Source organism: Capra hircus, chromosome 10 (genome assembly GCF_001704415.2).
Source record: "Capra hircus breed San Clemente chromosome 10, ASM170441v1, whole genome shotgun sequence".
In the NCBI taxonomy this organism is placed as follows: domain Eukaryota; kingdom Metazoa; phylum Chordata; class Mammalia; order Artiodactyla; family Bovidae; genus Capra; species Capra hircus.
Genome location: NC_030817.1, coordinates 46,716,225 through 47,869,657, shown reverse-complemented (window position 1 = coordinate 47,869,657; position 1,153,433 = coordinate 46,716,225). Strand labels below are relative to the sequence as shown.

Below are 1,153,433 nucleotides of genomic sequence, written 5' to 3'. Positions count from 1 at the left end.
AACCATGGCTTAAATTTGGAGTTGTGTATACTTTGTAAAATCTCGAGAGATACACAGTCCAGAGCTGACAGGACATTTCAAGATGCTGTCAGACCGAGGCTCCCTCTCTTGTTCTGCTCATTTCATTTGGCAGGATGGCTATTCAGCCTTCAGCCTTGTATGCACATCCCAAGCAGGAAGGAAAGTATGTGCCCAGTTTTCAGGCATATAGTGGGAATAAACATAAATAGTCTAATCTTGCAACAGAATTATACACAATATCATATTTGGTTTATAAAATGGAGAAAATGGAGGTCCAATTTCCCAAGATATAGAAGTGAGGCAGGAAGTTAGGGGTTCATTCATATATTTCTAACTCTCAGATCTTTCTAATATATTTTATTACCATTTTAATAGCAACAACTTAGGGCTTCCCTGGTGGCTCAGCTAGTAAAGAATCTGCCCACAATGCAGGAGACCTGGGTTTGATTCCTGGGTTGGGAAGATTCCCTGAAGAAGGGCATGGCAACCCACTCCAGGATTCTTGCCTGGAGAATCCCCATGGACAGAGGAGCCTGGAGGTCTACCATCCATGGGGTCGCAAAGGGTCAGACAGGACTTAGCGACTAAGCACACACGGCAAAGAAAGCAATGGTTTAAGTTGATTTTTTGACTTTAAAGAAATATCAAAGGCCTGGTTTTTGTATTTTCTTTTCTTTTAAAGGCTTTGTTTTTGTAATTCACCCAATAACTACATTTCATTACCTCATGTGACTCCCCTCTCCTCTCTACTAATTTATAACTAGAATTGTCTCTTCCTGAGAGTGGCCCTTGGCATAGTGGGGTCTGGGAGCCAACTTTGTTAGGTTTGCCTGGCAGCAGCAATGGTGGTAGCAGGGCTTGTTAAGCACAGGTTACTAGACCCAATCACAGATCTAGTGGATCAGACTCCAGGGACTAGGTCCCCTGAAAAGGCATTTTTAATAAGCTGGACAAGTGAACACTATAATCATTAAACTTGCCAACACTGTACTAGAGGATAATTTTATGCTGAGAACAAATTTATTCTCTGAGTTGCAGCTGCTTCCATGTTTTATGGGACCTTGGGGTGAAATTAAACCAGAGCATCATCCTGTCTTTCAGCAAAGGGTTTCTTACCTCTGCTCTGGGAAGTGGTCCCACATCTCCTGGAAACTGTCAGGAAATGATTTCTGTCAATGAATACACTTGGTGAGATTGGGGAGCGTATGTGTTAGATAATAAAGCATGCTGGTTAAAATTTTAGACTCTGAAGACAGAACAACTAGCTTCAAATTCTGACTTTATCTGAACTAGCTATAAAACTAGTATTGGGCAAATTACTCAATTCTCAATTACTCAATTCTCTGTGCCTCACTTTCCTTCTGTAAGGTGGGATAACATATATCTCATGACTGGTATAAAGATTAGGAGAGTCAAACCATGGAAAGCATTTAGAGCAGCATCTTGTTCTCCATAAGCATTGTCTATTGATAATACCTTTGTAACATCCTGGTCACAGTTTCAATACCTGTATGGGTAGGGCTTCCCAGGTGGCTCAGTGGTAAAGAATCTGTCTGTCAATGCAGAAGACGTGAGTTCTATCTCTGGGTTGGGAAGACCCCCCAAGTAAGAAGTGGCAACCTACTCCAGTCTTCTTGCCTGGAAGATGCCATGGACAGAGGAGCCTGGCAGGCTACAGTCCATGGGGCTGCAAAGAGTCAGATGTGACTGAGCGCACAGAGGTATGTGCCATGTCTTTGTCTTATTGTAAGGCCTCTTATCACCCTTGTACCGACAATCTATTTCTTCTAAAAAGGGTGTGTGTATATGTGTGGGGAAGAGATGGGATGGATATGCATGATTTTACTTATTACTGCCAACAGTTTATGGCTTAGAGCCTATTAAGACAAAGAACAGAGCTTGCAGAGGTTCTCATGCAGACCGTCTTTGTAGCAGGTTGGCTGATTCTTTAGCTGCTTCCTTGAGGAAGCAGAAGGGTGGGGAGGTTGGGCACAACTTCTGTGAACCTCAACTCTTAACTGAGGAATACTTGATAGTGTTAATCCTACCTCAGGAAAGTTGAGACTAATTAAGCTGTTTCTGTGGCTCAGCATTTTAAGCTCCTAAGAGAATTAACTATGTTAAAACAGTATCATTGCAGCCTGTTGTTTATGTAACTATGATCCCTGAAGCTCTTACTTCTTCCAGTTTGGAATGTGTACAGCAGTATCAAATGCATTAAGGTGAGTTGTTAATCAGGTGCTAACTCACTTTTATGCAAGGGTAGAAAAAAGTGAACTCTCCAGTTTGAGTCCATGGATTTGATTCAGAAGAAGACAGAATCTGAAACCTTCTAGGATGCTGAGGACAAGTGTATATACAATAGATCTGTGTTGGTTATGAGTTATCAGAAAGCAATGATAGGTGAATGTGCTAATTTGTGAAGTAGAAAACATCTTTTCAGATGGCATCTCTCCACCATCAACTATTCTGTGCTTTAATACCACTATACCTTTATCTGTCATGTAGCAGCTGAGAATTCCTGTGTGGAATTCCTCTTGATAACTGGGTATGTAAACCTCTCTGCCACTATGAGGGTTGGTATAGAAAGAAGCATGTGGTGACCACTTCTACAGTGTTCTCAGTCATGGCTTCCTTTTATTTTCTATCCTACCCTGTGTACTCCTAGTCTTGAAGGTGGGGTGGATGTTCTTCTGGTTCATTAATGCTGCTTTTCAACCACAGTTCATTTCTTCCCCATCTCTTCTCAGGGCTTTTGAAGCACCTTATTGCCTGCTTGTTATAGTAATTTATGAATCCTTCTCTTTTGTTTTGCTGATTTGAGCACTTGGCTTACTATATTTTGTTTACCACTGCTTCTGATGCCATGTTTTAAAATTTCAGTGTCTGTGGGGATGATTCATTCGGTGTCTTGGATTTTCAGTTCTTTAAACTCCTTTCCTCTATTGCTTCTTTCTTCCAGACTACCTCTACCACTGTTCTCATGTCATACCAGTTTAAAGCCTCCTCCTCTGACCATCACCTCCTTTCATCACCGATTTACTTTCTAGGATAATCCTGCCAATAACTTACTACACAGAATATCCTTCAGTTGACCTCATTGCCTTTTAACTATTCATCAACTCCCTCAAAGGGCTGGCTTCCTTTTCCAGTTTATATTCCATCTTCCGTTACTGCTATCATTCTTCTCAATTTCACTTTCACCCAAACACCTGAAGGAGGCTGAAAGAACAACCCACAGCCATGCTGACTGCTCTCACTGTTAAATTCAGATACATATCAACTAAATATGCAAGTGGGCTTTCAGTGCTGCCCAACAATCCTATTGCCTTTTCATTGTGAATTCAATCTTCTGCTCTTATCTTCAAAGAGGATCTCATACCTCTGCTTTCTCAGTCTCTAATATCCCCGTCCCCTCCTTGCACTCAGTTAATAACCTTACTACACTGAACAGAGCAGGAGCATCAGAGTGCACCACGTGTTCCAAGCACACAATCTGCCGAGGTGTATGCATCTGTACTCTTATTATCTGCTTCTCTCCAGTGTTGATATCTAAGGCCTCAACTTGTGTACTGGATCCCATTCCCTCTTACCTGCTTAAGGACTTCTTTCATCCATGTGTTCATTCTTTGTGGCACCACTTCTCCTTTCTAATACAGCATTCCCACCAGCATACAGGCATATGATATCTTCCATGTTAATCTTTTCCATTTGATCTATACACATTATTCCAGTAACCACCCAATTTCCCTGCTCCCTTTACAACAAACAGTCCACAGGGTTGTTTACAGAAGTTATTTTGCCTCCTATTTTCTCTTGAATACCTCTATAGGATCTTCACTTTGCTGACACTCTTCTTTCCAATGTTATTGTCTCTTCAACTCAAGCAGTCAGTTCTTCTCATTTTTAATCTTTCTGTAATATTTCACACTGTTGAGTATTCCCCCCTTCACCCAAAATAATTTTTCCTCTCTTGGCTTTTGATATCCTGCCCTCCTTTGGAATTCTACCTTCCTCACTGGCTACTTCTCAGGCTCCTTTGCTGAACACTAATTTTCCCAACAGCTAAATTGTGGAGTATCTTTAGACCTTTTCTCTATATATACATTCTGGGTGATCTCAGAGTCTTAGAGCTTCAAATATCATCTGTAAACTGAGCACAAAATTTATATCCTAGCCTAAATGTTCCTCCTGAACTCTGGCTTTACATACATAACTTACTTCCAGACATAACCATGTGATGGCTAATGGGTACCTCACCATGGCTAAAACTGAGTCCCACTACCTGCCATGGTCCAGCCCCGGTGGATCCAGGGTGATTCGAAGGTGGGGACGGAGTTGGCGTCCTTGGAAATAACTTATTTAATTACAGATAGAGAGGGATTAGAAAATTAGCAGGGAAAAAGAGGCTGAATAACTTGGTTTACATGGAATACCAATCACCACCTATGTAGGCTGCAGGCGTCTTCCCGTTCTCCTGAAGGAGAGGAGGCACTGAGGGCCCCCCCCACCCCGGTCTGATCTTAGAAGCCCAGGCAAAATTAGCAGGCTTGGTGGGTACTCATGCACCAGATGGGAACTCGGCCAGAAAATAGTAGGAGAGAAAAAGAGGCTGAATAACTTGGTTTACATGGGATACCAATAAAATTCCAAGACAAGGAATTTGCACCATCTACATTGGGCCACCGGTGCCACTTGAATATCATAAGGTGCCCCTCCTTGGGTTCCTTCTCGTGTGGGCTTGAAAACCAGGGCAAGTAAGCAGACATGGCGAGCACCCACGCTCCAGATGGGAATTCAGCTAGAAAAATGGGGAGCAAGAAAGAACTACATGGGGGAATCAGTCTTTCCAGAAACTGATCTGATTTCTTTATTTTGGGGTTTGCTTATATACCTTTTGTTACACATAGGAATGAATACAGGGGTCAGCAGTCCTGACCTTTATCAAAATCAGGTGCTTCACATAAATGTATAAAAAAAATGCCCTAGGGGTTTTACATCATCTTCTGGCCATGAGACCTGCTGACATTTTATGATCCTTTCTTTCTGATAACCAAAAAACTTATTTTTTCCAAGGGTGTTTTTTCTTAAGCCAGGCACCACCCTCCAAATAAAGTTGCATTCCTATAGGGTGAGGGTGTAGTGAGTTACAATCAAGAAAGGAATTTATTTAACCCAAGGTTAACATGATTAATCTTAAAGGTTAATAGTTATTTCTCCTATATGCTTAAAGGTTAATACTTATTTCTCCTATATGTTAGTTATATTCATTATAAGGACAGGGAATATGGAGATTTAGCAGCAAACATTAGCCCAACAAATGAAAATCCTTTCCCCAATGTTCCCCTTAGGATCTATTTAGTCTTAAGATAGTGATAAAGTTACATTTTTACATAGCAAGGACACAGTGATTTATAACAAAGTACAGTGATCTATCACAAAAGAGAAAATTCATTAACTCAAAAAGTACAGTATTGCTAACCTTAAAAATTACTATATTTCCTTTTCTATATTCCAAATACATTGATTAATATATTCCCAGGTGCCTAAGGATATGGCGGCCTGGCGGCAATCATTGACTCAACAATGAGAAAAGCCCTATGCTAATTAAGACTTTCAAAATACTCCAAACTCTCTGTGCTGTTTATGGTTGAGAGGTTGTCACACAAGCTAGTCTGTCAGCAGAGAGGTTTGACCTGAGACACCCTTGTCACACCCAGGGCAGGGAATTAGCAGCAATTATTGGCACAACAAACGAAAAAACCCTTCACCAATATAATTCCTAACCAACCCACTATACTGACAATTTCCAACTTCCCAAAGGAATTTGACTTTAGTAAGTCTAAAACATCTCATGCCTCTCGTGGTTAGGAGGCTGTACACAATCACATGTGGCTGGACGAACCTATACAGGCGGGCTAGATAACCTTCAGAGGAGTCCGTAAGCTGAAACACACTTGTCATGCCCAGGAATTTTTATTGACTTGGAGCTGCAAATTAACTCCTTCTCCAAGAGAAGTGGTGATGGGGGAGAGCCCCCTGTAAAGTCAGAGGTGTAGGTGAGAGCATAAAACAGACTCTGGTTTTTGGGGTAGATGCTCGGGAACAGGGGGTTTCCTGAGGCTTGATCACGTGTTTGCGTATGCCAAGCCTCCTTCCTCATGACCTTTGCCATGGGTGGAGTTCCTCACACTGGCCCCTGGCATCTACCCATAAGCTATGGCTTCCCAGGCGGCACTAGTGGTAAAGAACTTGCCTGCCAATGGAGGAAACATAAGACACGTGTTTGACCCCTGGGTCAGGAAGATCCCCTGAAGGAGGGCATGGCAACCCACTTCAGTATTTTTGCTTGGAGAATCCCATGGGTAGAGGAGCCTGGGGGACTACAGTCCATAGGGTTGCAAAACATTTGGACACGACTTAGCGACTAAAACAAACAAACAAAAAAACATAAGCAATTTCTCCTCCTGTCTTCTGCCTGAGTGAATGAAAATGACACTTATCCTATTACTTTAGGTGTAAAAAGCAACGAACAAACAGAAAACACAACCTTTAAAGTTTATCTACTTCTCATTCTCTTGCATCACTTTTGATTCACCAGCAATCCTGTAGTTTCATATTCAAAATATGTCAAATCCAAATACTTCTACCACTTCTTCAGATACCACTTTAGTAGCAAGTCACCTGCCTCTCTGTGTGGATGATGGGGAAGACTTCTTAACCAGTCTTCTTGGCTCCACCTTTCTCCTATGATATAGTCTCCCCTTAGCCACCAGAATGAACTATTAAAACTTAATATTCTGAAATATTATAGATCCACAGGAAATTGCAAAGTTAGCACAAAGAGGTTTCAATGTACATTTCACTGTTTCCCCTGATAGTTATGTACTTATGGTAGAATTGGACATTGCTCCGATGTATGTATGTAGATTTATGTCACTTTATCACATGAGTAGGTTCAGGCAACCACCACCACGATCAAGATACAGAACTATTACATCATCAGAGATTTCCCTCTTGCTACCCTTTTATACGCTCTCATTCCCCCTTCACATCCCTAAGCCTGGCATCCACTCATCTGTTTTGCATCTCTATAGTCCAGTCATTTTAATAATGTTAAGCACATAAATGGAATCACACAGTTGTGATCATTTGATACTGGCTTTTTTCATTTAGCACAATGTTCTGAAAGATCCAGGCAGTATTGCTGAATCAGTTTGGTTTCATCTTTATTGCTGAATAGTGTTTCATAGTCTGGAGGTATCCCAGGTTGTTTAACCTATTGAGGGACTTACCCCTAGTTTATGAATATTGCAAGTAAGGCTGCTATGAACATTCACGTACAGATTTCTGTGTGGAGATATATATATATATATATATAATTTTTTTTTTTTTCCCTGAGATAGCTGCTCAAGACTGCAAATGCTGGATCACATGGTGTGAGCTTTTAAAGAAACTGGCAAGCTGTTTTCCAGAATGGCTGATAATTTTATACTCTCACCAGCCATTTATGACCAGTCCGTTTCTCCATATCCTCACTATCATTTGGTACTGTCACTTTAAAAATTCAGCTTTTCTGACAGGTATATGATATTTCATTATGCTCTCAATTTCCATTCCCAAATGACGGATGATGCTGAATATCTTACGGTTAGTTGCCATCTGTGTATCCTTTTCAGTGAAATGTTTCTTTATGTCTTTTGCCTGTTTATTTTTTCCCAGTTTTACTGATACATAATTGACACACGATGTGATGTAAATTTAAGGTGTATAATGTGTTAATTTGATACATTTATGTGTTGCAGTGATTACCATCATAGAGTTAGCTAGCACCTCCAGCTTGTCACATAATTACCATCTCTTTTTGTGTGTGGTGAGAGCAATTAAGAATCACTCTTTTAGCAGCTTTCAAGTATATAATATGGTGTTAGCTATAACTGCCATGCTCTACATTAGATTTTACAGGCCCAATTAATCATATAAATGAAAATTGTATTTTTTTTTTTTACCAATATTTCCCCACTTCCCCTACTCCTAGGCCTCTGGTAACCACCACTCTACTACGTTTTTTAATTTCAGCTTTTAAAAATTCCACATAAGTGAAATCCTAAAGTATTTCTTTCTGATTTATTTCACTTGCCATAATGTCCTTCAGGTTCACTGATGTCACAAAGGGCAGGATTTCCTTCTTTCTTACGGCTGGGTAATACTACATTGTGTGTGTGTTTGTTCACATTTTCTTTATCCATTCATGTGTTGATGGACTTTTACATTATTTTTTTTACCTTGGCTGTTGTGACTAGTGGTGCAATAAACATAGGATTGCGGGTATCTCTACAAGATCCTGTCTCCATTCTCTTTGAGCATATGCTCAGAAGTGAGATTACTGGGATTTACAGTAGTTCTGAGTTGATTGAGAAACTTCCATACTGTTTTACATAGTGGCTGTACCAGTTTACATTACCATCAACAGTGCACAAGGGGTTCCTTTTTTTCACACTCCAAGCAGCATTTGTTAATTCTTTTTCATGCTAGCCATTCAACAGGTATGAGGTGATATCTCATTATAGTTGTGATTTGAATTTCTCTGACTAGTGACATTGGTCACATTTTCATGTACCTGTTGGCCATCTATATGGCTTCTTTGGAAAAAGGTCTAATCAGTTCTCCCTGTTTAAAAGGATAGTTTTTTTTTTTTTGCTATTGGATTTTATGAGTTTGTTTGTTATATATTTTGAATATTAACTCCTTACCAGATTTGATTAGTGAATATTTTTTCCCATTCCACAGGTTGCTTTTTCATATTGTTGTTTTTTTTTTCCTGTGCAGAAGTTTAATGTAGTCCCACTTATTTTTTATTTTGTTGCTTGTACTTTTGATATCATGTCTAGCTGTGGAGACAAATGTCAAGATTTATCCCTATATTTTCTTCCAGGAGTTCTACAGGTTCAGATATATGTAAGTCTTTAATTTATCTCAAGGTAAATTTTGTATATAGTGTAAGATTGTGATCCAGTTTCATTCTTTTGCATGTGACTGTCCAGTCTTTTCAACAACATTTATTAAAGAGACTGTTCTTTCTTTGTTGTATATTCTTGTATCCTTTGTCATAAATTGACCATATATGTATGGATTTATTTCTCTATTCTGTTTTGGTCATCTATATGTCTATTTTTATGCCAGTACCACACTGTTTTGATTACTATAGCTTTGTAGTATGGTCGGAAACTGGGAAATGTGATGCCTCTGGCTTTGCTCCTCTCACTAAGGATTGCTTTGGCTATTTGGAGTCTTACGTGGCTCCATACAAATTTGGGGATTGGTTGTTCTATATCTGTGAAAAATGCCACTGGAATATTGATGGAGATTGCATTGAATTTGTAGACTGCTTTAAATAACAAGCACATTTTAATCTTGTTAATTATGCCAATCTATGAACATGGGATATTTTCCATTCATTTGTGCTTTCAATTTCTTTCATCAAAGGATGGTAGTTTTCAGCATGGCGATCTTGTACCTCCTTGATTAAATTTATTACTGATCATTTTACTGCTTTGGTGATATTGTCAATGGGATTATTTTCTTTATTTCTTTTTCATGTGTTTTGCTATTGATATACATAAATACAGCTGTTTTCTGAATGTTGATATTATAGTGTATAATATTACTGCATTTGTTGATTACTTCTAGCAATTTTTTGTGTGTGAGTATTTAGGATTTTCTGTACATGCCTAAATACTCCAATACATTGGATCTTTAATGTACTAATTAAATACTCTAAATACATTAGATAATATTATTTGCAAACAGACCATTTTACTCCTTTTTATTTGCATGCCTTTTATTTTTTGCCTGTTGGCTCCGACTAGGTCTTCCTGTTCTTTTATAGAGTGATTTTTAAAAAAATACAAATATGATCATATTATTCCCCTTGTTTCTGCTTTGAGCACTCTTTCTCTATAATTATTTCATTTACATCTTCACTTCACTTATGTCTATATTCCAATGTTTCTTGCAGAGAGAAGCCTTCTGTGACTACTTTACCTAAAATAACCTTTCCCTTCCCACTGTCCTAGTATTATAGAATATATATGTTTAGCTCTTAGACTACCTTTTTGTTTCAGTTGGTTTCTAATTTTGTAACAAAGAAGATAAATTAGATGTTTTGTCTATTTGTTAAATGATTTCTCCTCAACATCTTGAAGAGTTATTGGTATGTACTAGTATATTATCAATTATTTACCGATTCAATTTAATTGCTATGAAACATTGTTGATGTCTCTAATATTGGCTAATGTTTCCCCATAATTTTTGCTCGCATGTGATAAAAAATTCTTTCAGAAACATATTTAGAGAGACAAATTTGTTTTTTTCCTTAAAAATCACTTATCAGTCAGGGTCCCAACAGTAATAGATGATGGTTTGAGGTGAGCTTAACACACGGGTTATTTAGAAGTTATGGACAGGGTGTTGAGAAATCACAGGGGATGGTATGAAACATCAAGTGAGTGACATCTGGAAGTTACTGTCCCTTGGCTTGAAGGTGTGAGGGGAGGGAATTTACAGGAGCCTAGGAGGAGAGTCAGGTGAACTCCCTGAAGAGGAACTGGGATGTTGGATGTAGGTGTATCCTCAGCATGACATAACCTTGCATGGGAAGAAACTAGGGAAGTAAATATTTTGACCTCACTCCCCTTTGTTTCTCTGACCTCTAGCTGGGATTTCCAAGGCCAAACATGACCTGAATCCTGAGAGAAGGGAACCAGCTGATTAAGTCCACGCAGGCCAGCCTCACTAAGCATAGAGCAGAACAAAAAAGAATGGATAGTAGACTTGAAAGGGGAAAATGCAAGCTAGAACTAGCATTCTAGTTATGCTGTTTATCTTGCATCCCATTATTTTGCTGTACATAAGTGTGTCACTTTTATAAGTGTGACAAGTTTTATGTTCTGAGTAATCTCCTACTTGATTAACAAGAAGTCTAGTTTTTCCTTCCAAAAGGCATGGATGTGCACAGAATGGCTTCTTTATTCTGATCAGAGATGCTGCCTGCTGCCCTTTATTTCCTGACCAGGCTGTGGTCCTGGGCTGACCAGACTTTGCCTCCTATGAAAATGTCTAGGTATTAACCCTCGGGTCTGAACAGAGGGAGCTTCTGCCCTACTACAGGGCCAGGTGTTTGCGAAGGGTTACCCATAGCAGAGCTGCTGGGCCTTGACCACATGGTTGTGTCTTTTCCCCCTGTTCTCTTTGTGTAGTTGTGAATTGGTGAGGTTTGATTAAGGGTTTGTGGAGGAGAGACTGATTCAGGAATGGTCACACAGCCTCATCCTAGACCTGGAACTATTATTTCCTTGGACGTACAGGTCTTGTTGTCCTGTCTGATCCATTCTGCTGGATTTGTGGTTTCATGTTGGTTTTCATTCAGAGGCCCCCTTTTCTTCCCTTTTTGTTTGAGGCCTTCTCCAAAGTCCAATAGACAGATGGGTTCATCTACCTGTTGGACCTCACTGTAGACCAAGTTCCAGCGAAAAGCTAAATGGACTGAGATCAAATCTTTTCCCACAGGAGGATGGGTGAATGGGCTAAGATGGGAGCATACAACACACTTGAGTTTTAACTCGTCTAACTTGGAGATTTTTTTCTTATGAACACATGCAGAATTCTCTCTTTTTTAAAACTATCTGAAAATATTTCATTTGATAGATATATTTCATTATGAATATATCAGCTTATTATATTTAATAGTTTAATTAATTTTAAATTAATATGATACTCTAAAAATCATTTTATACATCTCTACATATGTGAGTACACTCATAAGAAAAAATTAATTATTGCTGAGTCAGTGTTATGTGCATTTACAGTTTTGATAGATATAGTTTAATTCAATAATTCTGTGGCCTAAAAAATGTAAGGCTGTTCCAGTTCTTTGGTGTTAGAAGCAGGGATCCTTTCAAATCATTTGGTGCATTCAGTTCTAGAGACTGTCTATGGTCCTAGAATCTAAAGTGACTTGTTTAGGGCTGGCTTTCCAAAGTCATTCTGCTTAATCAGTTTGGCTCAGTAAGGATTATTTAATATCCATTTTTAAGTTTTAAAGCTGTGGTTGACAGTTCTGGTAGTTCTCATGTATTTCTTTTCTCTTACTCTTTATCCAGGTGGGTAATGTATTTTTATTCTGTTGTTGTCATTTTAGTAGGTATTTAGAACAGCAAATATGTGTGTAATCCATTATGTTGAACCAGACACATGTTCTTATATTTGCTCCTAAGTGTTTTATCTTTTTTCCCTATTTATTAATTGAAGTATAGTTGACTTATAATGTTGTGTTAGTTTTAGTTGGACAGCAAAGTGATTCAATTACACACACACACACACACACACACACACACATGAATCCTTTTTTGATTCTTTTCTGTTACAGGTTATTGCAAAATATTGAGTGTAGTTTCCTGTGCTATATAGTAGGTCCTTATTAGTTATTTTATGTATATTTTATCTTTTTCTTGTAAAAGCCACTTCAATTGTATTCAAACTGGTTGTTTTTATGTAGAATAGTTCTGATGTTTTTGTCACTGCTTTCTAGATAATAATTTTGATTATTCCCTATACTTTTCTAGTTCAATGTAACTTGAAGTTACAGATAATAGAAGTTTTACTCTAAAAAAGGCTTTACTTTTTTACTTTGATTTTTTTACTTAAAAAAATCAGACATGGTCGAAGTCCTAGCTCCTGCTTATTGCCAATAGTGTCAACTTAGGTCAATTGGCCTTTGTTAAAAACTCATTTTTCTTATCTGTGAAGTGGGGCTAACTGTCAGGGACTGAACTGTGCTCCTCCAAAAGATACGTCGAAGTTTTCTAATTAGTGTTTCCTGGGAATGTGATCTTATTTGGAAGTAGTGTTTTTGCAGACACAATAAAGTTAAGGTAAAATCATGATGGGGAGCCCTAATCCAACATGACTTCTAGCCTTACAAGAAGCAGAGGACACTTTCTGAAGCAGAGACACAGGGAGAACCCAGTCCTGCGAAGGCTGAGGCAGAGATTGGAGTGATGCAGCCGCAAGCTGAAGGATGCCTGTGGTTATTAGCATCTGGTGGGGGCAAGGAAGGGCCCTCCCAACATTTTGATTTCATATTTTTAGCCTCTAGATGTGTGAGGGAACAAATTTCTGGTTTTAAACCACTCAGTGATAATTTGTTAAGGTAGCTCTAAAAGACTAGCTGAGATATCTGGTAAAGAATCCACCTGCAATGAGGGAGACCTGAGTTTGAACCCTGGGTTGGGAAGATCTCCTGGAGGAAGGCATGGCAACCCACTCGAGTATTCTTGCCTGGATAGAAGAGCCTTGCGGGCTACTGTCCATGGGGTCGCAAAGAGTTGGACACGACTTGATGACTAAGCACAGCACAGCAGACTAATACAGTAGTTGTTCCTACCTTACAAGGTTTTTGTGAGGACCAGATGCTGTCATACATGTGAATGTATGTGAGAGTAGTGATGTACCATGAAGCTGAGCAAATGGAACTTAGTGTCATTCCCAGGCTATGGGAAGGAGGCATCACATTTCCAGCTCTGCTTAGTACGGCTAGATCTTACCTTCCAGCTTGTGACTACTTAAGTGGCCACTGCTGGGCATTCTGCTGAACCCCTGTCCCTTGGTGCAGGTGCAGACTCCCCTGTGGGAGACCTATGTTCTGTTTCATTTTCAAAGTGAGCTAGTCCTGTGACCCTTACTCTGAACTGTGTTTTTCCCTATAATTTACCTGCTGACCCTCTTTAGGGGAAACTTACTGCTTCCCAATTTATGTCCTGAGGAAGGAAAACAGGCTTTAAGGTCAAGACCTGTGGGTGTTTTCTACTTTGAATATACCTACAAAAGCTTGTGTGTAATGTCCTATGAAACTCAAATTGAACTGGATTGACTTCACCTCTGCTGAGAAATGAAATTTGCTCTGGAGCCTTCCTTACTGATTGCCCTGCCAAACTTGGCAATTTTTCTTCCAAGTCACCTTACCTGGCTTTTGCTGTGAAAGAGGTCGTACAAAGGGCATTTGAATCTGCATGAGTATCTGTGTACCTGTCATGGCTGAGATACCAATTTAGAACTTGCTCTGTCAATCAGGAATTATCATCTGGCGCCATCTCATTCTTTCTGGGTTAGAATGTAGGGAATAGCTTGATGCATAATTCTTGTTCCTAACTGCTGCTGTCAGGTGCTTTTCTACTGGCCTGCAGTGTTGTACACTGCTAGTGAAGACAATATGAAATGAGGGAACAAAAGTCCATTTTGTTCAGTCTATGAGTATATATGTAATGCTTACCCTGTCTTGAAATAGGGAGGGGTGCTCTGAGATGCCTAAGAAGGAAATGGAGAACTGTAAAAACAGTACATCTGTTCTGTTTGAATGTGAGGGTTTCCTTGAGAAAGGGATGAAATGACCTCTCCTTAAGCAGAGCTCTCATCCTCATTCTCTTTCTAGTGGAGGGTGCTCTGCACTGTGCTGCTGTACTTAGTCACTCAGTCGTGTCTGACTCTTTGCTACCCCAGGGACTGTAGCCCTCCAGGCTGCCCTGTCCACGGGGTTTCTCCAGGTCAGAATACTGCAGTGGGTTGACCTCCTCCAGGGGATCTTCCAACCCAGGGATCGGACCTGGGTCTCCACATTGCACAAGGATTCTTGACTGTCTGAGCCACCAGGGAAGCCCAAGAATGTTGGAGTGGGTAGTCATTCTCTTCTCCAGGGGATCTTCCTGACCCAGGAACTAGACCAGGGTCTCCTGCATTGCAGGTAGATTCTTTACCAGTTGAGTTAACAGGGATGCCCCATACCCTTAACTAATCGACCTCATTAAGGCTATGCAGATCTTCATAGAACCGTTCAACTTCAGCTTCTTCAGCATTACTGGTTGGGGCATAGACTTGGGTTGCTGTGATATTGAATGGTTTGACTTGGAAACGAACAGAGATCATTCTGTCATTTTTGAAATTATATCCAAGCGCTGCATTTCAGACTCTTTTGTTGACTATGATGGCTAGTCCATTTCTTCTAAGGGATTCTTGCCCACAGTAGTAGATGTAATGGTCATCTAAGTTAAATTCACCCATTCCAGTCCATTTTAGTTCGCTGATTCCTAAAAATGTCAACATCCACTCTTGCCATCTCCTGTTTGACCACTTCCAATTTGCCTTGATTCATGGGCCTAACATTCCAGGTCCCTATGCAATATTGCTCTTTACCGCATGGAACTTTACTTCCATCACCAGTCATATCCACAGCTTGGTCTTGTTTTTGCTGTAGCTCCATCTCTTCATTCTTTCTGGAATTATTTCTCCACTGATGTCCAGTAGCATATTGGACACCTACAAATCTGGGGAGTTCATCATTCAGAGTCCTACCTTTTTGCCTTTTCATGCTGTTCATGGGGTTCTCAAGGCAAGAATACTGCAGTGGTTTGCCATTCTCTTTTCCAGTGGACCACGTTTTGTCAGAGCTCTCCACCATGACCTGTCTGTCTTGGGTGGCCCTACATGGCATGGCTCATAGTTTCATTCAGTTAGACAAGGCTGTGGTCCATGTGATCAGTTTGGTTAGTTTTCTATGATTGTGGTTTGCATTCTGTCTGCCCTCTGATGGATAAGATTAAGAGGCTTATGGACGGTTCCTGATGGGAGAGACTGACTGAAGGGGAAACTGGGTCTTGTTCTGATGGGCAGGGCCATGCTCAGTAAATCTTTAACCCAGTTTTCTGTTGATGGACAGGGATGTGTTCCCTCCCTGTTGTTTGACCTGAGACCAAACTCTGGTGGAGGTAATGAAGACAATGGTGACCTCCTTCAAGATGTCCCATGCATGCACTGCAGCACTCAGTCCCCCAACCCTGCAGCAGGCCACCGCTGACTCACGCCTGCACCAGATGCTCCTGGACACTCATGGACAACTCTGGGTCAGTCTCTTTGGGGGTCACTGCTCCCTTCTTCTGGGTCCTAGTGTGCACAAGGTTCTGTTTGTGCCTTCCAAGAGTCAGTTTCCTTAGTCCTCTGTAAGTTCTGGCAGCTCTATAGTGGGGTTAATGGCGACCTCCTCCAAGAGGGCTTATGCCATATCCAGGTCTACCACATCCAGAGTCCCCGCCCCTGTGGCAGGCCACTGCTGACCCATACCTTCTCAGGAGACACTCAAACACAGTTCTTGCTCTGTCTCTGGGTCCAGCTGTGCACAAGGTTTGTTTGAGCCCTCTGAGTGCCTCTGGTGGGCAAGGAGTTTGATTCTAAATGCTATTTTGCCCCTGCAAGGAGATCCAACCAGTCAATCTTAAAGGAAATCAGTCCTGCATATTCATTGGAAGGACTCATGTGGAAACTAAAACTCCAATACTTTGGCCATCTCATGTGAAGAACTGACTCATTGGAAAAGACCCTGAGGCTGGGAAAGATTGAAGGCAGGAAGAGAAGGGGATGACAGAGGATGAGATGGTTGGATGGCATCACTGACTCAATGGACATGAGTTTGAGGTAAACTCTGGGAGTTGGTGATGGACAGGGAAGCCTGGTATGCTGCAGTCCATGGGGTCGCAAAGAGTTGGACATGACTGAGTGACTGAACTGAAGGCTATGCAGAGGTGGATGGGCAGTTGTTTTTTTTTTTTTTTTTTTTTAAGGATTTAGGGGCAAAAGATAGATAGGAATATCTGAATATTTCAGCTTAGAGTTTAGGGAACCAGATTAGAATGTGGAGCAGAAGCCCAAACATGGAGTAAAAGCTATAATTATGTGAATGTTTCACTTGGCTATTAATAATAACACCTAATAAGACCCCTAAAGCTCAGAGGTTTACCAAAATAAATATGTATTTCTCACTTATGGGTTTACTGGTCTTGCTATTATAGCTTTCTTGGGCTTTGCTTGGTTTGTCTGTGCCTTGATATGGACAGTGATTTAGCCTCAAGTCTGTCTCTGGCTAGTGGTACATGGTGGATGGCAGAAGTGCCAAGAAGACTGTAAGAGTCTTGCCAGGCTTCTTTAAGGTGTTAGCTTGAAACTAGCTCACTGGCTCTTCTTTCCTTATTTCACTGGTCAAAGCAGTTCATGGAAAAGCTCATCAGTGGAGTAAGGAAGTATTGGCATCTACTGTAATGAGAGTGCTTGCAAAGTTACATGATGAGGGATATGTGTTATATTTTTAATGGGAGTCATGCATGGATGTGAGAGTTGGAGTATAAAGAAAGCTGAGTGTTAAGTAATTGATGCTTTTGAACTGTGCTGTTGGAGAAGACTCTTGGGAGTCCCTTGGATTGCAAGGAGATCAACTTAGTCAATCCTAAAGGAAATGAGTCCTGAATATTCATTGGAAGGACTGATGCTAAAGCTAAAGTTCCAATACTTTGGCCACCTGATGTGAAGTACTGACTCATTGGAAAAGACCCTGATGCTGGGAAAGATTGAGGGCAGGAGGAGAAGGGGACAACAGAGGATGAGATGTCTGGATGGCATCACCGACTCAATGGACATGAGTTTAAGTAAACTCCGGGAGTTGGTGATGGACAGGGAAGCCTGAGGTGCTGTAGTCCATGGGGGTCACAAAGAGCTGGACATGACTGAATGACAACTGAATTGAACTGGGAGTTACCCAGAACTGGGGGCTTTCCTGGTGGCTCAGTGGTAAAGAATCCACTTGCCAAGCAGGAGACATGGGTTCAATCCCCGGGTTGGAAAGATCCCCTGAAATGGCAACCCACTCCAGTAATCTTGCCTGAGAAATCCCATGGACAGAGGAACCTGGTGAGCTACAGTCCATGGAACTGTGAAAGAGTGGACACAACTTAGCAACTAAACCACGGCCACCATTGAAGTTGGGAATAATAAAAATTTCTCAGGTGGCTTCACAAGAACTTCGGGCATCGGGGCAGGGCAGGATGGTGCAAGGGGTTCAGGGAAAGTAAAGAGCCTCCAACCGCCTGCGTTAGTTTCTTAGGGCTGCCTAATGAAGGACCATAATCTCTATGGCCTACCACAACAGAAAGTTACTGTCCCAAAGTTCTGAAGGCCAGAAGTCCAAAGTCAAGGTGTCAAGAGTGTCACGTTCCCTCTGAATCCTGCCTTCACTCTTCCTGGCCTCTGGTGGTTTGAAAATCTTTGGCATCTGTTAGCTTGTTGCATTGGAGAAGGAAATGGCAACCCACTCCAGTGTTCTTGCCTGGAGAATCCCAGGGACAGGGGAGCCTGGTGGGCTGCCGTCTATGGGGTCGCACAGAGTCAGACATGACTGAAGCGACATAGCAGCAGCAGCAGCAGCTTGTTGGTACATAAGGCCAGTCTCTGCCTTTGTCACATGGGATTCTCTCAGTGCTTCTCTATTTACATAGCCACTGTCTTATACGGCTATCAGTCATATTGGATTAGGGGCCCACGCTGCTCCAGTATGACCTCATCTTAACTCGTTATATCTGTAATGACCTTTTTCCTAAATAAGATCACATTTTAAGGTACCAGGGTTTAAGACTTCAAATCTTAAACTTTTTAAAAAGTTTTGGTGGGGACACAATTTCACCTATAACATCACCAATGTCAGCTTCTTATGTAGCACTGTACCAAATGTTATAAAGAAATAGAATAAAAACATGTTGTTACTTCAGATACATTTTTCAATGTATTACTAATAGTCCTGACCAAATGAATGCTTTCTTTATGTGTACATATGAATAATTACTTACATAATTGTTCTCTTTAAAAGTACAGTTTTTTAAAGAAAACAGAGACAGAACTTATGGTTGCTAGGGAGAAGGATTGGGGGAAGGGATAGTTAGGGAGTTTGGGATGGACATGTACACACTGCTATATTTAAAATGGATAACCAGCAAGGTCCTACTGTATAGCACAGGGAATCCTGCTCAATGTTATGTGATAGCCTGGATGTGAGGGGAGTTTAGGGGAAACTGGATACATGTATGTGGCTGAGTCTCTTCACTGTTTACCTTAAACTGTTACAACATTGTTAACCTGCTCTACCCCAATACAAAATAAGAAGTCTGAAAAAGAGTACAGCTTTTAGAAACAATTGGATCTAAATAAGTTTTTGTTACAAAGGAGTCTGAGAAGGGGTATTTTATTCCACAAAACTTTTTTTGGGGGATCCTACTGGATTAAAAATACTCAGTTCTATTTAAAGTTCTTAAGTATGATCACATTTTCTTGAGTAACAACAGTCAATATTGAAAGAATATAAATAACTTTTAAAAAATATCCTCTATTTTCCGAAAGCATTTCAGGCAAATTAAAGGACCCGGGATAGTAAGTCCTAAAGCTGTTTTATTAACTCTGCCTTGTTCAATACATGACTATTTCTAGGATAAACTTGCTTTCCAAGAATCAAATTCTCTTTGCTCGTATGTGGTATTATATTGTGATTTGGCCAAGTCCTACCAGTCTTTCAACAGAAATGTCTGCTTGGCTTAAGTCAGTGGTTCATGTACTTATTAAATCTCTTAGCGCCTCAGTGCCACAAAACTCTCATATTTCTGGCAGTCCTCAGAAGCATAGCATGTGCTTACAAACAGGGGCCTCAGTTTAAATGATCACTCTGTCTTCCTTTTCAAACCCTTACTCCTGCCCTTGTAGCTGTGTAGAGGGCACGCGATCAGGGCTTTCTGGTTCTTGCAGGACAGTGCTGATACTCTCGATCCTAGGAATCTCTGCTGCTGTGCCCAAAGCTGCCTACCCCTAGCAGTTCCAACATGATTCTGCTTGCCCTGGGGCTGCACTGTACCTTGCACAAAAGGAGGAAGACTGTGTAGTTCTACCAAATCCAACATATCCCAGAAAGTGTTCTGTCTCTTTATCAGTCCTTTTTCCTGGTCACTTATCTTTCCTACCTACCAACCTGCTGCAGGAGTCAGTCATTGAACAGAAATTCTTGATACCCTGCTCTCCATCATCATTCTTTACATTCAACCTATTATCAAGATCATCAATTCCATTTCCCAAATCCACCTTGTTCTCTGTTTCTACTGTACCTACTTTCTGGAAGCCATGACACTTCCTGCTGACTACTAAGCTCATCTCCAAGTGAATTCTGTGGTTTGTACTCTGTCTCCCTCAATCCTCATCCATTCTGCCCACAATATCCAGAGAGATACTATTAAAATTTACACAATTTCTTTAGCGTATAAATGGAGAAGGAAATGGCCACCCATTCAAGTATTCTTGCCTGGGAAATCCCATGAACAGATGAGCAGGCTATAGTCCATGGGGCCGCAAAGAGTTTGACATGACTGAGTGACTAACACGCACGCACTTTAGCATATAAGAACCTCAAGGGAATTCTGCAGCATCTGGAAGAAAATCTGAAATATCGAACACAGTCTCTAAGACCTGGAACAGTTTTTTCTGGAACACTTCTCCACTCTTAACCTTCTGTATTTTCCCCATTGCTCACTATGTCATACCTTTCTGGTGTACTTTCCATTCTACAGATGAACCAACACCATTATTTCTTCAAAACTTTTGCTATTCCCTTTGCTGAGAATACTCTCACCAAGTTAACTTCTCATAGTCTACCTTTAAGAATATTGCAATGTATGAACTTTGTAAAACTGTAGCTCTATTTATTCTAGCTTCTCATCTTTAATGCTGTTGTTGCTACACATTTGATTCTATTTTATACCCACCATTTGCTGTACTTATTTGGTCAGAAATCAAGATACTGTGTTACTGGTGAAAAGATAGATATACAGATCATTAGAATAGGACATTCAGAAATAGACCTACACAGCAACAATTATTTTTTAAAAAAAGTTTGATAAAGATGACTAGGTAACTCAATAAGGAAAAAAATAGTTTTTTTTTTTTTTTAACAAATGGTGCCAAAACACTTGGATATCCATATATAAAAAAAGAAACCTAACCTATACCCCTTATTTATAAAAATTAACATTAAATATGTCACAGACCTAAATGTAAAACTTAAAGCTATAGAATTTCCTGAAAATATTGGAAGGAATCTCTGTGGTCTTGAGTTAGGCAAAGATTTCTTAGAAAACATAAAAAGGAAACTATAAACAAAAATGGTGTGAATTAGGGTTCATCAAAATGAAACACTTTTCTTCTTGAAAGATACTAAATAAAAACAAAAGAACCAACCACACTACAGACTTCAAGAAAAAATTTACAAAATATGTACCTGACCAAGGATATACAGCCAGCATACATACAGAATTTACAAAACTCAGTAAGAAAACAAATACCCCCATAAGAATCACAAAAGATTTGAAGAAACATTTCCAGAGAGGGATGACAAAATAATTAAAAATGCCTAACATCACTTGTCATTGCTACTGCTAAGTGCTGCTAAGTCGCTTCAGTCATGTCTGACTCTGTGCGACCCCATAGACGGCAGCCCACCAGGCTCCCCCGGCCCTGGGATTCTCCAGGCAAGAACACCGGAGTGGGTTGCCATTTCCTTCTCCAGTGCATGAAAGTGAAAAGTGAAAGTGAAGTCACTCAGTCGTGTCCGACGACTGCAGCCCACCAAGCTCCTCCATCCATGGGGTTTTCCAGGCAAGAGTACTGGAGTGGGGTGCCATTGCCTTCACCATCACTTGTCATTGGGGACTTGCAAATTAAAGCCATGATGGGATGTCACAAAACATCTATTATAATGATTAAAACACCAACTACCAAGAAAATGTGGAACAACTAGAAGTCTCATGGCTCTTGGACTTCGCTAGTGGGAATTCAAAATGGTAGCATTACTTTGGAAAACAGTGACAGTTTCTTCTAACATTAAACATAGTCTGGCGTGCTACAGTCTGTGGGGTCAGAGTTGGATGTGACTATGTGGCTGAGCACACCCATAAACATACACTTATATGTAACCCAGCAGTTTTACTCCTGGTTATTTACTCAAGAGAAATAAAAAATGTTACCAGAAGAACATGGTGGACACATGTTTACAGCAGTCTAATTCATAATTGCCCCAAACTATTCTCATCAGCTGGTGATTGAGTAAACAAATTGTGGTTCATTCAGTGATATTCTATTCAATAATAAAAATAGTTAAATTAGTAATATAGGCAATATCAAGCGTGAATGTTATCTGCATTATGCTAAAAAAACAACACAAAACATGAACACAAAAGGTTACATACTGTAAGATTACATTTATGACATCTGGAAAGGCCAGATAATAGGGATAGATAACAAATCACTCAGGGCTTGGTTGTGGGTGGCAGTAGTAATTGACAACAAAAGGGAATGAATTGCTTACAGAACTATAAACTTTTCACTCATCCAACTTTATACCTAAAAAGGATGAATGAATTAATTTTACTGTATGTAAATTACCTCAATCAACCTGACATTTAAAAGAAGATTCTGTATGGGTATACACATATCCCATATACATGCATATATATGTATATGTACATATAGAGGCACATAAATATTTTTATTTGCTGGAATATTTTGTCATTAGTTACCTTTCCATTGCTTTCTGGCCTTCATGTGTCTGATACTGCTACTGCTAAGTCACTTCAGTTGTGTCTGACTCTGTGCGACCCCAAAGATGGCAGCCCATCAGGCTTCCCTGTCCCTGGGATTCTCCAGGCAAGAACACTGGAGTGGGTTGCCATTTCCTTTTCCAATGCATGAAAGTGAAAAGTGAAAGTGAAGTCGCTCAGTTGTGTTCGACTCCCAGTGACCCCATGTGCTACAGCCCACCAGCCTCCTCTGTCCATGGGATTTTCCAGGCAAGAGTACTGGAGTGGGGTGCCATTGCCTTCTCCATGTGTCTGATGAGAAGTTAGCTTTTGTTCTCTTTATCATTTTCATCTGTGTAATGCTGTTGTTTATACTGTGAGTGCTTTTGACATTTTCTCTATTTTTTAGCAGTTTGACTATAATATTTCTAGGTATGCTTCTCTCTGTATTTATTCAGCTTGGGGTTCTTGAGCCTTATTTATTGTCTACCTATTATCTCTTTGCTTCAGTTTGGGTAACGTCTATTGAATTGTTGTCATGTTGACTGATATTTTATTTGCAGTGTATTAATAATCTCTTGTTATAAGCCACTACGAAGCTTAGTGTCTTAAAACATTTTCAAGTTAATGTTTGTCAGAAGCGTATGGGTTGACCATACATTATTCTGCTGAATGCATCCAAATTCACAATGTAGCTACATTCAATGGGGGAATTGACTGGAAGCTAAGCTCGGCTGGGAGAGCTGAGAGGGTTGTATCTCTTTGTCCACATGCTGTTTCACCCCACTTGCTAGTAGCATGCCAAAGATTTCAATGTCTCTTTAGGCGACTTCCCAGGTGGCAGGGTGGTTAAGAATCTGTCTGCCAGTGCAGGAGACACAAGATATGAGGGTTCAATCCCTGGGTCGGGAAGTTCCCCTGGAGAAGGAAATGACAACCCACTCTAGTGTTCTTGCTTGGAGAATTCCATGGACAGAGGAGGCTGGCAGGCTAGAGTCCATGGGGTTGCAAAGAGTCAGAGGTGACTTAGCACAGCAGGAACAGCAGGGTAAGACCTTAGGAGAAAGACTAACATCACTGCTGCTACATTTTTTTTTGTTGTTGTTGTTTAATTCAAAGCAAGTTACAAAGTCATTTTATATTCAAGGGTTGTAGAAATGTGTTCCCACTTCTTTATGAGAAGAGTGGCAAAGTTACATCACAAAAGTGACAAAGACACATTCCCACTGTGTTGAAATTAATTCCTGGCCACCAACCTTCTACATGCAGTTTTAAATTGGCATCTGTGCTATCCAGTGAGTGTTTTATTTCAGATACTCTATTTTTTTCAGCTCTAGATTTTCTATACTTCCGTTTATATTTTCTCTCCTGAAATACCCTCTTTTCACATAGTATATCCATATTTTCCTATAAGTTCTTTAACATCTTTATAGTAGTGAATTTAAAGTCCTTAGCTGCTAATCCTTTTGTGATTTTTATCGGCTGTACTTTTCTTGATCATGGGTCACGTTCACCTACTTCTCTCATCTCAACTTTTTATCATACACTGGATATTATGTATGATACAACACTGGAGACTGAATTATAGTTTTTTTTTTAAATTTTGTTTCGTTGATCTGAAATAGAGTGCCATATGTTTCTTCAGCAAAGTTGGTTTTATTTAGGACCAACAGGTAATTTCAATTAAGGGTCTGCAACCATGGTGTGACACATTCAAGTTCCCACACGACAAAGAAAGAAGAACACATTTATAGAGAGGAAAAAGAACATAGGAGGGCTATAATAAACAGTCTGTGGATTTTCATTGACTGAGACCTTTCATTGGAGTATATTTACTTTACAATGCCATGTTAGTTTCTGCTATACAGAAAAGTGAATCAGCTATATGTATGTGTGTGTGTATGCATATATATATATATCTCCCCTCATTTTTGGATTTCCTTTCCATTTAGGTCACCACAGAGAACTGAGTTCCCTGTGCTATATAGTAGATTCTCATTAGCTGTTTTATACATAGTAGTGTATAGATGTCAATCCCAGTCTCCCAGTTCATCCCTCTTCCACGTTCCCCCGCCCAACACCATATCCATATGTTTGTTCTCTGTGTCTCTATTTTTGCTTTGCAGATAGGTTCATCTCTGACCTTTCTCTAGATTCTGCTGCTGCTGCTAAGTCGCTTCAGTTGTGTCCGACTCTGTGCGACCCCAGAGATGGCAGCCCACCAGGCTTCCCCATCCCTGGGATCCTCCAGGCAAGAATACTGGAGTGGGTTGCCATTTCCTTTTCCAATGCATGAAAGTGAGAAGTGAAAGTGAAGTCGCTCAGTCACGTCCGACTCCTAGCGACCCCATGGACTGCAGCCTACCAGGGTCCTCTGTCCATGGGATTCTCCAGGCAAGAGTACTAGAGTGGGTTGCCATTGCCTTTTCCCTTCTCTAGATTCTACATATATGCATTAATGTATGATATTTATTTTTCTCTTTCTGACTCACTACACTCTGCCTGACAGTCTCTGTGTCCATCCATGTCTCTGTAGGTGGCACAATTTCATCCCTTTTTAAGGCTGAGTAATATTCCATTTTGGAGAAGGCAGTGGCACCCCACTCCAGTACTCTTACCTGGAAAATCCCATGGATGGAGGAGCCTGGTAGGCTGCAGTCCATGGGGTCGCGAAGAGTCAGACATGACTGAGCGACTTCACTTTCCCTTTTCACTTTCATGCATTGGAGAAGGAAATGGCAACCCACTCCAGTGTTCTTGCCTGGAGAATCCCAGGGCCGGGGGAGCCTGGTGGGCTGCCGTCTCTGGGGTTGCACAGAGTTGGACAGGACTGCAGCGACTCAGCAGCAGCAGCAGCAGCAGCAGCAGCAGCAGCAGCAGCAGCAGCAGCAGCAATGTTCCATTTATATATGAGCCGCATCTTCTTTATCCATTTCTCTACTGATGGAAATTTAGGATGCTTTCATATCCCAGCTATTTTTTGTTTGTTTCTTTTTGTTTTATATAGTTTCTAAAGCATGAATTCATCCATAATATGTTTAGGTTAAGGGGCTAATCATTTAGATTCATCCTGTGATCTAGTTGTACTAGCAGGTAGCAGCTTGAATTCTTCTCTGTTGAACCCAAACCCCAATCTCCTGTACCAGTACTGTCTGTTTGATCTGGCCAGTAGTTCCTCTGGGATGGGGTTAGACTGTAACACCAGATGATGTTGGTCTACCTTTATGTTCATTTCTGGCAAGGTCATAGGATTGAAGCTCTCAACATGTGTAAGATTACCGTTTTTTTCCTGCTTCATAGTCCTGTATTTACTGCTGCATCTGGGGTGGAGAGTTACTGGGTCAAGTGATTTGTTCACGTTTTGGGTTCTTTCAGATTCCAATTGGTACTGTCATCCAATGCTGTACTCACCTCTACAAAGTCCCCAGGCTAGTGCAAACCTGCTCTCCCACTGTTCTTACCCAAATCAGATGCTATTCCCAGGTGTAGAAGCTGATAAACTCTCTGCTCACTTAGGAAGATAGCTTTTATCTCTGGAATTCAGCTCAACAGCATTTTTTTTTTTGCTTAGTCCTAAAGAAAAATAATATTTTATCTAGATTTATCTTGTTACCATAGGGATGAGATTCGTTTTTATCTTTCTCTATCATCACTGGAAATGAAAACCAATATTGGGTGATTTTAACATGATTATGGGTAGAAATAGCTCCTGAACTACAGAGGTATTGGTTTGTATCCTGGAAGCTCTTTAGTTTCAATGCTGGTGGTTACTGAATTTCTTTTAATTCATGTAGTTTTATGCTGTAGCATGTTTGGGTAAAGTTTGCAAAGAGCTGCTTTTCTGCTGAAATAAAGATGATTCTTTGTTCTTTATATAACCACTGGACATCAAAAAGACAATGTGAAAAAATGAAAGAAACATGGAAAAAATGTAAACATTGTTGAATACCTATGGCTAAATGACATCACAACTAAATACTGCTTTTTGAGGGGGTAAAATTTCCAGGCATTTGTTGGCTGGTTAGTCACTAAGTCATGTCTGACTTTTTTGTGACCCGCATGGACTGTAGTACACCAGGCTCCTCTGTCCATGGAATTTCCCAGGCAATAATTTTAGAGTGGGTAGCCATTCCCTTTTCCATGAGATCTTCCCGACCCAGGGATTGAACCCATGTCTCCTGCTTGGCAGATGGATTCTTTGCCACTGAGCTACCTGAGAAGCCCCCAAATACTGCTTTCTGTAGGGGGTAAAATTTCCAGGTGCTTACGTCTAGACAAATTGAGCTATAGCTCTGTGTTGTGATAATGTAAAATAGCTCCTAATGTCCTCAGAGAGCAGTGTTCTTGCCCTTGACAGTATCAGGTAACTCTGGAAGATGTCCTTGTCTAATAAGTAAAGGTGGGGTTGTTACTTCCGCACCTGAGACAAACACTTGGCTGAAGGGTCTCATATTGATCTGAAGCAGCTGTGGTAATGAGTATATGTGCAAAACACTAGAAGGCATCTGAAGGAGGAAGGCAGTGGACATCAAAAGGTCTATAGGGCAAGAGGATAGCATGATGTCAAAGTTGTCTTTGGAAATACAGCCTGGAACAAATGTTTTAAGAGTGTGTGGAGGTAATCCTTTTAGGATATCTAACAGCTCAGCCCTGACCTTGCTTGAGACTGGCTCTGAGATGTACTGGCCTCTACACTACCTGAAATGTAGGCTTAAGTATGGTTTTACATGCTCTTTCCCAAAGAAGATTCCTGCTTTTTCCTTCCAACTGCTTGTCATTACTTTCCATTTGTTTATGAAATTGAGGCTGTAATTTCATTGGTACATTTTTTTCCTATGAGTAAAACATTCTGTATGGTCTTGGGAGCTTCCTCCTGGTTCTGGGAGGTCCTGCTCTAGATCCCATCATCTTTCTTGCTCTCTTCAGTGGCAATCTTAATTGCACCCTTAGAGAAGAGGCGGATCTTCTTTTTTCCTTTCCTTTCCTCTCTCTTCTTCCCCTCCTCCTTCTTCCTTGCCACCTTTCTAAAGGAACTTTAGGGTCTTTAGACTGGGCTACTGACCTTCTGTTATGTTAATTTTGCTAAGGAATAGAGAAAGAGTCTTAGAGAGTAGAAGGGACCAGGAAATCACTGTTTCAGGAATGTCTTTTGTTTGGGATTAAGTTGGACAGTTTGAGGGGAAGTACCCCTCTCCAGTACTCTTGCCTGGAAAATCCCATGAACGGAGGAGCCTGGTAGGCTACAGTCCATGGGGTCACGAAGAGTCAAACACGACTGAGCTACTTCACTTTTCACTTTAATGCATTGGAGCAGGAAATGGCAACCCACTCCAGTGTTCTTACCTGGAGAATCCCAGGGATGGGGGAGCCTGCTGGGCTGCCGTCTATGGGCTCACACAGAGTTGGACACAACTGAAGTGACTTAGCAGCAGCAGCAGCAGCAGCAGCATCAACATTGTCATCAAGAGGAGAATGAGACTAGCCAAGGTGAACCAAAGAATTTTAAATACTTTTATTATATATTAATCAAGTAGTTAAGCCTTTCAATATAGATTTAAATTTTTCATTTTTTAAAATTGTGAAATCAACATTGTCTTTTATGATCAATCAAGAGGTTGTATGCCCATGGTGTGGAAAGCCAAACTCTCAGAGTGTTCATAACAAATAAGGATTTATTTGCAGTACACCAAGCAGTCTTCCTAAGTGAACAATGCAAAGAAAGAGGAAAACAATAGAATGAAAAAGACTAGAGATCTTTTGAAGAAAATTACAGACACCAAGGGAAAATTTCATGCAAAGATAGGCACAATGAAGGACAGAAATGGTATGGTCCTAACAGAAGCAGAAGATATTAAGAGGTGGCAATAAAACACAGAAGAATCATACAAAAAAGGTCTTAATGACAAGGATAACCACGATGGTGTGATAATTCTCCTAGAGCCAGACATCCTGGTGTGTGAAGTCAAGTGGGCCTTAGGAAGCATCACTATGAACAAAGCTAGTGAAGGTGATGGAATCCCAGCTGAGCTATTTCAAATCCTAAAAGATGATGCCGTAAAAGTGTTGCACTCAATAAGTCAGCAAAATTGGAAAACTCAGTAGTGGCCACTGGACTGGAAAAGGTCAGTTTTCATTCTAATCCCAAAGAAGGGCAATGCCAAAGATGTTCAATCTATGGCACAATTGCACTCATTTCACATGCTTGCAAAGTAATGCTCAAAATCCTCCAAGCTAGGCTTCAACAATACGTGAACCGAGAACTTCCAGATGTTCAAGCTGAATTTAGAAAAGGCAGAAGAACCAGAGATCAAATTGCTAATATTCATCATAGAAAAAGCAAGAGAATTACAGAAAAACATCTACTTCTGTTTTATTGACTATGCTAAAATTGACTGTGTGGATCACAACAAACTGTGGAAAATTCTTCAAGAGATGGGAATACCAGGCCACCTTACCTGCCTTCTGAGAAACCTGTATGCAGGTCAAGAATCAACAGTTAGAACCAGACATGGAACAATGGATTGGTTCAAAATTAGGAAAGGAGTACGTCAAGGCTATATATAGTCACCCTGCTTATTTAACTTCTATGCAGAGTATATCATGTGAAATGCTGGACCAGGTAAAGCACAGCTGGAATCAAGATTGGCGGGAGAAATATCAACAACCATATATGCAGATGACACCACCAGTATGGCAGAAAGTGAAGAGGAATTGAAGGACCTCTTGATGAAAGTGAAAGAGGAAAGTGAAAAAGCTGTCTTAAAACTCAGCATTCAAAAAATGAAGATCACATCATCCGGTCCAATCACTTCATGACAAATAGATGGGGAAACAACGGAAGCAGTGACAGACTTTATTTTCTTGGGCTCCAAAATCACTGCAGATGGTGACTGCAGCCATGACATGTATTCCTTGGGAGAAAAGCTATGACCATCCCAAACAGCATATTAAAAAGCAGAGCCATCATTTTGCCAACAAAAGTCCCTGTAGTCAAAGCTATGGTTTTTCCAGTAGTCATGTATGGATGTGAGAGTTGGACCATATTGAAGGCTAAGTGCCAAAGAACTGATGCTTTTGAACTATGGTGGAGAAGACTCTTGAGAGTCCCTTGGACTGCAGGGAGATCAAACCAGTCGATCCCAAAGGAAATTAATCCTGAATTTTCACTGGAAGGACTGGTGCTGAAGCTCCAATACTTTGGCCACCTTTTGTGAAGAGCTGACTCATTGGAAAAGACCTTGGTGCTGGGAAAGATAGAAGGCACAAGGTTGAGTGGATGACAGACACAAGATGGTTGGCTGCCATTGCTGACTAAGTGGACATGAGTGTCAGCAAGCTCCAGGCAATGGTGAAGGACAGGGAAGTGTGGCGTGCTGTAGTCCATAGGATTGCAAAGGGTTGGACACAGCTGAGCAACTGAACAGTTTGAACAATCAAGAGCAGGGCTGCTCAGGCTCAAAAGACCAGAACTCTACAGTGGCTTTTAGGCAAGAAGGGTTTTTAAAGACAGTATCAGGGGAGAGGGTCATAGGATGTCTGATCAGCTTGTGGACCTTCTGACTGGTTGGTGATGAGATAACAGGGTGATGTTTTGGGAATCTCAGTCCTCAACCTTCCTGTTCCAACCAGTCTTAAAATTTACGTGCTTGTGGTCATCATGTAATCACCATCCTCCTCTGTGCGGCATTTTAATTTTTGCAGGACAACTAAAAAATTGCATCAGATTGTTATCTGTATCCTTTCAGGAGGAACTAGCAGTCCTTTGACTCTATTGTTCTCATCATTAACTGCTGAGTCTGCTCATTGGATCCCAGAGGAAGGCCTAGGAGACCAAATCCTTTTTGCTACAAACAAGAAACAGGGACATGGAGAAACTTTTATACCTGGGAGGGCCCTACAGGGTCCTGATTTGTTTCAGTCCCCACTTGTATAATCCTCAGTCCTGATGGGGAATGGGTGGAATGAGAAAGGGAATAAAGTTTTAGATAGATTAATCATAAATCTGGTGAGGGAACTCAGTTTTAGGGGGATACATATTCATTTCAAATGACGTCTGCCATATGGGTGCTGTAATGATACTTGGATTATACTTTCAGCTGGTACTCTGAACTTTGTGCTGTATTTAATGAGAGATGATTCAGAGTTTTTTTTCTATCTCTGTCTCTGAAAAAGCAAGCTTCTCATGCCCTTTACCCACTGGCAACTGGATTTATACTTTAAAAAGTTAATGCCTTTGTTTTTAAGCTTTGATCCATTTGAAAATGTAGCCCTTGCAGGACTTGAAGTCTGTGTGTGCAGTTCAGAGTAATGGAAGTATCCTTTACTGGTGGTGTAGCAGAGTTGAAGAGATGCCCTGGGCATATAGCACCCCTAGGAAAAGGGGAAGAAGAAGGAAGTCAGGAAAAAAAGATGAGGAATGTGGCCACAGCTGTGCTAGGAGCTGGCTGTATTGCCAATAGTACAGATACCAACTCCAGACCTAAAAGGCTCTTTATATTTTTAGTTATTATGTCATAAAGTTAGAGCACTTGGGGACAGAAAGGAAGTAGGGAGGATAGGAAGGAAGTTTCCCATTAGGGCAAGTTTGACCTCTTACTTGAAGAAGAAATAAATAACATTGATTAATTTTCAAATAAAAACATTAGTAATGTGAAGAGTAACTCACAGAATGTATTTTGTGCCAGGCACTGTGCTGAGCCCCATGCTTCCTGCTGTGACAATGAAATTCCTTATTTAGAATGGATAAATGTGTTTCTCGGCAACACTAGAAACTATGAATTAATACACCTTCTACTTGTATATATTCTCTGCCTTACTTTTCTTCCTTTTTAACGTTTATTTAAATTGCTGTATTGTTTGGCTGTTGAACTGCTTGAAACCTTTTCTGGGAACAAGATAGGATATAAATAAACAAATATATACAAACTAGGAAGGTTACGGTTGCACATATATATATTTCAGCCTCTTTCTGCACTCTCTAGTTTCTTTTTCTGACTAACCAACCTCTCCTGCATAGTTTTCTGGCTGCTTAGGAAGCTGACTTTTGGTGCAGCCTGCAGACCATGTTTCTGATTCTCAGCCATATCCTGTATCACCAATTGTGGTCCTCCTGTGAAATGTTCCTTTAGTTGTGACTTATGGCCTTTTGGTCTTGAAGTTGTCTTTGACTTTAAAATCCCATGATTTTCTGAGTCCCTGGTACTATAATTATTGTTCCTTGGTGGGCAGCATCTTCTAAATATTCTTAGATATTTGCTGATCCTAAAGATCAGGGTATGACAGGGCTAAAAGGTAAAATAAAAACATTTAGTCAATGATACCTTCTTTTAATTCTTTCTTTTACAAAGCTTCTTTAAATACTGGCTTCGTCTGTATAGTCCATCAGTTTTTATAAAATGTAAGTCAAATTTCTATATGTTTCACTTTTCAAAATTAATTGGTTGTAGAAAGGGCACAAGTCAGCCAGAAGCAAGAATATTTCTTGTGGGACATGAAATGTTAAGTAGTGTGTAAATGGTAGATGCATAGAAACAAGCAAAATCTCTGCATTTTACAGAAAAGAAAACTGAGCCCCATCACTTGTCAAAGGGCTCCAAATTGTTGGTGGGGTGAGAGACTTGGGAATGGACATTTGCTCTGAGTCTTTTTACCTCCTGTGGGATGGGCTCTGAGGTGAGCCATCTCCCTTCAGGCTGAGATCACCAGAGGCAACCTCAGTGAACAGTTCAGTAATCATTAAATGGGTGAGAATGTTCATAATGTGTTTGCCAGTGAAGATAAATTCTCTACAAGTAGGAAGCATCATTATTATGAATTGAGATACTTGATAGCAGATATGACTGGTCGCAAATGAAACCTGAAAATACTCTAGTATGTGGGCTGTAACTTTGTAGGTGTCTGTGACAATAAATGCAGAACCAGAAATAAGACTGGGGGTGTTGCTTAGCAATACAAATGAAAATGAGATGAAAATAGAGTTCTTTAGCAGAGAGATTATTTACTAGAAGTAAAGACACAGTGGGGCTGATTTTTCAACTTTAGCTACTGTGATGTGTATGAACTTTTCTGGGTTTGTCACTGGCACTAACAACATCAGGAGAAATCATTCATCTTAAAAGGATTAAAAATTAATTCTTTTTTTCCAGAGGAGGTATGTGAGTGTGGATGGAGTTGGCCATAATGTGCTTTGGAGATTTTAAGAGGTGTTTTCTTTCTAAGTGGATATAGCACCCAGGACAGGAGAGTAGAACTGAAACACATAACAAAAATTACTAAGATACAGAATCTCCAGTGACCTGAGTAAAGACATCTCAATGTAAAGGAAAATCATTATAAAAACCTTTGTGCTGATTACCTGAAAATGTTGATTGATTTGTCTCATCATCACTTCATGTGGTAAACGTCACCTTGCCTGTTGTATAGATGAGGAAGGTGAGGCTGAGAAAAATGCACTTGTCAAAGTCACAGACTTATCAGGGTATGCAGAATCCGAATTCTAACTCATATTTGTTTGTATAAAATATTGGCTTTTTATACTCCACTAAATCAGCTCAAGAGGCATCTCCTGGATGCTGAGTACTGGGGTATGGTGACAAACAAACATCCTGTGGAAAGTTGTTCTTGAATTGGTTTAAAAGTACTGTAAGGAAGAAGGGAGAAGGATTATTCTAAACAATGATTTTCTTAATGTTTGACTTAAATCTCTTACTGCCACTTAGATTTTCCAAAGTTAGCTAAGCTCATCTTACAGTTTTCACAGTGCTTACAAAGTGTTCTCTTGAATGCTTGACAGATATTTGTTGATGTAACTTGAGTTGCAATCCAGAATTTTAGGGATAAGCCTGAATATGCATGTTTTCAGTGACTGATCTTATTGTCAAGAAATGAGTTTGACATAGAGTAAAAGTGATAGGAATGGCCTTCCATGAGCCAGTTTGATTTGATGTGTCAGTAGTAAAAGGGCAAAGGTTGAAAATGAGATGAAAAAGTCCAAGAAAGACCAAGACATTACTCTGTGGAAGGACATCCCTTTGACACTGAAGACAGAACTGAACACAAGCTATGAGTAAGGTTATCTATTCACTAGAAACTTGCTCAGGACTCACTCTAACTTTCTATATGACTTAGAGATGGGCTTATTAAAAAAATGTGTTCAGTCATTCGAGTAACTGACAACTGAGCATAGGCAGTGGAACTGTAGAAAATAAGACACACATTGCCCCTCAACAGACCATTTGCAATAGCTAAGACACTGAAGCATTCCAAGGCTCAATAGCAGAAGATTGGATTAAGAAGACGCTCGTGCGCGCGCGCGCGCGCGTGTGTGTGTGTGTGTGTGTGTATACACACACATGATGGACTATTACTCAGAAGTAGAAAAGAGTGGGATACTGCCATTTGGAGCAACATGGATTGACCTAGAGAATATTATGTTTAGTGACATAAATTCAGGCAGATAAAGACAAATATATGATATTACTTATACGTGGAATCTAAAAAATAACACAAGTGAGATGAATGCTTATATGAAACAGAAACTGACTAACAGACCTAGGAAACAAACCTGTGGCTATAAAAGGAGAGAATGAGTGGAGGAGGGACGAACTAAGGGTATGGTATTAACAGATTCAACAAGGACTTACTGTATAGCACAGGGAATTGTACCCACTGTCTTTTAATAACCTATGTGCTGTGCTTAGTTGCTCAGTCATGTTCAACTCTGTGTGACCACATGGATTGTAGCCCTCCAGGTTTCTCTGACCATGAGGATTCTCCAGGCAAAAATACTGGAGTGGGTTGCCATGGCCTTCTCCAGGGGATCTTCCCAACCCAAGGATCGAACACTGGTCTCTGCATTGCAGGTGGGTTCTTTACCATATGAGCTACCAGGGAAGCCCTTTAATAACCTATAGTGGAGTATAACCTTCAAAAACACCAAATCACTATGTTGTTCACATGAAACTAACACAGTATTGAAGGTCAACTACATTTCAGTGAAAAGACTGTGTTCTGTAATATATTTAAATTATTTTCTCTCTTCTTAGAAATTATTGTTGTTTAGTCATTAAATTGTGTCCAAGTCTTTTGTGACCTCATGAACTGTAACCCACCAGGTTCCTCTGTCATGGGATTTCCCAGGCAAGAACACTGGAGTGGGTTGCTGTTTGTTCCTGCAGGGAATTTTCCTGACCCAGGGATCAAACCCTTGTCTCCTGCATTGGCAGGAAGATTCTTTATCACTGAGCCACCAGGGGAGCCCTAGAAATTATACATGCTTGCTATATTAATGGTTCTTATAGGAGACAGGGAAAATTCTCCTAGTGCCTTAGGTGAGAAAACAAATATTAAGATTATGTGTCATCTCTGTAGATAATTTCTATTCTAGGGTAAGTAAGCAAAAGAGATCAGAATGCCTATGCCCTATGACATGGACTAAGTTGAACATTTGAATGTTGACCTTGAGGAAATCTTTCTTGTTTCTGCTTTTACTGGGTACCCAAAATTGTTTGGACTTTTGAAAAGGGGAATAAATGTCACCATTAAAGGTCTGAGGAACAGTTTGGGTAACACTTAGTTTTCACTTAATCTAATTTTGGACAGAGTAACGGGGCTTTGGCAAAACACTTTCGGCCTATCTCATATAGTTTAACGGGCTTTCCAGGTGGCACTAGTGGTAAAGAATTCACCTGCCAATGCAGGAGATGCAAGAGAAGAGGGTTCAATCCCTGAGTCAGGAAGGAGGAAATGGCAATGTACTCCAGAATTCTTGTCTTGAAAACTCCATGGACAGAGGGACCTGAAGACAACATTTAAGACAACACTGTCATGGGGCTGCAGAGTCGGACATGACTGAGCAGCTGAGCACATGAGTTGCTCATGAGTAACTGAACAACTGTGCTCATCCAAAGGTCCCAAAAGAACAGAGTAAAGAATGATTTAAAGGATGAGAATGAGGGATATGACTTTCACAGAATTTCTTTGGAGGGAAGTATATGAAAGATCAGATACTTATGCCTTCCTATATGTCATTGGAAAGGAACCAATTTACACACATGATCAACTTTGTTTTAGTTTAGTCAGTAAAGTTGTGTCCAAGTCTTTTATCACCCCGTAGACTATAGACCCTTGGACTGTGAGGAGATCCATCATAAAGGAGATCAGTCCTGGGTGTTCATTGGAAGGGCTAATCTGAAACTCCAATACTTTGGCCACCTGATGCAAAGAGCTGACTCATTGGAAGACCCTGATGCTGGGAAAGATTGAGAGGAGGAAGAGAAGGGGATGACAGAGGATGAGATGGTTGGATGGCATCATGGATTCAATGGACATGGGTTTGAGCAAGCTCCAGGTGTTGGCGATGGACAGGGAGGCCTGGCCTGCTGCGATTCATGGGGTCGCAAAGAGTCGGACACGACTGAGCAACTGAACTGAGACTATAACCCACAAGGCTCCTCTGTCTATGGAATTTTCCAGGCAAGAATACTGAAGTGGGTTGCCATTTCCTCTTCCAGGGGATCTTCCTGACCCAGGGATTGAAACTGTGTCTAGCTAAGCCTTGAAACAGGTAATGTTCTATAATGAAGGTATAATAAGGTAAGAAAGGACGTGCATGTTAAGTGCAGGTGTATTAGATTCCCAGGTCTACCTTTTTTTCCCATCTTTATTTTATTTTATTATTATTATTTTAATTAATTTATTTTACTTTACAATATAGTATTTGTTTTGCCATACATTGACTTGAATCCACCATGAGTGTACATGTGTTCCCCATCCTGAACCCCCTTCCCACCTCCCTCCCCATCCCATCCCTCTGGGTCATCCCAGTGCACCGGCCCCAAGAACCCTGTATCATGCATCAAACCTGGACTGGCGATTCATATCACATATGATATTTTACGTGTTTCAATGCCATTCTCCCATATCCTCCCACCCTTGCCCTCTCCCACAGAGTCCAAAAGATTGTCCAGTACATCTGTGTCTCTATTGCTGTCTCGCATTCAGGGTTATCGTTACCTTCTTTCTAAATTCCATATATATGCTTTGCTGCTGCTGCTGCTAAGTCACTTCAGTCGTGTCCAACTCTGTGCGACCCCATAGACGGCAGCCCACCAGGCTCCCCCATCCCTGGGATTCTCCAGGCAAGAACACTGGAGTGGGTTGCCACTTCCTTCTCCAATGCATAATAGTGAAAAGTGAAAGTGAAGTCACTCAGTCATGTCTGACTCTTTGCAACCCCATGGACTGCAGCCCACCAGGCTCCTCCGTCCATGGGATTTTCCAGGCAAGAAAGAGTACTGGAGTGAGGTGCCATTGCCTTCTCCAATATATGATTTAGTATACTGTATTGGTGTTTTTCTTTCTGGCTTGCTTCACTCTGAATAATAGGCTCCAGTTTCATCCACCTCATTAGAACTGATTCAAATGTATTCTTTTTAATGGATGAGTAATATTCCATAGTGTATATATACCACAGCTTTCTTATCCATTCATCTGCTGATGGGCATCTAGGTTGCTTCCATGTCTTGGCTATTATAAAGTGCTGCAATGAACATTGGGGTACACATGTCGCTTTCGATTCTGGTTTCCTCAATGTGTATGCCCAGCAGTGGGATTGCTGGGTCATATGACAGTTACTATTTCCAGTTTTTTAAGGAATCTCCACACTGTTCTCCATAGTGGCTGTACTAGTTTGCATTCCCACCAACAGTGTAAGAGGGTTCCCTTTTCTCCACACCCTCTCCAGCATTTATTGCTTGTAGTCTTTGGATAGCAGCCATTGGACTGGTATGAAATGGTACCTCATTGTGGTTTTGATTTGCATTTCTTGGATAACGAGTGATGTTGAGCATCTTTTCATGTGTTTGTTATCCATCTATATGTCTATGTCTTCTTTGGAGAAATGTCTATTTAGTTCTTTGGCCCATTTTTTGATTGGGTCTTTTATTTTTCTGGAATAGAGCTGCAGGAGTTGCTTGTATATTTTTAAGATTAGTTGTTTGTCAGTTGCTTCATTTCCTATTATTTTCTCCGATTCTGAAGGCTGTCTTTTCACCTTGCTTATAGTTTCCTTTGTTGTGCAGAAGCTTTTAATTTGAATTAGGTCCCATTTGTTCATTTTTGCTTTTATTTCCAATATTCTGGGAGGTGGGTCATAGAGGATCCTGCTGTGATGTATGTTGGAGAGTGTTTTGCCTATGTTCTCCTCTAGGAGTTTTATAGTTTCTGGTCTTATGTTTAGATCTTTAATCCATTTTGAGTTTATTTTTGTGTATGGTGTTAGAGAGTGTTCTAGTTTCATTCTTTTACAAGTGGTTGACCAGTTTTACCAGCACCACTTGTTAAAGAGATTGTCTTTATTCCATTATATATTCTTGCCTCCTTTGTCAAAGATAAGGTGTCCATAGGTGTGTGGATTTATCTCTAAGCTTTCTGTTTTGTTCCATTGATCTATATTTCTGTCTTTGTGCCAGTACCATACTATCATGATGACTGTGGCTTTGTAGTAGAGCCTGAAGTCAGGCAGATTGATTCCTCCAGTTCCATTCTTCTTTCTCAAGATTGCTTTGGCTATTCGAGGTTTTTTGTATTTCCATACAAATTGTGAAATTATTTGTTCTAGTTCTCTGAAAAATACTGTTGGTAGCTTGATAAGGATTGCATTAAATCTATAGATTGCTTTGGGTCGTATACTCATTTTCACTATATTGATTCTTCTGATCCACGCACACGGTATATTTTCTCCATCTATTTGTGGCCTCTTTGATTTCTTTCACCAGTGTTTTATAGTTTTCTATATATAGGTCTTTTGTTTCTTTAGGTAGATATATTCTTAAGTATTTTATTCTTTTCATTGCAATGGTGAATGGAGTTGTTTCCTTAATTTCTCTTTCTGTTTTCTCATTGTTAGTGTATAGGAATGCAAGGGATTTCTGTATGTTAATTTTATATCCTGCAACTTTACTATATTCATTGATTTAGTTCAGTTCAGCTGCTCAGTTGTGACCTACTCTTTGCGACCCCATGAATCGCAGCACGCCAGGCCTCCCTGTTCATCACAATCTCCCGGAGTTCACTCAGACTCACATCCATCCAGTCCGTGATGCCATCCAGCCATCTCATCCTCAGTTGCCCCCTTCTCCTCCTGCCCCTAATCCCTCCCAGCATCAGAGTCTTTTCCAACGAGTCAACTCTTCTCATGAAGTGGCCAAAGTACTGGAGTTTCAGCTTTAGCATCATTTCTTCCAAAGAAATCCCAGGGTTGATCTCCTTCAGAATGGACTGGTTGGATCTCCTTGCAGTCCAAGGGACTCTCAAGAGTCTTCTCCAACACCACATTTCAAATGCATCAATTCTTCGGCACTCAGCCTTCTTCACAGTCCAACTCTCACATCCATACATGACCACAGGAAAAACCATAGCCTTGACTAGACGGACCTTAGTCGGCAAAGTAATGTCTCTGCTTTTGAATATGCTGTCTAGGTTGGTCATAACTTTTCTTCCAAGGAGTAAGCGTCTTTTAATTTCATGGCTGCAGTCACCATCTGCAGTGATTTTGGAGCCCCCCAAAATAAAGTCTGACACTGTTTCCACTGTTTCCCCATCTATTTCCCATGAAGTGATGGGACCGGATGCCATGATCTTCGTTTTCTGAATGTTGAGCTTTGGGCCAACTTTTTCACTCTCCTCTTTCACTTTCATCAAGAGCCTCTTTAGTTCCTCTTCACTTTCTGCCGTAAGGGTGGTGTCATCTGCATATCTGAGGCTATTGATATTTCTCCTGGCAATCTTGATTCCAGCTTGTGCTTCTTCCAGCCCAGCGTTTCTCATGATGTACTCTGCATATAAGTTAAATAAGCAGGGTGACAATATACAGCCTTGATGTACTCGTTTTCTTATTTGGAACCAGTCTCTAGTAATTTTCTGGTGAAGTCTTTAGGGTTTTTTTATGTAGGGGATCATGTCATCTGCAAACAGTGAGAGTTTTACTGCTTCTTTTCAAATTTGGATTCCTTTTATTTCTTTTTCTGCTCTGATTGCTGTGGCCAAAACTTCCAAAACTATGATGAATAGTAGCTGTGAAAGTGGGCACCCTTGTCTTGTTCCTGACTTTAGGGGAAATGCTTTCAATGTTTTACCTTTGAAGATAATGTTTGCTAGGGTTTGTCATATATAGCTTTTATTATGTTGAGGTATGTTGCTTCTATTCCTGCTTTCTGGAGAGTTTTTATCATAAATGGATGCTGAATTTTGTCAAAGGCCTTCTCTGCATCTATTGAGATAATCATGTGGCTTTTATTTTTCAATTTGTTAATGTGGTGTATTACACTGATTGATTTTGTGGATGTTGAAGAATCCTTGCATCCCTGGGATAAAGCCCACTTGGTCATGGTGTATGATCTTTTTAATGTGTTGTTGGATTCTGATTGCTAGAATTTTGTTAAGGATTTTTGCATCTATGTTCATCAGTGATATTGGCCTGTAGTTTTCTTTTTTTAGGGGCATCTTTGTTGGGTTTTGGTATTAGAGTGATGGTGGCCTCATAGAATGAGTTTGGAAGTTTACCTTCCTCTGCAATTTTCTGGAAGAGTTTGAGTAGGATAGTGTTAGCTCTTCTCTAAATTTTTGGTAGAATTCAGCTGTGAAGCTGTCTGGACCTGGGCTTTTGTTTGCTGGAAGATTTCTGATTACAGTTTCAATTTCCGTGCTTGTGATGGGTCTGTTAAGTTGTACTTTTCTAAGAATTTGTCCATTTCTTCCACATTGTCCATTTTATTGGCATAAAATTGCTGATAGTAGTCCCTTATGATCCTTTGTATTTTGGTGTTGTCTGTTGTGATCTCTCCATTTTCATTTCTAATTTTATTGATTTGATTTTTCTCCCTTTGCTTCTTGATGAGTCTGGCTAATGGTTTGTCAATTTTATTTATCCTTTCAAAAAACCAGCTTTTGGCTTTGTTGATTTTTGCTATGGTCTCTTTTGTTTCTTTCGCATTTATTTCTGCCCTAATTTTAAAGATTTCTTTCCTTCTGCTAACTGTGGGGTTCTCCATTTCTTCCTTTTCTAGTTGCTTTAGGTTTAGAGTTAGGTTATTTATTTGACTTTTTTCTTGTTTCTTGAGGTATGCCTGTATTGCTATGAACTTTCCTCTTAGCACTGCTTTTATAGGGACCCACAGCTTTTGGGTTGTTGTGTTTTCATTTTCACTTGTTTCTATGCATATTTTGATTTCTTTTTTGATTTCTTCTGTGATTTGTTGATTACTCAGCAGCATGTTGTTCAGCCTCCATATGTTGGAATTTTTAATAGCTTTTCTCCTGTAATTGAGATCTAATCTTAATGCATTATGGTCAGAAAAGATGCTTGGAATTATTTCAGTTTTTTTTTGAATTTATCAAGGTTAGGTTTATGGCCCAGGATCTGATCTATCCTGGAGAAGGTTCCGTGAGTACTTGAGAAAAAGGTGAAATTCGTTGTTTTGGGGTGAATGTCCTATAGATATCAATTAGGTCTAACTGGTCTATTGTATCATTTAAAGTTTGCATTTCTTTGTTAATTTTCTGTTTAGTTGATCTGTCCATAGATGTGAGTGGGGTATTAAAGTCTCCCACTATTATTGTGTTATTGTTAATTTCCCCTTTCATACTTGTTAGCATTTGTCTTACATATTGCGGTGTTCCTATTTTGGGTGCATATATATATATGATTGTTATATCTTCTTCTTGCATTGGTCCTTTGATTGTTATGTAGTGTCCAACTTTGTCTCTTTTGACATCCTTTGTTTTAAAGTCTATTTTATCTGATATGAGTATTGCTACTCCTGCTTTCTTTTGGTCTCTATTTGCGTGGAATATCTTTCTCCAGCCCTTCACTTTCAGTCCGTATGTGTCCCCTGTTTTGAGGTGGGTCCAGGTCTACCTTAACAAAATACCCCAAACTGGGAGGCTTAAGATAACATTGATTTATTCTCATAGACTTGAAAGCTAGAAGTTTGAAATAAAGGTGTCTTCAGGGTCATGTTCCCTCTGAAGTCTCCAGGGGAGAAATGTTCTTTGCTGCTTCTAGCATCTGGTGTGTGAGCAGTCCTTGCTGTTCCCTGGCTTATGGATGCCCCACCCTGTCACAAGTCCATCTTTTCCTTGTGCCTTCATCTCACCTTCCCTCTGTGTGTATCTGGTTTGTGCCCACATCTCTCCTTTTTGTTAGTATACTGGATTATGCTCCAACCTAATCACTTTATTTGAACTCAATCATTTTTTATAAGAACTCTATTGCTAAATGTCCCATTCTGGGATGTGGATCCAGAGTTTTATTGTATCTTTTAGGGAGACATAATTCAACTCATTCCAGCAGAGAAAATGGACTTGTTAAATAAGGATTTATCAGTGTTGGTCCCACAGTATCTAAAAAAAGGAACGTCCTTTAACAGAAAATGTGAATATTCTAGTTTGGCAAAAATCTCTCTACAGAGAGGAAGACTGGTTCATCAGACTATCCTGGCTTGATGAAAGTGACACATGTTATTTGTATTCAGTGCCTTTAGCTCAGTTGCTGTATTTTTCAAGGAAACATGGAATTACCTATTAGATTGTTGATGTATTTCAAATCCAATAAGAGAATATCCTGCTTAATGATCCTTACCATTGTAGTGTCAGGCCGCACAAAGCCTTTAAAAAATCATAGTAAGAATACTTAACACGAGATCTACCCTCTTAACAAAATTTTAAGCGCATAATCAAGTATTACCTATAGGCACAATGTTTTACAGAAGAACTTAGGAATTTACTCACCTTGTACAAGTGAAACTTTATACATATTGAACAGTGACTCCTTATTTCTTCAACTTCCAAGTCCCTGGTAACCATCATGCTATTATTGTTCCTATGAGTTTTACTATTTTAGCTACATCACATAAGTGGAGTCATGCACATTTCTCCTTCTGTGACTGGCCATTTTGACTTAGCATAATGTCCTCTAGGCTCATCCATCTTGTTGCATATGGCACCATTCCCCTCTTTTTTTTTTTTTTTTTTTTTAAGGCTAAATAATATTTCATTATCACTGCCTCTTGGTGGCTCAAATGGTAAAGTGTCTGCCTGAGATGTAGGAGACCCAGGTTTGATCCCTGGGTTGGGAAGATCCCCTGGAGAAGGAAATGGCAACCCACTCCAGTACTCTTGCCTGGAAAATTCCATGGACGGAGGAGCCTGGTAGGGTACAGTCAATGGGGTCGCAAAGAGTCAGACATGACTGAGCAAGTACATATATATACCACATTTTCTTTATCCATTCATCAATTGATGGACATTAGGTTGTGTCCACATCTTGACTACTGTGACTAATGTTAACATTGAACTTGAGAGTACTGCTCTCTGAGATTCTGGTTTCACTTCTTTTGGATACATTCCCAGTGGTGGGATTACCAGATCATGTTGTAGTTTTAATTTTTTGAAAAAACCTCCATATTGGTGTCTGTAGTGGCTGTACAATTAAAAAAAAAAACCTCATACCAACAGTGTGTAACAGTTTCAATTTTTCAACATCTTTGCCAACATGTTATCTTTTGTTTTTTTGCTAGTGGCCATCCTAATAGGTATGAGGTGATATCTCACTGGGCTTTTGATTGCATCTTCTTGATGAGTGATGTTGACCATCTATTCATATACCCTTTAGACCACACAAAATTTGAATATGGAAAGTGTCTATAAAAATACTGTAAAAGTAAATTTGTATATGTGCCTTGAAAAATTGAAAGCTGATCCAGGACTTAATTTTGTATGAACTTGCATTTTAAGGGCTAAATTGTAGAGTCTAATAATACCTGGAAAATTGATCATCATATTCATAGGGCTATGAGAAGACTCTAGACTTAAAGAATGCTTTCTAGTTGTATTTTCCTGAGTGATATGAGATGTTTAATTGTACACACAAGAAGTTAATGTTATGTTAGTGTTTGAGTGTCAGGAAATGTATGAGGCATTGAAAAGATAGAAATAAAGAAGACCGGCCCCTCACAGCTCCCATCTCTTGCCTGCTTTCATGGAGTTTATAGGAGCAGAGAATGAATAGAATTAGGCTCCTGGAGGGTAGGGCTTCCCTTGTGGCTCAGCTGGTAAAGAATCTGCCTTCAATGTGGGAGACCCGGGTTCAAAACCTGGGTTGGGAAGATCCCCTGGAGAAGGGAAAGGCTACCCACTCCAGTATTCTGGCCTAGAGAATTCTATGAACTGTATAGTCCATAGAGTGGCAAAGAGTCAGACACGACTGAGCAACTTGCATTTTCACTTTTCTGGATGGTAACATCATTAAAACAGAGGTTCTCAGAGCAAGTTTGTCCCATCTACCTTATTTGCTTCTGAATATTTTAAAGTGAATTTTTGTAAGGGCATTGATAATCTTGCAAGATGGCAGTTATTTCAGAATTCATTAGGCATTAGCAAAGCACAACATTTTAGGTATGAGTGATTAAAAAATAATGCAATTAACAAAAGAGTGATAGAACCAGGCCAAGGTTCTTAGCTGTAAGAAATTTCTATTCCAACAAGGAAGATAAGACCAAAATCAATTTTGAGGGGAAAATGAATTCACATTATAATAACCTATAATTATGTAATTATAATTAAATATACATTATAAATTTCTACATGATAAAAGAATGTAAGTGCTATATAAATATTCAGGGGATTATTTTATTCTGGATGGTTTAACATGACTATTTTCCACTTCTCAACTGTAAGCTTCTCAAGAGAAGCATTCTAAAACTTAGAATAACTATTAAAAATTTTTTTATATAAACTGTACATTAAAAACATGAGAATACCATAAATGCTGTGATATTTTTTAAAATGCAAAAAAAGCTGAATTCTTTACCTTGAGATAAACATTAAATACATTCAGTTAAGCTAAAAATGATCTGGCCCTAACTTCTAAATACCTTTTTTTCTAAAGGAATTAGAATTTGGATACATTTTGGTTGATGGGAAAAAATGACTGTAACAAAATCAATATGTAATTATCTTCATTTTAAAAAGCTTCAAATGCCTCTCAAGTGATTATAATTTTGTGTATTTTATTATGTTCATATTAAACAAAGATAAAGTGTACACCTTTCAATAGTTTATCAGACAGAATTTCAGTCCTTCAAGTAGGTTTAAGTTTTGCAGAATCACACATTGGACTATTTAGCAGTGCGGCAACCAGCATTTAGTTTTACTAACAGTAACAGCTACTGTAATGCTAGATTAATATAGGACTTAGTTTCAGCAGTTGCTTCCATGCCCACAGTCAAGTTCAGAACCTCCAGTTGAATAGCACTGTGTGGTTAGGCTATCTCAGAGAGAAATCTGTACTCCCTTGTTCATTGCAGCATTATTTACAATAGCCAAGTTAGGAAAGCAATATAAATGTCCATTGATGGATGAATGGATGAAGTTGTGGGGTAGGTATGTGTGCGTATACACATAATCACAGTTGAGTGTTACTTAGTCTTAAAAAGGAAATCTTGCCATTTGCAACATGGATGGACCTTGAAGGCATTATGTTAAGTGAAACAAGTCAGAAAAAGACAAATGGCATTAGATTTCACATATAAGTGAGATCACTAAACTCTCAAAGATATGTGCTTGCTAGGGGTAGGTGGTAGATGAAATGATGAAGGTGGTCACAACATGCAGACTTCCAGTTGTAAAGGAGACAGACCTGTGTGTGCTTAGTCACTTTAGGCATGTCTGATTCTTTGCGACCCTATGGACCATTAACCTGCCATGCTCCTCAGTCCATGGGATTCTCCAGGCAAGAGTACTGGTGTGGTTTGCTATGCCCTTCTCCAGGGAATCTTCCCAACCCAGGGATCAAACCCTGGATCTCCTGCATTGCAGACAGTTTCTTTACTGCTGAGCCACTGGGGAAGCCCAAAGGAAACCTGGGGATATATATACATAATATACAGCATGGTGACCACAGTTAACAATTCTGTATTGTGTTGGCCAAAAAGTTTGTTCAGATTTTTCCATAAAATCTTACAGAAAAACCTGAATGAACTTTTGGTCCAACTCAATATGTTGAAATTTGCTAAGAGAGTAGATCTTCAAAGTTCTCATCATGTACTCATTTATATCAAATAACTGTGCAGTATTGTAAGTTAACTAAACATCATGGTGATGATTTTACAATACACATTTCAAATCATCATTATTTAATAGAATGTCATATGCCAATTATAGAAAATACCAGAGAGGAGAAGGGGGGCCAGACTGAATAGCTACCAGGTAAACATTGGATGATATTTTGCTTGAAAAATGAAATAAAGATCTTGGAAAATGAGTCTTCATTCTTGGCAGCAGATGAGAACAAGTGCCCACAATTCATCTCTCCTCAAAACCCTTTGTTGGCAAGTTTTCACATTGTAAAATGCTTCCACAAAAGTACATTTCTTATTAATTCATCATTTGTTTCCATGGTGCACCCTTTCTGAATGTTTATTTCCATATATTTGAATTAAAACAAGAGTTTAAAGCTCCAGTAGCCTCTAGATCTTTCTAGATTTTGAAATAGCAGCTGGACCAATCTCTCTAAGTAGAGCTCTTCAACTTCCTCTGTAGCTTACAAGCAGGTTTTGTGGCTGCAAGAACTCGAACTCCAAAAGTTGGTGTGGAAAAAATATCAATTTTCTTTCAAGTCCATGATTAGTGTCTGAATTATCCCAAGTAGTTAATTTCCTTTGGATAAGCTTTTACTTTTGTAGAACTATCATGTGCCTTGTTAATACATTGGAAGAAAAAAATGTTTCCTGAATCTGGGTGCAGCCTGAGGAAGCCTCGTTAGAGAGTTTGGGGTTGACATGTACATACTGCTATATTTAAAACAGATAACTAACAATGACCTATTGCATAGCACAGGGAACTCTGCTCTCAATGTTATATAACAACTGAAATGGGAAAAGAGTTTGAAAAAGAAAATTGCCAGACTTCAAAGATGAACTTGATCCTTCCTTCTCATGGAAGGCCTAAAAAAGCAGCAAGAAATTTCTCTTCTGAGAGTTCTTTAATCTCTCTTTCATTGCTGTTATTGGTGGACTCCTGGGTATCCTGACTTTCTGGAACCGCTTGCTAAAATCATCATCTCTGTTGTCCAACATCTTAACAGCTGTCAGGCTGTTAACCTGACGGCCACCTCGCCTAAGGTGAAAGAAAGCAGAGATGAAGGATTTGTTTAGTCTCTCTACTTTATTTAGGCTTTTCTTTGTGTATTGCCTTGTCAGAATCAGAGCTATGAAGCCCTGGAAAGTCATTATTATTTTTTGTTTTTTCATTCACTAGTGGTGGATTCAGAGCAACAGTAACAAAAGGCTCCTGGAATTTATCTGTAGAATTCTCAGTGTCTGAGTTATTTGGCTTTCCGTCTTGCTGAGGGGCTACAGAAGATGCATTATGTTACTTTCTTTCCCCAAGTTATCAGCAGGAATCCTTGAGGAAATTCAGGTGCTAGTGTCAGCATTAGACTTAGAAATAATACTGGAGCGTTTCCATTACTTGGCAGCACTGTGCTTATTTTCTAGCTCATGAAAAATACACTGGTGTTGGATACAATCATCCTGATATTAATACTGGTCACTCATCAAAACCCCCTTTCATCGGGTTAGATGTTGGTTTCTTTCTCCCTGCTAGTGGTACTTTAAGCAGTGCTGTTCCTGCCTGTCTGGTTCAGGCAGCCTTTCAGGGTGGCAGGTTTTTCTAGGGGGCCAATAGCCAAGGGTTTTATCCTGGGATGGTTAGTGATTATTCTTCACTTAGTTTGTATCTTATAAAACTCTGAGGACTAGTATTGAAGATAATTTCTTCATTTTTCAAGTGAATCTTCACTAAATCCTAGGAAACAGCAGGATTCAGTTTGGAGACACTGCCGTAAGTATTACTTTTGGAGGCTACAAAGGCAAAATTTTCCATAAGGACAAAGCTTTGGCACTGATGTGTAGCCTTAGGATACTTCCTGCAGAAGGCTTTTCTTTGGCCCTGAGCTCAGTCTTGCTCTTGTGAGTTTTGCCAGCTTTAGTCTTAATCCTTGGCTATCCATGGCAGTCTCCCTTCAAAAATTAAAGTGTATATATCTGTCTTTTCATAAAACCTGCATTTCAGGATGACTGACAAATAAAGCAAACCAGAGCTCACACATCAGACATAAGATTGTATGCTGTTTGGGAATTTCATAAATGACTTCTGCTTAAGAGATTTTCCAATGTGGAAGCTAGCAGGGCCTGGCTGCAGCCTCCTGATGCTGTGAAGGTGACTCCAGGCTGACCCCAATCCAAAGACCCCAGAACTGCAGGGCCCTCTGGGTCTCTAGCACAAATTGGGGTTTGGTAGCCAATCCTTTCAAGTTTCAGGCTGCCTGGGGACAGCTGACCTGGAGATGAGAAGGTCTTCCTGAATACAATTTTTTTTCTAAAAATCTTTCTTCTTGCCTACTATTATAGGGTAGCAGTCAGAATAACCTGGATGCTAGTGTTCTAGTTGAATGCTATGTGTTTTAAGAACTTGAATAACTTCTCTGTCCCTTAGTTTCTTTCTTTTCAAATGAAGGAGTAGAACTCTATAAATTTCCATCTGCGAAATTCTGTGAGTCCATCATACCTTTGGGATACCACATGGAGCCACCAGAATTAGAAGCTGTTCCTTATGTTTTGGAAAGCTTTCCTATCCTTCAGGAAGTTCCTAGAAGCACATCATAGACTTTCACATGGACTAGTTCAAACTGACCTGCAGGGACCGAGCCATCACAAAAGCACCTCAGGAGTGTCCGATGAGAAAGTCATGTATGATATCAGGGGACTTTTGAGGGGTCAAGAGGTAAGTAAAGTGAAAATGAAAGTGAAGTCTCTCAGTCGTGTCCGACTCTTTGTGACCCCATGGACTGTAGCCCGCCAGGCTCCTCCATCCATAGGATTTTTCAGGCAAGAATACTGCAGTGGGTTGCCATTCCCTTCTCCAGGGGATATTCCTGATCCAGGGATTGAACCCAGGTCTCTTGCATTGTAGGCAGGCTCTTTACCATCTGAGCCACCAGGGAATCCAGAGGTAAGTAAGATGAGTGGTAATTGAAGGAATGCATAGGGGATGGGAGAGAGCAAAGGAACACCGTACAGACTCTACCAAAATGGTCTTTTCAGAAATAATCTAAGAAAAGATTTTAAAAGGAAGTAAATCTTGCCTTTTGGGAGCTAGGGGAGGATCTGTCTGGCATATTAAGTTGTCCAAACTGAATTATTTTATAAGACAATGAGATGAAGGCTGCTTATTTCTAATACTGTCAGGATCTCTGTAGTCATTGATCTGTGTTCCAAAGGTGTAAAAAAAAATGCTGATGAAGATCACTGTCTTAAAGGTGGGTTTCAAGTGGAGAGCCCAGGTCTGTGAGAACACATACTGACATAAACAGCATAGGTTTGTGTGTGTGGAGGAGGACTGGTATGCAGAGAGGAGAGGAAGAGAACCAGTCTCCCTCTGTCATTCTGCAACAGAACAACTGGTATAATAGAGCCCTGAGCATGGAGGCAGCAAGCCTGTTGTACAAGTGCTGGGTAGGGAAAATGAACAGTACTGTGAGATAGAAATGATTTAGATTTAGGTTTAGAAAGTGATCAGATTGTGAAGAGAGAGTCAGTAGTACATATAAGTCAGAATAACAATGTGCCACTTCTTCATTATGTAGGCAAACATGAGAGTGTGTGATGCCTAGTGTGGGTGGTGATGTGAATACGGAGTTCATAGGTGCCACAGGGGTGATGCCTGGAGAGAGGCTGTTCTGGAAAGTAACCTGGCAGTGAGCCCCCAAATGATAGAGCAGTTGTGTTTTGCTTGGGGGTTCAGCAATACGTGAACTTCCAGATGTTCAAGCTGGTTTTAGGAAAGGCAGAGGAACCAGAGATCAAATTGCCAACATCCGCTGGATCATGGAAAAAGCAAGAAAGTTCCAGAAAAACATCTATTTCTGCTTTATTGACCGTGCCAAAGCCTTTGACTGTGTGGATCACAATCAACTGTGGAAAATTCTGGAAGAGATGGGAATACCAGACCACCTGACCTGCCTCTTGGGAAATCTGTATGCAGGTCAGGAAGCAACAGTTAGAACTGGACATGGAACAACAGACTGGTTCCAAATAGGAAAAGGAGTACATCAAGGCTGTATATTGTCACCCTGCTTATTTAACTTCTATGCAGAGTACATCATGAGAAATGCTGAGCTGGAAGAAGCACAAGCTGGAATCAGGATTGCTGGAAGAAATATCAATAACCTCAGATATGCAGATGACACCACCCTTATGGCAGAAAGTGAAGAGGAACTCAAAAGCCTCTTGATGAAAGTGAAAGAGGAGAGACAGTGAAAAAGTTGGCTTAAAGCTCAACATTCAGAAAATGAAGATCATGGCATCTGGTCCCATCACTTCATGGGAAATAGATGGGGAAACAGTGGAAATGGTGTTAGACTTTATTTTTGGGGGCTCCAAAATTACTGCAGATGGTGATTGCAGCCATGAAATTAAAAGATGCTTATTCCTTGGAAAGAAAGTTATGACCAACCTAGATAGCTTATTAAAAAGCAGAGATATTACTTTGCCAACAAAGGTCTGTCTAGTCAAGGCTATGGTTTTTCCAGTGGTCATGGATGGTTGTGAGAGTTGGACTGTGAAGAAAGCTGAGCGCTGAAGAATTGATGCTTTTGAACTGTGGTGTTAGAGAAGACTCTAGAGTCCCTTGGACTGCAAGGAGATCCAACCAGTCCATCTTAAAGGAGACCAGTCCTGGGTGTTCGTTGGAAGGACTCATGCTTAGTCTGAAACTCCACTACTTCGGCCACCTCATGAGAAGAGTTGACTCATTGGAAAAGACCCTGATGCTGGGAGGGATTGGGGGCAGAAGGAGAATGGGACAGCAGAGGATGAGATGGCTGGAAGGCATCACCGACTCGATGGACATGAGTTTGAGTGAACTCCAGGAGTTGGTGATGGACAGGGAGGCCTGGTGTGCTACAATTCATGGGGTCGCAAAGAGTCAGACACAATGAGTGACTGAACTGAGGAGTGGAGGAAAGGGGTTTTGCATGGACTCATAGCTAGCAAGTTGTGTTCTTAGGAGTCAAAGAATATAAGGAAAGAAATAAATCGTATTGTATCTGTGGATCAGGAAGCTGTCTCTTCTTGCAAAATATCGTGACACTCAGATGAGGTAAGGAAGAGACCAAAGGAGTGAACTACAAAAGCAACTAGAGCCCAAACAAATGAAACAGGGGCCTCCTCAGGCTGAACTGGATGGGGAGTACTTCCATTGACCTCAGAAGTGATGACCCTTCCTCCTGTTGGTGTTTTTACAGTGTGACAAGTCACCTACATAAGGAATAAATGTTAATTATATTATAAAATAGGCTTTGTGTTAGATGATTTTGCCCAACTGTAGGCTAAAGTAAGTGCTCTGAGCACATTGAAGATAGGCTAAGTTTAGCTATCAGGTTTGGAAGGTTAAGTGTATTAAATGCATTTTTGATTTAATGCATTTTCAACTAAAATCTATTGATTTATCAGGGTGTAATCTCATCATAAATAAAGGAAGATCTGTATTTGAAATTTACCTAGAGGGTAACTTTAAGCGTTTTCAACATATACATGAAGGCTATTGAATTGATTACTCACTTGGCTCTCTGCTGTCACCAAACAGGGTTGAATCCATTAAAAAATAAGAACAGCTCTCTTATATTTTCTTTATAGTAAAATTTATACACATACACCAAATTAAATTATGGAATTCAGAGGAGAAAACAATAACCATTTCATCTCTCAGCACTGTAACTGTTAGTGTTTCTTTCCATTCTGTTGTTCTGTCTAGTCAAGGCTATGGTTTTTCCTGTGGTCATGTATGGATGTGAGAGTTGGACTGTGAAGAAGGCTGAGTGGCGAAGAATTGATGCTTTTGAACTGTGGTGTTGGAGAAGACTCTTGAGAGTCCCTTGGACTGCAAGGAGATCCAACCAGTCCAATTCTGAAGGAGATCAACCCTGGGATTTCTTTGGAAGGAATGATGCTAAAGCTGAAACTCCAGTACTTTGGCCACCTCATGCGAAGAGTTGACTCATTAGAAAAGACTCTGATGCTGGGAGGGATTGGGGGCAGGAGGAGAAGGGGACGACTGAGGATAAGATGGCTGGATGGCATCACTGACTCGATGGACGTGAGTCTGAGTGAACTCCGGGAGATTGTGATGAACAGGGAGGCCTGGCGTGCTGCAATTCATGGGGTCACAAAGAGTTGGACACGACTGAGCAACTGAACTGAACTGAAGCACATTTTTCATATAAGAAGCATTTTCTCACTTAATTTTAAATCATGTGTTTTTAATTCTCAATTTGAGTCATCAATATCAGTGACTGTAAGTTATTCCAGAGAGACTTGATCTGGGGACCTAGACCTACTGTTTTTTTTCATGGCGTGATCTTGGGCAAGTCATTTGTGTTCATAGGACCTGATTTTCTACATTTGTGAAATGAAAGGAAGTAGACTGGATGAAAGACTGTCTCCTTTTAATAGTGGTAGAGTTGGAACTAAAACTCATTGAGTGTCTCTTCCTCCCATGCTGCATCACACAACTCTGGCATGGAAAAAGATTTTGAAAATAGAGTTCAAACTTCCTTGCCATTTGGGAATTCCTTTACACTACTCCTGATAGTGATCCTTGCAGACTCTTGTATGGCAAAACCAATGCAATACTGTAAAGTAAATAAAGAAATAAAATTATATTAAAATAAATAAATTTATATTAAAAAATAAACATATAAAAAATATACTTTGCCAGGGAACTTGGGCTTTGTAACGCAGTCCATTGTTTTTTATGAGAGCCCAGATTGAGAGCACACATTTCCTTACTTTGAATTGGAATCTGCCTCCACAGAATTTCTGTACACTGGCTCTGGTTCCATCCTCTGCAGTAGCGCTGATGTAGTGCAGTTCATCCTCAGATATGTTTCCTCCAGGAAAAATGTCTAATTTCCCTGAAATCTCTAACATATGCATTTTAGATTCCTTGAATGTTGCAGATGTCCAGATGTACTTTTTGTATGCTACCCAGTTTGTTGATGTTTCTCTAAAGCTGCAGCATCCAGGAGAGAATACAGTATGTGGTCCAATCATGTGTTGATCTTGGGCAAGCTGTTTGTGTTAATAGGACCTGGCATTCAACCATTTCCTTTCTTTTCTTCATCTGAACATCACAATTTTATTGGTGCAGTCCAGATCACACCATTTTTTTAGCAGCTGTATTATGGTATTTGTTGGTTTATGAACAATTTCGAGTCAAAACTTTCTAGGTATTATTTGACATGAATCAGTTCAGTTCAGTCGCTCAGTCATGTCCGACCCTTTGCAACCCCATGAATTGCAGCACACTAGGCCTCCCTGTCCATCACCAACTCCCGGAGTTCACTCAGACTCACGTCCATCGAGTCAGTGATGCCATCCAGCCATCTCATCCTCTGTCATCCCCTTCTCCTCCTGCCCCCAGTCCCTCCCAGCATCAGAGTCTTTTCCAATGAGTCAACTCTTTGCATGTGGTGGCCAAAGTACTGGAGTTTCAGCTTTAGCATCATTCCTTCCAAAGAAATCCCAGGGTGATCTCCTTCAGAATGGACTGATTGGATCTCCTTGCAGTCCAAGGGACTCTCAAGAGTCTTCTCCAACACCGCAGTTCAAAAGCCATGAATAGCTATATTCAACTTTTTTTAAGCCTAGATAAAGAAAACTACACAAACTACTGCTTAATTTCTTTCTGTTGGTTTTGATCATGTTTCCAGTGTAACAAGAGAGATACTTGGGAATCTGGGTTCTGCTTCAAGGTCTGTGTCAGCTGCAAATTAAACATCTTGCCATGCAAGCCTTCATCCTAACTACTTGACTGTAGTAGGGACAAGGACCAAGGTCAGAACCTTGTGACTCTTTCCCCAGCAGGTGGGAAGGTACCGCACTGAGATTATTTCCTAGGCTGCATTGCCCCATTGGAAGTGTTGGAGAGTTGGGAGAAAATGGTGATCGGTCAGAGTCGGGAGTCCTCCAGGCAGCTGATGGCTAGCTCCATGTAAAGATGGTGCTATATAATTAGGTTTAAAAAGTGGGAACCATCAAGTCAAGCAAACATTGCCTCAGGAGTGAATAGTTTTTTTCTGTCTACTGGGATCTGGGCACCAGGAATGTAAAAAGAATCAAAAGGATGGAATTTTCATAAACATGCAAGAGAAACATACTTTTTACAAAGCTACAAAACTGATTCAATTTATTAATTTTTCTAGAAGATTTCATGCCTAGAAGTGAGACTTTAAAGTATTGCTTTAGTATTGAAGTTGATTAGATTTTTTTTTTTGGTAGCTAACTTGTTGCCCTTTCCAGACAGGGTCTTCCAGACATTTCTACGGAGGTATTCTCTCTTGTGAGGAAAAAGGCCTTGAGTAACTTTGGGATAGTAAAGCTTAGTTCTCCATAATGTCATCTTATCTGGAGTGCTTGAGAAAGCACTGATTGTGAATGGGCTGCCTGTTAATTTCCCTGTATTTCTGTCCTAACTTTAACTTTAGTTCTACATGCTTGAGAGAAGGGGTCTTCATGCAGAGTTGAAATATGTAAGAAATGCTTTTTTTCTAAGAAAAAATTATAAGAGCTATTGGGGAAGGAGATAGTGAAGGACAGGGAAGCCTGGCTTGCTGCAGTCCATGGGATGGCAAAGCTACTGAACAACAACTGGGATATGCAGATACCATTTCTAAAAGGAGTAAGGGGTGTTTGCAGCTTTGTGTGTGGATATTTAGTTCCTGTAATAACAGTAAAAATAAAAGGCTGGAATGCTTTTTAGATAACAGGAAGTTTAGTGCGGAGTGAAGATGTTACTCTGTAGCCAGTGTGGGGACAGAGAAATCTTAAATAACATTTGAGAAGGATAGTTCTGGAAGCAATACGAAAGCTGACTGGTCATCTGGGACCCTTAGGGGACAATAAGGGAAGAAAGAGTGACTGACATTTTGAGGTACATAAAAATAAATGAGTTGGCCTAACATTTTTTTTTCATTTCTTATAGTTTATAGAACTTTAGATGTCAGCATGAAGCTGTTTATATGATTTTCTATACGGGAGAATTAAGACCTAGGGAGATGAAGTATTAATACCTTGGCCAAGGTCACAAAAACAGCCCATGATGGAACTTTGGTAGCGTCTGGGAATCCCAGTTTCCAGGCTGATCCTGTTCATATCTCTCCTCACTGCACAGCAGTGTTCTCTATCTCTTCCTTGCTGTTGTCCTCTGCTTACAGCTCGCTTTAAGCCATGCCCATGGAAGAACAAGAGTAGAACGCTTTTTATTTGCTAGTAGGTAGCATCCTATTGGAGAAGGTAATGGCACCCCACTCCAGTACTCTTGCCTGGAAAATCCCATGGACAGAGGAGGCTGGTAGGCTGCAGTCGATGGGGTTGCTACGAGTCGGACACGACTGAACGACGTCACTTTCACTTTTTACTTTCATGCATTGGAGAAGGAAATGGCAACCCACTCCAGTGTTCTTGCCTGGAGAATCCCAGGGATAGGGGAGCCTGGTGGGGTGCTGTCTATGGGGTCGCACAGAGTTGGACACGACTGAAGTGACTTAGCAGCAGCAGCAGCATCCTATATAAGTCTCAGCCCATGGTGTCCATCATAACCACACTCACTCCATTCTCTTTTAACCTTCATCCCTGCTGGCCTTTATCCTGAACCCCCCACTTAAACAAGAATTAGCCTGAATAACTATAAACTCAGTGTAGAAGTTTCAAATTCTAAGGACCACTCGGCCTTCTCCCATAGGTGAGAAGAACTATTAACTTAGCTTTTGAAACATGTAACTGCCCAGTCCTTGAAAGGTATCCTTTGTAACAAAACCTGTAGCTGTGGGGAGAGAGAGAGAGGAAACACTTGAGGTCTATGAGCTATTCTAGCATAAATTTCAAGCGGGGTCGGGGCGGGGGGGGGGGGCAAGGTAAGGGGAAACCTCTGTATTTACTAATATCTGATTAACTTAATTGTATGACAGATTGCTTGCATATTAAGGCACCTAAATGTTTTTCAGTTTTCTTTCCAAGTGAAGTCTTAATGCTGCTCCTGGAATTCAGTTTATTTTGACCCTCACTCACTCATGCTTTGGCTACCTGATGCTTGACATGTTTCAGGATCAGTTCCAGTAAGCACAGGGACAAAAAGAGAGAACATTTTGAAGTGTTCTTCCATCAATGCTCAGTATTTGATTATCACACTTGAGACTTACTAATACAAAGGACGAGTGCAGAGTCAAGAGGTGATGATCCAATCCAGTTCCTTCATGTTAAAGATGGAAAGTGAGACTGAGAGTTGACTGACCTCCGGTGACTTGGATATCCTGGTGTAAGGGAGCCAGTGTTTGTTTCCACAAAGTTCTCCTGCTGAATTCCATCTTTCTGTGGTGTGTAGTTGCAGTTTCTTGCCAATTGAGGGTAAGGTTCTTCAGAGTCAGAGAAACATGGTCAGTTATGAGGATGGTGGACACCTACCGCCAAACTCCCAGGGTGAAGGCTCTTTGCCATAAGCCAAGGAGTGTGATGCAGTGAGTGGGTATAGGTCTCAAAGCTAGATTCCTAGTACCACCACTTCCTAGGTGTGTCATTGAATGGGTTTTTTAATCCAAAACTCTAATTCTTTATGTGTAAAATGAGCTGATGTTAGCTTTCTTATAGGTGATTTTTTAGATGAAATGAATATAAGTAGAAACATGTCATAAATATAAATTAACAACTCTATCCCTTCCCCCTGTAATCTTCAGCCATTGATTGAATGTGTGGTTATGCTGAAGGTCTGTACTCCCCAGAGGCTCCTTGGGAGCCCGGTTGGTGGCAATGAGGAGTGTGGTTCTGCAGAGAGGACTTGGGAGTATTTCAGCATCAAAATTATTTCTTCAGTGGCTTAAGTTCCCTTTGGGTCTGGGATAGTTTGTGAAGAGGATCCCTGGGAATGAACTGCAATGGTCTCACTGGATTATTGTTTATAGAACCTTTTACTTTGCTTCCAGAATCTGTAACAAGATGCTCTCCATTAACTGTTTTCCTCAGTTGCCTCTGAGATACGGGAGTTCACCCCTGTGGCTCATTTCTCTATCAGCGTACCCTTGTCATGTAACAAATTCATTTGCAATCTGTTCTCTTTGATGTGTTAATTTGTTGGGGCTTAATTTTCTCAAGCTTTCCATGTTTCTGATGCTTTTCCAAACAGAATTGTAATGCTCTAGAGGAAACACAAGGCATTGTGTATATTTTAATTAGAAATATTCTCTATATAGCACCTGGTATAAGAGTATATGGTACTGTGGGTGCTAAGAAATGTCAAGAGAGTTCCTAGCTGTTCATTTGAGTCATACTTGAGCTTTGGGCTAGGCTAGGTTTCTTTGAACACATTCATGGTGGAAATTTTCCAGGTGAAGAAATGAAAAGATGGCCATTGCAAAATGAGCAAGTCTTTTTAGTTTCTGTAGCCACATAGTACAAATATATTGCCCAGACATGAGGAATACTCAATGTTGGCTTTTGGGTTTTTCATTATCTCAGTTACTTGTTCATTTTTCAAGTTTAATGACAGCTTAGTGCCTTTATATTGAAAATACCTTTGTAGATCCTCTGGAAAACAAGGAGAAGAAGTTAATTGTAAATACTGAGAAGTTAATTGTAAATACTGAGTGTGCTCTCATGATGTTGACAGTCTGATGAGTCCTGTATTTTTGTTGTATAAAAAATTAACAAATTGTACTTTTTCTTCAGAGCACTGTTTCCATACAGATCCACTAGGAAGAGAAGAGTATGTTTACTTGACAAATGCAATCTTATCCCATTATGAAGTGACACATTATAGATATAGATTAAACATTTTAACAGTGGCCTTCCACTGTCAACTTATATAAGGTCCAGTGCTGAAGTTTGTTCTGATACAGTGGTCACAAGACATTGGTTTGGTTCATGTACAAGCTGTAGTTCCATTGGCAAGAAGAGCAGGGAGATAATACAGACAGAGGGAAGGGGTGTGAGAGTTTACTATCAATTTCTTAAAATGAGAGTATTTCAATTGTTGATGATGGTGATTTATAAAATGACCTAGTTTACAAGACTATAGGGAAAAATGTAAAGTAGGCAAAAGCCAAAATAAAATAAGTTATTTAATTCATAGTCTAGAGATGAGTAAAAGTAATGGTTGATATAGCCTTTATAAAATTGTGTATGTACTCTACATATATCTATGTTCATAAATATGCAGAATCATTCTTTAAAATGATGACAGTTGATTCTTGAAAAGCAAAGGGTTAAACTGCCTGAGTTCCCTTACATGCAGAACTTTTTCACTAAACATGTCTGGGATCTGCAATTGGTTGAATCTGCAGATACATAATTGTGGATATGGAGGGTCAACCATAACGTTACATATAGATTTTTGCCTGTATAGGGTCTTGGTGCCCCTCACCTTTGTGTTGTTCAAGGGCTAGCTGTGTAAAAATAATCTAAATTCGTGATAAAACATTATTTAATGATAAATAAAAAGTGTTTTACCCAATACCACCTCTTCATCAGTCTTACTACATGCAGGAGTATTTTTTTTAAAAATATTCATTTATTTATTTGGTTACACTGGGTCTTAGTTGTACCACGTGGGATCTGTAGTTGCAGTATATGGGATCTAGTTCCTGGACCAGGGATCAAACTCCAGCTTCCTCCATTGGGAGCAGAGAGTCTTAGGCAATGGATCACCAGGGAAGTCCCCATGTAGAAGTTTTTGACCAATTCTCTTCTTTATTCTTGTGAGATAGCTACTTTCATAACTCCAAATAATAACCAATAACTCTGTTATAGATTTATCAGTCGATCCCAACACTAGAAAATAAACTTAGCTCAAAGACAGTAATGGCCATCTCTCCTCCAATTTACAAATTTTAGTAAAAAAGATATTGGCTTCTTTCACTTGCTTAATAGCTATAAATAGTAAACTGAAGTATAGTTTTATTGATCCAATAAACTTAAATATGTGTCTTGACTCGCTTGTAGGTAAAATGTATAAATGTGCATTTCTAACAATCTTCCCTTTTTGGCTTTTACTCTCTGAATTGTGTTAATTTATCCAGGGCCACAGTTGATAGTTTTGTGGACAATTCTGAGGGACACTGTTTCTTTATCATGTTTCACATACTTATTGCAGTAAAGTGTCTTACAGAGGGGATACTATTTTGTAATTCATATAAATACACCATTTGGCCAAGAAAAGACAAGATACATTTTGTCCTTAACATTTTGCAACTATAATGAAGTGTTTGTCAATATGTTTATTCTAAAACCTGAAGATCAATAAACATAATATCTCTGTATAGTTATTCACTCTGAAGTTATACAAGTGTGATATGAGCCTTCTGAAAATATACTCTAAGGTGACTAAAGGTCTGCTGCTTATAGAAGAATCCTAAGCATAAAGGTAGAAGAGTGATTTTGTTTTACATGCCTTTGCTTGATCTAAAGATCTTGTTACATTTCAGTTTGCTTTATAAGTTGACCACCATAAATTTTTTGTTTGGCTTTTTGTCCCCATTGAGGGTTTTTTTTAAAGATTTATTTTATTTTATTTTATTTTTGGACTGTGAGTTTTCATTGCTATGTGTGGGATTTCTCTATTTGCAGTGAGTGGGGGCTACTCTTCATTGCTGTGCATGGACTTCTCATTGAGGTAGCTTCTCTTGTGAAACACAGGCTCTAGACACATGGGCTTCAGTAATTGCAGTGTGTGGGCTCAGTAGTGCGACTTCAGGGCCCTAGAGTACAGGCTCAATAGTTGTGGTACACACACTTATTTGCTCCTGGGCATGTGGGATCTCCCTGGAACAGGGATTGAATCAGTGTCCCTTGCATTGCATGGCAGATTCCTAACCACTGGACCACCAGGGAAGCCCCAACTTCAGTTTTTCATTTCAATTTTTGTGCCTTTTGAAAGGCTATTGTTAAATCTTAAGTGAGATATTTGTTAAAGCTACTTTCTTAAAGACTTGATTCTAAGAGTGTTTTGACTTCTTCTAGGTCTGCAGTTCAGTTTTTTCCCTAAGATCTGTGATGTTTTCAGCCTTCTCCCTGCTTTTGGTTTGGTTCACAGCTTTTTGAATACCATGTTTTCCTTTGTTCTAAAATTCTCACTGTGTTGGCTGGAATGCATCCTCAAGTGATTTTGTTAGAAAATGTACATGGTAGATAACTGTGAGTCTTTGAATGTCTGAATTTCTTCCACTCCTGTTCCAGAATAAGTAAAATGATACTCTGGAGTATGACCATCCATGCTGAGAGTCTGATTTTTCCCAGTTGGTCAATATACTTTTAAAGAGCACATCTTCCTTTATTGCTTTGATATGAACACCATGATGCCAGGCTTTCTTAAAGTGATATGGTTCTGCTTCTTCATTTTTAAGGATTTCTCAGTAGTATGCTATTGATTTAACTAATTGATAATCAATGGGAATCTAAATTGTTTTTAAAGAACTTTTGCTCTCAAATCATGATTTGAAGAATGTGTTATTAAAAATAAATGTGTTATTAAAGAATAAATGTTATTAAAGAATAATGATTTGAAGAATGCAGTTATTAAATAACTGCATGCTCTTATCTACAGCATATTATTTGCCAATATCTGTCTACATACTTTATATATACTAAATTATTAATTCCTATTGTAAATCTAGGAGGTAGTTATTACTATCATCTCCATTTTACTGATGCATAGAGAAGTTAAGTAAGTTATACAAAATCAAACATTTTGTAAATGACAAAGTTAAGATTTGAGGTCAAGTAGTTTGGCTTGAGTCCCTACTCTTAATCCATCTGCTCTTTCCCTTGTGTACATCCCTGGAGGTGGAATTGAGGGGTGACAAAGAGGGTACCATTCCATTTTTAATAAAGAGGAAAGCACTCCTGGCAATTATTTACTAGACACATAAGCAGTAGAATGTTAGGAGTGATGTCATCTGAAGTTTTGAGTTTCATAATGAAAGTTTCAAAGACTGGCTCAAGAGTAGCTCAGAGGGATTCTCAGTACTCCAGGAGCTGGCTGAGAGTTGAAGGAATCCTATTAATTTATAATGCTCTGGTGGAAAATTGCATTCTGAGCTAGCAAAAGTTGCTCATATCATCTTTGCCTTCTAGGGAGCTTTATGTTGTCCCATTTATTCCCTAGAAAGGGAGAAAAAAATAACTTGAATAGAAAATGAGGCTAGTTATGCCCTAACAATTGCACCATGATGTAAGTAGCATTTGAAACACCTTATCAGAGCTCATGCTTGTGTATGATGCTTTAAAAGTGTAATCCACAGTTTATATGGCTTTATTAAAATAAAGGGCTAATGTGTTTAGGGAAATAGAACCCAAGGCAGGGGAAGGGACATTAATGTATAAAAGCCAGAGGGCTGTCAAAATAACCTTGCAGTGATCTGGTATTTACTGTGATTGTACTGTCATTCAAGGAAAGTTTATTGTTGAACAGTGGCTGAATTTGCCCCTCACTTCACCTTTTCTAAAAGGGGAATAAAGGTTTTGAATGCCTATAATTAATTCATCAGTTTCTGCTGCCAGACTTCTGCATGCCAAGAGAGGAGACTTTCAGAAGCTGATGCTACGAAGAATGTGGTAATTATTACAGCAATTTTTGTGTCTTTTTGTTTCCTCTCAGGCAGTGGCATAGCATTGGAAGATTACTAGTGGTGAAGGATAAAAGAGTAGTTGGTGTAGTTTAATGAAAAAAACCTTTTGGAAGGGTTAGGTTTTGTTTTTTGTTTTTTGTTTTTAAATGGGCAACTTAGATGCCTGAGAGTGTATGTCTAAGGAAACAGTCACAATCTAGAATTCCTTCCCTAGCTCTAGTCTTTTCCTGAGTTGCTGAGTTTCAGTGATACATATTAAAGCCTTTTTCTTTCTTTCTTTCTTTCTCTCTCTCTCTCTCTCTTTTTTTTTTATTTGGGAGAATCTTTCCAAAAATGTCCACAGGAATACAGAAAAGAAAGAATTAGGTGTGCACTGAGCATGGAAAGATGGGAATATGCTGAAGGGCCTGGATCAGACTTGGTCAATCAAGGGTCAGACTTGTCAATGTGTTGGTGTAGATGAGATGGACCATGGACATTCTCAGTATTTTTTCCTATTATTCCACTCCTGTCCTCCATCGCACTTGTACACATAGGACATTGCTCTCTACCAAAATAAGTTTTGATAGAATTACGTTCTCCAAAGTAGTGAAATAAATCTCAATGTGCTCTTGAAGTATTTTAAAGATAAGAACAAAGTAATCATCTAAAACACAGTTGAAGGCAAGAAAATTGGGAAGGGAAGGGAAGCTGGGAGCATTGACCTATGAGATATCAAGATTTATTTCAGCTTAAACCTTGTGATAAGTTTAAACCTTGGTGTAGGTAGAGAAAAATAGATTGATGGGGTTTAATAAATCAGTGAATAAACCTGCATGTGTGCTAAGTCACTTTAGTTGTGTCCTACTGTTTGTGACCCTATGGACTGTAGCCTGTCAGGCTCCTCTGCTAGGGTATTCTCCAGGCAAGAATACTGGAGTGGGTTGCCATGCCCTTCTCCAGGCGATCTTCCTGACTCAAGGATTGAACCTGCGACTCTTGTCTCCTGCATTGGCAGGCTGGTTCTCTACCTCTAGCACCACTGGAAATTTGTTCATTAACAAGTGGTATTCCAAAGGCATATATACCAGACATAATCAGTAGGTGATCTAAATTTGGAAAGCAGAATTTAGAGTAAAATAGATCATTTTTATGACTTGAGGATAGGAGAGGGTATCTTAACACACAAAAATAAAGTTCAGAGGGGAAAATATTGGATAAGTTTAGCTATTAATAGGGCTTCCCTGATAGCTCAGTTGGTAAAGAATTCACCTGCAATGAAGGAGACCCCAGTTTGATTCCTGGGTTGAGAAGATCCACTGGAGAAGGGATAGGCTATCCACTCCAGTATTTTTGGGCTTCCCTTGTGGCTTAGCTGGTAAAGAATCTGCCTGTAATGTGGGAGACCTGGGTTGAATCCGTGGGTTGGGAATATCCCCTGGGGAAGAGAAAGGCACCCACTCCAGTATTCTGGCCTGGAGAATTCCAGGGACTGTATAGTCCATGGGGTCACAAAGAGTCAGACATAACTGACCTTCACTTCATTTCACTTCAGCTATTACTACATCAAAATTGAAAACTACTTTTTATCAAAAGATTCTATAAAGAAAATCAAAGGAGAAACCACAAGCTGAGAGATATGTAATGCATAAACAGATTAAAGAATAGCATCCAGAATATATAAAGAACTCTTACAAATAATTAATACTAGCAGTTCAAGAAATAAAAGATTAATGGCACAAAATAAGAGCAGACAATCCTCAATCAGAAACTGAAGGGCTGGTAAACTCTGACCAAGACAGCTGTGATGTTTCCTTAGCTTGACTAAACTTAGGATTCTGAAACTTCACATTGTAAATTCTGCCTCTGTGCCTTTGAGATATAAGTGTTCTTAAAAAGCCTCTTGGTGGTTTTGTAAGCTAAAGGTGTCTTTTCTTAAGGCCCTGGGGGGTCAGCCTTTGAAACAGAAGCATTGAGAGAGACAGTGTCCCTACCCCTCATCTCTGTGGAAGGGAAGCCCAGAATGGGCCAGTCATAGAGAAGACAATTGGAAACTCAGAGATAACTGAAAGTGTTGGACACATCCCATTGGTTGACCTCCTTCCTGATGTTCCCTCGTATTCTGCTGTCTCACCTCAGGATTTAAAAACCTTCCTGCCCTTTGTTTCAGCAGGCTTGAGTTCACACTGCATTCTTTCTATCATTGATATAGCCTCAAATGAAGTCTCCTTACCTGTTTAAGTTTGATCATGCAACTTCTGCTTTGATACCTCTGCTAAGTAGCTTCAGTCGTGTCTGACTCTGCGTGACCCCATAGACAGCAGCCCACCAGGCTCCCCCATCCTTGGGATTCTCCAGGCAAGAACACTGGAGTGGGTTGCCATTTCCTTCTCCAATGCATGAAAGTGAAAAGTGAAAGTGAAGCCGCTCAGTCGTGTCTGACTCAGCGACCCCATGGACTGCAGCCTACCAGGCTCCTTTGATACCTCTAATCAGGAAAATTATAAAACTATGCATGCATGCCATTTCATAGCCATCAGAATGGCTAATGTTAGACTAGAGAGCAATAGGAACTCTTCTGCAATCTTGGTATAAATATAAAATGGCAGAATCCTTTTGGGGTACAGTCTGATAATCTTGATAGGTTTAAAGTGTTTATCCTCTGATTCAGCAGCCCCATTTTTAGATACTGTAGGAGAGGGAACATTTACCTCTCTCCTTTTAGGTTGTGTTGGCTGGTGTGATAATTGACATAAGACAAAGTATCAAGAGAAAATTTAATTTTGTATGTATGGGCACCTGCATGGACAAAAGAGTGGCTCCTAGACAGTGAGACAGTTGAGACTTATATGCCATCCTGAGCTAAGGAGAGGAGGGTAGGTGTCTGGAACCACAAAGGGGAGGAAGATGGGAAGAGCAAATATTAGGTGAACAAATATTTTCCATGCCTTACAGGAACAATGGGGCACAGAAAGGACTTTGAACAAAGAAGTCCTATTGAGCTCCCCTACCTTACCATGGGGTTTCCCAAGTGGCTCATTGGTAAAGAACCGCCCGCCAATGCAAGAGACGCTAGTTTGATCACTGGGCTGGGAAGATCCCCTGGAGAAGGAAATGGCAACCCACTCCAGTATTCTTGCCAGGATAATCCCATGGACAGAAGGAGCTTGGTGAGCGGTAGTCCATGGGGTCATGAAGAGTTGACATGACTGAGCAACTGAGCATGCATGCGCAGCTTACACACTATCCCATACTCTTTGTAGTTACTGCTGGTGGGAATTCTTTTCCTGAACCAGGCTCCTCATCTAAATTTTTAAAAGGGGAGGTAAAGAGCTTTTCTTGAGTCCACTGGGTCTTGATTGATGTTAGCGCAAAATAAGCCACATGCCAAAGGGGCACATTCTGGGATGGCTTTCCCTGGACTCCATCAATACATACCCTAAACAGACTCTTCCTCAGATATACAAGGAGATATGTAGAATAGGACTTACAGCAGCTATGTTTATAATTAAAAAACAAAACTGGAAAGAACCTAGTTGTCTATCAGTAGGAGAATGAGTACAAAATTACGGTATGACCATAAAATAGAATACTGTGTATAAGTCAGAAACTGGCCAAAGAATGAAGTTGGAGAAGACGATACACAGCATCACATCAAGAATGTAAAATTAAAAAACATACCAAACATACTGCCTAGTGATCCATACATATCACCATGCATTTCTTAATTTTTTTGCACTATGATAAACTTAAACTCTAAGAGTAATTATCTTTAAACTGCAGAAGATAGTGAAGGACATGACCAAAGAATGTGAAGAACAAAGAGTCAGACACGACTGAGTGCCTGAACAACAACAAACCTTTAAAGATAGGGGTGGGGAGGGAGAGAAGGCGATGGATCAGCGAGGAACACAGGGGAGATTTCAAATGGATAGACCGTGTTTTCTTTTTTGAACTCAATGGTAGAAACACAGGAGATAAAATGTTCTTTGTACATTTAATGCCTAAAATTTTCTTTTACAATAAACCACAAAAAGTGATTTTGTAGTGAAGAATGGGGTACTTCTGTTTCATTATGTCAACCATCCAGGCATCACTTGAATTTTCACTGTGTCCTTGAGGGAGAGCAGTCTTTGATCTGTAAATGGGATTCAGCCAAGTTTTGGCTGGTGATTGGATAGAACTCCCTTTCCACCTCTGGCTCTGAAACTCAGTGTGATCTCTGACTCATCAAAGTACTTTCTAGACACACAGGCCTCCTCAGGGAGAGAGGATAATGCCAATATTTGGCATGCAAGTCTTGGGAACAGTACTTGACTCTGTGATCCCATTAGGCCTCTTTCACCTCAAAGGCAGGATGGTGAGAGACAATCACACAGAAAATCTCAAGTAAGTGTAATTGAGCTAAGGTGAATAGGGACCTGGGGTTGGAGATGGATTCCCTTTAAGATTTCTACCCTGGTTATTCCTCCTTATCTGGCTCAGTTTTCACGATGCGGGAATGCTTTTTTCCTGCAAGTTGGGAAGTTCCTAGGAACACTGAACTTAGGTAGCATTTCTACTGAAGTCCCTGGCTAGGCGTAAGGAGCCAGGATGGGTGCTTGTGGTAAAGCATACCAGTGGAGGTTGGGGTGGTGGTGCTGGGGGATGCCACTGCTTAAATTATTTTCTAGTCACTGCTGCAAAATTTAGACAGACCATGTAGAGGAATTTCAGATGACGAGTGAGGTATTGCATCATTACCTCATTGGGAAACCTGTTAGAAAATGCTTTCAGTTTCATCCACCTCATTAGAACTAATTCAGATGTATTCTTTTTAATGGCTGAGTAATACTCCCTGGAGCTGATTATACAGAGTGAAGTAAGCCAGAAAGAAAAACACCAATACAGTATACTAACACATATATATGGAATTTAGAAAGATGGTAATGATAACCCTGTATGTGAGACAGCAAAAGAGACAGAGATGTATAGAACAGGATTTTGGACTCTGTGGGAGAGGGAGAGGTTGGGATGATTTGGGAGAATGGCATTGAAACATGTATAATATCATGTAAGGAATCACCAGTCTAGGTTCAATGCAGGATACAGGATGCTTGGGGCTGGTGCACTGGGATGACCCAGAGAGATGGTATGGGGAGGGAGGTGGGAGGGGGATTCAGGATTGGAAACTCATGTACACCTGTGGCAGATTCATGTCAATGTATGGCAAAACCAATACAGTATTGTAAAGTAAAATAAAGTAAAAAAAAGAAAGAAAATGCTTTCATATATGAAAGAAGACATAATATAAGGGTCCTCATTTCAGGACAGCCATTTAAGTTCCCAAAGAAAAAGAAGCAATGTCTTCTAAGTGCTAAACAACAACAACCAAAATAGCTGTTACAAAATGGATTTTAATTACCAACAGAGATTAAAGAATGGCTTTTCCAGGTCTTCCATGGCCCAGTCATAACCTTTTAGACTGATTAGAGCAAAACAGCAAGCATTAAATGAGAGGAAAGAGTGCTACTTGGGGGTTCTGTGGATAATGTAGGTGAATGTAAAGTGGTGCCGACTCCCCTTCTTATCATTTTGTCACTGGCCTCGTGGGCCCAAGGCAGAACATGGATGTGTGTGGTGGTGATGTGTCTTCTTGCACCATGCCTTGGGTGATTGTTGTGGGAGAAATGATAGAAATACGCTTGTTTTTAAAGATCATCCAAGCAAGTTAAGATGTGCCCTCCAGGAATCCCATCCTCTGATTGGCCCTCTCCTAGAAGAACCAAAGAAGAGTTACAACACTTAGTGCTGGCAACATTGGGGAATGACTGAAAAAGTCTTGCAGGTTGCTGGCGGGCGTGCAAAATGGTGCAGTGACTCTAGAAAAGTTTGGTAGTTTCTTGTGAAGTTAAATATACTTTTACCAAATGGCCCAGCAGTTTCACAACTAAAGGAATTAAAAACATGTGCACATCAAGAATTATGTGAAAGTGTTATTAGCAGCTTTTTTTTTTTTTTTCCTTTTTTTTGGTGTTGGAGCATGTAGGATCTTATTTCCTCAGTCCAGGAATGGAAGCTGTGTCTCCTGCAGTGGAAGCAGAGTCTTAATCGCTGGACTGTTAGGGAAGTCTAGTTACTAGCTGATTTATTCATCATGACTATTCCACTCTTATGTGTTTACCCAAGAGAAATGAAAATGTGTGTGTGTGTACACATACTGCTTCAGAGGATGGCAATGGGGCTGGCAATGCCAGTGATAAAAGAACTTACTGAACCAGAAGTGTGGGTAGAAAGCGAGATTTGTTGAGTTTGCTGCAAAGGAGCAGTGGGCAAAATCAAGAGGGGATCTGCCCCAGGGGAGAGAACCTGGGCTCCTTTTATGGTCTCTTCTGGTTATCCTTGTTCTACCCATATGGTGATTAGGGTTTGGTGTGCCAAAGCTCAGTTGTCCTGGAATGTCACTGCTTGTGACTGCTGGTTATTTCCATTGGGGGAGGGTGTCTTATCTTGAAAGGACCTTCTCAGCATAAGATGACTGTTCTGTTGTTAAGCTCCACACATGCTAACATGTGTTAGCAGATGTTAATGGAAGCTTTACTGGTGCTGTTAACCCAAACTGGAAACAACAAAAATGACCACTTATTAGTGAGTAATTACTTACTTGTGTATTCATAAAATGGAATATACTCTTCAGCAATAAAAAAGAATATTGATACATTCAACAACAGGTTAGTATCAGAAACTTTATCCTACAGGGAAAAGACAGATACAAAAGGCAATGTACTGCAGGTTTCCATTAAGCTAAAAAATATTGTGGCAGTGTGATGCAATTTATAATAAGAAACATACAGTTGATCTTTGAATAATGCAGTGATTAGGGTCACAAACCCCTGTACAGGTGATAATCCACATGTGACTTTGTAGTCAGCCCTTCTTATCTGCAAGTCTGCATCTGTGGATTCAACCAACTGTGAGTTGTGTAGAACTGTAGTACATAATTACTGGTGGGGGGGCGGGGGGGCGGGGAGGGGGGAACCAAACTCTGTGTATAAATTGACCTTCACAGTTCAAAACTGATTGTTCAAAGTTCAGCGGTACATCCCTTGATATTCGTGGAGAATTTGTTCCAGGACCCCTGTGGGTACCAAAATGCAAGGATGCTTACATTTCTTACATGTAATGGCAAGGATTTGCCCACAAACCACGCATATCCTCTTTAGACCTTCTCTTGATTACCTATAATACTTAATATGATATAAACATAACTGGTTGCTGGCGTGTGACATATTAAAGTTTTGCTCTTTAGACTCCTGGAGTATTTTTTCTGAATATTTTCCTTCTGAGATTAGTTGAATCCTCTATGTGGAACCCATGGATACAGAGCCAACTATATTCGATCTTTGTCTCCTTTCTGGCACAGAGCTCTCCAAACTCGAAATTTCCCCTATGAAGAAAGCAATTGAAGGTGTCTCTTGTTATGTTAGAGAAAGTGAAAGTGAAATCCTTCAATCATGTCTGACTCTTTGCGACCCTATGGACTGTGGCTATCAGACTCCTCTGTCCATGGGATTTTGCAAGCAAGAGTACTGGAGGGGATTGCTATTTCCTTTCCCAGGGCATCTTCTGACACAGGGATCAAACCCAGGTCTCCCACATTTCTGGCAGATGCTTTACCCTCTGATGGAATTCCAGTTGAGCTATTTCAAATCCTAAAAGATGGTGCTGTGAAAGTGCTGCACTCAATATGCCAGCAAATCTGGAAAACTCAGCAGTGGCCACAGGACTGGAAAAGGTCAATTTTCATTCTAATCCCAAAGAAAGGCAATGCTAAAGGATGTTCAAATTACCACACAATTGCACACATCTCACATGCTAGCAAAGTAATGCTCAAAATTCTCTGAGCCAGGCTTCAACAGTACATGAATCATGGACTTCCAGATGTTCAAGCTGGATTTAGAAAAGGCAGAGGAACCAGAGATCAAATCGCCAACATTTGCTGGATCATTGAAAAAGCAAGAGAGTTCCAGAAAAATATCTACTTTTTTAAATTGACTATGTCAAAGCCTTTGACTGTGTGGATCACAAGAAACTGTGGAAAATTCTTAGAGAGATAGGCATCCCAGACCTCCTGACCTGCCTTCTGAGAAATCTGTATGCAGGTCAAGAAGCAACAGTTAGAACTGGACATGGAACAACAGACTGGTTCCAAATAGGTAAAGGAGTATGTCAAGGCTGTATATTGTCACCCTGCTTATTTAACTGATATGCAGAGTACATCATGAGAAACGCTGGACTGGATGAAGCACAAGCTGGAATCAAGATTGCTGGGAGAAATATCAATAATCTTATATATGCAGATGACACTACCCTAATGGCAGAAAGTGAAGAAGAACTAAAGAGCCTCTTGATGAAAGTGAAAGAGGGGAGTGCAGAAGTAGGCTTAAAACTCATCATTCAGAAAACGAAGATCATGGCATCTGGTCCCATCACTTCATGGGAAATAGATGGGGAAACAATGGAAACAGTGAGAGACTTAATTTTCTTGGTCTCCAAAATCACTGCGATGGTGACTGTAGCCATGAAATAAAAAGACTCTTACTCCTTGGAAGGAAAGTTATGACCAACCTAGATAGTATATTAAAAAGCAGAGACATTACTTTGTCAACAAAGGTCCATCCACTCAAGGCTATGATTTTTCCAGTGGTCATGTGTGGATGTGAGAGTTGGACTATAAAGAAAGCTGAACGCTGAGAAATTGATGCTTTTGAACTGTGGTGCTGGAGAAGACTCTTGAGAGTCCCCTGGACTGCAAGGAGATCCAACCAGTCCATCCTAAAGGAAATCAGTGCTGAATATTCATTGGAAGGACTGATGAGGAAGCTGAAACTCCAATACTTTGGTCACCTGATGAGAAGAACCTACTCATTGGAAAAGACCCTGATGCTGGGAAAGATTGAAGGCAGGAGAAGAAGGGGACGACAGAGTATGAGATGGTTGGATGGCATCATTGACTCAATGGACATGAGTTTGGGTGGACTCCAGGAGTTGGTGATGGACAGGGAGGCCTGGCATGCTGTGGTTCATGGGGTCACAAAGAGTGGGACCTGACTGAAAGATGAACTGAACTTACCCTTTGAGCCACCAAGAAAGCCCTTTGTTATGTTAAGGAGGTAACGTTTAGAAAGCACCTGAGGATAGGACCTGTTGCCTGGTAAAAACCTTGTAATTAAAGGATTTACAACCCCACCTCCTGATGTCTGAGAGGGGAAGGGGGCTGAAGGTTGCATAATCACCAACACTTAATGACTTAATCAATCATGCCTATATAATGAAGCTTCCGTTAAGCTTCCAAAGGGCAGTATTTGGATACTTTCCAGACTAGTTACCACTGGTGAGTTGGGAAGGCTGTGCTCCCAGTGGACAAGGAAGCTTCACACCCCTTCTCACAGGACTTGCCCTGTGTATCTCTTGCATCCTTCCGCCTGGCTGTTCATCTCACTTTTTGTAATAAACTAGTGATCTAGTAAGTAAAATGTTTCTATGAGTCCTGTGAGCCACTCTAGCAAATTAATTGAACCCACAGAGGGGGTTGTAGGAACATTTGATTTGTAGCCAGTCAGTCAGTAGTACAGGAAACAGGCTGTGTTTCTAAGCAGGACCCTTGGGGCCTCCTGGGGGCTGGAGAGTGGAGGGGCGGGGTGTTGACAGGCCTTCCCCCATCCTCTGTTTTAGCTCCTCTCTGAAGTACCTAGATGACAGTATTTGATGCATATTTCCTGACTTGTTTTGCAGATGTAAAAAACCTCTTCCTCTCTCCAACAAATGGAAGATGTTAACTACTTGACAACCATGAGCACATAGCCCTAGGCCTGCAGAACCCTAAGGACTTGTAATGTTAACCCCTCTGATACCACCCTGCTATCCCACCATCAGCCAATCAGAGAACTGTGCACAAGCTGATGGTATACCCTCTGATCCACCTGCCTCACCTGGCTTTTAAAAGTGCTTTGCGGAAACCCTTTGGGGAGTTTGGGGCTTTTCAGGGCATGAGCCACCTGTCTCCTTGCATGGCCTTGAGTAAACTTTTCTCTGCTCCAAATTCTGACATTTCAGTTTGCTTGACCTCACTGTGTGTTGGGCACATGAATTTGCAGCTAGTGTCTGAAATCCAAGGAGGGGATTATAGAATTCTAATCAGAACAACTGAACAGCTTACTCATCTCACATAAATGATCACTTTCTACTCAGTGATCAGGAGCTCCCTGTTTCTCTTGTTGTCCAGTCCCTGGCAAGCCATAATCTAGTCTCTTTCTATGGGATTGACTAATTTAGGTAACTTATGTCAGTGGAATCATGTAATATTTGTTCATCTGTAACTGGCTTAATTTGCTTAGCACAATGTCTTTTAGGTAACTGCTAACTTCCTGAAAAAAAAAAAAAAAAAAAAAAGGGAGTTTTCCCGTTGTCTCAGTATATGCCTAAATAAATTAGAAAAATAAGTTTGGTATGAATAGAAAATACTCATTAAAAGCTATTAGAAAAACTAAGGTCCTGAGTAATTTGGGAAATGTAATGCTGTTTTGGTTTTAAAAAAGTCAGGAAATATCTAATAAGTTTTACAAATATGTGAACTTTTGAGTAAGGAGGAAAGTGCGGAGGGACACACTAGATCGTCTCTCTCGATTATCTCAGAACGTAGGACAGCTGGGTGGGGTGGAGTGTTTGTAGGACTGGACTTTTCTTTGTATGTGTTTCTAATGTTTCACATAATACTGATTTGTTGACAATCATAAAGTAAAAAGTCTTACAATATTTAAAAATATAACGTATGTGAAGCTTTTGGTACTCTGCTTCATAGATTGTTTACCTTCATTCTCTGTTCTTTGTTCTTTGGTGAAATTTCCAACTCTTTCCTTGCATTGTTGTGTTCCCTACCAGGGCTCTGCCAACTAGAAGGATATAATTAGCTGTTTGTTATATGGGGATTAGGGCTTCTCAGGTAACTCAGTTGTAAGGAATCTGTCTACAAAAACAGGAGACACAGAAGATGTGGGTTCAGTCCCTGGGCCAAGAAGATCCCCTGGAGAAGGAAATGACAACCCACTGCAGTATTCTTGCCTGGAGAACCCCATGGACAGAGGAGCCTGGTGGACTACAGTCCTGTGGGGTTGCAAAGAGTTGGACCCAATTGAGCTAACACACACATACGGGTATTAGGGATTTTTAAATAGCTCCAGCCCAAGGCTTGAGATTTCATTCTTATTTATAATACAAATGTATATAATTTCCACTCAAGAAATCATTCCATTACACATTCTCATTCAAATATAGTGATTACTATATGCTAGATACTCTGCTAGGCCTTGGTGACAAAATAGGGGAATACGGTTGGCACAATTCCTGCCCTTGAGGAGGTTACATTCTGGTGGATGTGCCCAGAAGGGACAGGACTAGTTATAAGCAGAGATGTTCAAGTTATTATCTGAAAGGAAAACTGAGCTTAACTTGGACATTCTGAAAATAGAAAAAAACAAAAACAAAAACCAAAACACTAGTCATTTAACAAAAGGCTTTATGCCAAAAAGAAAAAGATTTCCTAACTTAGAAACTTCTCTCTCATCCTAACTGATAATTAGGCAAAGCTCCATTCAGTAGTACCAAGGAGCTTTTTTTTTTTTCCTTTTAACAGAATAAATCAACCTTTTATTAGGTCCCATTATTTCCCTTTAAGAGATATTAATTGACTGAGATCAGTTGTCTAAGTACTAAAACATGTATATGTTGAAAATAGAAACCACACATACAAGATGTGATATTCAACTCCTGTTTCATATTCTTCACAAATATTTGAAATATATTAAAACATTTAATATACAATGACAATATAAAAAAGTTTTCTTTTTTTCTTCTTTTTTCCTTCGGAGTTTACTGCTTTGATTTAATTTCGTGAGAGTGAAGTTAGTATTTTTTCATGAGTAACAAATGGCAGCCATCATTATTCCACTTGAGCGCTTTACTGTAGCTTGGAACACCCTGAGCTACGCATATGGGGTTTCTGCTTCAGCTGAGCAGTAGGCAATACAGCATATGCAGTCTCCCTGGGATTCCCGAAACTGGCGAAAGAAGTGACAGTTGCTTTGTGAGATTTCTCCCATCTTTTCAAGTGTGTTCCACAGCAAGGACTTCATCTGCATCATGTCAGACCTTCTTCTGCTTCAGCAGATGTCTATAGCCCTAAAATTAAATACAAAAACAAAAACAAAAACCTCTATGTAATGCTTCTATTAAAAGTCCTTTGTGGCCACACACAGTAGTGATCTCCACATGACTGGGAACACTTCAGGGGAAACTGGTACCATTTGCAAATTTGGAACATGTTGAGATGTTCATCTCAAGCATCTGAAGTTACCCCGCTATCTCAGAGGATTTGGGGAAATAGTCATTTGGGGAGAAAAAGTTAAACTGCAGCCCTGAGCAAAGAGATTTGAATGAGTTGTACTATGTGGTCTATTTAAGAAGGCAGCGTGGAAATCCCATCTGCATCAGGGAAGTAAGCCATTCAGAAACTGTGGACGCTGGCAGCTCAGATGGTAGGACCTGAGGATGATCAGGACCCTGTATTTAAATCTTCTTTATTGCCTATGTGTGTTTCCTTGTTTTTGGTTTCTAGAAGTTATACATTAAAAATAAAATACTTGTCAGAAACTGTGAAAGATGTTGCAAAGATCAAAGGGAGATTCGTGGGTGTCTTGCCTAACGCTTTTACCCTGGGATATAGTTGTCTTTTCATGTTTTATTTTACAACCTTTAAAATTGTGGCAAACTGGGGATCATACAAATGATTATTGCCCATGGAAGTGGAGAGTACTAGTGTCCAGTGAAATGCAGTTATTTGTTGCCACATAGGTAGCCCATTTTATATTATTTTTAAATTCATTTCAGAGTTCCTTCTTGTTTTGTGTGTCTACTCCCTTTGGGTTTATTGTAACATCTTATTCACTCCCTTACTAATAAGTTAAATATAATATGTGATATATATATTTTATATTTGTATGGAAGGCATGATTTAGTCTTAAAAACATCCTTTAACATACTTCTGGGGAAAAGGAATCATTATTACCTAAAGAATATTTCCTAAAGCATTTCCTAAAGAATGTTCTACAAAATGATAGTTCCACTGAATGCTAACGTGGATTTTTGTATGAGAATGGGTGACCAGTTCTATGATCAACTATATTTGGGAAGTATAGGATTAAAAAAAATCTTTACTATGGCTTTTCTGTCTTACATATGCCAAGGTTCAGTATTAATCTACAGGTAGAGTATGTAATTTTCTGAGTTTTGCCAAACCAGTTGGTCAAAGAATTCTCTGGGAAAGAAATGCTTTTGAGAAATCCTATTTCAGAAAAAAATGCTGAGGTAGAGCTCCACCCAGATTAGTGCTGATTGGGAGATGTAGATACAGTAGAAAATTCATAAGAAACTAAAGGAAAGGTGAGCAGGGGCCTAAATAAGCTTTACCTTCATGGAGTTTTCCATAGGATTGGCTTTACTGAGTGATTGGCCACAAATGATGTACCTAGATCTTTGATACCATAGTGTTCAGGGAGATGTGTGTGCCCTTTAGCACATCTCTTAGTACAGGGATTATAACCACACACAGAAAGTATCATGGTAGGTTTCCCTAGAGCCTCCCAGGACCACTGAAGCCATGCCCGAAGTTTGGGTTGATTTAGGATAGGTCTACAAAGCTTCCAAGCAACCAGTTTGGGTAGATGAGGGTATTTGGAGGTGTGGGGAAGTCAGGTATGGTTAATGGAAAGAAGAGTTGTATCTTCCATATCTGGTCATTTCTAAATATCTGGAAGGTTCCTGGGTTCATCAGGTCATCATGCCTCAGTTCAGTTCAGTCGCTCAGTCATGTCCGACTCTGCAACCCCATGGACTGTAGCACACCAGGCCTCCCTGTCCATCGCCAACTCCTGGAGCTTGCTCAAACTCATGTCCATTGAGTTGGTGATGCCATCCAACCATCTCATCCTCTGTCATCCCCTTCTCCTCCTGCCTTCAATATTTCCCAGCATCAGGGTCTTTTCCAATGAGTAGATTCTTCACATCAGGTGAACAAAGTATTGGAGTTTACCGTTCAGCATCAGTCCTTCCAATGAATATTCACTGATTTCCTTTAGGATGGACTGGTTGGATCTCCTTGCAGTCCAAGGGACTCTCAAGAGTCTTCTCCAGCACCACAGTTCAAAAGCATTAATTTCTCAGTGTTCAGCTTTCTTTATAGTCCAACTCTCACATCCATGACTACTGGAAAAACAATAACTTTGGCTAGATGGACTTCTGTTGGCAGAGTAATGTCTCTGCTTTTTAATATGTTGTCTAGGTTGGTCATAACTTTTCTTCCAAGGAGCAAGCATCTTTTAATTTCATGGCTGCAGTCACCATTTGCAGTGATTTTGTACCTACCATTGCTGGAGTGGTGCTGGGGGGCTAGGTAATAAGGAACATGAGCTTGGAGAGTGTTTTCAACAGCACATGAAGGGAATTCTACTGGCTCTGATTTCATGGGCATGCCAGGAGTCTTCAGCACCAGCCTAGGTCTAGTGCAGACAGACATCCTAGTCTGATATGGATTTGTCCTTCTAAGCGTCCCAACACTTCTCTCTGGTCCTAGGGTTGGGCTAAGAACCCAGAAATCTAATTGGACAGCTATAATGTTATTATGACAGGCAACTGAAAAATATCTTTGGAGCCAGAAGTGTATCTTGTGGTAGATGACTATCTTCTTGACACTCTCTTTGACTGTGTGAATGGAAAACTTGTATATCACCACTGAAGTCTGTTTCTATGTATATGCAATCTTGGATTTTCCTACAAAAGACAGTTGCATCGCAATGATTAATGCTGTAATCTTAGCAGAAGTCTCCAGAAGAATTCTTGAATTCTGTTAAACTCCAAATGCATAGGCACTGGACCCAAGGCATTGGTGATGGAAGAAGAGCAGCATCTGCAGAGAGCAGGTGAAGGCTTGCCTGGGTAGTACTTGAAGAACCCACCCATCCTTTGCCCTGGCTTCTAGGTTTCCCCTTTGAATTTGGGAGGGTACTGCATCTAGCTCCCAATATACAAATCTTGTGGAGAAAGCATGACATTTTGGTCTCTGAATTTTTTCTGTTTTAAGAGTCATTTCTTACCCCTATTTAAAAACTATTTTCATTAAACAAACAATGAAAAAATAACATGTGATAGTCATTAGTCATATTCATTTAAAATAGATTGGAAAATTCTGAAAAAATATTAATAGACACAAATCAATGATTAATTCTGTTATACAGAAGGTCCCAATACTAAATATTTTGTGTATGTGTTTATAGTCTTTTCCTTATGCACAAATGTATTTGAAATACGTATTTATGAAAGAATTAAACTATATTGAATTTTTGCTTCTGAATTGTTTTGCTTGAATTATGAACATTTTCCCATGTGTTAACTATAGTTCAGAAGTATTTTAGTATTTTTATGCTTAGTAATACTTAATTTTGTTGATTGTGTACAATTTTTTAAATCACTATTTTGTTTTCAAGTCTTTGCTCTCATAAATAACAATTTAATTAGCACTCTTTACATAGAGCTTCCATCAAATCTCCAATAATTGCCTTAGGGTAAGTTTTCTAGGACTTTTCTGGTGGCTCAGATGGTAAAGCGTCTGCCTACAATGTGGGAGACCCAGGTTCAGTCCCTGGGTTGGAAAGATCCTCTAGAGAAGGAAATGGCAACCCACTCCAGTATTCTTGCCTGGAAAATCCCATGGACGGAGGAGCCTGGTAGGCTACAGTCCATGGGATCACAAAGAGTCAGACATGACTGAGCAACTTCACTTTCACTTAAGTTTTTTAACATGAAATTAATATGTCAGCGTGTATGCATCTCTTTCACCCTGAAAGATTGAGTCAAATTAAAATCTTACCAGCACACTATGAAAAAGCCTATTTCAGTGATAGTAGTTGTTGGACACGACTGAGAGACTAACACACAGTGTTTTTATGGCTTGCCTATAAGATATGAGATCACAGCTTTGGGGAATCTTTGAGCGAGAAGGCGGAGAGGACTTGATGAGTGGATTACCCTTTTCCCCCCTGTTGTATCTCCAGTCTCTGGGAGGGAATGTGATTGGAAAACTCAACTGTGGAGCACTGTTCTCAGTAGCTGGTCCCCTGGGTAACAGTCAGCTGATTCTGGAGGATCTGGTGGGAGTCTGTGGGCTAAGAGACATCCTGCCCACGGATGCCTGAAACTGCTCATTCTCTGGCCAAACTACTGGGATTTAGATCAGTACCAGTCTGTCCTTTGTTGTTGCTGTTCAGTTGCTAAGCTGTGTCTGACTGTTATGACTACATGGACTGTAGCCTGCCAGGCTGCTTTGCCCATGGGATTTCCCAGGCACTCCTGCTAAAGTGTGACTGAGGCCAGATTCCCACTGGCAGCTGTTCTGGTATTCAGACTAGTTTCAGACCATCACTGTCACACATCTTGATTTGTGCTGAGCCTTCAGGAAGGTAGAAGAACCCATACTGGGAAACAGCAAAGTTAGCCAGTGGTTACTGATTTTAGTTTTCACATGTGCAGCGTAGGCTATGCATTTGTCACCTCTGCTTTGATTCTGATGCTTTGGGCAGTGAAAATTCATAGCTTGTTCCTCTGTGTATTCAAGTATTGGTATTTGGTGTCACTTCTGCTTTATATTTATTTGGAGCAAATGCCTAAGTAAGCATAAAACCTGGTACAGTATTAAGCAGTCAGTCAGCAGAAACCCATGAGAATCTTGTTCGGCAGATTTGATATAATGTGTTTTTCTGCATTATTTTATAAGGAATAATTATTTTATAAGGAACTCGCATCTCTTATGTCTCCTGCATTGGCATGCAGGTTCTTTACCATTAGCGCCACCTGTAAATAAGTAAACCGAAGAGGACAAAACATGTATTGCCATCATTAAAAAAGACAAAAAAAAAAAAAAACAAAAAACCTTTAGTGGCATTGTATAATGACATTATAAACAAAAACTAAAATTGATAAAGTTAGCTTTATGTTTTGTCTCTAAGAATAGTTGAATTTATTTCTAGTTCCCAAACAAGAAAATCAGAGGTAAAGAATAGTGCATAAACAATTATAGAACCAAAGAATATTTGGGGAGCCTTAGGAACAATCTAGTTTAAACATTCATATTTTATAGCTATGTTTTTATTACATGTATGATCAAAGATTGTTTTCTAGATCACAGAACAAATATCTCAGATTCATTTTCACTCTCAAATTCTCTATGAAGCACTTTCAGGGTTTGCATTCAAACATTCTGTGTGTTTCACTAAGTGTTTTGGGGCTGCCAATAGGAAGCTCAGTTTTATGCATTTAAAGCCAAGCATTTGTTTTGCAATTGTTCTCGGGCTGGAATACAGTGATGTTTGTTTTAAAGAATCTATAATTTTAAATATGTATATAGCCAGGCTTTCCAGGTGGCCATTTACAAAATAAAGACTTGTTCCTCACTTAACACAAAAATCATACCAGTCCCTTAAGTTCTTACACCAGATTTTAGAGTATGGGCAGTAATATATCAAAGTGGCTCTTTGAAATAGTGGGTTTGTAGGTGGATTTTCTATGACAGATGCTACAAATTGATTTTTCCTCCTTTACTCCAGGTCTAGCAGAGAAAATCATGGATCAGTTTTGGAGAAGCACATAAACAAAATAGTTGGAGCTTTTATTAACTAAGTACAGGTACATAAATCTACTTTATTGCACCTTTTGCAATATTGTAAAAATTGCACTCGTACAAACCTGAGTTTTGTGTAGAAAGGAAGTTGCATTCTTAATAGACATATGTTTTATTTCCTATAATTGTGGTTTTAGAAAAATAATTATCAGTTAATTATGTAGCTATTTTTATAAAGTATTATTTTGTGAAAAGGGATTCTATGACCTTGTAATACATTATATATAAAGTCATGGATGAGTTTATAAATTGTTAAAGAAAGCCTATTTTCAAAATAACTGATCATTAAGTAAATGGAGAAGCAATCAGTTGAACTAAATATTAGAGTGTGAGAGTGAGAAAGTTTTGGGAGCCACATTCCAGTGCTAAGGAAAGTAGATGTTGGATTTATGAATTCTCTTTGTAAGACATGTATGTGAGTCTAATAATCACATACATGTGATTCCCTGGTGGCTCAGGAGTAAAGAATCCAGCTGCTAATGCAGGAGACACAGGTTTGATCCCTGGGTCAGGAAGATCCCGTGGAGAAGGAAATGGCAACCCACTCCAATGTTCTTGCCTGGGAATTCCCATGGACAGAGGAGACTGGCGGGCTACAGTCCATGGGGGAGCAGAAGAGTTGTGCAACTTAGCAACTAAACAAGAACAACAAGAATATCTGCCTCTGTACCTTCTAGTCAGCTTCCTCTTTTTCTGCCAGGCGCTGGATGGAAAGATACACGACTTTTTAGAATTCAAGAATCTAGAAAAAAACAAAACCAAACTCCCCAAATATTGCTCATTAAAAGTAATAAAGTAGTGTATATATATTCAGGCTTTAATATTTTAATCTTTTTCTACATATGTATCAGCTGTGGCAGGGTGGCAAGGAAAATTCATGCTGATTGGTCAGTTAATCTCACTTGATTGTTCAGACACAACACCCCTTATCTTAGGCAATTGTCCTGATGGCTTTCCCTCTTCCCAGCTTGTTTCTTCCTCCCTATCCTTTCGATGGCACTTCCTCCCTTCCCTGTTCTGGTCATTTCAATCATAGTAAACTTGTAACTCCCTCCTCCTTAGACTGTGAGCTCTTAGAATATAACCTCAGAGCAGGCAGCAGCTATGTTCTCTGTCTGAGCGAAGGAGACCACTACTCAGAGGGAAGCTGAGCAGGAGATGAAGTCCTAGTACTCTTTGAGTCCATAAACCCAGCTGATCTGGAAGCAAACATTACCTGTGTTCTTAGGATTTGATTACTTGAACTGTTGTGCTTAAGCTAGTGGTCCCCTGCAAAAAGAATACTGGTTAATACTCACTGACAGCTTACCCTATCTGCAACAGTTAGCACTTTAGAAAAAATACCAAGTGTAAACTGAAGGCAAAATTTTGAGAGAAAACATAACAAACTCTGCATAAAACTTTCAGTCTTAAAAGATGGCACTTATTTTAAGCAAGCTCAGTTGTTTCTATAAACTCTTTGTATACACAGATAGGTTTTGGGAAATGTGTTTTGACCAAACATATGTTTTAATCTATGCAATAAATGGTCTATATTTTAAGTGAGTTGGTGGGCTGGCCAGGGGAATAGAAGTCAATAAGAGACATGTGTTTTCAAGTGTATGAGAACTGTTTATCTGAGGAAGTAGAGCAGCTATTTTCACCTTTTGCTCTTAATTTGTTCTTTTAGTAAGTGGCTTAGACAACCAGCTGGGAAGGCTCTGCTTCACTTTATTTCTTTTTGTCCTTAGAGTAAGAAAAGTTCCTTGTAAGGCTAAGATTGTTCAGGTGAACAAAAGAAAGGGATATATTAGATCAATGGCAGAAAATATAGAATCTCCAAAGATATAATATATGAGAGAGATTTCTAATATTTCAAAAATTGTAAGCCTAATACATATCAAAATCATTATATTTAGCAGGACAAAAACCTAGAGTATGTTCAGTTCGGTTCAGTCGCTCAGTTGTGTCCCTCTCTTTGTGACCCCATGAATCACAGCACACCAGGCCTCCCTATCCATCACCAACTCCTGGAGTTTACTCAAACTCATATCCATAGAGCTGGTGATGCTATCCAGCCATCTCATCCTCTGTCGTCCCCTTCTCCTCCTGCCCCCAATCCCTCCCAGCATCAGGGTCTTTTAAAATGAGTCAACTCTGCATGAAGTGGCCAAAGTATCGGCATTTCAGCTTTAGTATCAGTCCTTCCAATAAACACCCAGGGCTGATCTCCTTTAGAATGGACTGGTTGGATCTCCTTGCAGTCCAAGGGACTCTAAAGAGTCTTCTCCAACACCACAGTTCAAAAGCATTAATTCTTTGGTGCTCAGCTTTCTTCACAGTCCAACTCTCACATCCGTACATGACTACTGGAAAAACCATAGTCTTGACTAGACAGACCTTTGTTGGCAAAGTAATATCTCTGCTTTTGAATATGCTATCTAGGTTGGTCATAACTTTCCATCCAAGGAGTAAGTGTCTTTTAATTTCATGGCTGCAGTCACCATCTGCAGTGATTTTGGAGCCCCCCCCAAATAAAAGTCTGACACTGTTTCCACTGTTTCCCCATCTATTTGCCATGAAGTGATGGGACCAGATGACATGATCTTTGTTTTCTGAATGTTGAGCTTTAAGCCAACTTTTTCATTCTCCTCTTTCACTTTCATCAAGAGACTTTTTAGTTCCTCTTCACTTTCTGCCATAAGGGTGGTGTCATCTGCATATCTGAGGTTATTGATATTTCTCCCACTATCTTGATTCCAGCTTGTGCTTCTTCCAGCCCAGCGTTTCTCATAATATACTCTGCATATAAGTTAAATAAGCAGGGTGACAATATACAGCCTTGACGTACTCCGTTTCCTATTTGGAAGCAGTCTGTTGTTCCATGTCCAGTTCTAACTGTTGCTTCCTGACCTGCATATAGGTTTCTCAAGAGGCAGGTCAGGTATTCCCATCTCTTTCAGAATTTTCCACAGTTCATTGTGATCCACATAGTCAAAGACTTTGGCATACTCAATAAAGCAAAAATAATGTTTATCTGGAACTCTCTTGCTTTTTCGATGATCCAGCGGATGTTGGCAATTTGATCTCTGGTTCCTCTGCCTTTTCTAAAACCAGCTTGAACATCTGGAAGTTCATAGTTTATGTATTGCTGAAGCCTGGCTTGGAGAATTTTGAGCATTACTTTACTAGCATGTGAGATGAGTGCAATTGTGTGGTAGTGTGAGCATTCTTTGGCATTGCTTTTCTTTGGGATTGGAATGAAAACTGACCTTTTCCAGTCCTGTGGCCACTGCTGAGTTTTCCAAATTTGCTGGCATGTTGAGTGTAGCATTTTCACAGCATCATCTTTTAGGATTTGAAATAGCTCAACTGGGATTCCATCACCTCCACTAGCTTTGTTTGTAGTGATGCTTTCTAAGGCCCACTTGACTTCACATTCCAGGATGTCTGGCTCTAGGTGAGTGATCACACCATCATGATTATCTGGATCATGAAGATCTTTTTCGTATAGTTCTTCTGTGTATTCTTGCCACCTCTTCTTAATATCTTCTGCTTCTATTAGGTTCATACCATTTCTGTCGTTTATTAAGCCCATCTTTGCATGAAATGTTCCCTTGGTATCTCTCGTTTTTTTGAAGAGATATCTAGTCTTTCCCATTCTGTTATTTTCCTCTATTTCTTTGCATTTCCTCTATTTCTATTGATGAGGAAGGCTTTCTTATCTCTCCTTGCTCTTCTCTGGGACTCTGCATTCACATGCTTTTATCTTTCCTTTTCTCCTTTGCTTTTTGCTTCTCTTCTTTTCACTGCTATTTGTAAGGCCTCCTCAGACAGCCATTTTGCTGTTTTGCATTTCTTTTTGTTGGGGATGGTTTTGATCCCTGTCTCCTGTACAATGTCACAAACCTCATTCCATAGTTCATCAGGCACTCTGTCTATCAGATCTAGTCCCTTTAATCTATTTCTCACTTCCACTGTATAATCATAAGGGATTTGATTTAGGTCATACCTGAATGGTCTAGTTGTTTTCCTCACTTTCTTCAATTTAAGTCTGAATTTGGCAATAAGGATTTCATGATCTGAGCCATAGTCAGCTCCTGGTCTTATTTTTGCTGACTGTATAGAGAGCGTCTCTATCTTTGGCTGCAAAGAATATAATCAATCTGATTTTGGTGTTGACCATCTGGTGATGTCCATGTGTAGAGTTTTCTCTTGTGCTGTTGGAAGAGGGTGTTTACTATGACCAGTTCATTCTGTTGGCAAAATTCTATTAGCCTTTGCCCTGCTTCATTCTGTACTCCAAGGCCAAATTTGCCTGTTACTCCAGGTGTGTCTTGACTTCCTACTTTTGCATTCCAGTCCCCTATAATGAAAAGGACATCTTCTTTGGGTGTTAGTTCTAAAAGGTCTTGTAGGTCTTCATAGAACTGTTCAACATCAGCTCTTCAGTGTTACTGGTTGGAGCAGAGGTTTGGATCCCTGTGATATTGAATGGTTTGTCTTGGAAATGAACAGAGATCATTCTGTTGTTTTTGAGATTGCATCCAAGTACTGCATTTCAGACTCTTTTGTTGACCATGATGACTACTCCATTTCTCCTTAGGGATTCCTGCCCACAGTAGTAGATATAATGGTCATCTGAGTTAAATTCACCCATTCCAGTCCATTTTAGTTCGCTGATTCCTAGAATGTTGACATTCACTCTTGCCATCTCCTGTTGACCACTTCCAATTTGCCTTGATTCATGGACCTAACATTCCAGGTTCCTATGCAATATTGCTCTTTACAGCATTGGACCTTGCTTCTATCACCAGTCCCTTCCACAACTGGGTATTGTTTTTGCTTTGGCTCCATCCCTTCATTCTTTCTGGAGTTATTTCTCCACTGATCTCCAGTAGCATATTCGGCAGTTACTGACCTGGGGAGTTCTTTCAGTATCCTATCAGTATTCTTGCCTTGAGAACCCCATGAACAGTATAGAGCATGTTAGGGAAATACTAAAAGGAGTTTGGAGAAAAATTCAGGACTTACAACCAGATGACCTCTGGTGACACATTCCTCCCTCTTAAGCTGGCTTGATTAGAGCCAGCAAATTTTCAGAGAGCCTGAACTTCTTTACAGAGTTAAAAAATTCTTTTTAGCCCAAAGTGTTCTTTTTCAATGCTAATTTTCATAGAGTTAATGTAGATTGATTAATGAAGTAGATTAGTGAAGAGAAAATAAAACATTTTATCAAATGAATTTATCTTCACATTAAAAACAATTCACTCAGGCTTGCCCGATGATGGACTTCTGTTTGCATGTGGGCTAATGATGGCCAGAATTGTATTTGCCAGTCTCCAGTCACCAGTGGGCCTGTGCGTCTTATCCTGACATTAGCTTGAAGACCCCTGCTGCTCTGTATTCACACCTTTTTAATAAGCCTGTCCTTCCTTCCTTCATCAGAAGGCTACCTTGATGGACTTTGCCCAGGGGTTACTTACCAGGCTGATGGCCCGGGGATGCCAGTCTCTGTGGCACAGCCTAGAAATGGTTTGGAAGGAACTGAATTTATCATGTGGACAGAGAAATGGAGTAGGATTTGCAAATGCTGAGTAGACTTGGGAGCATGCTGGGTTGATTGGTAGGTAGTGGCCTTGAATAGCAAGGAAATTGTGTGGGCAGGAGTTCCACTAAGGGTGCGGATGTTGAATGACAGGGAAGCTGATTTGCATGATGAAGTTTGATGCGTGTGGGACAAGTAGAGGACCATTGGGAAGCTAATGTGGAGCCTGAAGGAGGATGAGCTAGTAGAGACAGGGCAGTTACGAAAAGGTAGGCTGTTTGTGTGAATGGTTAGGATCATTTAATCTGTCAAATAACTTCTGGAATGTTTCAAAGCAGCAGCCTGAAGTCATGAGTAAAGACTTTTGCATGGTTCAATAGTTCCAGAATGATTTGGTTACCAAACTCTCTTTGATATGATAGTGTTTGATTACATTTGAATTGACCATAACAGTCAGTAAGACAGATATTATTAAGCAAAGCTCTAATATCTTTTAATTCTCAATCACGTTGTTTACAGTTCCCATGGTCAAGTACTGTTTTATTTGCTTCTCTAGTAGAACTTACAACATTTTCTGGCTGAAATGTAGTAAGACACAGCTTTCTGGAAGCTGTTTAAACTTTAATGGTGTTGGGTAGAAGAAGTTGGGATACCTCCTCCAGTTTAGGGATAACTGATGTGGTGCAGAGGATATGTACTATGTATTACTTCTGAAAGTATGGGCCACGAGCTGCCTATATCACCTGTGTGTTTCTAGGGGCTCCCCTGGTGGCTCAGACAGTAAACAAACAAACAAACAAAAAAAATCTGCCTGCCATGCAGGAGACCTGGGTTCAGTCCCTGGGTCAGGAAGATCCCTTGGAGAAGGAAATGGTTACCCACTCCAGTATTCTTGTTTGGATAATTCCATGGACAGAGGAGCCTGGAGAGCTACAGTCCATAGGGTTGCATAGACTGTTTCTTAAAGCACACATTTCTGGGCTTCAATATCAATAAGGCTGTATTTGGAGATGTGAACTTTTAAAACGTATCTAAAAAGTTTATCCATAGATAAATCTGATTCACGTTATAGTTTGAGAACCTCCAATCTGGAAAACCAGTTCAATCTCAATAAAAGAGAGCTCTTTTTAAATTTAAGACATGTTACCATTCATGTGGGTTTCCTAGGAGGCACAATAATAAAGAATCCACCTTCCAGTGTGGGAGATGCAAGACACATGAGTTTGATTCCTGGATCAGGAAGATCCCCTGGAGTAGGAAATGGCAACGTGCTCCAGTATTCTTGCCTAGAAAATCCCATGGACAGAGAAGCCTGGTGGGCTGCAGTCCTTGGGGTTGCAAAGAGTCAGACATTACTGAGCAACTGAGAACACACACACCATTCATGTTGTCTCTTCCCACCATAAAATACCTAGAATAAGAAATACATATTCATCTAACTGGCTTTATATAGCCGTGGAATGATCTATTACACAGATTTATGCTTACCAATGCACCATATATTTTAAGATTTCTAGGCGTAGAATTTTATTAGAATTCTAGATAGCCTGAGGCAGTAATTCAGAGGCTGACAGGCAAAGCTATTTCCCTAATTCTCCTGTTGCTTAATTCTTGAATTTTTGAATATTGTTTATCTCATAGGTTGTGATACCAATATTATTAATCTTTGCTTTTGGGCTATGTCTCCTCCAAAGAATATTCTCTTGACACAAACAAAAGTGGTGGAAGGGATGGGGTCACATTTTTGTAGACAGGTGTATTTTCCTCTTCTGAAATTAGATTTCCAATGGAAAATCTTAGTTCCAGATCAATTTTCTTTGTCTAAAGCCCATGGAATACAGAGGTGACCTGCCTTGACTTTGTTCTTATCTCCTCTCCCTTTATTAAAGGATGTTCTTCCTCTTTCTTGAGTTGACTCAGATTAAAGTTTCCAGAAGAACTGTACAAAAAAGATCTTTATGACCCAGCTAATCATGATGGTGTGATCACTCACTTAGAGCCAGACATTCTGGAATGTGAAGTCAAGTGGGCCTTAGGAAACATCACTATGAACAAAGCTAGTGGAGGTGATGGAATCCCAGTTGAGCTATTTCAAATCCTAAAAGATGGTGCTGTGAAAGTGCTGCACTCAATATGCCAGCAAATCTGGAAAACTCAGCAGTGCCCACAGGTCTGGAAAAGGTCAGTTTTCATTCTAATCCCAAATAAAGGCAATGCCAAAGAATGCTCAAACTACCACACAATGGCACTCATTTCGCTCATCATCACAATTTGCACAGGCTAGCAAAGTAATGCTCAAAATTCTCCAAGCCAGGCTTCAACAGTACGTGAACCATGAACTTCCAGATGTTCAAGCTGGATTTAGAAAAGTCAGAAGAACCAGAGATCAAATTGCCAGCATCCACTGGGTCATCAAAAAGAGCAAGAAAGTTCCAGAAAAACATCTATTTCTGCTTCATTGAATATGCCAAAGCCTTTGACTGTGTGGGCAACAAACTGTGGAAAATTCTGAAAGAGATAAGAATACCAGACCACTTGACCTGCCTTCTGAGAAATCTGTATGCCGGTCAAGAAGCAACAGTTAGAACTGGACATGGAACAGACTGGTTCCAAATCAGGAAAGGAGTACATCAGGGCTGTATATAGTCACCCTGCTTATTTAACTTATATGCAGAGTACATCATGAGGAATGCTGGGCTGGATGAAGCACAAGCTGGAATCAAGATTGCTGGGAGAAATATCAATAACCTCAGATATGCAGATGACACACAGATGACATGCAGATGACACCCTTATGGCAGAAAGTGAAGAACAAGTAAAGAGCCTCCTGATGAAAGTGAAAGAGGAGAGCAAAAAAGTTGACTTAAAACTCAACATTCCGAAAACTAATATCATGGCATCCTGTCCCATCACTTCATGATAAATAGATGGGGAAACAATGGAAACAGTGACAGACTTCATATTTTGGGGGCTTCAACATCACTGCAGATGGTGACTGCAGCCATGAAATTAAAAGACACTTGCTCCTTGGAAGAAAAGTTATGACCAACCTAGATAGTATATTCAAAAGCAGAGACATTACTTTGCCAACTAAGGTCCATCTAGTCAAAGCTATGGTTTTTCCAGTAGTCATGTATGGATATGAAAGTTGGACTATAAAGAAAGCTGAACACTGAAGAATTGATGCTTTGAGCTGTGGTGTTGAAGACTCTTGAGAGTTCTTTGGACTGCAAGGAAATCCAACCAGTCCATCCTAAAAGAAATCAGTGCTGAATATTCATGGGAAAGACTGATGCTGAAGCTGAAACTCCAATACTTTGCCCACCTGATGTGAAGAACTGACTCATTCGAAAAGACCCTGATGCTGGGAAAGATTGAAACGTGGGAGGAGAAAGATACGAAAGAGGATGAGATGTTTGGATGGCATCGCCGACTCAATGGACATGAGTTTGAGTAAAATCCAGGAATTGGGAATGGACAGGGAGGCCTGGTGTGCTGCAGTCCATGGGGTTGCAAAGAGTCGGACATGACTGAGTAAATGAACTGAACTGGTATCCTTTACGGGCCTTCACTGAATAGTCTACAGAGCTGTTTCCATGCAATACCTCTTGGTGACTGTTCATTTGATTTCCTGAGTCATTCTTGTTTATAGTACTTGTCGTTAAATGATAAATAAATACTATTTCCAGTGTTTATATATTGGACCTAAGGGAAAAATCTTGGCCAGAATTGTAAGGGCCACCTGTTTGTCATTTGCCCCTGGGTTTGGCTGAGACTACTTATTAGAGCAGTCAGATTTTTAGATGTGTATCAACATCTGGTCTGGGATGTTTATACACAACTGGGACTCCAGTAAAAGGAATAAAGCACAGACTCATTTTACCTAAGAGCCTAGGCTCTATGTTCAGCTTGTGATTTGGGTGCTTTAATGTCCTCTTCTGTGAAAAGTTAGCCTAGTAACTACACTTTCTCTAATATATCAGCCAGCAGGTTTTACCTGGTTTAGTTTGAACAAAGAACTTTGTTTTACCTTAGTAATGATGCTAATTAAATGATTTCTTTTCCTTTTTGCCATATATTATTTAATTAAAAATTTCAAGACTTCTCTTTATTCTGTTTTTATATGCAGAAGCTATGCTATGGAAGAGGTGATATATACCTTGTTCTCTTTCTCATGTGAAACAATCACATGATCTCTTAGCTCAGAAAGCTTACTTTGTGGAAGATACCCCATATCAACCATTACAGCTATAAGGAGCTTACCAAAAGTGCATACTAAGTATATCCTACATAGAGATCTATAAGGGTAGCCTTAAGTATAGTTCATAAAAGTGTGTACATCCTTAGTCGCTCAGTCATATCCTACACTTTGTGATCCTGTAGCCCACCAGAATCCTCTGTTCATGAGAATCTCCAGGCAACAATACTGGAGTGGGTAGCCATTCCCTTCTCCAGGGAATCTTCCTGACTCAATAATCAAACCGCGTCTCCTGCATCAGTGGCAGATTCTTTACTGAACCACCAGGGAAGTCCTATAGTTCATAAGAGTAGTTGAAAAAGGTTTTCATTTCAAAAATCCTTCAGTCTATAGAGTAGATCTCCACGATTTGTAAAACATGATTGTGTGCTTACATGGTTTTCTGGGTTTGTTGAATATTGCCAGAGAAAGAACCAAGGAGGGAGTTCAAAAAAGTAAAAGGATTTGAGTGCATTTTTTCCACAAACTCAGTTTTAGGAAAGAATCAGATATGTGCTGAGTCTTTCTGTGAGACTTTTGGGAAAAGGAAATGCTAGAGAATCTTTAATCGGAACAGCTTGAAAAATAAATTTGAACTCTGTGATCTTGAAATAGACTTTAGAGGAGTTGAAATAGATTATCCTATATTTAATTTTCTCAATTCTTTTTTCTAACCATGAAATGCAAATAGACATTGGCTGCGGTTGTGTTCCCTGCCTATTCCCTCCCGCTCAAGTGGAGCTTTCAGAGCAAAGGCAGATGTGTATCTGTGGGGTTCTGCCATGTTCTTCACAAAGAGCCCAAACATTGTCTGGGATATCAAGGACTAATTGAATTCTAAACATCTTATAATAGGGATCTTAAAACATAATTTGATCCCACTAGCTTCCAGTCTTCCATAAAAGAGTTTAAATTCTGGCCTCACAGGAGTAAAAGATCTGAAGTTTGAGACTCTTCACTATCTCAGTTCAGTGAATATCTATCCTCTGCTGGAATACCTCCACTGTGCTGTTCATCTGTGTTACTTTTCTTAAGATGTTGAAAAGTCTTGGACGTGAATTTGAGCAAACTCCTGGAGATAGCAGAGGAGCCTGGTGGGCTGCAGCCCATGGGGCTGCAGAGAGTCAGACACAACTTAGCAGCTGAACAACAATGACAACAAAATGGAAAAGTCTAGCTCATAGTTTGGAATTGTATGGAACAGTTTTGAACAATATAGCAGTGAGACCAATAGATGCAGAGTATGGTTCTTCAACAGATAAGTAGGGCTGTGTGCTTATTCAGCTGTGACTCCTTCATATGGATCATTCTTTTCTTCTTTTTTCGTTAGTGTCTCATAGTTTTCACCTAATAGAAATTGCTAATTCAAGGCTTCTCACACTCATCTCCATTTGGTAGATAAGGAATCTGACATGATAGTTTGTTGAAGGTCATGCAGATAGGCAGTGCTGATGCAAGGAGCATAGATATTCTTAGAATTTTCAATAATGTGGTAATAAAGCCTACTTTTGTTCAAGTCACTCTTTAGGGTGTGGCTAACTTGGGATAGTGGGCTGAACCTTAGGTGAAACAACTGAAGATCAGTCAAAATAACAGAATAGACATACATTAAACGATACTGAGAGAAATGTTTCTCTTTCCCATCTTATTAAGAGGAGCCTAAAAAATAATAGTGTTTGACACTTAACGTAGTGCTTGACACTTAACCTATTGTGTCAGGCAGTATTCTAAGTGCTTTACTTATGTTATCTAATTTAAACCTCTTAATAACTCTGCTGCTGTTGCTAAGTCACTTCAGTCATGTCCGATCCTGTGCGACCCCATAGACAGAAGCCCACCAGGCTCCTCTGTCCACAGGATTCTCCAGGCAAGAATAGTGGAGTGGGTTGCCATTTCCTTCTTCATAATAACTCTGAGGTAGACACAATTTTTAGACTAACTTTATATAACAGGTAGAAAAATAGAAAAACCCTGGATCAAGGAAGGAAGGAAAACCATGATTGGTATAGAGAAAGGCTTCAGGCAGAACGGGATTCATTAACAAAGACACTTAGGTGCTGGTGGGATTAAGTCCAATTATTATTCTGAAAATAATTAGAAAGAAATTCCTCAGACTGTCATGTAAGAAGGAAACACTAAGAAATTGATTGGTGAATGTTTTTCAGACATATTTAATGAAGGAGGAAAACATGGGCTAGAGAACAGAGTCAAACTCGCAGGGTGTGCCGTCACAGAGAACTCAGGACAGAGCAATGAGATGGTTGCAAGTCAGTGAAGAACAATCCAAATCCAGACGAGGAATATCTGAGGATTAGCTAAGGGAGCAGCTTTTCTGAAGAGGGATCATGGTAAGACCCATTGACGTTAAGAGAACCATCGAGCATCTATTTAATGCATCCCAGGATAAGAGGGCACAGCTTGGTCACCTGTTCTGGGGAAGGGTGGATAGCATAAGCATCCTACTTGATGCTACTATGAACTTTCCTCATTTTAAATTCTGAAGAGTTACATTACTATTTAATGAATCAACTGGGATATAAAGGAGGAAAATGGACATTTGTTTCTGAGAAACTCTGTATGTTCGTGATAGTTCTGGCTGGATTTGTGGAAAAAAAAAAAAAATACTTAATTTCTAAAGAATTCCTTTTGTGTCCTCAGCCTCGCCTTTTCTCTTTCTTGATGCCATTGTGTTACTCACATCTCTCTGTTTGCTGTGAAGTATAAACTGATTTGTTTTCTGCTTTTTAAAAATTATAAAATTAATGTGAAGTTTACCATTTTAACCACTTCTACATGCACTGCTCAGTGACATTTGACACACTCACATTGTTTGGCAAATATCACCATCACAAGAGAGATTACATGACTGTTGTGTCTATTTTTCTTTGCCTTCATTCTCCATTGTTAATTGAAAAATATGATTGTTTTCAAAGTGTTTTACTATTAGGAATAAAGCTACCATGAACATTCATGTGTAAGTCATTGTGTAGATACATAGGAAAATAGAGCCATTATTTCATAATGCTTTCAAATGGAGTATAATCACAGAATCACTGAGTATAAATACTGAATGACTAAGTTGTACACCTGAAAATAATATTGTAAGTCAACTATACCTCAGTTAAAAATTTTCATACCAATAACAATGGCATATCTCCCCACTTATTTAGGTCTTCGTTAACTTCTTAACAATAATATTTTGTCACTTTCATTGTAGAGATCTTGTACATATTTTGTTACTGTATCTTTGTTTCATGTTTTGATACTACTATAAAAATACTTCAGAAAAGTTAATACTGACTATTCATTCCTAGTAGAAATTAATTGATTTTTGTTTATTGACCTTACATCTTACATGGTTACTAAACTCTAATGTTCCAGTGACTTTTTTTGCTTAGATTTTTTAAAGGATTTTTCTGCATAAATTATCAAATCATCTGAAAAAAAAAGCCCGAAAAATCATTTTTTTCCAATCTGTTTGATATTTATTTATTTAATTACTGACTTAACTAGACTTCTAGTACAACATTAAATCGAAGCAGTGAGAGTGGATATCCTACTTCAATTGTGAAAGAAAGCATTCAGTTGTGGTCCATTAAGTATGATATTAGTTTTAGAGTACTTTCTTTTGTGATCTTTATTAGCATAAAGAAGTTTGTGTGTATTTTTAGAAGTTTAATTTTTTTCTATAATGAATCAGTATTAAATTTTGTCAAACTTTTTTTGTTTGCAGTGATTGACATGAGCTTTTCTTTTTCCCCACTTAAGCTATTAAACTGAGAAGGCAATGGCACCCCACTCCAGTACTCTTGCCTGGAAAATCCCATGGATGGAGGAGCCTGGTAGGCTGCAGTTCATGGGGTCGCTGAGAGTTGGACACGACTGACTTCACTTTCACTTCTCATTTTCATGCATTGGAGAAGGAAATGGCAACCCACTCCAGTGTTCTTGCCTGGAGAATCCCAGGGACGGGGGAGCCTGATGGGCTGCCGTCTATGGGATCACACAGAGTTGGACACGACTGAAGTGACTTAGCAGCAGCAAGCTATTAAAATGGTAAATCACATAAATAGATTATCAAATGTTAAACAAACCTCACATTTCTGATATAAACCTTACTTGATCATGATTTATTATTTTTTAAATGTATTATTTGATTCTATTGGCTAATTTGTTAAGCTTGCATCTAGTATATTCATGAGAGACGTAAATATTTTTCTTGGTAATATCTTTGACTAGTATTAAAGTAATGCCAGCCTCATAAAATGAGTTGGGAGGTATTCCCTCATTCTCCAGATTTTGTAAGAAATTGTTTGGTAAATTTGCTAGTGAAGCCACCTGGCCTGGTCTTAGATACTTTTTAGAGAGGAGGAGAGTTTTTTTATTATAAATTCAATTTTTGCGGTAGATATAGGGTAATTCAAAATTTTTTTATATTTGTCAGCTTTACTGTTTTGTGCCTTCCAAGAATTGTTACTTTTTTAATCTATGTTAGTGAGTTTATTTGCATGAAAAATTTAGTGACCTTCTGCTAATATCTTTTAAATATCTGAATAATATGTAGGGGTGCCCTTTTAAATTCTTTATATTTGTAATTTGTTTTCTCTTCTTAGTTTAGCTGAAGTGTGTTTTCTCTTCTTAGTTTAGCTTAGTTTAGCTGAAGTATGAAAGTGTTAGTCCCAGTCATGTCCAACTCTTTGTGACTCCATTGACTATATCCCACCAAGCTCCTCTGTCCAGACAAGAATACTGGAGTGGGTTGCCATGCCCTTCTCCAGAAGATCATCCTGATTCAGGGATTGAACTTGGGTCTCCTGTCTTGCAGGCAGACCTTTTACCATCTGAACCACCAGGGAAGCTCAAAGTTTTATCATTTTGGTCAATCTTTCCTAAAAAGCCGGCTTTTGATTTTGTTAATTTATATAATTTTTGTTTTCCATTTCATTGATTTCTGCTCTTTAATTTCTTCTACTTCTTTGGAATACAATTTGCTCTTGTGTTTCTATCTTATTAAGGCAGGAACTTAAAATTTTGACTTTAGAACTTTTATAAGTTATCTAAGTATTTAAAGCTACAAATTTCCTTATAAACACTGATTTAACTGCGTTTCATGAATTTTGATACATTGTATTTTCATTTGAATTTGGTTGAAACTATTTTCTATTTCTCTTTTGAATTATTCTTTAGTTCATGTGTTGTTTAATACTTTCTAAATAATTTTGAATTTTTCTATTTTAATGACTTCTGATTCAATGTTATTGTGAACAGAGAATATCTTCACAATTTTATTCCCTTTAAATTTCTTCATGCTTGTTTCATGTCCCGGAATATTTTATGTTTTGGTGTATGTTTCATGTATATCCCATTGTTGTTGGAGGGAGTGTCCCTGTAAATGCCATTTAGGTCACAATTCATAATACTGTTCGTGTCTTATTTTTCTATGCTGACTTTCTGTTCATTTGATCTATTGGTTACTAAGAAGATGGTTGAATTTACAACAATTTCTCTTAAGTTCTGTTAGTTTTGATTTATTGTGAAGCTCTGTTATTGAGTACATGTATTTTAAGATTATTATGTCTTATGGATGAAATATTCTTTTTTTCCTCTCACTATTTCTTGACCTGAAATCTACCTTTTATGATACACCACTCCAGCTTTTTTATGATTAATTTTTGCAGAAAGCATATTTTCCCATCCTTTTACTTTTAAACTCTGTGTCTTTAAAGTTGGTTTTGTGTAGATAGTTCATGATTGGGTCTTTCCTTTTCATCAAGTCTGACAATCTCTGCCTTCCAAATGGAGTGTTAAGCATGTTTATATTTTGTATATACTTACCTAAATGGTTAGGTTTAAATCTACTTTTAGTTTCTACCTTCTCATTTGTTCTGTGCCCTCCTTTCCCTCTTTGTCTATCATCATTTAGACTAGCTGAGCAGTTTTTAGAATTCCACTTAACCTCCACTATTGAATTATTAATCATATCTCTTTGTTTAAAAGTATTTTAGTGGTTGCCATAGGTTTAGAATATTCAACTGTAACTTTTCAGTCTACCCTCAAATATTAAAATGTTTTCTGACTTCATGTATAAAAATCTTATAAAAGTATCCTTCCATTTCCTCTTTTTATCTTTTCTTTCTACTTTTTGTCACACATTTTACTTCTACATGTTTTATAAACCTCACAATGTAATTTTTGCTCTAAAGAGTCAATTCTCTCCCAAAGATATTAAACAATGTGATAATATTGTTTGTATTTAATTAATGGAACTATCATTCATTATTTCAGGTTCTGTTCTTTCTTTTCTGTCCATCTGTTTTAACTTTCTCTTTCATGGAGAAATTCTTGTACTATTTCTTGTACTGAATGTACACTTGTGAAAGAGTTTCTCAGAGCCTATTTGTATAAAAGTGTTTTGCCTTTATTGTAAGAGAGTATCTTGTGTTAAGTGTGAAAGTCTACGTGTATGGTTGTGCTTTTTTCTTTTAGAACCTTAGCATTGTTTCATTAGCTTCCTGCTGGAATAGCTTCTGTGTTGAAATATGTGATGTTTCTTTTTTACATATATCATAATGTGTTCAACTTTATCTGCTTTTATGGTTTTCCCTTTATTACTGGTTTTCATCAATTTGATTATGATATGCTTTGATATTATTTGTGTGTGTGTGTGTGTGTGTGTGTGTGTTTATTCTGCCTGAGTTTCACTGAGCTACTTGGCTGTGTGATTTTATGGTTTTAATCCAATTTGGGGAAAAAAATACTTGGCTGTTGAAAAATTGTTTTTCCCTCCTTTCCTTCTGGGACTCTAATCACATATATATTGCATTGCTTGAAATGTCGCAGAAGTTACTGAGTGAACCTCCATTATTTTTCTCTTTTCCAGTTTTATTAAGATATTGACATGTATCATGTGTAAGTTTAAGGTTGCAATGTGATTTGATATGTGCATATACTGCAAATGATTACCACAACAAGGTTAGTTAATACCTGCATTCTCTAATATAGTTAGAGAATGTGTGTGTGTGTGTGTGTGTGTGTGTGTGTGTAACATTTAGGAGCTATTCTCTTAACTATCAATTATACAATATAGTTTTGGTAACAACAGTCACCATGCTGTATACTAAATTCCCAGATCTTATTCATCTTATCATGAGATTCCATTATTTTTTCAGTCTTTCTTTTCTCTGTGGCATGTTTTGGATGATTTCTACTGCTATATTTCCAAGTTTACTAATACTTTCTTCTGTAATCTTTAACCTGTTATCTGAACTTAATAATGCATTTAGGTATTGTAATTTTTATCTATTCATTTTGTGTCTTTTGTAAATCTCCCATTTCTTTTCTTCCTGTGTTTGTTTTCTTTTAAATTCATGACCATATTTTTGTCATATACACCCATGGTATTCTCTTCTTCCTTTTCTATGGTATCCACCACACTTCAAATGATTCTAATTAAAAACTTTGTATTTATCAATAGCTTTAGCCCTCTGAGGACAGTGGCAAAGTCTGTCTTACTCACCAAGATAGCCTCAGAATTTATTAGTGTCTGGAACCAAGAAAATTCAGTAAATATTCATTGAAAGGATTAATTAGCTAATGAATGACTTCAAAGAAGTTTCCATTTCTATTCCTTAAATCCTAACCATACTGTCAAATTGAAATTTTGATGATGGCATAAAGCTGCCAGAAGGTCTGAGAATAAGGGCCAAGGATGGATAAATGATTCATTCTAATGACAGTGAAAAAATTATTAACAGCTGGAGTGGAAATTGCTACTTTTGGAGAACAGGTTAGCAAGATACAGGGCTATAAAGGAGAGACAAATTTTTCTATTTAGAAATTAACTGGAGTCCAGGATTTTGACAGCATAAAGGAGACGAAAGAGAGAAGACAAAGAAGCAACACTTCTGTTTGTTGAAGCCTGAACTGCAAAACAGGCCAAGGGACATTTTAAGCACAAAGATGGCTACTGCAGATTTTTAAAGTTCTGTTTGCTACAGTATAAATCCCATCTGTTACTCACAGTAAAAAGACTTGTCTAAGTGATGGGTTCAGTGGCTCTGTGTGTGTGTGAAAAGAGATATAGAATGTAAAAATAAAATGATTGCTAATCAATTGAAAGAACTAGTCCCATGCCTGCATGCCTACTAAGTCACCTCAGTCATGTCTGACTCTTTGCGACCTATGGACTGTACCCCGTCAGGCTCCTCTGTCCATGGGATTCTCCAGGCAAGAATACTGGAGTGGGTGGCTATGCCCTCCTCCAGGGGATCTTCCTGACCCAGGGATCAAACCCACATCTCTTAAGTCTCCTGCCTTGGCAGATGTGTTCTTTACCACTAGCACAACCTTGGGAAGCCCATGCCTAGTAGTTGAAATTGGGAATAGTCATAAAATGCCTGGGACACAAAACAACTCACAAACTGAGCTAGCTTGATAAGAATTTGGCAAACTTTCCTTGCCCTCCTAAGAGTCTGAAAAAATAATAGGAGGTCATGAGACTTGAGTAGGAAATCCCATAGGACAGAGGAGCCTGACAAGCCAAAGTCCATGGGGTTGCAGAAGAGTCAGGCATGACTTAGCGACTAAACAACAACAACGTGAGACTTCTGCTATGAAAGAGTGAGTTTTTGTGGATCATACCTAGATTTTAAGAGGCCTAGCAATTCCAGGCAATATTTGAGTAACAAATAAGTTATTATTCATTGGGAATGTATTATATGCTGATGAAATGTTTTACAAATATGTTATTATGTAACAGCCTTAAAACTTCTGTGAGGAAAATGCTGTTAGAATCCAACGTTAGTGATGAAGAGATACAGTTTGGGGAGCCTGTCAGCTTATTTAAGGTCACGCAGCTTGAGAAGAGAATGTTTTTAGGAAATCTTCTGGCAAGTGGCTCAAAGACAGGTGGTTGTATTTAAAAAAGAAAAAAAGGTAAAATGGAAAACTATAATTCCTTTTTCAGAGGAAAGACCCACTGAAGGGGACAATTTTATAAACCAGTTTTTCTACTTTAAAAATGTATGCACAGAAGAGTCCTAAGTTGCCATTGTTATTGTTTGTTTTGCACCTGCTTTGACGCGGATGAAGTTATCTTAGTGAGGCTGATGGTATGATTACTAAGAGTAAGGCCCTGAAGTTAAAGTCCTAGATCTGGATCTTGACTCCAAGGATAGGTATGCAACTTCATACTAACTGCTTCTCTTCTGAGCCTGAGTTGCTTCATCTGTAAAAGACAGGACATTAATACTGCTGTTGGCTGATCTTGTGATGATTAAACAAAATCTTGAGCATAAAAAGCTTAGCACTGTGACTAGCATGTAGTCAACAATTAACTTACAGCTGTTGTTACATCTTCCCTATTACATTCCATCTTGATTGAGGGTTTTAAAAAGACTGGGAAGAGAACAACACTTCTCCAGGACCTACAGTGGGTCCGGCGTTCTTTTAGGTACTTTGTGTCCATCATTTGATACTCACAGAAGCCCTGTGCCATGCTCCCTGTAAACTGCAGTTGGCAGTGGAGAGAGCTTCAGACTCAGAGGTAAAGTGACTTATCCAAAATGAGTTGCCCATGTGAGGTTGCCTAGTAATCCATTGTTTAGATGAGAAAAGTAAGGCTGAGAGAAGTGAAATGCATTTGTATATTCATATGCTAATTCACCTAAGATGTGTTGACTGCATGTTTGTGCCAAAAGTTGTCTCATTCCAAAGCTTATCAAATCCCACTGTTGCATACTGGTTTCCCTAGGGGAAACGTCTGGGGGCAGGTAAGTCTGAGTACTTTTCAGAAATGAATAGGAAGCTGGTAAGAAATCTATTTGCATGAGATTCTCTACACAAAGGCTTTGTATGTGATGGAGCAAGAAGTTCAAACATAACTTCTTAGGAGACATGTTGAAGGAGGACAATATATTGTGTGTCCCCAAGTCTAGCCCAGATTGAATCCCCTGGGAGAGACCACCTTTGGGGATAAAAGTACTTCAGTTCCCAGTCTCAACCCAGGGTTAAGGATATGCACCTGTTTGTTAATCCTATGTGTGGAGTGTAGGAAATTTAGATGTACAGATGACTGAAGAGGATACAAGCATTAACACCTACTTTAACAGAACCTGTTCTTCTGGAGACTATTGGTAGCTTTAGAATTAGTGCTATACTCTACTACAGGGCTTTGTGGGCTATGAGCTTCAAGAGGAGAAAGGCAAGAACCTGGTGAGATTGAGGAAATCTTGTTCACCAAAGCTACAAGGGGTAGCTCCAGGCAGAATGCCTGTGTGTGAGAGAGTCGTTTGGTTGGTGTAATGGTCACTGTGTTTGAAAAATTGACAGCGTTTCCATTTCCTCCTAATGTGCTTTGGAAAATGGTCCTCAGTTCTAGTGGTGGACTTGACTCAAAAGTATTTTCATCCCTCTTGTCAATGACTGTCTCAGAAAAGGATATGTAATGTAATGATGCAAGGAAGAGTATACTGAGTCTTCTGGGAAAGTTTTCTTCAGAGAGTCTTGTGGGAAATTGGTCTTTCTTTTCCTTATACATAAATGCGGAACTATAGCCCCAACTTGTTACTCACTATACCAGACCACCTGATCTGCCTCTTGAGAAACTTATATGCAGGTCAGGAAGCAACAGTTAGAACAGGACATGGAACAACAGACTGGTTCCAAATGGGAAAAGGAGTATGTCAAGGCTGTATATTGCCACCCTGCTTATTTAACTTCTATGCAGAGTACATCATGAGAAATGCTGGGCTGGAAGAAACACAGGCTGGAATCAAGATTGCTGGGAGAAATATCAATAACCTCAGATAAGCAGATGACACCACCCTTATGGCAGAAAGTGAAGAGGAACGAAAAGGCCTCTTGATGAAAGTGAAAGAGGAGAGTGAAAAAGTTGGCTTAAAGCTCAACATTCAGAAAACAAAGATCATGGCATCTGGTCCCCTCACTTCATGGGAAATAGATGGGGAAACAGTGGAAACAGTGGCTGACTTTATTTTCTTGGGCTCCAAAATCACTACAGATGGATTGCAGCCATGAAATTAAAAGACGCTTATTCCTTTGAAGGGAAGTTATGACCAACCTAGATAGCATGTTGAAAAGCAGAGACATTACTTTGCCAACAAAGGTCCGTCTAGTCAAGGCTATGGTTTTTCCTGTGGTCATGAATGGATGTGAGAGTTGGTCTGTGAAGAAGGCTGAGTGCTGAAGAATTGATGCTTTTGAACTGGGGTGTTGGAGAAGACTCTTTAGAGTCCCTTGGACTGCAAGGAGATCCAACCAGTCCATTCTGAAGGAGATCAGTCCTGGGATTTCTTTGGAAGGAATGGTGCTAAAGCTGAAACTCCAGTACTTTGGCCACCTCATGCGAAGAGTTGAAGTCTTTCCCCTCATGGAAAAGACTCTGATGCTGGGAGGTTTGGGGGCAGGAGGAGAAGGGGACTGCAGAGGATGAGATGGCTGGATGGCATCACTGACTCAATGGACATGAGTTTGAGTGAACTCCGGGAGCTGGTAATGGACAGGGAGGCCTGGTGTGCTGTGATTCATGGGATCGCAAAGAGTCAGACATGACTGAGTGACTGAACTGAAGTGAGCTGAAGACTCTTGACAGTCCCTTGGACTGCAAGGAAATCCAACCAGTCCATCCTAAGGGAAATCAGTCCTGAATATTGGAAGGGCTGATGCTGAAGATTAAATATTTTGGCCACCTGATTACCTAATTCGAAGAACTGACTCACTGGAAAAACCCTGATGGTGGGAAAGATTGAAGACAGGAGGAGAAGGGGATGACAGAGGATAAGATGGTTGAATGGCATCACCAACTCGATGGACATGAGTTTGAGCAAGCTCCAGGAGTTGGTGATGAACAGGGAAGCTGGCGTGCTGCAGTCCTTGGGTTCACAAAGAGTCAGTCACAATTGAGCAACTGAACTCACTGACTATTAAAAAGGAACTGACTAAATTTGACTAGATGTAGGTATTAAGAGAGGGAGGAGTCTGGTATGACCTGGAGTTATGAGATGAATTGCAGTGCTTACAGGTCAGGTTATGGGAAAAAACTTGGCAGCTGATAATTATTTGCCCGCTCCCTTCATGATACTCCACTTGATACCTTAAAGCCATCTTCATAGTGTGGCACTCCCCAGAGAAGCTACACTGATGATGTAATTAAAACTGGAGGAAAGAATCAGCTTTCATAAAACCTGATATTGTAAATGAAGATATATTAGTGCATGCGAGATTTTCAGTCCCTTTCAAAGTCAGCTTGGGACTTTTGAGAATTCCCTCATAACATGCTGTCAGCCATAATACCATGGAGACTTTTTTATTCTTGCTTTAGCGTCCTGTGTCTTCTACCCTCAAATCCTCTGGAAAGGGTTTCAGTGTTGTCTGAGCTGGAAGAAAAGGATGCTGTTTTCTGTGCTCAGGGTGCCTTCTCCTGGTATCCTCTGAGCCCTTGTTTTCTGTGGGTGGTGGAAGATAGGCTCTCCATGAAGTAGCTATGCTTGATCTTAGCCGAAAGGCTGAGAAACAGTCCATGATGTAGCTATATTCTCTGCTCTATGTGTCACTTTGTTATCTGGCCCCTCAACAGCAACAGAGCTAGTGCCAGCAACTCAAATAGTTCTTTATTCTATAGCCCTAAGCCTTGATATTGAACACCAACGTCAAGGGCTAGTTGGGAGAACACCTCCCTTTTTCTGGTCCACCCTAATCCTCCAAATTAGATAGCTTCCCCGGAATAAGCATATCATCTCATGTAAAGAAATCCAATGAGGTCTTTAAGTCTCCATTAGTTTTACGAAAACTCAAGTTGTGTTTGGTTCCACGGACACATCCTGGTGTATTTCACTCTCCTTTTTCATCTCCAACCAGCACCCCTTCATGTTTGTTTCCACCTATTCACACTCTTCCACTTCTGTCTTCTCCCCTTTAGAATCTACTTTTTTGTACTGAGAGCTGTTATTCCCTCAGGGGACATGCCTTCTCCACTGCAGATTCCTGGAAATGAGAGGATGTCCTTTGTAGGAGCCTCTCATTATTCTACAAACATATCTTTTGCCTCCTGGGCAGTTGGTAAGAAGCTAGTTTTTCTAGCATATCCCTTTGCAGATTTGCTGTATTATTCTATATCCAACTCATTTGTAATCCATACAGTATTCATGCTATAAGGAACCCTAGAGAGAGTACCCTATCCACTGCTTCTCTCCTTCCTCAGTTTATAGATAAGTGTCCCAGAGAGTTTTCTTGGGGTCAGAATCATGACTGGTGTGGACTCTCCTGATCCCCCTGCCAATAACTTCCAATATATGAGAAGTAGATCAACTTAGATAATCAAAAATAGCACCTGAGTTAAGGTGCTTGTGAAATTCATTTCAAAAGTGAATAAAGGGAAACTCAGAGACTTAAATTCTACAAATTCATACTTCCAGTTAGCAGTGGAGCCATTTTGGATCTATATTTTTTTTTACAGTGGTTCCTTCTGACTCTGTGAAATTTGAGAAATTGTGTAACTTTAAATTAAACTTGTAACCTGAGATCCATTACTCTCCAGATGTGTTAAGGCAAATACACAATATATAACCACATTTTTCAGATCCATGTATTTCCTGAAATCTGGAGCTGTTCCTCTGAATTTGTTGAAAGAGAAATGAATGATTAATTTATCTTCAGCCTTAAAAATGCCACTGGAGAAAAACCTTAATAAAAATCCATCAACTTGGCAGGAAGATATTTTATTTCTGAGAGCTCACCTGTCTGTACTGGATGAGGCTCGAGACAGTATATTTCAAGTGTATCATTTACATTTTCTTGCCAAAACTGGAAAGTTGTCTCTGATTTGGGCTGGTTGTATCTTCTATGATGGGCTGATTGACATGCCTACCTATAAGTAAGAATTTTTTATAGCTTTTCGTTTATGAGGAAAATTAGATCTGTTCCTCATAAGATGGGAATGTGTGAACATTTCTATCAGCCTCCCATGTAGTAAGGAAATACTGAGAAGTAGGTAGCTAGGTTGCTACTTGGAAATCCTAGTGTGAATTGTTCATTTTTGAAAAGTTTTGAGTGTCAGGCTTAGTACAATTGTGGTAATTAGTACAATTTATGGTAATTTAGTACAATTTATGGTAATTTATACTTGAACTTTTAATAATTTTGTCTTTTCTTTCTTCCTTTATGTAGGTAGAGTAAATATAAATAGAATTCAGATTGGAAATTAAACTTGAAAATTCAGACTAACAGGGACAGAGAACAAGAAAAGGGACTCAAGAGTTGTGGGAGAAAGAGAGATTGGGAATAGAAGGAGCAGGAGGAAAGCATGGATGGAGGACGGCTTGCTGACTCACTGTGCCCCTTACCTGTCCTCCTCTGGTTTCAGCACTTAGCACTGTGTTCCCGTATGATCTGACACTGCTTTCTCCCTTGATTTCTACTCCCTTTATTCAGAGCTTGGCTCTACTTTCATGCAGATGAAGTCCTGCTGGAAATTTGCCTATGGACTTAATTTGCCTAGTGCCTTATGGTACTCTATGGATAGAGTACCCTTTTGCTAAGAGAGCCTCTGGAAATTCCAGATATATATTATTTGTATCTTTCCATGTGCCTTGGTGGCACTTTAGGATGGGAATTGCTGCTTAGTCCTTGGAGTCCTCTTACTCTCCACTGAATTCTATAGTTGTAGCTTTGCTTCAATGTACTTGTGCTTAGTCGCTCAGTCATGTCCTATTCTTCGCAACCCCATGGACTATAGCCCACCAGGCTACTCTGTCCATGGGGATTCTCCTGGCAAGAATACTGGTGTGAGTTGCTGTGCCCTCCTCCAGGGGATTTTCCGAACCCAGGGATCGAACCCAGGTCTCCCGCATTGCAGGCAGATTCTTTACCGTCTGAACAACCAGGGAAGCCCAAGAATACTGGAGTGGTTAGCCTATTCCTTTTCCAAGGGATTTTCCCAGCCCAGGAATTGAACCAGGGTCTCCTGCATTGCAGGTAGATTCTTTACCAGCTGAGCTATCAGGGAAGACTGAACTGCCAGGGATGGTAATTTGACTACCCATTTTTAGGCTATTCACCTTCATCTCAACATTATTTCATTTGCGTGAACTTGTTAATGAGTAATGGGTTCTTATGAGTGAACCTACTGAAGCTACTGCTCTGTGCGAGCAGTTATGATGAATATAGAGAAGAATTATGTACAGTTTATACCTGCAGAATTAGTATAAAATTTAAAGCATTCTCAGGCTTCCCTTGGTGGTTCAGATGGTAAAGAATCTGCCTGTAGTGTGGGAGACCTGGGTTCAATCCCTGGGTTGGGAAGACCCCCTGGAAGAGGGAACAGCTACCCACACCAGTATTCTTGCAGGAAAATCCCCGTGGACAGAGGAGCCTGGTGGGTTACAGTCCATGGGGTTGCAAAGAGTTGGACATGTCTGAGTGACTTTCACTCACTTTAAAGCATACATGTTAAAAAAAAATACAGTACAAAGCAGAAAGTACAGAAGAAAGGCTTTAATATTCTTTCCTCTTTAAACTTTTATGTCAAATTTATGGAAGGGAAGGATGGAGATGAGAGATGGTTTGGGGGAGGAGACGTCATCATTCCCATCTCTCCTTAGTCTTCTTTCTCTAGAAGATTCTCTTCCCTGACTCTAATCTGACTATTGCCTGACTGTGTCTTTGTTCTTTAAGTATTTCAGGTTTCTCTTACCCAAAACACTGAACGTTCCTGAATCATCATTCAAGCCTTTAATTACCCATTTAACTCCCTTTGCTTCATTTGGCTGTCTGTACATATTCTTTCGGAGAAGGCAATGGCAACCCACTTCAGTATTCTTGCCTGGAGAATCCCAGGGGCAGAGGAGCCTGGTGGGCTGCTATCTATGGGGTCACACAGAGACAGACACGACTAAAGTGACTTAGCAGCAGCAGCAGCAGCTATTCTTTATTCATGTTAGGAGGTGGAGGTGGAACTCTCAGCTCTGAGCAGGATATTTAACAAGCTGTTGGCCCTTCTGGGTTGTAAACCAATGGAGAGAAACTGAAGGAGCCTCATAAGACAAAGGATATTTCCCTTTGTGTCATTAAAAAAAAAAAAAACAAACAAACACATTTCTTATGGAAGGCTTCTTGCAGAGTCTAAGGTGAGATCTTTTTTTACTCCTAAGTTTAGATATTAGGAGCAGTCTTGGAGAAAGTCAAACATGAAAAGTAAGCTCCAAACACTTTCTCCTAGCCATGTAAAAACAGAGGTTTGAAGTCAGCTTTATTCCTCTTGAAGGACAAGAGAAAATAGATGGGACATTACTTTTTTCAGTGCTGTAGTCCTTGCTACTTAGATGGTGAGGCCCAGAGTGCCTTGGTTTGTTGCCATCCCCTCAGCCTGCATTGTTGTTTCCAGTGCTGCCCTTGGTTGGGGAGTGGAATATGGAAAGAAGGAACCACATGGAAGCATGGGGCTAGTGGGATACAGCTCTCAGTCTCGTGGAGTTCATCTAACTGTCTTCCACGCCCATGCCAAGTGCTGCCTCTGCGTCTCTGTCAGACAAGCATAGGTATGAAACCATACCTGTTAACCTTTCATCCTGGGCCAATATGCAACTTTAATTTTTATTCTCCATAATTCAGATATTAACTCTTTCCAGTGGTTTACCTAACCTGCCTCTTGAGAAATCTGTATGCAGGCCAGGAAGCAACAGTTAGAACTGGACATGGAACAACAGACTGGTTCCAAATAGGAAAAGGAGTACGTCAAGGATGTATATTGTCACCCTGCTTATTTAACTTCTATACAGAGTACATCATGAGAAACGCTGGACGGGAAGAAACACAAGCTGGAATCAAGATTGCTGGGAGAAATATCAATAACCGCAGATATGCAGATGACACCACTCTTACGGCAGAAAGTGAAGAGGAACTCAAAAGCCTCTTGATGAAAGTGAAAGAGGAGAGTGAAAAACTTGACTTAAAGCTCAACATTCAGAAAACGAAGATCATGGCATCCGGTCCCATCACTCCATGGGAAATAGATGGGGAAACAGTGGAAACAGTGTCAGACTTTATTTTTCGGGGCTCCAGAATCACTGCAGATGGTGACTGCAACCATGAAATTAAAAGACGCTTACTCCTTGGAAGAAAAGTTATGACCAACCTAGATAGCATATTCAATAGCAGAGACATTACTTTGCCGACTAAGGTCCATCTAGTCAAGGCTATGGTTTTTCCTGTGGTCATGTATGGATGTGAGAGTTGGACTGTGAAGAAGGCTGAGCGCTGAAGAATTGATGCTTTTGAACTGTGGTGTTGGAGAAGACTCTTGGGAGTCCCTTGGACTGCAAGGAGATCCAACCAGTCCATTCTAAATGAGATCAACCCTGGGATTTATTTGGAAGTACTGATACTAAAGCTGAAACTCCAGTACTTTGGCCACCTCATGCAAAGAGTTGACTCATTGGAGAAGACTTTGATGCCGGGAGGGATTGGGGGCAGGAGGAGAAGGGGACAACCGAGGATGAGATGGCTGGATGGCATCACTCACTCGATGGACGCCACTGAGTGAACTCTGGGAGTTGGTGATGGACAGGGAGGCCTGGTGTGCTACGATTCATGGGGTCACAAAGAGTCGGACATGACTGAGTGACTGAACTGAACTGAACTGAACTGAACCTGGCAGTTATTTATGGACCAGAACTTGACTAGCTTAATTATGAAACTGACGTGTGTGTATGAGAATTTTTCCCTAGCAGTGGTTTGGAATGTAACAGAGCTTCAGAGAGGAAGGAACTGACAACATACTTACTTTAGAGATAACATCATCTCTGGAGATATCTTATGGAACTTGATGGAACTGTGTCAAGTTCTGTCCACTGGGTCTCATACCCTGATATCCTATGGAGTGAAGAGTCAGGGAGAATGGTCATCATTTCTCAGGCCTGTAGGGCCATTTCTGCACTACAGTCTTTGTCTCTCAGCCCACAAATTGCTGAGGCTAATAGGTGCCCAGTGTAAATGTTTACTTCTTTCTAACACTATCTCTAATTCTATCCACATTTCACTTTTCTCTGTTCTCCTGATTTTGTTATCTTCTCTGTAAAACCTCTTCAGTGACCTTAGTCTTCACTTTCTGAATTACTTTCCTTTCTTTGTTCTTGGTTCTGTAAACTTTTCTTCTTTACACTTAAGGATGAGATCCATTCTTCTGCCACTTCTAGTACCTTTGTCTTTAGCTAAGTGTTGAAAAGGGCTTTCCTCTGCCTTTCTTTCTTTCTTTCTTTTTTTAAATACAATATCAAGGTATATAAACCTTGCTATAATGAGCATTAATGTTTTTCCAGGGTACAGTGTGTATGAGCAATCTATGTTTCTTTAGTTAATATGTCTCTCTGTGTGTGTGTATTAGTCGCTCAGTTGTGTCCAACTCTTTGCAATCCCATGGACTGTAGCCCAGCAGGCTCCTCTGTCTGTGGAATTCTCCAGGCAAGAATACTGGAGTGAATAGCAATTCCCTTCTCCAGGGGATCTTCCTAACCCAGAGATTGAACCCAGGTTTCCCACATTGCTGGCAGATTCTTTACCATCTGACACACCAGAGAAACCCTTAGTTAATATGTTTGCAGTAGTAGTGTTACAAACTGGGATGACCACCCAAGCCTAAACATGCAGGCATCTTTAAATAAGGAAGAAATTTCAGGAACTAAATCTGTTGGGGGGCTGTGTTTAGGCTTGGGTAGTCATCCCAGTTTGTAAACCACTACTGCTGCTGCTGCTGCTAAGTCACTTCAGTTGTGTCTGACTCTGTGTGACCCCATAGATGGCAGCCCACCAGGCTCACCCATCCCTGGGGATTCTCCAGGCAAGAACACTGGAGTAGGTTGCCATTTCCTTCTCCAATGCATGAAAGTGAGAAGTGAAAGTGAAGTTGCCCAGTCATATCCGACTCCTAGCGAACCCATGGACTGCAGCCTACCAGGTTCCTCCATCCGTGGGATTTGCCAGGCAAGAGTACTGGAGTGGGTTGCCATTGCCTTCTCCGAAACCACTACTACTAAGAACATATTACCCACACGAAGTTTGAATTACAAGGAAAAAGAGAAATTCTTAATCTTTGGACACCCCTATAGTTTTGATAGAATGTTGATACCCACTAAGCATCCAGTAAACTCGACTTGATGGTGATTATCATGACTTGAAAGAATTGATTACTCATGTGAAACAAAGTAACTATAAAACATGCTATATAAATTATCTAGGAAAGCAGTGTTGCTAGGGACTGAGACATATTCTTAGATAATTTTCCTGGAAACTATTATACTCCATTGTTAAAGATATTTGTGCAGTGTGCAATCTTTTCACTAGAAATTTTGAAATATAAGGCATTAAGAGACTTGAAATAACATATTGGGTACCTAGCTTATAGAGCACAAATTTCTGAGTCATTTGGGAACAGTTTGAGTGATGGTGAAGCATTTAAACAGCTTTCAATGTATGATTAATTCTATCCCTCTATGCAAATAAAGATAATAAAAATGTTTCATAAGATGTATATGAGGTAAAAGGAACTTATTCTTACTCCTCATTGACAAACAAAGCAATGTTACATTGCTAGTAATGCAAATAGATATCTTGAATCCTAACTCTCAGTGCAAGAAGCTGTCATACATTTTATACCAAATATAGTTTTATAATGTCTGTGAAAGTGAACTTGGCAGGATATATTTTTTCCCTATTGAAAGTCTGAAAGATTTATGGTTCTTGCTTATTAGTCAGAATTAAGTAAAGTAAGAAAAAAAGAGTTTTCTGATGGAATCTTTCAATAAGCTTGTCAGGGAAACAGTAGTGTGCATGAGTAAGCAAGAAGTAGTTTGGCAATATGAACTTATTTAGTGAGGAGCCAAAAAAGACCCAGAAACAAATGGAAGTGCAAACAGAAAGCACATTCAGCCTTTATAAAAGTCTTCACTGTTAGTACTACCACATAAAAAAGTCAGCATGATATAGTAGAAAAAACCCTGAATTGGTCACAGATCTTACAGGAATATCTAACCTTTCTGGGTCGATCTCACAAAAGATAGGTCTGAACCAAATCAGTGGTTCCAAAACATGTTTCTTAGTTAAGTACTAATTGATGACAACATTTTTGTGGATAGAAGGAGAAAAAAAATTAAGGACATTAGAAAAATGTTTCATTCTAGGGACTTTTTCTTAATTTGATACTTTATTCTTTCTCTTTGGGAATTAAAATGTGATAGCTAATGGTTATGTTGAAATCCTAACTTGGAAAGTGTTGACAACTATGATAATAGCAAAGGCAATTGTTTTCTTTTAAACTTCATATTGTTTTCATAAATGAAAAAAGTTTAGAAAACTCGATTGTGGGATTTCTATGTGGTTTCCTTTAACTTCTAACTTTTTATGTACTGTGAAATCTTATGACAGCAATTGCTATAAGCAATATCACCTACAATTTAAGCAATGTTTTGGGCAGTAATTCCCAGAAGTCATTGTAGGTAATGGAAACTATTGAAATCTGAAGCTCTCCCTAACTGCTCACAATTAAATGGATCAATAAGAAGATAAGGGAAAACCACACAGCTCCAATACCTTCAGAGTACCTGGAATCCAAATACACTAAAACTTCAGGTTACCTGTAAGCAGAAAAATAAATACTAATTTTCAATAGAATGGTGTCTTAAGTTTTTGCCCCAATCCTTTGTAAAAAGCTCTCTGGGAAAACTGTGTGGAAGAAAGAAAGATAGTGCTATGAAATCCCTTCTAAAAAGATAATGTCCCATATTTTCATATGTAAAGTTGACAGTAATGAAAAGGAGTTACAGGAGATGAGTGCATTGACCTAGGGAAGGGACTCAAGCCAGTGCTCTGTGACAACCTAGAGGTGTGGGATGGGGTGGGAGACAGGAGGGGGAGTTCAGGAGGGAGGGACACACAGAGACCTGTGGCTGATTGATGATGTGTGGCAGAGGCCAGTACAATATTGTAAAGCAATTATCGTCCAATAAAAAAAAAGAAACCAAAAATGTGTGAGCTGGGATTTAGAAGTCTTTTTAAAACTATTTTTAAATTTTTTAAATTGGAGGATAATTGCTTTACCATGTTGTGTTAGTTTCTGCTGTACAACAACGTGAATCACCTGTAAGTATATACATATACCCCTTCTTCCTTTTGAGCCTCCCCACCCCATTATACCCCACTAGGAAGCAGTCTTAAAAAGAGAAATACTTTAGGAGAAAAAGAGAATAAAAATGAGGAAACCATCCTTTGGGAACTGGCTAGAAAAAGAAAAAAGGGAAATTTCAAACCCTGCCAGACAACACTGAAAAATGGAATGACAAAATTGTTATTCTCCATGACCCCTGCAAAAAGGCCACATATTAAAGTGCTACACCAACTGAGGGAGAGCATTCTTGAGCTAGACATCTTGTAAACCATCCCAAATGCTCTGCCCATGCAATGCAGAGATGCAAGGCATCTTATCTATACAAAGCTATTTAAGAAAAAATAAAAAATGAGAATAAAAATGTTAACAATGGATAATTTTGGTAAAGGGTAAATAGAAATTCTGAGTTCTTAGAACTTTTATTCAAGTTATTTAAAAATACTTGAATAAAAGATATCCTAGTCATTTTCCATAAGCTCTTATGGAAAAACCTGAACAAACCTTTTGGGCTACCCAATAAAAAGTTTAAAAAAAAGAAACAGAAAAAAACTTTGAAGCAAAACGTCAGTGCATATATCTTTAGTACTTATGCTTACAAATTGCAATGTGTTTTACCATTTTAAGCTGCAATAGCCTTAAATAATTAGAAAATACCATATTAGTTATATACAAAATTATATATATATATATATACACACACACATATACATTATATATGGGCTTCTCTGGTGGCTCAGTAGTAAAGAATCCTCCTGCCAATGCAGGAGACATGGGTTCAATCCTTTAGTCGAGAAGATCTCCAGGAGAAGGAAATGGCAAACCACTCCAGCGTTCTTGCCTGGGAAATCCCATGAACACAAGAGCCTAGTGGGCTACAGTTCTGTGGGGTTGCAAAGAGTCAAATATGACTTAGAGACTAAACAACAACAATCTGTATTACATATCTACTGTCTTGCTCTTTTCTCCTACCTTATTTGATTATTGACCACTTTCCAATGGCTGTTAAAAAAATTTACAAAATTAAGTAATAATTTCATCTATTTACTTATGTGCCATCAAGCGCCAAAAGAGAACTCCAAACTTTATTCTTTCAATTGAGAGAAATAAAATTGTGTGCGTGTTATTTTTGGCTCTTATTTTAATTTGTTTTCCTTTCTTGTCCAAGTTATGAAATTATTTTAAAATAATGTTATTTACCTACAATCCATTTTTGTATGTTTATGACATTTTTGCTCATTATTTCTTATCCCATTTCAGTTCTTATTTTGGAGTTTAATAATTTTTTATTGAAATATATATTTAGCAATTCCCTTAAAATCTGCTACTAAACTCTTAAATTTTGTTTGTCTGAAAAATGTTAATTTTGCTCTCCTTCATTACTGGTTAAGTAGTTATAGAATTTGTGGTAAACAGTAATTTTCTCTCAACTTTGAAAATATCCTTTTCTCTTTGTTTTAAAAATAATATCTAGTATCTTCCTGTATTTTACTTAGTGCAGTTATAGATTTTCTGTAGATCTACCATCTTTGTCTCTGCTTGCTTTTATGATACCTCTTTGTCTTTGGTGGTCTGCATTTTCAGTGTGAGAGGTATAGCACGACATAGATTTCTTGTTCATTTTGCTTGCGATTTGTGATTCGTATCAGAAAATTTGCAAGTTTCACTAAATGATAAACATTTCTCAGGTAGTCTCTCTTCAAATATTCTCTTTTCACTGTATTCTCTCTTGCAAGAGCTCTAACTAATGGTAATGTTTCTCATTCTGTCCACCGTTGATTGTCTCCTATTTTTTTTTCCAAGATTTCAATCTCTATCTCATTATCCCTGTGCTAAATTCTAGGCAGTTTCTTCACCTATGTGTTAATATAAGCCAGGTAATCAAAGTATGGTCTGTAGACCAATGCTGGATTATGGATTGTTTGTCCATCAGATAAGTGGAGAAAACAAGATTAAGCAATTGGAAAATTTTATAGCTATTTGACATTGTTGTGACATTGCTGTTGTTATTTACTTTAAATAGGTATATCAGCCTGAAACAGTTTGCAAATTTAAAAAGTGCTCCTTTACTACAGTTTGAAATACATACCTGCTTATATATATATACACATATTTGTGTATATGCATTTTTTCCTGAACTGTCATTAGGATTCTCTCCTTCAGAAAAAAGGATTTAGGTATCAAAACTTCTGTGTATTCATATCTAGTATTTTATCTATTTTTAGCTCTTTGTCACTTCATTTTGCTTATTTTTCTCGCCTCTCTCATCCTGTTTTTAACAGTCTCTGCTCTGCTTTATGTTCATTTCAATGTGATATTCATTTCTATAATGGTTTTGAGTTTTCCCTTCAGTCTGATTTCTGACCTTAGCATATGATTTTTACTTTTTTTTCTCTTTCTATGGTCTTTATTGCTTACTTCCATAGCTGTTATGCATCTGTTGAGCTATTTTTAAGGAGGTAGTTATTTCAGCACTTCTCATTAAGTTGGTCTCTTTGATTTTTGTTTCCTCTGTGGCAATTTCTTTTTCTTTAATTTTCTTTTATTCATTTTTCTTATTCTTTACTCCAAACATTAAAATAAAATTGTGACATTCTTGCATAGCTCTAGTGCTGGTTCTTTTTCACTTTTCTTTCTGTACTACCTATTTGCAAGAGATTCATATTGTGGAAGAACCATCTTGATGTTTTAGGCTGGCCCCCAGAAGTTTACTGGATCGTAATAGGAGTTTCTTATAATACGCAGTGCATGTAAGTGGGATTTTTTGGCCTTCACTTCTCTCTGATCATCAAGAATTGGAAGCTTTGGGATCTGACAGGCATGAAACAGATCAAAGCACTGCTGTTAAACTCCAGATACTATTGGTTTTGCCTTTTGGGTGTTCCATCTATTTGAACACTTGATCTCTGCCACCACTCTTTGAGATCACAGCCTGAACTGTTCTCTCCTAATGGTTTTTCATGGTTGCTTGACTTCAGGGCATTTGGAAGGTCTTTGATATATTTTGTCTTTGAGGTTATAGATGGGGAAACAGTGGAAACAGTGTCAGACTATATTTTTTTAGGCTCCCAAATCACTGCAGATGATGACTGCAGCCATGAAATTAAAAGACGCTTACTCCTTGGAAGAAAAGTTATGACCAACCTAGATAGCATATTGAAAAGCAGAGACATCACTTTGCCAACAAAGGTCTGTCTAGTCAAGGCTATGGTTTTTCCTGTGGTCATGTATGGATGTGAGAGTTGGACTGTGAAGAAAGCTGAGCACTGAAGAATTGATGCTTTTGAACTGGGGTGTTGGAGAAGACTCTTGAGAGTCCCTTGGACTGCAAGGAGATCCAACCAGTCCATTCTGAAGATCAGCCCTGGGATTTCTTTGGAGGGAATGATGCTAAAGCTGAAACTCCAGTACTTTGGCCACTTCATGCGAAGAGTTGACTCATTGGAAAAGACTCTGATGGTGGGAGGGACTGGGGGCAGGAGGAGAAGGGGACAACAGAGGATGAGATGGCTGGATGGCATCACTGACTCAATGGACATGAGTCTGAGTGAACTCTGGGAGCTGGCGATGGACAGGGAGGCCTGGCGTGCTGCAATTCATGGGGTCACAAAGAGTCGGACATGACTGAGCAACTGAACTGAACTGACTGAACCTAGCTTCATTAATAATTGTTTCCATTTATGTTTCTTGTTATACTTGTTTTGGGGTGATGTCTGAAAGGAAATCACCATTTTGCAAGTAGAAATAGTTTTATTTTCTTTTAAATATGATTTTTATGATAACCTCAGATAAATAGAAAAGGATTTGTTTTGTAAAATTGTAGAGTGCATCATATTTGTTAAGACCTCAGTTGTATAATACAACATACCTACTGCGTTTTTTTTTATGACTCCTTCTAAGTAGAAGTGTTATCTCTATTACATTTTTATGGATGTCTCATTTCCTGGTCATCTAGAAAATTATGCTTTTTACATTAAATTAGATTTGCCAGCAAAATCATACCTAAGAGGCAAATGATTTTGTTGGCTTGAATAGCTCATCAGTTGTTAGCTCATTGGTTTGAGTAACAGAGTTCTGCAAGTTATCCCTTAAATACATTCATTCATTTCCTACATATATCACAAGTCTGTGCTCCAAGCATTGTGCTAACTAGGGCCTGTAAAAATTACGAAGAAATGAAGACTGATTGTCACCTAGTTTGGCAACTGGCATAATTATGGCAAAGACCTGAGAGGCTTTTCATTTTTTTCCCATATTTTAAAAAATATAAATGTATTTATTTTAATTGGAAGCTAATTACTTTATTATATTGGTTTTGCCATAATTGACATGAACCCGCCATGGGTGTACATGTGTTCCCCATCCTGAACTGCCCTCCCGCCTCCCTCCCCATGCCATCCCTCTGAGTCATCCTAGTCCACCAGCCCCGAGCATCCTATATCATGCATCAAACCAGGACTGGCAATTCATTTCACATATGATAATATACATGTTTCAAAGCCATTCTCCCAAATCATCCCGCCCTCGCCCTCTCTCACAGAGTTCAAAAGACTGTTCTATACATCTGTGTCTCTTTTGCTGTCTCGCATACAGGGTTATCATTACCCTCTTTCTAAATTCCATATATATGCATTATTATACTGTATTGGTGTTTTTCTTTCTGGCTTGCTTCACTCTGAATAATAGGCTCCAGTTTCATCCACCTCATTAGAACTGATTCAAATGTATTCTTTTTAATGGCCGAGTAATACTCCATTGTGTATATGTAAACACAGCTTTCTTATCCATTTGTCTGCTGATGGACATCTAGGTTTCTTCCATGTCCTGGCTATTATAAACAGTGCTGTGATGAACATTGGGGGTACACGTGTCTCTTTCAATTCTGGTTTCCTTGGTGTGTATGCCCAGCAGTGGGATTGCTGGGTCATAAGGCAGTTCTATTACCATTTTTTAAAGGAATCTCCACACTGTTCTCCACAGTGGCTGACTAGTTTGCATTCCCACCAACAGTGTAAGAGGGTTCCCATTTCTCCACACCCTCTCCAGCATTTATTGCTTATAGACTTTTGGATTGCAGCCATTCTGACTGGCATGAATGGTACCTCATTGTGGTCTTGATTTGCATTTCTCTGATAATGAGTGATGTTGAGCATCTTTTCACGTGTTTGTTAGCCACCTATATGTCTTCTTTGGAGAAATGTCTATTTAGTTCTTTGGCCCACTTTTTGATTGGGTTGTTTATTTTTCTGGAATTGAGCTGCATAAGTTGCTTGTATATTTCTGAGATTAGTTGTTTGTCAGTTGCTTCACTTGTTATTATTTTCTCCCATTCAGAAGGCTGTCTTTTCACTTTGCTTATAGTTTCCTTTGTTGTGCAGACGCTTTTAATTCTAATTAGGTCCCATTTGTTTATTTTTGCTTTTATTTCAAATATTTTGGAAGGTGGATCATAGAGGATCCTGCTGTGATGTATGTCGGAGAGTGTTTTGCCTATGTTCTCCTCTAGGAGTTTTATAGTTCCTGGTCTTATGCTTAGGTCTTTAATCCATTTTGAGTTTATTTTTGTGTATGGTGTTAGAAAGTGTTCCAGTTTCATTCTTTTACAAGTTTTTACTGGTTGACCAGTTTTCCCACCACCACTTGTTAAAAAGATTGTCTTTTCTCCATTGTATATTCTTGCCTTCTTTGTCAAAGATAAGGTGATCATAGGTGCATGGATTTATCTCTTGGGCTTTCCATTTTGTTCCATTGATCTATATTTCTGTCTTTGTGCCAGTACAATACTGTCTTGATGACTGGCTTTGTAGTAGAGCCTGAAGTCAGGCAGGTTGATTCCTCCAGTTCCTTTCTTCTTTCTCAAGATTGCTTTGGCTATTCGAGGTTTTTTGTATTTCCATACAAATTGTGAAATTATTTGTTCTAGCTCTGTGAAGAATACTGCTGGTAGCTTGATAGGGATTGCATTGAATCTATAGATTGCTTTGGGTAGTATACTCATTTTCCCTATATTGATTCTTCCAATCCACGAACATGGTATATTTTCTATCCATTCAGTTCAGTTCAGTCGCTCAGTCGTGTCTGACTCTTTGGGACCCCATGAATCACAGCATGCCAGGCCTCCCTGTCCATCACCAACTCCCAGAGTTCACTCAGACTCATGTCCATAGAGATGCCATCCAGCCATCTCATCCTCTGCTGGCCCCTTCTCCTCCTGCCCCAAATCCCTCCCAGCATCAGAGTCTTTTCCAATGAGTCAACTCTTCACATGAGGTGGCCAAAGTACTGGAGTTTCAGCTTTAGCATCAGTTCTTACAAAGAACACCCAGGATCAATGTCCTTTAGAATGGGCTGGTTGGATCTTCTTGCAGTCCAAGGGACTCTCAGGAGTCTTCTCCAACACCACAGTTCAAAAGCATCAATTCTTCAGTGCTCAGCTTTTTTCACAGTCCAACTCTCACATCCATACATGACAATGTCCTCTTTGATTTCATTCACCAATGTTTTATAGTTTTCTATATATAGGTCTTTTGTTTCTTTAGGTAGATATATTCCCCAGTATTTTATTCTTTTTGTTGCAATGGTGAATGGAATTGTTTCCTTAATTTCTCTTTCTGTTTTCTCGTTGTGAGTGTATAGGAATGCAAGGGATTTCTGTTTGTTGATTTTATATCCTGCAACTTTACTATATTCACTGTTTAGCTGTAGTAATTTTCTGGTGGAGTCTTTAGGGTTTTTTATTTAGAGGATCTGTCATCTGTAAACAGTGAGAGTTTTACTTCTTCTTTTCCAATTTGGATTCCTTTTATTTCTTTTTCTGCTCTGATTGCTGTGACCAAAACTTCCAAAACTATGTTGAATAGTAGTAGTGAAAGTGGGCACCCTTGTCTTGTTCCTGACTTTAGGGGAAATGCCTCAGTTTTTCACCATTGAGGATGATGTTTGCTGTGGGTTTGTTATATATAGCTTTTATTATGTTGAGGTATGTTGCTTCTATTCCTGCTTTCTAGAGAGTTTTTATCATAAACAGATGTTGAATTTTGTCAGACGCTTTCTCTGCATCTATTGAGATAATTATATGGCTTTTATTTTTAATTTGTTAATGTGGTGTATTACATTAATTCTACCAAAAACTTAGAGAAGCGCTAGCACCTCTCTTACTCAAACTCTTCCAGAAAATTGCAGAGGAAGGTAAATTTCCGATCTCATTCTATGAGACCACCATCACCCTAATACCAAAACCTGACAAACATGCCACAAAAAAGAAAACTACAGGCCAATATCACTGATGAACATAGATGCAAAAATCCTTAACCAAGTTCTAGCAATCAGAATCGAACAACACATTAAAAAATCATAAATCATGACCAAGTGGGCTTTATCCCAAGGATACAAGGATTCTTCAATATCTGCAAATCAATCAATGTAATACACCACATTAACAAATTGAGGCTTTTCAGATTAGCTAAGTGTGGTACAGGGTTTGAAAGATTCTCTAGGGTATGTGTGATACCTTTCTATGATACAAGATTCTGGTACCACAAAACTGGATAACAGAGGATTTAACCCTTAATTGAATAATCGGTGCATCATAGAAAAGTTATATCTAGATTCCCAGGTATTTATTGGGTGTTTATTACATACTGAGGTTTTCATATCAGTAACCTTATTTAATATAGTAACCCTCAAGGTAAATGTTGTTACTCTGACTTCATGAATAAGAAAAAATGAAAGGCAAGGAAGTCATATGGTTTTTACAAAGTTACACTGGCCAGTGCTTGGAAGAGCTTGGTTTATACCTAAAGTTTTAAACTTCTACTCCAGAGTTCCTTCCATTCTCTAACTCTGCTTCTAGGTGCATGGTTTTCTGCTATACAGTTTTTTCCTTTTTTTAAAAAAAAATTTAAATTTATTTATTTTAATTGGAGGCTAATTACTTTACAATATTGTATTGGTTTTGCCATACATCAACATGAATCCGCCACGGGTGTACACATGTTCCCAATCCTGAAACCCCCTCCCACCACCCTCCCTGTACCCTGGGTCATCCCAGTGCACCAGCCCCGAGCATCCTGTATCCTGCATCAAACCTAGACTGGCAATTCATTTCTTATATGATATTATACATGTTTCAATGCCATTTTTAATTGAATAAATTTGGTGTGTCACATTGTGTAAGTTTAAGGTATATAGGATTTCACTTTGATTCATTTATACCCACTCCAGTATTCTTGCCTGGAGAATCCCAGGGACGGCGGAGCCTGGTGGACTGCTGTCTATGGGGTTGCACAGAGTTGGACACGACTGAAGCGACTTAGCAGCAGCAGTGGTTGCCAATATATCGGTATTATATTCTATTATAATATACTGTTCTATATTCATTGTACTGTGCATTAGATCTCTATGGCTAATTTCCTACTATTACAAGTTTGTACCCTTAAACACCATCTCTCTTATCCCTCTTTGCCCCCAGTAACTATTATCTTCCTTTGGTTTTGTCAAAGGAAGTTGACAGTAGATGCTAAAACTTAATTATGGGTTCTCAGCTGTGTACCATTGGTCTATATGTTTACTTTTGTTGCCAGTACCATACCATATTGATTTGTATGGCTTTGTAGCATAGTTTGAAATCTGGAGGTGTGATATCTCTGGCTTTGTTCTTTCTTCTTAGTGTGGCTTTGGCTATCTAGCATCTTCTGTGATTTCACACAAATTTTAGAATTGTTTCTTTTACTTATGTGAAGAATGCCTTTGGTATTTTGATGCCAACTGCATTGAATCTATAGATGACTTTGGTAGTATGACCATTTTGTGGTTAGTTGCTCAGTTGTGTCCAGTTCTCTGTGACCCCATGGACTTCAGCCCACCAAGCTCTCCTGTCCATGGGGATTCTCTGGGAAAGAATACTGGAGTGGGTTGCCATGTCTTCCACCAGGGGATCGTCCCAACCCAAGGACTGAACCCAGGTGTCCTTCATTGCAGGTAGATTCTTTATTGACTTGGCCACCAGAGAAGCCCAATACTGGGGTGGGTAGCTTGTCCCTTCTCCAGAGGATCTTCCCAACCCAGGAATCAAGCCAGGGTCTCCTGCATTGCAGGTGGATTCTTTACCAGCTGAGCTAATAATATTAATTATTTTGATTATTCATGAAAGTGGTGTATCTTTCCATTTGTTTGTGTCTTTTTCAATTTCTTTCAGCAAAGTTCTGTAGCTTTTAATCGTACAGATCTCTAATGCTTTCGTCTTGCCCAATTGCTCTGGATAAGACTTCTAGTACTATATTGAATAGGAGTGGTGAGAGTGAACATTCTTGTGGTGTTCCTGATTGTTCTGTTAGGAACAGAATGATCTTTCTGTAATCAACGTTCTCTCTGTTGATTATAATGTTAGGTATGGATTTTTCATATATGGCCTTTATTATTTGAGGTATGTTCCTTCTATATCCAGTTTGTTAAGGACTTTTATCATGAGAAAAGGATTTTGTATTTTCTCAGTTGCTTTTTCTGTATCTATTGAAATGATCATGTGCTTTAATCATTTATTTTATTGATTTGATAAATTACATTTATTGTGCTTGTTATAGTCTATTTAGATTTTCTATTTCTTCCTGATTCAGTCTTGGTAGGCTGTATAATTCTAGAAATGTATCCACTTCTTCTAGGCTATGTGATTTGTCAGCATATAATTTTTCTTCTTCTTTTTTAGCATTTAATTTTTCATGTTAATCTCATAATTCTTTGTATCTTTGTAATTTTAGTTGTAGTGTCTCCTGTTCCTAATTTTACTTCTTTGAGTCTTCCCTCTTCTTTTCTCATTAAGCTAAAAGTTTGTCAATTTTTTTTTTTCTCTTTGAAGAACTATTTCTTAGCTTTGTTGATCCTTTTTATTGGTTTTCTGATCTTGATTTCATTTATTTCCATTCTGAATCTTACTGTTTAACTTCCTTCTGCTAACTGTGGGCTTAACTTGTTCATCTTTTTCTAGTTTCTTGAGGTGTAAAATTAGGTTTTTTATTTGAGATGTTTCTAATTTCTTTTTTTATCTTATTTCTTAGCATAGGCATTTTATTACTGTAAACTTTCCTCTCTGAACTGCTTTTGCTGCATCCCACAATATTTGATAGTTGTGTTTTCATTTTCATCTGTTTTGAGATACTTTTTAATTTCCCTTCTGATTTATTCTTTGAGCCAGTGTGTTCTTTAGTTTCTAAATATTTATGTATTTTCTCACTTTCTTCTTGTTGATTTCTAGTTTCCTACAGTTGTGGTTGGAAAAGATAGTTGCTATGCTTTCGGTCTTTTAAAATTAGCTATGGCTTGTTTTGTGGCTTATATGTCCTGTACAATGTTCCATGTGAACTTGAAGAATGTGTATTCTGCTACTGATAGATGAAATATTTTGTATATGTCTATTAAGTTTATTTGTTCTTCAGTGTAGCTTGATTCTAACATTTTCTTGTTAATTTTGTCTGGATGAGTTATCAATAGATGATAATGAGATATTAAATTATCCTATAATTATTATATTGTTGTCTATTTCTCTCTTATGATCTGTTATTGATTCATATATTTCAGCACTCAGGTATTAAAAGCATATATGTTTACGATTGTTATATCTTTTATATCTTCTTAATATATCTACCCCTTTGTGTAGTGACCTTTTTTGTGTCATGTTATTCTTTTTGACTTGATGCCTGTGTCCAATACAAGTATGACTATACCTATTGCCTTTTCACTTCAATTTACTTGGAATGTCATCTTCCATCCTTTCTCTTGGAGCCTATGTGTGTCTTCAGAGCTTAATTGAATCTCCTGCGACAGCACATTGTTGGGTCTTATTTATTCATCTGTCCAGCCACTCTTTACCTTTTGATTGGTGCATTCAATTCATTTGCATTTTTGGTGATTATTGATACATAAAGGTTTGCTATTGCTATTTTGCCTTCTGGTTATTTTGTGTCTCCCTTTTTCCCCCTTAGTTGCCTATCTTTGTCAGTTGGTGGTTTTCATGGTGATCTGCTTAGTCTTTCCCTTTTTAATGTTTTGTTTTTGCTTTAGATTTTTGCTTGCATCAGGTTTACATAAAACTTTTCAGATAAAAATAGTCTTTTTTCTGCTATTAGAAATATATTTTCATTTGCTTATGAAGGCTCAACCTTTTTATTCTTCTCTTTTTATGTTTTTGATGTCACAGATTGTTATGTTGTGATTTTTCTTATCAAGTTATAGAAGTATAGTTAATGATCTTTGAAAAAAGGTTTTATGCCATAATTAAGAGTTTAATATACTATTTTTAAAAAGTTAAGAGTATTCTGAATGTTTTCCACCTCAGTCAGAATTTTGTGTACTTTCATCTTTCTGTTTCAACTTAACTCCCTTCAACACTTTTTGTAAGGCAGGTCTAGCAGTGGCAAACTTCCTCAGGTTTTGTCTTTCTGAGAAAGCTTGTGTTTCTCTTTTTGGCTGGCATTTGTTACCTTTCAATAGTTTGAATATGTCAATCCGTTCTCTCCTGGCTTATGGATATTCTGCTGAGAAATGTGCTGATAGTTGAATGCGTGGTAACTTTGTAAGTTACTGTTTTGTTTTTCCCTCACTGCCCTTAAGAGTCTTTCTTTATCGTTGACTTTTGGAAGTTTTAATATGTATCTCAGAGAAGATCTTTTTGTTGAAATAGAAAGGTCTTCTACTAGCGTTGTGGATGTGTATACCCAGTTACTTCCTTAGGTTTTGGAAGTTCTCAGCTATTTCTTTGAGTATGCTGTTTGATCCATTCTCCTTCTCTTCTGGAATACCTGTTATTCTTAAGCTGGCACTTATATTTGGCACAGATAGTTCTTAAAAGGTTTCTTCACTTAAAAAAATAAAAGTGCAGTTCTCTCTTCTTCCACCTGAATCATTTCTATATGTCTATCCTTGAGCTCACTAATTCTCTTTTCCACATAATCTGCTCTATTTCTAATGCATTCTTCATCTCATTTATAGAGTTCTTCAATTCCAGAACTTCTGTTAGGTTCTCTTTTAGAATTTCATTCTCTTTGGCAACATATTCTTTTTGTTAACTTTATTTCTGAGATCTTTGTATTGACATCCTGAGTTCTTTGTAGGTTGTTGAATTTCTTCATGACAGCTATTTTAAGTTCTTTTTCACGTAGATCTCAATATTCCATGAATTTGGGTTTAAGAAATGGTCATTTTGTTGGTGGTACTGTATTATCATGATTTTTTATTAATTTTTAATTGGAGGATAATTACTTTACCTATTGTGATGGTTTTTGCCATCCATTGACATGAATCAGCCTCAGGTCCACATGTGTCCCCCCATCTTGAACCCCCCCCACCTCCCTCCCCATCCCATCCCTCAGGGTTCATGGTGTTTGATATAAGTGTCTCTGCCACCATGTTTGAAGTCTGTTGTTTGATTCTTATACTAAATGCACTTTTTGGCTTAGTTCAGTTTCCATTCAGTTCAGTTCAGTCACTCAGTCATGTCTGACTCTTTGCGACCCCATGAATTGCAGCACACCAGGCCTCCCTGCCCATCACCAACTCCCGGAGTTCACTCAGACTCACGTCCATTGAGTCAGTGATGCCATCCAGCCATCTCATCCTCTGTCGTCCCCTTCTCCTTCTGCCCCCAATCCCTTGACTCCTGGCTTTGTCTGATCCCCAATGATGGCAGAGACCTCAACAGTGTGTTGAATTTAACTAATTGAACCTCTCCCAAGGAGGCTGTATAGGGTTAGGGAATGAGAATTTTTCCCTATTAAAAGTTGATGTGCCTGGGGCTGTCTAGATTATTGTTCTTTTATTCAGTCCCTTAATATCTTTTAAAAATTGTGTGCATGAACAAATAAACCTTTGAGGCACTCAGGACATTTTTTTACAAATAAAAACAATGTGAGGCTATCACGGCTTGAACATACAGGTATCACAAAGGACCAAAAGATTGATAACTCAGGAGAGGGGCAGATGGGACAATTGTATGGTTTTCAGTAATAAAGTCCAGGGAAAAAAGATCCTGTTGAAGAAGGAAAAACACAAGTGACGGACCTTTGTGCTTTTTGTATCCTCTAGTTCTGGAATCTCAGAGGTAACTGTTAATTTTCATTGCCCTTACATAAGGAAGATAGACTAATTAACAGGGAGAAAGTAATTAAAAAAAAAAACACTCTTTTTTGACATAATAGATTGGAAGGACAAAGTAGGGATGTTAAGTGTATAGTGACAGAACTCTGTTTTTCCTCCTTCAGGCTCTTCCAGAAGGGTCACTGCCTCACCATGTTTGCCTCACATGGGTCATCAGCATTTAGAGAGTATGCTTGAGGGTGTGAGAGGGAGGTAGTTGGTATAGGGAAGAAAAGCACATTGCTTGGTTGATTATATTGCACTATACCCTCTTCGGAGAAGGACAGTGCAACCCACTCCATTACTCTTGCCTGGAAAATCCCATGGACAGAGGAGCCTGGTAGGCTACAGTCCATGGGGTTGTGAAGAGTCAAACACAACTGAGCTACTTCACTTTTCACTGTAATGCATTGGAGCAGGAAATGGCAACCCACTCCAGTATTCTTGGCTGGAGAATCCCAGGGACAGAGGAGCCTGGTGGGCTGCCATCTATGGGGTCGCACAGAGTCAGACACGACTGAAGCAACTTGGCGGCAGCAGCAGCATACCCTCTTCATCCCAGAGGAAACCAAACTATTCTTCCACTTCATTTTGAGGAAACTTTCTAGGAGCTTGAAGTTCTCTCAATATGTTTGTAATTTTTGAGATCTAAGAGTTACCAACGAGGACACGTGTTTATAAACATAAGGCCAAGACTTTGATATAGTCTCTCTAGGTTAAGGAGAAAGTTATGGGAGAAAACAGAGAGACTTTGGGAATTGACCTGACTACAGCAAAGTTTTCTGGGTAGCATGGATGATATTTGTCAGATCCAGTTTTTGTCTTTAACAGGATACCCAATGTGTTCTGTTCTTTGTTTTCCCTCTTACATTACACAGAGAGCCTTTAACTTGGGATTTTTGAGGCCACTAAAGTGATTTTAGGGCTTTCTTTTTATGAGACCAAAGTCACCTATAGATTTTTTTTATTGAACTTTGAATTATTTATTTACTTGCCCACATCACCCATCATGGATTATTGTGGATGAACTGCCAAAATTATGAGTGGCTGTATCTTTTCCTGATGGCTCAGATGGTAAAGCGTCTGCCTGCAATGTGGGAGACCCGGGTTCAATTCCTGGGTTGGGAAGATCCCCTGGAGAAGGAAATGGCAACCCACACCAGTACTTTTGCCTGGAAAATACCGTGGACAGAGGAGCCTGATAGGCTACAGTCCATGGGGTTACAAAGAGTCGGACACGACTGAGCGACTTCACTTTTAGTTCACATCTTTTCAGGAATCCATAATACTGTTGAGTGACTATGACATCCTCTGGAGAACATCAGTTTCTGGTCATAGTTTAAGAGCTCCACCAGTCCACTTGGAAATGGCCATCATTTATAGTATTTAATTGACACCTACTTAAGACTATTGATACATACATTGAATTCTCATGCCAGATGCTGATAAGGTAGAGGTGACAAGGCATCTATTTCCTGAAACCCCAGTAGGCAGATTTTTTACCACAGAGCCACCAGGGCAGCCCTTTCCTTACAACACCACCTATCTATCTATCATAAAGCTGTCATGTGTGACTAACCTTTAATGAAACTTTGGGAATGGAATCACTGATGAATGTACCATACTGATTAATGCATAATCATATAATAAGCTTGTTATCTGATTAACAGACATCAGATTAATGTTAGACACTGTCCTAAACTTCATCTATCACTCCTCTTAGGAAGGGAGCCCTTGCAGGGGTTGGGGCTGGGTGTGGGTGGGAGGGGAGAAATACACATGTCTTCTAGATGTATCTCTGTTTCTCTTGAGACATTCTTCCTCTTCTGATTAGCTTCCAGTCCACTCCCTTGAGTTGTTGCTTTTCTCTGGTTTAGAGAAATTTAGAAAATTTAGAAATTTATCTTTTTTTCCCTAAACCATGTTCCAAGTTTGCTTCTGAATATTCAAAAATTGCTTTTATTGCCCTGTTTACCAAGTGATGTTTTCTATGGTGGCAGTATAAAACTTGGATATTAAAACTTTAACACATCCCTGAAGAAGTTCTTGGAGCACAAGCACTCTCAACCATGCAGAGAAAATCAGATTAATTTTGGGATATAGCTGTCATTTTCTGGATGTCATCATATTGTACATGTTATTGTACTCAACCTTCTTTTTTCTCTTTCATTATGAAATAAAACTTACTGAAAAGTGCAGAAACACTGAGATGCACAGTCTAATGAAGTATTATAAAGCACACATCTATATAATCACTGCTCGGTTCAAAAAATAAAACAGTGTCATTCCCCCCTCCAAACCTGCCGTCTGACAATTTGTGATTACTTTCTAATTCCCTTCTTCATTATCCTGATCTGTACAACCTCAACTACCACATATTAATGTTGACTGTTTTTGAACTTCATATAAGTGAAATCATACAGACCATATTCTGTGTAGAGTCTTTTTTTCTCAGCATTAATTTTTGTGAGACTCATCCATGTTGGTGCATGTAGCTACATCTTGTATATTTTCTGACTGTATAGTGTTCCTATTAATCCAAGCTCATGTTTCTGATGCACAGTGAGGTCAAACAAACTCCCTGAATGATTTCAGCAAACCATTTTTAAAGGTCAAGAGAGGGAGGGGGTTTGCAGAGTCTGTGTTTAACTTGTGCATGATTCTCTTATTGGTTGATGGAGGTAGCGGGTTAGTGTCACTGGGTTTAACATTATCAGTCATTAGTCTCCAGGAGGCCATGTGATCATGGTTGTCAAGTAGTTAACATCTTCCATTTGTTGGGAAGGGGAGGTGTTTTACATTTATGAAACAACTCAGGAAATGTGCATCAAATACTATTATCTAGGCACTGCAGAGAGGAGCCAAAACAAACTGTTCGGGGGAATGCCTGTCCTGATAAGGCCCCATGGGGTCCTGCTGTGTTATATTCCAATGTGTAAGTATACCACAATTTATTCATTCTATTGTTAATTTATATATAATAATTAATAAGATTGGGGGAATTCTTATTTCCTGGAATGTATAATTCATTTTATTTTTATATATACTTAAGAGTAAAATTGCTCTTTATCCGATTTAGCCTTCTCAATAGCTTTCTGAGTTGAGTAGGAATTAAGAGAGAGATTATTAAAATGCAAGTTCTAACCTGCATTTGTAGGTCTGGGATAGGCCTGAGACTCTGTTTCTGTATTTGTATGAAGACTGAAGGTGATGCTGATGCTACCTGACAGTGGATTATGCCTTGAGTAGGAATGATTGTTGTTGTTCAGTCGATAAGTTGTGTCTGATTCTTTGTGACTCCGTGGACTGCAGCATGCCAGTTCTCCACTCTCTCCCAGAATATGTTCAAATTCACATCTACTGAGTTGGTGATGCTATCTAACCATCTCATCCTCTGCTGCCCCATTCTCCTTTTGCCTTCAGTCTTTCCCAGCATCAAGGTCTTTTCCAATGAGTTGCTCTGTGTATTAGGTGACCAGAGTATTGGAGGTTCAGCTTCAGCATCAGTCCTTCCAATGAATGTTCAGGGTTGATTTCCTTTGAGATTGACTGGTTTGATCTGCTTGCAGTCCAGGGAACTCTCAAGAGTCTTTTCTGGCACCTCAATTCAATCAATCTTTGGCACTCAGCCTTCTTTATGGTCCACCTCTCACTTCTGTATATGACTACCGTAAAAACCATACCTTTGGCTATATGTGTCTGTGCTAAGATTGTCATAGCTTTCCTTCCAAGGAGCAAGCTTCTCTTAATTACATGGGTACTGTCACTATGCACAGCGATTTGGAGCCCAAGAAAATAAAATCTGTCACTGTTTCCACTTTTTCCCCATCTATTTTCCATGAAATGTTGGGACTAGAGGCCATGATCTTAGTTTTTTGAATGTTGAGTTTTAAGCCAGCTTTTTCATTCTCCTTTCACCCTCAAGAAGCTCTTTAGTTCCTTTTCATTATCTGCCATTAGAGTGTTGTCATCTGCATATCTGAGATTGTTGATACTTCTCCCTGCAATCTTGATTCCAACTTGTGATTCGTCCAGTCAGGCATTTCACATGATATACTCTGCGTATAAGTTAAATAAGCTGGGTGACAAATAACAGTCTTGATGTACTTCTTTCCCAATTTTGAACCAGTCAGTTGTTCCCTGTTCAGTTCTAACTGTTGTTTCTTGACTCATAATAGGTTTCTCAGGAGATAGATAAGGTGGTCTGGTAATCCCATCTCTTGAAGAATTTTCCACAGTTTGTTGTGATCCACACAGTGAAAAGCTTTAGCGTATTCAATGAAGCAGAAGTAGATATTTTTCCAGAATGCCCTTGCTTTCTCCAGGATCCAGCAAATGTTGACAATTTGATCTCTGGTTCCTCTGCCTTTTCTAAATCCAGATTGTATATCTGGATGCTCTCAGTTCACATACCACAGAAGCCTATCTTGAAGAATTTTGAGCATAGCCTTGTTAGCATGTGCAATGAGTGTGATTTTTTTTTTTTTTTTTTTGTAGTCTGGAAATTCTTTGGCATTGCCCTTCTTTGGGATTGGACATTTTCCAGTCCTGTGGCCTTTGCTGAGTTTTTCAAATTTGCTGACATATTGAGTGCAGCACTTTAATGACATCAACTTTTAGGATTTGAAATAGCTCAGCTAGAATTCCATCACCTCCACTAGCTTTGTTGTTAGCAATGCTTCCTAAGGCCCAACTGACTTCTCACTCCAGGATGTCTGGCTTTAGGTAAGTGACCACACTACCATGGTTATCTATGTCATTAGGCCTTTTTTTGTACAGTTCTGTGTATTGTTGCCACCTCTTCTTAATCTCTTCTGCTTCTGTTATGAATGATTAACACAGTATCATTTATATAAATCTAAAATGTGTAATAGCAGCAGACACTTTTTTGGAATCCATATGTCATAGTCTGTTTTCTGTCACCTTGGCTATTGTACCTGATTGTTTGGTCAAATACTAGTCTAGATGTCTGTGTGAAGGTATTTGTGAATGTGATTAATGCTTAAGATCAGTTGACTGGAGGTAAATCAGATTCTCCTCTACAATGTGGGCAGGCCTCATCCAGTCTTGAAGATTTTAAGAGGAAAGACAGATTTCCTAAACAGGCAATTCTTCCTTAGGCTTGGAATAGAAACTGTGCCTGACCTTTTAGTCTATAGATTTTGGACTGAAGATTACAACATTGGCTGTTACCAGAGTTTCCAGCCTGTAGACTTGCCTACAGATTTCAGCCTTACCTGCTTCCACAGCTGTGTGAGCCGGTTCTATAAAATCTCAGCCTGTCACACCTCCCCAGCAGTCCAGTGGTTAAGACTCAGTCTCCCTATGCAGGTGGCTAGGGTTTGATTTCTGCAGCCAAAAATTTAAAAAAAAAAAAAAAAAAAGGAAAGGAAACAAGCCTACAAAAGGCTTAAAAAACAGACTCAGCCTGCCCTTCATTGAGCGCGTGCACTCTCTCTCTCCCTCTCTCTCTCCTCTCCTCCCTCCCCTCCCTCCCTCTTCCTCCCTCCCTCCCTCCCTCCCTCGTATTTGAATGTGTTTTCCTGAGGAAACTTGACTAATACAGCATATTCGCTGCTGGTGGTTTGGGTGGGGAGGAGATGGAAACATGAATGTGGCGAGAGAACACGAATAAATAGGAACTTAGCATGGATCAGTGACGAAAATGTGCCATAAAGGGAATCATTAACACGACTTCTAAAACTGAGGTTTAAGGAAAGAGAATCAATAGTGAACAGATCGTCAGAAGCAAAGGGGGACCTAATGCATAGGCAGAAGGCTTGTTTTAGGGGAAAGGGACTGCTTATCTACTCTAATAGCTGAAAGAACAGGATGGATGATGCCCCATTTTGCTCCTGTGGCTCCCGTTTTCATAGTTTCTGTAGATTGGAAGTTGGAAGCCTATTATTGTCTGGAGACCTGAACTACATAAAGAAGGGGAAGAAAGTCATTACTGGCATCTGTGCAGTCCTCGAAGCAGGAAATAGCAAACAGAAGGAAAGGAGGCTGGATACAGAAGGCGACTGATGTTTTATGAGCTGAGATGCAACACTGGCCAAGAAAATATAAAGTGATGCAGGAGGAAAGGCTAAACAACAAGTATTAAAGGAGTGGGGTCAGGAAGAACACTAATTTAGAAAGTGATTTTGTGTGGTGGTCATATCCAAACCAAATACCTCTGGTATTGGAACAAAGTGATGTTGGTGAGGCTGCAGTGAGCAGTGGTGCCGAGCAAGATCTTAATTCCCTGACCAGGTTCTGAACCTAGGTAGCTTGGATGAAAACTAGGAATCCTAAACCACCAGACCAACAAGGGTTAGGGGCTAGAAGCTCTTTTTCCCTGGATCTTTGCTCCCAGTGAAAAATGCATTTATCATGGAAGCAAAAACTATAAATGCAGGTACAAGGTTTGTTATTAGAGACAAAGCACAACAACAAGTAGGAGAGCACACAGGAACCATTTAGTTGAGATAGAAGCAAAGAAGAGATGCATGGCCAGAGAAGGAGGGTGTGGCCGTCCTCCCTCGTTAGGAGGAGAACAGTAAAGAGGGGTTAAGTCATTTATATAGGTCAGTTCTTCTGGGTCTTTGTTTATCTTTAGCCAATTATCTGGTTTCTTTTTCCACACCTGACCTACCCTGAGCCTCTCCCCTGGGTGTGCATACACCCCTCAGGCAAGATGGATTTCAAAGAGAAAGCTTCTGGAAGGAGAAAGACTCATTCAGTTCAGTAAAGTTCAGTCGAACAGTCGTGTCTGACACTTTGCGGCTCACCAGGCCTTCCTATCCATCACCAACTGCCCAGAGTCTGCCAAAACCCATGTCCATTGAGTCAGTGATGCCATCCAACCATCTCATCCTCTGTCATCCCCTTCTCCTCCTGCCCTCAATCTTTCCCAGGATCAGGGTCTTTTCAAATGAGTCAGCTCCTCGCATCAGCTGGCCAAAGTATTGGAGTTTCAGCTTCAACATCAGTCCTTCCACTGAACACCCAGGACTGATCTTTAGGATAGACTGTTTGGATCTCCTTGCAGTCCAAGGGACTCTCAAGAGTCTTCTCCAACACCACAATTTAAAAGCATCAATTCTTTGGTGCTCAGCTTTTTTTTATAGTCCAACTCTCACATCCATCCATACATGACCACTGGAAAAGCCATAGCCTTGACTAGACAGACCTTTGTTGACAAAGTAATGTCTCTACTTTTTAATAACTATCTAGGTTGGTCATAACTTTCCTTCCAAGGAGTAAATTGTCTTTTAACTTCATGGCTGCAATCACTATCTGCAGTGATTTTGGAGCCCCCAAAAATAAAGTCTGACACTGTTTCCCCATTTATTTCCCATGAGGAGATGGGACTAGATGCCATGATCCCAGTTTTCTGAATGTTGAGCTTTAAGCCAACTTTTTCACTCTCCTCTTTCACTTTCATCAAGAGGCTCTTTAGTTCTTCTTCACTTTCTGTCATAAGGGTGGTATCATCTGCACATCTGATATTTCTCCTGGCCAATTTTGATTCCAGCTTGTGCTTCCTCCAGCCCAGTGTTTCTCATGATGTTCTCTGCATGTAAGTTAAATAAGCAGGGTGACAATAAACAGCCTTGACGTACTCCTTTTCCTATTTGGAACCAGTCTGTTGTTCCATGTCTGGATCTAACTGTTGGTTCTTGACCTGCATACTGGTTTCTCAAGAGGCAGGTCAGGTGGTCTAGTATTCCCATCTCCTTCAGAATTTTCCAGTTTATTGTGATCCACACAGTCAAAGGCTTTGGCATAGTCAATAAAGCAGAAATAGATGTTTTTCTGAAACTTTCTTGTTTTTTCAATGATCCAGTGGATGTCAGCAGTTTGATCTCTGGTTCCTCTGCCTTTTTTAAAACCAGCTTGAACATCAGGGAGTTCACAGTTCACATATTGCTGAAGCCTGGCTTGGAGAATTTTGAGCATTACTTTACTAGAATGTGAGATAAGTGCAATTGTGTGGTAGTTTGAGCATTCTTTGGCATTGCCTTTCTTTGGGATTGGAATGAAAACTGACCTTTTCCAGTCCTGTGGCCACTGCTGAGTTTTCCAAATTTGCTGGCATATTGAGTGTAGCACTTTCACAGCATCATCTTTCAGGATTTGAAATAGCTCAACTGGAATTCTATCTCTTCCACTAGCTTTGTTCATAGCGATGCCTCCTAAGGCCCGCTTGACTTCACATTTCAGGATGTCTGGCTCTAGGTGAGAGTGAGTGATCACACCATCATGATTATCTGGGTCATGAAGGTCTTTTTTGTACAGTTCTTCCGTGTATTCTTGCCACCTCTTCTTAATATCTTCTGCTTCTGTTAGGTCCCTACCATTTCTGTCCTTTATTGAGGCCATCTTTGCATGAAATGTTCCCTTGATATCTCTAATTTTCTTAGAGAGATCTCTAGTCTTTCCCATTCTATTGTTTTCTTCTATTTATTTGCATTGATTACTGAGGAAGGCTTTCTTATCTCTCCTTGCTATTCTTTTGAACTCTGCATTCAGATGCATATGTTTTTCCTTTTCTCCTTTGCTTTTCACTTCTCTTCTTATCACAGCTATTTGTAAGGCCTCCTCAGACAGCCATTTTGCTGTTTTGCATTTCTTTTTTTTGGGGGGTGATCTTGATTCCTGTCTCCTGTACAATGTCATGAACCTCCATCCATAGTTCATCAGGCACTCTGTCTATCAGATCTAGTCCCTAATCTATTTCTCACTTCCACTGTGTAATCATAAGGGATTTGATTTAGGTCATACCTGAATGGTCTAGTGGTTTTCCCCACTTTCTTCAATTTAAGTCTGAATTTGGCAATAAGGAGTTCATGATCTGAGCCACAGTCAGCTCCCAGTCTTGTTTTGCTGACTAGAAGACAGTGGCACCCCACTCCAACACTCTTGCCTGGAAAATCCCATAGACAGTGGAGCCTGGTTTGCAGTCCATGGGGTCGCTAAGAGTTGGGCACGACTGAGCAACTTCACTTTCACTTTTCACTTTCATGCATTGGAGAAGGAAATGGCAACCCACTCCAGTATTCTTGCCTGGAGAATCCCAGAGACAGAGGAGACTAGTAGGCTGCTGTCTATGGGGTCGCATAGAGTCGGACACGGCTGAAGCGACTTAGCAGCAGCATAGAGCTTCTTCATCTTTGGCTGCAAAGAATATTATCAACCTAATTTTGGTTTCGACCATCTGGTGATGTCCATGTGTAGAGTCTTCTCTTGTGTTGTTGGAAGAGGGTGTTTACTATGACTAGTGTTTTCTCTTGGCAGAACTCTATTAGCCTTTGCCCTGCTTCATTCTGTACTCCAAGGCCAAATTTGACTGTTACTCCAGGTGTTTCTTGACTTCCTACTTTTGCATTCCAGTCCCCTATAATGAAAAGGACATCTTTTTTGGGTGTTAGTTCTAAAAGGTCTTGTAGGTTTTCATAGAACTGTTCAGCTTTAGCTTCTTCAGTGTTACTGGTCAGGGCATAGACTTGGATTACCATGATGTCAAATGGTTTGCCTTGGAAACAAACAGAGCTCATTCTGTCATTTTTGAGATTGCATCCAAGTACTGTAGTTTGGACTCTTTTGTTGACCATGATGGCTACTCCATTTCTTCTGAGGGATTCCTGCCCGCAGTAGTAGATATAATGGTTATCTGAGTTAAATTCACCCATTCTAGTCCATCTTAGCTCACTGATTCCTAGAATGTTGATGTTCACTCTTGCCATCTTCTGTTTGGCCACTTCCAGTTTGCCTTGATTCACGGACCTAACATTCCAGGTTGCTATGTGATATTGTTCTTTACAGCATTGAACCTTGCTTCTATCACCAGTCCCATCTACAACTGGGTGTTGTTTTTACTTTGGCTCCATCCCTTCATTCTTTCTGGAGTTATTTCTTCACTGATCTCCAGGAGCATATTGGACACCTACCAACCTAGGGAGTTCATCTTTCAGTGTTCTATCTTTTTGCCTTTTCATACTGTTCATGGGGTTCTCAAGGCAAGAAGACTGAAGTAGTTTGCCATTCCCTTCTCCAATGGACCACATTCTGTCAGACCTCTCCACCATGACCCGTCTCATTAGGGCCTGGCATTATCCCCTGACTTTTGACCCACAAGGAGCCTTTTTGCACATGTGTTGGGTCTCCCTTGTCCCAAAAAGAGGGTTGAGGGGAGCGGAGATCCCTTAATCCTTTATTCAAAGAGGGTTTTACCCCTCTTTATCCTTGCCATGGTTATTACCTTAACTACTGCCACAACTGTTACCTTAAGGGGTTTACAAGAGATAGTCTGGCTCTTTACCCTGTTTCTGTTGTTAATTCCATTTCAAAAGGGAAAGAGGAGGCTGACTGTAAAAGCCTTAATTGAAGCCCGCCTATCTCTTGTCTCAGCTTCCTGGTGGCTCAGAGGTTAAAGCATCTGCCTGTGCCTGCCCACAATGTGGGAGACCTGGGTTTGATTCCTGGGTCCAGAAGATCCCCTGGAGAAGGAAATGGCAACCCACTCCTGTATTCTTGCCTGGAAAATCCCATGGACAGAGGAGCCAGTGGGCTGCAGTCCACAGGGTCACAAAGAGTCGGACACGACTGAGCGACTTCACTCACTCACTTATCTCTTGTCTCAGGAAATGCAAACAGGAGCCTAGTTGTAGCTATCCAACCTGAAGCCCACTTCGTGCTGCATGAAATGCAAATATGAGGCCAGTTGTAAATGTCTGACTTGAAGCTCATCTATCTCCTGTCTCAAAGGACATATGTTTTTGATTCAAAGATGAGATGTCTAAGGGAAAATGTCAACTATCCCATAATTGAGCTGGACAGTTTTATCCGTACTTTACAGATGAAGACTTCCTACCTTTATAGAACTAGTGACAAGACTAGTATCTGACATTTAGTCCATTTCTCTATTAAGTGTGTGAGTTCTGAAGTTAAGCAGTTCAGTTCAGTCGCTCAGTCATGTCTAACTCTTTGCGACCCCATGAATCGCAGCACGCCAGGCCTCCCTGTCCATCACCAACTCCCAGAGTTCACTCAGACTCACGTCCATCGAGTCAGTGATGCCATCCAGCCATCTCATCCTTGGTCGTCCCCTTCTCCTCCTGCCCCCAATCCCTCCCACCATCAGAGTCTTTTCCAATGAGTCAACTCTTCACATGAGGTGGCCAAAGTACTGGAGTTTCAGCTTTAGCATCAGTCCTTCCAAAGAACACCCAGGACCGATCTCCTTCAGAATGGACTGGTTGGATCTCCTTGCAGTCCAAGAGACTCTCAAGAGTCTTCTCCAACCCCACACTTCAAAAGCATCAATTCTTCGGTGCTCAGCCTTCTTCACAGTCCAACTCTCACATCCATACATGACTACAGGAAAAACCATAGCCTTGACTAGACAGACCTTAGTCGGCAAAGTAATGTCTCTGCTTTTGAATATACTATCTAGGTTGGTCATAACTTTTCTTCCAAAGAGTAAGTGTCTTTTAATTTCATGGCTGCAGTCACCATCTGCAGTGATTTTGGAGCCCCCAAAAATAAAGTCTGACACTGTTTCCACTGTTTCCCCATCTATTTCCCATGAAGTGATGGGACCGGATGCCATGATCTTCGTTTTCTGAATGTTGAGCTTTAAGCCAACTTTTTCACTCTCCTCTTTCACTTTCATCAAGAGGCTTTTTAGTTCCTCTTCACTTTCTGCCATAAGAGTGGTGTCATCTACATATCTGAGGTTATTGATATTTCTCCCAGCAATCTTGATTCCAGCTTGTGCTTCTTCCAGTCCAGCATTTCTCATGATGTACTCTGCATATAAGTTAAATAAGCAGGGTGACAATATACAGCCTTGACGTACTCCTTTTCCTATTTGGAACCAGTCTGTTGTTCCATGTCCAGTTCTAACTGTTGCTTCCTGACCTGCATATAGGTTTCTCAAGAGGCAGGTCAGGTGGTCTGGTATTCCCACCTCTTTCAGAATTTTCCACAGTTTATTGTGATCCACATAGTCAAAGGCTTTGGCATAGTCAATAAAGCAGAAATAGATGTTTTTCTGGAGCTCTCTTGTTTTTTCTATGATCCAGTTGGCAATTTGATCTCTGGTTCCTCTGCCTTTTATAAAACCAGCTTGAACATTTGGAAGTTCACGGTTCACATATTGCTGAAGCCTGGCTTGGAGAATTTTGAGCATTACTTTACTAGCATGTGAGATGAGTGCAATTGTGTGGTAGTTTGAGCATTCTTTGGCATTGCCCTTCTTTGGGATTGGAATGAAAACTGGCCTTTTCCAGTCCTGTGGCCACTGCTGAGTTTTCCAAATTTGTTGGCATATTGAGTGCAGCACTTTCACAGCATCATCTTTCAGGATTTGAAACAGCTCAACTGGAATTCCATCACCTCCACTAGCTTTGTTCATAGTGTCACACAAGTGTATGTTCCTCAGTTCTTTGTCTCATCACAACAAAGATTTGGAGTGATGGACATTAAAGTCCTTGGCACGTCACAGCTCTCGGGTCTTGGACAAACTGTGTTATAGCTCTCAGGCAAATCAGTGTTACAGCTCTATTTTATTTAGAAGATAGTGGGAGAATCCATCCTCGAAGCATGAGGGCATGCCAACCCAAAGATCTGAAGGGAAGAGAGTGGAGGAGCACGTGGGAGAGGGGGAGAAAGAGAGTGGGAGAGAGAGAGAGCGCACGCATGTGGGAGAGAAAGAGAGCGCTCTGGCTCCTCCTTTTATATGTTTTCTTCCACCTGGGCCTGCCCTATGCAAATTGGGCTTAGCCAGGAGTGCTGTTTGTTCTACCTGAAGTGTTCACTCTGGTCCTCGGACCTTCTTTTGTTCTATTTTCATGGGCTTTTCCCTTCCTTGTCTTTTAGCCACCGTCATTTTGGACTCCTTTTCCCTATTCTACCTACCTAACAATAGGGATGCTTTCCAAGGCCCACTTGACTTCATATTCCAGGATATCTGGCTTTAGATTAGTGATCACACCATCATGATTATCTGGGTCGTGGAGGTCTTTTTTGTACAGTTCTCCACCTGGGTTCTAACCTTTGGCTTTGCCACTTACAAGGGATGGTCTTGAACAGTCTTTCTATGCTTTAGCCACTTTATCTACAGCAAGGGTATGGAAAAGGGTATATGAAGGTATCCTCATAAAACGGTTTTTTGAGAAAAAAATAAATGCACCCTTGCAGAGTGTCTTGCTTTGCTTAGCCAGGTACATAACACACAGTGACTGCTTAATTCCTGCTACTTGTTATTATCAGCAGCTGTTAGAAACAGTGACCTCAAAATCCAAAAACATTAATTGTTTTTTCCAAGTGTGACCCTTTGAGTTCTTGCCTTGTCTGCTGGTGATGGCAAGCTTAGTTTAGTGAGATAAGTGACCCATGATAACAGTTAAGAACAAAAGCTCTTGTCCTTAATAGACTAAAATTTCGAAACCTTAAATACTTTAAATACTTGACCTCTTAGAAAATAAGAAGGAAGATAAGACCTGTTCCACTTTTATTTCCCCTAAGGGTTTCAGCTAAAAGTACTTCCATAAGGCAAAACATTATTAGATTATGAATAATGCATTATCCCTTTTCAGAGGCAAGAAGCAATGGACCAAAAAGCCCACTTTTTGCCCCTCAAAGTCATTATTATATGTTAAGGGACTATATTACTCTTGAGCTCAGTTAATCTATTGAGATATATATATATATATATATATATATTTTTTTTTTTCCCCCCGTGTTATGTTTGTGGATGTTTTTTGTCTGAGCATTTTAAAATTCTCTATCAGCTGGATAAATAGAAAGATGTCATCCTCTCTCTTATTTTCTGCTAAGATTTTTGGTTTTCATTTAATATGGTTTCCACCTATGTTGTTATGGATTGAATTGTCACCCTCTCAAATTGATTTGTTGAGATCCTAACACATAGTTCTTTACCATCCAAATTTGTGTCTGTTTGCCTGTGTGCAGTGAAGCCAATCTCCTGACACTGGGTTGTGGTGAAGCAAAGTGCAGTGTTTATTGTAAAGTGCCAGACAAGGAATCTGGGACAGCTAATTCTCAAAAAACCTAAACTAGAGTTGGGTTTCAGGAAAGCAATTTCAAAGGCTAGGCTAGGGGAAGGAGGGGAGTTGCAGGGTATGTGATCAGCTTGTGTACAGTTCTTTGATGGGCTGATGGTGAAGTAACAGGGTGGTGTCACAGGGGTTAATATTATCCATCCACCAGGTCTAGTAGGTCTGGAGGCCAAGTGCTCATGGTCATCAAGTAGTTAACTTCTTCCAGTTGAAGGAGTTTTAGCCTCTATTAAAGTAACATAGGAAATGTGCATTGGATTCTGTTCTCTAGGTACTTCAGAGAGGAGCTAAAGATGAATGACTGCCAAATGGCCTTTTTGAAGGTGATGGATATCTTTATTGCTTTGATTGTGGTGATATCACAGGTGTATGCATGTGTTAAACCGATCACATTGTATGCATTAAATGTGTGCAATTTCTATGTGTATATCAATTATATTTTGAAACTTAAAATCAGTATAAATAGAGAATCAAAATAAAATGTCAGGGGAGAACTTACTTAAGTATTCCATAGGAATTACAATCAAGTTTTCAACAGTTCAGTCTTTAACATAAAGGACTGTGGGGTATGTCTTAACCATACCAAGGCTGTGGTTCATTATTATTTGAAAGATTTTTCTTTTGGAAGGACATTAAGCAGTGCCCAGTGACATTTCATGAGATTTCTCAGCATGCCATGAAACCAGATATGGAGATGAGAATCACTTTGTGTGTATGTGTGTTTTAAAAAAAATGATGTAAGAATTTAAAGGCATAATCAGTCTCCAGAAAGATATACAATACATAGGCACCTGATACCAATAATTCTTTGGGGGCTGGTAACTAGGTGACTGAGGGTAGTAGAGGATAAGTTTTCATTTGTGAAATTTACAGCTATACGACACAGGAGAGAGGGTCTTTTTAAGGTAATCAAGTTAAAATGACATCATTAGGGTAGACTGTCATCTGATATGACTGACATTCTTACATCAAGGGGAACTTTAGAGACAGATACAGACAAGATCACTATATCAAGATGAAGTCAGGAATAAAAGGGATATTTCTACAAGCTATGGAATGCTAAGGATTTCCAGCAAACCACCAGAAGCTAAGGGAGAGGCATGAAACAGGTTCTCCCTCAGGGCCCTCAGAAGAGACGGTCTGCTGATGTCTTGACCTTGGATGTCTGGCCTCCAAAACTGTGAAGCAGTCGTCTTCTGTTGGCTTCGGTTCCTCCCCATATGTGATGCTTTGTCACGGTAGCCCTGGAAAGGCAGCGGTCTGTGTGCTGTGATCTGGGATACGGCATCCCCAGCAGAAGGTCCAGGCTTGTTATATTCCAGCTCTGCCAGAGACTGACTGGGTGACCTTAAGCAACTTAACAGCCTTGAAAATTAGTTTCTGTACTTTGTTGCTGGCCTAACCAACAGTCATCTTCACTTTTGTAGCTTTTGTGCAGCCAGAAATTATACTAGAGTCTGGGAATCCTGGCACTTGCTTTCACAGCCTCCGCTGTGGTCTGAGGAATAAAAGGAAAAGTTGTCTGGGGATGGCTTTCTTCCTTCTTAAAATGAGAAGCAAGAGAGGAAACAGCTTTTTTCTTCCTTTGTTGTCAGAGGTTATTGTTATTTCTGCATGTGATGCCTGGCACTGTGGCTGCCATCTTGTCCCATGAGGTTAAAAGCACAGTGAAGAAGACGGGACAGAAAAACAGGCAACTCTTCCTTCTCGATGACCCCAACCCGGACTTACCTCACCTCAGACTTCTTATATCTTCCAGGCTGTGTTCTAAGTGCTTGGCATGCATTATCCCTTTTTAACCTTGCAGCAAGCCTAGGGTGAAGATACCAGTATTCTCCCATCTTAAAACTGAGAAAGATGAAGCCTAAAATGCTTTAAGTAAATTACCCAAAGTTGCCCACACACCTGACAACAGAGCAAGAATTTGAAAACCAGCATTCTGTCTCCAGAGCCTGCCCTTTTAACCAGCAACACAATTATGTAAACCACTCTCATTGGAAATTCTTTAACGCAGGGCTGAAGGCATCTTGACCAACAGCCTTCCCTTTAATATGAGCACAAGAGCTCTACTCTGATTTACTGTGGGGCTTTAATGAGCTAATAGGCTAACAGCCTGGCAAAGTATTAATAACTTATCCACAGGAAGTGCTCAGTAAGTATTTAAATGGCCTTCCATACCAGGAGCAAGTGAAGTTGTGTAGACTGGAGGAACTCCCCATGCTCTCCTACCTCAGTGGCCAGGGCTGGAGCCTGGCCTTGGGTGGGACTTGTGCCTTTGAGAGGAAGTGGCTACTGGTGTAGAATTTGGGCAGCAACAGCATCTGCTCCTTGCAGGTGTGGCCCATCGAAAAGCCTCTGGTTACTTCATGCCCAGGAAAATAACTCAACTTCTGGAGTCACAGTATCAGTGATGGATGATTGCAAAGTGACCATTGGGGACAGAGACAAAGGTGGCTGGGACATGGTGACTCAGGGACTTGGCTTTTGACTCCAACCCCCACCGCCCTGCAACTCCCAATATGTGAACCGCAGAGCAGGCTGGAAACAAAGTGGTCTGGAGTAGCTTTAAGGTGGTTTCTGGAGAGAAGCTTTAGAATAGGTAAAGGCACCCTGTTCCCATATGTGGAATCCATTATCCTAAGAACTGGCTTGGAGGCCTTATGTACTGCTGAATTCCACAGTCAGCATAAAAGAGAATGCATGGAGAGGTCTTGATCTTCACATAACTTAGAAAACACAGAACCCTTACTGGGACTTCCCTGTGGTTAAGAATCCCACTGCCAATGCAGGGGACATGAATTCAATCCCTGGTCTGGGACGATTCCACAAGCCGTGAGGCAACAAAGCCCCTGTGCCACAACTTCTGAGCCTGCACTCTAGAGCCTGTCCTCCACAGCAAGAGAAGACACCACAGCGAGAAGCCCACGCCCCACAATTAGAGTGTAGTCCCAGCTCAGTGCAGCGGCAGAAAGCCTGTACACAGCAATGAAGACCCAGCAGAGCCAAAAATAAATAAATTAACAAAACAAAACATAGGACCCTTAACATGTACACAGCTCTGGTCCTTATATGAGGTAAGATGTGGAACAAAGTCAGGTCTTATAAAGACTAAAAGGAACATTACACCCAGCAACTGCTACTCCTACCTAATGGGAACCTTCTCAGAAGAAGAAATTAATGTCTTAATTACTAGGCACTCACAGGATAGGAATTTTTCTCATATATGTAATTTAACTCTTATGCGCCAACATGTTTTGAGAGGGATTTGAACACTTTTTTGGATACAGATCTACCGCAACTCTATCACACATGGTATCTCAAATCATGTATTTGAAGAGTGACTTCCTGTTTGTTGAATTTAGTTGAAAGGTTAGTCCCACTCCTCTATCCCTGCCTGGAGAATTCCATGGACAGAGGAGCCTGGCGGGCTACAGTTCATGGGGTCACAAAGAGTCGGACATGGCCGAGCGACTCTCACTCACTAAGGTTCATCTTCCAGTTTCAGAACTTGAAACCTTTACCGGTTTCCAGAAGACATTCAGCTGCAGAACATGTCTGAATTTTCTGGACTTTACTGAATACTGAGACAGTCTCAGGAGAAGCTCCTCTCTGGTCCACCATCCTGTTCACTATTCTGTTTTCTTGCTCCTGTCACCAGCTGTCATCCCACTCACATCCTGATCCCAGCCAGGAGCAGCTTTCTCATTCAGTCATGGAGAGGAGGCTTGTTTGATTTGCTATTACTCTGGGGACCAGCTGAAACCCACGACCTATAGCAACTAAGCTACCTCTATTAGAATGATTTAAACATTTCCTCAGCAAACGGAAGTTTCTTCCTAAGGGATATTATTATCATAGTCACTCAAATACATATTTAAAAACTGCTGTCATGCACACTTCCCTCTCTTTTCAAGTAGTGTAAGCAGAATCCTAGATGTTTTGTCTTGTGCATTAATGTGGGCAGTAGTGTATACGCTGGTTGTAATTTTCTCAGCACTTCTAGGACTATGGATGAATGTGGATCTATACAGGACCACAATAAATAGGCTTTATGATGCTAGAAATTTCTTTTCTATCCTTAGTGTTTGATTTATCTTACATATTTAGTCTTCTTCTGATATTCTGTTTTTGTTCTGCTGTGAGACAGAAAACCAGGAAACAATAGGAACAATAATAGTTGGTCTCATTGAAAAAGGTGTGAGGTTACCTATTCTAGGTACTTTGTCTACAGAATTGCCTACCAGCCCTTGAGATAGATGTTCTGATTCCCATTTTCCCCCCCCCACAGATGATTTAAAAAAGGGCAGAGCGAGTAAGTAGCTCCCTCCAAATAAGATGACCCAGTCGGTGGAGAAGCCAGGATTCAAAGTCAAATATTTGACTCTCAAACTCATCACTTTAGCTACTATACTGTACTGCTTAAATTGTAAATAATATAAAATGAAACTTTTCAGAGTCTAGGTGGGGGTCCCTTTTTACTACGTGTCCCTAAAAGTACATTTATTATAGTCCATGGAATGTGTAATTTTTATATTATCCATGGAGGAATTCTTAGTTCATAGGATCTCATTTTTGGGGTATTGGTGTGGATTGAGGATCAGGGAACACTTCTTTGAGAATCTGAGGCCTGTGGTGACTTTGGGGCTATAGTTAATTGAGTGTCATTATTGTCATTTACAATCATTCATTCACTAAGCACATACTACATGAGAGACACTGTCATAGATGTGGGAGATTTAGATTCACATGGCTTGGTGATGGTCTTTAAGGATTATCTCACTCTCTTGACCACATTATACAATATTCTGTCTTAATTCAGTAAGGTCAAGTAGGAGAGTGAAGGTAGAATGTGATCAAAAAATCAGGTGAGAATGGGAAGTAAACCTTTATACCCCCAGTTTTGATTAGAAACTTAAGTGAGTTTGATAAAGAAGAGAAGTATGACTTGAGTTAAATCTTGTTAGGAGTTTAGAAAGATGAGGGCTGCTTCTAGTTACATTTCAGCAAAGAAGAAATCTAAACACTGGCTTCATTTATTCTTTTTTTCCTGGACCAGTCAGACCTCATGTTAGAGACCAGGGATTCAGATTCCTTACCCTTGAAAAGCTCACCGTTTGGGGAAAAATGAAGGAGTGAATTGATTGTTATATAATGCAACGGGTTAAAAGCCATATTAGAGAAATGAACATGGATTTGAGAGCTGAATATCTCTGATTAGAGATCTGTCAAAAAAGGCTTTGTAAATGAAATTACACATAAGCTGGGCTATTAAATAGGAAATTGCTGGGCACTAAGGGGATAGAATTAGAGAATCAGATAAATGTTTCTGTTTGGTGAGTGTAGAAATGTTAATGTTTGTTCTTTTATTTTCTGTTTGATAATTTGTAGAAATTATTTTTAATTACAAAAGTAGTACATGACTCCTGTGTCCTTGTGAAAATTTCGACTGGAACAGATAAAAAGGAATATTCCCTGTTGCCAACCCTCCCTCCCTCCCAGATCCCTTTGACCTGAGTTATTTTGTCTGTCAAGAATCAGTGTCATCTTTGTCATTTCTCTATCTTTTTTAAAAAGCATAGAAAACCAAGTGCTATTTTCCACATTTAAATACAAAAGGCATCATGTCATATGGATTGTTCACAATTTTTTGAAAAACTCAACTTTGTCTCCTAGATCTGACTCCTTTTTCATCCTGTATACTGTTGGTTATGTATTTATTTAACCATTCCCCTGCTGAGGGATATTTGTTACTGTTTTCTCTAGCTGTTACAAATACTGAAATGAAGCCTCCTTGCAAATGTGTCTAAGTATGTAAATAACAGTGCAATTCCTGGTCAGAATGAGTATACAATTAAAATATTAACAGATACTGACAAATCACATACAATTAAAATATTAATAGACACTGGCAAATTGCCTTTCAGAATGTTCTCATTTATACTGCCTCAACCAAAAAAAAAAAAACCAACTTATTTTTCTACATCTGTAGTAGGCCTCTGTATTGTGTATTTTTATATTTTTTCCCAAACTGGATGAAATTTGAATTACTTATTTTACATCTCCCTACATCAGAATATTGAGCACGTTTTCACATGTTTATTGGTCCTTTGAGCTTTTCTTTGAGTTTCCTGTGTTCTTGTTTTGCCCCTTTTTAATATTTTGTTATCATTTTTTAATTTGTAATAATTAAAAATTGAACTCGTGATAGTAAGTGTTTGTTATCTATGTTGTGAACATTTTCTCCCAATCTGCCACTTCTTTTTAAACTTTGTTTATAGTGGGGTTTTGAAATATTCAATTATGATGTGTTAAGATGTATTGATATCTTTCATAATGACTGTCTTGTTCTGGGGTATGAAAATTTTCTTCTCTCAGATGTGTTTAGTGATATGATCATATTCTTTATTCCAACAGTTAAACTGGGGACAAATATGGAGAGATCAACCCATCTTGAAAGCTGTAGAATTCCTATTAGCACATATAAAAATAAAGTAGAATGTAAGGGAAGAGGAAATTAAAGAGAGTTAACAACTGTGTATTCTCCATCTGTTTCTAAGGACTAATTAAATGCCTTTGTATTAGTGAGTTGAATTGATGAATCTCAATGATGATTTGACCTACTTTTAAAAACTGTTAAAGTTGGTTGAGTAAACTGTTGAGTAAAAGAGAATTTCAGAGATCTGCAGAAGCAATTCATATTACTTTCAATATGAGTGGTTGTGAGCTTCCTTTCTTAGGTACTAATTTTTAACTGCTTGGCTTTCTGTTTGTATATTGATCAGTAAAGAAGATAAATCATTTCCAGATTTTTCTAGAAGAGCTTTGGCTCACAGCTTTAGATGTCAGTGCTGAATTGACTGTCAGTTCCTCTTGAAAGCTGCCTAACCATAGGATATAAAATAAATAGCATTTCCCATCCCATCCTTTCACTGTGAATGGGAACAGAACCTAACTAGACTCTGGCTAAAATTTTTAAAAATGAATTTAAAAAACTGTATCATCCAAGAAAAAGTCCCCATTCCTAGATTCATTATATATAAGGCAATTGTACAATTTTTAAAAAAACAAAAAAAAAAATCATCCTTTAGTACTGATACAAGGAACAGTCCAGCCAAGGTGTAGATTTTGTTACTCTGGCTTCCTGACTTCTTGATTTTTTGGCTAAGCCATAAACACACAAACCAACCAACAAATAGCTAGAATAACATAAGGTGGGTTTATGCCCACTGTCGTTTCTTGGCCTTGAACACCATGCCTTCTCCCTTTATGGTCTCTGCTCTATCATAGTGTTCCAACTATGATATGTAGTTCAAGCCTGAGAACTACACTTGCTAGCATGGTAAAGACAGTTCCTATGTGATGTTTGGAAGAAAAAGATGTAAGCATTCTTCTCTGGCTGTAGTGGATGCTGGCCAGGGTGGGTACATGCAGTGGTCTTGGCAGTGGCTTTGCTGGGCCCCGTAACCTGCTGTCCATCTCAGTTTGGGAGCTGCAGGCATCTGTGCTTTAGCTGCAATTTCCTGGCTTCTGGGTAGAGTGACTTGACCTCCCTGACTTAGGTTCCCCCAGCACGTGTAACAATTTACCACTGGCTTATTTCAGTGTGTTGAATCCTGCTCCATTTGAAGTGTGACTGAGTTCTCACTGACTCAGAGGTTTCTGCTGCCTCTCCCTGCAGCCTGGCAAAGACTCCAGCATTTTCATTCCCTTCCTCTGATCTCAACTGTGGATCTGCTTTAGTCTCCAAAGAGAAATGATCTGCAATGGAAGACAACTTCTACCCAAAATGAGGAGGAGGGAAGGAAAGGAAGTGATGCGAGGAAGCCTAGCTGTGGGCGAGCAGAGGGAGGTGAGAGAAAAGCAGTGAGAGACTGGAGGAATGGGAGGGGAAGGGAAAGCAGCCAACCTTTCCAAACTCGCCGTAATTCTTAACCCCCTTAGACACTTGGCAGCCTCAAAGCTTGTGATTCCAGAGTGGAAGGAAGAAAGAGTAGTCTCCTTTATCTATGGCTGTACTGCATTTTCTCTTGAACTCTCCCTGGCTCAGTGTTTTCTCATCCTTCTTCAGCCTGTTAAGATTTTGTGTTTGTTTGTTTTGTTTTGCCCTTTTTTTTTTTTTTTTTTACAAGGGTTTGGGAGGAGGAGAGGATCAGGGACAACATACTGCATATGTATAAGAATAAAATTTTTTTTCTCTTTTTAAAAATATTAAAATCATTGTGAATAGCATGAAAGGAAAATATTAAAAAAGTCTTACTGTACATGTTAATACATATAATTGTCACAAGTACTAGGTTTTACTTTGTTTTCTATTTAACATAAAGAAAACTCTATTAAAGAAAAATAGGGTTGAGGAAAGCTGAAGAACTTGTTTGGATTCACACAGGTAATAAAACTTAATGGAATGATCATGGTATAAAGATGATGGACCTAAGATCTGAGCCCAGATCACCATAACCCAAGACCAGGCTTCTTTCTATCAAGGTGGAGCTGCTTTATTGGCAGAAAGATGGATTTGGAATCAGGGCCAGCAGTGAATTGGGAGGAGTTTCTAGTATATTTTCTTACATTTTGTGCCTCAAGAAGAATAGCATAAATAATGTTCCAGAGGTGCCCTGGTAAAAGTCTTTGTCTGTAGAATTAAATTTAAAAAATCTAAAACCCTAAAAGATTAAAAGCCATATTGCATTAGTTAACATTCAGAAAGGTTGGCTTCAACATCTGTTTAAGTCTAGCCATGCCCTATGGACTGCAAGGAGATCCAACCAGCCCATTCTGAAGGAGATCAGCCCTGAGATTCTTTGGAAGGAATGATGCTAAAGCTGAAGCTCCAGTACTTTGGCCACCTCATGCGAAGTGTTGACTCATTGGAAAAGACTCTGATGCTGGGAGGGATTGGGGGCAGGAGAAGGGGATGACAGAGGATGAGATGGCTGGATGGCATCACTGACTCAATGGATGTGAGTCTGAGTGAACTCTGGGAGATGGTGATGGACAGGGAGGCCTGGCGTGCTGTGATGCATGGGGTCACAAAGAGGCGGACACGACTGAGTGACTGAACTGAACTGATTCATGAGTGTTGTTTTAAAAACCCTATTTTATTAGGAGATAGATGGTTAAAAATCTGTAGGAATTATGGAAAAAATAAGATCAGGCACAAGTAATGAATAAACTTATGAAAACCATTATCAATATGGTTTCATGTGTTTACTAACCTAGAATACTTAGGACAGCAAACTAAAAGAAATATTGTTTCATGTGTCTTAATTTAGTGATAATGGTTAATGTACAATTAAATTCTTCCTACTCTCCTTTACTTACTAGAATTTTTGAGGATTTCAGTAGGGTATTTATCAATTCATTTAGTTTTGCTGCAAATAATATGCCCCTTGGTGTTTTTCAAATGCAGTCTGCTTTGTTTAATTGTTCAGACTATTATTTTGTGACAGTGTTGATCTGTCCCCTAGGTCCCACCCTAACCACAGAAACAAAAGCATTTTTGATGTTTGAGATGGAAAAAGCTTTGGAGACTCTTAATTTACTGATTTTAGTTATTTCTAAAGTTTTTTTGTTTTTGTTTTTAACAAGCCTAAATGCTTTGGGCATTTATTTTACTTACTGTGTACCAGGCACTGTTCTAAGCATTTTACCTGGACAGACTCATTCAGTCCTCGTAGCAACCCTTTGACATAGATGTAGTCATGAGCCCCATTTTACCAGTGAGGAAACAGGCACGAAGATATGAAGTGACTCAGCCAAGGTCAGACATCCGGTAAGGAGCAGACCCAGGGTTCGCTTCTCTGGAGCCTGACTGTGGCTCAGAGAACCTCTGTAAGTTTGGGGGTGTGTGTGCCATAGTGCTGCCCAGAGACCTTCACGCATGACTCTAGGCTTCTCACTCCCACCCTTCTTGCCAAACTGGAGGGTCATCTGGGTCTGATGTGATAGTCTCTTAGCTTTCTGTCCTTCTCTTAAAGTTTCCTTGCAAAAGTTCTACTTTTGTCCTCTTTTTTTTTTTCCCCCTGATTTCTGATTTGTACTTTCTCTCCCATCTCTCTCATCCCTGTCTACCTTTTTATATTGTCTCTTACAGATCTGATTTTAGGGTACTCTACCCTGTGAACGGAATTTTATTTCATAAAAAGTCTTAGAGGTAAAATGTCTGTGTTAAAAAAACTTGATACAAGGGGTACTAAATTAAGAGAGGGATTATTGTCCCTATAATCTTTCTAACTCAGACTTAACACTAAGAGTGCTTTGTCCTCAAAATACTTAATTTTTAAATAAACTAAAATGAGTTTTTATCATTACAAAAATAACATAAGATTGTACAAATTCAGGCAATGCATAAAAGTATAAAGAATCACCCCATATGCCTACCCCCTGCTGATGAAGTCACAGGAAGTACTAATGATGACTAACCCAGCAGCTTTCCTTAGACATTTACTTCAGTGATGGGGAAATTAAGTCCATACTTTTGAATAGCTTCAGAAGTTAGAATTCTCCCTATGGAAAAAAGACGGAAATACTTGAGATGCATGCATCTATTCTTCTTTCTATACCTTGGCAGACAACACTATTGATCATGTTGCTTTATCACTGAACTGCTCGGCAGCCACTAACGAGCCTTGGAGATGGCATTCAAGATGAAATCTCTTTGCCATCCATGCTTTATGCTGACACTGAGCCATTTATCTGCTTTGAGGGATCTTATTGAATTTTCTGCTGATGCCCAGGAGTTCAGAGAGAGCACGTTCAGGTGTGCGGTGTGGAGCCTTGCATTTTCTTTTCTTTCTTTTTTCCCCATAAGAACAGAGCCTTTAAAGATCTTTATTATATAGCAAGATTCGTCACCTAGATTTACATCTTTCTTTGGCTTTTGATAACATTGGAAACCAACAATTAACAAGACATCTTTGTATGATAAAGGGCTGTTTCATGCTCATCAGTGACTGATCCAGTGCTTGCAGGTGTGTGCCCCTATTATATGTGGTTTCGATCTGTATAGCGGGGGGAGGCAGGGCCCTGCCCTGGAAGCTGCCAGTCAAGTCTTGTGTATGTACAGAGTTCTGCGATGGAGACTGCCCATTGCAATGAAACTGAATCCCTTTCTAAGGTGGCAGCTGGTGTGACTACCCCTTTGTTACATGCCTAGTCGACTCTTTCTCACACTCACAAAGAACTGATTGCTTTCTCTCTTGTGCGTGTATCACCCCAAATAAGTGTTTGCACAAATAAGTGTTTGCAGGTTGGAGAAGACTGAGTCATTTCTTCATTCCACTCCCCATATCTAATCCCAGAGTAAGTCCTGTTAAAACTTTCTGCAAAATGTACCCTGCTTTTGAGCTCTTCTTACCTTGTGGCTCAGGTGGTGAAGAATCTGCCTGCAATATGGGAGACCTGGGTTCGATCCCTGGGTTAGGAAAATCCCCTGAAGAAGGGAAAGGCTACTCACTTCAGTATTCTGGCCTGGAAAATTCCCTGGACTGTATAGTCCATGGGGTTGCAAAGAGTTGGACACAACTGAGCGACTTTCGCTTTCACTTTACCAGCCTTAGGCTGCCCCGTTCCATTGGCTCTTGCCTCCTCTACTCACTTGCTGTGTAACCTCGATCAAATTCCTTAATCTTTCTTCCTTGTTCATCTGTTAATAAAGTACCAACCTCACAGGGTTGTATGAGGATTAGATGAGCTAAGACAAGTACTAAAAAAGTGGCTGGCATATAAACTTATCATTTCTGTGCTTCTAGTTCAAACTACTGACATTTCTTGCCTGTACTAGTAGCCTCCTAACTCCTCCCTCCACTTTGCTCTTTGCACCAGCCACACCAGGCTAGAATATTCCAACTCGTCTTGTATGCTAGTTTTTGGCCATGTGATTCTTTCTCTCTTCTCAGAATTACCTTCCTTAAATGTTTGCACAGTTTGCTCCCTCACTTTATTCACATTTCTGCTAAAATGTTACCTTTCAAAGTGGCCTTCTTTGGCTGTTGAAACAAAAATAACCCATACCTTTCCCTGATTTTTATTTTTCTTCCTGGTATTTGTCACTACCTGGCATTACACTGTATATGTACTTATTTGTTTTTTTTTTTTTTTTTGTATTGGAATAAAGGCTCCATGAGAGTAGGACCTTTGCCTGTTTGAACCATGGCTGTATCACCTGTGCCCAGATTTCCAGGGCAGACTCTCAGAATATATTACTGACATCACTTTCCATGCTCTCACAAATATATGTATCAAGCACAGACCATAAGGTATCCCTGTTAGAAGGGACCTCAGGGATCAACAAGACTAATATTCTTGTACAGAGAAGCAACCTGAGGTCCAAAGAGGTGAGATGTTTTTGAGTTCATACAATGGCTTGGGGTGAGTTTGGGGTAGGATAAAGGTCTCATGATGTATTGGGAAAGACACTGAGAATCCCAAGTCCTCTCTCTGTATAAACTGTGCTGATTCTATGATCACCAGTTTGGGGTTTTGGCTTATGCAGTGAGCTTTTTGACTTTCAGTCATTAGTAAAGACTTTTTGGAGGATTGGCTAGTTCAGTTCCTTAAGAGCTTGCTATTTTCCCCTTAGCCATCGAATTCCTTGGGGCTTACTGGCACACATTTTCTGCTCATAAGTAAACTCCTGATCAGATGAACTCAATCCATATATTGTACCTCCCTGTCTCTATTTCTTTGATAACTGACCGTATTACCACCTCTCCATCACTGACAGCTGACAAGGCACAGCCCCTGAAGCCTCCCCTCACCTTCAGACAGCTGGGACTCTAGCCCTGAATGTGGTGTTTCTGGCCAACTTAACCCAAATTTGCATGTGGGATTCAGGCAGCCCCCTAAGTGTGCCCACCACACTTAGATGCTGGTAGAGGCAAAAGTCCCAGGAAACCTCATCACAGCCTTTGATCAGCTGCCCACAGAACAACACCAGATATTTTTCTGTGGTTAAGATGAGCATGTCATGGTATTCCTTGAGCAAATTCCTGTGGCTGCAGGTCCAGCACCATGGATGACATCACACTGTAGTCTTTCCCCTTTCGATACTTACATCTCCCTCTTCCAACAGTAAGAAAGTTGAGTTCAGTTGCTCAGTCATGTCCAACTCTTTGTGACCACATGAATCACAGTATGCCAGGCCTCCCTGTCTGTCACCAACTCCCAGAGTTCACTCAAACTCATGTCCATCGAGTTGGTGATGGCATCCAGCCATCTCATCCTCTGTTGTCCTCTTCTTCTCCTGCCCCCAATCCCTCCCAGCATCAGGGTCTTTTCCAATGAGTCGACTTTTCACAAGAGGTGGCCAAAGTATTGGAGTTTCAGCTTTAACATTAGTGCTTCCAATGAACACCCAGGACTGATCTCAGGATGGGTGGGTTGGACCTCCTTGCAGTCCAAGGGACTCTCAAGAGTCTTCTCCAACACCACAGTTCAAAAGCATCAATTCTTTGGCTCTCAGCTTTCTTTACACTCCAACTCTCACATCCATACATGACCACTGGAAAAACCATAGCCTTGACTAGACAGACCTTTGTTGGCAAAGTAATGTCTCTGCTTTTTAATATGCTATCTAGGCTCCCTTAATTTTTGACATACAGAAAAGCGGCACAGATAGAACTGAGAGTTTCTATACACTTCTCATCCAGTTTCCCCTAACATTGTTGTCTTGAATAACAATGGTATGTTTTTGAGAAGTGAAAAATTAACTATAGTAGCCAGACTCCAGACTTTCTTCATATTTTACTACTTTTTCCATTGATGCCCTTTTTCTGTTCTAATATCCAATCTAGGATACTGCCTGGCATTTAGTCCTCAAGAAAATTTTAAACATACCGTTCAAATAGTCCTGGATCTGCAGCATGAATGTGAGGTATTAAAGCCCCCTTTGATGTAAAATTCCAACCTATGGCCTTTCTAAATGAAACTGAATTTTTGTCTCAGTTTGAAGGAGAGAGGTTTAGAGACATCAAGACATATTACTAGGAAAAGTCATTGTGAAGTAGTCATTTTCTTTCCCACAAGTAATAAAATTTCAGGATCACAACAGTTCTTTACAAGAATATGAACAACGTGGATGGTGATTTTATTATCACTGAGTGGGGTGGGCTGAGATGGACCAGGAGGACTTAACTCCCAGTAGATGGTAGTTTACTCTTCTTCCTGAAAGGAGACAGGCTGGGTATTGAAAACTTCTAAGTGTATTATTGTAATTGATGGACAGGGAAGCCTGCCATGCTGCAGTCCATGGGGTCACAAAGTTGGACATGACTGAGTGACTGAACTGAATTGTACAAAACTTGGTGCAGTCATTGTTCTCTTCATTTTGGAGTTGAGAAGAAAATGTAGTCATGAAATATTTTTAAAAGTTTTCAATGTTACATAGCAGTCAGCATCAAGGAGAAGAAGCATCAAACCTAACTTTCTGATTCCAAAGCTGTGCCCTGCAGCTGTGTCCCATGGCCACTGCCCACCATGGGATCAGTCTGAATAGATGTGTGTATGTGGAAGTACTTGTAACTTTCAAAGTGGAATAAAAAATGAGGATTACAACCACTGCAATTTTTAATAATGTCCTAATTTGTTCTGTAGTCTTTTTTGATTCCTGCATGGGTGAAGTTACATACAGGTAAACCATATTTAGGTACCACATTTTGAAGGTAATTTGAGCATATGCTTCATCCTAAAACATAAACTTCATTGTTTTATGTGTTAGGAGAGTAGAAAGTCTTTATTTTTACCTATTGTGGATTTCTAGAAACTTATGTAACTGCTAAAAATTGGACAGCAGACTTAATATTATAAGAGGATTTCTGCTCACAGAATGCCAGAAATACACTATAGAATCCCTAATTGCATTTTGACTTTTAGACGTCATGTTAGAGACTGTTAAAATAATTTTGCTTAATATCTTTAATTTGTGTGTGTGTGTATGTGTGTAGAAAGAGGCTTGACCTCTCTGGCTCCAGTTTACTTACCAGAGGTACACAACTAATGGTACGGTCTACTGAGCCTCTGGTTGAGGATAAAGATGCTTGCTTCTAACACATCTAGAAATAAACATTTTATCTAACTTGTATACCACCTATTACCTTCAGAAAGATGCTTGACCTCTTTGGTCCAATGTACTCATCATTAAAATGGAATCTAATAATCACACCTACCTGATAGGGTTGCTCTGATGATGCTTGTCAAGCATATTGTCAAGCCTGTTGAACAGTACTTGGCACACATTAATAAATAGTAAGTGCTACATAAACTTTGTTAAATAAATAAGGCTAGAGCTTCATTACAGCAGCAATGTAATGATAATAAACCTTCATTGACTTCTTTCTATATTGCCATGCTTTACCTCAGTACAGTGGAGGAAAGTAACTTGTCTTATTTAAACAAATAGTAAGAGCCAGGGTCATATCACAGCCCTGAATCTGAAGCCTACTCTCCTTCCTGCTAAGTCTTCCACTCACCTAAGAAGATGAAGAGTTTAACCTTCCTCCAACTTCCCTCCTCCCTGTTGTGCCCTTTTTCTTCTCTCTCATCTCAGAGGTGTCGGATCCCCTCTCTTTTCCCGTGTTCACCTTGTAGATGATACCCTCCTCTGAGACTCTGCCTTTTCCAACTCTTTTTCTATCTCTAGTCTTTCTTTTCACCTGTGGCTTCGCCTCTTCTTCCACATTTAGTCTGCATCCTCAGCTTTGAGGTCAGCCTGGCATAGGAGTCACATTCTAACCCCAGGTCTGCCCCAGTTGTGTTCATTTAGACACAAGGGTCCAAAGGTTCTTAAGTCCTTCACATTGACAGCAAAAGACAACTCTGAGTTTCCAATTCATTTATCATGTCGAACAATTGAATGCATTGTCTGGACCTCTAGCATCTGAGCATTGCCTGAAAGTGGAACCTCAGCATCCATAACCAGGCAGTTAGCTTTGTCAGTAGGCGTTCTCTCCCTGAGTGCTACGACATCATCTTTTCCCCAGCTGATTTAAACTTCCCCAGCTGGTTACAACCAGCTTATCATTGAAATGTTTTTCTTCCTCCACTTTTTGAGGGCACAAAGTAGCATGACTTAATGCTTTAGGGTGTACACAAGAATGTTATTAGATTTTAGAAGACTCACTAATCAAAACTGTGTTTTTTCTTGTTCACAGTAGCATTACCTGAAAGCATTTGTCAGCTGAATCTTTTTTTGCATTAAACTAAGATCATGGCATCTGGTCCCATCAATTAATCAGAAATAGATGGGGAAACAGTGGAAACAGTGTCAGACTTTATTTTTGGGGGCTCCAAAATCAGATGGTGATTGCAGCCATGAAATTAAAAGATGCTTACTCCTTGGAAGAAAAGTTATGACCAACCTAGATAACATATTGAAAAGCAGAGACATTACTTTGCCAACTAAGGTCAGTCTAGTCAAGGCTATGGTTTTTCCAGTGGTCATGTATGGATGTGAGAGTTGGACTGTGAAGAAAGCTGAGCACCAAAGAATTGATGCTTCTGAACTGTGGTGTTGGAGAAGACTCTTGAGAGTCCCTTGGACTGCAAGGAGATCCAATCAGTCCATTCGAAAGGGGACCAGTCCTGGGTGTTCTTTGGAAGGACTGATGCTAAAGCTGAAACTCCAGTACTTTGGCCACTTCATGCGAAGAGTTGACTCATTGGAAAAGACTCTGATGGTGGGAGGGATTGGGGGCAGGAGGAGAAGGGGACGACAGAGGATGAGATGGCTGGATGGCATCACCGACTCTATGGACATGAATTTGAGTGAACTCTGGGAGTTGGTGATGGACAGGGAGGCCTGGCATGCTGCAATTCATGGGGTTGCAAAGAGTTGGACACGACTGAGCAACTGAACTGAATACATAGTTCTCTGAGAAATGAAACCATTATGGTAAGAGGAGCAAAGAGAGAGACAGAGATTGTTTGATTTATTAAGGGATAATTTGACAACATTGTGGAGGCTGGAAAGTTCAAAATATATGAGGGAGGCTGGCAGGCTGTAGACCCAGGTAAGAGCTGCTGTATTGCAGCTTGAGATCAAAGGCAGTTTGCTGGCATATTTTTTTTTTTTTTTTTTTTTTACTCTGGAAGGTCATTCTTTATTCTCCTAAGGCCTTCAACTGATGAAATGAGAACCACCAACATTACAGAGGATGGTCTGCTTTGCTCAAAGTCTACTGATTTAAATATTAATACTTACTTTAAAAATACATTCATAGAAAAATCCACAATCATGTTTGAACAAATATCTGGCTAACATCACCTAGCCAAAGTGACACATAAAATTAACTATGACAGCTAATTAACCAAAAAATTGTATTTTATGGACAATATATTTTTAGAAATACAAGCCAACAGTGCTTTAATGCTTGGCCAAGGTAATTTGCACTTTATACTGTAGCTAAGAGAATAATTCTAAGTTTCAAGTGTTATGCCCAAGTTGCGAAATCTCCCAATGACCACCAGGGAGCCAATATCCGATGCAAAAGCAAGAGAGTTTTTATTACTGAGCTCAAGCTGGGGCTCCCACTGTTACCGACGCAGCGGCTATAGGGAGGAGCCTCAGGTTTGGGGTTACATTGCTTATATAGGGAGTGTTCATGAAAAAAAGAATTTCTAGGTAGGGGGACGTCTGATTGGTCACTTTCTTTCAAAGTGTTGTGTGTTGGTTTTTGATCGGCCCCTATTTCCTAGGTAGACCACAAGTTCCTGAACGTTAAGTCAGGAGATTCTGGTCTGGGGTCTAATTGGCTCATGGATGTTGGGGTGAGGTCAGGGGATTTCCAAAGGCTCTTTTCCCGGAACCTTACAAAATGGAGTTTTTCTGTTAACAAAAGGGAGTAGCTTAGATTCTTCACAAGTAGAGCTGTGACAGGAAGTTCAAGAAAATTATTTCAAAGGAATATGGATCATGGAAAGGAGAGACTAAGTAGGGAGGAAAAAACATGCCTGGTCTAGGCCAGGCGAAGTATAGGATGAACAGAAAAGTTAGCAGGAGTAGGGAAGATGGAGTGAATTTCGAAAACATTTCAGACATAAGACGGAGAGACTGGGTCAACTGACTAAATTTGGGGGTCAGAGAAGGGAAAGTTCAGTAATGGCGCTAAAGCTTTCGGCTTTTATAACTAAGGATATCAGTAGTCCCGGAAGAAACAGAAATACTGGGGGAGGAGCAGTCTTTCTTTATAGGTCCTGGGTGGGACCTCATGTCTGGATAATAACATGTCTGGCTTATTAATAACTTAACATTTATTTGATATGTCAACTACAAATTGGCACTTGCCTAGAGCATTTGCCAGTGACTGGACAACAACAAGAAGCCATTTGCCATCTGCCTGGGATGCTGCAGCCCCTGATCTTTGACACTCCCTGAGGGGAATTCACAGTGGAGAGTGAGACACTCTCTGCTCCAGGGAAACTGGCAGAACAGGTCTTTAGATAGCTAGATATTTTTAGGAACTGATTTTGTGATCCCAAGCCTTGCATGCCTCATATCAAGAAAAGCAATTAATCCCTTCATGGTGACATCAGTTCCTCATGACTAGCAGAAAACTTTTTGTAAAGTTAAGTGCTTGAGTGCATTGAACTCACCCTTCACCAAAATCTTGTATATTGACCTTCCCCCGCTGCCTTTTTGGAGCAGTCTCTCAGAGCTATCTGAGGTGCTGTCTCCTGAGCTACAGTCCTCATTTTTCCCCAAATAAAGCTTAACTCACACCTCTCACACTGGGCATCTTTTTTTAGTCGACAGATAGCTTATAAAGAAAAAGGAAAGCTGGGATTAATAACTTCATGGGAGCTCCATGAGGGAGTATAGCCATAAATATCACTTGATTATTGTGTAAGGCCATTTTTTTTTTCCTTTTCTTTCTAAAGATGAGGAACAAAAGAAGTTGGCAAGAAAACTGAATGCTTTGAAGCCACTAGCTCTTTGCTTGAAAGTGGTGAAAACTGACTAGTGAATATTCACAAAACCAAGCCAGGCTCACGGTTATCACATTGTGCTGCTGAGTTCAGCACAGGCAGCATGGCTGCAGCAGGGAGAGTGAAGGTCAGGAGGTTTGTAAGGATTTGATGCAGCCAGTGGCCCGTGGTGATAGTTTTTTTTGTTGTTGTTTTTTCTTTTCAATTGTTTCGCCTTCATTTGCTCTCATACTCTGTTGCAATGAACAATTCCCCAAGCTTGGCTTAACCCACTGGCTTTGACAAAGGTATTATTCTCATTTTCTACACTGTTTACAGTTATCTTACTTTTGTAAGATATCTTTGACTGACTGTGAAGCCTACTGGCAGGCAGACTTACAAAAAAGAGCTCTGTTAACCCTGGAGTTTTAAGGAGAGGGTCAGGACATGATTTACAGAAGCCTATTACTATCATCCAGCGTGGGTTGAAGGATCTCAGGAGAGTTCCAACAAGGTAGAGTGGAAGAGGTCATCTAGGCCATTGCCCTCATGTCACAGATGAGCAGGTAGAGGTCGAGAGAAGTTATGATAAAAGACTGTATTAAGGTAAAGGCAGGGCTTGGAGCAAGAAGTGTGTGGTCTGACTTACAGTCCAGGATTCTCCCACTCAGCCAGGATCTAAGCACTTGGCCTTATGATAGACCCTCTGCAGGATACAAGAGAAATCCAGGCATGAGTTCTGTGTTTGAATAACAACAACAAAAATTCTCCTAGAAGATAAAAGGCACTGGCTCATTATGCACTGGGAAAGCTTTAGGTTCATTTTGCCAGATTATCTCATTTGAGTTTTTCCATCAGACTTACAAAACATTGGGACAATTTAAAAATCTTTTCTTATTAAATCTCTAGATTAGGACCAAGGATAGTGACTATGACTTGGCTAGCAAAAAAAGGAATTGCTACATTGTCATGTGCTTTTTCCAATTTACCACATATATACTAGTGGATCTTTTGACTGCTCTACTGGCTGGACGTCCCTCATGCAGGTTGTTCCTGAATTATGGTGCATTTTTTGAGTGTAGGGGATGATTACAGTTGTTGACTTGTTTCAATACATGCTTTTAAACTGAGGACTCATCTATAAAATACAGGTTGTCAAATGTCTTTGTGGGCTTCTGGGAGTCACTATGATCAGTTATGTGTGTGAGAGACCTAGAAACAAAGAAAGAAAATGCCATCCATCTAAGTGGGAAGAATAGACATAAGCATTTTTGTTAGTTCTGAATATATGTATATATAAAGAATGTGGAAAATGTGAAAGTGGAAGGATACTGGATTCTCTACAAAGTATAGCACTTAGGGCTTTAGATCACATGGAAAGTCAAGGTCAGATGTGAGAGGGAAGGGACCAGGTTTGATGTCACTTGAAAAAGACATAAAACATGTACTCAGGAGCATGTCGATGTCAAAGTGCAGATGGGATAGGCAGTGAAGGCTCTGTAGCTGGGATTAGCAAGATCAAGAGGAGCAAGGACAACCTGATGGGCTGTCAGAAAGCACAGCTGCAGAGATGGTTGTTGTTGTTCAGTCACTAAATCATGTCCAACTTTTTGCGACCCCATGGACTACAGCACTCCAGGCTCCTGTCTTCCACTATCTCCCCAAATTTGCTCAATTTCATGTCCGTTAAGTCAGTGATGCTATCTAACCATCTCATCCTCTGCCACTCCCTTCTCCTTTTGCCTTTAGTCTTTCCCAGTATCAGGGCATCATGTGGCCAAAGTATTGGAGCCTCAGCATCAGTCCTTCCAATGAATGTTCAGGGTTGATTTCCTTTAGGATTGACTGGTTGGATCTCCTTGCAGTCCAACAGACTCTCAAGAGTCTTCTCCAACACCACATTTCAAAAGTATCCATTCTTTGGCTCTCAGCCTTCTTTATGGTCCAATTCTCACATCCATACATGAGTACTAGAAAATAGCTTTGACTATATGGATCATTGTTGGCAAAGTGATGGCTCTGCTTTTTTTTTTAAAAATTTTTTAATTTTAACTGAAGCAAAGATGAATATTTTTAATGATAAAAGCCACAATTCACAAAGAAGACAGACATAAAAAACCACTGGACACTATAACAACAAAGAAAGATACATAAAGCAAAAATCAGAAGAAATACAGGGAAAAGAAAAAATCTATAATCATAGTGAGACATATTAACATTTCTCTGAGAATTTTTTTCAAGTGCAGAAAAAAGAATAGGAGCATCTTGAAATTAATGATGTAATTAATAATTTAAATATAATAGATTTATATTTAATTAATTTATATTAATACTATCCTACATAAAATATTTAAAATTTTGTCTCAGTTGCTGTTATTAGATGTCCATAGTACATTTAGTAAAACTGGCAAAAAGATAAATATTACTAAATTTCCAAAAGTAGAATTTCTTTTTTTGTGTGTGTGATTCAGTTATACATATACACATATATTAGTCCTCGGATCATTTTCCATTATAGGTTATTATAAGATATTGACTATAGTTCCCAGTTCTATATAGTAAACCTTTGTTGCTTCCTGTATATCTATTTTTTTTAAATTAGAAATCTAGCGTTCTATACATACTAAGTCAAACAAGTGGAATCAAAATGTCATAAATTTTTTAGTTAGGCAGAAATTTATAAGTTTTCTAAAATATATATTCTATATATTATTTATATATATGTATACAATAACTTTTCTGCTACACTTTATAAAGCCCTGAGAAAGAACCTAAAAAAAAAAAGAGATGGAAAAATTGGAAAACATAAACTAAATGAAATGAGAGCACTGAATATGAACAAGAAAAAATGAAACAAACTAGATAAAAGTAAAAGCTCCTCATATAGTCCAGTTGTTTTTAAACATGGCTGCTCATTAGAAACATATCTGCTGCTCTGCAAAAAAATAAAAATCGAAACAGTAACTGGGTATTTGTATTTTAAAAACTTCCAAGATAATTCTGATATCCATCTGGATTAAAAAAAATGATTATAAGTTCTTCTAATAAATGGTAGTTTTGGTAATACAAAATTCTGTAATTTTTATGTTGACCAATCATGATACAATGGTATTAAGTATGTAATACTTAATCACAGTAGTAAAAGATGTTTGTCTGTTTTCACAATCAATAACCAGATGAAAAATAAAAGACAATTACAATTGCAAGCCATAATGGAAACATGATTAACCTAACAGTATAAAATAATTACATACAATTTGGGGAGTCAAGCAGAGTGATGTAAGTGAAAGTGCATACATGCACATGTTTACATCTGCTCAGCCAGCCTATTCTGCTTCCATTCTTTTTCTGAGATCCTGAATCATCTTCACTATCATTATTCTGAAATCTTTCTCTGGAAGGTTGCCTATCTCCACTTCATTTATATGTTTTTCTGGGGTTTTATCTTGTCCCTTCATCTGGAAGGGACATTTCTGCTTTTTCATGCTGATTAACTTTCTGTAATGTGGTTTTGTTTTAGTCTCTGTGGAATGTGGGATTGTAGTTCTTCTTGCCTCTTCTGTCTGTGCTCTGATGGAGTAGGCCTCTTGAGAAATCTGTATGCAGGTCAGGAAGCAACAGTTAGAACTGGACATGGATCAACAGACTGGTTCCAAATAGGAAAAGGAGTCCGTCAAGGCTGTATATTGTCACCCTGCTTATTTAACTTCTATGCAGAGTACATCATGAGAAACGCTGGGCTGGAAGAAACACAAGCTGGAATCAAGATTGCCGGGGGAAATATCAATAACCTCAGATATGCAGATGAAACCACCCTTATGGCAGAAAGTGAAGAGGAACTAAAAAGGCTCTTGATGAAAGTGAAAGAGGAGAGTGAAAAAGTTGGCTTAAAGCTCAACATTCAGAAAACAAAGATCATGGCATCCGGTCCCATCACTTCATGGGAAATAGATGGGGAAACAGTGGAAACAGTGTCAGACTTTATTTTTGGGGGCTCCAAAATCACTGCAGATGGTGACTGAAGCCATGAAATTAAAAGACGCTTACTCCTTGGAAGAAAAGTTATGACCAACCTAGATAGTATATTCAAAAGCAGAGACATTACTTTGCCGACTAAGGTCCATCTAGTCAAGGCTATGGTTTTTCCAGTGGTCATGTATGGATGTGAGAGTTGGACTGTGAAGAAAGCTGAGCGCTGAAGAATTGATGTTTTTGAACTGTGGTGTTGGAGAGGACTCTTGAGAGTCTCTTGGACTGCAAGGAGATCCAACCAGTCCATTCTGAAGGAGATCAGCCCTGGGATTTCTTTGGAAGGAATGATGCTAAAGCTGAAATTCCAGTACTTTGGCCACCTCATGCAAAGAGTTGACTCATTGGAAAAGACTCTGATGCTGGGAAGGATTGGGGGCAGGAGGAGAAGGGGATGACAGAGGATGAGATGGCTGGATGGCATCACGGACTCAAACGTGAGTCTGAGTGAACTCTGAGAGATGGTGATGGACAGGGAGGCCTGGCGTGCTGTGATTCATGGGGTCCCAAAGAGTCGACATGACTGAGCGACTGAACTGAACTGAAAGAGGCTTGTGTAAGCTTCCTGATGGGATGGACTGGTGATGGGAAAAACTTGGTTTTACTCTGGTGGGCAGGGCCTTGCTCAGTAAAACTGTAATCCAATTATCTGCTGATAGGTGGGGTTGCTCTCCCTCTCTGGTAGTTTTTTGGCCCGAGGTGACCCAGCCCTTGGGTCTACATGCTCTATGGTGGAGTTAATCAGTATCAATATCAGTTCAGTCTTTGCAACCCCATAGACTACAGCACACCAAGCTTCCCTATCCATCACCATCTGCCAGAGCTTGCTCAAACTCATGTCCACCTAGTCAGTGATGCCATCCAACCATCTCATCCTCTGTCGCCCCCTTCTCCTCCTGCCTTCAATCTTTCCCAACTCTTTTCACATGAGTCAGTTCTTTGCATCAGGTGGCCGAAGTACTGGAGTTTCAGCTCCCACATCAGTCCTTCCAATGAATATTCAGGACTGGTTTCCTTTAGGATTGACTGTTTTGATCTCCTTGCAGTCCTTGCGCACTTCAGCTCTCAGCTTTCTTTCTGGTCCAATTCTCACATCCATACATGACTACTGGAAAAAACATAGCTTTGTCTAGATGGACCTTTGTGGGTAAAGTAATGTCTCTGCTTTTTAATATGCTGTCTGCTGCTGCTGCTCAGTCGCTTCAGTTGTGTCCGACTCTGTGTGACCCTATAGACAGCAGCCCACCAGGCTCCTCTGCCCACAGGATTCTCTAGGCAAGAATACTGGAGTGGGTTGCCATTTCCTTCTCCAAATATGCTGTCTAGGTCGTTCATAACTTTCCTTACAAGGAGCAAGCAAGTGTCTTTTAATTTCATGGCTGCAGTCACCATCTGCATTGGTTTTGGAACTCCCCAAAATAGTCCCTCACTGTTTCCTTGTTTCCCCATCTGTTTGCCATGAAGTGATAGGACTGGATACCATGATCTTAGTTTCCTGAATGTTGAGCTTTAAGCCAACTTTTTCACTCTCCTCTTTCACTTTCATCAAGAGGCTTTTTAGTTCTTTGCTTTCTGCCATAGCGTGATATCATCTGCATATCTGAGGTTATTGATATTTCTCCTGGCAATTTTGATTCCAGCTTATGCTTCATCCAGCCCAGCATTTCTTATGATGTACTCTGCATGTAAGTTAAACAGCAGGGTGACAGTATACAGCCTTGATGTACTCCTTTTCCTATTTGGAACCAGTCTGTTGTTCCATGTCCAGTTCTAACTGTTGTTTCTTGACCTGCATACAGATAGGGTTAATGGTGATCTCCAAGATTGTTTAGGCAAAAAGGGACCTTCCCAGACAGCTGCTGCCAGTCCTCCCATCCCTATGATGAGCCCCTGCTGACCCACACCTCCACAGGAGACCCTCCAACACTAGCAGGTGGTTTTGGTTCAGTTTCCTGTGGAGTCACTGTTCCTTTCTTCTGGGTCTTGGTGCATGCAAGGTTTTGTTTGTGCCCTCCAAGCCTGGAGTGTCTGTTTCCCCTATTCCTGTGGAAGTCTTGTGATCAAATCCATCTGTGCTTCAAGATCAGATTTCCTGGGGATTCCCAGTCCCTTTGCTGGGTCCCCAGGCTGGGAAGCCTGACATGGGGTTCCAAACCTTCACAACAGTGCGATAACTTTTTTTTGTATTATTGTTCTCCAGTTTGTGGATCACCCATCTGGCGGGTATGGGATTTGATTTTATCATGATTGTGCCCCTCCTACAGTCTCACTGCAGCTTCTTCTTTGTCTTTGGATGTGGGGTATCATTTTTTTCTTTTTTTTAGGTAGGTTCCAGCATCCTCCTGTCAATGGCTGTTCAACAGCTAGCTGTGATTTTGGTGCTCTCACAGGAGGAGCTGAGTGCATGTCCTTCTACTCTGCCATCTTGAACCAGAAGCATCTCTTTTTAATATGCTGTCTTAGTTTGTCATGGGGCTTCCCAAGTGGTGCAAGCAGTCAAGAAAGGAAAGATAGTGCTAAGTCATGTCTGACTCTTGCAGTCCCATGAACTTTAGCCTGCCAGGCTCCTTTGTCCATGGGATCCTCCAGGCAAGAATGCTGGAATGGGTTGCCATTTCCTTCTCTAAGAAAGAAAAGAACCTGCTTGACGAAGCAGGAGACTGAAGAGATGCTGGTTTGATCCCTGGTTTGGGAAGATCCCCTGGAGGAAGGCATGGAAATCCACTGAAGTATTCTTGCCTGGGTAAGCCCATGGACAATGGAGCCTGGTGGGCTACAGTCCATAGGGTTGCACAGAGTTGGACGCGTTTGAAAAGACAGCATGCAGTGTACACTAGGTTTGTCATAACTTTCCTTCCAAGGAGCAAGCATAGAAACCGAGTGCAATGACACTGAGTTGTTAATAGAATTAAATGAGGTCATGTAGGTCAAAGCCCCAGCTAATAACAGCCTATATGAGAAGATACATTTTATTTACTACAGAGGAAAGATGAATGATAGCTTTAGGATATATGTGGTCATTCCTTTGCCATAAAACTATTATAAGACAGTTGTAAATTGTATGCATTCTATTAGAAGGCAAAAGTGGCTGTAAGAGGCTAGTTTCTTAACCGAAGGTTTCTTAATCAGAGAATAGTTTCTAAATTTGAAGAACAGCATTTCTCTCATAATATATTCATCTTACTCCCTAAATCAAGAGAATATAGGTATATGATGACAATTTAAAAGGTAGAATTTATGTGTTTCTTTAGTACAGAAATCATCATACACTCAGAGCATCAGGAGAATCTATCATCTATGTATTTTTTATAGACTCATTTGGGAAATGTCACAGTTTATCAGAGCCACATAAATCAGAGTTTGCTGGATTTAATTCAATCTTTAAATGTCACCTGGAGATGAGGGAATAATATCCAGTCAATTTTTTTGTGTGTGAGATTAAATAAAAGCAGGTAGAGAAATCACTGAAAATTGGAAAAAAAATTACTTGAGCTAGTAATAGATATCACTGGATAGAAGAACTTGCAAATATTCTTAAAATGTAGATTCAAACACAGCAGGCTTCACTTTCTTCTTATAAGCCTTAACGCTATAACACTTTTGAACTGTTGCTCTTCTTCATACATGTTTTCAGAATTATCTTCATTTATCTGCCATGTCTCTCCTGCCACATATTCGAATCTTGCTAGATCAGCCAGGGTATAATAAATTATGCTGCAGTCATCAGCGCACTCCAAGTCTTAGTGACAACAAAGGACTTTTTTCTGTCCTGGTAGGACAGGTCTACCCATTGTTCTTTTCCAGTGGGCAGGGAACCCTCTTGGTGTGGCAGGTTGGGTTTGGAGTCAGCATATCACCTAAATCTGGCAAGTCTAGTCCTGAAAAAATGGAAATGTTGGCAAGTGAGTTAGCAAACATGGGGTGCTAGTGAGGAGGGAAAAATGACTATCTGTGGCCTTGGGAAATTTTGTCTACTTGGGCTGATGATCTCGGCAGTGGCTGAGAGGAGCCAGAGGGGAAAAGGAGAGGTTTTGAACAATACCTGGATTATTCAAAAAGATGCATGCATTCTAATAGCAGCAATATTTACAATAGCTAAGACATGGAAGCAACCTCAGTGTCCGTTGACAGGAATGGATCAAGAACATGTGGTACATACACATCATGAAGTAAAACTTAGCCATAAAAAAGATTGAAGTAATGCCAGTTGCAGCAACATGCCTGGACCTAGAGATTATCATAAGTGAAGTAAGCCAGGCAGAGAAGGACAAATATCATACGATATTGCTTATATGTGGAATCTAAAAAAATGATACAAATGAACTTCTTTACAGAACAAATAGACTTACAGATATAGAAAACAAACATGGTTATCAAAGGAAAAAGGGGGCAGGGATAAATTAGGAGTTTGGGATTAAAATATATACTACTGTATACAAAATAGGTAACCAATAAGGATCTACTCATAGCACAGGGAAATATACTCAATATCTTATAATAACCTGCAATGGAAAAGTCTCTTACACACACACACACACATATATATATATATATATATAAATCTGAGTCACTTTGCTCTACACATGAAACTAATACAGCATTGTGAATCAACAGTATTTCGGCAACAACAAAGGGCAAGGGTATATAATTCTCCCTCAACGTAGAAAACAGAAAATTGTGGACAATCTCTGGATCTATCCTTCAAGTATTTTCTCAAAGTTTATTATATTCATGAAGTAGTTTCTGGGCCTCAGTGGTAGTTTCCCCTCTGTTCCCTAGACACCTGTGACATTTTGTCCCTTCTTTCATGCCACGTGCCATTTTCATCTTTAATTATGGTTGTCTGTGAATGCCTTCTGTTTTGCCTGATAGGTGGTGGGTGAATTTTTTGGGGTACAGATCATACCTTACTTGTTAACCTATATCTGGGAATAGACATTGTACTTAGGGCAGTGTTCAATTTTATGCTCAATTAATGAATCTGAGTAAGAAAATACTATTTTGCATTTCTACAAATGTATCGGAAAAGGCTTGATAGATAAGTCACTGCCAGGTATTCTGATTTGGGTAAGAGGGCAGTTTTTAACAAATATGCAACAGAATCTCCCCCTCAGTTCGTTTGCTCCACTTCCCAGCTTTATGACGATATAACTGAGAAACAAAATGGTAATACTTCAATGTACAACATGATTATTTGATAAACGTAAACACTGTGAAATGATTCCTACCATCCAGTTAATTAGCACATGTATTACCTCACATAGCTATTCTTGTGTGTGTGAAAATGCTTAAGATCTATCCTCTTAGCAAATTATAGTTATATAGTATAGTATTATCAACTGAAGTCACCATGCTGTACGTTCCTATGAAAAATTCTGTTGGCATTTTGATAAAAATTGCATTGACTTTGTAGATCTTTGGGTAGTATGGACATTTAAAAATATTTGTCCTTCTAACTCATGAATCCAGAAGTTATTTCCATTTATTTATGAGTTCTTCAATTTCTTTCATCCTTCTCTTACAGTTTTCAGTGTATAGATTTTTTTTACTTCCTTGGTTAAACTTATTCCTATAACATTTTATTGTTTTTGTTACTATTATAAACGGAGTTGTTTCTATAATTTATCTTTCAGATAGTTGTTGGTATATAAAAATAAAACTGACTTTTGAATTCTTTATCTTGGAACTTATTAGTTATTTGATGGAGTCTTTAGCATTTTTTTTTTAAATTTTTTATTATTTTTTTAAATTTTAAAATCTTTAATTCTTACATGCGTTCCCAAACATGAACCCCCCTCCCACCTCCCTCCCCACAACATCTCTCTGGGTCATCCCCATGCACCAGCCCCAAGCAAGCTGCACCCTACGTCAGACATGGACTGGCGATTCAATTCTTACATGACAGTATACATGTTAGAATTCCCATTCTCCCAAATCATCCCACCCTCTCCCTCTCCCTCTGAGTCCAAAAGTCCGGTATACACATCTGTGTCTTTCTTCCTGTCTTGCATACAGGGTCGTCATTGCCATCTAAGATCCATCTGCAAAGAGAAACAGTTTTACTCCTTCCATCCCAGTTTGGGTGCTGTTTATTTCTTTTTCTTGCTTGATTTCGCTGGCTAGAACTTCTGGTACTATGCTGAATAGAGGTATGATGTTAGTTTTGAATTTGTCATATATGGCATTTACTGTGTTGAGGTACATTTTGTCTCTTCCTAACTTGTTGAGAGTTTTTACTATGGAAGAACTGAATTTTGCTGTATACTTTTTCTATATATAGAGAGATGATCATATGATCTTCATCCTTCATTTTGTTAATGCTATGTATCACATTGCTTGATATGTGTATGCTGAATTATCTGATATCCCAGGAAAAAACATCCCATTTAATATAGCATATACTCCTTTTAATGAGATTTGAAGTTGGTTTGCTAATATCTTGTTGAAAATTTTGTCTGAGTGTTCATCAGGGGTATTGGCCAGTAATTTTCTTTTCATGTGGTGTCCTCATCTGGCTTTGTAATACTGTCCTTGTAAAGTGAATTTGGAAGTATTCTCTGCTTTCCAATTTTTTGGAAGAGTATGAGAAAGACTGGGGTTTGTTCTTCTTTAAATATTTAATAGAATTCACCAGTGAAGCCATCTTGGCCTTTCTATGTTGAAAGCCTTTGATTGCTGTTTAAATCTCTTTATTCATGGTTGGTCTGTTCAGATTTTCTATTTCTTCATGATTTAGTCTTGGTACATTGGTGTGTTTCTAGGAACTTGGCCATTTTTTCTAGGTTGTCTGATTTGTTGGCCTTCTATTGTTCATATTCATTTCTTATGATTCTTAGTATTTCTTTGTTATTGCTTTTAATGACTTTCATGTCTGATTTTGAGTACTCTATCTTGCTAGCCTTGCTAAAGTTTTGTCAATATCATTAGCTTTCAGTTTCATTGATCTTTTCTATTGTTATTTATAGTCTCTATTTCATTTATTTCTGCTCTGAGATTTATTTCTTTCCTTCTTTCTAGCTTCAAGCTTAGTTTGTTTTTCTTTTTCTTGTTACCTGAGGCTTAAAGTTAAATTAGCTATTTGAGACCTTTCCTTTTTCATAACATAGGTGTTACCACTATAAACTTCCCTCTTGGAGTGCTTTTGCTGCATTCTATAAAATTTCGGTATGTTGTATTTCCATTTTCATTTGTCTTGAACTTTTTGGTTTCCATTTGGAATTTTTTTCTAACCCATTGATCAGAATTACCCCATATTGTTGCCTTTGTGTGTTAAATGGAAACTTAACTGAAATGGGTGGTAAATAGCAAATGAAGAATCAGTGGGGAGAGGAGATGTGCTATATTTTATTGTGTTTTCTTTGGCTTTAAGTTGTGCAAAATATGTAGGGTCTGTACTTACAGCCAGTTAAGTATTTTCATGATCACAAATAGCAAAAAAAATATTCTATTAACTCAGGCATGAGCAAGCAAAGTTCTCCTTTACTTTCAGAATTGCTGCTATTTTGAGTGCTATCAATTTTTTTAATAGACAATTTTTTAAAAGTAGTTTTAGATTCACTGCAATATTGAGTAGAAAGTACTGAGAGTTCCCATATATTTTCTTTCCCAGTCTTATTGATTTTTACTCTCAGGCTCCTTCATACCTTTTCAATGAACAGTTGATCCCTTGGCAGCAGGCTGTGTCTGAGATTGGATGACCTTTTTACCCAGCTGGCCAAGCCTTGACAGGAAAGTACAAGAAAGGTTTTGTTAGCAAACATTGTTTGCTTATGAAGCAATAAAAAGAATAGGCAATATGGCTAGAGAGAGATAGGGGAAATTAGTAAGAAGAGTCTTGGGGAATTGCTGTCTGACTTTGGCAGTGGGTTTAAGGAGGTGGGGATGTAAGGGTAGAGTGACCTGGAGAGAAGGCTTAATTAACTTCAAAAAGACCAGAGATTTTTAAGCACACAATCTCATAACCTTCTTTTCTCCATATGTCATATTTGTCTTCACCCTAATCCTTTCTTTATACCTAGCGTTCTTGCCTTTTTTTTTGTTTTGTTTTTCCTCTTGGAAGCCAAAATCCCTCCCCACTAAATGGACACAAAAGCTGCATTTGCCACTTTGAGGCTCTGGTGTTCTTCAGCAGCCTGTCTCTGTGCTCAAGCTCCATTAGCAGTCTAATACTGTCTCAAATGCCAAGTCCTCCAGTCCAGAGACTGGAGTTGGTATTTAAATAACATTGTGCACATTTCTTTCGAGTTAATATGATTACAAGTGTGAAGGCTCAGAATAGTTCATTGAAAGTTGACTTAAATTGCATCATTAAAAGATTTCTTAATTATATCCTAACTCTTACCATTCTGTCATTAGTACTTCCAGGAATTATATGTCTATATTTTGAAACAGTATTTCCAGTTTTCAAAGTGCAAATAATTTTTCTGTTTTCACTTATCTACCAGCTCATTAGGAGTCAGTATCTAGTGTGCTTAACACAGAAGTATTTCATACAGGTTGAGAGCATTTGAAATAATTAAAATAATTACTGATTTGACAACATATATGTATATAATATTAAATTTGGGACTAGTTAACAGTAGTCAGAAGGCACAGTCAAAATCAGTTTCTTTGAATACAATTCAAAATGTTGTTTTAAGGGTTAAGAAACATCAAAAGACCATTCTGGATGAGCATTTGTGAAATTATTACTCAGCTGTCATATGTGGCTAGTTACATGTTGCTGCTGCTGCTAAGTCGCTTCAGTCATGTCTGATTCTGTGCAATTCCATAGATGGCAGCCCACCAGGCTCCCCTGTCCCTGGGATTCTCCAGGCAAGAACACTGGAGTGGATTGCCATTTCCCTCTCCAATGCAGTTCAGTTTAGTTCAGTCACTAAGTCATGTCTGACTCTTTGCAACCCCATGAACCACAGCATACCAGGTCTCCCTGTCCATCACCAACTCCCGGAGTCCACCCAAACCCATGTCCATTGAGTCGGTGATGCCATCAAACCATCTCATCCTCTGTCATGCCCTTCTCCTCCTGCCCTCAATTTCCCCCAGCATCAGGGTCTTTTCCAGTAAGTCAGCTCTTTGCATCAGGTGGCCAAAGTATTAGAGTTTCACCTTCAACATCAGTCCTTTCAATGAACACCCAGGACTGATCTCCTTTAGGGTGGACTGGTTGGATCTCCTTGCAGTCCAAGGGACTCTCAAGAGTCTTCTCCAACACAATTCAAAAGCATCAATTCTTGGACACAGCTTTCTTTATAGTCCAACTCTCATAACATTGTTAAAGATTGTTTTAAGTAGATTGATTTCCATGGTTGTTTCCTCTCTCCTTTTGGTTTCACTTTAGGCTTCAGAATGTAGTTAAGAAATTCTCACTACACAGACTGCAGAGCTTTGAAGTATAACAATGGGCTCTTCCTTTTCCCCTTGTCTTCTCCAGTAGTAGTTGCATCTAAGACAGGAATAGGTACAGATCTATCTAGGTTACTTGCAAGGAAATCTTTCTTGTTATTTTCTCAGTTTTATAAAATTTAACAACTGGGATAATCTCAGATCTGATTAATTACCTTGTAATTTTTCAATTTGTGAGGATTCATAGACTATGAAATTCTAAGTCCAAGTGGAGAGTGATATATCAGGACCACGGTAGCCCTGAAGTGTTTAAATCATGCATTTCAGTGTATATGAACATTGGGATAGAAGGTAAACCAGGAGAGTGAAGATGAGGAAATAGATTGTTCTAGAAAAGGACAAGGGAAAATACTGCTCAGTGAGCGTTTGTGTAAGGCACTGTACTGTATGCTTCATCAGTAGTATCATATTTGCTCCTCCTACAACCTTTTGACATGGATGTGAGAGTTGGACTGTGAAGAAGGCTGAGCGCTGAAGAACTGATGCTTTTGAACTGTGATGTTGGAGAAGACTCTTGAGAGTCCCTTGGACTGCAAGGAGATCCAACCAGTGCATTCTGAAGGAGATCAACCCTGGGATTTCTTCGGAAGGAATGATGCTAAAGCTGAACCTCCAGTACTTTGGCCACCTCATGCGAAGAGTTGACTCATTGGAAAAGACTCTGATGCTGGGAGGGATTGGGGGCAGGAGGAGAAGGGGACGACCGAGGATGAGATGGCTGGATGGCATCACCTACTCGATGGATGTGAGTCTGAGTGAACTCCGGGAGTTGGTGATGAACAGGGAGGCCTGGCGTGCTGCAATTCATGGGGTCGCAAAGAGTTGGACACAACTGAGTGACTGAACTGAACTGAACTGAACCATCATTCCTAAGAGAAGAGAAAGCTGAAGGAGGTTGGGTAAGATTAGGAAATGTGGCATGTGTTCAAACAGATCCAAGATTCAAAAGTTTTTCTGCCAGGACTCCAGAACTTACTCTTTTAATCCGTTTTGCTCTCTGTGGGGAAGATCTGAGATGAAGCAGAAGGATGCTGAGCCAGCACTTTAGAGTTTTAGGGTTTGGGCAAAGGGATTCCTGCATAAGCATCAAATCCTTGGACTTTGATTTCAGTCACTCCTGAATTAGTCTTCTAGGCTGGTCTATGTCTTAACCTATGAATCACAGTCAGTTAACCTACCTTTTACCCAGCATTTTACTAGGATCTTCAGAAGACATAGTACTCTCTAGAAGATCTCTAGAGGATTTTATTCTGAATCTGAGAATTATAATGGACCAAAAGGAAATGGTGTATTCACTGGCTGAATTGCATTACAAGCACTTTAGTTCCTGTCTTGTGGGCTATGGGCATGTGATGCAGAAAAGGGCATGTTCTTGTGCCTGGCAGGTAGTTTATTTTTTATGGAATGCTGAGTGTGCTACTGCTCCAATGCAGAGTGAGATTGTGTTAATTCTGATGTTAAGTGGGGCTGTAGGGAAACATTAATTAGTATAGACAGGAACACATTTTATGGACAGGAAGGGCAGTAAGAGATTTGAAAGGCAAGAGGATAAATATAGTAGGCTTGGAGTCATGGGGGAATAGCTTCATAGAAGAAATGCTATTTGTATTAGGTATGGAGGCTTAAGTAGGATTCAACAATGAGGGGGTGAAAAGACTTATTAGAGGCATAACTTGAATTGCACTCATTTCACTCATAATATTTTCTGTCTTACCCAATTTCCAAAAGAATTGAAACTGATTTAAAAAATCTACTAGTACAACTTAAAATAATGTTAAGCAGTTAAAGAACAGTGAGGAATTGCATTTAAATTTAGCTCTGAGTTTCCTGGCAATGAAAAAGTAAAACATGAGAGTAATTTGTACCTGAGTTTATGGTTCACACCAAGTTTTCATCACATTTGCACAAACTTCATTTTTTAATGTGGATAAATGGAAGTATACTAATACTTTAGAAGAGGCATGCCTTCATCTTCTAAATTCTAAGTTGTCATGTGAAACATATTGAGCAGAGGAACACATAATGTAATATTAGGTAATAATGTTAGGAAGGAATAAAAGTCACCTTATGACCCTGTTTTCTGCTGATGTGTGACCTCCTCTCCATTCAGCCAGTGGTGGAGAGGGAAACAGAGTTTGTAGCAGAGTTTACGGTTCACACCAAGTTTTCATCACATTTGCACAAACTTCATTTTTTAGTGTGGATCTACATGACTTGGGGGAGGCTCACAAATGTAGGTTACCTGTGAGTCCAGTGGGAAAGGAGAAGGTTTTGTGCGCTTTATAGAAATTAAGCTATAGTTAGCATAAGAGAAAGGTTTTTGATTTGTTCGGACATTTTGTAATAATATTTGAAGAAGGTCTAGATAATTTTAATGTCAGTTATTTTTATGAAAATTAAGGAACTTGGTTTGTATTCCTTCCCCACAGGAAGCCATTCCACTTCTCTCTCATGGTGATATTGAGACAGTGGCATGGAAAGATAGGATGGATGCCTTCATTTCCTGTTGGCTCAGAGGGTAAAGCATCTGCCTGCAATGCAGGAGACCTGGGTTTGATCCCTGGGTCAGGAAAATCCCCAAGAGAAGGAAATGTAAACCCAGTCCAGTACTCTTGCCTGGAAAATCCCATGGACAGAGAAACCTAGACTACAGTCCATGGGATCACAGAGTCAGACACGACTGAGTGACTTCAATTCACTTCACTGAGTGACTAGGCTGTAGTTTGATTCAGTTGGGAAATATTGCTAAAATGATAGTTTTGAATAGAAAGATTTGGAATGTCATATACCAGGAACTCTTGTATTAATATCTATTAAATGAGTAAAGACATCTTGGTTAATTGACCCCTAGAAGAGGACAGCAGAGGGGAGATGGTTAGATGGCGTCATTGACACAATGGACATGAGTCTGAGTGAAGGACAGGGAAGCCTGGTGTGCTGTTGTCCAAGGGGTCACAAAACACTGGGCATGACACATTCAGTCCATCCATCCATCCAGTTACCAGTTAGAAGTCTAAGCATCATTAACCGAATGTCCTCACTGGCAAACACTCAGTTCAGTTCAATTCAGTTGCTCAGTTATGTCCAACTGTTTGTGACCACATGAATCACAGCAAGCCAGGCCTCCATGTCCATCACCAACTCCCAGAGTTCACCCAAACTCATGGGCATCGAGTCGGTGATGCCATTCAGCCATATCATCCTCCATCGTCCCCTTTTCCTCCTGCGCCCAATCCCTCCCAGCATCAGAGTCTTTTCCAGTGAGTCAACACTTCACATGAGGTGCCCAAAGTATTGTAGTTTCAGCCTCAGCATCAGTCCTTCCAATGAACACCCAGGACTGGTCTCCTTTAGGATGGACTGGTTGGATCTCCTTGCAGTCCAAGGGACTCTCAAGAGTCTTCTCCAGCACTGCATTTCAAAAGCATCAATTCGTCAGTGCTCAGCTTTCTTCACAGTCCAACTCTCACATCCATACATGACCACTGGAAAAACTGTAGCCTTGACTAGATGGACTTTTGTTGGCAAAGTAACGTCTCTGCTTTTCAATATGCTATCTACGTTGGTCATAACTTTTCTTCCAAGGAGTAAGCGTCTTTTAATTTCATGGCTGCAATCACCATCTGCAGTGATTTTGGAGCCCCCAAAAATAAAGTCTGACATTGTGTCCACTGTTTCCCCATCTATTTCCCATGAAGTGATGGGACTGGATGCCATGATCTTCGTTTTCTGAATGTTGAGCTTCAAGCCAACTTTTCCACTCTCCTCTTTCACTTTCATCAAGAGGCTCTTTAGTTCCTCTTCACTTTCTGCCATAAGGGTGGTGTCATCTGCATATCTGAGGTTATTGATATTTCTCCCAGCAATCTTGATTCCAGCCTGTGCTTCTTCCAGCCCAGCATTTCTCATGATGTACTCTGCATATAAGTTAAATAAGCAGGGTGACAATATACAGCCTTGATGTACTCCTTTTCCTATTTAGAACCAGTCTGTTGTTCCATGTCCAGTTCTAACTGTTGCTTCCTGACCTGCATATAGGTTTCTCAAGCGGCAGGTCAGGTGGTCTGGTATTCCCATCTCTTGAAGAATTTTCCACAGTTTGTTGTGATCCACACAGTCAAAGGCTTTGGCATAGTCAATAAAGCAGAAATAGATGTTATCTGGAACTCTCTTGCTTTTTCAATGATCCAGCGGATGTTGGCAATTTGATCTCTGGTTCCTCTGCCTTTTCTAAAACCAGCTTGAACATCTGAAAGTTCACGGTTCATGTATTGCTGAAGCCTGGCTTGGAGAATTTTGAGCATTACTTTACTAGCATGTGAGATGAGTGCAATTGTGTGGTAGTGTGAGCATTCTTTGGCATTGCCTTTCTTAGGGATTGGAATGAAAACTGACCTTTTCCCATCCTGTGGCCACTGCTGAGTTTTCCAAATTTGCTGTCATATTGAGTGCAGCACTTTCACAGCATCATCTTTAAGGATTTGAAACAGCTCCACTGGAATTCCATCACCTCCACTAGCTTTGTTTGTAGTGATGCTTTCTAAGGCCCACTTGACTTCACATTCCAGGATGTCTGGCTCTAGGTGAGTGATCACACCACTGTGATTATCTGGGTTGTGAAGATCTTTTTTGTACAATTCTCCTGTGTATTCTTGCCACCTCTTCTTAATAGCCTCTGCTTCTGTTAGGTCCAGACCATTTCTGTCCTTTATTGAGCCCATCTTTGCATGAAATGTTCCCTTGGTATCCCTAATTTTCTTGAAGAGATCTCCAGTCTTTCCCATTCTGTTGTTTTCCTCTGTTTCTTTGCACTGATCACTGAGCCAGGCTTTCCAATCTCTCCTTGCTATTCTTTGGAACTCTGCATTCAAATGGGAATATCTTTCCTTTTCTCCTTTGCTTTCACTTCTCTTCTTTTCACAGCTATGTGTAAGGCCTTCTCAGACAGCCATTTTGCTTGTTTTTTCATTTCTTTTTCTTGGGAATGATCTTGATCCCTGTTTCTTGTACAGTGTCACGGACCTCTGTCCATAGTTCATCAGGTACTCTGTCTATCAGATCTAGTCCCTTAAATCTGTTTCTTACTTCCACTGTAATCATAATGGATTTGATTTAGGTCATACCTGAATAGTCTAGTTGTTTTCCCTACTTTCTTCAATTTAAGTCCGAGTTTGGCAATAAGGAGTTCATGATCTGCGCCACAGTCAGCTCCTGGTCTTGTTTTTGCTGACTGTATAGAGCTTCTCCATCTTTGGCTGCGAAGAATATAATCAGTCTGATTTCGGTGTTGACCATCTGGTGATGTTCATGTGTAGAGTCTTCTCTTGTATTGTTGGAAGAGGGTATTTGCTATGACCAGTGCGTTCTCTTGGCAAAACTCTATTAGCCTTTGCCCTGCTTCATTCCGTATTCCAAGGCCAAATTTGCCTGTTAATCCAGGTGTTTCTTGACTTCCTACTTCTGCATTCCAGTCCCCTATAATGAAAAGGACATCTTTTTTGGGTGTTAGTTCTGAAGGGTCTTGTAAGTCTTCATAAAACTGTTCAGCTTCAGCCTCTTCAGTGTTACTGGTCAGGGCATAGGCTTGGATCACTGTGATATTGAATGGTTTGCCTGGGAAATGAACAGAGATCATTCTGTCATTTTTGAGATTGTATCCAAGTACTGTATTTTGGACTCTTTTGTTGACCATGATGGCTACTCCATTTCTTCTAAGGGATTCCTGCCCACAGTAGTAGATATAATGGTCATCTGAATTAAATTCACCCATTCCAGTCCATTTTAGTTCACTGATTCCTAGAATGTTGACATTTACTCTTGCCATCTCCTGTTTAACCACTTCCAATTTGCCTTGATTCATGGACCTAACATTCCAGGTTGCTATGCAATATTGCTCTTTACAGCATTAGACCTTGCTTCTATCACCAGTCTCATCCACAACTGGGTATTGTTTTTGCTTTGGCTCCATCCCTTCATTCTTTCTGGAGTTATTTCTCCACTGATCTCCAGTAGCATATTGGACACCTACTGACCTGGGGAGTTCCTCTTTCAGTATCCTATCATTTTGTCTTTTCATACTGTTCATGGGGTTCTCAAGGCAAGAATACTGAAGCGGTTTGCCATTCCCTTCTCCAATGGACCACATTCTGTCAGACCTCTCCACTATGACCTGTTCTTCTTGGGTGGCCCCACATGGCATGGCTTAGCTTCACTGAGTTAGACAAAGCTGTGGTCCATATGATCAGATTGGCTAATTTTCTGTGATTATGGTTTCAGTGTGTCTGCCCTCTGATGCCCTCTCTCAACACCTACTATCTTACTTGGGTTTCTCGTACCTTGGATGTGGGGTATCACTTCACGGCTGCTCCAGCAAAGTGCAGCCGGTGCTCCTTACCTTGGGTGAAGTCGCCCCTCCTGCCCTTGAACATGGAGCAGCTCCTCTCAGTCCTCCTGAGCCCATGCAGCCACTGCTCCTTGGATGTGGGGTAGCTCCTCTTGGCCACTGCCCCTGACCTCAGGTGTCGGATAGCTCCTCTCGGCCACTGCCCCTGACCTTACGCATGGGGTCGCTCCTCTCTGTTGTGCTTCTGCACGGTCTGTCACAGCTGGTGCCCTTCTAGATCCTTTTAAAACTATTGATATCAAAAATAAGAAAATATTTTTATTTTCTCATATAATTTCTTTCTTACCAGTAAGCAAATTGTATAATACTGACTTTGCTATTCCTTGCTTTATAGTCTGCTAAATGATCTATATTTATAAATATTCCATGTGAATTATTACTTGTGCCAACAAATCAAAAATGCTAAGCGTGTTGCTTAGGTGTTTTATTTATTCTTTAAATATTGGCCTGATTGATCTATCAGTTATGGAGAGATGTTGAATCTCATGCATTGAAGGTAGAGTTATCCATCTCATCTCTGGTTATTAAGAAAGCTTTAGTTTCATCAAATTTTTTTTATTGACTCTAGATTCCTGACCACTTTTTTCTTAGCATACACTTTAGAAAACTACTGATAATTGTAAATCCTTTCTCTATCCCTTTGAAATGTAAATCTCTTAAAAATCTTCTTGCCAATTTAAAAAACCAGGGTGTCTTTCTCAAGTACCATCCTTTTGAAATGTCATCATCAAGGATGCTGGTCCACATGAAAGGGGAACTCTAACTCCTGGGGCTGCCTTACTGCAAGTTGTGAAACTGCTTCCTGTCCTAAAGATACCAGAAAGTTTAGTTTTCCTCTGGGTAAACCCAATTAGCCAATACAGATTGCCTACCCCAGTTCCTCCCACCCCAGTTCCTAAAAACTTGCCCACCTTATGTTTCAACAGAGTTGAATTTGGTCTGCATTCTGGTCTGTGTCCCTCAATTTAACACTTCTGAACATAGTCATCCTTATTTATTTAACTTCACGGTTTTTGTTCTGATGAAATTTGCAGTCAAATTGTATTTCCTTGTACATTATCTGATGTTTCTCTCTAACACCTTCTGAGAGCTTTTAAGGATGACTTTATTGTTTGAATCAGACATTTTTCTACTGTGACGAAGTTACAGATTTTGATTTTGTATCCATGTGATGGTAGGCCCATGTTAACAATTTTGGGGGGCGGGGGAGGCTATTTTTATTGTTGTTACTTTTGATACAGCATTAGCAGAGATGAACGGGTTTCCATTACTGCAGGCAGGTAAGTTCTTTCCTACCATTCCTTGATTATATTGTCCTTTTTGGGTCTTGACTTTAGGTCTCAGATTCAGCTTTCCCTCACATATGCATATACTTTGGCAAACCCATGCCTACTATTCTTTTAAGCCCTAAGTCCCTAGAGCTCTGATTTCTAACAATATTATCCCAAGATAGTCCTAGTTTCTGAGATCATGTATCATTCTTATTTCAAGTCTCTGCTTTTCTGTCTTCGTTATTTTTGTGTTTGGGGAAATTTCGTTTTTATTTTTAGGGACTCAGCAATGCATTTAAAGTATATTTGATATGATTTATATATTATCTAGGTGCTGAGCACAAATAGTAAAGTACAGAAACTGGGCATGATGAATGAGAAGTTCGAATTCAATTCAGTAGACAATAGGAATAGTGTAATCATTTGAACGATTTTCTATTCAGAATGCCTTACTGATAAATTACCATGAATGGTGTCAGATTCATGATCTTGAAGAAGATTTAACTTTGGGACCAGGGACCAGGCTTGGTCACTCAAGAGCTTTAGTATAGCAGTTTTATTAAAGTAAGAAAAGGGACAGAGAAAACTTCTGACATAGACACCAGAAAGGGGATGGAGAGTGCCCTTCTGCTAGTCTTTAGCTGGATGTTTTATGTCTATTAGAAAGCTATTAATCAGGTAGAGAGACATGTCGAGGCTGACAGTTTCACCAGGCCCTTCTCCCACAATATGCATTTTTGAGATAGGATGGCATGAGGTGTGTCATCCCCCAACCATAAAACAATTGGTATGAATACTGGTTCATTGAGCTATTTATCACCCCAAAGTTTGAGAAAAGAAAAAAAGTTAGTCTTAGGCAGAACCATTTTGAAGAAAGGCAAATTCCAAGGCAAATACATAGTTTCATTAACATAGCTTAAGAAACACATTTCCATAAGAAAAATGCATTGGTTATCTCAAGGTTTGAGAAAAGTTACGTTCTGGTAGAACCAGGTATTGTCATGGCAACACAGAATTTTAAGAGACACTTGCAGCCTGTTTCCTCCATTTGGAAACCCCTGACTTTCCTGCCTGTTATCCTCTCAATATTTTTGACAAGACTGTGGCCTGGATAGAGGTTTATGGAAATTGGAGGTAATGCAATTTGTAGTGGTAGAACTTGCCTGTGACTAGAAAAGAAACCATACAGGATGAAGGTGGCATGAGTTATTTGTTTTCCAAAGGACAGGAAAATGTATTGGTGGTATCCTTCCAGGGTCAGTAGGGACAGTTGGTGGCATTACTATTTGATATTTAGCACACAAGTATAAGCTTTATATTTACTTTTCATTATATTAGCATTAGATTGCAACTCAGAACCATGCCTATTGTTTCTATGGTTTAATTGCTGCCAAAACACAAAAGAAAACACTAAGCCTTTGGGCTATTTTGCCCCATTTCATGCACAGATCATCTCTGGGATTTGAATGGGCCTCTTCATGATGTGTCTTCTCCAGTGGGGGCTGTTAATAGTAATAATTTTGTAGTTTTCAGGGACAGGACATGAGCCTCAATTAACTAATTGGTAAATGGTTGACTATGCTGAAGGGATGTGTCTTCTTCAGTCTGAACACTGCTCCAGAAAATTATATGTCTATGAGAATAGCATTTTAGTATTGCTTCAGTCAGTCAGTTCAGTCACTCAGTCACGTCAGACTCTTTGCAATCCCATGAATTGCAGCACTCCAGGCCTCCCTCTCCATCACCAGCTCCCGGAGTTCACTCAGACTCATGCCCATTGAGTCAGTGATGTCATCCAGCCATCTCATCCTCTGTCATCCCCTTCTCCTCCTGCTCCCAATCCCTCCCAGCATCAGAGTCTTTTCCAATGAGTCAACTCTTCACATGAGGTGGCCAAAGTACTGGAGTTTCAGCTTCAGCATCATTCCTTCCAAAGAAATCCCAGGGCTGATCTCCTTCAGAATGCACTGGTTGGATCTCCTTGCAGTCCAAGGGACTCTCAAGAGTCTTCTCCAACACCACACTTCAAAAGCATCAATTGTTCGGCGCTCAGCCTTCTTCACAGTCCAACTCTCACATCCATACATGACCACAGGAAAAACCATAGCCTTGACTAGATGGAACTTTGTTGGCAAAGTAGTGTCTCTGCTTTTGAATATGCTATCTAGGTTGGTCATAACTTTCCTTCCAAGGAGTAAGCATCTTTTAATTTCATGGCTGCAGTCACCATTTGCAGTGATTTTGGAGCCCCCAAAATAAAGTCTGACACTGTTTCCACTGTTTCCCCATCTATTTCCCATGAAGTGATGGGATCATGGGGTCCCAAAGAGCTGGACACGACTGAGCAACATTCACTTTCACTTTATAGGCAAGAAAGGTAGTGAATTTTTGTCAGAGAAAATGCTTACAAAGACTTGGAGGGACAGCATAGAATGACGCATTAATGAAGGTCCAAGTTCTTTGAAATTGTTAGAAATTTAAGTAGCGGGGGAAATGAAAGGAGGTCATGTCACAGATGGCTCAGCTTGTCGTCTGTCTGGTGAAAGATAATGTTTGCCACATCCTACTAGCCTTTTTCTTCAGGGTCCATGGAAGGAAAGGATATTACATCATCTGTGCCCTGAACATAATACACTTTCATAAAGATTTGCATTTTGGAACATTTGAAAGTTTTGACCAAATTAGGGAGCTAGTATTTACTAAGCACTTATTATGTGCCAAAATTATATAACTAATATGGAATATGTCATTTAGTACTTATGGTGAGTTTCACAGGTATCATGTTCACTTTACAGATGGGAACGTTAAAGCCTAGAAACAAAGTAATTTATCAAACATTATTTAGCAAGTAACAGAACTGAGATTTAAGTCTCTCTGTTTCCAGAGGTGAAGCTCTTCCCTGTTAAACAATTTAATTCACTTGTCTGACTGTCCATCTGTCTACATTTATCATCTCTCTATAAATCATCTCTCCATTTCAATAATAGGGTATCATTTATTTGAATATCAGACCAATATGGGTGATTCTGCTGACAGTAAATTTATTATAAGAAATTCAAATATTTCAAAAGTAGATGAATGACCATCATTAATATATATAATATATACGTGTGTGTATGTGTCTATTATCTAATCACAGAAACCTGGACTTAGAAGGAACTTTAGAAAGGAATTTAGTAACTTTCTCAAACTTTAGAAAAATAATTAAGCGTTCCAAGGCTCTTTGACTTTCTGAATTTTTGGCTCCTTGGAAACTGGCTTGCTATTAATAAATACCCAAGGAGAATTTCCCAGTTACAGACATGATTTATTGATTTATTGATGAAGGTAACTCAGAGCCATTTGAAATAGGAGGAAGCATTTATGAAGTCATAAATAATGCAGTATAGTGAGCATGCCAACTGGATAATGACAATTGTTCCAAGCAATGAAAATTCACTGCTCATAAAAGGGTGTTTTGGCCTTGTCAGGAGACTTAGCTCCTAAACAGGTTCCCTGGGAATTTTGGACAGGCTGATTCTGGAATATGTTAGAATCATTTTGCAAAGGAGGTGGGTCTATAATAAATCGGTGTGCATGCGTGCGTGCTCAGCTGTGTCTGATTTCGTGACCCCATGGGCTATAGCCCACCAGGCTCCTCTGTCCATGGGATTTTCCAGGCAGGAATACTGGAGTGTGTTGCCATTTCCTCCTTCAGGGCAGGGAATTTTCCTGACTCAGATCTAACCCATGTCTCCTACATTGTAGGTGGATTCTTTCCCACTGAGCCACCTGGCAAGCCCCATAATAAAAAGGTAGATGACTAAAACTATGAATCTGCTACAGAATTCTAGGTCTGACCCCTGTAATTTTGCATTTATATTGTTGAAGTGTAGTGCTCCTTTTGCACTGTTTCCTAGTCTTCTCTAGGTAGTCTCTTGTGAATCTTATAATGCCTAAGGGATAATAACTTCTTTGAGGGCATTGATTGTACTTTTGCTTTGTTCTGTTTTGTCTTTTTTTTTTTTTAATGTGTCCTCTTGCTGAGCTGAGCTAAGTATTAGTCAAATATTTTTTATTTAACTCCAACAACCCCATATACCCTCTCGAAAAAGAATTTACAGGAAAAGATTAAGGAAAATAATGTTTTGATTCTCTGTTTTCATACATTTAATCCACAAATATATACCGAAAACCTGATATGTAAAAAATACACTGCATTAAGCCCTGAGAGAGAGTCAGATAGCCTTTACTTAGGAACTATGAGGTCTAGTAGTAGAAATAAATCATGTACGTAAAAACTCCAGTACCACATAAACAGAAGAAAGTGCTATGACAGGGCCTAGATAGGGCACTCAGGTTGGGGTGTACTGGTTTCAAAATAGTAATTTCTGTTCCTCTGTCTTCTTGAAAATTATTTTAAATGAGCTGAATAAGAAACAGAAGTAAAATATCTGTTCCAATAAAAAAACAAGCTGGTATCTGTAAGCTTGCATTATGAAAACAGAGATGAGGAAAGTCAAATGTAAATTCCTGTAGGGTAGATGTCAATGAACATTCTGACCAGAAGCAAGACAGTATACACTCAGGATTGTGGAGAGAAACCATGGAGATCATGGAAAATCTGTGTAGGATGTGGTTAGGACCTCACCCTCCAATCCACACGGTTGTCTATCCCTCCTCCCACTCCCAGAAGAAACTGAAAAGCAGAGCCAGAAAGACTCTAAATACTAGAGACAGAGGAGAGGTTGCTAGATGCCCGGCTGAAAACATGGGCATTCAGTCTGCAAACCGAGTGAAAAAAATCCCGAGGCCATTTCTTTTGGCCATCTCCAGACTTTCAGCATCAAGGTTATTTACAGTCTCTTCCCTGTAAATTCTCCCCTGTATTCACCTGAGGTACAAGGGTGAGGCCTTACTGCTCTCATCTTGCTAACATGATCATTTTCCTGACCCTAGCAGCTAAAAAGATAATATGTGCACAGCAATGGTCTGCTCAGACCTCCTGGCTGGTAGGTGTTTTGATTTGTTGCTTCCCAAATTGCAGTGGTAATTAAATATTTTGAATATCTCCCTTCCTTCTTCATCCTTACTTCTTTACATGGGACTGGAAGGATTTTTCTCTGGAGATTCTTTTTTGCAGAAAGTATTTATAGAACTTGATATTTGTTCATAATATTTCCAGTAAGAAGACTAGATGACAACATCATCACTCTTTAATTATGACTAGTCTAAAAGCTCCACCCACCCTAAATCAGAACTTTCAATTAGCTTTTCAGTCCATGGCTTATTGGACAAACCTTTACTCTGAAAGAAAGAAATCAAATAAAAGGTGGGAAATAACAGTGGAGGAAAAAGAAAAGAACCAGAAAAGTAATGTAAAACCATAGAATTAGTATTTACTGAACTAGAATAGGATTTGTTCATTCAATGAGATGAATAGTATTCTACATAAAAGGAACAAGAAGGGACTCCTGGAAATTAAAAATATAGACTCTAAACCATAAAAATTCAGTAAACATTTTAGAAAATAGTATGTCTACTAGCTAAATGTTCATAAAAAATGTGATGAATAGGTTTTTAAAGATAACTTTTTTTTGCTAGGCAATCAAATTTCCACCTAATGAAAGTTTCAGAAAGGGAGATCAGAAGAAATACTAGAAAGGAAGTTTGTCAAAGGAATATTGCTAGATGTTTTCTGGAATAAAAAGACATGAATTTTTACATTGCCAAGGCCCAGCAAATTCCCAGCCCAGTGACTGCTCTCATGTGTGAAATTTGAAATACCAAGAATAAAGACATAATTTTTTCTTGAGTTTTATTGAGATATAATTGGCACATGGCATTGTGTAAGTTTAGGTTTTACAGTAAAATGGTTTGTCTTACATGTATCGTGAAAGGTTATCACAATAAGCGTAGTTAACATCTGTCATCTCACCAAAACGTTACACGTGTATATATCTATTTCTGATGATAAGAACTCTTAGCACCAACTCTCAACAACTTTTATACACAGACATACCTTGTTCTGTAGCACTATATTGTGCTTTGTAGATGCTGCATTTTTTACAAATTGAGGGTTTGTGGCAACCCCGCATTGAGCAAGTCTATCATCACTTTTGTAAAAGCATGTGTTCACTTTGTGTTTCTCTGTCATATTTTGGCTATTGTGGCAATATTTCAAAATTTATATTGTTTCTTACGGTCAACTTTGATGTTACTATTATCGTTTTAGGGCACCATAACCACGCCCATGAAAGACAGTGAACTTAATCCATTGTTGAAATGACAACAAAATATTTGGAATATTGCATAAACTTAGTTGATAAAGCAACAGCAGGTTTTACAAAGATTGACTCCAATTTTGAAAGTTCTACTATGCGTAAAATGCTAGCAAACAACATTGCATGCTACAGAGAAATTTTTCTGTACGGATGACTCAATCAGTGTGGCAAACTTCACTGTCATCTTATTTTATGAAATTGTCACAACATTTCCCAGCATCAGCAACCATTACCCTGATTGGTCAGCAGCCATCAACACTGAGGCAGTGTCTTCCACCAGCAAAAAGATGACAATTAGCTGAAGGCTCAGATGATAATTAACATTTTTAATAATAAAATATTTTAAAATTAAAGTATATACATTGTTAGACATAATGCTACTGCACATTTAATAGACTACAGTTTATTATAAACATAACTTTATATGCCCTGGGAAACCAGTAAACCTTGGTTAAATTTACTACTAAGTAGTTTATGGTTTTTATGCTATAGTGATGTAACTATTTTCCTTATTCTTTTCAGATAATGTTAGTGGACAGAAACACTACTAATTTGGAAATGTTAATTTTACTTAATTCTTTGATTACATCTAACAGCTTTTATTTTGTGGAGTCTTTGCTGCTGCTGCTTAGTCGCTTCGGCCGTGTCCGACTCTGTGCGACCCCATAGACGGCAGCCCACCAGACTCCCCCGGCCCTGGGATTCTCCAGGCAATAACACTGGAGTGGGTTGCCATTTCCTTCTCCAATGCGTGAAAGTGAAGTAGCTCAGTCGTGTCCGACTTGTGGAGTCTTTAGGATATTCTATATACAAAACCACATATTCTGAGAGTAGATAATTTTACTTCTTCTTTTCCAATTCTGCCTTTTATTTCTTTTTCTTGACTGGCTTCTCTGAGTATAACTCTAAGTATTATGTTGAATAGGAGTGGTGAAAGTAGTCACCCTTTTCTTATTTCTGATCTTAGAGAAAAAGTTTTCAACCTTTCATTGTTGAATTTGATTCTAGCTGTGGTCTTCTCACATATAGCTTCTATTATGTTGAAATATGTTCCTTCTATGCCTAATTTGATTAGAATTCTTATTATAGATGAATATTGTGTTTTGTCAGGTGACTTTTCTGTGTTTATAGAAATGATCATATGATTTTTTATTTCATTATGTTATTGTGATATATTGTATTGATTGATATGCATATGCTGAACTATTCTTGCTTCCTAGGGAAAAATCCCACTAGGTCATAGTGAGTAATCCTTTTAATATGCTACTAAATTTGGTTTACTAGTATTTTATAGAGAACTTTTGCATCTATGCTTATTAGAGATACTGACCTTAGTTTTATTTTCTGGTGTACTTTTCTGGCATTGGTTATCAAGGTTATGTTGGGCTTATAAAGTAACTTTGGGAGTGTTTTCCTCTCCAGTTTTTTTTTTTTTGGAAAACTTTGAGAAGGACTGACATTAATTTTTCTTTAAACGTTTGATAAAATGTACCCATGAAGCTGTCTGGTCCTGGACTTTTCTTCCTTGGAAGATTTCTGATTATTGATTTAATCTATGTCTGAGTGATTGGTCTGTTCATATATTCTATTTCTTTCTAATTCTGTTTTGGTAGCTGGTATGTGTCTCAGAAGTTTTCCAGTTTGTTCCAGTTTCCTAGCATATGGTTGTTCATAGTAGAGTTTTATGACCCTTTGAATTTTTGTGGTATCAATTTTAATGTCTCCTTTTGCACTTATAATTTTGTCAGTTTGGGTCTTCTCTTTTCTCCTGGGGTCTTCTAATTAAAGTTTTGTCAATTTTGTTTATCTTTTAAAAACCAGCTGTTTGATTGATTAATCTTTTCTATTGCTTTGCTGTTCTCTATTTCGTTTATTTCTGTTTTACTCTTTATTATTTCCTTCTTTCTTCTAACTTTGGTCTCAGTTCTTTTTTGAGTTCCCGAAGGCAAACAGTTAGGTTGTTTATTTGAGTTCTTTCTTGCTTCTTAAGGTAAGCATTTATTGCTATGAACTTCCCTCTTAAAAATGCTTCTGAAGGATCACATAAGTTTTGGTATGTTGTATTTTCATCATTTGTCTCAAGATTTCTAATTTCTTTTCTGATTTATTGATTGTTTAGGAGCATGTTGTTTAATTTTCATGTATTCATGAATTTTCCAGCTTTTCTTCTATTACTGATTTCTAGTTTCATACCATAGTGGTTAAAGAAGATATTTGGTATGATTTCAATCTTCTTGAATTTGCTAGGGCTTGTTTTGTAGTCTACTGTGTAGTCGATCCTAGAAATTATTTCTAGTACATCTGAGAAGAATGTGTAATCTGCTATTGTCAGAATATTCCAGATATGTCTTTTATGTCCATTTGGTCTATAGTATTGTTCAGATCAACTTATTAGGACATGGCACTATACTCAACAGTAAGTAGGGGCTATGAATTAACTTTCCTGCCTTGGTAGGGCAGGAGAAGAGGGTGCAGTGCCTGCACAGTTGTTTGCAGACTCAAATCAGTCAAGAGTGTTTACTGAATTCCCTGGCCAGGTAAGGCAACCAGTTTTGCTTTGGAGATGGGGATCGCCGTAAGGGCTGTACTCTGTGTTCAAGTGTCACTGTAAACAGGGCTATTGGATGGTCTATGCAGCTTCCCATGTGCTTTGGTTAAGTTCCCTGGTTAGAATGGCTGAAGGTATTTTTTAGGCAATGAGTGTGGTTATGAATTTGTTCCCCTGCCCAGCACAAGCCAGAGAGCCAATGAGGCTTTTTGTGTCTTGTGATTCAAGCTAATCCAAGCCAACTTCCCTGGCTGAACAAGACTACTTGCTTTGCTCTGCATATCTGTATGCCATCCTCTCTGCTTGAGGATTTTGTGGCCTATGCAATTTCCACATGCTCTTGTTAGCCTTTCTGGACAGAAGGGGCCTGGAGCTACCTTCAACAGTAGGAGGGGCTATTAATTAACTACCCTTCATGGGTATGGCAGGGGAATCTGTGGGCTCTGTGGGCAGTCAGCTCCATCTGTTGGTCTCTCTAATCTAGTGGACTATGTGGCTTTCAGGTGCTCTTGGAAGTCTAACTGGTCAGATGCAAATAGAGGCTACACTGAGCAGTGATCCTGGCTATAGTTCTCTTGTCACAGTGCACCGTGAATTTGGTTCTGCAGATAAGCAAAGCTTGTGGTTGGGGTTTTTACTTGGGTTCTGCAGGTAGATCTGGGTCTGTCTAGATCTGAGTGTTGGCTGTTGCTAGCCCCTTCCTGCTTCCTCATTATGATCAGATTCCCAGTGGTTAAGCCCTGCAGATTTCCCTTCAAACCCTATGGGATGAGACTCAAGCTTCCGAGAAGTGACCCAAAGTGGTAGCGGAGCAGGGTGTCTCCCCAGGGCTCTCTTTTCTCAGTGGAGGAACTGTAGACTTGGGGGAGATTTATCTGTATGGTTCTGTGCCAACTTGGAGGGAGTGGCAATGCAATCAGCATGTAGCCATTTTTACTCTTCTAATGCAGTCTGTCTTGGTTACTATGGTCGTGGTAGGGTATTCTGCTTCACTCTCCTGCTCTAGGATTCTCTCAGTGATACCTTGTCCTTGCATAATTGCTAATAGTTCTTGTGAGATGATAGTGAAATCATAAATGATCTATTGAGTTGGCCAAAAGGTTCATTTGGGTTTTGCCACAACATCCTATGAAAAAATTGAATGATATTTTTGGCCAACCTAATATGTCACCATCTTGGTGACACTCCTTGCTGAAATACAATTCTTGAAGAATTCAGAGAAAGAAACTAGGACACATGAAAATAAATGACATTAAATTTGCTAGTAGCAACACTGTAATCCATGTCTTTAAAGATTCTGAATGAAAATATTTTCAACCTATGATTCTATATCCAGCTATCATTCAACCATGACAGTAAAAGAAAGTTACTTTCAAACATAAAGTACTCAGAAAATATATTTCCCAAAAATCCTTCTTAAGAAGCCACTGCAAAATGTGCCTCAATGAAGTCTGAGTACAGATCCCAGCTTTATGGCTTACTTGTACTAATTAAGACAATTTGCTTAATCTCCTAGTGTCTTGGCTTCTTCATCTATAAAATGGGGATAATAGTAGTTGTTGCCTCATTGGGTTAGGTCAGGGTTAAATGGAAACTATATATGAAGTGCTTAGAATAGTGTGTGACATATAGGTAGTTCAGTTCATTTCAGTCACTCAGTCATGTCCAACTCTTTGTCACCCATGAACCGCAGCATGCCAGGCCTCCCTGTCCATCACCAACTCCCGGAGTTCACTCAAACTTATGTCCGTCGAGTCGGTGATGCCATCCAGCCATCTCATTCTCTATTATCCCCTTCTCCTCCTGCACTCAATCTTTCCCAGCATATGGGTCTTTTCCAATGAGTCAGCTTTTCACATCATGTGGCCAAAGTATTGGAGTTTCGCTTTGACGTCAGTCCTTCCACTGAACACCCAGGACTGATCTTTAGGATGGACTGGTTGGATCTCCTTGCAGTCCAAGGGCTCTCAAGAGTCTTCTCCAACACCACAGTTCAAAAGCATCATTCTTCAGTGCTCAGCTTTCTTTATAGCTCAACTCTTATTTCCATACCTTACTACTGGAAAAACCATAGCCTTGACTAGATGGAACTTTGTTGGCAAAGTAATGTCTCTGCTTTTCAATATGCTATCTATGTTGGTCATAACTTTCCTTCCAAGGAGTAAGAGTCTTTTAATTTCATGGCTGCAGTCACCATCTGCAGTGATTTTGGAGCCCCCCAGAATAAAGTCTGACACTGTTTCCCCATCTATTTGCCATGAAGTGATGGGACTGCACGCCATGATCTTCGTTTTCTGAATGTTGAGCTTTAAACCAAGTTTTTTACTCTCTTCTTTCACTTGCATCAAGAGGCTCTTTAGTTCTTCTTCACTTTCTGCCATAAGGGTAGTGTCATCTGCATATCTGAGGTTATTGATATTTCTCCTGGCAGTCCTGATTCCAGTTTGTGGTTCTTCCACCCCAACATTTCCCATGATGTACTCGGCATAGAAGTTAAATAAGCAGGGTGACAATATACAGCCTTGACATACTCCTTTCCCAATTTTGAACCAGTCTGTTGTTCCATGTCCAGTTCTAACTGTTGCTTCCTGACTTGCATACAGGTTTCTCAAGAGGCAGGTCAGGTGGTCTGGTATTCCCATCTCTTTCAGAATTTTCCACAGTTTATTGTGATCCATACAGTCAAAGGCTTTGGCATAGTCGATAAAACAGAAATAGATGTTTTTCTGGAACTCTCTTGCTTTTTGCATAATCAAATGGATGTTGGCAATTTGATCTCTGGTTCCTCTGCCTTTTATAAAACCAGCTTGAACATCTGGAAGTTCATGGTTCACATACTGCTGAAGCCTGGTGAGATGAGTACAATTGTCCAGTAGTTTGAGCATTCTTTGGCATTGCCTTTCTTTGGGATTGGAATGAAAACTGACCTCTTCCAGTCCTGTGGCCACTGCTGAGTTTACCAAATTTGCTGGCATATTGAGTGCAACACTTTCACAGCATCATCTTTCAGGATTTGAAATAGCTCAACTGGAATTCCATCACCGCCACTAGCTTTGTTCATAGTGATGCTTCCTAAGGCCCACTTGACTTCACATTCCAGGATGTTTGGCTCTAGGTGAATGATCACACCATCGTGATTATCTGGGTCATGAAGATCTATTTTGTACAGTTCTCCTGTGTAATCTTGACACCTCTTCTTACATTTCTGTCCTTTATTGAGCCCATCTTTGCATGAAATATTCCCTTGGTATCTCTAATTTTCTTGGAGAGATCTTTAGTCTTTCCCGTTCTATTATTTTCCTCTATTTCTTTGCATTGATAGCTAAGGAAAGCTTTCTTATCTCTTCTTGCTATTCTTTGGAACTCTGCATTCAGATGCATGTATATTTCTGTTTTTCCTTTGCTTTTCACTTCTCTTCTTTTCACAGCTATGTGTAAGTCCTCCTCAGACAGCCATTTTGCCTTTTTGCATTTCTTTTTCTTGGGGATGGTATTGATCCCTGTCTCCTGTACAATGTCACGAACCTCCATTCATAGTTCATCAGGCACCCTGTCTATCAGATCTAGTCCCTTAAATCTATTTCTCACTTCCACTGTATAATCAGAAGGGATTTGATTTAGGTCATACTTGAATGGTCTAGTGGTTTTCCCCACTTTCTTCAATTTAAGTCTGAATCTGACAATAAGGAGTTCACGATCTCAGCCAGAGTCAGCTCCCATGTTGTTTTTGCTGACTGTACAGAGCTTCTCCATCTCTATACAGTCATCATGTAGGTAAGCATTCAGTAATCTACCATAATAGGAAACCAATAATAACTGATAAAAATTATCTGTGGAGTATAGAAATAGCAATTTTTATACTATTTTAAATAGACATTTTTATGAAATTAAAATACAAATTTAAATATTAGAAGAAGTAGATAAATGATTTGAAGATGGTTGTTCTGTTGGACAAGTTTGGTGGACTATATATAAATGAAAAACAAAATCCTTCTCAAATTGTGTAAAAACTGTTTTCAAAAGGAAAAAGACTTATATTTTAATCTGAAACCCCAACGTGTAGCTCTACTTATCCAGTAAGAAATGATTCTGTCCATCATATATTATTTGCCTGAGTGTAAATTATTTGGTCATTTGAGTAGTATTGTCTTTTCACTCATCTTTAGAGAAAGATACAAGTTTGCAAGGGGAGAAAGCACAGATCCTCTTCTTTCTTTAGGATAAGTAAAGGGTTTATTGGAAGAGAAACATGAGCTCATTTGTTATGTTCAAAATTTTGTGTGGCAACTGCTGTGGCATCCTTCTTTGTGACAGAAGAACAAACCCCTCTTAAACTGCCAAAAGCTATACCTTATTCTTCTCAGATATCAGAAGTAAGTGATAGATGAAATTAAGAAATATAATCTTACAATATTAGGTCACTGAGCTAGCCTAGTGAAGAGGTCGTTTGAGAGTGTTGTCTGTTTTATAAAATGTGCTGTTTATTTTTGTTGATAAATGTTACAGAAGTGTGATATTAATTCAGAACTTATTGTCCCTATTTCATTAACTTCTTTCTGCTTATACATATAAATTTATTACATTTTGAGAACTCTTAGACTAGTATTAATATACTATAATTTGAACTATGAAAAAGTGGTTACATTTGAAATATAAGGTATATGGCTCATCTTTGTCACCTAGAGGAATGCATCTTTCACCCATTGCAATTCTAAAATAAATTATGAAAGTACATCTGTTCCTCCTGATCTCAGAACTTTAAAATTGCATTGCAAATTCCACTGATTACATTTTTATCTCTGCTAATTTTCCTTAACAAGTTGTAGAGAATTGACTCAGGAGAAAAAGTATTTATACTACTCATAATATGAAAACTCCAGTAAATATCACTGCTTGGTATAGTAATTTCCATAATGGCTATGGGCTGTGGACAATGGTAGATATGCACACTCTTGGTCATCCAACAATGTCATCTTTGAAGTTTCATGGAATTTCTAAAGTAAAGCATTTTAAGTTTCTGGTGTTTAGTTAATAGTCCTATATTTGCTTTATACATATAACATCTTTTTTAACACATTACAGACAAATATCTGAGACTGAGAGGACCCCCAAACAACTTCCCCCAGGTTATCTAGTAGTAAAGAGTCAGTTTATTGATTTAAAACAACTTCTTTCCCTAATAAACAGCAGTAGCCTCCATTACGGATCTTGTCACATTGTGCGTGGAGTTCTTGTTCTTAGGGTTTCACAAGACTGTCCACCTCCTCTAAGGGCAGGGGCATGTCATTATCTTCTTTGTATCTTTCTCTAGTATTGTGCATGACATGACAAGTTGCTTGACATCAGAAAAGCACATGGTACGTTTCTATTGAAAGGATGAAAGAATGAGTAAACACATTTGTATATTTGACTCACAAAACACTTATTTGACCAATATTTGTTTTGGTTAAGTGCATACTGTGTGTGCACCAACGACTCCAGATTCCAGAGATTCAGAAATCTTCAGTTCTTGATCCCTGACTTACAGATACTTATAGTCCAAGTTGGAGGCATAAAAACAGATAAATGTGACAATACCTGGACTTTTTCACAGAAGATGCAGTATTTGAGTTGGACCAAGATACCCGAGCTGTGATTTGTTTATGTAGAGGAAAGAAAGACTGTCAGTTTAGGCAAAAGAAATGGTGAGAAAAGTATGTGTGAAAAAGTTGAGGAATTGAGTGTTATTGGTCCCATCACTTCATGGGAAATAGATGGGGAAACTGTGGAAACAGTGGCTGACTTTATTTTATTAAAAGAAACTTACTTCTTGGAAAGAAAGTTATGACCAACCTATACAACATATTAAAAAGAAGAGATATTACTTTGCCAACAAAGATCCATCTAGTCAAGGATATGGTTTTTCCATTGGTCATTTATGGATGTGAGAGTTGGACCATGAAGAAAGCTGAGTGCTGAAGAATTGATGCTTTTGAACTGTGGTGTTGGAGAAGACTCCTGAGAGTCCCTTGGACTGCAAGGAGATCCAATCAGTCCATCCTAAAGGAGATCAGCCCTGGGTGTTCTTTGGAAGGAATGATGCTGAAGCTGAAACTCCAGTACTTTGGCCACCTCATGTGAAGAGTAGACTCATTGGGAAAGACTCTGATGCTGGGAGAGATTGGGGGCAGGAGGAAAAGGGGATGACAGAGGATGAGATGGCTGGATGGCATCACTGACTCGATGGACAATAGTCTGAGTGAACTCTAGGAGTTGGTGATGGACAGGGAGGCCTGGTGTCCTGTGGTTCATGGGGTTGCAAAGAGTTGGACACGACTAAGTGACTGAACTGAACTGAATGTAGAGTGACTGTTCAGTCGCCAAGTCATGTCCAGCTCTTTGTGACCCCAAGGACTGCAGCACAGCAGGCTTCCCTGTCATTCACTATCTCCTAGAGTTTGCTCAAGTTCATGTCCATCGAGTCAGTGATGTCATTCAACCATCTCATTATTGCCCGCTTCTCCTCTGCCCTCCATCTTTCTTAGCATCAGTGTCTTTTCTAATAGCTCTTCGCGTCAGGTGGCCAAAGTATTGGAGTTTCAGCTTCCAAAGAATATTCAGAGTTGATTTCCCTTAGGATTGAGTAGTTTGATCTCCTTACTGTCCTAGGGACTCTCAAGAGTCTTCTCGATCACCACAGTTCAAAAACATCAATTCTTCAGCTCTTAGCCTTCTCTATGGTCCAACTCTTACATCCATACATGACTACTGGAAAAACCATAGATTTAACTATAAAGACCTTTGTTGGCAACGTGATGTCTCTGCTTTTTAATATGCTATCCAGGGTTGTCATAGCTTTTCTTCCGAGGAGAAAGCATCTTTTAATTTCTTGGCTGCAATCACTGTCCGCAGTGATATTGGAGTCCAAGAAAAGAAAATCTGTCACTGTCTCCACTTTTTCCCCACCTATTTGTCATGAAGTAATGAGACCGGACGCCATGACCTTTTTTGAATGTTGAGTTTTAAGCCAGATTTTCACTCTCCTCCTTCAGTCTCATCAAGAGGCTCTTAGTTCTTTTTTGCTTTCTACCACTAGGTTGGTACCATCTGTATATCCAAGGTTGTTGCTATTTCTCTTGACAGTCTTGATTCCAGCTTGTGATTCATGCAACTCAGCATTTTGCATGATGTACTACTCTGCATATAAGTTAAATAAGCAGGGTGACAATATGGAAATATACAGTCTTGATATATTCCTTTCCCAATTTTGAACCAGTCTGTTGTTTGATTCCATCGTTGCTTCTTGGCCTGCATATGGGTTTCTCAGGAGATAGTTAAGGTAGTCTGGTATCCCACGTCTTTAAGAATTTTCCACAGTTTGTTGTGATCCACACAGTCAAAGGCTTTAGCATAGTCAATGAAGCAAAAAGTAGATGTTTTTCTAGAATTCCCTTGCTTTCTCTATGATCCAACAAATATTGGCAATTTGATTTCTGGTTCCTCTTCCTTTTCTAAACCCAATTTGTACATCTGTAAGTTCTTGGTTCATGGGAAAAATAGGGAATGATTAGGAGGGAGAATATTGGCAGAAAATTTTTGAAGTAAAGCACCCTCTCGATAGTTAATGTTTGTATCTTGTCTTCACTCTAAGTGAGGTGGCAGACTTTTAAGTTGATTATTTGTGTGTGTACATACACGTAACTATCTCATCTTTAATTTTTTGATAAAAATGCCTTCAAGTTCATAATATAGTATATTAGAAATACCAAAGTCAAATGACAGCAGTATGAGAGCATTAAAAGAGCTTTTACAATTGGTATAATTTGAATGCATACCAATAAAATTATGTATTCATTTTCCATTCTATCCAGTTTCCATTTTAGTATCTAAGTCTGAAGTAATAAAAATAATTTTGCATGAAAGAATTCTTCGCTATGCCAATTAACACCTTAAATTGTGATTAAACATTTACAAATTAAGTGTCTCTACAGGGAGTCTTAGGTCTGGGGGACATATCTCTTCCATGGACATCTGTTACCATCTAAACATAACTCATTATTCAAATGCAAGGTGTTTTTTATAAAAGCATTCTCAAAAAGAAAAGAAACAGTGTTTAAAGAAGTCTCTTGCCTTTTAATTTTAATATGTTTTTCACCTGAGCTGAAAAGTATAACAATATTTGATTTAATTCTGCTGTCACAATAAATAATATCAAAGATTTATCTTAGCATCACTACATAAATCTGAAAAAAAATCAACTGCTCTTAATCAAAACATGACAGTGGGAAATTAATTACAGTAATTGTCATGTTGATAGTTGGGCTAAATAGGTTAACATACATGAATGTTTAAAATAGTAGTAGTGAATAGTAAGTGTTTAATGAATTTTAGTTATTGTTCTTAAATATGAGTGATTTTTAGCTGTATCACATATTTTATATAGTACATTTTCATTCATACTGCAAAGGTCAGAGATTTTAGATTCACTAGAGATGAATTGAGACAGTAATGTAGATACAAAGTGATTTGCAAACTCAAGTGGTATATAAATCACATTAATACTTTTAGTGAGTAAGATGTAATGTAGAGAGGAAAAACTTCAGCCTTGGAGTCAGGTCAGGGAAAAGACTGAGTGATCTTGGACAACTTACCTTTAGCTTTACTTACCCCTTCTTAAAAATAGGAAAATTCACATCAAATTCACAAGGTATTTGTGAGAATTAAATGAAATGATATGTAAAACATTGTGCTGCTGCTGCTGCTAAGTCACTTCAGTCATGTCTGAGTCTGTGCAACCCCATAGATGGCAGCCCACCAGACTCCCCCATGCCTGGGATTTTCCAGGCAAGAACACTGGAGTGGGTTGCCATTTCCTTCTCCAATGCATGAGAGTGGAAAGTGAAAGTGAAGTCACTCAGTCATGTCTGACTCTTAGCGACCCCATGGACTGCAGCCTACCAGGCTCCTCCATCCATGGGATTTTCCTGGCAAGAGTACTGGAGTGGGCTGCCATTGCCTTCTCCAATGTAAAACATTGTAGGTTTCCAATATTCCAGCACAGATCAGAATTATTTCTTTTTCTTTTATTCCTTACTATTGAGTGTCTGCTAGGGGCCTGTGTATTAGTTTCCTACCACTGTCATGACAAAGTACCACAAACTTAGTGGCTTCAAACTGCAGAAACCTCACTTATAGTCCTAGAGGTCAGAAGTCTGCTATAGTCTTGATGACTAAAATCAAGATGTCAGCTGGCAGTATTTCTTCCTGATGGCTTCAGGGAAACTCCAGTTTCTGCTTATTAAAATTGTTGAGAGAATTATTTCCTTGAAGTCACTGGATTGAGAGAGCATTTCCTTGCTAGGTATCATGTGGAGGCTGTCCCCCTCCTTCTAGTGGTCACCTACTTTCCTTGGCTCATGGCCCCTTCTTTTATCTTCAAAGCCAGCAGTGGCAGGTTGGATTGCTCTCATGCTCTCTCTTCTTTCCTCCATTTGATTTCTCTAATCTATTCCCTCTGCTTTTAATGTCTCATGTGATTAGACTGTCAGTCAGTCAGTTCAGTCACTCAGTCGTGCCTGGCTCTTTGTGACCCCATGAATCGCAGCACGCCAGGCCTCCCTGTCCATCACCAACTCCCCGAGTTCACTCAGACTCGTGTCCATCGAGTCAGTGATGCCATCCAGCCATCTCATCCTCTGTCATCCCCTTCTCCTCCTGCCCCCAATCCTTCCCAGCATCAGAGTCTTTTCCAATGAGTTAACTCAGCATGAGGTAGCCAAAGTGCTGGAGTTTCAGCTTCAACATCATTCCCTCCAAAGAAATCCCAGGGCTGATCTCCTTCAGAATGGACTTGTTAGATCTCCTTGCAGTCCAAGGGACTCTCAAGAGTCTTCTCCAACACCACAGTTCAAAAGCATCAATTCTTCAGCACTCAGCTTTCTTCACAGTCCAACTCTCACATCCATACATGACCACTGGAAAAACCATAGCCTTGACTAGATGGACCTTTGTTGGCAAAGTAATGTCTCTGCTTTTCAATATGCTATTTGTGTTGGTTATAACTTTTCTTCCAAGGAGTAAGCATCTTTTAATTTCATGGCTGCAATTACCATCTGCAGTGATTTTGGAGCCCCCCCAAATACTTGTATAATCTAACTTTTCTCCATTTGAAAGCCCGTAATCTTAATCATATGTTCAATGTCCTTTCTGTCATTTAAGGTAACATATTTACACGTTCCTAGAATTAGGGGCCAGTATTCTGTTTACCACAAATAGGTATTATGCTAAGCAATATGCAAAATAACAGTACTACTACTACTACTAGTACTACTTATAATGCAGCCCCATGGACTGCAGCCTACCAGGCTCCTCTGCCCATGGGATTTTCCAGGCAAGAGTACTGGAGTGGGGTGCCATTGCCTTCTCTGATAATAAGACAAGCCCTGCGCTAAGCACTCTACATGTGAATTTAATAAACTAATGCAATTAGATAGATACGAGTATGGACCTTAGGCTTCCCAGATGGCACAAGTTGTAAAGACTGTTACCACTCCACCTACTGATGCAGGAAATGCAAGAGACATGGGTTTGAACGCAGGCAGGCTGATCTTGGAGACCAAAAGTAACATGCCATTCTTAGGGTGTTCATTGTGAAACGGTCATTGGGAAGATGGCAGAAACAACTATGAAGTCACACATAAAGATGCAGTGATGTGATTGCGACCAGTTCCGGAAAGCCTGAAGGTGAGAGCTTTGACCTACTAGAGAAATGCTGGGACTTGGCTGTTTCCTGAGCTCTGACAAACGCATAGGAAGTAAATGGGTAAAGTCAGGGTGGAAGAGCAGAGGGCTCAGCACCTGCAAATAGCCTGGACAGGAGGGTATTAATCAGTGTGGAAACACTGAAAGAAGGCTTTTATGGCCAGATGAGAGGGAATACAGGGGAATATAAGTCTAAAATGAGGCTGGAAAGGGAGCAGCTGTGTTAAAGATTTGTGTTGATCCTGAAAGCCTGAGTGACATGATAAGACTGGTGTTTCAAACAGTAAGTTTGGCTCTAATGAGAAGAGGTTGGAGGAAGATGAGAAGCCAGATATTCCATGGGACGATTTTGCCGTACCACTGAGGCTTAATATTAGGAGCTTGGACTATAGGCAGTGGGGGGTGACGGAGATAAGTTGAGGTATTTCAAAGATATATCTGTGTGTGTGTTAGTCGCTCAGTCATGTTTGACTCTGTAACCTCCTCTGTCCATGGAATTCTCCCAGCAAGAATACTGGGGTGATGAAGATAAGTTGAGATATTTCAAAGATATTTACCAGATGATTTCTTTCTTTCTTTTTTTAAAAAGGGGTATGTTGAAACTGGAAATGATGAGGTAGAAGATCATTTCCACTTCCAATGTATCACCTTTTAAAAAAAGAAAGAAAGAAAGAAATCATCTGGTAAATAATTTATTATTAATAAATTTATAGACATCTTAATTTCCTTTTTCCTTTTTCTTTCTTAACCTTTTTGAGATTCATCATGATATCATTGGCATCTTGTGAAACAGTGTTTCTCATTCTGGGCCTATTGATCCTTCTTCTTCCTTCCCTGAAACTCCTGATTCTGGAGGTCTGGTTTGAGGCTCTGGTATTCTGGAATTGAATTAAAAATGCTTCATTTTGGGGGTAGTTTTAGGTTGCCAGCAAAGAGTGGGAAGTACAGATATTTTACAGATTTTATCTCCTGTTTCAGTACACAAGCAGGCACCCATGCACCCACCCATCCACCCTTCCACACCATACCCACCCACAAGCACCCACCCATCCAAACACAAACACACACAACTTCTCATATTATCAACACTCTTCACTAGAGTGGTACATTTGTTATAATTGATGAACCTGCAGTGATACATCATAATCATCCAAAGTTCATAGCTTACATTATGGTTTCATTCTGGGTATTGTACATTCTATGGATTTAGACAAATAATGACATGTCATCATAATATGTAGAGTAGTTGCACTGCCCTAAAATTCTTCTGTCCTCCACATTTTCACTTCTCTCTCCCCTGCCTAACTGTTGGCAACCACTGAGCTTCTTACTGTTCTCATAATTTTGCCTTTGCCAGAATGTCATATAGTTGGAATCATACAATATGTAGCCTTTTTACATTGGCTTCTTGCACTAGTAATTCATTTTCAAGATTCCTCCATGTCTTTTCATGGTTTCTTATCTCATTTCTCTTCAATGCCAAGTAATATTTAATCATCTAGATGTACTACAGTTTATTTACCTACTAAAGGACATCTTTGTTGCTTACAAGTTGTGCCTGTTATGAATAAAGATGCTGTATTTACACACATTACATACATAGTTACACATATTCATGTGCAACTTCTTGTGTGGATGTAAGTTTTTTTTAGCTCTTTTGGATAAATATTGACTAATGTGTCCACTGTGTCATATGATAAAGATTGTTTAGTTTTCTTAGAAACTTCCAAATGGTCTTTCAAAGTGGTTGTGCCATTTTGCCTTTTCATCAACAGTGAATGCTAGTTTTTGTTGCTCCACATCCTCACCAGTGTTTGGTGTTGGCAGAATTCTTGATTTTTGCTCCTGTAATAGATGCTTGGTAATGTCTTGGTGTTTTAATTTGCATTTCCCTGATGACATATGATGCGGAACATCTTTTCATATGCTTATTTGCCATCTGTGTATCTTCTTGGTGAGATGTCTGTTAAGGTCTTTGGTTTACTTTTCATTTGGGTTGTTTATTTTCTTATGACTGAATTTTAAGTGTTCTTTTTATATTTTAGATAACTGTTCCTTATCAGATGTACACTTTGCAAATATTTTCTCCCAGTTGGTGGCTCATCTTCTCATTCTTTTGAAAGTACATATTTCTGTTTTTTTTTTTCTTTTTTTAAATACCACGTTTCTTATGTTCAAACAAGTTTGAGAAACACTGACAGAGAATGTTAAGTCGGTGGTTCTTAGTAGTGGCTGCACATCAGAATCACCTGCTGCTGCTAAATCGCTTCAGTCCTGTCCGACTCTGTGCGACCCCATAGACGCCAGCCCTCCAGGCTCCCCTGTCCCTGGGATTCTCCAGGCAAGAACACTGGAGTGGGTTGCCATTTCCTTCTCCAATGCATGAAAGTGAAAAGTGAAAGTGAAGTTGCTCAGTCATGTCCAACCCTTAGCGACCCCATGGACTGCAGGTTACCAGGCTCCTCCAGGCAATCACCTAGGGTGTTTTAAAAATATATACTTGTACTGGGATCTTGCCTGAGCCAGTTAAATCATAGTCTCTGTGAGCTAGGTCTTGGAATTGGTGTATTAACAGGTGATTGTGATATGCAGCTGGTATTAACGCAGAAGGCAATGGCAACCCACTCCAGCGCTCTTGCCTGGAGAATCTCAGGGTCGGCAGAGCCTGGTGGGCTGCCGTCTATGGGTTCGCACAGAGTTGGACACGACTGAAGCGACTTAGCAGCAGCTGGTATTAAACTATGAATTAAATTGTGATCCTAGAGAGCATATAAAAAATAAACCTGGGGTCATGTGAAAATGCTGATATACTAAGCAATATGTTAAAGATGATTTATAAATCCAAGCAAAGATAAATTATTTAAAATAAAAGTGATAAAGTAGTAAAGGAACTGAATTACGCTGCATCTACTGGGATGTTTTCAACCTTTTCCTAAAGAATTTATAAAAATTATCTTCTTCTAGTAGCAGTGATTCACTAGTTTAACAAATACCACATACCTATATTTTCTTTCAATCAGATGTAAAACATAAATTTAAAGTACTTTTTCAAAAGAGGAATCATGGCATTCAAATGAAAGTAAAACAACTTTGGTCATAATCATTAGCATGCTATGGAGTTACCTATGTTGTGAAGTAAGGCAAAACCGTCATTTCTGGATTTGTAAATTTTATTTGTTGATTTCTCAAAGTTTATTTTAAAAAGCATTAAAAAATTGCAGTTCATTTTTGGATACAGTTGTCCACTGTTGTTGCAGTTTTACATTCAAGATGAAGCATGCAACAAATAATAGAATTAAAAAAAGATTTCTATGATAATTAAATTTAAAAATAATGCCAAAGACCTAAAAACCATCACATCATTCACTAAAAGAGGACAACCTTAGTCTGTGATAATTTGTAATAAATACTGCTCCAGATTTTAAAGACATGAAGGTCTAGGAGTATATCTGGGTTTCCACTCATTCTTAATTTTTATTTGAGCTATAATTATTATTTATTTGCATTATACTTGATATACCATAAGCTGTATATGCTTAAAATGTATGATAAATGTATGCCTTTAAAATACACAAGTTAATGTTGTAATGTGCTCAAACAGTGGTAACATCCGCATAACAAAGATAGTGAACATAAACATCACCTCTCAAGCTTCCTTATGCCTCTCTGCAATCTTTGCTCCTACCCCTCCCCACCGTTCTCCACCTCTGCACATACACTATGTGCTCTTTTTTTGTGTAGCTTTTTTGCACCTGACATAATTCTTTTTTTTTTAAATATACATTGCATTTTTTTTAATTTTAAAAAAAATTTATTTTTACTTGATTTTACTTTACTGTATTGGTTTTGCCATGCATTGCAATTCATCTATGTTGTTGCATATACCAATAGTGCATTTCTGATTGCTGCTGAGTAGTAGTTTATCATATAGATCTGTCAGTTTATTTACTTCTGGGTGGACATTCAGAGTGTTTACAGTCTTTGTCTATTACAGAGAAAGCTGTTATGAGCATAATGTACAAGTCTTTGAACAGATACATGCAGCTCCTAGGGGAGCAAAATGGCTATATCAAAAGATGAGTGTGTATTTGTCTTTCAAAAAAACTGTCAAACTGTTTCACAAAGTGTTTGTATCATTTTATATTCCCACCAACATTTTCTCCAGAGATGAACCCTTCCAAAGGCCTGTCTGTGAATTCGTCAGGATTTGGATGAGGGAAGGGGACTTGGATACAATACTTTCAACTGAATCTTCCTGTTTCTAGTATGGCACTGCATCTGAACTTTTACTGTGCTTCACTGATCCTGAATTCTGAGATGCTTGGATTCAATTTCTCCAGAAAACAAGTTACCTCCTGGGGGAATTGAAGAAAGGAAGAATCACTTGGTTGTAAGAGACATAGGCTCTTGTACGTAGTGCCTGGCAAGCTCTCACTTTCCAGAGATACCAAACATCTGCAATATTTGAAGTTTTTCATGGTTGTAAATGGGGCTTCCCAGGTGTTGCAGTGGTGAAGAACCCACCTGCCAATGCAAGAGACACAAGAGATGAGGGTTTGATCCCTGGGTCAAAAAAATCCCCTGGAGAAGGAAATAGCCACCCATTCTAGTATTGTTACCTGGGAAATCCCATGGGTGGAGGAGCCTGCAGGCTACAGTCCATGGGGTTGCAAAAGAGTCAGACTGAGCCACTGAATGTACATATATGGTTGTAAAAGATGAACTAGGCTATTTCTCATTGGTATCTTCTTTCATTTCCACTTAGGCTACAATTATTTCTACAAAGTCAGCTATCACTTTAATCATAACTTGACAGTTGTAAAATTTAAAAAGAAACATATAGCACCCTGTAGGACTTTAGAAAGAAGTAAACTGAAGGCAGGCCTGATACTCAGCCAGAGTGCATTGTTATGCTAGCCAAGTTAAAATACCAAAATATTCTCATATGGATTAGTTGTTGGTTGCTATCCCAAACCTCCTGTCCCTTCTGTGTACTTGGGGCTATCTCTCATGGTTTAGTGACTGGGGAGGTCATGTCTTACATAGCAGGGGAAGCTTCTAGGACTGTCCTCTAGCACTCACTTTTGTCTGTTCTGATTGGTTGGCATGTATTCTGATTCATTTGTATCTTTTCTCTTTAGTTGGCATCTGGTTCTGATTGGTTCAGTTCAGCCACTCAGTCGTGTCTGACTCTTTGCGACCCCATGAATCGCAGCACTCCAGGCCTCCCTGTCCATCACCACTCTGATTGGTTAATGTCCACAATATGCTGTGTTAAATTATTGTAATATTAACCCTGAACAAAGAAACTCTAACCCATATTATCTAGAAGGAGCTGAAAGAAATAAAGTATAGTTTGAAGAGCAGATTCAGGAAGGATATTTTAATTATTTCTAAATACAGTAGGGCTTATTGATTTGTTTGAGATAAACTACAGATTGAGGTCTAGGATAGCTATAATCTCAATAAACATGAAACTTCTGAAGTGCAAACCTTTCAAAATTTGAAATGAACTATTTATTTTGTAACCTTGGACATAATATATATCTAAATTTAATATCTGTCTATAATGTTTTTATAACATAGATACATGACTTGTAGATATAAAAAAACAACCCTGTTGGGATAATTATTATCAAAACGATGAAGGATAACAAGCAGTTGTTAAGACTGCATAGAAAGGGAACCCTTGTATGTTATTTGTGGGAATATATATTGGTATAGCCATTATGGATAACACTATACCTCAGTACCTCAAAGAAATACCAGCATTCCCAAACTCATTGCATTATTCATATAGAAACAGCCTAAATGTATATTGATGGATCAATGGATAAAGAAATAGTGTTAAAAATACACAGCCTTTAAAAAGGAGATGCTGCCACTGGTGACAATATGAATGAATCTGGAGACATTATATTAAGTGAAATAAGCCAGACTCAGAAAGAGAAATACTACATAATCTCACTTCTGTGTGGGATCTAAAATTGAATACATAGAAGCAGAGAGTAAAAAGATGGGTTACCAGGGGCAGGAGGGTGGGGGAAATGGGAGATGCTGATCAAATCATGCAAAGTTGAAGTTATGCAGGATGAGTAAGTATAGCGGTCTAATGTACAACATAGTGACTAGAGTCAATAATATTGTGTTGTATACTAGAAATTTGCTGACAGAGATTTCCAGTGCTCACACCACACACATATCATCATTTTAGTTCGTATATGTGTATCAAAACATCATGATATACACCTTGAATGTATACAATTTTAAAAGAAAATGAACACTTTACAACTATAAGAGCAATATATACTTTCATAGATACTAATGCTGGAATACTTGGAAAACAGCAAAGTATGAATAAAGAAAATAAACTCTATTTCACAATCCAGATGGAATCATAATTAATACTTTGGTATCAGTTCTGTGCTGTTTTCTCCCTAGTAAAGGAAGTAGATTTCTCTCTCCAGCCCTTCTTGTTTGTAACTTTAATATTTGATTACTTTTAAAAAATGTGTAGCAATGGTTTCAGACCCTTTTTTGGATCACAAGAGGCCATCCATTACTCTGTCCAAGAAATTTCCAAATGTTCCCCAAACATATGTGTAGAATATGTTCTGCAGATCTATCCTCTGGGTATAGTTGGGATTTTTTTGTTGTTGTTTTGAGTCTTGCTTTTGCTTTAAGTAATTAAAGGTTTAATTAAAGTGACCAGAGTTCTTAGGTCACTGCACACTATCTCCGGGGCATTCTCTGGGCTATATTGCTCTTCTTCCAGTTCATTCATTCATGTGATGAACAAAAGTCCTTTGCTTAATTTCCCCATGTCATAGCTATGATGAAGCTGTGGTGTTATAAAACTTTAATGAATGCAGGTACCTACCTACAACCCAGTAGGGGGAATATATTACTCCACTTGTAGCACTAGTTTCTCTGAGTTACTCATTTGCCAACCTCCTGGTCAGAAAAATCTCCATCAATAAGGAATATCTATGACCCAGATGATCACGATGGTGTGATCACTCATCTAGAGCCAGACATCCCGGAATGTGAAGTCAAGTGGGCCTTAGAAAGCATCACTACGAACAAAGCTAGTGGACGTGATGAAATTCCAGTTGAGCTATTGCAAATCCTGAAAGATGATGCTGTGAAAGTGCTGCACTTGGTATGCCAGCAAATTTGGAAAACTCAGCAGTGGCCACAGGACTGGAAAAGGTCAGCTTTCATTCCAATCCCACAGAAAGGCAATGCCAAAAAATGCTCAAACTACTGCACAATTGCACTCATCTCACACGCTAGTAAAGTAATGCTCAAAATTCTCCAAGCCAGGCTTCAGCAATACATGAACCGTGATCTCCTGGGACTTCTTTGGAAGGAATGATGATAAAGCTGAAACTCCAGTACTTTGGCCACCTCATGTGAAGAGTTGACTCATTGGAAAAGACTTTAATGGTGGGAGGGATTGGGGGCAGGAGAAGAAGGTGACGACAGAGGATGAGATGGCTGGATGGCATCACCGACTCGATGGACATGAGTCGGAGTGAACTTTGGCAGTTGGTGACAGACAGGGAGGCCTGGTGTGCTGCGATTCATGGGGTCGCAAAGGGTCGGACATGACTGAGTGACTGAACTGAAGTGACTGAACTGAACTTCCAGAGGTTCAAGCTTGTTTTAGAAAAGGCAGAGGAACCAGAGGTCAAATTGCCAACATCTGCTGGATCATGGAAAAAGCAAGAGAGTTCCAGAAAAACATCTATTTCTGCTTTATTGACTATGCCAAAGCCTTTGACTGTGTGGATCACAACAAACTGTGGAAAATTCTGAGAGAGATGGAAATACCAGACCACCTGACTTGCCTCTTGAGAAACCTATATGCAGGTCAGGAAGCAACAGTTGGAACTGGTCATGGAACAACAGACTGGTTCCAAACAGGAGAAGGAGTATGTCAAGGCTGTATATTGTCACCCTGCTTATTTAACTTATATGCAGAGTACATCATGAGAAATGCTGGGCTGGAAGAAACACAAGCTGGAATAAAGATTGCTGGGAGAAATATCAATAACCTCAGATATGCAGATGACACCACCCTTATGGCAGAAAGTGAAGAGGAACTAAAAAGCCTTTTGATGAAAGTGAAAGAGGAGAGTGAAAAAGTTGGCTTAAAGCTCAATATTCAGAAAATGAAGATCATGGCATCTGGTCCCATCACTTCATGGGAAATAGATGGGGAAACAGAGGAAACGGTGGCTGATTTATTTGGGGGGGGGGCTCCAAAATCACTGCAGATGGTGACTGCAGCCATGAAATTAAAAGACACTTACTTCTTGGAAGGAAAGTTATGACCAGCATAGACAGCATATTGAAAAGCAGAGACATTGCTTTGCCAACAAAGGTCTGTCTAGTCAAGGCTATGGTTTTTCCAGTAGTCATGTATGGATGTGAGAGTTGGACTGTGAAGAAAGCTGAGTACTGAAGAATTGATGCTTTTGAACTGTGGTGTTGGAGAAGACTCTTGAGAGTCCCTTGGACTGCAAGGAGATCCAACTGGTCCATTCTGAAGGAGATCAGCCCTGGGATTTCTTTGGAAGGAATGATGCTAAAGCTGAAACTCCAGTACTTTGGCCACCTCATGCGAAGAGTTGACTCATTGGAAAAGACTCTGATGCTAGGAGGGATTAGGGGCAGGAGGAGATGGATATGATAGAGGTTGAGATGGCTGGATGGCATCTCCGACTCGATGGACGTGAATTTGAGTGAACTCCAGGAGGTGGTAATGGACAGGGAGGCCTGGGGTGCTGCAATTTATGGGGTCACAAAGAGTCAGACACGACTGAGCGACTCAACTGAACTGAACTGAACTGACCACCTTATATCGTGGATACCAAGAAGCAAACTTTCTGGATGCTAAAGAGGGAAGCAGGTGCCCTCTCCTCTAGTCTAAGGGGGCTTTGCTCATTTCACGGTCTTAAACATTTGACTACAGTAACATCCATTCCTTCTTGGAAACCCACAGTGGCATGGCTAGGTTTTCCAGGCACAAGAGACACACTAGTGATGTTGTCAGTATGTTTCTCAAAAGTTGACCTATTTAGTCCTAAATAACTTATTGTGGAATACCAACAGCTCAGGCTAAATATATATTCATATGGGGGAAAATAGGATCTAAGTTTGCAGATGGTGACTGCAGCCATGAAATTAAAAGACGTTTACTCCTTGGAAGAAAAGTCATGACCAACCTAGATAGCATATTCAAAAGCAGAGACATTACTCTGCCAACTAACATCTGTCTAGTCAAGGCTATGGTTTTTCCAGTAGTCATGTATGGATGTGAGAGTTGGACTGTGAAGAAAGCTGAGTACTGAAGAATTGATGCTTTTGAACTGTGGTGTTGGAGAAGACTCTTGAGAGTCCCTTGGACTGCAAGGAGATCCAACCAGTGCATTCTGAAGGAGATCAGCCCCGGGATTTCTTTGGAGGGATGATGTAAAGCTGAAACTCCAGTACTTTGGCCACCTCATGCGAAGAGTTGACTCATTGGAAAAAACTCTGATGCTGGGGGGGTTTAGGGGCAGGAGGAGAAGGGGACGACCGAGGATGAGATGGCTGGATTGTACCACTGACTCGATGGATGAGAGTCTGAGTGAACTCCAGGAGATGGTGATGGACAGGGAGGCCTGGTGTGCTGCGATTCATGGGGTTGCAAAGAGTTGGACACAACTGAGCAACTGAACCGAACTGAAGTTCTAAGGGCAAGTGCTACTCAGATAAATCTACACACTTTACAGTCACACAGAAAACATATTTCTGTTTGCAGTCTCTGTATTGAGATTTGTTAAGATCCCATAATTTTCCTAAAACAGAAGGCATGAACTTTATATTGGTGTCAGTAAATACCTAGTCTTGTCATTTCCCCCACAGATACTGTTTCAGAGGTAAATTAAAGTTGTAAACAAAGGAAACAAGACAAGTACCATTTTCTACCTCTTTAAAAAATAGCTTTATTGATATATAATTTATGTACCAGGCATGTCAGCTGTGTGAAGCACACACTATTGGTTTTTAGTACATTCAGTAACATGTTGCAACCATCCACACCAGCGATTTTAGTTTTCATTGCCTCAGAAAGAACACATACCCTTGATCTATAGCTATCCCTAAGCTTTCATCTCTTCCAGTATATTTTGTCTAAATAGATTTACCAATCCATGTTCAATATTATATATGGTCTTTCCGACTGGCTTATTTCACTTGGCATATTTTCAGGGTTTATTCCTGTTGTGGCATGTATCAGGACTTTTCCTTTTTATGACCCAATCATATTCCACTGGGATGAATGCCGCCCTTTGTTTATTCATTCTTCAGATGGACATGTGGGTTGTTTCTCCCTTTTGGTTATCATGAATAGTAATGCCATTATGATAATTTCTGTACTTGTCTTTTGTGTGGATGTTTGTTTTTGTTTCTCTTGGCTACAGACCTAAGAGTGGGAGTGGTGGATCATATGTAAATAGTAATATGGTTCTATTTTTCTTCCTTTAAAAGTAAAGTTATGGTAAGGGCTCTGGTATAAATTATGTGTGTGTGTAGACCTATGTGTGTACATATGTGTATATGTATTTATAAATGTATACATGGTGTGTATATACATGCATATTTGTACATGTATCTCACATAAAGGATAAAAAGATTAAGATAAAAAATAAAAAATCTATAAGCCTATCATGCAGTTATAGACACTTTTAGCCTTTTTGTAGCTTCCCAGGTGGCTCTAGTGGTAAAGAACCTGCCTGCTAATGCAGAAGACATAAGAGAAGTGGGTTCGATCCCTGGATCAGGAAGAGCACCTGGAGGAGGAAATGGCAACCCTCTCCATTATTCTTGCCTGGAAAATCCCATGGACAGAGGAGCCTGGTGGACTACAGTCCATTGGGTTGAACATGACTGAAGCAACTGAGCAGTACATATCCACATACAAATATATCCAAGTTTATAAAAAGCATGTAATTTTTTATGTACTTCCTTGGGTCACTAACGTTGTTATAAGCATTGGATACATTACTCCATCAATAGAAAATAAGTCTACTCCTTCAGTTTATGGATAAAACACAGGAAAAGATATACTTAGGTACCAAGTAAATTGATGAGGTAGTTAAATAGTGATAATTTTTTTTGCAAAGATGTGATACAAAACAAGAAGAAAATACTCATGTGAAAGAATTTAAAAGCAAGCTAGCACTGGTTCATATTTCTTTTAAAATAAACAAAATGTAATATTTGGAGAACAGAACTTAGGAGATACCAATATTATTGTAACACTTTCTATAGTTCTGAAGAAGGTGAATCTTGAGAAGGGAATATAATGAGAAAAATATTAAAATTAGTTGGATCTTTTCTATTTTGAAATTGGATAGTCTTCAGAATTTGTGTTTACATGTCCATGTATCTATCATCTATCTGTCTTAACATGTGATTGTGTATATTCAATGTCTTTAAAATTTCTTTTCCCTAACTACTGTTTATGATAAAATGAATTTGTCCAATCATGGTTTTCTTGCTTGTAAGAAATACAATCTGTGTTTGAAGGAGTATGTAGGAGAGATCATCCCAGAGAAGGGGAAGATTTATCTGGCCTTTAATAATGCATTTGTTTCCTTAGATTAAACTCCAACAGTATGTAAAACAAACCACAATTCTTTCTTAGATTTGGAACATAGTGCTTCCAAGGCAGTTTTTTGGCAACTTGGGCAGGTATAAATAAGCAAAAATTACAAGTATCATGTGGAAGAAATTCTTAGTCAGTGGTCAAAAAGCAGAAGGGGAAAGATGATCTGATGTTAACTGATGACTGAGAAAGTGCAAAGTCAGAGAAGGGGCTTGTGTGTAACCTGTGGGCAGTGACCTAAGAGATCGGGCAGGTGTTCTGTGCTCCTTTCCCAGAAAGCTCTGTGATAATACTTTGAAAGCCACAGAATGTCAACTAGCCCATATGGATGAGTAGAGGCCTTCTGGGTATCTTGGGGGCACATACCTTTCCTGGGAGCATATGTCATGTTTTCTCGGGCTAGCACCACTTAAATTTATTGCCTTTTCACTCAAAGTATGCATTTAGAAAAATCCTGCCAAAAGGATAGGGACATATTTTCTTTGAAAGAGCACCAATTCATGGGGAACAAAATATCATTAACAGTGATAAAAAGGATCATGTTCAGAAAGCAGCTTCTAGTTATTTCTCAGCCATGTGTAAAATGTTACCCTATCTTGATTTTTAAATTAATCCCAGAAGCAGATAGTGGGGTCCTAATTTCATATCCCAGTGTTTAATTCCTAAATTGAAGGTGTTTAACCTAGTGATTGATAACAGTCCTTTTAGCTGTAACTTTTAATGGCCTGTGTGATTTCTTTGCCTAAAACAAGCAGAGGACTATCCAAACAAGGATTGGATTCTGAGATCAGAAATGTTCAATGGCTTCGAATTGCCCCAGTTTTTAGCTTGCTTTTCAGATACCTTTGCTTAATATGTCCCTGGTCTGCTGTCTTCAGCTTGCCTGTTAGCATCTCTCTGTAACATCCTCCACTGTTGCTGTTGCTCTCTTGTATTTCAAATATGACTTTTCTTTTTTCTGTGATGTGCTTTCCTCTTCCTTCTGTAACTTATTTTCCCTTAACCAAATGCTACTCAACATTCTCATTTCAAGGCCACTCAGATCTCTTCTCTGATGTATGCTAGCTTAGCAGTCTTGGACCAGTTACTTAATTTTTTTCTAAGCCTTAGTTTCTTCATCTGTGAAATGGAGTTCATGACAGTACCTGGCTCATACAAGTTTTGTGAGGATGCATCACTGTAACTATTATTGGTACAGTGATGCATCCTCCAATACTTCAGTCACCTGATGTGAAGAGCCAACTCATTGGAAAAAGAGCCTGATGCTGGGAAAGATTGAGGGCAGGAGAAAAAGGGGAGACCACGAGATGGTTGGATGGCATCACCGACTCAGTGGACATGAATTTGGGCAAACTCTGCAAGATAGTGAAGAACAAGAAAGCCTGGCGTGCTGCAGTCCATGGGGTTGTAAATAGTCTGACACAACTGAGCAGCTGAACAACAAATGTTCAGTATATGATGATATTGATAAGCATTCGTTATTATTGCTTATTTGTTGTTAGTCATGATGGGCCTGTCTTAAGGTTCTAATTTCACATCAGTTTGAAAAACATTTTTTTCCCTATCAGTGGTTTATATTTGAAAATATTTTACAAATGTCATTTGTTGCTAAAGTGATTCAAATAGTACAAAAGAGAAAAAGTCAAGATGAAAATCCTGTCATTTTCACCTTTGGCTTCCTCAGTCCTCCTCTGCAAAAACATTATTGTCTGTACATCCTTCCAGACATATTTTGTATCAGGAAATATAACTATATACCTGTGCACTTTGATTTACATAAAACAGATCACATTGCATAAACTGTTCTGCAGTTTGCTCTCCTTTCATCTGATGATATGTTTGTACACATTTCATATGTTTATATCTTGTTTCTTTTTAAAATTTATTTATTTATTTATTTATTTTTTTTTTTTTTTTTTCTTTTTTTTTTTTTTTTTTTTAATTTTAAATCTTTATTCTTACATGCGTTCCAACATGAATACTTCACAACATCTCTCTGGTCATCCCATGCACCAGCCAAGGATAATTGCTTCACAGAATTTTGTTATTTTCTGTCAAACCTCAACATGAATCAGCCGTAGGTATACACATATCCCCTCCGTTTTGAACCTCCCTCCCATCTCTTGCCCTATCCCACTCCTATAGATTAATACAGAGCCCCTGTTTGAGTTTCCTGAGCCATACAGCAAATTACCATTGGCTAGCTATTTTACATACAGTGTCAGAATTTCTTTTTTGGGCTCCACTATCACTGCAGATGGTGATTGTAGCCATGAAATTAAAAGACGCTTACTCCTTGGAAGAAAAGTTATGACCAACCTAGATAGTATATTCAAAAGCAGAAACGTTACTTTGCCGACTAAGGTCCATCTAGTCAAGGCTATGGTTTTTCCTGTGGTCACGTATGGATGTGAGAGTTGGACTGTGAAGAAGACTGAGCGCCGAAGAATTGATGCTTTTGAAGTGTGGTGTTGGAGAAGACTCTTGAGAGTCCCTTGGACTGCAACAAGATCCAACCAGTCCATTCTGAAGGAGATAAACCCTGGGATTTCTTTGGAAGGAATGATGCTAAAGCTGAAACTCCAGTACTTTGGCCACTTCATGCGAAGAGTTGACTCATTGGAAAAAACTCTGATGCTGGGAGGGACTGGAGGCAGGAGGAGAAGGGGACGATCGAGGATGAGATGGCTGGATGGCATCACGGACTTGATGGACGTGAGTCTGAGTGAACTCCGGGAGATGGTGATGAAGGGAGGCCTGGCGTGCTGTGATTCATGGGGTCGCAAAGAGTCAGACACGACTGAGCGACTGAACTGAACTGAATGTAAGTTTCCATGTTACTCTTTCCATACATCTCACCCTCTCTTCCCCTTTCCCCATGTCCATAAGTCTATTTTCTATGTCTGTTTCTACATTGCTGCCCTATAAATACATTCTTCAGTACCATTTTTCTTGATTCTGTATACTTTCTGACTCACTTCACTCTGTATAATAGGCTCTCGGTTCATCTACCTCCTCAGAACTGACTCAAATGCATTCCTTTTCTATGGCTGAGTAATATTCCATTGTACATATATACCACAACTTGTTTATCCATTCATCTGCCTGTGGACATCTAGGTTGCTTCCATGTTCTAGCTATTGTAAATAGTGCTTCAGTGAACAATGGGATACATGTGTCTTTTTCAATTTTGGTTTCCTCAGGGTATATGTCTAGGAGTGGGATTGCTGGGTCATATGGTGGTTTTATTCCTAGTTTTTAAAGGAATCTCCATACTGTCTTGCATAGTGGCTGTATCAATTTACATTCCCACCAATAGTACAAGAGTGTTCCCCTTTTCTACACCCTCCTCAGCATTTATTTTTTGTAGACATTTTAATGATGGCCATTCTGACTGGTGTGAGGTGATATCTCATTGTAATTTTGATTTGCATTTCTCAAATAATGAGCAATATTGAGCATCTTTTCATGTGTTTGTTAGCCATCTTTATGTCTTCTTTGGTGAAATGTCTGTTTAGGTCTTTTTCCCAATTTTTGATTGAGTTGTTTGTTTTTTGGGTATTGAGTTGTATGAGCTGCTTGTATATTTTGGAAATTAATTCATTGTCAGTTGTTTCATTTGCTATTATTTTCTCCCATTCTGAGGGTTGTCTTTTCACTTTGCTTATAGTTTCCTTTGCTGTGCAAAAGTTTTTAAGTTTAAATCATGTCCCACTTGTTTACTTATGTTTTCATTTCCATTACTCTAGGAGGTGGGTCATAGAGAATCTTGCTTTGCTTTATGTTATCAAGTGTTCTGCCTATGTTTTCCTCTAAGAGTTTTATAGTTTCTGGTCTTACATTTAGGTCTTTAATCCATTTTGAGTTTATCTTTGTGTACGATTTTAGGAAGTGTTCTAATTTCATTCTTTTACATGCAGCTGTCCCATTTTCCCAGCACTATTTATTGAAAAGGCTGTCTTTGCCCCATTGTATATTCTTGCCTCCTTTGTCAAAAATAAGGTAGCTGTAGGTGCATGGGTTTATTTCTGGGCTTTCTATCTTGTTCCATTTGTCTATATTTCTGTTTTTGTGCCAGTACCATACTGTCTTGATGACTGTAGCTTTGTAGCATAATCTGAAATCAGGAAAGTTGATTCCTCCAGCTCCATTCTTATTTCTCAAGACTGCTTTGGTTATTCAGGGTCTTTTTTGTTTCCATATGAATTGAGAAATTTTTTGTTCCAGTTCTGTGAAAAGTGCCATTGGTAATTTGATAGGGATTGCATTGAATCTGTAGATTGCATTTGGTGGTATAGTCATTTTCGCAATATTGATGCTTCCTACCCAGGAGCATGGAATATCTTTCCATCTATTTAATGTCATCTTTGATTTCTTTCATTAGTGTCTTATAATTTTCTGTGTACAGTTCCTTTGTCTCCTTGCTGCTGCTGCTGCATCGCTTGTCATGTCCGACTCTGTGTGACCCCACAGATGGCAGCCCACGAGGCTCCTCTGTCCTTGGGATTCTCCAGGCAAGAATATTGGAGTGGGTTGCCATTTCCTTCTTCAATGCATTCATGCATGCTAAGTCGCTTCAGTTGTATCTGACTCTGTGCGACCTTATGGACAGCACCCCTTCAGGCTCCACTGTCCACAGGATTTTCCAGGCAAGAATATTGGAGTAGGTTGCCATTTCCTTCTCCCTTTGTCTCCTTAGGTAAGTTTATTCCTAGATATTTAATTCTTTTTGTTGCAATGGTGAATGAGATTGATTCCTTAATTTCTCTTTCTGATTTTTCATTGTTAGTATATAGAAATATAAGTGATTTCTGGGTATTGATTTTTTATCCTACAACTTTGCTAAATTCACTGATTAGTGCTAGTAATTTTTCTGATACTATCTTTAGGGTTTTCTATGTACAGTATCATGTCATCTGCAAACAGTGAGAGCTTTACTTCTTTTCCAATCTGGATTCCTTTTATTTCTTTTTCTTCTCTGATTGCTGTAGATAGGACTTCCAGAACTTGTTGAACAGTAGTGGTGAAAGTGGACACCCTTGTCTTGTTCCTGATCTTCAGGGGGAATGTTTTCAGTTTTTCACCATTGGGAATAATGTTTGCTATAGGTTTATCATATATGGCCTTTACTATGTTGAGGTAGGTTACTTCTATGCCAATTTTTTGAAGTTTTCATCATAAATGGGTGCTGAATTTTGTCAAAGGCTTTTTCTGCATCTATTAAGATTATCATATAGATTTTATCTTTCAATTTGTTAATGTGGTGTTTCAAATGGATTGATTTGCATATATTGAAGAATCCTTGCATCCCAGGAATAAATCCAACTTGATCATAGTGTATGAGCTTTTTAATGTGTTGCTGAATTCTGTTTGCTAAAATTTTGTTGAGGATTTTAGCATCTATGTTCATCACTGATATTGGCCTATAGTTTTATTTTTTGTGTGTTGTTTTTGTCTGGTCTTTGTGTCTGTCTGATAGTGGCCTCGTAGAATGAGTTTGGAAGTTTTCCCTCCCCTCCAAATTTTTGAAAGAGTTTTAGAAGGACAGGCATTAGCTCTTCTCTAAATGTTTGATAGAATTTTCCCGTGTAGCCATCTTTTCCTGGGCTTTTATTTTCTGGGAGATTTTTTTTTTTTTTTATCACAGCTTCAATTTGAGTGCTTGTAATTGGGTTGTTCATGATTTCTATTTCTTCCTGGTTCAGTCTTGGAACATTGAACTTTTCTAAGAATCTGTCCATTTCTTCCAGGTTATCTATTTTATTGCTGTATAGTTGCTCATAATAGTCTCTTATAATCCTTTATATTTCTGCATTGTCTGTTGTAACCTCTCCTTTTCCATTTCTAATTTTGTTGATTTGATGCTTCTCTTTTTCTTGATGAATCTGGCTAAAGGCTTGTCAATTTTATCTTCTCAAAGAACCAGCTTTTAGTTTTATTAATCTTTACTATTGTTTCTTCCATTTCTTTTTCATTTATTTCTTCTTGTATCTTTATGGTTTCTTTCCTTCTACTATTTTGGTGTTTTTTTATTCTTTTTCCAGTTGTTTTAGGTGTAAAGTTAGCTTGTCTATTTGATGTTTTTCTTGTTTCTTGGGGTAGGATTGTATTGCTATAAACTTGCCTCTTAGAACTGCTTTTGCTGCATCCCATAGGTTTTGAGTTGTGTTTTCATTGCCATTTGTTTCTAGAAATTTTGTGATTTCCCTTCTGATTTTTTCAGTAACCTGTTGGTTATTTAGAAATGTGTTGTTTAATCTCCATGTGTTTGTGTTTCTTACAGTTTTTTTCTTATAATTGATATCTAGTCTCATAGTGTTGTGGTTGGAAAAGATGCTTGATATGATCTCAATTTTCTTAAATTTACTGAGGTTTGATTTGTGACTCAAGATATGGTCTATCCTGGAGAATGTTGAACGTGCACTTGAGAGGATGGTGTATTCTTCTGCATTTGGGTGGAATGTCCTGAATATATCAGTGAGATACATCTCATCTAATGTATCATTTAAGACTTGTGTTTCCTTATTAATTTTCTGTTTTGATGATCTGTCCATTGGTGTGACTGGGATGTTAAAGTCTCCTACTATTATTGTGTTACTGTCAGTTTCTCCTTTTATGTCTGTTAGTGTTTGTCTTAGGCATTGAGGTGCTCCTATGTTGGGTGCATAGATATTTAAAATTGTTCTGTCTTCCTCTTGGATTGATCCCTTGATCATTATATAGTGTCTTTCTTTATCTCTTGTAATCTTCTTTATTTTAAGGTCTATTTTGTCTGATAGGATTGCTACTCCAGCTTTCTTTTGCTTCCAATTTCCATGGAATATATTTTTCCATCCTCTCACTTTTAGTCTATATGTGTCTGTAGGTCTGAAGTGGGTTTCTTGTAGACAGCATATATATGGGTATTGTTTTTATATCCATTCAGTCGGTCTGTGTCTTTTGGTTGGAGTGTTTAATCCATTTACATTTAAAGTAATTTTTGATATATATGTTCCTATTGTCATTTTCATAATATTTTGGGGTTGATTTTGTAGATCTTTTTTCTTCTCTTGTATTTCTTGACTATATAAGTCTGTTTAACATTTGTTGTAAAGATGATTTGGTGGTACTGAATTCTCTTAACTTTTGCTTGTCTGAAAAGCTTTTTATTTCTCCATCAATTTTGAATGAGATCCTTGCCAGGTACAGTAATCTTGCATGTAGATTTTTCCCTTTCAGTACTTTAAATATATCCTCCCATTTCCTTCTGGCCTGAAGAGTTTCTGCTGAAATAGCAGCCATTAAGCATATGAGGTTTCCCTTGTATGTTACTTGTTGCTTCTCCCTTGCTACTTTTAATATTATTTCTTTGTGTTTAGTCTTTGTTAGTTTGATTAGTATATACGTTGGTGTGTTTCTCCTTGGGTTTATCCTGTATGGGACTCTTTGTGCCTCTTGGACTTGACTATATCCTTTTCTATGTTGGGGAAATTTTCAACTATAACATCTTCAAAAATTTTCTCATACCCTTTCTTTTTCTCTTCTTCTTCTGGGACCCCTGTAATTCAAGTGTTGGTTAGTTTGATATGCTCCCAGAGGACCCTGAGACTATCCTCAGTTCTTTTCATTCCTTTTACTTTATTCTGTTCTTCAGATGTTATTTCCACCATTTTATCATCCAGATCACTGATTCATTCCTCTGTTTCAGATATTCTGCTATTGTTTCCTTCTAGAGTATTTTTAATTTCAGCAATCGTGTTGTCTCTGTATGTTCATTCTTTAATTCTTTTAGGTCTTTGTTAATTGATTCTTGCATTTTCTCCATTGTATTTTCAAGGTTTTTTTGTAATCATCTTTACTATCACTATTCTGAATTCTTTTTCAGGTAGTTTGCCTATTTCCTCTTCACTTATTTGGACTTCTGTGTTTCTAATTTGTTCCTTCATTTGTGTAGTATTTCTCTGCCTTTGCTTTTTTTTTTAACTTATTGTGTTTGAAGTCTCCTTTTCCAAGCTTCAAAGCTGAATTCTTTTTTACTTTTGGTTTCTGCTCTCCTAAGGTTGGTCCAATAGTACATGTAAGCTTTGTATAGGGTGAGATTTGTGCGAATTTTTGTTTGTTTGTTTTTCTCCTGGTGGGCAAGGATGAGTGAGGTGGTAATCCTGTCTGCTGATGATTGGGTTTGCATTTTCATTTTGTTTGTTTTTTAGATGAGGTGTCAGGCACAGGGTGCTACTGGTGGTTGGGTGATGCCGGATCTTGTATTCAAGTGGTTTCCTTTGTGTGAGTTCTCACTATCTGATATCCCTTTGGTTAGTTCTCTGGTAGTCTAGGGTCTTAGAGTCAGTGCTCCCACTCAAAGGCTCAGGGCTTCATCTTTGGTCAGGAATGAGGATTCCCACAGGTGGTTTGTTATGGCATTAAGTAAAATTAAAACAAATATCCAAAACTGAGAAGCCAAAGATGAACCCCAGACAAATGGCAGTTATAAAACCAGGCAAATATTAATTAAAATAATGGAATATACATATATACATCTATACACACTAGTCCAATAAAAATGGAGTAGATTGACCTGGTGAACAAAGGAAATCAAAATTTATATTTCCAGTTAAGAACAAAACTAACTAAAGCACACATGGGAAAACAAAACTGAAACAAGGTGCCAACTGGGGAACAAAGCAATGAAAATAAATCTAACAAAATGTTGAGAAGAAAAAAAGAAAAGAAAGAAAGAATAGATATGCAAAGTTAAATAGAGGTAGATGAAGAAGATTTATATACATTAAAGATTAACTGCAAGGCAAAAAGAATAGTAGGAAAGGCAAACAAAGAATAAATGTAGAAAAATATGATAGGTTTAAAAAATTAAAAATTAAAATTATAAAAAAGAGAAAAGAAAAAAATGGAAGAAGAAAGAATAAAGGAAAATTCCACAGAACTGCAAAAGCCCAATGTAGACATAGAGTTTTATAACAACAATAAAAAGTGTGACTGAATATACACATATACATATACACTCATAAGCAAAATCAAAACAGACCAACAAAAATAAAGTTCAATAGATTGATCTGGGGAACAAAGGAAACCAAAAATTATATCTACCAGAACACAGCTAACTAATGCACAAACTGGAAAACAAAACTAAAGCAAGGTGCCAATTGGGGAATAAAGCAATGAAAATAAAACTAACAAATATGTTGAGCGGAAAGGAAAGAGAGGAAAGAAAGAATAGATATGCAAAGTTAAATAGAGGTAGATAATGAAGATTTACCTACATTAGAGATTAACTGCAAGAAAAGAAAGTAGAGAAAGCAAGCAAAGGAATAAATGTAGAAAAAATAATAATGGGTTTAAAAAATTAAAGAAAAAGGAAAACTCCACAGAACTGCAAAAGCCCAATGTAGATGCAGAGGTTTATAACAACAGTAAAAAATTTGACTGAGGGAAAAACAAGCTCAAAAGCTTAATTGGATTTCGTAGTGCCAATAAAAGCAACCACTACAACAAAGAGGGGAAAAAGGAAAAAAAAAAAAAATCCAAAAGAATCTACAGAACAAGTCAAAACATAAGAATAATAAATGTTTTTCTTGAGTCACTGCTGTCAGAGTCCTTTCCCTCATTGGGAGTCACAGTCCACCTTACCTCCCTAGGATGCCCTCCAACACTGTGCTGATCTCTGGACATGCTGTGGGGCAGCTCACATTCTCATATGGTCTTACTTCTATGTGTTCTTGCCTCTGATGTCCACAGCTATCAGAACTAGTGCATTTTATTTTGCAGGAGCTCTTAATGACCTTTTATATATTCCATCAACGGAGTCTGTCTAGTTGATCGTGTGGATTTAATCTGCAGCTTTTACAGCTGGTGGGAAGGTTTTGGGTCCTCTTCCTTAGCCACGCTGCCCCTGGGTTTCAATTATGGTTTTATTTCCACCTCTGAATGTGGGTGTCCACTGGGGTTTGCTTCTGAGGCTTTCCTGGAGGACTTGGGTCTGCTCCTGTGAGGGCCAGGTGTGGAGGTGGTGCAGCTGCTTGGGTCTCAGAGGTTCTGGCAGCACCAGGTACTCGGGGGGTGGTGGAGTGGTGGTGGCTAGGGCAGTAGGAAACATAGTGCTCTAGAAGGGTATGGCAACCAGTATTAGCCAGTGTGCTCCAGTATTCTTGCCTGGAGAACCCCCCCTCCCCCTCGCCCACCGCTCCCTGACAGGGAAGCCTGGCAGGCCATAGTCTACAGGGTCGCAGAGCTGGACACTACTGAAGCGACCCTGTGGGCATAGATGCAAGACTGTTTTTGCCTGTGGCAGCTCTTCCCCAGTTAGAGTTGAGCGTGAAGGTGGCGCAGCTGCTTGGCTTGTGAGTACCCTGGCAGCGCCAAGTGTGCAGGGACATGGACTGCTTCTGCCTCAGGAGTTATGGCCCTATCAGAGTCTTTTTTCAAGCCTCTTGTAGCTGTCAATCAGAAAGCCTCTTTTCCAGTCTTTCTCTGCAGCTCCACCTGTTCAGGAATTTAGAGGGCTCCCTTGCCTAGGGTTCTTCTTTGTTGTTCAGTGCATCAGGCACATACAGGGCCTGCCCCACCCCCCAGCTGGGGTCCTACTCTGTAGATCGGTGCATCAGGCATTTAAAGGGGCACCCTGGATGGAGTCCTACTCAGTAGTTCAGTGCATCAGGCTTTTGATAGGCCAGCCTCTCTATTGTTCAGCTACCCCAGTGCGGGTCTGTGTGGAGAGAGGCTATCATGATGACTCTACCTCCTATGCATGACTCAGCAGTATTGCCTTGGTTCCATGGCTGCTGGGCTTTCCTCCACAGGCATTTTTCACTATAATCTCTTTCCTCACATCCCCTCCATCCATCCATCTCTCTGCAGTCAACAGCAGCCGTTGCCCTGGGATTGCGCTGCAATCCCTAAAATCCAGCTCCCAGCTGCTGTGCTTTCCAGGGGACCTGCGTCCCTGTCTGGGGTATGTAAGGCTGTGGCAAGGACTGTCTGATTCTCATTCCATTTAGGCTGCCACTGATCAGCTGTTTCACTCTCAGCCTCAAATGTTTCTCCTCTGACTCAGACAGTTGCCCCAGGGTGGGGATTGGACCCCTGCTTCAGTTCCCCCACCCACCAACGGCAGGTCCCGTCCTACTAACACTCCTGTTTTTCCCCCTAGTTCCTTCATCCTATTGAGTTTTGTGTGGTCCTGTATATCCTTTTCCTCTGGTCAGGTACTCCTGTCTGCTGGTGTTCTGCGTACACTTTTGTGTATGAAGGTGTATTCCTGATGTATCCATGGAGAGAGATGTACTCCACGTCCACGTACTGCTTTGCCATCTTCAACAAAAGCTTTTAAATTAGAACTTATTCTTTCTATACTAATCAGCACATGATTTTATCTCCAAATTCCCTCTTTCACCTCTGAAAGGAAAGTTGGCTGATATTTATAAGAAAGAAAGGATCTTAGTACCTAAAAGGAAAAAAAAAAAGCAATTTGACAGCCTCACCTCTTCTGGCTATCTGCTGTAGCTGTGCCTTTTTTCTTGAGAGTTTTTAGCCCATCACACTTTCTCTCATCTCTTCCCTGACTCACAGTGGTAAACTAGAGTACATGGTGTAGAAGTGAGCAGGAATAACTCTACTATCCTCCTGATCCACATGCAGATGAGTTCTGGCACATGTCATCAGGATACCTTTGATGGGTAGGCAATGGGTAGGCACTTGGCAGTCTTCTCACTCTGCCTTCTTAGATGGCATTTAAATAATCTCTTTCAGATAAGTCAGATGGAGAAAGATAAGTACCATACGATTTCACTCAAATGTGGAATATAACAAACAAACAAAACTAAAATAAATGAACCAACCAAACTAAATGAAAGCACATAGATACAGAGAATAGAGTAGTGGTCACCAGAGAGGAAAGAGGAAGAGTGAGTAGGAGGGTGAAATGATAAAGAGGATCAACCGTGTGGTAAAGAATGGAAAATAAACTTTTGGTGGAAAGCAATTTGGTTGTAGTGTATATAGATGGAGAAATATAATGTTGTACACGTGAAACATATAATCTTATAAATGAATGTCAACAATTAAAAAAAATTCACTCAAATTCACATCACTGGAGAAGAGTATTTCTAGTGAGTTATTGAGTACTTACTTTACATTCTAATTTAATAATTAGATAGGCAGAACAATTTTGAAACATTTTAATAAGACATACTAATGAATGTACTTTATGAGCACATAGAAATCATCGTTGTTTCTAAAAATTCCCTAACTTACTAGTGAACAAAAATACATTTGAGTGGATAAAATTTCAATTCCATTCCAAGTTTGGGTTGCTTAGTGGCATATTTTTAGAAATGCTGGAGACACAGAAATTGTTGACTCATTCAGTTCAGTTCAGTCACTCAGTCGTGTCCGACTCTTTGCAACCCCATGTACCGCAAAACGCCAGGACTCCCTGTCCATCACCAACTCCCAGAGTCCACCCAAACCCATGTCCATTGAGTCAGTGATGCTATCCAACCATCTCATCATCTGTCGTCCCCTTCTCCTCCTGCCCTCAATCTTTCGCAGCATCAGGCAGGGTCTTTTCAAATGAGTCAGCTCTTCGCATCAGGTAGCCAAAGTATTGGAATTTCAGCTTCAACAACAGTCCTTCTAATGAATACCCGGGACCAATCTCCTTTAGGATGGACTGGTTGGATCTCCTTGCAGTCCTAGGGACTCTCAAGAGTCTTCTCCAATACCACACTTCAAAAGCATCAATACTTTGGCGCTCAGTTTTCTTTATAGTTCAACTCTCATATCCATATGTGACCACTGGAAAAGAGATAGCCTTGACTAGACAGACCTTTGTTGGCAAAGTAATGTCCCTGCTTTTTAATATGCTATCTAGGTTGGTCATAACTTTCCCTCCAAGGAGTAAGTGTCTTTTAATTTCATGACTGTGATCACCATCTGCAGTGATTTTAGAGCCAGAAAAATAAAGTCAGCCACTGTTTCCACTGTTTCCCCATCTATTTGCCATGAAGTGATGGGACCAGATGCCATGATCCTAGTTTTCTGAATGTTGAGCTTTAAGCCAACTTTTTCACTCTCCTCTTTCACTTTCATCGAGAGGCTCTTTAGTTTTTCTTCACTTTCTGCCATGCAGTGGTGTCATCTGCATATCTGAGGTTATTGGTATTTCTCCCGGCAGTCTTGACTCTAGCTTGCACTTTCTCCAGCCCAGTGTTTCTCATGATGTACTCTGCATATCAGTTAAATAAGCGGGGGACAATATACAGCCTTGACATGCTCCTTTTCGTATTTGGAACCAGTCTGTTTTTCCATGTCCAGTTCTAATTGTTGCTTCTTGATCTGCATATAGGTTTCTCAAGAGGCAGGTCAGGTGGTCTGGTATTCCCATCTCTTACAGAATTTTCCTCAGTTTATTGTGATCCACAAAGTCAAAGGCTTTGGCATAGTCAGTAAAGCAGAAATAGATGTTTTTCTGGAACTCTCTTGCTTTTTCCATGATCCAGCAGAAGTTGCAATTTGATCTCTGGTTCCTCTGCCTTTTCTGAAACCAGCTTGAACATCTGGAGGTTCATGGTTCACATATTACTGAAGCCTGGCTTGGAGAATTTTAAGCATCACTTTACTAGTGTGTGAGATGAGTGCAATTGTGTGGTAGTTTGAGCATTCTTTGGCATTGCCTTTCTTTGGGATTGGAATGAAAACAGAACTTTTCCAGTCCTGTGGCCACTGCTGAGTTTTCCAAATTTGCTGGCATATTGAGTGCAGCACTTTCACAGCATCATCTTTCAGGATTTGAAATAGCTCCACTGGAATTCCATCATCTCCACTAGCTTTGTTCATAGTGATGCTTTCTTAGGCCCACTTGACTTCACATTCCAGGATGTCTGGCTCTAGGTGAGTGATCACACCATCATGATTATCTGGTTCATGAAGATCTTTTTTGTACAGTTCTGTGTATTCTTGCCACCTCTTCTTAATAGCCTCTGCTTCTGTTAGGTCCCTACCATTTCTGTCCTTTATTGAGCCCATCTTTGCATGAAATGTTCCCTTGGTATCTCTAACTTTCTTGGAGAGATCTTTAGTCTTTCCCATTCTATTTTTTCCCTCTATTTCTTTGCATTGATCACTGAGGAAGGCTTTCTTATCTCTCCTTGCTATTCTTTGGAACTCTGCATTCAGATGCTTATATCTTTCCTTTCCTCCTTTGCTTTTCACAGCTATTTGTAAAGCCTCCTCAGACAGCCATTTTTCTTTGTTGCATTTCTTTTCCATGGGGATGGTCTTGATCCCTGTCTCCTGTACAATGTCACAAACCTCCATTCATAGTTTTCAGGCACTCTGTCTATCAGATCTAGTCCTTAAATCTATTGCTTCCTTCCACTGTATAGTCATAAGGGATTTGATTTAGGTTATACCTGAATGGTCTAGTGGTTTTCTCCACTTTCTTCAATTTCACTGTGAATTTGGCAATAAGGAGTTCATAATCTGAGCTACAGTCAGATCCTGGTCTTGTTTTTGCTGACTGTATAGAGCTTCTCCATCTTTGGCTGCGAAGAATATAATCAGTCTGATTTTGGTGTTGATCATCTGGTGATGTCCATGTGTAGAGTCTCTCTTGTGTTGTTGGAAGAGGGTGTTTGCTATGACCAGTGCATTCTCTTGGCAGAACTCTATTAGCCTTTGCCCTGCTTCATTCTGTACTCCAAGGCCAAATTTGCCTGTTACCACAGGTGTTTCTTGACTTCCTACTTCTGCATTCCAGTTCCCTATAATGAAAAGGACTCCTTTTTTGGATGTTAGTTCTAGAATTTCTTGTAGATCTTCATAGAACTGTTCAACTTCAGCTTCTTCAGCGTTACTGGTTGGGGCATAGACTTGGATTACCGTGATATTACATCGTTTGCCTTGGAAATGAACAGTGATCATTCTGTCATTTTTGAGATTGTATCCAAATACTGCATTCAGACTCTTTTGCTGACCATGATGGCTACTCCATTTTCTAAGGGATTCCTGCCCATGGTAGTAGATATAATGGTCATCTGAGTTAAATTCACCCATTCCAGTCCATCTTAGTTCACTGATTCCTAGAATGTCGATGTTCACTCTTGCCATCTCCTGTTTGACCACTTCCAATTTGCCTTGATTCATGGACCTAACATTCCAGGTTCCTATGCAATATTGCTCTTTACAGCATTGGACCTTGCTTTATCAGCAGTCCCATTCACAACTGGGTGTTGTTGTTGACTCATGGGCAGATTATTTTTTACTTGATAATTATGTCAAGCCAAATCATAGTTTTTCTTCTCTGAATTTTTCCTAGATCACTAGGATAGGTTCCCTGAAGTCTTGTCATTAAAATAGGAATGGCATTTTTAAATGGCCTTACAATTTGGTCCTTAGGTGTTTATGTTTTAGGAATCACATAAAGCTGATGAACATACTAGAGTGCTGAGTGCCACTGCAATGAGATGAAAGCAAACATTTCTTGCCAAAGAGCAGCCATGCCATCTTTCATTCTGTAGAACCCAGCAATCACTTAGGCACCTGGACATTTCTCCAATCATTCGCCAACCATATGGTAAAATGCTGGGTGTCCAGCACTGTTCTATGACTTAGTGACACAAATTTAGAACAGGCTTGTTCTCTTCACTCCAGCGTAGCAAAAGTGCTGTTATAAAAGCTGAAGGGAACACTGGAAGGTTTTCAGCATCGAAACTGTCTGACCTTGGGCAAGTCTAAGCCTCTCTAATATTTATTTCCTCAAATATAAAATTGGGAAAATAATATCTAGTAGCTAAATGGATCTGAGCCTCCTTTGCAGGGAGGTGGCTAATGCTTATCTAGAACAGAAAAGTTAAAAGCAAGATATAGGCTGAAGTAGAATTGGAATGGGTAGAATTATGTACCTTATATACACAGGTGGAGATTAGTGGGTAAAATACATAAACTGAAATAATCTGAAAGAATTGAAACAGTCACATGAAAGAGGCTCAGGAATAAGGTTTCAGCAAGATGCTGGATTTGCACCAATGAGAGTCTGACAGCTGCTAGGGGGGTTCATCTCCTGGGTATTCTATCCATGTCAGATCTACTGATGCTTGCATGTCATTTACAAGAATTCAAGCATATATATAATCATCAAAAATGATCCAAGAAATTTGTTGTATGACTCAGGGAACTCAACTTGGGGCTCTGTAACAACCTAGAGGGATGGAATGGGGAGGGATTGGGAAGGAGGTTCAAGAGGGAGGGGACATATGTATACCTATGGCTGATTCATGTTTGGCAGAAACAAACACAATTCTGTAAAGTAAGTATCATTCAGTTAAAAAACAAAAAATGAACCAAGAAAGAAAAATATATCAAAGAAAAATAACTATTTACATTGTGTGGTTGAGTACATGAGTTATTTCCCTCAGTGAGCCAAAATGGCCTTTCAGTCAGTGGACCTTAGGTTTCTTATGCCTTTTAGAGTCTTAAGTTTCTTATGCCTTTAAGCTAACTGGAAATTTAGTGTTTAATCATGGTGTTGTTTTAAGGGGACAAAGTGTTTCCTTAAATGAATGCCCAACACTTCAGGATTATTGACTAGAATGTGGGAAGGAAAAACAATAGTGATACATTTGTTGAGATATTTTCCACTCTGATTTCATGGGATTTTTGAGGGTAATAATAGCATATTTTCTACCTTACAGATTGATATTGGAACCTAACTTGGAGGAAACTATGACTCTTCTGTATTACAATAAGGAGGAAAAATACTTGGCCAGGACAAAGTGTACAGTTAAGGCAGTTACTGGACACTGCTGGATACTGCAGGTCTGAACAGCAGATACTTCAGGTCAACATACAGTGAATGCAGAAGTCTGGCAAGTCCAGAATGGTAATCAGTTTTCAGTAATAAAGAATGACAGGTAGGAGAGCAGAGTTACTAGGAGTGCAGACTTGAAACAGATTCCAAAGATGGAAGATGAGCAAAAAGGAGAAAACAAGAAAGGAGGTATATTAAAATTGCTCCCAGTATAAAATTCATTAGATTTCTGATATGTTGGATAAATTTAAGGCTATGTGCCAATGATGCATCATAAACATTCCAGCAAATTCTTTGACACAAAATTCAAAACATTTTATTTTATCATCATTAAAAAAAATTGTATTTGTCTTCATTCTTTAGCCCCCTTAAGTATATGACTATATTGGTAGAATCAAGGGTTATTTAAAAAATAATTTTGGGTAGTTCAGCTCTTTTTAGACTATAAATACACTTGAGGGGAAAGTTTTCTTTGCTCTTTAGAAGACCTTAAGAGAAGAAAGAAAAAATACTGCATGGATACAGGGGAAAAAAAAAAAAAAAAGGCCTAAGTAAAATAGTGAGATCTTTTTTTTCCTTCTTTAAATCTGGCAAGTGTATATAACAGCTTCCAAAGGAAAAGGTTATTATTATAGATGGTTTACCCAAGGAAGCAGACTCTAAGATGGAAATAAGGGTACAGGAAGTTTATTAGGGAAGAGCCGTGGAGTCAACACCCGTTGAGGAAAGAAAGGAAGCAGGGACTAGGAAGATTTGGGCTGTGATGCAGTCACAACAAGGACTCCACTCTGAATCCGAGAAAGCTCCTTTCAGTGTTGTTTCTTTCTGGGGAGAAGTGCTGGCCCTTATGTCCCTACGTCAACCGGTTCTCGGCTAGGGACTGACTAGGGAAGCAGGAATCTCATTCTTTGAGGCCAGTGGGAGAAATAAATCTCTCAGTTATAAAGTGGGTGGGGGAAGTGTTGCATTCACAACAGTCCATGTCTTGCCCTTGGATTCAGTGTCTCCCATAAGTTTTGGGAATGGTCCTTCTCCTTCAGAACTCTGGTGGACCACTTTATTGGTGGAAACTTGTAAAACAAAGATAATGGGAGAGATGGCACCTTTTGCTCTAGTTGGGCTTGAAGTTAAACTGTCAGGATCTGTGCTAGATCCCTTACCCTTGGTTAGTCCCTTGGCTAGTTGAGGGGATTTCCTTGCAGGTGACCTTCATTCCTGAGGGGACCCAATCCCTCAGCCATACCGTTCTAAGGTTTTGGCTGTGGTAGTGGATTTATGATCAAAACGAGATGAGGGAATGCTGTGATACAGCCTTCACCCGAGGGCCACATGCTTCTTCCTGTTGCAGTGCATAATAGCAGCTCTGCCTCTTCTCTCTTCTTTTTTAATTGGAGAATAGTTGCTTTACAGTGTCGCGTTAGTTTCTGGTGGACAGCAGTGAGATTCAGTTACACATATAGATATATTTCCCCTCTTTTTTTGGATTTCCTTCCCATTTAGGTCATCACAGAGCACTGTTTCCTTGGCTATACAGTCTGTTCTCACTTGTTACCCATTTTATACATAGTAGTGTAGCTGAAATCAAGATTGCTGGGAGAACTATCAATAACCTCAGATATGCAGATGACACCACCCTTATGGCAGAAAGTGAAGAGGAACTCAAAAGCCTCTTGATGAGAGTGAAAGAGGAGAGTGAAAAAGTTGGCTTAAAGCTCAACATTCAGAAAACGAAGATCATGGCATCCGGTCCCATCACTTCATGGGAAATAGATGGGGAAACAGTGGAAACAGTGTCAGACTTTATTTTTGGGGGCTCCAAAATCACTGCAGATGGTGACTGCAGCCATGAAATTAAAAGACGCTTACTCCTTGGGAGAAAAGTTATGACCAACCTAGATAGCATATTGGAAAGCAGAGACGTTACTTTGCCCACAAAGGTCTGTCTAGTCAAGGCTATGGTTTTTCCTGTGGTCGTGTATGGATGTGAGAGTTGAAGTGTGAAGAAGGCTGAGTGCCAAAGAATTGATGCATTTGAACTGTGGTGTTGGAGAAGACTCTTGAGAGTCCCTTGGACTGCAAGGAGATCCAAGCAGTCCATCCTAAAGGAGATCAGTCCTGGGTGTTCTTTGGAAGGAATGATGCTGAAGCTGAAACTCCAGTACTTTGGCCACCTCATGCGAAGAGATGACTCATTGGAAAAGACTGTGATGCAAGGAGGGATTGGGGGCAGGAGGAGAAGGGGACGACAGAGGATGAGATGGCTAGATGGCATCACCGACTCAAAGGATGTGAGTTTGGGTGAGCTCCGGGAGTTGGTGATGGACAGGAAGGCCTGGTATGCTGCAATTCATGAGGTCCAAAGAGTCGGACACGACTGAGTCACTGAACTGAACTGAGTGTATGTATGTTAGTGCACGTCTCCAATCCATCCCATCCTCCATTCCCCCTTGGTCCATACGTTTGTTCTCCACATCTGTGTGTCTATTTCTGTTTTGCAAATAAATTCATCTATCTATGGTTATACCACTCTGTACGTACCCAATCTTGTACGTACTTCTTCTTAATAACTAAGTCAATAATCCTTGCCCCTTTGTTGGTGGTGGTGGTTTAGTCAGTAAGTCATGTCCGACTTTTGTGACCGCATGGACTGTAGCCTGCCAGGCTCCTTTGTCCATAGGATTCTCCCGGCAACAATATTGGAGTGGGTTGCCATTTCCTTCTCCAGGGGATCTTCCCAACCCAGGAATCAAACCCAAGTCTCCTGCACTGCAGGCAGATTCTTTACTGACTGAGCTACAAGGGAAGCCAGGGTCAATTACCAAAAAAGATGGTGACTGCCTCTTTTGTTTTGTTGCTGGTCCTCACACATGGAACCCAAAGTGCCAGAGTGGTAGCCATATTTTATGACCACTGGGAGTTCTGTTATATCTGCTGATGGAAAGTTCTTCCTCTAAATCTGCAGAACGCAGAGTTTGGGGAATGGTGAGCGCACATTCCCCACGTGGGCCACTGGTGGAGATGGTGGAGGGGGCCATCACTGTTTTGGTGCCTTTATTCTGAAACATATAAGTTCTTTCTTATGGTGACAATGTACCATGTTATGGTTACTGATTTAGCATACTGGAGGATTTGGTTCCCCTTGCTGGCAGGATACAGTCCCTCCACAGGGCCTTGCAGCACCTTCAGTAGGCCATCCCATCATACTATTATGTCAGCAATTTCTGGGGAGTGAAGTAAGTGCCTGAGGATTTCATGGCTGTGTACCTGCCCCTGCATTATTTTCTTTGGTGTAAAGTGAGTTTCTTGCTCTGATGTGAGGGTGTGTAGTGTGCTCTGGGCAGTATATATAATGCTCTTTCTCTAAGACCTTGGGTAGCAGTGCATATTGAAGCTCTATCTGGGATATGTGGTGATTCCTGTCAATATCACTGACTATGCTGTGTGAGGGCAGAAGGAGTCCTGGGTGGACAGTTGGTTTCCAAGAGATAATGCTGTAGCAGGGCTCATTATTAGACTTCATTACCTCATTTGGCTGTGGAAGTAGTTAGATAACCCTTGTTGAGTGATATTTTATGCTACAGTAGTTCCTCTTTTTCCACAGGGAATATGTTCCAAGACCCCCAGTAAATGCCTGAAACTGTAGGTAATACTGAACCCTATGTATACTGTGTATTTTTCCTATGCCAGTGGGTGGCAGTGTATGCAGTGTAGACATACTGTCATGTCCTAGGAGGGAAAGACCTGGGGGCTCAAGATGTCATCATGCTACTCAGCACATGATTTAAAACCTATGAGTTGTATATTTCTGAAATTTTCCACTTGATATTTTTGAACCATGGTTGACAGTGAATAACTGAAACTGTGGAAAGGGAAAGCACACAGAAGGGGAGATCAGGACTACTGTACTTGGCTCACGCATGCCTCCTCTCTCCATAACAGGGTGTATCTTGAGCATAACCTTGAAAATTTTGATCTGCTTTCCTGCCTTAAGAACTGTGATCCGTGATCACCATGGATAGTGCTTCTGTGAGTCATCCCAGGACATGTACTCTGCTCTTGTCAGTTGGCTGTTCACATGCCATTTTCATTTTTTTTAAACAAAGAATTTGGGCAAGTTGGTATCTTACTTTCAAGAAAAGACTCAAACTCAGATACTAATTAAGAATCAAAATTTATTCTCAAACTGATAATTTTATATGCTTAGTTTAATTTGTTTCTCAAACCAGAAATTAATGTTGTTGCCATTGAAAATTTGTGGACACTGATCTATGAACAAATAATCCAGTGGCAGAATGCAAAGAAATGCTCCCAGGAGCATAAACATCTTAAAACTTGCTATTGTGTTTTAAAAACTCTGTTTATGAATAATTACCCAGCACAAATGGTATACTTTTCACCCTAAAATTTTCAGTGTAGGCTTGTTTCACAGTAGAATTAGAATTTGAAATACTGTGACTGCAAACTCAAGGAAGTTCAATTGTAAGTAGAATTTCTGCTTCCAAATTCTTAAGAGTTTAAAAACTTAACTGTCAGTTATAGGCTTCAGGAACTTTCTTGAAAATACATGAGCAAAGAGATATTGCTCTAATTTCTCTGTTGAAAGAGTGCAGTCTTAGGAACTGAAACTAATCAAAAGCCTCAACTAACAAATTTTTATTTTTATTTTTTGGCCACATTTGTATTTCATGAAAAGGAGGCAAAGAGTAAGAAAATAGTTCATATTCAGGATTTATCTCCCTCCAGAAATGCCTCTTCCAGGGATGCATGAGCCCAGATGGATTCAGCCCAATGTTGGCACATCCGTATCTTTAGTCCCTATGCAGAGCAATGATGTTGAAAATAATGACCTGGAGGGATTGAAGGATCTAAAATGATCAAAGGAAGATTCAGTAATGTTCAACACTGTTCTTAATTAAGAAAGAAGAAACTTGCCTTTGCATTTTAAAAAAGTAAATAGTGAAGAGTTGAGAGACTGACAAGTTTTTGAAATTATTTAATCAGATAATCTATTTCCCAAGCATTCTGCTCAGCCATGGTCTTAACTGTGTTTGCCTCAACTAGCACCTCACTGAGGAGACAATATATCCTCAAAAGTTCAGGCAAAGTTTTCTTAAAACTCCAATTTTTTTTTTTTCCCCCGACTTTACCTCTTCAGCATTACTGTTTTCCTCTTTGTGGGGTTTTGTGGAGGCCTTTTAAATTTTTGTTTCACTACTTTTTTTCAAAATATTATTTCTTCCTAGAATTAATAATGAAAACATTTAACCGCATCAAATTTACAAGGAGTTTTTGTGGCTCTGGATAAGAGATCATATTAAACAGTAGTCAGGCTGCCTTGCTGACTCAACCTAATTTCCAACCTTCATCTGGAGTTGTTCTTTGCCCAGAACTTTGACAGGGTGGTCTTTTGGCCAAGTGGTCCTTCCTGGAGAGTACAGCCTGTAGTCAAGAAGAGAGTGACTCCCTGAGGCTCAACAGTTTTATGGATATCCTGGCCTCCTCCTTTCTCTGCCTCATTGGGCTCTAAGGAATAATATCTACTTCAGACTGAGCTTTTATTTCTTAAAAAATGGTGACTTAAACTTGGCTCCTTACCACCTAGTCCTTGAAGAATAAATGATTCTACAGTTTTAACCATCTTAATTCAGTTCAAGTGTCTCATTTTAAGAGGACACTGAAGCTCGGAGAAGGAAAGTGATTTACCTGCCAATATTGATCTATTTAGAAGCAGAGCTAAAGCCATAACCTTGATTTTTCTGCCCCTTTCTACATGTGTCATCTTAGTTCCATTTGAGACTTGGGTGATTGTAATCATGAGGACTGATTTTATACCTTGTATAAGCTGTCTGTTAGACTTATCAACCTGAATATATGTTTCCTACAAAACTTAATCATGCAATAGAAGGAAATAATGTGCTCTCCTGTCTGGTAAATTATGAAAAAATACCTCCTGTATCTTCTTTTATTAATGTTTGACATATTGTTACTCTTAGAGTATAAAAAACTTGCCACAGTGTAATTGGGCATACATTCTGCCTGTTTGTCTTTCCCTTTTATTAGATGCTGACACAAAGCAATAAATGGTTACATTGTATTAGGAGAATAACAATTTATAAGAATATAACTTGCCAATAACTTTAATGATGGTGATTTTTTTCCTACTCAGTGGCAAAGCTTTTTTGGCTTTTGTGTCATGTGAATAGCTTATTTTTCTTTAGTGGCTGAGTTTATTTTAGTCATATAGCAACCAGGTGGTATAAGAATGCAAAAAACTGCAGAAAATAAAAATTTAGCAGAAGAATTGAATTTGAAGGCCATGTTCACTTAGCAAGCAAATGCCTTTTAAATTTTTCCAACTTTTAATAAAACTTGAATACACAGAAAAGTTGAAAAAGTAGCACAATAAAGAGATATACTCTTTACCTATGTTCAGTAATTGTTAGCATTTTCTGGCTTTCGTTTTCTACTCTCTTTTCCTGGCCACACACACATGTTTTGGGGGGTCTGCACTACTTGAAAATAAATTGCAGACATCAATACACTTCACCCTGAAGTTCTTCAGATCTTTTTCCTAAGAACAGAGACATTTTCCTATGTACCTACAACAGCAATCACAGAAAAGACATTTGCCACTGATAATTGGTATTCTGCAATGTACATTTAAATTAAATGTCTCTTCCAAAATATTCTTTATATCAATTGAGGATCCCTGTAGGACATTTGGTCTTGTCCCAAACATCTGATGAGACATTTGGTCCATACCAAATGGTCATTTGTATTTTGTCTTTCCAAAATGTTCTTTATTATATCTGTTGATGGGGTTTAGGGCAGGCCACCTCAAAATATGTAAAGATGGCATATTGAGCCATCTCAAAATATGGAAAGATGGCATATTGATTATTTTAAACTAAAGTTATTTGAGAAACAGCTGGTACAAAAAGAATACCCTGAGCCTCTTTTGTTTCCCTGGAAGTGGAAAATACAGCTCCTATGGGAAGGGATCCTTCCTGTGCCAGGAGGATGGAAGACTGGAGGTAGGGAACTTGACACTGAGAAACCTCTATAAATAAATAGACTTTGTTACTCTTCATTAATTTGCTGCTCCAAACAGAAACACCTTTGGTTTGCCAGATCTTCACAAATGATTTTTTATCTAAAAAGGTAGATGAAGAGCATGCCTCAGTCACTTCTTAGGTCCCGTAGCTAAGGGGCCTCTTTATGCACAAAATTAGATTTGATTTTCTCTTATTAATCCATTTTATGTCAATTTGATTATTAGGCCAAGCAAAAGAGTCTATAGGGATAGAATAAATTTTCCTCTTCTACGTTGTTAACAGATTTGGTTATACTAATTTTTTCGTCAGTATTGTCCTGAAATTGATGGCCGTTTTTCAGTGTGATCATTAAAGACCCAGTGATAACTTATTCATTGCTTTGCTGCTCATACTTTAACACTTCAATAAATCTTCAAGGATGCTGCACTGTCATCAGCTTTTGAGATTTACCATACCAGCCTTTCACTGTCAGTCCTGCATTTGCCATCCAGTTCTGCTTGACAGACATTGCAAGGTTCTGGTGGAAGTCTTGTAGCCACTAGTTGTCTTCCATTTCTGCCATGCATTCCACGAATATACACTCTCTTAACATAATCTGTTGTCATATAAATTTTATTCTCTCTTCTCCATAATACACTCAAAAGCTTCATGCAAATCTCCCAAATGACACAAATTAAAGTCCCTAAAACATGAATGCACGTTTATAGGTATTTTCCATCGTCATATCAGTTCATTTCGGTTGCTCTGTTATGTATGACTGTGATTCCATGGACTGTGGCATGCCAGACTTCCCTGTCCATCACCAACCCCCAGAGCTTGCTCAAACTCATGCCCATTGAGTCGGTGATGCCAACCAACCATTTCATCCTCTGTCATCCCCTTTTCCTCCTGCCTTCAATCTTTCCCAGCATCAGGGTCTTTTCCAGTGACTCAGTTCTTTGCAACAGGTGGCAAAAGGATTGGAGCTTCAGCATCAGTCCTTCCAGTGAATATTCACGACTGATTTCCTTTATGATTCAGTAGTTTGATTTCCTTGCAGTTCAAGGGACTCTCAAGAGTCTTATCCAACACCACAGTTCAAAAGTATCAATTCTTCGACTCTCAGCTCTCTTTATAGTCCAACTCTCACATCCATACATGACCACTGGAAAAATCATAGCTTTGACTATATGGACCTTTGTTGGCGAAGTAATGTCTCTGCTTTTCAATATACTGTCTAGGTTGGTCATAGCTTTTCTTCTGAGGAGAAAGCATTTTTCAATTTCATGGCTGCAGTCACCATCTGCAGTGATTTTGGAGGCCAAGAAAATAAAGTCTGTCACTGTTTCCATTGTTTCCCCATCTATTTGCCATGTAGTGATGGGTCAGATGCCATGATCTTAGTTTTTTGAATGTTGAGTTTTAAGCCTTTTTTTTTTTTTGCTCTCCTCTTTCACTTTCATCAAGAGGCTCTTTAGTTCCTCTTCACTTTCTTCCATAGGGTGGTATCATCTGTATTTCTAAGGTTATTGATATTTCTTTGGCAATCTTGATACCAGCTTGTGCTTCATCCAGCCAGGCATCTCATGATGCACTCTGCATATAAATTAAATATGTAGGGTGACAATATACAGCCTTGATGCACTCCTTTCCCAATTTGGAACCAGTCTATGTTCCATGTCTGGTTCTAACTGTTGCTTCTTGACCTGCATACAGATTTCTCAGGAGACAGGAAAGGTGGTCTGGTATTCCCATCTCTTTAAGAATTTCCCACGGTTTGTTGTGATCCACACAATCAAAGGCTTTGGCATAGTCAACAAAGCAGAAATAGATGTTTTTCTGAAACTTTCTTACTTTTTCGATGATCCAATGGATGTTGGCAATTTGATCTCTGGTTCTTCTTCTTTTTGTAAATCTAGTTTGACCATCTGGAAGTTCTCGATTTATGTACTGTTGGAGCCTGGCTTGGAGAATTTTGAACATTGCTTTGCTTGCATGTGAGATGAGTGTAATTATACGGTAGTTTGAACACTCTTTGGCATTGCCTTTTTTTGAGATTGAGATAAAAACTGACCTTTTCCAGTCCTGTGGTCACTGCTGAGATTTCCAAATTTGCTGGCATGTTGAGTGTAGCACTTTTACAGCATCATCCAGGTTACCCCACAGTCAGTCTCTCCCATTAGGAAGCTTCCATGAGCCTCTTATCCTTATCCATCAGGGGGCAGATAGAATGAAAACCACAGTCACAGGAAACTAACCAAATTGATCACATGGATCACAGTCTTGTCTAACTCAGTGAAACCATGAGCCGTGCCATGTAGGACCACCCAAGATGGATGGGTCATGGTAGAGAGTTTTGACAAATCGTGGTCCACTAGAGAAGGGAATGGCAAACCACTTCAGTAGTCTTGCCTCGAGAACCCCATGAACAGTATTGTTATATACCCACCTGTTAGACTCAAAGGAGACTGTTGCACCACAGTGATTGTGAAAAGTGAAACAAGCATCCTTTACTTCTGCATATGGCATTCACATTAGCAATCTCAAAATCCATCATGTGCAATAAGGAGTTAATGTAGAGATTTCATTCCCATGCAAATGCAAGTACTTTCTTCTATATGTAACTACATGTGTCTTCTAGCCTTTTCATACTTAATGTATAAATCAGTGGCATAGTATAAACCAATACTGTACAGTAAGTAGCTGAGTGAACTGTGTTGGTGTTGTCGTTAAGGTACTATCACTGAATAATGTGTTGAGGTCAATGTGTTCATTGTCCATTTTATACACAGGCTTAACCAAGCTCCTCCTTTCAAACTTCAGCTTTGTTGAATGTCTCAGCCACATCCCATTACATGCCCAATCACATATTAATGCATCATGAGTTTCCATTTTTGACTTGTCTTCTGTCCCTTTCTCTAACTGTAGGACTCTTGCTTGGTATGTATAGTTAATATAAGTTCCACTCTTTTACTTTTTTTTCCAGGAACTAATGTTTTGATGTATTATACTTATTTTTTTAAATTTTTATATCACATTTTCATTTCCTTATGCTTTCCTTTGATTGACTTTTTTTCTTCCTTTACCAGTTATTAGGTTTGCTGAAAATTTCATTCAAGTTTTTAATTAAGATGTTATTTTGAGTTGAGAATTTAACTTATTTTCATTTGAAATGTTTATTTAAGTGTATGACATAATGCATTTTTCTTTGATTAGTTCTCATGTTTTGTCCCACATGTACTGATGCAAAGGGCTTTCATCATCATTAATCTTAGAAATTGTCTCTCTTGGTGTGCCTTTTCCTAGTCAACAAATTGTTTAACAGAGAGCTATTCAATTTTGAGATAGAACATTTAAAAATTTCCTAGTAATTCCTACTCTTACTGCATTTTGATGAGATAATGTTTCTATTATTTCTATTTTGTGGACCTATTTGAGACATATTGGGGATTCAGTTCAGTTCAGTTCAGTCGCTCAGTCGTGTCCGACTCTTTGTGACCCCATGAATCACAGCACGCCAGGCCTCCCTGTCCATCACCATCTCCCGGAGTTCACTCAGACTCACGTCCATTGAGTCAGTGATGCTATCCAGCCATCTCATTCTCAGTCGTCCCCTTCTCCTCCTGCCCCCAATCCCTCCCTGCATCAGTCTTTTCCAATGAGTCAACTCTTCGCATGAGGTGGCCAAAGTACTGGAGCTTCAGCTTTAGCATCATTCCTTCCAAAGAAATCCCAGGGCTGATCTCCTTCAGAATGGACTGGTTGGATCTCCTTGCAGTCCAAGGGACTCTCAAGAGTCTTCTCCAACACCACAGTTCAAAAGCATCAATTCTTTGGTGCTCAGCCTTCTTCACAGTCCGACTCTCACATCCATACGTGATCACTGGAAAAACCATAGCCTTGACTAGACAGACCTTAGTCGGCAAAGTAATGTCTCTGCTTTTGAATATACTATCTGGGTTGGTCATAACTTTTCTTCCAAGGAGTAAGCGTCTTTTAATTTCATGGCTGCAGTCACCATCTGCAGTGATTTTGGAGCCCAAAAAATAAAGTCTGACACTGTTTCTACTGTTTCCCCCATCTATGTCCCATGAAGTGATGCCATGATCTTCGTTTTCTGAATGTTGAGCTTTAAGCCAACTTTTTCACTCTCCTCTTTCACTTTCATCAAGAGGCTTTTTAGTTCCTCTTCACTTTCTGCCATAAGGGTGGTGTCATCTGCATATCTGAGGTTATTGATATTTCTCCCAGCAATCTTGATTCCAGCTTGTGTTTTTTCCAGTTCAGCGTTTCTCATGATGTACTCTGCATAGAAGTTAAATAAGCAGGGTGACAATATACCGCCTTGACATACTCCTTTTCCTATTTGGAACCAGTCTGTTGTTCCATGTCCAGTTCTAACTGTTGCTTCCTGACCTGCATACAGATTTCTCAAGAGGCAGGTTAGGTGGTCTGGTATTCCCATCTTTTGAAGAATTTTCCAGTTTCTTGTGATCCACACAGTCAAAGGCTTTGGCATAGTCAATAAAGCAGAAGTAAATGTTTTTCTGGAACTCTCTTGCTTTTTCGATGATCCAGCGGATGTTGGCAATTTGATCTCTCGTTCCTCTGCCTTTTCTAAAACCAGCTTGATCATCAGGGAGTTCACGTTCACGTATTGCTGAAGTCTGGCTTGGAGAATTTTGAGCATTACTTTACTAGCATGTGAGATGAGTGCAATACTGGGGATTAGATTTGCATAAATATTTCATGTATGCTTCAGAAGATATACTTTTTTAAGGTTATAAAATTTGATCTGTATATCCCTGAGGTCTAACTTAACAGTAACTATTTACGTCTTTGGTGTTTTCTGTGGGGTTCCCAGGTGGTGCTAGTGGTAAAGCGCCAGTGCCAGTGCAGGAAACATGAGACACAGGTTCGATCCCTGAGTGGGGAAGATGCCCTGGAGAAGGCATGGCAACCCACTCCAGGATTCTTGCCTGGAGAGGATCCTGGCAGGCTGTAGTCCATGGGGTTGCACAGAGTTGGACATGCGAACAACTGAAGTGGCTTAACATACATATTTCTCTACTTAACCTACATTGGGCTAAGTATAGTCTGTTAAAGTCTATGATGAGTGTGTTTCTGTTAACTCCTTTTTGCATGGTTGTAGTTTCTATTTATAAATGCTGTTGCTGTAGATTATTCTATTTATTAACTTTTGGTGTATAGATTTGTAACTATTATATATTTATTATAAATTATAGCTTTTGTTATTATAAAATTTTATTTTTTGTTTCACTTGTCTGATATCAACAATGGCCTTATGTACATTTGCCCATTTATTGCCCTTCATTCTCAGTATCTGTGTATCATTTTTGTAGTTATGTCTGTTGCTTAATATAGAGCTTCATTTTGCTTTGAGAATCAACTTGAAATCCTTCTTTTTAAAAAATTAGGCGAGTTGAGTGTATTTACCATTACTGTGATGGCTTAGAAATGTGATCCTGACTTTGTAATTTTTTTCCTGTTTGCATTGATTTATACTATTTTATAATATTTCTTCTCCAAGACATATGCTTTTTAAAAAGTTCCTTCAAAAATTCTGTTTTGTGTTAGCAAATTTGCATTTTTGCTCTTGTTGTTCCTTTATACTAACATTTTTAATGGTAGCTTCGGTACTCTTTTCTTTATTTGATCTTTGGTTTGGGTTTGGTTTCTTTGTTTTGTCCACTTCAGAGGACTATATTCTGATTCCTGCTTCATACCTGTTGATGGGGGTGGGGGGAAAGCACAACCTAAAGGTTGTGAGTTATGTTTCATTCAGGAATCTTACAAAGGACTGTGGCATGAGAGACAGTGTCTCAGATAGCTCTGGGGAGAGGCGGTAAAGGAGGAAGTTTTTTTGCCAAAAACAAAGAACAAAAATAAAACCATTTGATCAAATACCAAAGATTAACGCTAATCACAACCCCATCCCCAACATTTCAGGTTAATGATTTTACTGTTTTTCTATGCGTGGGAAGATGCAAAAGTCTGGACTCATTGAAATTAATCCTTCGATATGCATCGTAACTATGTCCAGTATCCTGTTCATCTCCATCCTGCTTTCCTTTGGAGCTCGTCAGCAGGGCAGCTGTAATGGGTGATAGCTTGATGGTGGGCAACATTTGTTGTATACTGGAATGGCAGGTGACGTTTTTTGTCCACATTCCTGTGGGCAGTCTTTGTGTTTATGTAACTTTCCTATTTTTCTTTTCTGTCTCCTCTCCTGTTTGAATTATGATATTTACATGTGTTTTCCAGCCGTGTCTCTACTATTATTTTACATTTACTTTAAATATATTGAATACAATCCATCCTTTTCTCAATCATCTCTTGATGGCATGAGGCTTGTTTTACAGTAGATTTTACAGGGATGTTTTATGAATACAGTATTCCACGAGGTCCTCAGTATTTAAACTGTTTCCTAAATCTTGATGCTTGATGGACAGCTTGGTTAGATTAAAAAGTCTTCAGCTTACCATTTCTTTCTGTGAGTTGCTTCAAAGCACTGCTGCACCATGATCTTGCTCTTTGTTGTCATTTGAATGTTTGATGCCAATTTTATTTTTTTCCCTTTTTAAATCACCTAATCCTTATGCCTGGAGGCTCAAAGGATTATATGTTTCATCTTTAAAGATCATTTTGGCATGTAGATTTAAATTTCCTTTTATTTCTGTAAAGATTCTTGAATTATGTTCTTAACTATTCTATTTCATTATGTTTTCTTCAGTGATTCCAATATTTTTAAGAAATTTGCTTATTTACCATATTTATCAGCATCCCTATAGTCTTTTTTAACTCCTCCCTTTATGTTATTTTAATTTTCTTGGATATTCTATTTCTTCTGTTTTCCTTATTTATATTTCAGTTGTGCTTATTCTCTTGTAGAAGGCTTAGATTTTGTCTTTTTTAAAGAGATAGTTTTGTGTTTTACTTCACTTTCTCTTCTGAGTTTAACTAATTATCATTCCATAGCTTCCCTGTTTTGTCTATTTACATTCAGAGATTTAAATATTTAATTCAAAACTTTAAAAATCTATGCAGATACTTCTTTTAAGATATTTAATTCAGCTTGGGATACTGTGTTGCAACCTTTTGGTGCTTTGTGTTTATGTATTTGTTGGAAATTTTTATCAGCTAAAATATTTTTTGCTTTTTCCTTAGAATAACTTTGTAGTGAGGACTTCTGCCATTTTTCATTTATTTTAAAGGTTTTACATTTTCCTCCATTAGCAATAAGAGATGATTCTCTCTGTTGCTTTTAAGTTTTGGTGGTTTCCTAGATGTGTTAGTTAAGGGCACTCTCTTCTTTTGATGTTGTAAAATCTTTAGTAGATATTTTGTTTCCTAGGGGAAGGGTGAGGAAGGAAGGGGAGGACGTGTCTTTTAATTTTATAGTTGTATTTTATTTCTATAAGAGTCATATTTCCATAGCTTGCTTCTTTACAAGCCTTAAAAAATATGTTTCCCCAAGATTGCTGCCATTAGTCCCATATGATGCAACTAGCATTCTGATCCTCAAAGTCTCAGCTTTGTTCTTAGTTTCCCTCATTCAATATGTGACTTCCTCTAGGGTTGATTGTATCTGTTTTCCACCAGGGTTAGGGCCCCACTACTCTCTTCTCTATTCTGTTCAGTCTCTATCTGACTGAGTTCAAAACTGAGCACTAGTTTCAGATATTTGTCTTACTTACATGTATATTGAATTATATTATATTCTTTGTCTCCCAATTTCTGCCTTGACATGGCTTATGGACAATTTTATTCACTTTATTTCTCTCTGTGATAGTTGTATGATAGGTAATGACATTATATTTAGGAAGGTGCCGTTATTCCATAGGTACCCTGTATTCTTTCAAATGAGTATGTTCACTGCCTTTACTTAAAGTACTGATAAGTAGTGTTTTTGTACAATTTCAGTGCCTGCATTTGTATTTTAGTATGCAAATGCTCTGGTGTCAGGAGAAGATCAAATGACCTGGGAGCACAGTATTTGGAATTGAGAATTTGTCAGTGAAATAAATCATTCATTCACCAAACTGTACCTGCACTCAGGTAGTCAGAGCCATATCTAAAAATAGTAAACCTATATCACCTTTATAAATATTATCTTAAAGTTGTTGTTAGTTGTTAGCATAGTAAGTACACAATGAAGTTCAGTTCAGTTCAGTTGCTCATTGTGTCTGACTCTTTGTGACCCCATGGACTGCAGCATACCAGGCATCCCTGTCCATCGCCCACGCCTAGAGTTTACTCAAACTCGTGTCCATTGAGTCCGTGATGCCATCCAACTATCTTATCCTCTATCGCCCACTTCTCCTCCCTCTTTCAATCTTTCCTGCATCAGGGTCTTTTCAAATGAGTCAGTTCTTTGCATCAGGTGGCCAAAGTATTGGAGTTTCACCCAAACTCGAATGAAGACACAATGAAGACATTTTTTTTCACATGATGAAGACATTTTCATTGATTATTTTCAGTATTGTATTTTTAAGTGTATTAGCGAAGAATTCAGTATTAAAAGTAATAATGGATTGTTAGAAATAAGTCCTTCATGAGAAAGGAAAAATAATCATGATGGCAATTAAGTGGAGCATCGGAAAAGCAAGAGAGTTCCAGAAAAACATCTATTTCTGCTTTATTGACTATGCCAAAGCCTTTGACTGTGTGGATCACAAGAAACTGTGGGAAATTCTGAAAGAAATGGGAATACCAGACCACCTGACCTGCCTCTTGAGAAACCGAATGCAGGTGAGGAAGCAACAGTTAGAACTGGACATGGAACAACAGACTGGTTTCAAATAGGAAAAGGGGTATGTCAAGGCTGTGTATTGTCACCCTGCTTATTTAACTTCTATGCAGAGTATATCATGAGAAACCCTGGGCTGGAAGAAACACAAGCTGGAATCAAGATTGCTGGGAGAAATATCAATAACCTCAGATATACACCCTTATGGCAAAAAGTGAAGAGGAAATAAAAAGCTTCTTGATGAAAATGAAATAGGAGAGTGAAAAAGTAGGCTTAAAGCTCAACATTCAGAAAACGAAGATCATGGCCTCTGGTCCCATCACTTCGTGGGAAATAGATGGGGAAACAGTGGAAACATGTCAGACTTTATTTTTGGGGGGCTCCAAAATCACTGCAGATGGTGACTGCAGCCATGAAATTAAAAGATGCTTACTCCTTGGAAGGAAAGTTACGACCAACCCAGATAGCATATTCAAAAGCAGAGACATTACTTTGCCAACAAAGGTCTGTCTAGTCAAGGCTATGGTTTTTCCTGTGGTCATGTATGGATGTGAGAGTTGGACTGTGAATAAGGCTGAGCGTCGAAGAATTGATGTTTTTGAACTGTGGTGTTGGAGAAGACTCTTGTGAGTCCTTTGGACTGCAAGGAGATCCAACCAGTCCATTCTAAAGGAGATCAGTCCTGGATGTTCTTTGGAAGGAATGATGCTAAAGCTGAAACTCCAGTATTTTGGCCACCTCATGAGAAGAGTCGACTCATTGGAAAAGATTCGATGCAGGGAGGGATTGGGGGCAGGAGGAGAAGGGGACGACCGAGGATGAGATGGCTGGATGGCACCACCAACTCGATGGATGTGAGTCTGAGTGAACTCTGGGAGTTGGTGATGGACAGGAAGGCCTCGCGTGCTGCAATTCAATGAGTCGCAAAGAATTGGACGCGACTGAGCGACTGAACTGAACTGAAATGAACTGAAGTGATAGTCTGTTGTGTTCAAAATATAAAGATTTATAAAAATTAAACATTGCATAAAACATTATTACTTTAACAGCCACTATGGAGAACAGTGTAGAGATTTCTTTAAAAAACTGGAAATAGAACTGCCTTATGACCCAGCAATCCCATTGCTAGGCATATACACCGAGGAAACCAGAACTGAAAGAGACACATGTACCCGAATGTTCATTGCAGCACTGTTTATAATTGCCAGGACATGGAAGCAACCTAGATGTCCATCAGCAGACGAATGGATAAGAAAGCTGTGGTACATATACACAATTGAGTATTACTCAGCCATTAGAAAGAATACATTTGAATCAGTTCTAATGAGGTGGATGAAACTGGAGCGGATTATACCGAGTGAAGTAATCCAGAAAGAAAAACACCAATACAGTATACTAACACATATATATGGAATTTAGAAAGATGGTAATGATAACTCTGTATGCAAGACAGCAAAAGATACACAGATGTATAGAAACAGTCTTTTGGACTGTGTGGGAGAGGGCGAAGGTGGGATGATTTGGGAGAATGGCATTGAAACATGCATAATATCATATATGAAACGAATTGCCAGTTAGGTTCGATGCATGATACTGGATGCTTGGGGCTGGTGCAGTGGGACAACCCAGAGGGATGGTACAGGGAGGGAGGATGGAGGGGGGTTCAGGATGGGGAACATGTGTATACCTGTGGTGGATTCATGTTGATGTATGGCAAAACCAATACAATATTGTAAAGTAATTAACTTCCAATGAAAATAAATAAATTTACATTAAAAATATTATTACTTTATTATATTTATAATAAGTGAATCATTTTTTTATAAGTATCACTTAATATACTGTTGATACTGAAATTTTATTGATTTTACAGTTTTTGTTGGTAATTTATAAATTTTATATGACTTTCTAGTTATATAAGAATTATAAGTATAGTACCTGTTCTCATTTTTATGTTTGTGCATATTTATTTATTTACTTTAAAATTTTTATTGGAGTATAGTTGACTTACAATGTTGTGTTAGTTTCAGGTGTACAGCAAAGTGAGTCAGTTATACATCTACATATATCCGCTCGTTTTTAGATTCTTTTCCCATATAGGTCATTACAGAGTATTGAATAGAGTTCCTTGTGCTATTTAGCAGTTCTTCATTAGTTATCTGTTTTAAATATAGTAGTGTCTGCGTGACATTCTCAATGTCCCAGTTCTCTCTCTCCTGCTCCCCTTTCCCCTCAGTCACCATAGGTTTGTTTGCTACATATGCCACTGTATTTCTGTTTTGTAAATAAGGTCATTTGTACCATTTTTAGATCCTACATGTAAGTAATATCAAATGATATTTGTCTTTCTCTGACTTATTTCACTCAGTTTGGCAATCTCTAGGCCCATCCATGTTGTTGCAAATGGCATTATATCTTTGTTTTTAAAATAAAATAATTTCAGTAAGTGCTAGGAGTCTGGAGAATTGTTTCCCTTTATATTATATCTGCACTATTCAAGTCTGAGAAACACTGTTACGGTGTGATATAATTTACATTAAATAGAGCTGAATTCAGTTCACTTCCCTGTCACTTATAAGCTTTCTAAGCTTCAAATTCCTTACATCTGAAATATGGAAAATGATTTGAACATCATTAAGTTACTTAAAGTTTAAATGAAATAATACATGTGAATTGATAGTAGATGTTTACAAAATTGTAGCAGTTATTGTTATAGTTGTAATTTATAGGCAATTAAGGACTGAACTTCCAGATGTTCAGGTTGGTTTTCGAAAAGACAGAGGAACCAGAGATCAAATTGCCAACATCCGCTGGATCATGGAAAAAGCAAAGGAGTTCCAGAAAAACATCTATTTCTGCTTTATTGACTATGCCAAAGCATTTTCTATGTGGATCACAGGAAACTGTGGAAAATTCTGAAAGAGATGGGGATACCAGAACACCTGACCTGCCTCTTGAGAAACCTATATGCAGGTCAGCAAGCAACAGTTAGAACTGAACATGGAACAACAGATTGGTTTCAAATAGGAAAAGGAGTATGTCAAGGCTGTATATTGTCACCCTGCTTATTTAACTTCTATGCAGAGTATATCATGAGAAACCCTGGGCTGGAAGAAACACAAGCTGGAATCAAGATTGCCGGGAGAAATATCAATAACCTCAGATATGCAGATGACACCACCCTTAGGACACAAAGTGAAGAGGAAATAAAAAGCCTCTTGATGAAAGTGAAAGAGGAAGTGAAAAAGTTGGCTTAAAGCTCAATATTCAGAAGACAAAGATCATGGCATCCGGTCCCATCACTTCATGGGAAATAGATGGGGAAACAGTGGAAACAGTGTCAGACTTTATTTTTGGGGGCTCCAAAATCACTGCAGATGGTGACTGCAGCCATGAAATTAAAAGACGCTTACTCCTTGGAAGAAAAGTTATGACCAACCTAGATAGCATATTGAAAAGCAGAGACTTTGCCCACAAAGGTCCATCTAGTCAAGGCTATGGTTTTTCCAGCGGTCATGTATGGATGTGAGAGTTGGACTGTGAAGAAGGCTGAGCGCTGAAGAACTGATGCTTTTGAACTGTGGTGTTGGAGAAGACTCTTGAGAGTCCCTTGGACTGCAAGGAGATCCAACCAGTGCATTCTGAAGGAGATCAGCCCTGAGATTTCTTTGGAAGGAACGATGCTAAAGCTGAAACTCCAGTACTTTGGCCACCTCATGTGAAGAGTTGACTCATTGGAAAAGACTCTGATGCTGGGAGGGATTGAGGGCAGGAGGAGAAGGGGACGATTGAGGATGAGATGGCTGGATGGCATCACCAACTCGATGGATGTGAGTCTGAGTGAATTCCGGGAGTTGGTGATGGGCAGGGAGGCCTGGCATGCTGTGATTCATGGGGTTGCAGAGTCAGACATGACTGAGCGACTGAACTGACTGAAGGACTGATTTAATTGAGAATCACTATTGAGCTTTACCATAATTTTCAAATGGGCTCTCTCTTCACTCTTCACGTGAGCTCTTATAATTACCCCTTTCTCCTCAAGCTCCTACTCTGAGTCATTACTGTTTGCCTCAACTTCAGTGGGGAAATAGGAATCACGAGAAAAGAATCTTCTCTTCCTCATTATATCATCTAGAAAATTCCAGGATCCACTCTTACTTTGAAAACATTTCTTCCTGTTACATGGGTGATGAATTCCTGCATTTTTTTCAATGACCATTTTTTCCCAAAAGTACTCTATTCCACCCAAGAAAGGACTTCTCTTTCTTAAAGATACCTTCTTTCTATTACATCATCAAGCTTATCCCTATTAAACTATTTCTACCAGAATTTAGACAAGTTCCTTCCCTTAATTCTAGATTGCTGTCTAGTAACCTATTTTTCTGTTCCCCCTTTTCAGTAAAACTCTCAGAGGACCTTACATCTTCACACCCTTATGTCTCACTTACTCTTCAGTTCACTTCAGTTGATTGCAGGCCTGCTACTCCCTTTAACCTGTTTTTGCTGTATTAACCAATGACTTCCATATTACTTACTGCAGCTGGGTAATTTTTTTTTTTTTTGATGAATAAAATCATGTCTATTTAAGGCATACAACTTGCTGGGTTGATACACTGCAAAATAATTCCCACAGTCATGCTAATTAATTTATCACCTCATATAGTTACCCTTTTTTTCTTTCTGGTGAGAATATTTAAGATCTACCTTTTTATCATATTTCAAACATACAGTGTGCAACATTGTTAACTTTAGGCAGACTATTGTACATTAGATCTCTAGAACTTAATCTTTTTGCATAACTAAAACTTTGTATCCCTTTCCCATTATCTCTGTTTTCTCCTACCCCACGCCCTTGAAACTACCAAGTTTGTAATACATATGGACTATGTGTTGACTACTGTTTTATATTCCCTATATGAAATAAGGATTATTATTTTATTCATCACTGAGTCTATGTCCTACCACTGTTTTACATACAGTAGGGCTGTTTGTAAATATCAAAGGGAAAAGCAATTTAGGTCAAATGTTTGGCATTTTTTACATTTTTGTAAATATTTTTAGTGACAGCTTAATAGAGGAAAACTGAATTTTCCTGATTCTGCATTCAGTCTGTTGCCACCTCATACACCATATATCATATAGCCTGTACAACACTACAGTATCTACTCAGGAGTGGATGAAACTGAAAAAGGCTAATATCATACTGGTGTTTGCCCTCATGGGCCCACCAAAAGAGTGACCCTGAACTGTTTAAGAATTATAGTCTAGATCATCCACAGTTTGTTAGGTGGGAGTGGCATGTACCCTTCCTAGACATGTTCAGAAGTTTAGGTGATGAAAATGGGCCAGAATCAGAGAAGTAACAATCAGCAGAACTGGTTTCTAACCCAAGTCTTAAACACAGCATTATAGCATTAGATATGCCTATTTGTTTAACTTCTAATGGGGATTGGTTTCTTCCTCTATAAAGTAAAGTTAATTGTACCTTTATCAATTCCTCTGTAATGAAGGCACATGTGATATGGCAGACGTAAAGTGGCTAGAAGAAAAATTAGCAGAGGCAGACAAATGCACGAAGTTACTGGTTCTCACCAGCCCTGCTTCACAAAATGAAAAACAGATGCAGGATTTTCTCTTCATGAGGTTTCTTTCCTGGTGGACTTAGTTTTTCATTGTGCCCTCAATACAAAAGAAAGTTTTGGAGTGAATATCGATAAAGAAAGCTGAGCACTGAAGAACTTATTCTTTCAAACTGTAGTGCTGGAGAAGACTCTTGAGAATCCCTTGAACAGTGAGGAGATCAAACCAGTCAATCCTAAAGGAAATCAGTCCTGCATATTCACTGGAAGGGCTGGTGCTGAAGGTGAAGCTCCAATACTTTGACCACCTGATGCAAACAGCCGACTTGTTAGAAAAGACCCTGATGCTGAGAAAGACTGAAGGCAAGAGGAGAACGGGGTAATGGAGGATGAGATGGTTGGATGACATCACTGACTCAATGGACATGAGTGTGAGCAAACTCAGGGAGATGGGGAAGGACAGGGAAGCCTGGTATGTTGCAGTTCATGGCGTCACAAATAGTTGGACATGACTTAGCGACTGAACAATTGATTTTGTGATAGTCTCTATTTTGAGTGGAAGGTATGGAACTAGATGAGCAGGATCTTACTATGATTTTGTGAAAATTTATTATCTATGAAATTCATTTATTTATGTAATGCAAAAAAGTCAATTTTGCTCTATTTCATGTCGATTCTCTATTCATTGAAAGAGATTAAGTGGCTGTCTCAGCAGTTTAGCTGCTCCTAGCAACAGCTCTGTGGCAGCAAGAACATCTTTTCTAAGAAGGTGTTCTGCCTCTACAGAATCAGAGATGAATGTCTTGACAGTTTTCTTGTCTTAAACCCCACAATGTAACTGCCGTGTTTTGCAAAATCTTGCTTCTGGTAAAATTGAGAGGCTTATAATATGCAACACATCTTTAAAAGTCATCAGAGTTTTGTAGTGAGAATGAGAATTTAATGTGTCAAAGAGTAAGTTATTGTTTCTTCAGCTGTTTAATAGACTAGAAAATAAGGACAACAATTGTGCTAATGTTCAAATCCTCAAAATGTCCAAACGGTAAACTAGATGTGTTTCCAAATTGTTGGATTGTCACAGCAGTCTTCAATCAATTCTGAAGTTAAAGATAATCCTGAAGATTTTATGAGGGAGGGAGGTTAGCTAGTACTACAGCCCTAGCCCACCTCCTCACACTCAGTGACACACACCACTACACACAAACACACCACTACACACACAACACCCCACCAATACACATACACACATCACACACAATCACACACACCACACACACACACACACACACACACACACCCCATCAATACACATACACACATCCCACCAGCACTACATACACACATCACACACAATCACACACACCACACACACACACACACACACACACACACACACACACAGCAGCCCTGTGAGAGAGTTTAAAGTATCTTAAATGACAGTAGTTATCCTGCACTTGATCATGCTCTCAATGATCTGATACTTAATTTCTACCTACTTTAGAACAGGGGTTCTCAAACGTCCATGTGCATCAGAATCACCTGGAACCCTTACTAAAATACAGCTGCCTGAACACCACGCCCTGCATTTCTGATTTGTAGGTTTGGGTTGGGTCCTCGAATTTGCACTTCTTACAGATTCACAGGCCTAGGGACTGCACTTTGAGAAATACTACAGAAGCCTATCACAAGTCTTGTTTTCAGATAGTATTCTCAGCTCAGACACTCCATCCTTCAATATTTGCTCACTGTGTGACCAAGGACAGCTTTTATTTCTCTATGCCTGAATTTCTTCCTCTGAAAAGTGGGTGTAACACATCTATTGCAAATGTCATATGAGATAAAGAGCTTAAGCCTAGTGTCTGGATTGGTGAGGGTTCTATAGTTCTTAATGTTTTTTAAGAATTAGCTTCAATTCAAAGTTGATTCTCTGTGTGTTTGCAGTGTGGATATTTTATGCTGATGATTGAAAAAGCATTTGTTATATTTAGGTACCCAGCCTACAGGTGGAGAGCCTGACAATGAAATGAAAATTGAAACTGTTTTATTTTCTTGATGGCAGGGAGGGCAAAATACCTTTTGTAATTTTTTTTGTTAACCAAAATCTTAATACTAGATTTTCGACAGTCCCTATGATATTTTGGCCTAAACTGAACTGTATAAGCGCCTTAACCCTTATTGGATAGACCATATTTTTTCTGTACATGTGTATTAGATTGTCTCATTGAATGTGATTTCTTCTCTGACTTTCACACTGTTATGTTAGGAATGAAGAGGGGATCCCAAGTCTTCAAATAGTCTTGCTAAGAACCATCCCCTCCCTTCTCACTGACACTCACTGTCTCTTTGTTGCATCCTGCTCAAGGATTTAGAACTAATCAGATCGTGCCCTTCTTTCTTGCTTATATCAGTTACTGTGAACCCCAACATTTCCAAACCACCCCCCCATCATCCATGCTCATCTCTTATTCCAATAAATCTCTTTACTTTTTATGAATCTCTCTCCTTTCTTATTCCCCTACCTAGGCGTGGTAAGTCGCTTCAGTTGTGTCTGATTCTTTGCAACCCTATTTACTGTAGCCCACCAGGCTTCTCTATCCATGGGACTCTCCAGGCAAGAATACTGGAGTGGGTTGCCATTTCCATCTCCAGGGGATATTCCCAGCCCAGGGATTGAAGCTGAGTGTCATGTCTCCTGCACTGGCAGTGGGTTCTTTACCACTAGTACTTATTCCCCAAACATTCCAATAAATAACTCTGGGACTCTATTATCAATAAACCCTCTGAATTTTTAACCTATTCACCTTGCTCTCTGGTTCTTGTCACTCTCTGAAGAACTCCTTCCCATGAAGCCTCTGAAGGAGGAGTTTTTTCCCTCTGTTCTTTTCTGCCACAAGGCCTGGAGATGGTTACATATTCTCTTGGTGCCTTTCAGACCATTCTCACTAAAAATACTCAGATTTGAGGTTCAAGCTATCAGATTATGCTGTTAATTACTATACTCTGCTGCAAGTTTCTATAGCACTCCATGTCTCTTTCTCTTCCATACATCTTCGAACTCCTACTGTTTAACAGATTTATTCTTTTTCATTCTCTCTCTCCCTCTCTCCTGTATGTATTTATGAACACACATACTGGAATGTGTATGCATGTAATTATATACTGTACACACACACACACATGTGCACATTTGTATGTATAAAGACAGAGAGAATGAATTTGCTAGCTACTAAGTGGTTTCATTATCCACATGGCTACCATCGAAGTTCCTTGACTGTGATCTGGTGATCACGTTCTTAACCCTGTCTCAGGCCCTCAGGCGTTCACTTCTGTGGTCATAATGTAGACGTTGGCATTACCAGTGATTGCACTCCTCCATAATCTTAAGCATTATACTCTTCAGACACTGTTCCTCTTTTTCCAACTCTCTCTCGTGCTCTGACCCCCCTAATTTTAAGCCTTGCTGGGACTTGTAGTCCATTGATTTTAGTACTTCTTCAATATTTCTACCCACTACATCTCCTCACTTCCACTTCCACATAGAATTTATATCCATTAACATAATCACCAGTTTACAAATGCCTTCGTGGACTCTACCTTGTATGTTTCTTGAAAATTCTGAAAACTGGCTAAATCCAATTCTTTTCCTACTTTTCAGAGCTAAAACAATGTTGACTGCTTTTGTATACACATATGTTGCTTTTTATCTGTAATTGGTCAGTGTGTGTGTGCCTCTATTGAAAGTCAACTCTTTTTTTAAAAAATTGAGTTATAGTTGATTTACAATGTTGTGTTAATATCTGCTGTATAGCACAGTGACTTGTTATTATTTTTCATATTCTTTTCCATTATGATTTATCACAGGATGTTGAATATTGTTCCCTGTGCTATATAGTTGGACCTTGTTGTTTATCCATCCTGTATGTAATAGTTTGCATCTACCAAACCCAGACTCCCAATTCTTCTCTCCCCTGACCTTAGCAACCAAAAGTGTGTTCTCTATATATGTGAGTCTGTTTCTATTTCATGATATGTTCATTTGTATTGTATTTTAGATTTCACATATAAGTGATATCATGATAAAATATGGAGAAAAAGCTTATCTGTTAGAAGATTTATTCTCAGGAATTCCCTGGTGATCCTGTAGCCAGGACTTGGCATTCTCTCTGCTGAGGGCATGGGTTCAGTTCCTAGTCAGGGAACCAAGATGTCACAAACTGCACAGTGCAGCCAAAAAAAATAAAATTTAATGTCTTTTGTAATAGTCATCACATATCTATATCTATATCTATCTCCCTGTATCTGTGTCTACTGGGGTCAACTCTTTACTTCTACACTGGTTCCCATCCCCTCTCAAGGATGTGACTCAAGTGATCATCCTGGCTGTCTCTTTGGCATCATTGATTTCTCCCCTTTACTGCTTTATTCAAATAAGCAGTAATATTCTCAGTCTAAAATATATTTAGTCTCACATTCCTCCTCCATTCTTGTTCTATTTCTCTAAGCTTCTTACAGCAAAATATTTAAAATAGTAGCCTGTACTTGTTGCTTCAATATGTATAGTCTTGTTTTCCTCATTATTTCTTGAACTCATTTTAATTAGGCCATATATACCACTCTATAGAAGGCTTGAAAGTTACTACTATATTGTTAGACACAATGGTCAATTCCTAGTCTTTGTCTTCCTAATTCATCAGTATTATTTCATTATTTGATCACTTTATTTTCCTTTAAAAATGTTTTTTTTTCACTTGGCTTTCTGGATACTTGACTGGCGGTTAAGCTTCAGTTTGATTTTCCTCATTTCTAAGACCTCTTCCAATATTCAGTTATGAGATCTCTACTATTTTCTTTTTGTACTCCCTAATGAGGTGATGTTATCCAACTGTAAAGACTTTACATCAGCTGGTGACTTCCAAATTTATATCTCAACCTCTCCTAGAATACAGATACATATATTTTATGACGTGCTCTGCATCACCCTACTGATAGCTCATAGCTAGTAAAATTTATCATTTCTAGAAATGAGCCAAGCTACACCATGCCTTGTCTTTAACATCTAAGTTGATAACACGTTCATCCTTCTTTCTCGCCTTAGCTGAAAACTGTGAATTCATCTATCATTACATTTGTCAGCAAAAGCTGTCAGCTATATCTTCAGAAAGCATTTAGAATCTGACCACGTCTCACCATTATTATGTCAGCATTCCAATTCATCACCATCATTTCTTAGCTGGGCTATTGCAATAGCCTCAAAGTTGATCTCTTGAGGCTTTCTTCTGCCTCACATCCTGCCTTTTACTTTGAACATGGAAATCTGAGTCGTCTTTTAAAGTTTAAGTCAGATCATGTCACTTACCTGCAGAAAACTTCTCCATGGCTTCCTATATTTCAGGATAAAAGTCCAAGTCTTTATAATAACCTCTAAAGCCCTAAACATTCTAACCTCAGTTAAAGCAAATGTGTTCTGGCTTCCATGCAGTTCCCTGAACAGACTAGGCATCCTTCCAACTCAGGAAAGTCTTCCGCCTTTGCACTTGCTCTTTCTCTGTCTTGAGTGCTCTTTCCTTGGATATTCGCATTGTTCGCTTTCTCCATCCCTTCAGGTCGTTTTTACAATGTCACTCTATCATCTGGACAATAAAATAGCATCCCTCCTCGCCCATTCCTCTGATTTCCTTTTACTTTAATTTTCGCCATAGCCTTAGTCATCTTCTCATAAAACGTGTCTGTACTTACCTTTGTGTTTTATTTGTTGCCTCTCTCTCAACAAGAATGTGAATTCTGTGAGGGCTGAAACTTTGAGTTTACCACTATATCTTCAGTACACTGAACTGTCATTGCCACATGGTAAATGCCTAATAAGTATTTGTTGAATGAATTGAATGGAATAGGTTGACTTCATATTAGCACTCAAAGACAGTGACTTGCATGCTAACTTAAATAGACCAGGTAAGCTGCAATTACTTTTTATTTTGTGTCTGATTTTTAAAATAGGTTTTGCTTACAGAATCTTAATTTCCAGACTGTGGTTATATATTTAAAATTCTTTGTGTCAGTAGTGATGATGAATGTAATTATGATAATGCTTTAAGCAATGATAATAATAAAATCCCTTCCCTTTACAGATTTTAGTTCAGTTAAATAGGAAAAAACACGAGAAAATTAAGTAGAACTTTTCTGTGTCCTTAATGATTTATTTCTCTGTTTCAGTGAAAAGAAGTTTAAAACCTTTGAATTATGAATCTGAAATTTCAGATTAAATGTAATATTTAAAATAAATTTTTGTATTGCTAACTGGATTATTCTCATCTAGTACATTGTAGTGAAAAAACTTCAGAATTTTACCGATCACACTTCTTATGAATAGTAGACTCATAATCTCCTATTTTCTGTGACATGCAAAGTAAATTTTAAGAAATATTGGATTTCCATATAACTATTCCATATAGATATTTTCTTTAGGGAGTAGAGGTTGGATATTGCTTGGACATAGAGGTTATTTGATAAATGTGTTCCTAGTGGGAGCCAGAAGTGATTTATTACCTTTTTTGAGAAAAAAATCAGCATATGATAGAGAAGACATGGTGGCGATAAGACTCAGAGAGGAAACATTATTAGTTTAGGGACTGACAAGGAGTGGTCTCTGGCAAACATCCCAGACTCCTAGGATTTCAGAATGTTATAGCATGGGAATAATGTGAACAAGTAATAGTTCAGTCTACACCAGACTGAAACCTAGCTTTACATTCTTTCAATTTGTTATTAAATTAATATCATTTTGGATTATGCTGTCTCTAACAAAACTAAGGCCTCTCTGTAAGGAAGCAACTTACAGCATGTAGCATCTTAAATTATCTTTCCTGATCTTCATTTATAATGTGTAGGACTCAATAAAGAATGGATAGAACACAAGATTTTTTGAAATCCTTAAAGAGTCGGACACGACTGAGTAACTGAACTGAACTGAACTGAAGACATAATAGGTAACTGAAACAGACTCCATATAATGGAGTTATCAGACACAAATTTGAATATGATTTTGATTAATATGTTCAAGAAACAAAATATTTAATGAAGAGTTTAGTTGGATTATTTGTACAAAAATGAAATACATGGCAAAGACCGACAGTCTAGAACTGAAAATATAACTGAAAGTAGTAAGTCTATGAATGGGTTGCTCTGTAGATTAGGTACAGTTTATCTTATTTAAAAGATAAATCAACATTTAAAAATCCATAGATGGTTTTATCCAACTATAAAAATGCAAACAATTATCACATACATAATATAGTTAGAAGGTATAATATATACATAAAATTAAAGTTATCAGAAAAAGCAAAGAATTGGCAGAAGTAATTAATATATGAAGAAAAATATGATAGAATTGGGTAAAACTAAGTAAAGACACAAGAACATAGACTCAAGCCCCAAGTACATCACATAAGTATAAAATGTAGTTGTGGTTCAGTTCAGTCACTTAGTCGTGTCTCTTTGTGACCCTATGGACTGCAGCATGCCAGGCCTCCCTTTCCGTCACCACCTCCTGGAGCTTGCTCAAACTTATGTCCGTCAAGTCAGTGATGCCATCCAACCATTTCATTTTCCGTCATCCCCTTCTCCTCCTGCCTTCAATCTTTTCCAGCATCAGGGTCTTTTCTAAGGAGTCAGTTTTTTGCATCAGGTACCTTATAGTAATATCTCTTTTCTGAAAAGATAAAATATCTCTAAAGTTGCTAGAGAAACAGATGAAATAACAACAAAGGAGTAGCCGTAAGAATTATAGTAGATTTATGAACAGATGAAATCCAGAGGAAAATAAAATCTTGAAATTACTGAGTTAAAATAACTTCCAAACTAGAGTTCTCAATTCAGTGCTCATTTCATTCTCAAAAATGACAAGAAAGTAAACATATTATTAGACAAAAACTGACAGCCATGTTTAATACAGCCACACTAAACTATATACTAATGGATTGTTATTCAGGCAGAAGAAATATGAGAACAGATTAAAGTTCCAAGATACAAGAAATAATACAGGGAAATGATAAAAAGTAAATATGCATGTTAATTTAATGTAAAGATGACTAAATATATGTAAGAATTATATTAAATGCTTAACATATTAAAAATTAAAATACATGACAACAATCACTAATAACACAGGAAGGAATATATAGGGTTAAAGGGAGAGGGTGGGATGATTTGGGAGAATGGCATTCTAACATGTATACTATCATGTAAGAATTGAATCGCCAGTCTATGTCTGATGTAGGATACAGCATGCTTGGGGCTGGTGCATGGGGATGACCCAGAGAGATGTTATGGGGAGGGAGGTGGGAGGGGGGTTCATGTTTGGGAATGCATGTAAGAATTAAAGATTTTAAAATTTTAAAAATAAAAAACTAAAAAAAAAAAAAAAAAAGAAATACTGAAGTAGATGGATTAGAGGAGATTTCACCACTGTTACCAGGCAAGTTTTAATTCAATTCAAACTGTCACCTGTCAGTTTTAATTCAATAAAAGAACTACTTTTGAAAAAAAAAAAAAGAGTAATTAAACCAAGTATATTATATGCAAGGAGATCCAACCAGTCCATTCTGAAGGAGATCAACCCTGCGATTTCTTTGGAGGGAATGAGGCTAAAGCTGAAACTCCAGTACTTTGGCCACCTCATGCGAAGAGTTGACTCATTGGAAAAGACTCTGATGCTGGGCGGGATTGGGGGCAGGAGGAGAAGGGGACGACAGAGGATGAGATGGCTGGATGGCATCACTGACTCGACGGACGTGAGTCTGAGTGAACTCCAGGAGTTGGTGATGGACAGGGAGGACTGGCCTACTGTGATTCATGAGGTCGCAAAGAGTCGGACACGACTGAGCAACTGAACTGAACTGAAGATGTTCTTCAAAGATCAAGACTACAGAAATTTAATTTTGACTGTTCCAGAACTCAAGAAATACTGTGCACATATGCCTTCTAGAAAAATATACTGGAGAGCTAGCTTCATCCAAACAGAAAAACTTTGGCAAAAAGACATAGTATTTCATATATTTAGTTGTAGAGCTAAAGTAGTGTGTGGATACATTAACATTTGCATAAACATAAACATGCATGTTACATAAATATTGCATGTTACGGCAAAATGAGGAAACAGTGAGCAAATAAGTGAGGAAATTAGAATAGGGTCACCGAATGTTTTATAGATGACAGATCAAGTCATATGATACTGTCTGTAACTGACATATCAGATAGCAAAAGAGTAAGGAAAAAAAGGTATTAAATAAGGTAACCAGAATAACAAGATAGAATCTTTTCTGGGTAACAGGTAAGTTTTTAAAAAGTAGAGAGCACAACAAACAGAGACAAAGCTCAGTAAACCGTACACAATACTCACAGTAATTACAACATACAATCTCATAGAACTGACACTAGCTATAAAAGTTAGAATTAATGGGTTTAACTTGCCTGTTAAAAACAAATTTTCAAATTGGTTCATTAGGAAGAACTTAACTCTTTATCAGACATGAGCTATACCCAAGGAGCAGTGATTCATAAAGGCAATACAATTTTATGAGTGGACAAATATTTACCAGGTAAATGGAAAAAATTAGAAAACTGTTATTGTAATCCTGATCTGAGATAAGTGAGAAACAAGTCAAAACATTTAACGTGACAATATGAAAATAAAATTTAATCGCTATGAATATATATGCATAAAATAATGCATGAACACCTGCATAAAACAGTCACATAAGATCCAAGGGGAAATAAATAGAAATATAGTAATAACAGATACTAACATCACTTTGAGTAAGAGGCTAAACAGATAAATATGTAAGGATATAAAACATCTCAGTAACATAAGGTCTACTGAGTATGAATTGAACCCAATACTAAAAAATATTATTTGTTTTCTAACATATAGAACTTTAACAGAAATTATTCATACTAAAGCACAAAGAAACATTACTGGATTACATAAAATAGAAATATGTATTAAGTATAAATACTGCTAGTAACAGTTCAAAATACAGTGAAAGCAGAAGTGAAAAATAGATCTCCAAACCAAAAGGCCTTTTTATATAGAGATAACAATTATTTACCTTTTTTAAATAAAAAAGTAACAAACCAAAAATCTAAGAGAAATATGGATAAAAGACAATTCTCAACAAGAGAAAAATTAACCCATAAGCATATAAAAAGATAGTCAATTTCACTTACACTAAAAGAAATGATAAATCTATGGAGGATTTTTGATGGGAGACAGCAAGTTTGTTTACTTTTTAAATGCCCCCCACTAAGAGTTCTTATTGGCTCTAAGAGGAAAATAGTGATTATAGCAAGGTGAATCGGACCAACCCCTTGACCAGGTGATCAAAAATTAATTATCACTAATAAAGGGCAGATGGACATGCTGAGTCCTCAGCTGTAAAACTTTCAGGACACATTACCTACATAGTGTTCTGAGTTAGAATGCCTAATCTGAATGTAATCTTGGAAAAACATCAGCCAAACCAATAGTGAGGAACTTTCCATTAAAAGAACGTGCTATATTACTTTAAAATGTTAATATTGTAAAAGACAAAACAACAAGAAAATGTTGAAACGAGAAATGCTGTGGAAATGTTTCAGATTAATGGAGATTAATTGAGACAGAAAAAGTATATTCAATACCTAACCCTAGACCTTATCCTGTCCTGGAGGGGAAAAAGAGGAGTCAGTGGACAAAATTGGAGTTGGAATGGTAAATTATCCTATCAGTATTAACATTGATAACTGTACTGTAGCCATTTAATGTCTTTTTTCTTAGGAAATGAATTTTAAGTTATTTGTGGGTAAAAAGCCATAATACATGTAACTTACCAACAAATGGTTCAAAAAAATGCATATCTAGAGCACAGATGCACAAATAGTCAAATTGATGGAATAAACATTATCCATAGATAATCTGATAAATCTGAGTAAACAATTTACAGGAGTTTTTTGTTTTTTTGCAACTTTTTTCTATTTTGAAGTTATTTCCAAATAATAGATTAAAAACATAAAATAATTTGAGTTCAATTGTCAGGATATTATAAGAAAGGACTTTTGCCCATGTTTTCATTGATTCATCCATCCATTTCTAAATATTTATTGAGTGCTCACTGGAGACTGGTACTGAGCTTAGACAGGGGAGATACTGTAATGGAAAGAAGAAATAATGTCATTATCCTATGGGAAAATGCATGGTAGGAAGCAGACATTAAACAAGTGATAACAGTAAAAACTGTATACATCAAATGGGGTAACTGCTATAAAGGATTGATAAATATATACTGCTACTGCTAAGTCACTTCAGTCGTGTCCGACTCTGTGCGACCCCATAGACAGCAGCCCACCAGGCTCCCCCGTCCCTGGGATTCTCCAGGCAAGAACACTGGAGTGGGTTGCCATTTCCTTCTCCAATGCATGAAGTATTAAATAGATGAACAAAGACCTACTGTACAGCACAGGAAACTATATTCAGTATCTATTCTGAATATAATAATCTATTATGGAAAAGATTCTGAAAAGTGTGCATATATGTATAATTATATATAACTGAATCACTTCGATGTACATCTGAAACTAACAAATCATTGTAAATCAACTGTACTTCAATTTAAAAAAAAGTGCAGGTTGTTAGCACTCTTGAGTCACTCTTCAGTGATTTAACCTCTTGGTCAGAACTATTGAATGAAAAGAAAGAAATCCACGCCAGCTAGATCACTTAGAGTGTATACTGCTCATTTTTTTTTGCCTTTTTCCCATCTCTTATCTTCCTACCCTGTTCTTCTTTTTTTTTTTTTAACTCTTTCTCTGGCCCACTCTATGCCCTTGGGGCTGGCCACTGTAAACTAGTAGGATCCCTTCCAGTGGGTCTGGAGTATGGAGCACAGAGGTCTGGATGTTACCTGCCTCTCTTTCTGCCTCATCTGTGGTTTCTACAGTGGATGAGTCTGTGTTTACAGCTCTTTTTGGGAAACCTTGTTCTCCCATGCTCTCCCTCTTCTTGCTCCCTCAGACCTAGTAGTGATAAAACCCTCCTTCTTTTGCTAGATATCGGGTACCTTAATCTCCATTATTGGTTCTTTCAATTTTTCCTCAATCACTCTGAATATGCCCTTAATTAATTTCTGCTGAAAAATAACAGCCGAGTAAACCTTCTGTTTTCTGTTGGGACTCTGGCTGATATAGAGCACTTTTCTATTAACTCCGATTAGAACTAAGATTCAAACCTCAGTTCCTGACTTGGTTTCTTAAAATAGAGGTAATGAGAAAATGTCATTGTTAAGAAGTCACCTTACACTATGTGAATGAACCTAGAAGGAGAAAACGCTGGTGTGTGTAATAGAGAAATAAAGCAGATGTGCAGAAACTAGAGACTGCAAGTGAAAGTCACATGGGTTCTGAGGGCCCTGTACTTTTTTTTTAATTGAAGTACAATTGATTTACAATGTTGTGTTGGTTTCAGATGTACATCAAAGCGATTCAGTTATATATACATTATATACATATAGAATTTCAGAATCGTTTCCGTAATACATTATTATTATATTCAGTATAGACACTGAATATAGTCACCTGTGTTATACAGCAGGTCCTTATTATCTTACATTTAGCAGCGTATATCTGTTAATCTTTATGGCAGTTATCCCATTTGATGTATATGGTTCTTACTGTTGTTGCTTGTTTAATGTCTGGTTCCCACCATTTTCCCATAGATTAATGACCATATTCCTTCTTTTCATTACAGAAAAGGGTTCATCCCTAAATTTGTGTCCAGTGAAACACAAGTATTATTGTCATAAATTACCCCATTATTTTCTGAGAACAGCCCAAACCAGTATTATTTATAGCGCTGTGAAATTTTCCTTTGTGCTTGAGTTTTTGCTTCCTCTTCATAACTTGTCAAAACTGTGTTGATAGAGCTCTCAACATTTTTCTACTAGAATAGAAAAGTAAAATCAAACAAAGTAACTTAAAAATACTCTGGGAGGGTATACAACATTTTATCCTTTTTTCTACTGTGTATAAGGACTATGACAGGATTTATTTTTGTCTGCATCGTCTTAATTTATTGATAAGTACATCACAAAGTAGCACATAGAAAATGTATTTTCACTTTAAAATTTATTCAGATAATCTAAAACTGTATGTAAAAGTACTTTCAGTTTTTTTCTTGAGTGATGATTGAGAAGGTGATATTAGACATAATTTTATTCTATCCATTCCACTTATAGTTGAGAAAACAATGAGCAGATTTAAGATCATGGCATCTGGTCCCATCACTTCATGGGAAATAGATGGGGAAACAGTGGAAACAGTGTCAGACTTGATTTTTTGGGGCTCCAAAATCACTGCAGATGATGATTGCAGCCATGAAATTAAAAGACACTTACTCCTTGGAAGGAAAGTTATGACCAACCTAGATAGCGTATTCAAAAGCAGAGACATTACTTTGCCAACAAAGGTCCATCTAGTCAAGGCTATGGTTTTTCCCGTGATCATGTATGGATGTGAGAGTTGGACTGTGAAGAAAGCTGAGCGCTGAAGAATTGATGCTTTTGAACTGAGGTGTTGGAGAAGACTTGCGAGTCCCTTGGACTGCAGGGAGATCCAACCAGTCCATTCTAAAGAAGATCAGACCAGGGTGTTCATTGGAAGGACTGATGCTAAAGCTGAAACTCCAATACTTTGGCCACCTCATGGGAAGAGATGACTCACTGGAAAAGACTGTGATGCTGGGAGGTATTGGGGGCAGAAGGAGAAGGGGATGACAGAGGATGAGAAAGCTGGATGGCACCACTGACTCGATGAACATGAATCTGAGTGAACTCCGGGAGATGATGATGGACAGGGAGGCCTGGCGTGCTGCAATTCATGGGGCTGCAAAGAGTCAGACACGACTTAGAAACTAATCTGAACTGAATTGAACAGAATCAATATTTTATATATAAAATGAATAAAAATATATAATAATTCATTATGCTGTTCAGTTCAGTTGCTCAGTCATGTCCAACTCTTTGCGACCCCACGAATCACAGCACGCCAGGCCTTTCTGTCCGTCACCAACTCCTGGAGTTCACAGAAACTCATGTCCATCGAGTCAGTGATGCCATCCAGCCATCTCATCCTCTATTGTCCCCTTCTCCTCCTGCCCCCAATCCCTCCCAGCATCAGAGTCTTTTCCAGTGAGTCAACTCTTCACATGAGGTGGCCAAAGTACTGGAGTTTCAGCCTTAGCATCAGTCTTTCCAAAGAATACCCAGGGCTAATCTTCTTTAGAATGGACTGGTTGGATCTCCTTGCAGTCCAAGGGACTCTCAAGAGTCTTCTCCAACACCACAGTTCACAACCATTAATTCTTCAGTGCTCAGCTTTCTTCACAGTCCAACTCTCACATCCATACACGACCACTGGAAAAACCATAGCCTTGACTAGATGGACCTTTGTTGGCAAAGTTACGTCTCTGCTTTTCAATATGCTATCTAGGTTGGTCATAACTTTCCTTCCAAGGAGTAAGTGTCTTTTAATTTCAGGGCTGCAGTCACTATCTGCACTGATTTTGGAGCCCCCCAAAATCAAGTCTGACACTGTTTCCACTGTTTCCCCATCTATTTCCCATGAAGTGATGGGACCAGATGCCATGAACTTTGTTTTCTGAATGTTGAACTTTAAGCCAGCTTTTTCACTCTCCTCTTTTACTCTCATCAAGAGGCTTTTTAGGTCCTCTTCACTTTCTGCCATAAGGGTGGTGTCATCTGCATATCTGAGGTTATTGATATTTCTCCCAGCAATCTCGATTCCAGCTTGTGCTTCTTCCAGCCCAGCATTTCGCATGATGTACTCTGCATAGAAGTTAAATAAGCAGGGTGACAATATATAGCCTTGACATACTCCTTTTCCTACTTGGAACCAGTCTGTTGTTCCATGTCCAGTTCTAACTGTTGCTTCCTGACCTGCATATAGGTTTCTCAAGAGGCAAGTCAGGTGGTCTGATAGTCCCATCTTTTTCAGAATTTTCCAGTTTCTTGTGATCCACACAGTCATAGGCTTTGGCATAGTCAATAAAGCAGTAATAGATGTTTTTCTGGAACTCTCTTGCTTTTTCGATGATCTAGGAGATATTGGCAATTTGATCTCTGGTTCCTCTGCCTTTTTCTAAAACCAGCTTGAACATCTGGAAGTTCATGGTTTATGTATTGCTGAAGCCTGGCTTGGAGAATTTTGAGCATTACTTTAGTAGCGTGTGTGATGTGTGCAATTGTGCGGTAGTTTGAGCATTCTTTGGCATTGCCTTTCTTTGGGATTGGAATGAAAACTGACTTTTCCCAGTCTTGTGGCCACTGCTGAGTTTTCCAAATTTGCTGGCATATTGAGTGCAGCACTTTCACAGCATCATCTTTCAGGGTTTGAAATAGCTCAACTGGAATTCCATCACCTCCACTAGCTTTGTTCTTAGGGATGCTTCCTAAGGGCCACTTGACTTCACATTCCGGGATGTCTGGCTCTAGGTGAGTGATTATACCATTGTGATTATCAATATTGCATAGAGACCTGGAATCTTAGGTCCATGATTCAAGGCAAATTGGAAGTGGTCAAACAAGAGATGGCAAGAGTGAACGTTGACATTCTAGGAATCATCAAACTAAAATGGACTGGAATGGGTGAATTTAACTCAGATGACCATTATATCTACTACTGTGGGCAGGAATCCCTTAGAAAAAATGGAGTAAGCCATCACGGTCAACTAAATAGTCTGAAATGCAGTACTTGGATGCAATCTAAAAAATGACAGAATGATCTCTGTTTATTTCCAAGGCAAACCAATATCACTGTAATCTAAGTATATGCCCCAACCAGTAACACTGAAGAAGCTGAAGTTGAACGGTTCTCTGAAGACCTACAAGACCTTAAAGAACTAACACTGAAGAAAGATGTCCTTTTCATTATAGAGGATGCAAAAGTAGGATGTCAGGAAACACCTGGAGTAACAGGCAAATTTGGCCTTGGAACACGGAATGAAGCAGGGCAAAGGCTAATACAGTTTTGCCCAGAGAACACATTGGTCATGGCAAACACCCTCTTCCAACAACACAAGAGAAGACTCTACACATGGACATCACCAGATGGTCAACACCGAAATCAGATTGATTATATTCTTTGCAGCCAAAGATGGAGAAGCTCTATACAGTCAGCACAAACAAGACTGGGAGCTGACTGTGGCTCAGATCATGAGCTCCCTATTGCCAAATTCAGACTTAAATTGAAGAAAGTAGGGAAAACCACTAGACCTTTCAGGTATGACCTAAATCAAATCCCTTATGATTATACAGTGGAAGTGAGAAATAGATTTAAGGGACTAGATCTGATAATTAGAGTGCCTGATGAACTATGGACTTAGGTTCATGACATTGTACAGGAGACAGGGATCAAGACCATCCCCATGGAAAGAAATGCAAAAAAAGCAAAATGGCTGTCTGGGGAGGCCTTACAAATATGCTGTAGTACAATATATAAAATACTGTAATCACTCTCAGTTGAAATTTTCCCATGGATTCAGTATTGATGGGGATTTCTAATTGTTTTTGATGTGCTTTCAAGCCTTTTCTACCTAACTGGTCAACCCATAACAAGCATCATGAATCATAACTTAAAGAGCCAGGAGAAGAGTTTTCATCTATAATTATGGGGAGAGAATTAAGCAAATGTATTTTTAAAATTATGCATGCTTATAGAAAATTAGAAAATCTTAATGGGCTGTTATAAATCTGCCAGTGAGTGGCTGTAAATACTTTGTGGAAGTAAGTGTGGTGAAGGGAGATTGCGCTAAAATCAGAGAACTGGCTTTTCTTTGTGCATTTTGCTGTTGGTTGTGGCTTTAGTTTCTCTGTCAATGTATGTGGGAAAATGATTCCATTTATAAATCCCCTGCCTGTCTCATCCAGTGATTGTGAGACTTTTTGTGGTTAGGGGATGTGTGAGTACATTAACCTGTAAAGGTTCTGGCAGCCAAGTTGTAATTGTTATGTTTAGATTACAACACAAAGGGGATCATTTCCTCCCCCTTTTTTCAATATGGTGAAGCTGAGGTTCAGGGGTTTTTTGATTACTGCAGTAATGATACAAATTGATAGTGTTTTTGAGTATTTACCAGGTGCTAGGCATCGAAGAGTTGATTCATCGGAAAAGACTCTGATGCTGGGAGGGATTGGGGGCAGGAGGAGAAGGGGATGACAGAGGATGAGATGGCTAGATGGCATCACTGATCTGATGGACATGAGTTTGGGTGAACTCTGGGAGTTGGTGATGGACAGGGAGGCCTGGTGTGCTGTGATTCATGGGGTCGCAAAGAGTCGAACATGAGTAACTGAACTGAACTGAACTGAGGCATTGTAGTGTGGTTAGATAATGTGCCAACAATTGGGTAGTCATCCAGAGGTGATGAGTGGATGTGTTAACAGCATCTTATGACAAGTTTCCTGTATTTTCCACTATTAATTGTGGGTTTCAGATTTATACTCCGATTATTTGCTAAATATATTTTATCTAAGTATGTTCAGATTCATATTTGAGTGCAATATGAGTTTTTTTCTTAAGCCTGTTGAAGAAGCAACAGTCATTTCTGGTGACGAGTGTGAAGGAAGACTTGGAGAAATTGATCTCAGGACGGCAGATGTATGGTGGGGAGGGTGTTGCTCCTTTGATGTGCTTAGTCAGGCTGTGAATGACGTGGTTCCCTGACTGTAAGAGAACTGCAAAACTTGCATTATCCTTACCTACTTCTGTGATAACTTTTTTGATCAAGGGAAATTAATAATAACTTAATTCCTGGGAATAAATAGTTGTTTCCCAGACTTTCAGAAGAAAAGGAGCAGATACAAAATTTTGGGGGTGTTTCAGGGTTTTGGGACACACAGTAAACTCAGTTTAAGATAAATAGAGAAACTATTAATAGCTCATATTTGTGTTAGACTTGATAACTTACACAGTCATTTCATGTATGTGTGTGTATGAGTATGTGTGTGTATGTGTGCATATGTGTGTGTGTATGTGTGCATGTGTGTATACATGTGTGTCTGTGTATATTTAATTGTGAGAGTTCTGAGATGTCAGTATGGTGAAAATCATTCTTTTCCATATGGTGGAAACGAAGTTAGATGTTATTACTGTATCAGTAGTAATGCTAATAACTACTATAAACTCTACTGCCTTTTAGTGAAATGAAAGGACAAAGTGGGATGGCAAAGTAAACGGAGTTGGCTGGATCATTCCTGAGGAATGAAGAGGTAGGAGAGGTTATAACCGTTTGGCTCCAATTGCTTGCTCATGCAATAAAAGGGTATAATATTACCTTGGAATAAGTGAGTAGATCAATAACTGAATGAATTTGTATTACCTATCTAATCTATCATTTAAAGAGTCTAGTTAAAGTACAATTCTATCAGTGGTTCTACTGTGTTTTTTCATAAGGCCCTGTTTTTTTTTTTAATTAAATAATATATTTACTGTTGAGAAAGTGTGCATATGTGTGTAGTTTTTCATTTAGTATGTCACAAAAAATAGTTCTTAATGTATTATTGAACGGAATCTAGCAAATATCATATGCTGAGATGTTAGAAACATCTGTTCTTTCATCCAACTGTATAATAAACCTCCCATGCTTAGGAAATTTATTCTAATACTTGTGTCTTCAGAATTTCAGTGATGTATCTATGTATTCTCTGAAAACATCATAGCCTGAAATGCATTTTAGTCACTATTCCTTATTCAGTGAGTAATTTCAGCCATGTGTTTACTGCTTCAGGTAGATCAAGTGCTGACTGCAAAGTCATGACCATTTTTGGGCTTGCTTTGGGGAATAAGGAATCCCAAAAGAGATTTTTCATTTTTTAGATTACATTTTATGAAATTTGTTGTATCTAGGATAAAGAATTACATGGCTCACTGTAACATTGTAGAGATTTGTCTTTAGATTATAGATGGTGACATTTTCAGGGTACTGACAACTATATAATTGATTAGCTATTATCTCAAGTTATAGTGTATACTAGGACACTGTTCTTTGGTAAAAGTAGTGAATATAGATGTAGATCTATATTTAAAATCTTGAGAAATCCACGTTTTTGGAGCCTACTCTTGTTGGATGTGGACTGTTGTGAATTTAATCTCAAAGCTGACAGAGAAATTATACTTAGAATGGAAAGAATATTGGCTCTGCTTCTGTTTGCTGCCTACTTGTGTTTTCATATTAGTATTATATCTAAACTGATGTTTTTTGGCAGAAAGTATTGAAGTGTTTTTTTAAAATAAGTGTTAATTTGGTCAAATACAGGCAACACAACCAATTTTGGACATGCCTGGTCTAGACGAGTTGATAGAGGAAAAACCAGTGGCAAACACATTGAATTTCAATGAATCTGCTTCTGAATCTTGAGGTTCTAAGGCTGTTTGGTTTTTGCTTTTTAGGTAAAAAGATGTTTTTCCCAGCTTTACTGAGATATAAATGTCAACATAAATTAAAGAGGTACAACACAATGATACAATACATGTATGTATACATTGTGAAATGGTTACAAGGCTTTGCACTTCTCACTCTGCTTTAATTAAATGAATTTAGTTAGCAGCCTTCTGCTCACATATTTACACATTTTTTTCCCTTAGATTAGAACTTCTAAGATTTATTCTCTTGGTGGTGGTTTAGTCGCCAAGTTGTGTCCGACATCTGCAACCCCAAGGGCTGTAGCCTGCCAGGCTCCCCTGTCCATGGGATTTCTCCAGGCAAGAATACTGGAATGGGTTGCCATTCTCTTCTCCATTTATTTTCTTAGCAGGTTTCAAATATACAATATGGTATTGCTAACTATGGTCACCACGCTACACATTACACTCCTGGAACTTGTTTATGTTATAGTTGTTAAGTTTGTACATTTTGACCATCTTTACCCCATTCCCTGCTTCTCACTTCTACCTGTGGTCACTATCATTCTGGTCTCTGCTTCTATGAGTTCTTTTTTAAGATTCCACATATAAGTGATATCATATATTCTTATAATATACACCAACATATTCCTCAAAGCACAGAGATTTTAGAAAACAGATAATATGCTTCTTACCAGTTATTGGTATTCTCTGATGGGGCTGGTGGGAAGATATGTGATTTACAGGAAATCCTTTGCCCCCAAATCTGTCATTCTGGCTTCAGTTTTATACTAGATTCACTCTTTTGCATCAGCAGGAGGCATGTATTGAATCATCGCTTACTCAAAACTACATTACTTTACTAACTCTATTATTGATATTCATGTATGGATATTTTCTATATCTTTTGTTTTCTATGTCAGATAGGATATAAAAATGAAGCTATCTATAACTAATATAAAACCATATACTTCTTGGTTGAATTTATCTAATCAGCATTAGATTGATTTTTCTTTCAAAAAATTCTGATCGTCTTCAGAAAATAAAACGTCACAACTACTTCTTTTTTTTTATTTTTTAAATTTTAAAATCTTTAATTTTTACATGCGTTCCCAAACATGAACCCCCCTCCCACCTCCCTCCCCACAACATCTCTCTGGGTCATCCCCATGCACCAGTCCCAAGCAAGCTGCACCCTACGTCAGACATGGACTGGCGATTCAATTCTTACATGACAGTATACATGTTAGAATTCCCATTCTCCCAAATCATCCCACCCTCTCCCTCTCCCTCTGAGTCCAAAAGTCCGTTATATACATCTGTATCTTTTTTCCTGTCTTGCATACAGGGTCATCATTGCCATCTTCCTAAATTCCATATATATGTGTTAGTATACTGTATTGGTGTTTTTCTTTCTGGCTTACTTCACTCTGTATAATTGGCTCCAGTTTCATCCATCTCATCAGAACTGATTCAAATGAATTCTTTTTAACGGCTGAGTAATACTCCATTGTGTATATGTACCACAGCTTGCTTATCCATTCATCTGCTGATGGACATCTAGGTTGTTTCCATGTCCTGGCTATTATAAACAGTGCTGCGATGAACATTGGGGTACATGTGTCTCTTTCAATTCTGGTTTCCTCAGTGTGTATGCCCAACAGTGGGATTGCTGGGTCATAAGGTAGTTCTATTTGCAATTTTTTAAGGAATCTCCACACTGTTCTCCATAGTGGCTGTACTAGTTTGCATTCCCACCAACAGTGTAGGAGGGTTCCCTTTTCTCCACACCCTCTCCAGCATTTATTGCTTGCAGATTTTTGGATCGCAGCCATTCTGACTGGTGTGAAGTGGTACCTCATTGTGGTTTTGATTTGCATTTCTCTGATAATGAGTGATGTTGAGCATCTTTTCATGTGTTTGTTAGCAAAGAACTAAATAGACATTTCTCCAAAGAAGACATACGGATGGCTAACAAACACAACTACTTCTTAACCATAGTCATATTTGTTACTTCCTGGCTTATTAGCTTTAATGATGACTATTCTTCCATGACACTGATGCCCTTCAAAGGCACTGCTATCAAAGCCTAAAGGTAGTTGCTTCTATCTGCCTGTCAAGGTTGTCTGTGCTCATGGTTCAGAGAGCTGGTATCTGAAATGAGGGCACTGAAGCTGCACATAACTCACTGCAAAGGGCATGACTTTGTGGCTGTTTCCACCAATTGGTGTCATCACTGAGGCTACAAAAGATTGGTGAAGGCAGGATGGTGATATCTCTTGTGAAGTCATTTTGTATTTCACTCAGCCTGGGGACTGGAGTAGCCCTGTGTTGAATCCAAGTAGGTGCTAATATTTATTGAGGAAATAATGAATCTTACAGCATGAAATTATGTATTAATGACCCCATGCTACTATTTGTAGAACTTATCAAAATTGTAATTAATTGGGTTTTCTATGTAATTGTTTATTTACCCCCTAGTTTTAAAACTATCTCCCTACCAAGTAAGCATCATGAATTGAGAGCTAAAAGCATGTTTAATAGCATCATTCTATTTGCATCTTGGAAGATCATGGTTAAAACTATAGGATAACCTGAATCTTTCTTCTCAGTCTGGTCTATTGTACTCAATCAAACATTTGTGCTTCAGCTTCTGTTTCTTAGGATGAAATTTCCCTCCATGATGCTCCTTTGTCCTTTAGGAACATAAACTCTTAATGTGCTTCTCTCAAATCTCTGCATATTTGCCTAGGCACCCTACATCCATGGCCTGGATATGAACCATAAATGTGAAAGCACAGACTTCTGTTATTACTGATGAGACTGGAAGAAGACAGGAGACAATGTGTCTTGTACCACTCTGAATAAAGCAGAGTGGAAGTGCAAAGCCTTGTTCTGAGTGCTGGGTGACACGTTAGAGCTGGGAGATTTGAGAAATTGTGGGTTTGACCTTTTTTAAATAAATTATTACTAGTAATGATAATGCACTTTTTGTTACCCTTTGCATTTTCACATTTATTGCTTGAAGTAGATCTAGGCAGTTCTGCAAGAACTGCAAGAAAGGGACAAGACAAATGTGCCTTGTGAGCAGAAAAGTGACAAAACATCAATGGCCTAAATGAGAATATATGGGAGATCCAAGGGCAAAATTAATGGAAAAATACAGAATACTCAGGATTCATGCTGCTAATTTTAATCTCTGAAATTTGAAATGTGTGGTACAGCTTTCTAATTTATACCAATTACTGGCTTCTACTGGCATATTGGAAGTATCTGTGAAGTCACATGAATTGAATTTGACCAACGGGACTTTATTCCAAAGTAAAAAAGTGGTGTAATAAATTCAATTTGGGTTGGATTGGGTAAGTGAAAAGCTTAGTCATGGAGTAGCAGAGAAAGACATGATCAACAGCAACAGGAACTTAGATACAGGAAACAACTAGCTTGCAAAAAAAGTGTCCATCACTCACTGCATGAAAATTGAGGTAGCCTCACTTAGTGAGAATGAATGATCCAAGGTACAGTGAAATTTTAAAGTGCCTCAGAATTGCCCCAAACAAGACCCCATGTCTCTCAATGTATCAGTTTCTGTGTGTGCTTTGAATGCATATTCAACAGATGGTGGAAACCTTTGGACTCTTGGGGAGAGATGACCAATTGCACAGTAGGGAAGGGGAGGATATCTTCTTTAGGCCCAAGAGGAAAGGACTGAGCTACTTTCTAAGCAGGCATCAGTCTATTTGGGAAATGTCTGCAGGACCTGAGTTACACTCTCCTTGTAACAGCTGTATCTTGCCACAATATCACTGATCAGAAGGGAGCTCCTCTAAGTGGTAAATACTATGCCATTTCTTTCAGAAATCATAACATCATGCCACAACTGGTGCATTTAAACAAGGTCTAAGAGAAGTGAAATGTGGATATATAATAAGACATTAGTGATTCCCAGACCTGAATTCAAAGAACCAGGGTAGGATCTGAAACTAAGAACTATGACTCAAAAGAAGGTATAATAGTTGAGGAACATGAAGCTCTTTATTTCTTTATTTATTAGTAGTCTTTTGGGTTAGTTTAGTTGCTTAAGGTAAACGTAAGCTTACTTTCTTGCAACATCTCAGTGAATGACTTTCACTCAGGCCACCAGGCTATCTGGGGCTTGCCAGGTGTTGCTATAGGTAAAGAACCTGCCTGCCAATGCAGAAGACTTGAGAGATGCAGTTCAATCCATGGGTTGGAAAGATCGCCTGGAGAAGGAAATGGCAGCCCACTCCAGTGTTCTTGCCAGGAGAATCCCATAGGCAGAGGAGCCTGGTGGGCTCTGGTCCACTGGGTCACAGAGTCAGACATGACTGAATTGACTTCACATGCACACGAGGCTATGTAGAAGATGGATCAAGCCAGAAGATATATGACCTCTTTGAAAGATGTGTGTTTCTTTTTTTTTTTTTTTTTAAGATTTATTTGTTCATTTATTGACTGTGGTGAGTCTTCCTTGCACAGAGGCTTTTCTATAGTTGGGGTGTACCAACTTCTCATTGTGTTGACTTCTCTTTTAGGGGATCACGGGCACCAAGCACATGGGCTTCAGTAGTTACAGCATACAGATCCAGTAGTTGGGGCTCTTGGACTCGAGAGCATTAGCTTAGTAGTTGCAGAACATGGGCTTAGTTGCCTGCAGCATGTGGGAAATTCCCGGATCAGGGATTGAGCTGGCATCCCCTGCATTGCCAGGTGGACTCTCAACCACCTGACCACCAAAGAAGCCCCAGACCAGCTTATTTCTTAAGACTATAACATCTGTAGCAAAAAGATTAACTTTCAAGTGAAAGCATTTTTTGTTGTGTGTTGTGTCAGCTATGTGTCAGTGTGGGCTGTAAGAAACATAAAAATATGTTGGTACTGGTTGTAGGGGATTCAAGGGGACAGTTTTCATTCAGGGTCTGCCAGTGATCTAAAACAGATGGTTGACTTTTAGCTAGTAAAAGTTAGAGATTAAAAACAAATACAAAATAATAGAATAGAATAAGAAAGGGGAAAAAAAGGGAAGGATGGAAGGAAGAGAACACAGAGAAAAACGACAAAGAAAAAGGCAGTAGGAAGAGAAAATATCACATATTCCCTTTGATCCTCATTTCCCTGCCTAGATATTTTCCAGATGTCTCAAAATTTTTAATTCATTTTTTTTACTATCAGGGACAGTCTTTAGTGTTTCTCATTGTATAGGTCTACAGTAAGAAAGTTTGTATCTACTGAATATATAGTATAATTTATGTGATACTATTTCTCTTATGGATTTTGAATTACTGAACATAGATCGATTACTCGCATTTCCAATGTCAGAAACTCTAGATTGAGGTGATTACTTTTGACTTCTCTGATCATTTCAGGATATTAATGCTGTTAACTCTGGAACCATAGGATATAGAATTGCTCAAGGGTTCTCTGGATCTGCCAGAGTTGGCTTTTGGCCACTGGGCACTGCCTCCCCCTGTTGCTCATCTGCATTTCTGGTTTGTCCTGTGCCAGTACCCTCCAGTACCCTTCCTCAAGAAGTTCTCATTTTTTCTGCTTTCTTCCCTTTGATTTCCTGAGAGTCTAAATATACTGTCTCTGGCTCTCAGATGTTCTTTCCTTAGCATTCAGCTTTGTGAAAGTAGGAATAAAGCAACTTAAAATAAAATAATTGTAGCGACATTATGCTATTTTAAGTACTTTTCGTAAGCCATCAAAAAAATATGGTATTTGACTGTTACTATATTGTTAAAATTTATAGTCTCTGGAAAACATGACTTCTTCTAATTTATGTATTTTATCATTGGGTCTATGAGATTATTCAGAATACTGATAAGATCCTGCATGAGGTATGAATTGGATGCTAATGCATTTTATCATAGGCCTCATAAACTAAGAGAATGGCCTGAAATAAATTTTCTTCTGTAAAACTTTAAACCTCTTCTTACTTTCAACTTGTTTGATTTTATTAATTTCTGGGAATGTATTCTTTTCTTCTAGGTTGTCCAATTTGTTGGCATGTAATTGCTCAAAGTAGTATCTTATGATACTGATATCAGTTGGAACTTTCTGTGATATCAGTTGGAACTTCTTTCTTTTTAAAAAAATATTTATTAATCTGGCTGTCTCAGGTCTCAGTTGCAGCATGCAGGATCTTTAGCTGAGGCATGTGGAATCTAGTTCTCTGACCAGGGATCAAACCTGAGCCCCTTGCATTAGGAGCATTGAGTCTTAGCCACTGGACCACCAGGGAAGTCCTGAGACTTCTCTTTCCTTTCTGAGTTTTGTCTTGGTGAGTCTAGCTAAAGGCTTGTCAGTTTTGTTTATCATTTTAAAGAACCAGTTCTTAGTTTTTATATTTATATATAGACATAAAATCTTAGTTCTTATATATATATGTAAGTATACATTTATAAATTTATACATGTTAGTAGAGTGTAAAAATCCCCTACCATTACTGTATTGCTATCAATTTCTCCCTTTTTATGTCTATTAATACTTGCTTTAGATACTTATAGTCTCTTTATTGTATGCATATGTATTTATAAATGTTTTATCTTGTTGCTGAATTGGCCCCTATATTATTATAATGTCCTTCTTTGTCTTTTATTACACTTTCTGTTTTGGAATCTAGTTTTTCTGATACGTGTAGTTGTACCAGTTTTATTTTCATTTCCATTTGCATGGAGTATCTTTTTTCATGTCTTTAATTTCAGATGCAGTCTATAGATATGTCTTGTTTTTTTATCTATTCTCTGTCATTTGTATAATTTAGCCCATTTACATTTAAAGTAATTATTGGTAGGTATATATTTTGTTATTGCTTGCTATTTTTGTTTTCCTTTCTGTTCCTTTCTTCTTTCTCCTTTGCCTTGTAGTTTGACACCTTTCTTTAGCTCTGTGTTTAGATTCCTTTCTTGTTTTCTTTTCTGTATTTACTGTAAGTTTTTGCTTTGTGATTATTGTGTGGTTCACATACTTTTTACTATGTATATAACAGTCTAAGTTGATAGCAACTTAAATTTGAACACATTCCAAAGCTACATTTTTATTGCCCCCTACATCTTACAGTTTTGCTACTTTACACACTTAAAAGTTTTATATATCTTTTAACTAATTATTGTAGCCTTAGTTAATTTTACTACTACTGTCTTTTGGCCTTCTTACTCACTTTATAAGTAATTAATCTACAGTGTTTGCTATAAACTTACCTTTTCCAGTGAGATTTTTACCTTTATGTTTTCTTGTTATTGTGCCATTTCTTTTCAGCTTTCCTTGTAAAATTTCTTATTAGACTGATTTAGTAGTGATAAATTACTTTGGTTTTTGTTTGTTTGAAAAGCTCTTTATCTTTTCTTCAAATCTAAATGATAACTTTGCTGAATAGAGTATTTTTGGTTGGAAGTTTTTTTCTTTCCCTTTATCATTTTAAATATGTCATGCTGCTTGCTTCTATCCTGCAAAGTTTCTGCTGAGAAATCTGCTTATAACTTTGTAGAGTTTCCTTATAAATAGTAATTTGTTTTTCTCTTGCTGTTTTTGGAAATTCCTTTTTAACTTTAAAAATTTTAATTACAGTTTGTCTTGCCATGGATATCCTTGGTTTCATCTTATTTGGAATCTTTGGCTCTTCCTGGACCTAGATGTCTGTTTTCTTCCCTAAGCTAGGTAAATTTTCAGGCATTTTTTTCGTTTCCTTTTTTCCTTTCTTTTCCGTTCTATCCCTCCTTCCCTTTGCTTTTTTTTTTTTTAAAACCATATTTCTTCAAATAAGATTTCTGCCCTCTTTTCTCTTCTTCTTCTAGGACCTCTATAATGTGAATGTTATTCTGCTTGACATTGTCCAAGAGGTTCCTTAAGTCATCTTCATGTGATGTGTTAAATTCTTTTTTTTTCCCCCTTTTGCTGCTTTGTGTGGGTGAGTTCCACTGCGCTATTCTGAAGCTTGCTGAACCATTCTTCTGCTTTGTTTAGTCTGCTCTTGAGCCCCTCCGGTGCATTTATCTGTAGTATTCACCTCTGTGACTTCTGTTTGATACTTTCTCACGTTTTCTATCTCTTTGTAGAAGTTCTCATTGTGTTCACCCATTCGTCCTAGTTCAGTGGGCATCTTGAGGATCTTTATTTCAAATTATTTTTTAAGTCAATCTCTGTTACCTCATTTTGCTTGAGTCTCGGTGTCTGTTTCTCTGTATTTGATGAAACAGCTACCTCTTTGTCTTGAAGAAGTCACTTTGTGTATGATAATTCTCCTTGTTTAATCTTACCCTTGGTTGTCTCCAGACCTTTGAGATTGTATATACTGCCTGATTTATTCTTAAGGGGCTCCGTTTGTTGAGGGTATCCCAAGAGCTGTCAGCGTTCAACTGGAAGAATCTCATTTAGCACTTAGGCTTCCTAGGTGGTGGCGCAATTGGTAGAGAATCTGCCACAATGCAGGAGACCTGGGTTTGATCCCTGGGTGAAAAAGATCCCCGGGAGAAGGGAATCTTCCCCAGGTAAGAGTAGGTAATCATTGACTACAAGTAGGTAGTTATTCCTAGTCTAATATTCTTGCTGGAGAATTCCATGGATAGAGGAGCCTGATGGGCTACAGTCCATGGGGTTGCAGAGTCTAACACGACTGAGTGACTAACACTTTCACTATAGTATCAGGCTGATTGGCCAGAACCTCAGGCAGCAGCTTTTAAACAACTTTTATACTATATAAATACATGCTGTTCCGTGAGGCCTTCAGGTGTCAAGTCAAAATCTGGAGGTGTCTTCTGGGAGACAGTTGTGAAAATTGAGGCTCTAGAAGAGTATGTAAGCTCCTTTCTGGGAGATTTCATTGAGCCATAGTGAGACCTGGGTATTTTTGAGGTTGATGTCTCCTTATGTTACCTGAGAGTGCTTCCTTAGTCTCTAGATGTGTGGGAAACTCAAAGTCTGTGCTTCTAGCAAAGAGACTATTTTCACAGGAAGAATGAGTTTGTGCTTTTAGTCTGTTCTCTAGGCAGTGCCCTGGGGGTGGTGGCTTGGCAAGACAGTCTTTCTAGTTATTACTCCTGTGGAGTTCAGGAACATCAGGTCCCTTGACCACCCGAGCGAGATGATGGAGTCATGTCCCTTGCAGGGACTGTACACATCTGCTGGCTTTAGCAAGGCAGTTGGAGAGCTGAAGGAACAAGATATGCTGTCTGCTTATGTTGTTTCATTAATTGTGACAAATATATTGTAGTTTGTTAATAATAGGGGAAACAGGTATATGTAAGAACACTGTGTGCTATCTTCACATTGATTCTGTAATTTAATTTTTTTCTAAAATTAAAACTTTATTTAAAAAAGAAAGGCAGTATGAAAATGTCTTGACTGTACATGTCTACAGGTTTCAGCAATGAAGGATAGAGTGCCTTGCTATGCACTTGTACTAGCCTCAGGTTGGAAACAGGAGAAAGCCTGATTTGTTGGTGTTCTCCAACCCCAGCCAGGGGGCAGGGGAGTTCCACAATCGCTTCTGCTCACAGACTCTAGCCAGGAGGTTGTATAACACAGGATATTCCTGTGTTGTCATCTTGGACTTCTCGTCAAGTTACTTGATCTTGAAATGAATATTTTTTAACGCCTTTTTCCACAGTTCAAACTAGTTCATTGTATTTTAAATGTTCTTCAGTTCAGTTCAGTCACTCAGTTGTGTCTGACCCTTTGTGACCCCATGGACTGCAGCACGACAGGCCTCCCAGTCCATTACCAACTCCTGGGGTTTACTCAAACTCATGTCCATTGAATCAGTGATGCCAAACAATCATCTCATCCTCTATTGTCCTCTTCTCCTCCCACCTTCAGTCTTTCCCAGCATCAGGGTCTTTCCCAAGGAGTCAGTTCTTCACATCAGGTGGCCAAAGTATTGGAGTATCAGCTTTAGCATCAGTCCTTCAAATGAATATTCAGGACTGATTTCCTTTTCGATGGACTGGTTGGATCTCCTTGCAGTTTAAAGGACTCTCAAGAGTCTTTGCCAACATAACAGTTCAAAAGCACCAATTCTTTGGTGCTCAGCTTTCTTTATAGTCCAACTCTCACATCCATCCATGACTACTGGAAAAACCATAGTTTGACTAGATGAACCTTTGTTGGTAAAGTAGTGTCTCTGGCTTATAATATGCTGTCTAGGTTGGTCATGGCTTTTCTTCCAAGCAGTGGGTGTCTTTTATATTCCTGGCTGCAGTCACAATCTGCAGTGATTTTGGAGCCCCCCAAAATAAAATCTCTCACTGTTTCCATTGTTTCCCCATCTATTGGCCATGAAGTGATGGGACCGGATGCCATGATCTTAGTGTTCTGAATGTTGAGCTTTAAGCCACCTTTTCCACTCTCTTCTTTCATGTTCATCAAGAGGCTCTTTAGTTCAAGAGCTCCTTCTTTGCTTCTGCCATGAGGGTGGTGTCATCGGCATATCTGAGGTTATTGATATTTCTTCTGGCAATCTTGATTCCAGCCTGTGCTTCATCCAGCCTGGAATGTCTCATAATGTACTCTGCATTTAAGTTAAATAAGCAGGGTGACAATATACAGCCTTAATGTACTCCTTTCCCGATCTGGAACCAGTCTGTTGTTCCATGTCCAGTTCTAACTGTTGCTTCCTAACCTGAATACAGGTTTCTCAAGAAGCAGCTCTGCAGGTCTGGTATTCCCATCTCTTTCAGAATTTTCCACAGTTTATTGTGATCCACACAGTCAAAGGCTTTGGCATAGTCAATAAAGCAGAAGTAGATGTTTTTCTAGAACTCTCTTGCTTTTTTGATGATCCAACGGATGTTGGCAATTTGATCTCTGGTTCCTCTTCCTTTTCTAAAACCAGCTTGAACACCTGGAAGTTCATGATTCGCTTACTGTTGAAGACTGGCTTGGCGGATTTTGAGCATTACTTTGCTAGTGTGTGAGATGAATGCAATTGTGAAGTAGTTTGAGCACTCTTTGGCATTGCCTTTCTTTGGGATTGGAATGAAAACTGACCTTTTCCAGTCCTGTGGCCACTGCTGAGTTTCCAGATTTTCTGGCATATTGAGTGCAGCACTTTCACAGCTTCATCTTTTAGGATTTGAAATAGCTCAACTGGAATTCCATCACCTCCACTAGCTTTATTCATAGCGATGCTTCCTAAGGCCCACTTTACTTCACATTCCAGGATGTCTGGCTCTAGGTGAGTGATCACACCATTGTGATTATCTAGGTCGTAAAGATCTTTTTTGTATAGTTCTTTTGTGTATTCTTGCTACCTCTTCTTAATATCTTTGCTTCTGTTAGGTCCATACCATTTCTATCCTTTATTGTGCCCATCTTTGCATGAAATATTCCCTTGATATCTCTAATTTTCTTGAAGAGATCTCTAGACTTTCCCATTCTATTATTTTCCTCTGTTTCTTTGCGTTGATCACTGAGGAAGGCTTTCGTATCTCTCCTTGCTATTCTTTGGAACTCTGCATTCAAGTAAATATATCTTTCTTTTTCGCCTTTGCCTTTTGCTTCTCATCTTTTCGCAGCTATTTGTAAGGCCTCCTCAGACAACTCTTTTGCATTTTTGCATTTCTTTTTTTTTTGATTTTTTTTTTTTTTTTTCCATGCGATATTTTTATTTTCGATTGTACTTTTTCATCACTCTGTCTTGTCGACTTGATGTTTCAACAGTAATTTCATTATTTTTGTTATTTTTACTTTTGATCATCTCTGGAGTGATTTTATTCTAGATAGCTCTGCTTTCATTTGGGACAGAGTTTTCAATGAGTCACAAATAAATCCAACACAATTCTAGTCCTCTCCAGTCTTCCAGATAGCTACTATCTGTCCAGTTCTCAGTCAGAATCAGTGTCATATTCTTATTGTCCTTCACTCCATCATGATTAGTAAATCTGTGATTACTTTTGAATAGCTTTTATTTATTTATTTATTTTTTTTTTTTTTTTTTTTTTTTTTTTTTTTTTTATTTTTTTTTAATTTTAAATCTTTATTCTTACATGCGTTAACATGAACCTCGTGTCACAACCTCTGTCCATAGTTCATCAAGCACTCTATCAGATCTAGTCCCTTGAATCTACTTGTCACTTCCACTGTATAATTGTAAGGGATTTGATTTAGGTCATACCTGAATGGTCTAATGGTTTCCCCCACTTTCTTCAATTTAAGTCTGAATTTGGCAATAAGGAGTTCATAATCTGAGCTACAGTCAGCTCCTGGTCTTGTTTTTGCAGACTGTATAGAGCTTCTCCATCTTTGGCTGCAAAGAATATAATCAATCTGATTTAGGTATTGACCATCTGTGATGTTCATGTGTAGAGTCTTCTCTTGTGTTGTTGGAAGAGGGTGTTTGCTGTTACCAGTGTATTCTCTTGGCAAAGCTCTATTAGCCTTTGCCCTGCTTCATCTGTACTCCAGGGACAAATCTGCCTATTACTCCAGGTGTTTCTTGACTTACTACTTTTGCATTCCAATCCCCTATAATGAAAAGGACGTCTTTTTTGGGTGTTCTAGAAGGTCTTGGAAGTCTTCATAGAACTGTTCAACTTCAGTTGCTTCAGCATTACTGGTTGGGGCATAGACTTGGATTACTGTGATATTGAATGGTTTGCCTTGGAAATGAACAGAGGTCATTCTGTTGTTTTCGAGATTACATCCAATTACTGCATTTTGGACTCTTCTGTTGACTATGGTGGCTATTTCGTTTCTTCTTCTTTCCCACAGTAGTAGATATAATGGTCATATGAGTTAAATTCACCCATTCCAGTCCATTTTAGTTCACTAATTCCTAAAATGTCAATGTTCACTCTTGCCATCTCCTATTTGACCACTTCCAATTTGCCTTGATTCATGGAACTAACATTCCAGGTTCCTATGCAATATTGCTCTTTATAGCATCAGACCTTTCTTCCGTCACCAGTCCCATCCACAACTGGGTGTTGTTTTTCCTTTGGCTCCATCTCTTCATTTTTTTCTGGAGTTATTTCCCAACGAATCTTCAGTAGCATATTGGGCACCTATTGACCTGGGGACTTCATCTTTCAGTGTCCTATCTTTTTGCCTTTTCATACTGTTCATGGGGTATCAAGGCAAGAATACTGAAGTGGTTTGCCATTTGTTTCTCCAGTGGACCACATTTTGTCAGAACTCTCCACCGTGTGTCATCCTTCTTGTGTGGCCCTACACGGCATGGCTCATAGTTTCATTGAGTAGACAAGGCTGTGGTCAATATGATCAGATTGATTAGTTTTCTATGATTGTGGTTTTCAGTCTGTCTGCCCTCTGATGGAGAAGGACAAGAGGCTTATGGAAGCTTACTGATGGGAGAGACTCACTGAGGGCAAAAGTCTTGCTAGTGCTTATAATTTTCCTGGAGTTAGAGGCAGTTTTATCTCCTTGTTTCAATATCAAATTGTTTTCCCTGGTGGAATTGAGCTTACATGACATTTGAGTAAAATACAAACAATTTAGCTAAAACTCAGTTATTTCCAAATATTTTTATGTTGATCTTACAGAAAAGTCTGTGTGATATAAATGACTTAACCTTTCTTATAAAGTTACCTTTTCTGTAATTATTTGGAAATCCAGAGTGGCACTAGTCCAAAGTCTTTTGGTAGCCATAATGGTGAAGTTTTAAAAACTACATATTCTGATACCACCCGTCTTTGGAATATCTTGCTTGTAATAATTTCAAGCCCAGCGAGCCTTCTTGATGGCAACTACAAATGTTTTGTGTTAATCTATCATGTGATGTATATTAGTTTCATTAATGTTTCCACCTGTAGTTCAAGAATAAAGCCAGATGATGAAAAAATATTTTGTTCAAAGTATAAAAGTGAACAAAGTTTTACAGATGAAAATCTTTAGTGGAGATTCAGGGATATGCTAGGTGGTGATTGGTTAATGATCATGGTTCTTTGTTGAAGATCAAAATAAAAATTCACATCAGAAAAAGAACAGAATAAACTGAGATAGAACTCTGAGTGTGAAAGATAAAAGACAAGATAATATAGCTACTTGCTATGTGATAAAAATGAATGTATGTGAACACTAGATGCTTACATAGGTGTATCATTTTTTCACTCATTCATCCTTAGATAGATACCAGATTTTAGCCTATCTCCTATAGATATCTCCTTTACATTGTATATTAACTCATGGTAGGAATAGTAAAGATTTTATTTGACTTACAAAGAGAAAGAGAACTCCTGCTGCTGCTGCTGCTGCTGCTAAGTCGCTTCAGTCGTGTCCAACTCTGTGCGACCCCATACACGGCAGCCCACCAGGCTCCCCTGTCCCTGGACTTCTATATCTTATCAAAAATCGTGATTTAAGGATTCCCATGGGCTTGGAATTGTAGAATTTTAGAATTTGAAGAGATCTTGGAGATTGTTTGGCTCAGATATTTTACATTTGAGAAAACTGGGGACCAGAAACCCAGTGTGATTCTTCTGATTATGTTGCCATGAATCCAGGGGAATTTAACTCTTATACTCATGACAGCGGCTTCCCAGATAGCTCAGTGGTAAAGAATCCACCTGCCAATGCAGGAGATGCAATAGACCCAGTTTCAATTCCTAGATCCAGAAGATCCCATGGAGTGGGTTGCCATCCCTGGAGCAGGAACCTGGAGTGTTACAGTCCACGGGGTCACAAAGAGTCAGACACGACTGAGTTAATGAGCATGCACACACTCAGGACAAACATCCCTTGCTTCAGTTACAGATGATTATATGCTCTATAGACACCAGCTGAACTTTCCCCCCATATTCAAGTATACAAGAACTACTATAAATGCAAGCATGAAGTTATAGTAATCATAGCTACCATTTCCTGGGGGTTTTCTATATAAAATCCTTTGGACAATATTGTTTATTATTCTGACAATTTGTGAGCTGGTAGTTATCTTTAATTATACTGATAGGAAATTAAAACACAAAGGCAAATTACCATTTTCAAATCCATATACATAGTATGTAGCTGAGCTGAGACTTCATCTTTTTTAACAGTTTCAGGAGAAGGAGCTAGGGGGAAGAGGAGACACAAATTATCTCATAACTGTGTAAAATATTCCCAGGGTGAGAATTCACATAACGGGAGATTTGGAGGGGCTCGCATGGGGTCGCGAAGAGTTGGAAACAACTGAGCAGCTTCACTTTCACTTTTCACTTTCATGCATTGGAGAAGGAAGTGGCAACCCACTTCAGTGTTCTTGCCTGGAGAATCCCAGGGACGGGGGAGCCTGGTGGGCTGCCATCTATGGGGTCGCACAGAGTCGGACACGACTGAAGTGACTTAGCAGCAGCAGCAGCAACATTTCTGGTGGTGACTGAGATATACAGCAATATCAGACACAAACGTTTGAGTTTTAAGAGTTGGTTAAGTCTGAATTTAGGAAATGACATTTATTCTATATAAAGATATATAAAAACCAAGGTATGCATATATGCCATTAAACTTTTCTACTAGCTAAAGAAAATTTAAAAGTGATGTATACTATAGGTAGAATATAATCTATTTACATTTCCAGCATTCCATTTTATTCTTTTTTCAAAGGTTTTATCTCTTTGATGAGATTTTTCATTTGTTCATGCATATTGCCAACTGTTTCTACTATATCATTTAGCATATTAATTATAGATATTTTAAAGTAGTTGTTGGAAACTTCCAACATCTGGGTCATCTTGATGTCTAGTACTAGTGACTGCTTGTTCACTTGACAATGGGTGATTTTTATTTTAACTTTTTTGTATGCCATACTTTCAATTAAATGCCAAGTGTTGTATAGAAGAAGGGTATAAACTGAAATAAATAATATTTATGCCTGGAAATGGGTTTCCCTTGTGACTCAGCTGGTAACAAATCTTTCTGCAATGCGGGAGATCTGGGTTTGATCCCTAGGTTGGAAATCCCCTGGAGAAGGGAATAGCTAGCTACTCACTCCAGTATTCTGGTTTGGAGAATTCCATGGACTATATAGTCCACGGGGTCACAAAGAGTTGGACACAAATGATGGAGGTGATGGAATTCCAGTTGAGCCATTTCAAATCCTAAAAGATGAAGCTGTGAAAGTGCTGCACTCAATATGCCAGCAAATCTGGAAAACTCAGCAGTGGCCACAGGACTGGCAAAGGTCAGTTTTCATTCCAGTCCCAAAGAAAGGCAATGCCAAAGAGTGCTCAAACTACTGCACAATTGCACTCATCTCACACACTAGAAAAGTAATGCTCAAAATCCGCCAAGCCAGGCTTCAACAGTATGTGAACCATGAACTTCCAGATGTTCAAGCTGGTTTTAGAAAAGGCAGAGGAACCAGGTATCAAATTGCCACTGGATCATCGAAAAAGGAAGAAAGTTCCAGAAAAACATCTACTTCTGCTTTATTGACTATGCCAAAGCCTTTGACTGTGTGAATCACAACAAACTGTGGAAAATGCTTCAAGAGATAGAAATACCAGAGCACCTGACCTGCCTCCTGAGAAATCTGTATGCAGGTCAAGAAGCAACATTTAGAACTGGACATGGAACAACAGACTGGTTTCAAATCAGGAAAGGAATACATCAAGGCTGTATATTGTCACCCTGCTTATTTAACTTATATGCAGAATACATCATGAGAAATGCTGGGCTGGATGAAGCACAAGCTGGAATCAAGATTGCTGGGAGAAATATCGATAACCTCAGATGTGCAGATGACACCACCCTTATGGCACAAAGCGAAGAAGAACTAAAGATCTTCTAGACGAAAGGAAAGAGGAGAGTGAAAAAGTTGGCTTAAAGCTCAACATTCAGAAAATGAAGATCATGGCATCTGGTCTCATCATTTCATGGCAAATAGATGGGGAAACAATGGAAACAATAAGAGAATTTATTTTTGGGGGCTCCAAAATCACTGCAGATGGTGACTGCAGCCATGAAATATAAAGATGCTTGCTCCTTGAAAGAAAAGCTATGACCAACCTAGACAGCATATTACAGAGTGAAGTAAGCCAGAAAGAAAAACACCAATACAGTATACTAACACATATATATGGAATTTAGAAAGATGGCAATGACGACCCTGTATGCAAGACAGCAAAAAAGACACAGATGTGTATAACAGACTTTTGGACTCAGAGGGAGAGGGAGAGGGTGAGATGATTTGGGAGAATGGCATTCCAACATGTATACTATCATGTAAGGATCGAATCGCCAGTCTATGTCTGATGCAGGATACAGCATGCTTGAGGCTGGTGCATGGGGATGACCCAGAGAGATGTTATGGGGAGGGAGGTGGGAGGGGGGTTCATGTTTGGGAACGCATGTAAGAATTAAAGATTTTAAAATTAAAAAAATTTTAAAAAAAAAGGCAGAGACATTGCTTTGCCAACAAATGTTCGTCTAGTCAAAGCTATGGTTTTTCCAGTAGTCATGTATGGATGTGAGAGTTGGACAACAAAGAAAGCTGAGTACCGAAGAATTGATGCTTTTGAACTGTGGTGTTGGGGAAGACTCTTGAGAGTCCCTTGGACTGCAAGGAGATCCAACCAGTCAATCCTAAAGGAAATAAATCCTGAATATTCATTGGAAGGACTGATGCTGAAGCTGAAACTTCAATACTTTGGCCACCTAATGAGAAAAACTGACTCCTTGGAAAAGACCCTGATGCTGAGAAAGATTGAAGGTGGGAGGAGAAGGGGACAACAGAGGATAAGATGGTTGGATGGCATCACTGATGCGATAAACATGAGTTTGAGTAGGCTCCAGGAGTTGGTGATGAACAGGGAAGCCTGGTGTGCTGCAGTCAATGGGGTTGCAGAGTGGACATGACTGAGTGACTGAACTGAACTGAACTGATGGCTGGAAATGGGCTTACTTCTTCCTCTGCCAAATAAAATCTGGGAAGTTGAGTGAATCTAGTCAGTAGTTGCACTGAGTCTGAGTTTTTGTTGTGATCGTTGCATTCAGTATACATTAGCTATTAAATACTTCTAACAGTGGGCTGCTACTGCCTTGGGTTTGGGGTGCCATGACGTTTTTCTCAGTGTTCATGTTCCAATTTCATGAACACTTTGCATGTACGGGCCACATTAAGGATTTCTCTCTACACTCAGCTGCAGGCAACTTTTGTTCCTATCCTCCCTTGCTGCTAGGGACAGTAGGATTTCCTAAACTGTCCCATTGCTGCATGCTTGTGTTTCACATAATGGTTCAGAGAATGGGCATATTTTGTGTCTGTGCTCCAGCAAGGTGGCTCATTTGGACATCCTGCTCTGACCCCCGTCTTCTTTTGTAAGCTTCTAGTGGAGGCTTATGAAAAAGAGCTTGTGAATGAATACATTACTGATGATAGAAGATACCCCTTGTATCTGTGCTTCTAGGGATTATAAATTGTCACAGTAATCCACAGTCAGCCTTAAAGGGTTGTTTATTTTGCTGATTTCTTCTTTTCTTTCAGGCAGGTTGCTTTTTTCTCTTGTGTTTAGTCAAATGTGAATCAGTTCTTATGTCCCATCTTTCCTTTGGAACTCAGCACACTCAATTTTTCTGAAATCTTAGCTTTAAGTAAGCTTAAGAAAATATATGATTCTGTGGATTTCCCAGCTTTTTTCTTGTTAGGATGGGACTTATACATCTCTTGAAGTTTTCCATTAGTGACAATAGAAGTCGCTGTCCCATTCATGGTTTTAAAAAAAAAAAAGGTGAGTATGCCTGTCTACTTTTTCTTCTGCTTAGCTCCAGATATTCATGCAATAATAGCTAGCTGAACAGTCTCAATTTGAGTACTTTTTAGCATTTTTCTTTGTCATGTAGAAAATGTGAGTCAGGCTTGCAATGAGACTGGGTGTTTCAGTGAACCTAGAAGCTTGTGCTTATGGCCAGACAGTACTAGATGGAAATCACTTGAGTGCCGCTTTGAACAATAGCTTATTGTGTCTGTGCTTTGTAACATTATAAAAATGACATCATTTTTTTCATACTATTGTTTGAAAATTAGAACATAGTTTTTCATTCAACATACCTTTTTCAAGCATCTATTTTGTACTAGACACCATTGAAAGTGCTAGGAACACAGGAATTACAAGAGAGAAGCAATACTTTGCCCTTCCAAAGCTTGTATTCAACTGGGAGGAGATAGAGTCTAAACACACACAAAAAAGTTTATGCAGTGCTTCCCTAGTGGCTCAGACAGTAAAGAATCTGCCTGCAATGTAGAAGACCTGGGTTTGATCCCTGGGTTAGGAAGATCCCCTGGAGGAGGGAATGGCAACCCACTCCAGTATTCTTGCCTAGAGAATCCCATGGACAGAGGAGCCTGGAGGGCTACCATCCATGATTTCACAAAGTCAGACACACCTGAGTGACTTAGCACAGCAAAAGTGCCTTGAAGAAAAAATCAAGTAGGGCAAAGTTTAGAGAGTGAAGGGGCCAGGTGGGAGCTGTGGATATTCGGTGGTCAACATATATGGAGTAGGCGGCTTTTGACTAGAAACTTAATGAAAGGAAAGAAAAATCAAACTGGTAAAGGTCAGGAAGCAGCAAGTGTGAGGCCCAGCCCTGAAGTGGGACAAGCTTAGTGTACCTGAGCAACAGGAAAGCCATTTGACTGCCGCAGAGTAAAAGAAAGGGCACGTGAAATAGGGTCGTTTGGAAAGAGGCAGAGTTCAGATTATGAAGGCTTTGTCAGTCCAGATTAGAAAAATTGTATGTCTGCCTGATTCTAACTGCCAGAGTGACAGATTTTGTTGTTGTTCAGTCACTAAGTCATGTCCAACTCTTTGGTAACCCCATGGACTGCAGCATGCCAGGCTTCCCTGTCCTTCACTATCTCCCAGAGTTTGCTTAAGTTCAGTTTCATTGAGTCACTGATGTTGTATCTAACCATCTTATCCTCTGCTGCCCTCTTCTCCTTTGCCTTCAAACTTTCCCAGCATCAGGGGCTTTTCCAAGGAGTCAGTTCTTCGCATCAGGTGGCCAAAGTATTGGAGCTTCAGCTTCAGCATCAGTCCTTCCAAGGAATATTCAGGGTTGATTTCCTTTAGGATTGACTGGTTGGATCTCCTTGCAGTCCAAGGGACTCTCAAGAGTCTTCATTAGCACCAAAGTTCAAAAGGACCACAATTCTTTGACAGTAGGTTTTTCAATGGTTCCACTCTCACATATGTACATGACTACTGGAAAAAACATGGCTTTAACTATGCAGACATTTGTTGGCAAAACGATGTCTCTGCTTTATAATATACTGTCTAGGTTTGTCATAGCTTTCTTGCAAAGAAACAAGTGTCTTTAATCTCACAGCTGCAGTCTCCATCTGCAGTGATTTTTGAGCCCAAGAAAATAAAATCTGTCACTGCTTCTACTCTTTCCCCTTCACTTTGCCATGAGATGAGGGGACTGGATGCCATGATCTTAGTTTTTGAATGTTGAATTTTAAGCCAGCTTTTTTGCTCTCCTTTTTAACCCTCATCAAGAAGGTTTTTAGTTCCACTTCACTTTGTGCCATTAGGGTGTAATCATCTGCATATCTGAGGTTATTGATATTTCTTCCGACAATCTTGATTCCAGCTTGTGAGTCATCCAGTCAAGCATTTCACATGATGTACTCTGCATATAAGGTGAATAAACAAGGTGACAATTTACAGCCTTGTCATACTCTTTTCCCAATTTTGAACAAGTCATTTGTTTCATGTTAGATTCTAACTGTTGCTTCATGACCCACAAAATAGTGCAATAGTGTGTGTTTTAAAAAGTGTTAATTCCTTTATCATTTTTGGTCGCTCATCTCCATGGATGATTGTATTTATCCCACCCCAAGTGAGTGATAGGCAAAAAAGGGGTGTTAATACGCTGCTTTAGAGTTGCGAATTTTATTAAGACTAACACTAATATATATATAAAATAGTTAAACGAGCACCTACTGTGTAGTACAGTGAATTATATTCAATATTTTGTAATAACCTATAATGGAAAGAATTTGAAAAAGGATATATACATAGGAATCGCTTTGCTGTTTATCTGAAACAAACACAGCGTTGCAAATCAGTTATATTTTAATTAAAAAAAAGAAATGGATAAATATGTCTAAACTGAGAAGACTGTGTGGAAATTAGGAAACTAGAAATTTTGTCCTCCAAACTGTATCAATATTCCACTGTGTGCTGACTGAAACTAGAATTCTAGGGAAAATCTCAGAGTGGTCAGAGTTTGTATTTTGATGTTCTAACTCCCTTAATTACTACATGTCTTCAAATGCTCTTCTGTCCTACAGATAGTGAGGATCTTTCTATCACCCTATGAAAGCTCTTATTCCTAAAGCCAATATGCGAATTAGGGGTTGAAATAAAATTTAGAGGCGAATGACTAATAGACTTTTAAACTCCTAAGCCCTGTCTGTATAAAAGCATTCCTGCAGGGATATCTACATTTCAGACGAAAGTGGCTGATAAATGTGAGAAAAAGTATTTTTGGACAAAGGCATCTTGCATATTCAGACTTACTATCTTCAATCCATGTGACTCTGGAAGCACAATGCATTCACTACTGTCTATTAATAACCAGATACCTTATCAACTCTTCTCTCATTTTCATTGAAAAATTTTGCATTAAAAGAATAGGCAAACTATGACTTTTATATCAAAATTGGCTCACTCTCCACAGAGACAGGTTTCAAATCTACTTTCTCATATAATCCTTTTGTTTTTTGTTTTAACAGAGAAAAGCATAATACTTGGATTTAAGAACAGAGACTTAGAGCCAAGGCTGAAAGGTGGCATAGAGGTACTTTGTTCTACCACCCTCCAAAGTTTCTCTTCCTCCTACAGCCCTGCCACAACATCTCATGAGTTCATCATCGGCTGGACAAGTTCCTCTGGTCACTGGAGAATCCAGTGTCTCAAGACAAAAAAGATTCTCTTAAATCTTACATTATTTATTTTATGTTCTTCATTTAGTAGCTAGTCATAGACACATCTCTCATAATTCTCTCATCCTAAAGTATTCATAAATATTGCATGTTGGATTCTGATAAACTCCAAGCTCTCAAAATGCTGATGTTTTTCCTTTAATTTTATTTTATCTTCCTCTTTTGGGTATTGCCTCTTACCCTCATGATTTCTTCTCTGGTGTGTGCGTGTGCCTGCGTGTTAAGTTGCTTCAGTTGTGTCTGACTCTTTACGACCCTATGGACTGTAGCCCACCTGACTCCTCTGTCCACAGGATTCTCCAGGCAAGAATGCTGGAGTGGGTTGCTATGCCCTCCTTCAGGGGATCTTCCAGACCCAGGGACTGAACATGCATCTCTTACATCTCCTGCATTGGCAAGCAGATTCTTTACCATTAGTGCCACCTGGGAAGTCCTTCCTTTTATATTTATATTCTTCTGCATTTCTTTTGTGAACTTGTCAACTTTTTTTTTTTTTGGTGATAAAAAAGCTTGACTTTTTTCTATTGCTAGCATTGTTATAAGAAAAGATAAGTTTACTTGTTCATTCATTCATTAAATAGTTATTCAGAGTGAGGCATTTATTTAGTACATTCACTGAAAGCACAATAGTGAACAAAATGAAATCTTTTGATTTAGGTGTTGTGACACCTAACCACGCACATGTTATCTATTTACTTTTCTATTCCCTGAAACTTGACACAGGTCCTCTATGTACATATGCATAACATATACATGTGTAATTCCTTTGGATGTCAAGAATGAGAAATTCTGGAGGTTCTCTAGTTTATGGGATTTTAATTCCTGTAAAATCATAAATATCAGTGAGACTAAAGTAAGACCTGCTCCACAGGCCCTTTGTTATTGCTGAGAATTGGGTACTTCCTCCTCTCCTTTAGTCTCTGGATTCATCCTGCGCTCTGGCGTCTTCAGAGTCTCAGCACTTTGGGACTCTGCCTTCTCAGTGGAGTTGTCTTGATGGTGCTCTCATTTCCTGTCCTCTCTGAAACTCAGGACTTTGTTCTGGTTTGAAGTAGACTTTTCAAAGCGGTATACTCTAGGTGACAGTCCTGCTCTGAACTACCACTTAAACTTCCCTTAGTTCCTGAGAACATTATAATCTCTTTAGTTAGTTCTTTAGCTCAGTAATGCAGTTGTGTCCAACTCTTTGTGACTCCATGGACTGTAGCACACCAGGCTTTCTTGTCCATCATCAACTCCTGGAGCTTACTCAAACTCAGTTCATCCCGTCAGTGACGCCATCCAACCATCTCATCCTCTGTTGTCCACTTCTCCTCCCATCTTCAATCTTTCCCAGCATCAGGGTCTTTTCCAAGAACTCAGTTCTTCACATCAGGTGGCCAAAATATGGGAGTTTCATCTTCAGCATCAGTTCTTGCAATGAATATTCAGGACTGATGTCCTTTAGGATGGACTGGTTGGATCCCCTTGCAGTCCAAGGGACTCTCTTCCCCAACACCACAGTTCAAAAGCATCAGTTCTTCGGCGCTCAGCTTTCTTTACAGTCCAACCCTCACATCCATACATGACTGCTGGAAACACCATAGCTTTGACTAGACGGACCTTTGTTGGCAAGATAATGTCTCTGCCTTTTAATATGCTGTCTAGGTTGGTCATAGCTTTTCTTTCAAGGAGCAAGTGTCTTTTAACTTCATAGCTGCAATCACCATCTGCAGTGATTTTGGAGCCCCCCAAAATAAAGTTCCTCACTGTTTCCCCTTCTATTTGCCATGAAGTGATGGGATCAGATGCCATGATCTTGGTTTTCTGAATGTTGAGTTTTAAGCCAACTCCTTCACTCCTCTCTTTCACTTTCATCAAAGAGGCTTTTTAGTTCTTCTTTGCTTTAGGCCATAAGGGTGGTGTTATCTGCACATCTGAGGTTATTGATATTTCTCCCGGCAATCTTGATTTCAGCTTGTGCTTCATCCAGTCTGATATTTCTCATGATGTACTCTGCATGTAAGTTAAGTAGGTGGGGTGACAATATATAGCCTTGATGTACTCCTTTCCCAGTTTGGAACCAGTCTGTTGTTCCATGTCCAGTTCTAACTGTTGCTTCTTGACCTGCATACAGATTTCTCAAGAGGCAGATCAGGTAGTCTGATATTCCCAACTCTTGAAGAATTTTCCACAGTTTGTTGTGATCCACATAGTCAAAGGCTTTGGCATAGTCAATAAAGCAGAAGTAGATGTTTTTCTGGAACTCTCTTGCTTTTTCAATGATCCAGTGGATGTTGGCAATTTGATCTCTGGTTCCTCTGCCTTTTCTAAATCCAGCTTGAACATCTGGAATTTTATGGTTCACTTATTGTTGAAGCCTGGCTTGGAGGATTTTGAGCATTACTTTGCTTGTGTATGAGACGAGTGCAGTTGTGTGGTAGTTTGAACATTCTTTTGCATTGCCTTCAGTATCTCTTGAATGAGTTGAAAATCTTATATTGAAAACCTCCTTTGAGATTTCCTTGTATACTTTTGCTCTAAATTGCTCTAAAATTGCTCTCTCTAAATTCTCAGGCGGTATCTTCAACCATGTTGCATTTTTTACTTTTCTGTGTTGCCTTGTTTTTATGTGTAAAGTATTTCCTTTTAGTGAAAATTCTTTTTGCTGATCATTCAAAACTGGCAAGTAGACTCTGACTATGAATCAGAATCTACAGTTATCTTCTGGGTTTATTTATTTATTTTTTATCATGAAGAAACTCTGAGCTCCTCCATAGTGGTTTTGCTCAGCCTGCCATTCGCTATCCACCTTTCATCACATTTTTGCCACCTAGCTCTTTTCCCCATAGTCAGACAAGGAGTCCTATTGGTAGGAGCTGTGCACAACTAATATACATGAATGAAAGGGGCACTAGGGCCATGTTATCATTTTCTATCAGTTAGCAAATTCCCTATGAATAGATTTCTCTTTCTACTTCATGTACTTCTGTTTTCTTTTCCACTATGAAAACAGCAAATTTTCTTTTTTAGCTCCTCCATCAATTTTGTTTCTTCAAGTCAGTTGTTTGTAGTTCTGATTTTTGCCCTTTTATCCCTGTCTCTCTGACAGGCTTTTTATATCTTCTGGTTATTTCTTGAGAGAACCAACCACTGCATAAGCCACGGTTGGATTGGTGGGGCCTAGTTGCCTCCATTTATTATGCATATTTATGCTGTTTTCAGTTCTGATAAATATTTTTTCTGGAATGATCTTGAAGTTCCACAAATGTCCATATACTTCAAGGAGCTACTGTTCACTCTGACTTTAATTTTTTTCCCGTATTCAACCTTGATATGTACAGAAGCTGACCTATTACATAAACACATCAACAGCCTTTTTGGTGAAGGTTATTTTGCAGGATCTTGAATAGGATACCATTTATTAGATTGATAGACATTCTGTTCACACTTCCCTCCTCTGTAACATTCTGTGATTTATTTGTCTCAAGTTCAAACAGTCTAATGTATCTTCTCTAATTTTATACCTTGATTTATTCTTTATGTGCCACCTCTTAAATGGATAGAAACTTAAAAATTTTCTTTTTAATCAGAATATAGTTGCTTTTACAATGTGGTGTTCGTTTCTGCTGTATAGCAAATTGAATCAGCTTCTCTCTCTCTCTCTCTCTCTCTCTCTCTCCCCGTTTTTTGGATTTCCTTCCCATTTAGGCCACCACAGCCCTAAGTAGAGTTCCCTATGCTATACAGTAGATTCTCATTAGTTGTGTATTTTATACATAGTAGTGTATATATGTCAATCCCTATCTCCCAATTTATTCCACCCCTCTGTTTCTCCCTTGGTATTCAGATGTTTGTTCTCTATGTCTGTGTCTCTGTTTTGCAAAGAAGATTGTCTACACCATGTTTTTTCAGATACAACATATATGCATTAACACCTGGTATTTGTTTTCCTCTTTCTGATTTACTTCATTCACTCTGTATGACTCTCTAGATCCTTCCACATCTCTGCAAATCACCCAATTTCGTTCCTTCATATGGCTGACTGATATTCCATTGTATATATGTGTGGCATCACTGACTCAATGGACGTGAGTTTGAGTAAGCTCCAGGAGTTGGCAATGGACAGGGAAGCCTGGCATGCTACAGTCCATGCGGTCACAAAGAGTTACACAACCAAGTGACTGAACTGACTGACTGACTACATCTTCTTTATCCATTCCTCTGTTGATGAACATTTAGGTTATGTCTATCTTCTGGCTATTGTAAATAGTGCCTTATTGAACATTGGGGTGCATGTGTCTTTTTGAATTATGCTTCTCTCTGGGTATATGCCCAGTAGTGGTGCTTCTGGGTCACATGGTAGTTCTATTTTTGTTTTTGGGTAGAAACCTATTTTTGTTCCTAAAGCCTTTGGATTTTCTCCTTTAATTCAGTTTTCATAGATTTTTTGTTCTTCATGGTTTAAATTGTTCTCAAACCATAGAAATTTGTTTACTCTGTATACTATATATATCATCTTTTGGGAAGGGGAAAAAGAAAAGTCATTGCCACTGCAAGGTCAGCAAAGCAGTATTTTTCTCACTGTCTATTTTTCTCCAATTCATGCTTAGTATTACTGGGTCATTTTGCTTTTGAGTAAATATGTTCCGTTTCTTTGAGTTGATATAAACATTTGTATTATTTGGAACCCCATATAGCTACTTCTGTATTTTTTTCCCCTCCTGTTTTGAATTCTCCTCTCCCCCAACTACAGTATTTCTTATACTCGGTAGGAGCGTGTTATATCCTTGAATCATTTTTCTTTTTCTTTCTTTCTTTTTTTTGAGAAATTAGACACATGGTAAACTTCTAACCTAGGTATTGCTTATCTGTTGAAAATCCACAATGTGTGAAAAATAAAAAGTGCACCCTAGCCTGTCTTTCTGTGGGTCCCAGTGTGAAGCGCACCCAGTGGCCTGGTGTGTCTGCCAGTTGATAGGTGCACGCCCATGTATTAGGATGACATGATGTTTTTGGTAGAAAGGAAAATCACTCTGCTTGGTTGTTTTTCTGCTTTATAATGGTTTTTAGTCCTTCAGGATTTTCTACAGATCCTCTCTTCTCCTTCCACCTGTGCTCGCCTCATGTTCTGTCTTTTGATTTCTTCCTGGAAGACGTCCTTCCTTTAAATCTTGCAGTACCACAGCTGCCTGTTTTTCACATGCGTTTGTCTCTATCTGAATACTTTGTGTCCACTTTCTTTCATTCCTAATTGATTTTAAAGTCAACCTTCTAGAGGTATAATTTTCAGATACTAAAACTGTTCAATTTTAAGTGGAAAATTTAATGTTTTAAAATATACAGTTATATAGCTACAGCAAACATGAAAAAAAGAAAAGCATTTCCATCATTCTGAGAAAGTTGTCCAATTCTGCTAATCGACCAGTATATACATATATGTGTGTGTGTGTGTGTGTGTGTGTGTGTGTGTGTGTATTCTTTTTTTTTCCTAAAGGGATTACTGATTTCTCTTTTTCTCTTTTTTTCTTTATCTTCCTAGAGAAACTGCCTGTGTTCCTTCGTCTCTCCATCTCAGTGTTCATAACACCTCTTCATTTTAAATTATTCCATCTGAGTTCCCTTGAGATTCTCTTTTCCCGCATGAGGCTCTCCTGAGTTGATTGGAGTATATTTTACCTGTTCTGATGCTGCTTTCCTCTTCAGTGTTCTGAGCCCTGAACACATGTGCTTGCCTGTTCTAATCATTTCATGGTCTTCAGGAGCTTGGTCTTCAACAGTTTTATGGTCTTTAGTAGTTTCTTAAAACACAAATTATACAAAATTTTGCTCCTTTGCCCCCTCAATAAGATCAGTGATTAACTTGTTTTATTTTTTTTCAGTTTTATTTATTTATTTTTTACTTTATAATATTGTATTGGTTTTGCCATACATTGGCGTGAATCCACCATGGGTGTACATGTGTTCCCCATCCTGAAACCCCCTCCCTCCTCCCACCCCATCCCATCCCTCTGCGTCATCTCAGTGCACCAGCCCCAAGTACCCTGTATCATGCATCAAACCTGGACTGGAATTTCGTTTCACATATGATAATATACATGTTTCAATGCCATTCTCCCATATCATCCCGCCCTGCCCTCTCCCACAGAGTCCAAAAGACTATTCTATACATCTGTGTCTTTAAAATGAGTTTTTTTTTAATTTACTACATATTATATTCCTTTTATTTCTGTATCCATTTCCATTATGCATGGTTTTTGTAAATATTACCTGCCCCTGAGTGGAAAGTATCCAGCAGTAGTTAATCTCTGCCTCCCTTGTCAGAATTTTACTCCATCTTTGTATTTTTGGGTCCAGATCTTCAAATTTTACTTATTTTTTTTTCTAAAATAATTTCTTTATTTGTCTTACAGCAAGCTTTTTATTTTTAAAGAGAATTTAAAAAATCTTGAGTTTTTTTCTTCCTATTGTTGCAGTTCCCAAAGTATATATATTTATGTGTTTACCAATGACTCAGTGCTGTGTCAAATGCTTTAATTCCTAAGCATGATGAAGTGCTGAGGAAAGACAGCAGACACTGGGGCAAACAAATTCAAAATGTGGCAATTCAAATAACTTCCATCCTGAGTTCTGATCGTGAAGCCTTGATGTCTAATTTCCTTCAATTCCATTTTCTTCTTTTATAAAATGCAAATGATACCTTTTAGGACATTGAAATAATAAAAACTAGAGCTAGTATACATAAATGTTGATTATAAATAAATTTACCTATAAAAGATAATCTATATAAAACATTGAACAGCATATCTGGCCCATAGAAGGTGTTTGTTAAATGGTCACTTTTAATTATTTCAGCAAATTAGTTCTTTGGATTTAAGTTTATTTTCCAGTGAAAAATAACAATGATCATATACATAGTCTCTTGTACCTAGTGTCACAGCTGATTTTTCTCTTCTTCCAGAGTTTTACGGATTTTCTTTATATTTATTTCTTGGGTTCATTTTTCACCAGAAATTCTAGGCTTCTAGAAAGAAAGCAAAACAGCTTCACCAAATCTTTGCTTCAGATTTTCTCTTTTCTGCCTCCCTTGACTTCCATTTTTTCTTTCCTTTTTAAGGTTTCCAGCTTTGTGCTGCCTTTTCTCTTTACCAAGTGGCCTTGATCCTTTGCCTTTCACTGGTGGAGGTCTGAGAGAATGCGAGGAAGAAACAGATAAAAATGAAGTCTCAGCATATCCAGTCCTCCCCAGTTTATGACTTTTCTTGTCACACTCAAGTTTTTCTGTCTTCTTATGAAAGCAAAATCACTAGGCTCTTTTCTCACACTGTTGCCTCCAAATCTTCCTCCTATCATTGACCATTTTGCCTTTTTCCCAGTTAAATTTCTTAGTTTAGAAAACCCACAGCAAACCATGAGTGTTATCATTACTGTCTTATATTGAATAAATAAGACAATTAGGATTTGAAAGTGGCAAATAAAATGAACAAGCACATCTGGGTTTCACATGAGTCCTATTATAGGGCTTTTCCTACCTGGCCAGTAGGTGTATCTAATTCAGTTTTTCTCAAATCTGGCTAAGCATGATAATCACCGAGGGAGATTTTAAGCAGTAGTTAATGTCCAAGATAAGTCATATTAAGTGATTCAGAATCACTGAGACTCTGGCCCAGGTCTCAGTGCTTTTAAAGCCTCCCTCAGTGATTCTATTGTACAGACCAGGTTAAGAAACATTGCTGTAATGAACCGTCTAGTCCTAAATTGCTTTTATTTTAAAATTCAATCTCTTGGTTTGAAACCAAAGAAATAATTTTCAAAATTATATATATATATATATTCTGCAATGGAATTGTTTCTTTAACAGGACAAAAAAACAAGTAAAAACATTGTTCCAGGTTGAGAGTATGGAGATCTACCTAGCCAGGATGGAGATCTACCTAACCAGTATCCTTTGGATTGCATATCAGCCCACAAGGCCATCATTTGAAAACCCTTAGCCTAAGAGTAGTAGACAGCAGTGCATGGTGTGCAGTGAACACATTACAGCAGTGTTTGGACACTTATTTATCCCTACAGGTCACGGGTCATCTGGGCAGGATGCAGACAATAGCATTTCCTGGCCAATTGTCTCAATAATCTAGTACTGTATAAACATTTCCATTTTCAGTGTATGAATTCTTGTGAAAAATGTTGAGAAACATTGGACTAAGAGTAAGAATTTAAGTTGGTTTTTCACCGTAGACATGGCTACAGATTGTGCACACACACACTGCAGTTGATAGTCCACTGAACAATTTGCAGCGCCTTTAAAATGTTTTTGCACGTTTATCCATCCATTGTTTTTGCATTCTTTTATTTCCCTTTCTTCCCAGTGTTCATTTGGTAATTCTTTCTGAAAAGGTACGTAATTAAAAATTAATCCGCAACTTGTTGTAACAGGAGATACTAAACCAAGGAATCGTTTCTGTCACTGTTACTCGGATTTCTCCTGTTTCTCGTGGGGTACTAGCCTTGCTGATATATACTTTGTACAATAGAAGCCTTTCTACCCAGAGTGGAATACATTTTCACATTCAGCTTGCCACCTGCTTGTAGGAGATTCCCAGGAGGAATGTGCACACCCGGGGTCAATAATTCTCACCTCATTTCATGCGTATAATGAATTGCTGTTGGGTGTAGTTTTGGGGTATGAGTGAATTTCAGCTGTGTTCTCTAGGGAAGCTTACCTAAAACTAAATCCTGCCATTTCAAATGATATTTGTCTTCGTTAATCTTCACTCTTGCCCCATTTGTCCTAAACAGTTAACATGACCAGAATAGCTTAATGGTGCTTATTTGCTGGCAGGCTGTGTAAGACTGAAACACACATATATTCTTCAGATAATTTTACCTATAAATCTAAGTAATATTAAATCTTTTCTCTTTGTAGATTTTTTTTCTTAGCTTTTCTTTTATTATTATCTTTTTGGTAATTTGGTACCAAGACTGCTGCTGTCTTCCTATTTTATTTTTATAAGACAAGAAGCATGTGTGAAAAAGAGCCATCAGACAGTCTCTTGAAATCTAAACCAGTCTGAAAATTTCTGTTTTATTCAACAAGGATTTAATGAGCTCCAGCTACCTTCTAGGTAGTTGTTTCACTAGATTAAAAGTTCTTGGGGTCGGGGAGAATGTGTTAATCACCTTCGTAGTTCACCTCTAAAACAGTGCTTGAGATATAGTAGGCCTTAGAGTAGGCAGTTTAATGATAAACTGAAGAACTGGAGAATACAAAAGAAGTACATAAAGGTTAATTGTCCTTAAGGAGTATAGCAATCTCTTTGTAGAGAAGGTAACTCCCTGAACAGGAAACATTACATACATTGTATATTTTAATGTTCTTAACTATCACTGTGAGGTAAGTGGTATTATCTTCATCTAGAGACAAATAACAAGGTTCAGAGAGGTGAAGAAACTTATACAGGTCACAGGATGTATTAGTGGAAGAGCATTTTAAAATTTCAACTACAGCTCATAGGGAAAGGCAGTATCAACATTTGATTTTTTTCCTTTAACTTCCCAGTTTTCAGATTAATAGGGTGATATCCTGGCAACCTCCAGTGGGAACCAATAGTTTGTTTGTAAAATAACACTGTTAATTCATTAATTCTAACAAATACATTTCTGTTTCAATCAGTTGTTGTTCACTTGCTATGTCATGTCTGACTCTTGGCAATTCTATGCACTGCAGCACGCCAGAGTTCCCTGTCCTTAACGATCTCCCAGAGTTTGCTTGAACTCACATCCATTGAGTTAGTGTTGTCATTCAACCATCCCATCCTCTGTCGCCTCCTTCTCCTATTGCCCTGACTTGCTGTATTTTTAAAATTCCATATATAAGTGATATCATATAGTAATTTGTCTTTCTTTGGCTGGCTTATTTAACTTAGCATAGTGCCCTCCAAGTCTATGTGAGGCATATTTTGCTCTAATGTTCATCTTGAGGGAGACTTTTACAAGTCTTGGCATCTTTAGTGGTATGTGAGTACTGACCATAGAACTTTTTTTTTTTTTTTTTTGAGATTCTAACTAATCAAGAAGTGTGTCAGTGGCAGAGAAAGTAAGCATAGTATGAAGGATGCTTTCCTAGAGGAGTTTCGGAAGCAGTGGAAGTTAGTTTGCCTTTTTGAGTGTGTAATGGTGGACTTGTCATTCTCCCCTCTGTCTGCCTCTTGATCCACTCAGCACTGGATCTGACATGAATTCTAGAGCTTTCGAACTCGGAGATTTCTGGAAAGCTTTTGGCTTCCAGGATATTTCTGCAACATTCAAATGTCACATAAAATAATACAAATTCATTCCATACCTTAAGCTCTTCTTTAGAAATTAACCCAATATAATATTCTTCTACGTATGTAGTGTGATACCAATACAGCCTATAAATTTATACAACCTCTGTTGTCAGTGTCTGTTTTTGTTAGTTTTGTCATTTGGGCCACAGAGCCCTGAGGATCCCAGTGCTAATTAATAGTGTCTGAAACCAGTAGATCTTCTTATTATCATTGTAACAGCCTTGCTCTTTAAAAAAAATTTTTTTTATTGGAGTATAGTTGCTTTCCAATGTTATGTTATTTTCTGCAGTATAGCAAAGTGGATCAGGTATACATATGTCCCCTCTTTTTTGGATTGCCCTTCCATTTAGGTCACCACAGAGCACTGAGTAGCATTCCCTGTGCTATATAGCAGGTTCTCACTAGTTACATGTTTTATACATGGTAGTGTGTATATGTCAATCCCAGTTTCCCAATTTATCCCACCTACCCTTCCCCACTTGGTGTCCATATGTTTTTCTCTGTGTTTGTGTCTCTCTCTGTCTGCTTTGCAAACAGGTTCATCTGTAACATTTTTCTAGAGTCCATCAGTTCAGTTCAGTCACTCAGTCGTGTCCGACTCTTTGCACACCAGGCCTCCCTGTCCATCACCAACTCCCAGAGTCCACCCAAACCCATGTTCATTGAATCAGTGATGCCATTCAACCATCTCATCCTCTGTTGTCCCCTTCTCTTCCTGCCCTTAATCTTTCCCAGCATCAGGGTCTTTGTACATATACATGCATTAATATACATTTTTTTTCTCCTTTTTGACTTCAGTCACTCAGTCGTGTCCGACTCTTTGTGACCCCGTGAGCCACAGCACACCAGGCCTCCCTGTCCATCACCAGCTCACAGAGTCCACCCAAACCCATGTCCATTGAGTCAGTGATGCCATCCAACCACCTCATCCTCTATCATCCCCTTCTCCTGCCCTCAATCTTTCCCAGCACCAGGGTCTTTTCAAATGAGTCAGCTCTTCACATCAGTTGGCCAAAGTATTGGAACTGCAGCTTCAAAATCAGTCCTACCAATGAACACCCAGGGCTGATCTCCTTTAGGATGGACTGGTTGGATCTCCTTGTAGTCCAAGGGACTCTCAAGAGTCTTTTCCAACACCACAGTTCAAAACCATCAATTCTTTGGCACTCATTATAGTCCAACTCTCACATCCATACATGACTACTGGAAAAACCATAGCCTTGACTAGATGGACCTTTGTTGGCAAAGTAATGTCTCTGTTTTTTAATATGCTATCTAGGTTGCTAATAACTTTCCTTCCAAGGAGTAAGCATCTTTTAATTTCATGGCTGCAATCACCATCTGCAGTGATTTTGGAGCCCAGAAAAATAAAGTCAGCCACTGTTTCCACTGTTTCCCCATCTATTTGCCATGAAGTGATGGGACTAGATGCCATGATGTTAGTTTTCTGAATGTTGAGCTTTCAGCCAACTTTTTCACTCTCCTCTTTCACTTTCATCAAGAGGCTGCTTGATTCTTTTTCACTTTCTGCCCTAAGCGTGGTATTATCTGCATATCTGAGGTTATTGATATTTCTCCTGGCACTCTTGATTCCAGCTTGTGTTTCATCCAGCCCAGCATTTTTCATGATGTACTCTGTACATTGCTCTTAAATAATAATTTCAGTTTGACTCCATTCAGAACCTCTATACTTATTCTGGAAGGTTTGGTTAGCCACCTAGAAGTTGACTCTTCGTTTATGTCAGTATTTTTTCTAAAAGAAAATATATTGAGAGAAACATCATCTCTCTGCACCACTAGCAACCCCCTCCTGTCCTTCTCTAGATAAGTGGCTGTCAATACTTGGGACATCCATAGTGAGGATGCATTATCCCCAAACTGGCCAAAGAAAACCCAAGGGATACCTCAAACAGACATGAAAAATTCAAATCCCACTGTGAGCTCACAACTCTTTTGGAATTCAGGGTCACAAAAGGCTGATTAGGCTTTGTGGTAAAGAGAGAGTAACAACACCTAATGTGTGACTGTTGGGTTACCGTCTGCAAACACAGTTAAATTCCCTGTGCACAACGAATCTGTTACCCAGTACAACTTGCTCTGCTTGCCGCATGATAGGCCAGTGAATCTGAGAGACCAAGTGTTGTGGCAAGGAAGAAACTAACTGGGGAGCTGGCAGCCCAAGAAAATGGCAGGGCTCAAAAAATTACCATCTTATTGGGGTCTGGATGCCAGCTTCTTTTATGATTAGAGATGAGGGGGTCTTGAGGAAAGCCAAGTAAGACGCCCATTAATCTTGCAAACATCTCCTAGAATGGGAAGCCTCAGGCAAGGGATGTGTTAATTTCTTTCTTCCTGCCATCCACAGGTGGACAGAGTTCTGAACCAGGCACTTTAGTTTAACAATCATGCAGAGCGGCAGGATTCTCTGAGGCAAACCGTTCTGTGTGATTATAATAACAAAAGCAATGAAAAACAAGTCAAAGAAACAGTTCCAACATGGAGTCAGAACTGGCTTCCACCCTGCAACAAATCCAGTCCCGAGAGGCTAATAAATTGGCACTCTGTTTTGTTAGGTGGACAAATAAACATGGCAGATAGGAATATGGGTGTCAGAACCAGACCAACTTGTGTACATAGGCCTCTCGCATTTACTGAGTGTGTGACTTTGCACAGTTTTACTAGATCTCAGATCCTCACCTGATGGAGTGGTCCATATGCAAGATCTTAGCCCCCTTCTCAGGAATCAAACCTGGTGACCTGGATGAAAACCAGGAATCCTAGTTGCTAGTCCACCAAGCACTAAGCCTAGCAGCAAAGCACTTTCCCCCACTTGAAAGCAAAGAATGCTTCAAGGAGGCAGAAACTGTAAAAATGGGTACAAATTTTATTTGGAAAGACATAGCACAATGAATGCATAGTTTATTTATTCAAGTCAGATGCTAGGTAGGAATACACACCCAATCATATGGAGGAAAGCATAGGGGCATCCTCTCTAGTGAAGAGAGCAGTAAAGAGGTGATTTTTAAGTCACTTATGTAGGGCTGTCCTTCCAGATCTTTGTTTACATTTGGGCAATATCTTGGTGTTTTGTGCTTTTTTCCTTACACCTAACTGTTCCTAGGACCCTCCCCAATGTGCCCTATGTGCAACTTTTTGCTAAGATGGATCCCACTGCAGAGGCCTGTGGGTGCATATCCATGCTTATTATATGGTGGCACCCCTCCTTTTCTGACCCCCTAAGATGGTTGGATGGCATCACCGACTCAATGGACATGAGTTTAAGTAAACTCCGGGAGTTGGTGATGGAAGGAAGCCTGGTGTGCTGCAGTCCATGTGGCCACAAAGAGTCGGACGTGACTGAGCAATTGAACTGAACTGAACTGAAGAGCCTTCATGTACGTGTGCAGACAGGGAAGATTTCCGTGACCTTAGGAGTGGTCATCATATTTCTTATCTCTTAACTTCAGCAGAGCTCAACTTTCTTCATTAGCTTTGTCCTTGGAGTGTCTGGGTGAGAACAAAGCTTCAATTTTACTCAACAGACACCAACCGTCCAGTCCAAGGGCCTGTCTGTCTCTTACCTCAATAATGCTATTTATTTCATGAGAATTAAAAATATAAAATACTTAAGTACTTAGCACAGTTTCTGGCATATGGTATGTGCTTTTTAAACGAGAACGATTATTATTAAGGAAAGAAAATAGCTCAGTTGTCTAAAAGATTTCCCAGTTTCTGTGTTTATAGTAACCTGCAGATTAATCACACACTATCATCCACCACAGCAAATAGCTTATGGCTTGTTTGTAGTTTATGGCTACGAAAGAAAATATTTTCTTAATTCCAAGTATACACTGCTAAGTCGCTTCAGTCATGTCCAACTCTGTGTGACAGCAGAGACGGCAGCCTACCAGGCTCCGCCATCCTTGGGATTCTCCAGGCAAGAACACTGGAGGGGGTTGCCATTGCCTTCTCCTCCAAGTGTGTGTGTGTGTGTGTGTGTGTGATATATATTACAAATTACTAAGGCCAATGGGAATAGTTAAGTCTTGGGAAAGGGATGACCTCAAAGATAGAGATGGGTACTTTTGGTGGTCGATTATTATCTATTCATATTAAAGAAAAGTCAGAGTTGAGCAATACCCATTACTGGAAAAACTTGACTTTAGCAGTTACAAATAGACCTCTTTTAATTGCACAGGTATCCAGTGTCCCCAGAAAGGAATCTACTTGTCAGTAACTGGATTGGATTAGACCTAATACTAGACCAATCACTGCTCAGAAGATTTGATCCTAAAAGAAGTGCCAGGCCAGACCTCAAGCAAGTTTGTGCTGGGTGTGTGTGCTGGCATCTGCCTGATAATTCTAATCCACTTGAGGGATAAAAAAGCTATAGTAAAAGCCAAACGCCCACTGACATATTCAATCAAGGATTCCCCGTGTCCTGAAAAACACCCGGATATTAGTTATCCAACTGTTTCTAGGAGTGCAGCCATCATTGTCTGGCTTTTTTTTTTTCCTGTGGTAAATGCAGGATGAACTAATAGCCCTGCAGACTGGTGCTAAGCAGCTTTTAAAGGAAGAGTAAATGTCACTTAGGATTACATTTCCAATCCTTGTGTCAATCAGCTGGACTTAACAGGACCCTGAGAGCAGGCGGGAAAAAATAGATGTCATTAGTGCTAGGGGAGACACAGTATCTTTTGTTTGTATGTTTCATCTGTGGAAGCCATCTCATAATCTCATGTGTTCTTTCAGTGCTGGTGATTTCAATAATAAAGGTTGAAACTTGATGCATAGAAATTCATAGCATGATATACTTGCTGAATATTCTTAATCTGCCCCTCAGTCTGCACTTTCAGCTTTATCTTATTCCTGTGTTCAGGTGGCTGACCTCCATGGATTATACAAACCAGGCTCTCTTGCCTTTCAGCTATTGATTGAAATGGCCAGTGGGAGGAACCAAAAGGAGTTTGCTGCATGGGAAGAAAGAGAGGCTGGAGTGTTCATTTCTTTAGTCCAGTCTCTGTGTCTCTCTGCTTGAGGCCACAACTCCTGTTGGATGGTCCTTCTTGAAACTTTGAAGTAACATCAAGTGACCATTCCCCATACTTGCTTCCTGTTATTGTCCCAGGATGCCTCAACATCCTTTTTGTTTTCTCTTAACTCTGTCTTTTGTGCATCTTTCTCTTATTGACTCTGTGCTATCATCCCCATTGAATGGGTTATTTCCTGCTGTGACACTGTTTCCGAATGAGCCTAAAGGAGAAAGGATGGTTCAGCGTCCCCATGGATTTCTACTGGTTTTTGCTACATGCCTGTTAGGAATTAGAAAGTTTAGTAAACTTGGGTTCTCTATATTCCTGACTGTTGGCTCACAGCCTGAGGGGAATCGAATACTTGGCAGCGTGGTGAAGTGAGCACAGGGCAGACTTGAGAAAAATAAGGCACATGTGAAATTAATATTTTTAAATAACCAATGGGGCAATAACGATTCCATGAGGGAAATTGAAACTATTTTGAACTGAATTAAAATGAAAACAAAACATAAAATGTATGACATGAAACTTTTGTCAGGATGCACATCTAACTTGTGCGTGAGCATGCTCAGTTGTGTCCAACTCTGAGACCCTGTGGATTGTAGCTCCTCTGTCCATGGGATTATCCTGGCCAGAATATTGGAGTGGTTTGCCATTTCCTCTTCCAGGGGATCTTCCTGACCAGGGAATGAACCTGTGTCTCCTGTATCAGTAGGTGGATTCTTTTACCACCGAGCTATCTGGGAAGCCTCTAAATCTAACATATAAAAACAATTATTTAATATACTTATATAGTCTAGAAAAGAATAATTGGAAAATAAAAATTTTTAAATTGCCATTTAAAGTGGCATCAGAGAATAGGAAATCATCAGGGATTGTTAGCTGAAAAAATATGCACAGCCTGAGAGTTGAGTTAAGTTGGGGCAGAATGAAGCCCAGGAGACAGCATTTCAGATAACTCTGAGAAACTGCTCCAAAGAGGTAGGGGGATGGTCAGTATATATGTGATTTTGGTAAAGGGGGAGTACATGCAATTAAGCATATATTTTTTGCAGAAGGTTTCTGGAGCAGACATCACCATGAAGGATTCCAGTAGCTTGCTATGTGTGAGGAGATACAAGAATTGGGCTCATAAAGTTGTCCCCTGAAAATATCTAATTATCTGAAGACCTGTTCTTCCAGTTTTTTCCAGAGCACAGAGTGCTTCATATGTGCTCTTTATCCTGGGAACTCCTTTCAGGGGGAATTGAAGATCAGCAGCTACAGCTGCTCATAACTTAATCCTTGTAGATGGCAAGTGCCAATTTGTAGGTGACAGGATACATTTAACAAAATATGTGCTTGACCTATATCCTGAAAACTACAAAATACTGCTGAAAGAAATGAACACAAGTATTCATGGATTGGAAGATGTCAGCTCCCCTCAAAATGCTATGGCAGATTCACAGGAGTGCCAGTTGGAATACTTGTAGTTTTTTTTTTTTTTTTTAAGAAATTGAGCTGCTTCTAAAATTTACATGAGTATGTAAGAAAAGAGAGAAGATACAAGGGAATTAGAATATCCTAAATAATTTCTAAAAAGAGTAGGATGACATACTGATTTAAAGGATTTCCATAGTTATAACAATCAAGATAGTGCGGTATTAGTATAAGAAAAAATATAGATCAAGGGAACACAACAGAAACGGAACAGAAAATCCAGAAATAGACACATATTGTATATGTATTTGTGCATAAGTTGAGAATGTATGCGTTTTATTTTTATTTTATTATAATTTTTTAAAAGTACTGCAATCTTTCTGCTATAAGCAAACATGACTTCAAAATGTGTCAAAGATGTAAAAGTTAAAACTGAAACAACTTATCAAAGAAACAGTAGGATAAAAGGATAAAATCTTCTTGAACTTGGTATAGAAGATCTGTTAGGACACAGAAAATATGCTTCACGAATGAAAAAAGTTGATAAATGGACTAAACTAAAATTTAGAACTTATGCCCCTGAAATGAATAGGCAAGAAGCAGAAGACAAAGATGCACGTATGTGTATGAATGTATGTGTGTATGTATTTGTATATGTGTGTATATTCAACCTATTTACAAGACAAACATTAAAAATGAGCAAAAGATTTCAGCTCATCTTGCATTTATAGGAGTATACAAATATGCTTTTTTATCATTTACCATTAGGGAACTGCAAAGTAAATCTTCAATAAGATGTGAAGATTGCCCACCCAATGGAATGACTTAAATTTAAAATGCTGATAATAATGTGTTGGCAAGGATACAGAGCAATTGGAACTTCATATATTGTTTTTAAAAATGTCAAATCATAACAACCACTTTGAGAAACATTGTAGAAATTTTTATACAATTAAAGAAATGTATACTTAGAATAAACAGAGGTGGCACAGTGCTAAAGAATTTGCCAGCCAATGTGGGAGACACAAGAGATGCGGGTTTGATTCTTGGGTTGAGAAGGAAATGGCAACCCACTCTAGTATTCTTGCCTGGGAAATCCCATAGTCAGAGATGCCTGCTGGACTGTAGTCCATGTGGTCACCAGAGTCTGACACAACTTAGTGACTAAATCACCACCAACATACTATATCTTAGTAAAGCTGATTAAAAATATAATTAAGAATATATACACATAGTTTTATGATTTATGTTATAAAAATGTTGCTACAAAAGAATTTCTTTCTCCTTAAAATTTGACCAAGATAATTCTAAAAACTACAGAGATTCCCATTATCCTCAGAAATCCCTCTGCTTCTACAAACACACACTCAGAGTTTGATTTATAATAGCAAACAACTTTTGTGTAGTGCTCTGAGACATTTTTTACATTCTACAAAGCTATTGAGATAAGTTAACGAAGGATTCTTTGGTAAAGGAAGGGTAGAATGATCTATATAAAACTTCCATTAAGAAAAATACAGTGTATCATGTTTGTGTCATTGAATTTCACTGATTTTAATTAGTTTGTCTTATCAATAGGTTGAATACATACACAGATACATACACACCTACATACAATTTCATCTTCATCTTCTGTTTCTTGCCTATTCACTTTCTCAAGTGTAGTTTTTGGTGAGCAGAAGTTTTAAATTTTAATTTAGTCCAATTATCAACTTTTTTCTTTTGTGAATCATGTTTCTGTGTCCTAACAGATATTCTCTACCAAAATCAATAAGATTTTATCCTTTTTATCCTCTCTTTGATAAGTTGTTTACCTTTAACTTTTACATCTTTGATATATTTTGAAGTCATGTTTGCTTGTAGCATAAGGTAAAGATTGACATTATTTTTGTCTGGGCTGTTAAAACTTCCCCTACCACTGTTAACAAAGGAAAATTAGTCCAAGAAGTAGGCAAAGGTTTGCAAAGTTTTAGGTTTACTAGGTTATGATGGAGAACTTAATCTTTGCGTCATATTAACTTACTGTTTAATTGGGCATTTAACTCTACACTCTAGGAACTTCCTTGTGAAACAGTACTCTGTATAGTCATTCATTCAAGTTGTGAATACAATTGCATTGCTGGAAAATTGCTGGGATGATGAGTTCCCCAAATAGGAAGTTATAATTCAGCCTTAAGAATCTTCAGTTCAGTTCAGTTGCTCAGTCATGTCTGACTCTCTGCAACCCCATGAATCGCAGCACGCCAGGCCTCCCTATCCATCACCAACTCTCAGAGCTTGCTCAAACTCATGTCCATTGAGTTGGAGATGCCATCTAACCATCTCATCGTCTGCTGTCCCCTTCCCCTCCTGCCTTCAATCTTTTCCAGCATCAGAGTCTTTTCCAGTGAGTCAGTTCTTCACATCAGGTGGCCAAAGTATTGGAGTTTCAGCTTCAGCATCAGTCCTTCCAATGGATATTCAGGACTGATTTCCTTTAGGATGGACTTGTTGAATTTCCTTGCAGTCCAAGGGACTCTCAAGAGTCTTGTCCAACACCACAGTTCAAAAGCATCAGTTCTTCACCATTCACTTTCTTTAGAGTCCAACTCTTACATCTATACATGACTACTGGAAAAACCACAGCTTTGACTAGATGGACCTTTGTTGGCAAAGTAATGTCTCTTCTTTAAGGGCTTTAGAGACAAACTCAACATAGAATTTCAGTGCACCAAATAGGTAGTATTGTACTGAAAGAGTAAAATACACTAAGGCATTTTTCTTTGATTGTGGGGAAGTCAAGTTAATAAGTATGCTTTATCATAAGAAAGATAGCATTTTCAAAATATTAGCTCCTTCTAATAAAAAATTAGACAAGGAGGACTTTTTTTTTTTCATATTAACATGTTAAGGTTATGTTGTTACACTGAGTCAAAGTGGAATATTAAGGAAAATCTTGATTAGGCAATTTTTATTTTCTCAGTCATTCTGAGTAATTGCGAGAATCTTTGGGAAGTTAAACATGGGTAGATTCCATCATGACTTATGATTGGATGTGATTTCATAGAACTGATGTGGGTTAATATAACAATCTAAGAAAAAAAGGAACAGCATTTTGCCCCTAAGGGGAATGTTCCCCATTACCACGTTTTTAATCTCAGAGTTGAAAGTAAAACTGATGCAGAGAGAAGGTTAATAACTTGCTCAAGGTATATAGCCACCTATAAGCAGAATCAGAACAAAGAGTGTCATTGATACAATAAAGAACTAAAATCCTTGAAATTTCTGACTCTTATTACATTTAAAAATTAAAGCAGTTGCCAAATAGTCTTCTAGCGTTTCTTTGGTGGAGAACATTACATTAGTCAGCTGCATGTTGTTTCCTATACACATTTCCATGAGGAAGGTGAGCGCATCTGGGCTCTATCTGACTCCTTAGATGTGTATGTACATGTGCAGTCGCTCAGGCGTGGCTCACTCTTTGCAGCTCCATGATCTGTAGCCAGCCAGGCTCCTCTGTCATTGGGATTATCCTGGCAATAATACTGGAGTGGGTTGCCGTTTCCTTCTCCAGGGGATCTTCCTGACCCAGGGACTGAACCTGTGTCTCCCCTGATTTCCACAATGGCAGGTGGATTCTTACCGCTGAGCTGCCTGGGAAGCAACCCTATAGATGTGATGGCCAGTTCATACACACAGGGCTGCCTCACATGTTTGTGGTGCCCAACTGCCTGACCCACACTACCTCTTCTGAAACCTGACTTTATCAGGCTAAGTTTCTAGATTTGTATTTGTTTCAGACATTGAGTATTTTGCTCTTTGGCTGAAATTGTGAATGTTAGCAGTTTCCAACTCTTTATTATAATTTCACCAACGTGAGAAAATTTGACTTCTTGATTCGGATGCTAAAATGAATTCCCAAACCCATGATAGGCAAGCCTAGCAGTGTTCTTTGTGCAAACAGAATGTCCTCTGGGTCCTTTTGCAGTTTCTCAGAATGTTCTTACTTCTGGTTACCACTGCTGTGGTGTCTGTCTACTCAGTTTGAAAGTGGTTGGGGAAGATTGAGCCAAGTGGGTGGAAACTTGATCCAGATAAATGGATCATCTACCAGGATTAGATGGTGTTTGGTGTAACCATCTGACAGGATACTTTGAACAAAGACTCAGAGGTGGAACTCAGTGTCATGTGAGTGGTGGGAAATGAGTGAAGAATACAGTGAGGAGATCAGCAACAATAAATGTATGGAAATTGGATTTATGCCCAATGTGGTGCCAAATTTCTGCCTGCATTGAATTTTAGATGAGAATTGTAGGTAGTTCCTTAGGATGGATTAAAAATAAAACAGGACAAATGGAGAACAATGTAGTAATCTTGTCAGGTTCTAGGCTAGGAGCAGAGAATGAGACTTCAGAGGAAAAAGCAAATATCAAAGCCATTATTAACAAAAATAATAAGAGTTAGTAGTTCATATAACACCAAACTCATAATTAGTATTTATCATGTACCTCATTATACTTGTGGGAGCAAATTTGCCCATCAATAAGATAGTTATTATTGTAATTTGGAGATTAAAAATTAACTTGATAAATAAGCTGTTACTAGAGAAGTAGCTAGTCCATGGAGGATGTATTATTATGCCTAATATAGAACAGACAGGATGGCCTACCTGGAACTTTGAAAAAAGAAAGGGAGGCAGGCAAGTTTTCCTTTCTCTTCTAACTCACTCCTTCACCCCAGCTGAACTTCAGATATTCCTAAAATCTTAGGCTTCTCTTCCTGATGAGAGAGTCATCCTGAAGGACTATAGGTCACACAATTGGAATCAAATTGTTACTGCATTGGCAGCTGAGAATTTGAATGAACCAACTTGTCCAAAGAACCATGGAACTAAGAGATAAAACTCTTGAAACGTATAACTCATATCGGAGATTTATAGCCCCTGCTGCTAAATAGTGAGTCTTAGGAGAGCTCTCAGAGGACATTTGTCAGCTCATCTTTGGATACTGTACTTAGGTACGGGAAAGTGGGAATCTCTGGGGCTCTTTTAGTCCTGTCCTCTGTGCTGCTGTATCTAAGGGGAGCTTCTGATTTCTTCGTTTGATATGTATGTGCTCATACATTCAAGAAACTGAGCTTCCAAACCCTAAGGATACAGAAGTCAAGGTTTAATAATGGAAATAGATAAGTAAACATGGGCATAGGATAGGAAAGGGCCATTTGGGTGTGTTTGTGTTGGGGAGGATACTGAAGTTTCCTACAAAAATATGGACCTGAGTTAAAGGCAGGCTGCTGGGAGCTAACTAGATGAGAAAGGATGAGGACAAGGGCATTCTAGACTGAGGACAGAGCTTGAAGTCAGCTCCCACTTGGACATTTTGTTTGATCAGTTTGAGAAGATGTTTCATGAGTACATTTGAAAGACGTTTATTCTCTAAAAGCTTTCTTTTCCCCTCATTCAAAAATAAGTAAGCTGTGCTTTGTATAGAGGCTGAGCATGGCAGAAACTCTGAAGAAGAACTCCTTGAAACACTGTGTGTGACAGGTCTTAGGAAACTGAAGGAATTGGTGAATCTGAAAAGTGGATGGGTTTATTAATAGTGATGGAAGGCTTTTGTGAAGGAGGTGGGGAGGGACTTAAAGAGCGCCTTCTGTAGATTTCTTAAATCAGACTTTTTTTTTTTTACCTTATTTATTTATTTTTTTTAATTTTAAAATCTTTAATTCTTACATGCGTTCCCAAACATGAACCCCCCTCCCACATCCCTCCCCATAACATCTCTCTGGGTCATCCCCATGCACCAGCTCCAAGCATGCTGTATCCTGCATCAGACATAGACTGGCGATTCAATTCTTACATGATAGTATACATGTTAGAATGTCATTCTCCCAAATCATCCCACCCTCTCCCTCTCCCTCTGAGTCCAAAAGTCCATTATACACATCTGTGTCTCTTTCCATATCTTGCATACAGGGTCGTCATTGCCATCTTCCTAAATTCCATATATATGTGTTAGTATACTGTATTGGTGTTTTTCTTTCTGGCTTACTTCACTCTGTATAATCGGCTCCAGTTCCATCCATCTCATCAGAACTGATTCAAATGAATTCTTTTTAACGGCTGAGTAATACTCCATTGTGTATATGTACCACAGCTTGCTTATCCATTCATCTGCTGATGGACATCTAGGTTGTTTCCATGTCCTGGCTATTATAAACAGTGCTGCGATGAACATTGGGGTACATGTGTCTCTTTCAATTCTGGTTTCCTCAGTGTGTATGCCCAACAGTGGGATTGCTGGGTCATAAGGTAGTTCTATTTGCAATTTTTTAAGGAATCTCCACACTGTTCTCCATAGTGGCTGTACTAGTTTGCATTCCCACCAACAGTGTAGGAGGGTTCCCTTTTCTCCACACCCTCTGCCAGCATTTATTGCTTGCAGATTTTTGGATCGCAGCCATTCTGACTGGTGTGAAGTGGTACCTCATTGTGGTTTTGATTTGCATTTCTCTGATAATGAGTGATGTTGAGCATCTTTTCATGTGTTTGTTAGCCATCCGTATGTCTTCTTTGGAGAAATGTCTATTTAGTTCTTTGGCCCATTTTTTGATTGGGTCGTTTATTTTTCTGGAATTGAGCTGCAGAAGTTGTTTGTATATTTTTGAGATTAGTTGTTTGTCAGTTGCTTCATTTGCTATTATTTTCTCCCATTCAGAAGGCTGTCTTTTCACCTTGCTTATATTTTCCTTTGTTGTGCAGAAGCTTTTAATTTTAATTAGATCCCATTTGTTTATTTTTGCTTTTATTTCCAGAATTCTGGGAGGTGGATCATAGAGGATCCTGCTGTGATTTATGTCTGAGAGTGTTTTGCCTATGTTCTCCTCTAGGAGTTTTATAGTTTCTGGTCTTACATTTAGATCTTTAATCCATTTTGAGTTTATTTTTGTGTGGGGTGTTAGAATCAGACTGGTTTTATCTGTCTCAAAGAAGACAGTTTATTTGATAAGAATATGTGGAATTCCTCATCCAGCAAGGAGGCTTGAGAATGTGGATAGGGAGCTGGCTGTCTAGTGGGAAATACATGCAGTTTTATGTTCAAAATTATGTGTTCACTGAACAACCATAGTGTCCAGAAAAAAATGTGTTACAAAAACAAAAAAAGACATCCACCTCCAGACCTCAAATTCTCTCCCTTGCACGGTGGCAGATTTCAGGACAACATCTTCTGTAAGTTATAAATATATATGAAAGTTTCTCAGAGCCACACAATGATTGAATGTACTAGGAGCCATTAAAAAATAAAAAAAAACACAACAGGACTTAATACTTACAGGATGAGGAAATAGGTATGTTTGTATTTGTTCAATGAGTAATTTAATTAGCTGTTAAAAGTCTTGTTAATTATTTATTCATCCTGTTTGTCCATGATTCTTCAGCAGTAAAACTCCAACTATCTGAGTGATATAAATGAAACGCTAGCCTCAAAATGCTGGATGATATTTTTCTCCGAGATGACCTTTAGCAAGTGCCAGGCTCTGTTTTTTAGGAGTTGCAACACTCGTTACATACTTCACATACCCTCTGCATCAAGCTTCTTATGTTATTTGAGACCTGTCTCAAATAAGAGACAAAATTAAAATTAAAGAATGTTCTTTAAACAAGGTGCTGAAAATTTCTATTTTGCCATCTCTCTTTAGAGTTTGATTCAAACATTTTTTCATAAAACAAAAGACAAACTTATTTGCATCTCTATTTAAAAATCTCATCAAATCTTTTATTGAAATGCTATTAAGAAAATGTAGTTTTCTGGGAAAGGGGGAAAGGAACTAATATTTGAGTGCCTAGATTGTGCCAAGGACATGATGTATATTTTCCTGATCCTCAAAACAAACTCAGGAGGTGGGTAGCAGACTCTATTTACAAAGGAGGAAATTGAAAGTCAACAGTAAAAATGATTGTTCAAGGTCACATAGTTAATGCTAAGTAAGGATTTGAACTTGAGTTTGCATAACATCAAACTTCTTCCTCCTTCTCTTAAACACTCTGTCAGAGGGAATCCCCAAACTTTAAGCTGCCATGGATTCTAGAACTGCAAAGAGAAGTGTTAACATATACTTATGTTTCAGGAAACAATTTAGCATCTAGCATCTCAAAACCACTGAAATCTAGCAACAAAACAAACACCACCACCACCAACTTCAGCTTAAGATAAATCTTTGTACCTTTTGCCAAAGTATGAGAACTGAGATGTTTTGTTCAGTTTGAAAATACCAACAAGAAGTAAAATGACCATCTAAATTCAGAAAAAGAAATTTTTTTAGACAAATAATATTCAATCTCATAACAATACCCAAAGAAGGAGATATATTTGAATAATTTAGTTTTCTCTGCCAGGATTCTAAAATTATATAGCCTTTGATAACATTTTCAGTAACTTATATCCTGTTTAATAATAACAATCACACATGCTGAAAATCCTTGAAGTAACTGTGGGCACATAAGAATAATAAGGGCTCTTATGGGATTTTTTTTTTCTTGAGTAGATGATAGTTAAATATTGTGCTAATGAGCATGCAAAAAGCTTTTACTGAGTATCTGAGTTAGATGCTTTTTATGTCAAGAACACATTATACTTAGTAAGAGGGAAAAGGATCAGAAGAGAAAAGCAAAGGTCAAAATCAGCAACAGTCTTAGCACAAAATCCCATATATGAAAAAAAGAACAAGCTATAATATTTGACATTAAATGCAAAGGAAAATGTAATGTAAAACAAGCAAATTCCCTGGGGAAGGGTTAATTAAACGGGTATTTTAAACTGTTTGTATTCAGACAGGATCTCAGTCTCACTAAGCACTTTTTGAAGCTTTACATGGTTCTTTTATTCTAGGAGTCCTTTTATTTTTTAATTTTTATAATGATTTTGGATAAAGATACATTTTTGTGGAGCATGTACGAATACTGGAGGCTTTGCTTGAGAATACTTGAGTGGCTCAGAGGTTAAAGCATCTGCCTGGAATGTGGGAGACGCAGGTTCAATCCCTGGGTTGGGAAGATCCCCTGGAGAAGGAAATAGCAACCCACTCCAGTACTCTTGCCTGGAGAATCCCATGGAGGGAGGAGCCAAGTTTCAGAATCAAGTTCAAGACTAGGCTAACAGATATTTATTTTCTCATGAGATTTAAGTTTTTGTGGACTTTTATGGCCATTCAATTTTTCTATAAATGCTTTAGCCTTTGCGAAGGCTACTGCTATCAAGAAATAAGAGATAGTGTTATTGGTTCAATTAAAACCTCTTACCTACCTGACAGAATTCAGTTGTCTGGTTTTCAAGATTTAAAAAGTATTTTTGAAAATTCTTATTAATTCTTATTAATCTCTATAGAGATTGAATTAGGGTCATGTTCCTAGGGTCATGATACACTGCTATGTTAAGTCTTTGCTCTTATTCAACTTTACCTGTTCATTTCTTCCAGTTCCTTTCCTGTTCTTCCCGAAGTAGCCGATTTAATGAAATAGATCTATGCAAATATGTGTATGTGCATATTTTAATGCAAGGGACATATTTTCTCAAACAGATAACTTTGGGTCATGTTTTTTGGAATTTGAAATATTTACTGCATTTTAAAACTTTTCCAAATTTGTGAAGTAAGCTTATTTAATTAAAAAAATATAAAAATTGTTATTAATGCTAATTGTGTGAAACATGAAACGCAGAACAGTGAAATAAGGAAAGTGTAATCCATGCTTCTATCACTTATTAATATTTTAGGATATTATATATTTGTTTGTTTATTATAGTTATTTAATCTGTCTCTACATATCACCTATATTAAGACCCCCTTTTTTAAAGAACAGCACAGGAATGAAATAATGAGCATAATATATAAAATTCATGCTCTTAGAGCATCTAGTGTGTGTTTTGGGAGAGGGTACAGGTAAATAACCAAATAACCACACAAGTAGGTAACCACTGTGATTTGGTGCTATGAAGAAAAATATATGACACAAAGAGATATTAAGAGGAAATATCAGATGACTAGGAAGAGACAAGAATATATGATAATGAGATACTGAGGCAACTGGATCTTTATCAGATAAATTCCTTGATAAAAAAACATTTGAGATGCTTAAGGATCCTGAGACCGAATGGTAAGTGTGGAATAAAGAGAAAAGGGAGGAAAAGGACTTTAGGGAAAGGGAACAGTCTCTTCCAAGACTCCAGAGGAAATGCAGAAAGTGCATTTGATGAGCACAAAGAAAGAGAATCTGGAGCACAGAATACAACGATGAAGAGGCACCAGACAACAGCTTTTCTTTTAGGTTGTTATCTATTTTGATCTTTATCATAAAAACAAAGGAAAATCATTAAACTGTTTTAAGCAAAGGAATTGTATGATGATACTGACTTTTTAAAATGTCACACTGCCTGCAAAGCTACAGTGTAGCTTGAAGGAGAGGCCAAAATGGATTTGGGGAGAAAGGTTTGTAGGTTTTGTAGTAGTACATAAGGGCTGTGTCAGTTATGTAGACCTTGCTGGTACTGGAGAGAAAGAAGAGGTGGGAAAATTTTAGAGATACCCAGAAGCTTAAATAGAAAATACTTGGTCATGGATTGGGTGTGGGAGATTAGGGAGATTGCTTTATTTTTACCCCCAAGTTGTTGGCTGACCTATGTCTGAAGAAGATAAATACCGTGACAGAAAAGAGTTAAGGTTGTTGAGTTGGAAGGGAAGTTTCTAAATTTAGCTTTGGTCATGGCAAAGAGTCGGACATGACTGAGTAACTGAACTGAACTGAACTGATGCTGAGTTTAGTGCTTCAGACTTTTAGGAGGTTCAGTGCAGTTCAGTTCAGTTCAGTCACTCAGTCATGTCTGACTCTTTGTAACTCCATGGACTCCAGCACGCCAGGCCTCCCTGTCCATCACCAACTCCCGGAGCTTGCTCAAACTCATGTCCATTGAGCTGATGATGCCATCCAATCATCTCATCTTCTGTCATCCCCTTCCACCTTCAATCTTTCCCAGCATCAGGGTCTTTTCCAGTGAGTCAACTCTTTGCATGAGGTGGCCAAAATATTGGAGTTTCAGCTTCAGCATCAGTCCTTCCAATGAATATTCAGGACTGATAGCCTTTAGGATGGACTGGTGGGGTCTCCTTGCTGTCCAAGGGACTCCAGAGTCTTCTCCAACACCACAGTTCAAAAGTTTGGGAACGCATGTAAGAATTTAAGATTTTAAAATTTAAAAAAAAAAATAAATAAATAAAAAATAAACAAAAGCATTAATTCTTTGATGCTCAGTATCAATAAGCAATTGGATATGGATATTTAGGGTTCACGGAGTAGTCTATGCTGGTGAAATGTATTTGGGGGTCCTGGGCAAGATGGTAATTATAGGTATGGCTGGCTGTGCACAGCTGAGATTTTCTCTTTCTTCCTACATTCCTTCCTCTTTCCCCTTCTTTCCCCTCTCCCTTTCTTTTTGCCTTTCCTTTGCTTCCTTCCTTCTGTCCATCTGTTTGTCTTGTCAGTTCCTCACTGAAAGTGATAGTACCAAAAGAAGAATGTTTAATCAGACTGTGATCAAATGCAGCTTTATTTTTTTCCATAGGAGCTATAACTCTTTCTCATGCACTAAAGGTTGGGTATAGGATGAAAGGAATTAAGATTGTTTTAAATATTTTAAAATATTTTTGTTACACTAACATTTATTACCTCTATTTATTACATGTATGCTGTAAAAGAAATAGCATATAACCAGCTAGGATTTTGTTTCATTCTATATAATATTGACTTGAGCATATAGGAAGTTATTTTTATTCATATAAATGGAATCTAGAAATTGCTCTCTGGGGTCAGGGTATTGGTTCCACCATCTAAGGGTTCCAGGCTTAGAATATGGACCTCAAAGTTGTCTTATGGTCCAAAATGGCTGCTATACCTCCAGCCATCACACCTGTAATCCTAGAAGCAAATATAAAGCAGAAGAGGAGGGCACTGTTGACCCACAGCTACAAGGGAAGCTGGGAAATATCATCTTTTAAAAGGGCACTTTGCCATTTGAAATAATGTCTGTTCTCTCCTTCTGTTAGTGAGGAAGAAGAGGACAAGGATAGACAGCTAGATCTCTTTGCCACTGAATATGTGGAGATTGGGTTTAATTCCAGATGCTTCTGTGAATGGGCTTTATTGCCTTTTAAAAGCCCTCTGTGAAGAATAAATGACATAAAATATGTGAAAATATTGTTTAGTAGGTGATCCATTGCAATATTAGCCACTGTTGTTATTTCCAAATTGACTAGCTCTATTGGCTTCCCTGGTAGCTCAGAGGTTACAGCATCTGCCTGCAATGAGGGAGACCTAGGTTCGATCCCTGGGTTGGGAAGTTTCCTCTGGAGAAGGAAATGGCAACCCACTCCAGTATTCTTGCCTAGAGAATCCCATGGATAGAGGAGTCTGGTGGGCTACAGTCCACAGGGTTGCAAAGAGTCCGACACGACTGAGTGACTTCACTTTCACTTTCATTGTTATAGGTATTTGAAAAGTCATTCAGTTTTTGTTATAAATATTGAAAGACTACTTGGATTTCAAAATGAATGCTCTAGAAATAAAAGTTATTCATTAAATGTGTATGTGTTCCATAGTTATACTAAATATAATTTTATATCTTGCTTTCCTGTTTAATATTACATTCTAGGCATTGTCTCATGTTTTTGCATAATGCCCATAGCCATCAACTTTAGTGGCTGTATAAAACAACAAAACCATTATTTTTTAAATTTACTGCTACTTCAGTAATTCTTGTGAATGAAGCAGAGAACCACACTTCCTTTTTCCTTTGATTCATGTATTATTGCAGTCTTTTAATATTCCAGAAAAGAAACTTTCATGGAGTATATTAACATTTTGAATCACTATGTTGTACACCTGAAACTAATATAATATTGAAAATCAACTATACTTCAATAAAACAATAGAAGAGCAAACAGGAAAAGAAAATCCCAGAAAATTATGAAATACTGCAGAAATTTAAAAAAATTTGTCTTTTCCCTCATTTTAAAGGGATAATTTCTTATGGTAAGAGTGGTTTATTCCTATTTTCTCTAAACTTTTGTCTAGTATATTTATTAAATTTCACAGTTTGCACCATCTAATGAGAGAATCATTTAAATTTTATGTATCAATGTGATGCATTTTATTAATGGACTTCCTGACTGTCGATCTTCAGTTTCTGAGGAGAAATCTATTCCATATATATATATATATATATATATATATATATTTGCATATGATATTGAATAGTTTGAAATAATTTTAATTATTAAAATTTAGATTACTAGTCTGTTACTTGTGACATGTAATAATTATAGGAACATATATATATATATTTGCCATGTGCTACTACTTCCATGACTGCCTTAAAATGCTCCATGTGACATCCATGATTATCTTCTGTCTTGTCTAGGTGACTGCAAGTGGAGGAAGTGTTCTAACATCACTGCTGAAGAAGAAGTTGCCCAGGAGTCAAACAACTTGCATACAGTTTACAGTAAGAAATAAACTTTTATTGTTTTCACATTGCTTGCTACAGAAGCTAATGCTATTTATCCTAATATGGTTGGTAAGTAAAATCTTGCCAGAAAAGTAGACATTTCATCCATGCTTTCATGTCAAATACTATGGATTTATAAATTTCTTATAATTTTAAGCCTTTGTGCTGTTATTTTTCCTTCTTAAAAAGTTGTACCTTTTGCATTCATAATTTTGTTTATTATTTTGCCTATCTTTTCACTTTTCTAAAGAGTGAACATTGCAGTTTTATTTTATTAGCTTTTAGTGTAAGGCTACCATGGCCTGTATATATTACCTCTTTGCTCCCTTCCTCCCTACCTAGTTAATGATATTTCCTTTTTGGTAGAATATTTGATTCATATTTTTTAAATATCCCATATAGGCTTGAGAGAATATATGTACTGTTTATAATATTCTCAGGTTTCAAGAGTGACTTATCAATTCTTTCTAGTCTAAGTGTATTATTCAAATGTTATGTATTTTTTTTTTTACTATATTTTAATTTCAACCAATGTTTGATTTTAGTTCTTACTCTTGTGTCCTGGACTTGCTCAATTTATTTTTTTTATTTTTAATTGAAACACTTGACATACAACATTGTGTAAATTTAAGGTGTGCAGCATATTGATTTGATGCATTTGTGCCTTGCAGTATGATTGCAGTATAGCTATCACCTTTATCACAGCATATAATTATCATTTCTTTATTGTGGTGGGATAATTAAGATATATTATAATACAATATTGTTATCTATAATCACTAACTATGCATTAGATCTTTGGAATTTATTCAACTACTAGTTGCTACTGTGTACCCTCCTACATCTTTTTTATCCCCCAGTGCTTGGTAATCACCATTTTACTCTCTGTTTATGTTTGACTTTTTCAAGATTTCATGTATAGTGGTATCACACAGTATTGGTTTTTCTATGTCTGACTTACCTCAGTTAGCATAATTTCCTCAAGGCCCATCCTTGGCAGAAAGTCCTTCTCATGGTTGAATGATATATTATTGTGTATGTGCTTATCACACCTTATCCAGTCATCCTTTGAGAAACAGGTAAGTTGTTTCCATATCTCAGCTGTTGCAAATAATGTTGTTGTGAATAATGTTTACACATGGAAATGTATATGTATTTTTGGTATCCTCTTTTTGTTTCCTTTGGGCATAAACCCAAAAGTGGGATTGCTGAATCATATGGTAGTTCTATTAATTTTTTAAGGAAACTGCATATTGTTTTCCATGCAGCTGTATGAATTTACATTCCCACCAACAAGGTTTTCCGTTTCTCTACATCCTTGTCAACATTTGTTAACTCTTGTCATCTTGATAAAAGCCATTTCACCAGTATGATGTCGTACCTCATTGTGGTTTTGATTTGCATTTTCCTGATGATTAGTGATATTGAGCACCTTTTTATGTAATTGCTGGCCATTTGGAAGTCTCATTTGAAAAATGTATACTTAGTTTCTCTGTAATTTTTCTTATTTACAATATTGTATTAGTTTCAGGTATACAGCATAGTGATTCAATATTTTTATAGCTTATACTCCATTTAAAGTTATTAAATAATAGCTGTATTTCCCTGTACTGTACAGTATATTCTTGATACTTATTTAGTTTATGCATACCATTTTATGTCTCATAATCCCATACTCCTATCTCCCCACAATTGGTAATCATTTGTTTTCTCTCTGTATCTGTGAGTCTGTTTCTGTTTTGTTACTTTGTGTATTTGTTTAATGTTTTAGATTCTGCATAGAAGTGATTACATGCAATATTTGCTTTCCTCAGTTTGACTTATTTCACTAAGCATACTACCCTCTAGGTCCAACCATATTGTTGCATATGGCAGAATTTAATTTAATGGCTGAGTAGTATTCCAGGGTGTATGTGTGTGTACATGCACAAGCATCATACCACATTTTCATCCATTCATTTGTTGATGGGCACTTAGTTTGCTTACTTCAGTTCAGTCAGTTCAGTTCAGTCACTCAGTTGTGTCCGACTCTTTGTTACCCCATGGACTGCAGCACGCCAGGCCTCCCTGTCCATCACCAACTCCTGGAGTTTACTCAAACTCATGTCCATTGAGTTGCTGATGCCATCCAACCATCTCATCCTCTGTTATCCCCTCTCCTCCCTCCTTCAGTCTCTCCCAGCATCAGGGTCTTTTCTACGTCTTGGCTCTTATACATAATGCTGCTGCCAATATTTGTGTGCATGTACTTTTAGTAGTTTCGCCTGGGTGTTTAACCAGGAGTGGAATTGCTGGATCACATGATATAATAGTTTTATTTTTAGCTTTTTGAGGAACCTCCATAGTGTTTTCCATGGTAGCTAAGACCAATTTACAATCCTGTCAACAAAATATTATTCTCTATATCCTTGCCAACATTTGTTATTTGAGACTTTTCAATGACAGCCATTTTGATGGGTGTGAGTGGATATCTCATTGTGGTTTTAATTTGCATTTCTCTGATGATTAGCAATATTAAGCATCATTTCATTGTACCCATTGGCTACCTGTATGTCTTGTATGGCTATTCAGGACTTCTGCCCATTTTTAATCTTTTTTAATTGATACTGAGTTGTATGAAATGTTTATATATTTTGAACATTAACCTCTTATCAGATACATGATTTTCAAATATTTTCTCCCATTAAGTAGGTTGTTTTTCCATTTTGTTTATTGTTTCTTTTGCAATGGAGAAGTTTTTTTTTGTTCAATGTAGCCCCATTTGCTGATTTTTACTTTTTGTTGTTTTGTACTCTTGGTGTTATATCCAAAATATCATCACTGAGACCAGTATTAAGGAGCTGCTTCCCTATATTTTCATGTAAGACTTTTAAAAGTACCATGTCTTATGTTTGAGACTTTGATCCATTTCAAGTTAATTAAGGGAAGTAGTGTAAGATAGAGATTCAATTTCATTTTTTTTTTTTGCATGTGTTTATCTAGTTTTTCCAGTACCATTTGTGAAGAGACCATCCTCTTCCCATTGAGTATTCTTGGCTTCATTTTCAGATATTAATTGTCCGTATATGTAGGTTTTTCATTCTAAGCTCTCTCTCCTGGTCCAGTGATCTATGTGTCTATATTGATATCAGTCCCATACTGTTTTAATTAATTTAGCTTTGTAGTATAGTTTGAAATCAGTAACCATTGCCTCTAGTTTTGTACTTATTTCTTATGGTTTCTTTGGCTAAACCCAAAGTTGGCAGAAGGAATTAATTAATGTTCAGGGTGGAAATTAATAGAGGACAGAAAAACAATAAAAATGATCAATTAAACTGAGTTTGAAAAACAGTTTTTCAAAAAAATAAACAAAATTGACAAATCAGTAGCTAGATTAAGAAAAAAAATAGAAGACAAATAAAATCAGAAATGAAAGATAATATGATTAATGATACAGAAATATATTAGATGCAATTCATATTACTCATATTACTTGTATGTAGGATATAAAATTCTCTTCTTTATATGTGTTTAATATCTTGGATTTACTAATTGTATTGTTGCGATCATATATGTCAATGACTACTCTGAAGGAATTTATAAATTTCTGAGATGGGTATAACATTAAATTCTCCAAGTTTATTTTCTGGTTTCAGTCTTTTTAATGATCTAGTTTATAGGCTGTTGCTTAAATATATTTTAATATAGTCTGTATTGTTAAGTGAATATTTGTTTATAATAGTTATATCATTGCCCCTCTTTTTCCCCCTTGAACTTAAAATTGGAATCAAACAATCCTAGTTTAGATCTTGGTTTTCTTAATAGCTTCATGACATAAGGAAATTTACTTAAGCATTCCAAGCCATAATTTTCTTATCAAAAAAGCCATAACCTTTCTTTCAAAGGTTATTATAGTATCAACCTCCTAATGGTACTATGAATATTAAATAAGTTAATGCATTTAAAGCATTTAGAATAGTGACTGGCATATTCTAGCTCTCAGTTAGTGGTAGTAATTAGTTATTAAGCATTGAGACCAATAAAACTCAAAGGTCAACTGACTAAAAGAACTAACCACTCAAGGCAGAAATATTGATGAGGTAAACATAAATAATTTATTATATTAAAGAATGATTATAATAACAAATATGAAGTGAAAACAGCTTGATCTTAAAAATATTCATATTTTAAATAATAGAGTTAATTTCTCCAAAAAAATGGAAGACTGCAGAAAGCCAGGAAACTGAAAAGTAGAACAAAACAAAAAAATCCAAGTCCCCCAGAAATAAGTGTGTTAAATTTCTTGACTGGTAATTATGAGTTAAAAGTTATTTTGTGCATGTATGATAATAATGACTATAAATGACTTTTTTGTTGTTCAGTTGCTAAGTCATGTTCGATTTTTGTGACCTCATGGACTGCAGCATGCCAGGCTTCCCTGTCCTTCACTATCTCCCTGACCTTGCTCAAACTCATGTCGAGTCGGTGATGCCATCCAACCATCTCATCCTCTGTTGTCCCCTTCTGCTTTCCATCTTTCCCAGCATCAGGGTCTTTCCCAGAGAACTGGCTCTTTACATCAGGTGGCCAAAGTATTGGAGCTTCAGGTTCTGCATCAGTTCTCTCAATTAATATTTAGGGTTGATTTCCTTTAGAATTGACTGGTTTGGTCTCCTTGTAGTCCAGGGGACTCTAAAGAGTCTTTCTCAGAATCACAATTCTAAAGCATCAATTCCTTGGTGCTCAGCCTTCGTTTTGGTCCAACTCTCACATCTGTTCACAATTGGTGGAAAGCCCATAGCTTTGACTGTACAGACCTTTGTCAATCACTGTCTAGGTTTGTCATAGCTTTTCTTCCAAGAGGCAAGTGTCTTTTAATTTTGTGGCTGCAGTCACCATTCACAGTGATTTTGGAGCCCAAGAATGTAAAATCTGTCTGTTTCCACTTTTTCCACATCTATTTGCCATGAAGCAATGGGACCAGATGCCATGATCTCAGTTTTTCAAATATTGAGTATTTAAGCCAGCTTTTTAACTCTCCTCTTTCGTTCTCATCAAGAGGCTCTTTAGTTCCTCTTCACATTCTGCCATTAGAGTGGTATCATCTGCATCTCTGAGGTTGTTGATATTTCTCCCAGCAATCTTGATTATTATTAAAAAGCTATGTCATTCACATAATTTTAAATGGAGTATCTTTCTTACAAATTATTTCAGAAGAAAAACTTTAGTAAAACATAGTCAATGTCCCCCCCCCCCCCCCCCGCCCCCCAATATGTTGAAGAATGGAGAGATGTAGCCCCAGGACAGAGTTTTTGGTACTAAAGGGCCACTATTACCAACTTTTATTTGGTGCTGCACCACCGGGAAACATTTAGTTGTCTGAAGGTTTTCTCTGAACTCTCAAAGAGAAGCAACACTGGATGGACACTATCTCTTTAAGCTGTAAAGTTTTAGCCTTGGGAGTTTAGAAGGGAGAGGAACAAAGGAGAGAATCATCATGAATATGTTTACACCTACTTTCACGGTGTTTTCATAGTGCTGGGCCAGTTCAGTTCAGTTGTTCAGTTGTGTCCGACTCTTTGCAACCCCATAGACTGCAGCATGCCAGGTTTCCCTGTCCATGGGATTCTCCAGGTAAGAATACTGGAGTGGGTTGCCATTTCCTCCTCCAGGGGATCTTCCCGGCCCAGGAATCAAACCCGAGTCCCCTGTGTCTCCTGCATTGCAGGTGGATTCTTTACCCACTGAGCCATTAGGGAAGCCATGGATGCAGTGTCTTCTTAGATCTTGTTAATGACATGGATGAGGGATTGTTTAAACTATCATGTTAATTCATGATCAACTTTTTCACATTTTTTTTCCAGTCAGAGAGATGTTTTGCCTTTTTAAAAAAATTATTTTTATTGAGAGAAAACATCTCTAAATATATTTATTGTCACTGGTGTTTCTCTTTTATGGATTGCTGAGTGATAATTTCCTAACAGATTTCCTGCATTTTTCTAACAGATTTTAAGTAATTTTTAAAAATTTGTGGCATAATATAGTTGAGTTGATTAAGCTTGTTAAAATATTTTTTATTTGACTTTCACCTAACTTTGTTCCTTTAGTCATTAAAATGTTTTAAATTTTAGTTATGTGTAAACTTATCTTTTCTTTTATGCTTGAAAGTTTGTTTTAAATATTGTTCCTAATTTCTCTGTGGTGAAGTTAATATTTTTTTTCTAAAATATTAGTTTGACTATTAATTAATTACTAGGTATGCAGTTCATCTGGATTTCATTTTTAGTTTGGCATTGAGATCTAATCTATTTCTTTACAGATACAGAATATATACATTTGTTAAATATATATAATATATATATTTTTAAAAGTCTATACTATGCAACATGATATCAAGTTCCAGATATTCATAGATCTATTTATAGGGAATCTATTCTATTTATTTGTCTATTTATCTACCTTTATGTAACTGCTGCTACTGCTAAGTCACTTCAGTTGTGTCCGACTCTGTGCGACCCCATAGACGGCAGCCTACCAGGCTCCCTCATCCTTGGGATTCTCCAGGCAAGAACAGTGGAGTGGGTTGCCATTTCCTTCTCCAATGCATGAAAGTGAAAAGTGAAAGTGAAGTCGCTCAGTCGTGTCCGACTCTGTGCGACCCCATGGACTGCAGCCCACCAGGCTCCGCCGTCCATGGGATTTTCCAGGTAAGAATACTGGAGTGGGGTGCCATTGCCTTCTAAAAAACATACATTATTTACTACAGCATTATGACAAATCATGAAACCTGTTAGATGTGCACAACTGGGTGGGTACTTGATCATTCTTCAAAATTGCCTTGGCTATTCTTTTGCTTTCATATGAATTTTTAATTTAGTTTGTAGTCAATTAGAAAAATATATTGTTTTTTTTAAGTTAAAATGTAATGATACTCATTGATAGATTAATTTAGAAGCAATACTATCTTTATAATATCGAGCCTTGTCTTTCATAAAGAAACCTATGTTTTCTTTTGTTTTCTGTTGTCATCTATGCCCTTTAATAGAGTTTGAATTTTCTTACACAAGTCTTTATACATGGTCAGATTTCTTCCTAAGCACCTTAAACTTTCTGTTGCTGCTGTGAATGGAACGTTTTTCTTTTTTCTTAATACATTTTATAATTGCCTTGAATGTGTCCATATATTTATATGAGCATAAACAGGTAAGCATGTATATGAATCTTGCCAAGTGATTTAAATTCTCCAACATTTAATTTCCTCATATATAAAATTGAAATTAAAACCATGTTCACAGGATATGATTCATTAAAATTAAATCAAATCATCTAGGTATATATAAAAGTGAAAGATGACTAGTGTTTATCAATTATTTTAACCTCCCGTTTCTATAATGCTACATTTACAAGAGAGAATACCCAACCATCTAATGTTGCTGTTAAGTTGCTAAGTCGTGTCCAACTCTTTGCAACTCCATGAACTGCAGCACTCCAGGCTCCTCTGTCCATCACTGTCTCCCTGAGTTTGCTCAAGCTCATGTCCATTGAGTCAGTGATGCCATCCAAGCATCTCACCCTCTGTCATCCTCTTCTCCTTTTGCCTTTGTTTCCCAGCATCAGGGTCTTTTCCAGTGAGTCAGCTCTTCACATCAGGTGGCCAAAGTATTGAAGCTTCGGCATCAGTCTTTCTAATGAATACTCAGGGCTGATTTCCTTTAGGACTGACCGGTTTGATCTCCACCTAATATCATTGCTTTAAAACATGTGAGAATTAACTGGCTAATTTAAATACCACTTTCGGGATAAAGTCACAGTTTGGCTGAACTTCATCCCTTTGCTTTCTGGAGGCAGCCCTGGAGGACTGATTTTAGAGTAAGCAGAAGTGCCCCAGACAAGATATTGAGGTAAGGCACGGAAGATAAGTTTAGGAAAATTAGCTTAGAGGATTCCAGTATCATATTATGTTATTAACTAGTTGATAACTCTGGGTCTCAGTTTCTTAAGTGAATAATTTTGATTAAACTATCTGCATGATTATTCTCAGCTCTTACATTTTATGATTCTATCAAATCTTTTTCAAGAAATACAAGTGTAGATGCTTAAAACTTGAGTCTGTAGACCCTTTCAAACTTGTAGCTTAAATGACTTTTAATTTTAAAAAGTAATTTTTATTGTAGTATAGTTGATTTACAATGTTGCATTTGTTTCTGCTGTACAGAAAAGTGAATCACTTATAATACACATATCTACTCTTTTTTAGATTATTTTCCCATATAGGTCATTACAGAGTTTTGAGTAGAGTTCCCTGTTTTAGACAGTGGGTCATTATTATTTATTTATTTTCTATATAATAGTAAGTGTATGTCAATCCTAATCTTTCAATTTATCCCTCCCTGCCTTTCTCCCTTGGTAACCATAGTTTGTTTTCTATATCTGTGACTCTATTTCTGTTTTATAGATAAGTTTGTATCATTTTTTAAAAAAGATTTCACATATCAGCAATATCATACTTGTCTTTGTCTGATTTACTTCACTCTGTCTGACAATCTAAAGAAATCAAAAGACCAATACATTATGAGTCTTTTTATTTCAGCTATCTCATATCAGAGTTTTGGCAATTTAAACAATCTAATTAATTAGCTTTGTTAAATGGTCAAAGTATACCACATAAAGACTGTCAAATTAGATTTTTTAAAAAGACCCATGTATGCCATATAGGTGCTAGCTACTATTATCACACTTTCAACATAGTGATACAGATAGTTTAAAACCAAAACAGTGGAAGAAGGTATACCACTCAAACCCTAAAGAAGACTATACTACTATCAGTTATTGAAGGCTTTAGAACAAGGAAAGTTACCAGCATGAAAGAGGAACATTACATAACCCAATGAGAAAAACAGCATAATCCTAAATATATATGTACCTGAATGTATATATTCTCTTGCCTGGGGAATTCTATGGACAGAGGAACCTGGTGGGCTACTGTCCACGGTGTCCCATAGAGTTGGACGACTGAGGTACTAAACACACACACATACATGCACCTAACAATAGATCTTCAAAATAAAGTAGATAGGAATGAAAAGATAAATACATTCATAATTATATTTGGAGATTTCAACATTCTTCTCAAAGTGAAACAAAAAAAATCAGTAAAATATTGATGATCAGAAGAATACTTCCTATCAACTTGACTTTGTTAGATTTCTTCATAGATGCCTTAAAATTATAACTCTAAACTAAAATTATGATTATAAAATTATAATAATAAAGTAGATTCTTTTCTGCATATGATATTCACCATGCATATCTTGGATCATAAAAAAAATCTTATCAAATTTAAAGAATTGATATCATATAAAGTATATTCTCCAAGTATAATGAAATCAAGCTAGAAATAAGTAAGAGAAAATATTTGTAAAATTCCCAAAATATTTGGAAATTTAACAAGACACAAAATTTGTAACCTATGAGTCAAAGAAGTCACAATGAAAATTGATAAATATTTTTAACTGAATAAAGACAAAATATAGCTTATCAAAATTTATGAGATGAAGCTAAAGCAGTGTTTAGAAGATTTGTGCCATTAAGTGCTTACATTTTAAAAGACAAAGGTAGATCAATAATCTAAGGTCCCACTTTAATAAACTGGATGAAAAAATTAAACCTATATCAAACAAATGGAAGAAAATAAAGATATAACAGAAGACAATGAAATTTAAAGCAGAAAAGAGAAAATCAATGAAATCAAAGTTAGTTCTTTTTAAAGATTAATAAATAAAAATGGAGGAAACAGTTTCCAACTCTTTAAGAGGCCAAAAATATCCTGATATCAAAATAAGATAAAAACATTACTAGAAAATAAAACTATAGAGCAATAGAATCCATGAATATAAATGCTAAATATTCAATAAAATATTACCAGATTGAATTCAGCAATATGCAGAAAGATAATACATCATGACCAAATGGGGTTCATCTTAGACATGCAAAGCTGCTTCAACAATTAAAATATCAGTCTAGGTAGTTTACCATATTCACAATCTATAGAACACAAATTATATGATTATCTGAATTGATGCAGAAAATCATTAGACAGAATTCAAAAATCATTTTTGATTAAAAACTCTCAGCAAAGTAGGACTAGGAAGGAACTTCATATTTGGGGTTTCCCTGGTAGGTCAGACAGTTAAGAATCTGCCAGCAATGAGGGAGACCTGGGTTCAGTCCCTGGGTCAGGAAGATCCCCTGGATAAGGGAATGGCTACCCACTCCAGTTTTCTTGCCTGGAGAATTCCATGGACAGAAGAGACTGGTGGACTACAGTTCATGGGGTCACAAAGAGTCAGATACGACTGAGTGATAAACACTTACTTACTAACATCATATTTAATGGTGAAGGGCTGAATGGTTTCTCCCTGAGATTGAGAAAAAGTCAAGCCCATCTTCTTCAACTCTAGCTGTAATATTGTATGCTATGAGAACAGGTTAGAATAGGAAGCTAATATATTAACAAATGGATAAAACAAATGTAAAAAATAAAAACTGTGCCTCTTCCTTATCCCAGCATCCCATAGAGTCTTTTCTAAAGAGTTAGTTCTTTGCATCAGGTGGCCAAAGTATTGGAGCTTCAGCATTAGTCCTTCCAATGAATATTCAGGGTTTATTTCCTTTAGGATTGACTGGTTGGATCTCCTTGCAGTCCAAGGGACTCTCATGAGTCTTCTCCAACACCACAGTTCAAAAGCATCAGTTCTTCGGCCCTCAGCTTTCTTTTGGCTTCCCTGGTAGCTCAGTTGGTAAAGAATCTGTCTGCAATGCAGGAGACCCAGGGTTGATTCCTGGGTCTGGAAGATCCCTTGGAGAAGGGATAGGCTACCCCCTCCAGTATATTTGGGCTTCTCTTGTGGATCAGCAGGTAAAGAATCTGCACGCCATGTGGGAGACCTGGGTTTGATTCCTGGCTTGGGACGATCCCCTGGAGAAGGGAAAGGCTACCCACTCCAGTATCCTAGCCTAGAGAATTCCATGGACTATATAGTACATGGGGTCGCAAAGAGTCAGACACAACTGAGCAACTTTCACTTTCAGTTTTCTTTATGGTCCAGCTCTCACATCCATACCTGACTACTGGAAAAACCATAGCTTTGACTAGATGGACCTTTGTCTGCAAAGTAATGTCAGTTCAGTTCAGTTCAGTCACTCAGTCGTGTCTGACTCTTTGCGACCCCATGAATCGCAGCATGCCAGGCCTCCCTGTCCATCACCATCTCCCAGAGTTCACTCAGACTCACGTCCATCGAGTCCGTGATGCCATCCAGCCATCTCATCCTCAGTCGTCCCCTTCTCTTCTGCCCCCAATCCCTCCCAGAATCAGAGTCTTTTCCAATGAGTCAACTCTTCACATGAGATGGCCAAAGTACTGGAGGTTCAGCTTTAGCATCATTCCTTCCAAAGAAATCCCAGGGTTGATCTCCTTCAGAGCGGACTGGTTGGATCTCCTTGCAGTCCAAGGGACTCTCAGGAGTCTTCTCCAACACCACAGTTCAAAAGCATCAATTCTTCTGCGCTCAGCCTTCTTCACAGTCCAACTCTCACATCCATACATGACCAATGGTAAAACCATAGCCTTGACTAGACAGACCTTAGTCGGCAAAGTAATGTCTCTGCTTTTGAATATATTATCTAGGTTGGTCATAACTTTTCTTCCAAGGAGTAAGCGTCTTTTAATTTCATGGCTGCAGTCACCATCTGCAGTGATTTTGGAGCCCCCAAAAATAAAGTCTGACACTGTTTCCACTGTTTCCCCATCTATTTCTCATGAAGTGATGGGACCAGATGCTATGATCTTTGTTTTCTGAACGTTGAGCTTTAAGCCAACTTTTTCACTCTCCTCTTTCACTTTCATCAAGAGGCTTTTTTAGTTCCTCTTCACTTTCTGCCATAAGGGTGGTGTCATCTGCATATCTGAGGTTATTGATATTTCTCCCAGCAATCTTAATTCCAGCTTGTGTTTCTTCCAGCCCAGCATTTCTCATGATGTACTCTGCATGTAAGTTAGATAAGCAGGGTGACAATATACAGCCTTGACATACTCCTTTTCCTATTTGGAACCAGTCTGTTGTTCCATGTCCAGTTCTAACTGTTGCTTCCTGACCTGCATACAGATTTCTCAAGAGGCAGGTTAGGTGGTCTGGTATTCCCATCTCTTTCAGAATTTTCCACAGTTTCTTGTGATCCACCCAGTCAAAGGCTTTGGCATAGTCAATAAAGCAGAAATTGATGTTTTTCTGGAACTCTCTTGCTTTTTCCATGATCCAGTGGATGTTGGCAATTTGATCTCTGGTTCCTCTGCCTTTTTTAAAACCAGCTTGAACATCAGGGAGTTCACGGTTCACGTATTGCTGAAGCCTGGCTTGGAGAATTTTGAGCATTACTAGCATGTGAGATGAGTGCAACTGTGCAGTAGTTTGAGCATTCTTTGGCATTGCCTTTCTTTAGGATTGGAATGAAAACTGGCATTTTCCAGTCCTGTGGCCACTGCTGAGTTGTCCAAAGTTGCTGTCATATTGAGTGCAGCACTTTCACAGCATCATCTTTCAGGATTTGAAACAGCTCAACTGGAATTCCATCACCTCCATTAGCTTTGTTCGTAGTGATGCTTTCTAAGGCCCACTTGAGTTCACATTGCAAGATGTTTGGCTCTAGATTAGTGATCACATCATCATCATTATCTGAGTCGTGAAGATCCTTTTTGTACAGTTCTTCTGTGTATTCTTGCCACCTCTTCTTAATATCTTCTGCTTCTGTTTGCTTTTTAATATGCTGTCTAGGTTTGTCATAGCTTTTCTTCCAGGGAGCAAGCATTTATTAATTTCATGGCTGCAGTCACCATCTGCAATGATTTTGGAGCCCAAGAAAGTAAAGTCTGTCACTGTTTCCATTGTTTACCCATCTATTTGCCATCAAGTGATGGGACCAGATGCCATGATCTTAGTTTTCTGAATGTTCAGTTTTAAGCCAACTTTTTACTCTCCTCTTCACTGTCATCAATAGGCTCTTTAGTTCCTCTTCACTTTCGGCCATAAGGGTGGTGTCATCTGCATATCTGAGGTTATTCATATTTCTCTCAGCAATCTTGATTCCAGCATGTGCTTCATCCAAGCCTGGCATTTTGCATGATGTACTCTGCATAAAAGTTTAATAAGCAGGTGACAATATACAGCCTTGATGTTCTCCTTTCCCAATTTGGAACCAGTTCTTTGTTCCATGTCCGGTTCTAATTGTTGCTTCTTGACATAATAATTTTAGTGTATGTAGATTATAATATATTTATGTTTTGTTAAAAAGATGAATACTACTATTTCTACATTTGCTTATAAGAAGTTTTTCATTGCAATATGAACCATTATTTACTATTTAAAAAGGGGGAAAAGCATTCATTAATCTATAGCATGACAATGACTATAAAATGTATCCTGATTTCAAATTGTTATGTGAAAAATATATATTTTAAAATAAGTATCATATGATATTCACAAATTGGAGCTTAGTCTCCATCAAGTCATGTACCCTAGCTTTTTATTTTGAAAAACAAATACCAGATGCCTGAACAAGAGAGATCACCCATTTGTGGAGGTCTGGGACTGAGTGAGCAAGGAACCAGCTGTTTCAAACAAGGGACTGGAGTGCTTTTAACCACAGCAAATGCCAGGAAAGGCAGTCCCTTCCCTCTGTATCCCCATATTCTGCCAAGTGGTAACAGGGGAATCAGACTTCTATCCAGGGTTATTCTCTGAGTCCTGCATAAATATGATTACCTTTCATTGAGTATGAGATTGAAGCTATATTAGTCCTTAAAAGTGCTTAGTGTAGCCATATCTTTATATAAGATAAATTAAAAGGTGAAAATAAATCTCATTTCAAATTTTTTTTAAAAGACCAAATGCAAAATGTTAAGCTAGGATTGTCTTTTATAAATGTGCCTCCTTTAAGGGAAATTCAATATACAAATTATCCTAGAAATAGATGAATTAGAGCAGGCTGTTATAAGGACATCTGATTGCTTACCTTAAATAATAATTCATGAAAACCCCTTTAAATAATAAATGTTTCACTGTGGTTTTAAATGCTTCCTTTTAGCAAAATTTGATTTTCACGTGTTTCTTTGAGAACTTCTACGTAATTTTCATCTGTAGATGAAAAGTCAAACTTTGTGCATTTTATCTAAAATAAATAAATAGCTTCACACTTTAATGGAGCCTATAGTTGGTGGAGGTTGCTGTGAACTTCAGAGTGATGACTAATTTGCCAGAGACAACAAGTACTTATATCTTGGGAGAAACAACAAAGACTGTAGAATTTATAACTATCTCAAAATTAGTACTGGTACTTTATGATATTAATAAATAGACACAATTCACACCATCACCATTAGTGTTTGATAGATATTGTACACACACACAAAAACAGAATGAATAGATCCAATTAAACAAATACTGTAAATATACTTAAGTCATAATTTTTTGTGTGATCAATGCACACCCAAACTGCTATTTATTCAGTGGTGGTGTGCTTTATGACATTAATGTACTCTTCAAGTCAATGTTCTGTAAAGTCGTTTTAAATCTTGAATGAATCCTTCAATAAAATAATGAAACCTTTTGTTATGTACAATTTTATTAATGGTGTTGCTTGTTTATATCTTGAATGTTGAATTTTTTCATAGCTTAGCAGTATTCAGAGACATGCAGACAGGTAGATACATCAGTTTTTTTTTCCTATTTTCAGGCTCATTATTTTGTAATATGCAACTTTTTCCAGGAACAGAATTGGTTTCTTTTTTCCTCAAATTCTAATGAGATACTAGAACCAAACATTGTGAAGAGTGTTCTATCCAGTAAAAAGGATCTGGATTTCTTATTCCTAAATAATGAAATGATGTTGCATATATGAAATAAAAAGGCAGAAGATACAATGAAGTATTACATGTGCTTAATATATATTCATTTATTAATGCATATGCCAGAGGATTGCATTGAACTATGCATTTGAAGACATTATTAACAAAGCACTTGCCTATCAATTTAACATAAATTAGTGGATCTTGCTGTCTGTAGTTTCACACCCAGTAACAGCATGGTTCTGGGAGTCATGATACTTTTCACTTGTTCTTAACATATTGGACCAGCTTGTTCACAGAGCAGTCATTGTTAACAGGGTCTTTTTTCTGCACGTATATGTTGCCCACTAACAGTTATGACCATAAGTTACAAAGTACTGTTCTACAGCCAACTATTTAGGTACAGACTCTAAAAAGTCAAACCATAAAAATAGAGAAAGTGCAAATATTTATAAACTATTTCATATTCAAAATCCAACCTAGTTATATTTTTATCTACTGAGCTGTAATAAGTTGTTTTTCTATTGCATTGTATGCATCTTGGGCTTATAAATAACATAAATTACAAAATTGTAAGCAATTTGTTCAGACTTCATTTTACATTTTTCACTAAATAGCTGAAGACATGACTTTTTTCTCCAGTGCAATATATAATAATGCTGCATTCAGTACAAATTGTTGAATATTTCTAAAAAGGAAACATTTAACTGATTATAGCACTCAGTAAAGAAGGAGTTAGTCATAACTGTCAGAAGGAAAACACTAACAGTACAGTTAATTATCATAGGTAATTTTAAGAAACAATCCTTCCATTGTACTTCTAAACCAATAATCCTATGACTTTCTAAAGAATGAAATTCGGTAAAGCTAAGACATAATGCTAGATGGCAAATGCTTCAACTTACCTCTTTTTTTTTTTTTTTTTTTTACAAATGTGATGTGACCTTGGCAGTTTTAAGGAACAAAATTTTGTTGATATATCAAACATGTTAACAAACTATTTAGCATTGCTTTGCATAAGTTTGCTTTAAGAGCATTTCTTCACAGTGATATTTCAGAAAGGTTGGAAACTGGTCAGCATAAAATATTTCCCACCTTTTCTATTTTATTTTGTATGCAAAAGTCATCACAATATATCTGCAACTATAAAATTACAAATGCTTTCTAGAAGTAACTGCATTTCTAGTCATGGTAGAAAAGGGTATTTGTAAGACATCTATTATGAGGTAAGTCTAAATAAAACAATTCGAGTAACAAATGCTTTCATATCTACCAGATATATAAACCAATGTAACAAGGATAACTAATGGACAAACTCAAAAGACTGTGTTTTAGTATGTTTAATGGATGAGAAATTGGTAATGAAATAAACGTTTTAAAAGATAACTCTGGATATGTCACTTAACATCATGAGTTTGGCACTTCATGGAACACTGATTTCTCAAAGACCAGAATTGGTATAAAAGTTCTGCTGTTTTCCCACATACCTTGGAGACACTGTACTGGAGCACTGGCAAACACTGAAATGTAGTAAAATAAACATTCCCCTGTATTTGCATATGCATGCAGTAGTCAAACAGAGTTGGTGAATTCTCAGAGATGCTGTCTTGGGGTATGGTATTGTTTCAAGCACTCTCTTCAGCAGATCTTGTTTCAGATTTAAGTCTTACAAATTCTTTAGCCACATCATCACTGGTCCTCTGAGAGAGGATTCTAAGGATCGTCAGACCGGTTGCATCCATAGAGACATTTTTCAAAAGGGGATACCACGCCCCGTGGCTCCCCTTTTCGGCTATATTCTGGAGCTGAATTACTGTCATTCCGATAATTCGATCTTCTCTGGCAAAGCAGTAATCTTTAACCGAAAGGTGAAGTTCATAGGCTCCTGGGCGGTTTTCTTTACTCAGAGTGCTGCGTGGATTAAAAACAGGGATTTTGAGCATTTTCAAAAAGGGATCGATACGGTTCTAATAGACTGTGAAAAATTTTATACATTGTTTAGAATGTTGTATTGGCAAATAAAGTATCGTTGCATTTTAACTCTGCAAATATTCTTTAAATTTTCCTTAGAATGTATTTACATTGCTATTACTCAGCAATCTAACTTAAAACTCCTTTTCCTAGATAGAAAAAGGAAATTAATTTAAAAATGCTTGACTACCCCCTGATGTTAAGGATATTACTAGAAACTGGAATTAAAATACTATGCTGTCATTAATCATTGGGGGCAAGGTCTCCCCAGTGATATAGGGGTAGGAGGGGTTACTAAGGGTCATGGAAGCTAGGCTGGGGGGAAGGGTACCTTTTGGAAGAATTTCTGTGCCATTGTTTCAACATCCATTATTACCAATTCCTTTCTCTACCTCAGACTCCTGGATTAGCTATTATATGTAGGAGCCTTTTCTCAGGGAAATATACTGCTCAGACTATCAAGCACTATTCATAAGATGCTAAATGGGATACAAATCGCCAGAGTAAATCAGTTCCAGCAGTGCCTGGTGCTTCAATGCCAGTTCTTTCGTATGGCAACTGTTAGACCTGTCAAGATTGGGGCTGAGGCTAGCCTCTTCTAATAACGACCCTAGACAGCCTGTCAATGCAGAACTGAACCTAATGAAGAAGGCTGAGCAGTGAAATGCTGAGGATAATACCCCTTGTCCCTTATTTTAATTCCTCCTCAGATAGTCCTGACTTTCTAATGAATGCGCTTCTATTCCTCAGTGGTACAAGCTTCCAGATTCCTTCCTTTTCTAAGTGACTTTTTTCTGATCAAATATTTTGCCAGGTGAGACTTTTGTTTCCAGGAGACAAACAACTGTGTACTTATTTTAGAGACAGTCTGAAATGACACTCAGGAAAATGGAATCCTAGGGGGGCAGTAAAGAATAGAATGGCAAAATATGACAGGCTCTGGGACTTCTTGTGAATTAAAATGAGTCAAATGCTGCCTTTTCCCCAGAATCGTGGTCTTGGTAGCTCATCGCATTATATCTGAATTTTGCATTATTCAGGTATTCCTAGGACCTTTTGGAAGACTTTTTAATTGGATCAAAATTTTCTGTGTAAATTGGAGGAGTAGATAGGTGGACTCTTGTGAGCTGATTTGTTAGCAGGTATTATTAGAACCTTTTTAGTAGATACAGTAGGATAGTTAAGTTTTAATGAGTGGTAAGAGTTAATTATTCAGAAAACAGAGCGCTGAAAGGTCTCTGGGAAACCAAGAATGTGAAATAACAAAGAATCAAAGCAGTAAGAGAAGCTTGGTAAGTGTGTGTGTGCGTGCTTGTGTGTGTGTGTGTGTGTGTGTGTGTGTATGAAAGGCCCTAGGGCCTTGTCTTATGTTCCCTCCCCCTTGGCTTCCTATCTGTCCCTAGGTCAGCTCATTTAGATTTGTAGAATTAATTACATCTATATACAGATAATTCTCAATTTATGTCTAACCATATATTTGATATGAGAAGGAAATGGCAACCCACTCTAGTGTTCTTGCCTTGAGAATCCCAAGGATGGGGGAGCCTGATAGGCTGCCGTGTATGGGGTCACATAGAGTCGGACACGACTGAAGCGACTTAGCCTAGCCTAGCCTTGGATGTACAATACCTATCTCCAGATTAATAGATTTAAAAGAAAATCTTTGCTTTCCTCATGGCCTGTCCTTACTTTCCCATCTCAGCAAGTGAACATCTACCCAACTGTTTATGCCAAAAACTAGGAGTCATCCTTGACTTCATTCGGTGCCAGATAACTTCCATTTGCTCCACAGCATTCTTCTCCTTGTGCTTTGCAGGAGGATGCTGACCTGTAAGGACTGCACCCACTGAGTTTCTCTGTGCTCTGGCTTCCAGTGGGTTTGGCCAAAAGAGAGCATCATTGGAAAGTCAGAGATAATGATGCAAGTGAGGGGAGACTTTATTTCTTTGGCTTCTTGCCTATGAGGCTCCTCAAGTAAGCTGTTTGTCTCCACAGAAGGTCACTTTCCTAGGAAGTGAGTGACTACATATGAAGTTTTCACAGTCCCGATTTTAGTAACAGCTCTTCTCCTTTAGGAGCAGTGGTGTAATAACCTGGCTACAAATAGCCCCATTATTTTCTCAGGTTCCTATTTAAAAGTCAGAGAGGCTTTCCTGAACACCTCATCTTAGCAGCCAACGGACCACCCTATCATGCTGTTTTGATATTATGCTTAGTATTCACTATCATATGACAGCTTTTTGTTCATCAAATTTTCTTAATATCTAGAGTGTGACTTCCATGAGAGCACAGCCCTCCTATTACAGTTTTCTTCATTTGCCCTGGATCCGTGGTGAACAGGAATCCTTAAACCTACAGGTTTTACTCTCCTTAGCAAAGCCCGGTGCCATTCCTACTCTGTGAGTCCCTCGTAAGTGTAGCTGTACAAGGCCTATTGCCTGGTTGGAAAATGGAGCTGGGTTATAACTTACAACTGAAATGTTTCATTATACTTGGGTGACCATGTGTTGCTTTTTGTTTTTGTGCCTTGTTTTCTCTTCTTGTCTCCGAGGTTGGGTCCCAGCATACAGACTTCCACGAAGGGGCGGAACATTGCCGTGGTCTGCCAGTTTAAGTCATTGATAGCAATCACTAAAAAATAGAAGGAAAACGAAAGGAATGTAAAGTGTTAGCAAACCCATGTGTGGAATCCTAGGCTTTCCCTTTGATCTTTAAAGTGGATATTTATTTTTTAAAATGATGTATGAAGCTGTAACTTGCGTTTAATAACACCCTAACCCGAGGGCTTCCAGCTCTAAGCCACGTGGCATTGGGATGGCGAAAAGCTGTAATTAAAATGACAATTGTTACTACGGAAAAGTTATGATTCTTGTTTAGGTGAAAACATGATGCTTTTCATATTAAAATTATGACGTGTTCATGAAATATTTAGAAAATATACAGAAAGTAGATTAAAAGAAAAATTTATAATTTTATCACTCAGAAGAAATGACTGTTAATATTTTGGTGTGATGCTTTCAACCCTTATATACAGAATAGGATCATAATGTGTTGCAGTCTTAAAAATATTTTCATTTTTTTAAGCCCATCATGGATAGCATTGTAATTCATTATATTTTTTCCAACTGCAAATATTTAATTGTGTGTAGATTTCATTCAATATTCAACAAATCACTGTTGCATATTATGGCAGTTTCCTAATTTCAGGCATCATAAATAATACTTAAGTGAACATTCTTATACATACATCTTTGCTCATTCTTTGATGATGGTGATGGTATCCTTAAGGAGGTGTCTTATAATTAAACTTGCTAATTCAGAAGGTTCATAAAACTTCTAGCATTTGGTATACATTAGCAAAATATTTTTGAAAAATGTTTAACAACACTGGCATATACAGTCATGCCCACTTATCTGTATGCTTACTAATACTGTATATAATCTATTATATACCATAACAGTGTTAGTTTAGGTAGTGAAACTTTGAAATATATTAGAAGGCCAGGCTTTTGACTAAAATAGATACTATTTAAAGTGGCTGTCCATGATAATATAAAAATAGAACATGGTTCTATTGAGAAAAGTATTAATCATTAAATTACATCTTCAAAATGACCCCTGAATTCAGATTTAATTTTTATAATATAAAGGCAATTGATTCAACCACCCATTAAAAAAAAAATCAAACCAGTGGTTGGAAATCACAGAGAAAAAGTATGTAGATTATGTGGATAGTAAGAATGTACTGAGTTAATATCTAAAATGTCATTGGTAAGTTGGAGGCAACCACAGCCTCAACCATAGAGAACAACAGTCATTCAGTTCTGAAATGTAATTATCAATGTATTTTAACCATTTAGACTTTTCAAGTAATATAGGTTAAATATCTATGCTATTAATTTGTTTTGTTTTAAATCAAAAGTTTTGGATTCATGAAGGTATTCTAAGCATGCCCTAAAATAATTTAATATAGATTTTAAAAAACAGGGTTTCCAGAAAAAACATTTTGGATATAATTATTTTTTTGAGAGGTTAAAGTCTTATAGGCTGTTTGATCTACCTGAACCCAAAATATACCTTTTACAGTGACTTTATGCTCTCCGGTTCCTGGGGTGGCGGTGATGTCCACGTGAACAGATATCTGACCCACTGAATCTTTGGAGGGGCGACCTGCAAATCAGCAAAAGTTTACTGGCCTGACCTTTCAGACCACTTAATAAGGGACATTGATATTCTGTGCATCGGGGACTTTAAAGTGTGATCATGGAAACAAATGGTTCTTTTTGTTAACAGCACATAATAGATACTGATACATGTTCACTAAGTTAGATTTGCTATGCAGGTTTCAGTCTTAGGTATAATCATATTTAGCCCATTTGGCTAAACTTTCACACAGTCCTCAGATACTGTAAGGCATCCTGTTAGTATTACCATTGTTAAAAACAAACAAACAAACAAAAAAAAACTTGAAGTTTCCTTATTCTAGGCACTTACTAAAGCCCTTCTTGTAACTTACGTATGAAGATGTATCACTGCCCTTCCTGCCTTCCTGAAGTGCTCTTCCTGAGTGTGCCGCACCAGAGCATCAAGGATACGGAGATGGCTCTACAGAGCACCTATTCTCACGAGGCCCACACTTAGACCAGAGGAGAGCAACACACACACACTGCTGCATATTGTGTGATATATTCTAAACAGGTACATTTATAATTTGATGATATAAAAAGGATTAATCAATTCCACCCTGATAAAGGTTAGTCAAGGGTTAAGAATGTTGTATTGAAAGGTGCCTGTGATTGGGGCACTTGGAATTCAAATCATAGTCACGCTACATCTGGTTCTGTGATCAGAATTTGCGATGTTCTCAAGTCTTGGTTTTCTTATTTGTAAAATAGGGATAACTGCATCAACCTCATATACACACATACACACACCTATTAACATATTATCTATAAACATATACATTTTTTTCTCAAATAGAAACACACACTCTAATTATCCTTTACCTTACCTTTGTCTTTTTACCTAAAAATGTATTAGGATCATTCCATTTCCACATATACAAAGCTATATCCCACTCTTTAATATGGTCTGGAATATCACAGCATTAACTGCAAAGTCAAGTTTCCTGAATACTTGCTTAAAAAACAAATAATCTGCTTACAAATAATGAAAACATTAAAATATTTAAAATAATATTTAGCCCTTATTCCATTATATGGACATACCATTATTTATTTAAGCACACTTTGGTGGTTTCTAGTCTCTTGCTCTTATGAACAAATAAGTTATTTTATTAATATTAATTAATAAAATAATTAAATAACAAATAATTACTTTTACTGTTTACAAGTTTATCTATAGTATAATTTCTAGAAATGGTATTTATCAAAGGTAGATAGAACCTCATTTTGCCCAATAGACATTTTAATCATTTGCAATATATATGAGATTAATAAGAATCTTATTTTCATGAAATAAATGGCTAATGACTAAGCTGAAAAGAAGAGATTCTAAGAGACTTCCAGTTTCTAACTTGAGAAAAAAATCACTGCATTTCAGCCAGAACCTCTTACCAGGATCTGCTGAGAAAACCTGGTTCACCACAAGCTCCACTCTCACCCCGACCCTGCCCCAACCACTTGTTAATAAAAGGACTGAAAGACAAAGTGATCACTTCGGGCATTAGCCAAGGAGCTGCTCATTGCTCTGTGAGAAGTGTTTCCTTCCCTGAGGTGAAGGTGAAAGGTAAAGTTGCTCAGTCGTGTCCGACTCTTTGCGACCCCATGGACTGTAACCTACTAGGCTTCTCCATCCATGGGATTCTCCAGGCAAGAATACTGGAGTGGGTTGCCATTTCCTTCTCCAGGGGATCTTCCTGACCCAGGGATCGAATCCGGGTCTCCCGCATTGGAGGCAGACGCTTTAACCTCTGAGCCACCAGGGAAGCCCTCCTTTCTCTGAAGTGAAGAAAATTCCAAGAGAAGTAGTCCAAGTACTTGCTGAAAGTGCCAGCTAGATGAGCATTTCATTTTTTTTTTTTTTTGGCTGCCTACTTAGCAGACAGTATGACCTGAGCATGGCCAAGTGTGTGCCGGGACCTCCCTCTCTGCTTAAGGTCAGTTGCTGAGAAATATGGGAGATGGCTCCTGAATGGGCTTGAAGTGCCAGCGATTGGGGACAAGAGAGGGAAAATGTGACCATAGGCTCTGGTTTTATCAGGGATTGTCAGCAACATGGTGAAGAGGCAAGCATCTGAAAGGAATGTATGTGCCCATACACCCAGGTGGGGTGCAGCAGGAAAAAGTGGCCAGGTCTTGAGTCTTGGAAGAGTTCATCAATGCCCTGGGGAACTATTTGAAAATACATTTCACACCAGCCAGTTCTACCAAACTTGCACTTCCCCTAAGAGAAGGATCTGGAAAAGTTCTACTACTAACTGAGTAGACAGTGACCCTTAGATAGATAATGACTACTAACGGTTACCATTGCAGTTTTATTTACTTATTTTTAATTGAAGGATAATTGCCTTACAATATTGTGTTGGCTTAGATAAAGATTCATCTGTCTCTTTTCTCTTTCTCTCTTCCTCAATATCATGGAAATTGCCTCCAGGAGAAAGAGGAATGGTGCAAATCAGAGAAGCCATGGCTTCCCCCTTCTCCTTTCCTCTTTCTGCTACAGTCACTATTTACCCCTGTTTGTAGAGAGAGAAAGAGACCTTTTAATCCAATAACTAATTAAAACTTTAATGTGGGCAGAACAAGGTCTTAAAAACGTGAATAACCGTCTAACAGTGCAGGTAACTAACATGGTGGTACCTGGATGTTGATATCAGCAAGGGAGGTGTCTATGCAGCAGAAAGCAGCACACATAAGAGGGACTGATAATACTTTTTGGGAAAATAAAATAGTTTGACACCTAAACTGGTGACATCCTTGTGATATGAAGAATAGAACATATCTATTCTTGCCATGATTTAAGTCTCCTTTTGTGTACTCTAATTATGCTCTACATTTTTCTTCATGTGAATCTTGAATGGTTAAAAAGCTTATTCCTAGTTATTACATCTCATTCTATTTTAAATGGGACCCCTTTTCCATTATATTGGATAACAGGAAGGCTAGTGATTTTTGTATATTTTTTTATTCAGCCAACTGAATTTTTAATGAAATATTTTCATTACTCGTTTTGAGTTTTGTAAGTACACACATGAATTATTTTCAATGAATTACACTTCACCTTTCCAGTTTTTATACCTCTTGATATTTGCCTTGGCTAATTTTATTGGCTTATATTTGTAACACTACATGCCGTGACAGTGTTAAAAGTGGATATGCTGCTATCCTTCACTTGGCTCTCCAGATTCATTCTTCACCCTGCTCCACTCCATCCTCTGCCCCTAGATGGACAAATCAGTGGTCCCTATGCTCTATGGATGATGAGAAGTCCTGGCAAAATATGGGAAAGAGGGAGTAGACTCAGGTCAGATATTTCTTTAGTTTCCTTCCAATGGTGTCACCATTTTGCTGGAAGAATCCTGCAACCAAAAAGCCAACATTGCCCTCACCATCCCTCAGCAGGTGACAGTCTCATTCCTGGTTCTAGGAGCTTTTTCCTCCCTTGTTATCTGTTTCAGTGCAGTTAGTTTACTATTCTTTCTGGTCTCTTTTTATCCTGCCCATCTGTTGTCCATAGTTTCTCCACTGAATCTTTTTCAAATAATCTTAATTTGGGTGTGCCATCTGATTCCTTCTGTGATCTTGGCTAATAGAGTTAACATCTTTGATTTGCTCATAACTTTAATGAAAGTGTCCCTAGTATTTTTGCAGTATTCTTAGGTCTTGAATATTGAGACAATCTTTGTGGGGGATAAGATGTAAAATATGGACATTCACTGTTTAACGACTATTATCATGATGGATTTTTTTCAGGGGAGAAAATGCTTTAAGAGGTTCTTAAAGATTTAGTTGAAATTCCCCCCCTTTTTTTTTAGACAGAGAAGCAAGAAATAGCATGTGCCCATATGCAGATGCGTAAAACAGAATGGTGTGTCCTGGAAACTGTGAGGAGTTCAGGATGTGTGGAGCATAGATGAAGTAACAATAGGGAATGTTAGAGAAAATGTTGGTACTTTGAATGTCATTTAAAAATTGTTAGACTTTATCTTGGAGCTACTGAGAAGTCTTTTAAGATTTTGGCTATGGGCGGCATAGTCAAATTTAGGTTTCGAAAGAATTTGTCTCATCTGTGTAAAAGATCATTTTTTATCACTGCAATCCCTTTTGGAAAACCTCCTACTTGCATCCTATTATGAAAGTGAAAGTGAAGTCACTCTGTCCTGTCCAACTCTTTGCGACCCCGTGGACTGTAGCCCATCAGGTTCCTCCGTCCATGGGATTCTCCAGGCAAGAATACTGGAGTGGGTTGCCATTTCCTTCTCCAGGGTAATTTTCCCGACCCAGGGATCGAACCCAGGTCTCCTGCATTGCGGGCAGACGCTTTAACCACTGAGCCACCAGGGAAGCCTATTATACCTTGAGTCAAATCCCAAAACCCAGCCCTTTGCTAGGATGCTTCTGATAACCTCTGCTTCATCAGCACTTCTGGTCCACGCTGTCTTTGGCTTAATTTTTTCAAACCTTTATGTTTTCATCAACTTAAAACAAATGTTTAGAATATCCTTCCTCCATTATCCAATGAAGCTCTGTCCAAACACCTCTACACTAAAATATTTTCTTTCTTTCTTTCTTTTTTTTTACTATTCTAGAAATAATCTGTGGTTATATTTTTGATCTCCTCAAACACTATTATACATAGACCACGATGTTTATGGTGCCCCTTGATTTATAAGACATGTATAACAAAGTATAAAATCCCTGGGCAATGAAACCAGACTTCCCTGATCATGAATCTGTCTGTCATACATTAACAGTTTAAAAATGTGAATTTGCATGTCCTTATCTGTAAAGTGTTGATAATCCCATCTACCTGGCAATATTATAACGAGGCTAAAAAAGGACAATTTTGAAAAATATGTAAGATTTTATGTGCCTTGCACATAAGAGCTGCTGGTAAATGGATCCAGGTTTATGATAATAATCATTCTTAAGAGTGTTCCAAAGTTATTAAATACCTTGAAGATTCATAGAAAATTAGAGAGAAAAATCCACTGCACTATAGTTATCTAAATCAAATACTGCTGTAAGACAAAAACAGAGTGACTAGAGTTTTCCTCAACAACTTTGAAATCCTTAGTTTCTTCAGTAAAATTTTCTGGGTTGAGTACACTAGAGATGGAAGATTTTTAAGAGCCCTCATGTTGAATGTCCATTAGGGAGTGTTCTTTCCCACTATGATGTAAAACCTTCGTTAACCAAGAATTCCATGAAATAAGTTTTCTTGATTGCTAAAGGCTTTATTGTTTGTTTAACTATTGTTGAAATAACAGTCAATGAGAGGCAGTGCAAATGCATTCAGGTTGTGTGCGCGTCTCTGTTGTTATACTAAAGATCAGAGCCTGCTCAGTATGTGGGTTTGTGATCAAGACTCTTATGGGTGGTCATGTCAGTATTACCATGAGCAGTCATGTAGCAATGGCTGGTTTGTTTCCAGAGTAAACATCTAGAAGTGATGGTCAAGAAAGTTATTGATTCAACAAGTTTGTAAATGAGAAAAGCTTTCCATCAAAGCGCTCACCAGGAGGTGCCATTTCTTCATCTGAGTTCCTAATCAGAAAATTTACCAAGGTAATTCAAAGGCTTTGTGTTGTTATATAATCTGATCTTTATTAGAAAGTATATAAAACTTGAATTCAGAAAATATGGGCTCTTAGTTATGGAGGAGACATTTTATGCTGTTTGAAAACAACTAACAGCTATAGAAATGTGCCTAAAACTTTAAAAAATGTACTCTAAATGCACAGGTATGATCTTCCCTTTCCCAAATTGCTGCTCTCTCATCTTCCACTTGTATATCCTAACTCTGTGCCTGTATGTGTTTTCTAAAAAACTTGAAGGATTCCACTGGTGGGAAAAAAAAAAAAAAACATGTTGAAAACCAAACTTATGTACTCAGCAATCCCCAAACAATTTTGAGGAAACCCTTGGGTGTAAAGATTTAGCAGAAAACACGCATTTCCTTTTCTTAACAGAAAATGTGAAATTTACTGCTCAATCACGTCAAGCATAGTCTTGAGAGTTGCTTGTTTAATGTGCTACACCCCCAAGAAGTGGAATTAAAAATGTGACCGTTTTCTGACAGTTCTCAGTAGAAGCAACTAGTTTAAAAGGTTTTATTATTTTGTGAGTATTATTTAATAGGCTATTCCTAATTGTCACCTGAGAACTCCAGGTTTGTGCTTCTGTGGCCTGCTGTTTATACCACTCCACAGCACCTGTGTTATGCCTAGTATTGTAGGTAGTTAGGCAGATTTTTTCTTTCTAACTATATTCGATAATGGCAGGAAACCTCTATTAATATTAATAATCCATACTACTGATCTCTAATTCATATAATAAATAACATACTTTTGATATTTATTAAATGCCCAATTTATATTTATTCACTGATCAAATATGGGAGCAATCCTCATTTTGCACAATTTTATATTCTATGATATGTTCTTATAGTTTTCAGTTCTTATGGTTTAGTTAAATAACACCCATTTCAGTTCTTATAGTTTAGCTAAATAACACCCATTTCCCAATGACACATTCAAATTTTAGTTATCATGGCCTGTTAAACACCTGTCATTGCTTAAAGTACAAACTTTGTTGCTAGTAGTTTAGTCCACACATCACCATATAAGCAAATGATAGGTATTACCATCACTGACCAATCACATCACTTCTTTTAAAGTCTGGGGATTGGTCACTGCGCCTCTGTTCAGTTCACACACAACAAAGTGCGTAGTTGTGTTGCTGCCTTGTTTCCTAAACCCATGTGACATTTTAAAAACCTGGATAATCCAAAGAAGGAACCGCCAGCCAAGAAAAAAGTGGAACAAAGGAACAAAAAGTAATAACACTGGAGTGAAATTTGTATAGAATGTAAATGGATTAATAGAAAAAAATTACTGACCTTGGGAATATTGACATTACTGCCAATGGAGGGACCCTAGAGAGGCAGACAAGAAACTTAATGAAAGTGACCTTATTGACATAAACAAGAAAGATGATGAAGATGTCCTGGTTGGAGGTGACACTGAAGAAAAACTTCACATTAAAGGAACTCTGAGATATGTCGGTTACAGCATGGAAAGCAGGAAGGATAAATTGTCAGTGATTGATCCAAACTTTGGAGTGATAATTTGCCAAGGCACAGAAAAGAGGATTGTTCCTTATATTTATATGATGAGAAGAAAGGAGCAAGCACTGTTCACAATACTCTTGATAAGATTTTAAAAAGAAACGAAAAGCTTTAATTCTCAGTGTTTCTAATGTTTCCAATTATAGCATATTAAGTGAATGTTTTACTATTTGTTTTCATTTCCTTATACATTTCATTTCCTTATTCCTATATTTATAGCTGACAGCAAAAGGTTTTGTTTCTTTTGATGAAATACTTTTAAAAATCTTCATATGATTATAATTTTCTCTATTATTAAGCAAGATTGCTTTGAACAGTTTCAGTTTACACAGTTATTCTTATGGCCCTACGTTACTGTGCAAGATTGTACATATCTGAGTTGATTCATTTAATACGCTTGCAGTTTCTAAAACTATGGAAGCTGCTTAACTCAGTCAGATGTGTTACATCTGTGTTGTACTGTGCAGTAGATATTTTTTCCCATTTGGTGGGGTTGGTTTGCTATAGCCTTGATCTGATCCATCTGACATCTGTGCATGGCAAGATCTGTTGGTTGCCCATCCCAGAATAAAAATGGAATTGAGCAAAGCATCTTCAAACTGAAGAAAGCATATATCAATGAAGTAGTTATTTTCCAAAAAGAGAAAAAAAGGCTACATAAGAGATTTCCAATTTCGATGGGATGAAATATGAAAATAATCTAATATGGGGCATTTTATTCAGCTATTTAACAATTTTATGAGCAGTTAATGAAAATTTAATCAGAGGTTATGCCTGTTACATAATCTTGTCTATTCTGAACCCATAGAAATTAGACTATTGTGCCGCAAATCAATCAATGGGCTCCTAGAATGTGTCCTTTGTCACCAACATTATTGGATCATGAATACCAACCTCTATCTGGGAATGAGTCATGCTCTATGAGTAAACATTGGTAAAGGGAAGGAGAATGAAAGAACTAATTGCTTTATTTGAAGTTCTTAGAAGAGCAGCTTTTGATAAACAACTTTTTGATTAGAGATCCTGATTACCATAAGATTATGATATAGTATTATATAATCTCCCTAATAAGATGAATCTCTCACTTAACGTAAGTTTAGTACATTCTGTGGAGGAGTGAATAATTTTAAAAGCAATTAGTAATGATTATGCCTGTAATGTTTTAAGTCAATAATTACCTCCAAGTCTAATATCCTGTAGGATATTAGATCGGAGAAGGCAATGGCAACCCACTCCAGTACTCTTGCCTGGAAACTCCCATGGACGGAGGAGCCTGGTGGGCTGCAGTCCATGCGGTCATGAAGAGTCAGACATGAATGAGCGACTTCACTTTCACTTTTCACTTTCATGCATTGGAGAAGGAAATGGCAACCCACTCCAGCGTTCTTGCCTGGAGAATCCGAGTTAGGGAGGAGCCTGGTAGGCTGCTGTCTCTGGGGTTGCACAGAGTCGGACACAACTGGAGCGACTTAGCAGCAGCAGCAGCAGCAGGATATTAGATGAAAAATATCACAGCTGCTCCAGTCATTTAACTGCTTAAGCCCCTGACAAAGGGGTTTGAATCTGTCCTCATGGGACTCTGCTGGGAGCCTCATAAAAGGTGTGGAGAATTAAGGAGGAATGACCACTCTGGCAGTGTAGAATCAGTTTAGAATCAGCTGACCTGCTCCTCCCACCTTCAAGTCTAGGACTCCAGGTGGGACTAACTCACCTCTGTTCAGGCTTCTAGGTTGTTAGACATCATCCAAGGTGGTGGAAGTAGAAGAAACCAGGAAGTGGCTTGACTTAAACCCTGTTCCTCCTCGTATCCCTTCTTGTGCTTTCCTTCTCTGTTCTTTCTCATTATCTCAATGTTATTTAACATTTATATTTGAAGTAATTTATAGTACTGATCAGAGAAGGCACTGGCGACCCACTCCAGTACTCTTGCCTGGAAAATCCCATGGACGGAGGAGCCTGGTGGGCTGCAGTCCATGGGGTCTCTAAGAGTCGGACACGACTGAGCGACTTCACTTTCACTTTTCACTTTCATGCATTGGAGAAGGAAATGGCAACCCACTCCAGTGTTCTTGCCGGGAGAATCCCAGGGACCGGGGAGCCTGGTGGGCTGCCGTCTATGGGGTCGCACAGAGTCAGACACGACTGAAGCGACTTAGCAGCAGCAGCAACATAGTACTGATAACAATAATGGGTGCAATTTTTGACTACTTGTGTGTGCCAGGCATCGTGCTGAATACTTTAGGGATAAGATCCTGCTCTGATATCAGATAAACATAGTGTGTACATTTTACACAGTGGGTGAAATCGGGCGCAGATGTTAGTTGCCTGTCAAAGTCAGTAAATGGAAAACTGAGATTTGACCTCAAATCTCTGACATGCTGTGATGTTCATGAAATAGCTTCTCTTCTACTCGTTCCCCTTTCCCCTTTCCTTTTTCACATCAAAGAGGAGAAAGTAAAGTCTGTCTTGTTATTATTATGTTGTTATTATTAATGGCATTTAAAGTCTTGCTGAACTAAAAGGCAGAAAGGCGGAAATTGAAGACAAGGAACATACAGAAAATATCTATATATCTTAAGATTATGCTTTTTGTGTGATAATACTTGGCTTTCATTTGCAACTGTTTATATTAAATCCCAGAGTAATCATTCAAATGTATGTTTGAATTAATACTGCCTTCAGGGACTCTTATGGTTTCATAGTTTTCTGTGTTTTATCCTTAAATTTACTATTGATTGAAACATTTTTATAGTGTTACTTTATATCAGTGAGTTTCCATGGCTATAGCATCCTTCAGTTCAGTTTAGTTCAGTCGCTCAGTCGTGTCCGACTCTTTGTGACCCCATGAATCGCAGCACGCCAGGTCTCCCTGTCCATCACCATCTCCCAGAGTTCACTGAAACTCACGTCCATCGAGCCGGTGATGCCATCCAGCCGTCTCATCCTCGGTCATCCCCTTCTCCTCCTGCCCCCAATCCCTCCCAGCATCAGAGTCTTTTCTAATGAGTCAACTCTTCGCATGAGGTGGCCAAAGTACTGGAGTTTCAGCTTTAGCATCATTTCTTCCAAAGAACACTCAGCACTGATCTCCTTCAGAATGGACTGGTTGGATCTCCCTGCAGTCCAACGGACTCTCAAGAGTCTTCTCCAACACCACAGTTCAAAAGCATCAATTCTTTGGTGCTCAGCTTTCTTCACAGTCCAACTCTCATATCCATAATGACTACTGGAAAAACCATAGCCTTGACTAAATGGACCTTTGTTGGCAAGCATCAGTCTCTGCTTTTCAATATGCTATCTAGGTTGATCATAACTTTCCTTCCAAGGAGTAAGCATCTTTTAATTTCATGGCTGCAGTCACCATCTGCAGTGATTTGGGAGCCCAAAAAAATAAAGTCTGACACTGTTTTCACTGTTTCCCCATCTATTTCCCATGAAGTGATGGGACCAGATGCCATGGTCTTCGTTTTCTGAATGTTGAGCTTTAAGCCAACTTTTTCACTCTCCTCTTTCACTTTCATCAAGAGGCTTTTGAGTTCCTCTTCACTTTCTGCCATAAGGGTGGTGTCATCTGCATATCTGAGGTTATTGATATTTCTCCCAGCAATCTTGATTCCAGCTTGTGCTTCTTCCAACCTAGCGTTTCTCATGATGTACTCTGCATATAAGTTAAATAGGCAGGGTGACAATATACAGCCTTGACGTACTCCTTTTCCCATTTGGCACCAGTCTGTTGTTCCATGTCCAGTTCTAACTGTTGCTTCCTGACCTGCATCCTTAAAGTGTTGCTAAAAAAATTAATCAGTGATTACTAAAATTTGAAATATGTCAAATCATAGAAGTAGTTACTGAAAGTTTAGTTATCCTAAACTGAAATATTTTAGTATTGAAAAATATGTAGTTTTAATGTTAGAAACAATGTTGGTCTTGAAACTATTTGAGCTAATATCTTTGTTTCAGAGGTGAGGGAGTTGAGGCTAAGTGTCTCATACAAATTTCCATAGCTGGGCAGCATCGGTGGTCGGTCTCGTTATTTTCATTGAAGTTCTCTTTCCACTGACAAACTAGCTTGTCTCTAAAATGGTCTTTTGGAATTCACACAGTGGGACAGACTGTCAATGAATAGTAAAATCTGGCAAGTAGGTAGGATGTGTATATGACAATCAGTGCTTTTTTTTCTAAGTGGAAACTTAGAAGAGGCAAAAATCAGAAAACCAAACTTTCAGTTCTGACTAGTGACTAAGAATTATTACTAATCATTATCTGTGTCACTTGACCTGTTAGCATCTCTCTTTTAAGATCTATTCATTAGCACCATGACTGCTAGCAAACACGACTACCTGGGGAAGAATTGGATGAAAAAACTTACTCCCATACAATAGCAGGCAGTGTGTATTCACACTATAGAAATCACTGTTGGTAAAAGAGTCGAAAATAAGATCCATTTTGAGGGGTGAGAGCTTCAGGCATATCTTTTCTTCTTGGTAGTCACTGACAGCAATAAACATAATAGTAGAAACAGCTAGGTTAGATAAGGCTAGGGGCTGGGCACTGCACCCCCAGGCCCCAGCTTCAAATGCTTGGATCTGTCTGTAACCAAAGATTTTTGAAAAGTGGCCAAGGGTAATGCAGTTTCCCTGAAATGTATGACCTGAATGGGTCTTCTTATTCGAAAATAAGCTGAAGAATTGATGCTTTTGAACTGTGGTGCTGGAGAAGACTCTTGAGAGTTTCTTGGATTGCAAGGAGATCAAACCAGTCACTCCTAAAGGAAATCAATGCCGAATATTCATTGGAAGGACTGATATTGAAGCTGAAACTCCAATACTTTGGCCACCTGATATGAAGAGCTGACTCATTGGAAAAGACCCTGATGCTGGGAAAGATTGAAGGCAGGAGGAGAAGGGGACGACAGAGGATGAGATGGGTGGATGGCATCGCCAACTCAATGGACACGAGTTTGAGCAAGCTTCTGGAGTTGGTGATGGACAGGGAAGCCTGGTGTACAGCAGTCCATGGGGTTGCAAAGAGCTGGATACGACTGAGTGACTGAACTGAACTAGAACGAATAAAAGGTTTCCCTGGTGGCTCAGATGGAAAGAATCTGTCTGCAATGCAGGGGACCCAGGCTTGATCCCTGGGTTGGAAAGATCCACTGGAAGGGGGTATGGCACCCACTCCAGTATTCTTGCTAGAGAATTCCACGGACTTAGGAGCCTGATGGGGTACTGTCCATGGGGTTGCAAAGAGTCAGACACACGCTAAGGGACTTCAGGAAAATAATTTCCACAACACGAGGTAACAATATCTCAAGGATTCAGGTGAAAGCATATTGCTGGAAATGATGCTCCTGAAGAAACAATGGATAATCAAATATATCAGTTCAGTTCAGTCATTCAGAGGTGTCCGACTCTTTGCGACCCCATGAATCGCAGCACGCCAGGCCTCCCTGTCCATCACCAACTCCCGGAGAATCAAATATATAAGAAAAGCAAATTTCTTGAGTTTAAAAACGGCTCTGAACTTTTAAAGAATTCAATTTGTTTTAGGAAAATTGAAAAGCACAGACTATACACATATATATCCAGGTAGAAAGAGAAGAAATTGAGGAGAAGGAGAGAAGGAGAAAAGAAGAGGAGCAGGAGGAGAAAAGAAGGAATCAGAGAAAGAAGAAATGTATCCAAGTAGAAAAATGCAAAGAATTTTGGCTGGCCTATATTTTTCCTCACAAAATAAACATCAGAAGGACATAAGCAATGGCAATAAAGTTATGAGAGAGTGTGTCTATGCTTACAGAATTTTAAATCTAGGAGAGTTGTTTCTCATGTAAGAATGAAACAAAAAGTAATTTTCAAAACTTCAAGAGCTAAGAAAATTTATTTTACACACACACACACAGTTTCCTCACAGAATATGACTTGGAGACATATTTCAGCCAAAAGAACCTCAGACTGGGGAAGCTGTGTTGTAGAAAGCATATCACTGAGCAATAGCACCATTTAAGCTATCAGGTGGATATCAGATAGATACACCTCCTTTATTAGATTTGAATTTATTAGAATAAGCATAGTCTTAATTTTATATTCCCAGTGTCTAGCTCTGTATGTGCATAGTGAAGGAGCTTCATGAGGGACTGAAATTTGGATAATGTGTGTATTGAACAGGAAGGTAAGTGTTAGGAAGGGATGAACTGTTTAATGGGAAAGTAATTTTGTTTTCTAGGTTTTAGTGTTGTGTAAGTGAATCAATGACAAAGTAATAAAATTATAGGCATACTTAATGTATTGGGTTGCCAAAAAAAATGTTTGTTCAGGTTTTCCATAACATCTTACGGAAAAATCTGAGCAAACTTTGTAGTCAACCCAATAGATTTTCTTTATCCAATAAACGGGTATTGATCTATGTCTGGCTTCCATTACACAGAAGTATTCTCTTTTGTAATATAGTAGCTACAGAGGCAAGTTACTCTCTTTGCAGGAAAAATGTGCAAATAGCTGAAAACAATTTATGTGAATAGATGACTGCTGCTGCTGCTGCTTCAGTCGCTTCAGCTGTGCCTGACTCTGTGCGACCCTATGGACTGTAGCCTGCCTGGCTCCTCTGTCCATGGAATTCTCCAGGCAGGAGTACTGGAATGGGTTGCCATGCTCTCCTTCAGGCTTGGGAAGATCGAACCCAGGTCTCCTGCATTGCTGGCAGATTCTTTACCACTGAGTCACCAGGGAAGCCTGAATGGATGACTATGGAGTTTAAATTTGCTTTGTAGCAGCTCATGGTAATCCCTTAATTATAGAGGTTCTAGGAGTTTGGGGTTGTGGGTCTTCAGCTCAGTTCAGTCGCTCAGTCGTGTCTGACTGCAATCCCATGGACTGCAGCATGCCAGGCTTCCCTGTCTATCACCAACTCCCGGAGCTTACTCAAACACATGTCCATCGAGTCGGTGATGCCATCCAAACATCTTATTGTCTGTAATCCCCTTCTCCTCACAAATATTACCTTGAGTAAAATTTAAAATACTTTTAGAGATTTTATACATATTTTGCAAAATTTACTTATAAGTATTCTATTCCTATTTTAAATGGATTTCTATTTTATTTCATATTCTAGTTAGCTATTAATTGTGTAAAGTTATGCAGCTGACTTTGTATACTAATTTTATAGCGAACAATCTAATGGAAAGTTCTTATTAGTTCCAGTAGTTTCTCTGTAGATTTCCCTATGCTTTCTATGGAAGTAATTGTGTTGTCTACATATAAGGACTTTGGTTTTTCAATTCCATTGCTTTTGAATAGAGGACAAGATAATAATCTCCATAGTTAGTTTTATATGTAACATTGAGACAAAACATGGATAGTATAAAAACAAAACCTAACTAAACCAATTTATACATATAATTACAAAAATTCTCAAAGAAATATTGATAAAAATATAACCCTATCACAGAGAAGGGTTTATCTTAACCAGAAATGGTGTTTTAAGTATTCTAATAAATATCACTAATATCTAATAAATATCTAATATCTCATAAATTCTGAAAAAGCATTTGATAAACTTCAGTGCCCATTCATGATAAAATCTCTTATTCAGATTTGAAGGATGGTTCCTAGCTGTGATAAAGAACACATTAGAATCATTAGGAATGATTCATTAGGAATTCCCTTTCAAAACTGAAAACAGAATATGACTATACAAAATAAGAATAAACACAAGGTCTGAAAGTTTATATAAAGGCAATGATTAAAACCAGGAAATACAGTGCAGTTTCTGGAAATGGTGACATTAATTTTTTTGGTAATAACTAAATTAACACTTGACAAATTGAAAAGAATGTTCCTTGCAAGATTAAAACATAATAGACAAAATTACATGATTTTGGATGGCAATAAATCATTCTCAAGGCAGCCAGAAAAAACAAGAAAAAGGTATATACTGAAATAAAGTTAATTAAAATGTGATAAAACAATGAAATGTGATTTAGGCACAAAACAATGAATAAAGTTTAAAGTTAAGATAAAATGCCTTAAAGATATCACTTATTTGGATATTTAGTTATAGATTTACTGCAATTTTCATCAGAAAAAGCTATACAACCAAAAGCTAATTCGAGAAGTAATGACAATAGAAACTAAGGACTTACTAAAAACAGAGCTTATTAAAAGTTACTAAGAACTTTTAAAAATACTGAATAACTAAGGACTTATTTAAAAAGAGACATGAAAATGTATTATTCTCATAAATATTAAAATACTTTATTAAGCAACAATAAATAAATTAGTCTAATCCTGGACTATAAATGGTCAGACAGAATAGGAGAAAAGGTCCAGAAACAGAATTCCAATAAATTTAAGATACAATGGCAAAAGAACTATCAGTGGGACAGGGCAGAATTATCTAATAATTGGTGGGAGAATCAGTTACTATTTGGAGAAAAGCATTATAGCATTATATATCATATACTGAAAACAAATTTTGATAAATTAAGTTTACATTGAAAAATGCAACTGAAAAAAGAAAATATAGATGAGTTTTATTTGATATTTACATGTGGAAGTGCCCACAGGCTTAAAATTAAGGATATAAATCACAAAGGCAAACATCTGAAAATATTTTTAGGTTAAAAAACATCCTACACATGTAATCAGTTGAGTGAAAAATATTTGCAATAAATGATATAGAGGGTTACTATCTTTACTGTATAAACAAATTGATAAACTCAAAAGTGCCATTAAAAATGAATAAAGGTTATAGACAATTCACAAAAAGAGAAATTCAGCTAGTTAATAACTATTGGAGTTTTTGTAATCAAATTAATTATATTACCTAATATATTAACAAGCATTTTAAACAAAAACAACCACCTTGTACTAGAGATTTTGTGGAAAAGTCTAATATTCTAATCAACTTTTCATTGGAACAAATTTATAGTTGGAAAGCTACTTGGGTATTACATGCCTTCTAGATATTCAGAACTTTGGATTTAATAATTCTGTCTCTGGAATTCTATTCAAAACATAATTCTAAATACAAAAGAAGTTTACCTGGAAATTTTTAGTAAATTTTTAGTATTTTAAATTTACTTAAAATATTGGCTTAAAATGAGAAATAAACAAGTATTTTGTAATTTTGAAATATATAAATTATGAATTATGTGATTGGATATAAGCATGACATACTGACAAGAAGTTATATAAAATACTTATGTAGGAATGTGATATGAAAGGGATACATATTTCATATAAAGCTTCTGAAGTATTTAAAATAAGGATACAATGAAGTTGCAGGAAAATATATCAAAAGTTTAGTAAATTATAAATTTTTTCCTTTTTCATGTTGTTCTATATTTTCTATTCTCCAATATGTATCTATTATTTTTATAATCAAAACAGAAAAAAAACTAGTTAAAATGTTTTAAAACTTATGTCAATAAATTTATGTTTCATATTGGCTAAAATACAAAATTTATCAATAAATAGGAATTTTTCACTTCTGATTATAGAGGTTGAAACAGTATATCCACATATTTTTGCAGAAGAGTTTGATAATGAGATTTAAAATAACTTAATCTTTCAGGATCCTACAAGTTCCCCCAGAGATTAACTCAGAAATACTTAAAAAAAAAAACTTCAACCAGCCTATGCATCAACCTTCTGATGTCTTTAGATGCTATCTTTTTCCTCATATTTAACTATGAAATTTCTTGAATGTACCATTCATATTTAATCACTTATTGCCAATCAAGTTTTAAATCATCTCTTGTCATCTTACAGCAAACTTTACTGGAAATTTTGAGAGTCCCCAATGATCTCTCTTTAAACTATATAAATATATATACTTTTCCAGTTCTGTGCCATTTTTCCATGTCTTTAGCTTTGACTTGGTTGATTACCTCCTTGTAGTCTTATCCCCCTTGGCTTCCTTCATTGTCTACTTTCTGGATTCACTGTTTCCTTCTCTGGTTCAGTCCTTTTCTGCCATCTTTATAGCCACCTTCTTCTTTCAGTTTTTTGTTATGTGCCATTCCCCAGTATCAACCCGTGGCTCTCTTCTCTCTTTTCTCATTACCCTTTCTATAGTTTTACAGTTTCAGCTTTCATCTTTATTAAACTTTAAATTATTTCTAGTCCTTATCCTCATCTTCCAAATGAACTCCATTTCTAATTGTCTAGATGAGATGGCTGGATGGCATCACGGACTCGATGGACATGAGTCTGAGTGAACTCCGGGAGGTGGTGATGGACAGGGAGGCCTGGCGTGCTGCGATTCATGGGGTCGCAAAGAGTCGGACACGACTGAGCAACTGAACTGAACTGAACTGAACAGAACAGATATCTTCTCTAGATGTTTTCCCTTTTGTTTAATCTCATCAACTCTAAAAACTAAGATATTGTGTTCTCAACCTACTCCAGTTCTCAGCATCCCCATTTCCAGCCAGATGACACTGTTCTTTCTGCTATCCAAGTTCAAATCATTGAAAACCTCCTGGAACTTACCCTTTCTGCTTTATTTGCTGATCCTAAACAATAAGTTCATCTTGTTCATCATTCATAGCAGAGTTTATTTGATTCAATCTGTACTTCAGTATTCCAGTCCCTTACTCTGGAACCTCTTCACCAAATCTAGATATATCTGTCACCGTCCAAAAAACATTGTGCTTTCATACACTTCCATTATATTTTATATCACTTAGCAGGACTAAATTTTCCAGCATGCAGATTTCATCTTACTACTCTTCTCCTAGAACCAAGGGTTCCTGTTGTTTTGATGGGAAATTCCAAATTCCCTAAGTAACTCTTGGCTTTAGAAATATTGCCTCCATCAATTATGATCAAATTCACCCCACACTAACTCAACAATATCCCTTTCTGCAAGCCTTCCATATACTTAAGTACTACCCTCCATCCAAGTTCCTACCCTCCATCCAAGCTCTGCCATCTCTCTATGGCTTTCCCAGGCATTCCAGCCTATGCTGTTGACTCTCACTTGCAGCCACTTCTCTGTTCTTATCCATACCACCCTTTTTGGCACTTAATATTCTGCCTCATTTTGTACCCTTGTGTTTATTCTACTGACTGAACTTTATTGCATTGTGAAATTACACCAAGATTTAGATAGTTTCAATGTTAAATTAAAAAACCTATAATTATCTAAAAATTTTAATGATATCCACACTTGGCAAAGCTGGCAGGATAACTAATATAAATATTAATTATAACTTAAAAATTAAATTATAAAATTATAATGATTTATATAATAATACATATTAAATAATTAAAATATAAATGTTAAATAATTAAAATTATTTAATATTAAAATATTGAATGATTAAAATTTATATTATAAATTAAAATATAAAAATTAAGTTCTGGAGATGATGTGCATAGAAAGAATCCAGGCCACATTCCTTGGATTTGAATTCAGGATCTACCACATATCAGCTGGGGACCTTGGTTAAGCTACTGAACCTCTTTGTGCTTCAGTTCCCTCATCTGTAAATTAAGAATAACAGTAGTACCTGCCTCACTCAATTGCTGTGAAGATTAAATGTTATTGCCTGTAAAGAATGTACAGAAGCACTTGGCATATAGAAAGTCCTCGGTATTATCATTGTGGTTGTTTATTAGAATATTAAATCACTTCTTTTGACCTAGCAATTTCTTTCCTATGAACATATCACACAGAAATATTTGCATAAATATACAAAGAAGTGCATGACTAAAGATTCCATGGAAACATTTTTATAATGGCTAAAAAAATTAGAAGCAACCTATATGTTTATAAGCAATAAAATAGTACATCATCATATATCTTGTGGGATATTATTAATCCATTGTAAAGGAGGGAAATCTGTATATGAGACATGAAAAGATGTGTATGAAAAATCAAATAGCACAATAGTATGCACATCACCTAGTTTTGAGGGGGAGAAAGAAGAAGGTAAGTTTCACATGTGCATGATTAAAAGGTCTGGGAGAACAGACAGAAAAGTGCACACAGGAGGGGTGGGGGTGGCTGAGTGTATATATTAGCATTTCCATCATACTGACTTGTTCTCAATGAGAATCTATCACTTGCTAATTAAAGTGTTTAAATATATAAAAAATAATCGGAAGAGTAGAACAGGAAAGTACAGATGGTGAGTTCAAGTCACTGATTTAAAACCCTGTGCTCTCCCTAAGTACTTCACTGATGTGGCTGCCATTTTGATCAGGATGTTATCCACCCCACCAAGCAGATACCATGAACAAATGGCTGAAGACAGCATGTGAGCAGGTAACAAAAGTGTTGAGAGGGAGGCTGGTAACGTGCAATTGATGGGTAGATGGAGTGGTGTCCACAGTGATCTGCTAATAGGTACCTAGATGACAGCAGAAGACAACTGACTTCTTTCAGGGTAATCAGTCAAGAATGCTCACCCAGCAGAATATTCTCAAGAAGCAGCAGTAAACGGCATTAAAAAAATTTCAGTTTTGTTATGGACAAGAATGAAAACAGATCCAAGAGATAACCACAGTATAGTAGCTCCTAGATTCAGAGTATATAGCTGAGACATCATTTAATATAATAGACTTCATTGCAGGTCCAAAGGTTAAAGAACTGGAGGCCAGTGTTCTAATAGGGAAACATAACTCTCCCCATTACTTTGAGGAGGCTACTCTGCAGGAGGTGGGCGTACACAAATCAACTCCTCTGCAGAAAAGGCACCAGCGCTCAGTAATATATTGCTCTGACCTTTTCTTCAAGAACTGGTCTAATCTAACGCAATGCAGTGAGACAGTATAAAAAGATGGACAGAATTGTAATAGGCAGAATGAATAACATTTCGGAAAAGAAGTAGAGAATAGATATGGTTTTACTTCCTAGCAAGTACAGTAAACGTAGTTAGAGTTCTTAAATTCAGGAAACCCTCTGCGTTTTATTTTTTCCTTTTATTTATTTATTTTAGTCTGTTTTGCTTACTAATCATTTTACAGTACTGAATAAGAGTTTGAAATCTGGATATATAAATACTGAGTTACTGTATAGAATTTAAAAACGAATTAAACAGGCTTCCCTGGTGGCTCAGAGGTTAAAGCGTCTGCCTCCAAGGTGGGAGACCTGGGTTCAATCCCTGGGTTGGGAAGATCCCCTGGAGAAGGAAAGGCAACCCACTCCAGTACTCTTGCCTGGAGAATCCCATGGACGGAGAAGCCTAGTAGGTTACGGTCCACGGGGTCGCAAAGAGTCAGACACGACTGAGCGACTTCACGTTCACATCCACGTTCTTCATTCGGTCAGTAATTTATCAAACCTGCCACTCTGCTAGGTGTTGGCGGGAGCAAAACCCAAGAAATGAGTGCACTGCATTTTCTAGTTATAGGGAAGTGGAAAAAATGGTTACCTAAAAAGTCTACTTGAAGATTCCTGTAATTTTTATTCTGAATTTGTAATTAGAAAGATTTAGATTTGACTTTGGGCTCCACTGTTTATTAGCTTTGGCACTGGGTGATCACTTTCGCATCTCTGAGACTTAGTTTCTTTATCTGTGGAGCTAAAATAATCACATCTCATTCGCCAGATAAAATGGACAAATGAGGTAACACTGGCCAAACTTACTGTCTAACACATGTTAGGTGCTTATGAATGTTAATTTCTTTCTTTACATTTTTTCTATTTTAATTTGAGTAAGATCTACTTTATCTTTTTAAATCCATTTTATATTTATAGCAAATATCAATATATCTTGTTTTAAAGGAAATTATCTTGACTATATTAATTTGAATTTACTTTTGACTGACCTAAGCCTTAGATTTAATTAAGAATAATTCACATATCTACTCTGTTAATGCTTATTTTCTTGGTAAACCCTGAACTGATTAATTTGACAACTGAAGAGATATTGGCATTTTTCCCCCTAGAGAATAAATGCTTTTGAGGAGATTTTATGTTTTGAAGTAAACATACATAAAGATACAAAATCAACTATTTGTCTGAAACCATCAGGAAAAAAGCAAAGGGGCTCAGAAGAAATTCCATGACTGTATTCTTTATAACTGCCACCACTCTAACAACTTCATAAGTTCCAACAATGCTGAGAAACTCCATGGTAGGGTAGAGCATGGCAAATTACTTTTCTTTTTAAAGGAAACGTTGGATTCTACTCTGAAAAGGGGGCAAACATGCATGGAGAAACAGAGAAGAGACAGAGTTCTGAAGGAATTTAAATACTAGCTTCCAGTAATTTCCTCGGTCTGATACCTCCCTGAACTGTGTGACTCGGTTCTCACCAAAGAGTTGCCAGCATTTTTACAATTCATTTCCCTCTTTGTTTAAATTATTTAAAATTAGTCCTCTGTCAGCACCAAATTGAATTGAATTCACAATGCAAAATTTGCCACAGAACTGAATACCACTGCCCTACAAAAAGTCAAGTTCCATGTATTATATTTTCAAGTTTAAAAAAAAAAGGTAAATGCAGGATTTGAAGCTGAGGTCAAATGCCATTTCCTACAGGAAGCCCTCCACCAGCAAATAACCTCTCCTTTGATATAACTGTTTATAATCTACTTAAAGCTTTTAGTATTTTCTATTCTGATTACAGTTATTTGCATACAAAATGCATGTACTTCCAATTAAGTGAACTATGAACTTCTTTAGGATGGGGATTTTGATAGATTACTGTGTGTGACCACCATGCCTACCCCAGCACTGCAAACTACATGGGGCTTCAGTAATGGAGCACACGGAGGGCATGGGAATAGACTCTGGAGTATCTTATATAACCTAAAGTGGAAAATAATTTGAAATATATACACACACACACATATATAAACATATAACAGGGGTTGAACCCAAATCTCTTATGGGAATCAGGCATCTGTGTGCTGAGGGATCAAAGGACCTGTGAATATGTGGGAAAGAACACTTGGACTTTGGTAATAAAGACAGTCAGAACACGGTATTTAGGAAGTCAGGTAGAAAATAAAACCATGCTCAGGAGTGAGCTTTCAACAAAGTCTATTTAGACAGAGAATTTCTTTGTGTCATTACCATTTATGTGTGAAGGAAATTGGGGGTGAGAATGGTTATAGATCTGGACTGAAATATTAGCAAAAGTGACTTTGTGTGTATGGCTAAGAATGAGGTCAGAGCTACAAATAGGGTTCTGGCGGCAATTTAATTGTGGAATGACCAAAAAACAAACAAACAAAAAAAAAAACAGATAAAAATCTCTCAACATACAGAATAAGAATGTTTTCCCAAAGTTGCTAGTCAAGTGATTTTATGAATATCAAGTAGTATTCTAATTAAAACACAAGGATCTATTGTTTCAAAGATACATTCCATATGATACAAAATCATACTAGAATTCTGGGAAGATGGCTCAGAATAGTCAGCCTAATTTTTGAATCTTCCTATGTCCACAAAAGGACTTACAGAGAAACCATTTGGTGAAACCAGAAGATGCAGGAAAACATTTGCCACATAACCAGTGCTGAGGGAGCCCTGAATCCCTAACCATGAGTGTGCGGGAGTGACCACCAGCCACCAGGCTTTTGTGTAACTGATGCCTGTTTGGAAGGGAAGCAGGGGGACATCTGACAGATTTGAGAATCAGAGAGCTCCAGAATACCCAATCGGTACTCACTGGACAGTCTCAAGGGCCAATTTGAGATAGCAGCTGGAACTTGCGGTGGGGGAGTGCCCCAATCCAAGGACAGGGGAGTACACAGAGAACAGAGTGAGGACTGAAAGGGCAGGGGCACCCCAACCTCTATGCAAAGACAGTCTACACTCATTCTATCTACTGCTTTGCCCAAGGTGTGGGACTTGAGTCTAGTTAAGCCTCTGGACCTAGTGGCTGATATACAGGAACACTGGAGAATATGCTGAATCACACTGTGCATCTTCAACTGGGAAAATCCAAACGGTGGGAGAATATAATCGAGCAACCCATGATCTTCAAAAGATAAATTGTAAAGAAAAAAGATGGAGGAGGAATTTACAAATCAAAGGGACTTAAAAGTCATCCAAATTGAAAAGAATGGAGGAGATGAAACTCTCATGTCTAATGAAACATTCTTGGGTATAAAACTAGAAAGAGATGCTAACAACTAATTACTATAAAAGTCAAGATAGTGGTTACCTTTGGAGGAGGGGTCAGGGTGTGACTGGGGCAGGGAGTAAGGAGAAGCTTCTGCGGGGGCTGGCGAAGTTGTCTTTGTTGACCTTTGTGGTTCTTACATGCATTTAATGTTGTTCTTTTCATTTATTTTACTAAAAATGTAACAAAAAACCCTTAAAAACATATTCTCAAAGTAAAAATACAGTTTCAAAACATGCTACCTACTTGGTGTAACAACAGGAGATACTTAAAGGCTATTCCTGGGTCTCATGTCTATGAGGTTGGCTGCAAGGGGGAGCATGCTCTTGCTACTCTCATCTTGCTTTAACCCCAACTCACTTGCAGCCCAGTGAAATTAATCTATTGTTTTCAGTGAAAGCTAGAAACAATTGTGTTCATTATTCTGAGTGGTGTGTTAAAGAGCTATTATGGTAATTAAGGTGTTTCCAGAAATGAAGTTGTCCCCTCTACCTCCAGGCTGCAAAGCTCCATGGAAACCACCTCTGGCTTAGCTGCCTTTGGATGCTTTCTCGGTCCTCAGAGGCCAGTAAGGAGCTAATCTCTTCTCAGTAGCTGTTAGCTGATGGAGAAAGAACTGCCTGTTGAGTGTAAACTCGGCTGAACCAGCCAAGAAAAGGGCTAGTGAGGAGAGCAGGCGTAAGACCAGGGAGCCAGCTGTGGGATCATAGGAGAGAAGTAGGGTGGGAATGCAGGTCAACCCTCTCACTGATGGTGGTGGGGAGGACTGGAAATCATGGCAATAGACTGCAAAGACCAGGCACTTCTCATCCATACTTTGTCTTATCTTTTGCTTCCATGTCTCCACTGTGAGGGGGAATGGTCTTAAATGGATGGTGGTAGCCCTGGAATGGCACCTGGGTGACTTTATCTCCTTCTGCCTGAAGTTATAATTGAACAGCACTGACGGAACTCTTTTAAGGTGGAGGTTGGGGGGAAGGGAGGTGTTTGGACTGTTCCACTGTATCCTCAAAATGAAAGGGCATAGTGATAATGATCAGGAAGTCTTATACTCTCTGTCATTACCAAAACTTTTACCATTGTTTTCTGCTGACAGTCAGCGAAAACCAATTAATTTTTATTAGCTGTCTGTAGAAGACAGGGATACAAATAAGGCAATTGCTATACCACTTTGCTCAAGGTTTATGGTTTTTCTTTGATTCTCTGCTTGTTGGTGACTGTACAGTTCCTACCCATCCGTCAATGTCAAGCTAGGTCTTTGTTCCTCCAGTGTCTCCTCAGCTCATTCCTACCATTAAGTGCTCTCTCCCTCCTCTAAACCCACAGCATTGCCCTGTGATGCTGATAGACCTGGTTTGGATTATTAAATGATTTTGTTAGTGGCTTATTCCCCTAGGAGGTTTTCTTCTTAATTTTAGAAACCCTGTTACATTGCCCTCTGGATTCTCTGTAGCATCTAGCAGAGTTCCTGACATATAAACAACACAAATAAACTGTATTGTTTATTTGACTTATTTAACTCCTGTGCATTATATGACATGCCAAGCATTTCTTGAAACTAATGAGTTAATTGCTAGGAGGAATGCAGTAGTTCATGCTAACCTTACCTAATCAGTTTAGATGACAGATGACCTGAGAGCAGAATTGAAGTGTTAAGTGTTATGTTCCCAACATTTAGAATAGTGTTTGGTCCATGATAAACATTTAGCTAACATTAGCCACACGAATGAATAAATGATCAATCTATGGAGTTTAATTAACATATAAAAGAGGTGAAGTGTATTTTCTCAAGGAGAGGAAAAAAAAAACACTTGTATAAGAAAAAAATTATTAGATGAGAAGGATGTTCCAGATTCTGAGCTGTTGTTAATCCAGAAACACTTGAAAAAATAAGGCACAGAAAAGTAAACTGCAGTGAGTACTGCAGTGTTACAGTTATTATGTATTTAGAAATATGAAAGTTCTCTATGGATGAAGAAATCTCAGAGGCATTTTACAATCGAATCTGCCTGAGCTCATCCTGTTCTCAAACTAGACTTTATGTTTCTGACCCTTTGGCCTGCTCTCCCCATAACCTGAACACAGCCTAACTCTTTGCCTTCAGTGATATGATACTGTGATCATAGAAAGTCCCTGCCTCTCTGAAGCATATGCCTCTGTTGAGATCCATCTCTAGACTTCTCTTTTTCACACAGTTCTTAGATAACAACATTGTTCCTCTGGGATTTATGGAGGCCTGGCTCTAATGAGGTCAAGAAGCGGTCCAGACCATCTACATCTCCACACTAAGATGTGCTGCTTTGAAATGACCCTCTAATGGCCCCATGCTTACCTGTTATACTCTGGTGAATTAGACCAACACTTACTCTGGTAGGAATAGTGTCCATTATTCTCCTTGGCTCAAAGCATTTAATAGAACAAGGGGTTAGACAATGATTACACATCTGATAAGTTACACCTATGAAATCTCTTCCTAAAAACAAAAGTAATCAAAACACTCAATTGCTTTAAAAGCAAGAGAGGAAATTAATCATTTTAAAGTCTCTAATTTAAATAGTATATTATTTAATGTTCTCTTCAAGTTTATTTGCAATGGTTAAAGAGGGGTAGGAGAGAAAAAAGAGAGGTCCATTTATTCTTTAGGTTATAAGTAATATACAGGAAGAAAAAAAAAAACACAACAGATGTCCTTCATTTCCACTTGGAATAGAAACAGACAAAATAGGCTTAACACATATCCAGAGAAAAATGTGTCTAGGTACGGGGAAGGATTTTTCACTGTACAAGAGATTAAACACTGATGTAGGCCACCTAAAGGAGATTCTTAGAAACAGTGTAGACAAAAATGTGTTTTGGTGATTTAACATTTGATTACTATAGGAATAATTGCTCCCTTGAAATTCTTCCAGGGCCCTGGATCCATAACGGTCTAATATTGTAGAAGAATCTTATTTTTCAAAACTTGGACTGTCTTACTAGGGTTAGAGTGTTGGTTTGTACCTGTTACACTACTGAAGATAAAAATGGTAACAATGGCTGAAAGAAGATACTAAAGAAATAGACATTACATGGGGAGTTTATAAAACATACAATGTCAAAGTAGAAGTAGGGAAAGGAGAAGGAGTCCAGTGCAGAGGAAATTGCTCAGCTTTGTCTCTTCCTAATCTGACCTCTGAAGCTGGCATAAGTGCTGATGGATAGTAGAGAACTGACTGGCTATGGAAACCTGAAACAGGGATTTTTGTCCTAATAATTAGTGATGAGGCTTTGTGTGAGTTTTTCACCTCTTGGAACCTCAATTTTCTCCACTGATAAGATAAGAACAATAAGATATCTCTATCTGTGTTTTTGTGAGGATCAAGTAAGGCCATGAAAACTCTAAAATCTGCTAATACACTAGGGTCTTATTATTCTGAGAGGGGTTAAATGGGAAGAAGGGAAATGGTGAGAAGAATAATACAATGGATTGTTTGGGGTTTGTTTTTTTTTTTTGTATTAGTAAAAAAATTGCTTTTTTTTTTTTCATTCAGTAAATATTGAGCACCAGGCACCAGGGGTAAAAGAATGAACAGAAAAAATACCCATGCCATCATTTCTGAAAGAAAACAAACTCTAAAAATTCATGAGTATATGTGTATGCATATGTTTTAATCAATATTTATAAATGGCATTTTGATTCATCTATACCAAATGGGCTTTGTAAATAAGATATTTCTATGAACAAATATATGTGGAAATATTGTACACTATGTCCTCTTCATAATGCATACTGAGAAATTTAAAATGAGGAAAAACTGCTTAATTTTTTAAAGTCAGAGGTTACAAAACTAAATTGATCACATAACCTATTTTTTGTTGCTGGATTTTTTCCCCTTGTATCTTCTATCATTATCCTAAGAAACAATTAGAAAACACTGAAATAGTCTTTATCTGGTAGCTCTTAAATAGAATGGTTCAAATAGCCATTCTTTGTATCTATCAGCTTGAGGAGGACCCATGTGTCCTCTCAACGGCTAACCTCACTATGACACAATGAACATCTACTGTATGTCAGCTCAGCAATAAACGTCATAGATGTTTCGATGTAAACTTTAGAAGATGAATCTTTATGCTTAATGCTTTATGCTTCATGTCTTATAGAGAAGCAGCCAAGTCTTTCTAAAAAGGGAAGGGACAATTTTGGAATCTAGTAAAAATTACAAGACCAAATTGAATTTTTACAATACTTGAGCTAAATCAGGATATATTAACTAAATTATTTTAGGAAAAAATTAATAAATGTTTTCTAGTGCTGCTTCTTTGGCATGATTTAACAGAACTTCAATCCACCCAAATCCCACACATACAATGCATGGAAATGTCTCTGGAGAATATAAAGCTGTATTTAGATAGCTTTTTACTCTGAATGTCTAAAACCCTGAAACAGTCTTACAGAATCTTAGAATTAAAAAAGGACCTTAGAGGTTAAAATCTTTCATTCATTACAGGAGTCCTTCCTATGACATGCCTGGAAAGTCTTGCCTGGTCTTAACTTGGTTATTTTCTGTCATGTAGACATTACTAAGAAGGCATCCCATTCTTTTACTGGCTAGTTGCAGTGGTTAGTAATTGTTTTTTAATGTTAAGCCAAATTCTACTTTGTGGTAATACAGTGGATAACTCTATTCTAAAAAAATCATTATTTTATTCCATAAAAATTAGATAAAATTGGAAAATGGCTTACATTATTGTCCAGACATAACACTGTGTTGGCCAAAAAAGTTAGTCTGGATTTTTCCATAACATCTTACAGAGAAACCTGAAGAAACTTTTTGGCCAACTCAAGAGTATTTTTTGTACAGTCAGAATAAAATTTTTACATAATGTACTTGCTTTTCTAACACTTAGAATCATCATTAATGTAGGCAATTTCCTGTGATATTTCTGATACAATGTATTAACATGTCATTCTGTAATTTATTTACTCAAATAACATTGAGGTTTTTTTATGTGTTAGGCAACAGATTGCCAGTTCATGAGAAGATAAAAATCCAATTCTCAAAAAAACAAATTATTACCTTTCACGTGGTCTAGGCTCTTTTGCCCCCTTCAGCAATTCCTCGGAGATACAATGATTCTCCCTGCCTCACAATTCTCCCTGCCTCACAATTCTCTGTCTCCTTCCATACGTCTTCCCCAGATAGATGTGTGAGGTTCATAAACTGAGGGGCCCAAACCTTGGACTAGAGGAACGGTGTGTAGACGGTCTGAAGCAGCAGGAACTCCAGCCTGGAGGTGTTGTGGATGCTTTTCTATGAGAGGATACTGGTTTTAAAGGTTTGTCCTCCAGTCTTTATCTCCTAGTGAACCTGGTAGGATTGCTCTAGCTCTTGCCTTTCTCTGAGCAACCAGTTCTGTCCAGTGCCTCATACATGATCATACCACATGTCACTAGAGACCTTTCTTGTTTGGCCTCTTGAGTTTCTATTGTGTATGTGTATGCATACATGCATAGTAGCAGGCAGCTCCTCAGGGTAAGTGTGAACCCAAAGTCATTTGACATATTTTTTATTTAAACTCTAGTAAATAAATGAAAAAAAAACCCACAAAAGTAAAAACGTTATATTGGTTGGCCTCTGCAGTCAGCTGTTATATGGAGACAAATTTTCTAAAAATAATAGGGAAGCATTGTTGCCATGTGTGAAGGGAAATATTCTTTTTAATATAGCATTTATAGGGGAAAGAATGCCCACAGTTGTAATTAGCACTATTTATATGCTATTAAAAGAAGTAAAGTGGGTCTTAGGAAGCATCACTATGAACAAAGCTAGTGGAGGTGATGGAATTCTAGTTGAGCTGTTTCAAAGCTTAAAAGATGATGCTGTGAAAGTTCTGCACTCAATATGCCAGCAAATTTGGAAACATCAGCAGTGGCCACAGGACTGGAAAAGGTCAGTTTTCATCCCAATTACAAAGAAAGACAATGCCAAAAAATGTTAAAACTACTGTACAATTGCACTCATCTCACACACTAGCAAAGTAATGCTCAAAATTCTCCAAGCCAGGCTTCAACAGTACGTCAACCGTGAACTTCCAGATGTTCAAGTTGGATTTAGAAAAGGCAGAGGAACGAGAGATCAAATTGCCAACACTGGCTGGATCATCGAAAAAGCAAGAGAGTTCCAGGAAAACATCTACTTCTGCTTTATTGACTATGCCAAAGCCTTTGACTGTGTGGCTCACAACACATTGTGGAAAATTCTTCAAGAGATGGGAATAACAGATCACCTGACCTGCCTCTTGAGAAATCTGTATACAGGTCAGGATGCAACAGTTAGAACTGGACATGGAACAACAGACTGGTTCCAAATCAGGAAAGGAGTATGTCAAAGCTGTATATTGTCACCCTGCTTATTAAACTTATATGTAGAATACATCATGAGAAATGCTGGACTGGAAGAAGCACAAGTTGGAATCAAGATTTCCAGAAGAAATATCAATAACCTCAGATATGTAGATGACACCACCCTTATGGCAGAAAGCGAAGAAGAACTAAAGAGCCTCTTGATGAAAATGAAAGAGGAGAGTGAAAATGTTGGCTTAAAACAGAACATTCAGAAAACTAGGATCATGGCATCAGTCCCATCACTTCATGGCAAATAGATGGGGAAACAATGGAAACAGTGACAGACTTTATTGGGCTCCAAAATCACTGCAGATGGTGTCTACAGCCATGAAATTAAAAGACACTTGCTCCTTGGAAGAAAAGCTATGACCAACATAGACAGCATATTAAAAAGCAGAGACTTGACTTTGCCAAGAAAGAAAGGTCCGTCTAGTCAAGGCTATGGTTTTTCTAGTAGTCAGTACGGATGTGAGAAGTAAGACTATAAAGAAAGCTGAGCGCCAAAGAATTGAGGCTTTTGAACTGTGGTGTTAGAGAAGACTCTTGCAAGGAGATCCAACCAATCAATCCTAAAGGAAATCAGTCCTGAATATTCATCAGAAGGACTGATGCTGAAGCTGAAACTCCAATACTTTGGCCACCTGAAGTGAAGAACTGACTCAGTGGAAAAGACTCTGATGCTGGGAAAGATTGAAGGTGGGAGAAAAAGGGAATGACAGAGTACGAGATGGTTGGATGGCATCACTGACTCAATGGACATGAGTCTGGGTAACCTCTGGGAGTTGGTGATGGACAGGGAGGCCTGATGTGCTGCAGTCCATGGCCTTGCAAAGAGTTAGACACGACTGAGTAACTGAACTGAAAAGAAGCACTCTGGTAAATATAATCTCTTAAATGGAATTCATATTTCTGGTTTGAACTTTCACACTAAGTTATCTCAAACCCAGTCCAATTCAGCAAGACTCAGTCATATTGGATGTTTGACCAAAACCACCAGTTAGTTTAGTCAAAACATTAAAACACTCAATAGACAACTATCACTGCCAATGAAGACATTTTTTTCATGGAAAAAATGTTCTTAAATCCATTTTTATATTTAATATCTGTTCAGTCAGTTCAGTTCACTTCAGTCACTCAGTCGTGTCCGACTCTGCAACCCCATGAATCGCAGCACGCCAGCCCTCCCTGTCCATCACCAACTCCCGGAGTTCACTCAAACTCACGTCCATCGAGTCCGTGATGCCATCCAGCCATCTCATCCTGTTGTCCCCTTCTCCTCCTGCCCACAAACCCTCCCAGCATCAGAGTCTTTTCCAATGAGTCAACTCTTCGCATGAGGTGGCCAAAGTACTGGAGTTTCAGCTTTAGCATCATTCCTTCCAAAGAAATCCCAGGGCTGATCTCCTTCAGAATGGACAGGTTGGATCTCCTTGCAGTCCAAGGACTCTCAAGAGTCTTTTCCAATACCACAGTTCAAAAGCATCAATTCTTCCGCACTCAGCCTTCTTCACAGTCCAACTCTCACATCCATACATGACCACTGGAAAAACCATAGCCTTGACTATGGTTTGACTTGACTACGGACCTTAGTCAGCAAAATAATGTCTCTGCTTTTCAATATGCTATCTAGGTTGGTCATAACTTTTCTTCCAAGGAGTAAGCGTCTTTTAATTTCATGGCTGCAATCACCATCTGCAGTGATTTTGGAGCCCCCCAAAATAAAGTCTGACACTGTTTCCACTGTTTCCCCATCTATTTCCCATGAAGTGATGCTGTAAGAAAAAAACTGTTAGCACTCTAATTGTTTTTTCATGAGATCAAGTGAATAATAAAATAGATGATTATTTTTCAATTTTTTTTACTACATTTCTATACTATATCAAGTACAAGTCATTTGAAAATTGAGTCTGTTTAAATGAACCAATGAATATAAAGCTGTCCAAGAATTTTAAGTATTTCTGGAGAAAAATGTTATACACTTAAGTGACGCATTTGCATCACTAAAACCAGTCTTAACATGAATGCTAGGAAGTGTATTTCCAGATAGTTTTCTTTGCAAAATAAAGGATGAAAACACAACTGAATTATTTTAAACAAAACAATGAAATATCACTAGTTCTGTAATTAAGAATACAGTTATAAAGTACTTATTAGGTATTAGGTATTGTTCTAAGAACTTTACATATATTAATCTTAATCTTAATCTTCTCACCAACCGAAGCCCTTGGTACTATTCTTATCCGCATTTTATAGGTGACAGAATTGATGCAAAGATAAATGAATGAAGTGCCCAATGTCATTAGATAGTTACGAAGTGACAGGGCCAGGATTTGAAGAAATTGATAATATGATCATACTTGTAGAGGAAAGTTCAATTTAGTTCAGAAAAAAAAAAACAGATTTTAAATATTAGTGTTTCCTTCGTATTTGAGCAGATAATGCTTTGGGTTCTAGGACTCTTCACTGAACCATCTTATCTAGGAAACTTCAGTCTTTGCCTTTTGATTCAGCCTGATCCAAGAATTAGACAAAATCCAACTTCCTGAGGCTAAAGTGTTTCACCTGTGGTCAGTGCCCAGGACCAATTTTATTATCTTCTGAAAGTTAGTATAACAAACACACAACTAATATCATCTCTGTTTTTTCTCCCCCCTCTCTCTTTTTTAAGATGCCTCACTTAGTCATTAAACAATGTCCAGTTAGATTCTCCTTCATGATTTTGTTGGGCTTCCCTGGTGGCTCACATGGTAAAGAATCTGCCTGCAGCGCATGAGATCTGGATTTGATCCCTGGGTCGGGAAGATCCCCTGAAGGGGGAATGGCTACCCCCTCCAGTGTTCTTGCCTGGAGAATTCCATGGACAGAGGAGCTTGGGTGGACTACTGTCCATTGAGTTGGCAGTGACTGAACGACTAACACTTTCACTTTTGTTTTTCATGATTTTGTTATTGAATATATCAATAATTTACATGAAGAGGTCTTTTTTTAACCTGACTAGCGTAAAAAGGTACTTCCTATCTGCATATACAGGGGATGTGCTGGGTGGAGAAACAGAAAGTGGAGAACTGGAAGGAGGAGGCTCAGAATCATCTTACCCTCCTTCAACCTCCCTGGAAGCTTGGTTGCCTGGGGAAAGGGACAGGGTACATCTGCCTCTAAGGTTGAACCCCATCCTAACAGAAATGCCTATACATCGAGAAACAACGGGAAGGTAGAGTGGCCTTAAAACCAATGCCAAACTTCTTTGTTGTCAGTTAAGTGTGGAAATTATGAAATTACATGATCTTTTAAAATACTGCAAAGCCGTGTTCTGTTCAGATTGCCTTTTACAACTGCCATTTTGCATAAGCTGCATTAATTGCTAGCTGGTTTTAAGAACTGTAAAGAAATGTAGTTTCGCACAGTAGACTCTGAGCACATAAAATCTCAGGCCATATAAACATTTCGTGGGTTTTCTGAATGGCGCTAGTAGGAGGTTCTGCCATCTGATAGCCGGACATGTCACTTCATGGCTATTGTATCAAATCAGAATGACACAAAAGTCAGAGACTGAAACCTAAGTTTGAATCCCAATCAATAGACTTATACCATTTATAATCATAGTAAATGATGGTTGGAAGGAAATAAATTATCTGGGTAGCGTTCAGCCATATGGTGTGTAAAGTGAATCTATGAATGATTATGTTGATTAAATGAATAAGTGAACTGATAAATAAGTGCCTTGCTGACAGTAAATTATTATTGATTGATGACTTTAACAATCTGCCCAACCTAGTTATATCCCTGAGTCAATAGTTGATTCTTCTGTATATTTACCTTCCTAGTTCCTGTCTTCCCAAAGATTGAGAGGAAATACTGTTTTTAACTATACCTCCCAAAGACTCCCCATGACCAGGGAAAATATTTAGGCAGATGTTGAATTAATGTCTACAGTTAACTATCTCAGTTCCCATTTATCCACACAAATAAAAAGAGGTTCTATTAGACTTTATTACATCTTAGTTCTGTTGCTTGTATAAGTAACTAATGGTCGGCTAATGACAAAGAGAAATGACTATGGACCAAAATTAGTTTTACTCATTTGTCCAGAGCATTATTCTAAATGAAAAATCAACTTTTCAGTGAAAGCTTTGGTTAGTGGGTTGGGCATTGGAAAAATACCTTGTGTTTATATTTTGAAGAATCTGGATTTGAGACCATTTCTGTACTTAATATCGATGTAACTCTTACAAATCACTCAATCTCAGCCCTGTCTTCTCCTCTGAGAATGGGTATAAGTCTCATGTTGCTTATAGGGTCACTGAGAGGATATTCAGGCGTGCTTTAAGTAATGGACATTTGGACCATGTTTTTCTAGGATTCACTAGCCTTGCCATCTAAATAACTGTAACATCTACCTGCTAATTTCCAAATAGTCTTACTCTAAAGGAAAAGAAAAACTGATCCTCATTTGTATTTCCAGTACATCTGTTTATTCTTCCATTCTTTTGAATTTCTTCATAGTGGCTTTCCTGCCTTTCAAGTCCATGTTCTTTCCTTTCTCAAATGATGTAGGACATGCTGTCTATAGTTTTGCTCTGTTTAGTTTGATCTACCTTGGGAGTTATTATTGCTAAGGCGGATGCTCTATCAAGTTACCTCATCTTTTCAGTTAAAGAGAATTCAAGGTTTTTGTAATCCAAAGGAATGAAATGACTTCAAGTGGAAAATGAAACGAGGTGTAACTGTATACTACAAGACAGCAAGGCAATTTAGAGCTAGAAGGATCTAATGTACTCTAAATCTATCACAGAAGTTTGCACCATAAACATATAGGTAAACAGAAATTTTCCCACAAAAATTGGCTTTTAAGTCACATAACATTGTTCATAAACAAAACTGAACTGAAAATAATTGAAAATAACCCCTTTTATTTGGAATCACAGGCAGTAATCAAGTTTCTAGGTTCTCCTATTACACTAAAAAGGCAATGCCATTTAAACTGAAAGCTGAAATATGAGGAGAATGTAAGGAAAATATGCAGGGCTGAATGTCAACTCTGGCAAAGAGCAAAATATTTTTTCTGTATTTTGCATTTTTGGGTCTGTGTATGTGTGTAGTGTCTACCTGAGGATCTTCCTTTGAGGCTGTAAAACACATTCTTTCATTTGGAAAAATAACATTTTTATTGACTCTATGCTTTCTTTCAATGCTTCTCATGTTCCTTTTATCTAGAGGTTTCACCCTGAAAACATTAAAAAAAAATTGCCTGCAGTTAAAGTTTGTAGTCAATGCCTTAAATGAGCTATAGGTGGCCTCATCATAGGGTGTGTTTCTGTGCAAGGCTTCAGAATGGTTCTCAAAGTATGGTTCCTGGACCAGTAGCATAAGCAGCTCCCAGGAACCTGTTACAAATGCAAATTCTCAGACTTCGCCTGGGACCTAATGAGTCAGAAATTCTAAGAGTGAGGTCCATCAGTCTGTGTTTTAACAAGCCCTGCAGGTAATTTTCATGTACACTAAAATGTGAGAACCACACATTTATTCTAAGAAAACCCAAAGTGAGGTAACACATTTCTTAAGTACATATAAATGGCCAGCACCCTTATGTTCTTCCAATGGTACTGAAGGCCATTACACAGTTTAACACTAGGTAGGCTAGACATGACTTTGCCAACAAAGGTCTGTCTAGTCAAGGCTATGGTTTTTCCAGTAGTCATGTATGGATGTGAGAGTTGGACTGTGAAGAAAGCTGAGTGCTGAAGAATTGATGCGTTTGAACTGTGGTGTTGGATAAGACTCTTGAGAGTCCCTTGGACTGCAAGGAGATCCAACCTGCCCATTCTGAAGGAGATCAGCCCTGGGATTTCTTTGGAAGGAATGATGCTAAAGCTGAAACTCCAGTACTTTGGCCACCTCATGTGAAGAGTTGACTCATTGAAAAAACTCTGATGCTGGGAGGGATTGGGGGCAGGAGGAAAAGGGGGCAACAGAGGATGAGATGGCTGGATAGTATCACCGACTCGATGGATGTGAGGTTGAGTGAACTCTGGGAGTTGGTGATGGACAGGGAGGCCTGGCGTGCTGCACTTCATGGGGTTGCAAAGAGTCGGACACAACTGAGAGACTGAACTGAACTGAATTGAGGCTAATAGCAGTGATGGTCGTAATGAGTATTTTTTCCTAGTCGGCCTTCATCATAAGCATGATGATTTACCCACAGGACTCACAGAGCTACATACTTTTTCCTTCTCAAGTGCACGGACTCAATTAGAGACTCTAAGGCACTGGTAGCAAACGCGGTGAAATGGCACTGCTATTTCCCCTGCCCGGATCTCTATCATGTTTCTGGCCATGCCTTTCCTCAAAGTGGTAGTTTCTCCATGATTTCAACTATCCTCCCTTCCTGTGTGCCCCTCCTCAGTGCTTCCACCCCACTCCCGCTCCCCAAGATTCAGCCATCACCTCCTGAACGGAGCTGCAGGACTGACTGGTCTCACCATACTTCTTCCATCTCTCCAGTGGACATAGTTCCCTGTATGCTCCACTAGTAACACTGACAGAAATAAGTAAAATTGAGTTTATCACAGCTCCCTATCAATACTTCTACACTTTGCTCAGTGGTAGGTGTCACCGATCTACAAGTTGCCGAAATTTACCACTTTTTATCCTTTGCTTGCTCTGGTTTGTATTGACCTGTAGAATCTTATTCCTCCCTTCTTGTCTATTCCTGCTATTGCTGTGCTTAGACTGTAAACATTTAAAACTGTAAAATGATTTTCTAAAAGTTTTCTCCTCTCCTCCCTCCCTCCCTCCCTCCTTCCTTCCCCTCCTCCCTCCTATGCAAAAGCAGATGGCACACCATGAGTACTTTAGATTGATCTGTTGATCACCCCTTTCTTTGGGGCCTCACATTGACTACAAATCAATCTCTACACCCTTAAGCCTAACATTCAAAGCTCTTTAAGGCCTGATCAAAACCTACTTCTTCCATCTCCCCTCCATTCACTCCTCCCTAAAGACTCTTTACTCTGGTGGTTCTCAAACTCAGTGGCCTGGAGAGCTGGTGATTTTTCCCTTTCATGCAGCTGTTTTTAGTTTCACTGTAAGGTTCCTGGAGCAGGAAATTTTCCACATGTGTCTCCCACCCAGCATAGTGCTCTGTGCCTATAGCAAGGATTCAGAAAATATACAATTATTGGGAACCATGGCATATATGGAGGAGAAGTTCATAGAAACTGCAGGTGTGACTCCTTCAGGTGGCAGTGTGGCAGGCTTCTCAGTCACTCAGACAGCATCTTGGTAACTTGGAGGTACAGCTCACAGAGGAGCACCTGACTGATCGCTGGCTTCCCGGCTCAGATAGCTGCCTCCTAAGAGAGCTGAATAAGATGTACTCTTCAGACAGTGCATCCAACAATAACGATGCAGTAAGAATAGACATTCACTGAGAGACTGTGTGCCATGTGTATCACCACTGTGAGCCTCCCAGCAACCCAAAGACTGTGGAATGAATTATGTTATCCATTCTACAGATGGGAAAATTGAGGCTTAAAGAAGTTGAGTGACTTGTCTCAAGGTCAGATAGCCAAGCCGATGTAGGACAAATGCCTGGGCCATGACCACTGTTCCCTACCCTGGTGTCATCTAACACACTGATTTCTTGCCCCTTCTTCTCCATAAATAAGCAGTGACCTTTATGCCAGAGGTTTATACAAGCTTGACTTTAAACCTTTAAAGACTGAGATTTACTATTTCCATTCCACTTCACTTAACACAGTTGTTATTTCTTTTTCTAAGTTAAATCACACACTGAATAGTAAGGGTTAACTTCCGGTGCTAAGGAATAACTAAAGGAGGAAATAGCCCATATCTTTTCTTGGAAGTTAGTTATAAAGGGCACATAGAGGTTGGGAAGCAATAGCCTACAATTTTCAATTAATGCCACTGACCCCACTGGTCACAAAAACTTGATCTTAGTGAATGAAAACAGAGAAATTGTACTGCATTTTGCTTTCTTGACTCAGTGATTTGAAGAATGTTTTTCTGAAATCTCAGTTTGTCAGTGTTTCCATAAAATTCCCAACATTCTAACCTGATTCTAACCTATTTCACTTTCTAATCAGTCTTAAAAATAACAGCAGTAACAAAATCACTGAAGAATATCACAATTACCCATCATAAAAAAGTGTTAGATATTTTTAAGAACACCTGTTTTAACACTGACATAGCACTTGCTTAATTTTAATCAATGTATTACACATTTACTCTGCTTGATTTCTTCACAAAATAAGATTTACAAATCATTAAACTACATGTATACATATAATGTATATATGTTTGTAAATATAACATATATATTTACATGTTGCATTTTCCATATAATTCTACCTCCAGAGCAATTTTGAGAGCTTTAGAATCCTAAGGCAAAGGTTTAACTGGGCTGTTTATTTTAGCTCACAGATTTATAATCCAAGGCCCTGAAAGACATCAAAACCTACCACTTTGAACTGATTATACCTTGGTAGTCAAGGAAACTAATGTACTTTGCATATCAACATGTATTCTTCATGTATTTCTTTTTAAATTATGATTTTAAAAATCTGGACATTTTTTGATAATTTTTAAAGTACAGAAAATTATAAGCAGGCAGAAAATAACCATAATTTCACTGCAGAGAATTAAAAGTTGCTTTACTTTGGTATCTTATAAATTTATTTTCCTAAATTTTTATTAATTTGACAAGATTTATTTCACCAGATCATGCCTCTTATAGTGCTGAACTGCACCTGAAACATACTCACATGTCTCCATCGCTATTCCCACCAGCCTAGCCTCCTCCAACCTGTCCACCTGCTTTTGCCTTGTCTCCCTTCAGTTATTTTCTCCATGCCATACCCTTGCTCACATCACTTCAATGGCATCTATTGCTCTTGGGTGAAATGGCCATCTCAAAAGAGCATCCAGTAACCGCAGGGCTGTTTTCAGACTCAAGTAAGAAAAAGTTACTTGAAGATGCCTATAAACTATAGTAAGGGCTTCCCAGGTGGTGCAGTTGGTAAAGAATCTGCCTGCCAATGTAGGAGATGCAAGAGATACAGCTTCAATCTCTGGGTCAGGAAGATCCCCGGAGAAGGAAATTGCAACCCGCTCCAGTAATCTTGCCTGGAGAACCATGAACAGAGGAACCCGGTGGGCTCCATGGGGTTGCAAAAGAATAGGACATGACTGAGCATGCACACACACACACACAACACACACATAAACTATAGTAAACTGCAGGTATGAGTGGTTATTAGCTAGATCTTTGATTGCAAGGCCAAATGTCAAGTGTTTTGTCGTTTTGTTTTAGAAAGAAAATAATTTTGATTTTGTGTAATTTTAGAAAAGTCTATATGTTACCATCAGAATTATTTAAATGCAACTTAGCCTTTAAGAAACAACTAACAGAGAGTACTTTAAGTGAGAAAGCAGTGGTCTGATACCTCTGATATTCTGCATAGTCTTGGAATGAGATCTGGTTTTCACCAAATTGAGAAATGAAAAGATGCCCCTCCCTTATACACAGTTGTGTGGGTAGTGTTATAGCAAAATTAATCTTCCAACTATTTATGTAAAAAATGAATGCAGTAACAATGAAAGAACTCTTTTTCAGACCTAGAAATATATGTGTGTGTGTGTATATATATACACACACACACATACGCACTTAGATGAATACACAAAGAATGATAATTTCCCCATTACATGACATATAACAAACACCTGCTTTGTGCTGTGAGGATGCTTAGATTTTGCAAATGATTTCACCAGAGGCTCCCAGCTGTCTCAATCTGATTTCTGGTTTTCAGAGATGAAACCCTGGGTCAGATAAACTGCGCTATGAGAAAGTGGGAGCTGGGATTTTGATGACTTGGCCACAGTATAATGGAAATATCCTTGTGAGTGAAAAGCTCTTTTATTCATTCTGGACAGCTCAGTCATCAAAATGCAATGTTTTTTTTTTTTTTCTCAGTCCAAAGATGATTATTCTGATGCTTGACTTGTTTATTTTAAAATGTTTATCTTTGATGATCTGAGTGAAAGACTTGGCATGGAAGAAAAACCTAGCAAAGCCATGAGTTACCTTTGTTTCCATTGGGGTATCATTAGCAAACATATGGAAACTCAAATTAGGGTCATTTTGGAAGGTTTAAGAAAGAGGCTGTTTATGAAGGTTTAGGTGGGGGTTAAGGAAAACACAAGGAATAGCGGGGCTATTAATACTGGTAGTCCCTGAAGCCTGAGGGGCAGAAGTAGTTGCTGGGAGCCAAAGGGAGAGTTTTTTAGGGAAGGCAACTTCTAGAGACTTAGAGTCAAAGGACAAAGTCAGTCTGAATGAATGGATCATGCCCCAAGGAAGCAGAGAGAAGGAGTACCTGACCTCACTCTTTCTTCCCAGGGAGCTTTGCATGGGCTCCCTACCGACTGAACCCAGTGGGAACCAAACAGTAAGAGAATGCATAGTTGTAATCCATACAGCCCAGCCTCCTAGGGAGAAAGGAGGGTAGCAAATGAAAGATATTCAGCACAGTCTTTCATTGGAGTTTAACTAGCATTTAGCACAAAGCCTGGCACATAGAAAATGCTCCTAAGGATGAGTTAGTTGTGACCTTAAGTCTCTCCATCTAACTTTATATAGCCCTTTGAGTTTCTCCAGGGGCATTTACTATCTTCTGCCTGTACAGAAACTACTGAACAGCATCAGCCATCAAACTGTGAGCTCCTCTCTTTCACCCTTTCTCCTTCCCTCCTTTTCTCTCCCTCTTCCTCTCTTTTTGGCTGTAAATACACTTGCTTTCAATAAAGATTTGTAATTGCATCAATTCAAATATGAGGACTATGTCCTATCACATAATTCTAAATTTTCTGCATTTAACTTCCCAGCTTTTTTTTTTTTCTAAAATTCACTAAATTCACCTACTTTGTATCTAGCACTGTTCTGAGCATTTAGATTTGAAGGATGAGTAGGCAACGTCCCATCTTCACAAGGTTTACATTGGGAGAGCAAAGAAATGTAGATAAGCAATCATGATATGACTCTATCTGCATGGGGAATGTTACATAATGGCATTTTTGCTGGTGGGCCCAAGGGTGAGAAGAGTAGAAAAGAGAGAGAAGACCAAAGTAGCAACAGCTTTGCGCTTACACACACGCATGTGTACATGCACACATACACACACACAGAGTGGACTCTAGAGGTGAGAAATCAGGCTATATATTAATAGAAATGGCTTTCTGAAAGAAGAATGAATTTTCTTAATTTCAACCTAGATTCCTATAGTATAATTACTTCCAATTAACATTCAAAAGATTCTCTGGCCACTAAGTATGCCCAGTACTGGGGGTCAGAATGAGAAGAAACTGGGGAAGTAAGGAAGATGTTCTTGGGGAGAGAGTTTCTTGCTGATATGAAAACAATAGCAACTGAACAATCGTCTCCTGGGCAGCAGGGAGCTTTAGTCATACCAGAATAAGAAGTAAGGAGGATGAAGTAACTTCAATTATTCAAAACTATAGAGAAGAGAGCTTGAGTTGTAGAAAGTCATAATGACAGATTCTGCTTTCTTTGCTGCTTAAGTGTGATATAGTGGGAAGGGCGTTGGCTCTGCCACTCACCTCCATGACTTCAGCAAGTTTCTTAATATATTTGTGATTCATTGCTTACCCTGACAAGTGTGGATGAAGTTACTCACCCGAGGACTGTTGGGAAGACTAGCACAGTGGTGGCCAACTTGCTTTTGGTGCCCAGGATTGCTCAGCATTACTGTTACCTTATCTAACACATTTCTACCCTGGGAAAAGATTCGGTGTTCTCAGAACCATATCACATCACCACTCCTGTTAAAGTTTTTTATGTACAGCTTTTTGATTGCACTGAAGAGCCTCATCTAGAGCTGAATGTCTTTAGACCAACTGCAGTGTTTGAAGAGCCAAATCACACAAACCCTCCTCAGTTTTTTCCACTGTATCCCCCAAGAAATGCTAACCCCTTATCTTGGAAGGCAGTACTAGCTAATGGAATCCCACTGTTCCAGGGGTAAGACGATGGCATAGGTCTGTTGGAGGGGATTCTGGTTATCTGGTGATCTCTGACAGCCTGATTAACTAAAATGAGAAACCAGGTCTGACTCTGGTTTCAAATCAGTATTAAATTGAAGATGGCTGAATGGATTTTAATATTATTTCTCCACATACCCTGAAGACATTCTTCAGCATTTTCCATAGGTGGGATCAAGGTAAAATTCCAGTGGTGGCCCTTGACCTTAAAACTAATCTCTTTATTTCAATGCCAGCTCTTCTGCCAACTAAATACCTTTAATGTTAAGTTCTACATTTCTGATAAGAGATCTTTTCTACAGTAAACCACAAAGAGTTTCTTTTCTTCTTATGAATGTATCTTTTATAATTTGAACATGATTAGAGATAATTAATCCTTATATATAATGAATATTGAAGCATTTTCAAAGATTCAAAATGTAGCTATCTGATGTACATTTTAGATGAAAATGTACTATACTTTAGCAGAAAACAGGTTATTATAATGACCAAGATGGTATTTAAATTTTAAGAAATTTCAAGTAAGCAAGGACTCAAAGATATTGCTCATAAAGAGTTAAGAGGATAGAGTATAGAATAAAAACATTTCATTTCATATATTTTAATTTATACCGTCATTTCTTTTTGCTTTATGAGTCAGTTGTAACTTAGACATAAAAAAATTCCCTTAGGAAATATTTTTAGATTTAAGTTCCTCAAACTGTGACAAATGCTCAGGTAAGGAAACAGAATATGACCTGGGATAGCCCAGAAATTAATCATTCTGTGCCTCATTCCAAATTGTTATCCACTGAAAAAAATTCTACTTAATATGTTAAAGTTTTGTACATTTTTCACTGTCTTCTACTGTATGAAATGTTCGAAGAGCCCTTGGTATAATGAAATAGCAGTTAGAGAAGCTTTTTTGTTAATGATGATGAATAATGTAATTAAGATGCAAGAAATGAATTCTGTACCAGCTTCTAAAACTGTAAGTAGCATATCTTTGAGAAACAACAAGGAGAAAGTATAAATTTTCAAGGAAACTACCTAATTTAAACCATAGGGTCAACTTCAAGAGGAAGAGTTTGGTAATTATTACAAATATTAATATAAGTTCTACTAATGTTACACAAAATAGTGTTAAAAAGTGCCTTAGAGTTCCTTACACTATCATAAGTGTCAAACATAAGTAGTGATATGGTGAATTTTGCTTTAAAAACAATTAAACATTGTTTCCTCATAAAAATATACTAAGGATATGCTTGACATATTGGGATTTTAAAATTAAGAATGCAAGTATATTCTTTCCTGGACAGTTTCTGCATCCAAAATACTTTTCTCTTTCTATTTTCAAGACTCAGTTTTTCCACTGGCTGTTCTACTTTTATTTGTCTTCCTGAGTCAAACTATCCCTCTTCTAACACGATTTATGTTACTTCACTTCTTACACTGTTTCAGACTAGTATTAGTGCAGGGTGTCCCAGCCTCAGCACTACTGCCATCTGGAGACTTAAAGATAACTTCCTATTGTAGGAAGCTGTCCTGTACTGTACAATGTTTAGCAACCTCCCTGGTTTCCATCCACTAGATACCAGTAACAAATGCCACTCCCAGATGAAAGGATCAAAGCTCCTCAGACATTGACAGATGCCCCAGGGGGACAAAATCACCTCTGCTCGAGAACCTCCACAGTAGAGCACCTGGTGTACAGAGCACTAGGTTCAGCTTTGAATATATACCCTATGGTACGCGATCTCAGAGGTGATACTCAGTAAATATTTCTTAAGTGAATGCAGGGTATTTGTTGTTGTTCAAAGTGAATGCAGGGTATTTGTTGTTGCTCAGTCATGTCCGACGTTTTGCAACCCCTTGGACTGCAGCATGCCAGGCTTCCCTGTCCTTCACCATGTCCCAGAGCTTGCTCAAATTCATGTACATTGTATCAGTGATGCCATCCAACCATCTCATCCTCTATTATCCCCTTCTCCTCCTGCCTTCAATCTTTGCCAGCATCAGGGCCCTTTCTAGTGAGTTGACTCTTTGCATCAGGTGGCCAAAGTATTGGAGCTTCAGCTTCAGCATCAGTCCTTCCAATGAATATTCAGGATTGATCTCCTTTAGGATTAACTGATTTGATCTCCTTGCAGTCCAAGGGATTCTCAAGAGTCTTCTCCAATACCACAGCTCAAAAACATCGGCTCTTCAGCATTTAGCCTTCAGCCTTCTTTATGGTCCAACTCTCACATCCATACATGACAACTGGAAAAACCATAGCTTTGACTAGACAGACTTCTGTCAGCAAAGTAGTGTCTCTGCTTTTGAATATGCTAGCTAGGTTTGTCATAGTTTTTTTTCCCAAACAGCAAGCATCTTTTAATTTTGTGGCTGTAGTCACCATCTGTAGTGATTTTGGAGCCCAAGAAAATGAAGTCTGTCACTGTTTCCCCATCTATTTGCTATGAAGTGATGAGACTGAATGACATGATCTTAGTTTTTTGAGTATTGAGTTTTAAGCCAGCTTTTTCACTCTCCTGTTTCACTTTCATCAAGAGGCTCTTTAGTTCCTCTTCATTTTCTGACAGGTGGTGTCATCTGCATATGTGAGGTTATTGATATTTCTCCTGGCGATCTTGATTCTATATAGCCTTGATGCATTCCTTTCCCAATTTCCAGTCCATTGTTTCATGTCTGGTTCTAACTGTTGCTTCTTGACCTGCATACAGGTTTCTCAGGAAGCAGGTCAGATGGTCTGGTATTCCCATCTCTAAGAATTTTCCATAGTTTATTGTGATCCATACAGTCAAAGGCTTTGGAGTAGTCAATGACGTAGAAGTTGATATTTTTCTGGAATTCTCTTGCTTTTTCGATGGCCCAATGGATGTTGGCAATTTGATCTTTGGTTCCTCTGCCTTTTCTAAATTCAGCTTGAACATCTGGATGGTCTTGATTCACATACTGTTGAAGCTTGGCTTGGAGAATTTTGAGCATTACTTTGCTGGCAAGTGAGATGAGTGTAATTGTGCAGTAGCTTGAACATTCTTTGGCATTGCCTTTCTTTGGGATTGGAATGAAAACTGACCTTTTCCAGTTCTGCCACTGCTGAGTTTTCCAAATTTGCTGGCATATTGAGTGCAGCACTTTAACAGAGTATAGTGGTATTTCATTGCCACAGTACATTGCTAGACTAATAAACATGTTACTCTTATAAACTGATCTGTCAGCTTCACTTGAGGACCTAAGAATACTTATCACTCCATTTTGAATTTGTTTATTTTCCAGTATTTGGAACAGAAAGAAGAGTGTTTTTCCAATTTGCCTCATAAATGTCTAATGAAACTATACCCCTTTGTCATTTTTTCTTATTATTATTACTGGAAAAAGAGGACATCTAAATCTATTCTAAAAAGAGATCAAAGAAAGAGGAAGAGAAGGTGAAAACAGAGAAAATTGAAAAAGAAAAAATAAAGAATAAGTGAGTAAGATATAGAGTGTTTTTCTATGCCATAAACCCATTTATGTAAAAGCTGAATTAAAAATATTTTCAAAGGAAAGTGTATCTTCAGTTTAAAGACAGTGAAAAATATAACCCAATTAATTATTCATTTTTCCTTATATTTAATGTTACAATTAATTTTCTAACACAGACAAGGATAATGCAGAAAGGAGAAAGAGATGCAAAAGAACATTTTAACAAAAGAAAAGGAAAGAAGAAAATGGACTAAGGGAAGAGTTTATGAGAATATGAGAACAAAATATGGATACTTTAAAAAGCACAGTTACATTTCTAAAGGATTCCAATTTCTTTTACACAGCATGTTGATTAACAGTTGAATGATAATTCATTAATACTTGCACATGTATGAGTTAGAAATTAAGGGGACAAAAAATCAGTTTGCATTTTATCAATCATAATGTAAAATATTTTTCAAATAATGTTCACTGGGTTATAAGTTGTTTCTCTAATTAGTTCTGTATTCCTAACTTGCGAATTTGTAAGAGAAAAAGTTCAAGTAAAGGGGGAAAATTCATTCAGGGTATTTGACCTTTATAATTTAATTATTATCAAGAAGATGCAGGCATGGGGGTTAAAAGCACAGGCTATAGATCTAGAGTAGCTAACTGGAACCTGGCTCCCTGCTTCCTAGTAGTGTGACCCTGGATCTGGGTTTCCCTGGGAGTGAAAGCGGAGACAAGCATTCCACGGTAAAGGATCCACCTGGGAAGGCGTCCTCTCAGAGAGGATGGAGCTTCACATCACAGGGGAGTTTTGGAGTTTGTGTAGAACTCATGTTAGAGTTTTCCCAACTGAGGAAGCTAAAGTTTTATTTGTTTTCTTATCTGCCAACTTCCTATCTTCCATTGGCCGAGGGCTGCTTCCTGGGATATTAGCTGTCTGACACCCTAGCTTACCCTGGATGGGGAGCCTTGGGCAGAGGGTAGAAGGAGGTCTCAATGTGTAGCATTAGCTCCCATTTCATATTTTATATTTGAAAAACACCATAACACCAGCATGGTCTTTCTAAACTGTATTAACAAAATATAAGATTGGCAAAATTAAATATAATAAATCTTCATGGGTATTTGATACTGTGCCAAATCCTAGAAAATTATCTGGATAATTGCAATAGTATTTAAACTGGAAACTGAGACCTCATCTGATCATTTTGGACTCTTCCTTGTACTAGGATAAGAAATACAAAAAGGGGGAGAATTGATCCTACTATAATTGTAAATACTCATCTGCAGGGATATAAGAGTGGCACCCAAGTTCCTCTCTTTTAGTACAGCCCAGGTCAAGCATCCATAGAACAGTAGACCAGTCCATTTAAATAGGACTCTTGAGAAGTCAACTTTTCCATGTTTGTCATTAAAAGAACCCGAAGAAGCTGAGGTTCTTTAGAAGACAAAGAGAACACAGACTGGCCCCAGGCATTTGGAAGTCATTTAGGGTCTGTTACAGAAAATGGAGACTGTGTCCTTTAATATGTTCTATTTTTGGTTGTGTTATAAATAATTCTAATATCCAGTGACTTTTCCTCTTATCTCTCCTTTCCATATTTTATGAAGGATATGGTATTGTTGCTCACTTTATTATTCAGTCTGTGGCAATGAGTATTGAGGTAGGATTGTGATAGAATTAGAGTAAAAGATGAATAGAGACTCAGAAACACTGCATCCATTAATTGGTGAGACTGGCTTGCCTCATTTTTGATTGAACAAGGGTTGTGCTATATTAGGCAGCAGTATTTCTTCCTTCCCCTTCTCCTCCAATTTAAAAGTATAAACAACTATCTGAGCAGGTAGAGAGGAGAGCTATAGAGAGATGGCAGGTGACAGTCAGGAAGTCCTCATGATCATCTAAAATGTGGAAAGAATATATGAGCTCCACGGGGCGCCATGGGCAGAAGCTGGTCATCAGTCTTCTTGCTGGGACCTCATTACAGAGGGCTGGACACTAGAAGAAGATATTCAAGGAGCAAGAAACCATGGCATGTGCTGCAGGAGGCAGCAACTGAGGGGTCCCTATAGGGACCTGGGGCAGGCTGCATTCATCATGAAGTTCAGCGGACAGGAGGTTCCCTAGCATTGGGCCCCTGGGAAAGTCAGCATATGGACACAACTGTAGGGGGACTTTAAAGATGTTCCCCCTCCCCTTCAATTTCTGCCCCCAATACCCTGAAGCAGAGAGGTATCTAGAAGATGATGGGGAAGGGGAGCAGAGCGCACATCAAACTCCCCCCACACCTCAGGTCCTGTGGAGCTGGTCATGGTGGGCTGAGACCAGCTGGAGGGATGCCAAGGGAGGGACGGAGGGGGAGATGGGAATAGTTTCCATGGAGCATGCTTGAAGGTACTATCAGAGAAAAGGCAAAGCCATTTCATATCTAAAGCTTATCAATTTCAATTATGCAGAAAAAATTGTGTTACTTAGAAAAAGCCAGAAAAGGCAAGTAAAAAAGAAACCAAGACTAAAATAATTAATATAGTTAGGGAGTATTGGGATAATGAATCCTCTTACTCCCCTACTCCCCATATATTTTTAATATTGCCATACAATTCATACAAAACAAACATGTGTACCAAATTCCATACACCAAAGTTGAAATATTTATTAATATAAGATTAGATTAGGAAGAAATAGTGTAGTAGGAAAAATAAGTGGAGAAAGAAGGCTGAATAACTTGGCTTACGGGGAAGGCCAATAAAGTTCCAGACAAGGAGCTTGCACTACCTACGTTGGGCCACCGGCGCCCACTTGAATATCTAAGCGTGCCCCTCCTTAGGCTCCCTTTCGCGTGGATCTTAAAAGCCAGGACAAGTAAGTAGACTTAGTGAGCCGCCCTGCTCCAGATGGGAATTCAGCCTGAAATTAGAGTAAAGAGGAGACACGGGGGAAACCAGTCCAGCAACTGGCTCTGGCCTCTATTGTTCAGAAGGCCTTTTATACTTTCGATAAAACATGGAGATCAATGGGTAACACAGTTATGCAGCGTTAGCAGTCCAGACTCTTATCAAAGCCAGGCTTTTCTCTCCGCATACCTAATTGTATACACAAGTCTTAGGTAATTCATATCATCTTCCAGCCAAAAGGGCCAATTAACATTTTACAGCCTTTTTTTCTGATAAGGGTTTGTCAACCAGAAGACTTATTTGTGTTGATCTTCCCAAAGTCTGGTGCCATTCTCAGAAAGCACTAAATAAAGTTACATTCTTACATAGCAAGGACACAAGAGGAGTGCAGTGATATATAACAAAGAGAAAAGTAATTAACTCAAAAGTCTAGTGTTGCTAACATCAAAACTACTATATATCTTTTTCCATATCCCATTTACATTGACTAACATCCTCCCAGGTGCCTAAAAGATAAAGAATATGGAGGCCTCGCGGCAATCATTGAGTCAACAGTGAAAACCCGTCACCAATATGATTTTTAACTCTTTAGAAAAGGCTCTGTATCTTTAAGATGCTTTAAGCTTTGTGCCTCTCGCGGCTGGGGGGCTGTAAGCAATTCGCAAGCTGCAAGAGGTCTGGGGGACCTGTTAGGCAAGCTAGAGAGCTATCAGAGGGGTTTAACTGAAACATCCCTTTCAAATGCAGAAGACTAAAGCCCTGAGTTGACTTTTTCCAGAGAATATCAGAAGAGTGGAAAAGCAGGCAGATTCTTATTTTTGCAGGGGGTGGATGCTCAATAAATTCCAGGGGGAAAGCCTGAGGTCTGATTAGCCTTGCCATCAGAGCTCTGCCGCATGACCTTGTCACGGGTGGAATTCCTCACACTGGCTCCCGGCATTGGGTTGTATGTATATACACATAATGTATACCTACAAAAGCAAAGCTAAGTTTTTAAACACTCACATTTTCTTGAGAATAAAGCAACAACAGTATTATGATGAGTTGTGTTAGAATTGCATTCATATTTATAGTTTAGAAAACCTTGAGAGATCATGATTCAGGGAGTAATGTACCTCTTGACAAGGCCTTACACTCAACTCTCTCCTTTTTGGAACCATCCTAAGATGTAATCTAGGTTTGACGATTGCATTAAAAGGAGTGTTTGTAGCATTTTTTGGACACTGTAAGAAAGCATAAAGTATTAGGTCAAGCAGCTACCTAGTACCTACCTTGGTATTATCTTCAAATGTAGTTAGAAAAGTGAAAGTATCCATGATGAAACAGATAAGTCTGAAGGATTTTTATTAAGAAAAAAAAATTCTGTGTGCTTCCTTTGGAAGGATCTCTCATGAAAGAAGTTGTGTCCTCCTCCTCATTTTGATTATAGTGGGTGCAATTTATTATGTTCTAGAATTTGAGCCTGCATTTGATTTTTTTTTTTTTACTTAGAGTGACATTTTCAGTAATCACTCAGAAATGCCAGATTTTAAATGCATTAATTACCAAAATATAATAAATCACAAAGCAACTTCAAGGAAAGGTTGTTTAACAGTAATATCCTAGAAGCTTATGAGGTGGGAACTTTGACATATGAAATAGATCTGAGTTTCCACTAACATACCTGGCTCTTTTCAAAGACTTAGAATTTTCTCCTATAAAATTAAGATTAAATGAGTTTTCCCTCCTGAAAACCCAAGAGCAGGAGATTATTTTCATTTGAAGTTAGGATCTGAGGAATTATTATTGTACTTTAGAAGTTACTGAGACCAATAAACACTGATTATTTTGTACTAATTTGAGAATATCAGTTATGGTTATTCACAACTAGAGTTTACTAAATTTTATGAAATTAAAATCAATAGCAAAGGTTAACTATTCCACACAATTTTAGTTTTAAGCATATCTCAGTATTATTGAAATTATTTATAAAACAAGTTTCTAAAAATTGAATAATTTTTTTTACAAATCATAATCATCCATTCTTATTGATGCTTTATTACAGTCAAATTACAGATATTATTTATAGTGATTTCTATGTCGAAGTTTAGTTGTATTCAGTTTACCTCTGTTCATGTCCAGTGTGTTACTTACTCTGTGAGGTTTGGGTGTCTATGAATTTCTTTATCAAGGCATCAGTCGTTTGGGTATAAAGACTGAGAGCATATCTCAGAGACTGAAGATCTGGGCTTTTCTCCAAGAAATTCTTTTTCAGGCCATTTCCTCCTGCATGAAAGTATTGCTAAAAAGAAAAGAAAAACAATGTAAGCAGAGGCATTTAGAAAAAAGTATTAGATGAGGGATTTTAGGGCCATAGTCATGAGGTTCAGATGGAATAGTACAGTATGATTAACATAAGATAGATACAAAGACATAGTACCATGTGGCCATTACCAAGTCATCGCCATGCAGTTCAGGTTGCCTTGGTATCTCAAGTGTTGCTCTCATTTAAAACTTTAGTTAAATGGGATCATGAAGATGCAGAGGCCGAATGCTTACAGAATGCTAGGTTTAAGATAATGTGTCAACTCGATTGTTGACTTCTGTTTCCAGAGCATGAGAAAAATATCCAGGTTGTCAGATTTCACAAATAAAGTATCTTCTGGTCACATGTTTTCCAGATACTGATTTGCAATTCTAGGCCAAGTGCCCACTGCTCCCACCTTCGCTGTGATCTAATCACACAGTGGTACACACACACAGGCCACCCTGAGGATGCAGAGTGGTCCTTAGAAACCCAACGTCCCCTAAACTGTGTCTGAGAAATGTAATAAAGCAGTTTCTTTCTTCTTATTTTTCTTTGCTACAGTCATCCAACAACTCAAAACATCACCATATTTATAGGTTAAATAATAGAGAAGATATATATTTGACAATAAAAATGGTCATTGAGGGATGTTAGAGTTTCTAATGTTGCAAGTATTAAGCACAGACTTCACTTCAGAGGGCAGACTATCTATCTCAAGATATGTGATAGAGCTAAGGATGTTATTTCCCAGCAATTTATAGATGACATGTTCATTGTATTCTGTTAAGGTTAGATAAATGGGTCTGTCTTTCTCTTCCTGTACCAATGCTAAACTTCACCCGCACTGCAACCCGGCTCACTAGGATCTAAGATTCTCACAGGATGGCACGTTTTGGAAAAGCTCAACAAATGATTCTGATACACTCTCCTGTGTGTCATCAGTCTAGCCTACTTAAAGGTTTCCAAGGTAAAACATGTCAACTGAAAATTCAAAATTACTTCAGTTTTCTTCCCTCTGCAGAAACATATTCTGAGCATTTGTAGGCATTTGGTTGTAATTTTAGAGACTATAATATAGAGAAAATTCAAGGCACAGACCCGAGAAAGTAGGCAATGGGGATATAAATTGAAGAAAGTGTGCTACAATCACAAACTCCTTCCTCAAAAAGAAAAACCCATGGTCACTTACAATCCCATTCCACTGTAGCTGAGTGCACTGTGAAAACACAAATTGCACCTAAATCCACCAATGTTTATGAATAGGGGGCAGAGAAAAATGGGGAAAGCCTTTTCTTATCTTTGAAGGGATGACAAAGATATAATATTTAAACATTTTCTATACTTTGACCTTATATAAATATTAGGTACTGTGACATATAGAAAGCATTTATTGTGGAGTTAAGAGTCCAGAATTGTTTCAGGTGCCTTGGGGGATGAAAAGATATCAGAATTCCTTTCTTCAGGAAACGTGATATGATACTTAAGTGGAAAAGTATTAATGAATGTATTGAGAGGGGAGTTTTGCCTGGAATTGACTGGGTGGGGTGAGCTCCGGAGCTCTGTTTACGTAATGAACCAGGGAAGCATCAGATGAAATAAAACACCCTCCTTGCAAAGAGATGCGAGATAGACTGAACCAGGACTTGGTGGCTTCTCAGGAGGGGAAAGCATTCTCCCATTCATTGTTTCCCAGACAAGCTCCAATCTTATCATACCTGAGCATAAGTGCTGGAGGCTTAAGTTAGTAAAGTACAGGAAGAGTAATGAGCAGCAACTAAGATGATGTTTCATGATCTCTTGGGACTATATGTAGTTGTCAGAAAAAACTGTGAAAAACTTTGAAATGGGCAAAAGCGTTTAATGAGTGCTCATGAGACCTATCTGAGTTATCTTCACTCGGAGCTATGTGTGTGTGCTCAGTTGTGTCTGACTCTCTGCACCCCCATGGACTGGAGCCTGCCAGGCTCTCCTGCCCATGGAATTTTCCAGGCAAGAGTACTGGAGTGGATTGCCATTTCCTCCTCCAGGGGATCTTCCTGACCGAGGCATTGCACCCGAGTCTCTGTATCTCTTGCCTTGCTGATGGACTCTTTACCGCTAGGGTCACCTGGGCTATGTAAAACTCTGTAAATTGGTAAAAATGGATAATAATGCCTATGACTCCTGTCCAAAGAGATGCAAATTATTTATTTCTGGTGGGATGCAGCTGATCACCGTTTTGTGGCCAGATCTTTTTGCCTCTATTCAAATTTATTTCAGCTTTCCTCATTGCTTGTCTTTATGTGAAGTTCTTGGAATTCTTCTTTGAGCCAATTGTAAGATCTTACTGGTTGTCTCATTAGTTGATGAGTTAAATAATATTATTTGACAAGTTTTATAACTGAATGAATATCACAGTTATACTCTTATTTTTTAAATTAATTTTTATTGGAGTATAGCTGATTTACAGTGTTGCTAGTTTCTGCTGTATAGCAAAGTAAATCAATTATACATATATGCATATCCACTCTTTTATATTCTATTCCCATATAGGTCATTAATGAGTACTGAGTAGAGTTCTCTGTGCTATACAGTAGATTTTCATTAGTTATTTTATATATAGTAGTGTTTATATTGGCAATCCTGAACTCCCAATTTATCCCTTCCTCCCTTCTTCCTTTGTAACCATAAGTTTGTTTTCTACATCTGTGACTCTATTTCTCTATTTCTGTTTTGTAAATAGGTTCACTTTTACCATTTTCTTAGATTTCACATACAAGCAATATCATATGATATTTGTCTTTCTCTATTTAACTTACTTGACTCAGTATGACAATCTCCTAGGCCAACTGTGTTGCTGCAAATGGCATTTTTCATTCTTTTCATGGCTGAGTATGATTTCATAGTGTGCATGTGTGTGTGTGTCTGTATATATATATGTATAGATATATATACATATACATATTACATCTTCTTTATTCATTCCTCTGTTGATGGACATTTAGGTTGCTTCCATATCTTGGCTATTGTAAATAATGCTGCACTGAACACTGGGGTACATGTGTCTTTCCAAATTATGATTTTCTTCAGACATATGCCCAGGAATGGGATTTCTAGATCATATGGAAGATACATTTGTAGTTTTTTAAGGAATGTCTATACAATTCTCCATAGTGGTACCAGTTTACATTCCCAACAATTGTGTGTGGGGATTCCTTTTCTGTATTTTTTTTAAAAATCTCAGTTTCAATTTCATAACTTGTGATTGGTCTGTTCATATTTTTTAATTTTATTCTTGGTTCAGTCTTGGAAAGTTGTGCCTTTCTAAGAATTTGTTCTTTTTTTTTTTTTCTAGGTTGTCCATTTTATTGGTTTATAGTTGTTTGTAGTATTTTATATTTCTGTGATGTCAGCTGTAACAGCTTCTCCTTTTTCATTTCTAACTTTATTGATCTGAGTCCTCTCTCTTTCTTCTTGGTGAGTCTGGCTAAAGGTTTATGCATTTTCTTTTTCTTTTCAAAGAACCAACTGTTAGGTTCATTGATTTTTGCCATTGTTTTCTTTGTCTCTATTTCACTTATATCTGCTCCAATCTTTATGATTTCTTCCTTTCTCCTAACTTTAGGTTTTATTCTTTTTTTTCTCTAGTTGCTTTAAGTGTAAGATTAGGTTTACTTGAGAGTTTTCTTTTTTCCTGAGGTAGAATTGTATTTCTATAAACTTTCCCCTTGAAACTGCTTTCGCTATCCCATAGGTTTTGGGTTATCATATTTTCACTGTCATTTTTTCTCTAGGCATTTAAAAAAAATTTCCCTTTCATTTCTTCAGTGATCATATACTCTTTTAAAACGAATGATCTTTCACAGTGTATGTAAAGTAGCATGGTGACAACCTTAATTTAGATTGGTCTAATTTTTGAGGAAGGGCCATCACCTATGGCTTACCCTAAAGAACATCAGTGATACGGTGACCTTCCTGGCCATTCTCTCTTCCTCTTCTCCCTTAACAAATATTTACTAAATCTGTGTTGAGAACCAGAACTTACACCAAGGATATGAAGCAAAAGAGGCCTAGAGATTGTTCCCAAAGGGACTGTGATCAAGTAGGAAATGTTATAGTCAGTGAATGACTCCAATGATATGTTGGAGGCATAATAAAGAGAATTTAAAAAGACAGACAACAGGACTGGGAAATAATGCTGTTGCTGAAGGAATCAATAAAGACTTTCAAAGAGGTGACACCTATGGTGTCTTGTTTATTAGCACTGCCATTTTCCACTTCAGCAGCCACCAGATAATTTACCACGATGGACTAAAGAAAGGGGAAAATCCCACTAGGTAACTGAGAGGAACTGCTTGAGAAGTACAGGTATTCCCCATTTGAAAATTGGCTTTATGCTACTTCACTTTTGTAGATGACCTACATTAGCACTGTTTTCACTAACCAAAAAAGACATGAAAATGATTTTCACTTTTGTGAAAAAACATGTTAAAACAGCAGTGAGCTCTTACAGAGGCAGTGTATACCCTGAGTAGCAAGAGTGGTACCACCCAGCGCCTAACCCAGGAATTACACCCAGCATCTGAGCATCAAGCTGCCATGATTTTGGACTGTATTTGTGCTTGATCTCGATTTATTTTGTGCATCCCTGAGCAGAATGAGTCCTAGGGTAACTGCTTCTTGCCTATGTCATTTCAGCTAATAAAAGGTTTCATAGGAATGCTCTCCTTTCCTATAGTGGAGGAAACCTGCAGTTGTAGTTCTCATGTTTCTTTGGTATAGTTTAAAATATGCTGTTTTACTACAGTCACTACATTGTCATTACTAACCTTGCGCTTCCTGAAAGTTACAAGTTGCCTTTAGGAAGTAGAAAGCCTAGAGAAGTTAAGAGATTTCATATACTCTTAAAGATTCACAATGCTTTTTAATACATTAAAGGCTGTGCGATTCACGGTGGTAGGGAAAACCGTTTGACCTTTCAGTAACATACCTGTTCTTAAAATTATTAGGCTAGAGGACACCTATCACACAGGACATCTACTAACTCTCAGGGACACACAAGTGTTCCATGGAATATTGTTTAGGAAACTCTAAAATAGAAGAATGTAACTGGACTTAATATAATTGAGGTAGCTGCAGTCCATGGGATCGCGAAGAGTCAGACACGACTGAGCAACTTCACTTTCACTTTTCACTTTCATGCATTGGAGAAGGAAATGGCAACCCACTCCAGTGTTCTTGCCTGGAGAATCCCAGGGATGGGGGAGCCTGGTGGGCTGCTGTCTATGGGGTCGCACAGAGTCGGACACGACTGAAGCGACTTAGTAGCAGCAGCAGCAGCAGCAGACTTTATGTAAATGCTTAACTACAGTTAGGCTATAAAAGCATAAACTATGTACAGTATTTGTCTTGAAACTCTCTAATAACTTTATAGGAAGACATGTTTTCATTAAAAAGGCATTATTTTGTAGGCTTTCGGTACATGGGGAAATAATCATATAGTGAAAACATAAATAAGGTATGAGCTTGTTCCTGAATAAAGTCTGAGAGTCTCTGTAGAGTTTCAGGTTATGATCCAGAGCGGACTTGTTCCTTTTGAGCCATGGAGAATTTTGAGTCATTTGGTAAAAGCTCTAGCAGGACAGTAAGTGAACAGTAGAAGATTTGTAAAGGCAGAAACTGTGCCTTTGTCTTTTAAGTGCATTGTATAATAGAAGATGTTGTAAGACAAACTCAGGCCAGAAGGTAGCAATGTAAGGAGAGAAAACAAGTTGCAGGAAGCTAAGCACCAAAGCCTCTGTTCAGTGGTTCAGTGAACACAGATAAATAACACATGCCATGGGCTCCTCATTCACAGAGAAAAGGAAATGATTTCTATGGTTATGCAAATGCCAACCTGATGACGAGGAGAAAAGGAAAAGGTCTGTATTCGCAATAAAATTTTTATTGCAAAGTAAAGAATGGGGGTGACATGGCTTAGCATCAGTAAAATTAAAATTTTAGAGTCTTAAAGGTTTACTCGTGCTCAAGTTTAACATGATTTAGCAACTGATGAGGCAGTGATCAAAGCTAATGAAATCTAATCATGTATTAATATCATAGATAGGTCAAGACAAAGGGTGTGATAGAGCAACAGCATTTTCTGCTGATTTGAACATATCTGGAATATGAGGGTGGTTCCTTGGCATCACCATTTTATGAGAAATATAAAATGTAAATCACCTCAAGGTATATGACCAGAACTTTGTAAGCTCCAGAAGGCATGTTATTCAATAAACAGCTGCAGATAACTTGGGGCAGCATGATAGTTTTAATGTCTGAAAGGCACTGAAAAGGGGAAGACATAGAAAAGGAGACGGAAATATTTTATAGTAGTTTTAAAGGGTAGAAGGAGAACCAGTTTATAATTAGAAGCACTGGGAAAGCAGATACTGGTTTGATATAAAGAAAATATTTTATAATAAGTGTACCTTAAAACCTGAAGCTGCTACATGTGAATTAGTAAGGTCCCATTACTAGCCATCATTAAGGGACGGTCAGTTGACCAGAGGGCTACCCTGGTAGCTCAGTTGGTAAAGAATCAGCCTGCAACGCAGGAGACTCTGGTTTGATTCCTGGGTCAGGAAGACCCTCTGGAGAAGGATATGATACCCACTCTAGTACTCTTGGGCTTCCCTGGTGGCTCAGATGGTATAGAATCTGCCTATAATGTGGCAGACCTGGGTTCAATCCCTGGTTTGGGAAGATCTCCTGGAGGAGTGCATGGCAACCCACTCCAGCATTCTTGCCTGGAGGATCCCCATGCACAGAGGAGCCTGGCAGGTTTCCGCCCATAGGGTCACAAGAGTTGGACACATCTGAGGGGCTAAGCACAGTGCAGAGTAGCACAGATGACCAACAACACCAGAGGTAACATGTTTCTGTGTGAGCAGGAAAAGGTCAGCAGGACATGTCAGTTTCTGTTTTCAGTTTCAAGATGTTAGAATCCTTTCACTTCTTTGACCTGTTCTTTAAAATGTGCTAGAAAACACTTTGTCTTTCCTCTATGCAGTGTGATTTGCACAGGTTATTTAACCTCACAGAGCATTGTTTAATTCCTCTGCAGAATGGGAACAGAAACAGCCATCTTGCCTGACTATGGTGTCGTAAAGAAGAAATTAATTACTCTGTCTGGAAGATTTTTGTGAACTAGAGAGTTCTTTCTACTTATAAGATAAGCTTTATTGGGAGAATAAGTCCCCAGATTCTAGGTGGAAAGAGGAAAATGACACTCCTGACTGATTTGCCATTTTTCTCTGTGGGACCAAGCTTCTCAACCACTTGGCTAAAACGCTGAGTCACCCCAGGCTCCTCCATCATTGCTGCCCCACTTTTTAGTTGCCAAGTTCCAGGGACTGGGCCTTTCTGTGTCACTCTTAGCCATTTTTCACTTTACACTCCTAAGATTATCCTCTTTGTGATAGTCCTTGTCATCTTATGCATTAAATAACCATAACTGACGTCTGTGACTACAGTCTTGAACTAGCCAATCCATTCTGCACCTTCCTATAAGATTTTCATTGCTGAAATGGTGCTTTTAGCATGCCATGTATTAATAGTTTCAATATCATCTACTTGCAACCCCAACATTACCTGTAACCTCAATGTTACACTGCTTCACTATGCAAATTTCCAGTTAAATCCAGTCCAGTCCATTGAATGGTCTAATCATTGTGACTCCCAGCCTTCTGGTCTTGTGGTTTTTCATGGTCAAATTCTTTCTCCCTGAGTATGTTCAAGTCTTCCTCCAAAGAAAATGATTATCCTTCCTTTCCAGCCAGTGAGCTGTTATCTGTCCTTTGTGATCACTCTTCCATATTTCCCTGATTTCTGAAGTTCATGGTGGTTGCTAACTCCCCTAAATCCTTCCCACTTTTATTTGTGTCCCCTCCTCAAGCCCAGTTGCATCTGTATCACCCTATTCCATCTCTGACATGATTTTTTTTTGTAAGTTAACACATATCATTACTTAATTTTCAACGGGCCTTCCCTGCCTTTTAATCTAGAAACTCCTACAGAAAGAGAATAGCACTGCTTCCTAGAGGGGAGTCTCAGAAAGCACCACGAATCTTACAGGTTTTGTGCCCTTGTAGTGTGAAAATGCTGCGCACAGGGAACCAAAAGGACGGAGGACAGGACTTGGACTGTTACTTGGGGCAAAGAGTCAGATTTAATAGCATCATTGAGAGAGAATGAGTGGTTTATTAGGAAAGGAGGAGGGCAAAAAAAAATCTAGTTGTACTAGAATATGTAGCGTCTTGGGTTTACCAGTGGAAAGAAGCTCCTTCAAAATAACCAATTCTCAGGCAAAAGCAGATGCAAGTTCGGTTCCTGGGTGAGAAAGATCCCCTGAAGGAGGAAATGGCAACTCACTCCATTATTCCTGCCTGGAGAATCCCTGGACAGAGGAGCCTGGCAGGCTACAGGATCGCAAAGAGTCAGACATGACTGAGTACCCATGCACACAGGTAGTATGCTGGTTACATTTATGAAGAGTTTTCTATACGGTAGGAACTGTTTTCATTGTTTTATATGTGATAACTCATTTTGGTTTTTGACAATACATTCTTAAGTCCTAATTTTACTCCCACAAGAGAGAACAGTAACTTGTATACTGTAGTCTTTCTCTCTTCAGTTCAGTTCAGTCGCTCAGTCGTGTCTGACTCTTTGCGACCCCATGAATCACAGCACACCAGGCCTCCCTGTTCATCACCAACCCACGGAGTCCACCCAAACCCATGTCCATTGAGTTGGTGAGGCCATCCAACTATATCATTCTCTGTCGTCCCCTTCTCCTCCTGCCCTCAATCTTTCCCAGCATCAGGGTCTTTTCAAATGAGTCAGCTCTTTGCATCTGGTGGCCAAAGTATTAGAGTTTCAGCTTCAACATCAGTCCTTCCAATGAACACCCAGGACTGATCTCCTTTAGGATGGACTGGTTGGATCTTGCATACCAAGGGGCTCTCAAGAGTCTTCTCCAACACCATACTCAAAAGCATCAATTCTTTGGCGCTCAGCTTTCTTCACAGTCCAACTCTCACATCCATACATGACCACTGGAAAAACCATAGCCTTGACTAGACAGACCTTTGTTGACAAAGTAATGTCTCTGCTTTTTAATATGCTGTCTAGGTTGGTCATAACTTTCCTTCTAAGGAGTAAGTGTCTTTTAATTTCATGGCCGCAATCACCATCTGCAGTGATTCTGGAGCCCAGAAAAATAAAGTCAGCCACTGTTTCCCCATCTATTTGCCATGAAGTGATGGGACTAGATGCCATGATCTTTGTTTTCTGAATATTGAGCTTTAAGCCAACTTTTTCACTCTCCTCTTTCACTTTCATCAAGAGGCTCTTTAGTTCTTCTTCACTTTCTGCCATAAGGGTGGTGTCATCTGCATATCTGAGGTTATTGATATTTCTCCTGGCAATCCTGATTCCAGCTTATGCTTCCTCCAGCCCAGCGTTTCTCATGATGTATTCTGCATAGAAGTTAAATAAGCAGGGTGACAATATACAGCTTTAACGTACTCCTTTTCCTACTTGGAACCAGTCTGTTGTTCCATGTCCAGTTCTAACTGTTGCTTCCTGACCTGCATACAGGTTTCTCAAGAGGCAGGTCAGGTGGTCTGGTATTCCCGCCTCTTTCAGAATTTTCCACAGTTTGTTGTGATCCACAGAGTCAAAGGCTTTGGCATTGTCAATAAAGCAGAAATAGATGTCACTCATTATTCTGATACTCTATTGGTGGTATTCCTCATGTAGTTTCAGATTTTTTTTTTACATTTATATCCTCCTTCTGATGTTTATAAAGATTTCCCACCCTCATACATACATTGCTTCACTAATATATGTGTGAGTGATGTGAGTGATGAGGGGCTCAAAAGAGCTTTGTATGAGGTATCATTTTCTTTATCTTAAAAAATAACCAGAGATATTTGTGTTTCTTATATTCTTCATGAGAGTGCAAAAAAAAAAAAAAAAAGAACATTTCAGACCTTAATGTGATTTGTGATTAAAAAAAAAAAATAGAACTACTAACTGAAAAATCAGGATACTGTCTGCATGGTTAGGAAGCCATCCCTTTTATAATTCCCATAAAAATGCTAAATTCTTCTAATTCTTCACATTTGCCAGATATTTGAAGATCTTTCACACTCTATTTTTACTGGCTCATGGAAATATGCTAATATTTCTTTACAAGTCTGCTGGGAGATTTTACTTCTTTCGTTACATGTACCATTTTGGTAGAAATTTCCCATCATCACTCTCTTTCTTTCCAATACCAGTATCAGACTTCTGGAAAATTCATGCTGATGATCTGTTTTGCAAATTTAGAAATAATCATCACTTGTTTTTAACAACTGAGGTTACTTTAAAGACTTACTTGATAGTTATTTAAGAAATTATTTTTTAAAACAATAGGAGTCCTCTGTAATACATTGGATCATAATATGCTGCTGCTAAGTCACTTCAGTCGTGTCCGACTCTGTGTGACCCCATAGATGGCAGCCCACCAGGCTCTGCCATCCCTGGGATTCTCCAGGCAAGAACACTGGAGTGGGTTGCCATTTCCTTCTCCAATGCATGAAAGTGAAAAGTGAAAGTGAAGCCACTCAATCGTGTCCGACCCTCAGCGACCCCATGGACTGCAGCCTTCCAGGCTCCTCCGTCCATAGGATTTTCCAGGCAAGAGTACTAGAGTGGGGTGCCATTGCCTTCTCTGCATAATATGCTGCTTCCTCCCTTTTGCCAACAAACTCAAGTTCAGATTCTTGGTGTTTATGCCTCATCACTTTGGGTCCAAGTCAATGTATCTCTTCTATTCTATATATTCCTTTTAATTCTCAACCACTCTTGATCTCCTTCTACATTAGCCTATTTGAAGTTTTTAGGCTACCCCATTCCTCAATCACATTTCACTCAAGCTTTTCTCTAAGCCTGTGATGACTTTCCCGCTTGCTTTCCCATTTAATGATCTGAAACCTCCTTCACCAGGAAGCTTTCCCCTAGCCACTCACAGAGAATTTACCACCCTCTCTGCACTTCCCAGTACTTTGTCAGTAACTCTCATATTTTATGGATTGTAGATGTTTCTGTTCCTAAGTTAAAAGCAAGATATTTTTAATTTTCAGTCTCCTCTTTAGTGCTTATCATCTTTGTTACATATGGTAAGCTCTCAAATAATGATTTCTGAATTGCAGTACTCCAAACTAGATAGGTTGTTTTGTTCTTCCCATGAGCACCTGAAGTTTAAATAATGCAAAAACTATACTTACAAATGATAAAATACAACATGCTAAGTAAGAAACAGCTACCAAAACTGACTCTTGAATAATGGATACCAGCATTGTGTAGGACTTGGTCAAGGTGAGAGCCTGAGAGGCATAATATCCCATGCCCTGTTATTTGTCTGGAATCCTGAGTATCAGAAATGGTGTTATCTAGGATTTTTCAAGGCTGTATTTGAATAGATATTCATAGTTAGTCCACATTCTCCCCTGAACACCAAGAAATGCATATTTCTGGAGGGCCCTAGTCCATGTGTTTATTTTCATTTTTTATTGGAGTGCTTTACAATGTTGTGTAAGTTTCTACTGTCCAGCAAAGTGGACATATACATATATACCCCCTCTTTATTGGATTTCCTTCCCATTTAGGCCACCACATAGCACTGAGTAGAATTCCCTGTGCTGTTTAGTAGGTTTTCAGTTATCTATTTTATACATATTATCAATAGTGTCAGTAAATATACATATATATATATGTCAATCCCAATCTCCTAATTCATCCCACCCTCTCTTTCCCCCTTGGGATCCATATGTTGATTCTCTACCTTGTCTCTACTGATTTTTTCAGATTCCATACATTTGTGTTAATAAATGATACTTACTTTCTCTTAGTGACTTACTTCACTCTGTATGATAGTCTCCAGGTCCATCTACATCTCTACAAATGACCCAATTTTGTTCCTTTTATGACTAAGTAATTATATATTTGTACTACATCTTCTTTATCCTTTCCTCTGCTGAGGACATTTAGGTTTCCATTATTTTTAGTCAAACCTCCGTGTTCCATGGCATGATGTCAGACATTTGCCACATACATTTCAGAGTGTCATGTTTAGGTACAAATAACAAGTGTTCCAGGGTAATTTAGAACGTTGGGAAAAATACAGCCAGCCAGGTTTTTTTCCCCTATGTTTTTTGAACTTCATCAAAAAATAACTAGAGGATGGTTCAAAGTTAAAAATAATTCTTGAGATTCACGATACAGTCAAGAGTACATGCTGTCAGGAAAAGCTCTTCTTTTTTTCTTGGAAAGAAACCCACATTTCAGGGACTCTCTTGTAAGTCCTGAATCTTCCTGAGCTATGAGTTTGAGACTCCAAAGCTCAGCTTTAAATAGGGTTTCTGCATTGGCCTCTGTAGCAGCTTTCACATGCTGATTAAGTTGTTGGCTGTTTCAGAGCTGTTAACTTGGCTCCGTGTTGGCAGGTAAATGTAATGCCTCCAAGGCCAGCCATGCTAGCTGCAGCAGATCATGGTAACTATTTCTTGTGCCATGTTCTATACTTTTGACTTATAGTTGAACCTACCTGTGACTGATATGACAAAATAACCCAGTCTAATTAGAATTTTAGTATTTAAGTTAATATTTTAATCAGTACCTGTATAGAGGTTGAATGAGTTCATATTATTTTAAATCATTAGAAAATAATCTAAGTAACTGAAACATGGTATTTTAATTTAGAACTAATCTATCTTTAGGAATATTACCCATTTTGGCTTGTGCCTTTTCCTACACCTTGTTAACAGTGAAATAAGATGTAGAAGCAAGGGCACTGATTTTAGAGTTTGGCATCTTTTCTCAACTCTGCCAATTACAAGTGACTCTGGACTTAGGCAAACAATTTAAACCTGCTTAGCCTCTGCTTTTCTGTCTGTAAAATGTGAATGATCATTCCTGGTGTCAACACCCAGGATGTTTATACGGATCAGGTGAGAGGATGCATGTATATGAAAGATGACTGAAAGAATGCACAACACTATTTCAGCTACAGTCTACAAACCCCATAGCAACCTCTTCCTTCAATTTTCACTTTCTCGTGTTCAGCTTATTTGCTTAAATTCACCTAAAGAAGAGTTAATGATCATGTTGTTGGCAGCCTTTGGGAATTAGCCTGGATAGTGTCTACTACTTCAGTATAAGAATATCTTTCCCAGGAAGTCTCCACCTGACAGTATTCCCTTTGCTGATCCCCCAGAAGATTCTGAATCACTAGCTCTTGAGACTATAATTCTTGTAAGTAGTATTCCTCTTTCTCTTGAATTCCTTTGTAGTCACCATTAGAAGCAGTGCCTTGTAGTATAATCAGGGTAAATCTCAGAATCGGAAGAGATGAAAGGGAGTCCCAGCTTTGGCAAACTGACTTCAGGGCCATTGGAAGAAATATTAGGTGACTCTCCTTCTTGGCAGAGGGGCAGAGGACAGGAATAAAAGGCTCTCAAAGCAGGTAAAGTGGGTGTAGCATGGAGACCCCAGAGGAGAAGTTGGGGAGCAGGGAGACTGAAGACCTGACCTCAGGTTCTGAGGTTCTGAAGGACCAAGGTCAGACTCCAGTCCTGGGAAACAAGATAATGACATGGACCCACTTACTGGATCCTAGATACCAGGCAGTAGTCTTTTTTTAAAAGAGCAAGGCAAGTGTCTGGTCACTGAGGCTGAACTAAAGTATTATCACCAATGACCTGGGCAGGAAGACAGTATAGTTGAGATGTCAACATGTAGACCAGAGGGATTTGCTTGGGGATCGGGATTATCCCAGAGTTTGGGCAGAACTAGTCTTGTAGGAGGTGGTCATCTGTCCCCATCAAGAAGAACTAGAGAAAAGTTGGAGTTAGGGGACATGGGCCAGGTCTGTCAGTACAATGAAGGCAATTATCTATTTTCACAGAACACATTTTTCTTGCTCTCTTAGAGTCATCCACTGACCTAATAAAATCCATTAAGGGCTGAATTCTGATTCTATAACCATATTTTCCTAACTGTTTAGTGTGTGCCCCAGAGTTATTTTTTTTTTTCTAGCACTTTCCTCTGTAGCCATGAGTGCTGGTACAATTCCAAACGGCAGTCATTTCTTACATATTTTTGAAAATTGTTCTTAAAAAGAGCTGGTTTTGTATTTTTCCTTTCTTTCATGTTTTCCATTTTTAAAAATAATTTTGCACAATATTTATATACTTCCAGCCCATACTCCGGCTGCATCTTTAGAAATCCCATCTCTGTCATCTCAATGCCAAAATTTACACACTCCATTTTCCACCAAGTGTCACAGAACTGTCACCTCACAACTTTTATTCTGCAGTTTTTGCCACTGAAGTAGCAAAAGATGTTCTCTTATTAAACGCTGAAACTGCAAAAATCATGAGGTAATAGCTTTGTGGAGTGTCATATAGAACTCTGTTTAATGACTCCTGTTGTAATATCTGTTTCTATCCAGTGAGATTATTCTGTGCCTGGAAAATGGCGTGTGGTAGCTCACAGGTCTCTGCTACACTCTTTACATTTCCTTGATAATAGGTGCTTCCCCCTGTGAAGCGTTCAGACATTGGACACAGTCCAAATTTAGGAGATGGATTCATATTCCACTCTCTAATAAGCTTTCACATATAAATATAAAAATGTATGCATATACATCTGTAAGGGATCATATGAAAACAATTCCGACATTATGTTTTGAGATCTACCTATACTTAACTCTCACTACAGTAACTTTTAGGCCAAAATTTAGCTATGAACCATTCATGCACACAATGCAATGCCTTTGGGTTTTCAGCAGACAACTGAATTATTATCTTTACTAAAAGAAAAGAGAAAATTGATTTTCCAAAATCATTTCAACAAGCATTGAAAACACAAACAGAAATTCTATTAACCCTAAGTCCCCTGAAGCATCTACTGATATTTAACTGGACTTTGGACATACCTGTTTTTCTTTGAAAACATCTGTTACAACATAAGATTTCTTACCCATTTTCTAAAGGTAGACAAAGAAAGCAACTCTAAGGGTAAAGTAATATGGGTATAATAATGACATAGTATGGGCTAAGTCTAACACACTCCCAGAATGTCTGTATACAACTGTCTACCATGTCTATGGATGTACAGCTCTACAGACATGCATCTGGGGTACACTTCTCTGAGGGTACACATCCAGGGGCTCTATAATCTTACCTTGATGGTAGCCAGGACCACCTCCATTATACCACACTGTCTTGGTGTCAGACCCTTGGCATCCTCTCGAATCATGTGCTCCTGGAAAACAGGTGAACAATTTTTTATAAAATTACCAGTTCATTTGTTTAAAAACTGTTTTCAAACAAAATTTGTATAATCCTTGTACGCAGATATTTCCCATTTGAGACAACTTTTTCATATGAACACATTTAGTTGATGATAATGACAATTTTGTCAGATATTTAATAAAAATTCATTTTGCCCAAAGAAGAAATACTACATGTTAACTTAAAAAGCAGTGCTTTGATTCATATATGGCTGTATTTTTCACCTGCAAACTAATGTTATGGAGGGGTGGGAAAGGGAAGAGATAATCCTGGAAAATGTGTGTCCAAGCTTTTCTACATTAATCTCCGCTTTCTGTTCTGTCACACTAAAGAAGGTCAACCTTGGAAAGGATTTAAGAGGTAAATTTTAGCCTCATTCAATTATTACTGATAAAATCTACTTTAAGTACAGTGCTCTCACTGTACTCACTTTCTAGGATCTCCTTAATGCTCAGTCATTAACAGGGAAATTCCCAAAGAGTTAACTGAATTCAGTTCTGGAGGTTTTTGATATTTTTATTTTATTTATTTTTGTTGGTTTTTAATATTTTAAATTCAGTTATCAATATTTTAGAACTGATTTCCATAATAACAATGCATTTTCCTCACTGTTCACTATGAACTCTGTCTTCATCTAAAGTTATTTAGGGAAATGATGGTAGAAAGTTGAGGACAACAGTAAGGAAAACTTGTCTGGAGAAAAATTTTAAAATTCCTAACCCACAGACTGATACAATCTTCCCAGGGCATCCACTATTCTAGTCAACAGCATTCAACAAATATTTCCTGAGTGCTTACTATGTGCCAGTACTGTTCTAGGTGACTGAGAGAGATTGTTTCATAAAAGAAAGACTTTTGTCCTCTGGAGCTTAATTTCTAACTTAGATAAGTGCGTCTCTGTGAATCAGAAGGAAAGCCAATATGGGTGGACATAGCTCTGAGAATGCATGGCTTGGTCAAGGGATCAGTGTCTTTGTTCAGTAATGAAAAGTACCTCTTTTTCTACGGGGCACAGCAAGTGGATCATGGACTCCAATTAAGCTGTCATTCACTACCTTTGTGGGATACTTTGTGAAATGTACAAATTATACAGTCACACCCAGTGGCTCATCTTTCTATTCTAGTCCTTATGTTACTCTGTCATTTAGCAGGTGCCATGACTTTCTGAAGATAATCCCTATGTTTTACTCACTTCTGCGACTTTCAGTGCCTGTCTTAGCAATTATCACCTGCTAGGCACTCAATATGTTTTTGGTAAGTGAGTTGTACTTCTTCAGAATATCTTAAATGATTCCATATGCTTGAATGGAATCACACTCCCTTGAATATTGTTCAAAACTTGGTATAATGCTAGATTCACGGTATATACTTCTACATCTCACTGCATCTTTCTCTGACGTGGGGATTTCACCACAAACATATGAGTCCATTTAATATTTTAAAAATAAAGATATTAAATACCCATTGAGACTCAAAGAATAATGGGAAATTTTTGCCAGTTATAGAGAGAAATGCTTGAAGGCAAGTAAATAAATCTCTGGCTTCGTCAATCTTGACTGGCTTTTCGGTGTGGTCATATTTTTTAATAAATGCTAATAATAAATGTTGGTACTACAGAAAAATACAATTCTTATAAGAAATGATTAACAATAACTTATTCAAATAAGGTAGTCTCTGAAAAAGGCTGTCAATGTGTTACTGCTTGCTTTCAGGAAATTCATTGTCCCAGATGTATTTTTACTAACTGGTTTTGATATTGTATCACCTGTCCATAAAAATGTTATGCCAGATAAATCTGATCCCATAAAATAGTAATAGGTTGCACACACTTATAATAACTTACATTATAAAGTTCCAGAGGATGAAGTAATATAGAATATGTAAAAATCTAAATAAATCCTTGCTTAATGAATTAATTCTAAATCATAGTCACATGCAGAAAAGAAATTAGTTTCCTTCATTGTTCTATGTTCCTGATTCTGTGTTCTTTTAAGTAAGGTAGTCATTTGTTAATATTTCTGTACAGGATTGCTGAATTTACTCATTAATACTATTATTTCACATGACACTTTACCTGTGGATCCAATCTGGTTTCAAACTAATACATGAAAAATGAAAAGACCCAGGATTTGAAATGAAAGCAAAACATTGGAAGCAACATTCTAGTAAAATATGGGAAAACAGTTTTATAAAATTTGCAGTTCTGCCTAGAAGAGAACATAGCCAATATTCTTTCACATAGACTGGACCAATGTTTTCTTAGGTCATTCTCCCGAGGTAATAGAAATCAAAGCAAAATTCAACAAATGGGACCTAACCAAATGTACAAGCTTTTGGAAACCATAAACAAGACAAAAAGCCTACAGAATGGGAGAAAATATTTGCAAGTGATGCAACTGAGAAGAGTTTAATTTCGAAAATATACAAACAGCTCATACAACTCAACAACAAAAAATCCCAAACAACCCAATTGAAAAATGGGCAGAAGAAGCAGACTTTTATGGTTAGCAAAGGGGAAAGATGACAGGGACGGATAAACTGAGTCTGGGATCTTCATATGCACATTACTAAGATGACTGATAGGGACCTACCATATACCACAGGTAACTCTACTCAATAATCTAAATGGGAAAATAATTGGAAAAGTAATGGATATATGTATAACTGAATCACTTTGCTGTACACCTGAAACTAACACAACATTGTAAATCAACTATATTCCAGTATACTTTTTTAATTTTAAAAAGATGTAGTACATGTACATAATGCAGCAACAGGGATAAACTTAGATATTATCTACTAAGTGAATAATCTGAAAGACAAAGACCATAACGTGTCCCTTATATGTAGAATTTAAAGTGTGGCATAAATGAACCTACCTACCAAAGAAACAGACTCACAGACACAGAGAACAGACTTGTGGTTGTCAAGGGGAAAGTGGGTAGAGGACAGATGGACAGAGGACAGAGAGTTTGGGGTTAGCACATTCAAACCATTACCTATAGAATGGATAAACAATAAGGTCCTACTGTATATCACAAGTAACTCTGTTCAGTATCTTTTGGTAAACACTAATGGTGAAGAATTTAAAAAATGTGTATATATATGCAAAACTGAACCATTTTACTATACAGCAGAAATTAGCACAACATAGTAAATCAACTATACTTCAACTGAAAAATGGTAGTTCTCTATTTTGGCTACAATTTTAATCTTTTACATAACAATACAGAAGACTTATTGCTCAGTAATTCAAATAATAATAACTAAATGGACCAATAACTTTAAAAACTCAAGGAACAATAATAGGAAAAATATGTTTTAAAACTAAGTTGTTTTTCTATCAATCACCTATGAACAACAGGATTCTATTTTTAGTCCATAGGGTTGCAAAGAGTCGGGACACGACTGAGCGACTGAACTGAACTGAATGAATGAATGCTTTTAGAATATTTTTTTCATAATATGCTTTTAGTTTATTATAATCAAGATAATTCACTGAATTGAAGAAATTTTGAGGCCGCTAAAGGGATATAAGTGCTGTGGTTTCTGTGGACTGATGTTTCCCAGGTAGCATACATATGTCCACTGAGGATCCAGTCTCTCTCTCACTTAGTGTTCATAAGATTTGAACGGGGTTGACAGCACTCCTCAGCTCAGGTGTGGGTATGTGAATTAAGCCCAGTGGCATATGTCATCCCCCAGGCCACGGTGGTTGGCTTGGGAATGGTGATAATATTGCATTAGCACTGATGATGTGCCTGTGGACTTTGCTAGAATTTCCTGCATCAAGGTGGGTGTTCTTTTCTATAAAATTTCAAGTTCAAAACTGTTAGATATAAGCAGAGAACTGTCTTACAAACAGGAAAGGAGGATTGTTAAGGCAGTAAGTCAAGGGAAGAACAGAATTGAAAGAGAGTAACTGGCTTCTGTAACATTGCTTGACTTCCTAATCAAGCAGTGATGGAAACCAGAGTTAGCCCAGAACTGTAAAATTTCATGGAGCTATAAATTCCTTCCTTGCTTTTGTTAGTCTGGCTTTCCATCACTTGAAACTGAAACAGTTATAGCTGATAAAGCATTCAACTCAGGAAGCTGAAGCTGGAGGAGATGCAGTATCTGTTTCCTGATGTCACACAGACCTACACACACTGCCAAGGCCGTTTCTTTTGTAATAAGGGACTGTGATGTTTCACTTTTCCAGGTTTTCTATGAGAAACTTCAATGCTATATAAATCCATTTTTCAAAAGAGGGGATAGAAATCTCAGGGAGGTAATAAGAGGGGTCAAGAAAATGATTGAGATCCAAGATCCAAAACAATAGTTTGACAGTGGCATCTACTTTCTACTTTCCCTCTGAACCACCAACATCCCTGAATACTTGTGAGAAACAATCTCATGTGATGGTTCTGTCTTCTAAATGGATTATTGGCCTTTAACTGTTTTTCTGAAAAGGGGACAAAGTAGGTGATATAACAAGGTACTGCCATTATAGGGCATCTATTTCAACTCAGTAAGCAAATATGCAGTCACATGGATGCTCTTTCCCCTGTTGTGTACAGACAAAACAGCCCCGATGATATGTAACCCTGAGCTGCCAGCCTGGGGAAGAGACAAGAGAATGCCCTCTGTGAGTGGAAAGAGGCATATTCTTTGCAGTTACCATGCAAAGATGATGACTACGTTATCATCACAACAATCCTCTGGGCCAAGGGTTAACACTGTCGTGGTTTTACAAATGGCAAATCTGAAAATTAGACATGTTCAGTTCCTTGGCCAGTGTCACATATTTGGAGGCAGCTGAGGTAGAACGTGGTCAGTATCTGGAACCCACCCCCATGCTACAGCATATTCTCATAGGTAGAAAGAGAGCAAGAACATACATTTCAACTACAGGTACAAGTTTGGCCTATATGTGGTCCATTGATAAATGAATGTATAATAAAAAGTGGTATGCACTTACAATATTATTCAGCCTCTAAAAGGAAGGAACTCTTGTTATATGGGACAATACTGAGGAAACTGCAGGACATTGTGCTAAGTGCAAAAAGTCCATTACAGAACAACAATATATATTTTAACCAGTCAAATTTCTACTCTAGAGGGGAAAAAAAATCTGAGGTTCTCTAAACAACTGCAAAGTCCTGTGACTCTCAAGCAATAATAAAGGGTAGGATTGTTTATACAGCAAATCCTTGTTATAGTGGGGTTGATTATCTTGACAAGCTCAATGTCTGCTTTGATAAGTTTATTTTCCTGCATTAGGTTTCCTGCCTGAAGAGTTCTCTAGACTTTACTGGGTTTCTGTGGAGCACTGTTTGCCTTTCTTCATATAAAGCCAGTTCACAATAAAAATGAAAATATGCTAATTTATTTCAAAAGCAGTAATCCTGAATGCTTCAACACAGTCAAAAATTCCCAGCTGCCCTATGAATTGGAAAGTAAAAAAAATATATAGGGTGTGGGGAGAAGAAAGCACAATTTAGTCCCTCCATTTTACTCTAATTACTTCTTAGATTGTGATATCTCAGACACACATCCTTAGTCCTTCTGTGTTGGATATCACTACTAATAGGAGGCTGGTTTCTCACAGAACTATAGTCAGTGCACTACCTTTTACAGACATATTCTTATTACCTTCAGTTTGGAGAGTTGTCCCAGATCTTTAGCTGCAATGAAAATCATCTGGGGTCCCTAGGAACACACACAGAAAAGGAGAGAGACAACTTGTAAGATCTTCAGTAACAAAGTAGAAATGTAGTCAATAGACAGTGTTCTCTATTTTACTGATTATGTTTGTGACTTTTATTTTATAGGCCCTAAATTGGTCTATTTTACAAATTGGATCTGGATACCTAGCAGATAGCTAGGGTTGTATCTGGCAATACAACTGTCCTCGCAAGCATCCTACTTCTGGAAGTTTCAGTCTGAGTTACTGCTCTGGCAGCCAGTTTAGGGTACAACGCGGATTACATCAGTGAGCTTACCTTTTATTTATTTATTTGTAGCAGAGGCAACTCCTTCCCTCCACTCCCTACCCCTTAAAATAAATTACGTAAAATTTCAAGATCCAGAGCTGAAGAAGGTGGAGCTGGTCCTCCTGACATGCCATCCAAACTGTCAGAGCCCTGCCTTCTAACTCCTTCCTCAGCCAGAGGTTTTTCCCTAGCACCTCAAGGCCCTGGGGAAAGCTGAAAAAAACATCAGAATAAACGTTGGAAGCACTACTAGAATACTCATTAGTAGCCTAGAATGTAAATAGAGTGTGTAAATAAAGCGACCCAACTTGCAGGTTGCCCTGACAGCCTCCCCTATTGGCCAATTAAGTGAAAGCTAGCTGACGTTAAAGAAATGCATTATGTATTATAGGAGAATAAGAGACATAAGTGTGTATGTTTCTACGTGTGATTTGGCTACCCATATGATTATACCACATACCCATGGCATGAAGTAAAACTCAAAGTCATTTATATTTAACACTCCCTGTCTGGTGATAAATCAACAAACATATGAATCTTTGCACCTTGGAACAATTTGCAAGAAAATATTTTCTATATAATTTCACTGGCTAAATTTCACTGAGTGTGCATGATTAATAGTGTCAATATATATTTTAATTTAAAATTACTCATTATTTATATCAACTGGTCTTTCTCAGTCACCAGAGCAAGTGCTTGTTAGGGTTATTTCTTTCTTTGCTTGGCTCAGGATATGTGAACTGAGTTAGCTGGTGTATGCAGTTGATCACTGTCTGACTTTGCTGTCATTGATCTTTTTGGTTCCTTTATATTTCACATTGTCTGATACAATCATGTCCATCAAATCCACTAAAAGATATCACCTATATTTACATCCAAGTGCAAAGGTGATTGATAAAAGCAAAAGGTTAAAAAAAAAGAGTCCAGAGAGCAGGGTTAGATTTATCTTTATAAACTGTAAAATTGCAGGAAGAAACACAGCAAGCATATTCTAGCATATATCTGTTCTTCTGGGATGAGGTTTCATAATAAAGAGAAAGTGATTTGTGTAGACAAGATAGCCCTATAAATTGGGCTTTGATACATTTTTTTTAAGAGATAAAGTTTGAAATATCAAGCAAGTGTGAAGTTTGACTACTATTCCCACTATTTAAAAATGATTTGTAGTGGGGGTGGTGGAGAGTTGGATTGAGAGTTTGGGACTAGCAGATACAAACTACTATATATAGAATCGACAAACAAGGTCCTGTTGTATGAGACAGGGAAACTATATTCAACATCCTGTAATAAGCCATAATGGAAAATAAAATTGATTCATATAAGGAAATGTCATTGGAATGATCCTTGCTAAGCCATTGTATACCAAACCCTTTTCCCCCAAATGAATTTAATTACTATTTCATGTGGATCAAAACCATTCATTGAAACAAAAACCAATTAGATGGGTTATTGGAAGTATAATCAAACATGAGTTTGAATACTTACTGTTTGATCTGTCAGAGGAGGGAGAACGATTTGTTTCTCTATTTTGTTAAGAACTAGCTTCCATAACTCTTTTAATACTCGCTTCAGGACTGTTCTCTCACAGATCTTTGCTGAGAGACTTAATCTGAAATAAAATACATAATTGCTTAGGAGTCTCTCATTGAGGTATCACCTTATTTTACTGATCACGCATTCACATTTTTCAGGGCTGAGATTCAGATACCTGAATAGGCCTTTATAATTTTCAGATGCTAAATTTCATTTACTGAAAACAAAATACATAATGTAAAAAATCTGCCTCATCATATTTTATAAAATTCATTGTTTGGTAGAAAATGAATTCAGAGTATTTCTTTTCTTAAATTGCTTCCCAAATTGACATCAAGGCTCCCAAAGTACAGGATTTTTCCTGCATTCCAGGGTTGCATGCCCCATGTTCATGGTATCGGCCAAATACCAAAGAAACACATTTTCATCACTAACTGGCATTGGATCTGCACAACAACATGGCAAACAGGCATATGATTCACTCAAAAGCAAAACTCATTGCTATTTTTTCCCAATTTTCTTGAGATATTGATATCTAACACTGCGTAAGTTTAAGGAGCATAAGACAATCATTTGATAAATGTACATATTGTGAAATGATCACTACAGTAAGTTTAGCTAACATCTATCACCTCACAGAGTTATATTGTTTGGCTTATAGTAAGAACTTTTAACATCTACCCTTAGCAGTTTTCAAATACATGATACAGTATAGTTTCCTATAAATATGTATATATATATATATATATGCTATCCTATAAATACTGTACTGTATATATATGCTATCCTCAGTACTTACCTTGCTAGAAGTTTGTATCCTTAGACTTTACTCATTCCCAACAGACACAAATTTGTTCTCTGAGTTCAGATTTTCTAGATTCCCAATTCACCAACTGTGATAGGCTTAAAGTATTTACCAATTCTTCTCATGGTGAGATAATGATGGTAATGTCATTGAGCATTTATATAACACTTTAGTTTAGAAACCTCTTCTGCAGATATTTCTGGGATTAGTATATCCATTTCAGAAATCAAACACCAGCTCAGAGAGGTTGGAGGGACTCATCTAAGGACATGAAGCTAGTGAGTGAGGGATGAGATTCAGTAGGTCGTCCAACAGCCTACGCTACCCTTGGTAAACGCATTTGTGCATGAAGGCCCAGCAGTATCTGAAGGCACAGTTCTGCACAAAGATTTATGGAAAGTACCATAACTTCCATTACTTGACACTGAACTCTGAGACTCTTTTAATAGAAGTTTATCAAACCTGTTGTACAGAGTGCCAAAGTTGGATCATATATTTCAGGGTAGCCTAATGAACTTTCTATAGTGCTACTAAGTACTTTGAATGGTTGGATGCAGAAATTACAAACTGGGATCTGATAGAGACAGAACTGACTTTTAAATATTTAAATATAAAATTAATACTAACACTTAAGGAGTTAATATCTAAAGGCATGTGATGTTTGAGAGTGAAAGAGGAGAGTGAAAAAGTTGGCTTAAAGCTCAACATTCAGAAAACTAAGATCACGGCATCTGGTCCCATCACTTCATGGCAAATAGATGGGGAAACAGTGGAAACAGTGTCAGACTTTATTTTTTTCGGCTCCAAAATCATTGCAGATGGTGACTGCAGCCATTAAATTAAAAGACGCTTACTCCTTGGAAGGAAAGTTATGACCAACCTAGATAGCATATTCAAAAGCAGAGACATTACTTTGCCGACTAAGGTCCATCTAGTCAAGGCTATGGTTTTTCCAGCGGTCATATATGGATGTGAGAGTTGGACTGTGAAGAAGGCTGAGCGTTGAAGAATTGATGCTTTTGAACTGTGGTCTTGGAGAAGACTCTTGGACTGCAAGAAGATCCAACTGGTCCATCCTAAAGGAGATCAGTCCTGGGTGTTCATTGGAAGGACTGATGCTGAAGCTGAAACTCCAGTACTTTGGCCACCTCATGCGAAGAGCTGACTCATTGGAAAAGACTCTGATACTGGGAGGGATTGAGGGCAGGAGGAGAAGGGGACGACAGAGGATGAGATGGCTGGATGGCATCACCAACTCAATGGACATGAGTTTAACTTAACTCTGGGAGTTGGTCAGGGAGGCCTGGCGTGCTGTGATTCATGGGGTCGCAAAGAGTTGGACACGACTGAGCAACTGAACTGAACTGAACTGATGTTTGAGAAGCAAAGGAAGAAATTTCCCAAGCTCATTTTCACATAGAAGTATCTCTCCTAACACTGCTGTGTGTAGAAGCTAGTATATAAAAATACATGACAGTGACCTACCCTGGAAGAAGGGGAGAGCTGGGGGGCCCTGGAGGCATAGCTGTGGAACTCTGTAGCCCCACAAGTTTGGAACCCATTGTTCAGAGGCAGTAGTTCTAGCTTGCTGGTAGATGGATATTCACTATATGGACATGGAGTAGAAACCAGATGATATGTCATGAAAAAAATAACAGAACCTATCCTCAGAGAAATTCTTTGGATGATTTGAGACACAACAAATCTGCCAATTTTGCAACAGCTGTGTCATTTCCATTTGCTAAAGGTCTGAGTTTAAAAACTGATCTTGTTTTTATGGTCAGCTCATGTACTTGGTGTGCTGTCTAACTCTGTTTAAACTGGACTTGAACCAATAAGAATAAAATTGTTGATATGTTTGCAGCTCTGCATGGGATTTCTATTAGCTGGAAATGGCCTTATAGTTTGTTTTATAGAGTAGTGAGGTCTTGGTGGGGAAAATGAAGCATAAAGTGTTGTATAATACTTAGGGAGGCTACACAAAGAGAGCCTGTACATTTATAATATAACACAGTTTTTAAGGGGATCATCTCAAAACCACCTTGAAGACTTTTGGCCTTAATAATTCATTTTAAATAACAAAAAACAGAGGGGAAATCTAGCAATTGCTTCCTTAATTTAGTCAGAGTTAACCAACTTGGTAATGTAAGCTGAACACATATATTTTGGAACCTGAACTGTCTATTTTGACTGATCACAGAACCAATTAACCAGACAATTTTCAAATGTTATATATACTTGCTGACAAGAGAGATATCTTGCCATACAGTTGACCACATTTTTATAAAAAGGTATCCACTTGTTTTTCCCTCCCTCTGGAATTCCCATCTCCCATTTTCATACATACAAACCCTATTTGCCTTTAAAGAAGACCTAACACAAATGATAATTATGCTGATCATCTGAATAGGAGACTACTGTATCATCCCTTATCTCATTTATCTGCTATACTTTTCTTTTTTTTTCTTTCTAAACTGTTAGTTCCTTGAGAACAGAACTGATATCTGACTTTTTAAAAGGTCCCCTAATAAGTAGATTTATGGTTATACATTCTGTATTAGCCCTCAAATTTCCAAGCTCTCCATGCCTATCTCTTCCTCAAATTTTAAAATCTTACCGATTTTTAAAGTTCACTGATGTTTTTCTATTTTTATAGTCTCTTTCTACTAAGAATGTGAGGAAGTTACATATGATGATACAATAAAGTATAATTAGATATAGAAGAGACTATTTTAAGACTGACTAAAACAATAATTGAAATATATTGAAAAGAAGGGCCAACCTAGTTTATGTATTAGCTCTGTTTTATGGATGCTGAAATGGAGTCAGAGTTGCTTAACTAGTAGAATACTGGAGTGGGTTGCCATTTCCTTCTCCAGGAATGTTTTATAGAGTAGTGAGGTCTTGGCGGGGGAAGAAGGAATCTTTCCTTCTTCCCTACTGAGGGATCAAAGCTGCAACTCTTGTGTCTCCTGTATGGACAGGCAGATTCTTCACCACTACAGCACCTAGGAAGCCCTAGTAGGTAACAGTACTGGAATAATTCAAAACTTTCTGTATGTTTCACAACTCTTGGTTATAGCATATGCAAAAATAAATAGTTCTGCCAGTGATAAATGTGTACCTCTGAACTGCTGACTGGAAATCTCTAAACAGAAGGCATTCTGGTAGGAGTTTTAAGAGGTTTAGGATTGTTTTATCCTGCTCTCCACTCACCATCACAGTCACAACTAAATGGTAGTTTCTGTGAATCAATTGTCTCATCCATAGAAAAGAGTCATGACAAAAACATCAAGGGGTTGTTAGGAAATTAGGTGATAAGAGTAAAAGTGTCTAGTAAGAACCTAAAGATATGAAGATGGCTTTTCCTCTTTCTTCCTCTTCTCTCCCTCCTTTCTTCTAATTTTTTCTTCTACACCACCTGCCTATTTCTTGCTAAGCTACCTAATTACCTATTCACCTCTCTTCTATATATTTCTTCACAGCAAACAGAAAATAAGAATTTTTATAACAAATACTAAAATTAAAGTGATAAGAACATTAGTGTTACTTATGCAGTAAGGTTATAAGCAAAGGGAAATGAAATTAAAGGAGAAGTTATTAATATATAGGGAAGGTTCTTACTAATTCCTTCTTTGCTGTTCCTATCTTTAACAAAAGGTAATGTATCCTTATTTATCTTGGTCTCATTGGTATTAATTAATTTGTCACAACAATATTAAATGAGGTAATATAAGTAAAGTAGTAGATATTACGCTGGTCCCTTGGTAGGCATTCAAAATTATGTTCTCCTTTTCTACTTTCAGTTCTGGTTTCAAGTATCACCGTTGAAGAAATCATACCTCTTGTTGTTTTGGATCAATGGTTTCCAATTTTGGACACATTTGAAACTACAGGTGCCTACTCCAAACTTACCAAACTAGAACTTCTAAGAGGAAGTGACCAAATAGAAAGGGAAACAAGCTAACCTTTTTAGTTAAGAACACTATCTTAGTTGGTCATGAAGGCCTCCTTTCCCACCCATTCCACCACTACTGAACTGAAATCTCAATGGAGTCAAGTACTTTGACTCTCCATCATCACTGTCCAGTGTCTAGATTATAGCGTTTGATGCAAATGGACACTAAGTAAATAGCTGATGAAGGTGGGACAAGGCAGCAATTTACTTGTCTCTGGGCTGATAGTCATATTTGTGCTATTATCTTCTTCAGCAGGTTTCCGGCATGAACTTGGATATTCTGGACTCACTTCTATCTATCTCCACGTCCAAATGTTATCTGAGAAGCATGAAAATCCTAATCTCTCTGTGCCTCAGAATAGCAGCCTCCTTAGTTACCAATACTTATTTCCTCTCCACTTTTCCTTTTCTGTACATAGTCATTCCTTCTATTTTCCCATCTAGTAATGAATTAAGAGTTTTGTTTTTTTGTTAATGAACTGATCTATTTCTGTAGAAGCCCTTTAAAACTGTCCTACATAGAGGAAAATGATTTCCCCCCCTCAAATGCATATCTGTTGAACTTAAGGCAGTGTATAAAGAGAAAATTGAGCAGAATACTTACGTTTTGTCCAAGAAGTCCATGAGAGGTCTTAATACAATCTCTGCATCCATAGCTGCACTGTTCTTATTAGATGCAGTATTTCCATTTGCTCTCATTTGATTTAGTTCGAAACTCATTTGTTTTATACACCCTTCAATGATAAGCTGGAAACTGAAAATAGAGAATATAAATTATGGAATAAAGCAAATAATTATGGTTTCCTTTGCCTGTGTCTGTTAAATTCACCCCAGGGAGTTTGATTTGTTTCCAATGGCATGATTTCCTTTGCTCATTAGTTTTCAAACTTATTGTTCAGCTGCAAAGTTTTTTGTTGCAATGAAAACTTACTTGGAACCCTTATATGTAAAGAAGATAAGAAAGATGCTTTTTGGGTTGAATTTAATTTGAGTGGGGGATCATTCGGTCCCCATCTCTCCCGGTAACAGCTGAATTTCTCAAAGCACTGTTTTAAATGACATTTTCTTACTGGTTTTTAACAGTTGGTTACTCCTTCTTCAGTTAGCCTCTGGGACTCAAAACCTTCTTGGCTTTCCTTCAGCCTCACTGGCTGCTCCTCTTCCATTGTCTGGCCTCTACCTCTAGCCTAGCTTAGCATATTAAAACACAGAATGCCTGGGTAGTTTTAATTTCAGATAGTGATTTTTTTTTTTTTTTAGTGTAAGTATGCCCCATGTAGTATTTGGGGCATATTTATACTAAATATTGCCTATTTTTATATGGAGTTCAAATTTAATTTGACATATGCTGTATTTTATCTGGCAACCCTATATTGGCAAGCCAACTTCTAGGCTCAGTCCAGTATTAACAAACACTAACTGTATGAGAGGAGACAAGTTGTAAAGGTAAGCACACTGGAAAGTGGGCTTGGATAAATCAAGGCATAGCTTAAATAAAACCACTTAGTTTACCACCTAGGATATTTCATAATCTATGAACACTCTGAAGTAAAACTAGACAAAATCATCCTTTAAATTTTACTACCACAAGCAAATTAATAATTTGCTTAACATTTAAAGTATAGGAGATAGAAAATTAAAATTAAAAAATTAAAATTTTAATTAAAATTAAAAATTAAATTAATTAAAATTTCTCTTTAGCTCTATAGAGAAAGTACTGTAAAGGAATGATGAAAGAAGCATTAAAAGTAATAAAAAGCAAAGTTTACCCCTTTTACCATTTGTATAATGATTTAACTAAACATTTAATGAAGAGAACTTAAGCTAAATATACTGAAACAAGAAAAGCTCCTTATGAACAGTTTGTAGGACAAACTCATCTTTGTAGCAAAATAAAAAACGTATAAGTAGAGGTGACAAGCCTAACAAGGCTGGTGATAGCTGGTTGTCCAAGAAAACAATGTTAGTTCAACTTTAAAAATTACCCAAAAGTTATAACTTTTAATGTATTTTTAAATGTTAATCTAAAAAGGTATAGCTTTTTAGAAACCTTATCAAAAGAGTAAATAAACACCTTGCTGCTAAGTCACTTCAGTCGTGTCCGACTGTGTGTGACCCCATAGACGGCAGCCCACCAGGCTCCTCTGTCCCTGGGATTCTCCAGGCAAGAACACTGGAGTGGGTTGCCATTTCCTTCTCCAAAATAAACACCTTAGTTAGCTTAAAAGCAGCCACTAAGTACAGGAAGCATAGAGAGTCTCAAACTCAAGGAGAAATATGCCAAGACACATACTAATCAAACTAACAAAAATTACATTCAAAGAAAAAATATTAAAAGCAGCAAATGATAAGCAAAAAATAACATACAAGTGAACCCCCATAAGATTACCAACTGATTTTTCAGGAGAAACTCTACAGGCCTTAGGGAGTGGCAGAATATATTTGAACTGATGAAAGGGAAAAACCTACAACCTAGATTACTCTACCCAGCAAGTATCTCATTCAGATTCGATGGAGAAATTAGAAGCTTTAAAGAGAAGCAGAGCTTAAAAGAATGCAATATCACCAAAACAGCCTTACAACAAATGTTGAAGGAACTTCTCTAGGTGGGAAACATAAGAGAAGAAAAGACCTACAAAAACAGACCCAAAACAATTAAGAAAATGGTAATAGGAGCACATCCCTGGTGGCTCAGACAGTAAAGAATCTGCCTGCAATGAAGGAGACCTGAGTTCAATCCATGGGTTGGGAAGATCCCCTGGGAGGAAGGCATGGGAACCCACTCCATTCTACTTGCCTGGAGAATCCCCATAGACAGAGGAGCCTGGCAGGCTGCAGTCCATGCGGTTTCAAAGAGCTGGACATGACTAAGCATGCATATGAATAATTACCTGATATAAATCGATTAAATGTTCTAATCAAAAGACACAGACAGGCTGGATGGGTTAAAAAAACAAGACCTATATATAAATGCTGTCTATAAGACATCCACTTCAGACCTAGAGACACATAAAGACTGAAAGTGAGGGGTTGGAAAAAGATATTTCATACAAATGGAAATAGAAAGAAAGCAGAGTAGTAATACTTATATCAGACAAAATAGACCTTAAAATAAAGACTGTTATAAGGGACAAGGAAAGACACTACCTAGTGGTCAAGGGATCAATCCAAGAAGAAGATATAACAATGATAAATATTTATGTACCTAACATAGGAGCACCTCGATACATTAAAAGAAATGCTAACAGCCATAAAAGGGGGACTCAACAGCAAACCAATAATAGTGGGGAAATTTAACACCCCACTTATACCAATGGACAGATCATCCAGACAGAAAATTAATAAGTAAACACAAGCTTTAAATGACACACTAGATCAGACAGACTCAACTGAAATATATAGGACACTCCACCTGAAAGCAGCAGAATACCCTTTATTCTCAAGTGTACATGGAACATTCTCCAGGATACATCACATTCTGAGTCACAAATCAAGTCTTGATAAATGTAAGAAATTTGAAGTCATAACAAGCATCTTTTCCAACCACAACACTATGAGATTAGACATCGATTACAAGAAAAAAAGCTGTAAAAAGTACAAACACGTGGAGGCTAATTAATATGCTACTAAATAACCAAGAGATCACTGAGGAAATCAAAAGATACATAGAAACAAATGACAATGAAAACATGGTGACTCAAAACCTATGGGATGCAGCAAATGCTTTTCTAAGAGGGAAGTTTATAGCAATATAATCCTACCTTAAGAAATGAGAAAAATCTCAAACAACCTAACCTTACACCTAAAGCAACTAGAGAAAGAACAAGCAGCAAAATGCTAAGTTAGCAGAAGGAAAGAATCATAAAATTTAGAACAGAAGTAAACTAGAAATGAAAACAATAGCAAAGATCAATAAAACTAAAAGCTGGTTCTTTGATAAACAAAATTGATAAAGCTTTAGCCAGACTATCAAAAAAAAGGAAGAAGCTTCAAAGCCATAAAATTATTGGGCTGGCCAAGAAGTTTGTTCCAGTTTTTCCATTACATCTTACAGAAAAAAACCCAAACAAATATTTTGGCCAACCCAATAGAAATGAAAAAGGAGAAATTACAAATTGATACCATAGAAATACAAAGGATAGTAAGACTATTACAAGCAATTGTATGCCAATAAAATGGAAGACATGGACCGATTTTTAGAAAGGCACAGCCTTCCAAGACTAAACCAGGAAGAAATAGAAAATGTGAACAGACCAATCACCAGTAATGAAATTGAAACTGATTAAAAATCTTCCAGCAAATAAAAGTTCAGGAACAGATAGCTTCACAGGCAAACTTTATCAAACATTTAGAGAAAAGCTAACAACCGTCCTTCTCAAACTCTTCAAAAAAAAAAACAAAAAACTTTTGAGGGAGGAACACTCCCAAGCTCATTCTATAAGGCCATCACCCTGATACCAAAACCAGACAAAGATATCACATATCCACATCCACAAAAATGACAGACAAGTATCACTGATGAACACAGAAGCAAAAATCCCCAACAAAGTACTAGCAAATAGAATCTAACAACATATAAAAGTGTCATACACCATGATCAAGTGGGATTTATCCCAGGGATGCAAGGATTCTGCAACATACACAAACCAACCAGTGTAATACACCACACTAACCAACAGAGGAATAAAAACTCTATGATCATCTCAATAGATGCAGGAAAAGCTTTTGACAAAATTCAACACCCATTTACAATTAAAAAGCTCTTCAGAATGTAGGCATAGAGGGAACTTACCTTAAAAAGCTCTTCAGAATGTAGGCATAGAGGGAACTTACCTTAATTAATAAAGGCCATATTTGACAAACCCACAGCTATTAATAACAATATGCCCAATGGTGAAAAACTGAAAGCATTTCCTCTAAAATCAGGAATAAGACAAGGATGTCCATTCTTGCCACTATTATTCAGCATAATTTTGGAAGTCCTAGCCATGGCAATCAGAGAGGAAAAAGAATCCAAATTGAAAGAGAAGTAAAACTGTCACTGTTTACACATGACATAATACTATATATAAGGAATCCTAAAGAGGCCACCAGAAATCTACTGGTACTAATCAATGAATTTGATGAAGCTGTATGATACAAAATTAAAACACAGAAATCTCTTGCATTCCTATACACTAGCAAAAAAGATCAGGGAAAGAAAATAAGGAAACAATCCAATTGAAAAAACAACAACAAAAAATACCTAGGAATAAACCTACCTAAGGAGGCAAAAGATCTGTACTCAGAAAACTATAAGATACTGATGAAAGAAAGAATGACCACATAGACAGATGGATAGATATACCATATTCTTGGATCAGAAGAATCAATATTGTGAAAACAACTATATTATCCAAAGCAATCTACAGATTCAAAGCAATCTCTATCAAGTTACCAATAACATTTTTCACAGAATTAGAACAAAAAATTTTACAATTTGTATGGAAACACAGAAGACCCCAAATAGCCAAAAGCAATCATAAGAAAGAAAAAATGGAGTTGGAGGAATCAGGCTCCCTGACTTCAGACTGTGCTACAAAGCTACAGTAATCAAGACAGTATGGACACACACACACGCACGCACACACACATGCATGCACGCATGCACGCACACACACACACACACACACACACACAGACACACACACACACACAAATACAGATCAATGGAACAGGACAGAAAGCCCAGAGATTAACCCTCTCACCTATGGTCACCTAATCTATGACAAAGAAGCCAAGAATATAAAATGGAGAAAAGTCTGTCTCTTCAATAAGTGGTACTAGGAAAACTGGAGAGCTAAAGCTAAAAGAATGAAATTAGAACACTCTCTCACACCATACACAAAAATAACCTCAAGTGCATTAAAGACCTAAATGTAAAGCCAGACACTATAAGTCTCTAACAGGAAAACATAGGCAGAATACTCTTTGACATAAGTCACAACAAAATCTTTTTTGACCCACTTCTTAGAGTAATGAAAATAAAAACAAAAACAAACAAGTGGCATCTAAGTAAACTTAAAAGCTTTTGTACAGCAAAGAAAACCATAAACAAGACAAAAAGACACCCTCAGAATGGGAGAAAATATATGAAGCAACTGACAAGGATTAATCTCCAAAATATACAAACAGCTCTTGCAGCTCAATATAAAAACAAAGAACACCATCAAAAAATGGGTAGAAGACCTAAACAGGCATTTCTCCAAAGAAAGCATACAGATGGACCACAGGCATATGAAAAGATATCAGCATTACTAATTATCAGACAAGTGCAAATCAAAACTATCATATCACACTGGTCAGAATGGCCATCAAAAAATTTACAAACAATAAATGCTGGAGAGGGTGTGGAGAAAAGGGAACCCTTCTAAACTATTGGTGGGAATGTAAACTGGTACAACCATTATGGAGAACAGTATGGAGGTTCCTCAAAAAACAGAAAATAGAACACTATATGACCCAGAAATCCCACTCCTGGGCATATACCCAGAGAAAACCATAATTTCAAAAGATATATGCACCCCAAAGTTCACTGCAGCACTACAATAGCCAGGACATGAAAGCAAGCTAAGTTTCCATCAACAGAAGAATATGCCATATATATATACACACACACACACACACACATATATATACACATACATACACACACATACATACATACATATAACTCAGCCATAAAAAGGAATGGAATTGTGTCATTTGTAGAGACATTGATGGACCTAGAGACTGCCATACAGAGTGAAGTCAGAAGGAGAAAAGGAAAAAAGGGAAATTTTATAGTAATGCATATATGTGGGATCTAGAAAAAAGGTACTAATGAAACTATTTGCAAAGCAGAAATAGAGACATAGACCCAGAGAACAAACATATAGAATACCAAAGGTGGCATGGAGGGGCTGGGCTGAATTGGGAGACTGAAATTGACATATACACACTACCATGTATAAAATAGATAACTAATGAAAACCTACTGTATAGCATAGAGTACTCTACTCAATGCTCTGTGGTAACCCCAATGAGAAGGAACTCCAAAAAGGAAGGGATATATGTATACTTACAGCTGATTCACTTTGCTGTTTGGCATAAATTAGCACAACATTGTAAAGCAACTATAATAAATTTTTTAATAAAAGCATTCAAGCTCAACAATTACTTTATCTTAATATCAACAAAAGCAAAATCAACCCCAAGGTGTTACACTGGGCTAATCTATTAACCAATAGACACAATAATGTTAATATAAGTAACAAGAAATACTTCTCCTTGCATAATCTATATAAGTAACTAATATCATACTGATAGCTTAAAGCAAATAAGAGGTGGCAAGAATGCACAGAAGAACTATAGAAAAAAGGTCTTAATGATCTGGATAACCATGCTGGTATGATCACTCATCTAGAGCCAGACATCCTGGAGAGTGAAGTCAAGTGGGCCTAAGAAGCATTACTACAAAGCTAGTGGAGGTGATGGAATTCCAGCCGAGCTATTTCAAATCCTAAAAGATAATGCTGTTAAAGTGCTGCACTCAATATGCTAACAGATTTGGAAACTCATCAATGGCTACAGGACTGGAAAAGGTCAGTTTTCATTCCAAAAGAAAGACAATGCCAAAGAGCATTCAAGTACTGTACAATTGCAGTCATTTTACATGCTAGCAAGGTTATGCTCAAAATCATTCAACCTAGGCTTCAACAGTACATGAACCAAGAACTTCTAGATGTACAAGCTGGATTTACAACAGGCAAAGGAACAAGAGATCAAACTGGCAATATCTGTTGGATCACAGAAAAAGGAAGGGAATTCCAGAAAAACATGTGCTTCATTGATGGTACTAAAACCTTTGACTGTGTGGATCACAACAAACAGTGGAAAATTCATAAGGAGATGGGAATACCACACTACCTTACCTGCCTCCTGAGAAACTGGTATACTGGTCAAGAAGCAACAATTAGAACCAGACATGGAACAATGGACTGTTCCAAAACTGGGAAAGGGGTATGTCAAGGCTGTATATTGTCACCCTGCTTATTTAAATAAGATGCAGAGTATATCATGCAAAATGCTGGTCTGGGTGAAGCACAAGCTGGGATCAAGTTTGCTGGGAGAAATATCAATCACTTCAGATATGCAGATGATACCACTCTAATGGCAGAAAGCGAAGAGGAACTAAAGAGCCTCTTGATGAAGCTGAAAGAGGATAGTGAAAAATCTGGCTTAAAATTCAACATTCAACAATTGAAGATCATGGCATCCAGTCCTATCACTTCATGGCAAATAGATGGGTAAAAATGGAAACAGTGACAGACTATTTTCTTGGGCTCCAAAATATCAATGGATGGTGATTGCAGCCATGAAATTAAAAGACACTTGCTCCTTGGAAGAAAACCTATGAAAAACCTGGACAGTGCATTAAAAAGCAGAGACATCACTTTGCCAACAAAGGTCTGTATAGTCAAAACTATGGTTTTTCCAGTAATCATTTATAGATATAAGAATTAGACCATAAAAAAGGCTGAGAGCTAAAAAATTGATGCTTTTGAGCTGTGGTTTTGGAGAAGACTCTTGAGAGTCCCTTGGACTGCAAGGAGATACAACTAGTCCATCCTAAAGGAAATCAGTCCTGAATATTCACTGGAATGATGCTGAAGCTGAAACTCCAATACTCTGGCCACCTGATGCAAAGAACTGACTCACTGGGAAAGATACTGATGCTGGGAAAGACTGAAAGCAGGAGGAAAAGGGGGTGACAGAGGATGAGATGATTGGTTGGCATCACTGATTCATTGGCAATGAGTTTGAGCAAACTCCTGGAGATAGTGAAGGACAGGCAAGCCTGGGTGCTGCAGTCAAGGGGGTGGCAAAGAGTTGGACATGACTGAGTGACTGAACAACAACAGCAGCAAATAAATGCAATTAAACATTAAGTTACTTATTAAATACACTTTAACCCAACATAGGCAGGCCCTCAAGAAAGACTAAAAAAAGATTTAACTAAATCTGTGAGGTGTAATCCTTAGTATTATAGTTTTCACTCTTTATATCCTCCTACACCAACTTTGGTGGTTCCTAACTAAACAGCCTGGAGTAACAGGCAAATCTGGCCTTGGAATACGGAATGCAGGGCAAAGACTTATAGAATTTTGCCAAGAAAATGCACTGGTCATAGCAAACACCCTCTTCCAACAACACATGAGAAGACTCTACACATGGACATCACCAGATGGTCAACACCAAAATCAGACTGATTATATTATTTGCAGCCAAAGATGGAGAAGCTCTATACAGTCAACAAAAACAAAACCAGGAGCTGACTGTGGCTCAGATCATGAACTCCTTATTACCAAATTCAGACTTAAATTGAAGAAAGTAGGGGAAACCACTAGACCATTCAGGTATGACATAAATCATATCCCTTATGATAATACAGTGGAAGTGAGAAATAGATTTAAGGGCCTAGATCTGATAGATAGAGTGCCTGATGAACTATGGACGGAGGTTCGTGACATTGTACAGGAGACAGGGATCAAGACCATCCCCATGGAAAAGAAATGCAAAAAAGCAAAATGGCTGTCTGGGGAGGCCTTACAAATAGCTGTGAAAAGAAGAGAAGCGAAAAGCAAAGGAGAAAAGGAAAGATATAAGCATATGAATGCAGAGTTCCAAAGAATACCAAGAAGAGATATGAAAGCCTTCCTCAGCGATCAATGCAAAGAAATAGACGAAAAGAACAGAATGGGAAAGACTAGAGATCTCTTCAAGAAAATTAGAGATACCAAGGGAACATTTCATGCAAAGCTGGGCTCGATAAAGGACAGAAATGGTATGGACCTAACAGAAGCAGAAGATATTAAGAAGAGGTAGCAAGAATACACAGAAAAACTATACAAAAAGATCTTCATGACCTAGATAATCACAATGGTGTGATCACTCATCTGGTGCCAGACATCCTGGAATGTGAAGTCAAGTGGGCCTTAGGAAGCATCACTATGAACAAAGCAAGTGGAGGTGATGGCATTCCAATGGAGCTATTTCAAATCCTGAAAGATGAGGCTGTGAAAGTGCTGCACTCAATATGCCAGCAAATTTGGAAACGTCAGCAGTGGCCACAGGACTGGGAAAGGTCAGTTTTCATTCCAATCCCAAAGAAAGGCAATGCCAAAGAACGCTCAAACTACCGCACACTTGCACTCATCTCACACGCTGGTAAAGTAATGCTCAAAATTCTCCAATACAGGCTTCAGCAATACGTGAACCATGAACTTCCAGATGTTCCAGCTGGTTTTAGAAAAGGCAGAGGAACCAGAGATCAAATTGCCAACATCCACTGGATCATGAAAAAGCAAGAGAGTTCCAGAAAAACATCTATTTCTGCTTTATTGACTATGCCAAAGCCTTTGATTGTGTGGATCACAATAAACTGGAAAATTCTGAAAGAGATGACAATACCAGACCACCTGGTCTGCCTCTTGAGAAACCTATATGCAGGTCAGGAAGCAACAGTTAGAACTGGATATGGAACAACAGATTGGTTCCAAATAGGGAAAGGAGTATGTCAAAGCTGTATATTGTCACCCTGCTTATTTAACTTCTATGCAGAGTACATCATGAGAAATGCTGGGCTGGAAGAAGCACAAGCTGGAATCAAGATTGCCAGTAGAAATATCAATAACCTCAGATATGCAGATGACCCCACCCTATGGCAGAAAGTGAAGAGGAACTAAAAAGCCTCTTGACGAAAGTGAAAGAGGAGAGTGAAAAAGTTGGCTTAAAGCTCAACATTCAGAAAACGAAGATCATGGCATTTGGTCCCATCACTTCATGGGAAATAGACGGGGAAACAGTTGAAACAGTGTCAGACTTTATATTTTTGAGGTTCCAAAATCACTGCAGGTGGTGACTGCAGCCATGAAATTAAAAGACGCTTACTCCTTGGAAGAAAAGTTATGACCAACCTAGATAGCATATTCAAAAGCAGAGACATTACTTTGCTGACTAAGGTCCGTCTAGTCAAGGCTATGGTTTTTCCAGTGGTCATGTATGGATGTGAGAGTTGGACTATGAAGAAAGCTGAGCACCAAAGAATTGATGCTTTTGAACTGTGGTGTTGCAGAAGACTCTTGAGAGTCCCTTGGACTGAGAGGAGATCCAATCTGTCCGTTCTGAAAGAGATCAGCCCTGGGATTTCTTTGAAAGGAATGATGCTAAAGCTGAAACTCCAGTACTTTGGCCACCTCATATGAAGAGTTGACTCATTGGAAAAGACTCTGATGCTGGGAGGGATTGTGGGCAGGAGGAGAAGGGGACGACAGAGGATGAGATGGCTGGATGGCATCACTGGCTTGATGGACGTGAGTCTGAGTGAACTCCGGGAGTTGGTGATAGACAGGGAGGCCTGGCATGCTGTGATTCATGGGGTTGCAAAGAATTGGACATGACTGAGTGACTGAACTGAAGTAAACAGCAGAAAATACTAAGAGATTTAAATAGCGGAGACTCTGAGCATATCCAGTAGCCCTCTGTATTGTCTGTTACTCTCAACTTCAACAATAAGTGTGATTATAAGACACACACAAGCAGGCAAGAAAAAAGCCAGTTAGGATAATGAGGGTAAATTAATCACATCTTGGGAATGGTGAGAAGGAGTTACCAGGTAATAATAATAAGAAACCTGTACTGTGTGCTAGTCAAGAAGCAACAGTTAGAAGCAGAAATGGAACAATGGACTGGTTCAAAACTGGGAAAGGAGTGTATCAAGACTGTATATTTTCATCCTATTTATTTAAGTTAGATGCAGATACATCTACATCTGCATCTGGGTAGATGAATCACAAGCTGGAATCAAGACTGTCAAGAGAAATCAACAACCTCAGATATGAAGATGATACCACTCTAATGGCAGAAAGTAAAGAGCAACTAAAAAGCCTCTTGATAAGGGTGAAAGAGAAGAGTGCAAAAGCTGGCTTAAAAATCTACATTAAAGAAATGAATATCATGGCATCTGGTCCCATCACTTCATGGCAAACAGATGGGGAAAAAGTGGAAACAGTGATAGATTTTCTTTTCTTAGCTCCAAAATCACTGTGGACAGTGACTGCAGCCATGAAATTAAAATACACTTACTCCTTGGGAGAAAAGCTATGACAGACCTAGATAGCATATTAAAAAGCAGAGACAATTATTTGCCAACAAAAGTCCACATGGTCAAAGCTATGGTTTTCCAGTAATTGTGCATGATGAGAAAGTAGGCTGAACACCAAAGAATTAATGCTTTCAGACTGTGGTGCTGGAGAAGACTCTTGAGAGTCCCTTGGACTTTAAGGAGATCCAAGCAGTAGATCCTAAAGGAAATCAACCCTGAATATTCATTGGAAGGACTGATGCTGAAGCTTCAATACTTTGGCCACCTGATGCAAAGAACCGACTCACTGGGAAAGACCCTGGTTCTGGGAAAGATTGAAGGGAATAGACAAAGGGGTGGCAGAGGATAAGGTGGTTAGATTGCATCACTGACTCAGTGGACATGAATCTGGGCAAACTCTGGGAGATAGTGGAGGACAGAGGAGCCGGGTGTGTTGTAGTCCATGAGGATGCAAAGAGTCGAACGTGACTTAGCGACTGAACAGCAACAATAAGTAGCGGTAGGTACTTGGAGCAATATACAGGAAAGGTAAATCATGTTGGAAAACATTTGACCTGGTTGATTTACCACTAGGTCATCAGTGATCCAGCTGACTGTAGTATTAAGCACCTTTGAAATAGCTACTTTCTTAGAACTGATTCTTAAATCAGTGAATTGAGGTGGAGGCTTGACTGAGCAGAAGGTATGATACTCATGATCCAAAAATGTACAAACAGGCTCCTACAACAGACCCAGATGGTAAACACCCACCAGAAGACAGCTCTGTGTGTGGGATCAGACATATGGAGGAAGGATTACCAGAGAATAAGAGAGAATGCTCTTCTACCCTACCATTAATCCAGGCTGAATCAATACTAGCATCTGACCTGAAAATCTTCTGTCTCTATCAACTTTTGGTAAAGTCACCTAAAGAGTCTTTTTTTCTATCCATTTTCTGCTTGAAAAGTTTTTATTAATCAGTAGGGCTTCGGGTGGCTCAGCAGTAAAGAATCCACCTGTGATGCAGAAGACACTGGTTTGAACCCTGGGTTGAGAAGGTCTCCTGGAGAAGAGCATGGCAACCCACTCCAATATTCTTGCCTGGAGAATCCCATGAACAGAAGAGCCTGGCAGGCTATAGTCCAAAGAGTTGGACATGACTCAAGCAACTGAACACACATACACACACACAATACACACACAGTACCAGATAATAATGACAGACTCTATGAGCACTTGAGAAGCCACAGAACACACACAGAATTCCTATGAAATGTTCCTGATTTTTAAAATTTATTTAATCCAGCTAGCCACTGGTACCCAAGATTGAAAGAAGTGTAATAAACCAAAGAACTAAACTGCAAGATATGAGCATAAGCAGAAACCTGAGTGGCAAAGGTTTAGAAAACATTAAGAACATCGTTAAGATATCACTGAAGTTTTATCTCACTTAGTCTCAGTTCCCAGGTGGGTTTCCTATGTGTGTATTATAACCCAGAGACCCAGGCTTCAGATGTTTAGTTTGGCTTTGCCCTGGCTTTCCGGAAAAAAATCATCCTGCCAGCTACATAGAGTAAAATAATTTAATTGTGGGTTTTAATTACAGCAGATGAAATAGATTTGGGGCAATTAACTATGCACTTAATTTTAAAACTCACAACCACTAATTTACACTAAAAGAAAGGTGGATTCCAACTGAAATTATCCAGTTTGACTCTACTGCATGATCAGACTGATCCTTATGGACTTCTCACCTACCCTGAGTATGAAATACAGACTTGGTTGGTAGTGTGGAAAATAAATCCATGGCAACAGAATATGATAATTATTCTTTTTATAAGGGAAGCCTAAAAGCTCAGTACGTCAAGACTGCATCTGGCTCAGCATCTAAACTGTGAAGGGGCTCTCCATGAAGATGATGAACACACCTCTGATACCAAAGAGGAGTCCAAGCATAGGACTTGACTTTGCTTCATTCCTACATTTGAGAAAAAGTATGATACTTTGTGTCTTTTTCTTTTTAGTCTTTCTGATTTAAGAGTGGCAAAACTAATCAGTAGTTGTCTGTTAAGCATGTGTCTTTCCAAAATACACATAAGTCATTACTAGATTCCAAAGAGATAGCTAGCCCTCTCCTTAAGAATAAATTTCAATCTTATTTGAGAACTGAAGTCATAGGTTAAAATAATAAGTCAATATTTATTGAACTAATACTTACAGCGAATTCTGTATGAAATTAATGAACTTCTTCAAAGATGTGTTTGATTTACCATTATATCCAAGAAAACAAACAAACCAGCCAAAGAATAAACCTACTCAAGAAGGCAAAAGACCTATACTTCAAAAACTATAAAATACTGATGAAATAAAATTGAGAATCACACAAATAAATGGAAAGAAATACTATATTCTTAGATTGGAAGAATCAGTATTGTTCAAATGACTATACTACCTAAGGCAATCTAAAGATTCAATGCAATTCCTATCAAATTAACAATGACATTTTTCACACTACTGAAACGAAGAAAAATTAAAATTTGTATGGGAACACAAAAGACCTCAAATAGCCAAAGTATCTTGAGAAAGAACAGAGCTGGAGGACCCATGCTCCCTGACTTTTGACTATGCTACAGACTATATTAAAATACTACAGTAATCAAAACAGTATGGCACTGGCATGAAAACAGACACAGAGGTCAATGGAAAGGACAGAAAGCCCAGTGATAAACTCATGCACTTATGGTCAATTAATCTATGACAAATGAGGCAAGAATATACAATCAAGAAAAGACAGTCTCTTCAATAGATCATGCTGGGAAAACTGGACAGCTACATGCAAAAGAATGAAATTAGAACATTCTCTAACACCATATACAAAAATAAACTCGAAATGGGTTAAAGATCCCAAAACAGGGTACTATACATAAATCTCCTAGAGGAAAGGAAAGGCGGAACACTATCACAGTGGTATTTTTTGGATCTGTCTCCTGAAGTAAAGGAAATAAAAGCAAAAATAAACAACCGAGACCTACTTAAACTTAAAACCTTCTGCCCAGCTAGAGAAACCATCAACAAAATGAAATAACAACTTACTGATTGGGAGAAAATATTGCAAATGATATTATTGATAAGTGATTAATTTCTTATTTTAACATTTGCTGATGAGATGATGGCTTTTTCCTATAAGACCAAAATGAAGTTTATCTAGAATGAAGTTCTCATTCTTTAAAACCACACCGTTAATAAGCAAAGTTAATTAATGGGAAAAAAAAGACATGACATAGATGTGTTAGTAGTTTCCCGTGAGCTAACTGCATTAACATTTCTAAAGCCTAAAACATAGCAGGCTGTCTTAATTCAATTATGGGGTTAAGAGTTCAGTTCTTTGGAACCACACTGATATGTATGGCATGAATACAACTCATCCCTGTCATGCATGTAAAGATTTTCTCCCTGCCTTTCTTCCTTCCTCTATTCCTTCAACAGCCAATTGCTAAGCTCTAAAAACTAGAATTTCAAAGAGCAATGAAATGTCATTTCTGCCCTTAAGAAACATGCAGTAATGAGAGGAAAACAGGCAAGTGAACCAGAACTTAGAGCATAGTGTTGTCAGTGCTCCTCAACTGCAGGATACTCAGAGTTCTGGGGGGCAAACAGCAAGATATCACTATAAAATTGCAGGGTCATGGAAGATTTTCCAGAGGTGATGATGCTTAAATTGAGTCTTCAAGTTAAATGGATTTAGACAGTCAGAGGAGAGAGACAGCACTGAAGACATGATTATAATACATTTGGATAATAATTACTTAGGCCACTTACCTTTCACCATAAGTGACACTGAGCTCATCCAGGACCCCACTGAGTTTAACCTGAAGTTCTTTTAGAACAGTACTAGCTTCAGGGTCTAACTGCAAAGAGATCATAAACAATATTACTTTGGAGTTCTGAGAAAGCATAGCTTTTATTTCTTAGAAGCATGAAGCATTTTGCTTATTATAAGGTTAACTTCAAACAATATGGCAGACATATCCTTTTTTCTTTCCTTCTTTAATCTTTGAAATCAAATGCAAAATTTAGAAAATTCTAATAAAATTAAAAGTTTTTACTATGAAAAAATTGATTAAAATGCATAGCATGCATACAAAAAAGAGCTATAGAGCAAAGCCTTTGTTGGTTATAGCAGTGGGATGCAAGGCATGACAAAATATATTACAGAACATGATAATTTCATGACTTAGAAAACTGGCTATATGTTAGTTGAACATGTGTGTTGCTTGAAAACATTTTCATCTGTAATATCCCTATAACTAAATAGAACCATTGAAAATTTTTTAAATTGCTGAAAATTAATTTTTGTACACTATGATGTGCCTTAGTTGAAGGGGTTTTCAAGTATAGAATTAAAAGTAATAGATAAACGATTACCCTATTGCTCCAGTGTGCTTCTCTAGAGGTGATAGGCCTAACTTTTCTTCCTAGATGCCAATTTTTAACTCAGAGTTCAAGTTTCCCGTTTTATTTTATATATATATTTTAAAGTTTTTCTTTTGCGTGGGGGGAGGGTAAAAATAATTAAATCAAGATGACATATTATGCTTATTCTTACAATGTAAAAGCCAAATTCTTTTTATCTTTCAGTTCTAAATTAATATTAATCAATATTAGAAAATAACTTACACTATAAGTAAACACAAACAAGTAAAACACCAAACTGTTAATGTGGCAGAATTTTTTATAATTAAAGTGATGGATGAACACAAACTTTACCAGCATTTTAGAAAATTTTATCCTTTGTTAATTATATTTTTGCAAGCTAGTTGTCAAAACAGAATGACATATAACAGATGTATTGTATCTAGCGGATAGAGATTCATGTAAAGGGAAACCTAGAATATTCTCTGAAATTTACACCAATCTTCATTTGAGTCTTCAGAAATTCAGTTTCCTATCATTAGTACCTATGGTCCTTGCTCAGGTTGGACTATTATTGAAGAGAGGGGCTTAGGATAAAGACAACCTTGGGGAGTAGAGCAAACGAAAGGAGGACTTACTATAAATAAGAGAACCTAAGAACACCAAATACAGGTATGACACACATCAGTTTAAACCACTGGAAACCAACCCATCATCAAAAATTGTCCCTAATAGAATACACTGATCATAAATCCTACAATCCTCCAAGAAACTTTTCTAAAACTAAGAAACTATTAGGAAAAAGTATTATCTGTACACCTCAGCAGCTGCATTGCTCTATGTTATACTAACATGACTAAAAACAGAAAAGAAAATAAAAATCCCATCTAACATCTGACACTTTACTGGTTATATCAAACCAATCCTTAATGTCAATTTTCACTCAAATCTAGGTGATTTTAGCATTAGTTAGTTTCTGCCCCTTTATCAGAGTCAATGCTGTTCTTCTGGCCTATATCATTTTCTGCTGCTGTCATTAGAGATTATTCACACGTGCATGAGCAAGCTTAACACATACAGATTTCTCTAGAAGTTGGAAACTTACAATAACCCTAAGCCTCATACTTTGAGAGTTCCACTCAGCTATAACCAGTAGCAAGGCAGTAATTCATAAAAAAAATAGATATTGCCTATTTTTATCTCTGATATTTGATATGCATTTAAACACAATTAGTGTAATAAATCATATCTCCCAACCCTTAACCAAGAAAACATATGCGGATTGTTCACCCCAATCCTAGGAACCATGAAAGCTGATTATTTTTTTGAATCACATGTTTTTGCTATTATCATAAGATCAGTTTTAGCCCAACTTCACTTGGATAAAAATGTTCATGAACAGAAAATGAGAGAAGACCTCCCAAAGAATTTTCTCCAGGTCCCCCACTCCTTGGTAAATCTTGCTGAGGCGGTAGGCGGTTGTTCTGCCCTCCTCCACAGAACTGCCACCTCCAATAGCATGGTTTTCTTCAGGAAATTGGGCTGCTGCTTATTTAAAGTATACATTTTATTCTCATATTAGTTTGATATACACATTGAGTTACCTTATTCACCTGTTAATATAATGACTTTAAAGTCATACAAAAATGGTTAAATAGCTCGGTTGGGTGAAATTATCCTATTTTCCTATGAATCATTTTAGTCTATCTTAGGTATTTTGGGAATGGAAATTTCCTATCAAATAATTGGTTATTACTTGAAAATCTGAAACTGTCAAACTATAGTAATTTAAACATTGGCTGACAGTTTTCATTTCTTGAGAGAAGCATGAGTTTTTAAGTGGGTGAAGCCAGAATGCCTCTGTCATATAAACAGGAAAAAAAAAAAAAAGGTTTGATTTTAGTTAAGTATTTTGATATTTATTTAAAGCACACCAATAAACTACTAACTACAAACAGTAATTATGAGGGCAATATGTAAATTGAAGATCTTTTGTAATAATAGTGGGCAAAAATATGCTCATCTAATTATAAAACAATCTTTTTGGCCAGCAAATTTACCAGTTCTTGAGTTTTTCTGCATTTGTTTGAGTCCAAATTGAGAAAACTTTCCCTACAAGCTCTCTAAATTTTATAAGAAATAATAATTTCTCATATTTTTTGATTATATATTGATTATTTATTGCCTAAATTCCCAATAGCACATTTTACAAATTACTGGCCACTTTGGAAAGATAAAAAGCTACCTAATTTTTTAAAAATAAATGTTTAAAACATAACCTAGTTCCCTAAGAAATGTGACATCAAAAATAATTTGCACATTTATATATTATCATTTATAATTATTAAAATCAAAAAGAGAAACCAAAAAAGTAAAACATTTCAAGCATTCAAAAGCCACAACTAAAAAATTCTTAAATTAGAAACTGTATTAGCAGGTGTATGTGAACACCTTGGCTGGCAACAAAATAAAATAAAATATTAAGTGACTCCATGTAAAGAAGAACATACTCCATGAAAATTTAAGAATACTGGGTCAAAATCTGAATTTATAGTACAGCTTTCACAACAGATTTTATCCACTTTGAAAAGTTGGGGAACTCCAGAATTTAGGCCAGATAAAGGGTGGTTTTAAAGGTCTGATTGAACCTTAGTCATGTTTATATTGTATTTGAATTTTCATACCACTGAGATAATTTATAGCATTGAGCTGTGGTGATATTAATGAATTCTCTGGAAGAGACAGCTAGTAGGCAAGGTATCTTTGAAGTTCTTTGTCCTCAAGGCTCACTTCCACTTTTCTTTAAAAGACGATTTACTTATCACCTTCTTTTGCAAATCTGACCCCATGTGTCACTAACCCCGGGCAGTTAGTGACTTTCGTTGGTGCACTAATTGTGTTCTGCATTTTCACTGTCTATAGGACAGTCTCCTTAACTGTTCTATAAATCTCTGTCTTCCACTGAACTCTACCTGACTTTCTCTCCTGGGTATCTGTCCCTGGAAGCCTAAGAATTTACTGGCCTTTATTTTTACAGCGTTGAAGAATCTGGTCATTAGTCTTGTGGGTGTCACACCCTCTTCAAGATTTTTTTTGCAGAAAATCCTTCAGTAAATACAAACTTCACTACTACTTGGGCAGCAAGAAGCATGAAAAAATGCCTTCAAAGGTAATTGTGATATGCAGAGTGCTCCTTCTTCTTAGATTTATGCTTTGCACTGACTTATTAACAGAATAGTTTTGCATTTGAAATCTTTCATTCCTTAGCAACCACATGTTCTAGAGCTACCAAGGTTAGTCCTAAATTCAAGTGTTTGAGTCATTGCCAGACCATGCCAGATTATATCCTGTTATTTTCTTGGTTCCAAAAATATGGTTACCATATCCCCACTAGATTTTCTTTCCCCAGCATAAATTCTTTCCCTAAGGGACCTAACAGTATGTTAGGTATGTTATTTCAACCTCTTGTATAATTGCTAAACCAACCATTAAGTTCTTACTAATATCAATAACCTCAGATATTCAGATGACACCACCCTTATGGCAGAAAGTGAAGAACTAAAAAGCCTCTTGATGAAAGTGAAAGAGGAGAGTGAAAAAGTTGGTTTAAAGCTCAACATTCAGAAAACTAAGTCATGGCATCTGGTCCCATCACTTCATGGCAAATAGATGGGGAAACAATGGAAACAGTGTCAGACTTTATTTTTGGGGGGCTCCAAAATCACTGCAGATGGTGATTGCAGCCATGGAATTAAAGGACGTTTACTCCTTGGAGAAGGAAATGTTAACCCACTCCAGTACTCTTGCCTGGAGAATCCCATGGATGGAGGAGCCTGGAGGGCTACAGTCCACGGGGTCACAAAGAGTTGGACACGACTGAGTGACTTCACTTTCACTTTCACTTCACTTTACTCCTTGGAAGGAAAGTTATGACTAACCTAGATAGCATATTGAAAAGCAGATACATTACTTTGCCAACAAAGGTCCGTCTAGTCAAGGCTATGGTTTTTCCTGTAGTCATGTATGGATGTGAGAGTTGGACTCTGAAGAAAGTTGAGTGCTGAAGAATTGATGCTTTTGAACTGTGGTGTTGGAGAAGACTCTTGAGAGTCCCTTGGACTGCAAGGAGATCCAACCAGTCCCTCCTAAAGGAGATCAATCCTGGGTGTTCATTGGAAGGACTGATGCTGATGCTGAAACTCCAATACTTTGGCCAGCTTATGTGAAGAGCTGACTCACTGGAAAAGACCCTGATGCTGGGAGGGATTGGGGACAGGAGCAGGGGACAACAGAGGATGAGATGGCTGGATGGTATCACCGACTCGATGGACATGAGTTTGACTTAACTCCGGGAGTTGGTGATGGACAGGGAGGCCTGGCATGCTGTGATTCATGGGGTCTCAAAGAGTTGGACACGACTGAGTGACTGAACTGATACTGAAAGATACAACTAGTGGGTTTGAAAGGGTCTTTAGTGGAAATTTTATTCCTTTTCCACAGTGTCATTTTCTTTCTCTTTTCTACAAGCTGCTAAACTGCTCTTTCTCATGCTCAGCTCATCAGCATTAGGGTTCTATTATTTGCTCATTGAAAGAAATGTAGATTAGGAAGGTCCCCTGGCCCTTATCTTTACAGTGTTCAAAATCTGGTCATTAGTCTTGTGGGTGTCACACCCTTGTCAAGATTTTTTTTGCAGAAAACCCTTCAGTGTGAACTTCATCACTATTTCTATTTAAAAAAAAAAAAGGAAATGTAGAATGTTATTCAACTTGGGTTTTTCACATTTTGTTTCCATCAAATATCCTGGTCTATCTTCAATTCTTCCATTATTATTTTTATTACTCCAATATACAAATCATACTTAAATAGCATTTATACTAACATAAAATGTAAACAAATATTAGAAGAATAGCCCAACTTATTTGTAACTACTTTTTCATTGACATCTAGCTAGTATCTTTTTCTTTTCTTGACCTTCAAACTGTACAACATAAGTGTAAAATTAATTCTCTTTTTATCTCTTAAATATTTATTAATCCTTTATAGTGTGGTTTTGGCTCTGGATACTCCACTGAAATATTCACGTATCACCAATGATCTCTTAATGGCTAAGACCAGTGACTTTATTTATCCTATTCAGACTACATTCACACTGTTGTTTACTCTCTCTTTCAGCCTCTTTATTTCCATGCTTCTCCAGAGACTACCTTCTAGATTTCCTATTTTTCTGCCTATTTGTCTATCTTTTTAGTTGACTTCTCTTCTTCTGTATATTCATTATATATTAATGTCTTCAATTTTTCCTTCCTAGTCCTCTTTTTTTCACTCTGTATTCCCTTCTTAAGCCATCACATTTATGCCTATGATTTCAACTCCCTTCTCTATGCTAATGATCTCCAAACCATCACCAACAGCTGTAACAGGATGCCTGAGCATATTCTCTCCTATTAACCTTTTCCACTTTGGTGACCTCAAGCTCAACCTATCAAAAAGAGAACTTGTTACCTACCCAACCTTAGTTTCTTTCTCTTCTTATTGCCTCTGATTTGATTGATAGCATGCAAAAGTTTAAGGCAGAATTTTGAGAGCCATCTTTGACTCTTCTCTGCTTTCTTCCTTCCATATTTACTTGAATATCAAATACGACTGATAACGTTTATGAAATGTTTTCTCCACCTGTCCTATCCTCTTCATTTTCTGATGCAGAAATGTTCTCATCCAAGCTATGTTGCAATCATCTCCGGGTTGTGTTTTCTGTTTTTTCACTTCTATTCCATCCTCCTAACTGTTCCTAGAGTTGTTTTAATAAAGCCAAAATCTGATCATGGCACCTGCTGACCCCTCTACTGACCTTCAACCAGGCAAGTGCTTCAAGGAATTTCTTACAGCCTTACCTGGACTCTTGCTATTTCTTTTATTTTGAAAATATCACTTTTCTCCAGTCCTTCTACTTGACCAGAATTTATCCATCCTAAAGTACCTAGGTCAACTGAAAATAGATGATTGAGAAATCAGTGAAAATTCCCTAGTGAATTCAGTAGGAAATTACTCTCCTTGAAATGCTCTAAATCACTTTCTAGAGCTATAGCATTCGGCATGGATACTACGGTATGTTGTAAGAAATAAAGAACACATGGTTCTCTCCATTGCAAAAAAAAAAAAAAAAAATTATGCCCTAGATCTACCAATGGAACTCTGTCTTTACTTTCTTTTTTTATTCCTCATTTGAGAGAACCTCCCCAAGAACTTATAAGATCGTTTTCAGAAATAGACTATGACATTTTTGTGCCATTCAGATGTGAATGAACTGTTATGCTAGAGGTATCAATTATATAAATTAATGCTCCTAACTTCTTGCTTTCAAAAAGTGGCAGAACATCAGTAGCTGTCTCACATCCTAATTAAGGAGAATATGCAGTAAAACCAACTGTCACTGTTTCAAACCAACTAAATATCTTTGAGATACATTAAGTTAGGTTCTTCAGACTAAACAACTGAAGGGAAAAAATGCCTCATCTTGTATAGTTCATTCAATATAGTTTTGAGCTAGTGACTATATGGCAAATTGTTGTTTTTTTCTATTTCTATTTCTCTGAACTTTTAAAAATACCTTCAAGCCTTATATGAGAGACATGACATTCTTTTCTTTAAAACTTTTTTTTTCCTTCACTTACGATACATACAATAACCTTATACTCTCTGGATTGCTAACAAGGTTTTTTCCCTTACAGTTACAGATTGATAGACTAGAATGAACCTCTAGTTCATTTCCTTATAGTCCAGTTACTTCCTTCTTACGGATGGGGATAATCAAGGTCTAGATGACGTGTCATTCACTTAACACATTTGGAGGCCACGGGAGGATGAAAAAGCGATCTAAGAAGCTATGTTCTTTTAAGAAATTCTCTGACTGTGGTCATTAAAAAGACAAAGAAGCACGATAACTTGACTGGGAAGGAATATGGGGCTTATTAGCTCTACCTACTGGCTGACTATGAATCAGGACAGAGTAGGGATGTCAGGAATAGAAGAAATGAGACACAAACTTTATGTTCAGATATTTTTATGTAAAAACTGTTTGCCTGTATCACTCCGTCTTTGCCTTTCAGTTGTTCACATTATTGAATCTCGCCATTGTTCAGCAGAGTGAATAGTCTGTTCAATCAACTGAACTGACGACCTGTAAGAGTCAGCAGAATGCCATTCTGCCAAGTAGAAGAGGGACAATTGGCTGGATTATAGAAGTAATGTTTTACTAAGTTTCTGCATTGATTTATGGCTCATTAATGCAGTCATAAACAATTGCAAGGGATCCACAATAAGACAATAAAATAGGTCTATTATAGAAAATGGCAGTTGAAGTAAAACTCTGTTTCTCTCCCTTCTGGCTATGGATGGCTTGAATTCTCTCCCCTGAAGTTTTCTTAAAGTTCAGAGGAAGTTCAGTTAAAAGATGATCAGTAGCATGGGGGTGACCCTGTGCTATCTGGAGAATGAGTTGGGAAATGAGGTTAACAAGAAGAACCTGCTTGGGTCTGGATTTTATTTTGACATGGATCTTCCACCCAGAAGCCTCTCAGCCTCCAAGAGAGCACCTTTCCTTAATATTGCCAGTTTAGCAGTTAGCTGAAATTTATGTAGTAGTAGTGCTAGAATCAATCATATTTATTAAATCGCCTCAATGTGATTTGCCCTTTTGGCATTCATTATTCTCTTAGTTTTCTATTAATTCCAATTTATTAACTCTAATTGCAGAGTGGTTAGGAGGAGAAAGAAACCAGGTATCTTCAGGCTGCCAAAATAAAGGGCCAGCACTTAAAATTCAAGTTTTCCGTTCTTGAAGCTAGAAGTATCTGCTTACTTTTACTGAATTCAGCCAAATACATCTCACCTTTGAGTTTTATTTACACAATAATAAGCTAGTTTGAGTTGATTCTTTGAATTACTGTGGGATAAGATGTAACAATTGCAACTCTCCCTTGAAACACGTATTTGCAAGTTTAGAAATGGGGATTCCCCTAATAAACCTTATCTTTTTAGTTGTTCTGACTTCCCTAATAAACTCAAAGTTTTCTGAGGGTGGGGGTCTACATTTATTAATTATTGTACCTCTGTAGTCTAGTAAAAATATACAGCTCAGAATAGGTGTCCAGCAAATCAATAATTCGATGAATGAATTAATGAAGGAGTACATTTTTCTTCATGTTCAGCAAGCTCTTATCTCTATTTTTCTTGAAGCAGTCAGCCCCAAGGGTAAGTGGTTCAGGCAGAACAGGAGACATTTGTCTTCTAAGAATCCCTTTCACTGAGCCCAACAGGGAGCGCTGCTCTGACTGTTGTTTTACAAGCACTCACTCCTTCTTAAGATCCTTGACAGCAAGAGCAGTTATTTAAATATCTTTATTTCCTATCTCAACTCTTGTCATCCTACAGAAAATAGACACCAGTGGACACTTCAATTACATGGGAAGAACTTGGCAAATTTGCTTTAGGAAATAGTTTGGAACTAACAGGAAGACATAATATGACTAGTTAAAATTGACTACTTTATTATCTAATGACACCTAGTACCTACTTCAATAATTTTATTTTCTAATTTATTTTGTACTTCTGGAAAAGAGAAATCACGGATGGCTTCTCATTTAATGTATTAACTAGAGAGTTATATCTGTTTACACTGAGAAAAGTTGAGATAAGATCAGAAACTTGAACATAAAGTTTTTAGCCTTTTTACAACTATAATACCTCCTTTAATAAAATTATATATAAAATGTAAGCATAGAAGTCCAGAGTTTTAAAAATGCTGGATATTTGTATAAGACTGCAAGTTAGTCACCTATATTTTGAGATTATTATATTCTTTAATCCAAATACTTCTCTGTCTATTGCATGCTGTCTCACGATCTGTTCAAATACACTGAGTCCAATGTGTTCTCAAAATTCAAAATATTTTAAGTAGGTGGGTTAGGAGACAGGCACAGATAAGGCAGAAGGGTATTCTGAACCATTACCTAAGTATCTGGTAGCTTTCCTAAAAGCAAAGAGCATTATTTCTTAAAATGTGGTCTCCTAACCAGTACCATCAGCATCACATGGGAATCTGTTAGAAATACAGGTCATGCAGCCCAACTCCAGATCTACTGAGTTGAATAGTCTAGGATGGAATTCAGCAATGTGTGTTATAATTAGCCCTCTGGGCATTTCTCATACCTGTTAATGTTCAAAAACTACTGGCACGAAGTATTATTTCCCTTAAAGAAGTGGTCTTCAACCCCTGTAGCCCAGAAAGTATGAAATAATTTTGCTAATTGAAATAGAACAGAAGTCAATTTCTATCCTCCCTGATCAGAGGTTGCTTAGCTGAAGGCTGTGTCCGAATGGCTAGTAAGTTTTACAATGAATTTCAGCTACATGTGTTCACTTTTAGACAGATTCAGTTTCTAATTGACACATCAAATCCATCATTAAAAAATGAAGAGAAGTATAGTTTGCATCTCTGCAACAAAAGATAATTAAGTTGCTCATTAAAATATGTACATTTTTAGGGTAGGTGGATTATGTCCCTGATTCCCAGCCCTGTTCAGGAAAGTTTAACAAGGTAAGATGAGTCAAGAGATTTAATCCTTCTGAGACATATCAATAACAATAATGTTGCTATAACACCTTCATGGTCTGCTTTGTGGTCAGCAGAATGAGAGAATTTAGCTAAGTAAATACCTGCCCTCCATTTCTCCTAAATGTATTAATAATTGGCTAACTTCTAGAATTTGAAGTATGGTTAATAGGATAGCAGGCCTATGAATAATTATAGATTCTACTATTCAAGATTATTTTATTATCACAATATTGTGAAGGAGTAATGAACCCTCTGCTTACACAGCATGGTCATAATTCTTCTAAACCAATTACCAAAATGCAAGTTAATAGAGAATATCTCATAACTTTCTGGAAGAAAATTAAATTTGGGATTATCTGATTTTCTTTTTCATGTACTTGTGCAAATTAGATTGCAGATCAAGCAACTACAACTAAGTCCCTTCTGTAGACTGTAGCAATATGTTTTTATGAAAAATTGAATATAGGACTAAGTATCTATTTGCAGTTGATATATACTCATGACAAAATTAAGCTATTAAAATGATATATACAAAAAATATCTGTTTTATTTTTGAGCTTTTTGAACTATTATAGAAAGAAAGCCCCAGAAAGATAAAACCACTGTTAATGACTACATGAAAATTATTACCTGGCATTCTGATGATTGTTTTGCTGTTAATGTTACACAGGGACAAGTAATGCCATATGGGAATTGTGTAAATGATTTAACTTCTAGCTCAAATCAGTCCCTACCACAGTTTGGTTATTTTATCTGTTTTACTATAGTGATTCATAAAAGTGTATAAACATAAAAGATCACCTGGGATGCACTTAAAAAAAAAGACTCTGGGCCTCATTCCTAAGGGATATGTTTGCTTCATAGTTTATGTGAATTGTTAAAATTCCTATTTTCTAGAGTAATCAGAGAGTCATCAAGCCAAAACATGCTCTCTTTATTTGTAGGCAGACTATAAGAGAAGAAATTTAGTAGTTGTTCTCTTTTGATTCTTTTTTCTAAATAGGGTTAGAAGAATGTGCCTACAGGACCCACAGGCCACTGGAGGACTGCTCAAGTGGCTGTATTTGGAGTTAGTGTCAACAGCATGGCCCCCAAGACTGTCACAGCATTAGGCAATGTTTCCATCTTGGATTCCACACATAGAGTGAATTAAAAAAAAAAAAAAGTTTTAAACACTCTTTCTGTTTCCAGGGGGAAAAGAGATTGACCCTGCAAAGAAAGAGCAACTGCCCCAACAGTGGTTGGGTCAAAGCAACAGAGAGCTACAGCATCATGCAAGCAGGCCTGCAAGTGGCCGGCACTTTACAGATGGTCCGAGAGGCCAGACACGCTATTGTCAGAAGCCAACTAATGGACACATGGCATCAAAAACTACCTTGAGCAAAATACACAAGCAATCATTTGCTAATTAGTTTTCTGTAGCAAGAAGTGCACATTCTGGTACAGATGGTGGGGCACAGAGTAACAAGAAACTCTTAGAAGAAGGATAAAATCTAGTTTAAAAAGTTTTCCTTAGCAAATAGTAGAGGTTTTATAACCAGTCCCACTGTGAGGAAACAACTGGGAATTGGCAATAGTACAAACACACTGTCTTATCATTAAAGGCCACCAAACATAGGAGTTGGTGATGGACAGGGAGGCCTGGCATGCTGCAATTCATGGGGTTGCAAAGACTGGACACGACTGAGTGAACTGAACTGAAACATGCTTATAGTAAGTGCTGTATATACTTTGCATATCAAAAGGCAGATTTGTTTTTCTCAATAAAATCCTTTTTCATCTTTATGAAAGACTCAAGGAACCATTTAAATATTGCCATATAGATAACTAGAATGAAACAATTCTATTATATTGAGGTTCTGGAGGCTCATTGTAGCAATCAACAACTCTAACATCATTCTATATTAAGATAGATACTTTCTGGGAGGCTGCCTGTTATGCTCAGACCTGGGTTCAAGTCAAGCTTCTTCCTCACATTTCTTCAACCTCTACACAAAACTAGCATGGCCTGCCTAAAGATTTTTCTTGGCAGCACAAGATGAAAATAGAAAAGAAACAGAGAAAAGAACTTCATAGAAAGGGAGACAGAAGAAACACAGAGGATTAAGAGAGGGAGGGAAGGGAGAAAAATATTTAAATTAGGAAAAGAAAGGAGCTAGGGTCAATGCTGTCCCTCTAACAAATTCCATTTTTAGGAGCTAGACATTCATTTAATTTGTTTAATTGATTTTTGCTTGAAATTTTGCATGAGGAGTTTAACAATTGGCATTTCAAGAGTTATAATGGGAGAAGGCACCCAGCTCAGCTCATCTTCCATCATTTTCTCCAATACAGTCCTGTGATATAGTCACAGATCTGCAACTCAATTTATCACACGAAAACCTGTACCTTTCAAATGGGCAATTTTATCTGAAACAAGCAGTCAATTTTGGTTGGTGAACAAACCGCCCCACAGCTTTTTTGGTTAGCAGGTGGCTTGGCCCACACAGTTTCCTTTAAATACAGGCATAATTTGTCTGGTTAACATTCAGCTGAGCAGTATATTTCTCATAGAGTTCAACCACAAAATAGTAATGACATAGTAGCAGCATTAGGAGAAATTTCTGGAAATGTGGCATTTCAAATATAACTCTATCCTCAAATGATTTGTGGTCTTTAAAATTCACTAAAGCAAGAGAGAATTTCCCACAAAAAATTGGTATTTTCTTCACTACTGTTCAAAACAGTAAGTGGACTTAAAGTCTGAATATGAAACATCACTAAATTGAAAAGGGAATCTCCAGCTATGAGCCCCAAGTGCTCACCTGATTCAGCAAAAGAATTTTAAAAATGAGATTGATGCCCTCAAACCAGGCAAAAACCATTACCACACTTTGGGGAATGAAGCCTTATTTTATATAAACTAGACTGAGAGAGCAGTGACAGCTTAGCTCAGAAAAGTTCATTTTTGAAATTTTGTACCTTCATCCATGTATCCTGGTGCTTCTTATTTGTAGAATGCTAAATAGTTCATTTCTCTAAAGACTGAGGCTCGAGAATAATGAAAAAGACATTGGGGTGAAAATGTATACATGTCTTTATGGGATTAAAACAAACATCATGTGTGAAGTGGGGGCAGTTGGATAAACTGGGAGATTGGGATGGACATATACACACTATTGATACTCTGTATAAAATAGATAGCTAATGAGAGCCTACAGTATAAAACAGAACTTCACTCAGTGCTCTGTGGTGACCTAAATGGGAAGGAATTCCAAAAAGGAGGGTATATATGTATAGGTATAGCTGATCACTTTGCTGTATAGCATAAGCTAACACATCATAAAGCAACTCTACTCCAATTTAAAAAAAAAAAAAAAGCATCTTCAGACTTATCAATTTAGAAATGAATGAGACCTTGGCTTTGAATTCAAACCTAGCTTTACATACATCTCACACGCTTAGCACAATAATTAGGAAGCATTAAATAAAACTGTAAACAAAAATATCCCCTCATCCTAGCCGCCCTCGGGATTGATTTTCAGAGTAGGTGGTGGGAGAGTGACAGCTTTATGGGCTTCCCTTGCGGCACCGTCTCCAGTTCTCAAGCCCCCAGATGTTCATGTTGGTTTGTGAAATACAAGACTGTGGCAGCTCAAGGAGGCAGGTGCCCAGCTAATATTTCACGGTCTGCCTGATCCAAACAAGCAAATGAGAACAAGTAGGAAGTGCAATGGTCTTTGGATTTGGAGGGGAAACAGCCAGGTAAAGGATAAGATGCTTACTATCACAAACCTCATAAAAGAATCTTTCTCCTTCCTTCTTCTGCTCATGGAATTGCAAGTCAGAGATGTTAGACAAAGACACAACACATTACAGACACAGTACACAACACAGTTTTGGCAGAGATTTTTGAGATGCAAAAAATAACCAGCGGTACATCAAAAACCACTAGTGCCACAAAGCACACTGCAGAAGAAAATCAGTATTAAGCTGACATTGCACAGAACAGTAAAAGGCATCTGCAATGGTGGAACTTTACAGATCGTTAGCATATACATAAATATACTTAATTGTGCATATATGACTAAATATATATATACACACACACACTACAAAAAGTTATTGACCCATCTTCCTTCTCCTAGTCACACTTCTGATGTATTTACTGGATTATTGTATCGTGGATAATGATCACTTTAGCTGTTAATAGTATTTTAGATTGTTAGCATTTCCTGTTCTGTAGTGAACCCATGTAAAAACTTGATTGTGTGACTTTCCTTAGCAAAGAAATATATGCTGCTAATGATCTCTAAGGAGATATTTAGCAACTGTAGGCATACAAATGCACTCACCTCTTTTCCTCCCATGGATTCAAACACTTTTTCCAGCTGAACCCGCAATTGTTGAATATTATTCATCAATATACAGGGCTTTAAATAAAAGACACAAAACAAGAAATTCATTAAATTACTGAATGGGTTGGCCTTCAATGTAATAATATACAGCTATCACCAAAATCCTATTCTATTTGGCAAATAGAACAATTATGCCACTTTAAGATTATACTTTTTAAATAGTTAATCATAGAAGAGGGAATATATAGCCCCTTTGGGCAATGGAATTTAATACTGTACTTAGCAAACCATTGGAGACTTACTACTAGAATTGATTTACTCTTAGCAATGTGGCATTTTATACTTCAAAATTAACCAAATTCCGATTTTTTTTAAAGATTTACTTTAAGAAAAATTAGTTTAAACTATCCTGTTGTTTCATTGTTTCAAAAGCTAAAATATCATCTAAGTTTTAAAATTGAAAACAAAACAAAACCCTTTCAAAAACCTTGAATAAATTCTTACTATTGGTAAAGTCCACACTCTGGTATTGAAGGCCCTTAGTTATACAGCTCCAAACCATGTTTTTCTTCTCATCTGCCCCTACTATATTATGATGAACTCTCAGCTCCAAGAGGCTTATTCCCCACCCAACACCTGTGCTTTCCAGGCTTGGTGGCTTGGCTTAGCTTGTGGGCCTTTCACTTGAACCTCTTTTCTCCTGTTTGAGTCACATCCATCATTCAGGTTAGGGCCTTCATTTTCCCAGACTGTATTCTTTTGTCACTCACTTGACATTTGTTTTATTTAACTTCACAACTGAGTTGCTTTTGACAGTCTTGCCAGCTGACCTTAAAAGCACTGTATGCACCGCTGTGTCTTTTTCTGCTTTCTCTTCCAGAGTACTGCATAGAGCCTCACACATTATATATGCTTTAAAAATGTCCCTTGACTTCTTTTCAAGGAGGCAGAGATATAACAATAACATAAAGATGTAAAGCTTTGTGAAAGGGCTAGATGTATCCTCAGAATAGTTGAAATTAATTTATAACAATTCAGTATAGTTATGGAATAACTTAATATTTGCTACGTGCTGATTCCGAAGAACCAGCATATCAGGGGAAGAAACGAGTCAAAGAAAGGAAAATGGATATGCCTTCCAAGGTGCTGGGAAATGAGCCAATAATGAATCAGAGAGAAACCTGCAAAGGACTTCCAGGACATCAGAGAGGTGTTAGTGCTCATCAGTGGAAAGATTTTATCATTGTTTTAACCACATTACACACCTTTGAAGAACTTTCTACTTGACTCTTAAAGTGACCACATCCTAACTTGAATTTACAAAAACAATTTAGAATTTCTATTCTCTTAATTTCAGGCACTTAGATATTTTATAACACAGATTTATCTCCTATAGATTCTGTTCAGTAAGCTGAATCATAGTATTCTACAAAGTGATTTGGATTGTCAGTTGAGAATCTCTGGATCCAAGTCTAGCCCTTTCTGTAGCATATATGATCAGATTTTCAGGATTTCAGATTCTTGACCCAGTGTCAACAAACTGAATCAAAAGAGCTTTATCCACTAGGGGATGGGGTCATTGGGTTTTTTTTTTTTTTTTTCTTCTTTTCTTCTTTTTCATTGCAGAGGGGAAAGAATTAAGGAAGAGCACAGCTCTTAATAAGAAGCAGGAAGACTCCATGGGTAAAGGTTGTATCATCCTGCTTTCCATGGTTCTAAGTTATCTGGGTAGACTCTGATTATTTGATATTAGCATTCAAGCTTATCTCTTTTTTTGATACACATAATAGGACTTTAGTTCCAGCTTTACACATTAAACCAACTCCAAGCCTTTATAATGAAATAATTTCCAATGGAAAAGAGCTACTGAGAAGCAAAATGAACAAAGACACTTGGGCTCACTTGGCATAGATTGCTATTGACCTGAGTAAGGCTACATATGAGAAAAGAGATGCAGTTATCCAGAGGGAGATAAAAAGAAATATGAGACATTCCTCTTTGATTAAGCTTCTGCTGACCTTGACATGTTCAAATTTCAATTTTATTGAATCAATTTATCAAATCACTACTGAGAATGGAATTATACAACTCTACCTTAATCAGGGAACAGCTTTTACTACTTCTCTAGTAAATGAACAGCAAATAAACAACTAAAATACCCACAGTAAAGGGAACATTAACCTGATTTAACTAGTGGGTTGTATTTTTTAAGATCCCACCAAATTATGTTTCTGAGTTGAAAAAGATTGTTAAAATAAATCAAGTAATTCTGATTTAGATAATATTGTTTTGCTATAATGTGGAATGTGGAAGACTGGATTAAAAACTTGTGACCCATTCCAAATTTAAAATGTCACAGAATGAAAGAAAAATTATTCTGTCACAGATGTTTTGTTTAACTGTCATCTTTAATTCTGAGCCCCTGGGAAAGCAAATATCACAGTTATCTCTTAGGAGTCTCTCTTTAAAAGTTTCCAGTGCTATTTGCAGATAAAATGGGAATATTGTCATAAGTGTACAGAGAAAACAAAAAATAATTTTCAATGTTCTTGATATTTAAAGATATTTAAAAATTTATATCTGAAACAACAGTGATACTTACACAAATGTGCAAAAGCACTTCTTCAATCTATCTTAGCTGAAAGCTTAAACTAAGTAGTTGACTGGTATCCTTTTATGGAAAAGCTAAAATAACACTTGGCATTTAAATGAAAGTCTAAGGCTGGTCAAGACATCAGTAATTAGGAAAGAAAAACATTAAAGAAAGAAAAGTAAGCTTGTGTGCTATCATATTTCAATGATGTTTTTTCTTTATAAAAATTTCATTTTGAAAAGTATAAAATATAAAGAAAAATACAGAGGATAATATAATGCTGATTTATATTTTTCATATTAAAGATAAACTGTAAATGTCAAAACATAAAGTAGAAGTCTGCAGGGTTTTTTTAAAGCTATTTTTCCTTTCTGAATGACAGGAATTGGCCTTGATAATTCATAGCCACCTTTCAAAATCTTCAATTTTTGATACCAAGGAAGTCAGAATCTTTTTTGAAATTATCTGGCACTGTTTTGATTTTCAACACATTATTTTTCAGCTGTATTATAAATTTAACTGTAGCTAGATGCTTTCAATAAATAAATACTCTATCTTGTCTATTAGAATATTTGTAATCAATGGCAATTAGAAATCACTACTGAGACATCCAGGCATTTCAGTAAAATTTCTGGGCAGCATTTTCACTTAAGGGAAAGGAGAATCTTCTGGGACCCTCAAGAACTGTTAGGGCTGACTTATCTTAATGAGCTGTCAGCAAGAGGTCAATGAGGTTTCAGCAAGAATTCTCTCTAAGATTTGCTGGATAGTGGGAACTGATTTTTTGACAGAGGAAAAAAACCCTGATTTTTCTCTTGAAAAATCTTGTACTGACTTTTAAAATATTTTTCAATGTTTTAAAAAATTCTTATAATGTTACCAACATATTTCTCCTAAAATGTTTATGGTGAATAGAAAGATTTTACCTTCCACCATAAAATAACATTGATTATATTCCAAATTACTTTTGGTTTATCTCACTTCTCTTTATTCCTTTCATTAATCTGTAATATTGGCTTAGATTTTATCAACATTTGTCAATCCTCCAAAAAATAAGACGGTAAGTTAATAATTCAGAGTATAGATCAGTATCACTCCTTACTTTAACCATTCTTTTCAATTTATTTGAAAACTAAAAGAATAAATTATACTTATTTTGGTGTTGATGCCAAAACTACACTATTTGGTGTGAACAATTGAACTTTTTAACTCCTAGATCCCAGATCCAGTGTTTACAATGATGTGGGTTTTCAATTGTTTTTATGAGTCTTACTCCTTATCATCATGGAAAACCACAAGCTGACTGGCACTGAGATGCTCTCAACCTTCCTCTGAACTCTATTTTATACCAGTTCAGGACTACTAGAAAGCTTTCTAATAGTCTCCTGAGATCTCTATTTTCATCATCTATATGAAAACAGAAAGAAAATTGCTTACTTATATCAGTTCTCAATTGAGGACTATTTGAAAATAGAGACATTTTTACTTACCACATTTTCCTTATCACAGTATGAACCGAAATCACTTGATACAATTGCAGCATACTGAAGTAGTACTTTATTGATGGTCTAGGAAAAAAAATTGTGAAATTCATTCAGGTAAGTAAAACTTTATATGTACATATATCGCTACATATGTATCTATCCCCACAAACACACACAATCCGGGTGAGCGTCAACACGTGAGCTCAGTTGCTCAGTCATTTCTGACTCTCTGTGATCTCATGGACTGCAGCCCACCAGGCTCCTTTGTCCATGGGATTTCCCAGGCAAGAATACTGGAGTGGGTTGCCATTTCCTTCTCCAGGGGAATCTTCCCAACCCAGGGATGGAAGTGGAGTCTCCTGCATTAGCAGGGAGATTCTTTTAACCACTGACCTGGGAAGCCAAACAAGGGCCATAGTGAAGTGAAGTTGCTCAGTCGTGTCCGACTCTTTGTGACCCCATGGACTGTAGCCTGCCAGGCTCCTCCATCCATGGGATTTTCCAGGCAAGAGTACTGGAGTGGGTTGCCATTCCCTTCTCCGGGAGATATTCCTGACTCAGGGATTGAACCCGGGTTTCCTGTACTGTAGGCAGACGCTTTACCATCTGAGCCACCAGGGAAGTCAACAAGGGCCATAGCAGTGATTAAATCTACACCTTTGCCAAAAGAAGGATTTCAAACTTATATTTAAATGACAATTTGTAATATTTCTGAGTACAAGATAGTCCACATGCATCCACTGTATTTTAATACAACCAGCTCCATCACAAAATGATTTATTTCTAACTTAAGATTCAGGAGGTATATTGTTTGGTGGTACCTGTTCTATGCCTGGATACTTATTACCTAATGCCCCCAATGACTTTTTTCTTTTCCTGAATGATTGACACTTTATGCTTTCATTCAGTTCAGTTCAGTTCAGTCGCTCAGCCGTGTCCGACTCTTTGCGACCCCATGAACCGCAGCACGCCAGGCCTCCCTGTCCATCACCATCTCCCAGAGTTCACTCAGACTCACGTCCATCAAGTCTGTGATGCCATCCAGCCATTATCTGGCATGATTTCTAGTTGCCATCCCCTCTTCATCTCCCTGCCCCCCATACACATACACATAACTCTACCATGACAAAATTCCTTTTGGTGGTTCTTTTTTCAACTTTCTACAATATTCCTGAATTATGAGTGGGGTCAGAACATACCCATATGTGTCACTTAGCAATGAATATTTTCAATGATACAGAGCCTTACTAATAACAAAGAACACCTCTTATGACCTAAATTTCAGCTTTTGTTGTATCATAGTATCTATTTATTTACCATTAATATAGTAAGTTATTTATTGATGCAATATTTGCTAAAAATACTGCCTAATCTTCCCCTCCTTGGCCTTTTTAGTCCTAATTCCACATTTTCCTTCTCTATCTAATAACTCTTATTGAGCCTAAGGAGGCCCTCTGCTTCCATTAACTATGCAAAAATAGGGAAAATGAAAAAATTTCATTAGTTACATTTTTTTAAATTACTTAAACAGATATTGATGTGTTTGCAGGCTACTGCTATTTCTTACAGAGTTTGAATTATTTTAAGTCCAAAGTAGACATGATTTTCTTGGAAGAGAGAAAGCAACAAGAGCAATAGATAGAGATCATCTCTTTTCATAGAAAAGCAAAGACACAAAAGCTTTTTTATGTACATTCTTCTGAATTTTCTTTGTGACTCAAAATCAACTTGGGGAGATAGTCCAAGAAGTGAAGCTGAAGGAGATGTATAATTTGCAGACCTGAAAATGTGACTGAAATTTGCAGACCACAGAATGTGACTATGAACTCATTTTACAGACTTTAAAAATCACAATGAAAACCTGAAACCTGAAATTAGGGATAACAGGCAGAAAGAAAATCAATAGTTTGTGGAAAGAAAAAAAAAAGCATCGTTGCTTAGTCATGTCCAACTCTTTGTGACCCTATGGACAGTAGCCTGCCAGGGTCCGCTGTCCTTAGAATTCTCCAGGCAAGAATACTGGAGTGGATTGCCATTCCCTTCTTCAAGGGATCTTCCCAACCCAGGGTCAGAATCCAGGTCTCCAGCACTTCAGGCAGATTCTTTACCAACTGAGCCATCAAAAGTGAAAACAGGCATCAATTTAAATAGAAAAGTTGGCTTTGAAAAATATAACATCTTATCAAGAAGTAGACTAACAAATCTAGGCAAACAGGTGGTGGATCAGAATAAAGTATTTTCTAAATGCATCTGTTCAAATTTTATTTTAGACTTCATCTTACCTAATGAGTGCTGATTTACTCATACATATGAACACTACTCTCAATTTACAGGTTCTTATGACAGTGTCAACTGCAGGAATCAATTCACTATATTCCAAAATTAAAAACCAACAGAAGCCTGCCTTTAGGAGCTTGTTGCATCTCAGACTATCATGTGTTCAAGATTTAGTTTGGGCAGGAGAACCCAGACAACCATTTCTGATTATTCTCAGCGTCTCCACATGGTCTTGCCTCTGCTTCATAGGAATTATGAAGTGATTCGCTTGAATTCCAGCTGGGAGGCAATTGATCCTAGGATCTCACATCTAATAACCTACAAATGCCAGAGGTTTGCAAGTCAGGATAGGTTGCATTTAAGGAAAAGGGCTTTGTCATGTACAATGTAGTTTAAGCCTTTGTGCTCATAGAATTGTCAGTACACTGGCTATAACAATATCCATTTATTTGTGAGTATTTAAAGTACACCTAAATGTGTTCATGTACATTTCAGGGGCAACTTCAATGTCATTCTAACTTATTCAACAAAGAAAAATCTCTATTAGACATTTCTTAATTAATACTAGTGACTACAGCTAAAACTTGAACAACCAGAGGGTTAGGGACACCAACTCTCTGCACAGTAAAAAACTGACTTGTAGCTTACAGTGAAAGCATTAGTAGCTCAGTCGTATCCAGCTCCTTGACACCCCATGGACTACAACCTGCCAGGCTCCTCTGTCTATGAAATCTCCGGGCAAGAATACTAGAGTGGGTAGCCATTCCCTTCTCCAAGGGATCTTCTCAACCCAGGGATTGAACCTGTCTGAGGGATCCTTTACTGTCTGAGCCACCTGTATTCACAGTTCATCCATATCCCTGGATTCAACTAACCACATATCATATAGTACTATAAAACTTACTATTTAAAAACTGGACACCCAAAGTTCAAACCCATGTTGTTCAAGGGTCTTCTGTAGTTAGTTAAGACATATCTAGCTGAAGCATTTTTCCAACATCATCATAAGCATCACCTAGGAACTTGTTGGAAATAAATAAATTCCTCGATCCAGGACTTCCCTGGTGGCACAGTGGATAGGAGTCCACCTGACAATGTGGGGAACATGAGTTCAGCCCCTGGTCTGGGAAGATTCCACGTGCAGCAAAGCAACTAAGACCATGTGCCACAACTACTGAAGCCCATGTGCCCTAGAGCGGGTGCTCCACAACGAGAGAAGCCACTGCAGCAGAGAGTAGCCCCTCTGCTGAACTAGAGAAAGCCCTTGCGAAGCAACAAGGACCTAGCGAAGTCACAAAAATTAAATCAATTTTAAAAAATTCACTGGTCCAGTCCCAGGTCTATTGAGTCAGCAATTCTGGGGTTTGTTATTGCTTACTCACTAAGTCATGTCCGACGTTTTGTGACCCCATCAACTGCAGCCCACAAGGCTCCTCTGTCCCTGGGATTTCCCAGGCAAGAATACTGGAGTGGGTTGTAGAAGTAGACTAAATATCTTGTCAGTACTACTAGGAGGGACATCTAGGAGTATACTCTTCCAATCAGGAAGACAAGAACCCTGGACCAAATCCATCTCTGCAGTCACATTTTATGCATAGAGCTTTACAGTGTCAGAGCAACACAGAGGACAAGAAGACTGCAGTGTTTGTTAAATGGCACTAGTGGTGCCACCTCAGTGCTTCACACATTGTATTTTAACATATCCAACATAAAGCAGAATTCCCTAGGGATGCCTGTGTTTGGCTTAAAGGATAAACATGAATGGTGAGATTTTTTTTCTTCAACTTACTAACTGATTTCTGATAACACTGGAATGTGAAAGTAATATAGATTGGTGGATGAAAGTGTTCTGTTCATATCATTTCTAGTCTTCTCTGCATTGTTTAAACCTTCTAAGCTTGTTTCATCACATTAAAATTATGAAAAATAATTGTATGTATCTCTTGAGGTGGTTGTAAAGAATAACTGAGACAATACATGTAAAGTGATTAGCACATAGTGGTGCTCAATGAATTATCATTATTATTTTAAAAATTAGGATTAGGTTCCCAGATCACAAGGAATATGTGTTCTTATTCATCATAATATTGACAACTCTTAGCTAGGAGTCAATTAACATTTGTTGATTTGTTTTTAAGTAGTACTGAAAATATTACTTCATTGTTCTTTTAACTGAAGTACCTATACTTGTCAAGAGCAATAAGACAACCATAGGAATATTCTCCAACCACATGCCCATTTTCCCACTCATCACAGCTCCTGAATGTACCTGCTATGGAATTTAAAGCATTTGCTTGGCACCTGATTTGGTCTTTTATATGCTTTAGTGAAAATAAATCATGTTTTTAAGATCCAGTTGACAGTGCTAACTCCTCTTAAATGTCTGAAGATATCATTAATGTGTCTTTCTTCCAGGGGATGGTTTAAATCAGTCTATGTCCCAGAAAGATAATAGGATTTCAGTATCTCTTGATATAAGGATCCCAATCCTAAGAAGGATAGGGTTTTCAAGACCAATGGTCACAGCTGAGGAAATAAAATAAGCTTCAGTAGTCTGCAGTTCCTCTGATATAGCTAATTAGATTAACCACAAAGTCCCATTTTAAAAATAATCATGCTGATAAAAGTTTATTTTTCCATGAAGTTTGCCAACTTCTATTTTCCTAGAAAACGTTTTTCATTCTTTGTGATAATTCATCTCCCTATGATAGTAACTGGTTCGTATTGAATGTCCATGGGTTAAAAGTGCCTTTATTTCACTGAAATTATTTTATTGTGCCAATAAAAACTCACCTTTCCTCAGTGATACATGCAGCCTAATTCTTTCCCTCTTGCTGCAGACAGTCCTTCCACTCCGGGCTTCTTTGCCCCCGCCTTACATAACCTGACTACTCTGTGAATTCTACTTTTGTAATACGTGCAATTCTTATCTGATCCTGCTTCCACTACAGAGTTTCAGAAATAGCATGTGACATACTTTTAAAAACACTGTCCCTAATGACCCTATTGCATTCTTTTCTTGGCAGTCATCCAAAGCACAGCTGCTAGTCAAGAAAAGACTTTGAGAATTTTTTAGAGTAATTCTCCTGCAGAATTCACTGCAGATTTCCCCATAGTGGAAAATTGGAATCAGCTACTCAAGAAAGTTGTGATAAATGATTTTTAACTATTATCTCTAAAAGTGGGAGTTACCTTAGTCTCCCTAGTTAGCAGATACAAAAACTGGAGTTCAAAGTATTTCATGGCAGACAAATATTTTAAAACATTTTAGGCTGACAGCTGTTTGTCTGCCTAAAAGCCTTCATGGGCTCCTCATGTTTTACTAAAGAGATTCAGCCACTTTGCCTGCTCTTTAAGATTGTTTACGACAAGAGCCTGACATTCCAACTGTAGTTCCACAGCCCTCTATAAATCTTATCTCTTTCCTTAGTGGGACCTCTCAAGCTAGAAGTCCTGAGTCACAGAACAGCGGAGGATGACAAAGATTCACTATTGAGCAAGCTCTGCCCAGGCTCCCGTGAGTCCCCTTCTCAACTGGGCCTTAACCTTGGCTTATAAAGACTTGAACAAAACAGTAGCAAAATTTCTAAGAGTTCAAAGACACACCTCTTGGATGATCCCACATCCCTTAAAGTGCCTGCCTGAAAAAACCCAAGGCTGCCAAAAGATTTACCGTTTATTCCAGCCAACACCTGAAGATAGGGTCCTATCTTCCAGCCTCTGTGGAAGGGAAGGGGCCTAACTTCAATAAGTACCAGTTAGCAAACTAGGTGCGCTTCCCATGGATCAAGCCCCTCTCCTGCTCTTTGAGCCCTACTTGTGCTCTCCCTGTTCCTGCATTCTGCCTCTGAAACACCCAGTGATGGCTGTGCAAATCAAAACAGTCTTTCAGTCTGGACTCTTCCCCACTGCAGTAGTTTATTACTGATTAAAATCTGTCCTTACCACTTTGACTAGTATATCTGGCTTTGTTGATTTATTTATTTATTTTTACCAAAGGCTGAAGTTTGCTAAGCAGGAAGTCAATCTTTGTTGTGTTAACTAGTTACCTCAGCATAAATTAACTGTCCTACTACAGTTAATAAAGATGCTGAAGTCCTTTCCTAAGCCACTTGTCAGTGAACAAGACTTACACTTTTCTAAGAACCGGAGCCAGTGACAGGGTCTGCCTCATGCCTTGCATTCACAAAGGATCTCAAACTCAGACTGTTTGTGATAGTGCAAATGAAGTAACCTCCCTTTGTGTTTGTATCTGTGGTTAAAAGCAGGGGCATGGTAAATATGTACATCCTTTATAGGCTGAATTGTGTCCCCTCAACATTTATTTGTTGAAACACTAACTCCCAGTATCTCAGAATATGAATGTATTTGGAGACAGGATCTTTCAAGAAGTTAGTTAAAATAAGGCCAATAAGGTGAGCTCTAATCCAATATGTTTGCTATCTTTCTAAAAAGAGAAAATTTAGACACACATAGAAACAAATGGTAACTCACTCCATATTCTTGCCTGGAAAATTCCATGGACAGAGGAGTCTGGAGGACTATCATCCATGGGGTCACAAAGAGTCAGACAGGACTGAGCAGCTGAGTGCACACAGAAACACAGGGGGTGTATGTACACAAAGGAGAGACTGTCTGGACACACTAAGGTAGTCAATTGCTAGATCAAGAGAGTGGCCTCAGAAGAAAGCAGACATTACGGCACTCTGATCTTGAATGTATTACAGTAGTTTCCAGGACTGGGAGATCATTATTTTCTACTGTTTACATCACCATTCTGTGGTATTTTATTTAAGGCAATCCTGGCAAATTAATACATCTTAAATATTATAAACAAGTTCACTGAGTTTTGGCCTTTGTTTTTTAACATTATACACACACACACACACACACTCACATGGCCTTTTTCAACCTCTGAGATACCTTGATTATAGCATTTGACTTTTTCATAGCTGTCTACAGATTTGGCCATCTCAGGATAAGTTTTCTAAAGTCAGAGATTGTGCTTATTCATGACTACATCTCTGAAAGTGGCTGGTAAAGTGTGCAGGTGTCAAATAAACAGCCAAGACCTCCACCATTATCCAACCACAGGGCCATCAGGCAGAGGATTGTGTAGTAGGTCCTTGCCTTCCGTCCTCACATTTGTTGTATAATTACTCTGATTCAAAATCTCCAGATATTTACTATTTCTTAAATAGTTCAGACAATTAAGTCTAAACTTCTCAACCTGGGAAGCAGAGCTTTTCAAGATCTGGACACATCTTCACTTTCCCAACCTTTCCCTCTCCCAGAACAGATTTTTTTTTCCTTTTTTGCCAGATTGTTTCTCCCTGTTCTTCCCATGCCAAGTTCAGCTTTTCCTATCTGTTTGTTCCTGCTATTCCCATGGCTTATGATACTTTTCTAACATTATCTTTTTAGGCTGAATGAGCCCTCTTTTCCCAGGGAAACTTTGTCTATTTTAGTTCTCATTAGTTTTCCTTCTGCTCAACTTACTGCGGATTCCACTGTTCTTGAGATTGAAATGTCCCTCTTCATGAATATCCCTCTTCATGCCACCTTCCAATTAGCTCATGTTAAGTGGTCTTGATTATCCATCTATCTATCTATCTATCTGTCTGTCTATCTTTAAGATCTGAAGGACAGAGACAGCATCTTTTAGTTCTTATATTTCCCTTGAAACTTTTGCAAAGTAGTAAGTACTTTATAAGCCTTCTTAGACAATAAGAGGAGGAAGAGGTCTTAAGAGAAGTCTGGTTGCTCAAAATCAACTAACAAAAGCCTATTCATAAAAATCAAGGGAACTGCTCAGACTCACACTATATTTATTGGCCGATTTGAAATTAGAACTCAATTTTCATTACTCCAAGTTCAACATATTTTGTGCTACAGTGTATCACTGCTAAAAAAAATACTTGCCATTTGAATATGAAATTCCAAGATTTATTTTCTGCTACAAAGCTGGAATGTAAATTAATTTGGCCACCCATAGTAGTCTTATCAATTACAAATGACTGAGTCATTCGTGTGAATAGTAACTTGATTTTTTTAGATGATAAATCTATATTTAAGAAAAAAGAAGGGCAAAAGACAGTCAGGTGACAAACTTGAAACAGTCTTTTTTTGCTGGGATTAGATAACTAAATTGGGGTAGTGGTCAGACAAGACTAGTGCTATAAAATAACAGCATTTTTCAGATTCTGTGCAGGAAAATAATAACATACCATAGTCCCTGGTGGTTCAGTGGTAAAGAATCCACCTGTAATGCAGAAGACCTGGGTTTGATCCCTGGGTCAGGATGATGCCCAGGAGAAGGGAATGGCAACCCACTCCAGTACTCTTGCCTGGAGACTTTCATGGACAGAGGAGCCTGGTGGGCTACAGTCCATGGGGTTGCAAAGAGTTGGATATGACCTGAGTGACTAACACACACACACACACACACACATATTGTCCCAGCAAAGAAAGGATTCAGTCCATTTAACCTACCTTTGCAAATCTTCTCATTAAGTGAGATAATGCTTCAGGATTGGGGCATTCCAGTTTCTTAATAATCTCAAAGCTCTGATTAAGTTGAGCAAAAACATCAACCACGGAGCAAGAGAAGAGAGCATGATCAGATGTCTGTTGGAACTGAGGAAAGAGAAAATGAAACCATTCCCGAAGCATATTAGATAGACTGCAGAAAGAATTTTCATTATTTCTCAAAACAACTCAATCTCCTATATCATGTGCCTTCATTTCCCAGTAAGAAAATGCTTGTTCATTTTAAAATCATTCATCTCCTTTTCTGAAAAGTGTAGTAAAACTAGTATCATGAGGCAGGTTTACTATTAATTGAATTGGGGGAGTGTTTTTTTTTTTTTTTTTTTTTTTTTTCAGTTTCTCATTCCCCACAGGCATTAGGATGGTTTAGCAAGCTGATTGTGGCTTGAGACATTTGATTTACTCTAGAGGGATTGGGAGGGTGTCTGTCTCTAATCTTGGAATCCTGGAAAGGTTCCAGAGCAATGGGGAAGCTTTGTATAAGCCTAGTGAACTTGTTGGAGAAGGAAATGGCAACCCACTCCAGTATTCTTGCCTGGAGAATCCCATGGATGGAGGAGCTTGGTGGGCTATAGTCCATCGGTTGCAAAGAGTCGGACACGACTGAGCGACTTCACTTTCACTTTCACTGAACTTGTAGATTCAGGCCAATTCAAGGAGTAAAGAATATTGGGGCAAAAGGGTGATTGATTTTTTTTAAGCAATTCCCTCGGTGTCTTATCAGACTTTAAAAATTGTGTTCTAATTATATTTTGGTAATTAGAGGATTAAAATAAACCTTAATTAATAGCAATAAACCTAACAATTCCCATTAGCTTAAAAGTGAGCAGCGTGAATAAATCTCAACAATAAGCAATATGAAAGTTATTTAAACTCACTCCATCTTTTTTGTCTCTTCCCAGGGCTCCATGTAGGAACTCCATTGACACATCTTCATTTTCATCTAGCCACTGCATGACAAAAGGTTCAAACCACCTGAAAAAAGTTAATATTATGACATACTATAAAAGATGTCATTCACACATAATTAACAGTAAATGCAGTATTGCTCTTTTCTTATCTGAGGGTAATTCAGGACCGAAAACCTCTTTTCATTCTCTTTTTCTAGTTCTGCTACCTTGAAGACCTTTATCTTCACTTAAATGTATCCCCTTCTTGGAATTTCCTGGCAGTGCAGTGGTTAGGACTCTGAGCTACCACTGCTGGGGGCATGGGTTCAATCCCTGTTTGGGGATCTAAGATCCTACATGCTGTGCAGGGTGGCCAATATCTATCTATCTAACTTTCCCTTTTACCTTCAGTCCCTTCCTTTCTCTTGACCCTTCTCATGCTGTTTCATGATTAGTTCCCAGTTCCCACTCAATGATTCTCTTTACAATTCAAAATCCTGTAAAATGTAGATCTTGTATGCTGTCTGCCCCATTGTGTCATTCTCTCATTTCTCAGGGCTTTGCCATTTGGCTTGATCTACCATAACTCCTCTCCTGTAAATGATCCTGCAGGCTCACCTTTAAATTTTAATGATCTGCAGTCAACCTGCAATTGGGTTTTGTGAATGGTCTAAGTTTCAAAGTTCTTTTTTCCATATGGATGTACAGTTGTCTAGCACCACTTATTTAGAAGGTCATCCTTACCCCCACTGCTTTGAGTTGGCATCTTTGATGCAAATCAATTAACAGCAACGAATGGATTTGTCTTCAGACTATTTCATTCATCTATTTGTTACACACAACACTATACAATTAATAACTAGCTTTTGAATATGTCTTGACAACTGATAGTGCAGTTCTCCAACATTTTTACTTCCTCTTCAAGGTTGCTGTGGCTAGTCTTGGCCCTTTGTATTTATATGTACTACATTTTTTTGAACAAACTTGTCAATCTGCACAAAAAGAGCTGCTGTGCTCCTTATGGGATTGTATTGAATCAATGAAGGGAGAACCATCATCTTTGTAATAATGCATCTTGTAAGGAACATTGTATATTTTTATTAAGTACATCTTAAGTATCTCTCAGTAATATTTTATAGTTTCCTGAATAAAAGGCATGCACATCTTTCATCAGAAGTCTTTACCATGGTTTTAATATCATTTAAATGGTATTGTATATATGTAATTTTCTAATTGTGGCTATCGTATAGAAATTCAGTGAAGTTACTACATTCACATTTTAGATTCTATTAGTTTTCCCATAGTTTTTCTTTAAATTTTCTAGATGTATAATTATGTCATAATAACATATTGACAGCATCATTATATGCTTTTACAATCATTAGACTTTTCTCTTGTCTTACTGCACCTGCCTGGGACTCCTAGCACAATGTTAAATAAAAGTGATTTTATCAGTTATAAGTTTTGTTCTTTTTTAAAAAATTCATTTTGTAGAAGTATAGTTGATGTACAATGTATTAATTTCTACTGTACAGTAAAGTGATTCAGGTATATACGTGTGTGTGTGTGTGTGTGTGTGTGTGTTCAGTTGTGTCTGACTCTTTGCAACTCCATGGACTGTGGCCTGTCAGGCTCCTCTGTCCATGGAATTTTCCAGGCAAGAATACAGGAGTGGGTAGCCATTTCCTCCTCCAGGGGATCTTCCCCACCCAGGGATCGAACCCATGTCTCTTGTGTCTCCTGCACTGGCAGGCGGATTCTTTACCACTGGGAAGTCCTACATGTATATATGTATAGATGTATATATATGTGTATATGTATATATATGTGTATATGTATATATATATATATATATATGTGTATATATCAGTTCAGTTCAGTCGCTCAGTCGTGTCCGACTCTTTGCGACCCCATGAATCGCAGCACACCAGGCCTCCCTGTCCATCACCAACTCCCGGAGTTCACTCAGACTCACGTCCATCGAGTCGGTGATGCCATCCAGCCATCTCATCCTCGGTCATCCCCTTCTCCTCCTGCCCCCAATCCCTCCCAGCATCAGAGTCTTTTGCAATGAGTCAACTCTTCACATGAGGTGGCCAAAGTGCTTATATATATAAAATTGGTTATTCTTGATATCATGGGGAAGTTTTCAAAATTTTATCTATGTTTGTATAGTGTATTTAAATGGGGGGGTTTTCTCTTATTAGATTAAGAGAGTTTCCTTGATTTTTAATTAATGTTCTATTTTATCTAATTATTACTATAAGTTTAGTGTAATGATTGTAGGAATTTTCTCCTTCATAATTTAAATATGGTGAATTGTGTTCATTGCTTTTAAAATGTTAAGTCTCATATCCCAGGAATAAATTCCCCTTTGTCATGTTTATATTAGCCTTTTTATATTAGCTAATATTTCATTTATTTTTTTAACTATGTTCAGAGAGAAATTGGCCTGTAATTATTCTTGTTTGCTGTGTTCTCGATGAGTTTTAGTAGTTGGGATATGTTGACCTTAAAAATGGTTTGAGAAGTATTCCTACCTTCTCTGGAACAGTTTGTGTTACATTGGTGATGTTCTTTCTTAAACATTTGGAAGAATTCCATTTGGAGCCATCTGGGCATGGAGTTTTAATTATGACATGAGCTTTAATTAAGGATTCAAATTTTAAAATACTTACAGACCCATTCAGATTTTATGTTTTTTGTTATGCTAGCTTGGTTTTAGTTTTAAAGGAATTTATACATTTTGTCTAACTTTTAAATGGCCTACCATAAATGCTCTCTTAATAATTTTTTATCTTTGTAGGATCTTTTGTGATATCTTTTCCTGATAATGGTAATTTGTGACTTTTTTTTTTCTTTGCACTGCCCTTGCTAAGGTTTCTTGGATTTTTATCATCTTCTCAAAAACACACTTGGCTTTTTAATTCCAGGTGGCACAGTGGTAAAGAATCTGCCTGCCAAAGCAGAAGACAGGAGAGATGCAGGTTTGATCCCTGGGTTAGGAAGATCCCTTGGAGTAAGAAATGGCAACCCACTCAAGTATTCTTGCCTGGCAAATTCAATGGACAGAGCAATCTGACAGGCTTCATTTGGCCCATGGGGTTGCAAAGACTTGGACAGGACCGAGCACATAAAACTTTCTACGTTATTTTTATCCCAGGTCATGTTGATATTTTCTTTTTCTATTTTCTCTTGATTTTAAATATTTCTTCTGATAACTTACATCACTGATTTTATAGTTTTTCCTTTCTTTGTATAGAATCAGAGCCATAAATTTCCCTCTATTTCCTGTTTTAGCTATAATCCACAAGTTTTGACATGCTATATTTTATCATTAGTTGAAAATACTGTGTAATTTACACTGTGGTTTATTCTTTGATATATGAATGATCTAGAGTATCTGCTTAATTTCCTATCTGTGATCCAAGAACATACATTATATTTTCTAAGCTTTTAAAATTCATTATATTTGCTTTGGGGTCTAGCAGATAGTCTGTTTTGGTAAGTGCACCATATGTGTCTGTTAAAAATGTGTATTTTCTCACTGCTGGTTAATTATAAATTGTAGATAGGTATTCTGTGTGTGTGTGTGTATGTGTGTGTGTAAATGATATCTATGAAAATTTGTGGAAACTCTGGGTGAGCAGATAGATATATCTGGGTAGATAAGTGTTTTATTCATGCTTTTGAAATGTCTTTATTAATGACATTTTTGTCTGATTCTTCAGTTTCTGAAAGAATTGTAATCTTCAAATAGGATTGTAGATTTTATTTTTCATTTTATTTCTGACAATTTTTGCTTTATATATTTTGCTGACATGTCATTTAATACATACAAATTGAGAAATGATATATATTTTTAAACTTTATTTTTGAAAAATTTTAATTGAAGTACAGTTGATTTACAATGTTGTGTTAGTTCCTGGTGTACAAGAAGGTGAGTTGTATATATTATATATTCTTTTTGATGTTCTTTTCCACTTTGGTTTGTATGGGGTACTGATTATAGTTCCTGTGCTAAACAGTAGGGCCTTGTTTATCTATTTTATATATAGTAGTTTGTATCTGTTAATCCCCAGTCTCCTAATTTATTCTACCCCACCTTACCCCTTTGGTAACCATAAGATTGCTTTCTGTGTCTATGAGTGAGTATTTGTTTTGTAAATCAGCTCATTTGTATCATATTTCTTATTTCATAAATATGATATCATATGGTATTTTTCTCCGACTTACTTAGTATGATAACCTCTAGGTCCATTCATGTTGCTGCAAATGGCAATATTCCATTCTTTTTATGGTAAGTAATATTCCATTGTATATTTGATCCACATTTTCTTTATCCATTCATCTGTCAATGGATATTTAGGTTGCTTCCATGACTTGCCTATTGTAAATATTGTTGCTATAAATTTGAAGGTGCATGTATCTTTTCAAGTTAGTTTTTTCCAGATATATGCATAGGAGTGAGATTGCTTTAGCTTGTTAGGGAACCCCCATACTGTTTTCCACAGTGGCTGAACCAATGTACATTCCCACCAACTGTAGGAGGGATGCCTTTTCTCAACACCTTCTCAGCATTTGTTATTTGTAGACTTTTTGATGTTGGCCATTCTGACCTGTGTGAGGTGATATCTCAATAGTTTTGATTTGCATTCCTCTAGTTAGTTTTGTTGAGCATCTTTCCATGTGCCTATTGACCATCTGTATGTCTTTGGGGAACTCTCTTGGTCTTCTGCCCAAACTTTTTAAGCTTAAACAAATAGAAAAATGATATTTACTTATTTGTTCTGCACATTTTTTGATTGGATTGTTCTTGTTGTTGTTGTTGAGTCATGTGAACTGTTTTTGTATTTTTGAATTTAATCCCTTGTTCATCATGCTGTTTGCAAATAGTCTCTCCCATTCCATAGGTTGTCTTTTCATTTTGTTTGTGGCTTCTTTTGCTGTGCAAAAGCTTGTTTGATTTGGTACCATTTGTTTATTTTTATTTTCAATTCTATTGCCTTAGGAGACTAACCTAATAAAAAACACTGATAGGATTTATGTCAGAGAATGTTTGCCTGTGTTCTCTTACAGGAGTTTTATGGTGTCATATTTGAACATACTGTGAGGGTATGTTCTAACTTCATTGATACACATGTAGCTGTCCAGCTTTCTCAACATCACTTGCTAAAGAGACTGTATATTTTGTATATTTTTGCCACCTTTGTTGAAGATTAATTGATTATAGGTTGTGTGGGTTTATTTCTGGGCTCTCTATTCTGCTCCATTAATCCATATATCTGTTTTTGTGCCAGTAACATGCTGTTTTGATTGCTGTTACTTTGTAGTATTGTCTGTAGTCTGGGAGGGTTATTCCTCCAGTTTTGTTCTTTTTCCTCAGAATTGTTTTGGCAATTCGGGGTCTTTCATAGTGAGATATAAATTTTAGGATTGTTTGCTCTAGTTCTGTGAAAAATGTCATGGGTAATTTGATGGGGATCACATTAAATCTGTAGATTGCTTTGGATACTACGGCCATTTAACAACATTAATTCTTCCAATCCAAGAACATGCAATATCTTTCCACTGGCAATGAAACATCTTTTTGTTGAATTGTTCCCTAATTATCATGAAAAATTTCTCTCAAAGTGTTTATCTTAAAATCTTTGTTTTTAACATTAATATAGCTGCATAATTTTGCTTTCAATTATTTTTTCATCCTTTAACGTTTCTAGACTCTCATGTTTTAGGTGAATAAATTATAAGAAAAATATTTTGGGTTTTACTATTTTATCTAATAGAACAATACTTATTGGCTAGAATATTAATCTACTTGCACTTATAGTTTACACTTAATTTTCTGATACATTATATTTTAAATCTATCATCTTTCATCCCCACCCCCAGTTTCCTACTTGCTCTTCATTCCTTTCTTTCTCATTTTTTGCCTTTTAAGTAGTTTTGTTTTACTCTCTCTTCCTTCTCCATGATCTTATTTGATACCAAGCATTATGACACGCACACTCAAGACATAGTAAAAGCTTTTTAAAATGAGTATTTACACCTTCTAAACAATTTGAGAACCTTATATTAACTCAGTCTATCACTCTTCTATATTTTCATGCTATGTTTGTCCTCTATTTTAATTCTATGCATATTTTATGCTACAGATTTTTAAAATTTTATATTGCTAATGTGCTTTAAATGTACTAATTGGTTCATCTTCCCTAATACTTTTAATTCTTTATTAACTGTAATTCTTACCTTGAGTCATTTTCCTCTGTCTTGAAGGCTTAGAGTATATTTTTGATGAGAGTCTCCTGGAAATGAGTTTTCTTAGGTTTTCAGCTGGGCCTCCCTTGTAGCTCAGTTGGTAAAGATTCTGGCTACAGTACAGAAGACCTGGCTTCTATTCCTGGGTTGGGAAGATCCTGTTATATTGTATAAATGCTTTCATTTTCCTTTATTTTTGGAGTATCTATTTGACATCTGTAGAATTCTAACTGCTCTCTTTCAGCACTTAAACATATCATTGCACTGCATTCAGGTTTCAGTCACTTCTGTTGAATAATCAGTCAATTGTATTACTGCTGCTCTTTTGAAGGCAGTGTCTTCCCTTCCTCGACCCCAGTACACTTAAGTTTTACTTCTTTTTGACTTTAAGCAGTTTTCTATGATGTTCCTGCAGGTGGTTTTCCTTGCATTTATCCTTCTTAGGATTTATAGAAATTCTTGAACTTTAGTTTCAAACTTTTCATCAGTTTTGCCAAATCCACACCTAGTATCTTTTCACACACTGCTCAAATACTATTTATTCTTTCTCTCTTCTTTTTTTGGGACCCAATTCATTGTGCACCAGACCTTTTTATAATTTGCCCCATATATCCCTGTTTTATTTTTATTTTTTCTATATTTTTATTTTTTGTTTCTATGGCTCAGTTATTTTAGGCCCTCTGCTATGTATATTCTGCCATTAGATACATCTATTACATTCCTAACTTTTCCTTTTTCAGTTCTATGATGTCCAATTTATTCTTCTTATAGGTTCTTTTTTACTGTTGAAGTCCTCCCACAATTTGAAGGACATATCAAACTCCGTCTGATAAGGCTAATATCTCTTTTTCTCTTGGATTCTAGTCATTTGGTCCTATTGTCTGGCAATCTTTAACCTTTTAAATATTGTACATTGTCTATGAAATATTGTGGAACCTTTGATTTATCATTTCCTTCAGAGCAGATCTAAGTTTCTGCTTGTAGATAGAATGTATGAAGATCACCAAGATCCAGGAAAGGCTAGGTTTTAGGCTGGTCTATTTCCAGTTTGCCCTTATTTTTAGAACAGAGTCCTTCAGGGATCTCACCTGAAAAACTGGGATGTTTATAGTGCTTCTTCTTTTTTAGAAAGCCTTACCTTCTAATTTTTGTCTCCCCAACGTTGTGAGAATGTTGAAGTCTCTACATAGTTTTTTAATCTCTTAGTGCTTGCATTCTACTCGATTTCTGCCTCACTCTCCACACAAGGGCAGATTAAGAATCAGAGAACACCTCAAAATGAAACTGCATACAACATGTTGTACTTACTTCTCTGTAGTCCCCTTTGTTCTGAGATCTTGGTCCCATAAGACCAAGCAGCCTTTATAGCCCTGAACACCAATGTTTGTTTCTCTAGCCCATGGAGATCACTGTAAACTCTGGGTTACTGTTCTCTGTTTGACCACCATGACTGGTATGGCAAATTGGTAAATTCACGTAGCTGGAGAGGACTGGGGAGAAACTGCACCAAACACAGGGTTCCACCTCAATGCATTTCTTTTCTCAGGGACCTTAGTAACTCAGTCCTTAATTTGCCTTAGTGCCTCAATCCTTAGTGACTTGCCTTGATTGCTCTCTGATGCTGTTTAATTTATTCAGCTTTTATAGTTGGTCTTCAATGAGCATGTTAGTCTGATTATAGTTAGTTCAGACAGAGCCAGAAGCAGAAGTCTCTGGCAAATAGCTCTCCTTTTTATTTCCCTATTCCCAGCCAATGATGTCACCAACACTTAGACACTTGTACCGCATCTTTAACTCTTTCTATCCTCAAGTGTATTTAGCTGACAATTCTGTAAATTCTATCTTTGAAATTTATCTCCCACACATCTTTCTCCTTTACACTTTTACTACAGTCACACTATTATGTGTAAACTTCTTACTTCTCTTGGTATCTCATTCTAGCTTATAAACTTCTGTGAGAAAAGTTATATAAATGGGTGTTCTAATCTTATCGTTACATTACTCACTACCTTCTAAATCTCTTCCCTACCCCTTCCATTCTTTGCCTCTTCCAACCTCCACAATGCCTAATGGAACTAGCAAAAGCTTCACTGTATTTATATAATCTAGTCAAAAGCACTTTTCCTACATTACTTTCTACTAATTTTGTAAAAATATTGTGTTCTTCACTGAAATTAAACTATTTCCCATGGGCCACAGCCCATGTGTTCCTTCTTCCATAATTACCCTCAGAACTTTTATTTCCTTTTCTTGTTATAACCTGACCAACCTTTCAACGTCTATATTAAATGTTACCTTATTCATAAATACTGTGTAGAGTCACTGTAATACATCACTTTTGTGAGACTGCACTGCATTTTGCTTATACTACTTGAATTAGTACTTATTTCAATTTGTCTTGTTTTATCATGATTTTTGTTCTTGTCCATGTCTCCTTGAGTATAAGCTCCTTTCAAGGTGAGGTCTTTATTTTTTTCTCCATTTCCTACAACACTTGGCATAGTGCTTAGTATATGGCAGACCCCTTTCAACAGAATAAAATGGAATTCTGACAAATATCAAATGCACAGTATTATAAATCTGACTGTGTGATTATAATTGTATTTGATAGAAATATGCTTATGACAATGTTACCTGTTTAATAGTGACTTCTATTTTAGAAATATAAATTTCTAAGACATGGTTAGGTTTGAAATAAAGAGAAATATGGATTATATAGATCAATATACAAGCCCCCTTCATTTTCCTAACATAATCCAAGTTCAAGCACTTTTATAAGAAATCATTTCATCGTGTGAGCTGTTATGCATTATGTATTTCTTTCTCTTTGACTTGAATATACAAGTAAGACATGCTTACAATTCAATTAAATATGCTTCCTAAAGATATGCAAATCATTTAACACTAATTTCATAACAGAAATGTCTGCATTCAAATGAAGATTATGAGAAGAGATTTTAGGGCTGCATAATTCAGGTGTAATTTTACAGGACTATGAATTGAGAATAAACTTGGGGGTGAAAAAATCACTACTTACAAGGAGTATTCAGGAACGGCATCCTTGAAGGCAGGAAGTTCCCGCACATATTCATTATAAAACCATTTCACTTTGAAATGCAAATTCATATAATCAGTGCTCTTGCATAACCTCTGCTTTTCATGTTCTGTAATAGATAAAATCAAACATTTAATAATGTGTGGTTTGCCAACAATGCTGTGTTCCAGTCTACTTTTATTATTCCTATTTCAGAAAGGAAGAAAATATTATATCTGAGGTTAAGGCAAAGTGAATTGCTAAAGACAAACCTGAAATTTTACAAAATGCAAAAATCATCTGTTTGGTCCTGTGTAGAAATGTGAATGTTCTAATGTGCTTTCCTGGAAAAGGTGAGCATTGTGCTGAGTTAAAGAGTGATAACATACCAACATTTTTTATTTATCTGCAAGCTTTCACATTTTGACTACTTTTAGCTTGATACTAAAGTGCCAGAAAGAATTAAAACTTGTAAGTATGAATAAAACATGAACCAAAGTAGGAGGCATAATTCCTAATTAATACTGGAGATGTGAATGAGTAGATCACATTTCTGGCCTGGATATTTAATACTTAAAAAATTAATGAGAAGAAATATATCTAACTTCTAAGATAGCTGATTTTTTCTTCACCTTTTAAGTTAAGCTAAAATTATTTTGTACTCTGTGACTCTTCTGACATTTCTGCAGGATTTTCTTTTCTTTTTAAAATTCTTATTGGAGTATAGTTAATTTACAATGTTGTATCGGTTTCAGGTATACAGCAGAGTGCATCAGTTATCATATACATATATTGACACTTTTAAAAGATTATTTTCCCATATAGCAATATTTTCTAAATGTAACTTTTAAAAATCTCTTGCTCAAAACTGTAGTTTAAAACAGTACTTCAATCTGGACATACAGTACTGGGAAATAGAGACAAAAGTAGTGTTACTGGACACATTTATCTTTATTCAATATGAATTTTGGCCAATTCTGTCTTTAAGTATAGACACAACCAAACCCAAAATATCTCTAACTATATGGAGGTTGAAAGTGTCCTCTGAGAATTTCTAATTGAGGTTCTGTGAATCTCCTTCAAGCTAAGGGCTTTGATTTATAATAGGAACATGCTTTAATTAATATTCCAGGCTAAAAGCACTTGTGGAAGAAATTAGATTCTTATAAAGTAACTGAGGGCATCCCTGCTTTTCAAAAGCTTACTCTAGAGGGACTTAAATCCCAGTAATAAATGCAAGGGGTAACACCACCCTAAACTGAACATTCTAAAATTATTTAAACAATAATTCAAGACAATTTGCAGAACCAAGAAAAATGCGGAGAGGGAGAACACATACATTTATACACAGAAATAAGAGTAATATATTAGTACCTATAGATCAAAGTCCTAGGCAAGATTATGAATTAGGTGATGTTTTGCTGTTTCCTCCAAATTTATTTCCCCCTTTCCCCCTTCATTGCTGGTTCTCTCCTTATCCTTCTCCCTTTGGATGCCTAGTATCCCTCCATACCATAAGAGGAAACGTATTTGATAAATTTATAGGTCGGAATTTAATGCACTACTACCCTGAAGCCCAGATAAGGGAAGACTCTTGCCCTAACAGCCTACACATAAAGAGGATTCTACTTATCCCAAATGTAAACTCAAAAATTAAATAGCTTGTAGCCTCCTCTATCACTGGCGATCCCACATTTGGCACTAGCACAGAACAAGCCATAACTCTAAACATCTGTCTTTGTGACTAATACCACTTGCTCTTATGATTAATACTCTCTAAAGCCCACAGGAACACTGGAATATCTTTTGTTCTCTATTATAGAAACTATAGGTGATGGTGTCCAAATGCTACCAAGGTTTGCAGATTGCCATTGTTGACAACAGAAATAGTTACAGATCTGGAATATGGGAAGGAATTTAAGCTATGGAAGCATTTGTGTAAGAGAAAGGATAAACTAATCAACCCACCAGGTTCTTTCTCTGGGTGGCATATATGCAGTAGATTATTGCATATGAAAGTATCAATAAGCACCCATTTTCTTTGGGTCCAATTCATGCATTTGAAGATGCTCATGAATCAGTGCAATATGCAAAGCAAATCTACTCCCAGCTAGGGGGATATTTTGAATGATCAATGATTCATATTACTTGCAAAGTTTGTATATATGTAGTTTTCCATATACATATAGGAAGCCTGATATTGGTTTTCTGCCAACTAGATGGTTTTGAATTCTAGAATTGTCAATATTTTTATGTCTGAAATTTAGACTTATGAGATTTAACTCATTAAATTTTAGCTTTATTCAACTGATTTATGTAAAAATTTATATGAACTAACAACTTGCATTTGTCCTCATTTTATTTTATTTTTTTTATTTTATTGTTTTTTAAATTTTAAAATATTTAATTCTTACATGCGTTCCCAAACATGAACCCCCCTCCCACCTCCCTCCCCATAACATCTCTCTGGGTCATCCCCATGCACCAGCTCCAAGCATGCTGTATCCTGCATCAGACATAGACTGGCGATTCAATTCTTACATGATAGTATACATGTTAGAATGTCATTCTCCCAAATCATCCCACCCTCTCCCTCTCCCTCTGAGTCCAAAAGTCCATTATACACATCTGTGTCTCTTTCCCTGTCTTGCATACAGGGTCGTCATTGCCATCTTCCTAAATTCCATATATATGTGTTAGTATACTGTATTGGTGTTTTTCTTTCTGGCTTACTTCACTCTGTATAATCGGCTCCAGTTTCATCCATCTCATCAGAACTGATTCAAATGAATTCTTTTTAATGGCTGAGTAATACTCCATTGTGTATATGTACCACAGCTTGCTTATCCATTCATCTGCTGATGGACATCTAGGTTGTTTCCATGTCCTAGCTATTATAAACAGTGCTGCGATGAACATTGGGGTACATGTGTCTCTTTCAATTCTGGTTTCCTCGGTGTGTATGTCCAGCAGTGGGATTGCTGGGTCATAAGGTAGTTCTATTTGCAATTTTTTAAGGAATCTCCACACTGTTCTCCATAGTGGCTGTACTAGTTTGCATTCCCACCAACAGTGTAGGAGGGTTCCCTTTTCTCCACACCCTCTGCAGCATTTATTGCTTGCAGATTTTTGGATCACAGCCATTCTGACTGGTGTGAAGTGGTACCTCATTGTGGTTTTGATTTGCATTTCTCTAATAATGAGTGATGTTGAGCATCTTTTCATGTGTTTGTTAGCCATCCGTATGTCTTCTTTGCAGAAATGTCTATTTAGTTCTTTGGCCCATTTTTTGATTGGGTCGTTTATTTTTCTGGAATTGAGCTGCAGAAGTTGTTTGTATATTTTTGAGATTAGTTGTTTGTCAGTTGCTTCATTTGCTATTATTTTCTCCCATTCAGAAGGCTGTCTTTTCACCTTGCTTATATTTTCCTTTGTTGTGCAGAAGCTTTTAATTTTAATTAGATCCCATTTGTTTATTTTTGCTTTTATTTCCAGAATTCTGGGAGGTGGATCATAGAGGATCCGGCTGCAGACCATCCCCCGCCGGGGACAGGCAGCCAGAGCCGTAAGGAGCGGTTTGTGTCCTCATTTTAATACATATGTTTGTATATTTTAGAAGGAAATACTTTTCTGAAAACCATATTTGAATTACATTCCCCAAAATAGGAAAACAATTTAAATTTTTAATTTTTATAGTTTATTTAAAATTACATTTTTAATAAAATACATATTCAAATTATGTTCATTCTGAATACATATTCAAAAAGTTCATATATAACTTTATTTTTTAATCCTTTAAATATTAAGAACATATGTAGATGAGAGAGTTCCCAATATGACAAAGGAGGAACACCCTGAGCTGAACTCTCATCAGCACAACAAAATCACAACTAGTTACAGAATAATTACTTATGAAAAACACCCAAATCTATCATAAATGACCTTTTACAACTGAAGATAAAAAGAAGGAACACAACCAGGAGGTAGGAGGGCAGAATCATGGTCCAGTCAAGCCTCATGCCTCTGAGTGGACAATGCACAAACAATCATTACAATTGCAGAGGTTCTCTCTGAGGAATGAGGGATCTGAGCTCCACATCAGGCTCCCCAGCCCAGGGATCCTGTGCCAGGATGAGCCCCTGAACATTGGGCTTTGAAGACCAGTGGGGCTAACTTTTGGAAGACCCAGAGGGTTATGAGAAATAGACTCCTCTCTTAAAGGGCACACACAAAATTTTACAGACTCAGGAAAGAAACTGAGATTTGAAAGGAGCCTGGGTAAGACCTACCAGCTGATCTTAGAGGGTCTCCAGTAGGAGCAGGGGGGCAACTGGAGCTCACCCTGGGGACAGAGACACTGGCTAAAGTCACTTTGGGGACCACCTTGCACCATGTGGACATTAGTGCTAGCAACCAATATTGTTGAACCCTCCCTTTAGCTTGCTAGCCTGGGGAACCCAGCCCCACCCCACCCACTAGCCTAAGGGCACCAGTGCTGGGACTCACCAGTGCCAACTACAGCCCCACCTGTCATCAGACAGGCTTCCTTAAGAGTCCCTGAGCCCAGAGCCACCCCTGGACATTGCCCTGACCCCACATACCAGCATGCTGGGGCCCCCAGGGTCCTGCAGCTAGAGACCCTGAGACACAGCTTCACCTACCAGTGGGCAGGCACCAGCCCCAGAATCCCGGGTGCCCTGCCTCCCCCCACCCTTTCATCAGCAAGCCTGCTCTAACCTTAGGATCAGAGCCTCACTCCATCTACCAGTGAGCAGACGCTAGCCCAAGGTTAACTTGAGTCCTGCAGCCCACCATGGCAGGGTCAAACCCCCCCACCAGCAGTCCAGCACCAGCCCAGGACCAGTTGGCCCCTCACCCCAGCAGCAGGTAAACACCAGTTCTGAGAAATCTTGGGCTCTTCAGCCATTCTCCCCACCAGCCCCACTCACTAGAGAGCTCAGACAAGCTTCAGGACACTCAGGACCCCACAGCCAGCTGTATCAGGAACAGGCCACAACCATCAACAGTCTGACACCAATTCTGGACTGCTGAACCTTGCAACTAGACTGCTCTGCCCACCAGTCAGTCAGCACTAGCTCCAAGACCTGGTTTCACCTATGTGTGAGGTGGACAACCCAGAATATCCTGGACCCCAACTCCACCTACCAGTGAGATAGCTCTAGTACCAGGGACCCTATGAATTCTGAAAAACAGCCACCCCATGACCCAGCCCAACAATCAGCAGCTAGCAGCCTCAGTGCAAGGCTGGGCCTGGCAAACAGCTGGACCTGGAGCAGGTCATGCCTGCCAGCCTGCCCCAGTAGTCTACCCTCCCCAACAGAAGTATCCACACACACAGCCCACACAGGGTACCCTAGAGCAGGCAGCGCTGGTGACCAATGCGGAGTGGGCTGATGGACGGGATGTCTCCTACAAAAGGCCATTTCTCCAAAGTCAGGAAACATAACCTCCTAGATACAGAGAAACAAAAACTGCAAATCAACAAAACGAGGTGCCAGAGAAACATGGGTTAAAACAAAGGAACATGATAAAACCCCAGAAAGAGAACTAAGTGGAGATAGGCAATCTACCCACAAAAGAGTTCAAGTAATAATTGTAAAGATGATCAAAGACCTCAGGAGAAGAATGGAAAAACAGAGTGAGAAGTTAAAACTGTTTAACAGAGATGAAAAATACATAAACTAAATAAAAAATACACTGGAAGGAATCAATAGTAGATTAAATGATACAGAGAAACAGATCAGTGAGCTGGAAGACAGAACAGTGTAAATCACTGAAGCTCAACAGAAAAAAAAAAGAATAAAAATAATGAGGGAGGTTTAATACATCTCTGGAATAAAATCAAATGTACTAACACTCACATAACAGAGGGCCCAGAAGGAGAAGAGAGAGACTGGAGCAGAGAACATGTGTGACGATATCATATAATAGCTGAAAACTTCCCTAACCTGGAAAAGGAAACAGACCTCCAAGGGCAGAAAGCACAGAGAGTCCCAGGCAGGATCTACCCAAAGAGGACCACCCCAAGACACACTGTAATTCAAACGGAAAAAATTGAATATAAGAGAAAATATTAACATTTGCAAGGGAAAAGAAATTAGGGAACTCTCATAAGGAAATGAGCTGATTTTCAGTTGAAACTAGAGTAATAAAAGAGAAAAACCTACAACCAAGGATAATCTGTCACTGAGATTTGATGGGGAAATCAAGTTTTAGAGACAAGCTAAAATAGTTCAGTACCACCAAACCAGCTTTAGAAGAAATGTTAAAGTGACTTCTATAAGTGAAAAAGAAGGCCACAATGAGAAACATGAAAGATTACAGAAAAGAAAAAGCTCCTTGGTAAAGGCAGTGAGCGAGTGATTGAAAGTCGCTCAGTCGTGTCTGACTCTTTGTGAGCCCATAGACTATATAGTCCACGGAATTCTCCAGGCCAGAAAACTAGAGTGGGTAGCCTTTCCTTTCTCCAAGGTATCTTTCCAACCCAGGCCTGGAACCCAGGTCTCCTGCATTGCAGGCGGATTCTTTACCCGCTGAGCCACAAGGGAAGCCCAAGTATACAGAAAAGGTAGTAAATCAACCATTCAAAGCTAGTGCATGCTCAGTTGCTAAGTCGTGTCTGACTCTTTGAGACCCTGTGGACTGCAGCCCACCGGGCTCCTCTGTCTATAAGATTTCCCAGGCAAGAACACTGGAGTGGGCTGTCATTCCCTTCTCCGACAAAGCTAGTAAGAAGGTTAAAAGACACAAGTAGTAAAATCATCTATATCCACAATCATCAGTAAAGGGAAAACTGGATGGCTACATCTAAAAGGATGAAAGTATAACATTTCCCACACCATACATAAAAATGAACTCAAAATGAATTAAAGACTAAATGTAAGAAACTGGAAACCACAAAACTAGAAGAAAATATAGGTAGAGCATTCTATAAGATAAATCAGTAATAATTTTTATGTATTATTCTCTTAAACCAAAGGAAACAAAAGCAAAAATTTAAAAATGAGTCCTAATGCAATTTCAAAGCTTTTGCACAGCAAAGGATATCATTGACAAAACGAAAAGACAGCCTACTGAATGGTGTGACTGATAACGGGTAATATCCAAAATACATAAACAGTTCATACAACTTAACATCAAAAAAAAAAAAAGAAAAAGCCCAAACAACTCAATTAAGACATGAATAGACATTTTCCCAAAGAAGGCAGAGATAAAAATAGGCACAGGAAAAGATGCTCAACATCATTATTCATAAGATAAACGCAAATCAAATCCACAATGAGATGTCACCTCACACCTGTCAAAATGGCTATATTAAAAAAGACCACAAATAACAAATGTTGTCAAGGATGGGAAAGGGAACCTTAGTATATGGTTTGAGAGAATGTCAATTAGTGCAACTACTCAGGAAATAGAATGGCGTTTCCTCAAAAAAACTAAAATAGAACTACCATATGACCCAGCAATTCCACTTCTGTGTATACATCCAAAAAAAATGAAACTTGAACACTTTCTAACACCATACACAAAAATAAACTCAAAATGGATTAAAGATCTAAACGTAAGACCAGAAACTATACAACTCCAAGAGAAGAACATAGGCAAAACACTCTCTGACATAAATCACAGCAGGATCCTCTATGACCCACCTCCAGAATATTGGAAATAAAAGCAAAAATAAATAAATGGGACCTAATTAAACTTAAAAGCTTCTGCACAACAAAGGAAACTATAAGCAAGGTGAAAAGACAGCCTTCAGAATGGTAGAAAATATTAGCAAATGAAGCAACTGATAAACAACTAATCTCAAAAATATACAAGCAACTCCTGCAGCTCAATTCCAGAAAAATAAATGACCCAATCAAAAAATGGGCCAAAGAACTAAACAGACATTTCTCCAAAGAAGACATACAGATGGCTAACAAACACATGAAAAGATGCTCAACATCACTCATTATCAGAGAAATGCAAATCAAAACCACAATGAGGTACGATCTCACACCAGTCAGAATGGCTGCGATCCAAAAGTCTACAAGCAATAAATGCTGGAGAGGGTGTGGAGAAAAGGGAACCTTCTTACACTGTTGGTGGGAAAGCAAACTAGTACGGCCACTATGGAGAACAGAGTAGAGATTCCTTAAAAAACTGGAAATTGAACTGCCTTATGACCCAGCAATCCCACTGCTGGGCATACACACCAAGGAAACCAGAATTGAAAGAGACATGTGTATCCCAATGTTCATCGCAGCACTGTTTATAATAGCCAGGACATGGAAGCAACCTAGATGTCCATCAGCAGATGAACGGATAAGCAAGCTGTGGTACATATACACAATGGAGTATTACTCAGCCATTAAAAAGAATACATTTGAATCAGTTCTAATGAGGTAGATGAAACTGGAACCTATTATACAGAGTGAAGCAAGCCAGAAAGAAAAACACCAATACAGTATACTAATGCATATATATGGAATTTAGAAAGATGGTAATGATAACCCTGTATGAGAGACAACAGAAGAGACACAGATGTATAGAACAGTCTTTTGGACTCTGTGGGAGAGGGCGAGGGTGGGATGATTTGGCGGAATGGAATTGAAATACGTATAATATCATATATGAAATGAATCACCAGTCCAGGTTCGATGCATGATACTGGATGCTTGGGGCTGGTGCACTGAGATGACCCAGAGGGATGGTATGGGGAGGGAGGAGGGAGGGGGGTTCAGGATGGGGCACACATGTATACCTGTGGTGGATTCGTGTTGATGTATGGCAAAACCAATATAATATTGTAAAGTAATTAACCTCCAATTGAAATAAATAAATTTAAATTTGTTTAAAAAAGACAATGAAAACAGTAATTTGAAAAGATACATGAATTCCAGTGTTCACAGCAGCATTATTTATACTTGTCAAGATAAGCAAGTCACCTAAGTGCCCATCAACAGATGAATGGATAAAGAAGATGTGGTGTCTGTGTTGAATACAGTTGAATATTGAGTATTACTCAGTGATAAAAAGAATAAAATGTTGGCTTCTGCAAGAACATGGATGGACCTGGAAGGTTATTATACTTAGGAAATAAGTCTGATGGAGAAAGACAAATACCATATGTTATTACTTACAGGTGGAATCTAAAGAATAAAACAAATGACTGCAACAGAGAAGCAGTAAACACAGAAGAGCAAGCTAGCTGTTACCAGTAGGGAGAGGGAGGTGGAGGGGAGCAAGACAGGAGGAGGGCTTTCAGAGGTGCAGACTCCTAAGTGTAAATGAATAGACTTCAGTGATATACTGTACAGCATAGGGAATATAGCCAATATTTTATAAAAACTATAAATGGAATGTTATATATATATATATATATATATAATCTATAAAGATTCTGAATCACTATGTGGTATACCTGAGACTAACATAATATTGTAAATCAACTATATCTCAATGAAAAAAAAGAATGCATATAAACTAAGTTCGGATAGAAAGAATGTAACTGCTAAAAGAAAAAAAAATGGCTCAACAGAAATTTTAAAAGGTCAAAGATAAGGTGTGCTTTGGTAAGCAGGTAAATGCCAGCTGTGGGCAGTGTCCTAGTCAGTTTTCCAGACAAGACCTTCAGTTTATTTGCTTAACCTATTTACACTTTGTTTCTCCATAACTGCAGCAGTTTTGCCTTTTTTCCCTACTTGGACACTCTGTTCAGAGCTTACAGCCCTCCTCAAACCCATTGTCTTGGACTCTGCAAACTCTCTACCCTCCCACATGCCCCTCATCCCTGCTGTTCCCACAGTTTCAGGAAAGGAACGCTTCTGCTTGTCTAACTTTTTGTAGCCACACCTTAGCCATCACCCCTTTCCTTTTGCCCCCCACCTACCATGTCTCTCTTATAGAGAATGGACGCAGGAAAGAACATAGGAAAGCAACCAATTATCTTTTATCTTTTAAAAAGGTGAAATCTGGTTTTGTTCTAGTCTGGAGATCATCCATTCTAGTTCCTAAGAATGTATGTTATATGATAACTCAAACTATCAGGGGTTTACTTAGAAGAATTGCTAATAGTTTTCTCTTTACAGAATTGGTTTCATACTCAAAGGAGTTAGTTTCCATCCTCGTAAGCTGCATCTCTTTCATACACCATCAACTAGTATTTACTGCTCTGTAGACAGAAACAGAAGACCAGTACCAGCTGTTTTCACATTCTGCCAATTCAACATAAGAGTAATTGACATCTTTACATGGATTATGCACTCCAGCTTATCCAGCAAGAGGTTTTCAGTTTACTGAATTAGTTGGTGAGGTGAGTTTGAGCTTAAGAAAAATGCAATTGATAATGGAAATGGTACATACCTATATAAATAAGGTCCACATGTGATGCTTGTCCTTAAGTAGAAAATATTAAGTAGAATTTAAATTTTTTTCAGCAGTGACTTATGGTGATGATCATCATGAAGCTCAAGATTTGTGGCAGGTTTAACTAATTAGTTGGTTATAGAACTAAGTCCTTTTCCTCCAAGGCACACAAACAGACTGTGTTTCCCAACCTTCCCTGCAATAGATTGGCCTATGACTGACTTGTGGGTCAAAGTAATAGATGCCATATTCAGTCTTGTCCTAAAACACCTCCTGTGAAATCTGCTTTGCTCTCTTTTCCCTCATTTGCTGGCCAGATGCAGAAGATCCTGCCAAGGATTCTGAGGTTCTTGGGGAATGCAGAGCTGCTAAAGGGTAGAAGTCTGGATCCTTGAACCACTACTCAGAAGACAGCTGTGCAATCAGAAACACCTTCTTTGACTTGTACAAGCAAGAAATAAATAAGCTGTCACTGTGTTAGTTTGTTATGGAGTTAGGCTATGTGAAGCTACGTTCTGTTGCATCACACAAAGGCTTTTCAAAGGTTAAGATGTGCCTATTAATTAACCCCCAAACTATTCTGCTTTCTAATTTGTTTCATATATGAATGCATACACACATACACACACACACAGTCACACCATCCCTTTGCTTTATATAACTGTATCAGCCTAAGAACTTCCAGCAGACCCCATTGTGAACTGATCCACCATCACACAGGGATCAGTTAATCAGACTGTTAAGTTCATATTAAGAAAACCGTATATAGGCTCTGAGAGGGGAATAATCATAGAAATAAAAATACACGTATTTTGCAGTTGACTAACATTACTGTTTATTTTCCTATCACCCTTGTTTCATACTTCTAGGCTCTCAGCTATATTCTCAGTAGTGATTACCACTTGGATGATTCTATAAAAAGTGAGCTGTTATTTTCCAAAATCTGTATGCCTGTTTTTCTCATGTCTTCATATATTCCTCCCATAATGTGTAATGATATAGTATAAGGAAATATTTCAAATAAACTACAGTTACATCTGTTCATTTCCAAGACAAACCATTCAATATCATGGTCATCCAAGTCTATGCCCTAATCAGTAATGATGAAGAAGCTGAAGTTGAATGGTTCTGTGGGACCTACAAGACCTTCTAGAACGAACACCCAAAAAAGATGTCCTTTTTATTATAGGGGACTGGAATGCAAAAAAGGAAGTCAAGAAACACCTGGAGTAACAGGCAGATTTGGCCTTGGAGTACAGAATGAAGCAGGGCAAAGACTAATAGAGTTTTGTCAAGAGAACGCACTGGTCATAGCAAACACCCTCTTCCAACAACACAAGAGGACTCTACACATGGACATCACCAGATGGTCAACACCGAAATCAGACTGATTATATTCTTTGCAGCCAAAGATGGAGAAGCTCTATACAGTTGGCAAAAATGAGACTGGGAGCTGACTGTGGCTCAGAACATGAACTCCTTATTGCCAAATTCAGACTTAAATTGAACAAAGTAGGGAAAACCACTAGACCACTCAGGTATGACCTAGATCAAATCCCTTATGAATATACACTGAAAGTGAGAAATATATTTAAGGGACTGGATCTGATAGACAGAGTGCCTGATGAACTATGGATGGAGGTTCATGACATTGTATAGGAGACAGGGATCAGGACCATCCCTGAGAAAAATAAATGCAAAAAAGCAAAATGGCTGTCTGAGGCGGCCTTACAAATAGCTGTGAAAAGAAGAGAAGCAAAAAGCAAAGGGGAAAAGGAAAGATATACCCATTTGTATGTGGAGTTCCAGAGAATAGCAAGGAGAGATAAAAAAGCCTTCCTCAGCAATCAATGTAAAGAAATAGAGGAAAACAATATTATGGGAAAGACTAGAGATCTCTTCAAGAAAATTAGAGATACCAAGGGAACATTTCATGCAAAGATGGGCTCAATAAAGGCAAGAAATGGTATGGATCTAACAGAAACAGAAGATATTAAGAAGAGGTGGCAAGAATACACAGAAGAACTATACAAAAAGATCTTCATGACCTAGATAATCACAATGGTGTGATCATTCAACTAGAGCCAGATATCCTGGAATGTGAAGTCAAGTGGGTCTTAGAGAGCATCACTATGAACAAAGCTAGTGGATGTATGGAATTCCAGTGGAGCTATTTCAAATCCTAAAAGATGATGCTGTGAAAGGACTGTATTCAATATTCCAGCAAATTTGGAAAACTCAGCAGTGGCCACAGGACTGGAAAAGGTCAGTTTTGATTCCAATCCCAAAGAAAGGCAATGCCAAAGAATGCTCACACTACTGCACAATTGCACTCACCTCACATGCTAGTAAGGTAATGCTCAAAATTCTCCAAGCCAGGCTTCAGCAGTACATGAACCATTAACTTCCAGATGTTCAAGCTGGTTTTAGAAAAGGCAGAGGAACCAGAAATCAAATTGCCAACATCTGCTAGATCATGGAAAAAGCAAGAGAGTTCCAGAAAAGCATCAATTTCTGCTTTATTGACTAGGCCAAAGCCTTTGACTGTGTGGATCACAATAAATGGTGGAAAATTCTGAAAGAGATGGGAATATCATATCACTTGACCTGCCTCTTGAGAAACATGTGTGCAGGTCAGGAAGCAACAGTTAGAACTGGACATGGAACAACAGACTGGTTCCAAATAGGGAAAGGAGTACGTCAAGGCTGTATATTGTCACCCTGTTTATTTAATTTATATGCAGAGTACATCATGACAAACTCTACACTGGAAGAAGCATAGGCTGGAATCAACACTGCCAGTAGAAATATCAATAACCTCAGATATGCAGATGACACCACCCTTATGGCAGAAAGCAAAGAACTAAAGAGCCTCTTGAGGAAAGTGAAAGAGGAGAGTGAAAAAGTTGGCTTAAAGCTCAACATTCAGAAAACGAAGATCATGGCATCCGGTCCCATCACTTCATGGGAAATAGATGGGCAAACAGTGGAAATAGTGTCAGACTTTATTTTGGGGGGCTCCAAAATCACTGCAGATGGTGACTGCAGCCATGAAATTAAGAGGCTTACTCCTTGGAAGGAAAGTTATGACCAACCTAGATAGCATATTAAAAAGCAGAGACATTATTTTGTCAGCAAAGTTCCATCTAGTCAAGTCTATGGTTTTTCCAGTAGTCACGTGTGGATGTGAGAGTTGGACTATAAAGAAAGCTGAGCAGAGAAGAATGGATGCTTTTGAACTGTGGTGTTGGAGAAGACTCTTGAGAGTCCACTGGACTGCAAGGAGATCCATCCAATCCTTCCTAAAGGAGATCAGTCTTGGATGTTCATTGCAAGGACTGATGTTGATGTTGAAACTCCAATATTTGGCCACCTGATGTGAAGAACTGACTCATTTGAAAAGACCCTGATGCTGGGAATGATTGAGGGAAGGAGGAGAAGGGGATGACAGAAGATGAGATGGTTGGATGGCATCACTGCTTTAATGGACATGAGTTTGGTTAAACTCCATGGGTTGGTGATGGACAACCTGGATGGAATCCTGGCATGCTGCTGTTCTTGGGGTTGCAAAGAGTCAGACATGACTGAGCGACTAAACTGAACAGCTGCATCATAATGACCACATAACATTCACTGATATAAGATATTATAATGTAAAATTCAAAGGTATACTTCAAATTATCTTTAATTTTCCCAAAGCATCTTCTGCTTAGTGGTAGACAACAGTCACAAAACTGCCTTTATCTCTTATGATGTGAACAACAACATTTGTTGCCAAAATTAAGAATGCTGAAGGACTGATCAGTCCTCCTACATTTTTAATTTTGGCAACAAATATTTAACACACTCATTATATTTGCAAAATAAAATGTTTAATTAGTTTTCTGAACTGCAATGTAATAATTTTATAAAAAACTTAATCTTTTAATTTCAATGAGATGAATATTTTACCACCAGAATAAAACTGCTTCATTAAAATTGTACAAGGAAAAAGCTTGGCAATTTTGAAGACTATTTATATTTGCTTTTACTAGAATTTACTACTTAAAAGAATAGATTTTCCTTGAAAGTTAGTGGATGCATGGGATTTTATGTATAATCCAGAAATGTACAGTTATTTATTTATAGGTGTGGTAGATAATCCATTCTCATGCCAAAAGCAAATTTGCTACCATCAATCTTCACAGTCTCATTTCCTGGTTCTTAGTCTGTGATGTCATTTTGCTGCATAAACACTCTGTGTCGTCCCATAGTTGGTAGTTCAATTCTGTAGGGCTATCTTAAATATCCCTCTAAGTGTTTGGCAGGCTGCTCTGTCTCTAAGAGGTGATGATACAGAAGGTTTGGGAGGAATAGCAAATAAAAAGCCAGCATTAAGGACTCAATGCCTAAGATGTTTTGTGCAATACCATGTGCTCACAAAGCTCAAACCTTGTCACCCAGAAACTCTGTAAATATAAATATGTATCAGACTTTTACAAACAATACACACATATAAACGTCTATCAAAGATAAGCACAGATGCATATTAATGGTATACAGATGGAGATCATGAACTCTTTTTCATACACTGAGAATTCTAAACCATGTAACTAGAAGTAAAAAGAGAGAGAGAAAATAAGAATTATAATTTTCCATTTTAGAGCAGTTCTATAAAGATTTTGTAATATCAGCATATCTTTGGAGATGTGTAAATTCTGGCTGCTGAAATAAGCTGTCATATTAACAAAGTATAAAGCTTGGAATAATAAAAGAAAACTTAAAAAAAATAAATGACTAAATATAATAATAATACACTAGTTAAAAAAAAAAAAAGCAATTGGGACCAATATGAAGCTTCCAGAGAAGGAGATCAGCAAACAAGAGAAAAGAGTAGCCATAATAATCAATTACTATAGCAAAATTTCTGAAGAATCAATGACAAGGAAGGAACAAGTATCATTCATTTTTGTTGGGTAAGAAAGAAGATAGCAAACTTTTTAAAAAGCCAAGGAAAATTAATAAAATATTGCCCTCCTCCATGACCACTGAAACCGATGCCAGAAGCATGTTTACACGTGTAGCTGGTAGTCCTACTCACACTTAAAACCAGTATCTCAGCAGAATCCCAAAATGAAATGAGGTTCCCTGGGCAAATGAAGCTAGGAATGGTGTAATGTCAGACATACTTCACAGTCACTCTCTCTGATATACCCTCTTAAAATTCTGGTGTATCTCTTACAACCCATAAATCTAAACTGGAGTGTTTCAAGTAAGACTGGCTCTCTCCAGAGGAACCAAAACTTCTCGAACTTCTTTTAGTACCATCTACAATTGGAAATTACTCTATTTCTGGAAAAGAAATCTGTTCACAGATGAGCTCTGCATTCAATCACCCTTTTAATTTCAAATGTTTCTTTGCCAAAGTTCAAGAGTACAACACCAACATTTCCTCTATAATCTTCTTCTATGACACAGACTCCTATATCTGTGAAGTGCTTTGAAGGCAAGCTGGAGTGTGGAGCTACTCTTCCCAAACACCCATAAAGAAGAGCATACCATTTTATGTACGGCCTGGAAGAATATTGCATGTTTTGTCTGGAGCCTTGGAAATTCAGGAAGCTGTATGAAGTCAGCAGCACATAATCTTATGCTAGGAAACCAGAGATGGATAGTTATAAGGAAAGAATGAGATGTGATGGGAAAGTATTTTTAAAAAGAAAGATGGCCAACAGGCTGAACCATAAATGGTAAAATACAGGTACTCAAAGAAGCTATTGGCATTGACAAGTCATAGAGCAAGAGTATGAAAAATAAACAAAAAACAAGCTTCACTTGCATTGTACTTTTACCCACAGTCTTAGCAACAGAAGTAGCACAGAGTATTTCTATGGAAGTTAGTACTTGAGACCAAAATGCGGATTTCATTCATTTATGCAACATCTACTGATTATCTACTATGAACCAGACACTATATACTGAGTACAGCAAAGAAGAAAACAGAACGTTCCTGCAGTTTTGGAATTTATAATATAGTGAGGAGAGGCAGACAATAAAAACCACTCAATACAATGTGAAGTAGTGCTAAGTGTTCTGGAAAAATAAAATGCAGAATAAGGGAGTATGTGAACTGAATATACATTTTTTTTTCCCAGTAGGGTGCTAAGGGAAGATCTTTAATGAGGCAACATGAAAGTACAGCTCAATGAAGTCAGAGAGCAAACCATGCTGCCATCTCCTAGAAAAGCATTTCAGGTAGAAAACACATCAAGTAAGTGGTCCTCAAGCCAAAGAGTGTGCTTGACAAGTTCAAAGAGATGCAAAGAAGCCAGTGTGGCTGAAGTAGAGTGATGGAGAGTGGTGTGAGAAGCCAGGGCTGGGTCACAGAGGATTGGAGCCTCTTATAAGGACTTCTCCTAAGAGCTATGGAATAACACTGCAGGTTTTTGGTCTCATTTGTAAAACATCACTTTGGTTGTTATCTGGAGAACAGCTTATAGGAAACCAAAAGTGGAAACAGGAGAGTACAGAGGAGCCACTGAAGTAGAATAAGCAATGGGCAGACCTAGCAGCTTGGACTTGGTGGTTACAGTGATGATTGTGGTAGAAGCAGTACAGTTCATTTCAGTTGCTCAGTCATGTCCAACTCTGCAACCTCATAGACTGCAGCATGCCAGGCTTTCCTGTCCATCACCAACTCCTGGAGCTAGCTCAAACTCTGCTCATTGAGTTGGTGATGCCATCTAACTGTCTCATCCTCTGTTGTCCCCTTGTCCTTCTGCCTTCAATCTTTCCCAGCATGAGAATCTTATCCAGTTCTTTGCATTTTTTTCAGTTCAGTTCTTCGCATCAGGTGGCCAAAGTACTGGAGTGTCAGCTTTAGCCTCAGTCCTTCCAATGAATATTCAGGACTGATTTAGGATTGACTGGCTTGATCTCCTTGCAGTCCAAGGGACTCGAGAGAAGATCTCCAACACCACAGTTCAGCATAAAGTCTAATTTTGGTTCTGTGTCTTTCTAACATACAACCTTGGCTCTTACCCCTTCTCTGCTTAGATAAACTTTTTAAGAACAGATAAGACAGCAGATAAGATAGATGTTTGATTCTCACACTACCTTGTCTGCTTAGAACCATAAATGGATAAACAGACAAAAGAATGTAAAGGTTGTATCCAGTTCTTTGGCCATGTCTATTCCTTCATTTTCTTCTCAGACACGCTCAGAACAGTGGGTCGTCAATCAGACTGGTAGAGGACATGTTCAACACTGGATGTGATCTAAAAGTTTGCTGGTGTAAAGCTTCCCATGGGGGTGTGAAAGGGTACATGTACCTCACTGTTCACTGCAGCACTGTACACAACAGACAAGGCAAGGAAGCAACCTAAAGGTCATCAACAGAGGAATGGATAAAGAGGATTCTGTGTGTGTGTGTACATAATACAATATTATTTAGCCATTAAAAATAATGAAATAATGCCACTTTCAGCAACATGGATGGTCTTATAGATTATCATACTAAGTGAAGTAAATCAGATAGAGAAGGAGAAATATATGGCATTGCTTACATGCGGAATCTAAAAAGAAATGATACAGATGAATTTATTTACAAAACAGAAAGAGATTCACAGACTTAGAAATGAATTTATAGTTAATGTGTTGGGAAGATGAGAGGGAGGGATAGTTAGGGAGTCTGGCGTCAACATTTACACACTGCTGTGTTTAAAATGGATAACCAACAAGGTCCTACTGTACAGCAAATGGAACTCGGTTCAATGTTATGTGGCAGCCTGGATGGGAGGGGAGTTTTGAGGGAGAATAGATACATGTATATGTATGGCTGAGTCCCTTTCCTGTACACATGAAAGCATCACAACATTGTTAATCAGCTATACTCCAATATAAAATAAAGTTTTTTAAAACTGAGATGATAATGTACCTGAGTAAATTTTACCTGAAATAACCTTCATTAAAAAAAAAAAAAAAAAAAAGCTTCTAATGGGGAAATGCCACTACTGTGTCTTAAAAGACCCAAATTTCTGCATGAAAATAAAAGGCTCTATGCATATCAATATGAGGGGCTTCCTTCTCAGTCAGTAAAGAATCTGCCTGCAATGCAGGAGACCTGGGTTCAATTCCTGGGTCAGGAAGATCCCCTGGAGGACGAAATGGCAACCCACTCCAGTATTCTTGCCTGGAGAATCCCATGGACAGAGGGAGTCTAGCAGGCCTCAGGCCATGGGGTTGCAAGAGTCAGACATGACAGTGATGAAACCACCACCACCATGCATATTAATAATTTTTAATAAGAATTGTCAATAAAATATGCACATAACTTTATTCCATATACATAGCTAATAAAAACCACTCATAATTAATCAGTTTCATGTATTTCCCAGTTTATAACTTATATTGCAAAGTCATCGCCTGTAGCTTTTTCTTAAAAGACTCATCTTTATGAACTTCATTTCTTATAGTTTCCTGTACATTTTCTCATTACTTATTTAAATTTAATCTGTATTTGAAGTTCTTTTTTAGGATAAAATTGATTTCTATCAATTATTTACAACTCATAAGATAAAAAGTAGGGATTTATCTTTTTGGTAGATTTCAACTAAGTTATTTTGTCTTTGCTTTCTGAGTTGCCATCATCTACTTATAAGGAAATGAAGCTAATAGATACACAGTTAAAAAATGCTTCACCTAATCTATATTTTAGCTGGAGGTGATCAAAACATCCTAAATATTTGATTACTTCTAATATTTTATTAGTGATAATGGTTATTTTATTAACTTTATTGATGATTTTATTGGGAATTCTTTTTAAAAAAGACAAGGGCATTAAACACTTGAAAAATGCATAATTTCATTTATATTTAAAGAAATGAAAATTAATGAGATGGTATTTTTCTATCAGATTGCTAAAATAGAAAATGTACTGTCTTGCTTTTTAGGAAAAAATTAGAAAAATTTTAAATACACAAATCTTTTGGCAATTCAACTTCAAAGAATTTTCTGTTTAAATATATTTGCACATGTAGACAAAAAAGATATGCTCCATTATTTATATTAGCAAAATATTAAAAACAGTCTAAATATTTATTGATATAAGAATTAAGTCTGCTTTATACATCCATTGAAAATATATTAAAATATATTATTTATATATTTCATATTTTAATATTAAATATATTTATATATTTAATATATTATATGATATATTTTATATTATATAATAATATAATATAAATAATATATTAAAATTATCATAGAGAATGAGGTAGATCTAAATGTGTTTATATAGTACAAACTCCAAGTTACATTGTCAAGTAAAATAGCAGGTTGCCAAAGAATATGGAAAATACATGATCATTTATGTAGAAAAGAGAAATGGTCCATTCATATATACATGTTTATGCTTAAAATGTTTCTGGAAATAGAGGATAAACTGGAAACAGTGGTAAACTTGTCAGGTATCAAACAGAAACTTTTCACAGAATATGTGTTTTTACTGCTTTAACCATGCACCCGTATATCCAAAAATTAATAACTTATTAAGGAATACAACTTGATAAAGGAAAGAGCAAAAAAGACAATTTGTGACAATAAATCAGTAATTTGAAGGCTATCTTAGTAAAATTCTCTAGAATTCAGGAATAATTCTCAGAGCAGAAGATTAGAAAATGACTGATTCCGTAGTAAGAAACTATAGAAATCCACCCCCTCCGCCCAAAAAAGTCAAACGAATGGAATGGAATCAATAATAAGATGCATATTTGAAGAGAATAAGCTTTTAGTGAGAAAGAGAGGGAAGCAAGTTAAGAAATTCTCTAGTAGTGAAAAGATATTCACATCTAAGTACTAGTAATTAGAGACATCTGTGAAAACCGTTACAAGACCAAAATAAAGGAAAAACTTTTAGGCTCCTAAACAGAATAATAAATATATACAATTACTTAAAATAGGCTGACCTGTGACTTTTCCATCCCCCAGAAGCTATGGGATAACTAAACAACATCTACAGAATCATGAGAGGAAAATTTGCAGAAGACTGATAAATTATATATACTGTCATGTTTTTGACATGAAGGCAAAGTACATACAGCTGAACTGGCCCTACTAATAAACATGCAAAGATATGCAGGAATTGGTTCTTTCTTTCATAAAGCATGTAGATAAACCATAAAAGTGATACATTTGATCATGAATCATTTTTCATTAAAAAAATAAACCTATTTATTGGCCACAAAGAGTTCCTTTGTTAAAGCCTCTTTCTCCCCCAGGCCAGACTTATATCAAGTTCAGAAGATTAATTACAAAGGAATTATAATATTTATTAAAGGATAAAATAGCCACTATCTATGCCAAGAAAAATGATGGAAAGAAAAAACCTAAATAGTTACTGTGTGTATCTTTGGATAATTCTTCTCCCCTATGTACTTGCTTGCATTTAAATAAGAATGGTTTTTCATGTTTATTTTGGAAATGAGATCTGTATTCATTGAAAAAAATTCAAACAATACAGAAAAGCTCAAAGAAAAGTAAGGATTACCATAAGTCACATGATTCATAGATATGTTGTTACACTATGCCTGATTATCCTTCAGAATAACACTGTATGAATTATCTAAAATATATGTGTGCATGTAATTTGTATAAATGCTTTATGTTCTGTAACCTACTCCTTTCACTCAATATTTTTCCATGCCAATAAAATTAATATCTTCACTACACTGTTTTAAAAAGCTATGCTTAGTACACAACGAATAGTCTTATTGGGCATATACTTCTACATACTTCTGTTATATTCTCCACATCTGTCTGACCTTAAGAGAGTATAAGATCTTTCTATTATATCATATAACTTCTTCAAGTATATGTTGATACACAAAAAATGAATTTCAGATGGATTGTAGGTCTAAAATTGAAAGGTAAAAAAAATAAAGCTTTTAGGGAAAAAAAATGAGACTATTTTCATAATCTTGAGTTGGCAAAGATTAATAAAAGAGGACAAAAACAGTTCTAATAATAAAGGAGGTTACTTATAAATTGCACTGTTAATATTAAGAACTTCTATATCTTAAAAGAAATCATTCAGTGACATGTTAAAATGACCATACTATCCATAACAATCTACAGATTTAATGCACTCTCTATCAAAATACAATGACAGTTTTCACAGAACTAGAATAATCCTAAAATGCATATGAAACCACAGAAGACCCTAAATAGACAAAGAAATCTTGAGAAAAAAGAACAAAGCTGAAAGTATCACACACCCAGATTTCAGACTGTACCTAAAATCTATAGTAATCTGAATAGCCAAGTACTAGCATAAAGTCAGACACATTTATCAATGGAACAGGGTACAGAGTCCAGAAATAAACCCACAACCTATTAACCTATTTAACCTATTAACCTACAACAAAGGAGGTAATGATATATGATGTAGAAAAGACAGTCTCTTCAACAAGTGGCGCTATGAAAACTGGACAGCTACATGTAAAAGAATGAGATTAGAATATTTCTTCACCATAAAAAAAGATAAACTCAGAATGGATAAAAGATCTAAAGCAAAGGCCAGAAACTATAAAGCTCTTAGAAGAAAATACAGGCAGAACATGCTTTGACATAAATTGTAGCAGTATTTCATTGACTGTCTTCTAAGGCAAAAGAAATAAAAGTGAAGACAAATAAATGGGACCTAAGTAAACGTAAACGCTTCTGTACAGCAAAGGGAAGCACTGACAAAATGGAAAGACAACTTACTGAATGGGGGAAAATGTTTGCAAATGATATGACCAACAAAGGGTTGATATCCAAAATATATAAACAGCTCATACAATTCAACATCAAAAAGCAATCAAAAAAGCAGACAGAAGACCTTGAACGGACGTTTTTCAAGGAGACATACCGATGGCCAATGGGCATTTGAAAAACTGCTCAACAAGGCTAATTATTATAGAAATTATTATGGAAATAAAAACAAGGTACAACCACACAGCTATCAGAATGGCTATCATCAAAATATATACAAATAAAAAATGACGGTGAGGATGTGGAGAAAAGGGAACCCTGTACACTGTTGGTGGGAATGTAAATGATGCTGACACTGCGTAAAACAGTATGAAAGTTCCTTAAAAACTAAAAACAGAACTACCATATCATCTAGTAAGTCCACTCCTGGGCACATATCCAGAAAAAATGAAAACTCTGATTCAAAAAGACACATGTACCCCATGTTCACAACATCATTTTTACAATAGCTAAGACACAGAGCACCCCAAGAGCCCATCAACAAATGAACAGATGTAGATGTGGTATATACATACAATAGAATATTTCTCAGCTATAAAAGAATGGAAAATCCCATGGACAGAGGGGCCTGGTGGGCTACAGTCCATGGGATCACAAAGAGTTGGCCACAACTGAGCGACTGACCACACAAGAAGAATGGAATTCTGCCATTTGTAGCAATATAGGTGAACCTACAAAAACACTATGCTTCTTAAAATAAGCCAATGACTCAATGACAAATACTATAATGTTATCACTTACATGTGGGATCTAAAAAATAAGTGAATTTATACACAAAACAGAGAAAAAGACTCACAGATGTAGAAGACAAATTAGTGGTTACCCAGAGGAGGAGGGAAGAGGATTTGAGGCAAATTTGAGGTAATGGATTAAGAGATATGAACTACTAAAAACCAGATAAACCACAAAGATAAATTGTATAGCACAGGAAATTATTGCCATTATTTTGTAATAACTTTTAATGAAGTATAATCTGCAAAAGTACTGAATCTATAAACTATACACGTGAAACTAATATTGTATGGTAAATCAACTATACTTCAATAAAGACAGTATTAAGAGAGCAAGAAAGCCATTGACTGAGAGAACACATCTGCAATACAACAAAAGGCTAATATGTACAACATATGATGAGTTTTAAATTTTAAGACAATATCAGCAACCTCGACTAAAAAATGGACAAAGGGCTTCCCTGCTGGCTCAGAGGGTAAAAAATGGACAAAAGATCAAAAAGACAGTTCACAAAAGAAATACCCAAATGATCAATGACCTTATGAAAAGGTATTTCACTTTTTTAGCCATCAGGAAAGCAAAAATTAAACTACCATTTTAATTATACCATGATTATATGCCTATCAAAATGGCTAGAATGAAAAAGACAGGCAATAGGAAGTTGGAGATATGGAGCGATTGGAACTTGTACACACTTTTGATGGGCCAGGTAACTGGTGTAACCACTTCGGAAAACTTGTTTGCAATATCTACTCAGCTGAAAATATGCATCCCTATGACTTAGTAAGTCCACTCCTTCAGTATAGTCACGACAGAATACATGTACATATATAGTCACTGAGACATGTATAAGAACATTCATACCAGCACTTGAATAGCTTCAAATCAGAAACTACCCAAATATATCACAACAGTAAAATGCACAAACAGTGGCATATTTGTACATTTGAGTATCATACTGTGTTGAGAATGAACAAGCTATCAGGGTAAAATCTCACAAAAAAATAATACTGGGTGAAAGAAATCCAGCATGAAATAGATGTATTCTAGGGTTTGATATGGAGAAGGCAATGGCAACCCACTCTAGTACTCTTGCCTGGAAAATCCCATGGGTGGAGGAGCCTGGTAAGCTGCAGACCATGGGGTCTCAAAGAGTCAGATACAACTGAGTAAGTTCATTTTCACTTTTCACTTTCATGCATTGGAGAAGGAAATGGCAATCCATTCCAGTGTTCTTGCCTGGAGAATCCCAGTGATGGGGGAGCCTGGTGGGCTGCCATCTATGAGGTCGCACAGAGTCGAACACAACTGAAGTGACTTAGCAGCAGCAGCAGCATGGTTTGATATAAACGAAGTTTCATAACAGGCAAAAGTCATATCATGTTAGAAGTCAAAGTAGTGAACAACTATCAGAGGGATTAGGTGACTGGTGAACATGATCGGGATTTCTGAGGTTCTGTTAACATGTAAATGCATTGTGCGAAAATTTATCCAGCTGGACAACTGTGATTTGCATACTTTATGTATGCTATAGTTCAGTAAAATGTGTACGCAGGGAAAATATACCTTATTCTTTAGGCAATGGTCAGTGACTCCATGTACTGGAGGATTTATGAACACATAAATTATATGATGTCAGCTGCACTGTATCTAGGCCACATTCTTCAAAACAGAGTATGAAAGACAAAACATCTTATGTCTTCTCCCCCGTCTTTATTGAATTTACTATCAATAAAATTGCCACCTAAAAGTCAAAATTCTTTAGTCAAATATTTTGTGTAACTACCTTTATATAATCAATCTTCTGCTCATATTAATTTATCTAAATTTTTCATTCTGTCAGCAAACAGATTTTACTCTTTGGGTGAAAGTGAAGACAAAGAGAATCAATATATCCAGGGAACTAAGTAAACACAGACTTATTTTTTTCTATTTATTCACATTACATTGTAATTTAACTCAAATCAACAAATATCATTGTTTGTGATGTGCAAACCACATATTGTCCTTTAGGAATATAAAAGAAGCCTAGGATATAATTCCAAATTTAAGCAAAGGTATATAGGAAGGCTAATCTCTCTTTGGGGTTAAACGGATTCCCTGAAGGCTAGACTTGAGAGAGTAAGAGAGACAGATATGAATTTTCATCTTGAATCTATCATGTACTGCCTTTGTCAACTGGGCAAACCATTTTACTCCTAGAAGCCTCAACTTCCTTTTGTGTAAAATAGGACTGTAACTCTATCTCCCCTTCAGGTTGTTTTCTGAAAAATCAGTGAGATAACATTGTATAAATGTGCCATCAATGAAATATACTTTATAAATGGCAGTAAATAGTGACTGTTGTTTTAACAAGAATTACCATATTAAAATACTATTACAATCACTTGGTTAAAAAGGACAGCAGAAAATGACATTGTTTAGTCTATTTTTTATCTCCATTATTCAGAGACAGTGAATTTTTACAATTTTCTATTTCAATGTAATGTAAAATATACAGAAAGCTTGCAAGACTAGTATAATTATTTCTCATATATTCTATACTCAGACTCAACAATCATCAATATTTTGCCAAACTTGCATAAATTATGACTGTTTTTGATATATATATACACATATATATGATATATATGTACATATATCTAGATGTATAAACACATTTAATATATATACATGTATGCATCTAGATGTATAAACATAATTATTTTTATGAAATTTGATAAGGAAATATCCATCAATTTCTATTTTTTGAACATTTTCTTAGCAATGTGCACTGAATTTTGTCAAATGTTTTTTCAGCATCTATGGAGACTATCAAATTCTTTTTCTTCATATATTTATTAATATGATATATGATATTAATGGATTTTCTAAATACATGATATTAATGGATTTTCAGCCTTTTGTCTTAGTCTGTCTGGGCTGCTATAAAGCGAAAGAAAGTGAAGTCGCTCAGTTGTGTCTGACTGTTTGTGACCCCATGAACTGTAGCCTGCCAGGCTCCTCCGTCCATGGGATTTTTCAGGCAAGAGTACTGGAGTGGGTTGCCATCTCCTTCTCCATGGGATGCTATACTCAAATGCCAAAGATGGGGTGCCTTATAAACAACAAACATTTATTTCTCATAGTTCTAGAGCTATGAAGTCCCAGATCAAGGCTCCAGCATGGTGGAGGCCCTTTCAAACTTGTAGAATGTGACTTCTGGTATCGTAACTGTGTGGAAGGTGCTAGAGAGTTTTCTGGGGCTTTTAAAAATAAGGGTACTATTCACTTTTGGACTAGAACTCATAAGATATTTCCTTTATCTTTAAAATCTAATAATTTTATCAGGATCTATTTCAAAGTCCACAGTTTCAAACTGATTTTCTAGTATTAAGTTATCTTTGTCAATTTGCATCTTGAGATCTTTTGTTTCCGTAAAATTTCTTTTATTAGTTCTTAAATATAAGTTCTACTATTTTTGTAAAGCCAGCTTAAAACTCAACATTCAAAAAACTAAGATCAGGGCATCCAGTCCCATCACTTCATGGCAAATAAATGGGGAAACAATGGAAATAGTGACAGACTTTATATTTTTGGGCTCCCAAATCACTGCAGATGGTGACTGCAGCCATGAAATTAAAAGATACTTGCTTCTTAGAAGAAAAACTATGACCAACCTATACAGCATATTAAAAAGCAGAGACATTACTTTGCTGACAAAGGTCCATTTAGTCAAAGCTATGGTTTTTCCAGCAGTCATGTATGGATGTGAGAGTTGGACTATAAAGAAAGCTGAGCGCTAAAGAACTGATGCTTTTGAACTGAGTTGTTGGAAAACACTCTTGAGAGTCCCTTGGACTGCAAGGAGATTCAACCAGTTCATCCTAAAGGAAATCAGTCCTGAATATTCATTGGAAGGACTGATGCTGAAGCTATTGGCCACCTGATGCAAGGAACTGACACATTTGAAAATACCTTGATGCTGGGAAAGATTGAAGGTGGGAGGAGAAGGGGACAACAGAGGACAAGATGGTTGGATGGCATTACTGACTCTATGGACATGAGTTTGAGTAAGCTCCAGGAGTCAGTGATGGACAGGGAAGCCTGACGTATTGCAGTCCATGAGGTCGCAAAGAGTCAGACACAACTGAGCAACTGAACTGTTTTGTTTTTCCTTCTCTGTAAACTCTAATTCTGCATATTAGATTTTTTTTAACCTATCTTCCATTTCCACAACTGTCTCTGACTCTGTTTACTTCTTCAGAAACTCCAATTAAACATATTAGAAGTTATCACTTGCTAGTATTATTCCATGCTGACCTCTTACTCAGCTTGGGAGTCATACTAATGACTCCTATTTTCTTATTAGCTCTCACTCAAATCAAGTATAATGCTGAGATCTCGCTCTTTCTTTTTTGTCATGTCAACCCAGTGTTTACATCTGTGTTTACAAAAAGCAGGAGTTAAAAAAGCTTTGAATAAATGAATTGGAGTTAATCATTCAAGGGCTAAAAAGATTCACTAAATAACTATGAAGACCACTATGTATAATTAGTTGTCTTCTGATGTATTCTTGGTGACCAAATATAAATAGGATAATTTGAGAATGACTGGAGTCATGGAATAGTACAGTTCATTTGAAATCTGGGAATTTATATTATTCCCTTCGCTGTTTCATTAGTTGTCTTTTCGTGGGTGGGGGTGGGGGGGAGGGGCTTCATTTATTGCTTCTTTCAAGCTGAAGTACCTCACAGACATATACCAAAAGCAGACAACAATAGCATGAATATATGTTGAAATTGCATGACACTGAATGTTGCCACCAGATAAGTATTATCAATTTAATATATAGAGAAATTCTATTGTATTGTATAGCAAATCAGCTTCCATTATCCTTTGAGCTAGACAATAAATGAAAATTTTAGTGAAGCATGTCATTATAGAAGTTTTAAGATATAGAGGAAATCAATATGTGAAGATCTCTGAAATTGTTTATCCTTTAAAAGCATTCTATTTGTGAGTTTTTAATACCTTTTCATCAGATAGGAAAATAGTCAATAAAGCTGCATTTCTCTTAGCATTACATTAATTTAATTCTCATTTTCTCCTGAAAAATCCAACAAATTTATCTGAAGCAGTATTGCCTATCTATGTGTGGGGTTGCTATTGAGAACCTAAGCTATTCAAATAAAGTCAAGTAAAGGCTTTTAAATTTAAACAATGTCTTTTTCCTTGTATTAACTATAGCCACTATAAAATTAAAAAAAATTTTAACTTTTATACAATAAATTTCATTCTTTAGAATACAATCCAAATAAATAATACATTAATCTGATGCTTTATCCACATAATTAATTACTAAATATATACCTTAATTATCTTTTTTTTTAAATAATGGAAACATCTTATTAATATTTCACTAAAGTATCAATATAAAATAACTGGTAAGTACTGCAAGGCAGTTGATGGCTCAGGAGGAGTTTTTCTATTCCAGGAAGATTTTTTTCAAGTAGCTAATAAAAGGTGAATACACATCAGCAGAAAAATGGCCAAGTTCACAAATGGGAAACAAATACAAATGACTAGACAGGAAAGATAATCAACTTTACTTATTGTCAAAAAAAGGAAAATTCAGTCCCAAGATATTTGCACCTAGTAGATTGATAATGATTAAGTGTATTGACACTACCTGGTATTGGTAAGATAGAAGCAGATACTTTCAAATATCATTAATGGGAATCCTTAAAAATACAAACTTACTGGAATTTACTATTAATACTGAATTTACATTTATTAGCCCATTACTGTCATCATTTTTTGGTGATCTTAGTAACTATGCAGATGGCCTAGTTAGGGTCCTCATTCTCAGCTCTTAGCTCCACTCTCCCTTGGGTCTGTCCTGCCTCCCACACATCCATCCTTTGGATTCTTTACCGCTGAGCCAACAGGGAAGCCCTATCCAGGGTCTTGCCTTAGACCATGTTGTTACCAACAAGGGCATTCCTTTCAAATCTCAACTTTAAGCATTCTGCTCTTTGAAAGACATCATGCACCTTGACTGCTACCTTATCTCATTTCCTCTTACATGTATTGAAAGCGAAATTCTCTTTATAAATGACCTCATTTATAATTTTATTTTCTCTTTATCTACCTGAGTGTCTATGGTCCATGACTGTAATCTCTTTTTTACACATATTCTCAAGTATTAACACTTGGCCTCTCTTGTGATATTCTCCTGGTAAAGGACAAGCTTTGGTAAATCTAGTTCCTTATCTATTCGGTGCCTGAATCCCAGTGTCTCAACAGGACTAGAAAAAAACAAGACCACGCTGGCTGTTGTTCTCTAAAGTAATGGCCACGAATGTCGAAATAACAAGATGTCCATATATGGACAGCCATCTCTACAGTCCACTAAGTACTTTGTCCCTATGCTCTGAGAGTATTATTTTATATTCCTATTCTTTTCTTTCCACAAACATGCAAGAACCCTTGTCCTCTCCTCACTCTTTTTTGATCACTTAGGTTCCACTACCACATTTACCATCCTGCCTTCTATAGCTGTGTACTTTTCCTCTTCTCCTGCTTCTATGGCTGAACTGTCTCTACTATGACCTGAAAGTAATCCGTTCACTTGTGTACTGGGTAATACCCAATTTCTCCCACTCAGAGACTTCAGCGTTGCAATCATATACTATCTCTTCTGCATCATCAATTATTCCTCTGTCCAAATGAATTATTCCTATAGCCACAAAATATATGACATTTTTCTATTATAAAATAGATTTTTAACACTAAAATGAAGACCTAAGGGATTAAAGAATTGATATATATACAGCAACATATTTTTCTGGATAGCAATGAAACTAAAAGAAACCACAAAGATAGATTATATGATATAAAACCCCCTTATAACAAAACTAATGCAACTTAAATGGAAAACACTCTGAAAAATATATGTAGCAACTATTTAAAAAATTAAAAGCTATATTTTATAAAGAAGCCACAGAGATTAAAAATTAAAACAGTATTCTTTGAATTAAAGACTAATATCTAAAAGGCAGGCACATGAACTTTAAAAAATGAGTAAAATTAATCACCATATGAAAAATGTTCAACTCCTTTGTCGTGGAAGAAATTCAAAGTATAAACAAACAGTGACGTACCACTTTGAAACTATTTTAGCATCAAACTTGAAGTCTTTCCAATAATCTATATTGTCAAAGATGGGCTAAACAGCATACCCAGACCCTGGTGACAATGCACTATGTTGAAAACTTTGGTACATGATTTGGCAATGCCCTTCAAGAAATATACACAGTATTAATTACAGTGTTGATACTCAACAATTCTACTGGAAATTTGCCTCAAGGATATAAACATAAGGAGAGAAAAGCATAATACAAAAACAATTTCACTGTAGGGTTAGTCATTGCAATTTAAGGAACACTATTAAGTGATTATCCAAAAATCGGTTGATTAAAGTTGAGGTTTATGGATGTGGTAAAATATTATGTAACTACTGAAATGATTTTGAGACTCTATTAATATGACAAAACTCTAAAACAGCATGAAAAAATACAGAAGTACATTTATGCTATCATTACAATTATACAAAATTCCGTGTGCATGTGTAGCAGTATAAAATGGAGATAAGGATCATGGCTAAGTTAAAAATCCACTTCTGTTATGATTATTGAACAATAAAACATAAATTAACTCAAAATTCAAAATTATCAACAAAGGAACCAGTTTTCATGCACCATGAAGCAGAGAATTATTGTTTCTATTTTATATTTGAATTCAAACTTTAGATTACCTAGGCTAATGAAAAGTGATAAAAGCAGTGGTTGGATAGAATATTGTTATTAATGAAATTATATCAAAGTGTTTTACATTTAGAACAATTCCATGTAGAGGAGAGGGGGAGAGGAAGAGAGGGAGAAGTAGGGAGGGAGGAAAGGAGAGAGAGGCAGGGAGCAAGGGAAAGAGAATGAATTTAGACACACCTCCGGCAGCAGGAGAGAGGCAGTTTGAGAAAACTGGTATCTAGGAAGGAATCCATGGGAAAAATGATGTTGTCCTGAAACAGTGCAGCTATGAGTGAGAAGGGAGAAGACTGACAAAGGGAGAAAAGAAGAGGGCACTCAAAAGGGAAAACTGATAGAGCTTTGACCCTGCAGGGCAGGAGTAAGGGAAAGTAGATCACCTACTCTGATCTGAGGATGTGGGCAGGGTTCCAGGGCTCAGAGTGAGGCTGTCAAGTACAGTAGAGGAATAACAGTTTTGGAAAAAAGGTAAATCCTTGATTTGATTTCCCAACCATCAACTCTCTAGAAAGACTAATTGTAACTCATGGAGAAATTGTACCTAAATATCAAATCAGTGTGCCTTTACGGCCAGGGTATAAACATTAAGGTGTGCTGGGTGCTATACTAAGTCACTTCAGTCATGTCTGACTCTGCGACCCCATGGACCATAGCCTACCAGGCTCCTCTGTCCATGGGGTTCTCTAGGCAAGAATATGGGAGTGGGTTGCAATGCCCTCCTCCAGGGGATCTTAAGGTATATTCTACATATTTTTTTAGAATTGAGAAGATTCTGAGTATATGAATCCAGGAATGCAGAAAAAGGATGGCTCATGTTGACTAGTAATGGGGGTTCAGTCACATTTAAATCTAAATTTAAAAAATGTTCACACTTATAACAAGGCCTTGGAAACAAGGGAACTGAAGGTTTAAAATACAATTCTTTCGTTGGCACATTTTCTACTAGAAGAAAAACCAACATATAGGCATCTTTACAGTGATCCCCTTCCATTCATATTTTAGTAGAAGAGTTGGGGCCATTAGGAGATACTCATAGGAAAATCAATTGAATGTTTAAGCATTTAGTCATAAGTTTTATGTAAGTTTAGCATTTGCTGGGTGATCATAGCTGCTGGTTTGGTGACTTGACCTGAAAATCTCATCTAGGCTGGCCAAAAATATGACTTTTTTTTTGGCTGGGAAAGCCAAAAGCTTTTCCTTATGTATAAACCCCATCATACACTTTGTTGAGGGATTAAGCTGATGATTGCTTGAAAATTATTTGCCCCATTTCTACTTATAGGCACACTCATCCTTGCTAACTAGACAAATTTCTGAGTTTTAGACAGTCAAATAATATAAGATAAAAACGGTAAAGACATAGGAGTAATTACTTTCATTTCATTATACCCAAATTGGACCAATACTAAACTACAGAGCTGCCTGCTAGTAGCTTTGTTGTTGTCATTGAGTCACTAAGTTGTGTCTGACTCTTTTGTGACCCCGTGGACTATGGCCCACGAGGCTTCTCTGTCTATGGGAATTCCCAGGCAAGAATACTGGAATGGGTTGCCATTTCCTCCTCCACAGGATCTTCCTGTCCCAGGGATTGTCTCCTGCCTCTCCTGCATTGCAGGTGAATTCCTTATCACTGAGCCACCTGCGAAGCCCAATAGTTTAGTAAAAGAATGTTTTTAATTTCATGGATTTAAGGGATGATTTTTAATCAATATCCTATAAAATGTATTGTTGTTGTTCAGTCGATAAGTTGCATCTGACTCTTTGTGACCCCATGGATTGCAGTACGCTAGGCTTCCCTGTCCTTCACTATCTCCCGGAATTTGCTCAAACTCATGTCCATTGAGTCAGTTATGCTATCTAACTATCTCATCCTGTTGCCCACTTCTCTCCTGCCTTCAGTTTTCCCCAGCATCAGGGTCTTTTCCAGTGAGTCAGTTCTTTCACCCAGTGACCAAAGTATTAGAGCTTCAGCATCAGTCCTTCCAATGAATATTCAGGGTTGATTTCCTTTAGGACTGACTGGTTTGATCTCCTTGCTGTCCAAGGGACTCTCTAGAGTCTTCTCCAGCACAATTTAAAAGCATCAATTTCATTGCACTCAGCCTTCTTTATGGTCCAACTCTCACATCTGTACACTACCACTGGAAAACCACAGTTTTGAATATAGGGACCTTTGCTGGCAAAGTGGTATCTCTGCTTTTTAACATGCTGCCTAGGCTGGTCACAGCTTTTCTTCCAAGGAGCAAGCATCTTCTAAATTCATGGCTGCAGTCATTGTTTGCAGTGATTTTGGAGCCCAAGAAAATAAAGTCTGTCACTGTTTCCACTTTTTTCCCTTCTATTTGCCATGAAGTGATAGGACCAGATGCCGTGATCTTCAGTTTTTGAATGATGAGTTTTAAGCCAGTTTTTCCACTCTTCTTTTTCACCCTCATCAAGAGGCTATTTAGTTCCTCTTCACTTTCTGCTTTTAGATTGGTATCATCTGCCTGTTGATAAAACGTGTAATACAAACTATACTGGACAGATTCTGGAGAAAGTGGTTCGTGAGTCTCAGCTGTGTTCTAACCACCTGTGTGAACTTGAACGATCATCTGATGTTTCTTGTTACCAGTGTTCTTCTACAATTGGGCAGTATTGGAAAAACTGACCTTCTTCTGGTAGGTCTTAAATTCCAACTGGTTTGATTTTCTTCATAAAAGCTTCCCTATCACTCAACTTCCTTCATGGCCTGACTTCTGGGAAAACGGCCCAACTCTGAAAATGGAACATATTGGGGCCTGGAAAATAAACAAACTGTATAGATCTGGGGAAGGGAAGGGCTGCAATGTGAACAATCAAATCAATCATAAATGAGAGTCAGATTTTTATGAAAAACACCAAATGTTTTGAGAATTACAATTTTTATAAATTTTGGAGCATCTGTTGAGTTTCTTTGCAGCTTATATAATAGATACAACAACAATATTTAGCTGCTATTGAATATGTATGTCAAGCTTGCCAGCTGGAAATTATTTCGTGATTAAAATACCACACATAGAATCCAAGAGCTAAAGAAGGACATACATTTCCTCTTTTGGAGCCTTTTGGGGACTTGCCAGCACAGAATATAGTGAGGCTTGGTGCTAACTCTTGAGAACAATTATCCAAAAAGAAACTCATATAATCATGGGGAAGAAGCATGTGTGTTACCATACATGCTGAACTGGTGAACACATCCACACATAAGCCAAATACTCTTCACTGCAGGAAGCCAACAAAGAAATGTAAATTCCTATTTCACAAGCTATAGACTTAGAGGGTCAGTAATGATATTTAAAATGAGGTACCACTTCACACCAGTCAGAATGGCTGCGATCCAAAAATCTGCAAGCAATAAATGCTGGAGAGGGTGTGGAGAAAAGGGAACCCTCCTACACTGTTGGTGGGAATGCAAACTAGTACAGCCACTATGGAGAACAGTGTGGAGATTCCTTAAAAAATTGCAAATAGAACTACCTTATGACCCAGCAATCCCACTTCTGGGCATACACACCGAGGAAACCAGAATTGAAAGAGACACATGTACCCCAATGTTCATCGCAGCACTGTTTACAATAGCCAGGACATGGAAACAACCTAGATGTCCATCAGCAGATGAATGGATAAGAAGCTGTGGTACATATACACAATGGAGTATTACTCAGCCATTAAAAAGAATTCATTTGAATCAGTTCTGATGAGATGGGTGAAACTGGAGCCAATTATACAGAGTGAAGTAAGCCAGAAAGAAAAACACCAATACAGTATACTAACACATATATATGGAATTTAGGAAGATGGCAATGACGACCCTGTATGCAAGACAGGAAAAAAGACACAGATGTGTATACCAGACTTTTGGACTCAGAGGGAGAGGGAGAGGGTGGGATGATTTGGGAGAATGGGAATTATAACATGTATACTGTCATGTAAGAATTGAATCGCCAGTCCATGTCTGACATGGGGTGCAGCTTGCTTGGGGCTGGTGCATGGGGATGACCCAGAGAGATGTTGTGGGGAGGGAGGTGGGAGGGGGGTTCATGTTTGGGAATGCATGTAAGAATTAAAGATTTTAAAATTAAAAAAAAAAAATAAAAAATTAAAAAAAAATAATAAAAAAAAATAAAATAAAAGGAAAGATTTTGCTCCATATTTACTGGTTTAAATTTTTTTTTCATTAAAACTGGTCTTTCCATCCCTTTTCAACTGGATAACTCCTGCCTGTTCTTGAGTTGTCAGCTGGACTACCACTTCCTTAGGGGACATGTTTGTGAATTGCCTGTCAAAACAAAATGGCCCTCTCAAACGTTCTTGAAAGTGAAAGTGAAAGTGTAGCCGCTCAGTTGTGTCCGACTATTTGTGACCCCATGGACTGTAGCCTATGAGGCTCCTCCCTCCGTGGGATTCTCCAGGCAAGAGTACTGGAGTGGGTTGCCATTTCCTTTTCCAGGGGATTTGCAGCACAATATATATATAATAGCAGATATCACAACTACTTTTCCCTGAAGAAGCATGAATATTTTTGCTTTGACAAGTGTCAAAGTGTCTTTGACAAGACTCTGAACTCACAAGAGCCAGGATTCCCTCTTTTGGTCTCAAGTACCTACCACAGTGCCTGACACAGAAGAGACGTTTTAAATATTAGCTCACTAACAGAATGCATCATACAACACAGGGAATATAGTCAGTATTTTGTAGTAACTGTTAACGAAATATAACTCTAAAATTTGTGAGTCACTATGCTGTACTCCTGTCACTTTTGTAATATTGTACATCAACTATACTTTAATTTTAAAATAAATATAGCTTATTAGGCAGTCAAATAAGTAATTTTGTGGATGTCAGAAATATGTGCTAAGTCACTTCAATCGTGTCTGACTCTTTGTGACCCTGTGGACTGTAGCCTGTCAGTCTCCTCTGCCCATGAAATTCTCCAGGCAAGAATACTGGAATGGGTTGCCATGCCCTTCTCCATGGGATCTTCCTGACCCAGGGATTGAACCCATATCTCCTGTGGCTCCTGACTTGCAGATGGATTTTTAACTGCTAAGCCACGCTTTTTAAATGCAAATTATAGATAAATTTACATATTAAGAATATTTTTGCAGTAACCTTTCTTTAATCATCTTAACAAATGACTATCTGCTACTTCCTGGCATTACAGTTAATGGAGACCACAAAGCCTGGATTCTCCAAGGCTATTCCAGTTTCAAATATGTTGTTCCACTTTACATGAAAATACTCTCTTACTTGTCAGACCATGTGTCCTGTTATTTTGTTAAGAAGATATAATCAACATAACTACAAGATATTCTGAATTCCAGAAAATCCTACTTTACTAAAGAAAGTAATTTGCAAAATATAAAACCAACCATCTTCAGAACTACTTCCTCAGTTGAAATCAATTCATTCTACATAGATTGCAGCACATATTTTAAATAGATTTTTTTACAGAATGTGGATCCTGCAAGAATTGTGAAACAAAAATTCATTTCATCAACTTTGGAGTTTAAATAAAGGAATGCAAAATAAATGAAACCAGATGGATGCATATTAGTGGCACATTCTGACAAGACGTGATATTGCATATTTGATATTCTATTAGATATTCTAAATATTCAGACATTATAGAAAGAGGAGGTAAGTTCTAAGAACCCATATAAAGACAGAGGACAAATCCTTGAAAAGTACTGTGATTCAAAGAAGTAAAATTGGCTCTTTAATATGGTTATATAATATTCAAAGAGATCTGAAATTTAAAAATTTTAATTGTATATTTTGGAAAGTTTGTTCATTTATAAAGCTGAATGGAGTTGGTGTCATACATTACTTTTCTTGAATATGTAATTTAACAAAACCAAACACATTCCTCAAAATAAAACCCCCAATATGATATTCTCTTAGGAATAATTACACTGAATATTCCTCCATGAGTAGTAGGTTAATCCATTTGTTTGCAAGGGCAATTAGAGGCAAAAAATAAAATACTGTTTAGGGTGTTACAGTCTTTTATCCAGGTTTTCTCTAAAGAGGATTTGCAGCATGCTTCATATGTGAAATTCCCCATGAAAAGACCTGGATCACTAAGCAGGAAAGAATCTGTCCAAACCCACATACCAGCCATTCTCCCAGTTACACTAGCTACTGAATAGAGTTGCCAAGTTCCAGAGTCTCTCTGTAGAGTAAGTGAATGAAAGACCTCTGTTACCCAGCAGGCTCATTCTTCTTCTTGAAATTCCTGAGACAGGATCTAGTGTAGTTATCAATCTCACGGACTCATGGAGTGTAAGAAGATGCGATTTCAATTTCTTTACAAACAGTTGTGTTCGGTTAATGTAAATTTAGGCAAGATAAGCAATGACATAGGAAATATGACTTGACAAATCACTGAACCTGTGTGTACCTCAATTTCTATTCATATTTAACGCTGATTTACTTCATAGTATGTTGAGAAGCTTAGCAGGATAATGAGTATGAGCAAGCAGCACATTTTTAGAAAGTTTAAACTTATAAATGAAAAGCAGAATTCAATATGAAAGGATCATGCAAAGACTAATAAATATAATTTTAAGATTTCTATACATTTTTATCCCAAATCATCTAAAAATTTTGACAGCTGATTCCAGTTGGGTTTGGCTACCAAGCACTAACCAAATGTTTAAGATATCATTATTTGAGGACTTTAAATGTAATATTCTTTATCACCCTAAGTGGAATAAGAATTTATAAATAATAATTTAAAAGGGGAGAGTGTACATAGTTTATTTTTCCTTATTCACCAAAAAAAGTGAATATAGAATTTGAGACTTTCACTCATCAAATATTCAACTTACTATTGAAGACTGTTTTATGGTTAAAGAAACTCCTGAGTACAAAGCATGTTATGACAGTTAATTATATACTTGTTCATGCTCTCAAATTGCTTAATTGTTTTGGTAATAAAGTATTTTAATGACAAGTGTACATTTCAGTGTATCATATTCCTTTCTTTAATTATAAAAGATAAAATACCATTAAAATATAATTTTTACTATCTAAATAAAATCTCTTACATTTTATCCACAATTTTACTACTTTTCAGTGTCTAATTCTTACTTTTAAAGTGACATGACATATTTCTCTTTAGGCAAACAGAAGCAGATTAAAGGAACAGCAAAATGGCAATTAAACAGACTTCAAAGTTACAATATCAATTTCCCAAAGAGATAAAGAATAAGAATTAGTAGATGATAAAATCTGAAGTAAGTGAACTTGGGTAGAATTTAACTAAGAGGAAAACTAATTAAAATTACAAGTAAATAAACATTCATAAATTATAATGGTACCTATTTTGAGTGGAAATTACCTGTCTGCACATCTACATGAAAGAATTTGATAAAGAAGAATGATGCATACATCACTAGTTATAGTTAATATGCTAAGGCTACATGGAACTTTTTGTTTCCATATTTATTTACATGAAACCATTTTTTATGGGTCATAAGTAATAACTTATGACTTGAGAAAAATAATGGACAATGTGTTAAAGTTATAAACTGTTGCATTTTTTAAAAGGTAAAAAGATGGACCACATGGGAAGTTAATCTAAGGATAGTCTTGTAACCTGTTACCCTTGAGGCATCTCTATTTGTCTTTTCTGCCTAAAAATTAAAAACATCTATATGACGTTCCTGCTTATAAATCACTTTTTTAGAAGACCATTATTGAGATGTAATTTACAGGCAAAGTTCATCTATTTAACGTGTATAAGTCAAAGAGTGTGGGCAGATAGGGAGTGCCTGATAAGGGGGTTCAAGCTTTCTTTTTGCTTGAAAATATGAAAATATTCTAAATTTAGATTATGATGATGGATATATGGCCTTGTAAATATATCAAAGCACTCTGAGCATTTTATTCTTATTTACAAAAGCATTAAAGAGCCAAGAGTCTAGGGAAGAATGGCTTCGTATGTAAGAACTTCAAGAAATGACATGACTTTGGAAACATGCAACCCCTTAAAAGGAAGGAGGCATAGGAGGGAAAAACTGGTAACAGTGAGGCAGTGACCCCCCAGGACTTGATTCACCACCCTTTTGTAGCTGCTGGTGTTATAGCAGCTGACAAAACAGAAAGGCTTTTATGGAATTTATAATTTATAGGGGCAATAGCAAAAGACAAACAAGGATGCCTGAGGGTGACAGATTGGGGGTGGATCGATTCTCCTATTTTATAAGGTATCAAGGCTTTCCATTCTAGAGATCTGAAGCAGGTCGACTTCCAAGCACAAGGGACAGTACATGAAGAGAACCTAAGGGAGAAATGTGTTTGATACGATTGGAGAAAGGCAAGGGGCCGGAGTGGCTGTGTCCAAGTGACAAGCTGAGTGCTGAGATGAGTTCACAGGAAGATACCAGCTCCTGTGTAGAACTTTATGGTCCACGGTAGGGACTCTGTATGTCACTCGGAGCGTGATCAGGGTTTTAAGGACCCATTGGGTACCAGGCAGAATTAACAATGGAAAAGGCCCTTCCACATATTTTCAACATTTGAAATTTCAAGTATCCAATAAGTACCTAGGTGGAAGCAAAACAGAGCAGGGAAAAAAAGTCATTCTGGTCTTATATTCCTTTGTTATAACCCTGAACACCACAAGGCACTAGAGATGTTTAGTGTTCTGAGAGAAAACAAATATGACCCAACAATTACATACTCAGCCACTTAGTCATTCAGGTACAACAGAGGGATATTTTCAGATGTGCAGGGGCTCAGAATATATAACCATATACACTTTCCAGCAAGACTTGTAATATATGGTGGAAAAAGTCAGTATCACTTGACATTGTTTTAAAAAAAAAAAAATCAAGGACTTCTCTGGTGGTTAAGAATTCACCTGCCAAGGCATGCACATGGGTTCAGTCCCTGGTCAGGAAAGATTCCACATGCTGAGGAGCAACCAAGACCATGTGCTACAATTACTGAAGCCTGCGAACGCTAGAGCCCATGCTTGGCAACACGCCACTGCAATAAGTCCATACGTGACAATTAGAGAGTAGCCCCCACTTGCCACAACTGGAGAGAACCCGTGTGCAGCAAAGGAGACCCAGCATAGTCAATAAATAAGTAAGCCAAGAAAAAGCAAAAGTAAGATACGATGCAGTATCACATTTTCACATGAAAAGTATTTTGATTAATTATAATATAAAAATTAAAGTTATACAAGTATTATTTGTATGACAAATTTTTGAAAAACATTAACTTATTTCATTCTTTCTTTTTTTGTGTGCTTCTCTGTATCTTTCAAATTTCCCATAATGCTTTTTCTCAATCAGAAAAATAACATATATTTTTAATAGAGAAAGAAGAAATCATCCTGTATTTATCTTTTGGTGTTTAATAAAATGTTACGTTCCACATTTTCTATATATTCTAAGAGTTGGCAAAATAGACATTTTAGATCATGAAACACATAAATCTTTAATTTAGATAGGGTTTTAGAATCTATTTCAATAGTTCTCAACTCATGTTTGATCACTGAGCACCATTCAAGTAAAGACTTAAATCATCACCATCGCCAAAGCTAATATTTACTAGGTACTTATTCATAGATACCAGGTAATCTTCTAACCATCTTGCTTATATATCTCATTTAATCCTCACAACAGTATAATTATCAGACAAAGAAACTAAGGCACAGAGTTACTATGCAAAATTGCTGGATGTCACATAAATGGTTAGTAGTGGAGACATATTTTGGACTCATCTCATCTGACTAAAGCCAGTGTACTTTGTTACTTAGCATTCTGTGGAAGACTTCCTCTAAACCCTCAAATGGTCCCTACCTTCAGGTATTTACACCCTTGGGTAATCCCCTCCTCTTGAGTATAGACTGGACCTAATGAATTATTCCTAATAAACAGAATAAAGCAGAAAGTAAGAGATAACACTCTTGTGGTTGAGTTATAAAAGACTACAAATTCCACTTGTTATAGACTAACTTACTGTTGCTTTCTGGGTTTGAGTGGTTTGATAAAATCACATGTTATGTTGGGAAGCCCAACCCTCTACCCATCCACCTAGCAAGCAACTACCAGGGAAGAAGTGAGGCAATCAGTCTAACAGCTTTTGAGAAAGTGAATTATGTCAACTACCTCATGATAGAGCTTGAAAGAAGATGCTTCATCAGTTGAGCCTTCAGATGAGACCATAGTTTTGAATGGAACTTTCATTTCAGCCTTGTAAAAGGCCCTAAAGTGGAACACTCACACACTATTGGTGGCAATGTAAATTGGTACAGCCACTATGGAGAACAGTATGGAAATTCCTTAGAAAACTAAAAATAGAGCTACTATATGACCCTGAAATCCCACGCCTGGGCATACATCCAGAGAAAAACATGGCCCCAAAAGATACATGCACCCCAATGTTCACTGCAGCACTGTTTATTTACGATGGCCAAGACATGGAAACAACCTAAGCGTCCATTGACAGAGGAATGGATGATGAAGATGCGGTGTATCTACACAATGAAGTATTACTCAGCCATTAAAAAAATGGAATAAGGCCATTTGCAGCAACATGGACAGACCTAGGGAGTGTCATACGGAGACAAGTCAGTCAGACAGAGAAGGAGAACTATCATATGACATCCCCTATATGTGGAATCTGAAAAGAAATGATACAAACGAACTTACAAAACAGAAAGAGACTCATCGACTTAGAAAATGAACTCATGGTTGCTGGGAGGGCAAGGGATAGTTAAAGACTTTAGGAAGGTCAAGTACACACTGCTATATTTAAAATGGATAACAACAAAAACCTATTGTATAGCATATGGAACTCTGCTCAATGTTATGTGCCAGCCTGTATGGGAGGGGGGTTTGGGAGAGAACGGATACATGTATATGTATGGCTGAGTCCCTTTACTGTTCACCTGAAACTGTCACAACACTGCTAACTAGCTATTCCCCAATACAAAATGGTTTTGGTGTTAATAAATAAGGTAAATAATTATTTTTTGAAAAGATCCTAAAGTAGAGGTCACAGACGAACCATGCTAAGACTAACAATGCAGCCCTCAAAATGTTCAGTTGCAATTAAGTATGATCTTAATAAGGTCTCATACTAATAAGACTTTAATAATAAGATGACCTTAAGATAGAGAAAGGTGCTTGAATTTCCAGATGGGCTTAATGTAATCCCTAGGGCACTTTAAAGAGAGAGGCAGAAGAGTCAGTATCAGAGTGAGGCAGTGTAAGACAGACTTGGATAAATATTGCTGACTTTGAAGACGAAAAGTGGTTATAAGCCAAGAAATGTGGGAAGTCTCTAGAAGCTATAAAAAAGCAAACAGATTTTCTCCTAGGGCCTCCAGAAAGCAACACCCCCAGCCAACACTGTGATTCATCCCGGAGACACTCTTTTCAGACGTGACCTACAGAACTGCCTGGAATAATAAATTTTCATCATTTTAAACACTAACTCTGGGAATCATTTGTTCCACAGCAACAAATACCTAAGAAACATACTACAGCACACAGGAGGAAAATTAGCTGCTTTGAAATCTTTCTTTCCTAGCACCTTGCTTACTACCAAAGCAGTCGCTGATGTTTTGACCCAGTGTTCCATAGAGCACAATACCAAGGTAACTGAAGTTGAATAACTTCTCAGGAGATGGAGAAATTCCTCTGGACAGTATCACTAAGAGAGACTACAGATATTGAGAAAAGGATAACTCAGTATTCTAGGTCTTGCTTGCCTTTGGGTCTTTTAATATGATCTTTCATGCCAGATAGTACCTGTAGGATTTTTTATGTTGGGTAAGAGATGATCCTTTTTTTTTTTTTTTGAGAAATCCAATTTTAAAAAAAATTGTAGTTGATTTACAATATTAGTTTCATGTGGACAACACAGTGGTTTAATATTCTTATACTCATTTAGATTATTATAAAATATTAGTTATATTTCCCATGCTATACAATATATCTCTATTGTTTACTTTATACAAAGCAGACTGTACTTGTTAATATTCCCCCTTCTCCTTCTCCCCTGTGGTAACCACTAGTTTGCTCTCTTTATCTGTGAGTCTGTTTCTGTTCTATCTTTTCCTTTGTTCTACTTTTTAGATTTCACAGATACATGCTAACATATAGTATTTGTCTTTCTCTGACTAATTTCACTAAGCAAAATATTCTCCAGATCCATTCATGTTGTTGCAAATGCTAGGATTTCATTCTTTTTAAATGTCAGAATAATATTCCATTGTGTGTGTGTGTGTCTATGCTGCTGCTGCTAAGTCGCTTCAGTCGTGCCCGACTCTGCGACCCCAGAGACGGCAGCCCACCAGGCTCCCCCGTCCCTGGGATTCTCCAGGCAAGAACACTGGAGTGGGTTGTCTATATCTATATATAATTTTCTCCATTCATCTGTTGATGGACACTTAGGTTTCTTCCACATTTTAGCTATTGTAAATAACGCTGCTATGAACAGTGGGGTGCATGTCTGTTTTCAACTTGCTGTTTTTGTTTTCTTTGGGTACATGTCAAGGATTGGAATAGCTGGATCATAAGACAGTTCTATTTTTAGATTTTTGAGAAATTTAGATCCTATTTTCCATAGAATTTTACCAACTTGAGTGTGTGTGTGTTAGTTGCTTAGTCGTTTCCGACTCTTTGCAACCCCATAGACCGCAGCCCACCAGGCCCCTCCGTCCATGGGATTCTCCAGGCAAGAACACTGGAGTGGGTTACCATTTCCTTCTCCAAAAGAAACCATAGAAAGAAAGAAAGTGAAGTCGCTCCATCGTGTTTTGTGACCCCATAGACTGTAGCCTACCAGGCCCCCCATCACCAATTTATATTCTCACAATCTACTAGGGCCTTTTCTTTACATCCTTGACATTTTTGTTCTTTTTGATGATAATCATTTTGACAGGTATGAGATAATATCTCATTGTGTTTTTTCTTTTTTTAAAAGTATTTTTGATTGAAAGGTAATTGCTTTACAGTATTGTATTTGTTTCTACCAAACATCAAAATGAGTCAGTTACAAGTTTACCCATGTCCCCTCTCACCTGAACACCCCTCCCACCTTCCTCCCACCCCTCTAGGCTGTTACCAAACCCCAGTTTGAGTTCTTATTGCTTGTGCTTCACTCAGCCCAGCATTTCGCATGATATACTCAGCATGTAAGTTAAATAAGCAGGGTGACAATATATAGCGTTGTGTACTCCTTTTCGAATTTGGAACCAGTCCGTTGTTCCATGTCTGGTTCTAACTGTTGCTTCTTGACCAGAATACCGATTTCTCAGGAGGCAGATAAGGTGGTCTGGTATTTCCATTTCTTTCTTTTCTACAGTTTGTTGTGATCCACACAGTTAAAGGCTTTAGCCTAGTCAATAAAGCAGAAGTAGATGTTTTTCTGGAATTCTGTTGCTTTTCCTATGATCCAACAGATGTTGGCAATTTGATCTCTGGTTCCTCTGCCTTTTCTAAATCCAGCTTGAACATCTGGAAGTTCATGGTTCACATACTGTTGAAGCCTGATTTGGAGAATTTTGAGCATTACTTTGCAAGTGTGTGAGATGAGTATAATTGTGCAGTAGTTTGAACATTCTTCGGAATTGCCTTTCTTTGGGATTTGAATGAAAACTGACCTTTTCCAGTCCTGTGGCCACTACTGAGTTTTCCAAATTTGCTGGCAGGTTGAGTGCATCACATTAACAGCAACATCTTTTAGGATTTGAAATAGCTCAGCTGGAATTCCATCACATTCACTAGCTTTGTTCACAGTGATGTCTCCTATAGTCCACTTGACTTTGCATTCCAGAATGTCTGGGTCTACATGAGTGATCACACCACTGTGGTTTTCTGGGTCTCTTTTGTATAGTCCTTCTGTGTATTCTTGCCACTTCTTTTTAATCTCTTCTGCTTCTGTTAGGTCCATAACATTTCTATCCTCTATTTTGCCCATCTTTGCATGAGATGTTCCCTTGGTATCTCAAATTTTCTTGAAGAGATCTCTAGTCTTTCCCATTCTATTGTTTTCCTCTATTTCTTTGCCTTGATCACTTAGGAAGGTTTTCTTATCTCTCCTTACTATTTGGAACTCTGCATTGAGATTTTGTTATTCTTTGGCACTCTGAATTCAGATGTTTGCTTGTCCAAGAAATTCTTTACCCTTGCTTCAATTCTGAATGATAATTGTGCTGGGTAGAGTATCCTAGGTTGCAGGTTTTCCCCTTTAAGCACTTTAATAATATCACACCATCCATTATAGCCTGCAAACTTTCTACAGCAAAATCAACTGGTAATCTTACCAGGGTTCCCCTGTATATGATTCTGTTTTTCTCTTTCTCTTGCTTCTTTTCAGTTCAGTCGCTCAGTCATGTCCAACTCTTTGCAACCCCCATGGACTGCAGCATGCCAGGCTTCCCTTAGAATTCTCTTTAACTTTTACATTGTAATTATAAGTCTTTGTGTGGGCCTCTTTAGATTCATGTTGTTTGGGATTCTATGTGTATCCTGTGCCTGATATCTTTCCTTCTTCAGGTTTGGGAAGGTTTCTGTCATAGTTTCATCAAATACATTTTGATCCTTCTCTCCCTCTTTTCTTCTGCAACCCCAATAACTTGAAATTTATACACTTAACATTGTCTCAGAGTCCCTTAACCTGTCCTTCTTTTATTTTATAATTTCTTTTCCTTTTGCTGTTCTGATTGAGTGATTTCCATTATCCTATCTTTCAGATCACTTATGCATTCTTCTGTATTACCTAGCCTGTCCTTAATCCCTTCTAGTGTGTTTTTCATTTCAAGTATTGTACTGTACGGCTTCCCTGGTGGCTCAGAGGATAAAGCATCTGCCTGTAATGCAGGCGACCTGGGTTCGATCCCTGCATTGGGAAGATCCCCTGGAGAAGGAAATGGCAACTCACTCCAGTATTCTTGCCTGAAGAATCCCATGGATAGAGGAGCCTGGCGGGCTATAGTCCATGGGGTCGCAAAGAGTCGGACATGACTGAGCGACTTTACACACACATTGTACTGTATGGTCAGATGGTTCTTTGGTAAGAACCACTAGTTCTTTGGTAAAATTATATTCACTAGTTATTTGGTAAAATTATCACAGTGTTCATCTACTCTTTTCCCCAGTTCAGTTAGCATTATTATTACTACTGTTTTGAAACCCTTTATCTGATAATTTATTTATCTGTTTCATTGTTTTTGTTTGTTTGTTTGTTTCTGGTTTATTGCTTTTCTTGTTCTTTCATTTAAAACAGATTTCTCTATCTTCCAATTTTCCCCCTAACTTTCTCTGTCTCTGTGAAATTAGGTTAAGCGATTACCTATTCCAGTCTTGAAGGAGTGTCCTTGTGTAGGAGTGTCCCTATGCTGTCTGTGTATGCCCTGTGGTTCTGATGGGAGGGCTGGATTAGACATGGATGCATGCCACATCTTTCCACCAAGCTGTCACCTTGGTGGGAGGTGGGGTTGAGCTAGAGTCAGATGTGAATCAGGGCCTCTTCTATGCTCAGTGGCCAACACTGCTCTATCAGGGGTACAGGGGTGGTCCTAAGGTGCTGGAGCAGAAGCCCTGAGGTTTAGGTTCAAGCTGGTTCTGTTCCTTGTGTGCTAGCCTCCCTCCCAGCATTAGCACCTTTGTCCCAGAAAGGAGCAACGCTAGAGTAAGAGGGGCCAAAGCAAATGCTTGGCATGGGCTGGGGTTCATGACTTGGTAGTCCTTCAGACCAGAGGTCAGTGTCCTCCTACTCCTCCAACTTCTCTGGATAGTACTTCTTTAACCTTATACTTGTGTGGTGATTCTCCCATGTTTGGAGCTCTCCTGCTTGCCTGTGACTTATCACTGGTTCTCTTTTCACAAACGCCTCCACCCTATCACCTTGGCTTCATCTTTCATTTTCCTTTCTGCCTTTGTATTTTTCTAAGCCAGAGCAGTGGTTCTTGGCAATAACGTTGCAGTACCCTTCTATCTACACATGGCTTTTTGAGGTATGATATGCGAAGATTTTTTTTTATCATAGTGATGGTACTAACATTTATAGACAAGTGACTTCACTCTTTTAAAAGAAGAAGCTATTATTTAAAATTTTATATTAATAGTAAATGATTATAATAATCAGTATTTATTTTAAAGTATATTAAAATAATTTCATTGATAATCTCTTAAAGCTAAAGTTGTTTCTACTGTGAGAGAAATGGCTGGAGCTTCCTGTATGTAGTACATACCGTTTGTGTAGCTTGTCAGCCTCAGCTCTATTTGGATCTATTTGGAAGTCAGGATTAGCCTTTTGGAACACTCCAAGGACAAGTGGTGTACAGTGCACTTAAGTCTTGTGGGGAGATGGAGGAGGGAGTTCCCAAAACAGAGCATAGCCCAGTGGGCTCACCTTCTACATGACACATCTCTGTTCTCTCTCCAAAGTGTCCCCGTGTTCCAACCTGCTGTGTTCTCTCTAGCATCACTGTCGATAGGTATAATCCCTGTCTTCTTCTCCCACTAAGCTTCTAGCAGTGCTCTCCTCTTGTCCCTTATTTCAGCTCTTTTCCATCTTGAATAGTCTGTTGTTACGGGGTTGATAAAAGTCTGCGATTACAGCACCACAAGCCACTCACAGGTAGTTTCTTAATAGAGTGAAGAATATGTGCATCTTGTCTATTATGCTTTCAAGCTCTAAGTGACAAAGGGACTTCACACAGGGCCTTTCCCCTTCTCAAATTATAACCAGGCAAAATAGTCTGTAACTAGCAATCATCCCAGGAAAACCAACAGGTGATCATTCGTTCAGAGCGTTCCCTGGAAGGTCTCCAAATAACATACATGGCAAAAGCATGGTTTCCTGGGCTCCTTATCAGGAGAAAGGTTTTGGAAACTGGTTTTATACCAAATTGCATCACCTTCCCAGGTTTCCTTTGTTGCCAAAACATTTTCACTGGCTGGGCTTTGGGAATCTCCAAATAAAGACAAGGATTCGTGATCAAAATATTGCCTCAGAAGTTATAGATATTTGTATTCTGTGGCTGGATCTGTACATCTGCATGCGCTGCTGGACTTGTGACTGATTTGATTTGATTTAATGAGGAGATTAAACTTTACAAGTTCTACAAGTAAAAGTAGTTTAGATAATGTCATGTATTGCTAAATAGTTTTGCTTCTTTAATATCCACCAGGGGCTGCAAGGCAGAAATTAGAATCTTATGGCCAAGATATTTAAATATTTATATTTCCTGTTTAAATTGACTTTCTAAACTAATTTTCACAATTACTTTCAATTTGTTATTTCTCTGATTTTTTTTTTTAACAAAAACTGCTAAAAGGGAAGAAAAGTCTACTTGAGGCTTTATCATTTTTTCTTGTTCCTTATCTTTTTCTAGGTGGGGTGTGGTTGAATATTAATAGCAGGAAAACAACACGGGGTGGAAGGGGGGTGGGAATCAAGAGTTAAATACATACTTTTCATACAAATGATAGTTCACTATGTTTTTGACACATGCAAACCCGCTTCTTTGTTTTCAGCAAATGTTGAAATGCTTATTTTCTTGACTGAACTCTTGACTACATTTTCCTCCTGGCAATTATGACCTACTACAGACTTCACATTCAAGTGCTCCATTTAAAAATACCTTGCCCAAAGGATATGGTAATTGACCACTGATATCTTAATTAGTTTTAGGAGAAATAAAATATGCTTAAATATAACATTCTCATTATAGATATTTAAAAATAAAGAGCTAGGCACCCAAAACCAAGACTAAAATTGCGTCAAGTTCCCAATTATTTTTGGAGAAATTATGTCTATGCTCTATTGGTATTTGAAAATTCATGAATATGGAAATAAATCCAGATGATCTTTTGTGGAATTCAAGTCTTACTGCAGTGTATTTTAAATGATTCAAAGATTCTGACTACCTACCATGTTCTAGGAGTGAGGATTCATTTACAAATGGAAGTATCAGGTATCCAAATCCATGATGCTTTTATTTTTAAACTGCTGGCTCAAGTCATCAATGGGTCATGAAGTCAATTTAGTGCATTATAAATAAATTATATGTATTATATGATTTATTTATTATACACATATGTATACATATGAAACTGAAAAAATAGAATAAGAAATAAATTTTGAGAGTTTGCATTACCTCTATCCTTGTCAAGACTCCATGGGCCATGGGACTTGTTTTGGTTGTATGTGTGTATCTGTGCGTGTGTATGTATCTACTCTGTTATTATAAAAATGTAGTTTTACTTTGGATTATGACCCAAACACAAAAAGTTCCATAAGAGAAAGAGAAAAAATTAGTAAACAAATGAACAAATAACTAGATTAAATAAAATGATTGACACAATAAGTGTTTAAAGGAAAAAGGGGGGTGGATTCTGAGGGAGTGGAGTGGAGGATGGGACGGTCGGGGCAGGTCATGAACAGGAAAGAAATGTGAACTGAGGCATGCAGAGAGGGAAAGACCTCGGGATACTGAGAGCAGGGAGGAGCTTTACACGAGAAAGGAAGAGCCAACGTGAGTGCTCTGCTAAAGAAGGAAATGTGGCCCAGCTGAAGAAGTGTGAGGACAGCGTGGTTACAGATAAATGAGAGGAAAAGAGAAAGAGATGTTGGAGGGTGAACAGACTCGAACTACACAGTGTGCCATAAGCCATGATTTAAGGAAAAGGGTTTTGGTTTATTGAAAGGGCAAGATTTTTATATGCCAGAGAATGTCCAGGTCGAATCTAACTGGGATGGGTCAGTCTGGATGCTATGAGCACAATGGAAAGCATGAGTGAAAATGTGCAAAATGCTTAGGGGTTATTGCAGCTGTCAAAGCAAAGGAGGTTTGTAGCTAGAACTAATTGGAGGTAGTGGAGATGGAGAGAAGTAGACTTAGCTAGATATGTTTTGGAAGTAGAAGAAGTATCATTTGTTTATTGATATCTGGGTGTTGTGTGTCTGTACATGGTGGTAGAGTGAAAAAAATAAGGAAGTCTAAACACTATACAAATGACGGCATCTTTTGCTGGAATCGATTTGCTGTGCTTAGGCACTCAGTCATGTCCAAATTTTTACAATCCCATTGACTGAGCGTGCCAGGCTCCTCTGTCCCTGGGGATTCTCCAGGCAAGAATACTGGAGTGGGTAGTCATGCCCTCCTCCAGGGGATCTTTCCAACCCAGGGATCAAACCCAGGTCTCCTGCATTGCAGGCGAATTTTTTTTACTATCTGAGCCACCAGGGAAGTCCAACAGAGTAAAGAGACAAAGCAGGTAATTAAATAGTTAATCCCACTACAGAACTGTAAGTAAAGAAAAAATTATGAGAGACCCCTGAAAGTTAATGATTACTCAAGAAAGCAGGCTTGGTTAGCAACAAAGCCATGCCTCAGAAGCATGAGACAGGCCCCCAAAGAGTAAAACAATGCATGAGACCCACATCCTGCCCAGTGAGCTCAATAATTTAATGACCTGTAGGAGGTGCTCTCAGGCTTCCGTTGTGGGTTAGATGATAAAGAACCCGCCTGAAATGCAGGAGACTCTGGCTTGGGAAGATATCCTCAAGAAGGGAATGGCTACCCACTCCAGTACTCTTGCCTGGAAAATTCCATGGACAGAAGAGCCTGGTAGGCTACAGTCCATGGGGTTGCAAAGAGTCGGACACAACTGGGCAACACACACACACACACACCACACACACACGCACACACACACAAGGAGATGTTCTCTGAACACATAAAAAATTATGAAAAGATATATAGAGTACAAAGTAAAGACCCTTATTGTACTGAGACCTGAAATAGTTTTTCTATAGTGCTGTGACAGTCCCAGCTTGACCATATATGGAAAAGAAAACTCCCCTGCCCTACCTGCAGTAGAAGCTGAAGACGACGTAAATTCAAGAATGAGGAAGAGGGTGGTCTTTTCCTCTCCCCAGTTTTCCTTTGAACATAAAACCATAGTCCACTAAGTTCTCAGGACACAGCACCCTCTCCCCTGTCGCTTGTAAGCCCACCATGTGTTGTTCTAATAAATCACTTCTTATCTATCAGTTTTCCTCTCACTGAATTCTTTCTGTGCTGAGACCTAAAGGACTGCAGCTCTTTGGAGCTCCCCAAAATGCCACCAAAAGGTTTCAGAATGACAACGGCCAAGACAGGAATAGAATTTAGGTGGGTAGGTTTTAATTCTAGAGGTTCATTTTTAACACATATCTTTGAGATCTAACAGATATAATTTTCATCCATGATCCTGATTCAACTTTATAGTTATATATTTATTTGTATAATTATTAATGGACACTTTTAATAGCAGCCTACTCCAGTATTCTTGCTGAAAAAAATTCCAAGTACAGAGGACCCTGGTGGCTTACAGCCTGTGGGGTCGCAGAAAGTCAGACACGACTGAGCACCTAGGTGCTGCATGCACTTTATGAATACCAGGAGTGGACTTTCCTTTGGTGATCATTGTTCTCAAAGAAATCAAGTTTTACAAGAAGAAAATTTCTATCTGCCTAATCATGAAGAAAAGACAGTAAGATGTCTTTACAGAACCATGAAGCTAGGGTCATTGATTAGTTAATCATTTGCTTTCACACACCAGCCTTTTAGAACAGTGTTTTCTCACACTTTAGCACACATGAGATTAATTTGGAAGTCTTGTTAAAATAGGAAATGCTGAACCTTATGCTCAGAGTTTCTTATTCAGTAGTTTCAGGGTTTGGGCCTAAGGATTTGCAGTTCTAAGCACTTGCCAGGTCATACTGGTCGAGGGAAAACAGGTGCTCTAACAAGAAAAGGTTCTTAAGTTCTTGGGCCCCTGGGAAAAGTCTAACAAAAATACTGTGGGGGATTTACATACATATCCCTGAAAGGATACATGTGCATTTTTCATGTATATGTTATGGGCATATTTCTGACAATGGAGCTTGCATATTTCATCAGATTCTCAAAAGCCTTAAAAAATTTAGTTAAGAGTAGTGGTGTTCAATCCTGGGTATATATTAGAACTCCCTGAAGTTTTGGCTCCTCTATTCAATCGCTGTGTGACTTTGGGCAAAATAATTAATCTCTCTATGCCTCAATTTCTCCATGTATAAAATGTAGCTAAAGTAATAATAGTTTCCTTATGGGCATGTTATGAAGTTCAAATAAGTTAATATTTGCATATATTTTAAAGAAGGGTCTGCTGCTGCTGCTGCTACATCACTTCAGTCATGTCCAACTCTGTGCAACCCCATAGAGGGCAGCCAACCAGGCTCCCCCATCCCTGGGATTCGCCAGGCAAGAACACTGGAGTGGGTTGCCATTTCCTTCTCCAATGCATGAAAGTGAAAAGTGAAACTGAAGTCGCTCAGTTGTGTCCGACCGTCAGTACCCCATGAACTTCAGCCTTCCAGGCTCCTCCATCCATGGGATTTTCCAGACAAGAGTACTGGACTGGGGTGCCATTGCCATCTCCGAAAGAAGGGCCTGCCGCTAAGTCGCTTCAGTCATGTCCGACTCTGTGCGACTCCATAGACAGCAGCCCACCAGGCTCCCCCGTTCCTGGGACTCTCCAGGCAAGAACACTGGAGTCGGTTGCCATTTCCTTCTCCAATGCATGAAAGTGAAAAGTGAAAGTGAAGTCGCTCAGTCATGCCCGACTCTTAGCAACCCCATGGACTGCTGCCTACCAGGCTCCTCGGTCCATGGGATTTTCCAGGCAAGAGTACTGGAGTGGGGTGCCATTACCTTCTCCAGAAAGAAGGGCCTAATAAGTGCTAAATAGATGATTGCTAAATAAGATTATAAACTTGGGGTATTTTTTTTTTCAATTCTAGGATCTAGTCCTCTGATGCCCTCTTGCAACACCTACCACCCTCTTCCAACAACACAAGAGAAGACTCTACACATGGACATCACCAGATGGTCAACACCAAAATCAGATTGATTATATTCTTTGCAGCCAAAGATGGAGAGAAGCTCTATACAGTCAGCAAAAACAAGACCAGGAGCTGACTGTGGCTCATATCATGAACAACTTATTGCCAAATTCAGACTGAAATTGAAGAAAGTAGGAAAAACTGCTAGACCATTCAGGAATGACCTAAATCAAATTCCTTATGATTATACAGTGGAAGTGAGAAATAGATTTAAGGGCCTAGATCTCATAGATAGAGTGCCTGATGAACTATGGAATGAGGTTCATGACATTGTAAAAGAGACAGGGATCAAGACCATCCCCATGGAAAAGAAATGCAAAAAAGCAAAAGAGCTGTCTGGGGAGGCCTTACAAATAGCTGTGAAAAGAAGAGAGGCAAAAAGCAAAGGAGAAAAGGAAAGATATAACCATATGAATGCAGAGTTCCAGAGAATAGCAAGAAGAGATAAGAAAGCCTTCTTCAGCGATCAATGCAGAGAAATAGAGGAATACAACAGAATGGGAAAGACTAGAGATCTCTTCAAGAAAATTAGAGATACCAAGGGAACATTTCATGCAAAGATGGGCTCGATAAAGGACAGAAATGGTCTGGACCTAACATAAGCAGAAGATATTAAGAAGAGGTGACAAGAATACACAGAACAACTGTACAAAAAAGATATTCATGACCCAGATAATCATGATGATGTGATCACTGATTACAGCCAGACATCTTGGAATGTGAAGTCAAGTGGGCCTTAGAAAGCATCACTACGAACAAAGCTAGTGGATGTGATGGAATTCCAGTTGAGCTGTTTCAAATCCTGAAAGATGAGGCTGTGAAAGTGCTGCACTCAATATGCCAGCAAATTTGGAAAACTCAGCAGTGGCCACAGGACTGGAAAAGGTCCGTTTTCATTCCAATCCCAAAGAAAGGCAATGTCAAGGAACGCTCAAACTACCACACAATTGTACTCATCTCACATGCTAGTAAAGTAATGCTCAAAATTCTCCAAGCCAGGCTTCAGCAATACATGAACCGTGAACTCCCTGATGTTCAAGCTGGTTTTAGAAAAGGCAGAGGAACTAGAGATCAAATTGCCAACATCCGCCGGATCATGGAAAAAGCAAGAGAGTTCCAGAAAAACATCTATTTCTGCTTTATTGACTATGCCAAAGCCTTTGACTGTGTGGATCACAAGAAACTGTGGAAAATTCTGAAAGTGATGGGAATACCAGACCACCTAACCTGCCTCTTGAGAAATCTGTATGCAGGTCAGGAAGCAACAGTTAGAACTGGACATGGAACAACAGACTGGTTCCAAATAGGAAAAGGAGTACGTCAAGGCAGTATATTGTCACCCTGATTATTTAGCTTATATGCAGAGTACATCATGAGAAACGCTGGACTGGAAGAAACACAAGCTGGAATCAAGATTGCTGGGAGAAATCTCAATAACCTCAGATATGCAGATGACACCACCCTTATGGCAGAAAGTGAAGAGGAGCTAAAAAGCCTCTTGATGAGAGTGAAAGAGGAGAGTGAAAAAGTTGGCTTAAAGCTCAACATTCAGAAAATGAAGATCATGGTATCTGGTCCCATCACTTCATGGGAAATAGATGGGGAAACAGTGGAAACAGTGTCAGACTTTATTTTTTGGGGGGCTCCAAAATCACTGCAGATGGTGACTGCAGCCATGAAATTAAAAGACGCTTACTCCTTGGAAGAAGAGTTATGACCAACCTAGATAGCATATTCAAAAGCAGAGACATTACTTTGCCGACTAAGGTCCGTCTAGTCAAGGCTATGGTTTTTCCTGTGCTCATGTATGGATATGAGAGTTGGTTGGACTGTGAAGAAGGCTGAGCGCCGAAAAATTGATGCTTTTGAACTGTGGTGTTGGAGAAGACTCTTGAGAGTCCCTTGGACTGCAAGGAGATCCAACCAGTCCATTCTGAAGATCAACGCTGGGATTTCCTTGGAAGGAATGATGCTAAAGCTGAAGCTCCAGTACTTTGGCCACCTAATTCGAATAGTTGACTCATTGGAAAAAATTCTGATGCTGGGAGGAATTGGGGGCAGGAGGAGAAGGAGACGACCGAGGATGAGATGGCTGGATGGCATCACGGACTCGATGGACGTGAGTCTGAGTGAACTCCGGGAGATGGTGATGGACAGGGAGGCCTGGCGTGCTGCGATTCATGGGGTCGCAAAGAGTTGGACATGACTGGGTGACTGAACTGAACTGAACTGAGGATCTAGTCCAGGTGATTCTACTTACAGTCAGAGATGAAAATCACTGCTCTGTAATGAAAAGAGAGCAAGAGATAGATGAGTGCCTGCCGTAAGAGTGTGGCGTTAATTTCATCTCAAGGAAACAGACTTCCCTCCCCTGAGGAGCTTAGCTTGGAAACTAGAGAGAGCTAACAAGAGCCTTAGCATCCTGGAAATGAATTTGTCCTCAAAAAACCTCAAGAAGTAGTTCATGCTGACCTTCTTTCTTGTGGTAGGGATAGGAGCTAAAGGAAAGCAGTAAAAGGAAGAAGTTGGTTTTATCCCCAATGATTGTAACTTTTGTTTAAAAATCAATACAATAAAAGCTTGTCCTAATGTAAAACAAAAAATCTGATATTATAAATAAATGATCAGAGAGGCAAATACTAACTCTGTGAGTAAGCCAACCTTCAAAATGGCACCAGTGACCCTTAACTCCTGGAGTTCATGGCCTTGTACATCCCCTCCTACACTGAATATAGTTAAACTGTGTGATCAATAATAGATTGCAGAAGGGACAAAGTCTAACTTCCCAGCTGAAGAATGGATGGTTTTGAACTGTGGTGTTGGAGAAGACTCTTGAGAGTCCCTTGGACTGCAAGCAGATCCACCCAGTCCATCCTAAAGGAAAGCAGTTCTGAATATCCATTGGAAGGACTGATGCTGAAGCTGAAACTCCAATACTTTGGACACCTGATTCGAAGAGCTGACTCATATTAAAAGACCCTGATGTTTGGAAAAATTGAAGGCGGGAAGAGAAGGGGACAACAGAGGATGAGATGGTTGGATGTCATTACCGACTTGATGGACATGAGTTTGAGTAAGCGCTGAGAGTTGGTGGTGGAGAGGGAAGCCTGGCATGTTGCAGTCCACAGGGTTGCAAAGAGTCAGACATGACTGGGCATCCATCTGAACTGAACAACAACTGTCTAATGAACACAATATAGTACTCAGATCAGCATATTTTAAATAATTTTTACTGAAATCAGTTATAAGACTAGTTAGTAGATGATTACAGGGTGAGATTAATAATAGCATTATAAACATTCCTGAATACTTATTTTTCCTTTCTTGTTATTTAGAGGCCAAATAGTTAGACATGTTTTAGATTAATTACCCACATAGATTACCCTCTCTGTCTACTCTAGAAATATAAAACAAGTAGTTTCAGCCTAATGATCGGGGTGTGGGGGAACTTCCAGAGAGGAAGAAACTGCAAAATACATTTATTCAAAGTGTGAGCAGGGCTCAGGGTGCCCCAGTTTAGGTCATTTGAATGAACACTGATGCTTTCCTTCAAAGTAAAGATGAAAGGAGGCAAGAAACCCCTAAGTATCTGAGAAATGACATATTTGGAGGGTGAAAAGCAGAGTCAGGTAAGGTTCATGTCTAGTTTCCACTTTATTGCCTGTTGTTTGTACCCATTTCCAGCTCACCAGAGTAAGCATTTATTTTGCCAACCCTACCCCTCCCAGTTTTAAATTTTAATTCTTTTACTTCCTTATTCTGATTTCAGTTCTTTTGGAAGGGATAAGCAAGATGTCCCAAACATCTTAGTATATTCAATCTGCTGGAAAGTTCTGAGTGTACCAGATGTTTGAGAGGATAATAAAGATGGGGTCAAGACAGGCGGGGAGTAAGAGGAAAGAATAAGACAAGTGGAGGAAGCTGGAGCTGAAATACATCTGTCTACCTGGATCTTGCCCTGTTTTGTTTTTTTTAAAACATTTATTCTCAATGATTTCTATTTACCCATTAAATTCCACGGGGGATGGCAGCTAAAGGTTTTAGACCTTAGAGAATAGCTTGACAGCTGATTTGTATTAACCAGCCTGTGAAATCTGTTTGATGAATGAAATTTGACTCTGTCTCATAGAAGTAGAGTCTTACCATATGCTTTGTGTGCTGTGCTTGCTAATGTGAAGTAGACTGTCATATGTTGGAAAGCCTTTGGCTAAGGGTTGAATCTCAAAGGCTTACATGATGAAAGAGATCTTGATGAACTGAAGCTTTACCATGCTGTTGTCCAAATATCAATAGGGACAATTCAAGTAAAAATGACAATACAAATGCACTAAAATAAGAAATTTAAATGCACTGAAAAGAAAAAATGAATAATAGAACTACACAATATATGAATGTTCATGCACTTTGGATTTTCGCTGAATGACTATTGAACCAGATATGTGTTGAAGACTGAATACAGTCAACATGGTCCCTTTCCCTAGAGAGCTCAGAATTTCACATAATTGAGACTGTCACTGGTAAGGTCATTCTACTTAATTAAAAATATTCAGTAAAATATATATGAAGCATGCTGTATAGTTAAATGTGGGAAATATTGTTATGCAAAGCTTTACCAAAATCCTCAGTTAAAGTCACCCTGATAAGAACAATAAAACATAAACAAATGGTAAAGCTTATTAATAGTCTTCCACTTTCTATAACATTTGGCTTTTGCAGGATTATGGTACCAAAAAAAATTAAATGTTTCAAAATGCATTGAGTTTTTCTCTATTTAAGAAAGATGTAAACACAGTAGGAAATTTATTTGCCCCTGTTGAAATTTGACTCCAAGGCAAAAAAATGAAAAATGACTTGACATAAATGGTGTATATGTTTCTGGAAGACTTGATGCTTTTGAAATGTGGTGTTGGAGAAGACTCTTGAGAGTCCCTTGGACTGCAAGGAGATCCAACCAATCCATTCTAAAGGAGATCAGCCCTGGGTGTTCTTTGGAAGGAATGATGCTGAAGCTGAAATTCCAATACTTTGGCCTCCTCATGCGAAGACTTGACTCATTGGAAAAGACTCTGATGCTGGGAGGGATTGTGGGCAGGAGGAGAAGGGGACGACAGAGGATGAGATGGCTGGATGGCATCACCAACGCGAAGGATGTGAGTTTGAGTGAACTCTGGGAGTTGGTGATGGACAAGGAGGTCCGGCATGCTGTGATTCATGGGGTCGCAAAGAGTCGGACACAACTGAGCGACTGAACTGAACTGAAACATAAAAAGCGACTTTTTCATTCTTTTGTAATGGAGGTTCACTTCCTCTATGTTAGTTTTCTTAGGTTAACCTGAGACTGAATGCCTACACTGCTGAGTCATCAATATCTTTCTTATCATGTTATTCCCACTGAGTTTCAAGCTAATGAATCTGGCCCAGTCCATTCCCTTTGTCCCTTTATTTTCTTGAAAATTACTATTAGATTATCTTCTTTTAAAATTTATTATTTAGAGTCTTTTCTCTCTCTTCACTTAAAAATGTAAAAAAAAAAATGATATTAACAAATTAGTCTGCTCCTTGAACTTGTTTTTTTTCCCTAATCTGTTGTTATATAGTTGATGCAACCATACTAGTTCTCCATTTTATCTTTTCATTATAAGGCAAATTCTTCTGAGTTACTTAAATATCTTCAAAAATCACTGTGCATTCATCAGTCAGAATAGCCATCATGAAAATGTCTACAAATAGCAAGTACTAGAGAGAGGTGGAAAAAAGAGAATCTTTCTACACCTTCGGGGGGATGTCAATTGGTGCAGCCACTACTGAAAACAGTATTGAGGTTCCTTCAAAAAATCTAAAAATAGAGTTGCCATATAATCCACCAATCCCACTCCTGGGCATATATCCAGAAAAGACAAAAACTTTAATTTGAAAAGATACACACACTCCAGTGTTCATAGCAGCATTATATAATTCAATAGCCAAGACATGGAAGCAACCTAAATGCTCATCAACAGACAAATGGATATAGATAATATCATATATCTAAGAAATTATCATATTAAGTGAGGTAAGTCAAAGACAAATATCATACAAAATCACTTACATGCGGAATAAAAAAAAAGATACAAATAAATATATTTACAAGATAGAAATAGACTCACAGACATAGAAAGCAAACCTATGGTTACCAAAGGGAAAACCAAATAGGTTGGGATTAGCAGATACATACTACTATATATAAAACAGATAAATAAAAGGACCTATATTGTATAGCACAAGAGCTATATTCAATAACTAGTAACAACTTATAATGGAAAAGAGTCTGAATACACACACACATATATATTCAAAGTAACTGAATCACTTTGCTGTATACCTGAAACTAATATAACATTGTAAATCAACTATAATTAAAAATATCATTGTGTGTTCAGGTCATCAATGGAAGAAGGTGCTATGTTGATTATGCATTTCCTGGATTAGAAGTTCTTAAACTTTAGCATGCATCAGAATCACTTGGAGATCTTATTAAAAAAAAAACAAAAACATACACACACAAAAAAACAGATTGCTGGGCTTCAATCTGAAACAACAGGTATGGGGCAGATCCAAGAATTTTCATTTCTAACATTTTTCCCAAATGACACTGATACTTGCTGGTCTGGGACCCACACTTTGAGAACTACTGGCCGAGGGAATCAGGAAAACTTAAAACGTACTAGCAAATACATTTTTTTCTTTTTTTTTTTTAAATTTTGGGGGTGTGGGACAAATGTAATGTAATATACTATAATATAATAGACTCTCTCAAATAAACTGCCACATCTAAGTTGATACATCCATCCAGAAAAATTTCAGTTCATGGTGAGACTCATGTGAACCATAATTTGAATGAATAGAACTGATCTTTTTGCAATAATGAGCACTGAGAATTGGTAACTATTTGTTTTTGTTTTCATTTGTTGTCTAGTAATCTAGACTTGAAATTCTATGTGAAGATATGTCAAAACAAATTAGCAGGTTGTTGTAGAAAACCATGTGGGGACTGACAAACAGAGTGTGATTGAAGAGGTATTTCATAATTTGTCAGGGAAGCAAAGCTGTACTTCATTGTAATCCTAACTCCTCTTACAACACACAAAGGCATGAGCAACACACACACAAAGGGACACAGTTTGTGTGGGTAAATGAAAGAGATTTAGGATTTTTTCCACATGTGTGAGTATTAAACCTTTCCAGAACTATGGGGGGAATAGCTATTGGGACTACATACTTAGATGGAAAAAATGAAAACACAGACTATATTTTCTTAGGCTCCAAAATCACTGCAGATGGTGACTGCAGCCATGAAATTTAAAGGTCCTTAGAAGAAAAGCTAGGTCCTTGGAAGAAAAGCTATGACAAACCTAACAGGATTCAGAGAAGAGGTCAGTTATGACGTCCTAGTTTTCACTAGTCAATCCTAAAGAAAATCATTCCTGAACATTCATTGGAAGAGTTGATGCTGAAACTGAAGCTCCAATATTTTGGCTACCTGATGTGAAGAGCTGACTCACTGGAAAAGACCCTAATGCTGGGAAGGACTGAAGGCAGGAGGGGAAGGGGATGACAGGGTATGAGATGGTTGGATGGCATCACTGACTCGGTGAACATGAGTTTGAGCAAGCTCCAGGAGTTGGTAATGGACAGAGAAGCCTTGCGTGCTGCAGTCCATGGGGTTGCATGACATGACTGAGCAACTGAACTGAACTGAATTTTCAGCTGAAGCAATGGTACTGTTTCAGTTCAGTTTGCTTAGTTGTGTCCAACTCTTTACGACTAGTACTGTTTATAAAGCTATTTAATAACATCAGAAATGTAGAAGTATCCTAAAGCAGTGTTGAACTGTACCTATTGCCAAATTACCTAATGCCAGGGGCCAGCGTGAGGAACTCTGCCCATGGCAAAGGTCATGAGGAAGGAGGCCTGGCATACGCAAAGGCGTGATCAAACCTCAGGAAACCCCCTGTTCCCGAGCATCTACCCCCAAAACCAGAGTCTATCTACTTTACTGTTTCATGCTCTCGCCTACACCTCTGACTTTACGGGGGGCTCTCCCCCATCACCATTTCTCTTGGAGAAGGAGTTAACGTGCAGCTCCAAGTCAATGAAAACTCCTGGGCGTGACAAAAGTGTTTCAGCTTATGGACTCCTCTGAAGGTTATCTAGCCCGCCTGTATAGGTTTGTCCAGCCACATGTGATTGTTTACAGCCTCCCAACCTGAGAGGCACGAGATGTTTTAGACTTACTAAAGGCAAATTCTTTGGGGAAATTATTAGTATAGTGGGTTGGTTAGGAATTATATTGGTGAAGGGTTCTTTCATTTGTTGTGCCGATAATTGCTGCTAATTCCCTGCCCTGGGTGTGACAAAGGTGTCTCAGGTCAAACCTCTCTGCTGACAGACTAGCTTGTGTGACAGGATTATCCATACTCCTGCCACTATGGCACATGATTGTTTACTACCTCTCAACCATAAACAGCACAGAGAGTTTAATTAGCATAGGGCTTTTCTCATTGTTGAGTCAATGATTGCTGCCAGGCCTCCATATCCTTAGGCACCTGGGAATATATTAATCAATGTATTTGGAATATAGAAAGGGAAACATAGTAGTTTTTTAGACTTTTTGAGTTAATGAACTTTCTCTTTTGTAATAGATCACTGTACTTTGTTATAAATCACTGTGTCCTTGCTATGTAAAAATGTAACTTTATCACTATTTTAAGACTAAATAGCTCTTAAGGGGAACATTGGTGAAAGGATTTTCATTTGTTGGGCTGATGTTTGCTGCTAAATCACCATATTTCCTGCCCTTATAATGAATATAACTAACATATAGGAGAAATAAGTATTAATCTTTAAGCATATAGGAGAAATAAGTATTAACCTTTAAGATTAATCATGTTAACCGTGGGTTAAATAAATTCCTTTCTTGATTTTAACTCACTACACCCTCACCCTATAAGAATGCAACTTTATTTGGAGGGTGGTGCCTGGTTTAAGAAAAAACACCCTTGGAAAAAATAAGTTTTTTGGTTATCAGAAAGAAAGGGTTGTTAAATGTCAGCAGGTCTCATGGCCAGAAGATGATGTAAAATCCCTAAGACCTTTTTTTTATACATTTATGTGAAGCACCTGATTTTGATAAAGGTCAGGAGTGCTGACCCCCACGTGACTCTGTATTCATCTCTATGTGTAACAAAAGGTATATAAGCAAACTTAAAGAAATCAGGATCAGTTTCTGGAAAGACTGATTCCCCCATGTCACTTCTTTCTTGCTCTCCGTTTTTGTGGCTGAATTCCCATCTGGAATGTGGGTACTCACCAAGCCTGCTTATTTTGCCTGGGCTTCTAAGATCAGACCAGGGAGGCCTCAGTGCCTCCTCTCCTTCGGGAGACGCCTGCGGCCTACGTAGGTGGTGATTGGTATCCCACATAAACCAAGTTATTCAGCCTCTTTTTCTCTGCTAATTTTCTAATCCCTTTCTATCTGTAATTAAATAAGTTATTTCCGAGGACACCGACTCTGTCCCTACCTTTGAATCACCCTGGATCCACCGGGGCTGGACCCCGGCAACCTAATCTGAACAAAACAGTTTTCAGTACAGGAAAATAACTTATTAGTCATACAAAATATAGGATATAATTTATTCACATTTAAGGCATTATCCATTAAAAGCTAATATTTTGTCAATAAATATTGTGCTACCTCTTTGAGTCATTCAACAGTTGTCTGTTTCTGGGCAAAAGTAATAGTGAAGAGTCTCAACAGGATAAGGGAAAGCCTCCTGTCATCTCTTAGTTGAGCAACATCAACATCTCTGATATTTATGGCAATTTCTGTACCTATGAGGAGTGTTGCAACAGCAAAGGACATCGAACAGGCTGAGATCTACTATGGTAATAAAAAGAGACCTGGGAGAGCCTTTACAAAGTGCTACCAATCTCGGCTCCAATCAGAGTCTTTGAAGAATACAGAGGCATTGCTTTAATCTTTGTCATTCCAACACCATTAAGAAAGCTTAAGAGTAGGAAATAGGACATGAAAGCAATCAGTTTTTTTTTCAGGGAAATTGTACTGACTATGGAAATTAGTCAGAAGCTAATCTTTTCCACCAAAAAAAACATGAAGATCAAGATACATTGACAACCAGTGATTTGTGAGCATAAACTTGAAAATTAGAAGAAAATTGCTGATAGGAAGACAAGGAAGATGACAAGTATGAAATAATGGTTTGAGGAAGACTAGGTATGAGGTAAACCAGAAAGATGTTAAGGACAAGAATATTTTAAGGGAGGCCACAGAAATTCATGGAGAAGGCAATGGCTACCCCACTCCAGCACTCTTGCCTGGAAAATCCCATGGACGGAGGAGCCTGGTAGGCTGCAGTTCACGGGGTCGCTAAGAATTGTACATGACTGAGCGACTTCACTTTCCCTTTTCACTTTCATGCATTGGAGAAGGAAATGGCAACCCACTCCAGTGTTCTTGCCTGGAGATTCCCAGGGACGGGGGAGCCTGGTGGGCTTCTGTCTATGGGGTTGCACAGAGTTGGACATGACTGAAGTGACTTAGCAGCAACAGAAATTCAGGGGCCAACATATCAGTTCTCTCAGTAGAACCATGGCCAGTGAGGCCAGGAGAGATGTGACTACAACTTTGTGTTCTCTTTGTTCTGTTCCTACAAGGACAAGGGCAATGTTATTCAATGTACAAGGTGGCCTGGGAACTGTATTGGGCTGAAGGGCAATAAAAATTTACACTTTTCGAGTGAAGGCCCCCCAAAAGAAGAGAGTAAGACATTCTAAAGATATTCAATATGCAAATACTCAAATTCACACATCAAGAGAAGATAGTACATGGAAACGGTGAGAGCAAAGTCTATAGCACAGTTGTACTTATTAAGACGACGAGAATCAGAGAAAAATTACAAAGGCAGTCTGATAATCTTCACCCATTGGTGAGGACCGACATGATAACTAAGCAGCAGGCAAGAAAAATTGGCGATAAAAAGATGTAACGTCCAGAACTAACCCCACCATCACCCCACCCCACCCTCACCCCACCCCACCATCACCCCACCCCACCCTCACCCCAGCCCACCATCACCCCACCCCACCATCACCCCAGCCCACCATCACCCCACCCCACCCTCACCCCACCCCACCCTCACCCCACCCCACCATCACCCCACCCCACCATCACCCCAGCCCACCATCACCCCAGCCCACCATCACCCCAGCCCACCATCACCCCACCCCACCCTCACCCCACCCCACCCTCACCCCAGCCCACCATCACCCCACCCCACCATCACCCCAGCCCACCATCACCCCACCCCACCCTCACCCCACCCCACCCTCACCCCACCCCACCATCACCCCACCCCACCATCACCCCAGCCCACCATCACCCCACCCCACCCTCACCCCACCCCACCATCACCCCACCCCACCGCCCAGTGTTGAAGCCTTGATGCTACTAGGTGTGAGGTACACTAACTAGATGCCTGGGTATCACCTCAGATTTTGTTGGAAATGGAGAGAACCACCCACTCTGCCTTCCAAAAGGTCTACTTAATCAGAACTTTCATTTTAACAGGATTCTCAGGGACTAGGGTACACATTAAAGTTTGAGGAGCTCTGAACTGGGAAACTTTACTAAGGCCAGGTGAAAGATGATTGTATTTTGTATATTATACTTAATTCCATCTCTGCCTGTTAATTAAGTAAAACAGTCATTTTTAACGAATTTATTTTCAGTGACTTTAATAATTAGTTTTCTATTCAAAGATTCATCTGAGAAATTGGTAAATGACTTAGATACCCCTCTCCCATCCCATCCACTCACCCTTACATGTAGATGTAATTTCAGGATACAGTTTAAAGCCCAGCCACAAACCCCAATTTAAGAAGTGTGCTTAAAGAATCCCAAGCACTCTTCTACAGAATTGCTAATTAGAAACCACCTGAATGTTTGTGGACCCAACCACCATCTGGCTTCTCTCTTGGGGACTAGCAGGGTTTCTTTTAATAAAGACTTTGAAAACACCAACATATGTTTACACACTTTAGGGCCCTGAACCGGACTGCCCTAATACAAGAATTGCCAGGCAACCAAGTTCTACCCTTACCAAGATGACAAATACAATGTCAGCTACCAACTGGAATTCCCAATTAAAGCTTTCAGTCACTTTTAGGCATCTAGACATTTTGGTATTATTGTAAATTATCTGCAAGTTCTGGTTTATTAAATTCTAATCCTCAAGATTGTGATAATGGCTAATATTTGAATATTTATTATACACTGGGGAAGTAGCCCCTTCTCACCCCCAAATCTATCTCTCTTTCTTCCTTTCTCCTTAAAATAACTTTATAAGGTAGGTATTTTTGTCCCTAATGTTAAAATATGGAAACTGAGACTTACTATGATAAATTATCCAAAATTATAGATAATAAGTAAATAGAAACTAGTGGAGCCAAAATTCACATATAGATCTAACTTACTGCAATCTTAGAACTTTACCAGTCAAGCTAAAGACTACAAGAGTCTTTAGAATAACTTATTTAGAAAAAAAACTGAAAAACCAATGCATTTCATTATAAAATGAAATATTTCATCAAATATTTCATTTGAGGCAATATTTCTTCCATTTTTTTCTTACTACACTACTTTTTTTCCCAGAAAGTACATCTTTTAAAAAATCTGTAAAATAATTTACTCTGATTTATTTAGCAAATTATCACCATAATGATCAATTTCTGCTTATCAAACTTATAAATGATTAATGTCAAATAGGAAAACAAAATGTCTCATATAGATTGTGTCAAGTTGGGAGAAAACTCATTTCATTTTTAAATTAGATTATTCATTTTGTAGCAGCTGATGAGTTTATGAAGTAAAGCAAAAAGCAGCATCAAAAACCTGAAGTCTATAAATTTTAACTGACTCTTCTCTGTTGACCTAACTTAATTGAGGTTACTTACAACGTGAGCTCAGATGCTTTAATCATAAAACAAACTATGTAGCTCAAATTATATAACAACATGGAATCTTTCTAGGTCAATAGCCTGAAACAGTCGTCCACAGTAAATTAATTTTACAACATTCTATAAGGCAAATAGGGAGAGTAAGATGTTACCACATAGAGAGAGCGTGCCAGAAGAATGTTTTTCAGTATATGCCCTCTACTCTGTGAGGTAGTCCTAGTCTTCATTTTCTCGAACAATAATTATTTACGTCACATTTTTTAAAAAGGGCACAATAAGAAGCTATCTATAGATGGAAATGGTGAAAGGGAAGGAGGGAAAGATAGGGAACAGATAAGCATGGATTTGTAAACACTCTGCCAGAAGTTTTAAACATTAAATGACCCCTAAAGAAGATTGTTTTGAGATTTTTACAAATTTTTATTTATTATAATAATAATGGTATCCTCCTATTAGCATACTACTTTCCAGTTGGCAAAGAATATTTAAAGTATGATATAAACCTCACCCTATCCTAGGAACTCATATTACCTCTTTTAGAAAGGAAAATTCATGTTTGGAGAGGTTATACATTAATTGCCAAAGCTGATGTAGCTCTTGAGTGAGAAAACTTTCGGAAACTAGGTTTTCCAGACTCAGATCTCTCTCTACCTATCAATACTACAAATGTTAAATTTGAACCAAAGTATTCAGCTTTGTCTCCAAGGTTCTTTCGATAGGGTTGTTTTACCTGTAATTCAAGTAAGCTAATACAGACAGAGTTTCCATTAAGGTTCAGTGAATACAAAGATAACAAATACAATCTCTGCACTCAAAAGCCTTCTCAAGCAGTATGGAAGAAGATATAATACATAAACCAGGAACTGCAATTCATCATGACTTTCTTAGAATATGTGTGAATGTGCAAACTAGTGAACTGGACACCTTAATCAGATGGACTGTATGGGATGTGAATTAAATCTCAATACAGCAGGTAATTAATAGAAAGTCAAACAAACAAAAAATATGTTAATAAAAAGATTTTTGTCTCCCAAAACCTAAGATAGCCACAGGATTGCTAATTACCATGGACCTTGGATCTGACTTTCAATAATACCATCTCAGCATTTTGGGGTACTGTTTTTGTACAAAACTATTAACCTCTCTGTCTAGTTAAGGCTATGGTTTCTCCAGTGGTCACATATGGATGTGAGAGTTGGACTGTGAAGAAAGCTGAGTGCTGAAGAATTGATGCTTTTGAACTGTGGTGTTGGAGAAGACTCTTGAGAGTCCTTTGGACTGCAAGGAGATCCAACCAGTCCATCCTAAAGGAGATCAGTCCTGGGTGTTCTTTGGAAGGAATGATGCTAAAGCTGAAACTCCAATACTTTGGCCACCTCATGCGAAGAGTTGACTCACTGGAAAAGACCCTAATGCTGGGAGGTATTGGGGGCAGGAGGAGAAGGGGACGACAGAGGATGAGATGGCTGGATGGCATAATCGACTCGATGGACATGAGTTTTAGTGAACTCCGGGAGATGGTGATGGACAGGCCTGGCGTGCTGCGATTTATGGAGTCGCAAAGAGTCGGACACGACTGAGTGACTGAACTGAACTGAACTGATTAACCTCTAGTCAATAAACATTCAAAGTTATGGTGCTTTATGTGTAGCATTCCTAATTTAATTGTTGTTTCAAGTAAACATTGAATTTTTGAGATTTACTTTCCTAACATAAATATTTTACTTCACTGACTAAAATTACTGCTTATTTTTTTAAAGCAAAGGTAACATAAAATATCCAATAGTTGCACTAATGTTGTTATGTAAGCAAAGATAGAGGCCCTGCCCAAACAAAACATTCCCTGGTGGCAGAGCCACTGCGGAACAGTTCCAAAGAGTCAAGTTCCTGTGAAGTGTGGGCTGGATTCCCCCTGCCCACTGCCCAGCTTCTGATTCAGTGTGAACTTTTCATTTTAGAACATACCCAACATCACACAGAAAATGATCACAAATGGAAGTTTCTCCTACCCACTACTCCACTGAGCTTGGATTACCTGATAAAGTCTTCATTGCCTCATAGATAAGGCATAGAGATTAAGTATGTTCTATTTACTAGATATCATTCTAGGCAATATAGATATGTTGATAAAAATCACAGACAAAAAAAAATATACATAGTGGTATTGAAGACAGATAAGAAGTAAGCCTAAGTAACTAAATAAATAGGATAGTAACTAGTTGCTAGGCAGAAGGTTAAAATAAGGCTATTCATGGAGGTGACTTTAGATTCTGAGCAAGTGCCATTAAATTGAGCCCCACAGGGCTGCAGGAGAAGAAGGTTGGGAAGAGAAATCCAGGCATTAGACCAGCTGGCAAAAAAAAAAAAAAAAGCCTGAAGGCAGGAATGAGCTTCAAGTGTGTGAGGAAAGTAAAGGAATCCATGATAATTCTTTGTGTTTCATTTAAGTAACTGAATGAATGGTGGTACCAGTAGTTGTAATCGGGAGGCAAGGGAAAGAACCAGGGGAGATTAAGAATTCTGCATTGAAGTGCTGCAGTCCATGGGGTCGCAAAGAGTCCAGCACGACTGAGCAACTGAACTGAACTGACCAGGCAATCAGGAGGGTGGTGACGTGTCAGGGATAGGACTGGAGGAGTAAATGCTATCTGAAGAAACATGGTGGTCTAGTGGACTGGTGGTTACCGTCTGATTTAAGATGCTTAAGATGCACTTTGGGTCCCAAAGAGACAATCAAAACGGAGTGGTATAAAAAGATGTGTTTGAGAGGAGGCAGAGGTAAAGAAAGCAGGATTGATTAATACAACAGAGAAGGAATGCTTCACTGCAGAAAAAGGAGTTTGCATCTCTGAGCAACTTGTGGTATAAGTTTAAGGATAAACCCTAGCTTATTTAATTAGATTTTACCAGAAAACCAGGTATTAAAATCTACTGTGTACCTTCTTTTTTGAATAAGGAAAAGTACAGTATGTTTCCTCTGTGTGGCCTAGTAGCAAGCTTACATTTTAGTAGCACTGAAAGACAAACACACACCTACAACGACAACAACACAGTGGCACAGTGAGCACCTGCTCCACCAATCTATCTGCCATGCTGATGTCTGTTCTTAGCTGCCTATGTGAACAGGACACGTCCCTCCTGAAATTCTCCATGGGCTCTTACTTCTGTCAGCAGAGAGTTAAACTCGTCACTGTGGCCCATAAGGCACATGCTCAGTCGCTCAGTCGTGTCCGACTCTGTGCAACCCCATGAATCGCAGCACGCCAGGCCTCCCTGCCCATCACCAACTCCCGGAGTTCACTCAGACTCACGTCCATCGAGTCAGTGATGCCATCCAGCCATCTCATCCTCTGTCATCCCCTTCTCCTGCCACCAATCCCTCCCAGCATCAGAGTCTTTTCCAATGAGTCAACTCTTCACATGAGGTGGCCAAAGTACTGGAGCTTCAGCTTCAGCATCATTCCCTCCAAAGAAATCCCAGGGCTGATCTCCTTCAGAATGGACTGGTTGGATCGCCTTGCAGTCCAAGGGACTCTCAAGAGTCTTCTCCAACACCACAGTTCAAAAGCATCAATTCTTCGGCGCTCAGCCTTCTTCACAGTCTAACTCTCACATCCATACATGACCACAGGAAAAACCATAGCCTTGACTAGACGGACTAGATGTTACTTAGTCAGCAAAGTAACATCTCTGCTTTTGAATATGCTATCTAAGTTGGTCATAACTTTCCTTCCAAGGAGTAAGCCTCTTTTAATTTCATGGCTGCAATCACCATCTGCAGTGATTTTGGAGCCCCCCAAAATAGTCTGACACTGTTTCTACTGTTTCCCCATCTATTTCCCATGAAGTGATGGGACCAGATGCCATGATCTCCATTTTCTGAATGTTGAGCTTTAAGCCAACATTTTCACTCTCCTCTTTCACTTTCATCAAGAGGCTTTTTAGCTCCTCTTCACTTTCTGCCATAAGGGTGGTGTCATCTGCATATCTGAGGTTATTGATATTTTTCCCGGCAATCTTGATTCCAGCTTGTGTTTCTTCCAGTCCAGAGTTTCTCATGATGTACTCTACATATAAGTTAAATAAGCAGGGTGACAATATACAGCCTTGATGTACTCCTTTTCAGAATGAGGTTCGTGACATTGTACAGGAGACAGGGGTCAAGACCATCCCCATGGAAAAGAAATGCAAAAAAGCAAAATGGCTGTCTGGGGAGGCCTTACAAATAGCTGTGAAAAGAAGAGAGGCGAAAAGCAAAGGAGAAAAGGAAAGATATAAGCATCTGAATGCAGAGTTTCCAAAGAATAGCAAGAAGAGATAAGAAAGCCTTCTTTAGCGATCAATGCAAAGAAATAGAGGAAAACAATAGAATGGGAAAGACTAGAGATCTCTTCAAGAAAATTAGAGATACCAAGGGAACATTTCATGCAAAGATGGGCTCGATAAAGGACAGAAATGGTCTGGACCTAACAGAAGCAGAAGATATTAAAAAGAGGTGGCAAGAATACACAGAGGAACTGTACAAAAAAGATCTTCACGACCCAGATAATCATGATGGTGTGATCGCTAATCTAGAGCCAGACATCCTGGAATGTGAAGTCAAGTGGGCCTTAGAAAGCATCACTACGAACAAAGCTAGTGGATGTGATGGAATTCCAGTTGAGCTGTTTCAAATCCTGAAAGATGAGGCTGTGAAAGTGCTGCACTCAATATGCCAGCAAATTTGGAAAACTCAGCAGGGGCCACAGGACTGGAAAAGGTCAGTTTTCATTCCAATCCCAAAGAAAGGCAATGCCAAAGAATGCTCAAACTACTGCACAATTGCACTCATCTCACATGCTAGTAAAGTAATGCTCAAAATTCTCCAAGCTAGGCTTCAGAAATACATGAACTGTGAACTTCCTGATGTTCAGGCTGGTTTTAGAAAAGGCAGAGGAACCAGAGATCAAATTGCCAACATCCGCTGGATCATGGAAAAAGCAAGAGAGTTCCAGAAAAACATCTATTTCTGCTTTACTGACTATGCCAAAGCCTTTGACTGTGTGGATCACAATAAACTGTGGAAAATTCTGAAAGAGATGGGAATACCAGACCACCTAACCTGCCTCTTGAGAAATCTGTATGCAGGTCAAGAAGCAACAGTTAGAACTGGACATGGAACAACAGACTGGTTCCAAATAGGAAAAGGAGTATGTCAAGGCACATGCTGGTCCCTGCCAATTCCTCCAGCCTCATTTTCTTGCTACTTCTTGCTCACAGAATCAGCTAAATTCTCTTCTCAAATATGCCTTGTGCTCACTCTATTTGCTAAGGCACTGTCCTCGACCAGAAAGAGACAGAGATGCTTCCTGCTCATCTCTTCCCAAAGTGAACTCCTATGTATAACGCCAGTTTTTTGTGAAGATAACACTTCCTCAGAGGAGGTTCCTCTAGAAAACCTGCCTTACTCTTTGTCCGAAGTCTGAATTCAGAGTTTCATCTCTAGATAGCCCATCATCATTCAGTTCAGTTCAGTTGCTCAGTCATGTCCAACTCTGCAACCCAATGGACTGCAGCACACCAGGCTTCCCTGTCCATCACAAACTCCAGAGTTTATTCAAACTTATGTCATAGAGTTGCTGATGCCATCCAGCCATCTCATCCTCTGTCATCCTCTTCTTCTCCTCCCTTCAGTCTTTCCCAGCATCAGGTCTTTTCAAATGAGTCGGTTCTTCACATGAGGTAGCCAAAGTATTGGAGTTTCAGCTTCAGTATCAGTCCTTCCAATGAATATTCAGGACTGATTTCCTTTAGGATGGACTGGTTAGATCTCCTTGCAGTCCAAGGGACTCTCAAGAGTCTTCTCCAACACCTGACTATCCCACCTGGTGACCGTTTGCATATTTGCAGCTGTCGTCCATAATATTGTCGAGGGCAGGGACCATGGCCAGCTTGTTCACTGGTGTATCTTCCATACTGAGTGTAGTCTGGGTATTTAGAATCTAGGGCCTTAATATACATTGAAAACATGCAAAGAAAACTTTCTACAAGATTTTAAGTTCCTAGAGAGCAGGAACCCCAGGCTGGTTAAACATTCTGTCTTCACCTCTAAACACAATGTTGGGTGCTCAAAGGACCTTACAGTTTTTCAGCTGAGAGATGTATCTTCCTCGCTTTACATTCTATGATTTGTGTATATTGAAAGTGGAATTTCTGGTGAAGTGTCCTGCCATTGTCCTTGTACCAGCTTTGTCCAGATTTTAACCTGCACATTCTAAGATACCATTTCTAAGTCCATGAAGACAAATATCTGAACAAATATCACTCATTCACCCTCTTGATGTAATCTAATTTATGCCATAAAATACTCCTCATCTAAACCTTAATCTATAAAATCTCACGATTACCCTGCAACTTAAACCATTTTATTAAAAATATATGTATCTCTTCAGTAGTTTTAAATACTTTGTGATCATTATCTTTCTACAATGTGGAATTAAGTTTTAGAACTAAACTGATCACAACAGTCAATGTTTTGATGCATGAATTCTTCACATTTAAAACCAAGAACACAAAATCAGAATTTAACTAAAATGCATATTCTAATAAGTTTAAATATTTATAATTACCTTCTAGTGCATATTTCATATCTTGAGCAAAAAGGGTCCACATAATTTCAGCACTTATTTTTCCCATGTTCAGCTCTTGAGGAAACCTAAAACCAAACACATACATTAGTAGATCAAAAAGAAAAAACATGTGACTGAGAAAAGAATACATTTTATATTGCAGATATATCACAATCTTTATTACATAGTTTATAAATACTTTTACTTATGAGATTTCTCTTTATCAATTTCAACGGTATGGAAAAAAGCTACACATGAGTGTGGTTTTTATCACAACAGCCATTTTTCTTGAAGCAAACTTGAATGCTTCCATTCTGTGCTGTGCTTAGTCATTCAGTCATGTCCGAATCTTTGTGACCACATGGACTGTAGCTTCCAGTCTATATTTGCTTAAAGTAAATTATTTCATCAAGATTCCTCACTCCTCTGGTGAAATGGTCCATGGTAGACCTCTTAGTCAGGATTTCAGAATTACCAGGCAGGCCGTGTTTTTTAGATCAAACAAGCTTAAGGCAAAGACAATATTCCTACTGCTGCTGAATATGAATTCTGTTTGTATGTATTTTCAATCTCATGATAAAGCTCAAAGTAATGTAAGCCAGTGGAAATAATTTAATTCATTATAAACACTCAGCGCTTGCTAGTACATAAGAAAGTATGTTCTGTTCTGACAAATATATATAATAAATTGTATGCATATTTTTATAAAATGCATATATATCTATATACATATAAACAAACTATAATACATATATATTACATACACATATAATACATATACATATATAATACATAATATTAATATATAATACATATATAATCCATAATAATGTATGTATATGTATAGAAGGATGTGTGTATGTACATATATATATATATACACCCACACACACACATATATATGTAAAGTAACAAAAGCAGCTCTCACATTCATTTATATCTTCGAGTCCAAATCAAAAAAAGAAAAAAATAAATAAATATGATCCTGAATGGGATATAAAGAGTTACTTAAATAAATATGACCTCAGGATAACCTCAACAAAGAAAAGACCATGATTCCTACATACTACTTCACCAAAGCAAAGTAGGTTTTACCAAATGTTCTTTCTAATTTCCATCTATCAATTTCTCTAATAATTTCAACTGATACTTTAAAACTTAAATGTGGATGCATATTTATTAAGTACTTAGAACACTTCCTACGATCAAAAAATTAATATAACCTACATATACACAAAATTAGTTTTCAACAATAAATTTTAATCTATTAATATAAAAATAACCTTAAACAAGTAATTTATTTCAAAAGGTTTCATTTGTGGATAGGAGATCAGCCCTGGGATTTCTTTGGAAGGAATGATGCTAAAGCTGAAACTCCAGTACTTTGGCCACCTCATGCAAAGAGTTGACTCATTGGAAAAGACTGTGATGCTGGGAGGGATTGGGGGCAGGCGGAAAAGGGGACGACAGAGGATGAGATGGCTGGATGGCATCACTGACTCGATGGACGTGAGTCTGAGTGAACTCCGGGAGTTGGTGATGGACAGGGAGGCCTGGCGTGCTGCGATTCATGGGGTCACAAAGAGTCGGACACGACTGAGTGACTGAACTGAACTGATAGACATCCCACAATTTGTAGTATGTTAATTTTTATGTAATATATACACAGCAACAAAACTATAAATGTATAATTAGAGTGATTAAGCTCATAAAATGAGAAAATTATGTTAATTTTTTGAATCCAGAAAAAAGAATGTATTAATTAAATGTATGGTGGTCTGATACAAAAAACAAAGACAGTGTACAAAAAAGTAAACTAAACCACATTCTCTCTCATAAAATTGATGTGGAAATCCTCAAAAACAAGTGACAAATTCAATCTTGCAATATATACATGGATAATACATCATGACCGAGAAACTTATCCCAGAAGTGCAGCATGGGTTCAACACTGAAAAATGAATCAGTGTAATGTATCGCTATTAACAGACTAAAGAGAAAAACGTTATCATCTCAATAGATGAGTAAAACATATTTGGCAAACTTCAACATATGTTCATGCTTAAAAACAAAACAAATACAACAAAAACTATGAAAACTGGGAATTAAAGAAAATTTCCTTAACCTTATAAAGAGAATCTGCAAAAAACCTCCATCTAACATCTTGTTAATAAAAAGATCAAGGCAATGGTTTTTACTCTCACTCTTCCTACTAAACATTGTACTGGAGCTCCTAAAGATTGCACACAGTCAAGAAAAAGAGCAATAAAAGAGGTATACAGATAGCATAGGAAGAAACACTCTATTTGGAGGAAAACAATAATCTAAATCCTCAAAATACTACAAAATAGTTACTAAATAGGTTCAGCAAGGTTACAGAATACAAATTCAGATACAAAAATCACTGTATTTCTATATTCTACCAATGAACTATTGAAAATTGAAGTTAAAATAAGAGTATCATTTACAATAGCACCAAAGTATATTGAATACTTAGGTATAAATCTAAGGATATATATGTACAAGATTTATATAAAGAAAACTGCAAAATACTGAAGAGAAATATCAAATAAGATCTAAATAAATGGAGAAATATATTGTATTCATGAATTGAAATACTTGATGTCATTAGAATATTAATTCTCCCAAGCTGATTTACAGATTCAATGCAATCTCACGCAGAATTCTAGCAGATTTTTTCCCGTGGAAATTGACAAGGTCATTCTAAAATTTACATGGTAAAGCAAAAGAAATAGAAGAGAAAAAATGGTGTTTATTAAAATAGCTGAAGGTTTTACATCATCTATCTTCATATCTTACAATGAAATTACAGTAATTAAGATATTATATCTTCAAGGTCAATTAATTTTCAATAAAATGTTATATTAATTCAATGGAGAAAAGGTAGTCTTTGCAATATGTCTGCTAGAGTATTTAAATATCCCTATGCAAAAATAAAATTAGTAAACCTTGACCCAAACTTCACAAGGAAAAAAAAAAAAGACTCAGAATGAATCACAGACCTAAATATAAAACCTAAACTAAAGATTTTCTATAAGAAAACACAGAAAATCTTCTAATCTAAGATCAGGCAATGGTTACTTAGATCTGTCACAAAAAGTGCAAACCATAAAATACTGATATATTGGACTTTATGAAAATTAAAATCTGCTTTTCTAAAGATACTGTTGACAAAATAAAAAGAAAGGCAACTGACCTGCAGAACACATATCTGATAAAGGACATATCTGGAATATACAAAGTACTTTCAAATCCCAATTAAAAAAAAAAATTACCCAGTGAAAAATGGGCAAGTGATCTGAATGATAATTGAGCAAAGAATATAATTAGATGGAAAAATAAGCACATGAAAATATGCTCAACATAGTCACTGCTGCTGCTGCTGCTAAGTCACTTCAGTCATGTCCGACTCTGTGCGACCCCACAGACGGCAGCGCATCAGGCTCCCCTGTCCCTGAGATTCTCCAGGCAAGAATACTGGAGTGGGTTGCCATTTCCTTCTCCAATGCATGAAAGTCACTAGGTACTTTCAAATTAAAATTATAATGTGATATCACTACATGCCTACTAAAAGAGCTCAAAATAAAACAAAATAACACCTGATAATATCAAGGGCTGGTGAAAGTGCACAGATGCAGAGAAGTTTGAATTCTGATATAATGCTGCTGAGAATGCAAAATATGACAGTGCCTTTGGAAAGCAGTTTGCCAATCAAGTTAAATATACACTTATCAACAGTCCAACTCCAGGCATTTATCCAAGAGAAATGAAACATATTTTTACAAAAACTATATATGTTGAAAGTTACTCTTTCAGTCGATGAATGGATAAATAAACTGAGCTAGATTCGTAAAATTGAATCCACAACCAGTCCATCCTAAAGGAGATCAGTCCTGGGTGTTCTTTGGAAGGAATGATGCTGAAGCTGAAACTCCAATACTTTGGCCACCTCATGTGAAGAGTTGACTCATTCGAAAAGACTCTGATGCTGGGAGGGATTGGGGGCAGGATGAGAAGGGGAAAACAGAGGATGAGATGGCTGGATGGCATCACCAACTCGATGCACATGAGTTCGAGTGAAGTCCAGGAGTTGGTGATGGACAGGGAGGCCTTGGCATGCTGCAATTCATGGGGTCACAAAGAGTCAGACACGACTGAGCAACTTAACTGAACTGAAGCAAAAAGAAGAATAAAAAACTGATACATGTAACAATGTGCATGAATCTATCATAAAGATACAGAGAAATTCACGGGGATAAAAAGTTCTAATAGTAGGTTTGGGCAAGCAGAGAAGGGAATTGAATTCAAGGAGGCATATGTACAAATAAACCTTCAATCAAGTTTGTAATATCTTATTTTAGAAAAAACTATAAAAATTTTATACCAGTAAAATAAGAGGTAATATAATAAAAATGAGTGTTACCATGTTTAGCATTTAATAAGTAACATTAGTTAATAAGTCACTATTAATTGAAGGCTAAGTACTAAATAAAACACAATCCTTGCCCCTCAGAAGTTTACAACCTAGTAGTAGAGATGATGGCATAAAAACAAATATATATTTACATATATATATACATACATATCATGTACATACACACATACACACACACACACACACACACACACACACACACACCCAGTGGCTCAGATAGTAAGGCGTCTGCCTGCAATATGGGAGACTCAGGTTCAATCCCTGGGTTGGGAAGATCTCCTGGAGAAGGAAATGGCAACCCACTCCAGTATTCTTGCCTGGAGAATCCCAGGGACAGAGGAGCCTGGTAGGCTACAGTCCATGGGGTCGCAAAGAATTCGGACACGACTGAGCGACTTCACTTCACTTCTTCACAAAGAAGCTAAAGCCTGAGAAGGTTGAGTTGGTTGTGGAAAAAAGTACTTCTAGAAAACCAAGAGTTTAGAGAAAACTCCTCCTCCTCCTCACTGGTGCTTAGGGGCTGTGAGAGCAGCTTATTTTCAATGGAGAGTCACTCTGCAGCCTGTACAGAGACGGGAACCAGCAGTATGAACAAGTTTGGCAGGAGAGGATTCAGAACTTCTGTTATCAAGCAGCAATAGTGACAGGAAACTTGATGTATGATGTGAGTGATGGTGACTGCCATGATATCAAAGAAGAGCAACATGAGGAACAGGAAGACGGATCGTAAATAGCAAAGGAGAATGCGGAACAGCAGCTGTAGCTGAAAGGATGCAGAGGAGCTAGAGCAGTGAGCCAGGGCAAGAAGAGCCAAAGATATCCTGAGTGGACTGGCTTTTATATTCTGCTGTCTACACTTGGGTTGATGTGATCTTAAGAAACAAGGATCACTCAGTTCAGTTCAGTTCAGTTGCTCAGTCGTGCCTGACTCTCTGCGACCCCATGAATTGCAGCACGCCAGGCCTCCCTGTCCATCACCATCTCCCGGAGTTCACTCAGACTCATGTCCATCGAGTCCATGATGCCATCCAGCCATCCCATCCTTGCTCGTCCCCTTCTCCTCGTGCCCCCAATCCCTCCCAGCATCAGAATCTTTTTCAATGAGTCAACTCTTCACATGAGGTGGCCAAAGTACTGGAGTTTCAGCTTCAGCATGGGAAACAGAAGGGGAAACAGTGGAAACAGTGTCAGACTTTATTTTTGGGGGCTCCAAAATCATCGCAGATGGTGACTGCAGCCATGAAATTAAAAGACGCTTACTTCTTGGAAGAAAAGTTATGACCAACCTAGACAGCATATTCAAAAGCAGGGACATTACTTTGCCGACTAAGGTCCGTCTAGTCAAGGCTATGGTTTTTCCTTTGGTCATGTATGGATGTAAGAGTTGGACTGTGAAGAAGGCTGAGCGCCAAAGAATTGATGCTTTTGAACTGTGGTGTTGGAGAAGACTCTTGAGAGTCCCTTGGACTGCAAGGAGATCCAACCAGTCCATTCTGAAGGAGATCAACCCTGGGATTAAGCAAGAGAGTTCCAGAAAAACATCTATTTCTGCTTTATTGACTATGCCAAAGCCTTTGACTGTGTGGATCACAATAAACTGTGGAAAATTCTGAAAGAGACGGGAATACCAGACCACCTGACCTGCCTCTTGAGAAATCTGTATGCAGGTCAGGAAGCAACAGTTAGACCTGGACATGGAACAACAGACTGGTTCCAAATAGGAAAAGGTATACGTCAAGGCTGTATATTGTCAACCTGCTTATTTAGCTTCTATGCAGAGTACATCATGAGAAACGCTGGACTGGAAGAAACACAAGCTGGAATCAAGATTGCCGGTAGAAATCTCAGTAACCTTAGATATGCAGATGACACCACCCTTATGGCAGAAAGTGAAGAGGAGCTAAAAAGCCTCTTGATGAAAGTGAAAGAGGAGAGTGAAAAAGTTGGCTTAAAGCTCAACATTCAGAAAACGAAGATCATGGCATCCGGCCCCATCACTTCATGGGAAGTAGACGGGGAAACAAGGATCATTACTATGCCTAAAATAAACATCAAGGACTACTACCATGTAGCACAGGGAACTATATTCAACAAAGGAAAAGAATCTGAAATTTATATATATATATATGTAACTGAAGCATTCTGCTGTACACCAGAAAGTAACACAATATTGTAAATTAACTATATTTTAGTTAAAGAAAAAGAAAAATGGATCACAATGGAAAGGCACATAGTATAGCACTAAGTAGAAATTACTCAACACAATAAAGCTGAGTATATGAGGCAGAAGAATATCTAGTGTAACCATTCACAGAGGTGACTTGAAGAAAGTAAGATTTGTATGTACTTTTCAAGGAGGATAAAGATTAATTAGTGGAAGAGATAAGCTATGCAACCCCAGTAACCGGTTGTAATTACCATAAGAAAAGATTCTCAAAGCGACTTTTAAAATATTTTCCTTTAATCTAGACTTTTTAATCAGATAACTTCCAAACAGAGAATCCAAAAATAAGCTATTTATGTCAGGATTTTCTCAGTTGCATAAGCAATGTCAAATTTGATTTTCATTCTTGTGAAACTAAGGTTTAAGGGTTCTCATTATTACTGTTGAGGATTTAACAAAAATGTAAACCAAAACCAAACTAATTTAAAATAAAAACAACGTACTAGAAAAATATATACTTGATATATGAAAGGCAAAGGGATAATACTACTAATATAAGAAGAATTGTTATAAATCTGAGGAAAAAGAGAAATATTATAAAAATGGCTGTGATTAATGGACAATCTAAAAAGAAAAAAAAAAAAACCCACAAAGACCTAGCAAACATAGATAAGAGATTCTTACCACTCTAATATTCAAAGAAATTTCAATTAAAATAATAGTAAAACTTTTTTACTAAGTACATTTCAGGCAAGAAAACAAGCAAGAAAAAAAAAAAAAGAAGAAAAGAAAAGAAAATTCAGGACCTGTCTGCATCTGATTTCCAAAAGCCCGACTCTCTACAAGTTTTCATGCTATTCCAATACCTGAGTTATTTACACTCTCTTCTCTCCTGTGGCTCAGGAATCCCCCTCCATGGATGCATCATCATGGTGTTATATGAAATTACAGAATAATATGCAACTTAAACAAAACGAGATAGGTCTGTCTGTACTGACATGAGAAGATAAATGTCAGGCAGTTTTAAGCAAACAAGGAAAATTACAGGTTAGTATACATATTATGAGCCTGTATTTTGTAAAAAAATAAAAATAAAAATAAATACTATTAAATGAATTTCTATGCTTATATGTGCAGAAAATAGTTAGAAAAAATACACCCAACTACAAAAAATTTGTAAGGCATAGGTAAAGAGAGTCTTATTTTGGTTTTACTTTTTTCTTTTCTTCACAAGAAATGATACATAAGCATTAGAACTTTCGTTTTCTACTTCAAATAGGCCTGTGAAGTTGAATATGATTATTTTAGAAAATATGAACATTTGCATGCATCCTGAAATAAAATCAAATGGAATTTTACTAAATACTATGTGATTATTTTAAAAAGTTAAATAACATTCATTTATTGCTTACAAAATTCATTTTGGTTGTTGTTATTCTCATTTTACAAATGAAGAGCTGGTAGTCAGAGCCTTGAGCTGATTTTCCAAAGCTCATGAACTCTCCAATAAACAATCAGCAAATATTCAATTTTTTTCATACTTAGAAGAAAGACAAACATAACTTTGACTACACTCATTTTACACTTAGGGATATTAGGTATCAAGAAACATGTTCTAAAACATGAAATAAATCAATGACAGAATCAGATATAGAGCTTATGCTTCTTGACCATATTTTTTTCGTTCGTTTTCTTATGACAATAATAGAAATTCCCAAACATTTATGATGTCCTTACAGCTAGCTCTTTTGTTTTGTTTAACGTATTGATTTTGCTTTAACATATGTACAGTTCAAATGATTAGCTTTATATTTTCTGCAACAGTCTAAATTTAAATCTCAAGATTTACTTGCCAAGCTCTGCTTCCATGCAGAAGATAATCTCTGGGGTTTGAGATATCATTAGAAGTTTTGCTTATTGTGTATTATGACAAGGCAGCTTCAAACTTGGTTTTCTTACTATTACCAATGGAAATAATAGATATCCTTGTGCTAAAAAAAATTACTCAAAGATCCTTTATTTACTTAATAATTACACAGGTTCTTTCAAAGTCTGTATTTTTATTTTACTTTACTACCCCTCTAGGGTATTTTTGGTGCATTTGGAAACACTTCTCTGGCTCCGTCTCACAGAAATCCTGGTTAAATAAAATACTACATGAGTTAACCCTACCTGAATCCAGATAGCAAACTTGGTCATCAACCTCTGGCACAACCCACAGCATCTTCTTTCTACTCTCCTGTGGATTCTTCCTTTGAAGTAGCTGTAGAATTTATCCTTGCCCTGCTCCTACCATCTTATCCCCAATTCAAGTCACACTTGACTCAAAAGCTGAAGTAATCTGGTAGTATATCTGTTATTTACCTCCATTTCTTACTCTTCAAATTCATATTGTATACTACCACCTAATTTGATGAACATAGGCTGTAATATTTCGAATCACTACTTTAAAACCATCAATTGCTTGTCACACATTCAGTAGCACAGAGAAATTTCAGCCCATTAAGGTGACTTGCCTGGCCAATGGCAACCTGACCCCCACTATAACTTCTGTCTCTACTCTCCAATGCCTTCCATGCTCTTCCACCTACACTACTTATAATTTCTAAACATGTCTAATGTCCCATGTCTTCTGATCATTTTCTCCTATCTGTACTGTCTTCCTCAATTTCCATCTGATCATAAATACTCTCTCTGTTCTTTGAAAGCACAGTTCAGTATGTCTTCCAGCTGAAGTCTTTTGTTGTATTTGTTGTCGTTTTGTCACTAAGACAGGACCGACTCCTTGGCAACCCCATGGACTGTAGCCCACCAGGCTCTTTCTGTCCATGGGATTGCCCAGGCAAGAATACTGAAGTGGGTTGCCATTTCCTTCTCCAGGGGTTCTTCCAGACCTAGGGATTAAACCCCTGTCTCCTGAATGGCAGGCAGATTCTTGGATTCTTTACCACTGAGTCACCAGGGAAGCCCCAAGGCAGAATTAGTAATGATTAATGAAGTGTGAAGGATAAGGGCAAAGACAAGTTTACAGTGACTATAAACTGAATTGTAGCTCACAATATTAAGAGTTAGTGATAGTGTTGGTGCCTTTGCACTATGTAAAACTGTAAATTCTATCATTTTACTGTTGCCACAAAATTTAACTTATCTAATTTTATTGACATTTGCTTCATAGTTCAGTTCAGATGAAAATAACACGATTTTTTTTTTCTCCTTAAACAGTTTTGGCTGGCATTAGAAAACAATTCTCCATCTAGCATCTCTTTACTAACAAATAATATTAATTGTGCTTATACAGTCTTCTTACTGTATTTGTACATTTATATACACACATACTTTTATGTATTTATTTATCTATTTATAAGTATGTAAATTTCCTCTCCAATTTAAACAATTCTACAAGCCAGGATGCAACCTGGTAAGAACGTCTGCAAAGCTAATAGTTTCCAAAACAACTTCTTTATTCCTATCTACTCAGTGAAAAGGGGAGAAAAATTCACAACTATATACAACCAATAAAAGAAGCAAATCAGAACTCAGAGGAAGAGGAGAGACATAGAGTATTTCTTATAAGAGATTTTTATCAATTTTGGGGCAACCACTGGCAGGATTTTATGTTTCTAATTTTTAAGGGGCCACAAAATAATATTTCCATAACTGTATTTTTGTACTGTGTTCAAATTTCCATTATAGATATACAAATACACAATCTCACTATGGCATCAAATTGTATATGCTGTACCTGTGCTGTCTTCTCTGTATCAAATCAAATGGAAAAGTTGTTTTCTTCCAACACACTCCACAGTTGAAGATTTCTGCCTTTTCTTTGAGCTGGCTAAGAACTCTATACATTTGCATATTTGCTAGAAGCTTATTTTCTGTAATTTAACACACTACTGGCTATTTCCTGTGCACAGTTCACAGAAGTATAATGTAGTGGTTAAGCCTCAATGCAATTCAAAAGGCAGAGGCTTGGTTTCTTCTGTTACTTAACTAATTTACCCAGTGGAGCACTGAGTAATCTCTTCAAAACTCAATTTCCTCATCTGTCAAATGGAGGTGATAATAACTGCAATTTGGGACTCTAGGGCTGTTATGAGGATTAAATGAAACTTTACATGTAAATACTTTGTACAGCCACTGGCCCACAGTGAGCACTTAATAAATGTTTACTGCTAATTATAATGAAGATTTTACCACAAATGAGACATGCAAGAAAATATTATTTAGATTTATTGATTTCTAATGTGAAAAAAATTATCAAATGAATGCAAGTTTACATTTGTGTTTACTAGTTATTAGTTTCCAGGAAAAAAAAAAAAGCTAACAAAATTAATAGCAATAAGCTTGACTGAAGAGGGAAATTATTATACACTCAATAGGAGTTAACTGGTTTCCCAAACTTCAGCAGTCTCTAGCCATATGTTAAAAATTTATATGCTGCTGCTGCTGCTAGGTCGCTTCAGTCGTGTCCGACTCTATGCGACCCCGTAGACGGCAGCCCACCAGGCTCCCCCGTCCCTGGGATTCTCCAGGCAAGAACACTGGAGTGGGTTGCCACTTCCTTCTCTAATTATAAATAAATTCCAAACTATGATACAAGCTTGAGTGAAAGAGGTTTCAACTTTCCATGACCATTTCCTGGGCTTCTCAGGTGGCACTAGTGGTAAGGAATCCACCTCCCAATGCAGGAGACATAAGAGACAGTTCAATCCCTGGGTCAGGAAGATGCCCTCAAGGAGAGCACGGTAACCCACTCCAGTATTCTTGCCTGGAGAATCCCATAGACAGAGGAGACTGACGGTCTCCAGTTCATAAGGTCACAAAGAGTTAGACACAACTAAAGTGACTTGGTCACTTTAGTGCATGCCATGACCATTTCCTAACCTTTTAGGAATTATAATATATACTTAAAAGTTAAAGCAAGTATGTGTATAATATAGTATATTCAATATTCATATATTATTTATATTTTAAAAATAAAATTGGTACACACTGAACTTTAGAATGTATAGCTCCACCTCTTCATTTTCCATGCAATCATGACTTCACTTAGTCTATCATTTATAAAAAGAGGTTTAATGAAATAATTGATCCATTTCAACATTATTTGAATGTCTCCCATTTTTAATTTGCAGCAATTTATGCAAAGCATAAATGTTTTAGACCTTGAATCCTATGAGACACAACAATTTAACAATTCAATTTATTATCTTGCAAATCTCTTAGTGAAATAAGGAAAACACAGTCTTCCACTGTCAGATCTGATAATACTGATTCATTAGTCACAACAGATAAAAATTAGAATTCATTATATGTGAAGTATTATTTTGATATGCAAAGTTTGCCTTTGAAGAAAAATGTATTCTTTGTTTCATGTGAGTAAGCAACGGTTCTGATATCTGTCCTGTCTGCAACTGAAACTTCACTGTCATAGCCAGAAGGTGAGACACTCAGTTTGCTCTGCTCTTTTAACATTATTATTTTTTAATTCAGCTTTGTTAATACGAAAATTTCACATGCCTTAGTGCAATTATCTGCCATTACCTTGAAGAGAGAGAACAGCCAAGAAGAATGAACAGGACTCTACTAGTAAATTACAAAGTAGCCTTACAAATTAAAGAGCAACTGAAACACATTACACCATTGCAGTTAAAGGTGAAAGTCAGCTTAAGCATTTGTAATGTGAACTCAACTACTACTGGACATTTCCTGTGGTGATCATTTTTCCCTTTTGTTTTTAAGTTCTCTTGTAACAATGACAACAAAAGTGGGTTACTAATGTCATTTAAATACAACTAACGTTTTATCCTTCTGTTTTCTCTTTATATCTACAACCTAAGGTATTATTTTAATGAATTTGGATCTTCAAATACATATTTAATTTAAATATGAAAAATAAAATTTGGGATGCATCTAGCTTAACTATTAAAATCAGCATTTTGTAAGACAATGAAGATGTTACTTGGTAGTAGTGAGGCAGGTAGAAATGGCCAGATAAAGCTTTAAAAAAATTGGGTAATGTCTTTGGGGCAGGGAATAGCAAATGGAATTTACTGCCTTCAGATCACTGTTTCTCAAGCTACTTCAGTATGTCCAGATTACAGACTTGGGGAAAGCAAGTTCTGAAATTCATGTCAGGGTCAGGGAGCTTGAGCAGTGAAGGAGAGGTGGGAATTAACATTTGCTGAGTATCTAAGCAATACCAGGCACTGGGCTAGTGCTCTTAAGCTTCATCTCCTCGAATTCTGATAATGGTCCTATGTCTTCACTTTTACCTCCCAGTTTTTCACATGTGGAAAACAGTTTGAAAGATGTTACAAAACTTTTCTAAGGTCTCAGAGATAAGTCTCTCTCACTCAAAAATGTTAGATCACTAAGCCACTCAAGTCACATTTATCTTTGCATACTTGAAACATAGTCCTCTTTATTTTTACTCATTACTGATGTATTCATCATATTCAAAAATACTAAGATGGCTTACAAAATAACGATAATAAAATGAGAATTTTAGTAAAAGTAAAGACCTTAATGTCCACTGGGTGATTCCCAACAAACATCTTGAGTGCCCAAACATCAGTAGAGGGAGACGCTTTTGTATGTTGTTTCCCACGTATGATGCATATTTATGAATGGATCTCTCATTGTCAAAGAATGAGGCATTGCTACAAAGACTGCTTAGAATTAGTTCCCTTAAATCCTTTCACGATGATTCAGCAGTCATTTTATCTGTCTGTATTGAGTGAAAAAGCACCTATTGTGTATGATCATTCCTATCTGATGCCAATAAAGTTACAATGGCAATTTTCTGCTTTTTCTCACAATAAGCTTTTAGATGGCCTGTTATGGTAAGGAGCTTTTGGATGTTACTTTACTAAACCAAAGTAATCATCTATTGTTTTGTTTTAATTACATGTTAGGATGGGAGAAGGGGGTATCACTTATCACTGAGAAAAATCTGAATAACGCCAAAGACAAAGCAGAAGGACAAGTATGGAATTGGCAAATTTTACTTACTCAGTAAACATGACTCTGGAACTGTGTAGAACCCTACAGGTGCCAACCCCAAACACCAAACCAAACAATTAATGATTAGACAATAGAGAATTATTCTACAGATACTGTAATTGCCACCAAAGGAGAAAAAAGCTAACTGCATGATGACCAGTCTGTAGCCATAATGTTAGATGCTCCTACTTGAGCAGTACTGAATCTATGGCTAGAACAACTTCAAGAACAGGCCTCAAGAGAATGTGATTAACTTTATTGCTCATGATAATCTACATCTCTGTAGGCATCAGAATAATTGTAGGTTTCTCTGCCTATATAGTGGAGAAGGAAATGGCAACCCACTCCAGTATTCTTGCCTGGAAAATCCCATGGATGGAGGACCCTGATAGGCTACAGCCCACGGTAGCAAAGAGTCGGACATGACTGAGCAACTTCACTTTCACTTTCAGCCTATATATATATATATATATATATATATATAAGCAGACAACTAAAATTGTCAGAAATGCTACAGACTCACATTGACACCTTCCACTCTGAGAATACAGCACCCTATATTACCATGAAGAAATTATAGAAGATAGACCTTTGCCCCTAATGTCATAGAATTAGAATCCTGTTCTGACAAGTGGGGATTTGTAAGCAGCTCTTTATAGGAAACTCATCTTAGCAGGAAGCCCCTTTTCTTGTCACTTTAAGAATTAACTTTTAAACCAGGCACCCCCATGCTCTGCTTATCTCTGGCTCAAGCACACCTCTTAAATCTTTTAATCACACAATACCTTGTCTAACTTGTCAGTTCTTTCTGTAGATCAAAGAAAAAGAAATGAAGAATAAATACCAACAAATAACAGAGGACCAAATCTCTTACCTAGCTTCCCCTTCACTTTGGAAGCTTATAATCTTCCAAACAAACTGTGTGAACAAGATTACAACTAGAGGAAGATTACAAGAAGTCAATGAGTCTGCACACTAGGCGGGTGGGGGCAGTGGGCATGGTGACCACTCTGAATCCCTATCTCAGTGATTAACTAAGATTACTTTACTCTTTCTCTTTAAAATGTCACGGCCAAGCAGAATCTTCAGAATTGGTTTTGGGGGGCTGTTGAGTCCATCATCTGCCCAGACTATTGGCATTCTAATTAAAGGTGCCTTTCCTTTGCTACCAACATTTGTGAGTATGTAATTGATTTTGTAAGCAGGGTGCAGTGGGACCTCCATTTGTTAACAAGTTGAACATCATCTCTTCATCTCACACTATGCTAAGGTTGTGAAGATAAAAGGATGACAAGAAATGGTCTTTTCCTTCAAAAACCTTTTAGAATACTGGAGAAAACAGAGTTACATACATATACTCATAATACCAAGTTATAAATGGAATGACAGGGTGCAAACTCATAGAAGAACCATAATGTGGTACTTATACATCCTGGACGAAATTAGGGAAGACTTGCCGGAAGAGGTAATGCTTCAGTTAAGTCTAAGATCATGGCGTCTGGTCCCATCACTTCATGGGAAATAGATGGGGAAACAGTGGAAACAGTGTCAGACTTTATTTTGGGGGGCTCCAAAATCACTGCAGATGGTGACTGCATCCATGAAATTAGAAGACGCTTACTCCTTGGAAGAAAAGTTACGACCAACCTAGATAATATATTCAAAAGCAGACACACTGCTTTGCCAACTAAGGTCTGTCTAGTCAAGGCTATGGTTTTTCCTGTGGTCATGTATGGATGTGAGAGTTGGACTGTGAAGAAGGCTGAGTGCCGAAGAATTGATGCTTTGGAACTGTGGTGTTGGAGAAGCCTCTTGAGAGTCCCTTGGACTGCAAGGAGATCCAACCAGTCCATTCTGAAGGAGATCAACCCTGGGATTTCCTTGGAAGGAATGATGCTAAAGCTGAAGCTCCCAGTACTTTGGCCACCTCATGTGAAGAGTTGACTCATTGGAAAAGATTCTGATGCTGGGTGGGATTTGGGCAGGAGGAGAAGGGGACAACCAAGGATGAGATGGCTGGATGGCATCATGGACTCAATGGACGTGAGTCTGAGTGAACTCTGGGAGATGGTGATGGACATGGAGGCCTGGCGTGCTGTGATTCATGGGGTCACAAAGAGTCGGACACGACTGAGCGACTGAACTGAACTGAAAGGAAAGTATGGGAGGAACTCAGAGCTGGATAGCAGGAAGTTCATTAAGGTTTTGTAAAACTAACTTTGCTAAAGAAAAGATAATAATTAGAAAAAAAATCCTGATTAACCAAATTACTACTTCTCATTCTCTCTAACCTGAGTAAATACTGACCGCATATCAGGTGCCTGCCTGCCTGCCTGCCTGCTAAGTTGCATAAGTCGTGTCCTACTCTTTGCAACTCTATGGACTGTAGCCCACCAGGCTACTCTGTCCATGGGATTCTCCAGGCAAGAAAACTGGAATGGGTTGCAGTGCCCTCCTTCAGGGGATCCTCCTGACCTAGGGACAGAACCCATGTCTTATGTATCTTGCATTGGCAGTCAAGTTCTTTACCAGTATCTCCACCTGGGAAGCCCACGTATCAGGTAACAGCAACTGAAATAACAACATGAAAGCAGCGTTGCAGTCTGCTTGCCTTGTCAACTATGGGAATCTGCAGCACCATCCAATAAATAAAAGTGCAGCTTTTATGACATCAACTTTTCCTATGGCTTCTCCCATTGATTAACCCCTAGTCATATGGCCTTTCTTGCTGCTACTCCAACATGCCAGGCTTCAGCCCTGAAACTTTGTACTTGTTACTGATTCTCCTGGTTACAGTTACAGAGCTCTGTTTCTGTCTGCCTTTCTTTAGTCATTCAGGCTTCAATTCAAATGTCACTTTCTCCAAGAGTATTTTCTTAGCCTTTGAAATTGACATATTAGCAACAACCCTCACTTCTGCCAAGTCACTATTTTTCTATTTATCTTGCTTTACCTTCTTATCAACACCAGAAACACTGTATTATCTGTTCGTTTATATGCCTTGTTATCTAACTCCTCTCCACTCCCTGCAAAAAGTATTAAATAACTTTTTTGTCTCGTGTATTGCTAGGTTTCCAGTTTGTAGCATATTGCCCAGTAACTGACATTAAGTTAAATGAATGAAACCTTCTACCAATGGTAGCAATCACTATCTCCAAATAACAGTGCTTCAGTAGACCTACAGAGCAACCAGTTCAGAATCCAGCAGCAGGACATAGAGGGCCTCCAGAGGAAAAAAAAAATTATATGTTGTCTTTTTTTTTTTTTAAAAGAAAAAGGAAAATGAGGAAATAAAAATAAAAAAGAAAAAAATAAAAAGGCATAGAAATGTATGAAGTTAGATTCAATAGAGTTATTAAATGTGGACCTCGGTTCTGACATTTTTTGCACCTAATCCACAAGAGAAAATTGATCACTTTTGTGTATCCCAAATGTTGGGGAAGCAAAATTTTTTAATGCAGAGAATTTTAGGGAAAAAAAATCTTTCTTGGTTTTTCCTGAGGGCCCCAGTGGGTACACACTTCAAATTTACATTTTTCCTACAGAAAATTAAAACTACATGCATTTTGTCTACTGGCTAATACACAACTACAAGTGGTGCCATCATATGGCATATCTTACACCTTTTGCAATTGTAATTATTGTTTCAGGTTTCTCATGACCAGATCCAGATTAATCTTTGAGACATCAGAAGTGTTTGCACTGAGCTGAAGGATTAATGCCCTGCCCTAACTTATTAATTTCCCTACAATTAATCATTTTGTTAATGTGGAGGGTTGCTTAGATTCTGATTCTGCCACTTACTAAATGTGTGATCTTGGGAAATTTACTTACCCCTTCTGTCATATGCAATTTGGGGATTTTAACAGCACTGATTCTACTGCAATTACATTTAGGATTCAATTAGACATTAAATGCTTTGAACAATGCCTGGCTATAATTAATTTCCCATAGTTCCCTAAATGCCAATGATAATATTCATAACACAGATATCTAGTTGTGCATAAATCATCTGGTGAGCATAATAAAATGAAAATCCAAGAGGAACCTTTTCTTTTCTATATGATATGTAGTCAGGGAGACAGAAGTTAGTTCAGTCGCTCAGTCGTGTTCGACTCTTTGCGACCCCATGAATCACAGCATGCCAGGCCTCCCTGTCCATCAACAACTCCCGGAGTTCACTCAGATTCACGTCCATCGAGTCAGTGATGCCATCCAGCCATTTCATCCTCTGTCGTCCCCTTCTCCTCCTGCCCCCAATTCCTCCCAGCATCAGAGTCTTTTCCAATGAGACAGAAAGTTGACATCAAAAGTGATTGAATTAGTACAAGTCTTAGATAGCAATCTTATAACAGTACTCTTATGCTCCTAGGTGGGGAAAAAAAAAAAAAAAAAAAAACTTCTTATTCTGTCCAAATAACATATTATTTTGGAAATTTTCAGAGAAATAACTATTTTAGATTTCAAGAAGGCTGTAATTAACATTCATAAAAACTTTTAAAATGATTTATTTTCTTTCTTTTTTTGTACTTTTAATACTTTTTGGATTTTCCAGCTATCCATTCTCTCCAGTGTTAACCCTATCTTTGCCAAGAAAAGCTCAGCACTGAAGAATTGATGCTTTTGAACTGTAGTGTTGGAGAAGTCTCTTGAGAGTTCCTTGGACTGCAAGGAGATCAAACCAGTCCTGAATATTCATTGGAAGGACTGATGCTGAAGCTGAAGCTCCAATACTTTGGCCACCTGATGTAAAGAACTGACTCATTGGAAAAGACTCTGATGCTAGGAAAGACTGCAGGCAGGAGGAGAAGGGGATGACAGAGGATGAGATGGTTGGATGGCATCACTGACTCAATGGATATGAGTTTGAGCAAACTCCGGGAGTTGGTGACGGACAGGGAGGCCTGGCCTGCTGCAGTCCATGGGATCACAAAGAGTTGGACACGACTGAGCTACTGAACTGAACTGAAATGTATTAAGATTTTTTAAAAGAAAAAAACATAATAGGGAAATGTCGTGAACAATTATAAAACATCAAATTTGGCCACTTATACTGAATGGAAAAATTCCTTGAAAGACACAAATATCAAAAACACTGTCAAGCACAAGTAGTTTTAGGAGGGACCAGGATGACAACAAAGGAACTCCTGAACTTCCCTGTACCCACAGACGCACGGACTGTACAACTACATAGTCAGAAAATCCCACTGAGAGACATCCAGTGACTCAAGGACTATGGCAAACAAAGAAGTACTTGGCAATGGGTGTACTTCACTTCCTGTGGCTACCTCTCAAGGCTCAGCAGGCAAAATTTTCCACTGTCCAGACTTCCCTTGATGGATTTGACTGCATACTTTACAAGCTGAGGACTGAAGGTCTGGCTTCTTATTTAACATGCCTCTAGAGGCTGACTGAGATCTCCCTAGAGTCCAGGGGAGCTGGTAGGCACTTCTCCTGCATTCCCTCTCTGGCTTGATCCAACAATAAAACCAAATTGCTAGTACCTCCTTGAAAGCAGTTTGTCCACGTATTTAGTGACTCAGTTTTTAATGGCTGCCATACCAGGGATGGAATTCCCAAATCACTTAGCTCTGAAAGCTAACGGGGCTGCATTCACATGCTCCACAGGAGGACAGCAAACAAAGAAGCAGCTTTTCCCTAGGTGCAGGAGCACCCTTTCGTTCCTCCCCCACTCTCATGATAATCTGCCTGGGCTTCCTGTAGAGGAAGCAGGTAAAAATACCCATTTTCAAATTTCTCCTTGGAAGGAACTTAACTATATCTCTTCCCAGCTCTTCCATGAGGGTACAGTTTCTGGTTAGCCTGCATCTATGTGCTGACTGATATTCTCTTCCTTGGAACACTGACTGATCTTGGCACACCCTCAACTATGGGGAACAACCATAAAGGTTTGAGAGACAACCAGGAGCTTTATCTGGACTGATGATGAGACAATGCCAAGACTGCACATGTAATGTGCAGAAACCAACACAAAGATTGAAGGAAAATGAAAAAAAAAGTAACAACAAGGAAATATGTCTCAAACAGAGCAACAAGATAAATCATTAGAAGGTGATCTTAGTAAGATAGAGAATGTGATTTACCCAACAGAGAGTTCAAAATAATGGTCATAAAGATGGTCACTGAGGTCAGAGAGCAAGGCATAAACAAACTGAGAATTTTAGCAAAGAAAATATAACAGACAAAGAAAGAATCTTAAAATCAATTTGTTACTTAGAAGGGGATCCTATTAAGACTATCAGTGAATTTTTCAGCATGAACTTTGCAAGCCAGGAGGGACTGTAATGATTTTTCAAAATGCTGAAAGAGAAAACCTGCCAACCAATAATACTCCATTCAGCAAAGCTGTCCTTCAGAATTGAAGGAGAGACAAAAAGTTTTCCAGACAAAAGGAGAGGAAGTTCATCATTACTAGACTGATAGATATATGGGTCAACAGAACACAGAGTCCAGAATTAAATTCACACATTTAATTAACAGATTTTTTTACAAAGCTGCAAAAGCAACTGTGTATAGAATAATTTTTCCAACAAATAGAGTTGGAAAGATAGATAAAAATATGAAAAACAAACCACCAGAAAATCTTACAAGTTTGTATCACACCAGACATCTAGAAGAAAACTGTGGTGTTGCAACTTGAATGTGGTGGATGCAAAGATTTCTTAAACACACACAAAAAAACAAATTGTAAAAATGATAAATTGAACTGCTCCATCAATTTTTTTAAGATTGCTAAAGAAATGTAAAAGATGGAAAAGAAAGTCACAAAATAGCAGAAAATACTGCAACATTCATATCTGACAGTAGACCTTAACCATTCAGTTCAGTTCAGTTCAGCCACTCAGTCATGTCCGACTCTTTGCGACCCCATGAATCACAGCACGCCAGGCCTCCCTGTCCATCACCAACTCCCGGAGTTCACCCAAACTCATGTGCATCAAGTCGGTGATGCCGTCCAGCCATCTCATCCTCTGTCGTCCTCTCCTCCTGCCCCCAATCCCTCCCAGCATCAGGGTCTTTTCCAATGAGTCAACTCTTCGCATGGGGTGGCCAAAGTGTTGGAGTTTCAGCCTCAGCATCAGTCCTTCCAAAGAAATCCCAGGACTGGTCTCCTTTAGGATGGACTGGTTGGACTTCTTTGCAGTCCAAGGGACTCGCAAGAGTCTTCTCCAACACCACAGTTCAAAAGCATCACTACTTTGGTGCTCAGCTTTCTTCACAGTCACAACAATTACAATTCTTTAATAAGAAGATAAACATTCCAATTTGGAAATGGCAAAAGGATTTGAACACACACTTCACCAAAGATATATGGATCACAAATAAACACATGTAAGATGGTCAATATCAGTTCTTAGGAAAGTGGTAAATAAAACCATAAGAAAATATCACTATACACCTAGTTGAATAGCTAAAAGCAAAATGTCCAATTGCACTAAATGTTGGCAATGTATAAACACTTTGGAAAGTATTTGGCAATTTTAAGAAATATTAATTATGTACATATTACATGATCCAAGGAAAATAAAAATTCTACATAAAATTTTATCAACAAATATTCACAGAAACCTAAAAATCCAAATGTTCACCTTGACCTTAAGCCTAATCATAACAGATGAATGGATAAACATTTTGTGTTGTATCTATACAGTGGAATATCACTTAGAAATAAGAAGAGATGAAGTACCGATACCCACAAACACCCGGATGGATCTCAAAATAGTAACTAGTGAAAGCAACTAAACAAAGGGATGTACATAATATATTATTCCTTTCACAAAAGGACACAATTATCAAACTAATTAGTAGTCTTAGGCAGACCACTGGTTGCCTGGGATAGGTTACAAAAGACACATAGAAATTATGAATATCTTTATTGATTGTGGTGATGGTTCATGTTTCAAAACTAAACAAATTGTGTATGTAAAGTATTATTGTACTCAGTTATACCTCAACACTGTTCATACTGTTTATGGGATTCACAAAGCAAGAATACTGAACTATGAACAAAGCTAGTGGAGGTGATGGAATCCCAGTTGAGCTATTTCAAATCCTAAAAGATGATGCTGTGAAAGTGCTGCACTCAATATGCCAGCAAATTTGGTAAACTCAGCAGTGGCCACAGGACTGGAAAAGGTCTGTTTTCATACCAATCCTAAAGAAAGGCAACGCCAAAGAATCATCAAACTACAGCAAAATTGCACTCATCTCTCACACTAGCAAAGTAATGCTCAAGATTCTCCAAGCCAGGCTTCAACAATATGTGAACGGTGAAATTCCAGATGTTCAAGCTGCATTTAGAAAAGGTAGAGGAACCTGAGATCAAATTGCCAACATCCGTTGGATTATTGAAAAAGCAAGAGAGTTCCAGAAAAACATCTACTTCTGCTTACTGACTATGCCAAAGCCTTTGACTGTGTGGATCACAATAAACTGTGGAAAATACTTAAAGAGATGGGAATACCAGATCACCTGACCTGCCTCCTGAGAAATCTGTATGCAGGTCAAGAAGCAACAGTTAGAGCTGGATATGGAACAACAGACTGGTTCCAAATTGGGAAAGGAGTACATCAAAGCTATATATTGTCACCCTGCTTATTTAACTTATATGAAGAATACATCATGAAAAATGCTGGGCTGGATGAAGCTTGCCAGGAAAAATATCAATAACCTCAGACATGTAGATGACACCACCCTTATGGAAGAAAGCAAAGAAGAACTAAAGAGCCTCTTAATGAAAGTGAAATAGGAGAGTGAAAAGTTGCCTTAAAACTCAACATTCAGAAAACTAAGATCATGGCAGCCAGTCCCATCACTTCATAGCAAATAATGGGGAAACAAAGGAAACAGTGAGAGACTTAATTTTTTTGAGCTCCAAAATCACTGCAGATGGTGACTGCAACCATGAAATTAAAAGACGCTTGCTCTTTGGAAGGAAAGTTATGACCAACCTAGACAGCATATTAAAAAGCAGAGACATTACTTTGCCAACAAAGGTCTGTCTAGTCAAAGATATGGTTTTTCCAGTAGTCATGTATGGATGTGAGACTTGGACTATAAAGAAAGCTGGGCACTGAAGAACTGATGCTTTTGAACTGTGGTGTTGGAGAAGACTCTTGAAAGTCCCTCGGACTGCAAGGAGATCCAACCAGTGCATCTTAAAGGAAATCCGTCCTGAATATTCATTGGAAGGACTGATGCTGAAGTTGAAACTCCAGTACTTTGGTTACCTGATGCAAAGAACTGACTCATTTGAAAAGACCCTCATGCTAAGAAAGGTTGAAGGTAGGAGGAGAGAAGATGACAGAGGATGAGATGGTTGGATGGCATCACCAACTCTATGGACTTGAGTTTGAGTAAGCTTTGGGAGTTTGTGATGGACAGGGAAGCCTGGCATGCTGCAGTCCATGGGGTTGCAAAGAGTCAGACATGACTGAGCGACTGAAGTGATACCTCAATACATCTGTTTAAAAGGGAGAGATCCATACATGAAGTTCTAAAAATACTCTGCCTAATAGTTTTCAGTTTCAATGGGATAGTGAGATTTCTATAGGCATCTGGAAAACTACTTCATCAAAAATAATTTTGAAAAGGTGAATACATATTCCTCAAAAAATAGTACCTTAATCAGTAGAGTAGGAATGAAGAGAACAGACACTGTGCCAAGTACACATAGAGATTTCCTTTAATTTATTCACTCAATCAACTAATATATATGCCTGAATATATACTAGCATACAAAGTAAACAAATCTCTCCCTGTATGTTTACATTATACAACTATAAATTAGTATCAAATTAGAATAAGCAAAAGCCTGCAATGTTTTTATTCATAATAACCCTGAGTACTTCATTAAATGAATTATAGCCATACCCCTAAATTATATTGAAAAATATAAAAATAAGGCCTGTATTTTTAAATCATTCATTCTCTTGCTATAACCTTCAAAATAAAAACAAAACTCGTTTAAACCAGACATGTTTTCTTCATAAACTGGCCTGTGCTTTTATACTTTGATGTATATAGAAGACACAAGGAGTATTTTATTAATAATGCAGACCTCTGGGCCAAATTCACATTTTAACTCCGTAGATTTGGGATGGGGCTCAGAATTTGCATACACATCTAGCAGCCTAGTTGATCCTAATGTCAGTCATCTGGACTTTCTACCTTGTGAAACACTGTGCTTTTCTAACCAATAAGATAACTAATGATGCCTAAATGTGAAGATTTATGTGAAGCCATTCAACGTCACAATAATCTAAGTCCATGCCCCTACCACCGATGCCTAAGAAGCTGAAGTTGATCAGTTCTATGAAGACCTAGAAAATCTCCTAGAATTAACACCAAAAAAAAAAAAAAAAAGATGGTCTATTCATCACTGGGATTGGAATGCAAATTAGGAAGTCAAGAGATATCTGGAATAACAGGCAAGTTTGGCCTTTGGGAGCAAAATGAAGCACAGCAAAGGTTAGCTGAATTCTGCCATGAGAATGCACTGGTCATAGCAAATCCCCTTTTTCAACAACACGAGAGATGACTTTACACATGGACATCACCAAATAATCAATACCCAAATCACACTGATTACATTCTTTGTAGTCAAAGATGGACAAGCTGTATACAGTCAGCGAAAACAATACCTGGAGCTGACTGTGGCTCAGATCATCAGCTTCTCATAGGAACATTCAGTTTAAACTAAAGAAAGCAGGGAAAACCATGAGGCCAGCCAGGTACAACTTGAATCAAATTCCCTATGAATATGCAGTGGAGGTAATGAATAAATTCAAGGGATTAGATCTGGTAGACAGAGTACCTGAAGAACTATGGACAGAGGTCTGTAATGTTATACAAGAGGCAGTGAACAAAACCATCCCAAAGAAAAAGAAAAGCAAGAAGGCAAAGTGGTTATCTGAGGAGGCCTTACAAATGCAAAAGAAAGAAGAGAAGCGAAAAGCAAGGGAGAAAGGGAAAGGTATATCCAACTAAATGCACGTTTCCAAAGAACAGCATGGAGACACAAGAAGGCTTCTAAAATGAACAGTGTATAAAACAGAAGAAAACCACAGAAGGGGAAAGACTACAGACCTCTTCAGGAAAGTTGGAGACATCAAGAGAACGTTTTGCCCAAAGATGGGCAAAATAAAGGACAAAAACGGTAGAGACCTAGTAGATGCTGAAGAGATCAAGAAGAGATGGAAATGCACATAAAAACTGTGCAAAAAAGATCCAAAGAACCAGATTGCTACGATGGTGTGGTCAGCCACCCAGAGCCAGACATTCTGGAGAACAAAGTCAGGTGGGCCTTAGGAAGCACTGCTGTTAATAAAGCTCATGGATATTACAGAATTCCAGTAGAGCTATTCAAAACCATAAAGGATGATGCCATCAAGGTGTTACATTAAATATGTCAGCAAATCTGGAAGACCTAGCAGTGGCCACAGGACTGGAAAAGGTCAATCCTCATCCCAGTTCCCAAGAAGGGTAGTTACTAAAGAATGTGCTATCCATCGAATGATTGACCTCATCCCCATGTTAGTAAGGTCGTACTTAAAATCATGAATGCTAAGCTTCAGCGTTATGCTAACCAAGAGCTTCCAGATGCCCAACCTGGATTTAGAAAAGGAAGAGGAACCAAAGATCAAATTGTCAACATTCGCTGGATCACAGAGAAAGCTGGGGAATTCCAGAAAAACATCTATCTCTGTTTCATTGACTACGTAGCAAAGCCTTTGACTGCATGGATCATAATAAACTGTGGAAAGCTCCTAAAGAGATGGGGATACCAGAACATCTTGCCTGTCTCCTGAAAACCCTGTATGCAGGCCAAGAAGTGGCAGTCAGAAACCTGCATGGAACAACTGATTGGTTCAAGACTGAGAAAGAAGTAAGACAGGGTTGTTTGTTGTCACCCTGTTTGTTTAATTTATAAGCTGAGCACATCATGAGAAATGTTTGGTTGGATGAGTTACAAGCTGGAATCAAGATAGGCAGGAGAAACATCAATAACCTCAGATATGATGCTGATACCACTCTAATGGCAGAAAGTGAAGAGAAACTAAAGAGTTTCTTGATGAGGGTGAAGGAGGAGAGTGAAAGAGTCAGCTTAAAGCTAAATATTTAAAAAAAAATAAGACCATAGCATCTGGCCCCATTATCTTAGGGAAAATAGAGGGGTGGAAGTAGTGACAGATTTCCTCTTCTTGGGCTCTAAAGTCACTGCAGATGGTAACTGCAGCCATGAAATCAGAAGACGCTTGCTTCTTGGCAGGAAAGCTATGTATGACAGTGTATTGAAAAGCAGAGACATTACTCTGCTGACAAAGATCCATATAATCAAGGCTATGGTCTTCCCAGTGGTCACACACGGTTGTGAGAGCTGGACTTTAAAGAAGGTGAAACGCCAAGGAACTGATGCCTTTGAACTATGGTGCTGGAGAAGACTCCTGAAAGTCAGCTGGACAGCAAGGCGATCAAACCAGTCCATCTTAAGGGAAATCTGAATACTTGTTGGAAGGACTGGTACTGAAGCTGAAACCCAGATTCTGGTCATCTGATGTGAACAGATGACTCACTGAAAAGTCCCTCATGCTGAGAAAGATCAAGGGCAGAAGGTGAAGAGGGCATCAGAGAATGAGATAGCTGGATGACATCACTGATGCAATGGAAATGAACTTGGGCAAACTTCGGGGAATGGTAAGGGACAGAGAGGCCTGGCATGCTGCAGTCTATGGGGTTGCAAAGAGTCAGACATGCCTGGGAGACTGAACAACAACAAATGTGAAGATACACATGCAAATAAAGAAACACGCATCAATGGAAATCTCATCAAATTAGACAACTGCAAACATTGGCCGACTCAATGGACATGAGTTTGAGCAGATTCCAGGAGACAGAGAAGGACAGGGAACCCTGGCGTGCCGCAGTTCATGGGGTTGCAAAGAGTCGGACATGACTGAGTGACTACATAACAACAACAACAAACATCGGCCACTAAGGTCACACCTTGCTATCCAAGTGAGTTCACGTAAAACATAGACTCAGTGGTATGAGAAACAAATGCCTTCAGGAATTTTGGAATGATTTGGAATTTTGACTCCTTAAGGAATCTTAGTAAGCAAAAAATCTTATCAAAATTATCAAAATCTGAGTAAATATAATCATAAAGTACAGATTCCTAAGAGAGGGATGATATTCAGGTTTATTCGAGCTAGGTTTTCACAGAAAAAAAAAGTGACTCTAAACTCTGACACTATAAATAAAAAGCAAAGCAAAGACATTTTTATACTTAGAAGACTCAATTTAGCCCATAATTTAAAATTTATTTTTGGCATAAGTAAATATATTCCCTCTACTTCCTTTAATACTGTAACAAAAAAGGAACCAAAAATCTCTGTATATTTTTAATGGTATATGATTAAAGATGACTCTGGGAAACTTTGATTGCATGATTTTATAATGTATCTTTTAATACCATATTCTAATGTATGATATTTGGTAAATGTAAAAACATTTTTGATTAAAAATAAATTCTTTCAAATAACTTTTAATTAGCATTTCTCAGCAGATATTTGTCTTCATTCCATGGTCATTTATCAAGTGGCCTACCCCAGCTCAAGGGCACAGTCTTGAAACAAGTTATTAATCTCCTTACCTTTAGGAAATCTACTCTGCCTTCAAGAAAAGTCCAAAGAATAAGAGAAAACAGCTCAAAGCCACCCAAGATGAAATAAGGATTTTATATGTTAAGAGAGCAGATCTAGTACTGAGCTATCAGAAGAAACAAAAGAGCAAAGTCTCTACAGATGTTCACCATGATACACTCTAGCATCAGGCAGAAAATGTGGATATAAGGGAAAAAAGGAAAACAAAAGTGCAACAGCAAACCTGATGGTGTTATCACTGCACAACAGAGAGAATCAGTTTCTCCACATTTAGGAGAAATTTGCGGCAGGTGAATATTGGTGGTAATGAAACATAAAAGGATAAAAATTAGAGTATTTACATGTATTTATTCTATAACTAGAATTTCAATTGGATTACACACAAGCTTTTTGACCTTGTCTTGACCAGTATGGAAAATGAGAAATAATAAAACCAGTTTTCCATATTAAGCCTGAATGTACTTCATGGTTTGTCTATTTCTGCTATTCCTACAGTATTTCAGGTATGACCAATAAGTCAAAATACTCTCTTCATTAAGCAGACTGCAAATGCCTGGTTGGCAGAGTCAGCTGTTATTTTGGTTGTATAGCTCTCAGTGTGCGGGTGTGAAATAAACCCTAAAGATGCAACATTAAACGTGGACTGGGTCTTGGATATATGTAACAATATGCCCTTATTTTATATATGAGGAAACTTTAGACCCAAGGAAATTAGATAATTTGCCCAAGGTCTCATAGCTAGTAGAGTCTGGGTAAGTTGTTCATTTCAGACTCTTCTAGAACAGCCATGAATTTTAATTCATCTGTTTTACTACCTTTCCAGTTCCAGTTCAGTCGCTCAGTCGTGTCCGACTCTTTGTGACCCCATGAACGGCAGCACGCTAGGCCTCCCTGTCCATCACCAACTCCTGGAGTCCACCCATGTCCATTGAGTCGGTGATGCCATCCAAACATCTCGTCCTCTATCATCCCCTTCTTCTCCTTCCCTCAATCTTTCCCAGCATCAGGGTCTTTTCAAATGAGTCAGCTCTTTGCATCAGGTGGCCAAATTATTGGAGTTTCAGCTTCAACATCAGTCCTTCCAATGAACATCCAGGACTGATCTCCTTTAGGATGGACTGGTTGGATCTCCTTGCAGTCCAAGGGACCCTGAAGAGTCTTCTCCAACACCACAGTTCAAAAACATCAATTCTTCTGCACTCAGCTTTCCTTATAGTCCAACTCTCACATCCATACATGACTACTAGAAAAATCATAGCCTTGACTAGACAGACCTTTGTTGACAAAGTAATGTCTCTGCTTTTTAATATGCTGTCTAGGTTGGTCATAACTTTCCTTCCAAGGAGTAAGCGTCTTCATTTCATGGCTGCAATCACCCTACCTGCCTTAATTCATCTGCATAGAATTTATAAATTCTATGCATGACAGCATAGACTTAGGTTATTTAAGAAAATGGGCTTGTTCTCTTAAATGCTGCATTAAATTTGTTAAATCTAGCATACACAACTATTTTGAAAGTATACTTTTGGGGCCAAATCCTTATAGTTAAAAAGTCACAATGGAATATATTTAATATGAGCTCTTTGACATTCTTTTAAGTTGGGGGGATGGCATTTTTCTAAGACAGTAGAAAGAGGAAATTTTTCTACATCAAATAAAAATAAATTTGAGGGAAATATTTGTTTCCATATTGAAATAATTACACTCTATGGGGCTGAAACTAAAAATTTATACTATCATTGAATTGATGTTTATTGAGAAAAGCAGAAAATACTTCTATAGCTTAAGTCTGTCATTGTCATGAGAGTATAAGCTGTACTTCAAACAGTTTATGTTTCCTTAACTTTAGCTGCATAAAATCCATTTATTAACAAAAAAATGTACTTACTGATTCAGGACAGGAGTATAGGCAGTTTTATCCTCATCAATAATAGTGACCATCAGTGTAATAAGCTGGGGCCAAAAATCCAAATTCTTGGTGGTTGGTCCCTGATCTTCCCGAGGAATGTCCTGTTTCTTACTCTGCTCAGGTCGGGCAACATGCAAAATAAAAGGTTAAAGGGCATGACTTTAGTTAGAAATCACTTTCAAACAGGAGGATCAGATGAAGAGAGTTGTGAACAACTCTCAGATCATGCGAGCCAAGGTTAGTACATTCAGGTTTTCTCCCTTCATTGAATGGCATCCCAAGAATTATTATTATAGAATTTATACCTTTAATGTGACTTCTTCCAAGGCCAAAGTTTGAATTTTGTGTGTACAATGGTGTGTGTTTAAAATTTGTCCTGCCTAAGCAGTTTTTCAAAAGTCACACTGGTTTTGTGGGCAGAACTCAAGAAAGGCTGTCTGGTTACCAAGTCAGTACTGTTAAATTCTACAGATATATATAAAGTTACATGAATGGACTAGAACCCTCTCATTCCACTACAAATACATCTACGTTAACTCTAACTTTGTAAGTCTTTTTTTATGTGCATATAGGTATATTTAAGTCACACTGGAATCCTTCTGAATTTCTCACACTGAATGACTTCTCCACTGTAACCTCTAGAAGGAGTGTCACCTTAATGATCTAAATTTACAGTGAGATCAAAATAGTATAATACTCTTGAATGTTTCACATATCAACTTCATACTCAACACATGCAATTCTTTTGAACATATAGGTGAATTATTCTGGTTGTTTTGTTTCATTGGGTATTCTTCTTACAGCACTTCTTTTACATTTCCTTTTTAAAATTAGGAAAAAAAAGATGAAGATGGAGACAATTTTCACTCAAGTATATAAGTGGGAAGCATATGGCTTTCTTGACTATTTTTGCTGAAGTATTTATAAGCTTGTAGGTCCAGGATATTTGAAAACTCCAACTGGTAGCTCAGGAAATTCATGGTCTCTCATACAAAAGGTGGATTAGATTTTATTTGGTCCAATCATTTGGCTTCCCTGATGGCTCAGTGGTAAAGTATTCACTTGTAATGCAGGAGATGTGGATTTAATCCCTGGGTTAGGAAGATCCCCTGGAGAAGGAAATGGCAACCCATTCCAGGATTCTTACCTGGAAAATCCCATGACAGAGCAGCCTGGCAGGCTACAGTCCCTGGGTCACAAAAGAGTCGGACATGACTTAGCAACTAAACAACAAGAATCATTTGTCTTACTCAACTACTGTGTCTTTTCCAAAGATCAGCCAACCTCTGCTGAATGACTATATGCATATCTTTTAATGATGCCCAACATATGTAACCAGATTTAGATGAGTCATCACACTATTATTGTTCTTGCTGAAGTTAAATATAACCCTGTGTTGTTAGACTTCATACAAAGACTATAATGTACCTTCAGGAACTTAAATTTTCCAAGGGTACTTCCAAGTGCTATTAATTTACCTTTAAGCTCAAAATGTAACATATTAAAAGCTGAAGACCGAGATTAGTCAAAAGACTAGTGGGTAGCATATATTACTTCAAACTGCCAGAATGAACTAAAAGGAGTCTTCAAAGGATCTTAATAAACCTTATGCATCTGGCCCCTGAAAACCACCTGAAACTCTGCAGCCTTCCTCTTTTAATTCCTCAGGTACACCAAGGCACATCAGAAGACGTTTAAGAAGAAAAAGGCAGAAATACAGGCAAACAAATGTCTAATTTCTCCAATTATTAAGTTACATTGTCCATGGAAGCTTGTCTTTTATGAACAGGAATTTATTATGGCCACAGTAAGGTACTTATTTATTCATTACATTAAACTCAATAGACTTCCCTCTCTATGATGTAGTCAGAAATCCAGAGAACCTGGTGAGCTGTAAAGATTGTAAGTAAAATTAGTTCTGATGGCCATGGTGAACTATATGAGAACACTATCATTAATCATCTTGATGTGTATACAGCCAAACTATATGCCTAACTTGTTTCAAGTAATGTGATTAAATAAAAGTAAATGACTATGAAAGACATGTCTACCACCAGAGTCCCTTATCATCATTTTGCAAAGAGCAAACTGGGAAAGGGGAAAGACCAAAGCAGTTGAATACATGTTAATTCCAAAGTCCCTTAACTGTCACAAAATATATTTCCATTCTTTTTTTTTTAATTTTTTTTTTACTTTATTGTACTTTACAATACTGTATTGGTTTTGCCATACATTGACATGAATCCACCACGGGTGTACATGCGTTCCCAAACATGAACCCCCCCTCCCACCTCCCTCCCCATAACATCTCTCTGGGTCATCCCTGTGCACCAGCCCCAAGCATGCTGTATCCTGCATCAGACATAGACTGGCGATTCGTTTCTTACATGATAGTATACATGTTTCAATGCCATTCTCCCAAATCATCCCACCCTCTCCCTCTCCCTCTGAGTCCAAAAGTCCATTCTATACATCTGTGTCTCTTTTGCTGTCTTGCATACAGGGTCATCATTGCCATCTTTCTAAATTCCATATATATGTGTTAGTATACTGAATTGGTGTTTTTCTTTCTGGCTTACTTCACTCTGTATAATCGGCTCCAGTTTCATCCATCTCATTAGAACTGATTCAAATGTATTCTTTTTAATGGCTGAGTAATATTCCATTGTGTATATGTACCACAGTTTCCTATCCATTCATCTGCTGATGGACCTCTAGGTTGTTTCCATGTCCTGGCTATTATAAACAGTGCTGCGATGAACATTGGGGTACACATGTCTCTCTCTATTCTGGTTTCCTCGGTGTGTATGCCCAGCAGTGGGATTGCTGGATCACAAGGCAGTTCTATTTGAAATTTTTTAAGGACTCTCCACACTGTTCTCCATAGTGGCTGTACTAGTTTGCATTCGTTTCTTAATACCACTAAAGGATTATAGCTGCTAACATTATTTTGCATAAAATTCTATATGATGCATCAGAATAAACCAAACGATGCTGTCATTAGTTTTTATGTATCACATACTGGTATCACAAACCACGCTTTATGTATTTTACTGGTGTATTTTAATAGATTGCATGTTTAAAAGGATGGAGTACAACCATGTGTTTGGTTGGCCAAAACATTCTTATGTCTTGTGGAAAAATGCAAACGAACCTTTTGACCAACCCAATACATAAGAATACTCACTTGACTGCTTAGGAATTCAGTTGTTCTAAGTTGTTGTTTAGTTGCTAAGTCATGCCCAACTCTTTGTGACCTCGTGGACTGTGTTCTGCCAGGCTCCACTGCCCATGTGATTTCCCAGGCAAGAATACTGGAGTAGGCTGCCATTTCCTCCTCCAGGGGATCTTCCTGACCCAGGGATCAAACCCACATCTCTTGCACTGGCCAGTGGATTCTTCCACTAAGCCACCATGGAACACTTTATTACTATTTGAGAATTTTACTACAGCATTTGAAATTATGGTTAGAAAAATTAATATAATGGCAGTGGAAATTCTGAAAGCTAGTAACAAGTCTATTAATTATTTATCAAAACCTCTATTAATTACTATTTTTCATAAGAAAAATACTTAAAATACATATTTATATTGTATACAGGTTTAATATATAATTTAACCTAAACAGCTAAAATATAATAGGTTTATAAAAGTATGACTTAGTATGTCAATTTGAACTTTGCCATTAGTTTTATAGTGACTAAAAATTATCTTGTTAACAGATGATTGAGGAAAGATACATGAAAGAAAGATTGTGAGAGCATAATGGGGAGATAATTTTTTAAAAGTAGAAAGTTACCAGAGTGTAGGATCAACTGAGAAAAGCTTCTAGTTGTTATGTTGATTAAGGATATTCCAATACAAGAAGCTTGTACAGACGAGCTGATAAGATGTACATTATACTTCACAATATCAAAGAAGAAAATATGAAGATACTCCATTAAGAAGAGATCGATATACAGAGAGAACCATTACATGAAAAAAATTTGAAATAACAGATGCTATCTTCACGGTGGTAGGAGGGAGCAACACTTCTAGGGTTGCTATGAAGTATTTCTGTGCCATCCCATGTACTTGTGCTATAAGCATATTTTGAAACACCTCTTCTAAGGAGTTGGCCAGACAAGGGTTGGGGGAAGATTTTAGTAAAATGATGCCAGGATAGGATATTTAAATACAAAAGCACACAAAGCTAAATAGAGAATTACTAGTAATGTAAGGCTTTAGGTTTTTGACAAGTTTCTCTAAGGATGTTAATGAGTATCTTATAAGTATACACACACACACACACACGGTCCATGCTCAAATTGAGGAAATGTCTGCTTAAACAAATAAATTATTTCCAGACTTCTTGTAGTAAGATGTTAATACGCATCTCTAAGACAGTGGTTTCCAAACCTTAGTGTTTCTTAGCATTACTGGGAAGGTGTGCTAAAACACAGACTAGTAGGCTCTACACCCAGAGTTCCTGATTCAGCAGGTCTAGGGTGACGCTTAAGACTTTGCATATATAATGAAGTCTCAAGAAATTCTGATGCTATTGAGAATCAGCACCAGTTGAGAATTAACTGGGACAGTTTGAGAATCAATACTCTGAAAGTTATCAACTGACCATTACTCTCTCAAATGCATTTGAACTCGATAGAGCCCTTCACCTCTCTCCTATTCCCCACATTCAATCTTGTAAAACCTTCCACAGAAAAAGTGTTCCTCTGAGTATACTTTGGGAAACAAAAGGCTAGAGAGATGCAAGTATCAAATACTGAAGGACCTTTTTTTTCATACAAAGGAATTTGCATTTAGACTAAATTTAATTATATGATTTTAAACACAGGAATGCATCCTTACCATTGTGTTTTTAGAAAATGATTTGGCAGTAGCAGGAAGTTTAATAAAGTTACACTTATGAAATAGCTAATAAATAAAATTGATAGGCTTATGAAAATACTTATGAAATAGTTAAATAAAAGAAATATAATTCATTATATAAATGGTGAGAAAAAAAGAGAGAGAGGGAGAAGTCAATGGAACCATCCAGAAGGTAACCAGGTAAACCAATCGGTAGTTTAGGAAGCACCCTGAACTACTGGCACAGCTTGAGGACTTCCAGGATGTGTGTGGCAGCTAAAATTATGGAGTAAACAAGATTACTCAAACAGAGCAAGAGAGGAGACCACACAGCCAGAGGCAAAACCTTGGGGAGAAAGTCTGAAAAAAGGATATCATTTTATGAAAGAGAAGCACAGATAGGGGAGTGAGGTCCCTACTGAAATGAGAGAAACTGGTATCCAGAGTTAACGTGGGAGGATTACCCTCAAATGTAAATGAAGAGCATGGTCAGGAGATAAAGATTCTTGCAGGTAAATCTCATTGATGATGAGGAAGGAGAGCAAGGAATTTTTATCTTGAGATAAGAGAAGTAAGGAGCAAATGTTTGAAACAGCTTTCTCAAGGAACAAGAGCAGACCTTGAGTTGGACTCAGAATGGACCTGCCAGGGAGCTCGGGAGCGCTGGTGAGGGTGGGTCCTTGAGCGTCTAGGACCATCATGAGTTCCCTCCAGGACTGGATTCAGAAATCAAGGAAACAGTGCTGGATTTACTGCTGGAGGGCCATGCAGTCAGAAAGGGATTTAAGTGTTTGACAAGAATGGCTGGAGCTCTGAAACAAATATGTATTATGGTCCAGAGGAAGGAAGAAGAGAAATGAGAGGGATGATGGAGGAGTAGATCTAGAGAGAGGAGGGACGAGAAAGGAAGGGCAGCAGACTATGGGAGCAGGATGTTTGTGTCCAGGTGTTCAGGTCATGGAGGCAGGAACAGAGATCAGGTAAAGGGCTCCAGTTGCAGTTCATGGGGTTGCAAAGAGTCAGACACAACCGAGCAAAAGGGCTCCAGAGTGGAGGTTGAGAAGAGCTAAGAAAAGATTCCTCAGGTAACATAATGAAGTTGTGACATCTGCATGCATGCAGTGGCTGACTGCAGTAGTGTACAGATGAAGATGGTTTTTGCTCAAGGCAGCTAAGTGATGTCTTGAAAGTTTTGGCAACAAGGCTTACAGGCAATAGGAATTAGGAAAATCAGGACAGAGTGGATAAAAAGACACAAAAGAAAATGAAACAGTAGTGAGCCTGAATATATACTATCATGTAAGAATCGAATCACCAGTCTATGTCCGATGCAGGATACAGCATGCTTGGGGCTGGTGCACGGGGATGACCCAGAGGGATGTTGTGGGGAGGGAGGTGGGAGCGGGGTTCATGTTTGGGATCGCATGTACACCCGTGGTGGATTCATATCAATGTATGGCAAAAACCAATATGGTATTATAAAGCAAAATAAAGTAAAAATAAAAAATTTTAAAAATAAAAAAAATTAAAAAAAATAAAAATAATAAAAAATAATAAAAAAAGAAATAAGCTTTAAAATATAACAAGAGGCTGGCAAACTGTTAATAGTATTAAAACATGAACTAGATAGCTCTTATACAATAAGCTTGCACTTTCCCCTGACTCTGAGTTGGCTGTTTATCTTCTCATGTTTTGGGGATAAGGACATGTTAGCCCTAGTAGATGACAGGTTAGAAAAACTGGAACTTTTTAAATGGTTTTGGAAGCAGAACATAAAGCTACAGATGTTCAGGGGTTTTGAGATGTCTGTGACGCAATGTGGACAGTTTATCACCCAGCAAGAAGAACATTTATACTGGCCTACACTCAGGCAGTATGAGACATGATTACTCTAGGTACAGTTCCCATAGCCCAGGGAAAGCAGGTGGAATGCTTTTTACATGAGTGGAGTCATCTTTCTTGCTTCTCTCCCCCAGATACTATTCCCTCCCCTTTTTGTTGTTTAGTAAGCCGTGTCTGACTCCTTTGCGACCCCATGGACTATAGCCTGCCAGGGTCCTCTGTCCATGGGATTTCCCAGGTAATAATAATGGAGTGGGTTGCCATTTCCTTCTCCAAGGGATCTTCCCAACCCAGGGATCGAACCCAAGTCTCCTATACTGGCAGGTGGATTCTTTACCACTGAGCAACCAGGGAAGCTCATACTTTCCTTTACTGTCTAATAATACTTATACCACCTCCAAAAGCAGCAACAGAGGTGTCTTTCCAGTTCATTCCATGGTCAATCCTCACAACAAAACTGTCAGCCTTAAAGACTGAATATGGTCTTTAAGACTACACATGATAGAAATCTGACCCACAATCTCCATAGCAACCAGACTGGAAGTCAAACCACAACCTCTGCAACAGTCAGCCCAGAATGGTTAGGACTCGGTCAATGATCCCAGCTTCCTTACGCTTTGTATTCACCTCAAACTTACACTGTCACAAGTCATTTTTGTTGTGGGCTTTAAAATCTATTTATACAATAAATTATAGCAGTAGGAATATAAACTCTGCTCCAGCTATCCCAGCAAGGCAAAAATGACAAATCTTTGTCTGTGATGAAAGTAAACTCAAGTTGATGTAGATGTAGCCAGAATAGTCAGGGCTGTTCATTCTGTGTAGGATCGTGATCCAGTTCATTAGAGAATCCAGGCACTAAGTCTCATTCAGAATAACTTCCCAGAGTCTCTCTCATTCACAACCAATATTTAAGTGACTTGCTATGTATTAGTAAAATTCCATGGTGAAGGAGGCATTTTTGACAGTGGCATTAAAAATTAATAGTGGAAAAACCTTTGAAGTAGGTAGATAAAAGGTGTTAAACTTGAAAATGGTCTAAGTGATGAACTAAACTTTGCTATAGGCAAAAAAGTTTTTTTTTAAATAAGTAATGGGAAATGTTGGCACCATCTTAAAATAGATACCCTATTTATATTAGATCTTAAGATATATAAGGAGACAGGTCATCAGTTATAAATACTAATGCTTCCATGTAACAATGACTTTCAAACTTTTTGACTAGACACAGGGATCATGAACCCTGTTTATCAATAACTTAATTTGTATCTTTATGCCTTAACAAAAAAATCTATTTTTTGCCATTTAACTGAGCCTCCTTCTAGTTAGGTGACTCCTAGTTTCTTCAGGCCAACAAGCTCCAGTCATATTAGACCTGAAACTTTCCTTGACTTTCACTATAAAGCTTTTCCACATTCCTGCCTGCCTTTGAGTCTCTGCCACATAAAAGTGATTTTGGCTGTCTTCCCTGTTTTAGCAAGATCTGAATAAACAGCCTCTGTTAGTTCTCATTTGGGTGATCTTCAATGATTTTCAAATATCAAAGCCAAACATTAAAACCCTCACTTCAGAGATGAAGAAACTGAGGGTTAACTTATTTCTGATCTCCTCTTTGTTACTGAAAACAGAACACGTAGATCACATTTAAAACACATAGCTTTGGTTTGCTCTTTATATCCTGACTCCAAGACCTGGTTATGTAGTTTATAGACACAGATGACAAACATTACTTCCCACCAATGATAATGGGCTGATTTTTATTCTTAGTTCTCTATCTTGAATGAGAATGAACACTTTCAGAAAATAAAGTTATCAATGCTTATGTGAAATCCCTGCACATGCCCTGTGTTCTTGAGACTCTCACAACTGCTTAGCATTCATCTGCAGTTTGAGAGCTATAGGCACAAAGAAGGTTTGGTTCTAAGTTAATTGCCAATTGTTCTCCCCTCCATTTTAGAGCTTTTTTTTTAACCATGTTTAGTGAAGTATAGTTAATTTACAATGTTGTGTTAGTTTGAGGTGTATGGGATTAATATTAAACAACAGATATAAATACAAATATAGATATCTATTCTTTTTCAGATTTTTTTTACATTATAGGTTATTACAAGACATTGAATATAGTTCCCTGTGATATATAACAGGTCCTTGTTGTTTATCTATTTCATATAGAACATTGTGTAAATGTTAATCCCAAACTCCTAACTTATAGAGCTTTCTTAATTGATATTGCTTTATTATTAGTATCCAATGTCCCAAAAGTTCTTGCTAAACTTTCTATTTAGTCTGTACAGTTCATATGACTGCAATTCCTTTATTTATTTCTCCCAATTAGTATTGGTTTGCTGCTGCTGCTGCTAAGTCGTTTCAGTCGTGTCCGACTCTGTGCGACCCCATAGACAGCAGCTCCCCAGGCTCCCCCGTCCCTGGGATTCTCCAGGCAAGAACACTGGAGTGGGTTGCCATTTCCTTCTCCAATGCATGAAAGTGAAAGTGAAAGTGAAGTCACTCGTGGCCGGCTCTTAGTGATCCCAGGGACTGCAGCCTATCAGGCTCCTCTGTCCATGGGATTTTCCAGGCAAGAGTACTGGAGTGTGTTGCCATTGTAATTCCACTCAATTTTGGGCAGGATGGATGACCAGACATGGACATAATAGGAAATCCAGAAAATGCAGTTCCCAACACTTCATAGAATCTCACTCTGCTTGCTCGAATATAGGAAACCATCAAAATGATACATGGTATCCTGAATAACTTTACTAAAATTGCTTATCTTGGTAATTCTGGAAGGCTAAATTCTTATTTGATTACACTTAAGGAAAATGATGTGAATCTCTGATCATGGTGTAAAGGGGTAGATAGGAAGTAAAAAAAAAAAGAGAAGGTGTGAAAATATTTCATGGAGGCTTTCACCTTTTAGAAGAGGAAGAAAATAAAAGAGGAGAAAGACTGAAGATGTATTAACTGTTAACCGTATGAGAACCTTGGTTAGCACATCAGAGACTTCTACAATTATTTTTCAGCACAAAGGCATTCAACTGGATTCCAGGATCCTGCATTTGGAGTAAAATCAACTAGACTCTCCACAGACAAGATAAAAGAGAAAGAGATAAAGAAGTTTAAATCAACACATAAGTAAATGCGTATCATTTTTGCTCACTTCTTAGTAGCCAAGAGCTCACAGACCTACCCACATTGCTGTACCTCTTTTCTTTGTTCTTGAGTCACACTGTCTTAATAGTACTGGAAAGGCTACAGAAACATCTACTGTATTTTATAGATGAGCAAACAGCCTAACAGAGGAGGCAACTGAGCTTGACATAGTTTAAAGTGGTCCCAAGGTCACAGGGAAGACTCTTGAAAGTCCCTTGGACTGTAAGGAGATCAATCCAGTCAATCCTAAAGGAATCAACCCTTAATATTCATTGGAAGAACTGATGCTGAAGCTGAAGTTCCCATACCACCTGATGTGAAGAGCCGACACAGTGGGAAAGAAGCTGATGCTGGGAAAGATTGCGGGCAGGAGGAGAAGAGGAAACAGAGGGTGAGATGGTTGGATGGGACACTGACTCAATGAATATGAGTTTGTGCAAACTCCAGGAGACAGTGGAAGACAGAGGAGCCGGGCGTGCTGCAGTCCATGGGGTCACAAAGAGTCAGACACAACTTAGCCACTAACCAACAAGATCACAGAAGGTCACAAAATCAGAAAACTAAGACCTTGAAAAGAGAGACTACCTCATTCAACCTCTCTTCTAAAGTTAAAAATTACTCAGTTAAAAAGCAGAACACAGAGTTGGATTTTGTTTGTTAAGGCATAAAGACAAATTAAGTTATTGATCCACAGGGCTTATGACCCTTTTATCTAATTTAAAGCTTAAAAGTCACTGCTACATAGGAAATTCACATTTGTAACTGAAGACCTAAGTCTCCTTATACATCTTAAAATCTAATAAAAATGGGGCATTCATTTTAAGTGGTGCCAATATTTCCCATTACTTAATTTTTCTTTTTTTTGCCTATGGCAGAGTTCAATTCATCCCTTACTTGGACCATTTCCAAGTTTAACACCTTTTATCTACCTACTTCAAAGGTTTATCCACTATTAATTTTTAATACCATTGTCAAAAATGCCTTCTTCACCACTGAATTTTACTGATATATAGTATGTCACTTAAATGTTGGTCGTGAATGGGAGCGACTCTAGAAATTACTCTGAATGAGACTGATTGCTTGGATTCTCTAATGAGCTGGATTGTGATCATACATGGAATGAATAGCCCTGAGTATTCTGGCTAGGTGTACATTAACTTGAGTTTACTTTCATCACAGATAAAGGTGTGCCATTTTTGCCCTTCTGAAATAGCTGGGGCAGAGTTTATATTCAAACTGCCATACTTTAGTATATAAATAGCTTTTAAAATCCATAGTAAAAAATGCCTTGGGAAATTGTGAATTATAAGTTATGAAGAAAACTTAAAAGAATCACAGCAAGCAGTGAAATCTGAGACTATAACAAAGCTGCCCCTGACATGTGCTTTTCTAAGTCTGATCCACGGGTTACCTACATCAAGATCACCTCAGCTGTTTATTAGAAATACATACATTTGATTTTAGAGTCCTTATGCAGATCTACTAAGTCAAGATAACTAGAGCTATGACCTGGGAGACTGGACTTAATACATACAGCTCTGCTCTCCTGAAATTCTCACACTCCTAGACAGAGTTCACTGCTAAACTGTCAGTAAGTCAGGTAAAAATAGGCCTCATTTCTTTTTTTTTTAAAGGAAGAGTGATACAGTACCTCTCAGATGCTAATACTGGTCATAGGTTGCTAGATTTTGCATTCTGTGTGTAAGAGAAGATTTCTGCTTTATCTTTATGTATGACAAATTTCCAACTACACAGCTCTCTAATTTTAAGAGGAGGTGAAATAACTTCGAGGATATTCATGTGGTGCTCCTTCCAGGTGTTGATATGTTGCTATTTTAATCCTTTTGTAAACATTACTTTTTAAATTAACTCTCCTTAGAAAATTATTGTTGTATCCAAAAAACTTAATTTATGGTTGCTAATTGAAGAAAAAAGTAGAGCACCTGCTATTCTTAATAAGAGTAACTATAAACCTAAAAAATATGTTAACCTAGTTAGGAAAAAAAAAAGGAATTTCCTTGTTTTCTAAAAATATTAGAAATTATTCAATTTCCTTGAATTCTAAAAATATTAGTATTTTTGTATTACAGTATAACAATAAAACAGAATTTTCACTGGGTCCTTTCAGCTTCAGTAAGTCTGAGATATACTGATAGTTAAACTGTCAAAAACACAGTTAAAAGTTTGGATACTCTAAGCGATTTTTAAAATCTCTAAATAGTTCCTTGAATTTCAAAGGACTATAAATGGCTAATGATCGACATATATAACTATAAATTGTCATAACTTTGAATGTAGACCTTAAATATACAAATTACTTAACAACATGAACTAATAGAAAATAATAAAAACATGAAGTCAGAAACTGATATTTTGTTATGAACTTACATCAACTTGTCCACACTTGGGCAAGGAATTAATTTCTTCAAATTTGGATGCTTAAAATTGAAATCAAAGTATATCTATTTAATCCTATTTTTCTGATAGTTCTAGTGAGTATACGAGTAGAACATCTTCAGTAAGAGACATCTATTACTGTAAGAAGTGAATACTCACCTTTAATTAAATTTATGGTAAATGCTCTGCTAATTGACAAGGTTCTTGTTCGAATCCCAAGAGAGACAGTTTCATGAACATAAAATATTCCTACTTTAATGTATAAACTAATAGTTTTGCCTTTTCTCTTTATATGAATTAAACTTGCATTAAGAAGGAAAAATGTAACTGGTCACATCTAGAAAGCACTTATTTTCAATTTAAGATATAAACATTTAAAGAACTAATAGTCTAGAAGGCATTTATTTTCAATTTAAGATATCAATATTTACAAGAACTACCAGCAGTGAGATGACACTCAGGAGCACCATGATGGCTGACTTCAAATACATGGTGGGCTGTGGTATAGAAAGAGATTAGAAGAGAAATTGCATTTGTCTTATTTGGTCAGGAAATGAAACTAGGACTTGTGAGTAAAACTTTCAAGAGAAGATTTTAGTACAACATAAGGAAAAATGTCTAAATATCAGATCTCTACAAATGTTGTAAACCTCCAGTCATTTAAAGGTGTACAAGAAATCCTTTGTTCATCTTGTATTTAAAAATTGACCACAATCTGAGTTTCATTTTAATAGACTTTCTATGATTACATGCCTGTAACTAAATTCATAGAGATGAACACTTAAATTTTGATCACTTGACAGTAAGTTGATTATAAATACTTTTTATTTATAGCTTTATTGATGTGCACAGTTTGATAAGTTTGAACATGTGTATATATCCATGATATGATCACTAAAAGCAAAGTTACAAAGCTAGTAATCACCTCCAAAAGTTTCCTTGTGTCCTTTTCTCCCACAGTAAGAACTCTTGACACTACATCTATCCTCTCAACAAGATTTTTAATGCCCAATACCATATTATTGGTATTAAAAAGCAGAGACATGGAATGGAAACAGTGAGACTATTTTCTTGGGCTCCAAAATCACTGTGGACAGTGACTACAGCCATGAAATTAAAAAGACCCTTGCTTCTTAGAAGAAAAGCAATGACAAATTTAGCATATTAAAAAGCAGAGACATTACTTTGCCTACAAAGGTCCATATAGTCAAAGCTATGGTTTTTCCAGTAGTTATGTGTGGATGTGAGAACTTGACAATAAAAAAAGGCTGAGCATCAGAGACTGATGCCTTCAAACTGTGGTGTTGGAGAAGACTCTACAGAGTCCACTGGAAGGCAAAGAAATCAAACCAGTCAATCCTAAACGAAATTAACCCTGAATATTTACTGAAGACTGATGCTGAAGCTCCAACACTTTGGTAACTAGATGCAAAGAGGTGACTCATTGGAAAAGAGGAAAAGACACTGATGCTGAGAAAGACTGAAGGCAGGAGGAGAAGGGGATGACAGAGGATGAGATGATTGGATGGCATCACTGACTCAATGGACATGAGTCTGAGCAAACTCTGGGAGACAGTGAAGGACAAGGAAGCCTAGTGTGCTCCAGTCCATGGGGTTGCAAAGAGTTGGACACGACTTAGTGACTCAACAACCAACACCACATTACTGGGGCTTCCCAGGTGGCTCAATGGTAAAGAATCTGCCTTCACTGCAGGAGACTCAAGTTCGATCCCTGGGTCAGGAATATCCACTGGAGAAGGAAATGACAATCCACTCCAGTATTCTTGCCTGGAAAACCCCATGGACAGAGGAGCCTAGTGGGTTAGAGTCCATGGGGTCACAAAGAGTTAGACAGGACTCAGTGACTAAACAACAACAAATAACTGCATTATTAACTCTAGGCACTGTGTTGTATGGCAGGTCTCATACCCACCAAGGATATGACTACTGTTTAAAAAGGATAGAATACATTGTATCAGAAAAAAGACAACTATTCATCATATTTGTTTCCCCTTTCCTTGAGTACACAGCTTAACTACTGTGGAGGGCTACAGATGCCTTTACATTCTTTGATAATCCTTTCATTAAAAATTATGCCTATATTGTCTTCCTTTGTATATGGGAAACTTTGACCAAAAGAATATGGCAGAAATGACCTATGCATGTGTCCAGACAGATGTGAAGAAACTAGCAACTCCCATTTCCTCTCTTTTGGACCAGCTTCTCTTATAATTTAGCAACTATGCTGTGAGCACACCCAGGCAGCCCTATGGAGAAGTCCATGTGGAAAAGAACAGGTCTGCAGTTCCCAGCTGACAGCAGCGTATCTTGTTGGTTGTATGAGTATTGAAAGAAGATCCTCCAACTCCAGTCAGGCACGATCAGATGGAGCAGCATGGAGCAGAGATGATGCTCCCAAACCTATGACCACAGCAGATTTGTGAGCAAACTAAGCTATTGTTAGTGTTTTAAACCATTAACATTTATAGTGGTTTGTCAACTAGAATAGAATTTAATGCTGGAAGCAGGGTGTTAATGTTAAAAATCTAAAACCTGTGGCATTGATTTGGGATTGAATGGTAGGCAGAAATTAGAAAGCCTTCAAGGAGATTATTAGTGAAATCAGAAGACTTGCTGGTGAGAACTTGAAGGACAGTGAGGAAATTGTTATTTTAGGCCAGATAAAGGGTGACTCCTGTTACTTAGCACGGAGAATTTGTCAATGTTGTTACCTGCAATAAATACAGAAAGAAGATATAATGTGAACTGCTAGATTCAGCAGAATAATGAGTGTGTCGAGTGGTTTCTCAACATCACATAGAATAAGATGAAGCTGGAAAGAAAGATGGACTGAAAACAAATGAATCATTTTCCAAGCAGAAATCGGAGGCTATATTAAGGAACTAGGACTTCCTGGGTTCAAAACAAAAATGTTCTCATCCTTAATCTCTCCAGAGGACAAAACTTTCAATGTGAGAAAGAGTTTCAGGGAATGTATCAAATCCAGGGTACCTTATTAGCATGACTCTATGGTTGCACAAGATATCTAAGTCTAAAGCAAGGTTTCTGAGAGGTTTATGAATATTTAAGATGTGTGCAGTAGACTTTCTGAGTACCTTAAGAAAGTTCCTCTGAGAATTTTTGTGCTAGAAAAAAAGGGGGCTTGTAAGAATCTTATAGGTGTGCTTTGTAGTTCCTTTTATTTAAACAAAACAACTTTTAAGAATATTAACTGTATTGTCCTACAGCCCATGACTTTTAATCTAAGGTAAAGGTCTTAGAAGCATGGGTGTTGCTTTTGTTTAATAGAATTTCTACAGATACCTGAAGTAAATTATATCAGTTTGGACAAAAGATTGGCAGTGTGAAATGAAAAGAGGCCTTTGGGTTCCAAACTTCTATAGGCAGGAAGCAAGCTAGAAGTTTCCTCAGAGTAATGATGAGCTAGTCCCTATGGAACAGGATAGATGACTCAAGGGTAAGGACAAGAGCTCAGAGCCAAAAGTCAGAGAGAATAACCCCTCGAAAGCAGGACTGGGCCCCAATAAGTTACTGGCACATGTTTTTCCCTAGTTTTCTGTATTTTCATGAACAAATGACTCTCATCTCTCTCCCGTTTTTGAATAGAAGTATCTGTTGAATCTTACGCTCTATCTTAGTTTTGTCTACTGGCCATATGGGAGGGGGCAGACAGTGACTCCAGTTCTGCAGGAATCACCCTTCAGAAACAGGACCCAAGGAGCTTCATCTCCATCTGGATGTGATTTAAAGGAATCCTCAATCTCAAGTATGAGCCTGATGCTGAAATAGTATGAGAATTTTGCAAAGTGTTGGAAGTGAGTGTGTGAGTGCAATTTGCACTTGAGAGAAGTGTAAAGAATCCTTGGAGAGGCCCACATGGAAATGAATGAAGGCCCCAAGATAACAGCCTCAGCCAAACTTCCAGATGACAGTGTTACCCACTTGCCAGCCACACGTGTAAGCCGTCTCGGAAGTAGACCCTCCAGCCCCAGACAAACTACTTCAACTAGTACTGTAAAGAGCAGACAGGAGCCCTCCCCAAGCTGCAGATTCATGAGCAAACTAAATGTTTTCCCCCAAGAGTTGAGATTTGGTATTACTAATCACAGAGCATCAGATAACCAGAACAACTATATTTCCTAGCCTCCTTTGCAGGTATTGGGGAAATATGACTGAGTTCTAGCCAACGGAAGCACTTAAGCCTTTAAACCACGCATGTGCAACCCTCTGTGTTCCTCTCCCTTCCAGCTTTCTATGCAAAAGCACAGCCACTTTAGCACCACATTTCAGATGGTAGACTCACAGGACAGAAGGGATCAGGTTTTCTACATTTCTGCTTGGAAGAGTGAAGCAGATGCTTGTGGACGTCAGTGTCATGTCTTCTAAGCCCACCTGATTTCAATGCAAGTACAGTGAGTAATTTCACGTGTGTCACCAGGGTCCCACCTCAAACACTTTCTGCAACCTTTCTCTGACAAGATGCTTGGTGCTTTTTATAAAGTCACAGAAGGACATTCCATCACATACTGATGTGGCCCACTGTGAGAGATCAACAGCTCAGCCTCCCTGTATTAGTTTCCTGTGGCTCCTATAGCAAATTACTTCAGACTTAAAAGAAATATACTCTCACAGTTCTGGAACTGAGAATGCCAAAATCAAATCCAACTGGATTAGTTCCTTCTGCAGGCTGCCAGGAAGAATTCCTTCCATGGCTCTCTCCTAGATTCTGATGACGGGGGCAACCCTTGATGTTCTTCAGTTTGTGGATACAATGACTCCAATCTCTACTTCCATAGTCACATGACCTCTTCTATGTGTTACTGTGTCTTCTGTCTCTTACAAGAACACCTGTCACTGGATTTACACTAATCTCTAAATGCTTACCTTAGCTACACTGCAAAGGTCCTTATTCTAAGTAAATTCACATTCTGAGGTTCTGGGTAACACCATTTAACCCACCAAACTCCCCATCATCCCCTTGTACAATTGTGAGGTGCGTGCCCTGTAATTTCCTAATGGACTTCCAAGGGAACAGAGCCTCAGGTGATGAGAGATAATCAACTCATGATGTACCTTTATTGCTTCTCTTTTTTTTTAATCTCATTTTTCCTGCACACTCAACTTCTCTTTTCTGGTATCATGTCTCATATGAATTACCTACAAGTTCTGCTAACTTCTAGTTCCAGACAACCACAACTATGACAAGAGCATCCATTTTCATCAACTGCACATGAGTATGAACAAAATATATCACTCCTATTTGAATTTAAGTTTGTTTTACCATTCTGTTTTGATCTGTGATAAGATAAGTCCATCATTTGCTATAAAATTTAAATTCTCCATTTTTCTCCCTTATGTTTCAGGCATCATCCAACATTTTTCTTTTGTTCCTGTTATTGTTACCTTCTCAAAACCTTTTCTGTCTTTAAAGGAGTCTGCAAAAGCTTTGTTTGCTCTTAAACTAAGTTATTCTTAGATGTTTCAGGAAAGCAATTTTTAGATATTTAGTCCTTGAAATTGACATGCATAATTTCTCTCAAACAGGTTCCTACAGGTACACTCATTCATGGAAAATGAACATAATTTCTTCAAAAGGAAGAAGTTACTACTGGATAAAATATTACAATTTGAAGTATTCTCAGTGTCTCTTTTCAATGAATGAAGGATTCTCTTAAAGATGGAAATAATAAAGTCTTTCACTCCAAATACAAAAGACCCAAGAAATCGAATGGTCAGATGGGGAAAGTAAAGTGATATAGTTTAAAAAAAAAAGAGAAGTTTTGCTGCTAAGCAGGTATATTTATTTTTTACTGCTTTGCAGCAAATTATCACAAGTCTAGCAACTTTAAACAACATACATTTATCATCACACAGTGTCCATGGGTCAGGAGTTCAGGCACAGTGTAACTGTGTGCTCAGTATCCCACAGAGCTGCTATCCAGGTGCTGGCCAGGACTGGGAGCTCATCTGAGACTCAGAGTTCCCATGCAAGTATGCATGGCTGTTGGCAGAATTAATTTCCTTTTATCTATAGAATATATGGCACTTGATTTCCCAATCTCTCTGACCTCAGAAAAGGTCCAATCTTCCTTATAAAGGGCTTACCTGTCTAGGTCAGGTAATACCCAGTGTAATATTTCTTTTCATTAATTCAAAGTCAAACTGATTAGGAACCTTAATTACATCTGTAAAACCCTTTATCTTTAACATATAATCCAATCATAGGTTTAAGTTTTATCTTAGGTTTATGGTTTTTGCCATATTCCACAGGCTAAAAGCAAGTCACAGGTTTTGCCCACAGTTAAGAGAAAAATGTTATATAAGAGCACAACTCAATAGAGTTCTTAGAAGTCTGCTAACCTCTGCAGGGTAAAAATTATTTTAAGGGTGGTTTCCCTTGGCTGGATGTGCCCAGATGTTTAAAAAAGTTATTTCAATACTTTATTCAGGAGGGAAATGGTATCAAAGATGGCTTGTCTTCTGAATAGTAGAATAGATAATCTGAATAAACTTCAATTGACAGAACTGCACTATTGAACGAAAGGGCTATAATTTGTAAAATACATAACCATTTTGGAAAACAGCTTGGCATTTTCCAGTAAATTATGCACATATCCTAACTCTCTGTAATTCCACGTACAGGCATATATCCTAGAGAAATCCTTGCACTTATTTACCAGGAGGCATACACAGAACTGTTCAGAAAAAGTGTTTACAACAGCCACACTTTCCTAAACTGGCAATACCCCAACTCTCCATTACCTATTGAATGTACAAATAAATTGATTTGTACAATGAGATTTCAATAGAGTACTGAAAATGAATGGCCAACTGCATAGTGGGTATTATGGTACTCTGCTTAGATTCCCTCTTTAGGGCCTGGCACTAAACCCTTTGCTACTGGTAATATCGGCTGTTGAAGACTTCTAGTTGCACACTTCAGTGGGAATTGCCCGTAGAGGGAATGTCCTGCTGGATTTATCAATTCAGTGGGTAAACATAAAATTTGTGGTGCATATTTTTTAATTGTATGGCTTGTTTTTAACACTTGAGTCATTACTTATAAGTTTAGTGTTACATGGGGAACAGTGATCTAAAAAGTCAATTAACAATTTAGTTGTAAATGTGGCTGTTAAACTATATACAAGAAGGAAGTGAAGAAAAGAAAGGGCATAAGCCATGAGGGTACCTTTGCTGATGGAGAAAAATCTCCAAATTAACCTTATCCCAAGGTTAACACTGCTAAACACTAAAGTAAGAATGTAACACCCTACCATTCAACTGGTGAATACCAATATTCAAAATGCAGCTCCTCTTTGGCTAAAAATCCTCTAATCCACAAAGTCTATTTCTGTAATTTGTGAATACAAAAACAAAAGATATTCAATTTTATCAAGTGTGGTGGCTAGACAAAATTAATTATTCTTCTTCTTTTGCAGCTCTGGGAAGGCCTTATAAGTATACCTACGTGCTTAGTCATTCAGGCATGTCCAACTCTTTGCCACTCTGCGGACTGTAGCCTACCAGCCTCCTCTGTCCACAGGATTAGGTACATTAGATCAGCCATTCTTTTAGGGAGGGATGATTCTAATTGTCTTCTTTGATCAATAATACAGTGAAATGAATCTATAGTTGTTTAACACAGGAATGCCATATTAATTCATTCATGCTCTGGGTTTCACAAAATAGACTCCTTAGCCTGAATAATAATAGAAAAGATAATATTAAAACCTGTTATTTAATGAGTTCCTACTCTATTTCAGTTACTGAAACAGGAGTACTTCAGTCAAAATAGAAACTATCACACTTAATTACTTAAGTACTGACCTAGATCTATTCTGCGTAACAAAAGGTCAAATCTCCCATGTTGAATGAGTTACCTGTATTTAGTGCAGATACCAGGCATACAGCAGGTTCTTATTGAATAGTTTATAATAAACATGACTTAGGTGTTAGCCTCATCATGTTGTAGGGGCTGGGAGAGGAAAGGAAGCTTAGAAAAGTTAACTTGTTTACGTTTTACTGCTTTTCTACTGTTTGAACCCAATTTCATCAGGAGAAATGACTATTCAAAGCACTAAGAGTCACTTCACAGAGGAGACAATATATGATTTAATTATAGAAAGAAGAGGGCTTGCCAGGTGGCACAGCAGTGACGAATCTGCCTGCCAACGACAGAGACACGGGTTCAATGCCTGGGTCGGGAGATCCTCTGGAGGAGAAAATGGCAACCACTACAGTACTCTTGTCTGGAAAATTTCATGGACAGAGGCGCCTGGTGAGCTACGGTCCATGGCGTCGCGAAGAGTGAACACGGCTGAGCAACTAAGCACTCAGACACACAAACACACACACAGAAAGGAGGTCTGATATTTGAGAAGTTAACAAAGGAAAAAGATGGAGTTAAAGGAAACATATCTTGATTCCCACAACAGCAGAAACAATAATTTGTAGATTTGTGAATAATCTATTCTATGGATGATGCTGTGTTGTTCTCAAATAGTCAATAGTGTTACCCCAACACAATCAGTGGTTGTACAGGGGTGCAACAATACAAGATAAAGTGTCAGTGTTGAGAAATTTCTGCTAAGGTTCATTGAAATGCAGGGCTGGGACCAGAGCAAGGCAAGCGAGGTGTCTTCAGGATAAAACTTGAGTGCTAACCCTATACTTGCACAATCTGGGGAGGTTTATCCTAGTGGACCCTGGCCCTGGTCAGGAGGGAAAGCTTTAGTGCAGTGTCAATTTCAATGGCCTAAGTCCCAGAGTTATGCTTTCTAATACAGTTGATAAAATATGGTTATTTAAATTCAGATGAAACTTAAAAACAATTGGTTCCTTAATTACTCCAGTCACAATAGCTATAACTTGCTGAATTATTTGCATTTTCCTTCTAGGAACTTTTAAGTATTTATTTTGAATTCATTTGTTCCATCACTATTTGTTGAGCAGATAACATAGGCAAAGCACAGTGTGTAGGCTGGGGAGTGGGTAAGAAAGGGATTCTCCAAATGAATCAAACCCTCTTTTCCAAAAGGCTATGGTATAACAGGGAGCTGAGAGCTGCAAAAAATAATAATATAAAGTAAAACAAATATTATAGAACCAATATATCAAAACTACCACATATAGATGTGAGAGCTGTATCATAAAGAAGGCTGAGTGCCAAAGAACTGATGCTTTCAAATTGTGGTGCTGGAGAAGACTCTTGAGAGTCCCTTGGACAGCAAGGAGATCAAACTAGTCAATCCTAAAGGAAACCAACCCTGAATATTCATTGGAAGGACTGATGCTGATGCTGAAGCTGAAGCTTGAATACTTTGCCCACCTGATGCAAAGAGCCAACTCAATGGAAAAGATCCTGAGGCTGGGAAAGACTGAAGGCAAGAGGAGAAGGGGTGACAGAGAATGAGATGGTTGGATGGTATCATCGACTGAATGGACATGAATTTGAGCAAATGCTGGAGCCAGTGAAGGACAAGGAAGCCTGGCGTGCTGCAGTCCATGGGGTCACAAAGAGTTGGACAAGACTTAGAGACTGAATCACAACAACAACAACAACCACATACGTGTGTGTGTGTCTGTGTGTGTCTTGTGCACATAAGTAAAACATAAAATGTTTTCAGACAAGAACATTTTTTATCCTGGGGATCTGACTTTGAGATGAGAAATGAATCCCAGGGAAAATACAAAGCAGGATTAAAATCCGCATCTGTAAAGCCATAAGGGAAATCTGGATGGGCTAAACATAAGTACCCTAAGCTGACAGCTTCATTATAACATTTTGCCATGTTACGGAAGAAAATCCGTTGTACAGCAGGTAGAAAATGCATCAACAAAATTATATGTAGATAAAACATCAGTAATTAATTTAGAGTAACATAATAATCATAATAAAGATGCTTTTAAAATAAAAGCAAGGTCTTTATATCTGAGGGATAGATGATTTTAAAGGGAACCATTTATAAAGATAGCAACTAAAATAACACACATAGGTAATGTCTCAAATTGCTTTATCTGTATGGAACAACTAAGTAATTCTCTTAGAACACTTTAATCTAAAGTGCCGCAAATGTTAGGGAAATTAACATGATTCTAAATATCTTCAAAATGTGGAAATGAAACTAATAAATTCTTCTTTCCTTGTAAAAACCTATGATATGTGTATAACTGAATAAGATGAGTAGTCTTAAGTACTGAGCCTTCAGGAAGACAAATTCTAACTGACGAAGTTCTATAGAATATTTCTACTGTGTTCAGAAAGGTATACACCGCTTCTGGGGGTCATATGTTGGGGTAGGAGGCAGGGCAGGTGGGTGTCCTCAAAAACTGGTCAATGAGGACAGACCAGAAAGACTTGGACTCTATCAGAAAGCCTGGTCTCCCAGCATCCATAACCGGCATATATTGATTTAAAATTGCAAATCAACATAAATGTCTAGGCTTTCCCAAATTCCTAGGTCATACAAAGGGTATCTTATTATACAAGACTAAAATTTAGATAAATAAGAAGAAAAACTACTTCAATGCAGAGCCCTTGGGCCATTACCAGAGACTCACCCTACCCTGAGGTACTACAAAGATGGAGGTGAGACTTCTGAGGATTCAGTGAGGTTAGCCTCTGAAGATCTGCCAACAAGACAGGGAAGGATGGTGCAGAACAAAGGAACTCAGGGCAGTCCCTACATCCAGTGAGGTCAGGAATAAAGACAAGGAAGGACTGAGAGGACCTTTAGGACCATCCAAAGTTGCGGGCGCTTCTGCAGATCTGATGGGGAACAGTTTAACTCTCTGGATTAGATCTCCTCTGCTGGACAAAGAGGAAAAAAAAAAAAAAAAACTGTCCAAATCAGAATGATGGTGGGGCTGCACTATCTCTGTGACTAGAGTCTTTGTAATTCAATCAGAGCTACTGCTCCAGGCACAGCGTTGGAGTCAGCCACAATGTATGGAAACGCAGGACCCTGCATGGCAGTTGTGACCCAGTTAGTGTGTTCTCAAGTCCTAGTTAAAGTGGTTCACGTACACCACTATTACTCATTCATGGTATTTAGTCCACACGACTATGGCTCAGTGAGAATCAATCACTAGATAAGCGTGCTACCAGCACTTTCGAGACAAATTACATCTAATAAGGTCCATTAAGCCATTTAATGGGGAACACAATAAGCATGATCAGTGCCATATTACGCTTCTAGTGCCCCACGGCGAACATTAGATATGGTGCCTCTGTTTTCATTATAGGTTTAAAACTTTTTATTTAGATTCATATGAGTTTGTTTCCACAAAATAATGTTACTAAACTGAATTAATACTGTCCCTCACTAAAAGTACAAACTATCATCTGCTCAATTCAATTACAAAAGTACCTGCCACTCAGAAAATGAGAGGAACCAAATTTGAATGTGAACAAAAACGCATTCAAACCGCACTAGGCTGCTGGATACCAAGACAAATAAATGAACACTGAAATGGGCTCTGTTCAAATACTGGGAACTTCCATGGCTTTCATGGAAGCTGCTGCCTTTCCCCCTCATAGTAACTCTGAATATACTTACTTACAAATAAAATATGATTTTTAATCTCAAAACCTGATCTATTTTCATGCAACGTAATTTTCTTCTTTTTGTCTCAGATCATTTTTTTTGCCTAACGCTTGGCTAGCTCCCTAATTCCCTTAGGTCCAGTTACCACATAGATAACATGCCTAAGTTTGTAATCTTTAAATAGCAAGATACATGCATTTAGTTTCTCCCACAGATTCTATTTCTTTTTCTTTCCTACTGTATCAGTTAAGCAAAAAGCTCATTTTCTCATGTTCTGTTTTCCAGTGATATGCCAAGGTTAAAATGGAGTTTCTAATAAGCATTAAATGACCACAGAACCTATACTGAGTTGACATCACTTCAGACCAAAAAGAAGGAAATATAAATTTTAATTTGCTTTCACACAAATGTATACTTCTTGCTGAACTTTATAATAACTGAAAATATCTTTGTTATCCCCCCTTATTTTCTATAAACACCCACTATGTCATTGATTCCCAAATTGGAAGCCATTATTTAAGAGGTAAGACTTTAATCTTTCAATATGCATTATTCTTACTCAACATCTGTCAAAGACCTAAGGCATATTTTGTAAATAATTTTAGCGAGAACAAGTCAGATTCTATTAGAAAACTTAAGTCAGCCAGATTACTCAAATAGACTCTCCTTGCTTCCAGTCTTCATCCCTCCATTAATTCTCCATTCTGCAGCCAGACACATTTTCATAGACATAAATCTGATGCTCCTACTTAAAATTCTTAGTGGCTTCACATGTCCTGCAGGATAAATCCAAACTTTCACAAAACATCTGTTTTTCTCTTCAGCCTTACTATCGCCAGAGCTACTTTCACTATTTTTAGAGTGACTATTACTGTTATTAGTATTTGTGACACTCCTGACCCTTGATCAAGCCTTATAATCAGCTCTGCACTGTGGTTGGTAAAAGTTGCTCCAGCCTTCACTCCTGGGAGGGAGCAAACTCTCACACAGCTCTGAGGTTTTGCATGTGTGGGACCCTCCTTGCTTTGTAACACTCTCTCTTGCCTTCTTTCCCTCACCAGGCCATCCTTCTTTTACCTAATCCACCCTGCTTGCTCAGGTCCTATTTATTTTTCTATCTTCTTAGAAGTCACTTTTCCTGAAAGCCTTCCTTGATCTCCTCTTTCCCAGCCCAGGCCATTATCTGAGCTTCCTGTATGCTCATAGAAGTGAAGTGAAGTGAAGTCACTCAGTTGTGTCCGACTCTTTGTGACCCCGTGGACTGTAGCCCACCAGGTTCCTCCATCCATGGGATTCTCCAGGCAAGAATCCTGGAGCAGGTTGCCATTTCCTTCTCCAGCGGATCTTCCCGACCCAGGGATCAAACCCAGGTCTCCCACATTGCAGGCAGATGCTTTAACCTCTGAGCCACCAGGGAAGCCCATGCTCATAGAACACCCCATCTTTTCCCTTTCAGCCTATTTGCCACATTACATTTTAATTCCACCCTTACTTGTCTGAGCTATGTGGATCAGGGATTCTCAACCAGGTCTAAGCATCAGAATCACCTACAGGGCTTTTTATTGCTGGACCCCACCCTCAAAGCTTCTGACTTAGTAACTCCTGGTCAGGGCCTGTGGATATGCATTTGTGACTACCTCTCAGGTGATGTCGTTGCTTAGGTCTATGACTACGCTTTGGGAAACCTGCAGTAGAAAATAAACTTTGAAAGCAAAGCTTTGAGTTATGCACCCTGGCATAACTAGCATCTAGCCTAATGCTTTATATGCAACAGGAAATATACAAGCATTTATTGCACTGACTGGCAAATTAAGGGGCTTAAAACTAGGCTACATGTTGAGATAGTGGTAATGGAGATAAAAACTTACCTTTGGCATTTCCTTAGCTCAATACTGACCACATTTCCTGTTATTTCAATATCTACCACTACCCATCACACCACATTTTCACATGGTTAACTTTTCAACATTTGATTATCAGAATAATCTAGACTGAATACAGACTGAATATGGAATTCCCTCTATCTCTTATTTATATCCAATCAAAAAGAGGTATCTTTCAGAAAGACCATAGTTAGCATAGCAAAGCCTACACGGCTTTTGATGATTAACTGAGTAAAGACTGAAATTTTATATATATATAGGAGGAGGAAATGGCAACCCACTCCAGTGTTCTTGCCTGGAGAATCCCAGGGACAGGGGAGCCTGGTGGGTTGCCGTCTGTGGGGTCGCACAGAGTCGGACATGACTGAAGCGACTTAGCAGCAGCAGCAGCATTTGAAAGTAAAAGTGTGTTTTTTTGTTGTTTTTTTTTTTTTTTTAAACAAATTCAGGAATATAATGGGAGAAATTTCAATTGAATTGGGGATTTTTATAAAGGCCCTTTCCTTGTCTTAATTAATGTGTTTTGTAAGAAAATGCTACTCTAAGAACAAAGTGAACTTACATGCAAACCATAGATTAATTTTTGTCTGTATTTCCCCTGACTCTCAGTGTTTATCTCCTCAAGTCACTTTCTCCTAAAAAGTTTAGACTTCCTAATTTATCTGTTTTTATAACTTTGGGAGCTTGAAGTTTTTTTTTTTTCTTCTTCCTATTTTAATGAACGTGCTTGATGAGATCTTTTAGTTTCTGCTTTGTCTTTTAAAATATTAATCACTGTACAAAGAGCTATATAAAATATGCAGTACTAGTTTTTTTATTAGAATTTTAGATAAGATTAGAAGAAAAAAAATCACCTTATTCTTAAAGCTGATCTTGACAACTGATTTTTAGATATACAACTATTTTTCATTAAGACAATTTATAAAATGACATGTTATACATACTATAAGAAAACAAGGATATTTTTATAATACTACAGGCTGTATTTTAGAATGAAATGGAATAGATAGCAAATATATCACTGGTTGATTTGATTCTCCACTATAGTTCACATCTATCATTTATTTCCAAAGTTGTAGTAAAACATCAGATTTTCATCACACCTAATATCAAAATAAATTCCAGGTGAGTCACATATTTCAATATGAAGAAATTACAAAAATTCTGCTCAAAAAGATGAGATAATATATTTAACATAATCTCAAAGTAGGGGAAATGCTGATGTAAAAAGACAGTTCATGGTTGCTTAAGGAAAAGAAGATATGTTTTCAGGAAAGTAGGTATGAGGAATGGAATTATACTTTAGTCAGAAAAAAGAAATTATGTCTGTCTTAGAACTGATTATTTCTAGATGGATAAAGAAAGTGATGGAAGGTTTGTGGGAAGTGGATCCAGAGAAAGGAGTTTTGTGCATGGTCAGGATTGACTATAATAAACTGAATGAACAAATTTTGAAAGTAAGCTGGTGCAAAACTTCAACTTGGCTTTTCTCTCTGTTAAAAAGAACAAGTTTGTTTGCTTGTTTGTTTTAATGCTGAAATGCCTCTGATAAAATGCAAAGAAACTTAAAATCTGTAACGATGAGTTATGTATGTCTTTGAAATCTTTATTGTCACTTTGGCTAAATGATGAACTATTGTTTCACTGCGACCTATGATCCTACCTGACCAAATGTTTTACATCCTTTTGGGTATTTTGATAAAACTTCTTAAATCAAATTCCTTTTGACCTCTAGTTAACTTTGTGATGCTTCAAAGGTCACTGAAACATTCCAAAGAGAGATATTAGACTAATTAGGTACCTCTAGTGTGTTAAATTACATGGAAAATATTGTTAAATGAGCAATACATCTTCTTAGGTTATAGTGTATGATAAATGTTATTAATATAGATATTCTGGAAATTATATGGGGTTCCTAAAAATCTGATAAATCCTAGTAAAATATTATAGTTATTACCTAAAACTGTTGTATGTCACAGCAATAACTAAGTTTTTTTGTCAATTGCACTGTAATCAGATTTTAAACATATCTCCTTAAGCCTTTCAATTATAGACAGCTATGGTTTAGTCTGATGCCTTTGAAAGAATGCTTGCTCTTCAAGAAGATTTATAGAAAGGATTATTGTATAACTACAAGTTCCTGACTTTCAGATCACAATGCTGTAAATTAAAGAATTCTAAAGGGAAACCTGATGGCTTCATAAGACTGAGTGAACTGGAGAATATGGTTATAGATTTATGGTTTCTATCTGAAAAAAATTCAGTTCAGTTCAATGGCTCAGTCATGTCTGACTCTTTGTGACACCATGGACTGCTGCACACAAGGCTTCCCTGTCCATCACCAATTCCTGAAGCTTGCTCACACTCATATCCATTGAGTTGGTGATGCCATCCAACCATCTCATCCTCTGCCATCCCCTCTCCTCATGCCTTCAATATTTCCCAGCATCAGGGTCTTTTCCAATGAGCTAGTTCTTTGCATCAGGTGGCCAATGTATTAGAATTTCAGTTTCAGCATCAATCCTTCCAATGAATATTCAGGACTGATTTCCTTTAGGATGGACTGGTTGTATCTACTTGCAGTCTAAGGGACTCTGAAGAGTCTTCCCCAGCACCACAGTTCAAAAGCATTGATCCTTCAGCACTCAGCTTTCTTTACAGTCTAACTCTTACATCCATACATGACTACTGGAGAAACCACAGCTTTGACTAGACAGACCTTTTTCGGCAAAGTAATGTCTCCGCTTTTCAATATGCTGTCTAGCTTTTTTCCAAGGAGCAAGCATCCTTTTATTTCATGGCTGCAGTTACCATCTGCACTGATTTTGGAGCTCAAAATAATAAAGTCTCTCACTGTTTCCATTGTTTCCCCACCTATTTTCCATGAAATGATGGGACCAGATGCTGTGATATTAGTTTTCTGAATGTTGACTTTTAAGCCAACTTTTTCACTCTCCTCTTTACCTTTCATCAAGTGGCTTTTTAGTTCTTCACTTTATGCCATAAGGGTGGTGTCATCTGCGTATCTGACGTTATTGATATTTCTCCTTGCAATCTTGATTCCAGCTTATTCTTCATCCAGCCTGGCATTTTGCATGATGTACTCTGCATAGAAGTTAAATAAGCAGGGTGACAATATACAGCCTTGATGTTCGCCTTTCCCGATTTGGAACTAGTCTGTTGTTCCATGTCTGGTTCTAACTGTTGTGTCTTGACCTTCATACAGATTTCTCAGGAGACGGGTCAGGTGGTCTGATATTCCTATCTCTTGAAGAATTTTCCACAGTCTGTTGTGATCCACACAGTCAAAGGCTTTGGAATAAGCAGAAGTAGATGTTTTTCTGGAACTCTTGCTTTTTCAATGATTCAGCAGATGCTGGCACTTTGATCTCAGGTTCCTCTGCCTTTTCTAAATCCAGTTTGAACATCTGGAGGTCCATGGTTCACGTACTGTTGAGCATTATTTTGCTAGCGTGTGAGATAAATGTGGTTGTTTGATATTTTTGTGTGATAGTTTCAACATTCTTTGGCATCACCTTTCTTTGGGATTGGAATGAAAACTGACATTTTCCAGTTCTGTGGCCACTGCTGAGTTTTCCAGATTTGCTGGCATACTGACTGCAGCACTTTCACAGCATCATCTTTTAGGACTTGAAATAGCTCAACTGGAATTCCATCACCTCCACTTGCTCTTTCATAGTGATGTTTCCTAAATCCTACTTGATTTCACATTCCAGGATGCCTGGCTCTAGATGAGGGAACACACCATCCCAGTTATCTGGGTTATGAAGATCTCTTTTGTATAGTTCTTCTGTGTATTCTTGCCACCTCATCTTAATATCTTCTGCCTCTGTTAGGTCCATACCATCTCTGTCCTTTACTGTGTCCATCTTTGCATGAAGTGTTTCCTTGGTATCACTAAATTTCTTGAAGAGATCTCTAGTCTTTCCCATTCTACTGTCTTCCTTCATATCTTTGCATTGATCACTGAAAAAATTCCTGGTTTAAAAATGTGTTTTCCAGATATATGGAAACCCTTCCCCTCAAACTAAATAATTATGGCTTCTGTGGCTCAGATCATGAACTCCTTATTACCAAATTCAGACTTAAATTGAAGACAGTAGGGAAAACCACTAGACCATTCAGGTATGACCTAAATCAAATCCCTCATGATTATACAGTGGAAGTGAGAAATAGATTTAAGGGCGTAGATCTGATAGATAGAGTGCCTGATGAACTATGGAATGAGGTTCATGACATTGTACAAGAGACAGGGATCAAGACCATCCCCATGGAAAAGAAATGCAAAAAAGCAAAATGGCTGTCTGGGGAGGCTTTACAAATAGCTGTGAAAAGAAGAGAGGTGAAAAGCAAAGGAGCAAAGGAAAGATATAAGCATCTGAATGCAGAGTTCCAGAGAATAGCAAGAAGAGATTAAAGCCTTCTTCAGCGATCAATGCAATGAAATAGAGGAAAACAACAGAATGGGAAAGACTAGAGATCTCTTCAAGAAAATTAGAGATGCCAAGGGAACATTTCATGCAAAGATGGGCTCGATAAAGAACAGAAATGGTCTGGACCTAACAGAAGCAGAAGAAATTAAGAAGACGTGGCAAGAATACACAGAAGAACTATACAAAAAAGATCTTCATGACCCAGATGATCACGATGGTGTGATCACTCACCTAGAGCCAGACATCCTGGAATGTGAAGTCAAGTGGGCCTTAGAAAGCATTACTACTAACAAAGCTAGTGGAGGTGATGGAATTCCAGTTGAGCTGTTTCAAATCCTGAAAGATGAGGCTGTGAAAGTGCTGTACTCAATATGCCAACAAATTTGGAAAACTCAGCAGTGGCCACAGGACTGGAAAAGGTCAGTTTTCATTCCAATCCCAAAGAAAGGCAATGCCAAAGAATGCTCAAACTACTGCACAATTGCACTCATCTCACATGCTAGCAAAGTAATGCTCAAAATTCTCCAAGCCAGGCTTCAGCAGTACATGAACTGTGAACTTCCTGATGTTCAAGCTGGTTTTAGAAAAGGCAGAGGAAACAGAGATCAAATTGCCAACATCCGCTGGATCATGGAAAAAGCAAGAGAGTTCCAGAAAAACATCTATTTCTGCTTTATTGACTATGCCAAAGCCTTTGATTGTGTGGATCACAATAAACTGTGGAAAATTCTGAGAGAGATGGGAATACAGACCACCTGACCTGCCTCTTGAGAAACCTGTATGCAGGTCAGGAAGCAACAGTTAGAACTGGACATGGAACAACAGACTGGTTCCAAATAGGAAAAGGATTACGACAAGGCTGTATATTGTCACCCTGCTTATTTAACTTCTATGCAGAGTACATCATGAGAAATGCTGGGCTGGAAGAAACACAAGCTGGAATCAAGATTGCCAGGAGAAATATCAATAACCTCAGATATGCAGATGACACCACCCTTTTGGCAGAAAGTGAAGAGGAACTAAAAAGCCTCTTGATGAAAATGAAAGTGGAGAGTGAAAAAGTTGGCTTAAAGCTCAACATTCAGAAAATGAATATCATGACATCTGGTCCCATCACTTCATGGGAAATAGATGGGGAAACAGTGGAAACAGTGTCAGACTTTAGTTTTTTGGGGGCTCCAAAATCTCTGCAGATGGTGACTGCAGCCATGAAATTAAAAGACACCTACTCTTTGGAAGAAAAGTTATGAGTAACCTAGATAGCATATTCAAAAGCAGAGACATTACTTTGCCGACTAAGGTCCGTCTAGTCAAGGCTATGGTTTTTCCAGTAGTCATGTATGGATGTGAGAGTTGGTTGGACTGTGAAGAAGGCAGAGCACTGAAGAACTGATGCTTTTGAACTGTGGTTTTGGAGAAGACTCTTGAGAGTCCTTTGGACTGCAAGGAGATCCAACCAGTCCATTCTGAAGGAGATAAGCCCTGGGATTTCTTTGGAGGGAACGACGCTGAAGTTGAAACTCCAGTACTTTGGCCACCTCATGCGAAGAGTTGAAGTCTTTCCCCTCGTGGAAAAGACTCTGATGCTGGGAGGTACTGGGGGCAGGAGGAGAAAGGGACGACAGAGGATGAGAATGCTGGATGGCATCACTGACTCGATGGACGTGAGTCCGAGTGAACTCCGGGAGTTGGTGATGGACAGGGAGGCCTGGTGTGCTGCGATTCATGGGGTCACAAAGAGTCAGACACGACTCAGTGACTGAACTGATAGTAATATGGTAAGTTAAACCTTTGTACCAACTTAAGAAAAGAAATGAAAAAACAACTTTGGTAAAGCAATGCATTAATAAGAATTTTGAAAAGGGCACTGTGGTATATTGTTGTTGCTATTCAGTTGCCCAGTCAAGTCTGGCTCTTCACAACTCCATGGACTGCGGCATGTCAGATCTCCCCATACCTCACTGTCTCCAGGAGTTTGCCCAGGTTCATGTCCTTTGCATCGGTGATTCTTAGAGAGACTGACTTCAAATAAAACCTCTTTGGAAGATAATTTGGTATAGTCAGGCACAACTGAGCGACCAAGCATGCAGTAACACTAGAAACAACTTGAATTTCCACCAAAAGGGGCAGATTACATAAATTGTGAAATATATACTCAATAGAATAAAGAATGGGAATATTTTAGTTACTGATATAAATCCATCTCAAAGACACATAAGTGAAACAAATGTAGTATACTATTTGCGTAAAATCAGGGGATGACCCTCCAATACTTTGGCCACCTGATGTGAAGGGTCGACTCACTAGAAGCGAACCTGGTGCTAGGAAAGACTGAGGGCCAGAGAAGAAGGTGGTGATGGAGGATGGGCTGGTTGGATGACATCATCAACTCAGTGAACAAAGATTTGAGCAAAATCTGGGAGATAGTGAAAGACAGGGAAGCTCGGGGTGCTGCAGTCCATGGGGTTGCAAAGAATCAGACAGGACTGAATGACTGAACAAGAAAGGGGATGATGCACATATCTGTATACATGTATGTCTGTGTATCTATATCTAGAAAGCACATATTTATATCTAGAAAGCACATATGAAGACAATATCTTTAAAATGGTTTTGATGGGTTTCAGTTTCAAGCTTAATTACAGAGTATATCCCAGTGCTTCCAAATACCTGAAAGATGCTTTGTGAGCAGATAGAGAGAAATTGCATACACATTTCAGAGTAAGCCTGATGGGTCCAGCAAACTGGGTATTTTGTGTGCTGTAATCTCCTCCTTCCTTATAGAGCAAGCAGTCAGACCGAGTAAAGGAGGCAATGAACCAACTACTGTGTTTTAGTGCATGCTACTATAGCACAAACTCCTGCTTCCATCAGTAAATTATGTACAAGTACAGTTGATCCTTGAACAATGCAGGGATTAAGGGTCCCTGTCCCCTTCACAGTCAAAAAACCTCCTATAACTTTAATGTCAGCCCTCCTATTGGCAGTTTTACATTCATGGATTAAACAACTGCAGATCCTATAATACTAAATGGGACGCAATTGAAATTAACAGCATCTACACACACAAAAAAAGCTTCTACACAACAACAGAAACCACAAACATAACAAAAAGACAACCCTCAGAATGGGAAAAAATATATTGCAAACGAAGCAACTGACAAGGGATTAATCTTCAAATATACAAATAGCTTATGCAGCTTATTATAAAAAGCAAACAAACAATGCAACCAAAAAATGAGCAGAAGGTCTGAATAAACATTTCTCCAAAAAAGACATACAGATGGCCAAGAAACAAATGAAAAGATGTTTGCCTTCTCTAATTATGAGAAAAATGCAAATCAAAGCGAAAATGACATATCACCTCACATTATTCATAATGACCATCATCAAAACATTTACAAACAATAAATGCTGGAGAGGATGTGGAGGAAAGAGGACCCTCCTACATTGTTGGTGGGGATGTAAATTGATATAGCCACTGGGGATAATAGTATGGAGGTTCCTTTAAAAACTAAAAACAGAGCTATCATATGACCTATGGAAGCAACCTAAATGTTCATTGACAAAGGATGGATAAAGAAGATGTGATAGATATATACCATGGAATATTACTCAGCCATAAAAAGGAATGAAATAGTGCCATTTGCAGAGACATGGATGGACCTAGAGATTATCATACAGAGTAAAGTAACTCAGAAAGAGAATAAAAATGTCATACAATATTTTTTATATGTAAAACTAGAAAAAAAAACAGTAGAGATAAACTTATTTGTAAAGCAGAAATAGAGTCACGGATGTAGAGAACAAAAATGGTTACAAAGAGGGGAAGAGAGGGTAGGATGAATCAGTAGATTAGGATTGATATATTTATGGTACTAGGTATAAAATAGATTACTAATGTGAACCTATTATATAGCACAGGGAACTCAATGCTTTGTGGTGACCTAAATGGGAAGGAAACTGAAAAAAAAAGAGTGGATATATGTATACATATGACTGATTTATTTTGCTGTAGAGCAAGAAACTAACACAACCTTGCAATGTGACAGTACTACAATAAAAAATTCAATGAAAGAAAACAAATAAAGGAGTATGCATTTATTGAAAAAAAAAAATCTGTGCTTAAGAAGACCTATGCAGTTCAAACCCATGTTGTTCAAGGGCCAACTCTGCAGACAGAATTTTTTAAAAAAGGATGACCTAAGAGCAGTGCAAGTTGATGACGTAGGAAGATTCTGAAATTACTTTTCCTCACTGACACACTGCATCAATAAGTTACATATGAAACAAATTTCTCTGAGAAAGACTCAAAAACTGCCAAAGTAGCTCTCTCACCTCCACAAAGGAGAAAAGGATCACACTGAGACAGGTAGAGAGGCTAGGATACAATCTCACTAAACTGAGGGCAAACACTACCTGCCAGCCCAGTGACCCACAATCATCAGGGAACTCACAAACATGGAGCTTCTCTCTGAGGAATGAAGGGTTCATACCTCACATCAGGCCCCACAACTTGAAGAGCTGCACCTGATCGGGGAGCCCCCGTAACATCTGGCTTTGAAAACTGATAGGACTCAAGTCCATGGGCTAAGCGAAGGGTTACAGCAAACTAAGAAATGATTTTTGAAGGGTTTTTGTACAAACTCATTCATCCAAAGACCCAGCACAGAGGCAGCTTTTGAAAAACATCCAGACTTTATGTCAATGAGATCCACTTGCTAATCTCAGAGTGTTAGGAACTGTTTGGATACTATCTGGGAATGGAGGTGCTGGTGGGTGCCACTTGCATATTCTCATTGCTAAAGCTGGTAGGTACTATTTTTCCTCCAGTGGGTGCCATTTTTATCCTCTAAACAGTGGGGCACCACATTTGTGCTCTTCGTCTGCCCTGCTAAAGCTAGTGGTTACCATCTTTATTTTCTTACTAGAGACCTTTATTTTCTCTTACTCTGGCAGGTGCCACCCTCATGCTTTTCCTCTCCTATGTTCCACAGCTTTAATATCCCCCTCAGGGAACCTTTTATGTCTGGAACCCTGATTTTTAAGAAGTAGAATCAAATACGTCCCTGATCATCTGGCTCTGCAGGCCAGTGAAAATGGCATTCCTGAGTCCCATGAGACTCTACCATTTGAAGAAACAGCTTCTGCAGGCTATCACCCTTGCACTTCACTGTATAGATAAAAGATGGAAACACACCCTCATTCTCTTACCATGAGAAAAGAAAATTACAGGCAAATATTCCTGAGGAACAAAAACAGAAACAAAAAATCCTCAAAAAATTATTGGCAAATGGAAGTCAACAATACATTAAAAGGATCATATACCAAAAGCAAGTAGAATATCCCAGGGGTGCAAGTATGGTTCAGTATCTGCAAGTCAATTAAAATGATACACCACATTAAAAAAACAAATGATAAAAATCACACAATCATCTCAACAGATCCAGAAGATGCATTTGACAAAATTCAACATGCATTTATGATAAAAGTTTCAATGAAATGGGTATAGAGGGAAGGTATATCAACATAATAAAGGTCATATATAACAAACCCACAACTAACATCACACTCAGTGAAAGTTTTCCTCTAAGATCAGGAACAAGACAAAAATGCTTATACTCACCACTTTTATTCACCACAGTATTGGCAGTGCTAGCCAGAACAATTAGGCAATAAAAAGAAATAAAAGGCACACCCAAATTTGAAAGGAAGAAGTAACTGTCAATATTACCAATGACATTATATTATATTGGATTGGCCAAGAGATACAACTTAGGGACTGAACAACAACAAAAGGAAAGAAATCTTAAAGGTCCTCATCACCAGAAAAAAAAAAAATTTTTTTTTGCAGCTCTTCAGAGTTACAGAGGTTAACTGGACTTACTATAGTGATCATTTTGCAATATATACAAATATTAAATCAGTATTTTATAAACAATGTTTATATGTATAATAATGTCATATGTCAATTATATTTCAATAAACAAGTTATAATAAAAAGAAAAAAGATCTTTTGAATACCTATGAGTAAGGTGATTCACAAGCACTATCACATTTAATCCTCACAGCAATCCTGTGAGATGTGTTATTATCCCCTTTTGCCAAATGAATAAACTGACACTTGGAGGAATTACATAACTTGCCCAAGACTAATATCTCTCTAAGTTGATGGTGGGGACAAGGTTTTATTTGAATACAGATGTATGTGATTTCAAACCTTCATTTCTTCCTAAGACAATCACTTAAGTCAAAGCAAGATCCTTTGCTGATATAAGGCAGGCAGGACCATCTATTCATCTCTAGAAATTATGAGAACTATTTCCAGAACTGAAAAAGGATCTACCTCCTTCATCCTGGCCCACACACAAGCTGTTTTTCCCCAATAGGTTGATGTGATCCCAACAGGTTTTTTCCCCAACATATCTGTGATCCCCAAACACAAAAACCTTGTGTTTGGAGCACTTGGCTGAATCATTAAGTGCAGCCAGAGAATAAGAGTCAAGACCAGAGCCCTGGGATCTACAACATTTAAAGACCTAGTAGACGAAGGGGTGTGCTAAAATGTTTGAAGTGGAGCAGCCCCTGAAGATGGAGGAAAAAAATACAGATGGTTATTAAGCACTTAGAAAATAGCATTTCAGAAAAGATGGAGTAGCCAACAGTAACAAATGTTATTGAGAGGTCGAGTAAAACAAGAGTAGACAGTTTATCACTAGTTTAGGCAAAGTCTATATACTTGGTGACCTTGTTAAGATAATATCAGTAGATGCAGGTAACTGAAGCCCAACAAAAATGAGTCTATTTTATCTCTTTTGCTGAGATGAAAAACAGAAACATCTTACAGTACTCCAGATACTGCCTACTGTATGCGATTTTGAACAAAAGTTAAGAGAATGCTTTATTAATTATTTTTTACCTTGAAATACTTCCCTGCTGTTTCTGGATACATACTTCTAGAATTAATACCTCCAGAGAATGATCTTCTGTGATGGGTATCTGGAAATCACATTATTATAAGCTATATTCTTTTCGGCATCTAAGACTAGGATGGTTCTTTCTATTTTATATTCCAACAGCACAATGTATATTCCCTTCAGAAAACCTGACACTTCAGTTATTGGTTTAGCTATTTTTTAATATCTACCTCTCTGGCTAGACTGTGAACCCCATGAGAAGGATGGCTGTTCACTGTCCTTTTCCTTATTCTTGTTACTGCTCTTTTCCTTATTCTAACAGTGCCTGGAACATAACAAAAATTCAACAAATTTTAGTTACTGAATACTTGTGAATGAACGTATAACTTCTAAATCCTTTTCTCCATATGGGACAGAGAACTCAGAATCAATCTTCCATATAATATAGAATGCTTCCTTTCGGCTGCTTTCACCAGTACCAGAATAAGCAAGTAACTAAAGTTTGATACTTTTAGCCGATGAAATTTTAAAAGGAATAAAATGGAATAAAAACTGAATTTTTAATAAGATATTTTAAACATGGTAAAGAACCAAAGCTCTCTGTGGAGAGCCATGTAGTACATTTGAGGAAAATAAGATGCAGCAATTGCCGGCGGCCAGCGTGAGGAACTCCGCCCATGGCAAAGGTCATGAGGAAGGAGGCCTGGCATACGCAAAGGCGTGATCAAGCCTCAGGAAACCCCCTGTTCCCGAGCATCCAACCCCCAAACCAGAGTCTTGTTTCATGCTCTCACCTACACCTCTGACTTTACGGGGGGCTCTCCCCCATAACCATTTCTCTCGGAGGAGGAGTTAACTTGCAGCTCCGGTTAATAAAAATTCCTGCGCGTGACAAGAGTGTTTCAACTTAGAAACTCCTCTGGAGGTCCTCTAGCCTCCCTGATCAGGTTCGTCCGGCCACATGTGATTGTTTACAGCCTCCCAACCATGAGAGGCACGAGATGCTTTAAACTTTCTATATACAGACTCTTTTGAAAAGTTAGAAAATTATTAGGATAGTATAGTGGGTTGATTAGGAATTATATTGGTGAAGGGTTTTTCATTTATTGTGCCAATAATTACTGCTAATTCCCTGCCCTGGGTGTGACAAAGGTGTCTCAGGTCAAACCTCTCTGCTGACAGACTAGCTTGTGTGACAACCTCTCAACCATAAACAGCACAGAGAGTTTGGAGTATTAGCATAGGGCTTTTCTCATTGTTGAGTCAGTGATTGCTGCCAGGCCTCCATATCCTTAGGTACCTGGGAATATATCAATGTATTAGGAATATAGAAAAGGAAATATAGTAGTTTTTGATGTTAGCAATACTAGACTTTTTGAGTTAATGAATTTTCTCTTTTGTTATAGATCACTGTACTTTGTTATAAATCACTGTGTCCTTGCTATATAAAAATGTAACTTTATCACTATCTTAAGACTAAATAGATCTTAAGGGGAAAAATGGTGAAGGGTTTTCATTTGTTGAGCCAACATTTGCTGCTAAATTTCCATATTCCTTGCCCTTATAATGAATATAACTAGCATATAGGAGAAATAAGTATTAACCTTTAAGATTAATCATGTTAAACCTTAGGCTAAGTAAATTTCTTTCTTAGTTGTAGTCCACTACACCCTCACCCTATAGGAATGCAACTTTATTTGGAGGGTGGCCCTTGGTTTAAGAAAAAATCACCCCTGGAAAAAATAAGTTTTCTGGTTAACTGACTATTATCAGAAAGCACCATAAAATGTCAGCAGGCCTCATAGCCAGAAGATGATGTAAAACCCATAAGACCTTTGTATAATTTTATATGAAGCACCTGATTGTGACAAGGGTCAGGTCTGCTGACCCCCGTGTGACTCTGTATTCATTCCTATGTATAACAAAAGGTATATAAACAAACCTGAAAACTAAAGAAATCAGATCAGCTTCTGAAAAGACTGATTCCCCCATGTTGTTTCTTTCTTGCTCCCCGTTTTTCTGGCTGAATTCCCATCTGGAGCATGGATGCTATTCCACGTAAACCAAGTTATTCAGCCTCTTTTCTCCACTGATTTTCCTACTACACTATCCGTTTCTAATCTCTCTATAAATCTGTAATTAAGATTCTTCCTAGGATGCCGATTCCATCACCACCTTCGAATTACCCTGGATCCACCGGGGCTGGACCCCAGCAAGCAATGAAACGTAAAAAGGAACCAATTCATTTGTATGTGAGATTCCATTATCCTTCAACTTGCTCTGCATACAGTGAGGGAAATTGGATTACCAGATTCTAACAGCCTATTCTGCCTTTGCTGATTACATATGTGAACAGACATCAGTTACGGGTGATGGTTAAATTGCATATGTATTATAAAGTTAGAACAATGGATAGTTTGTTTTATTTTGTTTCATGCCTTCCATTTGACACTGTTGTGAAGATTAGGAGCTTTAAAAGAAACTTGCTACTAAATGTCAGCATCTCTTAATGGAGACTGTCTCATCAATATATTATATTTCATTTTATTAATGTAACACCATTTGATTTACATGAGTTTATTGCTGCTTATGATGTTCTAAAACAATTAATATGATAAAAAGTATCAGGAGTGTATATCCTGGCTCTAAACATATGGATGGATGGATATAGATATAAATATGTGTGTGTGTACACATGGACATGGACACACACAAACCCTTTATTACAAAAAAAAAATCATATAAATAAAATCAAAGCAATGTGGACAACAGTATCAATGTTTACTGGAAGGCTACACATAATGATTTTTTTTAATACATCAAAGTGTTACCATGTAAAAGTCCTTTTAGATGGCCCAGAGTTCCTTTAGAATTTCACATTTGCCTTTCAAGCTAGTCTTCATTTCAGTAAAAATCACTCAGTAAATAATGATATCTTGACTTGAATTTTGTCTTCAGTATATTTGTCTCATTCAGTATATTTCTGCTTTGTTTTCTAATTTATTAGTCATGTGTGTGTATGCTAAGTCACTTCAGTCATGTCCAACTCTGCAACCCTATGGACATGTAGCCTGCCAGGCTCCTCTGTCCATGGGATTCTCCAGACAAGAATACTGGAGTGGGTTTCCATGCCCTTCTCCAGGAGATCTTCCCAACCCAGGGGTTGAACCCACATCTCTTAAGTCTCCTGCCCTGGCAGGCAAGTTCTTTACCACTAGTGTCACCTGAGAAGCCCTAATTTATCAGATACTTCCAAACATGTAACTTTCTGATTACGTCTTCATCACTCACTCATGTCCCACTCTTTGAGACCCCATGAACCGTAGCCTGTCAGGCTCCTCTGTCCATGGGATTCTCCAAGCAAGAATACTGGAGTGGGTTGCCATTTCCTTCTTCAGGGGATCTTCTTGACCCAGAGATTGAACCCGGGTCTCCTGCATTGTAGGCAGATTTGTTACCATCTGAGCCACCACAGAAGCCCTTTAAAGGACTTAAAAGTCACTCATTCATTCACAAAAATATAATAATGAAAGTTCACTGGGTTTTGGACTAGAGAGAAAAAATATCATTATGTTCATTTTAGATATAGGAAAACTGGTTAATTACTGATTGCTTTGCTAAGTGTAGTGAGTAGCAGAGCCACAGTGGTTTTTTTTTTTTTTTTCCTTTTAAAGCCTTACAGTTTTAACTACATGTATTATAAACAAAAATCACAACTACTATATTCAGTATTTTGGGAATATCTGTTATATGTGAATGTTATACCACATATGAAGAATTCATTGGCAGGCAGTAATGACAAAACTGCTCCAAAGGGGTTCACAATCTGTTTCACCATATTGTCTCTTCTATGATCTTAACAGCTATATTATTTTACTAATGATTCAGTAACAGCACTAACATCTACTTTTTTTTTTTTTTCTTAAAAGGGAATTATATTATGGATTCTATAAATTCTGGGCATCTGGGAAAGAGCAATCTAAGTCATGAAACACAACACAGACTATTAGGTAAAGATATCCCATAAGCAGATTTCTTACATACTATTACACTTTTTGCAATTTAGTTTTTAATTGACGTTTACCTTATTTTCCTTCTCTCTAGATATTTATCAAAAAGGAAAAAAATCTAAAGAAAAAAATAAAATCAGGGCTAGTAACAAATACCATTTTATTTGATACTTGCCTAATGTCAAATCTCTTGAAGGACTTGTTGAAATATGGACTCCCAGGATTCTTCACAGATAACCTATTTCACTGGGTCTGAGGTGGTCAGACTTCCCAGGTGATTCTTAGGATCAGGGCAGTTTGAGAAACACTGAACTACAATCAAGTAAGTGTAAGAAAATGTTTCCTTCTGTCTTTATGTTTACTGAACTTTTCATGAATTTCAAGTAATTTGATTTACTAAAATGACCCATCTGAATAAAAAATGAGTGTTAAAAATAAAAGATTCAAGACCCATTGATTTTCTGGGTAACTATAAAATCACAGAGTGAAAGAATAAATTCTAAGTTAGATAACTTGACTTCATGTATAACCTTCCATGAAACATCATATTCCAAATACCTTAAAGGAGTGAAAAAAAAAAAAAAAACAAGAAGCACGTCATGGAATGATTTCTTTTTGCCTGTAATTATTTATGAATGGAGTTACACTTTTAAAGAATAAAGGTTTCTAAAATGGGAACACATTAAAACAAAAATCATATAATGCAATATAGATTCTAATAGGACAGCTTTGTGGCTACAACATTATGTAGTGCCAGGGGTCATCATTTCTAGTTTTCTGTATAACTATATGAAGCAGGTTAAGGTAAGGTGAAGTCGCTCAGTCGTGTCCAACTCTTTGCGACCCCGTGGACTGTAACCTACTAGGCTTCTCCATCCATGGGATTCTCCAGGCAAGAATACTGGAGTGGATTGCCATTTCCTTCTCCAGGGGATCTTCCCGACCCAGGGATCAAACCCGGGTCTCCCGCATTGGAGGCAGACGCTTTAACCTCTGAGCCACTAGGGAAGCAGGGCAGTTTTGATAATAAATCTAATTCAGTTCTATACTTGTTAGATGCCAAATTCATATCAGTTAAAGGTTTTATGAAGATAGGTCCTAGATTCCAAATATATCACAAATAGATAATACTTTTCTTCAGAAATTTTAAGTCAACTTATTTTTTTGACTTGAGGTAAGGGATACATTGGAATCTCAAATACATATATTATGACCATGCATGATTCATATATCTGTCTGTCTTGTCTATCAATCCATCCATTCTTCCACCTATTCTTTTTTTTTTAATCGCCATTTCAAAATCCTATCTTCTCCTGATCTATGTAAGATCATCTACTATGTTTGGTGCTTATTTCTCTGATCATTAGAATGTTTATTGTTGTGATGTGTGTTACTTTATAACTACTATTATGCTATATATCACCTTCTGTATCTTCTTTTTCACTCTGCACTATGTTTTTAATTTCTCCATGTTACTATGTAAACACTTAACTCATTTCTTCTAACTGTCTCATGATATTCTATAGAGTAAATCCACCATGTTTTACTTATCTATTCTCCAATGAAGGATGTACAGATTACCTCCAACTTTTCAGTATCACAAACAATGTTTGAATAAACATCCTATTAAATATCTTCTTAGGGTTCTCTGTGCAAGTATGTCTAACATATAGATATATCAGGATTGCTGGTTCCTAAATCCTAGTTTACATGCTAACCAAAAGTGCATGGGGGCTCCAATGTCTCCATTTCCTCATGAACATTGGCATTATCTATTTTCGTCAACCTTCTGGATATGATAGTAGTTCAATGTTGTTTTGACTAAATTAATAATGAGTTTAAGGAACTTCTCCAAGCTTATAAGCCTCTTGAGTAAGCATTTTTATAAATTCCCTGTTCATTTTTTGTGCCTATTTAATTGGAATCTCTATCTTTTCCTGGTTGTTATTTTGGAATTTCTTAGTCCTAGGTCAGCTTTTGACACTGCAAAGATCTTTCACTTTTCTCACAGTGTACATTTATAAGAAATTGCCAATTTTAAAATAATTAAATTGATTAATTTTTCTGTTTAAAATTTGTGCTTTGGCACTGTTATATTTAAAATAGATAACCAACAAAAACCTGTTGTATACCGCATGGAACTCTGCTCAATGTTATGTGCTAGCCTGGATGGGAGATGGGTCTAGGGGGGAATGGGTACATGTATATATATGGCTGAGTCCCTTCACTGTTCACCTGAAACTACCACAACATTGTTAATTGGCTATACTCCAATACAAAATGTTTTTGGTGTTAAAAATATTAATACAAATTTAAAAAAATAAAGAAGCTCAAAATTAAGAAAATTAAGACTTGTGCTTTGGAATTTTAAGAAGTCTCTTCTACATGTATCAGATATGGTAAAGAATGTGTGGCTCAGATGGTAAAGAATCCACCTGCAATGCGGCAGACCTGGCTTTGATCCCTGGGTTGGGAAGATACCCAGGAGGTGGGCGTGGCAACCCACTCCAGTGTTCTTGCCTGGAGAATCCCCATGGACAGAGGAGCCTGGCTGACTACAGTCCATGGAGTTGCAAAGAGTTGGACACGACTAAGTGACTAAGCACACACATTGTTATTACTACCATTTACATTTGCCTCTTTCATCCTCTCAAGTTCACACTGGATATGGTGTTAACTAAGAAACCAGTCCTTCCCATAACTCCCCCACTCCCCTAGCTCCATATGATGAGACACTTTTCCTAACATTCTAAATTGTCTGTTCCTTTCCCTAGTAATAGATGTAACACAACTTTTAGTGTAAAGAAATTCTACTGTTCTTGTATTTGTTAAGTAAGATTTATTCTTATGTGAGCCAAGAGCACTTGGTAGATTCTGTTAGTTTTCCTATCCATATGACTCATAAATTACAACAGTTCTCTAATTTATATTCTCTTATTTCTTCAAGAGTATGTTAATCAGCAGTATTAATAGGATACTTATTTCTTTCTTAAACAAATGTACCTAAATTTCATGTTAACATTTGCCATAATTTTTTTAATGTAAACTTAAATAAAAGAAAATCTGTTTCATTTCTAAATTTTCAAGAGTCTCTTCTTTGATCATAAAGAGGCATCAAATTTCACCATATGTTCATTCTACATATATTACATAAATACATGATCTTCTTCCTTCACTTAACTCTTAACTACTATAGTGATTCATATTGATAATTTTTTTTCCCTAATGTCAAATCATCCTTGCATTCCTGAGATAAAACTGCTTGATCTGGTTCTATTTTAAATATGCCATCTGATAATTTATTTGGAATGTTTAAATCACTATTTTCAAGATGTGCTTATAATTTTCTTTTCAAATATTATCACAGTCCAATTTTAGAACCAAAACTATACTAGTCTTACTGGCAAAATCTACTCTGCATGTTGCTTATCCTTTTAGAATTTATTAAGGTTTCACTTGTCAATTAATTTGTTGACCTACATCAGAAAAACTGAAATACACATTGATGGAAATATAACTATTTAATAATTCTTTATGCTTTGGGTTTCTTATGTTCCTGTTTTCCTCACCCAATAAATAGGATACCACTTATTTTGAACAGTTTATTTTTATAAGAATTTATATATTAATTATGAAGTTTATACTTATGAAATTTCCTTTCATAAACATTCTTTTATACATTTTATAATAATATTTAAGAAAAATTAAGATTAAAATGTGCCTGTATTTACTTAGTTTTAGTGTGTAGATAATAATCGCATGAGGTAGTGGAAAGTTATCTTCTTTTCATAATGATCACCATTCCCCAAACTAATGCTACTGACTGCATAAGAAAAAGTTCATCGTGGGGGTGGGGGGTGGAAATATAATAAAAGTCAGGTACACTTTCTAGCTAATTCCTCAAGGATTATTATTTAAATAATATCTCAAATTAAGAATACATAATTGGAATTTTTCTACCTGCAAATTTCAAAGTTACATTTTATTTTAAACTTTCCTTTTATTAATTATTTAGAGTTAATTACCTAGAGCAAAAAGAATAGGAAACCAAAAACATCTATGGCAAATATTTTGACTAAAAGAACTGAAGAAGTATATATCTACAAATCAAGGAAGACTCTCTTAAACTTGCTATGTATATATTCATATAAGTTTCCAATTAAGGTATCATGGGAGGATATTTTCTTTCTTCTGTGGAGTTTTCAGAAGACTTCTCCCCTGGAGAAGGAAATAGCAGTCTACTCCAGTATTCTTGCTTGGAAAATCCCATGGACAGCGAAGCGTTGCAGGCTACAGTTCATGGGGTCACAAAGAGTCGGACACAACTGAGCAACTTCACTTTTCAGAAGACATCTTGGTCAAAATTTTTAAATGAATAGCAGTATACTTCTGCTGCTGCTGCTGCTAAGTTGTTTCTGTCGTGTCCGACTCTGTGCGACCCCATAGACGGCAGCCCACCAGGCTCCCCGGTCCCTGGGATTCTCCAGGCAAGAACACTGGAGTGGGTTGCCATTTTCTTCTCCACATGCACAAATATCTTTGCATAGACTTTCTATTAAGTAAGCAGTTATTTACTAATTTCTGCTAATGCACTGTGCTGTAGTACTTAAGGCACAGTATTATGTACTATAAGTTCAATAATATTATAAGACAGCTTCTAGTCTCATTAAACTCAGTGTTTACTATGGAAATCAGGTAAGTTGTAGGACATTTTAAGATGTGAAAAAATAAGAGGGTGCTGTGACCATATGGTACAGTCAAGTCTGTATTATTTATAGTAGAAATGGAAAAGTAGAGGAAAGGGGTTCATTTCTCTGTTCTTTAAAAGCACAGTGATATTCATTGCACTATCATTTGTAAAAGTGAAACAATGAAGCTGATATTTAAATTATGATGTATTTATGTGATAGGTAGCCATTTAAAAAATCAATAAATATACTTAAAAGTATCAGTATGCATACTTCTCAAAAAAGTGACACTAAGCCTTAAAAATTACAGATTTCCTCTCAAATATCTAAAGGTTGCTTAGTCCGGTATTGGAGTTAGTACCTGTAACCACACCATTGCTCTGCTTGTTTGTACACTGGAGTACGTGAGAGAGACAGGTATCACAAATGGTTAATAGATATGTATTATAAATGTTCATAAAGATCAACAAGAAAGCTAATAACAAATTCCTAACAGAGATTGTCGCAAAGGTAAGAGGCAGGGAAATTTGATTTTGGAGGGAAACAAAGGGACTCTGCACTAGTGCCTGATGTGTAGGTTCTGAGGACCCCTCAGGAACAAATGACAGTTTCTTTAAGAAAAAAAGCAAAAACAGGGCAAAAAACAGATGCTTTAAGCAGACTTAATGATGTTTTGGTTTATCCTCTTCTGGAAGTTATCTATATGAAAAGAAAAGCTATGATCTGAAGGTTGCTTTAGGAGAAGCAGCAAGGGAACTAGCTGGATTTTAGTAACAATAACTACTACTAAGCTAGAACATATCCATTTTGTTAAGTTCCACATAAGGAGATCTTGTATTTGGGAGTGAGTGGGAAAGACTTTTTAATACTTCAAAGATCATATTTTAAATAGAAAAATTGGCCAATTTGATTACATTAAGATTGAGATTTAAAAAAAAAAATAAACGTACACTGTGACAAAGATAAAGTTGACGGATTGTGAAAAACGTTGCAACATCAAAAGCTGACAAAGAACAAAGTAACCCCAGAATAGCAACCAGGAAAGAAAAGTAGATTCTATTTTTTAAAATAAGCATAAGCTACAAAGAGGTAATTTATCAAAATGGTTACTCAAAAGCTAATAAGCTTGTGAGAAGATTCTAAAACTCATTATTAATTAAAAAATAATTAGAATATTGGGCTAGTTTATAAATTGATCCCTCATGTATCTTTATGCAAGAGATCAATCCTCTATGTCCACATTGCCATACTTGAGTCCTTAGTTATGCTGAACTGAAGGACAAACGTGGGCCTGGTAATTAAGTCAAGGTAAATGCTGTTTGTTCCATGAGTGTGCAGCCAGCTGTTTCTAGCTATCTTGTCTAACTGCAACAATTTCAACTTTTCTCTTGTTTGTTTTCCATTTTTATTCTAAGTACTATTTGTATATGGTTCTTAAAAACCCCTCTGGAGAAAGAAAGTATGCTTCCACATTTAAATAAGCAGAATTATACTGTGCCTAACAACCCTGAAATTCTTGTTGTTGTTTTTTGTTTCAGGCATGACATTATCTACAGAGAACACAAACACAGAAGTGGAATAAATACTAAAAGTATATCTTGATGAAGAAACTGAGACTTGTAGAGGCTAGCCTATTTAAGGCGACCATGTTAATAAGCTTTACAGCCAGGATTTGAACTCAGGGGCTCTAATATCAGAGATTATGTTCTTGGTCACAGACTTATAGCGGAGTCATTGAAATAGAATATAAATAACTAAGAGTGTTTTTTTCTTTTTTTTTTTTTGTAAATTTATTTCTTATTACTTTATCAACTGTACTCTGTGTTAGGCACAGTGTTTAAACACTAGAGCTACAAAGATGAAACTCATGGCCTCAGGTCAGACAAATGTTTCATTATATGTCTAATACATACACCATCATAAGCATGGTGGTGGTGACATGTCAGGGTATACTATGAGAGCAGAGAGCAGCAACTCATAATTTAGCCAGGAGAGGTCCTAGCAGCTTTCTGAAGAAAAGGTCAGTGAGCTCAAGTCAGCCAGGAACGGGTTTGGGACGTGAAGCAAATCCAGGTAGGTAAAGACCATGGGGAATAAGGCATTGTGGACGTATGTTTAAAGGTTGGGACTAGATGGGACATCCATCAATTCCTTCCATATCCTGACATCTAGGACTCTGCAACATGACCCCATACAATGGCAAGAGGTTTTAGGCAAGCACTGAAAGTCTCCTGTGATAGAGCATCTCTTTTGGTCTTGATTTTCAAATGCCATATGCATCCAACATGAATACAAGGTTAGAAAATCATGTAAACATCTTTTTAAAGCCAAGTCAGCAGATAGTAAGCTATATTAATTTTTATATGATAATTTATTTGCTTTTTGTTAGGGGTATGTTTGCTTTATGGGAATTGCACATATTTCTCTAAAGTGTGTTAGCCATTCAGTTATATCTGACCCTTTGTGATCCAGTGGACTGTAGCCCACCAGACTCCTCTGTCCATGGAATTCTTCAGGTAAGAATACTGGAGGAGATAGCCATTCCCTTCTCTAGGGGATCTTCACTGCCCAGGGATTGAATCCAGGTCTCTTGCATTGCAGGCAGATTCTTTACCATCTGAGATACCATATAAATAAAACTTGTTTATTATTATTATTAATATATTTGAAAGATATTAAGGCATGTCATTTGATTTTGATGATTTGATTCATCCATTGAGTGTGAACTAGTAGGAAAGGAGGTCATATTTAAGTTGGATTTTGATGAAGACAGAGGATGGGGGATGAACATTTTAGGCAGATGGAACAGGATAAATACATGGATGTAAAAGAAGATGATCAAGTCACAGAAAAAAATAGAATTTAAGGCTCAGGAGAAGGGACCAGTTTGTATTTGAAACTGTAGGAAGTAAGAAATCAAAGATAATAAAGTCTGGTAAGATTGCCTATGAAGTTACGTATGGGTAACTTATATGGTATAATAAAAAGCCTAATTTTTATATTTTGCATGAAACAAAGACCTTGATATTGACAATGTAGAGGAAGAATTGAAAGAGTTTTGTAGGAAGAAGATAAAGAACAGAGAGTAGAAAAAGGGAGGCCACTAGAAAGCCACCCAAGGAGAGATTTGAAGTCAGGGACAATTTAATCCCTCAAAAACCAAGTTTCCAAACTACTAATGCACACATTTAGCAGAAATGATAAAGTTAAGAACAATTATGCAGTTAAATGTTGTTTTGCTTATACAATGACAGATCCCAGCTTTACTTTGTTCTCCTATTAGGCTAAAGAGTTATTAACCCAGAAAGAGTAATACTATAAGAATCCTAGCATGAAACCTAGTTTGAAAGAATCCTCCTGGCCTTCATCCAACATATAATTTTTAGACTCTGCCCCACTCTAAGCAACCAAGAAGTTCCATGGGTAATGGTTTTCAATATCTATTGGAACAATGGCTTTCTTCAGGGAAGTGAATAGGCAATAGATTCATATTAAAAAGTCATCCCCAAACAATAGTTCTATAGAAGTAATAGCAATATATATATATAAAACATAGTGTGTATTAAAAAACTTTGATGCAACAAAAGATATATCTTGTATTTATATAATAAATGAATCACATAACCAACAAAGATTAGTATCCAAAACACATTTTAGAATTTTATGCAGATTAATGAGTAAAAGGCAAGCAAGCCAAGAGAAAAATCAGCAAGGAATTAATAGGCGACACACAGAAAATAGAACTGAATTGTTCACTGAGCATATATGAAAAGATGTTCCAACTCATTAACATTAAAATAGTGTTCATCTCTGTAAGAAGATGAAGGGAGGAGAATGAAATTTGAAGGAACTACAAAGTGAGATACCAATTTATGCCTATTATTTTAAAACTTTAAACAATAAAGAGCAGAACAAATATTACTAAATGCTAACAACTGGTCATCTAAGCAGTATATGCATGTTTATTTTCCCTAGTTTCTTTTGTATTTAGAAATATTTCTTAATAATAAATTTACATATGTGAGTATGTTACACTTGTGTTCTGTAAATATGTCCCCACCTATCATTTTTGTGAGATAGAATTGATAAGGGAGGCAGGATGAGTTAGGGGAAGGACAGAGAAGCAGAAGTTTAAATCCTAAATTCTAGCACCAAATCTTCCATTTTCCTACTATGTGACTTTGAGACAATCACTTATTTGAAATTGACTCCTCATGTGAAACCTTGAATAATATCCACCATTAATATAAGAAGTTATTGCAAGGAGTGGATTGTTTCATGTACATTAAAGTGACATTCAAATGTGAAGAAACAATATGGAAATTCTAACAACCTGTAGGTAACATAAGTTGAATGAACATACTTTCCCACTTACTTATGGAAGCAGACATTAGAACAGAAAATAGACACATATTTTTTCTTACCGGGTCTATTAGCTGGGAATAGAGTTCATGGCAGTTGTCAAAAATATATTTGTACGTAGAATCCAGGCAAGCCCTGACGCAGTCCTTCACCACCATGCTGGCCTTAGGGGGGCTCTGCAGCTCCAGAACCTGGTATACAAATTATTTTCTTAAATTTAAAAGTAGAACACTGTATTAACTATATAAAAATAGTCAAGCAATATTCTATAAACACTTTTAGTCGACTTTTCTGTATTCAGGAAAAATGTGGTCTGAAAAATGTTTTAAAGGTAAAAACACCCACCTTAACTTCTTAATATAACAACTCAAGAAAATGAACATAGTTATAAATATTTAAATAGAAACATTTGAAGTTACCCATCACAATATCATTCATTCATTCCATCCAACCACTCAACAAATATTTATCACCTACCATACATCAGACTCTGACGCTGGGAGGGATTGGAGGCAGGAGGAGAAGGGGACGACAGAGGATGAGCTGGCTGGATGGCATCACCAACTCGATGGACGTGAGTCTGAATGAACTCTGGGAGTTGGTGATAGACAGGGAGGCCTGGTGTACTGAAATCCATGGGGTCGCAAAGAGTTGGACATGGCTGAGCAACTGAACTGAACTGATACATCAGACTGCAGATGGTGATTGCAGCCATGAAATTAAAAGATGCTTACTCCTTGGAAGGAAAGTTATGACCAACCTAAATAGTATATTCAAAAGCAGAGACATTGCTTTGTCAACAAAGGTCTGTCTAGTCAAGGCTATGTTTTCTCCAGTGGTCATGTATGGATGTGAGAGTTGGACTGTGAAGAAAGCTGAGCACTGAAGAAATAACACTTTTGAACTGTGGTGTTGGAGGAGACTCTTGAGAGTCCCTTGGACTGCAAGGAGGTCCAACCAGTCCCTCCTAAAAGAGTTCAGTCCTGGGTGTTCTTTGGAAGGATTGATGCCAAAGCTGAAACTCCAATACTCTGGCCACCTAATGCGAAGAGTTGACTCATTGGAAAAGACCCTGATGCTGGGAGGGATTGAGGGCAGGAGGAGAAGGGGACGACAGAGGACGAGATGGCTGAATGGCATCACCGACTCAATGGACATGAGTTTGAGTGAACCGCTGGTGATGGACAGGGAGGCCTGGCGTGCTGCGATTCATGGGGTCGCAAAGCTTTGGACACAACTGAGCGACTGAACTGAACTGATACATCAGAAATGGCAATACTGCAGGGAACAGAAGAAACAGAAATCCTTTCTTCGTGAAACTAAATGTTAGTAGAAAATAAACAAAAATCAATAAGATATATGGTATTGCATGCTGAAAGAAAAACAGACAAAGCGGGATAGAAAGGGTTTCATTAGAACAGATTTTAATAAAAAGGACTTTAATAGTAGATGAATTCAGAGAAGAGGATGGGACCAGTGGTAAAAAATCACAGACTACTCTAGAACTTAGCTTTAAGCAAGGTAGGAAGGAAGGGGACTGTCTGAGCAGAAGAGCAACGTGACCTAATACACTTCTTAAAAAGGTTCCCGTATGCTGCCTTAAGGCTGTCTATGGAAAAATTCAGAAAGGCCAGTGATGAGAATAGTGCAGTAAATCAGTCTTGAGAAGATAGTGCTTAAATTATGATCGTGCAAAGCTAGGAGGAGGTGTTAGAAGAAATTCTATTTTGGTTAATTTTTGAAGGAATGGGTAACAGGATTTTCTGACAAATTGGATGATTCGTGTCAGAGAAACAGATGTGTCAGAACCAGAAGTGTATGATTAGGTCACCCAAGATGGCTGTCTTGCTTTCTGCACATCCACTGCTCCACGTGTCTATTTCAGCTACACCCTACTACCTGTCTGATCTCCTGTATACTTTTTGCCCCAGGCCCCATCTAATGATTCATCTAATTTTGAGTGAGTGAGTGAGTGAAATCGCTCAGTCATGTTTGACTCCTTGCAACCACGTGCACTGTAGCCCACCAGGCTTCTCCATTCATGGGATTCTCCAGGCAAGAATACTGGAGTGGGTTGCCATTTCCCTCTCCAGGGGATCTTTCCAACCCAGGGATCAAACCCAGGTCTCCCGCATTGTAGGCACACGCTTTAACCTCGGAGCCACCAAGGAAGCCCATAGTAACTCATCAAAAGGGTGGTGAAGGGCGTGCTCCTCTGCTGGTTTCTCTGGTAATGGATGAGTCAACGGGACATCCATTCCCCTTTTATCTGGTAACGCCACTTTCTGCCCAGGATGAAGATGACCACCATATTCTGTCCACTGTCTGGGATATGCAGTGGGATGTCACTCCAAGACCTTGTTTCAGACAAGTAAGATCCCCCTATCAATTAAACCACTGATGTCTGTTGCTGACTCCAGGCTTTCTTTGGTCTTGAAGCTGGGCAAGCTGGCCTGAGGGAGGCAGCACAACACCAAAATTTCAACCTAAATAACTTAGATGAGCAAGTCTGTGTTTGGATGATCAAAAGATCAGTTTCTGACAGGTTAATACTGATAAGCCTGTTACACATACAAGTAGATTTCAAATAGACATCTGAGTAGATGAGCCTGGAGTAGTGTAGATGCCTGGGCTAGTGGTAAAAATTGAGAATTATTAGTTTAGAGAAGAATTTAAAGAAATGAAACTAGATGAGTACAGAGAAGAGAAGGGTTCCAAAAAGTAAACCCTGGGTAATTCTAGCCGTATGGCTTTAAGTAAATGAAAAAGAACAAAACAACAAAGAAGAAAAAAACAGCCACTGAGATGGGAGGGAAAATAAGTTTAAGAGGGGTGTCCTGGAATCTAGAGAAGAAAGACTTTCCTGGAGAAAGGACTGATAAGACATATTAAGTGATACTGACACTGTAGGATGAAGACTGATGACTGATCACCAGATTTAGCAAAGTGATGGTCACTGGTGATCATTTTTGATGATCATTTTTGATGATCATTTTTGATGAAGTGTTGGGGTAAAATCCTACTGGAGTTGGTTCCAAAGAAGAATAGATTGAAGATTTAGGATTTTAATTTTTTAAATTTTCTATAGATTGATCTATAGATTTAATGCAATCCCAACCAAAATCCTGGTGAGAACTAATATAATCTAAACAACTCTGAAAAATAACAAAAAAAAGTGGAAGATGCATACTATCTAATATCAAGATTTGCTATAAGGCTTCAGCAAACAATATAACATGGTAATGATTAAAGTATAGACATTTGGAAATCATGGATTCCAGAAACAGACTCAAACAAATGTGACCAACTGAATTTTTGTATCGATACAACTGCAATTCAATGTATAAGGGATGAGCATATTAATAAATGGTATGAAATGGTATGAAAACTACAGAACATGCATATACAAAAAAATGATCCTTGACTCATTCTTCACTTATTGAAAAAAAAAAAACACTCTCAAAATGAAACACAGGACTAAACATACAGGTAAAATAAAACACTTAGAAGAAAAATAGAAAAATTTCATTGTGACCTTAGCTTCTTAGCCAGTAGCACTATCTCCAAATAGAAAAACTGATAAAGTAGAGTTTATCAAAATTAAAACCTTTTGATATGCACAGATAATGTTAAAGAATGAAAAGACAAGGCACAGACCAGAGGAAAATATCAGGAAATAAAGTACCTTACAAAAGATTCGTATCCAGAGTATATAAAGAACTTAATGCTCAACAGTAAGAATGAAAAGTGAGCAAAACATTTCAACAGGTTTTTCACAAAAGACACTCAATTGGCAAATCAGCCCAAGAAAGCACATCAACATTATTAATTATAATTGTATAGAAGGAAAAACATTAAGATGACAATATGAAACAACTCTATTCCTAGCAGAATGCCTAAAAATAAAATAAAATCATGGAAAATGACAAGAGCTCCACTAGAAAATGTAGAACTGCAACTGGCAATTCTTACCAATTCTTGGTAAAATTTAACATACATTTAACAAATTAGTAAAGAATCTCACTCCTTGTTATTTATCCAAGGAAAGTGAAAATCTATGTTTACACAAAAACATATATGAATATTTTTGACAGTTTTATTTGATATGACCTAAAACTAAAGACTACCCAGATGCATGTAGTACATACATAACAAAGGATTACTACTCAGCAAAAAAAAGAAAAAGAATGAACTTTAAATACACTCAACAAGATGGATGAATAGCCAATATGTTATACTACAAAGATTACTTCATTCATACAATATTCTAGTAAAGGTAAAACTACAGGGGAACCATAACAAATCAGGGTGTGGGAGAGAGGCTGACTGTAAAGGGGAAACATAAGGGAACCCTGGAGGTTATGGACTTCTGTATCTCAATGATAGTGGTAGTTATGATACCTACACATGTCAAAACCAATAGAACTAGACAAGAAGAGTGAAATTTACTGTCTACAATGAGGAGAAGAAATGACTAGAAGGAGAAAATGTGTTCACAAGATAATGGAAGAAAATAAATTTGGAACAAATTTGTTAAAAGGACTATTTTGATGAGTCTTCCTATTAAAGGAAAAGAAGGATAAGGGTAGTAACTGTACCAGGGACCTCCCTGGTGGTTCAGATGGTAAAGAATCTGCCTGCAATGTGGGAGGACCCAGGTTCGATCCCTGGATTGGGAAGATCGCCTGGAGGAGGAAATGGCAACCCACTCCAGTAATGTTGCCTGGAAAATACAGTGGACAAAGGAGCCTAGTAGGCTACAGTCTGTGGGGGTCGCAAAGAGTTGGACATGACTAAAAGTTGGACTTGAGCAACTAACACACACATACACACAGTAAATGAAAAAAAAATGGAGTGAAGCAATATCTTTAAGGCTGGAAATGATAGTATGTTTGCTGAACAGGAATATCCAGTGGAGAGGGGAAGACTGACAATTCAGGTTAGTGAGGAAGATTGCTGGATGACTGTTTTTAGTAACTCAGGGGTAAAACTGAGCAGGACTCTGTGAGGATACTGGGCACTGGACCCTTTTTGTTCAGCCTCTATGACCTTGTCTGAGTTTCACAAGGCAGGTTCAAACAGTTGCTAATCAGAGAAGTCAATCCCAAAGGAAATCAACGCTGAATATTCCTTGAAAGGAGTGATGCTGAGGCTGAAGCTCTGATACTTTGGCCACCTGATGTGAACAGCTGACTCACTGAAAAAGACTCTGATGCTGGGAAAGAAGGGGGCAGAAGAGGATGAGATGGTTGGATGGTGTCACCGACTCAATGGACATGAATTTGAGTGAACTCTGGGAGATAGTGTACTCCATGGGGTCACAAGAGTCTGACAGGACTTAGGGAAAGAACAAGAAATCAGTGAAGGGAGGGGATGCAGAGATAAGGGCAGAATAGCCAAGAAACAATAGTGCAGCCTTGGCACAGGGTGCTGGTAGCCTCAGTTCAGTTCATTTGCTCAGTCATGTCTTGCTTGACTGGAAAAAGCAAAAGAGTTCCAGAAAAACATTTATTTCTGCTTTATTGACTATGCCAAAGCCTTTGACTGTGTGGATCACAACAAACTGTGGAAAATTCTGAGAGAGATGGGAATACCAGACCATCTGACCTGCCTCTTGAGAAATCTGTATGAAGGTCAGGAAGCAACAGTTAGAAGTGGACATGGAACAACAGACTGGTTCCAAATAGGAAAAGGTATACGTCAAGGCTGTATATTGTCACCCTGCTTATTTAACTTCTATGCAGAGTACATCATGAGAAACGCTGGACTGGAAGAAACACAAGCTGGAATCAAGATTGCCGGGAGAAATATCAATAATCTCAGATATGCAGATGACACCACCCTTATGGCAGAAGGTGAAGAGGAACTAAAAAGCCTCTTGATGAAAGTGAAAGAGGAGAGTGAAAAAGTTGGCTTAAAGCTCAACATTCAGAAAATGAAGATCATGGCATCCGGTCCCATCACTTCATGGGAAATAGATGAGAAAACAGTCAAAAGTGTCAGACTTTATTTTTTGGGGCTCCAAAATCACTGCAGATGGTGATTGCAGCCATGAAATTAAAAGACACTTACTCCTTGGAAGAAAAGTTATGACCAACCTAGATAGCATATTCAAAAGCAGAGACATTACTTTGCTGACTAAGGTCCGTCTAGTCAAGGCTATGGTTTTTCCTGTGGTCATGTATGGATGTGAGAATTGGACTGTGAAGAAGGCTGAGCGCCAAAGAATTGATGCTTTTGAACTGTGGTGTTGGAGAAGACTCTTGAGGGTCCCTTGGACTGCAAGGAGATCCAATCAGTCCATTCTGAAGGAGATCAACCCTGGGATTTCTTTGGAAAGAATGATGCTTAAGCTGAAGCTCCAGTACTTTGGCCACCTCATGCTAAGAGCTGACTCATTGGAAAAGACTTTGATGCTGGGAGGGATTGGGGGCAGGAGGAGAAGGGGATGACCGAGGATGAGATGGCCGGATGGCTCACGGACTCGAAGGATGTGAGTCTGAGTGAACTCCGGGAGATGGTGATGGACAGGGAGGCCTGGCATGCCGCGATTCATGCGGTCGCAAAGAGTCGGACACGACTGAGCGACTGAACTGAACTGAACTGGTCTTGATTACTGCTTCCTGTACAATGTCAGGAACCTCTGTCCACAGTTCTTCAGGCACTGTACCTATCAGATCTAATCCCTTGAATCTATACTTCCATTGTATAATTGTAAGGGATTAACCTCAAGGGACACACATAACAAAATCAGTGAACTCTTTATAGAACTAGAGTCTAACACGTGGAAAATGTCAGCACTATTTATTCTAGAGAAGACCACCCAAGGCCAGATGAAAGGAACCAGAGAAACTCAAGAGATTACCTCAGACAAAATCAAAGAAGTACAGGCCCTGAGCATACCCTGATCAAATCAGCAACATTGGACCTACCTCTCCCCCACCCCCCACAGCACTTGATGAATTCTTTCTACTTCACCCAAAACTGTCTCAGAGATTTGATTAAGTACCAGTGCACAGAGGCCAAATTTTTGGCATCAGGAGGGGAGGAAATTAATTGCATGAGTAGAAGATATAGCTATTTTTTAGGAGAACAAATATCTAAGCAATAATAATGCAAAAAAAAATTAAAATATGGACACAGGTATAGCTAAGCAGGCAATGGCAGAGGTGGCAGATGTCTGTGGTCAGAGCTTGAGGAAACTCTCCAGTAGGTGCTCCTCATTTTTCAGTGAAATAGGAAGCAAGGTTACCAGTTATTAGTGAGGGTGGTGGAGGAGGAGCTGTAAGTTTAAGAAGATTTTGTTTCCTGAACAACACAAGGCTATTGACTGAAGAATGGAAGGTTTGGAGCACTGTGCTGGCACTCCCCGCCCTCATTTCCATTTCCTGACCCACTCAATGTCAATGGCAGGCATCACCTGTTAATGAGCAAACATTCCTAGTGAGCCTGGATTGGGTATCACTTTAACTTTCCAGAAGCTAGAACAATGTGTAGACAAATATTTGTTGTTCAGTTGCTCAGTCATGTCCAACTCTTTGCAACTCCATGGACTATAGCACACCAGGCTTACCTATCCTTCACTATCTCCAGGAGTTTGTTCAAACTCATGTCCATTGAGTCAATGATGGCATCCAACCATCTCATCATCTGTTGACCCCTTCTCCCCCTGCCCTCCATTTTCCCCAGTATCAGGGTCTTTGCCAGGGTGTTGGGTGTTTGCATTAAGTGGCCAAAGTATTTGAGCTTCAGGTTCAGTATCAGTCCTTCCATTGAATATTCACGGTTGATTTCCTTTAGGATCGACTGGTTTGATCTCCTTGCTGTCCAAAGGACGCTCCAGCACCACATTTTGAAACATCAATTCTTTGGTCCAGCTCTCACATCTGTACATGACTACTGGAAAAATTATAGCTTTGACTATGTGGAGATAAACATATCATATATATATTTATATATATGATATATTTATATAACAGGTTATCATATATAATATATATGATTATATATATATATAGTTAGTATACACACACACATATATACACATATATGGACTTACATATCTCTGGATATAGATAGATAGATAGATCGCCCACCAGTGCAGGAGACCCAGGTTCGATCTCTGGGTCAGGAGGATTCCCTAGAGGAGGAAATGGCAACCTGCTCCAATATTCTCGTTAGGAAAATCCCATGGACAGAGGAGCCTGGCAGGCTGCAGGCCATAGGGTTGATAAAGAGTCAGACACAACTGAATGACTGAGCATGTATGTATACACACATACACACACACACACACACACACACGCGCACGCGCAAAAAAAGAAGTCCAGCAAAATAGCTGAGTTAAAGCTGAAATGCAAAGTGAACATCATTTCCATTTAATGTTCTCAGAGATTTTTAAGTAAGTGCCATGTCAACTCATTGGAGAGCTTTGTTTAAGATGGATTTAACTTAAAATTAAATTTGAGCCAAATGTATCAGAATATCCTAAGCATCTGGGATAATCCTTTTCTCAACATTTTATATTATAACATTCATTTAGCAAAGGCACCACATCTTATTCACCAGGGATGAATAATGTTTATCAAGAGACAGGTAAAACAAGACTTTACCAGGGAATAAATGTATGTCACGTGGAGACAGTGACCAAAATAAATAAATAAATAAATAAATAAATGATGTACCTTCATTCTAAAAAAGGTGATACTTGTTAGCAGGTCAACAGTTGATTTCAGGTCTTGCAGTCTTTCCGCATTGCTGGCAGGAAAGTGTTCCTGATTAATTAGAAAACAAGAAATGGGTAAATTACCAGCATTAAGCCTCCAGTGGGAAATAAACTAGCTTTCTGTGGGAAAAAGAAAAAAGGTAAGTAAATCATGATATATTTAGAAAGTATCACCACAGTATTCTCACAACATTTTTACTATAAAATATTACAGAGGGTAAAAATGTTGGAGATAGTCTTGTCTTAGTCTTAGAAAGTCATTCTTCTATTTATTCCCACAATATAATAAAAATGTACAAAATAATATCATTAATGTGGCACTATTAGGTTACTCATCTTTGATTCATAAAATAGTATTCTTACTGAAAGAGGGAAGGTCAGTATCTATTTGAAAATTATTTTTTATAATTTTCGCAAGATAGGTTATTTTTTTTGAAAATACTTTCGGGAGCCTTTACATGTGCTATATTTACTTTTTTACATAAAGAAACTTTTAAAAGTTAAAAAGATAAAAATTAGACTGCACTGTACTTCTCTACAAAAAGTATTTGGGATTTAAACAAAAAGTTTGGTGAGAAATGTCATATAAAAACAGATGTTCAGAATTCTAAAGAAAAAGAAAGGTATAATTATTAAAATATTAAAGAAACAATTTTAGCATTGAGAAATTTCCCATATTAACATGCTTCCAGATAGGCTTTTTAAATAGTCATCAGAAAAAATACAGGTAACTTTTCTTAATAGATATTCAAGAACTCAAGCAAATTTGGGGTGTCAAAATGATGGTGAATGTGGTGGCCTCAAGGTCCTTCTTGTCCCCAAATGTCATTTTCACCACCTGGCATAGCAGTTCCCTTCTCATAGTGTTGGTCCCAGTTCCAACATGACAGATGAGTCAGACAAAATCTGGTATTATAATTTCCAGAAATGTGCATTAAAGATATTCTTCAATAAAATACTAAACAAAAATGAATATTGAAGAGATACATATGTGGACATATGTAAACACGTTTAGAATAAACCATTAAGTAAAGATATAATAGCTATTAGTACAGATTTTTTGGTAAACAAAATATGCAATTAATTTTTTTGTAATTAAGGTATTCTGTAACTAAAATTATATGTGTCTTTTTACACACATACATACACATACATGAATATATTTGTGTGAGTTTGTGTGTGTTTCACCTGGAGGTAAAGTATAGAACTGTTCACAATGAACTCTGGGCAGCTTCACAAACACACATTGTATTGATCCAGGAGTGAACTAAGCATTACTACCAGGAGTCTCAGAAGCTGAGGAAGTATCAGCAGAATGTCTCATAAGAAGGGGGAGCTTTCAAGATGAGGCCTGGGCCACATACTTCTACTCCATGAAGTAGCAGTCGGCCACTCAATCTGATGACTATTAAAATATTTAAAGAAATATGTGTACATGCACACAGACACAAACGCACACACACAGAGCATTGTTGTAGTCTGAAGTGGAGTGAGGTACCTGGGCAAGGGATGTCTATTTGATTATTTAGGAGACCTGCCTACTGTGACAGGACACAAGATCATTATCTTTACTTCTCTCTTACACAGTGGATACCTTTTTCACAATATGACAAGAAGTGATCTAAGCCAAGCACAGCATTTTACCTTTAGGCAAATAATTTTATACATACCCTATACTTTGACAGGTCAATTCTTAAAGAGTTATGCAACTGGTCCAGTAGTTTTATGAATTTTTCCCTCTGTACAAAGAAAACACAAAAGAGGAAAATGGAAATCAATGATCATTCTAAATGCATTCCTCACAACAAAACTAGTCTGAGTTAGGGCCCCCATTCTATAGAAGGCGTGGCTCTTAGTCTTCATGTCTTGTCTCTTTTGTGACCCTATGCACTGTGGCCCACCAGGATCCCCTGTCTGTGGGATTTTTCAGACAGGAATATTGGAGTGGGTTGCCATTTTCTTCTCCAGGGGATCTACCCAACCCAGGGATCAAACCCATGTCTCCTGCATCAGCAGGCGGATTCTTTACCACTGAGCCACCACAGAAAACCATTTTATAGGAAGGAAGGTCAAAAAGTGTCAGTTATTTCTCCCAGATCATAGAGCTGGAATGTGCAGTAGCTGTGATTCAAGCTCAGGTCTCTGACACCAAATCCACACTCTTTCTGTAAGTCACACCGCCTCTCTCTGATGAATGAGACAGTATCCAGAGAGCTGTGTTAGAAAGAGTCCAGACAACACAGTAGTATGAGTCAGGAAGAAAAATACAACCCAACCCCCTACAACCCTCACATGCCACACCATCTCTCCAAAATTAAACCATAGCTTTTTAAAGTTCTCCAATCTATGGAAGTGGGAATAACTACTCTTTTTGTCAAAATCAATTTCAAAAAGCATTTCCCTTTTGGTAATAGACTTCATAATCTGAAAGGTTCAACTGCCTTTACAGTATAATTATGATTTAGTGCTAAAAAAAAAGTATAAAAATCAGGTGAACAAAAACTACTGATGCCTTCTTCTGATATTGTTCAGGGTTGGACTGACCTCTTCAGAGAAGGATTTGAAGATGATAGGTGATAAGCATTAAGTAGTTTTGCTAATAATCATAAAGATATAGGTATGTGGATTAAATAAATTATACAAATTAGATACAGTGAAAACCATCAAAGTCACACAAAAAAGTTATAGGTCGACAAAAACCAGTCTGAGTCCCTGATTTCCAAACAAAAATGAAAAAAAAAAATAGGGAGATGGCTAGATGACATTAAAGGCTTATCCCTAGATTAATATTCTATAAATATTACATTATACTGTATTAGCAAAAGTAGAAATTTTTCCCAGTAGTTTCACATAAAAGGTAGATTTATGGGGTATATAACTCATATTCCTTAGAGTCACTGATCTTGATGAAATGAGCTGAATATTAACAGGAGTTGATAAAAATGTTGAGACTTCAATTTTCTGAATAGACTGCCTTTTATCAGGTTTATACATCAGTGAACAAAGTTTGGGTATGGCTGCTGTGTTAACTAACGCCTGTGGTGGCAATGAAGGAGTCTAAGAAAAGAAACTTGTCTTCCAGAAGCTTGTCATCTTATTAGGCAAGTAAGATTCTCCAGGAAAGCTGCCCCAAAACACAATGAATGTCTTGGAGTTTTCTTTCTTATGCCCTATCATACCTTCCTAGGGGAGGAGGTGACCTATACTGCCCTTTATTAACCCCTCATCACCCAATGATGTGGGTCAGTGACTCTCAATCAAAACAGAAAAATGAAAGAGCCAGTACAATCATCAGTTTAGGTCACAGTAGTTAATCATTCAATGATCATAAAAATCACTGTGTTTGTGTCAGTCTCTGAATGCTCTATGCAACCTCTGTGATTGGTATGAATCATTAAGACAGCTGACATGACTCTAGTCAATCATGCTATGACCCAAACACACTGGGACCAACTCATCTGGCCATCTGCCCAATACCCATTCTTCTTTTCCTTACTAACAGAACCTCAAGAGTCAAATGTGTCCTTTATGAAACACTTACCTTCCCAGGCTTTTTTTTTTTTTTTAACTCTTAGAATGGCCATGTAGCAAAGTTTTGGCCAATAAGATGTATCTAGCTTATTAAAGGAGATATAGAACTAGCCAAAATATTATCAGTGAATTATTATTTAGAAAGATTCTAAAAGAATGTCCTGCAGAGTTTGTTGTATAATATTAGTGTTTGCCATATAATTATTTGTCAGGCCATTTTTCCATTTGCCCTTTGTGTGTCCCTCCTTTTTCCACTTTAAACTCAGGCTAGATAAGAGAAGGTCAAATATACTGAGGCTATAAGATAAAAGCTTAACAAATGGTAAGAAGGATGAGGTAGGAAGCTAGGAGCCCCCACATTTCACCCTTAATTCTGGCTGTCCATCCTTTCAAAACATTGCAATCCTAAGCAGCTGTATTAGCCCTGAAATCCTTACCACCTCTGGACTTAGGTTACATGGGAAAAAAATACTGAGTTAACTTTGTTTAGTCTGTTTCATGCAGCTTAACAAAATTCTGACTGATACAGATTATGCATTTGGTCTTCCTACCTAGGTCTTCAGTGCCCAGCTGGACAATTTACATTCAAAGAAAATAGAAAACTGGAGAGAAAACCACCAGGCTTGTTGTTGCTAAATCCCAAACAATATCAGATGATATGAAATTAAAAGTGTTCTGCTGATTGAATTTTCATAGACATTTTTTAAACAGCAGGACAGCTTGAAATTTAATTTTATTTACCATGTTTCTATTTAACTAGAGTGAGATTGGCTTTGTGAGAGCAGAGGGGGCCTATTACCTACATGGTGTGATTTGAGAAATAAGAAAAGACTGTGTGATTAAAAAATGTTTCCCAAGGGGCATGCTGCATTCCTGAAACTGCCACATTATGCCTGGTATTTGGTAGGGACCTAATCTATAACATTAGCAGTAAGCATTACCTGTTATCAAAAATTAAGTTTTAATTAGTTGACAAGAATACTCTAGACCAGGGGTCCACAAACTGCCTATGAAGAGCCAGACAGTGAGTATTTGCAGCTCTGTGGTCTCTGTCACAACTACTAAACTCTGCCATTGCAGCACATGAGTTTCTACAAACAATATATAAATAAATGAGCATGGTTGTTTCCCAGTAAAATTTTCCTTATGGATACTGAAATGTAGATTTCATATAATTTTCATGCATGAAAAAATGGTAATCTTTTGATTTTTTAAAACTACTTAAAAATGTAAAAGTTATTCTTAACTATAAGCCATACAAAACCAGCTGGTGGGCCACTTTTGGCCCAAGGAAAGAGGGAGTATTTTGAGTAGGGGGAAGCAGTTGTTATCCCACAAGGACACTCTTAGTAAGTTTCCCTAGGATCCTGGGAATCGTGGAAGGATTATAAGGAAGGTGTGTAAAGGGTGATAAGGAACCTCTGCATCACCCCCAGCTTCTCTCTCAATCTGGTTGCTTCTCAGTATCTCACTCCAAAAGCAGTGGTAGATTTACCTGAGCTAATGGTGTTTAAGCTCTGGGGGATCTTCACTTGATTCAGCTTCCCAGGGATGAGCCCTAGCTGCATGTTCAACCTGCTCTTAGGTTTTTACAAAATTTATAAGAATAGGATAAACGTATTCTGACCTGGATCAGAAAATTGTATTTTCTAGAAAGCATTTTCTAGATGATATCAAAAGCAGTCATTCTTTAGGCTGAACAGCAACATTTCAAGTAGAACTAATGAATAGGCTATTTTGATAATTTAATTAATGCTAACTGTATGAATATATTAGAAACATATTTGCACTCCTTGTAGATTTGAGATTAATACTGATATTTGCAGGGATACCATAAAATTATAAAATGCTAATGAAACAATGTTATCAATGACACACTAATTAATAAATGACATAAATTCAAAGAGTATATAGTCACTTAAATAGGCAAACTTGAAAAGCACTGAGATATTATCATCCACTGAGCAAGAAAGTCTAATGTTTTGCTCAGTTTGACTAAAGTTTAGATAGGCTTCTTCTTGACTCTGAGTCTTACTTCCAATTTTTTTTTTTTTTAAATTTTTAAAGCACTTTTCTTTCTTAGGTTCCTTTTTTTTTTCACAATAATAAAAGATGTTTATCAGTTTTCACAATCGATAGGCTGACAAAAAAAAAAAAAGATAATTACAATCACAAGCCATAACAGGAACATGATTAACTGAACAATATAAAATAGTTACATACAATTTGGGGGGGTCAAGCAGAGTGATATGGTAAGTGGAAGGGCAGACATAAACAAGTGCACGTTTTCATCCACCCAGCCAGTCTATGTCTTTGGTTGGTGCATTTAATCCATTTACAGTTAAGGAAATTATTGATATTTATGAGAAGGAAGTGGCAACCCATTTCAGTATTCTTGCCTGAAGAATCCCAGGGACGGAGGAGCCTGGTGGGCTGCTGTCCATGGGGTCACACGGAGTCAGACATGACTGAAGCGACTTAGCATGCATGCACGCACTGGAGAAGGAAATGGCAACCCACTCCAGTATTCTTGCCTGGAGAATCCCAGGGATGGAGGAGCCTGGTGGGCTGCCGTCTATGTGGTTGCATAGAGTCGGACACGACTGAAGCGACTTAGCAGCAAGTAGCAGCAGCATGATCCTACTACCATTTTCTTAATTGCTCTGGGTTTATTTTCTGTAGATCTTTTCCTTCTTGTTTCCTGCCTAGAGAAGTTCCTTTAGCATTTGTTGTACAGCTGGTTTGGTGGTATTGAATTCTCTTAACTTTTGCTTGTCTGGAAAGCTTTTGATTTCTTTATCAAATCTGAGCTAGAGTCTTGCTGGGTAGAGTACTCTTGGTTGTAGTTCTTCCCTTTATCAATTTAAACACACCGACGCTTCCATCAACATAAACATTCCCTCTGGTTTATAGAGTTTCTGTTGAGAAATCAGCTGATAGCCTGATGGGAGTTCTCTTGTATATTATTGATCATTTTTTCCCTTAATGCTTTTAATATTTTATCTTTGTTAACTTTTGTCAGTTTGATTACTATGTATCTTGGTCTATTCCTCCTTGGGTTTATCCTGCCTGGGACTCTCTGGGTTTCCTAGATTCAGCTGACCATTTCCTTTTCCCATGTTGGGGAAGTTTTCAGCTATTACCTCTTCAAATATTTTCTCAGGTCCTTTCTCTCTCTCTCTCTTTTTCTTTTCTTTTTGCAATTTGTTTTAGGCATCATGTTTTTTCTGTTTTTTTTTTTTTCTATGATTGCAAGCATTTCTTGTCATTTTATCAGAAATTTCAGGTTTCTCAGGAATTTGGAAAAGGAACACATATGTTGGAACATGGCTGTGTGATCAAGGGGAAGAGCTGATTTTTAAATTATTACATAAGTTTCAGGTGAACAGTGTTATAGTTTGACACATCTATACATTGCATAGGGATCACCACCACAAGTCTAGTTTCCATTCATCACCATAGAGCTGAATCCCTGCCTGATACAGATCTCTCTTTCACCTCCAAACTTTCCTTTACAGAGTGAACTTTCTAAGTCAGAAATTCAAACAGATTCTACATGATTCCTCAAGAATTAAGTCCAAATATCTTAGTGGGCATTAAAGGCCCTCAGTCATCTGATGTCAATCCAGCAACACAACAATCTCTTATATTTCTATCTTTTAGTCTATCTGCCCTCCTCGGTAGGCACACTACACACCCTTTTAACTTACTTTTGCATCTTCTCCTTGTCTTTACTTCAAAGTCCCAGGTAGTTTTCCTACTATTTCTTGGACTTTGAAAAGTACTGCTCACCCTTAATAGTACTGTTCCTTTTGGCAAGCTTCCATGAGCCTTTGAAGAGTATCAATCACTTTCTCCTCCTCAATCTCAGAGCACATTTATAAATATGAGCTCCTTTGACACCCCATTTGGGGAGTGATTTATGGTTGTTGTCACACACAGTTATCTGACTATCCCGTTAGATCATAAGCCTCAGAGTACAGAGATCAACATCTCTCAGCCCCTCTACGACCATCATGCCTTACATGAAGTATCACATAAATATGCATTTGAATAAGTGAATAAGTAAAAGAATACATGTAATAATAAAGGATTGTTGTTGCTGTTTAGTTGCCCAGTTGTGCTGGTCTCTTTGCAACCCCATGAACTGCAGCACACCTGACCTCCCTGTCCCTCACCATCTGCCAGAGTTTGCCCAAGTTCATGTTCATTCCATGAGTGATGCAGGGTATTTGTTTTGTGGGGCACTGGCTATGTCAAAGAAGGTGTCTATGCTGAAGAAAAAAAAAATGGGGCTAGATAAACATAAATTTTACTAATAATTTCTTTGCTATTTGTGTCTTAGGATAAGGCCACCCAGGCGACTCAGTGGTAAACAATCTGCCTGCCAATGCAGGAGACATGGTTTTGATCCCTGGGTGGGGAGGATCCCCTGGAGAAAATGGCAACCCATGCCAGTACTCTTGCCTGGGAAATCCCATGGACAGAGGAGCCTGGTGGGCTAGAGTCTTAAAATACTCACTAAATAAAGTTCCTAAATTATTCTCTTCAGAGTTGAAAAACAGGCTCCCACCTAATGCAAATTCTTTTTCAACTCTTGTTCTACCTATGGTGTTTTCAACACCAATGAAGCTGTTTTTGTTGAATCAAATTCTTTGATCTTGACTCCCAGCAATCTTTGCACACAAGGGTGTGCTGAAAAACCATTTCTTCAAAAGAACAAACCCTTGATTTTTAGCATTTACCAATTTTCATGATGTAAATACTCTCCATATTTCCAGTTTCAAAGATGGCTGTATTCAACAATCAGCTTGCAATATTCTTTAAAATTCAGCAATCATTGTCTGTCAGCAGGCACAAACTAGCTCTAGGACACCACTATTTTACACTCAATTTTCAACAGTCTTCTCCTAGATATGGAAGATGGCTCTTCCCTAAGGGCTCAGCAGGTAAGGAATGCAGGAGACACAGCAGACTCGGGTTTGATCCCCGGGTTGGGAAGGTTCCCTGGAGGAAGGCATGGCAACCCCCTCCAGTATTCTTGGCTAGAGAACTCCCATGGACAGAGGAGCCTGGAGGGCTACCATCCATGGGGTTGCAAAGAGTCAGACACAACTGAGAGACTAAGCACAGCAGCAGCATTATTTTTCTACCCAAATCCTTTGTCTCTGTCACTATCATGATTCCATTTATCAAACCTAGATTCCACGGTGAGTCACTTCAACTTTTTTTGATTGCCTAAACCTTCCATTGCCTCTTTTTTTTTTGGCAAAATTTCAGCCTTATGCTGAATCTGTTACTACATCAGAATCTGCATGCTGAGAAATTCTGAGGAAAATGCACAGCCACATGAATTATTATGACAACAGAGTTATGCTTCCTGATGCCAAAGGAGACCTTCAGCTTTACTAGGAACTTGGCTTACGAGGCCCCGAGGCATTCGTCTTTCTATTCCCTTCAGGAGCTTAACCAAACCTTTTCCAGCCACCTCCAGTTCGCACATCTCTATCATAGGCCTTATCTTATACCTGGACATTTCTTGACCTATAGACTATCAGAGAAGATTAGGAAATGCTGTAATGTAATGTAATTAGGGAAATGTTGACTTCATCAAATTTTCACTCCTATATCAAAAATTTAGCATTCTCTGCAAGGACTCACACAACATTCCCTCAAATTTCAGAGCAGAACTTATCCTTTTTTTCAATTTCAAAGAATGTTCCTCCTTCAGTCCTCTTGACCATGTTTACTTCTTCGTCCTCTGGAATGTGATGGAATCACTTATGCTCCATCCGATAAATTTGCAACATCACTTTTGCAGCTAGTTCCTGTCCTAACAATGTATACATACGTTCAGTGTATCTCAGTAGTGAGTAGCAGTAGTGCAGTCGCTCAGTCATGTCTGACTCTTTGCGACCCCATGGAGTATAGCCCACCAGGCTCCTCCATCCATGGGATTCTCCAGGCAAGAGTACTGGAGGGGTTGCCATTTCCTCCTCCAGGGGATCTTCCCGACTCAGGGACCAAACCCAGGTCTCCCACATTGTAGGCGTCTGAGCCACCAGGGAAGTCAGTGTATCCTATTAAACACTAAAAACTCCTGCTCTCCCAGACAGTAAAAATAACATGTTTTTTTAATGATAAAGCCTTTCAATCTTAACCAATCTCTCTTACCATTTCATTCAAGTTGCTTAACAGATTAGTCTCAATTTCCTCACACATTTTCTCTATTTTTTCATTATTATAAATTAAAAATATAATATAGAAAAATGTACAACTTTAATATAAAGATGAATACAACCCCCACGGCCCTCCACCAACCACAAACACACCAAAAAAAAAAAATTAGCTCTTTCCTACCAAGTGGTTGCACCATTGGCATTTTGGTACATTTTCTTTCAGGGTTGTTTCTAAACCAGTAACTATGTATGTACATGCACGTACGTGTGTGTGTTTTCAGTGCTAGAATTAGAGTATATACAGAGTTTTGTATGCATATGTTTTGATTTGCAATTAGTTCATGGGCATTGCTCAGTTATATAAATGTTCCTTTAAAAACTTGATTTTTAAGTTACTGAAAGTAAAAAAAAACTTGATTCTTTAAATGATTGCATTATATTTTAGGGACTAAACAAACCCTAATTTATACCACTATTCATACACGCCATTCACTGAGGATTTCTAAGAAATTAGGCTTTAATCTCAACCACTTCACTTAGCAATGACCTCCTAACTGCCAAACCTCATTTCTTTCTGGATCTTACTTGGACTTTTTGCAACAGTTGACAAAGCGATACACTCCTCTTTTCTTAAAGTATTTTTACCTTGTCTTTCATAATGTCAGGTTTTTATTATCTTTTTTACCCAATTTGTCTAACAATTTTTCTCAGTGAACTTTGCTTGCCCCTCCTCTTCACACACATGTGTTCTATGTTTTCACTTTATTCATCTAAACCATGACTTTAAATAGCACTGCACACAAAAAATCTGGATTTGGAAGAGTAGTGATTTTCTTTTCTTAAATATATGTTTGCGTTACAATCCTTATAGGTAAGAAATCAAATGTGTCTAGATTACACCTTTGGGCAAGATAAAAAGGGGGCTATATAATGGTGTTTCAATCTGAGTCACAACTGACAATATCAGCTTCAGAAATCAGATTAATAAGAACTTTAGGCCAAGCGGATTCAGGGAATGTTATACTTTTGTATATGTATTCTCTTGAGCAAAGTGGATTCTTTTCAATAGGTAGAGAAAAATCTAGCCAAGCCTATGTATCAAATCACCAAGTTATCAAGATGTAATCTGAAAAAAGACTTCTTATTTGACCATCTTCTATAAATTATTTGATTTACAAAATGAACTTTTTAATAATTACGTTGCCACTAGAACACTACAAAGTAGTGAAATCAATTTGGCTCCTCTTCTTTCGGTCAGCATGAAGCATGCTATCTCATTTTCCTCCAGGTAGTTTTTACAGTGGAAATTAATCATATAAACGCAGCTTTTTCTCAGAGGTAGACGGGCTCAGTGTTCCACAAGATTGGCTTATTCTCTACAGTATACCCAGGCATAATATTAAAAGCAAAACAATTTCATAACACCAAACACTTTATGTTACAGGTAAAATCCCAAGACAATGAATATTGTTATCAAGATGAGATTTTTTATAACAAAAACTGTTCTGTGATGTGGTAATGGCCATAACAGTATTTTGTTGAGCTGGTTAGGGAATTTTCTTTGGTGCCAGCTCTTACAAGAGTCAATCTGTCTAACAAAAGTAGCTGATGTTGTATTGTATATACTGTAGGTAATCAGGAGAGATGAACTCTTCATACCTCATATTTAGAGAGAGCTTTGAAGTCTTAAAAACTAGTTTATCTTTTACTTCATTTGATTTCCATATTAAACTTGAGAAACATGTTAGAACAAAACTTTCTATCCTCACTGAATATACTGAGATATTGAGGCTTAAATGACTGAACTGACTTGCTAAATTTGAATACATACTCAAACTCCATGACTCCTAACCCAGAAAGTGTCCTCTTCTATTAGTATGTATTTTTATTTGTCAATAAATAATAATTACCTTTTCCTTTAATTCATTCCAACTGATCTCACACATTTCCCACGCACTTTCTTTTAGATGTAAAGGACAAGGAAAGAGTAGCCTTAGTAGTACTTTACAACCTTTTATTTGTTAGGTCTCTTTTGTTCCTACTCTATGACACATACCTCAAAATTTGACTTCTAACAACACAATCAATAATAAAAATCTATTCAGGAACCAATTTGGAAGTACAGTGAGAAGAGAAACTATGGTGTCATGGAAACCACTTTCCTACAGTGGATCTTAGTTTCCTCCACAAACAAATGTGTATAGAACTACTTGTCTTACATGGTTATTGAGAGAGAGCTACTGCCTAACAAAGGCCCTGGTGAAAATCTGGGGACTATTTCAGGCATCTTTCCCTTCCCCTCACTGTTCACATGCCTAAAGACACAAAGAACTGTCGATTCTATGCTCTGAAAAGCTCTGGAATTTTTCTTTCCAATCCCATCTCCACCAACTCTCAGTTTAGATCTTCATCACTTTACTGGGATTACCATAAATTTATATCTTATTTCCGATCTTGTCAATTTCAATTTCATTATGCTTATAGAGAATGGGTTCCAGCGTCAGATACAACGGATAAATACTTGAGACTCCTTAGGATCCTGCATTTTTACTTTTCAACATGTTATTAAATGCATTTGAATATATCAGGTGGACAGTCTTAACTAGGTACAGATAGTTTTCTCAGTCTCTTTATACACCTAACACTTTTTCATTTTCACTTAGATGATATGTCCTTATCCATTAGTACCAGTAGAAATCCATAAGAAGTGTAAATGGAGCCCAAAAGGCTCTAGAGAAGCCAACTGAGCTCACAATTACCTGGGAACACTATCTGAAAATTTGCATACATGGAGACGTTTCCTATAAATTCTACTCTATTGTAAAATATGTTTTCCTCCATTAGAAAAACCATTACATATATGAAGATTTAATCTAATGAAGATGTCTACTGACTGTCAAACTTCAAACTTTAGTCTATTATACTAAGAGACAAGGGCTTCCCGGTGACTCAGTGGTAAAGAATCCACCTCCCAATGCAGGAGACTCCGCTTCGATTCCTGGGTCAGGAAGATCTTCTGGAGAAGGAAATGCAAGCCACTCAAGTGTTCTTGTCTGGGAAATCCCATGGACAGAGGAAGCTAGTGGGCTACAGTTCACGGGGTCACAAAGAATTGGATACAACCGAGCGAATGAGCATGCACTAAGAGATTCTTCCTAAGATGTATATTCTGCAGCAACATTCTAAGATATGTGGAATCCAAAACTTGAAAATCTAACTGTAATAAGTTAAGAGAAATTTTTAGTTAAAAAAATAACACTTACTCCGAAGTTGGTAGCAGCAAATCGATCTGAGGCAGAAACTTGCACATTTGTTGAAATGGTTGTGTGAGCATAGAAAGCGTTTATATTTGCCAGCAAGGTGCTCATTACAGCAGGGACACCAGGGCACATGTATTTAGAAGACAGACAGGAAAAATGCCTGTAAGGCAAAAAACATTAAGCACTTTAAAAACAGAACCTAATTAATTCACATAGAAACATATCCTCTAACATCAGCAATTAAACAATTCCTCGACTGTATCTGTGAAAAGGAGAGAAAACTCTTACAACCCCTAAGTGAAAGATAATACAATTCCAGCCTTTTAAAAATTTCTCATTCACAAATGTAAAGTGGTTTATTTAGAATGTGATTTGTCACAGGGACATGTGCACAATTTATTTCAACTGGAGAGTGCTGTGTGTACACACAAAAAGTGCTATTTCCAGTGGAATCTCACACTGTCGAAAAGCAATCATCCAGGAGCCTATCATCTCTGGCAACTCTGACCTTAATGATTTTAGTTCCTGGAGTGCTGTATTACAACCAGAATGTTCTTGCACACTTGCATTCTTCTCACATCAATAAGGTAAACAGGAGGCCCTCCTTTCCCTCCTTTCATTGCACAATGATTAAACAAGTCAACTTAACATCTGACCTGAGTCCAGTCTGTGAGCTTTTGTCATTAAGGAGTAGTTTCCACAAGCAGTTTTATTTTCTGAGATTTTGCTAAATCGTGGATTTAATTAAGCAAACAAATGAACAGTGAAGACAAATTAAATTATGCCAGCTTTATGCTTAAAGATCATTTCTTTTAAACCTTGAATAATAGTATCATTTATAGACATCAGAAGCATCAAGTATTCAATTCTGTTACTTCTCTCAGGAAAACCTATTTCATTTGAATTCTAACAAAAGACTTAAAAATTGAAAGCACAGCTTGTGATAAGCGAAAAGATAAAACATCCATGGAATAAAGAAATTTTCAGTACATAATCTGATCCCATTTTGCCCTCATATCTTAGTAATTTGTCTACCACTTAGGCATCTCTGAATTTTGAGAGAAAAAACTGTTAGGACTCAGTTCTTGATGAATGAGAGAGAAGAAAGAGAAGCGGTTACATTCCAAGTCTTTAGTTTGGATGACTAGGTGAATGATGCTTCTGCCAAGTGAGCCTAGAAGTAGAAAGAAGAAAGGGAATTAAGGTGGGGATTATGCATTCAGTTGAGTTTAAGGCACCTGTAGAGCTTTCATGTAAGAACGTCCACCAGGTTGTTGGAGACCTGGGCTGAATACTTCAGTCTGGGGATCACTTCAAAACCATGAGAATGGATAAGGTTATCCAGGGAAATCAAGTAGAATGAACAGTGTCAGGAAATGGAACCTGGGAAATACCAACACATAGTGAACCCTGGAGATTAGTAGTGAACCCAGAGACTAGTATACCCTGGAGATTAAATAGGAAGAAAAATAAGTGAATTCTAGGGCTGAGATAAAATTTTAAATGATAGGTTAAAGGAAAGCTAGGCCAGTGGAATTAGGGAACCCATGGAATAGGAGATTTGAAGGGTTAAGGATGACCGACGCTGATAGGTGCATTGAAAGAGTCTTTGGTTCAGTTCAGTCACTCAGTCGTGTCTGACTCTTTGCTAAGAATCTAAAATAACTATTGGACTTGACAAACAAACATCGTGTGACTGTAACAAAATCAATGTTAGTGGAGTGACTGGGGGTTGCATCAAGAGGAAAGAGGATGGAAAGTTAGAAAGTAGCAGAAAATGATCCAGGAGAAATGGATCGAGACCATATTTTGTTGATCTTTAGCTAAGGAGTTTGGCTGAAATTCCTGCAGCTGGAAGTGATACCATCAGGTGACTCCGGGAAGATGACTCTGAAGTGTAAAGACGGATTGAAAAGAGTAGGTATTGGAAGCAGAAAAACCACCTAGGGGATGTAGAAGCAAAAAATGACCTTTCTGCCCTGAATTCAATATGACTAAGCACTTCACATACCATAGTCAGAAGGAACAAGATATTTTGCACCTTGAGATAATCTAAAAATCACAGAATCACACTGTTTCTTATCTCCCAAATGTAAAAACCTCAATTATTTCTCTAAAATCTGAATTTCCTAACAAAACAACTGTGAACTGGAGTTTAGCCATGATATACCTGAAAATGTATAGTGGCCTCTGGAAGTATGAATACCAGGCGGAAAGCTGCTGTTTCTGCCAAGAATAGCACAAGGACACCATGTAAACCAGGTAGCCTTAGGAATGCTATGTTTTGTCTTGTCTTGTCTTGTTCTTCTAGTGCTTCTAAAGTCTCATTCCCCCTCTGCACTTGTTGTCATCAAATAGATTTTCCTTTTCTGATTTTTTTTCTCCCTAAGGTCACAGAGCAAGTAAGATAATTAAGGATTAGAGTTCAGGCAATGCAAGTTCAGAAGCATCTCTCTTAACCACCAGGGTGACCTCTTAATTTATTCTCCCTCTCTAATATTGTATATTATATATTGTGTACATATCTGTTGCTTCCAGAACACTTAGTTGTCATTTCATCCAGCTCACCTCTAGCATAGTGTTTTCTTGTACACAGGAGTTGGCCACTAAGTGTTTAATGAAACCAAGTGAAAGCAGTATGAGTTACTGGTATTTAAGGAGAGTTAGAGCATAGGATGTGTGCTTGGTTACTTTGAGTATGACAGTTTATTACAACATCCAACTGATCTGTGAACACTGAGTGGAAGTGCATAGCAGTTAATGCCATAATGATCACAACTCTGAAGGTGAATTCTTTTCTGCTTATAATTGGTACCCTGAGAGCAGTATTTTAAATTTTCCTGAGCGTCAGGCATGCATTCATCTTAGTGACCTGACAGAAATATTTTACCTCCTGATTCAAATGTAACTGAGATGATTTGTGGGGTATGACGGGAGGTAGCCAGCTGTACATGATCTATTCTGATCTTCTGTAGAAATAGCCACAAACCCCAAAAAAGGATGTGAAATCATACCAGTGCTACAAATCAGGTGTGGCAGTCAAAGCTCTTCCTATATCTGGGAGGGATTTTGCCTAAGCTTACAGCAGTTGAGTAGACTGAGAGATATTCAGTGAGTAACTAGCGTCTAAACTCTTAAACTGTTAACCTGACGAAGGAAGAAATGGGAGGGTATTTCTAGGAACCATACACTGTTACAACCCCCACATCAGAAATGTGAGCCCTAGGCTGCTGGCCAGCAAGGCTGTTATTCACTTTCCTATTCCATGGTGAATGGCCTCCCAAGGCAGTGAAGCTGACTCTTGTTTCCCACACCTTCTCAGTCTATACCATTAAAGAGTACACAACTCCCAAGACTGCAATACAGCCTGCACAACAGGGGACGGGCAATGGGATTTGAAGCTACTTAGAAGAAAGGGCTGGAAAAACACGGAGAATAGTATACCCGGGAGATTAAATACAGCCTTTGATGTTATGCTCTAGCAAGACAAGAATTCACAGGTTGTTTACATTATCCAGAAAAGGCATCTGGCTCTTCCACAGAGCCCACCAATAGGAGCACATAAAAATCTTTGCTCAATCTAAAAGCACATGGCATTTGAATAAAGTCATAGCACAGAGGGAACATTTTTGAAAAATCACTTACCATTATAGGATCTGCAAGTGAATACTGGTAACACCCTGGTGGTTTACAAATATGGATTTGGAGTCAAAGGATCCTGTAAGTTGCCAAACAAGCAGGATGCAAACATCCATGCATGTTATTATTGCAACATACACATGTGAGCACACACACTTAAACAGCAAAAATAACTAAGAACTTGGTAGGAAATACTATTAACTAAAATGGTCAAAATGTTATCTCTGGGTGGTGCTACATATTTTTGTAATTAAAAAACATATCTTTTATTTTTAAAAACACTTTACCATTAGCATGTTTTATTGCCCTAATTGGAAAAATATAATACATACATATTTTAAATGTTAATTCAACTTTTGCTCTATTGTTGATTTTTATATGTCTTTATGTAACTTTTAGCACAAGCTGGAATCAAGATTGCTGGGAGAAATATCGATAACCTCAGATATGCAGATGACACCACCCTACGGCAGAAAGTGCACAGGAGCTAAAAAGCCTCTTGATGAAAGTGAAAGAGGAGAGTGAAAAAGTTGGCTTAAAGCTCAACATTCAGAAAACGAAGATCATGGCATCTGGTCCCATCATTTCATGGGAAATAGATGGGGAAACAGTAGAAACAGTGTCAGACTTTATTTTTGGGGGCTCCAAAATCACTGCAGATGGTGACTGCAGCCATGAAATTAAAAGACGCTTACTCCTTGGAAGGAAAGTTATGACCAACCTAGACAGCATATTCAAGAGCAGAGACATTACTTTGCTGACTAAGGTCCGTCTAGTCAAGGCTATGGTTTTTCCTGTGGTCATGTATGGATGTGAAAGTTGGACTGTGAAGAAGGCTGAGCGCCGAAAAATTGATGTTTTTAAACTGTGGTGTTGGAGAAGACTCTTGAGGGTCCCTTGGACTGCAAGGAGATCCAACCAGTCCATTCTGAAGGAGATCAGCCCTGGGATTTCTTTGGAAGGAATGATGCTAAAGCTGAAGCTCCAGTACTTTGGCCACCTCATGCAAAGAGTTGACTCATTGGAAAAGACTCTGATGCTGGGCGGGACTGGGGGCAGGAGGAGAAGGGGACGACCCAGGATGAGATGGCTGGATGGCATCACGGACTCGATGGACGTGAGTCTGAGTGAACTCCGGGAGATGGTGATGGACAGGGAGGCCTGGCGTGCTGCGATTCATGGGGTCGCACAGAGTCAGACACGACTGAGTGACTGAACTGAACTGAACTTTTAGCACCAATAAGAAACAAAGTAATACAACTCCTTTTAAATTTTGTTTGACTAAGGTTAACTTTTCTTTATATTTTTCTTTTTTTAATAAAAGAGTAAAACTTTTCAAGTATACAATGTAAAACTGCATAACCTATATTATACTTTACAGTATCATTAAATAAGGTTTTTATGGATGAAGTTAAACAAATCATCCATAAAACAATCTTTTGTTTCAAAATGTAGCATAGACCTAATTTCTGATTGAGTAAATGCAAAAAAATACTATAAAATTACTAAGAAATAGAAGTCAGTTTTATAATAAAATATATTACTTGGAGAACAGGATTCACACACACAGTACCATGTATAATAATATAGATAACTAATAAGGACCTACTGTATAGCACAGTGAACTCTACTCAGTACTTGGAAAAGAATCTAAAAAAGAGTAGATGTATGGATATGAATAACAGATTCACTTTGCTGTACACCTGAAATTAACATCATTGTAAATTGTACCCCAATAACAATTAAAAAATATCAAGAATTAATTTTAAAGATAGTAATAAAATGATGTCTCATAACTTCGAATGGAAAATATAGGGATGAAAATGGTAAAGATGTGAAAAATCAAAGGGCAAAGAGGAAAAGTTAACATTTCACTAAATAATACTGTTCATCCTGTTAGATTTTTATACCAGTTTCAATATCAAATTAGCATTACTATGGTGCTCTTCTTGTCAGTTGGTTAAAATTACAAACAACAAAATTTTTGTTGTTATACGGAAAATAGATCAAAGTCATAAATATGACCCTCCTAAATTTGGTCAGAATTTCATTGAACATGTCTCAATATACCCAACAATTAAAGATACAACACTTAAAAAGAAGTTGTCACCTTTTGGAATTTATATTAAAATGTTCTTCAGAACTAGTGACTCAGGAATTAAACAATCAGTTGGAATACCAGGATTAAAAGTTTAAGCATTTGATATTAACTAAAAATGAAATGCTGACACTGAAACCCAGAAAGAGAATTTCCAAGTCACTCTAAGAAATATAATATTTTACCTAGCTGGTAAAAATACCTGTACTTCTTTAGAAACTATGACTATGAGTACAGTAAGTTAAACACAGTAGCTGTTGGTATCAAAACAATAATCTATACTGAACTTCCGTTTTCACCTTCACTTTTAACCCTAATTGATAAATGGTTAGGCAGCCAATATCATATAGTTAGTAGTATGCATCAAAGTATAATTTTTAGATGAGCAAAAGACAAAAATAAAAAAGAGATGAACTTCAAAGAAGTAAAGATATTCATTAGGGTAATGGCTACCTTTCTAAGAAATCTTGCAGGAATAGTCAACAAAAAGCTTTTTATTTTTTTTCGGTATGTGGAGGAAAGTGGTTGGGCTAGGGAGGGATAATCAGTGGCCAATTAAGAGTTATAGGTACCATGGTGTAGAGATGATTCATTCTAAACCTAGTTCAGGCTGTGACATCAGAAAAGTAACTTTCTCACTTGTAGATTCAGTCAATCCATCCGTAAAATCAAAAGGCTATGAGAAGATCTAATTCTTACAGTATCTAATGTGCTATGAATCTCTGAATACAGAGAACACATCCAGCCAAGTCATACACATTATTTTCCCTACCAACAACATTTGATTCATCAGCACGAATGGATAGTTGAGATGGCCAGGAAGTAGGGGACAGGGGAGTTATACTGGGGCATCCTTTGCACTTGGAGAGTTTTCAGCTAACAGACTTCTACATGGTCTTCAATTTGGCAGTACTTGCCTCTCAGTTTGTGCGTGCCCATTCTTTATGCAGGATTACTGACAAGGCAAACTTTCTTGCCTCTAATCATTTCCAAGTCTATGCCTCAACCACTAATGCCAAAGAAGATGAGGTTGAATGGTTCTATGAAGACCTACAAGGTCTTCTAGGACTAATGCCAAAAGAAAAGAAAGAGATGTCCTTTTCATCATAGGGGACTGGAATGCAAAAGTAGGAAGTCAAGAGATACCTGGAAGAACAAGCAGTTTGGCCTTGGATTTCAGAATGAAGCAGGGCAAAGATTAACAGAGTTGTGCCAAGAGAATGCACTGGTCAGAGCAAACACCCTCTTCCAACAACACAAGAGATGACTGCACACATGGACATCACCAGATGGTCAATATTGAAATCAGACTGATGATATTCTTTACAAAGATGGAGAAGTTCCATATATTCAGCAAAAACAAGATGGGGAGCTGATGGTGGTTTAGATCATGAGGTCCTTATTGCAAAATTCAGAATTAAATTGAAGAAAGTAGGGAAAACCACTAGGCTATTCAAGTATGACCTAAATCAAATCCCTCATATAGTGAAAGGGTGAAAAATAGATTCAAGAGATTAGATCTTATAGATAGAGTGCCTGAAGAACTATGGATGGAGATTCATAACATTGTATAAGAGGCAGTGATCAAAAACATCCCCAAGAAGAAGAAATGAAACAAGGCAAAATGGTTGTCTGAGGAGGCCTTACAAAGAGCTGAGAAAAGAAGAGAAGCAAAAGGCAAAGGAGAAAATGAAATATATACCCAGCTGAATGCAGAGTTCCAAAGAATAGCAAGGAGAGATAAGAAAACCTTTTTATGTGAACAATGCAATGAAATAAAGGAAAACAATAGAATGGGAAAGACTATAAATCTCTTTAAGAAAATTAGAGATATCAAGGGAGCATTTCATGAAAAAAATGGGCACAATAAAGGACAGAAATGGTATGGACCTAACGGAAGCAGGAGATATTAAGAAGAGGTAGCAAGAATACACAGAAGAACTGTACATAAAAGGTCTTAATGACCTGGATAACCAAAATGGCGTGATCACTCATCTAGAGCCAGACATCTTTGAATGTGAAGTCAAATAGGCCTTAGGAAGGACTAGTAAGAACAAAGCTAGTGAAAGTGATGGAATTCCAGCTGAGTCATTTCAAATCCTAAATGGTGATGCTGTTAAAGTGTTGCACTCAATATGCCAGCCAATCTAGAAAACTCAGCAATGGCCACAGGACTGGAAAAGGTCAGTTTTCATTCCAATCTCAAAGATAGCAATGCAAAAGAACATTCAAACTACTGTACAACTGTGCTCATTTCACATGTTAGCAAGATAAAGCTCAAAATCCTCCAAGCTAGGCTTCAAAAGTATGTGAACTGAGAATTTCCAGATGTACAGCCTGAATTAAGAAAAGGCAGAGGAACCTGGGATCAAATTGCCACCATCTCTTGGATCATAGAAAAAAGAAGGGAATTCCAGAAAAGAAAATCTACTTTATTGACTACACTAAAGCCCTTTGACTGTGTGGATCATAACAAACTGGGGAAAATTAACCAAAAGCTGGGAATACCAGATCACCTTACTTGGCTCCTGAGAAATCTGTATGCAGGTCAGGAAGCAACAGTTAGAACTGCATATGGAACAATGGATTGGTTCAAAACTGGGAGAGGAATAGGTTAAGGCTGTATATTGTCACCCTGCTTATTTAACTTACATGCAGAGTACATCATGAGAAATGCCAGGCTGGATGAAGCACGAGCTGGAGTCAAGATTTCTGGGAGAAATAGAAATAATCTCAGATATGCAGATGACATCATCCTAATGCCTGAAAGCAAAAATTTTGTAACTAAAGAACCTCTTAATAAAGGTGAAAGAGGAGAGTGAAAAAGCTGGCTTTAAACTTGACATTCAGAAAACTAAGATCATTGCATCAGGCCCCATCACTTCATGGCAAATAGATGGGGGAAAATGGAAACAGGGATAGACTTTATTTTTGTGGGCTCCAAAATCACTGCAGATGGTGACTGCAGCCATGAAATAAAAAGACGCTTGCTCCTTGGAAGAAAAGCTATGACCAACCTAGACAGCATATTAAAAAGCAGAGGCATTACTTTGCCTACAAAGGTCCCTTTTGTCAAAGCCATGGTTTTTCCAGTAGTCATGTATGGCTGTAAGTGTTGAACCATCAAGAAGACGGAGTGCCAAAGTTGATGCTTTTGAAATGTGGTGTTGGAGAAGATTCTTGCGAGTCCATTGGACAGCAAGGAAATCAAACCAGTCAACCCTAAAGGAAATCAGTCCTGAACATTCATTGGAAGGACTAAAACTGAAGCTCCAATACTTTGGCCACCTGATTTGAAGAGCCGACTCAAGACCTTGATGCTGGGAATGACTGAAGGCAGGAGAAGGAGGAGATGACAGAGGATGAGATGGTTCGATAGTATCACTGACTCAATGGACATTAGTTTGAGCAAACTCAGGGAGATAGTGAAGGACAGGGAAGCCTGGTGTGCTGCAGGCCATGGGGTCCCAAAGAATCAGACAACTGAGTGATGGAACAACCACCACCATTGCCTTGAAAATCATTTCCTTTTAAGGCTGTGATTCTAATACTACATAAATTATTTCCAGGGGGAGGAGGAAGAGCGGGAACAGGATTATAGGCACAATTAGCAATTTAAAATGACAGTATGAACAGTGCTGCGATGAACATTGGGGAACATGTGTATACCTGTGGCGGATTCATGTTGATGTATGGCAAAATGAATACAATAAAGTAATTAACCTCTAATTAAAATAAATTTATATTAAAAAAAGAAAAAATAAATAAAATAAAATGACAGTATATCTCTACAGCAAACCACTCCCTCAAACAGCCCATCTTCAAATACTATAGGTCAAAATTACTACTGAGTAATATCTCAAAATGTTTAACATTTCCCCAGGAAGACATGATTTAGAAACAATGGATTAATAATGCTAAAAAGACTTCACCGCTTTTGTAAGAAAATGGGTTTAGTGTCAAACCAATTTAACAAACGGAATTTCAATGCTGTGGGGAAAGTTAAAAGTCGCAAACTCCAAAACGATGCTTAAATTGCTTATAATGAGATAGTTACTGGTATTTTTCCAGTTGACACAACTGTTACAACACTATCAACCATTCAAAATACTATTGAGAAAATATTAGGAAATTGTTGTTGTTTACTTGCTAAATCATGTGCAACCCTTTGCAACCTCTTGGATTTGCAACAGTTGGTCACCGTTTCCTTCTCCAGGGGATCTTCCTGACAGGGATTTCAAATAATAAATCTGGATTCAGCTCACTTGCTGTTGTTTTGATGAAAATAAGACAATCATCTAACTCACCTGTCTTTTTATTGACAACTGTCCTTAATCACAGGCTTACTTGTTGACTCAGCAGTAAAGAAACTGCCTGTAATGCATTAGACCAGAGCTTGATCCCTGGGTCCCGAAGATGCCCTGGAGGAGGAAATGGCAACCACTCCAGTATTCTTGCCTGGGAAATCCGATAGACAGACAAGCCTGGTGGGCTACAGTCCATAGGGTCTCAAAGAGTCAGACATGACTGAGTATGGACAAGGAGCATAGCATAGTCCCTAATCACACCCATCTTATGGATTCAAAGAATGGGAAATGCTTTTGATAGAAAAGATTGAAATATCAATTATGAAAATTAGAGCAGAGTGATTGGAAAGAAGCACCAAAATGCAGTGATTCTTAGAGTCTTTGAGGAGATTTCAGAGGAGCAATATAAGACAAAAGGAATGGACAAAAGACAGACAAAAGGAAGTGTGTATCAGTCCCTTAGTCACGTCCCACTCTTTGCGACTCTATGGACTGTAGTCTGCCAGCTCCCCTAGCCAAGGAATTCTCCAAGGATGAATACTGGTGTGGGTTGCCATTTCCTTCTCCAGGGGATTTTCCCAATCCAGGGATTGAATCCAAGTCTCCTGCATTATAGGCAGATTGTTTACCATCTGAGGCACCAGGGAAGATGAAAGGAAAGACTACCTATATTCCTAATGTTAGAAATACACTGAAATACACTAAAATAATATTCATGGGCTCCCAGGTGGTGATAGTGGTAAAGAACCTTCTTGCCAATCCAGGAGATGTAAGAGATGTGGGTTTGATTCATGGGTTGGGAAGATTCCCTGGAGGAGGGTATGGCAACAACCCACTCCAGTATTTTTGTGTGGAGAATCTCAGAGAGAGAGAAGCCTGGTGCGCTATAGTCCTTAAGGTTCCAAAAAGTCAGACACAACTGAAGCAACTTAGCATGCATGCAAAATAATACCTATCACATTTGCTCTTAAAAATTCAGACTAGCATGCATTTCAATGATTTTACTCATCATTATCAGTAATGAGGAGCTCAAACCTTTAAAGATCATTTCTCCTTTGGCCAAAAGCATCATAGCTTTTCATAAATAGTATGGATTGCTTGAGCTCAATTATGGACAGTTTGAGTACCAGGCCAGTGAGGAGGGACAGGAAAGTATGAAATGCATACGTTTTAGAGGAATGATGGAAGTTGAAGAGTAAGTAAGCATGACAGCCTCATGCTGCCTGCCTCTCAGGTTTATCCGAAACCTTCCCCCATCTGTGCCTGGAATGGTCCCTCCATGTGTACTCACTTGCAGCACACAATCATGCCTTCATTATACTGTCTTGTTATTAAGTAATTTATTCTTCCTCTTCTCCCTCACAGGGGATGAAGTGATATTGCCATATTTCCACTGTTCTGTACAAGTTTTTGCACTTAGATGCTCAGAGAGTGTCTATCAGATAATGAATTACATCTTCTGGAAAGTGGCTTCATGAGAAACTGGACCTTAATTTCTTGCTTGCTGATATATTCTCAGTGCCTAGAAAACTTTTGGCATATAATAGGCACTCAATAAATATTTTTTAAATGAATTGATGATTCAATTAAGCAGCACTCTCTTTAGAAAGCAGGCTCATAGCTCAAACAGCTATAATGACTAGTGACTTTAAAGTAAAGTGTATCTCAACAGCTCTGGTCCAAATATGAATTAGATTAGGATGACCAGTATCAAAGTACAGGTTGTTTGTTAAGAATACTAAGATTAAAAAAAACAAACTAATGCTTTTCTCTTATCAGTACTATAGAGGCATGACTATAATCTAATATAATCTAAAATTTTGGGAGACATAATGGGTTTCATTTTAAAATAAATGAAAGGCTCAAATTAAACACTCAGTTAAAATGTATTTGTTTGACAGAAATCACCTCTAGAGGACAATTTATTCCTTAATGCTTGACATGAAATTCTCTTAATTGTGTTCAGGGGTGAACAGTTGGTCTGCCAGAACATTATTAAAAACATATGTTTGAATGAATAAATGAAAAAAAAATTCTAACACTCCCCAAATGATGAAAACAGGTTTTATGTCTAGCCTCATGCTAAACATGTGGAATAGCGTGCCCCTTTGAAAAAGGGAACAGACTCTCATTCTTACTGTCACAAATTGGAAAATTGCTTTTACGTTAGATGGATGGCTGCATTTACCATGTGGGAACAAATCCTCCAGGTCCTTGATCAATCACTTGTCCAAATAGGAAAATTGTAATCCCCTTCCTCCTTCTCATGAGTGCTCCAAAACAAAAGATAGACTTTTTTGCAACAAATAGGTCTAACACACTGTGCCCTGATAGCTAATGTTCTGTGGTAAAAGGAAAGAACATTTACAGTAAGCAGGAGGTACCTTGGAGGACTGGAAAGTTTGGTATTAATGTTCAGGTTATTTTCCAGCAAAATAGATTCAGGCTCCTTATTATGATGAGAAATATGTAAGAGGAAAATTTAATAATGTATAATCAGACTCTCTGACTTAATACATACTTCCTCTTTATTTGTTTGTGCTCCAAATCCATCTTCAAAGAAATGGGAGTATTCTTGAAAGAAACCAAACAAACTCTAATAAAACAGTAAGATTATGAAGTTACCTGGGGATCTGACTAAACATAGAGGGTCTTTAAATAGCAAGAGAAAATGTGATTAAATTTTTTTGATCCAATGGTGTCTAGGGAAGTGCAGAGAATTAAGCAGTTTTATCCTTTCCAAAATGCAGAAGTATCCTTACTATATAGAGAGGTCATATGTTTTTTTCTTGAAGCTGAATTTCTTAATTTTGTGTTTTTAAAAATAAGAGGGTATTTTATATTAACGTATGGAATCTAGAAAGATGGTACTGATGATTTCATATGCATGAGTTAATACACAATATTTGGCTTTCTCTTTCTGACTTACTTCACTGTGTATAATAGGCTCTAGGTACATCTACCTCATTAGGGCTGACTCAAATGTGTTGTTGGTTTTTTTTTTATATCTAAGTAATATGAGGACATTTTAAAGAGATGGCTCCCAAGTACATGAAAAAGTTGGTTGTGGCTTGAAAAACTGGCAAGAGGCTTTAAATATTTTTATATCTTAAAGGGAGAGAGAAAAAAAATAGTAAGTTTTCTAAAATAAATGCTCTGAGGAAAGGGAAGGCAGGGGTATCTGAGGTTAGACTTTTTAGATTCTGTAAGAGCCAAGGTGATGGGGAGACCCTGGGCCTAGAGGCATAAAGAAGCCTGTCTAAAGTTTTGTTGAGCCAAGAGAAATGTCATCTTGGTCAATCTTAAAAGAAACATTTAATAAATAAAAATATCAATATCAAATCAAATATGTAACCATCAGTAGATATAATGTGCCACGTTTTGTTACTGTCAAAGTTCATTTGTCAATTTCTCCCACAAAAAGCAGGTATTCTTTTCCCTTATGTCTATCTACCTTACTCTTGCTCTTTCGATGAGAAGCTGGCAATTGGTAAAAGTACACAGTCAAACCCAGCTGATGGCTTTTGCTTTTAAAATAGAGTTTTATTGGAGCACAGCCATGCCATTTTGTTCCCTTAGTATCTACACTGTTTCTGCACTAGGAATGCAAAAGTGAGCAGCTGTCACAGACACTGTAGGATGCACAGAACTGAAAATATTTACTCTCTGGCCTTTCACACCCATACAAAAAACCTGCCAACCTCTGCTTCAGAGTATTTCCAATGTAAGCAGAGACTTTGTCACACTGTCTTTTAAATATATTAAGATCCAAATTGACCTGCAAGTCACTAGATACCAAAAAGGCATTCAAAAATATTTTTATTGTTTACTTAAGTTAAAAAGGTAGTAGAAAAATAAAAGTGAACGATGGATGATTCTTCTCTTTTAAACTATCATACATTTATATTTTTTCTCTGTAGTAACATGATTGTGCTTCTCAGAATATCAGAAACATAGCAATGAAGAAATCTGACATCAGCTTACAGAGATATTTGGAATAAATTAAATTTGATACTTTTCTTTACTGGCATTCTTTCCAAAAGATTTTTCTATGTTTTTGTTTTAAACATAGTTCTCTTGGCAGTGCAGTTCATTTACTTTAGACTATTAAATCATAGCTATATTTTAACTGAATTCAAATGTTACAGTAGCTGCTCTGATGAGTTCTTGCAGACACTGACATGGGACAGACTTCGTTGTGGCTGTCCAGTTTCAAAATAGGCTGCCTCAAAAGGAATAGCTCCTGGAGACTGGACCAAGATGGCAGAGGAGTAGGACATGGTGCTCACCTTCTCACAAATACATTCAAAAAAGTGAGAAAGGAACTGGGATGGGACCTGTGCCCCCGTGAAAGAGGGAAAGCTTCCACATCCTGCGAAGTCCCCTCCCTGGTGGAAAGACTAGCCAGGAGAGAAGGGAAGCGTCAGAGCCTTTGAAGAGAGCAGAACTAGTTTATGGAGAGCATAGCGGAGAGAGACTTGCACAGATGGTAGATATCACTGCCCTGCACTCCCCAGCCTGAGATGCTCATCTGCTGGGATGGGTGGGGGCTGGCGGCTGAGGCTTGAGTCTTGGAGGTCAGACCCTAGAAGAAGATGGGGATTGGTGGTGTGGATACAGCCTGAAGGGCCTAGGGTATGGTGCACCACAACCAAGGAATTGGCATGCCAGAAGAAGCCAGAGCCCATCCAGACAGGCAAGGCACCACTGTTTGGAGGTGCACAAACATAGGAGCTTCCTTTTCTGGATGAGTACTCTTAGGCAGCAGGGCACCACCTGCATGAGGGTCAAGCACAGCCACCACTGGCATTTCAGACTCCAGAGGCAGGTACTGGTGCTGGGTGCCAACCACTCTCTCCACCTTCCCAGGAGTACACACAGGCCATGAACCTGCCCACCCTCTATCAATGGGATAATGGCCAGCACACACTGAGGAAAGAGACAGCAAGCATCCAAACCAAAACAGCACCCATGCCAAAAACAATTAAATCCATACAAGTGACACAGTAATCTTTCCACATATAAATTGTCCTCCAAAACTACAATAGATAATTGTTTCTCTTAAACTCAGAGAGTAGGAGAAATATAAGCAAAATGAAGAAGTAGAAGAAACACTTCCAGTTAAAAGATCAAGAGAATTCCTCTGAAGGGGCAAACAGTGAAACAGACTTCTTCAATCTAATAGACACAGAGTTCAAAAAGCAAGTAATGAAAATACTGAAGGAATTAAGAAAGGTTATTGACAGAAATGCAGATTGTTATAAAAAAGTAACTAGAAACTATAAGGAGGAGCCAAGAAAAATTAGAAAATTCATTTGCCAAGATAAAAGCTGAGCTAAAGGTGATGAATAGCAAAATGAATAATGCAGAAAAAAGAATAGTGATACGGAAGACAGAATAATGGAAATTAGTCAATCAAAGCAGAAGACAGAAAACCATATAAAAAATAAAATGAAAGCAATTTAAGAAATCAATAGGGTAATATAAAGCATGCCATTTATACATAAGAGGGATTCCAGAAGAAGAAAGAGAAAAAGGAAGTAAAAGGTATTTGAAGTAATTAAGGTTGAAAACTTCCCAACCTAAAGAAGGAAACAAATATCCAGGTATGGAAAGGATAGAAAGTCCTAAACAAAATTAACCCAAACAAAATTAACCCAAATAACCCTATATCAAACTATATTATAAGAAAAATGGTAAAGGTAAAGATGAAAAGAGTATTCTAAAGGCAGAAAGAGAAAAACAGAGTGTTAATTAACAAGGGAACCACCTTGTTAATTACAAGGGAACCCCCATAAGACTATCAGCTGATTTCTCTACAGAAACTCTGCAGGCTAGAAGGGAATGACAAAATATATTCAAAGTCTTGAAAGGAAAAAAATCTCCTACCTAGAATACTATACCCAGCATGATTATCATTTAGAATAGGAGAGAAAATAATTCCTCAGACAAGCACAAACTAAAAGAATGCAGAAATACTATTAATAAACCTACCCTAAAAGAAATACTGAAAAGTCTTCTCTATGTAGAAAATTAGCAAGAAGGTATAGGATGGAGGAAATTATAAATAGAAATTGAGTAACTTAAATTAGCCAATATCCAGATTTAAGGGGGGGGGGGGAACTATTGTGAAAACAAGGAACAGCAAAAGGATAAACATTAAGAAGTAAAAAAAAAAAATCAAAATCATAAAATGTGTAGAAGGAGAGAAATAAACAGAAAAAAAGTAGATTCTTTTTTCAGAATGTGTAAATTCCTCTTTTTTTTTTTTTTAGAATGTGAGCCTACTATGTGACTATCAGTCTAAACCAAACAGTTAGAGGAAGGGGCCGCATGCTCATGCTCCATTGTGTTCGACTCTTTGCAACCCATGTACAGTAGCCCACCAGACTCCTCTGTCCATGGGATTTTTCAGGCAAGAATACTGGAGTGGGTTGTCATTTCCTTCCTTCTTGGGTCAGGAAGATCATGCCCCCTATGTCTCCTGCATTTGGCAGCAGAGTCTCTACCATAGTGCCACCTGGGTAGCCCAGGAAAGGGTTTGAACTCTTGTCTCCTGCATTGCAGGCAGATTCTTCACTGTCTGAGCTACCAAGGAAGCCACAGGAAGGGGTTAACATACTTATAAAGTAAGGCAAAAAATCAAAACTACACAAAAGATTCAAAAACCAAAAATAAAAGAACAAAAGCATAAAATAAAAGGAAATCACCAAACTACAAAAAGAAAAAGAAACAGAATTAACTGGAAATGGCAATAAATACAGATGTGTCAATAATTATCTTAAATGTAAATGGACTGAAAGCTCCAATCAAAAGCTACAAAGATGCAGACTGGATGAAAAAAAACAGTAAATAACCAAGAGCATATAATATGCTATCTACAAGACATGGACCTCAGGGCAAAGACATACATAGACTGGAAGTAAGAGGATGGAAAAAGATATTTCATGCAAATAGAAATGACAAGAAAGCAGCCACTGCAATACTCATTTCAGACAAAATAGACTTTAAAACAAAGGCCATAAAAAAATGTTAAGGAGAACACTATATAGTGATTAAAGGATCAATATAAGAAGATTTTCCATTGTCAATATATTTACACCTAATATAGGAGCACTCAAATACATAAAACAAATACTAATTGACATAAAGGGTGAAATTGATGGAAATACAATAATAGTAGAAGACTTTTAACACCCCACTCACACCTACGGACAGATCTTCTAGGCAGAAAATCAATAAGGCACTGGAAATTTTAAGTGATACAACAGTTAGACTTGGCATTTTCAGGACATTACATCAGAAACAAAACAAAACAGAATATATACTCTTTCCAACTGTACATAGAACATTCTCTAGGACTGACTGCATTACTAGGGCATAAAACTAACCTCAACAAATTTAAGAGTACAGGCACTCTTTCAAGAATATTCTCTGACCACAACAGCATGAAACTAGAAATCAACCACAGGAAAAGAAATGAGAAAGAAAAAAAAAAAAAAAAGATTACGTGGAGTCTAAACAATATGCTGCTGAAAAACCAATGGGTCAATGAGGAAATAAAAGAGGAAATTTAAAAATACCTTCAGACAAATGACAATGAAAATTCAACCATGCAAAATCTGGGATGCAGCAAAAGCAGAACTTACATGGAAGTCCATAGCAATATAGGCCTTCCTCAAAAAAAAAAAAAAAAAAAGAAAAATCTCAAATAAACAACCTAACCTACCTACTTACCACCTAAAAAAGTTGGAAAAAGAAGAACAAACAAAACCTAAAGTCAGCAGAAGAAAGGAACTAATCAGGGAGGAAATAAAATATAGAGATTTAAAAAAAAAAAAAAACAGAAAAAAAAATCAATAAAACCAAGAGCTGGTTCTTAGAAACAATAAACAAAATTAACAAACCTCTGGCCAGGCTCACCATGAAGACAAGAGAGAGAATCCAAATAAAGTAAGTAAGAAACAAAAAAGAAGAAAACTCAATCATTACTGAAGAAATACAAAATATCCTAAGAGAATACTATGAACAATTATATGCAAACAAATCTGACAACCTAGAAGAAATGGGCAACTTTCAAGAAACATACAGCTCACCGAAACTGAATCAGAAGAAACAGATCATCTGAACAGACCAATCATTAAAAATAAAATAGAATCTGTAAAAACAGAAAAAACTTCCTACAAACAAAAGATGGTTTATGAGAATTCTACCAAGCAGACAAAGAACTGATACTGATCCTTCTAAACCTCTTACAAAAGGTTGAAAAGAAGGGAATACTCTCAAAGAAGCCTATGAAGACCCCCATCATGCTGATCCCCAAAGCAGACAAAGATACCACCAGAAAATACAATTCCAGGCCAATATCTCTGAACACTATATGCATGAAAATTCTAAATAAATAAATAAATCAGCAAACCAAATTCAACACACAAAAAAAGATTATACACCATGACCAACCCAAGTTCAAAAGAATGAGTCAACATGTACATGTCAATGTAATATATCACATTAAAAAGCAAAAGTCAAAACCCACATGATCATCTCAATATATTTAAAAAAATAAAAGTGACAAAATTCAGCATCCATTCATGATAAAAACTCTTACCAAAGTGGGTGTAGAGGGAACATATCTCAACATAATAAAAGCCATTTATGACAAACCCACAGCCAATATAACAGTCAATAGTTGAAAGTTGAAAACCTTCATGCTAAAATCTGGAACAGGCCAAGGATACCCACTCTCACCTCTTCTATTCAACATAATTCTGAAAGACCTAGTCACAGAAATCAGACAAGAAACATACATAAAATGTAACCAGATTGCAAGGAACAGGTAAAATTGTCACTATATTCAGATAACATGACACTATATACAGAAAACCCAAGGAGTGCACACAACAACTACCAGATCTAATAAATGAATTCTGCAGAGTAGTACTACACAAGATAAACATCAGAAATCAGTTGCATTTCTTTACACTAACAAGGAAATATGAGAGAGGGAATGTAAAAAAAAAAAAAAACCACCCAAAAACAAGCCTTTGAAAATTGCACCCCAAAATAAAATATGTAGGAATAAACATGACCATGGAGGTGAAAGACTTACAAGCTGAGAACATTAAAACATTATTAAAGGGGAAAAAAAGAGGATTCAAAGAAATGGAAATATATCTCTTGCTCTTGGATTGAAAGAATTAATACTGTGAAAATGGCAATACCACCCAAAGCAATCTACAGATTAATGCCATCACTATCAAAATACCCATGATATTTTTCACAGAACTGGAATAAATTACTCAAAAATGTATATGGAACTATAAGAGACACAGAATTTCCAAAGCAATCGTAATTAAAAAAAAAAACAAAACAAACAAAAAGGAGGCATAACTCTTCTAGACTTCAGACAGTGCTACTAAGCCACAGTAATCAAATCAAAACAGTTTGGTATTAGTACAAAAACAGACATACGGATCAATGGGAAAAAAACCCCAGAAATAAATAAACCCACACATATGTTCAATTTATTTTCAACAAAGGAGGAAAAAATATAAAATGGGAAAAAAGACAGTCTCTCACCACATCAAGTGGTGCTGGGAAAGTTGAACAGCTGCATGTAAATCAACGAGGTTAGAACACACCCTCATGCCATGCTCAAAAATAAACTCAAAATGGCTTAAAGGCAAACATAAGACACGACACCAAAAAACTTCTAGAAGGGAGCACAGGCAAAATATTCTCTGAGATAAACTGTACCATGTTTTCTTGGGTCAGTCTCCCAAGGCAATAGCAATAAAAACAAAAATAAATGAATGGGACCTAATTAAACTTACAAGCTTTCATGCAGCAAAGGAGATCATATAAAAAAATGAAAAGACAACCTATGGAATGGGAGAAAATATTTGCAAATGATGCAAGCAACAAGGGCTTAATCTACAAAATATACAACTGATACTGTACGTAGCTCATACAACATAACAAAAAAGAACACTCAATGGAAAAATGGGCAAAAGACCTTAGTAGACATTTTGCCAAAGAAGACATACAAATAGCTATTAGGCACATGAAAAGATGCTCAAAATTACTAATTTTTAGAGAAATGAAAATCAAAACTACAATGAAGTACCACTTCACACCATTCAGAATGGCCATCATTAAGATTTATGGATAACAAATGTTGGAGAGAGCATGGAGAATATGGAACTTGCCTACACTGTTGGTGGGCATATAAGTTGGTATAGTTACTATAAGAAACAGTATAGAAGCTCTTCAGAAAATCAAAGTTATAAATTACCATATGATCCAACAGTTCTACACCCAGGAATATACGCAGACAAAACTACAATTCACAAAGGATCCCATATTTATAGCAGTAATATTTACAATAGCTAAGGCTGGAAGAATCACAAGCTGAAATCAAGATTGCCAGGAGAAATATCAATAACCTCAGATATGCAGATGACACCACCTTTATGGCAGAAAGTGAAGAGGAACTAAAAAGCCTCTTGATGAAAGTGAAAATGGAGAGTGAAAAAGTTGGCTTAAGGCTCAACATTCAGAAAACGAAGATCATGGCATCCAGTCCCATCACTTCATGGGAAATAGATGGAGAAACAGTGGAAACGGTGTCAGAATTTATTTTGGGGGGCTCCAAAATCACTGCAGATGGTGACTGCAGCCATGAAATTAAAAGACACTTACTCCTTGGAAGAAAAGTTATGACCAACCTAGATAGCATATTCAAAAGCAGAAACATTACTTTGTCAACAAAGTCCGTTTAGTCAAGGCTATGGTTTTTCCAGTGGGCATGTATGGATGTGAGAGTTGGACTGTGAAGAAAGCTGAGTGCCGAAGAATTGATGCTTTTGAACTGTGGTGTTGGAGAAGACTCTTGAGAGTCCCTTGGACTGCAAGGAGTTTCAACCAGTCCATCCTAAAGAAGATCAGCCCTGGGATTTCTTTGGAAGGAATGATGCTAAAGCTGAAATTCCAGTACTTTGGACACCTCATGCGAAGAGTTGAGTCATTGGAAAAGACTCTGATGCTGGGAGGGATTGGGGGCAGGAGGAGAAGGGGACGACAGAGGATGAGATGGCTGGATGGCATCACCAACTCGATGGACATGAGTTTGAGTGAACTCCGGGAGATGGTGATGGACAGGGAGGCCTGGCATGCTGTGATTCATGGGGTCGCAAAGAGTCAGACACGACTGAGCGACTGAACTGAACTGAAGACATAAAAACAACTTAAATGTCCATCAACAGACGAACGGGTAAAGAAGATGTAGTACATATATACAATGGAATACTAAAAAAGAATGAAATAATGCCATTTACAGCAACATGGACGCCACTAGAGATGATCATCCTAAGTGAAGTCACAAATAAAAAGCCAAATACCATATGATATCACTTATATTTTGAATCTAAAATATGGCACAAATGAACCTATCTACCAAACAGAAACACACTCTCATAGAAAACAGGCTTGTAATTACCAAAGGAGAGAGGGAGAGGGATGAACTGGGAGTTTGGGTTAGTAGAAATAGACTATCACAGAATGGATAAAGAACAAGGTCCTACTGTGTAGCACAGGGAACTATATCCAATCTTCTTGGATAAACCATACTGGAAAAGAGTATTTTTTAAATGTTTACATGTGTATTACTGACTGGATGGAAAAAAATAACTTTGCCAGAGAATAAAAATTAGCTTAACATTGTAAACCAATTATACTTCAAATAAAAGAAAAAAAGATTTGAGTTCCCTATCACTGCAGGTGAGCAAACAAAGAAATGATGACAACCAGTAAGGGATGCAGAAAGTTTCCTGATTCAGAGAGGGATTCAATCGGTTGACCCCTAAGTACTTTTCATGCCTAAAAATCTATAAGCTTTTGATATTTAGCACTAGGACATTCTATAAACTGAAAAAGCATACATTATCAGAAAGTTTTAAAAAATCATTCTTATATGATGTTCTAGAAATATGACTGTGCATTAAATTCTATGAGCAATAAACCTTGAAGATTTAATATGAAAGAACAGTCCTTTTATATATGTATAGCGCATGCTATGTCACTTCAGTCACGTCTGACTCTTTGCGACCCAGTGGACTGACCCCACCCAGGCCCTCTGTCCACAGAATTCTCTAGGCAAGAATACTGGAGCGGTTTCTGTGCCTTCCTCCAGGGGATCTTCCCAACTCAGGAAATGAACCCATGTCTCCTGCAACTCCTGCATTACAGGATGTTTACCGAAGCCCTATATATACATATATATAAATAGTTTACATATTATATATGGTTTATATATGAACAAAATGTACTTATAAATTTAGACTAGGTTTCAAAAGATTAACTCTAGACAAGCAATAATTCAATTTTAAATTGTTACTGAAACTCATTAAAGGGTGTGTGTCTGTATGGATAACTTTTAAAGGACCTTATTTACTGTAGTGTTTGGGTTAACAAAATTAGCAGCACTGAAACAAATATAGGGAGGGAGGATATAATCTAAAGTTAGGGTTAAGACACCATAATGACTCTAGAAGTGTTTGCAATGTTAAACAGCTTTGTAACCTTGCACAACACATTTTAATCATCAGGCTCTAGTTTTCTCAAATATCAAATAAGGCTATGGTTCTCAAACTTTAGAGTACATGAGAACCACTTGTTGGGCATATTAAAAAGTTTCTGATTCAGAAGATATGACATAGGGTAGAATATTTACATTTCTAAGTTCCCAGATGCTGCTAATTTAGTCAAGGAACAGCACATGGGAATGGAATAAGAATTGAGAAGATGATGGTAGTTACCAAATCCTTAATACTTCATAGCTGCAACAGAGAGGGTAGCCAGCATCTAATAAATTACATCCAAACTATAATTATCTATTAAATTAAAAATTCATTTGATTTGAAGAAAGAGTTCCCCTTTGGATTTCAACAGAGATTTTTGAACATGCAAAGATTCTGTTGTACTTACGTCATAGCTTGATAAATGGATTCAATCCCATAACGCATGGCAAATTCATCGACTATTTCTTGAGAGGCATCATCAAAGAAAACCTTCCAGGCTTCATCCCCTTTGACCTCTGGGATTTTCACTCCACCATTAGCTTTCACTTCAGTCAAGTAATGGAACAAATTCTAAAAGTAAGTGTTTTTCAAATGTTCAGTTTTCTCAAACTAGGCCTGACATATTTATCTGTAACTTTCAGTAAATTATACTTATATTGTAATTGTATCTAATGTTTTATCAGAATCTATAAACAATAGCAATATCTCAGATTTTCATTTTACTGAATCTCATTCTAATGCAAATTCTGATTTTGCTTCTGTCTAGGTCTATACAGAATCAATGATTTAAATGTTTCAGATACAGTGTATCATTTTAGAAGGAAGTAAATGGTTTTGTAAGTAAACATTTCTACATGCTAGCATAGATTTTGCATTCATGGGCTCTGAGTAAATTACAAAGCTCTGGATGAATAATGTGTTTTGACTTTGTTGATACAAAATCTAGATATGCAAATAAAACTAAAGCACTTCAGCTGCAAAACGGTACAAGTCCTGACAATGAATTCAGGCTGAAAATAAGTATTTTTACAATTTTGTAATGAAAAAAATTACTACATACAATTTCTTTTTCCTTTAAGAAGTTTAGAAACTGCTTCAGCACTTTCTGAAGTGGATTTCAGTTCTTTTGGGTTCTTGGACCCAGAAAAGACTCTGAAAAATCTCTGTCCACATTTTACGACCAGAGTTGGCTCCCTATCCTGCCAGTTCAAGAGATTTATTGCTGTTGGTCTAAAAACTGAACCACTTTTCTTTTTTTTTCAATAATTTTATTTTTAATTAAAGTATGTTTACAATATTGTGTTGGTTTCTGTCATCAAATGAATCAGCCATAGGTATGCAAATGTCTCCCCCCTTTTGACCTTCCCTCTACCGCCCACCCCATCCCACTCCCCTGGCTGTCACAGAGCATTGCATTTGGTGAACCACCTTCCTTGATGCATTATCACTGGCTAGTCTGTACTCAGGAGACTAAGTCTCGGTTCTATCTCTAAATACTGTGCAATGTGTAAATGACTCAAATACTGTTCCTTGTTTCCTTCTTTAGTGAAAAGGAGATGCAAATAATTACATATACGTTTTCATAGACATACTTAGGAAAAATAATGCGCAAACAGCAATGATTCTCCCAGCTATCTTTCTGTTTCTTAGGAAGGACTTTCTCCATATCTCTTTGATTAGGGGGAAAGGTATAGTTCTCAGCTTCACCACATTTTTTGATACATGGGATGTGTCATTTGCATCATGGAAAAGCTCCGGTGACATGTCAAACTAAGCTTTCAGTTGCAAAGCATCCAGTAGAACCCCAGGATTACTTGTCTGTGCATGGACCCTGAGGCACGAAAGGGAACTAGTGTATCTGCCTTTTTGATTCAGTCTGAGTGGGCTCTACTTCTTTCTAAGCCAACCAAGCTCCTCTTTTTGGGTAGTATACTCTCTACGATTCATGGGTGCAAACCTACATTCTGATACTTACTACCCAGATGTTTGTGGAAAGGGTAGTTAAAGTGGAGGAGGGTTCAGTATGTATGAAGTCCTCTGTTATACTCAGAAAAAGATTGACAAATTTACTGCTACTTACATTGGCTTCCCAAAGACATTTCTACATCAGATTTTTCATATTTAATAGACAATAGTCCTAATTAAATCTTCAACAAAACCTGAGCACTAACTCAGAGTTCTCAAAAATTGGCATGATTTGTATCTTCTCTTCCATTATTAAAGTATTGATACTATAGATTTAATGCTTCCAAAATATCATGACCCATTTCTTCAAGGAATGCCAACAGTCTTATTCCTCCCTGGAAAGATGGGAATTTGCTCTACTTGTTCATTATCATCTCATTGCCTTGTTTATTAAAACTTGCCTCATATGCTTGCTCTAAACCTCATTCTAAGACAATAAGCCCTCTCTTTAGGGGGCAATATATAGGCTATGTGATACCTTATCACATCACTTGCTATTGTAAAGAATAAGAACTTCAGGGACAATTTCACAAACCTAATTCAATTCTATTTTTAAAACAAATATTTTGTGGCATTATCTCCAATCAATGCAGTTTTTTCTAGGTCTTATTATTAATATAATTCAAGTTACTTACCTCATGTAGACATGTATATTGTATGTGATATGGAGCAACTTTCTCCTCTCCTTTTATTTCCACATTAATTTTCAGTCGAATGGCCCCAGACACAGCTGACTTATCTGTCCGTTTCTCTGATAAAGCAGAAAGTAATTGGTCAGTCACTTTTGACAATATCATTTTTCTTATACATGATCGCAAAAGCTTAAAAACAGGCTTATTTTGCTAAAAGTCATTTTTCTAGATCAGGTTTGATTAACAATAATGATTCTGCTAAATACAATTTAAAGTAATGCACCTATATGTCACTGAGATTGTCAAAATGTGATATAGGTATTTCAAATAAAAAAAGCTTAATTAGATGATTCTGATACAAATTTCCATGTACTAGATCAGTTAAGATGATAAAAATTAATTATTTGGGCAATTAAAAGAAAAATAACTAAAAGATAAATTAATCAGGAGAGTACTTTATCAAAAAGTCCCATTCTTTCTGTCCTTGAAAAAAATGAGTCAAAGCTCTAACAAAAACATCCGTTAATAGTCTTCTCTGTTAGTGATTCATGAAGACCTATAGTCTACAACCTGTGTTTGCTTATGAGTGTTAGATTCTTTCTTTGTTTGAATGGAGTCAATATGTAGTCAATTCAAATAATGTATGTGTAATGTATGTGTATATATGCATCTAATATGAACTTAGGGGTAGCTTTGAGAGAAAGATAAATATAGCCACAAAATTTCTAGGGTGAATGTAGGTAGGGGACCTATGACTGATACCTGCTTCCCTGATGAAACACATAAAGAAGCAAGCTGATCCATCTGAAAAACCAAAGATGAAAAGGGAGACCACACCAAGTCAGTGGTGAAGACTTCTTTAATTGCCCCTCTTTCTAAGCATTACTATATTTTTAGCCAAATAAGATACAGTTAAATCATGAAGTCTACTTTCTTCTTGTGGAATGTCTGCTGATTTTTCATGGTTAATAGTTAATAGTCACTGTGTTGCTAAGAGCCTTCTCTTAATGCTGGGATTATGAGAGTTTCTCCTACTGGCCAGGAGAGAGTTGATTCTCAACAAATGCTTAAGTTGTCTGCTGCAGCCAAGAGAAAGTCAGGTCTTCATACCACTTTGTCACAGACCTTTCCCCAGGATCACAAGGGAACATTTTAAGTACCATCATCATAATGGATTCAGGGGACACAGGCTCTGCTTGGACACCCAGAACTTTTGGCTAACTTCTGCTCTGCATGGTGAAATGAATTCTGAGTGTTGAGGAAGGAGTAACACTGTACAAACAATGAAAATATGTTACTAATGGGGATGAACCCATTGTGGATTTTATACAAAGCTAAAACCTGTTTTCCCTCTAAAGGTTAAACATCAGTAATGATGGCACAAAAGTGTGAACTGAGGATGAGCAGGCACAGGCACCCATGGCGGGCTACATTGTATTTTTCTCTCCATACACTGAAGGACAGTTTCTGCAGGAGAGCTGGGTGGCTGATTTTATTAGAAGCACACTCAAATTCTTTTGCAAACTGACTATACCCTTGTACATTTTGTCAAAAGAATAATTTGAGGAATTTCTCTTCTGAATTATAACTCAATTCAACAACATGCTAATTTATCACACGAAAATAAAAGTATGTGCATAGTCAATTAAATTGCTCTCTAATTAAAACACAACTTGTGAGAGTTGTGCAGAGTTAATGGTCTGAAATTTACCCTTTCCTAACATCTCTGTTTTCATGTATAAAATTATTTAATAGTATAAACAAGATACAGGAGGATTATCATTATAAGTGAAGCAAAAACTCTATGCCAATAATGGAGAAGCATTAGTTTTAAGAAAGATTTCTTCAAAATAAAATATTTTTGATAATGAGATTTTAGCCTAGCTTGAATCATTTGTGTTCAGTTATGTATCTCTCCTTCTTAATTCAGAAGGCCATTAATTCTGTAACCTCATTCCTTTACTTTGCAAAATGCTGTTTTACTTGAAGTATGTAGATTCTAAAAAGTGATAAGCAATCTTTAATCTGCCAAAATAAGTAGGTATCCTAAAATCAAACATTTCATAATCCTGGAATTGTGTCAACTTTTCTTAGATTCACCACCTTATCTTAAAAATGTAATTAAAACATTTTCAATAATAAGTATATTTTTAGATCATGTCCTTTACAGAAAATGAGGTGATCCGTATCTTTTTACTGTTATTTAAGCCAGCACTAAAGATTCTAGGTTATTATTCAATTATGGGAAAAGTCAAATTAAAACATCTTTATTTAATTCTTGGTACAATAATAAAATTCTATTTTAAAAGTATACTAATTAAACATTCTCATATCTTCATCATCAGAACAAGCATATGGGTAACCAGCTTTGCCTTACTAAAGCCTACTCATATCATCTTTGAAAAATGTCTGAAATATACTTTTTGTTTATTGCCAAAATTCATTAAGGGACTAAAAGGAAATAAGAAATAAGTCAGACATTATTAAGTTACAGGTTATTTGTTTTCTATACATTTGGCAAAGTTCTTTGAAGCTATATTTCATGAATTAAAAATTCAGAATGGAGTAATATTTTTCTCTTAAAAGACACCCATTTGATTCCTTGAAAGACTTTTTCCATCTCAAATTTGTATCTTTCAATAATATTAAGTTTAAATAATTATCACCTTATTTTCTAATGAAACTTACCTAGCTAAAGGCCAAGTAAATGTTCTAGAAAAACACTGGTTATTTTTTACCAACATGGGAATATAATACCTGTCACAGATATTCTGGAATTTTATTTAACATGTTTCAAGTAGATATAAAGATAGTCACCTAAATTGTACCAGACATCCATTTCTCCACTCAGGGTCCTCACTTCTACGATTGTTTGTCCCAGAAAATCATCTGACTCCTTTTTGAAATGTTGCTTCACTCTGGATTTGATGTCATCATCTTCATCCCACACTCTGACTTTGATTCGATCTGTGGAGTTATGGCACTCACTGAAAACAGATGTGGACAAGTTAATAACCATTGCTAACTTCTCTAAATGTCATTTGATGTTACCAATTTGTTTTAAATCTTATCTAATCCAGAAAGGCATACCACATTGCATAGTAAATAGGATTTCCCATGGACCATTCCATCCAAGGGATGGTGTAGATATCAGAGATATTGAAAAAAGGCTGCAATTGTTAAGTAATGTTAATAAGAGAAAGTCCTGCCCCATTCCATTCTATTTCTTTTCACTGAAATACAAATACCTGAATATGTGTCAGAAATCTGTGGGATGCTTTCTCTATGATATACTTCCTGTTTGCAACAGTTATCTATGGCAACATGCCCATGCTCAGAAAAGTATGCATCATAAAGCTAATTTAATTGCAATGGGTGTTGAGAAAGTGGACATTACATAGTCTGCCTAATAAGTTAAAAATCTCAGTTACGCATACAAGATATTGTTAAATGAAGTCATGACATATGGATGCCTAACATGTCTAAAAATTCTCCTTCTATTTTGGCTATATTTCTCCTTATGTTCCTCATCTTCTCAAAACTTAAGCTTGATTAATCCCATTCTTAGATTCCTTTGTAGTTATGGTCCAGATGTTTGACCTGCATTCAAGCAATACCTGAACTCAAATTGAGCAAAGTGAGGCAGTGGTTGTACTGTGTGGTGTTTAATTTTTTGGCAACAAGGATGGTGGTCTTTAGCACTTTGTCATAGAGTCTCTGGTATTTAGTACTGAGGGACAAACAACTGATCAATAGTGGCAAATGTGTGTTGTTGTTTTTTTTTGCAAACAAGCCTCATGATATAATTGGACATTGTTTTTGCACAGTTGATTTAGAGGCTGGCCTCTGGCCTCTTCAAAAATTCTTGAGCAATCTGAGTCTATGAAATAACTTTTTTTTTCTGCATAGAGTGGGCTCTGTTGGCTGCAATGAATAATAATGATTAATGTAATAGTTTTTAAAGAAAGAAGAGAGCTACAATAATAGAACTTAAAATGTGGAATTGACTTTGTGGAGGAGATGATGAGGGCAAGCATTGAAGGTTTAATTACCTCAGGCTTCAAAGCCACTGCATTTTGGAGAGCAATACTGAAATAGCTGGTCAAACTTTTGCTTGCTATACTTTGAAATCGTGACCACATACCAACTCAAGCTTTTTTATTAGTGTGAATGGTATGAGTAAAATTCAGAATATTGGAATATGCTCATGAAGTCTTGCTGCTTTCAAAAATGTACTGTGGTAAACAGAGATGCACTCAAACTATAGCTTGACTGCTCTAAGCAGAGATGAAAGGGAACACAGCTATTTCGAAAGAGGTCACTCTGCTTGTGTCCAACACAACTGAGAATATCACAATTTGGAACTAAACAGGGTTGAGGACTGCCAGCTGCCTTTGTATACAAAATGTATGTATACAAGCAGAGGTTTCTGAGTGCAACTTCAAAAATAGATAAAACAGTTACCCCAGGGTGTTTCGAACACCTTTCTTTAGGAAGTCTCTAAGGGACGGTGAAAGGGAACTTAATGGCAAAGATCAGATTAACGGTGCTGCACCCTGGCATATGGTGTTCCAGGGGAAGAGGCAGCAGCCATTAGGTTAAGAGAAAGGAACTGGTCAGAACAAAGGGGCCAGTGATAATGAGGTAAATTTTCCAGGGGTATGTGATTACTTAAAAATTGTCTTGAAGCTCACCTCCTGGAAGTCTGATAAAACTTCCAGGGCATGGTATTTTTAAGTGTGCCCCGAGGTTGCTACAGGCTTTATTTAAAGAAATTTCTGGGTCCTTGAACTCACAAGCAGTAGGAAGTGCACTCCAGTAGAACCTCTTCCCAGCTAGGAAGACCATAAACCTGGATTTCCTAGGATGGTCCCAATTTATGGTTTCGTAGATACACAATGCTGTTTAATTCTTTTTAGAGCCCTCTTTCATTTACTTTCATATTACACAGCTTCTGCGTAGAATGCAGGCATTGGCACATTGGTCAAGGAAGCCCCACCCCCAACCCCAGATGTAGAAACAAGGACTTGGAGAAAATATATAAAAGAAATTCACCAAGAAGTGCTAAGGCCTGCCAGATTGGCTAGCCAAGTAATGACTTCTGTCGCTAGTATCAGGAAGTGCTGAGTAACCTGCTAAGCAGGACTCTATATTTGCTATGTACCACTGACAGTCATATGCTTCCCTTGTTTCCTCTTACTGAATGAGACTTTTTTTTTTTAGGATACACTGCTTTTATCCTTATTTCTTTTCTCTTTACACTAATACACTGGGGATCTTAGAAGATGATTTATCTTTAATTTATAGACTTAGGAATGGCAAAGAACCAAGCCTGGAAGTGATAAAGAGATTACCCAAAGATCCTAGACTTCATACTAAACCCAGTAACTGTATATAATTTGGGGACCACCTACCTTGGAAGACAGAGGATGGGTTCATTATGTTTAAAGTACATACAGAGATGGAAATACCATGAATAAATATTGAATGCTCAAAGAGGTGGAAGGTGCCAGATACCATAAGTTCATTCAGCCAATAATTTTTCAAGCACTCCTTCCCTTTCCTACTTCTGTGCAATAGCCTAGTCTCCCTTGAAACTAGAGATGACCACTTGACATAGTTCTACAATGAGATATAAGCAACAGTGTTCTGGCTCTGTCTCTTCTATTTTCTTCTTCTATTCCTCTGGAACATGGATGTAGCACATCTTCCACAGAAGATGATAAATGAGGAACATAGATTAAGCTTTTCACTTTGAAGGGATAATAGAGTTACCATTGTTGTTGTTATTTGGTTGCTCAGTTGTGTGTGATTCTTTGCGACCCCATGGACTGTAGCCCACCAGGATCCTCTGTCCATGAGATGTCTCAGACAATGCTGGAAAGGGTTGCTATTTCCTTCTCCATACTAGCCCTCAAACACCCATACCTGGAATTCTTGTTGAATGAAATCTCTTTTTGACTAAGCTACAATCATGGCTTAATAAGAAGTTTAATGAAATTCTAACTGAATCAGTGGGAAAATAATTTAAAAATCTACCAAATTCATTTTGTTTGATTATATACAAAATGGTTTAAAATGTTCAATTTATTAACTCTTACTGTTTTTATACTTGCTGTGTTTTATGTCATCCCTTAACTAGTTAGCATGTGTTTCACAAACTTTGACTTTTATGAAAATACAAAGGTTTATTATTTAGATGGGAAACTGTGTGCTCATTTAGGAAAATCTGACAAAGATTTTTTACACACAAGAGAAAAATCTATCACACATAATTCCCATTAAATCTTACTCTATTAGATCATTTCCACCTTGATTAATGAGCTGACAAAGATCCCTGTTTTAGTTCGCCAGCTTGCGATCTGCCTTTCCTATAAGAGGAGAATAAGGTATTTTGCTGCACAAACTCTTGGTAAATAAAGCAAGCACTGTTAGGACAATTTGCATTGTACTTTTTTCTTAACTAAAAACAATGTGCATCTTAAAGAGTAGTTAATATGCTCAATTTTATGTTTTTTCATTATTAAAGACAGGAATTGCTTTTGTTTCCATGGGAGTAAGTTATTTTATTCATCCCCAAGTTAAAGCAAAGCATTTCACTCTTTAGAACTCAGGATTATTACGTGTGTTTATGTTCCGTTTTGCCTTTATTTCTGTTTTCAATTTGCAGGTACCCTAATCTCTGCACAGGCAATCACTATTTGGCCAATTTTCTCTTGGCAGCCATTCAAAAGGCTAATTTCTTTATAATTACTTATACCAAATTTTCAAATGGTCTCACTGCAATTTTTTTTTTTTTAGATTTAGTTTCCTGCATATAGTCCAAATACATATCTCCTATAATTTAAGGCAAAATAAAGACAAAAAGCAAATAAAAAAAACAAACAAAAATAAACCCCAAACCCAAGTTATCAAAGTTTAACCTATCCTGAGAAGGGCTGTTTAGCCTAAAGAGATGCTCATGAATTTCATAAAGCCAATAAAGCGTGATTTCAATAGGACAACAATCTCTTGCTCAGTCATCCTCTGATGGGAAGTCATTATGAAAGTAGTATATAAGCAAAGAGTCATTCAAAAATGAGAATTGTATCTATAGTTGAACTAGTTATAATGAAGCAACTAAAATAATCTCACATAGCAACTATACCAAGAAAAAAACTAATAGTAAATGAAGTTGCAATTAAAATCATATTTTTTAAGAGTCTGTAAAATTCTAGCTATATATTTTAAGTATAGTAAATGAAATTTCTATAACATTTTAAATGTCATTGTGTCAGATTTTGTTAATTGATACATAAAATAGATATTTAATGTATATATAAATCTGAGTTTATATACATATATACACATATATATGCATTGAAACAATCTGTAAGGTTATATTCAAAATATAGGTGATAAGATTAGTGAAATTTTTTTAGTCTATTATCTTTTTCTGTTATAATCAACAAAATTTTGTATTTTTAAAAATCTAACAATTATAAATAATCTCTTTCAACTCAAGCTGGAAGGCAGGGAATTGATTGAAAAAATCATCAGCCAGAAACTTGTAAGAGCCATCCAGAGGCAAAGTAGCAGCAGCCTTTCAAACAGTAATTAAATTCTCTAGTTGAAGCTTAATTCTTTAAACTCTGACCCATGAGATGGAAATATGTGAGACACTTGATGCATACATTTCCTCTCAATGATTTATTATGAATTATGTAACCTTCCAGCATAGGTGTCTTGTTATTGAATCAAGAGCCCTAACCCTATTATCTTTCGATTGTATTAGAGCAGATAGACAAACTCTAAGTTCAAAACCAGTGCCAGGGCACGGTGAATTTTCCCACTACATTTATCAAGAGCATTCACTTATGGGAATTTGAACTGACCAAAAAAAAAGAAAAGAAAGAAGAAAGCACCAGTCCTCAATACGTCCCTTTTGTTTAAGCTTTTCTGATGGTTTTCTATGTAGTAATCGGATGTTGCAGATCTATTCTAGTACTGTGACAGATCAAAGAACCAAAGGACAAAGATGCCCCAATCTTCTACGATACACCAGTTTCCCTGCCCCACCTTACAGCCCTACAACTGGATCATTAATACCTCAAAGCCCTTCGTTCTCTTTTTATATCTAATGTTTCGTTCACAGGTACTCATTGCAGATAAACATTTTAATAGCTGTTTTAAGTATTATTTGACATTAAAGATGATAAAATATTAGTTATGTTAAAGTAATAAAAGTAAGAAATTTGCTTCTTTAGAAAAATAATTTGTGTCAATTTTGCTATGCAAAGAGAGACAACTTACGGAGAGAAATCAGAAAACAGGAAGGTCTATATGATACCACTTATATGTGAAATCTAGAAAACAAACTAGAGAAGAACAAAATAGTGCTTACCAGGGACCTAGAAGGTGGGGAAATAGGAGAGATGATATTTAAAAGTACAAAATAGTAGCTAAATGAGTCCTAAAGACCTAATGCACAGTAAAATGAATACAGACAATGATATTATATTATACTCATCAAATCTGCCAAGAGACTAGATCTTAATAATACCCATGACAAAAAGGTAATGATAATCATGATACGTGATAGAGGAGCTAGTTAATGGCAACCACATTATAGTATACATGTATCAAATCAACCTGCTGTTCCTTAAATTTATATGCCAAATATAATTTTATTAAAAAGCAACGGCATAAATAGAAAACAGAAGGATGAAATTACTGTCTCAAAAAATAGGAGAAACATAAATGAGTGTGAGTATAAGATTGTGTGTAATAAGGATAGTTTCTATTCACCAATTCCCTTGGTTCACCAAACATTTTTCCAGCTGAGACACTTTTTTCATTGTGTCTCTGAGGGCAAGGATGTCTCTTCCCTAGTACTCTAGCTGATGAACATCTACCTGCCTCTCAATACCTGATAAAAGATCACCTCTGTATGAAAATTCCCTAAGAAACATTTTTTTCAGTCCCTAGCACCTAGAGCAATTAGATATGAAAAAATTATTTACCAAAAATATAAGAAAATACCATTGGTCAGAGAAATCATACTCTTCATATTATTGTTCTTTAACTATTACAAATGTGCATATTCCAATTAGTGGCTACTTGTATAGCTGAAAATTAACCATTTGCTTGAAGTTGGGAGAAAGATTCACTTTGGAAAAATGTTTGACATTTATTGGACATTGGATTCAAGGCATTATCTTTCTAAATCTGACTTTTCTTTAAGTGATGACATGCATTTTGTTTTCTTAAACTAACTTGTCTGAAGATAAACTGTGTGTCAGTGATCTGTAGGGCAGAAGATAGTCAGTTCAGTTCAGTGGCTCAGTCATGTCTAACTCTTGGTGACTCCATGGACTGCAGCATGCCAGGCTTCCCTGTCCATAACCAACTCCCAGAGCTGAGTTGGTGATGCCATCCAACTATCATCCTCTGTCGTCCCCTTCTCCTCCTGCCTTCAATCTTTCCCAATATCAGGGTCTTTCTAAGCGAGTTAGCTCTTCGCATCAGGTGGCCAAAGTATTGGAGTTTCAGCCTCAGCATCAGTCCTTTCAATGAATATTCAGGACTGATTTCCTTTAGGATGGACTGGTTGGATCTCCTTGCAGTCCAAGGGACTCTCAAGAGTCTTTTCCAATGCCACAGTTCAAAAGCATTAATTCTTTGGCGCTCAGCTTTCTTTATAGTCAAACTCACATCCATACATGACTACTGGAAAAACCAAAGCTTTGACTAGACGGACCTTTGTTGGCAAAGTAATGTCTCTGCTTTTTAATATGCTGTCTAGGTTAGTCATAAATTTCCTCCCAAGAAGCAAGTGTCTTTTAATTTCATGGCTGCAGTCACCATCTGCAGTGATTTTGGAGCCCAGAAAAATAAAGTCTGACACTGTTTCTACTGTTTCCCCGTCTATTTCCCATGAAGTGATGGGACCAGATGCCATGATCTTAGTTTTCTGAATGTTGAGTGTTAAGCCAACTTTTTCACTCTCCTCTTTCACTTTCATCAAGAGGCCCTTTAGTTGTTTGCTTTCTGTCATAAAGGTGGTGTCATCTGCATATCTGAGGTTATTATTATTTCTCCCAGCAATGTTGATTCCAGCTTGTGCTTCATCCAGCCCAGTGTTTCTCATGATATACTCTGCATATAAGTTAAATAAGCAGGGTGGCAATATACAGTCTTGACGTACTCCATTCCCTATCTGGAACCAGTCTGTTGTTCCATGTCCAGTTCTGTTGCTTTGTGACCTGCATACAGATTTCTCAAGAGGCAGGTCAGGTGGTTTGGTATTCCCATCTCTTGAAGAATTTTCCACAGTCTGTTGTGATGCACACAGTCAAAAGCTTTGGCATAGTCAATAAAGCAGAAATAGGTGTTTTTCTGGAACTCTCTTGCTTTTTCAATGATCCAACGGATGTTGGCAATTTGATCTCTGGTTCCTCTGCCTTTTCTAAATCCAGCTTGAACATCTGAAAGTTCATGGTTCACATATTGTTGAAGCCTGGGTTGGAGAATTTTGAGCATTACTTTACTAGCACGTGAGATGAGTGCAATTGTGCAGTAGTTTAAGCATTCTTTGGCATTGCCTTTCTTTGGGATTGGAACAAAAACTGACTTTTTCCAGTCCTGTGGCCGCTGCTGAGTTTTCCAAATTTGCTGGCATATTGAGTGCAGCACTTTTACAGCATCATCTTTCAGGTTTTGAAACAGCTCAACTGGAATTCCATCATCTCCGCTAGCTTTGTTCATAGTGATGCTTCTCCTTACTGCCAAATTCAGACTTATATTGAAGAAAGTAGGGAAAACCTGACGATCATTCAGGTATGACCTAAATCAATCCCTTACTATTATACAGTGGAAAGACAAATAGATTCAAGGGATTAGATTTGATAGACAAAATATCTGAAGAACTATGGGCAGAGGTTCCTGACATTGTATAGAAGACAGGGATCAGCACCATCCCCAAGAAAAAGAAATGCAAAAAGCAAAATGGCTGTCTGAGGAGGCCTTACAAATAGCTGTGAAAAGAAGGGAAGCAAAAAGCAAAGGAGAAAAGGAAAGATATACCCATTTGAATGCAGAGTTCCAAAGTATAGCAAGGAGAGATAAGAAAGCTTTCCTTAGTGATCAATGCAAAGAAATTGAGGAAAACAATAGAATGGGAAAGACCAGAGATATCTTCAAGAAAATTAGAGATACTAAGGGAACATTTCATGCAAAGATGGACACAATAAAGGACAGAAATGGTATGGACCTAACAGAAGCAGAAGATATTAAGAAGCAGCAGCAAGAATAAGAATTACTACACAAAAAAGATCCCCATGACCCAGATAATGACAATGGTATGATCACTCACCTAGGGCAAAAGATAATGTAACTGTAACGAGCCGGAACAGTATATGTTTCCACTGCTTTATTGTCTTATTCTACCTCTGATATCCCAAGGTCTATGCTTTATATGGTAAGTTGTCCTTTTCATCTTACTTTCAAGCCAGTGTTCATAGGCATAATGGAGTAATAACATAACCAACTTGAAAAAAAGATCTGCCTGATTTAAATTCGATTTGAGCCATTTACTAGCAATATGGTTTTAGGCAAGTTATGTGATTACATTGGGCTTTCAAGGCCAATCTATAAAACTATTATAGAACATCAATAATAATCTTTTAAACATGATTAAATATATAAAAAAACACAGAATTATGCTTGGCACTTAGAAGGCTTTAACTATACTAGCTAACTAATACAGCTAATTACATAATTCAAACATATATTTTGCTTTAATAGCAAAGGCCCAGTTACTGCAAATTTCTAAAACAGGGAAATTTTTAGTTAGCCTAATCATCAAAACACTGAAAATTAAATACTTGATGCATACTGATATAGAAAAATTTTATTCAACTGCTAAAACAATGTTTTAGATGAAAATTTTTATCAGAGGACTCTCTTCTTTTTCCATTGATCTATATGTCTGTCTTTATGATAGTACCACAGTATTTCAATAACAGTAGCCACCCAGTCATGTCCAACTCTTTGGTGACTCCATGGATCCTCTGTCCATGAGATTACCAAGGCAAGAATACCAGAGTGAGTTGCTATTTCCTTCTCCAGGGGATCTTCCCAAACCAGGGAGTGAACCCATGTCTCCATGTCTTCTGCACTGAAGGTGGATTCTTTACCACTGAGCCACTAGGGAACTGATTTTTTTTTTTTCTCCTTAAAAAATTTTAAGTGTAAGGTACAGTATTGTTGGGTATAAGTACACAGTTTATAGCAGATCCTCAAACTTCTCTTGCTTAATTGAAATTCTGTGCCTATTTATTAGTAAACTCCCATTTCTCACTCCCTCTAGCCTCCAAAACCATCATTTTGGTCTATGATTCTGTTACTATTACTATTTCAAATATCTCATAAGAGTAGAATAATGCAGTATTTGTCTTTTTGTAACTAGCATAACATCTTTAAAGTTCATCCTTATTGACACATATTGTAGAATTTCCTTCTTTTGTAAGGATGAATAATATCACATTGTATGTACATATCACATTTTCATTATTCATTCACCTGTCCTCGGACAGTGAGGTTGTTTCCACATCTTGTCTATTGTGAATAACACTGAATGTGGAAGTACTAATAACTCCTTGAGATTCTGATTTCAGTTCTTTTGGATATATGCCCAGAAGCCAGATTGCTGGATTATATGCTAGTTTTATTTTCAAAATTTTGAGTAAACTCCATACTGTTTTCCATAGCAGCTGCACCATTTAGCATTCCCACCAACAGTGGAAAGGTTCACACAAGGGGGAAAAGATGGATAGGAACTGAAACCACAGAGGAAAGTCCCACCCAGCAGGAGACTGAAACATGGAAGAGACCCCGGCATCATGCTGATGCTCTGCAAGGCAGAGAGGGAAGGAAAAAACATACTCTGGCTTCTCCCATTCTCCCACCTTTGATCTTACGGCAATGCTTTCTCATAGCGAAATCTAGTCGGCAGGAAATCTGGCCTTCAGAGTTCAGTTCCCTGACATAAAGAACATACCAAAGACATTTCAGGGAATAAAAGGTATAGCTAACCGGTAAATGACCAGCATATATGCCAAACTCATGTAGAAAACGCCATAAAGAAATATGTTACTTAATTCAAAGTATTTCTTTGCTTCTCTCCAGCACTGCTTTTAGCACTGGCTTGTCCTTCCCTGACAGCTCTTAACATTTGCACTGTCATAGATAAAACTCCTTAATGCTAAAAGCATTTTTTAAAGAGTATTTCATTTAATTTCCTTATTTGAGGAAAGGAAACTGATAGAGAATAATACATATTTTTTGTAATAACACAATGAGTGATTTGGAAAGAAAATAATGAGTACAAAAGTGCTTTGAAAAGATAACAGTGCTTTAAAATAGGAACCATTTTATTATCATTAATATGATAGCCACTCTGTATACATATACGGATGCTTTAAAACTTTAAAAAAAATATTGTGTTTTCACAAAGATGGAACATCCCTCTACCAATTTCCACTGCAATAAGAACAATTTATATCACACTGTATTCAGTGCCCTACTTCACTCATTGAATGTTACTGTCAATATTTTAATGGAATTATATTGTTAATGTTAGTTTTTTACCTTTAAAAGGTTTGATACTTGATGGATATAATTGTATTTAATTTTACAAATGCTCCACATGCCATTTAGAATCTTTATAAATTATGTCCATCCTGACATATTCACATGTACATCATTCTTTTTAATGATTATATGATATATTCAATTATATGATGTATCCTAGTTGAATTCATCCCCTATAGTAGATAGTAGGTTGCTATTTAGGTGGCTTCCAATATACTACTGCAGGGCTATTGTAAAAATATTCTAGTCTGAGAAATCAGTAAAAGTGGATTTTTTAGCTTGGAAATTATGTCAGTTACACATATCTGTATATCTGCTTGCAAAACAGGAGACCCAGGTTCAATCCCTGGGTTGGGAAGATGGCTCAGAGAAGAGAATGGCTATCCACTCCAGTATTCTTGCCTAGAGAATTCCATGGACAGAGGAGCCTGGTGGGCTACAGTCCATGCGGTTTCAAAGAGTTGGACATGACTGAGCAACTAACACATACACACATTACTTCTGCAGAAAGCACATATGTGTTTGTACTTATACCTGTTTCTCTATACAATCATTAGTATTGAATACTATCACTTTTTAATCTTTGCTAATCAGAAAATTTAAATATACTCTCTCATAATGACTTTTAGGGAGCACATCTTTTATATATGAATGACATATGTATATACAACATGTGTACAATATTGTCCTCTTTCCCACACCAGTTCAATTAAAAAGGAGGAGAAAAAAAAAAAACTAATGAAAAATTCCCTCCTCCAAAGAGACCTTTAAAGAGCTTATGATTATTTTTTGCCAGAGACAAAGGGTTAAATTAAATAGCCAGAATTTGTCCCTGGCAAGAAAACAGAATCAGTCAGCATGAATTTTTATAGGCACTTAAGTAAACTTTTTCTTAAATTCTCCCCTTCACTCTTTGCTAGAAAAGAACAACTGTTATTCTCTAGAGGAACTCTGGAGCAATAACTGGAAAGTCAGCAGCAAACTGAAGTTATACCAACTGCCTGATCAGACCTTATCTAAATACCACACTTGAAGCAGAAGCAGTGATCATAAAGGTAAATACTATTAACTAATATCCCTCTCAATCCAAACATCAGCAACACAGCAAAAGTGCACAGGCCTGTGGAAGACCTGCAGGCCTGTGGAAGACTGCACAAATGACCAAGGCATTGCTTAAAAAAAAAAAAAAGAAGAAGAAGAACAAGAAATTTAGGAAAGGCTGCCTTCCAATTGACTTTTCCACTTAAATCTAAGCTCAACCAATTATCGGGAATACGACATTCAAGCTTAAGAACTTGCAAATAGTAATGCTGGGAATCAGACCTCTCCTTCTTTTGCTGGATGTTATGGAAAATACAAAGAGATGCAATTCAAAGAGAAAAGAAATAGCACATTGCTGAAGCCACTCGACAGCACCTGTGTTATTTTGACTCTTGTCCTCATTATAGTAACAACTTTTCATCATTAAAATATAAACTCAAATGTCTTGAAAATTAGATTTGGATCTACTTAACTATGAACATTTAGCCAAAAATTTACATTAAAAGACATACACTTGAATATTTTCAGACTCTCAAAAGGATCCAGTTAAATCAACCATGTGAGCGTGCATGCACGTGCATGCTCATGCTCAGTCATATCTGACTCTTTGTGACCCAGTGGACTGTGGCTTGCCAGGCACCTCTGTCCATGGAATTTTCCAAGCAAGAATAGTAGAGTGGATTGCCATTTCCTTCGCCAGGCGGGTCTCCCTGACCCAGGGATTGAACACATGTCTTCTGAGTCTCCTACACTGGCAGGCAGATTCTTTACCACTGCGTCACCTGGGAAATGAATCAACTACAAACATAGCTTAAGTAAAAAAAAAAAAAGTATAAAAAGCACTATACTCCAGATGATATAAATGTATAACTGATTATTCAGATAGAATTAATTTCAAAAGAAGATATTACTGTAGGCTGAACCATATGAAATTTTAATTTTTATAGGTCAAAAAAAATTATCAGAAATTTCATGTGGCTTGATCTAGCCATAACTACTAGCTCCATATAAAAAGATCTTGTTTATGTCCTAATTGAAAATCCACTTTGTACTTGGCAAGTATGAGAAACTCTATGAGATTAAAAAGTGAGTGCATTTATAAAACCTAGTCTGATCATTAATCAAGATACTGAAGAAATTAGTGATGGTGGTATGAAAAGGCAAATAAAGAAAAGCACTAAATAACAATGATATTCAAGATTTACTAAATTGAAGTCACTGGAGAATGGCACTGATCCTAAAGAAAATATTTGAAGAGATAATAGCTGAAAGCTTCCTTAATATGGGAAAGGAAATAGTCAACCAAGTCCAGGAAGTACAGAGAGTCCCAGGAAGGATAAACCCGAGGAGGAATGCCTCAAGACACACAGTAATCAAACTGACAAAAATTAAAGGCAGGGATAAAATATTAAAAGCAACAATGGAAAAATGACAAGTAACTTTCAAGGGAACTCCCATCAGGCTATCAGCTGATTTCTCAACAGATACTCTACAAGCCAGAAGGGAATGGTATGATATATGTAAAGTGATGAAAGGGAAGAACCTACAACCAAGACTCTACCCAGCAAGACTTGTATTCAGAAATTATGGAAAAATCAAAAGCTTCTCAGACAAGCAAAAGTTAAGAGAATTCAGCACTACCAAACCAGCTTTACAGCAAATGTTAAAGGGACTTCTCAAGGCAGGAAACATAAGAGAAGGTAAAGACCTATAGAAAATAAACCTAAAACAATTAAGAAAACAGTGATAGGATCAAATGAACCAACTAAAAGACACAGACTAGCTAGGTGGATGAAAACATGTGCAATGCACGCACTTCCAATGTCCACATAACTCTGCTTGACCCCCCTCCCCAAAATTGTATGTAGTCTATACTGTTAGAGAAATCATGTTCCCATTATGGCTTGCAATTATAATTATTTTTTATTTTTTGTCTGTCTACTGATTGTGAAAACTGATAAACATCTTTCACTATTGTGATTATGTAACTATGACTCACTTAATACCACTGTATCATGATTGGTCAACAGAAAAATAAGAGAACTCTATATCACCAAAATTACAATAGAAAAACCTGTAATCACTTTGTAAAATCCAGATGCATATCAGAATTATGCTGGAATGTTTTGAAAAATACAAATGCCCAGGTATTTCTTTTTCTCCAGAGTTCCAAATATGTTCCTAGTGAGTAGCTATCTTTAACAACAACTGGACTAAACAATGGTCCTTTACTTTTATCTAGTTTGTTTCACTTTTTCTATTTCATATTCAGTGATCCCATTTAATTAGGTTTATGTTTACCACTTTCTCCACCTATTTTATTTTTTTTAATTTAAATTTATTTATTTTAATTGAAGGCTAATTACTTTACAATATTGTATTGGTTTTGCCATACGTCAACATGAATCCGCCATGGGTATATACATGTTCCCCATCCTGAACCCTCCTCCCACCTCCCTCCCCATACCATCCCTCTGGTTTATCCCAGTGCACCAGCCCCAAGCATCCTGTATCAAACCTGGACTGGTGATTCATTTCTTATATGATATTATACATGTTTCAATGCCATTTTCCCAAATCATCCCACCCTCACCCTCTCCCACAGAGTCCTAAAGACTGTTCTATACATCTGTGTCTCTTTTGCTGTCTCACATACAGGGTTATCATTACCATCTCTCTAAATTCCATATATATGCATTAGTATACTGTATTGGTGTTTTTATTTCTGGCTTGCTTCATTCTGTATAATAGGCTCCGGTTTCATCCACCTCATTAGAACTGATTCAAATGTATTCTTTTTAACAGCTGAGTAATACTCCATTGTGTATATGTACCACAGCTTTCTTATCCATGCAGCTGCTGATGGACATCTAGGTTGCTTCCAGGTCCTGGCTATTATAATCAGTGCTGTGATGAACATTGGGGTACACGTGTCTCTTTCAATTCTGGTTTCCTCATTGTGTATGCCCAGCAGTGGGATTGCTGGGCCATAAGGCAGTTCTATTTCCAGTTTTTTAAGGAATTTCCACACTGTTCTCCATAGTGGCTGTACTAGTTTGCCTTCCACCAACAGTGTAAGAAGGTTCCCTTTTCTCCCCACCCTCTCCAGCATTTATTGCTTGTAGACTTTTGGATTGCAGCCAATCTGACTGGCATGAAATGGTACCTCATTGTGGTTTGATTTGCATTTCTCTGATAATGAGTGATGTTGAGCATCTTTTCATGTGTTTGTTAGCCATCTGTATGTCTTCTTTGGAGAAATGTCTATTTAGTTCTTTGGCCCATTTTTTGACTGGGTCATTTATTTTTCTGGAATTGAGCTGCAGGAGTTGCTTGTATATTTTTGAGATTAGTTGTTTGTCAGCTGCTTCATTTGCCATGATTTTCTCTCATTTTGAAGGCTGTCTTTTCACCTTGCTTATAGTTTCCTTTGTTGTGCAGAAGCTTTTAATTTTAATTAGGTCCCATTTGTTTATTTTTGCTTTTATTTCCAAATTCTGGGAGGTGGGTCACAGAGGATCCTGCTGTGATTTATGTCGGAGAGTGTTTTGCCTATGTTCTCCTATAGGAGTTTTATAGTTTCTGGTCTTACATTTAGATCTTTAATCCATTTTGAGTTTATTTTTGAGTTTGGTATTAGAAACTGTTCTAGTTTCATTCTTTTACAAGTGGTTGACCAATTTTCCCAGCACCACTTGTTAAAGAGATTGTCTTTAATCCACTGGATATTCTTGCCTCCTTTGTCAAAGATAAGGTTTCCATAGGTGCATGGATTTATCTCTGGGCTTTCTATTTTTTTCCATTGATCTATATCTCTATGTCTTCTTGCCAGTACCATACTGTCTTGATGACTGTGGCTTTGTAGTAGAGCCTGAAGTCAGGCAGGTTGATCCCTCCAGTTCCATTCTTCTTTCTCAAGATTGCTTTGGCTATTCGAGGTTTTTTGTATTTCCATACAAATTGTGAAATTATTCGTTCTAGCTCTGTGAAAAATACCGTTGGTAGCTTGATAGGGATCACATTGAATCTGTAGATTGCTTTGGGCAGTATACTCATTTTCACTATATTGATTCTTCCAATCCATGAACAGGATATATTTCTCCATCTATTAGTATCCTCTTTGATTTCTTTCACCAGTGTTTTATAGTTTTGTATGTATAGGTCTTTTGTTTCTTTAGGTAGATATATTCCTAAGTGTTTTATTCTTTTCATTGCAATGGTGAATGGAAATGTTTTCTTAATTTCTCTATTTTCTCATTAGTAGTGTATAGGAATGCAAGGGATTTCTGTGTGTTGATTTTATATCCTGCAACTTTACTATATTCATTGATTAGCTCTAGTAATTTTCTGGTGGAGTCTAGGGTTTTCTATGTAGAGGATCATGTCATCTGCAAACAGTGAGAATTTTACTTCTTTTCCAATCTGGATTCCTTTTATTTCATTTTCTGCTCTGATTGCTCTGGCCAAAACTTCCAAAACTACATTGAATAGTATTGGTGAAACTGGGAACCCTTGTCTTGTTCCTGACTTTAGGGGCAATGCTTTCAATGTTTTACCATTGAGGATAATGTTTGCTGTGGGTTTGTCATATATAGCTTTTATTATGTTGAGGCATGTTCCTTCTATTCCTGCTTTCTAGGGAGTTTTTTTTATCATAAATGGATGTTGAATTTTGTCAAAGGCTTTCTCTGCATCTATTGAGATAATCATATGGCTTTTATTTTTCAATTTGTTAATGCGGTGTATTACATTGATTGATTTGGGGATATTGAAGAATCCTTGCATCCCTGGGATAAAGCCCCCTTGGTCATGGTGTATGATATTTTTAATGTGTTGTTGGATTCTGTTTGCTAGAATTTTGTTAAGGATTTTTGCATCTATGTTCATCAGTGATATCTACCTATTTTAATATTCTTTCTTGAGCCTTTATCAAGAGTAGTAGAAAACCTTTAGTATACTTATATATAAATATGTATTATATACATAGTTTAGAAAACTTATGAATTTTTGCCTAACTAAAAAATTTGACGTTTTTATTTCACTTGTTTTACTTAGTATGAATACAATGCTAGATTTTTAATTAAAAAATATATGTGCAACAAACAACAAAGGTTTACTGTATAGCACATAGAAATATATTCAATTTCTTATAATAAGAAAAAATAGAAAATAATTTCAAAAATAACATATGTGTGTATATACAGCTGAATCACCTTGATGTGCATCTGAAACACTGTAAGTCAACTATACTTCAATAAAATATATATATTAAGAAAAAATATACAGTGTCTCATTTTTGAAGTAATTATCCCAATACATGAACTTAGTTATTTTATATTAGTAAGGTTTCATAAAATAACAATCTATAATATTGATAATCTATAATATCAAAAAGGGTATTATATATCATTTTCTAATAAGAAATGCTAAATGTCCCCTCAGAGTTAGTGGCAATTTTCCATCCTGTTTTCTTAATTTTGCTCTTACCCCTGTCAAAACTGGGTCATAGTAAAAGCTCAAAAGGTTATTCTACTGCTTATTTCAAGGCTTTAAATAAGTTAAAATACATTTTGTCCCCTTTACTATCCCTTCAAATCCAACTGTAATCAAAAGTTACTAGGTAGAGACATAAAACTGAAAGTAAAAAACACATCATGAAGACAAGATGCATTGACAAGGGTTCCTTTGAAAGGAAAACACATACTGGTGATGCTTAAAAAAGTAAATACCTGAATTCACCAAATAATGCTCAAGCTGCTGACACAGAGAAGAAAGACATACCTTTAGAATTTCTTGGGAAAATTAACACTGAAGGGAGAGGAAGGAGGGAAAATAAAGGGTGAAACAACAGTGCAAATAAACAATTATGTCTATAAATACTTAAAGACATGTTATAAACATTTATAGACACACTCATTGGTAAGAAATTCACTTTAGAAGTTATCATTTGGAAATAACCATTAAGCAGATTTTTAGGCTTACTGTATACTCAACATTATTTTAGGAGATCCTCACCATCAAATAACTCAATACCTAGGTTGGAAAACAACACTGACATTTATATAAAACAGGCATGAAAATCATTAAAGACTTTATCAAAAGTGCTCTGAAGTGTAGTATAACTAACAAGGAAACCTGTCACTGCAAGTAGACTTGCTAAGATGGCACATTGCTTTAATTTTGAGTAATGACTTTTTATACAGAAATCAATGAGTAGCTATGAAAATTTTATAACATTATTATGTACCAATTAGATCTTCTAGAAGGCCTGAGTAAGAGAGTCAAGCAATCAAGGGGCTTTTGGCTCTACTACTTATAACTTCAAGAATACAAGGAAGAACTATACAAAAAAGATCTTAATGACCCAGATAACCACAATGGTGTGATCACTCACCGCTTGAGAAAACTTTTTTTCTTGAAAGTATATGCCCATTTGAGGAGTTACTCATAAGCTTTCATAGCTGCTCTGTTTATAGTAGCTAAAGACGGAAAAAAAAACTCAAGCATTCATCAATATGTGACTAGATATATGAGTTTTATATGCATAGACTGAGATACTCTTGTATGGAAAGAAATGTACTATATTGGTATATACATTGAACTTAGGTAGATCTCAGAATAATTAGGCTGAGTGAAAGAATTCAGGAAAAAATAAGAGTATGTGCAGTATAAATCCATTTATATAAAATTATAAAAATGAAAATGAATTATATAAGACATCAAATCAGTGGCTGGCCAGGGGAGAAGGTTTCAATAAAGGGAAATAATAGGGGAAAGTCATGGAAAAGAAGTCCAGGAAAATTTTTGGAGGTGATGGATGTTTCAGTTATATTGATTGTGGTGGTACGGTTACATGAATGAAAACAGATGCCAAAACCTAATCAATTATACATTTGAAATATATGCAGTTACTTGTATGTCAGTTATATCTCAAGGGGTTGTACCACTTTATTTTCTCAATGGCAATAAAGTAATTCCAGTTCCTCCACATCCTGGCTAATACTTGCCCATACTAGCATAAAGGTCTACAAGAAACAACAGGAAATGTACTTTTGTAAAGTTCTTACACTGTGTGATAACTGGTATATTATCACTGGTAGACTGACTGTAATAAAGATATATACTATATTCAATACCCATTTATGATTAAGAAAAAAAAAAAACACTCTCCAGAAAGTGGGCATAGAGGGAACATACCTGAACATAATAAAGGCTATATAGGACAAACCCAAAGCAACATCATTCTCAATGATGAAACACTGAAAGCATTTCCTCTAAGATCAGGAATAAGATAAGGATGTTCATTCTCTCCACTTTTATTGAATGTAGCTTTGGAAGCCCTAGCCATAGCAATCACAGAAGAAAAATAAATTAAAGAAATCCAAATTGGAAAGGAAGTAGTAAAACTGCTGCTGTATGCAGTCTGCGTTTTTATACATGATATGATACTACACATAGAAAATCCGAAAGACACTATCAGAAAACTACTAGAGCTCATCAGCAAATTTGGCAAAGTTTCAGGATACAAAATTAATACACAGGAATACCTTACATTTCTATACACTAACAACAAAATATCAGAAACAGGAATTAAGGAACCAATTCCATTTGCCACTGCATCAAAAAGTATAAGATATTAGGGATAAACCTACATAAGGAGGGAAAAGACCTGTACTTAGTGAAACTACAAAATGCTAATGAAAGAAATCAAAGATGGCACAAACAGATGGAGAAATATACCATGTTCTTGGATTGAAAGAATCAGTATTGTTAAAATGACTGCACTACCCAAAGTATTCTACAGATTGAATGCAATCCCTGTCAAATTACCAACAGCATTTTTCACAGCATAAGAAAAAAAAAAATTAGTTTGTACGGAAACACAAAAGATCCTGAATAGCAAAAGCAATCTTGAGAAAAAAAAAAAATGGAACTGGAAGAATCATGTGTTCTGACTTCAGACTACACTACAAAGCTACAGTAATCAAAACAGTATGATTCTGGTACAAAAACATACAGATAGATCAATGGAACAGGATACAAAAAGTCCAGAGATGAACCCACATATCTATGGTCACCTAATCTCTGACAAAGAAGGCAAGACTATACAATGAAGAACAGACAATCTCTTTAATAAGTGGTGCTGGGAAAATGAGACAGTTACAGGTAAAAGAATAAAATTAGAACTTTCTCAAACATCATACACAAAAATAGACGCAAAATTGGTTAAAAATCTAAATGTAAGGCTATGACTGTAACCCACCAGGCCACTCTGTCCATGGAATTTTCCAGGCAAGAAGAGTGGAGTTGCCATTTCCTTCTCCAGGAGATCTTCCTGACCCAGGGATCAAACCCACATCTCTTGTGTCTCCTGCATTAGCAGGTGGATTCTTACCCAACTGCACCACTTGGGAAACCTTAAGTCTAGATACTATACAACTCTTAAAGGAAAACAAAGGCAGACACTCTCTGATAAAAATGGCAGGAAGACCTTTTTGATTCACCTACAATAATGAAAATAAAACTAAAAATAAACAGATTGGACCTAATTAGATTTGTTGTTCATATTTATCTCAGTGTCTGTAGCACCTAAGAGAGTGACTCACACATAATGTTCATTGAATGAATTATTTTTCTAAAGATGGTTGGAGCTGATACTGACACACATAGAAATGCCTGGAAAGCTGGACTTAATATTGCAGGGTTCTAGGTCAGTAGAGAGCTACATGCTTCCAGTGTGGCTGCAGTTAGCACAACCATGTGAATCTCATCTATCTGCCTTCAAAATTGTTGGTCCTCATGTGGGACACATCCAAGGGACAAGCGGATGAATGAAATAGAGGTTGACTGGTTGTACTGCTTGAGTCTTGAAAATGGTATATAAATCCAGATGATTCCATCTGCCTTTACTAGATATATTCTATTTAGATGGAATTGCTTCAATCCACAGGCTCAAATTAGTCACCAGGAGACCAACATGACTTGCATAGTTCGTTTTACAAACATAAGAAGGCTAATTACCTAAAAGTGCAAAGAATCTCCCTGACAGCAAACTCTGAGTACTAGAAGTGGGAGACACAGGATGTTAGGACCAAGGCTATTAGGAACCACATGAAAGCTACTTAATGAAAACTTACTGACATAGCCTTATCTAACTCAATGAAACTATGAGCCATGCCATGTAGGGCCACCCAAGATGGATGGGTCATGGTGGAGAGTTCAGACAAAACATTATCCACTGGAGAAGGGAATGGTGAACCATTTCAGTATTCTTGCCTTGAGAAACCCATGAACAGTATGAAAAGGCAAAAAGATAGGAGACAGACAGATGAACTCCCCAGGTCAGGAGGTGCCCAATATGCTACTAGAGAAGAGTGGAAAAATAACTCCAGAAAATATGAAAAGCTGGAGTGAAAGTGAAAACAAAGCCCAGTTGTGGATATGACTGGTGATGGAAGTAAAGTCTGATGCTGTAAAGAACAATATTGCATAGCAACCTGGAATGTTAGGTCCATGAATCAAGGTAAATTAGAAGTGGTCAAACAGGAGATGGCAAGAGTGAACATTGATATTTCAGGAATCAGTGAACTAAAATGGACTGGAATGGGCGAATTTAATTCAGATGACCATTACATTTACTATTGTGGGCAAGAATCTGTTAGAAGAAATGGAGTAGCCATCATAGTCAACAAGAGTCTGAAATGCAGTACTTCAGTGCAATCTCAAAAATGACAGAATGATCTCTGTTCATGTCCAAGACAAACCATTCAATATCACAGTAATGCAAGTCTATGCCATAGCTAGTAATGCTGAAGAAGCTGAAGTTGGACAGTTCTATGAAGACCTACAAGAACTTTTAGAAGTAACAGCAAAAAAAGATGTTGTTTTTATCAGAGGGGACTGGAATGCAAAAGTAGAAGTCAAGAGATACCTGGAGTAACAGGCAATATGGCCTTGGAGCACAAAATGAAGCAGGGAAAAGGCTAACAGAGTTTTGCCAAGAGAACACACTGGTCATAGCAAACACCCTCTTCCAACAACACAAGAGAAGACTACACATGGATATCACCAGATGGTCAAAACCAAAATCAGATTAATTATATTCTTTGCAACCAAAGATGGAAAACCTCTATACAGTCAGCAAAAACAAGTCCAGGAGCTGACTGTGCTAAGATTACGAACTCCTTATTGCCAAATTTAGACTTATATTGAAGAAAATCGGGAAAACCACTAGACCATTCAGGTATGACCTAAATCAAACCCTTATGATTATACAGTGGAAGTGAGAAATAGATTTAAGGAATCAGATCTGATAGACAGAGTGCCTGATGAACTACAGATGGAAGTTTATAACACTGTACAGGAGGTAGTGATCAAGACCATTCCCAAGAAAAAGAAACTCAAGAAGGCAAAATGGTTGTCTGAGGAGGCCTTACAAAGAGCTGAGAAAAGAAGAGAAGCTAAAGACAACAGAGAAAAGGAAAGATATACTCATCTGAATGCAGATTTCCAAAAATTAGCAAGGAGAGATAAGAAAGCCTTCCTCAGTTATTAATACAAAGAAATAGAGGAAAACAATTGAATGGGAAAGACTAGAGATCTCTTCAAGAAAATTAGAGATAAAAATGGAGCTTTTCATGCAAAAATGGGCACAATAAAGAACAGAAATGGTAAGGACATAAAACAAGCAGAAGCTATTAAGAAGAGGTGGCAAGAATACACAGAACAACTGTACAAAACAGATCTTCACGACCCAGACAATCATGATGGTGTGATCACTCACCTAGAGCCAGACATCCTGGGAATGTGAAGTCAAGTGGGACTTGGGAAGGATCACTACAAACAAAGCTAGTGGAGGGAATGGAATTCCAGTTGAGCTATTTCAAGTCCTAAAAAATGATGTGAAAATGCTGCACTCAATAAGCTAGCAAATTTGGAAAACTCAGCAGTGGCCACAGCACTGGAAAAAGTCAGTTTTCATTCCAATCTCAAAGAAAGGCAATGCCAAAGATTGCTCAAATTACTGCACAATTGCACTCATCTCACATGCTAGCAAAGTAATGCTCAAAATTCTCCAAGCCAGGTTTCAACAGTACGTGAACCGTGAATTCTCAAATGTTCCAGCTTGGTTTAGAAAAGGCTGAGGAACCAGATATCAAATTGCTAACATTCACCGGATCATTGAAAAGGCAAGAAAGTTCCAGAAAAACATCTACTTATACTTTATTGACTATGCCAATGCCTTTGACTGTGTGGATCAAAACTAACTGTGGAAAATTCTTATAGAGATGGGAATACCAGACCTGCCTCCTGAGAAATCTGTATGCAGGTCAGGAAGCAACAGTTAGAAATGGACATGGAACAACAGACTGGTTCCAAATCGGGAAAGGAGTACGTCAAGGCTGTATATTGTCACCCTGCTTATTTATCTTATATGCAGAGTACATCATGAGAAATGCCAGGCTGGATGAAGCACAAGCTGGAATCAAGATTGCCAGAAGAAATATCAATGACTTCAGATATGCAGATGACACCACCCTTATGGCAGAAAGCAAAGAAGAACTAAGGAGCTTCTTGATGAAAGTGAAGCAGGAGAGTGAAAAAGCTGGCTTAAAACTCAACATTCTAAGAACAAAGATCATGGCCTCTGGTCCCATCACTTCCTGGCAAATAGATGGGGAACCAGTGGAAAGAGTGACAGACTTTATTTTCTTGGGCTCCAAAATCACTGTAGATGGGGACTTCAGCCATGAAGTTAAGAGATGCTTGCTCCTTTGAAGAAAAGCTATGTATAATCTAGACAGTATATTAAAAACAGAGACATTATTTGCTGACAAGGTCTGTCTAGTCAAAGCTATGATTTTCCAGTAGTCATGTATGGATGTGAGAGTTGGACTATAAAGAAAGCTGAGTGCTGAAGAATTGATGACTTTGAACTGTGGTGTTGGAGAAGACTTTTGAGAGCCCCTTGGACTGCAAGGAGATGAAATCAGTCAATCCTAAAGGAAATCAGCCCTGAACATTCATTGGAAGGACTGATGTTGAAGCTGAAGCTTGGATACTCTGGCCACCTGATGCGATAAACAGACTCATTGGAAAAGACCCTGATATTGGGAAAGATTGAAGGCAGGAGGAGAAGGGGATGTCAAAGTATGCGATGGTTGGATGGCATCACCGATTCCATGGGCATGAGTTTTAGAAAGCTTCAGGAGTTGGTGATGGACAGGGAAACCTGGTGTGTGTGCTGTAGTCCATGGGGTTGCAAAGAGTTGGACATGACTGAACTGACTGACTGAATAGTGATCAGCAATGAGACCAGAGTACAGAGGAGTGAGAAAAGAAGGGAGAGAGGGCAAACGGACAGTAGGAGAACAGTGATAGATTGGGCAAAGCAAGACAGAGAGAGAGAAAGGGAAATAAGGGCAGAAATGGAGAGAGGGGGGAAATATAACAAAGGGCAGAGATGGAGAAAAACAGGCAAAGATGGACAAATGTCAGAGGAAAAAATAGAAAGAAACTAAAAGGTCACAATAATTTTTGTCCCTTTGGAGTTCTGCTGTTTGGCTTTTCTTGGATTCCTGCAAGGATACTCTGTGTCCATAATAACATTTGTTTCCTCCTGATCTCTTTTCTATGGGTCAGTTTAAATGTAGACCCTTTCTTCTCACCAAGAGGGATCTCTACAGAATAGCCCCCATTGTCCTGAGCTTGCTGTTTGCAATCCCCTACTCCCTACATATTTGGGGCATTTTGTCTGAATTCTATTTGATCCTCACTATAAAACTAAATACTGCTGCTGCTACTGCTGCTAAGTCACTTCAGTCATATCCAACTCTGTGCAACCCCATAGACGGCAGCCCACCAGGCTCCCCTGTCCCTGGGATTCTCCAGGCAAGAACACTGGAGTGGGTTGCCATTTCCTTCTCCAAGGCATAAAAGTGAAATTGAAAGTGAAGTTGCTCAGTCGTGTTTGACTCTTAGTGACCCCATGGACTGCAGCCTTCCAGGCTCCTCCATAAATACATGGCCCTCTATATCTTAGCCTATAGAACATCACAGCAGTATCTCCAAGGATCTGTCCTGTTCTGAAATTTTACAGTTTGTTGACTATAAGTCTATTCTTTTTGGTGGCTCTAAGCTCAATTCTAACCTCACTGAATTTCATCCAATCTTCTTTCTATACCTGCTCCTCACCTTATTATCAAACCTCCAAGTTCTCGTACAAATCATTCAGGAAGTAGGTGCTATTCTATTGGCTCTGCTGTGTATAGATGGGTATTGGCTCAACCACATTTACCAAATGAAAGGAAATATTGGTTATAGGGACTTCCCTGGTTGCTCAGACGGTAAAGCGTCTGCCTACAATGCAGGAGACCCAGGTTCAATCCCTGGGTCGGGAAGATCTCCTGGAGAAGGAAATGGCAACTCACTCCAGTATTGTTGCCTGGAAAATTCCATGGACAGAGGAGCCTGGTAGGCTACAGTCCATGGAGTCACAAATTCAGACACGACTGAGCAACTTCACTTTCTTTCTTTCTTTTCTATTGGTTATACATCCCCATGGTGCCACAATATAGACAATGATTAGTAAACAAATCTGTAACCCTGTAAATTGTGACTAAGCTCCTTCTTGCTTTGGACAAATGTGGGACTATCTGTTTGACAAATGACTTTCTGATGCTGATACCATTGTTGCAAGCCAGCTCAGAAGACTGCGGAAATGCTCCCTTCCCACGTAGTCCAAAAGAGGCCTGCACTAGTAATCCAGGCAATACATCAAATCCCTGATTACATTCAGCCTGTCATTTTAAAATATGAACCTGTCATGCTCTAAAGACATTTTTTCAATTGTAGTATTTAATGCTATCTCCTATGGAGATTAGTTTATACTTAATTCATACTCAGCCCTGAGCTGAGCAGCACACGGCATGGTGGAGAGTCCTGGGCCTGAGACACTCAGTGTGCCACTCCATCTGGGTTGCTGGTAATTGAACACAGGTGGCATATGTTTTGAGGGCCAAGGCAATCATACCTCTATAAAGAACAGCATTATGAGTTTCTGATACTTCTGGGTTAAAGGAGCTTATGTATAATGCTACTTCATAACAATAACTTTACTGAGTCAAGGAGGGGAATACTTTCTGTACTATTGAGCACTATTGAGCACAGGGGGGCACTATATGCCCACTGTGAACAAACCTAGACACAATACAGGAACCTAGTGTATTGAAAAGCAGAGACATCACTTTGCCAACAAAGGTCTGTATAGTCAAAGCTATGGCTTTTCCAACTAGTCATGTATGAATGTAAGAGTTGGACCATAAAGAAAGCTGAGCACCAAACAATTGATGCTTTTGAATTGTGGTGCTGGAGAAGACTCTGGAGAGTCCACTGGACAGCAAGGAGATCAAAGCAGTCCATCCTAAAGGAAATCAACTCTGAGTATTCATTGGAAGGATTGATATTGAAGCTGGAGCACCATGGCCACCTGATACAAAGAACAGACTCACTGGAAAAGACTCTGATGTTGGGAAAGACTGAAAGAAGGAGAAGGGGACAACAGAGAATGAGATGATTGAATGGCATCACAGATTCAATGGACATGAGTTTGAAAAACTCTGGGAGATAGTGAAGGACAAGGAAGCCTGGTGTACTACAGTCCATGGGGTCATAAAGAGTCAGACATGACTGAGCGATTGAACAACAACCACCCACTGTGAACCTGAGATTCAAAGAGGTTGAGGCATTTCCTGGTGGTTAAGAAGCATGCTGAATCTAGAAGGGCTCTGGAACTTAGGTTTATAAACTTTAAGTCCAGAGAGTTGGTTTTTTTTTAATATAATATGAAATTACTCAAGTCAGTACTTCCCATGGACCCAGTACAGTGCTTTGCATATAAGGAAATGGAAGTACAATTTAACTGATACCCCACTAAGCAAGTGGAGCTGGTTGTTCAGACAATACATGAGTAGAATGTTTAAACACCACTTCCATGTCTATTCAACATCACCATGAATAAATGAGGGCATGTCCACACTCCTACCATAGGCATTGCATTGACTAGACTCTTTTTAAAATTAACTCTTTACTCTAGTGGTTAATACCCATCAAAACAAGGTAGCCAATACATGCCTGCTACTGCCCCTCCAAGAGGGTGTCAGTGTGACATTTTGTTTTCATTTCCTATGTTAGCAAAAATGAGGCACCATGGATCAACTATAGGGTTCTCTAGAAATCACAGTATCAACATATAACATATAAACTAAGTCTCCTAACCACAAAATTTCTTATTCAGTAAAGGGGCAGACAATACTGCCATTTTCTCGCTAGAATCCACTGGAGAGACTGACTGCTTTTCCTCTTGAGGGAATGGTTTATGATAAGCATAAACATTTCATTAACTGTAGCACAGCAAAATAAAATAAAATGTCATAATTAATTATGTAATGATCAAATACATAAATTACTAGGATCCAAGAGCAAAGATAATGAGCACCTTAGATTTACATAACATTATCATTTTCAAAGTGTTTTTATATATATTAGCTTAATTAATGCTCATGTGATATTTTAAAAATTACACATTTACAACCCCCACTAACCCACATTTCTGCAAGGGCTTAATTGGTCATGCCTCTTTTCCCTGTAAACACTCTCCAGAGTGCCCCATTCTAGAATCACACATTCCATAGCTTTTGAAGATTAAAATTTCCAACTTCTCTTTTTAACCCACGGTAAGAGAGGTAGAATTAAAATTGAAATCACTTAGCATTAATCTCTTGAGGGCAAAGTGCCATTAGTGGGAGAACAATTAAGCTTTCAAGCAAAAAAAATTGAAAAATTACTTCATTTGCATTTTTGTTTTACCAGCTTGTGACTGCCTTGTTGGTTCAGGTCAACTGCATTTTTCCAAAGGAAGAATTTAAATGTGGGTAAAAACAGACCTCTGTACTTATACTTGTATCTTATTTTTTATTTCACAATAGGGGGCTCCTTTGTAGACTTGACTGTACTATAACCTGTCTAAGCTTTAATTTTTTATCAATAAAATGAAGGAGTTGGATAAAACATTGTCTCAATATTTCACTCTATTTCAATTCTCAAAGTCTTATTTCAGCAGTACTTCCTTCCTACAGCACCTTGTTCATAAGACTAATCTTGGCCTCATTATTTAGACTGGAACTTTTTCAGTATTAAAGTATTACTGCTATGTTTGCTCCTTGGCACAAAGGATATGATGTCACTAATGTTAATCACTGTAATAATACAACCGCCATTTTGAATATGTTTAACAGGTAACAAAAGCTCTCTATATATTATCTCAAGAAATATATCAATCCTATGAAGTGTATATTATCCCAGTTTTTCATATTAGAAAAGCTAAAGTTCAGAATTTAAACAAATTGCCCCAAATGCAAGCTAAAGTCACACCATTAATAAGCCATCCTATTTTCAGAACCTCAGGACACGTTTTTACACTCCAGTTCACAGGGCAGAACTGTCAGGTTAGCGGGAGGCATGGATGAGTTCATCTATGACATGTATGCATTTTTCAAAATCTGCACATAAATTCACCATGAACTCATTTCCTCCTGCCAAAGAAAGCCCCTTACTAAGAAAGATAAGTTTGTAATTTTCCATACCATTTTCATGGTAAATGAAAACATGCACAGGTAGATTCAAAATAGTATTTCTAGAACCAATGATATAGAACATCAATAATAAAAATGGAATCTTTGCGTTCCGGTAGCTGACAACAAAATTAATTACTGTTGAAAATTTAGACATTCATGTTGTACATTCTAGAAGGAAAGAAACAAAATATTTGTGAGCATAGTTTCACTTACAGCTCATAAATATTAATGGAGAAGTGAAAATAAGCTAAATATGTATATACGTACAGCTGCTGCTAAGTCTCTTCAGTCGTGTCCGACTCTGCGACCCCATAGACGGCAGCCCACCAGGCTCCTCTGTCCCTGGGATTCTCCAGGCAAGAACACTGGAGTGGGTTGCCATTTCCTTCTCCAATATATGTACAACAGGGTACAATAAATTTAAATTTTCTCTTCCTTGAAAAGACGACTATTTAAAAAATACATATATTGTTGTTGCCAGTATGTGGTGTCTCTTCTCAAAAGGAAAACCAAGCATACAGTAAATTACATGAAAAACTGCCAATCAGCATATCAAAAACTCATATTTTAACTACCTACTTCAATATACTCAGCCCATGAACCATGAAGTTTTCTGACCTGTCCAGTGGGGACAAACACTATTCCTGACATGAATGAGCGCTGGACGCTGTCATATCTAGTTCTTTTGGGTGGAACTTATCTTGATTTGGGGCAGTTTTCTCATTGCATGTATGCATCATTACTCAGATGATTTGTCAAACGGGGCCCTTTGCAGGATTAGAAAACTAGACTATTTCGACTACAGCATTTCTGTAGTAATGTCTGTCTAATGCTGTCGACATAATACTACAGCATTAAGGATGCCTTATTTAAAAGGCTGGGGACTGCCGCTTTGTTTCATAGATTGCAATTAGCAAACTATGGATCACATATATCCAGATGCTGTACCCTGTTTCACATGCTCTGTGTTGGCTCTGACACTATCTTATTTTGTTCTGCTAACCAACTGAATTCAAAGTTCCAGACTTTCTATTCTAGTCAAGAAGGAGTAAGAGAGACTAGAGATACACTCTCATATGAAAAGTAAAAAAGTGAGCAAAATATTTGAAACATTATTTTTCAATATACTGAAGATTTGTCAACAGTGATTGCAAGAAGACCAAAAAAAGAAAAAAATTAACAAGGTGAACCTCACCATTACTTCAGCTAACTTCCCTGAGGGAATTTCCAGGCCCCTGTGCAAAGACAGGAAAGCCAGGTGGAGTCCACTGGACTCTCTGAGTTAGAAAGACAGAGCTGAAAATCTGAGGAAACCAAAGCAGTTAGAAGTCACAGGGCATACTATCAAACAGAAGATAACTGAACTGAAAAAAAACAAAAACAAAAACAACTTCCAATCTGCTACAGGCTCATCCTGAGCAATCAGTTGAGTAACAAGTGCATGCATGTGGTAAAACGACCCAAGGCCAGGTTAGAAGCCATCCTCAAAATGATTAGATGTCACAATGCCCAGCACTCACCAGGGCCAGAAGTAGTGCTTATGTCTACTGCACAGATAAGAAAAGTTTATCATTCATGAGTCAGTTGGCAGAGGATACGGCAAAGTCTTGCTTCAGCACTGAGGCGTAATTAGCCTGAAGTTGAGTGCTGTTTCATTTCCACTTAATAAATTTTGAAAGCAAGACCTAAAGAACTAAAGGGTTTCCATGTAACTTAACTACATCTCAGAACAGAGCTCAGGAATATTTAGAGGATGTTAAAAGTATTCAGCAACCACCAAGGTAATATTCACAAAGTCTGTTATTCAATTTAAACCATCAGGCGCAGGAAGTGGCAGAAAAACATGACACAAAACAAGGGGAAAACAATATCAATCAAAACTAACCAAGGATGGACACAGATGATAGAATTGGCAGTTAAGGGCATTAAAATAACTGTCATAATAAGTGCATGAATCAGAAAGTTAAGTACAGAAGGACAGTATCAGAGGAATGGGAAGACAAGCCACAGATAGGGAGAAAGTATTTTTAAGACATACATGTGATGAAAGTCTAGTATCCAAAATATTCAAGGAAATAATAAAATTCAATAATAATAAACAACTTGATTTAAAATTGGGCCACAAACCTTGACACCTCATTAAAGAAAATAACAAGGATGGCAAAAAAGCAAATTAAAAGATATCCCATAGAGTATGTCTTAAATGAAAATCACGGTATTAATAAAACAACAGCAAAGTATCACTACACACCCATCGGAACAACCAAAATTCAAAATGCAGAGAGGATATGGAGCAAGAACTATTACTGACTGCTGGTGAGAATGCAAAATGGTATATCCACTTTAGAAGACAGTTTGTCAGTTTCTTACTGAACTAAACATAGTCTTATCATATGATCAAGCAATCATACTCCTTGGCATTTACTCTAAGGAGCAGAAAACTTATGACCACATAAAAACCTACAGTATTTATAGCAGCTTTATTCACAATGGTTAAAACTTGGAAGTAACCAAGATTTTCTTCAGTAGGTGAATGGATAAATTCAAGATAATATTATTCTAGTACATCAAGACAAATATTACTCAGTGCTAAAAAAGAAATGAGCTATCAAACCATGAAAAAAAACCACAGAACTTTAAATGTATATTAATAAATGAAAAAAAGTCAACCTGGAAAGGATACATATTGTGTAACTCAAAATAATAGGACCTCCTAGAACAGGCAAAATTTTGGAGACAGTAAAAGACGACTGAGCGACTGAACTGAACTGAACTGAACTGAAAAGATCAGTAGTTGTCAAGAATTGGTGGAGTGAGGAGTAATGAACAGGTGATGAGCAGAGGATTTTTAAGGTGGTGAAAATAGTGTGTATGATACATAATGATGAATACTGTTATTATACATTTGTCCAAACATATAGAATATAAACACTATGAGAAATTTTATGTCTCGTATGAATTTTGAATAATTATCTTGTGCCAATGTAGGTTTATCAATAGTAACAATACCCCCACACTCTGTTGGGAGATGGTAATAATAGAGGGAGGCTATGCATATGTAGGAGTAGAAGGCATATTGGGAAATCCCTACATGGGCTCTTCAATTTTCCTATGAACTTCACCTCCTCCAAGTACATCTTAATTTTTAAAACAGTTAAGTAGAGTTGCTGAAGATGCAAAGACTCAATCTGAACTTCCTGATATGGAAACTAAAACATCTAAGGTGAAAAATACAGTGGCTTGGATTAAGAGTAGATTAGACATTACAGAAGAAGTCACAGCAACAGAAATAATTCAAAGGAAACCCAGAGAAAGGAAAGGGACTGGGCGGGGCGGGAGTTGGGTAGAGCATCCATGGTCTGTGGGACAACTTCAAGAGGCTTTATATATGTGTAAGTGAAACCTCCAGAAGACAGAAGCAGAAAGAATATTTGAAGAAATAATGGCCAAACTTTTTCCAAATTTAAAGTAAACTTCAGACTCATAGGCTCAAGTAGCTCAATAAACCCTAAGCACCAGAAACACAAAGAAAATTAAACCATGGCACACCATAATCAATTGTACAGGTAAGTAAAGAAAACAAAACTTTAAAAGCAATCATGGGTGTGGGGGATAACATGTACAGAGGAACAAAGAAGACAACAGATTTCTCATGAAAAATAAGAAAGCAACAAAAACACAAAGACAATGGAACAATATTGTCCAAGTATATTTTTCAAAATGACATTTAGAATCAAACAGTCATCTCAGTATGCAGTAAAAGCTTAGACAAAATGCAATATTGACTTCTGATCAAAACTCTTAGCCTACTGGAAGTAGAAGATTGCTGTCTTAAGTGGAAAAATGGCACCTACAAGTATACAGGTAATATCAGAGTTAATCAAGAAAGGAACCACTTCCCTCTAATATCAAGAACAAAGCCAGGATGTCTGCTTTTATCATTTTTACTTGGCATTATACTGGAAATCTTAGCCAAGGGAATAAAGCAATCAAAACCATCCTAGGCTTCCCTTTGTATGGAAAAAGTGATGTTGATTAAAACATACCACGGAAATAATTAAAAGGTTCTAAAATATATAAAATAACTTTGAAAAAAGAAAAAGTTGGACAACTAGGACTACCTGATATTAAGACTTCATTTATTACAAAGTAAAGCTTTATGATATACTGTATGATACACTGTATATCAAGACTGTATGATATACTGTATAACATAGGAAACTCTACTTAATGCTCTATAATGACTTACATGGGAAAAGAAGTGTTGATATATGTATATGTGTAACTGATTCACTTTGCTGGTTTTGAACGTTCAGATTTTCAGTTTCTCCTACAAAATGTAGCTCTAGCTGCACTGCACCTACAAGACTGCATGGCAAGGAGATGTTTCTTGCTCGTGAGTCACTTGCTCTCAAGTTTGCAACAGTGCCTTTCCCTCTCCTTTATGGTCCTTATCCTGCTTTATTCACTTACTTGACTGCCTTAGGAATAAGAATTTTTGACTATGAATCAATTTCTTATCTTCTGTTAATAAACAAAGAGAGAGTAAAATTGTTTCTCTCAGTAGTTTGAAGGGAGAAGTCACAGAAAGCTCTTAACACTCTCACTGGTACCCTCTGTTATTGAGTCCCAACTCATTTTCCACACTTTTTTCTTAATACTTCCTAAGCCAATATACACATGAAACTCTTATTTCACACACACTATATGCCACATTCCCAAACAATCTGTATATGTTGTGTTTGCTTACTTAGCATGTAAAGGAGATCCATGTTTAAACCATTAACAAAGAAAGAAGGAAAGAGAAAAGCATCGTTTACTTTTAAACTCATAGATTGGGATTTTCATTTCCAACAAATGGTAACTGGAAGTCATCTTATCTCTCTCCAAGAAGGAATGACAGAAAGAAAACAACCTTTGACAGAAAAATGATTCCTTGCTGTTTGGTACAGGATATAAAAGGTTTAAAAATAAATGACCCACAAAAAATGAGAGGTTCGAAAAGTTATCATCAACCATTTCATCAGTATAGGCTGGTATGGGTATGATAAGCCATGTGACGCTCAAAGTCTTTCTACTGTTTTCAGTCATAAATCTTCAGATGTCAAGATATTGCTGAATCAAGCCTATAAATTCCTCACTATACTGGGTCAACTCAAGTTATAGATCATGTTGTAATCATTTTTTTTTCCTCCTGCAAACTAACCCCAGCTGTGCCACCTTTTTTGTTTGTAATATTATTATTTTTATTCACTTGCTTCTCAAGATGAGGAACAGATAATATTATAAGAGTATTAAATAAGTTCACAATATCAGTTCACAACATCTTTTTATAATTTCTGCATAGATACAATTAAAACGAGATAATTATTGCTTGTATATTTCCATGCTTGTAAATATATCCTCAAATATTTCAATATTTTAATAGTTTTCCATTATATACTTACAAATAAAACTTTTCATCCCACACTGGATTCAAGTTTCCAAAAATGGTTTTAGTCCTTCTTTTGTTCTTTCCGACTTGAACTGTAACATACGGGTCACTAGACCCTGTTTTGTCTTTTGCCTGCAAGCCTTGTGCAGAAACCACTGAAACAAACCAAATTCAATCTTTTAGTATAAGTATTTTTGCAGAAACAAAAAACTGATAATGAAGGAAACGTTTTCTATTACTTTGTCCTTTGCGTTTGCAGACATATCCCCATGGCTTTCACTCTCATGAACAGCAGGATTTAACAAAATATTTAATGAAAGAACAAACCACGCAACATTCAAATCTTTCTTTGACTAATATTTCCTTTTGCCTGTAATGAAGAGTAGCTGCAGACATACATCTACATATATTTCTTATCTATATACTCATATGTCACTGCATGCATGTATAGACAAATGAGAATGCACAAACATTAAGCCGATTAATTCAGTAAATATTTTGAATTATCCAGTGTAGTTCAAAGTCTGTGATTTAAAATATGTTTGTGTATATGAGTGTACTGTCAGTATTAAAGAAAAGCTTCTTAATTTTGCCTTTTGAATACAATATGAGTGAGTTAAGAGGCTTGGTAAATATTAACATGATAACCTATGCAGCTGCTGTTACTATAACGAGCAACTTCATAAGTTCAAATTACTAGACATCACTATACTCAAATTACATTGAGTCAAGGATCAAATGGATAAGGGCTATTGACCCAGGAGTAAGTAAAATGATATTTGTCTTCTCATTAAGAAAAACTGACTAAAGAGATTATTGGCTACTTTTGTCATTTATCAGTGTCAGGCAGCAACAAAACTAATCTCTTGTAAACTGCAGGGTATTGACAAATATATTATAAAACAGAACTTTCTTCCTCTCGAAGAGCTTTTGATTAGAATGAGACATGGACTGAAATGACTTCAATTATCTACCATACCTTTAAGAAATTTGAAGTTTCAATTAAACTTCAAAGTTGACAAGACTGAAAAAATCTATTTATTTTGCCTATAACAATTATTAGCAGTGATTTCTAACATATATAAAAACTCAAAGCAGAATAAAATTTTTCAAAAAGACTTATTTTTACCTGTAATGGTTATTTTTGCTGACCACTTAGATGTCCCATCCAGTACACTCTGTTTGGCTGCCTTTGTGTACTGCACAAAATCTTCTTTAGAAATCTGAAACATTTCCTGAATTACTTCAAACACCTCTGGCCTGTTTGTCTCCCTGATCTTCATTCTTTCTTTCATGGCTGTAATAATGGTTTGAGTCTTATCTTCTGCACCATGCTTAGAACTCTTTTCTGCTGCTCCTATAATAGAAAAATTGATGAAGATGTAAAGACACACGAAGCTCTTTTTCATAGACCAAGAGAAGGAGGGTCAGAAAAAAAGGAAGAACATGAGAATGAATGAATGCTTGAATTCTCAGGAGTCAGGGTAGCCTTTTCAGAAAATATCAGGAGAATAAGCACTATGCTGAGATTCAGAATCACTAGCCCTTATGCTACTGTAGGTAATGGACATCCACGATCCCAGGGTTTTTTAGTTGTATTACTGAACTGAGTCACAGCTGTGCAAATATTTGATTTGAATTTTTAAAAACAACTTTCGAAACCAAAGGAACACACACAATTAAATGTGTTACATACCACACATATTTACTCACTGGGTGACCAAGACAAAATTGAGAAACAGATACATATGGCAAATGTCACTCAGAAATCAAAATTTCAAATACTTGCATTCACCTAAAGTGCCCAATTATTTTTAATTCATGAAATTTATCATAATTAAAAGCTTACATTTTTCCTTGCAAAATGAAAACTACCACTATCCATTAGATTGAAACATAGGGTGAGATTTTACTTGGAATGAAGGTGATTCTATTTAAAAAGGATTCAGAAACCACTGGGCTGCACCATCCCCACATCATGGGCCACAGACGTGAACTCACATTCTGTGATACGGCCACAGTTTTAAAGAGGCTGAATTTTCACTTTCTACTCAAAAAGTAATTTTTTTACTTCTAGAACATTATTTGTTATGATTGGTCTCAATCTGCTGGGCTATACACTATCTTTGTGTTATAAATTCTTGTTAACAAATCCTGACAGTGAAGAATTTCCAAAAGGCAATCTGAGTTCCTCAGATAGTCTCAATGCTCTGTGTGGCCTCTGGGTTGCTCTGTATTCCACGAGCAAACAGTGGGCCTTGATTCTGACTCTCAAGGTTCCTTACTGAGTGTGAAGTAGGAAAGTAAAAGACCACGTATCAGGGTCCAGAGGGACTGTCGCTGCTAAAACCAAACACTTTTTGGTACAGAAGTAACTGAGATATAACAAAAAGAATACTGTGGCTATAGGTAATTGACTTCAGTCGCTCAGTCGTGTCCAATTCTTTGTGACCTCATGAATTGTAGCACACCAGGCCTCCCTGTCCATCACCAACTCCCGGAGTTCAACCAAACTCATGTCCATCGAGTTGGTGATGCCATCCAGCCATCTCATCCTCTGTCATCCCCTTCTCCTCCTGCCCACAATCCCTCCCAGCATCAGAGTCTTTTCCAATGAGTCAGCTCTTCGCATCAGGTGGCCAAAGTACTGGAGTTTCACCTTTAGCATCATTCCTTCCAAACAAATCCCAGGGCTGATCTCCTTCAGAATGGACTGGTTGGATCTCCTTGCAGTCCAAGGGACTCTCAAGAGTCTTCTCCAACACCACACTTCAAAAGCATCAATTCTTTGGCATTCAGCTTTCTTTATAGTCCAACTCTCACATCCATAGATGACCACTGGAAAAACCATAGCCTTGACTAGATGCACCTTTGTTGGCAAAGCAATGTCTCTGCTTTTCAATATGCTATCTAAGTTGGTCATAACTTTCCTTCCAAGGAGTAAGCGTCTTTTAACTTCATGGCTGGAATCACCATTTGCAGTGACCTTTGGAGCCCCCAAAAATAATCATTCCAATTTTTATCTCCATGACTATAAATACTGCCAAACTTGTATTATATTTTTTGAAATACTGTATTTATGAAATAGGCATACTAATAGCTCATTAAATTATTTAGAGATTGAATGTGATGATTTATCTACACAAGTCCAACCACAAAGGATAGCTTCATTAATGTTCTTTGAATTTACTTCTGTAAATGTTATGCACCTGATTTAAACATGGAAACTAAAACTAAAAGGGAAGGTCAACTATGAACTTTCCTTATAATAAAATCATATAAAATTTAACATCAGTAGTTTAGCGAACATCCTCATTATTTGAAATTATAACTTTTGTTTTCTAGAGTGGAAAAAATGCATTCGTAGTAATCAAGATGTAATTAAAGTATGGTAAAAGAGATGCATATTCTATTGGTAGAAAGAGCAGTTTCCCTTTCTTTATATATTTTTTAACCTTTGAGAATTTAAACCACATATTTAAAAAAGAATACTAAAAATTAACATATTCCATTTAAGATATAATTTGAAGGGACATTCTTAATGCCATAGTGATCTGTTAAGACATGCCCTAGAATAACTACACATTTATGAATTATGTATCTTTAAGCATTCTTGTGATTTGTTAATAATGGCTTGGTTCCACAGAGCATAATTTTCACAGAGCAAAATTAGCATAGGCTAGACTACATAGTTGCAACTCCCCAAAAGAGATATTTTACTTCAAGTATTAGAATAATCATTAAATAGAACAAAAACCAACAGTGACTTGAAAAAGTCACCTGCAAGATTCAAAGTGCCTCAAAAGTTTGGTTTTAAAGGTGATTCAACAAATGTCCAAAGGGTTAGAAGCATCATTAAAATATTAGCTTCCCCCAATATTTTATTTCTAAACAACTATGCTTGTTATGTCTATTAATGCCCTCAAAGCTCTAGAAAAGCATGTTAAAGTCCTCAAAAGTTAAATGCATTAACTTTTGGGTTATTTTTCTTATTCAGGCAGAGCCAATTGACCACCATCCACATAATAAATGTTCATCCCAATAATAATTACCAAATTCAAGGCTCGAACGTCAAAAGAATTTTCTTCCTAAGAAATCAAACTTCTGTATTTAACAACCACTACTTAAATTCTCTTGAAGAATCAATTAGGTTAATGTTAATAGTCATTTATTATTAACATCCATTAACTACCTGCATTTGAAGCTGATGAACCCAGAGGGTGCAAGTGGTTAATAACCCTGCACTCAGGATCTGATACTGAGCCATGTGTTTATCAGTGTCTAATCTGATAAACTTTACTGCTTTTACTGTCTTTACCAGTAAAATCATGTAGGTGCACCTGCTTTTGATGTCCCTGCTTTCTTTCCTCTCCCATGAAATCACATAGGTGGGCATGTAGTTGGCATTTCCTACCCTTTCCCTTTAGCTGCTTTAACAACCAAGATAATCTTAACCCTCCTCTTCTACCATGCCTTCAATCTTTCAAGGAACAGCCCTGCAACTCCCCCGTCTTTAAGTCAGCCACCTCCTTTTCCTTGTAAGATCAAAGCCACACACTCCGCATGATTTCTCCCACACAACAAAGGACTGATGTTTAACAGGAGGGTAACTGGAGGAGCACAGATCCAGCCTAGCATCATCTCCCACCCCTGGAGGTGGGGAATGTGGGCTGGGAGCCCCCTTTCCAGGAACTGCCACCTTCTATAAAATGACTTCACTGTCATTAAACCTACAGCTCCAAACAAACAGAAGCAACCATTCCTGCCCTCTCCACTAGACAAACCCCACCAGATTCCACCATCCCATTTTTAGTAAATGCAATCTTTTAGAAGAAGTTTAGAAACATTTGCGTCTCAAAATCCTCCATAAAATCAGGAATGCACTCACAATTGTGTATCAAAACTGCATCTCATGAGCACTATTTAGATATTTGCTTTCTCAAGATTTCCCAATCACTTCAGAGTCTAAAACTATTTATAGGGATTAAAGGAACAAATAAACTGTAAAAAAAGAAAAAAGCGGGGAAACTTAAAAAACATTTTTACTGTGTAAGAGAAAAAGAAGGGAGCAAGGAAGAGAGAGGAAGAAGACAGAACTCTTTGGTCTCACCACTTAGCTACATAGATTACGTCAAATCCTTTTCAAAAAGAGAAAGAAAGAAAACGAATAGAAACAAAAAATTAAACAAGATTAAAAAAATTTCTTTTTCTCTATTTTTAAATAGCCTCTGACATCTAGAAATTTGGCTAACACAACTGGTTCACACTGTGGCTGGAAGCTGTCCCAGTGCTCACCACTAGGCCATCTTGCTCTCCAGCTGGGTGTAAGGACTCTCACAGGTCACCAACCTTGCACATGGTCCCTCTTAAAACAAAACAAATAAGACCACTCTGTAAGTTTTTCTAAGCCCAGTTGAAAACCACATCACCATGTGACCACAAAATACCAAACATCCTCCTCCACATATGAGTGACTACTGCTTCTTTACTAAATTCAGCTATTAGTCTCTGCTTTCTTACAGATAAGATTTGTTTCTTTTATGTACACAATAACAGGATTGTCCTCCTATAAGGCAACACCTGATCCAGAGAAATCCTCTTTTTAATACTCTCTTACTGAGATGCCCTGTGGTTCACCCTGGTGTGCATTCTCCATCGAAGCCATGGGTAATAAACTGAACTTTTAAAACTACAGGAGTGTTCTCAGTGATCTTTAACTGGAGAGCATTGACAGGTATTATTAATCCTTTTCACATATATGGAAAATGGTACTCAGAGAGGTTTTAGAAAACTCTTACTAGTGACAGGATTAGAAGCCAGATCTTTCTCAAGTAGTTCAGGACTCCAAAAAAATATATATAGATTGATAGCCTTTTTTCTTAGGTTACATAGAATATTTCTGTCACATTGCTCTTGCTGCTAAGTTGCTTCAGTCGTGTCCAACTCTGTGTGACCCCATAGACGGCAATCCACCAGGCTCTTCTGTCCCTGGGATTCTCCAAGCAAGAATACTGGAGTGGGTTGCCATTTCCTTCTCCAATGCACGAAAGTGAAAAAGTGAAAGTGAAGGCAGTCAGTTGTGTCCAACTCTTCGAGACCCCATGGGCTGTAGCCTACCAGGCTCCTCTATCCATGGGATTTTCCAGGCAGGAGTACTGGAGTGGGCTCCCATTGCCTTCTCTATCTGCCACATTAAGTGAGGCATATTCACCCTTTTTGTACCCCCACGTACCCTGAAAATGATCCGTTATGAGGTTATTCATTTGGATTAAGAAACTGATTACTGTATTAAAGTAACTTAACTACTGATTCCACTTTTATCCAAATTATCTTATCAAATCATGTTCTACTTAGTATTGAAAAGTCAGTGTAGTGAGTATGTTGTGGCTGGAGATAGAGACAATGGAGAGTGGGTGAACCTCAAGCTCGGTGGGTTGGCATAGAGGGAAGTCTTAGGGAGTCATCCAGAAGAGAAGGCCTAGGAAGCCAAGGTCTGGGCATCATAGATTGTCTAAAAGATAGGGAGAGGAGGAAAGCACTAGAAATAAAATTCAACAACTTTCCATTTCCCCCTCTAGGGGTCCATTTTGCATGTTTCTTTATAATTAGGAAAGATCACTAGGCTAGGAGTTCAGAGACCTTAGTTGTAACCCTACCTATGTTATTCATTTGTTTTGTTTTGTTTTATAAGATACTGAGCTGTCTGCACTAAGTAAAATCAGTAGCTTGGATTCTTCCAATTCATGGATCTCAAAGGCTCCCCTAATGATCTATGGTTCTGCAGAAGAATGATCTCTAAACTATTTCATGCTATTTCTAAGTGTGCTCTCAGGTCTTTGTTTGTTGCTTCCCAACATTTATTATGTCGTTAGCTGTGCTTACACATGTGCTAAATGATGGGGAAACAAAGACTGGTCTCCACCCTAAAGCAGCAAATACAAAGCTTCCTGCTGCTGCTAAGTTGCTTCAATTGTGTCCGACTCTGTGTGACCCCATAGACAGCAGCCCACCAGGCTCCGCCATCCCTGGGATTCTCTAGGCAAGAACACTGGAGTGGGTTGCCATTTCCTTCTCCAGTGCATGAAAGTGAAAAGTGAAAGTGAAGTCACTCAGTCGTGTCCAACTCTCAGCGATCCCATGACTGCAGCCTACCAGGCTCCTCCATCCATGGGATTTTCCAGGCAAGAGTACTGGAGTGGGGTGCCATTGCCTTCTCCACAAAGCTTCCTAAGTACTGATTATGTAAACATACTTTGTATAATTGCTATTGACAAAGCAAAATGTCAAAAGTTTCCAAGATATGTGTTCACATTTACCTAAGTTGTAGAAAATATGTCTGAGACCAGAGACAACACTGATAACATTTTTTTCTAGATCTGAGAGCCCAGAATAAAGCTCCCACCCACAGTAGCTGTTCATATGTTATACAAATAACATATGTCTTAAGATAGCATGGTTGCGATATGTGGCAACACAAATACTAAAAAAAAAAAAAAAAATCAGTAGTTTGCAGACAGGAATGCACTAGCCAGATTTTGCGACTGTTATGAGTTCGCAATGGCTAAGCATTACTTCACATAAGCGTAGCATGACATTAGCGGGGAACACTGAACAAAATAATACGTCTCACAAGGTGCCGCTTTTGTGAACTCTTGATGAAATGCTTTCTCTTTTTATGCAGATACTTGAAATTTCTAGTTAGGAACTAAAACTAGGTAGAATGTTTTTTTCAGTGGGACTCTGGGATTTCTTTTTTGGAGATGTGTAAGAAAGCGCTGGCCAACTGGGTTAGGCTTCATGGTTACTTGCATATTTTTCTGATTTTGAGGGTGTTTTTCCTACTTTAAAGAGATAATCAAAGGAAATTTTTTATGCATGATATCTCTTTTACATATGTCTCACTCCACATACAACCTCATCCCAACCAACATACACTTCTTTATTTCACGTATTCCTCGTTTAAAACTGCCACCATAACTGTTTGGACTTGGTCCTTATGGGCTACGTTGATATCCTTCAGGGTGACACCTCCTAGAATAATAGAAATAAAAACAAAAACAAACTAATGGGACCTAATTAAACTTAAAAGCTTTTGCAGAGCAAAGGAAATAATAGAAAAGTTAAGCGACAACACTCAGAATGGAAGAAAACAATTGCAAATGAAACAACTGACAAAGGATTAATCTACAGAATATATTAGTGGCTCATACATCTCAATATCAAGAAAAAAAAAGCCCAGTCAAAAAATGGGCAGAAAACCTAAACAGACATTTCTCCACAGAAGATATACAGATGGCCAATAAACACATAAAAAAGAGGCTCAACATCACTAATTATTAGAGAAATGAAAATCAAAACTACAATAAGGTATCACCTCATATCAGCCATAATCACCATCATCAAATCATCTACAAACAATAAATGCTGGAGAGGTTGCAGAGAAAACGGAAACCTCCTACACCATTGGTGGGAATGTAAACTAATACAACCATTGTGGAGAACAGTATGGAGATTCCTTAAAAAGCTAGGGAAAAAATCTAGCATATGACCCAGCAACTCCACTACTGGGCATATTGCATAAGAAAATCACAATCCAAATATACATATATATATATACACACATACATAGACATATATGTATCTCAGTGTTCACTGCAGCACTATTTACAATAGCCAGCACATGGAAGCAACCCCGATGTCCACTGAAAGATGAATGGGTAAAGAAGATGTGGTACACAGGCACAATGGAATATTACTCAGCCATGATAAAGAACGAATGCGAATCAGTTCTAGTGAGATGAATGAACCTAGAATCTGTTATACAGAGTGAAGAAAATCAGGAACAGAAAAACAAATAGAAAATTCCACAAAACAACTTCTGAATGCTGGCAGAAGACACCAGGCACCCAGAAAGGCAGCCCATTCTCTTTGAAAGGAGGTAGGACAAAAGACAAAAGATAAAAAGAGAGACAAAAGAGTTAGGGACAGAGACCCATCCCAGGGAGGGAGTCGTGAAAGAGGATAAGTTTCCAAACACCAGGAAACTGGCGGGTCTGTGGGGAGTTTTGGAATCTCAGAGGGCAACATAACTGGGAGAAACAAAACAAAACAAACCACAGATTATGCACCTAACCACAACTCCCAGTGGAGAAGTAGCAACAAGCAGGGGCTGAAGAGGGAGACACAGCCTGCATGCTTAGGGTAAGGACCAGGGCTGAAGGCCCTGAGGACAATCTGAGAGAGCTAACATGAGATAGCAAGCCAAACTGGGATGGGTGGGGGGTGGGGGGGCACGGGGGGGAGGGGGAGGGAGGGGGGGGGAGAGAGAGAGAGAGAGAGAGAGAGAGAGAGAGAGAGAGAGAGAGAGAGAGAGAGAGGACTTTCCTTAGAAAAGCTATAGGGCACAACCTGGCCTGCTCACAGAACAAAGAACCAAGTGAATACCAGAGGAGAGCTAGCCAGCTGCAGGCCGGCCCCTCCCCCTGCTGGAGGCAGAGAGGCAGGCAGGTGACAGCCAGAGCCGGAAAGAGGGGCAATCTCGGCCCCAGAGATGGCATCCTCCACCAAACTGTGAGTGGGTTCCCAGTTGCTAACCAAGTCTTCCTGGGATCCTGGACGGTTGACATGGGCCAGGAGGGTCTCAGTCAGAGATCAGCTCCCTAAAGGAGACACATGGCACACCTGAGATGGTGCTTCTGCTGTGCACCCAGGAAACCAAGGGGCTGGGACCAGGGAGGCAATAAAAGGCACCACCCACCTGGTAAGAGTGTGCTAAACAAACACCTGGTCACCTGCGCTACTTGCACCTGGGAAGGGCACAAAACGCAGGCCCAACCAAATCTGTGCCTTTGTGGAGTACCTGAGAACCTGAACCTGAGTGGCTTAGACTTGGGAAGTACACGAAACCCAGGGCCCACTTAGGACAGTTCCCCTGCAGAGCAACCTGGAGCCTGAGCAGTATAAACTGGGAAAGCACACACGCCATGAGTGGGGGTAAACTCAGTGTGGCCCAGACACCTCAAGCACTCCCCACACACACCAGTGATACTTGTTTGCAGTGTTTCTCCCTTCACACAGTACAACTGAATAAGTGAGCCTAAATAAGTGACCACCTTCACCCCCTTGTGTCAGGGCGTAAGTTAGATACTGAAGAGACTTGCAAACAGAAGAAGCCAAAATAAACAAAGAGGGAACTGCTTTGGAAGTGACAGGTGCAACATATTAAAACCCTGTAGTTAGCACATTGGATGGGGCCTATAGACCTTGAGAAGAAGTGTAAGCTGGAACAAGGAACTATCTGAAACTGAACTGACCCCACACTGCCCTCAACAGCTCCAGAGAAATTCCTAGATGTGTTTTATTATTATCATTTTTTAATTTAAAATTTTAAGTTATTTATTACTCCTTTAATTTTCATTTTTATAACCTACTATTACCTTGCAAAAAAAAGACCCTATTTTAAAGAAATTTTCATATATATATATATATTCTTATAATCTTTGTGATTTTTTTTTAATATTGTATTTTTGAGAGTCTAACCTCTACTCTAGATTTTTAATCTTTGCTTTTTGGTTCAGTTCAATCGCTCAGTCGTGTCCGACTCTTTGCGACCCCATGAATTGCAGCACGCCAGGCCTCCCTGTCCATCACCAACTCCCGGAGTTCACTCAGACTCATGTCCATCGAGTCAGTGATGCCATCCAGCCATCTCATCCTCTGTCATCCCCTTCTCCTCCTGCCCCCAATCCCTCCCAGCATCAGAGCCTATGTGTTATCAATTTTGTACCATTAAGAATCCAATCTTCAGTAGCCATTTTTACTTAGGAGTGTGATTACTGGCTTGATTGCTCTCTCCCCCTTTTGACTCTCCTTTTTCTCCCCCAGGTCACCTCTATCTCCTCCCTCCCCCTTCTCTTCTCTGCTCAACTCTGTGAATCATTTTGGGTGTTCTGGGCTGTGGAGAACATTTAGGGAACTAATTACTGGCTAGATCTGTCTCTATCCCTTTGACTCCCCCTCTTCTCCTCCTGGTCACCTCTATCTTCTTCCTCCTTCTTCTCTTCTCTATGTAACTTCATGAACCTCTCTGAGTGTTCCAGACTGCGGAGAGCACATAGGGGATTGATTACTAGCTAGACTGCTCTCTCCCCTTTTGATTCCCCCTCTTCTCCTCCTGGTCACCTCTATCTCCCTCTTCCCTCCTCTCTTCTCCATGTAACTCTGTGAAACTCTCTGGGTGTCCCTCACTGTGGAGAATCTTTTCACCATTAACCTAGGTGTTTTATCATGGGTGCAGTATGGATGGAGAAGTCTTGAGGCTACTGTAAGAATAAGACTGAAAGCCTAAGGCAGGAGGCTTAAATCCGAAAGTTGAAAACACCAGAAAACTCCTGACACCAGGGAACATTAATCAACAAGAGCTCATCCAAAAGCTTCCATACCTACAATGAAACCAAGCTCCACCCAAGAGCCAAAAGTTTCAGAGGAAGACATACCAAACTAATTCTCCAACAACACAAGAACATAACCCTGAGCATTAAAATACAGGCAGCCAAAAATCACACGAAACCCACAGACAACTCAAAACTCACTACAGGACATTTTATTGCACTCCAGAGAGAAGAGGCCAGCTCCACTCTCCAGAACATCAACGTAGGCCTCCCTAACCAGGAAACCTTGACTAGCCACTCATCCAACCCCACCCACAGGGCGGAATCTCCATAATAAAGAGGAATCACAAACTTTCAGCATACAGAAAGGCCACCCCCAAAACAGCAACCTAAACAAGATGAAAAGGCAGAGAAATATTCAGAAGGTAAGGGAACGTGATAAATGCACACCAAACCAAACAAAAGAGGAGGAGATAGGGAGTCTACCTGAAAAAGAATTCAGAATAATGATGCTAAAAATGACCCAAAATCTTGAAAACAAAATGGAGTCATAAATAAATAGCCTGGAGACAATGACTGAGAAGATGCAAGAAATGCTTAACAAGGACCTAGAAGAAATAAAAGGAGTCAATCAATAATGAATAATGCAATAGCTGAGATCAAAAACACTCTGGAGGGAACCAACAGTAGAATAACTGAGGCAGAAGATAGGACAAGTGAGGTGGAAGACAGAATGGTAGAAATAAATGAAGCAGAGAGGGAGAAAGAAGGATTAAAAGAAATGAGGACAACCTCAGATACCTCTGGGACAATGTTACATGCCCCAACATTTGAATCATAGGAGTCTCAGAAGAAGATGACAAAAAGAAAGACCATGAGAAAATACTTGAGGAGATAATAGTTGAAAATTTCCCTAAAATGTGGAAGGAAATAGCCAACCAAGTAAAAGAAACCCAGAGAGTCCCAAACAGGATAAACCCAAGGTTAAACAGCCCAAGACACATCAATCAAATTAACGAAGATCAAATATTAAAAGCAGCAAGAGAAAAACAACAAATAACACACAAGGGGATTCCCATAAGGATAACAGCTGATCTCTCAATAGAAACTCTTCAGGCCAGAAGGGAATGGCAGGACATACTTAAAGTGATGAAAGACAAAACCTACAACCCAGATTACTGTACCCAGCAAGGATCTCATTCAAATATGAAGGAGAAATCAAAAGCTTTACAGAAGCAGCAAAAGCTGACAGAATTCAGCACCACCAAACCAGCTTTTCAACAAATGCTAAAAGATCTTCTCTAGACAGGAAAACAGAGAAAAGGTATAAACTCGAACCCCAAAAAATAAAGTAAATGGCAACGGGATTATCAGTTCAGTTCAGCTCAGTCACTCAGTCGTATCCGACTCTTTGTGACCCCATTAATCGCAGCACACCAGGCCTCCCTGTTCATCATAAACTCCCAGAGTCCACTCAAACCCATATCCATTGAGTCGGGAATGCCAACCAACCATCTCATCTTCTGACGTCCCCTTCTCTTCCTGCCCTCAATCTTTCCCAGCATCAGGGTCTTTTCCAACGAGTCAGCTCTTCACATCAGGTGGCCAAAGTATTGGAGTTTCAGCTTCAACATCAGTCCTTCCAATGAACACCCAGGACTGATCTCCTTTGTGATGGACTGGTTGGATCTCCTTGCAGTCCAAGGGACTCTCAAGAGTCTTCTCCAACACCACAGTTCAAAACCATTAATTCTTCGGTGCTCAGCTTTCTTTATAGTCCAACTCTCACATCCATACATGACCACTGGAAAAACCATAGCTTTGACTAGATGGACCTTTGTTGACAAAGTAATGTCTCTGCTTTTTAATAGGCTATCTAGGTTGGTCAAAACTTTCCTTCCAAGGAGGAAGCATCTTTTAATTTCATGGCTGCAATCACAATCTGCAGTGATTTTGGAGCCCCCAAAAATAAAGTCAGCCACTGTTTCCACTGTTTGCCCATCTATTTGCCATGAAGTGATGGGACCAGTTGCCATGATCTTAGTTTTCTGAATGTTGAACCAAAACCTGATAAAGATGCCACAAAAAAAGAAAACTACAGGCCAATATCACTGATGAACATAGACGCAAAAATCCTTAACAAAATTCTAGCAAACAGAATCCAACAACACATTAAAAAGATCATACATCATGATCAAGTGAGCTTTATCCCAGGGATGTAGGATTCTTCAGTATTCACAAATCAATCAATGTGATACACCACATTAACAAATTGAAAGATAAAAACCATATGATTATCTCAATAGATGCAGAGAAAGCCTTTGACAAAATTCAACATCCATTTATGATAAAAACCCTCCAGAAAGCAGGAACAGAAGGAACATGCCTCAACATAATAAAAGCTATATATGACAAACCCACAGCAAATATCCTCAATGGTGAAACATTGAAAGTTTTTCCCCTAAAGTCAGGAACAAGACAAGGGTGCCCACTTTCACCACTACTATTCAACGTAGTTTTGAAAGTTTTGGCCAGAGCAATCAGAGCAGAAAAAGAAATAAAAGGAATCCAGATTGGAAAAGAAGAAGTAAAACTTTCACTGTTTGCAGATGACATGATCCTCTACATAGAAAACCCTAAAGACTCCACCAGAAAATTACTAGAGCTAATCAATGAATATAGTAAAGTTGCAGGATATAAAATTAACACACAGAAATCCCTTGCATTCCTATACACTAACAATGAGAAAACAGAAAGAGAAATTAAGAAAACATTCCATTCACCATTGCAATGAAAAGAATAAAATACTTAGGAATATGTCTACCTAAAGAAACAAAAAAGACCTATATATAGAAAACTGTAAAACACTGGTGATTTAAGAAATCAAAGAGGACACAAAAGATGGAGAAATACACCATGTTCATGGATCAGAAGAATCAATATAGTGAAAATGAGTATACTACCCAAAGAAATCTAGAGATTCTATGTGATCCCTATCAAGCTACCAATGGTATTTTTCAGAGAACTAGAACAAATAATTTCACAATTTGTATGGAAATACAAAAAACCTCGAATAGCCAAAGCAATCTTGAAAAAGAAGAATGGAACTGGAGGAATCAATCTGCCTGACTTCAGGCTCTACTACAAAGCCACAGTCATCAAGACAGTATGGTACTGGCACAAAGACAGAAACATAGATCAATGGAACAAAATAGAAAGCCCAGAGATAAATCCATGCACCTATGGACACCTTACCTTTGACAAAGGAGGCAAGAATATACAATGGAGAAAAGAGAATCTCTTTAACAAATGGTGCTGGGAAAACTGGTCAACCAGTTGTAAAAGAATGAAACTAGAACAGTAACACCATACACAAAAAAACATTCAAAATGGATTAAAGATCCAAACATAAGACCAGAAACTATAAAACTACTAGAGGAAAACATGCAAAACACTCTCCGGCATAAATCACAGCAGGATCCTCTATGATCCACCTCCCAGAATATTGGAATTAAAAGCAAAAATAAACAAATGGGACCTAATTAAACTTAAAAGTTTTGCACAACAAAGGAAACTATAAGCAAGGTGAAAAGACAGCCTTCAGAATGAGAGAAAATCATAGCAAATGAAGGAACTGGCAAACAACTAATCTCAAAAATATACAAGCAACTCCTGCAGCTCAATTCCAGAAAAATAAAAGACCCAGTCAAAAAATGGGCCAAAGGACTAGACAGATATTTCTCCAAAGAAGACATACAGATGGCTAACAAACACATGAAAAGATGCTCAACATCACTCATTATCAGAGAAATGCAAATCAAAACCACAGTGAGGTACCATTTCATGCCAGTCAGAATGGCTGCAATCCAAAAGTCTACAAGCAATAAATGCTGGAGAGGGTGGGGAGAAAAGGGAACCCTCTTACACTGTTGGTGGGAAAGCAAACTAGTACAGCCACTATGGAGAACAGTGTGGAGATTCCTTAAAAAACTGGAAATAGAACTGCCATATGACCTAGCAATCCCACTTCTGGGCATACACACCGAGGAAACTAGAATTGAAAGAGACACATGTACCCCAATATTCATCGCAGCACTGTTTATAATAGCCAGGACATGGAAGCAACCTAGATGTCCATCAGCAGATGAATGGATAAGAAAGCCGTGATACAGATACACAATGGTGTATTACTCCACCTTTAAAAAGAATACATTTGAATCAGTTCTAATGAGGTGGATGAAACTGGAGCCTATTATACAGAGTGAAGTAAGCCAGAAAGAAAAACACCAATACAGTTTACTAACACATATATATGGAATTTAGAAAGATGGTAACAATAACCCTATATCTAAGACAGCAAAAGAGACACAGATGTGTCGAACAGACTTTTGGATTCTGTGGGAGAAGGCAAGGATGAGATGATTTGAGAGAATATCACTGAAACATGTATATTATCATGTGTGAAACAGATCACCAGTCCAGGTTTGATGCATGAGACAGGGTGCTCAGGGTTGGTACACTGGGATGACCAGAAGGATGGGATGGGGAAGGAGGTGGGAGGGGGAGTCAGGATGGGGAACACATGTACACCCGTGGCTGATTAATGTCAATGTATGGCAAAAACACTACAATATTGTAAAGTAATTAGCCTCCAATTAAAGTAAATAAATTTTTTAAAATGTAAAAATGCAAAAAGTAAAAGTAAAAAATGAAAAAACAATAAATGCTGGAAAGGGTGCAGAGAAAAGGGAACCCTTTTACACTGTTGGTGGAATGCAAACTAGTACAGCCGCTATGGAGAACAGTGCAGAGATTCCTTAAAAAAACTTGAAATAGAACCCAGCAATCCCACTGCTGGGCATACACACTGAGGAAACCAGAATTGAAAGAGACACATGTACACCAATGTTCATCACAGCACTGTTTACAATAGCCAGGACATGGGAGCAACCTAGATGTCAATCAGCAGACAAATAGATAAGAAAGCTGTGGTACATATACACAATGGAATATTAGTCAGCTATTAAAAAGAATGCACTTGAATCAGTTTAATAAGGTGGATGAAACTGGAGCCTATTATACAGAGCGAAGTAAGCCAGAAAGAAAAACACCAATACAGTATACTAATGCATATATATGGAATTTAGAAAGATGGTAACAATGACCCTATATGCGAGACTGCAAGAGAGACACAGATGTAAGAGGGAGAAGGCAAGGGTGGAATGATTTGAGAGGATAGCATTGAAACATGTATATTATCCTATGTGAAATAGATCGCCAGTCTAGGTTCGATGCATGAGATAGCATGTTCAGGGCTGGTGCACTGGGATGATCCTGAAGGATGGGATGGGGAGGTGGGAGGGGGGTTCAGGATGGGGATCACATACACCCATGGCTGATCCATGTCAATGTATGGCAAAAACCACTATAATACTGTAATTAGCCTCCAATTAAAATAAATTAAAAAAAGAAAAACAAATATTGTATATTTAATACATATATATGGAATCTAGAAAAGTGGTGTTGATGGACCTATTTGAAGGGAAGGAATGAAGACACAGACATAGAGAACTGATTTGAGGATACAGTGGGGGAGAGAAAGAGGGAGACAAATGGAGAAAGTAGTATCAACATACATACACTACTGTGTGCAATATAGATAGCTGGTGAGAAGTTACTGTATAACATAAGGAGCCCAGTTGGCACTCTGTGATGACCTAGAGAAGTGGGATGAGGGGAGGAGAGGCAGGCTCAATAAGGAGATATATGTATAATTATGGCTGATTTGCATCATTGTATGGCAGAAACTAAAACAACATTGTGAAGTTTAAAAAAAAAAATATCCTTCAGGGTGAGAAACTATTTCTCCATTAGATGTATGTCAATTCTTCCATTATCAAATGCTGTTTCCAAAAAAACAGTAAATGTATTTTCAAGTAACAGGACAGAAATGAGTTAATTTAAGAAAAAGTAGATGAAATCTGGCCACTCCCACTGGCCTGGAGCAAAAAGGGTTGTGACAAGTCAGTGCTCTTCTCTGAAGCTTCTCTGTTTCTCTTTGCTATTCTCCGTTTCTACCTTCTACTTCACATGGATGGTAGCCTTGGGCCAGGAAGGCAGTGAAGTGTAGAACCTCCAAATAAAATCAGCCAGACATGAACTGAGATGAGGCTGTTTGGGGAACTCATCTGACATTTCCATGAATCTCTGAACATGCATGGAGGTATTGCAAAGGTGGGTGGGCTTATCACCTGCTCTAACTTCACTTGACTCCAAGTGTGTAAGTCACAGACCTAATAATCCATAAGACTGAAATCCCAAACTCAAATGAAGTAACTTTAAATATCCTTTATTGTGAATTGGTCATTGGTCAGACCCAAATATAGACTTTCTGCTTCCTTTTGTTTTATTCTGTGTATGTGTGCATGTATATTGACAGATAGCAACATTTTCAGAAAAGAATTAGCAACATAATGAGGGTTCTAGAAATCTAAAAATGATTATTATCTTGTAAAACTATTAAACAAGATAGGAGACAATTTATTAAATATTTTCTTCAAAGGTAAGATTTGGCTTAAAACAATAGAAGTTACTAGAGGTTATTTTGAACCAGTTACTAAAATTGGTTCAATTTTAATTTATAAGCTAGAATTGTCTAATACAAATTGCCTGCCATACTGTTAAATTTTCTCTATGGGTTTTCAAACAGAAATTACATGATAATTTTGAGAAGGAAATTGAAGAACCTCCTATGTTTACAGGAGAATGCATTAGCTATGCTTTCCAACTCTCACTTCTTTAAATTTTTATTCCCTCCTTTTCTTTTGATTTTGGCACACATGGGGTTATTTCAAACAAGGTGCCACCATAAAAACTTTTTTTGCTTAGAGCAATGAAAAGAGAAGTTTCTTAAGGAAACATCACTAATTCTATAGTTCAGTACATTTGCTCTGTCATGTCCTACTCTTTGCGACCCCATGGACTGCAGCACGCCAGGCTTCCCTGTCCATCAGCAACTTCCAGAACTCACTCAAACTGATGTCCATTGAGTCAGTGATGCCATTCAACCATCTCATCCTCCCTCATCTCCTTCTCCTCCTGCATTCAACCTTTTTTAGCATCAGGGTCTTTTCTAGTTGCATCAGTTCTTCGCATCAGGTAGCCAAAGTATTGGAGCTTGAGCATCAGTCCTTACAATGAATATTCAGGGCTTTTTTCCTTTAGGGTTCACTGGTTTGCTCTCTTTGCAGTCCAAGGGACTCTCAAGTGTCTTCTTCAATACCACAGTTCAAAAGCATCAATTCTTCAACACTCAGCTTTCTTTATGGTCCAACTCTCACATCCTTATATGACTACTGGAAAAAACATAGCTTTCACTAGACGGACCTTTGTAGGCAAAGTAAGGTCTCTGCTTTTTAATATGCTGTCTGGGCTTTTCATAGCTTTTCTTCCAAGGAGTAAGGGTCTTTTAATTTCATGGCTGAAGTCACCATCTACAGTGATTTTAGAGCCCAAGAAAATATAAAGTCTGTCACTGTTTCCGTTGTTTCCCTATTTGTCATAAAGTGATGGGACTGAATGCCATGGTCTTAGTTTTTTGAATGTTGAGTTTTAAGCCAGATTTTTCACTATTCTGTTTCATTTTCATCGAGGCTCTTTAGTTCCTCTTTGCTTTCTGTCATAAGGGTGGTATCATCTGCATATCTGAGGTTATGGATATTTCTCCCGGCAATCTAGATTCTACTTCATGCTTCATCCTGCCAGCATTTCGCATGATTTACTCTGCATATGAGTTAAATAAGCAGGGTGACAATATACAGCCTTGGGATACTCCTTTTCCGATTTGAAAGCAGTCTGTTGTTCCATGTCCAGTTCTAACTGTTGCTTCTCGACCTTTATACAGATTTCTCAGGAGGCAAGTAAGGTGGTCTGGTATTTCCACATCTTTAAGAATTTTCCACAGTTTGTTGTGATCCACACAGTTAAAGGCTTTGGCATAGTCAATAAAGCAGAAGTAGATATTTTTCTGGAGTTCTCTTTCTTTTTCTATGATCCCACAGATGCTGACAATTTGATATCTGGTTCCTCTGCCTTTTCTAAATCCAGCTTAAACATCTGATAGTTCTCAGTTCATGTACTATTGAAGCCTAGCTTGGAGAATTTTGAACATTAGTTTGCTAGGACAAGTTTAAATTTTATTGATAGTTATGTGGTAAGTGGTGAAGCTGAATTCATGTATCAGCAAAACCTCTTTCCATTCAGTGTGAGAATGTGAGTTTCAGGGAAATATAAGGAGTTATTAAGGAAAACATCCCTTTCCTGGGAGATACACATCTAATTTCATTTTTTTGTACTGTTTCTGATTCTTCCAGTTTACATACATTTTAATGAATAACTTCAAAGAAAAGCTTGCCACATGTATTTAACCATTACCAAATAAAGCATGCTATCTGAAGAGATGGAAGCAGACTATGAAAATGTTTCCAAAGCTTATGAGTGGGTGGCATCTCTCTTCTCTGAAAGACCTGAAGAATGAGCTCATTTCTTAAGTATGACCTACATCACTTTTTTCTTTAAGATATCTAAGCCATAGTTTCTTTATGGCAATATTTTTTCCTACCTATTTTCTCAAAATATCACTGCCCTAATATGGTTGTTTCTTAAAACACTGGTTCAGAATTCACTTTTAAAAGAGGTAGACTAAAGTGTAATTGTAGGATGGGTTGTTGCAGGTAGCTTGGCTGGGTAATACTGAGTCAGTTTCCCTTCATTATAAGCATTCATTCCTAAGTACACATTTTATGTTTTAAAGGCGTACTATTTTGCTTTAAAACACACATTCATTACCATTAACAGTCTCAATAGATCTGGTTGTATAGGGAGAATACTAATCAGGTAGAGGAAAGTGTACAATGTGTGTGAATTGTTACTACCACAGCCGGCCATACCAGCATTTGCAATTTAATCTCTATTTTGACATTTTCCTCTGTCCTCCCTCAATTTCAGGCAACCCATGCACCTTACACTGACCATATTCAAATAAATAACAAAGGGGACACTATTAAATGTGAAAAACATATTTGGAAATGAAAATCCATGTTTAAATAGAGTTCTTCAGCAGCACTTTTTTAGTTATTTAAAGTCAGCAGACAAATCAATTCAGCAGTGAAAAGTCAATAATATGTGTTTTAGAGTTTTGGCATTTCAGGACCTAATTTAAAGTACCAGTATAAAGGGTTTTCTTTTTTCAGAAATGAAAAATCTAAGATAACCTGTCATAAAAGTCAAAGTGACATGTACTTATTCAGAAATGTAAAAGAATGGAAAAGGCCATTAACATTCACTGAGCATCTACTATGTGCCAGATTCTTTGCAGCAACTTTCCCATTTAGTCTTCAAAGTAAACCACTAAGGTAAATTTTATTATTCCTATTTATTTGAAGGAAGAAAAATGAAGCCCTGAGAAGTTAGAGAAACTTTTTCCAGGTCACCTATCTGGTAAGTTAGATTTGTCTTTGACATTCAGATACACGACCTCCCAATTCCAAGGTCTGCACAGGGGCTGCAGAAGAGCATGGGGCTTGCTTGCAGAAGGCAGAAGTCAAGCAGGCTTGGAAAAGAATTCCAGTTACTGTCACCTCAGGGATGCATCAACCCTGTTTGAGGAACATGACTTTACCTGTTCCCACTGACCATGTGGGGCTATTATGAGATAAAAGTAAGAACACAGATTGGAAGTCACTTTGAAATTTTCTACTTGGGCCAAGTGCCATTGAACTCCAAGTAGTTATTCTGAGGAATCTGACAGTGCCAGGGTAAACAAAGTCAGTTAGGTGATTGATGGGCAATGTGTATAACTTTGTGTGACTGGACAGGATTTGTTGAGAATTAGCAAGGGCTGAAAATATATAGGATGAGACCAGCTCTGCACACCTGCTTCTTCACCTGAGTACTCACTTTGCAAACAGTCAGCATTCAGGAGGTCCTGACACTTTTCGTGGCACTTCACTCCACACTCCGAACACTTCATGCCTTGCCGGGCAATGCCCCATAGGAGCCCTTCACACTCGTAACAGTAGGTAGGTGTTGTAGCCGTCCAGACCTCAAAGTTGTGCGGGGCGGTGGAGGACATGGGGTAGATCAGTGCCTGTAGCGTCTTCTTGAAGACATGTATTTTCTGGGAAGGTGAGAGAAGTTACCAATGTAAGGTACATCAATGGATCTGGAGAAGGCCAACATAAAACAAACCATGTTATCACATTTTCCTGAAAATGTTATTTTGAGAGGACTCTTTAATTATTGATTTAAGTGATGACTGTCATCACAGTGACTCTGCTCAAGTATTCTTCCTTCAATGCTCCAGGGCCCAATTCAGTAATTTGAATACAGAAATTCCCTAATTTTCACATTGGACTGGGCTCCACTGCTGTGCGAGGTTCTTTCATGGCAGCACGGAGCTCTGGTTTCTTGATAGTAACTACATCTTCTATACTGTTACTTCATGAGCACAAGGATGATGAACATCATGCTCACTGCTGGATCAATCCTAATCTAGTCTATGGCATGAGATAGATATTCAGGACACATCAATTCAAAAGTCAAAAGTAATTTATATTACTATCCTTGGTCTAAGTTGGTTCTTGGTAAAATTATAATGTCATGGAAAGTATTCTGAATGTTGATTTTAAACTTCTACAGACACCCCTTACTCCTTCTTTGTATCTTAACCAGGCCTCGCCTCCCTGATTCTAACATGACATTCTCTGTAACATGACACCCCTCCCCAATTCCGTAGTATAATTCTATAGATCTTTCTACAGGGAATTGCTTTCACTGCCTTAAAGGGAGATATATATATATATATATATATATATATATATATATATATATATAATATATATATATATATTTAAATTTATTGGGATATAATTGCTTTGTGATGTTGTGTTAGTTTCTGCTGTATAGCAAAGTGAATCAGCTTTATGTATACATATATCCCCTGCCTCTGTGGTTTCCCTCACCACCCCATCCCACCCATCAAGTCATCACAGAACTGACCTCCCTGTGTTACACAGCAGGTTCCCACTAGCTATCTATTTTACACATGGTAGTGTATATATGTCAGTGCTAATCTCCCAATTAATTCCACTCCTCTCCCCATCGTGTCCACTTGTTCATTCTGTATGTCTCCATCTCTACTCTTGCCCTGTAAATATGTTAATCTGTACCATTTTTCTAGATTCCTTGTATATGCAGTAATATACAATATTTGTTTTCCTCTTTCTGTCTTACTCACTTTGTATGACAGACTCTAGTTCCATCCACATCTTTATAGATGACTGAACAGAGATAATTTTTAACAGTACATGGAAGCCATTGGTGAACTGAGCACTGAACAAGGAGCCCAGAGGCCTGAGCTCCTGAGCACAGGCTCTGTCGCATGACAGTTGAAATGGGCTTCAGAAGGCAGGAGCTGTCTTGTCTCTGATTGTTAGGGCACAACATCTTTTCATGGCATGAAATGAATGTTGTGCTACTTAAGAGTCTTATAATCTATGGAGAGACTTAAATTCTCTAATCCTCAATTTCCTGCTCTACCTGTCTACTGTGTGTTGATGATCAGTGTGACAGTAACAAATACAGCCCATAGACTTCAAACACTGAATAAATGCTAAGTAAGAGTGCTCATACTGCAGATTTGTTTAGATGAGTCTCTTTGCTTCTCATTTCCCACTCTGCTGGTGACTTGCTGGGGAGAAAGACCAGCACTCTCTGAAGTTACATTTATAAATAATTCCCCACAGCCACCTGATGCCTGATGAATAGTTGTTTACATAAATCCTGTAGGAGTCTAGCTGATAAGCAACAATAGAAGGGAAGTGCTTGTGTTTTTCATTAATCATCCTTAAGTCTCATTTCAGAGTATCTTCCCACAGTGTTGAAATGGCTACCTTTCTATTATTCTTCAATTCCAAAGTATGGAAACAGCACTTTTCCTTTTATCAGTAATTCGCCTCACCAGGCGTTTCCCTAGAATATGTCTGGTAATGGTACAAGGAGTTTCCGTACCAGGAAGCTGATCTTCACTAAAATTGTTTCTATCTTTTTCTGTCTTTTAAAAACCAAGATCCAGCCTTGCTACTCAGTGAGTGTCTGATCAAATTTCTTTACATTTCAAGTGAGTCTACACACCAACAGTGTGTTCAAAATATGGGAACTTCTCAAGCAGGGGAACCCTGTGTTAGCGTTTACATAGAACAAGTGGATCCATCACTTTTCAATAAAGATAATCTGAGTCAATAAATCTCTTGGTTTCATTCTGTAATGAAGATGTCATGTCTTGAAAAGAACTGTTAAGAATTCTATTAGATTTAGAAGCATGTATTATTCATCTTTGCCTCCCCTTTACTGCCTTGCAGAGTGATATTCAATATCTTTGAAGTGAACTGAATGATTCTTGGCATAAAAGATATACCATTAGTTCTACATAGACAGTTTTATGTTCTGAGCTGAGGGCCTGGGGGACTGTGTGATGTGTGTGTGTGTGCATGGTACAGAATTGTTGGTTTAGCTAAAAAAAAAAAAAACGAAACACCAAGATTGGAGTTCAGGTATATTTGCAATTGCATAATTTGTTATCTTAGGAGGGGGAAAGAACAACAATTCTAACTGGAACACTAGGTAGGAATAGAACAGAGTCTGCTACTGAACCTAAGAAAAGAGAGAGATACATATTAACTTAGAAAGCAGAGTTGGGCAGATTCTTTACTAGCTGAACCACAAGGGAAGCCCAAGAATACTGGAGTGGGTAGCCTATTCCTTCTCCAGCAGATCTTCCTGACCCAGATCTTCCTGAACCGGGGTATCCTGCATTGCAGACAGATTCTTTACCAATTGATCTATCAGAGAAGCCAGAGCTAGGCAAGCAGTTGCTTTCTAATACGAATTTATCCAGACAATTTAAATTTAATGATTAACACATTTAATCTAATCCTTTATGTCCCTTTTCTTTTTATTGAATTCAAGTGATATACAATCAGTCCTCTAAATTTTTAGGCTATAGTATTAATATAAGGAACACTTGCTAAAATATTACACATGTTGAAGGAAAACAAGTGAAAGATGGTTTTGATAGACAGCTGAGAAGGTTTCATTGAAATTGAAATGTTTGTTTTGGTTAAAGAGTCATGGTCCATTTCACGAGAAGAGAAGCTAATTTCAAAAAAGAAGAAACATGGAAAATTTATCAGACAGCACATCAAAAATCAATTGAATAGGGCATTAAAATAAACCATAACATTTGAAAGCTATAGAAGCTGGACAAAAACATAAGATACTTCACTAGAGGGTATATGTCCCCAGTCTTAAGAAAATGAAAATATGAGTTTTACATTCTTGATTTTGGGGATATGGGCATGTGTTTACTAAAGCTGAAAATCACTCTAAAATAAATGGTTTATGAAAATATTTCTTATTCCAGCAAAGCATAAGAGAGAATGACGGTCAGTATAGAAATTCAGGAAATCAATAGCTAAGGAAAGCATGGAAAAATAAATCTGATATGATCATCTCAGGGGAATATGGTATACTGAGGGAAAGAGTGTATTTTTAGCAGCAAAATAACAGCAGATCAAATAAGATGACAACAACATAGCTTTTGTGGAGTAAGGTGAAAACCTAGGATATGGGGCACTGAATAAGAACAAAAGAGACGAAAACAAAAGAAAGCCCTAAAATGAGCCATGGGAAATGGAAGTCTGCCACTTACCTTGGATTAAGAAATGATTAACGAGAAGAGAAAAAATATACACATATATACCCACACATACAAGCACTCAGAGTAGACAGAAAGGTAACTTGTGCAGGAAATAGGATGCTAGCTGATGTGAAAGGATGGGGACTGGGAATCATGTTATCAAGACAGGGTCTCTGGCCTAGGTAAATAAGGAACCAGACGTATGGAGAAGATGGTTCGAAGAACAAGCAGAATCCTAATTACTGGAATTAGGACTGATGAGTGGATTCAGAGATTTGGGAGACTTGCCACTAATCTATTCTAAATGTTTCTAAACTTTTCAAATCTTGTACAGTCAAAGTATTATTATTAGCTAAAATGTATGTTGGGATAATAATAAAATCTATGCTCACTGCAGAAGTAATTTATAAACCGAAAAAGCACTAAAATAAAAAATAGCTTAATCTTTCAAATTTAGGCATAGTTTGACCCATATTCTTCCAGTAATTTTTATATTTATAGTCAGGACATGAGGCTTTTTCAGAGAAGTAAAAAATAATAACAATTACTTTTATACTACTGAAGTGATTTCAGAAAATACGGCCATTTTATTGTGTTTCAACAGTGCCTTGATCTGTAGAAATGAGAACAAGGAACACCATCACTCAGATAAGACTTAGTAACCAAGTATGACCTATGGACTACAAAGGGGAAGATGCACATATTTTATACATAGATTTTGTTTAAAATTCCTGCTCTGAGAAACTGAAATTTAAAGCAAGTTGCTCTACTAAATCACTTCCTGAACAATTAGGACTCTGGAATTGCCTTTCCTATTGACAGCTATATGGGGAAATCAGAATGAGTCCAAGAAATAAAGCAGTCAAGCCTCCTACCGAGAACAATTACCAGTGTTTTGGGGCCACCAAAATTCCAATCTACCAACTGTTGACACTTAAACCAGGAACAAAGCTTGGCTGCCTCCATTTGCCACATACCTTTTCTCTCCCCCCGCCCCCATGTTAACCAATGACTCAACTAATAAAGTTCTATTTTTCTTCTCATACTCCCTCATAGGAATATGCAAACCATCATTTTCTTATACTTAAAAACAATCACATTTTGATAATTCTAGGGAAAAAGTATGCTTTCCGTTTTGAAGTGTATTTCATGTGCTTAATGGATGCTTTTTAGAAAAGAATCAATTTACTACCCTCTATGGTTTTTCCAGTGGTCATGTATGGATGTGAGAGTTGGACTGTGAAGAAGGCTGAGCGCCGAAGAATTGATGCTTTTGAACTGTGGTGTTGGAGAAGACTCTTGAGAATTCCTTGGACTGCACGGAGATCCAACCAGTCCATTCTGAAGGAGATCAGCCCTGGGATTTGTTTTGAAGGAATGATGCTAAAGCTGAAACTCCAGTACTTTGGCCGCCTCATGCAAAGAATTGACTCATTGGAAAAGACTCTGATGCTGAGAAGGATTGGGGGCAGGAGGAGAAGGGGACGACCGAGGATTAGATGGCTGGATGGCATCACCGACTTGATGGACATGAGTCTGACTGAACTCCGGGAGATGGTGATGGACAGGGAGGGCTGGCGTGCTGTGATTTATGGGGTTGCAAAGAGTCAGACACAACTGAGCGACTGAACTGAACTGACTGATGTATCATTTGCTATTTCTGGACAAAAGCATCAGAAAGATTTGCAGAGCAAAGGTTAGATAAATGTGCCCTTTTAAATTTGTTATGAGGGCAGAACAATGGTAGAATAAGATCCTGAGCATAAAAACAGACATAATTTCATGACTGATTTTTTAATCAGACTAATCATTACGTAAGATTGACACCAGAAGGTAAAATTACTCAGGCAAAATTTTTACAGCAGAATGTACAGAGACTAAAAGTTATGTGCCTCTACATGGAATACTTTATGTAATTTGTTCTTACTCACATCGTTTTAGTCACATTACCACTGACTTAAGTAACTAATAGATTGAGTCCAAATAAAGAGTGTAGAACAGTGATAAAATAGATGATTCAATAATTTAAGAAGAGGGCAATACAGGATATACATTTTAAAAGATAATTTTTTGCTGTCTCGCATACAGGGTTATCCTTACCATCTTTCTAAATTCTATATATATGTGTTAGTATACTGTATTGGTGTTTTTCTTTCTGGCTTACTTCACTCTGCATAATCAGCTCCAGTGATATTGAAACATGTATACTATCATGTAAGAAACGAATCGCCAGTCTATGTTCAATACAGGATACAGAATGCTTGGGGCTGGTGCACAGGGATGACCCAAAGAGATGATATGGGGTGGGAGGTGGGAGGCGGGTTCAGGATTGGGAACTCATGTACACCCGTGGCGGATTCATGTCAATGTATGGCAAAACCAATACAGTATTGTAAAGTAAAATAAAGTAAAAAAATAAAATAAAATAAATTAAATTAAAAAATAAAATAAAATTGTAAAGAGAACAAGTGAATAAGACATAAGAACAATGAGAAAGGTGAACACCTGTAATGATCCAGAGAAAATAACTACTATCAGAAAATTAATGGAAGGGTCAGTACAGGACATCTTAAACAATGGTATAATATCACAGTAAAAGTGCTATACTATGATGGAATCACAAAAGGTTAATTTGAATAAAAAAGTATTATGAAGTATGGCATGAGAAAGACCACCTAAAAATGACAAAGCTAGTAGCCAGATGCACAGTCTATTTGTCATCATCACTGGATAGTATCACTGGTTTGCCTATGGCCACATAGCAATTGTATGCCATTGTTGCCAGCAAAAAGCATTCTGTGGTTACACTGATTGCAAGGGGAAAAATGTGTAACTTGCATTCAGTGAGAGAGATAATTTTGCTCTTGCTACAGAAGTTGACCAGCATCTTTGGAGTCACTATGGAGGATATCCAGGCATCAACAAAGGCCAATTTTCCAAGGATTAAGATGAGAATGTGAAGGTGAGGGTCATTGCAGAAGAGAACAATCAGACCAAGGTTTCCCACAGTGGTGATGAGGTATATCACCAAGACCAACAAGAACAAGGGGATTTGCCACTGTGGTTAATACTTAAGTCCTGTGAGAAAAAACTCCATCAGCAATGTTGCTTTTTTCATTTCTGTATCCTTAATAGATGGTCTAGAAAACAATGCAGTAAATGTGAAAAGAATATATATCAGAAGATTAAAAAAAAGATTTAGTTAGGCTAATATAAATAAAACCGTAAACTAACAAAAAAAAAGATAATTTTGTTTCATGCCAATACATGACAAGGAATTTGATCTGATAACAAATTAGGACAAATTTGTCATGTACTATAAGTATTGGTTTTTCTCCAATTCAAGCTTTCAATGAATATATATACATAAAGAAAGTGGTATAAGATAAGTAACTTATTAAATATAAGAGGCCAAAAATAATGTGAAATTCTCCACTGGGGGAAAGTTTGGACATTTTATTGTGGAAAGGTCTAGTTCTCATCAGTTGGGGCAGAGACTGAGTTTTTATAAATCTTCTGATAGAGGTCATGAAAGAGGATTCGGATACTATAAAAGAAAATGAGGGAAAGGGGTGAGCATCTCTCCTAAAGGGAACCTATTCTACTGTTCTCTTTTGTAACTAAGAAAGTCACTCATGCATCTATGGAAAGCTGTGTGGTAAAAGCAGACAATCATAAAAATAATAACTAATATTTACTATATATTTATGTGTCCAAGGGGCTCCCCTGGGGGCTCAAACAGTAAAGAATTTGCCTGTAATGGGGGAGACCCAGGTTCGATCCTTGGGTCAGGAAGAGCCCCAGGAGAAGGCAGTGGCAACCCACTCCAGTATTCTTGCCTGGAGAATTCCATGGACAGAGAAGCCTGGTTGGCTACAGTCTATGAGGTAGAAAGAGTTGGACATGACTGAGCAAGCAACACTCACTTTTCACCATGTGTCCAAAATGGTTGAAGTGCTCTCAATTTATCTCATTTGATTTCCCCAAAAATCTTCTAGAAATATTAGCATATTCATTTTGTATATTGAAAAACTAATCAGGCAACCTAGCCAGAAAAAACAAAAAATATTTTACTGTTTTTTGTGGGAAAAAATAAAACATTTTACTATATAGAAGGGGCTCAAAAGAAACAGATTCCCCAGTTATCTCAGAAAGTTTTTTAAAAGGATCTTAATGACAAAATTACAAAAGTGGAATCTCTGGAAACCTAGGAGATATGTTTGGAATTCAGTTAAAGTCCATGGGCTTTGACCTTGGGCTTTTCATATCATTTTCAGACATGACATTAAGACTTGCCTCCTACCTAATGTGGGCACTGAGGGCAGTAATCAAAGCCTAAGCACTTTCAGATCTCTCTCTATATATGTGTGTGTTTGTGTGTGTGTGTGTGTGTGTGTATGTGCACATGTGCGTGTGTGTGTGTGTATTTAAGACAGGATTATTAATCAACTTTAAAATTTGAAAAGTATTTAAATTAAACATTTAAAAATTATCTACTTTATTAAAATAAATAGTATAGATAACTTCAATCTAATTAATGGAAAACAGGGAAAGTAAAGAAAACTCAATCTACAGAAAATAAACCTAGAAAGGAAATAGAGTAAAATGAAGAGAAATAGTAAATTTAAAAAAGTAATAGAACTAATTCACCCACAAAACAGAATTCACCCATAAAAAGGAAAATTCTGAAATTACATTTTAAAATCAAGTTGTGCAATTTACAAATTCAATGCAATCCCTGTCAAGCTACCAGCCACATTTTTCACAGAACTAGAACAAATAATTTCAAGATTTGTATGGAAATACAAAAAACCTCGAATAGCCAAAGCAATCTTGAGAAAGAAGAATGGAACTGGAGGAATCAACTTGCCTGACTTCAGGCTCTACTACAAAGCCACAGTCATCAAGACAGTATGGTACTGGCACAAAGACAGACATATAGATCAATGGAACAAAATAGAAAGCCCAGAGATAAATCCACACACATATGGACACCTTATCTTTGACAAAGGAGGCAAGAATATACAATGGAGTAAAGACAATCTGTTTAACAAGTGGTGCTGGGAAAACTGGTCAACCACTTGTAAAAGAATGAAACTAGATCACTTTCTAACACCGTACACAAAAATAAACTCAAAATGGATTAAAGATCTAAATGTAAGATCAGAAACTATAAAACTCCTAGAGGAGAACATAGGCAAAACACTCTCAGACATAAATCACAGCAGGATCCTCTATGATCCACCTCCCAGAATTCTGGAAATAAAAGCAAAAATAAACATATGGGATCTAATTAAAATTAAAAGCTTCTGCACAACAAAGGAAAATATAAGCAAGGTGAAAAGACAGCCTTCTGAATGGGAGAAAATAATAGCAAATGAAGCAACTGACAAACAACTAATCTCAAAAATATACAAGCAACTTCTGCAGCTCAATTCCAGAAAAATAAATGACCCAATCAAAAAATGGGCCAAAGAACTAAATAGACATTTCTCCAAAGAAGACATACGGATGGCTAACAAACACATGAAAAGATGCTCAACATCACTCATTATTAGAGAAATGCAAATCAAAACCACAGTGAGGTACTACTTCACAGCAGTCAGAATGGCTGCGATCCAAAAATCTGCAAGCAATAAATGCTGGAGAGGGTGTGGAGAAAAGGGAACCCTCCTACACTGTTGGTGGGAATGCAAACTAGTACAGCCACTATGGAGAACAGTGTGGAGATTCCTTTAAAAAATTGCAAATAGAACTACCTTATGACCCAGCAATCCCACTGCTGGGCATACACACCGAGGAAACCAGAATTGAAAGAGACACATGTACCCCAATGTTCATCGCAGCACTGTTTATAATAGCCAGGACATGGAAACAACCTAGATGTCCATCAGCAGATGAATGGATAAGCAAGCTGTGGTACATATACACAATGGAGTATTACTCAGCCGTTAAAAAGAATTCATTTGAATCAGTTCTGATGAGATGGATGAAACTGGAGCCGATTATACAGAGTGAAGTAAGCCAGAAAGAAAAACACCAATACAGTATACTAACACATATATATGGAATTTAGGAAGATGGCAATGACGACCCTGTATGCAAGACAGGAAAAAAGACACAGATGTGTATACCAGACTTTTGGACTCAGAGGGAGAGGGAGAGGGTGGGATGATTTGGGAGAATGGGAATTCTAACATGTATATTGTCATGTAAGAATTGAATCGCCAGTCCATGTCTGACGTAGGGTGCAGCTTGCTTGGGGCTGGTGCATGGGGATGACCCAGAGAGATGTTGTGGGGAGGGAGGTGGGAGGGGGGTTCATGTTTGGGAACGCATGTAAGAATTAAAGATTTTAAAATTTAAAAAATTAAAAAAAAATAAAAGGTAAAAAAAATAAAAAAATAAAAATAAATAAATAAATAAAATCAAGTTGTTTTTCTATAAGATATGAATAAAGACAGAATAAAATGTAAATAAAGGGCTAGAAAAGGTTCTGTCAAGGAGGATACAAACCTAATTTAGTGAAAGTGAAAATCACTCAGTTATCTCCAACTCTTTATAACCCAGAATCCTGGAGTGGGTAGCCTTTCCCTTCTCCAGGGGATTTTTCCAAGCCCGGGATCGAACCCAGGTCTCCTGCATTGCAGGTGGATTCTTTACCAGCTGAGCCACAAGGGAAGCCCAAGAATATTGAAGTGGGTAGCCTATCCCTTCTCCACAGATCTTCCTGACCCAGGAATTGAACTGGGGTCTCCTGTATTGCAAGTGGATTCTTTACCAACTGAATTAATTAAAATTTAGTGTAGCTGTATTAATATCACATAGAATACTTTTAAGGAAAAAACATTTAAAAGATTATTAGGGTCAACTAGCAAAAGTTGAAAGAAATTATTAGAGATATAGAAGCCCCCAAACTTATGTACTAAAACAGAAAAGCTCAGACGTGATATCTATAATGCTGATCATGTATTAAGCTATTAAGCAACAGTGAAAGTGAAGTCGCTCAGTCATGTCTGACTCTTTGAGACCCCATGGACTGCAGCCTATCAGACTCCTCAGTTCATGGGATTTTCCAGGCAAGAGTACTGGAGTGGGTTGTCATTTCCTTTTCCACAGGATCTTCCTGACTCAGGGATCGAACCCAGGTCTCCCACACTGTGGGCAGACACTTTACTGTCTGAGCCACCAGGGAAGCCCAGCAATCCTCAATTAAATAAGAAAGACTGAAGTACAGTCCTTCTCCTTTGAATACAATGCAGTAACAAAATAAAGCCCTTATCTTCAGAATATTAATGAACACACTTTCCATATAACTGATGGGTCAAAATACTAATCACTGGACCATTTACGAAACAATTCTATCTAAACAACAATAAAAGTACTATATATCAAAATTTGTACAATGCAGCTAAAGTGTGCTAAGAGGAAAATGGATAGTTTTAAATGCATATGTTAGGAAAGACAAAAAGAAAATTAAGTTATACACATGTGGTTAAAAATATAAACAAAAGCAATAAAATGATAGATATAAAATCTTTGAAGTTTGGAAGGAGGAAGAAATTGAGAAAGGAATACACAGAGGGTGGAAATATTCTCTTTTCAAAGCTAAGTGGTGGATATACAGGTGTTTGTACTGTTTTTCACTTCGTTGATGCTGTATGTATTTTGTATGTATGCAATAGTTAAAGGTCCTGATGCTGGGAAAGATTGAGGGCAAGAGGATAAAGGTGCAACAGAGGATGAAATGGTTGGAAGGCATCGCTGACTCAATGGACATGAGTTTGAGCAAACTCTGGGAGATACTGAAGGACAGGGAAGATTGGCATGCTGTGGTTCATGGGGTTGCAAAGAGTCAAACTGTGTTTCAATGGTGCTGGCCTACCCACTGTCGACTTGTCTCAGATTTTATAGCACATTCCTTCCTTGGAAGAGATGACTGAGATTTTTACTGTACATCTCTTTAATTCAAATAGAATAGGGCTATTAAAACAGAAGGGCTACCATTTTCCACATGGCCAAGTCATTTTTCTTCATGTAAAGGCAAATATTTCATGCTTCACATTGAGGGTACCTGGGACTTGTAGCACCAGGAACTAGAAATTATTCACTCCAGCATTTATATTAGTTGCCCATGTAATGACTTAATGTGACAGCTTGTCAAGAATGACATTTAATATGCCTGTTGTATGGAAGTCATATTTCATTTGCTTTTTGAGACATTGGCCCCAGGGAAATGGGCTTTATGAGCTTTAGCAGTAACTGTTGGGCTTGGTTCAGCCAGCCAACACTCACACAGAAAAATCTTTCACAGAGGCCTTCTGAAACTCAATACTAAACCTAAAATGAATACTTTTAAGTAAAGGAACAGTTGACCACTAGCTATTTTAACCATACAGTGAGGGTGCGCTCTCTGTCAGAGCTTCAGAAAATGTAGTGGTATTCCTCTGATTTCTATTGCTTTCCTCTTAACTTTCATAGGAATGAGTATTTGTGCTTTAAACCAAAGACAATATTTTCAAACATTTAAAAAAAACAGTCTAGAAGTCTATCAATAAAAACCTTCCATTTTGATTATTTCCTCTAAAGCAAAAGACTGGATACTCTGAGATTCAGTAAGCAATATGAGGCTTTTTCATGTATCACAGAATGTTTATTTTCTCTTGTATCCAAACTACACTGGAAATATTACATGGCATAATAAAACCAACAGATAAAAATAAGCCCCTGGAAAAGCAGTCATGTTTTAAAAATATCATGGCACAATACAAAATGTTCTGAACATGCTGTAGCACCCAGATATTCAAACAGACATGTACTACTGCTGATATATATTGGGCTGAGGGGATTTTCTGATGGAGACCTAGGAAAGGTTGGCTTTGGGTGGAAGATGACAATGAAAGAAGAGAAAATGAGAAATAAAAATGTAAATAATGGTGTTTACATGTCAAATATATAGAAATTTAAAACAAGCAATGACAGTGGCCATGTTTTTATTCTCTAAGAAAGACAAAGTCTCTAAAATTGAGGGAGGTAGTACACAGTTGCAATAATCTGTGCACAGGGGCACAGATAAATTTTCTTGGATACAAGCCCCATAGTGGCTGGCAGGATGCAGTTACCATGGCACAACATCCACCTGGTCATTGGAATTGGAATTACCTGTTTTTTTTGTTTTGTTTTGTTTTTAACCCAAAGCTTTTAACTGTGTGGATCACAAGAAACTGTGGAAAATTCTGAAAGAGATGGGAATACCAGACCACCTGACCTGCCTCTTGAGAAATCTATATGCAGGTCAGGAAGCAACAGTTAGAAGTGGACATGGAACAACAGACTGGTTCCAAATAGGAAAAGGAGTACGTCAAGGCTGTCTACTGTCATCCTGATTATTTAACTTATATGCAGAGTACATCATGAGAAACGCTGGACTGGAAGAAACACAAGCTGGAATCAAGATTGCCGGGAGAAATACCAATAACCTCAGATACGCAAATGACACCACCTTTATGGCAGAAAGTGAAGAGGAACTAAAAAGCCTCTTGATGAAAGTGAAAGAGGAGAGTGAAAAAGTTGGCTTAAAGCTCAACATTCAGAAAACGAAGATCATGGCATCTGGTCCCATCACTTCATGGGAAATAGATGGGGAAACAGTGCAAACAGTGTCAGACTTTATTTTGGGGGGCTCCAAAATCACTGCAGATGGTGACTGCAGCCATGAAATTAAAAGATGTTTACTCCTTGGAAGGAAAGTTATGACCAACCTAGATAGCCTACTGAAAAGCAGAGACATTGCTTTGCCCACAAAGGTCCGTCTAGTCAAGGCTATGGTTTTTCCAGTGGTCATGTATGGATGCGTGAGTTGGACTTTGAAGAAAGCTGAGCGCCGAAGAATTGATGTGTTTGAACTGTGCTGTTGCAGAAGACTCTTGAGAGTCCCTTGGATTGCAAGGAGATCTGACTAGTCCATTCTGGGGGAGATCAGTCCTGAGCGTTCTTTGGAAGGAATGATGCTAAAGCTGAAACTCCAGTACTTTGGCCACCTCATGCAAAGAACTGACTCATTGGAAAAGACTCTGATGCTGGGAAGGATTGGGAGCAGGAGGAGAAGGGGACGGCAGAGGATGAGATGGCTGGATGGCATCACCGACTCGATGGACATGAGTTTGAGTGAACTCCGGGAGATGGTGATGGACAGGGAGGCCTGGCGTGTTGTGATTCATGGGGTCACAAAGAGTCGGACACAACTGAGCAACTGAACTGAACTGATCCATGTTACACTTGAAGCCAGTTAAATCATTCATGAGTGTGAGACCCAGGCATCAAGGTTTGAAAGCTCCTCTAGGCGATCCTAGATGGCTCAGATGGTAAAGAATCTGCGTGCAGTGCAGGAGAAACCTGAGTTTGATCTCTGGGTTGGGAAGATCCTCTGGAGAAGGGAATCACAATCCACTCCAGTATTCTTGCCTGGAGAATTCCATGGACAGAGGAGCCTGGCAGGCTACAGTCCAGGGGTTACATACAGTAGGACACAACTGAGCAACACACACATACACATAAACACACACACACTCACACACCCCTACAGGCAATTCTAATGAGCCAAATTCAAGAATCCCTGATCTAGATATTTGCAATCTATTTCTACCTTCTAATCATGTTGGTTCTTTCATTCAATAAGGAATTGACAAAGCATCTATCTCATGCCAGACTATGTAGTAAGCATTAGGGATGAAAACATTTACAAGGACATCAAACAAGATGCAGTTCTTACCCTCATGGAGTCAAAAGGGAAGGTTTATGTAAAATAATCAAATTGTACTAAGAGAAATAATAAAAGCACCAGCTCATATTTATTGTATACTGTACCCTAGGCTGCGCAAGCATGTTAAACACTTGTCCACTCCCTTCATCTACTGTATTATTATCACATCACTATACATATGAGAGAACTCAGGCCCAGAGAAGTTACATAACTTGCCAGATATAATAAGCTAATTTAGCAGTCCAAATGGGATTCACCCCAAGCAGCCTTCACTCTTAACCATACTCTGGAGTTTGTGATTAAATGCTAGGAAGGCCCAGAGGAAGAAACAAATAATTGAACCAAAAGGGGAGAGAGGTGTTTGGGAAAGCCTCAAAAATGAGGCAACATGTGGACTATGTAGAAATTTAGCAGGAATTTTCAGGTGGATTATAACAAGCAAAGTGTGTTTGGATGGATTAGCATTTGTAAAGATATGAAGGTACATGAATATTTGAGCAACACAGAATAATTTGTATAACAGTGCAGCTGAGGCTTTGAGGAAATTTGCTCAGGGTGAGACTTTCTGCATGTTCCCAGTCATTCCTAGAACTTTGGAATAAACCTAACAAACAAGCAGCCCAAGCAGAATGCTTTTCCCCAGACTACGATCAATGCATAGTTAGTAGCTGACTCTGCACCTACCAATTCCTCATTGTTTAAAGATGTCCTAATCACCATAGCCAGGGAGAGTCCAGATTTCCGGGCAGCCAGGGTCTTAAAAAATTAAAACAAGCAAAAAAACCGATCATGAGTTACTGATACATGAGGTGACTGTTATTTACCTATTACTCAGCGGAAGATGAAAATGTAAGAGTATAGACTATCACTGTTCACACTTTAGGTAACAGGGACCTACTATATTCAGTAGTCAGCCAATTCATCTAGAATGTGGAATCACAGAACATTAAAGCTAAAAATGTCCCTTTTAGATCATCAAACCTAGACCCTACATTTTACAGATGATAAAACTGAGGCCCAGTAAGAAAGACTCTGTAACCCAAGGTTTCTAGGCTAGCATGAGACTTCTAAAACATTGTTTTTCTCCAAGATGACCATAATCACATGCCTTCATACAACAGGACCACTGATACAGAGCCAGCTCACCTTTCTGATAGCCCTGAATCACAACACGTATTAGGTGATTCTTGAGTTGTCTATAGTTTCCTGGAATATGCTTCCATATCTAGCCAATGTATTTTCTTACCAAGTATGCATTTTGTCAAGTGAGAATCATCATTCCCAGATTTGTTCTCTTCACTCAATGCTGGTAACTTAGGTGATTTTAAGTAATAGTTACATTCCTTTAGTTTCCCCTGTAAAATAGAACCATTATACGGCTCCCACTAGAAACATACACGATATAAGGTTAATGTACTCAATGGTACTATAGAGAACTGTTGAAATCAGTTCTACATGGGAATATTAACTATTCTCCCCCATTAGGAACAAAGGGAAGTCACAGTGGAATAATTCATCTGGTCAGAAATATATCTACTTGCAGCCACAAAGACACTGTGCCTAGTCAAGTTCAGTATAGTCCTAAGTGGGGAGGTGACTTTCCATCTGTCTCTACCCCTACCATGTAAACTTATAGGGCACTTATCTCCAAAGATAGTCTTTCATCTCTGACAACTACTGTCCCTCAAATTATATTTTTAGTCTATTTTAGTCCATATTTGCACTTGCTATTTACATAAGTTGTTCTATCTTTCAGAATGGAGATGTTAAATTCTTATAGAACCCAAACTTCTTATTCTTATATGTTTCTGTCTTTTTATTTCCCCACCATGTTCTCTTGGATCGCATGAATAAGAGCAGTATTTGAGAAGACTGCCAAATATTAAATAAATTTAAAATCACTTACCATGGCCTGAAGAGTCCAAGTGATAGAGAAAATAAAATATAAATAATTAGACATATGAGAAAAGAACATAATAAAGTTAAATAAGCCTAATGCTAAAAAATGATGTCACAGTACAACAGCAGGAATCTGAGATAACTGTACAGACATATCATGCTTTCCAGCATGAGATTTTTCCAGGAAAGACTTTGTCTTTTCTAATTTAAAGCTAAAGTGATGACCTTCAGATAAAGGTTTTCACAGCAAAATTTAAAATTGCCAGTATCAAGAATCTGTGTACATTGTTGTACAAGGGAAACTTCAGTTTCTCTGGGGGAAATATATTTTCATGCAATAAACCATTAAGAATATGGCTCTAAAACATGAAAACACTGTGAATGATAGAAAACATTTCTTTTTCCTGTTGATGGGCTATTTTTTAGACTTTAATACAGACTATTATGAATTCTTTTCATTTCTCAGCAGTCTCCAGCATATTTCCTTATAGGAGAGTTTGTTATTCAGAGTTATATTCAGGGCTTATATAGGCTTTAATGACCTGGAAGCTATGGTTTTCTTTGGAGAGTGAAACAGCTTATTAATTTGGAGATGTGATCTTACTACAAAAGAATAAAGAACTGATTAACATTGTCTGCTTGCTTTATAAAATGCTAAAAGATTATAGGGTTAAGGTGAAGACTTCAAATCCAGCCTTCCACTGCAAATTAAACTCATGGTCATTTATAAAATTGAGCACATCAAAGCCCAATTGTAGAAGACCACTCGGCATGTTGTATGACTTCCTTTTTGCTCAATTATAGCACTATTTTAACTCAATCTGTAATTTCACCTAATATCAAAAGCTGTCAAAAGGTTAGAGCTATCTCCTCCATCTAATCGACTTTAAAGAGAAAATAAGCCTAATGCTGCTAGCATCCAGCTTCTTCTGTGTTTTACGCTATGAAATATTTACAGGCTAGGCATTTAATGAGAAGGACAATATGACATCTAATAAAGACAACACATGCAGTCAAAATGAACTGAACAGGAGTGACTCACCACATCTCGTACAATAGGCAGAGTTTTCTTTCTGCGGAGATCTGGCATACTGTCAATACCATAAAGTCCCCGACCAGCTCTGAAAGAGGGGGAAAGGAATGATTTCAATGGGGAATAGAGTTCCTATTAAAAAAAATTCCTCTGTCTGTAGTAAAAAGTCTGTGAAAGAAAGGTTAAGGGATTACCATAGTGGTTAAGCTAGCAGCAAAGACCCAAGACTCAAGGACCTTGCCCCCAAATAAGAGACCAACTCTCACACATAGTGATCACTCTACATCTTAGATAGTTTCATATTTTGTAGAATTATATATGGTCTGGTTTGACACATTGTTTTATTGTACCACAGAGAGGATAATTAAAATCATTAGGTATATGGAACTTTGCACCTAGAGGAAGAAACAGATTCAAACCAGTTTTGGTAAAAGTTTCATCTGTCTGCAATGATTAAAAAAAAAAAAGAAACTTTTATTGTAAAAACACTATTTTTGTGTGTGTGTACATTGTGTCTTCACAGATTGAACTCCAAGCAGCATCTTAAGAATTTATCAACATATTTAAAATACCAGTGATTATCCCAGTACCATAATTTCCACTTATCTGAATTATCCAAAGATAAATGCACAAGATTAAATGTTGTGTAAGCATGTTCACTGCAACTTTCTCTACCAACAACAAAAGCTAGGTGACCTAAATATTCAGTAACAGTATACTGATTGAATGAATTGTAGAATACTACACAGTGGAAGTGATGCAATCATTAAAGCAAATAAGCTAAATACCCATGTGCATATATACAAATATATAGTATGTTAAGAAAGCACATTTCCATATTATTAAGATTCCTATTGACCCTCATATGCATGGGTGCTTATATAAGCATGGAAAATGTCTAGAAATATATTCACCAAATTGATAACCGTAATTACCTCCATGGAATAAAATTGGATGAGAGAAAGAAAGAAGACTCCCTATGTTATAAATTTAGTAATGTTCAACATTTTTATACTATGCAGGTGTTATATCTGCCATTTAAAATAATTTTAAATATATTAATATTTGTTTATTACAATAAATTTAATACATTGAATTTGATTTTTCTTGCATCGAAGCCAGTCTTTTTATACAACCAAAAAGGTGCTAACATCATCCCCTTCTCCTCATTTGAACTGCACAACTCCTCTAACCTCTAGCTGAGAGCCAGCTTTTGCACCAGAAATATAACAATGCAGGCATAATGTTTTAGCTGGGCAGCTCTGCCATTGAAACAGGCTGCAACAGTCAATTAAAGGTTATCAGCATTTTAATATTCAGTTTTCACTGACACAAAGATTGTCTTTTCATTCCTGCTGCTTAATTTAACAAAGGCGAACCTTTGTCTTATTGCATCTCTTAGTAGCCAACAGTCTGCCCTCTAATACTTCCAGTTTGGTGATCTTGGACAATTGATAAAAATCCATCATCCAACTCATATAAAGTAGTAGTCAGAGCAAAATATTAATGATGGTAATAAACAGTAATAATGCCATAACTTACATGTATGAAAATAAGGACCAAATCCAGTAATACATGTGAAATATTAAAACCATTGCACATGGTTGTGTTACTGTCAGTGATGAACAGAGTATACTTAAGGTCATGCACTTGAAATTAAAGTTACTTATAGGTCACAGAATACAGGACAAGAGTAATTATGGGGCAGAGACTAAGGAAGAGGAAAGAAAGAATGGGAAGGAATAAAAGATGGGAGGGGAAACAGGGTGTGGTAGCTGGAGATGACATTTAACAGTTAAGCAGTCCACCACTGAACCTGTGAAAAAAGGAGTTAATACAGCTTCTGTTGTCTGACACTCTAGAGCAGCTGACTGGTGGCTCAGCAGTAATGAATCTGCCTGCAACGTGGGAGACCTGGGTTCGATCCGTGGATTGGGATGATCCCCTGGAGGAGGGCATAGCAACCCACTCCAGTATTCTCTCCTGGAATATCCCCATGGACAGATGAGCCTGGCAGCTACAGTCCATGGGTTCACAAACAGTCAGAAATGACTGAGTACATAAGACACTCTCTAGGTCAAGGGCTGTGATAGTCACAGTGACAAAGTGCAAGAATTGAGATCACAAAAGACACATTGGCAACATTCTCTCATGAACTCCAAGAAACTGCAGAGTACAGAAGGGCAGTATATTTTTTTTTCTTCTCAACACTCATCTTCAGAAAGACTGGCTTCCCTGGTGGTGCAGAGGTTAAAGCGTTTGCCTGCAATGTGGGAGACCTGGGTTCGACCCCTGGGTAGGGAAGATCCCCTGGAGAAGGAAATGGCAACCCACTCCAGTATTCTTGCCCGGAGAATCCCATGGACGGAGGAGCTTGGTGGGCTACAGTCCACGGGTCGCAAAGAGTCGGACACGACTGAGCGAATTCACTTTCACTGCTATCTCAGTGTGACATCCTGCTTCCCTCCTATTCTCTTTCCATATTCTTCTCTCCCTGCTTGTTCATGCTTGAACCTCCCCCACCATACACACATCTCAAACACTAAATATATGTGAAAATAAATAGATGGGAAAGGATTATGTAAGTAGGTTTCCAAAGCATTTTTCCAGTTTCATTTGCTCCAATCTAAAACTCTGATTCCTTGCAGTTTCTACTTTCACTCCTCTGTGAACAGAATAATAATGGCATAAAATGTTCATCAATAAATGTCTTTCCACCACATTACATAGCAATCACACTAACTCACTGCCTCCAAGTGTTTTGAAATGTTTTGACTCCTAAATAATGTGACTTTAATAACTTTGTAGAGAAACATATCCAATTGTGATAATGGTTGAGAAAGTGATTTATAAACTGCAAAGTGTTCCTATCAATAACAGATTATTTATTTTCTTTATGTTTTCCTTCTCATGGAACTTAAATTCCAAAGCCCATCTAGAATTTGGAATAACTGTATATATTCACAAATTCAGGAATCAATAATGCACATATATGTTCTTGAATCATACTTCACCCTTATGCTTGTCTCATCAGAAGAAAGATACACAAGGAATGAGGCCAAACTTGAGCCAAAGTTAGAACACATGGAACCAAAATTCATCTCTGTCTCATCTGAGATTGTTATTTAATTTAATTAAACCTATATTTTATAATTTTTAAAAATGCAATGCAGTAAAATATATTTTCTTAAGCTTCATAGGTAGTGCCCAAAGTGTTCTTCATCAGGTTGTGTTTTCTTATTTTACATTTTTACTATTACTCTAAGAAGTTTGGATAAACATATACATTAAAGAGCTTATCCATCAAGTAATAATAAAGCTTTTATTTCAAACTTAAAAAAAAAGATCCTGCCCTAATAGCCTCACTTTTTGAATAGAGAAGTGCTTGGTAAATACTGTGAAGTGCTATACAAATGTCAATTATTTGTGTAATAGTTACTGAGAGGCTTCCTAAAGAGGAGAGGTCTGGGAGTGATTAAATAACAACAACCAAAAAAAGGTGACTCATGGAAAGAACACAGTAGGTAAGGAAATAATTGACTTTTTGGCAAGAGGTCAGGCTCATGGATACCAGTTAAAATCCAGAAGAAACTAGTTAGGCTGGATGAGGAGGAGGTCAGAGACAGTCATCAACAGGGGCAACAGCAGGCAGGTAATTCTGAAGGGAAATCTAATTTTAGGGAAGAGCTGTTTGATTTCACCCCTTTCTGTAATAGCTGATTGGATTATGCTGTCTCTAATGTAGCCAGCAAACTAGCTAATTCTAGCTGACATTTAAATGTGCTTACCAGGAGCCAGATATAATACTAATCATCAGATTCAATCTTTACAAGTATTATGTCATTTTATTCTCAAAAAAATCCACTGAGGAATAGGTACAATTATTTCTCCCATTCTATGGATGAAGAAAGGAAGGCACAGAATAGTTCAGAATCATCCCAAAGATCATGATCTAAGTCAGAGTTAGCACTATCATACTCTACTGCTTTTATGATTACACAATTCCACATTTACAACAATATGAGTTGAGGCTTCTCATTAATCCCATTTTACCCTTATTAAATCTTAAGGACAGCAACTTCCCCAGGCCTAGAAATACCTGGTAGAGCTTGATATTCATTGTGGGAGTGTCTTGCCTTGAATATCATGTTCTTAATAATGTATATATAAATATATATATAACTATATTAATATATTATATAACATATATTAATATTAATAACAATATATAATGTATATATTTTCTAGATTTCAGAGGCCTATCCCAGTTGACTTAGAGGTGCTTCTAGTATTTGAATTTAAAAATGTATTCAAAGGCTATTATCTTCAGTACAGAAGCCCTGTATCACTGTATGAAATAGTCCCAATCCTCCCCAGCTATTCAAGTGTTCCCCTGATGAAAAAGGAGTCTTTAGACTACAAGCATTACAAATGAGACAGAGGCATCAGGAGATCCACAGAAATGTCTGGAATGTCAATGACCACATATAATTGACAATGGATATAATTTTATAGGCTAAATTAAGTGAGAGGTATTCTAATTCAACATTTGTTCTCTTAAAAAGCTTTCATATTTTTCATGGTATTATTTCTTACTTCTTCACCTAATTATACTAAAAGGAGTTTACTGAGTTTAATAAAACCTGTGTATAAAAACGTATGGCTACATACCTTGAGTCAGGTTCAGTTAATTATTTCATTACAGAAAAAAATAATACAAATTTTCTAAAAGATATATATGGCATTCAGTAATTTCAAGAAATCTGACACACAGGTAGGAGAGGTAAAGCTGATTTTACTAAATACATGGCAGTTATTTTTACTCCAAAATTGACGTGATAACATACTGAGTCTATTCAGATTGAAAAAGAACTCTGAGAAGACACAAGAGGAGTAATGCATGAAAACTATAAGCAGGTTTCCTGAAAGTAGCACTTTCTGATTATGGGACAAAGCTGTCCTATTTCCACATGTGGAAGCTTGATGCTTAATTGGTAATATTTGGAGACTTGCTGATTTCCATTAGAAATCAGAAAACTGGTAGACTCTGCTTATATCCAAAGGAGTTGTTAAATTAATTGAAGACTATAAGCCTGAAAAAAAAACATAATACTTCTGTTTATTTCTATGTTCCCAAGGCAATTATTGGGCAGGGTTATATAATCAATCTTTTTTAGCATTATGGAATATTAAGGCAATGTAAAAGTTTAACTAACTCATTTTAACTCCCTCTCCTCTAGTACAGCTGTACACCCTTTCCAACTTTAAAAAAGAACTCTTTGCATTTATTACCTTACTTAATGATAAACATACAATGACCAATATTGCTTTTTCTGATTAATGTGATGTATTTTACACCCATTTTAACACTTTTCTTGATGACTATGATACACTTTATTCACCTGCAGCATATTAGGATATGTCATTTAGGATATTTTCTTTCCTTTTCTTCATTTTCTGGAAAAGATTTCCATTATTGTCAACAATGAATGAGTATTTGTGTAGTTGACGACTCACTCCCCATAGGCAATTAATTAGAAATTCCTAAATATTTATTGATTCTTTATCTCATCAAAACTAAGATATTATCTGTCATAAGATGAAATATTATTTTCTATACCATTGGGGAAAAATCAAATTAATCTCTGACACCATGCTCTCCTTGAAATTAGAATTTAAATTTTATACTTACTGAAGGGCCCTCTTTAAGTGACTCTGTGGCATAGATTTCTGTCATATGTCATATATATTTTTCTTACATACAAAAAGGAAAATATAAACAAATTATTATTCAGAATCCAGCTTTTCAGAATTACTCAACTCAGAACTGTCATTATCTGGAGCTTTTTCCAAATTATTGTCCTTTAAGCCATCAACTTTGGCCACCAGGTGCGAAGAGCTGATTCATTTGAAAAGACCCTAATGCTGGGAAAGATTGAGGGTGGGAGGGAAAGAGGACAACAGAGGAAGAGATGGTTGTATGGCATCACCGACGCGATGGACATGAGCTTGGGTAAGCTTTGGGAATTGGTGATGGACAGGGAGGCCTGGGGTGCTGCGGTTCATGGGGTCACAAAGAGTCAGACACGACTGAGGGACTGAACTGAACTGAAGCCATCAAGAGCAACAGTGATTGGGTATTATGAATAACTGTGCTTCATGCCTATTTCTTGTGTGATCCTTCCTCAAAGCATCCTTATGTTTCCAAACTGGAGCAACTGTCCAGCCATATCACTAGCAATAAGAATAAAATGACTTTGTTTTCCCAGGGCAATTTTTTTTTTAATTTTTTATTATTTTTTTTAAATTTTAAAATCTTTAATTCTTACATGTGTTCCCAAACATGCACCCCCCTCCCACCTCCCTCCCCACAACATCTCTCTGGGTCATCCCCATGCACCAGCCCCAAGCAAGCTGCACCCTACGTCAGACATGGACTGGCGATTCAATTCTTACATGACAGTATACATGTTAGAATTCCCATTCTCCCAAATCATCCCAACCTCTCCCTCTCCCTCTGAGTCCAAAAGTCTGGTATACACATCTGTGTCTCTTTCCCTGTCTTGCATACAGGGTCGTCATTGCCATCTTCCTAAATTCCATATATATGTGTTAGTATACTGTATTGGTGTTTTTCTTTCTGGCTTACTTCACTCTGTATAATTGGCTCCAGTTTCACCCATCTCATCAGAACTGATTCAAATGAATTCTTTTTAACGGCTGAGTAATACTCCATTGTGTATATGTACCACAGCTTGCTTATCCATTCATCTGCTGATGGACATCTAGGTTGTTTCCATGCCCTGGCTATTATAAACAGTGCTGCGATGAACATTGAGGTACATGTGTCTCTTTCAATTCTGGTTTCCTCGGTGTGTATGCCCAGAAGTGGGATTGCTGGGTCATAAGGTAGTTCTATTTGCAATTTTTTAAGGAATCTCCACACTGTTCTCATAGTGGCTGTACTAGTTTGCATTCCCACCAACAGTGTAGGAGGGTTCCCTTTTCTCCACACCCTCTCCAGCATTTATTGCTTGCAGATTTTTGGATCGCAGCCATTCTGACTGGTGTGAAGTGGTACCTCACTGTGGTTTTGATTTGCATTTCTCTAATAATGAGTGATGTTGAGCATCTTTTCATGTGTTTGTTAGCCATCCGTATGTCTTCTTTGGAGAAATGTCTATTTAGTTCTTTGGCCAAATGAAGCAACTGACAAACAACTAATCTCAAAAATATACAAGCAACTTATGCAGCTCAATTCCAGAAAAATAAATGACCCAGGGCAATTTTTAACTAAGTTTAACAAGCATTCAGGCTTATAATCTCTTACAACTGCTGCTTGGCTACCAATGTTTCTGAAACACCATCGATTATTAACATGCGTCTCCATTTGTTCTAAAGTATAAAAGCATAAAAATGCACAGCTGCCTCTCTCCTGAACTTTCCCATTGACGGTCACTAGCCCAGGCTTCACTATCTTAACTAATCTCTTAAAAATTTTCCCATCCACTTTTTTTGTTTTTAAATATCATTAACAGAGTGATTTTTCTAGAACACAAACTTGAAAATGTCATCTTTTACACTCAGTATGCCTCAATGCCCACAAGATACCAGAATTCAGTGAGGTATGATTTCTCCTCCAGTCTCATCTTTTTTGGACTTGTCCCTATACTTCCTTGTTCTAGTCATCTTGAACTCCTCATAGATCCTTGGAGACATTACACGATTCCCTCCTTGTCTAATTTTACTGTTATTTCCTCTACTGGTACTGGTCTCCTCACTCAGTGGCACAAGCTAACACTGACTGACCTCTCAAATGAAACGTGAATGTAACAGTCATCAGCCATAAGGCAGGTGTAAGCGCATCTTCCCCATCTCTACCAACTCAACCTGACCGCAACCTCAACATCCGTGATGCTCAGTGGAAGAGACTTGGGAGTAAGGGAATGAAGAAGGGGTAGGATCATGACTCCTGCTTTTCAGATGGACTTCTCAGCAGCTGTATGGGTTAAAATTAAATATTTGTTACTGAGAGAATGGTATCCTACTCTTTGGTTGAACTGAGGCTGAAAAATATTTGAGAACAGTTGTTCTAAGTCTTTCCCCATAGTCCCTGAAAAACAGAATTTTGTTTGTTCATGTGGATGTCCCTGATAGAATATAGGTTTCAAAAAAGTGAGAAATAAAACTCAGTAACCTTTACTTCCCTATAGCCAACTCTGGCATGTAAAAGAGAAGACTGAAATATGGAAGGTCAAGTGAGCAAGCCTGGCCACTGGGGAGATGAGATATTAAGTTATCCATGGTCTTGGTTTGGAATGAAAGATTCTTATCTGTGAAATAGCACATGGAAAGTATGAGACAGAAGCCTGAGGACCAGGGGGAAAGTTAAGGACCACACACTAAAGTGGGTTAGCAGGCAAAGACTTAGTCACTGAAAGAAGGTAAGAGCCTAGTGACTCAACCAGTAAATATTTTTTAAAACTCTAGACATACGGATGGCTAACAAACACATGAAAAGATGCTCAACATCACTCATTATTAGAGAAATGCAAATCAAAACCACAATGAGGTACCACTTCACACCAGTCAGAATGGCTGCGATCCAAAAATCTGCAAGCAATAAATGCTGGAGAGGGTGTGGAGAAAAGGGAACCCTCTTACACTGTTGGTGGGAATGCAAACTAGTACAACCACTATGGAGAACAGTGTGGAGCTTCCTTTAAAAATTGCAAATAGAACTGCCTTATGACCCAGCAATCCCACTTCTGGGCATACACACTGAGGAAACCAGAATTGAAAGAGACACATGTACCTCAATGTTCATCACAGCACTGTTTATAATAGCCAGGACATGGAAACAACCTAGATGTCTATCAGCAGATGAATGGATAAGAAAGCTGTGGTACATATACACAATGGAGTATTACTCAGCCATTAAAAAGAATACATTTGAATCCGTTCTGATGAGATGGATGAAACTGGAGCTGATTATACAGAGTGAAGTAAGCCAGAAAGAAAAACACCAATACAGTATACTAACACATATATATGGAATTTAGAAAGATGGCAATGGTGACCCTGTATGCAAGACAGCAAAAAAGACACAGATGTGTATAATGGACTTTTGGACTCAGAGGGAAAGGGAGAGGGTGGGATGATTTGGGAGAATGGCATTGAAACATGTATACTATCATGTAAGAATCGAATCGCCAGTCTGTGTCCGATGCAGGATACAGCATGCTTGGGGCTGGTGCACGGGGATAACCCAGAGGGATGTTGTGGGGAGGGAGATGGGAGGGGGGTTCATGTTTGGGAACACATGTACACCCATGGTGGATTCATGTCAATGTATGGCAAAACCAATACAGTATTGTAAAGTAAAATAAAGTAAAAATAAAAATTAACAAAACAAAACAAAACAAAAACAAACAAACAAAAAAACTCTATGAACCTTGATTATCTATAGAAAATTAAAAAATTACCTTCACAGTGGCTTTGTTGTGAGCACCAATTGAGAAAATATGTGTAAGTAGATTATGTATTATTGGTAACAACTATTTCATTATAGACTTTTCTAAATAGGAACATCATTGAAATTGATTGAATGTATGCTGGCCCACTGCTGCCCTATGGCTAAGCTACATTCCTCCAACTAGGGAACATACTAGTAACAGAGTCTCTGGCAGACACACACTTGTGGGTAGCTATCTACTTAAAGAATTAAAGAAAAAGGCAGCAAGACAAAGTTGCAATTGCACCAAGTGTGGTATTCTGAGCACCATTAACTTCCTCTTCTGACTCAGCTTTGGTCTGGGCTTCTTTCCTCTGATCTTATTTTGGTTAGTGCCTCAGCCCTGATGAGCATGTGTCTTGGCTGGGTTTATTCCTTGCCTAACCCTCATATATAATCCTGCTTCCAGTTATTTATGTTAGACAAAGGTCTCATAGACGCTCGAACCAAGTTCATTTTTTCTGCTAGTTCTAATTTTGAAAAACACTGCTTTTATCCTCTCAATTATTTAAGCTCTGACTTAGAAATAAAATTCAAAGCATAAAGCTTCTCCCTAGTACTAATCATTCCAGACTCCTCTTCATTATTTCCTGGATTCTGTGAACTGTAGGCATAAAGTAGGATGGTTGTCTTTATGGAAAGCCATATCTAGTCCTCTAAACTACCACTGATGATCCCGGTGGAGGGAGCTACATTAGAGACCAACACGGTATCTCAATAAAACAGGTACAGCCATATTTCCTTTTACCTTGCAGTATCATTAGGTCCTTGATGGAGAATGAGATGAGCTAACCCTAGGGATCTACTGGTTCCATATCCCTAGGTTCAATCAACTGCAGATTGAAAATATTTAGGAAAAGAAATTCAGAAATTCCCCAAGGTGAAAATTGAATTTTCTGTGTGCTGGAAACTATCTGCATAGCATTTACAACTATCTAGCATTTGGGAGCCTCGAGTCGGACACAACTGAAGTGACTTAGCAGCAGCAGCAGCAGATGGCTCAGTGGGTAATGAATCAGCCTGCAATGCAGGAAACACAGGAGACTCGAGTTCAATCCCCAGGTCAGGAATATCCTCTGGAGAAGGAAATCTATATTCTACTTGCTATTGTAAGTAATCTAGAGGTGATTAAAAGTACACAGCAGGATGTACATAGATTATGCTCAAATATTAACCCTTTTTTTATGTAAAGGACATGAGCATCTTCAAATTTTGGTAATTGTGAGGGCCCTGGAACCAATCTCCTACAGATAGCAAAGGACTGACTGCACTTGGTTTGAGTTTAGATGCCATGGTTGTATGAAAAATACAGAAAATTATGTGCAGTGGGACAATACTGTTCTCAACTGAGAGATCAGAGGAAGATGAAACTATGAGTTGCAGCGTATTCTCATCTTCCAACTCTTGCTCATTTTGGGCATGTGGAAATAAGAGAGCGCAGTGGCATGCTGAAGTGCCGTCACTTCTAAATGGTGTCCTTTCTCACTTTTGCTTTCACTCTCACTTTTTCTCTAATTCATACTAAACATGCATATGAATTAACCTCACCAAAGGAGGCAAGGAGCATGTTTGTTCTGGAGCACAGTGATACCAATAAATAGTTTTCAAGTGTTCTTGAATATTTCCACAAACTTATCAGCACTCTTACATGAAGACTCCATTTTAGAACCAATTATCTTTCCTGCAGATTTTTTTGGATGTCTCCTTTTAATTTCTCTGCTTTTTGTACTATCACCATTTGCTCAATTGCAGAGGCTTAAAATCCTTTATAAGAGCTAACCCAAGTTGTAAAACTTGAACAACCTAAGAAATTAAACATTCCATCATTCTTGTATTTAGGCCTGCAGAAACTGAGCTGCAAGACATGTAAATGCTTGTTCAGGATAAGCAGCTTGTGGTACCAAGCTACACATTCTCAGGTCTCCAGACCATCACTGATGCCCTTCTGTGTTCTTTGCTTCTCTATCCAAGAGGTATCAAGCCTTGTCCATTTCCATTTGTCACGGTCTCTTTTCCTTCTTCACATCCCCTCTCATTTCTTTCTTTTTTACATCAGGATCACCACAATTTTTTGTGAATTTTACCCTGTTACACCTGGCATGCTTTCTGTTGACTTCCTAATTACTAACTTCCTTATCTGTAGTTCATATGGACAGAACTGTCACATCCATCTTGCTATGAGTATGTAGCCACGAGACTAACACGACAAAAGCAATGTTTTAAGAAGACTGGTCTGGCAGTGCGGTTCGTGATAGATTAGAGGACGGATCAAGGAGACAGAGATGGTCCGAAAGGCTGTTGAAGTAATTCTGGATTCCTTAACAAGGGTCTTGACTGAGGTGGTTTTTACCACTTTCTTTGGTAACCCCTTCATTCCACTTTGTGAACGCTGGTAAAGCTCCCAATTCAAACTGCTATAATATTTTAAAGAGTAAATGGTCTCGTTGTCAAGGAGAGCCTTTGTATTCTACTAAATTACTCTCTCCTTTCCTGGGCATTGACCTCTTGCCACGCTGCAATGCTCCTTAGCACTTTAAAGCAGGCTTTTTCTTTCAAATCTCTGTTCTTTTGAAACATGGTTTCAGAAGTGCTGACTACCTCATTATTCATTTTTACATTATTTTTCAAAAGCTAATGTCATTTTTAAGTTTTTAAAGACATAAAGGGGATGTGAAAGAGTCACCATTCTGGTAGTAAAGGGGATTGCAGGTTATAGTTTCAATTTTAAAACTACTTTTCATAGCAAAACAACCAAACGGTCCTAGATTTTAGTATAATGAGATGGACAAGCGAAAAGCGAAAATGCAGCTGTTAAATGAACTTCTGAAAATTTCTCAACGTTAGTCTTATGAGGACAATGCCAGGTGTTGGGGATTAATTTCTAACAACTCAGTTATTATTGGAGAAGGCAATGGCACCCCCACTCCAGTACCCTTGCCTGGAAAATCCTATGGATGGAGGAGCCTGGGAGGCTGCAGTCCATGGGGTCATAGGGAGTCGGACATGACTGAGCGACTTCACTTTCACGCATTGGAGAAGGAAATGGCAACCCACTCCTGTGTTCTTGCCTGGAGAATCCCAGGGACAGGGGAGCCCGATGGGCTGCCATCTATGGGGTTGCACAGAGTCGGACACGACTGAAGTGACTTAGCAGCAGCAGCAGCAGCAGCACCGAGATTAAACTCATAACATCACATGCTACACAACAGAAAACAAGTAAAATATATAGCCCCCAAACTTACTTGTAACTAAGCAATTGTTATGATATGAAAATAATGTTCATTTAATTAATTCATACCACATAGGGTTTTTTTCCTTTTTTTTTCAGGTTCAATATATATGTTTATTTTCTTTCTTTGTTTTAATTTCAGTTAGTTTTAAACTCCTAAACCAGGGTTCTGTGGCTCAAAGCTATAGTAAATATGAAATTGTATGTATTAACGTTCTTTGGTTTAAAGCTAATTTTCTAAGTAATCTCTCTGGAAAGACTCAACATTCACTTATACATAGTTTATAAAGTACAATCATTTGTAAGTTAATGAAACACCAAGTTCTTGTAATATACTTTACTTGAAGGCCATTAAATACAATCAAATATCCAATAGCAAAGAACTACATTTCTCAAAGCTAAAGCCTCATAGCCTCATGTTCCTTTTAATCATACTGTTCTTTAGAAATATGCTGCATATTTAATCTCTTAAAATTTTTAATAATCTGTCTCCTATCAATAAGGAAAATTAGCTTTTTTTTTTTTTTTTAACAATCTCTCTCCCATCACTAATGAAAACTGATAGTGCCTGAAGGCAGAAACTAAGCCATTAGGTTGCTGCCCGGCTTTTGCAGCCCAAGTTCCCTCTTATTCTCAATGTTTTTGAATTCTTTTTACAGTTTACCCTATGCTAAAAGATACACAAAGCATGACTCAGCATTTAGCTCAGAATAAAGACACATCTTATGTAGTGATCTAACTTTGATAGGTAATACCAAGAAAGAACAAGGGGAAAATTAAAAAGAAGAAGAAAACTCAAGCTCTGTGTATCTAAGGAAGTACCCCATTCACAGAAAACATAACCGAGTCAAGCCCTGGGGATGTTATCCCATGGTTATCTCACTATTTTAAGAGATATTACAGAATCCTTTCAATACGATTAAAATATACTTTTAGAAAGACAATAAATATATATCAAGTACTGGTTTGGCTTTCCCAGGTGGAGCAGTGGTAAAGAATCTGCCTGCCAATGCAGGAGACACAAGAGACTCTGGTTTGATCCATGAGTTGAGAAGATCCCCTGGAATAGAATTGGCGACCTGCTCTGATATTCTTGTCTGGGAAATCCCATGGCCAGAGAAGCCTGGTGGGCAACAGTCTATGGGACCACAAAGAGTCAGGCATGACTGAGGGCATGCGTATACGCATACACACAAGTACTGGTTTAATGAACTGCCAACCAGGGAGTGGGTGTTGGAGAGATTCCAACTGAAACAAAAATGCAGGGATAGAATATTGTGGTATCAATCACTTATTTTTAAAAATGTTTCCCTGGTCACTGATTCCAAGTCTGTTACTTTTCTTCCTCAGTGGCTTCGTCTGTGCTCTGACTTTCTTGATATATAATCTCATGTTATAGGTGGAAAACTCCTGGCACCATTAGGCTCAGCAACATTCTCATATCTAGGAAAGTTTCAAGCATAATACCTTTATGCTTAGCAAGTTCAGAAGCAGCTTCCCTAACCTATCCATCCATCTGCTGAAAAGTCCTCTCAGCTCAGGAAGGTACTCAGAGGAGTGATGGCCCAGGGTTGTACAAGAAATCAGAAGTCTATAGGGTTAAATAAACTCAACTTTGTGATCTTTAACAATTTTAATAGCCAAGAACCATTTGACTATGCTACCAAGGTACTGAATTTACTCCTCTTATAATAATAATCATTTGATCATATCTGATTTTCACTCAGATTGCAGACCTCTCAAAAATAGGAACTAATTTCATTTTCATCTATAATATTTAGTTAAGATTTGACACATATTAGTATTGGTACATATTCTACTTCCTCCAGTGTCTCAGATGGTAAAAAAAAATATATATATATATATACACACACACACACACACATATATATATATATATATATATATATATATATATATACAGCCTGCAATGCTGGAGACCTGGGTTTGATGCCTGGGTCAGGAAGTTCCCCTGGAGGAGGAAATTGTAACCTACTCCAGTATTCTTGCCCAAGAAATCCCATGGACATCAGGGCCTGGTGGGCTACAGTCGAGGGGACTGCAAAGAGTTTGACATGACTGAGTGGATATCACTTTCATACATACTATCAAGCAAAAACAGTAAAATCAGTGATTGGAAGGATTCTTTTCAGTTATTTTTTAGGTATTCCTTTTAAGGCAAATGAACATAAACTGAGAATCTGGAGTACTTAGAAATTAAACTACTGTCCCAGTTCTCTTGTCTGCCTCAGGATTTGAAACAAATATTGTTATTCTAGCAACTATGCTTCTCTGAAAATTGAAAAACAAATGATTATTTTTCTAATAAAAAACTTTACTCTTATTGTTCTTATCATAGGAACATTTCACCTACCCAATGCAATCAGAGGTTAAATAGAAAGTAAGCATTGTCTGGTCCTGATGGATATATCTTGCATTTTCAGGTATAGTTACTGGAATTGAAATGGAACTTTAAAAAGCACACATGCAACTAAAAGGTGCTATTTAGAAAAGAAAAATCCATCTATGTTTAACCTAATGTGTCATCAACTCTGCTAGCAGGCTGTCAAACTAGTATTACAGAAACACTTTTTAAATCTAGTATTTAAAACAAACAAACACAGCTATAATTAGAATGGAAGGAAGAAGGAGGAAATCAAACTATATAGATTTGGGGAGGGGTTCACTGTGCTGAGTGGAGAAGCAGAAAGTGGTAAGACCTTATTGAATCTGCCTGGCTCCTTTGAGGAGCACCTTCAGTTCAGTTGCTCAGTCGTGTCTGACTCTTTGCAACCCCATGAATCACAGCACGCCAGGCCTCCCTGTCCATCACCATCTCCCGGAGCTCACTCAGACCCACGTCCATCGAGTCCGTGATGCCATCCAGCCATCTCATCCTCGGTCAACCCCTTCTCCTCCTGCCCCCAATCCATCCCAGCATCAGAGTCTTTTCCAATGAGTCACTCTTCGCATGAGGTGGCCCAAGTACTGTGCATAATCAATGATCTTCTCTCAATATATGTTGATATATTGGAGCTGATTTTCAATTACTGTATGTGAGTCTCTGGATTTGGACAGGAAACATCTGGCCAGTGATGCTTACGTATAGTTACTTGAAAATGGACATGATTCTTACTATGGTCATTAACACAAAAATGATATAGAGATCCACCCGGATTTTTCCTTTAGATTCATATGTGGCTGTCTATTCATCCATCACATATATCTCTCCTTAGAAGTCTGGTATCCTCAGCATCCTTTAATGAATAGGCAACAGCTGGTCACAGGATATATTAATTCCTGTAATCACAACTTGGTCATTTTGCCTCCCTATGCAAGATAAATCAATTGAGACATTGACAATTAGACTCCCATACAAAATACATGGGTTTTAAGAGTAAGTGACTAAGTCAGCGAGAAGTAGTCTACTATAAACTCTTACCTTATAACCTGAGAGCAATGTATCAGGGAAAATAGACTTTTGCACCCATCAAAATACTACTATACAGGATGCAAGCTGAGTAGCATTCTGATCTGAGTCCTGCTCACAGGCTACGTGGCTATCTTGTAAACTTAATCCCTTTGATTTTCTCTAGAAAAAAACAACTAGGACCAGATTTATAAAATATGATATATCCCTACAAGTTTCATTCAGAGAAGGCAATGGCACCCTACTCCAGTACTCTTGCCTGGAAAATCCCATGGACGGAGGAGCCTGGTAGGCTGAGTCCATGGGGTCGCTAAGAGTTGGACATGACTGAGCGACTTCACTTTCACTTTTCACTCTCATGCATTGGAGAAGGAAATGGCAACCCACTCCAGTATTCTTGCCTGGAGAATCCCAGGGACGGGGGAGCCTGGTGGGCTGCTGTCTATGGGGTCGTACAGAGTCGGACACGACTGAAGTGACTTAGCAGCTTAGCAGCTACAAGTTTCATTACACTTTTTATATTGTAAGAACACTGAGGGAAAAAAAAAAATTGAGAGCTGGGAGAAAGGGTATTTGGTTCTATTAGTTTCATTTTATCCAATACAACCAGTGGTGAAATGGAGCTGGTCCAGATTGTATACATCTTTCCCCAACTCCACGTTCAGCACTGTCACTTTAATAGCTTGAAGCTGTCTATGTAGGATAACTTAGACCAGGAAAGCAGGCAAACAATACAAATTAGAGCCTTGTTCCTTTAGCGGTGAGCCAGCTGTAAAGCAGACCACTAATTATAACTCTTGTTAATATAACCAATGAGGAACTCCTTATTGGTAATATTAATTTGACAATTTACTAACTGAACTAATTCCTTTGTTCCCATTCATCTCTATCTTTGATTGACGTGGGCCCTTAGTATTGGGAAACATCATTTTTATATAAATATTTGAGTTCTTAGTGTCTTCCTCAGAAACTCAAGTGACAGGGAAATCAGCACAGAGGACACATAAATAACTGGTCATGTCAATTTTAGCAATGATTTCATGATTCTCTGGTCAGATTCATTCATTTCAACATTTATTGAATTCCTACTGTGTATCTAGACCAAGTGCTGTGGAGTGCTGGGAGACAGTTTTCATGGGTTTCTTGCATTTCTGTACACTCTGGAAGTGGAGGCACTGGCTTTTGAGTTAACCTTTTACAGAGTTTGTGGAGTATATAGAGAGATACTGCACTCTTCTGAAGTAGAAAACAGATTTGTGTGCTGACCAGTATAGTAAATAAAATGTCTCTGGGGCAAAATTCGGCTTCTTGTCTTTCAAAAGATTGGGGATTCCTAAGCTCAAAACTGACACAAATCTACCGTGTACCTTGCATCCATCTAGGTCTGTCCCCATTTTGCCCCTGTGGGCTTAGGGCACAAGAGAAACGGATGCAAACATGAAGCTCATGCTATCTGCTGTGCCTTGAGCTATGTTCAGATCTGTGATCCAGGAGTTTCATGTCCTCTGCCAGCAAGTGTGAAATTATGGTGGGCTAACGTCAGCTAGTAAGTAAGGTAAAGTATCAGGCTCTTCACAGTTCCTGACATGGAGGACCTAAAGTAAGGTTATTCTTAGTCTTAAGGAGACATATCGCTTCCCAGCTAGTGTAGTAGTAAAGAATCTGCCAGCCAATGCAGGAGACTTAAGAGATGCGGGTTCAATCCCTGGGTCAGGAAGATCCCCTGGAGTAGGAACTGGCAACCCACTCCAGTATTCTTGCCTGGGAAATCCCATGGACAGAGAAATCTGGCAGACTATAGTCCATGGGTTTGCAAAGACTCGGACACAACTGACCATGAGTGTGCACACACACATGTGAAGAGACATCTAAACTTGTTGAGATGTGATTATGTATGAATATGTGTAGTTATAAAACACTGATTTATATACAACCAAAATATATAAAGCTGCACCAAGTAGTATGAAGGGGGAAATATTTGTATCATAGATGCATGAATCTGTCATCGTGAAAAAAAATTATGGAACATCACTGCATTTTATTATAAAAGCAAATATTTTATGCCACACAATCTTCATTCATGATCATGCTCATAGATGAAGCATTAATCATCTAACTAGTGACAAAGCAACCAATTTAAAGAACCAAGATAAAAAATACTTTCAACAAAATTGCTGATCAGAAAACTTAACACTTGTTTTGCTAGACCAAAAAAAAATTGCAATCTAGTGAATTTTTGTTTAATATCAGTTCAGTTCAGTGGTTCAGTCATGTCCAACTTTTTGTGGCCCCAAGAACTGCAGAAGACCAGGCCTCCCTGTCCATCACCAACTCCCAGAGTCCACCCAAACCCATGTCCAATGAATCGGTGATGCCATCCAACCATCTCATCCTCTGCCATCCCCTTCTCCTCCTGCCCTCAATCTTTCCCAGCATCAGGGTCTTTTCAAATGAGTCAGCTCTTCACATCAGGTGGCCAAAATACTGGAGTTTCAGCTTCAACATCAGTCCTTCCAATGAACACCCAGGACTGATCTCCTTTAAGATGGACTGGTTGGATCTCCTTGTAGCCAAGGGACTCTCAAGAGTCTTCTCCAACACCACAATTCAAAAGCATCAATTCTTCGGCACTCAGCTTTCTTTAATGCATGACATTAAACATTTCTTCAATTTGTTGAATACCAGCAATAGGGCAGGTTTTGCACTAGACTCATTTTAAGTAGTCTTTGTAATACAGTAACTTTTCAAGTAGGAGTTATTATTTTTATTTTATAGAAGATGAAACTGTGGTTCAGAGAAGTTAAATGATTGTTCAAAATTAATACAGCTAATAAATAGCAGGGAATTGCTTTCGATAATATTAGTCTAGTTATAAAACCAGTTACTTATACTTTTAATAAAATAAACATGTACTGATTACATGTGACAGACTCTTCACTCTATCTTGGAACTATTTAGGAGAGTTTATAACTGGAATATAGAATTAGGACTCCCAAGGACCTATAATCTCCTCTAATGTCAAAGTTAATAAGAGAGCTAGGAAATACCTTTTTTTCCTCTTTGGTTTCTAGGACTTTTACCCCATTAAACCTCTAGTTCTACCCTTAAACCCCCTTTTCTTAAGCAACTAGACCTCCGCACAGCTAAACATTTAGAGCGGAGTGAGACAAGGGCAGAGTGGGTTCAAGACGAGGGTTGAAGACAGGTGTGCAGTATCCCAGGGATGCTTGCTTTCAGCACAGGAGTCCCTGGAGCCCTGAGTCCTGAGGCGGGGGAGGGCAGGTTCTCATGGTCCGGGGACTTGCCTTTTAACCATGGAATCACTCTGCATAAATAGGCATCTGCTTCTCTGTTGGAGACTTTGAATCACACAAAGTAAGACTTCTTGCTCCAATTTTGTTTGACCATGTAGACAAACACTGATAGGCATAAATACATTGCACCCAAAATAACACATACGTAGAGAATGAAAAAAAGAAAAAAAAATTTACTTTTTCCTTGAGTGTGTGTGTTCTCAGTTGTATCTGACTCTTTGCAACCCCTTGGATGGTAGCCTGCCAGGTTCCTCTGTCCATGGGGTTTTCCAGGCAAGAATACTGGAGTGGGTTGCCATTTCCTCCTCCAGGAGATATTCCTCACCCAGGGACAGAATCCAAGTCTCCTACATTGGCAGGTGGGTTCTTTATCACTGAGCCATGTGGGAAGCCCTTGGGAAGCAAATACAAGAGCTCAAAATATTATAACTTAGGGCTATTTACTGCATGGGATATGTTTTTGTTTAAATCTCATCTTTTCAACAAGACTTATTTAGCCTTGCTGTATTTAATACTGCAACATGCAAACTGCCTCTACTCCCCTGCCAAAATTCACCTCCACCTCAGCACTCTCAATTCCCTTTATCCAGCTTTATTTTTTTCTATGTCCATAGTTATTATGACCATCTTCCACATTATTTGCTTATGTTTGATTTTTATTATCATGCCTACAAGAATTCAAGCTACACAAGAAGCAAGACCTTGTTTTGTCTCCAAGTACCTTGAACGATGCATGGCACGTAGTTGTTCAATAAATAAATATTGTGGGAATGAATGAATGGATGAGTAAATAACAACTTATTGTTCAATAATTGCAATTATTTCTTGGGTTTCTTACTATGTGCCAGGTACTGTTATAGCTGCTTTACACACATTAACTCATCTAATGTATCCAATAAATCTATGAGATAGTATTACTATTATCCTTATAAATTAGCACACTGGAATACAATGATGTTAATTATATTGCTCTAAAATCACATGATTATCAGTCACAGAACTGAGTTTTGAACTTGAGAGTCTGATTTCAGAGTCAGTTTTCCTAAACACTGCATCCACTAACCACTTCAGCGGTTGATATTCATAATGGTGACCTGAGCCATTTCAAGAAAAGAAAAATATTATGTACTGGTTATTTTAAGAAGGCAGAGAAGTACATGATATTTTTAGATAGTTAATATAAATTATTCAAATAAAATATTAATTATTTAGGTATCCTTAATGGACATTTCAGTTATCTTGATAATTAACTTACATGAATTACCCCATTTCCTCAAACACTTGGTTAATCATAGAATTCCAATGGGTATATTTGTTTCTGTAACTTCTTCTCTTCTATCCCTCCCCGAATCCTTCTCTCTCTTCTGCTTCACTCCTGTCCTTTCTCTTTTCTAATTCTTGATGATCCCCATCATCGCCAACAACATCAGCAAGGTGTCACTGCTACTTTAAATTGGCTTACTATATTGTATGAAAGTAAGAAGTCTCATATTGTGAGAACCAAAATTTTAGTCATAACTTTTATTTAGGGCTCAAGTTATTCTTGCTACTTCAGATACCTTGGGTTTTATTTTCTATTAGAAGTGGGTTATATTTTAACAGCCCCAACAGAATGCTTTATACTGGGAGTTATAAACATAACTGAAGGTCACCATATCATAGACTTCTGACATTCATGAATTGTTCTCTTGCCAGAGCAAATTTCATAAGCCAAGAGCCCTTGCCTTGCAGTTTTGCTCTGCTGTAATTTTCCAGGTTGTTTCATTGACCACACTAAGAGTTGACTCCTTATCTTCACTATATGTATTAGAAGCACCACTGCTTCAATGGAGATTTCCATTTTTATATCACACCTGCTGAAAAGTGCCACAAATAACCCTAACACAATTTACTGTCTGGTCTAGACAGACTCGTATCTCACAGGAACTTCCTTCACCTCATCCTGGTCTATGCCCCAACTATGGGGTTGATCTGCTCTGTCTTAGGAAGTAGAAGCAAAGTGATAGAGTCCTTAAATATTGTGAGTATTGATTCAAGGTCCAAGATGTAATAACCATCAACATTCAAATGTCTAAACAGAGACAGTTTATTATTGCAAGTGGTTAGCCATTTTCTGTGAGGGATGCTAGCCTACACTGAACTGCTTCAAGAAGGTGGAAGTGAGTCTATAATAATCCTAAAGAGAAAAAAATGCAAACCTTTGCTGTTATGGAAAATAACATCTACTTATATAAATGAGAACTTAATGTTATTAGAGGATTAGGGGTAAGAGCCTTATAAAGATCAATTTAGGCACAAAAAGAGGGTGATAAATAAAGAGCCCAAAGAGAAGGTGAGACACTATTACAGAATAAAAAATCAGAAAAATAATTATTGATGATATTTTTAGGAAGGTAATTTTTTTAGTTTTCTGTAGAGCCTAACATCAGGAATGATGGTGTGTTAGTCAGTCACTCGTGTCCGACTCTTTGTGACTCTGTGGACTGTAGGCTGCCAGGCTCCTCTGTCCATGGGATTCTCCAGGCAAGAATACTGGAGTGGGTAGTCATTCCCTTCTCCAGGGGAACTTCCTGACCCAGGGATCAAATCCAGGTCCCTCACAGTGCAGGCAAATTCCTAACCATGTGAGCCTCCAGGGAAGCCAAAAATAACAGTACTCCTAGAAAACTGAATATTCACTATAAATCCAATCTACTAGGCATTAACACTTTTATATCATTGGTTCCATGATATTGTTACTTTTGTTGTTGTTTTTGTTATTTAGTCACTAAGTCATGTCCAACTCTTCTGCGACCCCATGTTCTGTAGCCCATCAGACTCCTCTGTCCATGGAATTTCCCAGGCAAGAATACTGGAGTGGGCTGCCATTTCCTTCTCTAGGGGATCTTCCTGACCCAAGAATCAAATTCGTGTATCCTCATCGGCAGGCAGATTCTTTACCACTTAGATGACAGCAAATGCTTGGTTGAAAATTAAAGTATACCCCTGATTCTTCCAAGTTAGAACTTAATAGTTCAGCTAGAAAAATTTGTCCTTAAGATATGCCTGGTTTTATCTTACACCAGTCATATATTCTCAGAAACACAGTTGTAACTTAAACTGATTTGACAAAATTTTAAAGGAATGCTACAGTACATTTCCTCCCTGTGTTGCTCTGTCCTACAATACATTCACACTCAGAGAAAAGGGCCTGGAAAGGAGGGCGGTCTGCCTGCCAAATTGCACTCTAAATGGTTGTAAGTGAGGTGTCTGGCTCCTAGTTAAACACCCATGTGTGTTCTTCAGGCCTTATCACAGACAATTATGAAGGCTCTAAGTGGCAGCTCTTATAAGGGGAAGCTGCTCTCCCCAAACAAGACTTGGTGCAGGGCCAATGTACTGCTGTCTCTGGAGAGAGGTGGAGTCAAGGACTCAGGTCCCCGGTGGGTCACGACCTTTCACATATTGACACTCATAGACCATGGGACTTCATTCCTAGGTCTCTCTCTCTCTTTTAATTTTTTAATTGGAATATAATTGCTTTACAATGTTGCATTAGTTTCTGCTGTACAACAATGTGAATCAGCTTTGAGTGTGTGTGTGTGCGTGTGTGTGTGTGTGTGCGTGTGTGTGTGTGTGTGTGTGTGTCCCCTCCCTCTTGAGCCTCCCTCCCACTCCCCCACCATCCCAGCCATCTTGGTCATCACAGAGCACTAAGCTGAGTTTCCTGTGCTATATGACAGCTTCCCACAAGCTATCTATTTCACACATGTAACTTTGTGTACATCAGTGCTACTCTCTCAGTTCATCCTAACTTTCCCTTTCCCAAGCTATATCCACAAATCTGTTCTCTCTGTCCTTCAGTTTCCTCTCAAGTTCTCCTTATAGGGAGAGGGAAACTTTAAAGATATTTCTTTTCCTATTCTGACTCAGTGCTTTATCACATCTAACCCTTTCCCCTTTTCCTCCTGCTGAACCCACACTCCAGGGTCAACAAAACTTCTGGAACCCTTCATACTGGGCTCCCTCAGCAGTGAGGACTCTCATCTGTGCACTCATCCCCATGGCCCTAGATCAGTGTTCCACAGGGAAGATGGGACAGGGAGAATCATCCTTTCTCTGGTTTTCAACTCCTGCTTAAACCATCAACTCTTTCATTTCTGGCTTGCTCCTTAAATTGGCTATTCTGGAGACCTGGCAACTCCCCATGTCCCTGCCTCTGCTCCAGGTCACCTGAGTTCCTGACAATAAGCACTACAGATATTTTGCAAAAAGCAGAGAAAATTCAAAGGTGATATGACCAGGGACAGGTTTTATGACAGAGAAAAGAGACCCATTCTCTATTGCTCTGGAAAGCAAACAAGGAAAAATTGGTGGAAATGACAGTGACTGAATCATACCATTCACTGGAACAACAATATATGGCATCACCCTGATGGTAGAAAGTGAAAGGGAACTAAAGAGCCTCTTTTTGAAGGTGAAAGAGGAGAGTGAAAAAGCTGGCTTAAAACTCAACATTCAAAAAATGAAGATCATGACATCTGGTCCCATCACATCATGGCAAATAGATGGGGAAACAAAGGAAACAGTGATGGTCTTCATTTTATTGGGCTCTAAAATCACTGTAGACAGTGATTGTAGCCATGAAATTAAAAGATGCATGTTCCTTGGAAGAAAAACTATGATGAACCTAGAAAGCAGAGACATCACTTTGCTGACAAAGGTCTGTCTAGTCAAAGCTATGGTTTTTCCAGTAGTCATGTACAGATGTGAGAGTTGGACCATAAAGAAAGCTGATCTCTGAAGAACTGATGCTTTCAAATTGTGGTGCTGGAGAAGACTCTTGAGAGTTCTTTAGACAACAAGGAGGTGAAATCAGTCAATCCTAAAGGAAATCAACCCTGAATATTCATTGGAAGAACTGATGCTGAAGCTCCAATACTTTGGCCACCTGATGCAAAGGGCCAACTCATTGGAAAAGACGCTGATGCTGGGACAGATTGAAGGCAGGAGGAGAAGGAGGTATCAGAGGATGAGATGGTTGGATGGCATCATCAATTCAACAGACATGAGTTTGACTAAACTCTGGGAGATAGTGAAGGACAGGAAAGCCTGGCATGCTGTAGTCCATGGAGTTGCAAAGAGTTGGACACAACTGTCTGTACAAAATAACCAAACAAAAAGGAATAATCTACAACTTCAGTATTCTGCCTTTAGAATCCCATAGATAGTATGAAAAGGCACAAATATATGACACTGAAAGATGAACTCCACAAGTTGGTAGGTGCCCAATATGTTACTGGAAAAGAATGGAGAAATAACTCCAAAAAGAACAAAAATGAAGAGACAAAGCCAAAGTGAAAACAATGCCCAGTTACAGATGTGACTAGTGATGAAAGTAAAGTCCAATGCTGTAAAGAACAATATTGCATAGGAATCTGGAATGGTAGGTCCATGAAACAAGATAAATTGGAAGTGGTCAAGTAGGAGATGGCAAGAGTGAACATCGACATTTTAGGAATCAGTGAAATAAAATGGACTGGAGTGGTCAAATTTAATTCAGATGGCCATTACATCTATTACTGTGGGCAAGAATCTAGAGAAGAAATGTAGTAGCCTTCATAGTCAAAAAAAGAGTCTGAAATGCAGTACTTGGGTGCAATCTCAAAAATGACAGAATGACCTCTGCTTGTTTCCAAGGAAAACCATTCAATATCACAGTAATCTAAGACTATGTCCCAGTCAGTAATGCTGAAGAAGCTGAAGTTGAATGGCTCTATGAAGACCTATAAGACCTTCTAGAACTAATACCCGAAAGATGTCCTTTTCATTAAAGGGGACTGGAAGGCAAAATAAGGAAGTCGAGAGATGCCTGGAGTAACAGGCAAACTTGGCTTTGGAGTACTAAATGAAGGAGGAGAAAGGCTAACAGAGTTTTGCCAGGAGAACACACTGGTCACAGCAAACATCTTGTTCCAACAACACAAGAATCAACTCTACACATGGATATCACGAGATGGTCAATACTTAAGTGAGATTGATTATATTCTTTGCAACCAAAGATGGAGAAGCGCTATACAGTCAATAAAAACAAGACCAAGAGCCGACCAGTGGCTCAGATCATGAACTTTTTGTTGCAAAATTCAGACTTAAAGTTAAGAAAGCAGGGAAAAGCAGTAGACCATTCAGGTATGATCTAAACCAAATCCTTTAAGATTATAGAGTGGAAGTGACAAATAGATTCAAGGGATTAGATCTGATAGACAGAGTGCCTGAAGAACTATGGACAGAGGTTCGTAACATTCTACAAGAGGCAGTGGTCAAGACAATCCCCAAGAAAAAGGAATGCAAAACGGCAAAATGGTTGTCTGAGGAGGCCTTACAAGTCGCTGAGAAAAGAAGAGAAGCTAGAGGCAAGGGAGAGAAGGAAAGATCTGAATCTTTCCATCTGAATGCAGAGTTCCAAAGAATAGGCAGGAGAGATAAGAAAGCCTTCCTCAGTGATCAATAAAAAGAAATAGAAGAAAACAATAGAATGGGAAAGACTGGAGATACCTTCAAGAAAAATAGAGATACCATGGGAGCATTTCATACAAAGATGGGCACAATAAAGGACAGAAATTGTATGGACCTAACAGAAGCAGAAGATATTAAGAAGAGGTGGCAAGAATACACAGAAGAACTGTACAAGAAAGATATTAATTACCCAGATAACCATGATGGTGTGATCACTCAACTAAAGCCAGACATCCTGGAATGCAGTCAAGCACACCTTAGGAAGCATCACTATGGACAAAGCTAGTGGAGGTGATGGAATTCCACTTGAACTATTTCAAATCCTAAAAGATGATACTGTTAAAGTGCTGCATTCAATATGCCAGGAAATTTGGAAAACTCAGCAGTGGCCACAGGACTGGAAAAGGTCAGTTTTCATTCCAATCCCAAAGAAAGGCAATGCCAAAGAATGTTCAAATTACCGCACAACTGTATTCATCTCACACACTAGCAAGTTAATGCTCAAAACTCTCCAAGCCAGGCTTCAACAGTACCTGAACCATGAACTTCCAGATATTCAAGCTGGATTTAGAAAAGGCTGAGGAACCAGAGATCAAACTGCCAACATCTGTTGGATCACCAAAATAGCAAGAGAATTCCAGAAAAACATCTACTTCTGCTTCATTGACTATACCAAAGCCTTTCACTGTGTGCATCACAACAAACTATGGAAAATTCTTCAAGAGATGGGAATACCAGATCACCTGACCTGCCTCCTGAGAAATCTCTATGCCAGTCAAGAAGTAAGAGCTAGAACTGGACATGGAACACAGACTGGTTCCAAATGGGGAAAGGAGTATGTCAAGGCCGTATACTGCTACCCTGCTTACTAAACTTATATGCAGAGTATATCATTCAAAATGCTGGGTTGGATAAAGCATAAGCTGGAATCAAGATTTTCAGGATAAATATCAATAACCTCAGATATGCAGATTACACCACCCTTATGGCAGAAAGAGAAGAGTAGGTGAAGAGCCTCTCTGTGAAAGTGAAAGGAGAAAGAAAAAGTTGGCTTAAAATTCAACATTCAAAAAACTAAGATCATGGGATCTGGTCCCATCACTTCATGGCAAACAGATGGGGAAACAATGGAAACAACGAGAGACATTTTTTAGCCAGGGTCGGAGGGAGGGGAGGAGCTCCAAAATCACGGCAGATGGTGACTGCAGCCATGAAATTAAAAGATGCTTGCTCCTTGGAAGAAAAGCTATGACTAACCTAGACAGCATATTGAAAAGACAGCAGAGATATTACTTTGCCAACAAAAGTCTGTCTAGTCAAAGCTTTGGTTTTTCCAGTAGTCATGTATGGATGTGAGATTTGGACTACAAAGAAAGCTGAGTGTTGAAGAATTGATGCTTTTGAACTGTGGTGTTGGAGAAGACTCTTGAGAGTCCCTTGGACTGCAAGGAGATGAAACCAGTCAATCCTAAAGGAAATCAGTCCTGAATATTCATTGGAAGGACTGATACTGAAGCTGAAACTCCAATACTCTGGCCACCAGATTTGAAGAACTGATTCATAGGAAAATCCCTGATGCTAGGAAATATTGAAGGCAGGAGGAGGAGGTGACAACAGAGGATGAGACAGTTGTATGGCATGACCAAATCAATGGACATGAGTTTGAGCAAGCTCTGGGAGTTGCTGATTGACAGAGAAACCTGGCATGCTGTGGTCCATGAGGTCACAAAGAGTCGGACATGACTGAGCAACTGAACTGAACTGAATAATGTAGCTGACTATACATGATAAATAAAAATAAACATTTGTGTATTTACTTAGTTCAAAAAATGTTTCCAAAATTATTTGCCTTTCACAACCTTATCCTCTCCTCCAGAGACAACGATCCTAAATTTTCTGATAATAATTCCCTTGCTTTCTACAACACTATTCTATTTTTATTATTAGATTTTAAATTAAGTTATTTAACTGGCAGGATAAGTCTCTCTACCTTGTTTACTTTCTTAAATTACTGTGTGAACTTATTTTTCTTTCTTTCATGACTGTTTTAAATCACCTTTTCAACTAAATTTCAAAACCAGGTGAGATTTTAATTATGTTAACTTGGTCAATTTACAGAGAATTGATAACTTCCATTGGATCACCTAAGTATGAACATGGTATGTCTCTCTTTATACCCTTTTTGAGCACTTTCAGTTAAGTTTTGTGTTTTCCAGTAAATGGCACAAATATTATCCTTTACATCATTCCTACGGTCCTTATATTCTTATTAGTATTGTAAATTCTTCCTTTTTCTTGACTTGATTTCTCACTCTTTGTTGCCAATAAATTTTGCAGAAATGCAATTGACTTTTAAATATTAAGCCAATCCAATATTCTTTCCCAACAGGCTTATAAAACTTAATATTTTATACTTGAATTTATATGTAGACCACTGCATAATCTGCTAATAATGTAAGCTTTGTTTTCTATGTCCAACTATTATAGCTTTTATTTCTTTTTCTTTTATGGTCTATTTAGAATCTTCAAAAGAATGCTGAGTAGAGGTGGTGCTGTAACAAACTCATTTCCTCATTACTGGCCTAGAGAAAATTTTTTTTACCATTAAGCAAGGTAATGGCAGCCTGCTCCAGTATTTTTTACCTGGAAAATCCCTTGGACAGAGGAGCATGGTGGATAACAGTCTACTGGGTCACAAAAAGTTGGACATGACTTAGCACATGCAGGCACGTATGCATGCGTGCGCGCGCACACACACACACACACACACACACACACATTTCCTACAGGTTTCTGTTACATAAATTCATCAGGTTAAGAAACTTTTCTTTTTAATTGAATAGGAATTTTTTTTCAAAACCACTAATGGGTTTTTGATGTCATTGAATGACTATTCACAATCCATTAAAATGGTCATACAATTTTTCTACCTGAATCAGCATGTGTAGGTTATATTGTTTACTGTTCAATTTGCACTCCTGGGTAAACCTAACCTGATAATGATACATTATCTTTTTATCAAAATGGTTGATGCTGTAGTTAGTAATTTTCTATGTACACACATGAGTCTGCATGGCCTGTAACTTTTCTGCTTCTTATTTTCCTGGCATGATTTGGTCAATACAATTACATTAGTAAATAAGTTGGAGACTGTATCTTCTTTTTCTATTATCTGCAAAAGTGAGTGTAAGATGAGTCCTGCCAGGTCTGCTTTTTGTTTATGTGGATCTCCACTACAAAGTCTCACTAATGGAGGCTGGAGGTCCATTTCTTATATGGTCTTTTCTCCTATGGCCTGTCAAAGCTAAAGCTCTAGGCTTCCAGGATTAGCAGATACCCCCAGGGCAGGCAATACTTTTTGTCTGCTTGTTGCTCTGGATTTGCAGTTCCACATGAAACTTATGAGGGTTTTATTTACTTTCCTATAAGTTCATGATACATTTAAGAGGATGATTTTTATATTTTACTTAGAAATGAGTGTGTGTCATACTTTGGGTGGGGAGAAAGATAAACCTCATCTTTAATTTATAGGAGTGCTTTCCTACCATAATGAATCATCATCTGCTTGATTGACTACAGGCAAGGGTGCTTAGAGTTGGTAAATCTGGGATGAAACAAAGAAGATGGTCACGACTATGCAGTACTGTAAGAAGAGGGGAGAACACAGGCATTTGCAAATGGCATCAGGTAGACAAAATAAGGTGCATTTGGAGAACAAGCTATGTAGCTTGCTTTCAATTAATTCAGCTTCAGTGTATTATAAAGCAGAAGGTTAATTTGAGCAATTTCAAGCAACTGCAATAAAATGCCCTCTCTATAGTCATTAGAACTCTCTACTTTGACTTCACTCTCCTGTAATACTTCTCATACCCTGCCACTCAAAACAAAAGTGACATCAATAAACATTCTTGAAAAGAGTATGAAAAGAATGGCTATGATGTTGATTTGCTAAGAATATGAAGACTGAAGAGCAAGTAGAAGAGGATTTGGAATATTCAGAGAAGTTTGAATTATATAAAGTTTGACTCACTTTGTACATGGGAACCTTCATGATATTAATGGTATATTAACTGATCCATCTGGGGTACACAAGGGGCTACTTCTCTCCTCCTCACAATACTCTACCTATGTGGTCAATGCAGAGTTGGCTACTCAAAATTTACTGGATGAAGAAAGATAGGATTGGTATGCCCATGGCTTTCTTCAAAACCTCTGTTGGTATACACCAGTTTAATATCAAAGTTACAATTAAATGGTACCTTGGAACAGTAGCATTTGTATTATTAAATGATCAACTGAAATTCTCCACACCTACATTTTTTTCTACCAGACAAGCTTCTACTTAGTGATGTAGAATATAAACATCCTGTTGAGGGCATATGCTTTTTCCTTTTCCTGCAGAGTTATTTATAGCATAGTAACAGACAGGAGAATAATCAAGACTGAAATTTTACTTTCCTTACATGTGCAATAGAGGATGAATTGGGAGATTAGGATTGACATATATACACTATCACGTGTAAAATAGATAGCTAGTGGCAATCTGCTCTATAGCTCAGGGGGCTCAGCTTGGTGCTCTGTGATGACCTAGATGGATGGGATGGGGGATGGGCTGGGAGGGAAGGGATATATGTTTACATAAAATTAACAAGTGGTGCTGGGAAAACTGGTCAACCACTTGTAAAGGAATGAAACTAGAACACTTTCTAACACCATACACAAAAATAAACTCAAAATGGATTAAAGATCTAAATGTAAGACCAGAAACTATAAAACTCTTAGAGGAGAACATAGGCAAAACACTCTCTGACATACATCACAGCAGGATTCTCTATGACCCACCTCTCAGAATATTGGAAATAAAAGCAAAAATAAACAAATGGGACCTAATTAAAATTAAAAGCTTCTGCACAACAAAGGAAACTATAAACAAGGTGGAAAGACAGCCTTCAGAATGGGAGAAAATAATAGCAAATGACAAAGAATTAATCTCAAAAATATACAAGCAACTCCTGCAGCTCAATTCCAGAAGAATAAACGACCCAATCAAAAAATGGGCCAAAGAACTAAATAGACATTTCTCCAAAGAAGACATACAGATGGCTAACAAACACATGAAAAGATGCTCAACATCACTCATTATCAGAGAAATGCAAATCAAAACCACAATGAGGTACCATTTCATGACAGTCAGAATGGCTGCTATCCAAAATTCTACAAGCAATAAATGCTGGAGAGGGTGTAGAGAAAAGGGAACCCTCTTACACTGTTGGTGGGAATGCAAACTAGTACAGCCACTATGGAGAACAAAGTGGAGATTCCTTAAAAAACTGGAAAGAGAACTGCCATACAACCCAGCAATCCCACTGCTGGGCATACACAAAAGGAAACCAGAAATGAACGAGACACGTGTACCCCAATGTTCATCGCAGCGCTGTTTATAATAGCCAGGACATGGAAGCAACCTAGATGTCCATCAGCAGATGTTTGGATAAGAAAGCTGTGGTACATATACACAATGGAGTATTACTCAGCCATTAAAAAGAATACATTTGAATCAGTTCTAATGAGGTGGATGAAACTGGAGCCTATTATACAGAGTGAAGTAAGCTTTACTAATGCATATATATGGAATTTAGAAAGATGGTAACGATAACCCTGTACGCGAGACAGCAAAAGAGACACAGATGTATAGAACAGTCTTTAGGACTCTGTGGGAGAGGGAGAGGGTGGGACAATTTGGGAGAATGGCACTGAAACCTGTATACTATCATATGTGAACCGAATCACCAGTCCAGGTTCGATACATGATGCAGTGTGCTCGGGGCTGGTGCAGTGGGATGACCCAGAGGGTGGGATGGGGAGGGAGGTGGGAGGGGGGTTCAGGATGGGGAACACATGTATACCCATGGCGGATTCATGCTGATGTATGGCAAAACCAATACAATATTGTAAAGTAAAAAATAAATAAATAAAAATAAAAAGAGACCAGCAAGCAAGTAAATAAATAAATAAAATAAAATTCATGTTGTATAGCAGAAACTAAACAACACTGTAAACATTTAAAAATTTTTTTCAATTTAAAAAAAAAAAACTGAAGCAACATTGACAACAAAGATTTGTGGGCAAGAGTAAAAAAAATCATAAACACACACCAAAACTCTCATACTGAAAGTTTAACTGAACTCAATGCATGGAGTACCTTAAGGAAATCATTACATAGGGAGGGACTTTAAATTATGGAATGTATCATAATTTCCTATTTGTCTTTTACTGAAGATTTTTGTTTGGTGGTGTTTTTTAACCTTTCTCCAATAAATGTATTCACTGTTTAAAGTTGCTTTAAAATACATATTTATGTTTGTATTAATAATTTTCAACCCCATTTCATCCCCTTACCCTACACTTGACTCATAGTATAGTAGTAAATGAACCTCATAGCATTTTATCCAGAGTTCAAAAAGTAGCTTTGACGTAATTTGATTTCAAGAGAGAGTTGCATCATTTTGCCTAAATCTGTAGAACTACTCAATTTTGATAAGCAAAATTATCAAATTCTCACATGGAAGTCAATGTAGAAAAGTACCTTAAAGCTTCAATTTTCATTATGTGTTTATCTAAGAGCTTCAGCTTCAAAACTTCTGTCTTTTATTTGACACTAGAAAATATCTTATGAATAAATTAGAGACCAGTATTATTCTTGCTACTGAAAATCAAAGAACATTGGTAATAAAAAAGAAATTGACAAACAGAATATGATGTTATTATCCTAAGTGATAAATCATCCCTCTGCAAAGTATGACAATTAAGAGCATGTATCAGGAAAAACAAGAAGTGAGTTTAATAAAGCAACAGCATCCTCAGTTGCTGCCCCGCCCCAAGACTGGATTGCTGCATAGTCTCCTAACTTTTACACAGAGCTCCAACGTGATCTCTATGCATGTAAGTGAGATTCCTAATTAAAATCCCCTTAGGGTGTCCCACTACACTTATTAGGTTGGTGCCAAAGTAATTATGGTTTTGGACTTGATTTTAAATCATTATAACTACACTCAAACACATCTTTATTAATCAAAACAGGAATCATTACAATCAGCATATTTTTGTCAATAAGTTTGTTTTTTCCAACAGCATAAAAATTCATGCTTCGGGATTTGGCAAGCCCTCAGAAAGCATTTTCTGCATTCTGCTGGTTGTGGAAACATTTTCCCTGCAAAAAGCTGTCAGGAGAGGTCGGTGAATATGGCAGATGAGGCAAAACTTTGTAACCCAATTCATTCCATTTTTGAAGCATTGGTTGTGCAACGAGCAGTCAGGCATTGTTCTGGAGAAGAACCGGGCCTTTTCTGTTGATCAATGCTAGTTGCAGGCGTTGTAGTTTTCAGTGCATCTCATCAATTTACTGAACCTACTTCTCAGTTGTAATGGTTTCACTGGGATTCAGAAAGCTGTAGTGCATCAGACCAGCAGCAGATCACCGAACAGTGACCATAAGCCTTTTTTGGGCGCAAGTTTGGCTTTGGGAAATGCTTTGGAGCTTCTTCTTAGTCAAACCACTGACTTAGTTGCCACTGATTGTCATATAAAATGCACTTTTCATTGTACATCACAATTTGAAAAATGGTTTGTTGTTGCATAGAATAAGAGAAGACGACATTTCAAAACAGCATTTTTTAAAAAAATTTCTGTCAGCTCATGAGGCACTCACTTATCGAGTTTTTCCCCTTTCCAATTTGCTTCAAATGCCAAATGACCATAGAATGATTGATGTTTGAGTTCCTGGGCAACTTTTAATGTAGTTGTAAGAGGATCAGCTTTGATGATGCTCTCAGTTGGTCATTGCCAACCTCTGATGGCCGACCACTGGGCTCCTCTTCCTCAAAACTCTTGTCTCTTGCAAAACTTACTGAACCACCACTACAAGGTTTGTTCATTAGCAGTTCCTGGGCAACATGTGTTGTTGACATTGCGAGTTGACTCTGCTACTTTATGACCCATTTTGAATTTGAATAAGAAAACCGCTCGAATTTGCTTTTTCTCTAACATTATTTCCATAGTCTAAAATACATATAAAATAAACAGAAAGTAATAATTCATTGGGTTTCCTGGTGGTTCCTTGGGTAAAGAATCTGTTGGGAATGCAGGAGACACAGGAGATGCAGGTTTGATCCCTGGGTCAGAAGATCCCCTGGTGGAGGAAATGACAACCCACTCCAGTACTCTTGCCTGGAAAATCCCATGGACAGAGGAGCCAGGTGGGCTACAGTCCACGGGGCTGCAAAGAGTTAGACATGACTGAGTGACCACGCATGCACAGTAATTCATTAGCAAAAAAACATAAAGCAAGAAATGTGCATTAAAATGATGTATAACATAACCACATTTATTAAAAAATGTATTCCAAGATCACATGGCAAAGTTCAACAATGCAAAGCTGAAATTACTTTTGCACCAACCTAGTAGAATATACTTCACACCTTGTTGGAAGGTCTGCTTGGTCCTCAGTTTTCTAGCCTTTACTTCTTCAAACTCATCTTCAACCAGTCTCGCTCTTGGTTTATTGTATTTGAGCCACATTTGCCTGTTTTCTATTCCCCTATTGGATTAGGCTCCTCTCCTCCTCTATTCCATTTGCTAGGCCAGGTCTCAATAACCAAGTATTAATTCAAGTGTTATGTTGAGAAACAATCCCAAATGCTTCACCACGGTCAAACTAAAAGGACAGCCGTGGCTTGGGATAGAGCAGAGTCCAGCAGGATAGACTCACGGAGCCTGAGCTAGGAGATGGACAACCTGGACTCCCAGGCTTACTGAATCATGGCAACCTGGCTGTGTGTGCAAAGGAAACTCTTTCACTGAACACTTCTGTTGTGCTATTTCCTCAGCTTCCATTTGCCTGGGCATCATGCAGTATGATGGTTCTATATAGCAAAGCAATTTAAAACAGTGCACTCAGAGGGATGGTATGGGGAGGGAGGAGAGAGGGGGGTTCAGGATGGGGAACACATGTATACCTGTGGCAGATTCATGCTGATGTATGGCAAACCAATACAATATTGTAAAGTAATTAACCTCCAATTAAAATAAATAAATTTATATTAAAAAAATGCTATGCTGTCACAATCCAGCATATTATCTTGTTTTCCATAGCACTTTACATTATCTGATAATCCCTGACTTCTCTCTTTATATTGGAAGTATTATATTTATATATATATATATTAGATATATATCTGTTTCTCTCTATGACAGTGAGATCTTGTTTGTCTTGTGACAGTTATACCAGTGCCTGAAACACTGTAAAAGGTTAATAACTATGTGTTGAATGAGTGATTAAAGAATATTCTCCAATATTCATAGAGAACTACTACAACTTCTGAGCAAAAGAGTGACATGACAAATTGTTTATACATATTTGTAGCAGTTGTATGAAAATATGATTAGACTTAGAAGAGGCTGCAAATAGGATGGCTAGCAGCAGTCCATGGTGAGTTGTATCATTAAACTGATTTTAAATGAAGATCGCTCAGAGAATTTACACTCTGGTAGCAAATATGGAAGAATTTACCAGGGGTAGCAGGATCTTAACACTTAGGAAGGCTTCCCTGGTAGCTCAGTGGTAAAGAATTTGCCTGCTAATGCAGGGCATGCAGGTTGGAATCCTGGGTGGCAAAGATTCCCTGGAGAAGGAAATGACAACCCACTCCAGTATTCTTGCCTGGAAAATCCCATGGATGGAGGAGCCTGGAGGGCTACAGTTCATGGAGTCAGAAAAGAGGTGGACATGACTTAGCAACTAAACAATACAACAACAACTAACATTTAGGAAACAGGTAAGCAAGACTATAGCTGCTAGAGAAAAACTGTAAATAAATAAATATATATACACACACACACATGTATGTATACTGTATGAAAAGTGTGAAGAAAAATTAATGTAGTTTTAAATATCATTTTCATTTGTGTAAGGTATTCATTTTTAATTCATTAATAATAAAGGAGACCTAAGTGAGAATCAGAAATCAAGTCCAGATATGCATTTAGGAATCAATACCATACAAGTAAATGGAAAAGTCTTCACAGGAAGATGAAATTCCCTTGAGAGAAGGCCTTATATTGAGATAAGAGTCGATCACTTGACCTCTTCCTCGCCTTGGTTTCCTTATCATTAAAACAGAGATAATGGTAGGCACCAATAGATTATCTAGCTCTTCAACTGGTTTATTTGTAAAGGGTAAAATGAAAGTGGGAAAGTGAAAGTGAAGTCGCTCAGTCGTGTCCAACTCTTTGCGACCCCATGGACTGTAGCCTACCAGGCTCCTCCCTCCATGGGATTCTCCAGGCAAGAGTACTGGAGTGGGGAATGGTCAGAGGATGTGAGTGTAGTTTTTCTGGTAGATGGACAGGAGGAAACAATGAAAAGCAGTAAGACCGACAGTTGACTCAACACAGAAGGAAACGTCTAGGATAGAAATGGACAAGGGGAAGAGAAAGAAGATGATTAAATGGTGGAAAGTGATGGGCTATAAGGAAAAAGCAAAAAAGGTAAGCCCTTGAAACCAAGACATTACTTCCTCAATGAGGAGGTGTCAACATGTACAAGTATGGTAGGAAACTTGTGTCTTATCTACTCACACTAATGGCAACTCACTCCAGTATTCCTTGAGAATCCCATGGACAGAGGAGCCTGGTGGGCAATAGTCCTTGGGGCAGCAATAGTTGGACATAGCAACTAAGCACGCACACACGTAGAAAAGGGAGTCGTGATGTATGGCTATCATGGCAAGCATATCATGTGGTCATTACTTACCAACAGTGAGTAACAGAGGCTGAATTTCTGATTCCTAAGGAGATATGTGCTCTTGCCTGCAAAATCCCATGGATGGAGGAGCCTGGTAGGCTGCAGTCCATGGGGTTGCGAAGAGTTGGATATGACTGAGCGACTTCACTTTGACTTTTCACTTTCATGCACTGGAGAAGGAAATGGCAACCCACTCCAGTGTTCTTGCCTAGTGAATCCCAGGGATGGGGGAGCCTGGTTGGCTGCCGTCTATGGCGTCGCACAGAGTCGGACACGACTAAAGTGACTTAGCAGCAGCAGGAAATATGTGAAGACTCTGATCATAACTTTTACAAAAATGATTGCTCCTAAAAAAAACAAAACTTGAACTTTTTTCTCATTTGTCACATATTAAAATGTTAAATATCACCTCACTTAGCATTCACAAAGCAGAAGAATAAAACAACTTTGTAAATACCCAAAGCCCCAGTTGTAATTATCAAGAACCTAAGATAATAGGTTATTTAGAAAAATAGTAGTGGGGCATTGAGAATGTAATGTATTAGTATAGCAGAGTAATTTAGAGTGAGCTTTGAGTTGCTTAGGTTTCTATTTTGAAAACAGATAAATAACACTGCCTCCTTTCCCTTTTCATTTGAAATTAATGAGACAGAGAGAGAGAAGCAAATCTGGTATTAGGTAAAACCAGGAGACATTTCTAATTCAAACCACAGCATATGAGAAAGGGCTGCCAAATGAAGTGAAGGTTGAATAAGGTACAAAAGGGAACAGAATATTTCCCTAGAGCTACAGCTCTCAGATGCAACTAATAGGCTCAATGGTCAAAATTACATAAGCCACTGTGAGTAATAGAGCCAATAATTCTTTGTAGTGGTGAAAAGATATGCCATTGACACTACACTGTGATAAAGTAAAACAAGGAAGAACCGACAAGAGGAAATACACAGATACAATAAAGAATAAAATGTTGAAGAAGAAAGGGTACATTGTGAGCAGTCTGGTAGCAAAAGCTAAAGGAATTCACATATGCACAGCTCTGTCATCAGGTAGCAACTGTGAATTAAGGAGAATCTACTGTTGCCTGTGACATACCACTATTTGTAGATACCAAAAACAGACTAATTCTTTTTTTAATGAATGGATACTAATAATAATGGAACACTAATAGAATATTGACACAAAGACACTACAAAAATAAAGGTGAAAAAGAACAGGAAAAATAAGTGACAAGAAAGAATGTTACCAAGGTATAAAAAATTTCCTGTGAAGAAATTAAAATTGTGACAAGCGCACTATCTTGTATTTCAGAAGTAGTGTAAAACAACTACCTCTATAAAACAAGACTTCATGGGACATAAACATAAACTCAGAGAAAATGCAATTAGATAGATATGGAGATAAATCATTGGTAGTAGTGTTAAAGAAAGATGGAAACCAAGAAGAAAAATAATTACAGATATGACTAATTAGGGGGGCGGTTCTAAGATTGCAGAGAAATAGGACGGGGAGACCACTTTCTCCCCCACATATTCATCAAAAGAACATCTGAATGCTGAGTTCAGTTCAGTTGCTTAGTCGTGTCCAACTCTCTGCAACCCCATGAATTGCAGCACGCCAGGCCTCCCTATCCATCACCAACTCCCAGAGTTCACTCAAACTCATGTCTATCGAGTCAGTGATGCCATCCAGCCATCTCATCCTCTGTCGTCCCCTTCTCCTCCTGCCCCCAATCCCTCCCAGCATCAGAGTCTTTTCCAATGAGTCAACTCTTCACATGAGGTGGCCAAAATATTGGAGTTTCAGGTTTAGCATCAGTCCTTCCAATGAACACCCAGGACTGATCTCCTTCAGAATGGACTGGTTGGATCTCCCTGAAGTCCAAGGGACTCTCAACAGTCTTCTCCAACACCACACTTCAAAAGCATCAATTCTTCGGCGCTCAGCTTTCTTCACAGTCCAACTCTCACATCCATACATGACCACTGGAAAAACCATAGCCTTAACTAGACGGACCTTTGTGGGCAAAGTAATGTCTCTACTTTTCAATATGCTATCTAGGTTGGTCATAACTTTCCTTCCAAGGAGTAAGCGTCTTTTAATTTCATGGCTGCAGTCACCATCTGCAGTGATTTTGGGGCCCCCCAAAATAAAGTCTGACACTATTTCCACTGTTTCCCCATCTATTTCCCATTAAGTGATGGGGCCAGATGCCATGATCTTCGTTTTCTGAATGTTGAGCTTTAAGCCAACTTTTTCACTCTCCTCTTTCACTTTTATCAAGAGGCTTTTTAGTTCCTCTTCACTTTCTGCCATAAGGGTGGTGTTATCTGCATATCTGAGGTGATTGATATTTCTCCCGGCAATCTTGATTCCAGCTTGTGCTTCTTCCAGCCCAGTGTTTCTCATGAATGCTTAGTAAGTTCCACAAAACAACTTCTGAATGCCGGCAGAGGACATCAGGCACCCAGAAAAGCATCCCATTGTCTTTGAAAGGAGGTAGGAAAAAATATAAAAGATAAAAAGAGAGACAAAAGAGGTAGGGACAGAGCTCCATCCCAGGAAGGGAGTCTTAAAAAAGAGAGAAGTTTCCAAATACCAGGAAACACTCTCAATGCCGAGTCTGTGGTGAGCCTTGGAACCACAGAGGGCAACATAAATGGGAGGAAAAATAAATAAATAATTTAAACCCACAGGTTACATGCCCAAGGGTAACTCCCCCAGGGGAGAAGCAGCGCAGACGCCTGCATCAGCCACTAGCAAGCGGGGGCTGGGCAAGGAGGCAAGGGCTGCATTGCTTAGAGTAAGGACCAGGCCTGATTCTCTGAGGGCAATCCCAGGGAACTAACTTGGGATAGCAAACCAGACTGTGGGATAACTACCACACGAAAAGCTCTCACCTGAGACACCGCCAGGCCCACTCACAGAACAAAGGACTGAGCAGAGCTAGCCAGCTGCAGACCGGCCCATCCTCCGGTGACAGGCAGGCGAGGACAGCCAGAGCCAAAAGGGAGCAATCACAGCCCCAGAGAGGCATTATCTACCAAACTGCAAGCAGGCTTCATTGCTAACCAAGACTTCTTGGGATTCTGGACGGTCAACATCCACCTGAGAAGGTGCACCAGTTGTACACCCAGGAAACTAAGCGGCAGGGACAGGGGAGGCAGTAAGTCACAGCGACTGTGCTCGCCAAACACGTGGTCACGTGAGCTGCTCGGAACTGGGAAGGGCACAAAACAGAGGGGCAACCAAGTCTGAGCCTCTGAGGACTACCTGAGTGCCTGAACCTGAGCGGCTTAGACCTGGGAGGTACATACAACCCAGGGCCGGCCTCAGACAGTTCCTAGCACAGCAACCTAGAGCCTAAGCAGTGTAGACAGGGAAAGCACACACGCTGAGAGCAGGGGCAAACCCAGTGTGGCCGAGACACTGCGAGCACACACCAGTGTTGTTTTCAGCGTCCCTCCCTCCCCACAGCACAACTGAACAAGTGAGCCTAAAAGTGTCCACCACCACCCCTTTGTGTCAGGGTGGAAATTAGACACTGAAGAGACCAGCAAACAGCAGATGCTAAAACAGAGGGAACCTCCTTGGAAGTGACAGGTGCAATAGATTAAAACCCTGTAGTTAGTACCGACTACATAGGATGGGGCCTATAAATCTTGAGAAATATAAGCCAGATCAAGGAATTATCTGAAAATGAACTGACGCCACGCTGTCCACTACAACACCAGAGAAAGTCCTAGATATATTTTTACTATCATTCAATTTTAATTTTTTTTAATTTTTAAGTCCTCTATTACTCCTTTAATTTTAATTTTTATAACCTACTATTACTTTGCAAAAAAAACAGAAGACCCTATTTCTCAAAGCAAACTTCATATATATATTTTATAATTTTATGAGATTTTTTTTCTTTAATATTGTATTTTTGAAAATCCAACCTCTATTCTAGATTTTTAATCTTTGCTTTTTGGTATTTGTTATCAACTTTGTATCTTTAAGAACCCAATCTTTAGTACCCATTTTTTACTTTGGAACAAGATTACTGGCTTGACTGCTCTCTCCCCCTTTGGACTCTTTTTCTCCACCAGGTCGCCTCTATATCCTCCCTCCCCCTTCTCTTCTCTGCCTAACTCTGTGAATCTCTTTGTGTGTTCCGGACAGTGGAGAACACTTAGGGAACTGATTACTGGCTGGATCTGTCTCTCTCCTTTTGATTTCCCCTTTATCCTCCTGGCCACCTCTGTCTCCTTCCTCCCTCTTCTCTGTATAACTCCATGAAAATCTCTGAGTGGTCCAGACTGTGGAGCACACATAAGGAAGGGATTACTGGCTAGCTTGCTCTCTCTTTTGATTCCACCTCATCTCATCCTGGTCACCTCTATCTCCCTCCCTCCTCCTCCATGTCTCTGTGACCTCTCTCACTGTGGAGAAACTTTTCATCTTTAACCTAGATGTTTTATCAATGGTGCTATATAGATAGAGAAGTCTTGAGGCTACTGTAAAAATAAGACTGAAAACCAGAAGCAGGAGGCTTAAGTCCAAATCCTGAGAACTCCAGAGAACTCCTGACTTCAGGGAACATTAATAGACAGGAGCTCATCAAATGCCTCCATACATACACTGAAACCAAGCAGCACCCAAGGACCAACAAGTTCCAGAGCAAGATAACATGCAAATTCTCCAGCAACACAGCCCTGAGCTTCAATATACAGACTGCCAAAATCACTCCAAACCCACTGACATCTCATAACATATTACTGGACACTTCATTGCACTCCAGAGAGATGAAATCCAGCTCCACGCACCAAAACACTGACACAAGCCTCCCTAACCAGGAAACCTTGACAAGCCACCTGTCCAACCCCACCCATAGTGAGGAAACTCCACAATAAAGAGAACTCCACAAACTGCCAGAATACAGAAAGGCAACCCCAAACGCAGCAATATAAACAAGATGAAGAGACAGAGGAATACCCAGCAGGTAAAGGAACAGGAAAAATGCCCACCAAAACAAACAAAAGAGGAAGAGATAGGGAATCTACCTGATAAAGAATTCCGAATAATGATAGTGAAAAATCCAAAATCTTGAAAACAAAATGGAATCACAGATAAATATCCTGGAGACAAGCATTGAGAAGATGCAAGAAAGGTTTAACAAGGACCTAGAAGAAATAAAAAAAGAGTCAATCAATAAAGAATAATGCAATAAATGATATCAAAAACACTCTGGAGGGAACCAACAGTAGAATAACAGAGGCAGAAGACAGGATAAGTGAGATAGAAGAAAGAATGGTAGAAATGAATGAATCAGAGAGGAAAAAAGAAAAACAAATTAAAAGGAATTAGGACAATCTCCGAGACCTCTGGGACAATGTTAAATGCCCCAATATTCGATTCATAGGAGTCCCAGAAGAAGACAACAAAAAGAAAGACCATGAGAAAATACTTGAGGAGATAGTAGTTGAAAACTTCCCTAAAATAGGGAAGGAAATAATCACCCAAGTCCAAGAAACCCAGAGAGTTCCAAACAGTTAAACCCAAGGCAAAACACTCCAAGACACATATTAATCAAATTAACACAGGTCAAACACAAAGAACAAATATTAAAAGCAGCAAGGGAAAAACAACAAATAACACACAAGGGGATTCCCATAAGGATAACAGCTGATCTTTCAATAGAAACTCTTCAGGCTAGGAGGGAATGGCAGCGCATACTTAAGTGATGAAAGAAAATAACCTACAGCCCAGATGACTGTACCCAGCAAGGATCTCATTCAAATATGAAGGAGAAATCAAAAGCTTTACAGACAAGCAAAAGCTGAGAGAATTCAGCACCACCAAACCAGCTCTCCAACAAATGCTAATGGATCTTTTCTAGACAGGAACACAAAAAGGGTGTATAAACCTGAACCCAAAACAATAAAGTAAATGGCAATGGGATCATACTTATCAATAATTACCTTAAATGTAAATGGGTTGAATGCCCCAACCAAAAGACAAAGACTGGCTGAATGGATACAAAAACTAGACCCCTATATATGTTGTCTACAAAGACCCACCTCATAACAAAGGACACATACAGACTGAAAGTGAAGGGCTGGAAAAAGATATTCCATACAAATAGAGACCAAAAGAAAGCAGGAGTAGCAATACTCATATCACATAAAATAGACTTTGAAATGAAGGCTATGAAAAGAGACAAAGAAGGACACTACATAATGATCAAAGGATCAATCCATGAAGAAGATATAACAATCATAAATATATATGCACCCAACATAGGAGCACCACAATATGTAAGACAAATGCTAACAAGTATGAAAGGGGAAATTAACAATAAAACAATAATAGTGGGAGACTTTAATACCCCACTCACACCTATGGATAGATCAACTAAACAGAAAATTAACAAGGAAACACTAATTCTAAATGATACAATAGACCAGTTAGACCTAATTGATATCTATAGGACATTTCACCCCAAGACAATGAATTTCACCTTTTTCTCAGGCACATATGGAAACTTCTCCAGGATAGATCACATCCTGGGCCATAAATCTAGCCTTGGTAAATTTAAAAAAAAAAAAAAAGGAAATCATTCCAAGCATCTTTTCTGACCACAATGCAGTAAGATCAGATCTCAATTACAGGAGAAAAACTATTAAAAATTCCAACATATGGAGGCTGAACAACATGCTGCTGAATAACCAACAAACCACAGAAGAAATCAAAAAAGAAATCAAAACATGCATAGAAATGAACTGAAATAAAAATACAACAACCCCAAACCTGTGGGACACTGTAAAAGCAGTGCTATGGGGAAGGTTCATAGCAATACAGGCATACCTCAAGAAACAAGAAAAACGTCAAATAAATAACCTAACTCTACAACTGAAGCAACTAGGAAAGGAAGAAATGAAGAACCCTGGGGTTAGGAGAAGGAAAGAAATCTTAAAAATTAGGGCAGAAATGCAAAAGAAACAAAAGAGACCATAGCAAAAATCAACTAAGCCAAAAGCTGGTTCTTTGAGAAGATAAACTGACAAACCATTAGCCAGATTTATTAAGAAACAAAGGGAGAAAAATCAAATCAATAAAATTAGAAATGAAAATGGAGAGATCACAACAGAAAACACAGAAATACAAAGGATCATAAGAGACTACTATCAGCAATTATATGCCAATAAAATGGACAACGTGGAAGAAATGGAAAAATTCTTAGAAAAGTACAACTTTCCAGAACTGAACCAGAAAGAAACAGAAAATCTTAACAGACTCATCACAAGCACGGAAATTGAAACTGTAATCAGAAATCTTCCAGCAAACAAAAGCCCAGATCCAGACAGCTTCACAGCTGAATTCTACCAAATATTTCAAGACAAGCTAACACCTAGCCTACTCAAACTCTTCCAGAAAATTGCAGAGGAAGGTAAACTTCCAAACTCATTCTATGAGGCCACCATCACCCTAATACCAAAATCTGATAAAGATGCCACAAAAAAGAAAACTACAGGCCAATATCACTGATGAACATAGATGCAAAAATCCTTAACAAAAATTCTAGCAATCAGAATCCAGCAACATATTAAAAAGATCATACACCATGACCAAGTGGGCTTTATCCCAGGGATGCAAGGATTCTTCAATATCTGCAAATCAATTGATGTAATACACCACATTAACAAATTGAAAAATAAAAGCCATATGATTATCTCAATAGATGCAGAGAAAGCCTTTGACAAAATTCAACATCCATTTATGATAAAAACTCTCCAGAAGGCAGGAATAGAAGGAACATGCCTCAACATAATAAAAGCTATATATGACAAACCCACAGCAAACATTATCCTCAATGGTGAAACATTGAAAGCATTTCCCCTAATCAGGAATAACACAAGGGTGCCCACTTTCACCACCACTATTCAACATAGTTTTGGAAGTTTGGGCCACAGTAATCAGAGAAGAAAAAGAAATAAAAGGAATCCAGATTGGAAAAGAAGAAGTAAAACTCTCACTGTTTGCAGATGACAAGATCCTCTACATAGAAAACCCTAAAGACTCCACCATAAAATTACTAGAGCTAATCAATGAATATAGTAAAGTTGCAGGATATAAAATCAACACACAGAAATCCCTTGCATTCCTATACACTAATAATGAGAAAATAGAGAAATTAAGGAAACAATCCCATTCACCATTGCAATGAAAAGAATAAAATACTTAGGAATATATCCACCTAAAGAAACTAAAGATCTACATATAGCAAACTATATAACACTGGTGAAAGAAATCAAAGAGGACACCAAGAGATGGAGAAATACACTGTGTTCATGGATCGGAAGAATCAATACAGTGAAAATGAGTATACTACCCAAAGCAATCTACAGATTCAATGCAATCCCTATCAAGCTACCAACGGTATTTTTCAGAGAACTAGAACAAAAAATTTCACAATTTGTATGGAAATACAAAAAACCTCGAATAGCCAAAGCAAGCTTGAGAAAGAAGAATGGAACTGAAGGAATCAACTTGCCTGACTTCAGGCTCTACTACAAAGCCACAGTCATCAAGACAGTATGGTACTGGCACAAAGACAGAAATATAGATCAATGGAACAAAATAGAAAGCCCAGAGATAAATCCATGCACCTACGGACACCTTATCTTTGACAAAGGCAAGAATATACAATGGAGAAAAGACAATATTTTTAATAAGTCTTGCTGGGAAAACTGGTCAACAACTTGTAAAAAAATGAAACTAAAACACTTTCTAACACCATACACAAAAATAAACTCAAAATGGATTAAAGATCTAAACGTAAGACCAGAAACTGTAAAACTCCTAGAGGAGAACATAGGCAAAACACAATCCGACATACATCACAGCAGGATCCTCTATGATCCACCTCCCAGAATATTGGAAATAAAAGCAAAAACAAACAAATGGGACCTAATTAAACTTAAAAGCTTCTGCACAACAAAGGAAACTATAAACAAGGTGGAAAGACAGCCTTCAGAATGGGAGAAAATAATAGCAAATGAAGCAACTGACAAAGAATTAATCTCAAAAATATACAAGCAACTTCTGCAGCTCAATTCCAGAAAAATAAACGACCCAATCAAAAAATGGGCCAAAGAACTAAACAGATATTTCTTGAAAGAAGACATACAGATGACTAACAAACACATAAGATGCTCAAAGTCACTCATTATCAGAGAAATGCAAATCAAAACCACAATAAGTTACCATTTCATGCCAGTCAGAATGGCTGCGATCCAAAAGTCTACAAGCAATAAATGCTAGAGAGGGCGTGGAGAAAAGGGAACCTTCTTACACTGTTGGTGGGAATGCAAACTAGTACAGCCACTATGGAGAACAGTGTGGAGATTCCTTTAAAAGCTAGAAATAGAACTGTCATATGACCCTGCAATCCCACTTCTGGGCATACACACCAAGGAAACCAGAATTGAAAGAGACACGTGTACCCCAATGTTCATCACAGCACTGTTTATAATAGCCAGGACATGGAAGCAACCTAGATGTCCATCAGCAGATGAATGGATAAGAAAGCTGTGGTACAGATACACAATGGAGTATTACTCAACCATTAAAAAGAATACATTTGAATCGGTTCTAATGAGGTGGATGAAACTGGAGCCTATTATACAGATGAAGTAAGCCAGAAAGAAAAACACCAATACAGTATACTAATGTATATATATGGAATTTAGAAAGATGGTAACGATAACCCTGTATGTGAGACAGCAAAAGAGACACAGATGTATAGAACAATCTATTGGACTCTGTGGGAGAGGGCGAGGGTGGGATGATTTGGGAGAATGGCATTGAAACATGTATAATATCATATGTGAAATGAATCACCAGTCCAGGTTCAATGCATGATACAGGACACTCCGAGCTGGTGCAGTGGGATGACCCAGAGGGATGGTATGGGGAGGGAGGTGGGAAGGGGGTTCAGGATGGGGAACATGTGTACACCCATGGTGGTTTCACGTTGATATATGACAAAACCAATACAATATTGTAAAGTAATTAGCATCCAATTAAAATAAATTTATATTAAAAAATAAGAAATGACTAACTAGAGTCAAAAGAGAACAGGCACTGCTGAAAATACAGAAAGAGTAAAACAGGGTAAGATTGAGATAAGATAGCAAATTACAGTGGAAATAATTTCAGCACATAATAAATTACAAATAGAAAGGTAGGTAGGAAGGCCAACAAAAAAATGATCCCACCCATACATGTTCAATACTCCAAAGGCAAAGGAGTAATAATATAGTAGTTCCTGCTTATCCATAGGAGGTACATTCCAAGATCCTCCGTGGATACCTAAAACTGAGAACAGTATCAAACACTACATATATACGTTTGTTTATTGTCTTGTAATAAAGTTTAATTTATAACTTATGCACAGTAATAACAATAAAATAGAAAAATTATAACAATATACTGTAATAAAAGTTACAGGAATGTAGACTCTCTCTCTCAAAATATCTTACTGTACTTACGCTTCTTGCTGTGTTGATCTGAGGAGATAAAATGCCTATGTGATGAGATGAAGAGAGGTGAATGACACAGTCATAAGCTACTATGACCTTCTGATATGTCAGAAGGAGACCATCTACACCAGGTTATCCTTAAGCCATGATGACGTCCATGGCTGGGTATCAGGAACAGATATTACCCACAGTGAGGGACCCCAGTGTGATGGAGTGGCAAAGCACAAGATTTCATCATGCTACTCAGAACGGTGCATAATTTAAAACTTTTAAATTGGTTACTTCTGGAATCTTCCATTTAACATTTCTGGACCATAGTTGACTCCTGGTTGCTGAAACAGTGGAAAGCAAAACCACAAATAAGAGGGAAAAACTGTAGTAATAATAATTATAATGTATTGTAAGATATAATATTCCATAAATATTGTGTTCCAAAATATGTTGAATATACATTATTCTCCAGAATGAAGACAACTCAGAAGTAATAAGTTTAGAAGTATATCTTAATATTACTGAACCTTAAAGAACACATAGAGTAAGTAGGCAAAGATGGGGGAGAAGTTATACTAAGATTCCTTTACAACAGAATATAGAATTGCTTATAAGTTTCTCAAGAAAAAAAAAAGACACAAATATTATTTTAACCCAGATAATGGGTACTATGAGCTGGTTAATTTGATTTTCATACCATTTACCACTTAGTGTATATTATAGGACAGCAGATAAGGAAAGGTAAAAACTCCACTCCCCAGACTCTTATGCATATATGTCTATTATTATTTCAAATTAGGATCCACCAATCAAATGAACTCCAGTGAGATTTAGAGGGAAGAACTGCTGAATTCATTTTCTGTCTCTTTTTAGCAAGCAAGGTAACAGTTTTTCTGCTGCAGTGTTTCATTATTTTTTATCCTTTAGGTTTCTAAGACAGGTATGATGTTATCAGCAGCAGTAGCAACTTAATTTCAGCTTCCTAAACTCTAAATTGCCTTCCAAATTGAAGGCAGGAGGAGACGGGGACAGCAGAGGATGAGATGGCTGGATGGCATCACTGACCCAATGGACATGAGTCTGAGCAAGCTACGAGAGTCGGTGATGTACAGGGAAGCCTGACGTGCTGCAGTCCATAGGGTCACAAAGAGTTAGACACGACTGAGTGACTGAACTAAACTGAAGCTCTAAATTGCAGCTCTAGGTTTACAGATTTAATTCAGCATTTGCAGTGGTTGCCTCCGAGGTAATAACTCTGCTGTTGGTATGTTCTGTATTATTCTGCAAGATATTTCTGAAGGCTGCTTAAAATGGCTTTTGTTTCTTGCATTGAGTTCTGATTAATAAACAAGTCAAATTATTGTTCAATGATAAAGGCAATAAACTCTTCTTGAATATTGAGAATTTATAATACAGTTACAAGAGCCCTTCATGGAAACAGTAGATGAATCTCAACTGAGAGGTGAATGGAGAAACTATAGCAAAAGGAGCAGGAGGGAACACTGAGTCTTTTTACCTGTTACACAAAGACAATGAGTATTAACACCACCACTGCAGAAAGAAATACAAATATAAGCCCAGATGAGGCAAAAATGATGTAACTTTAAAAATTGGGATAAGAGAAAACTGATGTGAGAAGTGGTTCAAGCTGGCTGAAATCATTATTTTTATAGCCATGGGCCAGGATACCACTTACACCTAAGTATAAGTTCAAAAGTTATTAATATTTCAAAGAAATAAGTAACAAAATCACACTTGAGTGGTAGAGAAGAGAAAATTAAAGGATTAAACTCGTGTGTGCTAAGCTAATTCTATCATTGTTTATCATAGGAAATACTTAAAATACTGTCACAAATTCTAGAGAACCAATTATAGATAAAAAGATAAACTTTACTGATTACTAGAGAACTACAGACAGACTACAAACAGAAAGAAATCACAGGTTATAAAGAGACAATGTAAAAGTGAAAAACATCATAGAACTAAGCCAGCTTATCAATAAATGTAAATGGTTTAAATATTCTAACATTATATCAAAAAGCAGAATTCAACTCCACTATAAGAGACACCTGAAACAAAATTACTAAATGGTATATATAAGAGTCTTTGTAGCACTGCTGGTAATAAAACAAGACTGGAAGCAACCTAAATGTCCGTCAAGAATATTATAATACATAATATCATAGGTGTGATATGATACCTTCTACAATATATGAGGTAGCTATATCTGTTAGAATGGAAGAAACTGCTAAAGTTTAAAAATGCAGGATAGCATATATGATGTGGTTTCACACACATAGTGACATACATTAAAATGCCTGCCGAAATAGAATAAATCACTAGTAAATGGGTAATTGTGGTTGTCTCTTAGAAATGGGTGACTAGAATTATAGGCTTGGGAGATTTTCTTATTGTGGTGTACTTTTGGTGCTATTTGAAGATTTGTGTATCTGTATTGCCTGCTATTCAAATACACTTTTGTAGAAGGTACAGCTTTCAAGTGAGTAGGTCTGGGGTAGGAGTCTCAGCTCTGTCACTTGCTGTGCAGCAGCTGATCACTGCAAGAGCCCATTTAATAACCCTGGGCTACTGTAACACCACACCACAGACTGGGTGGCTTATAAGCCAAAGAAGTTTATTTCTTACAGTTTCAGAGGCTGGAAAGTCCAAGATAAGGAAGGTGGTAGAACTTTAATTCATGGACCGCTTTTTACTCTGCTGTAACTTCACATGGTGAGGGTTGCCTTTGGGGGTCTCTTTTATAAAGACAACTATCTGTTTTCATGACCTAGTCCCTTCCCAAAGTTCACACATCCAAAAGTGCTCACATTGGGGATAAGGTTCAACACATGAATTTTGGGGGGACACAGACATTAAACTTATAGTGGGAAGTAACATTATTAATCAATTCACATGGTTAATTATCTCTGTCTTAATGGTTATATAAATATATATTCATAGTTATTTTTCTACCTGTATAGACCAGAATACAGAATCTTTGACCTCATTGTACTTAAACATTACCCTGTAACCCTAAGGAGTGAGGCATTGCCACACTGGACATTTTCATAAAATTCTGTGAAGTGAGTTCTGGCCCCTAAGCCTTCTTACAAATGTAAAAACATTACCTAAAAAGACTATTTATTTGAAATGCTACCATATTTTTATGATTTTCCCAAATTATCTAAATCATGTCTACCTTTGCAATAGTACCCTTTTCAAAACTACTTTTTAAACTATGTATAATACATCAGTTCAGCTGAGTCACTCAGTCCTGTCCAACTCTGCAACACCATGAATCGCAGCAGGCCAGGCCTCCCTGTCCATCACCAACTCCCAGAGTTCACTCAAATGCACGTCCATTGAGTCAGTGATGCCATCTAGCCATCTCATCCTCTGTTGTCCCTTTCTCTTCCTGCCCCCAATCCCTGCCAGCATCAGAGTCTTTTCCAATGAGTCAACTCTTTGCATCAGGTGGCCAAAGTACTGGAGTTTCAGCTTTAGCATCAATCTTCCAAAGAAATCCCAGGGCTGATCTCCTTCAGAATGGACTAGTTGGATCTCCTTGAAGTCCAAGGGACTCTCAAGAGTCTTCTCCAACACCACACTTCAAAAGCATCAATTCTTCGGCTCTCAGCCTTCTTCACAGTCCAACTCTCACATCCATACATGACCACAGGAAAAACCATAGCCTTGACTAGATGGACCTTTGTTGGCAAAGTAATGTCTCTGCTTTTGAATATGCTATCTAGGTTGGTCATAACTTTCCTTCCAAGGAGTAAGCCTCTTTTAATTTCATGGCTGCAGTCACCATCTGCAGTGATTTTGGAGCCCAAAAAAATAAAGTCTGACACTGTTTCCACTGTTTCCCCATCTATTTCCCATTAAGTGATGGGACCGGATGCCATGATCTTCGTTTTCTGAATGTTGAGCTTTAAGTCAACTGTTTCACTCTCCTCTTTCACTTTTATCAAGAGGCTTTTTAGTTCCTCTTCACTTTCTGCCATAAAGGTGGTGTCATCTGCATATCTGAGGTTATTGATATTTCTCCTGGCAATCTTGATTCCAGCTTGTGCTTCTTCCAGCCCAGCATTTCTCATGATGTACTCTGCATATAAGTTAAATAAGCAGGGTGACAATATATAGCCTTGATATGTTTTATTACATACATATGGAAATATGTATCTAGTGGCATTAAAAATGCAGATGCCACAACAAAGCAATGGATGGCACTGAAAAATTCATCTGCACATAGTCTGATCAGCACTTTGCTACAACTAATATTGACTCATGACCAGAAAACCTCTTGAGTTAGAGAATTCAATTTTTCTCTTAGTTATCTTGCTTCTATTTGCCCAAAATAGCAAAAAAAAAAAAATTGCCTCAATTGCTGCCTTCATTCTGCCTCTGTTGACATAGATTCCCACCTTAATATACTCTTGAAATTTCCTAATAACTTCTATTGAAGTAGTTACTACTTATGGAGCTCATTTTCCTAATAGTTACAAAAAATTCAGTAGGCAACTGATGCTACGAAGGTGCTGTTTTTCTTCAAAGAGCTATTAAAATAAATTGAATTTTTTAAAATGGTAACAGCAAAGAGCTCAGTTTATAAGAAAAGAAACTCTAATTAGAATATGAGCAGGCAAGCTGCACACCCACATCCTCCCAACTCACTTCTCCCTTGTGTGCTGAGGCAATGTTTATTTTCTGGGTGAGGAAAAGAAAATTTTTCCTAAGCCACTTTTATACATTCTACCCTCAATCCAGACATTGATCCATGGGACAAAGAAAATGAGTTTCTCGTTTGTAGAGAACAGATGACCAGTACTCATAGTAGTCAATGGGATGTCTGCGATATTTTGTTTATTTTTGGGTGAAGATATTACTAAGGTTTCTAATGATAATATTTTAATACATTTTAGTCAAAACAATCTTTCAAATCAGTAACAGTCCTGACCTTTAATGTAGTTTTACTGAGTAAGCATTATGTAAATACATGCCCTGTTGGTAGAGAATCTGCAAACTGCAACACTGTAAGAGAGAAGACATGCACTGCTTCCTGATAAAAATTTCTATTTAGAAAAATAATATTTAAGAATTTTTAAGCATTAGTACCACAACTTCTTTTTCCAGTCCTCTGCTGATGGACATTTAGGTTCCTTCCATGTCCTGGACATTATATATACTATGGATACTAGGTATAAAATAGGTAACTAATGAGAACCTACTATATAGCTTAGGGAACTCTGCTCAGTGCTCTGTAGTGACTTAAATGAGAATGAAATACAAAAAAAAGAGGAGATATCTGTATATACATAACTGATTCACTTTGCTTTACAGTAGAAACTAATAAAACATTGTAGAGCTACTATAATTCAATAATTAAAATATTTAAGCATTAGTGATTTCCCCTATTTGTGATAATCAATTTCAAATTTCTAATACATGCAACTACACAGAGTATATGTAACAAATGGAGATAATAATACAAACCTACCCAGCAATGAGGCTCAAGAGAGATCATACATATAAAGCTCATAGCAGAGAGCCGGGCACATGACAGATGTTTGACAAATGATAGCCAATATTATACACACAAAATGGCTACAGCAAAGCACCACTATAATAATAGCTTAAGCTCTGGAACCAAGCAACCTGTTTTTAAATTCCATTCACATTTGCACTTATGAAAAGTAAATAATATTTGAAAGTTGTTTAGTAAATTACACTCACAAAAAGAAGACAAATGTTCACTGTATTCCATTATCATTGTAACAATCTACCAAATTCTCCTATTACAATTACATAGATTGAGAATGACAAAATCTCCTCTTATATAATTACTCTTTGCCTACTTTTATTTTGTGGGTGAGATAATAGTTTATCAAGTACTTTGCTTGCTTTTATACACATCACAACTGGAAAATTACTTAAATTTGGGCTTTATCCAAAGCGAGGTGTTTATGTTTTCTTATGCTATTGAAATTAATTTCCATCATCATGACTTTTTACTTAGTTTAAAAATGATATCTGAAAATTAAACAGTTGTTCACTGAGCAGGCATATCCTGTTCACTGTACCAGGTGTATCCTGCTAGATAACGGAGAACCACTGGTAAGCAGAAACATACAATCTGCACCCTGGTGCCCCTAAGTACCTAGTGGAGAGAGGAAAAGTGAAAGTGAAGTCTCTCAGTCGTCTCCGACTCTTTGCAACCCCATGGACTGCAGCTTCCCAGGCTTCTCCACCCATGGGATTTTCCAGGCAAGGGTACTGGAGTTGGTTGCCATTCCCTTCTCCAGGGGATCTTCCCCGGTCTCCCACATTGCAGGCGGACGCTTTACCCTCTAAGCCACTAGGGAAGCCCTCCTCCAGGGAAGTATGAGAGAGAGGATGGATCAAATCATTATACTGATAGTGTAAATACAGCTGGCTGAGTGATGTAAAACAGACATACATGATGCCATGAGAACTTATTATAGAAGAGTCACACCATTACAGAGGTCAGAAAAGTCTTTCCTTGAGAACACGTTGACTAAGAATAGAAGTGACCTTTGTAGACAAAGACAAGCAGGCTACTCTAAGCATAGAAGGCATCAGAGACAAAAGACTAAGAGTAAAGAGAACTAGACACACTTCAGAAACTGAATATTCAGTGCAAGTGGAATGCAAAAAGCAGGACTTAGCTTTATGGAGAAGGATCAGGCCACTTTATGGATGGCCTTGATCTTCATTTTAAGAGCAACAGAAGCCATTAAAGAATTTTAGACAATTCATAATGTATTTTTAAATAGTCCATGGTATGGAGAACATCTTGGTGTGGTCAAGAATGCATGTAGTGATGGATACCGCATGGGAGACTATGGTAGATGTCCAGGTCAGGGCAAGAAGCAGTGATGGAGAGAAAAAGAAAAATTTCAGAGATAATCAGAACTCTGCTTTAATTTAAAAAATACTCTCAGAAATGATTATGTACCCCTTTTCATACATGGTTTGTTGTTTTAGTTGCTAAATCATGGCTGACTCCCTGCGACCCCATGGACTGTAGCCTGCAAGGCTCCTCTGTCCACGGGCTTTCCCAGGCAAGAATACTGGAATGGGTTTCACTTCTCTCTCCAGGTGGTTTTCCAGACTTAGGGATCAAACTCTTGTTTCCTGTATTGGCAGGTGGGTTCTTTACTATTGAGCCACTTGGAAATTATATAAACACCATACCAACACTGTTCATGTAAAAATGATACTGTTCCTAGTGTGTGCCTTAGATCACAGTAGTTTGTGATTAAGAGCGATGTGCATTAAGTACTTTAAAAGACAAAGACACTCTTTTTGAACAAAATAATAGATGTTTTCCTTAAAATCTTAAAGGTATTAAGTTATTCTTATGTGAAGATTGACCTGTACTTACTCCCAATCCATAATGGCTTTTCCCACACTGTGGGTTTATTCTCACTTAATATAAATATCATAATACAAATTACTCCCCTTGAGAAATGTTATATTCCATGATATAAATGGATAAATTTGCTTTTAGAATCCTGAAATATGCTGTATAATTGAGAAAGTGTTTAAGTATTGCTATACTTGACTGATTCTATACAATTATTCTTGTAAGACATAAATTTTCAAATGTCAAATATTTAAAAAACCTTTTAAAAATTTCTCCATCTGCTTTGAGTGAAATAAATTCAAACTGGATGGAAAATGGATAATGAAACAAGGAGAAAACTTGAAAATTCAACATAGGAAAACACTTTGACTTGCTTTCTTATTAACTTTCTTATTTATTAGCATCTGATATTTCAGATGCTAATTATGCTAAAAATTGTCATATATTTTAAGACAATACTTTTTCAAGTTACAAATATACTTGCAATATTTTTCTAAATACATATTAATTTCCAAGCCAAATCATTTAAGATACAGCTAATGTGTCTTGTCCTTTGTGAAGACTTCCATGTCTCACTTGAATAAAACCAACCAATCCTCCCTTTGTGCCCCCGCTCTATATACAATTTACCTCTACTCTAATACTGCAGTGATGGCTCTCTAGTAATAGGCTGAAATGCTTCTCATCTCACTACATTTGGATCCAAGCACAAAGAGTAGCAAACATTATGTTCTCAATAAATATTCATAGTGTGAATAACTGAATTTTAAAACACAATTCATTGCTCATATTCTCTATAATGTTTCAATAATTCACATCTCTTAACTTTATAAATTCTCTAAATATTGATAAATTGCTTTTTGATTTTTAGCACAAACCAGCAATATACTGGCCATTAATAACCTTGATATTATATATGTAAATATTCAGGCAAGACAAATAATGGTACTCATTTTTTCAGAAAGAAATGATTGAAGAATCATAATGTATTAAAGAACATTTCTTAAAAATCATGTTTTGTTTTATAAAGACAAGTTGCTATCCCCTGATTATATAGACCAATAAGAGCATAGTCATTACTAGATCCAGTTAGCCATGCCCTTCTCTGGGGAAATCCTCCCAACCCATGGACACAGGGATCAAAATCATGTCTCTTAGTCTCCTGCATTGCCAGGTGGATTCTTTACCACTAGCATCAGCTGGGAAGCCTTCTTTGTATTGTACGTTACATTCTATTATAGTGGTAACTCTAGATTATTAAAGCTGTAAACTTGCTTATTAAAGTCAACCTCAAATTAGGACTTATATCACTTACTTAATGATGAATGAAACATAACACTTTAACTAAATAAATTGAACACTATATCATTGGCATTTATTTTATTGCTATATATGTTATGGACCACACATGGTATTATTTATACTTAAACCAGCAATATCCTTTCATAACTATGTATAACATATTTTCCTTTTCTTGTACTCTTTGGTTTTTCCTAAAGTCAATGCTTCTATTTGGAATTATTTTCCTTCAGTCTAAAGAACTTCTTTCAACATTGCTTGTAGTAAAGATATACCACTGCATTTTTCCAGTTTATGTTAAAGGAAAATTTCTCTGGTTATACAGTTATACAGGATAGAATTCTATGTGGACTTTTTAAAAATAATTAGTATATAAAGATGTTATTTTCTGCTGGCACCCATTGTTTCTTTTGAAAAATTAGCTGTAAATCACATTCTCTTTTTTAAAAGTTTATACACATGATGCTTAAATAAAAATTTAGAGTTAATTTATCAGGAAACAGAACCATAGAACAGAGCACACTCTGGAGTAAAAGTGGAAAAATCAAGTACTGCTTGTCCCTGCTTTTCCTCTGAATTAGCTTAGGACTGCTCTTTAATCTCTAAGCAAGAGAGACTGGTGATTCACAACATAAATATAATATGGTTATCTCTGTATTTATTATATATAAGCTCATATTAATATAAGTAGCAATATGCAGTTCTTTCTCAAGAGGATGGGAAGTTGCCTTAGCCCCTATGTGTGTGTGTGGTGGGGGGCGCTTATGAAATTCTGAACTCTAAAAATTCTGTTTGAGTACCAAGGTAGAACTCAATCAACTGATGTAGTCATCATCCCAGTCTCTTCATATGGTACCTCTGCTAACTGTTATATTACCATCACCATAATTTTTGTCACTATTATTAGTTAGGCTAGTAGTGGCACTATGAAACAGTAGCTGTATAGCATCAGTTCTCTTTAGCTATATTAACCCTGAGACAAATGCATAGTATTATCCAAAAATACTCATTCTTACTTTTATATAGATATAGTTTTGCAGATCTTCATTAAGAATGCCTTTGAAACATTCTAGGTTTTCAGATTCCTAGAATATAACCACAGAAAAGTATTCATTTGAGATGCTAAGAGTTAAGCAATCTAACCATATACCCAGTTTGCCAATTTAAAGATAGCTTAGGAGTATCTGTCAGAATTATTGGTATTCATTTGATAAAGACTGTTAAACTCTCTTCTCCTTAATTTGATGATTCTTCATGGGTAGCATCCCTGCTTCTTTTACTATAAAACATATCCTATAAAACATCTATCTTCTTACTCCAAATAACAAGGTGGAGATCTTGACTGCATGGTGAACCAAAATTTTAACTCTAGATATGATGTCTTAGTTCTCAAATATTAAATCTATACCATACTTGTGGTTTAAGGTATTAATTGGTCATGTGAAATCTATTCTTCAATGCAAACTTTTATGAACTATAGCCCAATAGAAATAATTTTTTCATTCTTAGTGTGAATAAGAATTATTAGAATTATAATTTTTCCTTAAGAACTTTTTGATACAGGGATACATCTTTCAACAATTGTCCCAACCCTATATATATATATATATATATATATAATATCTGCAGAAATATTATAAAATGTGAATGCATTAAAGAAGATATTATAAAATGTGACTGCAGACTATAGGGCCAAAGTAAGCAAGATACCAAAACTCAAAATGATTAAAAACCAGAATGGATAACCCAAGTAAAAAGGCATATAGTCTCTGATGGAAGATAATAATCTCAGTACCTTCAGTGAAACTGGCTCTTATTTTCCAGAAGATGCAAATCTACAGTGTGATCTAGATATGCTACTAAAAAGTGGGAAGTACATGGTTATACATCATGAGAAACACCTACTGTGAAGTTCTATTTACTGTAAAGAGAAAAAAAAAAATACAGTTTGAAGACTCTGGCTAAAAAAGGATGTCGGACTGTCTGCCCCTTATGATTCTTTTCAGGATGTTAAAATCTATGATTCTGTGAGGTTTAACTGAAGGCTATTACAAAAACATAATGGCAATCCACTCCAGTATTCTTGCCTGGAGAATCTCATGGATGGAGCAGCCTGGTGGGCTACAGTCCACAGGGTCGCAAAGAGTCGGACACAACTGAGCAACTTAACTTTCAAGTGAAATGAAGAGCAAACACCTACATTGAGTAAAGGGCAGTTTGTCTAAGGGGTAGAGGAACAGAAACCCTAAATATGGCAGACATTATTTTAGGCACTAAAAATATGTTCTGTACTACTGCAGAAGGCAAAGAAGTTTGCCTACTTCTTAGGCAAACTATTGTGATGGCAAGATTTAGTTTTTAAAAATCCTATCCATGATAAACCACTCTATGGTCTTCCTACTCCTAACTAGTATGCAGTTTGCACTAAATGCTTCATACCCCTGCTTACTCAGATGGGCCCCTGGTCATGGATCTGAATGTTGGTAAATCACTTTAACATTTTTCTAAATGCTTACTCTCAGTTCTGTTTATCTCCTTGGGAACGGTAAGAGCTCTTGGACAACAACAGGGTTTTGGGGGACTGGTGCCTCTTCTCTTCTGACAGCCTCCCTGTTCAAACACATCCTCATTTCTTGACGAGCAAAGAATTTTAATTGGTGAAGTTCTAAATGTCAGGTCAGCTATAATAGCCTAGGATCACTGTGCAATAAAATATGACTGCCATGTCCTGTTTATACATTAAGGTAATGATCTTACTCTCCCTTTTCTTCTCTCTTACTCTCCCCCAGATTTCTTCTCCTTGAAAGTTGGTGGTTTGGTAGGCTTACATCCTAACCTGCCGTTTTTTACCACTCTCTCTTCAATTAACACCCAAGTTGGCTGTCTGCCAAAGCCAATAAAATAATGGTATGATTCTCCAATATTTATATTCAGGCTTAGCGGGAATGTTGAGATTCACTTCTATCTCTGGTCTAAGCTATGTGCTCTATACCAGATTTACGAGAGAACCCTACATTAAGGTATCAAACACTCATCCATATACTAAGAAATGTTGTTTGTACTGGCAACTTGGAATTCAACATAAAAAAAAAAGCTTATGGAGTGATGAATTTCAAAGATTACTGGTCATTTATTGTTGCTATTTAGTCACTAAGCTGTGCCCAACTTTTTGTGACTCCATGAACTGTAGCCCGCCAGGTTCCACTGTCCATGGGGTTTTCCAGGCAAGAATACTGGAGTGGGTTGCCATTTCCTTCTCCAGGGGTTATCCCCAACCCAGGATTGAACCTGCATCTTCTGCTTGGCAGGCAGATTCTTTACCACTCAACCACCCGGGAAGCCCTACTGGTCATTATGACATTGAATATAATTTTAAACAACATAAAGAAGCTTACTTGATGAACTAGCATTTGAGAGGTGAAGTGTTTTACTGAGAGAAGCAGGCTCTAAGTAATGTGACTATAACTGATATTAGGTGCACAGCAAAGAAGATTCTTTCAGCATCAGGAGATACTCATCTCAAAACCATGGATTTTGGTTTACTGTTTTTATGGGTAATTTCGGGGCAAATAAGATATTGCTACTAATGCTTGATTGGCTTTCATGGGTTCTGTTCCTCTTGTGGTTGTTTCCAAATTTTCACTCTTTAGCCTGTTTCTCATCCAGGACTAATCAATAGTTTCTTTGTCCATGGTAAGTTATTTTCAGCTGCAGCAAGAAAATAAGTGATGCAAAGGAAATATTTTGGCCCCATGGGAGTCATGAAGATTAGCCAAGGCCTAGGGAACTGAGGAAGTGAGCAGAAATAAAGGTGTACATCATTTTGCTTTTCATTGCTCCTGGAATCACAAACTTGGGAAGTGCAAGTAGAAACCTGTGGGGTCAGTAGGCTTGAGCCTGACAAAAGGATTTTGCAACATTTGGTAAAAGCAAAATTTAACCTCATGTGAGGATTCCTCTAAATCAATGGAGAGTAAAAGTCTGTGAACTTTGGCTATTTAGAATCTTAGTGAAACTCTCGTTTGCTTTACCTACATGTACAAGAAGTTGTTTGTACAAGAAAATATAAGAGGAGAATATACTTTTGATAAAGAAATGAATTTACTTCAGAGGAAATAACAGCTTCTGAATTGTGTGGTTCTGGAAGGCTGGTGCCATGATTCCCACATGTACCCTGTTGGCTCGTTAGTGCTTTGGACAAACAGAACTCGGGAAAGACTGAGTCCTAGATTAACGGAATGCTGGAGATATTAAAGGAGCTAATCCATTCCAGTCAACTGTGTCTTGGGCTACTGATGCTGAAGAAAGAAACCAGATTCTGAAGTCAGGCTTCCTGGATTCAAATCTCTGATTCTGACACATTACCTGCTAAGCCTGGGCAACATGTTTAACTTCACTGTGGCACATTTTGCTCATCTGTAAAATTACATTACTCACAGAACTTCTCTTACAGGGTTTCTGTGAGGATTAAACATCTGACTTGTCATATTTTAGCTCTTATAATAGCCCTTTTATAAATATAAATGTTAATCTTGGCTGTTATGACAGCAGTTGGGCATCAAAGCTTAAGCAATTGAGCACTTAATTAAGGTCTAATTAAGCTTTTAACTATAAGTTCTGCATGGGGGTTACTAGGCACTAGACAGTTCTTTCTACAATTAAATTAATTGTTGTTTTAACATGTAAATAGATGAAGAAATAAAGAGGGATGACTAGCAAGGTAGGACTGCAACCAACACTTATATACCCATCAGTTCAGTTCAGTCACTCAGTCATGTCTGATTCTTTGAGACCCCATGAATCATAGCACACCAGGCCTCCCTGTCCATCACCAACTCCCGGAGTTCACTCAAACTATGTCCAAGTCAGTGATGTCATCTAGCCATCTCATCTTCTGTTGTCCCCTTCACCTCCTGTCCCCAAAACCTCCTAGCATCAGGGTCTTTCCAATGAGTCAAATCTTCACATCAGGTGGCCAAAGTATTGGAGTTTCAGCTTCAGCATCAGTCCTTCCAATGAACACCCAGGACTGATCTCCTTTAGAACGTACTGGTGGATCTCCTTGAAGTCCAAGGGACTCTCAAGAGTCTTCTCCAACACCACAGTTCAAAAGCAGCAATTCCTCGATGCTCAGCTTTCTTCACAGTCCAACTCTCACATCCATACATGACCACTGGAAAAACCATAGCCTTGACTATATGGACCTTTGTTGGCAAAGTAATGTCTCTGATTTTGAATATGCTATCTAGGTTGGTCATAACTTTCCTTCCAAGGAGTAAGTGTCTTTTAATTTCATGGCTGCAATCACCGATCTACAGTGATTTTGGAGCCCCCCAAAATAAGTCTGACACTGTTTCTACTGTTTCCCATTCGATTTCCCATGAAGTGATGGGACCAGATGCCATGATCTTCGTTTTCTGAATGTTGAGCTTTAAGCCAAAATTATCACTCTCCTCTTTCACTTTCATCAAGAGGCTTTTCAGTTCCTTTTCACTTTCTGCCATAAGGGTGGTGTCATCTGCATATCTGAGGTTATTGATATTCTTCCCGGCAATCTTGATTCCAGCTTGTGCCTCTTCCAGGCCAGCATTTCTCATGATGTACTCTGCATAGAAGTTAAGTAAGCAGTGGGACAATATACAGCCTTGACGTACTCCTTTTCCTCTTTGGAACCAGTCTGCTGTTCCATGTCCTGTTCTAACTGTTGCTTCCTGACCTGCATACAGATTTCTCAAGAGGCAGGTTAGGTGGTCTGGTATTCCCATCTCTTTCAGAATTTTCCAGAGTTTATTGTGATCCAAACAGTCAAAGGCTTTGGCATAGTCAATAAAGCAGAAATAGATGTTTTTCTGGAACTCTCTTGCTTTTTCCATGATCCAGCAGATGTTGGCAATTTGATCTCTGGTTCCTCTGCCTTTTCTAAAACCAGCTTGAACATCTCGAAGTTTGTGGTTCACGTATTGCTGAAGCCTGGCTTGGAGAATTTTGAGCATTACTCTACTAGCATGTGAGAGAGTGCAATTGTGCGGTAGTTTGAGCATTCCTTGGCATTGCCTTTTTTGGGATTAGAATGAAAGCTGACCTTTTCCAGTCCTGTGGCCACTGCTGAGTTTTCCAAATTTGTTGGCATATTGAGTGCAGCACTTTCACAGCATCATCTTTCAGGATTTGAAATAGCTCAACTGGAATTCCATCACCTCCACTAGCTTTGTTCGTAGTGATGCTTTCTAAGGCCCGCTTGACTTCACATTCCAGGATGTCTGGCTCTAGGTGAGTGATCACACCATTGTGAATATCTTGGTCATGAAGCTCTTTTCTGTACAGTTCTCCTGTGTATTCTTGCCACCTCTTCTTAATATCTTCTGCTTCTGTTAGGTCCATACCATTTCTGTCCTTTATCGAGCCCAGCTTTGCATGAAACGTCCCTTGGTATCTCTAATTTTCTTGAAGAGATCTCTAGTCTTTCCCATTCTGTTGTTTTCCTCTATTTCTTTGCATTGATTGCTGAGGAAGGCTTTCTTATCTCTCCTTGCTATTCTTTGGAACTCTGCACTCAGATGCTTATATCTTTTATTTTCTCCTTTGCTTTTCGCCTCTCTTCTTTTCACAGCTATTTGTAAGGCCTCCTCAGACAACCATTTTGCTTTTTTGCATTTCTTTTCCATGGGGATGGTCTTGATCTCTGTCTCCTGTACAATGTCACAAACCTCTGTCCATAGTTTATCAGGCACTCTGTCTATCAGATCTAGTCCGTTAAATCTATTTCTCACTTCTAATGTATAATCATAAGGGATTTGATTTAGGTCATTCCTGAATGGTCTAGTGGTTTTCCCCCACTTTCTTCAATTTCTGTCTGAATTTGGCAATAAGGAGTTCATGATCTAAGTCACATCAGCTCCCAGTCTTGTTTTTGCTGACTGTGTAGCGCTTCTCCATCTTTGGCTGCAAAGAATACAATCAATCTATTTTGGCGTTGACCATCTGGTGATGTCCATGTGTAGAGTCTTCTCTTCTGTTGTTGGAAGAGGGTGTTTGCTATGACCAGTGCATTCTCTTGGCAAAACTCTATTAGCCTTTGCCCTGCTTCATTCCGCATTCCAAGGCCAAATTTGCCTGTTACTCCAGGTGTTTCTTGACTTCCTACTTTTGCATTCCAGTCCCCTATAATGAAAAGGACATCTCTTTTGGGTGTTAGTTCTAAAAGGTCTTGTATGTCTTCATAGAACCGTTCAGCTTCTTCAGCATTACTGGTTGGGGCATAGGCTTGGATTACCATGATATTGAATGGTTTTCCTTGGGAACGAACAGAGATCATTCTGTCGTTTTTGAGATTGCATCAAAGTACTGCATTTCAGACTCTTCTGTTGACCATGATGGCTACTCCATTTCTTCTAAGGGATTCCTGCCCACAGTAGTAGATATAATTGTCATCTGAGTTAAATTCACCCATTCCAGTCCATTTTAGTTTGCTGATTCCTAGAATACCTAGAATATACCCATAGAAATCAACAAAATCTCACTCCAACTTGGCAGAGGAGAGATAATGCACCAGGCTTTACATAAGGTAATGATGCTGTCTCTAGACCTCAGCATCATCCAAAAGAAAGATAATGCAGTAGTTATACTAAATAAAGTGAAACGTGTTTTATTAGACTAATATATTCAAATTTTTTATTTTTACATGTAATCAATAAAAAATTAAGATATTTTGCATTTTATATCCTGTAAATTATTTACAATCCAGTATGTATTTTATACTTACAGCACATTTCAATTTGTACTAGCTATATTTCAAGCACTTGATATCATGGTTTGTGGTAAGGGGCTACAATATTGGACAGCAGAGTCTAGCCACCCACCCCACTTTGCTCTAGTTTCATGCTTTACAACTGATCTTTTGACTATCAACTCAGTGTTTTATATTACACAGTGTGAGAAAGTAGACGTCCTCAGTAATTTAACAAAAAGTTGTGAGAAAGTTAGATGCCCTCAGTAATTTAATAAAAAGTATGTTTTACAAAAGATCAGTTTCAAATGAATTTGAAAACAGCGATCCAGTTACTATAGGAACTGAGCTTCCCTATCTAAGTTCACCTTAACTGGCAAACTCTTCTGAAAGTGAATGGGGCATGCTGTTGATAACAATGTAAAAATTACAATAGTTAATAATGTCCCTCACAACTGATACATATGACAAGCTTATAAAACATGATGTACATCATGCCGTTGCATGAATTTTTTTTTTTTTAATGAAGATAACCTTAAGGACAGAGGTTTATATCACTGACTTCTTGGGAAAATTCTAGATCTAGTTTGGGGTGATGGATTATACTCAAGGAAAATGCTGGAGGACAGAATCAGAAACCAGATGATCTCAAGGCATTCTTTCAACCTAACATCATAAGCTCAATACAGTTGTTATTTTCTCCCTCCACTGAATTCTGATAACATTTTCTCTTAAAAGCCTGGAAATTACATGGATTTCAGCACACTCAGTTTCAAATTTTAGTTCTGCTACTTAGCAACTTTGGGTAGATAATCTCTCTGAGAAGATCGTTTCAGATATGAGTGATAATATTTATCTCACAGGACATGTTAGTGACAGGGGATTATACATCCTACAGGCACTGAGATACAATTGACTTCTGCAGATGCCTAGCTGCCTTCACCATTATAAAGACCTTTGTATTTAAATTTTCACATACCTACTATCCCTGCTGCTAAGTCACTTCAGTTGTGTCCGACTCTGTGTGACCCCATAGATGGCAGCCCACCAGGCTCTGCCATCCCTGGGATTCTCCAGGCAAGAACACTGGAGTGGGTTGCTATTTCCTTCTCCAATGCATGAAAATGAAAAGTGAAAGTGAAGTCGCTCAGCTGTGTCCGACTCTTAGCGACCCCATGGACTGCAGCCCACCAGGCCCCTCCATCCACGGGATTTTCCAGGCAAACAGAGATGCTAGTAATTGCATTATATCGTCCCAAGTTGGTCTATGAGTGCGGAAAATAGTCTCCATTAGTCTAGTCATGCCCTGGGGTTCCACCGAGTAAGAGAGGGTGTGTTTTTGCCAGTTGAGTATATCAGTTGATGAAAAGGGCTGATAGTAATAGGTCACAGGAGCTTGGTGATAATTACCGTCCTCCCCATCAGTGGGGGTTGCCGAGCTTCTCTGAGGGTCTTCTGCAAGGGTATTCTTTCCTCTGGCTCTTTGGCAGAGTGGAGCCTTTGTTTAATTCCAGTGGTTCCTCCCCCTTCTCCGGGAGTACTTACTGGGAGTGGATCCCTGAGTGATGTACTAAGTTCAAGGTATTTGATTGTAACTTGAGGGGCTGATCCCCTTCCTAACATATGTTAATAGTTCTCTTCCTTTCTACACAGATTTACATGCAATTTAAATCAAGGTTTGTTCTTCTCCCTTTCAATGCCATAGGCCTCCAACATATTTAATTAGCCCCAAGTCCTTTAAATTTTACCACCTAATTAACTACAGAATATATGCTCTTCTCTTCACTACCACTGCTTTGTTTCTTTAGAGCTTGTATTTTTTAAATCCCGATTTTTACAGTTTTCTAACTGGCCTCCCTCCTTCATTCTCACAAATCAACAATACATTTTCTGCAGTATACTAGACTGATTTCCCTAAAAGCTAGATGTACTTTGTCAATGCTTCTGATTGAAATCTTATAGGAGTTTCAAAAACATCCTGTAAAATACCATGCACTTCAATATACTCTGCGGTCCTTCATAATGTGGACTTTGCCTATATCTTTTCCTTGCCTTTGTGCAAGTTCCACCTTACCTTGATTTTCTCCATACTGAAATTCTTGATGTTTCCCAGACTCCTTGTATTTGTTTAAACCTAATTTCTTTTGAGTGTCTCTGGCAGTGAAAACATATACCGCTGTCTAGTCTTAAGTGCAAAGAAAGAGAGGAAAACAACAAAATGGGAAAGACTAGAGATCTCTTCAAGAAAATTAGAGATACCAAGAGAATATTTCATGCAAAGATGGGCTCGATAAAGGACAGAAATGGTATGGACCTAACAAAAGCAGAAGATATTAAGAAGAGGTGGCAAGAATACACAGGAGAACTATACAAAAAAGAGCTTCACGACCAAGATAATCACAATGGTGTGATCACTCACCTAGAGCCAGACATCCTGGAATGTGAAGTCAAGTGGGCCTTAGAAAGCATCACTACAAACAAAGCTAGTGGAGGTGATGGAATTCCAGTTGAGCTATTTCAAATCCTGAAAGATGATGCTGTGAAAGTGCTGCACTCAATATGCCAACAAATTTGGAAAACTCAGCAGTGGCTACAGGACTGGAAAAGGTCAGTTTTCATTCCAATCCCAAAGAAAGGCAATGCCAGGGAATGCTCAAACTACCGCACAATTGCACTCTCTCACACGCTAGTAGAGTAATGCTCAAAATTCTCCAAGCCAGGCTTCAGCAATATGTGAACCACAAACTTCGAGATGTTCAAGCTGGTTTTAGAAAAGGCAGAGGAACCAGAGATCAAATTGCCAACATCTGCTGGATCATGGAAAAAGCAAGAGAGTTCCAGAAAAACATCTATTTCTGCTTATTGACTATGCCAAAGCCTTTGACTGTGTGGATCACAATAAACTCTGGAAAATTCTGAAAGAGATGGGAATACCAGACCACCTGACCTACCTCTTGAGAAACCTATATGCAGGTCAGGAAGCAACAGTTAGAACTGGACATGGAACAACAGACTGGTTCCAAATAGGAAAAGGATTACGTCAAGACTATATATTGTCACCCTGCTTATTTAACTTCTATGTAGAGTACATCATGAGAAATGCTGGGCTGGAAGAAGCACAAGCTGGAATCGATTGCTGGGAGAAATATCAATAACCTCAGATATGCAGATGACACCACCCTTATGGCAGAAAGTGAAGAGGAACTCAAAAGCCTCTTGATGAAAGTGAAAGAGAAGAATGAAAAAGTTGGCTTAAAGCTCAACATTCAGAAAATGAAGATCATGGCATCTGGTCTCAACATTTCATGGGAAATAGATGGGGAAACAATGGAAACAGTGTCAGACTTTATTTTGGGGGGCTCCAAAATCACTGTAGATGGTGACTGCAGCCATGAAATTAAAAGATGTTTATTCCTTGGAAGAAAAGTTATGACCAACTAGATAGCATATTCAAAATCAGAGACATTACTTTGCCAACAAAGGTCCATATAGTCAAGGCTATGGTTTTTCCAGTGGTCATGTATGGATGTGAGAGTTGGACTGTGAAGAAAGCTGAGTGCCGAAGAATTGCTGCTTTTGAACTGTGGTGTTGGAGAAGACTCTTGAGAGTCCCTTGGACTGCAAGGAGATCCAACCAGTCCATTTTGAAGGAGATCAGTCCTATGTGTTCATTGGAAAGACTGATGCTGAAGCTGAAACTCCAATACTTTGGCCACCTGATGCAAAGAGTTGACTCATTGGAAAAGACTCTGATGCTCTGAGGTTTTGGGGACAGGAGGAAAAGGGGACGACAGAGGATGAGATGCCTGAATGGCATCACTGAGTCGATGGACATGAGTTTGAGTGAACTCCGGATTTTGTTGATGAACAGGGAGGCCTAGCGTGCTGCAATTCATGAGGTCGCAGAGAGTCGGACACCACTGAGCGACTGAACTGAACTGATCTGAATCTTAACTGGAAATCCCTATTCGTTTCTCTAGACTTAGCTCAGGAGGTCAGAGCTTTTTTTACCACTTTCCTGATGTATTCTTCTTCTTCCCTTTTCCTTAGTTCACTTCCACTAAAATTCTTATTAATTATTTTAATTACTTTTATGTATATCTCCCTTAAATAGTACTCTTGCCTGGAAAATCCCATGGACGGAGGAGCCTGGTAGGCTACAGTCCATGGGGTCATAAAGAGTCGGAGATGACTGAGCAACTTCACTTTCACTTTTACTTAAATAGTTAATATTAACTTCTTGAGAGCAAAGTCAAAAAATAATTATAGAATTGAGGTATGATTCAGGCTTCATTTTATTTACCTTAAGAATCTTAGACTAAAACATAATCATACGCTATTTATGTATTTTCAGTTGTTTTAAGTGCAAGTTGGCTTTAACCTTAGCATTTTAGTTTTATCTCTTGACGTTATACTATGTCACAGTCAACAACACAATGATGATATCACACCTGAACCAAACCTGTTGAATTTGGCATGAATTAAAATGACAAAGGTATGATTAAAAATTGACAGTAAAAGATTAAATATAAAAGATTATGCCATGAGTAATCTCTCCACAAATAAGTGAGAGTTGATTGTGTAAATGAGGCAGCTTACTAGTTATAGGAACACTCCTATTTCTGGAGAAACTGTAATTTGTATAAAAGCAACTTGTTTTACATTTATTTTATACTCTTATCATTTAGTTTTTTAAATATGACAACCTAGATATCTAAAATAAAGTCACAGAAATAGAGGCAGTATTTTACCATTCTCTATGTAACAACTTCACCTCAAATTATCTCCAGAAAATAGGGTGAAGTTCTGGTAAGTGTTACTGTATTGCTCTTACTAGTAATTTTAATAACATTTTGAATAAGTATGAAAGAGAATATTAAAAAGTATCAAGACCCATGTAACGTGACATTAAGAACATGAAATCATAGGAACCAATAGGAAGTAATAACATCTAAATGTATGCACACACACATACACATTGACTCAGCCACTGTGTCTAAACTGACCCTCAAAGATACTCCACTCAGTGTCACTGAAGCCACATTTCTCTTCTGACACACATTTGACACTGTGGTGAAATACTGCTTCTCAAAAAGCAGTAAGAATGGAGGTTTACTCACCTTATTTTACTGCAGGACTTTGGAAGAGGCATTTGACAAAATTTAACATACATTTAGCAATTAAAAGCTCTTAGAATAGAAAAGAACTTAATAATGGGCAATTGTGAGAAACCTACTGTTCACATGTTTAATGGTGAAAGCCAGAATGCCTCCCCTCAAGATTGAGAACAAGAGGAGGATGGTGATTCTGTCACTACTACCTAGCACTGTACCGCGCATCCTAGTCATTGCATTATGGCAGGAAGAACAAACAAAATCCATTTTAGAAAGGAAGTAATAAAACTATATATGCAGAAAACAGGCTTGTATACACAGATAATCCTAAGCAAGCTGCAAAAATGAAACCTAATCAGTGATTTTGGCAAGGTTGCAGAATATAAGATTAGTATTACAAAAATAAATTCTACCTCTAATTCTGAGAAACAAAAAATGGAAAGTAAAAATTTTAAAGTATAATTTATAGCAGCACTCAAAACCATGAAATATTTAAGAGATGAATTTGGCAAATACTTGCAAAAACTGTACACAAACAAGTGTCAAGATAAATTGAAGAAAACCTAAATAAATGGAGAGACATTTTATGTTCTTTGATCAGAACATTCATTATTTTAAGATGACAACCAATCAGCAATTGGACAAGAGATTTAATGTGTTATCAGTTATAATCCTGGCAATCTTTTTTGAAGAACTTATAAAAATTTAAATTGGCAGGAACTATACTAAATGAAAAAATATTGAAAAAATAAAACGAAATTGAAAAAATACACTACTGGTTTTCAAGGCTTACTATACAGCTGAAGCAATTATAATGGTATGATACTGGCATTTAAAAAAATACAAGTATCAATAGATCAGTGGTCAGAATAGAGAGTCCAGAAATTGATTCACCCACATAAGACCAACTCATTCTCAGCAAAATCACCAAGAAAATTCCTCGGATATAGTATTTTCAATAAATGATCTTAGAACAACTATATCTTCATATATAGTAAATTTTATCTCTTACCTTTATAATATACATAAAAATTAACTATAAATGGATCACAGGCATCAACGTAAAAGCTAAAGCTACAAAATTTCTAAAGGACACTGCAGAAGAAAATCTTGATAATTTCAAAGTGGTAAAATATTTCTTAGATAGGACATAAAATACCCTACACAGAAAATTTTAAAATATATAAAATGATTAGAAAAAATTAAAACTTGTACAAGGATAGTTATAACAGAGGATTTAATAAAAATGGCAAATAAAGATCCCCAAACCTCCAAACAATTCTTGGTATGTTTCAGTTGAAAACCAATAATCTGTGGTATATTCATACAGTAGAACAATACATAGCCAAAGAAACAAATGTCTATTAATATAATCAACCACTTAGGAGCTAAAGAATCTGAGGTCAACAAGTACTAACTGTATTACTGCACTCATATAATTCAAGAACAGGTACAGTTAATCTATAGTGACAAAGTTGCTCAGTGACTGCCCATAGCCTAGGATTAGAGACTGAGTATAAAGGGACAAGAGAGAATGTTTTGCAACAGAAATATTTAGAATTTTTGTTTGCTGTTTAAATAAGCATGTGTCCATTTGACAAAAGTCACTGAATTATACACTTAAAATGGGTTTGTTTTACTGTATATCATGCATATTCCCATCCTTGTGGGCTTTCTCTCTCCGCACTTTGAACTTTGCGCCTTTGTAAGCAAACCTCATCAGTTCTGTTTTGCAATGCCATCTTCCTGTTCTGACTCTAACTGAAACAGGGGCTTTTACCTCCAGACATCGGAGTATCGAGTATCATCTGTAAGGCTAAGCCAATTTACTCATTAGGTATTTGTGGAAGTATGGGGATTCCTGAAGGAGGTATCTTTGCTGTCAGGAAAAAAAAAAAAAATCTAGTATAAAGGGGTCGTCTGAGGAGCATTCACTGCAAAGCTCTCTCCAGCAGGGTACCGCTCCTTTTGAGCACCAGAGCTCTCTCCAGCAGGGTACCGCTCCTTTTGAGCACCATTGCTTATCTAAGATCCAACAAGCTTCAAGTACAGGTTACACATTATCACAGACAAAATCCTGTAACTTGTTCAAGTGAAATGGCGCGCTCTCTCTGAAAAATTAGCCATTTTAGGGAAAAGGGCAATGAAAAACTGTTTCCAATGTTTTCAATCTTACAAAGGTCTCACAGCACCATATATAATTATAATAGCCTTTGTTTGAAATGCACTTTGTTTGTATAGATCATTTCCTTTTCTACATTTATATTCCCTCCATACCATTTATATTTTAGGAGATCTTGTCTTTTGTCAAATGTGGAACTTGAAATAGACAGTCACCTGTGCAACTCTGAGTTAAATGATTGCTTTTCTCATTTTTTTTTCTCCTCTAAGCACCCGGGAGTTTTATGTCTGAGAATTCTATCATTAGCCAAAATCTCTATTTCATTAACATGTGTACTTCTCAAATACAAATGCCTCTCAAGTGGAAGCCTATTTAGTCACTATCAGATATGAATATCATGATAGAGACAAGCTTTTCTTCCTTCCTCCTAAACAGACAGGTGACAGCAGGGTCTTATCTGAAAAAAAAAACAGGAACTCATTTTGATAGCATTCAATTTTTTAGGAAGTATTTATGGCACTGCTACTGTACCATACACTCTGTGCTAGATGTAGGAAAATAGTGATTGACAAAAAAAGGTATCCTTCTTGCTGATATGACATTTACAGCACTGTGGGAAAGCAGATAGATATTAAACACATCATCACAAAGAGGATACGGTTTCACACAAACTGTGAAATGCTCCCTGAGGGAAAAGTCCTGGCCATTATGTGAGAGAACAGGGGTACCTAATATAAACTCTAGGGCCAGGGAGAGCGTCTTGGAAGAAGGGTCTCATACAGAGATTTAAGTTACAGACAGGAGTTGGTGAGAAGAGGTGAAAAGTGTACAAAGAGCAGTTCTGACAATGTGAATATCAAGTTTAAAGCCCTCACGCTGGAAAGTGGAACTGTCATATTTGAGGAAAGAAAACAGGCCATAACAGTGAGTGGAGGGGTGAAGGAAGGAGGGGCATGAGATGAGTCTAGGGAGGCAGCCTAGGACACTTTCAGGTCATGTTAAGTGTACTGAGTTTTTTAAGTGCAATGAATGCCATTACTTACAGAGAATGCTTCTAGAAACACCGGAAGTCAATTGAATAATTATTGGAATTGATAGGAGAGCTTAGTAAGATGGCTAGTAATGCTAAAATACTGAAGAACAAAAGAAAGAAAAAAACCACAATAGTTTTTCTACCTAGAGAAAAATCCCATTCTTAGGGTGGATTCTAAAATGTTGTTCATAATTCCATTAGCATGTAAAATGAAAATGACCAAGAGAAATTTAAGCTTATTAATCAGATGCATTTCAACAAAATAAGATTGTGAATTAGTCCACCAAATACAGTTCACCCTTGAACAAGAGGGGAGTTAATCTGCATATAATTTATAGCTGGCCCTGCATATCCAGGGGTGTTTCATATCTGCAGATTCAACCAACTGCCGTCCCTAGAGTACTGCAGTATTTACTACTGAAAAATACCTGTGTATAAATGGTCCCAAATAGTACTAACGTCTGATGTTCAAGGACCAACTGTTTATCTTACCCAGATAAACATTCTCTCAGATTAAGCTATTTTAAAAGGACAATTTTTATCTATATGGAAAAAAAAATGGAAGTAATGCCTACAGTCTTCAATGGTATCTGTCGGATTCTACTTCTTTGATAGGAATAACATCAAAACAAATGGCAAGGAAATCCTCCAAGTAACCTATCAAGATGGGCCTTCAATCTATCATCAGGATCTATCATGCTTACCCTTCTTCTGAATTAACATTAGATTCACAGGTGACCTGAAGGCTAATGAGGCTAATGATGTTGCCCACTTTTCCATGTGTATGTAGACTATCCCTATATGTTCTTTCGTTAAGTATTTGTTGAAATATTTTTCTCATTTTCTATTGGGTTAACTTACTAGTATCAAGTTGTAGGATTTCTTTGTATCACCTGGATGCAGTCCTTTGTCAGATGTGTCAAACGTGTGATTCCTCCTAAAACATGGCTTGTCTATTTTTTTTCCTTTAAAAAATTTTTTATTTGTGTGGATCTCTAAACAGGAAACTGGAGCAAGCATTTCTTGTATAAAATTCAAACTCTTGGTCTCAATACCTACTAAGTTCCACCACCTTTTGTTTTAAAAATATAATTGTATAGTAGCAGAGGAAAATCAATTTTTTAACCATCATTCACAATCTAATCTTTCCAAGTATCATTTTAACTTTTTATATTTTTTTACCTTATTTGAACCAATGTATGCCACACACAGAGATATTTTAAAATGAAATGATACATACATTGTTATATACCTATATAATGTATATGCACATATAATATGTATATTATGAAGATGCATGCATGGATGCTAAGTCACTTCAGTTACGTCCGACTCTTTGCAACCCCATAGACCATACCCAACCAGGCTACTCCGTCCATGGGACTCTCCATGCAAGAATACTGGAGTGGTTTGCCATTTCCCCCTCCAGAGCATCTTCCTATTTTCTTAATGGTATCATTTCATGGGCAGAATTTTGTTGAAGACTAATTGGGCTTCCTTTGTAGCTCAGCTGGTTAAGAATCTGTCTGCAATGCAGGAGACCTGGGTTCGATCCCTGGGTTGGGAAGATCCTCTGAAGAAGGGAAATGCTACCCACTCCAGTATTCTGGTCTAGAGAATTCCGTGGACTATATAGTCCATGGGGTCATAGAGAGTCAGACACGACTGAACAACTTTCACTTCACTTCATTTTAATGTCTTAACTTCTTAAATAGTTATCCCTTTCTGTGACCTAAAGAAATAAATATATTCTTCCATGACTCCATCTAAAAGCTTTTCTTTAAATTTTTAATGTTTCAGTATATGACATTTTTAAAACTTTTGTTAAGGCATGAGTTAGAAGTTGAAGTTCCATGACCCCCTATATGGATAAACAATTGTTTCAGCACCATTTGTTGAAAAGACTTTTTTCCCCTATTGGACTACTTTGTCTCCTTTGTTGAAAATCAGACAAGCACATTTATGTGGGTGTATTTCTGGACCCTATGCATTCCATCGATATATTTTTCATTTTTATGCCAGTTCCCATTGTTTGATTATTACAGCTTTCTACTATATCTTGAATACAAGTACCATATATGCTTAAACTTGTTCTTTGTTAAGACTGCTTTGACTATCAACTACTTCACAGTTATCTGTAAATTTTAGACTCATTTGTCAATTTCTTTTTTTTAAAGTTAGATTCCTGGGATTATAACTGAAGTTGAAGCAGAATCAGATTGGAGAACACTGACTTTTTTTTTTTTTTTTTTTTTTACAGTTTTTTAGTTTCCAATTCATGAACATGACATGTCAATTTATTTACCTTCTCTCGACCATGTTAGAAATTTGTTGGCTACAAGTCGTGCATATCATTTAAATTTTATATTCTTATGTATATGTTTTGACAATTTGATGACATTTTAAAACTTTCATTTTTAATAGTTTGCTTATAGCATATAAAGATGACTATGGATATATTAACTTTTAATCTCTACTATCTTGATAATTGTTCCAGTAATTTAGTAGACACCTTAGGCTTTTCTACATAATCATTCCCTCAACAGATAATTTTAGTTCTTAATTTCCAATCTTTAAGGTACATTTTTTCCTTGCATAATTGCCTATACTGAATTTAAGAAGCTGTGGAATTGGCCCTAAAACTGATAGAAAATGGAAAGTCTGGAAACAACCAAAGTGATTTGGTTACAAATACATATTATTTTGCATAAATATTCAAATTTCAAATATCTGCAAAAAATGTGTTCTTCAATAAATGTTATTTAGAGACAGTTAGGAAAAATTTCTTTCATCTCATACCATACATTCAAATAAACTGATATACACTAAAGATAAAAATGGTTGTTTAAGAAGATTGGAAGAAAATCATTTTATAATTTTGATATAGGGAATAGTTTTATAATTTTATCCAAAGACAAAAATCAGGAGAATGTTGATAAATAAGACCAAAATGTATTCAAAATGACATCATAAATAGTATTTAAAATACTATAAGCTGGAAAATATTATGACATATAGTCAAAAATACTCTCAATATATAGATAATCCCCATAAACTTTAAGAGAAAAGACAGTTTACTCTGAAAGATAAAGGGAAAGTAAAAATCAGAAAAACCACACAATAAAAAGTGCAAATGGCAAGAAACAAGAAAACGTTTGACTTCACTGGTAATAAATTTGTTTAAAATGAGGTATACTTGTGACCTTTCAGAGTGACAAGAGAGAAAATTATAATATAAATAATATATAACAGTTCATGAAGAAAATAATAAAATCCTCCTTGAGGGCAATTTAGTAATTCAGTAATTATAGTTCCAGTAACTTATCTTTGTGAAATAATTTTTAAGGCACATTATTTATAACAATGAGAAAGAAATAACTTAATATTTAATGATAAAATTTACTTAAATTATGTGTCATTATATTTGAATGATAGGCAATATTACATTAAAGATGATAACCTTTTATTTGATGAGAAAATGTCTGCAATTTCTAAGTTCTGAAATAAGACAGGGCTAAAATTAGGATACAGTTCTGTCATTTACTCATTGTGTGCCCTGGATTTAATATCTACCCTTCAGTTTCCTTACCTGTAAAGTGACAATAATGGGAATTACCTAATAAAGTTGTGAGAATTAAATGACATAATGGGATTAAAAATAGCAGTACCTGGCACAGAGTTAACACTTACTACAGCTTTTTATGCACACCCTCCCAGAAATACTGAAAATATATGCATATGTCTTGTTGGTAACACATTTAAGTGAAAATACTTGATTTATAAATATTACACAAAATAATTTCAGCTTATTTTATATATAGGAGGGGAGAGGAGGGAGAGAAAAATACATTTCTACAAGGATATGCAATAAATTGTAAACAGTGGCTAATCCTGAAAAGTGGGAAAGGAGATACTGAGAGAGAAGGTATGTGAATTTGGACTTTTTATTCCACTTTTGAAGCTCAAAATTATGAAATGGGTATGGATTATTTAAAAATACAGAGACAAAAAACACACATAAAATATTCACTCTATCTATGAATAAGTAAAATTTTTGTTCTCCATTTTTAAATAAATTATTTTAACAATAGTACATGATGTACAAAAAACCCAAAGGTAGATATATTGGTATCTCACCACTTAAAACACCAATTTGTAAAATATTATGATGAAACCATTCTAAACTAGAGCTACCTGAATTTTTTCTGTCTGAAAATCACAGTTATCATTGTTTCTCGTACTTCAGTGCCAATTGGATTGGTTGCTAAGAAAAATCAAATCCAAGTAGTGTACAACAATCCAGACCACTTGAAACTGTACTTCAAATTTGCCAACACACATACATAACTGTTAGTGAAAGTGGCCCCTCTGGGTGACAGTTCTGGAAACTCTGCTGGACTGACAGAACAAAGGCTGCTTCCACTTCTAATACTTGTTTTCATCTAGATCTCAGATGTTGACTCAGTGTCTACCTGATATATTAAGGAAGCAAATAACTTTATGAATAATAACTTACCAAATAAACTGGTCTTATAATTTACATTTGAGAATATAATTCTCCAGCTAGGAAAATAAATTCCTTTCCTGTGCTAGTTAATGAACAAGAAAATAATTGATTTTTCAGGTTGCAAGTAACTTCACTCTCCAAGTTTATTACTCAACACATGATTACAAAAGATACTGCAACCTGTTAGATAAAAAAGGATACAGTAGATTAAGACAATACCTAGCACAGCACTGAGCACCTAGCCTATACTGGATGAATAGCTTCTGTGAGATTGATACCAGAAGCAACGTCAATCCTCAAACAGTCATAGTGGTACATTTGCACACGAGGTTCTGTTACAGAAGTACAAATTTGCAGAAGTTCTGGATAAGATAGAAGACAGGAGGCTGAAAAGAACAACAGCAGGTGTTCCAGAAGATGCAAGTACTCTGGTGATAAAGTTTAATAATTATTTAGACCATCTTAAAAAACAGAGGGACAGGGTACTAGCTTCCTATATGCTGCTATAACAAAGTACTACAAATTTTTGTTGGTGGTAGTAGTGTTGTTTATTTGCTAACTTGTGTCTGACCCTTTGCAATTCCTGGAGAAGGAAATGGCAACCCACTCCAGTATTCTTGCCTAGAGAATCCTGTGGATGGAGGAGCCTGCTGGGTTGCTGTCTATAGGGTTGCACAGACTCAGACATGACTGAAGTGACTTAGCATGCATACATGCATTGGAAAAGGAAATGGCAACCCATTCCAGTATTCTTGCCTGGAGAATCCCAAGGACAGAGGAGCCTGGTGGGCTGCCATCTATAGGGTTGCAGAGTCAGACACAACTGAAGAGACTTAGCAGCAGCAACAGCTTCACAATTCCATGGACTGCCCAACAGAGCAGCCCACCAGGTTCCTCTGTGCATGGGATTTCCTAGGTAAGAATACTGGAGTAGGTTTCCACTTCCTTCTCTAGGAGATCTTCCCAATCCAGGGGTTGAACCTGTGTCTCCTTCATCTCCTGCATTGGCAGGCAGATTCTTTACCACTCAACCACCTAAGAAGCCCTTTACTATACATTTAGTGGCTTAAAATAACACAAATGCATTATTTTACAGTTTTGATCAAAAGTTCTAAAACCAAGGTATCAGCAGAGTGTGACCTTACTGTTTGCTTTTGGGGAGAATCAATTTCCATGCCTTTTCCAGTTTCTAGAGGCTGAAGCTTCCTGATTCCTTAGCTTGTGGCCCCTTCCTTACATGACTCTGACCTCTGCTTCCTTTCTTCTCATCACATCTTTTTTTGAATCTAACCCTTCTGTTTCCCTTAAAAGGACTTTTATAATTACACTGGTTCCACCCAGATAATTCGGGATAATCTCATTTTAAGATCTTTAATTCAATCACATCCACAGATTTCCTTTTGTCAAGTAAGTGAGGAATTCTCCAGGCAAGAATACTGCTGTGGGTAGCCATTCCCTTCTCCAAGGGATCTTCCTGACCCAGGGATTGAACCTGGATCTCCTACTTTGCAGACAGATTCTTTACTGTCTTAGCTACTATACTGTACTTATTCACTCAGTCGTGTCTGACTCTTTGCCACCCAAAGGACTGTAGACCAAGTAGCCCAAGAGGCTCCTCTGTCCATGGGGATTCTCCAGGCAAGAATACTGGAGGGGTTGTCATGCCCTCCTCCAGGGGATCTTCCCAACACAGGGATCTAACTCAGGTCTTCCACATTGCAGGGTGATTCGTTACCTTCTGAACCACCAGAGAAGCCCAAGAATACTAGAATGGGTAGCCTATCCTTTCTCCAGCAGATCTTCCTGATCCAGGAATCAAACCGGGGTCTCCTGCATTGCAGATGGATTCTTTACCAGCTGAGTTACCAGAGAAGCCCAGTATCTTCACAGGTTTCATGAATTAGAATGTGTAGATTTTTGCAGGGTCATTATTCTGACTACTTTGGAGAGAGACCGAGAAAGAGAAGCAAATCCAAAAATATGGCATAACTGTTCAAGTAACAAAGGTTGAAAAGTTAAAATTAAACATAGTGACTTGAATTGTCCAACATCTGTTTTCTCTAGATTTCCCCTTCATGTTTAATCTAGTTGAATTTCAATAAAGGGTAATTTAGGAGATTATTTTAAACCTGGAGTACAATTTTTAAGAATATAGCTCTGTAAGAGATTAGAAAACTAATGAATTAAGTGGAAACTAAAAAGCATGTTAACCAGAATTAACTAGTTTGCATTAGATGCAGGAAGGAGGTAGGAGACGATCTCTGAGTCTAGAGACCCCAGGAGACCTTTCACAGTAACATCCAGGAACTGTCTATTTTCTGGAACTGACCTAAATATCCTTGCCAGAAGATCTTCTGGCACAAGGTGACAACAGTTCAAATGTCTCTCTCACTACAAAGACTGGCACAGGCGATCTCTTGAATGCCTTTTGTTTTGTCCATTCATGATTTCATAGAGGCACAAGCCAACACAATTTGGTCTCTAGATTCTGCAATCACAGATGACGAGCCCTGCGGTGGACTAAACACTTGGGTTCACCTTAGCCCTTTGAGTAATATATTGTTATCTATTACATGACTAGCTGTGGTGGCTCAGATGGTAAAGAATCTGCCTGCAATGCAGAAGACCCAGGTTCAATCCCTGGGTCTCAAAGATCCCCTGGAGAAGGAAATGGCAACCCAGTCCAGTATTCTTGCCTGGAGAATTCTGGTGGGCTACCATCCATGGGGTCACAAAGAGTCAGACACAACTAAGCAACCAACACTTTCACTTTCACGGTTATATGGAAAAAATATTAAAAGCATCTTTTCACACACACAAACAAATTTACAAATGACAACAACATGACTGTATTATATGTCACTTTCTAATAACTAAAGAACATAGAACTGAGAATTTTTGTTAGCCAACATAAAATGTATGCTTCAAGAAAAACACAAATCTCTCTAAGGCAGAGATGTGGAAGTGTGTGAAAAAGTCAAACTCTTAGCGATAATCAGCAAAATACCTACTGTATCCAATAGAAAACAAAACATTAAAATATCAAAAACAGAACTTTTTCAATCTATAAAAATATTAAGATATGTATTCCCATTGTAAAGAGAAATTGTGACAGTATTATCAATTTTCCAAGTTAATTGAAATATTTAATAAATATTTAAATTTAGATTATCTGCAGTTTCCCTGGATAATAAACTCATTAGCCTCAGGAAGTTGTTCACCAGTGTCACTCTAGGCATATATGCCAGGTACCAAGTCATGGCTTTATGACTAATGCCAGGATAAGACCTCATTTTCTTTGCCCAACTTCACCAGCTTATTTGTTATGATTTAATTTATTGAATGACTCTGAAATTAAATATAGATCAAAAGACTTATTTATAATAACCCATCAAGTGTAGACTAGCAAAGCCTTTTTAAATTTGGGGTGTGTCCTATTACCCACACTGGCTTTTCTTAGACTGTATGAAACTGACATATCACAGTCAGCAATCTGAATCCACTCATGTTACAAAGGGTATTCACGGATGTGAGCACTTCAGTTCTCATTAAAACAGTTTGATGTTTAAAATCTAAACTATAATGAAGTCTCCAAAGACAGAGATTTTGAAGCATATTTGAAATCATGGAATGATTATTAATGACTAGCATGTAATGAACATTTGTTTTCTGTATGTTATATATTGTATGAAATGCTTACATACACTAATTCACTGAATACACATAACACTGAAATGAGGTGGAAATTGTAATTATTCATTCATATGAATGAAAAAAATTTATAGATATTAATAAACCTGCCCATAGATATACTGCTGAATACCTATTTAGCTAGAATTCCAGACATCAGAATCTTACACCAGACTTACAGTTCATGAATTTCAATTCTAAATTTAAAAAGAAGCTGAATGACTCCTGATCTTTGCAAGATCTCAGAACACATCAATCAAGGATATCCTGGAGTGATCAACCACTTAACACGAGACTGTACTTTAACATTCTGTTATTTGAAAGAAGGAAAAAAGTAGTAGCATGCATTGCCATGAGGATTTAACAACATTCTTCTTAGTCACTCTTCATGGGTTTCTATATTCTATCTGTGCCATTTCCGTTTAGCAATCAACTTGTGCAGTGTTTAATCTCTAATCTATATACCAGTCTCAAACTTTCACTGACGATCTAGTCCCTCATTCCTAGAAGACTATCCAACATTATATTTGACTATCCACTTCATATTTTTCCCCAGCTAAATATGCCTTGAGCAAAACTCATCATTTATTTTCTCATAAAATAGTCCTTATGCTTTTTATCCATAATATTTCAAGTCTTCCAATTGCCTGGTTTTTAGTATATATTGTACACAACTTCAAATTCAATCTTCAAACACATTTTTAAAAAAATGTTCAAATGCCCTCCCTGACTCCTGATTGTCTAAAACTTTTTCTAAGGACAAGCTATGCAGATAACATAATATACTAGGGAAGAGGAAGATGCATTTGGCATTTCCCCTGATTCTGGTGAACCAGCACATCCTTGGAGTATTTGGAGTTAGAAAAGTAGTTCAGGAAACAAAAACCCCAAGCTTCACAGCTCATGTTCAAGGTCCTTCCCAATCTGGCACTGGATGATCTGATGTCCCAATATTACCTCTCAAGACCAGCCTATTCATCTACCAAAACAGATGCCTAATTCCCATGTCCAAGTCACTGTCAAGTAGAACCTTAAATACCAAGAGATCATTCATGTATATTTTAGCCACAAGACCACCTGTTTTTTCTTTCCTGTTTTCAATGATCACTTATAATTCACATGCCAGTATTATCCCCTCAACTAATTTCTCAGCTAAATGCAACATGCATAGAGAGAAGCCCTTATGTTTTACATCCTCTAATCATAAACAGTGTTTTTACACTTGGTGTAAAATGTGCTGACTTGTCTTTGAAATTATACAGTCCTCCTTCTAAGTCTTTCCTCTACTCAAATCTATTGATATTTATATTGTGTCAAATTTTTACTGTGTTTACATTATCTGGTCCAACAATCTCCATACAATTTCAATGCTAGAGGAACTTAGAAATTATTATATCAGAATGCTTATTAGACAGTTCTATTGTAGCCTGCTCAGTTGTGAGCATGAAATAACTAAAGTATATTAATAAGACACATTGCCATTAGGGAGATGTTCAATGGTGTGATGCAGGGAGTGTTGAGTTTTAAGCCATGGTAAGATCTGTTTTCACTTCTGACTCCAAGAGGTTCATCATTTCTGCTCATGGCCCAGCTTTCAACATGAGGAAAAAAGAAACTTATCTCAGTTGAGATGATAAGCCTAGTATCTAGTGAATAAAATCAGAGACCTGGACTATAATACATGCTAAAAGGGAGGAAGTATCTACCACCTCTTCAGTCAAATATCAAAAATTTTTAGAAAAGAGATGTAGGCCTGCTGAGTTCTACTTACTCTAGCTTCCTTCAAGGGGCAAGAGAAAATATTTCTGTTCTACCCAAGTTTCTCCTCACTCTCAGTTCAGATCAGAAATGGATGCTCCATTCTCTGTTAAGGCTCCTCATTTCCCTTTTCCTTTGTTATTCTTGAGATATGACCTTTGTGTCTTCCAGAGGCAAACATGTCTAATGAAAAATGCTGAGCAGAGAGCTGAAGTAGATAACTAATTCTCCAAGTATGAATCCGTGCATTTTCTCAGGCAGAGCCTAGAGGAGCAGAGTTGCATAGATACAAGTATATTGGCTAACTTAATTCTCTCAACAAACCTTCTAGTGAGCAACACATGCATTACAGGTACACTAATCTTAGTGGCCACCTGGGGCAGCCAGAGTCCCTCAGCCCCACTAGGGTGGCCACCTCATCCCAGTTTGCCCAGGGCTTTCCCGGGGTTGGCATGAAAGCTCTGTGTCCTACAAAACTCTGCAGTCCCAGGAGACACCATCTCTGGCTATCATGAGCAAAGCTTTTATTTTTCCTTTAATGTATCATAAAATGATCATGTTTGCATGTGCTAGGTAAAAACGTTGAGACGTATTAAATGATCTTGTGAGCTACATGTTATGGTTACAATCTGAACTTTTCAAATGACCCACAAATTAACTGACTCATCCAAGCTCACCCTGGTAATAAGTGGTGTGGTCAAGATTTAAAACTAGGACTTCTAATTCCAAATCCTGTGTATTCACTGTCACACCACACTGGCCTGTAGCTCAGAGATGATGCAGGATTTTGCCTTCCTCAAGTCCCAGTGGCTAAACAGGAGAACTGAAAATATTATACCCTTACTTACTGCTCTGTCTCTAAATTTGTACCCTTGGAGCTGTCTGTACCCAGTTGGTGAGGGAATAGGACGGTTCAGCAGTTTTTCTTGGATACCAAAGTCCAACATACCCTTTTTCCTTCTTCCGAGCTACTTATACAACTTTTAAGACTGGATAAGGACAAACACACACAGACATACACACCTTTCCCTGCTGTTCAGATCTCAGTCTGAATTGCCATGTGAGGCTACTTTTTTTCACTTTTGATAAAACTTTTCACATAAACCTCCCTGTGTTTCTCTGAATTGTGCTGCAGATCACTTTCACTACTGCCAACCCAATCTTCCCATCAAATATATCTAAGTCTAAATCCTCAATTACAAGTACTCCCCTCAAACTCTGCATAAATCAATGAAGGCAAATGCATACATTGGCCAGAGTTTTCACAGATTTTACCACATTGGTCAAATCTGACTCTCAGCTCTGACCCAGACAATATACTCTATTGTATATAATCTGTGGTTTCATTCATTGCTTTGGTACTTCCTGTACTTTTAAATGTAGAATATATATATTATAGAAAAATAAAAAATGTATAGAACATATAGAGAAACGGAAATACGTAAATCAAAAAACCCCAAATCCCCATATTCAGCAAAAGATAGCTATAGCAAATATTTTCAGCCCACTTTTTTTTTTTTAACTAAGCACTTACATTTCCAACGAGACAAACTCAAAGGCCAACTATATTTCCTCACTTCTGACATTTCTGTTTTTTACCTATGTGAAGCTTATAAAGAACACTGTACGTCTCCCATGGTATACTTGGATTAATTTGCATTTTCAGAAGGAATTTTATGTCTCCATTTTTTTTTTAAACTTTCTATACAGTAAGTCCCCTTCCTGAGAAACTTTAAGTTGTGAACTTTCGAAGATGTGAGACTGTGTTCACAGGCCCAATCATGCAAGTTAGTTTATTTGAGGAAGCACTGTTTTTGAGGAACAGGATCCAAATGTAGAGCGGTACAAGAAGGTTGCAGCAGCCATTCAGAATGCAACCCAGTGCTACTGTGTCATCTATGAAGAGGAATAAAGGGCTACTACCCAGACATCAACGGATCATTTTTTCCAAGAGGGTAGATAGAATTGATTCCAGCAAGGAATCAGAACCTGTTTCATCAGCATCAGACTAGAGTGAAACTGCAGCTTGTCCTCCATCTCCTATTGCTGATGATCTTTCTGCTCTACTATCCCCCACCTTCTCCCCCTCCTCCAATCAGTAATTCTTCTTACCCATTCCCTCTGTGCCAACCCCTGTGTGCTGGTCGCTGCACTGCACTACTGTACCCGTCCAGGTCCTGTACTGTGAGATTAAACATGTTTTATTTTGTGTGTGTGTTTTATGCATTTGTTGTATGAGAAGTACTAGAAACCTATTACAGTAAAGTGCAATATAGCTGATTGTGTTGGTTGGGCTCCTAGGCTAACTTTGTTGGACTTACAAAAAAATTGGACTTAGGGATTCACTCTCAGAATGGAACTCGTTCATATATAGGGGACTTACTGTACATGATACAAATACATGCATCTTATTAAACTTGGGGATTCCTCTGAAACATGAGATTCTGTAGTTGTCACCTGGAACAAGTATTTCAAGTGCTGCTTCCTGAAGGAATATTTCTACGTTAAGTTGGTAAGGCGGATGATGTGACACTACGTGAAAAGACTTACACTCAGACCGTTCTGAGCAGCAGAGGCTTCTATCCATCTCTGCTTTGGCCTTTCCTACCCGGGACTTAGTCATCAAGATAACGAGCAGGATTTGCAGTGATGTTTATCATGGCTGACAGAGTTATGCAAAAGCACTCCAAGCAAAAGACAGGTCTGCCATGCCTGAGTGCACTTGCTTCTAAAGACTAACATACATCTAAAAGCTAAGTTTCTTGTACTTTTGGCAGATGAGTCTGCGATGTTAATGAAAACTGTAAAGGCTTCTGAATATAAACTCATAGTTTCTTCCCCTCATTGTCATCACCTAGTAGTTATTGTTCAACCGCTATGTTCCCAGAACAACTGAGTCATTTTCACAAGACACAGAAATTCAAAGTTACAGATATATTATTCAAAAGATTAATATATTTAATATCTGTAGTCAGGCATTCAGTTTCAACTTGCCTGTTCAAACCCATCTTCCACTTTTCTCCTGCATATACTATGACATGTTATTGTCCCATACACTTTCTTGCCTGTGATGCTATTTAAGTTTTTGAACTGCTTTCTGCTCTGATGTTTCTATATGCACATACTGAAATTCTACCAAACTTCATATCCCAATTCAACACCATCTCCTCATTAAATCTTTCCTGGTAACTCCAAATCAGAAATATTTTCCTTTAATAAATTTTCAGAGAACTTTATCCACTGGAAAAGTGAAGTCACCCTTAACCTTGTATTATAGCTGAGGTAATTGGTTTAATGCCAAAAATTAGATTCTGCTATTTTCATGGTAATTTTTATTATTCCAAGTACAGAGAATATCATTTTATAAGTGAAGGTAAACACATGAAATAACATTCTATTTTCTTCAAATTCTAAGTATGTAATTTTGAATAATACTTAATTATAGGCATACATAAGTATGGTAGATCAGATAAATGTCCTGAATTCTTTCCTCCCATAAAGAGTCAGGGTCTTTTTCCACTGAGTCTGAGCTGACTATTACTTTTTCTGGACAAAAGAAAGTAGCAAAAGTGCAGGCTTGTCAGTTTCAAGCCTGGCCTAAGGTTGCCTTGCTGCTTCCACTTGTTTTCTTAGAATCCTGTCTTTGCCATATGAACAACCTTCGCCTGGCCAGCTGGATGAAAAGTGACATATAGCCCACTCCTCTCTGTTGCCCAGATAATAGTCAGACACGCACAGACATGTGAGAACCAGCCCCTGTCCAGCAGACTGTACATGCATAAGTGAATGCAGACAAGATCAGTTAATCATTGTTTTAAGCTACTGAATTGCAGGGTGGCTCATTACACAGAAACATCTGTCTGATACCAAGATTATATTAGGATCTTAGGATAAGAGGTAATAGAATCTTGAAACTGGAAGAAATTTTAAAGAATCAAGCATCTCATACCTACATTTCCTTTGCAACATTTCTAACAAGTGATCACTCAAACTATTTAAGTATCTTTGGAAACAGAGAATTTGGTTCTTCACAAAATATTACTGTTGGAAATTTCTCCTCATGTTAAGAAGACTACCTACTCATAATTTCACCAGTGATCCATGTTTTTCCCTCTGGGAAGCTTGGGACAATTTAATCACTTTCCCACATCTAATCTTTTAAATTGGAGAAGGAAATGGCAGCCCACTCCAGTACTCTTGCCTGGAGAATCCCATGGACGGAGGAGCCTGGTAGGCTACAGTCCATGGGGTCGCAAAGAGTCGGACATGACTGAGTGATATCTGAAGACCTTGAATACATTCTTTCCAGAACCTTCCCTTTTTCAGGTTCAGTGTCCCTGGCTCACTCTTGGTTTTTCATATGGTGTGATTTGAGGTCCCTTTTTAACACACTTGTTTGATCTACAAACCTCTTTTATCTACAGCCTGTGCAGGTGTTGGTCCCTGAACTGAGTGCACAGTCCTGAGAGGCAGGGAGCTGGACATGTCTCAAGGCCTTCCATCTTATTTGGATCCTGCACTTCTTTCCCTGTGCTCTATGGGGACTTTCCCTGCAGGCTCACCATGCTAGCATCACAATCTGACTTAATTTGCCACTAGATTCGATGAACACTTTGAATCTCTTCATGTGTCAATATTAAACTGTCTTTCCTCTCTTCTACAGAGTCTGAGTTCAAGGCCCCCACCTATCCCTAACTGTGACAATCAGGCTGCTGAGAAACACTCCAAGTCTTTTCTCCTTTCAGATATATGATAATAGCACAACAACCCTCCCCTTAAACTAGTCATTGCCACATGATTTGCTTTGTTCATTGTAGTATAAACAGAAAGGAAACATGTTTTAAGAGTAGCAGCCCAGTTTGTCACGACCTACTTCCCTTACAGTAAAACCATGAAAACGTGTGTTGAGAATTTGCCAGCCTGGTTCCCTGGGCAGCTATCAAGTGCATCCTCCCCTTCCTTGTTTTATATGCATCGAAAATGTACTACAGGTAAGAAATAAACCTTTATTTGATTAATACAAAAAAACTGAGAAGGATGGCGAGTTATTGCATAGTAACCTGGTTTATCCTGACTCTTACACTATTTATACCTCATCTTACTATATTCAGTTGTAATATGCTAAAATCTTAGATATTAATTCTATTACCTAATAACACTATTTTACCAACAATGTCACCCACATATCCTACAATCAGATCTTTTACATTTCCATTTAGCTCAACTAAAAATAATCACAGTGCTGGTGCTCAGTCATGTCCGACTCTTTGTGACTCTATGGACTGTAGCCCACCAGGCTCCTCTGTCCGTTGAAGTTCACAGGCAAGAATACTGAACTAGGCTGCCATTCCTCCTCCAGGGGATCTTCCTAACCCAGAGATCAAAACTGTGTCTCCCATTTCCTGCACAGCAGGCAGTTTCTTTACTGCTTGAGCCACCAGGGAAGCCTAAAGTCAATTCTTAAAGCACCCCACTAAGATATTCCACCTGATTCATTAGTCATCATACTTTGGGTTTAGTCATTCAATTCATCATTAATTTATCTTAGCGATATTATGAAATATTATATAGTCCTAGGGGATATTATAGAAAACCTTAGCAAATACTTACCTGGAATCTTGAAATGTATCTACAAGTTTTATCTGATACACCTACTTAGAAAACTTATCAGACTAATACATAATGTAACAGTAAGTTCAACATACATAATTACAAAGAACTGATGCAGACTCAAGGATCATTTATTTGCAAATTACATTAGTTTGGCATACAAGTAAAGTGGTCAAGTCCTGGAATAACATAAACCTAGTTCAAACCTCAGCTCTAATGATCATTATTTCACCTTGAACATGTTAAATATCTCTAAGGCTTAGTAACCTCATTTGAAAAATAATTGTAACATCTACCTCAAAAAGTTGTGATGAGGTTTAAAGAAAATCACACATAATGCTTAGATATGGGCCTGTTATACATTAACACTAGGGAAAGTATTTGTTGTTATAATGAATTTGAAACATCAGCCCTTTTTTTAAAATATCTAAAATGTTTCCTCACATTTATCCTATATTTTATATTGTTTTTAAGTGTTAAGAAAGAATAAAGACCAGTATCTACCTCAGTTCAGTTCAATAACTCAGTCATGTCCGACTCTTTGCAACCCCATGAACCACACCACACCAGGCCTCCCTGTCCATCACCAACTCCCGGAGTCCACCCAAACCCATGTACATTGAGTTGGTGATGCTATCCAAACATCTCATCCTCTGTCGTCTCCTTCTCCTCCTGCCCTCAATCTTTCCCAGCATCAGGGTCTTTTCAAATGAGTCAAATCTTCACATCAGGTGGCCAAAGTATTGGAGTTTCAGCTTCAACATCTGTCCTTCCAATGAACACCCAGGACTGATCTCCTTTAGGATGGACTGATTGGATCTCCTTGCAGTCCAAGGGACTATCAAGAGTCTTCTCCAACACCACAGTTCAAAAGCAGCAATTCTTTGGCACTCAGCTTTCTTTATAGTCCAACTCTCACATCCATACATGACCACTGGAAAACCATAGCCTTGACTAGATGGACCTTTGTTGGCAAAGTAATGTCTCTGTTTTTTAATATGCTGTCTAGGTTAGTCATAACTTTCCTTTCAAAGAGTAAGCCTCTTTGAATTTCATGGCTGCAATCACCATCTGCAGTGATTTTGGAGCCCCCCAAAATAAAGTCAGCCACTGTTTCCCCATCTATTTCCCATGAAGTGATGGGACCAGATGCCATGGTCTTAGTTTTTTTAAATGTTGAGCTTTAAGCCAACTTTTTCACTCTCCTCTTTCACTTTCATCAAGAGGCTCTTTAGTTCTTCTTCATTTTCTGCCATAAGGGTGGTGTCATCTGCGTATCTGAGGTTATTGATATTTCTCCCAGCAATCTTAATTCCAGTTTGTGCTTCCTCCAGCCCAGTGTTTCTCATGATGTACTCTGCATATAAATTAAATAAGTAGGGTGACAATATACAGCCTTGAAGTACTCCTGCTGCTGCTGCTGCTGCTAAGTCGCTTCAGTCGTGTCCGACTCTGTGCAATTCCATAGACGGCAGCCCACTAGGCTCCCCCATCCCTGGGATTCTCCAGGCAAGAATACTGGAGTGGGTTGCCATTTCCTTCTCCAATGCATGAAAGTGAAAATTGAAAGTGAAGTTGCTCAGTAGTGCCAAACTCTTAGCGACCCCATGGACTGCAGCCTACCAGGCTCCTCCGTCCATGGGATTTTCCAGGCAAGAGTACTGGAGTGGGTTGCCTTTGCCTTCTCCTCCTACTAGTCTTCAATTTAGAATTGGTCATATCTGAGAATTATGGTTCAATTAACAAGCTGCTCAATATTTAAGAACATATGGTGGATTAAGCAAACTTGTTACTTCAAATGAGATTATGGAAGCAAACCATTTTGGTTAGCAGTGACTATTACTGTGTTTTTCTTTCCTTTTTTTTTTTTTTTTTTGCTCTCCTCTATTGTCTGCCTTTGGGCTTCCCTGGTGGCTCAGCAGTAAAGAATCCTACTGCCAATGCATGAGCCACAGGTTTGATCCCTGGGTTGGGAATATCCCCTGGAGAAGGAAATAATAACCCACTCCAGTATCCTTGCCTCGGAAATCCCATAGACAGAAGAGCCTGGTGGGCTATAATCCATAGGGTCCCAAAGGTTGGATATGACTTAGAGACTAAACAACAACAAATATTTGTCTGTAAGAGGAAATCTATGTTATCTACCTTCATAGAATAAGGTATTCATTTATTAAGAGATACTTAAAACACCTTTCAATATAAGCTTTATTGGGATATAAAATGATCAAGCTCATTTTTTTTCCCTAAGATAGTTTATGTATGTTAGATATAGTCAATAGTCAAATCAATTAAGGTTTGGAAAGAATCCTCAGGTTAAGGCTGCATGGTAATCATAATTGCCATGTTACCTAGAGGCATTATTTTCAATGCTTTTTGACTAATAACTGGTAATTTTCTAACACAAGCCATTTTTTCTGCTCAATGTAACAGATGATATTTTCCATAGTTACTGAACTAGCACTGTTTTAAAACTGACTACCCAATTACTATATTCATAAAGGATTATCAGTGATTTTAATTTGCTACTTTTCAAACACATAAAATAACTGGAAGGCATTTGAACATTAAATTTGATTCTATTTAATGTATCTTTAAAGAATCATTGATTTTCTAATGAATTTAAGCCAAGCCAGAGACTTAACTCAAGAGTAAAGATCTGTTTTAAAGAACTGAAAATGACAGTAATACACAAATGTTCAATAAGCAAATTAAATACAAATCAAGCTTTACAAAAATATGTTTCTACATAGCAATTTTTTTCTCCAACATATATGCTCTCCTAAGGTTTCTTAACTAGGAATTTCCTTTTCTGAGGCTAGATTATCTCTAGGAGCTGCAACATTAATGAGGTGGGTCCTTCTGCAATACTTGAGGTTAGAAGAGAGGATGGCAAGTACCAGTTTGAAAGATATTTTGGTTTTCAGATGAGGAGCCTGGAAGAAGGAAAGCATTTCTGAATGGGAGTCATAACGGTGAGAAAAGACATGGCCTCAGGGGCTGGGGGTTGTAGGCTGCAACTTCAATCCCTAAAGCTGAAGTGGCTTTACCAAAAGCTAGTCTTGGAAAGTGCATTATCTGGGATTTATTTAAAAACCATCTCAAGTACAGTGAGATGGGATTGGGCTTTCAGAAACTAGGGAAAGACAGACTTCTTGTTGGGTATGTTTTTGACTGGCAGTCACTGAAAGATAAAAGGGAAAGCAGACCCTTTCTGAGGAGCCGACCAGTGCTGTGTGAAACAATTATGGAAACGAAGGTTTCAGAGTTGGTAGCGGCTATGGTTTCCTTCCCTTGAATGAAGGGCTGCATCCAGGGCTGATATGGATGAAGGATCATAAGCATATTCTCAATCAGAAATGTAAACCTATCTTTCTTAAAAAGCAGAGAGAGTGGACTTTATGTGATGAGTATATATTCTAATATTATTGCTCAGTTGTGTCTGATTCTTTGCGACTCCATGGATTGTAAACCAGCAGGCTCCTCTATCCATGGGATTCCCCAGGCAAGAATACTTGAGGGGGTTGTCATTTCCTCCTCCAGGGGATCTTCCTGACCCAGGGACTGAACCCATGTCTCCTGTGTCTCCTGAATTGCAGGTGACTTCTTTACCCGTTGAGCCATAGAGAAAGCTATGTGATGAGTGAAAACCTGCAACCCAGAATGATCCTGAAGTTGGATATTCTTATGAACAACTTAATAATACAAGTGTAATCTGGCTGAGGAATACTCTCTGCACTGCTTTATCAGCACAGAAAATGGTCTCATTTAGAGTGGACATCAGGTCTTTTGTGGATGGAGGAATCTTTTCACTAAAATCATTACCAGATTTGAGAGTCTTACACAGTATCCCTGGATTGAGTGTCCTTCTGCATTTGTAGTCTACTACTGAGTCAGAAAAAAATGTTAAGCTACAAACTAGGCCAGGTGAAAAAGGTATCAATCTCTAACTTTGTGAACTATAAGCTAGCAGTAATGAGGTAACAATTTCATTTTCTTAATCCTGTGAATGAGTTCTATGAATTATTTGCCAACATCTAAGTAGGAAAAAATACACCTGGAAGAAAATTATTTATAACTTACTCCAAGAAAACTATGGTGTCTATAAATCTGGTTCAGACTGCAATCAATAACAAATCTTCCTTCCACAGATGTTATGTTAACATATATTTCCTATTAACAGAGTTTAAGGATGTGGTCCTGGTGTTTTGTAGTTAAACCTGGTGATTTTCCATACATTGAAGGAGTCGGCCTAGTGGCTGGGCTTCCTGCCCTACATAAAAATGGACTCTCTAATAACCAAGATTTTCTCAATGGCGATATTAAGGAATTTACGAGTCTAATGAAGCATTTCAGCTCAACATGAACTAGGAAACTGACAGCTGGTGGTAGGCCAAAGTTAGATAGGCAGAGGGTTTTTTTGGTGTTTTTTGTTTTGCTTTGTTTTTGCCACAGGAAACTAATGGCTTAGTAATCATTTTTTGATAAATGAGTTTTAGAAAGTTGATAGCCTTATTGATGTCAGCTTTCCTAGCTAAGAGGGTCTCTGTCTAGGCTAGATCTTGCTTGTAAAATATAATGTGTCTCCTTGGCAGGAGGACTGCAGGCAGACTGCTGAGCACTAGAGGACCCCAGACTCACATGAGATTCTTTTCTAGCTGATATAACTATGTACTGTCATGACTATGTCTGACATTAGTTATGAGATGCCAGGTTTCATTCATTCTATAATGGATTAAGCAAGATGACTCCCTTTATTGTTTTTATAAAGAACAGGGTGAAAAAGATCATTCAATGATTAATCAGAAAAATTCTCCTTTCAAGTATGGAGTTTACTAGAGGAAATCTTTAATACAGTGTGAATTTCTATCTAGAGTGTTCTAAAGAGGTGAGGTTTTCTGATAGAAAGGATAAAATTTATCTTAGCATAATTAGAGTAGTAATATTTTATAAATTTTCTCAGCAGAATCTTTTAACATTACTCCAAAATAGAAAAGAAGATTCATAATCCAAAGCAAAGCAGCCTCCTAATCAACGGGTTATATCTTCTATGAGAAAAATCACCTGGTGATTTTTTTTTTCCCTGTTAAGAGCTCAGTAACATCAAGTTTGAGAGATGTTTAAGTTTCTTTTAAAACTCAGTATTTCTCATGTGTCTCTTCCTCAATCCACAGTTATGTCAAGAATTCTTTTTCTTAAAATATGATAGACCTGAGTTTCTTAAAAAATAATTCTAACCAATGATCTAAGAGACTGTCATTCTAAACCAAAATGAACTTATGAATGAGGTCCTAAATGGGCAAGACACTATCATAAACTTTATAAAAGGAAACCCAAATAATAAACGACCAACTCTGTGCCTTTAGAGAGCTTAAAATCAAGTCGTCAAGGATATGAATCTTGTGAAGGTTATGTAACTTAAGAAATTAATATATGTCATAGGAATGACATGCAAGAACATAGAAAAGGGAGTAATACTACTTTGTTGTAAAAAGAGAGAAACAGAAATCAGGAAGGACACTCAAAGCCATGGACAAACAGCCAACTTTATATTGCAGAAATGAGGACCCGTTAGACATATTTCAGTAGAAAAGGACTGTGCTTTAAGGAGATGGGCTTCCCTTGTGGCTCAGCTGGTAAAGAATCCACTTGCAATGTGGGAGACCTGGGTTTGATCCCTGGGTTGGGAAGATCCCATGGACAAGGGGAAGGCTACCCACTCCAGTATTCTAGCCTGGAGAATCCGACGGACTAACAGTCCACTGGGTCGCAAAGAGTCGGACATGACTGAGCCACTTTCACTTTAAGATTAGTCTTTTAACCACATACAGACTGGAATTAATGTGGAAAAATAAATTGATGCAGCAAGATGAGTTAGAAGATAACCTTGTAATTGCCTAGATAAAATGTATTGAAAACTAAAATCAGGCTGATGGCAATCCAAGTTGAAAAAAGTATAGGCATGGTGATTGAATTGCTGCTGTACAACTATGAATTATGGAAGTAGATATGTTTGCATCTGATAACCCATATAACAATTAACAGTCCCTAATCTTAACTCAGTTCTCCCTAAATCTATAGTGCTCGCCTCTACCAAATCCCCCGGGAGGAAAAGGAGTTCTTGCATGAAAACAAATAATTTGAAAGTGAAAAAAAAAAGGCTTCTATTTTGCCCCAAAGAATGATTTGCTATTGTGAATGAAGCAAAGTTATGTGAAGGCTGTCATTTTCTTGGTACTTGACAAACCTGGTTGAGAGTGTGCAAAGATGTTTATGCATGATGAACCACTGACCCAGCGAAGGGTTTATAGCAGTAGAAAGAACTGTTGTCTAGGCTTAGGAGAATTTCTGGCCTTTTCCTTTAGCAGAAAGGAAATTACCTAAGGGGGCACAGAAGAATTTAATTTATGGGCTAGGTAGGAAAAAAAAAATTATCAGTTATCAGGGTAAAGACTGCTGCTATGAGACAAGATGGGTTAAGAGCTCCTTAAGAGTAAGAACAATCTTAGCTTCTGTGTTAAGTGACTGATTTCACACCAGACAAAACATGGAGGTCAAGACTAGCAATGGGGAAGAAGGCATGAGGACAGAATATAGGATCCTAAACTTTATAGAGAATATAAAGGCAATGTGAGAACTATGACAAACATGAAACAGTATATTAAACCTGTTATATCCATATATTTTACAACCTATTTGTGTCTGCTGTAACAGCTACAACAAAAATCATGACTTTAGTCAAAGTAAACTTAAATACAAAAGAACTGTTCAGAATTCTGACTAATGATTGACTTGTTCACATTCACTAAGTTCATGACAATAACTGAACCTTGGAAATCTCTGCACTTATTTCATATATATATATAGCAATTTTATCTGTTTGAAAAGGAGGTCAACACAGAAGCTAATCTTTTTCTATTTGACATATAGAGAAGATACTGCTCTTCAATAATATGTCTCCATTTTCTCTTTTTCTTACCTCTTGCAACATCACCTCTTTTCTAACAGGTTCAATAATCCTAGTAGTGGTTGGAAAGCAATCACGAGTTTCCTGGGGTTAAGGAGAGTGGATATAGCATAGCTCAGAAGCACAGACAGAATATAAATCTTTCTTACCATAGATTCAGAGAACTTATTTCCATGAGAACTATCATGATAACTTTGGTGACTGAAAAAGGAAGGGAACAAAATTTATGAGTCTCTCTTCTCTCAAACTACATGTTTTCCCACTACTCTCATCACTGTTTTATAGACTTTCCTGAATTTTGGTGGAGACACGACTGGTACCTCTAGACTAGGAAGAAAAAATTATAGAGAGAGGCCTTGAAATGCTCCCCAGTATGCAATGAATAAAACTACTACATGCATATGCTTAACTGATTCACTTTGTTGTGCACCTGAAACACACACATTGTAAATCAACTAAACTTCAAAAAAATTAAAAATAAAACTGGCTGCAAACATCGAGGGAAAAGCGAACTTAAGTAATGCAGTTAAAGCCCCAAGGGAGTGGCAGTCTAACTCTGAAAGTGATTCATGAAGGTACTTATGTACCTTCACTGTCACTGATTAAAGAAGTGGCATCAAACTGACATTCAAATAATGTCAAATTATCAGATGCCAGGCAGCCACGGGCATGTATCACTCGGATATTCCTCAGAGAAATCTTTTAGGAGTAGCTGGATGACAGCCTTCAGTTAGCACACCTCCAGAACCAACTGCAGCATTTATTCACCCAGGCCACTCTCTCCCCAAGCTGCTGCCACCCAAGGAATGGGCATAACAGACCAGCCACGGATGCTCAAGGTGGGACTTCTATCACAGCCAGCCTGTTCTTTGGGACTCCCCACTGACTGACACTTCACTCTAGTCTCATGTGGTTTTACTGCAGTCAGTTTAAGGCTTCTCATGCCTAGTTTTCCTTCCTTCTTCTCTTTCCCCAGGGTATCAGACCTGCATCATGGTTCAAGGCACTTCCTGCCTACCCCTATTGTTTCTCCACTTTATCTGAGATGATTTTCTCCCAATAGGTCTTATATTTTTGCATCTTGGTAAGGCCCTTAGCTTACATTATGACAAATGCTACCCGACTCACAAAATACTATAATGTAAAATGTTAAATGTATGATTTCACTGAAACAAGCATCTTTACATCCTTCTCTCTTTTTCTGTCCATCTTTTCTCTCTCCCAACTTTTCTCCCAGAACCTGTCTGAAATATACTGTGACAGACAGGAAAAATAAAACTTTGGCATGTTTTTTCCAGCAACACTTACAGGAATTGTACAGAGAGATGAGTATAAATTAGCAGTATTGTTAACTACGTTACCTGGTTTCACTGTATATAGACTGTGCTTTTTATTGACACTTGAGATGTGAGAGGGAAGGAAGTCTGTGGTCTGGCTCTGAACTGACTAGGAATGCTGAAGGCAGAGGGGTGAAGGATGTAGCACCCTTGTCATGAAACAGCAACGACTCCTTGTTTTCAAAGTCTGCTCCAGTCTCAGTTTCCCAGGACAATAGAAATTTTAATATTGAGAATTATAGCTACAATTTGCTTTATTAAAATACATATTTAAATACTTATAGGGAAAGTAAATTGGAGAAGGAAATGGCAACCCACTCCAGTGTTCTTGCCTGGAGAATCCCAGGGACAGGGGAGCCTGGTGGGCTGCCGTCTATGGGGTCGCACAGAGTCAGACACGACTGAAGTGACTTAGCAGCAGCAGGGAAAGTAAAATAAGAAACAAATATTTCTGGAAGACAATTTGACTGAAAATTTGCATTTAAACATATTCTTCAAGTTCTTCAGGAGGAATCTACTTTCAGGTAACAGAAAATTCTCTTTCTGATGATTAAAAATTATCACCCCTTTCCCATACCACCATAATTCCAAAATCCCTTGCTAAGTGCATGAAGGAGAAAGTTTCTGGAAAAATAATGTGGAAAGGATCAAAATGCAAACATGACCTATTGTAGCTAGACATTTACACAGCATAAACTTAACAAAACATTTAGGCAGATTAACTCTTTTGCACTGACGATGATAAAAGTGGATATTCAGACATGAGATAGGAAAGCAAGTTGTTATTAAGTGATGAATGCCACAGGAAGGTAGGAACTGCAAGAACTGTAATATCATAAACTCAGATAAGCCTCTAAGACCACGACATCCATTTTTTTTCCCAAAATTAAATTGAAATTCAACTTATTTTCTAAGATAAATACTTCTACTTGATGTGTCATACCGTCACTTTTTAGTAATTAAAGAAAGTGTATATGATTTAGTGAGGAGACGATAATCCATTTACTACCTGAATTTTCTATAACTAATCCATAGTGGGCTTTTGCCACAGTTGGTTTTCATAATATATTTAAATTACTGTGATATTCCAATATAAATGCAATTCCTCATGTATTTAAAGGGCATCAAAAAGTCTGTATACATAACAAATATCTTAGTTACTTATTTGAAAAATCCAAATAAAAATGATTTTACTATGTAGGAGCTTTAAAATTGAAACAAAAATTTTCATATGGGTTACAGTAAATAGCATGTGAATGTTATTTAACAAGATTCATTTTAAAGGAATGAAAATACTATAAAACATAACCGAGACTATTTCTTTGCCCCAACCTAAAACATATATCTAAATTTTGCTTCTATTTCTATTATACACAGATGTGTTCAAATTGCAATACTTAAAAAACAATTTATCTATACTCGGCATAAGCTTTGGTCCACACCCTACACTTTGAAAACTGATTATACGTCTGTTCTAGTATCATTTACAATAATGATGCTTAGAAATATCCTGGAAAAATTAATTAATAGAAGAATAAACAAATATTACACAAATGTTTTGAAACATTTCCATTACATATAAATAATGAAGTGGAAAGTTTTCCAAAGTACTAATGTGTTGTCAAGTAGTAAAAAAGAAAAGGTAAGGAAAAAGAAACCCACAAGTTGAAGATGAAGGATAGTATTACTGATTAAGATCACAGACTCTGGAACTAACTGGGTTTGAACACTCACTTGGCTACTTTACTAGCTGTATGGAGAGAAAGGTTTTTTTTTTTTTAACTGATATATATATATTATATATATATATATCAGTTTCCTCATGTATAAAATGGTGGTCAAAATAGTACTTACCTCATAGAGCCATTGTAAGGAACAAATGAGTCATTATTTATGAAATAACTATAATGATACCCACTATTAAATCAACACTAAATTACTGCCTATTTATAGAATGGCCATATGTTGGCATTTATGTTCAATGCACAGGGATATACAAAACTATTTATTCTACAAAAACATATACAACATATATATATAGATATAGATATGCATGTATATGCAAGCACACAGAAAAAGGCCTAACAACACATGAGCCAAATTGTATCTTTAGGGGCATTAAAGCAGATCTTTGTTGTTTAAGTGTTTTATATAGAAAATTTAATTAATATAACTAAATAGAAAATATAATTAACACATTATTTTGTGGTCACATTTTAAATACTTTTATACACCCATAAAATGCAATTGCAGAAAATGATTACATTGATTGACTTATTGAAATAGAAAGATATTGTCATGCAAACATCAGTAAGTGCAAACAAGCAGATCAAAACACTGTATTAAACGTACTAGTAATTAAAATTATATGGTTATGTATTGTCTATGGAATGATCAATTCTGGCTAGGTGATTTCAATTTTCTTCTTTATATACAGATATATTTATTCATAATTAAATATACACTAATCTATATACTTTTTAAAAAGCACTATAAAACTTTTTTACTGCAAGAAGAAAGCAACAGCAAGGCAAGCTAATTATACCATCATGAAAGATTCTGCACTCAAAATCCCTATGTTGAGAGCACATTGATGAATGGAATGAATTAGGAAGGTTATGAATGTACTCACCCACCAAATGCCTGTAGTGCAGAGAATTTGGAAGCATCCAAATCATTGCCACTTACTATCCGAGCCTTAAATGAAAATGGAGAGAAACAAAAGAAACAGACTTTTAGCATTCTATAGCTATGTACACATGAATTTGGAACACGCGTCAACTGCACTAGACACGTAACACCTAGTATGACAGATGCTAAGCAGGGTCAGCTCCAAGTCAAAGCTACTGTGGTTTTATGGGTGGAGGTTTTGAAATTAGCAAAGCACTGGCAGAGTCAAGGAAAATATCATATTCCAATACCATTTGCCCTTAAAACTTGGTATGTGCAGTGAAGATCATGAATCAGTCAGAGAGATCATGATTTGCCAGACTTAACAACAGATGCTGCATTTGACCGTAGCAGACCCCTAGGTTGGCAAGTGTAAGCTATAGTAAGCAAAGCTGGCAAGGTGTAATCTCTTCATAAAAGCAACAGATTGGGGCACACTTAAAGGACAACCAATGAATGGAAAGCTGGGATAACATGCACAGTTCACAACTAAAACGGAAGAACCAAAACAGGTCTAATATGTCACAAACAAACATGTACAAAAAGACAAGATCCCTCAGGAGGGAAGAAAAAGTATGATTTAAAACCTTTTCATCCACAGAACTGCTATCTGAAAGAGAATCAGGAAAAGAAGGAATAAATGTTAGATGGCTTTTCAAGAAATCATTTAAACATATACATGAACAAAGTGTTAATGTTATATAGTTTAAAATTATAAATGAACCCCAAGGGAAGAAGGATAGCTGGCCCCTGCAATTTAAAGAGTTGGAAAATGTGCCAGAATGCTTGAAAAGTATAAAAAGGTGATTACAGAGCTTAACGAAAGACAATACGTCATAAAAAGAAAAGAACAGTTGAAGTATCAGAATGCCTAGGCTCCAGCTGGGACTCCGCCACTTGCTAAGCACACTGGGCAAACTACAAACGGTCTGGAGTCTCGACTTAACTCTGAAATAAAGTCACTAATACTTTGCTTTTTTGCCTCCAAACTTTGTGAAGAGGCTCAATTAAGATCAATATATGTGAAAGTAAACCCCAAGTGACTATATAAATTAAAGAATTTTTATTATGGGATTATTTATTGCTTCTCATATCATAGAACTTTAGAACTAAAAGATTAAGTATATTTCACCTTGCCACTAAGAAATCTGATGCCTGAAGGTGTTAAATTACTTAAGATCCCCAAACCACCAAGTGACAGAGTGGTATAAATCCAGGGCTTCTGATTCCCCATCTGCTGCCCTTTGGATTCAACGTTTCAAGTAAGTTGAACAAAACAGTGAGGGATGGTTGGTCCATGGTTCTCCAGTATAACTTAGGATAAAATCACAAAGTCAGTATTTCTCAGTTTCAACTGCTCATGGGCCCAAGTAGATTAACGATGGACTTGTGATTTTTCAAATTTTTTGTTTCTTTTTGAAACTCAAGTATAAATTTTCAAGGGTCATAGCATGGACCATAGCATGGTCCATTTCTAACTTACACAGTGTTACTGTTTTTTAGCATAAAGCCAAAGGGATTTCCATATGAATACAAGTTTTCAGAAAGCTAGAACTGGAGTGACCTTACAATTCTTGTATCTCAGACCCCTTATTTTCACAGATGAGTCCCAGAGAGAGAAAGATTTGCTCGAGGACATGTAATTCAATGATGATTTTTATTGATAATAATCTGAAATTATTTGTTTTCTTGACCCATTAAATATGAACCAGTTAACATAACTAAATAGTTTCGTATAATATTTTGAAGATTTTACACTATCCTATGGTTATATCTTTGAATACAAAGCACAGTAGGCACAATATAAAGTAATAAAGCAATATGGCCATAAATATTTTAAATACTTCACAAAATATAGAAAATAAAATTCAGTACTGTATCAGAAGAATAATATATTATAGCCATGACGATTTTTTTAAAGCATGATTTAAAAAACATTGACTACTATAAAATGACATCAACTGATCATAAAATATATATCTGCATTTAAGTAGGAGCATACAAGCTATTTGATAAAATTTCAAAACCTTCCAAATAGTTTTTAACCTACTTAGCCTGGAATGAGTTAATTTTCATATGCTGAAAAATGTCTTTCAGAATCAACTTAAGTGTAAAATATTAGGGCATCCCTGTTATTAAAAGGCAAAAATGTCCACTACAATATTTTAATTCATTTCCATAAATCCTAACCAATAGAGTAAAACAGAAATAAAGAACATAAATGCTGAAAGATAAAATACAAAGTTTTTATTTTTCAGAATTATAGTATTATACCCTGAAAACAAGTCAAACCACGTGGAAAACTATTATGATTAATCAAATAGATAGCAAATGAATAAATAACCAACACATCAAATAACAACATTAAGGTATTTCCTACTAACTAGCAATAGCTAGTTTGGGAAACAATGACATTAAGCCTGATTTCAAATATCCAGTATTTTGAAATAGTCCCCCATTCTAACTGGCTTCTATATTGATCATCTGACTGAATAAGGGTAATCTTACCAAAGTTATTATTTTTCAGCTGCTAACTGTAGTAATTCATTAACTTTTCACTCAGTGTTTCATTCAGTATTCATTCATATTTTCACTGAATACATATTTTTATTAATTATTAATTAACCAATTTTGTTCACTTTGACTCCTTTCTTATTCCTTTAAAACCTTTCTAAAATACAAATATGATTCTCTCCATTCTCTTTTAAAAACCCACCAATTTCACCCATTGCCCACTTGAGAAAATAAGATCTTTGTCTACTGCAAATTCATGGCTCACCAGTCCTGATTCACACCCTATACTTTGGCCACAAGTAAATTTTTGCCATTTAGTTTTCATCCCATGCTCTTTTAAATGTGAGTCTTTGCATTTTCAGTTTCTTTCCCCAAAAACAAGTTATCACTTTCTTTATCCAGCTAACTGCCTCTCAGTCTCCAAAACTCAGTTGAAACATAACCCCTTTCCTGGAAACTTAACACCTTTCAGGGATTCATTTATACATAAGTACTGATGTGGAGTCATACAGTCGTGTCTGACTCTTTGCGACCCCATGGACTATAGCCTACAAGGGTCCTCTGTCCGTTGAATTTTCCAGGCAAGAGTACTGGATTGGTTGCCATTGCCTTCTCCAGGGGATCTTTCTGACCCAGGGATCGAACCCAGGTCTCCCGCATTGCAGGCAGATGCTTTACCGTCTGAGCCACCAGGGAAGATATACATAAGTACTACACAGTGCATATTCCCCTTGGCTAATCCTCAACTTTTTTCAGTTTCTTTACCTGAAATCCTAGACAATACCTCAGTGATAGTTTAACTTTTTAAACTCCCATTACACTCCTGAAACACAAGAGGTGTCTAAAAAACATTTGCACAGCACAGAATGTACAACCTTACATAAGCTATACCACTTTACTGAAATATTTAAAAACCTGTTTTAAAACTTTATTTCATCTTCTGGTATAAGGAGGATGAATTATTTTCTAACAGATTTACAGATTTAATAGTTAAATCCTAATTGCAAGTTGTTGTAACTTGAAATTATCTTATTTTAAGTGTAACTAGGTTAACAAACAAGTAAAAACATGAAAGTTTTTTGTTTGTTTGACATATAAGTTTTTTTAAAGGCTATTAATGAGGATGGATAACACACATATTAAAGTCTATAACAGCTAAAATATTATCCTGGCAAAAATAGAATAAAAGATTAGTAAAACATAAAGTATAGCTAAGTAATATACCCTTATATTTAAGAATTTAGTGAATAAGAGAGGACATATTGCTATCAAGGAAATTAAAAACACCAGTTACTAAAATGGTGCTTAGGGAGGTGTAAACATGATGGCAGAGTAGAAAGACTCGAGTTCTCCCCCTCTCACCAGAATACCAAAACTACAAAGAACTGCTGAACCACCACTGAGAAGAAAACATACATACATATATATATACACCCTGTATCCAATAATAAAGAAAAAGCCACAATGAAATGATAGAAGGGGTGCAATCACAATAAAGTCAAACCCCACATCTGCCGGGTGGGAGACCCACAAACTAGAAAATAGCTATATCACAGAGGTTCTCCCACAGGGTTGAAATTTCCAACACCCACATCAGGCACCCTAGCCTGGAGGCCTTGATCAGAAAGAAGAATCGTCAGAATATCTGGCTTTGGAGAACAGTAAGATTTGATCAAAGGAATTCCACAGGTCTGAGAGAAACAGAAACTCTACTCTTGGAAGGCATGCACAAGATTTCATGTGCACCAGGCCCCGGGAGAAAAGGTAGTGAGTTCATAAAAGCCTGAGACAGATTTACCTGCTGGAATTGAAAGGTCTCCAGCAGAGGTTCGGGGGTGGGTTGGGGTGAGGCTTTCTGTGGTGAGAAAGATACTGGTGGCAGTAGTTCTGAAGAGTACTCATTGGCAAGAGCCCTCCAGAAGGTCACCATTTTCTCATCAAAACCTGGCCCACCCAACAGGCTGAAATGATTCAGACCAAACAGCCAATAGGGTGGGAAAACAGCCCCACTCCTCAGAAGGGAGGCTGATTAAAGTCTTCCTGAGCCCACAGCTGCTCAATAAACATAGCCCTTGACATGGCCCTGTCCACCAGAAGGCCTAGGCCAAGCTCTGATTACCAGTGGGCAGGACCCAGTTCCTCCCACCAGAAGCCAGCACAGGCCCCATGGACCAGCCTTATCCACCAAGAGGCAGGCAGGAGAAGCAAGAACAACTATAACCTTACAGCCTGAGGAATGAGCACTACAATCACAGAAAGTTACACACAATGAGACAGCAGAAGAAATGCGTCCAAAATGAAGGAACAAGAGGAAACTCCAGAAAAGCAACCAAGTGAACTGAAGGCAGGCTATCTACCTGGAAAAAAAAAAAAAAATCAGAGTAATGATAGTAAAGATGATCCCAAATATTGAGGAAAGAAAGGCACATATTGAGAAGATACAAGAAATGTTTAACAAAGAGCTAGAAGATCTAAAGAACAAACAAATGGAGATGAATAATAACTGACATGAAAAACACTATAAGGAATCAATAGCAGAATACACAAAGCAGAAAAACGAGTGAGCTAGAGTAAATGGCGGAAACCACTGCTGCAGAACACAATCAATAAAAAAGAATTTACAGAAATAAGGACAGTCTCAGAGACCTCTGGGACAACATTAAGGGCACCACTATTCTCAGTATGGCAGGGTCAAAATGAGAAAAGAGACAGAAAGGACCTGAGAAAACACTTAAAGAGATGACAGCTGAAAACTTTCCTAACATAGGAAAGGAAACATAAACCCAAGTCCAGGAAGCACAGAGTTCCAGGCAGGAAAAACCCAAAGAGAAACATGTTGAGAGACATGGTAATCAAGTCGACAAAAATTAAAACCAAAGAGAAAATAATAAAATTAACAAGGGAAAGCAACATAACATACAAGGGAATTTCCAAAATGATATAACCTGATTTTTTTCAGCAGAAACTCTACAGAAGGGATTGGCACAATATATTTAAAGTGATGAAAGGGAAGAACCTAAAAACAAAAATACTCTACCAAGGAAGGCTCTAATTTGGATTCACAGAGAAATCAAAAGCTTTACAGAAAAATAAAAGAAACGAAACTTCAGAACCACCAGGCCAGTTTTGCAACAAATGCTAACGGACATTCTCCAGTTAGAAAAGAAAGGCCACAACCAAAAACAAGAAAATAATGAATAGAAAATCTCACCAGTAAATGTAAACATAAAGGCAGAAAATCATCCAACACAAATATGATAACATAATCAGTATTAATGAGAAGAGTACAAATGCAGAATATTGGAAATGCATTTGAAATTAAGAGAACAGCAACTGAAAAAGCAATTTGTTTATATACAGATTGCTATATCAAAACCTCATGGTAACTTCAAACCAAAAAGCTACATTAGATATACAAAACAAAAATGAAAAAGAAATCCAAATACAATGCTAAAGTCAGTCATCAAATCACAAAAGAATAAAAGAGGAAGGGAAGAAAAAGGACCTACAAAATAAATCCAGAACAATGAACAAAATGGCAATAATAACACAAGTATCTATAATTACCTTAAATGTAAATGCTCCAACCAAAAGACAGATCGGCTGAGTGGATACAAAAACAAGACCTGCACCTATGCTGTCTACAAGAAACCCACTTCAATTCTAGGGACAGATACTGACTGAAAGTGGAGTATGTAAAAATATATTCCATGCAAATGGAAATCAAAATAAACCTGGAGTAGCAATATTCGTATGAAACAAAATAGACTTTACAGACTGTTTACAAGAAACAAAGGATATCACATGATGATCAAATGATCAATCTAAGATATAACAATTACAAATAGACATACACCCAATATAGGAGCACCCCAAAATATAAGGCAAAAACTAATAGCCATAAAAGAAGAAGTCTACTGACTTCTTACTTGTACACAGTAATAGTGGGAATTTTATAAATAACAACTCACTTTCATCAATGAACAGATCATCCAGAAAGAAAATCAATAAGGAAACCCAGGCCTTAAATGACAGATGAGACAACATAGACAACTGATATTTATAGAGAATTCCATACAAGAGCAACAGAATATACTAAGTGTACTAGAATGTTCTTCAGAATTAATCACATGCTGGGCCACACAGTAAGTCTCATTCAATTTAAGAAAATTTAAATCATATCAAGCATATTTTCTGACCACAATGTTAAGAGATTTGAAATCAACTCTATGAAAAATCTATATAAAAAAAAAACACCTGGAGGCTACACAATATGCTACTAAACAATCAATGGATCACTGAAGAAATTAAAATATAAAATACCTTGAGATATATAAAAATGAAACCACGACAATCCGAAACCTAAGGAATCCAGCAAAAGCAGTTTGAAAGGGGAAGTTTACAGCAATACATTCTTACCTCAGGAAATAAGAAAAATTACAAATAAACAATTTACACCTAAAGCAACTAGAGAAGGAATAACAAACCAAAGCCAAAGATAGTAGAACAAAAGAAATCATAAAGATCAGAGCAGAAAAAATTGAAACAGTGATGATGAAAACAATAAGAAAGGTAAATTAAAACTTGGTTCTTAGAAAAGATAAACAAAATTGATAAACTTTTAGCTAGCCTAATCAAGAAAAAAAGGAGAGAGCTCAAATTAATAAAATTAGAAATTAGAAAGGAAAAGTTACAACTGACACCACAGAAATACAAAGGATTAAAAGAGAATACTACAAGCAACTATATGCTAATGAAAGGGATGACCTAGAAGAAATGAACAAATTCTTAGAAAGATACAATGTTCCAAGACTGAACCAGGAAGAAATAGAAAATATTAATAGACAATCCAAGGATAGAAATTGAAACTGTGATTTAAAAATTCACACTAAAGTTCAAAACCAGATGGATTCACAGAAAAATTCTATAAAATGTTTCCAGAAGAGTTAACATCTATCCTTTTCAAAATATTACAAAAAAGATCACTCCCAAACTCATTCTATGAGGCCATCATTACCTTGATACCAAAGACAAAGACACTACAAAAGAGAAAACTACAGGTCAATATCACTGATGAATATAGATTCAAAAATTCTCAACAAAATACTAACAAACCAAAGGCAACAATACATTAGAAGGATCATACACCACAAAGAAGTGGGATTTATCCCAGGGATGCAAGGATTTTTTAGTATCTGCAAATCAGTAAGTGTGATACACCACATTAACAAATTAAAGACTAAAAACCATATAACCATCTCAATAGATGAAGAAAAAAAAAAACCTGACAAAATTCAGCACCCATTTATGATGAAAACTCTCCAGAAAGTAAGAATAGAGGGACTATACCTCAATATAACAAAGACCATGTATAACAAACTTACACCCAACGTCAAAGTCAAAGGTGAAAAAGTGAAAACATTTCCTCTAAGATCAGGGACAAGACAAGGATGTCCACTCTTGCTACTTTTTTCCAACATAGTTTTGGAAGTCCTAGCCATGGCAATGAGAGAAGGAAAAGAAAGAAAGGAATACAAATTGGAAAAGTAGTAAAACAGTCACTGTTTGCAGATGACATGACATTATACTTAGAAAATCCTAAAGATGCTACCAGAAAAGTACTAGAGCTCATCAATGAATTAAGTGAACTTGCAGGATACAAAACAAAGAAATCTGTTGCATTTCTAACATGAATAATGAAAGGTCAAAAACAGAAATTAAAGAAATAATTCCATTCACAAATGCATCAAAAAGAACAAAATACCTAAGGAAAAACCTACCTAAGGAGGCAAGAGACCTATACTTCAAAAGCTACAAAACAATGATGAAATAAATAAGAAATGACACAAACAGATGAAAAGATATACCATGTTGTTGGATTTGACGAATCAATATTGTCAAAATGACCATAGTACCCAAGGTAATCTAAAGATTCAGTGCAATCCCTATCAAATTACCAATGGCATTTTTCACAAAATTAGGACAAAAAAGTTTTAAATTTATAGTGTTAGTCGTTCAGTTGTGTCTGACTCTTTGTGACCCCATGGACTGCAGCCCATCAGGTTCCTCCGTTGGTGAGATTCTCCAGGCAAGATTATTGGAGTGGGCTGCCATTTCCTTCTTCAGGGGAGTTTCCTGACCCAGGCACTGAACCTGGGTCTCCTGTATTGCAGGCAGATTCTTTACCTTCTGAGCTACCAGAGAAGCCCAAAATTTATATGAACACATGAAAAACTCCAAATATCCAAAGCAATCTTGTGAAAGAAAAATGGAGCTGGAGATATCAGGTGCCCTGACTTCAGACTACACTATAAGCTGTAGTCATCAAAACACTGGTAATGACATAAAAACAGAAATACAGATCAGTGGAATAGGACAGAAAGCCCAGAGATAAACCCATGTACTTACAGTCACCTAATCTACGACAAAAGAGGCAAGAATATACAATGGACAGAGAACAGTCTTTTCAATAAATGGTTCTGGGAAAGCTGGAGAGCTACATATAGAAGAATGAAATTACAACATTCTCTATTCTCACACACAAAAATAAACTCAAAATGGGTTTAAGTCCTAAGTATAAGACTGGAGAATAAAGAACACTTGGAGAAAAACAGGCAGAACACACTTAGACATAAATCATGGCAAAACGTTTTTTGACCCACCTCCTAGACGAATGGAAATAAAATCAAAGTAAACAAATGGGACCTAATTAAAGATAAAAGCCTTTGCACAGCAAAGAAAACCATAAACAAAAGGAAAAGAAAACCCAAAGAATGGGAGAAAATACTTGCAAATGATGTGACCAACAAGGGAATAATTTTCAAAAGTTATAAACAGCTCATGTGACTCAATATCAAAAAGAAAACAAAACAACAAAAACAATCCAACCAAAAATGGGCAGAGGATTTGGACTTAGAGATTGTCATATCCAGTGAAGTAGGTCAAACAGAGGAGGAGAAACATGTTCTGACATCTCCTATATGTGGAATTTAGAAAGAAATGATACAAATGAAGTTACTTAAACAGAAAGAAGAGAATAAGATGGCAGAGGAGTAGGTGGACATGGAGTACATCTCTTTACATGGATACATCAGGAATACACCTTCAGACCCAGAAGTATATGCAGAATACCAGCTGAGAGTGGACAGGAGTACCTGACCAGTGGAAAAGAATATATAGAACCATGCAAAACTCGGTAGGATGAGGAACTGGGTTGGGTCGGGGGGGACCAGGAGTGTTAGTAGGACTGGACCTTCCCCACCTGCGGGTGGGGAAACTGAAGCAGTGGTCCAATCCCCACATCAGGGAAACTATCTGAGGCAGAGGAGAAACATTTAAGGCTGAGGGTGAAACAGCTGATCTGTGGCAGCCTAAATGGAATGAGAATCAGACAGTCCTTGCCGTAGCCATACATGATCCAGACAGGAACACTGGACCCCTGGAAGGTTCAGCGGCTGGGAGCTGGAGTTTAGGGGTTGTGGAGCAATCCCAGGGCAAGGGCTGCTGCTGAATGCAGAGGAGCGGATTGAGGAAATGTGAGGGAGGAGATCCTGGTGGAAAATGCTGGTGGAGGAAAGCCAGGCAGCCTTGGAAGCAAAGCAATACTGCTAAGTCACGTATAGGGGGTGGAGCCATCCCCGTAGCCTCTCTCTCCCCACATCCCACCTGAACAATATAGAGGCTGGCCCATAAAACGCCTAACACACTGAACAACAGAGTAGGGCCCCACCCAGGGTGCTCCTTCAAGTAACTGATGTGCTGAAATACAGAGTAGGACCCCAACCAGGGGTCCCCTCTATGTGCCTGACATGCTGAACAACAGAGAAGGATCCCAGGCAAGGGAACCCTCTAAGCTCCCTTGAACTTTAGTTCAAGTGCCTGAATGGGAGGAACTATGGAGAAAGACTGGCAAAAGAAGCCTTGATTGCCAGCTACAAGAGGCTCAAAAAAAGACTCAGATAGGGCCACATCTTCTGTGGCAGAGGCAGTCCATGTCCCTGCACACTTGGTACCAATAGGGTCTCCACAAGCCAAGCGATTGTGCCGCCTTCACTCTCAAATCTCACTGGGGCAGAGCTGCCACAGGTCAAAAAAGTCTTGTGTCTATGCGTGCAGGGTCGCTTTGGTCTTGTCCGACCCTTTGAAAGCCTGTAAAGTGGCCTGCCAGGCTTCTCTGTCAGGGAGGGGGTTTCTCCAGGCAAGAATTCTGGAGCATATTGGCCAATACTGGTTGCCATACCCTTCTAAAGCACTATATTTCCTGCTGCCCTAGCCGCCAACGCCCCTGAGTACCTGGTGCTGTCAGAACCCCTGCGACCCAAGCAGCTGCACCACCTCCATAACTGGCCCTCACAGGAGCAAACCCAAGTCCTCCAGGGCAGCCTCAGGAGCAAACCAACATGTAGAGGTGGAAATAAAATCACAATTGAAACCCAGGGGCAGTGTGGCTAAGCAAGAAGACCCAAAACCTTCCCAGCAGCTGTACAAGCTGCAGATTAAATACACACGATCAACTAGGCAGACTCTGTGTCTATGGAATATATAAAAGTCCATTGAGAGCTCCCACAAAAGAAAATGAACTAGTTCTGAGAGCTGTGGACCTTGGAGGCAAGACATACAGGAGTGAGAGCAGATTAGAATCTGAGCTGCCCCAACAGCAGGTAAACTGCCTCCTCCTAGGGAGGTAAGGCGGACTGTGATTCTCAGTGAGGGAAAGGACTCTCATAGTAGTGACTCAAGAAAAACATTTATTGTTTTTTGACTTGTTCTGTAGATTCTTTTGGATTTTTTTTTCTTTTTCCTCCCCTTCCCCATCCCCTCTGTTGTAGTTGTCCATTTTATTAGCACTAAGAAATCCAATTAAGCTTTTGAGCTTTATTTTTTTCTCAGTCACATGTTACAAACCTCTGCCTCTATTTGAGCTTTTGCAGTTCTATGGAGTTTTCCTTTTTTTCTTTTCTTTTTTATAATTTTAATTTTTAATTTTTTAAACCTACTATATTTTTTCTACATTTATTCCTTTGTTTGCCTTTCCTACTGTTCTTTTCCAATTGCAGTTAACCTTTAAGGGATATAAATCTTATCTACCTCTGTTTAACTTTGCATATCTATTCTTTCTTTCTTTTCTTTCTTTCTTTTCTCTCAACATATCTGTTTTGTTTTCATTGCTTTATTCTCCACTTGGCATCTTGCTTTAGTTTACTTTCCAGTTTATGATTTAGTTAGTTTTGTTCTTAACTGGTAAATGTAATTTTTTATTTCCTTCATTTGCTGGGTTAATCTACTGTCAGAGAAGCCAATGGCACCCCACTCCAGTACTCCTGCCTGGAAAATCCCATGGAGAAGGAGCCTGATTGGCTGCAGTCCATGGGGTCGCCAAGAGTCGGACACGACTGAGCGACTTCACTTTCACTTTTCACTTTCACGCACTGGAGAAGGAAATGGCAACCCGCTCCAGTGTACTTTATTCATGCTGGACTACTTTCACTTTGCTGATGAGTGTATATGTATATATTCCTTTATTTTAATTACTATTTACCTGATTTTTAACTGCCATTTGTCGGGTTCATCTTTGGTTTCTTGTTTTTGGATATTCATTTTAATCTCACTTAATGCCACTGGAATCTTTGTTCCTAACCAGAGATCAAGCCCTGAGCCTTTGGAGTGGGACCACTGACTCCAAGACCCTAGACTAATTAGAGAACTAACCCTAGGGAGTATCAAATAGTGAAAACTCACAGAAAGGAAACTACTGGAATACAAGACTGGGTATCACCCAACCACCAGTAGGATCCTGTGCAGGATGCCTCATCTAAACAACAAAAATACAAACCCAATCATTAGCAGACAGGATTATCACCTCACTCAGCCTTGCCCACCAGAGGAAAACAAATAAAAACTCAGCACAAATCTCACCCTAGACAAAGCTTACAGAAACCACTGGACCAACTTTAGGAGGGCAGAAACCAAAATGAAGAAAGAATTCAACCTTCTTCAAGGAAAGAATTCAACTTTCCCTGAAGCCTAGGAAAAGGGGACCTCAAACATAATAAGTTTAAAAAAAAAATGAAAAGGCAGAGAAATAATACACAAATGGCGGAACAAACTAGAAACACAAAAGTCCAAATAAATGAAGAGGAAACAGGCAAACTACCTGAAAAAGAATTCAGAATAATGATAGTAAAGATGATCAAAAACCTTGAAAACAAAATGGAGAAAAGGCGAGAATCAATTAACAAAGACCTAGAAGAATTAAAGAATAAGCATGCAGAGACAAACAATACAATTACTGAAATTAAAAATACTCTAGAAGGAATCAATAGCAGAATATCTGAAGCAGAAGAATGAAGCAATGAGCTGGAAGATAAAATGGTGGAAATAACTTCTGAAGAGTAGACTAAAGTAAAAAGAATGAAAAGAACTGAGGACAGTCTCAGAGACCTCTGGGACAAGATCAGATGCACCCACATTTGAATCATAGGGGTCCCAGAGGAAGAAGAGAAAAAGAAAGGGTATGAGAAAATTTTTGAAGGGATTATCATTGAAAATTTCCCCAACACTGAAAAGGAAATAGTCAACCAAATCCAAGAGGCAAAAACAGTCCCATACAGGATAATCCCAAGGAGAAAAACATCAAGACACATACTAACCAAACTCACAAAGACTAAACAGAAAGAATATTAAAAGCAACATAGAAGAAGCAACAAGTAACATACAAGGGAAACCCCCACACGCTTAACAGCTGATCTTTCAGCAGAAACTCTGCAGACCAGAAGGGAATGACAGGATATATTTAAAGTACTGAAAGGGAAAAATCTACAACCAAGATTACTGTACCCAGAAAGGATCTCATTCAAAATTGATGGAGAAATAAATAAAAAGCTTTTCAGACAAGCAAAAGTTAAGAGAATTGAGTACCACCAAATGAGCTTTAAAGGGACTTGTGTAGTTAAGAAATACAGAGAAAAAAAAAATCTTCAAAATCAACCCCAAACAATTAAGAAAATGGCAATAAGGACATATATATATCAACAATTACTCTAAATGTAAATAGATTAAAGGCTCCAAACAAAAGACACAGACTGGCTGAATGGATACCAGAAAAAGACCCATATATATGCTGTATACAAGAAACCCACTTCAGACCTAAGATACATATAAACAGAAAGTGAGAGGATGTAAAAACATATTCCATGTAAATGGGAAGCAAAAGAAAGGTGGAGTAGCAATCCTCATATCAGACAAAATAGACCTAAAAATTAAGAAGATTACAAGAGATAAGGAAAGACACTATATAATGATCAAGGGATCAATCCAAGAGGAAGACATAACAATTATAAATATCTTTGCACCCAACATAGGAGCACCTCAATACCTAGGACAAACACTAACAGACACAAAAGGAGAAATTGACAGTAACACAATAATAGTAGGAGACTTTAACACCCCACTCATACCAATGGACAGATCATCAAAACAAAAAATTAATAAGGAAATAGAAGTCTTAAATGATACATTAGATGAGATGGATCTCATAGATATCTTCAGGACATTCCATCCGATACAGAAGAATACACTTTCTCAAGTGCACGTGGAATATTCTCCAGGATAGAACACATCTTGTGTCAAAAATATAATCTCAGTAAATTCAAGAAAACTGAAATCATAGCAAACATCTTCTCCAACCACAACACTATGAGACTGGATATCAACTGAAAGAAAATAAACTGTAAGAAACACAAACACATGGAGATTAAACAACATGTTTCTAAATAATCAACAGGTTACTGAAGAAATCAAAAGAGAATACAAAAAATTTCAAGAAACAAATGACAGTGAAAACACGACAACTCAAAACTCATGGGATGTAGCAAAAGCGGTTATAAGAGGGAAGTTTATAGCAATATAATCCCACCTCAAGAAAAAAGAAAAACATCAAATAGACAACCTAACTTTACACCTAAAACAAGTGGGAAAAGAAGAACAAAAAAAACAAAAACTAGTTCAGTTCAGTTGATCAGCTGTGTCCGAATATTTGCAACCCCATTAACTGCAGCACACAGGCCTCCCTGTCCATCAGCAACTCCCGGAGTTTACCCAAACTCATGTCCATTGAGTCAGTGATGCCATCCAAATATCTCATCCTCTCTCATCCCCTTCTCCTCCTGCCCTAAATTGTTCCCCAAATCAGGGTCTTTTCAAATGAGCCAGCTCTTTGCATCAGCTGGCCAAAGTATTGGAGTTTCAGCTTCAACATCAGTCCCTCCAATGAACACCCAGGACTGATCTCCTTTAGGATGGACTGATCTCCTTTAGGATGGGCTGGTTGGATCTCCTTGCAGTTCAAGGGACTCTCAAGAGTCTTCTCCAACACCACAGTTCAAAAACATCAATTATTTGGCGCTCAGCTTTCTTTATAGTCCAACTCTCACATTCATACATGACCACAGGAAAAACCATAGCCTTGACTAGATGGACCTTTGTTGACAAAGTAATGTCTCTGTTTTTTAATATGCTATCTAGGTTGGTCATCACTTTTCTTCCAAGGAGTAAGCATCTTTTAATTTCATGGCTGCAATCACCATCTGCAGTGATTTTGGAGCCCAGAAAAATAAAGTAAGCCACTGTTTCCAGTGTTTGCCATCTATTTCCCATGAAGTGATGGGACCACATGCCATGATCTTCGTTTTCTGAATGTTGAGCTTTAAGCCAACTGTTTCACTCTTCTCTTTCACTTTCATCAAGAGGCTTTTTAGTTCCTTTTCACTTTCTGCCATAAGGCTGGTGTCATCTGCATATCTGAGGTTATTGAGATTTCTCCCAGCAATCTTGATTCCAGCTTGTGCTTCTTCCAGTCCAGCATTTCTCATGATGTACTCTGCATAGAAGTTACACAAGCAGTGTGACAGTATACAGCCTTGATGTACTCCTTTTCCTATTTGGAACCAGTCTGTTGTTCCATGTCCAGTTCTAACTGTTGCCTCCTGACCTGCATATAGGTTTCTCAAGAGGCAGGTCAGGTGGTCTGGTATTCCCATCTCTTTCAGAATTTTCCAGTTTGTGGTGATCCACACAGTCAAAGGCTTTGGCATAGTCAATAAAGCAGAAACAGATGTTTTTCTGGAACTCTCTTGCTTTTTCCATTATCCAGCGGATGTTGGCCATTTGATCTCTGGTTCCTCTGCCTTTTCTAAAACCAGCTTGAACATCTGGAAGTTCGCAGTTCACGTATTGCTGAAGCCTGGCTTGGAGAATTTTGAGCATTACTATACTAGTGTGTGAGATGATTGCGATTGTGTGGTAGTTTGAGCATTCTTTAGCATTGCCTTTTGAAAACTGACCTTTTCCAGTCCTGTGGCCACTGCTGAGTTTTCCAAATTTGTTGGGATATTGAGTGCAGCACTTTCACAGCATCATCTTTTAGGATTTGAAATAGCTCAACTGGAATTCCATCACCTCCACTAGCTTTGTTTGCAGGGATACTTTCTAAGGCCAACTTGACTTTACATTCCAGGATGTCTGGCTCTAGGTGAGTGATCACACCATCATGATTTTCTGGGCCATGAAGATCTTTTTTGTAGTGTTCTCCTGTGTATTCTTGCCACCTCTTCTTAATATCTTCTGCTTCTGTTAGGCCCATACCATTTCTGACCTTTACTGAGCCCATCTTTGCATGAAATCAGTAGAAGGAAAGAAATCATAAAGATATGAGCAGAAATAAATGAAAGAAACAATAGTAAAGATTAATAAAACTAAAACCTGGCTCTTTGAGAAGTTAAACAAAATTGACAAACTTTTAGCCAGATACATCAAGAAAAAAAGAGAAAAGAATCAAATCAACAAAATTAGAAATGAAAAAGGAGAGGTTACAACAGACAATGTAGAAATTCAAATGATTATAAGAGACTATTATGAACTATATGGCAATAAAATTGATAACCTGGAAAAATGGACAGATTCTTAGAAAAAAAAATTTATGAACAACCCAATTACAAGCACTGAAATTCAAGCTGTGATCAAAAATCTCCCGAAAAACAAAAGCTCAGGACCAGATGGCTTCAAAGGAGAATTCTATCAAACATTTAGAAGAGAGTTAATATCTACCTTTCTAAAACTCTTTCAAAAAAATTGCATAGGAAGGAACACTTCAAAACTCATTCTATGAGGCTACCATCACCCTGATACCAAAACCAGACAAAGACAACGTACACAAAAAAAGAAAACTATAGGCCAATATCACTGATGAACACAGATGACAAAATCATCAAGAAAAGTTTAGGAAAACAAAATTCAGCAACACATTAAAAAGCTCATACACCATGATCAAGTTGCGTTCATTCCAGGATTCAAGGATTCTTCAATATATGCCAATCAATCCATGTGATATACCATATCAACAAATTGAAAGATTAAAAACCATATGGTAATCTCAGTAGATGCAGAAAAAGCCTTTGGCAAAATTCAGCACCCCTTTATGATTAAAACTCTTCAAAAAATGGGCATAGGAGGTACCTACCTCAACATAGTAAATGCCATAATGATAAGCCTACAGCAAACATTATTTTCAATGGTGAAAAACTGAAAGCATTCCCCCTAAGATCAGGAACAACACAAGGGTGTCCACTTTTACCACTATTATTCAACACAGTTCTGGAAGTCCTAGCTATAGCAATCAGAAAAGAAAATACATAAATAAATAAAAGGAATCCAGATCGGAAAAGAAGTAAAGCTCACTGTTTGCAGATGACATGATACTGTACATATAAAACCCTAAAGATAGTATAAGAAAACTTCTAGAGTAATCAGTCTATTTCGCAAAGTTGCAGGATTCAAAATCAATACACAGAAATCACTTGCATTTCTATATATTAACAATGAAAAATCAGAAAGATACATTAAGGAATCAATGCCATTCACTATTGCAACAAAAAGAATTAAATATCTAGGAATAAACTTACCTAAGGAGACAAAAGAACTGTACACAGAAAATTATAAGACATGAAAGAAATCAAAGATGATATAAACAGATGGAGAGATATTACATGTTCGTGGGTAGGAAGAATCAATATTGTGAAAGTGACTATACTACCAAATGCATCTACAGATTCAATGCGATCCCCATCAAATTACCAATGGCATTTTTCACAGAACTAGAACAAAAAATTTCACAATTCATGTGGAAACACAAAAGACTCGAAATAGCCAAAACAGTCTTGAGAAAGAAGAATGGAGCTGGAGCAATCAACCTTCCTGACTTCAGATTATACTACAAAGCTACAGTCATCAAGACAGTATAGTACTGGCACAAAAACAGTTATATAGATCAATGGAACAAGATAGAAAGCCCAGAAATAAACTTATGCACCTATGGGTACCTTATTTTTGACAAAGGAGGCAAGAATATACAACGGGGCAAAGACAGCCTCTTCAATAATAGGTGCTGGGGAACCTGGACAGCTACATGTGAAAGAATGAAATTAGAACACTTCCTAACACATACACAAAGATAAACTCAAAATGGATTAAAGACCTAAATGTAAGACCAGAAACTATAAAACTCTTAGAAGAAAATATAGGCAGAACACTCAGTGATATAAATCAAAGCAAGATCCTCTATGACCCACCTCCTAGAGTAATGGAAACAAAAACAAAAGTAAACAAGTGGGACCTGATTAAACTTAAAAGCTTTTGCACAGCAAAGGAAACTATAAACAAGGTGAAAAGATAACCCTCAGAATGGGAGGAAATAATAGCAAATGAAACAACTGACAAAGGATTAATTTCCAAAATATACAAGCAGCTCATACAACTCAATATCCAAAAAACAAAACCCAATCAAAAAGTGGGAAAAAGACCTAAACAGACATTTCTCCAAAGAAGACATACAGATGGCTAACAAACACAGGAAGTGATGCTCAGTATAGCTCATTATTTGAGAAATGCAAATCAAAACTACAATAAGATATTACCTCATACTGGTCAGAATGGCCATCATCAAAACTCTACAAACAATAAATACTGGAGAGGACATGGAGAAAAGGGAACGCTCTTGCACTGTTAGTGGGAATGTAAATTGATACAGCCTCTATGGAAGATGGTATGGAGATTCCTTAAAAAACTAGGAATAAAACCACCACATGACTCAGCAATCCCACTCATAGGCATATACCCTGAGGAAACCAAAATTGAAAGAGACACATATATCCCATTGTTCATTGCAGCACTATTTGCAATAGCTAGAACATGAAAGCAACCTAGATGCCCATTGACAGATGAATGGATAAAGAAGTTGTGGTACATACACACAATGGAATATTACTCAGCCATAAAACGGAACACATTTGAGTCAGTTCTAATGAGGTGGATAAACCTAGAACCTATTATACAGAGTGAAGTCAGAAAGAGAAAGATAAACATCATATTCTAACACATGTATATGGAATCTAGAAAAATGGTACTGAAGAATTTATTTACAGGGCAGCAATGGAGGAACAGACAGAGAATAGACTTATGGAAATGGGGAAAGGGGAGGAGAGGGTGAGATGTATGGAAAGAGTAACATGGATGCTTACATTACTACATGTAAGATAGCCAATGGGAATTCGCTGTATGGCTCAGGAAACTCAAACAGGGGCTCTGTATCAATCTAGAGGGGTGGGACAGGGAGGGAGATTGGATGGAGGTTCAAAAGGGAGGGGATATATGTATACCTACGACTGATTCATGTTGAGGTTTGACAGAAAACAGCAAAATTCTATAGAGAAATTATCCTTCAATAAAACAAATTTTAATGAAAACAGAAAGAAACTCATGGACACAGAATGTAATTACAGTTGGGGAGCAAAGGATGGGGGGAAGGAAAGTCAGGGAGTTAGGGATGGACATGTACACACTGGTATATTTAAAATGGATAACCAACAGAGACCTACTGTACAACACACGGAACTCTGCTCAGCATTATGTGGTAGCCTAGATGGGAGGGGAGTTTGGGGGAGATGGATACATGAATATGTATGGCTGAGTCCCTTTGTTGTTCACCTGAAATGATTGCAACATTGTCAACTGGCTATACTTTAATACAAAATAAAAAGTTCAAAATGAAAAAAAAAATGAATAAATGTTAAGTAAAAAATAAAATATTCAAAAAATTGTTAAGACTTTAGAAAGAATAGATATTTAAGAAAAGATCTGGTTCACTTACACTACATATAGTGTATAATCCTTAAATAGCATTAGGTGCGTTGTACTTTAAATCTATGACAAACTATGACAATTTTTTAAAGAAGGAGCATTATTGTAAAATGAACAATTATGCATTTCAAAAGGCTATATTGCTATACATTTAAATGATATAGTCCTACTTAGAGTTTTGAAAAAATACCCTCTCTTCAATTAAACATTTTCATAATGGAATGATGCAAAACAGTGGGCAGAGGACATAAATAGACATTTCTCTAAAGAAGACATACAGATGGCCAAGAGGCAGATGAAAAGATGCTCAACATTACTAATCAGAGAAATGCAAATCAAAATTACAGCGAGATATTACCTCACAGCAGTCTGAATGGCCATCATTTAGAAATGTACAAACAATAAATGCTGGAAAGTGTATGGAAGAAAGAGAACCCTCCTACATTGCTGGCGGGAATGTAAATTGGTACAAATACTATGGAGAAGGGTATGGAGGTTCCTTGAAAAATTAAAAATAGAAGTACCATATGACCCAGCAATCCCACTCCTGGGCAATATCCTGAGAAAAATATGCTTTGAAAGGATACATGCACCACAATATCCACTGCAGTGCTATTTACAATAGACAAGACATGAAATAAACCTAACTGTCCATTGATAGATGAAGGCGCATATATACAATGGAATATTATACATCCATAAGAAGAATGAAATAATGCCATTTACAGCAACATGCATGCATCTAGAGACTATCATATGAAGCAAACAGTCAAATAAATAAATGTATGAGAGCCCTTATATGCAGAAAATATAAAAATGATACAAATGAACTTACAAAATAGAAACACACTCACACTTAGAAAACAAACTTATGGTTACCAAATGAAAAAGGTGGGGTAGGGATAAATTGGGAGTCTGGGATTCTTATATACACACTACTATATTTAAAATAAATAACAAAAAATAAATAAGTAAATAAAACAAATAAATAACAAGGATCTAGTGTATAGCACAAGGAACTTGGCTCAATATTCTGTAATAACATAAATGGGAAAAGAATTTGGAAAAGAATAGATATATTAATAAATGAATCACTTTGCTGTACACCTAAAACACTACATTGAAATCAACTATAGTCCAATAAAAATTATAAATAAATAAATGTTTCTTAGGACATAGGGTAAATATTTATAATACTTATTTATATCTCATACATATATCATGAAGTTTCAGATGAATAAAATAATAAATATAAAGTAAATCAAATTCAAGTGTGAAAAAGTAAAAAATATATATTTTTAAAAAAACATTTATCAGGTGAACATGATTATTCTAGCCAACATGCTGCATGGGAACCTAAGAAACTAAGACTTCTAGCATATAAGAACACACATGATTTAAGTTTAAGCCCATCAGAAATTCCTCTGTGAGCATCTGAGAAGGAAATCTGAATGTGATTTAGACAACATGTGACCTCCACTGCCGTCAATTTTCCCTCTCATAGGTGAAGTAAGGTTTGACTAGCATGTATCTGAAGCCTCTAACTCTAAATTCCAGGCTTTTTGGTTTCTTATGTATAATAAATTTTCACTATAACAAAGTGTATTTTCTCACAAGCTATCACAAAAACATTTAAAATTATTATCTACAGCTTAAATTAAATGAGCTATTTATCATTTCAATCTCCTAAGAGAAAATCAAAAATTGTTTCCTATTTCGATATTTTACCCCATAATTGCACACTTTGGGGAGGAAATTTGAAGAGACCTCTAAATCTGTAAAGAATCTGAGTTCTAGAGTCACATCTGGCTTAGGAATTTCCTTCAACTTCTTTGCTCTAAAGTTCTTCAATGATAATATAAATTGTCCACTGGTGGCAATATTTCACTATTTGCTTTGGAAATATGTTTTAATTACCAACATATCAAAATATTTATCTCTTTTACAACATATACAGCATATGCCTGAGAATCATGAAATGGGATATGAAAACAGTTCAGAGAAAACCCTATAATGTTATCAGAGTTGAGTTGCCATTAATTTTTACAAAGTACCTACCATGGACTAAAAAATCTGTAAAGCACATTATCTGCTCTTTTACTAAATGTTTTCAACTCTCATATAAGGTACTGATATTCATTAGATGCTGCCAGGGCAGAGGAAACCCTCTAGCCTGGCTCACTTTCAGTCCTAATTCTAGATGCAATAGGGTGGGTGCTAAGTGAAATATTAATGTTTATTAACTAATCTTACACTTTTGTTCAAGGGGGTAAGTTGAAAAAGTGAGCCAAAATGACAATACAATATGATAAGAATATGTGAAATATTAAAGATGTGGTATAGCAGCACAATGAAGAAACCTCCTAACTCTCCAAACAGAGAAGATATTGGAAAGAATTCACAGGGGAGATGATTTATAAGTGGGTGTTTGTCAGATGAAGGCATTCTTGGCAGAGGGAAAAGAATTTTAATAGGCATTGTGAAAGAATATAGAGCTATAGGAACTGAAACATGGTAATATGAGAGTGAAGAATTCTAAGAAATAAAAGGTAGATGAATAGTCATAGTATGAAAGTCTTCATATATCTTATTAGGGAATTTATACCCTAATTGCAATGTGGAATCACAGGTGGTTTCTGAGAAAGACACTGATATACAACATGACCAGATTTTAATTTTCTCTTTTAAAAAATCCAAACTAGTCCTCTGGACAAGGCATAACAAAATGATATGGAAGGGGACTCCTAGCTGACCCACATATACCACAATTCCACATGCATACACAAATGCTAAGTAACAATTTTTAAAACTGTAATGCATATCTAAACTCAGAACAATTTCTAATAACTACAAATGAAGAAGCTATTCAACAGTAACTGTGAATGGAATAAAAGCCAAAATACCTTACAGGGGCATCATAACACTTCATTCATTCATTCAGCAAATATTGACAGAGTGCCCCCTAAGTGCTAAGCATTGTGCTAGGGACTCAGGACACCAAAATTGAAAATAAAGATAAAATTCCATGAGCGGTAGTGATGTATAACCTTAAGCCCACATCAGAGAATCTGTGCACAAGCATAGCTAAAAAAACAATGTTTTTGGAGCTTTCTGGATAAAGCAGGAAGTCAATTCAGTATGAATACACTCATATAATATAAATGCATGAGATAAAAATTATCTAATGGAATGGAGTTTTCAATCTACCTAGAGACATAAAAAACTTACCATGAAACATGGAATCTCAGGCCTATACCAAATATGGTTTCACAATTCACATCAAATTAAATAAGTTTATTGTTTTCACATAAAATACTATTAAAAATTGATGATGTACCTTGCCACAAAAGAAATCTCAACACATTCCACAAAAATGTTATCATAAATTCCGACTGCATAAGAAATCAACAATGGGTTAGCAATTTAAAAAATGAAAATCCTACACTTGGAAGCTCATTCAACATTTCCTCATAAGATTTACAGAGGTGAAAAAAATGGTGGAAATCATTAAATATGCATAACTAAAATAATATTTAAAATATACAAAGATACATATGTATTTGTGTGATAAATCCAGTATGATAAGATTACAGAATTAAATGTAATAAATAAATAAATAAAAATAAAGCAAAAATGCAACTCAAGAAGCTAAAAAGAATCAGAGCATAAGCCCAAAGAAAGTAAGTCAAAATAGCAAAGATTGGAAATAATGATACAAAATTATTTTCTGAAAGAGTAGGTATGAAAAAGATGTTTTAAAAGCTTTTTAATAAAATTATAAACCTTGAGCAAGACTGATTAAGGGTAATGTACATTTGAACAATATTATGTAAAAGAGATATAGCCAAAGATGAAGTAGACATTTAAAAAGCTAGAGTATATGATACATCTTTGTCAATCAATGCTAAAACTTAAAGAAATGTGTAATTTTCTCAAGACATTAAATTAGTAAAATATGAATTTCTAAAAGATAAATTACCAATATTTATACAAAATATAAAAACTAAACAAACCAATAGTTACTAAAAAATACTTGAATCAGTAGGAAAATCTCCCCAAAAAAGAATACCAGGTTTTACAGTCTGTGTAAAACAGGTAAAACAAACCTAACTACAGAAGTAAGATGGACTTCTTTAATCAATAGAATATGCAGAATGGAAACAGAAGGAAGTTAATTTTCTGAGGTTTGATCTTGTCATCAGAAAAGATGTTCAACATTACTAAAGAATAGAGGAATGCAGATCAAAACTACAATGAGGTATCATCACACCAGTCAAAATGACCATCATCAAAAGTCCACAAATAATAAATGCTGGAGAGGGTGTGCAGAAAAGGAAACGCTCCTACAATGTTGGTGGGAATGTAAACTGGTACAGCCACTATTAAGAACAGTATGGAAGTTTCTGATAAATCTAAAAGTAGGGCTACCACATGATCTAGCAATCCCACTCCTGGGCAAATATCCACAGAAAAACAATTTGAGAAGACACATGCACCCTAATCTTCATTGCAGCACTATATACAATAGCCAGGACATGGAAGCAATCTACATGTAACGGATAAAGGAGATAACACTGTACTATTACTCAGTCATAAAAAAGAACAAAATAATGCCATTTGCAGCAACATGGATAGTCCCAGAGACTGTCATAATAAGTGAAATAAGTAAGACACAGAAAGACAAATACCATGTTCTATCTCTTACATGTAGATTCTAAATAAAGGGTAGAGATGAACTTATTTACAAAATAGAAGTACAAAACAAACTTATGGTTATGAGAGGATAAGGGGAAGGGAATGTAAAAAAGGAGATGAAGACTGACATGTACCTCAACTATACATAAAACAGATAGCTACTAAAAATCTACTATATAGCATGAGAAACTCTATTCAGTACTCTGTAATGTCCAATATGGGAAAATAATTGGAAAAGTGTGCATGTGTGTGTCTATATAACTGAATCACTTTGCTGTATAACTGAAACTGACACAACATTGCAAATCAACTATACTCCAATAAAAAGGAAAAGATAGTACATGAGACTGTACACAAGTATCACATATGAGTTCATAAAGTTCTCAATAGTTTTTTGTATTCTATAAAGCCATGTGCATGGGGCATGGGTGCATACACTTATCCAAGTTGTGCTTATCCCCAACGTAACACAGTGCTTGAACAATGTAAAATCAATTGAACAACTGCTTCCAGAAAAAAAAAAAAGATAGCCTCACTTTCCCTATTACTCTCATTAAATATAGCAAAAACTTTGGGCATTATCTATAAAATAAATATAAAATACTGAAAGTTGGAGACAAAGCATATAGGCTAGAAACTCTGGCGTCAAAGTACTATATGGTGATAAGTTCTCTCAGTGTTCTTTCTGACTCAAATATCCCAAACTAAACACTGGAGAAGCCAGTATCCCAGAAAGGTTAATTTTATCAAGAAGGAAAGGCTCCTCTCTTTAGCAGAATGACCAAGAAATAAACAGGCTAGCAAAACAGCAAACATTTCACAGACTAGTTAACCCACTTGCGCTAAATATCACAGAAGAACCTGTGGCCCTATTTCCACTCCAGTCAGGAAAGGCCAAAAGGTATGCCTAGACATCTACCCCCTGCCATGCTGTGATGAGATTGCTCCAACTCTCCACACCATCTGGAGAGCTGTCATAGAAAGGGAGCTGGAAACCACACAAGAAGCCTGAACTTCTCCCCAAAAGAAGTGATAGTAAGTGGGGAGTGAGGATTTTCACCACTTGACCAACAATAACAACGTCACCCCACAATGTCAATGGTGGCCACACAGGAAGCAACAATTAGGCACCAATTCCCCTCTAAGCCAAGGTGGTGTAAGAAACTGACAGTCTTGCCCAGGAGTAACAAGAAATCTCTCCACCCCAGAGTCCATAGAAACTGAAAGAACTTGGACTTCCACTTTCACCTGGCAGAAATAAGGCATAACCCACACACAACTACTGAAGCAGTGTCAGACAACATTTGCTAAAACACAAGATTTAAGCAAGATCCGTTTCCTATTTTACCAAGAGCCTTACACTGAATGAATAAGGACAACAGATGCCAATGTGGCGACACTGGTTCTAAAATTTATAGACAAGGATTTTAAAGTTGTCAACAGAACATGTTTCATCATGTAATTATAAATTTCTGAAACAACTTAAAATATAGAAAGTTTTATTAAAGTAGACAGTTTCAGCAGGAAACTGAAAATATAAAAAAGAAACAAATGAATATTTTAGAATTAAAATGTAACAACAAATAAAATATGAAGCAGAAAGGTTTAACATTAATTTGAGAGAAAAAACACATCAGTGAACTTGAAGATGCAACAGGAGAAACTGCATTATCACACCACCATTCTTTGACACCATACATAAAAATAAACTCATAATGGATTAAAGACCTAAGTGTAAGACCAGATACTATAAAAGTCTCTTAGATGAAAACATAGGCAGAACACTCTTTGATATAAGTCACTGTAATATATTTTTCTATCCATCTCCTAGAATAATGGAAATAGAAAAAAAAGTGGGGGGGGGGACCTAATTAAACTTAAAAGCTTTTGCACAGCAAAAGAAACCATAAGCAAAATTAAAAGACAACCCAGAGAATGGGAGAAAACATTTGCAAATAGTGTGAATGACAAGGAATTAATCTCTAAAGTTTACAAACGGTTCATGCAACTCAATATTAAAACAAAACAAAAATACAACCCAATCAAAAATTGGGCCGAAGACCTAAACAGACATTTCTCCAAAGAAGACCAAATTATAATGACAGTGAGATATCACCTCACTCTGATCAGAATGGCCATCACCAAAAAGTCTTACAAACAATAAATACTGGAGAGGATGTGGGGGAAAAGGAACCCTCCTAAACTGTTGGTGGGAATGTAAACTGGTACAGCCACAATGGAGAATACTATGGAGGTTCCTTAAAAATTAAAAATAGAACTACCATATGATCTAGGAACCCCACTCCTGGGCATATATCCAGAAAAAATACATGGTTGGAAAGCATACATGCACGCCAATGTTCAAAGCAGTGCTATTTACAATTTACATGCTATTTCCATATCAAAGCAGTGCCGAGACATGGAAGCAATCTAAATGTCCATCAACAGATGAATGGATAAAGATGTGGTACATATATACAATGAAATATTACTCAGTCATTATTGAAAAGAACGAAATAATTCTATTTGCAGCAACATGGATGGACCTGGAGATTACCATACTAATGAAGTCAGTCAGTCAAGAGAAAGACAAAATATCATTTATATGTGGAATCTAAAAATTCATACAAATGAACTTATTTATCAGATTATAAAATGACTCACCAACTAAGACAACAAACATACAGTGACCAAGGAGGAAAGGTGGAAGGGAGGGATAGACTCAAATTTTGGGATTGGCATGTACACATACATGTTATATTTAAAATAGATTAAGAACCTACTGTATAGTACAGGGAGCTCTGCTCAATAATCTGTAATGACCTAAATGGGAAAAGAATTTGAAAAAGAATAGATAAAAATGTACGTATAACTGAATCACTTTGCTATACACCTGAAACTAACACAATATTGTTAATCAACTATACTCCATTATTAAATAAAATTTTAAAATAAAAAATTAATTTTTGAATGAAAATGTATTTATCAGAAACCAGAGAGGCAAAAGAGAATGGCACAACCCTTTCTAAGCGCTGAAAGAAGAAAATTATTAGCTCAAGTTTCCAAATCCAGTGAAAATATATCCTCAGGAATAAAGAGTAAAGCAAGACAGTCTCAGATGAAGGAAAACAGTGAAACTTTTTAACCAGCCAGCCAACTTACTCTAGATGAATGGCTAAAGAAAACTCTTAAACCAGAAAGTAAATGACAAAAAGAATCCTGGACCATCTAGAAAAAAAGAGAATATGTTAACAGCAAACTATGGGTTTTTACAATATACTTTTCTTGAGTTTTCTATATTTTATTTGATGGTTGAAATAAAATGAATGTCTAATGTGGTTCTCAGTATATACAGAAGAGATATTTAAGACATTTTAAATGTGTGAGAGTAAAGCAACAGAGGGAGATAAGATTACTACATTTAACTTGAATTGGTTGAATGAATGCACCAGCAGGCTTTGATAAATTATGTATGTATAATATGTTAGCAAAATAAGGGCCCCCAAGATGATCATGTAATGAAATTTGGAATCCAAATATTTTATGTAACTTAGAAAAGGGGAAATAAAGTTTCACATGGAATTAGACAACTCATAGCTAACCTTAACCTAGATATTATCCAGGGTTATCTGGTGGGTTCAATGTAATCACAAAGGTAGGACCTGTTAGAAATGGAAGAGGGAAGTAGAAGAACAAAGCCACAGTGACGCAGTATGAAGAAGTTCAACACACAGCTGCTAGTTGGGAGATGGAGGAAAATGGTCATGAGCCAAGAAATATGAGTGGCATCCAGAATCTGGAAAAATCCATGAAAAAGATTCTTCCCTAAGCCTCCAGAAAGGAATACAGCTATGCTGATAACTTTTCTTTAGCCCAGTGCTACCTGCATCAAAATTTCACCTTCAGAATTCAGATGTTCACTTTTAAAACTCTCAATTTATATTAGGTTTGTGGTAATTTTAAGGCATCAGTTGAAAACATATGCATAAATCGACAATTAGAATATCTACTTAAAATCTCTGCGAGATACACTCCAAAACTAAAAAAGGATACAAGTAATCTGTAACAAGGCAGGAAAAAAAATGAAATCTGGGATGAGCAAACAAAAGACAAAGAATAAAAGATTTAGCTTTAACATATCAATAATTGCATTAAATACAAATAGTTTAAATGTGTCACATAAAAGAGCTTAACAGAGTGCATAAAATATCATGACCTAACTAATGTTGTCTACAAGGAACTCAATTCAAATATGATATAAGCAGATTGAAGGTAAACAGATGGAAAGACATACCATACAAACATTAATCAAAAGAAAGCAATAGTAACTATGTTTATATCAAATAAAATAGACTTCAGAGCAAACAAAACAGAAGCAGAAGGATACAGTATGGTATAAAGGTCAATCCACCAAGATGCTGTAGCAATGCAAAATAACTATGCACTAAATACAGAGCTGCAACCCATGTGAAGTAAAAACTTACATAACTGAAAGGAAAAGTAGACAAGTCTACAATTATTGTTAGAGACTTAAAACCTCTACCCTACAGTGATTAAAGTAATCTAAGAATATGTTAATACACACAAAGATATACCATGTTCATGGATTGAAAGTATTTTCCTTTTTTAATCGAAGTATAGTTGACATACAACACTGTATATTTTCAGCTGTACAACGTAGTGATTTGAGACATTTATGAATTGATCACCATCATTATGTCTCGTAACCTCTGTCACCATACAAAGTTGTAATATCACTGACTATATTCTCTATGCTGTACATTACATTTGCATCACTTATTTCATACTTGGAAGCTTATACCTCTTAATTCCTTTTACTTGTTTTGCCCAACCACCTACCTCTCTCCCTCCGGGGGCCATCGGTTTGTTCTCTGTGTCTATGAATCCATTGGTTTTGTTTTTTACATTCCACATATAAATGAAATACAGTATTTGCCTTTCTCTGACATCCCATTTGCATAATAATCTTTCAGATTGACCTATCCTGTTGTAAATGGCAAGACTAGATGCTTGTTTGTGGCTGAGTAATATCCTATCAGTCACATACATACACACACGCAAAATACATATATTGTTTATATATAATATGGGGCTTCCCATGTGGCTCAGTGGTAAAGTATCTGCCTGTCAAAGCAGGAGACTCAGGAAATACGAGTTTGATCTCTGGGTCAGGAAGATCCCCTGGAGTATTCTTGCCTGGAAAATTCCATGAAGAAAGAAGTCTGGCAGGCTGCAGTCCCATGGGGTCACAAAGAATCACACACAACTGAGTATGCATGCATACATGTAATACATAACAAAAGTCACAGGGGACCTTAAAAGATTAAAAAAAAAAGACCTATATATGCTGTTTATGCTGTTTATAAAAGACTCACTTCAGATTGAAAGACAGTGACAGAGGAATGGATAAAGATGTGATACATACATATATATATATAATATTATGCCTTAATTGGAGCATTTAATCCCATTACATTAACTACTGATATTTAAGTACTTATTGTCAGTTTGTTCGTTGTTTTTCAATTGTTTTTATAATTGTTTTTCTTCACTTTTCTCTTCCTTTGTGATTTGATGTTTTTCTTTAATGTTACATTTGTGTTCCTTTCTATTTTTTGTGTACCTGTTATAGGTATTTGGTTTGTAGTTACCATTAAGGGTCATATATAAGAACCTATGTATATACCAGTCTATTTCAATTCGATAGGGGAATTCCCTAGTGGTCCAGTGATTAGGGCACCATGCTTTCACTGTGGAGGGCATAGGTTCAATCTCTTGTTGGGGAACTAAGATCTTACAAGCTGTAAAGCAGGGCCAAAAACAAACAAAATAAAATTTAAAAAAATTCCACCTAAAGAAAAAGTTGATGATACCTTAATTTTGAGTATATTCTAAAAGCACTACTTTTGTACCCTCACATTTTATGTTTTTGATATTTTATATCTTAGTAGTTTGTATATTTAAGGTAAAATTTTACTACTTTTGTCTTTAAACCTTCATATTTTATTTATATGTGCCTTTCCAAAGTCTGCTTTGATCACTGAGACTTTTCTTAATTTTGGTTCTAGTTATGGCTTTGCCTTTTCCATTTGAAGAAATTCTTTTTACATTTTTTGTAAGGCCAGTTTAGCTTTTACTTATCTATGAAATGATTTCTCCTTCTCTCTGAACAATAACCTTGCCAGGTAGAGTATTTATGGTTTTCTGTTGTTTTTTTTTTTCCTTTTACTACTTTGAATATATTGTCATTCCCTTCTGGTCTGCAAGGTTTCTTCTGAAAAATCAGCTAATGGCTTAGGAGGGGTCTTTTGTATGTAACTAGTTTTTCTCTTGCAACTAAACAGTCTCTAACTTTTGACATTTAATTATGGGGTGTATTAATGTGGGCTTTTGGATTCATCTTGCTTGAGACTCTCGTCTTCTAGAACTTGTATGTGTGTTCTATTCCAGGTTAAGAAGGTTTTGGGGCTTCCCTTGTAGCTCAGTCCTTAAAGAATCTGCCTGCAATGCAGGAGACCTGGATTCAATTCCTGGGTCAAGAAGATCCCCTGGAGAAGGAAATGGCAACCCACTCCAGTATTTTTGCCTGAAGAATCCCTATGGACAGAGGAGCCTGGCAGTCTACAGTGCAAGGGGTCGCAAGAGTCGAACAGGACTTAGCAACTAAACCACCAGCCACCACGAAGGAGGTTTCCAGCCATTATTTCTTCAAGCAGGTTTTCTTCTCCTGGGATGCATACAATGCAAATATTAGTATTCTTGTTGCCCCAGAGCTCCCCTAAATTTTCTCTTTTTCCTCCTTGCTGTTCCAATTGTGTCATTTCTACAACTCTGTATTCCAAATTGCTGTTCATTCTTTTGCATCCTCTTGTCTGCTGTCAATTCCCTGTGGTGTACTATTCATTTCCGTTATTGTATTCTTCAGTTCTAACTTATTCTTTATATTTTGTTTCTCCCAAGTTATTACTTAGTTTATCCATTCTTCTCCAAGTTTGGTGAACTCCAAGTTTGATGAACAAATTTGATGACTAACACTTTGAACACTTTCTTCTTGGTATATTGCTTCTCTTTCATTTAGTTCTTTTTCTGTGGTTTTGTCCTGTTCTTTGGTTTGAAATATATTCCTACTCATTTTGCATAATTCTGCGTGCTTCTATGTATTAAGTTTGTAAGCTATGTCTCCAGATCTTGAAAGAGTGGCTTTATGTAGAACATGTCCCATGGAGCCTAGTGGCACAATTCCCCAGGTCACCAGAGCCACGTGCTCCAGGAGTATCCCCTGTATTGGCTATAAGTGCCCTCTAGTTGTGGTTGAGCCATAATTTTTGCGAATGTGCTGGTGGATGGGATTGGATAGTCGTCTTAAAGGCTTGGCAGCAACTGCTGTGGAAACCCTTGTGGGTGGGCCTGTCACTCCACACAGCTGTCCAAAGAGGCCTGGCAGTGAATCCTGCAAGCATACCAATGTGTGTCCCCCAGCATTACTGGATGCAAAGCCTGGTCACAACTCCTGAAGGCATGCTGGGATATGCAGCAGGTGTCCCAGAACAGGAACCACTTTAGAAGTTTACCAGGACTTCCCAAAGTGCCCCACCAGGTAGAATAAGGCAAAAGCCTTGTGGAGAGGCCAGCTGCAGGGAGGTGGAGCAGCGGTGGTCCTCAAGGGAACGCTGTGGCAGGGCTCACAGCACTAGCTAGTTAAACGGAGAGTGACAGAAATGGCACCTTGCAGTGTCAGGCCAGCTAGCTGAAAGAGTAGAGAAAAGAATGGTGCCCACCAGTATTTCTTTTCCTATAGAAAGTTCTACCACATTTCTGCCCCTTTGGCAGATACCTTAAAGTTAGTCAACACTGCTTCTGTCGCATGCTCAGTTCCATCTGATTTTTTGTGATTCTGTGGACTGTAGCCCTCCATGAGATTCTCCAGGCAAGAATACTGGAGTGGGTTGCCATTTCCTCCTTTAGGGGATCTTCCCAACCCAGGTATCGAACCTGCATCTCCTGTGTCTACTGCATTGGCAGGGGGGTTCTCTACCACTGAGCCACCTGGGAAGCCCCCTTCTCAATTATCCAGCTTCTTTTTAAGCTGCTCCTTTTGTGCTGGGGCTCGGAGTGAGCAAGTCTGTGTGCAAGCCCTTCAACAGCAGAGTCTCCCAGCTCTCTAGCTTTCCTGGAAAATCTAACTGATTTTTTAAAACCAGACATCATGGGAGCTCATCTTTCCAATGTAGATCCCCAGGCTGGGAGGCCTGATGAGGACTTCTATCCCTTGCATCCTGTGGAAGGACCGCTGTGGTTGTGATATCTCCTCCTGTTTGTGGGTTGTTCCATCAGGGTGCAGTTTCTGACTAGACTGCATCCCTACCCTTCCTATCTGTCACAATGTGGCCTTCATATCCTTAGTGGTAGAAAATTTGTTCTATTGATCTTCAGGTCATTCTTAGGGGTAGTTATTCTATACGCAGTTGTAGTTTTGATGTCCATGAGCTCATCTAGAAGATGAGCTCAGGATCTTCCTACTTTGCCACTTTGATTTCTGTCCCCTAAATTGGAAGTTTTAAGACAACAAGATGTCACACATATATATACAATTTTATAAAGTTTTATATATATTTGATAAGAACTGAATATATATTTCAATGCATATTTAATTCAATCCTTAAAATTCCATAAAGTTTTTGTAGGTGCACAGAAAATTTCTCTAAAAATTATATGGAAAGCAAAGAACTAGAATAGCTAAACCAAAGTAGACCAGGGAGAAAATTCTACTACTCAAATTCAAGACTTATTTTATAGTTATAATAACCAAGACTATGTGTTATCAGTGAATAGAATGAAACATATATCAATGCAACAGAACACAAAAATCAGAAATATACCTACACAACTGATTTTTTGCAAAGACGCAAAAGAAATTCAGTGGAGGATAGACTTTTCAACAACTGGTGCTTAAACAATTTTGCATTCATAAGCAAAACCACTACCTCAGCCTTAACCTCACATCTTAGGAAAACATTATCTCAAGAAAAGTCACATTTAAGTTGTGGGGGTGTGTGTAATACTCAGTTGTGTCCAACTCTGAAATTACAAAAATCTTAGTTAACTTAGGAAAAAATATTAAAAAGCATAGGACTCTGTGAATAGCTCTTAGTCATGATACCAAAAGTATGATACAAAAAATAATAACTTTCCTTTATTCAAAATTTACAACTTTGTTATTGGAAAGACCCTGTTAAAAGCATGAAAAAACAAGCTATGAACTGGAAGAACATATATGCAAACTACATATTTAAGAAATGATTAGTACCTGAAATAACATCAAGAACTTTCCAAATCCAATGGTTAAAAAACTCCAAAACAAAGACAAAACACCCTTATAAAAGCCACACATAAGAATTAGAAAATGGAAAAAAAGATATAAAGAGACATTTCACTCAAGAGAACCCATGACAAAAAACAAATACATGAAAAGATGGTTTCACTAGATATTCAGGAAATGCACATTACAGACATGACAAAATGCTTCTGCACTCCCATCAGAATAGCCAAAATAAAAAACACTGACAATACCAAATGCTAAAAAGGATGCAGTGAAACTCGATCTCTCGTACATTGTCAGTGGGAATCTAAATGATATGGTAACTCTGTAAAACAGTTAGACAGTTTCTTATAAAACTAAATATACAGTTATAACCTGCAATTGCACCCCTGGGCATTTATCCTAGCAAAACGGAACATGTCCACACAAAAACTTACAAATGGTTGTTCCTAATAGCTTTATATTAATAGCCCAAATCTGGAAAGAACCAAAATGTCCCTCAAGAGCTGACTAGTTAAACTGATAAATCTTTATCATACAGTATTACTCTGGGAATAAAAACAAACTGTTGATACACAACAGCTTAAATAAATCAAGCCCATTATGCTCAATGGGGGCGGGGGGGGACACTATTATCCAAACATAATTTAAGAATTAAGATTTTATTTATATAATATTCTTGAAATGACAAAATTATATGGATGGAAAACAGATTAGTTGTTGCCAGGGGTTGTAAATAGTTGAGGAGGGGAGGGATGGATAAGAATATCTGTAAACTAACTATGAAGGGAAAGCATGAGAGATAAATCTTGGTGATGGCATAGCTCCATATCTTGATTACAGTCATGGCTATATGATCTACAAAATGTGATAAAGTGACATATATCTATATGTAGATGCATATATATATAGATAGATAGATAGATAGATCGATAGACAGACAGTACCAATGCTAAAATTCTGGTTTTGATGATATACTCTAAGATAACCACTGGAGGAAAATGAAGGAAGGATACATGTGACCTCTATATTATCTTTTCAATATGTCCTACAAATCTATTTTTTGAGCAATTTTTAAACATAAATGTCAAAAGAAAACTAAAAGAGGTATATTTCATCAAAATCTAAAAGTTCTGTTCTTTGAAATACTCAATAAAAGTGAAAGAAAAAGCTACAACTGAGGAAAAATATGAATTTGTATCTAAAACACTAAGAAAACCCAATTTAAAACTGGACAAAATAGCTGACAGATACTTCACAAAAGAAAATATATGAATGACCAAAAAGCACACAAAAAGATGATCATTAATCACTGGGGAAATCAAATTTAAAACCATAATGAGATACTATGACACATCCTGTAGAATGACTACAAATCAAAAAGAATGAGGAGTGTTGACAAATTTGTGAAGCAACTTAAACTTGCTTATACTGCAGGTGACAATGTAAAATGCTACAAATCACTTTGGAAAACAGGTTACTCCCAAAATATTCAAATATACCATATGACCCAGGCATTTTGCTACTTGAAAAAAAAAATGAAAACATATGTCCACACAAAGACTTAAACATAAAAATTCACAGAAGCCTTATTAATAGCTAAGCACAAGAAACACAAATGTCAATCAACAGAACAAGTAATCAAATTTTGCTATATCCATAAAACAATCAATACATTGTTGTTACATACAAGCACATAGATGGATCTCAATAATACCATGCTAAGTGAAAGAAACTGGTACAAAAATATGTATACTGTATTATTCCATTCCTCTCTAGTTCAAGAGGAAATGAGATGAATTTATAGTAATTAGGATCAGATATGGAGAAGGCAATGGCACCCCACTCCAGTACTCTTGCCTGGAAAATCCCATGGACAGGGAAGCCTGGTAGGCTGCAGTCCATGAGGTCGCTAAGAGTCTAAGAGTCGGACACGACCTCACTTTCACTTTCATGCATTGGAGAAGGAAATGGCAACCCACTCCAGTGTTCTTGTCCGGAGAATCCCAGGGACAGAGGAGCGTGGTAGGAGGCCATCTATGGGGTCACACAGAGTTGGACACGACTGAAGTGACTTTAGTAGCAGCAGCAGCAGGATCAGATAGGCAGTTGCCTAGTATAGCAGGCTGGAGGAATTGACTGCAAAGGGCATGAGAGAACTTTCTAGGTTGCTGGAAATTTTCTCTATCTTGATTGTGAAGTGAGTTACATGATGTAAACAGTCAAAACACATCAAATTACACACTTAAAATGGATATGCTTTATGTTTCCCAGGAGGCGATGTGCTATGACATGAGATTTTATTTCTGAGAAGTCAGGAACAGGACAGCTGGAACACATAAGACCTCCTGAAGCAGAGCTAGCATTCAGTAATACTAATTTGTCATTTTATGTTAAGTATGCATTAACAGGAAGTGTACATTTTCTATTTGCAGTTGTGACAAATTTTCTTTTTAAAATAAATGAAAATATATCTTAAAAATGGTTGTGTTTTACAGAGAAAGCTTATAACTCAACTTAGTTGATGTAAAAAACCCATCAGTATAACTGACCACATTAAAGTATTGAAGGAAAAAAGAAAAATCTCACTACACACATTAAACTAATAAAATTAAAGATTCATCAATTACCAAAAACAAAGAAACAAAAGAAAGTAAAACCATATTAAACTAACTCTTCAGCAATTTCCTTACCTTGATAAAAGACATTTACTAAAACACAACACACTATACATAAGTGATGAAACTTGAAGTCAGGAGTCAGAGCATATTCCTGCTACAATTTCTACAATTTAGCACAGTATTCCAATGACCACACTTAAGCTAGAAAGGCAAAAAGTCTGTTTGAAGACACTACTACTAACTGCATGAAAGTCCAATAGAAACTACAGACTATTAAAACTAGCTAGAGTGTCCATTCTAGTCACTCTATATAAAAATTAACATAAAAAATGAAATGCTATGCTTACATTTTAATGAGAACCAACTAACCATACAGAAGGCTGAGTACTGAAGAAATGATGCTTTTGAACTGTGGTGTTGGGAAAGACTCTTGAAAGTCCCTTGGACTCTGAAGAGATCAAACCAGTCAATCCTAAAGGGACTCAATCCTGAATATTTATTAGAAGGACTAATGCTGAAGCTCTAATACTTTGGCCACATGATGCGAAAAGCTGACTCATTGGAAAAGATCCAGATGCAGGGAAAGATTAAAGGCAGAAGGAGTATAGGACAACAGAGGATGAGACGGTTGGATGGCATCACTGACTCAATGCACATGAGTTTGAGAAAGCCCTGGGAGATGATGAAGGACAGGGAAGCCTGGCCTGCTACAGTCCATGGGGTTGAAGAGTCAGACATGACGGAGCGACTAAACGACAGCAAGGGAAAATATACCAAAATTTTTTATTCACAGTAGTGTCAGGATAATACAATGTCCACAGGAAGCATCTAACAAAACAAGTTCAAGATAACTACAAAGGAAATTCTAAAATCATTTTTGAAAAAGATAAAAGACACGGAGAAATAGAAAACTATATAATTTTATGGGTAAGAAAACTCAGTATCTAAAGATATAATCTCCTAAAATTAACATGTAAAGACTGTGCAATGGAATCAATACCACAATAAGATACTTTCACGGACTTCTATAAAACACATCTCAAATTTATGTTTAAAAAAAAGTCTAAGAGTAGCCAACAGTGTGAAAAAGAGTAGACAATACTATTGCCCTACCAAATATCAAGGGTAATTTTAAAGCTATGAAAATTGGTATAGTGTAATATTGTCACAAAACAGATTTATAAAACAGAGAGTCCCCAAATATACGAACACACACATATACATGGGTACTTACATATAGGGAAACAGCAGTACAAAACCATGAGGAATTAATAAAGTTGGCATAATAAAGTTGGTTTTCCCCAAAGAGGAATTATATTCCTAGACTTCAGACTATACTACGAAGCTACAATAAGCAAAATAACATGATACTGGTACAAAAACAGATACACAGATCAATGGAATAAGATACAGAGTTGAGAAATAAACCCATGAACTTATGGTCAATTAATCTATTTCAAAGGAGGCGATGAAAAGACAGTCTCAATAAGTGGTGCGGGGAAAATTGGACAGCTACATTTAAAAGAATAAAATTAGAATATTCTCTAATATCATATACAAAAATAAACTCAAAATGTAGTGAAGAACTAAATGCTAAACTGGATGCTATAAAGCTCCTAGAGGAAAACAGACTGAACACTCTTTGACACAAATAACAGCAATATGTTTTAGGATTCACCTTTTAGAGAAATAAAAGCAAAAAATAAATGGGACCTAATTAAACTTGGTCTCCTTTGCAGTATAAAAGCTTTCCATCAACAAAATGAAAATATTTTAGAGCAACTGTCCTCCAATAATTGTATTTTGTTCTATACTTCTCAATATTATACAACTATAATCTTTGATAACTATTAGTTATGTTCTATGAATATTGTTTAATTGCCATCACCAATGGAATGACACTCAGATATGTTCTTTCTATAAAACTATGTAATAAAAAGAAACAAAAAGGAAAATATTTACAACTAATATGATCAATAAAGGATTAATATCCAACATATATAAAAAGTTCATACAACTTAACACCAAAAAATAAGCAACCTGATTAACAAATGGACAGAAGAACTGAATAGATATTTCTCCAAAGAAGACATTTCTCTAGAAAAGACACACAGCCAACAGGCATATGAGAAGATGCTCAATATTGCCCATCATCAGGGTAATGCAAATTTAAATCAGAATAGATTCATACTGGTCAGAATCGCTATCATCAAAAAGTCTATAAATAACAAATGTCGAAGAGAATGTGGAGAAAGGGAAACCCTCTATCCTATCGGTAGGAATGTAAATTGGTGCAACCACTAAGGAAAACAGTATGGAGGTTTCATAAGAAACTAAAAATAGAACTACCATATGATCCCGCAATTCTACTCTTGAGCATATATCTGGAAAAAAATTAAAAATAATTCAAAGAGGTACATGTATGCCAAAGTTTATGACAGCACTATTTACAATACCTAAGATATAGAAGCAACCCAAGTGACCATCTACAGATGACTAGATTAATAAAATGTGATACATATACACACGATGGACTATTACTCAGGCATACAGAAAAAATACTGCTATTTGAAGCAACATAGATGGACCTAAAGAGTATTATGCTTTGTGAAATATATCAGAGAAAGACAAATACTGTATGATATCAGTTACATATGGAATCTAAAAAATGAAACAATATGAATATTCATAGCAAAATAAAAACAAACTAATGATGCAGAAAGAAAAAACCACTAGTGGTTACCAGTGGGGAAAGGGAAGCAAGTGGCAGACAAAGGTGTGAGATTAAGAGATACAAATTACTAAGTATAAATCAGATATATTGTTTAGCACAGGAAATTATAGTCATTATTTTGTAATAATCTTTAATGAAGTACATAAAAATGCTGAATCACTATGCTGTATACTGGAAACTAGTAATATTTTAAGTCCACTATAGTTCAATTAAAGAAAATTAGATTCACTTTTCAAAACATGTATGAACACATTTAAACTTAAATGTGAACGAAATCTTTTATAATATAGAATATGTTTAATGTAGATTCCTATAAGAAAAATTTTAGATAAGACACAGGAAGCATAAGAAATAAAGGAAAGGAATGCTAAATGGATCACCTGAAAAGTAAAAGAGACAATAACAAAAATATCACAAAAGATCTGGATAAGATATCTGCAATACACAAAACATCTTGGCATCCTTAATAAAAGAACTTGAACAACCCAGTAGAAAAACAGAAAACTCATTCCAAAATACAATTCATTAAGAGGAAATCTAAATTAACACTAAACATAGGAAAAGATGCTCAAAGTCATCAGCTATGAAGACAGTTTAAATTAATATGGCAGTGCTGTATTATTTCCCAACCACTGAAATGGAAAAAAAAAAATTAGCATCTAAGACTGCTTTGTTATTATGGATGGACACTTTCATGAGGTGCTGTGGGTAGTGAAAATTTATATTATCACTTTGGAGAACAAAATATCAGTAATGGTAACATTTGCTTACCCTTTTGCTTAACAATTCTGATTCTAGGTATGTGAAGTGAAGAAATTCTTGCACATATGCACCAGATTACATGTAGAAAGACTATTATTACAAAATTATTTGTAATAGCAAAAAAGATACATTATAAATACTAAGTAATATGAAATGAATACTTTTGCATATATTCATATGACAAAATACATTAAAATAAATGACTTAGACCAATAGTCATCAATACGAGTAGGTTATGAGCTAAAAAAACAAGCTGCAGAATTATCTAGTATGGCATCATTCATATTAAAATGTTCAGATAACAAAGCTCCACTTCTGTAGTATCTGTGGATAGTAAAAATACGACAACATAGCCTAAATGGACACATATGAAAGTTTTTATAGTGACTGTCCATAGAGAAGGAAGGGAATGAGACTGGAAAGCCAAATAATCTTTAAGGAAAAGCAATTTCTCCCCTCATGTCTCACTATTTACCACCAAACAGAACTCTCCTCTCTGCTTCCCAAGGCTGGCTCCCACATAACTTCCATTATTTTTTGGCTTCCTATCTACTGAAATCATACCGTCTTTTGATGACAGGAACCTCTCCCATCAATTACTGGTATAGCAAAGTACAGAGAAAATAACATGGAAACAATAATTACTTTTTAAAATCCTATCATCTCAGAACCAGAGAGAGGACTTTTAGAGCTCATACTGCCTGCTGATTTTCCAGTTGTGTAACCAGAAACCTTTGGGTTCCCAAGAGACTTCAAGCAGTGAGAAAGGGGCTTGGTATCTGGCACACCCACCACACCTGATTAAACTACAGCATTTCTGATATTATCTACTTTGTAACCAGGGTTCCAAGTAAAACTTTGTCCACAAAAACAGTTCTTTTCAAAAGGAGGATGAAAATCACTGGGTTTAGACATTATAATTTACAAGGAAATAAAAAGTGAAGTTAAAGTCATTTTCTAGCAAGGTCACATAGTTCTATGTTTAACTGATTTTATGCCTACAAAATTCTCAGCAAAATGTTAAGTTGTTAAGGAAGATCTGTGAGAGCCTTTAGTTTCTACATCCATCTCAGCATACCATACAGACAGAAGGATATTCCGCCAAGTATCAAATCAGAAGTAAAAATATATTTAATTTGCCAACACAGGAGTTCTGGTAGGGAAAAGAGAAGGTAGAACGTTGTCTCTCAAATTCTGGGGCACGCATCGCACTCTGCTCCAACAGTTGGAAGGTAAAGCGGCATCACCAACTGGAATGGGCATGAACTTTTGGATTCCCTATACCACATGGACTATACAATCCATGGAATTCTCCAGGCCAGAATACTGGAGTGAGTAGCCATTCCCTCCTCCAGGGGAATCGTCCCAACCCAGGGATCAAACCCAGGGTTCCCACATTGCAGGAGGATTCTTTACCAGCTGAGCCACCAGGAAAGCCCACATCTAGCAACCTAGCCAAAACTCTGTAAATAGGCATTATGCATTAAAGATAGTGCACTGGTGTGCAAGTTTTCAGAAAGCAACTGATTACTTTTGTCTGAAGTTTCAGGTCTTAAGTCAACTTTCCATTTCTGCCTGTCAGCCTGGTAATCTCTAATGGAAGTCACTCATGAGGCTAATCAGTTATAGGAAATCACGACAAGGGGGGATAATTATATTAGGCACTAAAGCTCATGAGGAAGAAAATTCACAAAAATACAACTTTGATCTTTATTCCAGGCTTTGCTTAATGGTGTGGAAAACTAATAATCATTAATTTTCACAAAAATATGTCATATGGCTAGAGCTATAATGTTCAAATAACATTCAATTATAGCTTTCCTAATGAATGGAAGCCTCTTTTGATCACCTTGAAGCCAACTACCACACAAAATACATTTTTAATTCCTTGTAGTATCTCCACCCTAAATCTTCAAAACACAGAAAGCAATCTCACCTCCCAGGCTAAAGACACAGAACTTGATTTTGCATTCAGACCTCATTCAACCTAACCAAATAAGGACAACATTTTTCTGTATTGTCCCTAGTATAAAATCTTTGAAAATAGCCGGTTGTTTTTTGTAATGTTTTCCAGGTTAGGAATTGTTTGTTAATATTTCTACTTTAAAAAGAAGGCACTGCAACCATACTTGAAGATGTTTAGAGTATCCTTTTTCCCCCTGCTAATGCCAAAGGAAATGGTGTAGCCACCAAAGTGACTTGATGAGGAATGAACTGTCACCATTTGTCTTGACTGATTCTGCAGGGGGAAGGGGAATAGTCAACAGTAATATCACAACCCCCACTTGTGCAACTCAGAAAGCACACTGTTCCATACTGATTCCACATCTTACCAAGAAGTGCATACACCTAGAGCTTATGAGGTGTGAACTATTCTAAAGATTATTAAGTACAAATTTATTTGTTTTGGCCAGAAAATATAGTTCGTTTAAAGGGAAGCTGCTATTTCTAGCTTTTGCTTTTGTAAACCGTTAGTTGGAGGCTGAGATGCACAGGTAAGAAATGTTTTTAATCTTAAGTAGGAAACACCTGTTAATGCAAACAGGGGATGCACAAGGTAAAGGTGAGTAGGGTATCCCCATGTGGAGGTGGAAAGTACTATCATACCACTCTCGATAAAGGACCTGAAAGTTTGCACCCATGTTCCAGGTTCTGGATCTATCTACATCTATCAGAATTCCTCACAGCTGAATGGACCAGCTACATAGGATGCTTTCTCCTTTGAGTTGCTGAGTGCCTCTGTATTGTTTGAACCTGCGGTACCCCCCATAGTAGACTCCTCCTCTTGTTATTGCTAAATCAATCAATGGAAAGAAATTCAGCTAACTGAATAAATTTACCTCTTTTTAATCTGAAGTTTCTATTTTTCAGACAAAAGAGTAGAAATGGAAAGAAAACATCAAGTTACAGCTTAAAAAAAGGACAAGCTTGCTCCTTTGACCACTGATTTTCCAGCTTTGGAGGTGAATCTGTATGCTATGGGGAAACAATGTAAAGAGAACTTGGTATAAACTGAGACTTTGGGAAAAAACTAATTATAGTACTATGATTGCTATAGCAGATAATTTTTTCTTGACCTATCTTGTTTGAGATTTTAAATAAAAGGATTACTTAGTAAAATGCTTTTCTGTTGAAATACTAAAACTACTGTCAAATTACTAACTCCAAAAATTTGCTATAGAACCAAAATGAAAAGTCATTCTTACACAGCAGGTAAAAAACTAGATAATTGCCTGACTTCAGGATCTACTACAAAGCCACAGTCATCAAGACAGTATGGTACTGGCACAAAGACAGAAATATAGATCAATGGAACAAAATAGAAAGCCCAGAGATAAATCCACACACCTTACGGACACCTTACCTTTGACAAAGGATGCAAGAATATACAATAGATTAAAGATAATCTCTTTAACAAGTGGTACTGGGAAAACTGGTCAACCACTTGTAAAAGAATGAAACTAGAACACTTTCTAACACCATACACCAAAATAAACTCAAAACAGATTAAAGATCTAAACGTAAGACCAGAAACTATAAACTCCTAGAGGAGAACATAGGCAAAACACTCTTCAACATGCATCACAGCAGGATCCTCTATGACCCACCTCCCAGAAAACTGGAAATAAAAGCAAAAATAAACAAATGGGACTAATTAAATTTAAAAGCTTCTGCACAACAAAGGAAACTATAAGCAAGGTGAAAAGACAGCCTTCAGAATGAGAGAAAATCATGGCAAATGAAGGAACTGACTAACAACTAATCTCAAAAATATACAAGCAACTCCTACAGCTCAATTTCAGAAAAATAAACGACCCAGTCAAAAAATGGGCCAAAGAACTAAATAGACATTTCTCCAAAGAAGACATACGGATGGCTAACAAACACATGAAAAGATGCTCAACATCACTCATTATCAGAGAAATGCAAATGAAAACCACAATGAAGTACCATTTCACACCAGTCAGAATGGCTGCGATCCAAAAGTCTACAAGCAATAAATGCTGGAGAGGGTATGGAGAAAAGGGAACTCTCTTACACTGTTGGTGGGAATGCAAACTAGTACAGCCACTATGGAGAACAGTGTGGAGATTCCTTTAAAAACTGGAAATAGAACTGCCATATGACCCAGCAATCCCACTGCTGGGCATACACACCAAGGAAACCAGAGTTGAAAGATACACATGTACCCCAATGTTCATCGGAGCACTGTTTATAATAGCCAGGACATGGAAGCAATCTAGATGTCCATCAGCAGACGAATGGATAAGAAAGCTGTGGTACATATACACAATGAAGTATTACTCAGTCATTAAAAAGAATACATTTGAATCAGTTCTAAGGAGGTGGATGAAACTGGAGCCGATTATACAGAGTGAAGTAAGCCAGAAAGAAAAACACCAATACAGTATACTAATGCATATATATGGAATTTAGAAAGATGGTAACGATAACCCTGTATGCAAGACAGCAAAAGAGACACAGATGTATAGAACAGTCTTTTGGACTCTGTGGGAGAGGGCGAGGGTGGGATGATTTGGGAGAATGGCATTGAAACATGTATAATATCATATATGAAACGAATTGTCAGTCCAGGTTCGATGCATGATACTGGATGCTTGCGGCTGGTGCACTGAGATGACCCAGAGAGATAGTACGGGGAGGGAGAAGGAAGGGGGGTTCAGGATGGGGAACACGTGTACACCTGTGGCGGATTCATGTTGATGTATGGCAAAACCAATACAATATTGTAAAGTAATTAACCTCCAATTAAAATAAATAAATTTATATATTTTTTAAAAAACTAGATAATCCTTGTATTTGACTCTTCAAAAATTTCCTCTGACATCTGGTTTTTTCCTGTTTTACAATGTGTGGCATCAAAGTTCCAGAATCCACCTTTCCCTCATCTCCACTCATATCGATTGTTAGTAACTTCTAGCATAATATATTAGCATTTCTATCCTCTCAAGACTCAACTCAACCCTTCTAATGGGAAGTTTCACTTCCCCAGATGCTTTTTCCCTTTTTAATGTAATCATAGACTGAAAATAAGGAGACCTGAAGAGATGAACTAATCTGTTCTCATGTTTCCTTAAAAGAGAACAAAACCATGGCAGAGTAATGGGAATAATGCTCTTTAATATAAAAGCCTGAGAGAAGACTCTACTTCCCTCAAGTATTATAGATCACATTAATTCCCTTTCAACAGATATAGCTGCGTTCTCATTTGGTAAGAAAGCAGCAGTACCTCTGGAAAGCCAATGCTGCTCCTGTTCTCAGCTGGGTTCCAGGGTTGAATTGATATCATAAATTTTAAAGACTGCAGGAGAGACAGTGGAAGAAGGCAGATTCTGTGCTCCTTCAAAAAATGGGAACCAGGTGGTCCCCTTTATAGGGGACTCCACATTCCACCTCCATGCCTGGCACATACTTGTGTCTATCAAGCAGTACATTACAGTACTACCAGTGCATGAGAAACTATAGTAAACTGGCTTGAAAATGTTCATATTGATGCGATTATCATTTAAGATACAAATATAAATCCTTTTTTTGATTACAGCCTTTTTTCCCCCTGTGCCTAGGGTAGCCTTCATTTTTAGCCTTGTTCAACTATTAGTGTATTAAACATTAAAAATCCAGGCAATGGCTCATGTCTATAACTGCAATAAGGGTTAAGAATTGAAGTAAAGAAAACTGTCTAAAGTATTAGTCACAATTTTTTTCACATCAGTGAAAATAGGTGTTGTAACTCGTGCTAATTTTCAGATATCCTTCTACACAAGAATCTATTTGATGTCAGTGTGGTCAGATGCTGCTGCTGCATAGGAGCCTGCGTAACAAAATTTGGAGAATTTGCATTTCCAGGAGTGTAGCTTCACTCTAAGAGTAGTTTTCATTATACACAATTGTGTTGTGTGTGTGCTCAGTAGTGTCCGATTCTTTGCTACCACATGATCTGTAGCCTGCCAGGCTCCTCTCTGTCCATGGGGTTTTCTAGGCAAGAATACTGGAGCGGGTTACCATTTCCTTCTCCAAAGTACACAGAGTAGAGGAACATAAATAAGAGAGAGTTCCCTGGAAATCAGTATGCTGCTGTGTGGCGCTTAGTCTGAAAGCTCAAAAAGACAAGGCAGGTGCTTTTTCCATCTTGCCTGCCTACCAACTGCCAGTGCACCCTCAGTCAACTTTGACTATTGTCCAACTGGCTTTAGTATTTTTTTACTATAGTTGATTTAGAATAGTTTGTTAGTTTCAGGTATACAGCTTCAGATTCTTTTCCATTACAGGTTACTACAAGGTATTGAATCTAGTTCCTGTGTTTCACAGTAAATCCTTGTTTAACTATTTTATACATAGTTATCTGTTAATCTCATAGTCATAATTTATCTCTCCCTACCCCTTTTCCCTTTTAATGACCATAAGTTTGTTTTCTATGTCTGTGAACCTGTTTATGCTTTGCAAATAAGTTGATTTGTATTATATTTTATATTCCACATATAAAAGATATCATAGGATATTTGTCTTCTGACTTACTTCACTTACTATGATATTTTCTAGGTATATCCATGTTACTACTTTTGATATTTTGGCCAATTTAAGCCTTAGTCTTATGGTAGATTATCTATTGAATGTCTTTTTGGAAGATGAATGGAAGAAAAGAAGCCTGCAGAAAGAAATTCAGTGGGTAAGATGAGATAGAAATATCACATGGAATGTAAAATAAGGGACTGACTTGATTTGAAGAAAGGAGGATGACTTTTCAGCTGAAACTAAAAAGAAAAATAAGAGAACAAGACTGTATGTGAAATGATTATATGCTACTTTTATTCCAATCTAGTCCATCACACGGAAAAGGCAATGGCAATCCACTCCAGTACTCTCGCCTAGAAAATCCCATGGGTGGAGGAGCCTGGTAGGGTGCAGTCCATGGGGTCGCTGAGTCGGACACAACTGAGCAACTTCATTTTCACACGTTGGAGAAAGAAATGGAAACCCACTCCAGTGTTCTTGCCTGGAGAATCCCAGGGACAGGAGAACTTGGTGGGCTGCCGTCTATGGGGTCGCACAGAGTCGGACACAACTGAAGCGACTTAGCAGCAGCAGCAGTCTATCACAAGTTATTCTGTGCAAACTCTCAAATCAGAATCACTTTTTAACAGCACACCTGAATATCCTCACTTGATATTTTTAAGGTTTAGAGGAATTTAGGTGGTCACTGGGGTATTTCAAGTTCTTGTCTCAATACTTATTCTCTTCAACTTGGAATTAGGATCAGTAATGGTTCACTTTTGTAAGAAAGGAAATTATCCACTCTGACAAGCCCAAATTTTGGCCTTCAAATTCTGCTCTATATATCATTTTCTATTTCTAAAAGCATGAGTCTCAAAGGTCTTATAATTCTTCCTCATTTTAAACAAAGGCAGATGCTTCTCAGATGGAATCACTCTATTACTTATATTTGCTCAAGGAGTCAAAGGATCAAGAAATACTGCTATACCAACAAATAAAATTATTAGAGCTCATTACAAGTACTTTATTCAGGATAACACTAGCATAATTGCGATCACTGCATTTCAAACTTCAAGAACAAAGTATCTACCTAGTGACCATCTCTGCTTGAGTGAGCCCCAGGCATCTCTAATTAAAATAATAATAATAAAAATAAAATAGAGCTGACCTTTTCCTCTGCCTATCTTCCTCCTGGATTCTCTCTGTTTAAAGGAAGAAAATGGCTTCCACTGAGTCCTCAAGTCAAAAGTCTTAGAGTCATCCTACCCTTTTTATTCTATTCATTATATTTACCCCCATACTCAGTAAGTCACTTGAATTGGTTGCAACAACTTCCTAAACTCTTCTTGCATTCACACTCTCCTGCTGAGTGCGATCACTGCCGTGATTCAGATTTTCATGATTTCTACAATAGTCAGTGTGATTTTCCTCTCTGTATTTTTCATTACAAACTGGTAGGGTTTTTTTGTTTGTTTGTCAGTCATTTGTAGTAGAGGGTGTTATTTTATTTAACCTCTTCACCCAAGGGCTTTAAACTACAACATGGAACTTGTGTTTAAACTTGATGAATTGGCCCAAAGCAAGTATATCTTCTCTTTCTTGTGACGGCACTAAAGTGTAAGAAGTTAAAATACAGCAAGACCTTCAGAATGAAAGAAGCAATAGGAAAGAACCTTAAGTGAGTAGTTACTACAAGAAATAAACATGTTTTAGTCACAAGAACCTCTGACATATCCCAGACTCTGAGACACTAGGTAATAATGAGTGTGCACCAGAAGAAAGAGGGAGAAAGCAAGAGAATGGCTGACCATCTGCATATAGTATTTGAACCTCAGGATCCTGTTCACCATAATGCAGAGTCCAATGGTTATGCTTCAGGAAGGAGAGCCAAGGTTTGTTCTCGTGATAAACTGAATCTGAGAGTCTATGGACCCAGAAAATCCAGGCAAATGCTGGGAATGAGATAAGAACAAAGTTAAATAAATCCTATATATGAACCCTGAACTTTAAGAACCCTTTTACAGCCACTCCCAGAACTACAGAGGTCCTGTAGTTCTGAGAACTTGAGACTTTCCTACATAAAGAGCCTCAGAGACAAGATTCTCAGAAAGTGACATCTGAGACTCTTTTGGATATAAACCAAAGAAAATTCAAGCTTGCCACCAGATCACCTTACAAAGGATGATTAATACCAAGAACCGATAGCAGTATAAGTACGTTATTTGGACATGGAGAAGAAAACAAACATTTTGAGAGGTGGCTATGAGGCAAAGTTCTGAGAAATGAGAGAGGTATAACCTACTCATTTCATTCAGTCTTTTAGATCTCTGTTTAAAAACAATACATTATTTTAACCCCTACACAAATTCAATAATTTCATCAGGCAGGTTTTGTTGAAAGATAAATTGTTCTACCCAGCTTCTTACTTTCCTAGTAGATTTGAACCATTTATGAGCAGACAGTATCTTACATATAGTTTGTGCTAGCAGTTTTCTTCAATCTTTGTCTGAACTAAAGGATTCTGCAGAGCAACAGAAATAAATCAGCAAAATGAAAAGACAATCTACAGAATGGGGGAATATATTTGCAAATCATATATGAAACAAGAAATTTTAATAATTTTAAATTTTAATTTCAATAAATTTTCCAAAATACAAAATCAACTCAATTAGCAAAAACCCAAATAATTCAATTAAAAAAAAAGGCAAAGCACCTGAAAAGACATTTTCCAAGGAAGTTATACACAAATGGTTAACAGATTAAAATGGTTAAAAGGTGCTTAACACTAATCATTAGGAAAATGCAAATCAAAACTACAGTGAGTCTTTTCCTCACACTTGTCAGAATAGCTATTATCAAAAGGACAAGCAGTAACAAACGCTGGCAAGGCTGTAGAGAAAAGAGAATACTTATGCATTGTTGGGGGCTTTCCTGGTGGCTCAGCTGGCAAAGAAATCAGCCTGCAGTGTGGGAGACCGGGATTCCATCCATGGTTTGGGAAGATCCCCTGATGAAAGGAACAACTACCCACTCCAGTATTCTGGCCTAGAGAATTCCATGGACTATATAGTCCACGGAGTCACAAAGAGTCAGACATGACTGAGTAACATTCACGTCATGCATTGTTGGGATGACTATAAATTGGTGCTGCCCCTATGGAAAATAGCACGGAGGTTCCTCAAAAAATTAATAGTAGAACTACCATATGAGTTTGCAACATCACTTCTGGGAATACATCTAAAGGAAACAAAAGCACTATGTCAGAGAGACATCTGTACCACCATGTTCTTAGCCACATTATTTACAATAGCAAAGACATGGAAACAACATAAGGGTCCATCAACCCACGAGGGTGGTATATACACAATGGAATACTGAAAAGTGAAAGTCGCTCATCGGGTCCAACTCTTTGTGACCCCATGGACTGCATAGTCCATGGAATTCTCCAGGCCAGAATACTGCAGTGGGTAGCCTTTCCCTTCTCCAGGGGATCTTCCCAACCCAGGGATTGAACCCAGGTCTCCCACATTGCAGGCAGATTCTTTACCAGCTGAGCCACAAGGAGCCCAAGAATACTGGAGTGGGTGGCCTATCCCTTCTCCAGCAGATCTTCCCAACTCAGGAATCGAACCGGGGTCTCCTGCATTGCAGGCGGATTCTTTACTAACTGAGTTATGAACGAAGCCCCCATCAGCCATAAAAAGGAAATCCTGCCATGTACAAAAACACAGATGCATATTGAAGGCATTATGCTAAGTGAAATAAAACAGGGAAAGACATATAATGTACGCTCTCATATGTGAAATCCAACAGAAAACAAAATCAGACAACCCATAGGAGAAGTATGGTATGTTTGAATTTAATAAACCTAAGAATTCTCACCACAAGGAAGAAAAACTTTTCTTTTTTAGTAGATACAGGGAATGATGGATGCTAACTAAATTTACTGAGGTATTTCACATTATACGCAAGTCAAATCATATGCTGTACAGATGTAAACTTACACAGTGCTATATATGTCAATCATATCTCAAGAAAACTGGACAATTTTAAAATAAAAAATTAATCAGGGAAAATTAAATCTTTATAATATTCAGTCATTCTGTGCAAGAACAAGAAGTATCTTTCCACTTGTTCAGGAACACATGTGTCCGTCAGGAGTGTCAAGCTATTAATACATTTTAAAATTGCTTTCCAATAAATTTAAGTGGTGAACTGAGTTATTAGAAATGTGATAACATGTAAAATGAGTATATGTCATACTCTATGCAGAAAAAATAACCAATATTTTAAATGCTAACATGTTTCACACTATAAGTGATATATTAAAAATCTGTATCCTTTGAGAAATTATGTCAGCTGTAGAGAGATGCTCTGGGCAGCTAGGAAATGTCAGAAATACAGGGTTATTTTATTTCCTGGATCTTCCTCTCAGGGCTCCACAGTAAACCAGATCTTTTCCACCTAAACCATAATATTTCTTAAAAATAAACAACTTCTCCCTCCTGGAAAAGCAGAGGAGGCGGCTAATAATTAATGGAGTCAATGGTCTAAGACAGAACTTGCTGCAGAGTGGAGGAAAGAATTAAATTGTGCGTGATTTTATTTTGATCTATTTCCAAATTTCTATGATGTAGTTGTATTCATTTGAAAGATTCTATAATCCTTACTTCCTATTTAGACTAATGCTTTCTTTGATTTAAATAAATTTAAAAAAAAAAAAAAAGAAAATGTGTAGGGATTTGTAGGCAGGATATCAAAGAGTGCATAACAGATCAATCAGGCACAGTATATACTGCAGTACATTTATACATATCTATCCACCCTTTCTGAATGTTGAGCTTTAAGCCAACTTTTTCACTCTCCTCTTTCACGTTCATCAAGAGGCTTTTTAGTTCCTCTTCACTTTCTGCCATAAGGCTGGTGTCATCTGCATATCTGAGGTTATTGAGATTTCTCCCGGCAACCTTGATTCCAGCTTGTGCTTCTTCCAGTCCAGCGTTTCTCATGATGTACTCTGCATGTAAGTTAAATAAGCAGGGTGACAATATACAGCCTTGACGGACTCCTTTTCCTATTTGGAACCAGTCTGTTTTTCCATGTCCTGTTCTAACTGTTGCTTCCTGACCTGCATATAGGTTTCTCAAGAGGCAGGTCAGGTGGTCTGGTATTCCCATCTCTTTCAGAATTTTCCACAGTGTGTTGTGATCCACACAGTCATAGGCTTTGGCATAGTTAATAAAGCAGAAATAGATGTTTTTCTGGAACTCTCTTGCTTTTTCCATGATCCAGCGGATGTTGGCAATTTGATCTCTGGTGCTTCTGCCTTTTCTAAAACCAGCTTGAACATCTGGAAGTTCGCAGTTCACGTATTGCTGAAGCCTGGCTTGGAGAATTTTGAGCATTACTTTACTAGCATGTGAGATGAGTGCAATTGTGCAGTAGTTTGAGCATTCCTTGGCATTGTCTTTCTTTGGGATTGGAATGAAAACTGACCTTTTCCAGTCCTGTGGCCACTGCTGAGTTTTCCAAATTTGCTGGCATATTGAGTGCAGCACTTTCACAGCATCATCTTCCAGGATTTTAAATAGCTCAACTGGAATTCCATCACCTCCACTAGCTTTGCTCGTAGTGATGTTTTCTAAGGCCCACTTGAGTTCACATTCCAGGGGGAAATAGATGGGGAAACAGTGGAAATAGTGTCAGACTTTCTTTTGGGGGGCTCCAAAATCACAGCAGATGGTGATTGCAGCCATGAAATTAAAAGAGGCTTACTCCTTGGAAGGAAAGTTATGACCAACCTAGATAGCATATTCAAAAGCAGAGACATTACTTTGCCAACAAAGGTCCATCTAGTCATGGCTATGGTTTTTCCAGTGGTCATGCATGGATGTGAGAGTTGGACTGTGAAGAAGGCTGAGTGCCGAAGAGCTGATGCTTTTGAACTGTGGTGTTGGAGAAGACTCTTGAGAGTCCCTTGGACTGCAAGGAGATTCAACCAGTCCATTCTGAAGGAGATCAGCCCTGGGATTTCTTTGGAGGGAATGATGCTGAAGCTGAAACTCCAGTACTTTGGCCACCTCATGAGAAGAGTTGACTCATTGGAAAAGACTCTGATGCTGGGAGGGATTGGGGGCAGGAGGAGAAGGGGATGACAGAGGATGAGATGGCTGGACGGCATCACTGACTCGATGGACGTGAGTCTGAATGAACTCCGGGAGTTGGTGATGGACAGCGAGGTCTGGCGTGCTGCGATTCACAAGGTCGCAGAGTCGGATATGACTGAGCGACTGAGCTGAACTGATCCACCCTTTCTATCCTCATGCACAAACATACCCACAGAGGACAGAGAATTGAAGAATTGATCAAGACACAGAAGAAAGGTCTCAGAGGGACAGAACAGATACCCTGACTCTGCCACCATGACCACAGGATGGTTAGCAAACCCCTGTGTGAGTGAAGCGTCATGTTCTAAGTCTGAAGCACCTTGATAACATTAATTTCTAATTAACAGTATGTTTTACTATTTAGAAAATTTTGTCTATCACTGACATATTACTTGGAGAATACTGCTCACTACAAGCTCCACTTTAAGAACCTTACCTGAACAAATGCAAAGTACCTCCTGCCATAATCCCTGGCTCAGGGTTGATGCCTCCATCCTATCTGGATGGAGGAGGGTGCTGGCTGGATGACTGAATCTAGTGGAGGGGATACCTCGACAGCTCCCCTGATTCAGGCCTAGTGAGATTCAGGTGAGCTCATGAGTCCTGGATACAAGGGTATGAAGTTGTGTGAAGCTGGAGTCAGGAGACCACCCAACGTAGCCGACCTCACTTCGAGATCCGGGTCTGCTCCTAATTTACTCTGGGAGGAAAGCAAACCCTTGCCCTGTTGTGTTTTATCTTTCTGGTCTGTCAAGTGAGCAGAATGACACGTGTCCTGCCTACTTTACTAGCGTTGAATCAAAGCAGACAATGAACATGGAAATACTTTAAAGAGAAAAGTGCTGTCTGAATGGAAGGGCCTCCCTAGACTGCTCCAGTGGACTCTGTTTCACAATTTAGGGAATGAGGAAATAATTACATAATTTTCAAACATGTTTGTCATGTATTAAAAAAAAATCCACTCACTTAGTGGCTGAGTCACTATTTTAACCATGACTGTATGTACCTTAGATTATTTTTAAAGGGCTGAGGAATCCGTGTCCCACAGCTGAAAAGACTTCCAAGCCCCATAACCCACCCGGCAGCCAGACCTGGGAATGAGGCCATTCCGGCACTCCTGGCAGGAGACTACGAGGAGACGGAGAAAGAGATTTAAGTCAAAGGGAAAAAATTGCTGTTGCCACCCTGGAACATAGTCTCTAGACACTCAAAGAAGCAGTGTCTGTTATATTTAACAAGGAACCAATATAATTTAAAAAAAAAACACCACATTTACGTCTGTCCCTTTTGGCGTGAGCATATTTTTTCTCTAAATTCATGCTCATGAACAGTAACTCAATGCTTTAAATTACTTCTGCAGCGCAGCGATTTGTGAAATGTTTCTCCTACACCGGCGTCCTGAACTTGATCTCATGCACATGAAATAACTCAAGCAGCGACCCTATCACAGCTGACGTCACAGCCGCCCACCGCGGGGGCTCTGCACCCCAACACCCACCCCGTTTCTCCCCGACTCAGATTTCAGGTTAACAGCCCACGGGAACAGGCGAGACTCCAAGCACTGGTCTTTTGCGACCTGTATACTTTACTACGAACTCACTGGGTCAGGAAATATTTGTCTTCTGTATTATAATTCAGTCTTTTAAGTATGGAAATAAAAGGCCTTATTTGTTATTAAAATAATTTCAGGCATCAGGTGGGGGGGTTGGGGGGATGGGAGGCTCATCCAATTGCCTTGACTCTCACCCCGCCAGTGAAGGAGGCCAGTCCCAAGGGAGCTAAGTTTACTCACTCGGGGTGCTGTGGGCTCACTTGAGTCACGGGGTAAAAGGGGCTTTCTTCGTCCTCCAGGGCTGCCTTCTTACCTAGTCTCCGTCCAGGAGCTGCCGCGGCTTCGTCCAGGCCGTCTTGTGACCACACCGCCTGCTCTGGGGCCCCTTGAGCTCCCGCAGACTCCCTCCTCCAGTCTCACCTTCCTCCCTGACACCGCCCACGGGTGCTCCCAGGGCGCATGCTCACTGCTCCCCCCGCCTCAGGCCCACCTGGCCTGTTTCAGGGGCTCTCCTGCCCACGCTTTACCCGGGAGGTCCCAGGTGGCCCCCATCAGGGTCGTTAGCCACAGGTGCCCGGGCTCCAGGGAAGAGGGCGCAGCAGGGTCTGAGAAGGAAGCCAGCAAAGAGAAATGGGGTCTGGCTAGGGGACAATTGGGAGCCCAGGTCATAAACAGGCATCAGGTTCAGGTGGGCAGACCTGCCCAGCCTCCTGCAGGGAGGTCAACACCAAGTGGGAAAAGCAGATGGCACTAATTACAGGTCTTGGAATACCTAACAAAGGAGCCTGGCAGGCTACAGTCCATGCGGTCACAAAGAGTCAGACATGACTGAGTTACTAAATAAGTCAGCGGAGCTACTAAATAAACCACATACAGCTGATTCACTTTGCTGTACAGCAGACACTAACACAGCATTGTAAAACAACTACACTTCAATAAAAATTAATCAAACAATAAAGTATGGTGGCAATGATCATTTTACTCAAATCCATACTCTACCGTGAGGCAGTTACCCATGGCCTTAAAACTTACTAGATACATTAACAAGCCATAAATTCAGATCCAAAATGGACCTCCTTGAGGTGACCAAAATCATATAGTCATAAACTGAGAAAAAAAATAGATTTAAAAAAATGAAGTTCTATTGTACAAAAAGGGCAATATAGAGTTATGGTAATAATGTGATTGTTCAAAATGTCCACCAAGGCGTTTTTAATCAAATTTGAGCAGGTTCTTAAATTTCTATGAAACAACAAATGGCTGAAAATATCCAAGACAGCAATAAAAACTATGATAAATATTACTTTATGTAATCCTTAATACAAAGTAATTAACTGTGACAACCTGGAGTGTCGGGGTGGGGAGTGGGGCTTCAGGATGGAGGGGACTCATGTATACCTGTGGCCGAGTCATACTGATGTATGGCAAAAACTATCACAATATTGTAAAGTAATTATCTTCCAATTAAAATAAATAAATTGCTTTTTTAAAAAGAAAAAAGTAATAAGATTGAGGATTTTCTTTAGAAACAACAAGCAATAAAAACTATAATATTATTTCATGTTATACTTAACATAAAGTAATCAAGATTGAGGATTTGGTTTAGAAAACAAATGTACTAATGGAACACAAGCTAGACTCTCCAAGTGATCCTAGATGTATTAATATCTATAGATAGATATAGATATATACATATATAATATGTACTAGGTACAAGAAAGAGAACATTGCAGATCAATGAGAAAAATGGGACACTGAGTGAATTATGCTGAGATAATTGTACACACATATGAAAAAATAAAATTAGATTTCTATCTCATGCTATTCCTTTTAAATGTTAAAATTAGAGATCTATAAAAATTAAACTTCTAGGACTTTTAGAAGAAAATTTAAGAGAGTATATGACCTCAGAGTATGGAAAAATTTTAACAAAATCCCAAAAGACACATCTCAAAAGAAAGAACATGTCAAGTTTTACTGCACTAAATATAAAACTTAACCAAAAGTCACTCTAAATGGGTGAAAAAAAGGTCATGGGTTATGATAAACCACAATTAACTGATTTAAATGGGGATTATGAAGAATCCTACAACTGAGAGATAAGAGGACAGTCAACCAGAAAAATGACAAAACATATGAATTAACAATTCCATTAGATAGGCAGAAATTAATAAATTATATAAAAAAATGGCAGGGATATGGCATTGTCATACACTGCCAGTGGGAATGTAACAGTACAGCTTCTGGAAGCAATTTGGTAATATCCAGATGGGCCAAAGACATGCATTTCCATGACTGGGCAATTCACTAATTCTATATATTCTTAGAGGCTTTCTTCCATGGCCACATGTGTAAGAATGTTTATAGCAGCATTACTTTAAATTTTTAAAAGGTATTTTTAAAACACTACTGTGATTATAATAAAAAATTACCATTTCTTTCATTTCACACATGACAAAACTTAGACAACAAAAAGTTATAAAACTTGTAAGAAGATTCACTAGAATTGTTTAAAAATACATTCATATGCAGTAAAAATTTAAAGAAATGTAAAAAAATAATAAACACCAGATACAAAATAGTGGTAACTTACCAGGAAGAAAGAAAGGGGGATAAAGAGACACACACAGGGTTCAATTCTATTTGCAATATTTCATTTCTTTTCAACTAGGTGGTTGTGCATGGGTACATTGTTGCTTTTTTTAATTTTTTTTGCATTTTTCTGAATAATTTTCATGTCAGAATAATTTTTATTATTTTTTAAATAAAGCACCCGAGATTGAGAAAATTAGAAGACACAGAGAGAATGAGAGAATCGTCTTGTAAAAGCTCTGTGAACTGGAGCATGTCCATGAATGCAGGAACTTTATTTTCTTTTTAATTTCTAAAAGGAAAATAATACAATTGTGTTTTCATATGAGATAATTTACTTCCACACACTTTAGTTCAGTTCAGTCGCTCAGTCGTGTCCGACTCTTTGAGACCCCATGAACCACAGCATGCCAGGCCTCCCTGTCCATCACCAAATCCCAGAGTTCACTCAGACTCATGTCCATCGAGTCGGTGATGCCATCCAGCCATTTCATTCTCTGCCATCCCCTTTTCCTCTTGCCCCCAATCCCTCCCAGCATCAGAGTTTTTTCAATGAGTCAACTCTTCACATGAGGTGGCCAAAGTACTGGAGTTTCAGCTTTAGCATCATTCCTTCCAAAGAAATCCCAGGGCTGATCTCCTTCAGAATGGACTGGTTGAATCTCCTTGCAGTCCAAGGGACTCTCAAGAGTCTTCTCCAACACCACAGTTCAAAAGCATCAATTCTTCTGCACTCAGCTCTCTTCACAGTCCAAATCTCACATCCATACATGACTACTGGAAAAAAAATAGCCTTGACTAGACGGACCTTAGTTGGCAAAGTAATGTCTCTGCTTTTCAATATGTTATCTAGGTTGGTCATAACTTTCCTTCGAAGGAATAAGTGTCTTTTAATTTCACAGCTGCAGATACCATCTGCAGTGACTTTGGAGCCCAAAAAAGTAAAGTTTGACACTGTTTCCACTGTTTCCCCATCTATTTCCCATGAAGTGTTGGGACCAGATGCCATGATCTTCGTTTTCTGAATGTTGAGCTTTAAGCCAACTGTTTCACTGTCCTCTTTTACTTTCATCAAGAGGCTTTTTAGTTCCTCTTCACTTTCTGCCATAAGGCTGGTGTCATCTGCATATCTGAGGTTACTGAGATTTCTCCCAGCAATCTTGATTCCAGCTTGTGCTTCTTCCAGTCCAGTGTTTCTCATGATGTACTCTGCATAGAAGTTAAATAAGCAGGGTGACAATATACAGCCTTGATGTACTCTTTTTCCTATTTGGAACCAGTCTGTTGTTCCATGTCCTGTTCTAACTGTTGCCTCCTGACTTGCATATAGGTTTCTCAAGAGGCTGGTCAGGTGGTCTGATATTCCCATCTCTCTCAGAATTTTCCAGAGTTTATTGTGATCCACACAGTCAAAGGCTTTGGCATAGTCAATAAAGCAGAAATAGATGTTTTTCTGGAACTCTCTTGCTTTTTCCATGATCCAGCAGATGCTGGCAATTTGATCTCTGGTTCCTCTGCCTTTTCTAAAACCAGCTTGAACATCTGGAATTTCATGGTTCGCGTATTGCTGAAGCCTGGCTTGGAGAATTTTGAGCATTACTTTACAAGAGTGTGAGATGAGTGCAACTGCGCAGTAGTTTGAGCATTCTTTGGCATTGCCTTTCTTTGGAATGAAAACTGACCTTTTCCAGTCCTGTGGCCACTGCTGAGTTTTCCAAATTTGCTGGCATATTGGCACTTTCACAGCCTCATCTTTCAGGATTTGAAACAGCTCAACTGGAATTCCATCACCTCCAGTAGCTTTGTTCATAGTGATGCTTTCTACGTCCCACTTGACTTCACATTCCAGGATGTCTGTCTCTAGGTGAGTGATCATACCATCATGATTATCTTGCTCATGAAGAGTTTTTTGTAGAGTTCTTCTGTGTATTCTTGCCACCTCTTAATATCTTCTGCTTCTGTTAGGTCCAGACCATTTCTGTCCTTTATCGAGCCCATCTTTGCATGAAATGTTCCCTTGGTATCTCTAATTTTCTTGAGGAGATCTCTAGTCTTTCCCATTCTGTTGTTTTCCTCTATTTCTTTGCATGATCGCTGAGGAAGGCTTTCTTATCTCTTCTTGCTATTCTTTGGAAACTCTGCATTCAGATGCTTATATCTTTGCTTTTCTCCTTTGCTCTTCTTTTCACAGCCATTTTGCTTTTTTGCATGGGGATGGTCTTGATCCCTGTCTCCTGTATAATGTCATGAACCTCAGTCCATAGTTCATCAGGCACTCTATCTATCAGATCTAGTCCCTTAAATCTATTTCTCACTTTCAACTGTATAATCATAAGGGATTTGATTTAGGTCATACCTGAATGGTCTAGAGGTTTTCCCTGCTTTCTTTAAGTCTGAATTTGGCAATAAGGAGCTCATGATCTGAGCCACAGTCAGCTCCTGGTCTTGTTTTTGCTGACTGTATACAGCTTCTCCATCTTTGGCTGCAAAGAATCTAATCAATCTATTTTGGTGTTTACCATCTGGTGATGTCCATGTGTAGAGTCTTCTCTTCTGTTGTTGGAAGAGGGTGTTTGCTATGACCAGTGCATTTTCTTGGCAAAACTCTATTAGCCTTTGCCCTGCTTCATTCTGCATTCTAAGGCCAAATTTGCCTGTTACTCCAGGTGTTTCTTGACTTCCTACTTTTGCATTCCAGTCCCTTATAATGAAAAGGACATCTTTTGGGGGTATTAGTTCTAAAAGGTCTTGTAGGTCTTCATAGAACCATTCAACTTCAGCTTCTTCAGCTGGGGTTGGGGATAGACTTGGATTACTGTGATACTGAATGGTTTGCCTTGGAGATGAACAGAGATCATTCTGTCATTTTTGAGATTGCATCCAAGTACTGCTTTTCGGAATCTTTTGTTGACCGTGATGGCTACTCCATTTCTTCTAAGGGATTCCTGCCCACAGTAGTAAATATAATGGTCATCTGAGTTAAATTCACCCATTCCAGTCCATTTTAGTTTGCTGATTCCTAGACTGTTGACATTCACTCTTGCCATGTCCTGTTTGACCACTTCCAATTTGCCTTGATTCATGGACCTGACATTCTAGGTTCCTATGCAATATTGCTCTTTACAGCATCAGACCTTGCTTCTATCACCAGTCACATCCACAACTGGGTATTGCTTTTGCTTTGGCTCCATCCCTTCATTCTTTCTGGAGTTATTTCTCCACTGATCTCCAGTAGCATATTGGGCACCTACTGACCTGGGGAGTTCCTCTTTCAGTATCCCATCATTTTGCCTTTTCATACTGTTCATGGGGTTCTCAAGGCAAGAACACTGAAGTATTCCACATACTTGGTAAACTATAAAATGTCCTATACACACCATCATGTATGGCTTTTGCTTGGAAGAAATAGTATTCACGTTGTGTCAGGAAATAGAGTGTCTTTGTGTCTGAAAAGGTAGGGTTTCCAATCTCAAAGCCCCAATATGAAGGTGATGAAGGTGAATTGTGCCCAGTCACCTGGCACACGCCCCTCAGGGAAAGGGTGAGTATAGGTATTTATATGTGGCTGGAGAAAGGAATGGAACTCATTCCAGTATTCTTGCCTGGAGAATTCCATGGACAGAGGAGCCTGGCGAGTCCGTGGGGTCCCAAGGAGTTGGACACAACCAAGGGACTAACACAACATGTGCATGAGACTACACAAGTGCATGTGTATGCCTCTGTGTATGTGAGTATATGGGTAAATGTGTGAGGAGAGTGTGAGTCTAGGTGTGTATGTGTTTGTGAAGAAGTCATCAAATAGGCACAATTGACAGACCCCAGGCCTGTAATGGTGTGCAACACCACCACAGAGCAAAGAACTGTGGAAATGTTTCACTTTCTCAGATATGCACCCTGAGCAACTCTCAGACTATGAACTTCAGTGACAGAGGACAGAAACTGCCTTCCTTCCAGAACAACAGGAGTATTCATCTGCTAAAGCCATCTACAGTCTTCCAGCAAAGAAACACGGACTGCCTCTGGCCAAGGGATCTCTTATTGTCAACACAACACTAGTGCAATGGCAACCACAGAGGCAGAGAATACTGCTCTCCAAAAGAACTCATAAGATTTTCTCCTTTTTTATTCCATGAAACAAGAGCCATCAGGATTAAGTGAACACCCTCAGGGTTTCTGTTTTTAAAATACGAGGACAGTGCGGGTAAACAAAGATGCTGAGCAGGAAAGACAGATGTCTCCTCAAGAGTAGAATAGGCACTCAGAACCATTTAATTTAATCGTGTAAAAGTCTGTGGCTTTTTAAAAATACTCTGAGAAATAAAAAAATATTCAGACATATACATAAAAGGGTTTCCTTGTCATTTTTAAATATTTATTTTGCTCTTACACTCCCCAAAAGGAGACCAGAATACTTCCCTATGGACAGCATATTCCCAGTTGTGCAGACATATGCTTCAAGAATTAATAGGATGAGCAATCAGTCTGGGAATCATGACACAGATACACAGGAGCAAGTTCTACAACAGCAGTGAAATTTTCAACTTGAAAATTCTTTAGCCAGAACAGGAGGCTCTCAAGGCTCTGGATGCCCTGTAACATTTTCTTTGAAATTTGGAAAACTTAATTTTAATGAAAATACTCTATAATGGCACAAACACTTTTACATTACACTGGGCCTCCAGTTCCCAAAGTAATTATATTAAGAAGGATCTGGTAAAAATTTATACACATTGCCCCTAAATGTGGGAGAAAGAATACTGGACTCTAAGATATAATACTTTGGTGTCACTGTGTTTATTTTTAAAAATTTTTATAATTTATTGAAGATAACTTAGCCTGAGTCTTGACTTTCTCATCTGTAATATCAGTAGATCTCAGCATATCTCAGATGCTTCACAGAGGATGCCATGGGTACTAAATGTGATAATATATGTCCCAAAACTGTTATGCAAAAAACACTAAACAAAGGTAGCTGGTTTAGTAATTTGAACTGATTCACCTGACCGGTGTTTTCAAAATTCTGTTCTTTGGTTCTCTTGTTCCCCAAGGGAGAGTGAATAGTGGGGAGAGAATGAGGAAGACAAATGGTATGAGCTCTGAGTCCCACAGCCCTTGATCTACATAAACCCCACTTCTCTTGTCTACATATGGGAATGATGAATGCAATTTTGTTTAGTAAAAAAATGTAAGATTTTCAGCTTGTAAGAATTAAAGATTTTAAAATTTAAAAAAAAAAAGAAAAGAAAACAGACTTAAAAAAAAAAAAGAAAAGAAAGAAAAACTATAATCAACAGGGGAAATAACCACAGATCAAAGGGGGAAATCTCTATTAATATATCAATATGGCAAAGACTGGCTATAAAAATAATCACAGGCTGTGAATCAGAAAACTGGCATTTTGCTGTCTTCCTGTGCTCAAGTCAAGCCAATGACCTTAAGCAAGTCATTTAACCTGCACAAACTTCAGTTTCCTTACATGTAGCACGAAGGTAGTGCTCTCAAGTCACAGAATTATAAAGCTTAGTCCTGGAAACATTTGATTTAAGGACTTTCAATATACCTATAAATTTCTCTTGGAATAATAATTAACTGCTAATGAAAAGGGCTAGGAGAAAGGGGAGAATTTTTTTAAAAAAGGAAAGTGTGTATGTGTACCTGTGTGTGTGTTTGTGTACATGTGTGTGTGCACTGGAAGGAAGATGGCAAGAGACTGAGATTTAAATCTCTCACTATACACAGCTAGATTCAAATAATCTAAAGACTTTTATATAATTTTGGCAGTGATACAAACTTTGGGGAAACATGAAAAGTTTCTTAGTTCAGTTTCATGAACACTGAAGAGCTTCTATGATGCAGGCTCCGTGATAGGTTCCAGAAATAGAAATAACACACAAATAACTAAGTCTTACATTACATTAACCAGGAGGTAGGAAGAATCCCAGTCAATGCATCAAAATGCAAATTATGCTTTTCACATGGCAAAGCACCCTCATGAGACACGATTGTTGCAGTCCTGGTCTGGGAGTCAAAAGATCCTAGTTTTATATCCAATTCTGTTACTCAATGCAGATTGTTTGCACTATTTTAGATCACAGAGTAGAGTTTGTATTTTACACTACTTGCAATGGACACTTGTTGGAGAGTTTCAACCAAAGGAGTGATATGATTTGATTTTTGTATTTAAAACAGAGGAGAATTTTAATATTAAACTAACTCCCATATCAGGAAGAAATATAAACTGTTAGAAAAAATAATAAAGAACTGTATGAAGGCATTGAATAATTACCAAAATACTGGTAACTGGGGTGACAAGATTACAGATCATAACAAAAAAAATTACATGAAGAATGAAATTTTATAGGCTATTTCCCCAGAAGCATCTGCTAATCTCTAAATTGCACAAATGCAAGTGAGACACTAAGGAACGAAACAGAAAGTGATTGCTAAGAGACTGAAATGCTAAGCAGATATTTCAGTGCTGAGCAGATAAAAATTAAAACTCAGGAGCCTTCAAGGAAAGGGAACACTACTGTTGTGGACTGACAATTTGTGTCCTCAAAATTCATAAGTTAAATCCCTACCCATGAATGTGATGGTATTAGGAAGTAGGGTCTTTGAAAGGTAATTAGGATTAGGTGAGGTTATGAGTGGAGTGATCATGAAAAGGATTACTGACCTCACAAGGGTCAAGAAATAGCTTTCTTCTGTTTTCTGCTCTCCAGCATTTTTGGACATTGCAAAAAAGACAGCCATCTGTAAACCCGGAAATGCACCCCCTCACACACCAGATCTGCCAGCAGCATGTTTTGGATTTCCACCCTCCAGGACTGTGAGAAATAAATGTTTGTTTGTTTGTTTGTTTAATCACCCAGTTCATGGTTATAGCAGCCTGACAAGCCAAAACAACTGCTAGAGGCCTCAAGATTTCTACTGAAATCCCTGAATAAATCTACTCTAGGAGTAGGATAAAATTTGGAAATAAACCAGTCTCTAATGCAACAAAGCAACTTGAACCTATTCCATCTGTACTCTGGAAAAGAGATGAATTCTTAATAGACAAAGATAAAATCATTTTAAAATTATACACATTTTCACACATAATAATGATTCAATAATAAAAACAATTAAAAAAAAGAAAACACTACCAAGCATGTCAGGAGATAGAACCAAATAACTTAAAAATGAATAAAACAAAAGGACAATGAAAACTGGATAACACAGTTTATCCAGATATTAGAATTATGAAAGATAGGTTTTTAAGATACATATTATTTATGTACTGGAGAAAATTCATAAGATGTAGAATTTTACCATAAAACAGAAATATACATAAAACAAATGAAATTCTAGGATTAAAAATTACAAAAAAACTGAAACATATTTAAGAACCAATACTCATCTTGGAATGCTAATATCATCCTATTTTATTTGGATGCTAATTATTTGGGTGTAATGCTTAATATCCATGCATTTTACTATATGTGAATTTTTACACATATAGTAAATACATAATACAAAGTGTATTGAAGTATACATTATACCTCAATAAATGTATTTTTAAATTAATTGCTCCCACTGTATGGAAAAGGGGCTGGCGGGAAGATGTTGATGAAGGGTAGGCAAAAATTAAAGCAGGGAGACCAGTTTAAAAGCCATGTGGTTGAAAAGATATATAGTTAGCATTACCAACTCAATGGACCTGAATTTGAGGAAACTCTGGCAGACAGTGAAAGACAGAGGAGCCTGGTGTGCTCTGTCCATGGGGCTGCAAACAGTCATACATGACTTAGTAAATGAACAACAACAGATGGTCCCCAAAGAGATAATGAGGTAGATCAAGAGGTAGTGATAGAGGAAGTGACACATTCCAAGTAATGGTAATCGGATTGTCAATAAATCTTTAAATTTTGAGGGTTTTTTTAACATGTTAATTTGAGATATGTATGAAACAGCTGATATATAGGTAACTGGATGCATAGGTACTCAAAGTGAAGAACTGAGCTAAAGATAAATTCTCAGTATAAAAACTGCATTTAAAGAAAACTGTAAGAAGGGATGAAATCACACAGGGAGAGAGTGTAAATGAAGAGGAGACTCACGTGTGAGCCCTGAAATGCACCAACATTTGTATGGCCATAGATTTACAGTGATACCACCAATCAGGTCTGGTTTCTTTTCATGCAAATTTCAGTAGCACAGGTGGAGAATATAGTGTAGGAGCAGGAAGGTGGTTAATTTAACCAGTTTAGATTTTTCCACAGGAAGCCTATACAAGGAAAGGGACATTCTATCCTTTTTTAGATGTTACAGCCTGTTAGCACTGAAATACCCCAGAAAATTCTGGCACCCAAATCACAGAGAAGCTAGGTTTGGAAATTTGAGTTTGTGGTCATTTATCGTGGTTCTACTCAGACAAAACTGCTCTTTTCCAAGTAAAATCTTCAGCCAGTTCATCAAGTGCCATCAAATTCTTTGGACATCTTTGGTCAAAGAAAAAGAGACTGCTGAGCTTTGATAAGTCCTCTCAGAGTGATTCAGGTCAATAAAACACAAAAGGTAGTCACAAACTGCAAAGTTACAGAAATGACAACTCATTTTCTAGCTCTAAATTAAAGAGGCAATGGCAAACAGACCTAAATCTTCAGCTATTTCAAACTTTGCTAATCTTCTCTGGCAGTTTATTGCAAAATTAAAATGACCTTTAAGGGGTTCACTGATGTTTGATGAAAAAGATGGAAATCTCTTGTAGGAAGTTCATTATTTGCCAATGATCAAAAAGTAAACATTAAATTGCTTGGTTAAAAGTGTCTCCTGGTAAGACAGTTTTAAAATGTGCCTATGGAAAGGTTAAACTCTGTGTGTGTGTGTGTGTGTGTGTGTGTGTGTGTGTGTATTATCACTGGCCTTATGATTCTCCAATAAAATTGGAAAAGGGCAATTCTTTGTGACATATATCTCTATCTTATGCTGGTATGCATTATTTTCTTTATAATCTTGAACAAAACCCATGCAAAAATGGGAATGTGCACATTAATGAAGATTTGGGGATCTGATGATTGTTACAGTTCCAGAAAGATAAAGGGAAGGAAGTTGTAGAGGCAATCACCAGACCCAGCTATCTCAGAAGAACTATCCCAGGCTACTCTGCTTGACTAAGATCACTGAATGTGCCATGGCTTGTTATTGATCTTTGTACTGGTAAAAATGTATATCAATAACATCAGATATGCAGAGGACACCATGATTAAGGCAGAAAGCAAAGAGGAACTAAAGAGCCTCTTAATGAAAGTGAAACAGGAGAGGGAAAATGCTGGTTTAAAACTCAACATTCAAAAAATTAAGATCATGGCATCCAGTCTCATCACTTCCTGGAAACAATGGAAACAGTGGCAGATTTTATTTTCTTGGGCTCCAAAATCACTGCAGATGGGGACTGAAACCATGAAATTAAAAGATGCTTGCTCCTTGGAAGAGAAGCTATGACCAACCTAGACAGCATATTAAAAAGCAGAGACATTACTTTGCCAACAAAGGTCCATCTAGTCAAAGCTATAGTTTTTCCAGTAGTCATGTACGGATGTGGGAGTTGGACTATAAAGAAAGCTGAGTGCCATCGAATTGATGCTTTTGAACTGCGGTGTTGGAGAAGACTCTTGAGAGTCCCTTGGACTGCAAGGAGATCCAACCAGTCCATCCTAAAGGAGATCAGTCCTGAATATTCACTGGAAGGATGGATGCTGAAGCTGAAGCTCCACTACTTTGGCCACCTGGTGAGAAGAACTGACTCATTAGAAAAGACCCTGATGCTAGGAAAGACTGAAGGCAGGAGGAGAAGGGGATGACAGAGAATGAGATGGTTGGATGGCATCACCAACTAAATGGACATGAGTTTGAGCAAGCTCCAGGAGTTCGTGATGGACACGGAAGCCTGGTGTGCTGTAGTTCATGGAGTTAAAAATAGTTGGACACAACTGAGCAACTGAACTGAACTGGTGAAAACACTTGATTCTATATTTTTCTGTAACAGAGAGTACAATTTAAACCAGTATGGCAGAGAAACTTTCATAGTCATTTAGCATATATGAAATGTAGCTCTACAGGAGGGAGACTTTGTTTTTGTTTTTAATTCCAATGACCCTACATACAAATGAGTATTGTTGCCATCACAACACTCATTTTGCAAGTAAGTTATTCCAACAATGATCTCAGTGTTATTTTGATGAATTCCTCTTAGAGATGGCATATCAGTCATTTTAGAATAGCAGTCTCTTTACTAGATAAAATTAATCATTTCAAATCCATTATGAACCAAAAAGGATGATCAGGTGAACAGACAGATAAATCACTAGCTGAATTACAGATAGACTTGAAGTCATGGCTCCCTCTGGGTCTACTCCTAGAATTTGCTATGAAGAGCAAGTTACTGGAATTTCAGGGTCTCTGAGATTTTCTTCCTAAAAAACAGTACATTACTCTGGGCTCTGGATTCCTTTACAAGTTAAAGAAATTTAGAAAATAATGTTTGAAAATTCATAAAACCAGATACACTTCAGAAAAAAATGACTGAAAGTCATCAAACTATACACAATCCCATGCACAGTCATCTACCAGAATCTCAGAATCTTCTTACAAAGATCTGTCCCAAGTTCCCCATGAAAACAACCATTTTCTTACACATTTGATAAGAATCTCCTATCATAGGAAAACCTCTTAGATATATGGTTAAAGTGGGAAAAAAGCAAACTAACAAATAGTACATGTGGCAAACAGGTTATTTTAAAAGAGAAACGGTCACCATAACAATCAGACAGAATGAACTCCTTTAGGGAATGTGACTACCTTTGTAAACTACATTTTAGGGATCCTCCATAATATGTGTAGGATACATGCAGTGCTAGAAGAGGGCTATACTGTGAAACATGGAAGGGTCTAATTGTCTCTATTTAGGACATTTGAAGAAGGGAAATACTATGTTAACTAAACTTTTTAAAAAATCTGACTTAATTTTCCAGGTGAGATATCAATTTATTTTTAAGGTAGTATGGAAAATAGAAAACACTTACATTGGTCTCTGCCCCTGGTTTCTGGCACAAAGCTCCTAAAACTCTCATAATTTCCTCAGTGATGTGAGTGTCTTGTGTTCTAATGAGCTGACTTTTGGTGGGCTCCTGGGTAGCTTCAGGATGCTGCATGGTCACCAGAAAGACCAAGCCATGATTAGAAACTTGGATTTTTCATCCCTTGGAAGGGAAAGAGGCTGGAGATTGAGTTAATGATCAATCTTGCCTAAGTGATGAAGCCTCCATAAAAATCCCAATTATATAGGGTTCAGAGAGCCTCCAGGTCGATGACCACAGTTACATGTCAGGAGGGTGGTGGATCCCAACTCCACCAAGACAGGAAGACAGAAACTCCTACACTCAGGACCCTTCTGGACTTTCCCTATATGCCTCTTCATTTGGCTCTTCATTCATGTCCTTTATAACAAGCCAGAAAACAGGTTTCACTGAGTTCTGTGTCATTCTAGCAAATTATTGAACACAAAAAAGTGCTGGGTTCTGTAACTATGAATCCCAATTTCCAGTTGGTATGTCAGAAGAGCAGATGACAACCTGAGACTTGCAACTGGTGTCTGAAGTGGGGACTGAGCCTTCACTTGTGAGATCTGATACCAGCTCCATGTAGTCAGTGTCAGAATGGAATTGAACTCTGGGACAGCTGCTTTCCTGGTGTCTCTGCAGTAAAGAATCCTCCTGCAATGCAGGAGATGCAGGTTCAATTCCTGGGTTGGGAAGATCCCCTGGAAAAGATAATGGCAATTCACTCCAGAGTTCTTACCTGGAAAACCCCAAGGACAGAGGAGCCTAGTGGGCTGCACAAAGAGTCAGGCTCAGCTGAGCAACTGAGCATGTGCGCTCACACGCGCGCGCACACACACACACACACAGCTGGTGTCATAGAGAATTGCTTGATGTGTGGAAAAATACCCCAGACACTTGGTGATCAGATATGAAGTGTGGTAGGGTGAGAAGAAGCACAGGAGTGCATTTTTCCTGTATAGGTAGAGAACTGGATTCAACATTACCAATAAAGGAGGTAAAAATTTTTCCCCTCAATCCAAACCTCCCCCCACCAAAAAACATATACATAATAATTCATCATATATACTTCTAGATACTTAAAATATATTTATATACATATATGTACATAGAGAAATACATAGGGCCTTTTCTTCTTTATTTTACATCTCCCTTACCGAGGGTTTCATCATACCTCTGTCTGTGAGACTGGAGGAGTGAACAAGCGATGGAAGAGCATGAGGTAAGGTTGAAGAGGAAGGCAGGAACTAGACCACATTAAATTTTAGACAATGGTAAGGAACTGTTGCTTAGACTATGTCATTTTTAAATGCTTAAAGCAGGAAATTGTCACAATATGACTATTTCCAAAGACCACTTGGGAAACTGAGTGGAGATTGTATCAGAATGGAGCTTGATCCACATTTTAATAACAATTTGTTTAATATCAAAGCAGATAAAAACTTCCAATTGTCTCAAGTATCATCACTTTGAAAAGTCATTTTAACAATAACTTAAAAAACTATGTTTGTTTGAATCAGGATTCAAATTAAGTCCATACACTGTGATTGACTTGTCTCTTAACCTATTGGTTTTTCTTCCCCCACCTCCTCTTTCACTTCTTGCAAGTACTTATTTTTAATAGATGAAGATGATAAGGAGACAATCTGTTCTATAACTTTAGAGTTTCCCACAGTCTGGAATTTTGCTGATTCTATTCCTGCGGTGTTGTTTTCTCATGGAACTCTATTTCACTGTATTTTCAGTAGATTGGTATTTGGGTTTAGAGCCTTGATCGGGTTCAGGGACAATTTATTTGGTAAGATTACCTCATGAGTAGTGATAAGATCTCCCACTAGGAGGCATATATCTAGTTGTCTTTTTGGAAAGTTACTGGCCCTGAGAAGGGGTTTCCTCCACACTGAGGAGAGAATGAGGCTGAAATACCAGGAGACAGTAAATATTATCGCCAGGAAAGTTTTCCTGGACAGCAGAGCAGAAAATCAGCTCTTCTCCAAAGCAGGCTCCCAAATACTGCACTGACACGTCCCCTTTTGGTAGTTCCCTGGGAGTCATTTAGACCACAGTTACTTGATCTATCACAGATTATTGTTTTTTTCAAACAGACAAACGAGCAGATTCAAAGATCACGGAACTTAGCACAGTCATCTCTAGATGTAGACTTCACCCCAGCCAGATTTTAAATTCAGAAGCCGTTAAAGTCTCAAGCTATTTCTCTAACACACTTGTAGTTGCTGAGGAAAAGCATTTGCTCTATCACCGGAGGAAGTCCTTCACTTCATTTCTAAATGAAGTATAAACTCTGACTCTGCATTCAAGGCCCTGATATATCTTCTTTAGTGTGGCTCCCAGGATCGCCTCCACTTATATACTCTTCCAGTCAAATAGAGCTGGTCTCTGTATATGTACCTATGAATTGCCCCTCTGTGCTTTTATATACTCTAATCTTCCTGTATCAAAGGATCAACTCTTCAACCATATATGACCAAGCGCTATGTGTTTTTCAAGGATCAATTCACAACATAATCTTTTCTCATCTAAAATTCCGCATGCATGCATACTTGGTCATTTCGGTTGTGGCTGATTCTTTGTGACCCAATGGACTGTAGCCTGCCAGGCTCCTCTGTCCATGGGCTTCTCCAGGCAAGAATACTGGAGTGGGTTGCCATTTCCTTCTCCAAGGGATCTTCCTGACCCAGGGATTGAACCTGAATCTCCTGCATTGGCACGTGGGTTCTTTACCACTGAGTCACCTGGGAAGTCCTTTTATACCTAACATAGTCAATATATATTTATTGAATAAACAGAAACTACAGTTGTGGCAGAATATTAAAATAGGATACTTCTCACTTGTTTCAGCTGCGTTCTCTAGGATAGTGCTTCTCAAAGTCACTGTGAATACAGATCACCTAGGAATCATGTTAAAAGGTAGGTTCTGATTCAGTAGCTAGGACTGGGATCTGAAAGTCAATATTTTTACCAACTCCCAGGTGAGGATGCTACTGGTACTTGTGGTACTATCATTTGAATATCAGTCTATTGAATGGGTGCCAACTATTGCCATATTCCAAAGTAGAACCACAAAACCAGGAAAGGTTACTAACACTGCAAAAGCTTTCTTAATACTAGCTTAGTGATATGAAGCATAATATGCATCTCTAGCTCATGAGAAAGATTGGAGGGGCTAAGAGGAAGGCTTAGAATTTAGAGGGATTTGGGAGAAAATGTTGCTTCACACCCCATCATGCCACAACCTATGTGAAATATAAAGGAGATACTTTTTCATCTCTCAGCCTTGGAAAAAGGTCTTAAATGGGACTGATAGTTTGATTTGTATCCCCCAGAGTTTAAGAGACAAGATGCCTCAGAAATCTATAGTAAAAGACTATGTTGGTCTGTCTGTTGAAGTGGATGGTGTACTTCAGTGAGCCTGAAGTACTGGGGCAGTTTGGATGCCAAGAGTTTGCTGAACAAAGGATATGTGAGTGTTTCCTATGGAGCAGATGTGGATATACCTATGAAAGAGTCACTGTTCAGGATGTTATTTAAGACGGCCATCAGAAAGTGTTTAAGACTTCACCAGAAATATGCTGAAGCCCTCTGGGTAGGTTCTCAAAGAGGAAGGAGAATTTAAGCAGATAACTGAAAGTTTTGTATTTGGCCATATCAAGAGACCAAGAGTGAGAATCCCCCAGTAATGAAGGGTTTACTTGCCAAAACTCAGATATAGATCCATAGGCGTACACTAAAGAAAAGGAAGTATTTTAATAAAACTTTCAGAGACCTTTTGATTGTTACACGGGAGTGGGCACTTCAACTGATAAACTGAGATGTTTGATAAACTAAAATGTTCAGAAAAACTTTTTTGTTAACTGAGAATAACATAAAAGTTAATGGTATCTGCTGAAGTTTTCATCTAAGAGGACAGGAAGAGAAAGTTCCAACAAACAAGTTTGAAGAAAGAGTAGGAGACAAAAATAAAGTTGTTTTAAAGTTTCACTCTATGGGTCTAGCTTATTTAAAGGCACAAGTACACAGTGGCTTCAAAATTTGATATAAAATACACAACTTCAGACAGGGATCAAGACCATCCCCATGGAAAAGAAATGCAAAAAAGCAAAATGGCTGTCTGGGGAGGCCTTACAAATAGCTGTGAAAAGAAGAGAGGCGAAAAGCAAAGGAGAAGAGGAAAGATATAAGCATCTGAATGCAGAGTTCCAAAGAATAGCAAGAAGAGATAAGAAAGCCTTTCTCAAAACCAGAATCGAAAGAGACACATGTACCCCAATGTTCATCGCAGCACTGTTTATAATAGCCAGGACACGGAAACAACCTAGATGTCCATCAGCAGATGAATGGATAAGAAAGCTGTGGTACATATACACAATGGAGTATTACTCAGCCGTTAAAAAGAATTCATTTGAATCAGTTCTGATGAGATGGATGAAACTGGAGCCGATTATACAGAATGAAGTAAGCCAGAAAGAAAAACACCAATACAGTATACTAACACATATATATGGAATTTAGAAAGATGGCAATGGTGACCCTGTATGCAAGACAGCAAAAAAGACACAGATGTGTATAAAGGACTTTTGGACTCAGAGGGAGAGGGAGAGGGTGGGATGATTTGGGAGAATGGCATTCTAACATGTATACTATCATGTAAGAATTGAATCGCCAGTCTATGTCTGACGCAGGATACCGCATGCTTGGGGCTGGTGCATGGGGATGACCCAGAGAGATGTTATGGGGAGGGAGGTGGGAGGGGGGTTCATGTTTGGGAACGCATGTAAGAATTAAAGATTTTAAAATTAAAAAAAAATTAAAAACTTAAAAAAAAAAAAGGAAGCCTTCCTCAGCAACCAATGCAAAGAAATAGAGGTAAACAACAGAATGGGAAAGACTAGAGATCTCCTCAAGAAAATTAGAGATACCAAGGGAACATTTCATGCAAAGATGGGCTCAATAAAGGACAGAAATGGTCTGGACCTAACAGAAGCAGAAGATATTAAGAGGTGGCAAGAATACAGAGAAGAACTATACAAAAAACTCTTCACGAGCAAGATAATCACGATGGTATGATCACTCACCTAGAGACAGACATCCTGGAATGTGAAGTCAAGTGGGACGTAGAAAGCATCACTATGAACAAAGCTAGTGGAGGTGATGGAATTCCAGCTGAGCTGTTTCAAATCCTGAAAGATGAGGCTGTGAAAGTGCTGCACTCAATATGCCAGCAAATTTGGAAAACTCAGCAGTGGCCACAGGACTGGAAAAGGTCCGTTTTCATTCCAATCCCAAAGAAAGGCAATGCCAAAGAATGCTCAAACTACCGCACAATTGCACTCATCTCACACTCTTGTAAAGTAATGCTCAAAATTCTCCAAGCCAGACTTCAGCAATACATGAACCATGAACTCCCTGATGTTCAAGCTGGTTTTAGAAAAGGCAGAGGAACCAGACATCAAATTGCCAACATCTGCTGGATAATGGAAAAAGAAAGAGAGTTCCAGAAAAACATCTATTTCTGCTTTATTGACTATGCCAAAGCCTTTGACTGTGTAGATCACAACAAACTGTGGGAAATTCTGAAAGAGATGGGAATACCAGACCACCTGACCTGCCTCTTGAGAAATCTGTATGCAGGTCAGGAAGCAACAGTTAGAACAGGACATGGAACAACAGACTGGTTCCAAATAGGAAAAGGAGTACGTCAAGGCTATATATTGTCACCCTGCTTATTTAACTTATATGCAGAGTACATCATGAGAAACGCTGGACTGGAAGAAACACAAGCTGGAATCAAGATTGCTGGGAGAAATCTCAATAACCTCAGATATGCAGATGACACCAGCCTTATGGCAGAACGTGAAAAAGAGCTAAAAAGCCTCTTGATGAACGTGAAAGAGGAGAGTGAAAAAGTTGGCTTAAGGCTCCACATTCAGAAAACGAAGATTATGGCATCCGGTCCCATCACTTCATGGGAAATAGATGGGGAAACAGTGGAAACAGTGTCAGACTTTATTTTGGGGGGCTCCAAAATTACTGCAGATGGTGATTGCAGCCATGAAATTAAAAGACGCTTACTCCTTGGAAGAAAAGTTATGACCAACCTAGATAGCATATTCAAAAGCAGAGACATTACTTTGCCGACTAAGGTCTGTCTAGTCAAGGCTATGGTTTTTCCTGTGGTCATGTATGGATGTGAGAGTTGGACTGTGAAGAAGGCTGAGCACTGAAGAACTGATGCTTTTGAACTGTGGTGTTGGAGAAGACTCTTGAGAGTTCCTTGGACTGCAGGAGATCCAACCAGTCCATTCTGAAGGAGATCAACCCTGGGATTTCTTTGGAAGGAATGATGCCAAAGCTGAAGCTCTAGTACTTTGGCCACCTCATGAGAAGAGTTGACTCATTGGAAAAGACCCTGATGCTGGGAGGGATGGGGGGCAGGAGGAGAAGGGGATGACCGAGGATGAGATGGCTGGATGGCATCACGGACTTGATGGACGTGAGTATAAATGAACTCTGGGAGATGGTGATGGACAGGGAGGCCTGGCATGCTGCGATTCATAGGAATGCAAAGAGTCGGACACGACTGAGTAACTGAACTGAACTGACACAATTTCCTGAGTTCTAATTGGTCTTAAACCTAAGCTCGTAATATTGTCTCAGCTTGAAAGGTTACGTGCTCATCAGGTCCTTCTAGAAGCAGATGTCCAGGTGGGATTGATTAGCTGCATAAATATTTATTGAGGTTGACATCTATAGAGGGAAATAAGGAGGAAGATGGAAGAGGCTGAGAGACCTGTCAAGCAGAGATGCAGAACATATCTGGATCCCAGGTGAAAGAGAGAGAAGGAAGGTTGGGTAGAAGTGTGTTAGACAGCCATCTGGTTTTGAGAGTCTGGGAAAGACTTTGGAGAATACTTATTTCAAAAGTCACCTGTTAGAGGAGCTCCACCCCAACACCCAGAAAGCAGGTCTGCCTTTGCGGCTCTGCCCTGCTCAGGCATTGGCCTGGGGAAGTCTGACCTCAGTGGAAACACAGTAACGGCTCTCAAAGTCCAGCAGCTGGGGCTCCTCACAGTCAGAGATCCAAGAGGTGTATTCTATGGTGGTTAAGCGTATTTTTTAAATTTATTTACTTATTTTTGCCATAGGACCTTGAACTAAGAAAACATCATTTTGAGGATGAACCTTGGCTGGTTTATTTTCAGAAGGTGTTAGTTATCGAAATATTCTTGGACAATGTCAATGTATTTATAAAGCTGAATGCAACTTCTTTCCTTCCTGAGAACAGAAAAGGTTGTACTAATTTGAGCATATATGTTCAATAGCAGCAAGAAGCAGTCATGTCAAGTCTAGAATGTACCTACATTATAGCAGGAAGAATCTAAATACAGCTTTGCAAGGTCTCTCAGATCATGCTAAGTCAGACACTGCAGCATCCACAGCATTGCTAATTATCCACCAATAGGAACAAGATCTTAAAATAAAAACTCATTTAAAATTAAAAGATGTTCTCCTGAAGCTTTTCATTTTATGAGAACATCAGTAATAACCAGCTTGACAAAGGTTATAACCCATGTGCTTTATTAATTGCTAATCATCAAATTATACCTTTACATAAAAGTAAAGGACAATTTAAGGAGTAACACTGATGCAAAGCAAATACAACTATCTGTATCGACAAATAGATATGAAACTAAAGGGCCCTGGGGAAAGTTAAAAACTAATTCAGTCATTTTATCTATGCAATAAGAAATAAACATATTAAACATACTTGAATGACTCAACTATTTGTTTGGAAAGTTTTTGACTGTATTGTCAAAACAGCCAAGATTGACATTTTAAAAAAAACATTTTACTCATAATTTGCAGTTTTCTATAAAAATATCCTTAGGGATGAATTATAGAAGCATAAATATTAAGTTGGAGTAGGACTGGTAATCAAGAATTGATGCCAAATAAGGATAGGACCCTAAAGAAGCTAGCATCATTGAGCATAAATGAATGGATACCAAAGGGAACTGAAATTTTAGAAGCTAGGAGAGTTCTTCCAAGATAATTTCATTTTCCCTGAGAGGAAGATACAATCAGATACTTACTTTCTAAACAAAGAGAACTTTTTCCTATCTTTGTCATAGAATAGCTGGAAATTAAAAAAAAAAAAAAAAACACACACATTTTCCAGTGAGGTCTCCAATGAATTAATGTCAAAATTCATGTTAAAAAAACAAATCTGTGATGACATCATAGGTAACTATGTCCCCTATAATCCCATTACACCTAGTATATATTTTCATTTACAGTCTACTTCAGTTTACATATTATATATTAATTATCCAAATGGCTATCTCCCTCAATATTGAAGGTGTTGAGCACTTCTTTTCAACTTTCACATCACTTGCAACAAGCAATGTTCTAGATTATTAGGGGATTTTCCAGGTTTACAACTTGGCTCCAACACTAAATGTGCTCCCTTGAGCAAATCTGTAAACCTCTTCAAGAGACAGTTTAAAAGAGGAATTATAACACTACCTAACTGTGTTGGCATGAGTGTAAATGGAATAACGTATGTAAACATTTAGATTGTATCAGATATTTGTCTGTGCTAAGTAGCTTCAGTCATGTCTGACTTTGCAATCCTATAGACTGTAGCCCACCAGGCTCCTCTGTCCACAGGATTCTCCAGGCAAGAATACTGGACCGGGTTGCCGTTTCCTACTCCAGGGGATCTTCCCAACAATAATATATGTAAAGATTTAGATTGTATCAGATATAGTTATTATAAAATACTGATAGTTTATTTACTATCATTACTTTTTAAAATTATAGCAGATACTCTGTCAATATTTGTTGAATGAAAGTGTTTTGTGACCTTAATGATCAGCCCAATAGTAGCCCCTATTGTTTTGTTTATTAATTCTTGAACTACTTTCAGCCATTAATGTCATTCCTTTCTCTCTTTTTTTCTTCCAGTCGTACTGAGATATAATTGACATACTGTATGAGTTGATAGCACAGCATAATGATTTGATTACCAGAATCAGTTTAGTAAACACCAATAATATCAAATAGAAACAAAAACATATTTTACTTGTGATGAGAACTCTTAGGATTTACCCTCTTAATTACTTTCATATATAACACACAGCAGTATTAATTAAATAAATCATGTGTACATTACATCCCTAGTACTGATTTATAACTGGAAGTTTATACCTTTCAATCATCTTCATCCAATTCTCTCTGCCTGACTCCCTGCCTCTGGTAACCACAAAGCTCATCTCTTTATCTATGAGTGTTATTTGTTGGCTTGTTTTTTGAAGTACAATTGACCTGCATCACTATGTTAGTTCCTGGTACATAACACAATGATTCTATATTTCTATACATAACACAATTATCACCATTGATAAGTCTAGCTATCATCTGTTACCATACAAAGACATTTGTTGTTTAGTCACTAAGCAATGTCCAAGTCTCTGTGATCCCATGGACTGTAGCCTGCCAGGCTCCTCTGTTCATGGGATCTTGCAGGCAAGAATGCTGAAGTGGGTTACCATTTCCTCGTCCAGGAGATCTTCCCAACCCAGGGATCAAACCCATGCACACATAATTATTGATTATATTCCCCATGCTGTAATTTTCATCCCTGTGACCCATTTATTTTGTTACTGAACATGTGTATCTCTTAATTTCCTTCATTTATTTCACTCATCCCCTCACCCCCATGCTGCTGCTACTGCTGCTGCTAATTCGCTTCAGTCATGTCTGACTCTGTGCGACCCTATAGACGGCAGCCCACCAGGCTCCTCCTTCCCTGGGATTCTCCAGGCAAGAACACTGGAGTGGGTTGCCATTTCCCTCTCCAATGCATGAAAGTGAAAAGTGAAAGTGAAGTCGCTCAGTCATGTCCTACTCTTAGCAACCCCATGGACTGCAGCCTACCAGGCTCCTCCATCCATGGGATTTTCCAGGCAAGAGAACTGGAGTGGGGTGCCATTGTCTTCTCCCATACAAGCCCCTAATTTTTAAGATTATGGAGGTTCACAGTAAAAATAAGTCAGGTTAAGTGCTTGACTTCATGATACCACACTCTGTCATCCTTGAGCTGTTTGTTCAGGTAGTATCCTAAACTGCACAGCTCAGAGAAGAGGCTTTCTGAGATCTCACACACTGGCAGTGGGGTGGGAATATCACAGCCAAGGCCTCGAAGAGTGGCAATGTGGGAAGCAGAAATTAAAAAGACACAACTCTCACCCTGGCTCCTAGGAAAGAGATTTCACGTCAAAATCCACAAATCTAAGTACAGTAAATCAGATTTTAATTCAAACCAATATTGATATTAAATGCCTGATATGTAAGGAAAGAACATGTTTCGGTGTATAATAAGTAAAGCTTTCCAGTGATGAGAACACTAAAAATTAAGGAATACATCTCAACAGGAAAATGCCAATAGCAGAAACAAAGCCAAGTGGAAAATTTTAAGACCTATGAAACAAAGTGATGTCTCCTGAAAAGTCTACCAACTTAAAAAAAAAACACACACACACACACTTTTAAATCTAATAAAGTTTTCATGGAAGAGGACAAGTTACAAAATAAATGTCTAGACACTGATAGCTTCTGTACTACCAAAATCCAGAAAAGATACTGAAAACATTCCTAATTCAAAGGAGCAATAAAAACGCAAAACCTATAAAAATAAACATATCAGTATATATAAGAACCTACATTCAAAGCTTACAAAAACTTACAAAGACCAAAAATAAACCTCAAATAAATGTAGAAATAGAGAATAGTGAAGATAGAAGGATTCATCATTACAAATGTATCAAGTCTTCCCCAAAAAATGCATAAGTTTAAAGCAACTCCAATATAAACAGATGATTTAGAACCTATGAACAAACTATAAAATCCATCTGGAAGATTAAATGGGAAAAATAACCAAAAAAACAAACAAAAAAAACCAAACTGTGCTCTATAAGGACAGAACTAGGGAGGGGATGTTACCTGAGTACAAAGTAAGAAGGCTGGAGGGACACGTCAAGGGAGAGTCCTGGAAGGAAAAAGGAAATTCTAAGTGCAGGAGAGACAAATGCAAATACTACACTGAAGATAAGAGGCAGGACCAAACCAGTGCCACAAAGCAAGAGTTCAGAGCTGGCCAGGCAAGGCAGGAGAGACCCAGGGAGGAGGGCCGTGGGAGGCTGCTGGAGTAACCCCGGATGCCCCTGGTAGAAAGCAGGTGATTCCTAGCCATCTGGGGATGATCCTTAGAGCTTACAGAACAGAAGCTAATGCGGCCACCAACTGCACTCTCACTCCTGTGCACGCAAGCTCCCAATTCCCCTTAGTGCTCCTAGGGCACCATCATCAGGTCCCTACTGACATGCACCAGTCACATTATGGATGTGCCATCATGGAGGGACAGAACCAATCCGGTTCTTCTCAGAGCTGAAGCACTTGCCCAAGTATCTGACAGCTTAGTCCAGTGATGGGAGCTTCCAGGCTGAAGCTTCCACCCTTTCCACAAGGAGCAGTCAAATATTGTGTTACCCACCATCTCTACGTACTATCAACATCCAGCTGGAAGAGTGGGGAGGATAACCCTTATCCTTCAGATTTATCAAGCATTTCAAAGTTGGACAGTGTGCAGAACAAACTTCTTGATAACTGGTTAAATATAATTGATAAGAGTATGAACTTGAGCCAGAGAAATGTGAGCTTCAATCCTGACTCAGCCACTTTCAAAATGTGGATGGTCGTGTAATTTCTCTAGGCCTATCTTGGGGAAACCGGGGTTAATATCTTGAAAGATCGCTGTGAGTATTATAAGCAAATATAAAAAGCATTGTCATATGGTATTATAATCGCATTTGCTCTTACTATCTTAAGTAGGACACTCAGTACCCAGTAGACAGAGCTTCTTAACCCTTCATTCTTAAGCCTTTTACAAATGCTGTTTTGTTTTGTTTTTTCCTACAAAAACAGCAGGGTCTTAACTGACAAATCTTTTTTTTAAAAAAAAAAAAAAAAAAAACAGTATCTAAAGAAACCCTCTAGAATAGCCTACAAGGCAACAAGAGAAGGCCCATAGAATGTATTGTCATCCTGCAGGGGTGAAGTGGTTCCATTTTTCAGTGAGCCACTTCCCTTTGGCTAGCATAAAATTATCACTTGACATTTGCAGGTGATACATATCCTCAGAGAAAGAACTTTAACCAATGTCAGAGTTCTGTACAAAGGAAACACATGTGCGCCTCAGGCAGTTGTGTCTGGGCCAAAGTCCTTCCCAGCAATACGGGTCAGAGCTCTGCTGCCATCCTCAGACATTCCACCCAGGATCAAAACATTGCATGTGGAAGTCTCACTGCCTGTTGTGGCTCTGATCCCACACGGGCAGGAGGGCGGTGGGAAGGGGAGACATGTTAAGAGTATGGAGGTACAGTGTAGGATGGGACCATAATATTGCCAATTTCAGCATCAAGTTTCTGGAACTTTCATGATGTTTCTTTCCTAGTTATCTGGTCCCAAAGCCAGGTGGGTTGATCCCAAAATTTCTTCTGTCTCACTGGTATGAAATTAGTTTCTTTTTTTCTTCGCCACAGCAGTGGAAGAAGGAAGAGTGATTTACTCATGAAAAGAAGAAAATGTTTAAATCTTCATTATTGTTTGCAATATGAGTGCTTAGTCACTACACATGACATTGTCCCCATTCTTTATATGCTTAGAAGTTAAGAATTAAAAGATACAGAGGGAGTTCACTCTCTTCTTGAATAACAATCCCAATTCCCATGTCAAAATTTAAACTTCAGAGAATATTCTGAGGAAAGGAAGTACCATGCAATGATAAAAGTTACAGCCTAGGTGTAGGTAAACCTCATAGTAGCTGAACTCTGATTAAGCAACAGTATTAACAACATATAACAACAAGAATCAGAGAAGGCAATGGCACCCCACTCCACTTCTCTTGCCTGGAAAATCCTATGAACGAAGGAGCCTGGTAGGCTGCAGTCCATGGGGTCGCTAAGAGTTGGACATGACTGAGCAACTTCCCTTTCACTTTTCACTCTCATGCGTTGGAGAAGGAAATGGCAACCCACTCCAGTATTCTTGCCTGGAGAATCCCAGAGATGGGGGAGCCTGGTGGGCTGCCGTCTATGGGGTCGCACAAGAGTCGGACATGACTGAAGTGACTTAGCAACAACAAGAAAATGTCCTATGAGAAAAAAAATGTTTGTAGGAATCAGCAAAACTCCCTACCTATATAAAAGCATTTATTGTTTGGAACTACATAGACAATCGTATTTTGATGATGCTGTCTAAGAATGCTGCCCTCTTTTCATGGACTAGGATGTCTTCCCTCTGCCCAACTCTTCCTAAAAATGAAAAAGTGACCTCAAACTGAAGGCCACTGATACAGACAAAGATGTGCGTGCAGTCAAATGCTTTGCCACCTTGTGTGTGAGTGTGAGTGTGTGTGCACCCTAGGGTAGGGAGTGATTCCTGGGAACTGAATCTGAAGAATTAAGGCTATGAAAGCAGACGATTTTGGAGACTGAATAAAGAAAAGAAGGAACTCATACTTGCTTCTGGGCTTGCCAGGTGGCTCAGTCGGTAAAGAATCTGCCTGCCCAATGTGGGATATTCAAAAGACATGGGTTCCATCCCTGGGTTGGGAAGACCCCCTGGAGTGGGAAATGGCATCCCAGTCTGGTACTCTCGCCTGGAAAATCCCATGGACAGAGGAGCCTCGCAGGCTATAGTGCATGGGGTCGCAGTCGGACACTACTGCCTGCTACTCTGAAGAGTATGAAACAGAAAGTTGTTTTAATTCAGCTTTTTAGGTGCCAGGGCTAATCTGTAATAATTCTCTTTTGTGCCAAAACAAGATTCTGCCTAAAGGAACCGCTCTGTAGGCATCTGTCAGTGGTAACTATGGCAGTTTGGGCACAGGAAATCCACCAGTGGTAGTAACATTCTTCAGACTGATTTAAGTCTGCAACCTGCACAGCTGTGGACTTTAGGGACTCTGACAATGTCTATACACTAGTTAAGAGATGTTCATTACTGAGAAAAAGGGAGATAAAAAATAAAATTAAAATGGAAAAAATGCAAATAAAAGAATAAGACAATGTAAGTAAGAATGAGTGGAAAATTCAAGGTTGTATATCTCAACCTAATACAGAGTGTAACTTTCTCATATAGAGTTTTTCAAAAGTGCGAATAGTTTCATAGATAATGAGCCCTCAGACATCAATAGTATTAAAGTACATGGTAAAATCCATCATATCTGATGAACTACAGGATTTCCCTGAGCTCTCTAAAATTTAAGATACTTTGATTCTACAAAAAATAAACAAAGTTTTCTTGCTGTCTCCCAAAAGCAAAGCACATGCTAAAACTTCACGTCTGGAAGTTAGAATTAATATTACAATATTTAACATAGAGACAATCAGACTTTAAGCCTGTTCCACTGTGTAGAGCAGCATTTATAAAAATAGTGCTTGGCATGGGAATGATAAGAAAAATATGTGAGAGGAGGTGAATGACACTTGTCTGAATCAGATAAGTTCAATTTACGTTGCTAGGAGAAAAGCAAACAGTGCTTCCAGAAACTGACAAGCACTGAGCTAGAAAATCAGCAGCACCTATAGTGCATGTGAAGTCAATGGCGGTTTTTCAAACCTATGAAAACAAGACAATTTCCACGGCAGCGCAGAGCTGCCTTTCAGTGGATTTATGATTCCTTTCTTCATCACCCCAACTCTCCCTCCTTTAAACTCACATTTTAGGGAGGTTACAGAACAAACACAAGAGCCAAGCAGAGATTTATATTCTTACTTTGTTAGGGGAGTATCAAACCCATCTAATCTTCAGGCCCTTTACTTAGCATTTTATTTCACGTGGACTACCAGCCATGATTTTACCATTTTGTTGGTAGAGTTTTAGTTATTCCATGTGACTCTTGAGGGGATAGGAAACATCACTTCTGCGAATTTTAGAAACGCATCTTCTAAAAAGATTGTTTTGGATGTTCCATACTACTAACATGTCTCTCTTCATGCAGATTCTATTAAAACGTGCCATCCTATTTGGGATGTAAATAAAGAAGCAGCTAAACAACTCTCCAGAGTTCTCCACTAATAGCTTCATAATTATTATTTTTTAATTCCACTTTGTTTTAAAGCATTTTTAATTGTGCAGACAGAAATCGGACTACACAAAATACAAAGATTACCATACTGTGAATGCCCACGTAACCCCCACACAGGCAAGAATATAGAATAATTCCAGTACCCTTGAAATTTATCTTGTGCTTCCTCCAAATTACTATCTCCTCCTACTTCGTCAAAAACCATAGTACTGACTTCTAAGTTAATCACTTCCTTGACCATTGTTTTTGTGCAGTGCCTGTTCATCTCTCCTGCTCATGCTTCTATTGGGTTGCCTAATTTGTAGGAATTCATCATATACTTTGGATACAAGCTCTTTGTCAAATATATGCTCTAGCAGTGTTCTAGGGCTGCCATAACAGAATACCATAGACTGGGTGGCTTAAACAACAGAAATTTATTTTCTTACAGTTATGGAGGCTGGAAGTCCAATTTTGAGGTGCTGGCTGGGTTTGTTTCTGGTGAGACATCTTTTCCCGACTTGCACACAGATACCTTCTTACTATGTCCTCATGTGGTCTCCTTGTTCATACTCCTAGTAGCCCTTCTTCTTATAAGAACACCAGTCCTATTGGACTAGAGTCCATCTTTATGACCTCATTTAAATTCAGTTACCTCCTTAGAGGTCCTATTTCTAAATACGGTCACATTGCGGTGACAAAGCTTCAACATATGGATTTGGGGTGAACACCATTCAGTCCATAATGAACACTTAGCAAGTATTTTCTGTCACTTTGTCACCTCCTGTTTTACCCCTTTAATGCTATCTTTTGTTTTCTTCACAGATTTAATTTTTATTTTATATTTTTATTTACATTTATCAAACAGAATGTCTTCACTTTAGTCACAGTCCCATTTATCAATTTTTCTCTTTATAATTAGTGCCTCTTTGTATTTTAAGAGATGTTTTCATAACCCAAAGTGAAAAAGATAATGTTCTATATAATCTTTTAGAGCTTTATTATTTTGCCTAATAATTTTATTTTTGTATGTGACATGAGGATGGGATGGAATCGAGATTTATTTTTCCCACATAATCATTTACCCAGCAGCATTTATTGAAAATATCATCCTTTTCCCACTGCTCTGTGGGAACTACTTTGTGGTTAATCAAGTGTCTATTGATCAACTTCTAAGTTCTTCAGTCCTAACCTTCGGTCTATATTTTTAATCCCAGGATCAATACCACTCTGACTTTATTATTATAACTTTGTTATATGTATTAATATTCAAATAGCAAATTCTCTCACTTTGTTTTTCTTTATGAAGAATGTCTTGGAAAACTTTATATATTTAGGGATACAAATTACTGTTTAAAAGCGAAATTATCTGGCACCAGGAAACTGTTTTAAAATATATCAACTAAATGATGAGAATAGATGGAATAAAATTGACAAAGTAGGTATATAGCATTTTTAACAATTCTTTTCATACTGTTCATGGGGTTCTCAAGGCAAGAATACTGAAGTGGTTTGCTATTCCCTTTTCCAGTGGACCACATTCTGTCAGACCTCTCCATCATGTCCTGTCCGTCTTGGGTGGCCCCACACGGCATGGTTTCATTGAGTAAGACAAGGCTGTGGTCCATGTGATAGACGGAGAAACAGTGGAAACAGTGGCTGACTTTATTTTTATGGGCTCCAGAATCACTGCAGATGGTGACTGCAGCCATGAAATTAAAAGATGCTTACCCCTTGGAAGAAAAGTTATGACCAACCTAGATAGTATATTCAAAAGCAGAGACATTACTTTGCCAACAAAGGTCCGTCTAGTCAAGGCTATGGTTTTTCCAGTGGTCATGTATGGATGTGAGAGTTGGACTATAAAGAAAGCTGAGTGCCGAAGAATTGATGCTTTTGAGCTGTGATGTTGGAAAAGACTCTTGAGAGTCCCTTGGACTGACTGCAAGGAGATCCAACCAGTCCATCATAAAGGAGATCAGTCCTGAGTGTTCATTGGAAGAATTGATGTTGAGGCTGAAACTCTAATACTTTGGCCACCTGATGCAAAGAACTGACTCATTTGAAAAGACCCTGATGCTGGGAAAGATTGAGGGCAGAAGGAGAAGGGGTCGACAAAGGATGAGATGGTTGGATGGCATCATCCACTCAATGGACATGGGTTTAGGTGGACTCGGGGAGTTGGTGATGGACAGGGAAGCTTGGCGTGCTGTGGTTCATGGGGTCACAAAGAGTCGGACACGACTGAGCGACTGAACTCAACTCAACTGAAATTTACTTCCATGAATTCTTAAACAAATTTAATCAAAAATTTTTAAAAATCTATCATCTGTATCACCAAAAGAATATATTAAATAATCTTTGTCCTTGCATTTTAAAACAGTTGTTAACCAAAATTCACTGAATTGTATACCTTAAACAGGAGAATTGTATGGTGTGTTTTGTATTTTTTACATTATTGACTATATCCCCTGTGAATGATAACAGAATTATTTTATGTATGTTTTCTTACTTAAACATGCAGGATCTTTTAAAAAAAAAAATGTCCAATTGGAGAAGCGATATCACATGTCCTTGCCTTGTTCTTGACCTAGGGGAATTTTCAACATTTCACTCCTACAAATGACTGACATGTTGTATCACTTCATAGGTACTCTTCAGACTGAGGAAGTTCATTTTTTTACCATTTTGCTAAAGATTAGTCAAAAATAATTGTTGGTAGTTATCTAACACTTTCAAAACTTTATCTGATGAGGTGATCATATGACTTTTCCCATCATTCTGATAATGTTGAATGCTATGACTTCCTATTTGAATGTTATGAAATCTCGGTTCTTAGAAGAAATTCAGCTGGCTTATGTTATCTTTCTCATTTATTGTTAGACTTGGTTTACTAATATCTCTTGGAATATTTGTATTTATATTCATGAATGCTATTATTCTGCATTTTTTTCTCATAATGCCCTTGTAAGGTTTTAGTGTCAAAGATGTGCTGCCTTAATGAAATTAGCTGGAGTGTTTCCTTTTTTTCTCAAGACTTGAGAGGAGTTTGTGAAAATTTTGCATTATGTTTTCTTTGAAAGTTAGGTATACTTTTCCAGTGATGCTATCTGAGCCTGGGGTTTTTCTTGTGAGAAGATTTTAAAATACAGATTTAATTGCTTTCATTGTTACCCAGCTCTTCAGACTTCCTGTTTCTTATTGTGCCAGTTATAATAATTGTATTTTCCTAATTATTTGTTTATTTCATTTATATTTTCAAGTTCTAAGATTCATAATGTCTTGCTATGATCTTTTAAATGTTTGAAAAACTCATGGCAATGCTTCTAATTCCTCACTTTGTTTCTGTTTTTTTTTCTGTTTTTGATCGGTTTCACCAGGTGTTCAGCAGTTTTCTTAATCTTTCCAAAGAACTAACTTTTGGCTTTCTTAATTCTAACTTTATATTTATTCTCTTGCCATTAATTTGTACACTTTTCTTTATTTCTATTTTTTGTGGAGATTTTGTTAATATCTCAAAATGAATGTTTATATTGGTAATTTTCAGCCAATCTTCTGGTCTAACATATTCATTAAAGATTATAAATGCCTTTCAAAACCTAGCTTCACTACATGCTGCAGTGATTATATAGCATTTTAAATTATCATTCTGTTTAAAATATTTGCTAATTTTCGCTGGAATTTATTTTTTGATTTAGAGGTTATTTCTAAATGCATTTTTTAAATTTTTAATTGTGGAAAATTTATAATACATATAAAGACTGAGATAATAGTTTAATGAATCCACCAAGGGCTCATAAATCAGACTCAATAATTATCAGCTCACGCACATATTATTTTCATCTTTATTCCCAGTTTACTTCTCTGTTCTCAGGACCTTTTTGAAGCAAATCATTGGTAAATATGTCATCTGTAAATAGCTTAAAAATATAAGGACTACGTTTCAAAACATAACCATATTATTCCTTAATATACCCAATGTTGAATCAGTTTAAATTTTCCTAATTCTCATAACCTAATTTTTATAGTTTATTAACTAAATAAGCCATGATGATATCTTCATTTCACAATTGTTGGCTATATCACAAGTATACCTTCTTAATTTCTAAACATATGTGGATTTTAAAGGGTCTCTCCAATGCTTATTTCTTGGTGAATTTCATGTGGTCTAAGAACATACTTTAATTTGTATGCGTATTCTGCATTTTGGGGTTTAAGTGCTATAAATCCATCCATCAGACCTAAAGTGTTGACAGGGTTTCTCAAATCTTTAATGTCCTTACTAATTATTTTCTGCTAGTTCTACCAGTTACAGAGGGAGATATAGTCAACATCTATCATTCTAATAGTAAGTTTATACATTTTTTTCTTCTATTCCTGTTGATTTTGCTTATATATTTTAAAACTAAATTATTAGATACATATAAATTTAAAATTATTTATCTGGTGAATGAACTTTATACCATTATGAACTATCTCTCTTTAATATTCATTTTTGCCTGAGTATCTTCTTTATCTTTATATTAATATAACCACAATAGCTATCATTTGTAAAGAATTTGTATGATGCTTCTTTTTCCATCCTTTTACTTTCAAACTTTCTAAAGCATCATATTTTATATGTGTCTCTTTATATGCCTAAAAAATGTCAATGGCAGTAAGGAGTACAGGTTCAGATTCTGGAATTTAGAAAAATAGGTGGAAATAATCCAGACGTGAGGCTGGGAATTTGCAAAGCCAGAAATCAGTAGTTTAAATAAAACAATTAATTTCAGAAGAAAAGAAGGTGGGTCTGCCTTCACATTCACTACTCCTGAGTTATAAAGACAATATATAAGCTCATAAAATGCAATTACAAAAAGGGATCTTTGAGGAAATCAAATCTTTACCCCCTTTCTGTTATACATTAAGAACTTAGACGGAAATGATCAAAAGGGATAGACTGACAGAATAGAAAAAGAACAGAGGCAGTAATGTCTTATTTAGCAAGCTGGACTAAAATTATTGTTATTAAGTTAAATTACATATTATGGGACCAATAAAGCAACTACTATTTGTGCCAATTACTAAATTAGTATTTTAAGAATGAATATTGCTGAAAAAATGTGAAAATAAGATGATGCATTAAAATATTTAATAATTTAATATTTAGTAATTCATATTAAAGCTGAGTGCTGAAGAACTGATGCTTTTGAACTGTGGTGTTGGAGAAGACTCTTGAGAGTCCCTTGGACTGCAAGGAGATCCAACCAGTCCATTCTAAAGGAGATCAGCCCTGGGTGTTCTTTGGAAGGAATGATGTTAAAGCTGAAACTCCAGTACTTTGGCCACCTCATGCAAAATGTTGACTCATTGGAAAAGACTCTGATGCTGGGAGGAATTGGGGGCAGGAGGAAAAGGGGACGACAGAGGATGAGATGGCTGGATGGCATCACTGACTCGATGGACGTCAGTTTGAGTGAACTCCAGGAGATGGTGATAGACAGGGAGGCCTGGCGTGCTGCGATTCATGGGGTCACAAAGAGTCGGACACGACTGAGCGAATGAACTGAACTGAACTGAACCGAGTGCATATTAATAAAGCATATTTAACATTTTCTAAAAAAGATAACCCATGAAAAACAGCATATGCATGCTGGACATTCTGTCCTCTTTGTTTTTTTTCTTTTCCTTTACTTCCAATGCTATTTGAGACCCATGGATAAGGGATTAAAAACCTCATGGTTTTCTCTGAAAAACCCTGGGTTTATTGCCCAAAAACCAAAATCTGAAATCCAGTTTAGCCACTGACTAACCATGTGCCCTTGATAAATCACTCATCTCTCAAATTATCATAATATGGGAATAAAATGTCCATTCTATAGATTAGGAAAATTTATTGAAAACACGAGATGACTATCCAAAATGAGCTTTTATAATCATTTATCTAAATGAGTATATAACATTAAGTTAAACTTTCATGAAAAGAAAGCAGGTAGAAATATTTGTTCAGCTATATCCATGTCTTTCCCTTTCATCCCTCCTCTACAGCCAAGAATATCCTCACAAGGATTAGACCTAAAACAGAACATGGTAGTAAAGTTAAAGATGAGTGTGCATGTCTGTGTGTTGGAGGGAGGTGCTAATGACAGAAATTCCTAGTTTTTTTCCTACACTGGCACAAACTCATTATGAAGTAAAAGTACAGACTTTTTCTTCTTTTCTGGAAGCCTTCTGGACACCTGATAGAAAACTGAACTACTTCCATTTCACTACCCAATAAATTTGGTGTTTTCCTCAGAACTATAAGCGTTAAAAAAAAAAAAAAAAAAAAACCACAATTTTCCTATACATGAATATGTATGGATGAGTCCTTTTGCTGTCTATCTGGAACTATTACAACATTGATAATCAGCTACACCCCCAAAAATTCCTAAATGCTTTCCATGTTTACAGATGAAAGGGGAGGACACATTTTAAAGGCAATTAAATATAAGAATCTGAGTGAGTAAAGGAAAAAGGTGGCCTAGAACTGTAGGAAAGAATGTTCATGGACTCTACCATGAACTAGCTGTATGATTTCAAGAAAATTACTAAGCACCCTCAATCTATACTATGAGGCCAATAAACTAGATGGTTGTTAAGATCTTAAGACTTGGTTTTCATTTTAACAAACCATGATTTTCTTGTTTATGTATTTAATATTTGAAAATTATTCTCTGACACTATTATATCTCTGGAGATAGCAGTTATACAGATACACATTGATGCTTTTTTAAATATGTGCACATACTGATGCTTTTTAAAATTCATCTAAATTGCACATTAATTCTTTGAATTAATAAACAGCAGTACAACTGGCCAGATTGATATTTTACAATGGTTGTTCAATACTTCTAATAGTACCAACAACCATCATATATGAAAAGCTCATACATTAGTCTGAGTTGCAAATGAAACACTATGTATACTGTCTTCCTTAGTGCTTTCATCATTCTATGAGTAATATTAAGCCATTGACCATCATATGATACCACTTATATGTGGAATCCAGAAAAAAATGACACAAATGAACTTATTTACAAAACAGACATAGGAAAGAAAATACGGTTACTAAAGGGGTTGAGCAGGGGGGAGGAGGGAAGTTACATTTGGAAGTTTGGGATTAACAGATAAACACTATTATATATAAAATAGGTAAACAATAACCTACAATGGAAAAGAATCTGAAAAAGAATATATACGTATATATGTATAACTGACTAATGTTGCTGATACACTTGAAATTAATACAACACTGTAAATTAACTATTGTGTGTGTGTATGGTGCTCGGTCACGTCCAATCTTTCTGACCCCATGGACTCTGTCCACAGGATTCTACAGGCAAAAATACTGGAGTGGATTGCCATTTCCTTCTCCAGGAGATCTTTCCAACCCAGGGATCCAACTCCAACACGGGATGGAACCCACATCTCTTCAGTTTCCTGCACCAGAACCACCAGGGAAGCACCTATACTTCAACCAAAAAAGAAAAAAAAAAAAGACATTTGAGGAAATTGAGACTCATGTCGTAAACAAATGTCAGAGAACAGGTCTGCTTGGCCCCCGACTAAACAATATTGATGATACTAGAAAGCTGCTAAAATATACTAAAAATCACCAATAAGTCCTTCATAGTGACTGATTCTTAAAGAACTGTCAATAGGAAGACGCTGTAGATCTATGGCTATTTAAATTGTCGGCAAGCTCTAAAGAGTTGGTTGGTAAATTCATCATTCAGTTACATAATTACACCTACAAATAGTAAAATGTTCTTTTACACAGATCAACATGAAAGACCCAAAAATGCACATTACCCAAGAGAAATGAGAGCAAAGCTCTGTTGTTGAGTTCCTAAATAATTCAAATCCCTTTCTCAATTTACCTCCGCCTACCCCAGGTTGAACTCTCCATTAAAATCACCTCAGTATGAAAAAGAAAATGTAATGGCTAGAAAGAAAGGGTGGGATAAAAAGGTCCCCCCCATATTGTCTATGCAAATCAAGTCCCATGCAACAGTGACATGGCAAACTGCCAGACTGTTTGGGGGGACAATTTTCACCCTCTCATGCCCTAGTGATTCCATATAAGTAAGAAGTGGATGTAAAGTACAGGCTCAACAGTTATCAGGGCTTTTTCTAGACACTGTGATGGAGATTCTGGGTTGCCCTAGATTTTGGTTTATCACCAATTTTATCTATAGATAAACTCAGGGGCAAATACCTACAGCATGGAAAAGATAGATTTTCAACAAAGAATCTAGTAGGCTCATTTGGGGTGGGGTTTTAGCAGCAGAGGCCTGCTTGAAATGACAAATAAAATTGTAGACTGCATTGTGCCGGAGCAAATACCCTATAGTTCCCCACTCTTCTTCTATGGATCTGCCAGAGATGAGCTACAGATCAGATTCCTGGTTTTCACTCCTGGAGCTGGGAAAAAATGGGGATATAAAGTTCCTGGTAGAAACGATAACAGAAGAAAGAAGGCTGATTTGAGTCACAGAGAAGTGGAATACCCTCAACTGCAACAGAAGCAAATCCAAGGTCATCTTAGGATACCAGGTAGAGTGAAATGGGTTTGCTTCATAAGGCAAGATGTGGATGGGGATGGGCAACCAAGTCAGGAGTCAGAGAAACTGAGAGCAGCAGGAAGTATGCGACCAGAGCTAATTCAGAGCAGAGGTTGGGAACCCTTTTCTGTAATGGGTTATACTATAGATACCTTAGGCTTTGCAGGACATACAGCATCTGCTGCATCTCCTCAATTCTACCGTTCAATGGCTCCAGGAAACATGACATTAAAGCATATGGCTGTGTTTCTACTAAACTTGGTGTATGGACACTGAAATTTGAATGTTATATAATTTTTCACATTACAGAACATTGCTCTTCTTGACCGTTGTTTTTATCCATTTTAAAATGTAAAAACACATTCTTGGGCCAAAGCCCTACAAAGAGGTGGCAGGTAACATGTAGCCTATAGGTCACTGTTTCCTGTCCACTGGGTCAGGGTGAGCCATTCACAACTGATTATACAGAGTGCTTTCACATGCTTAGAAGTGGACATTTAGGAAGTAGTTGCAGAAAAAAAAATCGTGAATCTGATTTAGGAAATTAATATTTTAGACAAAAATAAGAATAAAGAATGTAACGATAATCATTCAGTTCAGTTCAGTCGCTCAGTCGTGTCCGACTCTTTGGAACCCCATGAATCGCAACAGGCCAGGCCTCCCTGTCCATCACCAGCTCCCGGAGTTCACTCAGACTCACGTCCATCGAGTCCGGGATGCCATCCAGCCATCTCATCCTCGGTCGTCCCCTTCTCCTCCTGCCCCTAATCCCTCCCAGCATCAGAGTCTTTTCCAATGAGTCAACTCTCACATGAGGTGGCCAAAGTACTGGAGTTTCAGTTTTAGCATCATTCCTTCCAAAGAAATCCCAGGGCTGATCTCCTTCAGAATGGACTGGTTGGATCTCCTTGCATCTCAAGAGACTTTCAAGAGTCTTCTCCAACACCACAGTTCAAAAACATCAATTCTTCAGTGCTCAGCCTTCTTCACCACGGAGAAGGCAATGGCACCCCACTCCAGTACTCTTGCCTGGAAAATCCCGGCAATTCCTGGATGGAGGAACCTGGTGGGCTGCAGTCCATGGGGTCGCTGAGGGTCGGACACGACTGAGCGACTTCACTTTCCCTTTTCACTTTCATGCATTGGAGAAGGAAATGGCAACCCACTCCGGTGTTCTTGCCTGGAGAATCCCAGGGATGGGGGAGCCTGGTGGGCTGCCATCTATGGGGTCGCACAGAGTCAGACACAACTGAAGCGAGCAGCAGCAGCAGCAGCCTTCTTCACAGTCCAACTCTCACATCCATACATGACCACTGGAAAAACCATAGCCTTGATTAGACAGACCTTAGTCAGCAAAGTAATGTCTCTGCTTTTGAATATGCTATCTAGGTTGGTCATAACTTTTCTTCCAAGGAGTAAGCGTCTTTTAATTTCATGGCTGCAGTCACCATCTGCAGTAATTTTGGAGCCCCAAAAAATAAAGTCTGACACTGTTTCCACTGTTTACCCATCTATTTCCCATGAAGTGATGGGACCGGATGCCATGATCTTCATTTTCTGAATGTTGAGCTTTAAGCCAATTTTTTCACTCTCTACTTTCACTTTCATCCAGAGGCTTTTTAGCTCCTCTTCACTTTCTGTCATAAGGCTGGTATCATCTGCATATCTGAGGTTATTGATATTTCTCCCGGTAATCTTGATTCCATCTTGTGTTTCTTCCAGTCCAGCGTTTCTCATGATGTACTCTGCATATAAGTTAAATAAGCAGGGTGACAATATACAGCACAGGTGGCTGCGACCAGCGCATGAGAGGAGCTACCCCACGACCGAGGTCAGGGGCAGAAGCCTGGAGGACCCCATGCCCGAAGGGTGGCAGCCAAGAGGAGTTACCCCACATCCGAGGTCAGGGGCAGCGGCCGAGAGTGCCAGGCTGCGACCGCGCAGGAATGGCCGAGAGGAGCTACCCCGAGTCCGAGGTCAGGGGTGGCAGCCGGGAGGAGCCACCCCGCGTCCAAGGCCAGGGGCAATGGCCAAGAGGAGCCACTGTGCTCCCAAGGCCAGGGGCGGTGGCCGGGAGGAGCAACCCCTTGTCCAAGGAGTGGTGGAAGGGTGGCAGTGAGGAGATACCCCTCGTCCAAGGTAAGGAGCAGTGGCTGCGCTTTGCTGGAGCAGCCGTGGAAACATACCCCACGCCCAAGGTAAGAGAAACCCAAGTAAGATGGTAGGTATTGCAAGAGGGCATCAGAGGGCAGACACACTGAAACCATACTCACAGAAAACTAGTCAAGCTAATCACACTAGGACCACAGCCTTGTCTAACTCAATGAAACCAAGCCATGCCTGTGGGGCAACCCAAGACGGGCGGGTCATGGTGGAGAAATCTGACAGAATGTGGTCCACTGGAGAAGGGAATGGCAAACCACTTCAGTGTTCTTGCCTTGAGAACCCCATGAACAGTATGAAAAGGCAAAATGATAGGATACTGAAAGGGGAACTCCCCAGGTCAGTAGGTGCCCAATATGCTACTGGAGATCAGTGGAGAAATAACTCCAGAAAGAATGAAGGGATGGAGCCAAAGCAAAAAACAATAATCATTACTTACATACATCTTACTATGTTCTAGCCACTGTTCTTTATATTAAACTTTGATTAAGTAGAAACTATTATTATCTTCATTTTATACATGGGAGAACTGAGACAACAAACACAAGAGTATTAAGATAGCTGTAGCTATCTATACACCTTTATCTATAATTCTGAAATCCCAAAAGTTTAGAAACGGAACAAATTTATTGCAAGATCTGACCTGACCTGACCTGATTTGATAGCAAAATCTGCCTGAATTTCACAGTTTTTCACTTCTATCACTTAGGTTTAATAATCATACAGTTCATGGTAGAAATATTAGTTTAATTTAGGAAGCTGCCCCAGACCGTGCTGAACTTGTTCCATAATAGTTGATCATTGATAGATTAATAGCATTACCTTTCTAAGATTTAAAAAATTCTGACTTTCTAGACACACCTATTTCCACAAATGCTACATAATTAATTGTGTACCTGTTTTAAGTCCATCTTCTCTACTAAAGTATGAAATGACTCTCACAAATGATAATGGGGCCTAGTACAGTAAAAAGAAAACTAGACTAATAGAAGTTTGGGGGTATAATTCATCCTATGAATAATTAGTTGGATTCTTAGAAAACGTTCCATACTCTGGGTCTAACTTTCCTCATGTTGATCAGGGGTTATAAAGTCAAATACCTATCGGACCAGGCAAGACATGTATGTGGGAAAAGCAGAACATTTATAACTCCTGGGTAAGCAATGGCCAGAAAACTGGGAGACAAACAATCTAACTTTTGTCGTGTGTACATGTATGGCCCACATCTTCCAAAAATTTCTTTTGAGAAATACCAAAAACCAGATTTGTATATGAACCGATATAAATTAAAAATAACACAAAACTGCAAACTATGCAAGCCATCAAAATAGGTCTGTAGGCTAAATGTGATGTTAATGCTGCAACCTCACCTGGCTGGTGGCTGTAACAATGTCTTACACCACTTTCAGACTCAAATTCCTTTTCCTGGGGTTTTCACCTACATCTGAAAGGGTCTTGACTTCTCTAACCCCTGCAACACTAACATATTTCACTTAGTCAGCTCTTGGCATGGGTTGCCTTCCATTTTCAGTTATCTTTTTATATTGTCAAGTCTTTTATCCTTAACTAGATTCTGAGATCCTTGAGTCCTTGAGGGTGGTCTTGTATCTCTGAATTTTTGTAACAATTGGCACAGTGCCTTGAACACAGCAAGGGCTTAATGGAAACATTTGGATTGATGTCAAAAGAGGCTATAAATAGTCATAGCTAAATCAGAACAGCACCAAGTCTGAATTACTTGGACTCCTCATTGCTGGTGGGAGATCCTATAGCAAAACCATCCAGCAGGAGCTTTAGAATCCAGCAGACCTAAACCACAATGCCAGCAACTCAAGCTATACAATCTTAAAATTATCATATAATCTCCCTGATATTCAATTTCTTCATTTGTAAATTAGTTAGAATGGGACATGGAACAACAGACTGGTTCCAAATAGGAAAAGGAGTTTGGCAAGGCTGTATATTGTCACCTTGCGTATTTAAATTATATGCAGAGTACACATGAGAACGCTGGGCTGGAGGAAGCACAAGCTGGAATCAAGATTGCCAGGAGAAATCTCAATAACCTCAGCGATGCAGATGACACCACCCTTATGGCAGAAAGTGAAGAACTAAAGAGCCTCTTGATGAAAGTGAAAGAGGAGAGTGGAAAAAGTTGGCTTAAAGCTCAACATTAAGAAAACTAAGATCATGGCATCTGGTCCCATCACTTTAAGGCAAGTAGATGGGGAAACAGTGGAAACAGTGTCAGACTATTTTTCAGGGATCCAAAATCACTGCAGATGGTGATTGCAGCCATGAAATTAAAAGACGTTTACTCCTTGGAAGGAAAATTATGACCAACCTAGACAGCATATGAAAAAGCAGAGACCTTACTTTGCCAACAAAGGTCCATTTAGTCAAAGCTTTGGTTTTTCCAGTGGTCATGTATGGATGTGAGAGTTGGACTATAAAGAAAGCTGAGCGCCAAAGAATTGATGCTTTTGAACTGTGGTGTTGGAGAAGACTCTTCAGAGTCCCCTGGACTGCAAGGGAGATCCAATCAGTCCATCCTAAAGGAAATCAGTCCTGAATAGTCATTGGAAAGACTGATACTGAAGCTGAAACTCCAATACTTTGGCCACCTGATGCAAAGAACTGACTCATTTGAAAAGACCCTGATGCTGGGAAAGATTGAGGGAGGGAAAGAAGGGGACGACAGAGGATGAGATGCTTGGATGGCATCACGTACTCGATGGACGTGAGTCTGAGTGAACTCTGGGAGTTGGTGATGGACAGGGAGGCCTAGCATGCTGTGGTTCAAAGAGTTGACACGACTGAGTGACTGAACTGAACTGAAATCATAAGGTGAACAATAGTTAGCTCATTCTTCAGATTAAATAAAATAATACATAAAGTATGTGACAGGAAACAGATGTCAATCACTGCTGACTCTCTTCCTTGCTTGTGAGGCCAAGAAAAGGGAAAGGTTTTTACAGAAGATTGAAGACTATTTCTTCTCCACCCTGTATGACTCCTCCTCATCTACAGAAAATCAGGTCCAAGTGCCACAGAATCCCCAGGGGAAAGGTACACCTCATGAGGGCTCAAAACATCAGACTTCACAGTGTACCTTGTGTGATTTTAAATCATCTATAATTTTCTGAATCGTCTTGAAAAAAATCATTATTTTCTGTTGAAATAACTCTGTGGATGCAAGACTTGTGGCAAGAAGATAGTTGTAGTTTCAAAGAACTGTTTGAAGCAAACTTGGCAAAGCATCAAGCCATATGTAATTTTCAACAGAAGCATCAGAGAATTTAGTCAAGGCTGTGATGCCCAGGATTATTTTTATGCAGAAAGTAATAAATTTGAAAAATAAAGTCTCCTCAGGAAATGTGTACAGCACTTCAGTATTCATAGACACACTTGAGATGCTATTCATGTCTGTCCACATGGACTGCACCAATGGATGACTACCAATGACCGCAATCAAAAGGAGACTGTAAAAGGGCTCCTGAAAGGCCATAGGCTGCTAATCATAGACTCTCAGCATAGAAAGGGATACTCATAGCCTCTGCATCCAGCTCTTATTTCCATGCCTTTCTGATGTTCATTCTTTAGCTGCTTAAACACTTTCAACCTAATGGAGAACTTGCTCTTTCCCATGATGGCCTTCATCTTATTGAGAAATGAAACAGTGACAAGACCGGCTTCCTTAGGGCTGCCTCCTGTTTTCCCTTAGGCTGGAATCTGCAGAGTGACTCTAATGTGCAAGCAACCATATGCGTATGCATGTATAGCATATCCCACTGTGTTCCTAGCATCATTTAAGATGTGATAGATAATAGAGAATAAATCGGGCGTCCCCTTTTTAACATGCTGTCACCTTAATGGCAAAACCCATGCATTGTGCTTTAGTTTAGAACTTGTAAAACAGGCATAATGCCCTGTGTACAAAGACATCTCAAACACTATTATTCACTAATAATATAACTTGCTCTCATTATGGGATCTAAAATGAAGAGAGAAAGCAGTTCCTTTCTGACAATTCTAGCGCACCTTAAAGAAATTCAGTGACTACTACAGTTAGAGCAGTTCATGGATTCAATCATGGTATGTGCAGCTTTGGTTTAGCTTATGTTTTGAAAAGGAAATTTTACATTTAGTATGGTCTGCCTGCAATAATTAGAAGAGCAAACCCCTTGTCTCCTTATAACCATGAGGTGATGACAAATCTTTCTCCTTTAAAAGCTACCAAGACTATTTTTATAAAAAGCCAGATAATAAACATCAGGCTTTGCCAGCCATACAGTCTCTGCTGCAGTTACACAGCTCTACCATTGTAGAGTGAAAGCAGTCTTGGACAATACATAAACAAATGGCCCCGGTCATTTGGCCCTGAGCTCCAAATAAAACTTTGTTTATAAAAGCGGGTGGTTGCCTGGATTTAGCCTCTCAACACAGCATGGTTGCGGGTTGGGGAGAACAGTGGCCTAGGAGTCAGGGGAAGGGAGTTCTAGCTGTGGTTCATACTCTAGCTAGCTATCTGTATGATGGCAAGCAATCCACTCCCAACTTCGGGCTTGAGTGTTCATCTCTAAGAGGAGTTTTTATAGTTTAACTACACTGCAATTTCAAAATATCTGAGTCATTTCTAAAACTTTTTCAAGCAGTTGAGGCTATTGAATTACCCATGTTGCACTGCAGCAACATTCAGAACAGTTTATCAAGGCTTTCCTTAAGACTGAAGAAAGGATTCCTAAAGGGCCCTCCAGAAATTCAGTCACCAATATAGGAGTCAAGAAGGGACAGAAAATTTCCTTCCTTTGGAAAGTGATGGAAACTGCCTTTTGCAGCTTCTCAAACTCTAATCTAGAGTTACTGTATAAGCAAGTATAAATTATTTCTTGTTTTATCTCAAATTTACATTTAACTGGACCTCCTGTATTTCATCTGACAATACTCCAATTCCTTAACTTGAGAAAACAGTTAGACTATAAGCACTTTTACAAGTGTAATTTCACATGCATTGATCCCATGTGATTCATAGCACGCTACCTGTTGGGCACAGGAAGCCTTATCTTCATTCTAATCTAGGAAAAGCTGAGGCCCAAGGACTTGAGAACTATCCAAAAGCTGAGGATTAGTGACACATAAGTCGAAACATCCCCTACTAACTCCAGACAGATAAAAGCAATTCATTATGGACTTACTATCTACTTCACACCATCGACACTCATATTTATCTGTGAAAAGCATAAACCTTCCATTCCCTTTTAGTTTTGTCTATGCGGTGCCAACATTTACAACTATTTCCTAGAACAGTATTCAAACACAGCATCAATGAGACAACCTTTACAACTGCAACAGTATGACTTACAGGCTGAAACAAAGAATTCTCCTTCTCTAGGAGAAAGGGCCTTTTTAAAAATCAATTGAAGAAAATCAAATATTTCAACAATTTTTCAATATAAGACATTAATTAACTCTGACAAGAGAGAATCCAAAATTAGGTGGGGGAATGTGTAACCCTAAAAGATAATTGAATAGATACATTTGTTCTCTCAGAAGTTAAGTAAATGATTAAAAGAAAATTTAAATATGGCATTGATCTAAATATTCATTAATGTTAGGTAGATACTCCAGTTTTCCTTGAGATAAAAGTAATTACTTGAGACAACATCATCTTAAGGAATCCTCAACCACAATTAAGAAAATAGTCATCAAATTAAACTAAATAGAGTATGGGGAAGAACTACTCTTAATTATATTAGAAAGTCATTTACCTTGAGCGCTATCAGCATTGGCCAGGACTATAAGCTAAAAGATTGTCAAAGCAAGCAAGCCTGAGATGGAGTGAGTATGGTAATGCCTTGAATGAGCATGGCAAAATCTATCCTAGGTAGGTCTGAAACAACCCAATGCAAATGTCTGTATTTCTCTTCAACATTAATGTCTAGATGCCAGTGATCAGAAAGAGAATTCTTGAGAGAAGCTCTGTTTTTTGGAATACTGTGCCAGAAAAAATTTGGTGGCCATCCCAATCCTACCTTACCAAGGACTTCTCACTATTCCTTAATTTCAAGGGCTGAAACACTCCCAATTGATGCTATCTCTAGTTTCCACTTCTCGGAGAAAAGAAATGCTCTGTCAGTTTGGTCATTAACTTCCTGGACAGGTCACCTGTATGTCCAGAGTGTGATCTCTCAGCATCACAAACCTCCTTCTGCAGCTCCTGGTTTCCTCAAGCGAGAAACTCTGAGGATTCCTCCAGCTACCTTGCGTCAAGGCTGAGTGCCAGAGGTTGAATGAAATCCCTGGCTCTTAGCACTTCTCTCCATGTCTATTTAATATAAGTGTGCAGACACACTGAATTTAAACATAAGCTTTCAAACCTTGGGAAAAAAAAAAGTTTGAAAACAGTGGAGACAAGATGGGTTTGCTCTAAAGTCTCAGACCGTAAAGAATCTGCCTACAATGCAGGAGACCTGGGTTCAATTCCTGGGTCAGGAAGATGCCCTGGAGAAGGGAATGGCAACCCATTCCAGTATTCTTGCCTGGTGCATTCCATAGACAGAGGAACCTGCCGGGCCACAGTCCATGGTGTTGCAAAGAGTCCAAAATGACTGAGCAACTAACACTTTCACTTTTCAAACAAATATAAGCCCCAACTCTACTAGAAAAGTTTTAAAATGATGATCCATATTCACTGGAGAAATCAGTCTTTAGGTAACAGAAAAGAAATTAATCTTTATCCAGTATCTATTTTGTATTAAGCTGTTGACCATCATGATACATATAGGAGAAGCCTTAGACCTAGCCTTAATGAATCTACAACTGCTTACTTATTAAATTAGATGATCTATCTTTTATTGACACTGACCATAAAAGTGAATTAAATTATTCCCAGAAGCTTCTCTGGGCTTGATTTTGGTTACTGGTTTAAGTACACTTTGGCCTTTTTAATTTTTCTATTTAACACTGGCTCAAATATTGTGAAAGCCATAATTAGAGATAAGGTAATTCAGATCTCCAGAACTTTACCTGGATGTTCATGCAAATAGTAAAAATTTGTGGGTATAGTTAATTAATCACTCAGAAGAAAATAATTAAATTCAAACTATGCTTGTTCTTCCCCATGAGACAGTATTATAATCACTTAATATTACCTCCTTTATTGGAAGTTAATAAGTCATTTAGTGACAGGAGGTAGAGGGAGGCTAGATATTCACCAACAGCATTCCCTCTTTCCATCTGCAGAAGAATACACTTCCCAGGTCACATGCAGTTATACTGGGGCCTAGGACTAGCTCTGGCTCATGCAATGACCTGGTCCCTAAAAGCATCTGTGAGGTTCTGGATTTTCTCCCACTAACTGGAAATTGTAAAGTCACCCTAAAAGAGGTGTCCAGACATGTGCCTTCCTACTTGGAACATAGCCTCTTAATCTTCATTGAGCTGTCCTGTGAACAAGGGATGAATCATATTAAGCCATGAGATTTTGTTGTTTAATACAGCAACCAGCATTATCCCAACATTGAAGAGGGGGCTCACTCAGACTGAATATTCTGAGTTCTCTTCACAGGGCTCACCATTAAGGAAAAATATTCTTGGAAGCAAAAATGAGCACTGAGAAAATAATGAACAGTTAAGGTTGGCACCAGAAATCCTGGCATGCAGGGAAAAAAATAATAGAAGAATGGAGTTGGGAACCTAAGGGATTTGAGACTGTTGGTAAATCAGAGATAGCAGGTGTCAGTGCAGATCTGAAGAATGGATCTTGGAGCTGGCCCCCTTGTCAGGACGGGGAAAGCAGGCCAGCAACAGGGAGGAGCAGCCCTGCAGGCTTTCCTGACTCTACCTGGTATTTCTTTCTCTGATCCAAGCTAGAAGGTGAGCTGCTGTACAGCCAGACCAATCACCATTCATGATGCAGTCCAGAGGCTGGAGAAAGACACTGTGGTTTGCATATTTAATTTGGAGGCCTAGATACTAGTTCAGAATTCCAAAGGCACCATGAAATTGGAATGAATGAATCTTAAACCTAAGTAGTTTCCTATTATAAAATTATTATTCAGTTCAGTTCAGTCACTCAGTCATGTCCAACTCTTTGCAACCCCATGAACCACAGCACACCAGGCCTCCCTGTCCATCACCAACTCCGGGAATTCACCCAAATCCATGTCCATCAAGTCGGTGATGCCATCCAACCATCTCATCCTCTGTCATCCCCTTCTGCTCCTGCCATCAATCTTTCCCCAGCTTCAGGGTCCTTTCCAATGAGTCAGCTTTCGCATGAAGTGGCCAAAGTATTAGAATTTCAGCTTCAGCATCAGTCCTTCCAATGAACACTCAGGATTGATCTCCTTTAGGATGGACTGGTTGGATCTCCTTGCAATCCAAGGGACTCTCAAGAGTCTTCTCCAACACCACAGTTCAAAAGCATCAATTCTTCAGCACTCAGATTTCTTCATAGTCCAACTCTCACATCCATACATGACCACTGGAAAAAGCATAGCCTTGACTAGATGGATCTTTGTTGGCAAAGTAATGTCTCTGCTTTTCAATATGCTATCTAGGTTGGTCATAACTTTCCTTCCAAGGAGTAAGCGTCAACTTCATGGCTGCAATCACCATCTGCAGTGATTTTGGAGCCCCCAAAAATAAAATCTGACACTGTTTCCACTGTTTCCCCATCTATTTCCCATGAAGTGATTGGACCAGATGCCATGATCTTAGTTTTCTAGCTTTAAGCCAACTTTTTCACTCTCCTCTTTTGCTTTCATCAAGTTTTTCTTCACTTTCTGCCATAGGGGTGGTGTAATCTGCTTATCTGAGGTTATTGATACTTCTGGCAAACTTGATTCCAGCTTGGCTTCCTCCAGCCCAGTATTTCTCATGATGTACTCTGCATATAAGTTAAATAAGCAGGTTGACAATATACAGCTTTGACGTACTCCTTTTCTTATTTGGAACCAGTCTGTAGTTCCATGTCCAGTTCTAACTGTTGCTTCCTGACATAAGGTTTCTCGAGAGGCAGGTCAGGTGGTCTAGTATTCCCATCTCTTTCCGAATTTTCCACAGTTTATTGTGATCCACACAGTCAAAGGCTTTGACATAGTCAAAATTATTATTAGTCAGCTAGAAATCCCTACAGAATGAATTTGTTTGTTTATATATTCCACTTCTCAATATTCTCATCTCTCTTCAATTTTGATAACTAAATTCAAAGCTTTCTTCATTGCAAGCTTTCTCACCTAGTGATGGTCAACAACAGCAAATTAAAACCTCTAAGCTTTTGGCAATTGCATCCAAAGATATGGGAACTCTCCAATTAAAGCCTGTTTCCCTAAAGTAAATTAAACAGTACCTTGAGTGGTTCCTGTTTAACTGCTCTTAACAAGATTTTTAGGTGTTGGCACCCACTGACAGATTGAGTGCAGAGGAGTGAGAAGCATAGGTAATGGGCGGCGGGGCGGGTGGGGGGAGTGACAGATGTGAGTAAATATGTATTGGGAAGGTTTCCGTTTAATTCTTCTGAATGAGCTCCTGGCTTATGTTAGCATCATCTCTTGGGAAATCAGCCACTTTGCATTTGTTTCACTGCTCCTACCTGAAGTGAAAAGGAACATACTGAATGGAACAGTGCAGTCTCACTATGAATTTATTCTCTGCTGATCCTAATGAAGGAGAGCATAATGCAAATTTAAGACACTGACCTGCCAGACCCCTTACCCTAAATGCTAATGTGAGGAGAGATCTCCTCATCAGTTCAGTTCAGTCGCTCAGTCATGTCCGACTCTTTGTGACCCCATGAATCGCAGCACACCAGGCCTCCCTGTCCATCACCAACTCCCAGAGTTCACTCAGACTCACGTCCATCGAGTCAGTGATGCCATCCAGCCATCTCATCCTCTGTCATCCCCTTCTCCTCCTGCCCCCAATCCCTCCCAGCATCAGAGTCTTTTCCAATGAGTCAACTCTTCGCATGAAGTGGCCAAAGTACTGGAGTTTCAGCTTTAGCATCATTCCTTCCAAAGAAATCCCAGGGCTGATCTCCTTCAGAATGGACTGGTTGGATCTCCTCATACCCCCTTCCATTTTCTCAAGTTTCAAGGCTGTGATCCTTGCTTCATTATCTTCTTAGCAACAAACTGGCCACATTTAGATAAAGCCTGTAGAGCTATTTGGTTGACCAAAAAGTACATTCAGATTTTTCTATAGCATCTGCAGAAAAACTCAAATGAACTTTCTAGCCAATCCAATATCCATAGGCATAAATAACAGAAATGAAATCATGGCAAGATCTTGGAACCATGGATCTCTCTGTCACCTGAACTGGCCCTATGACCTTGCGGTAGAGTCTCCAAATAATTCTCTGTACCTCACCTTTGTAGGCAAAGCTTCTTTCATGAGAACGATTTTGCCAAAAATTGCACACAAAAGCCATATAATTTAAGAATATAACGGAAGGAAAGAAAATTTAAGGAAGAAAGATGCTGAGAATTTAGATATAAAAAGCAATTGACTCTTATCCATCCAGCAACTTTTGTACTTGACTATGAGTCAGATCTCAGAAATTCATGGGTGGCCAGGTGCTCACAGCCCCAGGTCATTCCAAGGTTGAGGTAGGATGTCATCAGAGGAGAGGGAGTGAAAATTATGATAGCTCAGTTGGTAAAGAATGATAGCTCAGTTGGTAAAGAATCTGCCTGAATACAGAAGACTCTGGTTCAATTCCTGAGCCAGGAAGATCCGCTGGAGAAGGGATAGACTACTCACTCTAGTATTCTTGGGCATCCCTTGTGGCTCAACTGGTAGAGAATCCTCCTGCAATGGGGAATACCTGGGTTTGATCCCTGAGTTGGGAAAATCCCCTGGAGAAGGGAAAGGCTACCCACTCCAGTATTCTGGCTTGGAGAATTTCATGGACTATGGGGTCGCAAAGAGTTGGACATGACTGAGCAACTTTCACTTTCACTTTCACTTTCATACACCCCCAGAGCCAGTGGGAACTGGTATAATCATTGTGGAAAACAATCTAGCATCGTATCTAGAGAGCCATCAAAGTGCTCATACCTGCTGGCTCATGCTCACTTCTGGGAGTTTATTCCAAGATAATAATCAAAAAGAAGGAAAATTTATTCATGTAGGTCTCATGAGAGTATTGTTTTCAAATGGTGAAAATTTGGAACTGTAGAGAACAGAGGTTGTGATCTTTTTCTATAAAGGGCTGGATGGTAATTTTGTGTGTGTTTGTGAACCATGCAGTATCTGCCTCTCATATTTAACTTCTCCTTGGACAAAGTTGTGAATACATGGGTGTAGCTGGGTTCCAATAAAACATTATTTATGAAAATTTTAACAAAAAAAGAAATTCATGGGTGGAAACAGTGATTTTTCTATCCATAAAACACCTATCATCCTTTGTTCATCAAAAAATTCCTTATTTCCAAGTAGTAGTACAATTATTTGCATACTGCCCCCACCCTGCTCCATGACAGCCTCTTTAGGGCAGCCTTTGTGTCTCTCATCTTAGGACCCCCTACATTATCTGTGTGGATCCATTCTTACCTTTATGCTCAAATACACAAAATGTTTGTGCATTTAATGGAAGCACAGCATTTCTTCCACACACAATACAAAGAATGATCATCTTTTGAAAGTCAAGTTACTCTTGTAGCATTTCCTGAGTACCTAGAATTCATTCATCAGAGAATCTCCTTTAAAGGTTTTTGTTCCAATATGCCATAGCCAAAAAAATACTAGTCTGCTTTATTACACTACTATCTCCTGAACCCAGGAAGTTGAAAATGAGTGAGGGAGAAGTAGAAATGCTAAAAGAAAGAAAAAGAAAAAAATAAATGAAACAAAGAAGCACGAAGCTATCCTTGACTGATTACCAATAACTGCTATGAGGAATCTAAAATAAAAGTGCAGAGGATGAGACTGTTGAACGGTTGGATGGCATCACCAACTCAATGAACATGAGTTTGAGTAAACTCCGGGAGTTGGTGATAGACAGTGAGGCCTGGCATACTGCAGTCCATAGGGTCACAAACATTTGGACACGACTGAGTGACTGAACTGAACTGAACTGGAAATAAAAGTGAGAAACAGGTAGTATTCCTTTGGCTTCTATCTTTAGCACCTCTTTCATCCTCCTTGGTGCCCTGTGAAACCTCACTAAGGCCCTTTTTGCCTAAATCTTTACCCATCACTCACCCCTCCCCACTGTAAAGTCCCACAGCTCTCATTCAACTTCGCATATGCCTGGCTTTGAAATTACCCTTCCCCTAAATCAAAACTCTTATTTTCTCTAGGCATCTCAACCAGGTCAGAATGAAAGCTAATTAAGCTAGTTCATATTAAGCTTATGACAAATCATCTGCCCACACACTCTTTAACCTACTCAGGAATATTTTCTTGTTAACTCAAGCTGGTGAAATTTCAGTCAGTGTGGAAGAGATATTTTGGAATAGGAAGATATCCTCTCTCTTCCAGGAGGGAGAAAACCAAAAACCACAGATCTTCTCTTTATCCATCCCTACCAAGATTCCCAGGGCCTATCCTTGATGGAAAGCATGGGTCTTTCTCTCCCCTCTCAACATCTTCCTGAAGCAAAACCAATGAGTCTTCCTAATTACAATTTTGTCTCTTGGCAAAAGGAATTGGGATGGAATACCTGGGATGCCAGCTTTACTCCAAGCTATAGAAGGACCTCCTTGTCTCAGGTCTCAGTATTTGCAACCAATCATTATATAAAGCATTATGGTTCTTAAAACTTATGGTGGATCAGAATTACCCAAAGGGCTTGTTAAACTCAACTGCCAGGCTCTACGTGCAAAGTTTCTAATTCAGTGTATTTGGGTGGGGCCAACATTTTTCATTTCTAACAAGCTCCTTCGCCATGCTGATGCTGCTGGCCCAAAGTACCACCTTGTAGTAAACTTCCCTTTCAGATGGAAGATAAAGCACATTTCAAAAGCAGGAAGGGCACACAATAGCATAGAGGTGTGAGAGAGCATTTCACATGCAGTAACAAGGGCATTTTTCTTTCCTTAGAAACTGAATTTTATGGAAAGTAGGAGAAGGAAAATGAAGTGGCAGAAGTTTAGGCCTGAAGAACCATAACAATTTAGAATGTGTTGCTCAGGTCACCTTCTTCAGGAAACTGTAACCTCTAAATTGTTAAGAGAGTAACAGAGAATGGGAATTGTTAAAAGATGTATGTAATCACCTTGAGTCAGTCCCCATCTTGGCATAAACTAAGAATCCAGTTGCCAGTGTGTTACAGAGGAGGCCTAAATTATAAGATGTATTTTTAATATTTATAAACATCAATAACCCTGATTTAACTGATATACCTGTGGTAAGAGGACAGGGTGAGAAGATCTCAGCCTCATTCACTTCCCACTCCCTTCTCCTTCTTTCCTCCTTGACACTTCCTGCCTCTAAATCATTCTAGAAACTTAATTTGGTCTGTATTGATACTGAGCAGGGGCTTCCCAGGTGGCTCAGTGGGAAAGAATCCATCTGCCAATGCAGGAGACACAGGTTCAATCCCTGGGTCGGGAAGATCCCCTGGAGAAGGAAATGGCAACCCACTCCAGTATTCTTGCCTGGGAAATCCCATGGACAGAAGAGCAAGGTGGGCTACAGTCCACGCAATTGCAAAAAAGTCGGACACGACTTCGCAACTAAACAACAATATTGATACTGAGCATGGCCACTGAGTATGAAAAGATATTGTGGAACCAGATTTTCCTCTTCTATGTTCTCTTGTCCCCATGTTGGGGTACTAATACCTTCTTCTCTTCACCATCTTTCTCCCTTTTTTCAATCCCTCTTTGGCATACCCAAGGGATTTCTGTATTATATTCCTAAAAGAGAGGTAAGATTTTAACATCTGGCCTTGGACATGAGGAAGTAGATAATCCATAAAGCCTTTATGCTTGTCTTTGTGCTCCAACCCAACTTTAACAGAGAGAAATATGGCATTAAGAGAGATGAAGATTGTCCAATTAATTAGCGGGGAAAACCTCTGATCCAGGGCAAAATGTAGACAAGCTTCCAAGAGCAGAAAGAAAGAGTTTCTTCTGTTTGTGCAACCAAAGTATACTGAGAAGAGCTGATGTGTCTCCCAAGAACCTGAATCCTAAGGAAACAATCATTGTTCACCACCTTAGACTGTGCTCTTCCAGAATCAGAGCCTGAAGTAGGATGTAAGTGCAAGCAGTTTACTTGGGAGACAATGTTAACAAGCAATGGTAGAGAATTGAGAAGTGAGAGAGGTCAAGGAAGAAAGCCAACACAGAAAAGCTAACTTCAAAAGGAGCTGGAGCTTATTCCTGTTGAGCATAGAAAGTGGTATGGAACACACTTCATAGCTGGCACATGTAAGTTTAAGGAAGCTGGGCTATGTCTACCATCTCCCTCTAGCTGTTAGTTAATTGCTCCTCTAAGATGTGAACACCCTGTCTCCAGATGGTTCATGCATGCTCCTGCAGTCAAGGAAATCATACAGAGACTAACAGATGCTAGTGGAGAACATCCAACAGATGCGGGGAGACAACCCATACCTCTCCTATGATAACTTGGCGGAGTTCTCCTCTTCCATCATTCAGTTGTCCTAAAATTCCTTGTTGTAAAGCATGAGGTGTAACCCTCCCAGACTACAGACAATACTACAAAGGTAGAGTAATCAAAGTGGCATGGTATTGGCCCAAAAACAGACATATGGAACAATGAATGAGAACCCAAAATAAACCCACATACCTGTGGTCAATTAATCTTTGACAAAGGAAGCAAGGATATGCAATGGGAAAGTCTCTTCAGAAAGTAGTTGGGAAAGCTGGACAGCCACATGTAAATCAATAAAGTTACAATGCACTCTTATACCACATACAAAAATAAATTGAAAATGGCTTGAAGACTTAAACATAAGACATGGCACCATACAATTCCTAGAAGAGAACATATGCAAAACATTATCTGACATAAATTTTATCAATGTTTCCTTAGGTCAGTCGCCCAAGGCAATAGAAATATAAGTAAAAATACAGAAATGAGACCTAATGAAACTTCTAAGCTTTTGCACAGCAAAGAAAACCATAAACAACATGAAAAGACAAACTATGGGATGGGAGAAGATATTTGCAAACAATGCAACTGACAAGGGGTTAATTTCCAAAATATGCAATGACTCATACAAGTTAACAATAACAAAAATAGACAACCTAGTAGAAAAATGGGCAGAAAAACTAAATAGACATTTCTCCAAAGAAAACATATAGATGGCCAATAAGCACATGAAAAGATGCTCAACATTGCTAATTACTACAGAATTACAAGTCAAAACTATAATGAGGTATCATCTCACACCAGTCAGAATAGCCATCATTAAAAAGTCTACAGATAACAAATGCTAGAGAGGGTATGGAGAAAAGGGAATCCTCCTACACCATTGGTGGGAATGTAAGCTGATGCAGCCACTATGAAAAACAGTATGGAGGTTTATATGAAAACTAAAAATAGAACTACCATATAAATCAGCAATCTTATTTCTGGGCATACAGCCAGACAAAACTGCAATTTAAAAAGATACATGCACCCCTATGTTCATTGCAGCACTACTCACAATAGCCAAAATGGAAACAACCTAAATGTTCAACAGATGAATGGATAAAGAAGATACAGTACATACACACCATGGAATACTACTCAGCCATTAAAGAACAAAATAATGCCATTTGCAGCAACAGGGATGGAACGAGAGATTATCATACTAAGTGAAATAAGTCAGAAAGAGAAAGACAAATACCATATAATATCCACTTATATGTGGAGTCTAAAAATATGACACAAATGAATTTATCTATGAAAGAGAAACAGATTCATAGGTATAGAGAACCCTTGTAGTTGCCAATGGGAGAGGTAGAGTGGAAGTTTAGAGTTGGCAGATGCAAACTATTATTATATTTTATTCTGTACTATTATATATAGGATGGATAAACAAGGTCCTACTGTATAGCACAGGGAACTACATCCATTATCCTGTAATGAACTATAAGTGAAAATAATATAAAAATGAATATAAATATATGCATAACTGAATCACTATGCTGTATGGCAGAAATTAACACAATGTTCTGAATCAACTACACTTTAATTTAAAAAATTCCTTGTTACTTATAAATTTTATTCATTGGAAGCGAAATAGGTATTTCAGTTTCATGATTCAGTTTGTATTAGTGTCACTGTAACTCTGTTCCATTCTGTTATTTGACCATTAACATTTTCCTAGAAAATGTACATAGGAATGAAATTATTCCCCCAAACCAAATAACACCTATGCAAAGATATCATAAACCCATGAAAATTAATTCTATAAAACAGCTCAGAAAAGTATGTTCAACACTTTTCAAATGCATATGACAGTAAGAAAGAAAAATCAAATACCTACATTTGCATTTTGTCTAGACATGGTTATAGACTAAAATCTTCAGTTGATCAGTTTGAAGAACCAAGCAAATTCATCATCAATACAACAATAGTGCTTGCTTGTGTGTTCTGTAGCAGTGCATATCAAAATCAAAAGAAGAAATTTACAAAAAAGAATCTCAAAAAATGCATTTCCCCAAGATAAAAAATAACCAAAGTATAAACAAAAGGTCAGTTTGGTATAACTTTACTAGAGAAATTACAGAAAGAAGATAGGACAAAATATAACAATAAAATTGGTAAGGAACAACTCCCAAACAGCTAATTTAATATTCAAGGAAACCAAAGTATACACAAATGTGATCTTTCCATTTATATTTTGTTTATATACTGCCAATGAGTTGTTTTAACCAATGTACAAGTGATGTATGAGTGTTTTGTTAAAATGAATTAATTACATGGTATCATGTCTTAATGAATTTAATCATGTCAATTTGCCTCTGTAGACAAAGAATGACTTTTATAATGTAGCATGACCAAGTTCAACTCCTAAAATAATGTCTATCCAGCAAAAAAGACACAGAGGTGTATAACGGACTTTTGGACTCAGAAGGAGAGGGAGAGGGTGGGATGATTTGGGAGAATGGCATTGTAACATGTATACTATCATGTAAGAATCGAATCGCCAGTCTATGTCTGACGCAGGATACAGCATGCTTGGGGCTGGTGCACGGTGATGACCCAGAGAGATGTTATGGGGAGGGAGGTGGGAGAGGGGTTCATGTTTGGGAACGCATGTACACCCGTGGTGGATTCAGGTCAATGTATGGCAAAACCAATACAGTATTGTAAAGTAAAATAAAGTAAAAATAAAAATGAAAAAAATTAAAAAAAATAAAATAATGTCTATTAATCTACAACTACAAAACAAGAAAATAAATAAAACAATTTAGCAACCTTGATCAAACAATACAGGCCACTCTTGGTTCAAACATCGCAACAGATTATCCAATTTGTTGCGCAGTGAACTTCATGGGCATTAATAAAAGCAATAATCAACTATGTAAAACTCAATATGCCTGCTGCTGCTGCTGCTGCTGCTGCTGCTGCTGCTGCTGCTGCTGCTGAGTCGCTTCAGTCATATCCAGCTCTGTGCGACCCCATAGACAGCAGCCCACCAGGCTCCGCCGTCCCTGGGATTCTCCAGGCAAGAATACTGGACTGGGTTGCCATTTCCTTCTCCAATGCATGAAAATGAAAAGTGAAAGTGAAGTCACTCAGTCGTGTCCGACTCTTCACAACCCCATGGACGGCAGCCCACCAGGCTCCTCCATCCATGGGGTTTTCCAGGCAAGTTTATGCCTAGCCTTCATTAAAAACCAACAAGATAGAGTAATAACCAAACAAAAAATCTTGGTAAAAATCTCATTTGGACTCTCATCTAGATGGCAGGGTATTGAAGGAAAATACATATTTCAGGTAAATAATTGCTATTGTGATATGCCTTTATGTTGGCAAATAGCTGACTTAGTATATTGTAGAATACTGTAGAACTATATAGAAATATGCAGAAATATATATTGTAGAATATATTTTAGTATATTGTAGAACTGACAGAAAATGTAGTTATAAGGAGTGAAAAAAGTATCAAATTCTGTTTACATGATCAAATTTAAATTATAAACAATGGGTGATGCTTAATATCCAGTTTAATGATCCCAACTTCTTGATTTTGCAAAAGTATAAGAACTTTTAAAATACAGTCTTAGATTCACCACATTTAAATATATTCACAAAATTACCTTTGAACAAAATTATGCAATTAATATTTAACAGAGTATGACCTTAATACAGGCATTTTAATAGGAAGATGTAAGATAAATCAGTCACGGTCAATGACATCAGGAGTTTACAGCCTAAGAAGAGATTAACAGAAGCAAAAGAGTAGATGGATACTCTGATGGACGTATCTTTTGGATATGTGGAGATCTAGAGAATAGAGTTGTCAAATCATAGGTGAGATTTACCATATACCCCAGAAAGTTTTATTTAAAAAAAGAAGTGACTAACTATTGTTGAGCTAAAGTTGAGCTAACTATTCATTGTGGGGTTTTTTTTCACCTTTTTGTATCAATCAGTCCAATGTTCCTAGAATATAGTCCAGGTTAAGGATGACAAAGTTTTAAGAGTCATTTGGATTTCAATTTTTTTTTAATATATCCTTTTATTTGGACAGTTACCACTTCACTGAGCATCCTATTTCTATTACTAGATAGCTATAAGATGAAATAAACAATTATGTTGAAGACATTGTCTTAGATGGTAAATGAAAGCAAACCAAAAAGAAAATAGTGGGGTAGGGGAGTGGTGAAGCACAAACTGCAATCTAAGAAGGGGGGAAAAAAACATCAAATAAACTTTAGCATGTAAAGAGCTATATATTAAAATGCAAAATAGAGTTTGACAAATAGAAAGGTATTCTTGGGTAATACATCTCCACGCTATGAACATATCATGGTCATTTATCATTCAAATATGTTATAGTATATGTAATATATTTAAATCTCCAAGAAAATATTAACAAGATTTTTGAGTTCAACAAGTTGGATTTTTTCATGTGAAAAAAAAAAACAAAAAACAAAAAAACAAACAGAATAGAAAGCCAAAAAGAGAGAAACCATGGATTATGCAGCTGTCTGGTTATCAGCAGATCTTTCCAGATACTGAAATATATACCAAAGCCTCTATCATTGAAAGACTATACTTGTACTATAGCACAATGAATGGAGAGATGGAACAATGGGGGAAGAAAACAGAAAGTTCAGGGAAGAAAAGCCCAAGTACATACAAAATTTTAATACAGATCTTCCTCATCTTACAATGGGATTTTTGATCCTGACTACTCCATGGTAAACAGAAAATATCTTAAGTCAAAAATGCATTTAATATACCACCCCTGCTGAACATCATAGCCTAGCCTGGCTACTTCAAACATGATCTGAACAGTTATATTAGCTTATAGTTGGGTAGAATCATTAACACTCAAAATTTTATGAAGTCTTGAATGCCTCATGTCATATACTGAATACTGTATTAAAAGTGAAAAGCAGAATGGTTGTGTGGGTATAGTATGGTTAAAAGTCTATTGGTTGTCCACCCTCATGATTACATGGCTGCCTGGGAGCTGCAGCTTGCTACCATTGCCCAGTATGGTGAGAGAGTACAGCATATTGCTAGCCTCAGAAAAAATCAAAATTCAAAACTGGAGTTACAGTTTCTACTGAATGTGTATCACTTTTGAACCATCATAAAGTTGAAAACCTTTAAGTCAAACCATCATAAATTTGAGAACATCTGTATAGTATATAGGCATATCTCATTTTATTGTTTTGTACAGTTGTACTTCATAGGATATGGCTTTCTTTTTAATTAAAGATTTGTGGCAACACTAGGTTGAACAAGTCTAATCAGTGCCATTTTTACAACAGCATTTTCTCTCTTTGTGTCTCTATGTCACATTTCGGTAAATCTAAAAAATATATGTCAAACTTTTTCTCTATTATTTCACTTGTTTTGGTGATCTGTGATCAGTAATCTTTGGTGTTACTATCGTAATGGTTTTAAGTCTCCATGAATTATGCCCATGTAAGATAGTGAAATTAATCGCTAAATGCTGTGTGTGTGTTTTTACTGCTTCAACAACCAGCTGTTCTTCCATGTCTCTCCCTCTCCCCAGGCCTCCCTATTCTGTAAGAAACAATATTGGAATTAGACCAGATCAAAACCCTACGATGGCCACTAAGTGTTCAAGTGAAAGGAAGAGTTTCACATCTCTCACTTACATCAAAGGAGAAGGCAATGGCACCCCACTCCAGTATTCTTGCCTGGAAATTCCCATGGATGGAGGAGCCTGGTGGGCTGCCGTCCATGGGGTCGTGAAGAGTCGGACACAACTGAGCAACTTCACTTTCACTTTTCACTTTCATGCATTGGAGAAGGAAATGGCAACCCACTCCAGTGTTCTTGCCTGCAGAATCCCAGGGACGGTGGAGCCTGGTGGGCTGCCATCTATGGGGTCGCACAGAGTCAGACACGACTGAAGCGACGCAGCAGCAGCAGCAGCAACCTTTGTTAAGTAAGCACGTCCACAGCCAAGACAGGCTATTAAGTCAGGCCTCTTGCCTCAAACAGCTACACTGTGAATGCAAGGGAAAAGTTCTTAAAGGAAACTGAAAGTACTACTTCTGTGAACACACAAATGATAAGAGTAAAACAACCTTATTGCTGATACAGAGAAAGTTTTGGTGGTGTGGATAGAAGATCAAACCAGCGGCAACATTCCCTTAAGCCGTGGGGTAATACAGAGCAAGCCCTAATTCTTCAATACTTTAAAGGCTGGAAGAGGTGAGAAAACTGCAGAAGAAAAGTTTAAAGCTAACAGAGGTTGGTTCATGAGGTTAAAGAAAAGAAGGCATCTCCATACCACCAAAGTGCAAGATGCAATGGCAAATACTGATACAGAAACCGCAGCAAGTTATCCAGAAGATCTAGCTAAGCTCATCAAGGAAGATGGCTGCACTAAACAACAGATTTTCAGTGTAAATGAAACAGAACAGCCTTATGTTGGAAGAAGACGCCCTCTAAAACTTTCATAGCTGGAGAGGCCAAGTCAACACTTGGCCTCAAAGAACAGAATGATTCTCTTGTTAGGAGCTAACACAGCTGGTGATCAGAAGTTGAAATCAATGCTCATTTACCATTCTGAAAATCCTAGGACCCTTAAAAGTTATTTTAAATCTATTACAAATGGAATAATAAGGCCTGATTGACAGCATATCTGTTTACAATACGATTTACTGAATATTGTAAGCCTACTGTTGAGACCCACTGCTCAGAAAAAAATCACTTTAAAATATTATTGCTTATGAACAATGTACCTGGTCACCCAAGAGCTCTGATAGAGATGTACAACGTTGACTAATGTGATTTTCAAGCCTGCTAACATAACTCTATTATGCAGTCCATGAATCAAGGAATAATTTTGACTTTCAAATCATTCTTTAAGAAATATATTTTGTAAGACTATGGTTGCCATAAATTTCTTCTGATGTAATTTGAAAGTAAATTGAAACACTCTGGAAAGGATTTACCACTCTAGATGCCATTAAGAATATTGTTATTCATGGGAAGAGGTCAAAATATCTACATTAACAGGAGTTTGAAGGAAGTTGATTCTAACACACATGGATAACTTTAGGGGTTTAAAACTTCAGTAGAGGAAATAACTGCAGAGGTGATGGAAACAGCAAGAAACCAGAAATAGAAGCGTCGCCTGAAGATGTGACTGAATTGCACAGATCTCATGACAAAATCTGAAGGGATAAGGAGTAGCTTTTTATAGATGAGCAAGGAAAATGGTTTCTCAAGATGGAATCTACTCCTGATGAAGATACTGAGAAGACTGTTGAAATGACAACAAAGGATCTAGGATGTTATACAAACTTAGTTGATAAAGCAGTAATCAGGCTTTAGAGGACTGAGTCCAGTTTTGAAAGAAGTTCTACTACAAGTAAAATGCAATCAAATAGCATTACATGCTACTGAGAAGGCATTCATAAAAGAAAGAGTCAACTGATGTGGCAAACTTCATTTTTATCTTACATTAAGCAATTGCCACAGCCACCCCAGCCTTCAGCAACCATTACCCCGATCTGTCAGTAGCCGTCAACATCAAGGCAAACCCTCCACCAGCAAAAAGCATTATCACTCTCGCAGGTTCAGATTATGGTTAGCATATTTTAGCAATAAAGTATTTTTCAATTCAGGTATGTACACTTTTTAGACATAATGCTATTGCAGACTTAATAGGTTAACTTTCATATGCACTGGGAAACCAGAAAACATGTATGGCTTCCTTTATTGTAATATTCACTTTCGAAATGGCAACCCACTCTAGTATTCTTGCCTGGAGAATCCCAGGTACAGAGGAGCCTAGTGGGCTGCCGTCTATGGGGTCGCACAGAGTCGGACACGACTGAAGTGACTTAGCAGCAGCTGTGCTTTGGAACCAAACCCACAATATCTCAGAGGTATGTCTGTATTATAAAAGTGTCAACTCAATCCACTAGGTTAAAAAACAGACTTTTAAATAGTTAGTACTGGGACACTGAATAGTGATTTGGAAAATGATGAAATTGGATTTATTCCTTAAATCACACACAAGAATAAATTCCAAATGGATCAAGGATATGAATGAAATAGGTGAAATCATAAAACTATTAGAAGAAATAGGCCCATTCCCTTAGAATCTGAGTATAAGGAAAACCATTCTAACTATAACTGAGATCCACATGCAATAAAAGATTAGTAAATGTGACAAAATGAAATTTTGATATGGCAAAAATTCACAATAAGCAAAATAAAAACAAGTATAAAACTAGGAGAAAATATTTGCAATATAATCACAGCTAAAGAAGTAACAATCAACATAAAAATATTTTAAAAGTTGAACACTTAACAGGTTTTAATTTATTACCTAAAAAAACTAACAAAAATATATTTATAGAAGTAGTTTACAGAAACATATATATATAAATAACTCTGTGAAAGAAAGATGCTTTATTTCATTCATTGCAAGAGAAAAGCAAAACAAAATTAATTAAAATATATCATAACTATTGACTGACAAAAATATGTTTGACAGCATATGTTGGTGAGGCTCTGACAAAACAAGCCCGCTCATATTCTACTGGTTTTTAAAAAATTACTATTAAAGTTATAACTACAAACTTGCATTTTCAACGATACGGTCACATTTATCAATGGTAAGTTCCAATTGTTTTTATTTGACTATAAAAAATGAAACTAACTGAAAATAAGAAAAAATGTTCTGGCAATCATTTGGATCTAAGAGCTCTAACACCTGAAACCACACAACTCTTATAATACCAAGCCCCAACTCCACCGTGCTAAATTAGAAGTAAAAGGCCAAGTTTTTAAATATTGCAGTCTTCCTAAATCTTATGTACAATCCTCTTCACCACTGAGAGCACTGTACTACCAGGACAGATAAGCTTCAACTGGGATGAAGTGCTAAAAATGTTCCCTTACCAGAACCGTGCCCAGCAACAGCCTCTGTGACAGATGGCATCAAATTATTCATATAAAGCCAGATGTTTTGTGTCCATGTGAGAACATTTATTCCATAGCCTCTCAGAATCTTCCCCCAGGTTAAAACTCTCTGGGCATCACTGTCTCAGCTCAGCTATAAAGGAGTTAGAGTTAATACCCCTGCCAATTAGAAAGAGTACGGGGGAGTTTACACTGAAGCCCTGAGGAGCTTCATGGGACTCCTGTGAAAATGTTGAGAAAGAGCTCTCCCATGAAAGTTTTCACCACAGCTTCTGATGACTGAGTAAGAGAATCTGCCCAGTTTCTTCTCTGTTCTTATCCAAATTCCCTCAAAAATGACAGGCTAATTTAAGTGATCAGAAATAAAAGCCAAGTTAGAACTTAGTTCCTAAAATACAGTACAGTGCATTTTAAGGAGATAAAGGAAGAAAAAATAAACCACTAACAATAAAAATTAAATCTAAAATATAGTGTATCTCTCTCTCATTTCTGAATGAGAAAAATCTTCTAAACTTAAAAAAAATGAAGACATGATATAGGAAAATGTTAATATACTATCATAATATACACAATTCATAGATATCAAAGATAGATGATTAAAGAGAAAATATTTAGTTAGGAAAATATTCACTCCAAATACAAGAAATCAATATCCCTACTATGTAAACCAATAAAAAAAAAAAAACACTGAGAGCATAAAATTCTCAAATACAAAACATAAAGGGAAATTTTCAACTTCCACAAGACCCAACTTCAAAATGCATATAAAGCATAAGCAAAGTATCCTTTATTCACTCATTACTGTATTATATTGAAAAGGTATAATATAATAATAGATAATAGTTACATACTGCTTATCATGTTCAAGTCACTCATCTAAGTGCTTTACCTGTATTAAGTAATTTAATCTTTACAACAGCCCTGTTTGGTAAGCAACATTATTTGCAACATTCCCATTTAAGAGATAAAGAAAGTGAGGCACAGGTAAGTGAAATAACTTGTCCACAATCACACAATTCATAAGTCAGAGAAGTGGTTTCAATCCAAACCAGTTTGTCTCCAGAAACCTGTTCTTAACTACTGTCTCCAGATACCTGCTTTTAACCACTGTACTATCCTGCCTCAGGTTGATGGAAAGCAGGTGGTGATTCAGGCATATTCATTCATTACTGAGTAGAGGCATCTGGGGACAGAAATAAAGAAAACTTTCTATGTTCATATCAAGAGTCTTGATAATTTTTAGCTTTTGTCTAATATTTTGACTTCTAGGAATCCATTCTGAAGAAATTATATTTAAAATGAAACAGATTTATGCACAGAGAAGCTCATGCCGGCATTATTTATAATTGCCAAGAGAAAACAGGGAAGAAATGCCAAACATTATAAGAATGTTTAATTATAATTTATAGAGATGATAGAATCTCTGGCAGCCAATAAAAATGACATTTATTATGGGTTTTCATCATATGGGAAATATTTATGATAAGCAAAATACAGGACAGAAAATTTTATAGACACTATTTTATTTATATTCAAAAATAGGAAAATTTACTTATTCAAGTAAGTAAGCAAAATAAAGTTTCCTGTTGTAATAGAGGAAAGGCATTTCCCAGTGGAAAGGCAAACAATAAACATAATAAATAAATGAATTATTCAGAGAGTTAGAGTAAGTACAATTGGAAAACAGGGAAATGCAGTATGATGGGAATTGGGAATTCTGGATTCCTACATGCAGGTAGCAAAACTAAAAAGAGGAAAGCCTCAGTGAGACAGTAAAATTTGAGCAAAGACTTAGAGGAGGAGGAGGATTTAGCCATGTGAATACCTGACGGAAGAGCATTTCAGGCTGAGATAATAGCTAGAGTGAAGTCTTGGTAGCAGATGCTGTTGGTACCTTACCTGTAATCTGGGTGTGTACCTCTGCACATCTGGAGACAGTATACTGCAAACAACTGTGATTCACTGCCTGCAAGTCCCTATTTTCAGGCCATCGAGCATGCTCAGACAGTATATGAGACAATTCAGAAATGAATGGCCCTGAAATCAGGACTCAGCCAATGATAGCTAAGGAAGTGATGACAACCTCCTCCCAGGTCCCCTGCCCTTAGGTAGGCTCAGAGACATGCTGTGCACGATCCCCTAGAGCAGTGTTTCTCAAACGTCTGTTAGGACATATGAACCACCTGAGCTCCTTGTTAAAATGTAGATTCTGATTCAGCTGGTCTAGGGTGGGATCTAACTGTCTCATTTTAACAAATTCTCAAATGATGCCAATGCTGCTGGTTCACAGACTATATCTAAAGCAGAGAGGTCCTAGAGTTATTCAGTGGGTCTAGGCCCACATGATCACAGCAGTCAGGGACCCTCAGCTGGCTTCTTACCCATCAGATTCATCTCTTCTCTCCCAAACAGTGTTAACTTGGCATCACCTTTAGAATAAACTAGCTGTGTTCACTTGTCTTAGTGTCTGCTAAGACAAGCTTCTACCCTAGCCTGAAGTAGGATGCTCTGGTGAACTAGAGGAACACAAAGAATTCAGTGTGGCTGAAGCAGAGTGAATAAGAGGCTCAGGAGCAGGAAAAGGAAAAGAGTTCACAGAGGTCATGGGCAGAAGATGATATAGGACCAAGGTAAGGGTTCTGGCTCTGACTCAGAGCAAATTGATGTGCCATTAGTACAGTTTTTAGCAGAGGATGACATGATAACATGCATTACCGTTATCAGCCTCACCCTGGCTACTGGCAAGAGTCAAGCGGAGAAAGGCAGATGCAGGTAGGTTAATTTGGAGGCCACTGCAGGAACCCAGGGCAGAGATGATGGAGGTATATCATAGAGTCACAGATGAGAGGTAATGAACATGTGAGAAGAAATCAGATTCTGGACATCCAAGTATAAAGACATCAAGTAAACAGCTGGATCATAATGCTCTAGAGTTTGGGAAAGAGGTCTGTAGTAAGAAATACAAAAGTGGCTGTTGTCAGCATATATGTAGCATTTAAAATCATGGGACTGAGTGAAATCACTCAGAAAGAAAGTGTAAGTAGAAAAAAGGAGAGTCCAAGAACAGAGACCTGGAGCACTTTAACCTTGGGAGACTGAAAGTTCATATGCTCAAAGTCAACAGTAGCCATGCTGTGTGGAGGGGTTCTGGGTGGTGGTTGTTTTCCTTGCTGTCATTAGCCTGACTTCAGTGTAATGTTTGTGGAACCAGAGATCTGAAGGACACACAGAACCCAGTGCTATGTCATTCTGTCTCACTGTGGCTCTGCCTGTCAGGAACAGCATGAAGCACGAAAAGAATACAGAATTTCAGTAACACAAATCAGGCAACAAGGCTAAATGAGATTGTACAAATGCTACATACGTGTGTGAAGTATCCAATGGCAGAGAAAGAAAATATGTTTTGAGCCAGATGGGAAAACATTAAAAGGAATTAAGACAATCAAATAAGTGCCAAACCTAATCAAGTTGTGAAGAGAATTACAATCTCAATGTAGGGAGTGGATGGAGGTTGGACAGAAATGTTAACGATAGTCTGAACCCAGGAGAGAACAACGTCCTCTAAAGGACAGGAAGTCTCTGTTGTCATAGCAACTATAAAAAGCAGGTCAAGTTGTAGGTTAGTGACACAGGGAGAATCAAAAGCTTCATCTAGGCCCAAATTGCTCACTAATGTGTAACTTTAACTGGCATTAAACAGGAATTTTAGAATTTAGCACAGAGGTGATAAAACCATAACCAGAAAATAGTTGTAAGTTCAGGAAACTGGTTTTTTAAAACTAGAAATAGTCTTCACTTAGTGATTAAAGTATTACAAAATATGGTATTTAAGACAATTTAATTTATTAAGCTAACTTAGAAGCCAGAGTATTCTAAATTTAATCAAAATTAATTGGTTGGAACTGTGGTCTAGTTATTCAAAGATAATTTATTCAAGTTTCTAAACAGAGTTGGGATGTTTAAGAGAACTTGATATTCATCTTATTTATAATTTCACTTATTATATGTACAGAATCACATAAATACCTGTTCTGTTTATCAAAGTGCTCAAGAAGGAACCCAAATATTTTAATGTATAAATGCAATTTAAAAAAACTCAAAACTTAAAAAAAACATAAATCACAGAAAGATCTTTTTTGATCCACCTCCTAGAGTAATGAAAATAAAAACAGAGATAAACGAATAGGGCCTAATTAAACTTAAAAGCTTTCGCACAGCAAAGGAAACCATAAACTAGATGAAAAGATAACCCTCAGAATGGGAGAAAATACTTGCAAACAAAGCATCTGACAAGGGATTAATCTCAGTTAAGTTCAGTTGGTCAGTCATGTCCAACTCTTTGTGACCCCATGAACAGCAGCATGCCAGGCCTCCTGGTCCACCACCAACGCCCGGAGTCCACCCAAACCCATGTCCATTGATTTGGTGATGCCATCCAACCATCTCATCCTCTGTTGTCCCTTTCTCCTCCTGCCATCAATCTTTCCCAGCATCAGGGTCTTTTAAAATGAGTTAGCTCTTTGTATCAGGTGGCCAAAGTATTGGCGTTTCAGCTTCAGCATCAGTCCTTCCAATGAATATCCAGGACTGATTTCCTTCAGGATGGACTGGCTGGATCTCCTTGCAGTCCAAAGGACTCTCAAGAGTCTTCTCCAACACCACAGTTCAAAAGCATCAATTCTTCGACACTCAGTTTTCTTTATAGTCTAACTGTCATATCCATACATGACTACTGGAAAAACCATAGCCTTGACTAGATGGACCTTTGTTGACAAAGTAAAGTACTCTGCTTTTGAATACACTGTCTAGGTTGGTCATACTTTCCTTCCAAGGAGTAAGCGTCTTTTAATTTCATGGCTGCAGTCACCATCCGCAGTGATTTGGGGGCCCAGAAAAATAAAGTCAGCCACTGTTTCCACTGTTTCCCCATCTATTTGCCTTGAAGTGAGGGACCGGATGCCATGATCTTAGTTTTCTGAATGTTGAGCTTTAAGCCAACTTTTTCACTCTCCTCTTTCAAATTCATCAGGAGTCTTTAGTTCTTCTTCACTTTCGCCATAAGGGTGGTGTCCTCTGCATATCTGAGGTTACTGATATTTCTCCTGGCAATCTTGATTCCTGCTTGTGCTTCCTCCAGCCCAGCATTCCTCATGATGTTCTCTGCATATAACTTAAATAAGCAGGGTGACAATGTACAGCCTTGACGTACTCCTTTTCCTGTTTCGAACAGTCTGTTGTTCCATGTTCAGTTTTAACTGTTGCTTCCTGATCAGCATACAGGTTTCTCAAGAAGCAGATCAGGTGGTCTGGTATTTCCATCTCTTTCAGAATTTTCCAGTTTCTTGTGATCCACACAGTCAAAGGTTTGGCATAGTCAATAAAACATTTCAGAAATCGATGTTCTTCTGGAACTCTCTTGCTTTTTCAATGATACAGAGGATGTTGGCAATTTGATCTCTGGTTCCTCTGCCTTTTCTAAATCCAGCTTGAACATCTGGAAGTTCACGTATTGCTGAAGCCTGGCTTGGAGAATTTTGAGGATTACTTTACTAGTGTGTGAGATGTGTGCAATTGTGTGGCAGTTTGAGCATTCCTTGGCATTGCATTTCTTTGAGATTGTGATAAAACCTGACATTTTCCAGTCCTGTGGCCACTGCTGAGTTTTCCAAATTTGCTGACATATTGAATGCAGCACTTTCACAGCATCATCTTTCAGGATTTGAAATAGCTCAACTGGAATTCCATCACCTCCTCTAGCTTTGTTCATAGTGATGCTTCCTAAGGCCCACTTGACTTCACATTCCAGGATGTCTGGCTCTAGGTGAGTGTGAGTGATCATACCATTGTGATTATGTGGGTCATGAAGATCTTTTTTGTATAATTCTTCTCTGTATTCTTGCCACCTCTTCTTAATATCTTCTGCTTCTGTTAGGTCCATACCATTTCTGTCCTTTATTGAGCCTATCTTTGCATGAAGTGTCCCCTTGGTATCTCTAATTTTCTTGAAGAGATCTCTAGTCTTTCCCATTCCATTGTTTTCCTCTGTTTCTTTGTATTGATCACTGAGGAAGGCTTTCTTATCTCTCTTTGCTATTCTTTGGAATGCTGCATTCAAATGGGTGTATCTTTCCTTTTCTCCTTTGCTTTAATCTCAAACATATGCAAACAGTTCATGTAGCTCAATATATGTATAAAAAAACCTAATTAAAAAATGAGCAGAAGACTTAAGTAAACATTTCTCTAAAGAAGACATACAGATGGACAAGAGGCACATGAAAAGATGCAAAAAATTCATCTTTTGCTCTTTTAGGCACCACAGTGAAATGTTTAAAAGTAAGTGCTTTCTAGACAGAAAGACCTAGGTTTCCTACTCTGAGTTTCTCTATACAACATACTATGGGCAAGTAGATCAAGCTCTCTATTATCTGCCTTCCTAAGCTATGAAATTGGGATAATAGTATTTTCCTTATCTGTCATTTTGCATAAATAAAAAATGTTTAAAAGGCTCAGCTTGTCATTGGATAAGCAATTAGAAAACATTCATAGTTACTTTGCTATTTTAGTATCTTTGCTATACTGTGCTCATTTGTGTATGACTCTTTGCAACTCCATGGACTGTAGCCCACCAGGCTCCTCTATCCATGGAATTTTCCAGGTAAGAATACTGGACTGGGTTACAGTTTCTTCCTGCAGTGGATCTTCCTGACTCAGGGACCAAACCCACGTCTCCTGCATTGCAGATGGATTCTTTACCACTAAGCCACAGGGGAAGCCCCATTTTAGCATCTACTAGTTAGCAAAAGCAGCTTTTAGTTCATTCATGCATTGAAATGAATGTATAATTTGATAGTTATACAATCATCTATAGCATATAGTATGCATATTCAGTTGTGTCTGACTCTTTGCAATCCCATGGACTGTAGCCTGCCAAACTTCTCTACCCATGGAATTTTCCAGGCAAGAATACTGGAGTGCATTGCCATTTTCCACTTCAGGGGATCTTCCCCAGACAAGAATAAAACCAGCATCTCCTGTGTCTCCTGCATTAGCAGACAGATTCTTTACCACTGTGCAACCTGGGAAACCCATTTGAAATATAATAGCAGATTATTTTACAATATTTTATAGGAGACTATTTTATAATATAGCAGATTATAGTAGCTTGCTTAAAACTCAACATTCAAAAAACTAAGAACATGGCATCCAGTCCCATCATTTCATGGCAAATAGATGGAAAAACAATGGAAACAGTGACAGACTCCAAAATCACTGTAGATGGTAACTGCAGCCATGAAATTAACAGACACTTGCTCCCTGGAAGAAAAGCTGTGACAAACCTAGACAGCATATTAAAAAACAGACATTACTTTGCTAACATTACTTTAATATGCTAACAGCATGTTAAAAACCATATATTCAAAACTGTGGTTTTTCCAGTAGTATGGATGGGAGAGTTGGACCATAAGGAAGGCTGAATACCAAAGAATTAATGCTTTTGTACTGTGGTATTGGGAAAGACTCTTGAGAGCCCCTTGGATTGCAAGAAGGTCAAACCAATCAATTCTATAGGAAATCAGTCCTGAATTTCATTGGAAGGACTGATGCTGAAGCTGAAATGCCAATACTTTGGCCACCTGATGCAAAGAGCCAACTCATTAGAAAAGACCCTGATACTGGGAATGATTGAAGGCAGGAAGAGAAGGGGATAACAGAGGATGAGATGGTTGGATAGGATCACCGACTCAACGGACATGAGTTTGAGCAAGCTCCAGGAGATGGAGAAGGACAGGGAAGTCTGGTGTTCTGTAGTCCATGGAGTTGCAAAAAGTCAGACACGACTGAGTGACTGAATAATGAAAACAAATTCTCTGGGATTCTCTGGTGGCTCAGATGGTAAAGAATCTTCCTGTTATGTGGGAGACCTGAGTTTGATTTGCTAGAATAAGCACTAATCTGATTTCTAACATTAGAGACTAGCTTGGCCTGTTTGGGGATGCAGTGTTCTCTTTAAGAAAAATAATCATCCAATTCACATGAGGCATTGCCATGACTTCAGCAAGTGTTCTAACACTATCGATGTAGCATCTAGATATAAAATAGTTGAGTTTCTAAGTTTCATTGGGAGTGAATACAAGACCAAAGGTAGGTAGAGACAAACGTCTCTGGAAAGAAAGGGTTATGGTCTAGAGACCAACCTCCTACCTTGGCTTTCAAGTCCCTAGGACAACAATAATTCTCTGTAACTCAAGCCCCAGATGGCCAGCCTACAAAACTACTCAAGTATTACTACCTGACCTGCCTTTTAAGACAGAGGAATTTATAACCACATCTTCATCTTTTCTATCTTTGCCTGGCAGCCGATAACTTCATCTAAGAATGTAAATCCTGCTTTCTTTGATTTAATACCTTCCTTTTGTGTGAAACCTCTCTGTGAGCTGCCCAGGCTTTTGGAGTCTTATCCTGAACTGTCTCTGCTTCCTGGCATTCAATCTCATTTGAATCACTGACATCTTAGATGACAAAAGCTTTCTTATCACTGACAGAAATCAGCTTCCGCGTTCCCCTCTGAGTGATGATGCACATAGATATTTCTCTGTAAATAAAGTCAGAGCTTGCTACCTCCCTAGTGACAAAGATGCACACACCCAGAAATAGGTTTTAGATTTCAAGCGGTTAGTGTAAGAGCAAAGAATTTGAAGGGAGCTCCCTATACAAGTCTCCTGAATTGGTAATGATAATTTCCTGTGAAGTCAGTTATCAGCATGTGAATTAGCAGTAAGTGTTCTCACCACCACCATTAAGGAATTATGACTTGTTTTCATTATAAAAATAATACATGCTTATGATTTAAAGCCGAGAAATAGAAAAACATGGGGAAATATTTCACAAATAGGGTCATATAGCACATGCTGTTCTACATCTTGGAATTTTTTCAGCTTACCATATGCAAGCATTTATATATACCTCATTCTTTATAATGACAACAGAGTAATCCATTGTCTGGATACATTATATGCTATTAACAAGTCTTCTTTGGTGGATATTTATGTGGTCTACTGCATTTCATTTGACAAACAATGTTTAGGTTGCATATTGTGCTGCGTATGTTCAAGTGCAAAGCCTTACATATGTGTAGCTAGAGGTTCATTCATAAAGGAAGAAATAACAAAAGAAAGGGTGTATTTACTGAAAATGTTGGTAAATATTGTTAAATTGTCCTTGAAAATGGTTGCTCCAGTTTATATTATTATTTATAAATATTCATGTTTACATTAGTCTGGGGCATTTTGAAGTGTTTGTTTCAGTTTCTGGGGTACACTAACCTATACGTCATGAGAATTAGATTTCTGGCCTGGCTTTCTCACTCTATGGTCTCACTCCCAACTTTAAAATTTTTTATGATATATACAGTGAAGTTGCACTTAACCATGGAAGGAGATTCTGAAGTCAATTTCTAAGGAGGAAATTCTATGTAATCTAAAGTGCTTTTGAAAACATCTTAGATAGCTCATAAAGCACATAGTTTTGTGTTAACAAATTTATATATTAATATATATTCAAAAATGATAAAATATACAGTGATGTACAACGTAAATCAAGTAAATATGGAAAGTGAAATTTCACACCATTATATTCTTAAAGATAAATCCTTTTTAGTTCAAGGAGATACTGACACCATTAAGGAATTCAAGAATTACTCAGGGAAACAATTTTATTTTCCATCTTGTATTAATCTAGCTAATTGTAGAAAGCAGAATTAATGCCAATGGGTCAAAGGAATGTCTTTAAGAAAGGGACAGATAACAGAGTTATAAGCTGAGTTAAAGGAGCAAAAAGGGATGGTAAGGTCTCCAGGGACTATATACAGTGGGAAATGGTTACTGTGCCAGGGCTTAAGGACAAAGGGAACATAACAGTGTATCCAATGCCCAGAGACCAGTTTGAGCTGCTATGGTGTCTGACAAAAGCTATGAACTGGGGAGATGCAACTACAACCAGAGAAGCAACTACAACTACATTGAGACACAGCAGCAGAAAGTGAGGATAGATACCCTGGCCTCCTTCTGCAAACTTGACCAGAAGCCTTCTTGGAAAAGGAGATTGGATGCAATAGATGGGGATCAGCCTCCTGGAGCAGAGAGTAAGCCAGAGAAGTCAACTCAGGGGCAAAAGATCATTGAATGAATAGGCAGGAAAAACCACTTGTGGTATTTAAATTATTTTCTCTCTGTCTTTCTCTCCATCTCTGTCTCTATTTTTCAAAAATTTCTCTCTGTCTATGGAATTGAACTAGGTTAATGACCCTATAATGACACTCCACCATGTATGATAGCAAGCTTTAATAGTGAGCTTGTTCCTGTTGGATGTTTCTCCCAGCTCACAAAAATGATCAGTAAAATGCCAGATAGGTCATATATACCAAAGAAGCTTAAAAAAGAAAAGAAAGAAATATTAAATTACCTAGGTACATAATGGGCTTCCCTGATGGCTCAGAGGTTAAAGCATCTGCCTGAAATGGGTGAGACCTGGGTTTGATCCCTGGGTCGGGAAGATCCCCTGGAGAAGGAAATGGCAACCCACTCCAGTATTCTTGCCTGGAGAATTCCATGGATGGAAGAGCCTGGTGGGCTACAGTCCACGGGGTCTCAGAGAGTAGGACACGACTGAGCGACTTTCACTCACTCACTCACTCAGGTACATAATATCTGGGTCCCAACTTTTCTCATCTGTGAAATAAGGGGACTGGATTAGAAAGGGCCATTCTGTGACCACACACATTCCCAGATCCTTCTTCAGACCCACTGAATCAGAATCCTTGAGAGACATCAGAATTTTTGTATATAAAATTCACCAAGGTGTTGCTGGCATGCATCTAGGCTTCTGAGCAACTGTATTCAAGAGTTACAAGAACCAAAATTTCATGGCACTATCATAAAGTTAGAAAGGTGATCAAAAGAATCATTTTTCTTATGACCCAATAGATAATGTTAGAATATTAGAAGTTAAGATATATACATATATATGCTTCTCTAACCTATTCAAAAATGTTTAGTATTTTTTCTTTTTTGCATTGTCAGATTTTCATTCTAATGTTGGCAAACAATTTCACTGAGTATTTTGCATTTGTGTTTCTTTCTATAATTTAGGCATTGGGGTCTGACTCAAACTTATGTTAATTGAATCTATGCCATCACTAAGAGAGTAGCTTTTTTAATTGTGGCATCCTTTTGTGACACTCACCTAGAGCCAGAAATCCTGGAATGCAAAGTCAAGTGGGCTTTAGGAATCATTACTATGAACAAAGCTAGTGGAGGTGATGGAATACCACTTGAGCTATTTCAAATCCTAAAAGATGGTGTTGGTAAAGTGCTGCCCTCAATATGCCAACAAATTTGGAAAACTCAGCAGTGGCCACGGGACTGGAAAAGGTCAGTTTTGATTCCAACCACAAAGAAAGGCAATGTCAAAGAAGGCTCAAACTGTAGCACAATTGCACTCATCTCACATGTAAAAAAGTAATGCTCAAAATTCTCCAAGTAAGGCTTGAACAGTAACTGAACCAAGAACTTCCAGATGTTCAAGCTGGATTTAGAAAAGGCAGAGGAACTAGAGATCAAATTCCCAACATCTGTTGGATCACAGAGAAAGCAAAAGCATTCCAGAAAAATTATCTACTTCTGCTTTACTGACTATACTGAAGCCTCTGACTGTGTGGATCACAACAAACTGTGGAAATTCTTAAAGAGATGGGAATACCAGACCACCTGACCTGCCTCCTGAGAGATCTCTTGCAGGCCAAGAAGCAAAAGTTAGAATCAGACATGGAACAATGGACTGGTTCCAAATTAGGAAAGGAGTATGTCAAGGTTGTATATTGTCGCCCTGCTTATTTAACTTATATGCAGAATACATCATGGGAAATGCTGAGCTGGATGAAGCATAAACTGGAATCAAGATTTCCAGGAGGAATATCAATAACCTCAGATATGCAGATGACACTACCCTTACAGCAGAAAGCAAAGAACTAAAGAGCCTCTTGATGAAAGTGAAAGAGGAGAGTGAAAAAGTTGGCTTAATACTCGGTAAGATCATGGCATCTGGCCCTATCACTTCATGGCAAATAGGTGGGGAAACAATGGAAACAGTGACAGACTTTATTTTGGGGGACTCCAAAATCACTCCAAATGGTGACTGTAGCCATGAAATTAAAAGATGCTTGCTCCTTGGAGAAAAGCTATGACAAACCTAGACAGCATCTTAAAAAGAAGAGACATTACTGGCCAACAAAGGTTCATCTGATCAAAACTATTATTTTTCCAGTAGTCATATATGGGTATGAGATTTGGACTATAAAGAACACTGAAGGCCATAGAATTGATGCTTTTGAACTCTCGTGTTGGAGAAGACTCTTGAGAGTCCTTTGGACTGCAAGGAGATCCAGCCAGTCCATCCTAAAGGAGATCAGTCCTGGGTGTTTGTTGGAAGGACTGATGCTGAAGCTGAAACTCCAATACTTTAGTCACCTGATGCGAAGAACTGACTCATTGGAAAAGAGCCTGATGCTGGAAAGATTGAAGGTGGGAGGAGTAGGGGTCGACAGAGGATGAGATGGTTGGATGGCATCACCAACTTGACGGACATGAGTCTGAGCAAGCTCTGGGTGTTGGTGATGAACAGGGAAGTCTGGTGTGCTGCAGTCCATGGGCTGCAAAGAGTCGGACATGACTGAGGGATGGAACTGAACTGAACATGAGGCGAATCAGTTTGTAGTAAGCTCTTGAGCACCATCACTGTGTGATCTTAGACAAAACATCTAACCTCCAGGTCCTCATTTTCCTCCACTCTCGAATGACAGAATTGGGCTAAATCATTGAGAATGTTCCTTAAAGCCTAAGACCCATTAGTCTAAGAAATGCTACATTAAATCTACCTGTCTTCTTTGCTTTCTGCTGTTTCATTTTAAAAGAAGTCTGAATAAAAATAATTGTATAGGTAGTCCATGTTCATGGATTGCAGTAATTAAGTTTCTGTTCAGTTCAGTCACTCAATCATGTCCGACTCTTTCTGACTGAATGGACTGCAGCACACCAGGCTTCCCTGTCCTTCATCAACTCCTGAGGCTTACTCAAACTCATGTGCATTGAGTTGGTGATGCCATCCAACCATCTCATTCTCTGTTGACCCCTTCTCCTCCCACCTTCAATCCTTCCAGCATCAGGGTCTTTTCCAATGTGTCAGTTCTTCACATAAGGTAGCCAAAGTATTGAAGCTTCAGCTTTAGCATCAGTCCTCCCAATCAATATTCAGGACTGATTTCCTTTAGGATTGACTGGTTTCATCTCCTTGCAGTCCAAGGGACTCTCAAGAGTCTTCTCCAATATGAGAGTTCAAAAGCATCAATTCTTTACCCTTCAGTTTTCTTTATAGTCCAAATCTCTACCCATACATGACTACTGGAAAAACCATAGCTTTGACTAGACAGGCCTTTCCTGGCAGAGTAATATCCCTGCTTTTTTATATTCTGTCTAGGTTTGTCATAGCCTTTCTTCCAAGGAGCAAGCATCTTTTAATTTCATGGCTGCAATTACCATCTGCAGTGATGTTGGAGCCGCCCTCCCCCAAATAGTCTCACTCTTTTCATTGTTTCCCTATCTGTTTGTTGTGAAGTGATGGGATCGGATGCCATAATCTTAGTTTTCTGAATGTTGAGTTTTAAGCCAACTTTTTCACTCTCCTCTTTTACTTTCCTCAAGAGGCTTTTTAGGTCTTCTTCACTTTCTGCCATAAGGGTGGTGTCAGCTGGATATCTGAGGTTATTGATATTTCTCCCTACAATTTTGATTTCAGCTTGGGCTTCATCAAGCCCAACATTTCACATGATGGAATAATTAATCTTATTAATATTAAAATGTCCATACTACACAGAGAAATCTACAAATTAAATGCAATCCCTCTCAAACCACCATGACAGTTTTCACAGAATTAGAACAAATAATAAGCTTAAAATTTGTATAAAACCACATAAGACCTGAAATAGGCAAAGAAACTTAAGAAATAAAATAAAGCAGGAAGCATCATACTTCTTGATTTCCAGCTATATGTCAGACACAGCTATGTGTTGACACACATTGTGTCATACACAATGGTATAGAGACTCCAGAAATAAACCCATACACATATCATCAATTAATCTATGACAAAGGAGGGAAGAATACACAATAGAGAAAAGACAGTCTCTCCAGTAAGTGGTGATGGGGAAACTGGAAAGTTACATGTAAAAGAATAAAATTAGAACACTTTTTCTCACCATATACAAAAATAAACTCAAGATGGATTAAAGATCTAAATATAAGACCAGAAACCATAAAGCTCCCAGATGAAAATAAACATGGGCCATACACTTTTTGACATGGAACTTAATATTTTTTTTATCTGTTTCATCACACAAAGGAAACAAGAGCAAAAGTAAACAAACAGGACCTCATTAAACTTAAAAGTTTTTGCACAGCAAAGGAAGCCATTGACAAAAAGACAGCATACTCTCTTTCCACTTATATGTAGAATCTAAAAAATAAAATGAATACCTGAATATAACAAAATAGAAACAGACAGATAACAAACCAGTGATTATCAGTGGGGAAAGGGGTGGGGGGATAGGCAAGATAGGTGTAGGGTATTAAGAGGAACAAATGACTAGGTATAAAATTAGATACAAGGATACAATGTACAGCACAAGGAATATAGCCAGTACTTTATAGTAACTCTTTATGGATATATCTATATCAATATTGAATAACTGTGATGTTTACTTGAAAATAATACAATATTGTAAGTCAACTATATTTCAATAAAAATAAATAAATAAGACAGTCAGAGTTTTCCAAAAACTGGGTACCTTGTGCTAAAGAGAGTATGATAAATAAGCAACTGTTGGAAAGTTATTTACACTTGAAACCTGAGTTATCAACAGGAATGTCTAAGAGGTTGGACAAAGTTTCCAAGCATCCCTCATGTTTATTCAGTCTTGTAATCAGAAGAGTGTTTTCTTGTCCACCTGATTTGATTTACCTTGACATGGAAATAACTTTTTTATCCACAAACTGCTTCTTTCTAAATAATTTATACTCACACTGAGCAATGCCAGAGAAACAAAAGCCACCAACAGAATCAAATTATAGTAATAAATACAGTAATAAATATAGTAATAAGTGAATACATTCATAGCTCAATAATACTACTCAGCACTTCTATAATGTTTCTCAGCCTGGAAGATGCATAGAGCCATGTCTTTTTCATAAGAAAAGGAGATCCTTCTAATTAATACTCCATTGACTAGTTAAGTTTTGGGAAGAAAAATGAGTTACTTAAGCAACTGACCATAAGAATCAAGGACCGGTGAAACAATTTAGGGTTGTAACAAAGGAATGATGCTAAAGCTGAAACTCCAGTACTTTGGCCACTTCATGCGAAGAGTTGACTCATTGGAGAAGACTCTGATGCTGGGAGGGATTGGGGGCAGGAGGAGAAGGGGAAGACAGAGGATGAGATGGCTGGATGGCATCACTGACTTGATGGACGTGAGTCTGAGTGAACTCTGGGAGTTGGTGATGGACTGGCAGGCCTGGCGTGCTGCGATTCATGGGGTCGCAAAAAGTCGGACACGACTAAGCAACTGAACTGAACTAACAAAATGTATGACAAAGTTCATCAGTGATTTGCAAAATATTGTTCTAATAATTGGTTTTAATAATAATGTATGACAAACCTAGACAGCATATTAAAAAGCAGAGATATTACTTTGCCAACAAAGGTCCATCTGGTCAAGGCTATGGTTTTTCAGTAGTCATGTATGGATGTGAGAGTTGGACTATAAAGAAAGCTGAGCACCAAAAAGTTGATGCTTTTGAACTGTGGTGTTGGAGGAGACTCTTCAGAGTCCCGCAGACTGAAAGGAGATCCAACAAGTCCATCATAAAGGAGACCAATCCTGAGTGTTCATTGGAAGGACTGATGTTGAAGCTGAAACTCCAATACTTTGGCCACCTGATGTGAAGAACTGACTCATTTGAAAAGACCCTGATGCTGGGAAAGATTGAGGGCAGGAGGAAAAGGGGACAACAGAGGATGAGATGGTTGGATGGCTTCACCGACTTAATGGACATGAGTTTGGGTAAACTCTGGGAGTAGGTGATGGACAGGGAGGCCTGGTGTGCTGCAGTCCATGGGGTCACAAAGAGTCGGACACGACTGAGCGACTAAACTGAACTGAATAATAATGTATCCACATTATTTTATAACATATTTGACTGGGACTGTGGTTAAATTTATGGAGCCAGATCAAAGATTTACTCTATCTGGTTTTTATTCTTGTATTCACTATAAAAGGGATCAGTGAAAATCATTTGTTACCTGCCCAATTGGGTCATTATGCATGTATACACACTCAGTCAGGCAAACACATACTTGTGTTCCTTCCAAAATATTTGCACAGAAATAACACTCTGATTCTTTTCATATATGTCAGTCCTGTTAACCCCATATCAAAAATGTAGAAACTTCAAATTGTTTAAAGACAGTTTCATTCAAGCCTGGCCTTATGTGTGCTCTGTTACTGAAATGGTGAGATTTCAGGATATCTGGACAAACTCACCTATCCAGAAACTATATAGTTCACCTGTTTGCCAATTCCTTAAATGGCTTTATCAGCAAGAAAACCTGTCATTGTATCACAGAAGAGAAAAGGCATAAAAATGCCAACATCTCCAGGAGATGCAGTTAATGAACTGAAAATCAATTACAATAAATATCAGAGTCATTCTACAAAGGAGTGTTGGGAAGGGAAGGGGATGATAAGGCAGGGAGCAGTGGACACAGAACTTGCCAGCCCAGGATACTGGGAGCCAGGGGCTGGTGGGGGGCAGTAATAAGAAGCATGCAGTGATAAGAAGCATGTAAGCCCCATTCACTTCTACACAATCTAGCCCTGATAGTCCTCAACGTACACAGAAGTGTGTTTACTCATTCAGTGCTGTCACTAACACTAATCTCTAACCCACTTCACATCACTGTCTAAAATCATTTCTCAGGTCTCTCAAACCTAGGCATTCTGATTACAATTAGTGAGGCCTTTTTCAGAAATATCAGTATCTTCCTATTGTTCACAAGAGGCAGTATAATAAAGAGTGAGCATTCAAACCCTGGCTCAGCTTAAGGCGACTCAGCTAGGTAAATGACACTAAACTTAATGGCCTGAGTCTCTGTTACCCTTCAGTAAAGTGAGGGTATTAATAGTCATGACTATTAATGTGATGAGTCAAGCTCATCACACTTCTAGTACTCAAAAAATGCTGTTGGATTTCCTTGGTTCTCTGTGCTGAAATTGCCCTGAGGCAAAACAGTTAACCAGCCAGAAGCTGCATGTTTTCGTGTTCCATGAAAACATCAGGGCATGTCTTAGTTTGGGTTTCCACAAAAGTAGAGGTTAGGACGAAGACATGAGAGTACAAGTAGCTTCTTTGGGAGGTGGTCCCTGGAAGCAGAAAGGAGAAGCAGTAAGAACGAGGTAGAGAAGTAGGGTCTAGTCTAAGAGTGCATCACTGGGGCTGCTGCTGTAGACAAAAGGGGCTTGATTCAGCAAGGCCCTCTGGAGCTTGCATCACTGGGGCTGCTGCTATAGACAATAGGGGCTTGATTCAACAAGGCCCTCCGGAGCTGTGGTCTCCTGAAGGGTAGGTAGAAGGCTGATGCATTTTTCTAATAACCCCACAACACCTTTGCATGAAGGCTGCTGATGGGAATCCCTGAACATCAGGGAGACACCAAAGCAGAAATCCAAAAGAATGAAGGCAGCTGTTTGAGTTGTGAGGCTGTCAGTGAAAGACGAGGCTGAGCACCCATGCTGTGGTCCATCACAGCTGCAGTCAAAACCAGAGGAAGGCTCAGATGTGTGACCTGAAGCTCCAGAAACACTGTTGCACTCAGTGGTTTGTGGAGACTTCAGCTGAAAATTGAATGCAAAGGATTCACTTCTGTCATATAGTTTGAAATGAATAAATGTTAGTTGCTATTTTTAATGTGATGATTCCTTTTTATTTTCTAGGCTTACTAGTAGTAATATCAGCTACAAGTTAAATAAGATTTAACAATTAAATAGTAATTGTCATTAGCTATCTGGTGATTTATCTTTTCTATGTCCTCTCCTAATTATGATGTCCTTCACTGTATACATTTAGGTAAGTGCTAATGAATATTTTTATAACAAAAAATTGAATAATAATGTTTGATTACAAGCCACAGTGTCTCTTAAAACAGTTAGCTTAAGAAACGATTTTATTGTTTTTTTTTTTTAATTGCTGAATAGTTGGCTTACAATGTTAATTTCTGCTGTATGGAAAAATGATGCAGTTATACAAATACACATATATTTTTTCATATTTTTTCATTAGAGTTTATCACAGGATATTAAATATAGTGCACTGTGCTAAACAGTAGGAACTTATTATTTATTCATCCTATATATACTAATTTGCATCTGCTATCCCTAAAAGAAATAATTTTTAATTAACCTGAATTAGACTGTAACCTTATCAAGGAGCGAATCTAAGCCTTTGTGTCTTGTGTTTTCTCCCATCCCAAAGCCCTAATTCTGAGCTCATCACACTTCTAGTACTCAAAAAATGCTGTTGGATTTCCTTGGTTCTCTGTGCTGAAATTGCCCTGAGGCAAAACAGTTAACCAGCCAGAAGTTGCATGTTTTCGTGTTCCATGAAAACATCAATAATTGTAGTTATTAATACTGTGTCGAGCACTTTGTGCCAAGTTGCCGAGGCTCAGTCTTTCAAGAAGTCAAACCACAAAAATAATCATATAATTGATCACTTCCTAAAATGTATTCTAAATGGTTTAGTTCAGTTAGGAAACATATAGGAAGGTAATAGTACTTGGGGCTTCCTTTGCGGTTCAGTGGAAAAGAATCTGTCTGCCAATGCAGGAGACCCAGGCTCAATCCCTGGGTGGGGAAGATCCCACATGCCATGGAGCAACTAGGCCTGTGCACCATAACTACTGAGCCCATGCTCTAGAACCCAGGAGCTGCAACTACTAAAGCCTGCATGCCCTTGAACCCATGCTCCTCAACAAGAGAAGCCACTGCAATGAGAAGCCTGCACACTGCAATGAAGAATAGACCCCACTGGCCGCAACTAGAGAAAACCTGCAAAGCAACAAAGACCCAGCACAGCCAAAAAGAAAGAAAGAAAGAAGATAATAGTACCATTTGATTTCTGGCTAAAATTTCTCAGAAACAGTTTAAGATCGAAGTAAGAAATCTCTTTGCTTTTTGGATAGATTGGCTCCCTACTGATACTTATTGGTTTGGCTGAAAGCCTACTTTATTTTTATTTATTTATTTTTGCACATGGAGGTACAATTATTATTTGCTGAGGTTGAGGAAACTCAGCCACAGAGAAATTAAACAACTTGCCTGAGATTAGACAAGTTGGAGGCTGACTCCAGGGCCCATGTGTTTAACCCTCTGCTGGCTACCTCATTGGTGGTCATTGATGGATATTGTGAGAGATGCCTGGCACACAGCACAGCTTTTAATGACCAGCAACTCACTGCCTATGAGGGAGGCAGCAACAAGCACTTTCAGCACAATGAGCCCACTGCTTGCTGGACCTCATCCTCAAAGTACTACAAAGATGTTCTTCATAGATTTGTGGATTTGTATGTATCTCTGGATACACAAAGGTGATGGACTGTGGGGGCCACAGTGGAACTAGGGCAAAAAGATAGTTAGGAGATTCTAGTAATACTCCAGGCAAGAGATGATGGTTTCCAGAACTAGGGTAGAGACAAGGAGTTGGAAAGAATTTGCTATGGTTGAGAGATAATTAGAGGGTCAAATGGTCAGGGCTTGTGAAATGACTGATTCAAATTCAGAATCCTTGGTGGAAGCTTCCAGTTAATCAAGCCTTAAGTCCTGTGCTCAAGTTTGGGCTGCTAAGTGAAGGGATGATGCATTTCCAGTTACCTCCAGCTTCAGAAGCAGAACACAAGGCACTACCTCCCTCCAAGGACTTATACATCAGGAATATCAGAAAGAAAGGAATTCAGATGCTGAGCCGCCAAAAAGAAGACAAATGTCTACTTAAGAGTGACAAGGAAGGGTCTAAGAACGATGGTTCTCTGACCTGAGCAAACAAAGGGTAGTGGTGCCAGGTACTGAGAGAGGGAATCCAGGAGGAGAAGCAGGATTAGGAGACAGAGGATGAAAAACGTTTGCTGTTAGGCATGATGAATTTGAGACCTATGGAATATCCCATTTGAATCAAGTCCTTCACTCATTTTGGTCAATCCATGGTAACTAGGAGAAAAGAAAACGTCCCAACGAGACTCAGTGAAATCTGGGCTCTGGATATTTCACCAGATTTGTCTCATACCATTCTCTGCCTTGCTTGATAGACTCCAGCCACATCAGGCTTTCCTTAATTTTCTTAAATATACCATGCCACTGTCTGCCTTAAGATTCTGGCTCAATCCACTTCCTCTGCCTGGAATGCTTTTTTTATTTCCCTTAGCCTAGTTCAAGATATTCATTCTTTCACCTTCAGGGCAGATGTCATTTCCTCAGTGAAGACTTTTCTAAATTTCAAATAAGATGTTGTCTTAGCACTTTCTACTTACTTCTCCCACAAAGTTTAAAATGACACATTTGTATGCGTTTGAAATTTAAATTCATCATACATACTTCACAAGGACAAGAGCAAATAAGATTTGTCACTACTATAACCCAGATGCCTAGCCAGGCAATTAGATACTTACTAAGGAATGAGGGAACTAGAGGCTGAACTAATGACCAAAAGAATGAATGTCTAGGTTTGGGGAAGGAAGAGTTAGCCCAAAGACACTGATTTAGGGCCATCAACACAAAAATGACAACTCAAGCCAATGGAACATGAAATCACTCAACAAAAAACAAGCAACATAAGGACAAAAGCAGTATTATTAACTATTAACTGATATGCATTTCTTAATGTGATCCATGACTCATCTTGTATTAACTAAAGATTTGATCAAAGAATTTATATTCTCATCAAGTGCTTCCAAGTGATCCTTATGTATTCTAAAATCTGAGAAACCTTAACTTTAAGATTCAGCAGAGAGATACTCTTGACACAGCTCCAAAAGTTTGTATTGCAGACTAGGTGTTCTCAAGTCCAGAAGAAAGAAGCATAAGGGTATATAAGTAGCTAAGGGCATGCTGTGTGTACAGGGCATCAGAACAGGATTCAGAAGTCCTGGAGTTGATCCTTGGTCCCATCACTTGCCAGTTTTACAACCTACATAACTACTAGTAATGAACTTGAGGGGACAGATACTTGAAGAGGTTGGCTATCTCACTGACGTTTTACGAGAGTTAAATCTGTGAAAGTTAATTCTTACCAAAAAAAAAGGAAGAAAGTTGTTTTATGTGCTTAGAAACTGCAAAGAGAATGTTGATCAACTTGGGAATCATCCTATTGATCTTCCTCAGATAGTAAAATACGACCCTGTTAACACTGAGTGAATTCACATCTTCTGTGTATGTGCATGCCCATAAGAGCGTGTATGTCTTTAACTGTAATCACTAAAGAACAGAAATAGAAAATGAAAGCCATGGACTTTCCACCAGACATCATTAAGCATCAGAAAAGGCATTAAGGAAAGGCGAAGCTTAACCTACATCTCTGGGAAGTAAGATCATATTCAACCTGTCATTTCTTGTTGCCACTATTACTTGCAACCAACAAGTTTATCACGAGTTTCACAGAAATGATACTTGGATAATCATCTTGCCTGAAATAATGTCATGTAAAATGGAAGAACAGTCTGATAGCTTGAGTGCTTGCTTATGATTTGGGAGAACAGCTGGTAATTGCAGATCTGCTGACAAACCCACGCTGTCAGGTAAATCAACATTTTGCCAGCTCACATCTCCATTTTATAAAGTTGAATAGCAATACTTAATTTCTGAAATCTTAAACTCAGCAGCAGTGAGTAAGCACACAGAATCTGGAAAAGAAATGCTAACTCTAAATCCTGGTTCTTGTACTTCTTAGTTTCTTTTTTTCTCCTCTCCTTAGGTAAATTTATCGCTGTTTCTTATCTATAAAATGGAGATAATAGCAGTATCCATCTCATAGGATTATCGTGAGGATTATATGACTTAATATAGTGTAAAATATGTAGAAAAGTGTCTGGCACATAACAAAGCACTCAGTAAATGTTATCTATTATCAAGCTGCTTATCTTACAGGGTTCTTAAGAAAATTAATGTATGTGTTTGCGTGAGCCAACACTACAATAAAAAATACCCACATAAACATCAAGTTTAATACTTGGAGATTAGTTCTATCATTTTTAAAGTAGTAATGATGGTTGAATTGGAGAAGAAGTAAGGGATAAGTTGGGGCAGTGAAGATGGCTGGAGGGAGTAGAGAAAGACATTTATTTTAAGTAACACTGCTCAAAGTATCCTTGGGATTGACTACAGAGTCATATCATAGTTGTTAGAATCTGCTGAATGTTATTCATTTTTATCCTCTAAGGGTTTCTTTTATTTTGGAAGTAGCTGAGACCCAGATTGATGAATGAGATAGTTAACAAGATTCCATAAAACAATTTCCTTTTAAAAAGAATAAGAAAATGCATTCCATAGGTTGGAATAAACCATGGTGAAGAAGACTATTAATACATTTAGTTCCTTCTGGTCTTGTAGTCTATGAAGGCAACTTCAGCTATTAATAATACCTTATCATGGAGACAAGTTTTATTTGGGGTCAGGGTAACCCAGCAACCTGAAACTCAGCATCAGGTCACTCTGCCTGCAAATTGGGCTCAGTCCTTGGATGCCAGGGGAACAATCAAGCTATTTTTTTAACCTGTATTAGAGACTCATTACTGACTACAGACTCAGGTTCAGATATTTGGGTCACTCTCTAGATAACCAATCTAGTATATCAATCCCTCTGGGATTTGCTTTCCTCTGAATAGTTCCTATTCTGGGATGTTCAGATCCTTTCCTAATCCCTAAAAAAGTAACAAAGGCTCAATCAAAAAAATGCCTTCCTGGGGAAAATTTTTGCCCACCTCACGTCCCCAGTTCTCTCTGTTCTTTGCTGCTCTCTACCTCCCCAACTGATGCCCAGAGTTAGACTCTAGGTGCCTTAGTAGTCACTTGTAGTCTGAGGTATATTTTCCAAGTAGGAGATTTTCTTCTAATGCATTGGGCTTTCGTTCTTCACTTCCTCCTGAGATTTATCGCAGAGCCTGAGTTACCCCAGTGGGTATATCTAGTCAGATCCCAGGACTTCAAACTCTAACCTAGTCAATAACAATTGACTACGCCATACTTCCCTGTGTCTTACACCAGACTCCAGAGTCTCTTTATTTTATCCCACACTCCACAGAAAAGTCTCACATGATTCACAATTTCTACAGAAGCTCTCTATTTGAACTTGCAAAAAGTATATGAACAATGACATTAGCAAAAAAAAAAAAAAAAAAAAACCTATCTATCTGAGATTTTGGCATAATACCCTTCCTTGAATTCCTGGAGTTTGAAATCTATACTGCAGTCTCTGAAGCAATATTCTTAGTATAATCTGGAAATCATCATCTTTCATCATCAGTTAATATTTCTTTGGAAAATGTGTTGTATTTTTAGCTTCCCTACAAAGACAAATGTTATAGGAATACAGTTTGGAGTCATTAATAATTATAAATAAACAAAATCTTTGAACCCTAGAAATTCATTGTTCCTGTTAAAAGCTGACCTTTGTGTATCCTTGTGAATTTCTTCTCTACCTCCTATAAAATGCTTTTATTCCTCAAAAACTCTGATTACTGGCACTCCTTCATTTCTAATAAACTCTTTTAATGTGAGAAGTGTCACCCTTCCAGATTTTCTAAACTTTTAAAAATATGATGCTATCTCATCCCAAACTATTATCACTCACTTTGTGTTAACAGAGATCAATATTTACTACAGCAGCCAACACAAAACTGGCTGATCTTAAAAGCACAACTTATTCGTATGCTTAAAAATATAAGCTAGTTCCTTCATGAAAAGACTCACCCACACCTGCAATGGGATGCCATGGAAAGAGGATCAGATGCTGAATTCTGTTATATGTACCTCAATTTCCATCAATCCTCATATTAGCTGTGTAGCCTCAGACCTGCCTTTGCCTCTTTAAGACTCAGTCACCTCATTTACAAAGTGGGGCTAACACTATACAACAAAGATTAAATATGTACTTAAAGATTCTAGAGGTGAATAGAATTGGAAGGTGTTATGCATGTGTTGATTCTGTTCCTATCTCCTGGTTCCAAACTACATCAGAATAATAGCTGTGGGTCTACTTGGAACTATCTTCTTGTACACACCAGCATTACCTGTCTCCCCACTCAAGTGATTTATAAACACATGTGTTCTTTTGAGCACCAATCCTATCTCGTAGAAAAATTACTCCCTTGGGCATTTTGGGCTTTCTGTCTAGCGCCTGTAAGGATCCTTGGCCCCTTCACTCCTCACATAGATCATAGCCTGTCTCAGAAACCAAGACAATCACTGGATATTTTAGGTAATTATCAAGTATTTGGAAGCAAACAATACTAAACCAGAACTGTATTGCTATGCACTGATTTTAAATAGAACATTCTACAAATGGGCTGTCTTCTGTTATTACTAGTACTGTTATACTTGCCTTGAAGAAGAATGTTTACATTTGAAGGACTATATATATATATTGCTTCTCTATATTTTAATGTGTAGAAATTACCAAAACCTCCTCATAAGCGTAATAACCTGCTGCGCTGGAGAATTATAAATAATTCTTCATTTTAAGCAAATTATTCACACATTTTCTTAGACTGATTCTATCTCTTCCAATTAGAAAAGAGATGAAACAATCCTATGTGGGCAGGTATAATATTTGCTACACAGTACTTAGCAGCACTCTTCAATTGTGCTATGATGCTCACTTGCATCAGAGAACATGCTAAAAAGGCAGACTTCAGAGCTCCTGAGCTGGACTCTCCACAGCGGAGGCCCAGAGATGTTCAAAAGTTTAAGAAGCACCTCTTGATAGATGAACTTGGACCAACAAACCTCCAAAGCTTAGTTGAAATATTAAACCTGGAATTTAAGTAAATTCAGGTAAGTTTTTAGAGATGTATAAGTCAACATTATCATAGAAAGAAAGATGTGATTAACTGAGCCAAAGGTGACAAGAGTCAAGTTTTCACTCTCCATCACATTCTCCCCTTTGTCCTATATTAAAATATATCTAATTTTAAAAGTCTTTTTAGTAGAAAGAAATTTAAAGTTTATCTGAATTCTAAGAATTCTCCACAGAACTAGAGAGGAGTCTAGTATTTATTTATCTAGTCCACAAATTAGTCCAGATAAATATGCCAGATACTGCGGCAGGCTCTGGCATTATGGTAGCAATGGAAAGGGCAATTCACTCATGGACTTTACAATTCTGTCTAGCAGCAGCCTCTTCCAGAAACTATAGGCAGCCTGGAAATGACATTTCAAAACAAAACATTTTTTACTATTCTCCTTGAAAAACTTACTTCAACTATAGAATCTAATTCCTGATAAAGTGTACTCAGACTTTAGAACATCATCCTTCAAATATCTGTTGTACAGTATTTTGGGGCTCTACAAGCCTTGGTTTATAAGATGAACCATGCATTTGGACTAGAAAAACTGAGAATGAACTATTTCACTATAAAACCTCAGTGCTTTTCATAGTATTTCTATTTTCTTGTGAAAATCCTTTAGTTGGAATGAGCCCTGCCTGTGGCCAAGGTTACCTCCATCTTTCATCACGTCTCTCCACCTTAAAATATGAACAAAACAATCTTTGAGGTGAGTAAGCATATGGCTGCTCTCAAAAAAACAAATTAACCATCTATTTAACTCTGTATTCACCATCTTACTACCTGTATGACACTGAACGAGTTATGTAAGCTTTCTGCATCTCAGTTTCCTCACCTGTAAAATAAGATAATAATGGAATCAAATTTATAGTGATGCTGTAAGAGACAAAGGAATAAAAAGATAGATGAACTGCTGGGGAAATGCCTGGTATATAACAGTGCTCAATTATAAGGTTGCATCTCTAATCATACTTCTGAACCCCTAGGAAATAAAGGCACAGTTTAGCAATTAAAGGCCACAGTTTGGATTTGGACTTTACTTAAAAGCTCATGTTTTTTATTCAGTATCCTGCTTCCTTTGATGTAGCCATTCATCCAACATATTCAGTGCCATCTTTGTATAAAGCACTGGTCTAACCACAGTGCAAACGAGAGGATGAAAAGACAAGACTTCTGACCCTCAGATTACAGCTTAGAAGAGAACATAAGGAACACAGATAAATTGTCATTATAAAGGTGGACACCAGAGCTCCAAGAAATAGGTGTAGGGAAATTCAGAGGAGATATTAATTAATTCCAGTTGATGGGTGGTGAAAGGCTAAGAGGAAGGGATCAGATATTCACCATCATGGTGTGTTTCAGACCAGTTACACACATAGGGTCCAGCAGCAAGGGAAGAAAATGGCCTCGTGGAGGTTCTGGCTACACATAGACTATAATCTCTCTCCTGATTGGCCGGCTGTTCAAAGTTAAGATTCTCATATAAACTGGCATCAAACATCCATGTACACTGGGGTCTTTAAAAAGTCCCTCTTTACCAGGACCTTGAAGATGAAAGTTGAAATTATTGATTCAAATTCATAAGCCAACAGTTCCATCAGGCTCTGTCAGGAGAACCACCTCCCACACTGTTTACAGCAAGAGATCTAAGTTCCAACCTTGCCAGGTCAGTAATGGAGAGAAGACAGCACTGCTACCTAATGGTGACTGCATGGTCATGAAGAGAAAAATATGCTGGCTTCTGCCCAAAGCCCGGTAAGCAGATGGCCATGGGCACAGAAGCCATCACGACGATTGGCACCTCATTGGGATGCTCTGAACTGGGAAGGGGCCTGAAAAAACGCCCTCCCTTGGCTGCCCTTCCTCATGAGGCATATTGGTGTCACAGGAGGGGGACAACTGCCTGACTGCTGCCAAAGAGAGAAGAGATGGCCTTTAAAATCTAGGCTACTGCAACCTCCTGGGTAGTCAATCTGGTGCCTTTCAAGCCATCAGAGAGCATCTTAAAGATGTATATATGATTTCCTGTAGGATAAATGATATCCAACAGATTCCATTCAAAGTTGGCTCATAGGACAATAAGCCAAGTTCCAAGATGGTAGAGTGGTTTGAGTCCTCTGGAGTCAGTGAGTCAGGTATGACACACCTGGTGTGTTAGGTATGTGGCACACAATTGTTTTTCCTATCTTAGGATTCTGAAGTGGGTGCTGTGCGAATAACCAAATGAATTCATGTTTTCTGAGGATAAGTACCATTGAAAGACTAGGATTTTAGCTATGTAAATAGTCATATTGCTAATTTGGGATTTTTTTATGAGTTGATGAAGATCCACTTTCTTTTTTGAAACATATAGTTTCATTGTGTTTATAATATTGCCTAACATTTGGATACCTTAACCAACTGGCATGAAAACACTCCTGTGTTGCACCACAACAAACACACACACCTACACACTCTGCTTATCCTTAATATGCTTTTGAGTAGATCTCTCTGAATCCATAGTAAGTAAAATATGATGTCAAAAGCCTGACCTGTATTTCAGGCTTTGAATTATGAACTGAGTTTCAGTAATAAGAGTATCTAATATTAAAAGTCACTCCAAAATAAAATATTCCAGTATGCATTACATTTACATAAAATTTTGACTACTGCCGTTTCAAATCAATTTTAAAAATAGCTGAGAATGCTTCCCTTTAAAAATAACAACCAAAAAACACAGCCAATGTACCCAAGATGCCCTTAACTTATGTTTTTTTTAAAAATTACATAAGATATGCTGTTTTATATGAACAGAATTTTAGAGCAGAGAACCCTAATAGTTATTTCAATTGTTTTAGGGTCTAAATTAGTTTAATCATGAAGGTATCTGTTTAGTCAATGACCCACCATGTCAGCCAGAACATGACCACTTTGAAGTAGTATCTGATCACAGAAAATAAAGCCATAATCAGCTACCAGATAAATAAATTATTATATTATTTTATAATGGCAAGTAATGTTCAATCATATAAATATATAACTTTATGAAGTATTATGTAGAGTATTTTAAAGATGACATTTCAATATTCAAAGAAACCATTAACAGTATATGATCAATTAAAGCTGAGATTATATCAAACTATCCTAAAAATATAAAGAGATAAGCATGCAAATAAAGTGAATGTTAAGGGATTGAGATAAAGTTTGGTTGAGAAATTAAAAGTCAACAAAACTTTTACTTATATGCAGCTAGTTTTCAAAAGTATGAGATCCAAAATTGTTCCCCTAGGAGGTCAAGGGAAATTATTAGGTAAGGTACTGTTTTCATTTCCGTAATGGTCAAGAGACTTCTACTCCACTCTTTAGGAGGAAGATACTTGTCTCTATCCCCTTACTGACTCCTTCAAAAGAGTGTCTTGTGACCATTCAGGCACAGCCTAGGACTTTAATGTCCTCCCTTAGTTGCATCAGTAGGTAGTGAATAAAGTTGTGGTCCTCCATGGTGCAGGATGGGGTTGGCTGTGTAGACCTAGTTCTTCCTGCTGGCATGCTCCAAAGTACCAAATTGATGGGGAATGGAGTGGTAAATCTATGAATCTATCTTTCTTAATTCTTTCAAGATTAAGTTTATCTTTCTCCCAATCCCTATACAGAACCAAAATGTAGACCCCAGGCTGCTCTTTGATTTCACCCACGCTTCCTTTGATACCTGATGCCATTAAGTTGGAAATATGAACAGTGTTTTTTGACTAATCCTAGCACAGAAATCGTGATCCACGGAGTATAGTACTTATTTTAGTATGACCTGTTTAAAGCACCTTGATTTTAAATTGTCAAGCCCAGCTTGTTGGGGGAGCCAAGTAAAATAAGGTTCTTCTCAGAATAAACATGCAAATTCCTTGAAACTAAATTCCTTCTCCCAAGAGTAAACACAGAACATGTTCTAAAGAGCACAACCCAATGAGCTCATAATATAGCGGTTAGACATAAATACCTCCAGCCAGGATCTTCTCTTCCAATTCTGCCATTTGCTTCTTATAGGCTTTCAAAGCTGCTTCTTTGAAAGAGGGACGAATCCTCTTTGGCTTTGTGACTTCCACTGGTTGTTCAGGGATGTTTTGGTTTTCATCTTCTTTCATTTCCATTTCAGTCGGTGCTTCATTTAAGGGTTCCAATGCCCTTTCACTAACCACATCATCTGCCTGTCCATCATAACCCTCATCTTGTGGGGTTTCATAAGGGGTTTCATATGAAGGGTGATCATACTCCAGCATTTGTTCATCTGTTTCAGTAACACTAGTCCTGTTTTCTAGCTTAGCAAGGACTTGTTCCATTACTTCAACATAATCTGTTTCATTATCAGCCACTGGTTCACTATAGTCCTCTTCATCCTCTGCTTTGTAATAATAAGGTTCTGTGTAGACATCAGAGTCAAGGGTTGTACTCGATTCATTTGCAGTTGATTGGGATAATGTCCGAAATCTCCCCATTAAGGAAGAGCCACTGTCCTCATACCCACTGAGACTCTGTGTGCTTTTGTTCCATACCACTTCCAAGGCTGACTTAGCTCTCTGTAGTGTAGATCCAAATTTTGGGAAGCTGAAAGCCTTATCGGAAAGGTCAATGCTTAATCGACTATGCCAAGATTTGGGTGGGGCATCCTCTGAATCATCACTTTGCAATTCACTTTGACTTCGATACATCATGGACAACTGGTTTTGGTTTTGGTACAGCTCATTAGAATTAGGTTCCTGATAAGAATTATACTGGCCAACCCACTGTCCCTGTGGCTCATTATCCAGCCCAGGGCATGGAGATGAGTTGTCATCTTGGGTTAAATCATAGCTCTCAGAGTCATCCTGAAGGTCACTGTGGCCCTTTCCCAAGTCTTCTAGGTCTTTATGGTAAACATCAAGTTGTTGATCAGATAGACTGTTTGTGTCATAGTCAAAAGCTTCCTGGGTAGATGAATCTAAACCTAAATCGGCTCCTTGCTCTTCTTGATTCCATTCTTTCCACGGAGAAAGATCTTCATGTAAAGAGAGCTGAGAACCACTGTAGTGGCTCCGGTCTCCAGATGCACACACCATGCCATTACTCACTCCACTGTCCACGGTTTCTGTGTTCTCAATTTCACTCTGCACTTGGACACCCTGAGGAGCCCCATTCAAACCCTGATCCTGAGGGCTGTCATACATGGTAGGGGTGCCCTCCTGTTTCCTCTGCCAAAGTTCCCGGTCTGAAGAAGACAGCAGGGAGCTTCCATTAGTTCTAGTGAAAAATTGATTTTCTGAAAAATCCTCTGAATAAGATTGACACAATTTGGAAAAATCAGATTCAGAACGGCTAAGTTTAGCAGTGAAAAAATCACTCTGTGAGTGCCAAAGAGGTGTCACATCTGCATAACAGGTTGTGGTTTGTTTGGCCAAGTTATCCGATTCTGGCAAATGTGAAGACATTTTATCATATTCTGATTTATTTGCAATTTTGCTGCTACTAGCAGTTTTATTCTTGGCTCTAGCATTGTGTGATTTTGAACTTGACTTGGAAGCACTTCCTTTTGTTGGAAACTCTGACTTGGAAAGCACAGCATAACTGTTTCTATTGAGGTCAGATGCCAGCTCTCCATCACTGTCATCAGGAGAGTGCCAACTGTTTTTCTTAAGTCTGGGCTCTGGAGTAGACAGCTTTATGTCCATGCTCTCATATGTCTGGGAGGATGGTAGCCCTCTTTCTTTTCTTTCTTTGATGTCATGAGTAAGAATATCTGTTGAGATTCCGATGCCTGTTCCTTTGAGTTTATAGGATTTTTTTAAGACTAAATCCCTTTGCTGAGGGGTTTCAAAGTACACAAGGATGGGTCGAGGCTTTGCATTGGGGCAATCCCTTTGGTGTCCTATCCTCTGAGCAAAGTCAATTTTAATAGCATTTGGTGCATCGGAAAAACCCATTTTATCTATTAGAATTTGGTACACCACACTCTCAATATATTCAAACCTTTCTTCGGGCACATTTAAAAATCTCAGGCTTGCCTTGCTTCCCACATGACCTAAGTGTTTAATATAATCATGGATGTCTCTAGTTTCCCGCCGAGACTGAACGAATCCTGTCCGCAGCTGCTCAATTTCATTTTGCACAACCTCCACGCTGCTGGAGATCTCATCAATGGAATGCTTGAGGGCATTGACATGCCCTCGGAGTTCAGAAAGTTCTGTTTCGATCTGACTTATTCCCTGAAGTTCCTTAAAGATCATTTCCATGACATCCTGCGTTTGGCTAATGCAGACAGAGGAACTGAATCCAGGCTCCAGGGCGTTGGTCTTTGGGTTTCGGGCAGTTCTGTCCAAAGATTTGCTTCTGATTCCCCAGGTTTTCTTCACTGTGCTCAACTCTGAATCTGAGGAGACACACTCTTGACTCTTTTTCCATTTCCTCAGTTTGCGTAAAGCTCCTAGCTTTAAGCTGTGCAGAGTGCGTTCCCCGTCGGAACTCCCCTCCGAGGGTGCCAGGCTGCTGGAGCTCTTCCTGTTGCGTCTGACGGGCATCGTGCGTGTCGACTGCGCCTGGTTTTCTGTACTGCTCCTTAGTTCACTGAGTGATTCTGAGTAGGAACTCTCAATGGAAGATAACTCCTGAAGGAGCTCCTCATGATCACTGTTGGTTACATGAATATTCTTCTGGAGGCCGTTGGCAATAGCTACTCGGTAACTGAATGTGGGGGAGAGAGAAAATTCTTTGTTAGCCTCCTCTTCTTCAGTGGATAAGTTGCGAGTAGATGAACACTTTGCAAGCTTCTTTACTCTGCTTTTCAAGGTGTTAGAAAATTTGGGGGTTTTGGTCTGGCCAGCAACAGGAAGGTCTTGATCTTTTTTTGGCTGATGATTCTCTTTTTTTTTGGTTGTATTTCCCAGTTTCTTTGTAAACATTCCTTTGCAAAGCTTATGGATGTAAGGTAAAATCAGGCTCTTGAAAAGATTAGCCACCATGGAGAGCAATTAGTGCAAGCTTTTCTGTCCCAGGGAAGTAAATAATGTATCAGGATGGAACTCTGTAAATCCAAGGCCAGCATCACTGTTCAGATGTTCTGTGAATCAGTGAAAATAGCAGGAAGGGCCGCTGTGGCTGCCACAGTGTCACTGTCCTGGGAAAACCAGAAGCCGGGCTCCGTTTATGAAAGACATTCATTCTCTCTTGGAGGAGGGGTTTCATGAGTCTCTCTCATTTCCATGTCACTTCAGGCAGTTCCTGAAAAAAGGAATTGCAAAGTGAATATCAGAATTCGATCCTAGATTTAGCCCATGGCTAACAGCTTTTAAACTATTCAAGATACACAGTGTGTGAAAAATTTCAGAGAAGGAAAGCAAAACCGATAACTGTGTTTAAATTATCCTTTCCTTTTCCTAAATCACTTATGGATAGACACAGTTAAAATATTAGTAAAGGTAATAGTGATTATTTAGAAAAGTTTGTAGAAGATGACAGGCAAATTTTAATAACTATTATATATTCACTATATGAGCTTATCATTTCCACTTGATATCTTTTCCTAAAATTACATTTACTTATATAAATATTACATTTCAATTTAAATATATTTGCCCCCACCTCAAACATTGAAAATTCACTGAATTAATATTATTCATGTATGTAAGATTTTTTTCTTATTCAAATAGTCTTACTTTTCTAGGTATTCAATGACTGATAATTTCTTAAATAATTATTAAAAAATCCAAGTAAGAAAATATTTCATAGGATGATGTATATACCAAGAGAAAATGCATCCTGTATAGACATGAACTTTGTCAGTGGAGTATCATGAATGGAAAAAAATAGACAATTATATAATATTTAGGCATATAATAACAACAAAAACACAATAGGAAAACCTTATATTTGAAAATAAGGATAATACATCTAAGTTCTTAGAGAATGTGGCTTGGAAAAGCAAAGCCACCCTAACCAACCAGTGCAGACTTGTGGCAGGTGGCAGGAAACCCATCCCTAGGGTTAAGATCATAACTGAAGATAAAGTGCCAAATCACAAAAAGAGATTGTACCACAAATAAAACATGTCTAAAGATAATAAAAAATTGGTTGGATATATAATTCATCCTATGATTTTGTGTTTTATAATGTAAATGACCACATAACTAGGTCATATTTGTGATAATTAGCTTCTCAAATTACGTGAAGATGACAACGACAGTTTACATTAATTTTGCTGGTTTACCAGCACTGTGCCTTGTATGTAATAGGTATTCACATATAATTTTGTTGACTTGAACTATTTCGTCACTGAAATATATCACAGAATAACAGTAATGACCAAAAATCTTTGTTGATATCAAACTATGGATTTGAGTAGATAAATGTTCTAATTCTTTAAAGAATACATCACAACCTGCACATTGTTTTAGGAGCCTAATGGCTCTTTATCAGCTCCCTCCATTTGGAAATCTGCCAATTTCACTTCACTAGGATTCTGCAGGGACTTGGGGAATACATTCTCTGGGCAGGAGCCAAGTTTCATAAGAGACAGGGCACTGCAATGTAAGAAGGAAGCAAAAAGATGGAAGACAGAGACTCTAAATCCATGTCTTCTGGACTTCATAAACAGTCAAAGTCAATTTTGCTTGTCTGAAACAATTTGTCATTCATTCAGAATTACATGCCAGGACCTGTTTTCTACTAATAAAAATGTCAAGAAATTAATTTCTGAATTCGATTCAAAAAACATTTATTGTACCCCTATGCAACCTCTCCTGTGGGGACAAAAAAAGACATATTGGAAAGTTAAGTAGCAGTAGAGTAGATAAATTATTTTAAAGCCAACTTCAGTAAAATAAATTGTTCTACTAATCACTCTGCTGAAGATCCTGGGTTTCCCAAACCTTGAAACAAATACCTGATTTTTGTTTAGATGAAAGCAGCAATTTTGTCAATGCCTCTAATATTTTCATGAAATTGTGTTTAGACTTCCTGACCTGTGTTACTAGTTCAGAGCTATTGTTCTAGACAATAATGGTTGGAACAATTTTGAACAGGAAAATGTAACCTGCAATGATGCCCTGCTTCAAAATGCAAACCTGAGGGTATGTGGACACAGTTACACAGATGAACTCACTTGTTCTGTATTCTAACCACATGGAATAACTTGTTATTCACTACAGGCTCTACTCTCTTTCACACTTCAATAACTTTTCTGTTGTCTCGACCTAGAATATCATTCATGTCTAGCCCTCCTTGTCTGTAAAAATTGTGTTTCAGCTTTAGAATCATTTGTTCAGTGAAGACTTCACTGACCACCCACACCGAGCTTTTCTCTCTCTTTGCCACACTCTCCCGCAAGCCAGTGCATAAGCAATACATATTCTTCCCTACTGTACTCTCATTCCTGTTTCCATCCCCTGGACTATGTCCTATTTAATGATAAGAATATGACTTGTCCAGTTTCAAATATCCTGAACCCAGCATACATAAAAACATTCAATAAATAGTTATTGAAGAATTGGTCCAAAAGGTACAATGTTTCAGCCATGCAAGTTGAATAAGCCCTGAAGACCTACTGTACATCACAGTGCCTTTAGTTAATAATACTGCATACCCAAAATTTTGCTAAGAGGGTAGATCTTGTTTTCATAACACAATCTTGGTGATGGTTTCACAGAGGCATACTTATCTCCAAACTCACAGAAAGTTAGAAATTAACCTGCATTTCAGTCACTTATTAAACATCATCAGCTGGTTGTCCAAATATAAACTCCATCCAACACCTAGTCATTTTCTTGAATGATTAGTCTCAATTTAATATCATATCCTAATTATTGACTTCCCCAAGACATATACCCAGGAATCATTCTAGATTCAATATGATCCCTCCTATTTCCATACCCTATATATGTTCACTCACGCCACTAGCGATGCCTCAGTGCTGAACTCCACAATTTCTCATCTGGACTACTACGATTGTATCCTATATGGTCTTCCTAACTCTAAGTTGGCTCTCCTCTCAAATCAACCTTTCTTAAAACTAATACATTTAAAAGATATAAATCCTTCCACTTAAATCACTGTCTCAGTAGTTTCATGTCCTGTCACTTCCAGAGCACGCCTGCCTAAGACACACTGAAATAGTAACAGTTCTGTGATCATTGTATTGTTGCCTCACCAATGTGCCTTTGTCCATGCTGTTCCTTTTGGCTTCGTTTCTTTCCCATCGCCTCTATCCCTACATCTTATTCATGAATGTCTCTAAGGCAACTAAACATCTTAGATCCAGCAGGGATTAGCATTACCTTGTTTGACCTCCTTTAGACTCCACCACTTCCTCCTCTGTGCTCCCACAATGCTTTGAATGCACATTTGTTATGGTAATTCTTTGAATATAACAGCTATTTGTGTGAAATATTTATGTGTCTATATCTAAAATGTGATTTGAGGGGGCAGGGGCTGTGATTTATTTAACTTTAAATATTCAAATTGCTTGATATATATTAGACTTACAATATTTGTTGGGCAAATAAATAAATACATGCACAAATGAATGAATGAACAAGTAACAAGCCCATAAATTTGAAGATGGATTATAAAGACTCCAAGAAGCCTGAACTAGCTAAACTTGGCCTTAAATGATCTAGATAAAGAAAATCAGCATCTGCAGAAGGTAGGTATCATAAACATTCACATCATGTTAAAAATGAAGAAGCACTCACCTTGGAGAGAGATGGGAACTAAAGGAGGATGGGTCTGCATGGACAAAATGTGAACAGAATGTGGAAATCTCTGAAACTTGGGTGCAGAAGCTCCATTTGATGAGGGGGCACTAATGGTTTTTGGTTTTCAGCACAGCTTCTGGATGAGGCATATTATCCATATAAGCATGAGAAAGTCACTTCTATACTGCCTTCACTTGTACATTTTTTCTCTTTTTTTTATTCCATATTATCTTTTATTTTTTATTGGAGTATAGTTGCTTTACAATATTGTTAGTTTCTCCAAAATATACACAGTTCATGCAGTGCAATATAAAAAAAAAATAAAACAGCAAACAACCCAACCAAAAAAATGGATGGAAGACTTAAACAGACATTTGTCCAAGGAAGACATACAGATGGCCAAGAGGCACATGAAAAGATGCTCAACATCACTAATTTTAAGAGAAATACAAATCAACACTACAATGAGGTATTACCTCACATCAGAGTAGCCATCATCAAAAAGTCTACAAACAATAATTGCTGGAGAGGACATGAAGAAAAGGGAACCACTTGTACACTGACTAAACTGGGACAAAAATAGTATCTCCTCATGGGATAATTGTAATGAGTTAACACATGTAAAGTTCTTAGAAGGTGCAGAGCCCAGTACCTATAAGTTACCATTAGAACTAAGAAGGATGTTGAAAAGATGAAAGAAGTATTCACAGAAGATTCATCATGTGGTATCTGTTGTGAAAAGTAAGGTAGATAGAAGTGGGAGGCAACCTAGGAATCCTACTCAGTTGGAGGATGACATGAAAAACAAACAAAGGAAAAAATACTATAAAGAAGCAATTGGAGGGGAAATAGAGAATGCTTTATATCTACATGGTCCAGAGGCAAATTTCCAATACAGAAATCTTACCTTCCCAGTTACTGGGTTCTCAGTCTCTTACAATTTCATTTCAAAGCCATAGCCACCTTAACAAGGTTTGTCATTGTTGTTTTGTCACTAAGTCACATTTAACAGTTTTTGTGACCCCATGGACTGTAACCCGCTAGGCTCCTCTGTCCATGGGATTTCCCAGGCAAGAATACTGGAGTGGGTTGCCATTTCCTTCTCCAGGGGATCTTCTTGACCCAGAAATCCATCTCACATCTCCTGTATTGCAGACAGATTCTTTATCACTGGGAAGCCTCTAATGAGGCTGATGAGTCTCAAATCTCACCTGCAGAACTTCCTTCAGGCAAGTGGCCAGGATAGAGAAGGAGGCTAACATTTAATGAGCACCTATTATGTTTTAGAAACTTGTGTGTGTGTGTTAGTTGCTCATTCATGTCCAACTCTTTGAGACCACAAGGACTGTAGTTTACCAGGCTATAGTCTGTCTATGGAATTCTCCAGGTAAGAATACTGGTAGTGGGTTGCTATTCTTTTCTCCAGGGGGCCTTTGCAACCCAGGGATCACACCTGGGTCTCCTGCATTGCAGGCAGATTCTTTACCATCTGAGCTTCCAGGGAAGCCCTCCAGAAACTGAAACTATCCCAAATAATCCTCAAAGAAACTCTCTAAAGACATTATTATGCCCATTTTAGAGATGAGGAAACAAGAGGTTCAAAGAGATTAAGAGACACAGCCAAAATTACACAGCTAGTGAGCAGCACCATGTTATCCTCTCTCTCAATAGCTTCCACCAGAGCTTTATGAAAAACAACTAAGGCAAAAAGATATTTTGGTCTTTAGACCTGGGGTCAATGAAGCTATCAGCTGCATACAAAGTGAATGTTACCAGTGGTAATGGTCACAAGTCCTAAAATGCACCACATACAAACCCACAGATCTACTCTCTTCTCTAAAGTTCTATTAAAAAAAATGTTAGTAGCCCAGATTAGGATAAAATCAAAGTCAGTAAAAGATACGTGGGAGGAGAAGGGGTTGAGGAGGGGTGGGGAGACCAGTCTATCATCATATGCGCCATATGATACTTAACTACCTGAATTCAAAATCTCATATTTACCCTGCAGTTGTATTACCTTTCAGAGAAGGCAATGGCATCCCACTCCAGTACTCTTTAATTACGTACATGTGTGCCTGCTAAGTCACTTCAGTCATGTATGACTCTGTGCAACCCTATACACTGTAGCCTGCCAGATTCTTCGGTCCAAGGCGTTCTCCAGGCAAGAATATTAGAGCGGGTTGCCATGCAACCCTCCTGCAGGGGATCTTTCCGGCCCAGTGACTGAACCATGTCTCCTGAGGCTCCTGCATTGGCAGGCAGGTTTCTTACCACTAGCACCACCTGGGAAGCGCTTTCACTGTACACTCACACAAGTGGTGCTACTGGGGAAGAACCTGCCTGCCAGTGCAGGAGAGATAAGAGATACACGTTCGACCCCTAGGTCGGAAAAATACCCTGGAGGAGGAAAAGGCAACTTTCTCCAGTATGCTTGCCTGGAGAATCCCCTGGACAGAGGATCCTGGTGGGCTACAGCCCATAGGGTTGCACAGAGTCAGACACGACTGAAGAGGCTTCGCATGCATGCACATTGTTCTCATTAATGATGTTTGGGGGTAGGTGTAAAGGTTTCGGCAGGAAATCTTTGAGAGAGATTAAACGGCTAGGCTATCTTATGAGACACTTTAGTAGTAATATTTATTACTTTTACTATGTGCCAAGCACTGTGTACATAATTTTCTAAAATTTACCTCACTTCATTTTAATCCCATAATAATTGGGTAAAATTAGTATTATTATTTCCCAGAAAAGGGAGCTGAGGTTTAGAGTTTTCAAGGAAACTTGACTTAGTACATGCAATTCATAAGCAACACAGACTTGACTCCAGGCCTCAGATTTGGACTGAGAATGTATCAACTCCAAACTGAATATGAGGGTCTGATGGGGATTAAAATATTTTTGCCAGTGTGTTAACAAGTCCATTTTGTGAAAAAACTATTTAGCATGACCTCAACAGTAGGTATCCTTGTGGGCTAAAAGAGCTAATGAACCTTTGAACAGTCAGCAATTTATTGCTAAATCATTACCAAAATTAAGTTAAAGTCTTTTATTAACAATTCTAAGTTCCTTATCAAATGCAATAAAATAGGTGACCTGGGTATCTGAATGCTAACTTGCAAGGGAGAGAAGAGAAAGAGGATGATCTGAGAAAGAGGCCCTACCAGGTTGCCTCCCCAAGTTCTACCCTTTCTATTTCAGCATGACTCCTCTCTCAGTCCCTGACTCTGAATTGAATCCCCACCTTTGGCCTAGGAACCTCATGGCTTGCCAGTTGAGTTTCTGACCTTGTGTTTATTACTATCTGCTTAATCCCTGCTACCAGCCCAATAGGGAAATCTCTTCACTGCTCTTTTGTTGGCATTGATTTTGTGTTAAGCACACAGGACCCTGTTAGGATGATCATTAATCCCGCACCAGAAGAGAGCAAGAAAGCCTCTGTTTCTCATTACAGCACCTCAACAGTAAATATCCTGTACTGTCTGATTGCTGGTTTAAACAACATTTTCCAAGAATAACTCAAAGAGAAATATATGAACACAGTTCACCAAATATCTGTTCAACAGTAAATTCTTGGCGATTTGAAAACCAGCTGGCTGGAAGTTACTTCCTATGAGGTAGGAAGGAAGATGGGCTGTTGCAGAGACAGAGCAAAACCTAACCACGTGCAGGGGCAGGTCATCAGAGCCAGAAGGCCCAGTGGAAAGTAGCTCTGACCTATGTGCTGACCACACAGCTCGATGAGCAGGACCCTTAAAGCACGGCAAAGTAACAAGCCAGGGTAGCTGGAGGTGGAAGGGAAAGCTAGCCACACCGTTAGCCACAAGGAGCTGATGGGAGGGAACAGCAGTGTAGCTGGGACAAGGCAGGTGATAAGAAAATAAAAAGATTAGGCTTTAAAAAGGCTCCCTTAGAATGTCTTTATTGGATTTACACCTGTCTGATATATCTTTAATTTTTGTTGTTTTTGTTAATTTTTTAAATTGGCTTGTAGTTGCTTTACAATGTTGTGTTAGTTTCTGCTGCACAATGAAGTGAATCAGCTATACATACATCCCCTCCCTCCTGGACTTCCCTGCTCCCTATCTCACTTATCTAGGTCACCATAGAGCACTAAGCTGGGCTTCCTGCGCCAAAGAAGTCATACAGATGACCAGGAGGCACATGAAAAGATGCTCAACGTAACTAATCATTCAGTTCAGTTCGGTTACTCAGGCATGTCCGACTCTTCGCGACCCCATGAATCACAGCACACCAGGCCTCCCTGTCCATCACCAACTCCCAGAGTTCATTCAAACTCATGTCCATCGAGTCAGTGATGCCATCCAGCCATCTCATCCTCTGTTGTCCCCTCTTCCTCCTGCCCCCAATCCCTCCCAGCATCAGAGTCATTTCCAATGAGTCAACTCTTTGCATGAGGTGGCCAAAGTACTGGAGTTTCAGCTTCAGCATCAGCCCTTCCAAGGAACACCAAGGACTGATCTTTAGGATGGACTGGTTGGATCTCCTTGCAGTCCAAGGGACTCTCAAGAGTCTTCTCCAACACCACAGCTCAAAAGCGTCAATTCTCTGGCGCTCTGCTTTCTTTACAGTCCAACTCTCACATCCATATATGACCACTGGAAAAACCATAGCCTTGACTAGACGGACCTTTGTTGGCAAAGTAATGTCTCTGCTTTTCAATATGCTATCTAGGTTGGTCATAACTTTCCTTCCAAGGAGTAAGCATCTTTTAATTTCATGGCTGCAGTCACTGTGGTTTAGAAGTCCACAATGACATCTAGTACCAATCATTCTATAAGCAGTTTGGAATCTACGAAATACTTTTCTGTGTATCAACTCATAATCTTCTTGATGACCTTGTGAGGATATTATCCACAGTGTATGGGTATGGATAGCGAGTCTCATAGATGCCAAAGTATTGCCTGCATCTCTAGACTCCAGACTTGGTCCCTTCACTATATAAATGTACATTCTCCTTACTCCAGACATTTAATATTATGATAGCTTACAGGCCTCCTAAAGTAATATCATCTACCACTCCAAACCATCCCTTGAACTAATTTCCATCTTATCTTCCTTAAATATAGGTTTCCCTCTTATTCTCTGGGTACAGATTATTTCATATCCTCTACTCCAGGCCTCTTCATGGTGCCATAGATACACTAGTTTATTCCTCCATTGTCTCTCTCTTTTTAAAATTTTTATTGGAGTATAGTTGCTGTATAATGTTGTGTTAGTTTCTACAATACAGCAAAGTGAAATCAGCTTTATGTGTACATATATCCCCTGTTTTTTGATTTCCTTCCCCTTTAGGTGACCACAGAGAATTGAGAAGAGTTCCCTGTGCTATACACTTGGTTCTCAGCCATCTATTTTATAACATATTAACAATCGTGTATGTTTGTCAATCTCAATCTCTCAATTCATCACACCTCCCCCCTTTAGTATCCATTATGTTTGTTCTCTACATCTGTGTCTCCAATTTTGCTTTGTAAGTAAGATCTTCTGTATTATTCTGGTCCTCCAGCTAATCTGGCCTTAATCATTTGAAAGACAGATCAAGAACTAATTATTTTCATAATAGTTTTTTTTATTTCTCTTTTTCATATATTCTGAATCATGATCTTTAGTCTTTCATTATTCTTCTAAGCTATTTATCAAATACCTCTTGTACATGTTTTTTCCATTTTCAAAATGCTTATTAAATGCCATACTCTGTCAACTCCTTTGTAGAGATTACTACATTAATGTTTGTTTATAATATCTGCAGTGGGTACTGTTATTGATCCCCATTCTACAGATGAAGAAACTGAGAACCCAAGTAACTGGCCCAAGGACACACAGCTGGGAAGTGACACAGGTAGAAATGCAATCCACACTGACCGGCTTCAGAGTCCTTTCTCATAAAACACTAAGATCTACTTCCCAAGAGAACCAACCCTAAGGAAAAAAGTGGTCACCTATGTAATACATTTGAAGAACTCTTGCCTCAAGAAGCTATGTTACTTTTACTTTAGATTTGGTCCTTGTTGAAATGCAAATCTCACCAAGGGGCTCTTAGGTTTTAAGGCATGTAAGTCACTTTGTGTCTTGGTGTAAAAGGTTTATGAATACATTCCTCAAGAGCAGGAGGGAAAAGCAGAGAGCACACATGAGATTGGGGAGAATTTCCCACCAAAGGAGACAAGTAGCAGAAAAGGGCAGATATGAGCCACTAGGCAGCCTTGAATAAGCCTGGCCCACTGACTGTCTTGGCCATGGTCTGGCCCTGTTCTCAGCTACAGATTTCTCCTCTGGAGAGTAAGTCTTGGCAACTTTTTTTTTTTTTTCCTAGTCTTCGTAACTTCTGCCCACTGATGTGGACAGCAGGCAGAGCACAGATACACGGGTTACAGATGAGCAACTTAGAATGATGTCATTCCAGAGACATATTGCTTTAGTTTACCTGGATTATATCCTCTGATTCCACCACCACCTCTTTTTTCCCCCAACTAAAGCAGACATAGAAACTCAATGAATTTAACTGATCAAAGCTGAGCCTCTTTGGTTGAATTAAAGAAGCAGTGCTGGAGGCTCACTTTACCTGCTGCTTCCACACTAGCTACCGCCCGTACAGACCCTCTACAGGTACAGGGCTTGGGGAGTACAGTTCAAACAGCACTAATCCTCAAATTGTGCACAACATGAAATGAAAACATAAAAGGGTCAAAACCCTTGCCTGAGTTCAAACAGCAGAGCTGGAACAAAAATACAGGTCTCCTGCCCCAGCTTCATTGCTGTTCCTGCCTGTGCTGCACTGCCTTCTTCTAAGGCAATCCATCCAAGGATTTGGCATCTTCCTACCATGGCAACATTCTCAGAAGCAGCAATCCAAATCCATCTTTAAGTGATTTGACTTTGACCTTGATTCTCTATGGTCAACATCGGTAATTTTCTGGAGCTAGAAAGTCTTTTGATATTAAGAGAGCTTTCTGTAAGAAAATCTTATGAGCACTTTCATCATGTACTGGAATTCTTACTAGACACATAAGCTGTATAAAGGAAGGTCACTGAGAAAAAACACCATCCTGGAGCAAAAGTTGCCACCAATTCTAATGTTTCCCATGTCTCTGTCCTACTAGGTTGCTTGGAGACACATTACCAGCCTAGTGACCTGTGATAAGGCAGGAGCCCAAGTCCCTGTGAGAACAAATTACATGTCCCCACCTGAGCTTCCCAAGCACTTTTTTGCCGTTTTCATCCTAATAGAAAATGATTACTCTGTCTTCAGTATTTTAAAATAATTAATCCTTAAATCCTCATAAGGTAAAATATTATTCTTATTCTAAAAACAGGCTTCCCTGGCAGTTCAGTCAGTAAAGAATCTTCCTGCAATGCAGGAGACCTGGGTTTAATCCCTAGGTTGGGAAGATCTCCTGGAGGAGGACATGGCAACCCACTCCAATGTTCTTGCCTAGAGAATCCCCATGGACAGAGGAGCCTGGCATGCTACAGTCCATGGAGTAGCAAAGAGTCGGACACAACAGAGCAACTAAGCACACATATTCTAAAAAGAAGAAAACTGAGACTCAGAGACCCTACGTAAGTTACTTATGACTTACTCAAGTGATGGGAGTAGAATTTAAATATTAGTGTGGCTCCCAAACCGTACACAGCACACTGTTCACATAAGATGACCACAGTTCTATCAGGGAGCACTTCTATCTTTGGTGAATAGAAGGCATATTCCATTTGGTGCCCAGCTGAGCTCCAACATATACTATTTGTTACATTAGGGGAGGGGCATGGGACGGAGGCTTAAGCCAGACCAGATGGTCTACTGTGAATCCTGGCTCTCTGTATACAGGGAGCAAACTGCTTAACCTCTCTGTTCCTAAGTTTCCTTGTCTGACAAATGAGATAATAACAGTACCAACTTCTTCATATTGCTGTAAGAATTAAATAAGAGATCATGAGAGGAGTGCCTGGAACCACAGAAGTACTCAAAAATGTTAGATATTATTTATGTTTTTAATAAATAACAATAAGCTTGTGAGCTGATCAGATCTTTCTTCTATTCCTACACCCTTTCTGACTATAAGACAAAAAAGAGAGTCCTAATGTAACACGGCTCCTCTTTTGCATCCATTCAGACTAGAGAAAACTGCCGAATGTTTTTCAAGAGAGAGTAAGAATCATACCAATTCTGAGGCCTTGTGAGGAAGATAAAAATGTGTAGTGTTATATATAGTTTAAAATTATTTCTTTTAAAATGTTACATACTCTAAAGGAGTGGATAAGAACTTATAATAATAATTTTATTATATTTTATTGATTTTAAGACAAACATATTTTAACATTTCTGAAACTGGGATTGGGACCACAGAGATTTCACATTCCTTGCATATAAACCAGGAATTATACTATCTATGTCCTAGGGGTGTTTGCAAGATGTGTGAGATGATGTGATAATGAGAGTGAACACATCTGTCACATTCCTTGGTGGGACATAGTGTCTGGTTTCATTAATATCCACTTTCTTGCTTATCATTCCCTCACTTACTCCAACAAAATGTTCTTTAAGCCAAAACTCATGAAGCCAGCCAGAGTTTCTTAAATTCCCTACTTGGCAAGTTGGATTCTAGGTCCAGGTCAAACAGTAATAGTCTGCAGAAGTCTCTCTGATGACCCAGGTAGATGTGCCCCTTCATCTGTGTCATGGGCTCACATGAACACCACTGATACACTACACTACACTGTGTTACATGTATTATTGCAATAGCATGAAGTAATACAACCTCTCATTTTTGCATCTATCTTCTCTAATGGAATATATCAGGGTACCCAATATTCAATAGTTGTTTAGTTTTTATTGGGAATAAAAGCAATAAAAAATGTACCAATATTTTATGAACTATTACTAATCTGTTCAACCATAAACAGAATTTGACCTAAATGTTAGTAGGGTGGCAAGGAAACGGATTTATCCTGTTCTTAATACAAATTTAATACCCTCCTGGCTGAAGTAATTATTACACATTCTAAAAAAGCAAGGTTCAAATTTTTAGATATTATTGTATTTCTACAAGAGTTGCATGTACAATTAAATATTTCAGCCACAAATATCCCTCATGCTAAAATTACATTGAATATATCTATAACAAGAAATTATGAGTATTGCTGGCAAATTGGTACATTGATTAGATGTCCACATGTCTAATTAATGAAATCTAAATAGCTCTTCACCTTGGGTGTCTCACTAAAAACATCTGTTCACAAAGTATTCTCTATAGATGATTAGGTACTTGCTAGCTTATTTTGCTCATTTTATTGCTTTTGATCTATAATGGCAAAAGCATATCCTTAAAAGCAACACAAAGGGTTAGTAATCAGTGATGATTTCAGACTGATTTCTAACTGGTCAATGTGTGTGTGCCTGCGTGCTAAGTTGCTTCAGTCGTGTCCGACTCTTTGTGACCCTATGGACTATAGCCCACCAGGTTCCTCTGTCCATGGGATTCTCCAGGCAAGTAAGTTGGCCAATAGGTGTAAGGGAATGTGTTCTATAACATTAAATATCAGGAAATGCAAATTAAAAACCAAAAATGAGATACCATTTCATACAGATGAGAATGGATAAAATTTTAAAAGCCTGGTTACATACCAAATTCAAGAGAAGATGAAAAGTAACTAGAATTTTTATGCATTAAAGAAGATGATGTTAAAGAATATAATCACTTTAAGAACTATCTGGTAGTTTCTGGCAGACTTAAACCGACACTTATACTGAGGTCCAGCAATTACATTCCGAAGTATTTATGCAGGACAAATTAAGATATATTTTTTCAAACTAACTTGTATAAGAATTTCTGTGCAGCCTTATTAATAACGACAAAAAGGTGGGAAAATATCCATCAGGAGGAGAAAGTATATACAAATTACAGTATATTAAAACAGTGGAGCACTAAACAACAATAAAAAATGAACCACTATTACATACGAATCTTAAAACATGACGAGCAAGGAAGGCAGACACAAAAGAGTAAATGCTCTCTGATTCCATTCATATTAAGTTCAAAGCAAGACTAATCTATGATAACATAAATCTGAAAACTTGTTGCCTGTGAAGCATGGGAACTGACTTGAAAGTGACATAATAAAACTTCTGGGGCGATGGAAATGTTCTGTATCTTACTTGGGATAGTATGTATGTTCATTTTTTTTGTATGTGTGTGTGTTTTGTTGCTCATTCATGTCTGACTCGTGGCAGCCCCATAGACTGTAGCCCGCCAGTCTCCTCTGCCATGGAACTTTCTGGGCAAGAATACTGGAACAGGTTGCCATTTCCTTCTCCAGGGGATCTTCCCACCCAAGGATTGAACATGTGTCTCCTGCCTCTCCTGCATTGCAGGCAGATTCTATACCACTGTACTACTAGCGCCACCTGGGAAGTCCAAATTATAAACCTGAAATCTATGTATTTTACTGCTTACAAATCTCATTCTAGAAAAAATATAGCAGGTACTTTGATGATGGAAATTACACTTGAGAGTCAATTTCCTGGAATGGTGAAAACCTGTTTAATTGATTTTAGTATGAAAATTAGCATTTTTTTAGTTGCCCCAGTTAGAGTGTGCAATGCTGAAAAAGGCAGTTGGGCTGTGTACTCAAAGACATAAATGTATAAACAGAAAGACACCCTGTTTAGGGAAGAAAAGGTTCTTTGACATCCAGTCTCATCACAAAGGCCAGACCTCGATTCTCATCTGCTTAGAAATCTAGCAGACACAGAACGCCTCCTTGACTGAAGGCAGACTGAAGTTATCCACAGGTTTAATGTCACCCAATTAGAACAACTACAGTAAGTATTCAGAGAGAGATTTATTTCAGCGTTGTATTTTCACTGCACATCTTGTGGATATGAGAATGTCTTCTTTCCAAAGGTCACATCTCCTCCTGTGCTCCTGATTGCATCATCTCTCACCACCTCTAGAATCATGCTCCAGCAATTACCTCTTCCCTGGCTTCTATCTTAATTCTCTTTCTCTCTACTGGGTTTATTCAACCTAAGCAATAAGCATGTTTATATCCTACCCGATTGTAAATGAAAAAACAAAAGAGACTTCAGCTTTCCTTCAGTGTTGTTACCTCCTCAAGCTACTGCACCTTTCACCTAACTGAGAGGAGTCCTGATCTTTACTTCCCTATGAATCAGTCATCTTCAACCTCTTGCTGTCCCAATTTCAGCCTCAGAACTGTATTAAAATTCTCTTTAATTGGGCACATTTGTACCAAATGTTAATATTCCCTAACCTATCTGCTGCATCTGAAACCAATAACCACTCAGCTTTTCTTTCATCATTCTCTACACCTCCATGACAACACAGCCTCTCTCCGGACATGGTTATTTCGGCCAGAGTGGTTACATGATGGAAACTGGGCCAATTAGTTTTTATATCTTGGGAACTGAGAGTTGGAACATGGAGATTTTGTCAGATCCTTTCAGGCATTTCAACAAGAAAGTGACAATGTTGTGACCTGAGCAATCAACTTTTGATCTTTGGGAAAACTAAGCAGTGAAAACATACTTTCAGAAGAAGAAAAGCATGAACACAGGGTGTCAAAAGCAGAAATGACAGACCACAGGGCCACAGAAGAAGCAGATCCTATTTCTGATTACTCTAGGCCTGGGTCTGTGGCCACAATGAGTTTTGTCTAAGGGATGATGAGACACCAGCAGAGGGGCAAGTGTCAGTGTTCTTGCTCACAAAGAGGCCCTAATAAGGTCCTTTGCTGGCTTCTAATCCTCTTTTCAGATTTCTTTTATTCCCTTTTCTCTAACTTTCTCTAACCAAATCAGTATGTCTGCACTTAGCTTCTCATCTTTGCATTAATTCCTATTTGCTAATTCCATTCAGTTTGGTCTGAATAACTATTAACATCTCCCATTCAGTATTTGAATTTAGTAGTCAATATATTCAAATTTGTATTCATTCATGAAATACAAAGTTCTTTAAATTTCTCATACAATACTAATTAGCAAAACCAACATTCTCTTAGATATATGAACTAGAACTCTAGGTTCATCTTTAATCCCTCTATTTAATTGCTCCAAACTTCTACCTGGTTCTAAATTTCATGGTCCTAAACTTGACTGTTTCTCTCATTTGCCAGGTCGCCTTTCATTCCAGGACTTAACTGCCTTGGTTCAGGCCCTCATGCATATTCACTTGAGGTCATTACCTTTTTTAGAAAACAAAAATCCACAAAAAATTAAACATTTCCATAGAGGTAGTAAAATTTCTCTTCACTGTACTCTACACATTATAGAACATATATAAACATATGTTTGCATAATCCTCACCACAGACTTTTGCACTTAACTACTGATAAGACTTCTCAGCTGTTCCTCTCACCTCACTGATTATACACAACTCTAGATGTGTCCTTATTCCGTAGTAAAACTGAGAATTTAAAATTTTAATGAATGCTGTCCAATGTGCCAACAGACCAAAACTTAGATGCTTACATAATTAATATCCTCCCTCCCTTCCCCTTTGAGAGTGTTAGGTCCAGCGCAATTCTCCTCATTCAGTGGAACTTGATTTGATTTTAACTCTTGGGTGAAAGTCAATTATTTATGCTTTAGAGCATGGAAGCAAAATGGGTGTGGCACTTAAAAGTAAAGTTAAAATTAGTGTCTCATAAATAGAGCTGAAATTTCATTCTTTTTCTAGATTGCAGGGTACTTTTAAAGTAAATCTAGAAAGAACTTATTTTAAACTAAGAGCAAGACATCTTTCAACTTTTTCGGCAAAAATAGAGCACATCCCATATAAGGATTGGCAATATATTGTCCCAATAAAGGATTTAACGTAAGTTCAGTTCTTTAAAAGTGTCTTTTATTTTGTATTATGGAATACTAAATTATACATGGAAAGTCTCTTTAGTTTAAAATTAAAACATGCTTAGCATCAGCCAGCTCTTACCTCAAAGACCATCTGGGAATAAATCATCGCCCAAGAAGCAGTTGGTGACTTGAGCTATGGCAAGCCTAGGTGCTGGTGGAATTGAAATGAGAAAATAGGAAGCAATTACAAAGGAAATACGAAACTTCTTTTGTATCTCAAATAACCACAGACATAACAAAATACAATGCCTCTCCAAATTCACGTTTCCAAAAGCCCCTGCTCACAAATGATGGTCAGCCTTCCTCCCTCCCATCAAATTACACTAAGATTCAGTCTCTGGTTGCATCCTGTGTTTATCTGGCCCCCTAACTCGGTCTGGACCCTTCACTTAGGACTTGATAACAGCTGGAAAGAAAATTAGAGAGACAATCTTTGACACCCAGGAACCACAATCTGCTAATTTTTAATACATTTAAAAATATTATCTAAAATAATCTAAATAAAATTAGTAGTGAGAAAGCCTTCTGAGTAAACTTCTGTGTCATAGAAGAAAGAAGGACATAGAAGGGGTTTCCTAGAGTGCTTACATGGCCTTGATATTAAAATCAAAGTAACTGCAACCATAACATTTGCATTCCAACCTCCCATCCAAGTCCTCTCTCAGCATTAAAGGAAAGATTCTGTATGGCATAGCTGTGGTGTGCCACACAAACACCCGCTCCAAGGCAAAGTCACTAATTCATGCAACTGACAAAGGCACATAGCTGAGTCACTCTCTGAGAATGGCGGAGGCCAAGGGGTTATTCTCCCTTCTCTGGGTCAGCCCACATACAATAACTCATTGATGGGGGTTCCCAAATGCCTAGCCCTCTTGCTTTAACACACTAGTATCAGAGGCCTAGGATTGGCTGAGGTTCTGTTGCAAATACATTATGGCTCAGCTTCTTCCAAAAGAAGCTCTGCACATATATCTCTGTTTCATAATGTGTTTCCCATAAAACTTGACTTAAGAAAGTTGTTATCAGGGAGCACGGAGGAAGTGACTCTAAAATGAGATCTTTTATCTAAATCCTCTCTGTTGGACTGGCAATGAGGACCTAATCACTGATGCCATGTCAAAAATTGATGGCCTGTGGTATACTGTAACAGAACAATTGTTAACACATTCACTTTTAGTGGGGGACCTGATGCTGGGAGGGATTGGGGGCAGGAGAAGAAGGGGACGACAGAGGATGAGATGGCTGGATGGCATTACTGACTCGATGGACATGAGTTTGAGTGAACTCTGGGAGTTGGTGATGGACAAGGAGGCCTGGCGTGCTGTGATTCATGGGGTAGCAAAGAGTCGGACACGACTGACCGACTGAACTGAACTGAATGTGTGAATACCAGTGGAAGGGAAAGAACTGGCAAGTACTACATTGAGGTATTAGAGGTTGAGACAGGAAGTGATTAGTGCCATGGAATGGAATAGCTACTGAAGCCTCTTAATGCAATGGAGAAAGACATTGAAAGGCTTAAAGTGATGCCACCAATTTAAAACTAAATGTAACAACAGCAGACATCTATGTCATTAGATAAAGAAATTCTCACCTCTTGCAGCAAATGCAGAAAAAATTGAGCATCAGACCCAGGAATTGATCATAAGTGTGGCAGAGCTCCAGAGAAGGTTTAACTCTCAATTTAGACAGGATGTCTGTGCCAAGATGGGGGCCTTAACTGGGAAAGAAAATGGGACTATGAGTCATGCGAAAAAAATGGGACTGGGGACATCTGGGTTAATTCACTGGAAACTCTTCAATCCTCAGATTTCCCTGAATCCTCTGACAAGAAGTGGCTCTCCCCTGTAGGTAGCTAGTGCGCCACTCTTGCTTGAAAACTTGCAAGAAAATGTGTGTACCCTCCAACAAGACCTACCGAAAATATCCCCATGGACCCCCAGACCAATAACTAGGAAAAGAAACAACATAAGCCAGCTAAACGAAAGAGCCTGTAAAGGGAGGAAAAAGACTATGTGTTGAAGGAACTGAAGAACCTCAGCAACATGCGTGCACCAACTGGAGCATATAGGAACTGACAGAGTACTTATGAACTGGCTTCTGTGAGTACTAGATCGACGTGGATATATATAAAGTTAGATAGGAAGACTTGATTGCTATTGAAGCAGTCTTCCTTAGTGCATGGACAGTTTGTCTACTGTGTGGGTATCTCAACATGTGAGTATTCCATGAAAATGGACTGTTGGTCCACCATCTCACTCAATATAGCACTGAAAGACATCAGAGAGGGAAAAATCTTTCCAATGGGCAGAATTTGGGGTAGGTTACCTGATCATTCACTTTGCATGCAAAGAGAAGTGGCCCATGGTAAAAATATATGTGGACTCATGAGCGGTGGTGAACCACTTGCCAAATTTCTCAGGAGCCTGCAAGAAGAAAAATTAGAACACCGGGGTCAAAGAGACCATAGAGGAGAAATATGGATGGTTTAAAAGAAAGAGTTCAAAGTGTGAAATACTGTATGTTGCATGTTAAGTTCCACCAGATAGTATGCACCATGGAAGTAGCAATGAATAACCAAGCAAACAATGATGATTGGTTGTGGCTGAAATAGAGATTATGTATGAATTCAACAGCCTGGGCTCCTATTGATCAAGGCTGAGCTGGGTACTGCTGCTGCTGAATGCCCAACACACCAGCAACAGAGATCAATGCTGAGAACCTAATAACAACATCTTTCAAGAGGATCGACTAGCCACTTGGTAGCAATTGATTACACTGAACCTCTACTCTGGAAAGGGCACTGCTTCAGTTTAACTGGAATCAACACAACTCCAGATATAAATGTGCCTTTTCCACACACATAATTTCATCTTAGACCAAGGGCATTACCTTACAGTAGTGTTTGTGCAGCAGCAGGGTCCTCACCAAGGATTCTGTTGTTCCATGACATACCACGTCCAAACCCAGAAACTTCCAGATTAATAATTTTAATAATAAGAGCCTTTGAAAACACATTTGAAATGCCAACTTAGAAATGATACCCTGATGGGATGGGATGCCGTACTGCAGACTGTAGTATACATTCTAAATCCATGACCATCACACGGTATTGTGTCCCCAGTAGATAGAACACAGAGGTCTGGAAACCAAGGAGTGTCCCTGCTTATTACCTCTCTCAATGTCCCAGATGGAACATCTGTACTTTGCATCCCCACAACTTTAGCTTTTCCTGCTTACAGAGTATCTGACTCCCAGGGGGACACTGCTACTACTGGGACACAGTGAAGAAATAAGCCTTAAGATATGGTTTCCATTCCATCTTTTAAACCTATGGCAGGAAGAACTGACTCTGATCATGAGGAGAACGTAAGGCTGAAATTGCACTATGTGGACAAGGAGGAACACATCTGGCACCCATAAGCGACTGAGAAAAATCTTCACAACTACCTGCCAGATTTGATGGTGAATGGATAAGAATGGCAAAATGACTGCGATCTCAGGTCACTCAGGGATGTAATCTGGGTCACTGCAGGAGGCAAGCCAGCTAGACCAGGAGAAGTGCTAGCCATTAGGTAGGAGACATATCAAATGCTACGTATAGGAGGAAGGTGATATGTTGTGGTCTTGAGAGCAGTTGCAATCACAAGGGCTCCAGCTCATTCCAATAACTTTCATCACGTAAGTTTCCCTAGGAAAAGAGATCAGCAAGCTATCCCAGGTGGTGAACTTGACAAATGAAGCAAGAGTGTTTGAGCGGCTCACAGGGCAGACTATAATGTATGTCAGAGTGTGATGACTTCAGGATCAAGGGACAAATCCAGAGCCAAGCCCTGGAATGGCCCCTAGTTCCTGGACTGACACAGACATCAGTTCACCGATTTCCACACTGTCCCAGAATATGCCCTAGTTTTGATCTTCAGGTTAAGTGACTCCAGGTCTACAAAATATATTATCTTTATTGTCACAATATGATATCATATGTAGGACAGACAGGTAACAGGTAGCAAATATCAATAATAGTACTGCAGTTGCCATTTTATATTTCCTTGCTCTGTTCTAGGCATTATGTTGAGTATTTTTAAAAGTACCGTGCTAAATCATTGAAACAATTTTCTAAAAATAGATGAACTATTCCTGCTATAGAGAGGAGAAAACCATGGCCTGGCACAATTCAGCATCCTGCCTACCACCACAAGGCTAAAAAGTGGTAGTGCCTACATTTGAGTACAAAATATGAAATGCCAAAGCTTTCACGTTGCAACATGTTGTTATATAGATAACTGGAAAATATAAAAAGTACATACTTATGTTAGGGAAAACATAATTTGAATGTAAACTGTCTGATTGTCTATTTAAATATACTACTGAATACACTAAATACAAATGTAATAAATAGTCTACTGAAAAGGCCCTGTAATGATATATTGTACAGAATTTAAGGAATTAATTCTTGATGGATCTTTATTAGAAATTGCATCTCCAAGGCAGATTCTTCAAGTCCCAGCTGTGTCCAAATATGGAACACTATTCTAAATCAAATATTTCCTGTTAGCTGATGAAGTTCTCAGTCAGTTGGTCTGAGCCTTGGAACTGAGGGGCATAGAAAAGCCTAGCCTGACGTATACAAAGCTTGTGAAGTGTACATATTCAGTTACCAGCTACTTGGCCTCATCTTTGTTTATATTTTCTGCTGCATTTTCTCAAGGCTTCCTTCAAGTACTCAACTACTCAGGTCTTACCTGACCCAGCACAATTTTCAGGAAAGAATCTAATGACTACAGATGTTAATAACTGATGCTATGTAAATGATTTACTTTTCTTAGATATTTGGAAGAATTTTAGACTAACAAAACATCAGCATCCTGGAGTAGAAGGATAAGGGTTATATTGTTTTCATTCCTCAAACATAAAACTTCGTGGCCCTGAAATCTTACCAAATAAATAGAAAATAATTTACTACTTCTAACACATCTAGTATTCTTTCCTTTTAAATATTTGTTTATTGGTCATGTTCAACTTGAATCATTTACACAACAAAAAGAAAACTATAAAGAAAACATAATTTTTGGAAGAGGGTATGAGATAAAAAAGATATGTGCATATATCAATACTGAAAGATTTTAAAAATAAAAGATTTAAAATTTTATTACATAACACTTAGGTGGGACTCCAATAAATCCTTTATAAACAAATATTGAATATCTCATTGAAGCTAGAGTTCTGTCACCAATTTTTTGGCCAGCAGAAGGCTTGGAAGTCCCTGCCCTCTTGCTCTATATTTAATCTTCCTAATCTTTTGCTGGGTTCTCTTGAAAGCTGTATCATTCTTTATTTATTCTTGGTCTCTCTTTCACGTATGATTCTGTGGGTTCATGAAATAATTATCTGCTTATTTAGGATAATTTAAAACATTCCAAACGTGTAAGGAAATGAGAAACAAAATAGGTATGCTTTAATAGACGGATGGAAAAAACATTTTTTTTCTAAAGAAAAGAATGGAGGGAAGGCAAGAAGGGGAATTGGGTTAAGGTAAGGAGGTGGAGATACTTCATATTTGTGATGATTTGTTTGCCTTTGGACAAGCTGGTCTGTTCTTCCGTTATGTGTCCTTCCCCAATTAAGTAATCCCTACCTCAAAACCCTGCTTAGGGATAGCAGTCAAAATCACATAAAGAAACATGAATGTGGTCTTAGACTCCAGCCCAGTGTTTCCCCTGATTTCCATATTGTAACAATTCTGGAGATCTCCACCAAAACAGAGGTGCTGGGCTATTGCAGTGTTACATCTTCTTACTTAGGACAGCTCCTTTTAAAAACAGAGGACATATATAGCTTTTATTATGTTGAGGTATGTTCCTTCTATTCCTGCTTTCTGGAGAGTTTTTATCATAAATGGATGTTGAATTTTGTCGAAGGCTTTCCCTGCATCTATTGAGATAATCATCAGTTCAGTTCAGCTCAGTCACTCAGTTGTGTCCGACTCTTTGCGACCCCATGAATCGCAGCACGCCAGGCCTCCCTGTCCATCACCAACTCCTGGAGTTCACCCAGATTCACGTCCATCGAGTCACTGATGGCCATCCAGCCACTTCATCCTCTGTTGTCCCCTTCTCCTCCTGCCCCCAATCCCTCCCAGCATCAGAGTCTTTCCCAATGAGTCAACTCTTCGCATGAGGTGGCCAAAGTACTGGAGTTTCAGCTTTAGCATCATTCCTTCCAAAGAAATCCCAGGGTTGATCTCCTTCAGAATGGACTGGTTGGATCTCCTTGCAGTCCAAGGGACTCTCAAGAGTTTTCTCCAACACCACAGTTCAAAAGCATCAATTCTTCGGCGCTCAGCCTTCTTCACAGTCCAACTCTCACATCCATACATGACTACTGGAATAACCATAGCCTTGACTAGATGGATATGGCTTTTATTTTTCAATTTGTTAATGTGGTGAATTACATTGATTTGCGGATATTGAAGAATCCTTGCATCCCTGGGATAAAGCCCACTTGGTCATGGTGTATGATCTTTTTAATGTGCTGCTGGATTCTGATTGCTAGAATTTTGTTAAGGATTTTTGCATCTATGTTCATCAGTGATATCGGCCTGTAGTTTTCTTTTCTTGTGTCATCTTTGTCAGGTTTTGGTATTAGGGTGATGGTGGCCTCATAGAATGAGTTTGGAAGTTTACTTTCCTCTGCAATTTTTTGGAAAAGTTTGAGTAGGATAGGTGTTAGCTCATCTCGAAATTTTTGGTAGAATTCAGCTATGAAGCCGTCTAGACCTGGGCTTTTGTTTGCTGGAAGATTTCTGATTACAGTTTCTATTTCTGTGCTTGTGATGGGTCTATTAAGATTTTCTATTTCTTCCTGATTCAGTTTTGGAAAGTTGTACTTTTCTAAGAATTTGTCCACTTCTTCCAAGTTGTCCATTTTATTGGCATAAAATTGCTGATCATAGTTTCTTATGATCCTTTGTATTTCTGTGTTGTCTGTTGTGATCTCTCCATTTTCATTTCTAATTTTATTGATATGATTTTTCTCCCTTTGTTTCTTGATGAGTCTGGCTAATGGTTTGTCAATTTTATTTATCCTTTCAAAGAACCAGCTTTTTGCTTTGTTGATTTTTGCTATGGTCTCTTTTGTTTCTTTTGCATTTATTATTGCCCTAATTTTTAAGATTTCTTTCCTTCTACTAACCCTGGGGTTCTCCTTTTCTTCCTTTTCTAGTTGCTTTAGGTGTAGAATTAGGTTATTTATTTGACTTTTTTCTTGTTTCTTGAGGTATGCCTGTATTGCTATGAACTTTCCTCTTAGCACTGCTTTTATAGTGTCCCACAGGTTTTGGGTTGTTGTGTTTTCATTTTCATTCATTTCTATGCATATTTTGATTTCTTTTTTGATTTCTTCTGTGATTTATTGGTTATTCAGAAGCGTGTTGTTCAGCCTCCATATGTTGGAATTTTTAATAGTTTTTCTCCTGTAATTGAGATCTAATCTTAAGAAAGCTGTGGTACATATACACAATGGAGTATTACTCAGCCATTAAAAAGAATAGATTTGAATCATTTCTAAGGAGGTGGATGAAACTGGAGCCGATTATACAGAGTGAAGTAATCCAGAAAGAAAAACACCAATACAGTATACTAACACATATATATGGAATTTAGAAAGATGGTAATGAGAACCCTGTATGCGAGATAGCAAAAGAGACACAGATGTAAAGAACAGACTTTTGGACTCTGTGGGAGAGGAAGAGGGTAGGATGATTTGGGAGAATGGCATTGAAACATGTATACTATCATGTAAGAAATGAATCACTAGTCTAGGTTCGATACAGGATACAGGATGCTTGGGACTGGTGCACTGGGATGACCCAGAGAAATGATATGGGGAGGGAGGTGGGAGGGGGGTTCAGGGTTGGGAACTCATGTACACCTGTGGTGGATTCATGTCAATGTATGGCAAAACCAGTACAGTATTGTAGAGTAAAAAAAAAAAAAAAAAAAAAAAAAGGACACAGCAATCATGCTGTCACTGTTTAAAAAAAAAAGTCCAGTTATGTGTCAAAATAAGCAATTTAATACTTAAAAAGCAAGTAAATCAGTGGATTGATACGTGCTTTACAAAGGTACTTTGCACAGTTTTCCAGAAAACAAAAAGCTAGCTCCCTAGAAAATTTAACATTGATATTAACTTGCAGATAATTTAAAAATCCACATGGTATATAAATTAAGGGACCTTTGAACATAAATAATCCTCCCTGTAGTTTGTATTTGGGTTGTGTTTGTATTCAAAAGTTAAAAAAAGAAAAAGAAACAGGTTTTATATTCCATAATAAACAAAGCACAAATCCTATGTTTGCCGAAGAAGAAATCAATAGATTTAATGGCAAAACAGGGGAAGCATGAGGAGTTACAGTTTTAATTTAAGACTACTTCCCTGCCTTGATGCCTTTAGGAATTGTTTAGGCGAATGATTAACTGATTTATTATTTTTTTATTTATATCCATGAATTTCTTACCAGGATATTATTTCAGGCGGAAACCAAGAAAGACTATCTAATCTTTCTTTAACAATTAAGCAATACTTGTTAATTAGAATTTGCTGACAGTTTCCCAAGACTGTAATTAAGGTTGCATAACTTTGCCTTCACTGATAAATGCAGACTGAACCAAAATGTGCAGGTGAGATATATCTGATCACAGTTTGGAGAGAAGGTACTTATTCAACAGACTCCAAAATACTGAACAATATGCTGACACTAAAGGAACAGCTCAACTGATCCTCTAATGTTCTATTCTCACCAAGATGATACCTGCCTATATCTTCTCTCTAATGAGGCTCTAGGCTTCTTCTTTGAAAGACAATTCTTATAACACCAGTTCCTGCATGGTGCATGGTGCTCTATGCAGATTAAAAACTAAAAGATATATTCAAAAGGAATCTAACTATTTACAAATTTGGAGTCAAAACTTTTAAAAAATACCAATAGTGTGAAGGTAACAGCACTTTATTCATTCACCAACAAATTTTTATTGAACACTAGCTTTGGCTGTGATCTTCACTGTTTGGGAACACAATGGTGGGCAAAACAAAAACAACCCCTGCCTGCATGCTCAGTGATGTCTGAGTCCTTGCGACCCCATGGACTTCAGTCCGCCAGGCTTTTCTGTCCATGGGATTCTCCAGGCAAGAATACTAGAGTGGTTTGCCATGCCCTCCTCTGGGGAATCACCCGACCCAGAGATCAAACCTGAGTCTCCTGCACCTGCTGTAATGACACATGAACTCTTTACCACTGAGCCACTAGGACCTCTGTATAATCAGAATTAGTAAATTATTTATTAATAAGTTGATAATAATAAATATATTAACAAGGAGGATTAATTAAGCAAGCAATTTTAATAAAAAACAGTATTTTCTATCCAACCTATTTCACCAAAAAGTGATCCTACTCCATGAAATTCAGACCTCCCAACAGCCCTACTCATTACTGTATACTCTCTCCCAAGATATTTCTTTACCTCTTTGCTTGAATAGACTGAACTTTCATTTCCTTCTCATCAGACCATTACTGTTGCAATGGGAGTCTTAGAATTCATTCCTTCCATTTGTAGTTTATGCTTAGCCCACATTCATATTCACCTCTTTGGCAGCCTACCCTTAATTCATTCCCTGTATAATAATTCGTATTTACTATTCCCTCCCCCAAGCGATGTAAGAGCTTTTGATGGCAGATCCTCTATTTATTCATTTGTACACTCCTTCTGCAGAGCCTACCAAAGTGATCAAAGGCTTCTTAAATAGCAACACAACAGCTTGCTGCCCTCCATTCTTGACTTTGTTTTCTCCTCTTGACCTACAACATTCACTGCCTGGAATATTCTCTGATCAACTATCACAATCTACGTCATCCCCTCTTTTTGAAATGAGCTACCAAGAAAGACTCTTTTAAGCATTTTCTTTTATTGTTAATAATCTCAAACACAGAAAACTGCTATTTTCATACCCCATCTGAACCCTTTCCATTTACTAGTTCTTTCTTTCCTTTGCAACTAATGTCTGTAAGCATTCTACCAGTTTTGCAGTAAGGATAAAAATGACACCAGTCTTGTCCTCAAGGAGTTCACCAGCCTGTGAAGAGAAAGGCACTGGAAATTCAGACCCAACTTGATGGTGAGGGAGAGAGGTGCTGGGAAAGCCAAGTCCTTTGTTCTCTGCACAGGTCACTACATGGTAAAACCACCCAGACACCTCTTGTCTGAAACTGAACTTGCTTCACTTCTGCAAAACCTGTTCACAGCTCTGTAATCAACCCAGAAGGAATTCCCTAGACTACAAGTTTTGTGTAGTTTGTCTAGTTTAAGACAAGGGCAGCAGTTCAAGAAGCAGGATATACACCTCTCAATCAGAGAGGGACAGGAGCTGTCCCTCAGGCAACCTAAGGCACACAGCAAGAAAAAGAAACGTAGACACAGTCACCTTGCTGTCCTGGGATTTCTGAAATGTGTGTTGTGTGGACATGTTTTAAACCCAAGTTTGGCTTTCTCCTGTTGTCTGCGACACTCCTGCCCCAGCTTTTTCCTGAGTTACCTGCTGAGTCTTCAGGACCCACAGACTAATTTCTTAGTTGTGATATAAGCAACGTGTAATTAAGAGAAGCCTGCTGGTGCTCAGAAATATGAAAAATGTACTGTCTTTCATTCATGGAGTTGATGTTTTATTTTCCCTTCAGGAGGATACTGGCTTTGAATTGCTTTCTTGAGAAAATAGATGGCTTTTGTACAATAATTTTTTTATATCTCTCTTTATGACTGATTGTTTTCCACATGAAGATAATATGTTAAGATCTAGGTCTGTGATCTTGGGACATAACAGTTCCCTTAGTGCTGATAATCAGCCTATAAAGGAATTAAATTATGTTCCAAAGTCATTTTTACTACCTCTCATCAAATAAATAGGATTCTAATTACCCAGATAGTCATCCCTCATCGAGACTATGCTATTTAACTAAATAGAAAATGACAATTCATCCAACATATCTAATTGATTTCAAATAATTAAAATGTATTAAATAAGAAATCATGATAAGCATAAATTAATATTTCATAATGTGGAAAGCACTGGGGGAAAACTTGAGTATCTATCATGTCATCTTAATGATATCATTATTGTACAATATTGCGAACATAAGATATATTAATGTGTGAATAGCATTAGAACCTATATCTATTATATCTATCCTGATTCTAAAGATATTATCACAAATTAGTTAATTGTTCACTAGTGTTTGGATTCTTGATCAAAAGGAGTTCATAGTATCTTTCCATTAGTTTCAAGATAGTTTGGTTTTATCACGCATTAATATTCACAGACATATAGTAACACATTTTTTGCAAGAAAATATGAACAGGAATTATTTTTTGGTCCATTTTCATTTAGTATTTAGCACTACAATAAATCTGTCCTTGAGACATTTTAGATAACTGAGCTGAGAGCCAGAGTTGACAATGAAAAGTGAGACAATATGTGGATTAACTGAGAAACAATTTAAAAAATAGTCATCCAGAAATTTTAAGTATTTTCACAAGTACTTTCTTGGTATTCCTATAATTTTTTTTTAAAACCACATCTAGAGTTTTATAATTATAATTACACTTTGAGATTTGAAATTTGTGTTATGTCTTATGGACTTTTAATATTTTCTGCATTCTAAGAAATATCTTTTCCTTTCTCACAGAGGAAAGCTTTATATTCCAAATTCAAATCAGCAATTAACTGCTTGGGGTGGAGCCTGTACTGCAGACAACTGGAACCAACTATGAGAGAAATTAATCAAGGCTTATGGTGTCAAGAAATAAACTGTGTAAAATTCTGAAAGAGATTGGAATACCAGACCATCTGACCTGCCTCTTGAGAAACCTGCATGCAGGTCAGGAAGCAACAGTTAGAACTGGACATGGAACAACAGACTGGTAACAAATTGGGAAAGGAGTACGTCAAGGCTGTATATTGTCACCCTGCTTATTTAACTTATATGCAGAATACATCATGAGAAACACTGGGCTGGAAGAAGTACAAGCTGGAATCAAGATTGTCGGGAGAAATATCAATAACCTGAGATATGCAGATGACACCACCCTTATGGCAGAAAGTGAAGAGGAACTAAAAAGCCTCTTGATGAAAGTGAAAGAGGAGAGTGAAAAAGTTGTCTTAAAACTCAACATTCAGAAAACTAAGATCATGGCATCTGGTCCCATCACTTCATGGGAAATAGATGGGAAACAGTGGAAACAGTGGCTGACTTTATTTTTTGGGGCTCCAAAATCACTGCAGATGGTGACGGCAGCCATGAAATTAAAACACGATACTCCTTAGAAGGAAAGTTATGACCAACCTAGACAGCATATTAAAAAGCAGAGACATTATTTTATCAACAATGGCCCATCTTGTCAAGGCTATGGTTTTTCCAGTAGTCATGTATGGATGTGAGAGTTGGACTCTAAAGAAAGTCGACCGCTGAAGAATTGATGCCTTTGAACTGTGGTGTTGGAGAAAACTCTTGAGAGTCCCTTGGACTGCAAGGAGATCCAACCAGTCCATCCCAAAGGAGATCAATCCTGAGTGTTCATTGGAAGGGCTGATGTTGAAGCTGAAACTCCAATACTTTGGCCACCTGATGTGAACAACTGACTCATTTGAAAGGACCCTGATGCTGGGAAAGATTGAGGGCAGGAGGAGAAGGGGACAACAGAGGTTGAGATGGTTGAATGGCATCACCAACTTGATGAACATGAGTCTGGGTAAACTCTGGGAGTTGGTGATGGACAGGGAGGCCTGGTGTGCTGTGGTCCATGGGTTCGCAAGTAGTCGGACACAACTGAGCGACTGAACTAAACTGAACTATGGTGTCAAGTGTCTGAAGAGAAACATAACATAACACCTGGCTTCCCAGGTGGCCCTAGTTTTAAAGAATCTGCCTGCCAATGCAAGAGACTGTGGGTTAAATCCCTGGGTCTAGAAGATCCCCTAGAGGGCGAAATAGCAATGTACCCCAGTATTCTTGCCTGGAGATCCCATGGACTAGACCCTCATGGGCTACAGTCCACAGGGTGGCAAAGAATCAGATACGACTGAGAGACTGAGCATGCATGCAATATAAAAGTTAGTAACTCATGGATTTCTCTCATGGTGCTGCTGCTGCTGCTGCTAAGTCACTTCAGTCGTGTCCAGCTCTGTGTGACCCCATAGATGGCAGCCCACCAGGCTCTGCCATCCTTGGATTCTCCATGGGCTTCTTCCATATGCCACAAAGCAACTAAGTTCATGTGCCAGGACTGCTAGGCTCACACGGCTAATGAGTCTGCAAGCTGCAACTACTGAACCTCATGTTCCTAGAGCCCAAGCATCACAACAAAGAGTAGCCCCAGACTGTCCCAACCTGAGAAAGACCACGTGTAGCAAAAGAGACCGAGTACAACCAAAAAGAAAAAAATAAATAAATGTATATACATATGGGCATACATATATATATATATATATATATGCTTATATGTGGGAGACTTGGGTTTGATCTCTGCATTGGAAAGATCTCCTGGAGAAGGGAAGGGAACAGCTACCCACTCCAGTATTCTGGCCTAGAGAATTCCATGGACCGAATAGTCCATGGGGTCACAAAGAGTCAGACACAACTGAATGACTTTCACTTCACTTCACTTCATATATATATTTATATAGGTCATAACTCACAAAGAAAACTTTCAAAGCTAGGCTCAAGTTTTCTCTCCATAGATTCTAAAGTTGGCTATTCTTTGCCCCTCCTAACTGACATCCCTTCCTTTCACCGTCATTATTGAGAAATTTAGAGATTTCAAGATCAACCAAAGAATTCAATGCAGGTTTTGCTCAGACTCTTCATGTGCTCTTTTTTGGGGTGGCAATTTTTCTCTAACAAATTGTCACAAGTAAAAACTGCTGTCTATAATCAACTATACTGCCTCCCATCTTGGAATAAACAAATGCTCTAAGAATTCCTTCTAGAAAACTAAAAAGGACCACTGGGGATTCTCTGGATTTCTTCACATAATTGTGGCTATTGCTAAATCCAATGGGAGCTGGATGTCATAAAAGCAGAAGCCAGGATGGTAAAGACCAATAACGTGGACACAAATTGGGTGTCCCACTGGCCTAAATAGGAGAGAGGCAGAACACATCCTGGATTATTAGCTGAAATTAAAAGGGGAAGATTTAGATCAAGGGATTCTCCACATATATGCATTAATATATGATATTTGTATACATACAGCTGATTCAGTTTACTGTACAGCAGAAACTAACACATTATAATACACTCCAATTAAAAAAAAATGATGAAAGGAAGTGAAGGAGGATATGGGACTTAGAGACAATGAGGAAAGTACTGTGACTAGAAACAGCAAACTGAAAAAGTAGTACTTAGTCCCTGAACCCCTGATTAAGAACAGAAAGACAAACATCACGGGGAGCTGACAAAGACCTATACTATGACATGCTTCTGACCTAGATAAAGTCAGGCAGGCAGCTCCCCTGTTTTTAACTGTTCATCTGCCATCTCTCTTGAAGCTACATGTCTTCTGCCTTTCGGGGCTTGTGCTCATGAGCTGCTAGGATACTAGATCCTGACATTCACCATAGATTTACAGAGTTCCTCCTGAAGTCAGACCTTCGAAAAATGAGAATAAATTAGGGTCAGTGATCATATTCTAATCTCTCTTCTTGTTCTTGGGACCTTTTTACAGTGTTAGACTCTTCATGAAACCCTTATCTGCTCTAACATATAAAATAATTAGTATTTGCTCCCTTTTGTATCATGGAAAACACACATAAGAATGTTAGAATCTCAGGGCCCTTGATTTAAAAAAATTGGAGTATCCAAAGCCATTCTAGTTTACTCTAAATGTAACTGCTAGGAAATTACTATCTTAAGTCACCGTGGAAGTTTGAATTTTTCCTTCTGACTTTAGTCTTTTGCTGTTGTTATATTCTATTTTGTATGCTACCCTCTCTCCTCCCCTCACTAGTCTTTCCCTTTAGTAACTGATAATATTATAGAATTCAAATTAGGCACAATAGCAAACAAATTTACTAAGCACATACATTTTATATACAAGGTAGTTAGGAGTATGAACATAACTACAATTAAGAATAGCCAGTATTCCTGGGACATTTCATCTATATTATCTCACTTAATCTTCCTGAAAACTCTATGAAGCAATACACTTTACAGTGCCATTATTTTCTGGTTGTAAAGTTAAGAAGCAGAAATTTAAGTAATTTGTCAAAGTTTACACGCTTAATGTGTTTATAGTCTTGCTAGAATTTTTTTAAGTTGTGTGCAAGAATAAAGGTTTAAACTACAGGTCAAGACCAAAGGTGAAATCTCATGAGAAAGTATATGATGCATTAGTAAATGAATGATACAAACAACTTAGTACTATGGAATTGTATAAAATTTCAGTATTTGGAAACTGTGAGCAATCTATTTTTTTTTTCATTTTTATTGGAACATAGTTGCTTTACAATGTTGTGTTTCTACTGCACTGCAAAGTGAATCAGCTATACATAAACATATTCTCCTTTGTTCTTGGATTCCCTCCCCATTCAGGTCACCACAATGCTTTGAGTAGAGTTCCCTGTGCTATGCAGTAGGTTCTCATTAGTTGCTTACTTTATACATAGTTTCAATGGGATATATGCTAAACCCAATCTCCTAATTAGTGATCTGTTTAATTAGGGCAGAGACTGATCAGGAACTAAAAGGTAAAGCTGAAAAGGCATTCTGGCATGTGGTTGTTAAAGGTGTATTTTTTCCACACTGCATACTTGAGGTTTCCTTTCACATACAATGTGATGTCCTTGAAAGTTTCTGAGCAGAAAGTGGCATGTGCCATGGTCCAGGCATTTTTTAGGACAACGAATCTGGCAGTAGTATGCAGAACAGATGCTCAGAGGAGAGGCTCATGACAGAACAATTGGAAGGTTAGTGCAGCATTCTGATTGTAAAGTGACAGGAACTTGAACTAAGGTGGTGCCAACAGGGCAAGGAAAGAATCCATGGCTAGAAATGATACAGAGAAAACATGTGATTAGCAACTGAATATAGGACATGAGGGAGCATAAGGCAGTGATGATTATATGAGATTCGAGCCTGAGAGGTTGAGGAAATCAGGAAAAGGAGCTGTTTGGGAGAAACTGGAAGAGCTGATTCTCTCATTTTTGGTGGGAACACCTAGGTGTAATTCCCCTCAATGAGGTAGTAGACGCCACTAAATCAATTCAGCTCACCAAAATAGTGAATAGACAGAGAGGATCAAGAGAACACTCCCTCCTAAGGCTAAAAGGAGGAAGACAGCAACCGATGTATGTGTTTACTGTAACTTGTACTTATCCATCAAACATTATATGTCTTATCACTCACTATATCAAAAAGATGTTCTTCACCTATTGTCCAAGAATATTTTGACACTCTGTTGGGAATCCTATGGATCACTTTCTAAGAATCAACTAGAACTAAATTTTTACTTTGACATATATGAAATTAATTTACATATTTTGCCTCTTGCCAATCAATCTTTTTGGAAATTAAGAAGGAAATATAAAATCTCCTATGCTCTGCCTTCAGCCATGAGAGAGAGCCCCTCAATCCCCTTTTCTCTAGCATGTTCTCATGAGTGTGCCCATACAGAAGAAGACAGCTGGAAGGAGAGTAAATCTATTCAAATGACTAAGGAGGGTATTTGCACTCACTTTATTTTTAAAACCTCTCAACAAAATTGTTCTATGAATGATTCAAAGTCATTCTAAGTATCCAAATGCCATATTTCTTGTTAATGTGGCAGGATTTCAACATCTATCAAAGCTGCAGCAAATATTTTATGACTCTCAAATACAGGGCCTTATACAAAATATGAGGTCATATGGAATATTAACAAAACAATACTTATCATAACCTAGTTGTGTGAAGGAAAACAAGCTATCAGATTTCCTAAAAGTACAAAAAAGATCCATACAAGTTCAACTTATCAAGCAGGTAAATGATATTTATAAGCCTTGGGAAAAATGAATTGGAGTCAGGTAATTCTGTAGCTACATTTCAAATGGAGTCGACCATATGGAGTCTGCATTACATAGATTTTATAGAATTTCAGAGTCTGAGAACTGAGTCTCCAGGAGCATCAGTTAAGTCTTCCATGACATAGGAGAAAATCAACACTAGGAAATGATAGCCTGAGTTTACCCAGCCAGCTAGAGACTGAACTTGGATTTGACCAACTCCAAGCAAAAAGCAATGGACTCTCATTAGAATGTGTGCTTCAGTTCTCTATCTGATTAGCAATTTTTACTAAGTAGTTCCCATAAATAAAGCAATTGTTTAGGTTCTTCACCGTTACGTACCACTTCACAATGACATGATTCATTTGTTCTTCCCTCAGTTTTTCTAGGATCAAATTCACAGTTCCTGTCTCAGAAACCCAACTTAGTGATCACGCCTAAGTCATCAGGCATGTACAACAGAAACATCTGTACAGTAGAAATAGTTATCCCTAGCTTGCTCTTTTTCTTCTCTTCCCTATCCTTAAGAATAAAAAGCCTGAGAAAATATGGCAAAACCAACACACCATTGTAAAGTAATTAGCCTCCAATTAAAATAAATAAATTTAAATTAAAAAAAAAAAAAGCCTGGGAAAGTTACTTCTAGAGTAGGCTATTTCAACTTTAACAAAGTATATCCACCCAAAACACTTTTTGTCTACCAAGAAGACATACTGCACCCTGATATTCAAAAGCCAGAATATGCAGGGAAAAAAAGGCATTTTACATAGGACTTGGGCCATGAAGATTGTTGAGAAAAGAAACAGGACAAAGATGAGGTTGTGAAAGTGTAAGAGAGACAAGAAACTATTTTAGAGAGAAACCCATCTTCTCTGATTACTTTTTTTATATTTCACTTTTTAAAATACTTTGAGAATCCTGAGTATAATTTTTTAAATTGAGTTTATATCTTGCTAACCAACATTTATTTCCACAAAATAGTTTCTTAATACTCTAAATAGACAAAATAATGCAAAATATTCTCCCATATCAAAATTATAGTAATTTCTATATGCTGAGGCTAAACTAGACCATGTAATGAGGATATGTGAAATACACATGCCTCTGGATCTTTTTCACAAGAGAACGAGAAGTGACTGTGTGTCTTCATTTCTACTTCTCCTCTGGAGGACTTTCAATCTCCAGGCTACAATGCCACCTGTCCTCCTAACTACGCTTTAAAAGACAAATGGTGCAAACACTGCTGTGGCATCATTATCTCCATAGAGATTACAGAAGTGGGAGCTCAGTCTTCTGCATGCGCAAAAGCTACAGACTGAGAGGGCTATTAATAAATCCCCCCTTTTTTAAGCTAGAAGGGAATTGGAGCTTCGCCATCCACGCACAGAAAACTTAAGAGACAGAAGGATTTGTAACAACAGCAACTCAACAGATGCAAAGTTAATGCCTTGAACTTAAAATTGTTGCTGAATGACGTTTTAAATGTGTGGTTTCAAGCAAACTGATATTAGGCTTTAAGTCATAATACAGTGAGAAAGTGAGTTTCTACCTGTAAAAGTGTGTTTTAGAAATAAATTGGCATATATATTTCTAAAATCTCAAAATTTCTAGCTGAAAGACAATTCTTTTTTCAGGTGGGAAGATGATTCTCACATTTCAGAGATTCTAGAGAAAGTTCTTCCATAGTAGACAGAATGGAACGGAAAGAAGGAATAATAGAAATTGATGGCATTAAAAGTAGAAGATATTGTACAGGTAACAGAATGCCCAAGGAAACTCACGGTGGGTGTATGTATTGCATTAACTGAGTAGGTCAACAGAAATAAAAGTAAATTGAGTGCTGGCAAAAAGATATTCAAGATCACAGATTTGTCCTAAATCATCCAAGACACAAAAGCTATTTCCTTCTCAATTGACCCCTACACACACACACACACACACACACACACACACACACACACACACTCACACACATACTTCATATAATTTGTTTTTGAAAAAGGCATCACCACAGTTGCCATCTGTTTACAATGTTCCATGTGCTCTTAAACAAGTAGATCTATGTATCTCACATTTACTTCATTATTTAAGACTAACAACCACAGAAAGGGGTAGATGGTCTAGAAATGGAAATAATTTGTTAATAACAGGCATATGAAAAGTGGATTCTCTAGGCTTATCTAACATGTTTACCTCATATTTCATGGAGGCACAGATTTATTGAATCACGTGTTGATGACAATTTCTGGAAGAAGTTACCACATTCTATAATGGAAGCCTAACAATGAATAATCAAATACTAGGAAATAAACTATACCTGTTTATCCTCTTTCAAAACCTAGAGGGATGGGATGGGGTGGGAGACGAGAGGAGAGAAATGTATACCTGTGGTTGACTCATGTTGATATATGGCAGAGACCAATAAAATATTGCAATGCAATTATCCTCCAATAAAATAATTCATAAAAATTATTTTTTCAACAGAACTCCATTGTAGTATGAAAAGGAAACTTTGTAAATGAGAGTTCTAATATTCTTTTAAATTATCTTAGCTCGGTTTACTCACTTCTTTGAAAAATAATCATTTAATGGACTCAGTAAAACTACTGTTGTATTGCTGCTATAGTGTTTCATCTATAGATATTATAACATTCCCCATAAGATGTCAACATAGAAGAAATACACAATTTTCTCCACTCATAAATTCAACTCGTTGTCCACCTTCCAAATCACTTCTCTGACCCAGGAACTGATGGCAATTGCTTACCATATTTTGATGATGTTATTATAGTAATGTGTGGAATTTTGAAACAACTAATTTCCTCATTCTGCTAGGTGGCCCAAATCAGCACTCCAGATGGTTACCATTTGGCAAAAATGAGTTTTTAGTTTTAAAAGAGCAGGGTGGTGATTTACTTTACAGTACGCATAAATTTTAATTTAAATCCCATTTACTTCTATTTCATTTGTACTTTTAAACCTTAATAAAGTAGGACCAATAATTAAAAAACAGCGTCCTACAGCTTGGGCATGAACTCTCTGTATTAACAAAACACTTAAAAATAAAATACTTTGATATATTAAAAAGTAGCAAACTTTATCATTCTCTTGTTTCTCTCTCCTAGTAAAGCTCATTGAATTAAAATACATATATGTTTAATGTACTACTAATTTTACCCTCTTTCATGATAATACTATATTTAAGTGTAAAAGATGTCAAGACTATTTTTAAAGCACTGCATTTATTATCAATTAAAAATGAGATAAACTTATAGTCTTAGGTTTTTAAAGAAATACAAGTTATTTTCAAAAATTCATTTTATGTGTGCTACTCACCCACAACTTTCCTTTTTTCCTTTAAAAGCCTAATAAGGAAAAGTGACTTTGAGCTTTGTCATCTCAGCCCAGGTGCTAAAGGCAGTCAACATTACTATTGTTACCATAATCTGTTTTTCTCTTTATTATACAAGTATATCGATGATGTAATTGCAGAAGTTCGGGTTTACTCAAGCTGTTGGAGCAGAGCGATTTTTTTTTTTTTACCCTCCTTCGGCAGGATAGAACAATTGTAAAACAGAACCAAGTACACAGTTAAAGCATTTCATCTTTTGAAAGCCAATCTGCAGGATCTTGATCTTGAAGGACTGATCAAGAGCTGGAAATGCAGAACCACTGGTAAAGCTCAGTTTGCTCCAGACTGAATGCTGAGCTGGAAAAACACCTGGGTGACAACAATACTAGTCTATGACATCTTGGCTTTTAACCCCTTCCTAGAAGCCCTCAACTTTTCTTTACTGTTTAGCCCTCATCCTTCCCCTGAATCCCAAGGGTTTAGAGAATGCCCTAGCCTTTTATCTCAGTTTTGTTTTTCCCTGAGCAGGTCTTCCCCTGAAAGTTGAGCAGAAACTAAGCAATCATTTATCATTCTGCATTTAAAATAAAGCAATGCCTGAGAAGTCTATAATCCTCAACAGAACCAACCATATTATCAACACAGGAGAGCTGACCATTGATAAATTCATCTACTACACTAGGAGAACCCCCTGGTTGTGAATTAAAGTGCAGACACAAAGAGTCGACCAGGAAACACACACACACATAATCCCATGCAGATGAGGCAGCGCTGATGGAGAAAAAGAGAACATACCTGAGGGATTCTCCTTTAAAAAAAATGCACACACCAGCTGGGCTGTTCCCCCCTCCCCTCCTTCTCGAGTGTCTGTGTTTTCCTTTCAGGAATATCACTTTGCAATCCCGTTTCTAGTCTCCTTCCCTTTATTCGGCCACAGACAGTTGGAGCGAAGGCTGCGTCCCAGCGATCTGACTCAAGTGCAATCAGGCACGCCTGGGGTCTGCAACGGTGTCTGTTCTTGTCAAATTCTCTTGTGCTCCCGGGGCAGCCTCCAAAGCAATTCTACAACTTAGCTGCTGGCACCAAACTGCCTTTCACTCTCCTCCTTGCCAGATCCCTTCGGCAGCTCATTTCTCATCTCTGTCTCTAAGAAAGCAGAAAGGGTTGTCTCCCCGCGCGTTGAGGAGCGCCCAGGCTCATCAACAACTGAGGGTGAGGAACGGCGCGGCTGAGTGCGTGCTGGGAACTTCCCAAGCGCTGCCGCGGCCGCTCTGGGGAATGCAGCACAGACGCTGCGATCCCCAGGCTCCTCTTCCCAGAGCGCCTCGGCTCCTTCTGCCGCCGCCGCCGCCGCCGCCGCCGCCGCACCCAGCAGCGACTCTGGGCCGAGCCACAGCCCCTGCTCTCAAGAGATGCGCTGTGGCCTCTGCCAGGTGTGGCCGTCACCACCGCACTGACAACTAACTGTGTGGGGCGCAGATTCATCTCTTAGGGAAGACGCCTCTAATGCTGGCGCTTCCTCTGCCCAATTTTCTCAGTATCGCTGAGTGATGACCTAGGAGCCAGTTCTAGTTGGGCTGGCCGCGTTTGCAGCCTCTTTGGTAACAGATAATGTAGTAATCACTGGTGTAGATGTAGTTGGCTCTGCTTGGGATTATGAGAAGTATACTGCACACAGTATAATTCCCAATTAGCCACCAAGAGGCAGCTAAACAGAACCCCCTATTTATAGGGAGGAAATGCTGAGATCTCAGTTCAGGTGGTTTTCCTCTTTTTAATATGTGAAAATCCATCTGAAAGTGATTGCTCAAAAATCTGAATTAAACACACACACGCGCACACACACATCAAAGCGGGAAATGGTAGAAAACTTAGAGTGATACAGAGGTTTTGCTTCTCACTTAGAAATAATGTCTTCCCATTTAATATGAGCTTTTTACAGATCTGGCAAGGAACTGAATGGCCTTGCTTTCTTTTTTAGTTTTGAGGAGTGGAGGAGGTGGGGGGAGTAACAGCTCCCACTTTCTATCAATAAAGCCATTTTCTATCCTCTAACCCTCCTGTTGAAACAAACACAAAAAAAGTACTGGATCTTAAAATACAGCCTTCAAGAAGCTTAAGTCCTGGAATAATTTGTAGGTTTTAGACTGCATCTGGTCTGCTGGCTTTCTCCTAGTTACTTTTCTCAGCTTTTTGGAAAAATAGGAGGATGGTTCCAGAACTGAACACTCAGCTATCAGCTGAGATAAACAATATAAGAAGCATAGACAGACACAGACTTGTATGCCACTTTTCAGTGCATTTAAGGATAGCTGTTCCATTAAGGATGGCTATTCTAAAGTGATCAACTTTAGAAAGGACTATTTTTGCCTACGTATTTACTATACAATGAATAGCTGCTAGCAAAATGAAGAGTTAAGCTTGATATCACATTTTGGGCAAAACTTATGGCAAAAATCATTCAATCTTCGGTATATGACAACCAAATAATATCTCTATGATTGTTTTAAAAAAAAACTGTCTAAAAACTGTCTAAATTTAACACCGTGTGTGTGTGTGTATCAGGTGCTGGTAGCCAAGCCCTTCCCAGTTCTCAGTCCCACGTTAAATTCATAGCAGCACAGCTTTCTCCACCTGCTGCTTAAGTGTCTGTTAATGGATGCAAGCAGCTGCTCAAAATCTAAGGAGCTGCATCAGGGGGCAAACACTGGGGCAGTGTGATCCCCACCTTTAGCAGCAACAGAGTGGCTGCCAGGACAAAGCTCTGCTGCCCCCGGCTGTTAGCACTCAATAGTAGCAAAGGAAAACTCTTAGACCTGAAAGTGGATTGTAGGGCAAAACCTGACTTTTTATACAGAAAAATTCAGGCTAGCCAGTACACAGTTTTGAAGAGTGTCCTTTAATACATAGAGGAAAGAATGCCTGTTTGCAGAGTCCTTTTTCTTCTTGTTCTGGTGTGCATTACTCAGAACAAAGTGCTGAGGCCATCACCAGCTGGGAGCCTCCAGCACCCAGCCTAGTGCAACATATATATATATAAGTCCTCAATAAACTGGGATATAATGTCAGTGGTAAAGAATCTACCTGCCAATGCAGGAGATGTGAGAGACAAGGGATCAATCCCTGGGTTGGGAAGATCCTCTGAAGGAGGAAATAGCAACCCACTCTAGTATTCTTGCTTTGATAATCCCATGGACAGAGGACTCTGCCAGGCTATAGTCCATGGGGTAGCAAAGAATCAGACATGACCAAGAGACCACATATGCATGTACAAACACACACACACACACACACACCCCAGTGGTTTAAATGTTTAAACCTACAGAAGAAAATACAAGTAAGAGGATCTTAACTCTGAGTAGTGTCCAGAACGTATTATGTAGTATAATGAAAAGAGGTGTGAAAAATACTGTCCTAATTCAAATATACTCATAGAGAAAACAATAACAGGATTAATAATTGTCAGTCTGTTTTTAAGAGGAATGCTCCAAAGCCAGTGTGTGTGTGTTCTGATAAATGCATTGCTTAACTTTAATCATCAACATTTTGGTTATATATTTCAAAACAGAAATGGTTTACATCTCTGAAAGTGGCAGGAATCATGTACCTGAGGGACACCAGCTGCTAGTAAAATATGTCACAACTGGAAAGAATGGCAGACCTTGATGACTTCATTGACCTGAAAGGATACCACATTCCCAAGATAATTCCTTGGCACTTGATGGGTAGTTTTTCTGCTGAGTATCTGATTTGAATAACATATAATCACTATGATATAAATGCAGCATTGAATTAGAGTCCTGCATATGCTTATCAATAAGACACATTAGTTTCTGCAAAGAGCTTTTGGAATTCTTGGATTAGTGACAGTAAGCAACACAGGAGAGTAAACGATTGATTTCCATGTAATCCCTCAATTCCCCATATAGTGTCCCAAAACCTACTCACAGATTGACAGTAAAATCATTTTCTTCTAATTCTTTCCGCTGTAATTTCAGAATGGATAAAACCTCGAGGGTACTATTCATCTCCCATATCCCAGGGCATAAGCTGGGCCAGATCATTTGTCTCATTTATGGCTCAGGTGGGAGGAAAGCAAGCTGTCGGGATCATCGGTCATTTTTTATAGGTAGTAAAGCTTGACTAAACCAAAAAGATCCAGTGAAAGGGCCATTTTTGTATAATTCTGTTATTGCCAGTGCACTTGGCTTAAAGCAACAAAAGAATTCTTGAAAAAGCATAAATCAGCTTGTGTGAACTGAATTGTACTTTCAGCTTTCCAGAAGTCTTCACTCTTTGTTTCAGGGAACTGGGAGCCAATCACTGGACCTCAATATTAAAAAACAAAAACAAAACAAAACTGTGACCAATCATTGGCTCTCTGTATCAATTCAAATGAATTGGTAACACTGATGATCTGTCAAGATGCCTGAGGACATAAACTTGATTACACCTAAAACAGCAAGCTGATGTTTCTAGCTGTGTATATCTGCATGATATATAGGGAAACGAATATTTTGGAATAAGCCATCAATTGCAATTTGCAAAGATTTGCAAAATGTTGATTTCATGATAGTAAAGTATACACTAAGTTGATTTGCAGAATCAAAATGTTGATTTCATGATGGAAAAGCACACGTTAAGTTCTATTCTTAAACTTTTCCATTAAATTATGAGTCACTTAAAAACCGTACCTTAGAGCTGCAGTATCAGTGCATAATTTTGGAGGCTAGGTCACACAGAGTACCACAGCCTTCCTTCACCCACTCTGTTGCTCACTTTGGGAGAAGCCAGCTAACATGTCATGAGAACACTCCAAGCAGCCTAGGAGAAAGTCAACATGGCCAAGAACTAAGGTCTCTTGCCAACAGCTGGATAAAAAACAAAACACCCTGACAAATGTCATGTGCACAAGCCATTTTGAAAGCTGAAATTGAAAGCCACATTCAAGTTTTGACATGACCACAGCCCCTGCTGACATGCTGAATGAAGCCACCTGAGAAACCCTAAGGCAGAAACACCCAGCTAAGATATTCCTGAATTTCTGAGCCACAGACGCTGTAATATATTAAATGTTTACTGTTAAGGAAAAAGAAGAGAGAGAGGGATGGAGGGAGGAAGGGAAAAGTGGGAAGAAAGAAAAAAAATGTATCTTTGAAATTTCCAAATTAGGAAATTATTTAACATATAGATTTAAGTGCACTTAAGTGTTTTAAGATGTAAAAATGTTGGGTTCTACAAATTCAATAACAAGATGAGAATACCATACTTCCTTTGCCAACATTGGTGGTTTTCTTCTCTGGGCCTTAACATTTTTATAAATCTCTACTATGGCATTAGTTTATTATAAAGTATGTTACCTATTTATTTATGCATCTGCCTGACACTGCATGCTAGAATGTCCCTTGAAGACCGAAATCAGGGTCACTCATCTTTATGTCATCAACGCCCAGATGAAATCCAGGCTCCTGAAAGGTAGGTTGTGTGAGTAGCAGTGTGCTTAGTTAGTAGAGCACAGAGTTAATGAGGCTAAGGACATGGGTTGAGTTTCTGGGTAGCCAATTAGCTTTGTTCTGTTCCTTGGTCCAACTGGCATCCTTAGTCCACACCAGCTGTCTCATGTTTATGTGCCAGATTAAACCTTCTAACTGCATATTACAACAGTGGGGAGTACATAACACCATAAAAATATCTGAAGTTTAACACCCTTACAAAGTCTTTTTACATATTTTGTCATTTGATACTCACCTTTTAAAAACCTGCAAGACATAGTGGTCTTGTTACTGGTCTCACACTAAAATGATGAAACAGAAACTCAAAAAGACTATTTTTCTGACTTACCTGATTGTACAGAACTTGGAAATGATGGCGACTAGATTACAAGTCAGCCATTCAACTCCTATTTTAAGACTGGTTTCAAGGCAAGGAGCTGACAGGTATTTGTTTAAACTAACACCATAATCGACGACAAACTTTGTAAATTTTTTTAATAAATAAAGGGAGTAAAATTATTGAAATAGCTACTCTCTTAGAATATTTCTGTTTGGGTAATGATCATTAGATTTTGAGTAATGACCACTCAATATCGAATGCTATTTGGCATGATAGCATTTATATTTTCACTCTGATGTACTGTTTTTTTTTTTTCTTCTGTAAAATTAGTGTCAGCACTGTACTCAAGCAAATAAGTCATCAGATGAAGGTCTCTTTGAAGGTGTTCTAATCTGCTATAAAGACAGAGTATTTGGATGAATAGAAAGTTTTTCATTTCCTTATTTCTTTGATTTTTGTTGATTTCAGGGAACTAGGATTTAATGATACAATACAACATCAAAAAGTTCTGAGTCTGGAATCACAGTGCTAGGTTTCTAATATTAGCCCTAACACGTATTAATACTTACCTTCCTGACTTTGGTCAAGTTTCCTAACCTCTTTTAAGTTTTAGTTACTTGATCTGTAAAATTGTCTAAAAATAACCCCTATCCATACTCTTGCTGATGAATCAAGTGAGAGAGTCCATGTAAAGCAGTTTGGTGAACACAAAACATGTGGTAGGGACTTCATAAATATTAGCTAGTAATAATTAACATGTTTAATTAGAAAAACCCTGATGATGCGGGGAAGGATTGAAGGCAGGAGGAGAAGGGGACGACAGAGGATAAGATGGTTGGATGGCATCACCAACTCGACGGACATGAGTTTGTGCAAGCTCCAGGTGTTGGTGATGGGCAGGGAAGCCTAGTGTGCTGCAGTCCATGGAGTCTCAAAGAGTTGAACATGACTGAGTGACTGAACTGAATTAATATGTTATCAAACTTAACAGATATTATTGTCATCATTTTCTGCTGTTACTAGCCTGCCTTACATTCATCATGGTGTAGTTTTCAGAGTAGTATTTTTTTTATTTTAATATTTTTTTAGTATAAGTTTTAGAATACAAAAACTCTGACTCATAGCTCTGCTGCTTTCTTCCAGTATGATTTTATATCAGTTTTGTTACCCTACCTAAGCTTCAGTTTCCTGTGTTTATATATACTGTATACTCAATATCTGTATCCCTTTTTTTCTTCAATTGTTTTGTGGGACTAATGAACCATGTGGTTAGAATTATAAACTCAGAGAAAGTTAAAACAGAGAAGAACATATCAGTTAATTAGTACTTTTCCCTTTCATTTTATATATGAGAATGATAGACATACTTAACTTTACCAAGAGAAAATCAATGAAGACTAACTAATAAGCTACATACATATGTCATAGATAAGTCAAGATAATGTGACACTACTTTTTCTATTCTTTATTGATATCCATCTGCAAATTTCAACTTGCTTTTGATAAAATAAAAATTATCATTTTGATGGGTTATATTTGCTTACTAAACATTTTATGCCCATTAGACATTTTTACATGCTTGATAATGAAGCTCTTTTATGAATTAAGATATCTTGTTCAATACTAGGAGGAATAAATGTCTCAGATAAAATATTTATGTATAATCATGATAAATAAATGATTCTTGGGTTTTCCTTTATTCAAAAAACAGCAATGATTTCTGTCTATTGCGAAGATTAAGAAGTAAAATTTTAAATCATATTACTTGCCAGCATTTCAGGAGTTATTTGACATATGCTGATGACTCCAAGGACGGTGAAAATTACCTCAGTAGAAGCTTCAGTAACGATGGGAAACATTACTGATCAATTCTGCATTGATTCTAAATTTCTGAAGATATGTCCTTTTTCTAACCATATTTGATACTAAACCATATTTGGTATTAAAGAGATTTTAATTGCCCATTTTCTGGTTATAAGTAATGGTCCATGTCTTATACTTAAAGCCCTTTCCACTTAGCTTAAACAACAACTGTGTATTACATATGCAAACCATATACAATAAAATATTTCCTTGAAGCGGTCTTAAGGTGGGGGCTGAAAATAATGGAAATACTATGAAAAGATTAAGGAGAAGGACGTGGCCCCCATGGAAGACATCAGCTACCTCTGAGAACCTAAGTGACAGGGGAATATCTGGATTTTAATTTTAAAGGAGAACAAATTGTGAAGAATTTGATGAAGCATAACATATACATAGAGCTGCCTCAAGAAGTGTGGATATAAAAGAAATTTTTAGTACTTAGCAGTAACAGCAGAGCAAAATAGGGAATTGTGTGTATATGTGTGAGACCAGGAAAGGGAAGGAGGTGTCCGGAGACTGGGAACTGGTGCACATTTTAAACACAAGAGAATGCACTAATAATCAAAATCCCAAAACAAAATAAATTAATTGGCTAAAAAAAACCACATTTCTTTGAAATGGTCAAAAATACTTGTATCAAAAATAGGTTCACATAGAGCATTTCATTTAGTATGACTGGACTCATAGCCTGCCTCATCATGCCATTTCATATTCTGCAGTTTCCTGGTTATTATCTCCAGAGAGCACATTTAGGTACTCTGCAGAGCCTGAAAGGAAAAGAGCGAAAACAAAACCCTGCTCGCTGATTTCGAGCCAGGGAGAAAGGCTGTCTTATCAGGACTAACTCTGTGTCAGCTGTGAACTTCGTGAAGTTTCTCATCAGAGCTTTTCACTTTTGCCCTTTTCCACCTCTCCTTCAGCAACTCTGTGGTTACTTTGGCAACTCAACTGAGAAAAGGCTCCCAGGTAACCAATGCTATCTTCTAAATTAATAAAGTGTATCACTTGAGAGAAACAGGAAGTAGAGACAAAGAACCCACAGTCTTTTTATAATAATTCTGACATCTTAACACTTAAGTACAATTGATAGTTTTGATTTTAGGACATTTATGAAATGAGGGAAAATAAAGAGCAGTTATCTATTTGTGTGTTTGTTGTGAAACTGCATGAAAAATATAAAAATTCTTGATAGAATATTAGCCAATATTGTTATCAACATCTTCATTATCCTTTTTGTGGATTCTGGAGAAGGAGATGCTATACTTCTGGAAGTTGTAGAAGGAAGAAATACCTTGCTGTATCATAGAAGGTCTGAAAGGGGCATAATAAGTCTTTCTCATACAGATAGATTTTTCCAGTTTCCAAATATATATCTTGGGGGAAAAAAAAACAAATTTTTAAAGAAGACCAGGAAGATCTTCAGTTAAAAAAGATCACCATCTTATAATACCTGAAATTCTAATGGCCAGTGGAGAGTTTTTATATTGATAAATGATCCCATATTAAGTTAAATACAGTGTTACCTGCAAACACTTTCTGCAAACATACAACATTGAATGTTGATGATTTTCTTTGATGTATAGAAGATTTTTAAGCTTGGTTTAGTCTCATTGCTCTATTTTTGCTTTTGTTGACTGTTTTTATATTGTCATATCCAAGAAATCACTGCCAAAGTCAAGGTCCTGAAGCTTTCCCCCTACATTTTCTTCTCAAATGTATATAGTTTTAGGTCTCATGTTTAGGTTTTTAATCAATTTTGAGTTAAAGTTTGTATATGGTATAAGGTAAAGTCCAGCTTCATTCTTCTGCATCTGGACATTTAGTTTTCCCAACATACAACAGGATATCATTCAATCTTAAAAAGGAAGGAAACCCTGCCACTTACTACAACATGGATAAACCTGGAGGACTTTAGGCTAAGTGATACAAGCCAGTCTTAAAACGACAAATACTGTATGATTCCACTTGCATGATGCATCTAAAGTAATCAAAGTCACAGAAATGAAAAGTAGACTGTTGATTGCCAAGGCCTGGGAGAGAAGAAAATGAAGTATATTCCATGGGTATAGAGTTTCAGTTCTGCAAGATAAAATGTTCTAAATGTCTGTTGTACTATGATATGTATATATTTAACACTCCTGAATGGTATGCCTAAAAAAAATGGTTAACATCAGAAACTTTACAATATGTGTTGTGCTATTTTCAGCTTTCAAAAATACTGCTACTTGAAGTGAGTATTATGTTTAACTATGTATTAAATTTGGAAAATTCTTTATCAAGTTGCTGCTTGAGGTACAAGTTACAATGCTGGAAATGCCTCCAGTTTGAGCTCCTAAGAGCATGACCGGGGGTTGCCCAGAGGTACCTCGTATCTCTCAAGTACTCTCCCTCCCTGCTCTTATCTTTTATAGGCATATTCCCAATGATCAATTGTCCTGCTCTGACTCTTCATCATTTCTTCTTGATCAGTTTGCAAGCATTTTCTCTTGCCTTCTACTGAGATCTCTGGATAAATTATTCTGGTAAACTCTTTTCCTGTAGAACAGAGGTGGCAAACACAAATAATTCCAATAGTTAAGAAGATCATGTTGATGTTTCACATCAGTTGAGTGTGATAAAATTTGGAGAAATTGGGACTGTAGGAAATGGCAGTGTACAAGCCCTATAAAAGGAATAATGAGAGGTACACCAGACAATAATATCTGTTCTTTTTTAAAAAGATGGGCCAGAAATCTGGAACTGTGTGTAAAAACTTGCAATTTTAAGACAATTTCCCTGCAGAAACAAAACAGAACTGTGGGTTCTTTGTAGTCTATTGGCCTTCACATTTTGATTCTTGCTACAAGGCTCAAAGAGAAAAGAAATGTGGATCTTCCCTCAATCTCCAATTACATACAAAAAGAGGACCGATTCCTCTTTTCTCAGGGAGAGACCCAAATACGATACCTAATAAAACCCTAGGACTTAGGATCTTTTGTTAGTCCAACATCCTTCACAGTGCTGCTTGCTGCTTTTTGGTGTCAATGACTTCCACAGGCTATTGTTAGTTATAAACTTGATTTCAAAAGCTCCCCCCATAGGGTTTCGGTGACTTTACAGACCCACTTGCCTCTGTCTGTCACTGTCCCAGGTGTATCTGCTTTCTCCACCACCTTCCCTGGATTCTTCCTCATCCTGAGAAGTAGTCACTATTTTACATGTTTCTACTGTTCTTACTGGTGTCAAACTCTCACTGATAGATGACTTCCAATGTCAAAGACCCTTGCCAAATTCACTAAAGGCAACTGGGAGCTCAATTTCCAAACTCACTTAGGAACCAGCTCTCACAGAAATAATCAGAAGCCACTGAGGTTGCCTAGAGAAATAACTGTCTAGAATACAGCCTAAGCAGTCTCTTCGGCTCTCTCTAAATCACCCTCTGGGATGTGATGAGTTAGATGATGTTCTCCTCTGGCCCAAAGTGCAAGGACATTTTTTCTCTGTATTCAGACACAGGGCTTTGCTGGGAGTACAGTGGTAAAGAAGCCACCTCCCCAATGCAGGAGATGCAGGTTTGGTCCCTAGTCCTGGAAGATCCCCTGGAGAAAGAAATGGCAACCCACTCCAGTATTCTTGCCTGGAAAATCCCACAGACAGAGGAGCCTGGCAGGCTACACAGTCCATGAGGTCGCAGAGCAGGACATGACTTAGCAACTGAACAATAACAACAATCCAGAGGCAAGTCTCCAAAGCCACAAGGACAATCTCATTTAATCATCAGAAACATTACCATTGTCCCTGGGTACAACTAATCAAAAGCCAGATATAATTATTAATTCTCAGTAGTTTCTCCAAATTAAATACCAAAATATTTTGAGATACAGAAGCTATAGGGGGAAAAAAATGAAGCTACCTATTTAAGAACAAAGATTCTATAGAGACTACAGATTGATTTTTTTGGAAACAACCCATGACGGTTGATACTGTTCCATATTATGACTATCTCCATGAAGCCACTAAAACAATCCTAACAAATTAGCTTATGTCAAATATAGTTTATATTCAAGAAGAGAAAATATTTCAATAAAGCAAAGAAAGCATAATTTTTGCTTCTCAATCCTAAAGTAAATCAACCCTGAATATTCATTGGAAGGACTGATACTGAAGCTGAAACTCCAATACTTTGGCCTCCTGCTGCAAAGCGCTGACTCATTGGAAAAGACCCTGATGCTGGGAAAGATTGAGGGCAGGAGAAGACGGTAACAGAGGATGAGATTGTTGGATGGCATCACCAACTCAATGAACATGAGTATGAGCAAACTCTAGGAGATAGTGAAGGACCTGGAAGCCTGGCACGCTGCAGTCCATGGGGCTGTAAAGAGTCAGGTACAACTTTAACGACTGAACAACAACCATGCTTCTTTCCTTCTGCTTCCACCTTAATCTGCATGATAAACTGTCCTTTCAGTTTAGCTCAAGGGAACACCACTTACAATTAGAATAGCTAGGATAGGAAAACCAAAACCCAAAGACAGGAACTTCCCTGGTGATCCAATGGCTAAGACTCCACACTCCCAGTGCAGGGGAGCCAGATTCAATCCCTGACCAGGGACCTAGAACCCACGTGCTGCATCTGAGATCTTGTGTGCCACAACTAAGACCCAGTGCAGCCAGATAAATAATTAAATATAAAACATTTTAGAATAAACCCACAGACAACCAATAAACAAGAATAGTTGACAAAATATACTCATTCGAAAATATAAATGGCTGTAAGACCCTTCCAGTATCATCTTTATATAGGAAGAAACAGAAGCCACAAGGAGTGTGAAAAACTTGAGAACAGGTGAACCCCAAAATAAAGGCGTTCACTTGAAAGTACAGTGGGCCACCTGAAAACAGCAACTGCATACTCCAACTCAAGATGAACTTTTTAAAATACATTCTTGAAAACTACTTTTGTGAAAAAACGAAGAATAGAAAAGGAACACATTCAAATTCCATACAAAGTTGTTACAAGAAAAAAACAGCGTGTATATGAGGCAGACTAATAACCCCCCAGAAGTAAAAACATGACATAAGAACAAGCCCACAAAACAGATTTTTAAAAGTAAATTAGCATTTCAAATAAGCTCAAATAAATTTTAAGAAAATGATATGATATGAAAGAATAAAAAATTAGAATTAGAAAAATCATAGTAAATTTATAGAACTCAGAAAAGAATCAGAACTGTATTTTCTTTTTTTTTAAATTTTAATTGTAGGCTAATTACTTTACAATATTGTGATGGTTTTTGCCATACATTCATATGAATCCGCCATGGGTGTACATGTGTTCTCCATCCTGACCCTCCCTCCCACCTCCCTATGGCCATACCACCCTGAACGCGCCCAATTTTGTCTGATCTCAGAAGTTAAGCAGGGTCGGGCCTGGTTAGTACTTCGATGGGAGAACTATATTTTCTTAAATTATTTTTTAAAAGAAAACTTCAAAACTGAAAAAACAGAGTTTAGATATACAACTCACTACCTTAAGAGAAACATAAGCAAAAGGAGTAAAAATTTTTAATAAAAAATATGTAAAACAGTAAAAGGAATGCAAGATAAGATAGCTGCTGCTGCTGCTGCTGCTGCTAAGTCACTTCAGTCGTGTCCAACTCTGTGCCACCCCAGAGACGGCAGCCCACCAGGCTCCCTCATCCCTGGGATTCTCCAGGCAAGAACACTGGAGTAGTTCCTGCCCAACAAATGGGTTGCCATTTCCTTCTCCAATGCATGAAAGTGAAAAGTGAAAGTGAAATCGCTCAGTATTATCTGACTCTTTGTGACCCCATGGGCTGTAGTCTACCAGGCTCCTCAGTCCAAGGGATTTTCCAGGCAAGAACACTGGAATGGGGTGCCATTTCCTTCTCCAGGGGATCTTCCTGACCCAGTGATCGAACCCAGGTCTCCCAGAATTGTAGGCAGATGCTTTACTGTCTGAGCTACCAGGGATAGGCACATGGGAGTTTATAATAATCTGCCAACTTACAGTAGATTTAACATTAGTGATCACATTGTAAAAGAACTAGTTTATTTGGCTGTGAAGAAGGCTGAGCGCCGAAGAATTGATGCTTTTGAACTGTGGTGTTGGAGAACACTCTTGAGAGTCCCTTGGACTGCAAGGAGATCCAACCAGTCCATTCTGAAGGAGATCAACCCTGGGATTTCTTTGGAAGGAATGATGCTAAAGCTGAAACTCCAGTACTTTGGCCACCTCATGCGAAGAGCTGACTCATTGGAAAAGACTCTGATGCTGGGAGGGATTGGGGGCAGGAGGAGAAGGGGACGACCAAGGATGAGATGGCTGGATGGCATCACTGACTCGATGGACGTGAGTCTGAGTGAACGCCGGGAGTCGGTGATGGACAGGGAGGCCTGGCGTGCTGCAGTTCATGGGGTTGCAAAGAGTCGGACACGACTGAGTGACTAAACTGAACTGAACTGATTGCCTGTGTGAATGTAATATACCAAATATTTATATACCTTCATGAATAAGAATAAAAATTATTTGTGCTTTGTTAGAACCATCAGAGAGAAAACGTAAGGTCATTAGCTACACTTTCTTGAACAATTGCATTTTCTTGCTTAAAAAACAAGCATTTGGGGGTAGGACATATCCCAAACTATGCCAGTCTTAAGATTAGAAATGAAATTTTTCCCTAAATGGGAATTTATTTGTATCAGACTCTTCACTTCAACAGCATCACAGATTTCTAATGAAAACTGTCATTAAAATATCAAGCTATGTTAATTACAACATTTAGGTACATCAGGTGTGGTTTGAACACTGTGCTATTGCAGAAGTGAGTATCAGTTTGTTAATGAGAATTGAAAGTTATGATGCTATAACTGCCTTTAGGATGACCATGAAGGCATAAATCATCTTTAAATGCTGTGAGACATGACTTTTGTGGGTCCTGATGTGATATTTAACAAGCTTCACATAGAAAGATCTTAACGACAACTGTATTATGACGATGGTACCGTGAATGACAAATGCATCTCCACCATTCGTTGGAAGGGGTGTGTCTTTTCCAAGTTGTTGTCTCCAGAGAGGGTAGAAATCCAGAAATCATCTTCACTTGTAATACACGTGTGTGATTACAGCTGACAACATGGCTTTAAGCTGCACTACCTTCTTTTCCCAGTGACACCGGCACCTGTCAGAAACTGTGAGGTACCCAAGGGTTGTAAATTTGTTACTTGTCAAAACTTCACCTGGTGCTGACTCAAGATAAGATGTTAGTTCTAAAACACTATTTGGTGGTGTAGAAAAGTATGGCATTTCATACTTGTAATAATGAAAGTGAAGTCCTGGTTTAATGTGATAGATTTCCAGTTCGCATTAAGTATTCAAGCCTGTTTTATTAAGTTTCACTTCTAAGTACCTCAGAAGAATACCTGAGCATCCCTTCAGAATTTATTTTGCTTGATTGTGATGCCTTACATGTCCTCAGAGCACAGAGAAATATGGGAGACTTGGTAATTATTCAAAGAATCTTTTATCTATTTTTCTTAGATACCTATAGGGACAACTCTGTACAAATTGCTGTTAAAAAATAGTGTTTGTACTAAATAAAATACTTGGACATAAAATATTGCTTCCACAGAGTGTTCAGGATTTACGAACACAGATCAACCATATTGACTCTCTTCAGCAAGTGAATGAACATTTCTGCAAAACTGTTAGCTTGCTTCCAAACCCTTTTCATCAAGCTGTTTGATTTAGCAGTTTCCTGAATACCTAGTTCAGGATGAGGAGGCAGACTGTCTTCCTCAGGGGGATTTCTCAGTGCTCATTCTACTCCATAAATACGTTGGTTCTTTCTGATTTTATTTCCTGCAATTGTAACCCATTTTTGCTCCCCCAAGCTCACATCTTTCATCTGTCAATTCTCCAAAGTGTAAAAGAGCAATGGATAAAGAAGATTTCCTTCCAGAACAGATGGGTCTGGGTCTGCTTGTGATTTGCCAAACTCCAAAAGATATGTTCTTCCCTAAATCCTGCCAGCAAGAACTTGGGTGCTAAAATAGATGCATAAAATCCCTCTGTCCTGACACAATTGCTTGACTGTAAATTATGTTTCTGGGTATAAAACCATCCAGACTGTTTTATTTCCATTTCCATGTGCAGCACTCAATTCCCCTGACAGTTTCTTAGTCATTTTAGGTTTGTGAACCGTGAAACTTCAGTCATTGGCTTCATATTCCTGTAGCTCCACCTTTGCTAACTGAAATATTAATATGCATCAGACTTACTTGAGCATCTCATTTGTCCTTCAGTTCTGCAGACTCATCTTGTCATAAACCTTCCCAAATCCATTCTTAGCAGGCTTTCCTAAAGGATTATTATCACTATTCGTGTGTGTCTAACTCTTTCCCAGGGTCTGTACTCATTGCAAATGAAAGATAATATTTACCAGGATTTTATGATGTGACTTACAGAGCTAAACTCCTTACATATGTCACTTCATACAGTCATCTCAACAATGAGGCCAGGTAGGTACAGTTATCATCCCCATTTCACCGAGGAAAAAGACTGAAGCCCAAAGAAGTCACAAAATTTGCTTCGGGTCACTTAGGGATTCAAATTCAGGCAGGCTCCACATAATTCCCAGCTTCATGTATTCTGTTATGCCAAGCTGTTTACCCCCAAACTAAAGCATTTTTACAACAGAAGTCTTGGGTATAATTTTGGTGACTCTGAAGACACAAGTTGAGGGTCTATATATAGTGCAAAAATTTAAAAATTGAAACCTTTAATTCACAGAATAATTAGATACAAGTGTGTGAGTGCCTGTAAGGGAGAGTGTGTGAGCACTTGCCCTGTGAAAAATAAAGCCTCTCTGAGCCTTTCTCACAGCTAATGCTCGCCCCCTGCTGGCACATCTAACCTGTTTCAAAAGCATTCTCTGCAAGCCCAGAACCCTTCTGTAGGGTCATTAAAACATAATCCAGCTTCTGTCCATTTAGAATGAGGACAATAAAATCAGCCTTCTGACCCCCATAAGCCAATATGGAAGATCAGGCAATGGAAAGGACTACTTGAATGTGCTCTGTTATGATTTCTTTGCTGGTGGAGATAACCCGCTCCCTTTGATTTCTAGGCAGTCTGAATTTTGTCATGTGCAAAAGACAGCAGGTGAATTCTTATTAGTTATTCCCTTCAGGTGGTTCTGATGAGGGCAGCAGAGAAGAAAAATGTTGATATTCTAACCAAGGGAAGAATTAACTAAAGCAGAAGCTCGCCCCTGTGATTCCATTTTATGTCTGGGGAAAAAATAAGACACTAAAAACTCCGTCATTTGCTCCAATCTATTCCTCTCTTCTCTTTAATAATGCAGGATTCTTTTTTTGCAGCCAGCGGTTAATGAACACTGCAACACTAGAATGGAACAGTCAGCATCTTGTAAGTTTGTCTGCTTCATGAGACACATGACTGGCAATCAGTTTGCTAAGGTAACATACAGTTGAGGGAATTAGACATGTGCTTGCAGAAAACTGGAGTAGGTTTGGAGTGTAACAAACTCACATTCCAGCAATACACACACATGAAAATAAAATTTTAAATATCAACTGATTTACTTGAAATAAGTTGTCAATTTACAATGAGACTGTGACTATATCAAAATATTAACTTGCTCAAATATCATCAGTATACTAAAAGGTCAATATCTAAAAATGATTAGCAAATTATTTATTAAAAATAATTAGCAAATTAGTAGCTTTCTATTCTATTTTTCATGTAGCGGTTTATACATTTGTCTGATTTCCTCATTAAAGTTGCTAATGTGGAAAATGATATTTCATAATCCAGGAGAATGCTTAGAACTGTGCAATCAGCGAGAGCTTTGATGAAATACAGAGATCAAAGATTACTCCTAAAGCTTGATAACATAAACAGAAAATTTTGATAATATAAACAAAAGTGAAGAAATAAGAAAGGTATTAAAAATAAGAAAGAGGGAAAATGACGAGTTTGTAATTTCTATGACCTCCTACTTTCTCCCAAATTCTTGACACCGTGAGGCTGGTTTATAGATTCCTCAGGCTGATGTATCATCTAAAACACAATTTATTCTGTTACACTACCTGCTTGCATAAGGAGTTTTGGTGTATATATTTGTGGTAAATAAGACACTAGCTACAAGGTTTTTAGCTTTTACAATGCCTGTTTTGTTATAGGAGTAAATTACCCAAGGATAAAAACAGTGTTTTATGCTAGGCACTGATATACATTAACCAATTTAATACTCTCAATAATCTTATTTTTTGTTTATTTTACTATTAGGGAAATGAAGGGTTAGCAGTGTCACACAGCAACAAAATCAAGATTCAAATACAGTTTGTAAACCTGTTCTTAACCACTGTGTGCCCATGATAAAAGCATCCCCTGCCCACTTATTAATTTACCTTCATCATGAAGAACTTAAGGGCACTGCTTTTCAGACAAAAGAGCTGCAACTGCGGCGACTTTTTGCAAGCTGTCAATTTCCTAGGAGGTTGAACAATGTGGAAAGGAGGACTGCCGGAGTCGAGTCCTCTGGGGAGGAAGGACATCACTGAGGCCTCAGTGGATTGATGGCCAGGACCTGGGAGGAACAGGTATTCCCTGCACGGGGCTGTGCTCCATTCTCGGGGGTGCCTCAGAGAGATCCAGGGAATTGTTCACTGCCCACTGGCTACAGCAAAACCCCAGGGATTAAGGAAAGCTTGAGGGCAGGAGACACGGGGCCATTAGAAAGTAGCAGTCACTCAAGAGATGAATTTTACTTGTCTATACATCTTAGGCAGAGAAGGCAATGGCACCCCACTCCAGTACTCTTGCCTGGAAAATCCCATGGGCGGAGGAGCCTGGTAGGCTGCAGTCCATGGGGTCGCAAAGAGTCAGACACGACTGAGCGACTTCACTTTCATTTTTCACTTTCATACATTGGAGAAGGAAATGGCAACCCACTCCAGTGTTCTTGCCTGAAGAATCTCAGAGATGGGGGAGCCCGGTGGGCTTCTGCCTATGGGGTCGCACAGAGTCGGACACGACTGAAGCGACTCAGCAGCAGCAGCAGCAGCAGCAGCAGCATACATCTTAGGTAAAAGCATACATACACAGAGAGAGAGACTTTTGAACATTTCAAAATAATTTTGTGATTTATCCATCACAAAGGATAATTTAAAATACCTACATCACATTCTTTACCTATTGTGTAAGAAATTACATACATGGAATCTTAAAAAGCTGAGCTCATTGAAATAGAGAATGCAATGCTGGTTGCCACGGGGATGGGGGTGAGAGAAATGGGGAGATGTTTGTCAAAGGGTACAAAGTTTCAGTTATGCAAGATGAATAGTTCTGGAGATACAATGTGTAGCGTGGTAAGTACAGTTATCAGTATTGTATTACATACTTGAATGTTGTTAAGAGAACGGATCTTAAGTGTTATCACCACACACAGACACACACAAAATGATAATTATGTGAGGCAATGGAAGTGTTAACTAACTTTACTGTGGTCATCTTTTCGCAATGTATAGGTATATCAAATCATCATATTTTACACTTTAAACTTACATGTGTCATGTGTCATGTGTCAAATAATATCTTAATAAAGCTGGAGGTGAAAACTGCAAGAGAAACAAAAACACTAGGGAAGATGTAAGGGTGAGAACTTGGCTGCAGAGAAGATCAGTGTGTCTATGGCATGCGACTCAATGGACAAACTTGATTTGGCGTTAGTATCAGTTTAAATAGGTATGAAGGGTGGACTATTAAAGTGATAAAACTGGACAAATTATGCCCCATTCTCTCAAAATAATCTATTTCAGAATCTAAACTGTTTGCGTTGTTAGTGACTAGTAACCTTTTAAGCTGAGTCAGTTTGAGACCACATCCTTTCTTCACATTGTACTGACACACGTTCCTAATAATCTCAACTGTATTTTCATCACAGGCTATGTGGACATTCCAGTGTATGGTTCCTGGATCTTTCATTTAGATAGGCTTTCCTTAAATGGTACACTAATGGCCTAAAAGATTTAATTAAACTCTGAACATGACAGAGTACAAAATAACCTTTTAAAGAATAAGGAACACTGGTGTTATATTCCTGTGATCCTATGAAACCCAAGCTACCATCTAGAGCAGAGAGGGGCAAAGGGATGGGTTCTATATTTGAAACTCTGCTATAGGATCCTAAACACTTGTCAGTACAGCCCCCTGAGATAGTTGTCACCATATGGAACAGATAAAGACAGAGGTTATTATCTGTCTGAGGTGACAACTGCAGCATGAGGATCCTTACCTAGATCTGATTCTACTCAAAAGCAAATGGCCCTTGGGTAACTGCACAAAATTGCTGAAAATAGTACACCTACTTAGGGACAGTACATTGCCTTAGAGCCTGCAGTTAGCCAGGGCAAAAAGGTGATCTCAAAAGTCTCTTTAAGTATAAACTATTTTTTAAAACGGAAAATGCAATGCTTATCCAGAGAGTTTTAAATGCTGCCTTCTAACTACTTCACCACATTTATTAAAATGTCCTAATTTTTTCTCTAAAATGTGATCTCTAAAGATTTGCTTCTTCGATTTAATTTTATTACAGTGATACCCAGCTCAGATTGTGTAATGAAGTCTATGGAAAAATGTAAATGGAAATTCACTCTATGAAAAACTTGGCTATAAGATTTATTCTGAGCAACACCAATCTTCTGTACCATATTGAGTTTCTATTTTACTATTGCGGCTTGAATCTGTTTTCTGTTATCAGACTTTAATACACAGAACATTGCTGTAAAATCTCTCAAGTAACACAGCATACAAAAACTTATCAAACTGGGTTAGAAAGCCTTTTTTTGAGCCCTGAAACCCAAAGAGGGCTGCCTCATCCTTACACAACTGGGGGGAAGCTGCTAGGTGCGGATGGAAAATCAATAGTGACAGTTAACTGACGAAGCCACCAGCATGAAGACAAGCTAGAGAAAGAAAGCAAGCAGGAGGGGGTGGCAGGAGGACCCTGTGATGGGGATCAAAGAGCTCAGGTCTTACTAGAGCTCATCAAAAGATCAGGCAAGCCAAGAACTCTGCTTCCTCACCAGCAAGGTGAGGGATATACATCAGAGGCGTTCCACTCCTTCAGAGTATGAGCTCTTTCTCTGACAGGCAGCCCAAAGCCTCAAAGACCAGATGAAAATTCAACAATAGAAAACAGGCATTCTGACCTTGACAGTGAAAGAAACAGGAGACAAAGAATTCTGTAAATTAGGCAGTCATGTAGAACCATGAGGCTGAATTCATCTGAAATTTACAGTTAATTTTTCTTTTAACTGAAGTATAGTTGCTTTCCAATATTGTGTTAGTCTCAAGTATATAGGAAAGGGATTCAGATATGTGTGTGTGTGTATCTATATTCATTTTTATTTATTTCCATTATAGCCTATTATAAGATATTACATATAATTCCCTGTGATATACAGTGAATCCTTATAGCTTATTTATTTTATATATGGTATTGTGCATCTGTTAATTCCATACTCCCAATTTATCTCTCCTCCATTTTAGTAGCTTTAAGTTTGTTTTCTATGTCTCTGAGTCTGTTTTGTAAGTAAGTTCATTTGTACTATTTTTAGATTCTACACATAAGTGATATGATGTAATATTTGCATTTCTCTGACTGACCTACTTCACTTAACGTGATAATCTCTAGGTCCAATAACATAGACAAAACATTCTCTTACATAAATTGTAGCAACGTTTCCTTAGGTCAGTCTGCCAAGGTGATAGAAATAAAAGAAAAATAAACAAATGGGACCCAAGCAAACTTATAAGTTTTTGTACAATAAAGAAATTCATAAACAAAATGAAAAGAAAATCTATCGACTGGGAGAAAATATTTGCAAACAATGTAACCGACAAAGGCTTAATTTCCAAAGCAGAAAAACAGCTCATACAACTCAATACCCCCCCAAAAAACAACAATAACTCAATCAAAAGTTGAAGAGAACATCTAAATAGACATTTCTCCAAGAAGACATATAGATGGCTAACAGGCTGAAGAAAGGGTGCTAAAGAACGTGAATTATTAGAGAAGCGCAAATCAAAACTATAGTGAGACACACCTCACACCAATCAGAATGACATTCTTATAAAAAATTCTACATATAATAAATGCTGAAGCATGTGTTGAAAAGAGAAGCCTGCTACACTGTTAGTGGGAATGTAAACTTGTGCAGCCACTATGGAAAACTGTACGGAGATTCTTTAAAACACGAAAAATAGAGTTTCTACATAATCCTGCAATCCCACTCTTGGGCATATATCCAAAAAAGACAAAAGCTCTAATTTGAAAAGATGCATGCACCCCAGTGTTCCGAGGGGCACTATTTACAACAGCCAAGACATGGAAGCTACCTAAGTGTCCATCAACAGATGAATAGATAAAGAAAATATACCATATATATATGGAGAGAGAGAGGGAGAGAGAATAGAATAGAATATTATTCAGCCATAAAAAAGGGATGAAATAATGTCATTTGTAGAGTTAACTTTTGAGTAGAAAGATCATTATATGTCTCCAGAGCTGTCCATGCTTGAGGAGGTTCTGACTCTAGAAACATAACCCCAATCCTTTAAACACTGTGTAACAGAGAACTAACCTGACTCCATATTGGATCAGTTTCTTTAGCTCTAACCCTTGTGTTCTGTTGCCTCTGCTTAATTATGCTGGCTTTGCACCTTTGTCTAAAAGAATGTGGACTATAACCTTAAATATACATGATAGGTCTTTCTCAAGACCCTGCCTCTAGGACTTGACCTTTAAAGCCATAACACTTTTCAATCATATGGAGATAAAAAGTTGCAGAACAGAAAATAATCCCTGCAGATGGTGACTGCAGCCAGGAAATTAAAAGATGCTTGTTCCTTGGAAAGAAAGCAATGACAAACCTAGACAGCATATTAAAAAACAGAGACATCACTTTGCCAACAAAGGTCCATGTAGTTAAAGCTATGGTTTTTCCAGTCACATATGGATGTGAGAGTTTAACCATAAATAAAGGGAAAGGGAAAGGGAAGTTGCTCAGTCCTGTCCAACTCTTTGCAACCCCATGGACTGTAGCCTACCAGGCTCCTCTGTCCATGGGATTTTCCAGGCAATAGTCCTGAAGTGGATTGCCATTTCCTTCTTCAAGGGATCTTCCCAACCCAGGGATCAAACCTGGGTCTCCCGCATAGTAGACAGACGCTTTACCGTCTGAGCCACCAGGGAAGTTAACCATAAAGAAAGCTGAGCACCAAAGAATTGATGCTTTCAAATTGAAGTGCTGGGAAAGACTCTCTAGAGTCCCTTGGACTGCAAGGAGATGAAACCAGTCAATCCTAAAGGAAATTAACCCTGAATGTTCATTGGAAGTACTGATACTGAAGCTGAAGCTCCAATACTCTGGCCACCTGATGTGCAGAGCCAACTCACTGGAAAAGACTTTGATGCTGGGAAAGATTGAGGGGAGGAGGAGAAGGGGGCGTTAGAGGATGAGATGGTTAGATGGCATCACTGACTCAATGGACATGAATTTGAGAAAACTCCAAGGGATAACGAAGGACAGGGAAGTCTGGAGTGCTGGAGTCCATGGGGTCACAAAGAATGGTACATGATTTAGTGACTGAACAATAACAACTGAACTATGTGGGAAGCACAATGTAAGCACTGTTTGACTACCTTTAAAAGTGCTCTGAAAACAGAACAAGATCACCCTCAGTCGCTGTCTTTTCCACCCATCAAAACAAGCTGTTTAACCTGAGACTGTAATAGTGAACCATAGTTAGCTACCTAAGCAATCTGTTTGTTGATGCCTACTGCTTTCCCACTTAGCTTCTAGGGGTCAGGGACTGTTTGGTGTTTGCTGCTACCTTCTGACAAGGCTTCTCACCGTTTCTGCAACCTTCTAAGGAAGAGAAATAAAATGTACTGACTTGAACCAAAGGTAAATAAAATAAGGCAAATTCCTCTCTTTCTTTTATTCATTTAATATGCCACTATAACTGAAAGTTAAACAATAACCACCAAAGGAATTGGTGTTTATATCAAGCTACTGAGAATTCCTGAGGTATAAAATGAAATGATTTGCCTGGAGTATGGGAGAATTTTCTATTGTAGTACAATCAATATATCATAAAATGAATTACATTCAGGGCATTCACAATGTTGTGGGAATTTCTTAAAGTCTAACAAGCAAAGTATGTACATTATCTTCACAAACACTACCTTAAGAACATTCTCATTCCTGTAAATTCTCATTTTTCTTGTGTTAGAACTTCAGAGTAAGGATGTCATAATTAACATACATGTAGTAATAGTGTAATAGCATATATTCTTTGGCATTTATTTTAGTGATAAAATATTCTATGAAGGCAATACCAGTGTGTTTGGAGCCTTACGGATAGTACTCAGAGCTCCTTGAGTGTTTTATAAGCCTGGAGTGCACAGTGCTCATTTTACAGAAGCACACTCTGTAGCCCATGAACAACCCAGCCAGAAAGGCTGCCTCTCAGCTCTCGAACACCCTCGGTTTGGATGATCTTGTCTTCCATCCTGCTAGAGGACAATACTTCCACCATCCAGTCCCTGAACCATCTCATGACACTGCCAATACCTATAATTCTTCAAACTACACATTCTCTGCTCATTTTCATTAGTTTTATGGTTCAACCGCCCTACTGTGACCAGTCAGCAAACTCAATGAATTATCCCTTTGAGTTCCCAGTTTTGCCCCAATCCTTAAGCTTGCTTTTACTTGTCAACTTACACAGTGTAAGACCTGTCATGTCAATAACACCCTTGTCAGTCCCATAAACTTTCTTCACCCTCCATTTTGTTTTAGAGGCAAACTCCAAGACAGGATCACGTAACAGAAACAGTAGTCTGGACCAAAACGGCATTTTGATCACTGAACTTTCTGAGCACCCAGCACAGTGCCTACAAATTGCAGGCAGTAAATATATATTTGCTGTGTGAACACCCCATCCCTTAATATTCTTAATTGGGTGAAAACTGATTAAAACGACCAGGACTAGAAGGCAGCAAAAGGGGACAAGTAGGTGACTGTAGTATTGCCACCCAGCTGACTGTGTACAAAGCCTCAGGATTTTCTGTACCAACCTCTTCTCCCTCTCACAGTGCCCTCCACCCTCCCTGTATTCTTGAGTGGCTGCCATCATTCCCTTATACACCAGCACATCACAACTGCCCCCAAATTTCGATAGAGAATACTCTACAGCATTTAAATGTTTAGGAGATGGAATTTCAACAGCCCTGTCACTTTGATTGTGCTTCAGCCGAATGGAGATTGCTCTAATTACCCACATCACTTTGGCTAGAGCAGTTTCAACTTTTCTCATTTCCTAGTCCCTCTCATTCTAATGAAATAACAGAAATACAGCAACTGGAAAAGCATGTCTCTTACTAAGCCTGTCTCTCACAATTTTGTATTCCTTAATTCAGCATGTTCAATATTAAAAACAATTTCTACTTTGCTCTTTTCCTGCTATGACTCTTTTGCTAGCTAAGAGTCGATACATGGGACTCTTTGGGAAAAACAACTTCGATTCCATCATATAAAAGAGGCAGAGGGACTTCCCTGGTGGTCCAGTGGCTAAGATTCCATGCTCCCAATGTAGGGGCCCAGGTTCGATCCCTGGTGGGCTAAATAGACCCCACATGCTGCAACTAAGACCTAATGCAGCCAAATAATTACGTGCTTTTTTTTAAAAAAAAAAAAGGCAGAAATCGTCACAGAGAAGTCCAGCACCTCTGTCTACACAGGTGAAATACTCTATTTAAAGGTATTATCTAGATAATTCCTGCTCAAAATATATATTCACCTGAAATTACCTTCTACACCCTAAATAAAAGTAAAGTGTTAGTCACTCAGTCCTGTCCAACTCTTTGCAAACCCATGGACTGTAGACCTCCAGACTCCTAGGTCCACGGGATTCTCTTGGCAAGAATACTTGAGTGGGTCGCCATTCCCTTCTCCAGGGGATCTTCTCAACCCAGGGAAAAAACCCGGGGATCCTGCACTGCAGGCAGATTCTTTACTGTCTGAGCCAACAGGGAAGCCCTCCCACATCATAGCACTGATATTTGGTGCTTCTGTGGCTGAACATATCATATTCCAATCCTCTTCTGACATTTTCCAAAATATCAAAATTAGTGGTATAACTGGACTATGAAAATATGCTGATATCTTGATTATTTTGACCTTAGACATTAACCATTGATTTTGACTTTGATATCACCATAAATAACAAGAGCTGTCATTAAAGTAACAAGATAACAGTACCCTGACAGTCCAAGTAAGGCTAGAAGCACATCATTTATCATACTTTTAAAAATATAAGCTCAGTCATAGCATTTTGTAATTCATATACATTTTATCCCTTAGGCTTGAGTGACAACTACCTATCCCTAAACATAAACCAAATCACTGAAAAGAAGTATGTTCTTTTCTAAGCTGATCCTGGCTGCCATCTAAATGTCTTTTTGTTCTATAACAAATATTGTACCAAATTTGTTCTGTAACAAATCTATCTCATAACTTCCACCTGAAGTGTACAGTTAGAAGACAAAACCTGAAAAGTTCACTCAAGAGCAAGTTGTAAAAACATATGAGGACATCTAACTTTGGATTTCATCATCCTTAAAAGAGGCTGTTTGCTAGCAGGAAAAGCCCTGTGGCCTGAAGTTTTGGTATCTGAAGTTTTGGTAGCTTTGGTATCTGAAACCCTGGTTAATCAATGTATAATTCTGTAATAATAATAAATATCAATAAATAATTAATTTATACCTTGCAAAAATTACTTTTAAACTTCCATACTTTCTTTGCAACTATCAGTCACTAATTTTAAACAGACTTACACGTATTTAAACCCCTGTGTGTGTTTGTGACCCCATGGACTGTAGCATGCAAGGCTCCTCTGCCCATGGGATTCTCCAGGCAAGAATACTGGAGTAGGTTGCCATTTCCTTCTCTAGGGGATCTTTCCAACTCAGGGATCTGTGAAATACTATGCTAAGTAGCAATACTTCAAAGAGAAACATTGCCTCCACCCTCAAGAAGCACACAGTCTAGCGAGACAAAGAGAAAAAAAAAAACACTCTATCAGCACAGATTCAGACATGAAGTATGCTTGAGAACACAGCAGAGAAACGCCTGAGGCAGTCTTAGGCTAAGGAGGTGATGATAATAGCTTCCGACAGGTGACTGAGATAAATGAGATGGTGTATATAAAACTGACAGGCACATGGTAGTTCTTCCTCCTACAAACCATCACTGCAAGAAAGTCAGGCTCCTTAAGGGATGGATGGGAAAGGAAGAATGAGAAAGGAGGTAATGGCAGGGGATGGGGAGAGCTGTGCCGCCCTGCCGCTCCTTCGAGCCTGAGCCGGAGCTCTGCATGCTTACCTGGCCTGCTGCGCATGCCTTCAGAGTCACAGCACATTTCTGTTTCCAGCCAGTGGCTTATGGCATCTGAAGTCTCGTTAACAAGAAACTCTGGACCCTCCTCTGACATTGCTTCTAAGGGATATAAGAGCAAGGAGGGATTTGTGATGAGGAAACCTATCATCACTAGATGTCTTAGACATCATTTAGCAGGAGACCAGAAAGCATGGCAAAAATGAGTATATAATGTGTCGGCAAGCGTTAACAAATGCTATGGGACAGGTAGACCATACCTAAATATCTACTGTGCCTCTGAGTCATGGCCTCCAGTTCCTTCCACAGAGCAACTAACTGCCCCCAATTTGTAATACATCCATTTTTAGAGTAAACTTGTTCAGGCTTTAGCCAAGTCCAAAAAGGAGAATCTTTATTCTACTTGTACTGTAATACTCTAGGACAATGCTATAATTTTGCTATTCCAGAAATATCCCTGAGTCTAAAGTTTCCTTAGGGTTGAACTGGACAGAATTGGGAGACTCATTGCTAATGTAACTTGACTTTTGGCCCTCCTAAGGGGAAATCCCTAGAGCACCACCCAGCAGCCACCTGTCAGCACAGCCTAGGTCCCCGCCTCCTCATCATGCTCTTAGAAAGAAAGCTATCAGTTTCTCTTTTCCCTCAGGATTCAAGAGTGCCTGCTTTGCATCAAATTAATAGAGGCTTTCCACATAGAAATTAAATGTGATCTCTGATCATTTAACTGTGTGAATCTGAGGGAGAAAAGGAATTCTCAAAGTGAATTTCAAAATCCTCTCATCACATCAAAGTTTGAGCCATGATATAAAAAGAAGCCTAAACTACCCCCTGAGAGGAGCTGTTGTGAGGTGCTAAATTCAGTAACAACTTGCTCTATCGCATCTTCTATTTTGCTTAATGTTTTGAACATAGAAACGACACGTATTTCATATTTTGCACTTGGCATAAATACAAGGCACTTCAAAAATCTTATTTTCATTTTCCTATGTTCCTTGCCAAACCTCTCCCCCCACCCCCCCAAAAAAAAAAATCAGGGATTTTGAGAGACCATAAAATTTTGCAGTGTTTTATTATCCATTCCCTGGATGCTATGAACTGCATGGGTCTCTGTGTTTTAATGGTTTCTTGGAATAAGAAGGATAGGCTTTGAATCCCCTATTTTGTTGCAATGCTTCAGGTCATCTTTAATTCCTAGTTTCTAACCAAGTGCCTAGCTCAGTGGATTCCTGATTTGATTACACACTAGAATCTACTGGGAGGCTTTTAAAAATTCTGATGCCCAGGTCACAACCCAGCAACTAAATCAGAATGCCTATATTGGCATACACAGGAATCAGTGTTTTCCAAAGATTCCCAAGGTGTTTCAGTTCAGTCACTCAGTCGTGTCTGACTCTTTGCGACCCCATGAATCGCAGCACGCCAGGCCTCCCTGTCCATCACCACCTCCCGGAGTTCACTCAGACTCACGTCCATCGAGTCAGTGATGCCATCCAGCCATCTCATCCTCTGTTGTCCCCTTCTCCTCCTGCCCCCAATCCCTCCCAGCACCAGAGTCTTTTCCAGTGAGTCAACTCTTTGCATGAGGTGGCCAAAGTACTGGAGTTTCAGCTTTAGCATCATTCCTTCCAAAGAAATCCCAGGGCTGATCTCCTTCAGAATGGACTGGTTGGATCTCCTTGCAGTCCAAGGGACTCTCAAGAGTCTTCTCCAACACCACAGTTCAAAAGCATCAATTCTTCGGCGCTCAGCTTTCTTCACAGTCCAACTCTCACATCCATACATGACCACAGGAAAAACCATAGCCTTGACTAGATGGACCTTAGTCGGCAAAGTAATGTCTCTGCTTTTCAATATGCTATCTAGGTTGGTCATAACTTTTCTTCCAAGGAGTAAGCGTCTTTTAATTTCATGGCTGCAGTCACCATTGCAGTGATTTTGGAGCCCTCAAAAATACAGTCTGACACTGTTTCCACTGTTTCCCCATCTATTTCCCAAGAAGTGATAGGACCAGATGCCATGATCTTTGTTTTCTGAATGTTGAGCTTTAGGCCAACTTTTTCACTCTCCACTTTCATCTTCGAAACAGGCATTAATATTTGGAACCGCTGTTCAAGCGTGTAGTTGGTACTCAGTGCATTTTTTCTGATAACTGATAATGCAAATGAGTTGATGAATAGCAGGGTGAATTGATGAGGAAAGAGAGAACGCATAGGAGAATGATTTAGAGTTAGAAGATCTGAGTTCAAGCTCTAGCTTATTAATTTCAGTATAACTTTGGGAAGGTAAATCATAAGCCATATGAATCTGTTTCCTTTTTCATCTGATCGAGACAATGATACTGTCCTAACAAGTGACACCATCATCCTCTTAATGACCATCACCACCTTTATTTCTTAACTATTTTATGAAACTACCACTTTAATTCACATCTGCACAACTTTAGGACATAGGACACAGTCTTCCAGGCCATGTGACCAAGGTCTTCAGAATCGATACTTTTTAGAAAGGATTCTTCACTTCTCAGAGTAGTGACTGGTCAAGGAATGATGTACTGATGTACAAATGATGTACAATCATTTGCCATCAGAATATGACCTTGGCCCACCACTTCAAGCCTCCACATTGCCCAAGCCCTCACGCTGCTCTAGAGTAGATATGTGAACTGAAGGGGCACATCATCCCTTGAAACCTCCATCCTTTGTTCTTTGCAACAAAGTGTTACATTTACAGTGACTTGAGGGATAAATTAACACCTTGAACAAAGACAAAATCTTCCTGACCAGCTGGTCTGTAGCTCTGCTGGGACATAAGCCAAAACTGATTCCTCCAGCCAAAGAAATCACTTGAACTTGCAACATGATTTGAGTTTAATATCAGGAAAAATGTCCTAGGTATAAAGGCTATTTGTACTTATAAAAAATAAAGGATGCGAAACCCTTTTCTATGTCCCATTTTTATGTAATTTTTTTCTAGCATTTAGTGGGGAAAGGTGTCCTTGAAGTGTAACGGCTAAGAACATTAGTTTTGGCATCAGACAGACCTGAATTTTATCCTGGCTCCATGGCTTGCAAGCTTAAACTCTCAAAGCCAGCTACCATTACCTGACCTCTGAGATTAGGAGGCCAATATATACTTCACAAAGCTGTGGTGAGAAATACAGTGACCATATAATTTACCACTTAAATCAAGGTACTCTGGAGAGGGAAAAGGGGTCATCTCATTAATTAGTGAGTTTTAATTAATCTATCTAGAGTTAAACAATGTCTCTCCCTGGCCCAACCTGAAGATATGGTCAACCCATGCAGTGGGCATCCCCCAAAACTTATGGTTATTCACATTACTGCATTAAAATATAACAGAAAGCCTTCACAGAGAAGACACATGTGAAATCAGGGTAAATGTTGAAAGGAATCAAGATGGAACTGAACCCCTCCAATTTAGCTTGTATACTGACCTCCTGGGAGGCATTTCTTCTGCCAAGTCACTCATCAATGCAGGTTTATTGAGCTGAATGAGGTTTAAGAGCAAAGGTAGAGAGTTTCACACTTGTTAAATACATATATAAAAAAATCATTAAATAAAGTTTGACAAAAGGGACCTTAGATATTCAGTCTATTGCTCATATCTTACAGTTTAGGAAACAGATTCAGAGAAAAGGCATCATCTTCTCGTATTCTCCTCATAGAGAGAATCAGAGAATGGAGAAAACTCTGGGGTTCTTTCCATCAAATTATTATAATAAATTTCATTGTAATATATCAAAAAGTATTGCTACATAAAGACATAAAACTTTGGGGAATATGACTATGAAAGAAATGCACTTGCCTTAGCTGATCTCCTAAAAGCCTCTTGGAATACAAATGTGTCATTTGTAAGCATAACGAAGTACTATAGACTAATGCCACCCCTGAGCTGCTCTCTCCCCTGAAATAGAAAAGGCCATCTCTTCATTTTCCTAATTTGTTCATATCCTCTAGAGTCATTTCAGTCTTCCTCCCTCTTTTTTTTTTTAAGACCCCATAAAATAAAAGGACTGTGGCCCTAGATTGCTATAGAATATAATAAATCTACTTCTGTTGGTCTTTAATACCTATAATAACTCTTCCTTCAGTAAAGGTTTCACAATACTTTCTTTTGATAGTATCATTTTTTTTTTCTATCTTTAAATGGAAACTTCAAAAAATTACATTCAGTAAACTGGTAATTTTAAAAGTTAAAAATAAAAAGAGTAAGCAAGCAAGAATTATGTTAGCCTAGCTAGATCTCACCTGGGTAGTTTTCAAGAGATAAAATGTTTTTAAATCAATATTTTAGTTTTCATCTGTACCCTCCTTCTGTTACTTTTAGTTCTTGTTCATTTAGCTTTAGAACATATTCAGGTACTTTCACTACTGAGTTGCATAGCAAATCAATTCCACTGACAAAGTTAAAACTACAGCTGACTTTTTATTCAGAAGGTACTAGCTATCACTTCCCAAAATCTGTATCTTGATATAATTCTGAAGACAAAGTTATTGTGATCCTAAGCACAAGTTCTGGTTCTGTATATTTTTCTGCCCATTTGTTCTTTGCAGTAAAACCTGAAAAGTCATGTAACCTTGACCATTCCTTACCATCATCATGGAACAATTCCAGACAATAGCAACAACCACCTCACGTGGTCACACTTTTCTGCAGTAGACACTCAACAAGAACCCCTGAGGTTCACAAAACACTAACAGGAGCTCTCTTTCACTTTCTGCTTCATTGGTTCATGAAGTAGAAAGTGAAAGAAAGAAAGAATTAGCCAGAGAAAGCAAAAGTGATAGTGAAGTCTCTCAGTCGTGTCTGACTCTTTGTGACCTTGTGGACTGTAGCCTACCACACTCCTCCCTCCATGGGATTTTCCAGGCAAGAGTACTGGAGTGGATCACCATTTCCTTCTCCAGAGGATCTTCTGGACCCAAGGATCGAACCCAGGTCTCCCACATTGTAGGCAGATGCTTTGCCATCTGAGCCACAAGGGATGTCCTAATGAAGTAGAGGGTTGATTTATTAACCATCAACTCAATAATAGTCCTCGGTTGTTAGAAAATCCTTTCTTGCATCTTTTGTCTATACCAAATACCCATCCTTCAAGGCATAATTCAAAGTCCAATTCTTTCTCAATGTTTTCTGAATCTTCTCATCCTTTCCCAGAAGTAGATAGTCTCTTCCTTTCCTGAAATCTTACAGTTTAAAATTCCACTGATAACTCTCTACTTCTTGTTGGAGATATTTATTCACGTGCTTTCTGAGGATCTTGCAGATTTCTTCATTTCTTAAAAAGGACATCTATGTCCCTTTGATCTTGTCACCACAGCTCTTGTTAGTGTTTTGTGTGCCAGCTTCCCTGGTGGCTCAGATGGTAAAACATCTGCCTGCAATGCAGGAGACCTGGGTTCGATCCCTGGGTTGGGAAGATCCCCTGGAGAAGGAAATGGCAACCCACTCCAGTACTCTTGCCTGGAAAATCCCATGGACAGAGGAGCCTAGTAGGCTACAGTTCATGGGGTCGCAAAGATTCAGACATGACTGAGCGACTTCACTTTTTCTCTTTCTTTCACTTTCTACTTCATTGGTTCATTCACTTATTTGACAAATATTAATCAAACATCTCTTATGGGCTATACAATGCTATGCTTTAGTATAAAGCGGGGAGGGGAAAAAAAGATACAGCCTCTGCCTTAGAGTCTAAAATCCTCTATCTACGTCCTTTCCACGTTTTCACTTTGCAAGCCTGGGACAATGTACAAACCTGGAACTAATTATAGATTAAAGAGTTCAGAGAAGGCTGTATAGTTGTTGATTACATGGAAGTGATCACTGTAAACCTGAGACCAAGTTTTATATTTGCATTTGTAACGATAAGATACAAAGGAGAAAAGATTAACTTTTCTATTTGTTCACTCACAATCCAAATATAAGCTAGAATTTTCATTATAAATGACTAGGATCCGTGTAATGACTTTATAAAAATTGAGTAAATAAATTAAATCATCCAAATAATAAAATAACTAAAAATAACTAATACATTTTGTCTTCTTTTGACAATTATAAAAATATATTTATTGAATATATCCTGTCCTTGGGTTCTGGAGTGTGAATTATTTGAGGTTAAGTTTGGAGCTTTTTGTATTTTTCATTATTTAGAGGTTTAATTCCACCTGAAGATACAGCAGAAAATGTACTAGGCTTCGTTTTAAAAAATAATTCTCAAAGAATAGTAAGCATTTTTCCCTTTTAAGAGCTTTAAGAAAGAACAACCATTAGGAAGCCTGATGCCATCTTAGGATCAGCCATTTATAGTAAATATAAAAGTTATATTAAATGTAGGTTATCTAACTATAACAATTAAATGACTCATACTGACAGAGAATTAAAATAATATGACCTCATTATATGATATCTATGAGAAACTTATTTCAAATACAACAACATAGGCAGGTTGAATTAAAAGTATAGACAAGATAATTATAAACATCCTCAGTTGTCCCCTTTTCCTCCTGCCTTCAATCTTTCCCAGCATCAGGGTCTTTTTCAAATGAGTCAGTTCTTCATATCAGGTGGCCAAAGTATTGGGAGTTTCAGCTTCAACATCAGCCCTTCCAATGAATATTCAGGACTGATTTCCTTTAGGATGGACTGGTTGGATCTCCTTGAAGGGGACAACAGAGGATAGATGGTTGGATGGCATCACCAACTCAATGGACATGAGTTTGAGTAAACACAGGAGTTGGTGATGGACAGGGAGGCCTGATGTGCAGCAGTCCATGGGGTCGCAAACAGACACTACTGAGAGACTGAACTGAACTGAATTATAAACATTAATCAAAACAAAGTAAAAGTGGCTATATTAATATCATATAAGACCACAGACTTCTGAGCAAATAAAACTATCAGACACTGACAAAACCATTACTTAAATATAAAAGAGTCAATCAACCAAGAAGATATATCCGTCCCAAATATACACACCAAATACAGTTCTGCAAAATAAGTCATGTAAAAATTAACAGAACTGAAGACAGAAGTAGACAAATCCAATAATTGTAGACTTTAATCTACCCTCCATTAATAGGGCAACTAAATAAGAAAATAGCAAATATATATAATTCAATGACAGCAACAACCAAGAGAACCTAATTAACATTTGTAGAACAATCCCCCAATAGCAGAAACCACATTCTTCTCAAGAACCCATAGAACATATATCAAAATTGGCTATATTATGACTGATGAGTAAATCTCAACAAATTTAGAAGAATTAAAGTTATATATATATGTATTTTCCATCAACAAGGAACTCAAACTAGAAATCAATAACAGAAAGACAACAAGAAAATCTTCAAAAACTTAGAGATTGAACAACACAATTTAGTCAATGAGTCAAAAAAAGAAATCTTAAAGGAAATTTTAAAACCACATTGAACTGAGTAAAAGGAAAAGTATCAAATAACAAAATTTGCAGGAAAATGCTAAAGCAGCATTAAGATTGAAATTTAAAGCACTAAATGCATGCAATCAAAAATAAGTTTCAGGTTAATAATATAAGTTCCCATCTAGAATAGGAAGAGCAATATAAGCCCACAGTCAGTAGAAAGACTGGAATAATAAAGAGCAGAAATCAATGAAATTTTAAAAAGAAAAACGATAGAAACAATTAAATGAAGTACTTGGTCTTTGGAAATATCAGTAAAATTGACAAACCTGTAGCCAGACAATTTAGTCAAAATTTAGACAAAAAAAGGGAGAATATGCAAATTACCAACATCAAAACTAAAACAGAGGATATTACTACAGACTCTACAGACATCAAAATAAATAATAATTAAAGTATACTCTGAACAACTTTTCACCATAAATTTGGCAACTTTGATGAAATATACCTATCCTTTCAAAAATACAAAGTACCACAACTCTTCAAATATGAAATAAACTATTTTAATATCCCTGTACTATTAAAGAAACTGAATTTATTAATTAAAATATTTGCAAAGATTTAATTACAAAAATACATATAGTTTCACTGGAGAATTCTGCCACACCTTTAAAGAATTAACACCAATTCTACATAACTTCTGTCAGAAATCCCTTCTCAATTCACCTTACAAAGCTGAGATTACCTTGACATCAAAATCAAACAAAAAATAGTACCATAAAAGAAAACTACAATATGCCTCAGGAATTTAGATGTAAAAATTGTTAACAAAATATAGGCAAACAGAATTGGGCAATACATAAAAATAATTACATGCTTTGACCAACTAGTATTTATTTTAGGGGTCCAGACTGGTTCAGTATTTGAAAATGTAATCAACTACATTAATAGTCAAAGGAAAAAAATCATATCATTGTATCAATAGATGCAGAAAAAGGCATTTGCCAAATTTAATGTTTATTCATAGTAAAAATTCAGAAAAGCAGAAAGAGAGAGGAACTTCCTCACCTGATAAAGATTATCTTAAAAAACTTGTAGCAAACACTATATTTAATGGTTAAAGATTGGTAGTTCTTTCCTTATGATGGGGAACAAGGCAAAAGTATTTGCTTTCACTACTCTTATTCAACATGGTACTAGAAGTTGTAACCAGTGGAATAAGGTAAAAAAAAAAGAAAAGAAAGAAAAAGAAAGTAATTCAAAGACATACAGATTTACCAGAAAAAGTTAAACTGTTCCTATTTACAAAGGACGTGACTGTCTATATAGAAAATCTCAAAGACTGTACCAAATTAAAGCATCTTCTAGAAATAATAAGTAAATCAAGGTTGCAGAATACAAGATAAACACACACAAAAAATCAGTCTCCTATAAAGCAGTGTTTTTATGTGCTAGCAATATATATATACAACATCAAAATTTAAAATACAATACCATTTATAGTTGCTCAAAACTTTAATGCTGCACTGTGCTTAGTCATGCCCAATTCTTTGTGACCTCATGGACTATAGCCCACCAGACTTCTCTGTCCATGGGGATTCTCCAGGCAAGAATACTGGAATGGGTTGCCATGCCCTCCTCCAGGGGATCTTCTCAACCCAGGGATCAAACCCAGGTCTCCCACATTGCAGGTAGATTCTTTACCAGCTGAGCCACCAGGGAAGCCCAAGAACACTGGAGTGGGTAGCCTATCCCTTCTCCAGGGGATCTTCCTGACCCAGAAATTGAACTGGGGTCTCCTGCGTTGCAGATGGATTCTTTACCTGTTGAGCTACCAGGGAAGCCCAAAACTTTAATATTTAGGTGTAAATCCAAAAACTTCTATAAAATTTTATGCTGAAGACCATAGAAACACTGATACAACAAATCAAAGATCTAAATAAATGGAGTGATATGCCATGTTCACAGATTAGATGATGTAACACAAAAAAGATACCAATTCTCCCCAAACTGATACTCAGTTTTAACACAATTGCTATCAAAATTGCAGCAAGAATTTTTACAGATAGAGATTAGATTATTCTAAAATGTACATAGAAAAGCACAGGAACTAGAATGGCTAAAACAATTTAAAAAAAAATCAAGTTGGAGGCTTCAATCAACCCAATTTCAAGAGTTCAATAACTTGAGTCAAGACATTTCTGCAGGGAACATTGCCCTTAAAGGAACCAATAGCAGTCAAACCTCTGTCATGGTCCAATGGGATAATTCCCCAAATGATAACTGAGAAAAACTGGTTAGGGAAGACCAAAAACTGGCTTTAGAAAATAAGGAACAAGACTGAAAATTCATCAGCTTTTTTGATAAAAAGAGAAAACTCTTGTTTGGACCAAATAATAACCCAGCTCTAGTGGAGACTCCACCATTCCCAGTCCTAATCATTGTACAGGCATTAAATAATTGGTTTATTGATAAAGTGATAGCATTCATGAATCAATATCAATGGGGAAACAAACCTTATCAATGCCACAAAATATGCCTACCTCACTCATCCCACTTATTCAAAAGGCAATCCAGGGAAGCCTGCTCCCAGACACATTAAACAGTTTAATGAACCATTCAAGGTCTGGCAAATGGATGTCATACAATTTTCTCCATTTCAAGAATAGAAATATGTTTTAGTTATGGTCTGTATGTTTTCACACTGGATGGAAGCCTTACCTGGCAAACAGGATACTGCCTTCACAGTGGGTAGAGTCCTTTCGGAAAAGATTATCCCTATTTGGGGAATTCCTCTCAAACTCCACAGTGATCTGATTTGACAGGCCAGGTACTTCAGAAAGTCTGCACTCTCTGGCCAGTTTTATAATACTTTCACTGTGCTTACCACCCTCAGTCCTCTGAACACAGTAATGGCTTTAGTAAGACTCAGTTGACAAAATTTAGAGGCCCTCCAATTACCTTGGCCATTGGTCCCTCTGAATCTCAGATCTACCCCTTTCAGAACTCATACATTCTTACCCTTTGAAATAGTTACAGGACACCCAATGTATTTGACCCCTTCCTCTTTTGACCCTCAACTAATAAAAAGAGAAATGGTTCAATATTTGAAAGGCCTGATTGTCTTTACTAAAAATTCTACGTGCTTTGGTAGAGCCATCTTTTCACAGTGTATTCTTGGGAGATGAAGACCTTAAGGATCATACTTCAAAACCTGGAGACTTTGTCTATTGAAAAAGATACCCCTGGAAAGACTCTCTCCAATGCTGCTAGAAAGGTCCCTATCTGGTACTGCTAACTGACATTTGTGCTGCCAAATTCTAGGAAATAGACTCTTGGATTCACATCACACACCTAAAGAAAGAACCCCAAGTGGACCTGCATGTCACCCAATGACTGAAAGTGAAGATATCCCAGAACAGAAGCAGATGACATCCAATGAGATAGTTTTCCCAAGATATCCAAACTAGGCCTATTAGAACCTTTGTGTTCTCCTCTGTTTATATCCTGATAATATCTGGACTTTAGATAAAATGCATCTGAGAGATCTCCCTCCTATACCTCCTTGTTACACAAATGTGACCTCAGAGTCTGCACACTTTCCCTTAAACATGGGGTATTATGCCCGGGAAAGTTCCTTCTGGCCTTGAGGAACAAAAAGTCATTGAAACCTGAAAACCTAACTTTTAACCAGAGATGCTTTCAAAGGAAGATCTTGACCAAAAGTGGTAAATATAAAAATTAATAAACAGAAACCTCAATTAAAATAGTCAGGAGGCCAGAGGATGGTCCTCAGGCCTTAAACCAATAGCAGCATCCAACAGAAAGAAGAAAGACTTCCTCTTCTTGCTTGTCAAGAGCTCTACCAATGAGAGACAGTCACAACTTAGCCAATGAAAAGCTATTATATTTTGAACTCTCAATTCCTCCAATTCCTCTTTGTTTACTCTAGCCTCCCAACTTCCTTTCCCCCTCTGTAAGTGGGTTCTCTTCACCTTGTTTTCTGAGGAGTTACATGTGGCTTACCATCACTGCAGACTCTGAATTGCAATTCTTCATTGAACCCAAACAAACCCTTTTTTTGCTAGAGAAATAACTGTCAGTCTATTCATTTTGGCAACCCACTCCAGTACTCTTGCCTGGAAAATTCCATGGATGGAGGAGCCTGATGGGCTGCAGTCCATGGGGTCGCTAAGAGTCGGACATGACTGAGCGACTTCACTTTCACTTTTCACTTTCATGCATTGGAGAAGGAAATGGCAACCCACTCCAGTGTTCTTGCCTGGAGAATCCCAGGAACGGGGGAGCCTGGTGGGCTGCTGTCTCTGGGGTCGCACAGAATCGGACACAACTGAAGCGACTTAGCAGCAGCATTCATTTTAGGTCAGCAGAGAAAAGGGTTCTGTTACAAGAATGGAGGGTCAAGTATCAGTAGACTATTATAGATACAAGCAAGTGCAGTGAGATTGTGTAGATGATGTTCTTGGTGAGGTTCTGTACAGAGTATTGTTGGGTAAAATTGCAGGAAAGAAAGACTTCAACGATGAAAAGATTTAGGAAATGTGCCATGAGTGTTCGATAAATGGTCACCAAGTAGACGAGGCTGGGAAGGGTACTCCAAGCTGGGATAGCAGAGGGAGCAGAGATACAGAGGCATGTATCAGCATGGTGCTGCCAGGGAGATGTAGGGGTTCAGCATGACTAACACACCGTGTGCTCAGTGGGTTAAGGCAAACGGCCGAAGGAGCAGAGAGGTATCAGACCAGGTAAGACCTAAAACTGTGGAACTTGCTCCACCTCGGTATGATCATCCTTAGGTCCATTTGTGTTGCTTCAAGTGGCATTATTTCATTCATTTTGAAGACAAAGACAAACATTCAATATCATATGACGCTGATTACATGTGGGCTCTAAAAATATATATACAAATGAACTTATTTATAAAAGAGAAATAGACCCGCAAACATGGAAAACGAACTTATGGTGACCAAAGTGGAAATGTGGTGGAAGGATAAATTAAGAGTTTGGGATTAACAGATACACACTACTATATGTAAAATAGGTAAACGACAAGAATCTACCATATAGTAAAAGGAATTAAACTCAGTACTTGGTAATAATCTATAAAATAAAAGAATCTGTAAAGGAATCTCTGCGCTAAACACCTGAAACTAACACAACATCATAAATTGATGATACTTCAATTAAAAAAATTTTAAAACAACTTTGGAACTATCCAATAGTTCAGAGGTCTAGCTGTGGGATGCATCTACCACCAGGGCTAATACACTACACGCTGGAGCATAGGAAGTAAACATTAGAATGTATACTTACAGTTATTTTAATCTCATGCTAAAATTCATATTTTGTGTATGCTTTATAGTGAAATATATTTCTGTAGTAATGCATGTTGATATGTTATAACTGAATAAATATACATATATTAGGAATAGACGTTTATCATCAGGTCAGATCTCTTTTCAGAAGTTTGAAACCGAAGTATCTATCCTAAGCCTTTCCATCCAATTGTTAGAGAAGAGTCTCACAATATTTAAAGGGGAGTGATAGGAAGAAAAGACAGAAAAAAGCAACTCAGAAAACAAGCTTAGACTGCTAGGAACAGTATGTGCAGAGATGGGAGTCAGGGCAACCCAGGTAGGGGAGAGTTTCTGTCTTGGGTAAACAGCACTTCCATGTTCATCTTCGTATTACAACTGCCAAGTCTTTACTGAGTACCTGTAGTTACACAGACTGCATTAATTTTAAATCAGAAGTACAGACACAGACTAGTTTAGTACAGAGCACTCGTGAATAGTATTTTCAGCATGAAACATTTTTGTCTGCCATTTAACTCTCTGAGGTCAGCACTGTTAATTCAGCGCTTAGTGTATGAGCACCACAAAGTGCATGTTGTGGATGGTTAAAACCGATGGTGCTCCAGTTCAAGTTAATGATCTTGTTACTCATCTTGATTTTAGTCAGTGACTTGGTTCTACTACTACTTGAATCAGTGACAACATCATAATGCCAGGGACCTGACTCTACAGGAACTGTATGTGTCAGATGTGGCATTAGACATGCTTCTTACAAGCAAAATAAGAAATGGCGTTAACCAAAACAACTCAACCGATTTCATTGTTCTTAAGCAGAGAATTCTAAAATCTTTCACACAACTCACTTTGGTTTATTTGTCTCAACAATGTGCTTTAAAGCTTAGGCTAGACATTATTAGCTGGAAGTTGAGTGACCTGTAAATCAACTCCTCACCTTAAGTCACACAGGAAAGCATGCATGATTAAGGGCAAGGCATCAAAGACAGTTTACACACACAGGCATATACTTTGTGATACACGGGTTATGATTAATGAACAAAAGAAGGAAAAAAACAACTTCCTTCCTGACACGGCAAGCTCAGCTCACTTAATCAGAAGTCATTGTTATTGAGTGCCATTAGACAGCTGGCACCTGCTGGTTTTTTCTCCAGGAAACCTCTTAATTAAGTGTCCTTTCCAATTAGGCACATTCAATTTAGAAATAACCCATTATACAATGACTAGATAGTATTTTTTATTCACCATGACAAAGTGTTCTCTGCAGAGGTTGACAATAACTTTATTGGGGTTTAAATCTTACTTTCAGTTCATTGCTTGAGAAGTCTTAACACTGGAAAAGCGTCTTAAGATCTCAGAAGTAAAATGCACAAGGGCAGCATTATGTTTGCATCATCCATGTGCTTTCCGGCACTGACCTAACAGTGAGTGGATCCTCGGTAGTTGTCAATGAAGACATTAGAAAAACCTATACGTTATATTGGTTCTGTCAAGTAATAAATATAATGCATGAATTCAGAAGGCAAAGATAAAGAGAAAATCCAACAAAGCTACTGAGAAGCACTCTTTTCTGTACAGATGAACTAATACAGTTCTTCTTCAGCACCAGTATTCCAGACACTTAGTTCAGCACTGCCCTGAAAGGAACCATAGTAGCCCTCATCTCTGAAAATCTATTTTTAATGATGTGGTTGATTGTCTCCAGAAATTCCACCCATCCTTAGAGCAACTGGCTGCTCCTCCCATCAAAAGTGATGATTATTTCCCCTCTCTTTGAATTCCAGCTGACCTTGTGGTTGGCTTTGACTGATAAAATGCAATGGCAGGGACATGTATGAGTTTAGAGCCTGGCCATTAAGATGACTGGTAGCATCTGCTTTTGCTCTCTTGGGACTCAAGTGCCATGTTATAAGGAAGCCCACACTCTCCTGCTGGGAAGATCAGTCTTATGGAAAAATCTTGGAGGATAAGACACTATGTGGAAAAAGAAGCCATATAAAACCCTGGAGAACAGCTTAGCCCAGCTGACAGTCAGCATCAAGGCTCCAGACATGTGAGAGAGGCAGCCTTGGATAATCTAGCACAGCCCATTTGCCAACTGAATGCAGCCAAGTGAGTAGTGCTAGCTGGAGCAGAAGAATCACCAGCCCACCCACAGAATGAGAAGAAATAAAACTATTATTGTTTTAAGCCTCTATAATTTGGCTAGCTTGTTACATAGTAATAGATAACTAAAACAAATGACATTACACTTCTCCCCTTCTATGTCACCATTAGCCTCTCTCTCTCTCTCTCTCTCTCTCTCTCTCTCTCTCTCTCTCTCTCTCTCTCTCTCTCTCTCTCTCTCTCTCTCTCTCTCTCTTTTGTACTTTTCTCCTAGAAATTCTACTCTGTTCCCTTTAGCTGTAGTGTTAAAGCCAGTTTTTAGAATGTAGAGCTATAGCTGGAAAATGCTGGTTTCTAAAACTTTCCAATGGGTACAATGTCAGATAACTTATTATAATGGAGACAGTCTCTAAAGTGTTTATAATCAAATGTGTTGTACTTGAAATACTCAAAACGCATAGAACTTTTAACATTCCTATAATTCTTAAGTAGTTAGTACAAGGAGAGCAAAGCCCCAATTTCATGTAGTCTGTCCCCACTACATGAACCTGCAAGAATCGTTTGGGTTTAAGTTGCTCCATTACATAGTTAACTATATATCTAAATATTTAAATTTTTCTAATCAGAAATGGTTTCTCCCTCTGTCATTTTACATCAGTATCAGATGTTTTAATATCACTTAGGGCAGGTATACTCATCCAAAATCTCTGGCAACATCATTTTACTTAATGGCATTTCAAAACAATGTGGCACAATGTTGTAAACGCTGAATAAAGCCTCCTGCCTGGTCAAGAGAAAAACAAACATTGTAGATTAACATTAGCTGTACATTTTCTAGACTTCCTCATACATGAAATCTAGAAAATGCTACAGATGAGCCCATTTGCAGTGCAGGAACAGAGATGCAGAGAGAGAAAATGGGCATGTGGGCATTGTGGGGACATGAACTGGGAGACTGGGATTGGCATCTATACGCTGTCATATGTAAGATAGATAGCCAGTGGGAACCTGCCGTATAGCACAAGGAGCTTAGCTCAGTGCTCTGTGGGGACCTAGGGGGGTGCGATGGGGACGTCTGATTGGAGGGAAGTCCAGGAGGGAGGGGATTTCTATATACATATAGCTGATTCCCTGGTGGTCAGATAGTTAAGAATCTGTCTGGAGTGCAGGAGATAAAGGTTCAATCCCCAGGTCAGGAAGATCCCCTGGAAAAAGGAATGGCAACTCACTCTAGTATTCTTGCCTGGAGAACTTGTGATTTGCTTTGACAGATAAAATGCAATGGCAGGGACAAGTATGAGTTTAGAGCCTGACCATTAAGATGACTGGTAGCATCTGCTTTTGCTCCCTTGGGACTCGAGTGGACAGAGGACCCTGGCAGATTACAGTCCATGGGTTTGCAGAGAGTTGGACACATAGCTGATTCACTTCATTGTACAGCAGAAACTAACACAATATTGTAAAGCAACTATACACCAATTAAAAAAAAAACAGCATGTGATCCTTCTCTTTAATGACTCCTGCCATAAAGTAATCCTTGTCCTTTTCATCCAGGCTGAATTTTAGCGTTAAGTCCTCCCAAACAGAACATAAAGGGCATGACCTCTTCCTGAAATCCACTGACATAAAGGATCTTTTGTACGTTAAGATTACTTATACAATGGATAAAACAGAAAGTTCAACCTCCCGGGTACTCTGTAAAAACAGCAGTGCCTCCAGTAATAGACCACAGCCTGCCCCGAGAAAGCTATTCCCTTAAAACCACCTTATATTATAAAGCCCAACTGCAAGCGCCTACAGTGACAGCTTTCTCATAACAAAACTAAAAGCAGATGTAATCAAGTATCTGCCCAAGGGAGTCTACAAGAACTTTCCTTTCGAATAGTCAGATATTCTATCTCAGTGAGAAAATACTCAGCATGCAGACATGCTTTATCTTTTCTTTCTTATAAACTATTATTTCTGCAGTTGTTAAGCTCTAAATGAGGAGTTACATATGCCTAATTTCAAGTAACTACTGGCAGAAAACATTGACAGGATTTAAAGACACCACAAGAATTGGCTTTCCTTAGCGTTCTATTTGGAGAAGGCAATGGCACCCCACTCCAGTACTCACCTGGAAAATCCCATGGACAGAGGAGCCTGGTAGGCTGCAGTCTATGGGGTCACTAGGAGCTGGACATGACTCAGTGACTTCACTTTCACTTTTCACTTTTATGCACTGGAGAAGGAAATGGCAACCTGCTCCAGTGTTCTTGCCTGGAGAATCCCAGGGATGGGGGAGCCTGGTGGGCTGCCGTCTCTAGGGTCGCACAGAGTCGACATGACTGAAGTGACTTAGCAGTAGCAGCAGCGTTCTATTCCAAAACCTTTGCTCATGTCACTTGATGCCCACAGCCAAACTCAACCATCTAAGCCGGATCAAGTCAGTAGGGATCCATTAGAAATGTCCCTGGGCATTCACATATATACCTATAGCTTCAGTGATGACTCCCAAATCTAAAAATTCAGACTTAGACCTTTCTTTTGAATGCCTGCCCCTATAGCCATTTGTATTCTCTACCTGGCCACCTGCATTTTCCACAGTTGCTTCAAAATTCACACTATCAGTTTTCTTTCTCCTCCTAGTCTTCATCTAGTTCTTCCTGTCTTATTAGTGGAATCATCACTTTCCCTGAAACTTGAGATCCTCAACTCCCTCTTCCTTATACTCCACAGTCAGCCACACCAATTACTATTAGTTGAACCACAAATGCATCCTTTGAACTCCTCCATTCCCTCTCTCTGAAACATAATTTCTTGTCTCCATTCTTATATCTCCATCCCCACTGGCCTCCTTGCCTGTAGCCTTGCCTCCTCCCCAATCCATTCCCTGCCCAGAAGCCAGGGTGATCTTTCTAAAACAGGGAAGTAATCCTGAGTGACAGCAGACTGGAGTGGTTAAGTCTGTGGACTTCAGAACCTGGGTTGAACCGTGGTTCCATCACTTATGAGCTGTGTCATCTTAGGAACGTTACTTACCCTGTTTTTGCCTCACTCTCCTCAGAAGTTAAATGGGAATAAAACAGTTTTTACTTCACTTGATAGTTATAAAGATGAAATAAATTAACACATAAACTCTTAGAACAATGCCCAGAACACAAAAAGTGCAACAGAAAAATTCACTTAAATAAATGGATGCCACTTACGGGCTTAAAGCCCTTATCTAGAGGGAAGTACTTACCACTGAGGGAAAGAGACCCTCCACAATCTGCCACCTTTTTCCCTGTCTGGCCTCAGCTCACTCTGTTTACCCCGCAGAGAAGCAGAGCTCCAGGCATAGCAAACTAGTGGCAGATCCTAAAACTGTTCTTACAGTCCTCCAACGCTCTTCTCTCTGAATACCCTCTTCCCCACAGGAGGGAGAAGGAAACTCTTACTAATCCTTCAAGCTTCAAATGATGCTTTCAAGTGTCCTTTTCCTTTGAAAGTCCTTCCAGACTCACTTAAATCAAACTACTCCCTTACAGTTTGGTTTCATCCTAGAATCCAGTAGCTATTCCTATTATTCTGTCTACCACATTGCCTTGCAATTATATTTTTACAAGGCCACTTTCCCTACCAGGAGTGCTTGTTCAGGTCAAGGACTGTATCATATGTCCTTATATTTTTAGCTGATAGCATAATATCTAGTATGGGACTTAGAATACAACACATATTTACATTTTTCTCTATGTGTCTTCCTTCCTCTCCCAATAGGCTTAGTATTAATCATAATAATAGTAATATCCTATTGCTGTGCTATTCATAAAACACTTTAAAATACATTATGTCATTTTATTTTGATACACAGAATAAAATACAAAAAAAAAAAAAAAAAAAAAAACCCTCACTCTACTGCTGAGAAAACCAAGGTCCCAGGAGTAATGTGAAATAATCATGGGCTTGTGATTTCAAATCTTATGCTTTTGGCTATTTTGTTGTTGTTTTGTTTTTTTCACAATCCCAGAACCTCCCTTCAAGATGATCAGTCTGTACTGTACATACTAGTTATGCTCTGGGAAATTAATGATATGGTCCCCTCTACGTCCAAATACCTCTGCTTTAACATCTGTAAGATTCATATGTTTCTATCAAAAAAAAAAAGACAACTAAACTATCTCTGAAAGACATGGGAATACCAGACCACCTGACCCGCCTCTTGAGAAACCTATATGCAGGTCAGGAAGCAACAGTTAGAACTGGACATGGAACAGACTGGTTCCAAAAAGGAAAAGGAGTACGTCAAGGCTGTATATTGTCACCCTGCTTATTTAACTTCTATGCAAAGTACATCATGAGAAATGCTGGGCTGGAAAAAACACAAACTGGAATCAAGATTGCCAGGAGAAATATCAATAACCTCAGATATGCAGATGACACCACCGTTATGGCAGAAAGTGAAGAAGAACTCAAAAGCCTCTTGATGAAAGTGAAAGAGGAGAGTGAAAAAGTTGGCTTAAGCTCAACATTCAGAAAACGAAGATCATGGCATCTGGCCCCATCACTTCATGGCAAATAGATGGGGAAACAGTGACAGACTTCATTTTGGGGGGTTCCAAAATCCCTGGAGATGGTGACTGCTGCCATGAAATTAAAAGACACTTTCTCCTTGGAAGAAAAGTTATGACCAACCTAGACAGCATATTCAAAAGCAGAGACATTACTTTGCCAACAAAGGTCCATCTAGTCAAGGCTATGGTTTTTCCAGTAGTCATGTATGGATATGAGAGTTAGACTATAAAGAAAGCTGAGTGCTGAAGAATTGATGCTTTTGAACTGTGGTGTTGGAGAAGACTCTTGAGAGTCCCTTGGACTGCAAGGAGATCCAACCAGTCCATCATAAAGGAGATCCGTTCTGGGTGTTCATTGGAAGGAGTGATGCTGAAGCTGCAACTCCAGAACTTTGGCCACCTGATGCAAAGAGCTGACTCACTGGAAAGACCCTGATGCTGGGAAAGGTTGAGGGCAGGAGGAGAAGGGGACAACCGAGGATGAGATAGTTTGATGGCATCACGGACTCAATGGACATGGGTTTGGGTGGACTCTGGGAGTTGGTGATGGACAGGGAGGCCTGGCGTGCTGCGGTTTATGGGGTTGCAAAGAGTCGGACACGACTGAGCGACTGAACTGAACTGAAACTATCTCATCTGAATCAACAATTATAGTATTGTTCCTGGTCAAATGCATTTGTTCTCACAAATATGTCTTCAAAGCTCCCAGATAGGTGTCATTTTAAAGTACTTTGTGTTCCCATGGGGATGAGCCCATGGTGTCTGTGGGTTCTAGTCCAGGGTACCAAGTCCTTGGTTCCAGGTAAGGAAGCCTGATCTATGAAACCGTGTCATATTTGACAGACCCAGGCAGGAATGTTTGCAAAAACAAAGCATCTAGACATGGAGATTTTTTTCATCAGATCTAAACAAGGAAGATCATTCTTGAAAAAAATAGTTTTTGGAGACACCTGAAGATTAGGCTCAGAGCCAGTGTCTCTGGTAAATAATAGTCTGGTGTTTATGTTTTCACTGGGGATTGTTTCCCCTGACGCCACAAATTAAATGAGGCAGCCAGACTCTCAGAGCTTGTAATTTTACCAGGCAAGCTGTATGTTTAAAATCCAAACAAAAGAGCTAGTCTGCCTTTACAGGGAGTTTAAGAAAAGCCAGAATTTAGAATGCAAAAACACTCTGCCCCGCTTGGCTGAGGGACTTTATTTGTTTTTTGGGGGGTGGAGGGACTTTATATCAAAGCTCTCAAATGAGTTTTTTCTCCTCACCTCAGAAGTAGTTCCAATTTCTGGTGTGTGGCAAATGCTAATAGCCACCAAGAAAACAAGCTTTTCCCTTGTGAAGGAGAGGCTGTATTGCCAAACACAAACCGTCTGGGATTTGAAATGTTGACAGGCCCCAAACAAAAGTGTCTTGTTTTTGTCTCCTCTTTATAGATTTGGTTTAACTTGTGTAAGGTAAAAAGACATAATTACTATTTTTGCAAGTTTTCTACCCTACAAGAGGCTGTCTGAAATAAAAATCTAATGTAAATGCTAAAGTTCATTGCTACCTAATCAAATCACTGGGTGACATTTATCCCTTCATTGAAGAAGAAAAAGAATGCAAATAAATTCCACTTATTCTGGGACATTCCCCATGAAACTAAGTGCTACTTTCTCTTTATAAAAACCAGTGATTGAAATAATACTCCGGTTCAATATTTGGCCTAGAACAGCTGTGAAAGTTGAGTTTTCTACTGAAAGCTCAATTCTTGTATCAATGCTTAGTTATAAGCAGGCTCCCAAATACATATAGCCATGTACCCTTAACATAGTTTATAAATAGCATTCCATCTTCAAGAGGAAACATTAATTTGCTTTAGAATCAAAGAGCCTATTAACTTGTGTCTAAAGAAATCATATTTTGATTGTTATCATATTCAGATGATTCAATATTCTAAAGCCTATGACTTAGTCAAATTAAACATAGGCTTTCTTTAAGAGTAGGAAAGAAGAGCTTTTGCTTTTTAATATGCTGTATGTATGGCAATCATCTTCTAAATTTGCAGTGAAATTAAATAATTGTTTAGGTTAAGCTAAGCACAAGATCACAGACCAGTGTTACTGCACAAATTAATCCAAATAAACATTGTCCCAACCACAAGCTAAAATTATAGTACAGTCTGTCATCATTTTCTTCATTTATGAAGGTAAAATATAAAAAGGAGAGGTAAATAATAGCATCCTACATTTTTGAAACACATCTGTCTTCTAAATTGAGCTTCACAACAATTCCATGAAACAGAAAGGAAGAGATGATTAGTTCTGTTTAATAAATGACAAGCTGAGCCTCCAAATGATAATATGGCTTCTGCAAGTTCCCCCAGCTAGTAAATGACAGAACCAGAAAAAATGTAGTCTATTGTCACTGAGGGCTTCCCTGGTGGCTCAGATGGTAAAGCGTCTGCCTACAATGCGGGAGACTATGCCATGCTACCTCTGTTGAATATACTTTACTGTAGTTCCCTATAATAATCTACTTAGTGCCAAAACTGCTATTGGTTACCAGTCTGTTGTAAATTAACTCTAGCACAATAGTTCTTACAGATCTGGTCAGCCTGCAGAGAGGGTTCTTGAGAAGCAGCTGTTGAGGACTTATAACCCAAGGAAAGAGTCTCAAGGGGATAGTTCCAAGGAAAAACCACACTGTCCCTTCATATGCCTTGGGCTTTCTGTGGGCTCATCTCTTTCAAAAAATCCTACTCTCTGCATTTTGATAGTTTCCACCAGGAAACAAATTAAACAACATGAGTTCTGTCATGACAGCCAACACTGAAGGAAAATGCAAAGCATGGGATTGCACAGTTACTTTTTGAGTGTCAGTTGAAGGTCACAGGGGCAGGGTCCTGCAAGTCATCAAGGTTACCCAGGTTGTCACAAGCTTTTCATAACTGTTTCCACCATAAACATCACACACGGTCAAACATGCAATGAAGACAATCCTGGGATAATCTGAAAATTGTTCTGTTTTAGCACATTCAGTGACAGACACATGCAGCCTTACTAAATCATTCTTCATCCAGTCAGCAAATAATTATTAAGAATCTATTTTGTGCCAGGCTCTAGATTACACTCTGAGAGTACATCAGTCTTGCAGAGGAGACAGACGCATAAACAACTTGGTGGGTAGTAATTAGTGCTTTTGGTGAGATTGTTTCCACTTGGATGAGTTGTAAAGCATCACAGAAATGATGTCATTTGATTTGATTGTTATAGGTTAATAGTACTTCAGTAAAGATGGAGTTGAAAGAGCAGGGTTTGGTGGCACCAGTGGTAAGGATCCCACCTGCCAATGTAGGAGACATGAGAGGCAGGTTCAATCCCTGGGTTGGGAAGATCTTCTGGAGGAGGTCATGGTAACCCACTCCAGTATTCTTGCCTGGAGAATCCCCATGGACAGAGAAGCCTGGAGGGCTACAGTCCATAGGGTCGCAAAGAGTCTAACATAACTGAAGTGACTGGGCACATAATTCACAAATGTATAAATACAAATAATCAACTCCCATAGGAAGTCCCAACAAATCTAACGTTGAAATATTTTAACAAAAAGAGAAAATCTCCAGAACAATGTATAGAATGGCCTAGTATATCACAGCTGCATAGATGTACCTCATGCATTTCACTATTGATAATGGCTTCTGGTAAGTAACAAGCACTTTAATTATTACATCTGTGCATAAATTTTCAAAACATTAAGGGTAGAAAAGTTCTAGCTATATTCCAGTCCAATATCATCTTTTTGATAAAGCATAGAATGGTTAAGTGTCTTATTAAAAATCATACAGTTAATCACTGAAATTGAAAGACTAAAACTTAAATTCCCTGATGTCCAATTTAGTTTTTTTCCCTTGCAACATTGCATGCTCTATTATTGTAAGCTGATAGTTTCTGATTAGAGATATCTTTTGTAAGACATAAGAGTGGTAGCTTGAGGTCAGAGGGTCTTATTAATAAAACTCATGGATGCTATTTATTTTATGCTAAGTCTCTGAAGAAGAGAACATGGGCAGGCAAAGAAATTCCAAAGGAGAAGGACAGGAATTGAGATAAATATGAAAGACCAAGATCAGGAGACCTTGTTTTTACTGGAAAGTGGTCTTAAACAAGTGGCTTGCCCCTGTTCTCTTCCATCCCATCACCTGTCAACATGAACCAGCAATACCTGGGTGGGAACTTTTTTCAAGTTTTCAGTCTTTTTGTGTAAACAAGTGTGGCATTTTAAAAAATATTTGTAAAGATTAAACATCTTCTGGGAAAATTTTTCATATGTGCCCTCAATAATTACTCAAGCCAGCCTCACACATTTGGTACTAGTTACGGAGAAGGCAATGGCACCCCACTCCAGTACTCTTGCCTGGAAAATCCCATGGACGGAGGAGCCTGGTAGGCTTCAGTCCATGGGATCGCGAAGAGTCAGACACGACTGAGTGACTTCACTTTCACTTTTCACTTTCATGCACTGGAGAAGGAAATGGCAACCCACTCCAGTGTTCTTGCCTGGAGAATCCCAGGGACGGCAGAGCCTGGTGGGCTACCGTCTATGGGGTCGCACAGAGTTGGACACGACTGAAGCGACTTAGCAGCAGCAGCAGCAACCTCTATATAGGGGCTTCCTCCGTGGCTCAGCGGTAAAGAGTCTGCCCGCAAAGCAGGAGACACATGAGATGCTGGTTTGATCCCTGGGCTGAGCAGAGCCCCTGGAAGAGGGCATGGCAACCCACATGGACATGACTGCAATGACAGAGCACTCACGCACACACCCCCATATGGAAATGGGGAGGCTGCGTTATAGAGTTTATATGACTTGCCCAAAGCCACTACGCTAATACAATACATTACAGAGCTTGAATTTGAACACAGTTCATTGCTTTTTCTGTTAAAAAACACCTTTAAATAACAATTAAAGTCTGACTATTTAAACCACAAACATATTCTGGTTCTAAAACTGTACTTTTAACACAATAAGAAATATGGAAATGTTGTTGAAAATTTTAAATGAAATGAAAATATGAGGTTTTAACTATAACATTCTCATTAATCATACATATCCATTTATATGGACCCAAATTCAGACTTCAATTGAAGAAAGTAGGGAAAATCGCTAGACCATTCAGGTATGACCTAAATCAAATCGCTTATGACTACAGTGGAAGTGAGAAATAGATTTAAGGGCCTAGATCTGATAGATAGAGAGCCTGATGAACTATGGAATGAGGTTCCTGACATTGTACAGGAGACAGGGATCAAGACCATCCCCATGGAAAAGAAACGCAAAAAAGCAAAATGGTTGTCTGGAGAGGCCTTACAAATAGCTGTGAAAAGAAGAGAGGCAAAAAACAAAGGAGAAAAGGAAAGATATAAGCATCTGAATGCAGAGTCCCAAAGAATAGCAAGAAGAGATAAGAAAGCCTTCTTCAGCGATAAATGCAAAGACATAGAGGAAAAGAACAGAATGGGAAAGACTAGAGATCTCTTCAAGAAAATTAGACCAAGGGAACATTTCATGCAAAGATGGGCTTGATAAAGGACAGAAATGGTATGGACCTAACAGAAGCAGAAGATATTAAGAAGAAGTGGCAAGAATACACAGAACAACTGTACAAAAACGATCTTCATGACCCAGATAATCACGATGGTGTGATCACTCATCTAGAGCCAGACATCCTAGAATGTGAAGTCAAGTGGGCCTTAGAAAGCATCACTATGAACAAAGCTAGTGGATGTGATGGAATTCCAGTTGAGCTGTTTCAAATCCTCAAAGATGATGCAGTGAAAGTGCTGCACTCAATATGCCAGCAAATTTGGAAAACTCAGCAGTGGCCACAGGACTGGAAAAGGTCAGTGTTCATTCCAATCCCAAAGAAAGGCAATGCCAAGGAATGCTCAGACTACTGCATAATTGCACACATCTCACATGCTAGTATAGTAAAGCTCAAAATTCTCAAAGCCAGGCTTCAGCAATACATGAACCATGAACTCCCTTATGTTCAAGCTGGTTTTAGAAAAGGCAGAGGAACCAGAGATCAAATTGCCAACATCCACTGGATCATGGAAAAAGCAAGAGAGTTCCAGAAAAACATCTATTTCTGCTTTATTGACTATGCCAAAGCCTTTGACTGTATGGAAGAAACTGTGGAAAATTCTGAAAGAGATGGGAATACCAGACCACCTGACCTGCCTCTTGAGAAACCTATATGCAGGTCAGGAAGCAACAGTTAGGACTGGCCATGGAACAACAGACTGGTTCCAAAGAGAAAAAGGAGTACGTCAAGGCTGTATGTTGTCACCCTGCTTATTTAACTTCTATGCAGAGTACATCATGAGAAACGCTGGACTGGAAGAAACACAAGCTGGAATCAAGATTGCTGGGAGAAATATCAATAACCTCAGATATGCAGATGACACCACCCTTATGGCAGAAAGTGAAGAGGAACTCAAAAGCCTCTTGATGAAAGTGAAAGTGGAAAGTGAAAAAGTTGGCCTAAAGCTCAACATTCAGAAAACGAAGATTATGGCATCTGGTCCCATCACTTCATGAGAAATAGATGGGGAAACAGTGGAAACAGTGTCAGACTTTATTTTAGGGGGCTCCAAAATCACTGCAGATGGTGATTGCAGCCATGAAATTAAAAGACGCTTACTCCTTGGAAGAAAAGTTATGACCAACCTAGATAGCATATTCAAAAGCAGAGACATTACTTTGCCAACAAAGGTCCGTCTAGTCAAGGCTATGGTTTTTCCTGTGGTCATGTATGGATGTGAGAGTTGGACTGTGAAGAAGGCTGAGCACCGAAGAATTGATGCTTTTGAACTGTGGTGTTGGAGAAGACTCTTGAGAGTCCCTTGGACTGCAAGGAGATCCAACCAGTCCATTCTGAAGGAGATCAGCCCTGGGATTTCTTTGGAAGGAATGATGCTGAAGCTGAAACTCCAGTACTTTGGCCACCTCATGTGAAGAGTTGACTCATTGGAAAAGACTCTGATGCTGGGAGGGATTGTGGGCAGGAGGAGAAGGGGACGACAGAGGATGAGATGGCTGGATGGCATCACTGACTCGATGGACATGAGTCTAAGTGAACTCCAGGAGTTGGTGATGGGCAGGGAGGCCTGGCGTGCTGCGATTCTTGGGGTTGCAAATAGTCAGACACGACTGAGTGACTGAACTAAACTGATATGGACCCAAAGCACTATATATGCACCCATTGACTACATGTCAGAGTGAGAGAGCAAGCATTTTGAGTCCTTTATAGCCCAGAGAATCTTAAGTCATAAATAGCTGTAATTTGTCCTGGCATTTAGAAGTTGCTATCCCACTGAAGAACTTATTAGATTGGAGAGCTCTGAGATAACAGATGTTTAAGTAAGTTGACTTCCTTTCATAGGAAATATATAGCCTCTGCAGAGATTTGGCCAACTTTAATGCTAACCAGAATATTTATATTTGCTTTGCTTGGCTCAGAGTCATCTTGAAAATGAAATGTCTTTTACTGGCATAAAATTATGGATATAAATTTCCTCTCTTAAACAGAGTTAGATAAATAATATGGTAACTCATTTTACCTTTTGACTATAAATGGAGTACTATTTCTAATATGCATAAAGAGACCACCAAGTCACTTTGAAAGCTTTTACCAATATCAGAGCCAATTTTTAAAGTAGCAATACGAAGTTGCAGAATAAAAGGTTATAAAAGCATCAACTCCATTCTCCCATTCACATTTAGAGTAAATATTATAAAACAATGTGCCTCTTGTCCCAGAAAACAGAAGATGTCTTATTATCTGTGCTCCAGTGACCCATTCATGACTTTCTGACCCCAGGGAGTCTTTCCCCTCCTGCCATAGGGCCAGTTCAAATGTTCTTCTCCCTGTTAGAAGAAACCTCAGCCCCTTAATCTACTTTGTATTCATCCTTCACAACTAAACTAAATAATACTTCCTTAGAAAAATTTCCCAAACCAGGGATTGAACCCTGGTCTCCCTCATTGCAGGCAGATTCTTTACCACTGAGCTATTAGGGAAGCCCCAGATTACCCCTGAGCCTCTTCCCTTAAACACTCCCCACAGTTAAGCCGCAGGGCATAACACATTTAACTGCTGTACAATGTTGTGAGTTGCTAGTCATTTATGCAATTATTTGATTAGCAATGATTCCCCCACTAGACTCAAGTTCTAAAAGGGTGGGAACTATGTCATTTTGCTCATCATCACATCCTTGGGGCCTAGGAGAGTACCTGGAATATGCAAAATACTCAGTTATTTTTCCTTTGGTGACCTCCTGAAAATGACTTATGCCAAGATGCTATGCCTCCCAGAACTGGTGCAGTCAGGGTCTCTGACCCCATGGCAGGCCACTGTCGACCCACGCCTCTGCTGGATAATCCTGAACACTCATAGGAGAAGACGAGTGCACATCCTTCTACTTCGCCTTCCTGACTCACTCACCAAACTGACCACATAGATCAAAGCCTTGTCTAACTCATTGAAACTCTGAGCCATACCATCTAGGGCCACCCAAGACAGACAGGTCAAGGTGTAGAGTTCTGACAAATGCGGTCCACTGGAGAAGGGAATGGCAAACCACATCAACACTGAAAGATGAACTCTGAACTCCCCAGGTCAGTAGGTGGCCAATATGCTTGGAGAAGAGTGGAGAAACAGCTTCAGAAGGAATGAAAAGACTGAACCAAAGCAGAAACAATCCCCAGTTGTGATGTGTCTGGTGGTGAAAGTAAAGTCTGATGTAGTACAGAACAATATCGCATAGGAACCTGGAATGTTAGGTTCATGAATCAAGGTAAAGTGGAAGTGTCAAACAGAAGATGGCAAGAGTGAACATTGACACTTTAGGAATCAGTGAGGTAAAATGGACAGGAACGTGCGAATTTAATTCAGATGACCATTATATCTACCACTTTGGGCAATAATCCTTTAGAAGAAATGGAAAAGCCCACATGGTCAACCAGAGTCTGAAATGCAGTACTTGGGTGCAATCTCAAAAACAATAGAAGGATCTTGGTTCATTTCCAAGGCAAGCCATTCAATATCACAGTACTCCAAGTATATGCCCCAATCAGTAATGCTGAAGAAGCTGAAGCTGAAGAGTTCTATGAAGACTTACAAGACCTTCTAGAACTAACACTAAAAAAGATGTCCTTCCCATCACAGAGGACTGGAATGCAAAAGTAGGAAGTCAAGAGATACCTGGTGTAACAGGTAAGCTTGGACTTCGAGTACAAAATGAAGCAGGGCAAAGGCTGACATAATTTTGCCAAGAGAGCGCACTGATCATAGCAAACACTCTCTTCCAACAACACAAGGACATCTACACATGGACATCACCAGATGGTCAACACCAAAATCAGATTGATTATATTATTTGCAACCAAAGATGGAGAAGTTCTATACAGTCAGCAAAAACAAGACCAGGATCTGACTGTGGCTCAGATCATGAACTCCTTGTTGGAAAATTCAGACTTAAATTGAAGAAAGTAGGGAAAACCACTAGACCATTCAGGTATGACCTAAATCAAATCCCTTATGATTATATAGCAAAAGTGACAGATAGATTCAAGGGATGAAATCTGATAGACAGAGTGCCTGAAGAACTATGGACAGAAGTTTGTAATACTGTAGAGAAGGTAGTGATCAAAGCCATGCCCAAGAAAAAGAAATGCAAAAAGGCCAATTGGCTATCTGAGGAGGACTTACAAATAGATGAGAAAAGAAGAGCAGTGAACAGCAAAGGAGAAAAGGAAAGATATACTCATCTGAATGCAGAGTTCCAAAGAATAGAAAGGAGACAATAAACTCTTCCTAAGTGATACATGCAAAGAAATACAGAAAAACAATAGAATGGGAAAGACTAGAGATCTCTTCGAGAAAATTAGAGATACCAAGGGAACATTTCATGCAAAGATGGGCTCAATAAAGGACAGAAACAATATGGACCTAACAGAAGCAGAAGAACTGTACCAAAAAAAATCTCAGTGACCCAGATAACCACGATAGTGTGATTACTCATCTAGAGCCAGACATCCTGGAATGTGAAGTCATGTGAGGTTTAGAAAGCGTTACTATGAAAATAGCTAGTGGAGGTGATGGAATTCTAGCTGAGCTATTTCAAGTCCTGAAAGACGATGCTGTTAAAGTGCTACACTCAATATATCAACAAATTTGGAAAACTCGGCAGTGGCCACAGGATTGAAAAAGGTCAGTTTTCATTCAAAGGTCAGTTTTCATTTCATAACAAAGAAGGGCAATGTCAAAGAATGTTCAAACTACCACACAGTTGAACACATTTCACATGCTAGCAAGGTTATGCTCAAAATCCTCCAAGCTAGGCTTCAACAGTATGTGAACCGAGAACTTCAAGATGCACAGGCTGGATTTAGAAAAGGCAGAGGAACCAGAGATCAAGTTGCCAACATCTGTTGGATCATAGAAAAAGCGAGAGAATTCCAGAAAAAATTGTCTACTTCTACTTCATTGACTATGCTAAAGCCTTTGACTGTGTGGCTCACAACAAACTGGAAAATTCTTAACAAGACAGGAAAACCAGACCACCTTAACTGCCTCCTGTGAAACCTGTATTCAGGTCAAGAAGCAAGTTAGAACCAAAAATGGAACAGCAGACTGAAAATTGGGAAAGGAGTGTGTCAAGGCTGTATATTGCCACTTTGTTTATTTAACTTATATGCAGAGTACATCATGCAAAGTGTTGGGCTGGATGAAGCACTAGGTGGAATCAAGATTGCTGGAAGAAATATCAATAACCTCAGAGATGCAGATGATACCACCCTTGTGGCAGAAAGCAAAACAGAACTAAAGAGCTTCCTGATGAAAGTGGAAGAGGAGAGTGAAAAAGCTGGCTTAAAACTCAACTTTCAAAAAACTAAGATCATGGCATCTGGTCCCATCACTTTATGGCATATAGATGGGGAACCAATGAAAACAATGAAAGACTTTATTTTCTTGGGCTCCAAAATCACAGCAGACTATGTCCACAGCCATGAAATTAAAAGACACTTGCTCCTTGGAAGAAAAGCTATGACCAACCTAAATAGCATATTAAAAAAGCAGAGACATCACTGTCGACAAAGGTCCATCTAGTCAAAGCTACGGTTTTTCCAGTAGTCATGTATGGATGTGAGAGTTGGACCATAAAGAAAGCTGGGTGCCAAAGAATTGATGACTGTGTCATCTTCATGGGATATTACAATGTGTTCCATCACAGGATGGTATTAGAAATGGACATGTGCTGGCCTAGAACATTGATGATTTTGCATTGTTTTCAATTGCCTTCTGCTTAGAAATAAGCATCCAAGAGCTACAAGGATCCATCCTCTGAGAATCTCTCTTTAATTCCTATCAGGGAGTTAATTCATTACCCAACCAGGAAAGCTCTACCCTAAGAGAACTGGTTCACTGAGGCATGCGCAGTCTCTTAGGAAAATAAGCAGGTCCTTCCACGTGCTTACCAAGTGCAAATATGTTTGTTTATGATGTGCCAGACTCATCTCTGAGCAGGACAGCTCTGCTACTCCATTCACTCACACAACTCCATAGATGAGGCATTACTATTATACTCCACTTTTTAATGGAAGGGAGTGAAATATCACAATGGTACATAACATGCCCAAGGTCATAAAGCCATAAAGTGTCCAAGTCAAGAACAGAACCCAGAGCACCCACATTTAACGATTAGACTGTGCTGCCATGAAAATATGAGATTTGCAAAACTCTAGGGAAAAAATGGCAAGTTCAAAAATACCTGCAACTCTATAGCATAAAATTCACACAAATGCTAGAGTTCTGATATTCTCACACAGGCTAGGAATCAAAGACTGGAGAGAAAAAAAAGAAATCCATTGTTTATTTCTCCCTCCTGTGGAGCCAGGGAAGTACATATGCTGTGACTGTAGAAAATCCCCTTGTGTCCCCATCTTTCTAAAAGTACTCTGTGCAATGGCCCTCAAAGAACCCAGAAACCCATGACTTATATGACCAGACAGATTCCATGGAGTGGAGGGTGGAGGGTCTCTGATGGCAGGCACTTGCAGGAAGAAGCATCTGGCTTCATGGCCCTTCTCTTATCACTAGTGTTTGTCTTGGGATACAGCCAGTTTTTCAGTCCCTGCAGACTCAGTAGTCACCAGGCGATCGGAGTGTTCAGTCTCCAGTAACCTCAGATAGTGAGCAATATCAGCTACAAGGGCTGGGAGAGTCCCTGTGCTCAGCACTGACTGGCTATCATAACCGGGAACAGACAGAAACAAGACTCTCTAGCCAGGGACACAGATATCAGTGTCACAGACTGGTGCTCCTCTGAGGGGAGGGAAGAATCATTTACACCCCCTAAAAGGTTGAAGTTTGAGGTACTATTTTTACCTCTGTCTCAACCACAAAGACTGTTAACAAGCTACTAATAAGTGTGACTTGTGACAAGAAGGTGAGAAAAAAAAAGAATCTTAGTCAGGAGATAAAAAGTTGTTGACAACAGGAGGAAGGCAACTGGGCCTGAGGCCAAAAACCTGCTCATCTCCCTTGAGCTGCAGCTTCACTGGTGAGAGTATCAGGAGCACAGCCTCGATACACCACTGCTTTGGGTCCCTGCTGCGTCTACAACTAAGTGGCTTTCATAAGCAAGCAAAATATCCCAATAAGCCAGGGTTGAAAAGGAATAATCATTCATCCTCATTAAAAAACAATTTTAAAAACCATTGCTGCAAGCAAGTAGAATTTATTGTAATCATATTCACATTTTTCTCCCCCCTCCCCGAGAGTCTCACTTTCCAGCTAGGTTCTTTTCTTCTGATTCTGCGCCTAGCACCACACCCAGCCCAAGGAATATTTCACTCTTCTTAAAACGTGCTAAAGTAAACAATACTGAACAAAAGTCCTTTTACTCTTCCTCTTCTCTCAGTTACGACAGGTGACTGGGTTTTAAGTCAGTAAAACTTTAGAAAGGGCAAAAAAGGAAATAGCAGCCAAATTTAAAAAAGAAAAAGACAAAAACTCTCCAAATCAATGAAAGCAGCCAAAAACAAATGATTAAAAAATACAATTTCACAAGCAAAGTTAGTGAAAGTAGCCAAGAATTTTACATAGCCCCAAATCCTTTATTTCCTAAGCCTAAAAAGCTGGTTCTCTTTGTATATATTGCCCATCCTATTTTCCTATTTGCTAGAGAAAAACTTGAGTACATGAGGTGAGGAGTAGGGTGAGGAAAAGGGCAGGAGATGGAGAAGAGGCCCTTCCTATCCTGTGTGTGATATTTCTGTCCACGGTCTGAATTACCACTAAGTTACGTTTCCTTAAATACAAAAATTTTCACCAACTTTAAGCCTACATTCAGACAAAGGACAATTAATGACCACTTGCTATCTAAGAACTGATACACTTACAAGTTCCAGCCTGGGGACTGTAAGAGAACTCAACTGCTATTTCTCTTTTCTCTCTTCATTGTATTTTCTTATTGAAATATCTGGTAGTCGAGTGCCTTCTCACTTTGTTCTTTCTTCTCACTTTGTTTGAAGGCAGAGCCAGCTGGAGGGTGTTTGACGCTGCTGGGCCAGCTGCTTCTCACTCAGACGTAAACTGCAGACACCTGTTAAAGAATTCCAGAAGGTACAATTGGATGAAACCACTTTTTACTCAAGAAGTAAGTTCACAGGTCACTTCTTTGCATATTTACAACCTACATGATAACCAGTGATGATGGTGTGGAGATAAGAGAGGACAAGATTCTCTCACAAAGTTCCCATATTTATTTAAATGTTAAGAACCAGAGTATCATATAAGTAAATAAGTAAACAAATAAATAAGGAATTAGGACATCATCATGATACTCCACTTAATATCTAATCATGACTTTGTTTCCCCACTAATTTTTAACTCTATTCAAAGAAGCTTTAACCTGATTTCCCTAAGTACAATCTGTAAACCACCTTCTTCCAAGCCTAAAGGTGCCTGTTAAAAATGCAGACACATAGACAAAACCCCAGCTGCAGTGAGTCAGAATCTCCAGTCCTGGAATCCAGGAATACGTCATTTCTTTGTAAACTTCCTGCTGATTCTTAAGCATGCTGATGTTTGTTAAAGTGTATGAGAATCATTTTGAGAAGATGCATAAAATGCCTACCCTGGGGGACAAGGATTCAACACTTCTGAATTAAGCTGAGCAATCCGCATTTTCAGAAGGCAAGCCCAGTAACTGAAATAGAAGCACACTTTTCACAACACCATGTAGAGTTTCTGAACACTTGACCACACAGGCAGCTCTACCTCCCAACTCTCTGACTGCTGATAGGCCTCAGTTTACTTTGCAAGTCCTGGCAGTTTCCATTCTCTCTGATTCGACAGGAGAGAAAGAGGCAGGCCACAACCTTTAAAACAATGACATAGCCATTGAGGATATGACAAATTGCTGCTGCTGCTAAGTCACTTCAGTCGTGTCCGACTCTGTGCGACCTCACAGACGGCAGCCCACCAGGCTCCCCTGTCCCTGGGATTCTCCAAGCAAGAACACTGGAGTGGGTTGCCATTGCCTTCTCCATATGACAAACTAGTTAGAACCAATTAGGCCCAAGATAGCAGAAGACTTGACTTCCAGTAGACCTTGAACCTCACTTTACACTCATTGTAATACATTAGCTAAACGACATACCCACAGGTGCCATGACAGTTCCAAGGCTAAACATAAAATGCCAAAAAGTGGGCAATGGCCCAGTCTCTGAAAATATCCACCCTTTCACAAAACAGTCGGATAATCTTCCCACTCACTAGGCTGTGAAAGTACCCAGCCCATAGAAACTAACCTCCCCATTTCAGACCTCTCTCACCTTGTGAGTATGGCCCGCATTCTGCCTATGGAATTCGTATCTCTCTAAAGAAACCTTCTTTCACTTTACTGTGCATGGACGCATGCTCGGTCATGTCCTTCTCTTTGAGAGTCCGTGGACTGCAGCCCACCAGGCTCCTCTGTCCATGGTATTTTCCAGGCAAGAATACTGGAGTGAGTTGCCATTTCCCATCCCAGGGGATCTTTCCAACCCAGGGATCGAACCCATGTCTCTGCATTAGCAGGGGGGTTCTTTACCAACTATGCCACCTGGGAAGCCTGCACTTCACAATGACTGGCTCTTAAATTCTTTCCTGTGCAAAGCCAAGGACCCTCACTTGGTGGCTCATCCCAGCAATCCTCTGGAAACCTGGGACATGACCATCCTCTCATTCTCCTGAAACACTTCCTCACTGCTACTTACTCTCCATCCTTTCTATTTCAGGTCAGCTGACTCTTTAGATTCTAGTACAGAATGTGTCATAACTGGATTCTCATCGTTCAAGTTGTCCTCTTCAGATATATCATTTTGTCCCACCTTCAGCTGACCTGATCTCCTAGTCATCAGGCTGTGACTTGGGTTGTATTCTTAAGGTGGGCTTCCCTAGTCCACCCTCCAACCCCAGGCATGGACAATGACTTGAGCTATTCTTCAGGTCTCTGTCCTCAGCTGCCAGCTCATCCACTGTTCCCTGAATGGTAACTAGTCCTGACCTCAGGCTACCCCACTCTACTGCCTCTTTCTTACATCTAAGTTATAAGTTGTTTATTCTGAAGCCCTTAGGTTTCAGAGGTTTTTATTTATAAAGGCTTTTATTTTATAGGTTTTTATAGGTTTTTATTTTATAAACATTTTTAGGTTTTTATTTTAAAAGTATAAGTAATACTGAAATTTGGGGGCAAAAGTAAACTTGGAAAGATAATTTCAATAAAAGGAAGGAATACTGAAATTAATGCATTCTTTTTTTCTTAATGTTACAGATAAGGAAATTGAGATGAAGAGCCATGGATATTGTTCCATCAGTATTTTTCAGAGATATGCTTTTATTTGTATGTGTAGATTTCAAACATAGTAAAAAAGAATTTGCATCTTGTATTTCCTCTAATATTCATCAATCCATCTCTTTATTTATCTATTCATTCAAAAATAGTTAATATGCTACAGTGTGAAACTATTGATTTCAGTTCAGTTCAGCCACTCAGTCGTGTCCCGCTCTGCGCCCCTATGGATTGCAGCACGCCAGGCTTTCCTGTCCATCACCAACTCCCATAGCTTGCTCAAACTCATGTTCATTGAGTCAGTGATGCCATCCAACCATCTCATCCTCTGTCGTCCCCTTCTCCTCCTGCCTTCAATCTTTCCCTGCATTGGAGTCTTTTCCAAAGAGTCAGTCCTTTGCATCAAGTGGCCAAAGTATTGGAGCTTCAGCTTCAGCATCAGTCCTTCCAATGAATATTCAGCACTGATTTCCTTTCAGATGGACTGGTTGGATCTCCTTGGAGTCCAAGGACTCTTAAGAGTCTTCTCCAACATCACAGTTCAAAAGCATCAATACTTCAGAGTTCAGCTTTTTTATGGTCCAACTCTCACATCCACACATGACTACTGGAAAAATCTTAACTTTGACTAGATGGACCTTTGTCAGCAAATTCTGGTTTTTAATATGCTGTCTAGGTTGGTCATAGTTTTTCTTCCAAGGAGCAAGTGTCTTTTCATTTCACAACTGCAGTCACCATCTGAAGTGATTTTGGAGCCAAAGAAAATAAAGTCTGTCACTGTTTCCATTGTTTCCCTATCTATTTGCCATGAAGTGATGGGACCAGATGCCATGATCTTAGTTTTCTGAATGTTGAGTTTTAAGCCAGCTTTTTCACTCTCCTCTTTCACTTCATCAAGAGACTCTTTAGTTCCTCCTTGCTTTCTGCCATAAGGGTGGTATCATCTGCGTATCTGAGGTTATTGATATTTCTCCCGGCAAACTTGATTTCAGCTTGTGCTTCATCCAGCCCAGCATTTTGCATGATATACTGTGCATCTAAGTTAAATAAGCAGGGTGACAATATATAGCCTTGATGTACTCATTTCCCAATATGGAACCGGTTTGTTATTGCATGTCCATTTCTAAATATTGCTTCTTAACCTGCATACAGGTTTCTCAGAAAGCAGATGAAGTGGTCTGGTATTCCCATCTCTTGGAGAATTTTCCACAGTTTGTTGTGATCCACACAGTCAGAGGTTTTAGTGTAGACAATGAAGCAGAAGTAGATGTTTTTCTGGAATTCCCTTGCTTTTTCTATGATGCAACAGTTGTTAGCAATTTGATCTCTGGTTCCTCTGCCTTTTCTAAATCCAACTTGAACATGTGGAAGTTCTTGGTTCATGTACTGTTGAAGCCTACCTTGGAGAATTTTGAGCATTACTTTGCTTGAGTGTGAGATGAATGCAATTGTATGGTAGTTTGAACACTGATTTATATTATTTTAAAAGTTTTGCTGATATAATAAGAAAGTTATGATTTAACCTTGTTGTTCAATTTGTATTACTGCTTGCTAGAGAAATTTACCATGGTTTTCAAATATTGTTTTTAATTATATCCTCATTTCTGAAATATTCACTTAAATCTGTTGTCCATTTGTCATTCAAGTTGTTTATGGCTTTTTATTTATATGAATACCTTAAGAAATATTAAAAACTTTGTTGCTCATAGTTGCTACAATATTTTCCCAGTGTTTAGTCTGTATTCTTCTTTGATTGTTTGAAAATTTTATATACGTAAGTGAAAACTTTTAAAAATTATGGTTAGCAGTTTCATTTGTAAATGTTTTCAACTATTATGTGCTTTTCATTACTTGATATAAAAATGTATTTCTTCTCCACTTGTTTCATAAATATGCTGCTCTATTTTCCTCTGATTTCCCCTTAATCTACTAGATTTTGGGATAAGGCTCACATATGCCTCAGAATTTCACTTTAGGCCTCTATAATCTCTGAGACCTGTCTCCTTTATAGTATGGTTATTGTACTCTTCTTTTAAAACCCAGTAAGCTTAAGAAATAACGGGTGTTCTCTTTGTATTATAGGTTATTATTCATGGGTTGAAATCTTTGCTTTAGTGTGTGCTCCTTGGGGTAGAAACTGCATTATACTAATCATTCACTCTACCCAACCTCCCTGACTATCCTAATCCCAGCACAGAGACTGATGCCAACTATTAATGTATTTACAGAATTAATCCAAAGTCAGGATCCATTGTCTTCATCAAATATGTTCAATATATTAAAATCCTAGCTATAATAAACTATAGCACTCTATAGGAAAGCCACTGTCCCTCCAAGTTCAGAATTATATGTAAACTTAAATGGTGCTTTGCTAAAGATACCAAGAAAAGCTCACATAGAGAAGTATGGTTACTTTGTTAGAAGCAGTTAGATGGTTAGCTAATTCTATCTAAAAGCTAGAAATTACAACATAGATCAGGATGAGTTGATTTGCCCCAGGAGAAAGTCAGGTGTTAAAAATGTAAATATAGAAAATTATTGTCTCTTCAATGTGTTTGATAAAGCAATATTCCCCACAGATTTTTTAGTTTGTAAAATATTTTGCCTAATTAGGTAGAACATTTCTGTGAAAACTGCCCCAGGAGCTCAGACTGGTGCACTGGGCTGACCTGGGCCCCAGGGCTCAGGCTCAGAACTGAACAAGCCTCTGTGGAATGGGCCTGGGTTCACTTGGGCTCAGTCCCCTGGGGGGATAGAGGAGGGGGAGGGGGAGCCCTCTCCCTTTTGCTGGCAGACAGAAAGCTAGTGATCTAATTTCCAAGGCCTCTACATATCTGCCCCAGGTTTCTAATCAGTAACTGAATCAGAACTAAAAATTGCTTCAGCCAAAACTTTTAGCAAAGGGCCTCTAAACCCCACTGACTGACTCACCCCAGTTACTATTTGGTAATTTTTTCCTCTTTCTTTCAATATTTCACCTAAAAGGAAATCTAGGATTTCTGTGAACTTTCCAAGCCTACCACTTTTCAGTGGTAAAGAATCCACCTGTCAATGCAGGAGATGTGGTTTCAATACTTGGGTCAGGAAGATCCCTCAGAGAAGGAGATGGCTGCCCACTCCAGTATTCTTGCCTGGGAAACACAAGAACAGAGGAGCCTGGTGGGCCACAGTCCACTGGGTGGCAGAGACATGACTTAGCAATTAAGCACCACCCCTAGGGTATAACAACCACCCCTAGGGTATAACACAGAGTGACAGGATTGAGAAACAGCTTCCCTTCTCTGTCACAGTCTCATTTTCACATTACCTCCTTGAATCTGTCTTCCCACCACAAAATGGGGGAGTTAGACTCTATCAGCACTAAAATCAGGAGAAGGCAATGGCAACCCACTCCAGTGTTCTTGCCTGGAGAATCCCAGGGACGGGGGAGCCTGGTGGGCTGCCGTCTGTGGGGTCGCACAGAGTCGGACACGACTGAAGCGACCTAGCAGCAGCGGCGGCACTAACATCATGTCCTGGAGCTGCAGGGTTTCCACTAAATTTGGATTCATATTTCAGGGCTAGGTATATAATTTAATATGTGCTGATAGAGAATAAGACTTCCAAGATAAAGTGGTTTTAAAAAAATAAGGACAGTGCAGAAAATGTTCTCATATACAATTTTGAAAAGATATACACATAAATATGCTTATATTCATTAGGTATTTCTGTAAGAATGCAAATAGTACTAGTAACGGCAGTTTCCTCTGAGGAGTGAGATTTGGCCAGGAAGCAAGAATACTTTACAATGAATTCTCCTTGAGTGTTTGAATTTTCACACACCTTATGAGTTTTCAATAAAGCATTTATGTATGGATACAAACATGTTTCCCATGGATTAAACCTATTATTAGCACTGTTTGGTTAATGATAAAATCGTCTAATATTTTCCTATTTTGCTACTGTATTTTTACTGTTCTAAAATCAACATGCATGATTTGTATTGTAATGCTTTAAAAAGTATTAAGTATTTTAAAATAGGGATTTTTGAAAACATGTATAAAATCAAATGTTTTATTCTACATTTGTAACACAGTGGATATGCCCCACTGGGTCATGCACTGCTAACCTGACCACTTTTTGTTGTGACCCCTAGAATCAAGTTTCTACTATTAAGTGCGTATTGGAACTTCTGTGTGCACCATTATCTAGAAGCTTTCCAATACTGCCAAACTCTCTTTTAAATGCAGGTCTCTGCAAGCTTGGCAGGGTACAAAGAAGCCAGACAAGGGCACTTGGACAAAAAACTCCAGCAACAAGGATCCAAGAGTGTCCTTGATACAAGGCTCATCACTGATGAGTGCACAGCTGACACTGACCACAGAGTACGTTGCAAGGACCTATTCCTGTATTTACCCTATGATAAGAAATGCCATCAGATAAGAGAACAGTCAACTACACAAAGGAAAAGCATCCTCCTACTTCTGCTTCAAATATTTCAGTGTAATTGAAACAAACCCTAAAACTTCAAGATACCTATATTTTTAAAAATGTTACCAGACTTCCCTGGTGGTCCAATTGATAGGAATCCAACTGTCAATGCAGAGGACAGGGGTTCAACCCCCGGTCAGGCAATATTTCACATGTCACAGAGCAACTCAGTCCAGGCGCCACAACTTCAGAGTCCACGCTCCAGAGCCCATGAGCCACAACTACTGAGCCCGTGTGCTGCGACTACTGAAGTCCTTGTGCCTAGAGCTCACGCTCCACAAGAAGCTACTGCAATGAGAACCCTGAGCGCTGCAATGAAGAGCAGCCTCAGCTTACTGCAACCAGAGAACCCCACATACAGCAACGATGACCCAACAGGCCCCAGAATAAGTAAATAAACAATGAAAAACGTTATCTATGAAAATTAGAAATCTCTTAGTTCTGATGAAACAGAACAAAATCAGAAACAAACTGAATGATAAGGGTGATATAATTTCTAACAGCTCCATTTATCGTTTTGCTTTTATTTTACCCATTTATTCAACAAGTATTTATTGAGCATCATTTATGTGAGCATCATGCTTAGGACTAGAGATTCAGGGGTAAAGAAGATAGATATAATCTCTGCTCTTTGGTAAAGGAGAAAGACCTGGCTGCTTATTTGGATAATAATAAATGATGAGTATTTACAGAATTCTAACCACGAGCAAAGTTGTGTGCCAAACACTTTCCCATGCATTACCTCAGTTAATGATTACAGTTACTTTTGCCAGAGCTATTATTATCCCCATGTAATGGATGAGAAAACTGGTCCAGATAAAAAGATTAAGTAAGTTGATCAAGATCCCCAACAAGTTCTGAGGCAAATTTGAAGTAGAAGTAATCCTACATAGCTTTCTCCCCCATTTTAGGTGTTATCTACTCTATTAGTCTGCTCAATGCTGATCTTTTATTACAAAAATTTGAAAGCATTATGTGTGTGTGTGTATATATATATATACACACAGACACATATACCAACCATCAATAAATAGGCAAAATCATGTACTGTTCACGCCAGTAAATAGAGACTGCCCAATCTCAGGAGTTCTTTTATTGCAAAAACAGAAATATACCCTAAGTTAAAAATAATGACATTAATGAAGTATACTGATTAGTTCATATACTTGATTAGAAGTTCAGAAACAGGCTTTGAATAAAGGAGAAGACAGATCAGCTCTGAGTTTCTTGGTTGAAAAAGAGCAACTCGGAGGTTCTTGGTTGAAAAAAAGAAAAACAGACAAAAATCCAGTCTCTCCTGAGTTCCAGGTGCTGCCATCTGTAAGAAGCAGTGATGACCATATAAGTTGACTCTAGATTCAATGTCCTGGAGAAAAAGTTTAATTGTCCTGCTTAATTCCCCAACCAAAGGTCTCTTGATTAGGTCTTTAAGATTTAAAAATCGCTATTCTCTGGCTTTCATTAGTCAAATAAATCAATCAGCCAGCCAACCAATTAAGAATTCTTAGGTATGTAGATATTCATGTGAATGAACTACCGAGATTCATGTTTAACCTTTTTATGTCCCAACGCAATCAGTTCAGTTCAGTTGCTCAGTCATGTCCGAGTCTTTGCAACCCAATGAATTGCAGCACGCCAGGCCTCCCTGTCCATCACCATCTCCCGGGGTTCACTCAGACTCACGTCCATTGAGTCCGTGATGCCATACGGCCATCTCATCCTCGGTCGTCCCCTTCTCCTCCTGCCCCCAATCCCTCCCAGCATCAGAGTCTTTTCCAATGAGTCAACTGTTTGCATGAGGTGGCCAAAGTACTGGAGTTTCAGCTTTAGCATCATTCCTTCCAGTGAACATCCAGGGCTGATCTCCTTCAGAATGGACTGGTTGGATCTCCTTGCAGTCCAAGGGACTCTCAAGAGTCTTCTCCAACACCACAGTTCAAAAGCATCAATTCTTCGGTGCTCAGCCTTCTTCACAGTCCAACTCTCACATCCATACATGACCACAGGAAAAACCATAGCCTTGACTAGATGGACCTTAGTCAGCAAAGTAATGTCTCTGCTTTTGAATATGCTATCTAGGTTGGTCATAACTTTTCTCCAAGGAGTAAGCTTCTTTTAATTTCATGGCTGCAATCACCATCAACAGTGATTTTGGAGCCCCCCAAAATAAAGTCTGACACTGTTTCCACTGTTTCCCCATCTATTTCCCATGAAGTGATGGGACCAGATGCCATGATCTTCATTTTCTAAATGTGGAGCTTTAAGCCAACTTTTTCACTCTCCTCTTTCACTTTCATCAAGAGGCTTTTTAGCTCCTCTTCACTTTCTGCCATAAGGGTGGTGTCATCTGCATATCTGAGGTTATTGATATTTCTCCCGTCAATCTTGATTCCAGCTTGTGTTTCTTCCAGTCCAGCGTTTCTCATGATGTACTCTGCATAGAAGTTAAATAAGCAGGGTGACAAAAAACAGCCTTGACGTACTCCTTTTCCTATTTGGAACCAGTCTGTTGTTCCATGTCCAGTTCTAACTGTTGCTTCCTGACCTGCATACAGATTTCTCAAGAGGCAGTTCAGGTGGTCTGGTATTCCCATCACTTTCAGAATTTTCCACAGTTTCTTGTGATCCACACAGTCAAAGGCTTTGGCACAGTCAATAAAGCAGAAATAGATGTTTTTCTGGAACTCTCTTGCTTTTTCCATAATCCAGCGTATGTTGGCAATTTGATCCCTGGTTCCTCTGCCTTTTCTAAAACCAGCTTGAACATCAGGGAGTTCATGGTTCACGTATTGCTGAAGCCTGGCTTGGAATATTTGGGCATTACTTTACTAGCATGTGAGATGAATGTAATTGTGCAGTAGTTTGAGTATTCCTTGGCATTGCCTTTCTTTGGGATTAGAATGAACACTGACCTTTTCCAGTCCTGTGGCCACTGCTGAGTTTTCCAAATTTGCTGGCATATTGAGTGCAGCACTTTCACAGCATCATCTTTCAGGATTTGAAACAGCTCAACTGGAATTCCATCACCTCCACTAACTTTGTTCGTAGTGATGCTTTCTAAGGCATCAGAGGGCAGACACACTGAAACCACACTCACAGAAAACTAGTCAATCTAATCACACTAGGACCACAGCCTTGTCTAACTCAATGAAACCAAGCCATACCTGCAGGGCAACCCAAGATGGGCGAGTCATGGTGGAGAGGTCTGACAGAATGTGGTCCACTGGAGAAGGGAATGGCAAGCCACTTCAATATTCTTGCCTTGAGAACCCCATGAACAGTATGAAAAGGCAAAATGATAGGATACCAAAAGAGGAACTCCCCAGGTCATTAGGTGCCCAATATGCTACTGGAGATCAGTGGAGAAATAACTCCAGAAAGAATGAAGGGATGGAGCCAAAGCAAAAACAATACCCAGTTGTGGATGTGACTGGAGATAGAAACAAGATCCGATGCTGTAAAGAGTAATATTGCATAGGAACCTGGAATGTCAGGTCCATGAATCAAGGCAAATTGGAAGTGGTCAAACAAGAGATGGCAAGGGGGAACGTCAACATTCTAGGAATCAGCGAACTAAAATGGACTGGAATGGGTGAATTTAACTCAGATGACCATTATATCTATTACTGCAGGCAGGAATCCCTCAGAAGAAATGAAGTAGCCATCATGGTCAACAAAAGAGTCCAAAATGCAGTACTTGGATGCAATCTCAAAAATGACAGAATGATCTCAATATCACAGTTATCCAAGTCTATGCCCCAACCAGTAACACTGAAGAAACTGAAGTTGAATGGTTTTATGATGACCTACAAGACCTTTTAGAACTAACACCCAAAAAAGATGTCCTTTTCATTATAGGGGACTGTAATGCAAAAGTAGGAAGTCAAGAAACACCTGGAGTAACAGGCAAATTTGGCCTTGGAATGAGGAATGAAGCAGGGCAAAGACTAATAGAGTTTTGCCAAGAAAATGCACTGGTCATAGCAAACACCCTCTTCCAACAACACAAGACAAGACTCTACACATGGACATCACCAGATGGTCAACACTGAAATCAGATTGATTACATTCTTTGCAGCCAAAGATGGAGAAGCTCTATACAGTCAGCAAAAACAAGACCAGGAGCGGACTGTGGCTCAGATCATGAACTCCTTATTACCAAATTCAGACTTAAATTGAAGAAAGTAGGGAAAACCGCTAGACCATTCAGGTATGACCTAAATCAAATCCCTTATGATTATATAGCGGAAGTGAGAAATAGATTTAAGGGCCTAGATCTGATAGATAGAGTGCCTGATGAACTATGGAATGAGGTTCCTGACATTGTATAAGAGACAGGGATCAAGACCATCCCCATGGAAAAGAAATGCAAAAAAGCAAAATGGCTGTCTGGGGAGGCCTTACAAATAGCTGTGAAAAGAAGAGAGGTGAAAAACAAAGGAGAAAAGGAAAGATATAAGCATCTGAATGCAGAGTTCCAAAGAATAGCAAGAACAGATAAGAAAGCCTTCTTCAGGGATCAATGCAAAGAAATAGAGAAAAACAACAGAATGGGAAAGACTAGAGAACTCTTCAAGAAAATTAGAGATACCAAGGGAACATTTCATGCAAAGATGGGCTCAATAAAGGACAGAAATGGTATGGACCTAACAGAAGCAGAAGATATTAAGAAGAGGTGGCAAGAATACATGGAAGAACTGTACAAAAAAGATCTTCATGACCCATATAATCATGATGATGTGATCACTAATCTAGAGCCAGACATCCTAGAATGTGAAGTCAAGTGGGCCCAGCACAATACTGTCTCTATTTTGTATTATCTTTCTTTTTTTATGTGCTTCCAAGATCTTAGCATAGCACTCCCTATCTCAGTTGGAAACTTCGTTATCTCCCTTTTCTTTCATGACCATGACCACCAAGACAGCTCTCAGTGAGGTCTTAGGTCACTAAACACCAGCCCATTCACAGTCAGTTAGGCTGCACATATGATTTTATGTGTGACCCAGCCATGACACAGCTCCCCCACTTCCAGTTTTCTAATACCAGATCAGCCTACAGCCTGTTTTCCTTTGCCTGCCCTCAGGCTACGGAACATTGCTAGAGAAAGTCCCTGGGCAATAGTGTGGACTGATTGTGGTAGACAAGATTGGAGATTGATAAGGATTGCCATACAATTGATTTGGCTGAGAGTGATAGGATTGAAGAAAGGCAAATTTATCTGGTCAGCCTTGTGCTTATCCAGTTTCACATGGAGGTATCATCACAGTGACTAGGATCGAAATGGTCTTGCTCTGGCTGAATTTCAAATTCTTGGAAACTTAATTAGAATGGAAATTATGTTCTCTTGAGAGATTGTACTGTGAAATATTCCAAGTGACATGTGATGGATGTGCTTTTGATTTATCTCAATAGGCACCATGAAAAAATCCAGTGATGTAGAACAATATGTCTGGACCCTTTTATTTACACCAGGAAATTCTAACATCTTAGATCTGCTGAGGTCAAGGCAATCTTGAAGTCTGAGTTGATCTGATATCATGCAATTTGCATTAGCTTTAGAGTTTTAAAATAGAGTCTAATATCTATATATCAACATAACATTTGAATTTCTTATGAAGACTTTATCTTCTGTATTAGAGAATATTTTTAGGCAAACAATTGATTGCATCAGCATTATCTTCTATTTATTTCATAAAGAGTAAAACTTTGGATTAACTATGTGATTCCATTGGCATCTTTCAAAGATACTCTTATTAGGACACTTGTCCCACCAGTCTAGCTCCATCACTGCCACCTTCGAAGCTTCTGCTGCTTCTGAATTTCTCTATCTCTCCTAGTATACTTCTTACACCATTATTTCCTTCCTTCATATTTGTATTATTCCAAAATGAGTTTCAGTTGCCTTCCTGCTGCTGTTGATACTGGGATGCATTTAGGCTATAGTCAACATGCATCCCTGTCCCCCTAAATTACCTGGAGACCCTTGATCATTCTGTTTCTGCATTGGTTTCTATAACTACAAACTTCTTGTTTCTTCCAGTACTGACAATGAATTATCTACACCTACACCTTGAGACACTGTATTGCCTGTGCTTAGCATGTAGGAAGTATTTGATATAAGCTGAATAAATAAATCATACTTGTGAGTTTCAACTACTTTCTGGTCCTCATCTGTGATTGCATTTGGTCTCTTGGTCCCATCACTTCATGGCAAATAGATGGGGAAGAATGGGAACAGTGACAGACTTTATTTTCTTGTGCTCCAAAATCACTGTGGATGATGACTGCCGCCATGAAATTAAAAGACACTTGCACCTTGGAAGACAAGCTATGACCAACCTAGACCATGTATTAAAAAGGAGAGACACCACTTTGCTGACAAAGGTCCAAATAGTCAAAGCTATGGTCTTTCCAGCTGTCATGTACGGATGCGAGAGCTGGACCAGAAGGAAGGCTGAGTGCCAAATAACTGATGCTTTCAAACTGTGGTGCTGGAGAATCCTAAAGGCAATCAACCCTGACTATTCTTTGGAAGGACTGATGCTGAAGCTGAAGCTCCAATGGTCTGGCCACTTGATGTGAAGAACCAACTCACTGGAAAAGACTCTAATGCTGGGAAAGATCGGTGCCCAAGAGAAGGCGGGAAGTGGAGAAAGTTAAGCTTGGGCATTAAGACCACTCTTTCAAAGGAACTTGGATATAAAAGGAAGTAGAGAAATAAGAGTACAACTAAAAGGAAAAACTAGAATGAAGAATATTTAAGAAAACAAAATTGATAACTGTTATAAGTGAGAAGCAAAGAACCAAAAGAGAGAGACTGAATATACTGATTTTTTTTTTTTAAGATATTGCAAATATTGAAGACAGGACTGTGGCTAAGAGAGTTTGATCTTGGAGGATATAGAAAGAGATGAGAAATAAAGGACAAGTGGAGGTATTCAACTAAATTGAAAAGGTAATTTCTTTTATTGAGGCAAGTGGGGAGGAATAAGAATGAGCCTGGTTATTGATAATTTTGTAGGTAGATGGACATCCCAATTTTCACTTTAAAAAGGAACAAAGATCATATGTGGAGATAAGTCAGTGGCAAGAGAGAAGACCTGAGAGGAGAGAAACATAGAATTACCAAGTACCTTAAAATATTTTCTAATGAGAATATCCAAATGTTCTGGATGCAATAAAACATATACTTTCATATTGCTGGCAGCATTATAATTTGGCAAAGCATTTTTAGAAATCAATGTGGCCTTAAAAATATTTATATATATTTGAATCTATTGACTTCATTTCTAAGAAAATAATTCAAAGATATAGATGAACCTTTATGTACAAAACTGTTCCCTGCAACATTATTCATTACGGGGGAAACACTGCAAACAGCATAATTGTCCAACAATAGAGAAGTGGCTAAATAAATTATGGTGAATCCAAGCAATAGAAACTTGTACAGATATTAGAATAATGCTTACCAAGAATTTTTAATTTTATGGAGAATTTCTTTTATGAAAACTAAACCCAATGACTTTATTATGTTAACTGAATATACCATAGACTAATTAAAGAAAATACATAAAAATGATAGCACTGTATAGAAGAATTATTCTTACATTCTTATGTAAAGAAAATTTTCAGTATTTTCCAAGTTTGTTTTAAGGGTATATGTTACTTTTGTCATCAGAAGACACATACTAAATGTTTAAAATATCTTTGGTAAATTATTAAGACTAATATTAGAAAGGAGAAAAAAATATTTGTCACATGCAAATGAATGAAGATAAAATTGTGGGAATGAAGTGCAGATTCCTGGAACTCATTTATTGACAACACAGAACATTTTTTGAGTCAACATTGCAAAATTACAAAATAAAGTTTATAGATTTGGGCCTCAGATATGTCGAACTTTTAAGAATCGGTTATTTCAACATAAAAGATATATATTTCTGGTCCTCCTTGGAAAAAGGAAAATCAGATCCAATGAACAGTGGGCTTCCACTGTTAAGCCATGATAATTCCCTGGACATGTGCTGTGGTCGCCCTCCTTAGGTGAGTTATGTGACTGCAGTTATGCATAACCCTCACCACCATCCCTATTATTTTCCTAACAATGAAATCAAATATTAGTTGCCTTTTGTTATCACTCTTGCTTTTTTATACTTTTTGCAATAAGTAGGAATTAACAGTAAATAAATGTTTTTCTGATACCATGTGTAGTAAAATCAGAATTAAATAGATAAACTATTTGTGGAACATCATGCTAGGAGATAGATGCTCAGTCATGTCCAACTCTTTGTGACCCCATGGATTGTAGTCCGCCAGGCTCCTCTGGGCATCGGACTTTCCAGGCATGAATACTAGAGTGAGTTGCCGTTTCCTCTTCCAGTGAATCTTCCTGACTCATGGATTGAACCTGTATCTCCTACGGCTCCTGCATTGGCGGGCAGATTCCTTACCACTGAGCCACGTGGAGAAGGCTCCCTTATGTTCAAATTCAGTCTTTCAGGGGGTTAATTTACACATAAATAAAATAGTATAAGGATATATTATGTAATCTGAGAACAATATAAAAATAAGAGATATATGTATCAGAAGAGCTTTCTATAGGCTGGAATAGTGCTCAGTATGGGAGGGGAAATTGAACCCTGTGGAACTAGGTGAGAATTAATAGTTGGATAGATACAGCAAAGACGGGAGACCAGAAAGAGACTTTCTCAGGGACTGGAACTCAGTCTTCCAGCCCAGGGTTCATTTGGGATAAAAAGTTTAAAAATTCATGGGTGAAAATGTTCATAAAGCATAGGTTAAGAAAATTAGGGTCTTGAAATTTCAGGAAGAAGAGTTTGGAAATTTATTCTGAGAAATCTATTATATGCTCTTGAACACGAGAAGTTAATGTTTCATGAAGCTTAATTTTGAAGGAAAGTGATTTGAAGGAAGAGCTTAGAGACAAAGATGACAATAAAGTGTAAGGATTCATATTATTCAGACAGTCAACAAGTTCGTACAGAGCACTTATTATGAGAGGTTCTTTCTTAGGCATGGTAATCAAATTCCTTGACCTCAAAGGTATGTACAGTGGATATAGGCAGGCAGGCAGCAAATATGTGTAGAAGTGAGTACAGAAATGCAAAAGAGTGGAGTGATTTTGTATACACAAAATCCTACTGGTGTTAAGATGATCAGAAGAGAACTCTCTGAGAAGTGACATTGATCTGAGTAGTCTGTGATGAAAACAAGACTGTTACAGAGGAAATAAGAAGAGCAAAGGCCCCAAGAGGAAATAAGCGTGGTGTATTTTAAGGACCAAAAACAAAAGAAGCCAAGGTTGCAGAAATGCAGTGAGCAAGAGGAATAATGATAGGAGACATGGTCAGAGAACCATGCAGAGACTTAGAAACCGTGGTGAGAACTTGGACATTCTACTCATTGACCTGTGAAGCCCCTGCAGAGTCTTAGGCTGGAGAGTGATAAAATGGTATTCACACATCTGGCTATTTGGAAAATGCACCATGGGAGGACAAAGATGGACCAAGGAGACCCATATAAAGATTGTTGTAATAGTCCAGAAGAGAAACAAAAGTGGCTTAGATTGGGACTTATCAGTGCAAATGGTTTTAGGTGTCAGATTTGAACATATTTTGGAAGAAGTATCAATAAGATTCATTGATGAATTGCATATGGAACAGAAGGAAAAAAAGGAAGTCAAAATTTTGATTGGTTGATGTCCTGAGCAACTGGGTTTGGCCCCTCCTGACATGGTGAAAGTGAGGAAAAAGCAGGTCATAGATATTAGGACTTCTGTTTAGAAAATCTTAAATTAGACTTGTCTATTAGATTTCCAAAGAGAGGTGGAAGGGTGAAGAGGCACTTGGATTTGTAACTCAGGAGATGCTTAGAGACGTTCACCTAAGAGTCATCAGGTGATGTTTAAATGTGCTGTTCTAGGAAAGAACAAAGAAAAGCCAAGAGTGGAGCCTTGAGATAATCAACATTTTGAAGTTGGGAAAGTAGCGGATTAAAATTCAGATGTGTCTGACTAAATCAGAGTCTTTTAACAATATTCTAGAAAATGGCTCAGGCAGTAAAGTGTCTGCCTGCAATGCGGGAGACCTGGGTTCGATCCCTGGGTTGGGAAGATCCCCTGGAGAAGGAAATAGCAACCCATTCCAGTACTCTTGCCTGGAGAATCCCATGGACGGAGGAGCCTGGTACGCTACAGACCATGGGATCACAGAGTTGGACACGACTGAGCAACTTCACTTCCTTTCTTTCTTTCTTTCTTTCAATCCCTGGATATTCTTGCCTAACTGCTCATCTAAAGATCAACAAAATTCTCTCTCAAGTCATTATTGGTCTACAAAAAAAAAAAAAAATGCTTCTCCATTCTCTTAAGATACATGAACTCTCTATTCCTGAAACCTGCTAACTTAAACAGCCCAGTCAACACTCTGCTCCTTCAGTAAGCTGATGCTTTTTTATTCTTTTCCCCTTCACTAGGGGATCAAAAGAGGCATGGTGACCTCCCTCTTTAGGTTGCCATGGAGCAAGCCAATTTAGGAAAGTGTTATTTTGAAGAAGACACGAAGACGCAGCTGCTGGGGGGGGGGGGGTGGCGGGTAGTGCATGTGCGTCTGTGTGTGCATTTGTGTCTGTGGGCAAGAATCATTTAAAATAATTTTATTATGGTCACGTTTAAAAGATAAACAAGACTGATCTAAAAATAATACTGCAGTTTTAATATTAGAAGAAGATGGTAATGATGACGGTAATAATGATCATCAGTTTGTGTAAAAGAATAGGTTACATTTTTAGGATTGTAAGAGCCAGCAGGAGAAAATAATCTAGAAATTCTCATATTGAACTGACCAGCATGAATCTCACAGCTGGAAAGTTGTCTCCAAAAAAGAACACTTGTGAAGAGCAGGGTTTTCATCATCAGACCAACGTTCATCAAGGCTTTTATCATAAGAAATTGAAGAACATAAAATACCCAACAAGAACTACAGTGGTCAAGACTCATAGTTTTTCAAAGTACAACATTAATTCCTTGGGATTTTAGTAGTAGTCAGCCACAGAAGGAAGACAGACAGGATACTGAGAAAGAAAATAAATTTAAGTGTGCTAAGTTGCTTTAGTCATGTCTGACTCTTTGTGATCCCATGGACTGTAGCCTGCCAGGCTCCTCTGCCCATGAGATTCTCCAGGCAAGGCTACTGATCTCCCTCCTAGGGATCTTCTTAATCCAGGTGTTAAACCTGCATCTCTTATGTCTCCTGCATTGACAGGCAGGCTCTTTACCACTAGCACCACCTGGGAAGCCCCAAAATAAATTTGGAAAGTGTTAAAGTTAAATTGATTTTTAAAATTATTGTGCATATTATTAATAGAATAATATGTGAAGGTGTCTTGTGATTTTCCAAGAAACAGATCATGTATAGAGACCTTTAAGGGAGAGCTTCTAGTCATGGCAATTCATGAAAAGTGTCAAAGATTATATTAGATGAGTGACAAGCTTGAAGAGGCAATGCTATAAGAGTTTGATGACATAGTGAGTATATTCAATTGGATTGAAATGTGTTGCTCTTTTAATGTGTGTACAGAATTATCATGGTTATCCAAGGACTTAAAAGAGCACCCAAGGCAGTAGTGCAATGAAGGGTTACTGAGCTGGTTATCAGACAACTGGATTTTAATCCCTATTTTGGACTTCCCTGGTGGCTCAGATGGTAAAGCATCTGCCTCCAGTGTGGGAGACCTGGGTTCGATCCCTGGGTCAGGGAGATTCCCTGGAGAAGGAAATGGCAACCCACTCCAGTACTCTTGCCTGGAAAATCCCATGGACAGAGGAGCTTGGTGCAAGCCACTGTCCATGGGGTCACAAAGAGTCAGGCATGACTGAGCGACTTCACTTTCACTTTCTTTACATTTTCTTAATCTAGTTATTGGACTCCTGTGAGAGCTCATTGATTCATGCATTTATTCAAAGGACACCAAGTGTGTCTGCTAGGTGCCAGGAATGTAGCAATGGACAAGAACTATCTAGTTCTTACCCTTGGGGAACTTACATTCTAGTGTGGAAGATGGACAGTAAATAAATACACAGATTTACCATGAAGGAGAATAAAGTTAGTTATAGTGTTGTAAAGTGAAGGAGGGAAATTAAGTCTCAGTTACTTATACAAAAAAAGAGGAGGCTGAACTCTATTAACAATTTTCAGTTTTTAAGCAATTACATGTAACAAAAACCAAAGCAAATTAATTATTTGGCTTTCCTAAATAAAAGTTTATTTTCTCATTTAACGAAAAGGTAGGACTGGTAGAGTAGCTTTATGATGTCACGGGTGCCCCGAGCACCTTCAGTGTTTCCTAGGGTGCATTTTTATGCTTATGGCCATGCTGCAAGATAGCTGTCTCACATTCACATTCCAGGTATGGGAAAGAAAGAAATGCATAGGAACACTGAATAGGAAAATATTAGGAAAACCAGACTTCCTAGAAGTCCCCAGCAGATACCCCTCACTAGGCCGGTTGGGAAATGAGTATTTTTCAGATGACTGTCATCCCTGAAAAATATTCAGTTGCCCTGAAACTGGTTCACTTAAGAAGGGAGGCTAGAGTAGAAATTTAGGAAGGAATTAGTCTGCTAAATTGCTTGAGGATACAACTGGACATCTACTTCAGCTCCCAAAGTATTACTGTAATAATAGCCATGCTGGTATCCAGCATTAGGAAGAAAATACTGATTCATATACAAGTATCTATAAGTGGCATTTTTGGAAAACAAAAAAATCCATGAAAGCTCAGAGAAATCTGCTAAACTAAGCCAGAAGTACAAAATAGCACCCAACTAACAGTGAGTACTAAAACTATGATGAAATATTGACACAGTTCACTATTAGATCTAGACTTACTGTCACTTAATTGGGTTTGGCACATATGGACTATACTATACACGTAGAGGTTATACTGCTCACATTTAAGTAAAAATATCTAACACCAAACAAAACAATGGTAATTACACTCTTCGGTCAACAACTTTTTAATAAGATACTCAATAAAGTTGTTGTTCTCGGGACTGCTCAAAAGAGTATCACATTGGCAATTCCAATTAACTTGATAGTGGTGACTAATATGTCATATTTGACTTTAGAATATTCAGGTTCATATGTTGCTTTTCTCACTAAAATTTTAATTTGTTCAGATGTATTTTTAAATACGGGGAGGGAAGTAGGTGGGAAGGTTCAGGATGGGGAACACATGTACACCCGTGACGGATTCCTGTTGATGTATGGCAAAACCAATACAATATTGTAAAGTAATTAGTCTCCAATTAAAATAAATAAATTTAAATTATAAAAAAAATATTTGCAGAGCTCTGAAGAACTTCAAAGAAATACTAAAAACTGAAAAACACAGCACTAAATAGCTTCAACTTCACCTTCAGATTCAGACATTCTTAATTTTTTGTCTTACTAGAATTCTATCTTTGTTAAGGACAGTAAGTATAAGCAATAGATTGATTAAAAGTCTTAGTTGATGCTTTCAGTGCTCATAAAAGAACAGTGACTTCTCAAACCTTTGAAGAATTCATAGTAGACACTACAAAACTGGTAGAAATATTAATAATATAATGAATTCAGAGATGGATTAAGTCTTCTTATCGATAATTCCTAAGAATCACAAAAAAACAGTATTCATTCTTTAGTTATCTGTACATATTCTAATCTCACAGACAGCTGGAGAGCATAAACCTCATCAGCAAAGGATTATATGTATTATTAGTCATATATGCAGCTTACTTAGGCTGGGATACATTTTAATTATGTTTCTAGAAGAATTCTGAGATATATTTTATGAAAACTATTTTTATTTTGTCAATATATGAGCATTCAGTGATATCAACTGAGAGTTAAATGATATCAAATCATACCTGAATCTTCTACATTTATCTATCAAAAGTCAAAAAGCTACTGACCCAATAATTTCATTTCTAGGGAAATACCTTAAAGAAATAATCCTAACAATAATTTTAAAAAAAAAAGCTTTATCCGTGAAAATGTTCACTGGGCAATTACACATAATTGAATTTGGAAGCATTATAATTATCAATTTAATACTGTTCAGAGCAGAATGAAAAATAAACATACTAAATAAGAAAGGATTATACGGCTGTGGACGATAATGAACATTTTTAATGTAGTCAAGTTTTTAAATAAACTTTCTTTCATAACAGATTTATATTTACAAAATTGAGAAGATGGTACATAAAACTCCTACAATGCAATTTGTTTGATGTTTTTATCATGATCAGACTAGAGTTATGGGTTTAGGGGAGGAAAATCAGAGGTTAAGTATCAATTTCATTACATCATACCAACAGTAAAGACTGTCAGACTGACATATCTAGTGATATTGACTGTGATCATCTGGCTTGAATAGCATTTTATTATTTTTCTCCACTGTAAAGTTAACTCCTCATCTTTTAAATAATGTATTCTTTGAAAGAAGTCATTAAGTGCATCTGTACTTAAGGAATAGAGACTTATACTCCCCACTACTTCAGGGTGGAGTACCTTCATAAATTATTTATAAAATTTCTGCATGGAGATTTGTCTCCCACCAACCACCACACTTATAATTCAATTATTTCCTTTTGTCAGTATAAACTCATAGACATCTGCTTTATACTTTGGGTTATAGTCAAATACTGCTTTTTTGAGGGGAGGAGAACTCAAATTTTTGTAGTTTTGTAGGCTCTTTCAGTTGGCACCTGTGTCCTTCGGAATAATCTTATCTTCTTAGCTTCTCACAGAACTGCTTTCACTGAGTTGTGCCTTTGCCTTTTGTTTAAATAAAGGCACTCTATAGGTAAAGATGTGGAAAAAAGGGAACACTTGTGCTCTGTTGATAGGAATATCAATTGGTACAGCCACTATGGGAAAACAGTATGAAAGCTTCTCAAAAAATTAAAAATAGATGATCCAGAAATGCCAATTCTGGGTATTTAACCAAAGAGAAAAAACCACTAACTCTGAAAGATATATGCTCTCCAATATTCCTTGCAGCATTATTTATAATAGCAAAATATGGAAACAAGCTAAGTGTATATAAATAGATAAATGGATAAAGAAGATGTGATATACATATACAGTGTAATATTACTCAGCCATTATAAAGGAAAAGTTTTGCCATTTATTATATAGATGGACCTTGAGGGTATTATGCTAAATGAAATAAGTCTGATAAAAGTGGTTGAAAGTGAAAGTCACTCAGTCATGCCCAACTCTTTGCAACTCCATGGACTATACAGTCCATGCAATTCTCCAGGCCAGAATACTGGAGTGGGTAGCCGTTCCCTTCTCCAGGATTCATGGAATTCTCCAGGCCAGGATACTGGAGTGGGTAGCCGTTCCCTTCTCCAGGATTCATGGAATTCTCCAGGCCAGGATACTGGAGCAGGCAGCCAATCCCTTCTCCAGGGGATCTTCCCAACCCAGGGATTGAACCCAGGTCCCCTTCTTAACCAGCTGAGCCACCAGGGAAGCCCCAAAATACTGGAGTGGGTAGCCTATCCCTTCTCCAGCAGATCTTCCTGACCCAGGAATCAAACCGGGTCTCTGGCATTGCAGGTGGATTCTTTACCAGCTGAGCCATCAGGGAACCCCAATAAAAGGGGTCGGAAGAGGACATATAGGTGAAGAGGATCAAAAGTTACAGACTCTCAGTTATAAAATAAATCATGGGGATGAAATTTACAGCATGAGGAATGCAGTCAATATTATATTGACTCTTGTGTGGTAACTTAATAGCAACCATACTTACTGTTGTGATCATTTCACAATGTATACAAATGTCCAGTCACTATGTTACACACAAGAAACAAACAGAATATTGTATGTACTTCAATTAAGAAATATAAATTTTGCTCAAGCCTTATACAAATCCTATTAATTTAATTTTTTGGTTGAAGGATCTTTATTTCTAAAATGTATACACAGTAAACTAATAAGGAGAAGCTAGTAACTTGCAACACTGTTTGAACCTTTGTAGTTTTATCACTTATATAAAAGGAATAGAAGCATGCATAGTGGAAATTTTGGGGGGGGTGCGGGTGCTGCCTTTCAGTCTTTGAGTTGATGTTAGCCTGTGGATCTTGTTTAAAGAAAAAATTTTAGGCTATACATAAATTTTTAACCAAAAATTCAATATTCATCTTAATTGGAAGATATATTAATGATTAAATCACAGTTGTTATTAACAAATCACTGGTCAACAACAATATAAAACCTTTAAATGCAATATGTTTCATATTGTCTCCTGGGAAATATCAGCTTCATAAATTAAGAAGTTATTCCCATATATGAAGTACTTCTAGCATAGGCAAAAATAAACATAGATTTTTACACTGACCATCAAAGAAGCCAAGATAATGTTGTGCTCTATAATCCTTTTTGAAAAAACAAATGTACTTGCTATTGCTATGAAATATCATTTGTAAAAACACAGTAAACCTTTCACAAGCTTTTGCAGATGGTATTCTAATCTATTTACCCGTGCTCAAAAATAAAGGTCTTAACATTTAGGCTGCTTGTCAATATTACCATGGTTATAAATGAAATACAAAATTAAAAACTTGTAGCTATGCATTTATCTCATAATTTACCTTTTAAATTTAAAATCAAGTAAGCAGTATCTTGGAGATAACTGTAAATAAATTTATCCTTATAAAGCTCTAATTTGATCATGGACAATTCTTCCAAATCATTTTATAGAATTAAGAAACCCATCCTACACTGGTCAATTCCCCAAACAACATGCTTGCCTGTAATTCTAATAATTAGGATATTTATGCTGTTCCAAATCTTATTTATTGTTTAAAACATATCATGGAAGGCCTCCCAAGTCCACATTATCAACTGGAAAAAAAAAAAAAAAAACAAACAGACATTTGAACGAGGGAAGGAATTTGTGTACTGATAGATGCTATGAGATAAAAATTCCAGCAAAAGAGACTGGCATTCCCACCCAAGTCCTCAATCTTAACACGGAAGTGAGAGTAAAGTCGCTCAGTTATGTCTGACTCTTTGCAACCCTATGGACTGAAGCCTGCCAGGCTCCTCCACCCATGGGATTTTCCAGGCAAGAATATTGGAGTGGTTTGCCATGTCTTTCTCCAGGGGATCTTCCAGAACCAGGGATTGAACCTGGGTCTCCCACACTGCAGGCAGACTCTTTACTGTCTTCCCTACCAGGGAAGGCCCTAACTCTTATCATCAGTTCAGTTCAGTCGCTCAGTCATGTCCAACTCTTTGCGACCCATGAATCACAGCACACCAGGCCTCCCTGCCCATCACCAACTCCCAAAGTTCACTTAGACTCACGTCCATCGAGTCAGTGATGCCATCCAGCCATCTCATCCTCTGTCATCCCCTTTTCCTCCTGCCCCCAATCCCTCCCAGCATCAGAGTCTTTTCCAATGAGTCAACTCTTCGCATGAGGTGGCCAAAGTATTGGAGTTTCAGCTTTAGCACCATTCCTTCCAAAGAACACCCAGGACTGATCTCCTTTACGATGGACTGGTTGGATCTCCTTGCAGTCCAAGGGACTCTCAAGAGTCTTCTCCAACACCACAGTTCAAAAGCATCAATTCTTTGGTGCTCAGCTTTCTTCACAGTCCAACTCTCACATCCATACATGACTACTGGATAAACCATAGCCTTGACTAGACGGACCTTAGTTGGCAAAGTAATGTCTCTGCTTTTGAATATGCTATCTGGGTTGGTCATATCTTTTCTTCCAAGGAGTAAGCGTCTTTTAATTTCATGACTGCAATCACCATCTGCAGTGATTTTGGAGCCCCAAAAAATAAAGTCTGACACTGTTTCCACTGTTTCTCCACCTATTTCCCATGGAGTGATGGGACTAGATGCCATGATCTTCGTTTTCTGAATGTTGAGTTTTAAGCCAACTTTTTCACTCTCCTCTTTTACTTTCATCAAGAGGCTTTTTAGTTCCTCTTCACTTTCTGCCATAATGGTGGTGTCATCTGCATATCTGAGGTTATTGATATTTCTCCGGGCAATCTTGATTCCAGCTTGTGTTTCTTCCAGTCCAGCATTTCTCATGATGTACTCTGCATATAAGTTAAATAAGCAGGGTGACAATATACAGCCTTGACGTACTCCTTTTCCTCTTTGGAACCAGTCTGTTGTTCCATGTCCAGTTCTAACTGTTGCTTCATGATCTGCATACAGATTTCTCAAGAGGCAGGTCAGGTGTTCTGGTATTCCCATCTCTTGAAGAATTTTCCACAGTTTCTTGTGATCCACACAGTCGAAGGCTTTGGCATAGTCAATAAAGCAGAAATAGATGTTTTTCTGGAACTCTCTTGCTTTTTCCATGATCCAGTGAATGTTGGCAATTGGATCTCTGGTTCCTCTGCCTTTTCTAAAACCAGCTTGAACATCAGGAATTTCATGGTTCACATATTGCTGAAGCCTGGCTTGGAGAATTTTGAGCATTACTTTACTAGCATGTGAGATGAGTGCAATTGTGCGGTAGTTTGAGCATTCTTTGGCATTGCCTTTCTTTGGGATTGGAATGAAAACTGCCCTTTTCCAGTCCTGTGGCCACTGCTGAGTTTTCCAAATTTGCTGAGTGCAGCACTTTCACAGCATCATCTTTCAGGATTTGAAACAGCTCAACTGGAATTCCATCACCTCCACTAGCTTTGTTCGTAGTGATGCTTCCTAAGGCCCACTTGACTTCACATTCCAGGATGTCTGGCTCTAGGTGAGTGATCACACCATCGTGATTATCCAGGTTCTGCTTCTGTGTGGAGAACTTGTTTGGATTTTTGCCCTCAGTGGAAGAGTGCCTGACATGTTCATGTTATGACAGGAAGGCTGAGTGGCTGAAAGCGAATGAAAAAGCAGAACTCAGAGCGGGCTGTAGGGGGAGGAACTATATCATTGTAAGGCCTCTGGCTTTCACTCTGCAGGAAATGCAGAGCCATTTTAAGGTTTTGAGCAAAGGAGTAACATGATCTAACTCATGTTTTAAAATCATTATTTTGGCTACATTTTGAGAATAAGAAATAAGTGAACAAGAATATTAATAAGGAGATTTTTTTTGGAGGCCACTGCAGTAATGAGAGGAGAAATAATGATAGAGAGAGCCAGGATGGGAGAAGTAGAAGTGAAGGCTGAGTCAAAGGGGAATTTCTGATTGATAGGATGTGGAAAGTGAACAAAGGAGGATCCAGTAATGACTGTGATAGTTAACCCGGCCAACTAGAAAAAATGAAGTTGCCATTAGTTGAGATAAGGAAGGTTTGCGGGAGTAGATCAGTGACTCAGGTTTAAACACATGAAGCTTAAGATTGGAAAAATAGATTGAATGTCAAACTGGATAGGCACAAAACCCAATATCTGTATATTTTTCCCCAAACAAATCTCTATTGTAGGAAAAAGGGGAAAAAATATAACTGAATGACAACAAATCCATTCCTTCTATATATCCTGAACAATTTTTAAATGAACAAAAATAAAATAAAGATCACTGATTTTGAAGCTCTTCAGAAATGGAAAATGGTTCTATTCACATAATGTCCCATATACTTTTAAAATTGTGAGGACAAATACACTTCATCACAATAGAGACAGCTTATTTGGAAAAAAATCAAAAGAAAAATATATAAAATATTTAGGTACAATGGTTTGAATGATCACAAATGAGATTCTCTTCTATAAAAATAAACTTCTTGGAATCTGGAAAATTAATAGTCGCCATCTCAGTGTCCAAAAGTTATGCAAAAGCCTATAAAACACTGAAAAAAGAAATACAAGTAATAACAGAAGTTGAATTACATGAAATTGTCAATATTTTCAATTTTCAATTTTTAAACTGCATAAATGGCAAGAGAATATGGTTCAATCTAATATATTATGAAATTGAAAAGAAACAATCACACATTAGACAAATGGCAGGCTTTGGTCATTACTTTTTGAACAATAAATATTGACTTTTCCATTGCTATCACAGTAGTGTCAATCAGCAGCTCAAGGATTCTTTTCAGCCAATGTTTCTTAAATAGCCACTGTCTACAACATCTCTGATAGATGCTGCTGGATAAACAAAGTTGAGGGAGTAGAGTATTTGAAAAACTTATAATAAAGATGAACAGGGTAACTGCCAGGGTGATCCCACCTGAAGTTTGAATAAGATAAGTGGGATTCCAAGCAGGAAGCTACAAAATTTAATGGGTACTTCAAGAATGCTTTCACGCAGGAAGGGACATTGAACTGGAGGTGGAGATGTACTGTAATGGTGCCAATGAGACATAAAGAAATCTAAGGGACAGTAATCCTGAGCTTTAAAACTGTATTTCAGGGTCTTTTAGGAGAGAAGAAAGAGGGGTCTTATGAAAGAAGAGCTTCTCGGATGTGCCTTGGCCTAAAATGTTCAAGGAAACAACTAAGAGTGAATAATCCTACAAGGCTGAGAGATGTCTACATAGCTGTGCTGAAGACTTTCCACGGCTTTATTTGTTTCATCTCAGTCATTTATGACTGTGCCTTTGGAATCACTGTGGGACCTAGAAGGCAAGAATCAATAATTCTATTCCACTGCTTTTGTACTAATACAGGAGGATAATAGCATATAATACACAATAAAGCTAAATAAGTTAGGAAGTATCTCATTAAAACTCTCCTTGTAGCTCAATTGGTAAAGAATTTGCCTGCTATGCAGGAGACCCGGGTTCGATCCCTGGGTTGGGAAGATCCCCTGGAGAAAGAAATGGCAACCCACTCTAGTATCCTTGCCTGGAAAATCTCATGGACAGAGGAGCCTGGTGAGCTGCAATCCCTGGGGTCGCAAAGAATCAGGCACGGCTAAGCAACTAACACTTACTTACTTACATCAAAACTCAGAAAAAGTAAAATCCTATAATAGGTTTCTTTGAGCAAGGAATGGTACATTACCCAACTACTACTGACTTTCTTTTTACTTGATATGCTGGCTTTAATGTATTATTTTAATGAGCATAAAGTATATGAATAAATCTGTCCATAATTCATGTGCAACTTCAATCATCCAACCCTACTTTTTGTTATATCTTATCAAATTTCTTAAATTCAAAATGGAGATTTTTAGAATTCTAAACCTCATGCCTAGGACATGAATACATTTGAAATAATATATAAAATATAAAACCTACTAGATAAGTATATTATTCTTCTCTTTCAGAAGCCTTAAATTATTAAGTATATAAAGAGGTAATATATATATTTTCTTACCAAGATTTTTACTAATATAGAAAAAGTTTATTTTTTTAAATTATTTTTTGGATATTGAGAAAATGCAAAAGTCCTTCAAAAGGAGAGAAGGATAAATAAAAGCACTCTAGGCTTTTCTTTCTACAAAGCTTTCTCCTTAGTGAGGTTGTATTCCTAGAATGGAAACACAGCAAGCATCACAGGTTTACACATGGTTGCACAAAACAAACATTTGTTGAATTGAATATCATCTAGTGAAATTGGTAACAAGTTCGAACAAACCTCAGTCAGGGGGTCAGGAGACAGTCTGGGGCAGAAGCTTCTGCCTGGTCAGCAAAGAGAACTAGTGGGTGACTGAGAAGCAAGTGAGAGGACTGTAGAGAGAATGGGATGTCCATGAAGAGGAAACAGAAAGAGGAGAATGCACACTGATAAAACTGAGAGAAATGGCAACCTATCCCTGCCTCACTCTGGTGGACAGAGGTGGTACCTTGCGGCTGGTGAGGGCACTGCTGAAATTTTATGCAGAGTAAAGAATAAAATTTGTTCCTTAATGTTCAAGTCTTTTAACCAGTTTGAGAGACATATTGAATCATATAATATTTTCAGTTTAATGTTCTTGTTTTTCAGAAAAAGAAATTCAAGTTTACCAAGATGACCTGAATTGCTAAGTCACTTCAGTCATGTCTGACTCTGTGCAACCCCATAGATGGCAGCCCACCAGGCTCCCCAGTCCCTGGGATTCTCCAAGCAAGAACACTGGAGTGGGTTGCCATTTCCTTCTCCAATGTATGAAAGTGAAAAGTGAAAGTGAAGTCACTCAGTTGTGTCTGACTCTTGGCGGCCCCATGGACTGCAGCCTACCAGTCTCCTCCATCCATGGGATTTTCCAGGCAAGTGTATTGGAGTGGGGTGCCATTGCCTTCTCCAGATGACCTGAATTACTAAAAAAAAAAAAAAAAAAGGTAATTTATCATCAGCTTCTTAGAAAAGCATATCTTTAAAAGAAGATTGGATGCATACTGGCAGTTTGGGCTTACAGTATTGGGTTGGGCTGGCCACAGGGGATAAAAGCAGGAGAGCATAGGGATGGGAAGAGAGAAAGAGGCTGAAAGAGAATGATGATTTAAATGAAATTCTCCTTCAAGTCAGGTTTGGAGCTATCAATTCAGAGAAAGAAAAATTAGTTAGCTACTCTAGTCAGCTGGATTTTTTTTCCCCTTCAGACTTAACACATACACAAAAGCATTAGGTAGAAGAATATACTGACTGTGTGCCAAAGGAAAGAGCGTCAGCCTCCCCAGCTACCAAGGCACACTGCAACAAGGAGCATCATCTTCACCGATGCCCAGCCACTGTGTAGGCGAGGAGACGAGGGAAACTGCAGGAAGCTACAGGCTCCTCATGTAGTCTCCGTGTAGCAATGTAAATCACACTCTTTGTTAAATGGAGATAGAATTTTCAAAGCTTAGGGAACATTCTTATTAGAATTTCTGAAACCAGGGTCCTGTCTAAGCCTTGTAGGATGAGAGTAATGATGGATGAAATGACGGAGGCTTGGACCCCAGGACCTTGGAGTATTCAGAGGTAGCCCGGTAATACATATAGTCAGTCTCACCTAGAGTCAAACATCAGCCATACCCATTAATTGTGTGATCTTGAATAAGTGATTTAACCTCTCTCTAACATGAGCGTAAAATTCCATACTTCATACAATTATGAGAGTCAGTTGAGGTAATGTATGTGAAGAACTGTAGTATATTTTTCTGCACATAATAAACACTCAATGACTATTTTTCCCTCCTTTTCCATTCTTGCAGTGAAGAATCCTGCCAGAAAATATATAATATTAAGACTGTCACACAAGAGCCTTCTAAGTATGTTTATATCTAAGCAGCTGCCAATAAGGTAGAGCAAAGCAAGTAGATGCAACTTGCTTTAGCTAACAAGACAGCAGCTGTCCTTCAGCAGCTATTGGAACAAAGGCTACCACTGACCTCTCCTGACCATGATCGTGACTGTGAAATGATTTCAAAGGGACTTTACTTGTTCCTTGAGCTGCAGAAGCAGGAGTAGGGTAGACGACAGACATATTCAACAGTGTTACATTAAACATTCAGTCGTGTTACATCGATCAGCTCAGGGCATTCTATGATCTTGCCATTTGGAGAGTCTGTTTTCAGCTGGAGTTTCAATCAGGACATTAGTATTTCAGCCAGACAGAGTAACTGTTTCAGCCAATAGCATGACATTTAACCGTCCCCATTCCCACATCCAGAACACATAATAGGGCAGAATATTGAACACAGAGCCCTAAGGACATAAAGCAGGGTAGTCCTAGTATTGGAAAAGCCCAAAGAGGGAAGCCTCACATGTTAATACATAATTAAGTATATTTTACAGAGCAGATTAATGGGAACTAGAGAACTCTAAGGAGAGTAACTTGCAATGATGTGACACTAAAATCTGAGCTGTAAGCAGTTCAGACTGGGACTGAGGGGTGTCATGGAAAGAGAATGGCATTTGGACATTCCTGGGTTTTAATTTTGACTTACACTCACCAGCACGAGATGATGTGGACAAGAGTTAACCTCTCTGAGCATTGATTTCCCCAAAAGCAAGGTGGTAAAATACCCATCTTAAAGAGCTGTCGTGTGGAGTACATGAGGTTGTTTTTAGCAAGTGCAAAGTATTGCCTGGCAGGAGGTCATAACTGGGTAAATCATGGTGTGGTAGACCATGAACACAGCAGGTAAAGGCCAGCAGGTGGAGTGCGAGTTCCAAGGTCATCCGCAAACAGAACCTCTGGAGGTACATCTGACTCAAAACCACCCAGAGAATGCCAAGACTCGAGGTGGGGAAATCCCACTCAGTACAACCAAGCAGCAGGATTGAAACTAAAACAATGACGTGATCAAGATCGGGGGCCAAAGGGGGAAATGGAACGGAAACAAACCAAAGATGAAGTAAAAAGGATCCAGGAAAATTACTGACAGAATGGCTGAATGCAGAGTAAGTCTTCTTGGATCACAGTTCTGACACTAGCTGACCTTGATAGGTCCCTTCATCTCCCTGCACCTCAGCTTCCAATTTGGAAAATGACAGGATTATACAGTTGATTTGGACCATTGCTTCCAGCCTTAAGCACTGTGTGAAGCTCTTTTACTGACAGTGACGATGGTCTCAGTTGGTCTTGTGGTTCCTAGCCCCTATGTACTCAAGACCTGAAGCATTTCCCCTGACTTCTAAGTCAAGGCAACTTGAAAAATTGGAAACAAGAGAGAGAAAATGGAAGAAGACTATCCTCAGACTTTCTCTAGGATTTTTTTTTGTTCAGAATTATTTATCAATAATTATATCAATATCATACCTTGAAATATTTTATATATTTACAAAATATCAATGCCTTGAAATATTTTATATATTTATTCCAAATATTACAATGCTTTATGGGAGTCTGAGGCTTTCAAAGTCAAAAACAAAACCTATTTGGAAAGAAAATAAAATTACTCTTCAGGTTTATGTACTTCTTTAAAGTAAAATTCTGCCTCTGAGATTTCTTCAACAGCCAAAACCAAATATATCTTCTTTGACCAAAAAAACAGTTTTGTGTTATGACTTAAAGAAAAAAAATCTTGTCATAAAAATCTAATCTTGGGAAAACACATACTCTGTCTGCATAAAATAGCAACAATGGGACCAGCATCCATCATTTCTGTCGTTTGTGCATTTAACTGCTTTAGCAACAACTCTGAGAGAGGACATACGATAGACCCGAATCAGTATTTTACTCTTTCCTTCTGGGATGAGAAAATTAAAGTGACTCTTGAATCTGATGCAACAAAAACAGTTATCTTTTGCTTGTGACTCCATCCAAAACCCTGAGAAATGTGCTCTATTTGTTCAGCCCTTGAACCTTCCCCACCTCGTAGGCTTGTTTTTGGCCTTTCTTTTCCTTCAAAGCTGACCTGTGCTGTTTTGGGTGTGTGTAATGCGGATCATTTTTTTAAAGCCTTTATTGAATTTGTTACGATATCGCATCTGTTTTTATGTTTTGATTCCTTGGGCACCAGGCATGTGGAATCTTAGTTCCCTGCCCAGGGATTGAACCCATACTGCCTGAATTGGAAGGTAAAGTCTTAGCCACTGGACCACCAAGGAAGTCCCTGTGCTGACTTTTGAATCAAGACTTCAAAAGGTTCCTGACTTGATAACAGAAAGATAATTAGTGTTAAAGTAATCACAGTGGTTAGGGGCTAGGTATACAGTTCTTCTGGATATATTCATATTTTAACAAGATCCTTTATAATTTTATATAGTGAAAAATCCATTCTAATTATTATTATTATATAGATATAATCCACTTATTGGAAGCCACTGAAAGATTTTTGAGAACATAAGCCCTCTAGAAAGAAAGAAAAGAAAGTGAAGTCACTCAGTCGTGTCCGACTCTTTGCAACCCCGTGGACTGTAGCCCACCAGGCTCCTCTGTCCATGGGATTCTCCAGGCAAGAATACTGGAGTGGGTTGCCATTTCCTTCTCCAGGGGATCTTCCCGACCCAGGGATTGAACCAAGGTCTCCTGCATGCAGGCAGACACTTTACCCTCTGAGCCACCAGGGAAGCCCTAAGCCCTCTAAATACTTCCCAAATGAATAATTGCGTTGGTCAGGAATTTGATTGCAAGTGACAAATCAACTTCCAAATCTCACAATTTCCATAGCAAGAGAAAAATGACAAAGAGGCTTTGTAATCAGGTGGTTAAAAGCTCTGATTGTCAGTTTACGTCAGATGCCCACTAATGAATAATTAAACTGTGACCTAGGAAGGGGATCTAGAGCTTAACAGCCCCAAATTTGGAAAACTCAGCAGTGGCCACAGGACTGGAAAAGGGCAGTTTTCATTCCAATCCCAAAGAAAGGCAATGCCAAAAGAATGCTCAAACTACCGCACAATTGCACTCATCTCACACGCTAGTAAAGTGATTCTCAAAATTCTCCAAGCCAGGCTTCAGCAATATGTGAACCGTGAACTTCCAGATGTTCAAGCTGGTTTTAGAAAAGGCAGAAGAACCAGAGATCAAATTGACAACATCCACTGGATCATTGAAAAAGTAAGAGAGTTCCAGAAAAACATCTATTTCTGCTTTATTGACTATGCCAAAGCCTTCGACTGTGTGGATCACAAGAAACTGTGGAAAATTCTGAGAGAGATGGGAATACCAGACCACCTACCCTGCCTCTTGAGAAACCTGTATGCAGGTCAGGAAGCAACAATTAGAACTGGACATGGAACAACAGACTGGTTCCAAATAGGAAAAGGAGTACGCCAAGGCTGTATATTGTCACCCTGCTTATTTAACTTACATGCAGAGTACATCATGAAAAACGCTGGGTTGGAAGAAACACAAGCTGGAATCAAGGTTGGTGGGAGAAATATCAATAACCTCAGATATGCAGATGATACCACCCTTATGGCAGAAAGTGAAGAGGAGCTAAAAAGCCTTTTGATGAAAGAGGAGAGTAAAAAAGTTGCCTTAAAGCTCAACATTCAGAAAACGAAGATCATGGCATCTGGTCCTATCACTTCATGGCAAATAGATGGGGAAACAGTGGAAACAGTGTCAGACTTTATTTTTGGTGGCTCCAAAATCACTGCAGATGGTGACTGCAGCCATGAAATTAAAAGACACTTACTCCTTGGAAGGAAAGTTATGGCCAACCTAGATAGCATATTGAAAAACAGAGACATTACTTTGCCAACAAAGGTCTGTCTAGTCAAGGCTATGGTTTTTTCAGTGTTCCTACATGGGTGTGAGAGATGGACTATGAAGAAAGCTGAGTGCTGAAGAATTGATGCTTTTGAACTGTGGTGTTGGAGAAGATTCTTGAGAGTCCCTTGGACTGCAAGGTGATCCAACCAGTCCATTCTGAAGGCGATCAGTCCTGGGTGTTCATGGAGGGACTGACGTTGAAGCTGAAACTCCAATACTTTGGCCACCTCATGCAAAGTGTTGACTCATTGGAAAAGACTCTGATGCTGGGAGGGATTGGGGGCAGGAGGAAAAGGGGACGACAGAGGATGAGATGGCTGGATGACATCACTGACTCAATGGACGTGAGTCTGAATGAACTCTGGGAGTTGGTGATGGACAGGGAGGCCTGGCGTGCTGCGATTCATGGGATTGCAAAGAGTCGGACACAACTGAGCAACTGAACTGAACTGAACTTATTCTCTAAAGGATATTCTTTACATTATTTCTCATTCATGTCAATCTGGTTTAAAGTGGCTGAACAAAACTTTTTAACAATTACATTAATTTGATTTCAAATGTCTTCAAATCAGAAGTTATGGTCAATACAAGGCAAAGCTTTTTAACTTTAAGATAATTAAAATGATTATTTTAGCAATGGGGTAGGATACTTTTCCACAGGCTTAAACACAATTTCAACCCTGGCGTTGCCTAACCATGGAAACTTAGGTAAGCAGCTACCTCTTCAATCAGCATGCAATTCATGGCAACTTTGAGACTCTAGAAGAACTTAGACATTTAAATAAGTTTCATTTCTTCTTCATAGAGCAAAGCAAACACAAAAAATAGATTTAAATCCCACCCCCCCACCCCCTACCCCCACCACACACACACACACACACACACAACTTCTCCAGCTGACTTAGGGAGTCAATTCTGCCTGTAATGGATGGGCTTCTTCCTTGCTATAGCCCAGACACTACTGAAACTTGACTCAAGCTGTGATGCATTCGACAAGGCCAACATTACTTGGGGTGATACAGAAGAAGGATTGATTCTTTTCTATTCCACCTCCAAATCAGTCCCAAGTTCCTTTTCTCTCTTGATATGTTTCTTTATTGCCTTCCAAACTAAGACACTTACTTACAGGCTCCTTCTTTTATTCATGAACATTAAAAGCAAGCCATTGTTATCCTAAAATTCCCTTGAGTGTTCTCTAAAAGAGAGTGAGAAGCAATGGTGTTGGGACCTGCATGTTATTTTATGTATTATCTACTGCAATGTCTTAAGCAGAACCACTCTCTTTCAAGCCCCTCTTTTGAGATAATTTCCATAAAGAAAGGATGACAGTGCAGTCTGCTTTTAAAAAGAAGAAAAAGAGGCCCTGGTTAATTCCTGTTAGAAATCTCCTTTCAAGAGAAGACTGGGTTATTCTGATCATAGGTCAGGATTTGGTCCCAGGGGAGCCCTCCACTGACCTCACAAAAGCTTCCTGAAACTCAAGTCCTTTCAGGCTGTCACGGGAATGCTGACCCATGGTCCTACTCTAAGGCCCCGCACACAACCCTCTCATAAAACCAAGCGTGCAGTTCAAACACCACAGGGCTAGCCCTTCAGCTCTTCAGAAAATAACTGCAAAGCTGCTGCAACACAAATTAACCTCTTTGAAATTTAAGTAATTAGTCAATAAAGTTTCTTCTGGATGAATATTGATTTGCCATCTAGTTTTTTTCAACTTTCATAATTCATCCAGCTTTTTCATCCAGATTTTTTATTTTTATTTATTTTCAAATTAACTTATTTTTATTAAAGTACAGTTGATTTACAGCATTTTTAAGAAACAGCTCATACAATCAATGTTAAAAACAAACAACCCTATTAAAAATGGGCAGAAGACCTGAATAGATATTTTCCAAAGAAGACATGCAAATGGCCAATAGACATATGAAGCTCAACATCACTAATTATTAGAGAAGTACTAATCAAAACTACAGTGAGGTATCACTGCATACCTGTCAGAATGGCTAATATCAAAAAGCCTAAAAGTACCTAATGGTGAGAATGTGGAGAAAAGGAAATGCTCCTGCCTGCATTATTGGTTTTAATATAAACTGGTACAGTCACTACTGGAGAACAATATGGAGGTTTCTCAAAAAACTAAAAATAGAATTACCATATGATCCACCCATTCCACTCCTGGGCATGAAATCTAAAAAAAAAAAAATTAAAATACTAACTCAAAAAGAGACATGCACACCAACATTCATAGCAGCATTATTTACAACTGCCAAGAAATGGAAGCAACCCAAGTGTCCATCAACAGATGAATGGATAGAGATTTGGCATATATATATATACACACACATACTTCCCAGGTGGCACTCAGTAGTAAAGAACCCACCTGCATATGCAGGAGATATAGGAGACGTGGGTTCAATCCCTGGGTCAGGAAGATTCCCTGGAGAAAGAAATGGCAACCCACTCCAGTATTCTTGCCTGGAGAATCCCATGGACAGGTGTCTGGCTGGCTACAGCCCATGGGGTCGCAAAGAGTAGGACTCGACTGAAGTAACTTGGTGCACATGCATACACACACACAAACATAATGAAATGTTTTACAGAAATAAAAAGAATGAAAGTCTGCAATTTGCAACAATATTGGTGGATCTAGAGGGTATCATGCTTAGTGAAATAAGTCAAACGGAGAAATTCCTTGCTTTTAAAAAGCAATGTGTAAAATATTTTCTCCAAGATGGTGAAGTAGAAGGATGTGCACTCATCTTCTCCTGCAAGAACTCCAAAATTACAACTTGATGCTGAACAACCATCAGCTGGAGAATATTGGATCACACCAAAAAAAGATACCCTACATCCAAGGGCAAAGGGAAGCCCCAGCAAGACGGTAGGAGGTGCAAAATTGTGTTTAGAATCAAACCCCATAGCCACCAGAGATGCTCAAAAAAGCCTTGTGCACACCAAGACCTAGAGACCCCACGGAGACTGAGCCAACTGTGCTTGAGTGTCCCCTGCAGAGGTATGGGTCAGCAGTAGCCTGCTGCAGGGGCAGGGGCTCTGGGTGCCATAGATCTGGGTGCGGCATAAGCCCTCTCAGAGGAGGTCACCATCAACCCCCCATAGAGCTACCAGAACTTACACAGGACTGAAGAAACAGACTCTTGGAGGGCACAAACAGAACCTTGTGTGTACCAGGACCCAGGAGAAAGGAGCAGTGACCCCACAAGAGACTGACCCAGACTTGCCTGTGAGTGTCCAGGAGTTTCCGGTGGAGATGTGGGTCAGCGGTGGCCTGCTGCAGGGTTGGGGGCATTCATGCAGCAGTGCTTGCATGGGACCTTTGGAAGGAGCCATTATCTTCATTACCTCCACCATAGCTTGGCCTCAGGTCAAACCACAGGGAGGGAACACAACCCTGCCCATCAATAGAAAATTGGATTAAAGATTTACTGAGCATGAGGAGAAGGGGACAACAGAGGATGAGATGGTTGGATGGCATCAATGACTCAATGGACAGGAGTTTGAGTAAGCTCTGGAAACTGGTGATGAACAGGGAAGCCTGGTGTGCTGCAGTCCATGGGGTCACAAAGAGTTGGACATGACTGAGAGACTGAACTGAACATAACTGAAAAGACCAACCAACAGTGAACAAAGATCAGCACCGAAAAGAAGCACACAAATAAAAACAGACATGTTCAGCAGGGCAGTAGAGCTGGCTGCCCTGAAACCCTGGCCTGGTCCTTATGGACAGGAATCAGAATGAGAATTAGTAACTCTTATCACAGTCCCAGAGAAGTCCAATAGAGTAAAACATCACAAAGTTAGAACTTGGGATCTTCCCAACCCAGGAATCAAACTGGGGTCTCCTGCATTGCAGGCAGATTCTTTACCAGCTGAGCTGCCAGGGAAGCCCATAAGCCATAGTTCAGTTCAGTTCAGTTCAGTCGCTCAGTCATGTCCAACTCTGCAACCCCATGAATCGCAGCACACCAGGCCTCCCTGTCCATCACCAACTCCCGGAGTTCACTCAGGCTCACGTCCATCGAGTCAGTGATAAGCCATAGAGTCCATGCAAATGTGAAGCAGTAATACCAAGTAGATTTGGGTACTTTAGAGGTCATTAGTTTTGGTTAAAATTTGGTAATAAGAAGCTGATAATAAAGGGCACAGATGAAGTTTCCAAGTTGACTGCACATTTCAATTATCATTTGTTTCCAAATGATATGGTCCCTCATTTGTAAGCACATGTATGCTCAGTTCAGATATTGAAATTGCAGTTACCAGAACACAAAATGAAAAATCAAATATCACATAACGAAACAAGAAGACAAGTTTCATGGGTAAACAAATGTGGCATATTCATAAGGTACAATCATACCGAGCATTATAGATGAATACCACAAACTTTATATGAAGCAAAAGAAATCAGATACAAAAGCGAATAGCCCATATGATTCTATTTGCATAAAGCTAACAATCAAACTAATCTACAGTGACAGAAATCACCAGATTAGTACAGAGGGTGGAACATTTAACTGGAGCTTAAGTAAAGAGACTCTCTGAGGGAAAGAAAATGTTCTGTGTCTTTACTGGGAATCATTTATACAGGTACACATGTTGTAACCTTCATCTGATTCTACACCTATGTACATTACTTCTCACACATTTTTAACCTTATACAGTTTTAAAAGGTGAGCATTCCTCTCTTCTCTCTCCATTTCTCTTCCATTTTCTTCTCCTTCATCTGTGTCCCTCTCTCCTTCCTTCCCATCCCCTCGTCCTCCCCTGGTTTCTCTCTCTCCTTCTCTCCCTGGCCCCAACCCCTCCTCCCTTCTTTCCTCTTCCTTTTTTCCTTCTCACCTCCCTTCTCTGTCCCTCTTACCTCCTTCTCTCTCTCTATCATCCCAGCAAAATACACTAGCCTTTCTATTTAACTAGGTCTCTCTCCATCCTAGTCCTGGAGGAAGCGAAGTCCTTTCTCTTTTTAATTTCTATGAGCATTGACCCAAGTTGAAGCTGGATTAAGCCTAAGCAATCCTCTGACACTCAGAGCAGAAGCTCCTTGAAGTAGGTTCTGACCCTGTGATCCTAAGAGCTTCTGCTCACCTTAGAGAAGGAACGTGGCACTGAAGGGATGGAAGAGGCAGCCGACCTTGGAGAGGGCTAGGTCAAGGGGAGCAGGGGTCTTTCCCAGTTCCGCTAGACATTAACATGGAAGGATGAAAGGTGTTTGCATGAGTCATCTAATCAAATTCAACAATCATCTTAAAATGAATTGTTTAACCTTAAGTTTTTGGTATGCTACCATATTATCCCAGGGGGGATTTATCTTGACACTCTCTTATATTATCCAGGAAAACCAGCTCCAGAATCTCCAGGACCCAGTAAGTTATCTACCAGGTTAACTCAACCACTGATTTAAATTATTGCACAGAATGGTTTAACAGCTAGACAGTAAGTAGTGATTTAACAGCTCCAGTTAAGAAATATACCCCACTGAAGCTGTTGAATTTTAAACCAAGATAAAGTCCAAAAGTGAAATAAACTGCCTCAATGATTCCTGAAGAATATATATACTACAGTTGGGACTGATAGAAACACCATTGTTTACTCTTTTGTTCAAAGCATCAAGAATCCTGTGTATCTAATCGATCTATCCATCTATCCAGCCATCCCATGGACAAACAAATGGCGAATCAGCTAACACTGATTATCTCTTCTTAATCATAGGAAGCCTTTGTTGTCTTACCTCTGAATTTGTTTGTTGTTTTGTGTTTACAATTAGTATATTGTCTTTCTAATCACAAAATGACAAGATATAATAAGAAGTATTTCTAGCATGAAACAGAGATGAATACTGTTAAGAGTCTATACTCACTTTGTTGCCCATACTTTGTAAAACAATGTAAGCCTGGACAGACCTGCCATTTGGGGCAAAAAACGATTTGAGCCAGAAAGCCCTGATAGACAACAGTCTCTGCTCCTGTCATTTGATTTCCAAGAAAACATGTGTGAGCACCACGAAATATGAGCTTTTTCTATAGAAAAAAATCAATCCATGTCTATAGCCTTTTCTTAATTATCATTCTTGTTTTATAATGTGATAGATAACACGGGCAACTGAGTTGCCAGGCCTGTTCACTATTTCTGTGAGAAGCAACATAACCACTGAGTTGATCCTTCAAGCCTTCAGCATAATACTGAAATCAAAAGTTTCAATTTTGAGGACGGCTCAATTAAGAAGGTACCTCCTTGAAGCTCAGTGGAAGTTTTAGTACTTGAACTTAAAGGTTTAACTTTCCATTGAATCAGGAAAACAGATTCCAACGTATTAGTGAGTGAGCTTAGTTCTGCATTATACTAAGGTGTCTGTGCACATTGAACTTCAGAACGCAACATAAGCAAAAGCTGAAAACACTCATGAATAATTCGGATCACATCATGTATGCCAGACTAGAGAAAAGAAAGGTATTTTATCTCAAACATAAAAGATTATTTAGCATAAAAGGTCATTATGTGGGCCCAGCACTGAACAAAAGCATTTTAGAACACAACCCCTGTGCTCAGACACCTGAAAGAACTCCTTTAATAATTTAAATGGACATGGCCTGTGAATTAATGTCCCTTGCTCACTCCTTCTTGTTCAAGAGAAGTAACACTGAGTCTCCAATAAAACAATTGTACCAGACTTGGCTGCATGTGTCAGACACACAAATGATACAAAGCTTGACCCCAGATCTCCAGTGTTTGAAAAACGGTACAGATGAGCCAGTTTTCAGGGTGGCAACGGAGACACATGTACAGAACAGACATGTGGGCGCAGCAGGGGAGCAGGTGGGGAAGGGGCACGCTAAGTCGCCTTGGTCGTGTCCGACTCTTTGTGACCCATGGACTGTAGCCGACCAGGCTCCTCTGTCCATGGGATGCTCTAGGCAAGAATACTGGAGTGCATTGCCATGCCCTCCTCCAGGGGATCTTCCCAACCCAGGGATCAAACCTACCTCTTTTGTGACTCCTGCTCTGGCAGGTGGTTTCTTTACCACTAGCGCCACCTGGGAAGGGGATGGTGGGACAAATCGGGAGATTAGGATTGACATAGATACATCACCATATGTGAAATAGATAGCTAGTGGGAACATGCTGTACAGCTCAGGGAGCTCAGCTCAGTGCTTGTGATGACCTAGAGGTGTGGGATGCAAGGAGGCAAGAGGGAGGTCCAAGGGGAAAGGGATCTGCATACACATATAGCTGATTCACGCTTCCCTGGTAGCTCAGCTGGTAAAGAATCGCCTGCAATGCAGGAGACCCCAGCTTGATTCCTGGATCAGAAGGATCTTCTGGAGAGGGGATAGGCTGCTCACTCCAGTATTCTTGGGCTTCCCTGGTGGCTCAGATGATAAAGAATCTGCCCGCATGCAATGCAGGAGACCTGGGTTCTATCCCTGGGTTTGGAAGATCCCCTGGAGGAGGGCATGGCAACCCACTCCAGTATTCTTGCCTGGAGAATCCCCATGGACAGAGGAGCCTGGTGACTCGCAGTTCATGAGGTCGCAAAGAGTCAGACATGACTGAGAGACTAAGCACAGCACAGCACATAACTGATTTACTTCCTTGTACAGCAGAGACTAACACAACAATGTAAAGCAAGTACACTCCAATTTAAAACAAAATGGAGAACACAAGATGCCGCTGAATTCTGTAGTGCAGGCCCCAGGAACTATTGGAGATGGAGAACTTCCTGTGCCTGCAAGGGACCTGAGGAACGCTGACTTCTTGACTCTCACTTCTTTATGCTTCAATAAGTCTTTCTGCCAGATGCATTGTCCCAAATTACAGCTCCAAGCACATCACTCTTTCAAAAACTTGAGTCTCTCCTGCATGACTTGTTTGTTTGAAAATCTTTACACTGACATAACATTGGGCTCCCAGCCACGTTACCAGCATACTCCCATTGCTCAGCTTACTCAGATGCCTTCATGGTCTAGGGAGGCAAGGAGAAATGATATCTAGGCAAGATCCATCTATAAGCATTCAGATTATAACTGGAAAAAAATAATCTTATGCTGGTCAAACAAATTAAAACTGTAAGCCACAGTCAACCTGCTGGGTCACACACTACACCCAAGGGAGATCATAGTAAGCTCTGCACCCAAGTACTATTTGCCTTTCTCTTTGCTGTTTCTTGCTTTTCCCTCTTTTCCCTTGGCCTTCATGCTCATAAATCCCCATCTTCACCTTCAAGGCTGATCTTAAGTATGCTTCCTCTAAGAAGTCTCCCAAATCCCCTCAAACCAGATACAATCTGTGCTTTTAAATCGCACAACTATAGCATTTGTACAAGTTGTTCTCCTAACAATAAAATCTGTGCACTTAAATAATGTTCTTTACTAAAGGAGATCAGCCCTGGGACTTCTTTGGAAGGAATGATGCTAAAGCTGAAACTCCAGTACTTTGGCCACCTCATGCGAAGAGTTGACTCATTGGAAAAGACTCTGATGCTGGGAGGGATTGGGGGCAGGAGGAGAAGGGGACAGCAGAGGATGAGATAGATGGCTGGATGGCATCACTGACTCGATGGACGTGAGTCTGAGTGAACTCCAGGAGTTGGTGATGGACAGGGAGGCCTGGCGTGCTGCGATTCATGGGGACTGAGTGACTGAACGGAACTGAACTGAACTAAGTAGAAATAAAGTTCCTTGAGATTAGGAATTGTTTTACTCATCCCTAGGTACGTCATGTTAGGTGCTCAACACAATTTTTAAGCCATTTTTATTATTCTTTTCAAGTATATACCACTTTTTTGGAAAGTAAGTACAAAGATCAGCCATGTCCGTGCTGCCAACGTGGCTGCAGAGAGGGATGTCAGGCGGTTTGGTTTTGGTCACTAGGATGGCTGCATCTACACATAGAATATTATTAGGCCAACTCTTTAAAACTGAGTTAGAGTAGAGAAAACAAGAACCTGTACGATCTTCATCAAGACTCCATTGGCATGTCTGAGCCCCTGCTCTCAAAAGGGCCACTAACAGATAACTGGCAACTGAATTAAATTGCAACACAAGAGAAATTTTTTTTAATTAATACTCATGTCAGTATTGTCACTAACTATGCAAAGGAGAAAGTCATGTGCGTATGAAATGATCTTTTAAATTAGCTACATGGCAACTAAGGAAATGCTAAAACTGTGTACGTAGAAGTGTTGAGTGCGTGGTATCCACAGGAAGTGGTACAAGTTTCACCACTGAGGCTGGGCTGGACAGGAAAGGCTTTGGGAGGTGGGATGGGGTCGGATTGGAGGTAGCTGTTAAAGCCACATAGGGTTTGGATATGGCTATCATGCTTTAGTTGCTAAGTTGTGTATGACTCTCGCAACCCCATGGACTGCATTCCACCGGGCTCCTCTGTCCATGGAATTCTCCAGGCAAGAATACTGGAGAGAGTTGCCATTTCCTTCTCCAGGGGATCTTCTCGACCCAGGGATAGAACCTGCACATCCTGCATTGTAGGTGGATTCTTTACTGATCGAGACACCAGGGAAGCCAGGGTTTAGATACAGAGAGTGTGACCTTGACAAATTTGCCTGCCCTCTAGGGGAAGGTTCTCCTCTGCATGATGGAAATATCTACTTAGATACTGTCTCAAGTCCAAATTCAACAACAGGAGTAAAGGCATAGTTCATGGTACTACGTGGTTGGATCAGAATGTCATACAGGTTAGAGTCAGAAGGTCCTGTTTCCCAGTCCTGTTACTGCCGCTTCCCATACATGTGACCCAAGAAGAACTAAAACTGACTGAAGCCTCAGCTGCTTTCATCTGTAAAATGACTATAATACTAACAATGCATCCTCCACGGGTGGTCAGAGAAGTGAATGAGATAATGCATCAAAGCGCTTGGTACAGTACTGCTGCTGCTGCTAAGTCGCTTCAGTCGTGTCTGACTCTGGGATTCTCCAGGCAGGAGCACTGGAGTGGGTTGCCATTTCCTCCTCCCATGCATGAAAGTGAAAAGCGAAAGTGAAGTTGCTCAGTCGTGCCCGACTCTTCGTGACCCCGTGGACTACAGCCTACCAGGCTCCTCAGTCCATGGGATTTTCCAGGCAAGAGTACTGGAGTGGGTTGCCCCTGCCTTCTCCTTGGTACAGTACATAGGATCTTAAATGTTCATTATATTTAGCTATTTTTATTAGAAGAAATATGCCTATCTGAGAATTTGTGAGAAAACAGACATCCTGTTTTACCAGACTTGGAACTAGAACTTAAAGTTAAGGACTAACAGCTGATAAGAATATTCTGAAAACTCTTGGAAGAGCTGATACCTCTTTAAAGCTTTTTGGAGGTAGGTGATAACTAAGTCATCTCATCTACCCTACAGCTGGCACCTCATAATAGCTGTCCCATCAACCTACACAAGTGGTGGAGAGTGCAACGTGGTGAAGGATAACCGAGAACATGTCAGACACGTGAGTTATGGGCCAGGGTGAGAATTTCATACTGTCTTTCCCCTCAGTTCCCCAAGATGGGGGGACAGGGAGCAGAATTCTCCCTACAGCCCAGTGAGATTCAGCCTCAAGAGATTCAGTCAGCCTGAAGGGTGAATGCTGTTCACTTCATAACTGCAAGTAGGTTTGTACAGACTTTGACCTGAGGATAAAAAGAGAGCTTGGGAACAGAGAAGGGATGTGGTTGTGGAACAGTTCAGATGGCGATAATGTGACAAGGAAAAGCTGCTGCATGAGGTTCCTGTGGGTCAGATGGACCTTGGGGAAAAGGAACCAAGTGTAGCCATTCTGCAGGCAACACGGGAGGGCACTCCAGCCCCAAAGGCTACAGGGATGCTGCTTCATCAGAGACTGAGACACAGGGGCCAGAGGAAGATCCAGAATGGACTTCCCAAGAACCCCACCTCCACAGAGAAGCCCCAACACTCACAGCTCCCTCTCCCCAGAGCTAACATTAAGTGGCCTGGAACAGACAGTGTTGGTGGTGAGTTGGTGTTATAGTAACAGGAATGACCCAGAGGGAAGGCCACACACAGGAAAAGGGGACTCATCCTTGACCCTCTCCCTGCTCCGTAACACCAGAGGATTCCAAGTCAGGGGAGAAAGGGAAAGAGGACAGCGGGAACAGGCAGCATCCCACCCTCCTCAAGATCTTGCAGGACAGAAATGGAGCCTGTGTCATGTGGAAGGGAGGACTCGATAAGACGAGACTGTAAATTTGCACTAGATGGGACTTTTTGAGGACTAGAGTGGACAAGAAGTCATGGGACCTGATGGAACTGCCATTTACAGAGCTTTAGCTTGCTGAGGAAAGTGACCGAAGAACAAACTAGGATTTCACATGTGTGCTCTCAACAAGGTCAGTTACAGGTATAGTCAGCCTAGAGGAATAATGAGAAAAGACATCAGAAAGGTAAACTGCATTGAGATTATGAGAATTTTGACTCATTTGCATTTGAAATTTATCTTGAAGGTAACAGGGACCATTCGGTGTTTGGGACCAGGTCTATACAGCCCTTTATGAGGAGTGAACGAGCTGTGATGTGTAGTGTAGCTTAGAAGATGCTGCACCTAGAGATGTGGGGACTGGAGAGGAAGTTGCTATAATAATCCTGATGACTCTTGAGTCTCTGGAGCCTGCACCAGTGATGCCTGCAAAAATGGAATATAAGAGCCAGACAGCAATGGTGTTTTACATACAGAACTTAAAGATCTTAGCAGCCATCTAAATCTAAGGGGCAAGAATAAAGGATAACTAACCTGATTTGAAGTTCTGGAACCTAGATCATGGTTACCATTGGCCACTACTCTCTCACACCAAACTTTATTGAAAACAAAGAATAAGCTAAGAATGGTGGTCACTGTAAGAGAAAATATTGGGTTGGCCAAAAAGTTCACTCAAGTTTTCCATAAGATGTTACAGAAAAACCCAAACAAACTTTTTGGCCAACTTAATATGAAGCACTCAGTGTGGCCTAGAGTCATTTCCCCTTCCAACTCATCAAAAGCTTCACTCCTTATCCCACCTCTTCCTCCGCAAAATGCTGCTCCTATCACCACCAGTCTTCGCCTCCTCTGAGAAGGGAGCTGATGCACCGTGGCCAGTGCTACTGAATGCTGAGGCAGATGCCTGGCTCTCTGAGAGATATGGCTGTGAGTCTAGAAGCATGAACAATAATCCAGATTTCCCGACTCCTAGATTAGAGGACACTGGAGCACATTCCAATAGCTGCTCTGTGGACTCACCCTGAAAGTGGAATATTGGGTCTCATCCACCCCACACACCCACTGCCTGAACACTCCCAATATCACCAGCTGCAGAAACCAGCATCAGAGAAATTTGTTTCCTTCATATTTTTTTTGGTGGGGGGTGTCAGGAGAGGAGGGGAGGCAAATTGAAGAGCTAAAGTAGAAGCACTCATAACCCTAACAATCACTGTCCCAACCTGAATGCTTTCCACTGGTAACAGGCTTGATGTATCATCTTGTTTCAATCAAGACGCTAGGTGAGCATGAAGAAGCCACAAGTCATCAATATTGCCAACTTCTGAAGTTCAAAACTTCAGACCTGAACCAAAGCCACAGGCTCAGCCCTAGAGACTCATCAACACCTGCTGCCCCTCCCAATTTCGTCCACAGATTTAGCCATTCAAAATATATGTATTAAAGACCTCCTCTGTGCTCTTAACTGGAATATGGCCATAAACAACATAGACCTGCCTTCAAGGAGCTCATAGCCTTGTCAGGAATACATAAAAGACATAAAAGAAGAACGTTACGTTGCATGTAAATGAGCAGAGGTTGCTATGGAATTGATCAGCCAGCACAGACTTGGAGAGTCAGGGCATGCGTCCCAAAATTCAGACACTGAAGCTGAAGAAGTCAACTAGGGGATATCAAGAAGTAAGATTCCCAGCAAGAAAAAAAGCTCCAAAGCAATAATAAACATGGCTAAGCACAGCATCAGCACGGAAAGTCAATTAAGTATCACTGGAACCTAGAGAATGGAGGGAAGGAAGGGGTTGGCAGGAGCAGTGGGGCGAAAAACAAATAATACAAATGAATGTATGTGCATAACAGAAACAGACTCACCAAGAAAACAAGCTAGTGGTTAACGGTGAGGATAGGAAATATGGGAGGGGCACGTTAGGGGTAGGAGATACAAACTGCTATGTGTAAAACAGACAAGTAACAAGGATGGACTGTACAGCACACAGAACTATAGCCATTTTCTTAGAATCACTTTTAATGGAGTAAATTCTGTAAAAATATTGAATCACTATGCTGTATGCCTGAAACAAAAATAATACTGTAACTCAACTGCTGCTGCTGCTGCTAAGTCGCTTCAGCCGTGTCCGACTCTGTGCGACCCCAGAGACGGCAGCCCACCAGGCTCCCCCGCCCCTAGGACTCTCCAGGCAAGAACACTGGAGTGGGGTGCCATATATCTCAATTAAAAAATAAGTAAATAACTGATCGTAAAATTATATTTTGTGTGTGTGTGTGTTAGTCACTCAGTCATGTCTGACTCTGAAATCCCATGGACTGTAGTCCACAGGCTCCCCGTCCATGTAATTCTCCAGGCAAGAATACTGGAGTAGGTTGCCATTCCCATCTCCAGGGGATCTTCCCAACCAAGGGATCAAACCTTGGTCTTCTGCACTGCAGGCAGATTCTTTCCTATCTGAGCCATCTGGGAAGCTTTATTTACTTTACCAGGGAAATTATATTTTACAACTGTACGAAGAAAAAAGAAAAGATATTCCAGGACCCATATCACAAATGAAGGCTTTTGTAAAATAATTTGAGAAAGAATTCAAAGGCAACACACGACAGTCAAATTTATTTGGGGTCAGGTAACTTTGTAGGCTAAATGAGAATGAATCAGAATTAGAGGAGAATATGACTGGCAGCTGGGAAAAAAAACAAGGGGAATAAGGATGGTTGGTGGTAGTAGGAATGAAGAGAAAGGAAAGGAACAGATTATGAAATTATTGTCAAGAGTGATTCTCAGGCCCTGGTCTTAATTATAGGTGAGGAATGAAAGGAGGGATGGAGCTACGGCATGCCAGTTCAGAACAGAGGCTTTAGTTCTCTCACCCATTAGCTATGCGACCGTGGCCAAACTTCTTAATCCTCTGTCCCTTAGTTTACTCATTTGCAAAATAGAAATAAGGATAAGACCCACCTTATAGAGTGATTATGCAAATTAAGTGTGATGCACATAAAGTGTTCAACTATTTCCAGGCACATATCAGATGCTTGTATTAATTCAACACAGGCTCCCTCGCTATAACAGAATCCCCAAATTACAGTGTCTTAAATAAGGCGGGGTATATTTTCTTTTAAATATCCAGATGCAGGCATTCCAATAAAGCAAACTAGATGGCCCAGGACTCTTTAAACTTGCTGCCCTACCGTCAGTGAAATGATATATTTATCCACATGGCTCAGGCCATCTCCATTAAAGCTACTGGGGAAAAGAAGAGAGGTGAAAGCGTGTAGAGCTAAAACTCAGGAGTTTTCATTACAGAAAAGGAGAGGATGCATGTCAGGAGTCAGCAGCTAGCAACATTTGATGGATGTTGGGATTATATAGAGATAGCAATTAGCTGCTTGAATGAGAGAAGAAAAGCAGGAAACAAATATTTTTGGTGGGTAAGACTTGGTAAACTTAAAATATAAAATATTTCCATTGTTTTACTGAGGGAGAAGAATTTAGATGAAACTATATTATGAAATTAAAAGACGTTTGCTCCTTGGAAGGAAAGCTATGACAAATCTAGACAGTTTATTAGAAAGCAAAGACATCACTTTGCAGAAAAAGATCCATATAGTCAGAGCTACAGTTTTTCTAGGAGTCATATATGGATGTCAGAGTTGGACCATAAAGAAGGCTGAGCACTGAAGAATTGATGCATTAGAACTGTGGTATTGCAAAAGACTCTTGAGAGTGCCTTGGACTGCAAGGATATTAAACCAGCCGATCCTAAAGGAAATTAGCCCTGAATACTCATTAGAAAGACTGACACTGAAGCTGAAGCTCCAATACTTTGGCCACCTGATGTGATGAGCTGACTCAATGGAAAAGACCCTAATGCTGGGAAAGACTGAAGTCAAAAGGAGAATGTGGCAGCAGAAGATGAGATGGTTAGATAGCATCACCAACTCAATGGATATGAATTTGAGTTAACTCTGGGAAATAGTGAAGGACAGGGAAAGCTCGTGTGCCACAGTCCAGTCCATGGGGTTACAAAATGTTAGACACAACTTAGCGACTAAACAACAATAACAAAAATGAAGAACCCAAAGGATCTGGTCTCCACTTAATAGGGATATTGAGAGAATTAAAGTATTTGGAACAAAGCTACCATAACCCCCAAACATTATTAATGAGTTTCAGTGGAAGACGCTTGCTCCTTGGAAGAAAAGTTATGACAAACCTAGACAGCACATTAAAAACCAGAGACATTACTTTGCCAAGGAGAGGGGAAAGTGAAAATGAAAGTCGCTCCATTGTGTCTGACTCTTTGTGATCCCATGGACTGTAGCCCGCCAGGCTCCTCTGTTCATGGAATTCTCCAGGCAAGAATACTGGAGTGGGTTGCCATTCCCTTCTCCAGGGTATATTCCCAACCCAGGGATTGAACCCAGGTCTCCTGCATTGGAGGTGGATTCTTTACTGTCTGAGTCACCAGGGAAGCCCTTTGAGCCACCAGGAAGCCCTGCAAGAGAGGAGACATATATTCTAATATTGAAGAAACTGAGAAACTCACAATGGAGTTTCAGTGGAAGACGCTTGCTCCTTGGAAGAAAAGTTATGACAAACCTAGACAGCACATTAAAAACCAGAGACATTACTTTGCCAACAAAGGTCCATCTAATCAAAGCTATGGTCTTTCCAGTAGTCATGTATGGATGTGAGAGTTGGACCATAAAGAAAGCTGAGCACCAAAGAATTGATGAACCATGGTGTTGGAAAAGACTGTTGAGAGTCACTTGGATTGCAAGGAGATCAAACCAGACAATCCTAAAGTAAATCAACCCTGAATATTCATTGGAAGGACTGATGCTGAAGCTGAAGCTCCAACACTTTGGCTACCTGATGTGAAGAGCTGACTCATTAGAAAAGACCCTGATGCTGGGCAAGATTGAAGGCAGAAGGAGAAGGGGACAACAGAGGATGAGATGGTTGGATGGTGTCACTGACTCAATGGACTTGAGTGAACAGGCTCCAGGAATTGGTAATGGATAGGGAAGCCTGGCATGCTGCAGTCCATGGAGTCGCAAAGAGTCAGATGTGGGTGAGTAACTGAACAAGAATAAATGTGTGAAATTGTGGAGGGAAACAGTAATGATTTTCTTCTGCTCCTAGGATGTCATCTAAAGAAAAAATTCATGAATGTTCATGCCAGTGTAGGAACACTTGCTTTTAGGTAGTTTATTAGATATGCTGCTATCTGGCACCCCACTCCAGTACTTTTGCTTGGAAAATCCCATGGACGGAGGAGCCTGGTGGACCACAGTCCACGGGGTCGCAAAGAGTCGGACACGACTGAGCGACTTCACTTTCACTTATCTCATCTGAGGGTCACAGGCCACAAGTAGCACCTGCCACTTCATGATAGCAAAGGTTTGCTGCCCCCATGTGGCAGTGCTTTGTAACTGCAGGGGTCGCTGGTCAGTTCGCTTCAGTTGCTCCCCTGTGTGAGACTCTGTGACCCCATGGCCTGTGGCACGCCAGGCTTCCCTGTCCTTCAGGCTTCGCTGGTTTTACACTGCCCTAAACTTTGCATCTTCAAATCCAAGACCCTGATCCAAGATCTCTGCCCATTTCTCATCCAAAATGGTGGACCATCAGTTTAGCTTTCTGACCTTACGGTTATTGTTTTTAAATTTGGCCCTCAGTGAAGTCTCTGTAGAAAACCTCAAAAAAGATTTTCCACTCCTCTGAGTAATGGAATGGAGTCTCTAGCTCAGAATGTAACTAATTTTCATCCCTCCACACCACATGGGTCACTTTTAGCTCTTTACGTTTGGCCAAAAGCAGAGTCAACAGTGCTAACTTCCTATGGTTTAAACAGTAGGAGATGTATGGCTTTTTGTGGACTGGGCACTTTCCCAAGCAAGAATACTTTGCATATTAAGCACAGATAAAAACCCTGCTGGAGCAGGGTATGCAGGCTATTCCAACCCCTGCACCATGGTTAACACAAGCCCAGCATTCAGGCTTCAGATCTAAGAAAGATAAACCAGGAGCTGATTTTCAGATGGATTTTTGTACCTACTTTGTTTCTTTTTTAAAAAATAACAAGTCCTCTTGTTATTAAAGAACCACAGACTACCAGTTCCAGCGGACCCTGGCTTCAGTTTTCTGATGATCAGTTCAAGCACATGATACAACCGTGTTCCCAATGGATCCTGAGGTGGGGGTGCATTGAAATGTCCTCCACACGACCCTGCCTGCCTGCAGATACAGTCAGGTGGTCAATGGAAACCTCTGGGTATCAGAGAGCAGCAACTCGGTCATTTTCTATTCATAGACAGATTAATGTGATAAAGATGTGCAATTTAACCTTCAACAGGGAGGGAAAGAGTGCACCTTCACAAAATAATGTAAGGGCTATTATTTTACAGGAAATAGGATACACATCATGTTAATGGGCAGACAGGAAATCAATCTCCACAGTGGCAAGGTGTGTTTATTCTCAAGATATTTCAGGGAAAAAACAACCATCATCCACAGGACCAGAGTGCTCCCCCACCCCCACCCCCACTCAATTACTCAGACTCATCTGAGAGTTTTTTCCAAAAGATAAATCCACTGACTTTCAGCAGATGTCTTGAGGCTTTGAAATTATAAAGAATTAGTTCTAGAGTCCTTTTCACTAATCCATAGAGAAGTGGGGGCACAAAGAAAGAGAGGGCAGGATATGGTCACCTCTGAAGATGTAGGAAGGGCATAGGTAATGGGAGCAATTTCATCAAAAAAAAAAACATCATTCATGTTCTACCTAATATGTAAAAATTGTATTTTATGGAAGCTTTAGCTTTCATTCCTATTAGTATGAGAGACAAGCACGTTTTCTCATGTTTACTGTTAATTGTTAATTTGAGTTTCCTCTTCTGTAACTCCACATATTGCTGAAGCCTGGCTTGAGAATTCTGAGCATTACTTTACTAGCATGTGAGATGAGTGCAATTGTGTGGTAGTGTGAGCATTCTTTGGCATTGCTTTTCTTTGGGATTGGAATGAAAACTGCCCTTTTCCAGTCCTGTGGCCCCTGCTGAGTTTTCCAAATTTGCTGGCATATTGAGTGCAGCACTTTCATAGCATCATCTTTTAGAATTTGAAATAGCTCAACTGGAATTGATCACCTCCACTAGCTTTGTTCATAGTAATGCTAAGGCCCACCTGACTTCACATTTCAGGATGTCCAGCTCTAGGTGAGTGGGAGTGATAACACCTTCATGATTATCTGGGTCGTGAAGCTCTTTTTTGTACAGTTCTTCTGTGTATTCTTGCCACCTCTTCTTAATATCTTCTGCTTCTCTTAGGTCCATACCATTTCTGTCCTTTATTGAGCCCATCTTTGCATGAAATATTCCCTTGTAATCTCTAATTTTCTTGAAGAGATCTCTAGTCTTTCCCATTCTATTGTTTTATTCTATTTCTCTGCATTTAGAAAAGGCAGAGGAACCAGAGATCAAATTGCCAACATCCTCTGGATCATCCAACAATCAAGAGAGTTCCAGAAAAGCATCTATTTCTGCTTTATTGACTATGCCAAAGCCTTTGACTGGATCACAATAAACTGGAAAATTCTGAAAGTGATGGGCATACCAGACCACCTGACCTGCCTCTTGAGAAACTTGTATACAGGTCAGGAAACAACAATTAGAACTGGACATGGAACAACAGACTGATTCCAAATAGGATAAGGAGTACATTAAGGCTGTATATTGTCACCCTGCTTATTTAACTTATATGCAGAGTACATCATGAGAAACGCTAGGCTGGAAGAAGCACAAGCTGAAATCCAGATTGCTGGGAGAAATATCAATAACCTCAGATATGCACCACCCTTATGGCAGAAATTGAAGAACAACTATAGAGCCTTTTGATGAAAGTGAAAGAGGAGAGTGAAAAAGTTGGCTTAAAACTCAACATTCAGAAAACTAAGATCATGGCATCTGGTCCCATCACTTCATGGGAAATAGATGGGGAAACAGCGGCTGACTTTATTTTCTGGGCTCCAAAATCACTGTGGATGGTGATTGTAGCCATGAAATTAAAAGACACTTACTCCTTGGAAGGAAAGTTATGACCAAACTAGATAGCATATTAAAAAGCAGAGACATTAATTTGCCAACAAAGGTCCATCCAGTCAAGGCTATGGTTTTTCCAATAGTCATGTATGGATGTGAGAGTTGGACTATAAAGAAAGCTGAGAGCTGAAGAATTGATGCCTTTGAATTGTGGTGTTGGAAAAGACTCTTGAGAGTCCCTTGGACTGCAAGGAGATACAACCAGTCTATCCTAAAGGAGATCAGTCCTGGGTATTCATTGGAAGGACTGATGTTGAAGCTGCAACTCCAAAATTTTGGCCACCTGATGCAGAGAGCTGGCTCATTTGAAAAGACCCTGAAGCTGGGAAAGATTGAGGGCAGGAGGAGAAGGGGATGACAGAGGATGAGATGGTTGGATGGCATCACTGACACAATGGACGTGGGTTTGGATAAACTCCGGGAGTTGGTGATGGACAAGGAGGCCTGGTGTGCTGCGGTTCATGAGGTCGCAAGGAGTTGGACACAACTGAGCGACTGATCTGAACTGAACTTCTGTAACTCCAGTCTGAAGTTAAATAATAGTAGTGAGAGTGGACATCTTTCTCTTTTTCCTAAATTTACTGGGAATTCCTCCAGCATTTCTCCATGAGCATGGTTTCTACTGTTAACTGCTATAAGAGAAAGTGAAAGTCACTCAGTAGTGTCCACTGGACAGTCCATGGACTTCTCCAGGCCAGAATACTGGAGTGGGTAGACTTTCCCTTCTCCAGGGATCTTCCCAACCCAGGGATCGAACCCAGGTCTCCTGCATTGCAGGCAGATTCTCCAGCTGAGTCACAAGGGAAGCCCAAGAATACTGGAGTGGGTAGCCTATCCCTTCTCCAGAGAATCTTCCCGACCTGGGAACTGAACCGGGTCTCCTATATTGCAGATGGATTCTTTACCAACTGAGCTAACAGGGAATTCTAATAGCTATAAAAACTAACACCTTTCAAATTAAGCATATTTCCTTTAATTTCTAAGTTACTAAAGATATTCCCCAGAAATGGATGTTGAACTTCATCAAATGCCTTCTAGCATCTATCATATACTTTCTCTCATTAATGACTGATGCAGTGAATTACCAATAGATTTCTTAATGTTAAACCACCTCTGCATTTATGAAATGTGGTATAGCATTATTTTAATATTCCTCTAGATTAGATGCTCATTTTTAATATTTTTGCTTCTATGTTCATTTATGAAATGTTTGCAATTTTTTTGTGGAACTACTAGCATACCACTTTCATAGCATGAATTGCTAATTCATATATCTTTATCTATGCTTTACAATAGCTTAAAAATCTCAGTTTCGTATGCTTTGAAGTTTGTATTGGATTTACTGTCTGAACATTTGAATCTTGTGCCTACAAAACAGAGTGGAGGTGGGGGAGAGAGCCCTTTGACTATCTTTCTTTATAGTTCTTGACTCCAAATTGCTATCTTCTCAGGAAGTTTATTTATATCTTTTATATTTTCAAATTCATTGGTACAAATGTATAGCTAGTATTCATTTAAAATGGTGAAATTATTATCTCAGTAAATACCTCATTACTGAGGTTGCATATTTGTATTGTCTTATACAGTCTTTTCAAATAAAAAGCTCTGATGACAGTATTTTTTATTTCCAATTCATTAATTTCTGCTCTTACCTTCATTAATTTATTTATTCTTACTTTAGTATTTCAATTTATCTGCCTTATCAGAATGTACAGCTTGTATATTTAGATTTTTCTTTTGTCTTTACTAACATTTATTAATAAATAATAATCTACTATTATCACTGTAATATCCTAATTTGAGAATAAATAAGAATGGCAACTGAAAAGCTTTTTTTTTTTTTTAAAATTCCCCTTGTCTGCTGCTGCTGCTGCTAGGTCGCTTTAGTCATGTCCGACTCTGTGCGACCCCATGGACGGCAGCCCACCAAGCTCCCCCGTCCCTGGAATTACACTGGAGTGGGTTGCCATTTCCTTCTCCAGTGTATGAAAGTGAAAAGTGAAAGTGAAGTTGCCCAGTCGTGTCCGACTCTCAGCGACTCCATGGACTGCAGCCCATGAGGCTCCTCCACCCACGGGATTTTCCAGGCAGATGCCCCTTGTCTACCACATAGATTTTAACTTGCCGTTTTAACCTGAGTTTTTAGAAGAGTTTCTTTTAAAAAATGGTTTCCTTGTGGTTATTTTACTGTCTTCCTGCGCTTTGTTGTTTCATTTTTACCATCTTTCAGTTATTGATTTTTGCCCTATTGCTTTGTAGGTTCAGGATTTACACTTTGGGAAATTTACTCACATTTTTCTTTTGCCCTAATATGTAAACAGTTTCCTTATGTGAATGTTTCATAGTCACCTTACTTTTAAGTGAATCCAGTTTTTAGCAAATTTCTATATTTACAATTCAAAAGAAAATAGACAGGTAAATAGAAACATAATGTTAGATACATATTTTTAAAGCTATATCAAGAAAAACACAAAGTAAGATTCAAAATAGATTTTGATGGATCATTAAATTACAGAGTTCAGTGTTTCTCAAAACCTGAGACTTTATTGTTCCTTGACTTTCCTCTAGAAGAAGGAGAGACACCAGGGGCCTGAGCACAGAGAAGCAGTGAGGAGGTGGCCATCTGCTAGACCAGGCACACCTGCCAAAGCCCTGATCTTGGACTTCCAGCCGGAAGAACTGGGAGAAAATAGTTCCTGTTGTTTAAGTCTGTGATATTTTATTGTGCAACCCTAGCAAACTATTGACATTAATAGTACAATCACCCATAGCCCACAGTTCCCACCACATCTTCATAACTGAGGCCAAATGCCTTTGTTACTCATCAGTTACACCTCCACCACCGTTTTTCTGAGGTAAAGACATATTTCTCAATATCCATGTCTTTTTTAAATGTGGAAAAACAAAAAGTCCAAGTCTGATCACTTTACTTGTTATGTAACTTGTCTGTTCCCAGTAAACATGAATTCATTTCTTTAATTTACTTAACATTTTCTCTCTTCTTGAAGTTTACCACACTCACGTCTGAACACATAGGTAGCTGGTCCAAGGTTATGAAATCAGGTCTCCTGATTCTTGGGTCAATGACTTTTCCTACACTTTCACTTCAGTTCAGTTCAGTCACTCAGTCGTGTCCGACTCTTTGCAACCCCATGAATTGCAGCACACCAGGCCTCCCTGTCCATCACCAACTCCCAGAGTTCACTCAGACTCACGTCCATTGAGTCAGTGATGCCATCCAGTCATCTCATCCTCTGTCGTCCCCTTCTCCTCATGCCCCCAATCCCTCCCAGCATCAGAGTCTTCTCCAATGAGTCAACTCTTTGCATGAGGTGGCCAAAGTACTGGAGTTTCAGCTTCACCATCATTCCTTCCAAAGAAATCCCAGGGCTGATCTCCTTCAGAATGGACTGGTTGGATCTCCTTGCAGTCCAAGGGACTCTCAAGAGTCTTCTCCAACACCATAGTTCAAAAGCATCAATTCTTTGGTGCTCAGCCTTCTTCACAGTCCAACTCTCACATCCATACATGACCACAGAAAAAACCATAGCCTTGACTAGATGGACCTTTGTTGGCAAAGTAATGTCTCTGCTTTTGAATGTGCTATCTAGGTTGGTCATAACTTTTCTTCCAAGGAGTAAGCGTCTTTTAATTTCATGGCTGCAATCACCATCTGCAGTGATTTTGGAGCCCAAAAAAATAAAGTCTGACACTGTTTCCACTGTTTCCCCATCTATTTCCCATGAAGTGATGGGACCGGATGCCATGATCTTCATTTTCTAAATGTTGAGCTTTAGGCCAACTTTTTCACTCTCCTCTTTCACTTTCATCAAGAGGCTTTTGAGTTCCTCTTCACTTTCTGCCATAAGGGTGGTGTCATCTACATATCTGAGGTTATTGATATTTCTCCCAGCAATCTTGATTCCAGCTTGTGTTTCTTCCAGTCCAGCGTTTCTCATGATGTACTCTGCATAGAAGTTAAATAAGCAGGGTGACAATATACAGCTTTGACATACTCCTTTTCCTCTTTGGAACCAGTCTGTTGTTCCATGTCCAGTTCTAACTGTTGCTTCCTGATCTGCATACAGATTTCTCAAGAGGCAGGTTAGGTGGTCTGGTATTCCCATCTCTTTCAGAATTTTCCACAGTTTATTGTGATCCACACAGTCAAAGGCTTTGGCCTAGTCAATAAAGCACAACTCTCTTGCTTTTTCCGTGATCCAGTGGATGTTGGCAATTCCTACTCTTTACACTACTCATTTCACAGATTCAGTGATTTTCCTAGAGAATTTACTTCTCTCTCCATCTCTACAAATAGAATTACATGATGGTTAAACAACTGCCTTTCAGCTTTTGTGAAAATGGCCATTTCTGAAGTTCATCATAAGGGCTGATACCTTTTAATTGGAAGGAATTAGGATTTCTTCATGGTAAATAATATAATCTAGGAGGAAAGTATTCTTCATGGTTATCTATACCTAAAATTCTGCAGGTCAAACCCTCTTTTGGTGAAAAAGAGAATTTCTTAGCTCTGAAATATTTAAAGAAGTAGTCAAGATAGAGAGAATATTTAAAGTTTAAAATTGAAATTGACTTGCTGAAGGAACTGCTTGAAGCCTGTATTACCTTTAATATTCCTTTGAGTGAAAACCATTATATAATTATGAAGTAAGTCTTTGCGCTATGCATCAGTGAAACTCATATTTAGAGCTTTCCTTCAAAAGGACTGAAATGAGGATGGGACTGAGAAAATGTGAACAGAGGAGAAAGTATTTGTTAATTTTTCTTATTTAAAATAACTTTTATCTTTTCTCTTCTTCTAGGTTCATTAAAGATAGTATAAAAAAGTAAAAAGGAAAAAAAAAATCCACCTATCTGTCTCACCATCCCAAGAAATAATATTGCTAATTCAATCTACATATTTCCAATCAGATTTACACAGGCATACTATTTTCAATTTAAATTCTGTTTGAATTTGTGTTTTAGGTTGGATTTCTCTACAAGACGACCTTCAGATAAGGATTTGAGTGGTAGCGGTTCATTTGAATGATGTCAGGAAACCCATGCAGGAGCGTAAAAGAGTGAGACAGAAAAGGGAAAGCAGCCAGTTCAGAGGATGTTACCAGGAAGTGACCATTGTGGGCAACAGGAGCTGATTCAAAGAAGGAACTCTGACTCCCACAGTCAGTATATATAGGACAAGGGTCTCAAAGTTATCTCAACAAAGGGGTGTGGACCTGAGCTATTTACACATGAACTCCATCAATTAGTGTGCCAGCGCTCACCCAGGGGCATAATTCTTTGGCACCTCTGGCCTGACAAGCACATGGAAGAAGAGAACTCAAGCAAAGAGAAGTAGATGCTGGCAACTGGGAGCGTATCAAGCATACACCTAAAATAGCGAGGGCAAACTTACGCGGCTGTGGTACTCATGGCATCTACCGTAACTGGAATATTGTTTGGTAACTGCCTCATTCACTTATTTTGCGCTGAATCTTTTTCAGGGTATTAAATGATCTAAGTATGCTATTGTCACTCCTTTTGGCTGCATTCTAATCTACTGAATGACTACATCAATCTTGGGTTTTGGGGGGTTTATACTTTTTTTCATTATAATATACAAACTGTGATAAACATTCTTATATTGAAATATTTTGTACAATTAAAGTGAAAGTCACTCAGTTAGCTTCAAAGCCTTGAGACCGCATAGACTATACAGTCCATGGAATTCTCCAGGCCAGAATACTGGAGTGTGTAGCCTTTCCCTTCTCCAGGGGAATCTTCCCAAACCAGGAATCAAACTCAGGTCTCCCACTTTGCAGGCAGATTCTTCAGGCTCCTCCGTCCGTGGGATTCTCCAGGCAAGAATACTGGATTGGGTTGCCATTTCCTTCTCCAGGCAATCTTCCCAACCCAGGGATCGAACCTGGGTCTCCCGCATTGCAGGCAGATGCTTTTACCATCTGAGCCACCAGGGAAGTTCACTGAGCCACAAGGGAAGCCCAAAGAAGTATCATTATTAAAAATAGCCAGAATTTGAATTACTGAATCAAAGGATATGCAAAGTTGTATGGCTTTTGATTTGCATTGCAAAGTGGCTTTTCCAAAAGACTGCACTGATTACACAATTAAGCAATGTGTATTATTTTTATTGTTTTTTGATGAATTTTGAGTCAGAGGGACAGGGCTGCCCCAAAGAGCCACAGGGGTGATGTTGCCACCTCAGTGGGCTTAATGGGCAGAGCATCAAACCACAGAGAATTATTCTTGAGACTTATAATCTAAAGGAATTCACCTTGCTAGATTCGGGACTTGGTTGGGACCTGTCACCTCATTCTTTCTTCCAATTTTTTCATTTTTGGATGAGAATATTTATCCTATTCCTGTCCATCATTTTATTTTGGATGCGCATAACTTGTCTGGTTTCACAGGTTCATAGTTGGAGAAGAATTTTGCCTCAGGATGAATTGTATATTGATTCTCATCCCTATCTGATTTAGATGATATTCAGATGAAACTCTGAATCTGACTTTAGAGTAGATTGCTAGAACAAGTTAAAAGTTTGGGGGATGTTGGGATGAAATGGAAGTATCTTACATGAGAGAAGAACATGAACTTGGGTGGTGGGCAGGTGTGGATGGGGTAAAATGAACTGTGTTCCCCCCAAACTCATATGCTGAAGCCTTAAGCCCTGATGTAACTGGAGATGGGGCTTTGAGAGGTAATTAGATATAGATAGGGTGCTGAAGGTGGCCCTTCACAATGGGATTATTGCCCTTAACAGAAGAGACACCAGAGACTTAGCTCAAGCTCTCTATCTGCTAGGTAAAGACACAGCAAGAAGGCAGCCATCTGTAATCCATAGAGAGAGCTCTCACCAGAACACAACCATGCTGGTACCCTGACCCTGGAATTCCCAACCTTCAGAACTGTGAGAAACAAATTTCTCTTCTTTAACCCACTCTCTCAGGCTTCGCCTGTCTCTGCTGCTGCTGTAAGTCGCTTCAGTCGTGTCCGACTCTGTGCGACCCCGTAGATGGCAGCCCACCAGGCTCCCCCGTCACTGGGATTCTCCAGGCAAGAACACTGGAGTGGGTTGCCATTTCCTGCTCCAATGCACGAAAGTGGAAAGTGAAAGTGAAAGTGAAGTCGCGTCTGACTCTTGGCGATCCTGTGGACTTGCAGCCTACCAGGTTTCTCCATCCACAGATTTTCCGGGCAAGAGTACTGGAGTGGAGTGCCATTGCCTTCCCCAGTCTCTAGTGGTAAATAATCTCTCCACCAATGCAGGAGATGCAAGAGACACATGTTTGATCCCTGGTCTAGGATGATCCCCTGGAGTAGAAAGTGCCAACCCACTCCAGTATTCTTGCCTGGAAAATTCCATGGACAGAGGAGCCTGGCAGGCTACAGTCTGTGGGACCGCAAAGAGTCAGGACATGATTGAGCATAAGCCACACAGTCTACAATGTTTTGTTACAGCAGTCTGAGCAGACTAATCCCTGGTTTATTTCCAAGTTTGAGACTTGATGCCATGTACCCGCTAGTGCAGATATGCCAGGTGAGAATTAAGCTAGAGGCGCATGGTAGCTGAGCTGGCAGGAATGTAGCACTTAGTGTTGCTAAACCTTAAGAAACACAAAGAAGAACACTGAGCTAGGCAGACGCATCTCCCCGTTAACTCTCTTCCGTAGACTACACTGAAATGTGATTCCTCTTTACGATCCTCTGAGAAGTGCTGAGTACCAAGCAAACATGCCCACTGAGCAACCTGCTGGATCTGTTTCCAGCTCACTGTGTTTCAAGTCTTTCTTCGCCTCTCTTCTCTTTTTCCCTCTGCCGAACCACATGTGTATTTGTATCTTGTTAGGCAGCATCATTTTGTTGCCTGGGGCTCTGTTTTCTAGAGAACCCACAATAAAAACACAATATTGAAAGATACTATATTTTGATTATAATAGAAAACAAGTCTAATGAACTTACAGAAGATAAAAATGTATGCAATATATAATATATACAAAAGTACTGAATTGAGTCATTTTATATTTGAGATGACTATTGGACACCATTATCTTTTAGACTACAAGCAATAAAGTTTCTAAGTATATCCTTGTATAAAAGCATGGTCTGAATGATAAAATATACTTAATTGGATTCATGACTTTCAGACAACTATACCCAAATAATATGAATTAATGACAAAGTGTAAACTTGGTGGGAGGGCTCAAATATACAGTACTTGAACAAATTCATTTTAATGTTTAACACATTTATTTTAAAAGCTAAGTTGAATGTATAAGTAATAGAAAATAGAAATATATAATATCATAAAAAATAAAATTAAAAATGATCATTTAAGGAACTCTTCTACACTGTTGGTGGGAATGTAAACCGATATAGCCACTACTGAGAACGATCTAGACTTCCCTGATGGCTCAGACAGTAAAGTGTCTGCCTACAGTGCAGGAGACCCAGGTTCAATTCCTGGGTTGGGAAGATCCTCTGGAGAAGGAAATGGCAACCCACTCCAGTACTCTTGCTTGGAGAATCCCATGGACGGAGGAGCATGGTAGGCTACAGTCTATAGGGTCGCAAAGAGTCAGACATGACTGAGTGACTTCACTTTCATTTTTGTTTCACTATGGGGAACAATATGGAGGTTCCTTAAAAAACTAAAAACAGAGCTACAAAATGACTCTGCAATCCCACTCCCAGCCGTATATCTAGAGGAAAACATGGTATGAAAGGATGCGTGCACCCCAATGCTCACTGCATCACTGTTTACAACAGTCAAGACATGGCAGCCACCTAAGTGTCCACTGACAGAGGAATGGATAAAGACGAAGTGGCACACATATACAGCGGAATATCACTCAGCCGTCACAAAGTAAGGCCATCTGCAGCAGCATGATGGACTCAGAGTCCTACTGAGTGAAGAAAGTCAGAGAAAGAGAGGTATCTTATGATATCCCTTATATGCTGAATCTCAAAAGAAATGATACAAGTGGACTTATTTACAAAATAGACTCACAGACTTAGAGAAGGAATTTAAGTTATGTGGGGGGTGGGGGAGGTGAGAAGGGATAGTTAGGGAGTTTGGCATTGTTATGTACACACTGCTGTATTTAAAATGGATAACCGGCAAGGACCTACTGTATAGCACGGGAACTCTGCTCAATGTTATGTTGCACCTGAGTGGGAGGCGAGTTTGTGGAGAATGGATAGTATGTGTATGGCTGAGTTACTCTGCTGAGCACCTGAAACTATCACACTGCTAATCAGATACTCCAATATTAAATAAATCATTTTTTAAAAAGAAAGAGTGCTATATTGATAATTTTTTGCCTATTCAAAGTGGAAATGAACAATCAGGAAGGCAAAGGCAATAAGCTATTTTTATTTTTCCTATACAAAAGTGCTCAGTAGATCTCTTCTCAGTATAACTATGGTCAATGCAATCAATTTGTACACAGGGAATGTGTTTAAAGTATTTATTATTATCATTACCATTGTCATTACTATCTTATTTTTTCTCAACAATAGATGGTAATTCTCTTCCTCAATTTACCCCTTTTTTACCAAACAAATTTAAAAAATCAAATGTAAAAAAAGAGGGTGGGATGATTTGGGAGAACGGCATTGAAACATGTATAATATCATGTAAGAAATGAATCGCCAGCCAGTCTAGGTTCGATGCAGGATACAGGATGCTTGGGGCTGGTGCACTGGGATGACCCAGAGGGATGGTAAGGGGAGGGAGATGGGAGGGAGGTTCAGGATTGGGAGCACGCGTACACCCATGGCGGATTCATGTTGATGTATGGTAAAAATAAATAAATAAAGTGGTCTCATTCTACAATGTGACACATTTTACAGTGAATGCAAAATGTATTCTCAAGGTCAATTTTAACAAAGATAAGTCTAAAACTTCAAATTTTGCTTCAGAAATTCAAAGTGACAAGAACTGGTTAGAAATAACAGCAAAAATCAAATCTGAAGATTAAATTAACTAAGTCTTTAATTGATTTAAAAAATCCATGTGAACACCTTAAAGAATCTAATCCAACCTCAATTCTGTTAACAGGATTACTCTGTCCAGATGACCCAAAGGAAATAGTCCATCATTCTCTGTTTTGTAAGGCTGTTTTTTCAGGACTATGTATCCAGCTCTGGGAGTCAATGGGAATTGGGACACTGTCCCAATAGTCAACATATATAGGAAAATTAAGTCTGAGAGATTAAAGATTTGAAAAATATGTCATATGAAATGTAAATGGTTGAAGGGATTAGGGATATTTAACATAAAGGAGCAAAGACTCCTGAAGAATTTAACAGCTATAATCAAATTACTCAAGGGCTATTA

At 38.2% G+C, this 1,153,433-nt stretch overlaps 1 protein-coding gene across 1 annotated transcript; it reads right to left on the bottom strand.

Annotated features, from left to right (window-relative positions):
• Positions 333,116–1,011,777, bottom strand: UNC13C (unc-13 homolog C). The gene is made up of 35 exons (XM_005685753.3): positions 1,011,694–1,011,777; positions 1,010,960–1,011,085; positions 1,009,445–1,009,516; positions 989,756–993,006; positions 843,921–843,943; positions 843,296–843,360; positions 744,823–744,901; positions 743,788–743,793; positions 742,566–742,637; positions 727,321–727,540; positions 707,103–707,330; positions 705,987–706,128; positions 672,050–672,219; positions 669,236–669,351; positions 667,042–667,205; positions 644,017–644,173; positions 632,714–632,782; positions 631,003–631,092; positions 622,381–622,509; positions 572,177–572,310; positions 542,976–543,061; positions 470,729–470,855; positions 461,422–461,518; positions 460,487–460,630; positions 451,724–451,801; positions 447,638–447,715; positions 433,094–433,182; positions 417,716–417,865; positions 412,301–412,424; positions 410,475–410,531; positions 404,728–404,808; positions 389,322–389,469; positions 339,079–339,171; positions 337,473–337,632; positions 333,116–334,941 (listed from the first exon to the last, which is right to left on the bottom strand). The coding sequence occupies exons 4-35, from the start codon at positions 992,745–992,747 to the stop codon at positions 334,656–334,658; spliced, it is 6,654 nt and encodes a 2,217-aa protein (XP_005685810.2). The 5' UTR covers positions 992,748–993,006; positions 1,009,445–1,009,516; positions 1,010,960–1,011,085; positions 1,011,694–1,011,777; the 3' UTR covers positions 333,116–334,655.

Coding starts and splice junctions, on each gene's coding strand:
- UNC13C (XM_005685753.3), bottom strand. CDS start 992,747: ATGGTGGCTAATCTTTTCAAGAGCCTGATTTTACCTTACATCCATAAG. Junction 843,944..989,755: donor AGAGAAGATCCTGGCTGGAG/GTATTTATGTCT, acceptor ATTCTCTTTCAG/ATAGCAGTTCTGTGGATGAA. Junction 631,093..632,713: donor TTGACCTGTCAAAGTATAGG/GTATGTATAAAA, acceptor CTAATTAATCAG/GAACACTTTCCTGCCAGCAA.